Source organism: Typopeltis vanoorti, chromosome 2 (assembly GCF_054136105.1).
Source record: "Typopeltis vanoorti isolate ZY-2024b chromosome 2, IOZ_Tvanoo_1.0, whole genome shotgun sequence".
NCBI classification, from domain to species: domain Eukaryota; kingdom Metazoa; phylum Arthropoda; class Arachnida; order Uropygi; family Thelyphonidae; genus Typopeltis; species Typopeltis vanoorti.
The window spans coordinates 103,899,595-105,053,027 of record NC_143550.1 but is presented as its reverse complement, the minus strand read 5'-3'; the positions used below and the strand labels follow the sequence as shown (position 1 = coordinate 105,053,027).

At 35.9% G+C, this 1,153,433-nt stretch overlaps 3 protein-coding genes across 7 annotated transcripts; 1 reads left to right on the top strand and 2 right to left on the bottom strand.

The window, feature by feature from the left end:
• The first annotated feature begins 50,365 nt into the window (after nt 1-50,365).
• On the top strand, nt 50,366-70,399 carry LOC150109307 (B-cell lymphoma 3 protein homolog). The gene is made up of 5 exons (XM_090407285.1): nt 50,366-51,026; nt 59,528-59,636; nt 63,267-63,468; nt 65,061-65,149; nt 69,735-70,399. Exons 1-5 carry the CDS (start codon nt 50,818-50,820, stop codon nt 69,963-69,965), a joined length of 840 nt encoding a protein of 279 aa, XP_090263411.1. The 5' UTR covers nt 50,366-50,817; the 3' UTR covers nt 69,966-70,399.
• Nucleotides 70,400-84,463: 14,064 nt separating this feature from the next.
• Nucleotides 84,464-140,926, bottom strand: LOC150109306 (selenoprotein S-like). The gene is made up of 5 exons (XM_090407274.1): nt 140,587-140,926; nt 116,523-116,666; nt 103,688-103,794; nt 100,538-100,792; nt 84,464-84,734 (listed from the first exon to the last, which is right to left on the bottom strand). Exons 1-4 carry the CDS (start codon nt 140,672-140,674, stop codon nt 100,559-100,561), a joined length of 573 nt encoding a protein of 190 aa, XP_090263400.1. The 5' UTR covers nt 140,675-140,926; the 3' UTR covers nt 84,464-84,734; nt 100,538-100,558.
• Nucleotides 140,927-234,564: 93,638 nt separating this feature from the next.
• Nucleotides 234,565-876,501, bottom strand: LOC150109305 (irregular chiasm C-roughest protein-like). Of its 5 annotated transcripts, XM_090407227.1 has the most exons (18): nt 876,033-876,501; nt 781,213-781,284; nt 681,651-681,695; nt 622,523-622,597; nt 562,830-562,882; nt 499,683-499,859; nt 467,439-467,630; nt 466,200-466,322; nt 449,877-449,983; nt 432,743-432,950; nt 410,675-410,789; nt 396,448-396,590; nt 374,004-374,258; nt 349,615-349,736; nt 329,152-329,326; nt 269,818-269,928; nt 255,499-255,725; nt 234,565-236,263 (listed from the first exon to the last, which is right to left on the bottom strand). In XM_090407227.1, exons 6-18 carry the CDS (start codon nt 499,831-499,833, stop codon nt 235,910-235,912), a joined length of 2,283 nt encoding a protein of 760 aa, XP_090263353.1. In that variant the 5' UTR covers nt 499,834-499,859; nt 562,830-562,882; nt 622,523-622,597; nt 681,651-681,695; nt 781,213-781,284; nt 876,033-876,501; the 3' UTR covers nt 234,565-235,909. The 5 variants fall into 5 exon arrangements, with proteins under 5 accessions (XP_090263353.1, XP_090263370.1, XP_090263363.1 ...); XM_090407244.1 differs by lacking the exon at nt 781,213-781,284; XM_090407237.1 differs by lacking the exons at nt 781,213-781,284; nt 876,033-876,501 and adding an exon at nt 747,039-747,395.
• Between the last annotated feature and the right edge of the window lie 276,932 nt (nt 876,502-1,153,433).

Genomic DNA, 1,153,433 nt, shown 5'->3' with positions numbered 1-1,153,433 from the left:
CCTCAGGAGAAAGCTGTCTCCTCAGTAAGGAGGGTAAGGAACAATGGTAAGGGAAGGACAGAGTCGGTGGCAGCATTGGTTAAAATAGAGAAATTCATCTCACTGGGCCACATCTGGGAACGGTTTTTGCCACAAGACATTCGAATAGAAATACTGATGGGTAAAAAAATCAACTTCAGACCAGAACAAATTAATTCTCTCTCTCTGTTTCATTTCTCTTCATCGTTTCCTCTCAGAAAGCTAGTTTTAATATCTGCAAGGTTTCTATAAGTGATTTTTTTTTCAGCTAAAAACATAATTTGACACACGCAACATACGTTACAAGGTTCATCTACTCCGCATTGTTTCTACTGAATGCATACAAAGGCACTTCTAGCGGAGGAATTTTGTACTATAACTGCAACTGTATCATTTGATGGTCTTTCCTGAAATGTTTTTGCTCACACCTATAGTTTGAGGAATTAAAACTTTAAATTAAAAAAAAATCTAACATTTTATTACCCAAAGGGTGATTAAACCTAACTTTTTGAAGACAAATAAGTAGTCTGTCTCGTGCTTTCACTGTTAATGAGCTCAAGCTATCAATGAATCAAGGCTTTTCGAGAGAGAGAGAGAGAAAGTACGCCAACTACTGTTATTAAATTTCAAATATATTTAAAACGAGAAAGCGTCGAAAGGTTTTCATGCATAGTTCCGTAATATATTTAAGCAGAATCCGACCTTCATTCCTATTTCATATTTTCGAACCAATTCAAGTTTATTTTTAATTATTATACGACCAAGCAGCTAATGCTTTAAAGCAGGGGTCGGCAACCGGCGATCCGCGAACCGCATGCGGCCCAAACGTGCATTTTTGGCGGCCCATAAAAGGTTGACCATACTTAGATGTAATGTGTCCCGTATTTTGAATTATTGAAATAATACATTTTATAATATGAATAATAAGTTTAAAATAATTTTATTCCTATACTTCGTGATATCTCCTGTGCAACTTGGAAATACTATTATTATTGAAGATTTACAAACGGAATTTTCAACAAGATTTGTGGATTTTCATAAAAAATAGCATCGAAATGCGATTGTATGTTTGAACGCTTTTAATGTCGACATTGATCGATGCTTACCAAAAAAAAAAAGAAGGATTAATCAGTTTCGCAAAGATGATAGTCGCATTTGGAAGCACCTACATTTGCAAATAAGCATTTTCTGCCATGATTTTAGAAAAAAATAAAATTTCTTCTCAACTGACTGACAAACATTTGCATGCTTCGATTCGAATTTGCACCTCAGATTATAAAGTGGATCTAGATAATCTGGCTAAGGGAAAACAATCACAAAAGTCACATTAAGCAGGTAGGCATATGTACATATTGTGATGGATACACTATATTACTTTGTTTTTACGTGATAATTTTTCATTGTGTTTCATTTTTATGCTTGTTTCATATCTCGTACTTTAAATATTTCTGTGTGTTTTAAGATTGACATAATAAAAATTGATAATGTAAGTTGTTGTTTTTTTTCACTGACTATTTTCTCTTAAATAAACGCTTGCCGTCCGATTATTAAAAATAAAAATTAAATGTGGCCCGCGAGTCTGAAAAGGTTGCCGATCCCTGCCTTAAAGCGTTGAATTGTTACTTCTACTTGATTTATTCACTGGCTTGTTCCGGTGTTTTTACGAGGAACAGATTCTGACTTTCTCTAAGAAAAACCCTCATGCGCTTTTTAGGACTTCTGTAAAACTCAGAATTAATTAAAAAGGCCTGGAAAATGTTTCTTGTATCCTTGATGGGATTCTTTTGTTTCCAATGAAAGAAACACGTATCATTCTTACGACTTTATTCCAAGCTTAAACACGTAAAACTTTAGTTTTAATCGCATATTAGTTAGAATTAAAAACCTAAAAGATGAGTTAGAATTGCATTGCTGAGAGAGTGCAATATGCATCCCAAGATGGTCGTCACTCGTATTATATCATACAGTGAAGACTACATAGTTCTCAAGATAAAATTACGAAAATATACAAACAGCATGTTTTGCATATATTAACTTTTCACAGGACACATTCGAGAAATAAAGTTGTTTTCAGATATGCAAAACGTTCTGTTCATCCCGCAACATAAGTAGATATTGCTGAAGCATCTTGTTCAAAGATTAACACGAGGTTAAGAATCGATTCTGATTGCAAAATTGATGTATAATTATGCTGATCAATGAATGATAGAGTTTCCGCATTCATTGTCCAATTCATCTTACAATATTAACGATGACTATTCATCATACAAATGTTGTTTGTTCACTTGACTATATTATATACAAAGAAATATTAGCCAGTCTATTACGTAAGTTAATTTCGTTTGTTCACCTTGGTTGCTTTTTGCAGAATGAAAACCAATTTTCCGTTTCAGTTTCCTGAAGAAAAAAAAATTCTGCTCACTTCCACCTGTTTGCGAATATCTGTCATCAAAATCTATACACTGCACTTCTTTCACCGGACACTCCCATGTGGTGTCCGTTGACTTCTTTCCAAGCAGTGTACCTGTATAAAGAAAATGTGCACTGTACATGTATTACTATTACTTAACATGTATAGTGTGAATCTAATCCGTATACGATGCCACCATAAAATGTTTTTATCGTTAATGTAAGATAGTAGCTTCTTTTTTTTTTTTTTATGTCATTGCTATACACCATATTTTCTGAACATCTTTCAGCATCAAGTCTTTTTTCTTTGATTTGTTGCTGGTATCTTATCAGAAAGTATAATAAATCTCCCTTAATTTCTCACGTCAGTGCATAATCTGTTAAAAATGAACGTCAAGATGGTACTTGCTTAAAGTGACAAAAGATGTATTTTCGTCAAGATATATAATATCAAGATATAATAGTGTCAGTGTTATCATTAGACATGTTCCAAAGGGTTACTGATGATATCAAATGTTTTAGGTTCGTTGCTATTTAAATAAGACAAGTAAGGCTCATAACTTATGCGTCTGCACATACCATTATGTGTTATAATGGGAGATACAGAGATCGGTTAAATTTGATATTTTAAAACCAAGCAGAACTTGGTTTTAAAATCAATTTAATCCAGATATTTAGGATCAAACTCAATATGAATGATATTTAATTCCTAACCAGCGACTTTTTTAATCATTTTATTTTACAACTATTTTAAATTTGATTGGATTAAAAGCACAGTTCTCAAAATTTGCGCATTAGAGCATCTATTTACAAAAGAAAAAGAAAGAGAGAGAGAGAGAGAGAGAGAGAGAGAGAGAGAAGTGCTCGCCATCGAATCGTTATCCCACTCCTTCCATTTCACTCCACTCAAGGTTAACGGGAAGCCATCAGTTAACGATCCTCTTCATCATTACTGAGAACTTCAATGAGCTTATCAATTTGTGATTCGAAGAAATATAAGCAAGAGCTTAATCATTATTCAAATTAAGGGGATATTAAATCCCACATTGTTTTAATACCGAATAAGAAACTCAAAGATTGGAATCAGAGAGTTTCATGCCGCTATAGAAAACTGTAAAAGTATCGGCGGCCACTAGCGTGAGCTAATGCAAGTAGTCCTAGTACGTAGTACAATCTCAGGCAACTCGTTGCAAAGGTGGGGAAAGTTCTGATCGCTATTTTTGGTATTTTCCATAATGTAAAAACACATCAGCTACTCACTGATGAAGCCTCAATAAAGGCTGAAACCGGTCTGGGTAGTGACCTCCCATCATAATGTAATAACAGCATACATTTCCTAGGAAATGTGTTTTTACATTATGGAAAATACCAAGATTAGCGATCAGAACTTTCCCCACCTTTGCAACGAGTTGCCTGAGATTGTACTACGTACTAGGACTACTTGCATTAGCTCACGCTAGTGGCTGCCGATACTTTTATAGTTTTCTATAGCGGCATGAAACTCTCTGATTCCAATCTTTGAGTTTCTTATTCGGTATTAAAACAATGTGGGATTTAATATCCCCTTAATTTAAATAAGCAAGAGCACCTGACCTACTCAAAAGCATCAAATCGTATCTGGCACATACACAGATCTTTTTAGTAAATTCCAGAGGAAGGTGCTTTTTTCTATCTCATGCTATGCTTTCTTTCTTGCACTCAATGTGTATGTTGCACATTATTGTTAACAGAACCAAGAGTTAACAGCTAATCCAGCAACAATCCATAAAATCTAATAAGTCACTGACAACAAATAAGACATGGTTTGAACAAAACTAATTACAACATAGGATTTTCGGCTGAAGAGTGAAATTGTAAAATCAACACGTGATAATTTTCAATGTAAAAGTAACAGCTAATATACAGTAGCGAACAGATTAATCCGAACACTCACATTTTAAAGAAAAATTTTAATTGCGCAAGAAAATGTGTACAAAAATTAAACTCCAACTTTACCTAATAATTTAAATATGCGCCTCTGTTTTCCTAAGTTCATTAACTCGCTTAGGCATGGAATCTACTAACGTAGAACACATTTTTCTTATTTCTGCATCTCAAAACCATCCTTTCATAATGGATTGTATTATCCTTTGTATCACAATTTAATTTTTCAAGTCTCTTTTTCACTATGGTCCACCAGTTTTCTATTGGGCTAATGTCAGAAAAGTTATCTGGCCACTGAAGCAATTGGATGATGTGATTTTTGAGGAACTCTCGCTTTTTTTGAAGTATGTATTGGAGTGAGATCCTGTTGGATCTCTGGGACCATTCTTTTCTCCAATATTTTTATGTATTGGTCACTTCTCATCATATTGTCAACAGTCACAAGTGATCATGTGTGCAAAACAACCATATTTTAGCTGGGTGTTTAGCAGCTTGTTGAAAGTGGACGAGAGAAATGCTCGCAACTCAGCTGCTGAGTTGCGAAGATAGGTTACTAGCTCTCCTTGGACAAAGAAATGGCTCTCATCTGAGAATATGACCTTCCACGTGTCAACAGTTCAATCTTTGTACATTGGAGCCTCTTTTTCTGCATAGCCTTCGTCAACAGTTTTTTTTTTTGGTCTGTGGACAGTCCTCCCTGTTTTCAACAATCTTCGAAACATTAATCCAACTAAGCTGCCAAGTCTCTATTTAAGTCTGCAACAAGACAATCTAGGATTCATTTTGCTTTTCCTAATTAGTAAACGATCTTGAGTAAGTGTAGTTTTCCTTTTTCGCCAACATTTCTCTTTTCTGTCAGGAAAAAAGGTACTTGTCTCCCTAAGCCTCTGAAATCACGTTAACAGTACCCAAACCAACGCCACACTCATTGGCAATTTGTCTTTGAGTTATGGGTGTGTGCTGAGAAAGAGTACATCTTTTCGAACGCTTTTTTGGAGATGTATTCATTTTATAGCTACACAAAATGAAGAAAACACTACAAATATCAGCTTGTTTACACTATTAAAAACGTACAATATTGTTAACAAACATCGTAAAGACAGTTAAAACACGCAACACTCAACCAAAATAGTGAACTAAAACTAACACCGAAAATAGTAAATCGAAACCGAACCAAAAATATTGTGAACTTAAACAAAAACCAAAACTTCACGAAAATTCAAATTAATTTGTTCGCTACTGTAAGTAGAATTTTTGCACAGTATTTTAGTTTAATCATTTCACTTACTACAAAAACAATGGATGAAACTAATTAGATATATTAATGAATAGGAAATAAATTAACAATGTTTCATTACTATCTCTGCATATTTAATGTTTTTGTCAATATACACGTACACAACGATGTTTATACTTGCATTGAGGCGATTATAACCGTCATAATCGTTAAGTTATATAATTTAAAAAAGTTAATGATACTGATTAGCGCCTTCTGGGTCACCGCATATACAAAATATGATACATTTTGAGATTAATTTTCGAGATTAGCGATATTTCTTCATTTGCTGCATTCTGAGTAATAGCACTAAATGCTTCATGTTTATTTATATCAAAATGATTTTTGCTAGTATTTATTTATTTAATATCTTTAGTTCAATACACCTTTAGATTATTTCTTCTATATCATAAACGGCTTTATATATCTGTATTAACCTTGCAATCATTTTTCCCCTTAAGTCTTATTCCTTATCGCTTTCTCATTTATGTCTTATTTATTTATATTTTGTGTGTGTGTGTGTGTGTGTGTGTGTGTGTGTGTGTGTGTGTGTGTGTCTTCAGAATTGCGACTAACTCGTGACTTTTTTTTTTTCTGATTGTAAACTCCAGACAATTGTATATGTTTCATAAATTCTTCCAGAAATCTATATTTGTCCTCGACTTGTTTAAGCAATACGTTTTGTCCTCCTCCAGATTTGGATGGATGCAGCACTTAAATGGTACTGGTAACTGCGACGGATAGCACTCTTCAAAGACCCAGATAATTATTTGATTGCAAGTGATACATATAAATTAATGCAGTCGAATTCTTTAATTAAAACGTGTATTTTAATTGGGATTTATATTTATCAGTCTCTGAATTTCAAGACAGAAAAAAAGCACAACTTTTTCCTATCAGTTTTCATGAAACCATAGCGTGTGAAATGACAGCACGAAATCTTTAGCTTTTGCAAATGAGAGATAAAGTTATCTTGTTCGTGTGCTGGAAATTCCGTGGAACTTCGACATTCATCAGTGCCCTGGTTTCGATTCGTTGTTGTGAAAGTCAAATTACTCGGATTATCAAAACTTTCATTGGTATCCGCGTCAGGTTGTAAATGAGGGGAGGGGGAGAGATTGTAAATAGATTGTATAATAAAATAATATTAGGGGGAGAGATTGTATTGTTACTGCTCTCACTGGTACTCATTTTAGATACAATATAACTTCGATATAAAGTTATTATACTTTATTTTATTTTTTATTATAAAGTATTTTGTTTTTAATAATAAAATAATATTATTTTTAATAATAAATAATAATATTTTAGTAATGATGTAAAGTGTTTTTATTATATTATTATTTTTATATAAAGTTAATGTACTGAAAGATATAATGAGGGTTTTTGCCTCATTCTATAAGACCTGAACAAAAATTAAAGTATTCTATCTATCCCATCCCATCCCATATTTCGCATACTTTTATATGGAAAGGAAATTAGCTGTTGTCGTGTGGGATTCCCCCAATTTTCCTCATCCGGCCCTCCGAGGAATTTTAAGTATGTATTTTTGACTGTAGATCAGGCCGGTTTGCCTGGGGAGACGAAAAACCCGATTTTCAGGGTGAAAAAACCCTACCGCCTTATGAGACCGGCTAACTCACCTTTAGTCGAAAGAGACCAGATAAAGGTTCCTCCCATCTCTTTATCTTTTATGGTGGAATAGGTATTTTTATAGTTTCTGAAGGAATGCATAATTTTGCAGCATATTCAACTACGTTGTCCCTAATATTTTTGAAATCTAAAAAATAAAAAAAATATAAAAAACATCATATTCAGAATCTAAAATCAGTCTAACTGAAAGTATCGCGTTTTCTACCATTACTACATGTAGAATTTCTTTTCCCCAAATTCTAGAATTGCGTCAGTGCTATCAGTAACAAGAACAGCGATTTCATCAGAAAAAGGAATGGTGGAAAAACTCATTTTCATCACCTTTAGCGACAGTATTTATTTTTGGTAAGAACATGTTCTACAGCGCAATATTCATATACCAACCAAATCTTGTAAGTTTCAACCCGCAGGCTTTTGTAAACACCGTGTACGGCAGAGGAATAAACAGGTCACGGCTGATCCTATAAAACAAATTTACATTAGCAATATTGAAAAGTTCTTTTGTCTCTTTCTCCCTCAACACAAAGCGAGTTGTTTCGAAATGTTTGTAGTTTCCTAACTTCATGTGATAGCGCCCTCTACTTAAAATATTTTCATTGTGTCCTTTTCATTAAAGAATTTATGATGTATGAAATGATATTGACACAAATGATCGCATAATGAATGTTTTATTTATCTAAAAAATGAGTTGGAAAAATCAGTTTTATAGCATAAAACATCAAGGCATATTAATAAATCACGCATTTCATTTCGAATATTTTAACCTTCAGGATTAATCACATTTGTCATGTAATTTAAAAATATATAAATATTTGGTTGCTGAAAAAGAAATAAATATTAATATGTGTTTTCATTGCCAAGTTTCTCAAATAGCGGCCTTTTTATTTTACAGATTGATAAACATGTTGGTGTTTAACTACCAGAAATGTAATTACTTTAAAATAATATTAAAACAGCAAATGTAACGTCTTTCTTTTATTAGTGTCTGTAAGTTTGTTATTGGAAGTGAGTTATTGATTTGATAAAACACCGATTTGCACTAATTCCCTGTATATAAATTGTAAAGTAAGTTTTGTTGAACATTCTCAATTTATGATCTCAATTTACAGTTTTAGTTTGGAAATTGAGGTTTCAGATGGCCGTTTATAAATTGCAAACGGAAATTTTGACGTAATGTCGTATATATTAAATGACATTTATAAATGCTATAAAGAAGGAAAAGTATGTGATAAAAAGTGATTTGGAGATTACGATGCGGCAGAGAGGTGTCCTCTGGGGAGGGGGAGAGGGTACCCGAAACCAAAACGAGAATGTGTTTGAATTGAGCTAATAAAAGGTGTTAAAAGAAGGGAAATTGGAATGTTTTTAATGCACAATACTAAGAAGAAGAATGCCTTACGACATTCGAATAAGGAAACTGCAATTTTACTTTGTAAGGAAGAGAATCATATAAATTAGTTTCAGTATTTTGAAAGGAGTGGTTTTGGAACTCACAGGGATTTTTACTATATTTTGCAATCGCACCGCAGTCTACTATTGATATAATTGTGTAACACAAAAGTTGGGTAAAGCCAGCGAATATTATTTGACAAAGAAACGCTCGTTACACACAAGTTAATGATGAACCTTTAAAATAAGAAGACAAAATTATGTGTAGTAAGAAACATTTCATGATAATAATAATAATAGTAGTAGTAGTAATAATAATAAGTTTTGAAGGAAGTGTAAGTCAAAGATAAAAGTACATAATTCAGAATGTATTCTGACTAGAGGCGTACTTAGGGAGGTGCAGAGAGGGCGGTCCGCCCTGGGCGTCACTTTGAACCTTTTCCAAATATTGTAATACTATTTCCAAATATTGTAATACTACTGCGAATTTTCCTCACAATTGCTGTAAGTGTTGATAATTGTGAGAGGAGTTTTTCTAAATTAAAACTGAATAAGAATTACCTACATTACTATGAAATAGACTTCGAAAATGTCATCGACGATTTTGCTTACAGAAAAGCAAGAAAAATAACATTTTAGATTGTTGATATTAAGGTTTTATTTTACTTCAAAAATAAACATGGTGTTTTAATTTATTTCCCTATACGTGGTTTGACTTTTTGTAGTATTTTTGGTGTGTATTGAGAGGGGCGGCAAACTCAAGGACCGCCTCGGGCGGCAAAAGCTCTAGCTACACCACTGATTCTGACTCATGTATACATTATTCAGAATACGAAAAACAGATTTAACTGAAATCTCTTACGACAAATTCAATAATGTTCCTAAATTCGGTATCATATGCATGCAGGTTAAGAGGACGATACTGATGCAGCACCTAGTGTCATAGCTACGACGTAAGCTGACCTTTATCAAAGCAAAGCCAACATTGATGCAACATTTATGCCAAAATACAATAAAATGACAAAAAATTAAATAAAATAAATACATGTAGTTTTTAATATCCTTTTTATCAAACAATATCTGAATAAATATTAATAACTAGATGACATTCTTTAACTGTAGGGAAGGCAAAATGAGCATTTTTTTAAACACAAAAAGATTGTTACAGTGCTGCACACAATATCTCTTTACTGTTGGAAGAGTTCGAAAACAACCCGGAAAAAAAAATAGATGTAACTGCAATATAAACCTGAACAAACCAGTCAGATGTCGTCAGAGTTCGGTGAATCAGCCTTATTATGTGACATATGGAGGAAAATTCCAATTCAAGAAGAGACTGTTGTTTTTGATTGCATAAGTCCGTACTAAATTCAAAAATTTATGATAGGTTAATATTAAGAAGGAAGTGTTGCTTAAATTTTAAAATTAAAGACTAAGCTTAAGCATCTTAAAAAAAAAAAGAAAGAAAGAAAGAAAAAACAGTTTAAGGATATTAAAATATGAAAAAAAATGCAAAAATTTGATTTTATTTCAACGAAGACAGATAATAAAACAATTCCCTTACAATAATCAATATACTTATTTTGCAATTCATAAATCAATTAATGCCATCTGACTGCAATTTTGAGTGAAATGAGTGTTGTTGTGCTTTTATAAAGAAGATTCAATATTGTGTTTGAAGTTACGGTATCTGATTGGAAAGTAAAACTGAAACAGTTTATCAGTTTCTCCCCTATTCAAGAAGCGATTTGAAAATATTTAAATAAAGAAAACTTTGTTTTGCTTTGTTTTTAGATAGTTTGAAATTATCGCTAAAGATAATATGCAACAATTTCGCATTTGGGGTTCGTACGATTTTACTTATTTACGCCTTTATTTTGTCCTGATAAAGCGGAATCATTATTCTTTATTTTTTATTTAATGAAATTTTTTAAATAAAACTCATGCTCCTTCATAAAAAAATTTACAAACTTTAAAAAAAAACAAGAAAATTAGGTAGACTTTATAAATGTAATATATTGATTTTTCTGAGGCATTTAGGCGATTAAATTTTTTTAAATTTAATTTTAGGGTTTTATTTAATCACGAAATATATTATGCATATTTATATGTATATCACAACAGCTTCGTTAATTTTCAGCCTTGTTATTAAAAATATTGTAAATCAAATAGACATATATCAATTATTCACTTCACAAACAGCAATTTCCACTTGCATAATATTTGAATATTATGCAAATAGAAATTGGTGCACTATGCCTCAGAAAAAAATAAATTTTTATTTTTATTTGTGGGTGTTACTCATAAAGCGCGAACTCAGGACTTTCGATATATTTTGAATAAAAGTATATCTCCAATGAACAAAACTTTGGTAATGAAATATTGTTGTTTTACAATATTTCAAACATATAAGATAAATTAAATAACACATATTTTGTACTTAAAAATGCTAATGATTTATAAATAATTTTATTTTGTTCTTATAGTGTTGTGAACTGATACAATTAAGATGAATAACTAATAATGCTTATAATGCTATGATTGAAGATTTGAGTATATTTAACGAAAATTTTCTATATACTATAAGTACATACACAATTTTCAGTAAATAGATCCAGATCTTCAATCCTAGCAGACGAAATGTTTCAAGCATAGTCTTTAAAAATCTTTTGGCTAATACACGAGTATATTTCCTTATGATAATATCAGACCAAAAATAGAAAATAATAATGGTGAATTATATTAAAGAATAAATAATGTGACATAGCTTCATATAAAATGGAAAAAAATGGAAAAAGATTATCCGATACAGACCAAAATGAAAATTGTGGTCTTAATTAAATAATTTTAATTAAGAATATCTACAATGAATTTCCTCAACAAAATTCACTATAATTTAATGTTATTAAATGCCGTTTTAATTCAATAAAAAATTCAATCTTAATATCAATTGGCTAATTCAGTTTGCTTGGATTAAATGAGATATGGATACTCGTATGTGTTTTCAAAAAATCATCTTTCTTGTGAATTAGTTTTCTACTGATTGAGCAATACCCCGTTTTAAAAATCTATCAAAATTTAATATTTTGACATTTTCTTCCCTGGACTTTTTTTTTTTTTATATTTCATCTATTTCCAAACTTGAATATAATATACGTTCTTGAATCCGATTATTTTATTTTTGTTTATTTTTTTAGGAATATAAAATGTTAGAGTATCTATCTTTACTTCTTTTTTTGTTTCCCCCCCCCCTCACACACACACACACACACACACACACACACACACACACACACCACACACACACACACACACACACACACACACACACACACACACACACACCATTTGTAATTGTGCATTGCTTTTTCCAATCAAAAATTTTATTTTTATTTTTATTACCTTACTTGCTTATTTGTGAGTGTTAGTAACACTCACAAATAAGTGGACTCTGGACTTTTGATCTATTTTGAATAAAAGTATATCTCCAATGAGAAAACTTTGGCAATGAAATATTGTTCTTTCACATGTGCTCCGATAAATTATGAACTGATATGACTAGGTCTACCAGCTGGAGATGTCACCATTTAAAACTGAACTTCATTGTCAGCTAGAGCCTTTTCTAACACGGGAAAACCCTTCTTATCAATAAACAAACACACCTGTTTCCAGAGCCGCCTATCTGCTTCCTATTTAGAACTGATCACTCGAGCGTGCAAAGGCATTTATCACTGTCAACGCGAATTCCCCTTCTATTATATTTGCTAGCAAATGTGGTCGAAAATTTTTCTAACCATTTTGGAAAAGTTTTCGGAATAATTTTTCTAATAATTTCTCTGAAGATCTTCAGATTTTATTTAATTATATTATTAATACCAACACACAATTTCTCTTAAAGGTAATCAGTTGATATTTTTAACAAATAAACGGTGCAACTAAGAAAGAAAATGAAAGTAATCGAGAAATATGCAAAAAAAAAAAAAAAAACGGAAAACCTTATACAAAATTTTTAGAATTTTTCAATATATCACAAGTAATTATCTCCATGCAAACTAATGTAGTGGAACATAAGATTATTCCGACAGTATTCTTTTAAGAAAAATATCTTGAATTTCTGACAGGATTTCGTATACATTTTGGAAATATTTGAAAAGAATTTCATTCTTTTAAAATGTATTTGTGCAAATTTTAAAATACAAAATTAAAGAGGAATGGGATAAGTAAATTTAGTTTGCATTTGGTTTGGGAAGAAAAAAATAACATTAACGTTCTGTTTTGTGGAATGAGAATCTAGTTCTTCTCGAAGAATCAATGCAGAAAAAATAATTCTTTTCAAGATATAAAATCAATACAATACATTTTTGAAAATTACTTACTTAATCCTCTTCACTCCACCTGGGAGCAGATCTTCCACCACCATTTTCCACCGGACTCTGTGGATTTTGCTTCTGCCTTTATTTGGCTCCAGTTTTTATTAATACTTGCTATTTCTTGCAGTATTGCTCTTCTCCATGTTCCTCTTGGCCTTCCCCATCTTCTTTTAGTATCATTATTAAACGCTTGTTTTTAGGAAGACCTGGACATTGTTAATTATCTTTTTGTTTGACATCCACGTTTCGGATTCATACATTAGTATTGCCTTTTCATTTGAGTTAAATATTCTCATTTTAGTTTTTATAGACAAGTTCTTGTTTTTCCAAATATTTCTAAATTGGTTGAAAGTTGAATAAGCCAGCTGTTTCCTTCTATTTATATCTTCAGTAGTTCCTCCTTTTATTGATACTATTGAACCTCTTTAAGCGGCGTGTCTTCTATTGTTATTTGTTTGTTTTGCTTTCCATTTATTTTCATCAACATTGTTTCATTTTTATTTATCCTAAGACCAACTTTTTTGGCTGTTTCTACAAATGTTGTTTTTTGTTCTATATGTTGGGTGTTTCGGTGAAAGTAAGCAGATATCATCTGCAAAATCTAGATCGTGCAGTTGGTTTTGAAGTAATCATTGTAATCCTGTATTCCCATGAGATACTTTTCGCATCACCAAGTCTAAAAAAAAAAAAAAAGTTTAAAAAAATTGAAAATTAACAAAAGGAAATCTTGGGGCTTCGATGTTGCAGAACTTTCTCTTTTTTTTTTTTTTTTTTTTTTTTCGAGAGAGAGAGAGAGAGAGAGAACCCCATTACGTACAGTTTAGCAACAATATTATTTTCAATTTCCGTGAGAGGAAGTGTTCGACAACATATTAAAAAATTTCAAAAAATACCAAACATCCGAAACTGTGTTTAACCTTTTGTGGAAGTAAAGAACACTTCCTCTTAACGTTATCAACATCCAGTTCCGAGAACTGCTGCGTAGTTTTAGTGAAACGCGATCGGTTACAAGAATGTATGGAAAAAAAAAAAAAAAAAAACCTCCATGGGGAAATTAAACAGACAGAGATTACTACGTAAGGAGATTTGGTTTCATTTTGGTTTGGATAAATTGGGAATGGAAATAAAATATGAGTTCTTTGAAAATATATTATGACTAAAAGACGATTATATTGATGTGTGAAACAAGAAAAGAATTATACATATCAGAGAAAAGAAAAAAATAAAAGAAAATTAAAAGAAATAATAAGCAGAATGTTTCAGGCAAAAGATACGAAATATTTAGTATGCAAGAATAAAAAACTTTTTTTTTCTCGCACCATATTTCGAGTGTGATCGGCACGTGAATTCTGTTTAATCTGCGTTTTGAACGTGCTAAGTATTATATCCGTAAATTCATGCGTCATCGACTTACGCTTGTCTGATTTTACCAAACTGAGTTGCTGTGATAAAAATAAATAAATAAATAAACAAACTAGAGGTGGGGGTGAGAAAGAAAAAGAAAAAGAAACTCTCGTCCGCCTAACTTAATTTTGCCGCTGTAGAGAAACTGGAGAAACGATGGTAGGCGAACCCTTTGATCTAGAAAAGGTCTAGATTAGATTATCCAACTTCAAGAATATTTATCTAAAATAAAACGAGCATTTTAGAACTTTGAAAATGAATTTAAATATACTATGCATTCACGTTAAAAGCTTTAACGAAGACGCGAAGAACCTTTATTATTATTAAAGCTTTTAACGTGAATGCAAGTTAGTTGATCTCATGCAGTTATAGCTGGGTTTTTCCGTCCCTCAAAACAGGCAAAGGTGTCAGAACAGTTTACAGCCATAGTACTGTGTAGATAGGATTAACTGATTTGTTGACAGGCCACTAAGTTTAACATGCTAAGAAGCAAAAAAAAATAAAAATTAAATAAATAATAATAATAAATTAAAATTAAATAAAATAAAACGCCAATGAGAAGCAACAATGTGCAATCGCACATAAGTGCGGAAATTCCGTTTGTTCCAAGTATTCGTTCATAACACTTTTCAAGGTTAGGAGCCCATTATTTTCCAAAGAATACCTCAAAACAATCATTGCAAAAAAGTAGGTAACATTTTTTTTTCCATATCGTTACTAAATTTTGCAGTAAATGAGTTAAAAATAAATCACTTGTTGGTAAGCATTCGATAGTACTGTTAATTAATTGTTACTTTAATAGGTTGTGTAGAACTAAATCAAAACTTATTTAATAGCTGGTGTGTGTGTGTGTGTGTGTGTGTGTGTGTGTGTGTGTGTGTGTGTGTGTGTGTGTGTGTGTGTGTGTGTGTGTGTGTGTGTGTGTGTGTGTGTGTGTGTGTTTGTGTGTGTGGTTAAAATATTAGCAATTCTAGAATCAGAAAAGACAGCTTACTCGTACAATGTTTGTTAGCTCGAGACGCAGGGTCCCTTCAACTATAATAATTGTTTTTCGTGCAAAATAAATTGCTAAACGATTCTGTGTGTTATTTAAATTAAGCATAAATTCCCATCACGGCAATTTATGCTTAATTTATGATTTTATGCAGAGATGTTGGGAAAAAAACTTACCACCTGCTCGATGATAAATGCATCTGTATCCAACATCGTCATCCAAAAAGTTAGGAAACTTTGTTATTTACAAGGCTTAGTTGCCCAATGCATATTTCCGTTTATGTGTAATTATTAATTCAAAACATGTCCAGCGTTTCTGAACAAAAATAAAGCCATATGTTAACAGACATTAAACTATAGGGGAAGTTTCAACATTACATTAATACTTCTGCAAATAACAATTTTTTTTTAAAAAAAAAGGTTTTTATTTATTTTTTTTTTTTTCAGCTTTGATTTACTATCAAGGTGTGGTTTCCATTTTGGTTTCTCTTCTCCTGGAACTTAATTTTATGATTTTAATAATAATAATTAATTTTAAATAGAGGAAATTATTATCGTTTACGATAATAAACGTAAAGATAGTAAATAATTTGATACAAGATTTGATCAGAGCTGAGACGGTATGTTGTTAGAGGTAATGAGCATAAGGTGATCTAAGTGTAGAAATGCACTCAGATAGCCGAAAAACGTGAATGGTTTATTTACGAACATCGTTGCTCCTTACATTTTTGTGTTTATTGTTTTCTGTGAATTTATAAATTGTTTATAACTATTATTTTTATTTTATTATCGTTAATAATGGCAGATCAAGATTCAAAATAAAGCTTCTGATGAAAACAAAATAAATACGCGTTACTTATTAACGTTACATGCTAAGGTTAAAAGTAAATTTAGTGACGATAGTGGATCGAACACCCAGAGAAGCAGCAGGCTAAACTTACATCGCACTATTGTTGTTACAGTTCTTAAAAAGAAAGATCAAGTTCTAAGTGAAGCGAAAAATTATCCATAAACGTGACAATCATATTGCCGAAATGGAAAAACTTTTAATGGTTCAGATTGATGACCAAACTGGTTGACGTGTTCCCTTGAGCAGAGCTATTCAGAATAGCTTTTACGTTTGAGAATTGTTCTAAAATTTTCATTTGCAGAACTGACGTAAATTAATATTCTATTTATGTCATTTACGCACGTACATGAGTGATACTTGAAAATGTATCCAGTACAGGCATCTACAAGTGAAAGGAAAAAAAAAAAAAAAACATTGATTCGCTATACGTAACGTGTTGTATGACCAGTGTAGGACTATGGCATCGCGTGCCCATTTTGGCTGTCGTGTGGATTATGCAACCCGCGCTACAAATTTCACGTCGATTTGACCGTATGCATGAGCGTGCGTCTGCAGAAAATTTTCCGGGGGGGGGGGGGAACAAATAATGACATTAATAATTCTTTTAATAATTTTTGATGTAATTATTTGACGATGTGTAAATACAGTATAAATACAGTATTTTCATTTTGCATCGATTTTAATGATCTTTAATTCTCGGGGAAAAAGTATTCAGAATTAATAGTTTTTAGCACAATTTCATATATAAGAAAATTGACCGGCATATTTTATTAAAAATCAACTAATTAATTAATCCTAAATTAAATTATTTCAGTTGATATTAAGTGTCATCATAAGTATTATGAAACAAGGTAGGCCTACATGAAAAAGAATTAGACTTATCACACTACATACATTACTTTGCAGCCCGTGCGTATTTTTCACTAGACCTAATTTTCTTTAAGCAGTTCTTTGTTTCGATACAAATAGTCGAATTTTTTTATATGTAAAATGCCTATAATTAAATTTAACTATAACAAGTTATCAAAATCGTTATCATTCATTATTTTTTATTCGTTAAAATTCATTATCAAAATGCAGACATGTCCATATAAATGCTGACATATGGTAACCCTACACAATAACCAATCACAGCCGGTGATTGGTTATTGTGTAGTATTGGGTGAGTTAAAAATTTAATTCACCCAGCCCCGCCTTCTCAGAGGTTTAAAAATATTAGAAAGCTAAGAATTTGACCAGCTGCGCCCTCTTTACATCTTTTCGAATGGCTCAAAGGTTATGCATTTCGAAAGCACACCCTGGCTATTAATACGAATGTGACGCAATGTTTACGTGGCGAAAACTGCCTTCTTCATGAAGCATTAATGCTTTATTACCCACCTGAAGAGGACAATGAAGCATTAGTACATTGTGTTTCAATTTTAAGTCTGCAAACAATTGGGGGAGTCTTTAACGGGAATAAATGCAAAAATATAAGATCGGTGACACTGATATTTCGTGGATGAACACTGCACACCTAGCACACCCGGAATATTCGCCCCTGATATATACAGTACTGCAGGGGTGGCCAACCTTTTACGTTCCATGCGCCAATTTTTTCACTTGCGAATTCAGATGCATCGTACAACTCTTGTACCCTTAAAAACTCCCAGCAAAAATATGTTAATATTGAGGTGATATATTGATTTAATATAAAAACGAGATTCTCTCTATCTGTAACTCAGACCCAAGCACTTCAGTTCTCCTCGTATTTCAGTCTGATGTTGTTTGTCTATTAAGATAATGTCTTTTATTATGTGAGAAAGTATTTTCATGAATAATGTACACCGGTTTTCCTGGCGGATTAGCTATAAACAAGAACTCATTTTTCCATCGTTCACTGAATTCACACTTACTATCACCTTCTGTCTTTTTTTTTTTTTCTTGCTTGTTTTCTTTTGCACTGTGATGATGGGTAACTGAATGTAAAAACAAGGCTTAACTTTCGAAAAAACTGCAAATGTTCACGAAGAACAAACAGAGCACAACTGCGTAGCCCTGAGTATCCCTTGCAAAACCTGCGATGCACCGATTTTGCTAATGCTTGGCACCTCAGGATCAAACCAATGAATGTGTGAAAGATGTGCGCGAAACAATAAAATCGCTAAAAATAATGACTAAGTTTTAACTTTTTTTCTATAAATCGGTTTTTGATTAATACTTTTTGCATAAATAGGCTTACTTTTTTATTATTATTATCATTGGGATTAAATGCGCCACTTTTGGCGCATGCGCCATAGGTTGACCATCCCTGCCTTATGGGATCACGGACGTATCTTCAAAAGGACGTAACTCGAACGGACGTAAGTCGAGGGATGACTGTATACTGTATATATATATATATATATATGTGTATATATATATATATATTTTTTTTTTTTGTCGTAAATAAGAAGGAATTATTTGTTTAGGTTATTATTATTTTTTTCTACGATCAGCCGATATTGCTGGCACCATAATTGAAGATCGATAACTATGGACTGATCAAATAACATATGACATAACAATTTGAAGGGGAGGGGGGGAATATTAATGCAGAAACTAGTAATGGATTTTTGATTGGGCTAGGTTGTTTTGGGAACCTGCGCATTCATACTTCAAATAATGACGATTATCAGCAGTCGGAGAAAAAAATAAAATAAAGAAGCTTAGATATTTCGCATGTTTCAGTTTTTATTTTTGATTAAATTAAAATAAAAATTTAATTTTAATTATATATCCGAATGTATTTTCACCATTTTACAAATCACCCCCCCCCCCTCCCGCGCGCGCACACACGCGCGCGCGCACACACACACACACACACACACACACACACACACACACACACACGCTTCTTTTTTGGTGTCTGTCGAGATGTCTCCGAGTGTGCGAGCAATGACGTGACTGGTCAAGCTGTCAAACGTGAATTTTCCTGATAATGACGTCATTGGATACTAGAACATCATTAGCTGACACTAGTCTTCGCGGCATATATTAGCCAATTATAAGGGGACATTCTCTGCCTTCTGAAGATATTTTTTTATACATTTGTCCAATCCTTCTAAATAAATTGCTGAGGGATATTTACTTAATTTTTATTAATAATGGTTGTTATTGTCAAGTAATATAAAGTTTTATGAACACATCTGAAGATTCTTCAGCGAATCTTTTTAAAATAATTTTATAATAAAATGTGTGAAAAACGTAATAATTATAAAAATACCAAATTAATCCGCTAACGGCTTTTTTTTTTTTTTTTTTTGATTCCTCAAAGGTAATAACTAAAATGACGGAACTGTTTGGTTGTAATTTTTGGAAAGCGTGGAAAGTCGGTCTTAGAAAATTATTTTCGTGATTATTTACACTTGTTAGACTTAAGTAGCAGAAGGAGAGAAACGAAACCGAAGTTTATCAATTAGTTTATATATTACATAATAAAATATTAGGCTTAACCAGTTATACATATTGGTTTTTATTCAATGGCAGTGGTGATAGTCAGTATACGCTCATCCACAGATTTTTTTTTTTTTTTTGCTTGTTTTTTATTAACTTTTGATACCAGCCTGTCTTCGGCCGTGATCTTGTGCCCAAAGAAAATAAATAAATATAAATAAAATACAGAATTGCACTTATTATTGCACTGCCGAAATTGCTGTCAATATTTTGATAAAAATCCAATAATTTGAGTGTAGTTGTCTAGTACAATAATTACGATCCACCACTTGCAATGACTGTTATTAGAGCAACAACACAAACGTTAACTGGGACGTCCAAGTTGAACGCTATCATGCTTATGTGACTGACTTCATTCCAGTAATTTTAGGTTAAAGCACTAAATTAAGACAAATATGCGTACCGCCACAAGTCAAGGAATACAGGACATCTGCCAATCTCATTTATAGATGTTTCTGTCTGAAAGGCTAACTCGTATGGTGAATTCAAACCTATCCACGATGTTAGAATATGTACAGCATATTCTTAAAATAAAATAAGAATAAGAAATCATGACTCCATTCTGAGGCTTCGACCATTGCAGGCCTGCTTCAATGTTACAAAGTTGGCTAGAAAAACGAGATAACAGAACTAAACTAACGAGCATTGTGACCTTGGATAACAGAAATAAAGAGAAACCAAAACTAAGTAGAAACAAAGCTGAGAGATTTCCCCGGGCACACCTGCTCGAAGGGGAGTGTGAGCGATCTAAGAATCAGTGAAGAGGGGAATTACCTTCTCAAATCACGCTCTCCATTTAAACTAAAACAATAATTACATAATTATGGATTTCTTGTGCATATCGTTTTTCACGGCATGCTTTTGGTAAGTGTGTAATGAGCTGCGCAAAGCATTCCTTAGAATTTATCGCAAATATCAATGTTAAAGCTTTTGTTTTTGGTGCATATGACAGAATCAATATGCCTGAATGTAACCTACCAGCTGAATAATTCTACGGAATTAATGTTTCCACACGAATAGAAATAACTAGCTGAGGATATGTAATCGTTGATTTTGAATTCGACAAGGCCTTCAATGTTTGAGCAATTCTCCTCTTTTCATAAAACTAACTCCACAGAAAGTTTTTATTATGATCAAAAAGACAGTGCTTGTCATTAAACGCATTTAAAATACATCTGAGCAATGCTAACAAAGATACAAATTCATTTTATCCATAAATATTATTATCATAAAAAAAAAAAAATGTACAACGTATTTCTTGTACATTTTACAAATTCATGAATTTAAGATACTGGTGGAATTTTCCAATTCCACGCAGCCTTCTAAAATTAAGTGGTGAATGATTTTCATCGCGGGTGTTACCGCCACATTATTATTGGAGATCTAAATTGGTATCCAGTTGCCAATAACAATTTTTTCCCACTCTAAGCTCAGTTATTGCTGGTAATTCATCTTACAAGTTAGTTTCGTTTTAAACTCCTTTAGTCACAATACTTTGTATTTTACGCTCTTCCTTATGATAAGGAATCTTTTTCTTTTCTTTCTTTCTTTTTTCTTTTTTTTTTTCATTTTATCTAATGACGCTGATGATTTTTATAGTAAATATGAATACGAAGTTTATTGCGAATTTAAATCTTGTTACTTCATAAACACGCAAATGCGCTTCTCTTAAAAAAAAGCGTTTTTGGAATATAAAACAGCAGCCTATTTAATGGATTACTTAATATAAGTAGGTTACTGGGTTGCTACTGAATAATTAACCGTCTTCAGGTGTATTTTTTAAGTTAACTAGGAACTAAATTATTACAGCATGTCAAATATGAATATTGCAAGGTTATTTACTGATGCCATAATATTATGAACCTCGTTCCTTCTGTGATAGGTCTCATCACATCACTTCGACCGTGCAGATCATTTTAACATATTTTTTCACCCCTCCCCCCGACAAAATGTAAACCATTTATCCACCCAATGCGCTCAGCATATTTGTTAACTTAGTCTTTTTATTAATTATATATTGGGTTTTATCCTTAGTAAACTTCCATAAACTTAGTCTTTTTATATTCATACTCGAGATAAAATCTCGGTTGGTCTCTCCATGACAGCCATCTCTACTCATCTATAGATTCATCTGCCTGGATTTTGATATCTTACTTAAAACTTTTTCAAACCCCCTAATTTATTTCCTGCGTATTTCGGCTACATATCTCATTTCCACATTGTGGTTGATGGAACTAGGTTTATAAGTTTATGGTTTTAAAGTTGTTGTTTTTTTCACTTGGTTATAAATTAAATTAAAGATGGCATGAAATTTTATTTTTGTTTACATCTTTATGTAAGTGTAAGCAAAGTTTGCGAAGTATCTTCGCGACTAGACTACTTATATATAGTAGTATTACATCGATTGCCTTAATGCAAAGCACACTTCCTTTTGGACGTACATAATGTTATGCAATATAGAAGGGTTACTAACAAGACTGGTTTCAACCTTTATTGAGGATTTCATTGGTTCAATATTTTCAGGATTCCAAAAACTCATGAGTGATCTAAAAAAGGCTATCTCTCTCTCTCTTTCTCACTTAGCTGAAAGAATAAAATAAAAACTCAAAATATTTAAAAGACTAAGAGAGTAAAAGGTAAACGACATCCGTTGCCTGAGAGTTTGAAAATAGTAAAAAGGCCAACCTGATCGACATCAGTGGGATAATATGAGGACATGCACAAAATATGCTCCGTGATGAGTTTAGATTCATTTTCAAAAACAGTGATTCTTTCTAAGTTACTGTATCCATTAAGTAAGTTTTCGTATATAGATTTATACCAAACTTTTGTGACTACAATGTTTCTTCAAAATCCTAAAGAAAGGGGGGCATTAATCGACACCGGGGTAATCAGGTAATCGTTGTGTTATTTTAATTAAGTAATTTGTTTACTTAATCGAAAAGAATAATTAAGTTTACTTAATCGAAAAGAATAAAGAAAACAGCATCGCATTATCAGCTGTATCAAAAATTCCTCTTTATAATTAGCTGCCTTTAGTTACATCTTTCGAACTGTTAAAATCATATGGAATTAAATTTTAAGACATTCATACCATGCGAAACACTTTGCCAAACTTCAGTCTTGCCCAGACACAGACAAGGCCACCGCCAAGCTTAGCAGGCATAAATAAACCAACTACGCTCTAAGCATCGGCTCCACACGGTAGCAGACAAGCGTGCAATGCTCATAGGCCTACCTATCCAAGAACTGAACTCTCAGGACAGCTCGAAACGAACATTATAATTAGTGGGAATCAGACATAAGAAGACATTAATGTTGAATTAATGCAAAAGTCACAAGTAAAAGTCACAATGATGCATCACCTTATTATTAAATTACTCTGGATCAGAGCTAACAGTAATTATTATTATTATTATTTTTTTTTTTACTTGGTTACAAAGTACATTATATTTGACGAGAAATTACATTCTTGTTCAATCCTTTACCCAAATTTAAGAAAACATTTAACCTTGGTATATTCCTTCGTCTGGCTTCCACTGATGAGTCCCCAATAAAGGTCGAAACATATCTGGATAGTGACCCTCAGCATTATGCACGTTAGAAAGGAAGTACGCTTTGAATTATGGGATGCAATGGCAATTGATGTGAAGTCATTAGCCTCTATATACAAGTAGCTCAGTCGTGAAGAGACTTCACGCGCAAACTTTGTTCGCTTACGCTTAGATAAAGGATGAAACATAAAAATATAATTTCTTTGCAAATATAATATTTAGTTTCAGGTTTACCGCAAGAGAGGGAATAACAGCAAGCACAAATCTCTAATCTTGATGATAGAGCACGCCTTCTTATCCCAAGACATTTTCATGTTTTTGTTGTTGTTTTTTTTTACTTTGTTGATGTTCAAGCTTTGGTCCGGTTTTCTGAACTGTCAATATGTTTAGCAATTTTTTTTTTTAATTTTCTATTTTTGTTTTATTTTAAAACGTTTATTGGTTGGCTTCAGGTGTTCCTCTTTAGCAAGATCTTAATTCTGAAAATCATTCTTTGTTCTTAAGAAAATACAAAAATCTTCACAAAAACACTTAAAGAAGGGTCTGAAAATAGCAAGTATACGCTATTTTACATATTTTTTATTATTTATTTCTTCTCTCCCGTTTAGATTTTTTTTTTCTGAAGTCTGCGATGGTAAAAAGAGTTGTCAGTATAAGATAGATAAGATATAAGAACGTATGCAAAATTAACACAAAGGTTGACGAAAGTTTCTTCAGTTTTTGTGTTGACACTAAATTTAAATATTAATCTATTCAGAAAGACTCAGTTCAGAGAAACGGTAAATTTAGAAAAAATAAAATAAAATAAGAAATAAGAAGTGTGTTGATGAATGTCCTCGTAGAGACCGAAAAAAAAAAGGGGGGGGGGGTCAATGAACGACAGCAATAATATATCTTTAACTTCCCCTCTACACACAAACAAAAGGGAATTTGTCATATCAAGAGATATGAAATCAGTTCAGCGATTTCATAGGAAAATTATTCTAAAACAGAATCATTTTCACGTGCAGAAAATGCACTTTGTTCGGCAAATTTCATGGCGATGATGCCACCGAAAGGAAGATAACTAATTTTTGAGTCCAATTTAGTAATGAGGTGATATGTCGCATTCTGTGTTCAAGACAGATATGACAAAACGAGAGCTACAAAGGATACCATTCTTGAATAAAGAAGACTCTCTCTCTCTCTGTCTCTCTCTCTCTCTCTTTGTCTGTCTTTCTCTTTCTCTCTCTGTGTCTCTGTCTCTCTCTCTGTCTGTCTTTCTCTTTCTCTCTCTCTCTCTCTCTCCTACTTCCTATAGCTTTACACTAATTTTTCCCCATCTAAAGGTAGTTGTTTACACTTTAACACCCAAGCAACATCAAAAAACTCAAAACAAAAACATCCAAATATTCCGAAATATTATGAAAGATATAGACAGTTAATGAGAAAATATTCCAAAATTTATTATAATTTTTCTTTGCAACTAAATTAATTATTTCAATATTCAATTCATTGCTTCATGGTTTTCTTATTATTATACGAATAGTTAGGGAATTTTGACAATAACACTCCCCCCCCCCCCCATCTTGTATATCAAACAGAACAATCTGCCGGTATTTCCCTCTGTATTATTCCACAAGGAAAGATTTCATTATTTGATTACGATTTAATGTAACCTCTACAGATCAGTTGCTGTAAAAATTTCCTTGTTAGGCATTATACATAATGGCGTGATTGCAGTTAGTAACATGAATTTCATATGTTTGTGCTTATTTCTCTTTTATCTCATATTACCAATGTTGTCTTTTAAACACTCCTTCGTTAAGTAACAAGCTTCATAGTGTATAATAATGTCTTAAATTACAATAATAAACATTCTAACATACATGGAAATTTGCTCCGATTGATGTAAACGTTGTAGTTCTAAAGGTAAATTCAATATTTTGAAGGTCCAACAAAATTTATCACATTTTTTTCTATTTTCATATTTTTACTAAATTATAGCAACGTTTGGATTATAATATCTACACCAAATATTATCGAATATGTAGAAGCGATTCGCTAACTTTGTGAGAAGTTGAATGTTCTATTTTCTTATTCTTCTGGAATAGAGTCATCAGCCAGAAAGTTGCTTTCACGTACCACATTGGACTTCTAAGGTACTCACTAGAGTGTCAAGTCTCTCGTTTGAAGATGGCAGATAAAAGAGAGCAAAATAACCAAAGTAGTAAATAGCTGATGTCCTGTCATTCGAGAACATGAGATTAACGACTCTGATATATACGATGATGATAGGTTGAAAGAAGTCGCCCGAGGAAGAATTATATCAAAGACTCAAAGGACATTGTGCCTAGCTACAATAGATTGGTGTCACCATCATTACGCTTGAAGAGTTACGCCTCGAAGATGAAATTATTATTCAAATGGATCAATTAGTGCCTAGATTATTCGAAGATGAATTATATTTTCTTCTTTTGTTAATAAACACACATTTTATAGACTCAACTTCGGAGTTTTAAATATTATTTTGCAAGCTTCATAATGGAACAAAAACTTTCAGTGATATCCTGGACGATAGTAAAAATAATTATATCGTAACTGCATTATGCAGTTTATTTATATTTATTTATTTGGAAAAAATGAACTTATATTTTTTATATAACTGGTTCAAGACTTATTTAACAGGAGAGGCAGCAAAACATTTATTAAAATGCCAAAGTAAACAAAAAAAAAATAACAAGGACCAAGAAACACACCTATAAATGAAGTTGTTAATTATTTGAGTCTTATAACAGGGAAGTTCCACAGGAGCGGAAAGAATGTATAGTAATACCATTTATTTATTTATGCAAATAGAGTTTCCTCCCTTTTCTCCCTCGTCCCTATTGGGGCGAGTGGATCCCCCTCATGGGGGGTTAAGTATTTATGGCTGTAGATCCGTGTGTTCACGGGGCTGGTTTGCCTGCTTGTGGGATGAAAAAACGCCAGATAAACTGGGGGAAAAGCCCAAGACCGGCTAACTTGGCTATGGCTGAGGAAGATCTTTAAACTCCTCACTTCGGCGACGGGAATTGAACGTAGGACACTCCTCCAGGCATATGGTTGCGAAGCGCAAAGCCACTTGGCTAACCGCGCGGACAATAATTCCATTGCAAAAGGGTGATGTAAAGACTAATGTAACTAACTATCGACCTGTTAGTATCTCTGTAGTGGTGGTGGTGAAGATTTTGGAAAGGTTGGTTAGGGCTCGCATTCAGAAATGGGTTGACAGAGAATCTCTGCTTCGCGATGAACAGCAAGGGAAGGTCATAACTTGCTTATATTCTACAATATGTTGCCCTTGAAATATACAAGTGATGGATACACCGTGATATTGTTGGATTTTGCTAAGGCTTTTGACAGAATGCAGCATGGAATACTTTTGCATTGATTGGAGAATATAGGATTGGATTATAAAATATTAGCGTTAATAAGAGAATGGCTGACTGACAGATATCGAACAGTGGTTGCAAGATTTAAGGTAACCAGTGGTGTACCCTGGTTATCAATTCTTATTCAATTTGTAGATTAATGAATTGGAAAGAGTTTGAGACGACAACCAGCTACTTGCTGATGATGCAAAGATAGATAAATTAATCAGAAATACAGTACTAGCAGAATGATTTGAATAAGCTGGAATTGTGGGCATTGGAAAATGGCTATCAGTTCAATGTTACGCAGTTATACACTTTGGCCTGATTAGATATCCAATGTCATATTATATTAGTGGGATTATGCTAGAAGAAACTGATCAGTCTAATGATCTTGGAGTTTTAATATATAGGAAATTAAAGTTCAAGGACCTTTTGTAAAGATTGCAAATATAATTCTGAGAATAATTGCAATGCTGAAACGAACTTGCATATGTAAAGATAAGGACGTCATTTTTCCTCTTTACAAGGCCTTGATACGACTTCACTTGGACTATTGTACACCGGATTCTGATACAGTGGAGAGAGCTCAAAGGAGAGTGTTAAAATGATATCAGGATTGTGGAATACTGATTATGAAGACAGATTGAGAATTCGTAAACTGAAGACACCATAAAACAGGAGAAAGAAGGGTGATATTATTGAGACTTACAAACTTCTGAAGAGGTCATACAGGATTTCAGTTGATGGAATTTTTCACTTTATGGAGGGTGGGGAGAGGACGAGAGGGCATCCTTGGCAACTAAGAATGAATACCTTCAAGAAAGGGGTGAAATCTAAATTTTTCTCTCAGAGGGTGGTACGTGATTAAAATGGATTGCCACTGGATGTTGTGAATGCAAGCAGTGTGAATGAATTCAATAACAAGTATGATGGTGTGTGTGTGTGTGTGTGTGTGTGTGTGTGTGTGTGTGTGTGTGTGTGTGTGTGTGTGTGTGTGTGTGTGTGTGTGTGTGTGTGTGTGTGTGTGTGTGTGTAGTATATGGCCTCCATTAATGAGTAACTAACTCCCTGGAGGTCTCTCATAATAATAATAATAATATATTTATATAATTATGCTTTAACCATAGTGGAGAATAGTTCTCAGTTGATAATTTTAGAAATTAAAATATCTGTATTTATAATAGAAAGAAAGATTCTGAAAGAAATAAAAACCGTTGAGTGAGTGTGTCGGACGTGTTTTGAGAGCGTGGGTTAGTAAGAAGTATAACACAGAAAAGTTGAACGAGAAAATGTAAAGGTTTTTGGGAGGTTGTTGGTGCACGTGAAGTGTTGAAAGAGCAAGGGTGCAATCAGTACAATAGCAAAAATTAAATGGGTGAAAATGAGTAGAATGACCAGACAGTAATGATATGGGGAGGCAGAGCGAGAGAGAGAGAGAGAGAGAGAGAGTACAGTCTTCCACACGACATAATATGAAATGGAATGGTTGGATAAACGTCTGGCGAGTGATGTGGCAGAAAAGCAAAAGAACGGAGAAGTGCGAGTGGAGAGAAAGCAAATATGCAAAAGAGGAGTATAAGATAGGGTTTTATATGGAGACGTTATGATAAGAGGAGTGCTTAAGGGAAGTGTGACGAAAACGTGTTTCTCTGGTGCCAAGATTGTTAGTGATGCTGTAAGGATGCAGTGGGAAAGTGAAATAGATGATTACTGAAAAATACTTTGACGAGCAGAGAAAAGCAGGTCATTGTTCCTCCTTATCGAGCCATAATAAGACTCCATCTTGACTACTACATGCAGATATGGATTTCAGGGTTTCTTGGTGAGGAGGAGGAGGTTGAGAGGATCCAGAGGCAAGTGACCAAGATAGTAGCAGGTGTATAGAATGAACCTTACGAGAACAGATTGATGATTTGCGGGTTATAGAAACTGGTTAACAGGAGGAAAAGGGGTGATATGATTGAGACATACAATTACTAAGGGGTTTTTACAAGATTAATTCAGAGGAAATTTTTCATAACAGGTCTGGTGGTGAGAGAACTAGGGGCCATCCTTGGAAACTGAGTAAGAGTGTAGTTAGCAAGGGTGTTAGAACTGGGTTTTTGCTTGGAGAGTGGTTAATGAATGGAACAGGTTGCCGAGTCTTGAGGGTGAGGGGGGGGGGGGGCATGACTGTGAATGAGTTTAAAGCAAAGTATGATAGATACTGCGCAAATGTTGGATAGTTCTTGAAATGATGTTTAGGGTTTCCCTTGATGAGTCTGAGGAATCTTTGGAGTAGCCCATAATAATAATAATAATTATTATTATTATTATTTTGGTAGGGAACTACTGATCTGGCAGGTGGCAAGTGTGGTAAGCGAGAAGATATGAAAATATTTCTAGTACATGCGAAAACGCGCGCGTGTGTGAACTGCACGAAATTGATGAGGCTAGGAATTTGGGTTGATTTTGAACATGGACAAAAAAGGTTTAGAGACGATATTGAAAAAGTAGCCAAAACGATTACATGGCTGTTGAAGAACACGCCGCCAAGCAGGAATGTTATTAATTCTCTTTATGAGGATTGTCATAAGGCCACATCTGCACAACTGCATACAGATCTGGTAGCCTAGTAATCTTCATGGCAGATCTAGACATTGCTCTCTCTATGAGGATAGATTGCAGATTTGTGAGCTTCAAAAACTAGTCGATATGTGAAAAGAGAGGATAATAGAAACATATAAGTTATTTAAAGGCGTTTATAGGATTACGTGTCAGAAAAAGCTTTGCTTGGAGGATGGTGAATGGGTGGAACTCTTCGCCAGACGTAGTTGGGAGTGCTTCGTTGGTGAATGAGTTCAAGGAGAGATATGATATGTATTGTGCGAACAATAGTTAGAGAAGATGTCGTGGATCATAAGAATACTCACTATTTAATTATCCTAAAATAACAACTTTGTGTTCCTTACCTTCTGATATAATTCCATTATTCAACTTTCATGAATGATATCTGGTTCTTTTGCCATGCACTAAAAATCTCACCTGCATCTATTCTATAAAGCTCTACAACTTACATATCACTATCGCGTCCCCCCTTCCTTTGATGCCAGTCTTCCAAACTATATTATTATTATTATTATGTGTAGGCATATGAACGGTCGCACGGTGATATCGCTGCTCCAGTTTTTTATAGTTTTAAAGTGGTTCCAACTCCTGTTTTAAGTTGAAAGTGCTCCCAAGTAACCCTACTTATCACCCCGAAGACAGTGATATAAAATTCAACGAGATCGGCTAAGAAGAAATCAAATTTTGAAGTGTTGAAAAGGGAACAGAGAGGACCGTGGTCAACAACCAGCGAAGAACAAAGGACGTCGCCATCTTTATAATCACGCCTCACTGCCTAAGGGAAGAAAGGTGAGTCATGAAGTGTATCAAATGCCTGGAGGAGTTATCGTCCAACGGAAATAATATAACTTGTACGAAATGCAGTAGGATTCTACACTTAACATGTGCCGGCTTTTCAGAAACAACCGGGCAACATAAATATGAACCCGATGTAACACGTGAAGAATGGAAATGTGTAATCTGCATGAGGAACAAAAAAACGCACTAAGGCAGCCATCTACAATGCAGCCGATTATACCGGAGGCAAAATCAGATGACGAATTGAACAGACAAAAAAATGCAGGTGAGTCCTATAATTTAAACTCTTTAAGTATACTAATAGAAAACGGTCTCGTGACTATAAAAGCCAGCTTAGTAGATCTTGTGCAAGAACTCTTTAAGAAACAGAACGAACAAATAACAAAAAAATCTAGCGAATATGAAGATTTGGTAAAACATAATAATTTAGCAGTTATAGAAGTGTTGCAAACGGTAAAAGACATTAAAATGAGCATTAACGCACTAAAAGACAGGCAACACAATTTGATGAAAGAGACATCCGAACTCCGTCAAGAACTTCATTCTCTAAAACTACAATACGAACGTTTAAATCAGCAACAACATAAAAAAGATCTTGTCATAAACGGTCTTCCTGAAACTGCACCTACAGAAAACCTCAGAGACGTGGTTTTAAAATTAGGCCATGTAATTGATATCCCCCTACAGCTTAACAACATTCAGAAATCGGATTCCTAGGAAGAGCAAAAACCAAGGCTTCCCACGACCTGCACCAGTCATAATTCGTCTTAAGAGCAAGTCCACAAGAGACAATCTCATAAAAGCCAGCAGGCAGAAAAAAACAGTTGCCAAGGACTTGAACGCACAGCAAGACAATACACCAATCTTCCTATCCGAATATTTAACACCATTCAACCAGAATCTGTTGTACCAAACAAGAAAAGCAAAAATGGAAAAAAATTACCAATTTTTGTGGACCAGAGATGCCAAGATATTCATAAGGAAGTCACAAACTTCAAAGCCGATACAAATTAAAAGCACAGAAGACATAGAAAGGCTGCCACTGTGAAGAAAAAAAGCCTCCTAAATAGTTCAAAAAGAAGCCCACAATAAAAAAAGAACGTGAACCATCAAGACAGATGCAATAACACAGGATATATCGGCAATTTCACTTTGATCCAACCTTTCAGATCATTCATTTGACCTCCCAAAGATCTGCCTACTTCCAACACAGCAACCAAATCAATAACAAATATATGTATATATATATATATATATATATATATATATATATATATATATATATATATATATATATATATATATATATATATATATATATATATATATATATATATACTGTATATAACCAGTATCACCCTCAGATAAGCTAATTACAAAGCTTCGAGGGTGCAGTTGAGTTACATCCCAGTAGTAGTATTTATCTAACATTATTCACTTAACATTCTGTAATGAATTCTAGTAGTAAACAGAAAATGTGATAGTAATACTTCAGTTATATATTTAAGTTTAAAATTATATATTTAATTTACAATTTAAATTTAAAAATTATTATTATGTAAACTGCAACATAAGTAATATTGTTTAACTTGTGAGTCATTAATAATAAACACGATTACTATGATTATTATTAATGGTAATAATACACACTTTTTACTCTTGTGTCAATGAGAAATTCTGCAAATGATAATGATATTAAGAGTAATTATAATTCTTACTGAATCATTTTGCAAGAAAAAGATGCATTGTTGCCTAAATATTAGTATATTCATGTAATTATTTGAGAAATAATAAACTATAAAAAAAAAAAAATTATTATTATCGATCTTTGTCAAGTGTCCATTGAACCTCAATCTGCAGCACTTCCAAATTCCTGGCTTCCTTTAGCATGTATTCTTGCCAATGTAGGCAGGGATGTAGTCCTAAAAGAAATAGTGTCAGGGATGTAGCTTGGAAATAAAAATCTAGAGCACGAACTGCGGCATTATTATTATTATTATTATTATTATTATTATTATTATTATTATTATTGTTATTGCGATGGCAGAGAGATTGTCTTGTTTTCTGAAACGAAAATGACAAGAGCGGCAAGCTGCTATTTTTTGACCCAAAGCTGGAAATGCATGATAAGTCTCATTATTATAATTATTATAATGAATTTAAAAAATTTGATATTTGTAAAAAAAAGTATCAGGGTGTCACCCTGGCCCGACTACACTCCTGAATGTAGGTGGAAACCAACTACAGTCTTAAGTCTAAAATGCGAACATTTACAGTATACTTGTCAACATTCAACAGATATCTTTACTCCCAGAGTGCTACGCTATCCGATTCTCTCAAAGAAAGTTGGTACTGACGATGTCCTTTGGTTGGAGAGTTTTTCGAATCCCATTAAGGACTCGAAGAACCTTTAAAAGTTTTTTCATCCGAAAGGAAGTTAATCAGTCTTTTATAAACAAAAGTAAGAAGAGTTTTAATTTTCATTCCTCCAAACGGGCAAACCGGCCAGAAGAACATACGAAACTTACAGACAAATACATTGGCCTCAGAGTCTTAGCTGATTCAACAATAATTCCAATCACTCCCATTAAACCAGATGATAAATGATTAATACATAAGTTAAATATCAATGGCTCCAGCATTGAAACTTTGGAAAATAACTTATAGCTCTTCTTCATTGAGACATGTTATTCCTTTATCGGCATCAATATCTACATTTATCCCATCTACTTCTGCACGCCACAAATTTATCATCCAACCCTATTTCCTACAATTAAAAATACAAAGTGATCCTGTTGAGTTGTAGCAAATGTCTTGGCGTGATCCAGAAATATTACAATATAATCCTCCATCCCTTTTACTATCGTTACCTTATTATAAAATGTAATCAATTGCATTTTAGATATGTAATCCAATTAAATGCTGTCTTTGCGAGAGATTTCTTCTTTCATCCAATTTTTGTTTACCCTAACCCTAATATATACGAAAATAATACTCGAAAAATATTAATGTCGACAATTTTCCTTCAAATGATTTTTTTTCATCATTCATAAAAATCATGCAACCCTTTCTGAAACAATATTAGGCAAAGCGGGTTTCCCGTATAAAGAGGATGTTTCGAATGCATGATTGTCCTTCACATATCACGAAGGTCTCAGCGAGAAATGATACGAAACGTTAAAATTCCCTTCTCTTTTTTTTTTTTTTGGTTTCGTAATAACTAAATAAGACTGCTAATTACACATTTGTCTTTTCCAGTAGCATGTGAATAAGCATTTTTCCCCCTTGTCTGCATTGAGGACAAATTCAATCTATATTACTGTATATCGCAATAAGATAACCAACGCCTAATAATATATTTACTGGGTTATAAGCTGATTTCTTCCTGAGGTTATTAAGCAACTATAGTTTTGTAATATGTGAATGGTAAATTGCCTATGTGAAATTTCGATATATAAATTCTGTATTGATAATACAAAGTAAAATCCATATTTTCATTAACATGATGACACGAGCAAAACTGAAGGCAGTAGTTATGAGCAATTACAGTTTTGCAATGCTGTTATTAAGCAACTACAATTTTGCCCACGCATCCTACGTACACTTTCTTCATTATATCGCACACACACACACACACACACACACACACACACACAGAACAAAGTAAAATCAGTATCGTTTACGATAAAGTCTACACATGTTTGCATTATTTAACGTGATAACCTTTAGAGTAAGTCTGTATATCTGCGATACCGCGGGTATTTCCCAGTGATTAAGGAAGCCTTTTTATACCATTTCAATTCATAGTAGAAAATTATTATTAAAAATCCTTAAAATAAAATTAAAAAAATGCAAAGTGTAATTAAAAAAAAAATCCTTATCCTACGTACGATACGGATGTCGTACAGGCTTACAATCTTTCGTAGGCGAAAGACATTAAAAAAATTGCCCTCGGGAGATCCTGGATCCTTAAACAATGACTTCTTTTCCCCCAGATGATAGTAATATTTTTAAAATATTTATTCTTTTAATTTTAATTTATATTAAAATGTGCTTAAAATATATATATCATAACTTCCAGATATAATTTGGAAGTTATGACACACGAGCTTGTTGGACTATTTTAAATTCTTCTAACAGATTTAAAATTTTTTTTTAATTTTTTAAATTCTTCTAACAAATTACTTCATAAAAATGTAGAACCTAGAAAATAGTTTATTTACAGTACCACTTTTAACCTGCGAAAGTTAGTAATAAAAATCAACACGTAATTAATGAGGACACTAAGAAATTTTCAATACTTAAAACTGTTATAAATCCTAATGCTCCTACATTCAAATCACTATGAGAAAGATGTTGGACACATACATTTTCCTGCTTGGAAACCTTCAAACATTTCTGATAAGCAATTCTTATTTAATATGCACGCAAATCACACGAGAAAACTCAAAAGATTTAATATATTCTTTCACTAATAATCGATCATTTACCAAGATTATTTATATTGATAAACAACAAATAAATAGCAATAATAAATAAACAGAATCAAACAACTGATTTCACATCGAATTTCTAGTTAATGCAATCTGAGTGAATGATATCCAGCCTTGCCGAGTAAATCTCTGCGAGATACAAATGATGGATACAAATCTATCTGAATCCGACTCCACTTCAGAACATTGACGATAAGATCAGAATTACTTTTGTTGAGAAATTGTCTTATAATTCAGCTTGAAGCAGTATCACAGAGAAAGTTGAAGTAAAAAAAGGTCAGTGGTACGGGGGAGCTAGTTGAGGAATATTTGTTAACCACAGTGGCAAAATGCATGCTTTAAGTAAGCAAGATAAAGATATTTGAGAACAATTGAATGACTGGAAATCAAACATGAACAGCAAATGAAACAAAAGGTTATGGGAAAAAGTATAAAGCGACAGGTGGAGATTAATACAAACAGTCCAAGAAAGAAAAATCCCAAGAAATTCTTTCGAATACAGAAACGGTGACAAAAATGATTTCACGACTGTCACCGTTTCTGTATTAAAAGTATGCAATCTTCAGAGTTTGGTAGATAGCAAACGGAGTGATACTCCTATGGTCGAGAGGTATTTATAGGGAGAGATTTTTAAATGGTACAACAAAGGGAGAGAACAAGAACAAGAGTCATCCCTGAAAGATTCTCTCGCGAGTGGTGAGTAAGATGGTTTTTAGCATAGAGAGTAGAAGGTACCGTCATCCATTGCCTGAGAGGTTCGCAAACAGTATATGCCAATTCATTTCATTAAAAAAAATCGCTGATTTTTTTAAATGAATTGAAACGCATCAAGCACGAAACATGCTTGATGCGTTTCAATTCATTTAAAAAAATCAGCGATACTTACTAAGTTACTGTATCCATAAGTATTCGTATTATCGAGTTATACCAAAACTTGTTATTACAATGTTTCTTCAATATCCTGAAGAGAAGAACATTAATCGATACTTGGGTAAACAGGTAGCCATTAAGTAAGTGATCAAATAATTTGTGGACTCTAGTTATATCTATCTAAACGCTAAAATCATGAAATAAATTTCAAGACATTCATGCCAATTCAGTGCCTCGAAGTTCATATGATACAAGTCACGTGTGTAATATTCGATCCATCACCTTTATGAGCACTGCAAGTTATATGCTTCAAGGCAAAAAAAGTAAAATGGAGGGATATAATATTATTTGTTGACCATTTGTTAAAGATTAACAAATGGTCATTCATTGAACTGACCGTATCTGACCTGCTTTCAGTAATGTTGGATTAACTAATGATTGATGTTTGCTTCAGATCAAGCTGTTTATTTTTACAGAGTTCAGCGTTTTGAAGATACTGCTGAATTTAATATTCGTCCTTCTAAATAACATACTGAAGCTCACTATAAAATAGTTTGGAAATGATAAATGAAATTGAACAGGAAAAACCACTTCTATTGTCAACATTGGAAACAACAGAGAATGAATGAAGAAAGGAAGGGTGGGATGAACCCGAGGAGGGGATACTTATGCATATGAGTCATGCACTTAGCTGACGAACCAATCAATAACATGTGTTTGGATAGCTTAGTATTGGTAACAAAGGGCTTTCAGCAGGTTACTTCAGCTCAAATTACAAGTGTGTCGAACTGTATCAATTATAATAATTTAGTTTGGAAAGTAAAGAACTAGAGAAGATGACAAAAACAATTCCAAAACACTACCTTCCATTCTCTCTGCTTAGCATAGAGAAAGGATGTCCAAAATCATTGATGAGGATAAATTGAGGACACCTACTAGCGGTCTTACATTCCTTCTTGATGGATTTAAAACGTATGATTTTCTCTGTCATGTATCGGCTTTAGTGAAGAGTATTAAGAGAAACATATTGTAATGATGCTATCTTTGTAATTAAAAAAAATCTTGTAATATATCTCTTTGGGTATCACTGGATTAGACTTCTGTATTGTTTTTCAAAAACGTTACAGCAGCTTAATCTAGTATAAAGATTTAAAAAAAAAAAACTGCTCATCTTTATATGCTTGGAAACTGCGACGGATTTTTGTCTAGTAGCAAACCCAAATTATACAAGTCTAATACAGCAGTTTTTTTTTTTTTTTGTGACCTCAAGTATTCGACACTCATTTGACCGCTAATGTCATTCACGTTATCAAGAAGCACACTTGTTGTTAGAAGAGTTTTTCAAGCATGTCGCCTTCACTAACAAGTTTCCGCAAGGGCCTTGGAGATTAGATTTGAAATGATAATTTAGTACTCCATGCTAACCTCTCATTGGGGCTGAGAAGCAGCACACTTAACTCACGGTCATGAGTTTACTTCGAGATGCTTTTATACCTCTTCTTATGACATCGTATGGAGTGTGGGATAAACTCCTACTGATCTCTTTTAAAGACAGGTGTTAATACTTGAAATGCATTTCCTCCCCTCACACACTCACTCACAAACTGTTTATGTGTCGTCAGACGTGTACTATAAACGGTGAATATTTGCCTATTAATCAGCCTTATCGCGAATAATAATCTTTAATCATGGATTATGTTCTAAACATTACTCATGTAAAAAATAATAATAAAGAAAAATTAAATGTTTTTTTTTTTTTAAATAATTTTCTCTGGTGCATCATTCCATTGTAACGTGACGCACACTTTTTCCGAAATGGCGGAGTAAGCTTAAAAAGATATATTTGCATACGTTGCATTTTGTGTAGGACAGAAATAAAATCAAACTGTATGCATTCTGTGTATCGTTTATTATAAGAAATTCAAATTCAAACCTCGAAGTTACGCGGTAGGTGGGACCAACAAAAAAGCGCGTAAGTCGAATTCGCGTAACTCGAGGTATAATTTTGCATGTAATTTATATATACAAACATACAATTGGAACCAAAAGTTTACAAAAACACCTATATTTTTTAAGAAATATAATCATAATTGTAGTTTTTCGTACATAAAAAAAAAGAAAGTTATTTCGATGTCAATGGTTTCATAAAATCTAATAGATTCGTCTGACGGCATAATGTCTTTTTCTTGTCACGCGCAAAATTTCTTCATAGCAAGCTAATGATTTTTTTATTCCTTGCCTTGTGGCTACAATTCGTTCCTCATTATAATCTATGTCCTCCAAAATCTGCAAACCTTTCTTTTATGATTGTTCTTACTGTGGATTCCTGTAGATCAAACTTCTTTGCTAGCTCACAAATTTTCATTCCGCCTTCAAAATCCTTTACAATGTTGAGTTTTGTTTCCAAAGTCAATGTTTTTCTTTTCTTGATAGCTGTAGAAGAATCGGACTTGCTTCTTTTGGATGACATTATTATTTTTTATGTGATAAAATTTTTATCAAGAACATCACATTAAACAATCGCAAGGTTTGTAGACTACAAAAATCGTGTATGAATGGAGACCGCGCGAAACACGTCGGTGCTTGTTCACAGCATGTGCGACACTTGCGAATGCGGCCGGCGCCTGAAAGATACGACTAGTAGTGAGGCGTGAAGCGGGACGGGAATACATATATATAAGAAACCGCGTAACTCCGCATTCGCGTAAGTCGGGGTATGATTCTACCGTACAATGAATGATCTACCACGTGACGCAAGGAAGTCACGAGGCCTATCTGATACTTGAGTTAAAACAACCAGTGTTTGAATTCCATCTAGAGCACAAGAAACCTTGATAAGGTTTTTTTCTATTTAATGTGAGTATTCCGGAATGACGTAACATAAATTAAGTTTCGCAAAACCTCTGCAAATGAACTCATTCACTCCGTAAACAACCTACCAGAAGAACACTTGCTGTTAACAGACATAATGCACTGCCCCCTAGCCTCGCTTCCTTCTGTTACAATTAAAAATAATAATAATAATAACAATAAAAGACTATATCTGCACATTGATGCGATACGCAGAATTCTTATCTGGTTACATAAAGCACAAACGCTTGCAATTCAGGGTTTCATATTAAAGCCGTAAGATTATTTTTATGTGCAGTATAAAAATATACTGTATATTTTGATAGAGCGTCATTTACTACTTCCCGTGTTTGATAATTATATTATAAAATAACAAGATCAAAATATTAATATCAAGGTATTCATAATTATCAATATTAAAGTATTAAAATATTTTTAAATTACAGCAGTATGGAATGACTCAGTTAAAGACTCGTTACTTGATTTTTTCATTATGTGTTAGTATGGTAGAATCTGGTAAGAGCTTGCAATTCAGTGTAAGATCTTGCTATGAAATAAGAAATATTTATTTTCGTATAAGCCACTGAAAAGTTGTCTATGATGCAAACACATCAGGATTGTGCATGCACGATCCTGATGTGTTGGTGACATCGATGTTGTGAGTCACCAGATGGATTGTAGGTCGCTGAGTGAATAAATCTTGTCAAAAAAGTAAAGCTAAAATTTAATAGCAAATACACACGAAGGGAAATAATTTCCCCACTTTTTTGGTTTACATTTGGATAGGATAGGCATATTCGGAAATTCTTGATTCTTGAGTTATTGCAATAACCGAAACTAAAACGTATCTCTTGCATCCGTCGGGAAATTTAATCGAAATCAAAACTTATCAGACAATTGATGTTCTGTAATAATGTTTACGTGTCGTGATGCATCCCTAAATTTAGAAAGTTACATTTCCTTCCTTCCCCTTTTTTTTAATGCCACCCTTGAAAGGCTAGCACTTTTAGTTTTTTCATTTTTTAGCACTTTTAGCACCGTGGATATGCTGAGTATTAAGTAATCTATCCGCTGTAAAGAGCGAATGTGAAACTTTAACATGGTAAAAAAAGTACTTGAATTTCTCTTAAGATGTGCAGTAATATCTACAATTAAAAACCTTGACTCGTTTGCATATTACAATGACCAGTCGCTTAGCATTATTTCCATAAAAGTCAAGATTCAGGAGAGGGAGAAGCTATAAAACGAATGTACAGTACTGTATTCTGTATTTCCTCCTCTTTCCCCCCCATACACACTGTCTTCTGTATTTCCTCCCCTTCCCCCCTTCCCCCCATACACACACACTGTCTTCTGTCTGAATGGATGTGTTTACTTGAAGCCCAGCTTGCCACAGATATTTCATAGGCGTTTTTTCCTTATTTGCAACGTCAGTCTTCCGCTTGGATAAAAGAATATTTTTTGGGGTTATTACCACGGGTAGAAACTCACCAGTGGTAATACCACTGGTGAGCTTCTACCCGTGGAAAACTATGTAGTACTTAGATTTTGAAGCAGGTTTAGAATTGGTTGTTAAAAATGCTCTAGGTACAGAAAATTATACTTGGAACTGTATTAATAAAGAAAGCGTTTCGACAACCAGCAGTATCCAGTGTAATATGCATACGCAACTGGCCAGGATGCCAATTTTTTTTTAAAATATTTAAAAAAAGTAATATAATATAATTAAGTTAATAATTTTAAAAAGTTTAAAACGCAATTTTGAATTATTATAAATAAATACTAAAATAATAAAGTTTATTGACTATCGAACCAATAACGTAATTATTTTATTTGTAAATGAGAAACAACAAACTACAGCCAAAACTCAAATACAGTAAGTAACCAGTCAGTTTTGTGAAGCACTGGTAATACAAACAGGAAAGAGTAATCGATCAATGCAACTTAATGTTCAAGCAACAGTAATAAAAGTGATATTGCTTGATTTGATTAAGGCCCCTGGTGTTCATTGATGTAGATATTTAATGACTTATTCACTTCCTGTTAATAATAACAGTTTTCAATCAGGCTTAATCTATTAGGTTTTTAACACTTCTTGTTTCATAAAATATATTTTACTTAAATTTTCAATAATCTCACTTAATTCAAACTGAACAGTAGTCACGATATTAGAATGCTATTACGAAATGCACAATAAGGACTGCATGTTTTTCCTCTTGATAACTGAATCCTGTTCCTGTTTACGCCTACCCGTGGATCCACCTCGTACCATGCAAGCGTTCGAAACCAAATATGACGTATATATAATATTGTGATTAATCCTTACATACTTAATCCCTCATTAGGACGGTTCAACCGCTTAATTGGTCCACTACACACACAATCATCTTTACTTTGTTTTTCGGGTTTTCCGATCATTCTGTCACAAAATATTACAACGCTTTTTCTTTTTTCCTTTTTTTTTTAATACAACTCTATAAAGTACTGCCTTTTAGGTTTGAACTTTTTTTTAATGTGATGTTTACGTACAACTATTTTTTTTTAAATCATGAATATGTATATTAAAAAGCAGTAGAGATATGCTGCATTACATCTCTATTTTTATCCATTCTGTAAGTTATATCACTCGATATCAAAAAAAGTTTTATTTGTTTTTACTAGATCAAAGTATAGGATAGGATCTTTCAATTAACTGTTTTGAAGGGAAGACTGAATCAATCTGTTTCTTATATTACATGTTCTTCTCTACATCTGTTTAAACTGGCAGAGAAATTTAAGTGGGAGAGTAATCACATGATGCAGAATATAGTTCCCCAGGTTCAGGACTCAAGAGGATAATTAACATGAAGTGTAAGGGGGGGGGGAAGGGGTGTAGTTTATGTATACTAATACTAGGAGCATTGCGAATAAAGGAGAGAGACGTTTTTGACATTAGTTAGCTGAACTTGACCAAAAATTATAGGCATTAGTGAGACTTGATTGACTGAGGATGATATAGTCATAGGGATAGAATATAAGGGATGTGGTATTTTGAATGGAGGGAAAGAACAGAATGGAATGAGGGGGGGGGTTGTCAATGGAAACGAAAGAAGGGAAAGAACATCAGGGGACAGGGATGCAGAGGACGGTCATTTAAGACTCTGGTGTGAAATAAATGCCAACTGTATGAAATATATAGCTGGTTGTTGTTATACGCCAGGGGGTATAAAGGAGAATCTAGATGACATGCGTTTTCAAATTAGCACAATGAGTGCAGGTCAAGTAATTATTATGGAGGAGATTTCAAGTATGGGGACATAGATTGGAAGGAGGAAAGGTCACAGGAAGGGAAAGAATGAAATTTATACAGCTACTAAGAGATAACTTAGCACTGACTTCGCTTGAGGAAAATCATATGGTCTTGACCTTGAAGAATATCAGACATACAGAATTTTCGGTTAAGAAGAGGAGTCTGCTTTCAACAGTGCCATGGCATAAGAGTCTGGAAGGGAGAGATGTTGGTAGTGAATGGGAAGTAATCAAGGAGTATTTGAAGACAGAAGTATCAGACTGTATACCCAGAGTTAAGAGGATAAATCTGGTAGGAATTGGGTGAACGAATTGTATCATTAAGCAGAAGTTGCAGAATGAGAAAATTGTGGAAGGTGAACACAAAAAAAAAAAAAAAAAAAGGTGATCAGCATGCCCATGGTCAAAGCAAGTCACAGCAAGAAGATTGACTTGTATGGTAAGGAAGGCCAAAGCTAATTTTGGAAAGAAGCTAACTGATGAGTGGTTTGCTTGGAGGGTTGTAAACAGAATATAGTTTTAGTCCACCTGTATTGTTGGTGTGTATCTTAATTCCAGTTTCTTCCAGGTTTGTGGTCGTTGTTTTCTTGATCTCATTGTATCTTATGTTTTTTTTTTTTTTTTTTGATGAAGGTAGCTGTGCCGCCCCTATGGCGTTGAGCCTATCATTCCGTGAGTCTCGTTGACTAAAAGGATGTCCACTCTATAACGCGCAGCAAATTCTTCCAATTCTAGGAGATTATTGTTTAGTCCATTAGCATTCCAGAATGCGATCTGTATGAAATTATTCGAAATAGGCGTATTAGTCATTGTTTAACATTGAGAATATTACTTGAGTGTTTTTTAGGAACTTATTTGTATCACTTTGGTTGGGGTTGGTCTTGCTGAAAGTCGTTAGCATCTCCCCTAGGGTGGCAGCTAGGATAACAGCTGAGTTATCCTAGCTGCCATATGTTTGTATGTTTGTTGTTTGTTGGGAGTAGATTCTGTTGGTTCGATCTTTGAGGAAACTGCTGCTGCATATGAGCTGTGTGATGTTGTTTGCTGGTGGGTACCTCCTTCCAAGAGTACTGTACGTTTTTGAGATGGTGGAGTGTTTGCTTTTCTGTTTTTTGCCAGGTTATCTGGGTGGTGAGTGTAGCCTTTATAGTTTGCTGGGTGTGGTCCACCACAGTTTACACATGTGGCTGGAGTAGTGCGTGGTTTGGAGCATATGTGAGAAGGGTGATTGTTCCCGCATTTTACATATTTGTACTCCGCTTTGCATAATGTTTGTGAATGTCCGTATTTCTGGCACCGATGGTATTGCCCTGTAGTTGCTTTCCGCCTTAGTGGTTCCGTTTTAATCACTAGATTGCATACAGTCTTTAGATCATATATTTCTCTTTGGTTCTTGCTTATTTCAACTAGCACCAGGGGCATGGGACGCTTGTCCGCCCTGTACATCCTAGAGACCTTAAGAGGTTCGAGGCCTTGTGTTTTTAGGTCAGAGGCTATTTCTTCTGCTGTTACAGTTTCTATGAGCCCTCTTAATACCACTTTTAAGTTTTTTTCACTTTTCAGCTGAAACGTATGATACGGGATTTCCAGCTCGTCCATGTGTTTGGTAAGTCGGTAGTCCGATACTCCTTTTGGCTGTATTCGGACTCCTTCATCTGAGTTTTTGACTGAAGTGAAATTAATTTCTGAGTTTTTCATGACCTCCACAACTGTTGACCATTATTCCTTAGCACGTAGAATCACCGGCGGTATTCGTTCTTTAATCTGTGCAGATGTTTCAATTGGTGCTTCATGGTCTGCAGTGATAGCCACTTTGTCTTTGGGCGCTTGGGGCTCTGCTGTTGTAACCACCTTCCTGCGCTTCTTCCTACTGACAACTTGATAGTCGTCGGTGTCCTGTAGTGTGTGAATATCAGCTGTTGTGGTATTTCCTCTGCTGGTGTCTTGTGAGGTGTTGGGAAGAGGATCAGGGGATTGGTAGTCCTCTGATTCAACCTCTGCTATTTGGTGGATTGCTACCTTTCCTGGCCATTTCCTTTGCAGCAGGCCTCCTACATGCTTGAAGACTGCCAATAGCTGCTTGAAGTCGAGCTCATCATATGGAGTGTCCATAATTTGTGATTAGAAAGAGAGTATAGAGGTTGCTCAGGTGTCCCGAGCAGTTTGCAAGTAATCCTGTGGACTTTGAGGGTCCACTCGCTAATCCCGTAGACACGTTTAGCGTAGGCGTCTACCAGCAAAAAGTTAGTTTATTATGGATGGCTATCCTAAAAACAAGGAAAAAGGAGTTTCAGGAACTTACTTAGACACAGTGCAGAGACCTACCTCCCTAAAGTACTATTCATCCACCACTGGTCCTCATTGCGGGTGGGGTCTGCCGGCAGTCAGACCTCGTGCATATTTCATGCAGAGGGGGAGATAGTAGGTCTCGGACTGTGTTAGTTCCAGTGCAATGTGAGCTTCCCAAAAAACCTTATATAAAATTCAACTAGGCAGAATTTAGAGGAATACGTCCGATCCCTCTCCCTCCTCGTTTCCAGTCTCAATGCCGTAATCGGACTCCGGTTTTCCTGTGATGAGTCTTTAACCATTCTTTTATAGTGGTTTATTTTCAGTTGTATCAGAGAATTACCATTTTTTTGCAAGTTTCATTTCTCTTTTATCATGTGTTTCTATGTTCGATCCAGTTTCTGACATCCCTTTATTTGTGCCGTTTTTATCCTTTTTCTTAGAGCTGTTGTCATTTTTTTAAAAATCAATTTTATTTTAAACATACTTTCTATTTTTTTATTATTTATCTTTACCTTTAGCTATTTTGGAAATATTGACATGGTCCCCAATAACTGAATGATTATCTAACCTCAAGTTCTGTAAATTCTGACAGCTGTTATTATCTTGTTATTATTATTTATTATTTTTTAGTTTCATATCATGCAACCAATAATAGATTTCAGGTCGCATGCTACCCTGATGCATTTTTGCACATTTTTGTGTTTATAAAACGAATTTGCAGGTTTTTTTTTTTGTTTTGTTTTTAATATTGAATTAGACAAAGTCAGTTAATACTAATCATTCTTATTTTACTTCGTTTCACCATTATTTCCCTTAACTTTTCAACTCGTTTGTTACCTATGCTTGCTTGCATTTAGATCGCCTAATATAAGTACGGTAAGTTATTTTTATTTGTGTTGTAAGTTATTTGTCAAAATTCCTCGGATTCTTATTTATTTTCTTCTGAAATATAAACACTGAATATTGTCATATTTCGTCTTTGTATTTTTAATCTTGCTTCTACTATTCTTTTCATTGTATTATTTATAGCCAATTATTTTATTTTTACAATCTTTAGATATCATCAGTATGGTTCCAACTTGTGAATAAGACATTTTATAGCTAGAAAATTTATTTATATTTTCTAGTTATAAAATATATATAAATTAAAAATATATTTATCGATCGAAAACGCATAAACGCTATTGGTCAATCAACGCTGTCTGATAAAATGCTGAAACGATGACTAGTCGAAACACTATCTAAAAAAAACTACTTTTGTACTCTTGATAAAATGATAAAAAACGGAAACTTTTGATATAAATTGTTGACAAGACAAAATGTTACATAGTTCTCTTCAAACAAGCATTCATCATTGCCAAAGCTAAGAGTTTTAAGAGTTTAATCCAAAAGGAATTGGTTAGTTATAAAGATATTATTATCTTGTTATTATTATTATTATTATTTATTAATATTTTTTTTAAGTTTCATATCATGCAACCGATAATAGATTTCAGGTCGCATGCCACCCTGGTGCATTTTTGCACATTTTTATGTTTATAAAACGAATTTGTAGCTTTTTTTTTTTTTTCAATATTGAATCAAAGTCAGTTAATACTAATCATTCTTATTTTACTTTGTTTCACCATTAGATTTCACTCCGTACAAAAGTAGTTTTTTTTTAGATAAAGTGTTTCGACTAATCATCGTTTCAGCATTTTATCAGACAGCGTTGATTGACCAATAGCGTTTATGCGTTTTCGATCTATAAATATATTTTTAATTTATATATATTTTATAACTAGAAAATATAAATAAATTTTCTAGCTATAAAATGTCTTATTCACAAGTAGGAATCGCAGAGTTTTTCTCCCGGAAACTCGGGTTTTTCATCCCGCATACAGACAAATCGGCCCTCCAGAACACACGCAATTTACAGACAAAAATACTAGTTGTGGTTGCGGTGGAGGTGGGCGGTAGATGGCGATGATTCGTAGTAGAGGTTCGGTGTAGTGATTGAGGCAGTTCTAAGTGTCCTCCCGCGATGAGTCTTCGAACTCCTTGGAGGTATCAGGAATAATAATAATAATAATAATAATAATACTGGTGATATCTAAAAACAAACATGCGTAGTTTACGAAGCTAATGATTTTTTTCCTGCTCGATTAATGCTGTCCAATAAAAATGTATATACAGTATTTGAAAGGAGTTTAAAAAATATTACAATCCCACCACGGAGATGACATATCACAGTTTTTCGTTCTTAGAAACTCCCCGCAAAACAAAACAAAACCGGCAGGTGAATATACGCATTTAACACATCTAGATGACATGACGGATTCGGCCAAATTCTAACCAATTCATGCCTTAATTTTCCTATTCTGCTGTCGGATTTCACTTCTTGTTTTATTTTTATTATTTAGTGATTAGTTCGTTCTCTTCTTTTCCGATGACCATTGGTCCTATTGAATGATTTTTCCGTATCTCTAATTCAGAAAAGATAAAAGCAGTGTTAAAGTGAATACCAAGATGGCTTTCTCAGATTCATGATTATAAAATCGCTTGGGCAAGGAGACCTTCAACTAAGAAATGAATTTTGACGATTCCATGATCTGAAACTCAGTTAGGGAAAAAAAAAAAAAAATAGGAAAAAAAAAGAGGAAAAACGTATTTTTCCCCTAAAAATCAGAAAAAGAAGAAAACAAACTTTTATCTAAAATATATGAATGTTTGCCTTTAATTTTGCCGTATGCACTCTTCTCATCTCAATAAAAAAAAATCTAATGAAAAGCAATGCTTTTTGTTACTATTAAATGCAAAAGAAAAGAAAAAAACGGTATGGTTATTATTTGTTATCAAGCAACGTCACTATTCAATAGTATATCTTAATAAGAAAAATAAAGCTTCAAACAATACACCATATTTTTTGTGGATTTGATTATAATATTAAGTTTCAAAATATTAATATCTAATAATAATTCAATAGCAGAACCCCAAACAGTACACATGAAAACTACAGGAATAGAAATACATATGGAAAACACAAGCAGCATTACGATATATGCAGCCTACAATCCCCCCAAATAAAAAACTCCTTGAATCTGACTTAGATGTGATACTAAATACAGGCAAAGCAGTGATTATAGTCGGAGATTTTAATGCCAAACATTCAGTCTGGAACAGCAGAAACTCAAATATTAACGGAAGAATACTCAACTCTTACACCACTTCAAGAAATATAACAGTAATAGGACACACATTACGGAGCTACCGGACGTCCTGATGTACTAGATATAGCTATATTAAAAAACATAGCGCACAGCTATCAGATACAAGCAATAAACGACTTAAGTTCTGATCATAACCCCATCATATTACAACTAGGCACCATACAAGATTTAACAGAAAACGCCACCACATTTATAAATTGGAAACAACTTCCCTCAGCCTTCCAGGAAAACCTTGGTCCAATACCGCATATAACATCTGCCGAAGATGTAGAAAAAGCAGTGAAGACTCTTGAAAAACAACTTCTGACAGCTATAACACAGGTAACAAATATAACCAAATGTACACCATCAAATAAACTTCCACAGGATATAAAACGTCTTATCCAAGAGAAAAACAGATTAAGAAGACAATATCAGAGAACAATGGACCCAGCGGATAAACAAGCAGTCAATAAAGCAACAAACCAGGTTCGATATGCCCTAAAGGACCACCGTAACCAACTCTGGAATAACAAAATTCTCCAATTAAACACAAAGGATCAATCAATATGGAAAATGATGAAATCACTCCGTTCAAAGCGTTTTACATTTCCTCCAATCCAAGGTGAATCTAATGTTGTCTACAACGACGAGGAAAAAGCTGAAGCATTTGCTGACAGTTTAGAAAAACAATGCAGCCCCAATTATATCAATACAGATATAAATTCCATAAGTAAAATTCACACCCAAGTGCGTAAAATAACTCAAAATGCCTCAATCCAATCCAATAACAAATCCGTGTCACCAACAGAAGTATATGAGATTTTAAGAAAACTAAATAACAAAAAGGCTCCGGGTCCAGATGGAATAACAAACAAGGTACTCAAGTTACTTCCCCGCAAAGGGGTTATGCATCTAGTAGCCATCATTAATGCCATCCTCTGGCTAAATTATTTCCCACAGCAATGGAAAATTGCCGACGTTTTCTTAATTCCCAAACCTGGGAAAAATACACAGTTTCCTGAAAATTACAGACCAATCAGCCTTCTTTCATGCATAGGTAAGATAGCCGAACGTGTTATTCTCACACGGGTTCAAGAGGCAACAGATATCAACCATATAATTCAAGATGAACAATTCGGCTTGAGGAAATATCACTCCACAACGCTACAAATTTACAGAGTTATCGAACATATAACCCAAGGGTATGAATGGCACCAACACTCTGGCGCAGTTTTTCTAGACATCACTCAGGCATTTGATAGAATGTGGCATAATGGACTAATTTTTAAACTACACGAAGTTGGTATTCCATTGCCACTAGTGCTACTTATCAAATCATATCTAAATAACAGAAAATTTAAAATAAAACTCAACGGTATCAGATCCACAGAAAGGAGAATCACGGCCGGAGTACCTCAAGGCTCTTTACTATCTCCCCTACTCTTCTCCATATACATGGCAGATCTCCCCAAACTGTCTCCAGCTATCACCGCTCTGTATGCCGACGACACACTCATTATAGCCAGATCCCTCAGTACACACCTGGCCACAATCAAGCTGCAGAGAGCAGTCAATGAATTGGAAGATTGGTACACCAAGTGGCGTATCGCAATTAATCCAAACAAAAGCTCTGCAGTACTTTTCGCCAGACGTAAAGCAGAACCGAATACAAGCATACAAATGTTTGGTAAAATCATCCCTTGGCGCAATTCTACCAAATATCTGGGAATTCATCTTGATAGACGTCTAAACTTCAAGTCACATATGGACAGTGTTGCCACTAAGGCAAGTCAGACTATAGCACAGCTATATCCACTTTTGAACAGGAACAGCTTCCTAAGCATAAGCAACAAAATCCTCCTTTTCAAATCGGTAATCAGACTGCAACTCACTTACTCCTCTCCAACCTGGGGTCACACGAATAAAAGCAACATCAACAGACTTCAGATAATACAGAATAAATGCCTAAGAATGGCATTTAATGCCCCATGGTTCATCAGAAACATCTAGTTATATGAAGAAGCCAATCTTCCAGATATTAAGACCTACATGACAAGCATTGCAGAGAAATTCTTCACAATCATGGATAATCACCCAAATCAGCTAGTTCGACAGGCAGCGGACTACAAGCCCTCAGATCGTTTCAAACATAAAAAACCGAAATCCTCCATCGCAAGAGAAAGCTGATACAGCCTCAATGCTCACAATGAGCGGGTAAATTACCCACAATAATCTCATCACCCACAATCTAAAATCCAGATGAAGGGATAAAGAGTCAAGGACTCAGTCCATCAACCAATTAAGTTCAAAGTACCTAATAATAATATCAAGCGATTACGTAATTTCAGAAGACGCTCTACCAACGTATGCTATTGCATTTGAATTTGACCTTAATTCTGCATGTTCTTCTAGGTACAACTATTGTGCTAATGCATTATTGTCCTATATACGAATACTATTACAAAGCGCACTTTTTTATGGGCCATCCTGTATTAAATCCATCCAGTCAGAGACAAGGAATAGCATACCACAGGATAGACAAAATGAATCCAAGTACAGCATATTTTGCGAACTGCATCTAGACTTAAATTTGATGAGGTCTTCGAGATTACTTCAAATAGTACTGCAAGAACTATTAAAAAAAAAAAAAAAAAGGAATATTATTCTACAGGCAAACATTTTAGGACCGTCCTCGAAATTTGTATATACGAACAACACTTTAATATTTTGAGGTGTCTGATCTTTGTTTTCTATCTCTTGGTAACAGCGTTTATTCCCATAAATGGGAAAATCCATTGTTGGACCCACGCAAAATTTACTTGCTTGAGCAAAACCATTTGCCATTGAGCACAAAAGCTTGTATATATATATATATATATATATATATATATGTGTGTGTGTGTGTGTGTGTGTGTGTGTGATCTTTATGATTACATATATACATGCTTATTGACGAACCTATCGAAATACTTGATAGTAGCACAAAAGCAAACAACCAATCACCTGCTGATAGTGTCAAGATCTCACTCAAATGATAATATTGACTGAATAACTTTGTAGCTCGCGAGATATCAGCGATGATGTAAAGGGGTATCCCCACAACTTACATAACACGTTCTTCTCGGGTGCCGTTTAAACAGAAACGGAAGTAGCTGTGGTTGGCATAACAACTGCGCCTCCAGCAGACTTTATAAGGAATGAGCGGATAGTTGCAGGAAGCAAAGCAGTTTATCGCTCTATAAAGTGCGTATGTAGAGAAAAAGCCCCTTCGTTACTCGGAGCTGAGCGTTCTGGGACAAAAAAAAAAGTTCCCTGTACAGTATTTTATACTAACGAGTTTGGAAACTGACTGCCGTTTTCCCCTTGCCTAATGACGCTGTTTCGTCAGAATTTAGCGAAGTGCGATTACGGTGTTTTCCCTAAGTGATACGGCTATATAATCTAGTACAGTACTACTTCTAGTGTCAGTTTAAATTTATTCTGCAGGGATTTGTGACACGTTGTTTACTTGGCTGCTTGTTTAATATTGTACTTTTATGCTTGTACGTAACGGTGACGTCTCGTTCACGTGACCCATATCAAGTTGTTATTATTCAAGAGGTACGGGATACAGTATACAACAGTTCTTTAGTTCTGGTTTCGGATTCGGAAGATAATAACTACATCGCACGCTCAGATCTGGTACAGCATTTGTGTATTGTGCTTGAATTCTATTCAGAGATGGTTGTTTCTACATCGAAATCTCGTAATTTCAAAATGTGTCGGGACGCAAAGCATTTATCTTCAAGTCGTAATATCTATTCAAAATGTTTATTGGATTTAAATGTTACAAAAGTCGGACTTCCAATCGATTATTACAAAAGAATACCAACTAGCAGATGGATAATGGAAGCACAGAAAGCGTTAATTGCTGACAGAGATGGGGACAGGTAAGAATAAATGTATTTATTTATTAAAATTTCGCCAGCAATTAAACTTTTTATTAAAAATTATAGGATCACTGATATTATTATATTATATTATTATTATTTTAGTTCTAATATTCAAATATGGTTTACTATGAACGTCGCCCAAAACATTAAAATTATGTTTTGGGCAACATAATTTTAATTTTGTTGTGCAAATATATCGGTCATGTTAAAATGCAGAATAGCTTCAAACCCCGATGCTCCTTCTGACTCCATGGATACTTTTATATTATGTATTAAAAATGTTTAACTCATCGTTTTAATTAATAACTACAATACTAATTTTGGAGCTGATTAACATTTTATATGCGTATTTCCATTATTTATTCTAAACTGTAGCAAGCTTCATTATCACGAATTCTGATTGGAGAGGTTTATTATGATTGTATTGAACCGATGGTCATTGATGAATTTTGTGCACGTTACGGTGTTGGCAAGTAACGTGCACAAAATTCACTTAACACTTTTCCCCCGGGTTGGCTGGGTCCGAAGCGCTAGAGTTCTCCGGAGCTCCCCTCTTTCTTATGGGGCCCTTAAATTTTCCCTAATTTTCCGGGTTTCCCCAGCTAGAGCCTCGTGCGCTTGTACATAAGTACGGCCCTGCTTGTTTGAAGTATTACTTAGCAGTGATAGTAATAATAATTTCACTTATTGATAAGTAAATCGAAACAATTAATTTTTTGACAAAAGAATTAGATGTCCTGAGAGAGAGAGAGAGAGAGAGAGAGAGAGAAACATGCTTAATAATTTAGTGACCCACATTTCGTGTGTGAAAATCGTGGAGCCTAATTGACATCGCCTACGCTAGTCCCTATCCATCTTGTTTACCCCAAAACCGGAATCTTTTCAGAGGAGTTCCCTGTTAAATTGTTAAACTACACATTGCATGTAGTTATACTGGTCTCTTTTCTTTGTTTCTCACTGCATGTGAATTCTGAATTTTTCCGTGTCGCACCCTGTGAAAGGGGAAGAGAGGGATTGTCTTCTTTTACGGTCGAAGCAACTGAGACATTTAGACTAGTATAGTGCTTAAAATAATATATATGTATATATATATATATATATATATATATATATATATATATATATATTAACGACTTCTAAATTTTTAGAACACAAGTACTTAGTTTGGACCTAATTACTTAATAAACAGAACTGCTAGTTATTTCTTTTGGCCTAGGGAGTTCCATGAAAAAATTACTAAGAAACCAAAGGCGCCGTGAACCGGAAAAGTTGGGAACATCTGAGCTAGTGTGTGTTATGTTTGCTAATCGCGTGTTCTCTTCTGTCCGGTTTGCTTGTCTGTGTTTCGCAGTGAAAAACATGAGTAAAATTCGGGTAAATCAGCCGAGGAAAGCCCTTCCACTTTGTTTGTACCCAGCTAACAACTCATAATCAATTGAAAAAATTATTCGCACCCTAAATGGGATTCGAATAAATGATGAATATAAATGCTTATCTACAACACACACACACACGCATTTTCATGTAGGCCCATAATTATGCAGATATCGGAAGCTAAAATCGATGAAACTGAAACTAACCCTTATCTTAGTATGCTACAATAATATCGATAACTGACATATTTATGGGACAGTGATATTACATTAACATATTTTGAAAATCATAAGTTAATTTCATTATGGCCTTATCCAGCAGTTCGCGAAATAAAGAAAAATACAAAGTGGTATCATGAGCAACTGGATGAAATTACTATTCCAGAATTATATATATATATATATATATATATATATATATATATATATATATATATATATATATATATATATACCTAAGCCCGAAGAGATGCATAGGACGTTTTCAAATGCTCGTGAGCTGCAAGATATTTTTTCTAAACAATAATTTAATTATTAAAAATAATTTGAATATAAATACAGTATATTTTAGTGTTTATACAGATAAACACAGTAAAAACCAAAACTTCCTCGAGCTTGCAAGGCGTGATTGGACCAGAGTTTGATATATACATTCATTTTCCTTAAGAACAAATGATACATGTAACTGTGCAGATACTTTCTTCTTTCACTGACCACTACGTATTTATTAATTTAATTTATGATTTCATTATGGGATAAAAATCCCTTATTATTTTACAGCCAGTATGCGAAACTCTAAGATCGAAAACTACGATCTAAGAGTTTCATGCGGACGAACTATCGGCGAATCCAAGCGTAAGTGACCACCTGGTAGTACCACACCAAGGCAACTCGAAGCAAAGGTGGAGCAAGCTCCATCACTATCGTTGATATTTTCTCATAATGTAAAAACACAGCTCCTAGGAGATGTAATACTGCTTTACATTATGACGAGAGGTCACTACCCAGACCGGTTTCAACCTTTTTTGAGGTCTCATCAGTGAGTAGAGACCTGGATGAGATGATATCAAAGTTTAAGTGAAAAGAACTTGCATACCTTCACTATACAAGTGCCAGAAAGGTGTGCCCATATATTATATTATATTGTTCAAAAGACATATTTCGGTGATTACACCACATTTTTTTATTATTCAGTTCTATAAAACACTGAAATAATAGTTCCCGACAAGTTTCGTAAATCGTAGGATTTACATCTTCAGGGGGTAAATAGTATAACTTAAAGTTATAAATTTATTAATTCTCTTGTTTAAACTTTAAGTTATACTATTTACCCCCTGAAGATGTAAATCCTACGATTTACGAAACTTGTCGGGAACTATTATTTCAGTGTTTTATAGAACTGAATAATAAAAAAAATGTGGTGTAATCACCGAAATATGTCTTTTAAACCAATCAGCCACAGAAGTTTACCTGCAAATATTATATTGTATTATAACAACGATGAAACGTTAAACGGCTATTTTTTTTTTTTTTTATCTGGCGAAGTTAATTACATTAAGGGGATAAAAATCCCTTATTATTTTACAGCCAGTATGCGAAACTCTTATGATCGAAAACTACGATCTAAGAGTTTCATGCCGACGAACTATTGGCGAATTAAAATTTTTGGAAATTTCCATAGAAATAACCTTCCCTGTAGTTTAGTCCCGCAAACTCAGCCCCTAACAGTACTAGGCGTCCCATTCACGGCGAGCCAGGTACTGCCTGTTAAGAAATTGCGGGAAGAGTGCGAAAAGAAACTAAAACCATTTAAACCCAATTATTTCTCCTTTTACGGAAGAACAGTAATAATAATAAAAACAGTAATAATCCCCATGCTAATGCATACAATAAATATAACTAATATAAAAAAAAAACCAAGAGAATCAACTTTACAAAATACTAATAGATTTTTTTTTTGGAATGGAAGAAAGCATGAGGTTAAAAAAGAATATCTAAAACTCAAAACCAATCAAGGGGGGTTTCTCACTTCCGAAATTAAACTGCCTATTCTATGCAAACACTCTCAAAACCATAGGGAAGGCCTTAAAATCTAACCATATTTCAGGCTCCCTAATTAAATACTTTCTAGGGCATTTTCTCCCCTACTTCGGGACCACGGGACATGCTGATCCCAGCACAGAGGTTGTGCCAGAATGGTATTATCCATTATGCCAACAGCTTAAAAAATTTAAAACCAAAGGGATGGAAATCCTAAAATTAAAGCCACAAGCAAGATATTGGGAGTTCTTTCAACTTTCCAGATCTGATATGCCAAACATGGAAACGCTATTTCAAAATATCAGAAATAGCTGGGGACAGCCATTTCACCGGGATCTGGCATGGCGAATAGCCTATGGTCAGCTATCGGTGAAATTGGTTATGTCCCGATACAATTCAAGATCGTGCGACCCCTTCTGCGACGTCTGCCAGAGCATTGAAACAGTGGGACATTTCTTTTACTTGTCCCCCCCCCGTCCGACATGTCTGGCAGAGATTAAGCGCAGTACTGGGAATCCAACTGCTTATGCTAGAGGAGGTCTTGTACCTGCAATTTCCCCCACCAGTCGAGAAATTTCAGAAATTTACAATTTTTCTCATCAATGTAATCAAGTATCACATCTGGAAAGTGCAGAAAAAGTCCCAAATCAGCGATGAAAACAGTATACAAGCCAGAATACTCAGCGGGATCTATTTCTACCTACCTAGGTTTTTCGCACAAGAAAGGCATATACTAGGGGATGGGAGATTTGTAAATAAATGGTACAAACCTCATATCCTCTGTGTCCTGAGACAGGGCTTAATCATATTGTGTCTCTTCCTTTAAAGTAACAACTGTTTTTCTTTTTCTCTCTTCGCAGGTTCTTACAGTTCATATAGGAGGGGGCAGATCTGAGAACCCGGGCTACGAAGGCTTACAGCGAGGCGGTGCTGCTCCTTGGGAGCAGCATTTCTTGGGCCAGATTCTTCCCCCAAATCTTGCTTTCCCGTGGTTTAAGGTTGGCTAGTTCTTTACTGCTTCTTTAAAAAAAGAAGGAAAAAAAAAACACTCATAACTTTTAGGCTCTAATTCATGCAGAAATGCTTTCATTCCCGCAGTAATTTTACCTTTTGACTCCCGTAGTTAAGTATTCTTTTATTTTATTTTTTCAGGAAGGAAAAAAAAAAAAATCCAGCTTAAGTTTTATACTAAAACAGGTGTTAGGAGATGACCTCCATAGACACCTGGTTACTTAAATTGTTAATTTAAAAGTATTTTACGAGCGCATATAAGAAGAGTTTATTTAAAAGTTTTTTTTTTAAAGAACAGGTGCAAGGAGAAGATGTTCACAGACCATTTAGCCACACCCTCTGGGTTATACAGCTAAACAAGTTGACTGAGGCCTCTTTACTAGCTCCTACTATCATACTCTACCTTTCGCTCTCTTCCCCTCTTACTACCAGCTGACTCTCAGCAATCTTTATACTCCAAAGGCCGATGATGAAAAACATGAACTCCCATTTTCTACCTACTCACTGATGAGACCCCAATGAGGGTGGAAACCGGTGTGAGGTGGATCTGGCTTTGAGAGGCTCCACTTGGAGGTAGGTTTTTGTCTGTCTCTGAGTGGGGCCACCACTGAGATTATGGCTCTGCTTAGTGGTGGGGTGAGCCTGCCACTGGGTAGAGCCAATGCTGAGACGTTCTTCTTAGTAATAGGGTGAGCCTGTCACTGAGTTGAACAACGCTGAGTTGGGTGATCTTTCGGGATTATCTTATTTTTAGAGCCTTCTTCACCTATACATAAAGGTTGAAACTGGTCTGGGTAGTGACCTCTCCTCATAATGTAAAGAAGTATTACATCTCCTAGGAGCTGTAATACTTTACATTTTGAGATTATATCAAGTTTTACATTATGAGAAAATATCAAGGATAGTGAGGGAGCTTGCTCAACCCTTGCTTAGAGTTGCCTTGGTGTGGTACTACCAGGTGGTCACTTATGCTTGGATTTGCCAATAGTTCGTCGGCATGAAACTCTTAGATCGTAGTTTTCGATCTTAGAGTTTTGCATACTGGCTGTAAAATAATAAGGGATTTTTATCCGCTTAATATAATTAACTTCGCCAGAAAAAAAAATAGCCATTTGGCTTTTCATCTTAGTTATAATATAAATTTATGATTCTCCACCTAATCAATGAAAAATGTTCATCTAAACTGATTTCTGTTGAATTTTAGTTCTTTCATACAGGCAAATTGGCCGTGATAACACATGTAATTTATTAACCAAAAATACTATTGCTGATAGTGGGTGGTAGAAGGCATTGTGCGTGTTCATGGTAGTTAGTGTCATTGTGGATTAAGTAGGGAAGATGGTGAGCTGTGTGTAGTGGAGCACCCTGCGATGATGAGTCCTCAGACTTTGCAGGTATCACATAAGAATAAGTCTGGTGGTAAGGCTTATATGTTGGCTATTCATATTTTTTAAGTTACAATTACAATGTATGCTAATATCAACTGGAATAAATTTAATTAATATTCTAATATTTTGGCAAAGTCAAATTGCCATTGTCAGTGAACAAAATATAAGATATGTGCACACAGCTGCTATGCTAAGTAATGAAGATGAAGCATGTCAACTGAGAGTAGGCCTAAAATCCTAAATTTATTTTGTATTCAGGCAACCCATTTAGTAAATGTGATGTTTGAGGTGGTTGTCAGTTATTCATTGTTGAATCATTTTAAGGAAAAGTATGAGCCACAGTGTTAATAATGGTTAATTTTTTACTCTCATGATAAAATTTTGGTTGCATTGTGGGAGGTATGATAGGTATTATTATTATTATTATTATTATTATTACGGGCGACTACAAGGAGTCCTTAGACTCATCGAGGGAGGCCCTAAACATCATGTCCATCACAACTATTCAACATTCACACAGTGTCTATCATACTTTGCCTTCAACTCATTCACTGTCATAGCACCCACAACAGACTCTGGCAGCTCATTCCACTCATTCACCACTCTAAAAGTAAAAATCCCAGCTCTAACATCCTTATTAACCACACTCTTGCCCAGCTTCCATAGACATCTATGGAAGCAAATCCCCTAGTCCTCCCACCACCAGTCCTGTGCTCAAAAATATCCTCTGAATTAATCCTATAGAAACCCTTCAGCAATTTGAATGTCTCAATCATATCTCCCCTTTTCTGCCTATCAACCAATTTCTGCAACCCACAAATCTTCAACCTGTTTTCATAAGGTTCATTCCATAGACCTGCTATCATCTTTGTCACCCATCTCTGGATCCTCTCAACCTCCTCCCCATCTAGAAGAAACCTAGGTGACCAGATCTGGGCACAGTAATTAAGATGGGGTCTTATCAAGGCTCGATACAGAGGAACAATAACTTGCTTATCTCTGCTCGTCAAAGTATTCTTCAGCATCCAAGTGATTTGATGAGCTGATTTAGCCACTTTTGCGAGGTATGTTGCGAATGATGTGTCTGAGGTCTCTGTGATGTCTTTCAACTCTATGGAGATACCCATTAACAATATCAATAATTATTATTGTTAATGGGCATCCATTTCTTTCTTTGTACTATTAATCCTACACAGCAACTGACTACACAGTTTGTTGCATTGGTCTCACACATCAGATAGCTTTGAACACACTCCCTGCCTGCCTTCACCGGCTGTACTGCTATCTTCCTGTGAAACTTCTACTTTTGTTAGTTGCAGTTCTTCTGCTATCATCAGCAGTCTACCCATTCTCATTTTCTCCCCCTCCCCCCTTAAAATACAATCTCCTTTATAAGTGTCACTAATTTTTGGAATAAGTTAAACTAACCAACGCAAAAAAATCTTTTCTTCCTTGTTCTTGCTGTTTGGTTGTAATTATGGCTGAAGCATTTGAAAGTCAGTATATTGTCTGTTAGTATGTGTAGTCTCTAGCTTGCATGTTTGTAGGATGAAAAATCCAAGGTTCTCAAAGGAACCCCCCCCCTTCCCAATCTAAATATGACATACCAATTCATATTCCAAAGGTCCTTTTCAAATTCTTGTATCCTAGACTGGGGTCAACATAGTCTTTCCATCTGAAGGGCCTTGATGCTTCTAGCATTAGTATACATGAATTGAAAATAGCTCTTAAGGTCTACAGGTACTTTCATCCCTAGTGATCTCCAGATTTGTGATCTGAGATGCTACATTTAGTAGTCTTTAATCATTCCCATTCTAACATTCATTTGCTTCAAGGATATCTGCACATTTGCTTACTCACTTGTACTGATTATCCTGATTCATTTTTTCACTGACCTGAATAGACTTGCAGCCCCCATCCTTCTTTTTTCAGTAACTCCTTCCATATTCTCTCTCATTCCATATGACTTTTCTTATCATTTTATATCAACTTTCATCTTCTGTCTTTGTATTACAGCAGCATCACTCACATCTTTAATCTTTTCCCGTGGGAAACATGATTTTACCACTGTCATCAAGTATAGTATACCCTTAATTCAGGGCTCTTTTTGAGCACAGGATTATTTGATATCTTTTTGACATAACTGGAGAAACTTTCTAATTTTGCCAGTTACTTTACATCAACTTTGTCCTGTGTAAGAATCTGTTAATATATCATTTCTTTTGTTGCTGCTATCTAGCTGTTCTCTTCAGTTACAACCACTTCATTTGTGTTTTGGTATGTTCTTTTGCTTCCTACTCACAAACATTTCACACACACACACACAATCGAAGAACATTCTAAATATTGATGTTCGGTTATGTTTTGTGCCATTCAGAAACACATCTATTTATTTACCGATATACCAATATATAATACCCACTCCACACATCCTCACATCTAATTTTCTCCCATTCAGACTAATATGATATCAAAATTTATTAAACTGAGAAATAATAACAAACTTCTTTTCACAATAGATGAATGGCAGAGTGGTGGCAGCACCAAACCTCCATTCATAAGTGAAGTTTTTATTTCACATCTCCCAGACATAAATTGTAACAAATGAGACCTTTAAGTCATAAAATGCTTCAAGGTCACATTTACTCTTTGAATATAAGTAATGTTGTGATTTATTTTTTTCTAGACCAATACACATTGCTGTTGTGCATGAAGATATTGTATTAGTTCAAAAATTCTGTGCCCTTCTCCGTAAACTTAGGCTGTCTGTTGACATCATTAACCTTCTTAGACAGGTAAGTAAATTAACGATACTAAGTTTATAAAGCTAAAGTAGATGCTGATTAGAATTCTTCATCATTCAGGTCAGCTGAATGAGGTTAAGGAGAAGTTTATTATGTGAATAATGGTTAATGGGGGTCAGAGCCTCTCACAACAAATCCTCTTACTGCATGTTGTCTATATCAGTGCTTCCCAAACTTTTGGATGTAAAGGCCCTCCTTGGAAAAATTAAAATATTTCATGGCTCCCCATCGGAAAAAAAAATCATATTACAGACATATATTATAATATTTGTTGTATTTATATTCAATACAAAACATACACAGCGAATATTGCAAAAATCAAATGCAAATATTACATTTTTAACATCTTACTTACACTTTTGACATGGCACACTTAGTCTTAAAACATTTTATTTTTGTTTTCATTATTTCACAGCCCTCTCAACAAAACTAACTGCCCCCAAGGTGGGCAGTTGCCCACAGTTTGGAAAGCACTGGTCTAGATAATGATAATAATTAGTATTATACTATTAGTATTACTTTCTCCATGGAGTCCTGACTCATAGATCAGACATTTACACACCACATTAACTATCACTTCATGCATATGATGAAAGCAGGGAGCATTCACCTCTTGCAGACCAAAATATCTCCTTTTCACATCCTCACTCACATGACCTTTATATGCTTTCTTACCAGGGATGATCACTTAATACCCTGTGCAAAAATTCTTCTGTATCTATCTGGTAGGCTCCTCCATGTAACTTCTCTCTTCATGTATGCTATGAGGATACTTAATTATATTGCCACAGTTTTTTATGCTTACTAGTGATGTATGTCTTTGTCAGCCAGTTTATTTTCAAGTTGTTCTCAGATCTGTTCCCCAGGATTTGAAGGGGATAAATTAACTGTGGAAAAGGTACAAAGGTGGATAACAAAGATGGTATCAGGATACAATGTTAGGTGATATGATTGAGACTTTTAAACTGTTGAAAGGCGGTTACAGGGTTGACACTGGGGAGTTCTTTCGCTTGGTTGAACAGTGGGCGGGTCATGACAAGGGGCCATCCCTGGAAGTTGCGAAAGGAAACTGTGAGAAAGAGGGTGAGGATTGGTTTCTTTGCATGGAGGGTGGTTGAACCATGGAATGTATTGCCTGATGGAGTGGTGAGAGCGAGAACGGTCAATGCATTTAAGGAGTGGTATGATAGACTTTGTGTTTCCTAGGAGGGACCTCCCTCGAGTTCTTGATAGACCTGTGTTTCTTAGAAAGGACCTCCTGCAATGAGTCTTTTGACTCCATGGAGGCCTGAATAATAATAATAATAAAAGTTAAAAAGAAAAAAGAAACAGTTTCTGGGGAAAACTCTGTAATCTCTATAGACCAAAATAAATTAGCATTATACAGGACCGTGTTCAAACCAATTTTTAACTTATGGATCTGAAAGCTATATTATTGTATTGAATTGTTTTATATTAAAAATATAAAATTTTGTTTAAAGATGAGACCATAGATATGAGAATTTCAAGCAAGAGTAGCAGAATACCATCTAGTTAGATGGTATTCTGCTACTCTTGGATACCATCTATGTATACCATGGATACCATCTAACTAGATGGTATCCATGGCAGAAACATGTTGAAAGTTTATTTTTCACTTGGTTAGAGTATAATAAATTTAGTTTAATCCTTTATCCAAGTGTGAGCAAACAAAGTTTGCACCTGAAAGTATCTTCAGGACTGGGTTAAGATACTTTCAGGCGCAAACTTTGTTTGCTCACACTTGGATAAAGGATTAAACTAAATTTATTATGGCAGAAACATATAATATTAGGGAAAAACCTGACATTATTATTGAAGAATGTGTACTCAGAACTAATGATGGTGATTGGTTATTAAACAGAATGGAAGGGAAGGGAAAGTGGTTAGCAAAAACAGATGGCAAGAAAAGATCTAAGCAGTGTTTCTCAACGTGGGTGTATGCCCCCAAAGGGAGCAATTAGAAAATTATATATTTATATTATACTTTTTCAGAACTTGGCTGACTATTATGCTAGGGAGGGGCATCAAAATCTTTGAGACATTGAGGTGGGGCATGATCCAAAAAACGTTGAGAAACACTGATCTAGAGGAACACCAAGATCTAACTGGATTGATGTAATTAGTAGCATCTTAGAAGAGTGAAATATAATATTCGCTCTCACAAATAAGTGGTTCCTATCAACAATTTGAAAGACAATTCTTGATAGGAAACTAGTAAATGTAAACTTAATTAGGCTGTACTTGATTGTAGATATCACGAAATGAACTTTACAACCCTTATATTAATTTGAATTCCATGTGAATTAATACTGCATTTTAAATGTGAATGCAACTTTTCTTTTATTATTGCTGTTTATATATATATATATATATATATATATATATATATCTCAATTTATAGAAAGTTATTCTTAATAATGGGATCATTATTAAGAATAACTGATGAAGACATCAGTTATTAAGATGAGGTCAGGAGAGAACACAGGAATGAAAAACTTAAATTGTCAACTAACAGGAGTACCATGGATGGGCTGAAAAGATTAATCCTGATCCACAGACAAAAGAAAAAACTTTTCTAACCACTTCAAGCTTCCAATGCCAGTCTGGTTGGTCATGTGGTTAGCATGCCCACTCTCTAACCAATAGGTCACATGCTCAATCCCATTGCATGTCCCACCTAAACCAATTGTTCAATCCCATTGCAGGCAATGGGATTGAACAATTTGGTTTAGGTGGGAGATGCAATGGGATTGCCCAGTGTGAGACTGCCATCCCACTTAAATAAAAAAATTTCAAATATATAATTGATAAAAATGGGGGGAAAAATCCTGAGCCCACCTGTTGTATACTATAGGTTTACTATTAAACTTCCCTGGTTGGGAACCACAAAAAAAAAGGAAAAAGAAAACAAGTGGCATATAAATTCAGATGCCATCGGAAGACATTTACAAACATGTATGCCACAGGAATGATGGGAGAGAGAGAACTCAAATCTGCAACTTGCCAGTTGAAAAGCAGAGGTATACCCACTTGGCCAATATCACCAACAAGGTGACATAATGCAGTGACAAGTAAAGTCTGGAATTGTGCTTATATTTTGGATTGCAAAATAAATTTTTCAAAATATGCCAAAAGACAAAACCTTTTGAAAATAAATCCCAATAAGGTAACAACCAAAATAACTGTTATGTATTGGTGATTCGATATATTAATTTTGACTATTAAGGCAACTTCTCTATATTCTAATAAGGGAAGATTATTATTATTATTGTAACCTCTGCGGAGTCAGAAAACTCATCATGGGAGGCCTGCATTAACCCCCAACCAGCCACGACGTCTACAGACGTCCAGCTAAATCTGGATACGATTCTGTAACACCCGTTGAATAACATGGATAGAAGTGCAATTTGGTCTCACTATTTCATCCACCTCGGCCGTTAGGGAGTTTAACCATTATTCACAGAGTACCTATCATACTTCTCCTTAAACTTATTGACTGTCAGTAATGTTATCCATATCATAATATATATAGACTTAAATGCTGTAATATGCATTTGAAGAGTTTCCATTAAAATACTTATAATGTACTATTAATTTCAGACTCCTCTACATTTGGCAGTTATTATTGGAAATCCACATATTATTGAAATCCTTCTTGAAGAAGGTGCATCAATGCAAATCTGTGACCGAAATGGTAACACAGCCATTCATCTTGCTTCCAAGTATTTCAATGAGGATAGTCTTAATGTTTTATTAAGACATCCACTTTCTCAATGTGCCTTAAATATTCGAAATTATGATGGTAAGTTAATTATTACTCTGAAATGTAAGGTTTATTATAATTTAATTCCTATGCTATCATTAAAAAATTATAATGTATACATGTAAAATAAATATACACTGCTTGAAAAGAAGTCAATGGACACCTCCCATGGACAAGGTGCACTCTGCCATATAACAAGGCACATGTCTGTAGTGGTATAAATTGAAGGAATGTGATGCTCCTAAGTCAGTACAACTGTGTCTGGGTGAAATGGCAATGAGAAAGGAACTGACGAAGTTTGAAAGAGGCATTGTGATAAGATGCCATGTTGCAGGCCTATCTGTTTGGCAAATTGTTGACAAACTGGGCCATCCCAAATGAACAATCAGTGATACCATACTGAGATGGAAGCACATGGAGTCAACTGCAAGTGCTTCCCACAGTGGACAACCTACCACACTCACTGAATGACAGTTGGTTGCTACGAAGGATAATATATAAAATAAAAGCTACCATTTGACTGGAACATGAATCTGCACAAAAACATTCAGAAAAGAGGCTCACAACATGGGTTTTCATCGTAGGACTGCAATATGCAAGCCCCACATTACCTGAAGCAGCAGAATCTTCAGCAATGCAAAAAGTGTGTACAGTGGGACATGAAAGCTGTGTTATGGAGCAATGAATTGCACCACACCCTCTACCATGCAGATGGATGAGTGTGGGATATGCTGGTGATCATCTCTTACCAGAGTGCGTAATGAAATTTGGAGGTAGCGGTGTTGTCCTGTTTTTCCTAGTTTGCCCTTGAACCTCTGTGGTGCCAAAAACATTGAACACCAAGAGGTTTCTGGGCAATGCAATGTTTCCTACTTTGTGGCATTTCTATACCACTGACCATTGTCTCTTTCAGCAAGACAATGCACCATGTCATAAGGCTGCTGCTGTAACTGCATGATTTGTGGACCTGACTAAACTTGACTGGCCTCCACAGAGCCCTAATCTCAATCCTACTGAACATCTGTGTGATGAACTGGAGCATTAGGTGAGGTCAAGGTATGTCTGCCCCAACAAGCATGTGGGGCAGATCCCTTGACATCGCCTCACTACATGCATACAGGAAGAATGGTCCAAAATTCCCTTTGATCACTATTGAACGCTTGTGGAAAGTATGCCCCATAGGATTGCTGCAATCATTGCAGTGAAAGGAGGTCCAACACCTTATTAAAATAGGTGCCATGGCTGTTTGTTCCTCACATTATGGTGTCCGTTAACTTTTTACCAAGTAGTGTGTGTGTATAATTATAATTATGCACATACATTGTTTTATGTATGTGCAGAAATTCACATGGAGAGAAGAGCAGAAAGTTCAGTATATTTTTTAATTCATCAACAGTGTGTATGTAACCATATTGACAACTTGAAGAGCTTAACTCCATTTTATATGATCTTCTTATTAAAAGATATATGTTTTGTACTTTATTTTAGAACATACCTAATAATAAATTAATCAAAGCAAATGTATCTGCAACATAAATGAGCTAAACATTATGTTTAAAAATTGTCAAAAAATCAATTTCTGATTTCCATTGGATAAAATTTATTTAAAAACTTTTTTTTTGTTTTTTTAGGTTTTACTCCTTTACACTTGGCCGTATTCAATGAAAACTATGTTGCAGTAGAAATGCTCTGCAAGGCAAAGTGTGATATTAATGCTGAAGTAAGTATAATGTATAAATTTTTTTAACACCTTTTTATTCCCCGAAGGACATAAAGCAGAACTCTTAACCCAAATGATGAGAAATTAGTAGGCAGCAGGTGCTCACCCTCAGTCCTCTTCTTCCTATCATTTAGGCCAAGTGGCCTGTTTCGGTCTCATGCCATCGCTTTGGAAGTTTATTTTCCACTTGGTTAGACTATAATAAATTTAGTTTAATCCTTTACCCAAGTGTAGGCAAACAAAGTTTGCACCTGAAGTAGTTCAGGACTGAGGCAACTCGTAGCAAAGGTGGACCAAGCTCTCATCACTCCTTGTCTCAGTATCTCCCATAATGCAAATGTATAATGCTATGCATTAAGGGAAGGGCCACTACCCAGACCGGTTTTGACCTTTATTGAGGTCTTGTCAGTGGGAGGCAGGCCCAGAAGTGGTGATGCTAAGGCAGAAGCAATGGAGAGGTCATATTTACTTATGCGAGTTGCCAAAAGGTGTACCACCTTATTAATTTACTCTGGATTTAGAGAAAGATGTTGGAAGTTTAGGGTAGAGGATTAAATTAAATTTATTATAGTCTAACCAAGTGGAAAATAAACTTCCAACATCTTTCTCTAAATCCAGAGTAAATTAATAATGTGGTACACCTTTTGGCAACTCATAAGTAAATATGACCTCTACATTGCTTCTGGCTTAGTATCACCACTTCAGGGTCTACCTCCCACTGACGAGACCTCAATAAAGGTTGAAGCATTATACATGTCCGCAAGGTGATGTACTTTGCATTATGGAAGATACTGAGACAAGGAGCGATGAAAGCTTGGTCCACCTTTACTACAAGTTGCCTCAGTCCTGAACTACTTCAGGCACAAACTTTGTTTGCCATCACTTTCTTGTTCTTCCAATTCTCTCTTTTCCATTTATTTTATATCCATATAGTATTTTTGGCAGCTTGCTATTTTCCATTCGATTTAGATGTTCTAACCATTTTTGTTTATATTTACTTATATAGTGTTTAATTGGTTTTATATTCAGGGGATTGTAAAATTTCTTAATTTTGTTTTATGGCCCATCAGTTATTTTTCTGAGAAATTTCATTTCCGTTATAGTAAAATCGGTTTAGACAAAACATTAAATAATTTGATTCAGGTGTGTTTTTGTACCAAGTTCTTCTCTACCACTAATTTATAGGCCATTAATGAGAACATTGCAAACAACTGTTGCCATCTCATGTTTCTAATCTTAAGTGGCATTATTATCAGAAAATAGTGCAAATTCTACAGTTGATTTTTCTGAACAGCAGAATTAAAACTAGTTTTTTTGGGAGGGGTAAGAGAAGAGGAAATACTTATCTGTACCAGAGATTTACTGAAAAAAGGCCTAGAAAAAGTTCTAGTGGGAGGCAAGTTGAACCTGTAACAGCCTTCATCCGTTGGAAGTTTTTCCACTTGGTTATACTTTAAATTAAAGATGCCAAGAAATTATATTCTTGTTTAATCCTTTACCCAAGTAAGCAAACAAAGTTTGCACCTGAAGTAACTTCGGAACTGGTAAACTCGTATATAGAGGCTAACGACTTAACATTGCTTGCCTTAGTATCCCATAATGCAAAGCATATATCCTTATGGACATGTATAATGCTATGCATTATAGGAAGGGCCACTATTCAGACCGGTTTTGACTTTTATTGAGCTCTCATCAGTGGGAGCCAGACATCTGTAAGAATATGTGCTTTGCATTATGGGATACTAAGGCAAGTGATGTGAGGTCATTAGCCTCTACATACGAGTTGCCCAGTCCTGAAGTTACTTCAGTTGCAAGCTTTGTTTGCTTACACTTGGATCAAGGATTAAACCAAGAATATAATTTCTTAGCATCTTTAATTTATAGCCTTCTGCTGATCTAGCATTAAGGAAGTTACTATATAGTCTATATTTTACTAACTTTAATAAATAAATTCTATTAATAATGTTGCATGTTTTGTCTCTTCCCATATTGAAAGTTATAAAAATCACAGCACCTAATTGCACTCATAATTTTGCCAGTTTTTGAGAAATGGTATGAATTTTATTGATTACATTTTTATTATGCCAACATAATGTACTAACATGAGCTGGAGAGAAGGTTTGGGAAAGTTTGAAATATCCTTTATGGCTCTGAGCAAGTGGTGCTACCAATTACAGGATGTTCAGGAATTTTTATAAAGTGTGGTTCTGGAGGAACCTGCTGTTGAAAGTTAAGTAACTGATGTGTCCATTGATGTCTCTACTGATAGTAGAGATGTCAATGTATGAGATATTGTATTGTATGAGACAACTACTGGAAACCAAAGACTAAATACATTTCATATTGAACTTTCTTTTCACAATAATAAATAGAAATAGATGACAACAATTTGCAAGTTATGGCCTAGTGGTTAATATGCCAACTTCAAACCAACAGGTTATGGGTTCAAATCATGCCATGGATGTTTGTAATTGTCTTTATGTGGGAGATGAAATTCATAATTCAGTATGAAATTACTATTCTGCTTTAACAGTCCAAAGTGGTTTAAAAAAGTCCCATGTTTGGTTTCTAGAGGATTTTCAGATTATGTAAAATAATAAAATAAGCCCCCTTAGCCCATCTGCAGCACTAATATACTGTAGAATTACTTTTTTTTTTTTCATGGATTAAATCACATAACAAAGACAGCTCCATTTTAAGATACTAACACATTGCAGTCACATCATAAACATGGATATTTTAGAAGATGGCATATTGTATGACCTCTGAAAAACATTAGTCTTTTCAAGGAGCAGCAGGCAACTACCAAATTTATGGTAACACAATTGTTGTTATTGTTGGATATGATCTCACAAAAAAAGTAAAATCTCAGGATAGGATGCATCAGTTCTAAGCCAACAATGCAATTCAGTGTAGTGTTGTCAAATTGCATCTTTCAGTCATTGTAACTCAAACAACTTTGATATACATACAAATGACAGCATCTTCATGTTTCTCCATTGTATTAGGGACCATTTCAATATGGGAAGACTCTGTGCCCTGAACATAAGTGACTTTTCAATTTGTTTATTATTTTTATTGTCTCATTTCCAGTGTACAGAATAATATGATAATAATATGCAGACTTAAGCATGTGGTACTATCTGCCTATCAACAGTTTTCTTCCAATTTGCAGTGTTTTCCAATATTAACACTTCAGTCTTCTAAGGTACTCCACAACATCAATTCACCAAGATCTTGGTCATCCTCTGAGTCCCTTTTCCTGCTATCAAACCTGTTTTGCTCATATTTCTTCTTCCATTCTGTTTAAGTCTATGCCACCTTAAATTAGCTCTGCTCACACATTCTTGAATGTTAACAATGTGTCATGGCATTGTTTCTTTTTAATATGATTCTGCCATGTGTTCTTTCCTCTAATTTTTCTCAAAAGTTATCTGCAATCGGTTTGTTTTTGACCACCTGTTTTATTTTTAGTCCAACCCTCAGACCATAAGTTAAAATGTATTTGAATATTATCTTGTATGCTGCTTGCTAGCTTAGTGTTTTGGTTAATTCCCTCTTTCATTTGAAAGGGGGAATTTCAAATGAAAGGAGAAATTAGCCTAAATAACTTAAATATATCTTACTTGAAAAGAGCAAGTCTTTTTTATTCTTGATGTTCATACCAGATTTGTTTCAACAATTATTCAATTTATATAAGCAGCTCTAAAGGACTTCTCTTTATGTAGGAGTATAACATCATATGTATAAAGTTTAATATCTCTTGTTTAATGTATAAATTTAATATCTCTGCTTTTGATATCAGGTTTAATACAACTTTTTTTCATAATTGTGATAATCCACATATATAAAGAAGAGCTTTATATATGTGGATTATTCCCTTGCTTTACATCTGATTTCATATCAAACCATCTCCCTGTATATGTGCTTCGATTCTAACGGCTGGCTTGCAGCTTATATATATCGTTCTGTATAATGTTCTAATTCAACCATATTATTATGGTTTTGAAATTTTTTTTTTTTAATCTTGTCATCTTATATGCCTTTTTTTCAGATAACAAGACTTATTAAATAAAGATAACTGTTCTATTTCGACAATTTCTCAACTGTTTGTCATAAGTAAAAAAAAAAATTGATCTTGACAACCCTTGTATGGCCTGAGTTCGTTCATTCATTCCCAAATTTCACTTCTGCAATTTTTCTATCTTCTTCTCAAGTATGTTTGCATAAATCTTACCTGAAACACTTAGTAGGAAACTTCTTCTGTTTTAATTTCCTGTTTTTAGGGATGAATACTATAATAGCTCTACTCCAGTCATCTGAATACCTTCTTACCATTTGTATTATTCAAAAATTACTTAATTTTTTTAATGATCACCTGAATAAGGAATTTCTATGATAACCTAAATTTTTGCAGGTATTAAGATTCAATAATTTACATTGTATTTATTTAGCCATTAAAGATAAATCTAATTTAAATTGAATAATGTAATGTAATGTAAAGGATACCCTTGTAGTAGTATTTTTCTTCAAAAAAACTTATGAAATGGACTGTTGTTATAAATATTTGTTTTATTTTTTATAGGATGGAAAGAGTGGTCGTACAGCTCTGCTTCACAGCATATTATCTGGACAGTCTCAAATCACTAAATTGCTTCTGAAGAATGATGCATGTCCTTATAAGAGAGATTACTCTGGTCATAGTCCTGTTAATTGTGTAACTGACACTGAAAATAGCAGATTAATAGGCATGCTAGAAGTCTATACCAATCAAAAGAAGTTTCCAAAAGAAACTTTTATAGAGACTGATAGATGATAATTAATAAACAAAAAATATAAACAAAGAGAATATGTTTATAGTTAGCATGTTCAACTTGAACATATCTAATAATGTAGCAATGCAGTATTAGCTTGGCCAGCTCATACTGCATCTTCACAAACTGCAAACCTAAAAAAAAAAAAAAAGGAGCAGGATAAAGGTTTTTCTCCTCCCTTAAGTGCTGAGGTGCTGAAGTATTTTCTGGACCACAGCGGTAGATGTTATTAAATGCAAGAAGCAAAAACACCACTACCATTTTTATACACCTCATGTATATATGTGTGTGATGAAATTAGAGCATTATCTCCTTAAGTCAATACTCTTAGCATTCCAAAAGTTCTACATTGTATATATGTATTTACATAGATATAATAAATTTAGTTTAATCCTTTATCCAAGTGTGAGCAAACAAAGTTTGCGCCTGAAAGTATCTTCAGGACTGGGGTAAGGTGGTACAACACCAGGGAAACTCGTTGCAAAGGTGGATCAAGTTACCACTCCTGTCTCAGTATCTCCTATAATGCAAAACACATCTCCTTGTGGATATGTCTAATGTTATGCATTAAGGGAAAGGCCACTACCCAGACTGGTTTCGACCTTTATTGAGGTCTCTTCAGTGGGAGCCAGGCCCGAGTTGAGATACCAGGCAGAAGCATTAGCAGGTCATCTCTACCCATAGGAGTTGCCAAATGGTGTGCCACCCTTTTTTAAATAAATTACTCTGGATTTAGAAAAAGATGTTGAAAGTTTATTTTTCACTTGGTTAGGGTATAATAAATTTAGTTTAATCCTTTATCCAAGTGTGAGCAAACACATGCGCCTGAAAGTATCTTCAGGACTGGGGTAAGGTGGTACAACACCAATTTTCAACGCCAACTACAAACTTTCAACATCTTTCTCTAAATCCAGAGTAATTTATTAAAAAAGGGTGGCACACCATTTGGCAACTCCTATGGGTAGAGATGACCTGCTAATGCTTCTGCCTGGTATCTCAACTTGGGCCTGGCTCCCACTGAAGAGACCTCAATAAAGGTCGAAACTAGCTGGGTAGTGGCCTTTCCCTTAATGCATAACATTAGACATATCCACAAGGAGATGTGTTTTGCATTATAGGAGATACTGAGACAAGAGTGGTAGCTTGATCCACCTTTGCAACGAGTTTCCCTGGTGTTGTACCACCTTACCCCAGTCCTGAAGATACTTTCAGGCGCAAACTTTGTTTGCTCACACTTGGATAAAGGATTAAACTAAATTTATTATACCCTAACCAAGTGAAAAATAAACTTTCTACATAGATATATAAATTATTATATTCCTGTACTTATTAATAACAATTTATTCTTAATAAGAATGTTTGGCGACTAAATTAATTAATTTAAAAGTGATTACATTGAAGTTTGATAGTACAGAATGTTTTTTTTTTTTTCCCTCTTCTAATGATTTATAATAATCATTCAGTTGAAATAATTAAAACACTGTGGTGTTAAAATATTGTTCCCCATTTTACCACTATTTATTGAACTTGTACAGTTTCAGAAAAAATATTATGAACAGTTGTAAAATAGTCTTAATAAATAAAGTGAAGAAAAAAAACTATACTTAACTATGGACAACAGTTATCTTTGTTATTTATAAAGGGAACAGAAATATCTCAAAGCACAAATCATTGAAGAAAAACATCCCTACAATTTGCATAAATAGGAAAAAAATATACTGGGAATAATTCACATTAATAATCTACAAACTTATGTTTCATAGTATAACTAAAATTCAATAGAAAGAAAAAAGTTCTCTGATTGCTTGATTTTTAATTGCTGGAGATTTCTAGAATTTGTGCCAATTCCAAACTAGAAAGAGTTATTATTATTGTAAGAGCTCCTCCATGGCATCTGAAGATTCATCTTGGGAGACCCAAACTATCCACACATTCTGTTGCACCTCTCCTTGAACCCATTAACAGAATGTACTAGCAACTGACTCTGGCAATCCATTCCACTCCATTCATTCACAACTCTCTAAGTGAAATATCTAGTCCTCACGTCCCTACTAACTATGCTTTTACTCAACTTCCAGGGATGACCTCTTGTTTTGCCCCTTCTAGCCAAGTGCTGAAATTGCCTTGCATCAATCCTATAAAACCCTTTAAGTAACTTACAAGGGAGGGAGGGAGGGGAGGTCTGTAACAAAAATGATATTACCACAAGAAAGAACTTATCTTAAAACCCTTTAATTTCCATGTTTCACCAAATTTTAATAATCTGTTCTTTTTGTTTTAGAATATATAAGACATAAAATTAATTAAATTTTGTTCTAGTTGTTTATCAGAACTTTCCAGATCCACATCGTAAATGTTTCTATCATATTCCCTCTTTTTCGCCTATCAACCAACTTCTGCAGCTCACACATCCTCAATCTATCCTCACAGAGAATGTTCCATAGACCACTCACCATCTTGGCTGCTTGCCACCACTTCATTCCCAGGAGACCAGACCTGAGCACAGTAATCCAGATGTGGATGTATCAAGGCCTTATAAAGAGGAACAACAACTTCCTTAACTCTCTTGTTAATGTTTTCTTCAGTAGCCAAGTAATCGTATGAGCAACTTTAACAATATGTCCCCTGAACTTCAATTCTGTCTATCACCCTCCTAAATCCCTGGCTTCATCTATTTCCTAGAGTACAGTTCCATCAACGTGGTACACAGCTTGTAATCTGTTTATCCCAAAATGCATAACTTTACATTTCTTCACATTAAATTGATACCCATTATCTTTTGTCCATACTGAGAGGCCATTTAAATCATCCTGCAAGCTCTCCACATAGTCTTGTTTCACTATTACTCTACCTAATTTTGCATCATTATCAAACAACTGAATATTTCTTTTAGGTTATTTCCTATATCATTTATTTATGTACAAATTACATAGTAGTGGCCCTAGCACTGAACCTTGCAGCACACTACTAGTTATAGTTATCAGCTGTTGCCTGGATTCTGTTCCTCTGTATACCACTTTTTGATATCTGTCCAACCATTCTCTTATCCACATAACCAATGTCATATTCATCCCCATTTGTTCTAATTTGTATAACAAAGTTCCATGTGGTATTCAGTCAAATGCCTTTGCAAAATCCAACAGGATCATCATATAGCCATTTCCTTTATCTAACTCAGTTGTCACTATATAAAAAGTTAGTAAATAACTAATGCATGACTGGCCATTCATAAAAACCATTTTGCCCCACAAAGAGTATCATATTCTTATCCACCCATTCTTGACCATTTTTTTCCAGTACTTTCACAACTACTTCTGAGATACTGATTGGTCTATAATTTGCTACAATCTTAAAACCTCTCTTAGGCAAGGGAATTATTTTGTCCTCACTTCACTCCCTTGGAACTCTACCAGAGCATGACTTAAATTAGAGCCTAGTCAGAGGCATTGCCAGTTCCCTTGAACATTCCTACAAATGGCAAGTTTTCCCATTCAGTCTCACAGCTGTATTTACATTAAAATTTTGTAATATTCTAAGAACATGAAATTCCTCCACCTCTGCTCCCACATAAGTGTCACAGCATTAACCTCACTTATTTGACATACCCTTGCATAAGGTGTCCAGTAACAACTATTTTATCTGCTTCTGATACCATCAGCACTCATTAAGGTTATTCTTCCATAGTCATTCTTTCTCTTGCCACAGCAAAAGAACTCTTTGGGATTGATTTACTTTGGCCTGCTTGGCTACTTTCTTCTCATAATTTTACCTTCATTAACATGCTGGTCGCCTTTCTTGCCTGATCCTTGTACTTGAGTTTTGCTGGTCACCTTTCTCCTTATATACCTACCCTCCACAGCATTTTCTTTTTGTGCAGCTCATGCTTAATATTGCTCATTACCTTAGGTATATAATTTAATATTGCTTCCTCTAGATGCCCCTTAACTATCTCCCATGCACTATTAAAATCCTTCCCTTGCGGCATTTTATGCCATGGCACAGATTTGAGCTCCCTCCTAAGCTTGTCATAATCACCTGCCTTGTAGTTCCACATATACTACCTTCTTGACAGATTATTCTCATTTTTCACAATCTCCCAAGTCAAGACTGCATGGTCACTTCCCCAACTGGAGGCAATGTGGCCACCTTGGTTATGGATAACTCTTCTGATTCTGTGACCAAGTCCAATACTCTTGCACCCTGAGTACTGTCCATCACATGCTGCCTCAAGTAAATTATCTCTTAGAAGGTGTATAAATTCCATTTCCATGTGATATCTCATCCTTCCAATTTATATCTCCATAGTTGAAGTCCAGTATAATAATCATTCAACCTGCATTCATACTAACATGCTGATGCATGTCTTCCAGATCATCCCTAGGAGTGGTAAAAGGAATGAGGAAATCTTCAGGTTGACTAGAGTATGTACATTAATTGGAGAACTGAGCAATGTAGCTAGATGCAAGTTGTTATAATAGCTAAAATGAGAAAATAACATCAGCATAAATGGGAGGACAAAGCTAGGGGTAAAAATGAAACAAAAGATCTAGGTGTATAGGTCAAAAGTTAGTATACAAAGTAGGAAGAATAAAACAGTGGTACATATATAACTACTTCTACTATGTATATTAACTGAATTTCTTATATGTTAGAAGATTAAATAACTAATACTATTTGTCCCACTCTACAACTTGATTTACCTACAATGTTCAATAGAAACAACAGCTAATTATAAACATATATGGAAATACTTTGAATGACTTATTTGAGGTAGGAAAAAAAAACAGTTAAAGTTATTCGGCTCCGAAATCATAACATCTCTACGTGAAAAAAAAGGGAAATGAACAGCATACCAATTACCAAGCTATGTGATGATAACAAGATTAGGATAGGATTAATATTTCTAAACAGGTGTATGTATTTTATATCAACTGCACATGAGAGGCTGCAAAATGTGTAATGTAATATATATATAAAGGCCATGTTTGAACAGTGGCTAATGAGGAAAGACGTGTTATGTTACATAATGAGTATGAGGTGTGGTTAGTTTTCTTAATTCTTGCTGATTAAAATTAGACTAACTTTAAATTTACTATCATTTGTCTTGTGGAAACATGAGTAAATGATACAATCCAATCTCCAGGTTAGTATTTCCCATTATCTACATAGCAAACAGAAATTGCAGTGGTGGGATACTGAACTACACTGAAGATAGCTTGTGCATTAATAATGAACAATTTTAAAGGTCAAATTGTCATTATTAATGCATGTCAGTATATTCTGACTTCTTAGCCTTACTGATTTAGATACCAATACTTATCAGATTCCTGATATGTACCTTAAAGGGGATGTGCAAGATGATATGATTATACTACACAAAAAAGTTTACATCATTACTGACTTCCTGAAATTTATTATAGGAAGTTATATAACAATAACATACCAAATTTATCATTAACTAAATTTGTTAACTTACTTAATGAATCTGTAGACTTGTACTGATTGTGTTTAAGAGTATAACATCTGGATAAAGTAAAGAGCTGAGTTGAATATCTCCAATTTTGATATCAGGCCTAATGCTACTTTCTTCTTGATTACATTATGGATCCATCTGTTATCCATCCATCTAATAGATAATGGTGAAGATAGTATCCTTATCTCACACCTGATTTTTGCATCAAACCATCTTCCTGTACTTTCTTCAATCCTAACTGCTGACTTACATCTCAAATACAGATTAAGTATTGCTCAGTAAAATAAAATGTCCTGTTTATACCATATAATTGTAGTGTTTTGAAAACTAGTTTTATGGCATTTCTTCCTGGCATCTTGTCATGTGTGTTTTCTAGATCTACAAAACTGACATAAGAATAACAGTAAACTGCATTTAAGTAAAAATCAGATCTTTCAAACATCTATTTGGCCTGAACCCACTTTCATTTCTCTTCCACATGTTTTCTTAGCCTCTTCTCAGGTATGCTTGCATAAATCTTACCTGAAACACGAAGTAGGCAAATTCCTCTGCAATTTTTCCTCTGAGAAGGTTGTCCACACTTCACTGGCCAAGGAAATCAATGTTGATGATAGGATTATGGTGCTCTTGTAGCTTGAAACTATAAGGTCTCTCAAAATTAAAAAGAGAAATGGCATGCGCTATCATCAACAAAATCATGGATGGTCAGTAGATCATAAGATGGATCCAATAGAAAAGTAGAATGAAGTGTACTGCTATCAACAAAATTATAGATAGGATTAAAGATTAGCCAGAGAAGGTCATCAAAAGTATAGGATCCTTTGACACAAGTGAAGAAAGAAAGAAGCTATCTGCTATGACATATACAGTAACCAATCAATCATTGGCATCCAGCTGCCAATAGTGATCAGTAAATAGACCATAAGGCAGCAATTTGTCATATCCAAGTCTGTTTGATCTGGTTGCCTATTGGTTTGAATTCTGCCGTAGGTATGGATGCTTGTGATTGTCTATAGGTGAGAGATGAATTTCACTGCCCAGCATGAGAACACCACAACCACCCCTCTTACAAGAGGCTCGAAGTGACTTGCAAAAAAGTTCTATGTTTGGTCTCTTAGAGAAGGAATTTTGGATTATGTAAAAAATAAATAAAAATACAACAGATATATAGAAAAATCCTTAGCTTGCCCATGGTTTAGTGCATTATAGGTTTAAACCTCTTGTGGATGGGAGTTGCATTATAAATAAATAAATAAACAAGGAAATGCCAAGGACAACTACATAGGTTCTCTAGACCTTTCTATAGCTTATGTCCAAAGGTGGATGATATAAATAAATAAATAAACAAGGAAATGCCAAGGACAACTACATAGGTTCTCTAGACCTTTCTATAGCTTACGTCCAAAGGTGGATGATGTTGGCTAGGTTCACTGTAGAAAGTAAGTGGCAGATCCATGTTGGTAGGGACTGATTAGCTGGTGGGCCTCTAGATGGTGAAGTTGACTTTCTCAATTATTTTCAAGAGAACTAAAGTGAGAACAATGAGACTATAGCTTAATGGCTGGCTTTTATTATCTTTTTTTTTTTTTTGGACCAGATTAAATAGAGAGATACAGTACCAGACTGTGGGGAATGAAACAAGTTTTATTATTCAATTATTATTCTTGCAAAACTCATGGTTTTAAAAGAGCAGGGAGAAATGGTATGGAGAAGCTTGTTCAAAGAACAGAGGTATGTATGTATATATATATATATATATATATATATAGAATGAAATGAGAGGGAAGTGGAGAATGGTGGTGGCCACTTAGTGGAACAGCATCCATGTAGACATGTAGAAATACCCATAACACACAGAATATCTATGGGAAAGTGGCTGAAGGGAATCAGTGAGAGAGGGGTTATAGCTAGATATAACAAGCATTCTGAAGGAGGTTAATGTACACCATCACCAGATGTGAGAACAATATTCTACGGTTCCAATTTGGGATTTATAAAGTGTTAGAAGAAAGTAGAAGAGATCTAATGTTTAGAATAAAATAGAATGACAATTTTCTTCTTGGAAATAGGATAAGTTGTGTTCTGGTGGTATTAAAATTTACTAAATTATCTTCAATCCATTTAGGAATGTCTAGAAGATGGGGATTTAAGACACTGGCCATAGATCTTGAAGCTTGAGTCATCTGAGTACTATTTTTGAATGATGAGAGATTAGTGATATGTAGGACAAAGTGCAAGTGAGAGCATTGAGCCTTGGATCCTCCAACCTTTTTAGTTAAAATCATAGAGGTACCATGACACACAATGAACATCCAGAGGAAGCTAGCATTTCACCTACAAACAGTAGGATGGAGATCATACGACGATAGTTTGGTAGATGATGATCATAAGATGATAGTTTGGAACAAAGGTTGCAATGTCACATTTGATCAAATGTTTTGGAAATATCAAAAGTAAACAAATAAGATTCTCAAATCTTTCTATGGCTTGTGCCCAAAGGTGGGTAAGATTAGCAAGTACTGCTGTAGAATGGTGGAATCCATGTTGATGAGATCTTTAAGTGATGAAGCTGGTTGTTGACAACTTTCTCCATGACTTGGAGAGTAATGGAATGATAGTTCAATGACTAACTTTTTATCTCACTTTATTTAGGAACATGCTCAATTAAATCTTCCATGTTAGTGAACAGATGCCAGATGACTAGGACACCTTATAAAGATAATATAGGATAGGTATTAATTGAAAAGCACCTCATTGTATAACTGGAAGAATGCCATCTGAAAGTTGAGTTTGTGAAATATAGTAAGGCAGTTCTGCCCAAAAATCCTTGGCAAAGAACCAGAAGACTTGACTGCCATTTGAGAAAGACACAAACTTAGTGCATTGACTTTTCTTTTTTTACTTACAGTTGGAAGTTTTTTTTTTTTATCAAGAACACTGGCACTTATCACAGAACCTTATGGAATTCTCTCTTCTTAGAGGGAGAGAGAGAAAGAGTTTATCCCACTTGGAATCAGAATACTCAGTTTTAATAATAATAAAGAGATTCCCTCTAAGTTGCACAGGACTACAAGCTATGTCATTTGATATGGAAAAAGTTGTGACCACAAGCTCTTTCTAGATCAAAGAAAACTAAGTGCTTGTGTTTTAATTTTAATTAATAATTAAAATGTATCAATGGGTGTTCTAGTTGGATAAAATTTTCTAGTGTAGAATGATGGTCTCGAAGTCAGTTTGTGTCTTGGAAAAAAAAAGGATTGTTGCTCTACAGAAACAGCAAACAATGAGTTAGGATGACAATAGAATGGATAATTTTTTTTTGCTATCTGTTATCAAGTTTTGCTATCATGGGCATTTCTTCCAGGATCAAAGAAGCAACCTTCTTTTGGTACTGGAAGAGAATGTATGTTCTTCATTTTCTAGATTTTTTTGCAATCTTATTGGTGTTTGTTGATTTAAATAAAAGATATGAATTGGATCCAGTCCTTTTGGCTCTGAAAGCAAATGTATCAGGCATAATCACATTTGAAAGTAATTTGATTTTGTCTGTTGTGGGGTATTTGCGGAAGGTACCCCAAGCTCTGTTTTGGACTTCCTTGGCTGCTGTACATTCTGAATCTATGGTTTAGAGAAACCAGAAACTGACTTGCTGTTTTGAATATTGTAATTGTAGTGGCTCCTTCTGTAATAGGATTCACTTCTTCATGTTATCTGTGATGGAATATATGGTTGCCCATGTAAGTGAGTGGATATCATTCTCATAGATGTTATTTCCTATTTAAACAGTGGGAAGAGGGATAGCAAGCCCATTGTTAGGTTGATAAGAGTGAATGTTCACATAGGAGTATGGAAGGTGTTATTTCTAGTGTTTAAGAGAGGAATAATTGTCAAGAATGTGTGTATTCCATAGCTCTTCTTCTGTTAGTCTGAACACATTTCCATATAGTATTGTGACCATTTATTTCACATTAAGAGTATACAGGTTGGTAACTGCAAGATGAGCATCAAGATCATCTACATTAGATGGCAGATAGATGTAAGCATACCATAACAGAAAATCGTACTGAGAGCAAATGGCAATTGCCTTTGTCAGTATTAAATTGGACTTGTTGGAAAAGGGTACAGTAATCCACAAGGATAGACTCCTACATGGGCAAGTCCATTCCTTGCCGATTAAAAGAGCAACATAGAATCCTCAACAGATTTCAATCTGTTGTAGACAGCAGCACACTAACTTACGTTTCTGCACAAGAACCCTGATATAAACCATGTTTGATGAAATCTACAATTCCATTGTATCAATTTATTAGTTATGTTTGGTGAATGCATCTAGCTTCTTGTTTTATGAGGATTGGTTTTTATCAGCCTTGGATTTTTCCTTTAGATTGTGGATGGCCAGTTTCCATCTCTCCTCCTCAAAAAAGATATCTAAGACATCAAATTTTGTTCCCTTCAGGGTACCAGGAATTTTAATGGTTTTATTTCCCTCTAGGGGGAAACAGAAGTATCCATCCCATCTATTAATGAATCAGAAGGAATGACTTATTTTTGGATGGTGCATGATCAATTATTTTTCAAACTAGTGGATTTAAAAGTAGTGGAACCATTTTCAGTGTATTATGAAAAGTAAGGCTATGTTAATTTTTTCCCTCTCATTTTTCTCTATGGAGATTGAGAGTAAATAATATTGTTCATAGAAGATGAAACTGTGGGTGAGTCCATGTTAATACTACCTTTGACACTTTCTTTACTGTTGCCTTTTTTTAGTGCAAGAGGATTTTTCCCCACTAGATGTTGTAGTGTTATACTTTCTCTTTGCCTCCTGATGTATAAGTCTGTTTGGTCTTGATTTTGAATATCTTTTCATCCTTCCATACTTGTAATTAGTGCATTTGAGTACCTTGCACTCTTTATTCTTATGCTCTTTACTGCTACACTGAATAGCACAGATGGCAAAGCCACAACAGGCAGTCTCAGTATATAGTAGCATGTCTGACATTTGAAGCAAAGCAAAGAATTCAGGATACAGAGTCTAATAGGGCAACTGAGATACCTGCTTTCACTGATGAAGTTTAATGGCATTAAATTAAATGTAAGGGCATTAAACATTCCTGTGAGGAGCCAGGACACCATCCCTATATATGAGAATTCATATGACCATCACTCCCTGTTCTTATAACATGAAACAAATCTCAACAGGAACATCGAGATCCCACTCTGATATCACTCCTCAAGAAGAGTTCAAATTTTTAATTATAGGGAGTACTGTGACTGGGTGACTCCCCTGCATGAAGGAGTTGCTCCAACTGTTTCTGGGAGGATGTCTCAATGAGAAGAATGCCAGAATGTAATTTTATGCAAAGATTTCAGGAATTTTGTCAATACTTCTGAGAAAGGTAAAATTTTCCTGAATGGATGTTCACCTGTTGTAAGTATAATGAGAAAAGATAGTATATTTGTAGGCATCACTGTTTTCCATCTCTCTTTCGTCGATATGCAAATAGTTTCTGTACTCTGGTGAGTCTTGTTGAGGGCCCTCTGATAAAAGGTCTTATTCTCAAATGGAGAATTTAGTGCCAGAGTTCCCCAACCACCACAGAGCCACACTTGGATGACTGCTATCTGACAAATAACTGTCCATGGATCACAGGAAAAGAAACAATAGTTTCTTTTGATGACCCTTGCAAGGCAAATACACTGATACTGTGTGAGACGTCCAGAACTGCTCATCTTGCCAAAGTAGTGACATACTACCAGTATCACCCTGTCCAGATATCCATGAGTTGAACTACATGAAAAACACAGCAGCAGGACATTGGATCCCACTGATAACAGTCTGGAAAACAGAAAAGGAAAAAGATCTCAGAAGTAGAATAAAGAATAGATAAATGAAAAGAGCCAGTACCATCAGACAGGTGTTTTATTTTATTTTTGTTTTTTTACTGAGAATGCAGTTGAAATTTCTTATGTTCTTGCCTATTTTTATATAGTTTGGTTCTTTTTATTGCTAATTTTCAAATCAAATTCTTTTATAGCTGTTATTCAAAATCAGATATATGAAACTTTATACTCCTAAGCAAATCTAATGCAAGTCTCCAATATTCTTTGTTGTATGCATTTCCCAAATCTATAAAAAATATAGATCCTAATATTCTTATGATGTAAGTGAAAATCAGATTCAGACAATCCTTTATCTAGCCTGAACCCAGGTTGTTTCTCCAACTTTCTCTTTCATCATTTTTCTTAGTCCATCAAGTATGCTTGCATACATCTTACTTGGAACACTCGAGCAGAAAATTCCTCTAATTATCACTTTTTTTTTAAAATCTTCCTTTCTATAGATGGGACAGACCTATAAAAGTTCTGCTTCAATTATCTGGAATTCAACCTTTTGACCATTCCTTTTGAATTAAGAAGGTATAGGCACTGTAAAACTTCTATAATTCCAGTAAACATTTTTGTTTGATTATCATCTATTCCAGCAACAGGTCATTAGGCATACAAAGTAAACCTCATACAGTCAAAATAGGCTTGAAAGCCACCCAATATCATGAGTTTTGAGGAGACACAATCTTCATAGAAATTCTACCATATAAGGGATGGAAACTGAAGACCTGTAATGAATGTCAGGAGATTTTGCGGTGGAGTAGGATTAGAACAGCAATTTGTTCACAACAGATATTCACAAAAACTTGTATGCAAATTGTTATTCTCTAATCTTGCTTCTAATCCACAGCCAAATCCTGACATTCGCTACAGGATTTCAGTTTCCATCCCTTATATTGGTAGACTTTCTATCAAGGTTCCATACATCAGGTTGGCTTTCAAGACTATTTTGACTATATGAGGTTTACTTCATTTGCCTAAAGATCACAACTCCCTTCTACAAACATCCTGGGGTCTATAATATTCTGTGCTCTTTAGTCTTTCTTACATAGGCCAGACATCTAGAAGTTTTGAAATAACATATTTACTCAAATATAACTCTCACTTTTCCCAAAAAAATTAAAGTTAAAAAATCGTAGTGAGAGATATACGCAGGGATTTTTGGAAACTAAAGCTTTCAAGAAAAAACTGAAAATGGATATGACTAACCAAGAATCTCCTATTCGCTATCAATACTTCTGGCCTTGAGACTGGTTTCCTTGTACACATTGCCAAAGTCATCTAACCAAAATTATCTTCTCTCCCATTATTTCAAGCAAAAATTACCAGTAATTTACAAGACTTGAAATACATAATGAACAATCATTCGTGTATGACCAAATGAGAAGTGAAACAGAGTGCAAAACAGACAGCAATGGTAGACCAGTAGAGATAGAACAGCTATGAAGACAAGCATATGATTGGTGTGGTATTAACAAAAGATTGTGCAATTCAACAACAAAGGCAAGCTGACAATTGTTGACTTGAAATGCTGATTCTCTTCAACTGAATTCCAAAATATCTGAAACTGTAATAACAACATTCACTATATATTTCTTAGTTTTAACATGTTCACATTGGGGGTGGTGTTTCGTCTATTTATCATTCCAACAGGACTTCTCATTACTTTACGTACTGCTTCCATGTCAAGTGGGCAGGCAGGCTCAACTGACACAAAGTTCCAACCCTTCAGTTGAATTTTATTGCAGCTTGTTTGCATGCTGCTTCCATGTCGGGCTGGTGGGTAGACTTGCACACACATTAAACAGCATGTTAGTTTCAATTCACTGGTAGAATTTTATTCGAAGTTAGCCTTTGTGATCTGTCTTAATGACATTGAACATTTCAAATGAAATCGAACAAACACTTATTTCATGTAATTGAAAATTTGGACAATAGTTTTTAGTTAGATACTGTGTTTGGTGGTACAACATACAGTTTTGCTTGAGTCTATAAAGCACAGTTTCTGGGAGAGGGGACATGTTATTCATTAGTTAGTGCTGTTTATTTATATCCCAGTTGTTTCTTCTAATTGCACTATTTGTTGACAAATATATTACACAACTGCAAATGTCTCTGTACCTTATTCAGTGATACAATAAAACTCTTGGTTTTTTTTTTTTTGCATCTGCAGCAAAGTGGCTGTTGGGGAGGGCGTATTGTTTACCATGGTGAGCAAGTCACTATCACCCTGATGTGAACGCGTTTAAACTTTTTTTTTTTTCTTTTCGTTTAACAACTTTTTAATTTCTTTTTTCATAAAGTAAAATCAGGGGCACAAGTTATATTCAAGTAAATACGGTAAAGCAAAAAGAACACATTGGAGATGGTCAACAACAAGGAAAACAACTGAGGCCAGTCTTTTCATTTTTCCCACACATACCACAATGAGTGGAATAAGAACTCCATTCCTTACATAGAAGAAACTTAAACTACTTTGGCAACATAAAAGAATTTACTATGGTCATCTTTTTGCAAGATACTTAATAGGGACCAATTCCTATTTGATATTTCTGTGTGAACTAAATCCTGTGTGATGTGTGATATTTGGAAATCATGTATCATATTTTTACATACAGTACATCAAACTATCGGCACAATGCTCAACAGCTAACTCATGCCACATGGTTTCATTTCAGCTTATATTGTAATGATTCCTAAGTGGTTTGATTTTTAGTAAATTTATAGTTCATGTTTGCCTTTATTTTTGTTTATGTATTTTTAACCCAGAAGAAGCCACAAATGACAAAACTAGCAGGTTTCGTTATCCTTATATTTATGACCAAATAAAACCTGATTTAGATTTATAAGTATTCATTATATTAGTATACCTTTGTACCAAAAATGGATGGGATAGTTCTAAAAATAAAAAGGTGTGTAATTTATGAAATAACCATTACGTAAAAATAAAATATGAAAACTTTCTTAGAAATCTACACTTACATGCAGCTGAAATTGTTTCTTTATTAAAAAATTTAGTTCACTTAGATTCATTCATCCTGAATTTTAAGAGATTTTGAGAGTCACAAAAGATTTACACTGTCACATCTTATATAAATGAAAAGTTTATTTCAGGTATGACATACGCAAACACAAAAAAGATGAGTTGGCAAACCTGTACAAATTTATTAATGCATTTCTATTCATACATATATTACAATCATTTACAACAGTTGCATCAACTAACAGCATTGGCATCCATTTTTACTGTTAGTATCATATCTGGAACTAGTACAAAAAGTAACAATTTTATACTTGATCCGCTACTGTGCAAATTAATAAAATACTTGTATATATACGCCAGGTAATAAGGATGCTCAGCAATTTTCCATCACTCTGCAACATCTTTCCCTCTATTTGGTATCCTATTACCCTATATGAATAAAAATAAGCAACATATATAATGTTCCATTACTGTTCTATTATTTTTTTCTTAGCATCTTATTCATTCCTATTCCTGAAAAATGACTATTGCATTGGCATCTGCACTTTTTTTTTTTTTGATGTGATTTCCAATTACAAAACATTCTAGAGCTCTACACTGCTGTGGGTGGACAGATTAGGTAATTCAGAAATCCTGCACTGTACTTATACTGTTGTTATGATAAATAAATATATATATACTGTTGTTATGATAAATAAATATATATATAGAGAGAGAGAGAGAGAGAGAGAGAGAGAGAGAGAGAGAGAGAGAGAGACAGACAGATCTATCTTTACCCTACATAAATACCATACTGTCTATATCATGCTGTTTATATCAAACTTTTACATTTTTTTTTTTTTCATGAGTTTTAGTTTTTAATGGCAATTCCATCCCTGAAAGACAGAAGTTATATACAAGGGTGGTCTGAAAAGTTCTCGGCCTCGACTGTAGATGGCAACACTATCGCCACAATTTTTTTTCTCTAAGTTGGTACATCTTTTATAAGCATCCAGGTGAAATTTCAAGTCATTATATCAAATAGTTTGTTTTATACAGCTGTCTGAAGCAAAAGTGTTGTCTGTATCCCTTAAAACGGATAAAATTGAGTATCGTGCAGTTATAAAATTCTTTGTAAAAGAAGATTTAATGGCAAAAGAAATTCATTCGAAGTTCATAAAAGTTTATGGGCACTTTTCTCTTTCATTTTTGACAATTAAGAAATGGGCTGCCAAGTTTAAACATGGCCATACCAGCCTTCAAGATGATCCATGTGAAGGACGTCCAAAAAGTGCAACAACACCAGAAATCATTGATCAAGTGCACGATATGGTATTGGATCACCAGCGAGTCAGAGTGCATGAAATTGCTGAGACTAAGCATTTCAAAAGAACATGTAGGATATATTTTGCATAAAGAATTGCAAAATAAAAAGCTTTGCACGAGATGGGTCTGCACTTGCTCACAGCAGATCAAAAATGCACTCGCATGAAAATCTCTGAACAGTGCTTGGAGCATTTTAACAAGAATAAAACTGATTTTGTGCATCGATTTATTACTATGGATGAGACTTGGATTCACCATTATGCACCAGAATCCAAGCAGCAGTCAAAACAGTGGACAGAAGCTGGTTGTTCAGTGCCAAAGAAGACAAGGTCATGGCATCTGTGTTTTGGGATGCTAAAGGCATTTTGGTTATTAATTATCTTGAAAAGGATAAGACAATAACTAGGGAATATTATCTTTTAACCAAACTAGACAAAAAAATTCGTGAGAAAAGACCCAGTTTGCAGAAGAAAAAATCATCTTTCATCAGGACAATGCACCTGCCTACAAAGGTGTTTTGGCAATGGGAAAAATTAAGGGATCTGCACTATGAATTGTTGGAACATACAACCTATTCCCCAGATTTGGCTCTCTCTGACTTGTTTGTTTTGTCTCCGTTAACTAGTACTGTGGCTTGATATCCCTGATAAGTTTAGGTGGGATGCCATGAAGTTTGAGCATTTCCCATAGTTGTTCCCTGTCAACAGAATCAAATGCTTTAGTAAAGGCAATAAAATTCAAAAGCAATGGTAGATTCTTGTCCTTTGAACTTTCTATTAATCTTCTGATGCAGTGAATATATTCTAGATTACCACGTTTTTGAAGAATCCAGCTGGTTTTTTTTTTACGAGGTAATGGAGTTATGTGTGGTTCAATTCTATTTAATATCATTCTATTGTAGATTTTTAGTGGAGTAGAGAGGAGTTGGATTCCTCTGTAATTTTCAAGTTACCCTTTTTTTGAATTGGTATTATTAGACCCTCTTTTCACTGTTCAGGAACTTTCCCAGAGGAAAGTTCAAAGTTATATATGTGTAGAAGTTGTTCTTTGATATCTGTAGGGTAGTGCTTTAAAGCCTCAACTGTGATGTCATCTGCTCCTGGTGATTTTCCTGCTTAAAGCATTTTAAACCTCTTCATATATTAAATGCATACCAACAAATTATGGAAATTACTATTTCCCAAAGGAAAATATAATGTTTTATACAGAAAATGCAATCTTAAATTTAGGCTTATAGAACTTACTCAGGTCTATGTCCATTATCATGGGAATGGACAAAGATCTTTGTGGTCTTGTTTGAAATTGGTTTGTTACCAGACAAATCCTTAGAAAGGTGACCTAAAAGTTTTCAAAATTTATATCTTTAGATAGTATTTTTACTTTTCATTGCAACATAATAATTTCTATTCTCTGCATGGATGAATATGGATCAGAGAGCTATTTTAATTAATTTGAATAAATGATTGGTTGCTGAGTTAAATGTTAGTTTGTCTTTTTATACTTTTTAACTATTAACATATTTGCATAACTGGGGCAGCTGCTTCAACGGGCTTCAATTATAAGGTTTAATAGAATAAATACAGGACATAAAAATAATTAAACACAAATTTAATCAATCCTACATTTTATCTCTGTGTCCCCCAAATAAATGGAATCTAGGGAATTTTTACTTCAGTTTCCTCTAGGCAAATTGCAACCAAACAAATGCAAAATGAAAGGCTCAAATAATGTGAAGAGAGCACTGCATCTGACTGGTTCAGAAAGTTCAAGGTAACATTACACTCAAAAATCTAGCCTCATTCAGATAGCTAATTTCAACTGTAGTATCTGAAGACACTGTGCCAAGCCATATCAGTGCACTTTGGCTTCTCAGTGTTCCAAGGGAATTTATGATATCCTTGCCAGAATATCAAAGTCCAGAGAAATGTCAACATATTCTCTATGAAATATTACACATGCACACACAAACGTTTGGTATCATGCTGATGTCAGTAGAAGTGCTTCCTAATACCATTTGAATCTTTCAATTAATAACCTGTAATGAAAAATGGAATTAGTTAGACATTCCAAACACAAAATCAGTGGATCAAGCCCTTTTGGTCTTGAAAAGATCAGTTTGAGAAAGTCTTGTTGTGCATATGTAATTTCATGGAGATAGTTCCATTCTGAGCTAGTTCTGGAAAGACATGCCATCAACCTCTTCTCTATTCTAGCAGCAAGGCTTATACATTGGCCAGACATAACTGGTAATTAGTTTACGGAATTAACAACGCATATAAAGTATATTAATTAAAGGTAACTTTAATGAATAACTTCTATATTTCGGCAACGTCACATTGCCATCTTCAGGAACATAAAGATATGGTGTGTGCACGCAGGCACTAACACAAAGCAAATGAGGAAGAAAGCAAGAAACTAATATTGTTCCAAAAAAGTCCTAATGGTGCCCTCTTGTGGGCTAATTTGGTAGTCTTGGCAGTTGGGCTGAAGTTCTCATAATGCAAGTCTCCCAAATTTGGGGTAGTTTCATGCACCCAAATTTGTTGAGGTTAGGAACATTTTTTAGAGCTGCTGAAGATTCTTTGAATAATCTTTCGTATTTAAACTTGCTGCGATGAATTATTTTTGTTTTCTTCCAACGAATTTTATGGTGGGTATCTAAGGCATGGTCTGCCAGCCCAGAGCGGTACTGGTGAAACTGGATGTAGTCTTTGTGTTCTGAAATCCTGATATTTGTTGTTCTGCCTGTTTGGCCAAAGTAGGACAATTTGCAGCTGCAAGGGACCTGGTATACACCAGGTAGGTCTAGGGGAAGTGGTTGGTCTTTGGTAGAGCGGATAAAGGATGCCAACTTTTTATATGGTCTGTAACAGGAAGTAAGGTCATATTTTTTGAGGATATTGGTTATTTTCTCAGAGGTGCCCTGGATGTAGGGGATGGTGATAGACTTGGTGTAATCTTTATTGTGGAGGGGGGTTGTGGTTTACTGGTTTTAGTATTTTTTGGATTTTTTTGGGGTTATAGCCATTGGCTAAGAAAGTGTTGAAGATGTGGTTCAGTTCAGTAGTTGGGCCTTGTCATCTGAGCAGATTAATTTTGTCCTGTTATATAGTGTTTTTATAACCCCATATTGTTGTGTGTGGGGGGGGGGAAACTGCTGGTGAATGTATCTGCCAGTATGTGTGGGTTTTCTGTGAACACAGAAAACCAAAGATCCATCGAGCTGGCAGGTGATTGAAGTGTCTAGGAAGGGAAGGGTGTTGTTTTCCTCTTTTTCTAAGGTGAACTGGACTCTGGGGTGTTGGTTGTTTAAGTGTGTTAGGAAGGAATGGAGTGTGTCTGAGCCATGTGGCCAAATAGCAAACGCATCATCCACATAACGAAACCAAATAGTGGGTTTTTGTGGGGCGGAGTTTAAGGCTTTCTCTTCAAATGTCTCCATAAAGAAATTGGCCAAGGGTGGGGAAAGCGGTGAACCCGTGGCTGTCCCCTCTATCTGTTTGTAGAACTTTCCTTGCCAAACGAAATAGCCTGAGTTCATTGCGAACTGAAATAGGGCTGAGATATTGGGAGGAAACTTGGCTTGGATGAGCTCTAGGGTTTCTTTGAGTGGGACATTAGTGAATAGGGAGGAGACGTCAAAACTGACCATTATGTCAGTGTGTTGGAGTGTGAGGTTTTCTATACTGGCTTTAAAGTGGGCTGAGTTTTTTATGTGTGATGGTGTGTTGCCAGTGTAGTGTGTGAGCGTTTTGGCTAAATGTTTGGCTAATTTATATGTGGAGGAATCAATGCCAACCACTATGGGACGCAATGGCACATTTTGTTTATGTATTTTTGGGAGTCCATATAATCGGGGGGGGGGGGGGGGAGTCTAGAGTTATAAGGTTTTATTTTGTTGGTGATTTCCACAGGCCAAGAAGTGACCTTCTTAAGGAGTCTGTGGAGAGTTCTAATCTGAGAGCTGGTTGGATTATATTCAATGGGAAGGTAAGTCGTACGGTCTAGTACTAAAGCAGTTAGCTTACCTTTGTAGTCTTTTTGATTGAGCACCACAGTGGCATTTCCCTTATCCGACTTGGTAATTACTATTTTTTTTTTTTTTTTTTGTTGTTGTTTCTCAATTCTTGTAGGGCTGCATATTCGTTTTTGGATAAGTTGGTTTTTGGAGGTTTGGCTTTTGTGAGAACACCGACTACACCCAGTCTAACGTTGTTGGCGATATGGTTAGGCAGGTTGCAAATCCCACGTTCTATCTGGATCATGATTTCTTCGGCAGGTATTCTTTTTGGAGCTAGGGCAAAATTGTGACCACGTGAAAGTGCGGTGAGTGCTTCAGGCTTTAAAACTGCACGAGAGGTTGACTACAGTGTTGAGTGGTAGCTGTGGTAAGGAAGTAGAATTCTTTGTCAGGGTTTCGTATTTTTTCAAATTCTTTTTTTGCCGATGAGCATGAGACGTCATAAAGTATCGACCATAGATCACGGCCGAGTGTATCCGAAAGCTCTTCCTCTAGCGCCCATAACGTTGCCGAAATATAGAAGTTATTCATTAAAGTTACCTTTAATTAATATACTTTATATGCGTCGTTAATTCCGTAAACTAATTACCAGTTACGTCTGACCAACGTATAAGCCTTGCTACTAGAATCGTGATCATCCACGGAGATGCTATCACATGAAAGGCCCGTCAATACGGCAAATTGAGGTTGAAGATATCGAGGCAAATAAATCGTCTGCCGTTCCTAAAACGCTGCCGGGATAACAAAGTGATCCCTAATTGTGTTAAATTGAAGCACTGCTTTACTTCCGAGAAAGCTCTGCGCATTTATAATCGCACTAGTTTCGCCCTGTTAAGAGAACAAATTACCGCGACATGCGTTCCCCTTGCCGACGAAAACAAAACCTTACGGGCGCTAGAGGAAGAGCTTTCGGATACACTTGGCCATGATCTATGGTCGATACTTTATGACGTCTCATGCGCATCGGCAAAAAAAGAATTCGAAAAAATACGAAAACCTGACAAAGAATTCTACTTCCTTACCACAGCCACCATTCAACACTGTAGTCAACCTCTCGTCGGCAGTTTTAAAGCCTGAAGCACTCACAGCACTTTCACGTGGTCACAATTTCGCCCTAGCTCCAAAAAGAATACCTGCCGAAGAAATCATGATCCAGATAGAACGTGGGATTCGCAACCTGCCTAACCATATAGCCAACAACGTTAGACTGGATGTAGTCGGTGTTCTCACAAAAGCCAAACCTCCAAAAACCAACTTATCCAAAAACGAATATGCAGCCCTACAAGAATTGAGAAACAACAACAAAAAAAAAAAAAAAAAAAAAAGTAATCACCAAGTCGGATAAGGGAAACGTCACTGTGGTGCTCAATCAAAAAGACTACAAAGGTAAGCTAACTGCTTTAGTACTAGACCATACGACTTACCTCCCCATTGAATATAATCCGACCAGCTCTCAGATTAGAACTCTCCACAGACTCCTTAAGAAGGTCACTTCTTGGCCTGTGGAAGTCACCAACAAACTAAAACCTTATAACTCTAGACCCCACCCCGATTATATGGACTCCCAAAAATACATAAACAAAATGTGCCATTGCGTCCCATAGTGGATGGCATTGATTCCCCCACGTATAAATTAGCCAAACATTTAGCTAAAACGCTCACACACTACACTGGCAACACACCATCACACATAAAAAACTCAGCCCACTTTAAAGCCAGTATAGAAAACCTCACACTCCAACACACTGACATAAATGTCAGTTTTGACGTCTCCTCCCTATTCACTAATGTCCCACTCAAAGAAACCCTAGAGCTCATCCAAGCCAAGTTTCCTCCCGATATCTCAGCCCTATTTCAGTTCACAATGAACTCAGGCTATTTCGTTTCGCAAGGAAAGTTCTACAAACAGATAGAGGGGACAGCCACGGGTTCACCGCTTTCCCCACCCTTGGCCAATTTCTTTATGGAGACATTTGAAGAGAAAGCCTTAAACTCCGCCCCACAAAAACCCACTATTTGGCTTCGTTATGTGGATGATGCGTTTGCTATTTGGCCACATGGCTCAGATACACTCCATTCCTTCCTAACACACTTAAACAACCAACACCCCAGAGTCCAGTTCACCTTAGAAAAAGAGGAAAACAACACCGTTCCCTTCCTAGACACTTCAATCACCTGCCAGCTTGATGGATCTTTGGTTTTCTCTGTTCACAGAAAACCCACCCATACTGGCAGATACATTCACCAGCAATCCCCCCCCTCACAACAATATGGGGTTATAAAAACACTATATAACAGGGCAAAATTAATCTGCTCAGATGACAAGGCCCTAACTACTGAACTGAACCACATCTTCAACACTTTCTTAGCCAATGGCTATAACCCCCAAAAAATCCAAAAAATACTAAAACCAGTAAATCACAACCCAGTCCCCCCCTCCACAATAAAGATTACACCAAGTCTATCACCATCCCCTACATCCAGGGCACCTCTGAGAAAATAACCAATATCCTCAAAAAATATGACCTTACTTCCTGTTACAGACCATCCCTTATCCGCTCTACCAAAGACCAACCACTTCCCCTAGACCTACCTGGTGTATACCAGGTCCCTTGCAGCTGCAAATTGTCCTACTTTGGCCAAACAGGCAGAACAACAAATATCAGGATTTCAGAACACAAAGACTACATCCGGTTTCACCAGTACCGCTCTGGGCTGGCAGACCATGCCTTAGATACCCACCATAAAATTCGTTGGAAGAAAACAAAAATAATTCATCGCAGCAAGTTTAAATACGAAAGATTATTCAAAGAATCTTCAGCAGCTCTAAAAAACGTTCCTAACCTCAACAAATTTGGGTGCATGAAACTACCCCAAATTTTGGAGACTTACATTATGAGAACTTCAGCCCAACTGCCAAGACTACCAAATTAGCCCACAAGAGAGCACCATTAGGACTTTAGGAACAATATTAGTTTCTTGCTTTCTTCCTCATTTGCTTTGTGTTAGTGCCTGCGTGCACATACCATATCTTTATGTTCCTGAAGATGGCAATGTGACGTTGCCGAAATATAAAAGTTATTCATTAAAGTTACCTTTAATTAATATACTTTATATGCATTGTTAATTCCATAAACTAATTACCAATAACCTCTTCTCTAATACTGTATATGATATAATTAACCGGCCAGAAAGTAGATGCTATACTACACACAGCATTTCAAATGAAATAAAGATAAAGCAAATAGCTGAAGTTTTTTTTCCTCATCCAGCATATAGCACAAATATGGCGCAAATTATAACCAAAGAAACTAAGATTAGGAGGTCAGTGTATTATGTTGTGTATGGTATGTTTTCTCTCCCTTTTGGAGAGGAAAAACTCCCTTCATTTCCATGTGACTAGTGAACCTGCTTTTAGATTAAATTTTTCTGCTCATCTGAAGGCAAATTTCATCAATATTTTTTAATTTAATTTAATTTTTTTATTTTATTTTTTTTTTTTGGCCTCTGTCAGAGATCAAACTGCTTACAGAGAAAGAGAGAGACTACCACCACTACAGAACTTCATGTAGTAAATAAATTATACTTGAAAAAAATTATATTTTTAAATTAAACTTGCCAAGAAATTATATTCTTGTTTAATTCTTTATCCAAGTGTAAATATACTTGAATATAATAGCAAATTGTAATAACAAAGTAAATATAATAGCATTATACATGCCCAAAAGGATGTGTGCTTTGCATTATCGGATACCAAGGCAATTAATGTAAAGTCATTAGCCTCTACATACAAGTAGCCTAATCATGAAGATACTTCACATGCAAACTTTGTTTGTATACACCAGATAAGGATTAGACAAGAATATAATTTCTTGAAAAGTTTAATTTATAACAAAATGAAAAAAATTTCTACAACTATCTCTACATGTCAGCACTCCAATATTGTCATATCTAACATTGCATGCTTCTAAAGGCACTTCTGACTGAATCAATCCACCTAGACCTTGGTCATTCTCTGGATCTCTCTCCTGCCATCAAAGCACCTGTTTTTGCTAACCTTTGGTCACCTATTTAAGTGACCACCACCATAGATCAGCTGCTGACACATTCTACAATGCTAATAATGTCAAGTCCTTTCTAATATCTTCATTTTTAATATAATTCTGCCATTGATGCCATTGGTTCACTCCTCTAATTTTTCTCAGAACCCTCATATCTGTGGTCTCTAGTTTTTGATCAAGCATTTAATTTCTAACCCAACTCTCAGATCCATAGCTTAAAACTGGTTTGAACAATGTCTTGTATACTGCTAGTTTGGTGTTTTGGTTAATTTCTCTCTTATTCCATATAAATTTATTCAGCTAGCTACCAGGGCTGTATTTATGCACAGGCACACGAGGCTCTAGCCGGGAGCCTCGAAAAAGGAGGGCCAATTTAAGGGTCCAAAATAATGAAGGGGTGGGGGCTCCATCCACCTTGTGAAAAGTGTAAGTACCATGCTGGCTACCCACCATACAGTTTTACTTATTCTATTATCTATTTCCAGTTTTAACCTATCATCTTCACTAAAAATTGTGCCCAAATAGCTAAAATATTTTACTTGTTCTACAAGATCTCCATTCAGAATGCAGCTGAAGTTTCCTATGCTCTGCTTATTTTCACAGTTTTGGTCTTTTTATTGCTGATTTTCATGCCAAATTTGTTACAGCAGTTATTCAATTTAGTTCAAAAATCCTAGAGACTTAAAATATGTTTAGGAATACATCTGCATAAAAGCAAAGAGCTAAGTTTGACATCTCCAATTCTAATGTCAAGCCTACTGCCACTTTCTCTCATAAAGTGATTCATATAGATGATGACTAAAAGTGGAGATAAATGTGCATCCTTGTCTTACTCCTGATTTTACATTCAATCACTTTCTGTATTTCCTTCAATTCTAACTGCTGACTAACAACTTAAATATAGACTATGTATTGGTCTGTATAATGTTCCATTCATCTCATATAATTGAAGTCTTGTGAAAAGCTTTACTCTGGGCACCTTATTATATGCATTTTCCTGATCTACAAAACTTAAGTACAGATCCATGTCATATTCCCACAATTTCTCACCTAGTAGTCTTAAAGTGGAAATCTGATCTTGACAACCTCTATCAACCCAAACTTGTTCTTTTCCTGCCGTCTTTCCACATTTCAAGTTTTTGACACCTTTTTTCTATCTCAAATATTGATATGTAGTCCTCTTTGCATCCCTCTTGAAAATTTTCTAGCATGGTTCTGTTGCTGCTTGGTTCATTTAACAGTTTTTCAAAGTAATCACTCCAGACATATAGGATATGCCTATCTTCAGTTTTCATGTCACCTTTATCATCTTTGATTCCTTTTACAGTATTCTTTCCTCCATTTCTAAGCTTTTTCAATAGCCTCCAGAACACTTTGCCTGATAGACGCAAGTCTTCCCATGACTTTTGTTTAGCTGCTTTCACACATACGTAGGCTGTTCAATAAGTTATAAGACTATATTTATACAGAAAACAGATTACCTTCAATCGTCATCATTTATATGGTCTTTTTCGAAGTAACTACCGTGAGGATGCGATGCATTTGTCCCAACGTTGCGTCCACTTCTTAAAACACATATGAAAGTCCATTTTTTGAGAGTTCTTTCAAAACCGCCTCCGCAGCTTTTACACATGCTTTGTTGCTTTCGAAATGACAGCCTCTTAGTGGTTTCTTGAGCTGAGGAAACAGCCAGAAATCACACGGTGCAAGATCAGGACTGTATGGAGGGTGTGGTAGGATATCTATGTTGTTCTTCTGCAAAACGTCCACTACACAACCAGCAACATGTGGCCTTGCATTATCGTGGTGCAATAAGAAGCCATTCTTCAGCAATGAATGCTTCCTTTTTGACGTGCTGTACCATTGTCCGCATAATATGAGCCGTTTACAGTATTCCCGGGTTCTACAGCGTGTCGGTAAACAATGCCTTCGTAGTCAAAAAACATTATGGTCATAACTTTACCAGCTGATTTTACAGTTTTTGCTTTCTTGGGGGTAGGCGAAGACAGATGCTTCCATTCACCGCTTTGTTGTTTCATTGTAAGGTAATAACAACCAAGCTTCATCTGCTGTAATGATGCATTTTAAGAAGTTGTCGCCTTCTTGTTCCAGTCTTTCTTTCCATTCTGTGTACACATCCACTCGATGCTGCATTTGCTCCGGTGTCAAGAGTTTGGGAATCCATTGGGCGCAAACATGTTTCAGTTCCAAATGTTCAGCCATGATTGAGTGAATACTTCCCACAGAAATATTCAGGACAACATGTAGCTGGCGTACTGTAATTCTGCGATCCTCCTTGATGATAATCGCTGCTGTGTTGATCATTGTCTCTGTGATGGATGTTGAAGGTTTTCCCTCACGTAATGGTCACATCCAAATTCAAATCCTCTGTAGGACCATAGGCACAAATAAATTTCACTGTCCATTTTCCCATTTCAAAGTTCTACTTGAAATGGGAAAACTACCTTCCAATCAAGAAGTTTATCTTCATATTTGGTGTTGAATGCTATCGCTACCCCTTTCTTTTCTTGATCATTATTGCCTGAAAATAACATTCTGTACTTATTTAGTATCTCACCTGTTTTTGTCTTCTTTGTTTCAGTAATGCCAATTATGTCCACATGATACTTTTCCAATTCTTCTGCAAGTTTGATTTCCTTTCCACTAATATTCCTTATATTGATGGTTCCTATCTTCAGTTCTTCTGATGTTTGGTTTCTTCTTCTAGATGTTGAGTTGGAAATTGTTCTATCTCTTATCCAAAAAATTGTATTCGTTTTCATCTTCATTTTACTCAAATTATGAAGAAAATAAAAGTTTGCACACAAAATATCTTCGTAACTAGGCTACCTGTATATAAAGGCTGACTTTGTATCAAGATGTCCTGGTATGCACACTTCCTTTCCAGGCATGTATGTATAAAATCATGCATTAAGACAAGGATCATCACCATGACTGATTTTGATGAACAATTTGTTCATAAAGTTCTCATAGACTCCAAAAATTGAATAAATTATAAGTGATCTTAAAAAATTCACTTTCTCATCACTCAAACACAAGCAATACACAGCAGGAAAAAATAAATAAAAAATATCCCACCATACACTGAACATCAGCTCTCACAAGAGCCTACTAACATGTCAGAACCAGGCTCAAGCCAGAAGGAACCAGATTTACTCTTAGGGCAAATGCTGTCTGGATGACCTCAGAGACAACAGAAATCAGTGGAAGCTAGACTTGTGGTGGTACTGCGCTAACTCAAAAGGCAGAAGTCATATTTCCATACACAAGTATCAAATTAGTGTATCACCATCTTACTACAATACTCCAGATTAGAAACAGTTACAAGTTTTCCTTTTCACTGAGAAGGAGATTAAGATATTGAAAAGAAATCATATTCCAGTTTTCATTCTAATTTTACCCAAACATAAGCAAACAAAAAATTTATACATGAAATATCATCATGACTATATGGAAACTTCAACAAAATGAGGTACTAAATACTCTTAATGCTATATACAGTCAATTTTCACCATAACAAACTAAGAACCCCCAGGAACAGTTTGTTATATATTAGTGAGAGTTGACTGTATTTTGTTGAATAATGTTTTTCAACAGTTTAAAGAAGTAGTAAAATTCCAAAATATTTTGGGGCCACCCTTGATATTTAAATTTTGGGATCCAAATATACAAATTAAACAACAGTAACAGTGCCTGTTGCTGCTGTTTAATTTGTATATTAATAATACTGGGTTGACAGGAAGGGTAATAAGGGACATTTCTGATACAGAATTCTTACAGGCTGATCTGAACAAACTGGTTATGGGTAATTAAAATGAATCAGTTTAGTGTAGATAAGTGCAAAGTTATGTATTTTAGACTGAAGATACTGCTGGCAAAGTCTTATATTAAATGATAATTTGCTACGTGTCTGGAGAGTTGGTAGGTGATGATAGAGATAGGGAGAGATATTGAAGAGAACATTTGTAGTAATAAGGTTATTCTTTTCTTGTAAAAGGCTTTGATAAGACTGTATGCTGACTACAGGGTTCAGATACAGTCACCTGGGTATGGAAGAGAAGAGATCTGAAAAGATCCAATGCAGATAAATAACCAAGGTGATATCTATCCCATGAAATTGTGTACATGAAGACACATTGAGGTGTAGTGTTCCCTCAGTTTTGAATAACAGAAAAGAGATACGTGACAAACATAAGTTGGTAATGGAATCTTACTGTATAGACACAAGTGAGATTTCACAGCTCATGAAGTCAAGAAGAGGATTCAACATCTTTCCTGGAAACTAAGGGTGTGGTTACATAGCATGAAAGACAAGTCTCAAATTGTTAACTCAGCCTTATATATTCATTATTTGGGTGAATTCCTAACAGCTGGGTGTACTATAAGATGGTGAGGACTGGATACTGAATCAGAAGCCATGGTTGATTCTCTGCATTACTTAAAATGCTGTGGAGGTCCTCAATCAGCTCCGATTGGAGCTAGTTACCTAACTCTGACCTTTAATTGATCCCCTGAAATTTCTCATTTTAATTTTAGGTTAAGTTTTAGTTTAAATCATGAGCCATTTTCTATTTAAATGCTGAATTTTAAATGCAATTATATAGTGTACTATAGTACTGCAGCAAACACTTAACAAAGAATGAATTGCAATAATGGTAAGCGATATCATTCACATTACTGCAATTAGGATGCAGAGGAACTACCAATGCTTTTGCATCTTCTCATAATAGACAGCCAGCCATTCCATTTAATCTCAATGTTGATTTTTACATCACAATTTTCTAATATCCTGAGCACCTCCAGTTCTACCTCTATTCTCAACATTTCTACCTCACCTCAGTCACTACATTATCCCCACAAGGATAATATAATCCTTGTAAAATGACTCCTCAGTAATTCAATTATTTCTCCTCTTTTTTAAAAAAATACTTTCTTACCATCTGCATTCATTGAAGTTATCTTTCCATAATTACTGTCACTTTTACTCATTACATAGCAAAAGAACTCCAGGATTTCCTCTGGTCTTCTGAATAATCTGATAATCTGATGTGCTTTCTTTAACATGCTGGACGGTCACCTTTTTGTTAGTGTTTTTAACTGTTTATGGGCCTTGCTGATCACATTTCTCCTTATATTCCTTCCACAACATTCTTTTTTCAGCTTCTGCTTATTAATGTCACAGATTCATATTATACTTGATAAGAAACTAGATTCTTGTCTTAATCCTTTACCCATAAGCACATGAATTCGCATATGAAGTATCTTCATAAATACTCCACTTGTATACGAAGGCTCATGGGATGGGTTTTCAACCTTTATTAAGGTTCTCACATCAATGGGAGCTAGACTCAGGCTAAATACTAAGATTAAATCAATGCAGAACTCATATTTCATATATACAAGTAGCAAAATGGGGCATCATCTTATTATTAAATATTCCAGAATCAGAAAGAGATGCAAAAAGTTTTACTGCTGGGATACAAAGTATATTATCCTTGAAAAAATATTATATTCTCATTTCCATCCTTTATGCAAGGGGAAGCAAACAAAGTATCTTCGTGACTGGTGAAGATTCTGTCACTCATTTTATTCCTACATGATTTATCCACTCTACTCTGAATCTGCATTCTAATACTGTTCCCTTGAACATATCCTATCCATCTCCTGCAGTTTCTGATGTCACGGTACTGATCATAATCATTCACTCACTCACTCTGCAGTTCCACAAATAGCCTTTCTTAAATGAAATTCCATATGCTTATCCCTTCCTCTTCCAAATCAAGAATGGATGATCGCTCAAACAACCACACTCTCATACCTTGGGTTTGCTCTATGTGCTATTTTAGATAATTATTTGACAGTAGCTGCATGAATTCCATTCCCTTACCCACATATTCTTTCCTCCTTCCAGATGGTCTCCATACGTCTATGATTACTAAACCTTGTGTTCAATGAGCTAGTTTTCCAATGCATTTCACTCTACAACTATTTCTGCAACCATAGGCCTATAGCAGAAACAACTCTATATTTGGTCCTGTTAGTCTCCATTTCACACTAGATTGCATCTAACACACTGCCCCCCACATTACGGTTACTGCCTTTCTTCAACTCTTGATGGTTACAGTTATGCTATCATCAGGACTCCAATTTCATTCCTTCTGCCCTCTCTAAAAATATAATATCCCTTACATTCTATCACTGTAACCATATCCTCTCCTGTCAACCGAGTTACACTACTGTCTGTAATTTTTGGTTAAGTGACCTAACCAATATGAAAAATTGCTTCTCTTTATTTCTGATGCATCTGCTGTTTGTACATGTGAATGGTAGAGTCATCTTGAGGGCACAAGTGCCCTTGCATTTTTTAGCGGCTATCTCATTCAGATTTAAGATATGAAAAACAGGATTGGCATTTTTCATTCCACCTGATTTGATCATTTTGCCACCACAACCAAGAATACTTAACTCAAAGAAAGCATTCACACAGGTGTACATATAAAATTCATATAATTTGCAACACTTAAAATAAAAAACCTGGTACACCACTCTCTCTCTCTGCTAAATGGTTGGCTATTTCCTATTCATTAATTAAAAAATGCTTCTCTCTAGAGTAGCTTCAGAGATAAGCATCTGTAACTTCTTAGTGCATAAATAAATCTAATAATTCTAGTGCAAAAATTTGGGAAAATTTGTTTTCGTGTAGAATAACAATCTTCCCAAATTTGTCTATACAGATGGTCTAAAGGCAACATATATAACAAAAATCATTTGATGAAATGTCATGATCTACAACTCCAGTATTGTCAAAGATGAATCTAACTTACCTGGTATACAAATATTTAACCTCATCCACCACCGCCACCTCCAGTTCCTCCTCGACGAGGTGGCCGGTAACACACTCCACCACCAGCTCCCGTTAATGGGTTATAATCTCCTCTTAATTTTTTCTCTTTATTATTTGGATCTTGCGAAGGTGATGCCTGTTCACTCTCATTTAAGTGATATTTAGAACGGCTCAGCCTGCCTTGTTGTAAACGATCCCATTCTTCAAGTTTTTCTCTTCTTTTCTGCTCTTCTCGCTGAAAAATTAAGATGCTATACAAACCAATGTTTAAATATGGGAAAAAAAAATTCAATAATTACTCAAACTATAGCAACTCAGGGTATATAAAAAAAAATTTAACTAGCCAATAATAATCTCAAACTGCATTCAATTTTTTCATTTGAAACAGGAAATATTTATTTTTTCTTAAAGCCTCAGTTAATAATGTAAACCTGATCACCATCAAAACTGTTATTAGTCAGCTGTTAAAAAACTATAATATTCTGATTTATAAACTAAAGTATTATGTACTAAAATGCACTTTACAGTTTTAATTAATTTTGTAGTAATATTAAGAGTGAATGAATGATGTAATAATATAATCACTATATTTACATAAAGACATTTTCACAAACTGCTTTAAAGAAGCCAACAATTAAACACTCATAACCATCATTGAAAAAGAAAAAAAAATGATGTATTGATAGGCAAATGAGCAGGTTATTGGTGAAATCCAAGATCAGTGTTTCAAATCACTTGGTTGAAAAATATTTACTTATCTAACTTAAACAGCACATAATGTTCAATTTTCAGTCTTGAAAGGACTTTTCACTTTTTTAATAATAATAAAATACTGTTTGGTCTTTCAGGACATTTGCTTCCATTAATATTCAATCACATTCATAATGTGGAGAATTGTATTTTTGTGCATGATTCAGCAGGAAACCAAGTATGTATGTAAATAAGAACATCCATATCCATCTTAATTAATCACCATTTTCTGGTATATCCTCAAGGGATTATTTTTCATAAAAGATTTCTAAAGTGGTATAATCACTCAAAGAGTAGTAAAAGAAGGATTAGCAAACCAAATGTTTGGTGCCAGAAAGGCAGAGTAACACTAATATGTAGTATCTGATAGCATTGGAAAGCTGAAAAAATAAGATTAATCTGGAAGAAAACTGTTAACAGAAAATTAGCAATGATGTAAATTTAATTATGTGGTACTATCACATGCATCTCTTGAGGATGCATATCACAAAATGATGACCCCATTCTGAGATTGTTTGATGTATTTATATTATGCAATGAAAGTTGTTTCATAAAGCAATCACACATCAAGAAAGAATGGAAAAATCAATCATGCTGGAAAATGATATCAAAAATAGTACATGACAAACAAACGATAGTAAATGTCTTTGTGTAAATAAAAATAAAGCTGAAAATAAATGTACATGGTTAATAAATGTAATTTATTAACCATGAATGGCAAAGAAAGAAAAAGTTACCAGAAAATAATGTAGTACTCTAACAATTGTCAAAGTATTGCATTATTTCCTGGGTGAGTGAGCCACAATGCAGATATACAGGGCTTCACAAAGAATGACGAGATTTAAAAAAAATCAGGACATTCTTTTTGAAACACCCTGTATTATTAAAATGACTGCAGAAAATGATTCAAGGCCAAATAATGTGTCTGTATTTCACATTATTATATTGATGTGCATACAAACATTTATAAAAACAGACTTCTAGTTATGCATGCCTGCTATATAAAATTTTTACCGTATTATCAAAATTTAACGCATTTTAGATAAAGATTGTTTCTAACAACTATGACAAATGTGAAAAACAAAAACTGCCTTGTCACTTGATTACAAGTCAAAGAATTTTATGATTATATCATTGATAATTTTTTTTCCTCCCCCAGTAATACACAAAAGTATATATATGGGTATGTATCAGTGATATACAGAGAAAGATGGCTTCTGATAACAGATATATGAGGTGTGGCTATTAAATAACAAGATAATTAAATAACTATTAAATAACAACAATAATAAAAAATATGGTTTATTATTACAATTGTACAACTTAATTGTTATCTCCTTCAACATACTCCCCTCCTCTATCTATACACCGTTGCATACGAATTTTCCATTGTTGGAAGCAGTGCTGCAAGTCATCAAGTGTTATCTGCTTCAGTAGCGCTGACTGAAAATGGGAGCTCTTCAATGCAGATTTCAACTTTGGAAAAAGTTAAAAGTCGCATGGAGCCAAGTCCAGAAACAAAAACAAAGAGACAATCGATGCACTTGAAAACTCCATCACAAGAATGAAAAAAGCAAGAACGAGCAAGTCAAAACTGAAGGCAATGCTGATCGGGTTTTTTTTTTTTTTTTTTTTTTTTTTTTTTATATATATATCAATGATGTGGTAATGGTTGAATGGGTACCAGAGGGTCAGACAGCTAACCAACATTATTACCTTGAGGTTCTGGCCAAGCTGAGAGAACGAGTGAGAAAGAAGAGAAGAGAACCAATCTGTGGAAGAACAATGTTTGGATTTTCCATCAGGACAACGCTCCAGCCCATAGTGCACTGTCTGTAAAGCAGTACCTGCTGATAAGAAGATCCCAGTGTTGAACCGTCCACCTAACTCGGACTTAGCTCCGTGTAACTTTTACCATTTTCCAAAGTTGAAATCCGCATTGAAGGGCACCCGTTTTCAGTCAGTGGATGAGGTAAAGGAGAAAACTGCGGCGCTACTGAAGCAGATAACACTTGATGGCTTGCAGCACTGCTTCCAACAATGGAAAATTTGTATGCAACAGTGTATAGATAGAGGAGGGAAGTATGTTGAAGGGGATAATGATTAAGTTGTACAATTGTAATAATAAACCACGTTTTTGCAATCAGTCTCGCTATTTAATAGCCACACTTCGTATACATCAAAATGACAACTTATCAATGTGGTATATTTTGTCATTGCACTGAACTCTTACTGAATTTTTCTTAGAAGCTGACAGTAATAAAGAATCCTCCCTATCTTTAGAAAAACCATATGTATGCAACAAGTGTGCATGAGTTATCATGACTGCTCTGCTTACAAGAAGATATATCTTTTATATTTTAATAATAAAGACTCATACTTCTCTTAATTTTTCGGCATGCCTTGCAGCTAAAATATCATGTTTTTCTTGAAGTTTGCGGCGTACAGCTTCTACAGCTTCTTGTCTTGAGAGCAAAAGTTCAGGATCTGAAAGAAAATGTTTTTACTATACTAAGAGCAAAAACACAATACTGTTTTTTGAAAACTTATTTCCATCTACGAAAATGTTCAGAACCTACAGTGTGTGTGTGTGCATGCACCCACTGGTGCAGTATGATTACATACCTATATAATACAATAACATGAAGAGACCAACAGTTATACGAAAATGAAGGTTACTTTTTTTTCCTTTTTTTTTTTTTTTTTGAAAGACTTCTAGAAAATACTACTGGAGAGTTATTTCCAGGAAATTGCAGCAAAGAATGAATGAGATAAGTAGTGAGTACTGAGTCTAAATGAACTGAATAGGAATTGACTGTTGCTGTTAATTACCCATATTTTGAGAAAATGTAATGGAATTATAGATGCAAGTGGAAATAAACAATGTCCTTGAAAGTATCTGTACAACAGAAACCAAGCAAAGGTACTGGAGAGTGTAAAGAGTTAGGTTTTGTTTGAATTATGGCCAAAGCAACTAAGGCTAACTGAGGTTAGTCTTAGTTGTAAAAATATGTATATAATTCTTCCCAGCTTGCTTGTTTTTTGTGGGATTAAAAACCTGGGTTTTCAGGAGAGAATCTTGTTCTTTCCAAACAAGGGGGAGTTGGAGACAGAAATTTGATCTAATCATACTGAATGAAGTCTAGAATTTTTTAAATTCTGAGCATTTTTGCAAACATGGAAGCAGTATTCCATTCAGGATGGATCTAAGATTGACAAAGTAAGAAACTGTTCATATAAATAGTTCTAGGAGCAGAACAAAGCCTAATATTTTGAAAGGTGAGGCAAATAATGATAAGATGTACGTGTCAAGAGAAGTTCAATGTAAGAAGGGAAATCTGGATGGTATTATAAGTATATAGGTGGACACAGTCAGAGAGAGATGTATTATGAAGAGGATATTTTACTGTTTTTGTGGAGTTTAAACAACAAAAGAAAAAGCCACAAAAATCATCACAGAACTGAGGACACAGTTCGGAGGAAATAAGTTCCCAAATTATTAATTTAATTATTCAATTATTAATTATCCTCATCGCGACCTTAGGAGCCTGTTCATAAGTACGGAACGGAATAAGTCAGGTCGTCTGTAACCCAGGGACCACCCGTATACTTATGTTTATAGTATAACATTACTGTATACAAAAATTTTGTTATCATTTGTACATTGCATTATTTTACTATAAACAAAAAAAATAATAATTAGTTATAAGAAAACAGACACACATTTTAGCATTCAGGCATGTTAACTGTAAAGTTGAACAGGTAAGAATATCTTATTCCTACCTGTTCAACTTGTGACAGGATCATTGGAACTCTGTCATAACTCAAGGATAAAAGCAATTTTGAAACAGAAGCACATATGGACTACAATCATCCAAAAGCAAAGAGATATTATTTGTAGATGACCAAAATGTATTAACATCTGATGATTTACAAAGGAATAATAACTTGCTTGTCTCTGCTTGTCAAAGTATTCTTCTGTAACCAAGTAAACTGATGAGCTGCTTTAGCCACTTTTCCTCTGTGCCCTCTAAACTTTAAGTCTTTATCCATTAACACTCCCAAATCTTTGGCTTCATCAATTTCCTGGAATATAGTTCCATCAATGTGGTATACAGTTGGTAATCTTTTCCCCCCAAAATGCATAACCATACATTCTGTCACATTAAATTCACATCCAATCTGCTTTTACCCAGACTGCCAGTCTATTCAAATCATCCTGCAAAATTTTAACATCATCTGTATTAACTATTGCTCTACCCAACTTTGCATCATCAGCAAACAACCTAACAATTCCTTACAGATCTTTTCCTAGCATTAATGTACAAATTAAACAGTAGCAGCCCAAGAACAGAGCCGTGTGGCATGCCACTGGTCACAGACCTTCTTCCAGACTCTTTTCCTGAATAAACTACTCTCCAATATCTCTCCATCAACCACCCTCTTATCCACATCACCAACCCTATATCCATCTCCATGTGCTTTATCAGAGGCCTGAAGTGGGTTGAAAAAGGCCTATTTGGTCTCGAGCAGGGAATCAGATTATTTAGCTCTTCATGTATGGTATATCAAAACTAATAGGTAATAAACCTATTGCACATTTTTAGTTTAGTCTCCATAGCTTAGTAAATTTTGACTATGCCCGTTGGTGGTTGGAAAGACCTAGGTTCAAACGCATCTAGGATATAAAGAACCTTTACCAAGCTTTTGAAGTGAAGCTGAGTTAGCCATTCTCATATGTAGGTGGTTGGGTTTTTCTTCACAGAAACTCAAATTTTTCATTCTGCATAAACAGGTTTCAAATGTGCCAAATTATTTGGCCATTACAGGCAATTTTAAGCCTGTAATGGCCAAAGAGAAATTAACATGCAAATGGCCAAAATTAACATGCAAGAGAAAATGGCAACCATTTGTGGGTAGGATTTCTTTAAAAAAAAAAAAAAAAACGCTCGAGAGCAGGAGATCAAGTGTTTGGTATTATTGAATAGACACATGAACAATTTTTGCGAGATCATTGTTAGTAACAAATGCCTTGCCATTGCTACTTGCTGAAGCAGTGTAATTAAATGGAAGGCAGCTGGAATGAACATCAGAAACTAAGTAAGGTTAATATACTTTATGAAAGTTGAACTAGAGAAAAATCTGAAGAAAGGAAATCAAAAATTTTAGAATAACTGGTAGTATCAGAAGAATGATGCAGTGATATTTTTAGTAGGGATGAAGCAAGTGGGAATTAGCTGAACCACCGAATACCAAATAATTGGTTTGAAATTTGGCCAAAGTATACTGAATTAAATTTTAGAAACAAATGTTTTCAAAAAATATAAAAAAATAAATAGCTAGATAAGCTCATTAAAAGTTGATAAAAATTTTAATGAGTGTATATTTTTGTTCAAAATATTTGTTTCTAAAATATGACTTGCAATGTGTAAAAAATTTAATTAATTATATGCTTTAGACAAATATTCAGCACTTCAGCCAAACTGCAGAATGAAGAAAGATTAAAAATCATGTCTAATAATACTTGCTGAAGCAGTGACCACAGTGCTTCAGAAAGTGACCTAATCATGTGCCCACATGAAAATAAATAATCAATAAATAAATATATAGAAACTTTGAAAGTTTTGAAATCCGACCGATGAGCTTATGAGAATATAATCTTAGGCATCTGAGTTGTGATAGTTCTTTTGATTAAGGTTTCACTGGCCTGACAGTTGTTTCAATCTGTTAGTTTTCATAAGAGATCAAGCAGAAACCATAAAATAACAAGAATCCTCATTCAATACCAAAGCAATTCTTGTTCAGAGAATTGTATTTTTCATAAGTGAACAGCAGTCAGTGTTTAAGAGTTTATAGAAGAGTCTAAATGTATTCATTTCGGCATTATATAATAAACAGATCAATTCATATTTCATGCATTACTTAAGAAACTTGGAAAGAAAGTTTTTAACTCCAATGCCGAGGACAGTATTCTCATAAACTCCTTTCTTTATTTGAAACTCCAAGTTTCCACACACACACACACACACACACACACACACACACACACACAAAACCAACAATTGTCTGGACATTCCTGTTATTTGAAGTTATTGAACATTCCAGGTTTGTTAACAAAATAAAAACCTGCATACAGATAGTAGGAAGTATTTCATCATAGCATTTGAATACAGTGGTATGGCAACATGACATGAACTCTGTGACTTTGAGAGAGGTGTCATCATGGACTGTTCACATTGGTGGCATGTCCATAGGTGCCATTGCCGCTCAACTGAAACATCCAAAATCAACCATTGGCGATGTGATCAATAAATGGAGACATTCTAGCATCACTAGTGCAGGCACTGAAAATGACTGACAGAGACAGGAGGTGTTAAAACAGGTGGCATGCAAAACCAGCTACATTCGACACAGACCCTCCACAATGAGTTCCACAGCACCAGTAACACCATGGTGAGCTCATACTGTACAAAAAGAACTCCATTTGCTGGGTTTCCATGGAAGAGAAGCAGCACACAAGATGAACATCACAACAATGAACAAGGCAGTTCATCTGGCCTGATGCAAAGAGCGTGTGAACTGGATAATTGACCAGTGAAAAACGTTACTCTGGAGTGATGAATCAAAGTTCACCTGTTTCCGGTCTGATGGCAGGGTATGGAGGCAGCTTAGTGAACACTTGTTACCACAGTGTGTTGTACCCACAGTAAAGTTTGATGGTGGAGGAGTAATGGTGTGGGGTGCATTCAGCTAGTGTGGAGTGGGTTCACTGGTTATTGTCCATGAAGATAGCTTAGTATCTTGATATTCTGGATAATCAGGTGCTGCCCACACTGTGGAGTTTTTAAGGAACAAACCCACGTTACTATCAAGATGACAATGCCACAAAGCTGCAACTGTTATGGAATGGTGTGAAGAGGTGGGTATTAAATGACTGTCCTGGCCTGTGCAGAATCCTGACCTCAACCCCATCAAATGCCTGTGGGATGGAAAGGATTTATTACCTTTGCTTGTTTCTGCATTTTGCAATAAAATATACTGGTATTGAGTGTACAGTATTTTTAGAAAGGATAGATGGGATAGGAAAGAAGGGAGGCATGCTCTAATGATATTGGATGACTTGAATCCAGTTAGTGTTGAGATCTATGATTGTAATACTAGTAATAGTATTTCATGTGGCAGTGAGTTTGAAGCAATCTGGTGTGAGGTGGAATCCAACAATATCAAATACATAGTGGGGTGTTGTTACAGACCTGGTGGATCAGTTACTAGTGATGAAGAAATGCATCATCAAATAAGGACGATGAGAGCAAAAAAGAATAATCATAATGAAGGGTAGCAGTAAATTTCATGAGAAGAATGAAACTGAATTTATTGAGCTATTGCAAAACAACTTCCTCAAGAGCATGTGACAGAAGGAACCCTGGGTTGTTAGATTTGATTATAGTGATCATGCAGTAATCACTTGGGAAGTAGCTAAGTTTAAGAATGTTCCATTCAGGAAAGGTTACATGCTAAACTACTAAGCAGGAAATTATGCCAAACTGAGGAGTATACTAAGTTCAGTTCAATGGTATTAGTTGCTGGATGGGAAGTATATCGACGTGCATGGGAAGCATTTACAAAATGCTTAAATAATGCAATATCACAGTGTCCTGAGAGTTCAAAGAATAAATAGGGTAGGAGTCAAATGGACATGTAATTTTATTAAGCAAGAGATTCATAAGAAAAGGATGATATGGAAAGAATACTATGTGCATAAAGATGATATTTGTTATGAAAATTATAAACAGCAGGCTAGAAGAGCCACAACTGTTGTAGGGAAAGTGGGAAAGCTAAGTCTGAGTATTAAAAGAAAGTGGCTCTACAAGCTAAAGACATTGCCAAAGAATTCTATCAATATACTGCAAGTAAAAGAAGGAATGAATATGAAAGAATACTGAATGCAGATGGTGTGAGGATGGCAGAGGTTGTTCAACTAATGAGTGCCTATTTTCCTAAAATCTGGTATATGCAACATTGAGTTCACTGCTACCTATTCACTGGATGAAGAAATTGAGATGTATGAGAAGGAGGTATTACAGCTGTTGCACAAACTGAATAAGGATTCAGCAATAAGGAGTGATGGGATATCAGCTTGGATGCTAAAGCTTGTTCAGTTGAACTGATAATTCCTTTAAATCGGTTATATAATTTGAGTCTCAAAACAGGGAAGATTCCACAGAAGTGGAAAGAATGTAGGGTAATCCCATTGCACAAGGGTGGTGCAAAGATCAATATATCCAACTATTGACCCATCGGTATCTCAGGAGTGGTGGCGAAGATTCCATAAAAATTAGTTAGGGCTTGCATTCAGAAATGGATTGACAGAAAATCTCTACTTTGCAATAAACAGCATGGTTTACTAAGGGAAGGTCATGGTTTAGTAACTTGTTCACATTCTATAATAATTTTACCACTCAGCTAGACAAGGGGAATAGATACACCATGAAATATCTGCAATTTGTTAAGGCTTTTGACAAAATACAGAATGGAAGACTGCTGCATAAATTGGAGAATATAGGTTTGGATTATAAAATATTATCATGGATAACAGGAAGGCTGACTGACAGATATCAAAAAGTGGTATATGGGAGATGCGCCACAAGGATCGGTCCACTGTTATTCAATCTGTACATTAATGACATTGGGAAGAATTCGACAAGCAACATATAGCTAGACTTGCAGAATGATTTGAATAAGCCGGAATTGTGGGCATGGGATAATTGATGTCAGTTCAATGTCAGTAAAGTCATGCACTTCGGCATGATTAGATATTCAATGTCATATTATATTAGTGGGATTATGATAGAAGAAACAGATCAGGCTAGGGATCATGGAGTTTTAGTAGATAGAGAGTTAAAGTTCAAGGACCACATAGCAAAGACTGCAAATACAACTCAAAAAATAATTGCAATGCTGAAACAAACTTTCACATGCAAAAATAAGGATGTCGTTTTGCCTCTTTATAAGGCCTTGATAAGACCTCACCTGGACTATTGTGTACAGGTCTGGTTTCTGTCGAGATTCTGATACAGTGGAGAGAGAGAGAGAGAGAGCACAAAGTAAAGTATTAAATGTGATATCAGGATTGTGGAATACTGATTATGAAGACAGACTGAGAATTTGTAGACTGCAGACACCAGCAAACAGGAGAAAGAGGAATGATATTATTGAGACTTACAAGCTTGTCAAAGGGTTATAGAATTGCAGTTGATGGAATTTTTCATTTTATGGAGGGGGGGGAAAGAACAAGGCATCCTTGCAAGATAAGAATGAATGCTGCTAAGAAGGAGATGAGGGCTAGATTTCTCTCTCTCATAGAGTGGTGCGTGATTGGAATGGATTTCCATCGGATGCTGTGTGTGTGCAAGCAGTGTGAATGAATTCAAGAACAAGTATGATAGCTGATGAATGTGGCCTCCCTCAATGACTCCCTGGAGGTCTGTCTTAATAATAATAATATACATGCAGTCTGTCTTAATAATAATAATATATGAATCTGTAATACTGTCTATTATATTATCTAGCTAAGATAAGCTTCTCAGCTCTGTAGTTTAATAGTTTATTATGCACTTATCACTGATGATGAATTTAACTTTCTAACATAGTTACAGCATTGAATGAGATCTTGTCTTCACTTCTGCTTGTAATTTTTTTTTTATCTTGGTCAATTTGAAGACTGGTGTTTCAAGCTAGTGAAATTTACTCAATGCATTAATAAAAGATCAATATAAGAATTGTGGGTAGAGTTTGTGTTGTTTATATAGTGCAAACCAAGGTAACCTTGATTCTTGTCTTCTTTTCATAAGCTAGCTGGTAAATTTTCGTAACTTCACTTTCTATCCTCTATTTCAATATAATAAACTATCCTTTAATTTCACAAAGAACATTGTATTTAAAAATCCTATTTGAATGATCATGCAAGATGAGGGGGAGGCTTTTTCCGATTGGTTGCATTTGTTATTGTTGCACTGTAACAGAAATTTTTCTGCTGACCGGCTGAATACTGAATATCTGATAAACACCCCAATTTCTTGAATACCAAAGCAAAACTGAATATTTTGGCACATCCCTCATTTTTAGCCATAATCATCAAATTCCTGACATGTACCCTCAAGGGGTGTACAGGATATGATAATACTATATGAAAAATTTACATCATTACTAACTTCCTATCTACAATTTTCCTCCAAATCAGTCTGTTACCTGTCAGGACTCAACATTATCAGATCTTGTATTTCTATCTTCTAAGGCACTTTTTACCATATCAATCTACCTATATCTTGGTCTTCCTCTGGGTATTTTTCCTACCAATCTGGAAGAGAACACTTGTTTTGCTAATCTTTCCTCTTCCATTCTGTTTAAGTGACCATACCACCTGAGATTAGCTTGTTAACACATTCCTGGATGCTGACAATGTCAAGTTTTTTCCCTAATATCCTCGTTTTTAATATGATATTGCCAATGATACCATCTGTTCATGACTAATCTTTCTCAGGACTCTCAAATCTGCAGTCTAGTCTTTGGTCAAGTGTTTTACTTCTGATTCAGCTCTGAGATCCATAAGCTAAAATTGGTTTGAACACTGTCTTGTATACAGCTAATTTAGTGTTCGACTAATTTCTCTCTTATTCCATATAAATTTATTCAGTTGACTTTCTACCATACCAGCTTTGTTGATTCTGTTGTCTATTTCCATATTTAATTTACCATCTTCACTAAAAATGGTGCCTAAGAAGCTGAAATGGTTTACTTGTTCTATAGGTTCTCCATTCACAATGCAGTTGATATTTTCAATGCTTCTGCCTATTTTCATTGTCTTTGTCTTGTTATTGCTGACACCTTCATACCATATCTATTACAGCAGTTATTCAATTTAGTCAGGGAATCTTGCAGACTTGTAGCGGATTTATTTAGAAGTATAACATCATCCACATAAAGCAAAGAGCTGCCATTAACATCTCCAATATCAGGTTTTTGATATCAGGTTTAATACCACTGTCCTTCATAATGTGATCCATATAGATAATGAATAACAGAGGGGGATAATGTACATCCTTGTCTGACACCAGATTTAACATTAAACCAACTTCCTGTACTTCCATCAATTCTAACTGCTGACTTACACCTCAAATAAAGACAAGTATTGCTTGATATAATGGCTCATTGACACCATACAACAGTAGTGTTTTGAGTAGCTTTTCTCTCTTGGCACCTTGTCATATGCCTTTTCCAGATCTACAAAACTTAAGTACAGATATTTGTTATATTCTCATGATTTCTCAAATATTTGTCATAAAGTGAAAATCTGATCTGGACATCCTCTATTTGGCCTGAATCCAGCTTTTTCTTCACCCAGTTTCTCTTTCACAATCTTTCTCAATCGTTTCTTGAGTATACCTGCATAAATCTTACCAGGAACACTCAGTAGAGAAATATCTCTGTAATTCTCACATTCAGTGTTATTTCCCTTTTTATGTATGGGTACTATGAAAGCTCTACTCCAAATCATCTGGAATTTGTCCCTCTGACCAGGCCTTCTGAACTATGCAGTACAGCTACTGTAAGACATTTATACCTTCATACTTGAGCATTTCTGCACAAATATCATCTGCTCCCACTGCCTTTCTACATTTCAGGCCTTTGATGCCTTTTTCTACTTCAAGTATTGATATGTATTCCTGACTGCATGCCTGTTGGGTGTTTTTTTTTTACCACTGTGCAATTTTTTGAAGTAATTATTCCATACTTCAAGGATATCTTTTTCTCTAGTTTTCATTTCACCTTTATCATCCTTAATTCCTTTTACAGAACTCTTTCCTCCATGTTTGAGTTTCTTCAGCAATCTCTAGAATATCTTGCCACCTTCTTGATATTTATTTTCTATATTCTTACCAAAGTCTTCCCATGACTTTTGTTTAGCTAGTTTTACACAGTGTTTAGCTTTCTTACATTTGTCTCTATATTCTCTAAGAGCACAAGCTGACTTACTTGCCAGGAACTTTTGATATGCTTTCTTCTTTTCCTTCACTGCCTCTAACTTCCTGTGTCCACCATTGAGTTCTGATTTTTCTATCCTTGCAGACAACCTCACCACATGCCTCTCTGGCTGAATCAGTGTTTTCCTCAGTGCCTTGCCACTGAATCTCCAAGGTCTGGTTCCTGTTCTCAAACTCTTTCATTTTTTCTTGAATAATATTTGTGTATTTTAGTCTACAGTTCACATCCGAGAGCTGCTCAACTTAAATTCGCTTTTAAACTTTCTTACATGTTATTCTTTTCAATATGAAATTCAATTTTATCCTGCTCAAGACTAAATGCTGATCACTTCCAATTTCAAATCCTCTGTACACTCGGGTGTCCTGCATCAGGGAGAAAACATCACTATCAACAATAACATATTCAATGAAACTTTTCTTATTCCTTGCCTCTTCTCTCCATGTGAATTTGAGCAGCACATTTTTTATGTTGGAACATTGTGTTAGTAATAACCAGTCCATGTCCTGAGCAAAAATCCAACAGGTATTTGCCATTATTATTAGCTTTGCTCTTTTCTCCAAATTTTCCCAAAATATTTTTGTATGTCTGACAATCATTTCCTACTCTGCTATTTAGATCCCCTATAAGGACCAACTTTTCCTTTTTCATTGTGTCAGTTGCTTTCTCTAAGCCTCAAAAAATTCCTCCACTTCTACCTCAGTGGAATCTTCTGTGGGACCATAGGCACAAATTAGTCTCATTGTCCAGTTCCCCATTCTGATATTTGCCCACAACCCTCTACTTGAGACTGCCTGCCATTCAAGAAGATTAGCCTCGTATTTAGTGTTGAATACTATTGCTACTCCTTTTCCTTGATTATCATTGCCTGCATATAACATTTTGTATTTATTGCTCAGAAATATCACACCAGTTTTTGTCTTTTTTGTTTCAGTCACTTCTATTATGTCTATCTGGTACTTATCCAATTCTTCAGCTAGCTCTGTTTCTTTGCCATTCAGGCTTCTTATGTTGATAGTACTGATCTTGAACTCTGGTGATGTTGAGTTGGGAGTATGTTTTAGGATTTGTTCCAGTAGCCGACTTTTTGCTGTTTGCCCTGGTTCCCTGGAGAAAACAATGTTTAACCAGGTTTTAACCCAGCCAGCATGAAATTCTGTCATGTTGTATACCATCATTTTATATTTTGGTTTAAGCCAATAAGAATACAATTTGATCAGCTAAATCCCAAATTGCCAGCCCATCTTCGTTTGTTCACATCTAAGAGGGTGCACCACGAGAAGGTGAGGAGTGGACATTAGGTCAGAAACCCTGGTCGGTTCTCAGCATTCCTTTAAAGGCTACGTGGAGGTCTCCTCTCAGTTATACAGCTTTGACCTTCGAAATTGGACACACTCAGAAATGGGATATTAAAGTAAACATATCTATACAAATGCTAATTCTCAATATTGTGATATATTATCAATATATCGCATAAATATTGTGTGATATATTGATAATACTAATAATATTTTCAAAGTGCATAAAAATATCTGTAATTGTACAAAAAAAAGTGAGTCAAGTTCTGAGACGGGAGTAAAGTAGATGCATCTAAATTACAGCTGTAGAAAGTTTTTTCCAGTTTTTTTTTTTTTTAATTATTTTAATTGCAAGAAATATATTCTTGTTTAATTCATCTAAGTGGAAGTAAACAAAGTTTGCATGTGAAATATCTTCATGACTAGGCTCCTGATAAAGTCTGTAGATGTTACATCAATATAATCAACAAGAATATAATTTCCTAGTATCCCATGATGCCAAACACGCCTCCTTCGGGATGTGTGTGTGTGTGTGTGTATAGCTATACATTATGGGAAGGTTGCTACCTAAACTAGTTTTGACATTTATTGAGGTCTCACAGGTAGAAGCCAGACTCAAGTAGATATCAAGGTTGTATTAATCAAAAGGAAATTATTTTGTCTTTGCATTAATTCAACCCTAGTATCTTCCTGAGCCTGGCTCCCACTGATGAGACCTCAATAGAGGTCAAAACCAGTCTGAGTAGTGATCTTCACATAATGCATCTTAATATATGAATCCAAAAGAAAGTGTGCTTGACACTGTGGGATACTAAAATAATTGATGTGAAGTTACCTTCACATCAATTATTTTAGTATCCCACAGTGTCTATATATAAGTAACCTAGTCGAAAAATCTATATATAAGTAACTGTCGAAAAGATGGTTCATGCACAAACTGCTTACACTTGGATAAAGGATTAAACAAGAATATAATTGTTTGCCAAGTATGATTAAATTGCAACTGATGTAATAATTTATTATAATGATTTATAATAACTATCAATATCACTGTTGCTGTTATAGAACCAGTATTGTTAAAATTTCAGAGGAAAATTTACATCCTTAAACAATTAAAATAATGTCAGCCAAGTAGCCACTTCTAAACTGCAGTTAAGGTCCTGCTTTCTCAGTACTTGGCTCAATTTTTTTTACATATGAAAAAAGTCTGGAATGGAATATTAGCAGAAATGCATGAAGAGAAAGGAGTGCAGTTTGTAAATGTGTGGAATGAGTTTGAATGGACTGCATTTGAATGGTTTTGGAGCCTGTCTTCTCCCTCTGGAAAAGCTGCCACTGAAAGGAAGTGTAATCAGTGATGCAAACAAGGTATTAGTGGAAGTCAGAGATAATGTAAATGAGCAAAAGAGTGGACTAGGTAAAACCAATGTGAATGGAGATGAGAATATGTTGCATTCCTATTCTCACATTCTCATCTCCATTCACATTGAACAGGGAAACAGAATGGGCTAGGGAGATCTGGGAGATGCAGTGTAAGGAGAGTGGACTGGCTTGAAATACATGGGAGGAGGGTAGATAAATCTAGAGTAGGGTATATGGGACAAAGGGTAAGCAGATAGCAGTGAGTGTAAAGAAGTCACAGAAGAGGAGCAGCATGGGTAAGATCAGGTATAAACCAGAAAATGAATTGTTATGCAAATTTATAAATACCAAAAGTATCAGAAATAAGGAGATGAAATTGTTGCACTGATTGAGTTTATTTGTCCAAAAATAGTTGGAATAAGTGAATTACAAGAAATGAATTACATAGGAAAATAGTAAATATAACCTTTAAATAAAGTTTTAAAAGTGAAGATATAATCAAAATAAAACACATACTTTTATAATATTTTGCATCTTCTTCTTGACGGCGTTTCTTTTCTCTCCATTTCCTCCATAGAGGGTCTAACTGTGCCAAAATTAATGTGAATGCTACTATTGCAAAGAGTACAAACCAACCATATGACTTAAGGAAATCTAGTCCTTGAAAAGAAATGAGAAATGTTAGCAATGATTTTTCTTAAATTAAAGTTTCCATTAAAAGTTAAAATTCAAAATTATAGATACAGTGGAACTGATTGCATAGCATGAAATTGATGTTTTTAAAAAATGGGTTTTCAAAAAAAATTAATAATTGCATACCAAATTAATTATATAACTACAAAAATTCTATTATTTTTGTAGTTATATAGCTTTCATCCAATTCAATTTAATAGCTTTCATCCAATTCAATTTAATAGCTTTGTGAAACATATTTCAATGCATGAAATCATAAGTTTAAACATTTAACTCCTCATAATAAATAATCAGGAAATTATTGAATTTCCTCATTATTTAAAATAAGATCATGTTGACTCACATAAGTTGTACATAATACATCATACATAATATACATGAATCTTGAAACCTTGCACTTCAAAGACAGAGTCATAGGTAGTGTCATCACAAGTGCCATAGCTTGCAATGGAGATAAAAAATAAATTGTCAAGAAATAAACATAAATCTCTTAGTTAATGACAAAAGAAACACTATAAGATGAATATATCACAAAGCAGGCCTTTGAAATTACCTTCTAATGGAGGCTGATAATTCAGCCACATGGCCACTAAGATGTCTCACCAATGACATCCTCACACACTCAAACTTCCTGGGTGGTGTCTGATGGAAGTGCATTACCCAGTGGGACAGAGCGCACTAATGAGCACATCCAAATGGTCCACAAATAAAAATTCACAGAATTTAGGTGAGAGAGCCATAGGCCATGTAATTGGACCATCTCGACTAATTCATCTTTCAAAAAACCATTTGAATAAAGATTCCCCGTTGGCCTCACAAATGAAGTGTGGTTGAGTTTTGTTATGCATGAACCAACACTACTCCTATATGGCAAGGGGATGTTGAGCTAATCATGGAAGATGTTTTTAATCTGGTTTTGTAAGATGTTGCAGTACAAAATCCCTATAAGCCTGTCTGGCAAAACATATCCTATTAATCTTGCCTCCAGAGATACTTACTCATATGTTGATGGAAAATTGCAGCTGATGTCTTGACTAAATAACTGCATGTGGATTTTGACTGACCCACGTGTAATTGTTGTCAAAACTGAAAATACCATCTTGAAGAAACATTACCTCATCTGTGAAAAATACTGAAGAGAAAAGAAGTTGATTCCATGTACACTGTCACAGAAACCACTGACAAAATACCAATCAATAATGACATCTTGCAAAAATGCTTGAACCTGATGGAAATGGTACATGTAAAGCCAATTTCGGGCAGTACACTTCATACAACTGTTTGGGAGACACCCTCTTCCATTCTTCCTTCATGTGCTACTTATGTGGATCCCTACCATTAGATGCATTATATTTTCCTCAATTTCCAGTACCCTCATAGTTCATCTTTCTCAATTTCATAGTACAAAAACTCATATTCAAAAAGGCAGTAGAGAAAACAAGTGAACATTTGAGAGCATGGAATGTGACAAGCAGAAGGAACTTTGTGTGCACTTTCATTGGCACATTCATAATAGATTGCATATCAGCTAATTCAGTAAACCTGACTTACCTTTCTTCTATTAGACTGAATGCAACTCCAGACACATCATGCATGTTAATTCTGATTGTTTACAATATGTAATTCATCAATGCTGCCACTACAAAGGACCAGTCTCAGAAATGTGAGCATTCCAGATAAGTGTTTATTGGGACCTCTTATTAGTTTTGAGATGAATATGATTTTAAAATTTATGATAGGAGCATGGAATCATCCTGTGTATTATAAATCAATTACACAGTTCATTCATAATATCTACATTTTGAAACAATTAAAACTTCAGTTTAGTAAATTCTTGACGATTGCATAACCAGACATCTGCAAGTTATTACAATTACTACATACTGCGTCTCTTAGAAATATAGCATGGAATGAAAAGTTGGTATTACGGAGTATGGAAAAATCACTTTCTAGAGTTTGAGAAGAAAAAAAGTTATATTAGACAACATAATTATATAACAGCATTGATGAGAATCAAATTTCATAGGGTATTATTGTAAACGAGGTGGCACATCTCCCTCTAGATGGCAAAAAGAACATATGGTAAATATACAACTAGTGTCTATATGGCACTTCTGTAAAGAAACCACACACACACACACACACACACACACACATACAGAAAAAATTCTGTACTGTTTCAACTGTATTGAATCCTTGAAACTATACATAAATTAGCTGCAAGCAAGAATAAAGCAACACCTATATTATCAACTATTAACAAAACAGATAGCTGTTACACTAAAAATACAGCAGAAACAGCAGCTATTGTGATAAGTTTATTCCTGATGATGACAAATTAACAGATTAAAAAATCCACAAAACTTACAAAGAATGAAAACAGACAGATGCTCCTAATGACGATTTATTTACATCTAATGAAATCGAGTCAATATTAAGATCTGGAGAGGACAGGATAACCAGCAATATACTCCTAAGAGCATTTGTCGAATTCCCTGAATTCATAACAGTTTACAACGAATGCCTAAAAAAGGGCAATTTCTTTTATCATGGGAACGCTCTAAAATTATACTCATAATCAAACCAGGAAATGAAACATCCAACGAAATTGGAAAATACAGGCCAATTAGTCTTGTAAATATTGCTGGTAAGGTATAGAAAAACCTCTGCTAAACCGAATAATGCATTTTATCTATTTAAGAAACCTATTAAGTATGCAAGCACAGTAGATGCAATTATTGAGGTTAAAGTGGTCACAGAAAATAGTCTACAGAAAAAAAGATATACTACTGATCTCATTCATTTTGGAACCTGCCTTCGATGATGCGTGGTGGCCAGACATAATTAATCAATTAAGAGATTTCAAATGTCCAATAAACTTATTCTACTTTACAAAAAATAATTTTACAGAGAGAAGAGCAACCATGACATTGAAAACCACAGCTGTAATGAAAGAAGTCAAACGAGGCTGTCTGCAAAGTTCCTGCTGTGAACCAGGTTTCTGAACATCCAAGTACGACTCATTATCAAGACTTCCTATCGCTACTGAAACAAAAGTCGTAGCTTTTGCTGATGATATGATAATGATGATTCAGGGACACAATGGCTTACAGTTAGAAGTTGTAAAACTCTATGTAGCTTGGAAATACCAAAGCGCTTTACATCGATTTTTTACAGAGGTCAAGTCTCATGAGATTGTTACAAAAATAATCTTGTATGTCTCTATATATTTTATGCTAAATATTAACGTAAATAAGTCTATGGGAATTGACTGTACTTTACTGCTTTAACAAAAATTTCTAGAATATCAAAAACAAAGACAATGCTTTGTCACCGGAACTTTGTACAATAGCTCTGTATAAGGGGATAAGGAAGTTGTTCACGATTTAAGTATATAAGGAAGTTGTTTGCGAGCTCTGCATATAAACACCTTCAAAGGTTAGTGTCAAAGAGATCGATAAGGTTCAGACAAGTTTCCGCTGCCCGACAAGATAGGATTAAAGGAGTGCACGGAGGAGAAGAAAGAACGGATCGGTCTTAACAGAAGATCAAGGAGTAGTGCCGAATTCTTCAGAGGTTACAACCCTTTGTGCAAGGTCCTGGAGAACGTGAAATAAAAAGGACTGAGCCAAACATCGTGGTCGGCAGAGAACTGGGGAGTTGGCAGTTAGAGGCAGAAGAGTCGGCAGTAGGATCCAGAGGACCGGACATTATGGCAAATCCATGCCAGAGGAGAAGAATGGGAATGACGAGAGAACAGCCAATGTAAATACCCGAGGCAATTTCGGTCGGATGTCTTTTTGCCATGGGAGGTCAACCGAAGCCTAAAGCTGCAGAACGATCTTCAAGCCCGTATGCTGAAACCTCTTGCCTGAGCTTTTCGAGTACTGGAAAATTGCAGGTCCAAAGCCTGCCAATATCCCGACAAAATGCCCCTTGAAGCAAGACTCTCCAGACAGAAGCCTAAGGCCCAAGATGAAAGGAAAAGCATAGGGACTTTAGTGCAGGACCTTTGGATGAGTGTGCGACATAGTCTTTGTGAGTTTGTTCTATCGTTCGTTGTACATTCCTTTTGTAATCTAAGAGATACGTTATAGATGGACTGATAAGAAATAGTAATAAGAAGTGTCTATAAGAGAGCCCTCTGATTTGTTATTAATTGGAATATAATTTGTGAGATAACTTGACATAGCTAGCTAACCTCTTCATGAGTAAATTAGAGTTTCAATAATTTGATTTAATAAGTGGAGAAGTAATTGAGTAATTATATTGTATAGTTATTTAGTATTGAAAGGGAAGGTTTGTTTCTTTATACTAAAAATCTAACGGATACGTAGAGAGAGAGTAACTTCACTATCTTTTAATTAATGTACTTTGTTATTAATGTAAATAAATGTATTTTTATTATATGTCAATAGAGTGCCGCCTGATCTTTTATTTTATTTTACAATGCACTGTTCCTAAATAAACTCGGATCTGTGAGCGGGAAACAACTAAGGCATTAAAAGCGTAGTTTAAGTACTTCAAAACCATGACTGTTTATGTAAACTTTATTGAAGGACTTCATGCTAGCGAGAGAGAGATCTACCGAATGTATTACTGAGTCTTATGCCGATATAGAAATACTGGTGGTGCAGTCTTAACAAATAAATTTTCCAGTGCTCATGGGCATATGACTAGTAAATATGAAAAGTGGATAAACATAGTACACAACAGAATAAGCAAGAAAGGTTACGAAAGCAAAGGCGCACTGTTAATTAGAATAAAGATATTACAATAGCGCAGTAAACAAACAGGCTTACAATAAAGGCAAACAGCAGTTTCTTTACAAAGTAATGGCCAAGGAAGAACTCTTTAAAATTGCAGAGTGGGCACGTGAGAAAAAAGTTACCGTGAATAGTACCAAGTCTAAAGTGCTCCACATCTCACGTAAAAACATCAAAACAACTTGTAACGGTCTTCCTAAATGGGGAAGTTAAACAGAGTTCAACGCCTTATAGCCATACGAATAATTAAAGGATACAAAACGATATCATTTGAAGTGGCTTGCATTACTGCTGGTCTAACTCCGATCTGCCTGAAAAATGCAAGAATTCTCTCTTATATATATGAAGTCACTTCTGGAAGATATAACAGAAATTCCAACATTGATCAAAATTTCTACGAACGTCTACTTCACTACAGTAGGTAGCCTCACCCAGCAAAGAAAATTATGTTAAGGAGAAGAAAAGCTCTGAAAGTGATGATTTCCATGTATACATTGATGGAAGCAAAACTGAAAGAAACACTGGTTGTTCTTTCATTGCATAGTACAGACAGTCCATTAGAACAGAGGGGATGCAGTCCTCTAGACTGCATCCCCTCTGTTCCAATAACCAAACAGAACAACTTGCTATAGTTCATTCACTTACATATCTCTGGGAATTAGAACTCAATACCTGTCATCAAAAGACAGTAACAATTTACAGTGACAGTAGAAGCACTATAGACGGCATAAAAAAAAAAAAATCAGAACCATAATAGCATTAACAGAACAGACAAGAAATCTGGTTTGGAATCTCACTTGAGAGGGATGGGAAATCAAGTTCTGCTTGGTGAAGGCGCATATTAGAGTAGCAGGAAACAAGTGAGCGGATCATCTGGCTAAAGAAGCGGCTATAAACAAACAGTTAGAAACAAGTTACCAAAAGTACTAAATTTGCTATAAAAACACTTGTAGAAGAAATAAGCCTAAACTTGTGGGAAGAGGAATGGAAAACATCTAATAACAGATCAACAACAAAAGAATTCTTGCCAAGTATCAGAAGCAGACTCCAGCTGAAAAAACACACCATCTCTCCAAGTGAATGGAAAATTAAGACACTACCCTACACAGATTCCTTATCCTGGAATCACCATCATGCATTTGTTGTTTGCATCTTAAACAGACTGTCGATCACTTGCTTTACGACTATCAGCTGCTCAACTCCATTCAGATACCTCTCGTACAACACACCATCACTTCTGGAGATGAGCAACTAGTGTCAAAACAGAGACTTATCAAAAAGTGTTACTCGGAATTATTTAATTTGCCAATAAAAGATCAACTTCCAGTCATGTAATACATCATAAATTACTGATACTGTGTGAAGAATAGGTATATACAGATGTAAAAATATAAATGTAAATATGAATATTTATACAAAAATATAAATATAAATGTTAATCCGTACTTGGAAGCTACATATAATATATGCATTGTATGCAATGAAGCATGTAGAATAAATTATCTCCTGGTAGGGTTACTATTGAGAGGAAAATTAAAAAAAAAAACATACACACATACCTACACAGTCTTGCCATAAATACTGCTACAACTTCCACAAACCATCGCACTGCCTTCAGAATTGAACAAGCCTGATTCTGTTAGTGGCATTGTGCACAGCTAACATTCACGTTTATCAGTAGAGAGACAAGTCTAACTGTAACAGCACTGCACAAGGTTGGAATGCAGCCACCTGCTATTTTCAAATCGCTAAAAATGCTCAGGATCAGTAAGATGTTTGTGTATCAGACTAATAACCATTATAACATATCTGATTGCATAAGAACAGGTCAACCATGGTGTGTTAGGATGCAGCAGCTTGTGAGGATTGTGAAGGCACACCACTGTAATCCTGTAAGAACATAGAAAGTGATGTTATGCGAGATTAATGTTTCACAGAGAACAATGTCACATGTACTAACTGATGACCTGAGGGTGAGAGCCTATCATCATTGTACTGGATGCTTCCTAACATCACAATTTATGTGGCAGAGGACAATAAAAATTGAAGGCACTTCTCTGGGGGTACGTAAACAACAGATACAGAAATAAATATCTTCTTCGCAGATAAGATTTTCACCACTGAAGAATTTAACCACAAAAATGATCAAGTATATACCCCAAATGGTTGCACAGCACCCAGGATTCAGAGAGGTCATCACCCTGTGTCAGTGATGTTTTGGTGGAGGTGATGTATCAAGGATATCAAGTTGCATTTCTGAAAGAAAGGAGTCAAAACCTCTGCCATAGTGTATCAAGACATTGTGCTGGTATCTGTGGTATGGCCGCTGAACAATACCTTGTTTTGAAGTAGGCAGTTGCGTTTCAATGGGGCTCAGCCCCTGCAAACAAGGCAAGGGCCCCACAACAGTGGTTGGAGGGGAATGTGCCTGACCACATATCAGCATCTGATTGGCCACAACCTGGAAGTCCTGATCCGAATCTGGTGGATTAGTGTGGTCAGAGCTTGAGAGTAGCCTGAAATAAACAAAACTAGCATCACAAGCCTGATGGTAGATTTGCAGCAAGCAGTGCCAGCATTTCCATTGAATGTTGTAAATGCTGCCATCGATATGTGGCCTCACAGACTTCCAATGTGTGGCAAAAGGGGACATTTCAAACATGCTATATGCACATTATACTTGTGATTTGTGTGTGCTGAAAGCTGCCAATGATTTACTGATAAATTAAAGGTTTGTGTACTGTTCTAATTCTAACAGTATTTATGGCTAAACTAAGTATATACATAAATAAACACACACACACACACAAGTGGCCTCACCCAGCAAAGAGAATGTATATTAAAGAAAAGCAAAGTACTGAAAGTGATAGACAGCACATGTATGCTGACAGGAATAAAACAGAAGGATTTATAGTGACAGCAGAAGCACTATTGATGGCATAAAAAACCAGAACAACTACCGAACGTTAACAGAACAGACGTGAAATCTTATAAGGAATCTTATTCTAGAAGGATGGGAAATTAAGTCCTGTGGGTGAGGGGGCATACTGGGATAACAGGAAACAAGAGAACCGATCAGCTTTCTGAAGAAGCAGCTATAATGGAATGGTTAGAAATACGTTATCAAACTTGCCCCAAATCAGCTATAAAAACATGGGCAGAAGAAATAAGCCCAAGTTTGTGGGAAGATGAAGAATGGAAAATATCTAAAAATAGATGAACAACAAAAAAATTCATGCCAAGTATAAGAAGCACACTCCTGCTGAAAATAGATGCCATCTCTCCAGGTTTAACCATGCTACTAATGTGACATGGAAAAATAACACATTATCTAAATAAATTACATATTCTGGACTTGCCATTTTGCATTTGCTGTTCATGTCTTCAATAGACTATCAATGACTTACTCTATAAATATCAGTTACCAAACTTCATCCGGATGCCCCTTAATACAACACATCACCACTTCAGCACAGGAATGGCCTGTGTCAAAACAGAGAGAATCAACTTCCAATCGTTGTAATATAATATAAACTACCCATAACGTTTGGATTATATAGTGTAAAATATGTAGATATTATTATTATGTGACACCTCCAGGGAGGCCAAAGACCCATCGAGGTAGGGTATCTATTTTACAACTCTCTGTCTCCACCACTCATCCATCAACTACAACTAACCACATCTATACCAACGCCATCTACCACCCACCACCACCACCAGTAGCATTTCCACAGACTATCACAAACATCCATACAGCAGGCAGGATTCGAACCCGAAGCCTTTTGGCTGGAGAGCGGATACAATAACCACTCGACCAAACAGGCTGGCACATTTATATAAAAATATAAATATGAATGGATTATTTTTTTCAACCAATAGTGCAACAGGTGAGACAAACGGCAAAGACCCATCCAAAGCTGCAATCCAATGAAAGTCTTCATTTCCTGTATGTTGGTATCTTTCCATTTGTTGATTCTTACACTGGGCAAACAACTTGCATTTATTTTCTGAGAAGCATAACGATTAGTTTCGTTGATCATGAGTTCCAACAAATGATCATCTAAGAACAATCTATAAAAATCAATGGGTGACTTTTCAAACATATTTTCAAAAAGTTCAACAAGTATTCCTGCATTTTCACTTTCGAATGGAAATTCCTTCAAATAACTTTGAAGGAATTTCCTGTTACTTTTCCCCATTCCAGAAAAGGTAATTCATCTTCATTTTCTTTTTCTGAGGAATCATTTAGGTAGAAATTACTCACAACATTCTCAATAGTTTCTGTGATGTGGTCATCTGTAAAATAGTTTTCGGTAGGCACGTTTGTGGATGAGGAACAAGATGGAAAAACAGGAGGAACATCTGACAGTGTTTTTTTCTTTTTCAAGAGTGGTCTTTCACTATCTGAAGATGAGCCACCTGCTTCACTTGGCTCATACTCTGAATCATCAGATGAGCCCTCGAAAGCATGGTCTTCTTCGTTCGGCATCAATTCATCCAAAAGTTTTTTGCAATCTTTGCTGCTGTCTCTAGTAATCACCCATATTAGTAAAATAATAACGTTCTCAAAACATTTCAAAACATTCAATGTTTTACATCAGAATTACCTAATGAAAAGACATACCTGTTTTTTTGATTCACTATATCACTTAGCTAGTGATAAAACAAACAAAACAAAGTCATAACAGTAAACAAATATACTAAGAAATCCAAACTTGGTAGATAGGTTATATGTGAAACGCGCATGCCTCACATGGCCACGTGGTGTGTTATTGGTGGCACAGTCTTACTTTGTCAGCAGGCCATGCGAAACGCACGTGTGTACACTGAATAAACATCATAAAAAAACAAAAAAATTGTTTTCACAGCGCAGTTAAGTGAAATAATCACTAGAATAACATAACATGACAATTGAGCACAGTGACCTGTGAAGACAGAAAAAAAAATTAGTATTGTGGCATTCAAAGTGTTTCTATCATATCTGTTAACTTATGTTTCTATCATATCACTTCTTTCCTGCTTATTAACTCTGTGTAACCTTCAATCTACTGCCTGTGGGTATTTCCAACCACTCTTCTCCCCAAGGATATGTGGTATAGGAAGTTGAAGTTCAGAAGGTCGTAGCGACACTTTTGGAATATCCTCTGAAGTTCCCTATCCATTGTCATCCTCAAATCACCAGCCTCATCAATTTCCTGTAGTCCAGCTCCAGAAATACAGTCTTAAGTTTGTAACTTTTTCATCCTAAACTTTACACTTTGCTGAATCAAACTGGTAACCATTATTCTTTGTTCCTACTGTCAAGTATGTTTAAATTATCTTGTAGAATCTCTACATCACTTTTATTAACTAATCGCTCTACCCAATTTTACACCATTGGCAAACAACTGGATAGTTCCTATATCATTGATTACAAATTAAACACCTGAAGTCCAAGTAGAGAGAGCCTTGCACCACAAAATCAGTCATCTATTGAATTAGACTCCTCCATATTCTAGTCTTTGATGTTCCCATTAGCTGCCCTTTTATCTATGTTACCAGTTTCATCCCCATTTCCTCCAATTTATGTAACAGAATTCTATGCAGTATTCAGTCAAATGCCTTTGTGAGTTGAGCAGTATCATCACATCATTTCCTTTATCCAAACTGAACTGTCACTTTTTTTATTATAAAGTGAAGAAAATTACTAAGGAACTTGCCTTTCACAAAACTGTGCTACTCCCCACAGAGTATCGCATTCCCATCTACCCCACCTATTCTCAAATTCTGCCTTTGATCAACTTTTTGAACACCCTAACCAGTACTTCTGAAATTCTAAATGAATTCAGCTTTGCAATAGTTTCAAAATGTAAAATACTTCCAATTCATTTTTTCCTAACTAGTTCAAGCAGTTAAACAGATAATAAAAGGACTACGCTATGTATCAACCTATCTCCTTTGAGCATTTTCACACATAAAGCAGAGATCCAATTGCTCCAATCAGTCCCATCTGTTGCAGTTAATTATGACTCTCTCTATCTCTTCTAACCAGTCATTTTTCATAATTCTTTGCCAAGTTAGAGCAAGCCTTTTCCCTCCTGGGATCCATGTCGAAACTACCTCTGAAATTTCTCTTCTATTCAATCCATTTGCAATAAGATTCTTTTTGTGTCTATTTATATAAATCATTTGTTATACAATGTGGGAAAATATTTTTAATATTTTATACAAACACTTCATTCAAAAACTAATTTGGCTTCCTGTTTTTTTTTTTTTTTTTTTGTCAATTTCAATGCAATAATAATATGGCATTCACATTACTAGTCAATATACTTATTTTGATTTATTATGATATCTGAATGATTTCCATATATTATTCAATCTTCTGAAAGCAGTTTCTTTCCTTAAAATGAGATGGATTCTGAAACCAGAATATTCACCAACCTTTGTCTATTTGGGGGATTAGTGAATTTTGCATCTAAAATAGATCCAGATTTAAGAAACCATTTAGAAACCAGTACAGTCTTTTAAGGTGTTTCTAAGACTATTCAGAATACGATGGATTCAAAAAAAGTGTTGCTGAATGAAGTGAAAATGGATGTGCAGAACCAGGAAAACTAGAACTACCAAGGATGGGGGGGTGGGAGTAGATATGCGAACATCAGTGAGACAGTTGAGTGTAAGAATGTATATAATGTACCCAAGCTAGTACTAAGGACAAAAAATCGGAATGGGATAGTTAGAATATCTCATCAAGATAGGGGTGGGACAAAGGGATCACTGCATTTCATGTATACTAATACCAGGAGTATTAGGAACAAGAATTTTTGGCCTTGATTGGCTCTTTCTGGCCACAAGTTATTGGCATTAGTGAAACATGGCTGACGGAAGATGATATAGTTAGTGGGATAGAATGTGTAGATTATAGTGTGTTTAGGAGGGACAGAGAGAATAAAATGGGTGGAGGGGTGTTATTGATGATAGCTGATTAACTGCAGCCAAGGAGAATTGAAGTTGTATCGCAGGATAGTGAAAAGAGCACATTTGAGGCTATTTGGCATCAGATTGAGACTGGCAGAATAAAATATACAGTTGGGTGCTGCTATAGACCAGGTGATGGAATAGATGGTGGAGATAGCATGCATAAACAAATTGATGAAATGAGTGGAAGGAGGGTAATTATTATGGGGGATTTCAACTATGGTAACATTGATTGGAAGGAGGAGAGGACACATGCGAGGAAGGAAATGGATTTTATTCAATTATTAAGGGATAACTATCTGAGACAGCATGTAATTGAAAATACTAGGAGTGTGAGAGTGCTTGAGCTGGTAATAGCATCTCAGAATTTGACTGTAACAAATATGACCATGTTGCCACCTATTGGTGAGAGTGATCATAAGGTCTTGACCTGCGAGGTGGCTAAAGGTGTGGAATTTTCAATTAAGACAGGGTATATGTGGAATTACCGTGCTGGCAAGTATGACAAGCTTAGGAGATTGCTTGGATCAGTGCCATGGCATGTACAACTGCAAGGGCTGGATGTCAATAGAGCATGGGAAGTGGTCAAGGAGCATTTACAGGAGGTTATGGCCGATTGTATATCTAGGATCCGAATAGTAAAACAAGTAGGGGTTAAATGGATGAATAACACCATTAAGCTTGAGCTGCAAAAAAAAGAAACAACGGTGGAGAGAATTTAAAGAGAAAGATGACCTGCAGGCACACGAACGGTATAAAGTGCAGGCCAGAATGGTAACGAGCGTGGCAAAAAAAGCAAAAGTAGATTATGAAAGGAAACTAGCTATGCAAGCTAAAGAGAATCCCAAACAGTTCTTTCAATATGTTAGAAGAAAAAAACAAACAAACTGTACATGACAAAATGATTTTAAGGAATGACAACGGTAAGGAGGTCACTGAATCAGTCGATATAGTGGAGTTACTGAGCGAGCACTTTGCAAAAGTATATCATCCAGGTGGTAACATTGAAAAAATGAAGGAACCATTAGTTTATATGGGAACTGTGATGAATGAAGTGGAGGTGAATAGTCTATTACAGAACCTTAATGTGAATACAACTGTGGGATTGGATGGTATAATGGCACAGGTCTTGCATAAAGCGGCTAAAGAATTATTGGTGCCCTTGACCATGTTGTTTAATCTGAGTCTCGGGTCTGGTTTAGTCCCAAAGGCATGGAAAGAGGAGAAAATAGTTCCACTGCATAAAGAAGGATTAAAGACCACGGTTGCAAATTACCGACCGATCAGCATATCAGGAGTCGTTGTCAAGGTCTTGGAGAAAGTAGTCAAGGGAAAAATACAGGAATGGATTGATGAAAATGAGATACTGTATGGGGGGGACAGCATGGCTTTGTGAAGGGTAGATCATGCCTCAGTAACTTGCTCAAGTTTTATAACACGGTGACGGATGAACTGGATAAGGGTAATGGGTTTACAGTGATACTGCTGGACCTGGCAAAGGCATTTGACAGGATACCACATGGAATTCTAATCCGTAAACTACAACATATGGGAATGGATATAGGGTTGATGAGATGGATAGGTGGGTGGTTGATGGAAAGATATCAAAGAGTAGTTTATTCAGGAATAGAGAGTTCAAAAGACGGCCTGTGACTAGTGGTGTGCTGCAGGGTTCTGTTCTTGGACCACTGCTGTTTAATTTGTTCATTAACGATATAGGGAAGGATCTAAGAGGAACAGTTCATTTGTTCACTGATGATGCAAAGATGGGTAGGGCAATAGTGAATGCAGAAGATGTCAAAATCTTGCAGGATGACTTGGATAGATTGGAGTTCTGGGCTAAGGAGAATGGATGTCAATTTAATGTGACAAAATGTAAGGTTATACATTTTGGGGTTAAAAGATTAGCAGCAGTATACCACATTGGTAGAACCGTACTCCAGGAGATTGATGAGGCCAGGGACTTGGGAGTGTTGGTGGATAGGGAGATGAAGTTTAGGGGGCACATTGCAAAAGTAGCGAAATCAGCTCATCAACTCACTTGGTTGTTGAAAAATACCTTGACGAGTAGAGACAAGCAAGTTATTGTACCTCTGTACCGAGCCTTAATAAGACCTCATCTCGACTACTGTGCCTAGATTTGGTCATCTAGGTTACTTCTTGATGGGGAGGAGGTGGAGAAGGTCCTGAGGCGAGTGACTAAGATGATAGCAGGTCTATGGAATGAACCATATGAGAACAGGTTGAAGATTTGTGGGTTGCAGAAATTAGTTGATAGGCAGAAAAGGGGAGATATGATTGAGACATTCAAATTGCTAAAGGGTTTCTATAGGATTAATTCAGAGGATATTTTTGAGATCAGGACTGGTGGTGGGAGAACTAGGGGACACCTATGGAAGCTGGGCAAGGGTGTGGTTAGCAGGGGTGTTAGAGCTGGGCTCTTTACTTTTAGAGTGGTAAATGAGTGGAATAAGCTGCCAGAGTCTGTTGTGGGTGCTATGATGGTGAGTGAGTTCAAGGCAAGGTATGATAAATGCTGTGAGAATGTCATATAGTTTTGTGGACATGATGTTTAGGGCCTCCCTCGATGAGTCTAAGGACTCCCTGGAGTCGCCCGTAATAATAATAATGATGAGATACTCTATTGTCTTTTTCAAATATACCAAAATGAAGTAAATAATGATATTGAAGAAGCTTCGTTTGTAGCTGTCATGGCTGATGATACAATGGATGTTTCAGAACATCTCTCAGATGGTTATTGTTTTTCGGTACTTATTGAATGAAGAAATATTTGAACGTTTTTGGGGATTCTTTATTCGAGAGAATCAAATTGCAGATGGCTTATGTATTCTAGAGCAGTTAGATATTATCCTTCAAGGTAACTGACAAAAACTAATAGCTCAGACTACTTACTATTATAATAACGGAATTAGCTCACGTAAAATATTCTTTATTTGTAGAATTTTGGCCTGAGTATCACAGACATCATCAGTACAAGTACAAAGGCTAATTAAACAATAACTGCTATATTCACAAAGCACAGCCTAAGTAGCTAAGATTAAATTTCCTAAATTTATTTTAAAAAAAAAAATTTTATATATATCTATTCTATATATATAAAAAGATAAGCCGAAATTTGAAACGTTTTTATGTCACGTTTTTTTGTCTCTTCATTGTTGAAACGTCAAACAATGTGTTTGCCTTCATGAGACAAACACATTGTTGTCTCATGTCTTGAGTCATCAGAATTGAAGGAGAATTGGTTTACCAGCCTGGAACTGGTGGGGTTGGGCACCAGAGCACCCACTGATAGTGTGTATTCTCAAATCATCTACTCAACTCACCCCCCCACTCCAAGATTAAATACTGAGTGCACAACTGCACAGTACCTCCCAAGTATGTAAAATTTTTAACTTCTACATATTTGCCAATTTTAATTTCTTTCTGGCATCTGTTGTTCAATTTAAGAACTTTTGCTTTATTCATATTTAAGTCCAACTTTTTAAGCTGTTTTATGTGATATTTTTGATTTTATTTATGCACCAGTGTTTTTCAATGATACAGTAATCTACCATTTATCCAACCCTTCAATTATCAAAGTGGGTGAGTTCTGATAACTGAACAGCTGGATAATTAAAGGACAACTGCATGGGTCTCTATCAGAATTTGTTGACATGCAGGGGTCAGTTAAAAGGTGGTTGTTTGAAGGTCAGATAAATGGTAGATTACTATATTATTATTTTACGGGCACCTCCATGGAGTCCGAAGACTCATTGCAGGAGACCCAATCTATCATACCTCTCCTTGAACCAACCCATTCCACTCATTCACAACAAATCAAAAAAATCTAGTCCTCACACTCCTACTAACCACACCTTTATTCAACTTCCAGGGATGACTCCTTGTTCTGATCCCTCTAAGCCAAGTGCTGAAACACTTTCCCTGCATCTATCCTATAAAACCCTTTAAGTAACTTAAATGTTTCTATCATATCCCCTCCTTTTCTCTTATCAACCAAATTCTGCAATCCACACACCTTCAATCTATCCTCATAGGGAACATTCCACAGGCCACTCATCATCTTGGTCACTTGCCTCTGAAACCTCTCCAATGCTTCCTCATCCCCAAGAAATCCAGGGGACCAGACTTGAGCACAGTAATCCAGATGTGGGCATATCAAGGCCTTATAATGAGGAATAACAACTTCCTTATCTTTACTTGTTAATGTATTCTTCAATACTCAAGTAATCTTAATGGGCTACCTTAGCAACATGTCCTCTAACTCTGTCTATCACCACCCCTAAATCCCTAGCTTTGTCTATTTCCTAGAGTACAGTGCCATCACTGTGATACACAGCTTGTAATCTATTTATCCCAAAATGCCTAACTTTACATTTCTCTGACACGCATTAACTTTTGCCCATACTGACAGCCTATTTAAATCGTCCTGCAAGCTCTCCACATTGCCTTGATTAACTATTACTCTACCTAATTAAATACCATATTAAAACTATGTCATCTGCATAATCTATATTGTCAAACTGTGCTGCAAGATTCAATTTTATTCCTCTCCTTATAAATGTAACCTTTTAATAATCCAATCAGTGACTATGCAAAAAGTAGGCCACACATTATAAAACCTTTTCTCACAACAGTCCTTATCTCCAACTTTATTTCCTGCAGAATAACAAAACTTCATACTTTCTTTATATGTTTCTTTTATTATTCTCACTTCTTCATCAAATATGTAATAGCTTCTAATAATTATCCATAATGTGTTTCTATTAATGCTGCCAGAAGCTTTGGCAAAATCAATAAAATTTAGATAAAGAGGTTCTAAATTCTATAATTTGTTCAACGATATTCTTTAAAGTAAAAATGTAATTCTTCCACTTGTTCTAAACTTCCTCATACTTTAATATTTCACTCTAGGACATCATTAAAAACTGCTTTCAATTTATCAGAATAAAATGATAAATCTGTCATTTGAGTCTACCATGTCTTTAATAAATTCAGCTTATGAAAGTTTATACATTAAACAACGGAGAGGGAGAAGTTATTGACTGACATGCGTTTAGTATGAAATACAGTAATATGAAATACAATGCTCCCCAGTCTTCCCATTTTCCAAGTGAACACAATGCATATAATTAAATTCAAGCTACATATAAAATATTATCAATGATTTTGTCTCTAAGAAAAAATATAATGGTATGCGATAAAACTCATTATTAGACTCTAAGTAGAGCATAGCAAGCTTCTGGCATTTAGTAGTGAGATTCGTTTTTGTATAATCTTGTAATGCAACCTTCTAGGAAAAATGGAAACAGGTTATTGTGCCAAGGGCTATCCTACAAATGCATATCATAGATTCATTTTATTCATGCTTTTAACATCTGATTTCTACCACTGAGGTTTTCTTTCCCATCTTAAAATAAAAATGTTATTAGCTTAAAAACTTTTTTTAAGTTAATAATATATGTTTGTTGAACTACAAAGATTAGAAAATACCTCAAATAGCATGTGCATTACAATTTTAAAAATATTAATTTGTTGGAAGTGGCTTTCAAATGACTGTGTAGTATGTGTATTCATCTGAATTAATCTAAATTATTTCTAAGATTCCCTTAGAAGGGAAAAAAAAAAGTATTGAAATTTCTGATGTAGTTAAAGTAACATTTTCCAGTTAAAGTTGTGTAAATCAGACAACAGCATTTTGAAAGTTTAGATTATACTAACTTACCATAAAATACTCAGCTTAGGACAAAAGAAAAATGTAGAACAATGTGTTATCTTTCCACAATCGTTAATAAATTTAAAATGCTATGCTATGCTATATGTTAATATTTTCTTTTTCCTAAACCAGAGATATTCACATGAGATTCCTCCTCTCAAATCAGATTTTCAGCAATTTTTCCCTTCAATCTCACAAGTGAAGAAAATAAAATATTTTGAAAAATAACTTCTCATAGATTTAAGCCTTTTTTTTTTCAATTTTTTTTTCAATTTTGATGAAATTTTACATAAAAATATAAAATTTTCATCAGTCTTTTCTTTTCATATAGGCCAATCTGTATATCTGGAGAAGTGATGAAGGTACTGGAGAGATTGGTGGGAAGCAGATTATAGAAATAGGTTGATAATAGCAGTATTCTCTGTGGTTATCAGCATGGATTTGTTAAAGGGAGATAATATTTTACTAACTTATGTACTATAACAAGGTGACAAATACCTTGGACAAGTATGGTGTACTTGGATTTTTCAAAACCTTTTGATAGACTGCCACACAACAAACTGTTAAATAAACTGAGACAGATGGGATTGGATAACAGACTTCTGAGTTGGATCAGTGACTGGCTGTCAGAAAGGTATCAAAGTTGTAATAGGGGTGCAATATTCTGAAAGAGGAAGGTCAATAGTGGTGTACCACAAGGTCAGTTTTGGGACCACTGTTGTTCAATTTGTATGTTAATGATATTGGGATGGGTTTAACTAGTGATATGCAGCTGTTTACAGATGATGTGAAATTGGGGAAAGCAATGCAGAGAGTGGATGTTATGGCCATACGAGAGGACTTGAATAGATTGCATGAATGGGCAGGTAAGTGAAACTATCAGTTCAATGTTGCAAAGTGTAAGGTTTTGAGATTTGGTAAGCAACGATGGGATGTAAAGTATACACTTGGGTAGGGAAACTAAAGTAGAGACAATGAGAGATCTAGGAGTGATGGTGGACAAGGACCTAAAATTCAGGGACCACATTGCACAAGTTGTGAAGCTGTCACATCGGATAATTGCAATGATGCAGAGGACCCCTGACATGCAGAAATAGAGAGGTTATGGTGCCACTGTATAAGGCATTGATCAGGCCTCATGAATCATTGTGCACAAATTTGGTCACCAAGTTTTCATGGTGATGAGGATATGTTGGAAAGGGTGCAGAGAAAATTCACAAAGGTGGTCAGTGGTCTTTGGAATGTGGAGTATGAGGATAGATTGAGATAATGTAAGTTGCAAAATCTCATGAATAGGAGAAAGGGGGAGGGGTATGATTGAGAAAGCTAGTGTCAGGGGTTGTTATCAGGCTGACATGGATTTTTCATAGAATGGGACAGAGAGGTAGAACAAAAGGCCATCATTGGAAACTGTGAGCAGAGGAGTGAGGAGTAGGTTCTTTACATGGAGAGTGGTTGGTGAGAGGAATGCATTGCCTAAGTGTATTGTGAATGTAGACACATTGAATCAGTTTAAAGCACAGGTGGATGAGCATTGTGTGCAATAGTATGTACCTTCACAATGAGTCTCTGACTCCATGGAGGTCAGATTATGATGATAATTTCCAAATCTGAAATGGATAGAGAAAGAGAGTATATATCTACATAAAAAAAATGAAAAAAAAAAAAGAAAAGAAAAGAAAAAGAGGAAAAAAATTCTTATATCACTCCCACCACAAAAACGTTTTTGTGAACATATGGTACATTAATCCTATGGATGGGCAAAATATTTTTTTCTATTTTTTTATTCATGGTTTACCAGAAACCTTTTTATCCAGAAACCCTGATCTAGAAACCAACATGAAACCTTTACAAGCCACTTGAAGCATCCAATAAGCAGGGTAGTGTTATTGTTAGGCATTAAAAATTCATCTCTTGCCTAACGACACAAACATTCAAGCCCATAACAGGATGGGGACTAGACATGCACTCTGCCACCCAAGCTAGCAAATCAAGATTATTTAAAACTGTTGCATAATCTAAAATTATGCCTGTTCAATTCTGTTCATAAAATAAAAAATAAATTGTGCTGTTTCACATTCATTAAATTTTCTGCACTTTATAATCCCTATAAAAACAGAAAACAATTTTATGATAAAATGAGAAAATTGTCAATTTTATCCACTACTCATAAGTTCTACAGAATGGGCAAATCAAAATCTTTTATTTATTTTATGCTAATATGCATAAATTGATTTATTATTACATGAATATTAGATTACTACAAACTATGCCATCCAAAACTGAGTATTTTTGCTAATGCTCTGTCTTTTAGACATGCATAGCCTTTCGCAGATCTCTGTATTGCATTAAAGCATTTTTTATATAACATCCTCCATAAGAAGCACATTTTATTTTTTTACTTCTGAAAAATTGGTACACAGCTAGTCTTCATCATCACTAAGATTGAGTATGCTATCATACCATGCTGGATAAGAGATGAAGTTTCTAACTTTAGCATTTATTTGCATGTGTGTGTGTACATCCATGTATGTGGACATATATACATGCATATGTACATGAGCGATACTTTTAAATTTTTCATCAGCATCATTCTCCCAGATGAAAAATCCTGATCAACTGTACCACAGATGGACCAACTCTAATCAAACCTATAATTGTTATGAAGAAAGTTATGAAGCCATGCATAACTAAGGATTTTTTTTTTTTAATATGTCAATTTCACCTAAAAAAGACTGTACACCTATCATACATTTCACACAACCCATCACACTGAATTATCTGATCCTGCTTTAAAGGTCAAATACTTTTTTCAAGTCACTTCGCACCTCCAATAAGCAGGATGGTGGTCTCACATTAGGCAACAAAAATCATTTATAATCTAAAACTTTCATATAAATTGTGCCACAATAAGATTTAGCTCAATAGCCTATGGGTTGAAGAACAGAGATACCATTCACTTAATCAACCAAGCCAAATGAAATGTCATATTGAGGTTGGGTTGAATTATAATTGAGACAGCCAAGGTCACAAAACTTTTTTTTTTTTTTTCAATCAGCCATATAATTCTATGAAATGACAGTGGCATGTGTGGACAAATGTTCAGAGAGAAGAAAGGAATTTCTTGGTGTTTCTTAAAAAGCTTAGGATTGTAATCATTGAAGAAAACTGCTGCAAAGAACAGAGATATGTGGAATAACAAAGGAGAAAGATGAGAAGTTGGGTAAATTTGGAACTGAACTGTATATGAGAGTTGACAACATCATATTTGTAAAGGATCAGAGGAAAATGGAGAAATGGTAGTGGCCAGTTCACTGGAGAAGTGTCCATACTCATAGGAAAAAAAAAAATAAAAATGCAGCAACAAAGCATCTACAGGAAAGTCAGTGAGAAAGAGAAGGGGAGGACTTCAATCTATTAAGCAAATAGCTCTTTCATGAATACAACTGAGCATTTTGAGAGATTTTAGGTGTACCACCTCAAATGTGAGAACAATATTCTAAGGTTGAGGAGATTAGAAATTTATAAGAAGCGTTAGGAGATGAGCAGAAGAAAAGTACTTAGAATGAATAAGAATAACATGCTTTTAAGAAGCTGAAGAGGCTATGGACATGATGTATTTATGCCAAGATGGACCCAGATGTAAATATCAACCTGAAAAAGAGAAAAAGATCTTTAGCAGGCAGAACATTGTCAAAAGTGAGAGAGGGTGAAGTGTAGCTTTTCTTCTGAAACAAGAAAGCTGCTAATTGTTTTTGGGGTTTTTGTAGCATCAAAACCCCAAAAAGTTTTACAAGGTTTTGTAATGACGAAGAGGAACTGAGAGCAAACATTTGCAAAGCTATGAATAGGATTGGATGTCAGAGAAAGAAAGGGAGAGAGAGAGAGAGAGGAGATCACTGATGTAAAGGAGAAGAGCGTAGGTGAAAGCACAAATCCCTGGGATAATCCACCAATGACTGCTGAAAAACATGATGAAAAGAAACCATCTACCGTGTTCTACAATGAAACAAAGATCCAAAGCTAGCAAAACTGCATGTGCTCTCTAGCAAAGAGAGCAAATGTGACTCCTCACAACAACCTTGACTAGCACAATTTGTCATGAATTTTCATGTCCACGCTTTCAAACTGCTATTTCTGAACAGCTTAACAATTAGGTATTGGCAATTTGATATGCTTAGTATAAAAGAGTACACTCTGGTGCCAAATAAGCAAATCAGCAAGCATATGAAAAATGCAAAATATATTTTACTTTACTTATACCACTATATAATGATCGCATATGATTTCCTAAAGTTATTAATGAGTTGCTTCCATGGAGGAGTCGTCAAGGGAGGCCCATTCTATGTCATACAATGCCCATCATTTATATTTAAAAGTGAATAAATGTCATTCATGAATGTCACTCATTCACTTTTAGTGCACTGCTACCACTTCATCAGGCAACATATTTTGCTTGCTCATCATGATAAAGTCAACTGCAAAAATAAAGTTTAACCATATTGATATGAAATTCTTTTTATGGATATAATGACAGTTATTGCTGAGGTAAATGAAGATGTAAAATGGCACCACCGGAATAAAGTTTACAAGGGGCGTATCTGGGGTAGGGGGTGGAGGGGGCGATCCACCCCGGGCGGCACTTTGAACCTTTTTGAACTTTTGCAGTTTATTCTAAAATACAGTCTCGAGAACTCAGTTCCGAATATTGTAATACTACTGCAAATTTTCCTCACAATTGCTGTAAGTGGGCCAGTTGTGAGTGGCGTTTTTCTAAATTAAAACTGATTAAGAATTACCTACATTACTATGAAATAGACTTAGCCAATGTCATAGAACGATTTTGCTAAACGAAAAAGCAAGAAAAATAACAGTTTAGAATGTTGGAATTAAAGTTTTACTTTAAAAATAAACATAAAAGTGTTTTAATTTATTTCTCTATATGCTGTTTTGACTTTTTGTAGTATTTCTGGTGTGTATTGAGAGGGGGCAGCAAACTCGGGGATCGCCTGGGCAGCAAAAGCTCTAGCTATGCCACTGAAGCTCTAGCTATTACTGATTTGATGAACCTAATACAAACTTTCTAATATACTGTATTCACTGGATGATTACTTTGTGCTCTGTGGTTAGATTAATACAGTATAATAAATTAGAGAATATAAGTTGTTATATGTAACAGAAATTATTTTAATAATTACTACTAAAAATTTTTTTATCAAATAAAATGTTTAATTTTATATTATAAAACTAAGATATTAAATTAAGATTCACTTTTGGTGAAATATAGTCAATAAAAAGGAGAAGTTTCCCATTTGTTTTGTTTACTCTTTGGAGAGAATATGTAATTTCTGTTGAAAAGGACTGAAAAAGTCTGGTAACATCATTAACAAAGCTTCAAGTGATCAAAAGCTTACAAAAACACAAACGATCTGTGAGATGATTTAGAACCGAATTACTTAAAAGATGCGAGCACAGCCCTAAAATATTGGCCTTAGGAGTTTCATTTGCCAGTGGGCCGATATTACTGTTTGTTCTTAACTAAGATCAGACAGAAACCCAATATATCATAGTTTCTCATGCTAGAAACATTTATTGTAAGTGAGCTCTGCATTGGGGGATAAATCTTTACTATCAAATGAAGAAAAGGGTCTAAAAATCTGCAATGAAAATTATGGAAAGAAAGGATTATAAATTTATATCAATGTGTTATAAACAGGTTGAAAAAATTTATATCTCTGAAACTTTTAAGTTATGAAAGTGATCAAAAGGTTATGGAAATATTAAACCTACTGAATGGGTTAAAATGAACAGCATTCTTGTCTTTTCTAATGAAACATCAGCAATTCATGGTGAAGGTTTGTATTTTCATAAGCTCTAGCTCACTTCTGAAACTTTTAAAGTTACCGAGGCGCACTTTTTTTTTTTTTTTTGTGCTTGCTTGGTATAAAATAATGATGGATACTGATTATCCATTATTTTAATCATTTCTTAATGCGTTATGTAATTCAGTTACGGACCATAGCTGGGTTCAAATAAATATCTTAAACTGGGAAAAAAAAAAAAAAAAAAAAAATGGACAGATTTCATTTCCACCTTCTATAATATATTGGAGGAGGGGGGTTTAGAACAACTGATAGAAGTATGATCTAAAATCATAACATAGTTATTATTATTATTATTATTATTATAATACAAACACCTCCTGGAACAGAAATAATATTTATCATACCTAATCTTAAATTAGTTCAATGTTTATTAATAGATTTCATTAAGAATCAAGAGTATATATATTAATTAAATTTTCCCGAGTTGTTTCCTCGCTGTAAAAAATATGAATCACAAATGCTTGATGCAAGAAAACGACTGCGGTAGAATGAAATTAAAATATCAATACATACATATACTTATACATACTTATACATACCTAATGTCAAGGGCAACATAAGCACTTCTGGAGTTTTGTTTTCTACCGCACTCGCGTCACTATCATCTGAAAATTCTGACTCTTCCATGGTTCTTACTTTAGTGTTAATAGAATAATAATTGCGTCACTCATTTGGTGTCACAATTTTAAACCAGTTTCCCTTTGAACGAGAGAGGGAAAAAAAGGAATCAAATGATTACGAATAACAACATGAACCCACCCATACAAAACATCAACGAATCAAGTATAGAGTACACAACTTTAACGTCACAAGAAATTTCAACGTGGACAATTACTTGCTTATTTATTTTTTATAATTAAATACGACTTTTCCAATCGTAGTCATTGCAATCACCGTAGCGCTACCTCTCGATGCAAAATGCTTCGCAAAAGTAAAATTTTGTTTTAAAATATTAAGATCCGGGCAAAATAGCTACTTTAATTTGCTAGATTTCTGATTTCTAGGTTGATGCGCAATGATATAATTTTAATTACATTGATGTTATTATAATAAACTTGAAGAAGATAATATTGTATAAGTATATTGTACCATTTATTGTATAATATTGTATTGTAGTTGGAAGGGGTTCAGTCGTACGATGCTGTTGGCACACTCTCCTCCGATGAGTCTTTGGACTCACTGGAGGTGTCAAATAACAATAATAACAATAATTTTATTGATCAGACCACACTTGACTATTGTTCCCAAATTTGATCCCCAGGATTTGAAGGGGATAAATTAACTGTGGAAAGGGTACGAGTCGGATAACAAAGGTTTCAGGACTGTACAATGTTAGTTATAAGGATCGGCTGAGGTAATGTGGACTGCAGAGTTTGGTAGATAGAAGAAGGAGAGGTGATATGATTGCGAGTTTTAAACTGATGAGAGGTAGTTACGGGATTGATACTGGGGAGTTCTTTTGCTTGCTGCAACAGCGGGAAGGAGCGATGACAAAGGGCTATTCCTGCAAGATGCAAAAGAAAGCTGTGTTCAATAGGATGAGGAGTGGTTTATTTGCATGGAGAGTGGTTGAACTGTGAAATGCATTTCCTGATACAGTGGTGAGAGCAAGACGGTCAATGAATTCAAGGAGTAGTATGATAGACTTTGTGTTTCCTACGAAGGATCTCCCATGATGAGTCTTTTGACTCCATGGAGACCTGAATGATGATAATAATAATAATAATAAAATAAATCAGCTAATGCCTCTTTTTTTATATATACAGCAAATATAACGATGAGTCTTTGATATAATGATATTATCTTCAATATAATACTATTATGAATTACTACTACCAATTATTATTATTATTATTATTATTATTATTATTATTATTATTATTATTATTATTATTATTATTATCTGAGACCTCCAGGCAGTCGAGAACTCATAGAGGGAGGCAATAAATCACCCAAACTAGCTGTCATACCTTATCTTTAAATCATTCACACTAGATGCACTCACTACCCCTAAAGGCAAACTGTTCCAGTCACTCACTGTTCTGTGAGAGAAAAATCTCTCTCACTCCTTTCTTTACTGTGAACAAACTTAACCATGGATAACCCCGTCTATCCCCACCTTCCATATAATGAAAAAAATCATCAGACGATACTATAAGCGCCACCGTAACGCAATTGGAAGAACGACGGTACTTTGTGCCCTACGATTGGAAAAGGCCTAAATTCGATTCCTGTCGTGACGAAAGAATCTTTATATGGGTTTTTTCAATTGAAGGTGAGTTAGCCGATCTCATGCGGGGTATCAAGGTTTTTTTCTCCAGGAAACTCGGGTTTTTCATCCCGCATACAAATCGGACTTGAGTACACACGCGCAGTTAACAGTTAACTGATCCAAGTCAAGAGGATATATTCCAATCCCATATTCTCCAGTTTATGCAACAGGCTTTCGTGTGGTATTCTATCAAATTCCTTAGCAAAATCCAACATGATCATTGTTTATCCATCCCTTTTATTCAGCTCTGCCATAATATTGTTCTAAAATATGAGCAAATTGCTAAAACATGACCATCCTTTAGTAAACTCATGCTTCTCCTTGCAAAGTGTAGCTTGTTTTTCTACCCATTTCTTACTAACTTCTCTAAAATCTTCACTACCACCACAGAGGAAATGATAGGTCAGTAGTTAGACACATCAGTTTTTGCACCACTCTTGTACAATGGATAAACAAGAGTGGTGCAAATACATTCCTTCCATTCCTGTAGTATTATTCCTAGAGCTGAGACTCAAGTTGTACAAAGAAGTTGAAGGTCTAGCTAATTCGGCTGAACATTCCATTAGCAAATGTGCTGATATTCCATCTGGTCCTACTGACGAATTCTTATCCAGTTTATGCAACAGCTCTTCAACCTCATTTTCATGCACCTCAAACTTTTCATCCAATATATCAGTAGCACTGTTACATGTTATATACGCCTGTTGATAGATCTTAGCAAACTGATCAATCATTACTTGAACAATCTCATTAGCTTCTCACACTAGAGAACCATCTGCATTCAATAAAATTATTCTTCCACGTCCATTCTTTCTTTTGCTTGCTTCGTAACAATAAAATTATTTTGGATTGCCTTTAGATTGTATAGCCAATTTCCTGTCATATTCCGATTCAGCTTTCCAGAGCTTACTTTTCTGGACAAAGCTTTATATATTTCATAACTCCTTTCATGCTTATTCTCATCATATTCTTTCCACATCGTTTCTTCTTGTGTATCTCTTGCTTAATAAGGCTGCACATCCATTTTACTCCCAACCACAATAATAATAATAATGAAGTTATTATTAGTTATTCAAACTCATACAGTGGCAATAAGGTTTTTCGTTCCGCAAAAAGGCAAATCGTTCAGAGAACAAATACAATGAACGATATTAAAAAATACCACATAATGGGCCGAAGATGGTGGACAGTAGACCTTGCAGTGATTAGACAGTGGACTACACGATCCACTCTATGTTTAAGAAGGATTTGGTAGTCCTGATAGTTCATCTCGAAGTGTTGTTTAAGGGACTGGCTTTCCCTGATTAATCTTCGACTCTATGAAGATGTTCTCGAATAATAATAATACCAATTTGGTCCGTTTTGGGTGCAAATTATTCGGAAAACTTGACTGTAGAATTCACTATAATACACATACCGGGTATTGAATTAGAAACTTTGCAGAAATCAATGGTTTCCGTATAAGCATGCGACTGTCCATTCCAATCCTCTAGCTCTCTGCTCATAGTTCAGTGAGATGTGGGTCGAGAACAGCCTTCATTTAATACTTCAGTGAATTTCTGCACCTAGGAAGTTCTGTTTGTCCGTAGCCTACTCAGAAGACTGTGAGATCGTTATATATATATATATATATGTATTAAGGATACCAAGTAATTTTATAAACTTGGTTTTTTTTATTCCTTCTCCCAAATAAACAAAACAGTTAAGTTTGCGTCTGAATGTAGGTCAAGTCTAAAGTTAGTGCAAAAGGGAAATTCGTTGTAAAAGTGGGTAACGCTCTGATCACTATAAAGCTCTAATCACTATAAAGCTCTAATCACTATAATAGTAATCAGAACTTTATCCACCTTTACAACGAGTTGCCCTGGTGTAGCACTACCTTTAGACTTGACCTGCATTCAGGTGCAAACTTAACTGTTTTGCTTACCTGGGAGAAGGAGTAAAAAAACCAAGTTTATAAAATCACTTGATATCCTTAATATATATTATCCCCAAAGTAAAAAACTCTTCACATATTTATCTCATCCAGAGTTTCTTATTCAAAGTAAAAGCACCTTGTAGCAACTTGTATAGTTAAAGTTGATAAGGCTCTGTATTACTAAAACCCTTGGTATTTCAGGGTCTAGCTACTCACTGAAGAGACCTTAAAAAAAAGTTGAAACACCGGTGGGCGGCTCCGTGAGGCTCTGCTTGGGGATAGGTTTTTGCCTGTGTCTGAGTGGGGCCACCGTTGAGATTATGGCTCTACTTAGTGGCAGGATGAGCCTGCCACTTGGTAGAGCCAATACTGAGAAGCTCTTCTCGGTGACAGGGTGAGCCTTCAGTGGAATATTCAGTGGAACAATCCAGAGTTGGCCGATCTTTCGGGGTCGTCTTATTATTAGAGCCCGTTTCACTTTTACATTCAAAAAAGGTCGACACTGGGTCTGGGTAGTGACCCCCCCCCCCACCCATAATGTATAACAGTATACATCTCTTAGTGAGATGTGTTTTACATTATGGGAAATACTAAGAATAGTGATCAGATCTTTACCCAACTTTACAACGAGTTGCCCTGGTGTTGCACTACCTTTAGACTTGAACTATGTTCAGGTGCAAACTTAACTGTTTTGCTTACTTGGGAGAAGGGAGTAAAAAACCAAGTTTATAAAATTACTTAGTATCATTTTATAACTAAGATGATAAGCCAAACGTCTATTTTTTTCTGGCGAAGTTAATTAAATTAAGGGGATAAAAATCACTTATTATTTTACAGCCAGTATGCGAAACTCTAAGATCGAAAACTACGATCTAAGAGTTTCATGCCGAAGAACTATCGGCGAATCCAAGCATAAGTGGCCGCCTGGTAGTATAACACCAAGACAACTCGAAGCAAAGGTGGTTCAAGATCCCTCACTATCCTTGATATTTTCTCATAATGTAAAAACAAACAGCTCCTACGAGATGTAATACTGCTTTATATTATGAGGAAAGGTTACTACCCAGACCGGTTTCAACCTTTTTTTTTGAGGTCTCATCAGTGAGTAGCTAGACCTGGATGATATCAAAGTCCTTATAAGAACTCGCTTAAAGGGGCAAAGAAAGAATTCTTTTCATCTTCCCCGTTATCTGTAGAGGACAGTGCAGGGATAAGGTGTTATTGAGCTATTAAAGCTCTGATCATGGCAGGAAGGTAACAGCAATAGCAGAGCCTCAGTTAGAACTTCATGGGCTACAGCACTGCCATCCATAATAGGAGGTATCTTTTCTTTGGGAGAAGCAATGGAGTTCATAATTTGACCATCTTGATCCATTGTGAAGTCCTTGAGTGGTTCATCTGTTGTTCTCCGGTTTTTACGTACGCTGACTTCTTGAAAATCTGAAGCAGTAGGGTTTGCCGATTCAGACTGATCTTCCATAATCAAAGACAACTGACAATTGACATTTATGTATGTAGGGGTGAAGCAAGATGCTTTTCATATTCCCTGCTATCTGTCGTGGTTACAGTGAGGGTAAAATTTATGAGCAGTTTGCTCGCCCTGAATGGGCATGAAGATTATGCATCGCTATGGGATGCTAATATAGCTTTTGGTCTTCTATATTTGAATATGTCCGTTGCCTCGTATGCTGCAGCTTGCTGAACCAAATTGTTGGGGTGTCTGGACGTCTTTAGGAAAAACTTGGAAGCTAAGGATTGCAGAAAAGAGAAAATATAGGGAATATTTGCATCTCTATGAAGTTGATTGTTTCTAACATACCACGGAGCGTTCAGAATCATTCTCAAGCACTTGTTCTGCACTCTTTGTATCTTGATAATGTTAGTATTAGAGGTGTGACTCTAGGCTGGAGAGGCATAGGTGATTATAGGACTAATCGTGATCTGGTATAGTTGCAATTTGATTCTGTTGCTGAGCTTGCTATTTCTATTAATTAGCGGATAGATCTGAGCTATGGCTTTAGATGCATTTGTGGACGCAGACTTGATGTGCTGATTGAAAGATAGCGTTTTGTCGAGAATTACACCCAGGTAATTGGTTTCTGTCTGCCAGGGAATTTTAGTATTGAATAGTAACACATCTCCTACAGGAGACATTGGCCTTTTTGAGAAAAGAACGTCTGAGCTTTTCTGGGGAATGATTTCCAATCTCCACTTAGAGAACCAACCCTCCAGCTTTAGAATGTTTTCTTGAAGCTTTCTGGTAATGAAATGGGGTCTGAGAGATCTGGTTAGTATTGTCGTATCGTCCGCATACAGGGCGAAAATGGAAGTCATCGGGTATATAGAGAACAGCAATGGAGCCTGTAGAGATCCCTGCGGCACTCCAGCAAAGATGTGACGCTGGGAGGATGTAGAACCGTTGATTTTTACTTGCATTGATCTATTCTGAAGGTATGAATGGATTAAATGAACCATTTTTAGCGAGGTAGCGGCTGAGATAAGTTTGTGCAGGAGTCCAAAATGTCAGATTTTGTCAAATGCTTTGGATAAGGCTAAGAAAACAGCGCCTGTGCACTGGAGCCAGTTGTAGCTGGTGGTGATGTATTCGACAATTCTGTGGATTTGCTGGGTAATACTATGGTGTTGCTTAAAACCAAACTGTTCTTTAGGGAGAATATTTAGGTCATTTACTGAGGTTTGGAGTCGTGAGAGGATGACCTTCTCTGCAACATTACCCAGATTGGAGATGAGACTGATTAGACGATAATTTTGCGGTAGGTGTGGGTCTTTGTCTGGCTTATGTACAGGAATTACGTCAGCCAGTTTCCAGGTGAAAGGAAAATAGTGAAATCTTAAAATTGCATTCATTATACTGGTCAGGTGCACTACTGCTTTTCGGGGCAGAAGTTTGATCACCGGATTAGTAATGCCGTCTGGCCCATGAGCTTTTTTGTTTTGTTCTTTAATTTTTTAATAATGTCATATATCTCAGCACGTGATGTTGGTGCAATATGGTAAGTGCTGGTGATAGGAAGTTTGAGTGAGAGTCTGACCTTGCTGTGAATCTTATATATGTGGTCAAAGTCAAGGTTTCCATACGAAGGCCTGCATTACTCCTCTAAATTGTGTGCTATAACTTCTGCTTTGTCTACATCTGTGTGAGCAAAGCCCTGGTCAGAGAACATTGGGGGAAGGGATCTGTCTTTGTTTTTGATATTTTTCAGTAGTCCCAAGTAGGTGAAATGGAGGATAACTTTTCATCCCATACTTGGTCTCTATGAGCTTTGAGTGCATCTTTTACTACCCCGTTTAATCTGTTTAAATTTGTTTTATCTTGTGGTGCACACGTGTTAGGGAATCTTTTCCTAGCTCTGTTTTGTCTCTGATCAAGTTCATGATGTCACCAGGCAAAAGATCTGGCTTGCGGGCAGATTTGTAGGCGGAATTAATAGCAGAATTAATTTGTTGTGTGAGATTTCTAACTGCAGTTTCTGCTTCTTCTTTTGTGCATATGTGAGGAGCTGATGCAATATAATCCTTGAGTGCTGTTGACAGTTCTTTCCAATGCTATGTAGGAGTGAGAAGGAGGAGACAGATATTGTTGTTTTCCCAGCTGTAGTAGAATTGGGTTGTGATCGGATGATAGATCATCCATGGATGCTGTATTGAAGTTTGATATCCTGCAGGATAGCTATATCCAGGATGTCAGTAGTGCCAAACGTACTGAGATAAGTTGGATCGGTGGGGCCTGCCACAACAGCATTGCTTGATCTTAAGTAATTGGAAAGGATGCAACCATTCTTGTTGGTGGTTGAGCAATTCCATGAAGGGTGCTTGGAGTTCATATTCCCAGCTATAATGGTCGGCTCTCTGACGTATAAGATGGCATTTAGGTCAGAGTGTAGTAGAGATTTTTGGGGAGGGTTGTAAGCTGAGTAGATTTTCAGTTTGCCAGTGGAGCTGGTGACTACTTCCACGCCAGTGATCTCAAGGTTAGATGTTGAAGGGTTGCTCACAGAGTGGTGCTTAATGTAGTTTTTAATGAAGATGACAGTGCCGCCGCCTCTGTAGAGTAATCTGTCATTTCTGTATAGGCGATGACCCCTTAATTTAGGATTGTCTGAGGGTCTTAAATGAGTTTCACTTATTAATATAACATCTGGTTGATATCTATATGTGAAATCTCGGAGTTCCAGAATTTTGTTTTTGAAGCCATTTGCATTCCAAGCAACTATCTGAAGAGATGCTGGAGTGAGTTTGTTACTATTCATTTATGAGAGCTGTGAGGATGACCTGCGTTTCACGAAGAAATCTTTTAGTGGAGGTTTCAGTAGGTTTGATAGGCTGAAATTTTGTAGCATATTTGCTAGTGAGGCCATAATAACAGCTGTTAGATTTTTAGGTGCTGTTGGTTGATTTTGTTCTGGAATTGGTCTAATTGTACGGGTCACATCGGCATAACTTCTTGTTTGCTTTTGGGTGTCTCTATTATTGGAGGTCTCCGACTGTGGCCGCTGAGTCTCCGGTTTTGATGCGTGGGCCTCTGGTGTTCTTGTACTGTAGGAGGGGGGGCTGATTGACTGCCTCCATCCGTCTGTTCTTTGGGTGCTGAGTACATCCTTTGTAGTTCGCAGGATGAGGGCCACTGCAGTTGGCACATTTGGCCGAGGTGGTCCTCGGCTTTGTGCAGGTATTGGTTGGCTGGCTATCTCCACATTTTAAACATCTATATTCCGTTCTGCATAGATTCTGGGCATGGCCAAACTTCTGGTACCTGTGGCACTGCCCAGAAGATGATCTTTTCCGGAGTGGTTCTGGTGTGACGATGAGACCACAGACTGTTTTTAAGTTGTAGATATCCTTGTATATTTTATGAATCTCAACAAGGACTAATGGCATGGGAGTCTTGTCTGCTTTGTACATTCTGCTGACCTTGACTGGAGGCAGATCCTGAGAATTTAGGTCAGCAGCTATTTCTGTAGTGTCAATGTCTTCACAGACACCATGAAGGACCACTTTTAAGTTTTTTTCAGAGCTGAGCGCAAAGGCATGATACTGGATGCCTCTGTCGTCCAGTTCTTTGGTCAACTTTCTATAGTCTGTCACTGTTGCTGGCTGGATCTTTATGCCTTCGTCCACCATGTTTTTGGCCTTAATGAAGCCAATATGCAGATTGGACATTGTGGATCTTAAAGTTGCCCACTTCTGCTTTTCTCTAAGGATGATCGGAGGCACCTTTTCTTTGGGAGAAATAGCGTTGTCCGAACCCTGAAATCTAAATGATCTTCAGCTACAACGTCTGAGACACATTCGGGGGGAAACGTGTCATACAATTTCACTTTTCCCGGCTAATTATCACTCAGCAGCTTTTCTAGTCTGAGGAATTCCATGTATACATCCTCAAATTTGGTCTCATTCAGAAGTTTTGCCATTATAATAATTTAAAATGTTTTAAGACACAGATGGAGAAAGAGTAGAGATTTCTCAGGTGTCCCGAGCAGGTAAAGATAATCCTGTGGACTTTTGAGGGTCCACTAGCAAATCCCGTAGACACTCTTAGGTGTCTACTAGCAGTAAAATATCACTATAAGAAACAATGGCGATACTAGCAGCAGTAGGCCTAGTGCATCGCCCTTGTAATTACAAATGACTTACCTGGATAAAGCACTATGGAAAATAAAGTGACTGTTTATGGTAGCAAGCAATTAACTACTATTACTAATGAATAAGCATAAATATATCGCTAAAAACATATCAATCAAATTCACAATTCATTAATGTCGTGTATCAATAATACACGATACGAAACACTAACACACGAGCCGCCATCTTTTTTCCCCCATAATCAAAGTTTAAGTGAAAAGAACTTACATTCCTTCACTATACGAATGCCAGAAAGGTATGCCCATATATTATATATTATATTATTTTATAACTAAGATGAAAAGCCAAACGGCTATTTTTTTCTGGCGAACTTAATTAAATTAAGGGGATAAAAATTCCTTATTATTTTACAGCCAGTATGCGGAACTCTAAGATCGAAAATTACGATCTAAGAGTTTTATGCAAGAACTGTCGGCGAATCCAAGCGTAAGTGACCGCCTGGTAGTACAACACCAAGGCAACTCGAAGCAAAGGTGGAGCAATCCCGGTCTAGCTACTCACTGATGAGACCTCAAAAAAAGTTGAAACCGGTCTGTGTAGTGACCTCTCCTCATAATGTAAAGCAGTATTACATCTCCTAGGAGCTGTTTGTTTTTACATTATGAGAAAATATTAAGGATAGTGAGGGATCTTGCTCCACCTTTGCTTCGAGTTGCCTTTGATGTTGTACTACCAGGCGGTCACTTACGCTTGGATTCGCCGATAGTTCTTCGGCATGAAACTCTTAGATCGTAGTTTTCGATCTTAGAGTTTCGCATACTGGCTGTAAAATAATAAGGGATTTTTATCCTCTTAATTTAATTACTTAGTATCCTTAATATGTTTTACATTATGGAAAATACTAAGAATAGTGATCAGAGCTTTACCCACCTTTACAACGAGTTGCCCTGGTGTTGCACTACCTTTAGACTTGAACTACGTTCATTCGCAAACTTAACTGTTTTGCTTACTTGGGTGAAGGAGTATAAAAACCAAGTTTATAAAATTACTTGGTGTCCTTAATATATATTATCCCCAAGGTAAAAAAACTTTTCACAAATATAAATATATATATATGTAGGCAGTATTTTACTATACGTGCAGGCGCAAACTTGACTTATTTGTCTGTTTGCTTACTTGGGAAATGGAGTAAAACCAGGTTTGAAATAGCTTGGCATCTTTAACACACACACACACACACACTCATATAGATGTGTGTGTGTGTGTGTGTGTGTGTGTGTGTGTGTGTGTGTGTGTGTGTGTGTGTGTGTGTGTGTGTGTGTGTGTGTGTGTGTGTGTGTGTGTGTGTGTGTGTGTGTGTGTGTACATATATATATATATATATATGTTGTATACATATATATATATATATATGTAGTTGTACTCAATGTAGTTGAGTAGTTCACTCAATGTAGTTCACTATATATGTAGTTGAGTACAAGAAATGAGAGTCGTGTCGGGAGCGAAAGAATGAAGTGACAGAAAATATGAATAAAAGGCACGAGTGTTGTGAGTGTTGCAGAGAATGTAGCGGAAGGAGTGAATGATAGTTCACAAAAAACGAATGAGAGTCTGAAGGAAGTGGGTCAAAATAATAATGTGGATGATGAGATGCCAGTTCGGAAAGAGAATGCACGCTTACGCGAACTCCTTCACAGTACAAAACTCGAGCGACTTGAGAAACGATTGGCGTGTGGTACAGAAGGAACGGAGAATGAAAGAAATAGTAAATGGGAAGAGCATAAAAGTGCGAGAAACTGACAGAAAAGATAGTATTAGGGAATTCGATGATAAGAGGTATACTTGAAGAGAAAGTGACGTAAGCATGTTTTCCAGGTGGAAGATAAAGGATGCTAGTAAAGTAGTAAGTATGCAGAAGAAAGTAATGAACGAGTTAATTGTTTTGTCTGGCACAAATGATCTGACGGGTGGAAAATATGCAATGAGAGAAGATATGAAAGAGTTGTTAATGGAAGCAAAAGTGAAGAGTAAGAAAGTAAAGATTTTGAGTGTGCTGGATCTGTATGATAAGACAGAACTGGAAAGAAGGGTCATGATTACCAACGAATCAATGAGAAGTTGATTCGTTGGTATCACACCATTCCTCCTGCACAATGAATTATGCAGGAGGAATGGTGTGCAGCTTATTGATGTATAGAGTAAATTTGATGGTGGAAGGACTTATATGTGCCCTACAGATTACACCTAAATGGTTTTGGAGGTAGATGTTTCGAGAAAGTATTGTTTAGTGAGAGTGTAGTAGTACAAAACCAATGAAACGAGAGATAATAGGGAGGATGAAATCAAACATGTGTCTGTCCACTCCTGTGATAAATGAGCATGTGTACAATGATGATTATGCAATGCCGAATGAAATTTCACAGGTTTCCGATTTGAATGGGTTGGTAATGACATTACACAAAGATAACTATGGGTGCAAAGGGATGTTGAAATGCATACACATGAAATAAAATTATCATGAATAAAGGTAAAATGTTTTTGCCATTGGTCAGATGGACTTGTCCAAACATTATAGGCATCAGTGACACCTGGTTGATTGAAATGATATAGTTACACGGTACACGGATAGAATGTAAGGAGCATTGTATTTTCAGGAAGGAAAGAGGGAACAGGACAGGAGATGGATATTGCTGACGATAGCTGCAGAATTGCAACTGACAAAATTAGAAGTTAAAGAGGATTTTAGGCCTGAGGGAGATGGTTCCTTTGAGTCTTTCTGGTGTGAGATAGAGGCAAATAGGACAAAATACATTGTGGGATGCTGCTATAGACCAAATAATCTACAGGAAGATGTAGATACCATGTATCAGCAGATCAACACAATGATGAAGTGTAGGACAAACAATCATTATGGGAGATTAACTATGGAGACATCGACTGGAGGGAGGAAAGGGGGCATGGCAAGATGGAAGTGAGATTTATTCTGTTGCTAACGGATAGCAGAGGGGATAAGGAGTTTGAGAGTATTGAATCTGATAAATAAAAGCACCAGAAGATATATATACATAGCCAAGGTAGACACTCTGCCTCCAATTGGGGAGAGTGTCCATGTGGTCTTATTCTGAGAAGTTGCCAAACATGTGGCATTGTCTGTCAAGAAGGGGTTTATGTTCAACTATAAGGCTAGTGATTATGAGTGACTCTGGAATCATTTCGGAACAGTGACATGGCTTGAGAAGCTACAAGAAAAGAATGTCAGTAATGCATGGCAAGAGGTCAGAGACTGCTTAAGAGTAGCAGTGATATACAATGAAGTCCTTGTTGATATCAAGTTTTCTCAATTTCCTCCTGCTCACTCACCATCAGTGGTTCTTCCATTTCCATTCTCTAAAGTTCTGCATTATGATACAATCACAAGAATGGAATACTTTAATGAACTGCTCATTAAATACCTCTGCTGTATCCTCCTCAGCCTTTATCATTCTTCCCTTATCAGTAACCAACATTATCCACCCATAACCATTTGTCCTTCTACTGTCCACATATCGAAAAATATTTCCTAGGATTTCTTTCAGCGTTATTTGCTAACTGCTGCTCACATCGTACTTTTGTTACCCTTACTAAGTGAGTCATCTTCCTTACTTGCTCTTTGTACTCCTCATATAAGTGGTTACTTCCCCCCCTCATCCTGTGCCACCTCTATAATGCCTTTTTTCTTCCAGATTGCACGCTTTACCTCCTCACTCATCCATTTTACACATCTCTCCTGACCTTTGGAATACACTCAATGATTGCCTTCGCATATACTTTTTGAATAGGATCAAGCAGCGTTGATTTCCTTTCTCATTCAATGATATCGCTGCAAGTTGCCTTCTGAGTTTGACATAATCATCTGTCTTATATTTTCACATATAATCCTTTCTCACAGAAGTCCTGATATGCAGTAGCGGCTCGTGGCTTGATATCTTGGGGGTGCTGCAACTTTCGAAATATACATACACACTGTAAGTACAATGTACACGTGTTTGGATAAAATATCAAAATTATGGTAAAAATAAATAAAAAAATAAACATGAAAAAAGTGTTTATTATCGATAAAATTATACAGTTTGGTATAATTCAAAATTACTTAAAAATAAAATATATTCTTCTTGTTTTGTTTCATGAAAAAATATTTCATGAAACAAAAAAATAATAATAATAATAAAATAATTAAATCCTTTAATTGTAACGTCCAAATATTTAAACAGACTGAGTAAACACGATAAGCACTACGAACACTCTACTACTGGCGCAAACTGCATATAAACAACAGTGGAACTGCGCGACGGACAGTGCCGCATTACGCTAATAGCTCACATCTCACTACGACTAAATTGTTCCGTTCAAAACGGTACTGTACCGTTTTGAACGGGACAGTACCGTTTTTTTTTTTCATATTTTTCGGCCATTTCACTGTTTTAATAAAAATGTAAATTTTGTCCTGTTTTTAATAAAAACGATAAATATACTTAATATTGGTCAATCATAAATTATTATTCATAACCTATAATTGTTTGTGGATGAGTGGACTCTCATAAAATCTATAATTGTGAGGCAGTCGGATACATGGAATAAAAAAAACATTCCTGTATCTGATAGACGAGTACAGATTTTTTCTGAAATGAGCGAAAACGCCTACACTTTCAAGACTTTTGTAATATTGTAGAGTTATTCTTTGTCTTCCAGGAAGTACATCACCGGTTGAGAGAATATTTTCTGTTATAAACAAGAATAACAGTTAATTTTCTGTTCAGAGAAAATATTCTCTGAACAGAAAATGAACAGTATGTGGTCAAACAGAAATCTATATTAAGTTGAGACAATGAGGGCTATGTTAGTTGTAAGACAAAATTGTGTGATGGAGTGTGAGAAGTTTTATGATAAACTGTTGAAAGAATCAAAATTTGCTGCGTAAGATCACTTATCGGAGAAATATTCATGGTGCGATCGTGGTGAAATACAGTCCCCCCCCCTCTACGTCTACCTACATTTTTGTATGGGTTCTGTCGCTTATGAATAATGGTAAGCTCAATGCGTTTATGTAATAAACCTTTATTTATCGTCTTACTTTTTCATGAATACAGAATATTGTTACGTAATCCCCGTCCCGTTTTTGCAATTCCCAATGTCTCGTTTTTGTCTCGAGAAAATATGGTCAGCCTAACTATGAAGTGTTTGCGCTCGTAGAAATATGACACTGTGGTAAACACAGTGCTGCTAGCGTCCTCCTAAGTGTTACAAGATGGATTTTTATTATTTTTTTATACAAAATAAGAGAATTGTATAGGATTTTGATGATAAAATTAAATATTACAAGCAAATATAAATAAATTAATTAATATATTTATATATCGAGAAAAATTGGGGGTGCTGCAGTTCCGCAGTGCCTATGCACGACCCACCCCTGCAGATATGGCTGGCCACTACCCAAGTGATCTATTCATTGTCAATTTCACTAACTGGAGGATGATGTGAACTTCATTTGCAACAATATCTTCTGATGAGATAATCAAATATAAGATCCTTGCTCCATGTGTGGCTTCAGTTAAGGACTGTTTAAGGTAGTTATCCCTTAAAAACTCAATAATTTCATTCTGTTTGGTTCCTGATGCTTTCTCTTCATTCCAATATTACCATAACTGAAATCGCCCGTGATGATGATCATCCTTTTCTTATTAGCCAGATGAATTTTTTGAGTTTATCTGGATTTTTTTTGCGTTTATAATTTATCTCGTTGAGTTTAATTAAAAGCTTTGTTGGTTCCGTAAATCTCTTCCCCATAAAGAAATGTAATAACTACATTGTTGCAGTTGTTTATTTATGCATTTATTTATTTAGTGAACTATTTAGGATTAAAAAAAAAACAAAAAACGCGAACAAGACAAGCTGAACTAAAAAAAAGTGGAAGTTAAACTTTAATGGATTATACAGTATCGACTGAAAAACTTGATGAAGAGAATCCATTTAGTTTTCTTTCCTATTAAAACGGTAATTTGCTAGAAGAAAGAACTACGGTTGTTTCACCCCAAAGAACGTTCATACAGCCATTTCAAAATTTTTACTACGCTTTCCTCTATGCTACTTTTCCTTCTCATTCCGAACAACATGATTTTATGGTAGTTCCTCCAATGCTGGAATGTATCCCTCCCCCACTTATAACACATGTATCCCTCCCCACTTATATTGCGTCTCTCCCTCTGGACTTCATAGTTGGAATATATCATAACGTTTTTGCAGTACCTGAAACAATTTTAAATATCAAAGTATTAGTAGTTCTTTCATTATTGGCTTATAGTGGTTTGTTGAACGTTTTCAAAACATTTAAGATGAAAATATTTCACTTTCTGATACATAAAAAAGTCACAAGGAGAAAGCCATAAAGCACGTAGTAAATATTTCCACTATTTTCAGAATTCATGATTGAACACTTGGCTGCCTATTGGTTGAGATGGTTACTAATCTCAATGGATAATTATTTTGATGAAAATTTGCTGTTGATTTTCATGAGTAAAATTGCGTTCTCTCATGAGAAAGGAAGAATTTCTTAAAACACGTCTATCCTCCAACATGAATCCAGTACTGTCGACAAGGTGTAGCATAGAGGCAACCTGCCTCACGGCGCCGCTTGATTAAGGGCGCTCGTTCAGCCATATTGCGGTAGGCGCCATATTAGGGCAACAAGATATTTTACATCTGATGTAAATGCAATAGATTTATTTAAAGAATTAAAAATTCTCTCAAAAATAATACAAGAGAAAAGTGATCCTCACTAAATTTTATCATATATATATATATAACTAAAATCTTGTAAAAATTTATCCCAACGTAACCACCGCCCTAAGGATATTGTTAACAATTCCTGTTAGCACAGGAAGTGCGGAAAGAAGTTTTTCCAAGCTTAAACCGATTAAAAATTATTTACGAACAGCAATGACTCAAGAAGGGTTGGTTGGTCCAGCAACTATATCGATAGAGGCGGACATAGCTTATAATTTAAATTTAGAAGGGCTTAAAAAGTTTTATTGTGCGATATCCCTGTAGAGCAAACATTTAATTAATATTATTATATAATCGTTTTGCATTAATGTTTCTCTTCTAATAAAAACAAAATAGCAATTGGAGATTTTCTTATATTTTTGTCTTAATAATTTTTTGTCATTTTTAGACATTTTTCTTTGAACGTTCGGTACAAATCACAGTCCTTACTTTCTTTTTTTTAACAAGCTATAAGAGCACACTGAAAACGGAAGCTTTGAGCAGAAGGTTGAAAAATAATAAGCACAGTTGTGCTTTCGACTAATCTAAAATGAGTGGAGAAAATTACGTTTCTACTTCCCCATAGCATGATGTGGAAGTAGAAACACAACCATGAGAAATAAAACACAGATCATTCTTGATCACTCTTCGTTTTCACTTTCACCCTTCATAGAAACATTATGTACCAATCATCTTAAAATGTCCTAGCTTTATTTATTTCATATTTATTTATTTATTTCAGATTTATTTATTTCATAGAGGCAAACTGTATTAAACAACGAAGAATCACAATCGTTGGTTCAACAGCAAATATCTCAGTTAGGATGCTTTCCATTGTTGATAGGAAAACTGAAATTCACTTCACAACAAAAGAACCTATACAATGGTGGGTTCTTCTTGAGATTACAAAGTGAACACCACATTTACCACAGGGATTAGTGCTTCAATCAGAAGATAGAACGCTGCGTCTTCGATAAGTATATTTGCGATGTCACAAGTGAATTTACAGAAGTTGACAAAAAGAGGAAAAGATCAGATCAATGTTAGATTGGTAACTTGCATGCCAGTGAATGGTGTTACGAGTGGCGAGTGTAAAATGCAAGATAAAGCTAATTTTATATATTATTCTTAATGACAGTGTTTATTTATTCATCTAGTTTTTATTTTCCCTTTGATGGTAATTTTAAATATTAATTAGGAAATTCAACATTGGTTTCAGAATAGGTTACCTTTTCTTATTGTCATTTCCAGGTATTTGGGTTTTGTTTTTGTTGGTTTGACGATGATCGTTCTCATTCGTTGAGAAGCCCCAAATGTGATGAACGATGGGTGTGTTGGCTTTTACCTGAAAGGTACCTTGCTGTAGTCGAACTTTCATCGTTAGGATTTGGAGGATACGGTGATTGTTCCTACACAACGTCTTGTGTAGTTGAAATGCGGCGCGTCCATCCAGAAGGGGTTCGTCACAGTGTTACAGGCAGTGTAGAGCAGCTCTTCTGAGCTGGCAGCCACGAGCCAATTTGTTACGTAGATTAGGTTAAGTTGAGCAGGGATCAGCACAACCGAGTCCGGACGATGGGGTGGGGCCACCAGCGCAGCATATGTTTGCCCGTTAGGAGGGGAGAAAACGGTGACACTCGTTGTTCGTGCTAGTGTCCTTCCGACAGAGAGAAATTGTAAACCATGGAAGGATTTCCATTGCTGAATGCAGAAGATTCTACTCAAGTACAAAAGCGATATTTTCGTAGCTGCTTTCAGAAATGCAAGTCTTCATAAAGCAGTTGGATGATTCACCGTCCATTACGTCCTTCTACCGGAAAAGACTTAACTTCATTTTTACTCATGACAGGATGATTGTTTGTAAAGGTTTCCTTCTTTGTGAGTTAAACGATCTCATTCGGAGATAGTAGGGTTTTCCCTCCCGGAAACTCGGGTTTTTAATCCCGCTATCGAAGTATGTCTTAATTGCTGTAACCGAAGATGTAGAAGCAATAAAACTTATTGAAACATCTAGTATCTGCAATATTTGTGTGTGTGTGTGTGTGTGTGTGTGTGTGTGTGTGTGTGTGTGTGTGTGTGTGTGTGTGTGTGTGTGTGTGTGTGTGTGTGTGTGTGTGTGTGTGTGTGTGTGCGTGCGTGCGTGCGTGCGTGCGTGCGTGCGTGCGTGCGTGCGTGCGTGCGCGTGCGTGCGTGTGTGTGTGCGCGTGTGCGTGCGTGCCTGCGTGCGTGCCTGCGTGCGTGCGTGCGTGCGCGCGTGTGTGTCAGGGACTCCTTTTACTCCTCAGAATGCCCTAGAAATCTTTTTAGAATTGATCCGGTGGCAACTTGATTTTTAAAACATAACTTTAAATGAAATCTCACATCATTTATTCATCTAGGGTACTAGAACAAATAATTTTGCCAACTCCCTCACTGCATTAGAAATAATTCGACGTTATTCGAACAAATAAAATAAATGATCGAATTTATAAGTTTATCATTGTAGCTTTTGTATATCGTGTGGATTATTCTCAATTTTCAGAATGGTACAAATTTATCAACTTTATATAAGATTTTTTTTATTTTAAAGTATTTTTCCTTTGTTAATTTAATATATACATCGGCTGGGTTGATAAGAGGCTAAGTTATTTAGTGTGTGTGTGTTTCTCATTAGCATGATAAATGTTTTTAAATTGAGCCGCAAAGAATCCATTTAATAAAATTCTTAATTTTTTTTTTAATTCGATGAAGAACTTCACTATATTGTAGTATTTTGGCATTCTGTTACATTTCTCAAACTTCCAGTATAATGATCATATGAGATGAGATAATATAAAAATCTTTATTAAACCTAAAAAAAAACTTGACCAGTGCCCTGTGCTGAGAGGCAGGAGCTAGCTTATATTAAGAACAAAATAGTTACATTACTAGAGACGTAAAAGGTTGCAACAGACAATGCAAACACTATACGCAGAACGAAAAAAAATATGAATGAAATGTCAACTTTGTAAAAACTAAAACAATGATATTCGGACAACAGGAGTTACTGAACAGAGTTACGATAGACAGAATTCAACTGGAAAATGTGGAACACTTCACATATCTTGGATGCCACATGACACATGACTTGAACGCCAAAAAAGAGATAAAAATTAGAATAGCCAGAGCAACAACTATTTTAAAAGCCATGGACAAAATATGGAAGAGCCGAGCTATAAAGATGCAAGCTGAACTGCGCATTGTAGATACCCGGATCTTCAGCAGCATGCTTTATGGATGCGAGGCCTGGGTACTCCTGAGAGAATCTGAAAGGAGGATATTGGCATTTGAGAGGAAGTGCTACAGAAAGATCTTGAGAATAAGCTGGATACCGAAAGTGAACAACGAGGAAATCTACAGACTAATACAACCAAAAGAAAACCTGATCCAGAAAATAATCAAACCATTGGGATGGAATAAATCCTATCCCAATGGTTTTAACAGGCCTTGAAGGCCCATAACCTTCCAAGCATGCTTGGATTTCGTAACTGAAGTACAAGGATAGGATGGTCACCCCCATGCCTCTAAGTGTTCCTTGCTGTATCCCTGTGTGTGTTCACGAGGCCGGTTTGCCTGCTTGTGGGATGAAAAACCCCAGATAAACTGGCAGAAAAACCATACTGTCCACGCCCAAGACCGGCTAACTTGGCTATGGCTGAGGAAGATCCTTTAGCTCCTTACGTCGGCGACGGGAATCGAACCTAGGACACTCCCTCCCCAGACATATGGTTGCGAAGTGCAAAGCCACTAGGTTAACCGCGCGGACTATGTAGAATGAGCGATGAGAGAAAATTAAAAACGTTGCTGTTTGGAATGATTGAAGGAAAAAACAAAAGAGGAAGACCAAAGAGAGAACGGGGCAATGACAACATTAAAAGGTGCGGAATCTCTGAATCATCTTGCACAAAATAGAATGCAATGGAAGAATCATATCACGATGGCATGACACCTACGGGCATTGGACCCATGGTTGTTAATGATGATGATGATGGTGATGATGAAAAATCTATCCCATTACGTAATGAAATAATACAAATACGATATGTGCAAATGTGATATTTTACATCTCTAGCTATTAAACTGTTTTGAGAACTCTTAAACATTTATGAGTGGTCCATTTTCGTTTGTAGTATTGTGGTAAATGAAGGGTCCAATATTTTTTGCAATTCCTGAAATCGATGATCCTATGTGTGCATTACAGTCTCTAATTATAGTGTGAAAAATGTATGTTGGGACAATGCAGGGAGATTGTAGGAAGCATTCTTGAAGTTTTCGTCTGAAGTTTCTTTGGGTGCGTAGTTACTGATTACAGTTCCTTTGAATTTGAGTAATCATGTCCAATATTCTAATGGAAACTTTGACGATAGATATACATTTGTAGATCGTTTTGCTGACTAGAGTTCTCTGACTCTTCACTACCCGATTTGTTTGCTGATGTATAGATATGAGCTCGTGTGCTGCAATTTGATATTACTTCATGCCATTCAAAATCAGTCCACCTGTGTTCTTGGCAATTCTACTAGTGAATTTATTTAAGAAATTTAATATGTTTATATTCGTTGGTTTACAAATGGTAATTAACAACAGATATTGTTAATTAATGATATCACTGTTTTCACTGCAGGCGTTCTCAGGTTTTTTTCTTTTTTTCGTACTAATCTTTGTTTGTTGCTGTTGTTTTGTCCTCTCCAGTTTTGTTTGCTAACAGTGATTTATGATCGAAAGTGAGAACTCATGGCTAGTAATCTAGCCATGAGTTCTCACTAACAATAATATTTATTGTTAATATTATCTCTCAGATAAGCTGGTAAGCTAATATTTTTGAATTAGTATTGTTAACGCAGCTATTATGTTATTTTTTAACGAACCAAGATTATGGTAAAATAAATAAATAATGAACCCTCTGATGCCTTTTTATTCCCAGGGATTAAACAGAATACTTTTATTCTTAAAGTTTTGAAATTGGCCTTCACTTTTTTGCATTATTAGTAACTGAATTCACTTCTATGGACAATGTATTGAACTTATGATTGAAAAACCCAGGAGTAAAAATCTATTATTATACTAAAATTTGTTTTGTGTGCATCTGATCAAGCGAGAAATAAAATGAAGACAGAAATGTTCTTTGATTGTTTTTTGCAACCTCAGATTACCTCTTCCTTTTACAGAAAAGGAAGAGAAAAGTTTACTCTCAAGACCTTAGGTCTCGAGAATTAACGAATTAGTTTTTGACGAAAATGCTTGTTTCCAAGGGGCCATTGCTTCTGCCAGTTTGGTACAAGTACACGATATTTCTTTAACAATCATCGAGTGTTAATGAAATTAGCTTTAATAATGCTGATGAAGTATCTAATGGAAACAGTATTTAAGCAAATTATTTTTTGCAATGGCATTGCCTTCTCTGTTTGCGTTCATGCCAGCTGCATTCTTTTAGAATTATAGATGGCCGAAATCTTTATTGACTAATCTCCTTCCTTTAAGCCTGGATAGTAGTGAAGACTCCAGGGACCGTTATCCCTAATTAAAATATAAATCACCAGATTAAAAAGGCACTGTTTCTAAATTTTGAATTTAAAACGGGGAAACCAATATTTTTTTCTCGTGTGCTATAAAATTATTACCAGTCTTTGGTGGTGACATTTGTGTCGTATGATTACTTTAAAGATAAATATTTAAATCCATCACTAATTTTTCAATCAATGGAATGAGCTTTAATTAAAATTTCTTAGTTATAGATACTAAATGCAATTAAAAGAATTGAAAAACAAAAGAAAATCATTAGCAGCCTGCATTAAGTGAGAATTCCGTTAAGATATAGCACAATGCTGATGATTTAAATACAGGCTCAACTAGCACTGATGCATGATCCAGTAGGTATGTATGATATATTTTAGAATTTTAAAAATACGATTTTTTTCACACGCCTTGCATCATACAATTCTACATGAAAACTTAATCGAATCATAAGGTTTGTGTAACCCAGTGGAAATGGCGTTTGCACCCATAGCGCTTGGACGAAGAACGACTATTAGTTTGATTCTAGTGTTACCGACAGGAGGAACTTTGTTTAAACCTTTTTTTTTCGATTGTTCTAAGAGTTAATGATTTCTGACATTGGCAAATAGTTTTTTTTTTCTTTCCTTCAGGAAATTCGGTTTTTGTCTCTAGGAAATTCGGATTTTTAGTTCAGCAACTCAATAAAATAGACTATAAAGCTCCCATTGATTGAAACAATTTTGTCCCTCTTCATCGGTGGCCGCTTATAATTAGTGATAGACATGGACCAGCTATTTCTGATTGGCTACTGGTGGAGATTGAACTGCGCACTCAGTCTCCAAAAGGTAGATAGGGTTTAAAGGCCTTGTCTACTCCCTATAAAAGGCATTAGCTTATTATTTTGTTTATGATTTGTCCTTTGATGACTCTAGGATAGTTGTGCAATAATAATAATAATAATAATGTTTACATACACATAAAATTTTCGCTCAACTATAAATATTGTAATATACAGTAGTTCAGTACATTAAGGACGAAGAAAATATGTTATTTGCTATTTTCTACTAATGATAGATCCAGATAATGAGAATGATAAAAGTGATTGCTCCTCTCCAAACAAACAAGCAAACAATAAATAAATAATATGATTTAAATGACAAAATGAAACTATCAAATTTTTTTGAACTATAATGCAAATTAAAAGAATGTAATAAATGTTATCTGTGCCAAGTTTAATATAATTATATTAATAAAATATAAAATAACAAACATCTAATAAATATGTATCAATCTCTTTTTCTCCCTGTCTTCCTGCATATACTACACTGTTAATTTTATTTTGTATACTCATTCCCGCTGATTTATGATATATACAGTAGAAGTGAGCAATTGTGAAACAAATAGCAACGGAATGTTTCCACCCAATTATACTATTGAGAAAAATATCCTATCGTAACTTCACTTCAACAGTACGTATTAAAAAAAACTGTAGATTTGGTTGTCTGTATTTTTAAGCTCAAGCTGAAATACTTTTGAAATCTGTATGACTATGACTTGGAGATATCCTCAAAACTGATTACAACAACTGTTATCACCCCTTTCATTACACCACCATAATATGGATTTTATTTAAATAATAAAATAAAACACTATCTAATTTTTTAAAATTATTTCCACTTTTACAGACTACTTTAATCTCTTATTAAGTGCTTTTGTTCCTAAAGCAGGAGCAAAAGAAGAAGACTATCTTGAAATGCATATAGCTCAACCTCTGCGCGTTTATCCCGCTTCCTATACAGGGTCCGCGTATTACATTGATGCGACTTCGTTAGTACAGCCCCCCCCCCCCCCCCCAACCGGTCTGTAGTTGGGGAAGGGATGTATTTTGACTGTAGCAGCATATGTTAAAGGGCTGGTTGCTTGTTCTGAGGGATGAAAACCTCGAGTTTCCGGAAGAAAAAACCCTCTACCACCGTACGAGACTGGCTAACTCACCTTTAGCAAAAGAGACCCGATAAAGGTTCCTCACGTGTTGACCGGGAATCGTTCAACACGTGAGGTCTTTTTAACCAAAGGGCTTCGTTTATACAGACTGAGCTATGGCGGCTCTGCATATAGCTCAAAGACTAAACAATGCAATTCTTAAATTCTATCACTGCTTTTGCATGAATAAATAAATAAATAAAAAGAAAAGTGTTCGATATCTAAAAATATTATCGACCTACTAGCTGATCTGTTCAGTAATTCTTCCATTTGAAATAAATTTCTAGATTAGTTGCTGATAAAAGTCAAAGAGTGAATAAATTATTATTATCATCAAACCTTTATGGAGTCAAAAGACTGATCGCGGAAGAGGTCCCACTGTCCCACACATACTTTATTATACCGCGCCTTAAATATGTTCACTGTCTCTGTACTCACCACACTCTCAGGCAATGCATTCCAATCATTGACCACTCTCCATGCTAAAGTAAATAAATAAAACAGAACCAAAGGAGATTATTTGTACTGATTTTTTAAATATTTCACTTAACTATTTACCTTCATGATCCGAGTAGCAAAATGTATGATAATTCAGTAGCTGGCTTATAAAATATTTTATTTTATTTTGTCAGCTCTTTTGCAATTTTGTATTCGTACATAACTATCATATGATATTCCGTCGCCTTCGCCAATAGGTGGCATTTTGTAACAATCTGGCATTTTATTTTAATACACAGATATATTCTAAACACCCTTTTGAAAGAGAGAGGCTCCATTAATATTTTAATTTACATATCTTGTGGTATGAACTAGTTCCACTTTTTATTTATTTATTTATTTATTTTAAAAAAGCATGAATGTGTTGGAGGAAGGTGGGAAAATCTCGGTATAATATTCCGTAAATCAGAATTCATAACAGTCACTCGGTTTGCTATAGGAGGCTACTACTTGAAGATTGTTATGATGATGGTCGACGCGAAGTAAAAAATATTAAATTTCAGTAAATAGTTTTTCGAGCACAAGTGCTGCTAAACTATTTCGCATGCTCTCATTCTAGTAAAACACTAATGCACGCAGTGGTAGACTCGGGATTTAATCTTGGAGGGGGACCGAGCACTCAAGATTTAAACTTGGGGGGGGGGGGGTTGTTGAGTAGACGATTTGAGAATACACACTACGCATTGCATACGTGCTATGACTGAGCATCTGCAGTGATCGCCAATACGTGATACCTGTGATCTCCTCTGGCCCGGCTCGGGCAAACGTGGTAGCCCGAGCACTACTTCATTCACTTTGCGTTCATAGAGGCGAGGATTCCTGAGTGCTACAGAGTATTCCCACCTTATGTGATCGCTAATTCATAACTAGCATAAAAATAGAAGACACAACATAAATTTTAAAAAAAATAATAATAATTTTAATTAGGAAAATATTTTTGGAAATTTTTCTAGTGCTTTTTTCCTTTTTCTTTTGGGGACCAGGGCCCCTTATCCCCTCCGTGGGTGCGCCAATGAATGCACATACTAACAGACTGCGATGCTCAAGCAGATGGTAAAAATAGGTAACCTGTGTGTAGGTCGAGGATAACTGTGATTAACACCTTTCGAGTTTGGTAGAACAGACAGCGATCTTGACTTGTTTCCCTTATTTGTAACTAGGTTTCTCTTGTTCTTAAATGTTCTTGACCTCTTAACCTACTGTCGCAAAGCTGAAGTCAGGTAACGCAACGTATTAATGCCATGTGTCAAGGGTACGGCAGCACCAGTAGGCTTTTGCTTAATATTAATACTTCTCTTTATATTATGAATGGGGATTGGTTAGGCATTTGTAATGTTGCAAATAATGTGCACGTAATTGTCTAGTAACTTAGACTCTAGTTTATTTCCTTTTATGCTTTGGAAATCATACAAAAATGTTACAGTAATGTGCATTCAGTTCTAGTGCTAGTTGAATACGAGATTCAGTTATCTGAGTATTTTAATCAGTTATCAATGAGTTACTATTAGCAGTTAATCTAAGTAATAGATTAACTGCTAATTAACACCTCAAACTTCAAATAACGCTAGTAGTTAGATAGTAGATTATCAAATTTGCTGAAAGTAAGAATAGTGTCGAAGGAAACGAACCCTTCAAAAGGAATTTTTAGTGCTGTAGAACTAAAAAGGCCTTTCGAAGGGTTCGTTTCAAATCCTTTATCAAGCCTATAGGCCTCCATACTGCCATATAAATTCGATGAAATGCATACCTATGTATAAATATTCTGTAGGCCTTTTTTCATTTAAGCTATTTTCTATCTAGACTGTCCTTTATCATTGCGCTTCTACACTCGCCAGTTTAACACCTATTCTATTCTAACTATTTTATTTTTCTCCACTTACCTTTGATAATGCTCAACTTAACAATCAAAACCTAATCTCTTTACTCGGCCTGACTCTTATCCAAGTCTTTCTTAGTATAATCACATCACTTCTATGGCCTTGTTTTCTTTTTGTTATGTTACTTTTCTACTCAGTTGCTGACAAATATCAAATCTTCTCAATCTTGGCATACTATTCTCACATTTGCGGTGCACCTACGATCTCTGTACAAATTCTAATACAGATCTGAAGAGAGCGATTTAGTTGATTGATGGTCCCGCTACCACAAATACGCTTCAGCCACTGTCTCATAGACGGTCAGTTTCAGCATTGTGTCTCTTCTACAGATATTTCCATGGACATTGTTGAGTAGAATTAACATCCAATATGCACCCCCCCTTTTCTGCTAATTCACAGCCTTTTACAGTTGAACTGCAGATATTCACTTAACTTACTACTCTCAGCCATCTTTTATATAACCTTCCTATAATGTATTTCCCAAGGACTACAACCTCCAGCTTTTTCAGAAGGATATCAACAGATTGCTTTACTCTTACTCTTGACCCCTAGCTGACACACGTCATTAATTTGCTATAGGCCTTACCCCTTGTAGTGTTTAGAAGTGATATATAAAAAAGGAAAAATTAAAAAATATATATCTGCAGTTATATCTGTTGTCCCTTAATTCGCGCAAATACTTTTTTAAAGAACCAGGCGAAGTTCTTATCCCCCCCCCCCCCCCAAGTAGGGTGATAGTTTTGAATCTCAGAAAGTGGATAAACCAAGTAAGCTTAACTTTTGTTTTCTGATGTCAGTAGTAAAAGCTTGCTTTCTGAAACATTATTGTTATTTTAGACCACTTGCAATTTTCATGGAAATCATTGGTTTTTTTTTTTTAATTTCTCAATTTCAAGAGAATAAAAATGTTTACTTCTGAATACAGCTGTTGTTGGATACTGAACCATCATTCCACAACGATTTGTATAGTTGTCATCAAGAGAACAGCACATGCAATAATACACCGGAGGTGCACTGCATTTTTTAAAACAGAGCCATGAAGTTCGAGAAGTCTGTCAGATGTCCAATTATGTTACAGCATCAGATATTCTATACAAAGGTGTCGCAGAAAAAAAAAAAAAAAAAATCTGTGCCAGAAAGAAAGTAATATGAGTCCCTAGACATTTGTTGAAGAATACAGATTATTTTTTTGATGTTATCAACTAAGTCAATCGGGACGTTTTAGATATATATACAAAGTAATCATCTGAAAATGTAGTTAGGTTACCAAATAAGTACTGTTGAATTGTATGGAATGATAAATATTTAAACCTGAACCAGTCCTGTTGCAAAACGAATTCCATTACTAAGTTTCTTAAATTTGAAACTCTGGAAGGAAAGCCGCTTTCGATTAGTTTTAAAGTTAGGAAAATGTAAACTTAAACAAGAGGTGCCTGTGTTACTTGTGGAAATGGCGTTTGCTTTCCAAAGCGTGAGAGAACAAATTTAAACAAATATTAAAACATAAAGTAACTTATTTTTGATTTACATAGTAACAGGAAGCTTATACACTTCCTGTTATTCCTTTATTTGAAACCTAGATTGATTTTTTTCACGAATGAGAAAATGCGAAACATATAAATAGAGTATTAGAAATAAATTGATTACAGATATATTTGTGCAGCATTACTCCCATACCCTCCAAAGTTTAGAAGCTCTCTCTCTCTCTCTCTCTCTCTCTCTCTCTCTCTCCCTCTCAGGATTCGTTGCTGACCATGCGAACTCAACTGTGCCACACACTTGTTCTATATTAATTCAAACAATGGGGAACAGAACTGTATGGGATTTTTAGTGTGAGAATCGAAATGCACTCGGAATTCCCCATTGGAGAAGAAATATATTAATAAATTTCAGATATTTTTGAAACGTGATACCGTCATGTAAATAGGAATATGGAAAAATTTTCTCAACTATTTACATTATTTTTTTCCCTTTTCAAACTAAAGTATGATGTTGCGTGGTCATAAAACTCACATAAAAAGAAAAGAAAAGAAAAGTATATTTCATTCTCACTTTCTACTCCGATGTTTAGTTCTTTGAACTCTAGATGGAGCTTCTTTCCAGAAATATGTGATACTCTTCAATGAAGGAGGGGAAAAAAATGCACTTGAAAAGAAGAGAAATTGAAATCCCATTTAGGCTTAGAGATGCAACGTACTGCTAATCGTTGGAATGATGGATGCATGATAGCATCAAATTTAGCAGGGTGCGAATATATTTAAGTGCAAAGAAAAAAATAATAAAACACTTAAAAGATATCGCCTAGCAGAGGCTGACAGCAAGAAGAGGAAGCGGACAATTCTAGAAGAAAGAAAGAAAGCTGTTGTTGCAGTCTTATTAGATGGCGAAAGAAAAGTATCGTACGAAAAGAGGGAGACACTGCCGAGAAAGTCCAAGAAAGAATGTTCCGGTGGATCACGAGCTAGCCAGACTTGACAGAACTGATTGATTGATAGTGCTCCCCCATGGCCTAGACTCACAGTCTGCTCGGAGCAACTTTAAGAAGGATACAGTTTTGTAGACGTCACTATGGAAGATGGGAGGATAAAGGGGAAAAATGATAGAATAAGCCAAGTACGGTTTCGGTCTGTAGAACGTTCATCTGTACTCAAAAGGCATCTTAAAGAAGAGACGTTGCACTGTCGCCTCGACTGTAGAAAGAACATAAAAGAAGCGAAACATTTTCACTTTATGTATGCTGTCATTGTATAGAAGATATCTAAACTGACTGCACGCGCTACCTAACTGTTCTTATGCAGGTTTAAAATGAACTTTTTATTCGTCGGAGAATGTGTCTTTTTATTATTATTATTTTTATTTTTCATTTTCTAGCTACGATCCTCTCTCATGTCTTATAGAAACTGGATTCAGGATAGCCAATTTAAATTCGTTAGTGGAATTCAGATGATTGAAACTAGAGAACAGATGGTTGCCTCTTCGAGAAGTTCTGGATTTGTTTAAGTGATTATTATCTTTTTTTTTTTTCATACTTTATTATTATTTTTATTTGAAATGTATTACTTTTTATGTACTTTTCAGATAAGTGATACAGAAAGCTTCAGATTTAGAATATAATAAAATAATAATAATAAATTATCATAAATAGTTCGAAGCAATTAAATATGAAACAATCAACTATTTATGAAATTAATTATTTATGAAGTTAATTTATGAAGTTATTTATGAAGTTAATTTCAAAATGAAATAAAATGCTCCACTAATTGAGAAACGGCTTGTAAAGACTCAAACCTATTTTCCTCTTTGGACCATTCCACATCAAAAACACGGAGGGTTTTAAAGAAAATTCCAATTAAAGTTTCTTTCTTTTTTCTTTTTTTTTTTTCTTCTGGGAAAATTTTGGGGAAAGACAAGAGCTTCCTCAGCTCCTGCCTTTCCCCTATCATTAATCGTTGAGCAGTTGTGATGCACTGAAATTTGCTGGAAAATATCCAAAAATCGAAGCACATCTTCCTAGCAAAGTTGAGGGCGTGCAAATAGCAGTGCATTCAAATATCTCGTTGTTGGTCTTGAATGTGCGTAAACCTAATTATCATATAATCAAACGCAACTTCGAAATTAAAATGTTTTTAAATTATAAAATAGCGGTATAGTATGAATTTTATTATATTTTGATATTAATGGCACTTTTTCTACTGATTGGGAGAATATTATGAAAGTAATATCTTAGTTACTGATCTATATTTAATATACACACTATCATTTTATTAATACGATTTTTTTTTTCTTAATAATAACTTAAGATATCATCCACGTCAGAATTAATTAAATTTTTTTTTCTTCTTTTTTTTTGTCCTACCTAGTGACAAACTTGGTGGGTTGTATATTACCAGAGTGGGAAGGCGAGCCCTCTAAGGTACTCAACAAACATTTTGACTGCCTCAAGGTGGACTTCAAATGAGTTAATTAATATTTCGATTAATTGAATCAACAATGAAAATAAAAATTATCGAAATAAATAAAACGACTTTGTGAAGAAACCGTAGAAATTTTAAGAACACGATCATCCACTGGTCAACATCCATACGCAGGTCATCTCTGAACTTATTGAACAACCAATTTCTCACTTTCCTTCTTCATTCCATCTACTTCAGCCTTCTCCCTTACGTTCTTCCCAATAAATACAATCCCTAGTTTTTGAAGAAACGTATTGACATAACCCTTCTTTTTCCCTAACCATTTGTCTATACACCATGGGGGGGGGGGGAGGGATCCATTAATTGTTCATTTCAACATCTCTGACAGTTAATTTCATTTCAGCTTGAAATAATTATCTGAAAATTCTGAAGATGACTAATTACGCGATTTCCATTTTGGCTGGTTCGTACTGGTTCTGTGCATACAGAAGTTTGTTTATGTGAAAACCGGTACAGTATTATGTAACCTTGGTGAAAGTTGTTTCTACGCTGCTTATCTACTTTAATTTATATGTTTTGCCAGCAAAAGTTGGTTGATTGGTAGAGCCTCTGCTACTAATGGCTCACGCAAAAAAGTTCAGCAAGTTTGAGCGTGGTTAGTAGTTGGAAGGGCATCAATCGTTGGCACATTCTCGCTCGATGAGTTTTTGGCCTCCCCACAGGTGTCACATAATAATGGTTTGTAGTGGGGCTGGTTTTATTTTATGTTTTCCAGCTCAGCGAACGCTACAATATAAATTCTAATATTATCTTCGAAAAAAGTATTGCAAAAAAAAAAAAAAAGATAGAGAAAGATAAAGTTATAAAAGTGACTGGATATAGTGAATCAACACTTCGTACCATCAGAGAGAGAACGCTGCAAAAAAAAATGAAAGAATTCTTGTAAATACCACGTATGGGAATACAAACATGTAAATTCATACGAGAAACGACGCAGTGAACAACAAACGTTAGACGACTGTATTAATAAGAATAATCCGATCTTCGTATTAAATATGTAGTGAAGATAAACCAGTGAGTGTGTGGTATCAGTTTTATTATTATTATTACACCTCCAAAGACTCATCGAGGAAGGGCACCTACACCACAACTCTCCATCTCCACCACATCCACCAACTACTTTCATCATCTATACCAACGCCATCTACCGACGACCACCACCACCACCACCACTAGTATTTTCACAGACAATCATAAACATCCATGCCCACGGCGGGATTCGGACCCGCAGCTTTTTTGGCTGGAGAGGGGATACGATAATCACTCGGCCAACTAGGCCGGCTTAATTTTTAATTTACTTTTACTTTAATTTACTGTTTCTTTCTTCTTTACTATTTTCTGTTAACTATTAAATTTTCGTGATATCATATCACTACCCAGCTTACTGATGGCCTGAACGGATTGAAAAAAGTTTCCATTTGGTCTCTAGAGCAAGGTTTTTGGTCATGAATCTAAGCAAATAAAAGATGTTTTGACATATATAAATGTGACCGCAGGATGCTAAATATCGATAGAATTACTATCGTGGACATTCTGTATAGAATATTGCAAAGATCAAAATTTTATGAGAGTACTTAATCTTTTTGGAAGCGAAAATATAATATTTTTCTTCCCAAGAGTCATAAATGAAAATACTAGTTTCGAAAGTTCCTTATAATGCATATTTTATGAAACTTTTTTAGCTGCACCCGAAAAGTGTTACTACGTCTGGTAATCAATCATTGGAAATCGGCTTAATGCACATCGCTCTTCATTTATTGAGACCCTGTTGAGACGCCATTAAATGCTCCAGTTCACTAGATAATGGAAAATAAAACATAATAACGCAATTTGAAAGGGTAATTAGACGTTAATGACTGGTGAAAAAGATACTTTCAAAACTGGTTATTTACCATTTTGTGTTTTATTTTTATTTTTGTTTTCGTCGCTTTCCACTATCAATTCTCGTTTATTATTCATGTTCTTTTGAAAGCCGTTCGGTAGAGGGCTCACAACAATGATGTGGAAAAATAAGGTAGGCCTAGCGCAGCGAAAAATAATCTATTTACAGACACGGTTGCTCTGTTGATTTTGTGCTACATATTCTGGTGAGATAGGACATTTTTAAAACCATTCTTTTCTGCTTTGATAATAGACTATCTCTATGTCTTCTGTTACATTTTTTAAAGTATTTGTTTTGCAGAATGGCGAAAGTTTATTATTATTATTATTTTTTTATTTCACCATTCGTCCAACTTTTTTATGTCGTTTGGTTCGATAATGTTCAGTTTAATCTCTGTAATGAATAGCCAGCCTGTCTTCTTCCTGTACTGATAATTTGTTCGATAAAAACTGGTTAATTTTCAAACTCCGATATAGTACGATTTTTATCATGTTGTCATCAGCAGTAGTAGTAGTTGTTGTTCGTTACTGTTTTAGCCCGAAGCATCAAAGAAAAAAATAACAGAAGCGATTGAAGTAACTCGGCGCTAATGAAAATGATGTACGGCTTTATATTCGCAAGAAGGATATGACACGTTAGGTAAATAAACAAAAAAGGGACAGAAGTTGGTTGATGAATGTATAGATAAAAGCGATATCGCATTAAAGTACTTCTAGTAATTCACTTTATTGATAACAATCTGTGTGACTTTCTGATGCTCTAATGAAAATGATGTACGGCTTTATATTCGCAAGAAGGATATGACACGTTAGGTAAATAAACAAAAAAGGGACAGAAGTTGGTTGATGAATGTATAGATAAAAGCGATATCGCATTAAAGTACTTCTAGTAATTCACTTTATTGATAACAATCTGTGTGACTTTCTGATGCCTCCTTTGGTTGAAAATAGAACTAGGTTCTGTTTTGTCATAACGAGTGGAATGAAGGTTTTTTAACTGAAGAAGAGTTAATTGGTCTCATACGAAGCTAATAGGATTCTTTCCTACCCGAAATTCTAGTTTATCCTTCGCAAAACATATAAACCAGCCACAGAATACGCACAAACTGTGTGGCGTAATGAATAAAAGCTGGAGGACTTACGCAAAATTAAATATGTATTAGTAGAATTTTTCGCCTATGTATCACAGGTGTCATCATTAAAAAATTAAATATATAAAAAAAAACGAAATTACATGACATATAGCTGAACACAGGAAAAATTCACCAAAGCGCCACGATAAGTTTAATAAACGGTCAATAAATTCCTAGAGTTAAAACCAGGAAACGTTAGCAGATTGAAGAAGTTAACGGACACCATAGTGTCAGGAACAAACAGCCATGGGGCCAACTTTAATAAGATATATAGGATATTTTGCTGCGATGCCTGCAGCAATCCTGCGGGGCATACTTTCCACAAGCGTATGATACCGATCAATGGGTATTTTAGACCATTCTTCCTTTAGGCATGTAATGAGGTCCTGGACTGTTGTGGGGTGGATGTTCCTTGACCTCACCCAACCCTCCAGTTCATCACACAGATGTTCAATAGGATTGAGATCAGGGCTTTGTGGAGGCTAGTGAAGTGTGCTGATGTTCATGTCCACAAACCAGGCAGTTACAGCAGCCTTAGGACATGGTGCATTGTCTTGCTGAAATAGCCAATACTTAGTTCCGTAGAAACGCCACCAAGTAGGAAGAATTGCATTGTCCAGAATGGTCAGATACCTCTCGGAGTTCAATGTTCGTGCCACCACAAACAGAGATCCAAGGCGAAACCAGTAAAAACAAGACCATATCATCTCACCGCCACCTCTGAATTTCATAGTTGGGGTTACCCACTCTGGTAAGAGATATTCGCCAGGCATCCTCCACGCCTGCCCATCTGTTCGGTAAACAGTGTAGTGCGATTAGTCGCTCCATAACACAGCTTCCCAAGCTTCTACGTCCCACTTCGCTCTTTACGCCAGCGAAGACGACGCTGCATGATAGTTCGCAAAATGTGGGGCTTGCATATTGCAGTCCTACATGGAAACTCACTTTTTTCTGCAGATTGGTATTCCAGTCGATTCCCGTAACTCCGCATTCAGTGTGTCGACCGACGAATGGTGGTTTCTACATATTCTCCTTCGTAGCACCCTACGGTTACGTTTGGTGAGTGTAGTCAGTCGTCCACTGCGGGTAGCACTTGCAGTTGACTCCCTACTCTTCCATTTCAGCATAGTATCCCAGATCAAAAATCACTGATTTTTGGCCCAGTTTTTCAACAATTTGCCGAACAAATAGACCTACAACATGACATCTTATCACAACGCCTCTTGAAAACTCCGTCAGTTCTCTTCACCCGGACACAGTTACACTGACTTGGGAGCATCATATTCCTCCAATTTATACCGGCTACAAACACGTAACTGGTTACTTGCACCTTGCCCATGTGGTGTCCGTTGACTTCTTTTCAAGCGATATTAGTATTTCCAGACGTGTTCAAGCTAGAACGATGTTTCATAGATTTGTTTATAAAACTTTTCCATTAGAATCTACTGTTATGCAGAATTTTTGTGGTTTTGCAAATGACCAGTTTAGTAAAGATGGCATGTTTCTCAAGCAGGAGTATTCAGGTTCATCATTCTTAGTGTATGTTTTATGTTCATCCCGACGAACAGAGGCAGATCCTCCAAAATAAGATAAGCTACAAGAGCAAGAAATCTTGTAAGCGCCTTGAAGTTTAATGGAAGAAGCTTGTCATTGTGAAGAAAGAAAAGTAAAGGTTTTCTATACAAGACAAAATGCAATATTGATGTTAAAGGGGTTGAAAATTCTGGCAGTGTGTTTAGCATATGAAAGGACTGCAAGTAATTTCTTCATGAGCAGAAGCAGGAATCGTATAAATATTGATTTCCAACTAATGGTTTCGTTGAAACCTATACCACCGCAATGTTTTGTTGATAAAGAGGTCTGACAGACGCCATTGGAAAAGTTGACTTGATGTAAAATCTGGAGAATATAAAACAGGAGCACGATGAATTAAGGTTAAATGGGCCCAGTTTTGTGACAGAAATTATGATGCCACTGTTAGTTAGTTAGTTAGGGGTAGAGTTCTGAGTCTCAGCTATTTTTTTATTTTTATTTATTTTTTATTTTTTTGTAATTTTTTTCCCCAAATCCTGGGACTATACAATTTCGTTCATCAAAATTATAAATTATTTTTTGAGTATATTTGTTATATTTTTATGAAATGTATCAATAACTGCTAAATAAATAGTATTATTAAGAAGCAAATTTTCAAATGAGCTTCCACAACCAAATATCGGAATCACATCACGCACGCTCCATCTGTCATTAGTAGTATACCAGGCGCTTTTGACCAGATCAAGATCAAGATAAGATAAGGAATCGTGACGTGATTGGTTGCTGACGTCATTGTGTGTGACGTCATGGGTCTGGAATGTTTGGAATTTCCCTGTGGGCATATGTGTCAATGGCTTCAGTTGTTGTGTTTTGGTTCGCGTATGGGATTATGGGTGATGGTAGAGATAAGGATTCGTGTTGTGATTGGTGGTGCAGTTCTGACAAGATGAAGATCAAGATAAGATAAGGAATGGTGACGTGGGTGTGTGTTGTTTTCAGATGTAGAAAAGTGACGTCAGTTGTTATTTGTAAATAAGTGACGTTGTTGTTTTGAATGGAAAGGATGATATTAGTGGATAAGAAATCGTGTCGTGATTGGTGCTCACTTCTGACAAGATCAAGATCAAGATAAGATAAGGAATCGTGTCGTGGGTGTGTGTTGTTTTCAGATGTAGATAAGTGACGTCATTTGTTAGTTGTAAATAAGTGACGTTATTGTTTTGAATGGAAAGGAAAATATATTAGTGGATAAGAAATCGTGTCGTGATTGGTGCTCACTTCTGACAAGATCAAGATCAAGATAAGATAACAATCGTGACGTTATGTCTTTGTGTGGTATTTTGGTTTGGCTATGGAATTGTGGGCTATGTTTTGAGATAAGATATCTTTGAATTTTCCCAGGGTGGCACACATCCGTCATTGTCGTCTATGGGAATTCTTAGAGTATGTCGTGATGGCGGGTGTGATTAGCTTTTTCTGAATAATTAATTATATACTAGTGTCACTCAAACATACGGTTTTTTTTTTATTTTATTTTTTTTTATTATTATTTTATTTTATATACATGTTTGTACTAATTTTCCAATACATTTGGGGTATTTGTTTCCTGTTAAAGGGTGGGAATTCTTAGAGTAAGTCGTGATGGCGGCAGCCTTTCGAGCTTTTCTGAATAATTAATTATATACTGATGTCACTCAACACACATACTTTTTTTTTTTTTTTTTTCCATACCTCATCTGTATTTTCTTCTATATACATATTCTAATCAAGTTCATATTTTATTCATAATTCATCCGGATATTTTGATTTGTCTAAAAGTAAGATAAGGAATCGTGACGCGAATGTTTGTTATGAGATGTACATAAGTGACGTCATTTGTTAGTTGTAAATAAGTGACGTTATTGTTTTGAATGGAAAGGGAAATATATTAGTGTATAAGAAATCGTGACAAACATACAGTTTTTTTTTCTTCTCTAGATGGTTGTACTAATTTTCCAATACATTTTGGGTATTTCTTTCCTATTAAAGTGTGGGAATTCTTAGAGAAAGTCGTGATGGCTCTCGTGTTTCGATCTTTTCTGAATAATTAATTATATACTTAAAGTACCTGTCCTTAAACACACACACACACACACACACACACACACACACACACACACACACACACACACACACACATACACATTAGACATAAAAAATCGCTAATGTGTCCATGTTGATACTCTAATATATAACCTATGATTATTCTTATGGAAAAAAAAAAAAAACTATTCAGTATTAGAATTACGCTTACCAAACAACATGCGATCAGTTATGTTTAAGTTAAAAAAGTACTTACAGCTTTCCAGATGACTCTTCGAAATTCGATTATTCCAAAATAGTTCAATTTTATATCCACAACACAACACAAACACAAAAACCACAAAGAATGAAATTTCTGTAAATACTGTAACCTGAACTAGTTACTTCGTCCTTTAGATTACGGAGCGTAGATGGTGAGGTTTCGTCATTGCAATATCCCCCAGCGAGCGCTTTTCTTCAAAGGGGATGACATGAGTCACAACCGTAAATTGTGAATTTATTTTCCAACACTGAATATTTCTCATTAAGTCTTTTACAGTAGGTTTTCTGAATATTCCAATTGTTGATTAACATGTATTCACAGAACACAAACATAAATCTGAAAAGAACATTTCACTTTTCATTATAGCTTACTGTGGCTAACATATATTCACACCACAAAACACACAAAACATAGGAGTTGATAGATATTTCTGTAAATAACCAGAAAAGCTAGTGGACTACTTAATTTACTTTAGTATCCGTTTGGTTCTCTGTATTAATCTTTCCCACGGGTGTCCTTCCTCGGTAGGAAGCTCTATGCGCTGTTTTGTTTAGGGTAAGTGTTATTTCCGGTTTCGAATTCCGATTGCTGTTAGAGTATGGAATTCAGACAAGTGAAATTATTATTATTTTTTTTCAAATTGATTGGTTATTTTCTGTATTTTACTTTTAAAAGTCATATTCTAACAGAATAACCGAGTAGAATTGATAAATATATAAAGTATATGTGAATTTATTTTCCAACACTGAATATTTCTCATTAAGTTTTTCTTAAAGTTCCCCAAGCTTAGTGGGAAAGTCTATGCGCCGTTTTGTTTAGGGTAAGTGTTATTTCCGCTTTCGAATTCCGATTGCTGTTAGAGTATGGAATTCAGACAAGTGAAATTTTTTTTTTTTTTTTTTTTTCAAATTGATTGGTTATTTTCTGTATTTTACTTTTACAGGTCATATTCTAACAGAATAACTGAGCAGAATTAATAAATATATATAAAGTACAGGGTGTTCGGGATAAATTTGACATATTTATAATTAATTATATTTTTCCGTAAGTTACATGTATTAACACACACTTCTCTTCATTTAAAAGTTTGGACCCTTCTTCATTCATATACAAGATGTCAGAAAGGATGGATAGCTGGAACCCACCTGAATCATGGAAGAGAATAACTTGTATCATGATGATTCGTGCCCGCCATCAAAATAAGGATATTACGACTGCTGCCCAATGCTCCCTGAATACAGTAAAAACAATCAGGCATGAACTAGAGACTTGCAATGGTGACTACGAGGATGTAGCAAGAAGAGATCCCTAGCAGACGATCTGATTGCGTTCGTACAGCAGAATTCCTCGCAAATCTGCAGGAACAGGTGTTGAAGAACCCTGGCATTGGAATTCGGGCTTTGTTCGTGGAGTTGCTAACTGTAGTCAAGCCCTGGATAACAAGGGTAGCCAATGGTAGGCCGTATGTATGGCAGCAGGATTCGGCCCCTTGCCACACCTCTGGGAAAAGTCAAAAATGGTTGTCTGAAAATTTCTACGACTTCACCAGTCCAAATGTTTGGCCTCCAAACTCCCCAGACCTTAACCCCATGGATTATTTTGTATGGGGCGCAGGTGAAAAAGACACCAATCGCACTTCCAGTAATACAAAAGCCCAGTTAATGGATAAAATTAAAACAGTTTTTGCGGCCCTTCCCAGGGAGACTGTAGCATCAGCTTGTTCGAGGTTCCGAAGCAGAATTGAAGCTGTGATCGATGCTAATGGTGGTTATTTTGAGTAAATCTTGTTGATAGTATTGTAATTAACTCTGCCTGTAATGTTTTTTTGTCAATTCATTAAATTTAATAGATACAAAGAAGATTTTCTTTTTCCTTACGAAACTGTCAAATTTATCCCGAACACCCTGTATATGAGAATTTATTTTCCAACACTGTATATTTCTCATTAAGCCTTATCCGGTCGCCTTTTGTTGTACGTAGGTGAGAAATCGTGTGTTTTGTTTCGAACTTTTGTTTTCCGCTGGGAAATTACCAATATAACTATTAATTTTACCTTCGATTCCTTGTGCTCTTAACCTATTTCTGTAAGTAGACTTTATTTATGAATTATTTTCCCACACTGTTAGTTTTCATTCATTAACTTTGTTTCTAGATAACGAACAAATAAGACTTTTACTTCAATGAATCAAAAAAAAAAAAATTCTCTGGTTACTTTGTGGCATGAAATTTCACAAGGAAAAAAAAAAAAAAATGTTATCTTCTTTCTTAAATTTGTATAACACATCTACGACACCCAATTTGTTCATTTAATTTACACATTTTATTGAACGAAATATTATTTACAAATTGTATTTACTGAATCTAACAATACAGAAAATAAATAAATTGAAAAATACATCAAAGGTTCTTCCATGGTTGTGGAATTACCATCGTATGGTTTTGACAATGTGATTCTCATCTGAAAGTTAATTTTCATTTGGTGGTTGTTTGTTGGGAATTTATTACTGTAGTAGTAAAATTAAGGGTTGCATATTTATATTTTCGAATCCAATACGTATACTTCAGAGAATTATTAAAAGCACAGAATCTTTCGTTATGTTTCCAAAAGCATTTAAAAGTACACATTATGTTTTCACATTTTGGGCATCCAATTTCATTTAAATCAAGAACAGGCCTCCCTATTAACTTCGTTAATGTTTTTGATTTTTCTCTTCCTTTGGCAAGTAATATATGATATTTGCATGTTGATTCTATCATCCAATCTCTTAGTTTGTCCAAAGCTAGTGAACCAATTTCCCACTTCAGCTGATGGTTATATTTTATTAACCAAGAATTCTGTTTTTTAACTCTTTCAGGTAATTCTTTCCAACTACAAGGTGATTTTGTCACTGCATATCTTACACTAAATCCATCAGAAATACAAATTTCTTTAGGAAATAAATTTGAACTGGTATTCAACAAAAATTGTACATCAATTATCCCAATGATAAGTGAAAATTCGTATTTTTCACCCACTGTCGATTTTTCATAATCGTTTTCCTTCATTCTTCTTCTTCGATTACTTCATATGGCACCACAAATAAATAGTTATTTATTATTATTTCACTGATTATTAGCTCTGATCGTATACTTTATGGTAACTTTCGTTTACAAAATTCTAAACAATTAGAACTTTTCACAAAGAAACTTTCAATGAATTTGTGGCTCACCCATTATTTTTGCATTACCAAACACAAATCACAAAACAGCAGCTGTAGTGGATGAACGATTACCTTAAGTCCAAACTCACTCGACTCTCTGGTATTTCCTTATAGTACTGTTTACACTTACCATCCCCTACCCTGACCGTTCCTTCAAAAATGAACCTTTGCGCAGATGACTCAACGACATGTTTTCACATGCTGTTGGATATACTGTTGGTGTGTTTTTATCTTACTTTGTGTAGGGAAAGGTAAAATTTGTATATGTGTTATCTGTAGAGTACTAACATTTTCTCTATGCCAAACTTTAAAGAAGTGTTAACGTCACGTTTTGTTGGTTTTATTAGATGCTTCTCTCTTTCTCTCTCTGTAAAATAACCAAATTCTAACAGTTCGGATTTTCGATTATGTGAACGATTTGTTTTCAGATAACTCAAATAATGTCAATAGATAGCATTAGACAATTTCTAAAATAATCAATACATGGATTTTCGTTTTCAACACTTTTTTTTTTTCTTTTCCTGTCCTGGCATTAATTTCACAGTTGTGATTTTTTTAAAATAATTAAACAGAATTGCATTAAGATATAAAGTTGTGGATTTAAATATCAAGATCTAATCAGAATAACTGAGTAAAAATTCACTGTGGAAAAACACAACAACAAAAACACATCTTTGTTCATTTAAGTTTACAAATGCACATTTTATTTTGCTGAAATACTATTTACAAGTATATTCACTGAGAAAAATTCGAAACATGTAATTACCTAAAATATTTCACAATATTTAGTTTGACTCTTAACATTTTCCAAAGAGTTCAATGAATAAAATTTTTGTTACTCACTGTTTCTTGGTTACATTACATCAAAATAGCTGGTCACGCAAAAGAATTTTTAAATCAGATACCATGGTAACCACACTTCCATACGTTTGATATTGTGTCAGTCTGGAAATGACACCATGCCTCGCTAAACATTCTGTGTATTCTTTTGTCAGCAAATATACACAAACAGTTTTTGTAAAATGTTCGTAAATGTCCCAAAATAAAGAATCTTTATCGAATTGGATAAAATCTTGAAAGTCTAATTTTACCATTGATGAATTTAAATGTTGAGCGATAATTTTTCCCATTAATTGGACAGATGGTAATTCAGTTTCCAAAAATAGTAAATGATTATCAATGTCGTACATTTTTGTTGAAAATCTCTCAGCTTCTTCACAACTAATAGAAAAAACCTTACTTCCATCAGCTCCTGTATCATCAAGTATTAGTTCCCCATCTTGGCATTTCAGAATATAACAATCACCGAGGTCCATTTCGTAGTCAACTCTTCTTTGCAAGTAGCCGAGGATATCAGACCACTTCCTGCGTAATTTTTCCCAAGTGGTCCGGGATAAATACATCACAATGTACGTGTCTTCTAAAATAATAATCGGTTTCCATCCTTTTAGAGCTAGGTGAAGAGTTTTGTCTCGTGCTATTTTCCTGAAGAAAGAAAATTTCAATGACTTTTGTGGCTCACCCATTATTTTACTTTACTTTACTTTCCTGGATACCAATCACCACAACACAATACGATAACTTCACAGGATGAACGAATTGTTGTAACTGCAAAGACACTTGACTCGTTTATTTTTCCTTATAGTACTGTTTACCTGACCCTTAACCCTGACCGTTCCTTCCAAAATGAAACTTTTGCGCAGATGATTCACGGACATGTTTCTACATGGTGTTGGATAAACCATGACGACAATGACGGATGTGTGTCACCCTGGGAAAATTCCAAGATATCTTATCTCAAAAACATCACCCACAATTCCATAGCCAAACAAAACATGACAACAATGTCGTTATGTGTTTGGATATTTCTGGGGAACATGTCTCTCATACTGTGATATCACAGAGGGTGACAGATGTCTTCCCTGCAATGCTCCCCCAACCTAACCCCATCACCCTAGTCTCTCACCATCCCCTCTCCTCCAGAAGATGTCTGCTCAGCTAGTGGATATGAGTGAGCTCATCGTTTGCGGATATCTTTTAGTGATGTCACCTCCAATTGATACTGATAAGTTTTTTGGGAAAAAAAATTTAAAAAACTGGTTTTTTATGATAACTTTTTAGGAAAAAAACGCATTTTTTTGAAAACTTTTTTGGAAAAAAAATAAAAAAACGCGTTTTTTTAGTTTTATGTTTATTTTAAATTAATTAATTAATTAATCTATTTATTTATTTTTATTTAATTAATTAGGGGGTACTTGGTAATAATGAAAATTTAAGAAGGGCTACGCGGATATCTGAAGTTTGAGAAACACTGCCTTAATGGAATAGTTGTTGTTGTTTCGTTTTTACTGAATATCTCAGTGACGTTTCCTGATCAGATTACAGTGCACTCTTTTTACTGTTTTTCTCACTTAACATAATTTACACTAAACTCCTCCACACCACATATGCAATTACTGGGATCAGTTTAAGAAAACTGATAAATCAAAGACAGTATCTGACTTTTTTAAAAAAAAAAAAAAAAAAAAACCAAATGGCGAATCCGAGATTTTTATGGTGATTCAATACAGAAGAGGTTCTTCAAAATATACTACATTAGCACTGTGGATGAACAGAAGTTTAAAAAAAAAAAACCTTATTAACATTAGATTTTAAGACTCGTCGATTGTGTAATTGTACTCTTCTGAAAATAGCTAAGGTGGGGGGTTCCAAAACACAGCAAGTGTAGGAGGAGGAATGAATGAAAAAAATATTATTCCGAGATTTGGATGTTGAACTATGAAGGACTGTTGAATAGTGCTTACACGTTTTAACAGATTCAGAAGAGAGTAGAGAAATTATGAATGCAAATTCTAATGGACACTGACTATGGAAATATTTGCAGAAAGTGCTAGCAACAGAAACTGGGCATCACTGTGAAAAAGAGAGGAATAAATTGGTGAGAGAGAGAGAGAAATCCTTATTTTATGGATGCCAATATGATATTTGTAATATGTTTATATCAAAAGAGATTCCAGCTTAGAATGGAATCTAATCGTCTCCATTAGGGTTGCTGAGTATCGGCTATTTTTTTGTTCCGGGACTACATTTTCACTCATGAAAATTATTTTTTAAATAGATTTATTATTTCCATATTTTTATAAAATGTGCCACAACTGCTAAATGAATGGCACAATTAAGGCAGAATAGCTTTTCAACCGAGATTTCGCGTCCAAATTTCTGCATGCTCGCATCATCCGGCGTTAAAACCACAACATGTTTTATTATTATTATTATTATTATTATTTGTTTGTTTGTTTTGGTTTTCGATACGATTCTGAATTCTTGCATTTCGTAAGCCCACAATATTCTGAATGCCAGTCGACGAACATTTTTCTAGGTATGCGAACTAATGCTAAAATATTTGTGTGTATGTGACAGTAGAACCTCCCCACAATGAATCTTTTTGACTTCGTGGAGGTTTGATAACAACAACAACAACAACAATAATAATGTAATGATCATCTATAATGTATCTGATCTGATCCTGTGGCTTCCTCTCTTTGAGAGGGTTGTAGCTGATTACTAGGGAGATAATGACTGTGGTTTTCCCGTTGCCTTCCTTGCTGTATTTCTATGACTGTAGCTTGTGTGTTCACGGGTTCAGTTTGCCTGCTTGCGGGATGAAAAACCCAGATAAATTGGCGGAAAAAACCCTGCTGTGCACGCCCAAGACCGGCTAACTTGGCTATGGCTGAGGAAGAATCCTTAAGTTCTTCACGTCGTCGACGGGAATCGAACCTAGGACACTCCTTCCCCAGGCATATGGTTGCGAAGCGCAAAGCCACTATGCTAACCGCGCGGACCTATAATGTATATGATATAATAATCATTTTGCTAAAATAAAAAATTAAAATAAATTATATCCTTTTTTTTCTGCTACAGATTTGTAAATTTAAATTAATGAAAGGCCTTGCGTCTCGAGCTGTTTTTTTCAGGACCCAAGAAAGGAAAGATTAGAAAAATTCCTAGGATGAAACATCATTACATCATTCTAACATGAATAGATCTGATAGCTTACATTTTTATGGAAAATAATACTTTTTCAGTCTACTTATCTTTCCTCGTTTTAATTCTAGGAATTGACTGTGTTTTACTTTACTTCATTAAGACTGTCATGACAATTTGCTAAATTTTTTTATGCTGCTTTTTTTTTTTTTTTTTGACAATACCTGTATTACATAGGCAGGCAGAAAGGTAATAGCTTCCACTTTCATTTCGATGTATACTAGACTAGGAATAAAAGCATTGTGTCCTGTTTTCTGTTTCTTATATTCCTGTTCTGAGAAACAGGTTTGAAAATTGACAAAGAGTCAGGTTGAAATGGCGTTCATTTTACATAATAGTGTTAGTGCTCAAAATAACTTCTTACCCCCCCCCACGTAAAGTTGTAGACCTGACGTGAACCCTCCAGACTTAGATCCGTTTCCATATGTTGAAAGAACCACTTTCAAAGGAAAACGATTAACTACCATTGACAAGGTTTTCGCTGAGTTACCAATTTATCAATCTCATCAACAAAAGATTTTTAACGATAAGAGTGCACTGTGCAGAACTTTGAAATGACTTATAGACATACAATATGGTACTGACACTATAACTTTATCTGGTTTGAAAACTAATCTGAAACTTTTTAAAGTTAAGCTTTAAGAAACAGCCAATACCAAGTGTGTGGCCATAGTTAAATCACTTGATTGTGAACTGTGCGTGTTTAGGCGCATGCGAGATGGCTCCTTGTGCAATTCGGCGTGGATGTAACAAGATGCAAAGCATATTTTCGAAATCAGTGTGAAAAATCCTTTAAAATAATGTCACTTACTGTTGTAGAACAAATATACGATACCTTTTTGTTTGAAAGATGTGGATTCGAATCCGTATAGATGCCAAGAGTGCTCGTCAGGACTTTTAAGTTGAAGATGAGTTACATGTTCTAATACAGCGGTGGCAGAATTTTTACTTCCGAAGACTCAGGATTTTCGTTCCTCAAAATAAGCAAACCTGCCAGAATACATGCGGATAACAATCATAGTACATTATGGCATTAATTAGGTTTCAACGAAATCAAGTTACTTGGCTGTGATAAGCCACTGAGCCTAACACGCAAGGGGAAATCTTTCAGTTGGGCTGTAACTACATCAAGTTTGGAGACTAATAGTTTTTACTGTTTAGGAAATTGTTCATTGAGAACAAAAAAAAAAAAAAAAAAAAAAAAAGTGCTTTACTTATGAAAGTGTTATACTCTTAATACTGTACAGAATTACTGACCACTCTTATTACAAGAATCGCAAGAATGGTCAGTAATTCTGTACAGTATTAAGAGTCATAACAAATGATAAAGTTTAACTGTTAAAATCATTCTAGAAGTTTAATTTATTTGAAAATAGCTAAAAAAAAAAAAAAGCCAAAAAGAAGAGAGTAATTTTTCCTTCCTCCTTGGCTGATATCTTTACACATTATTCGTCCATTGAATTTACCTACTTCCTTTAAAAAAAAAAAAAAAGTGATACCTCATAATAAAAATCTCATACAAATTGAGTCGCATTCTGAGACAGTAGGAGGCAGACTGCAATTTAGAAGCGGCTGCTTAGTTGACATTATTTCTTCTATTGCTGGGAATGTAAATGTTCTGATGAAATTCCCCCCATACATTTATTTATTTATTTATGCTTATAGCTACATGAAACTGGTAAGTGAAAAGTACAATCACAATTTCCAGCAACAAATGATGAAAATCTTAACATATAAAAGTTCCTTACATAAAAGGCACAACCAGCGTTCTAAGTCTTTCCTTTTTTTTTTTTTTTAATTTTATTTATTATTTTTTTATTATACATTAACTCAGTGTTTCCCAACGTGGGCAATTTGAATATTTGGAGGACAATTAGAAAATGACGTTGCATTCGTCACCTCATCACCGATATACTCAAAAAAACTTACCATCGGCGATAAATTATCGATGTTGCAACCCTGACTTTCCTAGAAAAAAAGCTGACATCACTAGTACAGCGGTCAACATAAATACAGTATCAAGAATAACTCTCAAAAAAGCAAAATGATGAGTCTATTAGAAATTTATTTAACATAAAAGGAACAACTGCGTGGCTTTCTGACGAGACAGAAACTGAAATTCAACTAGTTTTGCAAAAAAAAAATACTGTTGCCCTTCCCGTCGTCATATTTAGTAAATGACTTGCTACTGAAAAAGAAATCACCTGAATATCACAAACCATGGGGATTTGAGATTGAGAATGACTAAATTAGTACCTCAAATAAAAACTCTTTGCAGCAGACATTAAGCTCAAGGATCGCATTAACTTGGATTTTATTTTCCCGAGTTCAGTTCGATTTATGTTTTATAATATACAAAGTGTAATATAAAATTTATATTCATTGAAGAAAGTCAAATTAGAAACAGTTTTACCTATTTTCCTTTTTTATTTAAAGCACATATTTATATTATACTTTTTCAGAACTTGGCCGACTATTATACTAGAGGGGGGGGGGCATCAACATCTTTGAGGTGGGGCATGATCGAAAAAAACGTTGGGAAACACTGCATTAACTGCAATAACAACAGCACAATCGATCAAAATAATGTCGTCTAAGTAACCTTTCTAAATTGTAGCTAATCTACTTTCTCGGTAATGTTTAGCTCACTTAAAAAAAAAAAAAAACATATGAGTGGTTTTTTCTTAGGAGATCGAAAGTCATGACATTGACTGTGATTTCAAGTTCAATATTGTAAGTCTGTTACTTTCGAAAGAATGGTATTCAAGACGCTGACTTCTAAACTTGAGAAAAAAAAAAGTTCGTTTGTTTATAACAACTCTATGCACAAAAGATTACAAAAACTTTGGCTGATCGGTGCAGTATGTGGGGAGAAAGAAGGAAAACCTGTTGATACGCTTAATGAACAGCTGGAGGTTCTTTTCTTCCTCACAGATTTCTATATGTCGCATCTTTCAACTGATTTCGACCAAATTCGGAATATAATTGTTTCTTGCGTAGCTTTAGGACCGTTGAGAAGATGCAAAAAAAAAATAAATAAATAAATAAATAAAACAATCTGTAAGGACTTTTCAACTGAAGGCGAATTAGGTAAAGAATCTTTATAAGGGCTTTTTAAATGGAGGACGGTAAAATGCTGCAGGCCGATTTTGTCCAGTAGGAGATCGAATACAACTAAGAGGTTTCTTCGCTGATATCACTGTTTTAATGTTAAGGATGTAAATTCCCTTATGATATGAAATTGGAAAAATATCATAACAGCAGCAAGAACAATACCGTTAATAAAAAGCAAATTAGCCATTTCTAAAATGCAGCTAAAACATCTTGCCTTTTTTGTTTGCTTATGGATTTCATAAGCATATTGAACTCAATGTACAGTTAATTCTTTCGCGTACTGTTCATTATACATGTATATAATCCCTTCTCAATTGTAGATTATGAATATAAAAGACCTTTGTTATCACATACGATACATTGGCGTTCCCTTAAGTCAAAATGTGCAGTAATTTTTTTGTGAGTGCAGCATTATGTGCAAAACGTGATTTTGAAATCACCATGAAATAAAATAATTTCATTTAATACTGCGAACGAAAAAAAAAAAAAGTATTCCTCTTTCCTCTATACAACTCCACCAAGAAGGGTGATGTGGATTAAAAACCATCAGTTTTGTTCAGTTGGCCACCAGAAGGTAGTTTACCAAATTCGACTACAGTTTTGTAATATAAAATGTAACTAATAGTGATTAACATTTCTGGTATTAATATACTCCAATTTAATTTCTAGTTTCTTTGTCTTTTTAATATCATTCAGTAAAGAGAAGGAGAATCCCAGTTTGGGGTGGAGAGAACTTATCTGTTTTTGTCGAAATGCAATTTCTCGATAGTTTTGCCTTTTGACAAAGCATTAAGATAATCGTAAAAATATTTAAAAACACATTTTGAATAATTGTTCTTGATAAATAAGAAATTATTAATGAAAAAGAATAGGAAGCAGGTTCGATTTTTATCTGAGTGACATACATGGACGGAAGGGCTTTCGAGATTAGCAGGATTCGGTTTCTATGATTCAGAATGGCTAACCTGAAGGAAAGCCAATATCTATAAAGAATAGTAATTTAACCATTCTGAATAAAAGGTGAATAAAAAAGTTTTTATTCATGCACTTTTAAGCACCTAAATCATTTCTATATAATCGTTTCTACTTATTCAGACTTTTTTTTAGCTAGAAAATGTGAATTTGATACAACATATTAGATTATTTTAAATCTCACGATAGGAATTATCATATTTTTTTCCCATCATCTTTGTTTAAGTGTACATTATTGTTTATATTAATAGGCTTCTGCCTTTGGTGCAAATGTTAACAAAAGTTTAATGTACTTGGAAATGAATTTTAGGATTTTTCGTACGAATTTACACCTTTTAATTTAGTTTGTTGAGTGATACGTTTATAGACAAATTGAAAGATTGATAGCTGTCTGTTGGATGCAAGATGTAAGTTGGATAGAAGAAATTCAGTAGAAATATCTGTTATTATTGAATTTTTATTGCTTTAGCAGTCACAGGTAACTTTCAAAAATATTCATATTGCCAAAATATATTTTAAAATTGTTATATATTTTTATGTTATAAAATTCATTCGTACATTTTTTTATGAATTTTTGTGGAGGTAATTGGGAACGCCATCTTGATGAGTAATGTTATATGCCATATTAGGTTCTGTACATTCTCGCTATATTGTTTATTATAGTCTGCATACCTTTCGATTTATTATTATCATTATTATTTTGTGTGTGTGTGTGTGTGTGTGTGTGTGTGAGAGAGAGATATCTTCTGTGTTAAATTTTCTTCCTTGCAATTTAAATCTAAAATTTCGGTGTTCCGTAATACCGCTTAGGGTGCTCGTTAGTCTTCCTATGTTCCATTAACCCGTCATGTCAGTAGTACCAAAGGTAAGCGGTTAATGTAATGCATTTATTTAACACCAGTTTTGAAACTGTGGAAAAGAGAAAAAAAAAAATTTAGTTGCTTATAAACATCTGCAATCGTGTATCTCATGACCCCTTGTCTTTTCAAAGAAAGAAAGGTGATGGCCGTCACAGTTCATTGGAGCAACTGAGTGCCACCCCCTTGACCCTTTTACCTAAGCACTAGAAACAAAACTGACATTATTGCTTACATCACTTCGATGAATTGGGTTACAGGAACATGACAATTTCGCGGCCTAACCTAGCGTTAGGTTCTCTTTCTCTCGAAGCGTCCTTGAGAACAGGGATTGCACACATTTCGCACTTTAGATGATGGAAGTGTAATTGCTTGTGTGTTATATCTTTTTCATATGGAGAAAATAATGCTTCACTTAATTATATGCATTGCTTAATTTGAAAAACCTCTAAACAAATTTCAGTACTGTCACCAAAAACTAAAAATAAAATAAATAAATAATCGTTCCGAAGAATGAATACAATTGATTTTGGCTTTTCTTGCCAAATAGTTAATAAACTTCCTTATGATGAATTCATGTTGACTAGTCCAAAAAAAAACAACTTTTTTATGCGCTTTTTTATTTATTATTAATTTTTTTTTTTTTTTTTTTTTTTTTTTTTTTTTTTTAAATCAACCGCAACAGCTTAAGTATTCCGGTGCATCGACTCCACATAGCTCTGGAAACATTTCAGAGGTATTCTACCCTAGACGAGCAAGACGAATTATTGCCATGCCATCAGCGGTTTCCTGTCACAAACATCACATTCTGCCATATTTCAAATATTATGAAATCCTGAATCGAATCAATCCATCATCATCATGTGTCAAGGATCATCTTGAAACAATTTCAAGATGACCCTTGCCTGTGACATAATGCGTTGCTCTGTTCATGTATGTACTCAGCCATTGCTCTGCTGGTGGTAGCAGGACTTCGCTAGCGCCAGGGCACTCATCCCTCCCATGCCGTCACTTTTTTATTTATTCGTGTGGGGTTCCCCCCCCCCGTTCCTCGACTGCCCCTTAGGACTGGTTGAGCCCTCCTAATGAGGGATTAAGTATGTATTTTTGTCTGTAGCCTGTGTGTTCACAGGGCCGGTTTGCCTGCTTGCGAGATGGAAAACCCCAGATAAACTGGGGGGGGGCATTATTTTCGGCAAACTCTAATGAAGAGTTTGAAGAGAACTCCCACATCAAATACACTTGGATTTAACTAACAACGTGCACAGATGTTATGACGAATTAGAGAGATGGATTCTAGAATCTAAGGAAATCGTTCTTGAGCCCGTTCGCATTAATAGCAACCTAAGCTATAGTTTGCCAGACTCACGGTTCTGCCATTCAATATTGGAGATCGCGAGATCTTACACGCACGCATACCCATGATGCTACAGCCAGAGTTCTTTCTTCTATTTAAATATTAACCTGTTGTTTTATACATTCTGTATAAAACTATGTAGAAATCCAGTACTTGTACGGTTCTCTCTGATATTTTTTATGTCCTTTTCGCTTGCACTTGACGAAGTCTGTTCTCAGACGAAACTAGTTGTGTGTATCAATAAAGTTTAACTCAAAACCTCGGTTTTCAGTCGTTAAATAATTTTAATATATATATATACTGTATATCTACTGTATAATATAAAATGATAAGGCTTTTTTGTAACGTTTTTGTGCCACGTTTTTTGTCAAGTTATTTGAAATGTTTTGAAACTCAGGACTATCCTGAGTGTCGAGTCTTCAAAATTCGAGTCATCAGAATTCAAGGAGAACCGGCCTACCAGTCCGGAACTCGGGGGGGGGGTGCCGTAGGCGCCAGGGGGAGGAAGCTCCTTTCGAGTCTTCAAAATTCGAGTCATCAGCAAGGAGAACCGGCCTACCAGTCCGGAACTCGGGGGGGGGGGGAGCCGTAGGCGTGAGGAGGGGGGGGGAGATCCCCCCTAGTATATGTGTAGATCGCGTATTTGTAGATCGCGTATGTGTAGACCCCCCTTCGGGGGGATTGATTTGCCCATTAGTGGGATTATAGTGGATGGGATGAGAATGCTTAAGTTTCTAAAGATGGATTAAAAAATATACGAACCACAAATCTGTAAATGATTTAAAAAGATTAAAGAAACCAGCATAGATTAATTTTTTTTAATTTACTGTTATTTTTTATATCAGTCGCAAGGGATCGCGCGTATACACGAGAGGCCACAAAACTTTATAGCACAGTAGCGCTATGTGTGGGCATCTGCAGGTTGATGTGAATATCAATAGATAATTCCTATTTTCTATCCCGACATGCTTGGCAAGTAGACAAAAATATCATTATTTTTGTTTAATTGAATTCAAGGAGGACTCGGTTAAATTCACTACTGACGATTACACTATGCTTCTTCCCTTTGCATTTCTTTTGCCTCGTCTTAACGGGATGCTGAACTCACCGAAAGAGTCACTTTGTGATAAGCACGACTTCTCCTTATGTATTAGTACAGTATTTTAGTTCTTCCTTTCCTGCATTTCCAAAGATCCAGAAAAAGAAACAGCTTGTCGAAGATGGCGACTGCCTCAAAAACTCATTTTGATGTCATTTTAAAGAATATTTACTATGAAAATGTTTTAATGTAAATAAATTGAATTATAATTTATAAATAATAATAACAAATACAATAATATAAAATAATAATAAATCATAATTCAAATAACTAACAGAACTTTCTACAGAGAGAAATAATTTGAATTCCTGTTATTAAATATTAATTTCTTGCCCAATATCTTTGTACGATAACAGGCACTACAGCGAGACTGTGGTGCTTGTTGCATACTATTGCAATCAGAAAGATATGCAATATTATTGCATACTTTTCTGATAAAGTTCAACTTTAATCAATTGTCGAATGTAATTGCAGTAGGAAGTAACTGATTAAGATAAAATTTTAATTTCTAAATGGAAACTGTCTTATCATTGCCATTTTGGCAAGGATGTAATCCACTGAATTTCGGTCAGTACTGTTTGAGAAGACCTAGATCGTCATTTAAGAGACAATGGAGATTTCTGAATAGTACTTTTCATTTTCTTGGTATATATACAACATACAGAGCTGACGGAAGCGGGCATTTCAGATCATGCGGTGCATGCGGGCGCCGCCGCCGGAGAGACGCCCCTTCGTGCCTGCAGAACCACACACGCCTGGATCGTTACAGGGGCGCTTAGATAGAAATTGCATTCGGGCGCCAAAAACCCTAGCGCCGCTTCTGACAGTATACAAATCTTTCGATGCCTTCTGCAGTGGCGGCCCGTACATAAGCACTGCGACACTGCAGCACCCCCAAGAAAAAAAATGAAAAAATTAAATTTTGTTTGTGTTTATAAATAATAACAATGCTTACAACATTATATAAATGCAGTACAACATGTTAAACGTTACAGCTTATGTTTCGACATTGATTGAATAGTTAATAATTGGAATTGTTCGATTAACGCTTTAGATTACGAAACAAATGCGCTGTGATTTAACGCCGATATTCTTTGCTCTTGTCATTTCACGTTACGTCATTCCCAACTGTAACTGCTCAAACGGCATTGTATTTTTAGTATCCTTACGCGCCTTATTTCTGTGAGATATGAAACGTTTATTATTGGTGCATGTGCGTGGTGAACTATTTTTTTTAAATCTTATTTTATTTTGTGAAAATAACATATAATTATTTATTTATTATAGATACAAGGATGAATTATGACGATTGTCACTGTTGAAAATATGAAAAGAATTATATTTTTTCGATTATCGTTAGACGAAACAAATGCACTGCGATCTAACGCCGATATTCGTTTGTCATTGCTATTGATACGAAACTTTTATTATTGGTGTTTGTTCATGGTGAGGATGAAATATTTTTAATAAAGCAATTTTTAATATGTAAATTTATTTATTAATAAATTCGTTACTGATTAGGAAAAAAAAGTTTTTTGGTTTTTTTTTGTGTATAGCAGCACCCCCCCCCCCCCACACACACACTTAAAATTTTCACTGGCCGCCACTGGCCTTCTGTTTCCAAAGGGAGGTCAACAACTAACTTTTTGAAGTTTCGCTAACACTGAATCGTGGCTTTTATGGAAAGATTACAGCAAACAAGTATCGCCATCTAGTGGCCCTAAATTCTATACATATATATTAATTTTTAACTCTTTGCATTGTAACCAGCTCTTCAGTAGCTCAGCGGCGTGGATATCGAGACGTTCGTCCTTCGTTTAGAAGGACCTAATTTCGAATCATGTTTAAAAGTAAACAGACAATGTTTAAGATTATTTATAAGGGTTTTTCAACCAGTAAGTTAATGAGTTTTCTTCCAGGAAATTTATTTTTTCATCCTACAGGCAGATCAGCCAAGAAAACACACACAATATTTATTTACAGACATGTTAATAAACAGCGAATATTTTTCAACGTCTTCCCATTGCTGTATGGGGCCATACGAGAATTTTATTTTGAGCTGTCAAGTTCTCATCCTAATGCGTGATGCACCGTATGCGTATGTTAAATATAAACACTGACATGATTCTAACTGCTAGACAAAATACAAGAGAAGAAACTGAATGATACGAAACAAAGCAAAAAAAAAAAAAAAGAAAGAAAGAAGAAAGGAAAATAGCGGATATTTGGACCTCCCATGATGAGTCGACTCCATGGAGGCTTTTTATAATAATAATAATATTTATTTGATCGAGGGTTTATTGAAGTAATACGTTTCTTCAAACTCCCCCTAGGTTGCAAAAACGATTATTACAGCTTAAAGAGATCTGTCTCGGCAGTACTAAGAGGCAAACAAGAACCTGCAACCTCTCAAAACCTCGTAACACACCATCTTTCCATACCACCAGCAGGCATTTTTGCCTGCTGATTAGTACAGCTGAGAAAAACCACCTGCCGTTTCATTCAGCTTTACTTAACAATAGCAGCAACCACTGCCTTTCGATACTGTGGCTGCACTGTCAAGCAAGTCCACCACGGTACCACCGTTCGAAATCTCATCTATACTACCTTCTATAAGTAATGCATACGATTAAGTCTTCTAGAAAGACGAAACTAGTAGTGCCTTTCATAATAAATAGTTCTTTCTGTTTTATTATCCTTCTGCTTTATAGCCATACAAGCTATTTAAAAAGATGTCCATCATATATATTGTATATATATTTTTTCAAAACGCTGGTTATTCTCATGCATCCCCCCCCCCCCAAGAAAACTCCACCCATCGCAAATTTCGAAATCTCGTCTTAAAATTTCCAAAATAAACATTCTAATTTTACATATTCGCAGAAGTGATATTCAGCAAGTACGGTCATTCCGGTTGTTAAAATTTTCCAAGTTTTCTGTGCGGTTGTTAAAGGCGTTATTCAATTTTATTATAATGCCATTAGTTAATTAAATGAATAAAGAAAGAAAAACGTACGCATATTGATAAATTTAAGGAAAAAATACACCGCGTATACTAGAGTACGATTTATCGGTGCGTGTACAACTAGCACTGGTCACGCGTGGCGACGTACTCGGTATGTTTTTTTTTTTACTTTGTTTACAAGCACCCACGCTTTTCGAACAACCAAACATGTTCGAAACTGACGTCTCAATCGGACGTTATCGGTTGTCATTGGGTGATGCATACTCATGTTTGGATCACTTGAACAACAGTCGACCGACGATGGTTACGGTGTATGCGTGCAGGAAGATATAGTGTTCAAGTAAGATATTTTTTTATAATTAACGAATTATTAAAAATTTTTCTTTGCTTCACCCTCAGAGTGAAAAGGGACCGTTTTTTGGATGGCTTTTTAAGCAAATCTAAAAAAGTAAACAATAACGACACTGAACAGCAAACGGAAAATTTGTCGAATTCTGAACAAGCAAAACATCTGCCGGGAACCAAACAAGAGAGAATTACGATACCTCTGAAACTCAACCACAATCGGAACAACCTGAAACGTCTTGTGATGCCGCACAGAAATCAGTTCAAGATTGGTGACATATTACATTTTTGGAATGATAAACAACTCTTTTTTTTTTTTTAAGCGTACCAGTTGTTGAATATTTCGAATATATTCACTGTATACACGATTCTAATCATTCTCTTTCTCCTTGCAATTTACATGAGTTTTACAACACATTCAGTTTAGTTACAATTTATCACGTAGGTATTTGAAAGATAAGCTTGTTTTAGAATCTCTCTCTCTCTCTCTCTCTCTCTCTATATATATATATATATATTGTCTGGGGGCTTCATAACGTCCCTTTATAATGTGACTCCATAAAATAAATCAATTATCCATTTCTAAAAGCTCTGTGCTATTTGACTTTTTTTTTTTTTTTTGCAGATACTTATCAAAAACAAACTTTCATCAACATTTCATAACTATGAACATATAAACTTTAAAAAACTTCCCATAATTAAAACAGATCTACCCCCTAATAAACAGAAGCAGCAAGCTAAACATCCGAATCAAACTGCTTTTATACCAGCTGACGATTTGTCCTATAGTTACTTATACTTCTCCAGCCTGGAGCCACACCTCCACTATAAATATTATCAAATTGCAATGTGTTCAGAACAAATGCTTGAGAATGATCCTAAACGCCCCATGGTTCGACAGAAATCATCAACTTTACCGAGATACAAATATTCCTTATATCTTCTCCTTCCTACAAACTTTAGCTGCAAAGTTCCTCCTAAAGACGTTCACTCATCCCAATGATCTAGCTCAGCAAGCTGTAGCCTATGAGCCTACGGATACATTCAAACACAAAAGACCAAAAGCCATTTTAATTTCCTTCAGTGGTGTATAATCTCCATGCCCATTCTGGGCGAGCAAACTGCTCATAATATTTTTCCTCACTGTGACCGTAACAGACAACGGGGAATATGAAAAGCTTTTCGCTTCACCCCTTAAGTCATAAATGTCCATTGTCAACAAGTGCTGCATTCAACAATGTAATGATATTACCAATGCCCATTTTCAGGCCATGGGAACAATGTAGACAAATCCCACAGTCCAGGTCTGGTTTTGTGGCTGATTTGGCATTTTTAAATTTTTTTATGTTGCTCCCATCCATGAAACGTTATTTGCATATCTATAGTACGTTTTGTACTGTGGGTGGATTAAGGATTTTTTTTTTCTTGTTTTATCAATTATATATATATATATATTTTTTTTTTAATTTGTTTTTTACAGTCTGGAATAAAATAACTTTTGACTAGAGACCAAACACATGGAACTTTTTTTTTCAAGCCACTTCAGGCCTCCAATGAGCAGGGTGGTAGTCTCACGCTGGGCAATGAAATCATCTTCCACCTAAAGACAATCACAGACATGCACAGTGAGATTCAAACCTGCAGCCAGTTGATTGTAGAGCAGGTATGCTAACCACTTACCAACCAGACTGCAGAACAAGAACTTATAAAAGCATGTTTTATGTCAAAGAATTAAAAAATAAGATAATTTTAATTTTTTAAACCATGCTAACATTCTTTTCGCATACATGAATAACCATTTTTAACTACCTTGTTGACTCAGCTGATTAGGACACATGGAACAGATCCCATTCATTTTATAAAATATGAGAGGATTTACACATAATATAGACAAGCTACAGTTTAGTGCAACTCACATTACAGAGGGCCTCTGCCTCAATACAGTAACCTAAAATTTACTTAGTAGATGGGACACTTAAAAGTTATAGCTTAATGACCACAACAATCTTAAATCCAGCCCTGAGTGTATAAGCACTGATCAAGAGAAAAGTAATCGGTAATATTATTTGCTAAAGAGATGGAAATTGTAGTCTTCAGGGAATTCTTTATGGAGAAGGTAGATGGAATGAATGGAATGAAAAATGAATGAGAATAGTAAGTTCAGAAGGTTAGCAGAAATGGGAAGAATAATGGATGTTAGTTCTGCTGAACAATTGCCGGCCTGGCCGAGTAGTTAGCATATCCACTCTCCAGCGAAAATGCTGCGGGTTTGAATCCCACTGTGGGCATGGATGTTTGTGATTGTCTGTGAAAAATACTAGTGGTGGTGGTGGACAGTAGATGCCATTGGTGTAAATGATGCAGTTCGCTGTAATTGGTGGATTGAGTGGTGGAGATGGAGAGTTGAGTAGATGCCCTCTCACGATGTGTGTGTGTGTTTGAATCCCACTGTGGGCATGGATGTTTGTGATTGTCTGTGAAAAATACTAGTGGTGGTGGTGGACAGCAGATGCCATTGGTGTAAATGATGCAGTTCGCTGTAATTGGTGGATTGAGTGGTGGAGATGGAGAGTTGAGTAGATGCCTTCTCACGATGTGTGTGTGTGTGTGAGAGAGAGAGAGAGAGTAGATCATCAGTTGGCCAAACTTCCCTCTTTGGGAAATCATCAAGAATTTTTAGAGAGGTTTTGGTATACTTTCCCAAATATGAGATTACTATTCTAAAGGTTGGGGATTTTGGGAATTGTACAGTGTTAGTAGTTTGACAGATGAAATGTAATGTTGTAAATAAAAAAATCTTCTTCTTTCACTACACGTTATTCCCGCTTCCTATGCAAGGCCCGCGTGTTACTTAGATGCGACTTCTTCTTAGTACCACTCCCAACTGACCTGGCGCCTAGCCTGCTGCTGGGGGGGGGGGGATATATTTTTGACTGTAGATATATTAATGTTGTAAATAAAAAAATAATTCGTAGTTTTTATTTGGAACATATAACTTAAGTTATCATACTGAAAGGGCTGATAATGGTGTCCAAGAAATGTTCTAAAATCCATGAGGAACAATCATATTCTTATATGAAACAGAGAAAGAGGTTTCCTGTGTGGATGAGGGCTGATATTGGTAAATATCATGAGATGGAAAGCTGTATGAGATGGAATTTTTTGCTGTATGATTTGTATTTTTTTTTTTTTTTTTTACTATATTCATTGTGAGATAATGCAAAAAAAAAAAAAAAAATCCAAACTTTTGGAGCTATAGGAGAATACTTACACCACTGGAGGAAACATCATTAAATGGATTAAAATGACACATAAGCAGAATGCGCTCGATGTACCATATGTTGATTTAATTTAGACTATTTCCATTTTAGCAAACGTCTGTTGATGTATAAAAATAACAGACAAAGAAAAAAATCTAGATTAATTAATATTGCAATTTACAGAAGTCAAATCATGTAGAAATTAAGTTATAATTAAATAATAATAAGCTTCAATGCAGGAGGTCCACTAGCATTTCATAAAATACTACCATCATACCTGCCATACTTGGCTTTGAACTCATTTGCTGACAAAACACTCATAACTGACTATGGCAACCCATTCCATTCTCCTTGCAAAGAATTAGTCTTCATGGTCTTACTGTTAAACTCTTACTTAATTTCTAGGAATTACCATATCTCCTTCCCCACACTTAAAATCATTTAAATAACTGACATGTTTCTGTCATATCCTCTCCCCTTTTCTGCATATCAACTAACTTCTGTAACCCACAAATCGTCAACCTACCTTCATAAGGAGCATCCCATAGATTTGTCACCAAACTGATGAATCACCTCTGGATCCTTTCCACTTTCTCCTCTCCAAGAGACTTAAGTTATGAGATTTGTGCACGGTAGAGGGTTGCCAGCGTCCGCGCGGTTAGCTTAGTGGCTTTGCGCTTCGCAACCATATGCCTGGGGAAGGAGTGTCCTAGGTTCGATTCCCGTTCGAGACGTGAGGAGCTGAAGGATCTTCCTCAGCCATAGCCAAGTTAGCCGGTCTTAAGCGCGGGCAGTAGGTTTTTTCCTGCCAGTTTATCTGGTGTTTTTCATCCCACAAGCAGGCAAACCGGACCCTTGAACACACACAGGGATACAGTCAAGAATACCTTGAGGCATAGGAGTGACCATTCTATCATCGTATTTCGGTTACGAAATCCAAGCATGCTTGGAAAGTTGTGGGCCTTAAAGGCCTGTTGAAGCCATTGGGATAGATAGATAGATAGAGGGTTGCCAGCAGCATGAGGACCTCTGTGAGAAAAGGGTATATGTGGAACTACAAGGCTGGTGATTATGAGTAGCTCAGAAGACAACTTCCAGATGTAGCATGGAATGAGGAGTTAGCTGGAAAGGAGATCAGTGTAGCTCAGGGGATATTCAAGAACTGTCTAGTAGAAATAATGTCTAAATTTCAGCAGGTTAAATAAGGTAGGTGTGAAATGGATGAATGAAGAGACTAAGCATGCAATATCCACTTCACATAAGAGAAGTGGTAATAATAAATTCCATGAGGATTATAGAGAACAGGCAAGGAGGGGTGACTTAGTTGGTAAGGGTAGCAAAAGTATGAGCAGCAGTTAGCTAATGAAGCCAAAAAGAATCCTAGGGAGTTCTTTTGATATGTAGCCAGCAATAAAAAAAAAAAAAAAAAAAGAATGATTATGGAAGGATGATGTTGATTGGAGAAAATGGTATAAGAACAACTGCTGCAGAAGATATATTAGAGATACTTAATGAGCAGTTCATAAAGGTCTTTAAAATTCTTGTGAATGTGACATCATGGAGAATTTGAGAGTAGTTGATGATGAGGAGGAGAGACTGTAAGTGAGCAAGATATATATGGGGAATTGAGCAAAAAAAAATTGATGTTAATAAGCTATGGGACTTCATAATATATCGCCACTTATTTTGAAGGAATGTACCAGGGAATTGGCATCTGCCTTGACATAATTTTTTTAATATGAGTCCTGCATTGGATCTAGTTCCAAAGGAGTGGAAGGATGCCAAGCTTGTGCCGCTTCATAAGGGAGGCGATAAACCTCAAGCATCAAATTATAGGCCTATCTGTGTGCCAGATGTTGTGATTAAGATGTTGGAGAAGCTGGTAAAAACTAAGATCCAGAATTTGGTTGACAACAATGGTATTATCTTTGATGGACAGCATGGATGTGTTAAAGGGAGTTCATGTTTTAGTAATCTGCTGACTTATTACAATAAGGTGACGGCTTCATTGGACAAAGGAGAGGGATACACAATAGTATACTCATTCTCATAGAAAGGCTTAGACGTTGATTATACATACTTATTAATATAACTTGATATAAGCACATCAGTGTTGACATGGTGTGTAGTGTTTGTGGATAGCTCCTGAACAGATAAGTGATATTTTGAGTAATAATTGGTGAATTTGCATAGTATTTACATAGTATTGTTTACTTTTAGTATTTTAGCATGTATGGGTGATTTTTGTGTGTTTTTTGAGTATTTTAATAGTAAATTGATAGATATGATTATCTGTGCACATGGCTCCCATAAAGAGGAATACAAAGATGGCTACCAGGTCACCATATTTGTCTAAACATTTTAACTTAAAGGATTTGATTTAGTGTACTGTTTGTGAAACGTATGCATTGAGGAGAGCAGTTGGGGTCTGGTTAAACAACGATAGTGGAGTGAATGTGTGCAAAAAGTGTAAAGAATGTGAGGATTTAAAGAGTGTTTCAGGTCGTGTGAGTGATATTGTTGTTGAAAGTGAGAATCTAGATAACAGTGATATGCGAGGTATGAATGGTGATATTTGCGAGGTAGTATCTGATAGCTATGAGAGTGGTGTTGAAAGTGAGAATGAAGATAAACATACAGAATGATCGAATGAATCATCGGAGAATAAAAATTATGCCACTGATGCAATGAGTGAGATCGCTCTATTACGTGGAGCGATACATAGGGCAAATCGGCAGCTGGAGCATTGGCAAAAATGTTTACCAAGCGTACCGACTAATAATCGGCAAAAGTATGATAGAAAAAATAAGGGTATGATAGTGAGTGTAAACAAAATGAAAGAGTGAGTGTTGTATGGAGATTCCTTAGTAAGAGGTGTGTTAGGTGAGAGTTTAACAAAATCGTGCCAACCTGGTGCGAACGTTAAGAATGTAAGCGAGTCAATTAGAATGCAAAAGCAGCGGGTGAAAGAATTGATAGTGGTAGCAGGTACAAATGATTTGAAAGGAAACAAAATGGCTATGAATGAGGATGTGAAGGAATTGCTTGAGGTAGCAAAAGAGAAGAGTGAGAGAGTTAGGATGGTGAGTCTGTTTCTGTGGTATGACAGTGAAGAGTATAGAAGGAGGGCCATAATTGCTAATGACTTTATGCGTGAATTATGCAGTATGAGTGGTGTGGAATTTGTGGATGTGTGGAATGAGTTCGATGGGCAAAAGGTTTATATAAAATGGATAGCTTACATTTGGTGTATGGAGACTTGAAAAGGTGTTGTTGAATGTAGTGGAAGTGAATGTGCAGAATCAGGAAAACTAGAGTTATTAAGGGGGCGGGGGGAAGTAGATATGCAGACTTTAGGGAAACAGTTGAGTGTGTGAATGTGTGTAATATGCCCAAACAAGTAGGAAAGACCACAAATCAGAATGGGATAGTTAGTATAAGGCATCAAAATAGGGATGGGACAAATTGGCTTCTGCAATTCATGTATACTAATGCCAGAAGTATTAGGAACAAGAAGGAAGAATTTTTGGCCTTGGTTGGCACTTCCAGACCACAGGTTATTGGCATTAGTGAAACATGGCTGTCAGAAGATGACACAGCTAGTTGGATTGAATGTGAGGGGTATGGTGTGTTCAGGAGTGACAGGGAGAATAAAATGGTGGGAGGAGTGTTATTGATGATAGCTGATGAGCTACAGCCAAGGAGAATAGAAGTGAAACTGCAAGATAGAGAAAAGAGCACATTTGAGGCTATTTGGTGTGAGATTGAAACTAGCAGAACAAAATATACAGTTGGGTGCTGCTATAGACCAGGTGATGAAATAGATGGTGGAGATAGTATGCATAAGCAAATAGAAGAAATGAGTGGAGGAAGGGTAATTATTATTATGGGAGATTTCAACTATGGTAAGGAGGAGAGGACACATGGGAGGACAGAATTGGATTTTATGCGGTTATTAAGGGATAACTATCTGCGACAGCATGTAATGGAAAATACTAGGGGTCAGAGAGTGCTTGACCTGGTAATTGCATCTGAGAATTTGGCTGTAACGAATATGACCACATTGCCACCAATTGGTGAGCGTGATCATAGGGTCTTGACTTGGGAGGTGGCTAAAGGTGTGGAATTTACAATTAAGACAGGGTACATATGGAATTATCGGGCTGGTAAGTATGACAAGCTTAGGAGTTTGATTGGTTCAGTGCTATGGCATGTACAACTGCAAGGGCTAGAAGTTGATAGTGCATGGGAGGCGATTAAGAAGTGTTTGCATGAAGCAATGGTTGACTGTATACCTAGAGTCCTAATAATAAATCAAGTAGAGGTTAAATGGATGAATAACACCATTAAGCTTGAGCTGCAAAAAAAAGAAACAACTATGGAGGGAATTTAAGGAGAAAGGTGACCGGCAGGCACACGAATGGTATAAAGCACAGGCCAGAAGGGTAACAAGGGTGGTAAGAAAAGCAAAAAAGTATTATGAAAGAACATTGGGCATGCAAGCTAAAGAGAATCCCAAACAGTTTTTTCAATATGTTGCAAGTAAAAGAAAAAATATATATGGCAGAATGCTTTTAAAGAATGCCGATGGTAGGGAGGTAACCGAATCAGTTGATATAGTTGAATTACTGAGCGAGCACTTTGCAAGAATATATCATCCAGGTGGTGACATTGCAGAAATGAATGAAACAATAGATTATATGGGAATTGTGGTGAATGAAGTGGGTGAGTAGTCTATTGCAAAACCCCAATGTCAATTCTTGTATTGTAGAAGTCACTAACAAATTAAAACCATTTACCCCCCCCCCCTGTATATATGGACTCCCAAAAATACATAAAGAAAATATGCCATTATGTCCCATAGTGGATGGAATTGATTCCCCCACATACAAATTAGCTAAACATTTGGCCAAAGCATTCACACACTATACTGGCAACACACCATCACACACAAAAAACTCAGTCCATTTCAAAGCCAGCATAGAAAACCTTACACTCCAACATACTGACATAATTGTCAGTTTTGACGTCTCCTCCTTCTTTTTTCACAACTCAAAGAAACCTTAGAGCTAATCCAAGCCAAATTTCCTCCCGATATCTCAGCCCTATTTCAGTTCACTATGAACTCGGGCTATTTACTTTGGCAAGGAAAATTCTACAAACAAATAGAGGGGACAGCCATGGGCTCACCACTCTCCCTACCCTTGGCCAACTTTTTTATGGACACTTTTGAAGAGAAAGCCTTAAACTCTGCTCCACAGAAACCAACCATATGGCTTCGCTATGTTGATGATGTGTTCACTATTTGGCCACATAGCTCTGATACACTTCTCTCCTTCCTAACACACTTAAACATCCAACACTCCAGAATCAAGTTCATCCTGGAAAAGGAGAAAAACAACAGCCTCCCTTTCTTAGACACACTAGTCACCCGCCAGCCTGATGTAACCTTGGTTTTCTCAGTTTATAGAAAACCCACCAATATAGGCAGATACATTCACCAACAATCCCCCCCCCCCCCTCACAAGAATATGGAGTTATTTAGACACTACACAACAGGGCTAAACTTATCTGTTCAAATGACAGTGCCCCAACCATGGAACTAAACCACATCCTCAACACTTTCTCAGGATGGCTACCTCCCCGAAAAAACCAAAAAATATTGACACAAGTTAACCACAACCCCCCCCCCCTCACAACAAGGATTATTCTAACTCCATCACCATTCCCTACATCCGAGGCACCTCGGAAAAAATTACCAAAATCCTAAAAAAAAAAAACTTGACCTCTTGTTACAGACCATATAAAAAATTGGCGTCCCTTATCCGCTCCACTAAAGACCAGCCACCTCCCTTAGACCTACCTGGTGTATACCAGGTCCCTTGCAGCTGTAAGCTGTCCTATTTTGGTCAAACAGGCAGCACAGCGAATATCAGAATTTCAGAACACAAGGACTACATCCATTTTCACCAGTACAGCCACTCTGGACCATGCTCTGGATACTCGCCACAGAATACAGTGGAAGAAAGCCACGATTATACACCATAGCAAATTCAAATTTGAAAGGCTATTCATGGAATCAGCCTCATCCCTTAAAAACATGCTGAACCTCAACAAATTTGGTTGCATGAGACTGCCCCAAATCTGGGAGACTTACATCAGAAGACCTTCAGCCCAATGGCCGAGAATAATTACATAGCCCACTAAGGGGCACCATTAAGACTTTTAGGAGAAACAACAGCTTCCTGCTCCATCCTCGGTTACTGTGTGTAGTGCCTGTGTGCACGTCTTTATTTTAAGTTCCTGTGAAAATGGTAACGTGATGTTGCCGAAATATTGGAATATAGATTAAAGTTTAATTTTAATTTATATCATTTGTACGTTGTAAATTCCTTAAGTAATTTAATAAGCACTAGTATACTTAGATTTTGCAAAGACTTTTGATAGATTAGCACGCCATAAGTTGATAGTCAAACTATAGCAGATGGGGTTGGATTTTGGATTAGTGCATTGGATCAGAGAACTGGCTATCTGAGTATTAGTGGAGCAATATCCCAGAAGTGGAAAGTCACTAGTGGCTTGCCTCAGAAATCTGTTTTAGGGCCATTACTGTTTAACCTGTATGTTAATGATATTAGCAAAGATTTAGATGGGGATGTTCAGTTGTTTGTAGACGATGCAAAATTGGGACAAACTATGAAGAGTAGAGACAATGTTGTGGCCTTACAAGAAGACTTGAATAGATTGAGTGAATGGGCACATGAATGGGGATGACAGTTCAATGGTGCAAAATGTAAGGTTTTAAAATTTGGGAAACAAAGATGGGATGTAGAATTTGTGCTTGGTGGAGATATATTGTTGGAGGCGGAGGAAATAAGAGATCTTGGGTTAATAGTGGATAAGGATCTGAAATTTAGTGGATGCATTGCCAAAATTGTGAGGACAACACAGCAAATTCTGGGAATGATGCGGAGGACACTGACTTGTAGGAGAAAGGAGATTCTTGTTCCATTGTATAAGGCTCTGATTAGGCCACACACACATGGACTACTGTGCACAAATTTGGTCACTTGGTTTTCAAAAGGATGTAGAGATGTTGGAAAGGATCCAGAGGCAACTGACTAAGGTAGTTTCTGATCTCTGGAATGTTGAATATGAGGACAGGTTGAGAAGATGCAATTTACAGAGTCTAGTGGATAGGAGGAAGAGAGGTAATGTGATAGAGACCTACAAGTTAGTAAGGGGGGGGGGGGGTTGTTATAGGATCAATGTTGAAGAGGTTTTATAGAAAATGGTGGGAGATCAGAGGAGAACCAGAGGTCATCCCTGGAAGTTGTATAAGGAGGGTGTGAGCAGCAGGTTTTTTTTGCATGCAATTTGTGAATGATTGTAATGCCTTGCCTGAGAGGGTGGTATCTGCAGAGAATTTGAGTGTGTTTATTGTGTAGTATGATGAGTTGTGTGCAATGCAAAAGGATCTCCTAGATGAGTCTTTGACTCCATGGGTTTTAGGATAATAATAATAACAACAACAGTCCAGATAGGGCCATTTTATAAAGAGGTATGATACCCTTATCTCTGCTTGCCAGTGTGATCTTCAATAACCAGGTAATCCTTTGAGCTATTTTATCCAATTTTTACAGTGTAACTACTGAACATTAACTCAAAATCCACTAGTATTCCTATATTTTAGCCTTATTAATTTCTTATAGTCCAACTCCATCAATATATTTAAATATTTATTCATGTAAAAAAATATATATTTATGCATATATCTGCATTTGTAATAAATGGAGCAATTATTTTTGATATTTTGACTGGCAAAATATTTTTTACCTGCAAAAAGAAGGCAGCCATGGGTTCACCGTTACTCCTCCCATTGCTAACTTTTATATGGAAACTTTTGAGCAGCATGCTCCAGACATTAGAGACACTTTCATCAGCCACCTAAAAAAACAACACAAATGCATACAATTCATAATTGAAATTGTAAGTCAGAACAGACTTCCTTTTCTAGATACACTTGTTCCGCATCTTCCTTCCGCTGTCTTTCCTTCATTGTTTACTGTAAATCTACACATACTGGCCAATATATAAACTCTTACCACCACCCAACACAAAAACTAGACGTCATTAACACTAAAAAACAGGGCTTTGAAGATTTGCTTTAGTGAACAAGCACTTAAACATGAATTAAAAGTTATCAGCAATACCTTCCTGAAAAATGGCTACAGCAAAAATACTGTTAACAAAATTCTTCACAAGACTCCACTTAAAAACAAAAATAAACTAGATTATAATAAAACTGTAGCCATTCCATACATTAAAGGGATATCAGATAAAATAAACAGAATACTACTGAAATATAACCTTAATGCCACCTTTAAACCACCTGCAAAATTAAAGAACTTATTCAACTCATCCGAGGATCCACTTCCTCTGCTGGCCCACCTTGGAGTATACCATATCCATAGCATCTGTAAATTGCCCAATGTAGGTGAAACAGGATGCACAATTCCTATCCAGAAAAAAAAAAAAAAGGAACATAAACGGTACATTAAATTCAATAACTATGGTAAATCCGGCCTTTCTGATCATGCCCTGAATACTCTACATAAAATTGACTGAAAAGGCACCCATGTTGTTTATTTACATCACACCAAAATGTGACACGAGCATAAATTTAAGGAGGCCTGTGAAATTCTTATCAATCTTAATAAAAATAGTAACAATAATGGTGGTCTAAAAGTTCCAAGAATATGGATGGCACATATTGTACCTATTTAACCTTTTGGTCCTAAGAGTTAATTATAATTAGGATCGTAAGTAATCTAGGATCTTAACTTTAATATTGTAGAGGATTGAATATTGGAGATGAACTTTATTCTTCTCACCTAGGAACCTGCATTCCCAGGTGAGAAGCAAGCTGTGGAAAAAGTTCAGGGGCAAATTACAAAAAGGAATATCAGGGTTGTGGAATACTGACTATAAAGACAGGCTGAGAGAATGTGGATTACAGATGCTAGCCAATAGACAGAAGAGGGGCAATATGATTGAAACATATAAATTGCTAAGGGGGTGCTTATCAAATAGATACCAAGGATACTTTTCAAAGCATTGGAGGAGGAAAGGGGATGAGACAAGAGGTCATTCTTGTAAGTTGTATAAAGGTGTGGTGCATAAGAGAGTGTGGCATGACTTTTTTGCATAGAGAGTGGTTGGTGACTGGAATTTATTGCCAAATGTTATGGTGAGTGCAGAAACATTGAACCAGTTTAAGATGAGGTATGATAAACATTATCTCTGTTAGAATGCATCTTACTATAGCCTCCCTTGATTCTTGACTCCAGGAGGTGTTTAAAAAAAAAAAAAAAATCAGCTAACCCCTTTTTGTTCTCGTATAGGGAGTAGGTGAGGCCATTTTAGCCCTATCTAACTTTCGTTGGAGGCTGAGCGGGCAGTTCAATCAGAGATAGCCAGCCCAAGGCTATCACTAATTAATCGGTATGCAATGAAGAAGGCGGCTAGCAAGGGCTGCCATCTCGTGGTCCCTAACCCTAACACAATATTTTTAATGTCTGAAAATAGTGTGGATTTGACGGCCGATTTTCTTGAGTTTCTGGGAGAAAAAAACATGCTTGACTAACTCGGGAACTGGTATAAAAAAGGCTTAGAAAATGTTCCTCTTGTCGGTGACTAGATTTGAACCCCAAATCTTTCTTCGTGCGGTCAAGCGCCATAGAGTGCAAACACCACTTCTATAAGCTGCACAGGAGGTGTTTGTATAATAATAATAATATAACAACACTCATGTTACATTATGGATTAAGCCTCCACTTTTGCTGCATTAAAACTATCTATAGGAATTTGTTCTCTGATGATGTTATAAATAAATATAGCTTTGATATAGTTTTTTTTTTTTCACTAGAGGTCAGGCCAGTAGGATAATGATTGATCAAATGACCATCACTTTGGCATACTGTTTGAAATGTAATATAGCTTGTCTTTGTACTCATATATATATATGTGTATACTCCAGATGATGACCTTGATATGAAGGTCAAAAGTCAGGAACTTAAAGTAATTATTCCTTACATGGTTGTAGTCTCCATAATTCTACATAAATGAAAGGAACAAATATTTATTTAAAAAAAAAAAGAATTCTACAGACTGTCAGGGGAATTTGTGTCCTTGAGCTGGAAAACATCTAAACCAGACTTCTCCAGTTCTCTTATGCTGCATTTCATCTTGAACATACTCGATATAAGTTTAAAAATAAAAATTGATTTTTAAAAAAAAAAAAAGAAATATACTAAGGCATCCTCTACTAATGCACTCTTGCCTCACCTACATTAAATATTTGTTTGGTTATCATTTCCTTCCTACCTTCAGACTTATATGCTTGAATTGTTCAAAGCACAATTGGCTCAAGACAAAAAGTCCAGTTTCACCTATTCTGCTGTTTGTAAGATCTGGAAGGGAAAAAAAAATCAATAAATCCAAATCTAACTTTGAAAGGATCACGTACAGAACGGACACCTTTATCCCCTACTCAAATAGCATTTGAGCCAACTTCTCCCTCAACAAGACTATTAGGTATTCTACTTTTTTATTATTATTATTATTATTAAACAAGACCTCATGGAGTCAAAGACTCATCTAGGAGGTCCTTTTATCTCACACACATCTCATCATACCGGGTCTTAAACACATTCAAACTCCTTGCAGACACCACACTCTCAGGCAAGGCATTCCAATCATTCACAACTCTGCACGAAAAAAACCTGCCTCTCACTCCCCTACTCACACCCTCTTTATACAGTTTCCAGGTATGACCTCTGGTTCTCCCCTGATCTCCCACTATTCTCTGTAGAACTTCTCCACCATTGATCCTATAACAACCCCTTACCAACTTGTAGGTCTCTATCATATCTCCCCTCTTCCTTCTCTCCACTAGACTCTGCAAATTACATCTTTTCAATCTTTCCTCATACTCGACATTCCAGAGGTCAGAAACTACCTTAGTCAGTCGCCTTTGGACCCTTTCCAACATCTCTTCATCCTTCTGAAAACCAGGTGACCAAATCTGGGCACAATAGTCCATGTGTGGCCTAATCAAAGCCTTATACAATGGAACAAGAATCTCCCTACTTCTACACGTCAGTGTCCTCCTCATCATTCCCAGAAGTCTTTGTGTTGTCTTCACAATTTTGGCGATGTGTCCCCTAAATTTTAGATCCTTATCTACTATCACTCCCAGATCTCTTATTTCCTCTACTTCCAACAATATATTCTCACCAAGCATAAATTCTGCATCCCATCTTTGTTTTCCAAATTTTAAAACCTTACATTTTGCAACATTGAACTCGCATCCCCATTTGCTTGCCCAATCACTCATCTTTAGGTAGTATATCACTAAAACATATCTATACATATATAGATATATACATAGATTATATAGGCATGGTAGAAGCAAGCTTATATCCTCACTTCAGTTCACCTCAAAAATAATGGGGATCAACAACCAACTTGTTTATCACTTTGGGTTTTACAGATAATTATTTGGTAAAGCCTACTTACCGAACTGCTCTCTTATAGTCTACCTTCTGCTCTCTACAAATGAGTTATCAGTTTCCTCTCTGGTCATTCACTATGTGTTATTGTGAATGATTTCCTCTCTTCATATTTCTGTAACAAAGCAAATTACCCATGGCTTAGTACTTTTGCCCATACTGTTCCTTTTGTACATAGAACTTATCTCACTAACTACCAATTCTATCCAACTTTGCTGATGACAGTATACCTCATTTCTCTTCTTTTGGCAACTTGTATGCGAACATACAAGCTTTAAGATCTTCCATAACCAATACCTTAGACCAGGGGGTTGCAAACTGGTGGCCTGCAGGCCAGATGCGGCCTGCGAAGACTTCATATCTGGCCCGCGACCGTAATGATTTCTTTTCTAAAAATCAATGTTTCTAACATTCTGCAGGGATTAAAACAGAAAAAATTCAAACTTCTAAATGTTATGACAGCTTTAAACAAAAGTAAAACTTATTACTACAATTCTTTGTACCATGTTTCTATCATCAAATGTTGCAACACTGAATAGAAATATCCCAAATATAAAATTTATTGTGAAAAAATGTCAATCTTTGGAAGCACCTATGTATGTGAGCAATTATTTTCAATTATGAAACTTAATAAGTCAAAGTTCTGCTCATGGATAAAAGATTCTAGATTAAATGCAATACTTCATATTGCAACACGAAACGAAAAAGCAGATATTGACATGTTAGTACAGAGGAAAAGATGTCAGATTTCAGGATCAAAATCAAATTAAAAAAAGGACTCGTAGATAAAAATCTTTATTTTTGTAAGTCAAAATTATGTATTTAAATAATTTTCTTTAAAGTATGAATAAAATGTAATTTAACTTATATTTTCTAAACTTGTTATATTTTTAAAATTTAAAAATAAAAATCGTTATAAATTTAAATGGTACTGTAACTGTTTACGTAAGTTGTAAAGGCCTGGCAACAAAAGGGTCTTTGTTAGAGCCTTTTTTTTTAAAGTTTATGTTTTGGTTCACAGAATAATATTAAATATGGCCTGCATATGATATACATCTAATTGACTAGCCCTTTGCTGCGTTTGAGTTTGAGACCCCTGCCTTAGACACTGATCTTGCCATTCTCCAGTGGAATGAGGTTTGTTTGTTGTTTTGAATTATGACTGAAGCAACTAAGGATATAAGGCCAATATATTATAAGGCCAGTTTGTCCAAAATAAGAGACATCGCATTCGCAAGGTATTTGGTAAACACCAGCCAAAGATAGAGAAGACAGTTTATCCTTTGTAGAAGGTAATAAAGAAGAAATTTTGTTAATAGGAATATATGTTGGAATCAATTGATACTTTTTCAGAATTCTACCTATAAGTTCTGAGATTCCTGGAATGTACAGAATAGGAACTCTGCTGACTGTTGAAGAAACTGTAGGTGTTGGAACATAAGAGTCAAGTATCTGTTGGATTTGATTGGAGTTGTAATCATTTGATTCCATTAACTTTTTAATGATGGAAAGTTCTTGTTGTAAGATTATTGGGGAAGAGCAAACTTTGTGCTCTATGAATTAGAGATTTAAGAATGCCAAATTTTTGAGACATGTGGTGCACAGACCTTTTTGTGAATGTATCTGCCAGTAAATGTGGGTTTTCGAAAGACGCTTGTAGATAAGGTACCAGAAGACGTTCTAGTAAGGAGGATGTCCAAAAATGGTAAAGTACCAGAGTTTTCTTTTTCCATAGTAAATTGGATGGATGGGTGAAGGTTATTTATCTGTTGTAGAAAAGTGGAAAGTTCATCTTCAGTGTATGGCCAAACAGCAAAAACATCATTGACATAATGGTACCAAAGAGATGGTTGAGGATGAATGGATGAGAACATAGTATCTTCGAATTGTTTCAAATAGTAGTTTGCCGAAGGTGGAGACAGAGGGATACCCATGGCAGTACCTTCAATTTGTTTGTAGATTTTGTTTTTTCAACTGAAATAACCTGAGTGGATGACATATTTGAATATCCTTGCGATATCTGGATTCATATAAAGAATTGACTGCGTCGGTTAATGGGATATTGGTGAACAGAAGTGATGTCAAAACTGACTAATATTTCAGAATCTGTAATTTTAATATCCTTGATTTTTTCAAGAAAATCTGTTGAGTTTTTTATATAGGATCTGGAATGACCAGTGAGAGCACTTAAGGAATGTGATAATACTTTTGCAATCCGATAAGTTGGAGAATCAATGCAATTTACGATAGGTCATACAGGACAGCCTTCTTTATGGATTTTTGGGAGTCCATAAAGATGAGGAGTTTTTCCAAAGTAGGTGTGTATTTGATCCACATAGTTAGGTCCCAACTTATAACCTCATCAAGTAATTTATTTAGTTGTTTAATTTGTGAATTAATAGGATTGCGTGTGATCTCTTGGTAGGTCGTGGTGTCTTCTAATAGGCTGGATACTTTTGTCTCATAGTCAGTCTTATTCATGATTACAATAGCTTTTCCTTTATCGGCCTTAGAAATGGATATTGTATTATCTTTTCTTAAAGAGGTTAGACCTTTAATTTTAGCATTTGATAAATTGCATGGAGGTAATTTGCTTTTGAATAACGAAGTCGCAACTTCAAAACGTAGTTTGTTGGCATCTTCGCTAGGAAGTCCTGATAAATTGCGTTCTATATTATGTAAGAAATCAAGATAAGGAATGCATAAAGGAATAACAGCAAAATCAAGGCCCTTTGCTAAAGAACTGGTTTCAGCAGTGGATAATGGGCAATAGGAAATGGTTACAATCCATTTATTTGTAGACGTACTGTCAGAGGTAAGGTCTTTTGCTTGTTATATAAAGAGTTGTATTTTTGCATAAGATTTTGAAAATTTCTCTCATAAGACCAGGATAAGGATTGTTTTGATAAGCGAAGAACAATATCCAATAATTTTTCATTAAGAACAGCTGAAACGTCTTCTTCGAGAACTGATATAGAATTGATATTAGAAGCTAATTCTTTTTTGGCAGTATGAAGTTGATTACGAATTAAGGAAAAACTTGTGCATATATAAATAGAGTGGGCTCCAGGAGACCAAATTGTTTCTTTAAATCTAGCGAAAGTGGGAATAACTTTAGTATCACACCACTTCTTGAGGAAGGCAATCCGTGCTCGAAACTTACCTTGTAGAACCGATAATTGGAATCAAATGACTACAACTCCAGTCAAATCCAACAGATACTTGACTCTTATGTTCCAACACCTACAGTTTTTTCTTTATTACCTTCTACAAAGGATAAACTGTCAATACTCAGCACTATGAGTAGAGTCAATACTGGTGCAGCACAGTATTGACTCTAATCATAGTCTCCAGTGGGATAAAGCAGTTCTCCTCCATAGATGCAGATTCAAATATGAACGCTTATTCAAAGAAAGTTGTGAAACTATCTTACACCGACCGGATTTAAATAGAAATGACTGTATGTCTCTCAAAGATCTGGGAGACTTTTATCTTATGTAAAAAAACCATTTATCTTAATAGATTTAAATTTGTTATTTCTATTATTTCCTAGCACGCAGTAACAATTGTATTTTAATAGGTGATCCACCGAACGTTTTGCTTGTATTCCATTCCTATTACTGTTACAGACACTGATGATGTACTATTAATTTTAGTACGAAATATCTGTCCTTTTACTAATTAAAGATATCACTGTAGTTTTTATGTGTTGCTTTATTATTTAATCTATTCAACTGTCTAGCAATAAAAACCTAAAGTAACCTCTTTTTTTCATTCATCTTTCACTGCTCTGTAATAGAGTCTGCCTTCTATGTTTTTCTGAAAGAGCTACAACCTACAGCTATTCAAGAAACATCAGTAGGTTTCTTTTTTTCTTTATTGCTGCACACACACAGACACATTCACGCATACATAAAAGCAGAAAACTTATAGTACATGCATGTGTGAGAGGAGGAGGGGGGGGTGATATATAAGATCAGGACTGTCCAAAGCACTACTGCCCACGGGCCACATGCTGCCCCCGGTGCAATTTCGTGCGGCCTGCCTGTGGGTTTTGATTTTCACGAGCGAAAAAAATAAAATAACAATTTGAATCGAATGCATATTATATATTTTAATTCTATCACTAATCGATGTTGGTAATTTTATTTGGTGTCTACATGCCTACATGTTTTTTAAATATTAGATGTATCAAAGAAGCATTCTTATGCTGTTTTGTTCCAACGCACATGCTCTGGCCACTCACGGGGGACGTGAGCACACGATTAGTGTTGTTTGTTTGTTCAGCTATCGAGGTTGTGTCGCTGCTCATCAAATTACTAGATACGCATTATGATGCGGCCCTCAGGTAAATCCTTTTTTTTTTTAATGCGGCCCTCAGATTACCAAAGGTTGGACAGCCTTGTTTTAGATTATGCTACAGGCATCATAAACATGTTTAGGGCTTGGCAGCATTTTATTTCAAGGATACTCCAGCTGTTTATTTCTGGAAACAGATAAACCATCAAAATAATGCATATATAAAGATGCCATGAGTGCTAAACTAAATAGCATATTAAAATTATTTTGAAAGACATCACATTTTTTTAGGTGGGAGATGAATTTCATCACCTGATACCACCATTCTGCTTATTGGAGGCCTGAAATAGCTTGAAAAAGATTCATGTTTGATCTCTAGATCAGGGTTTCTTAACTATCTAAAAAATAAATAAAAAATCAACAAACAAAATTAATGAAAATAGAAAAAATACTTATTCTGCACATGGTATTATTATTATTATCATCATCAGACCTCCATGGAGTCAAGTGACTCATCATGGGAAGTCCCACTATTACACACACACAAACAGTTCATCATACTATGCCTTAAATATATTCACCATCTCTGTATTCACAACACTCTCAGGCAATGCATTCCAATTATCCACATCCACCACTCTCCATGCAAAAACTGTGCTCCCCCCCCCTTGCTCATGCCCTCCTTGCACAGCTTCCACAAATGACCTCTTGTTTTCCTTTTGTTTTTCTCCATTCTATGTAAAACATCATCTGCATTAATCTGGTAACAACCCCTTAATAACTTATGTTTCAATCATATCCTGCCCCCCCCTCCTCTTCCTGCTATTCAGACCTATCCATTAGCCTCTGCAATATACATTTCCTCAATCTGACCTCATACTCAACATTCCAGAGACCAGAAAATCACCTTAGTCAGGACCTTTTCCAATATCTACTCATCCTTTTGAAAATCAGGTAACTAAATCTATGCACAATAGTCCATATGTGGTGTAATCAAAAACTTATACAGTGGAACCATAACATCTTTACTTCTACATGTCAATGTCCTCTGCATCATTGCCATAAGCCAGGGGTTCCCAACCCTATGCCTGCAGGCATCATGGCGCCTGTCGACCAATTTGTGTGTTCCCGCCGCTGTTCAACCGTGTGCCGTATAGTTTGAAATAATCATGCAACAATTCATGGCATGCTATATGACGCATGCGTTAGTGACACATGACAAGTATTAAACGCATACAATGTAAAGTAGACGCGCATTCGAAGTTGTTCATTCCAGTTTAAGAACTGGAATATCATTATATTCTCCTAATTATGAAGCACTGGCCAATGAAATGCAATGCCAAAGATCACACTAACTTACATATATATATATATATATATTTAAATTTTTATATAATGTAAACTTTTAAGTAATAAAACATTTGATTATAATGTAAACTTTTAAGTAATAAAACATTTGATTATAATGTAAACTTTGTATGTATTCATTTAACAAATGAATTCAAAAAAATTGCTTGAAAAAACAGATGGTGCCCTTCGCCCCTACTGGTATTTTAGAATGTGCTCTAGGAAACAAAAAGGTTGGGAACCCCTGCCATAAGCCATTCAGCTGTCTTCACGATTCTAGCAATATGGCCCCAAAATTTTAGGTCCTTATCCACAATCATTCCTAGATCCCTCATTTCCACCACTTCCTACAAGATATTGCCACAAATTGTATACTCTACATCCCATCTTTGCTGCCCAAATTTTAAAACTACAATTTGCAAACACTGAGCTGGCAATCCCCAATCACTTGTCCATTTAGCCAGGGCATTCAAGTCCTCTTGTAAAGCCATGACATTGACTTCATTGCTGATTGTTCTCCCAACTTTGCATCATCTGCAAACAATTGAATATCACCATTCACCCCCCCCCCTCCCAATATTATTAACATACAAAGTTAATATATTTATATGTTATATTATTATATGTTATATGTTATATTATTATAATATTATTATATGTTATATGTTATATTATTATAATATTATTATATATATATAATATGTTAATATTATTAACAAGCAACGGCCCAAAAACAAACCCTTGGGGTACACTACTAGTAACTTTCCTCTTCTGGGATATCACTCCTCCATACACAACTTGTTGATATTTATCAGACAGCCAATCTCTTATCCAATATATTAATCTACTATCCAACCCCATGCTTTCCAGTTTAATCACCATCTTATCATGTGGCAATCTATCAAAGGCCCTTGCAAATTCTAAATATGTTACTGTGTATACATCACCTTTATCTAATATGCACTGGATTGGTCAGCTTGTTATAAGTAAGCAGATTACTAAAACACAATCTTCCTTTAGTAAACCCACGCTGATCATCAAAGAGAATGCTGCTGTTATCAACCCAGTTATGAATCTTATTCCTGACTAATTTCTCCAATGTTTTAACCACAATTCCAGACACACAGACTGGTCTGTAATTTGAATCTTTAGTCTTATCATCTTCCTTATGAAGTGGAATGACTTTACCCTCTTTCCACTCCTTTGGAACTCAGCCCATTGCAAGACTCTTGTTAAAAAGGTATGTCAAAGCTGTTGTTAACTTTTGGAACATTCCTTCAAAATATGTGGTGATATATTATCGAGCCCTGCTGCCTTGTTAACCTCAAGTTTACTCAATTCTTCATACCTCCTGTTCACTCACCACGAGTGCCTCCTCTTCCTTTCTTCTCACTGTATTCATCTATATGATATCACATTTACAAGAATTAAATACCTTTATGAAATGCTCATTAAACATCTCGACAATATCCTCTGTAGTTGTTATCATTATCATTCTACCATTTTCTCCAACTAGTATCATCATTCCATAATCATTCTTTCTTTTACTGTTTACATATTGAAATACTCCTTGGGATTTTTTTTAGCCACATCATCTAACCATTGCTTGTACTGCTCTTTAGCCATCTTTTCTGTGAATAATCAAGTGTAAAGGTTAATAGTTTCCAGAATGATATTCTTTCAAATGGAATTACAAATTTGATCCTGAAAATATATATACTACTATGATAATCCTCGGGGTCCTTAAGGGTCAAACCTGTATAACTGAGAGGAGACCTCCACACAGCCTTTAAAGGAATGAGGAGAACCAACCAGGGCTCCTGACCTAATGTCCAATCCTCACCTTCTCCTGGTGCACCCTGTTGGGTATCTATCTGGATACTGAATGAACAAGGCAATTTGGGATTTAGCCGACCAAATTGTATTTTTTTATTTTGGTTAAACCAAAATAAAAATGATGGCACAGCATGACAAAATTTCATGCCGGCTGGGGCGTCGCCCAGTTAAAAAAGGCCCCTGTTGTTTTTGCCAGGGAACCAGGGCGAACAGCAAAAAGTCAGCTACTGGAACAAATCTGAAAACAAACCTCAACTTAACATCACCAGAGTTAAAGATCGGTGCTATCAACATAGGAAGCCTGTTGTTTTTGCCAGGGAACCAGGGCGAACAGCGAAAAGTCAACTACTGGAACAAATCTGAAAACAAACACCAACTTAACATCACCAGAGTTAAAGATCGGTACTATCAACATAGGAAGCCTGAATGACAAAGAAATGGAGCCAGCTGAGGAATCAGATAAGTACCAGATCGACATAATAGGGGTGACTGAAACAAAAAAGACAAAAACTGGTGAGATCTTTCTGAGTAATAAATACAAAATGTTATATTCAGGAAATGACAATCAAGGAAAAGAAGGAGTAGCCATAGTATTCAACACAAAATACGAGGCTAATCTTCTTGAATGGAAGGCAATCTAAAGTAGAGTAATGTGGGCAAATATGAGAAAAGGAAAAGTTGGTCCTTGTTGAGGATCTAAATAGCAGAGTAGGAAATGATTGTGAGACATACAAAAATATTTTGGGAAAATTTGGAGAAAAGAGCAAAGCTAATAATAATGGCAAATATCAGTTGGATTTCTGCTCAGAACATGGACTGGTTATTACTAACACCATGTTCCAACATAAAAATGTGCACAAATTCACATGGAAGAAGAGGCTAGGAATAAGAAAAGTCTCATTGACTATGTTATTGTTGATAGTGATGTTTTCTCCCTGGTGCAGGACACCAGAGTGTACAGAGGATTTGAAATTGGAAGTGATCACTATTTAGTCTTGAGCAGGATAAAATTGAATTTCATATTGAAAAGAATAACATGTAAGAAAGTTTTAAAGCGAATAAAAGTTGAGCAGCTCTCAGATGAGAACTCTAGACTAAAATACACAAAGATTATTGAAGAAAAAATGAAAGAGTTTGACAATAGGAATCAAACCTTGGAGAATTCAGTGGCAAACTCTGAAGAAAACATGGATTGATTCTGCCAGAGAGGCATGTGGTGAGGTTGTCTGCAAGGATAGAAAAATTAGAACTCCCTGGTGGACACAGGAAGTTAAAGAGGCAGTGAAGGAAAAGAAGAAAGCATATCAAAAGTTCCTGTCAAATAAGTCAGCTTGTGCTCTTAGAGAATACAGAGACAAATGTAAGAAAGCTAAACACTGTATAAAACTAGCTTAAACAAAAGTCATGGGAGGACTTTGCAGGAACATAGAAAATAAATATCAAGAAGGTGGCAGAATATTCTGGAGGTTGTTGAAGAAGCTTAGGAATGGAGGAAAGGGTGCTGTAAAAGGAGTTAGAGAAATGGAGGAAAGGGTGCTGTAAAAGGAGTTAGAGATGATAAAGGTGACATGAAAATGGGAGAAAAAAAGATATCCTTGAAGTATGGAGTTATTACTTTGAAAAACTGCTAAATGAAACAAGCAGTGATGACAGCACAGTGGTAAAAAACACTGACCAGGCATGCAGTCAGGAATACATATCCATACTTGAAGTAGAAAAAGCCATCAAAGGCTTGAAATGTGGAAAGGCAGCAGGAGTAGATGATATTCGAACAGAAATGCTGAAGTATGGTGGTATAAAAGTTTTACGGCAGCTGCACTGTATAGTTCAGAATGCCTGGACAGAGGGACGAATTCCCAATGATTGGAGTAGAGCTCTCATAGTACCCATATATAAAAAGGGAAATAAAATTGAATGTGAGAATTACAGAGGTATTTTCCTACTGAGTGTTCCTGGTAAGATATATGCAAGTATAATTGAGAAACGGTTGAGAAGAATTGTGGAAGAAAAGCTTGGTGAAGAACAAGCTGGATTCAGGTCAAATAGAGGCTGTCAGGATTCAGATCTTCACTTTACGACAAATAGTGGAGAAATCATGTGAATATAACAAATATCCCACATAGTTTCAAAATCGAATAAGAAACTCAAAGATTGGTATCAGAGAGTTTCATGCCGAATATAGTATAAAAAACTATAAAAGTATCGGCGAATACTAGCATGAGCTAAATGCAAGTAGTCCTAGAACGTAGTACAAACACGGGCAACTCGTTGCAAAGGTGGGGAAAGTTCTGATTGCTATTCTTGGTATTTTCCATAATGTAAAAACACATTTCCTAGGAAATGTATGCTGTTATTACATTATGGTGGAAGGTCACTACCCAGACTGGTTTCAGCCTTTATTGAGGCTTCATCAGTGAGTAGCTAGACCAAATTGATACCAAAGGGTATAGCGAAAAGAACTTATATACTCTGCTATACAAGTTGTCCAAAAGGTGCACCCATTAAGTTACTTAAATATAATGAGCCAACAGGCTTCATTTCGGCGATATAAACATTAATTAAATTAAGGGGATATTAGATCCCACATAGTTTAAAAGCCGAATCTTCTTCTTCTTCTACGTGTTATTCCCGCTTCCTATGCAGGGTCCGCGTGTTACTTAGATGCGACTTCTTGTTAGTACTACTCCCAACCGACCCGTCGCCTGGTCTGCCGCTGGGGGGGGGGGATATATTTTTGACTGTAGAGGCATATGTTCACGGGGGCGGTTTGCCTGTTTGCGGGATGAAAAATGCCAGATAAACTGGCGGAAAAAACCCTACTGACCGCGCCCAAGACCGGCTAACTTGGCTATGCCTGAGGAAGATCCTCAAATTCCTCAAGTCTACAACGGGAATCGAACCTGGGACACTCCTTCCCCAGGCATATGGTTGCGAAGCGCAAAGCCACTAGGCTAACTGCACGGTTAGTTTCAAAACCGAATAAGAAACTCAAAGATTGGTATCAGAGAGTTTCGTGCCGAATATAGTATAAAAAACTATAAAAGTATCAGCAAATACTAGCGTGAGCTAAATGCAAGTAGTCCTAGAATGTAGTACAAACATGTGGAACTTGTTTATACTACATTATGGAAAATACCAAAATAGCGATCAGAACTTTCCCCACCTTTGCAACGAGTTGCCCGTGTTTGTACTATGTTCTAGGACTACTTGCATTTAGCTCACGCTAGTATTCGCCGATATAATAGTATAAAAAACTATAAAAGTATACTTTTATAGTTTTTTATACTATATTCGGCATGAAACTCTCTGATACCAATCTTTGAGTTTCTTATTCGTTTTGAAACTATGTGGGATCTAATATTCCCTTAATTTAATTAATGTTTATATCGCCGAAATGAAGCCTGTTGGCTCTTTATATTTAAGTAACAAAGATCTGTATTTAAGTTTTGTCGATTTTGAAAAGGCATATGACAAGGTGCCAAGAGAGAAGTTATTCAATACGCTACAGTTATATGGTGTCAATGGGACATTATATCAAGCAATACTTAGTCTTTATTTGAGTTGTAAGTCAGCAGTTAGAATTGAAGGAAGTACAGGAAGATGGTTTAATGTTAAATCTGGTGTGAGACAAGGATGTACATTATCCCCTCTGTTATTCATTATCGATATGAATCACATTATGAAGGAAAGTGGTATTAAACATGATATCAAAATTGGAGATGTTAATGTCAGCTCTTTGCTTTATGCAGACGATGTTATACTTCTAAATAAATCTGCTACAAGTCTGCAAGATTCACTGACTAAATTGAATAAGTGTTGTAATAGATATGGTATGAAGATCAGTAATAAAGACAGAGACAATGAAAATAGGCAGAATCATTGAAAATGTCAACTGTGTTGTGAATGGAGAACCCTGCGGAACAAGTAAAACATTTCAGCTACTTAGGCACGATTTTTAGTGAAGATGGTAAATTAAATATAGAAATAGACAACTGAATCAACAAAGCTGGTATGGTAGGAAGTCAATTGAATAAATTCATATGGAATAAGAGAGAAATTAGTTGGAACACTAAATTAGCTGTATACAAGACAGTGTTCAAACCAGTTTTAACTTATGGATCTGAGAGCTGGGTCAGAAGTAAACACACTTGACCAAAGACTAGAGACTGCAGATATGACAGTCCTGAGAAAGATTAGAGGTGTGAACAGATGGCATCAATGGCAATATCATATTAAAAACAAGAATATTTCAAAAGAACTTGACATTGTCAGCATTAAGGAATGCGTTAGCAGAGCTAATCTCAGGTGGTATGGCCACTTAAACAGAATGGGCGAGGAAAGATTAGCAAAACAAGTGTTCTCTGCCAGGTTGGCAGGAAAACGACCCAGAGGAAGACCAAGCTATAGGTGGATTAATATGGTAAAAAGTGCCTTAGACGATAGAAATATAAGATCTGATAATGTTGGAGTCTTGACAAGTAACAGACTGATTTGGAGGAAAATTGTAGATAGGAAGTTAGTAATGATGTAAATTTTTCGTGTAGTACTATCTTATCCTGTACACCCCTTGAGGGTACATAGCAGGAATTTGATGATGATGATGATGATAATCTTCTTTTGTGTCAAATTTCTTACTTTTATAATAATTAAGATTGAGGCTTCACATTATCTCAAATATTAAAATAAATAATAATTTTAATAAGGTTGAGATGAATTATAAAAAATAATTAATATGTTTAGCATTATGACACAAGAGGGTACACAACTCAACTCCATCTGCACTATGTATTTTAACCCCCTAATAACATACAACACTATCTACTCTTCATTAACGGTATTTTTTTGCGGGGGGGGTCTATAATTGTTCTCTGGCTGATATGTCTGTGTGCAGAATGAACAATCTGAATTTCTAAAAGAAAAATCCCTGCTAACTCCATGTGAGATTGACTAACACACCTTCAATTGAAAAAGTCCTATAAAGATTCATCTCATTGCAATAAGAATCAAACTTGAACCTTCGCCAATTGAAGGACATAATCCCATCATTCTAATTTAGCACGATCAATTATTACTGTTATTATTACTATTATTACGGGCAACTCCAGGGAGTCATTAGACTCATCAAGGGAGGCCCCAAATCATATTCATCACAACTATTTGACATTCATACAGTATCTATCATACCTCGCCTTAAACTCATTCACTGTCACAGCATCCACTACAGACTCAGGGAGCGCATTCCACTCATTCACTACTCTAAAAGTAAAGAACCCAGCTCTAACACCTTTACTAACCACACTTTTGCCCAGTTTCCATGGATGTCCCCTAGTCCTCCCTTTTATTATTATTATTATATAATTATTATTATTATTATTATTAAAATTATTTACAGCATCTCCATGGAGTCCAGAGACTCATCGTGAGAGACCCAAATCAACCATCATATACCTCTCTTTGAATCCATTCACTGTCAGAGAACTTGCAACCAATTCTGACAATCTATTTCACTCACTCACCACTCTCCATGCAAAAAATCTGCCCCTCCCCTACTAAACCACACTATTACACTTCCACGGAAGGCCCCTAGTTCTCTATTTGTCATATATTGAAAATTTTCATTTGCATCAATTTTATAAAACCCCTTTAATATCTTAAAAGTTTCTATCATGTTCCCTCTTTTCTGCCTATTAACTAAACTTTGTAACCCACAAACTTTCAACCTATCCTCATACGAAGTATTCCACAGATCTGTCACCATTTTAGTCACTTGTCTTTGAATCCTTTTGACCACCTCCTGGTTTCCAAGAAACCAAGTGACCAAATTTGTGTGCAGTAGTCAAGATGTGACCAAATCATAGCCTTATAAAGAGGGATAATAACTTCCTTGTCTTTACTTGTTAGCATGTTTTTCAACATCTAAGTAATTCATTGAACTTTTTACCCACTTTTGCAACATGTCCTCTGAAGTTTAACTCTTTGTCTACCATTATCCCCAAGTCTCTAGCCTTATCAATTTCCCGCAAATCCTAGTACCATCAATATGATACTTCATTACTTACTATTATAATAATGGAATTAACTCACGTAAAATATTCTTTATTAGTAGAATTTTCGCCTGAGTATCACAGGCATCATCAGTATACAAGTACAAAGGCTAATTAAACAATAACTGATATATTCACAAAGCATCACTTAAGTAGCTAAGGTTAAATTTCCTACATTTATTTCAACATCAAAATAAATAAATAAATAAAATTTATATATATATATGTGTATACAATTACAAAAGTTTTGGCAATGGGAAAATTAAGGAATCATCACTATGAATTGTTGGAACATCCACCCTATTCCCCAGATTTGGCTTCCTCTGCCTCCTCTCTTCCCAAAACTAAAACTCTTCCTCGCTGACCAGCATTTTCCTTCGAATCAAGATGTGATTGCAGCTGTAGAGGGGGGGTATCTTACTGAGAACCACTACAGGGATGGGATAATGGCACTGGAGAATCGCTGGAATAAATGTATTAGTCTTAAGGGAGATTATGTTGAAAAATAAAAATGATTTTGAAATTATAAATTTGTTTTTTCATTGTTAGGATGAGAACTTTTCAGACCACCCACATAGATCACTCAGAGTTTTTGGAGTTATTTCTGCACTTTAACATTAACATAACTCAATAAAGGTCCAAACTGGTCTGAGTAGTGGCCCTCCATTACACAGCATTACACACACCCAAAAGAATGTGTTCTTTGCATTCTTATACTAAAGTAACTGATGCAAAGTCATTAGCCTTTATATACAAGTAGCCCTGTTGTGAAAATACTTCACGTGCAAACTTTGTTTGCTAACACTTGGATAAAGAATCATATCAATATTATAATTTCCTGGCATCTTTAATTATTATCTGTGCTTTTTTTTTTTTTTCAGTAAAGCAATAGGTATTAGTAATCATTCTTTGCTAGCAAAAAGAATTGCAAATATCTTAACATTAGATTTGGTGAAAAATGTAAATTTCATTAAATAACTAAGCTTATTTACAAATACTAGTTAAACGTAAAAAGTTGCTGAATACTACAATCTAAATGCACTGCATTCTTATGTCACACTTCACTGTTAATAAAAGGTATGAGTACACCATATTGTTGCATACCCTCCCCCCCCACACACACACCAAAAAAAAAAGTACTGGTTATTACTAATAACTTTTCCAAGCTTCACTTCATCTTCAAACAACTAAATATCTCTCTCTAATGCTATTATTTAAGGAAATTAACAACATATACTTATAACAGCGGGAAGGAGTGATGACAAGAGGCCATCCCTGGAAGTTACGAAAGGAAACTGTGAGCAAGAGGGTAAGGAGTGGTTTCTTTGTGTGGAGGGTGGTTGAGCCGTGGAATGCATTGCCTGATGGAGTGGTGGGAGCGAGAACGGTCAGTGAGTTTAAAGAGTGGTATGATAGACTTTGTGTTTCTCAGGGGGAGGACTCTCCTCGATAAGTCTTGACAGACTTTATGTCTTAGGAAGGACCTCCCTCAATGAGTCTTTTGACTCCATGGAGGCCTGAATAATAATAATAATAATATTAGTTAAAAAAACTTTTAATTAATATTTCCAATATTTCAGCAAAGTTAAATTGCCATCATTAGGGAAAATGGAACAAATTGATATGTGCATGCAGGAACTACATAGAGTAAATATGATTGAATCAGAATAAAGGTAAGTCTGAAGTCCTAAGTGCATCTACTGAGCTAGAATAGGTATTCTTGGTTGTTGGACTGAAGTGCTCAGGATGAGTGCTTTTCCTAATTTGAGGCAGTTTCAATACAACCAGATTTCTTGAGATTTAGGTAGTTTCTTAAGGGTGAAGGAGATTCCAGGAAAAGTTTTTCATATTTAAATTTGCATTTGCATCTGTGGAGTAAAATGGCCTTTTTCTATTGTATTTTGTAGTAGGTGTCCATGGCATGGTTGGCAAACCCTGAGTGGCTGTAGTAGTAGTAGAACAAGATGTAGTCCTTATGTTCAGTGATGTTGTTTGTTAGTTCTGATGTTGATTGTCATGCCAGTTTGTCCATAGTAGGACTGCAATAACGACCTGCCTGGTAGACACCTAGCAGGTCTTTGGAAGAGCATATAAGGGATGTCAATTTTTTTATATGGCTTATAAGGTTGTATCTTTTTAGAATTTTTCTTTTTAAAATGTACTGAAGATATATGAGATGGTAATAAATTTGGTGTGTAGCCTCTGTTCTGGAAGAGAGGGGGGGGGTGGTTTTAAAATTCTTTGGATTTGGTAGGGATTATAGCCATTAACTATAGCCATTAACTAAGGAAGCATTGTGAAGTTTAGTGAGGGCATTATTATCACAGCTAATCGATTTTGCCCTGTTCTACAGGGTTTTAATAATTCAATACTGTAGGAATGGGGCAACTATTGGCGAGTGTATCGACCTGTGTGTACCTGTTTTGATTAAACGTCATCCTGATGGATCTCACATTCTCAGTTTACAGAAAACCTATGCACACACACAGGCAGACACATTCACCAATAAACAGGCAGATACATTCACCAGTTTCCCTTCCCCCAACTGTACTATTATTAAAACCCTGGACAACATTGATTAACTCTGATACTAATGTCCTCACCACTGAACTTGAACCCATTTCTTAACCAATGACTAGAATCTCTTACTATATCCAAAGAATATACTCCTTCCCCCCACCCCACCCCCATCCAGAACACAGACCACACCAAATCAATTCCCATTTCATATATCCAAGGCACATCTGAAAAACTGACAAAAATTCTAAAAATATTATAACCATATATATATATATATATATATATATATATCTCAAGCCCTGAATGGCTGTAGTGTTGTTTCACCACTACAGCCATTCAGGGCTTGCCAACCTACTACAAAATACAATTGAAAAATGCAACCTTACTCCATAGAAGCAAATTTAAAATAAGAAAAACATTTCCTGGAATTTCCCTCACCCTTAAAGAAACTGCCTGAATTTGAACAAATTTGATTGTATTGAAACTGCCTTGAATCAGGAAGGCACTCAGTCTGAAAACTTCAACCTAACAGCCAAGAATACTCATTCCAGCTCAGTAGGGGGGTACCATTTAGGACTTTAGCCTTACCTGTTTTTGTTCAGTTTCAGTCGTACTTATGCAATGTAGTTAACTGCTTGCAGTAGACTGTGAAGGAAAGGCAGCCTGAGGGAAGACATGTGACGTGTGTATAGAAAAGGAAGAGAGTTATTATTGTCAATCTCAGTGGTAAATTGGGTACATGTTGTGCTGTCTGTTCAGGTGACTTAGGAATGGGAATGTATTTAATGTTTTGTGGCCATGGGGCCAATTAGCAAATATAATCATCAATATATCTGAGCCAGACTTTGGGCTTCCTGAATCTAGAGCTTGTTTAACATATCTTCCCCCAGGCTGCCTTTCCTTCACAGTCTACTCCCCCCCCCCCCCAGGCATACATACATGAAAATTCATACCACCATCCAACACAAAAACTAGGAGTCATCCAATTTGCTCCAGTGAATTTTTAAATCCCCATGTGTGCAAGATAAAGAAGGAGATCTTTGGATGAGCTGAGTATACTGTTTAATTTTACAGAAGGTTTGAAAGTTGCCTTAATGTTGTATTTATGTAGTGTTCTATTTTTATCTGATATTCCAATAATGTATGGCATGGCAAGCTGGCTACATTATTATGCCAGTAACTTCCATGAGCTGGAGAAGTCTACAAACTGAGATAGTGCTACTGCGTGTGGAACAGCCGACGTGCGTACTCGAAGATCACATAGAGGTGAGAAATCAGCTGTGTGTTCAGCAAAGGACATAAAAGATGTAGCCACCCTCAACATAAGATCATTATACCGACCTAGAAAATTGCAATTAGTCCAGGAAAATTTAAAAAGACTGAAATGGAGTATTTTAGGTTTATCAGAGACACATTGGTGCAGAAATGGATTTATGGATTTACCAGAAGGAAGACTATACTTCTCAGGAAGAAAAAAAAACATACACAGAGGAGTTGCACTATTAATTGAGAAGAAACATACACACTCAGAGTGTCTCCTAGAATAATTACAGCCAAATTTCAAGCAAAAGAAAAAAGTCAGATAATTAAAATAATCCAAATATATGCACTAGACAGTAACCATTCAGAGGAAGAAATAGAAAATTTCTATGAAGAACTACAACTACAACAGATAATTTAAAAAAACAGAGAACTTATGATAGTGATGGGAGATTTTAATGCTAAAATAGGACAGTTCACAGCAGACAAAAAAGATGTGATGGGGAAATTTGAACACGGAGAGCTTAACGATCTAATGATTGCAAACACATTGCTTATCAACGCCCTAATAATTATTATACATGGAGCAGATGGTAATATAAAGAACTGCATAGACTACATCATTATAAACAAACAATGGAAAAGATCAGTAAATAATGTACAAACATTAAGAAGCTTTGATTTCGACACTGACCACGAAATATTAATTGCCAAAGTGAAGATAAAATTCAACAGGAAAAACAATATCAGAAAAGAAGAAAACATCAACCAATAAAAACTAAAAGATAGTTCAAGCAGAAGTCAATTTTTAGAACAGATGTGCTTGAAATTAAAACCCTCATCTTCCAGAACTGCAGAAAATACTGGGAAGATGGAAAAGAAACAGTGTTATCAATTGCAAAAGACACTCTAGGCACCAAACCCGAAATAAACAAACAGTGGATAACCCAAGAAATCCTAGTTACAATAGAAGAAAAAGAGGGGCCAACTTGTAAACCAACAAAACAATAAAGAGAATAGAGAAAAATACAGAGCACTAAAAAATAAAGTTGATAACGTGTACAAAAAAGCCAAAGAAAAATGGTAAGAAGCATACCAACAAAACAAAGGAATTCTCAGCAAAAGCAGTAACAATGATAAACAACAAGATGACTGAAATGGGGAATATTGAAAATATAAGAAAAATCTGGTCAAAAACCATTTTAAGACCATCTTTCACCAAGGAAGTTTATTTTTCACTTGGTTAGATTATAATAAAATTAGTTTAATCCTTTATCCAAGTGTGAGCAAACAAAGTTTGTGCCTGAAAGTATCTTCAGAACTGGGGTAAGGTGGTACAACACCAGGGTAACTCGTTGCAAAGGTGGAGCAAGATACCACTCCTGTCTCAGTATCTCCTATAATGCAAAACACATCTCCTTGTGGATATGTCTAATGTTATGCATTAAGGGAAAGGCCACTACCCAGACTGGTTTCAACCTTTATTGGGGTCTCTTCAGTGGGAGCCAGGCCCAAGTGGAGATACCAATTCAGGTGCATATTCATACATATAGATACATATTCAGGCACAAACTTTGTTTGCTCACACTTGGATAAAGGATTAAACTAATTTTATTATATTTTACCAAGGAAACAAAACTACAGTGCCAACAATAGAAGAAAATAGCGACCACCCAAAAATTTTAAAAGAAGTTAGATACTTTAACAACCCTATTCAAGAAAATACTAGAAACAGGAAAGCTTCCAAATGACTGGAGAACTGGAAAGATCATCTCAATATACAAGAAAGGAGACTGCAGAAATTGCAGACTAATCAATTTACTCTCCCACACTTATAAAATATTCATAAGAATTATACAAAATATATTAAAAAACACCTATGAAGAACTGATAGGCATAGAACAAGCTGGTTTCTGAGGAAACTATTCAACAATAGAACCAGATTTTCACATTGCACCAACTAGCAGAGCTCAGCTGGGAAGACCATAAAGATCTATGTTGTTGTTTTGTGGACTTGAAACAAGCTTTCAAAAGCAGCAATAGAGAAATCCTTCTTAAAGTTCTACTAGAAAAAGCAATAGATTAATATATATAATACAGTTTCTGATAAAATATTACTCTAAGACAAATGCAATAATTAAAAAGGACACACTCACAACAGAACCCATAGAGATCCAAAAAGGAGTAATACAAGGTTGCCCATTATCCCCATGCCTATCAACATATATCTAGAACAAGGTGTAAAGAAGGCAATAAATAGTGAGCCTGGAATCACTGTCAATGGTTTAAATATAAATAATATCAAATATGCGGATGATCTCGTCCTTATTGCTAGAACCCCAAATGAACTACAAAGGTTGATAAACAAGCTAAATACCTGTAAAACATATGACATGACAATAAATATACAAAAGACAAAAGTGATGAAAATAGGGTGGAACAAAACTACCATCTCAGCCACCCTAAATGGAGAACAAATATAACAAGTAGACAACTTCACATATCTTGGATCAAAACTAACAGAAACAATAGATGAACTCAAAACAACACAGAATAGCAATAGGATGGACTATCATTGGAAAATTACAAAAAATCTGGAAAACAAACAAGATATCTAAGCAAGCCAAATTCAAATCATATGAATCAATAATTATACAAACAGTTACCTATGGAGCAGAAGCATGAACAATTAAGAAAAGAGAGGAGAAAAAACTGCTGGCATTTGAAATGAAGTGCTTAAGAAAAATAAACAGAACAAGATGGATAGAAAAGAAAACAAATAGCACAGTCAGACAAGAATTATTGTATAAAAAGACAATAATAGAAAAAAATTAGAAAACAACAATTGAGATGGTTTGGCCACACTGTACGCATGGATGCAGACAGACTACCTAACGTCCTAATCAATACTTTTTCAACTGAAAAAAGAAGACCTGAAAGACCAAGAATTACCTGGCTAAAATTAATAATGAACATTTGGGATGCAGAACTTATAAGGAACTTTCTCGAACAGCAAGGAATAGAGAAGACTGGAAGATCCTGCTCAAGGGAAGACTCACAATGTCTTAGACGAAGAGAAGAAGAAGATGGTTATGACATTCTTGTAATCTTTTTTTGCTTTTCATGGTAATATTGTGGAGGAGCTTATGAACTTTTTTGTTGTTGTTGTTGTAGCTATTTTTTATGAACATTTGGCTAATAATTTCAAATTCCTTCTTTGGTGCCTATCCTATCCTACACAGGGGAAACAGGATGCACCTTTCCAACAAGAAAAGATGAACACAAATTCCACATTAAATTTCTTCCCAATGGTAAAACAAGCCTGTCAGACCATGCACTTCAAACATGTCACAGAATCAACTGGAAAAGCTCCAAAATCTGGTTTGAAAGAAAATTCAAGGAAGCTTGTGATATGCTGAAACATCATCCTAATCTCAATAAGAATGATGGATTAGTAATTCCAAGAATCTGGAGGACTCATCTTCAACCTATACAGAATCCAGAACATGATGTCAGAACCCTAACATGAGAAAACCTTTAAGATAAGTGGATTGTAGAAATGTGTTTGATGTAGTTTCACTGTAACTTTTTTAATCATCTGTATATTATTATACTTATGTATAAAAATTATTTTAATTATTTATGTATTTAGTTATATATATATATTTTTTTTAATTTACTTGCACTGACAACATTCAATAGCAATCCATTCCAATGACGCACCACCCTCTGAGAGAAAAATCTAGCCCTCACACCCTTCTTGGTGGCCTTTATTCTCAGCTTCCAAGGATGCCCTCTCGTCCTTTCCCCATTCTCCATAAATTGAAAAATTCCATCAATTGAAATCCTGTATGACCCTTTAAGAAGTTTGTAAGTCTCAATCATGTCACCTCTCTTAATCTTGATTGCTAGTGTCTGGAGGCTACAAATTCTCAATTTGTCCTCATAATCAGTATTCCACAATCCTGATATCATTTTTAACACTCTCCTTTGTACTCTCTTCGGTATATGTCCAAAGGCGACTGACTAAGGTAGTTTCTGACCTCTGGAATGTCGAGTATGAGGAAAGATTGAAAAGATGTAATTTGCAGAGTCTAGTGGAGAGAAGGAAGAGGGGAGATATGATAGAGACCTACAAGTTGGTAAGGGGTTGTTATAGAATCAATGGTGGAGAAGTTCTACAGAGAATAGTGGGAGATCAGGGGAGAACCAGAGGTCATCCCTGGAAACTGTATAAAGAGGGTGTGAGTAGGGGAGTGAGAGGCAGGTTTTTTTCGTGCAGAGTTGAATGATTGGAATGCATTGCCTGAGAGTGTGGTGTCTGCAAGGAGTTTGAATGTGTTTAAGACCCGGTATGATGTGATGTGTGTGAGATAAAAGGACCTCCTAGATGAGTCTTTGACTCCATGAGGTCTTGTTTAATAATAATAATAATAATAATAATAATATCAGAATCACAACGGAAACCAGACCTGCGCCCAATAGTCCAAGTGAGGTCTCATCAAGGACTTGTAAAGAGGCAAAATAACATCCTTATCTTTACATGTGAACATTCGTTCACATGCTCAAACGAATGTTCACATGTGAACATTCGTTTGAGCATTGCAATTATCTTTTGAGTTGTATTTGCAATCTTTGCCACATGACCCCTAAACTTCAACATCCTATCTACTAACACACCAAGATCCCTAGCCTCAACAGTTTCTTCTATCATAATCCCACCAATATAATATGACATTGGATATCTAATCATGCCGAAGTGAATGACTTTACATTTACTGACATTGAAGTGACACCCATTTTCCCATGCCCTCAATTCCAGCATATTCAAATCGTTCTGCAAAAACTGCATATCAGCAGCATTCCTGATTACCCTACCTATTTTTGCATCACCATCTTCAGCAAATAACTGTATGTTGCTTGTCAAATCCTTCCCAATATCATTAATGTACAGATTGAATAACAGTGGACCAAGCACTGATCCTTGTGGTACACCACTTGTTATTTTTTATTTATTTATTTATTTATTTCATTAATCTTTGTACTGGTTATGGGGGGCAGTACTACCCTTACATTACATCCAGACTTGATATAGGCCTAAGCCTTTACAAGTGTTTTACCTTATGCCTGTTCTAGTTATCAATGTAGTCATTCTCTGGTGGCAACGCCATGCCACCAGTGTGCCCTGTAGGGCCCTCAAGGAAAGAACTTTGTGAAAGAAAAATGTAAAGAGATGGTGGCAATTATGCAGCAGTCTGCCATGCTGTATTCTGTCAAAAAGCCTTAGCAAAATCCAAAAGTATCATGGTGTATCCATTCCCCTTGTCTAATTCAATAGTAACATTGTTATAGAATGTGAGCAAGTTGCTAAAATGTGACCTTCCCTCAGTAAACTCATGTTGTTCATTGCAAAGTAGAGATTCACTGTCAACCCATTTCTGAATGCTGGCCCTAACCAATTTTTCCAAAATCTTCACCACCACTCCTGAGATACTAATTGGTCGATAATTGGATACATTCGGTCTTTGCAATGGAATTGCCATACATTCCTTCCATTCCTATGGAATCTTCCCTGTTCTGAGACTCATATTAAACATCCTAGTCAAATGAATGGCCAGTTCAGCTGAACACTCTTTTAGCACACGTGCTGATATTCCATCAGCGCATGTGCCTATTTGCCGAATTCTTATTCAGTTTGTGCAACAGCTCTAATACCTTGGCCTCACACACACCTGCATTTCTTCATCTAGTGTAGAGGTAACAGTGAGCTCAATGTTTCGTTCACCAGGTTGATAGCTTTTAACGAAATGGGCACTCATTAACTGAACAACCTCTTCTACATCTGCAACCCTCATGCCATCTGGATTTAGAAGAGTTATTCTTTCATATTCATGCTTTCTTTTACTTGCAGCATATCGATAGAATTCTTGTGGGTTGTCTTGAGCACGCAGAGCCAGTTTCTTTTCATAATCAGACTTTGCTTTCCGTACAACAGTTGCGACTATTCTAGCCTGCTTATAACATTCATAATGGACGTCATCCTTATGCAAACGGTATTCCTTCCACATTGTCCTTTTCTTAAGAATCTCTTACTTAATAAGAAGTATTGTTTAAATGCTTCCCATGCATTGTCAATATTCTTTCCATCTGGCAACAGATCCCATTCCACTTCATGCTACTCTACTGCCACATCTGCATTTGTTGTTCCCTTCAATTACACTGTTGCTGTTGTTCTGGCTAGACTGTACTGTGAATGCTCGTGAAACAATATACAAAAATTTATCAATAAAGTCAAAGGTTGGTCGATTGGTAGAGCCTCTGCTACTAATGGCTCAGTTAAGTAAGTTTGAGCGCGGTTAGTAGCTGGAAGGGGACCAATCGTTCGGTACTGTTGGTACACTCTCCCTCGATGAGTCCTTGGACTCCCTGGAGGTGTCAAATAATAATAATAATAATAATAATAATAATAATATCTTTTTATATAAGTAATAGGTTTCTTTTTTAAATAATTTTATAAATATTAATCAATGTATCTTAAATAATAAACTTAAACCTTCAAGGATACTAGCTGCATTCATGAAGCTGATACTTAAAGATACAGTATATGCAGTAAGTGCCATATGCAATAAGTATTTAGAACACAAAAGTGTTCTAAATACCCTGCAGATATTTGCCTAAATTAGTACCCAAAAAACCCGAGTTTCCGGGAGAAAAAACCCTGCTACCTCCGTAGCAGGTTTTTTTCTCCCGGAAACTCGGGTTTTTCATCCCGCATACATACAAATCGGCCCTTCAGAACACACGCAATTTACAGACAAAAATTACTAGTTGTGGTGGTGTTGGAGGTGGGCGGTAGATGGCGTTGATGGAGATGATTTGTAGTAGAGGTTAGGTGTAGAGACAGTTGTAGGTGTCCTCCCGCGATGAGTCTTCGGACTCCTTGGAGGTATCAGGAATAATAATAATAATAATAGTAAGGATCACTTACTACTGTATTCATAAAGACACTCCAATTTTTATTTTGTACATGTTTATAATTTAAAGAAACACACCACAACATAATCAAGACAAAAACATTGTATTTGTTTTGCCATGAAACTTTATTGCCTAGATTATCCACAGTGAAAAATATAAGGCAGCCATGCTGGCAATTCTTAAAGATCAACGTCATAAATACTAATAAGAGGACCACCATTCTTGGCATCAACAAGTTTATACATATTTACAAGGTAACCAAATGCACCACACCTGACTTCGTGGTCAGACAATGAACAGTCATAGTACTCGTGTTGTTGATGATCTAACACGGAACATTCATAAGCTGCAAAACAATTAAGTACAAAATAAAGTATAGCTACAAAGCAAGCTAAATGGATGACAATATAATAGCTAAGAAGACTGGAATGCAAACAAAACTTGGCAACAATACCAAGATGTATTTTTTCTTTTCTTTTTTTTTTTTGTATTTTTTTGTTTTGTTTTGTTTTTTACAAGTGACATCAGTGACCACCGAGCATCAATAATAACCTGAGTATGATAACCTGGTCATTGATCCACTGATGTATGAGCACTTACAGGATGGCTAACTAAGGCCTCAGGACTGGATTGTAATATAACAATCTGTACAAAATGGTGGCAAAGGCAACAGGTAGAATATGGGAGTAAAGCACCTTGTAACAAAGGGATGGTATCTGTTTACAGTCAATAGTTTTAGGCCTAGTACAAAAATTTACCAAGCCATTTTATTACATATACTTTAATACATTTTCTGGAACAATGGCTCCAAGTAGGATGATGGCAGGCTGGATTTTGAGAATCAAGCTGTACAAAAGAGTCACAGGGAGGGATACAAGGGCAGTAACACAGAAGCAACATCATGTACACATTCATCTCCTCTTCCTTCCTTTTTACTCTTCTATTACTTCCCAGTCTTTGGTTACTGAAGTGGCTGGTTAGGCACACCTGCACACCAACATTGTCTAATTAAATGCATTGATTTGTTCACTACAACTTTTATTGCATAGTTGAAAATATGAAAATGTTAACCCTGTTGATCTCAGATAGATTTTGTTTCTATCTGTAAGTCCAGTCCACAGATTTGGTTCGAAAACTTTGAAGCTATAGTGGAATACTCAGAATTCCACTTTTTGAATGCTTTCTTGCAAATGACTGTAACTTCACACTTTTGCTAGTTTTGCTAACAAGAATTTTAATCTCAACATGCACACCTGTCTTGACTCACCACATGCGCACACAGTTAATCCTGTGTGGAAGCTGATCATTTATCTTCATAATGTTGGCCATTTTCTGGAAGCCCCGTCAGCAAACTTTTGTATAACTCAGGAACTCCAAGTATAGCTCATAGTTGTTCACAGCTAACTTGAGGCACACCACTGAGCAGCTAGGGTAAATAGTTAATAATCTATATATTGTATCTGTCACACATGAGTAGCTAATGTCCCTGGCTTCAGATGTGATTGGGACTGTTGGACTGTAATATAACGGTTCTGTGGCAAACTTGATGCAGGAGGAGTAGGACTTGGAGTATGACTTCTTCCTCGCGATAAATAATTTGTGTGGGGTGGCGGAAGATGAGACTGAGTAGTCTGTAGGTAAGGATTAGCATAACCAGCTCGATAACGAGGATCTAACGAGTGTCCCAAGTCTGTGAAAGACTGTGGTGGACTACTATGTAGACCACTGTCCCGACTAGTGTTTAGGTGGACGGGAGATGGATTATAGTCCCGGGAGTAGTCAACATATGGGATGTAGCCATTGTTGTTTTGAGTTTCCTATAAAAGTGGAGGAAAAAAATTCATATAATAATTTTATAAACATGGAAGTAAGTAGTGTGCAGTAAGTTTTAAGGCATATCAGGCATAACAATAATTCAAGCAGAAAAGCATAATCAAGCAGTAAAGTATAATTAAAATAATATTAAAATCCTATGCAAAATGCACAAGAAAAAGTATGAAAAAAATTAGAAGCAGCAGAGATGAAAATGAGTGTTATTATGAAATGTTACAGACAAACTCTTTATGTGAAATAATCAGTGTCTGAAAATAATATCAAACAAAAATAATGATAATAAAAATAACAGTTGCTATGTAATGAAATACGATGATATTTATACATGACATGGGTCAACACGTGTTGCACTCAAAATATATCTTTTGCTATTTGTGTGAAAAATTCTTTCATTATTTGAAAATAAGAGGAATGTAGATGCATGAATACATGCATGTGAAGGAAATGAATGTTTGTGCTTACATGCATGCTTATGGAATTAATATTAATGTCATTGTTAGTCAGCTTGAAGCTGTTTATTGCTAAAAACATTGTTTATAAAAAAAATTAAAAATATTAGTTATATAGAAATGTTTAGTAAAAAATTGTAACGTTAACTGATAATGTAAATTCCTATTCCGGAATAAATTTATAGAAGAGTGAACGCGTTTATTTACATTAACATGCTATATTAATTGTCGATAAAATGTTTATATTGAATGTTTTCAAGTTTCAAATCATTCTGCAAAAGAATTCATGCTTATACAAGTTTAGCAACAATCTAAAATTTCTTTTTGTTCATGCTGGAAAAAAAAAAAAAAACTGATACATATGCAGATAACCTGTAACATTTTGTTCATTCCAGCTAGGCTTATGACACATGCATGTCAGTAGAATATGCACACTGCTGCAAACAGTCATGCATTTTTATGATAATGAAAATAAATGTAAACCTTTATGCTCACGTGACAAGTATTTAAGGCTAAGTGAGATATAAATTTGAAAACATTTAAATTTGTAAGGTATAACTGGAAAACAATTTTGAATGAATTAATTGTACTACTGGTGCATTCATTAAGTTTTACATCAATGAAATAGTATAAGGTATGTTATTCTGTATTAGTTTTTTTTTTTTTTAAACTTTATAAGTACTATAAGAACATAAATTAGAAAATGAGCTATTTAATTTAAGATAACAAGACACTTTTTAAGCAATAGTCTTTAAATATCATATGTATGAGAAAAATGACATAAATGAGCACACTTATAAAATATAAATATTCAGAATAATTTTAAAGATTTATATAAAAATATGAAAGTGAATAAAAAATCTATGAATCTAAAAAAAGATTATCTGTAAAGTTCAAGCAAAGACATTAAACAAAACAGGCAGATAAAAAAAAACTAAATTTTTCTACTGGCCACATAGCAGATTAACATAAAAACTGGCAAAAAAAAAAAAAAAAAAGAAAAGTAAAAATGCTTTTTTAATATTTACCAGACATGACATTAATGTGACCAAGCTTTTGCTAAAGTGCATAATGCAGCACATTCACATTATAAGAAAGGAGGCTAAATGGTTGCAAGTAATAACCTTACCACCATAGCTTACCCACAGTGTTTCAACCTGTTCTCTGCAGGTTTCCCTCAGACGTACGGAGTACAGGTGGCTGGGGGTCTATTACACCATCCAGAGCTCTCCATGTAAGTCTGAGGTCAAATGACATAAGAGGTATGGTGGAAATGTATGTTTGAATCCTATTGAATTGAAAGTCTTACATCTGAGAAATACATGCAGAGAACAGGGCAAATGCTTATGGCTTAATAAAGTTAAAACTTTCATTTGGGAAAGTTAAAATCTACATCAGGAAATTTATCAGAACAAAGTATTAAAGCAAATGTTACTTTAGGATAAGAAATTTAAGAAATTTTAGAATAATGTATTTAAGGCATTTACCCATAAACATGCATTAAAATGTTTTTAAAAGTATTATATTACATAAAGAGTAACATGTTAAGATAAGCTGATAAAGGAGAAAAAATAATAAATTCCATAAAAAAATCAAAAAAAAAATAATGTGTTCATTAATATTTTTATTAAAGATATTAAATCTTCAAGAAAATATAAATTTTAGAACTGCAGCATTTCTCAAAGATAATTTTATATTAATTAAGAAATTCTTTACAATATCATTTTGAATTATACAAAAATGAGAAATGTAATAATTCAAAGAATGCACATCATATAGAGTAACCATTTAGAGAGAGAGAGGGAGAAGCTTGGGCTTTAGTTGCAAACTAAATCAGGTACAATCAAATAATGATAAAAAAAAATTGTCTATATATATGGTATTATAGTTATAATAACTAGGGCTACAATCAGATTATGTTTGTTAATGGCATGTATTTTCTGCCGGTTTTGCTGTTTTATAGAAACAGACAATGTGACAATGTTTTATGGAAAAACATTGTCACCTCCATATGAGAATAGTTAATTCATCTTTAGTTGCATCCCATCTAGCATTACATCCAGTGATGTAAGGAACCTTCATGTACAGACATGATTCAAACCCAGATCTCTTTCCAAATGAAATGTAAATGTTGCATCATCCTTACAACTAGGAATATGTAGATACAGGAAGTATATTTTGAGGATAGAAGATAGTTGTATACAAGAGATGGATTACATTTGAAAGCAAGCATTTGAAGGAACTGTTGTTTTCTGGACAAGTGAGTGTGTCAGAGCAGGGAAACTAGAATTACAAGAGTGGAATGTAGCAGGGATGGCCTCACATGGAGACAGTAGTTGGACAATGAAAGGATGTGCACTATATTGCAGAGTCAGGTAGAGTATGCAGGTAGTAATAATAGCTATAAATATTGATAGTGCACTGGTTTTTCTGTATACAAATTCTAGGAGCATTAGGAATAAAGGGAATGAGTTTTTGGGATTGACCGACTCAGTCTCTCCAAAGATTGTTTGAGAGATTGAGTCAGTCAGTTAACCTCCTACCACTAACCACGCAAAAAACTTACTTCTTACCCCTTTTGCTCACTACTTCCTTTTGAGACTTCCAGGGATGGACCTTTTCCTTGCTCCTTTCTCTCATTCTACCATATGAAAAATCTCAGTGTTAATACAATAATAACCCTTCAACAGCTTAAATGCCTTGATCATGTCCCCCTTTGCCTTCTGTCTACCAAAACTTTTCAGTCTGCATGCTCTCAGCAATCCTCTTGATCAGTGTTGTACAGTCCTGATATTATTTGTTATCCATCTCTGCACCTTCTCCAAGGTTACTTCATCCCCTTCAAATCTTGGTGATCAGATCTGAGTACAGAAATCCAGATGTGGTCGATCAAAGCTTTATACAATGGGACTACCACTCTTTTATCTCTTGTGGACAATGTCTTCCTCAGTATTGCAGCCTGATTAAGTCAGTTATCCTTCTCAGTTAACCAAGTAAAACTCAGTTAACTTAGGAGGATGTTCTAACAGGTTGTTTTGGAGGGTAAATTGGAGGGTATAGCATATTTTGACAGGATAGAGATGGTAAAAGTGATGGTGGAGTGTTACTCATGATAAGAATTATGCTGTCTCAGGTGATGTAAGTTTTTCCACTTGGTTATACTATAAATTAAAGATACTAAGAAATTATAATCTTGGTTTAATCCTTTATCCAAGTGTAAGCAAACAAGTTTGCGCCTGAACTATTTTCACAACTGGGGCAACTCATATAAAGAAGCTAATGATGTCACATCACTTGCCTTAGTATCCCATAATGCAAAGCACATATCCTTATGGACATATATAATGCTATGCATTATGGGAAGGGTAATTACCCTTCAGAAAATACCAATTTTGGAGAAATTGGTAAGAACTTGTATACCGAATTGGGTAGATGAGGGCAATATTATTTATACAAGCCAGCATGGATTTATTAAAGGGCACTCTTAGTAATCTGGTTACCTTTTACCTCTGGTTACCAAGAGCAGTGGATGAGGGTAAGGCATACACTGTCATTTTTTTGGATTTTGCAAAAGCATTTGACATTATGCTACATAAGAATTTGGTTTTTAAGTTGCAACATATGGATTTGCATATCAGGTTAGTGGATTGGATTGCCTTTCTGACAGATATCAGAGTTGTATATGGAGGAGCAGTATCAGGGAGTAGAAAGGTTACGAGTGAAGTTGCACAGGGATGGATACTGGGACCATGACTGTTCAATTTTTATGTCAGTGATATTGTCATGGGACTACATGAAAATATTCAGCTGTTTGCAGATGATGTAAGCTTGGGAGAGTTATTAGTAATTGTGCTATGCAGAGGCATAGCACGAGGGGGGGGGGGAGGCACTTTTTTTGAAGTTTTGCAGTTAATTCTAAAATACAGTCTCGAGAACTCAGTTCCAACTATTGTAATACTACAGCTAATTTTCCTCACAATTGCTGTGAGTGTTGCTAGTTGTGAGAGAAGTTTTTCTAAATAAAATTGATTAAGAATTACCTACATTACTATGAAATAGACTTCGACAATGTCATCAATGATTTTGCTAACAGAAAAGCAGGAAAAATAACATTTTAGAATGTTGAAATTAAAGTTTTACTTCAAAAATAAACATAGTGTTTTTAATTTATTTCCCTATACGTCATTTTGACTTTTTTGTTGTGTTTTTGGTGTGTATTGAGAGGGGCAGCAAACTCAGGGACTGCCCCAGGCGGCAAAAGCTCTAGCTACACCACTGGTGCTATATTTTGGCTCTGCAAGAGGATTTGAATAAGTTGAAAAGTGAACAAATGAATGGGTATATCTGTTTGATGGAATTAAATGTAGGTTTTGCAATTAGGGATCCACAGATGGGATGTTTCATACTAATTTGATGGAGAAAGCATGCAAACTTGGGGTGATTATAGGTAGAAATTTGAAGTTCTGAGGACATATTAAAAGTTTGTGAAGACATCTCAGAGAAATGCTGCAATACCGAGGAGGACATTGACCATGAGAGATAAAAGGGTAGTGGTCCCATTGTATAAAGCTATGATTGACCACATCTGAATTTCATGCTCAGATATGATCACCAGGATTTGAAGGGGATGAAATAATCTTGGAAAAGATACAGACAGATAACAGAAATGATATCAGAACTGTACAATGTTGATTATGAGGATAGACTGAGGGCATGCAGACTGCAGAGTTTGTTAGATAAAAGACAAAGGGAGGGAGGATATGATTAAGACAGTTAAGCTGCTGAAGGGTTATTATTGAATTAACACTGGGGAGATTTTTTGTATGGTAGAATGAGAGGAAGGAACAAAGACAAGGGGTCACCCCTGGAAGTTACAAAAGGAAGTAGCTAGTAAAGAAATAAGTAAGTAAGTTTACAATAGACCATATTGACTAGCACTGACCACCCACAATGGATCTTGGGTCTGTGACTCCATTGGAAGTCAAGAAATAATAATAATAATAATGAAGTCCAACAAAGATGATATCAGGATTATCGAACATAGATTATGAGGACAGATTGGGAGTATGTGGGCTGCAGACACTGGTAAATAGGAGAGAGGGAGGTGTGGGGGAGGTCTAATATGGTCGAGGAGAGGACAAAGGGGCATCTATGGAAGTTAATTTGTGTGTGATTAAGAAAAGGGATGAGAGCTAGATTTTCCTCTCACTGAGCAGTGAGTGAGTTGAATAATTTGCCTGTTGAAGTAGTGAGTACATTCAGTGTGAATGAGTTTAAGAGCCAAGAAATTATATTGTTTAATCCTTTATCTAAGTGAAAGTGTCCTGTTAATCCAGGTATTGCTCCCAGATGAGACCTCAGTAAAAGTAGAAACAGATCTGGGGGGGTGGCATTCCCATAATGCATAGCATTATGTGATACTAAGGCAATTGATGTGAAGTCATCAGCCTCTATATACAAGTAGCCTAGCCATTAAGATGCTTCATGTGCATATGTTGTTTGCTTATGCTTGGATAAAGGATTAAATAAGAATATAATTCTTGGCAAGTTTAATTCAACATTCTGAAATGTTATGAATATTGAAATGACAGTTTAGTCATTTCTGGTTAGTATTACGTATGTTTAGCAACATTTACAAATCAAAGTCAGCCACAAACATAGGTTCTTCTGTTGCAGTGTGTTAATTTTGCATTCAGAAAAAAGTGAATTGTCTGATTACACATATTATCATTGGTAAAAATTAATGTTTGCATTTTATTAAGAAAAAAATTCAGTATAATTTAAAATAATTTAACTGAAATATTTAAAATAATTGTTGCTGAATTATTTATTGTCATGGAATTAATGTCACAATATATGTTATATTTTAGAAGAAAATTTAAAACTACAAGGGCTGTAAAACTCCACATTGATGACTATTTTATATCCCTATCTCACTTTCATTACCCACTTGGGATGAACCCTCAAGTGGATGTTGCCATGTATAGTCTCCAGAGTATGCTCTGAAAACTGGGGCTGTACTGGAGGAAGTAGGAGAGACAAGAGATCTGAGGGTGATGATTGATAGAAAACTGAAATTCAGGGTGAAAAGGTGGTGAAGATACCCCAGAGGATTGCTGCAATACTGAGAAGGATGCTAACCTTCAGAGATAAGAGTTATCGTTCCATTGTATAAGACCCTAATCAGACCACACGTAGATTATTGTTCTCAAATTTTGTCCCTAGATTGAAGGGGGGATAAATTAACTGTGGAAAGGGTACAGATGCAGATAACAAAGATGGTTTCAGGCCTGTACAATGTTAGTTATGACGATCAGCTGAGGGAATGTGGATTGCAGAGTTTGGTAGATAGAAGGAGAAGTGATATGAATGAGACTTTTAAACTGTTGAGAGGTAGTTACAGGGTTGACACTGGGGAGTTCTTTTGCTTGGTGGAACAGCGGGAAGGAGTGATGACAAGGCGCCATCCCTGGAAGTTACAAAAGGAGGCTGTGAGCAAGAGGGTGAGGAGTTGTTTCTTTTCATGGAGAGTGGTTGAACCATGGAATGCATTACCTGATAGAGTGGTGAGGCAAAAACGGTGAATGAGTGGTATGATAGCTTTGTGTTTCCTAGGAAGGTCCTCCCACGATGAGTCTCTTGACTCTATGGCGGCCTGAATAATAATAATAAAAAGAGAAGATATGGGTGATCTATGGCTTCCTTCAATGAATTCTTGACTCCCTGGAGGTCTCTGATAACAACAACAATAATATATATTGGATCCTAATAGTGTAATAGTTCATAACCTAGCATCCTTGTACTTGCACATGAAAAGATATTTATTGTTCATAGTACATACATTGTTGCATTTGAATTCTCTTTATTTATTGTATTACACATATGATGGTTTCCAAGATATCAACTGTAATACTTGCATTGACACTATACTGTATTAATTAAATGATTTTACACGATACTTCTTTTTATATTTTTAATGGATTTCCCAGAGCTATCTCTCCATCAAACAATAGGACACGAGGGTAACATAAATTTGCATTATCAAATCTATAATTAGACTACTGTCTGCATATTTGGTCACATGGTTTTTAGAGAAATGAAATTATCATCTGCAGAGGAATACAACAGGAAAGGGATGGTGTGACAGAAACACATAAGCTAATGATGGGCTTGTATGAAATTAATAAAAAGTAAAGAGATTACTTAGAGGATGGAAAAAACATTTCCATCTAGTAGAATTTAGCAGAAAACAGAAAACAAAAATGGTAAGATTGTAATACACTATAATTAAATCTGGTATATATATATTTTTTTTCAGATTACATAGAATCTTCAGGAACTTATGGACACATATTACTTTGTAATGTAAACAGGCTTTGTAAACAAACCACTATTATACATTATGGTATTACATACAGTTATATCTTCTGTGTGCTGAAAATTTAACTCGTATCTTTATTAATCTGCTTTCTGTTGAAGTTTCTGTAGGTACTCTTGATTTATTAGCCTTGGCGTTAGGTTTGTCAGATCATTCTGTGTAGGAAATGTAGCTCCTTTACAGTATTATCTAACAGTAGCTGCCAAAAATTTTGGAGACAGCATCTCTCTCAAATTTTTAGCAGCTGTTTTTTCGAACATATTTGTTCAATTTAAGGGGTATTTTTCAGTTCTGAGTAAAATGCAATTAATAACCCCTGGCTTTTGAATCTATATTTGTGTAGTAAGGTGGATTTTTTCCCTACTTTACCTGGTGAAGATAAAATGGAATTAAGCCTAGCAGCTGTAGCAATATTATCTAGTTGTCTATTTTCCTACCATAACTTTAATTTTCTGAGATGTGCATAGAATTTTTATATCTGCCAATGAAGACAGGTTTCTGATAGATACTGGCTAACAATATAACAAAGGCTGTGAAGGTGAAGTTCCAAAACTCTTTTTTCTCCTGGCTAATCATTATTACTTAACACCTCCATGGAGTCCAAAGGCTCATCGAGGGAGGGCACCTATTCTACAACTCTCCATCTCCACCACAACTACCTTCATTATCTACACCAACGCCATCTACCACCAACCCAGCACCACCACTAGTATTTTCATTGACAATAACAAACATCCATGCCCACAGTGGGATTCGAACCCAATGATTCGAATGTGGGCTTTACCGTGCTTTAAAACATCAAGAGGAAACTTTGTTTTCCCCCTTTTATCTTCAGTCCACTTTCTGGATCTGCTGTGTAGATGATGTGTTAGCCATTGGTCTCATTCTAAAAATGAACTAACCACATTTCTACATTAAATCAACAGCCCATATGTGTATCTTGAATATTAAGTTTCACCTAATACCTGCATATTTTTGATTCAACAAAATTTCTAATCTCTTTTTAACTACAAAACAGAAACTTTCACTTCTGTCCAGCTAGTATCTACCATAACTGGTAATTAGTTTATGGAATTAACAACGCATATAAAGTATATTAATTAAAGGTAACTTTAATGAATAACTTCTATATTTTGGCAACGTCACATTGCCATCTTCAGGAACATAAAGATATGGTATGTGCACGCAGGCACTAACACAAAACAAATGAGGAAGAAAGCAAGAAACTAATATTGTTCCTAAAGTTGCCATTGCATCCCATAGTGGATGGCATTGATTCCCCCACATATAAATTAGCCAAACATTTAGCCAAAATGCTCACACACTACACTGGCAACACACCATCACACATAAAAAACTCAGCCCACTTTAAAGCCAGTATAGAAAACCTCGCACTCGAACACACTCACATAATGGTCAGTTTTGACGTCTCATCCCTATTCACTAATGTCCCACTCAAAGAAACCCTATAGCTCATCCAAGCCAAGTTTCCTCCCGATATCTCAGCCCTATTTCAGTTCACAATGAACTCAGGCTATTTTGTTTGGCAAGGAAAGTTCTACAAACAGATAGAGGGGATAGCCATGGGTTCACTGCTTTCCCCACCCTTGGCCAATTTCTTTATGGAGACATTTGAAGAGAAAGCCTTAAACTCTGCCCCACAAAAACCGACTATTTGGCTTCGTTATGTGGATGATGTGTTTGCTATTTGGCCACATGGCTCAGACACACTCCACTCCTTCCTAACACACTTAAACAACCAACACCCCAGAGTCCAGTTCACCTTAGAAAAAGAGGAAAACAACACCCTCCCCTTCCTAGACACTTTAATCACCCGCCAGCTTGATGGATCTTTGTTTTTCTCTGTTCACAGAAAACCCACCCATACTGGCAGATACATTCACCAGCAGTCCCCCCCCCCCCCGTTCACAACAATATGGGGTTATAAAAACACTACATAACAGGATCTTCAGTACATCTTCAGCAGCTCTAAAAAACGTTCCTAACCTCAACAAATTTGGGTGTATGAAACTACCCCAAATTTGGGAGACTTACATTATGAGAACTTCAGCCCAACTGCCAAGACTACCAAATTATCCCGCCAGAGGGCACCATTAGGACTTTAGGAACAATATTAGTTTCTTGCTTTCTTCCTCATTTGCTTTGTGTTAGTGCCTGCGTGCACATACCATATCTTTATGTTCCTGAAGATGACAATGTGACGTTGCCAAAATATAGAAGTTATTCATTAAAGTTACCTTTAATTAATATACTTTATATGCGTTTTTAATTCCGTAAACTAATTACCAGTTATGTCTGACCAACGTATAAGCCTTGCTACTAGAATAGTATCTACCAGATTTTCTTTACGAATGTAACACAATTTAAACAGATAGGCAGTTCTGTAGAAAAAAGATTAGTGAAACTCATTACTACATGTGAGACCTGACTTTTGAGGTTTAAGGTATTCCATAACAAAATATCACCTAGAACTTTGTTCTAGAGGATAAGCTTCTCCAAAGAAGCAGTTTTAAATATGAATGTCTTTTCAAAGAATGTTCAGAGACCTTGTTACACCATTCTAATTTAAATCAGAATATTGTCTCTCTATTTCAAATAGTTTGAGAAATTCTCACCCTATAGAAATGATTTATTACCTCTTTGATATGGGTGTCATTAAATGCTGACTGTTTTATTTGCCTTGTATTCTGTCTTTGAATTGATTGTTTGTTCTACACTGATGATGTACTGTTAATTTTGGTATGAAATATTCATTTGCTAATTTTGGTATGAAATATTCATTTGCTAATTTTCAATAAAGTTATATGCTCTATCAAATGTGTTCACTCTCAATTACAAGAGCTTTTCAATTATATATTTAAATTCAATTAATAGCAGAACTGTATCACATGCCACTCATTCATACAAAATTTAGGTTCAGAATTATATAAATATTATTATTATTATTACTTTCGACTCGCTTGATGCGTGGAAACAACACACAGTACAAGTGAGAGGATTCTCAATCTTGCATATTAACATCAGAAGCATCCGAAAACATTGGTTATTGTTACAGGCTTATCTGAGGAATTACACCGATATTATTGATATATTGATCCTAACAGAAGTATCCATAACTAATGACAAAGCGACTGCTTTCCAAATTATGCCACCAAACAAAAAGAGGAGGTGGAATATTAATATTTATCGAACATAAATTAATAGCAAAAGAAACTGCATATCAGTTTGAGCTGAAACCCTTTGCCTCGAAATCACTAATACCATCAACAGACAGCATCCCATAATACTAAATGCTATTTACAGACCACCACACTTAAACATGATAAAATTCTTGCACAAACTCAATTGCTGGCTTTCAAGCCAAGAAATATGCTCAACCGAATACCTAATAATAATTGGCGACATAAACATAAATATTGCAAACGAAAACCAGAACAACACTGTACAATACCTAGACATGTTATCCATATATAATCTAATACCAACAATAACATCATGTACTAGAGAAGAAATATTCAGAAATACTATCACTGCTTCCTGTCTAGATCATATAAACGTCCGAGCACCAACAAAAAGTTACACTGCATCAGTCATAAAGTGCAAAGTAGCAGACCATTACTTCACTGCTCTAAACCTGCACACTAAGACAATACCCATGCAATGTCCCACAGAAGAAAAGCAACAGAAATCAATAACAGACGAAGAAACAGCCAACCATTAAATAAGAAAAACAGTCTGGGAACACCTGGCATCAGATTCAGCAGAAATCGTATACCACAACATTAAACTCACACTAGAGGAAATATATAAGAAAGCTGCAAAGAAAGTCAGAATTCATTCAAAAACAACCAAAATCCTTGAATAACACAAAACTTAAAAATACACAAAAAGGACGCTCTATGGAAAGAATTAAAGCGATATCCAAATAACACAGCTTTAAAAACTGAATATAAAATAACAAGGAGTCGCCTTACAACACAAATAAGAAATGCAAAATGAAACTACTACAGAGACAAATTAACCTCTGCATAAAACAACATGAAACAAACCTGGCATCTGATCAATTAGATGCTAGATTGTGCTCCCAACACCACCATAAATTGAAACCATAAAACACAGCTTCATGAAAGATGCAAAACCTATCTAACAACTAGCAAATGACTTTAACCAATACTTTGCAGACTCCATCCAAGAACTGCACAGAAATATTCCCCCAATCACAAAACGTGACCTTCCGCTTGTACCACAATCAGAATAGACATTATGGTTCCCAACCATAACAGAAGCAGAACTTCTCTATGCAATACATCAAATCAAACCAAACAAAGGCCCAGGAATTGATGGTATCAGACCTAAATATATAAAGCAACAGGTCTCACTAATGCCTACAATCTGAGGTACCAACATATTGACTAATGCAACAAACTCTACCCTTTGTTTCTGATAGTCCTGGTTTGTGTACAGACATAATAGACATAATAAGATTCAAAGAAAGACTCATTATTATTATTAAATAAAATCTATTCAACAAGTAATCCACCAATAGAATGGAAAAAAAGCAATACTGATCCTTATCTTTAAAAAAAGTAGTAGAGATGACCCTAAAATCTATAGAGGTATAAGTATTCTAAATTCATCATCATCATTATCAAATTCCTGCCATGTACCCTCAAGGGGTGTACAGGATATGATAGCACTACATGAAAAAAATTACATCATTATTAATTTCCTATCTACAATTTTGCTCCAAATAAGTCTGTTACTTGTCAAGACTCCAACATTATCAGATCTTATATTTCTATCGTCTAAGGCACTTTGTACCGTATCAATCCACCTATATCTTGGTCTTCCTCTGGGTCGTTTTGCTGCCAACCTGGAAGAGAACACTTGTTTTGCTAATCTTGCTTCGCCCATTCTGTTTAAGTGACCATACCACCTGAGATTAGCTCTGCTAACGCATTCCTGGATGCTGACAATGTCAAGTTCTTTCCTAATATCCTCGTTTTTAATATGATATTGCCATTGATGCCATCTGTTCACGCCTATAATCTTTCTCAGGACTCTCATATCTGTGGTCTCTAGTCTTTGGTCAAGTGTTTTACTTCTGACCCAGCTCTCAGATCCATAAGTTAAAACTGGTTTGAACACTGTCTTGTATACAGCTAATTTAGTGTTCCAACTAATTTCTCTCTTATTCCACATGAATTTATTCAATTGACTTCCCGCCATACCAGCTTTGCTGATTCTGTTGTCTATTTCTATATTTAATTTAGCATCTTCAGTAAAAATCGTGCCTAAATAGCTGATATGTTTTACTCATTTCACAGGTTCTCCATTCACAACACAGTTGACATTTTCATTGATTCTGCCTATTTTCATTGTCTTTGTCTTTTTATTGCTGATCTTCATACCATATCTATTACAACAGCTATTCAATTTAGTCAGAGAATATTGCAGACTTGTAGCGGATTTATCTAGAAGTATAACATCATCCGCATAAAGCAAATATCTGACATTAACATCTCCAATTTTGATATCATGTTTAATACCACTTTCCTTCATAATGTGATCCATATAGATAATGAATAACAGAGGGGATAATATACATCCTTGTCTCACACCAGATTTAACATTAAACCATCTTCCTGTACTTCCTTCAATTCTAACTGCTGACTTACAACTCAAATAAAGACTAAGTATTGCTTAATATAATGCCCCATTGACACCATATAACTGCAGCATATTGAATAGCTTCTCTCTTGGCACCTTGTCATATGCCTTTTCCAAATCGACAAAGCTTAAATACAGATCTTTGTTATATTCCCATGCTTTCTTGACTATTTGTCGTAAAGTAAAGATCTGATCCTGACAGCCTCTGTTTGGTCTGAATCCAGCTTGTTCTTAAACAAGCTTTTCTTCCACAATTCTTCTCAACTGTTTCTCAAGTATACTTGCATAGATCTTGCCAGGAACACTCAGTAGGGAAATACCTCTCTAATTCTCACATTCAGTTTTATTTCCCTTTTTATATATGGGTACTATGAGAGCTCTACTCCAATCATCAGGAATTCGTCCCTCTGTCCAGGCTTTCTGAACTATGCAGTGCAGCCACTGTAAGACTCTTATACCACCATACTTCAGCATTTCTGGTTGAATATCATCTACCCTAGCTGCCTTTCCACATTTCAAGCCTTTGATGGCTTTTTCTACTTCAAGTATGGATATGTATTCCTGCCTGCATGCCTGGTCAGTGTTTTTTACCACTGTGCTGTCGTCACTGCTTGTTTCATTTAGCAATTTTTCAAAGTAATTACTCCATACTTCAAGGATATCTTTTTCTCCTGTTTTCATGTCACTTTTATCATCTCTAACGCCTTTTACAGCACTTTTTCATCTATTCCTAAGCTTCTTCTTCAACAACCTCCAGATCATTTTGCCACCTTCTTGATATTTATTTTCTATATTTTTGCCAAAGTCCACCAATGACTTTTGTTTAACTAGTTTTACACAGTATTTAGCATTCTTGCATTTGTCTCTGTATTCTCTAAGAGCACAAGCTGACTTATTTGACAGGAACTTTTGATATGCTTTCTTCTTTTCCTTCACTGCCTCTTTAACTTCCTGTGTCCACCAGGGAGTTCTGATTTTTTTATCCTTACAGACAACCTCACCACATGCCTCTCTGGCAGAATCAATCCATGTTTTCTTCATAGTTTGCCACTGAATCTCCAAAGTTTGATTCCTGTTCTCAAACTCTTTCATTTTTTCTTCAACACAGTTGACATTTTCATTGATTCTGCCTATTTTCATTGTCTTTGTCTTTTTATTGCTGATCTTCATACCATATCTATTACAACAGCTATTCAATTTAGTCAGAGAATATTGCAGACTTGTAGCGGATTTATCTAGAAGTATAACATCATCCGCATAAAGCAAATATCTGACATTAACATCTCCAATTTTGATATCATGTTTAATACCACTTTCCTTCATAATGTGATCCATATAGATAATGAATAACAGAGGGGATAATATACATCCTTGTCTCACACCAGATTTAACATTAAACCATCTTCCTGTACTTCCTTCAATTCTAACTGCTGACTTACAACTCAAATAAAGACTAAGTATTGCTTAATATAATGCCCCATTGACACCATATAACTGCAGCATATTGAATAGCTTCTCTCTTGGCACCTTGTCATATGCCTTTTCCAAATCGACAAAGCTTAAATACAGATCTTTGTTATATTCCCATGCTTTCTTGACTACTTGTCGTAAAGTAAAGATCTGATCCTGACAGCCTCTGTTTGGTCTGAATCCAGCTTGTTCTTAAACAAGCTTTTCTATCACAATTCTTCTCAACCGTTTCTCAAGTATACTTGCATAGATCTTGCCAGGAACACTCAGTAGGGAAATACCTCTCTAATTCTCACATTCAGTTTTATTTCCCTTTTTATATATGGGTACTATGAGAGCTCTACTCCAATCATCAGGAATTCGTCCCTCTGTCCAGGCTTTCTGAACTATGCAGTGCAGCCACTGTAAGACTCTTATACCACCATACTTCAGCATTTCTGGTTGAATATCATCTACCCTAGCTGCCTTTCCACATTTCAAGCCTTTGATGGCTTTTTCTACTTCAAGTATGGATATGTATTCCTGCCTGCATGCCTGGTCAGTGTTTTTTACCACTGTGCTGTCGTCACTGCTTGTTTCATTTAGCAATTTTTCAAAGTAATTACTCCATACTTCAAGGATATCTTTTTCTCCTGTTTTCATGTCACTTTTATCATCTCTAACGCCTTTTACAGCACTTTTTCATCTATTCCTAAGCTTCTTCTTCAACAACCTCCAGATCATTTTGCCACCTTCTTGATATTTATTTTCTATATTTTTGCCAAAGTCCACCAATGACTTTTGTTTAACTAGTTTTACACAGTATTTAGCATTCTTGCATTTGTCTCTGTATTCTCTAAGAGCACAAGCTGACTTATTTGACAGGAACTTTTGATATGCTTTCTTCTTTTCCTTCACTGCCTCTTTAACTTCCTGTGTCCACCAGGGAGTTCTGATTTTTTTATCCTTACAGACAACCTCACCACATGCCTCTCTGGCAGAATCAATCCATGTTTTCTTCATAGTTTGCCACTGAATCTCCAAAGTTTGATTCCTGTTCTCAAACTCTTTCATTTTTTCTTCAATAATCTTTGTGTATTTTAGTCTACAGTTCACATCTGAGAGCTGCTCAACTTTTATTCTCTCTAAAACTTTCTTACATGTTATTCTTTCCAATATGAAATTCAGTTTTATCTTGCTCAAGACTAAATAGTGATCACTTCCAATTTCAAATCCTCTGTACACTCTGGTGTCCTGCACCAGGGAGAAAATATCACTATCAACAATAACATAGTCAATGAGACTTTTCTTATTCCTAGCCTCTTCTCTCCATGTGAATTTGTGCACATTTTTATGTTGGAACATGGTGTTAGTAATAACCAGTCGATGTCCTGAGCAGAAATCCAACAGATATTTGCCATTATTCTGTTGGCAAATATCTGTTGGGCATGTTCTGTTGGTACAGAACAGGTCCCCTGATATTGCTGGAAAGTTGGGTGTCCTCCAAGGAATATATGAACGTTGTTGCCAATCAATTCCGTCCTGCAATGTTGACTTCTTTTTATTCTGCAGGAGGCGGTTGTTTCATGGATGACAATGCTACTGTCTGTGGAAGAAATATTCAACAGTAGTTCAGTGAGCATGACAGCAACTTCCACCATCTACCCTGCCAACCATGAAGACAAGATCTGAACTCTATTGAGAATGCATAGGATATGTAAGAAACACAGATCTGGGAGCAAAGTTCTCTTCCATCTTCCATGTGTCAAATCTGCAGCAGTTAAAGGACTGTCTAGTGAACGCCTGGTATGTTGTAGATGTAAATGCAATCTGATGTAGATGTGGAATCTATGCCAAACCATATATGTACTGTAATTTGGGCTAAAGGAGGTTCAACACAGTATTAAATAAAAGTTTCTAATTTGGTGGCCTGTACGTGTAATATCACTATGTAACTATTTCCTTTTTTTTTTTTTTTTCCAAACTCGACTTCGCTTTATTATAGAAAGTAAGTAAATTACTAACATAACACCTACCCTTCACAAAGCTGTGTTCTGTTCCCCTTAGAGTACTTTATTTCTACTCAACTATTTCTGAATTATGCTTTTGATCAACTTCTCTTAATACTTTAAGCACCATTCCTGAGATACGATTGGTCTATAATTTGCTACCTCTATCATGGAGCCTCCTTTACATAACAGACCTCCCCCCATGCACTTCCTTTGGACCTGTCAGAACTGACACTTAAATTAAACAGTCTGGTCAGAGAGACAGCCAATTCCCTTGTTGCTACAGTATCTCCAACTATTTCTTCTGCTTCTGTTCATCAGCATTCATTCAAGCTATTCTTCCATGGTCATTCTTTCATTTACTTGATACATAACAAAATTACTCTATGATTTCAAGTGGCTTGCTTGGATAATTCCTCTCATAATCTGATTTTGCCTTCTGCAAGAAGGATGATCACCATAGCCTTTGTACTTACTGTCAGATTATATACCCAGGCCCTGGGTATATAATCTGACACTATATCCTTGCAGATTCTTATGCCAAGACATAACATCCAAAGTCTGCCGTATTTCTAATGCCATTTCCTAACTGTAAATTCCATATACAGGTAACCCTCGTATAACGCGGTTTGGCTATAATGCGGTCATAAAATTGTAGTAACCCTTTATCTTTTCATATTTTTTTCACCGCATGACTTAAAAATCAAATTTTATCTTCGTTAAATTTGTGTTTGCCTGTATCGCGCATGTAGTGATAAGTAGCGAATTTGTATTAGGGGAAATACCCTTTAGCACACACATGTACATTAACTGTTTAACGTATAAAGTGTTTATTGTTGAAATTTGTCTTCATTTTCTGCCAGGAAAGCACATTAAAAATCATAAGTGTGTTAATCTCAAGCTGAGAACTTTATTTTCTGGTGAGTTACATACAATATGCAATGCTTTTTTTATGTAAAAAAATTATTTTTATAGTAATGGCCACATAGAGGGCTTTTGTGATATGGTTGAAAACGAAATTAGTGAATTAATTGATGGGGAAATGAATTTAAATTAGGAGGAACTAGTACAATTAATAGATGACATCAAACTAAATGGCGGGGAAAGTTCTGCCAAAGATTCTGATTGTGATGAATCCGTTAAAGAATTCAGTTTAAAGAAATTAGCAGGATTGGACTTGGCAAGAAAGTCAGGATAATGATCCCTCAATGGAGCATTCTGGAAAATTCACGAGACAATTGATATTTGTTTAGCTCCATATTCTGAACTTAATAAAAATTGCAGCATAGTGGTAAGCAAGGTCTTATTAGTGACTTCTTGATAACTAAACCTGCCAAAGTATGCAATGAAAATTATACAAATGATGTCCAAGAGATTTCAAGTGATGACGACGTCCAGCCACTTGTAAATAAAGAACATCTATGAAATGTTAGTTTTGAAGACAGTTGAGGAGGATTAAAATATGCACTTTATTATGTGCAATGAAGTTTACGTACAATTTGTAATTTTATAAGTTTATACTATATATTTGTTTCATAGTTTATATGTTTTCTTAACTTACATGAATTACAAGAATTAAATAAAAATATATTTTTGTTGAGTGTGTCATTGTTGTTTATATAATTTAAAAAAAAAAAAGCGATTTCAGAACGTAACGCTACTTTTTCTATGCAATCTGAGTCTTGCATAACGTGATTTATATATCGCGGCATTTCTATGGAACCTAACATCCGCTTTATACGAGGGTTACCTGTATTTGGCAAACTCCCAGGTCAAGAATGCATGATCAAGTGACACCTTAGTTCTCAAATGCATTTTGAAATAGCTTTGTTTGGTTATTCATATGCTGACCAAGTTAAAATGTTTCAAATTCAACTGCTATGCCTGTCTGTAGATTTTGTAATAAATTTGTAATGCAGCCACAGCAGCTGAATTTGAAACATGTTAACTTAGTAAATATGTGAATTAGGTCTAGTTTCAATGTTGTCTCTAAAGAAATATTTCTGAAACATTTCTGCAAAGGTAGTAAGAACACTAAAAGTAGTTTGGAAGTTATTTATCACAAGGAATACAATTAAGCAAAACCTACAGCATGCCAGGCAGAGATTTTTAATTGATTGCATATGGAAGAAAATCAATCATATGATAAAAACAGACAACAAAAGAAGCAAAGTAGTAATCGTAAATACTATCAAAAGATAATTGTAAAAAAGGAAACTTATGCTTTTTAAATATCCACTTACTGGTTTGGGAGGAAAATTTGCTTCATAGTATTCTGCCGAGTATTTGTATGCATCTGGAACCTCTTGTGGTCGAGTGTCACTATTAGTTTCCCAGTTCCTCTCTTGCTCAGTATTAGATAGTGAAGAAGCTGTTCTAATTTCTACTTTAAGATCCGAATCACCTGATGAGGCTGAATCAGACTGTTTGGCTTTCTTTTCTGAATCATATTCTTCACCAGTTCCACTTCCTATAAAATGCAGCTTATTTATTTAAAAATATAAATGCATAAATATCACTATAATGTATATAAGTCATTAATATGAAAACTGGTGATAAAAAAGGAACAAAATAAAACTTGAAATCCAAGTTTATTTGCTTATCAATTGCAAATCTCAACATATAATACAAACTTTTCAAAGCAGAAATAAATTTGCCAGCATGTGTGGCCAACTGGATATCATACTTGTTCCACCCATTTTCCTAAGCTAAATAGATTTTCAATATGTAAAGGTTAACATTATTCAGAAGTAAAGAAATGAAAGAGAAAATTTGTCTCTTGGAGACTGAGGCAGAGACATATGTGATATATTTATGCTAAGAAAGACTGGAGAACTAAAAGTTATCCCAGAAGAGAATTCTCCTCTTATCAGATATGAATATTATCAAAGACAAGGTCTTATTTGATTTTTGCAAAATGTAAAACAGGATTGAAGTTAATGAGATTATCAGGTCCAACTGAAAAATTATTTGGTGACAAGTAATAACTAAATCGCGTATGCATGTGCATTGGAGGGGAGGATAAGATGATCAAATAAGTTTTACTGATGACGGTTTTATTGTCATCAGTAAAACTGTGAAGTGGGTTTGCAGTTTTAATAATATCAGTCACCATTTACAAGAAGTTGAAAAACTCATAACACGAAAGTGTTGTGTGTGGGAGCAAGTGGCAGGGAGAAAGAAGGAATCTGCTGATGTGTTTCTTTAACAGCCAGAAGTTGTAGTCCTTGGAAAAAACAATATGGAAAAGGCTCCAAAGAGCAGAGGCATGCGAAATGAAAGAGGATGAGAAGTTGGTTTGATAAGTTTGAAACTAATCCACATATGGATGTTGACCAGTGGCTGCTCATGTTTGGGGATTTAGTGGTGATCAGGACAGTGGAGCAGCACTCATTAGCATGCCTGTAGTAAATGCATGATGTAAAAAACAACATCTACAAGAAGAAAGAAAATGGAATGAAGCTAAGAAATGGGTTATCCATTAAGCAAAGTACCCTCTTTTGGATACCTTAGAATACTGTTCTGAAATTTGGAGTGGTGCACCAAAATCTACCTAAGAGGGCACTCTGCTTAACAGATAACTCATTTCTCAGATTCATTCCATTTTCTTTATTCTTGAAATTTATGTAGTGTTTGGAGCTGTACTGGTGATAAAGTAATGTCTTGAATGGAAGAGGAGTCACAAATTTTTAAAGGATGTGGATGTGATGTGTTGTGTTTGGAAAGGCTACAGGTGTGAATCAGCCCACAAAGAGAAATTTGATCCTGACTGAAGATCTGGCATGACATGAAGTTCACTAGATTATCTTCTTCCATGGAAAATAATTGATGGTATACCATGGTGCCATTTGGATGTAACAAAAGTAGAAACACAAAGGACAGAAGTTGCACCCAATAGCCCAAAGGACCAGAAGGTTTGAATACCATTTAAGCAAGAGTCAGATTTTATAAATTTGGATTTACTAGTGCTTTTTTGCATGTGTTGCAAGCTGTAGTATATGGAGAGTGAAAAGCCAGAATTTTTGACTCAAGCCATTTGAGATATGCAAATTTTAAATATTATTATTACTACCCCAAGACCTCATGAAGTCAAAGACTCATCTAGGAGGTCCTTTTATCACACACCCAGCTCATCATACTGTGTCTTAAACACACTCAAACTCCTTGCAGACATCACACTCTCGGGCAAGGCATTCCAATCATTTACAACTCTACACGAAAAAAACCTGCCTCTCACTCCCCTACTCACACCCTCTTTATACAGTTTCCAGGGATGACCTCTGGTTCTCCCCTGATCTCCCACTATTTTCTGTAGAACTTTTCCAGCATTGAACCTATAACAACCCCTTACTAACTTGTAGGTCTCTACCATATCTCCCCTCTTCCTCCTGTCCACCAGAATCTGCAAATTACATCTTCTCAATCTTTCCTCATACTCAACATTCCAGAGGTCAGAAACTACCTTAGTTAGTCGCCTTTGGACCCTTTCCAACATCTCCTCATCCTTTTGAAAACCAGGTGATCAAATCTGGGCACAATAGTCCATGTGTGGCCTAATCAAAGCCTTATACAACGGAACAAGAATCTCCCTACTTCTACACATCAGTGTCCTCTGCATCATTCCCAGAAGCCTTTGTGTTGTCTTCACAATTTTGGCTATGTGTCCCCTAAATTTTAGATCCTTATCCACTATCACCCCCAGATCTCTTATTTCCTCCACCTCCAACAATATATCCTCACCAAGCATAAATTCTACATCCCATCTTTGTTTTCCAAATTTTAAAACCTTACATTTTGCAACATTGAACATCCCCATTACCGTGCCCAATCACTCAATTTATTCAAGTCTTCTTGTAAGGCAACAATATCTTCAATACTCTTCATGGTTAGTCCATCATCTGCAAACAACTGAATATCTCCATCCAAATCTTCACCAATATCATTAATATACAAGTTAAGCAGTAATGGCCCTAAAACAGACCAAGTTTGTCACACGTGTGGACAGACTTATGTGTTCGTCGAACATATTGTTTATTATTTTAACGGTATAATAGAACACAGAAACTAAGTAAATAATTAATTTATTAACTTGATGCTGATATTTCGCTGGTATTATAACCAGCATCTTCAGAGCACAAAAACACTGTTTGTCACAATACGCGAGACTAAAACAACATGGTGTACTTATAATTGTAGCAGCAACACAAAGACTAGAGTCCTGATTTTGGTGCCCTCTATCTGAAAAAAAAAATAAATAAATAAATAAATAAAAAAAAACGCTATCATATATTACTAGAGTCCTAGAAGTGCTAGTTTTTTCTTAATATGACTGTCTCCCAGATCTTCGGCAAGTTAATACAGCCATATTTGTTGAGATTTGGAGTGTGTTTTAGGGCTTCTGTTGCCTCTAAGAACAATCTCTCTGATTTATATGGGTTTCTGTGTAGTACTTTTGTGTTTTTTCCAGTTGATCCTGTGTGCAGGGGTATGCATACCCCTGCACACAGGATCAACTGGAAAAAACACAAAAGTACTACACAGAAACCCATATAAATCAGAGAGATTGTTCTTAGAGGCAACAGAAGCCCTAAAACACACTCCAAATCTCAACAAATATGGCTGTATTAACTTGCCGAAGATCTGGGAGACAGTCATATTAAGAAAAAACTAGCACTTCTAAGACTCTAGTAATATATGATAGCATTTTTTTTTATTTATTTTTTTTATTTTTATTTTTTCAGATAGAGGGCGCCAAAATCAGGACTCTAGTCTTTGTGTTGCTGCTACAATTATAAGTACACCATGTTGTTTTAGTCTCGCGTATTGTGACAAACAGTGTTTTTGTGCTCTGAAGATGCTGGTTATAATACCAGCGAAATATCAGCATCAAGTTAATAAATTAATTATTTACTTAGTTTCTGTGTTCTATTATACCGTTAAAATAATAAACAACAGGTTTGTCACAGTTTTTGGAGAACCAAGGCTTGGACAGATCATAGATGGATAGTGATTAGTTTGTGTAGAATGAAAGTCCTTATCCCAACAAGGATTATTTCAGTTATTTGGTAAGAGTAAATGTTTGGATCTAGAGAGCAGAAGCAGTAATCAAACCATGGAAAAGAGGCATAGAAATTGTGGATGTAGAGGCCATCGCATTTGGTGCCAAAGGACATGATGATGAGATTGACTTAGTGAAGAGTGATTTGTAGAAAAGTAATGGAGACAAGATTATGGTTATAGCCACTATGAGGAAACCTCATAAGTATATTCTGAGGATGAGTTGGTTAACAAAATATGCAGGGTATTTAGAGAATGATGAGGGTTAGTTATCTGGTATTCTTTAGATAAATAATTAGTGCTAATTCATTACTAACAGCAAATACTTCAGCACTGCTTCCAGCCTGATCTGTAAAATTAGAGTAGGGAAGGCAATCTGAATCATGAATACTGAAGTATCCAAGGAAAATGATCACATGGTTTGCATAATGACACTGTAGAAAATCAACATTTTAAGAGAGAGAGAGATAATTAAAAAAAAAGTTTTTATAGGAATCAGAACAGCAGTGAAGATAGCAATGAAAACAACAGCATGTGTCAAGGAAATTTTGAGCAGATTATAAAAGAGAATTCAAAGTTCAGCAATTACAGAAAGTTAGATCTGACAAATGCACATGTACCACCCTTCTTAAGGAAAGATTCATGCAAATTGCATTTTGGATAGTTGAGATGAACCACAGCAGATGAGGCTGTTGGTTGAAGTTTGAGAAATAACCGGTTGGCTTTTATGCATGCTGGTTTGCATTAAGGCCTGTAAATGTTGGTGAAATGGCTGTAGAAGTGTTTGGTATTATTAAACAAGACCTCTGGAGTCAAAGATGCATCCTTACACATCTCATCATATCATGTCTTAAACACACTCAAACTCCTTGCAGACACCACACTCTCAGGCAAGGCATTCCAATCATTCACAACTCTGCACGAAAAAAACCTGCCTCTCACTCCCCTACTCACACCCTCTTTATACAGTTTCCAGGGATGACCTCTGGTTCTCCCCTGATCTCCCACTATTCTCTGTAGTACTTCTCCACCATTGATCTTATAACAACCCCTTACCAACTTGTAGGTCTCTATCATATCTCCCCTCTTCCTTCTCTCCACTAGACTCTTCATTTTACATCTTCTCAATCTTTCCTCATACTCAACATTCCAGAGGTCAGAAACTACCTTAGTCAGTCGCCTTTGGACCCTTTCCAACATCTCTTCATCCTTCTGAAAACCCAGTGACCAAATCGGGGCACAATAGTTCATGTGTGGCCTAATCAAAGCCTTATACAATGGAACAAGAACCTCCCTACTTCTACACATCAGTGTTCTCTGCATCATTCCTAGAAGTCTTTGTGTTGTCTTCACAATTTTGGCGATGTGTCCCCTAAATTTTAGATCCTTATCCACTATCACCCTCAGATCTCTTATTTCCTCCACTTCCAACAATATACTCTCACCAAGCATAAATTCTGCATCCCATCTTTGTTTTCCAAATTTTAAAACCTTACATTTTGCAACATTGAACTCACATCCCCATCTGCTTGCTCAATCTATTCAAGTCCTCTTGCAAGGCCACAACATCTTCACTACTCTGTATGGTTCGTCCCAATTTTGCATCATCTGCAAACAACTGAATATCTCCATCCAAACCCTTGCCAATATCATTAATATACAAGTTAAATATTAATGGCCCTAAAACAGACTCCTAAGGCACTCCACTAGTGACTTTCCTTTTCCTGGATATTGCACCCCATACACAACTTGTTGATACCTATCAGATAGCCAGTCTCTAATCCAATGCACTAATCTAATATCCAACCCCATCTGCTCTAGTTTGACTGTCAACTTATCATGAGGTACTCTATCAAAAGCTTTTGCGAAATCCAAGTATATTACTGTGTATCCTTCTCCTCTGTCCAAGGAAGCAGTCACTTTATTGTAATAAGTAAGTAGATTACTAAAACATATTATAATTACTACTAAAACATATTACTAAAACATATTATAAGTATAGATTCTGTTCCTTTATTGTTCTGATGATGATGGACCATCATCAAAACACTATTTTGCAAAAGGTTAAAGGATTAAAACAAGAATATAATTTCTTGTTGAGTATAACTTACTTTGTGATCCAGCATTAAAACTTTCCAATTACAATGTGTTGAACATGTCCATGAAAGGTATCAACCATTTTGCATGTGTGATAAAGCTCGTTTCTATATAAAAGAATTGGACAATAAAAAGGAGTCCTGAGGAATAGAAAAAGTTTCAGAATAGACATCCATCCATCTGTCACATTAATATATGCAGCTTGGGAGAGAGAGAGAGAACACTGACAACCCAACTGCAAACACAGAAGAAAGAAAGAAATGATAAGGTGAGAGCTTATAATTTTTCCAAACTTTTGCTTCCTGGAAGCTCATTAATATAGTCATTCATCAATATCATCTTTTTCATATTAAAACTAATGGTCTGTTACAGCAAAGTAACTCATTTTCGAAAGCATAATTTTTAAGATGGGTAGTCCAACCATCACAGCCTGCTATGTCTGATAAATGCATGTTCTCAGATGAGTTTCTGTTTTGCAGGAAGGGAAGAAAGAGAGAGAGGGGAGAATTCAAATCATGGGAAAAGAAGAAAAAAAAATTGCCAACTCCAGCTAATTTAACATACATAAAGAAAAACCTTAGAATATTTCTTTGATCACATGGCATTTGAGTTCAGGTATCTTTCTAAGAAAATAATGCATGGTAAACAGATTACATATTTTTTTTATTATGATTATTATTATTATATCACACCTCGAGGGAGGGCATCAACTCTACAACTCTTCGTCTCACTACTCCACCAACCTTCATCATCTAACACCGACGCCATCTACCGCTGACTACCACCACTAGCGCTTTCACAGACAATCACAAACATCCATGCCCACGACGGAATTTGAACCTGCAACCTTTCAGCTGGAGAGCAGATACGCTAACCACTTGGCCAACCAGGCTGGCACATTTATTTATTTATTTATTTAACAGCAAAGAATATGTATTTGAGCAAAAGCCAGTTCCTTGCCAATTCAAGTTTCAAATTAAATGATATTATTGTTTAAAAGGACAGTTATAGTATTCTTACCTTGGTTTTCTCCTTTTTTTTTTTTTTTTTCATTTTCCATGCATGCATATTTCATCATTCATTTTATACTTTAATATTTAACAATAAATTTCTCCCTCTCCTTCCCCATTTTATTTAATATTTGATTCCTTATTTCTTTAATCTCCAATCTAAAATTCTGTTTAATAGAAACTGGAGCAAATTACAAAACTTAGATATTTAGAATGATTTTCAACATCTACTATAAGACCAACAGAGGAATTATCTTCTATCCATATGATGAACACACAGTGACCTATGTTTTGCATAACACAAGAAATTCACAGGACAAGATTAAGGATGGAACATGATACAACTAAAACATTTCAAAGGAAAGGTAAATATAACTATCTTCTAAAGACAGTAGCTCTCAATTATCTCTCCATTCCTTCAAATGAATGAACCTTCAATTAATCCCTTGAAGGTTAGTGTGTCAAACTAACTTCTGGCAGCACCATGTAATTGTACCTTTAGTTATCTAACTCTTTAATTATCCAACCAGAAACTGCTTTTCTGATATGGTTAGATAATTGAGAGATTACTTACTGTGATAATATAATCTGAAATATGAACTGGCTAGGAGTTGATATTATTATCATTATTTTCCTGACCTCCATGGAGTCACAAGACTCATCATGGGAGGTCACCACAAGTCTGTCATACCACTCACGTTAACATGAGTTTCTCCCAGCACTTAAGCCTTAACACATGAATTATCATACCACTCTTTAAATTCATCCATAATCTGCACCCTCTCAGGTAATGCATTCCCTGTGCTACAACTTCACATTCAAAGAACTTACTTCTCACCATTTCACTTACCACCTTCTTTTGCAGCATTCAGGGATGGCTCTTGTCCTTGCTCCTTTCCCTCATTCTACCATATGAAAAATCTCGAGTTAATACGATAATAACCCTTCAACAGCTTAAATGCCTTGATATCATGTTCCCCTTTGCCTTCTACCACCAAACTGTGCAATCTGCATGCCCTCAGTCAATCCTCTTGATCAATGTTGTACAGTCCTGATATTATTTTTGTTATCCATCTCTGCACCTTCTTCAAGGTTACTTCATCCCCCTTCAAATCCTGGTGGTCAGACCTGAGCACAGAAATCCAGATGCGGTCAATCAAAGCTTTATATAATGGGACTACCACCTTTTTATCTCTCATGGCCAATGTCCTCCTCAGTATTACAGCATTTCTCTGGGATGTCTTCACAACCTTTGCAATATGCCCTCAGAACTTCAAATCTCTATCCACAATCACTCCAATATCCCTTCCTTCCTCACTTCTTCGTATAACTCCACCAAGTGAGTACAAAGCATCCTACCTGTGGATCCCACATTTTAAAAACCTTACATTTAGTTGCATTATATCATTTGCCCACCTTTTCAGCTTATTTGAATCCTCGTGAAGAACCAAAACATCACTACTATTACTAATAACCCTCCCAAGCTTTGCATCATTTGCAAACCGCACATTTCCCTGTAGTCCTGTATCAATATCATTGACATAAAGATTGAATAGTACAGAAGGGGAAGCTCAAATATACATGATATACCAACAAATAAATGTAAGATACATACATATAAGCAATGTAATGCCATTTGTATGGAAATAATAATAATAATATTATCATTATTATTATGCGACACCTCCAGGGAGTCCAAAGACTCATTGAGGGAAAGTGTGCCAACAGCATCGAATGATTGGTCCCCTTCCAACTACTAATCGTGCTCAACTTGCTTAACTTTTTGCGAGCTATTATTAGCAGAGGCTCTACCAATCGACCAACCTTTGCTGGCCAAGGTTGGTAACAATAAACTCTTGTTTTTCTGAAATTTTCATTTAACTGGTTTTTATTCCCCTTCCAACTACTAATCGTGCTCAACTTGCTTAACTTTTTGCGAGCTATTATTAGCAGAGGCTCTACCAATCAACCAACCTTTGCTGGCCAAGGTTGGTAACAATAAACTCTTGTTTTTCTGAAATTTTCATTTAACTGGTTTTTATTTCAATTTTGATCATTTTTGCTGTTTTTCTAAGGTTTTAAAAATAAGTGGTAGGAGAACTTACTGATCTTTCTGTGGTATTTGATATTATCAAAATACTTTCACTTTCCTGTCAGTTTCTTAGTGCAGTCAACCACTTGGTGATATATAGATATCTCATCCTTATTTTAAAGTTGTTATATTATTAAGTTATTATTCCATTATTAAGTTATTATTCTTATTATATTATTAAGTTCTTTGTGATGAAGTGAGAGTGATGTAGTACTTCAGCATAGCGAAGTATGGCTAGCAAAGTACTTTATTACAAGGGTGGTCTGAAAAGTTCTCGGCCAAACAATGAAAAAATGAATTTATAATTTAAAACTTATTTTGATTTTTCAACATAATCTCCCTTAAGACTAATACATTTATTCCAGCGATGCTCCAGCACCATTATCCTGTCCCTGTAGAAGTTCTCAGTAAGATCCGCAAGATACCTCTCTACATTTGCAATCACCTCTTGATTTGAAAAATGCTGATCAGCAAGGAAGAATTTAGTTTTGGGAAGAGATAGAAGTCAGAGGGAGCCAAATCTGGGGAATAGGGTGGATGTTCCAACAATTCATAGTGCAAATCCCTTAATTTTCGCATTGCCAAAACATTTTTGTAGGCAGGTGCATTGTCCTGATGAAAGATGATTTTTTTCTTCTGCAAACTGGGTCTTTTCTCACGAATTTTTTCATCTAGTCTGGTTAAAAGTTTGGAATAATATTCTCCGGTTATTGTTTTACCCTTTTCAAGATAATTAATAAACAAAATGCCTTTAGCATCCCCAAACGCTGATGCCATGACCTTTCGTGCTGATGGAACCTACTTTGTCTTTTTTGGCGCTGAACAACCGACTTCTGTCTACTGTTTTGACTGCTGTTTGGATTCTGGTGTATAATGGTGAATCCAAGTCTCATCTATAGTATTAAATCTACACAGAAAATCAGATTTATTCTTGTTAAAACGATCCAAGCACCATAATAAATTTAAATTAATCCTTTATCCAAGTGTGAGCAAACAAAGTTTGCACCTAGAAATATCTTCAGGATAGGTAGTGCAACTTGGAGCAAAGGTGGATCAAGCTATCATCACTCCTATCTCAGTATCTCCCAGAATGCAAAACATATCTTGTGGATATGTATAATGTTATGCATTAAGCGAAGGGCCACTACCCAGACCGGTTTCGACCTTTATTGAGGTCTCATCAGTGGGAGCCAGGCCAAGAAGTGGAGATACCAAGGCAGAAGCAATGGCGAGGTCATCTTTACCTATAGGAGTTGCCAAAAGGTGTGCCACCTTGTTATTAAATTACTCTGGATTTAGAGAAAGATGTTGAAAGTTTATTTTTCACTTGGTTAGACTATAATAAATTTAGTTTAATCCTTTATTCAAGTGTGAGCAAACAAAGTTTGCGCCTGAAAATATCTTCAGGATGGAGGAAAGGTAGTGCAACACCAGGCAACTCGGAGCAAAGGTGGACCAAGCTAGGATAAAGGATTAAAGTAAATTTATTATAGTCTAACCAAATGCAAAATAAACTTTCAAGATCCAAGCACCGTTCAGAGATTTTCATGTGAGTGCATTTTTGATCTGCTGTGAGCAACCGCAGCACCCATCTTGCGCAAATCTTTTCTATTGGCAATTCTTCATGCAAAATATATCCTACACATTCTTTTGAAATGCCTATAGTCTCAACAATTTCATGCACTTTGACTCGCCGGTCATCCAATACCATATCTTGCACCTTGATCAATGATTTCTGGTATTGTTACACTTTTTGGACGTCCTTCTCATGATCATCTTCAAGGCTGGTATGGCCATGTTTAAACTCGGCAGCCCATTTCTTAATTGTCAAAAACAAAAGAGAAGAGTGCCCATAAACTTTTATGAACTTCGAATGAATTTCTTTTGGCACTAAATTTTCTTTTACAAAGAATTTTATAACTGCACTACTCAATTTTATCCATTTCAAAGGATAGAGACAACACTTTTTCTTCAAACAGCTGTATAAAAAAAAGTACTTGATAGAATGACTTGCAATTTCACATGGATGCTTATGACAGATGTACCAACTTAGAAAAAAAATCTTGACGATAGTGTTGCCATCTATGGTCAAGGCTGAAACTTTTCAGACCACCCTGGTATTATTATTATTATTATTACGTGACATCTCCAGGAAGTCCAAGGACTCATCAAGGGAGGGCACCTACTCTATAATTCTCCATCTCCACTCAACCCACCAACGACACCAATGCTATCTACCACACACACCACCACCACCACTAGTATTTTCACAGACACTCATAAACATCCATGCCCACAGCAAGATTCAAACCTGCAGCCTTTTGGCTAGAGAGGGATACGCTAACCACTTGGCCAACCAGGCTGGCACTAAGTTGGAGGAGTCGAGGATAAAACTCTAGACCTTTCACATGCAAAGTGAACACTCTACCACTGAGCTACACCCTCACATACTTAGCAAAGTTTGGATAATAAAAATACAAGTTTCATGTATCCAGAATTTCTGATACCCATCCAGAGATGATGATGACATATACAAGCATTTATCTGTATGTTTTGTTGTTTAGATTTTAGTTAATATCTCTATACAGAATTGATATTTCTGTCAGCTGATATCACTGAGTGTAATAAACAGTAAGTTCTTTACTTGATTATTAAAAATTAAGAGAAAAAGTACATGTATATTAATAACATTCATAAGCATATTTTATTACATAAACAACAGCAGAAGAACAATTAATAAATCATCATGTTCTTGATATGTACTCAGAATACTATAAGAGTACTAAATGAAAAGTTTACATTATTATAACTTTTGTATCAATAATTTTCTTCCATATAAGTCTGTTATCTAATAGGACTCCAATAATGTCAGATCTTATAATTCATTCTTCTAAGGCACTTCCAACTGCATCAACCAACTTAATGTTAGTCTTCCTCTGGGTCTTTTACTGCCATCAAACATGCTTTTATAATTTTTCCTCTCCCATTCTGTGTGACTATACTACTTGAGATTAGCTCTAGTAACACATTCCTGAATGCTAGCAATGTCAAGTTCCTTTCTGATATCCTCATCTTTAATATTATTCTGCCATTGATATGTTAATTAATTTTCTCAGAACTCTCATATCTGTGGTTTCTAGTCTCTGATTAACTGTTCTAATTCTAACCATAGCTAGATATGGTTTGAAAGCAGTATGAAGATTATATTTATGAAGAACTCCAGCTATGTGTTCAGATGCACTTTATAGATGGAAATAGTTTTGTTATGATCTTATGTGTCAAGCATGGGAAGAATGGAGGCATGCAGTATTGTGTCTCTATTTTAAACGTTGTAGCCAGTGACTAAAAAATTCCTACAAAGATAACTGAATTCTGTGGTAAAGGCTGTATTGTTAGAACTAATTATTATTACTAATTAACACCAAAGCTTCAGGGTGTGAGCAAGGAACAGGTTGGTTCTTCAGGAGAATGGTTGGTGAGTGGAACTCATTTAACATATCTGCATCCACCACACTCTCAGGCAATGCATCAATCATTCTCCATGCAAGGAACCTGCTTCTTTCTCACACACTCCTTATACAGTTTCCAGGGATGGCCACCCCATCTCCCATTCTATGAAAAATTTCTTCTCTTACAAACTTCTAGGTCTCAATCACATCCCCCTCCTTTTCCTATTCACAATTGCAAATAGCATTTCCTCAATCTTTCTTTATACTCCACATTCCAAAGAATGGATGCCATCCTTAGTCAATCTTCTCTGTATCCTTTTTAATATACCCTCACTCCCGTGAAAACCAGGTGTCAAAATCTGAATATAATAATCCATACGACGCCTAATAAAGACCTCATATGGATTAGTATGTTATTTTGCTACATAGAAGTAGCTATAGAATCGGCATTTCCTATGAAACATTCCACTAAAACAGATGATGGCTGCTAGCTAGCAACCCCTTCAACTGTTCTCTGAAGGATCAGCCTCAACCTCTTGCACATTCTGGAGTGTATAAAGTTCCTTGTGGTTGCAACTCAGCCTACTCACTCTGGAAAGACATTGGTAGATCTGTTAATATATGCCTTGAAGAACATGAAAACTAAATTTGCAATAATCTTTATGGCAAAACAGGATTTGCAGACCATTCTCTTCACACACAATTAAATGGAAGAAGGCAGTTATCTGCACAGAAGTAGCTATCGGTCTGAGAGACTGTTTTTGGAAAATCAGTATGAGTTACAAAACACTCCCTTAACTTCAATAAGTATGGCTGCATTAATTTGTCTAAGATCTGGGAGACTATCATTCTAAGACCACATTTACCTCGGGTTATCCAAATTAGATTTGTTTTTGTATCTGGCCACAAGAGGATACCTTAATAAGAAATTAGTTCTTTACAGTTGCAATTCGAATTGTTTTTGAAACAATTTAGTTGAGTTCTTAAGTGTGTGTCTTACCATAGTGGTAATCTGTGCTCTGCAGATGTTGATTTGAAATATTAGTAACTCAATTGATTAATGATTTATTTTATTCCTCTGTTGTTCTTTATACACAGGGCTGGCATTACCATTTAGGCGAACTAGGCAACCACCTAGGGCACAAGCCATGAAGGAGTGCAAAACTTCAAGCTATGCTTTATTCATACTTTACTAAAATATCAAAATTAAATAATGATATATGATTTAGGTATCGATTCTTTTTCCTTATCCCTCACACATTACACTATTTTACTATTTAACTCTTGGTTCTTTTTTGTTCCTAATCTAAATGATTTGAACTTACTGCTATTTAAAATTCAGTTAAGATAAATATTTTAAAACGTTAACATTTTAAAATATTAAATTTCGGTATTTTATAACTTTTTTTTTGTAAATGAATTATAAAAGAGAATTTTCAAATTAATTAAAAAAGAAAATTAAAAAAAGCCCTATTAATTTAACCTGAAAGACAATTTTATTTTGTTTAATGTCAATTAGAAACATTTTAGTTTATGAAATAAGGGGACGCACTTGTAAACTTTGCCTAGGGAGCAAAATAACCTGGCACTGACAGTGTTTATACAGTAAACACTATTATGCATATATAAATATAATATATGAATGATTACTCATTGTCAGGCAAGGTCTTATATTCTGTAGTCACTTAAGCCATTAGCACATCAAAATTTGTATACTATTATATGAATATATCTGAAGTATTTTTATGCTGAATATTTCTTATTTTTACAAATTACAAAAAAAATCAAAAAAAGTTAAAAAATCATTAAAATAGTTATATATTAATGATAAAACTGCAAAGATGTGCAATACAATACCTTTGGCAACAGACTTATGACGTAGACAAAGTGTAATAATGATTGTTACTGACACAATAAGAACAATACCACCAGTGACACCAGCTAATATGATAAGCATTGGCAGGCTTTCTATTACAAAAAAGAAAATACATATATAAAAATGCATGAATGAGGACACAATACATGAACACAAATGACAAGAAATTTAGACCTATTAATAAAATCAATATTACTTTTACAGCAGTAAAAGTAATATTGATCAAATATTTAAAAACTTATATTTGTACTTAAAGCATTCTTATAATTTAAAATCTTTCAGTTTATATCTTAGATTTATGCATATTAAAGCCATCCTTTTGCACATCTTAAAACATAACTCTATGTCTTGTATATTCGGTATTACAAAATTAACATAGCATCATTTCTATGTTAAGCTGTCATATATTCAAAAAATGCTATCAGTATAAAAGTATTCTGGAATCAGAAAAAATGCAGCTAATTATAATATAAATAAAGTTAACCAATTATATGAAAAATGTACCTTTTTTTTTTTTTTTTTTGGTTAAGTTTAAAAAGGTGTGATACTTATATGTAAGTTGCGATAAGTTTTCTAATGCTGAAATTTCAGTAACATCAAGCATTCACTTGATGCCAAATTAGTATAGTATCCATTTTTTCCCCTTTTTTTTCATAACATATATAAATATATGTTGAATACATGTGTCTGTCTTTATACAATAGTTTATATTTTCTAATATTCTGCCACTCTCAGATTCAAGTCATAAGATTTTTCTTTCACGAGTAGATCTGAGAGCACCATGGCTGGATAGTAAAAGTAACTATCATAATTTATTATTTTTCATGCACTTTCTTATGTTATTTCTTAAACATTTTGTTTTTTTACTCTCATTAAATATAAATAAGACATTATATTCAAGATATTCAAAAGTTACGAATTTTAACTCAATATCATCATGTTACTTAGGACGTGAGTTGCTGACTGATGTTTATAAATTTATAAACATGAGTCAAGAAGGTTTATTTATTTATTATTTTTTTATGTGACTCCCGCCCATCAATGGCATGATTTAAGCACACATATTTAATCCTTTATCCAAGTATGAGCAAACAAAAGTGCATGAAGAATCTTCATGACTAGGCCTACTTGCATCATATTGCCTCAGTATCCCACAAGTTTGAATAAACTTGTTATGGGATACTGAGAGGATTAAAGCAAAAATATAATTCCTTGTTAAGTATACTTTGTTTTTTGGTGTGAAAGAACATTGTTCAGCATCTGCATTAGTCTAGCTTCCGCTGATGAGATATCAGTGACACTTGTCTGTGGGACAGGAGACATTGGAGCAGGTCCTTGCCTTCATCACTGTGTGGAGCCAAGGTTATGTACAGTGGTGTAGCCTAGTACAGCTGAGTTTTGAATTGTGATGCCGGTGGGTTTGCTTGCCTTTAGTGCAGCTGAAGTATCCAAAACCAGTAGGCTTTATCTTAATGCTAAGTAAAGCTAAGGCTATGAACAACAGTTGTTTCTTGCCTGCTATTTAGTACAGCTGATGTGTAGAATGATGGTGAGTCATGAATTGGAGAGGGGTTGTGCCCACTGCTTGATGCTGCTGAGGTTTTGAAACATGGTAGGTTTTTGCTGCAACCTAATTGGTTTTTGCATGGTGCTGTATGATAGTGAAACTACCAATGATCTTGTTTGATCCCTCACAGAATATATAGAGCTCTAAAATTTCATAGAAAGAGTTCTGTTGAACAAAGTTAACAAAGTAACAACCTAAGGTAATAACAAACTTATTAACCCAATAAAGGTCAGAACCAGTTCTGGTAGTAACTCTTTGTTAAGGTGTCCAAGATTGCACATAAGATTACTTGGTTGTTGAGGAACACACTGACATCAGAAATAAAGAGGTTATTATTCCCCTTTATAAAGCGTTGATACTTCCACATTTGGATTAGTGTGCTCAGGTCTGGTTACCTGGATTCCTTGGAGATGAGGAGGCTGTGGAGAGGGTTCAGAGAAGAGTGACTAAGTTGATGAGTGATGTAAAAAATGCTCCCTATATTGATAGATTGAGAGCTTGTAGATTGCAGAGGTTGGTTGATAGGTGGAGAAGAGGGGATATGATAGAAACATTTAAATTACTGAAAGGTTTTTATAGGATTGATACAGGGGAAATGTTTCAGCTGTGTGATAGTGATGGAAGAACAAGAGATCATTCCTGGAAATTAAAGAAGAGTGTGGTTAACAAGGGTGTCAGAACAAGGTTTTTTGCCTGGAGGGTGGTGAATGAGTGGAATTCATTGCCTGACTTAGTTGTGAGCTCTTCGTCTGTAAATAAATTCAAGAAGAGATATGACAGATATTGTTTTGCTAGTTTGGGTCTCCCGCGATGAGTCTACTGACTCCATGGAGATACCTGTAATAATAATAATACATGCAACTGAAAGGGTGTATGCTGTGCATTATGGAATACTAAGACAATCTGAGGTAAAGTCAACAGCTTCTATATACAAACAGCTTAGTTGTGAAGATGCTTCACATACAAAATGTTGTTTGCTCATGCTTGGGTTAAAGGATTAAAACGAGTATATAACAAATATAATTTACTTTCTGATCAAGCAAAAAAAACTTGGCAACATGAGTCAGAAACTTATGTTTTGCAAAGGTGAAATTGAGTTAATAAGTTTCAGTAATCTATAATTCTCCGGAAGTTTTACATCACCATAAGGACCATTAATCTTTATATCACCATAAGGACCATTAATTCTTATGACATTCTAAACAGAATGTGAAATGATTTTCCAATGTTTAAATTTAAATTAGTTGACAAACTTAGGCATTGTAAATAAGAAGTGATTATAACAGCATTTTGAATAAATTTTAATTGGTCCATTAAAATTATTATCTTATGTTTATTCTCAACAGTTCATTTTAAAAATGTTATAACAATCTAATTTTAATTCTAAGAACTAACTTATGCCAAGATATATATATGTCTTTACATACTTATTTATATTCAAATTAAGAAATACAAGATAATAAATAATAACCTTATTTCATTCACTACTGGAAAACTAATATCTCTATGAATCATATTGATTTTTATCTAACTGTATATATATATAAATATTAATCCACTCACCTAGTTTCCAAAGGAGCAATAAAAGAATTAATTTGTATGAGCTTGAACGTTTCATAAAATCAAACAGAATAAATGGATTTGTGGGTTTTCTGTTTTTAAACTAGCTAGTGACATATTGTCTTATTATATTTTACAGAATTGCTCAGTGAAGGCATTGACATTACATAAAAGAACCGTTAATAAAAATGAGTACTATCTTTAACTAATATCAAGCAATATGGTATCTCTTCTATCTTTGCTTTTGTAATGTTTATTAACCCAGTTATCATCTGTATATGCTTTCCTACCCCCCCTCTGTCCAAAGAAAATTAATGCTTTTAGATATTTTGTTGTTAATATTACTAGATATTATGCTTAGCGAGTTAGTATAATGCCAAATATAGTTAAGTAGAGAATAACAGAGGAAAGACAAAAAAGAATAAACGTTAGAAAGCATATATTTATTAGGCACTAACAACAGTAGAAAGTAGAATATAGTATTTCACAGCAATATTTTAATGTATGAAAAAAAGTATTAGTTTGATAAGAGAAGCTCTAATTTTAACAAATCTTATAACCAAGCACTGATTTAAATAAAAAAGGAAATGTATCTACTTTTCATTTGTCTGTATGTACTAATAAACAAAATAATAATTGCCCTATGAAAATGCATATTCAAAAGGCATTTATTGGAAGAAAGTAAAAATATATAAATCGATAATTCATCCAGTTGTTACCTATGGATGTGAAACCTGGATGTTAACAGCAAGGATGGAAAAGTTTATTTCAGCTTCTGAAAGGAAAATCTTAGAAAAATATTTGATCCAGTGAATGATAATGGTCTCTGGGGATCAAATACAACCATGAGTTGATATATATCAACTTTATAAAATTATTATTGTTATTGCGCAATCCATGGAGTTGGCAGACTCATCGTGGAGGTTCACTTAATTAACAACATATTTATCATACTGAATTTTAAAATTCTGAACACTGCTTGCATTAACAACAGATTCTCATAATATGTTCCATTCACTGACTATTCTCCATGTAAAAAAATCTACTCCTTCCACTCCTCTTCATCACATTCTTACACAACTTCCAGGGATGGCCTCTGGTTTTTTCCCTCTCGCCTTCTACTCTTTTTATAATCTCATCTGGATTAACCTGATAAAATCCTCTCACTAACTTAAATGTCTTAATCATATCACCTCTTTTCCTCCTATCCACTAAACTCTACAATCCACATTTCTTCAACCTCTCTCCATAGCCAGCATTCCAAAGTCCTGATATTGTCTTAGTCGCTTGTCTCTGGACCCTCTCCAGTGTTTCCACATCGCACTGAAAACCAGGTGACCAGATTTGAGCACAATAATCCAAGTGTGGTGTGACCAGTGCTATATACAGTGGCACAACTACTTCCTTATCCCTACATGTTACAGTACTTCATATCATAGCAGAACTACAATGTGCAGCCTTTGCAACACAGGGTTCTGTTGCAAAGGCTGCACATTGTGCCCTAAACTTCTGTTTAGGGCATATTGTTAGTGTTGCAAACCATCACTTCAAAATCTCGAATCTCATCCACCTCCTTAAGTACGATACCATCAATATAGTACACAGCCCTATATTTCTGCACTCCAAAATGCAACACCTTGCACTTATTAATATTAAAACTACAATCCCACTCCTTTGTGCAAGTCAAAAGTCTATTCAAATCTTCCTGAAGGGAATTAAGATCAGAAGTGCTACTTATAATTCTCCCCAACTTTTCATCATCAATAAACAACTGAAGATCCTTAGTCAGTCCACATGATATATCGTTTACAAACAAGTTAAACATCGGGGGGGGGGGGGCACATGGAACAGAACCCTGGAGCATGCCACTAGTTACTCTCCTCTTTTTTTTTTTTTTTTTTTTTTTTGAGACACTGCTCTGACATACACAGCCTGCAGGTATTGTTCAAAGAGCCAATCTCTGATCCATCTAATCAATATACTATTTCCATCCTCTGCAACTTGTACACCAACTTATCATGTGATAATCTATCAAACACTTCAGAGTCCAAGAATATCACTGTATGTGATTCTACTTTATCTAGCACACTCATTACCCTATCATAAAATGCAAGCAAATTGCTAAAACAGGACCTATCCTTTACAAACCCATGCTGATCATCATAAAGAATGCTATGTCCATCAACCCAATCTTATATTCTATTCCTACCCAATCTCTCCAACACCTTGACTATAGATCAGTCTGTATAACCGCAGTTATACAGACTGATCTATAATTGGAAACTTCTGTTCTGCTTATGGGGTGGTACTTCTTTCCATTCCTTCGTAACCTTACCGATTGCAAGACTTTCATTAAATAACTAGGTCAAGGGCATAGCCAACTGTTGTTCCTTAAGAATATGTGGTGATATGTCATCCATTCCCACAGACTTATTAACATCTAACCCAATCAACAATTGATACTCCTCTGATTCGTTCATTTCCAATTCTCCTAATACTTGCCTTCCTTCTATATATTGCACTGCCTCACTTACACCAGTATGATATACCCTGATTAAAGTGTGCATTCAATAATTCCACTATATCCTTTGCAATTGTTATTCTGCTACCATGACTATCCACCAGTGTCAACCTGCCATAATTATTCTTTCTCTTGCTTGCCATACAGTGGAAAAATTCCCTTGAGTTAACCTTGGCCTGACCAGTCAATCTCCTCTCATATTGCAGCTTTTCTTTCTTCACCATACTCATCACTTTCCTAGCCTGCACTTTATACTCTTCATGGATCCATCACCAAACTGTCTTGTACCTCCTCCATAGCTTTTTTTTTTTTTTGCAATATGCTTGCTTGATTTCACTGTTCATCCATTTCACTCCTACTCTATACTCTATTCACTTGTTTAATCCTTGGTATGCAGTTGTACATTGCTTGTGTCATATACTGTCTTGTGAATTTCCATGCATTGTTAACATGTTTTCTGCTCAGCTCATCTACCCAACGTACTGATGCTAATTGACTACAGAGCTTCCTATATATAAAATATCCTGCTTTATACTTCCATATATATATATATATATATTCATTTTTTGGTAATAACCTTTTCTTGTGTCACCTTCCCAAACAAGTACCTTATGATCATTCTCCCAACTGGCAGCAGTGTCAAAACCTCATTAAAAACTATATCTTGTGAAGTTGTCACCAAATCCAAAACATTAAAGCCTCTAGTTGCTTCAATCACATGCTGCTTAAGATATTTATTTCTCAGAAACTCAACAAACTCATCCTTCTATTCTATATTCCTGTAATTAAAGTCTCCCATCGGGATCACCTTCTTTTTACATGCTCAACCAAATTGCCTAAACATGTAGCAATCAGTATTCTCTACATTCTCTGGCCTATAACAGCATCCTACCAGATATACTAGCCTGTTAATTTCAACTTTAAAATATAGAACCCACAATATCTACTGCAATCAAATTCAAAAAGTTGCAGAGGTTGGGATATATTTTTTGTGTGGTAATTGAGTATTCTTAAGAATCCAATAAATAGTAAAATTCTTGGTAAAAGGCCAAAGGAAACTTAGAACAAGATAGACACTTAGTGAAGACAGCAATATCATATTACAATGTACAAATTGGAGAAGTAAAGTTTTGAACTGACAGGATTGGAGTCAACAAATTCAGGATACCAAGGCTTGATTTGGGATGTAGAGCTATAAGAAGAAGAAGATATTGTTATTATTATTATTATTATTATTACGAGAGACCTCCAGGGAGTCAGGGACTCATCGAGGGAGGCCACATACTATACACATAGCTATCATACTTATTCTTGAATTCATCACACTGCTCGCACTCACAACATCCAATGGCAATCCATTGCAATCATGCACCACCCTGTGAGAGAAATTAGCCCTCACCCCCTTCTTAGCAGCATTCATTCTCAGCTTGGATACCCTCTTGTCCTTTCACCCACCTTCCATAAATTGAAAAATTCCATCAATTGAAATCCTGTATGACCCTTTCAGAAGTTTGTAAATCTCAATCATATCACCCCTGTTTCTCCTGTTTTGCAGTCTACAAATTCTCAATCTGTCTTCATAATCAGTATTCTGCAATATCATTTTTAACACTCTCCTTTGCACTCTCTCCAATATATCAGAATCATAATGGAAACCAGGAGACCAGACCTGCACACAGTAGTCCAAGTGAGGTCTTATCATGGCCTTGTAAAGAGGCAAAATGACATCCTTATCTTTACATGTGAAAGTTTGTTTCAGCACTGAAATTATCTTTTGAGTTGTGTTTGCAATCTTTGCTACCTGGCCCCTGAACTTCAACTTCCTGTCTACTAACACACCAAGATCCCTAGCCTCATCAGTTTCTTCTAGCATAATCCCACCAATATAATGCGACATTAGATATGTATAATCATGCCAAAATGAATGACTTTGCATTTACTAACATCCATTTTCCCATGCCCACAGCTCCAGCCTATTCAAATCATTCTGCAAGTAATGCATATCAGCAGCATTCCTGATTACCCTACCTACCTATCTTTGCATCATCAGCAAATAGCTGTATGTCACTTGTCAAATCCTTCCCAATATCATCAATGTATAGATTGAATAACAGTGGACCAAGGTATGTGGGAAAATTGAGTAATTAATGTTAATAAGGCTGCTCAACTTATGATATATATCACTGTGCATCTTGAGGAAATGTGATAGAGAGTTGACATCTACCTTGACATACTTGTTTATCAAGGAAAAGTTCCAAAGAAGTGGAAAGAAGGCAAGATTGTACCACTTCATTTGGGAGGTAAAAAGACTCAAGCTTCAAATTATAGGTCAATTTTTATGTCTGGATCTGGAGTTGTGGTTAAAGTATTAGAGAGGCTAGTGAGAAACAAGATCCAGAAATAAGGTGACAACAGTGGCATTCTTTGAGGTACAGCATGAGTTTACTAAAGGAATATCATGTTTTAGTAATTTGATTACTTATTACAAGGTGACAGTTGCATTGGACAAAGGAGATGAATCAATACTTAGATTTTGCAGAGGCTTTGGTAACATATCACATGGATAACAGATTAGCACATTGGATTGCAAACCGGCTATCTGATAGGCATCAGCAAGTATGGGAGAACAACATCCCAAAAGAGGAAAGTCACTAGGTGTTTTAACCTGTATGTTAATGATAATGGTTTGAATGGGAATATTTGTTGTTTGCAGATGACGTCAAGTTGGGAAAAACTACAAGAAGTACAGCAGATATTGTTTTCTTACAAGAGGACTTGAATGGACATGGAAATATTTAAACTAAATCTATTATTATGGACATGGAAATAGGGTTACCAGGTCAATGTTGCAAAGTGTAAGGTGTTAAAATTCAAAAAACAAAGATTGAATGTACAATATATATCTGGAAGAGGTTAAGGGAATGGGAGATTTGGGATTGATGGTCGACAGGGATCTAAATTTAGAAGACATATTGCTGAAATTGTGAAGACAGCACAATGAATTCTCGCAATGATGCAGAGGACACTGACTTATAGATGCAAGGAGATTATGCTTTCATTATTCAATTCCTTATAGCCAAATTGAATATTTGGCTATAATGGACTACTGGACACTGATCTGGTTACCTGTTTTTAAAAGGATGAAGAATATTTGAAAAGGTCCAGAGGTGGTATTGTAGTCCCTGGAATGTTGAATATGAAAAAATGTTGAGAAGATATAATTTACAGTGTAGTAGACTAGAGGAAGGAGGAGGGGGTGATATGATAGAGATGGATACATTGATAAGGGGTTCTTATCAGATTAACATCGAAGAGCTTTTCAGAAGGGTGTGAGCAAAGGAGTGGTGATATGATAGGGATGGATACATTGATAAGGGGGTTCTTATCAGATTAACATCGAAGAGATTTTCAGAAGGGTGTGAGCAAAGGGGTGGTGAATGATTGGAATGCATTTCCTGAGAGTCTGGTGACCACAGAGAATGTGAATGTACTGAAGACACAGTATGATGAACTGAGTGGGTGATAGAGGGATATTCTGCAATGAGTTCTTTGACTTCATGGAGGTTTGAAGATAATAATAATAATAATATGGGTGCAGATCCAAGTAACTGTCATCCAATAATATGTCTACCAACTCTATGCTTAAGCTGTTCGCTGCAATCATAGCAAACTGTATATACCACTACTTATCAGATAATCAGATTTTTCTGAATGAACAAAAAGACAATTAAAAAAAAAAAATCTAGAGGAACAAAAGATCAGATCCTTACTGATAAAATGATCCTTAGAAATTATCCAAAAATGAACTTAAACATGGTATGGACAGACTACAAGAAAATAATCAATTCTCTGCCTCACTCCTGGATCCTAAAATCACAAGAAATATTTGGAATTAGCAAAGACATATGTCTGTTTCCAGTTGATGCTATGAAATCATGGAAAAGAACTTTTCAATAATGAACAATTCGGAGATATCAGCATTAAACGTGGAATTTTGAAATTCTCAGAAAACTACAGGAATTCATATGTCTGTCTGGAGCAGGAGACAGATGTGAAGCATTTCCATAACTTCTTGAAATCAATGCCATAGCATACTGAGGATCCAAGCATGTCTGTCTGTCTGGAGTAGGATAGATGTGGATCAGGTTCCGAAACCTCCTGAAGTTGATGTGCCATTGCATAATGATGCTGCTCTGAAGACTTGCAGTGATCCAATATACTATTAGGTATTCTAAAAAAAATAAGCTGGTCATTCCAGCTTAGTGTAGATTGGTGGGGGCTATGCAACAAAAAAGTAGAATAAGCAAGTGTTCTTTGAGTGGTATATGTTATGATGCACTGTTTGGGGACATGCTACAAAAGCGATAAGCAGGCACAGGGAACCGCTTCAATGGATGGTAACTAACAGATGAGGAAGTGCTAGTCCTGCTGTATAAGATATCAGACCACATCTGAACTACTGTGCATAGATTTGGCCACCTAGATTTCAAGAAAAGATGAGAAAAATCGCTAGAAGGATTTCAGAGGCAATAACAAAGGTAACATCAGAGGTGCAAGAATATCAACTATGAAGACAGGCTAAGGGAATGCTTTCTGGAGAGTATGGTGGAAAACAGGAGTGTGTAATGTAAATAAGACATAAATGATTAATAGATGCTTACTGGATGGATGCTGATAAAATTTTTCAAAGGGTAGAAGCTAGAATAAGAACCAAAAGTCATCACTGTAAGTTGCATAGAGGGTGTAGTATAAAAAAAATAAATAAAAATGAAAAAGGCTGGGGGCATAACATGAATGAAAGGTACTAGTGGGTCAAATGCTCTGCAAGAGAGAGAGAGAGAAACATATGGGTGATAAATGAATTATGATGGATAACTGCAGCAGTTAGGTTAAGATCTCTTGCAACTGTTTTGATTCTAGAGATCCAGTTGTAATAATTAATTTTTTAACATGACTGATGTTAGATGATGTAAGATTGAGCACATCTTGCATAATGACACTATAATGAATCTTGATTCAATGAAGATCAAGATGTAACAATAATAATATAAAGATACAGATCCAAGATACTCAAATAGGCAATAGCATTTCTGGGTTAAGAATGGCACATGTAATGAAATAATTTATCTAATTATCTAACAATGGGGGATCAAAACTCTATTATATAGGTTATAGAAGATGAAAGGGTTAGACAAGTATGCAATTATCAGCAAATAAAAAATTCCTCAATACCAAGAGGCTATAAATTAAAAACATAACAATTTTTCAATTAATTAGTATCATAACAGTGGACTTTAAATTAGATTTTAAGTTATTCTTTTCAGAAAGAATAATTTGAAATCTAATTAAAAGACTTTTTTGTTGAATAACACTAAATACTTTTAAACGAAGTGAAACAATTACTTTGTTATTATTACTTTGCAAGTAGCATATGCTCAATTAATATTAATTTTATAAATAGAGGATGCACACAATTCAAAAGCAATGTAATGTATTGAAATTAACTGTTGATGATTGATAATAAGCAAGCAAGCATCAACAATTTAAAAGGAAATTAATTTATCATAATAAATCTCAAAGAAAACAGAAAATCTTAATAAATCCAGAAAACCATAATAAATCTCAAAGAAAACCTGAAAAACCTTTTTTATTTGCTGATTCTTCCCAAATAGACTATCATCACTAATAAATTCCTGATACAGGATAACATATGGGTGTACATGATACTATAATAGTACTTCATGATTATGTTCACATTATTACTCTTTAACAAAAATTAACAATTTTCCTCCAGATTATTTTGTTATTATTTGTCAGTGCTGTCAGATCTTATATTTCATTTTTCTAACTGCATCAGTCCACCTAGATATTGGTCTTCCATTACAACTGTGGTAAGACAGACAGACAGACAGACACGCACGCGCACACACACACACACACACACACAGCACTCAATTAGAAACATGCTTTGTTGTTTTTTTCTACAACAGCAGATTGCTGCAGAATATTATCATGCTATTCACCACAATAAACTTTCTATTCCAGTCCCTACAAGTTTCCATAGTGAAGGCTGATTGAAATTATTTGCATTAGCTTTAACTAAGACAACTTTTTTGTAAATCTTTCAAGCTTTAAAATTTTATCATTAATGTTTATCAGAGATAAACATTAATGATAAAATTATCAATCTTCTATGGTTGGAAAGACACAGGTCTAGTCTAGGATATGAGAAACATTTATAAGAACCTTTCAACTGAACGTGAGTTAGCTAGTCACATATAGAGGTGACAAGGTTTTTAATTCCTAGAAACGCATGTATTTCCTCCTGAAAAACAGACAAAACTGATCAGAGAACTTGCAGTGACAGAGAATTATTATCAACAATTATATTTACAGGAAGATGGAATAGAAGTAGTATTTATGGACAAGCATCACACCATACAGATGTACTTTATACTATACAAAGTATAGCAGCTAAATACTGTTCATAACATTCAAATAAAATTCATTTTTTCCAAATTACCTATTCATGAATAGGTTAATGGCCTAGCTTTGTGTCTGCAGTTTGTTGCAGTCCACTCTGTTATAGCAGATGGGTAAGGACAATACAAATAGTTTGTTATAGTGACTAATTTGTGGCAGTGAATTTGATTTAGATGAGCACTGTGCAAACAGAGCTTTGTCAGGACTTTTCAGTGGTTTGTTGTAATCAGTATGTCTGTCATAACAGTGTTGCTATAGTGAACATTTAACATATGCTGATGAATGCAAGTATTTATAGGCTGTTCTACCTATTTTGAGGAAGGAGAAAAATCCATGTTGCCACAAGTCAACATCCTGTATCATCTACATTTAAGACTAGCTTAATCCTAACCCATGGTTGGCCTATTGATTAGCATATCGGCTCTCAAACCAATAGGCTGCAGGTTTGAATCCTACCATAGGCATGAATATTTGTGATTGTCTTTAGGTAGGAGATGAACTTCATTGCCCAGTGTGAGATCACTTCCACACTTATTGGAGGCCTGAAGTAATTTGATAAAAGTTCCATATTTGGTCTCTAGAGTAGGGTTTCCAGCCTATGGAAAAAATAAATAAAAATACAAATTAATTAAATTAATTTGTATTTTTAATTAAAAATTAATTAAAAAACAAAAAAAAATCTTAACACCTAAAGTACAAATGTACTGTAGGTTTCCAAAATCCTTTTGGGTATTTTGAAGTCATATAGAAAGACATATCATAAAGTTCATTTCTCCTAGGACAGTGATGATTTGAACCTAGAGCTCCTTTCAAAGCAAGTGAACATGAAAACCAATCAATCACAAAGACATAAAAGAATGAAGAAGGAAGCAGGCATTCTGAGTTCAAAACTTTTGAATGCTCGGTATTATAAAAACTAAAATGTTGCTGAAATAAAAGAAAGAAAGCAATAAATAACTTTCAGTTTAGAGTTTAAATTTAGAAAGGTAGTATTGTACTTATATTACACCAGGATATGTTATTTTTATTGACATAGGCAAGGGGGGAAAATTGAAGCAGTTAGTTCCAAAGAAATTGATGGGAAAGACTGGCTGCATGTGTGTCTTATGAAGAGTTATTTATTATTATTATTATTTATATGGGCACTGTATGGAGTCAAAAGACTCATCATGGAAGATCCACTCTATTCATTAACATAATACCTCATGCATCTTCCCAAACCTATTCACTGTTGGGGCACTTCCAACCACATGTAGCAACCCATTCCACTCATTCACCACTAAGGAAAAAACCTAGTCGGCACACCCTTACTAACCACACTTTTTGTTCCCCCCCCGACTCTATATGTTAAAAAATTCCTTCTGTGTCAATCTTGTAGTATTTCTTTAGTAACTAAGTTTGTCATATTCCCTATCCTCCACCTGTCAGTTAAACTCTGCAACCCACACACCTTCAATCTATCCTCATATGAACATTCCAGACCTGTCACTGGCTTGGTCACTCATCTCTGAATCCTCTCCACCACCTCCCGATCCTCTCCAAAAAAAAAAAAGCAGGTGACCAATTCTGTGCACAGTAGTCAACATGTAGCTGAATCATAGCCTGATAAGTAATAACCAATAATAATAATAACCAACCTATTTTTACTTGTTAATGTGCTCTTCAGCATCCAAGTAATCCTCTGAGCTATTTTGCCAACTTCTGCAATAGGTCTTCTGAATTTAAAATCTCTATCCACCATCAACCCCAGATCCCTAGCCTCATCAATTTCCTATAAACTAGTACCATCAATATGATATAAAGTGTGTAATCTTTTCATCCAAAAGATTACACACATTTTACAACATTGATAACCATTGTCCTTTGCCCACACTGCCAATTTATTTAAATCATCTTGTAAGATAGCTACATCACCTTTATTAACTGTTGTCCTCTCTAGTTTTGCATCATTGGCAAACAAGTGAAATCCCCCCCCCCCTCTTTAAATCTTCTGCTATATCATTAATATACAAATTAATGATATAGCAGAACTATCAGCCCCATGAGACTTCCATGGAGTCAAAATTCATTGTGGGAGGTCCACTAACACACACATCATATTATACCATGCCTTAAACACATTCACAGTGTCTGAACCCACCACATTCTCAGACAATGCGTTCCCATCAGTCATCACTCTCCATGCATCAAGTAAACTCCTCATACTTTTCTTATACAGCTTCCAGGGGATAACCTCTTGTTCTCCTTCACCATTCCCCATTCTGTGAAACACCACACCAAATTAATCTGATAATAACCCCTTAACAAATTATATGTCCCAATCACATCCTCCTTCTCCTTCTATTCACTATACTCTGCAAATTGCATTGACTCAGTCTTTCTCAATATTTCAGAGACCAGAAATCAGCTTAGTCAACTGTACTTTGACCTTTTCAAATATCTCTTCATCCACTTGGAAAACACAGTGACCAAGCCTGTGCACAGTAATTTATATATGGCCTGATTGAGGAAAGGTATTATACAATGGAATAATGATTTCCTTCCTTCTACATATCAGTGTCCGCATCATTGCCATAATCCATTGTGCTGGTCTCGGTTTTAGCAATGTATCCCCAAAGTTTAGATACTTATCCACCATAACCCCCACCCACACACACACAGATCCATTATTATATTATTATTATTGCACCTTCCATGGGGTCAGCAGACTCATTGTGGGAGGTTAATTCAACTGACAACATATTTATCATACTGAATCTTCATATTGTTAACACTCCTTGCATTAACAACACATTCTGGTATTGTGTTCCATTCATTGACAATTCTCCATGTAAAAAATCTACTCCTCAAACCCCTCTTCACCACCATACTCTTACATAACTTCCAAGGATGACCTTTGGTTTTCCCCCTTTGGATTAATCCGATAAAATCCTCTCACTAACTTAAATGTCTCTGTCATCTCATAATTGGAAACTTCTGTCCTAGAACCATGTTTGTGGAGTGGTACTATTTTGTCTTCTTTTCTGCTCCTTAGGAACCCTATTCACTGTAAGACTTTCATTAAATAACCAGGTCAAGGGCATAGCCAACTGTTGTTCCTTAAGAATACATGGTGATATGTCATCCATTCCCACAGCCTTATTAAACATCTAACCCAATCAACAACTGATACTCCTCTGATTCTTTTCAATTCCAATTCTCCTAATACTTGCCTTCCTTCTATATATTGCACCACATCATTTACCCCAGTATGATATACTCTGATAATTCCATTATATCCTTTGCAACTGTTATTCTGCTGCCATGACTATACACCAGTGTCAACCTGCCATAATTATTCTTTCTCTTGCTTGCCATATAGTGGAAAAATTCCCTTGAGTTAGCCTTGGCCTGATCTGACAATCTGCTCTCATACTGCAGCTTTTCTTTCTTCACCATACTCATCACCTTCCTAGCCTGCACTTTATATTCTTCATGGATCTGATCAACTCCAACTGTCTTGTACCTCTTCCATAGCCTTTTCTTTTCAGCGTAGCTTGCTTGATTTTGCTGTTCAGCCATTTCACTCCTACTTTATTTACTCTCTTAACCCTTGGTGTGCTGTTATACATTACTTGTGTCAGACACTGCCTTGTGAATTTCCATGCAGTCACCATCTTTTTCGCTCAGTTCATCTACTCAATTTACTGATGCTGACTACAGACCTTTCTATGACCACATTATTTATTTATTATCTTTTCTACTTCCGCTAAGATATTCCCACTTATTGTATACTCTGCATCCCATTTCATCTCTGCTTTCCAAAGTTTAAAACCTTACACTTTAGCAAGTCCCCTCATTTACAGTCTATTCAATTCCTATTTTGTAAAGTCACAACATCTATTCTACTCCACTATTTCTTCCTAGCTTTGCATCATCTACAAACAGTTGTATGACCAAATTCAAACTTTCCCAAGATGATTAACATAACAGTCAAACAGCAACATTCCCAAAACAAACTTTTGGGACACATCACTAATAACATTTCTCTTCTAGGATATTGCTAGGCCTGTGTAAAATACAACTAAAGCTATATTATCAATATTAATAATCCCATAGTGAATAAAATTTCTAAAAAGATCACGTTCCATTAATAAGAAAATACTGCATATTTCAAAAAAAAAAAAAAAAAAAAAATTAAACATCTGTTGTTGATGAACAGGTAGCTTTTCCCTTCCTCTCAACCTCAAAAATAGCAACCCTTATACTGCACTTTTTTTTTCTTTCAAAATAATATATATAGATATTTTTTAAAGGTAACTATATCAGATAATTTTTATAACTTTTTGATAAAAACGGAAGTTGTGATTTAGATTAAGAAATTATTATTATTATTATTATTATTATTCTCATTCAGGCCTCCATGGAATCAAAGGGCTCATCGCGGGAGGTCCTTCCTAGGAAACACAAAGTCTATCATACCACTCCTTAAATTCATTGACCGTTCTCACTCTCACCACTCTATTCAGGCAATGTATTCCATGGTTCAACCACCCTGCATGCAAAGAAACCACTCCTCATCCTCTTGCTCATAGCTTCCTTTCATAACTTCCAGAGATGGCTTATTATCACTCCTTCCCACTGTTCAACCAAGCAAAAGAACTCCCCAGTGTCAACCCTGTAATCACCTCTCAACAGTTTAAAAGTCTCAATCATATGACCTCTCCTTCTTCTGTCTACCAAACTCTGCAGTCCACATTCCCTTAGTTGATCCTCATAACTAACATTATACAATCCTGAAACCATTGGTATCTGCCTCTGTACCCTTTCCACAGTTAATTCATCTCCTTCATATCTGAGGACAATAGTCTAAGTGTGGTCTAATCAGGGTCTTATACAACATAATGAGAACTCTTTTATCCCTGCAGGTCAGCATCCTTCTCAGGATTGCAGCAATCCTCTGTGTTACCTTCCCCACCTTTGCAATATGTCCCCTGAATTTCAGGTTTCTATCAATCATCAACCCCAGATCTCTTGTCTCCCCTACTTCCTCCAGTATAACTCTTCCCATAGAGTATGCAGTGTCCATCGATGTTTCCCAAACCTCAAGACCTTGCATTTTGCTGCATTAAACTGACACCCCCATTCATTTGCCCATCTATCTAGCTTATTCAAATCCTCTTGCAGGACTGCTGCCTCTGCACTATTACTAATAATCCTTCCCAGCTTTGCATCATCTGCAAACAACTGAATATCCCCTTGCAATCCACTGACAATGTCGTTGATATAAAGGTTAAACACTATAGGTCCCAGTACTGAGGTCTGTGGGACCCCCCACTTGTAACCGTCTGCCTCCTTGAAACTGCCCCACCATACACAACTCTGATACCTATAGGACAGCCAATCCTGAATCCAGTTGACCAACCTGACATCTAAACCCATGTGCTGCAACTTAAATATCAGCTTATTATGTGGAACCCTGTCGAATGCCTTCACTATATCCAAGAAAATGGCAGCATATGCCTTTCCCTCATCTATTGCTCTTGTAACTTTATTATAAAAGGTTAGCATATTACTAAAATAAGAGCACCCCTTAGCAAATCAATGTTGACTCTCACAGATAACATTACCCTCATCTGTCCAATGCTGTGTACGGTCTCTCACTAATTTCCCCAAGATCTTAACAACTACTGATGACACAAAGATTGGCCTATAATTAGACACTTCCTTCCTTCCACTCCCTGGGCACCTTTCCCGTAGTCAGACTTTCATTGAAAAGTCAGGTCAAAGGAGCTGTCAGTTCTTTAGCACATTCTCTCAAAATTCATGGTGAAATACCATCCAGTCCCAGAGCTTTACTGACATCTTGCGTATTCAGTATTTGGAACACACACACACACACACACACACACACACACACACACACACACACACACACACACACACACACTCCTCCTGCACACTTCTAAACCTTGAACCTGCCCTATCCCTCTAGTATTAAAGTTTACTCCTCCAGGATGAAATACTCCAATAAGGTGTTCATTGAAAACTTCCACTATATGCATCAGTCACTCTATTCCCATTTCTTTCCCACAATGTCATTCTTCCACAATCATTTCTCCTTCTACTGGCCACATAACTAAAAAATTCCCTAGGTTTTCTTTGGATCTTTGGGCCAAAAAAAAAAAAAAAAATTCCCTAGAATTTTCTTTCGATCTTTGGGCCAATCTCTTCTCATATTACAGTTTTGCCTTCCTTACCATCTCCTGGCCTGTGTCTTATATTCTTCATGCATCTGCTCTTCACCTGTTTCCTTATATCTCTTCCATAGCCTCTTTTTCACATGCAGATAGTCTCTTTTTCACATTGAACAATTCCACTATATGCTCTGCATCAGTCACTCTATTCCCATTTCTATACCACAATGTCATTCTTCCACAATCATTTCTCCTCCTACTGGCTACATAACTAAAAAATTCCCTAGGATTTTCATTGGATCTTTGGGCCAATCTCTTCTCATATTCCAGTTTTGCCTTCCTTATCATATTAGTCACTCTCCTGGCCTGTGTCCTATATTCTTTATGCATCTGCTCTTCACCTGTTTCCTTATATCTCTTCCATAGCCTCTTTTTCACATGAAGAAGAGGACACCAAATTGTGTCCTCTTCTTCACTTGTGGAATACAGCTTACTATTGCTGTTAACAAATACTTTTTTACAATTTCCCAAGCACTAATGATATCCCAGCCTTCCAATTCCTCCCTCCATGAAACTTCCCCAAGTTGATATCTAAGACTATTATAATCACCCGCTTTATAATTCCACATGCGTTCCCATCTCTTTGATACTCCTGTATGTTCATCTTCCAAGTCAAAACCACATGGTCACTCTCTCCAACTGGTGGGAGAGATGTCATCTCAGTTATTATCAACTCTTCTGATGCTATGACCAAATCCCAAACTCTTGAACCCCTTGTTCCCTCTGTTACATGTTGTCTAAGACATCTGTCCCTCAAGAATTCTAGAAATTCCATTCCCTTAAACTTATACTGCTGTAGTTAAAATCTCCCATAACAATCATTTTTCTTGCACTTGCCAAGCTCAACTGTCTAAACATCTCCTGGTTCCCCACCCTCTGTGCTCCTTGGTTTGTAGCAACATCCCACTAAATATCCTGTCTTGCCCACCTCTACCTCACACCATCTGCTTTCAAATCATTAGTGTCACTGCCTTCCAAAGTCTTCACTCTTAGAGGACATAAGTTGTCACTTATCATAAGCAGTACTCCACCATCACGCTTTCCCTTCCTATCCTGCCGAAAAATACTGTACCCTGCTACTTCTATTCCTGTTATTATATCCTCTTCTTATAATAAATTTAGTTTAATCCTTTATCCAAGTGTGAGCAAATAAAGTTTGCACCTGAAAATGTCTTCAGGACTGGGGTAAGGTAGTACAACACCGGGAAACTCGTAGCAAAGGTGGACCAAGCTAACATCACTCCTATCTCAGTATCTCCCATAATGCAAAACACATTTCCTTGTGGATATGTATAATGTTATGCATTAAGGGAAGGGCCACTACCCAGACTAGTTTCGACCTTTATTGATGTCTCTTCAGTGGGAGCCAGGCAGAAGCAATAGCGAGGTCATCTTTACCAATAGGAGTTGCCAAAAGGTGTATCACCTTTTTATTAAATTACTCTGGATTTAGAGAAAGATGTTGAAAGTTTATTTTTCACTTGGTTAGACTATAATAAATTTAGTTTAATCCAGAGTAATTTAATAAAAAGGTGGCACATCTTTTGGCAAATCCTATAGGTAAAGATGACCTCGCTATTGCTTCTGCCTGGTATCTCCACCTCTGGGCCTGGCTCCCACTGAAGAGACCTCAATAAAGGTTGAAACTAGTCTGGGTAGTAGCCCTTCCCTTAATGCATAACATTATACATATCCACAAGGAGATGTGTTTTGCATTATGGGAAATACTGAGATAGGAGTGATGTTAGCTTGGTCAACCTTTGCTACGAGTTGCCGGTGTTGTTACTACTTTACCCTAGTCCTGAAGATATTTTCGGGCGCAAACTTTGTTTGCTCACACTTACATAAATGATTAAATGGATAAATTGAATCATTGGATAAAGGATTAAACTAAATTTATTATAGTCTAACCAAGTGAAAAATAAACTTTCAATATCCTCTTCTGTCAACACCATGTCTCAGTGATCTCAATAATCTTATGCCAGGCTGATGCTATCAGAACCATCAATTCTTCTCCTTTATTCCAGATACTCCTGGCATTAGTATAAAGCATAAAAATGCGACTGTTTCTGTACCTAGCATTATTCCCTCTAGACTCCACTGGGCTCAGTGTTACCTGATGCATTCTCCTTCTCCCAAGTACCCATTCCCACAAGAGGATATCCCTGCTACCATCCACCCTGGGTATTCTAGTTTCCCTGCATTGAACACTGTCTCGTTCAGAACAGCAATCTCTCCGGATGCCTATGTCCTTCCTCATTCAAATGCAAGCGGTCTCTCTCGCATACAATTCCTTTCTGTCCTCAAATGCCCTCCATGCATCCACATATTCCAATCCTCTCTTCTGACACATTCTAGCTATTATGTTATTTAATATTACTGCTCTTCTGCTCAGCTCGTCACTATCAATACCTAGGCAACATTCACACTATCTTTCCTCTCTGTGTTTTCTTTTGTACCACCTCAAGCAAGAATCTCATATTTCTCGCCGCCCAATTTGCATTGCCTCTCAAGTCATTTGTTCCTACTGTTGTGTCCTGAATAAAAAAAAAAAAAGAATTACCATTTTTATTTATTCAGGAACAACTCTCTTTGAAAATAGGCAGAGAATGTGGTGTGTTGGCTATAAACTGGAAATGTATATATATGTATATAACACTAAGATAGGAGTAAGAAATTATATAACAAATGAAAGAAAATTGTAAGACCGAACCTGTTATGTATAAGGGTCTGATAGAGAAATTATTTAATATATTGAATTCATTTAAGAACCCCATTTTATGTGTCATAAGATAGCAAAACTGTAAGCCAGAGTCCAAGGGTCACCTTTTGACCGTCCAGTGTTACGTGTGCCGGGGGGGGGGGGGGATTATGAGAAAAAGAAACTAGAGCGCTTTCTAAGAAAACATGCCAAAGGCACGTGCGATGTAGTGGAAGGAGCTGGATGCCATGATGAAAACCCACGTGACTGCATTGGCGAGCATCGCGATATACGAGAAACGCCGGGAAGAGCAAGAAAAACAAAAAGGTCAAGCAACCCCCACTCGAGGCTTTTTTGTTCCTGTTTCCTGACCTCTCAGACGTTGGTCCAGTCCGTACCTAGGGAGGTTCCAGGCTGGCTGTGGAGGGTATGAGTCGTCTGCCACAGCATATAGAACAGGGCTAGCTATTTCCTTGGACTAGGATAGGTATGCTATAGCGTGCGACGGAAAAACCAAGTAGATGCCGTCCGTTCTGGCTAAGCTCCTGAGCCATATCGCCCTTCCCGCTGAGAATCTGGCCGTACAGTTGTCGAAGGTGACCAGATGAGCAGCAGACTGAGAAGAAGCCTTGATGCCCAGACAAGGCAGAAGAAAGGAGCAAGTATCATTTCAGAGATGGTAATGTAGACCCTTGTGTTATATTTTCCAGTTAAAGAATTGTGTGTTTTCCAAGGAACATTTGTATAGTGGACTTATTATATGCATCTTTAGGAACTGTCTCCAACTTGGCATAGACCCATCTTAGTTTGAGAACTGTCTGCCTAGAAGGGCTCTATTTACTGTGTATGAATTAATTGTGTTGTGTTAAGTGCATTTGTATAGTGGACTTATTATATGCAACTTTAGGAACTGTCTCCAACTTGGCATAGACCCATCTTAGTTTGAGAACTGTCTGCCTAGAAGGGCTTTATTTATTGTGTATGAATTAATTGTGTTGTGTTAAGTGCTATAACTTGTGACCACGTGAGTGTAGAATGTGTGATAACTTGTGATAAGATAATGTTAAGTTACATATAGAGGTGGTCCAAGCAAATTTGTTCATGTATTGCATTAGTAGTAATGAACCAGAGGTCTTACTAAAATTTGATTCTGATTACCTAGTAGTAAGACTTTCATGTATCATTTCTTTAATTAATATATATGTTTCTTAGTACCTGCCTGATCTGGTTTAGTATATGAATTCAAACAGCCACTCATAAAAAAATATTGTCGAAGTGGGAAGAACCCACGTGTATAATTTAATGAAGTGGACCACGACTGCATGCAAGTGAACTGAAGTTAGATATTTATTGCAGTTTAGTTAGCGTGTATCACTCTGAGAGGGCCATCCTGGATAAGAGTCTCATCTATCCTCGGTATTGGCTGGCGCAGTTAAAAAATAAATTTGTCAATGCTTATCAGGTGGACTGTCTCAGAAGATATGTTTAATGGGCGCGTCTCATTCTAGGACAAAGCCCTAAACATTAAGTATCCTACATGTGATTAAACTTTTTTAAACAAACAAAGATTTTGTTTTTTTAAAAAAGGGAAAGATTTAAGAGAACAACGAGTTAAGTATAGACTAACCAAAAAGGGCTAAAAGGGAAAATATAGAAAAGGAGTAATATAACACTACCATCACAATCATCTCATTCATTCTTTCGCCCCCTCTTAATTGCCATAGCCATATTTTCTATCGTTTCTCCAGGCAAACACTCCTCATGCATCCTATCTTGCACACCATGGATCATTGAATCCCCATACATTACACCTCTTACCACCCTGTTCCTCGATTTCTCACCTGCATCCCTCACTCTCTCTCTCTCTCCTGTAACACTTTCTTTCTGTGTTCCTCCACTTACCTGCCTTCCTGACATCACTCTATTCCTGGTTCCAGCGCTCCCTTGCATTCTTCTCATTTCCTCTCTCCTACTGTTTCCATTTTCTCCTCTTCTATCATTCCCATCTCTCTCTCATTCCCTCTCTTCCACTGATCCTATTCTCTCCTCTTCTACCATTCCCATAACTCTCTCTCATTCCTTCTCTTTTACTGTTCCTATTCTCTCCTCTTCTGTCATTCCCATCTCTCTCACTCCTACTCTGATTTGCTTTGCATTCATCCCTTCCATTCGCCTAATCTCATCTTCCACACTTCTCATCTCATTCCCTAGACATTCCACCTGCTCTTTCAGCTCATCTCTCTCTCTCTCTCTCTCTCTCTCTGCAAGTCAGCCACTCTTGTCTGCCATTCATCTCCCAATTCACACTCCCTACTCTCATTTTTTTCATTCATATTTCTCTCGCTATTCCCACCATCTATCATACTACTCATCTCTCTACATGGAAAATCTCCCACCTCTGACTCAACGATGTCTGTTATAGTCTCAACGAGGTCAGTTATAGTCATCTCTAACTCACCAAGTTCCTCCCACTGCCTGCATTTTGTGCATATACGTATTTCCCCTTCTCTCACCTGCCACATATACAACTGCTGGGACACGTACATTCCAAAAATCCCGCATGCCACAAAATCCCTTATTATATCACACAAAATGGAGTCCTTGAATGGGGAAGGACTTGGTGATATGCCATTTGCAATTTTAGCTATCGCCATTATTCAAAATAGTGTTGAGGAACTATTACAACTAAATGCTAAATAAGTATAAGTGAGTATAATTATATAAGTATAAGTTAACTATAAGTATAAAACATATTTAAGTATGCTAAATATCTAAATAATGAAAACTTATGTTATCTTCTTCTGCTATGCTTCCACCGCTATGCATCCGATTCTGACCCCGCCTTCTTGGTAACCAAAAATACACAATCATATGTGTGGTTTTTGGGGATGGGGTGATTAGGTAGAAACAAGAAATTTCTTATTTATACTGGGCTGTTGCTTGGGGCTCTTTCATGTGTCCTCTCCAATGTCTTTTTTCTTTTCTTTCTCAGTAATGATGAGTAATAGTCTTGTCTAGCTTTCCGAAAGCTAAGGCAAAGAGCTAATATTTCTAAGATATGGCTTATATCAGGAATAGCATAGTTACTAAGCAATAGTAGTAGCATTGAGGACTTCTTTTTTTTTTTTTTTTGTAAAAATTATAATTTCAGCTGTTTGCTATTCCCTATATAACTGATACTAGGCCAAAAGGAAAAGAAGTCAGTAACTGGAATAATGAAATTGCAAAGAAACGCTCCTATTTTAGAATAACCTTCTTTAGCAGACACAACAATGTTCTTATTTCTTTTCTCAAAATGGTAAATAGAATAATAGATTTCAGAAGGTCAAACATGACTTTCTTTAAAAAAATTGCAAACTGGTAGAAAATTAAATAAACAGCAGAACATCAGTTACTTATAATGCATTTATGTTTATGAAATATGTGTGGTTTATGAAATTATGTGGTTTTAGGGGATGGGGTGATTAGGTGGAATCAATTTCGACAAAAATGCTATATGTTGTATCAATCTACAAAAGAAATAGCAGCATTGCAGTGAGAGAGAGAAAGAGAGACGATAATATAATCCAACAAAATTAACATAATTTTTGAATCAATCTGTATATGATATGTTCAGACATCTTTACTATATTATATATAATATATATATTCAAATACTTCTATGCAATTTTTTTTTGAAAATGCAGAAATGTACTGGGACAATTTGCAAAAAAAGGAAAAGATAAATAATAAGGTTAAGTATCTTGTTAAAAAATGTTAATTTTCTTGACCATAACAGTTATAAAAAGACTTCTAATGGGACTATATTGATCAAGTACATATAATAAACAACTATGCTTTACCAACTAGTTTCACCAACTAAGGCTGTTGGCATCTTCAGGGTAAGGGTACATAACTGATGTAAGGCACTAAAAAGTAAAAAAATTGTTACAAACTATAATCAACCGATTCAAATTATATTAGACAAAAGAACATAGTGCATACAAAACATGCATTGAGCGTGCATGATCTCACTTGTTATTTAGGAACGTTCTATGGTTGGCACTGTAATTCAGTTCTGGTGAGTTAAGAGATCTAATAGATCACGGGCAAAATTAGTCCTTAGTTCCTGTTAAGGTTTTGCGTACAGTGGGCAACTGCTGTGGCTTCTTTAATAAATCGGGAGCAGAAGTCCTCCTCTATATAAGGAATTGTGCTTCTATCCCACTCTATGACATGGTTCGTTCTTGAGAAGTGAAAAGCTAACCCCAATTTTTCTTCTCTGTTATTATTGACGTCACCAATGTGTTCTTTTTGCCTAATTTCAAGGCTCCTTGAAGTCTGGCCGATATAATTCAAGCTGCACGAGCAGGGTATGTTGTAAACTCTAGCATATTTGAAGAAAGGATGGTTATCTTTTGGAGATCTTAAGAATTGTCTAATCGTTTCTGTAGGTTTAAAAGCCACTCTTATTTTATGTGGTCTAAGGAGTCTTGCAATCTTATTCGAAACTGTCCCTAAGTATGGAATGACGATGGTAGAAATATAACGTATGTTATCTCGTTGTCTTTGTGGGGGGGGTCAGAGAAAAGTATCTTGTGGACGAATCTTCGAGGAAATCCATTCATGGTAAGATTGTTAGATATCAGGGATAGTTCTTCCTGGAGGTCCTGTTGCTCTGTTGTAAGGAGAGAAGCACAGTTCTTCAGCATGTGCACAATGCTTAGTTTCTGAGAAATGTGGTGGGAGGAAGTGAAATGTAAATAACGTCCTGTATTGGTAGGTTTACAGTAAACTGAGAGGTTGATACCACCATTTGTTAGCTTCTTAATTAAAGTGTCCAGAAATGGTAATTGGTTATCTTTTTCAAGTTCTAGAGTAAATTTGATTGTGTGCTGTAAAGAGTTGATCTTGTTTAGAAAGTCTAACAGGTCCTTTTTTGTGTGGTTCCAAACAATAAAAATATCATCCACATATTTAGGGTCTACTTGTGATAGGATTTTACTTTCAAAATCTTCCATAAAGAGATCAGCACAAGATGGAGAGAGGGGGCTACCCATTGAAAGGCCAGTCAATTGCTAATATATGGTTTTATTCCATGTGAAAAAGTTTGATGTTAAACAATGACAGAACAGAGAAGTAATATCTTGTGGGAGCAAACTTCCTAAAATGTTGATGACTTCCTCCACAGGGATGTTAGTGAATAGAGATGTAACATCTAAGCTGGCGAATATATCCGTATTGGAGATTGAGATGTTGTTCAGTTTCTCTACGAAATGTTGCGAATTTCATATATAAGTATCTGAATTCTGGACGTGTGGTTTGAGGAGGCCTGCCAGGTGTTTGGATAACAGATAAGTGGGCGAATTGATTCCATCTACAATCGGGTGTAGTGGTATTCCATTTTTGTGTACTTTAGGAGCACCATATAGTCTTGAACTTAGTGGATGCATAGATTTCAATCTTCGTTTTAAGTCTATAGGCCAGTTCACTATGTAACGTATTAAATCGATGTTAAATTGATGTTAAACAATGACAGAACAGAGAAGTAATATCTTGTGGGAGCAAACTTCCTAAAATGTTGATGACTTCCTCCACAGGGATGTTAGTGAATAGAGATGTAACATCTAAGCTGGCGAATAGATCCATATTGGAGATTGAGATGTTGTTCAGTTTCTCTACGAAATGTTGCGAATTTCATATATAAGTATCTGAATTCTGGACGTGTGGTTTGAGGAGGCCTGCCAGGTGTTTGGATAACAGATAAGTGGGCGAATTGATTCCATCTACAATCGGGTGTAGTGGTATTCCATTTTTGTGTACTTTAGGAGCACCATATAGTCTTGAACTTAGTGGATGCATAGATTTCAATCTTCGTTTTAAGTCTATAGGCCAGTTCACTATGTAACGTATTAAATCGTTGGTGTCGTGATTTTTTAGTGTTGAATCTGTGGCTAAGACACAGTAGGTTGATGTATCCGATAGTAAGCTGTTAATCTTATCTTCGTAATCACTGTGGAATTACCCTTATCTGCCTTTAATATGATAATCTCTTTCTTTTTCTTCAGATTGTACAATATTCTTTTTTCCAGAGGAGTAATGTTTTTTGTTTTTGTTGTTACCGAAACCCATAGCTAATGATATTAGATTAAAAAGTAGCATCATCCTCTCAGCTTCAAAAATTCCTAACAAAAACATTACTCCTCTGGAAAGCATAGTTGTTTATTATGTGTACTTGATCAATATAGTCCCATTAGAAGTCTGTTTATAAGGTTAAGTATCTGCTGAGTTTTTGTTCCAGACATGAACTAGTCATCACTAGCATCATGTTATGAGTATAAAGATGTAAACAAATTCACATGGAGAGATGACACAAGAAGTTAAGAAAAGTATCCTTGATTATGTTATTGTTTTTGATGATATCTTTGTGCTGATTCACGACACAAATTTGAAACAGTGTGTTTCAAATTCACACTTTAAAAAGTTTTAAAAAGAATCAAAGTGGAGCTTCTTTCGAATATGAACAGTAAACTCAGATGTACAAATATTTAAGAAAAAATGAGAGAATTCAAAAGCAAGAACCAAACTTTGGAGTCTCACTGGGAAACCCTGAGGAAACCCAGCTAGGAAGGAAAGTGATGAAGTAGTATGCAAGGATAGAAAAATCCAAACTTCATGATGGGTGCAAGAAGTTAAAGAGGCAGTCCTGGAAAAAAGAAGGAAGCACATCAAAAATTCTTAGTAAGTAACTCGGTACATGTCCTAAGTGAATATAGATAAAAATGTAAGAAATTAAAGAAGCATGTAAAAGTTGCTGAATAAAAGTCATAAGTAGACTTGGGCATGAATATTTCATCTCATCTTCCATTTCTTATTAGACTCAATGGCCTCTAATGGCCAAGTTACTTCGCTTTAAGACCTTTGCCTGTTTTGTGGGATGAAAAGCCCAAGTTTTTCGGAGAAAGAACTTGTCACCTTATATCGGACCAGCTAACTCACATTCACTGGAAAAGCCAAGATAAAGGTTCTTTGCATTCTAGATGAGATCCAGACCCAGGTTTTTCTATACAAATGGCATCTTCTGTATTGACTGAGCCACTGAGACTCTTGATGAGAATAGAGAAGTAAATATCAGGAAGTGGAAAAATGTTCTGTGTGCTGTTGAAAAAGCATAGAAATGGAGGAAAGGATACAGTGACAGGAATCAGAGATGATAAAGGTGACAGAAAAACAAACTAAAGATATTCTAGATATCTGGAGTAATTACTTGAAAGATTGTTAAATGAAACAACAGCGATAGAACAGTTGTAGAAAATATTCCAGTAGAATGCAATCAGTAATACATATCAATAACTGAGGTAGAAAAAGCTATCAGAATCCTAAAATGCTCAAATATGGCGATATAAAAAATTTACAGTGGTGGCCACTGCATATCTGATCACCTGGGTTTCTTGGCAATGAGAAAGAGGTGGAGAGGATCCAGGGGTGAGTGACCTAGATGGTAGCTGGTCTATGGAATGAACCTTACAAGAACAAGTAGAAGATGTGTGGGTTACAGAAATTGGTTACAAATTACTGAAGGATTTTTACAAGATTAATATAGAGGAAATTTTTTTCAGGTTTGATGGTGAGAGAATTAGAGGCCATCCTTGGAAACTGAGCAAGGGTGTTAGAACTAGATTTTTTGCTTGGAGGGTGGTGAATGAGTGGAATAGGTCTGCCAGAGTCTGTTGTGAGCGCCATGATTGTGAATGAGTTCAAAGCAAAGCATGATAGATACTGCACAAATGTTGGATAATACTGGCATAATGTTTAGGGCCTCCCTCAGAGACCGTAATAATAATAATAATAAAATAGCCAAAAATCATTTCTGTAATATTTTGATTAAGATATTTATGTTCTTTTGCACTAATCTGAAGAATCAAAGCTGACAAATATTACTAGTTGTAAATAAATTTATTGTTAAGAGTGATCTTATATCATATTTCAAAATGGATGTAATTTATTTATTTTCACATATGTGAAATAAATTTTTATATCTCTTTTGAACAAACAAAATACATAAAAAATAGAGCAGAACAATTAAAATATTGAAAGAATTTTTGATATAGGATATTCCAGTTAAACAAAATACTATAAATCAAGTGGACTGAAAGGATGGGTTTTTACAGTTAATCCGTTAATGGCTCAACAGCTACCATTAAGGGAAGACAAGAAAATGTATATGAGAAAAGACAGAGAAAAAGACTGCTACTCATGTTTATATTCTTCAAAAATCATAAAGTGGTTTGTGTATTTAATCCACTCCAGCTAATATGGAGGTTAAGAATGAATTACATAGTTGTTATGGCTGTAAAATAGATTAATTAAAAAATTGATGTGATAATTACCTAGTTTAGCTCTGTTGAGCATAGCACTGTTGTTATAAGTTGTAAAACCAAGCATCCATGCAGAAATAATATATATATATATATAAAATGTATAAAAAATAAAAATATCAAATGCATAGAAAAAGCACTTGTCAGACCACACTTGGACTACTGTGCTCAAATCTGGTCACCTGGTTTTCAGTGTTATGTGGAGATATTGGAGAGGTTCCAGAGCCAAGTGACTAAGAGAATATCAGGACTTTGGACTGCTGATTATGGACAGAGGTTGAAAAAATGTGGATTGCAGAGTTTAGTGGATAAGAGGAAAGGAGACAATATGGCAGAGATATTTAAGTTAGTGAGAGGATATTATCGGATTAATCCAGATGGCATTATAACAAGAGTAGAAAGCAAGAAGGGAAGAATCAGAGGCCATCCCTGGAAGTTGTGTAGGAGTGTGGTGAGGGGGGGGGGGGTGAGAAGTAGATTTTTTACATGGATTTTAAGATCCAGTATGATAAATATGTTGTCATTTGAATGAACCTCCCATGATGAGTCTGCAACTCCATGCAGGGTGCTATGAAATATGCAATAATAATAAAATTAAAATATGATGTGAAAAAATGTAAGGGAGGGAAAGAAGATAATCCATGCATGTAAACATACACAAGTCAATCTTTATGTTGAGTAATCTCATGTTGTCTATTAATTTGGCCATGATTCGGTCCTGTGAGTGATTACTGTACTCAGGTATATGATTTACCTGCTATGTACCCCCCCCCACACACACACACACATACATGAACTCAAGCTTTGTCTATGAGATGAGATCTTCAGTTTCCCTTCATAAATATAATTCCCATGTATAGCACTTTTGGTAGTAGAGTTAAATAACTTGAAGTTATTAAGTAAATACGGTTGAAAGTAAAGTAAACAAGTTAAGAATGTGGGTAATTCATATGACTTATATGGATTAAGTCTTGTGAAGGATCAACAATAATAACAACTACTAGCTAATAACTGTCACTGATGAGTAAAAAACATTTGAAATGAATTTCAAAATTGTAGCCATAATAATATTTGTTTATCCATCTGAGTATCTACATTATGGAGGTGTCAGGAATAATAATAATTATGTTTTAGAGTGTAATTTCATTTCTTCAGTGATTACAATACACCACATTTCATAGATTATATGAATTTGTGAAGAAAAAAAAAAGATTATTACTAGCACTTTAAAACATGCATGCACTATATATTAAAAAAATATTGAATGGGATTACCAATTTGTACTGGTCAATGTAAATTTTCACATTGTTTTTTGAAATAATATTGTTATCATAGGTTAATCATTTGTTTGCAGTGTTATCTTAACTACAGAAATACTGCAAAATACTCTAACAAAAATGTCTATAAAATCATTTAAGACTATAGCCAAAAAAAAAAAAAGTTCTAAAATCAATTTTAGATTGGCTGGATCTACCAAAGAATAAAATCAAATTTTCATGACATGAGAAATTAATAGGATAAGCTATAGATGTAGCTGTTTCTTGTAGTCAAGATAACATTTTTTTTTTTTCATTCTGTCAGTAAATTGCAATAAATATATAAATACCAGCTTATTATTATCATGAGAAAAAAGAGTTTTCCTGGTAAAGTATGAAGAAAATTACCAAGACAACCTTCTTCTCTGATTTATTACAAATACTGTTTGCAATCCTACATTTCTACAGCAATGAAATATTGGCATTTATTTAAATTAGTCTGGTTCAGAAATTTAGAAAGCAGTTTTAGGTGCACACCAACAGTGCACACAGAGATTAAAAAGACAAAACAGCATGGTTATGAAGGAAGAGGCTTACCTTGTGCTGTACATAACAAGGAGTTTGGGGAACCATTGTCCACTGGGGAGCATGCTAGAAGCAAAACACAGACAGCAGCACAATCAGCACATGCAGCATGCAGTATAGGTTAGTAGCTGATATTAATGCTTTGCTTGTTAGGAAACAATACAAATACAGGTAGAAATTGTTTTGAAATATATAAGATAAAAATGCAAAGCACAAATTTAAGTCATGCAAAATGGCAAAGCCCACAGATGAGAATATCTTATCTGTAAGCATGCTTTATTTAATGATTATGAAAAAATTTTGTTTATCACTTAAAGGCATGTTAAAAACAGCATTAACATGTGAAGTTAGTAAATTAAGAATGAAAATATACATAAAATGAAAACATTTTCATATATTTTACATTAAAAAATATCTTAAAATGTAAGATATACTTTGTCCATCCTTGCCAACTTTCAAGACTGAAAAAATAAGATGACTTAATTTCAAATTTGACAAATCAGAAGTCTTTTTTTTTTTTTAATCACCAATTTTCATTTTCATTTCAACTTTATTTGCGAGGTTGAGCATATCTAATTTTCTTATGATGAAATGTAAACAGAATAGATGAATTTTTAAACCATTAAAAATAACAGAAAAACCATAAAATACATTTGTTTTTTAATTAAAGATACCAAGAAATTTTATTCTTAGTTTTAATCCTTTATCCAAGTGTAAGCAAACAAACGTTTGTGCAAGAAGTAACTTCACGACTGGACTACTTGTATATAGAGGCTAATTACTTTACATCACCTGCCTTGGTATCCCATAATGCAAAACACATATCCTTACAGACATGTATAATGCTATGCATTATGGGAAGGGTTACTACCCAGAGCAGTTTTGACCTTTAAATAAGGTCTCATCAGTGGGAGCCAGATCCAGAAGTGATAATAAGGTTGAGATAATACCAAAGTCATATTTCCATATACAAGTAGACAAAAGGTGTCACACCTTATTACTGAAATGCTCTGGATTAGAGATAGATGTTGAAAGTTTTTTCACTTGTTATACTATAAATTAAAGATGCCAAGAAATTATATTCTTGGTTTAATCCTTTATCCAAGTGTAAGTAAACAAAGTTTGCATGTAGAGTAACTTCACAACTGGGCTACTTGTATGTAACTAAGTGAAAAAACTTTCAACATCTAATCTAATCTAATACTCTAATCCAGAGTATTTTAATAATAAAGTGTGATACCTTTTGTCTACTTGTATATGGAAATATTACGAGAAATTAGTGCATGATCAATTGTTTACAGTGTTGGGAAGATAAGGATAATATTATCTGTGAGAGTCATCATGGATTTCTTAAGATGCACTCTTGTTTTAGTAATCTGATTGCCTTTTATAATAAAGTGACAGGAGTGGTTGATAAGCTGATATTTAATTTGCAGCACATGGGTTTAGATGTCAGGTTAGTTAACTGGATTTGGGATTGGATATCTGATAGATATCAGAGTTTGTATGAGGGATGGTATCAAGGAAACAGACAGTTACAAGTGGGATCCCACAGGTCATGGTACTGAGACCTGTATTATTTAATCTTCCTATAAATTACATTGTCAGTGGATTGCAGGAAGATATTCAGTTGTTTGCAGGTGACATGAAACTGGGAAGGGTTATTAGTAATAGTGCAGATGTGGTAGCCCTGCAAGAGGATTTGAATAAACTGAACAGATTGACAAATAAATGGGATATTAGTTTAATTCAGCTAAATGTAACGTCTTGAAGTTTGGGATCATCAATAGTCTTTTTGTAGGAACTGTACTGGAGGAAGTAGAGCAAACAAGAGATCTGGGGGTGATGATTACTAAAAACCTGAAATTCGGGGATCACATCAAGATAAGTTGGTGTAGAAGCTGCAGAGGATGGGAATAAATTGGTTAGATGGATTGGAGATTGGCCCTCTTTCTCTCTCTCTCTCATTGGTACCAGCAGGTTGTGTATGATGGAGCAGTGTCTCAAAATAGGAGGATAACCAATAGCATGCCCCAGGGTTCTATTCTTAGGTCCCTGCTGTTTAACTTGTTTGTATGTAATATATCATGTGGACTGACTGGAGATCTTCAGTCATTTGCTGATGATGAAAAGTTCGGAGAATTATAAGTAGCACTGTTGATGTTAATTCCCCTTTAGAAAAATTTGAATACACTTTTAACTTTGGCCAAGGAGTGGGGTTGTAGTTTTCATATTAATAAATGCAAGATGTTGCATTTCAGAGTGCAGAAATATATGGAGTGCAGGCTGTGTACTATATCAATGGTGCTGTACTGCAGGATGAGATTAGAGATTTGGGATGATAAGAAGTACTCTAACATGTAGGGATAAGGAAGTGGTTGTGCCACTGTATAAAGCACTGGTCAGTCCGCACTTGGACTATTGTGCTCAAATCTGGTCATCAGTGTGATGTGGAAACATTGGAGAGGGTCCAGAGACAAGTGACGAAGACAATATCAGGATTTTGGAATGCTGGCTATGGAGAGAGGTTGAAGAAATGTGGATTGTAGAGTTTAGTGGATAGGAGGAAAGGAGGTGATATGATTAAGACATTTAAATTATTGAGAGGATTTTATCGGGTTAATCCAGGTGAGATTATAAAAAGAGTAGAAGGCAAGAGGGAAAAAACCAGAGGCCATTCATGGAAGTTATGTAAGTTTGGTGAAGAGGAGGGGGGGGGGGTAAGTAGATTTTTTACATCAAAAATTGTCAGTGAATGGAATACATTACCAGAATGTGTTGTTAATGCAAGGAATGTTAAGGATTTTAAGAGTTGGTATGATAAATATGTTGTTGGTTGAATGAACCTTCCATGATGAGTCTGCCAACTCCTGGAAGGCGCAATAATAATAAAAATAATAATAATGCTGCAAAGGTGGTGAAGGTAATCCAGAGGATTGCTGTTATATTGAGAAGGGTGCTGGCCAGCAGAGATAAAAGAGTTGTCATTCAATTGTATAAATCCCTGATGAGACCACACCTGAACTATTGTGCTCAAATTTTGTCCCCAGGATTTGAAAAGGGTAAATTAACTGTGGAAAGAGTGCAGAGGTGGATAACAAAGATGATATCAGGACTGTACAATGTTAGTTATGAAGATAGGCTCAGGGAATATGGATTGTAAAGTTTGGTCAGTAGAAGAAGGAGAGGTGATATAATTGGCACTGTTAAGCTGTAGAGAGATAGTTACAGGATTGACACTGGGGAGTTCTTTCATTTGGTGGAACACGGGGAAAGAGGAAGGACAACGGGCCATTCCTGGAAGCAAAAGTAAGTTGTGAGCAAGAGAGTAAGGAGTGATCTCTTTGCATGAAGGGTGGTTGAACTATGGAATGCATTGTCTGATAGAGTGGTGAGAGCATGAATGGTCAACAAGTTCAAGGAATAGTATGATAGACTGTGTTTTCTAGGTTGGGCTTCCCACAATGAGTCTTGAGATTCCATAGAGGTCCTGAATCATCATCATCATCATCAAATTCCTGCCATGTACCCTCAAGAAGGTGTACAGGATATGATAGTACTACATGAAAAAAATTACATCATTACTAACTGCCTATCTACAATTTTCCTCCAAATCACTCTGTTACTTGTCAAGACTCCAACATTATCAGATCTTATATTTCTATCATCTAAGGCACTTTGTACCGTATCAATCCACCTATATCTTGGTCTTCCTCTGGGTCATTTTGCTGCCAACCTGGCAGAGAAAACTTGTTTTGCTAATCTTTCTTCGCCCATTCTATTTAAGTGACCATACCACCTGAGTTTAGTTCTGCTAACACATTCCTGGATGCTGACAATGTCAAGTTCTTTCCTAATATCCTCGTTTTTAATATGATATTGCCATTGATGCCATCTTTCACGCCTCTAATCTTTCTCAGGACTCTCATATCTGCGGTCTCTAGTCTTTGGTCAAGTGTTTTACTTCTGACCCAGCTCTCAGATCCATAAGTTAAAACTGGTTTGAACACTGTCTTGTATACAGCTAATTTAGTGTTCCAACTAATGTCTCTCTTATTCCATATGAATTTATTCAATTGACTTCCCACCATACCAGCTTTGCTGATTTTGTTGTCTATTTCTATGTTTAATTCACCATCTTCAGTAAAAATCGTGCCTAAGTAGCTGAAATGTTTTACTTGTTCCACAGGTTCTCCATTCATAACACAGTTGACATTTTCAATGATTATGCCTATTTTCATTGTCTTTGTCTTTTTATTGCTGATCTTCATACCATATCTATTACAACAGCTATTCAATTTAGTCAGAGAATATTGCAGACTTGTAGCGGATTTATTTAGAAGTATAACATCATCCGCATAAAGCAAATATCTGACATTAACATCTCCAATTTTGATATCATGTTTAATACCACTTTCCTTCATAATGTGATCCATATAGATAATGAATAACAGAGGGGATAATGTACATCCTTGTCTCACACCAGATTTAACATTAAACCATCTTCCTGTACTTCCATCAATTCTAACTGCTGACTTACAACTCAAATAAAGACTAAGTATTGCTTGATATAATGCCCCATTGACACCATATAACTGCAGCGTATTGAATAGCTTCTTTCTTGGCACCTTATCATATGCCTTTTCCAAATCGACAAAGCTTAAATACAGATCTTTGTTATATTCCCATGCTTTCTTGACTATTTGTCGTAAAGTAAAGATCTGATCCTGACAGCCTCTGTTTGGTCTGAATCCAGCTTGTTCTTAAACAGGCTTTTCTTCCACAATTCTTCTCAACCGTTTCTCAAGTATACTTGCATAGATCTTGCCAGGAACACTCAGTAGGGAAATACCTCTCTAATTCTCACATTCAGTTTTATTTCCCTTTTTATATATGGGTACTATGAGAGCTCTACTCCAATCATCAGGAATTCGTCCCTCTGTCCAGGCTTTCTGAACTATGCAGTGCAGCCACTGTAAGACTCTTATACCACCATACTTCAGCATTTCTGGTTGAATATCATCTACCCTAGCTGCCTTTCCACATTTCAAGCCTTTGATGGCTTTTTCTACTTCAAGTATGGATATGTATTCCTGCCTGCATGCCTGGTCAGTGTTTTTTACCACTGTGCTGTCGTCACTGCTTGTTTCATTTAGCAATTTTTCAAAGTAATTACTCCATACTTCAAGGATATCTTTTTCTCCTGTTTTCATGTCACTTTTATCATCTCTAACGCCTTTTACAGCACTTTTTCATCCATTCCTAAGCTTCTTCTTCAACAACCTCCAGATCATTTTGCCACCTTCTTGATATTTATTTTCTATATTTTTGCCAAAGTCCACCAATGACTTTTGTTTAACTAGTTTTACACAGTATTTAGCATTCTTGCATTTGTCTCTGTATTCTCTAAGAGCACAAGCTGACTTATTTGACAGGAACTTTTGATATGCTTTCTTCTTTTCCTTCACTGCCTCTTTAACTTCCTGTGTCCACCAGGGAGTTCTGATTTTTTTATCCTTGCAGACAACCTCACCACATGCCTCTCTGGCAGAATCAGTCGATGTTTTCTTCATAGTTTGCCACTGAATCTTCAAGGTTTGATTTCTGTTCTCAAACTCTTTCATTTTTTCTTCAATAATCTTTGTGTATTTTAGTCTACAGTTCACATTTGAGAGCTGCTCAACTTTTATTAGCTTTAAAACTTTGTTATTCTTTTCAATATGAAATTCAATTTTATCCTGCTCAAGACTAAATAGTGATCACTTCCAATTTCAAATCCTCTATACACTCTGGTATCCTGCACCAGGGAGAAAACATCACTATCAACAATAACATAGTCAATGAGACTTTTCTTATTCCTTGCCTCTTCTCTCCATGTGAATTTGTGCACATTTTTATGTTGGAACATGGTGTTAGTAATAACCAGTCCATGTCCTGAGCAGAAATCCAACAGATATTTACCATTATTATTAGCTTTGCTCTTTTCTCCAAATTTTCCCAAAATATTTTTGTATGTCTCACAATCATTTCCTACTCTGTTATTTAGATCCCCAACAAGGACCAACTTTTCCTTTTTCATTATGTCAGTTGCTTTTTCTAAAGCCTCAAAAAATTCCTCCACTTCTACCTTAATAGAACCTTCTGTGGGACCATAGGCACAAATAAGTCTCATTTTCCAGTTCCCCATTCTCATATTTGCCCACATTACTCTACTTGAGACTGACTGCCACTCAAGAAGATTAGCCTCGTATTTTGTGTTGAATACTATGGCTATTCCTTCTTTTCCTTGATTGTCATTGCCTGAATATAACGTTTTGTATTTATTGCTCAGAAAGATCTCACTAGTTTTGGTCTTTTTTGTTTCAGTCACCCCTATTATGTCGATCTGGTACTTATCTAATTCCTCAGCTAGCTCCATTTCTTTGCCATTCAAGCTTCTTATGTTGATAGTACCGATCTTTAACTCTGGTGATGTTGAGTTGGGCTTTGTTTTCAGATTTGTTCCAGTAGCTGACTTTTCGCTGTTCGCCCTGGTTCCCTGGCAAAAACAACGGGGGGCCTTGTTTAACTGGGCGACGCCCCAGCCGGCATGAAATTTTGTCATGTCGTACCATCATTTTTTATTTTGGTTTAACCAATAAGAATACAATTTGGTCGGCTAAATCCCACATTTCCAGCCCATCCTCGTTCGTTCAGTATCCAAGTAGATACCCAACAGGGTGCACCATGAGAAGGTGAGGATTGGACATTAGGTCAGAAGCCCTGGTCGGTTCTCTGCATTCCTTTAAAGGCTATGTGGAGGTCTCCTCTCAGTTATACAGCTTTGACCCTTAAGCACTCCCTGAATAATAATAATAATTTCTTATGCATCTGGCACTTTTCTGCCATTTTCGTTCCCTAAAATTATTCTTCCTTGATTATTCTTCCTTTCACTTGCTATACTATGATAAAATTAATTTCCTTTGGCCTGTTTGGCTAACTTCTTTTCATAAATTGATTTTGACTTCTTCACCACAGCCATCACTCTTCTAACCTGATCTTTATAGTACTCCAAAGGCTCATCATTCCTCTTCTTATAAAATGAGATTTGTTGCATTATTTTTATGCAGCTCTTGCTTTAAAGTTTTATCATCCATTTAACACCTATGCAATTAATTCTCCTAACTCTGGGTATGCAATCAGATGTTGCTTCCTTTGGGCACCCATTCAACTAATTCCCATGCATTAGTGATTCCTCTAGTATGGAGTTTCTCATGACAAGGCAATGCCTCAACCTGATATCTCAGTTTATTATAATCACCTACCTTATATTTTCACATATATATAAAAAGTTCCTCTGGTCAGCAAAAAGAATCAAACTAATGGTCTTCCTTGTGGCAGTCTAACTTTAGCACAAAGCTGCATAGGCACATAAAATATATCTAATTAGAAGAAACACACGTATAAACCACAGTGAAAAGTATTTAATTGTAAATATTTCATCCTAAGTATCTTAGGACATCATCAGTACAGTATTTAAACAAAAATTAGGAATAACATACAGTTAGGGCACATGATTACAATAGAATCTCATGAAAACGTGCATAACGTGCTAAAGTAGTACAAAAAAAAAAAAAAAACCTTAATTATTTAACACAGTTTTGTATGATAATTTCCCATACTTTAGGAATAGTAAGAACGTTGTTGCGGTTTAGGTTTGGTCTGTGTAGTAGGGCTTCAGAACTTTCTTTGTATAAACGTTCATGCTTAAATATAGATCTATGTAAAAGTTTAGCCTTTTCCCAATGGATCCTATGGTTTGGATTTTCAATTCCGTGTTGAGAGAGGCCAGATTTCTGTGGTTTAAGAAGACGAATGTGGTCTTGATGTTCCGAGATGCGTTTCTGAACAGACCTACCTGTCTGTCCAAAGTAAGATAATTTGCATGAGCATGGAATCTCATAAACACCAGGTAACATCAAGGGTGAGAATTTGTCCTTAGGAGAAGGTAATAAGTTGTAAATTTGGTTGATAGGTTTGTAAGTAGTGGCAAAATTGTATTTCTTCATAATTTTAGAAAGACGTTCTGAGATGCCTTTAACGTAAGGTATGGGAATCTTATGCACTCCTTCCTGTCTGGTTTGATGTATGCAGAAGTGACTGATGATTTTTTGAGTTGTTTTGGGATTATATCCATTTAGGATGGCTGTATTTTTGATAACTTCTAATTCCTGGTTTAAAGATTCTTCAGAGGAGCAGAATTTGTGTGCTCTGGAAACTAGTGATTTAATAATGCCAGATTTCTGAGATGGATGATGAGCAGAAGAATTGTGAATGTAGCGACCTGAGAATGTAGGCTTGCGAAAGACGGAAGTGGCAATGGAACCGTCTTCTTTTCTTTTGATGTGTAAATCCAAAAAAGAGATATCCTGTGGAGATTCTTTTTCTAACGTAAAGTTGATGCGATGATGAAGAAGGTTAATTTTATCTAGAAACAGTTGTAATTCAGGTTCGGGATGATTCCATACTGCAAATACGTCATCGACATATCTTAGCCAAATTTTTGGTTTGGGTTCAAAAGTGAATATTTTTTCCTCAAGGTGTTCTAGAAACAAATTTGCTAGGTTTGGTGATAAAGGAGATCCCATTGCTGTTCCTTCCTCTTGCTTGTAAATTTGACCTTTCCAGGTGAAGTAACCTGATGCAATAACAAACTTGAACAATTCAACTATATCAGACGGAAATTTTTGAGTTAGTAATTCTATTGTTTCTTTATGGGGAATGTTAGTGAAGAGGGAGACAATGTCGAAGTTGATTAACAAGTCAGTTTTTAATAGTTGAATGTCTTTAATTTTTGTGTGAAACTCATTAGAATTTTTGATTGAAGAGACTGAGTGGCCTATGTGAGGGCGGAGAAGGTTAGATAAGAATCTTGATAACTTGTACGTTGGACAGCCGATACAGTCTACGACAGGTCTAAGTGGAACATTAGTTTTGTGTAGCTTAGGTAAGCCATAAATTCTAGGAGGTCTTGCATGGTATGTCTTAAGTTTTTTGATTGTTTCTTCATCTAAGGAGGAAGTTTCATTAAGTAGCTTATTTAATTTTCTGAGTTGACGATTCGTAGGATCAAAATCCAATTTGGAGTAAGTATTATGATCTCGAAGAAGTAAATTAATTTTTCGGTCATATGAATTGGTATCAAGAACCACAGTGGTATTTCCTTTATCAGCTCTAGTAATGATTAAATTTTTGTTACGTTTTAAGGAAATAATAGCTTTCAATTCCGACGGTGGGATATTTAATTCTGAAGGTTTGGCATTGTAGATCACTTTAGCTACTTAGAAACGAAGTTTGTTGGCTTCAATACTGGAGAGATGCTTGATGTTTCTTTCTATATTATGTATAAAGTCTAAATATGGGAAACACTTTGGTGAAATCGTAAATTTATGGCCTCTTGCTAGAACATTTAATTCATCTTTTGTTAGTTGACGGTTAGATAAATTGACTACCCATTTTTCCGTTGGTAATTTGTTAGTGATCTTTTTTGATCAATTTAATAGATTAAGGTATTTAATATGTAGAGCACTACTGCTTTTATCAAAAGCTTTTTTTCCCGAATTCTTTGAGACAGTTATAATTAATTGTAGCAATTCTTGATTTAACGTATTTGACAAATCTGTTTCTAGTTCTGTAATATTTAAATTGTTTGTTGCTAGTTCATGCTTAGACACTCGTAACTGATTGAGTAGTAAGGAATGACTTACTTTTTGATAGATTTTATGGGCGCCTGGAGATTTGATGGTTTCTTTCAGTTTTGCAAAGGTTGAAATAAGATTATCACGTCTGCACTTTTTTTAAAAAAGATATTCTAGCTCGTAGCTTACCCTGTTTTAGTTGCAGTTTTCCATTAAATATCCCACTGTCGGAATTGAAAGCTATTATTTCCTTAAAACGTAACAAAAATTTAATCATTACTAGAGCTGATAAAGGAAATACCACTGTGGTTCTTGATACCAATTCATATGACCGAAAAATTAGTTTGGCTAAGATATGTCGATGACGTATTTGCAGTATGGAATCATCCCGAACCTGAATTACAACTGTTTCTAGATAAAATTAACCTTCTTCATCATCGCATCAACTTTACTTTAGAAAAAGAATCTCCACAGGATATCTCTTTTTTGGATTTACACATCAAAAGAAAAGAAGATGGTTCCATTGCCACTTCCGTCTTTCGCAAGCCTACATTCTCAGGTCGCTACATTCACAATTCTTCTGCTCATCATCCATCTCAGAAATCTGGCATTATTAAATCACTAGTTCCAGAGCACACAAATTCTGCTCCTCTGAAGAATCTTTAAACCAGGAATTAGAAGTTATCAAAAATACAGCCATCCTAAATGGATATAATTCCAAAACAACTCAAAAAATCATCAGTCACTTCTGCATACATCAAACCAGACAGGAAGAAGTGCATAAGATTCCCATACCTTACATTAAAGGCATCTCAGAACGTCTTTCTAAAATTATGAAGAAATACAATTTTGCCACTACTTACAAACCTATCAACCAAATTTACAACTTATTACCTTCTCCTAAGGACAAATTCTCACCCTTGATGTTACCTGGTGTTTATGAGATTCCATGCTCATGCAAATTATCTTACTTTGGACAGACAGGTAGGTCTGTTCAGAAACGCATCTCGGAACATCAAGACCACATTCGTCTTCTTAAACCACAGAAATCTGGCCTCTCTCAACACGGAATTGAAAATCCAAACCATAGGATCCATTGGGAAAAGGCTAAACTTTTACATAGATCTATATTTAAGCATGAACGTTTATACAAAGAAAGTTCTGAAGCCCTACTACACAGACTAAACCTAAACCGCAACAACGTTCTTACTATTCCTAAAGTATGGGAAATTATCATACAAAAACTGTGTTAAATAATTAAGTTTTTTTTTTTTTTTTTGTACTACTTTAGCACGTTATGCACGTTTTCATGAGATTCTATTGTAATCATGCGCCCTAACTGTATGTTATTCCTAATTTTTGTTTAAATACTGTACTGATGATGTCCTAAGATACTTAGAATGAAATATTTACAATTAAATAATTTTCACTGTGGTTTATACGTGTGTTTCTTCTAATTATGAACGCACCACAGGTTTTGTTATTTAAAAAATAAAAAAATAAATAAAATATATCTATAAGAAGAATTTGGAAGAAATGATTGTTATTTTTTTAAGGGCTTTATGTTAAATAAATTATTTATGATTAGCATCACTTAAGTGATAAAAATATCACTTAAGTGATGCAGTGAAGTGTTTTATGGAAAAGAGTTGTAGTTTCCAATGAGGAAATAAAACTATGCTCAAGAACATATTTTACAGATACCTTATGTGAAAACAAACTAAAATAAAACATAAGTACTCATGGAAACACAGCACTCTAGTTTTTACAAGCATTTCTAGAAAAATTATATAACTACTCAGTATAGTAGAAAAAGGTGAGTTACTACTGTTGAACACTAAATTAGTTTCAGTTGGCAAACAGTTCAAAATGCATTTACACTAATTACTGCTCAAGAATGAGTAACTGATAATAAAATTAACTTTAATATATGACTAACAGTGACCTGAACAATCTGCTATCAGATGTTGAGGTAAGAGAGAAAGAGATAACAGATAAAATATGTAAAACTACTACATATATAAAAATATTATTATGTGACACCTCCAAGGAGTTCAAAGACTCATTGAGAAAGGACACCTACTCTACAACTCTCCGTCTCCACCACACAATCCACCAACTACAGCAGACTGCATCATCTACACCAATGCCATCTACCGCCCACCACCACTACCACTAGTATTTTCACAGACAATCACAAACAGCCATGTCCACAGTGGGATTTGAACGTGCAGCGTTTTGGATAGAGAGCGGATATAGTAACCACTCTGCCAACCAGGCCGAGAATTAAGTATTATTTACATTTTTAAAATCTTAAAATCAGAAATATTTACTGTTTTATTATTTCATTTTGAATTTAATCAATGTAACACTTTTTGAGACAAATAAAAAAAAAAAAAAAAAAAAAAAGAATGACATTAGATATTAAAATTATTAGGGAAAAACTCTAGTAGAAGTTTAGTAGAATATGTGCATTCACTTTTTATATAAGTGGAGATTAATCTATTTTTTTTAGATATTAAAAGTAAGCCTGAAGTGCATGAAAATGTTCTGTTTGGTCTCTAGAGTAGGATTTCTGGACTAGGTAAAAATACATAAAAATACAAACAAAATTATAAAAATTAATAAAAATAGAATTTAAAAAATTCATAGTCCACCCACAGTACTAATGTACCATATACTTACATTTCGTGAATGGGGACCACATAAAAAAAAATATATATATATATATATATATATATATATATATATATATATATATATATATATATATATATATATATATAGGTTAAGTTTAATATTACTAGTTTATTTAGGTATAATTTTTCTATCTGTTTGGTGAAAAAAAAAAAAAAAAAGCTCATAATGTTAACAGTTCTAAAGCATTTGTTGTTAACAGATAAAATAGTATTTAATATAAATCAGTCAAATAATTAAAAAATGGATGGCAAGAACTCAAGGGTTTGGAAGTAAATTAAATTCAGTACTTAGCATATAAATATTATGGATGTCAACAAGGCAGTGGAGGCTGTAAAATTTTTGCTACATATTTTAAGGGAATGTGCTTAAAGAACTGACAATGTCACTGACTTGGCTAGTTAATGAAATTCTTGCAAATGAAAAAGTCCAGAGCGGAAGAATGAGATAATTCCATTGCAGAGAAGATGGAAAGATAGATGAATGAGGGATGACAATTTAACACTGCTATGTTAAATTACACTTGGCTAAATTTAGGGTTTTGAACTTTGAGATCTGTTAGTGAGATTATACCAGAGAATATTATTATTATTATTATCATTACATGACACCTCTTGGGAGTCCAAAGACTCATCGAGGGAGAGCACCTATTCTACAACTCTGTCTCCCATTCAATCCACCAACTACAATGAACTGCAACTACACCACCACTACTACTAGTATTTTCACAGACAATCACAAACATTCATGCCCATGGCAGTATTCAAACCCACAGCCTTTTGGCTGGAGAGCAGATAAGCTGACCACTCGGCCAACCAGGCCAGCAGTAGAGGTATGGGATCTTGAGTTGACGGCAGATAGAAATTTGAGGTTCATGGGACACATTGCAAAAGGTGATGAAGACAACCCAGAGAATTGTTGAATATTCAGGATACTGACATGCAGAAATAATCTAGACCAGTGTTTCTCAAAGTGTGATCAGCAGCCCATGAGAGAATTTCATTAGCCCTTTTTTTTTTTTTTAAAAAATCTTAGGTTGTAAATTTTCAGATAAGTTTAGAATATGATATATTAAAAATCCTATTAATTAAAAGAAGTTTGTTTACATAATTTGTTTAATTTCAATATAATAATATGCATAATATTTTGCCACGTGCTGTATATCACAACAAGCAAGCATACAGTGGTACACAAAATCAGCTAGCCACTGTGTTACCATGGTGCACCGAGAAATGCACCAAGACATCCTATCCTAATTCTTCTACAACATAATTTTCCACTAAAAATATTAAGGTTGTGTATGTCATGCCAATTACTCCACAATTTTGCATTTAGGGAAACATATGAAGGCCGACATCGACTTATAAGTAAAAGGTGGGGGTTAGTTAACTGCTGAGTTATATGTATGCTTTGTTCAAGTGGACTGGCTGCAGCCAGAGTTTGAGAAACACTGATCTATAGACTACTGTACTCCAATCTGTGCTGGGATAAAGAAACTTTAGAGAGGGTTTACATGGATTACTGGCTATGAAGAGAGACCGACGATATGACTGAGACATTTAAGCTGTTGAGAGAAATTACGACTGAAAACTGGGGAGATTTTTCAAAGCGTAGAAAAGGGAAGATGTGGAAGGGGTGGTAAGTAAGAGAATGAGAAGTAGTTTTTGCATGGAAAGTTGTAGCCACATGGAATGTAATGCCTGAGAGAATAGTGAGAGTGCAGGCAGTGAATGATATGACTGAGTTTGTAATGTCTAAACCAAACCTTCTGATATGATTAATAACTCCATGAAGAGCTTATGATAATGATGATCATCATCATAATAATATTAATAATAGCTTATGTTAAAATATTTAATACTTAACCTACTTGCTATGAGATCAGCAATACAGATTTCTCTTTACAGAAACAAAATTCTAGCCAATACTCAAATGAAGAATGAAGCACGTCTTCCCTACATTCTAAATGTATATGCAAAATTGTAGCATATATTTTTGTCATTACATATATATATATATGTAATGACAATTACTGATGAACTTATCAAGATAACTGTATTATCATATCCTTAGTAATATCAGACAAAAAATGCTGCGATTTCCACTGACATTTCTTTAACATATGTTAAAGAAATGTCAAGCTGACAATGAAGTGAACTAGCCTCAACATCACATGACAAAAGTGAGGAAAGGTACACTTTGTCATTAAAACCTGCATTGCTTAAAGATGTTTATTTGCCATAACAAATAAATTGCCATTGTATCTTATTAGTATTCAGCATGATATAATTCTTTGCTTCTTGTTACTTGCTTCAGTAAATCCCTTTACACTAAATACAAATAATGCCAAAAAGCATCTTTAGCAGTGAAACATATAAAAATAGATATGGTAAAAAATGTATATCAGTTACTTATAGATAACTTTTCCCATAGTAGAATGTGAAATTCATAAAAAAGTACAAATCTTACAATGTCCAATTATTTCCTAACACTGTAACTATAATTAATATCAGAGCATTAAAAAAATGTCATATACAAGTTATGCACAGAGTAGAACTCTAAATATTCATGCAAAATACTCTGAATATGCAAGCTCTACAGTTCTAAATTCTACTTCACTGTGTAAGCAACAACCAACTACGTAAAGCTAAACAGCAGTGCAGACATAGTACATTTATTTTGAAATCTATCCAATCAAAACTTTGTAATAAAAAACTGGCATAACTTATCCTATATCTGTAATGGGATATCTAGTAGACATATTGCTTTAAAATAAAGAATTCTTTACCTTCAAGTTAGAGAATGCTGTTTTCTAGATAGTTCAATTCAACTTTTAATTTTTACAGAATGCTAAAGAAAATGCATGGATCATCATAGAAAATGCATTCATTTCATGTATTGCATCAGTCAAATCAATTATGAAATGAATTAACATCACTTATAAAGTTAATGTAAAACATACCAGTATTTTGTAAGCATATTTTGAAAAGAACTGTGCATGGTTTACATCTTTTTTCTAATAGTTTAAGAATGAATGCAATATGTCTGATATCAAACTATTTTGAAGGGGACATATCAATAACAGTATAAAGAAAAAGGTCTAAATAACATGAAAATGCACTATGTATAATCTCAGATTTTTCTAAAATATGTAAAACTTTCTCATATATTTTTAAAGCCAATTAAGATAAGAAAAAAGCCCTGTATATGGTGCATGGCAAGGCTATATGGTCTCCACATAGAACGCTTTACTATCTTAAAAGAATCGGGGCAATAATAAGATGTCTTGTTGTTCGATACAGCAGAAGTTAGTTTCAAGTACTGCTTTCCCTTCAGTGAGTCTTTCACTTCTATCACCTATAGATATTAGTGATTCTATATCTACACTGATGAAAGTCACTTATAATTTTCTAATATCTACAGATCATATGTAGATATTAGAAAATGATAACAAAGCTATTACCCTATTTATAAGGCTTTGACATGAATGCATCTAGATTACTCTGATAACATTTGGTGACCTGGCCTTTACTAGAGAGGAAAGTGCAGAGAATTATCAGATAGAAGCAAAACAAAATTTTTCAATGTAAGACAGGAGGAGATAAAGTTGTTGTGGCTTCAGCAAGTATAGGATGAATAGCTCTTTTGCTCAGAGAGTGCTAAACAAGAAATGGATTGCCAGAGATAGTTATGATGGCACTGTCAGCAAATGAGTTAAAGAAAAGATAATTTGCAGCAGTGCAAATAATAATATAGATGTAGGCCTCCTTGGAAATGCTCACATAATAAAAATACACTACTTAGAAGGAAATCAGTGACCCCCCCCACCCCTGCCAAGGTGCATTGTACCATGTGTTTGTAGCTGGTATAAATTGGAGAAATATTATGCTCCCAAGTTAGTGCAGCTGTGTCTGGATGAAATGGCGAGATGAGAAATGAGAGAATTCGAAAGAGACATTATGATAGGATATCATGTTGCCGGTCTATCTATTCGGCAAATTGTTGACAAATTGAGTCATCCCAGGTCAACAGTCAATGATACCATACTGAGTTGGAAGCACAGAATCAACAGTAAGTGCTACCCACAGTGGACAACTCACCATGCACACTGAATGTGACTATAGGGTGCTATAAAGGATAATATGTAAAAACTGCCATTCGTCTCTGACACATTACATGACATTCGACTGGAACACGAATCTGCACAAAAACATTCAGAACCAAGGCTCACAACATGGGTAGGACTGCAATATGCAAGCCCCATATTACCTGAACCAATATGCAGCATTATCTTCAGAGGTGCAAAGAGTGTGTACAGTGGGACATGGAAGCTTGGAAATCTGTGTTATGGAGCAATGAATCACCTTTGCTGAGCAGATGCCCGGTGATGTCTCTTACCAGAATGTGTAACCCCAACTATGGAATTTGGAGGCAGCAGTGTGATAGTATGGTCCTGTTTTTCCTGGTTTGGGCTCTGCTTGTGGTACCATGAACATTAAACTTCAAGCAGGATCTAAACATTCTGGAAAATACAATGCTTCCTACTTTGTGGCTTTTCTATGAAATTGATTACTGTCACTTTCAGCAAGACAATGCACCATGTCATACTGTTGTAACTGCATAGTTGGACATGAATGGCCACACTTTTGACTGACATCCACAGAGCCCTAATCTCAACCCTATTGAGCATTTCTGGGATTAACTGGAATATCGGGTAAGGTCAAGGGATGTCTTCCCCACAATAATCCATTACATGCCTACAGGAAGAGTGGTCCAAAAATCCCATTAATCACTATGATATGCTTGTGGAAAGTATGCCCCATACAATTGCTGCTGTTATTGCAGCAAAATGAGGTCCTACATTCTATTAAGGTGGGCACCATGGCTGTTTGTTCCTTATACTATGGTGTCTGTTGACCTTTTTCCAAACAGTATATGTTGTATCTTATAACTGTTATTCCAGATAACTGACTTTCATCAGTTATCTGGAAAAATAAATACTTCTTTAACTCTGTTTTGTTTATAATTCATGAAATTTTATATACCTGTATTGATTTCAATTAATCAAGATTCAGATATGCAATTACACACATTTTTCACATGTACTATATAGTGCTACTGGAGTAGTTTTTAATAGTTTCAAGCTTATTGCAATCGTGTCTAATACTCTGCATATTGATAATACAGAGATATTGAATAGTCTTCATATTCAATATTACTGTTGTATTTGTAAACTATGAACTGCTAATTAGGTATGCAAATGCAATAAACTATGGTAGACAGTAAATACCAAGAACTAAAACATATGTTTCCTTATACTGCCTATGATAAAAGCAGTATAGCCCTCTATATAATTTATGACTAATTTTAAAATTGCTGAAATTATGCACCCCCCCCCCCAATACAGACATTATAAATACAAATTCGATAATATTTCTACCAAATCTGCAATCCAGCAGATTATATATATAGCACAATGCATTAATACATACATTTGAAAAATGCTTGCATTAACCAAATATCTGCATAGAACATACTCTTAATGGAAGGGAATGTTAGGAATATAAATTTAGTCACAAACACCTGGGAGTTTATTTATTTATTTCATCTCAGCTTTGATCATAATCTGGCAATATTAAATTCCACTAATATGAGTTCTTTTATATTAATCCCTCACCAAATTATTGCTTATCCTAGTCATGATGTAGCTAAAATGGAAAAATCTCCTTTTCAGAAACTTGTCATTTTCCAATATTTAATTTTTAAACAAATGGATTGTACAACCATAAGATTGTTCTGTATGCATTATGCCTGACATGGAAACAGTTTTTTAGAGTTAGAGAAATACATATAACTCGAGAAAATGAGTTTCTCAAGTTTTTGAGGGACAACTACCTTAGGCAGCATATAGCAGAGGGCACACAATGATTGAGGGTCTTTTTTGAGGGATATTACCTGGTTGGTTGCTAGCCATGTGAGGATTTCTGTAAGGAAAGAGTATATGTGGAACTACAAGGCTGATGATTATGAGAAGCTCAGGAGATAGCTTGAGGAGTTAGGTGGAAAGGAGATCAATGAGGATTGGGTAATATTCCAGAACTATCTGGTAGAAGCAATGTCTAAATGTATTCCAAGGATCAGAAGGTTAAATAAAGTAGATGTGATATGGATGAATGAAGAGATTAAGCATGCAGTACAGAGAAAGACGGCATTATGGAAGTAACATAAGATGAGTGTTAATAATCAGTTCCATGAGAAGTACAAAGAATAGGCAAGGAAGGTGACTTGGTTGGTAAGGGTAGCAAAAGTACAGTATGAGCAGCAGTTAGCTAATGGCTTAAGGACATTTAATGAGAGTTCATAAAGGTCATTCATCCTTGTGAATGTGACATCATAAAGAGTTTGACAGCAGTGGATGATGAGGAGGAGAGATTTACTGTGAGTGGAGAAATGAGCAAACTTGATATTAATAAGGCTGTGGGATTTGATGATATATCACCATGTATTCTGAAGGAATGTGCAAGGATGGGGGGGGGGGGAGCTGGAAAGTTCTGATAAACAACGAGAACAAAAATGATATTAAAGCAACTGATATAACCACAAGAAAGAACATACAAGGTATATAAAAATATAAGAACATAAGTTACCTTCATAACTCTGCTACTAGTATGGTCTTTCTTGTGGTTATATCAGTTGCTTTATCATTTTTGTTCTAGGTTTCTAGCCCCCCCCCCTATATCTTGGCATATTTGTTTGATATGATTCTTGCGTTGGATCAAGTTCCAAATGAGTGGAAGGAAAGCTTGATTGTTCCACTTCATAAGATAAGCAACAGAACTCAAGCATCAAATTATAGGCCAATCTGTATGTCAGGTGTATTGGTAAAAGTGTTGGAAAGGCTGATGAGAACCAGGATCCTGAATCAGGTTGACAACATTGGTATTATCTTTGATGGACAGCATGGATTTGCTAAAGGAAGTCATGTTTTAGTAATCTACTTACTTATTACAATAAGGTAACAGCTGCTTTGGACAAGGAAGATGGATACACAGTAATATACTTAGATTTTGCATTGGACTGGAGATTAACTATCTGAGAGGTATCAACAAGTCGTGCATGAAGGAGCAACATCCTAGAGTGGTGCCTCAGGGTTCTTTTCTTTGGATAAGGAAGATGGATACACAGTAATATACTTAGATTTTGCATTGGACTGGAGATTAACTATCTGAGAGGTATCAACAAGTCACGCATGGAGGAGCAACATCCAAGAGTGGTGTGCCTCAGGGTTCTGTTTTAGAATCATTGTTGTTTAACCTGTATATTAATATTAGGGAAGACTTGAATTGGGAATATTCAGTAGTTTGCAGAAGATTCAAAGTTAGGATGAACTATGAGGAATAGAGCATATGTTGTGGCCTTACAAGAACACTTGAATAGGCTAAGTGAATGGACATGGGAGTGGGGATGCCAGTTCAATGTTGTTGTTATTATTATTGTTATTATTCAGGCCTCCATGGAGTCAAAAGACTCATCATGGGAGGTCTTCCAGGGATGGCCCCTTGTCATCACCCCTTCCCACTGTTCCACCAAGCAAAAGAACTCCCCAGTCAACTCTGTAACTACCTCTCAACAGTTTGAAAGTCTCAATCATATCACCTCTCCTTCTATCTACCAAATTCTACAGTCCACATTCCCTCAGCCGATCCTCATAACTAACATTGTACAGTCCTGAAACCATCTTTGTTATTCACCTCTCTACCCTTTCCATAGTTAATTTATCCCCTTCAAATCCTGGGGGATCAAATTTGAGAACAATAGTCTAAGTGTGGTCTGAACAGGGTCTTATACAATGGAACAATAACCCTTTTATCTCTGCAGGTTAGGGTCCTTCTCACTATTGCAGCAATCCTCTGGGTTACCTTCACCGTCTTTGCAATATGTTCCCTGAATTTCAGTTTTATATCAATCATTCACTCCCAGATCTCTTGTCTCCCCTACTTCATTCAGTACAGCTCCTCTAATCGAGTATGCAGCCTCCCATCAATGTATTCCAAACTTCAAGACTTTACATTTTGCTGCATTAAACCGAAATCCCCATTCATTTTCCCATCTGTCTAATTTATTCAAATCCTCTTACAGGGCTGCCACATCTGCACTATTACTAATAACCCTTTGCGAGCTTTGCATCATCTGAAAATAACTGAATATTCCTCTGCAATCCATTGACATAAAGGTTAAATAATACTGAGCCCTGTGGGACCCAACTTGTAATCTTCTGCCTCCTTGATATTGCCTCACCATACATAACTCTCTGTTACTTATCAGACAGCCAATCCTGAATCCAATTGACTAACCCAGCATCTAAACCCATGTGCTGCAACTTAAATATCAGCTTATCATGTAGGACCCTGTCAAATATCTTTGCAAATTCCAAAAAAATGGCAGTATATGCCTTTCCCTCATCAGCTGCTCTTGTCACTTTATTATAAAAGGCAATCATATTACTAAAGCAAGAGTGCCCCTTAACAAATCCATGTTGACTCTCACAGATAACATTAGCTTCATCTGCCCAACACTGTATATAGTGCCTTGGTAATTTCCACAGGATCTTAACAACTACTGATGAAACACAAACTGGCCTATAGTTAGACACATTCAGTCTGTTAAGCCCTTATGCAATGCACTATCTTAGCTTCCTTCCATTCCTTGGGTACCTTTCCCATAGCCAGACTTTCATTGAAAAGCCAGGTCAATGGAGCTGTCAGTTCTTTAGCATATTCTCTCAAAACCTGTGGTGAAATACCACCCAATCCCACAGCTTTACGGACATCCATGGTACTCAGTATTTGGAACACACTCTCCTCTTGCACCTCTAAACCTCGAACCTGCCCTATCCCTCCAGTATTAAAGCTTACTTCTCCAGGATGAAATACTGCAATAAAGCATTTATTGAACAACTCCACTATGTCCTCTGCATCAGTCACTCAATTCCCATTTTTATCCCACAATGTCATTTTTCCACAATCATTTCTCCTCCTACTGGCCACACAGCTAAAAAAGTACCTAGACTTTTCTTTGGATCTTAGTGTCAATCTCTTCTCATATTCCAGTTTCGCCTTCCATTCCATATTAGTCACTCTCCTGGCCTGAGTCTTACATTCCTCATGCATCTGCTCTCCAGCTCTCTCCTTATATCTCTTCCATAACCTCTTTTTCACCTGCAGTTCCTGTTTGATATTGTTTGTCATCCACTTTACACCAAATTGTGTCCTCTTCTTCACTCGTAGAATACAGCTTACTGTTGCTGCTAACAAATATTCCTTTACAATTTCCCAAGCACTAATGATATCCTGGCCTTCCAATTTTGCCCTCCATGGAACTGACCCAAGTTGATATCTAAGACTATTATAATCACCTGCCTTATAATTCCACATATGTTCCCTTTTCTTTGATACTCCTGCATGTCTAATCATCTTCCAAGTCAAAACCACATGGTCACTCTCTCTCTCTCCAACTTGGGGAGGGGGGGGGGGTCATCTCAGTTATTATCAGCTCTTCTGATGCTATAACCAAATCCAAAACTCTTGAACCTCTTGTTCCCTCTATTACATGTTGCCTAAGACATCTGTCCCTCAAGAATTCCAGAAATTCCATTCCTTTATTACTACATGCATTTTCCTCTTCCCAACTTATACTGCTGTAGGTTAAAATCTCCCATAATAATCATTCTTCTTGCACTTGCCAAGCTCAATTGCCTAAACATCTCCTGCTCCCCACCCTCTGTGCTCCTTGGCTTGTAGCAACATTCCACTAAATAACCTGTCTTGCCCACCTCTACCTCACACCATATGCTTTCAAAACCATTAGTGTCACTGCCTTCCAAAGCCTCTACTCTTAGAGGACATGATGTTCCAAAATGAAAGTTTAAAATCTGAAAAATGAAGATGGGATGTAGCATTTATTCTTGGTGTGGATATATTGTTGGAGGAAATAAGAGATCTTGGGGTAATGATGGATATGGATCTAAAATCCAGCATTCTGAGGAGAATGTTAGATTCTGTGTCATGGTTGTTGGATAAGAAGGATATCAACAGTGCATTGGAAATGTTTATAAAATACTTAAATGATGCAATTTTGGAATGTGTCCCTAGAGTTTAAAGAATAAATAGGACAGGAGTGAAATGAATGTGTAATCTTAAGCAAGGTTATGTGGAAGGAATATCGTGTGCATAAGGATGATGTCAGTTATGATAGTTATAAAGAGTAGGTCAGATGAGTTACAACTGTTGTACAAAAAGCTAACTCTGAGTATGAAGAAAAACTGGCTCTGCAAGCTAAAGACAGTCTAAAAGAATTCCATTGTTATGTTGCAAAGTAAAAGAAAGAATGAATATAAAAGAATAACTCTACTGAATGCAGATGGTATGTGAGTGATCAATGCAGAAGAGCTTATTCAACTAACTAGTGCCAATCTTGATAAAAGATTGTCACTAGTTAGTTGAATGTGCAACATTGAACTCACTGCTTCCTCTTCACTGGATGAATAAAAGAATTCCATTGTTATGTTGCAAAGTAAAAGAAAGAATGAATATAAAAGAATAACTCTACTGAATGCAGATGGTATGTGAGCGATCAATGCAGAAGAGCTTATTCAACTAACTAGTGCCAATCTTGATAAAAGATTGTCACTAGTTAGTTGAATGTGCAACATTGAGCTCACTGCTTCCTCTTCACTGGATGAATAAACTCAGGTGTATGAGAAGGAGGTACTAGAACTGTTGCACAAACTGAATAAGAATTCAGCAACAAGTAACTGATAAGATATCAGCATAGATGCTAAAAGAATGTTCAGCTGAATTGGCTACTTCTTTGACCAGGCTATATAATGTGAGTCTCAGAACAGGGAAGATTCCACAGGAGTGGAAAGAATGCATGATAATCCCATTGCACAAAGATGGTGCAAACACTGATGTATCCAATTATCAATTTATCAGGAGTGGTGCTGAAGATTTTGGAAAAGTTGGTTAGGGCTCACATACAGAAATTAGTTGACTATGAAACTATACTTAGCGATAAACAGCATAAGCTTACTAAGGGAAGGCATGTTGAGTAAGATAAAGGGAATGTATACGCCATGATACTTTTATATTTTGCTAAAGCTTTTGACAGAATACAGTATGAAAAACTGTTGCATAAATTGGAGAATATGGGATTGTATTATAAAATATTGCTATGGATAAGAGGATGGCTCACTGACAGATATCAAAAAAGTGATATATGAGGATGTGAATCTGCATGATTTAAGGTAACCAGTGGTGTACCACAAGGATCAGTTCTTGGTTCAATTTTTATTCAATCTATATTAATTACACTGGGAAAGATATGACAGGTGAAATACAGCTATTTGCTAGTGACACAAAGATAGGCAAGGTAATCAGGAATGTAGACGATATGCAGTACTTGACAGAGAAGATGATTTTAATAGGCTGGAATTGTGAGCATGAACTGACATCCATTTTCCCAATGTTAGTAAATGTCAAGTCATGTGCTTGGGTGTAATGAGATATCCAATGTCATATTATATTGGTGGGATTATGCTAGAAGAAACCGATTAGACTAGGAATCTTGAAGTTTTAGGAGTCGAAATTTGAAATATAACTCAGAGAATTATTGCAATGCTGAAACAAACCTAGACATGTAAAGATAAGGAAGTCATTTTGCCTCTTTACAAGACTTTGATAAGACCTCACTTGGACTATTGTGTGCAGGTCTGGTCTCCTGATTTGATCCGGTCTGGTCTCCATGATAATTCTGATTCAGTGGTGAGAGAGAGTGCCAAGGAGAGCATTAAAAATGATATTAGGATTGTAGAATACAGATTATGAAGATAGATTGAAAATTTGTAGACTGCAGACACTTGCAAACATGAGAAAGAGTGGTGATATGATTGAGACTTAAAAACTTCTGAAAAGATCATACAGGATATCAGCAAATGGAAATTTTCATTTTATGAGTTTTTGGGAGAGGACGAGAGATTGTCTCCTTGGAAGTTGAGAATGAATGCTAGTTTTTTTCTCTCATGGTGCACGATTAAAATGGAGTTATATTGGATGTAGTGAGTGCAAATAATGTGAATAAATTCAAGAACAAATGTAACAGCTGGTGCAGGGTAGTATGTGGCCTCCCTTGATGAGTCGTCCCAGACTCCCTGGAGGTCACTCTAAATAATAATAATAATAATAATTAATCTATAGTATATATTATTATAGAAAGAACTGGAGGAAGCTTTCGTCCAGCAGTGGAGAGAAAATGGCTGAAAAGAAGAAGATATATTATTAATTTTCTTAAGTAATACCATTATGGATAACCCAGTATAAGATTTTCTTGTTCCCAGTAATATCTTCTTCCATCTTATGTGTAAATTGAACCCAGCTTTTTTATCTTTTAATTATTTTATTCATTTATTTATTTTTGCATGGCATTTTTCTGATTATATACAATTATATCATCATTTGATCTAGTCTTTATGAGCTACCAAAAAATATTTTATTTTTGACTTAACTTCTTGCTTTACCTCAGTCTGTTTCAACATCCACACACATCTTTCTATCTGTTTTTCTCTTACCACATTTATTTTCCATGCGCACCATAAAAGTGGCTATAAGAAACCTATGATCTCCATCTAAGGCAACAGATGTTAAAACTTTGATGTCTGTAACTTCCCTTTTCCATTCTTTACCATGGATGAAATAATTTCTTATCAATTTTTGCTCACCATCCCAACTAAACCTTGTGATTCTGTGACTTGATTTTTTCTCAAACCAGCAATTTCTAAATTTAAGATAATTCCGGATGCAAAAATCTAATAATCTTTGTCCTGCCTCATTTCTTTGACAAAAAAGGGAATGTCCCCAATTTTTTTGATGTCTGTTCTATCTTCTCCAACATGTGCATTAAGATCCTCTAAGATAATTACAGTCTTATTTTGAATAATGAGACTGCAAATGCTCCTCAAATTATGTCACCTCCTCCCCCATATCTAAATCCTTGTGGCATACTTGGATAAGTGAGATTGAATTTCCATTATGTTCAACTACAAGCCTCAATATCGTATTACTAATTCCATCACACTTATTCAGGTAACTCATTCTTAAAAATGAAAATAAAATGAAACATCCTCTTAAATACCACTTATTATTTTTTTTTGTTTCCATTTTGTCTCACTCAAGCCCAAAATATCTAATTTCCTCTCCATCATAACATCTGCTAACTCCTCATCTTTATCCATGAGTGTTAATATGTTCAGTGTTCCTATTCTGTTTCCTTTCCAGTCCAGACGTTTAGTCATTTATATTCAACCGGCTTTAATTCCTTTGTTTTCTTTTAACGTAAATAAATCTACTGCCATCTTCCTGCACCTTTCACAGAATGACAATCATTTATCACCTAAATTAATAATCAGCTCAGTTATAGTCTTTGATGGCTGGCATGGAAATAGAACAATGAAATACTCTTTTTTTAAAAAAAAAACTATGGCTTCCCAGCCAGCTCACTTAGTCAAACGTTTAGGTAAGAAAACTAAGTTAATTTCATGCCAGATGGGGGGGGGGGAGGTGACTGAGAGATTGGTATTTAAAATTAGTGCTAATATACTACATGGCTTATACCCATACTAAGGGCTGTACTTACACTTTTCTCAAGGCAGGAGGGGGGGCCCTAGAGTGCTCTGGGATCCCATCCTTATTGTTTAGCGCCCTTAAATTGGCCCTAATTTTTTTGGGAGCCCCAACAGCTGAGCCCCATGTGACTGCATAAGTATGGCCCTGCCCATACCTTTGTCTTTTCATATAAGCTCTGAGTACTAATAGAAACGGTTCAAACTTGTTTATATAAACATTTTATCATCCAAATAAGCAAATGTTTTACAGATATAATTTAAAATTTTCCATTTGATGCAGTCAACTCTGACTATAGCAAGTTCAAAGAGACTATGGCACTAGTTTGTTATATAGGGTAGTCTGTTTATAGTGAATTACTTTTTGCACTGCACCTTTGGGGCTTTGGTCAGAACTTTTCGGGGTTTCAGGGCATTTCGTCCAATGCAAATCTTGTCCAATCCCTAGATTTTATCTATTACTTTTCTCGTCCAGTAGGACATTTTGGACAAAATCTTATTTGTCCAATTCTTCATATTAGTCCAAGGAGTTATAAGTAACTTGTGATCATTAATAATAGTCAGTTGACACAAAAGAGAGGGGCACAAGACAATATGCATGGTCCACGCTCACATGCTAGGCTAGGTTAGGTTAGTTAGTTGATACATTGGTCAGTCAGGTTAGTTAGTTGGCAGAGTAGTAGATTAGTCAGTTGACACAGCTGGCAATAATAGTCAGTTAAATAATAAATTTAGTTTAATCCTTTATCCAAGTGTGAGCAAACAAAGTTTGAGGCTGAACGTATCTTCAGGACTGCGGTAAGGTGGTACAACACCGAGCAACTCGTTGCAAAGGTGGAGCAAGCTAACATCACTCCTATCTCAGTATCTCCCATAATGCAAAACACATCTCCTTGCAGATATGTATAATGTTTTGCATTAAAGGAAGGGCCATTACCCAGACTAGTTTCGCCCTTTATTGAGGTCTCTTCAGTGGGAGCCAGGCCCAAGTGGAAGTACCATGCAGAAGCATTAGCAAGGTCATCTCTACCTATAGGAGTTGCTGAACAGTGTGCCACCTTTTTATTAAATTACTCTGGATTTAGAGAAAGATGTTGAAAGTTTATTTTTCACTTGGTTACACTATAATAAATTTAGTTTAATCCTTTATATCCAAGTGTGAGCAAACAAAGTTTGCGCCTGAAAGTATCTTCATAGACTGGGGTAAGGTGTTACAACACCGGGCAACTCGTTGCAAAGGTGGAGCAAGCTAACATCACTCCTATCTCAGTATCTCCCATAATGCAAAACACATCTCCTTGCGGATATGTATAATGTTATGCATTAAGGGAAGGGCCACTACCCAGACTAGCTTTGACCTTTATTGAGGTCTCTTCAGTGGGAGCCAGGCCCAAGTGGAGATACCATGCAGAAGCATTAGCAAGGTCATCTCTATCTATAAGGAGTTGACAAATATATCAAAATATCAAACTTTGTTTGCTCACACTTGGATAAAGGATTAAGCTAAATTTATTACAGTGTAACCAAGTGAAATATAAACTTTTAAATAGTTAGTTGACACAAAAGAGAAGGGCACAAGACAATATGCATGGTCTACCCTTACATGTTTGGTTAGGTTAGTCAGTTGGCATAGTATTTTACTCTTAGTAGTAAGTTAGTCAGTTGACACATGCTATTAAAAACAGGTGACAATAATAGTCAGTTGACATCAATGAGACAAATTGAGATTGGACGAAATGTCCGACCGGACGAATGTTCCCTTGGACAAAGTTATAAAAGGACAAAAAATCTTGGACCATCTGCTTTCTAATCCTTTTCAGTAGCTAGTGAGTGAATTTATTACAGTGGTGTTTGCTATAGTGAGACTTGACTGTGTATGAATGGAGAATGGCTGCATTCAAATTCAATAATAGCTGAATGTCTCAGAATTAACTATCATTCCAATGTAGTAATTATCTCTATACACATACACATTACTGTGATCAATAAAATATACTTACTGTGTTTTTGCACTGTAATTTGCATGCTATCCTGACCAAATTCATTCCACACAGAACAGTTATACTGACCAAAATCATCTTCATCGGCATTATGAATAACCAGCAAGTTTCGAACTCCACCCGCTACGGCTTCTTCCACAATTTCATAGCCATCGCTATTATCAATGTCAACATGCTATTAAAAAATTAATAACAAATACTATAATATAAATAAAACCAAATTTGTTTTAATAAACAGATTCAACTTAGTTTTAAAACTAAAAACAAGGGTTTATTGTGATTTATTAATGCCAACATGGCCAACCTGGTTGGCCGAGTGGTCAGTATCCGCTCTCCAGCCAAAAGGCTGCGGGTTCGAATCCTGCCATGGGCATGGATGTTTGTGATTGTCTGTGAAAATACTAGTGGTGATGATGGATGGTAGATGGCGGTGGTATAGATGATGATGGAAGTTGTAGTTCATTACAGTTGGTGGATTTGAGTGGTGGAGACAGAGTTGTAGAGTAGGTGGCCTCCCTCAATGAGTCTTTGGGCTCCCTGGAGGTGTTACATAATTTATAGATGTGATTATTAAAATAACTTTCACAGCTTACACATGTAACAAAGGTTATATAGAATTTTATTCAAAAACTCCAGTATATTTCATTCAACATTGCATGGACATCATCAGGGAGACAGTCATGCATATATATATATATATCCTTTCTTTTAAGCTTACATGGTGATCCAAATGCATTTTTGAAAATTATGGAGACAACTACCGTGTTTGAATAAAAACTTTAGTTTAATATAACTAAAATCTGCATTCGACGTTTTGACCTTTATGTCAAGGTCATCTTCTGGAGCATACAACTATACACAGAAAACAAGCTACACTACAATCAAACTGGTTTGTTAAAGACACTGACCAACCACTACAACAATTGTTGGCCTGACCTCTGGTGGGGAAAAAGAAAAAAAAATTATACATCAACGCTAGAGTCCTATTATTAGTGTTATCTGTTGGTTGTAGAAATACATTGGGCACAACAACCAGTATCTATCTAAATGTATATAGATAGATATACTACAATCAAACTGGTTTGTTAAAGACACTGACTAACCGCTACAACAATTGTTGGCCTGACCTCTGGTGAAAAAAAAAAAAAACATGAAGCACTATATTATTACTTTTTTAGAATCCGACAAGTCTGGCCTTGTTTCTCATGCTATTGACACATTCTAGCAAATTCAAATTCAGTCATTTTTTCCTTGAAACGTGAAATGCTATGAAATCATCTGAACATGAACCAATCAGACTGTATGTTAATATCCAAGTTTTGGGAAGTGATCACTGTTAATTATTCATAAGTTTTTTTTTAAATTACTAATTATTTTAAATTATTTTTTATCTATGCAACTTATTACAACTGTTACTTTGAACTCATTAGAGTTAGTTAGTGTAATAACATATACTTCAGCTGCGACTGAGATATGAACTAATATACACTTGATTTATGACTCATTATTGTGATTCATATTTTTGGAATAGTTAATGGTCTGTCTCCCTGATGATGTCCATGCAACACTGGATGAAATATATTGGAGTTCTTGAATAAAATTCTATATAATTTTTGTTGCATGTGTAAGCTGTGAAAGTTATTTTAATATGCCTACACATGTTCCATTGAAACTATTTATTTCATGTGATTACATCACTACACATGTTGGTAATGTAAGAAAAATAAAGGAATTTAACATAAATTTAATATATCAAATTATTGCAGGCATAGACTTCTTTGGCTAATTGGTTCAAAAGACATATTTTGGTGATTACACCACATTTTTTATTATTCAGTTATACAATATACTGAAATAATAGTTCTCAATTTTTGTAAATCGTAGGATTTATATCTTCAGGGGTAAATAGTATAACTTAAAGTTTAAACAAGAGAAATTAATAAATACAAATCATAACTGTCTGGCTATTCATAAACTCAAATAACAGAATGCAGATATAAAACGTTATTGACGTTGGACAATATCACGTGTTCTTGTTCTCGTTCATATAGTCCAAGCTCAGATTGAGGTAGATTTTTTATTAGAGCTGACCACACTTGATGGAGAATTAAACCTTGATTTTTATTGCATTGGGTTGGGTTTTTCAGCATATTACAGCTTCTTTAAATTTTCTTATGTAGCTGTTGTTTTCTATGTATGACATTGTCGTTTTTTGTTCTCTTTTGTATTGTACGTCTTTTTGGTGTTCAGCCATGCATATTTCTCCAGATCTTCCTGTCTGTCCTATGTAGCAAATCCTGCAAGAGCAATGGATTTTGTAGACTCCTGGTTTTTTAAGAGGATGATGAGGTGGTTTTGGTGGATGTAGGAATCTCGAGATTTTTTCCATAGGAAGGCTACTTTTACATTGTGTTTGTTCATTAATTTGACTAGCTTATCTGTAACATTTTTGATATAAGGAAATGAGATTGCATTTTTGTAATCCTGTTTTATTGGGTTAATAGTTGGAGGCATTTTAAGGATTCTCTTGATAGTTTTTGTTTCATACCCATTCTGTTGGAGGATTTGTGTTAAGTATTTTAGTTCTTCATTACATCTTTCTTGTATGCTGGAGATATTGTATGCTCTGTCTTGAAGAGTTTTAATTAAGCTTATTTTTTGTGAAGGATGGTGGTGTGAGGCTGCATTTAGAAATCTTCCTGTGTTGGTCGGCTTCCTATATACTGAGAAGGAGAGTTTATTTTCTTCACTAACTTCTAATTGAATATCTAGAAAAGGAAGTTTTCTATTTTCTTCTTGTTCTAAAGTGAATTTTATGGTGTTGTGCAAATTATTGAGATATTCTTTAAAATTGATACGTTCATCTGTTGTTCCATTCCATATGATGAAAATATCGTCTATATAGCGTAGCCATATTTTTGGTTTTTTATGGTAATTCTTTAGAGCATTGTTTTCAAATTTTTCCATAAATAGGTTCTAATACTGGTGATAATGATGAACCCATGGCCAGTCCTCTTTGTTTCCAGACTCTCACAGCTCTGCCATTCCATACTGGAGATCACGAGACTGTAAATGGGGGGGGTCTATTTATTTATTATTTATATATCTTATCTTACTATATTTATCCTTTTTTATATTTGTATGCCCCTTCTTTATATCTCTATTTATCTCTTCAATATCTCTTTAAGCTATACTGCCTTCTTCTTATTATTATTAAACAAGACCTCGTGGAGTCAAAGACTCATCCAGGAGGTCCTTTTATCTCACACACATCTCATCATACCATGTCTTAAACACATTCAAACTATTTGCAGACACCACACTCTCAGGCAAGGCATTCCAATCACTCACAACTCTGCACGAAAAAAATCTGCCTCTCACTCCCCTACTCACACCCTCTTTATACAGTTTCCAGGGATGACCTCTGGTTCTCCCCTGATCTCCCACTATTCTCTGTAGAACTTCTCCACCATTGATCCTATAACAACCCCTTACCAACTTGTAGGTCTCTATCATATCTCCCCTCTTCCTTTTCTCCACTAGACTCTGCTAATTACATCTTTTCAATCTTTCTTCATACTCGACATTCCAGAGGTCAGAACTACCTTAGTCAGTCGCCTTTGGACCCTTTCCAACATCTCTTCATCCTTCTGAAAACCAGGTGACCAAATCTGGGCACAATAGTCCATGTGTGGCCTAATCAAAGCCTTATACAATGGAACAAGAATCTCCCTACTTCTAGTGTCTTCCGCATCATTCCCAGAACACTTTGTGTTGTCTTCACAATTTTGGCAATGTGTCCCCTAAATTTTAGATCCTTATCCACTATTACCCCCAGAGCTCTTATTTCCTCTACTTCCAACAATATATTCTCACCAAGCATAAATTCTGCATCCCATCTTTGTTTTCCAAATTTTAAAACCTTACATTTTGCAACATTGAATTCACATCCCCATTTTCTTGCCCAATCACTCAATTTATTCAAGTCTTCTTGCAAGGCCACAACATCTTCACTACTCTTTATGGTTCGTCCCAACTTTGCATCATCTGCAAACAACTAAATATCTCCATCCAAATCTTCGCCAATATCATTAATATACAAGTTAAATAGTAATGGCCCTAAAACAGACCCCTGAGGCACTCCGCTAGTGACTTTCCTTTTCCTGGATATTGCACCCCCATACACAACTTGTTGATACCTATCAGATAGCCAGTCTCCAATCCAATGCACTAATCTAATATCCAACCCCATCTGCTCTAGTTTGACTGTCAACTTATCATGAGGTACTCTATCAAAAGCTTTTGCAAAATCCAAGTATATTACTGTGTATCCTTCTCCTCTGTCCAAGGAAGCAGTCACTTTATTGTAATAAGTAAGTAGATTACTAAAACATGACCTCCCTTTAGCAAATCCATGCTGTCCATCAAAGATTATACCATTGTTGTCAACCCAACTCTGGATCCTAGTTCTCACAAGCTTCTCCAACAACTTAACCACAACACCTAACACACAGATAGGCCTATAGTTTGATGCTTGAGTTCGATCACCTCCTTTATGAAGTGGCACAATCTTGCCCTCCTTCCACTCTTTAGGGACTTGACCAAGTGCAAGACTCATATTAAAAAAATATGTCAAGGCAGGTGTCAACTCTCTGGCACATTCCTTCAGAATACGCAGTGATATATTATCAAGTCCCACAGCCTTATTTACATCTAGTTTACTCAACTCCCCAAACACCTCTTGCTCACTTACAGTCAGTCTCTCCTCCCCATCATCAACTGCCCTTAATCTCTCCATGAAGTCACATTCACAAGATTAAAAGATCTTTATGAACTGCTCATTAAGTATCTCCACCACACATTCTGCAACAGCTGTCTTTTTACCATTTCCTCCAATCAATGTCATCCTTCTATAATCATTCTTTCTTTTGCTGGCTACATATCGAAAGAACTCCCTAGGATTCTCTTTGGCTTCATTAGCTAACTGCTGTTCATACCTCTCTTTAGCTACTCTCACCAACCAAGTCACCCTCCTTGCCTGGTCTTTGTAGACCTCATGAAATTGGTTACTTCCACTTCTCTTATGCTGCCTCCACAATGCCCTTTATCTCTGTATTGCATGCTTAATCTCTTTATTCATCCATCTCTCACCTACCTTATTTAACCTTCTCACCCATGGTATACATTTAGACATTGCATCTACTAAGTAGTTTTTGAAAATCCCCCAAGCTGCATTGTTCTCTTTTCCAGCTAACTCCTCATTCCATGCTACACCTGCAAGCTGTCTCCTGAGCTCTTCATAATCACCCCCCCCTTGTAGTTCCACATATACCCTTTTTTCACAGGGATCCTTGCACTGCTGGCAACCACCCAGGTAATCACCTCATGGTCACTTTCACCAACTGGTGGATGATTTGACACCTCATTGATAATTACATCCTCCGATGAGATGACCAAATCCAAGACCCTTAATCCTCGTGTGCCCTCTGTTACATACTGTCTGAGGTAGTTATCCCTCAAAAACTCAAGAAACTCATTTTCTTTACTTCCAGTTGCTATCTCTTCATTCCAGTCTATATTGCCATAATTAAAATCACCCATAATGATCACCCTTTTCTTATTTGCTTGGCTTATTTGACTATACATTTCACTATCACCATCATCCACATTACCAGGTCTATAACAACATCCCACCAAGTATTTGATTCTATTCACCTCTATCTCACACCATACTGCCTCAAAACCACTGGCCCTATTTCCTTCTTGCATCTCTACCTTGTATGGACATAACTCTTTCTCTATCATCAATAGCATCCCCCTCCCTTTTTACCCCTTCTATCCTCCCGAAACACATCATACCTTTCCATCTCTATTCCTGTCAGGATGTCGTCCTCATCTAACCATGTCTCACTTATTCCGACAATCTCTGGGTGCACAGACGCAATTAGTGCAACCATTTCATCCGCCTTGTTTCTTATACTTCTAGCATTGGTATACAAACACAACAACTCATTTCTGGATCTACAGCTAGTTCCACTGATACCACTCACTCAATGTGATCTCTCCATGCTGGACTGGGGCCGTTTCCCTTTCTGCTTCTTCATTTTAGAACCCTTTGCAATTCCATCTGTTTCCGATCATCCCATTACTTTCCTGCCTACACATGCTCTCACCGCCTCTTGGAGCATCCACCTTTCTCATGCTGTGTACACCCTGAGCCTCCCTGTTTCCCTGCTCCTCTTGCACACCCATTCTCTCATTTTCTATACTCATACCACTCACTTCCCCATTCATTTCCACTTCTTCAATCTCTCCTGTCTTACTCTCCTGCTCTTCCACATCACTCCCCTCTCGATCTGATTCATTCTCTGTATTCACTTCTCTACTTTCCAGCAGCAGTCTCTCCAAGCAACTCACACCATAACCACTCAAATGCAGTCCATCGCTCCCACACGGCTCACTTCGTCCCTCAAACTCATTCCACACATTAACAAACTGTACTCCCATCTCCTCACACATTTCAGCCAGAATATCATTCATAATCCATGCTCTCCACCTCATTTCACCACAGTAATACCTAGGCAACACACTGACTACCCTTCCTGTCACACTATTCTCTTTTATCTTTCCAAGCAGTCTCCTGACATTCATTTTGACATGCTCTTTGTTCTCTCTCAAATCATTTGTACCAATTAATACATTTAACTCTTTTGCTCGCTCCCGCCTCATATTCAATGCCTCAATCACTCTACTCATTTTACTGCTTGGAAAACATACCTTGTGCATTTTATCCTCTAGCACACCTTTAATAATGGAGTCGCCATACAACGCCACTCACTCATCTTTCGTTACCTCTTTCATGCCATCATGATTTATTTTAATAGTTTTTTTGACCTGAATTCTCTTAATTTCATTTCTTGCTTCATCCAATCCAATTCACCTTCTGAACCTCACGACACATTCTCTCTATCATTAAATCTTTCTAACTCTCAACCCCCTCTTCTCACTTTCCCTCTCATTCATCCTTCTTTGTTTCCATACTTTCAGTCCAACATACGTCCAACTTGCACTATCATTCTTCTCACTTTCACTTTCATTTATCTTTCTTTGTTTCCGTACTTTCGTTCCAACATGCGTCCAACTTTCGCCATCATTCATTCTTTTTTCGCTATCATTCATTCTTTCGATTTTTTTTACTTGCGATTTCTGCATCACGCCATTTCTACTTTCATTTGTTCTCTCAATTTCGTTTCTTTCCGCCTCACTTTTATTCCTTTTAACATCCGTTACAGTTGTCAAATCGCTCTTTTTCTTTTTTCCTGATTTTTTAACATTTTTTCGCCTCTCTTTCTCACCATCCTCTTTCAAACGTGCACTTGCTACACAATCGGTACTAGAACTTTCTGTCATCAATTTCATATTCACATTCATCAATTCCTCGTTCAGGTCACACTTCGCACACACCCTTCTTCCATCCGCACTAAACATCCACAAATCATTTATGTAATTGAAGGAATACATATAACAGACCCTCACACTTAACGAAACGACTGAAATCTAAATTAAAATCATGGAATGACAATGCCGCCGCCATTTTTTTTTTTTTTTTCTCTGCAGGTTACTAGGTCTAATAATAACAATTTCGTATTTAGTTTAGGCAAGAAAAAACCCCCACACTAATAATATCGGTAGCATACAACGTTTACAGCCACTCTTACTTAAACAATTACGCATATATACTTAATTATTCCTAGTAAAACTTATCTGAATCAGGAGCTCTTCAAATCGCGTCCGTACCGCTTGGCCCACTCAAAGCTGCGCCACTGATGTCCATTTTCTAGTAACAAGAAGTGTTAAGTGCGTCCAGTAGTTTTCCCATTACACTCAAGTTTTCCCATTACCTGATTAATTAATATCCGCAGTCGTGGTCTACTATCTATCCTTTACTATCCTTTCTCCTGGGTTCCTGCTAATAGGCTCTAATATATATATTTTTTTTTTCGGAACAGTGCATCAAAAAATTAAGTATCAGGCGACACTCTGTTAACATTTAAACAACACATTTATTTTACATAAAACAATTTACACTATTATTGCAATAAAGAAAAATTTGCTTAGTTCAGTTCTACATAAAACAATTAGCTTAAAATGCCCTTTCAATTCATGAAAATTATGTCACATAAATAACCACTCTCTTCCAAATACAAGTTACTACCTAAGCAATGGTACCTATTAATAAACTGTTACCTCTTAACTGTTATGTTATCACATAAAAAAATATCATTACACACAAAAGCTCTTTCCTTCCGATACTAAGATAATTCTATAGGCAAAATGCACCATTTACAAACAGTTACCCTCTGACTGTTACACATATAAATTTCTACTAATTATTAAACATCTAACTTTCAACCATTTAATCTGCTCAATTTCATCAGCCTCAACTTCACTAAACCTCAACAGTCCACTAATAAAGTTCTGCTATAATTCAAGAAAATTGACCAAATGGATCAACTCACTTTATGGCTGCTACCCACTGTGTACTTGGCTTTGAACTGGAGTCCTGATCCTTTTCGCCCATGTCAGGCATTTCTCTCCCTGCTTATGCTGGCGTTAGGACTTGTTGATGACTTTCTGAGACAGTGTCCTCCCAGTGCATGTGCGAAAATTCTCGGCTTGAGGAGTATTTGCATGTGTATTGAACATAACGGAGCAATTCTTTCCTGCTTGAAAATTCCATCTCCTCGGACAATAGCTCCCGGCGAAGAGTTGTCATCAGGTCTATGCATTGCCTGGCAGATCGGCTCCTATCATCTTTTCTTTCAGGCCTCTGGCATAATTCCTGCTGAAGTTGCATCCTCGATGGCTTACATCTGACAGACAACCACTGGCGACTTCTCGATAACAACCTCTGGACAAACCGATGAGGAACTCCTGGAACCAATACTTGATCTTCCAGCCAACACCTTTTATTCGCCTTCTTTCGTATCCCTGCACGAAAATATGGGACCCTGAACATTTCGGTGCAGTCCCTTGTTCTTCCACTGACGCTGACCCTTTCTTTGTTCTTCTCGTGTACTCCTTTAATCCTATTTGTTTCGGGCAGCGGGCATTTGTCTGAAGTTTGTCGGTCCGTTTAACACTGACCTTGAGTATTTACAGGTGGACTTCACAAACAAATTTTGTGTCCTTATAAGGAGCTAACATATACGGTTTTCTGGTGGCAAGGTATTGCCTTAGTTCAACACATTCTAGAATTTTCGTTTTAGGGCAGCAAGTACAGACAATTCCCATAGGGATTATTTACATTAACAAACTGTTTTAAATATACATAGACATACAGGTTATTTTTATAACATCCTTACAGGGCTTGACTTCTGTAAAAATTGATGTAAGGCTTTCTGGCATTATTAAGCTACATCAAATTTTTACAAAACCTTACACGCACGCATGGCAATGTTGCTACGGCCAGAGTTCTTTCTTCCATTTAAACGTTAACCTCTGTTGTTTTATATGTTCTGCTGTGTAGAAATCCAGTATTTGTATGGTTTTCTCTGATATCTTTTATGTCCTTTTCGCTTACACCTGATGAAGTCTGTTCTCAGATGAAACTAGTCATGTGTATTAATAGTTTTTTACTCAAAACCTCCGTTTTTAGTCATTAAATAAATTTTAATATGTTATCAAACAGAGTAAACCTTCAATTTAATAACACACACACACACATATATATTAATAGTTCAAATAACATGACCTAAAGAACATTAAATGCTGAGTTAGCATAAGAATTTTTTCTCACATGTAATAGAGTAAATAAAACTCTTGTGTGACCTTCCTTCTCATTCAGCAAACAAATTATATTTTATGTGATTCAAAGGCATATCATGTTCATACATTAAGAATACTGCATATTTCAGCTGTAAAATGAAAGACTTCCATCTTCGCTGCTCTGATATCATGGTGAGCTTTGACATTGTCTCCCTCTTCATCAATGATTCAATGGACATTCTTAAAGATTTAACACTTTGCAGTACACTCCAGATACTTTTCCTGCAAGGTTTATACAAGCAAATGGAAGGTTGTGGCATGAGCTCCCCCCCCCCATTGTTGCCACTTTTATTATATTATTTCATGGAATACTTCAAAGAACATCTCTTCATTACTATCACTCCTTGTCCCTCCATTTGATTTTGGTATGCTGATGATGCTTTTGATATTTGGCCATGCACAAATGGAAAATTAGATTTCTTAGATCAGGGGTTCTTAGCTTTTCCAGTGGCGTACTACTATATTTAATTCAGGATATTAGATGTACCAGTAAGCAAATTTATTCTGGAAAAGCGTGATTTGTTGGTCCCAGGGGCAAAATAAGCATTTCTTTACAATACTAGTGATTTATTTAATTATTTATTATTTTATTTGGATATTTATTGGAAAAACAGATACTCTTTGAATCTATTGAATGGATTGTTCTGTAAAATGTACAATTTTTAAAAATTAAAATAATAATGAGTGAATACATAAACAAATTTTGACAAACACATATTCCTGATAATGGTACTCCAGTTCTCAAATAAATTTACAATCAGTACAAGCTATAAATGTAACATATTTTTAATTACAGAACTCACATTCTTGTTTCAGTGCGAAGGTTGTGCTTGTTTAGCTAAACACAGCTTCTTAACGTCTGGTTTCAATTGACTTAATTTGAATCTTAAGTTGGGTTCAACGTTCAACTTATTCCTGTACTTGTTTTTGATATAAATGAGAGAAGAAAACCCACATTCAGGGGCATGCCAAGGGTATTTGCCGCCGGGTGCAAACTTTTATCGGCCGTCCCCTAATACTGCATTGTCTAATCCAAATTAGATATTACTACATAAAATGCTGCCCTATCAATGTTGCTGCCCAGGTGCAGTGCACCCCTTTCACCCTCAGATTGGCGCAGCCCTGCCCACATTCCCAAAGGTAAGTAGTTGCAAACACCAACAGAAATTTTACAGCTTTTTCTGAGATCATTGGATATTCATTTCTTCTTGCCAACCAGAAGTCTGTTAAATCCATCCTCTTGATCGTTTGCCTGAGACTTTCGTCACAGGAGAGCTCGATCAGTTCATCTTTCTTGGAAGGAGTTAACGTTTCTGGTAAGGTGTCATCAATGGAAAACGGCTCTCTAATCCAAAATTCTGAAGCCAGGTTTTCAGGGAAGTATTCCTTGAAATCTGTGATTAGACTCCCAGCTCATGTTCAGCTGGTTGAGGTGGCAAAATAAATCTGCCAGGTAAGCTAACCGGGCAAGCCACAGTTCATCAGTAAAATAATTCAAGTCTGAGTCTGTGGATTTGTCAGAGAGAAAAATCTGCTTCTGAATGAAGTTCAAACAGGCGGCTCAATACATTTCCCCTCGATAGCCACTTAACTTCGGTGTGAAGTAAAAGAGAATGATTTCAGCACCTATTTCATTGCACAAAATGAAAAATAGTCATGAATTCATAGCTCTGGACTTAATGAAGTTAACCATTCTCACACTTTCATTCAAAACTGTCTTCAGAGCAACAGACATATTTCTTGCGACTAAAGCCTCGCGATGAATGCTACAATGTACAAATTTTGCTTGTGAACTATTAAATTATTTAAGGAATTTACAATATATACTGGAATATTAATTAAAAGAAACTTTAATAAATGCTTCCTATATTTCGGCAATGTCACATTGCCAGCTACAGATATGGTTAGAATAATTGGGGGGAAAAGACAGCAAAACAACTTGAAATGATTCCATTATCCAATGACAACGTATCACAAAGAATTTCAGATTTGTCTTCAAATGTTAAGGAGTGGTTAACAGAAAAAGTTCAGGCTAGTAAATATTTTTCCATATAATTGGATGAAACTACTGACATTACCAGCACGGCCCATCTTCTTACATATAAAAGATTTATAGATGGGAAAACAGTGAAGGAAGAGTTCTTGTTTTGTGAACCACTTCATGGGAACATACAAATATGACACATGCACGCAGGCACTACAAAAAGCAAATGAGAACATCATGAGAACATCAACCCAATGGCCAAGACAACCCAATATAGCCTGCTAGGGGACACCATTAGGACTTTAGGAACAACATTAGTTTCTTATCTTCTACCTCATTTGCTTTTTGTAGTACCTGCTTGCATGTGTCATATTTATATGTTCCCATGAAGATGGCAATGCGACATTGCCAAAATATATGAAGTGCTTATTAAAGTTTCTTTTAATTAATATTCCAGTATACGTTGTAAATTCCTTAAATAATTTAATAGTCATGTGTTGCCAATGTATAAGCCTTTCTACAAGAATTTGCTTGTGGAGCTACTTCTTTAATTTTTGCAACAATGCGACTGTGTTTCCCAACCATTGCATGTACTCCATCAGAACGAACACCAACACATTTATTCCATTCTATATCATTCGATTTCATAAATTGGTCTAATTTTGAAAATATTTCATTTGAGGTTGTTCGAGCAGGCAGTGGTTCACAAAACAAGAACTCTTCCTTCACTGTTTTCCCATCTATAAATCTTATATATGTAATAAGATGGGCCGTGCTGGTAATGTCAGTAGTTTCATCCAATTGTATGGAAAAATATTTACTAGAACGTTTTCTATTAACTTTTTAAAATTTAAAAATTTCATCCTGGAGGAGTCAGTTTTAATGCTAGAGGGATTGGGCAGGTTCGAGGTTTAGAGGTACAGGAGAGAGTGTGTTTCAAATACTTATATACAAGTACTCTGGATGTCAGTAAAGCTGTGGGACTGGATGGTATTTCACCACGAGTTTTGAGAGAATGTGCTAGGGAATTGACAGTGCCCTTGACCTGGCTTTTCAATGAAAGTCTGGCTGCAAGAAAGGTGCCCATGGAATGGAAGGAAGGTAAGATAGTGCCATTGCATAAGGGCAGTAGCAGACTGGAAGTGTCTAATTATAGGCCAATTTGTGTGTCATCAGTAATTAGTAAGATCTTGGAGAAAGTAGTGAAGGACCGTATACAGGGCAGCAAGCTGGGAAGGATTATTAGTAATAGTGCAGATGCGGCAGCCCTGCAAGAAGATTTGAATAAGCTAGATAGATATGCAAATGAATGGGGTGTCGGTTTAATGCAGCAAAATGTAAGGTCTTGAGGTTTGGGAAACATCGATGGGACTGCATACTCTATGGGAAGAGTTATACTGGAGGAAGTAGGGAAGACAAGAGATCTGAGGTTGATGATTGATAGAAACCTGAAATTTAGGGGACATATTGCAAAGGTGGTGAAGTTAACACAAAGGATTGCTGCAATAATGAGAAGGACGCTGACCTGCAGAGATAAAACAGTTATGATTTCATTGTATAAGACCCTGATCAGACCACACTTGGACTATTGTTCTCAGATTTGGTCCCCAGGATTTGAAAGGGATAAATTAACTGTGGAAAGGGTACAAAGGCAGATAACAAATATGGTTTCAGGACTGTACAAGGATAGTTATGAAGATTGGCTGAGGGAATGTGGACTGCAGAGTTTGGTGGATAGAAGATGGAGAGGTGATATGATTGAGACTTTTAAACTGTTGAGAGGTTGTTACAGGGTTGACACTGGAGAGTTCTTTCGCTTGGTTGAACAGCGAGAAGGAGTGATGACAAGATGCCATCCCTGAAAGTTACAAAAAGAAACTGTGAGCAAGAAGGTAAAGAGTGGTTTCTTTGCATGGAGGGTGGTTGAATCATGGAATGCATTGCCTGATGGAATGGTGAGAGTGAGAACAGTCAATGAGTTTAAGGAGTGGTATGATAGACTTTGTGTTTCTTAGGGGGGGGGACCTCCCCTCGATGAGTCTTGATAGACTTTGTGTTTCTTAGGAAGGACCTCCCACGATGAGTCTTTTGACTCCATGGAGGCCTGAATAATAATAATAATAACTGCTCCTTAACATTTGAAGACAAATCTGAATTCTTCGTGATACGGTGTTATTATTACAAACTACATGTAAATATGACAATTTCACAAATAAAATCTCACATTCAAAGACAATAATCTAACGCCACTACTTTCTTAACTGTAACTGCGACTCGCAGCTAAACAAACGACAACGGACAAACTGTTTCCCATTGCTGTCCGATCAAATATATTCGAGTTATTTCTGATTGTCATTTGATTAATACATATTAAATTCAAATTTAACTTCCATTATTATTTTTGTATATTATTATACAAAAGTTTTTAATGATAATGTAAAATCTAATTGTTTTCATTTAGTTGAATGAAATATTTTAAGTAGAACTATTAAATATTTGTGCATACATTTTTAATTCTCAACTCATGTTGCAAGTAAAAGAAATGTTAATTTACCCTTTTATTTTATACAGTAAAACCCCAAAGTTACGCGGTAGGTGGGACCAAAAAAAAGCGCGTAAGTCGAATTCACATAACTCATATAATTTTGCATGTAATTTATATATACAAACATGCAATTGGGACCAAAGGTTTACAAAAAACACCTATATTTTTTAAGAAATATAATCATAATTGTAGTTTTTCGTACATAAAAAAAAGAAAGTTATTTCGATGTTGATGGTTTCATAAAATCTAACAGATTCGTCTGACAGCATAATGTCTTTTTCTTGTCACGCAAAATTTCTTCATAGCAAGCTAATGATTTTTTTATTCCTTGCCTTGTGGCTACAATTCGTTCCTCATTAGAATCTGTTTCTCCAAAATCTGTAAACCTTTCTTTTATGATTGTTCTTACTGTGGATTCCTACAGATCGAACTTCTTTGCTAGCTCACAAATTTTCATTCTGCCTTCAAAATCCTTAATAATGTTGAGTTTTGTTTCCAAAGTCAATGTTTTTCTTTTCTTGCTAGCAATAGAAGAATCGGACTTGCTTCTTTTGGATGACTTTATTATATTTTATGTGATAAAATTTTTATCAAGAACATAACATTAAACAATCGCAAGGTTTGTAGACTATAAAAATCGTGTACGAATGGAGATTGCACGAAACACGTCAGTGCTTGTTCACAGATGTGTGACACTGGCGAATGTGGCCAGCGCCTGAAAGATACGACTAGTGGTGAGGCATGAAGCGGGATGGGAATACGTACATATAAGAAACCGCGTAACTCCAGATTCGCATAAGTCGGGGTATGATTGTACTCTGTTTTTGAACCACCCGGAAGTGGCTCACATACCACCAGTGGTACGTGTACCATAGGTTGAGAATCCCTGTCCTAGATAAAATTAACCCTTTCCCTAGAATAAAACACATGTTAGAAAAAGAAAATAATGGAGCCCTTCCTTTCTTGGATTTACTGGTAAAGAGGGAAGCGAATGGCCCTCTCAGCTTTTCTGTTTATAAGAAACCAACATACATTCATTGGACGATACACTCTCCAGGACTATATGTACGACTCTTCACAAAAACTTGGAATTGTCAAGACTCTTGTCCACACGGCAAGGCTTGATTCTGCACATCATCTGTTCTTCCGAGGATACTCTCAGACTAGAATTACAATCTATAAAAGACATTGTGATTATGAATGGATATTTTCCATCCAAATTACAACAGATACTGGACAGCTATTTTCCTACTGACAGCCCATCTGATGATGGGCTGTCAGTAGGAAATAGAATATAGAATTTCCATTTCTTACATGAAAGGCATTTCTAAATGCATCTCAAGAGTTTTAAAAAAAAAATTGAATTCCAAACAACCTTCAAGCCAGTAAATAAAACTTCCTTGATCCTGCATTCCACTAAAGATGAATTTCCTCACTTTGCCAGATTAATTCCTTATGCCTACATTCTCTCCTACTTTAGACAGACTGGTTGTAACAGCCAGTGATCAGAACATATGGATTACATCCATTTTCTCCAATGTAAGAAATCTAGTTTTGCAAAACATGGAGTTTCTAGCCACAAGATCCTGTGGGACAACCCAAAAATTATGTATGTGTGTATATATATATATATATATATATATATGTGTGTGTGTGTGTGTGTGTGTGTGTGTGTGTGTGTGTGTGTAGACTTGCAATACTTGCAGGCGCAAACTTGACTTACTTGACAAACTTGACTGTCTGTTTGCTTACTTGGGAAATGAAGTAAAACCAGGTTTAAAATAGCTTGGTATCTTTAGCATATATATGTATATATACACATACACCACAAAAAAAAAAAAAAAAGTGTATGTAAGTATTGCAGATACATATTACAAATGAATGCTGGGTTACTGATGAGAGTTCAAAGTCACTAATTTGCCAGAATTAAGATATTTTTAAACCATCATTCTGAGAGCCTATTCACAATCAGCCCAGCCTTAATCGGAATGATGGTTTAAAAATATCTTAATTCTGGCAAATTAGTGACTTTGAACTCTCATCAGTAACCCAGCATTCATTTGTGATATGTATCTGCAATACTTACATACACTTTTTTTTTTGTGGTGTGTGTGTGTGTGTGTATATATATATATATATACTAGGGAGCTCTTCCCCCTAGTGCCTACGGTGCCCCCCCCCCCCAAGTTCTGGGCTGGTAAGCCGGAGACAAAAATCGTTACATAAAAACGTTTCAAATTTCGGCTTATATTTTTATATATATATCGTCCTGTAAACTCAAGAAAATCGACTGTAGAACCCACATTATTTCAGACATTAAATATATTGTGTTAGGGTTAGGGACCACAAGATGGCGGCACATTTGAGCTCTCTCTCTTCACTGCATACCGCTTAATTAGTGATAGCCTTGGGCCATCTATCTCTGATTGGTACCAGTGGAGATTGAACTGCCCACTCAATCTCCAAAAGTTAGATAGGGCTAAATGGCCTCGCCTACTCCCGTATACGGGAATAAAAAGGCGGCATTAGCTGATTTTTATATATATATGTGTGTGTGTGTGTGTGTGTGTGTGTGTGTGTGTGTGTGTGTGTGTGTGTGTGTGTGAGATAAATTTTTTTAACTTGGGGATATTGTATATTTGGATAACCAAGTAATTTTATAAACTTGGTTATTTTAACTCCTAATCCCAAGTATGCAACCAATTAAGTTTGCGCCTGAAACAAAGTTCAAGTCTAAAGATGGTACAACACCAGGGCAACTCATTGTAAAGGTGGGTAAAGCTCTAATCACTATTCTTAGTATTTTCCTATAATGTAAAGCACATCTCACTAGAAGATGTATACTGCAATGCATTATGGGTGGGGTCACTACCCAGACCCGGTTTCAACCTTTTTTGAGGTCTCCTCAGTGAGTAGCTAGACCCTAAATACCAAGGTTTTAGTAATATGGAGCCTTATCACCTTTACCTATAGAAATTGCAACAAGGTGTTTTTATTTTTAATAAAAATCTCTGGAGGAGATATAGATGTAATAATTTTTTTTTTTTAAATTTATTACATAACATAAATTTATTACAGAGCTTTACCCACCTTTACAATGAGTAAAGGTGGGTTTACCTAGTCTAGCCATAAATGCTGTTACAACTTGAACAGCACATAAACCTTTAATCTATCAGTAAATCATTTACAGCTTTCAGCACATACAAACCACCTGTATAACATCCATATAGCAACAATCAATTTCGAAATGTACCCCTTTTGCCTTCACACATCTGTCAGACCACATATCGATGTCAGCATGCACAACATCCAAGAAATGCTGCCACTGCTCGCTCCAAATCCGCCTTCAAGATGGCGATGCTTGGGTGTCATTTTTTGCAGACTACACTCTCTCAATCTCCTATCACAATTTGAAGTCCAACAGATTCAAATCAGGACTTCCAGACAGTCAATCAGATGGTGATATGTGGTCAGGCACATTTACCTCCAACCAATGTTGTGCAGTCCTTGCCTTGTGTGCAGGGGGCTGAGTCCTGTTGGAAGGTTCACTACGAAACAAGGCATTGTTCAGGGACCATACCACAGGTTCCAGCACAATGTCTTAATACACTTTGGTGGAGGTTTTGACCCCTTTCTAGGATGCATGGTGTGACCATCCAGAGAATATACTGAATTGTTTTGGCAGTTAAATGATTCTTCAATAATGAAAATCTTCTCGTCTGTGAAGAGGAATAAGGTCTATCAAAAGAAAGAGAGGAGTGAAATGTGCTGTCATCTGTTAAACTGTGTATTTGGTTGGTGGTCAACTGAAGTAGGTCATTAATATACAGAAGGAGTGTATTCTTAGCTCGCGTCCACATGGTGCCCCCCTGGGTAATCTAAATGAGTTAGAGCAACTGCTGGCAGCCAGACCTATCGTAATGATGTCTTGCTATAGACACATGAAATTACAAGCTATACAATCACCAAACAGTCCTTTTCAGGACCACAAGAAAAGAAAACTAGGTGCTAATTTCCAGATTTGCCAACTCAACATTGAAGGAATATCAGCTTTGCTAAAAGTCAATATCTCTCAAAAATCCTTCGAGAAAATGATATAGACATAGTTGTCATTCAAGCGATGCACACAGATAATGAACAACAATTGAAATCTAGAGGAAAAATTGCAGGGTATGATATACTAGGAGCTACACATCACCAAGCTCGTGGCTGTGCAACTTACATATGCAATAATATAGAGAATGCCCACTTAATATCAGCACATATTAATCAGAATACACACACTATCATAGCCAAAATTGAAGATCTCACAGTGGTTAACATATATAAGCCTCCCCTGGTAGAATGGCCACCTGAAGTAATTACCATATTTCCACATCCTACTATTTACATAGGAGATTTTAACAGCCATCGCACCATGTGGAATTACAATAATAATGATGGAAATGGTGAAGAATTAACAAACTGGGCTGAGCAAAACAATCTTAGCTTAATATTTGATGCAAAGGACAAAGGAACCTTTAAGGCTGCAGCATGGAAGAGGGAATACAACCCAGACCTCTGCTTTGTTAGCCAAAATTTGCAAAATCAGCCAATAAACAAAACAACACAAGTCCTTGAAGATTGTCCACACAGCCAACATTGCCCAGTATTGGTAGAAGTAGGAATACAAATACCAATAATACGGCCCATTCCACGATCAAGATGGAATTTTAGAAAAGCGAACTGGCAGGATTTTTCACAAGAACTGGATAAAATAGTAAGATGGATACCTCCTGTGAGTGAAAACTACAACAGATTCATTGGAGCATCATATCAACAGCGAAGAAGTATCTTCCAAGGGGTTTCCAAAAGGAATACATACCTGACTGGAATAAAGACTGAAGAGCTATACCAAGTCTACTTAGAATCTGACGACTGTGACATAGCTGACAAATTACTCCAGAAGCTTGATAATGAGCGCAGAGAAAAATGGATAAAAACTACAGAGGACTTAGACTTTAAAAAATCAAGTAGAAAAGCATGGAGCCTATTAAAGAAGTTGGGTGGAAGTAACCCAATCACTCGTAAAGATCCTTTGGCGACTCCAGATTAAATTGCCTGGAGTCGAATAACCTCACTGTCTAGAGCCCCCTCGAGATCATCAACACAGGAGGTTAAACAAACACTCAGAAACTTACAACAAAGTGCAGATGGCAGTTCCCAATTTTCAAGAGAATTTACCACAGACAAAATAACTGAGGCCTTAAAGGAGGTGAAAACCGGCAAAGCTTTGATGAACACAATATCAGGCTTTGATGGTGTTTACCCTGAATTCTTGGTATAAACTGTGGAAAAAATGCTTGTCAATGGCTGACAAGCTTCTTTTCTCACATTTTAAGGATGGAAAACTTTCCAACAACCTTTAAGAGAACCAAAATAATGGCCATATTAAAATTCAAGATCAAGCAGAGAACTATTGCCCAATTGCGCTCCTAAGTTGCTGTTATAAGCTCCTCGAGCGACTCCTCCTTAACAGAATTTGGCCAAAAATATCTGACGTTATCTCTGTTGAGCAAGCAGGCTTTAGGACTCAACGTAATTGTACGGACCAAGTACTAAGCCTTACTATCCTTATCAAAGCAGACTTCCAGAGATGTTTGAAAACCTCTGTTGTGTTTGTTGACCTTACTGCTGCATACTACACGATTCTAAGGTGATTTGTGAGAATATCTTCAGTTACTTCAATGCTTTTGTGTTGGATGGTGAGGGCTATATCATCAGCATAAGTAAATTTTTTTGACCTAGTTGTCGGTAGATCAGATGTATATAAGTTGAATAAGATTGGTGCTAATACTGAACGCTGTGGGAGCCCATTGTTCAGCTTTCTCAGTTTGCTCATTTTGTTTCCCAGTGCCACATGGAAGAACCTGTCAGAATGCATGTTACCAATAAGTCATATGATGGATTAGCATGGTATGACTTGTATCAGCTTGTATAGCATCCCCCTATGGAAAGAGGGGATGCTATACGAGCTGATAAAAACTGATTCAATCAGTTTTTATTAGAATATTAAATGAGAAACTGCAGTTGGGTATTAAACAATTATAAAACCAAGTACACAAACCTGGGAATTTCTTGACCATAAAATTCGAGTAGGAGGAGGCACAGATGTGATTAAACATTCCACCTTCACAACTTCTCCTACCACTCCATACTGGACAGGTGAACTTTTAACTTTGGGCGGACCTATAAGTGAGAATAAGGAAAAGAATATTATTTCTAATTAACTGACTAAACAAATTATCTAGTCAACAATAAAATTTAAAGTACCAAAACAAGAAAAGAACAATTTTTGTTTTATCATAACCCTCTTTACTTCAGTAAAGAAGTTTATGATAAACCGACTTCCTGCTTATAAACCAACAGCATTGCATTCTGAATTAGTGGTTTCACTATTGGTATATTTGGTCATCATAAAAATTAAATCACAAATTTCTCTGATAATACTTAATTGAATATATAGACTCACTTGTGTTTCTGACCTGCAATACAAAGAAACTTCCATAAGTTTCCAAGATTAATTATGTTTTTTATTTTTTAATTTTAAGGCTTAATTATTATTATACAAATGGATGGAACACGTTCAAAGAATGAAAATAGAAAGATTACCAAAACACGCCTTAAAGTACAAGCCATTAGGGAAAAAAAAACCAGGACGTTCTCTTAAACGATTCAACAATGACTTCTAATTCTAAGGCCGGAACAGGCCATGCTAGGCCTAACTTGATATGCATGATGATGATGAATTATTATTATGCAGGTTGCTCCAGGATGGCCAAGGACCTCTTGAGAGAGCCTTTTTAGCCACTCATACCTAAATACCTAAACATTTGCATTTTGCAACATTTTCAGCAAAGACATACAACATAATGAAGAGAACCTGGACCTCACTTGTTTCCTAATCCCAACTTTACTTAACTTCCAACATTCACCCTGAGATATATCTATACTTGAAATATAGATTTTAAAAAAAATTTTTTTTATTGTAAACATAACAATCTGATGTACAGGATTAACCGTTTTTTGATTCTCTGCAGTCAGGCAGAGAGGTTACATGCTCATACTCTTGTTGAGGTATGTTACATCGAAATATCAGTTATAAGGTGAATTACATTTTTTTTTTTTTTAAATTACAGCCATTAACAGTTATTTTGACATGATACTGTATAAGAACGTAAAATCTCACGTGTGTGTGTAAGAACATAACAGTTACTGTAGGACAATATTATCGATTTACATGAGGTTGACAGCTGATTAATATTCACACTGTTAAGCACAAAAAATCTTTCTTCCCCCCTTTCCTTGGGGGGGGGATAATGTCACTTCTATGCTGGAAACGTGTGTAGAGGCTTAAGTGTTGTGAGGACATCATGTTGGAGGCTTAATGGATTTTTTACAACACTCGAAAGATCAGCTTCCTCCTCTCTCTCTGCCTGGAGTTTACAAAGTACCCTGTTCCTGTAAGCTGGCGTACTTTGGACAGACAGGCAGATCAGCATCCATCTGTCTAGAGGAACACAAGTCTTACATCTTCAAACACAACTATGGTCATTCAGGCTTGTCTGACCATGTTTTGGACACCACCCACAGGGTATCATGGAAGAAAACCACCATGCTCCACCACAGCAAATTCAAGAAAGAGAGACTTTTCTTAGAAGCAGCAGAAGCTCTCAAAAACCAACCAAATCTCAATAAATACGGTTGCATTAAGCTTCCGAAGATTTGGGAAACACTCATCACCAGAGTTCCCACCTTACATTCCAGGCCACCTACTACTGCGCTTAGAAGGCGCTCTACCTAGATAGGACTTTAGTGTCACCCACGTGGTTGGGCTTAGTATTGTTTGTTATTTGTGTATATGTTACATTAATTGTTTTTGTAATCCCGTAGATGTCCTAGTGACTAGGACGAAATATAGGAAGTATTAAATTCTATTTTAATTCTTTTTGAGTGTTGTAAAAAATCCTCTATGCTGGAAAGTGGACTATGATGCAGTGCCCAGGAGTTGATTCCATGGATTCCCGTCTTGGTGGAAAAGATCTAAGGTGTTGTTTTGCCTGTGGTGCTTGTGTAGGATCCGACTTCTCACCTTTTGTTTGAAGGCTGCAAGGAGTTGGTCAGCTGCCTCTCTCTGTGAAGTTGCTATGCTGTCTGGTCTGAGGTAGAAGCTGTATATTACTGCTTTTGCAGTGATGAAGAAGTAATTGCAGAATGAATGATTATTTGATTCTGCATGGACAAGATTGAAATACTCCTCTTCTGTATGAAGACTACCATAGGTGAGAGCTGCCGTTTCCCGAGACAAACTGATTAATTGGGTGTTGACTGGGCATTCCAAGTAGATATGCTGGACTATTCCTGATTGGTCACAGAACAGGCAATTGTCTGAGACATCTGAGTTAAATTTTCGCAATATAGTTGGAGTGGGTAATACATTGTGCCACATTCTCCACTGAATATCTGCGTCAGGTTTGATGGCTCTTGTGCGATATGGTAGGTCCCATTGAAATCCCCTCCATGTGGGGCACCTGTTCGTGGACCTCCCAGTGATGGTACTGGCCCTTTTCATTCTTCCTTTTTTTTCTTTGCTTTTCTTCCCGTATTCTTTGCTCTACTTCTCCTGAGTCTTTTTCACTATCCTTTTTCCAGACCACCATCACTGGGATCCAACGCCCTGCCGCCATGTTTACCGTGTGGTGCGACCCATGGACTTCCAGAAAGGGGGATCCTGGTAGTCTTGCACTACTTTGGCCCCTGCTTCGGCAAGATGGGTGGTCCTGAATGGCCCAGCCAGGATCAATCGGCTAGTGGGTTTGCCTGCAAGGGTCAACGGTATTGCAGTAAGTCTCTCACCCCATGGTCTGGGGTTGGGATCCTAGACCTGCTGCAGTGCCTGTATACCATCCAGGGTAGACCTGGTGTTCCACTCCTGAGCATAGTCTTTGCTTGCCAGGTAGTGGGCATCCATGTGTAGCTTCGTGGTGGGTGGGGAGCTCTGGCGCCGAATTAAAAATTCCTTAAATATGAAATCTTCATCCTCAAATGTTTCAGGGACCCTAACAAAGTCCCAACCAAGTACTGATAATATAGACACAGTATATGGAAACAGAAAAAAAAAACAAAAGATATTGGATACTAATATAAATGTACCAACCTTTTTAATCATTCATGCAAAACAGGTGAAAAACTAATTGGGAAAATGTCACCCTTCTTTATCCAAAAAAGGTTTAGAAGGACTGACAGGACCTCCCAAAACTGTCAAGAAATTGCGTTCTGGTGATATCCTTGTGGAAACAATGTGCGAACAACATTCCGAGAAACTGCTGAGAGCAACGACAATGGGTGGAATACAACCTGCAGTAACACCTCACAGAACACTCAATTCCAGTAGAGGAGTGATATCAGAATGGGATCTCCTTGATGTTCCTGATGAGGAGATATGTTCAGAGCTTAAAGATCAAGGAGTGATGGTGTGAGGTGCATCCTGATATGCAGGGATGGTTGCCTGGTCTCAACCAAGAGCATCATCCTTACTTTTGATATACCTAGGCCGCCGACATCTGTAAAAGCAGGGTATCTCAGCTGTCCTGTTAAAATGTACATCCCTAACCCACAGAGATGCTTTAAATGTCAAAGATATGGACATGCCCAAACTGCCTGTTGTGGTTCTACTACCTGTGCCTGATGTGGCAGTAAAGAACATGATAATAAATCTTGCTGTGAAAAAAAAGCTAAATGTGTCAACTGTCAGGGAGATCATCCAGCATATTTCATCTTTCCATTTCTGACATGCATACTCTCGTGCATGTCAGAAATGGAAAGATGAAAAAGAGATACAATAAATTAAAACAGAACAAAACATAACATATCAGGATGCAAAAAAGAAAGCTGGACACCATTCTCAGCACCTGTTCTACGATCCTCTTATGCTGAAAAAGTAACAATTAAAAAAGTGCCAACAGCAACTCAAACATATATGTCTATTCCACCATTTTATAATTTCACCATACCTGAACTTTACGATCGCAAGTTCTTCTCTGTTGAGCGCATTAATCACAAGAACCGTACCTTTAGGAATTTCACTGTTGTACGTAAGAATAGAACTGGAGATGGTCCTGCTCATGGAGGAGTAGCTATCCTGGCAGGCAGTCATATTCCTTTCCATTAAGTCCAACTTAATACTTCTCTAGAAGCAGTAGCGATTCGCTTCTCTGTGGGATTTCTTATTACAGTATGTTCAATTTATTTACCACCAAATGCTGAGTTAAATGAAATTGATCTTGATAACCTTATCTCGCAACTGCCTGAACCCATACTTTTGATGGGTGACTTTAACAGTCACAATACTCTATGGGGTAGACGAGGTTGAATCATTGAAAAAATTTTTGATAATAATAACAACCTTTCCCTTCTAAATAATAAACTCAATACTTTCTTCCATATGCCTACCCGCTCACATTCTGCAATTGATCTTACAATCTGTTCCCCTTCCATTCTTCCACTACTCATGTAGGACGTTGAAGAGAACATATATGGAAGTGATCACTTTCCTGTTCTTTGTACAATGTCTTCACAGGAACCATGTTCACACACACAGTTACCTATATGGAAAATGGACCAGGCTAACTGGAACACTTTCTCTCATCTTGCAAAATTTAATGCTGATGCCATCAGTCAAACACCTATCAATGAAGCTGTAAAATATATAACAGAATGCATTGTCCAGGCAGCAACAACCTCCATCCCAAAAACATCATCTCGATTTTCAGTCTATCCAAAGCCTTGGTGGAACCCAGAATGTCAGACAGCCAAAAAAGATCAACACAGAGCATGGAGCATATTTTGTAGATACCCCACCACATCAAATTTAATAACTTTCAAGCATGCTCGAGCCAAAGCACGTTGTAAGATGTCAGAGTCAAAAACAATCATGGATCCAATTTACTACATCAGTTAATCAAATGACCAGTCCAAAAATTGTATGGGATAAAATCCAGAAAATGAAAAGCAGATATAGTACACATTGTTTGTCCACCTTAGACTATAATGGAAGTGTTCTTGTTGATCCCAAAGCTATGGCAGATACTTTGGGAGAAACTTTTGCTAAAATCTCAGCAACAGCTTCATATTCTCCGGAATTTTTTATATGAAAGAGCAGCAAGAGAAACAAAGGCTTAATTTTTCTACCAACATTCTTCAGCCATATAATCAGCCATTTGTCAAGGAGGAACTAAAAAGAGCTCTCCTACAATCTCACCTTAGTGCAGTAGGACCTGATGACATCCATTATGAAATGATAAAATATCTACCATCATCTTCTATGGATCTTCTTCTCTTATTATACAATAGAATTCTTGCAGAGGAAGAGTTTCCAAATTCTTGGCATAAGTCAATTGTCATTGCTATCCCAAAACCAGGAAAAGATCCAACACAAGCAAATGATTATCGACCTATCTCTGACCAGCTGTCTTTGTAAGATACTAGAGAAAATGGTTAAGGCCATACTTCTGTGGTATTTAGAAAGCAACAGTCTTCTCCCCAAATATGCAATGTGGTTTCCGTAGACATCGATCAATTTTAGACCATTTAGTTCGGTTAGAAACTTGTATAAGAGATGCATTTCTGAAGCGAGAATATCTTGTCTCAGTTATTTTTGACATGGAAAAAGTTTATGACACAGTCTGGAGATATGGCATATTAAAAGACCTCTATAACCTAGGTCTCAAAGGACACCTCCCTATATTTATTAAAAACTTTCTGTCCAGGTGAACTTTCCAAGTCAGAATGGGAAGTACGCTATCTTGACCATATCATCAAGAACAAGGTGTTCCCCAAGGCTCTGTCTTAAGTGTAACCCCCTTTTTGCTATTAAAATTAACTCAATTATTGAACAGCTTCCTCCCACTGTAGACAATGCTCTATATGTTGATGACTTCACAATTTATTGTCACTCACGTAACATGAGGCTAATTGAAAGACAACTTCAGCAAGCAATTGATCATGTCTCTCTGTGGGCTCTTAATAATGGGTTTAGGTTTTCAACAGAAAAAAAGTGTCTGTGTACGCTTCTGTCGAAAACGTGCTCATCACCCAGATCCTGAACTAAAAATGGGACATATTGTTATTTCAGTAGCTACAGAAACCAAATTCTTGGGACTCATCTTTGACTGGAAACTTACGTTTCTAGCACACATTCGTCAGCTAAGAGAAAAGTGCAAAAGAACTTTGAGCCTCCTTCGCACTCTATCCTCTACTGAGTGGGGTGCTGATCAAGCTTCATTGCTCCATCTTTATCATGCACTTATACGTTCAAAGCTAGATTATGGGTCCCAAGTCTATGGTTTTCAGCAAGACAGAGTAACCTATGATGGTTGGATTCCATCCATCATCAGGGTATACGGATAGCTACTGGTGCCTTTCGCACCTCACCCACTCAAAGTCTCTATGTTGAAGCAAATGAACCGGCTCTATCACTTCGACGGAAACAGTTGTCTCTCAATTACGCCCTAAAAATAAAATCTCTCCCAGATCACCCTACATGGAATAGTATCGTCTCTCTGCATTGGGAAGCTCAATATCACACACATCAAACTGCTATACATCCTTTTGGTATGTGTATTAAAGAAACTGTGCAAGCTGTTAGTATAAATGTTGACAACATTAGCTACACTAAACATAACAGCATTCCTCCATGGCAGGTTTGCACACCATCCTGCAACCTCTCACTTTGTCAGCTACAGAAATGTTATACCCCATCACCCATTTACCTGCAATTGTTTAATGCACGGACTGATTTCTTACCCATCTATACTGATGGTTTAAGAATTAACATCTCTGTTGGCTGTGCTGACACTACATTATCTCAAATCAGATCCCACCAGACTGCAGTAATTATACAGCAGAGTTACATGCCATTCAGCTTGCACTTGTGCATATAAAAGAAAACTGCTACCAAAAGTGTATAGTTTATACAGACTCATGGAGCTCTTTACAGGCTATCTCCTCTCCTATGTATAATCCACATCCAGTACTTTATGAAGTGCTACACCTGCTTCACAAAATGAAAATCCTTAATTTCGATGTTCAGTTCTGCTGGATTCCCAGCCACATCAGAATCAAAGGAAATGAGCTGATTTAGCAGCTCATTTCCTTTACAGTAAATCAATAAATCAGCTCATACCTTCTCCACATACTGTTTGACAGTTCCATATACAGACTACAGACAACTTATAAGATCAAAGCTAATTACTCAGTGGGAGTTAACATGGCAAGAAACATCAACAAACAAATTATATAACATTAAACCTGAAACTTTGTGAAGGGTAGATCATGCCTCAGTAACTTGCTCAAGTTTTATAACAAGGTGACGGCTGAACTGGATAAGGGAAATGAGTTTACAGTGATACTGCTGGACCTGGCAAAGGCGTTTGACAGGATATCACATGGAATACTAATCCGTAAACTACAACATATGGGAATGGATATAGGGTTGGTGAGATGGATAGCTGGGTGGTTGATGGAGAGATATCAAAGAGTAGTTTATTCAGGAGTAGAGTCCAAAAGACGGTCTGTGACTAGTGGTGTGCCACAGGGTTCTGTTCTTGGACCACTGCTGTTTAATCTGTTCATTAACGATATAGGGAAGGGTCTAAGTGGGACAGTTCATTTGTTCGCTGATGATGCAAAGTTGGGTAGGGCGATAGTGAACGCAGAAGATGTCAAAGTCTTGCAAGATGACTTAGATAGATTGGAGTTCTGGACTAAGGAGAATGGATGTCAATTTAATGTGACAAAATGTAAGGTTATGCATTTCGGAGTGAAAAGATTAGCAACAGTATACCACATTGGTGGAACTGTACTCCAAGAGATTGATGAGGCCAGGGACTTGGGAGTGTTGGTGGATAAGGAGATGAAGTTTAGGGGGCACATTGTGAAAGTAGCGAAATCAGCTCATCAACTCACTTGGTTGTTGAAAAATACCTTGATGAGCAGAGACAAGCAAGTTATTGTACCTCTGTACCGAGCCCTGATAAGACCTCATCTCGACTACTGTGCCCAGATTTGGTCACCCCGGTTCCTTCTTGATGGGGAGGATGTGGAGAGGATCCAGAGGCGAGTGACTAAGATGATAGCAGGTCTATGGAATGAACCATATGAGAACAGGTTGAAGATTTGTGGGTTGCAGAAACTAGTTGATAGGCTGAAGAGGGGAGATATGATTGAGACATTCAAATTGCTAAAAGGATTCTATAGGATTAATTCAGATGATATTTTTGAGATCAGGACTGGTGGTGGGAGAACTAGGGGACAACACCCATGGAAGCTGGGCAAGAGCGTGGTTAGCAGGGGTGTTAGAGCTGGGTTCTTTACTTTTAGAGTGGTAAATGAGTGGAATAAGCTGCCAGAGTCTGTTGTGGGTGCTATGACAGTGAGCGAGTTCAAGGTAAGATATGATAGATACTGTGAGAATGTTGAACAGTTGTGTGAATATGATGTTTAGGGATGAGTCTAAGGACTCCTGGAGTAGCCCGTAGTAATAATAATAATAATAATAATAATAATAATTAAATACTGGCATTCTTGTCAATGTACAAAGAGAAGGAAGGAGGTTGTCCTTGCTAGGCTCCGCATAGGTCACAGTCACCTTACACATTCTCATTTATTGAGAGCTGATGACCCTCCCATATGTGTAAAATGCAACATACATCTCACTGTTCATCATATTCTGGTAGATTGTCAAAAATTTACACGAGAAGAATGAAATTTTCACCTATCTAACCAAGCCATATACACTCAGGGAAATGCTAGCAGACTCAGGCAAATTGCATGATGTTTTTAATTTTTTAGAAAGAATTAATTTGTACAAACACATTTGACCATAAATTTGTTTATATGTAAATACTTTTTTGCTTAACTTAACTTTTATACATATATATTATTCATTAGGTTAAATCTGACCAATTATGTATTACCATGGACCTTGATCTTGTATATTTGTATCACCCTGTTGTAATTTTGTTAATATGTAAATACCATAATGCTAAACTGAAATTTTATGCATCAATGCTGTATAATAATTCCTTTCTGACTCTTTAACTATTAGTATAATAATGTTTGTTGTAATCTTAACAGATGTAGACACCGCTTTTCTTGACTTGTTTTGTATATACATATGTTAACTTATAGTTATCTATTTATGTACTGCTGAAACCTCTGCAGTAATTTTGTTTATATGTAGATACTGCATCACTTAACATACATTTTGTGTATGCATCTTATTTGCTATTTTATTTTTCGAATCATCATGTAGTGCTGTAGGACATCTTACCTATTTGTGTACTTTCTAGTAATTCTGTTTATATGTATTGCTAAATTCTGTTTATACTGCATTCTAAATTTAATTTTCATCCATTCATATTGTATAATAATCCCGTTTTGCCTATTTTTGTACTGCTATAAAGGCATCTATTATAATTTTACATATATGAGATACTGCATTGGCTTAGTGTTTCATATATTATGTATTAACTTATATTGTTAACTGTTTTTGCACTACTGTAATAACCTCTGACTTTGTGTGTTGCTGTGCCCTCTGCAGCAGTTCTGTTTACCTAGAGATGCTGCTTTGTGAAACTAGATTCTTGTACAGACATATTGTTTACAATTTTCTGTCAATGCTAATGTTGTAACCTTTAGTATGGCACAGTATGACCTTTGTAGTTTTGTGCCAAATAAACTATAAACCAACCAACCCATTGAAATAGTGTTGAGATGGTATCTATATTTCAAGACCTTGCATTTTGCAACATCAAACTGATAACTCCATTCATTTGCTCACTCACACATAGTCTATTGAGATCCTTCTACAAATCCACATCTGCTCTACTTGATATGGTTCTTCCCAACTTTGCATCATCAGAAAATAGTTGCAAATCTCCATATAAGCCAATCACAATGTCTCTAATGTAAAAGGTAAACAATAATGGCCCCAAAAGAGAATGCTACAGATCCCTGTAGCACTCTCCACTAGTGTTCTCCCTCTTTTGGATATCTCCTCCATACACAACCTGCAGATATCTATCTGAGAGCCAATCAGCTATCCAACTTACTAGCCTGTTATCTAATCCGATCTGTTTCAATTTAGCTACCAGCTTGTCATGTGGCAGTCTATCAAGAGCCTTTGAAAAATTCAGGTATACCACTGTATTAAATTTGATTAAATTAAAATCACCATACCACTGATATGCTATTGAAATAATAATAGGTATGAACTTTAAGTTTGATATATTTAATTTATATTTTTGTGGTTAATATGATGGTACCAATGATGCTATCTGTTCAATCTTATGTCTTATCAAACGTTTATGTCTGTGATCTCTGAATCAAATGTTTTATTTCTAACTGAACTCTTGGACCCACAACTTAAAACTGGTTTGAACACTGTTTTTTGTAATAGTTTAGTATTCTGAATAAATTCTCCCATATTCCAAACAAATTATTCAACTTCCTCCACACTACTACACCAACTTTGCTTATTCTAATATCTATTTAGATAGAGGTCTACAATGGCATCTCATAGTAGTTATCATAGTTTATTTTAAAAAAAACTAGCAATATTAGTTAGAAATTGTATTAGAAGTAGATTACGAGGGTGGTCTGAAATGTTCTCGGTCTTGACCATAGATGGCAACACTATCGGCAAGATTTTTTTTTCTATGTTGGTACATCTGTCATAAGGATCCATGTGAAATTGCAAGTCGCTCTATCAAGTAGTTTGTTTTATACAGCTGTCTAAAGCAAAAGTTGTCTGTATCCCTTGAAATGGATAAAATTGAGTATCATGTGGCTATAAAATTCTTTGTAAAAGAAGGTTTAACGCCAAAAGAAATTTATTTGAAGTTCATAAAAGTTTATGAGCACTCTTCTCCTTCGTTTTTGACAATTAAGAAATGGGCTATCGAGTTTGAACATGGCCGTACCAGCCTTGAAGATGATCCACGTGAAGTACGTCCAAAAAAGTGTGGCAATGCCAGAAATCATTGATCAAGTGCACGATATGGTATTGGATGACAGGCGAGTCAACTGCTCGCCTGTGAAATTGCTGAGACTATAGGCATTTCAAAAGAATGTGTAGGATATATTTTTCATGAAAAATTGCAAATGAAAAACTTTGCGCAAGGTGGGTCTGCGCTTGCTCACAGCAGATCAAAAACACACTCACATGAAAATCTCTGAACAGTGCTTGGAGCATTTTAACAAGCATAAAACTGATTTTGTGCATCGATTTATTACTATGGATGAGACTTGGATTCACCATTATACACCAGAATCCAAACAGCAGTCAAAACAGTGGACAGAAGCCGGTTGTTCAGCACCAAAGAAGACAAAGTCAGTTCCATCAGCAGGAAAGGGCATGGGATCAGTGTTTTGGAATGCTAAAGGCATTTTGTTTATTAATTATCTTGAAAAGAATAAAACAGTAACCATGGAATATTATTCCGATCTTTTAACCAGACTAAACAAAAAATTTGTGAGAAAAGACCCGGTTTACAGAAGAAAAAAAAAATCTTTCATCAGGACAATGCACCTGCCCACAAAGGTGTTTTGGCAATGAGAAAATTAAGGGATCTTCACTATGAATTGTAGGAGCATCCACCCTATTCCCCAGATTTGGTTCCCTCTGACTTCTATCTCCTCTCAAAACTAAAACTCTTCCTTGCTGGTTGGCGTTTTTCTTCGAATCAAGAGTTAATTGCAGTCGTAGAGGGGTGTTTTGCAGATCTTACTAAGAACCATTACAGGGACGTGATAATGGCACTGGAGCATTGCTGGAATAAATGTATTAGTCTTAAGGGAGATTATGTTGAAAAATAAAAATAATTTTGAAATTATAAATTCATTTTTTAATTGTTAGGCCGAGAACTTTTCAGACCACCCTCGTATATCATGGTGTCAATTAGACAAGTTGAATATGTCCTTAAATATAAGTTATTTTATATGGCAAGTTACATAGCATGGCACATTCACAAGGACTTCAACCAGAGAGACTTCATTTAGTACAATGTCTGTGAAATGTACTCATTACAGAAGGTGATGGACTTTGGTTCAAAAGCATAGTGGAGAGAGTGTACAAAGAATGTTATAAAATCCAATGTCAGAAGTGCAGGTCAGGTGAAGAGATTGAAGCAGTAGATAACAAAGAACATGAACATACATGAAAATGTGCGTGATGGTGTATAGGAAGATAGGATTGAGAGAGAGTAAAAGTGATGATCAAAAGAATAGCAGTATAATAGATGTGAAGAATGAAGAGTTGGACGTAATGAAGGAGATAGCATGGTTATAAAGCATGCTACATAGGACGAAGTGTGAGCTAGACTGAATGCAGTAATGTCTGGTAAGTGGTTCAGCAGATATCAGAAAGAAAGAAAGATGTGTGATAAAAGAGAAAGTAATGCTTGACTAAGAGATAGAGAGAGAGAGAGAGAGAGAGAGTCTTGTACAGTGATTCCATTATAAGAGGTGCTTAATGAGAACTTCATGAAAGCATGCTTCCCAGGTCCAGAGATTAACAATGTTAGTAAGGCAATTAGAATGCAAAAGAATAAAGTGAAAGAGTTGATTGTTTTGCCCCAAAAGAATGATTTGAAAGGAGCAAAAGAAAAGCATGAAAGAGTTAAGATAGTGAGTCTGTTGTCATGGTATGACAGAATTGAGCTGTGCTGAGGAGAGCAATGCTAGAAAATTAATTAATGTGTAAGTTATGCAGGAGACATTATGCGGAGTTTGTGGATGTATGGACTAATTTTGAAGGATCAAAAGACTTATACAAAGTAGATGGCTTGAATTTGAATGGATTCAGAATGTTGACTGAATTGTTAAGTCTGGAAAAAAAAAGTGTTGTTCAATGAAGTGAGACTGGAGATGCAAAATCAGGAAAACTCAAGTTTTTTTTTTGGGGGGGGGGGGGTAAGCTTGAGTGAGTGCACAGATACAGGTAAGACAGTTGAGTGTAAAAATGTGCAAAAAATATGCCTAAGTTAGTGCTGCTGGTAACAAACCAGAAACGGATAGTTAATATAAAGGATTTGAAACAAGTCGGGAAAATTTTTTAGCTCTGGTTAGCTCATCTTGGTCAAAGGTTATTGGCAATAGTAACATGGCTGACAGAAGATGATATAGTTAGTAGAACAGAATGTGGAGGATATAGTATTTTCAGTGAGGATAGAGAAAAAAGAATGGGAAGGGGTGCTGGTTGCTGCCATAGACCAAGGGAGTAAAGGATGATGGAGATGTATGCATCAGCAAATAAGCTGAATAAGTGAAGTAGATTATTATTATTATTATGGAGAGATTTAAAATATGGGAACATAGATTGGAAGGAGGAAAGGACACTTGGTAGGAAGGCAATGGAATTTATGCAGTTACTAAGGAATAATAACCCGAGGCAGCATTTGATGGAATCTACTAGGGATTTGAGAGTGCTAGATCTATTAATTGCATCAGAGAATTTGTATGTAACCAAGATGATGAGAATGAACATATGGTCTTGATCGAGGATGAAGCTAAATGCGTATGAATTTCAGTTATGGGAGTGGGGGGGGGGGTTATATGTTCAATCACATAGCTGGTATGACAGACTTAGGAGATGACTTGGAGCAATGTGCTGGCATGAGAAACTGCAATGATTGGATGTTGATAGCACATGGAAGAATGTTTGAGAGAAGTAATAGCAAACTGTATACCTAGAATCAGAACGATAAATCAAATGGGAGTTAAATGAATGAATAATATCATTGAGCAGGAGCTTAAAAAAAAATTGTGAAGGGAATTCATAGTCAAAGGTGACCAGCAAGCAAATGAGCAATAAAAAGGATGGCAGTATGATAAGAAAGGCAATATCGGAGTATGAGAGGAAATTAGAAGTGCAAGCCAAATGTGATCCCAAAGAGTTCTTTTGGTATGTTGCAAGTAAAAAGAGGAATGATTAAGGAAGAATAACTTTAATGAATGCTGATAGTAGGGAGGTTGCTGAAGCAGATGAATAACTAAGTGAACACTTTTCAAGAGTATATCATCCAAGTGGAAATACTGCCGTAATGGGTAGCAAGGGCTTATGTGAAAACAGAGGCAGATGAACTGGAGGTGCATTTGATATTACAGAATCTCTATGTGAATGCAGATACAGGATTAGGTGGTATGCCAACTCAAATTTATGAGAAGGTGATAGGGCAGAGGTCAGCAATGAAGCAATATAAAATTTCAAAATTACAGAAGGCTCATGATACAGGCATTTTTTCTCTCATTTGAGGCTTAGAGATTCTATGAATTAGTTGTTTTTAAGAAAAAATGAGATTTCAAATTTTAACATTATTTTATTTAACTCGCTTTTACAACATATTTTTGTCATATATGAATGAATATAAAATACCATAAAAAATAAAATAATAAATGAATACAAAAAATATAAATTCAGTAGGATTTAATGAGAAACCTGGCCTTGTATATCATCTGCTTGTTGTTAAGAGAAAAATCCAGAAATAGGTAGACAGTAATGAGATACTATATGGGGTGGATAACATGGTTTTGTGAAGGGTAGATCATGCCTCGGTAACTTGCTCACCTTTTATAATACAGTGACCACTTAGTTGGATAAAGGTAATGGGTATACAGTGATACCGCTGAACTTTGCAAAGGCTTTTGACAGGATACCACATGGAATTCTGATAAATAAATTGCAGTACATAGGAGTGGATATGAATTTGGTGAAGTGAATAAGAGAGGTGGTTGATAGAGAGAGAGATGGGGGGGGGGGGGGAGAGGCCAGACAGTAATTTATTCAGGAGTAGAGTCCAGTGGAAAGATTTGAACTGTAGCATGCTGCAGAGGACTCCATTCTTGAGCCACTACTATTTAATTTGTACATTAACAATAAAGGAAATGATCTGAGAGGAACTACTCAGTTATTTGCCAGTGATGCAAAACTGGTTAGAAATAGTCAATAAAGATAACGGTAAAAGTTTGCAGAATGATTTATATAGACTGGCAGTATGGACAAAGGAGAATGGAAATTAATTTAATGTGATAAAGTGTAAAGTTATACATTTTGAGATGAAAAGATTACCAGCTATGTACCAGATTAACAGAACTGCACTCCAGGATATTGATGAAGCCAGGGATTTGGAGATCTTTGTGAATAGGAAGTTGAAGTTTAGAGGACATATAGCAAAAGTCGCTAAAATAGCTCACTGGGTTACTTGGTTATTGACAAGCAAAAATAAGCAGGTTAGTATGCTTCTTTATAGGACCTTGATAAGATCCCCATCTTAACTACCTCATACAGATCTAGTCAGTTTGGTTTCTGGGGAATGAGGAGGAGATGGAGAGGATCTAGAGATGAGTGACCAAGATGGTGGCAGGTCTATGGAATTCACCTTATGAGGATAGGTTGTTGATGATCTGTTGGTATAGAAATTAGATGATAGACAGAAAAGGGGTGATATGATTGAGACATACAAATTACTTAAAGGTTTTTACAGGATTAATTATTATTATTATTATTATTATCTGAGACCTCCGGGGAGTCAAGGACTCATTGAGGGAGGCTGTAAATTACCCAATCCAGCTATCATACCTTCCCTTAAATTCATTTACACTAGATGCACTCACTACCCGTAAGGGCAAATTATTCCACTCACTCACTACTCTCTGGGAGAAAAACCTAGCTCTTAACCCTTTCTTGACTGAGAACAACCTTAACTTCCATGGATGCCCCCATATTCTCTCCCCGCCTTCCATATAACGAAAAATTTCATCATTTGAAATGCTATAACACCCATTCAAAAGTTTATACTCTATCATATCACCCCCCCCCTCTTTCTCCTGTTAACCAGAGTCTGTAATCCACATACTCGCAATCTGTCCTCATAATCTATGTCCCATAATCCAGATATAATATTTGTAACTCTTCTTTGCACCCTCTCCACTCTTTATCCCCTTGGAACCCAGGAGACCAAATCAGCGCACAGTAATCCAGGTGGTCTTATCAAAGCCTTATAAAGAGGCAAAATTACTTCCTTATCCTTACATGTCAAGGTTTGTTTCAACATCGCAGTTATCCTCTAAGTTGTATTTGCAACTTTTGTTCCATGACCTTTGAACTTCAAATTCCTATCCATCATTACACCAAAATCCCTTGCTTCCTCGGTTTCTTGTAGTTTACCCCACTTATAATGCGCTGCTGGAAATCTCATCGTCCCAAAGTGCATAACTTTACACTTACTAACATTAAACTGACAGCCATTTTCGTTTGCCCAGATTTCCAGTCTATTCAAATCATTTTGTAATTGCTGAATATCAGTAGCATCCCTGATTGCCCTGCCTATCTTCGCATCATCAGAAAACAATTGCAAATTTGATGATAGACCCTGCTTGATGTCATTAATGTATAGATTGAACAATAATGGCCCAAGGACTGAACCCCAAGGTACACCACTGGTTACCTTAAATCTGGCAGATTCACACCCACTGGTTACCACTTTTTGATATCTGTCTGTCACCCATCCCTTGGTCCAAGTCAATAGATTATGTTCCAATCCCATATTCTCCAGTTTACACAACAGCCTATCATGTGGTATCCTATCAAATGCCTTAGAAAAATCCAACATTATCATAGTGTATCCATTCCCTTTATCCAACTCGGCCGTAATGTTGTTATAAAATAGGAGCAAATTGCTAAAACATGACCTTCCGTTAGCAAACCCATGCTGTTCCCTGCAGAGTATAAAATGTTTGACTACCCATTTCTGTATGCGAGTTCTTACCAATTTCTCTAAAATCTTCACTACCAACCAGAGATACTAATAGGTCGGTAGTTTGACACATCAGTTTTTGCACCACCCTTGTGCAATGGAACTATCATACATTCCTTCCATTCCTGTGGTATCATTCCTGAGCTGAGACTCAAGTCATACAAATGTGTGAAAGGAAAGGCCTAGCCAATTCAGCTGAACATTCCTTTAACAAACGGAAAGATATTCCATCTGTGCCTATTGACAAATTCTTATCCAGGTTATGCAAGAGCTCTTCAACCTCATTTTCATGAACCTCTAACTCTTCATCCAACGTAGCAGTAGCACCATGCTACATACACCTGGTTGATATATCTTAGCAAAGTGAGCACTCATTAACTGAACAATCTCCTTAGCTTCCGACATTTGTGTGCCCTCTGCATTCAATATAGTTATTGTTCCATATGCATTCTTTCTTTTGCTTGCGGCAAACAATAAAATTCTTTTGGATTGCATTTAGCTTGCATGGCCGATTTCTTTTCATACTCCGTTTTAGCTTTTCTCACAATCCTCATTACTTTTCTGGCCTGACCTTTATATATTTCAAAACTCCTCTCACTCTTATTCTCACGATATTCTTTTCACATTATCTTCTTCTTGTGAATCGCTAGCTTAATAAGGCTGCACATCCATTTCACTCCCGACCTATTTATTCTTCGAACACTAGGGATACATTCAGATACCGCCTCATTCAAGCACTTTTTGAATGATTCCCATGCATTGCTGACATTTTTTCCATTCAGTAACTGATACCATGGGACCAAAGATAATATTCTTCTAAGTTGATCATAATTTCCAGCTTTGTAATTTAGCATGTAGCCTGATTTAATCAGAGCTTCAATACAAGTAGATACTTCCCAAGAAAGAACAGTGTGATCACTGTCACCAATTGGTGGTAAAATAGCCATACGCTTGACAGAGATCCCTTAAAATTTTCAGAACAGGTCTGGTTGTAGGAGAACTAGGGGCAATCCTTGGAAAATAAGCAAGATTTTGGTTAGCAAGGGTGTGAGAACTAGATATTTTGCTTGGAGTTGTGAATGAGTGGAATAGGCTGTCAGAGTCTGTTGTGACTGTGAATGAATTCAAAGTATGACAGATATTTTATGAATATTGGATAGTGCTTGGCATACTCTCAATGAGTTTACAGACTCCTTGGAGTTGCCCATGTAATAATAATAATTGCCATATTTGCCATAATGTGGTACTTGTGCATGTGTCTAAATAGCTGAAGTAATTTACTTGTTCAATAGTTCACCAGTAAGAATTCACTTGAGGATTTTTCATGTTTCTACAAATTTTCATATATTTTGTCTTTTTATTGCTGATTTTGATTCTGCCAAATTTGTTACAGCAATTACTCAATTTAGTTAAAGAATCTGAAAACTGTGCTAGATTTATTTTGAAATATAATATCATCTACATAAAGTAAAGAGCCCTGCTGAACATCTTCAATTTTAATATTAGGTTTAATGCCATTTTCTTTCATAATGTAATCCATACAGATGATGAATAAGAGTGCATTCTTATTTCAACTCTTATTCAGCACATGCATGGATAAATAAGAGTGCACCTTTGCGCTATACCTGATTTTACATTGGACCATCTTCATGCACTTCCTTCAATTTTGGTAAGCTGACTTAGAACTTAATTACAGACTATGTAATTAAGTTCTAATAAAAATTAAAAACTATATAATGTCTGTTTACCTCTTATAACTGTAGTGTTTTAAACAGTTTTTCTCTTGGAGAGTGATGAATGAGTGGAATAGGCTACCATAGTCTATTTGTGATTGTGAATGAATTCACCACACACAGTATGACAGTCACTGACTGATTTTTTTTATTATATTATATTCCACAAACTTGAATACAGATCCTTGTTATATTCCCATGATTTCTCAAGTTTTTTTTTTTGTCATAAGCAGTGCAAATATAATCTCCACAATCTCCTATTTGGCACTTTCTTCCACAAGTTTCTCTTTGATGGTTTTTCTTAACCTCTCCTCAAGTATGCTTTGCATAAATCTTACTTAATACTCAGTAAGAAAATTCCACTAAATTTTCAATTTCGTTTTTATTTTTCCTTTTTTATGAATGGGTACTATAAAAGCACTACCTGAATCAACCAGAATTTGATTTTCTGAATTATGCTGGGTAACCACTGTAATTTTTTTTTAATCATCATCAATTTCCATATAGCCTAAAGGGATGTTCAGGCTACTATAACAGCACTACATGATTAAGTTTACATTAGTATTAATCATTATTTCAGCACCCCAATATTATTGTATCTAACATTTCATGCTTCTAAGGCACTTCTAATTGAATCAATCAACATTGCATACTACCATGCTACTTTAGATTAGCTCTACTTACACATTCTTGAATGCTAACAATGTCAAGTTCCTTTCTAATATCTTCATTTTTAATATTATTATTATTATTATTATTCCTGACATCTACAAGGAGTCCAAAGACTCATCGCGGGAGGATATCAACAATACTCTCAACCACTACATCGAACTTCTACTACGAATCATCTCCATCAACACCATCTATTGCCCACCACAACTAGTATTTTTTGTCTGTAAATTGCGTGTGTTCTGAAGGGCCGATTTGTCTGTATGCGGGAGAAAAAAACCCTGCTACCTCCGTATGAGATCGGCTAACTCGCCTTCGATTGAAATCGTCCAGATAAAGATTCCTCCCGTTGCAATGAGAATCGAACTTAGGCCTATTCCAATCGAAGGGCGCAATGTACTGTCATTCTTCCAATTGCACTACGGAGGCGACATATGATTCAATCACTGTGTTTTCTTCAGGTTTGTCACTGAATCTCCACAGTTTGAAAACTCTTGTTTTCAAACTCTTTTATTCATTCTTGAATAATTTTATACTTAAGTTTGCAGTTAATCTTCGAAAGCCATAATATTCATTTTTATCCTGATTCTAAGATAATATTACTAGATTTAATCTTCTTGTACTACAAGTCTGTTGCCGCGGTATGACAGAGAGGAGTTTAGGAGGAGGGCCATAATCGCAAATGACATTATGCGCAGGTTATGCAGACGGTGTGGTGTGGAATGAGTTTGAAGGGCGAAAGGACTTATACAAGATGGATGGCGTGCATTTGAATGGACTTGGTGTGCGGAGACTGGAAAGAGTGTTGCTGAATGAAGTGAAAATGGATGTGCAAGACCAGGGAAACTAGAACTACCAAGGAGGGGGGGGGGGGAATGGATATGCAGACATCAGTGAGACAGATGAGTGTAAGAATGTATATAATGTACCCGAGCCAGCACTAAGGACAAAAAATGGGAATGGGTCATTTAGAATAACGTATCAATATAGGGGTGGGACTAAGGGATCACTGCATTTCATGTATACTAATGCCAGGAGTATTAGGAACAAGAAGGAAGAATTTTTGGCCTTGATTGGCTCTTCCTGGCCACAGGTTATTGGCATTAGTGAAACATGGCTGATGGAAGAAGATATAGTTAGTGGGATAGAATGTGTAGGTTATAGTGTGTTTAGGAGGGACAGAGAGAATAAAATGGGGGAGGGGTATTATTGATGATAGCTGATGAACTGCAGCCAAGGAGAATTGAAGTTGTATCGCAGGATAGTGAAAGGAGCTCATTTGAGGCTATTTGGTGTGAGATTGAGACTGGCAGAATAAAATATACAGTTGGGTGCTGCTATAGACCAGGTGATGGAATAGATGGTGGAGATAGTATGCATAGGGACATTGATGAAATGAGTGGAAGGAGGGTAATTATTATGGGGGATTTCAACTATGGTAACATTGATTGGAAGGAGGAGAGGACACATGTGAGGAAGGAAAAGGATTTTATTCAATTATTAAGGGATAACTATCTGAGACAGCATGTAATTGAAAATACTAGGGGTGTGAGAGTGCTTGACCTGGTAATAGCATCTGAGAATTTGACTGTAATGAATATGACCATGTTGCCACCTATTGGTGAGAGTGATCATAAGGTCTTGACCTGGGAGGTGGCAAAAGGTGTGGAATTTTCAATTAAGACAGGGTATATGTGGAATTACCGTGCTGGCAAGTATGACAAGCTTAGGAGATTGCTTGGATCAGTGCCATGGCATGTACAACTGCAAGGGCTGGACGTCGATAGAGCATGGGAAGTGGTCAAGGAGCATTTACAGGAGGTAATGGCTGATTGTATACCTAGGGTCCGAATAGTAAAACAAGTAGGGGTTAAATGGATGAATAACACCATTAAGCTTTAGCTGCAAAAAAAGAAACAACTGTGGAGGGAATTTAAAGAAAGGGGCGACCTGTAGGCACACGAACGGTATAAAGTGTAGGCCAGAAAGGTAACGAGTGTGGTAAAAAAAGCAAAAGCGGATTATGAAAGGAAACTAGCTTTGCAAGCAAAAGAGAATCCAAAACAGTTCTTTCAATATGCTGCAAGCAAGAAAAAAACTGTATACGGCAAAATGATTTTAAGTAATGACGATGGTAAGGAGGTCACTAAATCAGTCGATATAGTGGAGTTACTGAGCGCGCACTTTGCAAAAGCATATCATCCAGGTGGTGACACTGAAAAAGTGAAGGAACCATTAGTTTATATGGGAACTGTGATGAATGAAGTCTGTGGTGAATAGTCTATTACAGAACCTTAATGTGAATACAACTGTGGGATTGGATGGTATAATGGCACAGGTCTTGCGTGAAGCGGCTAAAGAATTATCAATGCCCTTGACCATGTTGTTTAATCTGAGTCTCAGGTCTGGCTTAGTCCCGAAGGTGTGGAAAGAGGGGAAAATAGTTTCACTGCATAAAGGAGGATCCAAGACTACGGTTGCAAATTACCGACTGATCTGCATATCAGGAGTCGTTGTCAAGGTCCTAGAGAAAGTAGTCAAGGGAAAAATACAGGAATGGATTGATGAAAATGAGATACTGTACAGGGGACAGCATGGCTTTGTGAAGGGTAGATCATGCTTCAGTAACTTGCTCAAGTTTTATAACAAGGTGACGGCTGAACTGGATAAGGGAAATGGATTTACAGTGATACTGCTGGACCTGGCAAAGGCGTTTGACAGGATACCACATGGAATACTAATCCGTAAACTAAAACATATGGGAATGGATATAGGGTTGGTGAGATGGATAGGTGGTTGGTTGATGGAGAGATATCAAAGAGTAGTTTATTCAGGAGTAGAGTCCAAAAGACGGCCTGTGACTAGTGTTGTGCCGCAGGGTTCTGTTCTTGGACCACTGCTGTTTAATCTGTTCATTAACGATATAGGGAAGAATCTAAGTGGAACAATTCATTTGTTCGCTGATGATGCAAAGTTGGGTAGGGCAATAGTGAATGCAGAAGATGTCAAAGTCTTGCAGGATGACTTAGATAGATTGGAGTTCTGGGCTAAGGAGAATGGATGTCAATTTAATGTGACAAAATGTAAGGTTATGCATTTTGGGGTGAAAAGATTAACAGCAGTATACCACATTGGTGGAACTGTACTCCATGAGATTGATGAGGCCAGGGACTTGGGAGTGTTGGTGGATAAGGAGATGAAGTTTAGGGGGCACACTGCAAAAGTAGCTAAATCAGCTCATCAACTCACTTGGTTGTTGAAAAATACCTTGACGAGCAGAGACAAGCAAGTTATTGTACCTCTGTACCGAGCCTTGATAACACCTCATCTCGATTACTGTGCCCAGATTTGGTCACCTCGGTTCCTTCTTGATGGGGAGGTGGTGGAGAGGATCCAGAGGCGAGTGACTAAGATGATAACAGGTCTATGGAATGAACCATATGAGAACAGGTTGAAGATTTGTGGGTTGCAGAAACTAGTTGATAGGCAGAGGAGGGGAGATATGATTGAGACATTCAAATTGCTAAAGGGATTCTATAGGATTAATTCAGAGGATATTTTTGAGATCAGGACTGGTGGTGGGAGAACTAGGGGACACCTATGGAAGCTGGGCAAGAGTGTGGTTAGCAGGGGTGTTAGAGCTGGGTTCTTTACTTTTAGAGTGGTAAATGAGTGGAATAAGCTGCCAGAGTCTGTTGTGGGTGCTATGACGGTGAACGAGTTCAAGACAAGGTATGATAGATACTGTGAGAATGTAATCGCATAGTTGTGTGGACATGATGTTTAGGGCCTCCCTCGATGAGTCTAAGGACTCCTGGAGTCGCCCGAAATAATAATAATAATAATAAAAGTCCCTTCTAATTTTTCTCAGAATTCTCATATCTGTGTTCTCTAGTCTTTGATTAAGTGGTTTATTTCTAACCCAACTCTCAGCTCCCAGATTTCTACTTCCATATTTGAGTATTTCTATTATGTATTATGATGATTCTAATTCATGATGGTTCAGTGCTTAAGGTAGTTATCACCTGTCATTTAATACTATACCTAAGGCATATTTTCTAGAAAGTGTATATATTACACAGTATATAATCACATATGGCAAACAAATACACTTATTCCAAAAAAAAAAAAAAAGAAAATTAAGTTATTTGCATATTTCAGATGGCGTGGTAACATATACTGTTACATCTCACTTTTGATATGTGTGCCATAGCTTTGGCATTAGTGTTATGATGCTGAAATATTGGCTAAAATAAGGCCTTTTGCTTAAGTTACTGTTATATGATTAACTGCATGGAGCATTTATGTTCCAATTAATCAATATACCCTAAGTAATGAAAAAGATTCAGTCTCTCTTTGATGCTGAAATATTGGCTAAAATAAGCCAATATTTCAACAGTAACTTAAGAAAAAGGTACTGTTATATGATTAACTGCATGGAGCATTTATGTCCCAATTAATCAATATACCCTAAGTAATGAAAAAGATTCATTCTCTCTTTCTCTATGCGCTTTTTTCTTTTCTGTTTTTTATTTCCCCCACACAGGAGATCAAAAGACAGGGGTTGAGAAGAGAAAAGGAACCTACTGATGTTCTTTTTAAATGGCTGAAGGTTGCAATTACTGGGAAGACACCTGGTGAAGAAGGCTGGTCGAAGAATAGAGAATGGAATGAAAGAAAAAGAGCAGTTGTTTGGCATACTTGTAGTTGGAATAAATAGATGTCCTACAGCTCCTGCTTGAGTTTTTATAGACTTCAAAAAAAAAGAAGGATAGTTCTGTAGGAACAGTGTCTGTGAAAGTACCTTTAGTGAAAAAAAAAAAAAAAAAAGGGAAAAAGAAAAACGCACGTGTGTGTGTGTGTGTGTGTGTGTGTGTGTGTGTGCACGCATGCATGAGTGAGTGAGTGAGTGGCAGATAGAGAGTCATCAATTAACCAAGTTACAAACTGCCTTCTTTTAAAGAGTATCAAGGATTTTTATGGAAATCTTTTGTCCACTTCCTAATTGAGATAAGAATTCTGAGGTTGGATAGATTTCGTATTTGTACAGAGTTAGCAGAAGCTTGCAGTAAATATATATTTCACAACAATGTTACTCAATGATTAGGTAATGAAATAGTACTGGCTTTGCAATAGAGTAACTGGCAAGTGGTGGGGGGAGGGGGGTATCACATTTTTATTGCAGCCATGAAATTTAATAGCCTTAAGGGCATCTGAAAAATAAACTTTACATTGCATACCTTTAATAAACACCATAACATCAGAATATACATCAGCAAATCCAGCTACAGATCCTTTACAAGTATATTTTCCTGCATCATTCAAAGTCATTTCCTCAATTACTAATTCACGATCTATGCTAAGTACTGTTGGAGAATCATTAAAGAGCCACATAGTATGAGGCGTTGGATTCCCATCCACTTCACACCTTAACGTAATTTTCTCTCCTAAGTCTGCTGCTACATTTTCTAATTTTGTTTTAAATTCTGGTCCATCTGAAAGAAAAAATAAAGAAATAAAAGTAAATAACAAGCAAAGAAATTATTTCTTTCTTTTTGTGTGATTCTCCATATAGAATACCACTAAATTTACATTATTTATATTTGCATTATATTATTATCATTATAATTATTCAGGCCTCAATGGCATCAAAAGACTCATTGTGGGAAGCCCTACCTAGAAAACACAGTTTATCATACCACTCCTTGAACTCAGTGACAGTTCGGCTCTTGCCACTCTATCAGGCAATGCATTCCATGGTTCAACCACCCCCATGCAAAGAAACCACTTCTCACCCTCTTGCTCACAGCTTCCTTTTGTACCTTCCAGAGATAGCTTCTTGCCATCTCTGGAAGGTATGAATTCCCCCAGTGTCAATCCTGTAACTGCCTCCCAACAGTTTAAAAGTCTCAATCATATCACCTCTCCATCTTCTATCTACCAAACTCTGCAGTCCACATTCCCTCCATAACTAACATTGTACAGTCCTGATACCACCTTTGTTATCTGCCTCTTCACCTTTGCCACAGTTAACTTCTCCCCTTCAAATACTGAGGACCAAATTTGTGGCCTGATCAGGGCTTTATATGATAGAATGACAACTCTTTTATCTCTGTAGGTCAACATCCTTCTCAGTATTGCAGCAATCTTCTGGGTTACAAATTAAAGATACTAAGAAATTATATCTTAGTTTAATACTTAATCCAAGTGTAAGCAAACAAAGTTTGCACCTGAAGTATTTTCAGGACTGAGGCAACTCGTGGTAAAGGTAGTATGACCTGGACAGTTACCAGATTAAATCGCACTCTGCGACAAACATTAAATATCGCCTTGCCCCTGATGGATTATAAGACAAAAATATAAGAAAATCTCCAATTGCTATTTTGTTTTTATTACAAGAGAAATATTAATGCAAAACGATTACATAATAATATTAATTAAATGTTTGCTCTATGGGGATATCGCACAATAAAACTGTTTAGAAGCTCTTCTAAATTTAAATTATAAGTCCGCCCTCAATCGATATAGTTTTTAATAAATTTAGTTTAATCCTTTATCCAAGTGTGTGCAAACAAAGTTTGCGCCTGAAAGTATCTTCAGGACTGGGATAAAGTGGTACAACACCGGGCGACTCCTTGCAAAGGTGGAGCAAGCTACCAACACTCCTATCTCAGTATCTCCCATAATGCAAAACACATCTCCTTATGGATATGTATAATGTTATGCATTAAGGGAAGGGCCACTACCCAGACTAGTTTCGACCTTTATTGAGGTCTCTTCAGTGGGAGCCAGGCCCAAGTGGAGATACTAATGCACAAGCATTAGCAAGGTCATCTCCTCCTGTAGGAGTTGCCAAATGGTGTGCCACCTTTTTATTAAATTACTCTGGATTTAGAGAAAGATGTTGAAAGTTTATTTTTCACTTGGTCAGACTATAATAAATTTAGTTTAATCCTTTATCCAAGTATGTGCAAACAAAGATACTTTCAGGTTTTGTGCCTGAAGATACTTTCAGGCACAAACTTTGTTTGCACACACTTGGATAAAGGATTAAGCTAAATTTATTATAGTCTGACCAAGTGAAAAATAAACTTTCAATATCGATATAGTTGCTAGACCAACCAATCTTTCTTGGGTCATTGCTGTTTGCAAATAAATTTTTAATCAGTTTAAGCTTGGAAAAACTTCTTTCTGCACTTGCTACGCTAACAGGAATTGTTAGCGTAGTGACGCCGCCTACCACAATATGGCTGAACAAGTGTCCTTATTAAGCTGCCTCTATGCTATACCGTGTCAATGGTACTGGGTATGACTTCACATCACTTGCCTTAGTATCCCATAATGCAAAGCACATCTCCTTGAAGATGCGCTTCGGGTCTGGCTCTCACTGAAGAGACCTCAATAAAGGTTGAAACCAGTCTGGGTAGTGACCCTTCCCATAATGCATAGCATTATACATGTCTGCAAGGAGATAGGCTTTGCATTATGGGATACTAAGGCAAGTGATGTGAAGTCATACCACCTTCACCACGAGTTGCCTCAGTCCTGAAAATACTTCAGGTCCAAACTTTGTTTGCTTACACTTGGGTAAAGGATTAAACCAAGATATTATTTCTTGGTATCTTTAATTTATAGCATAAACAGGTGAAAAAACTTCCAATAACATTTCTCTAATCCAGAGTAATTTAATAATAAGGTGTGACACCTTTTGGCAACTCGTATAGGAAAATATGATTTCTGCATTATTTCAACCTTAGAATCACTACTACAAAAAGTTTCTTGCAGCAAACACAGCTCATTTTATCTGCACTCTCCAATGCATAGGAAAAAATTTACCCCAGATTCTCTAATGATTATCTCATGGAATGCCAACGGCCTTAAAAATAAAATACTAGAAGTACAGGAATTCAATGACAGATATAATCCGGATATATTATTAATTAATGAAACTCACCTGAGACCTGCTGACAATCCTAAATTCAAAGGATATCAGCTCTACAGGAATGATAGACTGGATTACAGAGGTGGTGGCACCGCCATCCTCATCAAAAATCACATCAATCATCATTCTGTAGCCATTCCCACAACCACCAATCTCGAACTTACAGGTATCAATGTCATCACAAACTCTATCGGAAACATAAAAATATATTCTGCTTATAACCCACCATCAAAAACATTGCTGACCACAGATCTGGATGCTATCCTCGGCATTAAACTGCCGGTTATTATTGCAGGAGATTTTAACGCAAAACATCACGCCTGGAGCAGTAGGTCTATAAATAGGAATGGCCGCATCCTCTATAACTACACAAGCTCAAATTGCGCAACTGTGGCTGGTCCCTAAGTGCCAACTCACCACAGTCCTACTGGCTCATCCGACGTCTTGGATATAGCTGTCCTTCAGAATGTTAACCTACAGTACTCCCTGGAATCATTGAATGAGTTATCATCAGACCACAATCCTATTCTGCTCCAACTGGGTTATCAGAGGGATCTTCCCCATTCGCCTCATACCTTCATTCCCTGGGAAAAACTATCCAAAATGCTTCCAAACTACATTGATCCCATCCCTCATATTAATTCCAAGGAAGAAATTGATTCTGCAGTCAATAAACTTACTGATCAAATCAACACAGCCATAGCATCTATCACCTCAAATTCAGTTGCCTTCAAGCCTAAACGACTACCAGATGACATAATGAACTTAATCAGGGAGAAAAATAAAGCAAGAAAAAGATACCACAACACCAGAGCACCCCAAGACAAGAAATATCTCAACAAAATGAACAGTGCAGTGAGAGATGCACTTAAAGTCCATAGAAACAAACTATGGGAAGATAAATTAGCCTCCATATCACCTGGTGATCAATCCGTTTGGAAGTTCCTGAGAAACATCAAAAACAAAAACAAATCTCTTCCTCCTCTCAAATCTGACCTGAACATTGTTTACACAGATGCAGAAAAAGCCGAAACTATAGCTAAAAATTTAGAAAAACAGTGTAGCCCTTCATACAATAATCTAAATTTCAATCATATTTACAAAGTCCACCGCCACGTCAGACACGTGTTAAAACGGCCTGATACCTGTACTAGCCAACTCACACCTATTTTCCCAGCTGAAATTTATGACATTATAAAGAATTTAAAGAATAAAAAAGCTCCAGGGCCTGACGGCATCTCCAACAAAGTTATTAAATTGCTACCCCGAAAGGCCATCGTATATCTCACAACAATAATAAATGCTATGTTCAGGTTTAAGTACTTCCCCTCTGCATGGAAGTTGGCAGACGTAGTTCCTATATACAAACCAGGCAAGGATCCTCAGCAGCCTCAAAGCTATCGTCCCATAAGTCTGATATCTAATCTGGGCAAAATAGCAGAAAAAGCTATCCTTTCCAGAATTCAACTTTCAGTAAAAAAATTAAACATCCTTCCTTCAGAACAGTTTGGTTTTCGCCAATTTCACAGTACCACCCAACAAATTCACAGACTAATAGAATTCATTATCACAAGTTATAATTGGCATCAATACACCGGGGCAGTTTTTCTTGATTTAGAGAAGGCGTTTGACAAGTTATGGCACTTTGGACTACTATACAAGTTGATTTTAGCTGGCATTCCATCAGATCTAGTTCAAATTATAAAGTCATTTCTTAGTGACAGACGAATGCAAGTCAAACTAAATGATATATTATCTACCCAACGACGCATCTTGGCAGGAGTTCCTCAAGGGTCCCTTCTGGCACCGATACTTTTCACGATTTACATGGCGGACATTCCGCACAATCCAATGTCATCCATCATTGCCCTATACGCAGACGACACAGCTATACTAGCCAGATCTATTAAACCTCACCTTGTCACCAAGAAACTGCAAGAAAATCTGCAGAGATTAGAGCACTGGTTCTCGGAATGGAGACTGCAAGTAAACCCTCAGAAGAGTATTGCCATGCTCTTCACTAAAAACTCAATACTCCCCAAAGATGATATCTTCCTATTTAATACCAAGATTCCCTGGAAAGCAGAAGCCAAATATCTGGGTGTACTGCTGGACAGAAAACTAACTTTCAGTTCACATATAAAAGCCTCATGTTCAAAAGCATCAAGAGTCATTGCACAGCTTTACCCTCTTATCAATAGGAATAGCAAGCTGGATACCAAAATAAAACTGCTCCTTTATCAACTGTTGATTCGACCCATTATCACTTACGCATCCCCAGCCTGGAGTCACACCTCAAGTACACATATCCTCAAACTACAGAAAGTGCAAAACAAATGTCTCCGCATGATATTAAACGCACCATGGTACGTCAGAAATGTCCAACTTCACCGGGATACAAATATCCCCTACATCTATTCTTTCCTGCAGTCTTCAGCAGTGAAGTTCTTCTCAGTGTCCTCTTCACATCCAAATGAATTAGTGCAACAAGCAGCAAATTATGATGAAACAGACTTCTCAAAATATAGGAGACCGAAGGCCATCCTACTTCCAAATGAAGATCTCTGAATCGCACCCACTCAAGCAGAGCTCTTAGCTCATAAACTTTTCCTCACACAGTAATCCTTATCAGATAGCAGGGAATAAAAAAGCATTTTGCTTCGCCCTTATAGTCAGCAACGTCTTGCGTCTTGCTTAGAATCACTTCTGGGTCTGGGCTCCCACTGATGTGCTTTTGTGCAGAAGTGGTTGTAGCCAATGAAGTTTTAACTGAGGTTCAGCTATTTCTGGCTCTCACGAATGAGTGTTTGCGCAGAAGGGATGGTGCTTTCCCTGGATAGGAGTGGCTCTGCTTGGGGGTAGGGCTTTGCCTGTCTCTGAGTGAGGCCAATGCTGAGTTAAATGATCACTCAGGTTGCATTAAAGAGCCACATTGTTGGGTGATCAGAGTGATCGCACAAATTTTTGGAGATGTAACCCCGCATTTAAACAGGTAAGCTGGTCTGGGTAGTAACCCTTCCTATAATGCTTAGCATTATACATGTCTGTAAGGAGATGTGCTTTGCATCATGGGATGTGAAGTCATACCACCTTTACCACGAGTTGCCTCAGTCCTGAAAATACTTCAGGCACAAACTTTGTTTGCTCACCTCTGGGTTACCTCCTTCACGACCTTTGCAATATGTTTCCTGAATTTCCCCGTACTAGTTCCAGTACAGTTCCTCCAACAGTGTAGGCAGCCTCCCATCGACGTATCCCAAACTTCATGACATTTAGCAACATTAAACTGAAACCCCGATTCATTTGCCCATCTGTTCAGTTTGTTCAAATCCTCTTGCAGGGCTACCATATCTACACTATTACTAACCCTTCCCAGCTTCACATCATCTGCAAACAACTGAATATCCCCCTGCAATCCACTGACAATGTCATTGATGTAAAAGTTAAACAATACAGGTCCCAGTACTGAGTCCTGTGGGACCCGCTTGTAACCTTCTGCCTCCTTGATATTGCTCCCTCATACACAACTCTCTGATAGCTATCAGATAGCCAATCCTGAATCCATTTCACTAACCTGACATCTAAACCCATGTACTGTAACTTAAATATCAGCTTATTGTGTGGCACCCTATCAAATAATTTGTAAAACTTAAAAAAAATGGCAGAATATGCTTTTCCTTCATCTACCACTCTTGTCACTTTATTATAAAAAGTAATCATATTACTAAAGCAAGAGTGCCCCATAACAAATCCATGTTGACTCTCACAGATAACATTAACCTTATCTGCCCAATGCTGTATATATATGGCTCTCACTAATTTCTCCAAGATCTTAGCAACTACTGATGAAACACAAACTGGTCTATAATTTGACACTTTCAGTCTACTCCCCCCCCCCCCCTATGCAATGCCACTATTTTCCACTCCTTGGCCAGACTCCTTGAAAAGCCTGGTCAACGGAGCTGTCAGTTCTTAAGCACATTCTCTCAAAACCTGTGGCCAAATTCCATCCAGTTTCACTGCTTTATCAACATCCAGAGTACTCAGTATTTGAAACGCACTCTCCTTTTGCACTTCTAAACCTACCCTGTCCCTATAGCATTAAAACCTACTTCTCCAGGATGAAATACTCCAATAAAGTGTTCATTGAACAACTACACAATGTCCTTTGCATCAGTCACTCTCCATTCCCGTTTTTATCCAACGTCATTCTTCCACAATCATTTCTCCTCCTACTGGCCACATAGCTAAAAAATTCCTTAGGATTTTCTTTGGATCTCAGGGCCCTACACTGGTTGTTTGATATTGTTTGTCATCCACTTTATACCAAATTGTGTCATTTTCTTCACTCATGGTACAGCATACTATTGTTGCTAATAAATATTCCTTCACGATTTTCCAAGCACTAATGATATCTGTGATAAATGATACAAGACATTTGTCCCTCAAGAATTCTAGAAATTCCATTCCCATATTAATACATGCAGTTTCCTCTTCCAATTTATTCTGCTATAGTTAAAATCTCCCATTACAATCATTCTTCTTGCAATTGTCAAGCTCAACTGCCTAAACATCTTCTTCTAAACATCTCCCTATGCTCCCTGGCTTGTAGCAACACTCCACTAAATATCCTGTCTTGTCCACCTTTACCTCATACCATATGCTTTCAAAACCATTAATGCCATTTGCCCTCCAAATCTTCCACTCTGAGAGAACATAAGTCATCACTTATCATAAGCAGTACTCCACAGCCTATCTTGTCGAAAAATGCTGTACCCCGCTACTTCTATTCCTGTTAGTATATCATCTTCCGTCAACTATGTCTCGGAGATCCCAATAATCTTTGGACAGGCTGATGCTATCTGCTACCACCAATTTATCTCCTTTATTCTGGATATTCCTGGCATTAGTATAAAGCATAAAAATGTCACTGTTTCTATACCTATCATTATCCCCTTCAGACTCCACTGGATTCAGCATTATCCGATATATTTCCCCTTCTCCCAAGCACCTATTCCCACAAGAGGCCACCCCCTGCTACCATCTACCCTGATAATTCTTTGACACACTGACTTGTTCAAAGAACAGTATTCTCTCAGATACCCACATCCTTCCTCATTCAAATGTAAGCTGTCTTTGCATACAATTCCTTTCTGTCCTCAAATGCCTCCAAGCATGCATGTATTTGACACATTCTAGTTATCATACTGTTCATTATAAATGCTTTTCTCCTCAGCTCCTCATTATCATACCTGGGCAACACACACACACTCTCTTCCCTCTCTAAGTCTTCTTCCATACAATCACAAGCATGAACCTCAGATCTCTTACCACCCGATTCACACTGTCTCTCAAGTTATTCGTGGCCACCATCATAATCAATCTCATCCACCCTTCCTTTGGCCCCTCTTAATTGCCATAGCCACACTTTCTTTTGTTCCTCCAGGCAAACACTCTGCAGCCATTCTGTCTTGCACACCATGGGTCATTGAGTCTCTACATCACACATCTCACTAATCTGTTCCTGCCTTGCTCACCTGATTCCCCCCCCCCCCCTCTCTCCTATAACACTGCTGTCCTGGTATCTCTCCATCCCTGGTTCCATCACTCCCTCACATTTTTCTCATTCTCTCTCTTCTGCTGTTTCTATTTTCTCCTATTCTGTCATTTCCATACCCCTCTCTCACTCCTACTCTGATTTTCTTTGCATTCATTGTTTCCATTCACTTAATCTCTTCTTTCATGCTTCTCAACTTGTTCCCGAGACATTTCACCTCCTCTTCCAATGCATCTATCTCTCTTAATAAAATAATTTTCATTTGTCTACTAATTTACACCTTGTATTATCAATTAATATGGAAATATGCTCATGAAAACGTAAAGTGATAATTATATGTGAAATCTGTTAACATAGTTAAAAGTGTCTCATCTACAGATGAAGTTATCTTTCAGGCAGCAAAATCTGACATGAACATCATGAGCATGTAAATTTCAGTTTATTTCATCCTTATCAAATTCTGCTGTATAACCATAAAGGATATAGTGAATACTATGATTTCACTATATGATTTACACTATTATTAGTTCCTATCAGTTAGAACTTCAGTTTTATCAGATTGACATTTCACTGTTCTAAGACAGTACTAACTATATCAATCCACCTAGATTTAGGTCCTCCTCCTCTGTGTCTTTTTTTTCAGCCATTTTGACACACACCTATTTTGCTAACCATTCCTCTACCATTCTATTTAAATTACCATGCCATCTTAAATTAACTCTGCTCACATATTCTTTGCTAACAATGTCAAGCTTCTTCCTAATCCTAATATGTACATTTTTCACTACTACTGATCTGTTCACTCTCTTATTTTTCTTACAACTCTTTCTGTGGTCTTTAATCTTAGATCAAATATTCATTTTTAACCCAGCTCTTAGATTCATAAGTTAAAAATCAGTTTAAACACTGTTATGAATTCTACTAGTTTAGTTTAGTTAATTTCTCTCTCTCTTATTCCATACAAATTTATTCATTTGGGACTTTCATTATACCAGCTTTGCTTATTCTATAATCTATTTCCATATTTAATTTGCCATCATCACTAAACATCGTGCCTAAATAATTGAAATATTTTATTTATTCTGTAGGTTCACCATTCAGATTTTCCATGTTCCTGCCTATTTCTCTAATTTTTGTCTTTTTATTGCTGATTTTCAAGTCAGTTTCATTACAGCAATTATTTAATTTATTTATAGAATCCTGAAGACTCATACTGGATTTATTTAGGCAGATGTATAACTACATTTACATAAAGAGCTGAGTTGAATATCTCTAATTTTTATAACAGGTTTAATGCCACTTTCCTTCATAGCGTAAATGACATAGGTCATGAATAAGAGTGGTGATAGCATACAGTTTTGTCTTATACCTGATTTTGCATCAAACCATCTTCCTGTACCTCCCTCGATTCTGTCTGCTGACTTACAATGTTTTGCTCTGTAAAATGTCCCATTTACCCCCATATAACGATGGTGTTTTGAAGAATTTTTCTCTTGCTAACTTGTCATGTTCCTTTTCCATATCTACAAAACTTAAATATGGATCCTTGTTATATTCTGATGATATCTAAACCTCTTCTCAAGTGTGAATGCATAAATCTTGCTTGGAACACTCAATAGGGAAATTCCTCTGTAATTCAGTTTTCATAAATATTAATTCCTCTGTAATTCATATTTATTTATTTCCCTTTTTTATAGCTAGTTACCATGAGTGCTCTACTCCACTCAACCAGATCTTTGACCATCAACCCAATGGCACCCAATCAACTCCACTACATAGTGCAATTTAGAACTTGAGCCTCCTTTTGTTTCTCTTCTTCAGTGTTTTGCCTATCTATATAGTGCCTGATTCTTGTTGAAAGGCTTATACGCTGGTTAAACATGATTTCGGCAACATCACGTTGCCATCTTCTTGGGAGCTTAAAATAAAGAACAGGTGCATGCAAGTGCTACATAACAGCAAATGAGAAACGAAGCGAGGAAGCTACCGTTTTCCTAAAGTCCTGATTGGGCTGAAGTTCTTCTGATATATGTTTCCCAAATTTGGGGCAGTCTTATGCACCCAAATTTGTTGAGGTTTGGCATGTTCCTAAGGGCTGAGGCTGATTCCATGAATAGTCTTTCATATTTGAGCTTGCTGCGGTGTATTACTGTGGCTTTCTTCCACCTTATTCTGTGGCGGGTATCCAGAGCATGGTCTGCAAGCCCAGAGTGGCTGTACTGGTGAAATCGGATGTAGTCCTTGTGTTCTGAGATTCTGATATTTGCTGTCCTGCCTGTTTGGTCAAAGTAGGATAATTTACAGCAGCAAGGGACCTGGTATACACCAGGTAGGTCTAGGGGAAGTGGTTGGTCTTTAGTGGAGCGGATAAGGGATGCCAATTTTCTATATGGTCTGTAACAGGTGGTTAAATCATGTTTTTTTAGGATTTTGTTGATTTTTTCCGAGGTGCCTCGGATGTAAGGGACGGTGATAGATTTAGAGTAATCTTTTTGATGAAGGGGGTGAGGGTGGATAACTGGTTTAAGTATTTTTTGGATTTTTTTTTTGGGGGGGGGGGGGGGAGTAGCCATTGGCTGAGAAAGTATTAAGGATGTGATTTAGTTCAGTGGTTAGGGCTTGAACATATAAGTTTTGCCCTGTTGAATAGTGTCTTAATAACTCCATATTGTTGAGGGGATTGTTGGTGAATGTATCTGCCTGTATGGGTGAGTTTTCTATAAACTGAGAAAACCGAGGTTCCATCAGGTTGGCAGGTGACTAGTAGGCGGGATGGGGAGGCTATTGTTTTTCTCTTTTTCTAGGGTGTTGGTTGTTTAAGTGTGTTAAGAAGGAGAGGAGTGTATCCAGGCCATGTGGCCAAATAGCGAACACATCTTCAACGTAGCGAAGCCATACGTAGGTTTTTGTGGGGCTGAATTTAAGGCTTTCTCTTCAAAAGTCTCCATAAAGAAGTTGGCCAAAGGTGGGGAAAGTGGTGAACCCATGGCTGTCCCCTCTATCTATTTGTAGAATTTTTCCTGCCAAACGAAATAGCCTGAGTTCATTGTGAACTGAAATAGGGCTGAAATATCAGGAGGAAATTTAGCTTGGATTAGCTCCAAGGTTTCTTTGAAGGGGACATTTGAGAATACGGAGGAGATGCCAAAACTGACCATTATGTCATTATGTTGAAGTGTAAGGTTTTCTATACTGGCTTTGAAGTGAGCTGAGTTTTTTATGTGTGATGGTGTATTGCTTGTATAGTGTGACAGCACTTTGGCTAAATACTTAGCTAGTTTGTAAGTGGGGGAATCAATGCCATCCACTATGGGACGTAATGGCACCTTTTCTTTGTGTATTTTTGGGAGCCCATATATACGGGGGGATCTAGAGTTATATGGTTTTCCACTAGAAATATAAATTTCAGTGTACGCTGTCAATTCCTTAATTATTAGTTATCATATATAGTGCCTGAGCATTCATATCTTTACATCTGTGTTGTTCCAAGATGATGCCAATCTGACTTTGGCAAACTATTAATTAAAGTATTTTAGTTAAATACATCATCTACATTTCCTCTTTCCTAAAAATTACAATATACAATCTCAGTATCATTGTTCAAATCCCTGGTGGTTCAAAAATCATTTATAACCACAAAAGAAATAAAATAGAGATATATAAGTATGATTTTTTTCTTTTTCTTACTTTTCCTGGAATTTGTGTGTGTAATGGCTCAAAAAAATTCCTCTACTTCTTTCAGAAGAACTGTTTATAAGACCATAGGTACAAACTACAACTTGTGTAAAAATAAAACATAGCATTGAAAAAATATAAATTTTTTCAATGCTATAAATATAAATCTTTGTTCATGTAATAAATGTTAATTTTAGATATCATTCTGGAGAACACATAAAAATAAGCATGTAATGATTCTGAAGTTATCTGGTGTAAGGCCCATCCCCATTTGTTCTAATTTGCATAATAGAATTCCATGTGGTATTCTGTCAAATGCCTTTGCAGAATCACCGCATAGCCATTTCCTTTATTCAACTCTGCTGTTACTCTATTATAAAAAGATAGTAAATTATTATTATTAAACAAGACCTCATGGAGTCAAAGACTCATCTAGGAGGATGAATTACTTAAATTACTTAAAATTACTTAAATTACTAAGGCATTGCCAGTTCCCTTGCAAAACCCAAGCTGATATTCCATCTAATCCCACAGCTGTATTTACATTGAGATTCTGCAATATCCTAAGAATCTTCAATTCATCCACCTCTTTTTCCCACATTAGTGTCTGTCACATAGGTAAAAGCAGTAACCTCACTAAGATGATAATACCCTTGCAAAGTGGTCACTCAATAACTCAACTATTTTATCCACTTCTGTCTCCTTGTGACCATCACCACTCATTAACGTTAATTTTCCATAATCATTCTTCCTCCTACTTGCCACATAACAAAAAAACTCTTTGGAATTTCCTTCGGCCTGCTCAGCTAGATTCTTCTCGTAATCTGATTTTTGCCTTCCTTGTCATGCTGGTCAACCTTTCTTGTTATATACTCTACACAGCATTTTCTTCTTTTTCTTCTTGAGCTCATGCTTAATGATATTACTCACCCATCTACCTGATTAACCCTCCTTACCTTAGGTATACAATTTAATACTGATTCCTCTAGATCAGTGTTTCTCAAAGCGTGGTACGTGAATCCCCGGGGGGGTCCGTGGCAATTTTCAGCTATGCATCATTAACACATGGAATAAAGTTTAAGTTTGAGATCGTAAAACGTTCCTATTGTATCACTGAATAAGGTACAGAGACATCTGCAGGCTGTGTAATATGTTTCTCAACAAACAGTGTAATTAGAGACAACTGGGAAAAAAACGGAACTAATGAATTGCATGACCCCTCCCACATAAAATGCTGTATAGTAGACAATCAAAACCATATGATGCACCAGCAACATATGGTTTTGTTTGAGTGAACATGTTAAAACTAAGAAATATATAGTGAATGTGTTTCAGATATTATGTAAGGAATTCGGTTGAAGAGAATTAGCATTTCAACTGAACTGTCTGCTTGCCTTTGTCAATTAGTAGCGCGATCTTTTGTTAATACCGCACCAATCATATGAACGTCTTCATAGCTGCTTTATCTCTACTGGCCTACCATTGCTGTCTGTTTCAAGTTCTGCTTTCACTAGCCATTTGTTGAAGGACTGTTCATTAAATACGGTAATTTTTTTTAGCTTTCAAATTCTTAAGTATTGATCACTGGATAAAGACTGGATTTTTAAAATGCACAAAAGAGAGGAACATAGTAGATACAAGTAGCTGTCAGCAACAAGAAAATGTTGATATTGTATCTGGATCAAGTGAAATTGATAAGTGTGTGTCGTCTGACATCTCTAAAGAACCAACTAGGAAGAAGATGAGAAAACTTCGTAAGTACGATATAAATTACTTGAAATGTGGATTTTCATGGATGGGAAATGAAGAGGAACCTATTCCATTATGTGTAATTTGCGGTGAAACTTTAAAAAATGAAAGCATGAAACCATGTCATTTAAATCGCCATTTTGAATCGAAACATAATGAATGCAAGGACAAACCTGTCGAATATTTTCAAAATAAACTAAAAAATTTAAAAGAATCTCAAAAAGTGATGTCGATCGTGTCAGGAGGGGTGAAAACATGAAGGCTAGCTTCATATCATGTGTCGCTATTAATAGCAAAAAGTGGTGCAGCGGAAACAATTGGTGACACTTTGGTCAAGCCTGCAGCAAAAATAATAGCGGAAATTATGATCGGAGATAATGCAAAAAGATCTTTTGATCGGATTTGCCTTTTAAATAGTTCATTGAAGAATCACTGAAATGGCTGAAAATATAAAACAAACATTGTTATCCAATATACGTAAGAGTCGTTATTATGCATTTGCAGGTAGATGAATCCACCGACATTACAGATTTTGCAAATCTTCTAGTGTTTGTTAGGTACGAAAAAAATCAAAAAATTCATGACGACCTTTTATATTACCAACCCTTGCCAGAACATACAACAGGAGAAGAAATATTCAACAATAGAAATACCTTTATGCATCAAAACAAGCTTGATTGGAAAAGTTGTATTGGAATAAGCACTGACAGAGCGAAATCCATGGTCGGATCTAAAACAGGCTTGTTTCAAGCTGTTGCACCAAATGCAAAGTCGACACACTGCTGCATACACAGGGAGGCTTTAGCTACACATATGATGTCTACAGACCTAAGAAAAGTTTTTGATGAAGCTGTAAAAATCATAAATTATATTAAAGGCTGTCCTCTAAATGTCAGACTTTTCTCTCAACTTTGCAAAGAAATGGGAAGCAACTATACACAACTTCTTTTCTATACCGATGTTCATTGACTTTCCCGTGGAAAAGTCCTTACTCATTTATTTGAACTCGGAATGAACTACAAGTTTTTCTTGATGAAAAGTTTGAATTGAAAAAGCATTTACATAATTGCAAATGGCTCAGTCAATTAACATACCTGGCAGATATATTTACTGTATTAAATAGTCTTAATTTATCTTTACAAGGCAAGGAAATTTCTATATTTCATGTCCAAGATAAAGTGAACGCCACGTTGGCAAAAATGAAGTTATGGCAAAAGTGGGTTGGTAATGGAGAATTTGATGCGTTTCCATCGCTTCATGAATTGCTCGCAAGTTCAAATGAACAAATTGATGATGATGTGAAAATTACTATCATGCAGCATTTAAAAAGCTTACAAATGAATCTAGAAAAGTATTCCCTGAATTGGACATTAATATTAAGTGGATAAGATACCCCTTCAATAAAAACAAATTTATGCCAAAGGGTCTATTGTTAACCTCCCTACCGGCTAGGACGTCTATAGACGTCCAGATAAATCTGGATGCGATTCAATACACCTGTTGAAAGAACATGGATAAGAAGTGCAATTCGGCCAGCATGTCCATTAGAAAGTGTGATAATCCCTCACGCTGAAGAGCGCACTTAATCAGATTATCTCAGGCTCATAGCTGTGTCTCAGTTACCTCTAACAAGAAATGCATTTCCTTGTTCTATGCTGGGTAACTGAATTTTAGTTATATTGGATAAACTAAAAATATAGAAATTATTTTTATTTTCTCTTTTTTATTGTAAAAAACAATTTTAATGCCCGGACAAAATAAAGATCCTTGCCTAATTTCTTCACTTAAATATTGCGTTACATTCCAGAACCAATTTAGTTTTTAATTTTTTTGCTAATTTTTTTCTAATTGCTTACTCCACAAACCATTTTCTTTGTTCTCGAAGAAATTAATTCACAATAATTATTTGAAATATTATTTAACAATACCAGCTGCCGACGTTTGATATTATATTATATTTTTGTTCAAAATCATGATTCGAAGTATACTTCCCAGATTTCCTGAAGGACATGCTTGAGCGACTTTGCTTTATAAAGAATAATGAAATTCTTTAAACATATCACTAATTTTTTTCCTTTATATTGTATTCTACTGTTCTTTTCACTTTCACCTTCTTGGTTTCCCTGTATAATTGGTCATTACAAAATAAAATTAACGGTTATGATTTAAATTGATATGTATATATTTTCTGCTAGTTCAGATATTATGCTCCAAATTTATAATAAGCAATACTTTTGCTTATATATGTATATATTTAAATTACAAAGTTTTGGTATTAAAAATTTCCACTATGAAAGTTCGACAGAATCAACAATATTATTGTCATATTTCTTTTTCTCGTGTGGGAGGAAAACGGTAAAATGCCACTCTTGTAATTGTATCAGATGTTCTAATGGCAAAAATAGTAAGAAAAAAAAATCATTTGTACTTTCTTTTCAAAACACAAAGTGAGAACATTGTAAATTCACCCAATGAAAAAGAAAATACTCCATATTTTTCTTGTGCTATCTGATTTTTTTCTTGTAGTACAAAGAAGAAATCACTGCGCATAAGATGGTAGAATACAAGAGGGCAGAAATCTGTAGATTGATTACATTATAGCTGATAGAGAATTCATGCCAGAAAAATTATTTATGTAAGAGTTCTAACATCAGCAGATATAACGATATTTTCTTCTAGTTTAGATAGGTGACATTATTAAAGTAGCTAAATCTTTGCTACTATTTACACTAAAATGAATGGGCATGTGTCCCAAGTGATTTACGTTCAAAACAAGTTGAAAGTTTATTTTCCACTTGGTTAGAGTGTAATAAATTTAGTTTAATCCTTTATCCAAGTGTGAGCAAACAAAGTTTGCGCCTGAAAGTATCTTCAGGACTGGGTTAAGGTGGTACACACCAGGGCAACTCGTTGCAAAGGTGGAGCAAGCTACCAACACTCCTATCCTAGTATCTCCTATAATGCAAAACACATCTCCTTGCGGATATGTCTATTGTTATGCATTAAGGGAAGGGCCACTACCCAGACCGGTTTCGACCTTTATTGAGGTCTCTTCAGTGGGAGCCAGGCCCAAGTCGAGATATCAGGCAGAAGCATTTGCAGGTCATCTCCACCTATAGGAATTGCCAATTGGTGTGCCACCCTTTTTTAATAAATTACTCTGGATTTAGAGAAAGATGTTGAAAGTTTATTTTCCACTTGGTTAGAGTGTAATAAATTTAGTTTAATCCTTTATCCAAGTGTGAGCAAACAAAGTTTGCGCCTGAAAGTATCTTCAGGACTGGGTTAAGGTGCACCTTTGCAACGAGTTGCCCTGGTGTGTACCACCTTAACCCAGTCCTGAAGATACTTTCAGGCGCAAACTTTGTTTGCTCACACTTGGATAAAGGATTAAACTAAATTTATTACGTTCAAAACAGTTGTCTTGCGAACGATTTATAAAATAAATTCTCTGAAATATATGCAAATTGAATAAGTCTTCAATATAACCTTCCTGCCCTCCCCAAAAAATAAGATTATGTGAAGTATATGGTCCTTTTCTTTTAAAATAATTCAAGTCCTCTTTTTCAGATAATTATATGAAATAATTTATAATTTTTCGATAATAAAAATGAAACTGATCGTTATAAATTAAGAACTTATTTCAGCATAAATACTGTATCAGCCTGTAAAAGAAATGTCTGTATTTTCTTCTATGTTATATGTCTACTAATCAACAATTGAAAACAAAACACGGCATTCTTGATGTATCTCGGACTATAGCTTGAGGCACTTTAGTGTCACTTCTAGCTAAGTGTTCTCAATTTTCTTCCTCAATAGCACTGAGAGTAATCTAAGCCTTTACCTTTCCCACCAGCTAAGAGGATTACTACAAGTATTTCTAAGACGTAGATTACTTCAGATATAGCACCCAGAAGCATAAGTAAAAATATTTAGATTATTTTAAGAAAAAGAAACTAAAATAATACTACTGAACTTTCTTTTGTGTGGTATGCATATAAACAATTTTATGTGGTGAAAATATACCATAGTATTTCTAAAATTTCAAATCATTTCAGCAGACAGTAGAACAGCTGGTTTTAGATTGCAAAGAAATAGTGCAGAATTAGAAGCTTCAGGGTACAACAATATTATTGCCTTATTTCTTTTGTCGAAACGATAAAAGAAGTTATAGATTTTGAATACTGTCTAGAAATGTTTTCTAACCTGTAGAAATTTAGAGTGGTTATGTAATTGAATTCCAGGAGAGGATAAGGATGGGGAGGGGGTAAGCATTAGCAAATATTCAAAATGAGCATAAATGTTGAATTATTCTGTATATGATATCCTTCATATTATATTTTCAACATATCTACGGTGGTTACGCACTGGATATTATAGTAATGTGCATCCTACAAAAAAAAAAAAAAAGAAAAGGCGAAGAATCCCTGCTAAAACATCATTGGATATAAATTTTTGATACTAAAAAGATTCACAATCGGAAACCGAGTTATGCAATATAACATCGTTTGTTGTTCATAAAACAAAACAAAAAAAATTCGTTTCTAAAACTGAAATGTGATGATCCATATAACAGTATTTTGCTAGGAAAGAAAGCAAAAGGTCATATTAATTTCAATAAATATTATTTAAAAATATAAATACGTGACATAATATGTTCAATGCAAACATCTGAAAATTCGCGAAAAAAGTTGTTTCTATATTGGAACAACCAGTGCAACTGTTCCGTTGCAGTGATTTGAAGAATAAATTTAAAATACAGCAGAATTTGCTGCTACTAAATAGATTCATTGCAAAGGCTGATCGATGGTCATTTCAGGATTAATTATTTTCGCACATGTGAAATTCGTTTCAAATTTTGAAGAAACACAATAAATCATTTTAGAGGCAAAAAAGTCAAATATTTTAGGACAGTAAAGAAAATTCCAAGTAAAACAGTGTGAGTAAAGACAGGTGACACAAACTGTTAGTCAGACACTAACAGTTAATCCACGAATGGCTCTAAAATAACCGTGAAGGGATTAACGGTGGAAGGAGGTAATGGCATGATGAAAGGGACAATGCCGATGAAGTTTTGATCCATGCAGAATGCTATGGTGGGCTGGATATTTCATCCACCTCAGCCGGTAGGGAGGTTAATAGAAGAAGAACAACTTTTAGAACTAGCTTTTGATGGTTTCCTAAAAAATAAATACAGCGAGAATACGTTATCATCATTTTGGCTACAAATACAGAATGAATTTCCTGAATTAATAGATAAAGCTCTATGGTTCATTTTTCTATTTCCAAGTTCATATCTGTGCGAAGTTGGATTTTCGGCCCGTGTAGATATTAAGACAAAGAAGAGGTATAGATGTCGAACTGCATCTGAGATTGAAATTAACAACTATAGAGCCAAATTTTGCTGAAATTTTATCTCATCATAAGCAATTTCACTCCTCTCATTGATGATAAATTATTTCAAGTAAGTAAAACTTTATAGTATCTTTATAAAGTTTGTTCTATTAAAAATAAATCATATTTTTTGTTTACATGAACATATAAATTCAAATAAAATAGATATTTAATTTTTTAATATTTTAAATTAATTTATTTGTTTTAATTAATCAGAAAAAAAAAAATCAGCTAACGCCTTTTTATTCCTGTATACGGGGAGTAGGCGAGGCCATTTAGCCCTATCTAACTTTTGGAGACTGAGTGGGCAGTTCAATCTCCACTGGTACCAATCAGAGATAGATGGCCCAAGGCTATCACTAATTAAGCGGTACTCTGTGAAGAGAGACGGCTCAAATGTGCAGCCATCTCGTGGTCCCTAACCCTAACACAATATATTTAATGTCTGAAATAATGTGGGTTCTACGGTCGATTTTCTTGAGTTTACAGGACGAAAAACCCGAGTTTCCGGGAGGAAAAACCTGCTTGCCCATGCCAGAGATCGACTAACTCGGGAACCGGTCGAAAAAAGGCTTAGAAAAATTTCCTCTAGTCGCCGACTAGACTCGAAACCAAGTCTTCCTTCATGCGGCCAAGCGCCGTGGTTGGCAAACACCACATCCACCGAGCTACACAGGCCTGTTTTAATTAATTTATTTTTTAATTAATTAATTAGGGGATACTTGGTAATGATGAAAATTTAAGAAGGGGGGTCCGCAGATATTTGAAGTTTGAGAAACACTGCTCTAGATGATCCTTAACTATATCCCATGCACTACTAACATCCTTACCCTGCAGTGTTTTATGCCATGGCACAGATTTAAGCTTCTTCCTAAGCTTGTCATAATCACCTTATAGATCAATCAATCAATCAAGCAAGAAATCGATTTTTAGTCATAAATACATGACCTTTTATATATGTATCCTCTCTTCAGAGCTTCTGTAGCTTATTTGCCCAATACAACTTAACAATGCCTTTGTAGTGTGATGCATTATACTTATTAATGTTAAAATAGCAACCATATTCACTTCTCCAAGCCTAAGTAGAATTTCAGCTTGGAGAAGTGAATGTGGTTGGTACAGAATGTGTTTGGTATTGTTAAGCAGTCTCCTATCCATCTGACCCATCTATTATCTATTATCTTGTACACAACTTGTCATGCAGCAGTCTGTTGAATGCCTTCACAGAATCCAAGAATATCATTATATATGATTCCATCTTATCTAGCACATTCAGCAATTTATCATAAAATACAAATAGACAACTACTAGAGCAAGATTTGCCTTTTAAATCAATGATAACTATCATAGAGAATCCTTTCTGTCAATCTAGTCCTACTACTACTCCCATCTCTCCATTACTTTAACTACAACTGTGGATATATAAACTAGTCAAATAATTGGAAATATTTATCTTGCACCACTTTTGTGCACTTAGCATTATTTTTGCTTTTTTTTTTTTACAAAATGGAGAGTTCCCATTCCTTGGGAATTCTCCATTTTGTAAGATTCTCATTAAACAACCAGGTTTAAGGTTACAGTCAGTGTTTTTGCCCATTCTCTAAGCAAGGGAATTACCTGGTCATATGTCATTCACCTTATTAATATCTAGTCTGCTTTGCCTCATACACCTCTGATTCTTTCACTTCTTCAAATTATTACCATCACCATATACTAGTGTTGCTCTTCTGAAAATATGAAGTTATTTCACACTTATGATTACACTTAGTATAGAGTTAAAATAAAGATATAGTATCTTATAAAGTTTAATACACACTGTAACTATATGGAAAAATCTTTCCACAACTATCTATAGTTTTCAATAATAAGGTGATGCACCTTTTTTCTGCTTTTATGTAGAAAATATATGATTCCTGCATCAATTTGACCTTGGTAACTTCACGAGTCTGGCTCTCACTGATGAGATGTCTGGGTCCCATTGATGACATTTCAATAATGTTTATTTTTGAGCTTGCTTGCTTCCTTGGACAAAGAGCATTTCTGCTTGGTGGTAGATTTTTGCCTATCACTGAGTGGAGTCACTGCTGAGTATCTTGTCCAGGAGTGATTCAGGTCAGTCAGGAATGATGAGTTTAGTGATCCTTTGGGGCACTTACTGGGATTTAGAGTGATCTTGTAGATCACTCAGCATTTTTGGGGAGGTATGACCATACTTTAATAATATCTCAATAAAGGTCGAAACTGGTCTGGGTAGTGACCCCTTCTCATAATGTAAAAGCAGAAGATACTAAGTCATTCCTGGAAGTTGAATAAAGGTGTGGTTAGTAGGGGTGTGAGAACTAGATTTTTTGCTTGGAGAGTTGTGAATGAGTGGAACGGGTTGCCAGGTCAGTTGTGAGTGTTTTGTCTGTTAATGGATTCAAGTAGCAGTATGAAAGATTGTATGGATTGTTTGGGTTTCCTGTGATTAGCCTTCGGACTCCGTGGAAGTGCAATATAATAATAATAATAATAATAATAATTGCTTGCCTGTTGCAATCAGGGGTGAATGCAGGTCTTGAAATTCACGCTTACTCTTGTTATCATTCAGGGCGTGAGAGGTGTGACTGAAGTCTGATTAGCGGAATAATGAATTACTGACCATTTAAAACTATATATTTAGAAATTTATGAACATTTAATCATACAAATACAACATTTATTTTACAAATGATATTCTATCTTTTTCAATTTAGCTACTTGAATACAAATTCTACCCTATGGTTCTTCTTTATGAACTGATCAATAACATCGTCATAAAATGTTGGTTGTAACTTAATTTTTCCAAGCAACATGAACACTTGTAAAGGCTGGCTGTAGCTCACTGGCTGGAACTACTTTGACTGCGTATGGCCTTGTGTTTAAGACGACGTGAAGGGAGCGGAAATGGCCATGCGCATGCATGAAATCACAGTACTGCAGCGAGGACCTGGAAGCTCCTACAACAGAGCAAGCGAAGGCAGCTTTGACTAGAAGAGCAAGCATCGGCCTTCGATACACAACGCAAAGCTCAATTATTGCCGTGCAAACTTAAGATGTCTTCTGTCTACAAAAATAAAAGCCTAAATGGAATGCTTATAAATGCATGCATTTATTAACAAATAAATATTACTTCTTTCTCAATTAATGAGCTTGCGCAGCAAGCATGGAGAATTCGCCCCTGGTTGCAATCCATTTAAACTATGTTATTTTCTATAAATGATGAAATAACATTCATTCTGTAATTACTTATTGAGATATGTGGTAAAAATAAAGATACCAATAACAGTCACGACTTGTGTGCCAAAATATTCCTTCAAAGGAGAGTATTATTTAATATTTATACTTACATTGAACATTAAGTGTATGAGTAGATTTTGTAGTTCCAACTGCATTTGTTACTTCACATGTGATGGTATTTCGATTGTAATCCTTTTTTATTCTTGGTATAAAAAGTGTTGTTGTGTGATCACCAGGTAAAATTTCATCATTTCTGTGAAATAAAAAACATATAATTAGTTTTAATAAGTTAAAATGTAACCTTAAAAAATTATTTGTTAAGAATTTACAAGGATATTTACTTTTAAGATATCATGCATATAAACTAAATTATTAAAATCTAATTCTAAAAGGTTATGGAGCATGATTTTATTAAGATATGTTACACAAAATGGCTGATATTTACAAATAAATCAGTCTATGCATAAGTCTTTTCAGCAGATCCACATGATAATGGTATGTGTGAAATAACATGAGAATTTTATAAGAGATTATAAAAGAAAATAAAAGAACTGTGTTCTAGAGTAAACATTGTTTTTGTGTATTTTAATATTTTTTTGGTCTTTGTGGCAGAAGATAGTGGTAATTACTTTTACACAGCATTCCAGTATCTGTGGTAAATATTTCTCAATGCTTAATGCATTTCCAATAGAAAGATGGTGGCATTTTTAATTACTGTTCCTTTCCCCCCCCCCCCCAGTACATATCCATAATTACCAGTTTGAGTCTATAACAGATATTGAATTTTCAAGACAAATGTCTCTGTGCCAAAAATGTCATACTTTTCATTCTTTTATGATAGAGTTTATTCTTTTATTATGATAATCTAAAGTATTGCTTACATATTAAGTTGAATTCACTTAATATTTTTTTTTCTTCTCAATACAGAAATAATGACAAATTATACAATAGAGGTATCAAGTTTTTCATATATATATTTACGCTTAATAAGAAATTACAATCCCATTTTCATCCATATTTTATCCCAAAATAAGCAAAAAAAAAAAAAAAAAACGTTTTCACATGACATATCTTCACATCAATTTGTCCTTCACATGTGAGAATAAAGCATTCCCATTCCCTCCATATACTTCTGCAGAGCATGTGTAACACCACACATATGATGAAAATGACTTCTCAGACTAGTTTGACTTTTAATAAGTATTAGGGAAAGCTAGATCCATGAAAATGATATTGATACTATACCAATGGCAAAAGTCCTTTCTCACATACAAATATCAAAATCACATATAATATTATCACAATCATGAATCAGAGACAGCTGTGGCAAGTCTATCCCAAAACTGGTTGAAATCTAAAGTATAGTAATATGTTAATATAATACAGTAATAGTAATATAATAATATGGTGATACACCATTTCCTACTTGTGAGAAATATGATCAGACATTGAGAGAGACTTCACCTTACCCACATGTCAATCTCCGAGAAATACAATTTCAATAAAGGTCAAACTGATCAGAGTAGTCTATGCCTATGAAAGGGATGGATGCCTTTTTGCATTATGAAATATAAAGAATATGTAAAGTCAACTGTTCTCTATATAACGGTAGCTTAGTTGTGAGAATTCACATGCAGAACTTTTGTTTCTTATGCTGGGTAGAATACCAATGAAAATAAAACCTTAATTTCTCATGCAGTTTAATATATATATATATATATATATATATATTGACTTGGGTTTGATTCTCACTAATATGCAAAGAATCTTTATGTAGGCATTTTCAAATGAAGATGAGTTAGCTTGTCTCATGCAGAGGTACCAGAGTTTTTGATTCCCTAAAATCCAAACTTTTGGGGAAAAAATTAAGAGACAAAAATACTGTATAGTGTGATGCAGTGTAGGTGATGGATGCTGGATCATGTAGTGCGGTGTAGTGTAGAGCGACTTCAAGCATTGAATGGAGGTATCATGTAATAATAGAAGAATGATCAAAATATGAAAAGCAGTATAAATGAAGTATCAACACTGCCACCTGTTGTGAAAGTGATCATGAAGTATTGGTTTGGAAGGTAGCCAAATAGGAAAAAGTTGTCATCAAGAAGGTCTGTATGTGGAACTGTAAGGTGGGTGATTATGAGATGCTACATGGTCAACTAGCATCAATACATTGGGTTGATGAATTGTGTAGAAAAAATGTTGACAGTGCATGGGAAATGATGAGGAATTATCTCACAAAAGCAATGCATAACTGCATACCAAGAGATAAGCAAATAAAGAGAGTAGGAGTGAGATGGATAAACAGTGAAATCAAGCAAGTAATGTTAAAAGAAGTTGTTATGGAGGAAGTACAAGACAGTTTGCAGTGAACAGATGCATGAATAACATAAACTGCAGGATAGAAAAGTGACAAGCATGGTTAAAAAAGAAAAAGTAGAATATGAGGAGATTGGCCAGTCAGATCAAAGCTAATCCAATGGAATTTTTCTGCTATGTGTCAAGCAAGAGGAAAAATAATTATGGCAGGTAGACACTGGTGGAGAGTTATGGTAGCAGAGTGACATAGCATATGATATAGTGAAATTATTTAATGAACACCTCATCAATGTGTATCACAGAAGTGTGAATGAATGCTGTGCAACATGCAGAAGGGAGAAAAGAATTGGGAGAATTAAAGGTGAAAGAATCAGAGGTGTATTAAGTGTTTCTTGGGTTAGATGTTAATAAGGCTGTGGGAAATGGATGACATATCATCACATATTTTTAAAGAATGTGGAAAACAGTTAGTCATGCCCTTGACCTGGTTATTTCATGAAAGTCTTACAGTGGGGAAGATTCCTTCTTTCCACTTTCAGGCCTCCTTAGGAATCTTAGGAAAATAATACCTCTCCACAAGCATGATTTCAGAAAAGAAAAATTGGAGTTTTGGTTTTGGTTTCGTTTGATAAAAGTTTTTGAGATTTAATACTGATGATTAGTTCACAGTTCCTTTCTACATTAAAATAGTGATTGTTTGATGTTTCTCCTGTAGTGTCAACAGCGTGCTCGATCTGCAGAGCAGGTAAGACTTTTAGTTTCATCTTCATATATTTTTCAGGCCCTCTCCTGTTCCCTGCCCTGTACAGCACTTGGTGGTTGAAGGGACAAGGCAGGTCCTGCCCCCCCCACTTCAAGTCTAGATTTAATTATGGATTCACCATATGAGGATCTCCCTTTCAAGGAACTTGTAGCCATTTTTAGGCACATCGGTAACATTTTACACATGAAATGGCCAGGAAAGGTTGAAGTCCATCAGATTATGGAGGGTGAGACAGAAGACCCTCAAACCTCCGAACTTTCTCCTAACCCTACACATGACAGTGTCATTTCCCCTGCTACAACAATTGACGTAGATTCTAATGATTACCAGGAGGTCAGCAGAAAGAAGAGAAAGAAAGAGTCTCTTGCTGCAGAACCTGAATTTGCACCTCAAATGGACACCTCAGCACTATCTGATGCAAGAACAGAGACAGATATATTGACACAGCCCAAAGAGGGGATTCCACCAGTAATCTTGAGATCTAAAGAAAAATGGTCGTCACTTGCAGAGACGATGAAGAACAATAACATCAAGTTCTCATCAGCCAAAAAACACAGATGAAGGAGTCCGCATACAGCCCGAAGGAACAATGGACTACCGCCAGCTCACCAGACTTATGGATGAACAGAAATTCCCATATCACACATACCAACTGAAAAGTGAAAAAAACCTTAAGGTAGTCATCAGAGGTTTGGTAGAAAACATAACATCAGAAGAGATAGCCACTGACCTCAGATCACACGGCTTGGAGCCGATCAAGATTTCTCGCATGTATCGAGCAGACAAGAGCCCCATGCCTCTGGTCTTTGTGGAGATCAGTAAAGATCAGAGAGAAATTTACGATCTTAGAATAGTCTGCAACTTGGTCATCAAGACCGAGCCACTGAGAAGAAAGGCATCGGCTGGTCAATGCCATCGCTGCCAAAAATATGAGCATGCGCAAATGTTATGCAGAGCAGATCACAAGTGTGTAAAGTGCGGTGGCAACCATCCCTCACACACTTGCGGCAAGCCAAAGACCACACCTGCTAAATGTGCAAACTGCAGTGGCCCACATCCTGCCAATTACAAGGGTTGTTCTCTCCACCCATCCAACCTTCAAAAGCCTAAACAGGAGTTAGTCCAGCCCATTCAGAAAAATATCGTAAGATCTGTGCCTGAAATCAAAGCGCAAAAAGTTACACCAGATAAATCTTATGCTTCTGTGGTTTCCTCCCGTAACACCAAGGTACTCCCTGCAACTAGCAGTCAAAACTCCTCATCAATTCTCGCTGCCTCACTAGGGGAGATGCTAATGGCCTTTAGCAAAACAAATCCAAGCCAGGCTGACACCAACAAATTCCTTAGGAATACTCAAGTCATCTTCTCCATGATTAATGACTAATCCAGCTTCAACATGGTCTCAACAACAAAATTTTGGAATTACAGGAACTTGCAGATCATTTACAAATTGATATTCTCCTCATTAACGCGACTCACCTACATCCCTGCGATAATCCCAAACTCAGAAACTACTCGTTACTTAGAAATGACAGACTCAATGCCAGAGGTGGAGGTACTGCCATCTTTGTCAGAAGAAACGTCCGCTATAATGAGATTAAGAAGACTAATACATCTAACCTCGAGGAGACAGGCACAGAAATTCATACCAACAATGCAGGCAGCTTAAAGATTTATTCTGTATACAACTCCCCCCTGGCAAACCTCTCCTCTCCTCTGATCTCTCTCAGCTACTAGATACAAATGAAGCAATAATTGTAGCAGGAGATCTCAATTCCAAACATCCTTTATGGAACAGCAAGAGTTTTAACAACAACGGAATGATCCTCTTCAATTTTGCCTTGAAGAGAAACATTGTTATTGCAGGCCCGATTGAGCCAACACATTACGGAGCGACCGGCAGACCTGATGTTTTGGATATTGCTATATTTAACAACATTTCTCATCAATTCCAACTTCAAGTGGTTGACGAGCTCAGCTAGATTACAATCCAGTACTTTTAAGTTTAGGAGGGGATCCTGAGCTCATTCCCAGCCAATCCCACACTAACTTTGCAAAATTCAAGGCTAAAATGAACACTATCATAGACTCAGTACCTACTATCTCCTCCCGTGAAGAAATCGACGTGGCAGTCAGCAATCTTGAATGTAAAATACATTCTGGCTTATCCACAGCTTGTTCTATTTCCACCCCAGCTCAAGTAAACTTACTTCCTGGAGAAATCCTTGCTCTGATCAGGAACAAAAATAGACTCAGACGCTGCTATCACAACATGCTATCTCCGCAAGACCGTCGAGAACTAAATAGAACATCCAACCAACCTAGTCCATTATGCATTGAAAGATCACAGGAACCAGCAATGGGAAAGAAAACTCTGGTCTGTCAAAACTGAAGATAATTCTCTGTGGAAATTGACTAAAGCTCTCCATATGGATTGCTCTAACATCCAGCCCATTCACGGAGAAAGAGGCCTTGTTTACAGAGATAATGAAAAAGCAGAAGCTCTCGCTGATGCTCTCCAACTTCAGTGCCATCCTAATTATGTGCATGCAGATCTGGTCTTCATAGAGAAAATACACTGTCAAGTATGCTCCATGCTTCGGCAACCTTGTAGCCGTGAAAATATCTGTCCCACCTCTCCTAAAGAGGTCTATTCAATCATTAGGAAGCTTAACAACAAAAAAGCCCCTGGTCCAGATGAAATTACCAACAAAACAATTAAAGCCCTCCCACACAAAGCTATCATGCATTTAGTAGCCATTATTAATGCAATGCTGATATTAAATTATTTCCCCTCACGATGGAAACAAGCTGATATATTCCTTATTCTCAAGCTTGGTAAGGCACTTCAAATGCCACAGAGCTATAGACCTATCAGTCTTTTATCATGCCTGGGAAAAATTGCAGAAAGAGTCATTCTCAACTGACTTAATGAGGAGGTGAATAAAACCAACATAATTTCGAAAGAACAATTTGGTTTCTGTACCGGACACAGCACTACACAGCAAATTCACAGACTGACAGAATTCATCACGACAGGCTTTAACTGGAAACAACACACGGGAGCTATCTTTTTAGATGTTGCAAAAGCTTTCGATAAGGTGTGGCACAAAGGTCTCATCTATAAATTAATTTCAGCTAACATCCCTCTTTACCTTACTAAAATTATTGACTCCTTTCTAAAGGACCGTAAAATCCAGGTCAAATTGTGAGGAATTTGATCCTTACTGAAAAAAATCACTGCTGGTGTCCCTCAAGGCTCGCTGCTCTCACCGCTGCTTTTTAACATCTTTGTTTCTGATGTTCCTAGCACATCACTAACCACTATAGCTAGTTATGTGGATGATATGACAATTCTTAGCAGATCTCTCAGGCCGAATATAGCTACGCAGCGCTTACAAACTGCAGCAACAAATTTAGAAAACCGGTTCATAAAATGGAGAATATCTGTCAATGCTGATAAAAGCACTGCCATTCTCTTCACAAGAAGACAAGCATCTCACTTTGGAGACGTTAAACTTTTTAACACAGCCATCCCATGGAGATCTAGCACCAAATATCTAGGCATTCAACTTGATAACCATTTAAACTTTAACTCCCACATAGTTTATGCATGCAAAAAAGCAAACTCTGCAATTGTGCAACTCTATTCTCTCCTCAATAGAAGAAGTCAAGTCAGCATTGAAAACAAACTACAGATCTACAAAACAATTATCAGACCATCGTTAACTTATGGATCGCCAGCCTGGGGGCACACTTCCCCCACCAACATCAAAAAGCTACAAGTTATTCAAAACAAGTGCCTCCGTATGATTTTCAACGCTCCGTGGTTTGTCAGAAATGCTCTCTTACATCGTGATGCTGATATTCCAGATATTCCCACATTTCTCCATAATAGTGCCACTGCTTATTTTGCCAAAGCAGCTGTTCATCCCAATCAACTCATTCAAGAGTCATCTAACTATGACGAACACGATAGGTGGTAACATAAGCGCCCGAAAGCAGCTCTGCTTATAGGTTTAGGTGCCTCCGTACAGCCCTAAATAGGGTGAGCCAGGTGCTCGCTAACCTTTAATATAAGACTATTTCATAGCGATGAAGGGATCGCAGTCCATGGGACTGACATCCATCAAGCCACATCGGTTATCAGTTCATGATTTCAGAACAGAAGTTTCCAATTATAGACCAGTATATCTGTAGTTGTGATCAAAGTGTTCGAAAAATTGGTTAGAAATAGAATATAGAATACAGGATTGGATTGGATTGATGGACATAATATTTTCTATGATAGTCAGCATGGGTTTGCGAAGGGCAGGTCTTGTTTTAGCAATCTGCTTATGTTTTATGATAAGGTAATGAATGTGTTGGATAAGGGAGAATCATATACAATGATATTCTTGGACTTTGCAAAAGTGTACAAGCTGCAGAGGATTAGCCACATTGCAGTATGGAGACATTTGAAAAAGCCTTCAGATGGTAAATGATTTTCACTGCACAGTGTGCATAACACACAAGACCCTTCTTGGGTGTCATCCAGCCACTTCAGGCTTGTGATAAGCCTGAAGTAGTTGGAAAACTTCCATTGGAGTTCCTTGATTATTAATGGCCCATCCATGGGACTAATATTTATTATAGTTTATTATAGCAATCCAGACTTTACTGGATGACATAGGAAAAACATGGCTATGTTTGTTATCATGAAGCATACCATATTATACAGCAGAATATAAAATGGAACATGAAAGATAGACTTCTGAAAACCCTACATTAGAGACTAAACATGGAACTTTTTCCATGTTTAGGAAAAAGGAGATTGGCCAGTCAGATCAAAGCTAATCCAATGGAATTTTTCTGCTATGTGTCAAGCAAGAGGAAAAATAATTATGGCAGGTAGACACTGGTGGAGAGTTATGGTAGCAGAGTGACATAGCATATGATATAGTGAAATTATTTAATGAACACCTCATCAATGTGTATCACAGAAGTGTGAATGAATGCTGTGCAACATGCAGAAGGGAGAAAAGAATTGGGAGAATTAAAGGTGAAAGAATCAGAGGTGTATTAAGTGTTTCTTGGGTTAGATGTTAATAAGGCTGTGGGAAATGGATGACATATCATCACATATTTTTAAAGAATGTGGAAAACAGTTAGTCATGCCCTTGACCTGGTTATTTCATGAAAGTCTTACAGTGGGGAAGATTCCTTCTTTCCACTTTCAGGCCTCCTTAGGAATCTTAGGAAAATAATACCTCTCCACAAGCATGATTTCAGAAAAGAAAAATTGGAGTTTTGGTTTTGGTTTCGTTTGATAAAAGTTTTTGAGATTTAATACTGATGATTAGTTCACAGTTCCTTTCTACATTAAAATAGTGATTGTTTGATGTTTCTCCTGTAGTGTCAACAGCGTGCTCGATCTGCAGAGCAGGTAAGACTTTTAGTTTCATCTTCATATATTTTTCAGGCCCTCTCCTGTTCCCTGCCCTGTACAGCACTTGGTGGTTGAAGGGACAAGGCAGGTCCTGCCCCCCCCACTTCAAGTCTAGATTTAATTATGGATTCACCATATGAGGATCTCCCTTTCAAGGAACTTGTAGCCATTTTTAGGCACATCGGTAACATTTTACACATGAAATGGCCAGGAAAGGTTGAAGTCCATCAGATTATGGAGGGTGAGACAGAAGACCCTCAAACCTCCGAACTTTCTCCTAACCCTACACATGACAGTGTCATTTCCCCTGCTACAACAATTGACGTAGATTCTAATGATTACCAGGAGGTCAGCAGAAAGAAGAGAAAGAAAGAGTCTCTTGCTGCAGAACCTGAATTTGCACCTCAAATGGACACCTCAGCACTATCTGATGCAAGAACAGAGACAGATATATTGACACAGCCCAAAGAGGGGATTCCACCAGTAATCTTGAGATCTAAAGAAAAATGGTCGTCACTTGCAGAGACGATGAAGAACAATAACATCAAGTTCTCATCAGCCAAAAAACACAGATGAAGGAGTCCGCATACAGCCCGAAGGAACAATGGACTACCGCCAGCTCACCAGACTTATGGATGAACAGAAATTCCCATATCACACATACCAACTGAAAAGTGAAAAAAACCTTAAGGTAGTCATCAGAGGTTTGGTAGAAAACATAACATCAGAAGAGATAGCCACTGACCTCAGATCACACGGCTTGGAGCCGATCAAGATTTCTCGCATGTATCGAGCAGACAAGAGCCCCATGCCTCTGGTCTTTGTGGAGATCAGTAAAGATCAGAGAGAAATTTACGATCTTAGAATAGTCTGCAACTTGGTCATCAAGACCGAGCCACTGAGAAGAAAGGCATCGGCTGGTCAATGCCATCGCTGCCAAAAATATGAGCATGCGCAAATGTTATGCAGAGCAGATCACAAGTGTGTAAAGTGCGGTGGCAACCATCCCTCACACACTTGCGGCAAGCCAAAGACCACACCTGCTAAATGTGCAAACTGCAGTGGCCCACATCCTGCCAATTACAAGGGTTGTTCTCTCCACCCATCCAACCTTCAAAAGCCTAAACAGGAGTTAGTCCAGCCCATTCAGAAAAATATCGTAAGATCTGTGCCTGAAATCAAAGCGCAAAAAGTTACACCAGATAAATCTTATGCTTCTGTGGTTTCCTCCCGTAACACCAAGGTACTCCCTGCAACTAGCAGTCAAAACTCCTCATCAATTCTCGCTGCCTCACTAGGGGAGATGCTAATGGCCTTTAGCAAAACAAATCCAAGCCAGGCTGACACCAACAAATTCCTTAGGAATACTCAAGTCATCTTCTCCATGATTAATGACTAATCCAGCTTCAACATGGTCTCAACAACAAAATTTTGGAATTACAGGAACTTGCAGATCATTTACAAATTGATATTCTCCTCATTAACGCGACTCACCTACATCCCTGCGATAATCCCAAACTCAGAAACTACTCGTTACTTAGAAATGACAGACTCAATGCCAGAGGTGGAGGTACTGCCATCTTTGTCAGAAGAAACGTCCGCTATAATGAGATTAAGAAGACTAATACATCTAACCTCGAGGAGACAGGCACAGAAATTCATACCAACAATGCAGGCAGCTTAAAGATTTATTCTGTATACAACTCCCCCCTGGCAAACCTCTCCTCTCCTCTGATCTCTCTCAGCTACTAGATACAAATGAAGCAATAATTGTAGCAGGAGATCTCAATTCCAAACATCCTTTATGGAACAGCAAGAGTTTTAAACAACAACGGAATGATCCTCTTCAATTTTGCCTTGAAGAGAAACATTGTTATTGCAGGCCCGATTGAGCCAACACATTACGGAGCGACCGGCAGACCTGATGTTTTGGATATTGCTATATTTAACAACATTTCTCATCAATTCCAACTTCAAGTGGTTGACGAGCTCAGCTAGATTACAATCCAGTACTTTTAAGTTTAGGAGGGGATCCTGAGCTCATTCCCAGCCAATCCCACACTAACTTTGCAAAATTCAAGGCTAAAATGAACACTATCATAGACTCAGTACCTACTATCTCCTCCCGTGAAGAAATCGACGTGGCAGTCAGCAATCTTGAATGTAAAATACATTCTGGCTTATCCACAGCTTGTTCTATTTCCACCCCAGCTCAAGTAAACTTACTTCCTGGAGAAATCCTTGCTCTGATCAGGAACAAAAATAGACTCAGACGCTGCTATCACAACATGCTATCTCCGCAAGACCGTCGAGAACTAAATAGAACATCCAACCAACCTAGTCCATTATGCATTGAAAGATCACAGGAACCAGCAATGGGAAAGAAAACTCTGGTCTGTCAAAACTGAAGATAATTCTCTGTGGAAATTGACTAAAGCTCTCCATATGGATTGCTCTAACATCCAGCCCATTCACGGAGAAAGAGGCCTTGTTTACAGAGATAATGAAAAAGCAGAAGCTCTCGCTGATGCTCTCCAACTTCAGTGCCATCCTAATTATGTGCATGCAGATCTGGTCTTCATAGAGAAAATACACTGTCAAGTATGCTCCATGCTTCGGCAACCTTGTAGCCGTGAAAATATCTGTCCCACCTCTCCTAAAGAGGTCTATTCAATCATTAGGAAGCTTAACAACAAAAAAGCCCCTGGTCCAGATGAAATTACCAACAAAACAATTAAAGCCCTCCCACACAAAGCTATCATGCATTTAGTAGCCATTATTAATGCAATGCTGATATTAAATTATTTCCCCTCACGATGGAAACAAGCTGATATATTCCTTATTCTCAAGCTTGGTAAGGCACTTCAAATGCCACAGAGCTATAGACCTATCAGTCTTTTATCATGCCTGGGAAAAATTGCAGAAAGAGTCATTCTCAACTGACTTAATGAGGAGGTGAATAAAACCAACATAATTTCGAAAGAACAATTTGGTTTCTGTACCGGACACAGCACTACACAGCAAATTCACAGACTGACAGAATTCATCACGACAGGCTTTAACTGGAAACAACACACGGGAGCTATCTTTTTAGATGTTGCAAAAGCTTTCGATAAGGTGTGGCACAAAGGTCTCATCTATAAATTAATTTCAGCTAACATCCCTCTTTACCTTACTAAAATTATTGACTCCTTTCTAAAGGACCGTAAAATCCAGGTCAAATTGTGAGGAATTTGATCCTTACTGAAAAAAATCACTGCTGGTGTCCCTCAAGGCTCGCTGCTCTCACCGCTGCTTTTTAACATCTTTGTTTCTGATGTTCCTAGCACATCACTAACCACTATAGCTAGTTATGTGGATGATATGACAATTCTTAGCAGATCTCTCAGGCCGAATATAGCTACGCAGCGCTTACAAACTGCAGCAACAAATTTAGAAAACCGGTTCATAAAATGGAGAATATCTGTCAATGCTGATAAAAGCACTGCCATTCTCTTCACAAGAAGACAAGCATCTCACTTTGGAGACGTTAAACTTTTTAACACAGCCATCCCATGGAGATCTAGCACCAAATATCTAGGCATTCAACTTGATAACCATTTAAACTTTAACTCCCACATAGTTTATGCATGCAAAAAAGCAAACTCTGCAATTGTGCAACTCTATTCTCTCCTCAATAGAAGAAGTCAAGTCAGCATTGAAAACAAACTACAGATCTACAAAACAATTATCAGACCATCGTTAACTTATGGATCGCCAGCCTGGGGGCACACTTCCCCCACCAACATCAAAAAGCTACAAGTTATTCAAAACAAGTGCCTCCGTATGATTTTCAACGCTCCGTGGTTTGTCAGAAATGCTCTCTTACATCGTGATGCTGATATTCCAGATATTCCCACATTTCTCCATAATAGTGCCACTGCTTATTTTGCCAAAGCAGCTGTTCATCCCAATCAACTCATTCAAGAGTCATCTAACTATGACGAACACGATAGGTGGTAACATAAGCGCCCGAAAGCAGCTCTGCTTATAGGTTTAGGTGCCTCCGTACAGCCCTAAATAGGGTGAGCCAGGTGCTCGCTAACCTTTAATATAAGACTATTTCATAGCGATAAAGGGATCGCAGTCCATGGGACTGACATCCATCAAGCCACATCGGTTATCAGTTCATGATTTCAGAACAGAAGTTTCCAATTATAGACCAGTATATCTGTAGTTGTGATCAAAGTGTTCGAAAAATTGGTTAGAAATAGAATATAGAATACAGGATTGGATTGGATTGATGGACATAATATTTTCTATGATAGTCAGCATGGGTTTGCGAAGGGCAGGTCTTGTTTTAGCAATCTGCTTATGTTTTATGATAAGGTAATGAATGTGTTGGATAAGGGAGAATCATATACAATGATATTCTTGGACTTTGCAAAAGTGTACAAGCTGCAGAGGATTAGCCACATTGCAGTATGGAGACATTTGAAAAAGCCTTCAGATGGTAAATGATTTTCACTGCACAGTGTGCATAACACACAAGACCCTTCTTGGGTGTCATCCAGCCACTTCAGGCTTGTGATAAGCCTGAAGTAGTTGGAAAACTTCCATTGGAGTTCCTTGATTATTAATGGCCCATCCATGGGACTAATATTTATTATAGTTTATTATAGCAATCCAGACTTTACTGGATGACATAGGAAAAACATGGCTATGTTTGTTATCATGAAGCATACCATATTATACAGCAGAATATAAAATGGAACATGAAAGATAGACTTCTGAAAACCCTACATTAGAGACTAAACATGGAACTTTTTCCAAGCTGCTTCAGGCCTCTAAAAACAGGATGGCAGTCTTACAGTAATCTACAATTTATCTGACTATACTGATAAGGCAATTTGCAGTTCTGATAACTGAAGAGTCAGTAAACTGAAGTGTCAGATGACAATAGGGTTACTGCATTGTCCAGCATGAATGTCTGTAATGGAATTCCAATTGATGACTGACTGGTTGAAGAGCAGAGTGGCTATCCACTTGGCCAGCTTAGTTACTATACACCCTCTGTCAAAAAAGAAACCGAACTTTTGATAGAAAATAAAACACAGGCCAATTATAATTATTCAAATCATTTATTTCAATCAATATACTTTCCCTCAGCTTTGATACAGCATTTGGCATGGTCAATTAATTCATTAAATGAGTTTTTTATATCAGTTTTTGGGATACTGTTGAGGGTCGTGGTTACTGCTGCTTGAACATTTTCAATGGTGTTGTATCACTTTCCTTTCATTGACAAATGAAGTCGGGCGGGGCGGTGAAGAGAAACCAGTCACAGCATACTAAATCAGGTGAATACAGTGAGTGATCCAACACACAAACTTGGTTTTTGCTCAAAAACTGTCTCATAATGTTCGAACGATGAGATGGTGCATTATTGTGCAAAAATGACCAGCTGCCTGCATCACGATGTTCATGCTGGGAATGATATGACAGAGGCCTATAAACTTCTGAGGGTGTTATAGGATATACTGATGAAATTGTTCATTATATAGATGGCTGAGAGAGGACAAAGAGGCATCTGTGGAAGTTATGCTTGTGTGCAGTTAAGAAAGAGGTGAGATCTAGATTTCTCTTTCAGAGCAGTGAGTGAGTGGAAGAGTTTCCCTATTGAAGTAGTGAGTTCATATAGTGTGAATGAGTTTAAGAGAAGATATGACAGCTAGTATGGATGATGCATGTCCTCCCTTGAAGTCTCAGAAATAGTAATAATGAAATTGATATAACATGGTCTTAGGATCATCTTTGAAACAAAACAACTGGTAAGAGTAGAAGGACTTACCTGTACCACTTATAGATTACATTGTTGGGATTGGCAATTGCTTCACATGTAAATCTTACATCATCATGTTCCATTATTGAATCTGAACTAACCTTCAGGGTGATATCAGGAGGATCTAAAATAATTAGAATATTTTGCATAAATAAATAAACTTCTGAGTAAGTCGATTTAAATTTCAGAATAATTAATTCATGGTACTAATATTCATTAAAACAAACATTCTATATTACAGTTATTATTTTTTTATGTGACATCCCCAAGGATAACTAAGGATTCACCATGGGAGGGCACTCCACACCACAAACACTACTTAATTCTTCATCTACACACTGTGCCATCTACAACTCTCTAATAATAATTTTGTATGTTAACTTTGTGTGTGTGTGTGTGTGAGAGAGAGAGAGAGGGGGGGGGGGGTTCAAATTCAGGGCTTTTCAATCAAAGTGCACAATGTCCCATCATTCTCCCAACTACACTATTGAGAGCACTAATATAACTAGCATTCAAGTCCAGTCTTTTCCTTTCTGTTTTTGGGTAAAGTCTTCACATGTCCATTCCTAGCATTTATCGAGTAAAGCTATATCCTGCAGAATTACTACATTTATAGAACAAAAGATATACTATTTATCATTGAGAGAGATTTTTCACTTGGTTATAATTTAAATTAAACTTTCCAAGAAATTATGTCTGTGAATTTGTGTAAGCAACAGGGACAGCTTGTGCATAGGCACTATGGAACTGCAGCACCCCCAATTTTTTTCGATATATAAATATATTTATTAATTTATTTATATTTGCTTGTAATATTTAATTTTATCATCAACAATCCTATACAATTCTCTTATTTTGTATAAAAAATAATAAAAATCCATCTTGTAGCACTTAGGAGGGCGAAGGACGCTAGCAGCACTGTGTTTACCACAGTGCCATATTGCTACTCGCACAAGCATATGCACGTCATAGTGAGATGCGAGCTATTAGCGTAATGCGGCACTATAAGCATAGAGTGTTCATAGTGCTTATCGTGTTTACTCCGTCTCTTTAAATATTTGGACATTACAATTAAAGACATAACATTTGTTATAGTTTTTATTTTAGAACATTACTGGGGTTATGATAATGGATTTTATTTTCAAGTAATTTTGAATTATACCAAACACTGTATAATTTTATCGATAATAAACAATATTTTTTCATGAAATAAAACAAGAAAAATATATTTTATTTTTAAGTAAATTTGAATTATACCAAACTGTAGAATTTTATCAATAATAAACATATTTTTACATGTTTATTTAGTTTTTATTTTTACCATAATTTTGATATTTTATCCAAACACGTATACACTGTACTTACAGTGTGTATGTATATTTCAAAAGTTGCAGCACCCCCAGGATTTCAAGCCACGAGCTGCCATTGGTAAGCAAACAAAGTTTGCACATGGGAGCATCTTTATGACTAGGCTAATTGTGTATAAAGCTAAGGACTTCGCATCGATTGCCTTAGTATCTCACAATGCAAAGCAAACACCCTCTTTGGATGTATATAATTAGTATTACTTCCAAACCTCCATGGAGTCTGGAGACTCATCACAGTAGGTTGAACACTCACAGACCACATTAACTGTCATACTTTGCCTTGAAGACATTCAGTGTAGGAGAACTTACCTCCTACTCTGCCAGTGCATTTCAGTCATTAACTATTCACCAATAGATACATCACTAATAGATATCCACCAAGCAAAAAAAAATCTCCTTTTCAACTGCTTATTCGCATGACTTTGTACAGTTTCTAGGAATGGTCTCTCAATTCTCGCATTGCCCATTATCCTATGCAATAATTCCCCTGTACCTATCTATTTGATAGGATCCTCTCACCAACTAATACATCTCAATCATATCACTCCTCCTCTTCCTCATATTTTCCAAGCTCTGAATTGAGGGAATGAAGACTACATTCCCTCAATCTGTTCTCATACTTAATATTTCAGAGTATTTGTATCTATTGGCTGTGCATATAGGTTTATGGTAGAAATACGGGTTCTGTTCTCCTGCTTTCAGCAGGAGAACAGAAACTAGACGACAAAATATACATACTTATTTTAACCATATGGAACAAAGAGCAAATTCCAAAAGAATCTGATCTACCCAATATATAAAAATAATGACAAAACAGCTCTTGGAAATTATAGAGGCATTTCTTTCTTATGTAAAATGCACAATTGATTCTACAGAAGATTTCAGGAAAGGAAAATCTACAATTGATGAGAGACGTAGTTAAACAGGTATTAGAATAAAAATTTGGAAATTTGATATAAATATTCATCAGATTTTTGTTGATTTCCACAAGCATATGTAAGCATTAAGAGAGAAAAGCTATATGAGATTATGATACTTTTTTGGAATATCAGATATGTTTTTAAGACTTGGAAGATTATTATTATTATTATTATTATTATCAACATTTGACCTCCATAGAGTCAGAGACTTGTCGTGGGAGGTACTCACTATTGCATGCAATGCTAATCCAACCATGTCTTAAACTTATTCAATGTGTCCATATCCACAACCCACTCAGGCAATGCATTCCACTCACCAACCACCCTCTATGCGAAGAACCTGCTTCTCACTCCTTTGCTCACACCCTCCTTATACAGTTTCCAGCAATGGCCTCTTGTTCTACTCTCCTCTCCCATCATCATCAGATTGAACATGGAAGAAATATTTCATAGAAATATCTCTTCCATGTCTACCTGATAACAACCTCTGACCAGCTTATATGTCTCAATGATCCCCCCCCCCCTTCCTCCTATTCATGAGGCTCTACAACTTACATTCTCTCAATCTGTCCTCATACTCCACATTCCAAAGACCACTGACTACCTTTGTGAATTTTGTCTGTACCCTTTCCAACATATCCTAGTCTCCATGTAAACCTGGCAACCAAATCTGTGCACAATAATCCATATGAGGCCTGATCAAGGCCTTATACAATGGAATCATAACTTCTCTATTTCTGCATGTCAGGGTTCTCTGCATCATTGCCATTATTCGATGTCATGTCTTCACAACTTGTGCAATGTGGCCCCTGAATTTCAGGTCCTTGTCCACCATCACTCCTAGATCTCTCATCTCCTCTACTTCTGTTAAAGTTTCCCCACCAAGTGTATACTTTGCATCCCATGCCCATTCATGCAATCTATTCAAGTCCTCTTGTAAGGCAATAACATCAGCCTGACTGTGCATTGCTCTCTTCCCAGTTTTGCATCATCTGCAAACAGCTTGATATCACTAGTTAAACCCGACCCAATATCATTAACATACAAATTGAACAACAATGGCCCCAAAACTGACCCCTGCGGCACACCATTGGTGACCTTTCTCTTTTGAGATACTGCACTCACCCCCCCCCCATATACAACTATCTGACAGCCAGTCACTGATCCAACATAGAAGTCTGTTATCCAATTCCATCTGCTTCAATTTATTTAGGAGCTTGTCATGTGGCAGTCTATTAAAAGCCTTTGCAAAATCCAAATATACCACTGTATATGCATCTCCTCTGTCCAAGGTATTTGTCACCTTGTCATAGTACATAACTAAGTTAGTGAAACATGATCTCCTCTTAACAAACCCATGCTGATAACCACAGAGAATACTGCTGTTATCAACCCATTTCTGTATCCTACTTCTCACCATTCTCTCTCCAGGACCTTCACCACAACTCTAGATATACAGATCAGATTATAATTTAAAGCTACATCCTTATCACTGTCTTTATGCAGTGGAACAATTTTACCTTCCTTCCACTTCCTTGGAACCTATACTGTTGCAAAACTCTTATTAAACAGGCATGCCAATGCTACTGCCAGTTCCCTGAAACATTCCCTTAAGATGCGTGGTGATATGTCATCGAATTCTATCGCCTTATTAACATCAAGGTTATTTATTTCCTCAAATACCTCCTGCTCACTCACAATTAAGCTATCCTCTCCTATGTCCTCTGCACTTACATTTTTCATGATTCCACCCTGATCAGGATGAAACACACTTGTGAGAACTAGGATCCAGAGTTGGGTTGACAACAATGGTATAATCTTTGATGGACTGCATGGATTTGCTAAAGGGAGTTTATGTTTTAGTAATCTACTTACTTATTATAATAAAGTGACTGCTTCCTTGGACAGAGGAGAAGGATACACAGTAATATACTTGGATTTCGCAAAAGCTTTTGATAGAGTACCTCATGATAAGTTGACAGTCAAACTAGAGCAGATGGGGTTGGATATTAGATTAGTGCATTGGATTGGAGACTGGCTATCTGATAGGTATCAACAAGTTGTGTATAGGGGTGTGATATCCAGGAAAAGGAAAGTCACTAGTGGAGTGCCTCAGGGGTCTGTTTTAGGGACATTACTATTTAACTTGTATATTAATGACATTGGCGAAGATTTGGATGGAGATATTCAGTTGTTTGCAGATGATGCAAAGTTGGGACGAACCATACAGAGTAGTGAAGATGTTGTGGCCTTGCAAGAGGACTTGAATAGATTGAGCAAGCAGATGGGGATGTGAGTTCAATGTTGCAAAATGTAAGGTTTTAAAATTTGGAAAACAAAGATGGGATGCAGAATTTATGCTTGGTGAGAGTATATTGTTGGAAGTGGAGGAAATAAGAGACCTGGGGGTGATAGTGGATAAGGATCTAAAATTTAGGGGGACACATCGCCAAAATTGTGAAGACAACACAAAGACTTCTGGGAATGATGCGGAGGACACTGACGTGTAGAAGTAGGGAAATTCTTGTTCCATTGTATAAGGCTTTGATTAGGCCACACATGGACTATTGTGCCCAGATTTGGTCACCGGGTTTTTAGAAGGATGAAGAGATGTTGGAAAAGATCCAAAGGCAACTGACTAAGGTAGTTTCTGACCTCTGGAATGTTGAGTATGAGGAAAGATTGAGAAGATGTAATTTGCAGAGTCTGGTGGAGAGAAGGAAGAGCGGAGATATGATAGAGACCTACAAGTTGGTAAGGGGTTGTTATAAGATTAATGGTGGAGAAGTTCTACAGAGAATAGCGGGAGATCAGGGGAAAACCAGAGGTCATCCCTGGAAACTGTATAAAGAGGGTGTGAGTAAGGGAGTGAGAGGCAGATTTTTTTCGTGCAGAGTTGTGAAGATTGGAACGCCTTGCCTGAGAGTGTGGTGTCTGCAAGGAGTTTAAGACACGGTATGATGAGATGTGTGTGTGTGATAAAAGGACCTCCCAGATGAGTCTTTTACTCCATGAGGTCTTGGGTAATAATAATAATAATAATAATAATAATAATAAATTGATCACTGAATACCTCAACAATGTCTTCTGCAGCAGTTACCTTCTACCACTTTCATCCTCTAACTTCATCTTTCCATGATCATTCTTCCTTCTTCTACTTGCCACATATCTAAAAAACTATCTAGGGTTTTTCTTAGCCTGATTTGCCAATTTCTGCTCATACTCTACTTTTGTTTTCCTTACTGAGTCACTCTTCTGGCTTGTTCTTTATATTCTTCATGTGACTGATTACCATTATTCATCTTGTACTTCCTCCAGAGTACTTTCTTTTTCCAGATTTCATGCTTAAGCTCCACATTCATCCATTTTACACCTACCTTAATCAGCCTTTTGGCCTTTGGGATATATTCGTACATTGATGCTGTGATGTATTTCTATGTAAGTTCCCATGCAGCATTTATTTCCTTACTGCTCAACTCCTCATTCCATGTTATAGCTCGAAATTGTCTCCTAAGCTTGTCATAATCACCAGCCTTATAATTCCACATATATCCTTTCCTCACAAAAACCTGCATATGACTAACCGCAACACAAGTGATTACTTCATGATCACGTTCACCAACTGGAGGAAAATGTGAAATCCCCTCAAAACAATTACATCCTTTGATGAAATGATCAGACCTAGAACTCTTGATCCTCGTACGCCTTCTTTTATGTGCTGCCTGAGAGAGTTATCTCTCAAGAACTCGAGAAATTCACTTTCCTTATTCCCAAATGCTATCTCTTCATTCCAATCTGTACCGCCATAATTAAAATCACCCACAATAATTACTCTTCCTTTGTTCACTGATCCAAGTTGTTTATACATTTCTTCATCACCACCTTCCACATTCCCAGGCCTATAGCAACATCCAACTAAATATGTCTTCTTCTCAACCTCCACGTTACACCACACTGCCTCATAACCATTGCCACTATTTCTCCCTTTCATGTCTACCTTATGTGGACTTAATTCCCCTGCTATCATCAGCAGCAGTCTCCCCTCCCTTACTGCCCTTTCTATCCTCACTAAAAATACTGTAACCTTACATTTCTATTCCCATTACGATATCATCTTCATTCAACCATGTTTCACTTATTCCAATGATTTGGGAGCAAATAAACTCAATCACTGAAACCATTTCATTCCCTTTATTTCTGATACTTCTGGCATGTCTACCTTATGTGGACTTAATTCCCCTGCTATCATCAGCAGCAGTCTCCCCTCCCTTACTGCCCTTTCTATCCTCACTAAAAATACTGTAACCTTACATTTCTATTCCCATTACGATATCATCTTCATTCAACCATGTTTCACTTATTCCAATGATTTGGGAGCAAATAAACTCAATCACTGAAACCATTTCATTCCCTTTATTTCTGATACTTCTGGCATTTGTAAACAAACACAAGAGTTCATTTTTAGGTCTACAGCCAGTCCTATCCAAGCCATATGTTGGTTGCTTTCCCACTACACCTGCCAAATCACCTTTATCAGCACTTACCACATATACCTGCTCAGTCTCCACTTCTTCACCCACATTGCAATATACTCCATCTTCATACACACATTCACTCTCTCTGTGTCATGTCTCCATGTCCACCCAAGGCCCCCCCCCCCCCCGTTTCCCTGTTCCTCTTGCATTCCCATTCACTCTTCCTCTCTCACACCACTACTACTGTTTCCACTGCCAAGCACTGCTGTCTCTTTGGTACCACTCTCCTGATTTTTCTTTTCATCTCTTCCTTCTGATCTCTGGCACGCATCACACACACTGTACTTCCACACACCCATACTTTCATCCAGCACACTCACCCCAAAGCCATTTAAATGCAACCCATCACACCTCTATAATTTCATTCTTCCCTCAAACACATGCGATACATCCACAAACTCCACTGCCTTCTCCTCACACCAACATACCATTCATGATTAACAATGGAAAAATTCAGAAGCACATTTTAAAATACAAAATGATTTAATAGATTCCTTTCTGATAACTTACAGATTAAAACAAGCTAATCTAGCTCCAATACTTTTTAAATTAGTTTGGGAATACATTATTTGATTATTGCCCAATCATCTAATAAACAAATCAGTGCAGACTGTGACAAATGCAAATGACATTAATATTATCTCAAGAACAGGGGTGGCTCATGCATGGGCACTGCGGAACTGCAGCACTCCCAATTTTTCTCGATATATAAATATATTTATTAATTTATTTATATTTGCTTGTAATATTTAATTTTATCATCAACAATTCTATACAATTCTCTTATTTTGTATAAAAAATAATAAAAATCCATCTTATAGCACTTAGGAGGGCAAAGGACTAGCAGCACTGTGTTTACCACAGTGTCATATTGCTATGCACGCAAGCATATGCACATCATTATGAGATGCGAGCTATTAGCGTAATGCGGCACTGTCTGTCATGCAGTTCCACTGTTGTTTATATGCAGTTTGCGCCAGTAGTAGAGTGTTCATAGTGCTTATCATGTTTACTCCGTCTCTTTAAATATTTGGACATTACAATTAAAGACAACATTTGTTATAGTTTTTATTTTAGAATATTATTGGGGTTATTGACAATTATGATCTCAGAAATAAGTGCTGTGACAGTAGTGACTGTAAGTGAGCTACAAATTCTTCAGTCACACATACATCAAGGAAAAGTTATTGACCTTTTCACTTGAAACAAAACAAGAAGAATGGATTTTATTTTTAAGTAATTTTGAATCATACTAAACTGTATAATTTCATCAATAATAAACAATATTTTTTCATGAAACAAAACAAGAAGAATATATTTTATTTTTACGCAATTTTGAATTATACCAAACTGTATAATTTTATCAATAATAAACAGTATTTTTTCATGTTTAAATTTTTTTAAAATTTTTACCATAATTTTGATATTTTATCCAAACACGCATACACCCTACTTACAGTGTGTATCTATATTTCAAAAGTTGCAGCACCCCCACGATTACAAGCCACGAACCGCCACTGCTCAAGAATCAAACAGAGAACAGAAGAGACATATTTGGAATTAGAAAAATACCATACGAGACAGGACTAAAAGTTAATCAATAAAAAACCATGATTAATACTAGGCAAAATCACTTATCTGATACAAATTTTGAAAATGTGAACTTTAAAAAAAAAAGAGGAACAGTTTAAAAATTTAAGAATGATAATCACAAGCCAACCAAATTATTGTCATTATTATTATTAACATCTGACCTCAATTTAGTCAGAGACTCATTGTGGGAGGCACATGCTATTGCACACAATGCTCATCCAACTGTGCCTTAAACTGAGTCAATGTGTCTACATTCACAACATACACTCAGGCAATGCATTCCACTCACCAACTATTCTCATGTAAAGAACCTCTATCTCACTCCTCTGCTCACAAACTCCTTATACAGTTTCCAGGGATGGCCTCTTGTTCTTCCTCCCATTCTATGAAAAATCTCTTCCATGTCAATCTGATAACAACCCCTGACTAGCTTATATGTCTCAATCATATATCCCCCCCCTCCTCCTCCTATTCAAGAGGCTTTGCAAATTACATTCTTTCAATCTGTCCTCGTACTCCACATAGACCACTGACCACATTTATGAATTTTCTCTGGACCCTTTCTAACATATCCTCATCACTATGAAAACCCAGTGACCAAATTTGTGCAAAATAATCCATATGAGGCCTGATTAAGGCTTTATACAATGGTACCATAACATCTTTATTTCTGCATGTCAGGGTCCTGTGCATCATTGCCATTATCCAATACACATTGTCCATGTCTTCACAACATGGACAATGTGACCCCTGAATTGCAGGTCCTTGTCCACTACCACTCCCAGATTGCTTATCTCCTTTACCTCCTTTAAAGTTTGCCATGAAATGTATACTTTGCATCCCATCATTGCTTACCAAATTTCACTTTGCAACATTGAACTGACAGTTCCACTTAGCTGTCCATTCATACAATCTATTCTAAATGTGAAAGAAGAGCAGAATCGAATAAAGAGGGGTAATCAGGCTATATATATATATATATATATGTGTGTGTGTGTGTGTGTGTGTGTGGAAAGTTGGAAAGTTTTTTACCTTGGGTATAACATATGTTAAAGATACCAAGCTATTTTAAATATAAACCTGTTTTTTTACTCCATTTCCCAAGTAAGCAAACAGATATATATATATATATTTACTTATCAGCAGACCGTCAGCCAAATGCCCAAGAACACCTATATAGCCCGCTAGGGGGGCATCAGGACTTTTAGGAGAACAATAGCTTTATCACTTCATTCTCAGTTACTGTGCTGTAGTGCCTATGTGCATGTGCCTTTTTTGTAAGTTCCTTTTGAAGATGGCAGCATGACGTTGCCAAAATATCGGAAATATTTATTAAAGTGTAATTTAATTTATATTCTTATCTATGTTGTCAATTCCTTAAGTGATTTAGTAATGCATAATCAACTTATAAGCTTGTCTACAAGAACTAGTTTAATCACGTTAAAAAAAAATGTTAAAGATACCAAGAAATTTTATTCTTGTTTTTAATCCTTATCCCAAGGAAGCAAAACAATATTTTGCACATGAAATATATTCACGTCTAAGTTACTTGTATATAGGCTAATGACGTCATATCGTTTGCCTTAGTAGGTATCCCATAATGCAAAGCATACCCCCTTTCATGCTTGTATAATGCAATGCATAATAGGAAGGGCCACTACCCAGACCAGTTTCCCTGTTTAAGTGTGGGGATTACCTCTCCAGTGAGAGGCTCCCTAACCACCAAGGAAGCCGTAATACAGGCCACCCCAACAAATCCAAATCCCTCGATGCTCAAATGCTCCCTAAGGCAAAAACCTTAAGGGAGCAAAAACTCTGCTCCCCTGGAATCAAATAACCAACAGGTTTTGACCTTCATTGAGGTGCTGTTTAAGTAAAGAACTCTCTAAAAATTAGGGGTCCCCCAGACCACTACTCCCTACGAGTGACTCAAGGATTGTCCAACTCAGCATCGTTCCACTCAGTAACAGGCTTACCCCACCACCAGACAGAGCCATAATCTCAGCAGTGGCTCCACTCAGAGACAGGCAAAAACCTACTCCAAGCAGAGCCTCTCATAGCTCAAGAACAAGGACCACTTCTGCACAAAAGCATATCAGTGGGAGACAGACCCAGGAGAGATACCAAGGTTGAACATTAACATTAACATTTCTGGCTAGATGGGTGAAGCAAAATTGCTTTTCATATTCCCCTTTGTCTGTAATGAAAGAACTTTGAATGGAGTGTTTGTGAGCTATATGCTCGCCCATTGTGGGCAGTGAAATTAGCAGTGTTCAGCTGAACTTAAGATAGACTTTGGTCTTTTATATTTGTAACTTTCCGCTTCATTATATTCTGAGGCTTACTTGATTAACGGGTTAGGATGAATGCTTGTCTTGGTAAAGAATTTCTCAGCTAGATTTAGGAGAAGGGAAGAGATATAAGGGAGGGATATTAACTTCTCTAAGGATCTGGGTTTCTTAAACCAAGGGGCATCCAGAATCATCCTCAGGAATTTATTCTGTAATCTTTGAAGTTTTAGAATGTTTGAATTTACAGTGTGGCTCCATGCTGGGGATGTGTAAGTGATGACCGGTCAAATTACCATCTTGTAAATTGTTAATTTTGTTTGCGTGTCCAGTTTACTTTGTCTGTTGATCATAGGGTAGAGCTGTGCTAAGACTTTGGATGTCTTTGAGGTAAGGTAACTTATATGTTTGCTGAATAGGAGTTTACTATCAAGAATCACTCCAAGATATTTAACTTCAGTCTGCCATGGAATCTTTACTCCCAATAAATAAATGTCCTCCATGGTATGGATTTTCTTTCTAGTAAACAATATAGCTGAGCTTTTCTGGGGGTTAACTTGGATCCTCCAGTCTGCCATCCACTTTTCTAAATTGTGTATGCTGGTTTGAAGTCTTTTAGTTGCCAGTTTTGGGTCAGAGATCTTGCCATCAATGCAGTATCATCTGCGTATAATGCAGTGAATGTTGTTCTTGGGTTCAAAGGGATGTCCGCTACATAGATTGAGAACAAGAGAGGGGCCAGAAGAGATCCCTGAGGTATGCCTGCCGAGATCCTGCGTCTGGTCGGAACCGTTTCGCCGACTCTGACCTGCATATATCTGTCTTTAAGGTAAGAGTGTATTATTTTTATTAACTTGATTGGCAAGTTAAATTTTATCAGTTTGTAGAGAAAGCCTTGATGCTATACTTTGTCAAATGCCTTCTCTGCGTCGATAAAGATGGCAGCTCTATTGAGTTTCCAGTTATAACATTTAGCAATGACTTCTACCAGCCAGTGTACTTGTTGAGCTGTACTATGGTCCTTAGGGGAAGCTGAACTGTTCATTAGGCAAAATTTTCCTAACTTATCTGTTTCTGCTTGGAGTCTTGAGAGGATCACTTTCTCTGTCACCTTTCCGAGCCTGGACAATAGGCTTATGAGTCTGTAGCTTTCGGGAAGGTGAGGATTTTTTCCTGGCTTCTTCAATGGCATGATGGTGGCTGTTTTCCATGTAGGGAAATGCTGGAATCTAAAGATGGCATTTGTAATGTTCACGAGATGGACTATGGCCTTTCTTGGGAGTAGTTTTACTATTCTGTTAGTTATGCCATCCGGTCCTGGAGCTTTTTTACTGTTTAGATGGGAGATGATTATCATTTCTGCCAGATTTGTTGGAGTGATATGTTTGGAGTTAACAGTGTTCTGACTTAAGGTTGTCCTAACATGACGATGAATCTTGTACATAAGGTTGATATTTAGATTTGTATAAGATGAATTGCACTGAGATTCAAGGTTATCTACTAGTGCTTCAGCTTTCTCTTCATCTTTGTGAACTGTCCCTTTTCTTCGTTTGTATAGGTGGTATGAGTTGCTTTTTGGTGCGGATCTCTCTTAAGAATTCCCATACGGAATGATCTTCAGTATTGATGTTAGCCAATTTGGTTTCCCATTGATGGTTTCTGTGTTTTTGAAGAGCTTCTCAGACCTGCCTGTTTAGATTGTTCAATACTGTTTTGTCTTGTGGGGCTTGGGTATTGTGGTATTTCTTTCTGGCTCTGATTAGCTCCATGATTTCTTCAGGAATATGGTTGGTTGGGTGGAAGACAGTGGATTGTCTGACTGATTCTATTGCTTTCTGAATTTGTAGAGTTATTTATTTACTGCTGAGTCTATCTCTTCCTTTTTACTGATGTTGGGCACTGGATCAATATGATCGGGAAGAACCTTGGCTAACTTGTCCCATGGTATGAATGTGTACAGAGGAGAGAATTGATCTGATGAACCTAGATTAAGCACTATGGGACTGTGGTCAGAAGATAATTCGTTAACTGATTCCAATTTGAATTGGTAACTTATATTTTTAAAGATGACAATGTCTAATACATCCGAGCTACCTGACGGGCTGAGTGGGTGGGCTCGATAGGACCGGCCACAACAATAGAGTTGAGCATTGCAAAGTTGAATAGTGTGTGGCCTTTGGTGTTAGTTGGAGAGCTGTACCAAGCTGTGTGTTTTGAGTTCAGGTCTCCTGCTATTATTATGGAGTCATTTGGACCAAGAATGGAGTCCAGATCTGTTGTCAGCAGAGGAATGCTTGGAGGATTATAAGCAGCATAGATCTTGAGACTCCCAGCATTGCAGGTATGAACCTCCACATCGGTCACCTCCAGATTTACTGTTTGGGGCTTGTCTATTGTATTGTGATTCAAATAACTCTTAATATACCAGGTGATTATAAAATAACATCAAGTGTTCAGAGGGCTCTGAACATCAAGTGTTCAGAGCCCTCTAACGAGTAATGTATTGGAAGAAACACACAAATATTCGGTAGACGTACACAGTGGAACATGGGGATTCAATTTAACGAAAAAAAAAAAGTACGAAACATCGCCAAGGGAAATTTTGGCGCTGTTCACCAAGTAAAATGCATTAATTTGCATTATCGCATTTCTTGTGAGGGATCACGCAATAAAAGGAAAGCCTGTGAGATTTCTTATCATTCGTAGATGAACTGCTTTTCGATGCCTCTCGTCTTACAGGAACACGTGGTATTTTTTTCATTGTTATAGTTACTTGTGTTAAATTTATTGTCTTTCTTTAACATTTTAATAACTTTGTTATTGATTGTTACTAACCTTTAACTTGCTGGTAGCGCTTTTTAGCAATACAGGATTATTTTAGAGTCTTCGGACTCTAATTCTTTTTTTTATTTTTTCTAGATGCAGAGACCAAAAATGAGTCGAGTGATCCCCATCCCCCCAGGACCTGGACCTTAGGAGTGGAGATTCCAGGGTTGGAAGACCCCAGAGTTCTAACCAAAGTTTTAAAGCCGGCCATAGGAGCTCAAAACATCTTCTCCTTCACCACCTACAGAGGAGGATGAATTCTGTTTGTCGTAAAGAACGTGACAATGAGGGATAAACTTTTATAGGGCTTCCAAGTCCAAGGGAAGCAGGTGACCCCTACCATGGTCGGGTCCCAAGTGCGCCAACTAAAAATCAGCCACTTCCCCATGGAGTACATCAAAGCCGGAGACGACGTGCTCATCCAAACATTCAACAAGTGGGGGAAAGTGAGCAACATTAAGAAGAGCATCTCCCAGAAAGATCCCGCCTGGTACTCCGGAGAAGTCACCTTCACCATGGACATGCCACAGCCAGTGCCAAACCTTGTTACCATCGGCACATCGCGTGTAATGGTGAATTATCCCAGAGTGCAGAGACTGTGTCTGCGATGTGGCTCAGTTGAACATCTGGGAAGTGACTGCCCTAGAGCCAAGTGTTTTAACTGTGCCGGCGTCGGGCACATCTCTAGGCAGTGCCCGCACCCCTGCCGAAAGTGCTCCAGCGTGGAGCACAAAATAACATCATGCTTTCTGCGCACATTTGCAGAGAGGGCGGGGACACTGATAGAACCTTTAAATCTGCAACCTGCAAGAGACGCCGGTGAATTTCTGGTATTACCCACCACCAGCGGGGAGAAAACATTTTCCCAAAACTGGGAAAAATAAAGAAGCATCCCGCCCTAACAACAGCGGAAGAAACTGTTTCTACCCCTCCAGCAACAACATCAGCTGAGGGAACAGTCTTCCCCTCAGCTACTTCCACCATACCAACAACAACGGCAGAAGAATAACATATAGCCGAGGGTAGTGCAGAGGAACCCATGGATAGCACTACACCAGCTATCCTCCCCCTCAACAACAGAGGAAGCTTCTTCTGGCAACGTTTCAGAGATCTCTCCCTGCAGTAGCCAGCATCCCCCCCCTGCAGAAGAGAAGACGGGGGGACCAACTTCTTCCACTCCCCAAAGAACCTCCTAAGAAGAAGGGTACGGCTTCGCCAAAACTTGATAAGAACCATCGAAGCCGCTCCAAACACATTCAGACCCAACAAAATGGAGGTGGAAACCCCCTCTTGTCGACACGAACGTATCAACTCCCAAATTCGAAATCTCACCTATATGATTATAGGGTCGAAGATAAAATCAAAAGCTTCAAAATTAAGAACATTCGCCACGAGTTCAAGGCCCTCTCGAACTCACGTGCAGAACTCGTGGCGAATGTTCTTAATTTTGAAGTACCCCGTCACATCGTTTTGGAGCTTTGGCAACAGAAACAGCACCAGGGTCGGGGTATTTATGCTAGCCCCCCCCTTTCCTCCGAGCCGTCCATAACATTCAGAGAGATACAGAAGGGAGAGTTCTCGCCATTGACTGGAAATACCGGGGCTGTACGCCCCGGTATTAAGATCTACGCCCCGGAAGACCGAACATCTAGGTCAAGATTCTTCCAGTCACTCCACAACTACCTGTATGGCGCCCATCATATCATCCTGATGGGGGACTTCAACTGCGTGGCGGACCCGGCCTACGACAAAGTAGGGGGAAATCCCAACACAGGTACAACTGGCTACAGGGACTTGAAAATTCACCTTAGGAATCTCCAGTTTGCAGACATCTGGAGGGCTCACAACCCCTACTGTCGGGACTATACTTGGACAGGCCAAGGCATCGGCACATAGATTCTTCGAGTCACTCCACAACTACCTGTATGGCGCCCATCATATCATCCTGATGGGGGACTTCAACTGCGTGGCGGACCCGGCCTACGACAAAGTAGGGGGAAATCCCAACACAGGTACAACTGGCTACAGGGACTTGAAAATTCACCTTAGGAATCTCCAGTTTGCAGACATCTGGAGGGCTCACAACCCCTACTGTCGGGACTATACTTGGACAGGCCAAAGCATCGGCACATGGATCGATCGCCTCTATTTGACACCTTCTCTTGTCTCCAGAGCCGAGACAATAAGGCACGTTCCAATTGATTATTTCATCTCGGACTACAAATTACTCGTGCTCAGTTATCATTCATTAGAAGCTGTAGATGTTGGTCCAGGCCCCCTAGAAGTTACCATCAGACTTCCCATCCCTGTTCTCGGCCAAGCTTAACCAACTGTGCTCCACCTGGTGCACCGCTGGCTGGGACTGGGCACGACTAAAACTTACCATCAAGGAAAACATAATAAAATGGGGCCAGGAACGTGCCTTCCTCAGAAGAGTTCGGCTCCGTGACCTCTACAAGGAGAGAAGCTGGTTCGTGGCCAGCCAACGCCAAGGCTTTCCATGTCACAACGCCATCCGGGACATTAATCTCGGCATTGAAATGGAGAGACAGAAGCAGGTGGAAGAAAAGAACATTAAGATCCGTCTCCACCTCCGTATGAGATCGGCTAATTCACCTTCGATTGATTAAACTAAATTTATTATAGTCTAACCAAGTGGAAAATAAACTTCCAACATTAAAGATCATTAAAAAAAGATTAAAAAAAAAAAGCTTAAACAGAAATAGAATACAGTTAAATCGAATAAGATCATCGTAGCAATTACTGAGGTTAGAAAAATAAATTTGCCCAGAAATATTGTCAGGAGTTTATGAATTTACTTATTTTCATTTCTTTTGAGATGAGTTTCGCAAAATATGTAAGCACGTATTATGTTCGTTTTGTATGTCCATACGCAAGTTATTCCTAGACTATGGCTGAACGAATTTTAATGAAATATTGGCTATTTGGAATTCATAAGCATTTGTTCACATTACTCTAATTTTTGTTTCAATGGGACCATTCACAATGTACCTTAAATGGAAGTTAATAAAATCTGGAATTTAGAAAGTACGAAATCTATTCCGCAAATCTATTCCTGAAATTTCAAAACTTTTTTTTTTTTTTAATATTCACGAAAATGTCCTGAAATTCATCATAAACAATGTTTTGTTTTGTTTTTTCTTTCTCTGTGTTTGGATTTTTAGACGAGGTATTTTATATTACAGTCGCCCCCCCCCCCCCACTTTCCCCCCCAGGATTATACTGAAATGGCATTTGGTGCCAATAAAAAACTTCATTTTGTCAGTGAATGGATTTGAGCATATTTTATTAGAGAAATAATGGCATATTTGTCATCGACATTTATATACGTAGATTCAGATTAAAAGAGTGGAATGGAACAGAGCAGAATATTCTACTCCAAATTTCTCAGTTTACTTTCTTATTTCGCAAAATCTTACGTAACGACTATTACCATGAGAAAGCACTTATGTTGTCAATAAAAGCAGGATATTAACCTGCTTTAACGGAAGGACCTTGCTCTTTCTTATCATCACGCTGAATCAGAGTCATTATCTGTATGATCCATTTATCATCTGCCTCTTACAGTCTGTTTTCTATTTTACTGTTCGTTTTAATTTATCACTTTGCTGCCAGGAGAAAATGGACAATTTCAGCTCTGTTTTCGCGCTGCCATTTCGGAACATTAGCTCTCCCGTCCTACCCTCCTCCTTTCCCCCCCTTCAGACCGTACGAAGTCATCTGCTGTTATAGTCATTTGTTTTTATAACCATATGGGCTGGTACACAATGCGATTTCTAATTTTTGTTATTTGAAGCGAAAACGTTAACAGAACAAACTACTAGGTCTATTCATTTCCAGAAAAATACATTTTCATAATTTTCAAGAAAAACACTTCTACGTGTGAAGAAATCGTTCAGTAGTTTTTTCTTTTTTTTTTCTTTTTTTTTTTAATCTTTCTTCGTATTCAGTTTCTTCCGCCCTACTTGCATAACCTTCACAGTCCAATTTTAGTGTGATGATATACAATTAACATACAGTAGCACATAAAACATTACTGTCAACTCAATGATTTGCTGCAATCGAAACGCGAAAGGCACGTAACACTACAGAATCATAGACGATCACAGCAGCCATGAAAAATTACATTTTCGATACCTGAACTCTGAGCGCAATCGGAGCAGGGCAAAGAATTATTTATTATTATTTTTTGCAATACTTGAATATACACGTAGGCATGCTAAGATACCGAATGCAGGCCAATAGAATATCGCGGTTTGGTTTTCGATTACTTTCCTATAGTAAAAATGGTCAATACGTTTTTATTGATCCGCTGGAATCATTACTCTTTGATAGAGGAGAGTTTATATTTCACACAAGTTTAAAAATGGAAAACCAAATACTTCTAGCTTGTGGGTGAGTCATTAATACTATGAAACAGCCCGTAATCCAAAATACAATAATAGAAAAGAATTATATAACATAAGCGAACAACATTGAAGGGGAAAAACAACAACAACAAAAGCTAATCCTCGTTAAACACTAGAAATTTATGGATGTAAGCCGATATTAATATTCGACATTTAAAACGATATTCCAGATTTAAAAAATAAATAACCTACAGATAAAGAAAAAAGTATATTCTTCAACCAGTATAAGTTCAGTATTTTTCAAGTTTTACTGAAAGAATTTGAAAACTGTTTCAATAGTATTCTACAAATGACAAAATATGGCCTGGACTTTTTCTTTTTCATTTCGTCAGTATACAATATTTGTTAACAAATAATAAAAGATGTTGAAAATCAACTCAGATAAACAATGCATTAAATGACTTTCCTTAGCAACGAAAATGCACAAATTAATAGACATAAATACACTAGCTTCCTAGCGTTCATATTTGTTTCGGCAGTATTTCCAAACGCACAACTGCTTTATAGCAATTTTGACCACCTAGATAAAATGAAAACTAGCTTTAATCCATTTTATTTAATGGAGCATCAAGTGGAGAGGGAAAAGAAAGTTAATTGTTCAGAGCCAGGACACAAACAAAATATACCATTTTTCATAATCATATATGTTTCCAAAAGTTCTATACTTTCTTTTCTAAAATAATAAATGCTAATAAAGAATGAATTATAGGTTATGGACTAGTGATCGCACAATATATATATCCTCTCCCAGCCAAATCAACCCTGCCTTCCGTGTTACGGCCTGTTTCCACAAATGGAGCTCTGGCGAGGCGAGTATTGCCGTCTTAAAAGCATATCTTCCCTAGTTGGAGAAAATGCCAGCTAGACTTCTGGGTGGTAGAATGTCTTTTATCGCCCGAAGAAATACCGCCGCTTTTCTTTTTGGAGATGTGAAGTGGCTACTGCCATGTTCCATCTTCAGAGTAGGGCCTCCGGTTTCTGTCCTCACCCTTTCTTCCCACATGCAGTGCAGGTCTTGCTGTGTGGGGGTATGTTCAAAACACTATTATTATTGAACTAGGGGAAACCAGTACTTGCTCCGTTGAATGATACAGCAATAAAGCAGGCTGGCCACAGGGATAATGTCTGAGGCCACGCTTGAACTAAAGTCTGGGCACTCCTTGTGTGGAAGTTATGTGTACAAGTCCAACACCTCATCTGCATGCCCCTACTTTTTAAGTTTCCTGAATCAATCTTAAAAAGTAACAAAAGTATGAAAAATACAACAAAAACTGTAAAAAAAAAATAATAATATATAAAATATCCCCTCCAAAATAACAGCAAGATTTCTTCTAATAAAAACTATTTCCAAATCCATTTCAACAACATTCGTGACAAGTACAAACATTAATGATATACACACTACCATTTACAGACATCAAAACCTGATCTGCTATTTCTAAACTGAACCCCAATTGGGTTCCTCGACGACTCCAACCCACCTCAACTATATATATTGTCTGATGGATTCAGCAAATGAAAAAAAAAAAAAAAGAGGAACGAGTGCTTTTGTCTAATCTTGATACCCCTTGACAAAGAATATCCAACCTGAAATCCCAGCTTTCTGATCTGCTTTGGCTCAAGATTCACTTACCTCACTTTATAGCTTTCTTTTGCTGACTATACCACTCCTTTAATTTTTTACCAATCCTTTCTTTTGCTGACTTTACCACTCCTCTGAGAACCATGCTGTCATTTTTTTACTAATTATAGCTAAAAGTTGACGCCAGCATGGTTGACCGAGTGGTTAGCGCATCTGTTCTCCATCCAAGAGGCTGCGGGTTCGAATCTCGCCTAGGGTATGGATGTTTATGTTTGTCCTTCCAACTCTCTGTGAAAAAGGTTATCTGCGACCCTACCACTTCTTCCATCAACTGCAGTTGGCCCCTGGCAAGGGGCTATAAAACTAGGCAAGAAACCAAAGGGCAAGGAGTCCAGTCCAGCGACACCCCCATTTGATACCAAAGCAGTGCTGATGATACCACACTCCTCTGTAAAAAGACAGAGAAAAACTAGAACGAATCCATGATGGAGTTAATCAGATCAGAAGGAACAGAGGACTTTGACTGAGCCCTAATAAGACAAAGATTATGGTTCTTGAACCTTGGCGTAGTAAAGCTTCGGCACTGGGGCAGTTTCCAAGTGCGTTGGTGTCAGAACTGTTACACTATAAAAGGCGCTAAGCTACGAATTTGCTAAGAACACTAAAAGATCTTAATAAAAATAAAAACTTGAGATTACGTAAAAATTTAGTTCTTCAATCCGAAGAATATAAAGTTGGTTAAACTGCGTTATGTATTTTGTTTTGTTTATTCTACATATTCTTAAAAAAATTGCTTTGAACAAGCGCACAGACATGTAAAGACAACCCTTGTAGTTTCATTTGATCTAACTACACATTTTAATTTTAGCGTATTCCCGTCTGAAAACACGCTATTGCAATTTCCCTGTCATTTGTCTATCAACGAAATGTAAAAATATTGCTGCTCAAATACTCAGCGTAGAATATTATGTAAAGTTACATGAATAAAAATCTTCTGAAAATGAGCATATTGTCAGAGAAGGTCATGTGAAACAAAACGCATATACGGATGTACTTGGATACTTGGATAATGCTCAATGGCAGTTGGACAAAGAGAACACACACACACACCGGATCATGAAAAGAAAGACAAGACAAGACGCTATCTGGAGAGAAACAGTATCTCAAAAGGCTTCAACAACGAGTAAACTAATTACACGTAAAAATGCACATGCATGCGCATGCGTCACATGTTGAACAACATTGTTTATTTAAATGTTGGAATTGTTAGTCGGATACTTTGTGATACTAATTCGTCTCATTAGTGCAAATTAGAAGACGCGTCGTGATCTTAGATGCCGAAACTTTCGTAGTTTGTATAAAATTCCACAGAAATAAACAGTGCGTGAAATTTAGAAAACATTTATTCATTAAAGACAAGCACATTTGGCTTGTTTGTACCCAGCACTGAAGTAAAGTGATAAGTGCACATCGTATTCATGTTCTTCTCAACAAGAGATAAGACAGTTAAAAGCAAATTGACATTTTAAATTCGACCGAATCGTGGATGTATTAGCATGTTCATTTTCAGAAGATTTTTATTTATATAGCTTTGCATAATATTCTGCGTTGAGTATTTTGAACAGCGATTTTCTTACATTTCGTCAGACAAATGACATGAAAATTGCAATAGCGTGTTTTCAGACGGGAATACGCTAAAACAAAAACGTATGGCTAGCAATCAAATAAAACTTGAATACAAGGGTTTTCTTTAAATGTCCGAGCAATTTTTCTAAGAATATGTAGAATGAACGAAACAAAATAAATTACGCAGTTTAACCAACTTTATATTCTTCGGATTGAAATACTACTGAATTTTTACGTAAAGGTTTTATTTTTATTAAGATCTTTCCCACATTGGCATCTGCCAACAGGCTTCGTTTATTATGTTTATTATTAGAAACTGGACGTCTGTGTGATAAGAAGCCGAGAAAATAAAGTGTGTGTGATGCTACAAAGTTAGACGCAAGATATATGTATAGCAATATGAGAGTAAAGTACTGAGTATTTCGTAGTATTTCGAAAGTATTTCGTAGAGAGTATTTCAAAATCTTGTCTAGACAACTAGTTAAAATAAATGCAAATAGTTCTTTTTTTTTATGAGCCCCGTGACTGAATTTTAATACCATTTAAAGAAAGGAGACTATATCTTATTAAGCATTAACGATATCTAAGTGCAGGCTCGCTTAATAAATTCGTCACTATAATGAATGACTGAGTAGTGGTTAATTTTCTTAAATTCATCATTACTTCTTATTTCGTTGAACATGAAAACCATTTCTCATTTTCCAAAAATATTAAATATGTACCGTGTTTTGTTAATGATAAATCCAGTAGGAGCGAACGCGTTTCTTGCAAATAAAGTTAATAGCTCAGTGTTGATAGCTGCTAAACCTTTTTAGTGCTACTTTACAGAACCTCTCGACTAAGATCGTTTTTATCAACTACTGGACTCATAGTATAAAGGAAGAGAAAGAAAAAGAAAAGGAAGGCTTACATTTTACTTCCATAGTGATGGATGCAAATTGAGGCTGCTTCAACGCCGGGTTTTCGGAACGGCACGTGAACGTTTTCCCGTCGTGGTCTCTACCAGGGGTTAACGTCCACTTTAAAGCTGCGTTGGCTCGCTTCCCATCACTCAATAACTGTGTGGTATATTCTGTACTGGAAGTCACTATATTTCCTTCTCCATCTAGCCACGTCAGCTGGAAGAAAAAAAAAAAAAAGAGAGATGCGATTACATTATTAATGAGGAATGATGCAATTCAAATTTATGAATGTTTACTTTTTTTTTCTTCAACATAAAAAATACATTCATAAACAGATCTTCTGTGAGCTAATAGGCACTTTGGAATATATGAGATGATTATAGACTTGAACGTTCAATCTGGAAATACTAGTACAGCAATTTATTCATGACAGGTAACATATATTGTTGTGTGCACCAGTGGCGCACCTAGGATTTAATCTTGGGGGGGGGGGGGGGGCGAGTTGAACGGATAAAAATATTTTTAATACAATGAATTTGCATGAACTTCCGTTCAACTAAAATTCGTTAAATTTCATTCATTCAATAAAATTTATTAGGTAATTATAAAAATTTATTTAAAAAATAAAATACAATTTTCTTTTCTTTTTACAAAGCTCTTGAATTATTTCAGTCGTGGTTACATTAATCTCCTCTCTCTCTCTCTCTGTGTGTGTGTGTGTGTGTGTGTGTGTGTGTGTGTGTGTGTGTGTGTGTGTGTGTGTGTGTGTGTGTGTGTGTGTGTGTGTGTGTGTGTGTGTGTGTGTGTGTGTGTGTGTGTGTGTGTGTGTGTGCGCGTGCGCGTGCGCATAGCCAGTCTTCAATCGTGATTGTGTCATGGTAGATCTTAAATAGGTTTTTAAAAGGCATAAGTTAGAAAATGACCTTTCACTGATGCATGTTGTTACTGGAAGCGTCGCAAATATTTTTAATAAGTTATAGATGTTAGGATATATCATTTTGTCTCACTTTGAAACTGCATCAACGGCATTTTTGCATGGAGCTATTGCAAACGGTCTTTCAAATTTCTTATACCACAACTTGAATTCGGCGTTCAAAATTGCTGGATTTGTATAAGGCAAATCACCGGCATAAAATTCACACAATTGACGAAAATCTTCCATTGCACTTGCTGTTGGAGCATTTTTTCCATTTGGTAGAAAGAGAAAAAAAATATATTTCAAAATGTTGCGGTGCCGAGTGAAACGTTCATGAAGTTGAGTCAATATTTGGTCAATAAATGGAATGAAATAGTTCTCCTGAAATACTCTTCTACAGAATCGGCTGGAACATTGGACCTCAATGTTTGTTTTGATGAAGTCCTTGGCTTTTTAATGTCAATATTAAAATTACTGGCTTTTATACATGCTTCATCGTAAATATCTTTAAATGAAGAATCTGGTGTTTCACGAACGGTATTTTATACAACAAAATTTAGTGCAATTAAGAGGTCACTGTCAGATTTTTGCATTATTTTAGACAATGGTAAGGTGCACGCAAATATTTTTTGCAAGCTAAATAAAGATATTATAAATCTTAAAAGATATTAATATCATAAACAACGAGGACGTCCTGTCTTTTAGGGATATTGAAGAAATTGTGTATCTTTTCAATTATGCCAATGCAATTTCTTATTTGTCACAGATATAGCATTTCCAAGTGCCAAATTCAAACTATGTGATGCACAATGAACATATAAAGCTTGTCGATATTATTATTACATAACATCTCCAGGTAGTCCAAAGACATATCGAGGAAGGGCACCTACTCTGCAACTCTCCGTCTTCGCCAACCACAACTACAATCATCATCTACACCAACGCTGTCTACTGCCGACCACTACCACTGTATTTTCACAGACTATTTCACAGACTATCACAAACATCCATGCCCACGGCGGGATTCGAACTCGCAGCCTTTTGGCTGAAGAGTCGGCCAACCAAGCCGGATATATAGATAAAAAATTAAATTTTGTGGATAAAAATTAAAACAAAGTTTTAATTTTTATTAAACAAATAAATAAAATGATATAATTATGTTACTGTTTACTTTTAATGAAATGGATGAGCTTCTCGACCTTGCAGAGTTGCTGGATATCTGGCTCAATATTGGTCAACTTCAGTCGAAGATTGGCGCACACACACACTAAGACGAATTCTGTATTTTGTTTTTATTTGAAGGAGCGATGAAAATCGTTTCTCGCAAAGATAGGTTGTAGAAAACTGCATGACGATTCTCGGCTTCTTCAAATAATTCATGAAATTCACTTCTCACTGAAGGCGAGATCCAGAATCGAGCCAAACCACGATCACGGAATTGCATTTTAAGCCCACTGTCACTTGAAAGCTCAATTAGCTGCTCTTTTTTCGATAACGAAAGGTCGTTCTCGTGACCGCAGGCCTGAAATGGATCGTGAAATCACAGAAATTTCTTATAAAAAGTTATTCGGAAAATGTTTCCGAATTCTGTTACAGAGTTTTGAGGTGGACAAACCCTTTCCCAGTCGTTAAATTCTAAACTAATGAGTTTCGGGGCCCTATACAAAATAACCAATTGTATTTACCTTTTGAATACTGTACTATCCGGGGAAGCTCCAAACCTCTCCGTCCCTTTCATCACGCATTCGTAATCAGGCTACTGTTGATATTGACTTTATATACACATGCTATTGCTTCAGTACAACACACTAATGGTATTTGAGGATTCGCAATATTTTATTAGCTTGACCATTCACTTTTGCTACAATATGATTATATTATTTTTGTACCTAATAGAATTTTTTCTCCTATTTTTATTGCTCACTAGATTCTGTTTTCTTAGAGATAGCCATATTTTTTCGTTATTTCTAGAGGGTGTGCCGAAAATCTGCACCGTTTACCAGTGTTACATAATTAAAACAATCTTAATATTTATGCAATACATTATAAACAATGTCTTTTATATAAATGAAACAATTAGTAATAAAAATAAAATATTGATAAATTCGTTTTTGCTATGTTTATTCAACCTCTAATAATTGCATCACTGCTAACAATTGCAGAATTAATTACTGTAGTAAATTCTCTCATTTTCCATCGAATGTCGAATATACCAAGCCATTACACAAAATTTCTTGCCGATACTTTTTTTTTCCTAGTGCATTTATTAACGTACAGCGGAAAATGAACAAACGATTCCATCAGCGCTGATTGACTCTAAGTGGCAAGCCTACATTACAGATTTATTTGAAATCATTAATCACGGTGCTCTAACGAGAATAGTAATATCTTCAGGTTATGAATAATATATCAAAAAGATTTCTAAAGTACCCCGATCAATAATAGATGTTACATGCAACATCGAATACGTGCGAGATTACTCTCAATGCGTTCACTAACGCAATATCATGCTAATACTTTATAGCTAATGTAACACGTGGTTAACGCAGTAACCATGGTCACCGTTCAAACAGTCACGGATAATTATACAATCAGAGATGATCTTATCTGAGGACGTTTTAGATTTTTTTTTTCCCTCAAGGGCAACGCCAATGCCAGTGGCACTTTTTTTAAAAATAGTTTTTATGAAAATTTTCCGGAGAAATAACTTTTTATTTCGACTTTAAAGATGCAAATAAAGCTCTTTTTGAACTGAGAAATATCAAGGAACAGTACTTATTAAGCAAAATGTATTAATTGGAACTGTTTGCACAGTTTGATAATTGGAGCCAGTTGAACTACTTTTAAAACTGACGTGTGTATAATTTGAAATTAATGATGCTGTAAGTTGCCGCTACAAATCTGTGACCATTTTTATGTCGAACTCAGCCATATCATTTTTCTATAGTCTTAACAGTACAGAGCGCATACCGTAACTGGTGCGTTTATTTATCACTTGCATGTGCACTCAGGGTCGGTTTCTCTGACAAAAAAAAAAAAAAAAAAAAAAGTTCCTAGAGGATAAAAATCCACAGCACCTTGATGTTGGAAAATTTGACAATCCCAAACATGAACTGCTGGTAACCGACACCATATTAGCACAATAAAAAAAATCGCCTTCCTGGAGAGTCTCTCAACTATCAGGCTGTGAAGAATTTATATGGCAAGCCCTCGCAACTTGCTTAAAGCCTAGAATAACCATGTTTATTACCACACCCATCGTAACAAATGAGAGCAAATACTCGATAAAAATATTCAATATCTGCTTCATTCATTTTTCATAATTAATCTTTGTTACTTCTTTCAATGAATGCAAATAAAATAAAGAACGTGTATAAAATAATTTTTAGGAATATGTATTTTGAAATCCAGAATAATTACATGCAGGGTTTCCACAGAGAAAATATCGGTATGCTAAGTGTACATATTTTTCAAATGGAACTGTTCCTACATGCTCAATGTTCTTCTAAACAGCAGGTATACAGGTTTTATGGTACGCAGAATATGATACAGCGATTCAGATGCAGCAAGAATTTAGGTAAATATATCAGACTAATTCGCCTGATGATAAAATGTTTAACCAATCATATCAGTTTGAAGAAATCGACTATGCTGATAAGTCTAAAAGACCTCCCGAAAACTTTCGATGGCCATTTCCCCGAATAGATGGTTGAGTGGAAAAGGATTAATTTACTTGGCCACCTAAAACAGTCCCAACATTACACGCTTAATTTTTTTTCCCTTATAAAGTTACGTAAAGGAAAAAAGTGTGCACACCAAAAATGAGTTTAAAATACAAAATTAGATACACCAGTTATCCTTGTAGTAGTGTCGGGATGCAACATGGCAAGCGATAAATTACAGGTTGGGTGTCTTGCTAAACATGGAGCTTATATTGAACCTTTCTCCTCCCCCCCCCCACATAAAAACTCTTACACATCAATCTTTCATTCATAATAGTTTTTATTGCATTATCTTAGTAGGCCTGTTAGCTGAGAAACGTACCAGTCTGCAACCAATAGGCTGTTGGTTCGAATCTTACGGATTAGGTAAAAAATAAAATTAATAAAAAAAAAATAGGGAACATACTAATGTATAATAGGTTAAAAACATTACGTGGATGGGAGTTACATTAAAAATCTTAATATTATTTTTTTCCAATAAATATTTGCATTTAAAATTGAGCATTCTTTTGGAGAAACCCTATATTATATTGTTCAATAATCCTGTACATTTTATTAACTTAATCCTGTACATTTTATTAACTTAAGACTGAAAAAAAAAAAAAATCCTGTACATTTTATTAACTTAAGACTGAAAAAAAAAAAAAAAAAAGAAGAAGAAGAAGAAAGAAAGAAACACGTGTTGTGTATAAATATTTCCGTTATTGATTAGTTTCCCTGTATAATAGACTGTATATGACTAACCAAACTAATGAATAAGCATAATGGTATGTATGAATTCTGCAAGATCTGTGATGATATTTTGATATGTTATGTTTAAAGCTTATTACAATTTAAAATGATCTGTTTAAAACTGGGTCAGAAATGTTACATGCAAAAAAAAGTAAATTTTCAGAAATCTTATTAATTCCGAAAACTTGATCCCTTCTTGTATCTGCCTTACTTAACTCAATTGGTTAGTAATGATGTAGAAAATCTAAATAGCAGTGCAAAGCTGCCTTCAAAGGATACCATCTCATGAGGAAAGCCTGTAGTTTAATGATCCACGATAAGCAGTACTCGTTACGAAACTGCTGCAAACAATTACAAAATTCCTTTATCTGTAACATCAAGCGGACTAAAGAAATAAGTATTCATAAAACATATAACTTCAAGGATTATAACAGTGGCTGGCAATTTCATTTTATTTCATTCCTAACATTTATAATTGACTAGAAAGATTATAATAATTTTCACGTATTCGAAGTTAAAAGCGTAAATATTTTCAAAAAAAAAAAAAAACAAGTTAGAAATAAATTAATTTGCTTTAAGTTCTACACTATTATATTTTTTTCTAGATAAGAGACATTCCGATGCTAACATCGTATTAATTAAGTATCCCAAAAGAAAGAGCCTAAAAAATAATTCCCAAGGTGGTGCGAGATAGCGTGAAAAGATTGCATCTTCACGAATGCCATACTTAAGAAGAGAATGTGCACGGAAGCTATTCCACTGAAACCTAAAACCACACATTATGTCTGAGTCACGTGAATGAATTTATCAAAAATAAGTCATACTGCAAATGATGTATCACATTTACAACCACTGTTAAACTTTCAAAATCGTTTAGCATTTACAATAGATATTATCATTCCCCACTTTCATATGTAATAAAATGAATGGGTTTGGTTAGAACTATGAATGAAACAACTAAAGATATGAAGTCAGTGTAGTATATCTATTGATTTCGCGTTCTCCGGTTGGTTTGTCTCTTTTGCGGGATGACCAACCGGGAGAAAGAACCTATATGCATATGATTCTGGCTAACTCTTTTTTTGGCTGAAAAAGACTATCAAGGTTCTTTAAAAGACCTAGCTTCAATTCTGCACGGGATTTGAAGCTAGGTCTTTTAAACCAAAAGGGAAATGCCGTTTGATCCTTTTCGCGAGTACTTCATGAAATGATCTGATAAACTTAAAAATGAAAATGTGTTTTAAAAAAATCCTTGACTTCAATTGGAAATTTTGAATATAAACGACAAAGGAATGAAAATTTTACTTCGTTTCTTGAAATCTTAGCATTATTGATAATTCAAATCTATTTATAATTTATATACAGCGAAATTTCTCTCTCTCTCTCTCTCTCTCTCTCTCTCTCTCTCTCTCTCTCTCTCTCTCTTTTCATACATATGTTATCTGCAATTTAAAAAAAAAAAAAAGCGCTTTTGTAAATAAGAAGCGAAATGTAATAAATCACACATTTCTCCTTGGCTAAATCTAGAATCCTGACGACATTCATAGAATTTTTTTTTTTTTTTCAAACGCTCCTCGCTGGGTCCTCTTCTGTGTTTTCAATTATTCCCACATTTATGTTCAAATTTTAGAAAGTATTTTTTGTTGTTCGTAGATTCTGCAAATGGTTTTTTTTTATCTTCTCAGTAAAATCCCTAACCTCATTTTTATGTACACCGCCCCACAACTTAATTTCATGCCATTATTTGGCCTTATTTTACAACAAAGAATTTTGACTATTTGTCTGTGGGAAATTATAGTTTTTTATTCATTAAGTCTCTCTCTCTCTCTCTCTCTCTCTCTCTCTGTAAAAAAGCATGAAAGCGGTCTTATTTTTACATTAATCTTCGAAATACCACATTCTTTAGTCAATTCTGAAGTATCATTTGTATCTTTCGCGATCTTAATTTGTTTCATAAACATTCTTGGCTGAAGTCCAAAGTCCTGTCTCATCAACAAATAATGAATCTCTACGTCACTGCAGCTACCGGAATGACGTTCTGTTTCTAGTTCGCTTGACCTTGGAGTGTATATGATAGAAAGCAAGCCTCATGAAAACAGCTGGGTGTGCCGGAAAAATGGAAAGGAAAAAAAAAAAAAAATAATAAAAAAATAAATAAATAAAACTCAGGGACCAAATTCAAGGTAGAGAATATAGCGTAATTTACGGTAACATGAGTGTCGACAACAAACAAATTTTTTTTTTTTTTAGAAAGTGAAAAATTAATAATCCTTGGGAATCTTAGATAACATTAATTAAATCTGCAAACGCAATAAACAGAGACAGATTAAGCAGCTAAAAACGGACTTTTTTTAAAAAAGAAAAACTGGAATCCTCAACTAACGTCGGCTTCTGAAATTATTTTTAAGTTATTAAAAAAAGTCGTTGACATAAGATAACGAGGAGATCTTAATATTGGTTTATACAATTTTAATGTGTATTTTCTTTTCTTTTCTTTTCTTTTCTTCTCCCCTCTTTATGATTTTTTTTTCTTTCAATATATGAAATAAATGTTTCGGAATATCATACATCGCATGAAGCAATGTTGCTTCCAGGCATGTTTACAACCTTGTTGCCATGAAGAAATATGTCAAGAATTTTCCATTAAGTCTAGATCTAATTAAAACCACTGCGAAAATTAAAAAATAAAAATAAAAAACTAGTGACACGCTAATGAACAGCTAGTTTCTATGCTAGTGAAACAACGGATCGAATTTCACGAGTATTCGCATTGTTAGTTTTCATTGTTCATCTCAGATTTATTCAACTTACTGAAATTTAAGACCTCATAATCTCTTTATAGGTAATTTAAAGATTGTAATATAATTAAAAGATTTTATATCGTATACATATATATGTATATTTAAATTATTAAACATTTTACCATTCTTCATAATCTAGGAAGATTAAATCTAGTACATCTTAAGAAATATCTTCATCAACAAACAAGTTTCTCGTGCACAATACTTATTATCAAACATCTAAGAATTGCTGATTTGCCTCCCTCCCCTCCGTCTATCTACATTACTTCATGCCCTCATTCATTTTTACTATTACCATGTGCTGAATAAGTTTAAAGTGCTACAAGAGCAAAGGGATACACTCAAATTCAATATTTTCTTACAGCGTCGCAAACTGGCCTTTTTTGCGGTGTCTTACGACACTTAATCTTCTATATATAAGTATCTAGAAAAACTCATAAAATGACCGTCTTGACTCTCAAAGCCGCCTCTGATCGATTGCGAACTCCTGAAAGTTGAAGAGGACCGATAGAAATATGCAGAGAAAAAAAAAAAAAAAGAGTTCAGATTGACGAAATCGTCTTTCAGGAAGAATACCTGGATACCAGTGGGTTTTATTTCCACGATGTCTTTATTTCACACTGCGATTAGGCAGTAAAAGTAGAATAGCTTTACCTTACAGTCTAAAGCCCAGATCTTGAGGAGGAAATGAAAGATCAAACTCTGAGACTGACATGGCCCTATGGAATAGATGAAAGTGAGATCAAAGAACGAGCATCGAACTGGAGACGGGCACTGAACTGTAGAGGGCAAATCGATTCTCTCCAAACCTCCTGGTCCCTAGGTTATTTCCTTTCGGGTTTTCTATCAACTTGGCCCAGAACGCTTAGAGACTCGAGAGTAGATGTTCGAAGGATAGCGTACATGGCAGTTACTGGAGTCAGATGCCATTTGAGTCTCCGGAGATGTCTGCTGCTATTTACCTCTTTTCTGTGACTGGTGGTCCATCAGGATCTCCGTGGGATCGCAAAAAGCAGTTATCAAAAGCTTACGACGCAGCATCTCTCTGACCTAACATTTGGCTCGATCATAGAGTTAAGAGTACCCCTTTGTGTGTATATGGTAAAGTTTTGTCATCAGACAGTTAGTCAAAATAAACCCTGACATCTACTGGGTAGTAGGCAAAAGGTATGTGAGAGTCCTTTGTAGATATGGATTAAACCTTAGTTGTGCGTTCAACATTGGGCTGAGAATCAGTGTTGGAAACAAAGTAGAAACAGTGTTGGAAACAGTCATGTAGATACAGCTACAAGTACGGTATACAGGTTTGTCTCGTTCAGTGGGATGTGATCACCAACAAATGTGGTTATGTAACTCTTTAATACGATATAGTTATACAGAATGACTGGCAATACATGAGCAATTATTCGGGACAAAATAAGTGGAAGAGAGAAAAATTAAAGAAAATATTGATTGAAATGTAAAATTTACGTGTAAATTTCGACGGTGAATTTTGCATGTTAAAACTATTTAGCCAGTTATATTTTTCTAATCCGGGTGGGGTGCATGTTGTATGGCTAGACAAGTTCATCGCTTCAATATTCGATTATAATGAAATGGTTCCTGATGAATACTGTCTCAGGTGCATACAGGCATATGAGAGTATCTTGTTTTAAAATGAACATCCATGCTTTAAACCAAAACTCAAACTTATTTGTTAATTTCATAAAGAAATTCTTATTGCCTTAAAAAATTATCCATTATTGTATTATTGTGATTATTGTTATTAGCAAATAGTGAAAAAAGAAAGCATGACGACCTCGATGGTTTATTTTCGACCATTTCTGGTTATTTATATTGCATATATTATATCTATTATAACCTTTTTATTGAATAAAATTACAAAAACTCTCCGCGTACTTAAAATATCTGAAGAGAGGAGAATTAACAGTTAGTAGAAAGTATTTCACACCTAGAGAAAGCAAAAAAAGTTATTTCCCATTACATATTATTTATCGCTCATTTTAGGACACTTATCTGTTTCTTCTTTTCCTTTTCACTCCAGAAACCTCAATGATTCAACTTTTCTACCTTGGAGGTCAAAGGGTAAATCCTTCTTTCTCCTTGCGCACTTTTTATCTGTACACGTGTACAGCTGTAGCTAGGACATTAGTGGTCTTCCTCTTCGGAATATGTTCCCTCCTCCGCTTCGACGCATACGTTTATTTCTCCTTCTCCTTCTCCATTGGTGAGCGGTAAATTAAACCCTTTTACGGTGAGCACAAACAAATTCGCGCCCATTTCTAGATAACTGAACCAGCCATTTAGATAAGGAAGACGGCACCGCCTCCAGATAACAAGAAGGCTCCGCCTGGGGAGGAAACGACTTCTCTACTACTCAGTTTCCTCTAAAGAATATCTCTCGGAGACCGGAAGTACGACTGTCAAATTTGTCTGTACTTGCTCGGGGTGGTAGTGGTGACAGTGACGTTGGTGAAGCCTCAGCAACTTTATCGGGGTGAACAGCAAACATCATTCCCTTTCTTTTTCTTCTCTCATCTTTCTATTTCAATATCGAAATATTTTGCGTGGGGCTATAAATTTGTTTAATGAGTTTTGTACGGCTGTAGAATCGGACGCAAAGTCTCATATTTTCTTGACAACTGTTTCCAATTTTTCGGTACAAAATGTTGTCTATAGATATTTTGCAATGCGGTAAAAACAGAATAAGAATTCTTCATATATTATGTGCACAGTACTGCAGAAGTGGAGCTACGATCATCTAACAAGGGAACAGAGAGGGAGAGAGAGAGAGAGTTGCTGGTGAGAAAGAAACAAAATATTAGACGTGGATTATCTTTCATCCTCGGACTTAAGGTATATGCGACATGGATGTACGAGTGCAAGCATGACATCAGGATCTTCTACCATGATGAACGCATCCGAGTGGAAAAAACGTGGTGATCTTGTTTGATGCGTGGGCAGCTTGTAGACAAGAAAGAGTCAATGACGTGGATTATGTGGTGCCATAGAGATGTATTTTGACTGAAAAACCTCGCTAATGATTTTTTGTAGTCACGGCTAGTAGCATACTCCGTCACAAATTCTATTTTCCAGGCTGCCAGTCGTAACAGATAGCGTCAGATTATATTGAACTTAAAAAAAAAAAAATAGTCATTTATCTAATGATTCCAGAAACCGATTTTTATAAATGCTGTCAGTTTCAATAATCCATCATGATGCATCATTAATGCTCAGTTTTGAAAGATTTACTTTAACCACAGAGGATCAGTTTGTTTGTTTTTAGAGGGATGAAGGGGAAGCCCTCACAGAAGTCGCATACTTCTTTCAGAATTACCTCAAATAAGTCAATTAAAAGCCTCTCAAAAGCACGCTCTCCTAATTTGGAGAGCACTTCCAACTGCAGGAAAATGGACATCACTACACAATATGCATTTATTTTTGGTATGCAAAGGAGATTGATGGTTCTCTTGGAAGTCAGTTCGATTTTGTATGCCGAGATGAGCGAATCACATGCAAACATCAGAGAAGGATGATAGTCGGATATCATTTTGAGAAAATGTTTGTACATCTTAACACGTTCATTGCCAATTACGCGATATCGCACGATGCGAGTTCTCACCAAACGGCCGATCACGTGTTATCGCGTGGACGTCGCTAACTAAATAAAAAAATAAATAACTAAAATTTGGCCACCACACGAAATTCCAATTTTCAACTTGGCAATGAAAGTGTTAATCCACAGCCAAACATTCACAAATCCAGTTAGCAAAACGGTGAACTTGTGAATTTCAAAAAAAAAAAATAGAAGTCCAGGAGTGAACTGAACAAAAAATACCACTTGGTAGCTCAAAAGATTGAATGATAGAAGCTGGCTACTTTATCTCGCTAACAAACATCCAGAAATCTGTGTTTGGAGACAAGCAGCCACAAGCAATCCCTGGTCCCGATGGCATTCCTCCAATTGTCCTGAAGGACAATTGGAGGAATGCCATCGGGACCAGGGATTGCCATCGGAATGACTCCTATACGCTTGGAAACTGGCCCACAGCCTGGAAATTGGCCTATGTTCAACCCATTCCCAAGAAGGGTGAAAAATCACTGCCGTCAAACTACCGCTTTATGTTACTCACCTCAGTCCTATCTGAGTAATGGAGAGAACCATCAATTCCCAAATCTACACTACCTCGAAGGCATACAGCTAATAAACTACCACTAGTATGGATTCCGTTGCTGCCGATCAACAGATATACCACATATATCACCCATCTCGGGACAAATGATATGGAGAAGTTTGGTGAATCTCAAGTGGTTGCACTTCATATTTGACTGGGTCTGGCACAAAGGCTTACTAAATAAACTCCCATCATTTGGTCTGTTCCCAGGACTTCTGCAGTTTGATTGAAGTTATATAAGACAATACCAGTTTTGTCTTATTTCTCACAAAAAGAACTATTTTCTCATAGTATTATCTTTGACAACATTCTAATTTCCAGACAAAGATGAAATTTCTCTTCTTGAAATTACCTTGACATCAAGCCTCTCCTGAAATAAACACATCACAACCATTGCTTCCTCTACTTCGGAAAAACTAGAATCTTTAGCTCAAGACTTTCACCTCTGAACAGCTGTTAACCTTATACAAATTACAAACTCGCTCAGCTATTGAATACTGTTCTCACATTTGGAGTTGGGTCCTAAGACCTCCCTCAAAATGTTTGACTCAATACACAGAAGGACAATTAGATTGATTAATAACCCATCTCTTACAAACTCGCTCCTCCCACTTTCACACAGGCTTTTGGTTTCTGCAATGCGCATTCTATAAACATTTCCATGGCAAATGTTCATCTGAAAGAGCACCAATAATTCCCCCACTCAGTACTAAGTCCGTTGCAACAGGTGTAGCTGCCGTTCAACATTCCTTCACAGTACGCCTTGAAATTCACAGAGCAAGTTTCTTTTCCTCTTGTATATGTGTTTTCCAAGGAATACAATATACAAGCTTTTAAATTAAATGTAAACAAGTTTCTCCTTTCTCAACCTACTACTCATACACGGTACTAATGTAGTATAGGTTGATTAACCAACTTCTCATGTATGAGCTCAACGTTAAAAAGAAAAATTCCATAAGTGCACCCAAGATACAGCGAGTCTCCTATTGTGAATTTTCACGGGCGCTGCAGCCTACAAACCTTTGTTTACAACGAATACATATCATCAAACGGCACGGACTAAAGAAAATAGAATCTGGATAGCGGCCACCGTTATTCAATAGAAATCCGTCCCGCGGAGAGACGAATCACTCCACGTGATATTCCAGAATGCGGATTGCTCAGAGAACGATTTTTATCTGTGTTATCCCAACGATGAAAAAAGGCAGATAAATTCAAGCAAACTATGACTCCTTACTTTAGTTTTCTCGAAAATAATGGAGAGTTTGTCAAAGCCCACTTCTTTACCACTTGGAGCAATTAATAACAACAATATGGATTCTACCATATTGCTTGTTACTAGCAATATGGATTCTACCATTCTAGATCTACAACAGATATAACCATCATCACCCACCTTTAGATTCAAGGAATGAAAAGGTGTGGAGCAGTTCGTATGTTCACTCATGACATTTCCAGGATAATTAATTGGCTCTAACATAGCGGTCTTCTCACAAAATTACCATCTTATGGGTTTCTACCTTCCGCTATTCACAATTTTGAGATAGCCACTTGCCTTTATAGTGGTTCACTACGTGTTATGGTAGTTTTCTCTCTCTATAGATTTTCCCACTACTTGTGGTGTAACTAAAGCTCTGCATTTTTGCCCACACTCTTTTATTAATGACCTTCTCTCACTAAACTCACATTCTGTCGGCAATTTTGCTAATCACATAATTTGAAAAACCTATTTCCTTTCTATCTGGCAAATGTTGTAGTACTTAAATTATTCAAGCCTCATGATTTTCCACAACCAATATCTTAAACCCTATCTCCTTACCATTCTTTAGTGGGGTACGGACAGCCCAGTGAACTTCATTGCTGGTGTGTGGGCCTTTCAGTGTGAATGGCCCACACTCCAACAATGAAGGTCGAAAAGTGTATTGTTCAGCTCTATCCAAGACACTACTTTCCTCACTTGAAGAACTCCTAACAATGTATAAATTCCAAATCTTCCCTACACTAGAATACTTTCTCACATTTGGGACAATGAACAAATAAAAAATCTATCGAAGTATTCTTGATACTATCCATGACAGAGCGGCAAGCTTATGAAGATCTCTCTCTCTCAGACACATTCCAGTCTCTTTTTTTTGTAGGCATTCTGTTCATGCTCCATCATTGTGGTTGAATGGCCACTTCAGGACACCATCATTCAACCACTTTCATCTAATTATATATAAACACAAGCAACTGATATTGATGCAATTTCAGATGAGTTTGGTGCGTTATTTCTCGTTCTTTTCTCTTCCTTTCCATCTTGTGTTCTTTGAAAAATCTTTCCTTACAAAGATTACAACCTCCAGCTTTCCAAGAAACTTATAAACATGTTCCTTCTCCTTAACACTTGCTTACAATTAGCACTGATGGGCTATTAGTTTTGGAACCCTTTGTAGATGACATTAATATTAAAAAGCCATAACAGAATGTCGTAATACAAAAATGCATCGTAATGACAAATCGTTAATACTGAATTCTGAATATTTCTCTTCTAAGCTATGACTTCTTAACACAGGGAATATGCTGCTCTCCTTGTTTACTTTTTATTTATTTAAAAATTAAACAAGAAGTGTATTCTTCAAGAAGTTGGACGATAGCAAGGTTCAGTAACTTAGGTTCAATAACTCGTCACAGCCAAATAACTGAGCGTTATAAAATGCAATTAATAATATAATTTGTCAATTATTCCTTCATAGTTTTATGGCCATGTTTGTTAATGAGTGTGTTCCAGGCCAGCTTGTTATCTTTTCAAAATGAAAACCCTGAGTTTCCGAGGGTGGGGGGCATCCATATGAAACTCATTTCCAGTTAAAACGTCTTTATAGCATGTTCTTTGTATCCTAGACAGTGGAATCAATGTCTTACCTATCAAAGATTATCTTCGATACCAATGGAGCTATGGAGGCTCTCTCTCTCTCTCTCTCTGTAATACTATATATTGTCTTGTTCGGACAATATCCAGTTCTATCTGCTCGTCAAATATGGACTTATCATAACATTTCCCGTGTGTGTGTGTGTGTGTGTGTGTGTGTGTGTGTGTGTGTGTGTGTGTGTGTGTGTGTGTGTGTGTGTGTGTGTGTGTGTAAAATGTTAATAAAATAATTATGTGTCAGGTAGAAAAAAAACACATTATTGTAAATAGTGTGTGACTAGAGATTTGCAAGCATCAATAAGGATGAGGAGAAAGGAACTCTCGGTATTCATTATATCGTCTAGAAATAGACACACATTTTTCGCCCGTCCGAATTCAGACGTGATGCTGCTGTAATTTAATTATCAAGCTAAACCTCCACAGCTAAAGCATGCTGTAAATTTTGCTGCTGATGATAATTTTTTGTAAAAAGTTTATTGATGAAAAAGAGGTAGAAAAAATTCTTCATGAACGTGTCTAATGTTCATAAAACAAACCCTTTAAATAATGTTAGCTAATTATCCAGAGTGCCATAAATGAACTCCTAAATTATATTTAAGAGCGAACAATCTTACAGAATAAAGGATATTTCAACAAATAATCCCAATTTTGATCTTGCAAGATGCATATTGGGAAAAAACGGAAAAATAATAACAATATCATAATTAGAGTACTAATTGAGGCTAATAATTCTTAAAAAATGACTACTACTTCTAGTCTAAGCAGCCTATAAATCATCCTTGGCTACAGACATAGTCCTGCACACTTCCGCTCGTTTTGTTGGATCTACAGCAAAACCATTATGCCCTTACATAAATGGCAGATTAGCATCTGTAGAAAAGCAGATTAAGACAAGGGCATTAGCACGCGCTAATGCACAAGGTAATAATCTTTCTGTTGTAGATAAATGGAACATCTTGTACGACTCAGACAAAAATGAGCGTTGTCAATTCTAATTCGATAAGCACGGAAAGTGAATGCGATAAGCCTGCAACTGGCTTGTACATTAATCCTCGAGAATTCAGAGCCAGGTTAAATGAGACGAACTCGTGGATAAAATCAACGCTTTACCATTGTTGACAAAAGATGGATTTATCAACAATGAAAAACAAACTACCTCTAATAGTATTTTTTTTTTTTATGTAAATTGATTGAATGCGAACGTGCTTGTGTGAATAAATGGCAGATTTCATTTGAGTGTTTAGATGATCTTCACTTCACAGCAACCTCTATCATACCTAGATAGTTTACTTTTAGCACTTAGTAAAACGATTATCCTGTATTAATATTAACTTCTGCATTTAACGTCTAATGTTGTTTACTGGCACATCAGAAAACTTCGCGAACTATATTCATAAAACTATCGAATATTTAACTGGTTTTATCATAATTCAAACACCATTTCTGACACAGTCACTCAACTGTTTTCTACTTGCAATTTGATTTCTTTATTTCAGTTTAATTACTTCCTACAAATAACTTTTCTCCCCATTACATGTACGTAAACATTGTATTTATGGTAGGAAGACATTTCTTGGTTTTTATTCAGTTTAGTGATGATTTCAGATTTAATATATATATATATATATATAATGACTATAATATATATATATATATATATATATATGTATATGTATATATAATGACGTCGCGCGTGCACACATCTTTTTCTTAATTTTTGTGGATCATTTTGGTTTAAGTTTAGCATCGTATGCTAATTAACTAACTTTGCTATTCAAATTAACCACAATAGAAATTTTAAAAATAGAAATCTTTGAAATCGTAAACGATTTTTCTGTTTTAAGTATTTAAAAGTTTCAGTTTAAAAGAAGCGGCGTTTACTCACCTCAGCAGGTGGTTTTCCTTTATGAGACTCACAGGTCAACTCCACTGTCATACCTGCCGTTGTGCGAAGAAAATCACCTTGAACGATCTTCGGTGGCTCTGGAGGAACTGTAAAAATGAAGACAAATATGCAAGAATTTTATATGAAGTGTCTTAAAATCTCTTAGTTCAGCTAAACTAAACTAATCCAATAAAAACAGTATTTATATCTGATCTAATTTCTGATCTAATTAAAGCTGATTACCTCAAGACTCTGCGGATTTTTTAACTTACAAATTCTAATAATAGTGGGGAGAAGATTCTTTGTATGGACTAAAAGCGTAGGTGAATCTCATTTTCTAAGAAAAATAGAATTCTTTCAGTACTGTGTACAGTTCTGATTTCCCAAGCTTGTAGGAGTCGGAACTTCATGTGGCAAGTTTCCAGGTGTAAATTATAGAGTACTTCCTTGCTAGAGAAGGTCTCATTGAACTTAAATTATTAGAAAATACTGGTATTTTCATGTGTTAGGAGCGACCAGTCCATTTGGTCGCGTGGACAGCGTTTCTTTCTCCAACACAGGCTGTGAATCCGAATCCCATGAAATGAATGCCTGTGAACATTTTTACGTGGTAGAAAATTTTTATCGCTTTTGTCCACAGTCGTGCTCATTGGAGATGTAAAGTGAAGAGCAAAGTACCTTGTTCAGTCTTTTCTGATTATCTCCGTAGTGCTAATATACTATGGGTATATTACTTTACAACCTCTCGTCTGTACTTTACAATTACAATTACTTTACTTTACAACCTCTCGTCTGTTTCTGAATGTAATATATTTCTCTTTGATTGACTTAGAATAGCCAAAGTTTGTGTAATGGGAAAAATTCAGATTAGTTGTGATTGAAGAGGCTGAAATTTGAGTTGCTGTGGAAAAAGGAATCGCACGTTTTCAAAATGGAGATGAACAAAAACATCGCTGTAATTGGACCTCAGCATATTTTTAGTTCCAAATCACGTATATTTTGAAAATGATTCTAATAACATCCAAATTTAGTGGTTGATTTTAGGAGGTATCACATCTGATTCGTGTAATCATTTCATGCAACAGCGTTGCCATGGCCGTTGTTTAGTAAACTGAAATTATGAGGAATTGGAATATACAGTAATTGATTCTTTACTAAGCCATACACCTGGGGAATTTTACTCAACTCCTCTGCAAATTGTGGTCTTGACAGAATACTACATACCACTACGGCGACTCCTTTCAGGCACACGCCTGGTAGAATAGGGCATATGTGTATTCGCTCGCTGACCTGCAAACTTCCTCGCTAGTAGTATATTAGTGCCAGATCTGTATAATAAACATTTCAGTTATAAGCTCCAAAAAAATAATGTTGAATTTTTCTGTGATATCTGGCATAACTCTGGAAACATCATTCATATTGCATGTTAAGTAGAAATGGAGAGAGAGAGAGAGAGAGAGAGAGAGAGAGAGAGAGAGAGAGAGAGAGAGAATACTTGGTCTGTAGAGAAACGACTGGGCTGTTGAGGCATTATTAAACCTTCTCTAATCACTTATTAAATGATACTATCAAGTAGTACAACAGAGGTCAGCCAGATCGCTGACTAGTACATTCTGGTTAAGTTGCATAGAAACACAATGCAATAATAAGCGATGACTTTTAAAAATGCACATAACTGAATCTGGTGAATTTAGCACCTGAATTTATACTGTTAACAGAAGTGCCGGAAGAAATATTCATTTCAAACAAGCCACCGGAATATCAAGTAATAATTCACGTGGTGCAGCGCTGTGCAAGGACCACGCAACTACAGAATGAATTATTACTGTTTGTAGTTATTCATTTAAAAGAGATTTTTCCAAACTAATATTCTGCAAATTTCACGCTCAATCATGGATTGAGTGTAAAAAAATTGCAGAATATTAGTTTCTTAAATCTCACTGCTTTCGATCCGTGAGAAGCTTAAAACGTAATAAAGTTCAAACGTAAATCTATAAATGAATAGTTTTATTACAGTATATTGTTTCACATTCGTGTGGTCTTACTGCTCATAAATGTTTAATTTATGAAATTATGGGAGTATACTAGAAGTTGAATACGATCGAAAATAAATTTAAAATATTACACATTCTAAAGTTAAATAACAAGCAAGGCGGTTGAATACACATAGTTTTAGAGAAGAAAAATTATTAGTTTGTGCACTATGGCGACAACTAAGATTAAACAGAAAGATGAGTAACCCGATTATATGCCTTGTTGCCTATTTTGAAAAACATACTCAAACTGATTAGCATTCAGAACGCGGACTTTTAAGCCAACTTGCATTCCTTCAGAACTAACAATTTCTGAGAAAGAACTGCAGGTTGCTATTATTTTGCTAGCGCTGGGATATACATATTATATATATGCTAACTTCCAGTAAATGTTTCTTGCTCCACTGCATTCCACCCTACCAGAATCAACAATATTAAAATCCCGAATGCGTTTATTTCCTTACTGCACCTTTTTAAAGGACAAAAAAAGTTTCCGTTTTGGGAAGTTTGGCATTTTCATTTGCGCAGATATTTAAGCACGTTCATTATTATATGCACGTGCAGGATATAATAATGCTCTTGATATATTTTATCCTTGTTTTAATGCACTACGGTCTTTTGTAATTTTTTTTTCTCTCTCATCATGACTGTATTATTCAACTAGCGTATATTTAGAGTTACAGGACGAAGAGTAACTATCAAATATTGTGCGCTGACAAGATAAAGACGTCCACGTTTGGGATTTGGCCTTTTTTGTTTTATTATTTTCTTTTATTAGGGCTTTCTGCGTATTATTTCAGTATTGCATTGGAGGTCGTTGACGGTGCGTGCGTGACGTTAGGTCAGAGAACTCGGAACTGGGGGAAAACGCTAGAGATGTTAACTTGGAAGTGCGGACAAATAAATCTTTACTGGTAAGCTCCGAATAGCTAGCATTTAGAAGTATCCAAAAGTATTAATGAGGATCTAGAAAATGCCTGATAAAAAAAAAAGTTTACTGCAACCATTTCTGAAGCACCAGTTTAGCAATAACCTGAAATTTCAGTTGCATCACTATTTGACAGTAGGTAACAAACACTATCTGTTTGCATGAAAAGTTGTAATCAACTCACGTACTTATTAACTTAAAAGCATTCCATTAAGTTTGTCTCTATTTCACGGTTTAATAATATTATAATCTGAAGACTTTAAAAAGTATGGCGATGGTAATCGCTACTGATTAATGACATAACATTAATTAGTTCATTTCATATATGCTCACACTTTTGAAACGTTCGTCCCCTTTTTTCTTACTACTCCCACCCCCCCTAGATTCTTAGATAAACGCAATGTTACATGCCGATATTTGCGCAAATTTCCTAGGCCAAAACTCAAGACTTGCATACTGAAGATTCTGTCGGCTGCAGAATATTAATAACGACAGAGGAAAACAAGGATGGAGCTTGGAAGTCTATTAAACAAACCGGTGTGCCTAAAGGAGAGCATAAAACCTTTTGTTGAGGAAACTTGGTAAAAATGCTTCAGCCTAATTAGTATCGGCACCTTATTAATTACCGAAATGAATGCAGAAACACATCCGGCACAAGAAAAAGAAGAAAGTATCTACTCGACATGGAAACTACAATGGAAACACAACGTGTACGTCATGTGAAATACGTAAACCATAATTAATCATCTTCGAGAAGACGTGAGAAAAACAACTAAGTGTCTTCCAACTGTGCCTACAAATCTGACCAAGTATGGCCACAGATGCACTACAAAGACGTATTAAGAGAACAAGGAAATTCTTACTGCGAGGTGCGCCAGTTGTTCGCTAATATGTATCTTTGTGTTACAAATAATGGAGAACATTTACATCTTGTTATGATGTTGAAGTGTTTGATTTAGGTACAAAAGGAAATGAGGATGATCTGCTTTACGGAATTTTTCAAGTGAAGTCATACGGTGTTTCATCCAAGCTACTTCTGTCGTTGATATTAGGAAATTATGGCATTAAAGAACTGTTGATATCGCGAGCTTCGTTTTTTCTCTTGCTATCTTTACGCGATAAAATAATATTTATTTATTAATAATTAATATGCTAATAACTAAACAGTCGTTAGATGTTCCAAATGAATAAAAAAGTGCTATTTCAGTTAACGCTTAAGCATTGACTCTGTTTAAATGTGTCTGTAAAATATATAAACATATTTAAGTATAAAGAGCTAATAAGCTTCATTTCGGCAATGAAAACATTACTTAAATTAAGGGGATATTATATATATAAATATATATATATGGTAGTTGGCCAGTTCATTAAGAGATTTTATTGATGATAATGCACAAAACGGTTGATCTGTCTTCGATTCCCACAACCACGCCTTATGCAGTCGAGTTAATCGAATGCTTATTACATCCTGACGTTTACCTGAAACGCTATTAAATGTCCTAAATTATACATACATTTGTAAGACAGGACAAAACATCTACTGATCATACGAATTAAAACAGCAAAATCATATTTTAAAATTTCAGCACTCACATATTAATTATATACTTTCTATAATTTCTATTTTTAATTTTTATGCATAAATTATCAGCAATATATTTTTATTTTATTTAGACATCCAGTAAAGTTTCATATTCCGCGTTTTAAGTTCTTCCCCATTAAATTTCCTTTCTGGAAAAATATAATATTATACATTATTGTCAAACATTCTTCCACTCACTTATCCTTACTGTATTATAATCAGAATAAGCATTGTGCTAGTTATTTCTCAATAAAAATACCAACAGCAGCTGCCTGTTTCGGACACATCCGGCAAAATGGTCCACTCTAGATATAGCTTTCTTGTTTATGGCACGTTTCAGGAGAACGAAATCTCCTGGAATTTTACATCTGATACATTTTTATTTTTTACGTAATAATATGTCAAAATATCATTTGCACTACCTCTAATTTGAATGAAATGAAACGTAATAAGGAACACTATAGTTTTACTGATCATACAGGAAATCTGATAAACGGTACCACCCGCCGACATTTTATATTCCTTCTCATAGTGTAGAAAGTTATTTTCTATAAGCATTCCCAGTGTTGGGTTTATATTTCCTCTTCTCTCACGGCGAAGAGGAGATATATTTAGAATCTTCGTTTAGAAGTTCCGAGAAATAGTACGATCAGTGCAAAACCAAGAAAAATGGGGGTGAGAAATCATCCCTTCCTGTCGTTTTGTGACTTTGTGGAGGGGACTATAAAATCAGCAAAAATGATATTGCGTAATTTATACATTAATTCCTGCCGAGAATTTCCGGGTAAAAAAAAAAAAAAGAATCTCCGAGAATTTCCCGGAATTCATCTGGAAGAAGAATAAATGAATAATGGCAGCCTTGCAGTCATCATTCATTCATTGTTCGACTATTGGAAGCTATGCTTCCAATCAACCTTCTTTCATATCCATTTCTTAAAAATTATATCCAACAGAAATTCAAATTCTATACGAATCATATTTTTTCTCTTCACAGCCTTTAACGACTTGAGCATTACTTGTGATTACACCCAACGCTTGTCCACTCCCCATGTATTTAATCACTTTTAATTACTTAAAAAAAAGCACTTTGTACGAAGCCGTTTTTTCACTGTTAATCCATTTTGCCTTTCCTATAAAATAAATATTTTATAATAAATTTGTAATAAATATTTTAAAATAAATAATTTTATAATAAAACCTATGCATGTGATATTTCCTATACAAAACAGTTTGTCTGTACATTTTCAGTAGTAATAGTTGCATTCGTAATACTGCAAAAACATGACTCCAGAAGTGTCGATAAGATGACAAGTGTGATCTGTACACCATTCGAAAATAAAACAAACACGCGAAGAAAAGAAACAGGTACTATTTTTGCCAGCTAACTAAACAACCAAAAATATTAAATAAACTCCACAAGAGTAATCACGTGACAAAACAATGATGGCGGCGCCAGCGGTTGTCGATGTTTCTGTTAAAAAGACAGCAACAACCGCGAGGCAGGAAGTGGCTGCTTAAACGGATATCGGGCTGCAAGCAAAAACAAATAGTCTCCTAGGAACAATAAAGTAAAAAATTTCCACAGGAGAGAAAAAAAAACACACTAAAAGAACTTCACAACCTCCGAGGCACCATCTATATATTGTTAACCAAACACAGACACATAACGAAATTTTATAATTTACTTTTATATGAATGCTAACCTGTTCCATTGTCTTGAATATATAAAATGACTATCATTTTGAGTTACTAAGACAGCAATGAATGCGATGCTGTTTAAGTGGTTGATAACTCTACGATGAGCTGTCTTAAACTAAGCAGTTAATGGCATTTAGTGTTTAGGTATTAAGGTTCCTGGCGTTTTCAGTCAGTGGTTGCTTGATCAGTATTGTGGTTATTACAAACGAATAGGATTATGTGATAATGGCTAATTTTCACTTTGATTCGTTTCTCAAATAGTCTAGAAAATGCTAGCCCCACTACAGCAGTTCCAGAATCCTTTATTCAAACGACTCTGTTATTTCGTGTCTCTCAATAAACCAAGAATCAAAGATATTTCGAAGAAATATCTTTAATTTCGTATAAAGTTTTTGTTGTTAAGAATAGTCTTCAAAAATTAAAATAAAATCAATGCAAAGACACGTGACTCCAGTCTTTTGGGTACTTAAATAAGACATCTTCGAAAGGGGAAGGAAATGAAGGATATAAAGAAAATGGTAATGAGGGTAAAATTTCAATGAGATCTTGAATCATGAACGAAATGGAAATCTTACATTCTGAGCAGATCGATAGGAGAAATTTTAATAGGAAAAATCTGGTTATTACTTAACAAAAGAAAACTGAAGGCCAAGCAAAGAAAGATGTTAATTCTTTCATATCGTTGTGCATTGGTAATACAGATAACTGCAGCTAAACGAAGTGAGTTTTCCAAACTGAATTTTAAATAAAAAAGAGAACCTCAAATGATAAAATACCAAATTTTGTGGCCAAACACAAAAGACGGAACAAACCGAGTGAAGAAATTATACTTTTAAAAATCTGCTGGGTGAAATAGCATAAAAGTCAAGAAACAGAAGATATTACCAGTAAAGTCAAGACATTTCTAAAGCAAGAAAGTGAAACGGTGTCCCAGACAAATACATTAAAAAAGAGCATGGTGAAGCATAAAATATGCATTAGTCATGCAAAGAGACTAAAAGGTAGACTTCGGCTAATAAATGAAAACAAAATTCGCTTATAATAAAGGCATACAGATATGAAATTAAGTAGAATATGCAAATCTGCAACAGAAAGACACCGAATACTAACAATTTCGGCTCTTCATTTGTACTTGTGAATCATCTACTAGTCAAAATATAAAATAATGCTTTCCCAAAGCATTTCGTAAAATCCATGCAGTCACTTCGAAGTACAGGTAACTCTCGTATAACGCGGAAGTTAGGTTCCACAAAAATGCCGCGTTATATAAATCGCGTTATGCGAGACTTAGATCACATAGAAAAAGTAGGATTATGTTCCGAAATCGTTTTTTTTTTAATTATATAAACAATGACATATCCAACAAAAATATATTTTTATTTAATTCAGGTAATTCACTCTTGGACATCATTTGTATAATTCTCATTGCATGCTTCGGTTGGTTTAGTTATCAAGAAGTCAGTAATAAGACCTTGCTTACTACTATGCTGCAATTTTTTATTAAGTTCATAATATGGAGCTAAACAAATATCCAATTGTCTCGTGAATCCGCAAAACTTTCTTGCCAAGTCCAATCCTTCTGCTAATTTCTTTAAACGGAATTCTTTAACGGATTCATCACAATCAGAATCTCGGAAGAACTTTCCCCGCCCTTTGGTTCGACGTCACCTATTAACTGTACTAGTTCCTCCTAATTTAAATCTATTTCCCCCATCAATTAATTCACTAATTTTGTTTTCATCCACATCGTAAAAGCCCTCTAAGTGGCCATTACTGTAAAAATAAAATGTTTACATAAAAAAAAAGCATCACATATTGTATGTAACTCACCAGAAAATAAAGTGCTCAGCTTGAGATTAACCCATACAGATGATTTTTAATGCGCTTTCCTGGTGGAAAACGAAGACAATATTCAACAATAAACACTTTCTAGGGTAAACAATTGACGTACATGCGTGCTAAAGGGTATTTCACCAATATAAATTCGCTACTTATAACTACATGCGCGATACGAGCTGACGCAAATTTAACGAAGATAAAATTTGATTTTTAAGTCACGCGATGAAAAATATATGAGAAGATAAAGGGTAACTATAATTTGTAGACCGTGTTATATCGAAATCGCGTTGTATAAGTACCGCTTTGAACAAGGGTTATTACAATTTGCAAACCGCGTTGTATAAGTACCGCGTTATACGAGGGTTACCTGTATATTCATCATTTTTCATTCCACAATTTTATACCCCTTCTCCATTACACAGCGGCAAACTCTTCGAATCCAAATTTTCAGAAACGGAATGTGAATTAAAAAGAATTCTAGAAGTGAATTTTTTTTTTCCAGCACAGTAAGTTAGTTAATCAACCCTATATCATACAAAAGTTTCTCCGTTGATCAATGTGGGTTTTTTAATTATCATTTGTTCCACCAATATTTCTTTACGTATTAGGTCCAATAACTTTTAAATCCAAAGTAATTTGGATAACGGAAGAGTGATTGACTATATTTTTAAGGAAATTACCACGTAGATTAATATTAATTACAATAAATTTAATTAATATTTCCAATATTTCGGAAAAGTCAAATTGCCATCATCAGAGTACACAATACAATATGATATGAGCACGCAGGCACTACGATGGTAAATGAAGCTGAATATAAATATGAGAGACTATTTCCGAAATCTGCTTCAGCCTTAAGAAATTACCTTAATCAACAATGAAACTTCTCCAATTTTGGGAAGTGCTTCCCAAAATTAGGGCAGTTCTCCGTACTTCAGCCCAACAGCTAAGGACATCCATTTGAGCCCTAGAAGGCAGTATATGTAGGACTTTAGGCTCACTTTTGATTGCCATGCTTCGGCCTCGTTTACCAGTACAATACCATCTGCGTACACAGATCATATTGTGCTGTATTCCCTGATAACGGCAATTTGACTTTGCCCAAATACTGGAAATATTAATTAAATTATGGTAATTTATATTAGTGTGCGTTGTAATTTCATTAAAAAATACAGGTATGAATAGCCAACGTATAAGTCTTACCACCAGGAACAGTGGTTAATCCGATTCGCCATTTCTGTTGCATTACCACTTCCATATGGTGCCACATAATTCACCTTCATCTGACCTATATTCGAATTCTAAACGGAGTTTGAATATAGGTCTTTTCAACTAAAGGGTCTCTGCCGACTGCTACAGGAAGTCGCTAATTGTTATTGCCCGTTTCAATAATAATCCGAATTAAATTACTTATACAGTAGCAATCATTTAATATGAGACATGATTGTGACTCAGTCAACTTGAGTTCATTATTCTTTTCTAGCCAGAAATTAATTATTCGTTTCAAGCAACAATTATTCTTCACGAAATAATATAAGCTTATTCAAAACTTAGTACATGTTATAACATCTTACTGTCCGCGCGGTTAGCCTAGTAGCTTTGCGCTTCGCAACCTAAAATATGCCTAGGGATAAAATATGCCTAGGGAAGGAGTGTCCTAGGTTCGATTCCCGTCGACGACGCGATGAGCTTAAGGATTTTCCTCAGCCATAGCCAAGTTAGCCTGTCTTGGGCATGGACAGCAGGGTTTTTTTTCCTCCAGTTTATCTAAGGTTTTTCATCCAGCAAGCAGGCAAACTGGTCCCGTGAACACACACACGGATTACAGTCAGGAATACTGACCCAGCCATAGGCCTGATTTGTAAACTAAGCCGGTTCCGAGCTCGGATAAAATTTTGGGGGAACTGAGATGGTGCCGTACCTCCCCGTAAAAGGGGAATCACGGCCGTTGTAACATTATACGATAATTATTATTATCGCATTTTACTATTCAAAGATTACAAAAATAAAAAAAAATTATATTCATCTAACCAATGAAAATAAATATTCTTAGATAAATGGATTTCGTATTTTTCTTTCTCGAATTAAATACTTACTAGAATGTTTAACCAAATAAAAACTAATAATTTAATTCTCTAAAAACATCCATTTCTCGGGAGTCTACCGAAAAACCTGATAAGAGAAGAAGGGACTCACTGAATGGATATATCGTGTACTCTCCAGATAAAAACCTCATTAAGATATTTCAAGGCCTCTTTTGTATAACACAAAGGCAGGTGTCCAAGTGGAGAATTTGGATAAAACAAAGGCGCTTTTACTACATCTCTTTGTTTCTGCTTAAGAAAAAGGACGTGAAGACACGAAACTTGGTCAGAAAGAACTTAATATCTTGAACAAAACCTACCCGATTTTTTTTTTATTTCTTAAAAGAAGAAGATAATGAGCTGCAGAACACAATTTTAAAAGCGAATAGGATTCGATCATTTAAATGATAATAATAAAAAAAATCAAGTAACGCAAACCCCTCAGCTGATAACACTTTAGTTGATCCATGCTTTAACCTTTGCACTTGACCATATAGTACTACAGTAGATTCATAAGAAATGCAGTTGTTGACAGCACTCATCCTCAAATCTATCCCTTCCGCTCTAGGGCAGCTCTACTTCTTCAATTGTTCGGTTATTAGTGTGAAATCATGCAATAGCGATAATCATGAATATCTCCGCATTACCCGCAAGTCATACTAAGTGGTTGATGCTAATGAAGTGTTCTTCGTAGCGACAAGTTTTTTGAACTTAAGTGTAATGCTGGATAATGGGACAGATTGTTTCTTGTGAGGTAGTCTTACTTAAATAATATAACAAAAATCTTTCAAAACATTTTCCTTTTTAAAAGAAGAATTTTTTTTATCGAACCAAGTTCAGAAATCGGAAACGTGATTACCATAATTGAGAGGATCAAACACTCGAATAATGTAATGCACGATTTGGCATTCACTACCCTGACATGATGGATGTACTCAAGGAATTGTAAAAACTGAAATAACTATAAAAATTCAAAAAATATTATGGCATAACGTTACCAACTGTTCTAGATGGAGCTTTTCTCAAAATAGGATATCTGATTTGTCTCCGAAATGTCTTTTTATTATGACATGTTTAGAGAAGAGGAGAAATTTTTGTTTTATTTTTAAATGCTTAAATGTTTTTTTAAATGGCAGATTTATCTGAATCTTACCACAGATTTTTCTGTAGCTTTTCTGGTGCCATAAACAAGAAAAAACCTTTGAAACAGTCACTGAATAAGTAAGTGCATAACATAAATAAGGGATATTTACCCCTTTTTAGCTTTAACTTTTTCAAATAGCAATAGTTCCAAACTAAGCGGAAATGCTCTAAAATTGCTTTTCCTGAAATATACTTGATCGGAGAAAAAATTGATTAATTTCAACTTTGCAAAATGAATGGTTTTTTATTTTTATTTTATTTTCACATTCATTATTCTCTTACAATTCACTATCCGGAGCACTTATTCTTGGAAGATAGTCTTTGTTATCCTTAAAAACATCCCGACTATACACTCATTTACAAACAAAATTAATGAGAAAGATCAAATGTAGTTTGAATAATCAGAAATATTAAACTTAACTGTTCGAACTATTTTTTTTTTTTTTTTGAGTCGAAGATAGTCACGAAGCAATCGTGGAAGACGCCACCACTGTGAGCAATGTTACCCACATCATGATCTATACTTGGTCGGAGAGAAGTTGTAGGTATATTCGTGATGTTACATAATCAAGAGACATTGCACACACTTCTTCCCGACAAAAGGAATTGTCACATCGTGACAGATCTACTGCCAGCTTAAACTGTACAATTTTGACCTTATGATCAATGGGGATAAACAGGAATTCTGATTGGCTGAATTCATTCAACTTGTACCTATTGGTCAGTAACCCAAAATCTGAACTACTCATCCAACTGTAGGGGGAGTTTTCTTCTCAGGGTAAAGTGCCCTGTTCGGGACCTCTAAAGGAAGTTCGAACAGAATACGCATCTAAGAATATTCTGTTGATGGCTATGTTGTTAAAACTGTTAAAATCCTTGATAGTCATTTCAGATTAGCATATCTGTTTGCAAAAGTAATTCGAGTAAGATATGGACGGTCTTTAGCCCTTGTCATTCAACATTGTCTTTCGGCCGGAATTATTCTTACTGTCGTATGGAATATTCGTTTTGAGGCAAACAACACCGCAGATGTCCATAGTTCCTTTTGAAATGCTCCAGATGCGATGACCCCGTAAATGAAGTCTCTTTGAAAGTCACTCTTATATTCCCTGCACCCTCTATAATGCAGTCCGTTGATGTTTGCTACATCAACGGACTGCTGAGGTGTATGCATTTCATATCCAACGTGGCGTGTGATATGTAAATGATCCGGTTGCTGCATGATTAAATAGTAGGATATGCGATTTCTCTTAAGAATCGTATATCTCATTATTCCTTTATAACTCCTTTCTTCAAATCAGCTTTTCTAAGAATCAGTTTTTTTATGTGACTTTTGTCCATAATTCACGGTCTCTCTCCTTCCCAGGTGCCATTCTTCAGGCAGAGATGACCGCCTTCTAATACATTACATATCTAAATTTGATTTAAATTTAATGAGTGAGGAAAATGTCATTTAAGAAATATGGCATTATGTTCCTCAAATCACCAACAGACAGCGATATGACAGGATCGAGAAAATGAATTATCATTAAAGTAGTCATAACTTTATGTTATGCACTTAACAAAATCCTCTGAAAATCCTACCATTATGACAGTTTATGGGTTAATTATATTGGTATTATATTATATAACTGGCATCATTTTGTTCTTCCAATGCACATAACATAATATAGCCGCTATGAGCGGAAGGATTTTGGCAATTCAGTATTTGAGATCTTCACTAAGAGATGTCGAAAATTTATCAATAGCTCCATTTTCTTTTAGATATGAAATACATCTTTTAATAAACATCATCATTTTTGATTTCCTTTATAACTACTTTCTTCAAATCAGCATTTCTAAGAATCAGTTTTTTTATGTGACTTTGGTCCATAATTCACTGTCTCTCTCTTCCCAGGTGCCATTCTTCAGGCAGAGATGTCGGATCTCCCATTTACATTTTTTCCCCGTCTTGATGTTACAATAACGTCTTTCATGGCAAAATTTTTTAAATCTTCTCATTCCAAGACTTCCTCTAATCACATGACTAAAACCATTATCATAGAAATGATAGCATTTGGTCCTTGTTTCACTTTTAACTTTTGTCCTTTATCTAAGCCCGGGTTTCTCCAACAAATGTGATAAAAATGTTTCAAATAAGAATAAAGCAAATCGGAACCAAGGAGTAGGTTTCATTTACTATCCTAGGCTTCCTTTACTGCCTAATTCAAGCCACCTATGGTTGCATATAATGTATTAATAAATAGGCAACGTTTAGTTATGTTACCCATCTTCAGATAATAGACATGAAAAGTTCGAAAAAACTCAAGCAGTTGCGTTTGATATTTCAAAGGCTTTTTGAAAGAGTACGTACAAAGGACTTTTTAACGCGCTTCCATTTTATTGTTCGCATTCTTTTCACACTTTGATGGCAAGTTTCCTCACTGACCACTCAGAGCATGTAATGGTATTGTATATTATCTTCTCATTTATCGACTTACGCTGGAGTAATACAAACGTTTCGTACTTGTACCTATTATTTTCTTTCTATAAAATACAACAATAATGAGTCTGGTCTCGTCAAGAAAACAAATGCTAACTAAACTGCAAATTGAATTAAATACCATAAATAAGAAAATCCTTCTCTCTCTCTTTTTCCCACTTCATATCTGAAAAAAAAAAAAGGGAAAAAAAAGAAAACAGATTCTTTCTTGTATGTAAGTAAGTCATTAAGTTAATAATTTAAGCCCGTAAATCATTTTTTTATGTAATAGCAAAGTAACTTGACTTCTTATAACCCTAATTTCTGGTAGGTTAATCTTATCTCCATAACTATCGAGGGAGTACGATCATTCGCTGGGTTGTCAGTTTTGCGGTAGGGGAGAACTGCCATCTTCATATAAGTGACTATCTCATCTTTGAAATGCCCTTATAAATGCTGTTCGCATTGTAAATGTATTCTCTTCCAAGTTTTTCCAACCAAACAGCATCACCTCTACGGACTGCGCTACGCATGTGAAAATTAGATTGCACTAGACCTCTGCTTAGATCATGTTGCCTATGCGATACAAGAATCTACAAAGACTTTAAGAGTGTTCCAAGGCACAAATAAGCTAACAGCCAAAGCATTCCCACTAAATATGCTTAAATAATAAAACTAGCAAAAATTCTAATTTTCTCCCTTCTTCTGAATATATATATTTATATATAAAAACTGATTGACATTCTGACAATTCTGATACAAGAATGCTAAGATACGAGTATTAAGGAATACCTTTATTATGTTAATGGTGGGTATATTGCGTGATTAAGCATTTGCGAACTGCATCCTGAGTAGGTAATTTAAAATTATTCCTTCTTTACTCCGATATGCATTACAGAATTGTAAAATTATAGGAATACTATATCGACATGCATGATAGGAGTACTATATACACGCATATACTCGGAGCTCAGTGATATGGGCAACAGAAAAAGCACAAGGATAACATGCAAGCGGCAGGTTTGAAATTTTTGGAATTTGTTCAAATACGTTTTTAAACTTTTAAACCTGGAGTTAGCGGAATACTAGGAGGTTCTACTGAGCCTGCAACATTTTTTTAATGCTATCTCCAGAGTTAATGGAATTCTAGATAAGTCAACTGTGGTTTATCTCCGGGTACTCCAAATTTTTCGTGTAATTTCCTTCTATATATAACCAGTAACCCATTTTTCATTTCATCCCACCAAGAACAGCCGAAAGAAGACGCAAAGGCCCAAAAGAACCGCGGAAAGGTCATAACACTAACGTCGGAAGTGCAATTGCCGACTACCATCGACCGTAATTGGGTAATATTTTTGTGAGTAGCCAAGGCAGAGGCTTGGCAAGTGACGAAGTGTGTGTTGCGAACGACAATTAAATGTATTCGCGTGGCGCGCTTCTGCGCGAAAGCACATCAACCGAAGACAGGCTTATCGTAATCCTGCTCTGCATTTCGGAGTTGTGTACATTAACGTCAATAGGGCTAAGAGGCACATGAAGAAGCGTCGGAGGGCTTGTTAGAGACTCCGTGATCGGAATCAAGATTTATAGTAGCCATTAACATAATACTCCTTACGGTCATAAGCACAAGTGAGAAAGCAGCCGAAATAAGTAATTCTAATCTTTATGAACAAGCAATTAATGTCATCTTGTAGCAGGCATATAAAGACTGATTACAAGATATATTAGAGTGGTCATGGTTATTCAGGAACAAGAAAAACTGCTCATCACTCACGCATACGGATCGCGCGATTTTTCTTAATCCTCCCATTGAAAACTCCAGCCTTTAGGTAGGCTAGAACATTTTTCAACCCTCTCTCTTTCCCTCCCCGTTGCTGGCTATAAATCCATAGGCCAGTCAAAGCACTGTGACGTTACCATACTTTCGCTGCTGTTCAAAGTAATTAACTATCCGGCTTAACTCCAGTAACCTCTCTTTCTCCATCCTTCCCAACTTCTTCCTTTTTCTTTCTTTTCCTTCCTCCCCCACTTTCTTCCCTTTTGCAATTCTTTTGTTAATGATTTATTTTCGATACTCCTTAATTAAAAATTCCAGATAGGCATTTTTCTTTCTTCATTTGTATTCTATACGTGCTTTCAACAATGTATTATTTAAATAGCGTATTTGTATCTTCTCATTGGGTGATTTTTGGTAAGCTTACTTAATATTTTGAATAGCTATTCAGAGCGTTAAATCACAAAGTGCAATGAATCTGATCGTTAAAACAACATCGTTGGATTCTGTCATACGAACCCGGCATTTAATGTTAATAAAATATTACAAGCAAAGAAAAACACTTTTTCTTTTAGATCCTGTAAAATATAGTGCAGCTACGCTAGACCGCATGGTTAATATCTACAAAGAGAACTGCCGAAAGAACAATGCATCATGCAATAATGACCTCCGCTGAGCAACCGATGGTAACACTAGAGGGCACCACAAGTCATTACAACGGCTGCAATATCAATCTGACATTCCATAGTATAGAGAAGGAAACTGAGACTCGATAACTTACCATGAACGGTTAAAGCAGCGTTTCTTGATCGGATGCCTCGAGTTCCTTCGGAAGCTCCCACCTGACACTGGAAGACTGCGTCGTCCTCAAGGCTAACGCTTGTAATCTGAAGAGTAAAATCACCTGTATAAAGAATGACAATAAGGATTAGTTCGTGGCATTTGGAGAAAGAATCAGTTTATTGTACAAATAATTGCAAAAACTACTAATTTCAGCTTTTTATGAAAATCAGCTTTTTAACAACATAAAAAGGCAAACTTTCCCTTTTAATTACTTTTTTTTGTTTACATTTTTGAGTTTCCTGCTCAATTAAAAAAAATAAAATATTAAAAAATTAAAAAAAAAACAGGTTGGCATGAATGCTACGTTAAAGTTGTATGAATGCAAACTGTATTTTCCAATTATAAAAATGTAGTTCTTTTAATAGCATTGTCTGTACTTATCAGTCAGAAGTAATATTATAATAAATATGAACTGTGTAATTTATTATAAAATAATTTCTAACAAATATCATACTATAATACTACTTGATTTTTCTCGTTGGTGTGAACGTATACATTCCCTGCCTATTCAGTGTGCATATTATTATTTCACAGCTTTCGGAACAAATTTATTCATACATCCATTTTTTTTTTTTTTTTTTTTTTTTTTTTACTAATAGTAAAAGAATTGTAAACATATCGCCTTAGTAGACCAAGACAAGTGGAGCACATACGTAAAATCCACTAATTTCCATGCCTGCAAAGTGTAGATACACAAAAAGAAGTTGTGACATCCAGGCAAGAGTGCATATTTTTAAGTGACGTGAATATTTTTTTGGTAGAATTAAAAAAAAAAAAAAAGAGTAACGTGGGATATTCGAGAATATACGGTGTTTTATTAGGTATAGGGAAGCTCCCAAAATTGAAAAAAAATAATAATTAAGCAATATTAATATTACTATGAGAGAATGCTGCTTGTTTCACCTTCATGTATAAATTATTACACCATGCAAGACATCCAAAACCTACTATTTGTTATCCTGCTAACATAACCGTAAAATAGAACTATCCTTCAGATGAGTTATTGGAAGTGAAGATCTGCATGCAATCATGTAAATTTATCAGTTACTTTCTGTATGTCGAAGTGTTCGTTTAGATTCTACTTATTCTATTGAATTTTGCCGTTGCAATTATTGAGAGGATTACTTTTGACTGTTTTTTGGTCCTAAAACTAAGTAGCTGGGATCATCGCTCTTACCTTCGTCATCGCTTCCTATCATGCTGTACCTAGGAAATCCACGGAGATCTCGATCGGAACCAAGCCCAAATCCATCTCTAGTCCATTGGAGGGTACCAACTTTGTTAATTACTCGACATGCTAAGACTACAGTGTTCCCTACAATTGCAGTTCGGTCCGAGGGTTGAAGGGCAAAGGTCTGTTGCAACGGACCTACATAGTAATAACAAAAAAAAAAAATTAATTTGCTCTAGAATAGCAATATATAATAAAAATTCCATAATGACATCATAATAATGGCAATACTTCTCTCTATCACACCCACACACGCCAGAATAAACGAGGCAACGAGGATTGTACATGCCAGATATATCTCATCTGATGAACGCCAATTTTGTCTGATTTGCGTGAGGAAATCTCCTTCCTCTAATATTATAATGTATTATTTTTTTTTTAATTTCATTAAGTAAAAACCTTGCTTACTTGTAATGTTCCATCCTAATACTGAGTTTAGAGTTATTATCGAAGCAACTGAGGTCAATGAGACGCCAGGATATTATGTTTAAAATCAGTGTAGTCCCAGACTAGTTTATTTGTTTTGCGGGAAGAAAACACAGAAGAATTATCTCTGTATAAAGAAACTTTTTTTTTAAGTTAAGGAATATTACATCCCATATTGTTTCTTAGCTGAATAAGAAACTCAAAGAGTTTCATGCCGAATATAGAAACTATATAAAGTTCGGCGATTCCAAGCGTAAGCAAATACCTGGATAGTGCAACGCCTGGCCCATTTGGTAGTGCAAACTGAGGCAACTCATAGTAAGGGTGGAGCAAGCTCCGATCACTATTCTTGGTATTTACCCATAATGTGAACTTAGCTCCTAGGAGCTGTATTACTGTTCTACATTATGAGAGAAGGTCACTACCCAGACCGGTTTCAACTTTATGTATAGGTGAAGCGGGCTCTAAAAATAAGACGATCCCGAAAGATCGCCCAACTCAGCGTTGTTCCACTCGATGACAGGCTCACCCCGTCACCGAGAAGAACTTCTCAGCATTGGCTCTACTCAGTGGCAGGCTCACCCCACCACCACCACCACCACCAAGCAGAGCCATAATCTCAGCGGTGGCCCCACTCAGAGACACACAAAAACCTACCTCCAAGTGGAGCCTCTCAAAGCCAGATCCGCCCCGCACCGGTTTCCACCCTCATTGGGGTCTCATCAGTGAGTAGGTAGACCTAGTTAATACCAAGTTTGTAGCGAACAGAACTTACATCCCTTTTATGAGAAGTGCCAAGAAGGTATCCTAATAAATTACTAACTATATGAAGAGCCAAAGGCTTCAATTCGGCGACATGAACTTGTTTAAGTTAAGGGATATTACATTCCATATTGTTTCTTAGCCGAATAAGAAACTCAAAGAGTTTCATGCCGAATATGAAATAAGTTCATGTCGCCAAATTGAAGCCTTTGGCTCTTCATATAATTAGAAACTTTTTTTTTTTGGACCAGCCAACTACATTATTGAAAAAAGACTAGGAATAAATGCCCCTCTTCACAGAACCTGACACTTGAACCAGCTCTCTTTCAGTCGAATGACGTGCGAAAAACTACTCAGCAAGGTCTAAAACAAAAATAGGAAATGACAATGCTCCATTCAAAATAAAAGGCCTAAATCGCAGAACAAATGAGGTAATCAGTGTGAACATTTTATCATAAAAAAACACTTTTGGTAGCCGTGAAGATCTAAACAAATGATTACTATACAATAATCTTTGTAACTTTTGAGATGAAAAAACAAGCAAAAACTTTCTTCGTTTTGTTAATAAGAAGGCGCGAACATAAATCTTTCTCGACTTTCTTAATAATTTAATACCAACAAATTTAAGTTCAATGGCACTTGATTCTACTTTACTTGTAATCTAAATCGAAGGTTAAGTGGATAAGAACACCACGGGTATAATATATACAAGTGAGGGCAATCTGAATGATTTGCAGGTCGCGTATATCCTCCAATCAAACACTCCATTCTAACAAAATGTTGCTTTATCAGCTCCACCACTTTCAACAAGGGGGATCACAGATTATCCCCACGTGTTTAGGGATAGGGAGGAGGAACACTTGAATCATGTATTTAATATTCAGAAACAATGTAAGAGGAGACCACAAACTTTTATTGACCGCTCCTTTTCATGCGAAGCAATTAGGGTTGCTATCCCTTTGGGAAACCTAATGGATTTTCTTAGCAGTTTGCGTCCATTGTTCCTGACAGCCAAATCGCGCGAGGCAGAATTACCGCTACATATCACATGTCGGTAATTAAAACCCTACTAGGGAGGTGTTGTGATGGGAGGGGACGCAAACTGATATAATGTTACCATTGACCTAATTTGCGATATAATTTTTCCTGTCCTCCCCTTACATGCTCCAAAATTCTTGGACAATTCTGTAATTCTTTAAATCGGATGTTTTGTGTGTTGGGATGAATTAATATTTAAATTCTTATTTTATAATCCTAAAAATATATAATTTTAATGGGTCTAGTGATTGCATCAGTTAACTAAATTAATATACGACATAATACAGTTCGATTCAAATTATTCGTTCGAGTATGCTAACAAAAAGAAAGAGATCATTAATGGACTCTACAGCACATTTATGAGTTTGCGCATATCCTAAAAAAAAAATATATATATATATATATATATATATATATATATATATAATTACATTCAGCTATTTAATCACACTGAATACCATAATAAACATCTTGTTAACCACATTCAAACAGCCTCCTCTTAGCTTCTGGTTCTATAAAAAAAAAAAAAGCAAAAAATTACTCTTCTTTTTTATTTCGCCTCAGCTATTTGTTTGACTATCCTTACATGAGTTTATTTACTCGTATTGCCCTGAAGGTAATGTAAATATGGCCCTTTTCACCTGAACAATATTAATATGCACGCTTCACCAATATCGTAAAGTTTGATCTCTAGAGCAGGGTTTCCGAACTGTGTGTGTGTATATATATATATATATATATATATATATATATATATATATATATATATATACAGTTCGGGGGGAAAAAATCATTAGCCAACCCACGGTACTAATGTTTACACAAAAACCTTTCATTCGAAAAAAAGAAAAGAAAATGGTTATACAATGTCTCATATTTTTAACCCTACACTGAAATTAAATGTCAAGAATTCACAGGGCAAAATGCAATAATGTAAAGTTTTTCTGGGTATTTTACAATCAATTTCTAAAAGATAAAAAATACACATTCTTCGCTATTAGTACAGTACTGCCTTATTTCTAAGCATGTACAACAACAATACATGAAGAAATTTAGAACTAGAATCTAAACAAGTATACAAAAATTTCAGGTTAACGTCTATTTTAAAAAAAATACGATTTATCTTTCTGAATATTGGATGCTAATTTTTCATCTCTCTCTCTCTCTCTCTCTCTCTCTCTCTCTCTCTCTCTCTCTCTCTCTCTCACACACACACACACACACACACACACACACACACACACACACACACACACACACACACACACACACACACACACACCTTATGCATTTCTTCTGGAAAATAAAGATAAGCAGCTTTCTTATTTATCCCGAACTCTAATAAATGGAATTTGAAAAACATATATTAAAGCTTATGCCTTTTAACAAACTTACCTAACTGTGTTTACCTAGATGGAGAAATTCCGAATAACTTTGGTTCTTTCTTTCCTCCATTTATTATATCTTTGCATTTCCATAAAATGTGAATGCACGGCTTGAAATGTATAATTACAGAAAACAATTTCCGCTCTGTTGCTGGAAAAAAGCCAATAACCCCAGGATTGCAGAGACCATCTAATGCACGGGCGGTGGAATAGCTTCGTCTGTTTGTATCATCCGTTGCTTTGGAAACGAGCATTTAAGCTGCTGTCCTGGAGCCGGAATGACGGAAACACCATGCTTGCCCCACTTCACTCTAAGAAGAGAATTATTTGTTTGACAGCTCTCTCTCTGCCAAATAGGCCTGGCATTTTGGTAGGTAGGATTTTGTTCCGAAGGGAGGGACTGGTCACATAAAAACTGAGGCTTTAGCTGTCCAGAATTTCTGCGCACTCACTGGTCTGTACGCCAAGAGAAATGGTTCTTTGTGGGGTGGAAGAAATGTCAATGGCATGTAACGAAGTAGGCTCGACTCCGTCACCTTTTGCATGTTTACAGTCAGCTGTGTTTTGTTGGCAGAGTGGATGAAGAACGAGATCATTGCGTTGCCTTGAGGAATTCGTAATGTAACATTTATAATTGGAACGAAAAACAATATTGCATTTATACGAAGCGAAACGATGTGCTGTGTCAATACTGCATGTACGTTTCCAATCATAAGGAAAAGCAGTGGGCATGACTATCTTTTGAAAGACGAGGCAAGATACTGAGTACTCTATTTTACAAAAACAGAAACAATAGGAATCGAAGAAGCACCAAAATATCACAAAAAATGGCTCCTTTGGTTCTAACTAGTCTTCTTACCTGAAACCAAAACTGAAATAGTTTAACAGCTAAAGATTTTAAATGCTAAATTTCATCAAAGTTAGTCAGCATGCGTCTGTTACCTTCTAAACGCCCATTGCCTATGTTTCTCTTCTCGTAACATTGGAAGACAGACGTAGCAATGGCTTCACGTTACAACAGTGAAACAGCCAATGTGTATAGTGAGTAATGCTTGTGAATATTAATAATCAGCTTATTTCTCTGTTATGATAAAGAGATAAACGACTAGAAAAGTAATTCTTCGACTGTAAAATAAAATAATGGCATTGACAGACTGATTATTGCAGTCCACTACTATTGTTCATGTTTCTTTACAGCAACAATCTCCTACATAAAATGTACGAATTTTGTGACAGTATGGAAGCAAATGTATTTTATTACAACCAGACATATTAAGCGTAAACTAAATTTGTCTTTGTTTGCTCAACGTCTCTTTTGCTGTTTACAAGTGACCGACCTATTTCATTTTCTTGCGTGTTTGTACTTTAATACGTTTGCGTGTGCCAATGCCATTATATGGTGGTGTACACGTGAATAACTGTTTGCTGTGGAATAAATAATGAAAGTTTACAAATGGCGGGACTGTCAACATGCACATGGTCGTGTACATATTTACACATACACCAAGTCCGAAATGCAACACGCTCACCAGAAATGTTAATGTTCTTCTGGTTACGAAGTCTCAGCAAACTCTAAATAAATTATGGTGTTAAATTTGCACATCTTTAAGTATATCTCTGAGGAGGATAAAATTTCGAAAAATTATCAACTAAAGATGTGCTTCCTAAATAATTTAACATAAGCAAGAAAGTGCCTCTGTATACATAGATGCAGGGAAATAACCAAAGTAACCGTCAGTCGTTTTGTATTGAAAAGTTCAATATACAGATCCGAGTGATTAAAAAGGTAAGCATTCTGAATTTTTTATTTATTTCTATCATCTTCTTTTATTCTGAAAAGTAATGAGTTAGATAAAATCTAATTGACTTAAAAAAAGCTGTTTAAATGATGGAACTCTTCAGGAAACCGGTTCCAAACAAACTCCATTCTAATGCTGAATTTCTTTTTATCACACAGGATATTTTAAAGTTCAGAAACTCTCGAATTATTATCTTAAAGAAAATGTTCTTGTAGCTAACGACAGACGACTGTTCTGATAATCATTACCCTCAATCTCTGGGTTTTGTCTTTTATTACTTGTTCTCTGCTTCTGGCACAAGTACAACGTCCAATTCTTGATTCTGTAGCACAATCATGTCGTTCTCTTCGTATCTGTGACAAGAGAAGCTTTCAAATCCACCTTCAACTATTAGAGTAGCCGATTTCCCTTTCCCCATCTTTTTTATTTTCGCAAAGATTCGTTTTAACATATTCCGGTTACGAGACAGTTAAGGTTTCTAGATTAGTTTTTATGTTCGTTCTGCTCTTAAAATTACCACTGCAAAACAGTAGTGATACTTTTTTGTCACTTCTGTTTTGCAACATGGAAATTATATATTCCCAGTACTATCAAGCGCAGGCCAGTAATATGTTACTTTATTTTTAGCAAAAGTTACTTTTTAGGAATGCATTTTAAAGGGAAGAGGTTTAACTAAAATAAGCTTTTGGTTGCAGGCAGGTATGTAGAAGTAACTCTGAATTTTTTCAAAATTAATTTTCACATAATGTTCAAAAATATCCTTGATATTTTCCTGCGATTGTCGTTTCTATGCAAAACACACTTACAGAGGACTATCTTGCCCTTGTCCTCCATTTTCCTTTCCCACATAAGCATTTTTCATTTAAACAGATCAGATCACTTTATATTTGGTGCCATCTGAAGTAGACACAACCTATCTGCGTGTTATGTGGAACCAGGAACAGCATCCATTTGTAACTTTTAAAGATTGTTAACACGCTACAAGCGCTCGGCCTTGAAATAATAAACCTCCCATAACTGGGTTGGGGAAGGGGAAAGAGTTGGTGTGTCAGATGACAAAGAGGCACATTCACTACAGCTGGTATTGATCTCAGTGTGTATGTTCACCCTGTCTCTTTTAAAGTTCTGAGGCTGAAGCTCAAACAACAACTCCAACAAGACTACAATTAGGAGCAAAAAACGAGGTTGTTGAACTGCTTAAAAACATATAAACAAATTCACGACTCCGCAGACTTCTTTAGTTACACTACCCTAGTATTTTTCTAACTTCACAGAAGGATTCCGAGCTCCAAAGGTTACATTAATAGCTAAAGACTTCATGTCAAGCTACATTATTAAATTTCTCCTGCTTGTTTCTTTTTTCTTTCTTTCTTGTAAACTTTGTTTGATAGGAAGGACAAAAAGATTAATTTACGAACATAGTCTGGAACTTTCTAACTAGTTTATAATGACAACAAAACTCACGATAACTACTGAAGCTAATGTCCGTGACCTCCTGAACTAGTAATCTACAAAATTCATTTTATGACAGGTCATTAAATAGCTCCATGAAACATAAGAATTAAAGCAACAGACCTTCCAAGAAGCCTTTGTAAATAACCTGCTGAGAAGAGAGATTTGGGAATTTCATTTCGTACTGTATTTTAGGAAATTATGGTATTTCTCCACGATACCAAATTTGTCTCAGTGACATGAAAATTAGCATACTTGAAAATTAGTTTCTAAGCAGTATTAATATTACTTGAGAAAATGTTTATATTTTCTTACCGTGTTTTTGTGAAAGGGTATACAAGGTCGGCCAATAAGAGAACGCGATCGAAGAATACCAGTAACAAAAATAGCAACAATGAAAAAATGAGCTATGCACTATCAATAAGTGTTTTAAGTTTATTTTATTGTTAAGATGAAAAGCCAAACGGCTATTTTTTTCTGGCGAGGTTGGTATAAGTTAAGGAGATAAAAATCCCTTATTGTTATTCAGCCAGTAAGCGAAACTAAGATCGAACAATACGATCTGTAACGTTTCATGCCGACGAACTGTCAGCGTATCCAAGCGTAAGTGACCACTTGGTAGTGCCACACCACGGCAACTCGTTTATTTTATTGTATTTAAGACTTTATTAACTTACTATTTAATCCTAAAGTCAAAAATGATTTGCATCGCAGTTGCAGTCAAAACGGTATCGTAAAATTAACATATTAAGTTTTCCATTTTTTTATTAAGTTTTTCATTTTTTTATGATAATATTATTCAAGGAGAAGTTGCAAGTCTATAATATACCAGCGCAGTAGGTTGGCTAAATGTTAGATAATCCGATTATAATATTCAAGCTACTTCAGCACTTTATAAGTAGGATACGGTTTCACACCAGGAGATGAAAAATCACCTACCACAAACCTTTTCTCAAAATTCATACCGCAGTTATATGAACTTAGAACCTGTACAGAGCGAACTCTCCGCTATAAACCAGTGGTCCAACAAATATCCACTATTTGCATAATATTTACGAGTACATGTAATCTATAACAGTATCAACTCTACAACCAATATACAACAGAGAATAAAAGCAGTCTGAATCTTTCACTAAATAGCTGTTATCTAAAACGCTAAGAGAAACTGTCATATTGCCATAATGGCAGGTCTATTCTCACTCCTTTTAAACTTCTTCGACAATGGAACACTGAATGGTAATGGGATTTGTTTAAAGCAGCAGATCAAACTGTCCAGTGTAAACCCAAATCCGCTCGGTTGGTCAAACGTAATCAGTACTAAGAGACCACAGAAAGCGGTGGTAATACTCCCTGCGCATTGCTGTTAAACGACCTATAAAGTTATCATCCTCCAGTGTTTCAGTGATTTAAGGAATTCGACCAGTGATTAATTAACACTTCATTTTTCTATAAAGTTATAAAAACATGATCGTTATTTCGTCAGTACCAGTAGATCAACATAACTACCGAACCCGATTACATCTTCTTTCATTCCCTCTATTTCTATTATTTTGGAACAACTTTCATTCTCCAATTTTTCCAAAAATTATAACCTACAGTTGTTCAAAAGTATCAGTAATTTCCTTCTGTTTATTTTTTTAACATCTTATCCGTACATAATACAAACACATACCGGTCACTGAATTAGAACTGGATAGGCAAAATACTTGGTCACGTGCGTCGCCACTTGTTCTAGGCAGCTATTTCAGAACGCTACTGGTCAGTAATCGTGAATGGCGTTGATCAGAATGGGAAAAACAAAGGATCTTTCAGAGTTTGATAAAGGGTTTATTGTGGGTGTCCATCTGGCTGGAGCCACGATTTTGAAAACAGCAGAGCTGATTGGTTTCTCAAAAAGGTGAGATATCCCGGGTGTTAAATCCGTGGAAAAATAACCCACATTGCTTGTTTAAGAGGCGTAACTGTGGTTCTAAGACACTGCCAGGAACGAAATCGTCGTCGTCTGAAAAGGCTTGTTAGGGACAAATAGTATTTCCTGTGTGCAGCAGTTTTGACTGAAGCATTTAATAGACGTTTCCAACCCATATCTCACCGAACTATGCGCTGGGAATTGACGAGGATCGGTATTGGCAGTCGCATGCCTATACATAAAATAAAAGTTTTAATTCAGTGGCCGGTATGTGTACTAATAGGTTTTTAGTTTTTGTGGCCATTCGTAGATGTAGCTGATATACAAAAAATTATGAAAAACCAAAAATGAAAAAAAAAAAAAAATTAACGAAACGAAATAAAAAAATAAAAAAAAAGAGAGCATTTTATTCCGGACCAATTTAAGTTATTTAGCTTGCTCACTCACCTAAATAATGCAGTATGGTATAACATGTGCCGCATACGGCGCAGTATGCTTCAGATTTGCAAATTATGGCTTGTAGGATTGAATTAAACAAAAAATAAAACAAAACAAATATAAACAAATACTTGCTATTTCTTCCCTTATTAGGCAAATTTATAAAGATTTTATGCTTTTAAATGATTATGAGATAAAACGAACAATATTTTTGTTTGTTTATTAAAATATCTAAATAAAGTTTCATTGGCTTTTTTCTCACTCCCACCCAGTTTTTTTTATTCCTACTCTGCTTTTTAAAATCAGCCAAATAAAAACATTATAAGCTGAGTTTAGGCTCATGTAGTTTAGGATTATTAGAATGAAAAACATAATCACATTCTGATTTTCCTTGAGCTGGTTATAGCGAAAACGTTCATTAATGAAGAGGGAGAAGAATGTTTTCGCCCAGATGTATTATTTCCTTAGAAGTTTGTATACGTAATCAATTTCTAACATCAATTCATAGATTTCAGTCATCCCTTGGATATTTCAAGACCATTTTTGATCGGTGCTCTGACATGCTCAGATAATTTTAGGTGGAAACCTGAATCAGTGTCTTTATACGATAGAGATGAAAATAATGTTTATTTTGTTTATAATGTTCAATAATGTTTTGTTTCAACATTTCATAAACATCACTTAATCGTTACATAAAAGCTGTATCTTCCCGAGATTATTTGGATATGTGTACATATTCACTCTCAATTAAATTGTTAATTGTAACAAAGCGTTGAAGACATGAGCACTAACAGAACAGGTGCTTGTCACCGAAAAAAGGCGAACTACAAAGTACGCTACACTTTCTTTAGGACTACTTGAATATAATAATAAGATGCACTCAATGAAATGATAGTCGGAAACATTTTTATAAAAAAGCTTAAATTTAATGCATTAGTACATGCAAAATGCATGATTACATACGAAATTCATTACATGATTTTTTGACATTAATTTGGATGTGCTTTTATATTTCACTTTGACGGCGAAGGGTGCGGAGTATCTTTCGTAGAAATGAATGATTCACAGGCCTTGCCATCAGTATAGGTTGGAGGACGAATGAGATATAATTGCAATCTGTTTTTATTTATTTTTTTTTATTTAGATAAAAACCTGTGCACATTATTTTTATGCATTTCACGCATAAAATAACTAACTAGAAAATAAACAGAAATAGAAATGATATATTTTCGGAAAATCTAATCCCCGCTTGCATTATTAATCACGCATTGCATATCGCAATCTTAAATGTCAAAACGTAACGGACATTCTGTATCTACGTATTGTTTTGCGCAAGAAGCTTAAGATGTGAACTGGGAATATTTCTATAATTGTTCATGCATAACGCGAATTTTCGTCATAATAAGAGATACGTGCTAGGAATACTGACGAATATACCGATGAATAATTAGCGTCCTAGACCCTATCATTGTCGCTTTTTTTACATAAAATATGTTATTAATCAAAACATAAGAAAGCGAAACGGTGGCACATAAGAAGCAACGTATAAGTAAAGTATGTAACTAAATAAACACCCAAAGGATATTTGTATTGTGAGAGTGAGATAGCCTACTGAGGACAGGAGAAATGTCAGTGTGTGTGTGTGTGTGTGTGTGTGTGTGTGTGTGTGTGTGTGTGTGTGTGTGTGTGTGTGTGTGTGTGTGTGTGTGTGTGTGTGTGCGCGCGCGCGCGCATTCGTGTCCCTCGCAAGAAATTTATGATAATACTATGAAAACAAAGTTTTGGAGCAAAAATGTTCACATTAATACTATCCATTTTCCAATGATAGACCTCACGTGCATATATTTCCCTTCTTCATTCTCGGAATGTTTAAAATATTAGCACACAATGGGATTTCTAGGAGATATACACGAAGTTCGAGAAAGCAAGAGAAGGGAGCAGAGTGCACAGACGTGTTAAATTGAACGCTGTAAATGGTTGAAAATGAAAGCAAGCACGAGGACAGTATACATGCATAAATTCCCAGATGTGTTTCAATATTTATGGACGGCATTAAAGCAGCAAAGACAAAATAGAGATGTTATAAATATATGAAAAATATAACATGCGAAGAGGGATACTTTGTTTACATCAGAAAATGCACAGCATGAACAGAGTACGATAGAAGAAGCGGAAGATAATAATTATATTTTAAAATAGAAATCAAAACAAGGTTTACAATCACCATATGAATCTTTTGCATCATCATTTACTAATAAATGCTCAAACGCAGTCTTTGACTTTAATAAAAGTAATTGATTTTTGGGAAAGAGAGAGAAAGTTCCAGGAATTGCAGCTGATGTATAAAATGTTTTAATCTCTATTATATGTCGCTTTGCGTGTCACATGTGTTTGTTCTGAGCTCGTGTTGATTACTTTTATATTCCTAGAAACGAATGATGGAAACTGGATATATTACGATATGAATGCAGGTAAAGTGTAAAAGCGAGTTATAAGCCATCTTTTATTTTAATTTGTTCAAAATATCGTTTTCCTTAACTTGACCAAAACAGAAAACATTCTGTCCTATTAACTTCCACAAGAAATGCGGTGTTTTCAATTGTTTTTGAAGTGTTTTTTAATTAGTGCAAGTGGGTTAGCCTGAATAAGTTGGACTGAATATCAATGATAAATCGGATGGCTTGTAATGTGTGGTCACCTATTTGCATTTCGTATATGCATATCGTAAAAGGACCGTGAGTTATCGCTCTTCTTGACTAGCTCCTAATATTTCATTGACCTATATTGCTTAGTTTTGCAAACCAAATAATAGTTCTTTGAACTATTGCCTGATTTTTCATAATTACATTTTAAATTGTTCCGCATTCTTATTACTGGTCAAGAGTGTATTCTTCTATGTTTACTTTTGTTTTCAAAACTTGTTTGCCTTTTGCTGATTAGTAAAATGAAATTAGCACAAACTAAACTTTATACTTTTCTGAAGCTGAATGCAGGCCACATGTGAACACTGAAGGTTAAAACAGCCTTCGTGATGTTCATAAATGAAAACAAATATCTCATTATTCCTCCAACATCTGTAGAAGCTGTACAGCTTGGATTCCATGTTAAGCTTTCTGGAATTGGATCTTCCAGACGAACATGCAGTAGAGTATATGGCATTCTAACTAACTATGAAAGCTTCTACAGATGTTGGAGGAATAAAATATATATATAAAATACTTCCCCATTCAGATCCGTACAAAATCGTAATAAAAAAAGTAAAAACAATACACAACAGAGGATTAATTAATCACACAGATGATAAAGTCAAGGTTGAAAAATAATTATAAAATAATACTTAAAATACTCTTAAAATATGTAGTCTAATACTGGATTATTTGTAGCAGAAAAAAAGACAAACTATTAGGCCATAAATACAAACGCACTTTAAAACTAGTTTAATCCCACGATCAAAATACACTATGTCGAAATAAGTTCTTACTTTTCATTTGAAAAGGAGCTGTTCTCTCCCTTGTCGAGCGAGACACAGTGATATGTGTAATTCTGTTTTCACCCGCGGCACAAGCGATTTTGGAAATGGAAATTTGTATATTGTTAAGAGCATGTGGCACATTTACAGACTTCTTAAGAAGAGATGTTATTAGAGGAGGCCAAATTATTTGCATATACATTCGGGATACTGGTAAAAGATTGCAGTATCCAAATTCAAAGTTACATTTCCGAATTCCATATTACATTTCCATTGGCTAGCATGTTACCATTCTAGTCGATGGAAATGTGAAGATGTCTCCTTAACCAAGAAACTCATAGAAAATTCAAGATACTAACACTAAGGAAACCAAATAGTGCGTGCCTGGAAGAAATGTATGGAAATCACGCAGCCTGATGTGGAAAAGATCAACGAGGAGTTCATATGTGACAGAGTTGTTTAAAGATACAGAATCATGCCTCTTTCAAGACAATAATGTACTATGTCATATACTGCAGCTTTTATATTGCTCCTCCTGTTGAGATAAATTACGTAAAATATTGACTGGAATGCACACGATCCTGATTGCAACTCAATAAAATACCATTTAAGACAAAATGGAATCGGATGTAGCTAGTGCATTCACACAATGGTACGTAGGCTGGTGGTCCCACATTTTTAAAAAATTATCCAATTTACCTGGTCCATATTAAGGTAAGCTGGTTGAGAGAATGCTTAGAAGGATGTAAAAGATACTCAACAGCGAAAAAGTGCCCGCATTCTATTCAAAGTGTGAGCGCTTTTGGTTTCTCTTAGTGTTGTCCCAATACTAATTTCAACATGATGTACATGATGTATAGTGTACGACAATACATTTAAAACTCATTTACATTAATAAAAAAATATGGCAGTATTAATCACTGATTTCACAGAAATTCATAATAACACAAATTCCTAATTCAATACGTAAAAAAGGCGCAATTTCATGAGATCAAAATTTTTCACTCACAGATGACAAATAGGCCAGTTTGACCGGGGGAAAAAAAAAAAAAAAAAAAAAAGGATTCTATGAAAATGATAAATCAAACTGCCCGGTCAACGTCAACAAAAGCGGGCTTATGGCGGATGAGGTGAAGTATATTTCAGCATCGAACTCCTTGCAAATTTCTTATATTTTACACCAAGCATAATCCATCAAGAGGCTGATAAAACGAATAGCGATAACAGACAGGAGATATGCCTTTAAGGTGTTCTGCTGCTTCTCTCTCTCTCTCTCTCTCTCTCTCTCTCTCTCTCTCTCTCTCTCTCTCTCTCTCTGTGTGTGTGTGTGTGTGTGTGTGTGTGTGTGTGTGTGTGTGTGTGTGTGTGTGTGTGTGTGTGTGTGTGTGTGTGTGTGTGTGTGTGTGTGTGTGTGTGTGTGTAGAGAGAGAGAGAGTAATGTGGCGCTGGTGTGCTATAGGTTTTTGCAACTAAGTACAATCACTGTTGTTTCGAGAATAAATACCACCAAAACTGGAAATAGGAAATGATTGGAAACTTTGTATATTATAGATATGTAATTTTATTTGACCAATTTTGCAACAGAAAATGCAAAATGTCCTTTTCCTGGACAAAGATTCTAAATATTAAACTTCATTAAATTCTATCTAATACCAAGAGGCGTTGCCAGCATAATTTCGAATTCTTTTTGCCAAATTTTGCAAACAGAAATGTTTTGGCTGAAAGAAATTGACTTGAGCTGACAAATTTTCAGTGGAATTTTTGCTTTTATTAAATTTTATCCATCAAGAGCGAAGTTACTGCTTCATATCATTACGAAACGTTTTGTCAATTTATGCTCCTGCAAAGGAGCATAAATTTAAACTAAAACTGAAATGGCTCGACATATTTTCTTAAGGATTCTATATAACAACTTTAAAATCTGTTTATTTAGAGTCGAAGAATAACATGAGTACCTGCGAAAATACAAAACAAATCTAATAAGTTCCTATAAACTTTGCGAAGCGCATCAAACGGAAGAACTAAGTTGGCAGCTGAAAAAGAGTATATGACTCTTAGAAAAATGCATTGCTTTCATCTTACAGTAGTAAACGTATAAAGACCTGGAAGGGTTTTCAAAAACAAAGACTTTTCCCCAAAAGCGCATCCTTCCATCCACAGACTAATTGTCTGACTCCCTAAATACGTAGAATATGTAAAGACGAATATGTAGAATATGTAGAATATGTAAAGACGTAGGATATGTAAACTAGAATAATATTTCCAAGTGGGAAGCTGCCTCTAAAAGTACTGTCCACGAGGTGTAGTAGATTCAGCCTTACCATTTTTCTTTAAATTGCAATATCTCGGAATTCTTAAAATGAATACGAAATACAAAATAAATAATAAAATAAATCAATTATAAGATTTCGGACTGCGTTCGCAGTCTTTCAAGCAGTGTCAATAACCAAAATACAAAGAAATATTAACAAACAAAAGAAAAACATTAATTTAGAACCAGAATCAAAAAGCGATCTTTCGCAAGAAATATTAAGAACTCTGAGATGAAGACTTATTTAGAGTGTTTACAGTACTCCTCCAAGCTGGGTTTGTTTTCTTTTGATTGCTATTTTATTTGAATGAAAGCTTTTGAAACGAAAAAATGTGAAGAAAAGGAAAGGAAACTACTGAATACAATAATAATAACAAATGCGGAATAGTTTACATACCGCTATTCCACTCCTTATTTGACTGAGGCGTGTTCTCGTTTTAAAAAAAAAACAAATCAGAAGAAGGTTACTTTCCGTAACGTCCTTCTAAAATTTAAGACATGTTTAAAGCAATCGTTATACGAAATAAAAAAAATATCAACAAGCACACCCATGAAGTAAGACTGAAGGGGAAAATATTGAGTGTCATAACTCTACTTGAGAAGCAACGTTCTGGTAGAGAAGTACAGTATCTATCTCGTGTTTGATAAGTTGACTTTCACCACTTCAAAAAAGTGGTTTCATCCGACAGTTAATAGTTCGATTAGTTGAGAAAAGTATCACATAATACAGCATTTTAACTGCCTAGTCGGCTTGTATTAATATCCTTGTGAGAAATACGGATTCAAATCAAGTATATTGTCAGATTAAAAAAGAGATGCTACGCAAGAAACGCTATGAATTCTGACCAAAGACTGTTATTGAATATGTTTGCAGTACTCCTCTAAGATCTGAATTATTTAAATTTGATTTGATTAGAAATTAGATTTGAATGAAATCTGAATGAAAACACCACAGTTTCTGCAAATCTGACCATCGAAAACGAGTCTGATATTCTAAACAATTGCTCGATGTATAGTGAATGAGCATCATCCTTATAGAGAAGTTTATTTGTAATGGGAGTCAGCAAAGTTTCGTTTCTATTCTTATTCACCAACTAGAGGAAATGTTTTTTCTATGCTTTTTTTTAGCCAATTCCAGTTTCCGTCTGTTTTTTGATGCAGATAATCAGGTTTTTCTCCCCTATAAAAATTTCGGTTTTCAATCCGGCAACTCAGTAAAAGAGATCATGGATCATTTTTGCTAAGGACAATAAATACTAGTTAGGACTATGAACAATGTCCTTACTGTGCCCCGCAAGAATGCACTACAAAAACATCACAAATATAGGATCATGGTCGCTCAGGACATTTCAGGACACGCGAGCCTGAGTTTTATTTATAATGGCATCCTACATTAATGAATGTTATTACTGCTTGATGTTTGATCAATTAAATCCTCGCATATATACATGCATAAACTTGGATCAGTCGGATTGTTCCTTCTCACCACCTTTCTTAGAGCCCTCAAATTAATTTCAATAGCCTAACTCGTGCTTCTTGTGGTGAAATGTATATCCCTTTAGTTAGAGAATTATCAAGTTTATGAAGGATGAATGACCAAAAATAGGTTTTCAGCAGGTTTGTAAAGCTAGAAAATTCTTGCAGTTTTGCTTGTGTACGCAGCTCTAATTTGCAACCAATAAGCCATGCGTTCGAATTCCAGTGTGGCGTGGATGTCTGCGAATGTGTTTAGGTGGTACATGATTTTCATTGTTCGGTTTGAAAATATGACCTGCTTAATGGAACTTCATATGTCTTGAAAAAGTATCAACTTTAGTTTCTAGAGTAGGATTATTCATAAAAAAAAAAAAAAAAGAAAACTGAACAATAAAAACAAAACAACTTTCTCCGGGATCTCACAATACTCTGAAAGGTCGCCATTCAAATTATAATTGTCTTGATTGGGGGTACTTTTTTGTGTGAAATGCATATAAATCAGATTGTCATCACTGCTTCATCCATTAGAATACTAAAATATTCGCTCTAACGTTACACACTCAACTGGTTACCATAGAAACGCATCAAATAGTAATTGTTTCTTGATTACTTAAATTGGACTGTTTCAGTTTCCTAATTGAAGATAGTTTTATTTTTTAAGTTATCTTAAGTATTAAAAATGAGAAACATTTTCTGCAATCAAAAGCATTTTATTAAAACTTCATATTTTCCAAATGACGCCATTAAAGATTCCTTTTTTTTTTGCAATTATTTGATAAAAGAACTCCTATTAATAATTACGTTGTATCGATGAAGCAAACAAAACATCTAATAAGTGGAACTTGGCTTTTTTTTTTTAGCTGCTGTTGTTTTTAAGTATCATTTTATTATACTCTTCTTGACGTAATCGAAGTGGAACAATTATAAGAGACTGAAATATAGCCCACCCCTCAACTACTCCTAATACCCTCATGAAGTTCTTCATCAGAGCGAAGGGGATATTGTAATAATGCAAAGGCCTCGCCATTATCCAACTTAAGCTGGTTTCCTTGTTATCAAACTCCCTGCAGACGGCTACGAATCAAACCGTCTACACAAATGGCTAAATGTGTTCTTCTCCTAAGGAAGGCCATTGTTCCTGCCGCTTCGCTGATCCTTAAAGTCAACAGGCAAATGTAATTGAGCCCGAATGCATGCATATTCGTCGGCGTCGGATGCTGCCGCATAAGCAGCTGCAAATGTCATGTGCGCGATATTCAGATAAATATATCGCTTGCTGCGAAACAGCGGAAGGCTATCTCATCAGCAAGACCACAGCACAAAAACAAACCATCTTCCTTTTCTTTCATACTTTACATAGGGTATGTTCGGTTGCAGATTAAGGCCAATGAAGCCCAAGACCAAAATTGATACGAGACCCTCCCTAATATTAGGGACTAAATAATACGATTGTTATATCCCAACATTTTAGGCATAGCTTGGGCGCTACCAAAGCTAGATCCATGGGTTGTAGTCTAGAGCCTCCTTTAATCCAGCACTGCGTCTTATTTCATGAACAAGTAATCTCTTAGATGCAGGAGAAAATTTGGAAAAGAGATATAAAAATATAATAAAAAACATTTAGATTTTTTCATTTCTGCAGTTCTTGTAAGAACTATATTTTTTTTCACACTAATAACAGAATGAGAAAAGCTATGTTTGAATAAGATAAAGGGGTTTTATAAATTAAAATGAATTTACACTAAAGAAATTGTAATTTTTATGGAACCCCCCACAGAAGAAAGATTGCAAACTTAGTACATTAGTAACGTGGGTGGGGACTAAGGATTTCTCTATTTTTATTGATTTTTTATTTTTTTATTTTTTGTATTTTTATTTATTTTGACATAATCCAGAAACCTTGCTATAGAGACTAAACATGGAATTTTCTCAGGTTTCCAATAAGGGGAAGTTGGTTTCACATCGGGCGATGAAATTCATCTCCGACCTAAAGATAATCACAAATATCCATGCCAGTGCAGGATTCGAACCCGCAGCGTGGTTTCGAGGACTTCGTTACGGAGATTCCTTAGTACGCAGTAGGTTGATAATGCCCGTTGGAACGAAAGACTTGGATTCAAATCATGGCTTGAACTAGAGGAACATTTATAAAGCTTTTTAATGGCACATGAAAAGCAATGCTTTTTTAACTGTTTTTTTTCCTCCTGCAAATCATATCCAGAGAATATATGCACTGAGAGACACATTTTATTAAATTATAGAAACAGGAAATTACCGTTCCATTATAGACTGAATTAGGTTCAAGAAATTATTTGGCAGAAACATGTCATTTGGCTTATCACATTAAAGGAAGGAGATAGTGGACTTGTCCTAAAGAAAGCCCGAAAGATTCCGATAGCGCTGTATGGTTCTTTTTTACTTTTTACTTAAATAGAGATGCAACTTTATCATCTATTCGTTATATATGTTTGAGATTATGAGATATTTGTTCGAGTAAAATAAATTCCGTAAAATATATAGATGTATTAAAGAAGTGGCAAGCCGGCTGATTAATCGCCAAAACCCTAATTAGAAAGCTCAACCCTTTTCGTTATATATATCTCCAATACAATTAGACTTTTATCTGTCCTCAATTCTAAAATATGAAGGAGAATATAAACACAGGTATTTGAGGGCACACAGGCATACTGCTCGAAATATGAAAGAAGACTTGACAAGAAGTGATGCAGCGGTAATTTATACTGTGGAGTCTCGGGCAGGGCAATCTGAGAGTTAATCATTAATTAGCTAATTTAATTAATTTTATTTACTTTTAATTTATCATGAAGTTAATAAAATATAAATTCGTCACTTAAAACAGAGAAAACTTAAAACTTTTCGTCACAAAAAGCTTGCAACGCAAAATCATAGACGTTTAAAGTTTATACCAGTTGCTCTTTATTTATTTATTTATTTTATTATTCCTCTCTCAAAACAGACAAACCTGCCAGAAGAACACACGTAATTTACAGACATAGGATATGTCTAAAGGAATAATTAGCGGCCTTATTCAGCTGGATCAGGTTTCGAAAGCCTGCATGTTCTACGTACAAGCGTAAAACAGGAAGGAATATATCATGTAATATGTTAATCCTATTATTCACAAGATGGAAGAGTTAATAATACATATGATATATTTTTCAATGAAAGAAAGGTTTAAAAGAAACAAACATTTACCGGAAGAGTAGACAAGATATACAATGCTTATAATATATGATTTAGTTTAAATTTTCACAAGTTACATATGTGATTTTTATATTTCATACCAATGTTATCTTTACGTTATCCACATAGCCTTTCTTATATTTACAGCAATAAATTGCTCCTTTTCTTAGTCCTTAGGTGATTTCCTCATTGTATCTTAGAATTCTGGTTATGTTCTGCCGGCAGATGTAGATTTGTTATCCTTATTCGAATGTGTTCTTCAAACATGTTGAGGAAATTGACCGAGGAAAAAATCACATTCGATTTAGTCTCCCCCCCCCATCGATTATTAGAAAGCATGTCGTTTTCCCATTCGTTTTTTTCATGTTCTATTTGAGCCGTCCAATTAGCAATCGGAATTTTCTAGTCCCTTGACTACTAGATTTTTTTTTTATATATATATAATTTGCCTAAACAAAATAAGACTGAAAATACGCGTATAATGCGGACTGTTACACGAGAAGAAAAAAAAGTTTAATTGGAATCACATGAGGGGATAGTAGGATCAGAGTAAACTGTTGTACTCTCCGGTAAGACTGCCTATTTGATATAAAAAAACACACTTACAGGAATCACAACATGGGGTCATATATATATATATATATTTTTTGTTTTTTTTCAAAACATTAAACTTTATATATATATATATATATATATACACACACCACTCGAGCACAGTACGAAAAATGCACTAAGAAAGGCTACTACTGAAAATATTTGAGGTAGTTCAACCCGATCTGAATTACTCGCGCGTACATTTTCTGATATCTTTGCTGAGATTACCCCCCCCCCCATGTTGTGAATATAAAGTTAAACTAGAGTTTAAAAATCAACCTAGTGGGACGTCATCACAGTATTTGTTACACTACTAGCTGAAGTAATTCATTCATTTTGATCGGAATCTACCTGCTGTGGGTATAACTCCCCGTAAATATCAATAACCTTCCTCGAATGCCTGCTTCTGTAATAGAATTGATTTTCTAGGTAATGTGTCAAAAAGCAACTTCAAAAGTCAACTGTCTGTGATAGTGGTTTTCTTATCTCCAAATGCAAATCTTTTCCGTCACGCTCATCGGCGCATCCATTGTGATACGCTTAGCTCTGAAATTACACTAGCCCGTTCAAACTTATTTTATCCACTCGCTACAGTCTCTATTCCGAAACTCCCATGGAGTTTCTTTCAGGAGTTTTCTTTTATGAACACAGAGATATTGGTCCGTACAATTTTAGCAGGTATTTCTCCTTCCAGGGCTTGTAATATTAGAGTGATTGCTGTAGCTTCCATCACTACACACAATACGAATATTCTGCATTGAGTCGAACTGAATGCTTTTGAGGATCGGTTTTCCCACTTTTGCAGGTAGGTTTTCGGCATTTTGTTGATGATTAACTCATTGCCTGGTTAAGCATTCTCGATAATAACTAACATTCATATCAAAAAAAGACATCGGTGAGAACATCTCAAAATTTGGGAACTGTGTGCTATATATTTTTTTTTTTCTTGCTTAAATGTTCGTGATGCAAAACATTTTATTTCCAGTTTTATCTAAATATCCACCGAGTCATCCCACTATTTAGTGTGCATTATATATCTCAAATTTTGATTAAATATGAATATCATTATAATTTCTGAAATCTGCAGTCAAGTATTCGTATGTACGCAAGCATGCGCCTGCACACATCCACGCTGGTTTAATCAAGCATCCACTTCTACAAATAACGGAAGCACTGTAAAAATAATACTAGCCTGAAGACAAAATATTTCTTTAACTGTTGGATAGTAAAGAGGTATAGCATCGCACATCTCCTATTCAATCATCTCACAAATGGGAGGTGGGTTAAGATACCGAGTAAGCTGATGAAGAACAGAGCGAGAATTGTCGCACTCGAGTTCCTTGGAACGACTTGCTGTGAAAAATAGTAAGACGCAGCGCACAATTTTCATGGAAGTAACTATAGTAAATCATCATGCAAGGATACATTCTGCAACATTTGGCAGTTTCGTGAAAAATCTGGGGGATCAAGATCAAAAGAATGTTCCAGGGTACATTGCCGCACGTATGCAGTATTCGTGCACTATGAATTTGTGCACCTTAATTCATATAATCTTTTTATCAGGGTGTAACTGGAATTTGGATTTATTGAATCCGGCGAACTTTTCCAATCTTTATAAGAATAGTTTTAATGTTACTTTGTTTGCTTTGTAGGCACAGTTTCTTGTTTATTATAAGATGGATTATTAGTTTTTCGAGTGGTCTGAAATATGATAATGAGTGCAGTGGCATTAAATATTATTTAGGTCGCAGTAGCGTTTTAATCCAGTGTGCAATTCTCTTCACTCTCTTAGGTTCAGACAAAATCTAGCCATTAAATCATATGTTTCGATGGCTACATTTGGTTGCATATGAACCATTCTCAGTAAAATTCTTGTCATCGTTGTTGGAGAATATGTGATGATACTAAGCAAATACTGGCAGAATATTATGATTGCAGATGGCATTGATTCCTGCAATAATAATGCATTTAATACCTGCTAGGCCACCTATTTAATTTTTTAAACTATTTTTCATTAACGATCTAAGCTACTTCTCGATGTATGTATGTATCCCTTTCTTCAATACGATAACCGCATGATAATGCAACATCAACGTAAAATGTTGCTAATAAATTAGCTACTGAGGGTGCATATGAAAGTAAAAAGGTAGAATACTGTATATGAATTTGGTTTATACTGTCGAACTTTGAATTATTGAATAGTTTATACATATACTTATAATTATATAACAAGCAAATATAAATGAATAATATGCTTTTTTTTTTTTTTGCTAAAATTTTACTTCTAAAATTTTATATATTATATAAAGCAATTCTATATTTCTTAAAAGAATGGATTGGAGTAAGAAGGGAGAAAACAGTCTTTCCATGTTAAGCAATGCCAATACACGCAACCACCCAAGCCATAACTGAGCCTCTAGCCAAATGAAATAGAAGGAGCTCAGCATCACTGATAACAGTAGCAATAGGCCAGCGAACGTTAAATACCTTATTTCTCTGCTAGAATCCCTTGGACCGTCTTATAGCCCTCGAGAATTCAATCACCCGATCGAAGGACTGTCGTGAGGCACCAGCCCTGATCGAAACATAATACTCCTGGAAGACCCTTTTATGTTTATGGACGATGAAGCTTGGACTAGGACAACAATTCCGAAAGAAAAAAATAAATAAAATAAAAGTTCGGACAGCTCAAGAATGTATGCAGCTATTCATGGACCTTACAAACAAACAGAACACGTAAAAACAGATCTATTCTCTTTCTCTCTATTTATATATTGGGAAAAGAATGGGGGGAGGTGTAGAGTGGGTGTAAATTGTACTCATTCATACATTTTGATCACAGTGTTTAAAATTACGAAAAATTATGCCAGAAAATGGACAAAAAATACCAGACACTGTCTGCTTGTTTCTGGCTTTGAGCTAGATTAATTTCTTCTAATTAATCTAATAAAGTAGAGAGACACTGTTTCAAAAAATGTTATTTAGTCATTGTTTTTTCATTATTTCTATGATCTAAAATATAAAGCATTGAGATTCTTCTGAATATCGATTAAATTAGAAAATAAATAACAAATCAATCATAGAATAATCCTATACCTTAGTAAAATTAAAAAAGGTCTGATTTCTAGTTAAGCCACGAATAAGTTATTCGCCTTCTTCCTGTCTTATTTTCCGATTCAAATTCTTTTAATACCATAACGACTACTTAATAAGTAGTCCAATTTAATGAATATAATTTTTTACTTAATTTTTATCTCAGCTCTGAATAAATATACGTCTTATTACTTTTATTGTATATTTTATTTAAATTGTATTTCCATTGAAATAAATTAAATTATATAAAAACAAAATGCACGCTGAAAGTCATGAAAGAGAATTTTATCTGCTTACTGTTTCCGAATCAATTTGCATTGCCTAATTAAAATCGTCTCAAGCCACTAATTCAAAGCTTATGCTTAATAATAATAAAAAAACATAATGTGAATTACACAGCAAAGTCTCTCATTCACTTAAAAAACTATAACAATTTGTTTCCATTTATAACTAACACAAATCATTAAAAAAAGCGCGATGCAGATATCTCTCTCTCTCTCTCTCTCTGACGCCTAATAAGGGGCTTGTTTAGCATTATAAAGTAAACAGCAAGGTAAAGGATCACGCCATCGATGATTCTTAGAAAGTGCCGCGTGTTACTAGAACTAAGAAAAAAAAAAATCCGTTTTTCTCGAATAGCCCCCTAAAGTAATGTGCGTAAAGTAAACTAATACTGTATCTTTGATTTCCGGCGCTTGCAAAGTACTAGGCGCGAGTAGTGTATTGCCTTTATGGACTATTGGACCAGAGATGAATTCGTTTACGTATCATAAATACCTGTCACGATAGAAGAGCGCACCTCTCCAACAAGATACAGCGAAGGAGTTGAAGCTATTGCTGCTACACCACCCCAATATGTTCTGGTCTTATCAGTCCCAGGACTTGGTTCCCACTCTTTTTGTGGTAGCGAGCAAAGTCCCTTTCACTATTATTACGGAGCAGTCTGCGGCACGAACGCACACACACTCCCTCTTTTCCGTACATTTTCCTTTCACCATTTCCTTTCACTATCAGCGGCAGCTGTTCGCTGTCCACGACTACAGATGCAGAAAGGGCAAGAGAGAGAGAGAGATATACGGCTTGCAGGCAAAAAGGCAGTAGCACATGCGAATGACGATCTACCAAAGATACGAGGTCAAAGATACTATTTTCTTTATGTTACAACGAATCTCCGATGTGTGGTAGAAGAAGGGTAAAAGTGGCAAAAAAATGGAAAAAAAAATGGCTTCTACCATGACTTCGATTCTCATTCAATTTTTGATACAGTGTCAAATCGTACGATGGAAGAGAATGATCTGGCCAAATTTTCATCTAAAATGTAGAATAGGTTTAATAATAGAACGCAAAAACATGAACAGAACGAAAAGGACAATGTGATGGAATGGCAAATAAGTGGCAACAGAATGCTAAAATGTCAAAATATGTGGCATATAAAAATAAAAAAATTTGTTTTAGACAGCATGCTTATTATTATATCTTCGTTAAGATAGAATAACCGAACTACGTTGAAGTATGCTAATTATTTAGTCAAAGGATTATATAAAAAAAAGAACTAGTGTTTAATGAAGTGCTATCATTGGCGTCAAAATTCAAAGATTCATCAACACAATACCGACGATATGTGGGGGGGGGTTGTCGAATGTTCATGATAATGAAATTATTTCATGATCAAAACTGAATTCTAAAGGAGATCAAGCATTGAACCAATAAGCATATTAACTAGATTTCCTGTGATAGATGTATTTTATTACCAGGTTAACACCACCGCTCTGTTTACTAGAGGCGTGAAATGGCTTCTGCCATATGTCATCTCCAGAGCAGAGTCTCCGGTTTCTGTCACCCCCCTTTCTCCTATGCAGTACGGGTGATGGCTTTGTCAGGCATGCTCAACATGCTGTTATTAATGAATTATGAAGTCAGTACCTCCTTAATTTGGGGATAGAGCAGTAAAGCAGTTTCCACTAACTGGCTGCTATATAGTACATGGGAACGAACTCGATGGTAACTGTCTGCTGGAGGCTGCATTCCGATCAACTCGCGACACATTTTCATCCAATAAAAAAAAACTTCACAACACTATGCCACTTCTATTCCTAACAGAACTCCAATTCGCATCCTCTGCGAATTCAGCCCACCTTGGTATCACAACTGCATCTTGCACGATGCGTTCCACAAGAAGGGAGGAACGTGGGCTTTGTCAAATGAGACATTCATTTCCAAAGGCTATCAAACCTGGAATCCCTGCTTTTTGGTCTACTCTGGCACAAGATTTCCTTACCTCGCTTTATAGCGTTTTCATTTGCTGCCTCTCGGCTCTCCACTTAGACAAATGTGCTGCTCTTTTTGACTATTGATCTCTAAAAGGTGATTCCATACAATCTCTCAAATTGTGACATTATCTTCCTAGCAGAAGTTACTGTTCATAACATAAACTGTTCTTCCCTTCTCTTACCTTGCATATCAAGATGAAAAGGAAGGAGAATCATGTACTATCAGTCATGATCTAACAAAAATAGTTACATTTTCAACTATAAAACCACAATTCTTATCATTCTTCCAACAATATGGATTGTGAACCTTTTCTTAACCAATTCTTCCTCCAATACACTGTGGATGTTTGCTTTTCTCTTGGCAACTCTGATCACAATTTCATTCATGTCTCATTTTCTATAAGATCGATCTCCTCCCAGACAATCTCAGCCTAGTATCTTATAGGACTGCAATGGTATCAACTGGGAAGACCTCGGGGTTTCTACGTCTCTTTTCCATCAGATTACTGTTTTCTCTAATAATAATCTTTACCAGAATGAGAATACCTTCATTACCTACTCCACTGCAAATCCCTGACCTCTATCAAAACACCGGTTCTCTAAAAATTGTGCATCTGCAGTTCATAATAATAATAATACAGCACATATTCAATGGCTCGAATTATAAACTCCAGCTTCCCACTCAGTTTACAATATAGCGAGGGAGGATGTAAAAAATTAACAACAAATTCAAAGCAGACCTCGTAAGGAGGGATGCAATAAACTTAACTCCTGCTCCAATGGCAGTTAAGCCTTCTAATTCCGAGCTATCTTTATTCCATTTTGGTTTTATAGTTAGCTTCACCGCAGAAACTTCTGTTCTTTCACATCCTTATGGTACCATGGTAACATCAACCAAAGATAAGGCAGAACTCTTATCATCGGCCTTTTCCTAACCCTTGTTCAGACAATCAAGGCAAATCACCTCCTGCAATATTGCAAACTGGCCATAGCATGCCTTCTCTAATCTTTCGACAGAAAATCAGAAAAATCAGTGTTCTTACTAACAAATCTCTTCAGCAAGATAGTATCCCTCTCCAGTTGTTGTACTTAACTGTTTTTAACTATACTTTTCACAGTAGTGCACGTGTGTGTGTGTGTGTGTGTGTGCGCGCGCGTGCGTGCGTGCGTGCGTACACTTCATTCTTAGAGCTCGATCAACTCTTATTCATATCAGTGAATGACAAAGGGATTGGGCAATATTTCCTCATATGGAAGCAGAATCTCCTTTTATCGAACTATTTTTTTAATGCGATTCATTGTTTGGGTTTTTCATGAGATGCTATTTTTAGCAAAGAATGTGCTTTTATTTTTGTTTGGATCACACCTGCTAAGTGTTGGTCCAAACATATCGAAGTCTAAAATTGTAATAAACGGGCTTTAGGTGTTTGCAAATGTATGTCAGCAAAGAATTGTGAATCTAAAGTCAATAACTGTTGTCGAACTCGCAGCATTTCTTATTTTAAATAATCCCATAATAAGTCATCATATAACTGAGTTCTATATTGAAGAGTTGTGCTTACTGTTATTCATAAGACTAGTAACGATATCCTATATCCTGAACGTCTCTGAGAATGATCTGTTTGCAAAACTCCATTCGTATCCTCTTCAAAATTTATGACTTTCTTTTCGTCTTACAGAAATACTAGAGAAGTTGGAATAAAGAATCCAATAAAAAAAATAAACAAACATTTCGACAACAAAAATAACTGGAGATGCAACCTTGCAATCAACAGAAATGGCCTCCAAGAAAGAGAATCGGTTACTGGAACCCATATGGAGGTAATAAGATCTGCAATTCTAAAGAAGACAAATGATGATCATAAAATACCCTGCGTGATGGATAATCAAACGGAGTGTGACGCAGAATTAAAAACGATCTGAAAGATTCGAAGTCATATCAACAAATGAGTTGTGACCGTGTTTTTAGAGTAGATGAAAAATGTTTTTTATTCTTCATACAGAGGCCTTTCATCCAAATGGCACATTTGGTAGATATTAATTCTGAAAAACAAAGCAACTAATAATGGTGGAAGAGCGACAAAGTTGATGCCAAAAGAGAGTGCCGGATTAGTCTAAGAATAAAATGGATAGTGAGGATTTAACGATGTCGAATGAAAACTCCCTAAGGAGCTGTTGATGTCTGATAGCAACAGAAATATCATGATCCACATATGCGATTGCAGCTGAAGTATTGCAATAATTCAAATAATCAGAAATGAATGTAAAAAGATTAAAGTCATATGTAATAAGAAATCAAATCAAATTAAATGAGAAAGAAAAGCACCCAGAAAAGAATCAGAACCAAATTCTATGACCGTATATTTCTGGATTATGTTTAATGACAACGGTACAAAATTATGTGATAACATCTGAATGCACAAAAATTGTCGAAGAATTTGAGTAACAACTGAATTCAATTCTTTGTTAATCAGACATATCAATCTACACACCTGGTCAAATTCGTCCTATTATATTAGTTTACATTTAAATTATAAACAAATTATTTCTTTCCAGAAAACAAAAGTCGTGAAGCTTTCTACGGTCTGCTAACTATAAAACCAAAATGGAATAAAGAAAAAGAGTCATAACAGTTGTAATGGTAAATTATTCGAGTGCATACAAGGGAGAACACGATATAAGCTTAATTTTCCGGTATTGGACAAAGAGACGACTTGATAAGATCTATTTATGCTGTCGCTTAACGGTTTCCATTGCTGATACAAAGTAACCGATATTAGATTACATTACTTTCCAAATACAATTGCAGCACACAAAAAAAGAGATTTGTATCTCTTCAAACACAAAGCTCAATATATTGCTCTTTATTATGTATACTTACATTCATCGAGTTCCCTGATGCTTATGATTTTTCTCTCAAAGACATCACGAGAGAACTGATATATGTGTGTAGTTTGTGGCGAAGTTTTATTCCATTCCAAAACCTTGTTGCAAAAGAGCGTGTAAACTTTATCAGATTTATATCAGAAGATACATAGTTGTTAAGTTGTCGTCTTTATAATTAAGTCCCACACAGAAAGGAAAAATTATTAAAAAATCAGTTTCTTTTGCAGACACAGCCTTTAGTTAATCTAATAACGCACATTCTTTATATACTTTATCTCTTCATATTTCTACTTAAACCGATGGCTATATATATATATAGCTTCAAGTGTATCTAACCAATGATGACCGCGGATCGGATGTGCCTCGATAGCAATTTTGATCTGGCCCACGTTCTACATCGAAATTGGCTTCAAAATCTTTTGTATAAAGTCACATGCACATACTCGCCAACCCCTCTTCTCCCATACATTTCAAGAAAAAATTAAAAAACTAGAAACGATCATCTTCACTGTTAAAAAAAGTCCCAAATTATCCAATCCCAATCAACCCATTAATATGTGTATATTCTGTAGAATATACACATATTAATTGGTTGATGGGGATTGGATAATTGGGATTGAATATTCTGCAGAATATCAGTAATAAGTAATATAAAGTCAAACTTTGACTTATTTTAATAAATATTTTCATTGATTAAAGAATATATTACTTTTCTATATTTTTGTGCATTTTAGTTTCTTTGGAAATTCTCCCCCTCTCCACAACCCCTCCAATTTTAGTTATGGATGATAATACAACCCCGATCTCCTGTCACATGAAATTCCGTCCCAATACCAGATCAGGTTTGGCATCATTTATTTCAACGATCCATATTTATAAAATCTTTCGTAAAATACAGATACAGTCACCATACAATCAGCCTTTTTTTTTGTATATCTACATTAGTGAGCTATATAAAAATGTAATTAATAACTCTTTATATAAGTAATCCTTTGAGCATGCCTGATTTCAAAGATTAAAAAATGCACCTTTAACGAATATTAACATTACGATGAATTCAAATGATTAAAAATCAAAATTTTGCTTTCTTGGGAGACCTGCCTTCGATTCTCGTTGACGAGAGGAATCTGCTTCAGTTGAAAGTTGAAGTAGCAAGATTTTTCCTACTGGAAAACTGACAAACTGCCAGAGATTACCCATGAGTAACGAGGTGTGTGTGTGTGGGGGGGGGGGATACTCTATAGGGTGCTATAGCGCGGACAGTGGATTATACAGTAGAGATGGCCTGTATTGTGTAAGGTAGAGTGATCTCCCGCGATGAGTCCCTGAAATCCTTTGAGATGTCATGTGATGATCATGATAATAATAATTTCAGGGCATTTGATAAGTCCTGCAACTGCTTCAGAAAACTGCGAACCGAAAGAAAAAATATTAAATTTCCTGCCTTTTTTCTCTTCAGATGTTCCACTTTATAAATGAACCACTTTTATTAGGTAAATATGGTTTACCTAATTTTATTAGGTAACTACGATAGTAGTATCGTAGCTTTAAAAAAAAAAAAAGAAAAAAAAAAAAGAAATGAATGAACCAAAGATCACGACCACATCTAAATAAGAATCAACCACCTCCTGATGAAGAATAAACTAGTCACCTTCCAATAAAGTTTATCTAAGAAACTCAACAAAATCCTCAAATGAGTTAACGTTATAATCACTTTTGATCACTAATTTTCTCTCTTATCGGAATAATAGAGGAAATTTAAAAGGTCACAAGATCCTTAAGAATTATTTGAAATACTATTTTAGCACAATTTAAGGCATGAGACACTTGTTTTAATTTAGTTTGTTGCTTATTTGAATGGAATTGTTTTAATTTAATTTAATAATATTGGAGACTTCCTTAATCGGAGTTTTATTTTACCACTTTTTTCTAAGGGATGAGGAGAGAGATTCATTTCTCTCCTCATCAATTCTTTGTCGGTTTTATGTTATCTCTTCTCAATAAAAAGCATTGTATGGTACAGCTTCACATTTTTTTGGGTTTCTTTCTGTTATTCCATAGAACGAAAAACAGAAAGGTACAAGGAGACGTACCAATGGTGCAGTGAGAAGCGGATTTTCTTTTTTTCCCATAGAGTGCATTACCTGAAAGGATGATAGGATGATGACAAGCAGTCAATGGGTTTGTGGTGTGGAACGACACATTTGTGCACTTAATCTCCTGCGATGAGTATTTTGTGATTCCATGAAGATCTTTAATAATAATATTATTAAAGATCAAACATTCAAATTCAAATATTGATCAAACAGCTCTAAAGGCATACGTTAATATTTCAAAATACAATTCATAACATATTTCATAGGATTTATTCAGCATAAGTACTATGATACGATCTATTCAAATATAGTCTAGTTTAGTCGTAAAGGGGGAAATAGAGAGACTTATGAAAGCCAAACAATCTTTCTACCTACTACTACTACTACTTTCTAATCTTTCTACCTACCTCAATCTTTCTATTAAGGTAGGTCATTTAACCTACCTTAATTTTTTTTTTCTGACAAAACATCAGTTACAAATTATCACGACCTTTGTTCCGTTTCTGCTTTAAACGAATGATATTAATTTTCATAATTCTTCCCTTACAAGTTGTGTCATCTGAAATAGCAAGCAACTGATGACAATGCCATCAACCGTCTGAGTATATCAAAAATTCTCAGATTCATATCATTGTTATTTAAATAATTATATCGAGATATGAGATACGTTGCAAATCTTCATATTATTATTATGATGTGACACCTCAAAGGAATCCAAGACTGGAGGACACTCCACACCACACAATCCTCAGTCTACACGCATGCGTCACTATCCACCTTCATTCCACCAGCACTACACCATATACTGCCCACTAATATTACGTCTCTCTCATGCGATCTTGAGGAATATGTGTTATCCAATATTCTAAGATCAGCACAGCACGCTACTCATTACTTATCATTGAATTTCATTATTCCTTATTGGCATTTTTAGTGTATTATCTTTCTGGATATCAAACTTTCGGCATGTAGGTCAGAGCAATTCGACTGGAGCATCATGAATGGCTTATTCTAAAATAAAATTATTTCGCCATCTCTGTTTTGACCAATTTAAATTAATCATTAGACTAAAATTCCTTTTCTAAATACCTAATATAATTACCAAATTAAATCCTTTTAAACGTGCTTCTTTCAAAAATGATGATTTCGAACTCCAATTGGGAGCAACTGTAGATATTCCGAATTTTTACCTAACCTCTGTGGGGAACTAATCAAAACAAATGTTCAGTCAATAAATCCTAATAAAGCACTAAATAAAGAGAGAGAGATTATGGTCCCGTCTCGCGACATTTTTTAAGCAGTGGAACATCAAAGAAACTGGTAGCAAAAGGTGGCGCTGCAATCTTCGTAAGCTATCATTTTCAGAAAACTTATAAGAGACTGAATGAAATTCTTAAATTATAATTTGTGACAACACTAAATAATTAGTGCTGTCATTATTAAAGAAAACAAAAACCTTATATATGTAAAAAAACATGTTTTATAATGTTTTGATATATCCTCATTCTGCACATAACGGATAATCACGCTCATTGATATTTTAAATAAGTTTATATATAAATAAACACGTAAAATAACTCACCATTTTCTTCTTCCTCTGTCCACGCGCATGGAAGGAACCAGAGCCTTAGGACAACTTGAAATGCCAGGAATGCTGGTAAAACCCTCCTATTCACGTATATCCTTGCGTTTACACCATGAAACCGCGTAATACTCCACCTATATAGCACCATCTTAGTCGATTGAAAGATTTTAACACCTAAAAATTAGCAAGATAATTACACGGTTAAAAATACAATATAAATAAAAGAGGGCAAGTTATGCAATAGTAGATATGAAACTACAATTGTAAGAAATTCTAAATACAATATAATTGCCAAATTAGTTACCTACGCTGCATATAAAACAATACCAGTAATGTAAAGATGTTTTGGTGACTTAATAATAATTTATGTCAATTTTGTATCTAAGTTGGTCGAGTGGATACTCCTCAACCAATAAGTTGTTAGAATTCTGCTGATAGTAGATGGATTTCATTGCCCAGTTTTTTTGCTGTTATTGTTGTTTATTTGGTTTTTATTGGAGGGGGGGGAATCCATGTTTCGTCTCTGGAATAGAGTTTGCGGTTATTTATATAAATAATAATAATTTATTATTTAAATAATAATCTTCTTCTTCTTCTTCTGCATCTTGTCTCACTTAAGTGGGGGTCGCTGTTAATGATGAGTCTTCTCCACATCCTCCTGTCTTAGGCTGTCACCACATCCAAGTTCTTCATCCGCAAGTCCTCTTCTACCAGCTCCCTCTTCTTTGGCCGCCCACGCTTCCTCCTTTCTTGCACATCCATCTGCATGACCTTTCTTCCGATATATTCGTCCTCTTTCCTCATCATATGACCAAACCATCTCAACCTTGCCTCCTGTATCTTCGCTCCTAAGTTCGTAACTTTCACTGTTCCCCTCACATAGTCATTTCTCAGACGATCCTTTCTGGTCACACCGCACATCCACCTAAGCATTCTCATCTCTGCTACCTCTATCCTGCTGATGCTATTTTTCCTCAGGGCCACAGTTTCCATAGCATACGTTATAACAAATATCAAATAGACCGCTGTATCTTGCTATGTGCAGATTCAAGAGAAGAAGTGCAACTAAACTGGAAAGAATGGAGGAAAGCACTGGAAGAGAAAGGTATGAGACTGAGCAGAAGTAAGACAGAGTATATGTGTTGCAAAGTGGACGGCGGCCACTGTTGAACCTAAGTATCTAAAGTCTCTCACCTTCCTGATGACATTTCCTTCCAGCTCCAGATCTGTCTCCCGACCGCCGTCCACTTTGCAACACATCTTATTTATAGAAGTCTTACTTCTGCTCAGTCTCATACCTTTCTCTTCCAGTATTTTCCTCCATCTTTCCAGTTTAGCTGCCATTTCTTCTCTTGAATCTGCACATAGCAAGATGTAATCTGCATACAGCATTGTCCAAGGCGCGTCTTCTCTCGCCTCCTCCGTCACCACCTCCATCACAATATTAAACAGAAACGGACTTAATGTTGACCCTTGATGCAAGCCAACTGTTACTTGAAAACTTTCTGTCTGTCCCAGACAGGTCCGAACCCTTGTCTTCACATTTCTGTACATCTCCTGCACCAACCTGACATATTTCGCCTGTATCTTCTCCCTCAGACACCTCCAGACTTCTTGCCTTGGCACTCTATCGTATGCTTTCTCCAGATCAATAAACACCAGATGTAGCTCCCATTGTTTCTCTCGAAACTTTTCCATCATCTGCCGTAACCCAAAGATAGCATCTGTCGTTGATCTACCAGGCATGAAGCCAAATTGTTCCTTTGCAATCTCCACCTCCTTCCTCAATCTTCCATCAAGAACCCTTTCTAGGATTTTCATTGTGTGGGACATCAACTTTATTCCTCTGTAATTCTTACAGTCTTGTGCATCCCCTTTACCCTTGTAGATGGGGACAAGAGTACTTTCCCTCCATTCCTCGGGTATATTTTCCTGTTGGCAAACTTCCATAAACAGGTCCCACAGCAGGTCAATTCCCTCTTCCCCCAGTGCCTTCCATTCCTCCACTGGAATCCTGTCTGGGCGCACCGATTTTCCATTCTTCATCCCCTTCATGGCCGCCTTCACTTTCGCTCTACTGATGTTCTACACCATCCCGTCAGAAGGTTGCCCATCTTCTCCGTGAGTCCTCGCATTTTCCTCATTCAAAAGTCCCTCAAAGTATATTCTCCATCTGTTTCTTATGTCCACATCCCTCTATAATACTCTTCCTTCAGCGTCTTTGATCTGCCTCACACCTAAGATGTCCTTTGCTGCTTTATTTCTACATTTTGCTAGTTGGTAAATTTTTCTCTGTACTTCCTTTGTTTCTAACTGATCATACAGATCTAATAACAATACTACTACTACTACTACTAATAATAATAATAATAATAATAATAATAATATCATCTAACCTATTTTAATGACTTTCAATAAAGACAGTTTACATAATAATGATAATTTATTATTATTATTTATTTAAATAAAAATTTATATATATAGAATTATTTATATAAATAAAATAATAATAATAATAACAATAATAAAATAATAATAATAATATCATCTAACCTATTTTAATGACCTTCAATAAAGACAGTTTACGTGAAACACCAGACGAACCATACTACTTCGTTTATTTTCGCATTCGCTAATTGCAATCAGCGGATATAATAACATAATCTTTTCAAGTTGTTAAGATAAAATATTTTAATGTTTATCATTTATACTTTAAACACTGTTTGACTTCTAGCTGCTTGAAATGTGAAATTAAGAAATTATTTCCACTGCTAGTAATAAATCTCCTAAAAAAAAGTAATATATCGAATGACATCATTTAACCTCTAAATGTAGTACTGTATTTTTTAGGCATAACGTTTCTAAACTCCGATTACGAAATCATAAATAAACATCACCTATATTAAGATAAATATAAATTAAATATCATTGACATATAATAATGATAAAATACAGCTCAGAAAATTTCAGAAATTTCAACATACCTTATCAAAACTATAATCATAATCTACTACAAATATCAAATAGACCGCTGTATCTGTTGCTACTCTGCAGTTAAATTCCCGGATGTACTATCGCGTGATTTATTGTCACGCAGGCGTGCGTTGTCAGAGAGTGAAATTCAGTGATTTGTTTACGCTAACTGCGACATGATTACAGCTATTAATTTATTTTTATTTGCATATTATAGTAGGAAACAGATACAAAACTTTAAGTAGAAAAATTTAAAGCTGCAAACTAAAATACTATCACAGCTTCACAATCTGTAGAGAAAAAAATTTGAATATCAATATAGATTTACAATACCAAACGTATTTTCGCACTGGTTATTTAAAGAAAAATATTTATAATTAAAGAGAATTGACATTGAAATTGTTATAAACTTTGAAATTAATTAAAGCAAAAAAAGATATTAACTACAGCATTTCGTTAAAATATATATATATATTTTTTCATAATTATCGATTGCCACTACATTATAAAACCGTGCTTAGTATATAAAACATCATGAGATGCATTGTCGCGAATTTGTGGATCTGTCAAGAGTGAAACTCAGTGGTTTGTAATAAGCGTTGAAGTTAAACTGCAGCCCGATTACAGTTATTAACTATTTCTATCCAGAGGAGTAGCACGAAGATAGTGGGGAAGGAAAGTAAAGGAACCATAACCTTGGAAGTATAGAGCATTAAATGCTACGATAGAACATCTTCCATTATAAATCTGTCCTCTTTTCCTGACAGCAGGAAGAACAATTGGAGAGAGAAATGCGATTATAAAACAAGTTAACACACATAGACGTTCTCGCCAGCTGTCGTCATCTTGAATCAGCGTCGCAGTTGAAGAAGAATGTGGGCTGCTTGTGTCATTACTCGAGTTCCCCGTGCGTGCTACGGAAAAGCACAAATGCACGCGATCTAGACGACAACCAATACGTAAAAGAATGAAATACATCCAACAGCGGAATTCAATGGTTCCTAATTAGGTTGTGTTTCCTTAGTATTCTTTGGGAAGGTTTAGTACATACGCACACACACGCACGCACACAACTATCATTGCTCGTTGCATTCGGCAAGAGACAACCCTTTACCATACCAGAGTTAAAACTGTGTTTAGATACCTAGCGCTTTGTTTCCGGAGTGGTTGTGAGGACGCTTCAAAATATGTGGTATCATTTGCTTCCTAAACTAATGGAGAATTTGTGCGATAATTTGATTATATTTGCATTAAAGATGTACAATATTTATTTGCTTCGATGTACAATAATAGTTCTTTATCGTGTGCTACAAATTGAATTTCGACTGAGCAGAAATTATAGATTTTAACTAAATTGTTCATAACGAGAGAATTATATAAGCCTTTGGTAATTACTCTTTTATTGATTATGTACTTTACAACTTTATTTTCATTTAATTATTTTGTATATTTATTTGGCACAAACTCACATTAAAGAAATGGAGAGAAATGTAAACAAAAACGCATCATTAATAAAACAAAATAATAAATAAAAACTGTACTTAGTAAATCAAGTGCATTAAGATTTCACTGGTTCTTTCTATTGCCATTAATTTTTTTTGAGTACAGTTTTAATGTGGTGATGTAATAATGAATGCGATGAGAGTCAAAAATATTGTAACCCTTTGATTAGGGGGGGGGGGGAACGGACTATTTAAAACTTGCGTATAGTGCTTAAAAACTAAAGATTTTTTAAATATTAGAAGAATAAAAATCAAAGCACATTTCTCTCTGATTCAAATGCATGATAAAACGATAAGACATTTTAGGAATGCGATGACTTCTACGAAATTAGGAAAACTTTGTTGTACGACCTTAATGGAGAAAACTAATTCTAGAACGAAAAATCAGATTAATAAAATATATAAAATTCAAGTTTTTTTTTTTTTTTAACAACGTCATATATATGACGTTCACCCTTTACGTTATATCCGATTCACGAAATAATCAAGAACTTCTCAACTTTCTTAACCTCGTTTACAAGATGTCTCTGAATATGAAGGGTAGACTTAAAGTGAGCTGACTATTACTGAGTTTTCTTTTTTTTTTTTTTTTTTTTCTAAGTCTATTTGCTTTAAACTTGTCGCCAGTGTCATCAACACCGTCAAGTGTCGTTAGTAATTATGTTCCTTAATGGCATCTCGTATGGAGGATGCTATCAACGCACTGTGGCGATTCAGTTCTATCCCTCTATTGTGGACTGATAACACCACAGAATGGATTTTTATGGACTTATCTTCCGAAAGTTTTTAGGGAGGTGGTTTGTAATTTTTTTTTTTAAGACGAAGTTGAAAAACTGGAACAAACTCAACTAAAAAGTTCCTTTTATAGGAAGAAGCAAAGACGAATCTACTGAATAAGGCAATTTCCTTTGGCCTTTTTTTTTTTTTTAGAATGTATGTTAACAAAATTTCGAAATGAGCAAATTTCTTATGTTTCACTTTATTAGAGTAATCTACTCTTTCCAAGTCAGCTTAAATTTTATAGTAATTTCATGTATGTTATTTTTATGGTAATCCTCGACTCCAGAAGATCTGTTTTAGAATAATAATAATAATAATGATACTAGTAGCAATAAATTGTACTTTAATATTCTGATTAAGATTGGAAAGAACGAAAGAAAATATGACTAGAATATTTACAGGTTACAATTTTAGGAAATACATATCAAAGGAGGCCAGTTCCTTAATGGAAGGAGAATTAGATAAGTTTGAAACTGAATAGCAAATAAAAAATCCACTTCATAACACATTTAGAAAAGTAAATGAAGAAATTATGGATGTCAATTTATAGTAGTATAAAGGAGTAGTGCAGCAGTTGAGATTGCAAGCAATAGGTAACCAATATAAGAAAAAGATGTTAATAACTTTTAAATAAATTAATTTATCGTCAACAGATTTTGAGTTATGTGATGTACTAAGATATACTGCATTAGATGTTTCATAATGTCGTTTAAAATATCTTTATTATTTATTTTATTTATTTATTATTATTTTTTTGGAATGTGTGTATTAAAATAATCTAAATAAAATCTGTAATTTTAATGCTAACACTTGAAAATATATAGTTGATATATTCTAGTGTTAGATGCATATATAACCGAATACAGTTTGACAAGCTCTTCCCAATGTTTGAAGTTTGGTGGTCGTCATGGCAACTGTTTAGGAGATAACAGAAAGGTATAATAGTTACGTTTAAGCGATAAGCAATCAAATAGTTGATTAATATATATATACAGATGAGTGAAATAAATGAGCAGTAAAAAAGTTTAATAATTTGAGAATAAACAGAAAGAAGAAATCTGTGGGGATATGTTATGTGATGACTTGATGTAGGCAATGACCAATAAGAAATGGGTTTGTAGGTCATAAGTCGCAACAATGACAGTGAATCTATTCTAAAAGAGAGAAGTTTTGGAGAAGGAACCGAGGAATTAAGATTCTAAGCAATCGTATAGACCGGAATTTGTACGTTAATCATATTGAGGATAATCTGAAGGTGAGGTGTATATGCAATTGTTCTGATGATACTAAACTGGGATGAGCAATAATAAACGAAGGCAACCGTACTGGAGGATTTTATGAATAGACCGATACTGTAAACCCTATTAATTTAAGCTTAGGCATTACTCTAACATTATGCAATAAATTGAAATGCAATTGAAACACTGCGTAAATTTTAAATGTATTAAAGATTTAAAAGTAACATTTATGTAGTGTTACACTAACATAGTCAGAACAAACACAGCGACCTTAGAAACCGTTAAGGAACATTCAAAGTCAAATCAAATAATTTTGCTGGAAATAAATCATAAGTGGAAATGTATGATCAATCATGAATATAAATACAGTTAAACAGATGCTTCACAGATGTCAATATTAAACGAATGCCAAAAAACCATTCTCAAATAAGCTTTACACAAGCTTTGAGATATCAATAAAACATTAACAGAACAAAAGAGAAAAAAGGTGCAGTGTAACAATCCGCTTTCCACTTTATATTATAAAGTGGGAAGTGTATTGGACAAGGGAAATGCGTATATACCGGTAGTGGCAATATATACAACTCCAACATCGATGTCACGATAGGAAAGGGGTCTCAGAAAAGGTTACAATTCTAAAGGACCAGTTGTGCTTCATTTACATATTAAATGAAGCCGCGAATGTTCCCAGGTAAACATTTAGTTGTTACAGAATCAAGAGAAGTTGGAGAGGGTTATGCCCATTCATTGTGTCCCTGCAAGAGGATTTGAATATATTTGACTTATGAGTAGAAGTAGGACATCAGTTCAGCTTTGAGCACTTTGGGAAGCGGAAATGGAAATTCTGCCTTCTCCTTTCTCTATGGGAAGTAGTACTGCAGGAAGACGAAGAAATATTTACTATGAAGATGGATAGGGGGGGAACAGGAAGTTGAAGCGCAGAAAAAATAGTGCAAAGGGTTGTGGAAACAGCCCTAAAAAATGAATTGCTGCAATTAGAACGTTTGGTCATCAGATTTCATGAAGGAAGGGAGGTATGAGGAACAATAAACTAGTATCAAGGATGTAATTTTGGTTATTATGAGTGTTCATAATAACCAAATTTACATAATTCATAATAACATTCATGGAATAGGACATTGAAATTTCATTCCAGAGGATCAAATTGAGAACAAACACTTATTTCGGTGGTCACGTCCATGGACAGCTCCTTTTACCATTCAAATCTCGTATTTTGAATTTTTTTTTTTATTCTTTTTCCAAAACTCAGTGACTGAAATGGAGAATATTTGGTGGAATCAATTGCAATTAAGTCTGTGCTTTCCTAGTTCAAAACACACTATTTATGCAGATATTTTCTACAGTTGCAGAAACACAGAACTTGCTTTAACACGACCATGAAAGCTACTTAGAAACGGGATAATATGTAAGAACAAATAAACTTTTTTCGAATAAATAAAAAATGCACTCTTAGAAATTTCTTCATCACACATATACAGTGTTGTCAAATACCTTTGGTGATCGTTATTTATAGAATGACAAGAATAACATTAAAGTTTGTGTGAAGTGCCAGAAGCTTGCACACTTAAAATGTTTCGTGAATCCAATGAGTTCGTTTTTCATATATTGAGCAGAGCACATTCGAAAGAAGGATGCCTTGGAAAGACATGAGTTCGAGTTCCGAAGGGAGCTAAACATTTTCTAGACCCTTAACCGGTTAACTGGTCTCGTATTGCAAAATAGAGTAACCAGTTATTGAGAGACATCGATAATGACTTGAATCTTTAGTCCAATAACCCAAATTTGATTTGGTTTGAATTACGGACGAAGTACAAGCTCTAAAGTAAGGTTTCAGGACTCCACTAAGAAGGGTGGTGGTGGCCTCTCTCTCTCTCACACACACACCAGACGATAAAATTCATCTACCACTTGTAAAGACATTCAAAAACATCCGTGCCGACAGTAGGATCGAAACCCTTCGGCCTGTAGGTTGCAGAGCGGAGGAGCCATCCACTCTGTCCACCAGACTAGTAAATCTAGTCTTAATTTCTATTAATACATCTTTGATATTTGTTCAGTTGTGGTTTGCATCTGAATCAGAAGTTGGGTCTGTTTGTTCATTATGTACGCTTTTAATAAAGAGAGATATGTACACGATTAAAAGGCCAGCCATCGCCGATCTTTCTCTCTCTCTCTCTCTGAGACAGCCGATATTACTAGATTTTAACTGCATATTAGCATTCTTGAAATTCCAAACTGTTTGTCTGTGCATTACAGTTGCATAACTTCATCAGTTTTGATTAAAAAGAAAAAAAAACTGAATTCCTATCAGTACAGAAGCAGTGACCGATGTCCTTCGATATATAATTATGCAATATAAAGCAAGTAAACCAAATTGTACTTACTCATCAAGCGTGTATTCGTCTTACTAAGACTGAGTTTAATTTTGGTCGTTTATCTTAAAGGAACGGTATTGACGACATATATTACTGTGAATTGCTGGTCGATACCCTCAGGGCTGATTGCAGAGAGAGAGAGAGAGAGAGAAATACGTTTAGTTCAAATTTCAACTGCAAATTCTGCACAAGGAAATGTACTTCTGATTGCTTGTTAAACAACGATTCAAGTCTCTTAATTACACTATTAATATTATTAAGCCAATGATGATATGATGAACAAATATGCAACATTATTTAACAAAAGAAAAATATATTTATGCATAATGATTGGTTATGTAAATGTCAGAGAGAGAGAGAGAGAGAGAGAGAGAGTATGCATCTTTCACAAAGTAAAATGTAAAGTTTGTATTCGGTTGATCAAGACAAAACCTACTTTAAAATTTGCTTTAGCTTCTAATATTAATTGCTAATACCAGATATCTCTTAACAAGTAAGTGTGTCACGTGATTGCAAAGGAATTCTGAGGGGGGGGAAGTATAAATTTAAAGAAAACTTTAATGAAAAAGTGCAGCGTGATTTGTATATTTATGAGAGAGAGAGAGAGAATATTGGAGTAATAAGATAACAAGATGAGATTTAATGCTTGTTCAGAATAATTTAGAATAATGGTTGATCTGTCAAGATCAAAATGACGGGATTCTGTGGCATATCCTGCCGGACTACGTGCAGATTTCAATAAAGACAAGTAAACAGATTACAACTGAAACGAACTGGTGATAGAATTTTTTATGAGATTCAATAATTTTTGTAAGTAGTCTTATGTTCTGTTCGTTTCATTTTTCACGATTCTTTAAAGTAAAAGTTGAGAGTGTTATGAATCGTACACTGAAAATGAACCACGAAGCTTCTAAAGTGTTATATACAACGGAATGTGAAGCTAGAATTTTTCTACAGTGTGCTCTCTGCAAAGCGATGGCTTAGCATGACAATAATTCATGTTGTTGTTGTTTGAAATTACGGCTGAAATTAAGCCTATGAAGCTACCAATGAAAAGCAACTGTCAAAATCATCTCTTAATTTGTATAAGCCGCAAAATAGTGTTTTCCAAACTATTTTGGAAATAGTTTGGAAAACACACCTTCGCACCACAGTCTCTCCACACGACACACACTTGTATATCTGAAAGTAAGCCACTCCCGTAAAAGGGGACAATTTTCACAGAATTTTCCTTCCCCGAAACTCAGGTGTGGCATTCCAAAAAACAACAAACTGGACATAGAACACACACATTTAACAAACGTAATACATTCACTTCACAGTCTAAGTTAATTCTGTTGTTATTCTAACTACTTAACCTCACTCTCAACTTATGTCAACAGATACTCGTAGCAGTCTCCAAATATCAACATTATCCAAGAGTGTGGTAAAGGGAAATTATTTTGATTTCATTTCTTAAGACAGTCGAAGCAACCAGCCACCACTCATCCGCCTCAACTTCGAACTCACAAAAAAAAAAAAAAAAGGTTTTCACGTATGGACTGTTCCCTTATTTTTGAAATATCCTGGCATTTAAATTCGTGATTGAAGCCACCAGAGTACAAGAGCACATGAATCATTTTGTAAAATAATTAGCTATGAAGTAATACAGTATTAACTTCGCAATTCACTTATTATAATCAAAACAAATCTTAGAACACACGCAAGTTAGAAAATGATACTCTCTATTGGAAATAAGGAAGCAACAACCGATCGTCTTGAACATAGAATAATTGGACACATATGGGATTAATCTTGACTTCGATTCCATTCTTGATTTTTATCCTATATAAAATTTGCAGATGTTTCGTACTTTAAAATATAGCACAATTAACAACTATCTCAAACATGAACAAATATAAATTGGTTAGCTTCAAGAAAACATGAATTTTAAAATAACATCGGCCATATACTAATAATTAGATTGGGCGATTACATATCCCACATTTAGTAATTCTAATTCCATCTCGACATAATGATGGTTATAACCCATGTGTTCGACAGCAAGTATAGCTGTCTATGATTAGCTACAGCACCAGTTACCAATTAACTTCTATTAACCGGAATTCAATTATGCAAGAGAGCTAACTATAATGAAATTATACTGGTAATAACTCTCTAGTATTTGGTAATTAAAACAATAAAGTGACAGTTACGAAGTTCCTTCTAAGAGTATAGGTAGTGAGATAGCGTATGCATTCTCAAAGCTAATAAAGAAACGTGAATTTAGTGAAAATGAGTTGTAAGCGCGAGATGGCACGTACAGTGTGCTCGCGTAAAAGCGAAGAGAAATGAATGTTAGCGCCAGAAATAATACAAATTACCTCATTTAGAGAAATGTTTTCCCGAGATAATATGCAAATAAACTGTTTCTTATTGAAATAGCTATTTTCTTGGGACTGTTTGAATGTAAATGCTCTTAATTTAATCATCATTTAAAGATATTTTAATAATAGAATTATACAAATAATATTAAGTAAATCACCTGATGTCACCACACGCTTCGAAATAATTTACCGAGCTAGTTCATTTTATGTTTTTGGAGTAATATTATAATTCTATATGAAATATTTATGCATCCTATATTTTAATTTTATTTTCTGAGATATTTTGTGAAATTTATAAAATCTTTTCTAAAATTCTGAAAATAAAAAGGACACCATTAAATATTTAGCATTAAAATATTACATTTAAACAACCAGTTGGAATTGCATTTATATTTCTCCATGCCCATCCAGGGCGAGCAATCTGCTCATTAATTTTACCTTCACTGCAACCACAACAGATAGCGGGGAATATGAAAAGCATCTTGCTTCACCCCTAAAGACATATAAAGACATAAATGTCAATTGCATTTATAAATTTAGTACTAACTTAAACTTTAGTGCTATGCAGGGCCGAATTTAAACTTGCTGAGACCCTAAGCTATACAAATCCCGGATGTCCCTATTGTTTTAAGTTACATCAGCTGGTCTTTTTGTTTTTTTATTTGATTTGAGGCCCCGGCAGTTGCGAGGCCCTAAGCCAGTGGTTCTCAAAGCTTGCGCCCTAGAAGATTTCCGGGTGCGCCCTGTGGTATTCCAGAGAAATATGTGTCCAGATATAAAAAAAAAAAAATATAGTTACTCTATTATACCTTTTCATTACGGATATACAGCTCTTTTTGTCGACACATCATTATTATGTTAAAAGTGGTTTTTCTTGCAAAAAGAACAAGAACATGCTTTATTCTTGTTGTGTATATTACTTATTTTAAAAGTGTTGGAAGTGGATGTTATGTGCATATTACTTATTTTTCAGATAAATACACCCAAATAAAATGGATAGATTTCTCAAAAAGAAGCGTGATATTGAAGAATCAGATTCTGGAAGTGAGCAAAAGTTAAGTGCAAGCAAAATCGCGGCCTACTCGCAAATATAATGAAAGTTATTTAAGCTTTGGTTTCACTTGGAACGGAAGTGAAGATCATCCTTTGCCGCTATGTTTAGTATGTGGATGTAAAATGGCAAATGAATCATTGCTTCCTAGTAAATTGAGTAAACATTTTAAAACTATACACTCTAATTTACAAGATAAATCTGTAAGTTTTTTCAAGAGATTGTCTGAGCAGCAAACAAAAGCGGCAAATTCTTTTAAAAGTATAATGACTGTTTCTGATAAAGCTCAAATCGCTTCGCATCAAGTCTCAGAACTGATAGCAAAAAAAATATGAACGATCATACTTTACATGAGTCACTTATTTTGTCTGTATGCAAAAAAAATGGTCATGACAATGCTAGGAAATGAAGCAGCAATGAAAATAAGCAAGATTCCTCTGTCCAACGATACAGTTCATAGGCGCATTATAGAAATGTCTTCTGATATCGAGAAAAATGTATGCAGTAATAAACTTCAGTATTCAAATTTTGCATTGCAAGTTGATGAGTCAACAGACATTACCAACAAGGCGCAACTCTTAGCATTCGTCCGTTTTATTAATGAAGATCAAAATAGTAAATCAGTTTCTTTTTTGCAAAGAATTAAGAGTGTCTACAAAAGGCGAGGACGTTTTTAAAATTTTGAATAGCTATCTTGGTAAATGGCAGTTAACATGGAAGTCGTGTGTAGGCATTTGTACAGATGGAGTCCCTTCCATGGTAGGCTGTGTTAAGGGCCTTACATCTTTTGTAAAAAAAAAAAAAAATGAGAATGTTATCGCAACTGACTGCTTTCTTCATAGGGAGGCCTTGATGGCAAAAACATAGGGAGAAAAATTAAGAGAAGTTTTAGATCAAGTTGTTTAGATGGTAAACTTTATTAAAACAAGACCTGTCAAATCGCGTTTATTCGAAAAGCTTTGCATCGATATGGATTCACAACACAGACGTCTGCTTTTACACACTGAGGTGAGGTGGCTGTCAAGGGGGAAAGTACTTACCCGTGTACACGAGCTACGACAAGAACTTCTTGCATTTTTTGAAGAGATGAAACAATTACCTTTTTGTAACCTCCTTCGGTAAGAATTTTGGATTGCCAGGTTACAGTATTTGGTCGATATATTTCAGCAGCTCAATATTTTTAATACTAGCATGCAAGGGAAAGAAGAAAATATTCTCACATCCACTGACAAAATGAAAGCGTTTCAGAGAAAACTACAGATTTGGAAAAGAAAAGCTGCTGACGGTAATTTGGGAATGTTTCCATTGGTAAGTAACACTTGCATAAATGAAACGCTTCCAATAATAGTTGAACATTTAACAAGTTTAGAAGAAAAATTGAGTTCTTATTTTCCATCACTTAACACTGAACAATACGATTGGATTAGAAACCCATTTATGGAAACTTGAAGTGATTTTAGTTTAACATTAACAGAAGAAGAAGAACTGGCAGCTATATCAACTGATCGTGGATTGATGATTAAACATAAGGAATTGTCTCTTGAAGCCTTTTGGATTTCTATAAAAGGAGAATATGTGTCAATATCTAAAAAAGCTTTGAATATTTTACTACAATTTTCAACATCGTATTTATGTGAATTAGGATTTTCTACCCTCACCACAATTAAGTGTAAAAAGAGAGGAACTCTTCAATGTATTGACGAGGAAATGAAAGTTTGCCTTTCAAATATATGTCCGCATTGAAGCAATCGCTAGGACACATCAGGCTCATGTTTCTCATAAACACAAGAATGAATAAACTTAAGGTATGTTTCATTTTATTTATTTTTGATCGCATTATTTTTTTTTCTGTAATATTTGACTTAATTATTATAGCATATTTCTCAGAAATTTGTATATAGTGCGCCTACAATTATTTGTAGGATTTTAAATGCGCCCCGACTTAAAAAAATTTGAGAAACTAAGCTGTAGCTTGTTTAGCTTATACGTAAATCCGGCACTGTGCAAACAAATGTAACAATTTAAAAATTACAATATCGTTTAGTGTTGTCTATCAAAAATTGAAATGTTTAATATATTTTTATATAATTCGGAATCTACTCTTCAGACTAACACGTGGAACTTTTTCATGCTCCTTCAATACGGAGGTCGGTAGTCTCACGAGGAAGATGAAGTGCATCTCCAACTAAATTAGTAAGTAAAATTATTAATTATGTATTAAATTGTTAAAACTATTATCTAAATTTCTTACAGCATGAGGAACACAAATATTTCATATTACAATTGATTAACACAACAGCAATCTGATTTGTTTTGTTAGTTTACGAAAAATAAAAAATATATATATATATATATATATATATATATAATTTCTTTTTTCTGTGCAGATGTATTCAAATCTAATGTAAAAATTATGGGGATCCAAAGACAGTAATATAATGGAAACTTATCTTTCATGGCGACATCTGCTAGTATCACATCACATAAATAACAGAAACAATTGTTCTTTCATCTTGCAGGGACGTTGGCTCAATTATTATTAAAATATATGGGTAACGTCATAAGCACACGATACGATTTTTGTTTTTCAAAGCTACTGTTTATTGCAAGTCTATGGAATTCATCTTTACACTGTCCTATAATAGTAGGTAGATTCACTTTTGGAGAGAAAGAAAGAAAAAAAAACGTGTGAAGTCTGTCTGTAGATTACCATATGATGATAATTTTCAGTATTGCACGAAGTAATGCTGTAAAAAAAAAAATGACATGGACCAGTCTAGTAGTCAGTAATATATCCAACAGCAAATGATTTACATAATCCTATCTCACGAGGACCTTGCCAATCCATCACACTCATCCAACCAACCGACACTCTCTAGGCGAGCAATTTATTCCTTGTGATAATAGCCCCAGCAGTGCTTCCCGCTTGGTGGAGCGAACGGAACCAGCCACCGATATTACTCGTCAAATCGGAAAGAGAAGGTAGACGCACAAGGACAAGTGTCGTAGTGGTCGTAGCCAGCTGTTTGGAGATGGCGATACAGGAGGAAAATAGAAAGAAAAACCGTAGCTGTGCCACAAGATAATACCATCAACTGCTTCCACTTGCTGACTGTTTATAAAAGAGCGAGTAGCCGCAAGCACAACAAAAATAGTTATCTGACGAAGCTGTGGAGATAGGGTCGAGACCTCTCCAGCTTCTTCGTCTTTTTCTCCGCTAGGACGTCCGTAATGACTTCCTAAGTAGATTTATCTTAACACCACAGGGCGTTCTTTTGGTGTTGTCAGAAAGTCTGGTCGGACTGCGGGGTGTTCTCTCCCTTAGAGGAATTGGCTGATATCTAATTTTCAAGGGAAGACAGAGACAGGAAAACGAAGAGAGAGATTTCTAAGAAGGATAAAACAATACATCTTACTCTCTCTCTCTCTCTCTCTTCCTACCGGAGAGAGAGAGATTATTATTACAACTAACAAACAACGTAGTATAAGTGTCAAAAAAGTGCTCTTGATTTTTTTTATTATTTTTTATAGAACTTTAAGATTAGGAAGTTAGAATTTGTTTACTATTTACTAGTTTCAATGTTGTGATATTTCCCATTCAATCCAATTTTCATTAGGAACGATTTACTTCGATTCTAACGCACCTCCAGCAGTTTCTTAAATCTTTGTAATAGCATATTAATCAAGATGGCCCGTTTAAAACAAGTATTCAGCAGAATGAATTAAATTCATTTCTATAAATAAATAAAAAATTTTAATAAATAAAAAAAGTATGGAATGATCAAGGATTACAAAAAAAAAAAAAGCATTTGGTGTTTAACTGTTTTAAGATTTCGATTTAAATCAAGCTTTGTCGATTAAAGAATTAGCGCGTTTACAGTAACCAAAATGTTGCAAACTAGCAAAGTTCGGTTCCACAAGTAATGAAACTGATTTTATTATACACTCAGGAATATCAGATTGATAATGTTACGGGAATATGTCCCCAGATGCTCGAATTCTGTTTCGTAGATTTGACTGGGGGTATGTATGAATCCTCGTAGAACCCAAAGATAAATCTGGAAAGGAAAAATCGATGTCAAAATGATAATGAAATTCCGGGGGTGGGGAGTTCTGAAATTACTGAAATCCTAAATCGTATTTATGGTGAACATTAAGTCCATTTTTAAGATTTTATAAAAAAATCTGTGAAATACATTCATAGTCTTGGCGAAATAAACAGAAACCAAAAGAATGTGATCCGAATTTGATAAACCTGATAAACCATTTCAGAACATAATCCGAAGAAACAACCATGAAACGAAGAATAACTAATCGCAAACTTTCCATTTCAGCCTGTTCAGTAGCAACAAAAAAAACTCTCATCAAGATTATCTCTGGAAAAAAAAAAAAAAAAAAAAAAAAAAGACAGAGGAACACAAGATTTTTTATTTATGCGTGTAAAAGTTTTTCGCAGTATTCAAGGGGGGGGGGGGGGAAGGATAAAAAAGAAGTACAAGTCTCTTTTTATCCTCTTCAAAAGTTTCCAAGAAGCAATAGCAAAATTATAAATAAAAACAGCACATTTAATAATAATAATAAAAAAAGAACTGTTTTTCTAACAGAATTAAATTAAATAAGAGGAATCGTACACTCACCCAGCGCCAGGTTAATTCCCTGGCCACAAACAAAGTTGTGTGTAGCGGAAAGCTAAAATGGGTTAGCTAATCAAATATGATTACTATCTCTCTCACAAGTCGGATTTAGCTTTTCCAAGAGCACTATTTGCAATCCAATATTCACCGCAGTAGACCGCTTAGCAAGGGATGTTTTTCTAATTCCCTAATTACTGGAAATGCAAATGAGAACATACGGAAGCTGTCAAGATGAAACTGCAGTAATTGATTACCGATGTATATAAGTACTCGCAAGAGAAACCTGCTGGGATCTTCGGTTGTGTTCTGTAAAACATGCTGTCTCCCTTTAGTTTTCTGTGTGTAGAAGGCAACTCGAGAAACACGTTACAAATTTAAAATAAAAGATTTTAGAAAATTATAATTAGAAATACACTTTTCATAAAGTACTTTACTAATTAATTTTACCCAACAAAGTCCTTAAGCTTTTACCCAGTTATTTGCATAACATCAAGATGATGGATGAAAAATGAAGGGAATCAAACCATTATGCCATCTGGTGGTAATACATGAAATTGTGTGAACTTGATCTAAAAAGGTCAGTGAAAGGTTAGACTTTAAATAAGGGGAGGAGTAATGTGACATTTGAACTAAGGAAGGATTTTTTTTTTTTTTTTACATTTTTTCAGAGTGGAAATACAACGAGTTCACAGATTCGAGATCCTTCGACACTTCCGCGCATGTCACAAAAAGGAGAATCCATTCCGATAATCGGGTCATCAATCCGTCTTCTGGGATGAGTTTGTTTATTATTACGGGTCGGAAAGCACGTGATTTCGCATATTGGCGACCAATTCGTACATTTTTAATTTCTTTCTCCCCTTCAGCATGAATCGACTATTCTTGGTAGAAATCCAAGCGAAGCTCTAGAAAGTGTGGGCGTACTATAACATGTTTTTAAAATTTTACGGCGCTTTTGCATCATAGCTATAAGTGGTATTTGGATGCAAAGATCTGAATTCCATTCTTGTTTAAGACTAAGACTAGAAGAATCTTTATACGGTCTTGTCAATATTACTGGTCGAATTTATTTTCTCCTTCAAAAGACAAACTCTCAAAGAACACACATACACGTTGACAGTGATATTATGGAATCTAATGATTCACTTCGGTATTATTCTTTGTAATCACCGAAGGCCGGCTTGGTTGGTCAAGTGGTTAGCGTATCCACTCTCCAGCCAATAGGCTGCCGAGGTCGAATCCCAGTATGGGCATGGTTGTTTGCGATTGTCCTACTAATTCTATGTGGAAAGGGCATCTGCGACCTTACCACTTCTTCTAGCAGACGGCTTCATTCCCAAAATCCAATGAGGGACGGGAGTAAGTAACCATGAGTCAAAATGAGGTCACATGTGCATAACTAACGAACTAATCACAGAAGTTATAAAAACACAAATGAATTTATGGGAAAAATTTACAAGCAAAACTACGAATGCTTCATTCATAAGGTTACGTGAGGAAGGCAGGAATTGAAGTACTGTAAGGCTGTGTAGCAAATGGAGGGGGGGGGTCAAAAAGCCTTAAAAAGTGTGACATAAATTTACAGATAACTCTTTATTTTACGTTTTTCATTTCTGAAAAATTGCTTGTATAAGAAAAATAAACTTCAGATGAATGCAAGGTATATTAATATACAGTAAACTCAATTTAGAAGATGCGTGAAAGAGTATTCTACGGGTTGCTGGAGTTGCTCTCTCTCTCTCTCTCGATTTATTTATCCTCTGATGAAATGATGGTTCATTTCTGTTGATCCAAATATATTAGTTGGAGACCAAACTGAGTTTTATGTGTGTTATCTAAGTAATAAGCATGCTCATTTGCATTCGTATATATATGCAGAAGAAATAAATAAATGAATGAAGTAGTATTAAAAAAAAAAAAAACATTTTAACAATTTCTTTCTTTAAATGATGCCAAACTCTTGCTAGAAATTGGGGAAACGGGACTTAGAGGGGGGGAGGGAAGCTTATAGAGAATAAAGTCATCACCCTAAAGCAAACGTCCAAAGAAGTCGAAGGCATTTCAAGCTAAAAGAGGCAACTACATTTGCTTTTTTCAGATTATGAACACAACTCCTTAACATATTTTAAAAATCACTCCAAATATTTGAAAAAAATCTTTTTGAATCCTTATATGTTCATTTGAACCTTCTTGTCTCAACTGATTTAGATGAGCCCTTCGGTTGCAAAGACACGAGACACGGGTTTCGAATGCTGTTATCATGTGAAGAATATTAGTATTTTCAACCAAATAGTAAGTTAGCCCATCATATACATAGGTAGAGGGTTTTCCCCTTCTGAAACGTAAGATTTTCGTCCCTTAAAAATAAAAAAAAAGGGAGGGGGCAAAGTAGCCAGAAAAACATGCCCAGTATACAGAGCATAAATCAGAAAGAAAGGAAGGATATTTTCATTGGAAAATTGTAGATTACAAACAGAAACCACGTAGTGATTTTTCATGTGTATATATATATATACATACAAATATATAGAAAGTTTTTTTTTTTTCATCTTGGGCATACTATATGAATTGAATTAAATTAAATTAAATTAAATTAAATTAAATTAAATTAAATTAAATACTATATGAAATGAATTAAATAACCTATGGGAAAGATAACGTCGACTTTATATATTTATTTATATATTAAAGATGCCAAGCAATTTTATAAACTTGGTTTTAATCCTTTTTCCCAAGTAAGCAAACAAGTAGGTAAGTCAAGTTTGCGCCTGAAGTATTTTCAGGTCTGAGGCAACTCGAGGTAAAGGTGGAGTAAGCTCTGATCACTTTCCTTAGCATTGAGGTCTCTTCACTGGCTCCCACTGAAGAGACCTTCAATAAAGGTTGAAACCGGTCTGGGTAATGGCCCTTCCTTTAATGCAACGCATCATGCATGTCCGGAGATGTGCTTTGCATTAGGGAAGATGCTAAGGAAAGTGATTAGATCTTACTCCACCTTTACCCCGAGTTGCCTCAGACCTGAAAATACTTCAGGCGCAAACTTGGCTTACCTGCTTGTTTGCTTACTTGGGAAAAAGGATTAAAACCAAGTTTATAAAATTGCTTGGCATCTTTAATATATAAATAAATATATAAAGTCGATGTTATCTTTCCCATAGGTTATTTAATTCAAGAAACTAGACCTCACTATAGTTAAGGGAAGGAATAATACTAAAGAAATATTCAGAATTAAACTGTAACGTTTTTACGTTATATAAATGATTGTTCTGAATCCAATGACACAGAAAATACACCTGTTTCATCTTCAGCGTATATCTTACAACCCTCTAGAAAGTGAGAATGTCTTCTTAAAATGCTTGGCTGAAAGGGTAACTCATGCATATTACGGATAACTGAATCATAATCAAACTTACGAGAGACTTTTTTTTTCTGAAAAAGAAAAAAAATTGTCAGGAAAACAAAAAATATAAACTTCTACTTCTTTGAGGTCTTTCCATCGAAATATGTGATATCAGCTTCCATTCCTACGATTTTAATTATCTGCAGAAATAACTTCAATATTTTTTTTTCCTTTCAGTCATGGTTTAATTCTCGTCTAATAAAGTAGAAAGCAGTTGGTACCCACGGATGTAAGTCAATGATCTTCATTCCTTGTCGAACCGCAACTTCCAACCAAACGCCTAAAGACATAGCAAAAAGCAATAGGAGAGAAAAAAAAAACAACTGACATCCCTGTTCTTTTTAATCTCGTTCGTCATTTGCTTGAGCGTTGTGTAAAGAAAAGGGTCGTTATTTGTACTGCTTTAGAAGACAGGAAAAGAAATTCAATCGTAGCTGAAATCAGAGTAACGAACATTTAAAAAAAAAAAAAAAAAAAAAAAAATCCCAATTTATTCCTGAAGTAGCAGTTGTTGAATTTACCTAGCAACAACATTCAATTTCATGTTAACGCCCGTCAGGAGAAATACGATGCTTTTAAAGCTTTTGAATACGTCTTGGAATTCGGTAAACAAGTTGTGGTAACCAAAGATCCAAAAAACGAACGGCGTGTCATCAAATAAAGAGGAGAAAAAAAAATTAGCAATATTAGTTTCCTGAATGTCGTTTGACTTATGCCTAACAATTGGAATTTATCAAATGGCAATCAAAATCAATCTTTTTTTTTTCTTTACTTAAAAAATAAAGTATTCTTATAATACACGTGAGGATGAATGCTGTAGTATCTATTGCAACTGATAGATATTTATCAGTTTAATATACAAAACATCCAACCTACTTACATCATGGCAACCAACTTCGACGGAGTTCTTATCGGAGTTTGAAAGTGGAAGGAGTAAAAACAAAAGAGGAAGGTCATCTCTAGTGTGTGTGTGTGGTATATATACTAATGTTCGTTTGTGACAAAGGTCATCAACGTGTGTGTTCTAGCAGGAGTTACCACTTTGAAGAGTGTAATCTGAGAACTGACACCGGAAGGAGTATTCCACCAACAGACTTTATAGGAAAGTACAAACATTACACAAAATGGATTTTTCGAAAACTGCGGATATCTTAGGCACCAGTTATCTTTATTCGGGAGTGGTACTGACACAGTACGAAATATGGCTCCGTGTAAGTTCTATGGCTGTTGCTTTAGATTGCGGTAACTGCTAATTGTACTCACTGTACAAACATACAACACAATTGCTCTGTTGGTTCAAATTAAAATTTATAAATAGAAATGCATGAACATGCCAAGCATGTATTGAATAGACTAACGGTACTTAAATAAATTAGAGGTAACATCTGTGGTCTTCAGCCACAGATACCTGTGGGCCAACAGATGCCTATGGGCATCTGTTGGTGTAGTAATCAAATTGGTTAGCAAATTAGGAGTGGTATAGACACGTTAAAAATCTAGACATCATCTCAATAACTCTTAGTTCAGTTGAAACTTCCTATAATACTACTGAGAATGTGGGAAGAAAAAACTCAAAAGCGGACCTGGTTATGATAAGAGCGGTGGAGAAAAGGGGCAGCTTATGCGGAAAAGTGTATTATAATTAATGGCAGGATATTGAACATCAAATCCCATAATGAATATGATCTTTTTTTTTCTTTTTTTCAGGTTGTTGATTTCAATTTCGGGCCTGTAAAAGATGATCTCACCTTGGAAATATCTTAGGTTATTGGTATAAGAAATTTATTCTAACTCTTGAAATAAAAGATTGGCAACAAGTCGATCGTGGTAGCAGTTTCAATAATTTGCACAAAAATCTAATAACAAAGGTAAAAAGAACGTTTTCTTCGTTCTTTACAAAATATAAAAAATAAATTATAAAAAATGCAAAAACAAAAAGGTCTTCATTTGGCATAGAAGAAGCAAGTCTGTCTAATGGACTATGCAAATATATATTTTTTAATTTGTCATGCTTTACCACAGAGGGGCATAACTGTTCTTGATACCATTTTTTGTTTTGATTGTTTCGTGTAAAATTGACGGAAGTAAATATTATTTTGTACGTAATGGGTCCGAAGGCAAGTCTTGGTTGGTAGCAGCTCATTCAGAAAAGATGTTGCCAATTCATACGGTCCTAACTGAAAGTAGCAATTTTGCCATTACAGTTAAGGAAGTAGAAGTAGCGATCAGGTACTACAAATGCTGGACTTTTTCTTAGGGAGAGAGACATCTATTTCTTGGGGGGGGGGGGGAGTCGAATTTTCACGTCAAAAATTTTGATTTGCAAAAATTAAATACAAAACTTATCACCCAACTAATCTTAATTTATCTCACGAAATAAGGAGCAAAAAAAAAAAAAGTATCCCGAATGACTAATTGTTTCTCATGAACATCATGCTCTTCAGTGGAGTGTTGCACGTAGCAACATGTCTGGACAAGTTTCAACTCGTGTTGAAACTTGTCCAGACATGTAGAAACTCGTATTCGAAAGCGAAACCAATTGTGTTGTTATTTTCTTTGATCATAAATGAACTAGTCTCAAAATTGGACCAGCTCAGTAGAAGATAAACAATGCTAAACGCGTTATAAAAATAATGATTACCATGATTAAAAATTAAGGAATTTCCAAAAGTTATTCAAAGAGAGGACGCAGAACTTGCTATCTTTTATTGCATAAATTTATCTCCTAAGCAGAGGAAGAAAATATACTTTGGCAAAAATATCGCTAAGTAAATAAGTACAATGCAATGTACATTGAGTCAGTCATAGCCTTTCAAATGCACCTCACTTTCAATGGAGGTTAATAGTTTAATTCCCGATAATTCTTTGCAAGAATTAGCTGACAAAACGTGGAAAATTCGTTTCAACTTGGTTGTTACTAAATGTTTATACACATGTAATGAAAATACAAAAAGACTGTAGTTGGAACAGACAGAATAAAACTATCTTTTATCTCCTAAACACGGGCTACAACTGCGAAGTTGGGTCATCGATACATGAGAGAAAATTATTGGCTGCCATCTGGTTTTCTCTCATCATGGTTTATACATGTCTCCTTCAGATTCAGTGGTCATTTCCAGAAGACAGGTACAGATTGTTATACTTAGAGAACTTCTCTCTCCTGTAGTTCCACCCTCCAGCTGCGGATAACTTTGCGATCACTCTTGCACGCTAGCTCCTATCTACGGTGCAGTGATGACTGAATCACCATAATCACTAGAAGCAATTCATTCGTGCATAGTGACTTACAAAGAGACTTGGTTCATTGATTCGATTCATTCCAAGAATCCAAAAATGTCAGATATAATAGTTCCTCGCTTTTGCGTCTTATTGACGTCCAGCAAGACTGAACCCAAGGTGAAGTTATATTGCCCCGTATACGAGAAAAGTATCGTGCACTGGTTAATGATGTAGGACTTTCATTATCTGCACTAGATATGAAGACTAATTCGGTCTTGTCTTACGCAATGTGGGACAAGAATATAATAATGGATAAAGCAGCAGATAAATAATAAGCTTACAAGACAGAATAATAAGCTCGCAACAATTAAGAGATCACGTGAGGAGAACAACACGTGGCTCTTTATTCACGTGAACTTAAATTTATTTGAATGTCAGGCAAAACTGACATGCCATACACCAGTGCCCTTATACTGGTGGAAAAGATGGAGAATTTTGCACGTTCAACTCCAAAATAACTGAGTTTCTGCATTCATCTCCTCTAGTTCTATTCTTTGGACTGCTTTCTCTTTGTACGTATTTTCTAAATATTATAATCCACAGCTTATGCTAATTTACTTTTAATGTTTTATATTCTCTCTCTCCCCCAAATCTTCAATCCATCAACACTATTACACTTCTTATTGCTTCATTCACCTAATCTTGGTTATGATATCGATAAAACTCGGTACAAATAATAATAATAATCAAGTTTAATGTGCATCTGATGAGAGTATGACGCGAATATGAGATTCATACTCACGAACAGCGCCCTCACGGATTCACTTTACTATTTCTCACTTAGCATCCACTATACCAGTTTTTTTTTTTCCTGAGTTTTTTTTTTTTTTTGGATTGATTGTGACCGTACAAATGGTCACAGTCATTCCAAACTAGCCGTGCCAGTCAATTTCTTTGCTTTCCATTTAATGTGTCCAGACAATGACCAGGCATTCAGAGTTCAACTCTAAATGTACTTCCTAAAAAGGATATCTACAGATTTTCAAATGTTAATTTTTCTTCCCAATTCTTGGCCAGTCTCTCTCTCAATTTCTTTCTTCTCTATTGTAATCTTGCACTACCTCTTTAATTTCTTGAAATAACTTTTCATCCATTGTAGCCCATATATCTTTTGTGCACAGGCTATTTTTTTTTTTAAGTTTCCTACTTCATTTAATTTGTAAGTATATGTGCATATTTTCATTTATATGTATATATTTAGAACATTTTTCAAAAATTATGATATTGTCCGCTTTTTTTTTTTTCACTTAAATCCCAGGAGCCAGCAACGGTTCAGTCCAATATAAAGTCCTTTTCTTCATCTTTTTGATCCTACCGCTATGTTTAGGCTATTGAAAGTTGCTGTTTACTGCGAGTATTTGAACTCAAACATTGCATTTCAATATCGTATATGAAGTTTCACTTTTCGTGTTAGTTTGCTAAATAACCGCATCACACATTAACATTTTCCCATTGTAGATTTCAACCTTTTACATTTTCGAATGCAATCACTTCCAGATTCACAGTCATTGCACATTTCAATATGTGTTTGCAGCAAATCTTTTACAAATATGAATTTCACAATATTGTAAATAACCTATTAATTTTATCTGAAACCGTTTGAATTATGCCCTTGTCATTTTGGATGTTATCAACTGGATGTTATCTTACGTTGCAGAAGGTGACGCGGATTTCTACAAGGTGAAGATGGTCAGGAAATTGGCCCTTTTACACCAATCTACTTATTAAGGAAATGAACAACCAAAGTTTATCCCTAACTGTTTCCAAAATGCGGGAATACTTCGTTTATTACAAATGGAAAAGAGCTGGTTAACATTTAATACAATACTGACTCCAAGAGAATAAAACTTCAGCGTAAATTTTACGTTAGAATAATTAAATATTGATCACATAAACTCCCTCCATCACTCTCCACATTTTCCCGTTTACATTTAAAATAGTGACATTAATTTATATGTCACTTAAAATTGTAAAAATTCTTTTAAAAGACACTTTTCCTTGCATTTTGTTCAACAACCCTTAGGCGATCGTCAGTCTTTTTCTACACCTAACCATCTGGATCTGCTTTTCATCACCGTCTTAATTCAATGTCTTCTATGGTGGGCTTGTTGGACACGCACATGTTAGCAAGAAAGGAATAGCAAAGTCAAGTAACTAATGAGCCTTGAACAGTTCAAACCCAGCGGGAAGTGAAATAAATGAGTCCTTGAGAATATTTATCACCATTCTGACCAAATCGTTGATGTCGTCCAGGGTAAGTGGAAGAATCAAGCAAAGGGAAAAAAGGGAGAAGTGCAACAGGTTAATGCATGTCACAAAGTAGCTTCAAGTGTGCTAATTAGAACAATCAAATGGAAGAGACTCTTGACACCATCATGACATAAGTAAACAGATATCGGATGTTAAGGAGAAGGTACAATCTAGCAACAAGGTTTGAGAAAGGAAAAAAAAAAAACAGAAAGGAGTGAGTGTATACATTGATTTAACAGCTTAATAAGGCGTGCATTTCTCATCTGTTGACTCAAGAGTCTCTTAAAGAGAGTAATGTGTGTATGTGTGTGTGTGTGTGTGTGTGTGTATGTGTGTGAGAGAGAGAGAGAGAGAGAGAGAGAGTACTCTTTATAACAATTATTAGGTCCCAGCTGGTTGCAATTACCGCCCCCTTCCACGTTAAAATGAATATTATTGACTTCTCGCTTTTATTCGAGTAGTCAAAAAAATAAAAAAAAAGGCCAAAATGTTTTATTTTACTTCTTCTGCTTCAAGTCCAAGATAGCTTGACAAATTGCATCGTTAAACCAATTTAAACCAATTATTTCTCAACTACTTTACATACTCTTTTAAAAAATAAGTGGTCATAATAACAACTCATATGCAATAAAAAAAAAAAGTGAGCAAGTACTGGACAAAGAAATCGTTACGATTTAAAAGCGGCTACTTAGCTGACATTCTTTTTTTTTAATTAATAAAAATTTAAATGCTCCTCTGAAATCAACGCAACACTAATGAAAATAATGTGAGCCAAATGCCACTTTTTAATTTAAACCAACTCTCTACTTGCTCAGTAACTTAAGTACATTTTTTTATAAACGAGTGTTTAAGGAGTTTTGCACCTTATTGCGGATAGCAGGAGTTGTAAACCATTACTTGATCAACACACATCTACGACTAATTTACGCCAAATGTTTTAATTAGCAGCTATCGAGTAAAAGTTTTCGTATATTTTATTACGTAAATGAGTGTATTAGCAAACGGAGTGAATACTTGACGCTCAAATGTTAATTGAGAAAAGACTGTTAGATCAATACTTACTAGTCCCTAGCGCTGATCGTACTTAGCGCAAACATTAAAAAGTCCAAATTTTGTACTTTTGATTTTCTTTAATTTTGTATATATTAAAAACAGCATGTCAATCGCAAAATATGTCTAATTTTTTGGCCCAATCCTGTATATTTATCCATATATAAGGTTGTTTAGAAGCTCATAGTTCGAAAGCTTCAAGGTAGAAAATACATACTGAAATCTGCCCCGATGTTTATCAATACAAACAGAAAAGTCAAACAGAAATTTCTTTTATTCGGGTATCCCAGTTCAGTGACGCGTAGTTGAAAAGGTCCCCCGTCATCTCTTTTACAAAGGTTGCCCGCAAGAAGGGAAAAAAAAAAAAAAATTCGGAATTTATATTTTATTTAGGTCAAAGTAAACACATCACTAGTACCGAGATCGCTAGCACCATTCTAAATCTAACATACAGAAAGAATCTTCTAGTAGAGAGAGAGTGAAAAAGTTTTTCTTCGACTTTGCCTCATCCCACCCCTCCTTTTCCTTTAGCTTTAGAGCCCATTGGTTCTGATCATAACCGAGTCACGTGTTCCATCCACAACCTTATCAAATATTAAACATAAATTTCGCGAGTCGTCATGATTGGTAATACGTGTCTGTTAGAGACGAAATAAACCAAGATAGACTTTCTCCACTTCCCTTAGGAATTCTGAAGAAATCAACGAATGATAACAACAGCCAACCGCGTTGATTATTATCCTTTCCAATAAAATACAAAACCAGTTCGAGCAAAAGATAATTAATCGCTTTTTTTTTGTTAGTTTTTGTTCGCGAGATTTAGAACTAATCAAATAAAATCGATAGCTCAATTGTAATGACAATTGAGCATGCGTCAAATCATTGTTAGTTTCATAAACAGAAAAAAAAAAAAAGTCATCGGATAACAACAATCAGTGAAGTTTAAAATAGAAACAAACCGAAGAAAAGTCATTTGTGGATTTGCTGAAATCAACAATCCAAAGTATGTATAATTGATATAAGTTTTCTAAAGTTCTCAAACTTTGTAAACGCAGCCTCATCCTTTAAATCTACATTCTGGAAAGGAGAATTACATTTAAATTTTAAATTACGATCTTCGGTCTTGTGTATATATCAGTTTAAAGTAATTTTTATACTGACGCGACCTCGAACTGCTTGGCTTCGATTTTTTTATCTTGGGGTAATTACTTTTTTTTTTCTCTCTTCTTTTCTTGTAATAAAGATAAAGCAAAAATAAACTAAATAAAATCAAGGTATGATTAACTGATAACTTTGTGAAGAAATATTGTTCTTTTAAGTAATTTTCTCCCCAAAAATATTCACCACACGAAACCGGAAGCCATCAGTGCCGTGCCGCTATGAATTAAAGACGTTAATCTTCCCTCATGCAGAGGAGACTCCATTATCTTCTACCTAAACAATTCAAACAAACAGCCCGAGTTAACACGCCACAGTAAAGAGCTCGCTGCGTATTAGTCATGTGTTGTGTGTGTTGACTGTGTAGCTATGTTGGTAACGTAGATATACAAACAACACGTGAAACCGGGTTAATGAGAGGAATTCGACCAAATTTACTTCCGTCTATTTGCAAACTACTTCCCACAATTCATAGAATTTCAACAGAATAGAATGAATAGGATACGAGGTAGATTGGTCTGCTATGTAGGTAGCTAATCCTCCTCTCCGAATAAAGGGTTGTTAATGTCAAACCGTTTATCTATTGCTAAAAGCCTATAACTCCATTGCGTCGCTTTTTTAAATCTAAATATTAATTATAAGGAAGCGAATGTGGCAAATTTTGTTGATTTTCTTTTTTTGGGGGGGTTTACATAAATTAAAATTCGCACTGCATGTTTTCACTATTTACCCCTCCCCCAAGTTCTGGTTATACTTGCCGATTGGTTGTAGAGTTCTTTGTGTCGTCTGCATAAGAATTTTTTTTTTTGCTATGCATTATGGGAATAATCCGATATACTAGAACCGATATTATGCAATCTGAGTTATCTACACACGACGACATCCCAATGACACATTTCATTTAAATCTGTCTTGCGGTTCTATTATGGAAATACATAAGGACAGCTGAGTATGACGATGTATTGTTGGAAATGGGTTCAACATTTGCAGGCCCTTAGAGTGTATGCATAAAAAATATTTTTAATAAATAAATTAGTATGTTTGTTGCTTTTTTTTTTCTTTTTCGTTTTGGAGAAACCATAAATAAACAGCGTGAAACATCATGTATATTCAAGATAATTCTTGTTACTGTCTAGTTCACAGATAAAAGGTTACGCTTGCTTAGTTTTCTACTAAAAGTAGAAGCATTTTGTAATGTCGCCTTGGCAACTGGTGTCGTGCATGACGAAAAGTTGCGAACATTCACGAAATCAAACCCATTCAAAATGCTAATGACATTCTCAACAATGAAATGAGTCCATACTATTTACGAAAACATCCTTCACTGTTAAGCGAAATTGGTGTGGGATCAATAGAAGTGGACTTATCAAACGAACGAATGCATTATTGATATAATTTATTCAAATTACTATTCCGTCTTGATGTCGAGCGACACTTACGGACAGTTGTTATCGCACAGCGATTTAAAACTCAGACAGATGAGAAAATTGCGTGAAATGTTCACACAATGAAATTCAATAGCTGCTTAAAAAAAAAAAAAAAAAAAAAAGCCCGATCCAAAACAAGCGAGCGAATAAGTTCACAATGATACTAAGTTGTTCTACGAGTAAAGCTTAGGGCTGATTCGAGTAAAGATATTAATTGTAATTGGATTAAAAATATCCGTTAAAAGAATTAAAAATCTACCAATTCGATTGCTTCTGTGACGTAGACGATGACGTCAGAGAATGAATGAAATTTCAATTGTTGCCTCACGTGAAGTAGTTAAAAATAACGTGGCTTGGTCGATGAACCTGTGATAAGTGCGCTTTTCACTTCCAATAATATACCAGCTGCGCAGGATAATTTGCAGAACCATTGATATGCAGCCAATCATTTTGAGTAGCCAATGAAACGATTTATGATAAAAAAAAAAGTATTGCATTGAATCACGACATATCCTGACTAACAAAACTCCAAATATCTCCTCAACATTTTCACGCAGTTATGAATTTGAACCGTGAACATAACCTTGTAACCATTAGGAGAAACTGACCTTCACACAGACAACACCCCTATTTAGGGAGGGGGAAAGGGAATGCAATGAGGGCGTGGTGTTCAGTAAAACAGTTGTTGTACTTACGAGGAGAACATTTCCAAGAAGAGTGACAGGAAGCCTGAAAAGCCCAGCTGGAAAACTGAGGACAACCAGATGTGCTACATATGCACGGAGAGACAGCCGCTCCCTCCTCCTCCTCTCACGTGGTTTGCATTTGGCAACTGGTAGTACCGTTTACGATTGTTGACGCCAGCAGGCAGCGATAAAATAAAATGATGAATGAAATTCTTTACATATGCTAGTGAAGTTATAAAGAGAGGCAGTTGCTGCTTTGCAGGTCTGTACTTAGACACTGGTTTTTTCGGTGCAGTCAGAACCGAACATGTCTGTACACGATAAACGTGTCTTATTTTTTTATTAGTATTAGAAAAATGTAAGCATAATTTCCTATCATAACTTATTTGTTTTCAAATAATTATTCCATCGTACTGAATTTCATCAATTAATATACTCGCTGTAATTTACGGCGAGTGTATTCCCTTATTAAACTTATCAAAGTTTGATAGAAACCTTATCAAAATGGACCAATAGGAGGCGAATATATGGAGGCTTGAGCAGCGATCATGTTCTCCTATAAGGTCCGTATGCTAGGGCAACTCGTAAATGCCGGCGAGTGTATTCCCGTAAGCTCTCTTCTCAAATTTCGTACGAAACTTTTATAGTTTCTACATTCGGCTTTGAAATAATGCTGGATTTAATATCCAGTTGATTTATACAATTTGCATCGCCGAAATGAAGCCTTCTGGCTCTTTATTTTAGTAAATATAATTAGCAATTCAGAATATAGGTTCAGATACCAGCTTAGCTTGAATTCCTTTCATTATTGCAAATTAGATTATGGGATTATAATTCTACTTCCAGTGGTGGTAGTAGTAGACTTATTTGTATTGAAACTCAAAGGAATCAGGTGTCAACAGTATCGAGTGAATTCTCTCATGTACAACTTCGAAACGTAAACAACTTCACTGGTGCATCTTTCCGACAGAAGCTGATCCATCAATGCACCATTCAAAATTTTGGAGAAAAAAAAAACGAATCAAAACATGAGAGCAAGTCAGATTGATAAATAACAGTCCCAACTTTTTTTTTTTTTATTGAAAACTCAACCACGAAAAGAAACAAATAAAGAAAAAATAAAATAAACATCTTAATGTGACAGTTTTGTATTAATTATTTCTAATGACGTAGTGGACCAGAGCTCATATATGAATTGGGTTGAGAAAGTTTTGAACCTTTTTTTTTTCATCGTAGGACTCATAATTTGCCCGGATGTTTAAGGTGATTTCTGGTAAGTTTTTCCCTATCTGATGTAGTATTTTTTTGTTTGTTTGTTTAAAGATAACGTAAGAAATGTTTTCTACTCCAATAAATGACTTCCCAAACATCTTTGGAACCTTCTGATGTTATGTGGGTACCTTTAACAAGAATATACAATTAATAAACAAATATATATATATATATATATATATATATATAACACCGGGCATTGACCCCATAGGGAAAATTACGTATATGTTGCATGTAAATTCAGCCAAATTTCGTATATTTATCATTAAGCTGATTAACCAATCCCGCCAGTCACTTTTAGATTAAACTGGATATGCAAGCAACCATTTATTTCACAGAATTCTCTCCTAACGACGCTGAAAGCGACACAATATTTATGTATCGTTACACATTGTTAACAACTCGTAAAGTTGGCACTCTGCCAAGTCTTCCATAAAACCATATTACAATGCTATTTTAATGAGGTGAACAAATTCTGGAATATTTGACAATCACAAAGCGTATTCCAATCCTTATATCTACGGCCTGTATCTTTTTTTTTTTTTTCGAAACAATGACCATCCGTCTTTCTCTAGTGGTTTTGGTATACTGAGGATCGAGTGTCGCTATTTCCGCAACAAGAATCCGAGATTATAAGCACGTGTCATTGTTTATCGCGTGTCAGGAACCGCCCATTCATCACAGCCTCATTAATAACATCTGACCAGCAGGTGCCTCTTAACTCCGCTTCACCTTCACTGCGTACAATTGGCGCTTCTGTGACCAGCCAATTATATCCACATCCTTCACTAAACACAGCAAGGGCGACGGAGATGCATACAAAGGTTGTATTCAACATGCCATTCTGTATCAACGCTTCGGGCATCTGCTATCGGAAACCGAGATCTAATCCAGAGCAGCTAGAAGCAAGTGGAGTTTGGATGGATACATCTACACATTGCTATCTACTGGGAGATTAGCTACATTACGTACTCTTGTAGAGAGGTAGAGAGAGAGAGAGAGAGAGAGAGAGAATAACGCACATTACTAATTAAACGTCTGGTGTGACAACCGTGTTGCATGTGAATCTGAGTGTTGAAGGAAGATGGGAATGTACGTGAATAAATAACAGGTTGGTTCTCTCAGAACTGGAAACACCAAAAGGTCACTAAAATAAAAACTGCGTACGGATCCACAGCTAGTCATTTATAATACAGAATTATGAATTGTGAATAAACTATAAGATGTATTATTATTATTCTATGCCGGCCAGGGATTGATTGAGTGGACATTGTTTCGTTTCTCTACTCAGTAGGATGCGGGTTCGAACCCGTACTATTGTGGTTATTTGCGAATGCTTTCAGTTAGGTGATGAACTTCCATCACCTGATGTGAGACCACCATCCTGCTTGTTGGAGGCCTGAAGTGGCTTCAAAAGGTTTCATGTTTGATCTCTAGAGCCTAGCTACCGAATTATCGTAGGTAGGATTCACATAATTTTTCTCCAAGAGAAATTCAATTGTATTGGTAACTCACGTAAAACAGCATGTATGAAGTCACGCCAGTCTTAAGTCATTAAATAAAAATCCGTTTGTTTTTTTTCTCTCCTTCTCTCTTGGTTTCTTAAGGCTCAGAATCTGAACGACACGCGACATTATTCGTGCATGGCAACAACGTGCCACCCAGGATCACTTTAAGGCAAGATAATCATCCTTCATTTGCTGATATTCAAATGCCTGTCTGCGGAGAGCGCATCAATAATGAAATTATATCTAAAAAAAAAAAAAAAAAAAAAAACTTCACATACAAAAAAAAAAAAAAAAAGAAAAAGAAAAGAAAACAGTCAAGTGCTGTTTAAGCAGTAGGTAGGCTGTAATTTAAACGTACTACTTTGTTGAATTATTTTTATAACATTTTATGGTAGTTTTTATTTTCGCAATATCATGTTTCTGCTGTTATTGTGTTGCTGAAACTCCACAGGAGAATTGACATTTTCCACGATTAAAACAACACTGCTGGTCGAGTAGTTATAAACTACTCGCCAATTTCCTTTCTAAGTACTAGACTCACTTTAATCTCAATGAGATGTTCTTAAGAGATATCATTTATTATTTATAGGAAACAGATAAACCAAGGAAGATGTTTTTTTAAATCTGTCTTCAGATATTTTACTTCCTCCCTCCCCAACCCCGTTCACTAAATATAGGATGTGATATTATGTCGAATTGTCCGTGACAAACGACTTGACTTTATAATTCGTATGAGATCGCTAACCAACCTCCTGCTGGAAGCCATTATAAATGTTCAAATTTAGCACGCTGTGTGTCCCGTTGAATAATCAACTTGCAACGGAGTTACCGAATCAAATTTGACTCTGAATTTTGTGACTTTCAACATAATGGCTTACTTAAGAGACTCTGTAAACTTCATTTCAAAATCATTGGGTTTGAAATACCCTCTTGATTACTACGGACTAAGACATCTAAAGCTGTGCATGGGTACCGAGAGAACCTTCCCCTGTCCACCCACTCACACAAATTTCTAGAACTGAGGGATACTATTTACCTCATGACCATCATATAGAATCTTGCATTGTCGATTAGGAAAATGAATTACACTGGTAATAACCCCAACTAGTAACTAAAACATTTAAAACTAAGTAATTTTATCATCCAATACCCAAGTTTATGGGATAAGGCTTCAGTAACAACCGATTGTCTCTTGAAATTATTTCAATAGAGTACTTATAAAGGCATCAGGAGACTTAGACTATTAAGGAGACTCTCAACCTAATCAATATAATTAAAATTTCTTATATATTTGATTAAAAAAAAAAGATTGATTTAGAATGTTTAATCCTAGATTTTTTTAATAGTAACCAAATGAAGTGTTTCTATATGTATACACTTCCTATTTGCGCTCAATAAAAATAGAAACATTAAAGAACAAAATACATTTCAGTAGAAGGAACACAACCTCCACACAAAAAATAAATATCAACTAATCTCATACTAATGAACAAGAACGTTTGTGGGTAAATATTAAAGCATCTATAAAGCTTGAATTTTGCGCAACTTTTTTTCTTATTGTCTGTTTAAATTTCACTCTGTCTACTGGTATTCGTGATTATTTACTGGAAAAGCGATTGCAGAGAAAGAAAGAAAGAGATCGTATCTCTGCATTTTATGAAAACAGTTATCATAATCTTCTCTCTCTCGGTGTTCAGTTTCAAGCGATACTGGAGAAGGATGCTAAAACACCCCAAAGCAGTAACCTTGAATAGCATCGTACGATACAAGGGCAGATTTTGTCCTCAAATACCATTAAACTGTGAAAAAATCTGCTTGGTTTTGACCTTGATAGAGAAAGTAGCTTACAGTAATGCGAGGGAGAAAAAAAAATGGGAGGGAAAGGGGAATGGACGAATATCGTGCACAAGACTTTCGACCCCATGAGTCGGAAGCGAGACCTGCTCAGGAAGCGGACCTGACATTCTAAATGAACGCAGCTGGCCTATTTATAGGGCTGCCGGCATGCACGCGACCCATTTCCTGCCACGGCTGAACTTGCATATGGCGGAATTGGGAAATTGAAGTTTAATGTCTTTCCACCCCACCCCGTACTATCCGCTACACGACACTGTAAAAATTCGCCCCTGTTGAGCGAGGGGAAATCTCCAAGTTCCCATACTTTTGAGGATACTTGTTTTCTTCTTCATTAACATCATTACGGATATGTTCTAATTGCTAACGACACGACAGAGAACTCCGAAGTTGCACAACGGGGAAGACGAAGGATCATTTAAAGTTATTTTACCCACCCTGTTTTAAACAGCGGTCGGTAACCTACGACTAGAGTTAACGCTCTAGTTCAGGAGAGAGAGAGAGAGAGAGAGAGAGAGAGTAAACTATGAAGGTTAAAATACAATATTATAAATAATAAAAGTAATAGCAAGGGAAATAAATATTTAAAGCATCGTTAGTCAACTTTCCTAAAATCTCATAAGCATTAAGACTAAGTAACAACTTTTATAAACGTCATTTGATTAAATATTCTGCCTCTAGGATGATACATTTGATGCTTCTGCGCTGGAGAGGAAAACCCTATCCCTCTGCATGAGACTGACCAACCCACCTTTAAGTAAGTCCTTAAACATTCCTTATTGAATTTGAAAAAGTCTTCTCAACCAAAGAATAAAAAGCCATTCTTCTAAATATGAGCATAAGGCAGCTTAGCTAAAATATATTTTATTTCATTATTTTTGATGTGACTCTCACGTACAGTAAGCTGTATATTTATCGTACATTTAGTCCAGCGGGTGAGCCGTTAGATAATCTATAATTCCTGCTCTGTGAGCAAACATGATACTTTTTTTTTTCAAACCACTTCAGGTCTCCAGTAAGCAGGATGGTAGCTGGAAGCGAACATCATCTACACTTTAAGTCCATGCCATAGTGGAATTCGAGTCAGCCTGTTGTCTGGAATGCGGAAATAGTGACACTTGACCTACCAGGGCGCCCTGGTTTCAAATCCCCATTCGACAAACGCACATAATTTCACATAACTTATGGATTACCTTTTATCAATAGTATGAGGATGGTCTGACAAGTTCTCGGTTTCGACCATAGATGACAACACTATCGGCAAGATTTTTTCTCTAAGTTGGTACATCTGTCATAAGCATCTGTGTGAAATTGCAAGTCATTCTATCAAGTAGTTTGTTTTATACAGCTGTCTGAAGCAGAAGTGTTGTATCCCTTGAAATGGATAAAATTGAGTATCGTGCGGTTATAAAATTCTTTCTAAAAGAAGGTTTAACACCAAAAGAAATTCATTCGAAGTTCATAAAAGTTTATGAGCACTCTTCTCCTTCGTTTTCGACAATTAAGAAATGGACTGCCGAGTTTGAAGGCGGGCGTATCAGCTTCGAAGATGATCCACGTGAAGGACGTCCAAAAAGTGTAACAACAGAACTCATTGATCAAGTGCACAATATGGTATTGGATGACCGGCGAGTCAAAGTGTGTGAAATTTCTGAGACTATAGGCATATCAAAAGAACGTGTAGGATATATTTTGCATGAAGGATTGCATATGATAAAGTTTTGCGCAAGATGGGTGCCGCACTTGCTCACACAGATCAAAAACGCAATCGCATGTAAATCTTGGAACTGTGCTTGGAGCGTTTTAACAAGAATAAAACTAGTTTCGTGCATCAATTTATTACTATGGATGAAACTTGTATTCACGATTACACACCAGAATCCGCACAGCAGTCAAAACAGTGGACAGAAACCGGTTTCAGCATCAAAGAAGACAAAGTCAGTTCCATCAGAAGGAAAGGGCATGGCATCGGTGTTTTGGGTGTTATTAATTATCTTGAAAAGGGTAAAACAATAACCGGGGAATATTATTCCGATCTTTTAACCAGACTAGACGAAAAAATTCGTGAGAAAGACCTGGTTTGCAGAAGAAAAAAAATCATCTTACACCAGGACAATGCACCTGCCCACAAAGGTGTTTTGGCAATGAGAAAATTAAGGGATCTGCACTATAAATTGTTGAAACATGCATTCTGTTCCCCAGATTTGACTTTTATCTCTTCCCAAAACTAAAACTTTTCCTTGCTGGTCAGCGTTTTTCTTCGAATCAAGAGGTGATTTCAGCTGTAGAGGGGTATTTTGCAGATCTTACTGAGAACCACTACAGGGACGGGATAATGGCTCTGGAGCATCGCTGGAATAAATGTATTAGTCTTAAGGGAGATTATGTAAAAATAAAAATAATTTTGAAATTATAAATTCGTGTTTTCATTGTTATGCCGAGAACTTTTCAGACCACTCTCGTATGATTGAAACCGATGAACACCTTCCTAAAATTATAATGAAGTGCAGTACCGACCAACTTGTTTATTTTGTATGGGATCTACCTTTCCTACTCCATCCCTTAGGGCGAGTTGAGCCCTCGTAATGAGGGATTAAAGATGTATTTTATGACTGTAGATCCGTATGTGTGAGTGTTCACCGGGCCGGTTTGTCTGTTCTGAGGGACGAAAAACCTGAGTTTCCGAGTGAAAAAAAAAAAAAAAATCCTCTAAATCCCGTATGAGACTGGCTCACTTTTAATCGAACGAGAGCAGATAACGGTCCCTCATGTCTTGGACTGGAATCGAACTTAGGTCTTTCCAACCATACGGCTTCGTCTTGGACTGGAATCGAACTTAGGTCTTTCCAACCATACGGCTTCGTCTATACTGACTTGAGCTACGGAGACTCTACTAGCTCATTATGAGGTTGTCTAAGCATGTTAACTATTTATGACAGTCTGGTTTCAATGGCACAAAAAGCCACACTAATATAAAGTATTATTATTCAAAAGATCCACGAATTCAACGCAGTATTATTATTATTACTTTTCTTTTAATTCTTCACGAACAATCCCAAGAGTTTTTCACCGAGCGCTGTTTGGTTTAAAAGCTAGAAAATCAATCCACTTCAAAAAGTTAGTAAGTTCGCTTTAACACGGTTACGATACGGGTCTGGAGGTTGTCTTGGTTATTAGGACAGACAAATGATGCAGTGGACTAGAATCACCTGACATGGGAGGACAATACCATTCAGATACTAGAACTCAATCACAACACACACACACACATCGAGTGTAAATAACAAAATGGCTGATCACACGCGTTATCAATTAGCGTGCTGCCAGAGAAGAAAAGGTGGAGGGGAATCGAATATAAAAGATTATAGATATCGATCAGAAATAAAGAAGTGGCTATTAGGTTGTGGCCGACAAACGCTCGCACCAATAAAATCACGGTTATCTTTCACTGGTGTGAGAAAACCATATGGCTGCCGATGCACGGGTAAGCTGGTAGCGATCAATATTGGCTCCATTGTCAGTTACAAATGCTAGTGTTTTGTTTCTTTGGGTGTCTTTCTTTTTTGCTTTCCATCGCACGTGTAAGGAAAACTGCTTGATTAAATAGCGCATAATACTGGCCACGTTACAGTAATTAACAAGCCGAAGTGAAATTTCTCGCAACAGTAATCCTAAAAAAATTTTTTTTTAAAAATCAATATTGCTACAACTGTCTGTTGTTTACTGGTACCGCTTGTGCCAGAGATTTTTCCTTTTAATAACTTCAAGTCACGTTCGATTTTATCTTTAATTTACAATCCTATTATCTCTTTATCTATCTTTGCCGTTCGCTAACTGCCACTATTTCTATTTCTTTATATATATATATATATATATTGTTTTAAATGGAGATCACGTGTTTCGTTTGGAATCTACTGGAAGGGAATGGTCTAAATCTTTCTATAATTATTGATAAGTGTATTAATGATGGACTTATCGATCTATAATTCTCTCTTTCTTTTTGTATAATACGCAACTCTGTACTACTTGAACTAACCGAATTCTGTCTATGGAAGTGATAAAAGTAATCTTTAATCTTCAATGTCGAGAATTTTCATGGTCCTATCTTCTAAGTTACACTTGATGATGATGGTGGTGGTGTGTGTGTGTGTGTGTGTGTGTGATGACAATGGGGACGATTTTCAGATTTTCTCAGGTTCTTCATTGCAACTTTTATAAATTTCTCCTTTGTATGTTTAATATTTTTGACAGTAAATACTGCATAAAATTTAACAAGAAATGTATTAAACAACTAAAGTTAACTCTAAATAAATGTACCATTAAGTTAAATTAAATGAAATTAATTTAAAATATTAGAATAATATAATTAAATTAATAAAATAAAATTAATTAAGATATTAAAATATTGAATTAAAATTAATTAAAATATTAAATTAAAAATTAAACATTTAAATGAATAAACTTAAAAAATATATAATTGAATGAGTCAATTAAAACTAATTTAATTTAATTGACAATTTTAACAATAAATAAATTATAATAATCAATAAATATTATTATTATTTATATAATAATAATATAATATTATTTATAAGATTTATAAATAAATTATAAGAATCTAAAATTTCCTCGAGAGAGAATTTTAGATTATTTTCATCTAGGTTGTCACAAAAAGTTTAAAAACATCCCCGCATAATTTTTTTTTTTTTTTTTTTAAATTTCGGGATAAATTTCTGTGTACGTGAGTTGGTTTCTTTCAATATATTTCTCCATATATAAAGTTTTACTCCATAGTTTGAGATGAATATGTTAATTATACATTTCAAATTGAAATACGTTAATTATTTATAACAATTTGTAATATGTTAATTATTTATATAAATTTAAAACATAAATTATTTTAAAATTGAAAATAATATATTAATAAATTTTCTTTTAGCTATTTGTATGTAAATTAAAGCTTTTAAGAAAATAAAAAAATTCATACACCATTTAGTAAACTATATACTCCAATAATATAATTCACAACGTACTTGTAAATAAATAATTTACGCTGATGACACAGCGATATTGGCCAGATCATTAAAGCCTCACTTAGTCATCAAGAAACTGCAAGAAAACCTACTGCAAATAGAGCAATATTTTGCCAAATGGCGTCTCCAGGTGAATCCTCAGAAGAGCGTAGCCGTCTTATTCTCTAGAAGATCAGTGCTTCCCAAAGAAGATATTCTCCTCTTTAACACAAAAATTCAGTGGAAAACAGAGATCAAGTACCTTGGTGTAGTAATGGACAGTAAACTGACTTTCAACTCCCATATCAAGACTCTCTGTGCAAACACATCCAAAACCATAGCCCAGCTCTATCCGCTAATAAACAGAAACAGCAAAACTGAGCACCAGAATCAAACTTCTCATATACAAACTGATGGTTCGTCCAATACTCACTTATGCCTCACCGGCCTGGAGCCATACTTCAAACTCAAATATCATTAAATTACAACGCATTCAGAACAAGTGTCTTAGAATGATCCTGGGCGCTCCATGGTTCATCCGAACTGTCCAACTGCACCGCGACACGGAGGTCCCCTATATTTACACCTTCATGCGGACTATAGCAACCAAATTCTTTTCAAAGGCAACTGTGCATCCTAACAGACTGATCCAACTGGCCGCTGACTATGATGCAACGGACTATTCTAAGCACAAAAGACCTAAAGCCATCCTAAACCCCCTCACTGAGGATTAATCTCCTAGCCCAATCAGGGCGAGCAATATAGCTCATAAACTCTTTCTACTCACAGTCTCTGTTAAGATAGCCGGGAATATGAAAAGCTTTTGCTTCACCCGTTAAGCCAGTAATGTTACTAGTGTTACTAGTAAATAAATAATTTTATAATTTTAGGGATTAATCCAGACCCATGGAGGATAATGGATGGCAATGCTGTAGCCAATGAAGTTCTAACTGAGGCTCGGCTATTGCTGTTACCCTCCTGCCATGATCAGGGCCTTAATAGCTCAATAACACCTTATCCCTACACTGTCTTCTACAGATAACGGGGAAGATGAAAAGCATTCTTGCTTCGTCCCTTTAAGCCAGTCCTTATATTATATTATATATAAATAATTTTAATCGTGCCAGCTTGTTTAGGTATTTATCCATTATTATTATATGATTTTTTAAAATAGTTCATGTTGAATTTCTGTTTGGAAAGGACGGAAACTAAAGTATTTGTACGTTGGGTTGGTTAAGAGTTAAAAACTCCTCCGAACCCAAGAAATGAAACTTTTATAGAACGTATAAGACCTCGAATAAGTAGGGTAGTAATCTTACACCAGAAATTGAAGCCTATCCCACATAAGGATATTCAAAAACATTCATTCCCAAATAGTAGGCTTCAAGCTTAAAATCTATTTATAGGCTCGAGAGTGGTGTAAAAACTATCCACTCAGCCATTCAGGTAAGTTATCAGCATTTTAAATATTTTCATTTGATGCTACAAAATGCTGCGTTTCTTTCATGAAAGATTCAAATTATTCCAGGTATCTTCTTCAGTCATTGTGTCACATTTTGGTAAGCCTCCTTAAAAGGTAATATTATTTAAGGATGATCACTAAAGCATGCAAAATTGTTCTATTTCGTTTTTTTTTAAATATATCGCCATCGTCAGTTGAATTTAAAGATAAATTATATTCATGCAGTACCACTTGAAAAAATTGTGTGTGTGTGTGTGTGTGTGTGTGTGTGTGTGTGTGTGTGTGTGTGTGTGTGTGTGTGTGTGTGTGTGTGTGTGTGTGTGTGTGTGTGTGTGTGTGTGTGTGTGTGTCCATACTTTATCCATCAATCCGAGACCAAAGTATGGCAAGTATGTCTCCTACTTACTTTGAAGACTGTTCTACATTAGTCTCCTATGAGTTTTTTTTTTATTTTCGGAACAGTTTTCCATAAATATATATTCGATATTAATAAAGTCGACATGTTAGCAATGCAGAACTGCTCAAAGTTAGATATCATTCATTGATTATTGTATAATTCCCTTTATTACCGGAGAATTCTCCAAACCAGTGGCTATACCCAAGTCGTTGGCCTATTTTTAAAAATTTATTGCGGGCAGTTTAGGAAACCACACAATAATTTCAGTAACCGGTTCTTTTTTTTTTTTTTTTTTTTTTTGTATGTTTGCCAAAGTTCAGCAATACGTTGTTGGGTTCTTTCCTGCACACCGATGTCATTTTACAACTATCACGAGACACCCATCACCACTCCTCCCAATGGCATCACTCTAAGCAGACCACATCGCCCGCTTTGCTCTTTCACCGCGGTACTACTTTCCAATAAACCGACTGGCCACCCATTCTAACGCTATGACAAAATTCCTGAGCAGATTCCAAATGTCGACATCACTTGTAGTCAGTAGGAATTGAGCGACGAAATCACGTGATCTACCAGGTTCGCCCGCAAAACTCATTGGCTACTGGTAGTAAGCCCAAAAACTCCCCTAAACGGAAGAAATTCTTTTACTGATGAAAATCGCAGAGTTTTGAAAACAGAATGTTCATCAGAATTTATATATTCGAGAGAAAAAAAAAATCAGAGTACGCATTCTCTTTCATAGGCCTATATTACATATAATATTAAACCAAAGCAGTCGCTAACGACAAAGCTCAAATAAAATATATTTTTAAATAAGATACCACGAAATTATTATTAATAATTTCAGTAATGTTTATTGAAGATGAATTTTATTAGCATTCGATGATCATTAAAAATTATTCAGTGTAACGTTAACGGATGAAAAACGATCTCTTCTATAACTAAATATCCATCTCATCTTCAACTGATGAGTCCTGATTCCTTGAGTCCTAAACAGAATTCGAATCCAGGTCTTTCTAACCATAGGACATCGTAGATAATGACTATAAGAAGAAGGCACCCAGATTTAAAACAAAAAAAAAAATGCATAAAATGGTTAACTATTTATATCTCTTTCCAATTTTGCCTTCTATCGATCTGTCTAGTGCATGTGATTTATCTGAATGTGATCTAACTATTGTAAAATAATGTCCTCCTATACCTTCGCCAATATCCTGAATTTGTTAAGACGAGTACTGGTTCACCTTAAAGACCGTCTCTTACCCTAGAGTCCGGTATGGTGGCTATACCGGAACAAGAGTTACTTCTCCAATTTCTCCATTTCAACATACCTTGTTTGCCATTTACTTAAAAACTCTTTTAAATGAATCGCCTTGAGTAGATATTCATTAAACTGGAAGTTGTTATTCGGTGCTCTTTCGCTCCTAAGTTACATCGAGTTGAAGGCTCCTTTTAGAGAAGATTTCTCCCTTTAGGAGAAATCTTCTTTACGTTGGAGTCAGTAACTCTGTGACTATGTACTTAGATTAAGTTGGATAAATTAATGACTAATTCGCTTTCAGGAAAGTGAAGAACTCGTTCATGATGAATACATTCAAACACTCCACAAAAGATGTTCTTTTATTGCCTAATATTCAAGCACCAGGGACTTCGTGTGATATTTCTTTCTTTCGAGAAATGACACCGAGTTATAAGCATTCAATAGAATGCCGCTGTCGTTCGTTATCTAATCTCCGTAGAATCCTCCCACTCCTCCCCCCGCTCTGCTCAAAATGGATAAATTTTGAACTCTTAAGTGAGCAGCTATCCTAAAAAAATACATTAGCTACAACTTTTTGTGAACATTTTATCTCTATGCAGAAATAGTAAATTCTGTACAAGGCTAGAAGAAAAAAGCAATGGCACTTCTCCCATAAATCATCGGATAATGTGAGAATGTTACGTGGTGATGATGACTACAATGCTGTAATATGTTTCAGTTATACTGCACAGCGATGACTTAGATGAGTAAAAATAGTGGTTGTTCATCAGTGAGTGTTCTTCTTCGGCATGATTTCTGAAGAGTAGAGTATAATGATCGATACACAATACCACTGCTTGTATACTGAGCATCATCTACGACCTAAATCACAAACAGAAACAATTAGCCTATTAGGTGGCATGATAATGCCTTAAGTCACAGAGGGAATTTTTTTTTCTCCCATAAGTTCCGGTAGCTTTGACCTCTTCAAATGTGTTTTAAACAAAATCTAGCCATTTTACGCCATCTTACATCTGTGTCTTGCGAACATTCAAAATCACCACAATTTAAAAAAAAATCTTATCCTCACGGCAAATGATTACGATAAAGGAATATAATGTGCAAAACATGGAAATAACCCTTGTTGCAGCAACTTTTTAACTCTAATCTTGTGCAAGCAGCTAATCTCTGGTACCAACTATAATTTGTTATATCTCCCCAAACTACGTTCACTTTGAAATATTTATAGAAATACGTCTTGTTTGGAATAAAAATATATTCGGAGATATCTTAATTTTTGATGCAAAGAGGCATATAAAAAAGAAAACCAAACCAACATCATATCAATGATAAATCACCGCACATAAATGTATACACAGAAATTCGTATCTCCTTTGAGTAACATTTGTTATGTTTCACAGAAGGGTAATTTTTAACAAAACTTTCTGAAGTTTTGTTTAAGGAGACTTTATTTTATTATTTATTTATTTGTTTGTTCGTTCGTTCGTATTCTTAGAACCGCTGTTGGACTTTACGACAGCTAAACAAGCATAAATATGATATACACCAGGAAAATAATAATAATAATAATTAGCGATTGTGTCTGATAGGCACTTGAACTTACCTTATGCAACAAACTCTTGGAGACTAGAAAGGAAAAGAAAGAAAGAAAGAAACGGATAAATAGAATACAAGCAATGGAAATAAAAATTTCAATGACAATATTGAGCCTCCGTAGCTCAGTTAGTATGGACGAAGCCCTTTGGTCGGTAAGACCTGAGTTCGATTCCCGTCAGTGATGTGAGGAACTTTTATCTGGTCTGTCTATTTCGACTAAAGGTGAGTTAGCCGGTCTCATACGGGGGTAGAGTTTTTTCACTGGAAACTCGGGTTTTTCGACCCCAGAACAGGCAAACCGGTCCGGTGAACACACACACGGATTATAGTCATGAATACATCCCAGCCATATGCCGGTCCTGAGCCCGGATAAAATTGGGGGGTTGGGGAAAGAACGTGACTAAAAATCTCACCAGGAGTACTTTGTGGGCAATGCCTACAAAGTCACCTACGGTCGGAAACGACTGAAAGGGAAAATCAGATCAGATGACAATATTGGCAAAAACAAGGAAAGAGAATAACAAATTAGGACATTAGACATGTTGTAGGACTACTGAAGAAATGATAGTAAACCCTGGCTTGAAATGGTTTTAAATATTTAATGAGAATAGGTTTGGAAAGAAAACCAATTAGCATGCATGAAGTGAAAATTGACGGGGAAAGGGTCACGAGAAAAGCCACAAAGAAGGTGGAGAAGTTGGAAAAGAGCTAGAACATTGTTCAAGAAGAAAGATTATGGGAGGGTGGAAAGAAATGGAACGATTTGATAGACTTGGCCAGACAGTTTCTGTTGGGACAATTATGAAGTGGGAAGGTGATTCCTTTTTAAGTTTTTTTTTTTTCTAGTGAATTTGGTGTGATGCAGTCTAGCTGACCAAAGCAAAATATTTAGTTTCTTTTATTTAACAAGTAAATTTTAAAATAATTTCGCAACATTTCCATGTCAGTGTGGTAATCAAGAGAGAGAGAGAGAGTGTGTGCATCGAGTCATTTTACAAATACCATAAATGTTGTTGCAATTCGTATTAGAATCCAATAAGATGGCATAACTCAGTTAGGGGCAAGTCAGTCAACTAATAAATATAGAATCGCATTCGATCGAGATACAGACTTCTATCCCTCTCATTTTCAGATCTCGCATACTTGACACTTACTTGTGGGTTATACTAAAACGTAGCATAAAACCTACGGCGTTTAGTGGGTGAGCAACTGAAGTATTTGTGTGAAAATATAAGTTACGGTTCTTTATAATCGACCTTCAGCGTGCTAATATGCAATTACGTCGTTAAGAGTTTTAAAAAAAAAAGGCAACAGCCTATTGCGAAAATGTCATCGCCTATCACCTATTTTATTCGTGTGTACGTAATTTACATGAAGAAATAATATAAAGGTGACTACGTGAAAGACATTCAGTTGCCTAACTGCATATATGGGCACGCTATATACTCAAGCAGAATCTTTTGTTGTCATGGAAACGTTACGTCACACCTGCTTTATTCTTAACAAAGAAACCAATTTCATATTATACGCAGATATCATAGCCGTATGTGACAGAGGAAAGGAGCGGTTGAAAATACAAAAAAAAAAAAAATGTTTCAAATCTACCCGAGTCATGAATATCATGAACGATAGATGGTGAGCACGTAATTAATGAAGTTATTAGATTAAATTAGTAATAAATTATTTCTTTTAATTATTAATACGGTCCACTTTATTTGGGGGCATCAAGTATAAACCATATATGGATGTACACCAGCACTACAAAGCCTTTAGAACTTGAAACGCTTCGTGATGGGCATTTCCTGAGGCCAAGCAGGGGAATATATTAATCAAATTACCGGTAATTCTAGTATAATCTGATTAAAGTTTCGCCTCTCTCTCACACACACACCGCGGGAGATTGCATCTCGAATAGTAAATAAGGTGATGAAACTAGGCGAGCGTGTTTACCCATATAATTTGATTACGTTTTGCTGTGAACACAGTTGTGGGGAACACAAATACAATCACACCTTCATTCCACTGCACGCGGCTTGTCAACGATCTGACAAGACAACTGTATTGTAAACATTTCATTACAGCCTATTTATTAAGGGGGCCCATTGTACAAACCTGCCAACCTGTCCCGTAACCAACAAATTGAATTGTGTCTTCGTCCTTCTTTTTGGACAGGTGGCTTTTATTTTTAAGGGTGAGGGGGGGATGACATCGCTTATTTTTCACACAAAAGGAATAAATAATGAAATACAAAGACGTGCTCAATTCGATTAAGCTTTTAGTTAAGATGGGATCCTATGGAATTTCTCCCTAAATTCTTGGATGTGCTTATCTTTTGTGAATGGGGACTCTTTATTGTGAACCCAGATTGTCATCATATCGCTTCTCACAGGACTACAGTATGTGATGATCAATTAGAAATCCCCCCCGGAAGAATACTTTGTGTGTTTGTTTCTATGCTTGTTTACAAACACGTGTGCACCAAGTCGATGTTCTTTCAACCTTGGGGAATTCCTCCAGTAATTCCAATTGGCAATTGTATTCGATATATTTGTCGTGATTCTAATACATAATTAAATCTTATTCCTTTAAATGGAAGTTCAAATTTAAGAAATAAAGGAAAAAAAACCCTGAGAACTAAATCAGATAACATCATGGTGTACAGATAAATTATAAAGGTGGAAAACGAGTTTGTCCCCCTAAGGAAGTTATACAATTCGGAGCTTTATAATATCTTTATGAGTCGCAAAAATTTTTGTCACAAATAGATTCAGTCAATCACTGACACTTTTTTTTTTTTTTTTTGCACTTGATATTTTTTCGACAACATTTTGTGGAAATCTGTGGCACACACGGAGACAACAATCTAAACCAAATATTGTCACTGTGCCTTTTAACTGCCACCTGGTCTCTACTGATCAACGACAATCAAAGAGTGCATGCAATTATTTTGAATCCTAGACAACCTACTAGCGCCTATTAAGCATGCTCTTTCAACCACACGTTTTCGCAGATGTTACAAATATTATACTTTTAAAAATAATTCAAAACCATGTCTTCGAATGCATATTAATTGCCCTTTATACATAATGTGTAGCCAGTGTTACACGTTGTGTTTGAAACTATGATATCCACTTGAATGCAATCCGAGAAGGAATGTTTACTTTGATTCTGAAGATTGCGAAATTCATATAAAACACTTTGCGATAATAATTTTTATAATAAGAAACGACAGACATCCAACTAGTTGTGTTCACATTTTTTCAATTATTTTTGGCACGATTTTAAAAGCTAGTGTACGAAATAATTATAAGTACTGTATATAAATTGTTTCATTTGCATCTTACTGACGAAAGGTTATAAACCTATCATGCATTAATATCAAGTATCGTCCAAAGTTTTATATTATTAATAAAAGGGTTATTAAATATTTAGGTAAGCGTAATACGATTGAGGAATGTAATCGCTTATTAATATTAATTCCACGTGAACAATAGAGATCTAATAATTAATTAATCTACCCTTTCGTTTATATTTTTCCATACTTATAACATTATTATGTTCTAGTAATTTCATTGGCAATAATAAACTAATGCTCATAACTTGATTGTATTCAAATGTTCTAATAATCTGTTTGTACTAGGATTTTTTTTTTCTGAGATAAAAATTTTCAATAATCTGTTTGTCCAAGTTTCTTTTTTGTTGAGATAAAAATTTTCAACAACACGATTTATTTATTTATTTTAAATTTTGGGGTTTACAAGTTTAACAAGCTGAGCTCTGGCTACATGTGGATATTTTTTGTGCATTTGTAAAAAATAAATTAAATTAAATTAAATTAAGAGTTTCGTTGAGAATAATCTCGGATCTAACACAACACAACGAGTTAAGAAATAACAAGAAAAAAGATAAACACACATGTGAAACAAGAACTGCTTCACTTCGTGAACAAACATTGTGGCTAAAGAATTCTACAAGAAAACGTTTACCAAGCATCTACAAAACTTTCTTGAATTAATATAAGTAAATTTATGTTACTAAAAATCATAATGTAATAGTAATGAAATAGCGAAATCTAATTTTCTTATGTTTCATTTAATAAATTATAAATACACCTCACGCTTTTAATTATAAATTTTTCTTAATAGAAAGAATAAACGATTGCATTTAATTAATCACGACTGATATCTTTCTAATTTACCTAAACTTTCCCATACATTTTCAGTTCAGATAAACATTGGTTGTCTGTTAATCTTTCTTCTTTTAAAGCCCACGCTCTCGTGGTTATTTGTAACAGAGGGAAAGATATATATGAAACTTGCTTAATGAAATAAAGGAAAAATTCCTTTTAATATGCATTTCCGAAAATAAACACACCAAACTCCGCCTCTCTTAGCTTGCTAACGGATGGGAAGATCATTAAAAATAAAGGATGTAACTATAAAAATAACAGCATTAAATTTTCTAACAGATACACGTTATTCTTGTACTTGAGATGAATAGAATAATATTAAAACACACTTTTTTTTTTAAGTCAGTAAGTGAAAAATCAAACAGACCGTTAATGTCAATACAGGGTATCTAAACAAACGCATTGAACGTAAACAACTAAACATAAAATCACAGCGAAGTCATTTGGATGATACTTAAAACAGCCTAAACATCTGGAATGCGTGAGTCAGTGATGAGTAGTTCCAGGAGGGTGCATGACAAACGAGATGGGTTACTCTTAACTTCAGGAAAGGGAGGGGAAAGAGAGAGAGATTTGTTTTCTACCTGGGGTGCAGTGAAAACAGGGATTCTTTAATTGTGGAACAGTCCTCTCCTAGATTGGGAGAGTTCTTTTTTTTTTCCCATTGACCAATTTAACAGCACATTATTGGGTGATCGTCTTTCGTTCATTTTAACTCATTTGGAGGGATGCATGCAAATTTATACATAGATACTAGGCTTTCGAAGTGTTAAAATATTTTTTTTTTTTTTAAAGAATATTTGGGGCAGCACAAGTGCACTCGAATATAGAATATTTGAAAGTAGTAGAAAGTAGTAGTGAGCATCTTACTACTGAGCTATTAAAAGCGAGTTCTGTTGTTGCCGTCAAACATTACGATATTTCCACCTAAGGCATTAAACCAATTCTTCTTTTTTTTTTTTTTTCAATTTCATGATTGGTTTTATATATTTGGTGATCAGAGTTGTATCTCAATTACCATTGAGATACACTTTGATATATGCAAAAACGTTCACTTCAAAGCAAAAATTTAAAAATTAAAGCCAGACCTCATGGACCTTTTGAAAAACTCGACACGAAAACGCTTTCGTGTTTTAATTGTAATTTTTTTGAAAAAAATGTATATTTTATAACGAAATTATTTTTTATTTTTATATTTATTTAAATATTAAAGTTATTAATTACAAATATGTTTTATAATTATTTGTCTGGCGAGCCCCTAATACAACTGAGAAAGAAAAATATAGATTGCATTACTAGTTTCGTAAATCTTGTTGTGTACATGTTTTTTCCTTCAACCTTATGGTTGGTGGGGTACCAATATGCAACTTTACTAGGGAATATTAATTATGGTACAAATTGGTTTCCCGTGCCCTACAGTAAATATTTGTCTGTAGATGTATTCACGGGACGACCGGTTTGCCTGTTTTGAGGGGTGAAAAACTCGAGTTTCCGGGAGGAAAAAATCCCTCACCTCCGTATAAGACCGGCTAACTCATTTAGTAGAAAAGACCTCATAAAGGTTCCTCGAGTCATGGACAGGAATCGAACCCAGGTCTTTTGGATCAAAAGGCGTCATCTATATCGAGTGAGCTACGGAGCCTCGTTGTGTACATCTTCAGGTTATTTTTTTTAAATACAAAAAATATTTATTGTATTTAAAATACAATGAATTCATTTCATAACATGAATTCAAGTCATGAAAACCTCAACTCAATTTTTATAATTACTAAAGGGAGAGCGAAAAGAAGCGCATGCGCCCTTCTTTGAAATTATAGGCTGCTTCTCTCCACAATAGCTGTTCACTTTATGCAAATTATCATTCTTCCATTCAGATATTTTCATTCCACAAAACAGACAAATCGACCCAAAGCACAAGCAATTAACAGATATAAGAGAGAGAGCTGCGTTGAGCTTTAGTTGCTTAACCCATAATTCCAGAACAACCCAATCCATCCATTTATTCAGGTACTAGGTTAAATAATTCGGCTTCATCAACCATATTTCTAAAATGTGCCTAATCGTACCTCCATAGGCCTGAAAAAAAGAAAAAATCTGGAGAGGAAAACGTGTGATTATTGCTATTTAATCTTCTGAAGGCAGTACCGCCATGATACATTCAAAAGGATGTTGCATTATTCACCCTACGAAAAGAACAAGACAAGGAAAGCCCTTAGAATGTCATATTGGACTTCTTATACGGGCTCTGCAACTGGATATAAATTAGTTGGTCTCACATGGAAATAACAGAATCTTTTCAATCCGAAAGTTCTTGTTTTTTTTTTGTTTTTTTTTGCAAAAAAAAAAAATAATAATAATAAATCAAAATTTTATAACTAATAGGTAGTTTGCTGAAGAAATATCTATTAAGGTCTGCGCCAAATAACTTTTGATTGTGTTAAGCGAGGGTAAGAAAGGGGAGGGAGTGAATAAAGAAACAGCCATAGCAGTTATAGGACATGACATGCACCATTGCATTAGTTAAACATGCTGACAAAAATTACAAAACGCACTAAGGTTTTAATGTGTTGGCAATTGCATTTCGTTCACGCATGCGTATAACAAATAAATTTGTGCTTTGAGGCAGACCTTTATTTCATAAGTCCGGCTTGAAAACGCCAATAGACAGAGTTTTAAAAGGCAGAAATTTGCATACGACAATTCTCCAGTGTAACTTCAATGTAAACTCCCTCATTTGGAGAGAGAGAGGAAAGAAGAAAAAGAGAGAGCGTATATAATCCGTTTACCCCTGTTTTTGTCAAATTTTGTCGTCCGCAAGCATTTCTGTCAGAATATTTCCATCTAAACATGCAAATATCACTGTTGGCTTCTCTCTTGAGACTTCATTAACTTTTTTTTTCAGCCTTCTATTTATTCTATTCTTTTCTTTCCTCTCCGTCTCCTCCTTTTAAATCTTCCATTAATATTTTCGCTCACTTTTCTTTCGTTTGCCTTTCTTCTAAACGTAAAAGGAAGTAGGTAGTATTTTTTTTTATTATTTATTCGCACTGGAATGCATTAAAGAGGATTTAGAAAGTGCAATAAGATTTGAAGGGCCAAACTAAGAGTGAGTGATTGAGAAAGAGAACAACAAAATGACGGGGGGGGGGGAATAAAGGCAAAAAAAAATTAAATAATCTATTAATTCTGCCAAGAGTTTCTGAATTTTAAACATGAAAAGCGTTTACATCAAAAGCGTGTGGTCTTTATGGAAGATCAAAGTTATTTTGTGATGTTTGACTAAAGCAAGAGGCACATTTTTTTTTTAACAATTTCAGTTAATTATAAAATAGGACACATACACTACGTTTCCAAAATCAAGGATGCAAAATTAAGTTGGCTATAAATGGAATAACACCATTGAAATTCTGACGTTATATTATTAAAATCCTAACATAACTATTCCCTTAAAAATCTAACCTAGTTCATGCTTCTATTTTTAAAAAATGAAGTTCTTAGTCTACACATAAAGAACACACATTGTTTATGACACTAAAATTTCAAGAGAAAATCGAACTGTTGTTTACTTTGGTAGGCCCAAGTAGAAGCGTTGCCCTTTATTTGTAAACAAACAACAGCTGTGGTGAAAGAGTGCAACGTCAAGCAAGATATTGGCAGATAAATCATTCCTATGATGAATTTGTTGGCGATCAGTAAAAGCAAGTGAATTTTATTACGTGTCACGCCACCTGGTGACTTATCTTTCATAGTTAGTTTTGTTTGGAAAGAACAAAAACAAACAAAAAAAAAATCGGTACTTGTTATATCATCTTAACAATCCATCCAAGTGGAGTCGTTAAGAGAAGTTACAGGAAAACAGAACTTGCTGCAAAATAACAGACAAAATTAATAAGTATTTATTTTAATTATGGGACATACCCGTGGTAATTTATCCAATAAAGTAGCATTTATCGCTAATTTGTGAGTGAGGAATCTTTATATAGAGATGACAGGAATGTCTATATGGACTTTCTCAGTTAAAGATGTGGTTTTGGTAATCTTTCTGCTTTCATTCTTTGAACGTGTTCCATCCATCTATGTTTATATTTTTTAATTTTTTGTATTACTGATTCTTGGTTTAATTCTTTCATAATATCTTCGTTTCTTTTGTGATAAAATAGGGTATACTTTGCAGTTTTTCTCATAAACTTCATTTCTGCTGTTGTTAATCTTTGTCTTTTTGTTTTATTGTCCAGATTTCGCTTCCATACATTAAGACCGGTAGGGCTAATGTATTATATACTTTTAGCCTGGTTTGTTTTTGAACTAGGTTTGGTTTAAATATAGAGTTAATTACACCTGTTATTTTTAAATATTTTGCAATTTTTACGTTTATATCATTTTCATTTTCATATGTAACCATACATCCTAGGTAGTTAAATGAATTCACCTGTTAGAAAATCTTGTTATCTATTACTATTTTAGTTCTTACTGGATCTAAAGGCCATCGTTTTTGATTTTTCCGTTGATATTATCATTCCATAATCTTTGGCTATTTCATTTAAATTTAAAATAGTTTTCTGTAAGTTATCTTTAGAATTTGTAATTATTTGGTCATCGGCATAAAGGGGAGTGTTTAAGTTCACAGTAGGAGAAAGTTTAATACCTTGATGGAAATTTTTATTCCATTTTATTATTATTTCATTTAGATAAATATAAAAAAAAGTTGCTGAAATGGGGACATCCCTTTCGGACTCCTTGGTTTATCTCTCTCGTGTATAATAGCTCATGATTTAATCTTATTTGTATTTGATTATTTTCGTATATACTTATGATAGCTTTTAGAATATTATTTGATATTTGCATTTCTTTTAATATGTTAAATAAAATGCTTCTTTTAACTTTGCTATTTTTTATATTCCGAAAATTCAGGTATTTCCTCCCCCTTAACATGCAAACAGACCAGAGAACACACGCGGTTAATAAACAAAAATAGATTCTCTCTCTCTCTCTCTCTCTCTCTCTCTCTATATATATATATATATATATACGAGTTGTGCACTACCTTTAGACTTGAACTACGTTCAGGCGCAAACTTAACTGTTTTGCTTAATAGAGTATATTTTGAAAAAACCAAGTTTATAAAATTACTTGGTATCCTTAATATATATATGTGTGTGTGTGTGTGTGTGTGTGTGTGTGTGTGTGTGTGTGTGTGTGTGTACAAGTAATACACTTCGGCTCGGCGGTAATTTGCCTCACAACTTCTAATTTAATTAAGTTACCCTAACTTTTGAATATGAAAACTAGCGCAGTATGCAAAAACAAGAAAAGACGGTATTTTAAAAAAAATTAATTATAGTCGCCATAATATGGATAGAGAAAAAAATCTCACAGAGCTAGAATTATTTAAATTCTCAGATCGCACTTGAAGCTACGATGTTAAATAAAATTAACAAAGAACTGGTTAAAATTATTGAAAAACAAACTCATCTAAATCTCCTGCAATAGTACTGAATATTCAATTTCGCTGTTACAAATTAACTTATGCGCTATATTCAAGTCTATTAATCATCATCAATCAATTAAAATCCCATAAAGCAAATATAATTCAATAGTTATTTTAGCCATGACTCTCTCCGGAAATATCAGTATACGTAATTTATATCGAATTTATATATGCTAATAAAATAAATTCTGCAAGCTATAAAAACATAAAGAAAACTACAACAAAACAGTATTCGATATATAACATTTAGTTTCGTATTAAAATGCAAATATAATGGCTGTTGTGATTTTATATATGTTATTCGTTTGCTTAAAAATGACATCATTTTAAGAGAGAACACGGGTGGGGAAAGCAAAAAAAAAAAAAAACCGTAATGCTCGAGTCATCCTGGTGCGGCATATGTTGTTACCTAGCTGTCCGTTAAAAGTCAGTAACGTTATTATTCGCCAGCGTGTTCTTTTGTTACAGAAAAGCAACACGCGGAAGCGTGATAACATGTAAAAATAGCGTGTGGTGGACACAGGTTACCGTGCAGCAGGAAAGCAATCTGCACAATAACAACAGATTTCGTTGTTTTACTAGAATTTATTTATTTATTTACCGCCAGTTGCCATGCGATCGTGTTCTTTTTTTGTGATGTTTGTATTTATATTTCTGACTCGTACGAATACGAAACTATCAACATTTCTAATCTACATAATGCAATAGTTTCACACAAGGAAATTGAATAAAGAAATAGTTTTCATGACACGCGATGTTGCGCTCATTTACTCCCTTATATAAATGTCATTAACTAGATTAGAGAACAGAATAGTTATTTTCCTAACTGGGCTACATGGTTTACTTTAAAAAAAAAAAAAAAAAGTTTTGGCGCGAAAGATTTTTTGTATTGCAGCGCATGCTAATAAATAATAATAATAAATAAATAAATTGGTGAAGAATTTTAGTCTAACTTGTATAGAGTTATTTTTATTTAGCTGTGGTGTTATCTAAATATCCATTGAACCGCTCCATTAAATGCAATTTAGTATTATCAGTTCGTTTGCTAAGATAACGGATGACTTAAATATGAAATATTTTATAAGAAATATAAAAATAATTACATTTTTATATAATTACAAACAATAAAATTTTATATGAATTTTTAAAATTTTAAATGTTATCATTTTATGTATTGGTAATTTTACATGAAAAGTACTTTTCGACGTTTACTAGCTCTAAATGTACTTTAACGGTAAGCACACTTTTTTGTCATAGATCGAAACACACATATTCTTCCCCCCTCCCCGTGTGTCTGTGTGTACGTGCATGGAAGCGCGCTTCGTCTTCTTTTTTTTTTTTTTTTTCAAATTAGCGAATAAATTTTAACGCACCGAATCTCCGAAGTAAAAAAGTTTAGCTTTATTAAATATCATCCGACTCTGTCGAACAAATTGAATTTTTTTTTCTCTTTTAAAAACTGTAAATTTACTTCTTACCATAAAATATAAGGTTTGCAGCAAACAGCATTTCGAGTCTTTGTAGGGAGGTGTTTTTTTTATTTTATTTTATTTTTATTTAACTTTAAGCGATTTTTATTTTATTGGTGACAGTAGTAAATGTATTGCTCTGGCATGCACTGGAAACTAATGAAGAAAAAGAGAAGGGGGAAAAAAAGTTGGCAATTTGCTAAAGAAGACAAACACGACGCCAAAAACAGAAACAATTCCACACGACCATAGCTATACCGAGATCGTTTTATTAGTAGGAAGATGTTACTTTACACTGTAATCCCTTGAAAATGTCAAAAAGGAATATAACATTAAAAATAGTATGTGATTTACTATTTTATTGGTTATTTTATCAAAAAGTGAACAAAAAATTGTATATAATTTTTGAAAACAAGAAAACAAAATATCAGCCAAATATAATTCAATATCTAGTATATATAAAAAAAAAAAAAAAAAAAAACAATTAGTAGTGACTTTTATCATCTCATCAAAATGAATTCAATAGATCACGAAATATTGTTGTAGGTTATGTTTTCTTTCGTGAAAAATAAACAGGCGGTTTATCAGCAATTTATATTTAATTTTTTATCATTCAAAATGATGATGCAGTATAAAATAAATAAAAAAACGTACTCAATATATAAATGCTAAAATTATTCACGCATAAAGATGAGTTTCAACTTACCTCACTGCTTTTCCTAGTCAAATAATTGTCGATCTTCCAATTACCTACAACACTTAAAAAACGTTGCTGGTGAAACCAAACAGGATATATATTTATCCTTTTTCCCCGATATATCTTAAACTGGAAGATGTACTTGCTCATAAAACACTGAATCGCTTTCACAGCCACCAAGTAATATTCTAACCGACAATGTTGAGTTACACATCCTATACTGCTGACGAACGAACCTCCCTCTTCTAGCCCCCACTAGTCAGGCCCGTGTGAGAAGCCTTCTCAAGAAACACGTAACATCTTTATAACCCCAAATGCTCGAAGCTGTAGCCCATGTGTTCACCAGCCGTCGGTCTCAAACTGATAATGTTTCCCTACCGTCCCGTCACTCACAGCAAACCACGTGATATCAGCCCTGGCACCCGTACGCTTCTAACTCCACGTGGTATTAACGGAGGAGCAGCGCCCTGTTTCGAGAGCACATGACAAAAAGTGACGACACAAACCGAGTGAAGCCCACTTGATAACTAAACAATATAGACAAGCAATGGAACAAAAAAAGGAAAACCCAAATATTAGATAGAACACGGTAGGAATGGCTCCCGGTTGGCTACAAGTTTAGTTTTCTGTCACGTCTGAAAAAGGGACTACTTTTGAGGGGGGAAATGACAAGCCGCGCGTCACCCTTTTACAGAAATAGACAAGAGTCACTCCAGTCCTGCCCGCTTGTTCGCCTCCTTGATGCAATGGAGATTACATAAAGACAACCCCCCCCCCCCAAAAAAAATGCCGCATTCGTTCTTTCCTGGTACTCATTGTGGAAACACATCTCAAATCATTCTTCACACAATTAAATCAGGCATTTTCGATTTTTGTAAAGTGCAAATTAAAAGAAATAGTTATCTCAAAAATTGGAAAGAATAAAAACGGGAAAAAAGAAATGCAACATAATTAAATTGAAGTTAGAATTTTTTTCTTCTCCTTTTTGCATTCATATCACTTATGTAATCCGATTTTTATTTTGTTTCCGAAGTGTACTCCAACAAATCGAAAATTGCTAAAAGAAAACCATTTGATGCAAGCATTCACTTAAGATTTCTCTTTAAGTTTTGAAAATTCAGTGTTAAATTTTTATTTTTATTTATTTTTTTTTTTAAGTTGAAGAATTTAAAGTAACCATTTTTTTTAAAAATTTTTTCTTGGCAAACATTCTCCATTTGTAAGTTCCAAACATTGTACTTGGCGCTATACGTTCCAAATAAATATTTACAATGGAAAGTCATTTGGGGGAAATTTTCAGTTTTCAAATAATAAATGATAAATAACAAATATTAAAAAATGTATAAAGCTTCCAATTAAAGACGTTGTCTTTCAACATAAACCTCGAACATAGACACACATCGAGAGAGAGAGAGAGAGAGACTCGATGTATTCTCCTTAGCGTTCCCTTCCTTACCACATCTCTTCTCTTCCATGAATAAATACGAGGACGCATGCTCTAGGAACTCGTAATCAAATTTCTCCGAATTCTACGTTTTAGTCACTCTGAAGTACCTCAATGGAAACTCTCAAGTCTTCGCTTTTAAGTGATATCAATGAGATTTTCTAAAAGCCATCTGTATTTACCTTACAATTTATCTGTGTGTCGGAAATATCCGGGTTACTCAAATTGTGCAATTTTGTACACTTGACTTAAATGAAATCGGTAGTTTCACGCAGCTATTCTCATTTAAAAAAAAAAATAAAAAATGCACGGACTCTATTTCTATGTATTTTTTAATGAGCAAGAAATTAAGTGGTTTAGCCAGAAGCGTCTAAACGTAATGTCCACGATAATAAAATTAGGTTAATTTCATAAATTAACATCATTTAACGTTCTGGAAACATTAATATTCTAAAATCAATTTTAAGTGGCAAATCATCACACTTTTTTTTGCTTGTTTTTTTTTTTGTTTGTTTTTGGATGTTTGCCAAAAGCAACTTTTATTTTTTTTCTTCGCATCCATTTTTATTACTGAAAATTTACTGAACTTGATTTATTAAATACTAAAACAATAACCTTTCACAATTTCTCGTCACCATTTTGAAAAACTAGTAATGTGTATATAGAAAGCCAAAACAACAATATTTCTTTCATACAATAATAGAATTCAAAATAAATAAAATTTCTTCTCTTATATCAAATATAAACACTTTTTTTTAATATCCTAAAACATGAAAGAATAGTTTTTTATTTTATTTATACATATAAATAAAATGTTTAAATTCCATTTATAAATGAATATAAATATAATACAAATGTAATTTCTAAATATTTATGCATATAATTTCGAAATTTAATTTATCTTGAATATAAAAAAATATATATTATTATTTCGACACCAAAAATTCATTATAAAAATTAATGAATATATTTAAATAAAAAATTAAATTCAAAAATAAAAACTACCTTAAAATTGAATTAAATATGTAAATATTAATATTTATTTTAGCATAATATAGTTGACCCTTTTCTCCTCTTGTGTTTGTTTACAAAAACAAAATTGCTTTTCTCAACATTTTAAATTCATGAAATATAGTGAATTAGTTGTTTTATTTATGAATTATTTAAAATATTTCTTATTCTTTGTTTTGTTCATGTAAAGTACTCAAGATATTTTGTATTCTTTGTTTTATTTTATTGATATAAAATACTCGTTCTCTATGCCGATAACACAATTATCATAGCCAGATCCACTCCGTCCACATCTAGCCTCAAACAAGCTGCAGAGAGCAGTTTCACGAATTAGAGAATTTGTACAAAAATGGCGTATCGCAATCAACCCAGGAAAACGCTCTGCAGTACTTTTCACCAGACGTCAAGTAGAACCGAACACAAGCATACAAATGTTTGGAAAGGTCATCCCTTGGCAAAACTCTACCGAGTATCTAGGAGTTCATCTGGATAAACGCCTAAATTTCAAGACACATAAATAGTGTCTCCACCAAAGCAATTCAGACTATTGCACAAATATATCCACTTTTAAATATGAACAGCTTCCTAAACATAAACAACAAATTTCTCCTCTGAAAATCAGTGATAAGACCTCAGATAACTTACGCCTCACCAACTTGGGGACACGCGTCTAAACAGAACATCCACAGATTGCAAACGATCCAGAACAAATACATAAGAATAGCATTTAATGCCCCTTGGTTCATCAGTAATCTGCAGTTACACCAAGAAGCCAACCTTCCAAATATCAAGACCTACATGACAATCATTGCAGAAAAATTCTTCACAATCACAGATAATCACCCACATCAACTAGTTCGACACGCAGCAGACTACAAACCCTCAGATCGTTTCAAATAGAAAAAACCGAAATCCGCCATCGCAAGAGAAAGCTAATACAGCTTACAATGCTCACAATGAGCGGGTAAATTACCCACAGTAATCCCCTCATACACAAGCTAAAATCAGATAAAGAGATGAAGAGCCAAAGACTCGGTCCATCTTCTCCCAAAGATGTTCCAGTAACATAATTAAGAAATTCTTCATTATTTGTTGATGATTTGAAAGTATTTCTTATATTTATACTTCTTATTTTGCGTTTTATTTATGTAAAATATATTTTATGAGTTGTCTTGAAACATATTCACGATGTTTGTAAAAATAAACAAGTTCAAGACGAAGCGCAATATATATATATATATGATGGAAATAAACAAATTTTCCTTTAAAAAATTTACAGTCACATGTATAATGTTTTTTTTCGTTCGAAATGATTGCATTATGCTTTTACGATTTTAGTTTGGGATATTTTTAGTTTACACAGCGATATCATGGAAGAGCAGCTACAGACGCAAATTGCTATAAAAGACACGATCAACCTCCTTTATGCAATCTTCAGGCGTACACCAAATAAAGTTATGGTAAAGCGAACCGCCAGGAAATGAGAAGAAGAAAAAAATAGTGCCTTGGGTTATCGCAAAGAAAACACACTATTTCATGGATTTGAAAGTTTTATCGACGCATGCGTCACTCGTTAACATGCGAAGAAAAATGAAGTTACTAACTCTGAATGGCAACATAAATGGCTAGCACAAGTCCATAATAAAGATTGTATTAGAGGCTAAGATCGCAGCTGTTAGTTTAAAATGCTTCCCTTGGCTATACAAGCGTGAGTGAAAACTAACATTAGCTTTCATATAAGCATTTTAAAAATTGAAAACAGCCGAGACTTCAAAATTAAGATTGGTGTCATTCTTTTGTGCAACTTTGAACTTCATATCCATACCCATTTTTCTTAATGAGCAGATTCTGTGGGGGAAAAAAAAAAAGAAGGTTGAAGATTGCAACTGTGATAGAAATTCATAAGGAAGGACCGACCATTAAACTGGTTATATGAGCAAGTTCTCTTTGCTATTACAAACCCACTTTCGTAGATTACTGGCTTTGCTCGAACCACCCAACTTATATTAATACAGAGGATGTTGACAATTGTGCTGTCTCCTCTGATATTAACGGTCATTATTAGGAAATATGTTAGGTTATACTGTATTTAATGAGTTTTGCTCATCTTTTGTTCACTCCATAAAAAAGTCAACTTGAAATATCCTTGGAAGTAACGACGACATTATAATTTTTAATTTAATACTTTCTTAAAGTCCGACTTGTGTAGAGCTGTGATTGCATTTGTCAACACAATGACAGATACATATACCATAAAGGGACAAACTGGTGATGAGTATTTTGGTTGACGAAATATTAAAGTGAATTTCTCGAAATATTCAAGAGAAACACATTTTGGAGCATACACCTTTCACAGTTCCCGCCGGATTTAAAACTGATAACAATATTAAAATAATTAATCAGACATGCCGTTTTAAGTCTTGCCGTAAATATAAGCCAGAATAACACTTATTTTAATAACACAACTAGAGCTCCAGTGTGCATACAGCGCTGTATATCGCCTATTTCGTTCTTGACACGTAACAGTAGAAACACACTGAAATATTCGTCCGTCTGGTATTCGAAAAAAGAATGTATTATGACTTGTGGAAAAACAGAAGAGCATAATGGGATCTTATCCTCAGGCTTTCTTTGAGATGGTTGCAGCTGATTACTAGGGAGATGATGACGCAAGGTGGTTTCCCGTTGCCTTCCTTGCCGTAAGTATTTATGACTGTAGCCGTGTGTGTGTGTGTTCCGGTTTGTCGTTCTACGGAACGAAAAACCCGATTTTCCGGGTGAAAAACCGAAAAACCTCCACCTCCGTATGAGACCGACTATTAGTCGGTCTCCGTATGTCGAAAGAGACCAGATAAAGTTCCTCACATCATGGACGAGAATCGAACCCAGGTCTTTCCGACCAAGGGCTTCTACTGCTAATAATTCGTCTCTACTAACTGAGCTACGGAGGCTCCATAATGTGATGTCAGTCTTAAATAGACAAAAGCTATTATAATTTGGAGACAGAAGTTTTTTCTAGGTGGAAAAACTCTTTATATTTAACGAATAAACGGTGTTTTAAATGAGTACGCTACTGATTGAAATGTAAAAAATAAACTTAATTGTCCCTTTTTTGCAACAAAAGTTCTGAATTAAAACAACCAACGAAGCATCTAAGTTTTAATTTTAGAGGAAGCAGTTGACATACTTTCGTGGAGCAAATGAGAAATTCCTAATTTATTAATTAATTTATTTGCTTTTCTTTAACATCCTTCAGATCTAATTGCCCTGTTCGATATAAGTAATTTTCTCTTAATACTGGTATACTTTTTAAAAACAAGGCAAAAGTATAAAAATAATAAAGAAAAATAACTTCCCTTTTAAATTGTTCACAAACTTGAGAGATTTTGCAATGGATGATTGTAAAGTTCGGTGAAAGGAATCCAAATATTGGTAACCAAATAATTCGAGAATATTTTTAGAAATTACAAATGGAAACAGTGTAATATAAATATCGCAATTCATTATTTTTTCATTAGTCAATAAGAGAAGCCATTAAAATTTTCAACCAGATCACCACAATCAAGACCCAAGTTTCAATAATAAACGAAAACTGAAAAGTCTTCTTCAAGTATAATTGAGCAAGCATCTGATAAATACGAAAGGCGCGCTTTCGTAAACCACAGAAGGAATAATAACTGAGAAACACCAATTATCCCAATGAAAAGGTGAAATTATATAAAACAAAAAAGGTTTCTTTCCGCTTTGTCAAATCAAAGTCATACAATCTACTATGGAAGGAAGTAAAGCAAGAAATACCTAAAAAAAGAAAAACATATAGTTTGGAAATGTACCAATAACAGATGTGGTACCTTCGATCCATTGCCGATAGATAACAATTAAACCGCCTAATAAAGATTTTAAAAAAAAAGAAGATGAGGGGATAAAAGTTGCAGCGGCAACTGCCAAAATTAAAAAAAAAAAAAAAAAAATGAAGGATATAAATCTTAGTAAAAAAAAAAAGGGGGGGGGAAAGGAAAAAGTTATACTGGGGAGATGAAGAAACAGTTATAAATGACACATGAGGAATAAAGTCTGAATGCAATCATAAGACTGTGAATCAATACCGAAAGTCTGCACACACACACACACACAACGAAAAAAACACTATATCAAGATTTCATAGAAATCCCCAGTCAACGATATTAATAGAAAAATGAATGCTTCAAAAGAAAGTGCTTTCTTTCTCTCTTTTTTCATACACACGCGTGCGCACGCACACACACATGGAGACAAACAACACATGCGTACTTACCTATTTATTGGACTTGAGGTGATGAGCAAATATTCGGTTTAAAATCCAAAGATCTGTAAAGAAAAGGAGAGAAAAAATTAGTTAATATGTAGATACTATTCAGATCCATTTCTGTTTTAGTGAGCTGCTAAGAAAAAATCTGTTTATTTTAGAAAAACAAGCGATTTTACAATAAAAATAGGAAAAGCGAAAAATTCGACAAAAATATATACTGTATATATAATTCTACTGAACGGTATTATATGAATGATGTGTGTTTTTTTTTTTTCGTTATAATAATTAATAGTGCATAATTAATAATGCAAAAAAATAAAAGTGCTTGTATCAAAAATGCTTGAAGTACTTTTCTCCCAACTCTGAGTGAAACCTCCAAATCATGTGTAAGTATTAACAAAATTATTATTATTATTATTATTATTATTATTATTATTATTATTATTATTATTATTCACTGTTAATTGTATTTGGCAGATAAAATCGATTACTGATACTGTTTTTCCTGTTCTCAGATTATTTTTCATCGTAATATGGAAAATAATGTCAAACACTTCCCTGATTAACGAATTCTGTTTTAATATTTTTAACCTTGTAGGAGATAATTCACATCATCGGCCATTCAGCGGGTGAGTGATTCTTATCTCGGATGATTCTTATTTTAACACCAACGGTTATAACAAACGGTCAGTAGAAACGGAGATTGAAACGAGTGCCTCAAAATTTCTGTGTATCCTAGCACCCCTTTCGCCTCGCTAAGTCTCTGTATTGATAGTAATCAACTTTTTGTTCTATTTTTCTTTTAATTATCGAGCAGTGCTTTTTCTAAGTGGATTAATTTGCTGATATTATAGAGGGATGATTATTTCACATCCTTCTCAAGAACCCTCAAAAAAAAAAAAAAAACTGCATTAAGAAAATATTTTTCCCAAAACAAACAAACCAGCCATAGAATGCACCAAACTGAAAGACACTACTCACAACTTCTTGGTTGAGGTGTACATTACTATAAACAACAATAAACAAAAACAACATACCGTCTGGACACAGGATATCTGTTAAATGACTGAAAATACTGGTAAATATGTGTAATATCATGTATGTAAATGATTTCTAAATTTGCACCAGATCATAAACTTATTCGCCTACATAATTGTACAAAGGATATGCTACTTGAATGTAAAGAATAAAATTTAAAAAAAAAAAAAATCTCAGAGATTTAAGACATATTAAAACGCCGAAATAAAAGCTAACATTTTAGCAACCGGGGAGAGAGAGAGAGAGAGAGAGAGAGAGATGTTATTTTTCTACTGCGCTCTATCAAAGAAAAAATCATATTCTTTTAAAAGAACAAATAGGCAACCCCCTTTCTTCATTGTAAAGACGCAATAGCCATCAAGTGGAGGCCAATACTGGCCGCTATAATGCAGCTGTTGTTATTACTAGTACAACTGCTGGTCATTGTTGCCTTCTACAATGGTGCGCCAGCGCACTCCCACACATACGACAGACGTCCGTAAGAATAAGAAGAATGGATCTTCGATCCAAGACCCACTTTATTTCTGTCACAATAACTCTCTACATCTTTCTCTTATTGTTGTCCCACCTTCTGTATTTCTTACCATGTGATTGTTTCTTCATAGGCTTTGGTAAAGGGTCAGGAGTGTCGCCAGCAAACGGCTAGCCTCGAAAACGGCAAACGGAAAGGATTAACCTTTGACCTGCGGTCTTCCTTTTTATTAATCGACACAATTCTTTTTTGACTAGTTTTGATAAAGTCTGCTGGGCTTGACCACATCGATTCATATTAAAGTGATATTTTTACTTAATGTTGAATGAAAAAGTACTTGTGAGGGCAACGATGAATGCAAATAAATGAAATATCACTAATAATATCCTCAAGTTATTGGTTGTAACAAACGCATGATATTTATAACGAACGATTTTCCAATTCTGGGTGTAGAGGGCGCTCTGATCGCCCAAACTACTGCTAACAGTGGAAGCAGAAATATATGTGTTTTTCTGATTCAATTTATTTCATGTATTGCTTGAAATTGAGCTCAATGCCTAATTGTTTTTTCTCGTGAAAATTGAGTAACCTTCCGCTCAAAGATTGCAACCAGAATACTAAATGCACCTTCGTGTATTAGTAAATTTCCTTAAACAGAACCAGAGATATCTTTATAATGAGAACGTAAATCATTTTACTACGATAAAACATATTAAGTGAATTTAACATGAAATAATTATGATATTTCATTTATTTCTCGTTTATACTGGAGTTAAAAATGTATTTAAAACGATAGAAACAGAAAAGAAAAGAGAATTTACAAATTATCCAATTAATACACTTTCCCAACATTCTCCCGGTAACAGAAGCTGCGAACTCTTTGTAATTGTGACGTCATCGTTTCTAAGGAAACGAGAAGTGGCTAATGAGAGAATTGTGTTATTTAAAAACGAAAAGCACATGTATTTAGGACAAAGCTTATGTTACTACATTGATGCCCAATAATTAATTTAAGTAACATTACACCACGCTAAAAAGATGCCTTGAGCCAAACTTATTATCTACATTTTATGTATACTTATACATTAACGATATACACACTCTGGTAAGCGTTCATTTTTATATTAGGTCATAAATGTTAGTGCAGTAGAAGTGTTTTTTGCTTTAAGTAGCCTTCTTTTGTTAAGATTTTCCCATTAAAGTGAAATATATGACACACTTGGGATATCGTACTTAATAACAAATGCAGCTTATTTGACGATATTTTTGGTGTATTATTAAACGTGAACAAGCTTAGAAAGACGCATCGACAAGCTTAGTTTAGTTATCTAACATTCTTTTGTATTAATAAAGTTGAGAGAGAGAAGGAACCACAAAAATTCACAGATCCTTTTTACAGCTGCCCATCTCCCTAGCGGATAATAACGTTTGGGACTGTAAAAGAAGCCAATGTGTGCCAATTTTTCTGCACCCTCGATTTTTCCGACTTTGCTGATCTCAGTGTAAAACGGCAAGATTTCTTCTTTCTTACAACCATAATGGCTTATTTACGTGAGCAGATTTTCTCTGAAGGAGTGTTAAAGCCTCGAAAATACCACATTTATTGTGTCCCAGCGGGAGTCTTTTGGGATCTTTTATTTCCAGCTGTGGGTTTGTTTTTATTGTACGCAGTTGTCTTAGAAAGAACAGATTTTCTCAATGCTAAGCTTTCTTCAAACCAACATTCTTAGTGCTTCTATAACAATCCGTAGCGCAACTAATAACTAGTTCTTTGCAGCATTTTAATTACAATGTTTCCATGGTAGCAGTTGGGAATTATTGTTTTCTGCTATCTATAAATTAGTGATTTTTCTTTAAGTCACTGCCAGAATGTCTCCATAGAATAAATGTTCTCTTAAATATATTAACTGAACTATTTTGACATTTAGAAAAGTGCAGAATTCCGCTAGATGGCAGCAGGTTTAACTTTGAACGAATACATAGTCTCAAATGAATTGGAACAAATAAATTAGAGGTGTATAGGTATATTTTAGATACTTTAGGTTGGATGCGAAATAATCAAAAGGTAAACTTCACTATCCATCTTTTTTTCTTTAAATCGTATTACTTGAATAAATATATGACAGGGTTATCAGCGTTTCTTGAACTGACTAGAATCTCTAGGATTTGGTATCTCCAGATTCTGGGATTAGACTGTCTGTGAGACGTATCTTCGGGATAAAGATGTTTCTGAAATTCTATACTTTATCCTGATTCTACAGTATAAACACAGAATTGAAAACAAAGACAAAAAATAAATATACTACCTACACATGTGAGTTAGTCATGGTATATTGCTCAGTATTTTCAATGGGCACGAAATCATATTAATGTTTTTTTTTTTCTATACATTATTTGTCCGCAATCTCATATTTGACTGAGAAGGAAACGTTAGCAATCGCAAGTTTTAAAATCCGTAAAAATTACTGTTAGCTAATATAATAAATATATTTAAACAAATAGAAATCTATTAAAGTGACAACATTTGAAATTTGAACAACTTCATGAGCTTCCTGTAAAGCACTGTTTCTCAAAGTGTGGTACGCGTATCCCCGGGAGTAGGGTACACGTACCAGGGGGTACGTGGAAATTTTCGGCTAACTAATAACTCACGTCTCTCCTCCAACAGAAACTGCTATATAGACTCAAGCAAAACATATGTTGCCGGTGCAACATATGGTTTTGCTTGACACCACCCGGTCGTGAACGTGTTAAACTAAGAAATATATAGTGAATGTCTTTCAGATATTATGGAATTCGGTTGAAGGGAATTAGCATTTCAACTCAACTGTTAAAATGCTAATTTGTCTTTGGTTCGCGCGATCTTTTGTTAATGCCGCACCAATCATATGCACTTCTTCATAGTTGCTCTACGTATCTTAAATCTTGTAAATTACTGGTAATTTTTGCTTGAAATAATTGAAAAGAAGATGAAGCTATTTGGGTGGATGACTTTGACGATACACACAAGACAAGGAAACAGTTCTCGATGCCTAGCAACGATAGCGAGTAGGAGCTTCTTGGTAAATCAAACCATTTGCAGTTTTTTTCTGAAAACTTTAGTTTCCGAAAATCCCAGCATATATCTCTCACCACAATTTTTTAGCTTTAATTTTGGGGAAAAGGTGCGAGTTATATTCGAGTAAATACGGTAATTTTTTTAGCTTTCAAATTCTTAAGTATAGATCATTGGTTAAAGATTGGATTTATAAAACCCCAAAAAGAGAGCAATATAGCAAATACAAGTAGCTGTAAGCAACAAGAAAACTTTGATATTGCATTGGATCAAATGAAATCGATAAGGGTGTGTCGTCTGACATCTCTAGAGAACCAACTAGGCAGAAGATGAAAAATCTTCGTAAGTATGATATGAATTACTTGAAATGCAGATTTTCATGGACGGGAAATGAAGAGGAACCTATTCCAAATTTTGTTCTGTTAAAATCATATTTTTTGTTTACATGAACATATAAATTCAAATAAAATAGACATTTACAATGAATTATACTTTATTTATTTATTTATTTATTTATTATTTGATAAGGGGGTACTTGGTAATAATGAAAATTTAAGAAGGGGTACGCGGATATCTGAAGTTTGAGAATCAATGCTGTAAAGAAACAGATCGGACTATGGCCCTTAAATCGAAAAATAAGCCTTTAATTTTTTTGACGACTTTCTTTGGCAATATATTGATGAGTTCTATCGGCTTATCCACATTAGTACAAGAGCAGGAATCCATCCTGAAAATAGCAAACAAATACCTGAAACATCGTCTCGTGGGACTTTTTTTTTTTTTTTTGAAATAGAGCTTGTCTTTGATATATAAAAGAAGCTGTCGATATTCTAGTAATGCTACCAGACATTAGTAGAATGTTCTAGAAAAGTTGCAATGTTTCTTCATCAAGACTTTGATCATCGTGTCATTTTTTTTTTTTTATGGATGTTCTATTCCAATGGGAGAATGCATAGGCAGGAAAGCTGATGTAACTGGAAACATAGAGAAGACGAAAGTAGAAGAGTCATAACGCAATGGGAGAGTGCCTACTGCTAATATTAACGTAAACAGGATATAGGGTGAGAATTTCTTTGTGATTGTGGCTGCAAGAAAGAAAGAAATGAAATAAAAGGGATAAATAAGAACGACAGAGAAAGAGAGAAATAAAACCCATAAAAAGAAAGAAGCACAAAATTTTTATATATACTCCAATATAAAAAAAAGAAAAGTTTTAAAAACTATATTTGTTCCCGGTAAGCAAGTTGTCACAGAAAGAGATGAAACTTTATTATGAAAATATTTTCACGACACATACATAATGCCAGGGGATTCGAACCCATTGCCTTAAGTAGTTAAGCGAATTTATTACCCATTAGGCCTGCATTTGGTAACAAACTATTTTTACTCACTTATTTTTACCAAAACCGATATATGATGATACGAAATAATAAAAATAGCTCGTTACAAACTCTGTTTCCCTCATATTTTATTTGGAATGGACAAATTTAAGTTAATGAATCGAATTGCTGCCTAATTTTTTTTTTTCAAGATGGGCCGACACGCCCTCTCGTGTCAAGTAAATACACTAGTTTTTTTTCCTGTGAATGAAACTACATTCATAAATAAAATGCATTTTCTATTATGTCATTCATAATTTTGCAAAATAAAAATAATACTTCTAAAGCATTTTTAATCCCCAAAGAGAATTAGGTAGCAATGAACACGTGTTTAAACCCTAATTTTTTCTGGGGGGGGGGATAGGTAGGCAGCCGGACTCTACTGCTCACCATCGCTGAGGGATGTTTCAGAACTTATTTATCTGTATGTACTGGAGCGTGTTTTGCTGTCGATTTATGGTATCAGTTTTATTAATGGATACCATTTGTGAAGCAGAAATGACTTCTATTCGGATTCTTTACGGAATGAATACTTCAATTCACTTAACATTGATCACATGTCTTAGAACATGGAAACAATTACAGCACGACTATTACACAAGCTAATTATTCTAAGATAAAATTAACAAAGAAACGAAAAAATAAATGAATATAAACAAACGGGAAGAGAACGAGAGAGAGAGAGAGAGCAATATAAAGGAGAGGGCAAAAAAAAAAAAAAAAAAGTCAACTATACTTTCAACAGACTCCAAACTGAACCAAATCATCCATTCCAGTATTAACCCTGCGATGACGCAGGAGAGATATTGAACCATCGAGCGGTCAGGCGCACGGCTAAATTTTTACCAGTCACGTTCTTTCCTAAACCCCCAATTTTCAGGTCTGCTCTTTTTGCGGATCAACGGCGGCACTTTCTGGAAGCCAGTGTCGAGATACTACCCCCCCCCTCCCCGGAGCACTAGTTTGCGCTAAATATATATATATATTCGTATCCTTATTTAAGTGGACTACATATTGATGACACGTTCTGTAATAATAACGATAATAATATGTGATAAATGTGTCTTCCTGTTTTTGTCAATGATATGCCATGGATAATACGTGGGTTTGACATCAAAAGTTGCACAAGTTGCTAAGTTGTGAACAACAACCGCTTGCGCTCAAATGAAAAAAAAAAGATATATAGGTTTCTTTTCAGGATGGGATTGACGAGCAATCTTTAAGGTAATATACAATATTTTATCTCGGTAAAGTAACTAGAAATCGGTGGCACCACTCACAGTTACCATGACAATATGATTAGCAAATGGCATTTGGGGCTTTGATCTTGTATTGAAATATATGGAGATTGTTGAATCATAAACTTTCCTGTGAAACAAATTTCTAACCATGCTGTGTTTTATCAATTGAAAATCAGTTGCGGTTTCTTTCTTTATTGTCCTTTCATCGTCAATTTTGCACACACAGAAACAGAAATCCAGGATTTATATTGACAATCATTAGAATGATGGATTATAACTCTTTCGTTGAAAGACCTTGCAGCGAAGCTTCTTTTTTTTATGTTTTACAAGATTAGTAAAAAATAGAAACTAATACTCATTTGTCTTCTATAATAATAATGTAATAATCTTTCTGTTTATCACGCATTTATGTTATTACTACATAAGCCCCTTTTCATTGAATAATAATGTTATATTGATTCATACTAATGATTTCATAAATATCTACGAGGTCAAAATGTCAGCAGTTGATACATGGTCTTTTATTACAGCTGTTGCATTCTCTTTCAGTACTGCCAATCAGAATTGAGCATTATTTTAACATTGGCAAGCGATATACAATTACTTCTAAGAAAATTAAATAAGTCTTTCCACAAGGAAAATTATAATAACTACCTACACAAAGTCAATAATCTATGCACCACCAAAAAAAAAGATGAAAAAATTTAGATAATGAGATTGAATGGTACGAAACAATAGAAAATTCATATACAAGGATGTCAGTCCAGCCATTGCTTCGTAGCATCCCCCCCCCCTCAAAAAAAATAGACATTTTTAGATTTAAACTAAATTACTGTTTCTCGGTTATACGATTTTGCTTAATCAAATGGGGGGGGGTCGTATTTCTTTTTTTATTTTTGTACTTAACGCTGATATTTGAAACAGGGGTTTAATGGACTTTTAGCAATGTGAATCTCTTTACACATCAATAAATGATGTTTTCCAGCAAGCGCATAAATTTTCGAATTTCCCGTTGTGACTGCTATTTTCCACCTCCTCTATACCTTTCTCCTCTCGGTTGGAAACTTCGCCTAACTAATATTTTACTAAGGAAACTCAGACGCCATTCCCTGTCTAATTTTCTTGTCTCACACAGCCCAATATACAAACCCACACACACCAGCGCGCACTAGACTCTCGTGTTGTTTCTCGCTCCCAGGAAGACTTGATGATAGACTGTACATATTTGATGAGGAGAAACAACTGGGCATCCAAGCGTTCGCTGTCATCTCCAAGAGTCGTATTTCCGTAAGCGGAGGGTCTAGGAGCAGCTGTTTCTCTGGTGATGCCGACATCTAGTGCTCCAAGTGTGGCGTTCATGCATTGTAAATCGGAGTAAAATGTAAAGTAACGGTATCTTTCAGCGTTCATAGCAGACCCCGTGTCTTTTACTTTAGCAACACTCATTGATGTGGTGAGAAGAGAAGATAGCATTGAAAAATACAGGAGCTTTGAAGTAACTGTTTCAATCAGACTTTTATGTCAACTGTATATCTTGAGAGTCCCGCATGATGTTGAAGTTCTTTCTCTGAGGAAAGATTCACCTTTCCTTATCCCTCCTCCCCAAATAAATGATCTACACGGATGCTCCCCTTTCATTCAAAAAAAATAATAAAAGTCTGTTGTTTGTAATCTCACATCTGCATCACTTCAGCTGTTGTTATAAGCATGCAGCTTAAGAAATCAGACTCTATATTAAATATTGATAAGCGTTATTATTGATGTCGAAAGATGAAGGCTATAGACCGAAGTTCTTATTTCGCGAGTGTGAAGGATGTAACTGATTTTTGATTACACCTTGTTTGTTCTCACCACGAGACAAACAATTATTGTACACTGCAATTTTTGACAATATATACTGTAAAAATATCTCACATCTCCGTATAGTGTCCTGATGTCCATAAATTCTAAGTACGTAGTAATTATATCCCTTATTGCGAAAATAATAGACGGATAGAATACCCAGATCCCTGTATAAGTTTATTTAATAGGACACAAAAAACACATATTTTTTGGAGTTCTCTTATTTTCAAAGAGAGTGGATGTCTGGTATTTTTCTTCAGCCGATATCTTTACACCTCTATTATCTCTACCCGGTAGAGATTTTCTTACATATCTCTCTCTCTCTCTCTCTCTCTCTCTCTCTCTCTCTCTCTCTCTCTCTCTCTCTCTCTCTCTCTCTCTCTAATGGAAATATGGAATTCGATTGCTATTGGGTTTTGCATCGAATTCGTATTATATTCTTTCCAATGAACCCAACTGCATATCATCACTACAACGAATGAAAACATGAGTTTGCAAGTAAAAACAGAAAGAGCGACACATTTCAAGAAATAAATAAGTATGGAAAATAATAGTAGGATGGGAATGTATAGAGATATATAGAACGATTGATTTGAGGGGAGATCGGTCCATTTTTTCCTGAACTGAACTGGAGTTAGTGGGGAATCTTCTTTTCCTGATGCTGTTTTTGCAATATATATATATATATATATATATATACACCGACTAGATACAGACTGAGTTTCAGAAACTAGTGTGTGTGTGTGTATGTGTTATCTTAATACAGTATTTACGTAAATGTACAAACTTCAACCTTATATATATATATTATTTAAATTAACAGGATTTTCCTACCATAACGAAACAAATTTTTCTAAGATATAGCAGTTGACAGGCATAAATCTACATGTGCCGTCTGGTATCAATTGCTTCATTGCAAATCCACTTAAAGTTTGATGTAAACATATCTCTTCCAATGCCTGCAATTTTTCCACATATGAGCTGACTAAAGGCATTGGGTACAGCCATCTCTAATGAACCAGAAATAAAGTAAATCTCTCAAAGGACTTGAAGGAGATCATTTCTATAGGTATTATACTATATGCAGCGTAAACTTTGAAAGAGTATGACGAGTAGATGAAGGTGAATATGTCTTTTCATATCTGCTTTTGCAATAAATTCCCTTGAAGACTAAAGTAGTTGAAAAGAATTAACTGCAGAATTACCGACAGAAATGAATCCATAAGGAAAGTAAATAAGTCGATGGTTATTGTAGGAATGATAAACTGCGCTGTGTAGTTTAGTAAACGACATAGAGATTGTGATAGGTTCTTTAAGCATTAGTATCCGAATAAATATCATTTATTCGAATACTAATGGTCCAATTGCATAGTGTATGTTTCAGATTTTTTTAAGTGATTAGAAGATCCATGTTTTTTCATCGTGAAATTTCTCATTAGGGCAAGAGAGACAGAGAATAAAATATTATCTGTTGTTCATTTTTGCTGAAAGTGATTTTAGCGTGGGTTTTGCAGTTATATACCTCCCTAGGCCTAGTTGATTGAGTGGATAGCATGGTCGCTCTCCCCAAATAGGGTGAGTAGGATCGAATCCCACAATGGACATGGATGTTTGTGGATTGTCTTACTAATTAGTGTGGAAAGAACATCTACAACCTTAGCACTTTTTTCTTCAAGTAGAAAAGATGTCACTCTCAGCATCCTGTGAAATAAGGGAGTGACCATACAATCTCCAGTGACGTTAAATGTGAATAAATAACAACTATCTTCCTAGATGGAGGAAATACGAAATCTTCCTTTTTAGATGTGAAATGTTTTTCATCGAGATAATATTCATTGTCTTGTTTATAGGAAACATGAAGTGGCCGAAGCCATGTTTGGGCTATCTGGAGGCCTGTTTTAATTCTTCCCTCTCCTTCTTACCGCAGAGATTAAAAGACATCTTTTGAGGGCATTACAGACATCTCCAAGAGACGAGTAATTTTTTCCTCCCCATTCGAAACACCAGTACAATGGCTTTACTATTCAACCAGATGATAACACATTAAATCAAAACTAATTGTTACTTAAAAGAAGGACCGATATATGCTGGAGAACTGCTGACACCACGGATGAAATGATGCACTTTTCCATATCTGCATCATTATTATAAAGTTCACCTCTTAATGTTTCATGTCACTCCCAGCTTTTATACTTTTTTTTTTCGAAATATTTATGAAAAGTAAAACTAACATTAGCTGGATCTTTGCACATCAGCTTGCTCCGAAAACTAGGAATTCACTTCAGCCAAATACGCAGCCTTAATTCCAGTCTTAACGAAGTTCATTTTCATCTGTAATGCTCAAAACAACACAACCCTAAGAGAAATCTAACTCATCTACTTCATTGATTACTCATCCCACCTTTTTTTCAATTACTTACCTCGTGAAATCTTTCTGCCTGAAAGATGGTATCTTATTCGTAAAATTTTCTTTTTAATCTTCTTGAACTGAAAAAAAAAAAAAGAAAAGATTTCAAACTTTTCTCGCTCCATTCTGTCCGCTTAATGTGTCGTCTATATCATCGCTCTATAACTCCACAAATCACTCAGTTTTTTTTCCCCTCAAATCTACTTTTCTTAGATTTATGTCCTTTTTCATTTTCCTCTATGACTTTCATAGCCCCATCTTCATCCGACTCACTTAATTTTTTTTTTTTTAGAAATTCCGTATCATTTGTTATCAGAAACAATCTTACTCAAATAATACATGCACCCACTAGAAATCCTGCTTACTCCCACAACAGCATCTATTTTTGCTCACTAGTTGTGTCAGCTTCCATAGTTGAATGAAATGTCCATATTGTGTGGTTGGAAAGACCTTGATTCGATTCCCAACTAGAATATAAAAGATGTTTATAAAAGCTTTTCGAATAAAGGTACTTAGCTCGTCTCGTAAAGGAAGTGGTAAGTGTTTTTCCAACAGGATACTGGTGTTTAAATTCAAGCAAAATAATAATTAAAAAAAACGAGAATAGGTTTAATTGAGACCTAATAATTGCGTTGCATCATTGTGCCAAAGACCACCATAACTACTTGTTTTCGTATTTTTTTTCCCTTCCTCCTACAGACAATTCACAACTTGTATAGATTTCTTTTCCACAGTCATTCCCAGCCTCGTGTCAATTTGCACTATAATAGCGTATCTGAACTACAGCAATTTTAAATGCTGTAGTTCAGATACACTATTATAGTGCAAATCACGGCCCCCCTCAACAAAACCTACGACCCCCAAGGGGGCCGTGAAATAATGAAAACAAATTTAAAATGTTTTAAGACTAAGCAGATTTTTTTTATTTTAAAAGAAACGTATTTAACTTTTATTATTTATTATTTCTTTTTTGTTATTTTTTATATTTTAATGGAAAAATTCACACATTGGTGTTGGTTTACAAACTTTGCTTCCTGCGTATTTCGGCGCTTAATGAATATTAGTAAATATATGCTTATTCATATAAGTTTCATTTCAAAGCAGGTTAATTGTATTTACTTCGAATGCTCTCCAGGGAAGCTCCAAATCTTCCTGTCCCTTTCATCACGCGTTCCTAATCAGGGACTGTTGATATTGACTTTATATACATATCAAAACTCGTTTTATATTATCACTGTCATCCGAGATAGTTTTCTGTTACCAATAAAAGTTTCGCATATACTTCACACATGAAAAAAAGCTTAAACAAGTTAATGTGGGGAGATAGTAACTCGCTTGCAGTGGTAAACAACACCCCTCCCTAACAGCCACTATACTGCAGAGGCAATAAAAACAAGTACTTTTATTATGCCAGTGAATAAGGTATGAGCAGTCTTTGTAATATATTTCTCAACAAATAGTGCAATTAGAGACAACTGGGATAAAAACACACTAATTAATGAATCACATGTCCCTTCATACAGAAACTATGCTGTATAGACTGAAACAAAACCATATGTTGCATGGGCAAACACAGTATCTAACTAAAAACTATTGTTATTAATTAGATGTGTGTGAGTTCGATTTCCCAAGGCAGCAATAAAATTCAACCGAACGTGTTAAAATTCGTAAAAGTGTTAAAACTAAGTAATATATATATATATATAATGAATGTTATGGCAGTTTCACATATGGAATTCGGTTGAAGAGAGTTAGCATTTCAAATCAATTGTCAGCTATGCCTTTTATCTTTCGGTTGCGCGATCTTTTGTTAATACCACACCAGTCATATGCACGTTTTAAAAACCTGCCTTTGCTGTCTGTTTCGCGTTAGGCTTAATTACCGTAAAGGGAAAAAAGTCACAAAATAGAAAAAGTTCCTGGTCCGGGGATTCCCTTAGTCAGGTAATATTCACTAATTTCATGTTATCAGTCTGTGGTGTACCAGTATCGGTAAGTGGTGATATTATTTGATCTATTCTACGTTAAAAAATTTAACCCTGAGATGGATAAGTGGCTGATAAAAATAAAAAAAAATCCCGCGAACAGAAACGCTGTCAGAAACAGACTAAAAAAAAAAGGACAGTATTTCGTATTTTACCAGAACAGCCCGCATCGTCTTCAGAACCAAACGGTAATATGCAAAAAATTTAATATATGCATTTGATTTTTGCAATATTCGCTGTGTATGTTTTGTATTGAATATAAATACAATAAATATTATAATAATATCTGTCTCTATTACGATTTTGTTTTGAGGGGGGCCGTGAAATATTTTAATTTTTGCAAATGGGACCCTGACATCCAGAAGTTTGGGAAGCACTGCTCAAAAGGACTGGCTTAAAGGGGCGAAGCAAGAATGCTTTTCATAGTCCTCGTTATCTGTAGAGGACAGTGTAGTGATAAGATGTTATTGAGCTATATAATATAAATGTAATATAAATAAATGATATAATATAAATGTAATATAAATAAATGATATAATATAAATGTAATATAAATAAATAATATAATATAATATAAATGTAATATAATATAATAATATAGCTCTGCAAAAGGGTAACAGCAATAGCCGAGCCTCAGTTAGAACTTCATTGGCCCCCCAAAGGTATTAATCAATGCATCTCACGATCGATAATTCAAGAATGTCCTTATAAGGACTGGCTTAAAGGGACGAAGCAAGAATGCTTTTCATCTTCCCCGTTATCTGTAGAGGACAGTGTAGGGATAAGGTGTTATTGAGCTATTAAAGCTCTGATCATGGCAGGAGGGTAACAGCAATAGCCGAGCCTCAGTTAGAACTTCATTGGCTACAGCATTGCCATCCATTACCCTCCAAGGGTATTGGATTGAATGAATCAATCATGAATTTCCTTCAAGAATGTTTGATACAAAATAATAAATCGTCATGTGAAAATTTTAAGGGTATATCAATATTTTCAAAGTTTTAAAAGAGCTTTTAAGTTTTTTTGAAATTTTATTTCAAATATTAGAATTAAATAAATTTTCCGGTATTATTTATTATAAATTATATTATTATTTTTATTAATAATTATATTAACTGATCACATATGAAAATGAATAAGAGATAAACTAAAAATTGCAAAATATTTAAAAATAACAGGTGTAATTAACTCTATATTTAAACGAAACCTAGTTCAAAAACAAACCAGGCTAAAAGTATACAATACATTAGCCCTACCGGTCTTAATGTATGGAAGCGAAATCTGGACAATAAAACAAAAAGACAAACAAAGATTAACAACAGCAGAAATGAAGTTTATGAGAAAAACTGCAAAGTGTACCCTATTTGATCACAAAAGAAACGAAGATATCATGAAAGAATTAAACCAAGAACCAGTAATTGAAAAAATTAAAAAATATAAACATAAATGGATGGAACACGTTCAAAGAATGAAAACAGAAAGATTACCAAATCAAGCCTTAAAGTACAAGCCATTAGGAAAAAGAAAACCAGGACGTCCTCTTAAAAGATTCAACGATGACTTCTAAGGCGGAAACAGGCCACGATAAGCCTAAATCCTTGATACGTATGATGATGATGATGATGAATTATATTAACGATTAAAAAAAGTACGCATGCGGCATATCATTTTATGTGTCAACAGCATGCAGTTTGCTTTACAGTTTTAACTGGATAAACGTATGGAAGCATATGGTTGGCCACTAAATAAAGAAAACTTAATAAACATGCCTTGACCTTGCAACCTACTAGCGAAAGGTGAGATGCGAACGTTTTTGTTATCCGGGCACTAAAGAAGTGGAGACTAAACTGTTTGAGGAGCAACGACCGTCTACAAACAGGAAGGAGGAGACAAAAAAAAAAAAAAAAAAAGGGGGTAAAAAAACGCAAATTCCTCCTTTGATTAAATGAAGTAAGTTGCAACTGTCAGTGCTCTTCCGGTGGATAAACACAAAGTTGGCATCATCCCACAAAACAGTCACGTGATACTTGGTAACCATTTAAAATTGTCCACACAAGATAACAAGCTATTCACTAGGCGGAAACTGCTCACGTAATGCTAGAAACGTGAATAGAAATCTAACTAATGAATGTAGTACGGTAATTGTTAGGTGAATATTTCTGTCATTTTACGCCTGGATTACATCTCAACAAAAATGCCTACGTTGGCATAAATAAAATATACACTAAAATAAAAGTATAAATAAATGTGCAGTGGACAAAAAATATCAATTTCCAGGGAATTCATTAGTAGTGATAAATTATTACAATCTATATTGGTACACCAAAATTTTTATAAAATACAAATACAATAAACAAGAGATGCAAACAATCACAACGCTTTGAGATTTTTTGGGGGAATAAATCAATCGACCGTGAGATGCGGTGACTGATTCATTCAATCCAATACCCTTGGAGGGTAATGGATGGCAATGCTGTAGCCAGTGAAGCTCTAACTGAGGCTCGGCTATTGCTGTTACCCTCCTGCCATGATCAGAGCTTTAATTGCTCAATAACACCTTATCCCTACACTGTCCTCTACAGATAACAGGGAAGATGAAAAGCATTCTTGCTTCGCCCCTTTAAGCCAGTCCTTATAAGGAGGACAACGCTTTGAATCGTGCAATTTTATAATTTATAATATAACGTAGCTTATTTCAACTACTCAGAACCTCACTAAATGAAATTATATTAATTTTAGTCTAAATTTTTGTTGTGCTGTTTAATTTAAAATCATTGCTTCATGTATGTGCTTACCTTAATTTAAAAAAAAATATGCTAGTGTCAATACAAGATAACAAGCTATTCACTAGGCGAGATTCGATTTTTTCATAAAATATTTCCGTTTGATGCAACCGCTGCTGGCTGACTTCATCATCAGTCATAGCCTCGTTCTCAAATGTCATGTCTTTAGTGGGGACTGCTGTACTTGTATTCAATAAGTGATAAACGCACTATACAGTCTCTTACTCCTTTATAACCAAATACAAATTTCGGTATATTGTTATTAAAGAAATTTTATTGATGGGGTCGGACATAAAGGAGTAACAGTGGAAAGTCATTACTCCTTTTATGTCAAACTTCATGTTTGAGAATATTATTACATTAAGATTCTATTCATCGTTAACTATATTAACTTTACTATCTTCCAGTAGATATTGATATTTCATGAGGGATTATTCCAACCTATTTTCACTATTCTACACTTTGAGTTGTTAAATTTCCACTTTATAGCTATAATTTCATTCTATCCAAGTCCTTTTGCAGACAATATCATTACCCCGTTTACTGCTAGCAACTTTTTTGTTTAATTTCGTCTAGAAATATGGAAAACACACTTGCAACATCAGTAACAAGACCACCTCTTATTTTAGTTAATTCCAAACTTAATTAACCCGCCTCATTTTCTTCTCCCTTATTCCTTTATTCAATGGTATTTTTTTTCACCGTAGTACCCAAGTTTTCAGTTTCAATAATAAGCGATTATAACTTACTGTGTAATTACTTTGTTGTAATCCAAATAATGTCTAGTAAATATAATTGTTCCATGATGATGTCCTAACAAATAAGTAGATTCCTTAAATATAAACGTAATTCATTTTGTCACTTAGCTAAAAGTGTAGTGTCAAAAAAATATCAACTTTTCTCCGGAAGATTTTTTCTTTTCTTTTTTTTTTTCATTTCGCATACAGACAAATCGACCATAAAATACACGCATTTTGCAGAGGAAAATATTACTGGTAGAAGCTAGATGGAGTTGTGTGTAGATGATGAATATGGATAATGTGGAATATATTATTTTTCTACCCTAAGGTTGTTGATCTGAAGTTTGTCATCAATCTTTGAATCACTTTTGTCAACTGGAGTAAACATTTCGGCATCCAAGTCCAGTGGGGGATCATCTACTTATCACCAATGATTTCACTGTCTTCGCAGAGAACCCTGGAGGAGGGTGATGGCGATGTCCCTTTCGCAGACCTTTGTTACATCTAATCTGTTTATTTTACTCATAACCATAGATTCATAACATAACACCTTTGTTGGTATAGTGTATTTCTCCCTTCCTAGTATTTAATAAGAATTTTCCTATATTCCTTAAACTATTTGTTTATTATATCTAATGATGTCGACCGTTTTATTTATCCGCTTTTCTCTTAAACATAGAAGAAAAGTATCATTTTACCAGATTTCACATTCTTTGACTATCGCTAAGGCACCCAGACGAACCAATGATTTCGAAAAATATATTATTAACAGCGGAAGTTACGTTGGACTAGGAAAGTTCCGATTTTTTAAAAAAAATTATATTATTTATCTGAATCTATTTTTGTAAACTTTTTATTCACTAATAAAAACTGTCTGAAAAAAAAAAACGGAAAAATTCTTATATAATGTTCTTAAATGCCTATCAGTTGGATGTCACACTTGATAGTTGCTTTATATCAATAAACCGGAAGAGGTAATTAATTAGTTAAGGGGAAGTGAATAATACATCCTAAATCATCAGTAATGGTGTGGGTATGTAATTACATCCGATGCGCTTATTCTGAATTAATCCTCCTAAATAGCACTTTAATATTCTCCATATCATTTGCTAACTTAAGTTAGAGAAATATTTAATTCCAGTAAGCACAGATATCGTAATGCCGCATCTATCAGCCTTAATATATCCCATTCTACTAATCGCACGAGAGTAGACATTAATGCGAAATTAGAAACTTGCAACTTATGACGAAATCATGGTTTGTTTTTTTTTAAAAAAAAGGGGGGGGGAGAATGAAAATATAATTGGAATGTATGTGTACAAAAAAATAAAGTAGTCCCAATGGAGATGGCAATCAAAATAAACATTTGAGTATCGAAACAAATCAACAATTATTCTTTTTTTAATGTGAATCTCATCCAAAAGGTTGCAAGCTAGTCTCGATTCTGAATTCCAACACGTGACTTTTTCAAACCACTCTAGGCCTCCCATTATAAAGGAATTAAAATATAGAAGCACATAAACTGTTATCATTAAAAATTAAAATATTTTATCGTTTTTTCCAAATTTTCAACATCAAAAAGAAACAAAATAATACAGTAAATATAGATTATTCGTCTCTCTCTCTCTCTCTCTCTCACACACACACACACACACACACACACGCACGCACAGACGTACAATTCTCGATGGAGCATGAGTTGTAAAGTTTAATGAGAGCATCTGAGGATGGTATTTATAAACACACGCATCCGTAAATCTTGTGCCAAGAACTTTCCAATGAACTTTTGAGAGTTCTTCCGTAGAAAGAGGAGCCTCTATCTCCGAGCTTCGAAATTAATTTTGCAAGTAATTATTGATGGTTCAGAGGAAAAAGCGATCGGGTTGTCTGTCAGGTGTGTTATTCGAGAAGGCTTTTCACTTTCGCCGAGAACTTCGTCCGTTTATACAAGAAAACACGAATGTCAAGATAAACCAAACATACCGGAAGTTCAGAAAGTTTTCATTTAAACTGGGATTTATTATTGAATTTTTTTTTTTTTGAATCAGTCTTTTGATATTTCATCTTTATTTAACGACTAAATACGTATCGGTGACTAAACCTTCCTCCCCCTTCACAGGTTCAATTTGGTTTCGTCTGTGTACATTTCTGCGCGTGATTCCAGCAGTCAGTGACAGCTATACAAATAAAAAAATAAAATAAAATAAAATAAAATAAAAAATGCGCGTATTTTTTTTTTTTCTGAAGGTCGTCAAATACATACAATCTCTAACCGGAAAGTTTCTCTCCTCACGTGCACAATAATGAGTAAAAATAAATAAATAAAAAAATAAAATAAAATAAAAAAAACACATGGGAAAAGATTATGTGAGTTTTGGAGCTTCCTCTTATCTGGTCTTTTCTTTTGTCATTCTACGTTACCGCTTGCTTTGGGCACGTGCACAAGTTGGTCGTCATAGAAACGCTTGCTAGAGAATGGAAGTTAAATATTTACAGAAAGACGAGTTTTCTTTATTCAGTTGGCTCGCTTATCAAGCAACATGCAGTAGGGTATATATGGACTTAAAGTCACAGGATGTTAAACCTCTTCCATTTTTGGACTTGATATTTCCTTGTTATAGATTTTTATTCTATTTCTTTCTTCCCCCTTGACAATTAGAACTTTCTTTTTTTGGTAGTTACCCTGCTACCTTTTATGCGTCTTTCTTACGTAGAATTATCAGGTTTCAGAAGACGTTCATTAAGATAACATGAAAACGAACTTTTGTGGAATTAAAAAAAAAAAAAAAAAAAGACTTTTCTACGAGTACGCTATTATACTCTTCAGAGGTAAGAATTAACACTTTGGATAGCACGGTAAGGCTTTTGAGTTTTTTTTTTTTTTTTCCTTTAAATAATAAGCACGCATTTCTTCTCTCTCTCTCTCTCTAAAAAAAAAAAAAAAAATTTCAAGAAACTAAAGTTAAACAATGCTGACGCATTTTTGTCTATAGTACGATATCTCTAGATAGTTCAACTTTCTCTTGTCCGGTTTAATACTTCTAAAATTTTTTTTTCCATTTTTCTGACTCACACCATATGCAGTTACACTTTAATTATTTAGTATCCAATTAAGATTTATTAATGTACACTTGTGGCCATTTAAAAAACTCACCCTCGTCTTTTTTTTTTAAATACATTTTCGGATGCTTTAAGGCCATCGTTGTTGCCTTAAATGAATGCAAACAAGATTTATTTTCTAATTGAAATGCTAATAGCCTCAATGCAAAACGACTTATGAGTTCTTTAAATTTTTCTAAACGAAAAATTTTAAAACTTAATTTGTTTGAACGATTGTATAAAAAGTTAATTTGGAGATTTCAAATTAAACAAAGATTATGTCCTTTTTTTTTTTTTTTTTTTTTTTTTTGATGGGAGTCCAAGAAGCGATCGTAAATTTACTGACATTAACGCAATCATTATAATAATAACATTAAGCCATTTCTTTTGGTAATTTTTCCTTGCAAATATCAACAGTTATTTGCGTTGAATTTTAATGTTTTTTAATTTCAATGGAAGAGGCAAGCCTTGGGCCTTCATCACAGAACGCCTTCATCATAACAGCATCTGTTCGTATTTGAAGTTCACTTTATTTAATCACTCAGTTTAACATAACAACACTTCCATTTTATTCTTAGCGTAAAGGTTCAAACAAGTGCCATCTGGCGGTAGCTCTCTTTTTTCCTTTGAAATTCACCAAATAATTTCAGCATGATTTCAAAGCACAATATAACATAGTCATAGAATAATTTACTTTATTCTGGAAACGGAGTTTAAGCTCTTCATCTAATTGTCGTTTCTCTCTCTCATTAAAAATTTCTTAATCATATGTAATAACAGAGGATATTATGGATCCCTCAATATTTTATAGCCAAATATGAAAAGAAACTTAAAAAAAGTTTCGAAAATATACCAGAGAGTTGGTTATATTTAATCGTAAATTAACATGGTATTTTAAGCTTATTTTCAGAAGAAAGTTAGTGAGCTCCATCTAGTGGAAGCTCTTTCTTTTTAGTTTTAGGTAACATATAATCATTGGTTGTTATCTCCGTATAATAATCAGTGAAATCAAGCGTTGTGGAAACAAACGTAGATTTTTACTTGCGCAATTGGATACAATAAGAGAAATTTAAATCTCTCCCAATCCGTTTATTCACGACAACATAATTTAGAGATTCTTGGAGTGATATTCTATTTATTCAGCATGCAACGTTGCCAGGGAAACAAAAGATTACACAAGCGAAGCAACAAAAAGCTACAACTTCATTTTTGTATGCATTTCCCAACCAAATCAGCAAAGGAATACAAATATATTAAACAACGAGTCTCAAAGACAGAAATTGGGTCTGTGTAGAGGCAAACTGTTTTACTTTCATGCCTATGTTTCTCTTTTATTATCTGATGAAATACAGAACAAATAGCATATCCAAATTCGTTGTCTTGTTCTATTTCTTTTGCACTTTCATTTACAGCGAGTAATCTCTTGGTGGACATAAAAATTTCATTCATTCTAAAGCATTTAGAAGTAAAGAACATTTTATAAAAAAGAAGATTGTTGCAAATTTTATTAGCAATTTAAAATCCGGTGACATTAAAATAGTTGTTTGTATATCTTTTTCGGGGACAAGGATGCTAGTTGACAATATCTAAAACCAAATTTTCTGTGTTGGTATAATAAGGGTGTATACGTCTTCGTGAGTGTAGGTATACGAAAAAAGGCGACATAAAAAGTAAATTTGAAAGATTTATGCTGCCAATGTGTCTTCATTAGGTTAGGAGACATGACGGAAGAGAATATATTAGGTTATTCTAAGAGCAGTGCTGTATTCTTTGCATGCAAATCTTGGCCTTTGGGATATAACCTCAAAAAAGATAGACGTTGACAAATATTGCGCACTTTAATTCCATCTAGCGCATATATTTGAACCGGAGGTACAATAGATTTTACAGGAAGTGGAAATACAGGAGCGGTATGGGACTTCTGAGGACATTTCAGAAATTTTTACTTAAGATTAACTTGCGTTAGTAAAGAATGACTTTGATTTGTCTTTACAAGATGCTGATATGCATTCGTTTATTGGTAATTTGGTATCTAATTGTTAACCGTGCTTATTTCCATAGCAACACGCAAACTACAATTTTATCTCCTACGCATGCGTATAACAAAAAAGAGCTACTTTGCTTCCAACTTCGAGATGAAAAGAAAGTACCATTTATAAAAATAATTCCATTATTGCTCTTCCCTGAATGTTCGACTGAGTTTGTGTAAGAACAGCGGCTATGTTTGCCTACCATCCTTCGGTAAAATAGCGCCCCTGGTGGACAAATATTCTAACAGAGAAGTTAGTTTGCTCTTCTGGCTACGATCGTTTGTTTGAACAGCATCAGAACATTGGATCTCTTTCCGTAGTTTATCGATGGTATGTCTATTCTCCCTTGATGTTAGTTCGGCAACTACTTTAGATGTTTCACTTCATCCCACCCCAATCGTCCCCTACTCGTTTTCTTTCTTTCTTTCTTTTACCATTCTCCATCCCCATGTATGCCCCTAGTTTGTGTTACCCATTTCTTCGCATCTCTTGATGTTACAAGAAATAGAAAAAGATAGAAAATAGAAACGGTATTCTCTCTGTCTTTTTTTTTTCTATCCTTCACTCTGTCTTTACTCATTCTTTAATGAACTAGTTATTTTTTTAATTAAACCCTTTTGTTCGTTTTTTTTATTTTTAAATGAAATGTCCATATGTCGTATGCTTAACCAAACAGTTGTCTGTACATGTAAAAATTGCAGTGATGTTCAAATTTTTCAGATCATCAATAAGTATATAATTTAATTTAATTTAATTTAATTATTAGATATTTTATATAGTAATTAAAAAATTCTAAGTATTCATAAAATAAAAATTTTTCTTTTTTCAGACACCTTTTTATTTATTTCATAAATATAAATGAAGTAATTATCTTTTACTATTCAATTTTTGTATTTGTAATGAGTTATCTTTTATTGTCTGTTCCTGTGTGTTTGTCGAAATTATTTTTTTTCGGTGTTGTTAACAACAAATTCGAAAGGATTTTATGTTTTTGAACAACGTTTCATTCAAAAGTAAGCAAATAATGAAAGTTTCATGTTAATTAATTTCATGACTTCTCCAGAAACGTACTTTAATGTCGCAAAGGTTACCTGGGGCATCTTGTGGCGAACTCAAACTGCTCTTGTTATATAAAGAGCAAGTCGTGATGTGAATTGGCATTGAAGCTATTGCTTTTGCTTACACTAAAATGCATATAATTTCTTCTCGAGTATAATATAAATGCATTTAGGAAGTTTAAGCAGCATAACTAGCATTTAAACTTATGAGTAAACAAATTTTACTTTTTAATACAATCTTCAGTATATGCTTAACAATCTAATGCATTCAAGATATTTATTTCATATGATGATACAACCGCCGTGATTCCCTTTTACGGGGAGGTACGACACTATCTCAATCCCCCCCCCCCAATTTATCGGTGTTCGGGACTGGCATAGCTGACGAATCATGCCTATGAGGGACCATTCCTGACTGTAATCTGTGTGTTCACGGGACGGTTTGCGTGTTCTGGGGAACGAAAAACCCGAGTTTCCGGGTGGAAAAACCTCCCCAACCTACCTACGTATGAGACCGACTAACTCACCTTTCGTCGAAAGAGACCAGATAAAGGTTCCACACACCACTGAAGGGAATCGAACCCAGGTCTTTCCGACCAAAGGGATTCGTCTATACCGACTGAGCTATGGAGGCTCCGCATTCAAGTATAATGTCATTACAAAGTAACATTGATTAGAAATATTATTACCATTCTTATATAACACCCACTGGAGATGATAAGTATCCAATACTTATCAGACACATTTTATTGGCCATTACACCACCGATACCCGTGACTGTTTATATTATACTTCTGTTTGCAAAAATAAATTAATTAATTAAATAAAATAAAAAATTCGATGGAACAGGCCTCCTGCTAAGAGTTATCCAGTTTCCTTAAAATATTCCTCACGTGTTTTTATTATTATTATTATTATTATTATTATTTGTGAGAAATATTCCTTACATTACTGACAACAATCGAACTAGCGTCTTTTCCATTAAAAGAATGTTCTTCCGGAGAACGTATATATCAGACTATCAGTGACTTTTACATATTGTAACGCAATCGTCAATCATCCAGCATTACATTTTTTTTTTTTTTTTTTTTTCCAAGAATGAAAAATAGTTCGGTGAGTACAAATATAGACGTAACTATTGTTGCACAGTTTTGGCTTCCTTTGTTTCGACTGGTGAGTTGGTGTCTCGAGAATTAGAGAATTTACATCCAATTGACATTGTGTCAGCTGAGTTTACGAAGCAGAAAACAACATCCATCAGCATAGCAACATGGAACGAATGGGAGGATGTTTGTCTGTCGCCCATTGTTGGCGTTCGGGTGACAGGTTGACGAAGCTAGACCCTTCGACTACGGGAATTAATGAGCTGATCGCCGAAATGTCGACTGACTGGAGAGTGTCGCGGGAGAGTTTCTACGCAACGAATTTATCTGGTGCGAGGAGGACACAGTTGAAATGTAGTGGTCGATGAAATTCGACATTTTCGCCCGACTGGAGTTATTGTCAGTGTTAAACCTGATCGCTGCACTAATGCGAAGTAGGTTTTTGTTCACTGCCGAATGAAACGATTTGAAAAGCTGCATCTTTGAATGCTTAAGAGCCCTCGTGTGCCGTTGACACAATGCGTGGCAAAGCAATCATGCAAGTGCTTATCGCGATGTTGAATTACTTCTGCGAAGCATGTTTGCAGTCTTTGTGTTAACAGAGAGGAGAATAAAATGGGCATGTAACAGGCAGAAATGTACGAAATTAGTGCAAATGGTGAATTTAAGTTATTTGAATAGGGATTTGTTATCGAACCGTTTCTCCGATTCATTTGTTGTACCATTAATTGGTTACAAGGATATAAAGTGAATGGAAATAGAGGTCACTTTTCAAAACTTCCTTCTGATAAATTGCTCTCCTTTCATATGATTTTCATGCGTTTTGTATTTCAGCAATACATCTTGCGTTTGAACAAAATTTAATGTTGATACTTCAATGTTTACAGTTTGTAAACATAAGTTTTCTTATAAAAGTCTATTAAAATGGTTTTTAATAGACTTTAAAAAATGCAATTTTATAAAACAAAATTGCGTTCTTTAAAGAACAACGTAAAAAGCTATACGTTGTTCCAATAGTTATTTTAAATACGCAAAATCCATTGTTACAATACACACATTGTAGCATCATACTACATATTAATAAATAACGTTTCTAACTGACTGTACTTGTTAGAATATTGTAAAGTAGATTATACTTGCTAAAAAATTATAACTAATAGTAAATTATGCAAATTTTGAGTGCTTTTTTAATGTCACATTGCGCAGGTTACAATAAGCAAAAACTACTGGGACAACAGAAAAAGTATAAAGATTTTTTTTTTTGGTAGTAATGACACATCGTGATCAGGAAACAAGTATTATTATGCCATTTAAATTTGATATAGCAACCCTACATATGTTCTGGAAAAAACTAACCTTCCGATACTTCCTCATCATGAAGTTTCCCCGAAAATTAAAAGTGCAAGCTGAACAAAAGACGTCATTAGTAATGTCGAGAGTGACTTTTCTTTACAGCTGCTTACAATTGTTTAGTTGTACATATAGTTTGCAATTATGCTTCAAAGTTTTACGGTGACATTAAAAAAAAAAAAAAATCAAAAACCATTTTTTCTTCTTTCTATAAGCGAACAAAAGAGATTTAGGTGGAAAGATGCCAACAGCTATCAGCTACTTCCTGTCTTCAGTAATTCTAGTTACCTCGGTTGCACACAGAACAAATAGAAGTTTGGATTTAATCTACATGAAGAGGTAGCGTTTGTTCTTTTGTTTTTGAATTTTTTATGTGATTGCCATCTTATATAGCACGTTAAGTAACGTGAGTTGACTATTTTTTTTTGTATTTTTCACACTGCTCTGTCCCAGAGACCAAACATGGAATTTTTTTAAGCCATTTCAGGCCTCCAAGAAGTAAGGCGATGGTTTCCCATCAGACAATGAAATTCATCTCCCACCTAAAGACAATCACAAACATCCATGCCCATGGAAGGATTCGAATTCGTAACCTGAGGAATCAATGGTTGTGGAGCCGATACGCTAACCATTTGTCAAACCATATACTAAATATGGTACAAGAAAATACTCTCCTCCTCTTCCAATCTAATCTAATCCTGTGGCCTCCCTTTTTTGAGAGGGTGGCAACTGATTTACCAGGGAGATGATTATGGAGCAAGGTGGTTTCCGGTTGCCTTCCTTGCCGTAAGTATTTATGACTGTAGCCATGTGTGTTCAGGGACCGGTTTGTCTGCTTTGAGGCATGATAAACCCTCCACATCCGCACGAGACCGGTTAACTCACCTTTAGTCGAAAGAGTTTAATCATTTTGTAACACCAAAAAACATAATAATAGAAAACAAATCCAAACCTAGCAAAAAATAAATACAAATATATATATATATATATATATATATATATATATATATATATATATATATATATATATATATATATATATATATATATATATATATATATATATATATATATAAAATCAATAAAAATAGGAAACAGAAATCATTAACCCACCCATGGTACGAATGTGCTATAGGTTTACAGAAACATTTCGTGGATGGGAGCCACAAAAATAAATAAATAACACAGTCTTAGTTGCTTGTTATAACACTAAAACAGCATTTCAGTTTTGAATAATGGTTTTCATTAAGACTTGGAATTCCCTTTAACAGCTTTGTTTTGTATCCTATACAAGTTCCCCCCCCACACACACACACCACCACATACTTTTCACCAAGTCCAAGAGTTCTTCATTGAACGAATCGTGTGGGTGTTTCGGTCAGAGCTGTATTCACTGTTCTAAGAGTCTCTTCATATACATACTTAGGTCATCTCATTGATCTAAACTGTGAACTCCAAAAGGAAATAAATAGGAGAGTTCAACTTGCCTGGAGTGCATTTAGAAAATTTAAAAGCAATTTTTCAAAACAATGATGTCCCACTCTGTTTAAAAAGGAAGACATTTAGCCAGTGTCTACTTCCAGTCATCACGTATGGTTGTGAAACTTGGTCGCTAACAAAAGCGCTGGCAAATAAACTAACAACTCAAAGAAAAATGGAGAGGTTGATGCTAGGCATGACATTATAAGATAAGACGCGAAACACTTGGATAAGAAGCCAGACTCACATCACTGACATCATTCTTCATCATAAGCGACTAAAATGGAATTGGGCCGGACATCTATCTAGAAGAGAAGATGAGCAATGGACCACCATACTAACGAACTGGATTCCAAAAGAAGGGAAACAAGGCCGAGGACGTCCTAAAAGAAGGTGGAGTGATGAAGTGTCAAATTTTGTTGGGGAAAAATTGGTCAACCATTGCTAAGAACAGAGACAGGTGGAAGGAGCTGCAGGAGGCCTTCGTCCAGCAGTGGACAGAAAATGGGTCTGAAAAGAAGATGAAATCGAAAGAGACCAAAATAAAGATTCCTCACGTCATAGACGGGAATCGAACTCAAGGGTTTTCGACCAAAGGGTTTCATCTTCCAATAGAACTATTATATGGGCAGTTTATCGTCTCGTACCATTTGAATTGTCTTTTTGGACGAAATGCCTCTTGAAAGTTGCATTCAGCAATGTCAAAAACCATGGAACAAAAATTTTAAGGCAGTCGCCCAACACCAATTCACAAACAACTTTTCTTACTTCAATACAAATATTTATTATGCATAATATTTCTAATGAATCCTTATAAAGCATATGAAGTTCCCCGAAAGTCCAGCATTTTGTATTTTTGGTAAGGTTATAAACAGAAAATAGAGGAGAAAAAATTATATATATATAGAGAGAGAGAAAGAGAGAGAGAGAGAGAGAGAAACGATACATACACTAATAGAATTCGAAAGCGAAAAATGATATTCATTAGCAGATGAGGGGGAGTAGGAGATCGTTGAGAACCATTTCATCAAAAGATATTATTCTTATAGGAATATTGATTGTTTCACGAGCATCCAAACAATCACGTTTTAATTTTCGGGTGTTGGCGAAGAGCCAAATAGTTGAAGAGGGGGAGAACACATGGTTAGTCTCAAAGTAAAAATGAAAGGCATCGTGAATAATTTAAACGTACACGGAGTCTTTGTTAATTTGTTCATTTTGGATGACAACACTTGCGTTGTATCCAGACAAAAATTTGTAAAAATAACATTTCCACTTCATTATTAAGGGAGTGGTAGAACAAAAATTTGAAAATATGCCAGCGATGAAGGCGAGTATTGTCGGTGTTATTTCCACTTCTTCCACGAAGTAACAACGATGTTGTAACCCGCTGATTGGAATATTTAAAATCTCTTCCAGCCATGTTTTCTAGTGAAACACAGTACTCGGCAATTAGGCGCTTGTGCAGATACACATCTGGTATCCCGTTGTGCTATTTTAATTATACGCTTGCTTCTTATTAGTATTCCAAGCAAGTTTTCAGTGTCAATGTACGGTGTAGTAAACGCCACGTCTTCATTTGCTTTATAAGGACTCGTTAGAAGTATCGGTAGCAAAGCTGAGAGAAGAGAATGGAAAATTGCTTTTATATGCATAATAAAAATTTGGATTGGAGTAAGAAAAGTGGTTGGTGAATTGTGTAGAAAATATAGTGGACGAGTTCTGAAAAAAATGAGAGAGAGAGAGAGAGAGAGAGAGAGAGAGAGAGGATATTAATAAAAGAAAGAGACAGAAAAAGGAAACAGTCGAGATAGAAACGAAGAGAAATAGTAGACATAGAAAGAAAGAAAGAAATTGTCAGAAAGACAGAAAAAAAGAATTAACAGAGATAGAAATAGAAGTTATAAGACGGAATAAATGAAGATAGAGAGAGAGAGAGAGAGAGAGAGAGAGAGAGAGAGAGAGAATAGAATGATTAATAGAGCAAAACATGATAGAAAAAAGTGATAATAGCAAAAGAGGGAAAGATAGATCGGTGTGCCGCAGCACAGAAATAGAGAGAAAGTTGCAGAATATGAAAAGACAAAAAGATAGAAAGAATGGATAACTGTCCTTTTGAGGGTCCCCTAAACGTATAAAGATCACGTGGTTCTTTGGAGAGTCCCAAATGCGTGATATTTGCTTTCATTGCTTCTATGGGATAAAATCTAATTTCCCGTCGGCACACACTGCTTTGTCTATTACCCACTAACGACAAGGGGATGAGATTGGGGACGTTCTGGATATCGAACGGGTCTGTTAATCAACTTTTGCAACACGTCAGACGTATCACAACGTTCATAAAAGTGTCTACTTTTATGAATTAAGCGAATAGTCATCCCGCATGCCTTCTCTGGTGGAGGTGTATTGTTAGCGCGTGCGATTAGTCATTGTTTAAGGTGGTGACGTCATGTTATATGTGTGTGTTTGATGCGTGCGTGCGTGTGTCCGAGATGCATGACTTGCACGGAGATCTCGTGCCGGTACTAGTGATGGATGGCAGTGGTGCAGATAAACTGGTGAATGGAGAGACCAATGGGTCAATGAAAGCAATGTCTTTTTAGCACCCACGTTCTGTTTTGTGTGTGTGTGTGTCCCAACACACGTGACTAAATGCGAACATGTTAATACGCATGTCGCTTGCATAGTGGGGGAGTTGACTGCAAAGTTTCAAAAGTACCCACACGGAACGGTCCCAGTTCTGTTGATTAGATCACCAGACTCCGTAGAAGTTATTAAATCTATTCGCTGCGGGATGGATAAAAACACATTAATTTTTTTAATGCGATTGGGCACGCACACGCATACACACACACACACACACACACACACACACACACACACACACACACACACACACACACACACACACACACACACACACACACACACACACAGAGTGAAGGTTCACTACATCAAAACGTGTATATATATATATAAAAAAATCAGTATATATATATATATATATACACTGATTTTTATATATATATATATATATATATACTGATTTATATATATATATATATATATATATATATATATATATATATATATATATATATATATATATATATATATATATATATATATATATATATATGGAAAGAGGACTTCTCAGAACAGTAATAGAAGGTAAAGTTCCTGGAAAAAGAGGATGGGATAGACCGTCAATGAGATGGTTGGATGGTGTATGTGAGTTAGCGGTCTCATATGTGTGTGTGTGTGTGTGTGTGTGTGTGTGTGTGTGTGTGTGTGTGTGTGTGTGTGTGTGTGTGTGTGTAGAGTGACTGATCTGCAGAGAGTTGAAGCCTCCAGAAAAGCAAACAACAGTACCACCTGGCAAGGACTGCTGTGGCACATCACCGAGCATTGGAGTGTCCATACGACATCTATGGATGGCCAGTGAACATATGGGTGGATATAAAAAACGAATGTATAATAGTGAATAAGCGAAAGAGAGAGAGATGGAAGTAAGGGAAACAGAGATTGTTTGGAATTATGATCAAACAACTGAGGCTATAGAAGCCAGTGTATCATGTTTATAGATTCCACGTATTTCTCTGGCCAGTTCGAACTGAGAACTGAGTGGAAACGAAAGGTGAGTTAGCTATGAGACCACTAACTCACCTTCGGTTGAAAAGTAACGGCATTCGAACCTAGATCCTACCAGCAAAAGGGGCTTCGTCGATATCGACAGGGCTACGGAAACTCTTTAAATGGAGGGCTAAAAAGAGAGGCGCAACAGCGTCATGGGGACAACGTAAGAAACAGAGAGAAAGAGTGGAAGGGAGAATAAAAGGAGAAAGTCAGAGATGAGATTTGGAAGAGGTAAAGATAAGGAGAGTACAGAATCACTGAGTGAAATTTGTGTGTGTGTGTGTGTGTGTGTGTGTGTGTGTGTGTGTGTGTGTGTGTGTGTGTGTGTGTGTGTGTGTGTGTGTGTGTGTGTGTGTGTGTGAGAGAGAGAGAGAGAGAGAGAGACAGCTAGTAAATGAAATGACAAGGAGGGGGATACAGAAGTAAAAGGAACAAAGGACAAAAAGAGAACAGGTAGAAGATTGAAAGAACAGGCAATGAAAAAAAAAAAGACAAGAGCGAGAGAGAGAGAGAGAGAATGAAATAAGGGATTAGATAGACACGGAAAGAGACATGGAGTAAGTAGGGATGCATAAGCCTCATAGAAAAGTGCTCCCATTTGCACAATTGTCTTCTGCTGAGCCGTGTAATGCACCCACTAAGCAGAAACTGCACGGACTATCACAGATTAAATCACTTGCTGCATTTGTATCCGCGTTGTGTATCACAGATAGCACGTGTTAAGTAAACAAGACCTCCAGCTGTGCAGTCGATCGTACGATACGCGTACGTTTAGGGTACCGTAGTTAATAAGCAACGTCATCGCCTCGGTGAAATATTGATGCCTCACGCGAAGCACAAGCGATTTGCAAACCTCCCCCCAGTAAACACCGCGGATTGTAGGTACCGGAAATCCGTCAGCATCATCCTTCTCCGCTTCTTTGAAACGAATTCTCTAGTAGGGTGGTCGTCGTCGACGGAGTTTTCTTATACTTGACCTCGCACGTTTGGCGAGTAAATGTTTTATTGTATGAAACGCTTGGTGGCCTGAGGTCGTAGCAGGTTCGGCCAGTGAACTGCAGTCATCCGTCAACTGTCCGTAACTGCTCAATAGGCACGAAGTTTATGTTACGGTAACCTTAGCCCCCCAAATCTGTGTGGTCGGCGCTAAGTATAGAGTACTTTGTCAGAAACTCTTAAATCCTTTTCCTCGATGCAAGTAAACATTAGTTTAATATCGCTTTGTATTTCGAAGGGTTAAGTTAAAAGGTCATTAGCTTATGGCACTTCCGCTGGTGTTGGATGGGAGTCACAGATGCAACTTTGTATAGAGTAATCTATAAGAGAACCCTCCTTTCTTCCCCCCATTCAATCTCCCTTCATCTGCTAGCGTACATTCATCCTCTTGAGGGTCATATGTTTGAGCTGTTTGTGAATTAGTTTTGATAAAAGAACTATTTCATCTTGAAATATTTGACATATTAGGACCACATATGATGATGCTAAGAACACACTCGTATTATTGAGTATTATAAGATTGAAAAGTAAAAACTTTTCCTGATCCAGAATCATCCATAAGCTACACAAGATCCAAAAACTTCACCATAATAAGAACTTTAGCGATTACCCAAAACATATATCAATCTTCTATAATCAAACATAATTAAGTTAAAATCTCCGTTCTCAAAACAGTGACAAATCACTGACATCTCCTTGCACAAGTGGAGAACTCCGCTTGTCTCTGTAAGCCAGTAAAGATTTTTCATATCCGAATTTTGCGGATATTTTTTAGGCTTAAGAGAAGTCTAATCATAAGTTATTGGAAACGGAAAGATTTTGGGATTAGCTTTAGTCCTTTCTGTGTCTCTTTCCGGCTATAAATTATTATTATTTTTCTTCGTATTCGATTATACGGAGAAAGAGCACATCCTAATTCTTTATTTAATTTTACATTTAAAGAACAGGCTCAAGAAAACCACAAACTAGAAAGAGTAATCTATAAAAAAAATTAATTTTCATAATAATATTACACGTGTAGATTCCAACAAACTAAACTGTCAGTTTCATAAATATATTAAAAATTAATAATTCAGAATAAAAAAAAAAAAAACAGTATTTTTAGGAAATATATGAATTTCTTTATCTGGTGTGAGAACATTACTCTATTTATTAGAGATCTAATTTGATTTAAATATTCGATATTCTATTTTTTATCGGGGGTTTTAGACATTATATAAAATTATATAAAAATATAAAACTGCTTTTAAGTGTATTATACTTTAATTGTACTAATGCACTATAGGCTTACAACCTTTTGTGAGTGAGAGTAAAAAAATTAATTATTTTGCTAATAAGATTGCAGCTTTTAAAATTTTTAGTTTTCTGTTGAACAACACATTTTAATTTAATCATTAGTTTGCTATTTTTAATTTTTTTTAAATTACTGTTATTTATGAGTTTTAATTTTTAGTTTAATTTCGCAAACTAAAGTGGCTCATCGTTAAAAAAACTGTGCACAGCTCCATAATCAGATATTTTTTGAGCATGAGATAAAATGCTAATTATCGTTCATTTGTGTATATTGTGGAAGAAACTGCCTTCTCACCTTTCTAAACTCAGGGCTTTCCCATCGAAGACTTTCAGTTTGAGCCTTCTGACGGTGCCAAATAAAAGGATAAGATCAATAACGACGTACGTAGGAAGTTGTGCGATAATACTAGCTTCTACAACTCGATTCATATCAACTGTGTTCTAAAGGCTGCATTTTTCCCCTCGAGAGAAAAGGATTTATTCATTCCATCGTGAATTGGATGTTGCGTGGTATTTTAACAATGTCACAGGCTTCAACCTGTTTAAAGTTTACACATTTTGCACTTTATTTTATATCAAGAATGATATTATTATTCATTTACATTCAGAATTATTCATTTTCATGTTATCCAAAAAATGATGGAACTCGAATGAGTTTATATCCAACTAGGATGGGTGAAAATTAAAATGACAGAGAACGAAATAAATTCCCCATTGATCTACACGAACATAATTCCTTCTGGGTGATAAATAACCGTCATAGATAACATGATATTTCTCGGCGTGATCACTGTAGTTGAATGAAAAGAACGATCAACTTTTAAACCAGGATAAAAACAGCATTGTCGACTTCTTTACAAGCAATATGCAAATATAAAGCTTTTATAGAATCTTGGGAAATCAGATATATCAAAATTTAATAAAGGTATGATTGTCATACTTTGGACATATTATGCGAGCAAATGACAGTCTGGAGAAGATGATGATACTTGCTAAAGTTGATGGAAGCAGGAGAAAAGGAAGACCAAGAATTCGGTAAGTGGGTGGAGTTAAAGGAGCAACTGGAATGCGCCTAGAAATTCTGAAAGATATCTGGGACAGATCTGAATGGAGAGTGTATGAACACAGAATCACCGGGAGTCGAACACGACTCGATGGAACACAACACACAACACACATGATTGTTTTTATTTAGATAAACCTTTTTTTTTTTGTAAGAATAATTAAAACTGCAATGAATTCATTTTACCGGTAACATTATTTAGCCGTATACAGGTCAAGGGAAAAAAATCCCGGACTTTGCAAAGGAATGATTAGCATGAAAATTGTCTAAGATTCATGATATGGTTCGAACGTATTATATTGTCTGTCTAAATGCGATAAACAAATTAAAGACTAATCAGTTATTAAAACAGAATCATAATCATATACATTTTTACGCATTCGTGAACATTAGAAACATTCAATATGGTTTCCAGTTTTTTTTTAATTTTTTTAATCGGATTTATTGTGCTTAACCATTAATGAATCGCATCCAATCTCGACCATTAATGTATAAGTAATTGCACGCTTCATCTTGACGTGTTCGGGTTATATTTGGAAAATACAAAAAAAAAAAAAGAAAGAAAGAAAAATATATCCAAACCTGCCTTAGATCTCATTTGTCAGACGATTTTCTAAGAATACAGAGATGGTTAATAACGCTAATTACCCTTCGGAAGTTATGAGAATAAATGGAAGCAGTCCCGAAGATTCTCCTCTTGTTCGCTTTCAAGAGACATCTGTGAGAAATCACATGCACTATTACATTACATTAGTTCATTTTCTGGTGTGATTAGATTTCCTCGGTTGAAATTACTCGATTAAGGGAAACACATAATTAGCGGCCGGTTCCTGGAGCCGCAGCTCATTAACACAGAAGCTCTAAGTTACAATGCAATACAAAGGCCCAATCTCCTGTTCAGATTCGTGCGATCTTGTGGCCAAGCAGAGGTATTTCTAACACGTGAACATTATTCGATACAGATATCTACCTTAACAGACAGAGAAACCATTTCGGATTGCCGTTTTTTGTTTTTACTTTGTTAGGAATGAGTGCTGTTGGATACTGCTCATCACTGTGAAGGCATTTCATTCATCTTATGGAAGATCTATCCATTACAGAATACGATATTCATCCTAGAGATTATATGTTCGTCTAAAATCATGCTAAAGACGAAACTCATCTTAAAGAAAGTAATTCATTCTACCTACATGATTTACCCATCCTAGAGGATGATCCCTCTTATTGAAGTTTAATCATACCTCTTTAAGCTGATGATGATGATGATGAGAATGGATAGATGATGACCACTCATTCCAAAGAGGATGAGTGGTCATCATCTACCCATTATCACCGAGGATCCGATCCATTCATCCTTAAAAGCTCTATTCATTTAAAAAAATTCATCCTAAACATGATTTACTCGTCTTAAAGAAGATGATGCATTCATCGTAAAGAAGATGACTCTTCTTTAGAAAGAATGGATTTCTTTCTAAAGAAGATCCTATTTGTTTTTCTATAGAAAATATATGCAACTCTTTAAAATTACCTGCTGATGGCGTGCATGTATAAAAAGATCTTTTCATTTTTTTACCTTTCCTTTTAACTCCGAAGGTTATATCAATATCAGTATTTTACATGCGAAGGAAAAAAAAAAAAAAAGCGGGCGATTCAACCCAAATTTCTGCCGAAAATGCATTTAGATTGCTACAACTTAAGTTATCAGATCATTCATTTCATAACCTAAAAAAAAAAAAAAAAAACTTTCGGGCGACTCCAAACGTAAATTGAATGCCTTTCACGGTGACGGGTCCTAATCGATATTTATAGCAAATCTGGCATTTGATCTTAACGTGGAGACCGTAGGAAGAAGGAGACATCAGTCTTTGTAAATATTTAAAGTAACTGGTGAATGATGGATTTCCCTTCTCCTTCGTTCTGAATTCAAATAAAAAACAGGACAAATGGTTGCGATTCTTATAAATTTATAACGGCCCACTTTTTTTCCCTTCTCTCTCTCTCTCTCTCTCTCTCTCTGCATCCTATTATCATGTAATCGATATAGTATGTGCTTGTTTTGTATCCCACAGGCATGGGAAAAGTCTTTGGCCTCGTGGCTCTTTCTCAATGCGCGCACACACCCACACTTCGAGAAATGAAGATACACGAGGTGGTGGGATCTTCGGACCGATTCTAGTCACGAGCAGGTCATGTGTCATCTTCTTAAACGAACAGACATGTTTGGAGAGGCTTTTAGATAGAGTGAGAAATCGAGGGGAAGACAATAGGCTTGTAGAAGAGAGAAGAGAAAGAAGAATAAAAAGAAAGACACACACACACAGAGAGAGAGAGAGAGAGAGACTAATAAACGCATGTGAAGTTCAATAGAGAGAGGAGAAATGAGAATAAAGAGAGAAGAAGAAATAGAACAAAACGCAAGAATAAGTAAAAGAAAACGAAAAAGGAAATAAATAAATAAACCTATAATTGTGATCAGGAGAATGGGAAGCGAGAGAAATCAATAAAAGAGTGAAAAATAAAACGAATATTAGACAAAATAAGTGAAATACAAGAAAGAATAAAAGAGAAATTAAGAAAGAGAATAAAAGAAAGATGGGAAAAGACAATGAAAGAGAGAGAGAGAATGAAAGAGCACTTAGCCTAACTGAACGGTAGAAAATATTTACCTGGAAAGCTTCAATACGTTTCACGTTTAGATAAATCAATGACTCACGCATGCGCGTTAAGCTGTGATGAACTTCGTATTGCAAAAGGATATCCTTCAAAGGAAACATTCAATGGAAACATTTTCTTTAAAGTAAGAATTTTTTTTAATTATTTTTCTTGTCATTATTTGCTGAATAGAACAGCGTCTAGAAATTTGATAGGTTGTTTACTAAAATTGGCGTTTTTCGGATACTTCTAAGCATGATAAGTAACATCAAATTAGAAAAGCACTCATCCATTAGCCAAATAGAAATATATCGATCGGAATTAGTAGTCACGCAAGTTTAAAATGGAGAGAGAGAGAGAATTAATAAGAAAAGCAGCATGAAAACGATAGATAAAAACAAAAAGAGGAAGAAAAATAAAAGAAATCAGCAAATATCTCTAACTTTTGTTACATCAGTGTAAACACACCTACTGATCAGTTTCTACTTTATGCATTTGTTTTGTGCGGAAGGGAGGAGACATTTCTGTTGGGAGGTCGCACTACTGGCGATGCCCGTAAAGAATGTGGACAGGGAGAAGAATAGGGGGGAGGCAGAGGTAGCCGATGGTCATTTCTCAAACCCGTGGACAGAAGACAAGTGGTCGTTTTTCCCTTCTGTTCCTTCCTGTCAGCAAACAGTGATGAATGGACGTAGGGTGTATTGAGAAGGAAAAACAACCAAAGAAAAAGATGGCAGTTTCCCCTCTTTTGTGTGTCGTTCTTTTATCTAACGCGTTCTGCTTGCCTCTTCCTTGTGCCAAGAGAATGGCAGGTAAATAATGTAAGGCACAATTGTAGTATTTTCTAAGAAACGGTTGTAGTAAAATTGCCTGCAGAATGTGCAAATAATAGTTGAATGTAACAATGGTCAACTTTCCATTGTTCGGTTGCTTAGCATCAATGCAACTGACAATAATTCATGATTAACCTTCTCTCACATTAATAAAGATAGAAAAATGTATCCATTGTTGTCCATTTGAAATAGTATTTGGATGACTACTAAAGCATATTTCAGTGAATTAACTAATCGCTCGAAAAATTTCAACTAGGTGTGTGTTCTTTCTGCACGCACGCTAAGAAGGAACGATGTTTTGATACTATCCAATCAAAAGACGTCGTTCCAACTCTTACGCATCCTTTACATGAAGTCTCAAAGATGTCTTATGAAATCTCTAGACACACGATCAAGCACACGTAGTTGTGAGGGAGGTTTTAAAGAAGTAGAGAGAGAGAGTGATGATCTTTCTAGCCTAAATAAGAAGACAAGTCTCGAGCTGAAACTATTTCTTACTCGGTGCGATGTCAAGAAAGAAGGGGGGATTTTGTGATGGTTGTTAAAAAAGAACTTGGTCTTCAAATAAAGTACAAACACTCTTGTGTATCTTGTTAGACAGGGACGTAGGAATGGTCTGCAGGGTTATTAGCGTTTCCTGACATCTGAAGATTTTGAGTTGACGTAAATAAGCTTCAGACCGGATTTAAAGATAGATCTAAGTAACGTGTTTCCGTTCGTTTTTTTTTTTTTTTTTTTTTTTTTTGTTGTTGTTATCGCTACCGTATCGGGCAAGAAGTGACATCACTATGACATAAAAGTGAAAGTTGCTTGAATTGTAACTCTAACTTCACACTTTACCAGACATTTGTAATCCTTGCTAAATACTTGAAGTCAATATTAAAACACAGATAAAAAATTACACACACACACACACACACACACAAAGCTAACTCATCCGTCATGTCATTGGCTCAAGCTAACAAAGGCATTTGTAGTCGACATTCTTCACTGGAGTGGTTCCAATGGTCCAATAAATCGTAGCTCCCTCTGGTGGTCAAGACAGTTTACCTTGATACGAATCTTTCCACAATAGGGTATCAATAGAGGTAATTGAATGTCCACAACAGTATCTAGAAGATTGGTTGTCTTTAACCATCACTAGGGACAATCGGTCATGTTTTCCCAAAGCGCTTTCTGGTATCAGAGGTAAACCAGTGATGCGCATGGCCCTCTGGTGGACAATATCATAGTTGCACCACAACTCTCTTGGTAGATAGTATCTTTGATCATTTTGTATCTATTCAATAGAAGTTTTTTCTTCCTTAACTTGTTATTTTCCTTTCGTCTCTTTCTTTTATCGATGTTACGTTCGGTAATTGCCATTGGGGTTGTTTGAATTTGTTGTGACTTATGCGAAAGATGATTAAAACTTTTCTTAATCAAAGAGATTAATTTTTCCAATAGAAAAGTCCGTCATTTTGGGGGGAAAAAAATCAGATAATGTCATGATGAATATTTATCGGTATTTCCCTTAAATTGCCACTTCGTTCTTCCAATGTCGCCACTTAGGGAATCTCAATACAGTTGTGAGCACTTAAAAAAAAAAAGTTACAGTTCACTTAATTTTTAGAAACAAAGTCTTATACTTAAGGAAAATCGACAACACCAAATTATTAGATCTGTCTTGGGAGTAGCATTGAACAATGTTAGTGACACCGACTATTGGATCGAATGAAAACTTCGTTTAAACCAAGAAAACGACTAAACCAAAAGACAATACGAAGTTTGTTTAGTGACCCCGGGGACAATCCGCAAAGTTTTCTACACACATGTTTTCCGATATGTGCTGAACTGCAAGTTAAACTTTCCTCAAGGTCCCGTGGGACTCACCAACGAACGACAAAATTCTGCCGTAAACCGCCCGAGAAATATACGGAAGAAGAAACCCGATCTGTTATTTATCTATCAGTTATCCTTTTGGCTTCTGTAACGAATTTTTATTGTTAAGTGGAGTCCATAAAAATCCAGCTACCGAAGTATTAGCATATCAGCGATAACTTATAATAAAATGTATTTGCCATATTATTGATATAGCTTTATTATACTTATTTTTGAGATTCTCTCTCTCTCTCTCTCTCTCTCTGTGTGTGTGTGTGTGTGTGTGTGTGTGTGTGTGTGTGTGTGTGTGTGTGTGTGTGTGTGTGTGTGTGTGTGTGTGTGTGTGTGTGTGTGTGTGTGTGTGTGTGTGTGTGATATAACACTTTCTTTTGTTCGTTTCTTTAAGGCGAGAGTAATGGGGTGTCTTCTTTTTTATGGCAACAATGTGTTGCCTCGTCAATAATGAAATAGGCGAGCCGTGGTATGATTCTTAGCACTACTTCTAAACAATCTACATTCCGTCATGAGAACAAAATTTGAACTCCACAAAATGAGAACCACACTTTCAAAAACCTAGTAGATTGTTAAAGTTCCCGCAGAATTAGAAATACACAGAACCTCGCGAAGATTTATTTTTTCAATTATTTGAAGGAAAAATGCGATAGCTTAGCTCCTCCGATTAGTGTAGTCAATTGCAAGTTATCCAATCAAGGTTGGATAAAAAGAAGTTTATCCACATCCTATCATCGAATGCGAATGACATAATGAATAACATGAAGATGATATGCTACTGTATTAGCATTTTAAAGGGGAAATATACAGTGCATAAAATGCATCCTCTGGGGTGCATTTATACAGAAAAAAAGAAACAAGAATTACAAGCGGAATAACGATAATTTAAAACAATCTTTCAATAAGTGTTTCGTATTATATTTCTAGACCTCCAACACGCTTAGCGCGCCGATATCGTTCTTAATGTTGTAATTTATTTACTTATGGCGAAATCACAATCTTCCACCTGGCAGATGAGATCAGAACCAGTTGCCATGCAAACTTGGAAGAATAATGTTACATCCATCTTAAACGAAATTTTATTTTATTATACAGACATGAAAAAAAAATATATAGACATGAAAAAACCTGCATGAATTTAATTTGCATCTTAATTGATAATTTCTGATCAAAATCCTATGTGGACTCTAAATTCCGATATAAGTTTGAATATTTGTTATAAAGCTTAATGTCATTACACAATATTAATAAAAAATATACCGTATAAAACTGTTTTTCAATGACTTTTAATTGAAACGTTTAGTGAGAAGTGTGCGATGCTATGATAAATATTTTGTTACATCAAATGAAAAGATTGGGAATCATTGCATTGAATTAAAGAATGCTTTGGTCCTATTATTTTATAAAATCAGAGAAAGAGAAGGAGGAAGAGATGAAGTTGAATAGGAGATGCTAATACTTAATACTTCGCGTTAAAATCAAACGCGTGGGGCGTTAAATGTACTTTTTTTTTTTGGTTTCCAGTCATTATAATAAATTGTCTTAAAACCAAGAAGGCTTGAATCTTTCTCTCTTTGCTGTGACAACTGCAATTGGAAATAGTTCGAGACATCCTGACACTTCAAAGAGACCATCACATCTAACTGGATTATCTACCTTAGATTGGCAAGAAAGGCGTAGGGAAGAAGCCATCAACCGAGGACATAATTACTTTACCGTTCAGAGCTGGACAAGAAAACCCATCATCAGCGGCAATATCGAGTGCGGTTAGCCTTCGCGAAGAGTTTGAAGAGGAGAGCTAATGCTAAATAACTATATCATTGGCTGTCATAATATATTACACTCTCGTCCTCAGAGAGTTAGCGACGATAACTCGCTATCTGCCAGCCACATCTTATTCACCAAGTCTCTTCTTAAAACTCCTTAATCCTCACAGCGCTGCCTTCTCTGCATGACACGTAGCTGTCAGCAGGTAAAGTGCCACATAATTACCTTTTGCCGTTCGTCCACCTAGGCTCGGAGGCACTGTTTCTCCGCTAGCACCAAACGCCGACTAGTAATTAGTGTTTAATGTGTTTCTAGCCGCATGTGGTGCTCCTAATTATGTCTTTGGAGGCCTAAAGAACAGCAATGGCTTCAAACCTTTTATCAGACTCGAGATTTAGCCATTCTTGGTGTGTTTTAACGCGTAGGCATGTCACGTGGACGCGCTCAACACGCACGTCAAAGACATTCAAATGAGTCCTAATTGCGAGTAAAACGCCCGACTGTGTTTTCTTATTAAAACATTGGACGGAGATGTATTAAGTATGTTTTTTTTTTTTTTTTTTTTTTTTTTTTTTTTTTGTGCAAGAACAGCGTTTCATCACTTGGAACTATCTGTATGTGTGAAAGAGGGAATTCGCAATACCCTACCCCCCATATTTTCATCTATTATTTCTTATTTCATTTGATTAATTGTAATAAACAGTATTCTTTATCGTTGTTATTACATTACATGTAACGTGAACCATATAAACAGCAATCAAACCAACATTAGAATCAATTGTAAAACCTACCTTATCCTTATAATCTTTATTATATTATATTATATTATATCCTTATAGTCCTTATTATATTATATAAGGACTGGCTTAAAGGGGCGAAGCAAGAATGCTTTTCATCTTTCCCGTTATCTGTAGAGGACAGTGTAGGGATAAGGTGTTATTGAGCTATTAAAGCTCTGATCATGGCAGGAGGGTAACAGCAATAGCCGAGCCTCAGTTAGAACTTCATTACCATCTGTAAAGGTAAAGCCGTCTCTAAAAATTCGGACGATCCCTAGACCACTCAATCGTGGGCGAAAGACCGTCCATCTCATCTCAGCGTTGGCTCCACTCAGCGTTGGCCTTCCACCCACACACCACCACTGAGCAGAACCGCTCATATTCCGAAGAAAATCATTCACCGACAAAGCCCCTCAGCGGGCCGTGCCGGAGAACACTTTCCCTGGAGACTCAAATCGTTCCCTTAAGGCGAAAACCTTAAGAGAGCGAACTCAATCTCTGCGCCTCAAGGGGTAACAGCAACAGCCGAGCCTCAGTTAAACTTCATTGGTACAGCATTGCCATATGCAAATGTAAATGTAAAGCCGTCTCTAAAAATTCGGACGATCCCTAGACCACTCAATCGTGGGCGAAAGACCGTCCATCTCATCTCAGCGTTGGCCTTCCACCCACACACCACCACTGAGCAGAACCGCTCATATTCCGAAGAAAATCATTCACCGACAAAGCCCCTCAGCGTGCCGTGCCGGAGAACACTTTCCCCAGAGACTCAAATTGTTCCCTTAAGGTAAAAACCTTAAGAGAGCGAACTCAATCTCTGGAATCTCTGCACCGCAGGGGGTAACAGCAACAGCCGAGCCTCAGTTAAACTTCATTGGTACAGCATTGCCATCCATTACCATCCAGGGTATGAAATTTTTAAAGGTATGCTTACTATCTATAGCATTTTAGAAGAAAATTTTAATTATTTAAAATAAAAAAGCTTAAATTACAGTCAAAATATAAATTGCATTCGTATTTCTAAAAAATAATATATAATTTTTATTGACAAACTATGTAAAGCAGTGTGCAGATAAAACTTTCTCAAACTACCAAACAAGATAATAAGCAGAATCCTATGACAAATTTCTTCCGATTGCTAAGCCTATTTTGTATTCCTAAACATTGTATTCATAGAAAATAAACTAGTACATAAAAATAACCATAACAAATACAAAAATATATTCATGTGATTGTTTGTTATTGATTCAATCTCTCTCTCTCTCTCTCTCTCTCTCTCTCTATCTTAACTGAAGTACTTACTCCAGACAAGCGTACACTTATTTGATGTTTTTAGCTTTCTACAAGGCAATCCTGTTTCGTGTAATGTTCATAATATGTGACAAAGCCATAGTTTATGCTCCTCCTTTCCCAGTTTTATAGTCAGCTAAAGTACGTGAAACATGTTCATTGTGTAATAGAATAGTTCTTATTCCGTGCTTAGGAAATATAGGAAATGCTGAAGTTGCAATTTCTCCTATTACATACTTAGATTACAATGATCGTTATAGGTCATTGTACACTAAGTATCTTTTACAGGCATCACATTATCGTCTGATCGTAAGTTATTAATAAAACAAATCACTTGTAGGCTTCTACACTTATTATCACGGCTCCACATCTTACAGGAGGAATTAGCATCTTCGAAGTAGAATATTCCCCAAAAGATTTTCGATTTGTATCAACGTTTTAGATCTAAATAATTATATTTAATGTAATTCCTATAGGATATTATTAATAATTTAATTTCGATCTAAAGTATGCAGATGGTATTAATAATAATAACATTATATTATAATTTATTATAATTTAATTTTTTAAAGTTACATCATAATTGAATTATAATAGTTCGAATGAACAAATATTTAAAGGTGTGTGTGTGTGTGTGTCTGTTACATTTTTAGAATTCAAAATTCTTTAATTAAACTATTTATAAAAAATTGAAGTAAAATTAAGATGCATTATTATTTGAAAGAGAATAAAGTATAAGTTATATAAGTTAATCTAAATTCTATTTTGAGGATACATCATAATTTATTTATAATTTAGATTAAAGAACTAAAAAAATAAAATTAATAGAAGAAAAACTAAACAATTATAAACAAAAATGGATTGAACATGTAAACACCGAATGGGCAACACCCGATATCCTAAACAAATACTAAAATATAAGTCAATTGGAAAGAGGAGGCATGGAAGACCTCAAAAAAGGATATTGGATGGATAATGAGACTTGTATGATCTTTTTTTTTTTCTGCTAGATGGGTGAAGTAAAAATGCTTTTCATATTCCCCGTTATCTGTAGAGGACAATGTAAGGATAGGGTGTTATTGAGCTATGAGCTCTGATCATGGCAGGAGGGTAACAGCAATAGCCGAGCCTCAGTTAGAACTTTATTTGCTACAACATTGCCATCCATTACCCTCGCTGGGTACCCATTTTAGTCGTCTCGTACGACATGCTTGGGCTACAGTGGGGATTTTTAAGTAAAGGCCTCTAAAAATTAAGACGATCCCACTCCCTACGAGTGGCCGAAAGACCATCCAACTCAGCGTTGGTTCCACTCGGTGACGGCTCCCCTCCCCCATCACTGAGCAGAATCGCTCATATTCCAAGGAAGAACATCCACCCACAAGGCCCCTCGCAAGCCACATCAGAGAACACCCTTCCCAGAGACTCAAAATGCTCTCTCAGGAAAACCCCCCAGAAATCTAAGCTCCCCCCTCCTCTCACCAGGAGCAAATTTCCGGATGAAACCTAAGAGAGCGAAATTCTCGAAACTCTGCGTCCATTTTAGTCGCCTCTTACGACATGCTTGGGCTACAGTGGGGCTATTCTTATCCCGACAACCACACCAGGTCCAATATAGTCAATACCCGTAATTAGTGTTATGATGATGATGATTAAATAAACTTTAAAAGGTGTGTATTATATAATTTTCAATAAAAAAATACCTAACGCCTTTTTATTCCCGTATAGGGAGTAGGCGAGACCGTTTAGCCCTATCTAACTTTTGGAGACTGAGTGGGCAGTTCAATCTCCATTGGCAGCCAATCAGAGATAGCTGGCCCAAGGCTATCACTAATTAAGCGGCATGCAGTGAAGAGAGACGGCTCAACAAGTACCGCCATCTCGTAATCCCTAACCCTATCACAATATATTTAATGTCTGAAATAATGTTGGTTCTACGGTCCATTTTCTTGAGTTTACGAAACGAAAAACCAGAGTTTCTGGGAGAAAAAATCCGCTTGCCCGTGCCAGAGATCGACTAACTCGGGAACCGGTCGAAAAAAGGCTTAGAAAAATTTCCTCTAGTCGACGACTAGATTCGAAACAAAGTCTTCCTTCGTGCGGTCAAGCGTCGTGGTGTGCAAACGCCACATCCACTGAATGTTTTTATTAAAAAAAATATCTTAAAGAAAATTTTAACTAAATAATTTATATATATATATAAAAAATTAGAATAATAATTTCTCTCTTTTCAGGATATATAGTCCTTATAAGGACTGGCTTAAAGGGGCGAAGCACGAGGACAGTGTAGGGATAAAGTGTTATTGAGCTATTAAAGCTCTGATCATGGCAGGAGGGTAACAGCAATAGCCGAGCCTCAGTTAGAACTTCATTGGCTACAGCATTGCCATCCATTACCCTCTAAGGGTAAAGGAATCACCAATTCCTTTGATGACAATTTCTCTGTTTTCAGGATATATCAGAACTGATTTATAATCTAGATTAAAAAAATATTTAAAGGTGTGTATTATATCTTTTAGAATTTAAAATGTTTTTATTGAAATATCTAAAATATTATTATTTGAGATGAAATGAAGTAGTGACCATAAAATCAAACTATTAAACAGATCTTATTTTATATTATATGTGGTGATTTTGAGAGTTTTTTTTAATCAATATTATATTCACTTGAGTTTCAGTGAACTCTGCACGCTAATATGATATGGTTCTTTATTGTGTCATACTTATTTTATTAATAAAGAGACTTTTAACAAGATTGCAACGCAATTCATCCTACTCTTAGCGCTAAGTATATTAAAATAACTCGATAAAAAAGCTGAAGCAAATAAGGAATATTGTTGAATACTCTACATATGTATTATACTTTTTTCCCGCTTGTTTATCCTACTACCATTCTACGAATTTATCCTTTTCATTGAATGCAGACCTGACTCCAGCGGTTTTTTCTACTGTATTTTCTACTTTATTTCCCATACCATTGACATAAAAGAGTACAAGTGTAATATCTGAGCCAGTGATCTTTGAAAGTATGTTGTTGTTCCATATATCAGTTCATGTTGGTTTGGAGACGTTATTGACAAGGATACTTCTTCTTGTTCGTTGTATATCTTCAGTAAAGAATCACATATTATGGACAAGTGTAAACAGGCAACAATGGACCCGCACTCTTTCATAACATTGGTCTCCAGTCATACAAGACTGGAGACCGCACAGCCAAATACGTCTCCATGGATACGGCAACTATGAAAGAGAAATTAACTCAACTCTTAAAGGTTACATTGTAGTTTGTTTGATGGGCAAAAATGAAAGTTGAATAGAAACAAGCAACAAACGAACGAGGAGGAATGTTTTTGCTTGCTATTTCCGACAATAAATCAAAGAAAAGGAGGAAATGCTGTAATTTTTTTTCTTAGTCCCCCCCCCCCACACACACACAAAAATCGGAGAATTTCGATTTTTTCTTGAAATTTGGAATTTCAAATGTTTGTTGGAATTTATTGCTGAGTCCATCTCTTTAAGGCTTCCCTGCCGTATAAAAATGTTTCAAAAGACAAGCTGGGGAGGGGGAGTTATATATAAAAAAAATCCCCATCCTATTCCGTCTATCTTATGAAAATATAAGCTAAAGAAGAAGCGCCATCTATAGTGGGAACTTAACGAAAAGAATTTCAACGGAGCAGGTGTTTCCCATCTGGACTATTAACATGACTTTGAAAAAAAAAAAAAAAAAAAAGTTGAAAAATAATTAATGCCTGCAGCTATTTCTTTACCATCACGACAGTTTTAGTGCCACAGATCGCCCTTTTCTTCGCGTAGGTAAAAGGATATTCGCATGCATATGATATTTAGACTATAATGTCCTATTCTCGTGTTGCCCTAGCCCTTACACTAATGATCCTCACATCATCATTTTTAGCAAAGGTATGCGGGGATTATTTGTCGGCCACAGGTGGCGCCAAGGTGGGATTAATAATAAGTATACCGCTGAAAGGAATAGACATGCATACACGTAAGAAGTATTGTGGCTGCAAGGGTTTGGAAGTACCAACAACAACCTTGCTTATTAATTGAAAATTACCTGATGCGTAATTCTATTGGATGTTTTAATATAGTCCATGTGAGTAGAATTGTTTGAAGGTGCATCTAAATAGCAGTCGGCCGCGATTCATTTATTTTGTATCTGTCAATAACTGATGGTTCTTTCGGTATAAAGTACTGCTAACGCTATAAGTATTTTTTCTCTTTCCTGTTTACCTTCTACTACAGGTTGTTTGAAACCGTCGTCAGATGGCTTGCATTTTTTTTTTAAACACAGCAAGTAAAGCATATAGTATACCTTTGTGTGGTGATTATGTATAAAATCTGTGGTAGCATCGAGGGTTCTTTGATATACCCAAGACAATTTACAGGCGTAATATACTGGTCTTACAGCCTTAATTGTTTTGTCCCCATTCAGATTTTTCGCCAATCGAAATACTAATTATGCTCTCCCTCCAAGCGAAGACTGCTTCTTGGTTTTTAATTATTATTATTTTACGAATTTTTTTTTATATCGTCCCACACATCGGTCACAAAACCGATAGAACACGACAATATTGAACCAAAGGAAGAAGGATTTATGGATGCTGACCATCAACTGCCCATTTTAGTACATGATGAGAGGAAAATGGAGGAACAGTGGTAGCCCAGTTCGGTGGAGCAGCGCCCATGGAAATACTTTATAGGTTTAAATTTAAATACTTCGTCTTTAATAAAGTAATCTGCACATTTCCGTTGAATAAAGAATTGGGACACTTTTCTTAACTATCGTGGCGGGTAACGTAGAAGTATACGTCTTTTTTTTTTTAAGTGGAATTTCTTATTATATATTCTGAAAGAGATTTGAGTGCGCCACCCTAAATGTAAGGGTGGTGCACTTAAGAAAAGCACTCCAGCAAATCAAATAGCTTAGTAAGAAGACCACGATGTCATATCCAGCCAAATGATACAAAAATATCAAGATCGACCACGTAAGTTTTACCAAACATACCTTATGTCCAAAAGTGGATAAGATTTGCTAATAAATTGCTGTAGAACGAGAATTAGTGATCACTGTTTACTTGGTTGGGTATATAGTGAGGTATTTGGCTTTTAACATGTTCATTGCCAAACACGCGATATCGCGCGATGCGAGTCCTCACCAAACGGCCGATCACGCGTTATCGCGTGAACATCGTTAACTAAATAAGAAATTAAAAAAAAAGTTGGCCACCACACGAAATTCCAATTTTCAGCTTGGCAATGAACGATATCGCGCGATCCGCGATGCGAGCCCTCACCAAACGGCCGATCACGCGTTATCGCGTGTGCGTCGCTAACTAAATAAAAATAAAATAAAAAAAATTTGGCCACCACACGAAATTCCAATTTTCAGCTTGGCAATGAAAGTGTTAATGAGCGTTTCGATTATTTTCGAGAGAACTGAGGTGAGAGAAATGGGACGATAGTTTGATGGTTGACTTTGACGTCCATTTTAGGGATAGGCTGGAAAAATCGCTTGCTTCCATGTGTTCGGTAGTTTCCAGATAAATACGATAGCTTGTAACGGCAATACGGAATGAGTGGTAATTCTTGGACAACGTTTAACACAGGAGAAAATTTACCATTTGGACATGGGAACATACGGTATTTGTATCAAGACTATTGAATATTCTTCTGATGTCCTTTTGTCGAAAGATCAGAGAGAACATGCTGATGAATTGCTTGGTATAGGAGGAGGACATCATTGCCTTGGCTACCTATACAAGAACTGGAGGGATAGTTTTCTTTAGGAGATCTTACCATTTTACCATTAGGATATGAGAGGGATGAGAATATGAAGTGAAGAAATTGCGCCTAATAGCCTTACCAGGGACCTGAAATCTGAATGCCATTTGAGTAAAAGGTTATCTGTTTTGCATTTGGCTCTTGCGAAATCTGCTTGAATTTGTTTATGTTTTTTTTATTATTATTATTTTTTTTTTACAGTTCTTACAGCTGTAATACAAGCTGAATGAAAAGCATCTTTGACTTAAGTTATTGAATGTAAGTTGAATTTTTGTCTTGGACTTCTTTGGTACATATGTTGGAGAAGCAGATCTTGTTAGATATCTGGAGTTTTTAGTAGAGTTGTAAAAAACGATTTCATTCTATAGCATGAATTATTTCAGTTATTTGATGGGAGTGGGGAGCAGGTGCTTGGAAATCAGGGGAATGAAACAATAACCCGACCATGGATGGAGAAGAGGCATAGACATCCCGGTGGTCATCCCAATTAGCATTATTGTAGCGCCTTAAGATAAGAGGATGAAACTGGTTGGGAGAAGATCAGTAGAAAAAGAAACAAGTATTGAGTTATGGTCAAGTTGCCAAGAGCTAACATCAACGGTGTATCTGAAGGAAGCGTTGGTTTAAAAAAAAGGTTCAGGGCGTTCAGAAGATTATTTGGTACTCGTGTACGGTAAATAATTTGTTAGATCATCACGGATAGCAAATAATTCGTCTTTCCTTGCAAGTTAAATAATTCGTCTCCTTCCAAGTTAAAGAATGGGAACCAGCTCGAATTATGAACATCGAAATCTCCAAGGAGATAAGTTCACTATTTATGTGATCACCTTTCAGAGATAAATAATCACAGGGATCAGCATGATTATCTGATTTATGGGGGCGGTAAAGGCAGTACATGCAGGCAACATAGTGAAGCAAGGAAATCTTGAGTCAGAGAAGATTGTATACAGGAGACGTCGCCTTTTTCATGGAATGCCAGACTTGACAAAAGCACGTTTTGCCTTTCTTACGAAATGCATCCTGCATGATGTAATTAGGAAAGCTGAGGCGAAATTGTAGCGTAGAGGATAGTCGAGGTTCAGTATGGAATAGCAGATCGGATTTTGATGCTTTAATTGGTGGTGCACGTCATAAAGTAATAAAAATATAATTTTATTTATTTCTAAATTGAATTTTATGTTACGCTCCTGACTTTGATGCCCCAGAAGCGAATGAACAAATGCTCTTCTTTAGCTACAGTCCCACCATTAACTATGGGATCTTCTAGTAGTTAAGAAGTTTGGTTTCCAATTGCTAATAATGTTCAAAGTTTCGTAAAAAAAAAGAAATAAAAATTATTTTCTGCAGAGGTTAAAATATATTTTTTGAATCGATTGGCTTTAACTGCTAACAAATCGAAACAAATCTTTCACATATTAGAGATTTCGATTCTTATTAGGAAGTTTGGTAAACTGTTGTCAGTTATCGCACTAAACTGAAGATCTTAACTTGATATGCAATATCTTCCGTCTTTACAAAATCTATAATCAAATAAATATCGACTACAGAATGATTATTTTTGGCACAAATTATTTCAAGTGCGTGCATGTTATTGGGTTGTGTTTGTATCAGGCTTCGGCTTCTAAACAGATTCACATCATTTTCCGCTTAAAAGGCTACTTTTCACCAACTCGGCTACTAACTGTAAAAATCTCAAATCCGTCCAATTTTAGAATACTCTTTTCATGTTTAGGGGGAAGTGTACTAAGCACCTCTCTCAGAAATTCTTGATGTAAGTTAGAGGAGGGCGATCCAGCTGATCAATGCTCCCTTGCACTCTTACCAACTCACTTCTAGCATTGTCTCACAGACAGTCCGTGGTCTCTTCAGTATTTCCAAGTGCTTTTCCGCTGAAGCGGCATCCATCATTCCTCTGATTACCATTAAGCCTGTTGCAAGAGCAACGGCTGTTGAACATCATTTTACCAATCCTACTCCATACGCAGGGAACTCCTGCTTTCCTTCTTATTCTTTCATTCCATCTAACCCTATTCTATGAAGTAGCCTTGTGAGGTATTCCCGAGCAATTAAAACTTCTGGCACTTCTTAGGTTCTTTGACGTAACTCAGCTGTACACATGGTACGCATGTGCTAAACTAGATCAGGGGCGAATTTTCCATGCTTGCTGCGCAAGCTCATTAATTGAGAAAGAAGTACTATTTATTTGTTAATAAATGCATGCATTTATAAGCATTCCATTTAGGTTTTTATTTTTGTAGACAGAAGACGTCTTAAGTTTGCACGGCAATAATTGAGCTTTGCGTTGTGTATCGAAGGCCGATGCTTGCTCTTCTAGTCAAAGCTGCCTTGGCTTGCTCGGTTGTAGGAGCTTCCAGGTCCTCGCAGAAGCACTGTGATTTCATGCGCGCGCATAGCCATTTCACGTCGTCTCACTCTGTTGCTTAAACACAGGCCATACGCAGTGAAAGTAGCTCTAGCCAGTGAGCTTCAGCCAACCTTTACAAGTGTGCGTGTTGCTTGGGAAAATTAAGTTACAAACAACTTTTTATGACGATGTTATTGACCAGTTCATAAAGAAGAACCGCAGGGTAGAATTTGATTCAAGTAGCTAAATTGAAAAAGATAGAATATCATTTGTAAAATAAATATTGTATTTCTATTATTAAATGTACATAAATTTCTAAATATATAGTTTTAAATGGTCAGTAATTCATTATTCCGCTAATCAGACATCAATCTTAAGTCTGAACAGAGATTGAATTAATAGCTAAATTACCAATTGACGTATTCTTTCTCGAGTATTATTTCCTCCTTTGAGATTTCTCCCTAAGGCATTTGTCTCTGGAGTGACGATTTGAATTCGGTTAGAGTACACTCACTCAGTCATAAAATGAGTCGGCCTTCGTTAACACTGTCGCTAATTGACGGACAATTATCGCCATTACGCAGAATACTCGAGCGATGTTTCAACTTCTTTGCCACTCCCGGCGGAGAGGGAAAGACAACCAGGCGCGTGCTTGTAATTCACCTCACACCGGACTAACAATGTATATTTAAACACGGCCACTTATTCACGACTGGTTGATGAGCAATGAATCTCGATCGTTTAATAGCGACCGAGCACGGACATGGGGTGACGCAGAGCGTGAAAACTAAAGTTGGTCGTCTAAATTAACCGTCACGTCCATCCTATCTGGAACGATGCCAAATCTCACCTGTTCCGTGAATTGAGAGAAGTGGCGGAAACCTGACGCGTATTGTTATGTCTTAGTGAGGTGCTCGTGGTTTCTTTACATCAGTGAATCACTTCCCAAGTTTGCTTGCAGACTTCATTTAACAATCAGCTCCACCAGTTCGGATAACTCACTCGGAGGTCAGAGACTGGATTTCAGTAAATGAATATTCGCAGGTGTTTCCCCTTTAGTAAGACATCAGAGGGAGAGATAGATGCGACGATAACAGCAGAGACAGATAGGAATAACACAAAAGAGAGCTGGACAAGTAGCAACAAGCAAAGAAAGAATAAGAATGTGTGGCAACACCATTCAAAAAGCCAAAATTATGCTTAACAATAAAATAACAGAACAAGTTACAGAATTCAAATACTTTGGAAATATAATCTCGCAATACAATACTGATTCACAATTGGAAGCAAGACTACAAATTTACAATAGAATGAATGGCTCAATTAAAAGAAATTTTGGAAAACAAATGACTAAAGAAACTCAATTAAGATTACGTAACATCACCTATAAATCACCTCTCAAATTTGGAAGGGAAACTTGGATTCTAAAGCAAAGAAACAAACAAACAAAGACTAGAAGCAGCACAGATGAAGTTCCTAAGACCTCTCCTGGGACTCACTACGTTAGATAAAAAGAAAAGCACAGCAATAAGCGAACGATTATATAGAAAATAAAAACCTCATACAAGAAATAGAAGAATACCAGCAAAATTGGCTACAACACATAGAAAGGATGAATAACAATAGGATTCCTAAATTAGCACTAGAATGTAAACCTCAGGAAGAAGAGACCGTGGACGTCCAAGATTAAGATGGAAAGATCAACTTCATCTGCAGAGAAGGAACAGGGCTTAAAAAGCTTATACCAGAATTGCTCAGACGACGAGGACGAAAATGAAGAGAGAGAGAGAGAAGAATCAGAGTGAAATAAAGAAAAATAAAGAGAAAATAATAATATGGGATAGCTTTAAATTGAAATATGAGAAAAGAGAGAAAGAAAGATGGAAGGACTTAAAAAAAAACGAAAGTGTGAAGACTAAATAAAAAGGAAAGGATGTGGGTGTGCGTATGTTTGAAAGAGAGAGAGAGAGAGAGAAAGAATAAAGTAAAAAAATCATACATAGAAAGGACAAGATTCAAATAGAGCCTCCGTAGTTCAGTCGGTATAGATGAAGCCCTTGGGACGAAAAGACCTGGGTTCGATTCCCGTCTATGACGTGAGAAACCTTTATTTTATCTTTCGACTAAAGGTGAGTTAGCCTGTCTCATACGAGGTGGAGATTAACTCGGGTTTTTTTGTCCCTCAGAAGAAGTAAACCGGCCCGTGAACACACACACACACACATGGATCTATAGTCAAAAATACGTACTTAAAATTCCTCATTGGAGGGCTCAGACGGTCCTAAGGAACGGATGAAGAAAATTAGGGGAATCCCCCACACAACAACAAGATTCAGATAATTTCTATTTCCATTCCTTAATCTAGTGAAATTAAACAGTCTACTAATTCTTTCTTCATTTTGCGTTATTCTCGTCTATCATCTCTCTCTCTCTCTCTCTCTCTCTCTCTCTCTCTTCTCCTAATTTCACTGTGAATTTTGCACCTATGATTTGATTCATATGATTTGCTCCTCGCGGTGTGACACGACTGCGCAGCTCGTTGCTTAAAAATTATCATGTCTAGTTATTAGAGCAAGGTTCCCGGATTACCCTAACATGCTAATACACTTTGATTTACAACTTTTGTGTGGGGGAGGTAGGAGTGTCATAAAGAATTATACAGCTAAACAAACAAACAAACAAACAAAAAACAACAATAATACAAAAAGAACTAAGAAGAAAACACGATACCAAAATGATGTTGACTTCCGAACAGAGCAAGTAAACAATGCCTGAGTAAGAGGATATTTCGTCTGAGGTAAGCTACTTAAGGTATGGAAATAATGGCCTTGCTAGCCAGCAGCACCTGTTGTTCATATTGTAAGAGCGTGTTTCAACCGAAGGAAACAAGGGTTAAATGGAGATGAGACCTGCGAAAATTGAATCTTGCACCACATCAAATGTGGTTGGGCTGACGCGCGCCTCTAAGAAAACAGTTGTGCTTGCCTACTGCAGAAAGAGCAAAAACTCGAATATAAAAAGTGTGCAGGTAAGATAAAATCAGATACAAAAGAGGATACCAGTATCACCTGTACTCCAGAGCGAGAGAGAGAGAGGTATAGATGCGTCTTGTTTGATTTTTGAGATTTCCATGTTTCTTACGTGTCTTGGTTTTTCTAGCGAGATGCTTTTGTTGTCGATGCACGCTTTATTTCGCAAATTTTGATCGGTTTCAGAGGCGTATCTCCTTGTTAAGTTCAATGGCATCAGAGAGAGATCCACGTTATACAAAAATTAAGTACTCACACTATTGTAAAATATAAATAAAACTAATAACCAACGGAATGCAAGAAAATGGAGTATTAGTTTTATTCCGTACTCGTACTCGCTCCACAACACAATTGAACAAATTATTACTCGCACCCAGCGGCGGCTCGTGCCTTGAAATTGTGTGGGTGCTGCAACTTTCGAAATATACATGCACACTGTAAGTACAGTGTATACGCGTTTGGAAAAAATATCAAAATTATAGTAAAATTTAAACACGAAAAAGGATTGTTTATTATCGATAAAATTATACAGTTTGGCATAATTCAAAATTACTTAAAAATAAAATCCATTATCACAACTCCAATAATGTTCTAGAATAAAAACTATAATAAATGTTATGATTTTAATTGTAATGTCCAAATATTTAAAGAAACGGAGTAAACACGATAAGCACTACAAACACTCTACTACTGGCGCAAACTGCATATAAACAACAGTGGAACTGCGCGACAGACAGTGCCGCATTACGTTAATAGCTCGCATCTCATAATGTGCACATGCTTGAGCGCGTAGCAATATGACACTGTGGAAAACACAGTGCTGCTAGCGTCCTTCGCCTTCCTAAGTGCTACACGATGGATTTTTTATTATTTTTGTTACAAAATAAGAGAATTGTATAGGATTGTTGATGATAAAATTAAATATTACAAGCAAATATAAATAAATTAATTAATATATTTACGTATCGAGAAAAATTGGGAGTGCTGCAGTTCCGCAGTGCCTATGCACGAGTTGCCCCTGCTCACACTGCACTTTATACTTTTAATTTATGGTAACAACGAAACCTAAACATATATAATGAAACCTTAACTTATTTATATTAGTTGAATGACAGTGGAATCATAAATTATTTATATTTTCTTATATAAAACATTAAAAAGGTATTTGATTAAATTCCCTAGATTACAAAAAAGCACTGTGAAAGAATGTTATTAATAATATTAGTACTAATCACCTGATCTAAAAATTTAGATAGATCTTTATAAAAATTTATATTATATTAATATTTTATACAAAGTATATATATTAAAAATTAAAATTAAAATATATACTAAAAATTTTATATCGAGAGTGAGAATTAAATTAGTTTTGGTATTTCTGCCAATCACCTTCATCCCGTGTGGTGGCCGGGATAAGAATAGCCCCCACTGTAGCCCATGCATGTCGTACGAGGCGACTAAAATGGGTACCCAGGAAGGGTAATGGATGGCAATGCTATAGCCAATGAAGTTTTAGCTGAGGCTCGGCTATTGCTGTTACCCTCCTGCCATGATCAGAGCTTATAGCTCTATATTTCCCCATCCACACATTTTCTTCTTACAGATAAAGGGGAATATGAAAAGAATTCTTGCTTCACCCATCTAATCAAAAATAAAAATAAAAAAAATAAAATAAAATAAATGTCAATTACCTAATTAACTAGTAACATTACTGGCTTAACGGGTGAAGCAAAAGCTTTTCGTATTCCCGGCTATGTTAACAGAGACTGTGAGTAGAAAGAGTTTATGAGCTATATTGCTCGCCCTGAGCGGGCTAGGAGATTAATCTTCAGTGAGGGGGTTGAGGATGGCTTTAGGTCTTTTGTGCTTAGAATAGTCCATTGCATCATAGTCAGCGGCCAGTTGGATCAGTCTGTTAGGATGTCAATTACCTAATTTTTAATACTCTAAAATTTTTAAATGTATTTTATATAAAATATTAAAAGGTGTGTCAATTAATTTCAGTTCTCTAAATTTTAAGAAGATAGAAATAGAATTTTGAAAAATTAATTAGTCTACTAATAAAGTTTATATCAATTAAAAGTTTATACTAATTTGTGGCTAGACAGTAGCATTTAATTGAACTTTCATTTATTAATTCATGATATTTGTAAATCATGATGTTATAATGCTTCAGATAACGGAAATAGGGTACAGCATTTGATAAATGATATCAAAAAGTAATGACAAATGATATTATAAAATTATATAACTAAAGAGAATATTATTTAATTACTAAAAATATGAAATTATTGGACACAGTGGAGATCTCTGGATTTTAGTTCGCTGATCTCTAAATTTATCAAACACTCAAAATAAATTACACTACAGTATACGAAGTTTAGCTATAGATGGCGCTCCATCATAAGGTTATAAGTTAAGTTACTGTATATAGAATGTTTAGATAAAATGCGTTGGAGCTCTTAACTGCGATTGGTTGGTGTCAATGTCTTGAATTTTAGTAAATCACGTGATGCGGATGTAATGAAAACCGTAACATTTTATATGGGATAGAAGATGGAGGGAGCATTCCCACTACCATCTAGATTGAGTTAACCGGCAGAAAGAAGCAAAAAATTAGATTGAAGATACAGAAGGGAAAAACTGACTTCGTAGCGATAGTTGCCTAAAAGCGTTTGCAATTGAGCAGAGCTGATAAAAGTTTCAGGATGCAAACGGACGCCTAACACGCAGTAAATGCATAGAGAAATACGCATAGAAGGCAAAGTTGGAAGGAAAGTGAAAAATCACAGGAAAGAACATTAAAATCCATCTTAGAAATGGATCCATTAAAATGCAATTTATCTGGCTCCCTCTAGCAGATATGAAGGTAACTAATGTCCTACTGTCATTCAGGGCGAGGTAATATAATTGTCAGCATAATGGACGGCCAGATGATCTATCAGACTTACAGTTACGGGATCTTAACAAATTCGGAAAGGAAGTCATAATGACGTTAGAGGCAGTCACGATCTTTAAAAGTATTCCAAGGTCGGTTGTCTTGACTACAGTAATAGAACTTAGCATCAATCAATTGCTGCATCATCCCGCAATCTTAATACATATATGGGATTTTTTAGTTTGGGGAAAGCGAAAGTTGGGGGAAACGACCATCACAACCATCATAACCCTGTAAAGTAGCGCCACCTACAGAGCGAAGTACGAATTACTATTGCGTTTCGCTAAGTCAAGATCAAATTGGAGGGCCGATGTTAAGAGAAGATAAATGGGGATTTATTCAAATTTTCAATGTAAAGAGTCGCTGATTTATAAAACATTAGTTTAAAAATATCAATTTACAAAATTTGAATTCAAAAGAATACTTTTTTTTTTTTTATAGATGCCAGAAATCTTAGAGCTGTCCTGCATCTAAAGATGAGCTAGCAGAATTAAAGTTTGAAAACCATAATTCTCACTATTATTTCCTGTTTGTTATTCAAATAGTTGGGTCAGCTGAAATCCACTTCATGTCTCAAGAAAGAAGAGACAACATTATAAAAGGATGAGTTACAAGTATGACGCAAAGAACACATGCGACTATCTTAGAGGTTTAACGATAATCTTGGTGAGAGAGAGAGAGAGAAAGCACATTCTTACTCCTGAAAACAAGACTATATAATGATTATTTTGCAGTTTCTTCGAACTTGTAGGGAATTTAATAGGGAAATGTTTGCCTTCTATGTACCTTTCGAATGGGCGACTTTTATTTTGAAGCTATAAAATGGGTGAGAAATGGCGAACCACTTCGTGTTCGGGTTTCTTAAATCTTGTGATCTTCAAGTGAATAGCTTTTGTGACCTACTACGGAGACAGACGATGGGAATCTGTTTGTTCGAGCGACTCCTTGTGTGGGTTTCATTGTTTACTTCTGTACTTTGTGTACATGGACAGAAAAAAGAAAGCTCCGAGAAAAATAAGAAGCGAACACAGACCATGTATATAGAATAAAATAGACATAGAAAGAAATAATATGGACAGGACAATAGATGGGTGGATAAAATAAAATAAAAAAAAAACTTTAAAAGGAAAGAGACAAGGGTCAGAAGTAAAGGAAAGAGAAATTGAAATGATAAGAAATTAATTCATGAAAGGTTTGTTAAAAAGGAAACAGAGAATGTGCAAGTGAGAGAATAGAGGATGCAAAGGAGGAAAAGATACGAACTGCAACAGAAAAGAAAAAGAAAATAAAAGGAGAGAGAGAGAGAGAGAGAGAGAGAGAGAATGCAACGAAAGCATGAGGCAATTCCTAATGGAAGACTGACAACCAACGTTATCTCATAAATTATATTCGCCAAGGTCCCTTCGGTAACACAGGAAGCTTGTCATAGGTGTGCTTAAGTCATGCCGCCGTCTGTTTGTCGAATTTGAGGGCTCCTCACCGCGTTATATTTGTGTGCGGGGGAGGGGTCGAATTCCCTTACGAAGCGTATCAGCGAGTAGATTTCCTACAGACAGCATCCTGCTAGTCGGAGCAATTTGGTGGCACTCAGTGACAGTTAATGGGTGAAATTAGACGCTACGTTTCGTCATGCAGGACAACGGAATTGATGGATGGAACGGTGCAATAAGCGGTACATCAGCAGTGATCTGCCACATCCATCAGCGCATGGGCAGTGCACAAAAAAAAAAAAAAAAAATTGGACAACCGATTAATTTTCTTTTAGTCTGCCACGCGCGCTGATGTATTAGGCTCGAGCGGAAGAGCTGTGGGGAAAACTATGCTACGCGCGAGACCTCGAGGTAATGGAAAGCTGTAGCTTGCTTTTAGCTCCTGCCTTGTCCTGTGTGCAACCATTACAGATACCTGGTCTGGTGTCGGAAGTGAGGGGAGGAGGGTACTAGGCTCCTTACGAACTTCCTCATCCCCGTCTCATTAAACACCAAATACCTGGCAAGATAATGGACGAGATCCTACTCTTGCCAGTCGCTTCAACAGTGACGAGAGAGGGCAGTGAATATTGACTGATGACAGCTTTCGTTCGTGTCCACTCTGTGATCACGCATTGGACAGGAGAGTGCTGCTTCACAAAAGCAATGTGTGTGTGTGTGTGTGTGTGTGTGTGTGTGTGTGTGTGTGTGTGTGTGTGTGTGTGTGTGTGTGTGAGTGAGAGAGAGAGAGAGAGAGAGAGAGAATATATTTCTACGGTCCAATTTTAATTCTAATATGACCACATAATACTTTTTTTTAATTTCAAGAAGCAATGGATTAGGAAACTTACCGTATCTATTTCAAGGCAACCACGGCGTACGGTGCTTTTTGGTCATTGTGGCTAAAGAGGTGACCTTGCAGTGATCTGAACAAAGAGAAAGAAAGAAAGTCTGATTTTAACTACGAGAATTTGTCTCAGCGACTTCATAACTAAAACACATATATGATTATAATGATGTGGCTCGTGTGATTATAATTACAGCAAACCGATCCACCCCTTCTAAAACAAAAGTGAAACCGAAATCAAAAGTGTTATAGCTGGCCTAAAAAAAACAACCAAAACAGAATACAGTGATATTAACCAGTGGCGGCCGGTGAAAATTTTAAGTGGGGGTGCTACACATATACAAAATAAAAAAAATATTCTTTTTTTCCTAATCAGTAACCAATTTATTAATAAATAAATTTACATATTAAAAAATTGCTTTATTAAAAATATTTCACCCTCACCACGAACAAACACCAATAATAAAAGTTTCGTATCTCACAGAAATAACGCGCTCAAGCATACGATGCACTGCCCAAACGAGCAGTGTCGAAATCACTGGCAACACGCAATGAGAAGCGCAAACGAATATCGGCGAAACCAGCTGCAATTGGCCTAACGTGATAATTACGACACTGCGTTAGATCGCAGGGCAATCTAAAGCGTTAATCGAACAATTCCAATTATTAACTATTCAATCAGTGCTAAAACATGAGCTGTAACCTTTAACATGTTGTATTACATTTATATAATGTTGTAAGCATTGTTATTATTTATAAACACGAACAAAATTTAAAATTTTCATTTTTTTCCCTTGGGGGTGCTGCAGTGTCGCAGTTAATACCAGTGGCGAGTCGCCACTGGTATTAACACTAACTTTGTGAAAGAATGCCAAATGTTCATTATGGAACCCTAATGATCTGAAAGATGTTTTCCTTAGTAGACGTAAGGGCATAAAATATATAGTTCCTAAAGCAAATAAAGAAGCAATACACATGCATTATACTTACTTAGAGCCAAAAATATTCAACACACACTACCTTTAACAATAAGAAATGAAACTAACCCAAACAAATACAAAAACTGTAATGAAAGTGTATTTATTTTCCCACAAAAATGGGGAAACTGCTCAAAATAGTTGTTTTAGCATATTTGTATTCAAAGATCCAGTTTCATGTGTAAAATATAATTTTTAACCACTTTGTTAATTTTATTCCAAAACCTAATTAATGTTATGCAACTCTTTCCGTACATGTTAGCAGATCTCTGTGATTTTATTATGTTATTATATTATACCTGATTCGAACCGACGATTTTTCAACCTTCACTTGAAAAGTCTTCATAAAGATACATCGTGTCGTAGAACCCAGGTTTTTCCAACCAAAATGTTTCTTCGAAACAAAACTACGATCTCTCTTCTCGGAACTATACCAAACTTATTTTATGATAACATCCCTCCCCCCCTCCAAGATTATTTAAGTCTATAAAGTAGCTGTGTTTTATCTGCACAGTATTCAAAAAGAAAATTGGCCATACAATCTTTGTTATTGTCTTTTTCAATTGCAGAGTTTGAATTTAAAAATATATATATATTTCGTTTTAAGTGAACAGATATCATATATCAGCAAATTTCAAAATGAAAACTCTGAAAATAAAGCATTAGGATTTTTATCTCCGCCGTTTTTTAACTGCCGAAACAAACAGTTTATCTCATTTGATATCCAGATCTTGTTTCGATTGTTCAAACATTTTTCTTCCATTCAATCCGCACCACTTGAAGCAAACCATAAAATGGCTGCTGCTTATATTAATCTCTTTTGTTGAAGGATATAGAATAGCATCGTTAAACAGAAAGCATCTGTACTGAAGAAATATTGACTGACATCTTTTCTTTGCATCGCGTAACAGATGAAACTCTATAGTAGACTTGGCTCAATCTACGGTCCCTGATGGGAGTTATTTCCCCCCTTTTTTCACTTAAGAGATATTGATATTTGATATCCGAATAGAAAATTCAAACATTTCAACGTGAAACAGGTGACTGCAGTTTAGATAGATGTTTTATTTTTTTACAGTTGTTGCTTTTTTTTTTTTTTTGTTAAAATAAAATGAGTCGGATTTCTTTCTCTATTGTAGTTATAGGAAATAAGACCTTTCGTTTTATCTTACATGCTCTGTCATCCGAGTATTTCAATGGTACAAGAAACAACAATGTTTCTTCAACAGAGGTTTTTTGCAATATGATATTTTTGTGCGATAAATCATTGTTATGAACTCTTTTTTGAAGATAACGAGCGGAAAAAGAACTACAGCATAAAACAATGCAAACGGATGATAATGAACATGTTACATATGATGTTTCATTTTAATGATATTTCAAAACCTGCAAATCGTGTATTTATTATGACGTTGTAGGTTTTAATATTTTGTTTTTATTTCTGCAGGCGTCACCAATAAAGCGTAACAATAAATCTTTAGAATGTATTACAATAGTTCTAGTCACGTGCGAAAATATCATTGATTTGTGTTCTGACGGGCAAAATTTCATGGCATTAGTTGTTTTTAGTTTGTAGCTTCGGGCACTGTTTAAATTTTATAACACAACCTTGCAATAAAATGATGGAATTAAAAAAAAAAAAAAAAAAAACTAACGGCTTTGTTTGCAGACTTATTTTTTAGAGAATGATGGTACAATGGTCTTGAGTCCTATACGGGATTCGAATCCGGATCTTACGAACCGGAGGGCTTGTCTAAAACCAAACTTAGCTATGGATGCTCCTTTTTTTGTAGATAGCAACCTATACATACATCAACAATCTATTCTTGTATCTGTTACGGTGTTTATCTATAGCTAAATGCTATTGTTAAATAATGTAACAGATTTGTAATTCAGCTCACATCATACATATCTGTAACAGATTTGTAAGATGAATAAAGACTTCTTCTTCTTGGCTTCGCGTATTAGGCAGAAGGTTTAGAAAACCTTTTGCCCATCCCTTCCTGGGTCTTCCTCTTGATCGGTGTCCCTTTGGTTTATATTTCCAGGCAATATTTGGCCATCTGTCCTCATTCATTCTTTCTACATGGTATTTCCAGTTCTTTCTATAGTTTGTGATGTCTTCTGTTATGTTAATTATGGATAATTGTTTTCTTATTTCTTCATTTCTTATCTTGTCCATTCTTTTATAGCCTGCGAGCGGTCTTAGGAACTTCATTTCTGCAGCTTCCACTTGTCTTTTATCCCGTTCTCCCCAAGTCTCCATGTTTCACTGCCATATTTCAGAATTTGTTTGGCTATTATTTTATATAGTTTTATTTGGAATGTCTAGAACAACCCAAATCAATAAAGTAATTTTCTCCAAATACTGTTGAGGGAAAATTGATTGCTAAAACTGAAGGATTAGTACAGTCCAGTTCAAAGAAATTATGGAAAATTCGACAGAACAAATTTTCCAGAATATTCTATTCTAAAATATCATTAGTTTCTTTTCGATACAAAAGACGTAATAAAGTAAATAATTTCCTACTTTTCTCAGGCTAGTTCCACATTCACAGAACCAACAAAGTTAAGTTCAACTACAATATTTCTTTGATAATTTGAACTAGGAAATTTATTAGACTTTTGGGAAAATAATTCGGATTAATATCCTTCCATACCCAAACGTACCTTTATCTGTAATATTAAACCTGACAGAAAAATCAACTTAGATTACATGTTCAAAATTAGTAACCATGACAACCGTATTCATATTCTCAATGAAAACTCCTGCTTGGTTTGACAGAGATGGGGAAAAAAAAAAAAAAGCACAAAAAAAAATTAAATGACAGACGAAACGTTCCGCATTCTTTGCTGAATGGATAAAACTGTCTCTTCTAGCTTCTTAATGAACATATTTAACACACTGTCTTAAATGTTTCTCAAATAACGACCGGATGTTGGATACGACACAAAAGAACGCCAAAGCTAGCTTCTCTGAGCTCTCTCTCTCTCTCTTCAGAGCGCGCGAGAGAATTACATGACGTCATCTAGTTGGCTGAAGCGACTATCTCGTGTGTGTGTGTCATTTTGTCAGTCAGAGTAAGAAAAAAAAAATAAAAAGGAAAGAAAGCACAGTCTGCTCTATACATTGGAAAGCGATGGAGAGGGTGTTACTAAGAAATCGGCGCTTACACAGGCAGGGCGTCAAGTCACCAGTTGTCCCATAAGAAATCATGAGCTGTTTTCTTTACATAGAGAGAGAGACAATCACTGAGTTAGTTCATTATTGCGGCTGTTGGGTGGAGATGGCGGAAAAATGACCTGACTCAGCAAAATTTTTCTCTGACGATGCACTTATAATACAGAATCTTAGTCCAGACTTAACTTCCACTTTTTTGTTTTCTCTTTCGTGACTGTATGAAAGTAAACAGTGGAAAAGATTGGCGTGTTTTTATCGATTCGTAAATTTAGAGTCTCCAGGTTTCTTTTTTAGTAGCATCCCATTGAATGGGAACTAAAATAGCATCAAGAAAATTAATGTGGAACTCGAGTACTTGGTCGGCGATTGCTGATGTTTCAAAGGAGTCGGCTTAAATTGTATTTTTAATGTTTGATTTAAATTAACCCTTGAGTTAATGAATAATTAAAATAATAATAGGAGTACTTATTACATAATAGAAATCGAGTGTAATAAAATGGAAATTCATAAAAATAATCATGTTTATTATTAATAATCTGCATCAAAAGGAGTTTTTGATCACCTTTTGTTAAATTATCATTTAACAATTTTCGGGGAAATAATAGATTAAAATTGTTAATGATACTTTGTTTGTGATGAATTTTTGTTATATAACTTAATTTAAAATAATAAAATAGTTGTACCATTAATATAAAAATTGTACAACTATTTATTAAAATAGTTGTACCAAAATTTATTTATTTATTTAAAATTTTTTATTAAAATTGGTAAAACATTAATTAAATTAATAACATAAAATATTAATAAATAATCCAAATCCCCCCCCCCCGAGCAATGCGAGATTTTTTCTTTTTCGTTAAAAATTATCTTCAAGTTTCTACTCACATTATAAATTACATCTCTAGCTGCCTCAACATCTAAAAAAAGCTGAATGAATAAGAACAAAATTTGCTTAACTGCTATGAGGACAGGAACTCATTCTATATGTTTGGAATAAAGCTCTGAATCAATGTATTATGTCTGTTATGAGATCAGTTAATTTACCTTTAGCTGAAAAGCCTTATGAAGATTCTTCGCACCCTAGATGGATCCGAACCGATTTCTCCAATCATCAATACCGACTGAGCTACACACACACACACACACACACACACACACACACACACACACACACACACACACATAAAAAAAAAAAACTTGGACCAGTGTTTCATACAGTTCCTAACTGTTTTTTCAAAGCACTCCTTAAAAATTCTGTACTTCGTTCAATGGAGAGCAAATATACTAAAAAATGACTTCTATCTTACCAATATACAGATAGTCTGCTATTATTACACAGACACACAAGGCTTTTAGGCTTTTGCTATGTGACCTTTTTACAGATATCTCCACGAATAGGTAATTATAGGAAATTATGCAAATTCCCTCACCTTTTTTAAAATCTAAAAAACAATATGAATAGCAATAAATCTGCATCAACTTTTAGTTCATCTTCAGACCCATCCTAAACTAATCTTTCATAAAAAAAAAGCAAACAACGCATAAAATCTTTTAAAGAGTGTAAAATGAAATTAAAATATTTTTACATATAAAATAATTGTTTTATAAATCATCATTTGAAAATATTTTTTCAGTTTTTTTTAAATTTATTATTTTAACATTTTAAATAACATCTGTATTTTAATGACATTAATGTCAATATTTTTTAAGTAAAAAAATATTAATTATAAGAATTAAAATTAATTTTCTTCTAAGGAATCATTTGCTTAATGTATTTCTAGCTTCCCCTTACCAATATGATATCGCGTATTCTTTTATATGTCATTTTCTCCGAACTGTATATCTATATTTTAATTTATCGTCACTTTTATACGTTTATGAATATTCCCGCTAGGAGTCAGCGTTATTGTGTAGCACTAATTCTGTGTACTAATTTTGTAGTACAAAAATAATGACAAATATGTCGAAATCCATGCCTATTTTTGTCACGCAATTCGACGACATTGCAAGGGCGTGTGTTGTTTAAATATTTGCTTAATGTGTTTTTGCAATCGCGCATGCACGCGCACACACACACACACCGAGATAGATGTCAGGAAGCCCACTGACCTCCCTGCTCAGAAAAACAGGTATGAAAACAACTCTAGATGATCATAAACAAACCAATCATAACAATCTTAGAATATCATAAAAAGATACGTTGCTCAATACCATTGTTGTTTAGTGACCCATTGATTATCAGATCAATCGAACCGAAACCTGTTTGGTCTTTTGTATTGTAGATTATTTATAACACGTCATTTTTTTTACAAATCAATCACATATTTCTATTTAAACCATACTGGATATAACTGAACAAAAATTAAATTTACGCCAATCTTGAACTTTTTCTTTCAATTTCAATAAAAAATTTTTCTCAACACAGCTTGAAACGTCAATTACACCAAAGCATAATAAAAACAAAGCAATCTAGGGAATAATTCTTTAGGATTTTTGTGATACATATCAATAAATGGTGTCAGAGTATATCACTATGAAACACTAAAAAACAACAGTATTTTAAGAAATAAATAATATTTTTTTATCATTAATTAGAGATTCAAAAATATTTTTAACTTTGTTTTGACGCAAATTGAATTAATTTCATTTATCTCAAAATGTGAGAATTATCCCCGTGAGTTATCCTTCCACAAATTTAGTACTTGCTTAAATATTTAAGATCTCGACTAGTGTATCGATACTTAAAGACACGCCAATAGGCAGGTTCAGTGCGGTTAGAATGATGCCGTATCGGGGTTTACATAACTTAGCAGGAGTGGCATCTCCACCTCTCAGCCACGCTTTGTTACACACTTTGCATCTTGCTAATTAACATTTAATTGCACACAACAATTAGGCTGTATTAGGTGACAGTTTTGCACGCGGGTATCAGGGGGGATGTTACTAAGCAACTGGAGCGTGAAAGAAAACAGATTGGAGGGGGTATTCGAGCGCATGCTGTGTCGGTTCCGCAAATTTTTTGGAAAGGCTCGTGTCGGGAGTATCCAGCTAGATGTCGTTGTAAATACCTCTTTCACCTTCCCTCCTTCTCTTTCCCCCATCTCTCTCTCTTACTCTTTTTTAGACTCTGAATATAGTTACATGACTAGCTTTGCTATCTTATTACGAATTCTTCTAGGCCGTTGCCGTAGAAACGGATTGTAGCTGGCGGGAACTCTCGGCTAAAGAATTCAGGATAGCGATAACATTATTATCGATATTTCGCTCACTTATGGCATGCATCTGGCGTTTTGCGCGTGAAAGCTAAGTGACAACCTATTACAACAACGCAAAATAAAGGCAAAGTGTGTGTGTGATAAAAGTCGACAACCATATACTTTAAACGAATTTCCATATTTCATAACTTTTAATTACTTTTATGGCTTTAATTAAATATCTGAAACTGTTACAGGGGTGGTTTTCATGGTCTGGAAAATTTAATATGTAGTTGGAATGTGATTAGATATGTTTTAAAGAGTGCATTTAAATTATAAAATCGGATATTAAGAGAAAACTTTAAATTATTCTAAAAATAACATATAAATTATAATATAGTAAAATATTTGTTTATTTTTGAAAAAAATTATTTAAATATTTTTGAATTATTTAAACATATTGAAATAAGTAAAGAAGCCACCAATATCTTATTAATATAAGGTAACTTTAACTAAGATCTTGCAAGTATCCTTAAAGTCCTGGGTCGGATGATTGATTCATTCACTCCAATACTCTTGGAGGTAATGGATGGCAATACTGTAGCCAATGAAGTTCTAACTGAGGCTCTGCTATTGCTGTTACCCTCCTGCTATGATCAGAGTTTTAATTGTTCAATAACACCTTATCCCTACACTGTCCTCTACAGATAACGGGGAAGATGAAAAGCATTTTTGCTTCGCCCTTTAAGCCAGTCCATATATAAGGACTGGCTTAAAGGGGAGAATCTGGCTCTGATCATGGCAGGAGGGTAACAGCAATAGCAGAGCCTCAGTTAGAACTTCATTGGCTACAGCATTGCCATCCATTACCCTCCAAGGGTATTAATCACCGCATCTCATGGTCGATTCCACGTTCTCCTCTCTTACAAGTATAATTAACGAATAGATATTTCGTTGGTTGGTATTATGTAGTTTGCATGGTGTTGTTTATTTTATTAAATTTATCTCTTCAAATTCAGATATTAATACGCAAGTGCGGACAACTGTATATCAGGAATGCAAACAATTATGATTCAAACTAGCTTATTATCATTATCATCTAAATGATTTCTTTGGATCTCCGTAATCAGAATGTTATTACCAATCTGTTGAGCACTTTTCTACGCGCAATAGCATCACCCACTTGCTTTTTGGCAATTCAATTCTTCAGTGGGTCGAGGGTCGTTACAGACGTTTGCGTTCCTCTCGGAAGGAGAACTAGTTTTCGTTACTATGCAGATATAAACTCTCTGAGCACGCGAATCACCGATGGACCCGCTGCCGTTGTAATAAAGTCGGCCATACGCGAAAACATGACAGCCCTTCGCGCTCCGTTCTCGGAGAAAGTTATTACGGCTCCTGCGTTCTTTTGCGGTGCCTCTGCTACTCATGAACTATGTCAACCTGACAACGCAACATCTGGCATTCGATAAGTCATCTACCTGACTCCTGCTACAGTTAGTAGGGTGGGAGGATGATGTTTTGTATTTGGGAGGAATGAGGTATTCAAGAGGTAGGAAGACAAGGGAGTTCTTGTCTTGTTTGTCACCGAAACGACGCCATCAAGATTAAGTTTTCATTGCTGGCATATTTTTGAATCAGGCAACTAGGTGGCGCTGTAATCGTAACTAAGTCGGTTACAACGGAGCAAAGGTAACATACTGTAATACACATTACCTGTCTTAATGAATATTTATATATCTCTTTAAAGCGTGGAATGAAACGGTGTAATAAAGATATTTCATGTAAATAAATATTTTATGAGAATTGAGAAGTTTATGAAATTTATATAGTAAGATGTATTAAGTTTACGTGATTTTATATAAAGTGAATAGGTTATTTATAAAGTTTCTTTTTCAAAGGCTCTTTTTTCATATTATGAAAAATGAAAATGAATTTCATACTTTAAAGGAATGGCTTAAGTTGAATAAAATTTGTATATAATAATGATATTGATTTATATCAGCATAGCTGGGGGAGGGAGAAATAACATATCATTTTCAATAAATCTTTTAATAGATTTATTACTAATTTTACTGTAAATATTTCAAAAATATAGAAATTAATAAAGTGTAAAAGTTACTTAATAATCGTTAACAATCTTTTATATTTGAAATATTTATTTATTTTGGGTTAACAATTATGTTTTAGAGATTATAATCTCTCAACTGACTACGATCATGACCCTTGACATATGTATAAGTTAGATAACTGCATATGACTCCGGTTTATGAAATCTACCAAATATATTTATTAAGAGTTTGTACTTTTAAATTTAATATAATAATTCCTTTAACATACAATCGGAAGAACGACGTGACCTTTGGTTGGAGAACTCCCGAATTCCAATCTTGTCCGGAATGCCAAAGAACATTTAAACAGATATTACATTTGAAGAGACGAGTTAGCCAGGAAGTCGGGGTTAATAGTTCTTTCTCCCGCACACATCAAATGGATACATTTATCAGAGACACAAATAATTACTACATTAACTGCCTTTTTATTAAACATGAAATATGAAACTAATTAAAAATGAAACATAGATAATGAATGCTGAAATAATGATTTTTATTGAATATTATATCCAAACGAACTATAATTATTACATTTGTAAATGGAAAAAAATAATGCACTGGAAAAAATTATCGAGGGGCTGTAAAAATGTAATTTATTTATTGGTTTGAAGTAATTAGCATTGTGAGTTACATAGTCTAATTTTTCTTTTATGTTTTTTTTTTTCTGTTTTCTGTTGTAGTAGATTTTGTATTTAACTCTGCTCAGAAAATGAAGATCAAAATATGTTTCTTATTCATCCTTTTCCATCATTTTTCTATTGGAAATTTTCTGTCTATCTTCGTACATTATCTGTGCGGTTTTAATGCTATCTTTGTGTTAAGTTTTCCCAAGACAGTCTCACGGCAAAGACCAACATTACTTACCACTTGAAAGCAGTTCACTTTCCATAATATGCTCATATTTCATTATCAAAGGAGGAGTTGCAGTAAACTGCTTTCCAACGTAGACTAATAACGAATTACCCTTCTCGGAGCCACCTAGCGGACAATTCTTTGGGGAGAAAGTTCCTTTGCTCGGAGCGTATAATAAAGATTTTTGGGGAAAACAGTGGAGGAAGCAATTGTGGTGTAACAGAATCTTTGCCACCCCATAATTTAGCAGACGGTCCCGCACTAAAACACCATCAGTGAGGTACGTGCACTTAATCCAGAGTATCTCACGCATACTAATTCATGGGTGTGGTCGAATTGCCGCGTGGTAAGGAGTGCGAGTTAAGAGATGACTTTAATCAGACACTAACCGGTGTTCTTACACCAAATGCAAGCTCGCCTTAACAAGCGCCCCCCTGAGGCACATTAAGGAACAGCTACATTATGTAACCTGCCTGTCGTAAACTGAATAGCTGGCAATATTGCACCGCCAGTTAAACCTGCCAGGGACGCTAAGGTCACGTTTATCATCTACGTCTCCAGAGGCAGCGATGAAAGTCTGATCGCTTCCGCTACAAGGTGTAGTCACCTGAACACACACACACACACACACCGTGCGTTCGCGCGCGCGCCGCACGAAAACGCGGCTCTTTACAAGCACGTGCCACGATATTTAACAAAGAGATAATCGAGGCAGCTTAAGATATTTATAGACGAAGTCCGTCGGGAGAAATCGCTGTTTGTTGTAAACGGATAACCACACCATAAATATCCAAGAAAGCTTTATCATGACGAAACGACCATCTATCGTAATTCTCCGTTCACTGCCGAGTGCCTGCTTTCATTATGATTGTTATGTACTTAATTTTAGTATCACTGTTGCGAATCTCATAGTTATTCTACAGTGCTGCCACCTTATGGCGTGTATGTGCGAATTTTCAGATTAAGGAACTAATCGAATTTATTTATTTTTTTTTTTAATTAGTCATGGCGCAAATTCTTTTCTCTGGTCAGAAATTTAATGTAATCCTTTGCTCGTATTTCTCCTGATGAGTAATAACGTCATAGGCTCATTCTCGGAAGCCACGTGGTTATGAGACTTAAATGCCACCCAATCTACTTACCCAGTTGTCAAGCTTCTTGCCACATTTTTCCACCACGCTTCTTAATGTAACGCTAGATTTGTACATCAGAAAGACTCCCGCTAATGTTACTGTGACCTAATTTGCGGCACCACTCCTTCATACATCTGTCACCAGCTGTCCCTCTACATGTGACTGACCTAGAAGCAGTCTTCTGTCGACACAGGAGTAATTTAATCGACCAAACGAAACTTAATGGGATGCTGCGTTGAAAGAAAAAAAAAAAACTACGCCTTTGCTATAAAGCAATGACAACGCTGTTGTTCGTTTCTATAAGAACTACTTCAGTTTCGTATGACTTTCAAGCCTAATATCGCAAAATAATGCATCGACATTTTAACATCGGATTTCCTGAGGGAAATGGTTCTTATCGCGTTCACGGTAACTCACAAAAGAATTCAAAAAATTCCCGAGAATATCCATTTATAACTACGAGGTAAAGATAATAAATACAAGTAGCCTTAAGATATTCTCCATCCTGTCATCACAACTGATAAAGATCTACTAAAAGAAATTGACTTAAATTACATTCGTTTAGTGTATCATGTTACCACAGGTGGAGCTGCCCGTCTCAGTTGTAAAAATGAAACATAACTGTCAATACTTAAAGTCGTTCGGCTGCCTCTGGATACTAGTTTGCGCTCGGTGTAATATAATTAAAAAAAAATATAAAAAATCTATATAACGAAAACTTTAATCAACAAAGACTTGTCATAGTTAACGCTATTTTGTATGGTGGAATTTAAATTAAAGTTTTTTACAATGTTTTCAATATACACCTTAATAATTTCTGAAGGAAACTATTTGAAAAATTTAATTATTGTTGAATTCAAGTCTGGATATTTACGTTGCCTACGCATGTGAGTTAACAGTCGATTATCATAAATTCGACCTTATATATAATCAAACGTCGCAATTTATGTCTCCTTGGCTAATTAATGTAGGGATGTTGCATATATTTGATATTATTAATCCAGAGAATGAAATTAAGTTAAGGTAGTTATTTATAAAAAATTATTTCGTAGTGATTGGTTATAACTACTATTATGTTTTGGTGAATGCGTAGTTGGTGCAGTCATATAACAACTGTTGTCAACTTCTTGCATAATACAACTAATGTTCTAGTTATTACTACAGTAATGTAACAGCTGATGCAGTTATATTATTTCTACTCCTGTAATATAATAGCTGTTGTAGTAAGGTAACAGCAGTTACTGCTGTGAATAATGTAACAACTTCATTACAATTATATAGCAACTATTACATAATTAATGTCACAATTTGTGAGGTTACGGTAATCGAAAAGCTACTGTTAATGTATTGCTATCGTGCACTAAAATAATAACTGCTTATGGTTTACAATAATGTAGCGTTTATTTATTATTATTATCTGAGACCTCCAGGGAGTCAAAGACTCATCGAGGGAGTCTGTAAATTACCCAACCCAGCTATCATACCCTCCCTAAAATTCATTTACACTAGATGCACTCACTACCCGTAAGGGCAAATTATTCCACTCACTCACTGCTCTCTGGGAGAAAAACCTGGCTCTTAACTCTTTCTTGACTGAGAACAACCTTAACTTCCATGGATGCCCCCGTGTTCTCTTCCCGCCTTCCATATAAAGAAAAATTTCATCAGTTGATATCCTATAACACCCATTCAAAAGTTTATAAACCTCTATCATATCACTCCTCTTTCTCCTGTTAACCAGAGTCTATAATCCACATACTCACAATCTGTCCTCATAATCTAAATCCCATAATCCGGATATAATCTTTGTAACTCTTCTTTGCGCCCTTTCCACAGCTTGTTTATCCCCTTGGAATCCGGGAGACCAAATCTGCGCACAGTAATCCAAGTGTGGTCTTATCAAAGCCTTATAAAGAGGCAAAATTACTTCCTTATCCTTACATGTCAAGGTTCGCTTCAACATCGCAGTTATCCTCTCAGTTGTGTTTGCAACTTTTGTTCCGTGACCTTTGAACTTCAAATTCCTATCCATCATTACACCAAAATCCCTTGCCTCCTCGGTTTCTTGTAGCTTAACCCCACTAATATAATGCGCCGCTGGAAATCTCATCGTCCCAAAGTGCATAACTTTACACTTACTAACATTAAACTGACAGCCATCTTAGTTTTCCCAGATTTCCAGTGTATTCAAATCATTTTGTAATTGCTGAATATCAGTAGCATCCCTGATTGCCCTACCTATCTTCGCATCGTCAGCAAACAATTACAAATCTGATGGTAGACCCTGCTTGATGTCATTAATGTATAGATTGAACAAATAATAGCCCAAGGACTGAATCCTGAGGTACACCACTGGTTACCTTAAATCTGGCAGATTCACACCCACTGTATACCACTTTTTGATATCTGTCTGTCAACCATCCTCTGATCCAAGTCAATAGATTATGTTCCAATCCCATATTCTCCAGTTTACACAACAGCCTATCGTGTGCTATTCTAATACACCTAGCAGCCTCCCTCGATGAGTCCTTGACTCCCTGGAGGTCTCCAATAATAATAATAATAATAATAATAATAATAAATAACCGCTACATTATTGTAAACTATAAATGTAACAACTGTTGCTGCAATAAATGTAGCAGTGCAACAACTGTTATTGTGTTACTGCCGAATGTTTTGTGTTAGAGTTGTAAATGTAACAAGTAGTTGTTGCTTGAATGTTGAAATTGAAGAGCAAACGTATTTAAGGGAATGTTTTGCAATACATATAGATTATGAAAGGTAAGAATAATCTGTTCTTTCTCTCTGGTTGCTGGCGTGCGTGCGTGTGTTGAATTTACAAAAGTGGAACCTATTTTGAAATTTAATATATTTCATGCGTTCAATTTTAGGATTTTTTTTGCACTCAGCTTTTTTTTTTTTTTTTGGTTCCATCATTTCTTGAATCATCCTTTCATATTAGCACTCCTTTTTATCCTTCATTCTATCTCTTCCCTTCGTCATTTATAGAAAAATTTTTCTTCGACCATTTATAGACTTAGAGTAAGATCTTGCTAACTACACAAATGTTCTCACTGTTGCCGACAATCCCATCTTCAAGGAGGACAAACGAGGTTCTAATGCTTCTCTTGTGGAAAATAAAATAAAAAAAAATACAAAAATAGGCAACCATTTGATTGACCTTTAATTCTGCCGCTGCAGACCCGCGAGAAAATGTGTAATCTTAGTGATCGAATTACACTACTTCGACCACAAAAACCCGGGGCGAACGGTAGGTTTAGTATCGATTTTCGATTACAATGAGAGAAGAAGAGGGGGGGGGGGCAAGAGAGAGAACGTTCAGACACACCAGAAAAGTTTCTAACCTGCGGAACTAATTCGACTCTATTTCTTTCTCCTTTTTTTTCCTATGCAGTCGCTTTAGCTTCCTACACCTGCACCCTATCGGCAAAAGCTTTCCATCTTGAACTCTCTTCTCTTCCCACGTTGGCTTGTATGTGTTTGTTTTTATTCTGAAATACTTGTAAACTTCCTTTGGGGAAAGAGAATTTTCAACCTCTGTAAGAAATCAATGATTAGTACAGAAAACCCTATTATTTTCTTTTTGAGTACGGATGATCAATTTTTAACAAACCACGTGCTAAGTTAAGGCGGCAGATCTCCAACCAGGAAAGATATATTATGGAATCAATTTTGTGAAGTTACATTCATTTGATTGATCCTTCTCCAAACGATGATTTCAATTTATTGCTATTAATATTAAGTTCAGCTACGAAGCACAAAACGTTTTAAAAATGGAGAATTCTAACCACATTCCTATCTTTATTGAAGCAACTTATAGAAGAAAAAAAAAATTTAACTTTGAAACGCACACTTCTGTGTCAAAATGAATGTGATTGGGTCCCTGTGAAAGGTTATTTGCAAACATATAGTACATTTGCAGAGTAAGGAATTTTTTCTATTTTTTTATCAATTTTACATATTTTTTGTATTTTTAAAAAAATTTATCCTTACATAATTGTTTAGTTGTCCGCGCGGTTAGCCGAGTGGCTTTGTGCTTCGCAACCATATGCCTGGGGATGGAGTGTCCTAGGTTCGATTCCAGTCGGATCTGCCATAGCCAAATTAGCCGGGTCTTGGGGCGTGGACAGCAGGGTCCCCCCCCCCTCAGTTTATCTGGGGTTTTTCATCCCGCAAGCAGGCAAACCTGCCCTGAACACACACAGGCTACAGTCATAGGATATAGTACGGTAAGGAAGGCAACGGGGAACCATCTTGATTGCGTCATTTGCCTAGATGGTGTCGTATATAGCTGCCCCTAAGCAGCCGAAAGGCTATAACCACAACAATTGTTTAGTTATGTTTAAATGTATTAAATAATTAATATAGGTACATATTTAAACAAACAGAAAATCGATACTAAGGCATCCAAAATAATTTTATTCGTACATTATTGTTCGTAATTAACATGATACAAGAAACTGAAATCGAACTTCAAAAAACTCATTTTTATTTTTCTAAACGAAATCGGTAAAGAATATAATCTCAAAATAAAAACTCAATTTTTAAAGCATATAACCAATAAGAACAACTTCGTATTATTCAACGATATACTAACGTAAGCGTCCTATTTTTAATTATTTGGAATGCGAAACTGCAAACAAATACGTAGAAAAAGGTAGCAAGTATTTCAAATAAACATCCATTTAAGAATAAGTCTCATAAATACATTTAAAAAATTCTTGCAAAGTAATTTTTATTACGTTAATCATAACAGTAATTTTTTTGGCTAGATGGATGAAGCAAGAATGCTTTTCATGTTCCCCGTTATCTGTAGAAGAAAATGTATGGATGGGGTAATATAGGGCTATAAGCTCTGATCATGACAGGAGAGTAACAGCAACTGCCCAGCCTCAGTTAAAACTTCATTGGCTACAGCATTCCATTACCCTCCATGGATACCCATTTTAGTCGCCTCGTACGACATGCATGGGCTACAGTGGAGCTTTCTTATCCCGGCCACCACACGGGATCATAACAGTAATAATAAGCTTTATTCATTTTTATATAATTAATACCAAAGAAAATTTATCCGGTGGACTCAGTAATTTATAAATAAAATCTAAATTATCTTAAATATTTAATATTTTAAACATAATTCTTCAATTTAATTCAATTTGCAAAAGATATTTTAAAATATTATTTAATCATTTTATTTTATATTTGTTTTTTAATAAATAAGTTTAATCGACAGCTCAGTTAGGTAGAATAACGTGGCTTAAAATTATGAGCGCAATGTAGGACGAATTTCTGTATTTAAGTGAAAAAAGGCCTAGTGCAATATAATCGTAGAAAGTTCATCTGGATAAACAAAGTGGCTTCGAATATTCTGTAGATGACTAGTTTTCGGTGCATAGAAGGATTTTTTTTTCGCAGTCCAATTCTAGTCACATAAGGAAGTTTTGGAAGTTTTATCCATTAGGCTTTGTTCCAGATCTATTGACCATCGTAGATCTGTGCCGTTGTCTTAATTCACCACTAATTTGACGGTTGGCTTGTTTCCTGGCATCCCGAAGAAAACCTAGGCGTTCTTTCATAGGACTGTTTCTTCCGTGCACTGAATGAGCAATGAGAGGAATGAGTAAGATAGCGATGAGATCGGAAGAGGATAATTCTATTTCGGTTTAGTTTAAATGCATTAAGGCAATTCATTATCTATTTAACTTAAAAAAATGTGTTGAAAACATGATTAAAATAAGAAAAAAATATTAAATGCTCAGTTAATTCAGTGAATGTATTGAAAACGGAGTTACAATCCAACTTAGAAGAGTTTTACTACATACTTGAACACAAAGGAAAAAAACAAGAGAAAGAGATAAACGTAAACATATGGGTTTATTGCTGACAAAAATCAATCAAAGAGCATCCCTTCATCAAAAGAATAATTTTACTTATCTATCTATTCATCTGTTCGTGAGTACCTGCTCTAGATGTTAATGATTTCAGAGCAATTGCAAAGTGTACAGAGATTACGTGCAGAGTTGATGGAGATAAGCATGTAAGGGAGTAGGAGGAATGGGGGGGGGGGAACAGTGCGTCGATTAAAGAGTGCCTCTTTCTCTCTCCATCTCCTTCTTCCTTTTCTCTCCGTCTGCTAATGAACCTGCGACCTATCAGTTGTGACGGACAGTCGATACGGAGGTTGTGCGACACAAATGACCCCGCTTCCAAACCGCGATTCGATGAGGTAATTACTGGTCAGTATAATTAGCAGGCTGAGCGCGCAGGAAAAATACCAAACTTTCGCGTGTGGGTTGTACTTTCCCCCCACCTCTCTTACTGTCACCCTTTCACTCCATTTGTAGCAAGAGCTTACGTGCGTGTTAAGGCGTTCATTTAGCGACGCTGATGTCGAACCGATGTGCAATGACCGCCATTACGTTTAATGAAACTGGAGCAGCTAAAGAGTGGGGAAGCTTTCCATTTGGGAAACTTCAGGTTTGAACTCTCGCCACCCTAAAAATTCCCGGTTTTATTAACTTCGTTCTTGCTATCACCTGATGATTCCTACTGCTAATAGATCCATATTTACATATAACAGATTTTCTATAGAAACACATTGTATGCTTCTGTTTACTACCTAACACTGCGGCGGCCTCAGTTTCCAGTAGAATACAACGAATGTACATTGGTATCTTAAATTCGGAACCTCCTTTGATTTTCATATTATTATTATCTGAGACCTCCAGGGAGTCAAGGACTCATCGAGGGAGGCTGTAAATCATCTAAACCAGCTATCATACCTCCCTTAAATTCATTCACACTAGATGCACTCACTACCCCCTAAAGGCAAACTATTCTACTCACTCACTGCTCTCCGGGAGAAAAACCTAGCTCTTGCCTCTTTCTTGACTGTGAACAAACTTAACTTCCATGGATGACCCCCGTGTTCTCTCCCCACCTTCCATATAACGAATAATTTAATCAGATGATATCCTGTATCATCCTATATATGGTACAACATTCGTTGGTTTTCACTTGTTAAATATCTTAATTTTCCAATACGCCATGCAAATCACGGAAAGTTTTCGATGAGAAATCACCAGCGTGTCACAGACATTTGTAAGAAAATATATCTAATCTAGAACCTATCTTTGAAACCCTTATATTATACTAGCAAGAAAATCTCAGATGGCAATAAGCTGCTCATAATGAATGGATTAAATGGATTATTTATGTAGATTCTGGGGAAATTAATTTGAATAATTAATCCTAAAGCAAATTATTCGATAAAAATTAGAGGGGAAAGAAAAAAAGAGAGAAAGAGAAAAATTGAGAGAGAGGAGAAGAAGAAAGAGAGGGAAAGAAGGGAAGAGACTGAAAGGAAAAGTGAAAGAGAGAGAGAGAGAGAAGATGATGAAAGAAGAAAATAGTGAGATGAATGTACGAGATCGAAGAAACAGGAAAAGGAAAAAAAAGAGAGAAAGAATAAGGGGACAGCAAGAATGAATTTTTCACTCTTAAATTATCCGTAGGTTGCTTATCTAAGTCTCGTTAGAGGGGCAAACACGAAAGGGATGAAGCAGGAAAGTAAGAATGACTGACAGCTCATTACGTAACAGGGAGGCAGCCCTGGGGCAGCGGAACATCGAGAAAAACGAGGGGCAGCGCAAAACTGTTTCCATAATCCGTTACGGAACTGCTAAGGTGTTGCTACCGAAGCCCTCATGTTTTATTCACGGCTCTTTTAAACGAAGGAAGTGACGTCACTCGAAGGGTGTGTTAAAAGTCTCGTAGCTAACAGTCCACTTCATCACACTTCTCTTTGTATTCGGCATGGTGAGCGGTTTTGCTCCCAATCATCCCTTTTTCTTCTGCCTCCCAAGACTTTCAAACCACTGGACGGAAACGAAGCGGAACAGCGAAGGTGGTGCGGCACTATTACTGATGTCGTGCTCGGCCTAGGCTGACAGGCGCAGCAGGAAAAACAATGGCAGTCGTGAATCAGAATGACACCAGGAAACCTCCAAGTTACCCCGAGTTAGGCCACGCAGAAAATTTTCGAAGTCTGTTGAAGTGGCTTAGCAAGACTTGGCTTCGATAAAGGCCAGCGTTTGACGGATGGCTTCGGAGTCTCATCACTGGCCTGGTGAGAGAGCACGTAATGTCCGCGTGTGCGTTCTTGAAGAGGGACATTTCTGACACTCTAACGGGTGGGATGTGGGGGGAAACGGACGAATATGACAAATAGGAAACCGCTCGAGCGCGACAGCCGAGTCATTGGAAAGTTCCTTACACGATGTACTCCACAATTGCGTCTTTCCCCTGTAGACTACACTCCCCTGCATTACACCAACCGCTTCAATCACACAATGAAAAGTTTACAGAGAAGTGTCATTCACAGGGGAAATCCATAGTGTTTTAATCACCAGATTTCTCTACAAGTTGACAGTTGCACCAGATGTTCATACTTCCACATTGCGGATCTACGTATCTATTTACTAGGCTTGATTACATTCGCAAAGGATGCCGGGAACATTCTTAAAAGAACGTTAATGTTGCATTAATGAGAGCAAAATACAAACTAGGACGTTATAATCGAGAGAGAGAGAGAGAGAGAGAGAGAGAGAGAGAGAGAGAGAGAGAGAGAGAGAGAGTGAAGGGTCGAGAGAGACATAGAGAGAAAGAAGAAAAGAAAACGAGTTTAACTAAAGATTTCACTAATTGAAAGCGAATCGGAGCGAGACGGAATACTCTTATTTAACAGTTAAATGTGACGGCCTTTTCCAGCTTCATCTTAATTGAAAATGATGCATACTCTTTGGCGGCACTTGATATGCATGCATTGACCCGAGATGTCACAAGTCTGCCGACACCGCACACCGTTATGTGTACTCATTGACTGCTGCCTGATGCTCACTGACAGCAGAGACAATGCCCGTAACACCACACTGTCATCCGACACGGTGAACTCTGATCTCGGAAATGGCAAACCTCACAGCAAAGAGGATGTAACAAAGGAAGGATTTACTGGCAGCGTGCAAAAGGCGACGAATGAGTGAAAACCACGCCCATCCCGCTTTCTGTCAACTTTACGTTTGCGTAGCGACCGAGCACTGGAACAACCACAGACGAAAGCCGACTCACGTTTCGTCGACGTGAGTCGTTTAGGACGGCAGCGGCACATTGGAAGTGTCATTCTCTTAATGAACTCGGGGGTTCTAAGTAGCTATTGCGGTGACCTGATCTGTTTGAACTCACCACTTCTGAAGATGGAGCTTGTGCGTGCGTGCACTGTACTTCGTAATTCAACAAAGAAATTACATTAGTAATTATTTATCCATTAAACTGTTTATATTTCTAAAATGTAACAACTCTGGCAAGGTATCCAATAACAGCTGAAAACACTGTTTTTGAATTCGTTCTAATTCCATATTTTTCCCCTCAAGCCATTTATGTCAATATAAATGAAAAAAAAAAAAGCTAGTTAATTCTGAGTAAAACCAGAAATAAATATTAACTATAACTTCGCCCGAAATTGAGAGCCTAGTTTAGTTACAATAACACTTTTTTGATTTTTATATATAAATATAAGACATTTCAATTATCCTGATTTCATATATATATGTATATGTGGAATATTCAAATTAATTATTTTGATTATTTACTCGTTATTTTGCAATTTACTCGTATTTTTTTCATATGATGATACAATGGCCGTGAGCGTCTTTTCCGGGGAGGTACGGCACCATCTCAATCCCTCCTATTTTATCCTGGTGGGGACTGGCATAGCTCACGAATCAGGCCTATGGCTGGGAGGGACCGTTTCTTAAGTATTCTTCCTGACTGTAATCCGTGTTTGTTCACGTGACCGGTTTGCCTGTTCTGGGAGACAAAAAACCCGAGTTTCCGGGTGAAAAAACTCCGTACGAGACCGGTTAACTCACCTTTCGTCGAAAAAACCCAAATAAATAAAGATACATTTCTCAAATAAAGATCGGAAGGACAAGGATCCCATGTCTTTCTGACCAAAGGGTTTCGTCTATACCGGCCTACCTACGGAGGCTCAATATTTGCAATGGTTTATGGTGAAGACTATGTATTTTAACTCTGCAGCTGGATTTCTGAGGTAGCTTTGAACATATTTTTTTTTACAACTGTGGATATTTTTTTTATATTTCTAAGTCGTGTTTTTGCGGGATGAGACCAAATTTAATATGAAGAAGAATGAAGAAGAAATGCATCCGAGTGATAGCATTTATAAATCACGAAGGTGATTATGTTTCTGATGACAATAAAGATATTAACTCTTTTTTAAAAAAAGAGCATACCCTTGTGTTAGCCAATAGTTAGGAGTTAGCCACGATAGGTAAGAAAACCATCCAATTCTTTATTCAAAGGAAATGTGCCTATTACTTTACTAAACGCTATTTGAAAAGATACTGTTAATTCCTTCGTATAAATGTCTTACATTTTTTAAAAATTTCATCTTTAATACCAGGAAGCTATTTATTACTTCCTGATATTAAATATGGTTGCAGTGTTTTGTAAATTCAATCACTGTTGTTATACATATTACGTTGCATTTGAAAAACTTAAAAGGAAGAGAAGTAGTGCACTTGGTATTAGCAGCAATTAGTAATATGATCAGATTATGTAGAGAGGGTTAAGTTCTCTATCCGAGTATTTTCGGTTTCTATGAAATTAAGTTACTTGGCAGGGACAGTCCTTTGAACCTAAATGATATGAGAAACTTAAAATGATTGTGAATAAGATGAATGGTAAATCTCGAAAGAAAACGAAAAGGTGCTACAAGAAAAATGGATAGTTAAACACTTTATAATTCGAGGAAATTTGAGGAAAGATTAAGGATTTTATTTTTCGTTTAAAATGCTGCAATTCTTTTTATGGTTTTTTTTTTTAGATTTATGGCCATTAAGGCCTATAATTGCTGCAGTTCTTTCTATGGGTATCATGTTACTAAACAGAAACACGCTTTAGGAAGCTGAAGTTATCATACTTTCTTAAATTGACGATTTGTTTTTTACCTTAATAGAATAAAAAAGGATATTTTAAGGTCCATTAATATGCAACTATCCACATACAAGAAGACCAAGAGATTGGTGAATATGTTTCTGTATACATTTCTTAAATTAATTTTCTTAATGAGAATTCGTATATCTATTTTTAAGAGAACTCAAGTTATATTACACACAGTATAGGTTTTTATAATGAATGAATTTAAAGGTTTTAATTAGATATTTATATTTCTTCTTTTTAAACAAATTTAAACAAATATTGATCTATAACAGCTGATTTTGAAAGTGAAGATAGCCATTGAAAATGAGCATAATACACATATTAAATTTTTAAAAAAAATTAAAACTCTGTGCACCGTGTATGTTTTCATTCTCCAATCAATGATCTTCTGTAGTTCATATTAAAAATAAGCATATAAAACGTTTGGAGAATATAAATGTTTTTTTTTATTTATCGATATTCTTCAAGAAATTGATAAGTAGAAAAGAAGATGAAGAATTATTACACAAGAAAATGGAATCGTTTGACTGATATTCTAGTGAAAAAAAATTTGCAAATGGAATCTGACGAACGTTTCCAAGTTTTCAAACAACTATAGCCAACTGAATCTTTGTTTTAGTTTCTTTGCATGCAAACACTGACTGAAGAAATCGCTCAAAAAGTAGGTAGCGTATTTCATGTGAAAGAAATATATTTCAAAAATAAGATCATAGTTTTGCCAAGTGATGTAACAACTAAGATTTCTGGAAACTAGTTTCTGTACACAAATGTCTAAATCTTAAAAAAAAAAAATTAAAAAAAAAAAAAAAAAAAAAAGCTTGTTTTGTATGGAACACTTTACTTGGCCTATGTTTATGCAAAGTAACATTTTTGAATATAAAAATTCATCTAATAGAAAATATTAATAAATATATTAAACTTAATTGTCATCCTCAGAATGCATATTCATTCATTGTTTTGTCATTTTTTTCTCTTCTATTTGTACTCGAGAAGTTATGCAAATATCTCATCAAATCTTCTAAATTGCATCCATGGAACTATTTTTTATTTTCCTTCCTCCTTTTTTCTTTCCTGGGAATGAATATCAGTAGGATATTTTCCACTAAACATAGATTAATTTAAAGGCCCATAATTTTGGAGGAAAATTATAGAATCTTATTAATGCGACCCTTCTCTGATATCAATCTCAATATTAAAGCTATCTTCATTACTACCCCCCCTCATCAGTTTTGAAGCTTGGATTCTCACGGATTCTGTTCCAATATTTTTGCAATCTATACTAAAATTCTGTCCATTCTCTAATAAAACTCTGTTCAGAAACTAAATATGCCGATAACATAAAATCGCAACAAGGAAGGAAGGAAGCCTATAATGTTAACATTCAGAAGTTGACAATAGTGCCATTCATTGCGCATGCGTGATAATTTCAGTTGTCTTCAATCCGCTCATTGTGTTTTTCTAATTCCCATTTATAACAAGCAATCACAATGCTGTGTGCTAATCAACCACATTAATTCATGTAAAAGCAAGGCTGAAATAAATGCAATTATTTTAAAAAAAAAGCTGACAAATTTTCGACCATTTCATTGTTCATTAAAACAAGAGAGTTTTCAATGGGGGAGAGAGAAAGAAAAAGAGAGAGAGAGAACAAGAGAAAAAAATACAGATTCTAAATGTCGGTATTTTTTTTTTATCTCCACTGAAATGAAATACTTAATACAAAATATGCACTTTTTATTAAATTAACAAAAAACGAAGGTCTATATTTTACGTTACGTTTTAAATTGACTACACTAAAGGTCAAAGTTCAATTCAAGGTAATTTAATATATATCAAGAAATTTATCTCGGAATAATGATAGTTCTCTAAACGCTTTGTACCATTGTTCGCCATGAAAGAGAACTGTGATACAGCAAAAGATTCCCCCCCCCCTTTCTTAGAAGAGGGAACTCTAGAAATGACGGGGAGGAATGACGTAAAACGATCGAGGACAGGGTCACAGTGTCGGAGATGTCAGACGGGTAAGGAGGAGTGGCAGGAAATCCTTGGAGCGGTGGTTGTGAGAGACAGCGTTCCACGGATGACAACATTTGGTAGACAGCTGGAGCTGATATCCCCTTTCTCCCCCCCTCCAGTTCTCTCGAGGTTGTATTTTTATTTTATTTTTTTCCTGTGGACCACTTGACGTCCGTTCGTGGACCTATCGGATTTCTGGTCCCACGGTAAACAGACGGGGTATGAGATTACAGCTATCCCTCGTAAAACTGGGGTGGTGACGGCCTTTTACACTACTAGAAATCGATATATATATTCGTTTTGCTGTGCGTGGGGAATTTTCGGTTATTGGTCCATAACTAACTATTTCACTTTTTTTTACACTTGTGCTGCCACCTACCGTATGATCTGAAGGTCAAATGATGAAAACAATGAAATAAAGATTGCAAGAACATGAAAGGATAAGATCCTAAAGCTCCTAACTTGTTTTTTTTTAACTCGCCATTTGAGTGTGTCCTTACTTGATAACGAGCTCAAAAAAACTAAAAAAGAAAAGAAAAAAAAAACGAAAGAAAATTTTCAACTCCTCATTCATAACGGTTTAAATAGGCACTTATTTCAAAGCATTTGTAAAACCACGTTATGTTTATTCCGCAGATAAACGCGATAAAATCATCCCCCCACCAAGTGGATAACCCATTCAAGTTACTGAGGACAACATCTGCTACCGCGACATATGAGTGGCGAGAGCAACGTGCACATGCAAAGCACTTGACGAGGAACAACGACTCGCACAACGTGCGATGTCAGACACCGCATCGTACTAGGCCTTGTATTGTTATCAGTTCTCTGTGTCAGTTTCCACAGCGATCAATTTTCTCTGTGAATTAAGTGGGCTCTGTGTATGTTACAAAAAAGATATCTCGTTTTTTTTTTTTATGGAATAAGTACGGAAGCTCATTTTGGACACTTGTCTCGATTAAAGAACAACGTCTTTAGCTTAAAAGGATTTCTTAAATATAAATTGCAGCCATTTCAGATAATATATATATTACAGATTTTCTCTCTTTCTCTGTACATTTTCTATTTTGCCAAGAGAAAAAAACTAATCAGAAATTCAAAGATGACTCATTTAGGACATAGATTCATATGAGTCCTAAGTCCTATTCATTTGTAAAAAATGAAAACAAATTTGAATGATAATTACCTATTTAAAGGGTACACACAAATTCATGTCTAAATTTTCTGTATATGCTTTGTATTTCTTCAGATAAATCCCCACTCTCTCTGATTCTGAACTTTGATCCTTTTGAGTACTTTTCCGATTTTACAATAGTCTGTAATCATTTTTTTTAAATCTGAAGTTTGTAGATTCTCACAACCTTGGAAGAGTTCAATGTGGTGGACCATAATGAATATAATCGGAATGAGAAAATTTGTCTCCATCAAATAGAAGACGTCACAAATAAATTTAAAGAAAGCACCGATTTACAAACAAATAAAAATAACATTACTTAAGAGGTGCTGATTTACAATTAAAAAAATCGCAAGCCCCAAATTATGTTTTCATGAGTCCTTAGAGTCCTCTTTGATTATAAGTTGTATTAAAATAAATAAGGACTACAATCCTTATTAAATAAGGATTACAAATTTCGCCATCCGCAGTTTAGCTGAAATAATTAAACTACATTTTCTCTCTATTTTTTTTTCTTTCTTTTCATTTATTTATTTATTTTTGCTTATTTTATTTCTGTCTCTTCGTTAGGCTTGCTTCTGTCACATCTCTCTCATTCTGTCATTCACTAACTCACTGTCCATATGAAAAACCAATCTAATCATAATGTCTACTGTTTACTCCTTACTCGCTATCTGAAAGTCCTCACTCCCTCTTTTCTTCCAGTTCTATTTTCAACATGGGAGAATGGCAGATCCAACACACTTGGGAAGGATGAACAAACACTCCTCATTCTCCTTGTCAACCTTAGCGTCTGACGTTAAGCCTTTGTCGGACAAAGAAGACACCGTAGGAGCGAGTGAGTGAAGGGGGGGGGAGGAAATGAAATAAGAGAGAGAGAGAGAAGCTGAGATTCTGACCACGTTTCCACAACAGTCCCTCCCCACAAGATCATGTGACCGAAAGCTCTTCATTAGAAGTAAAGCTGACAGTCCCCGGCTAGTAGTGTTGAAACGATCGATGGTTTGGCACAGTCGTCATCTCTGCCCAACACTTTCGCAATCCGTAGCTGGTAGCCAATAAGACCCGGAAGGAAAGGCTCATAGAGCCCTGTCTCCAGGATACGGAGATGTAATCTGGCTACACATACTTCTCTCTTTCTCTCTCTCGTATGTGTTTTATGTAAGGCAGAAAATAAACTCACTGATGTAGATCAAAACGTTTGGAATCAGTGGAACTAAAGGAAAACCTCGTGTCATGATTATTAATGACTTACAATACCCAAACGTAAATATTATATGCCGAATACTTAACAAAACAAACAAATAACCCCTGAACATTCAAGAATAATAGGAATCGCCACAATAGACTGTTGATAATCATTTTAATAACTAAACATTTCTCACCAAATGCATATTAATGCTAAGAATTATAGAGAACTTCATTTTCCCCCTTACAGCTACACATGGTCAAAGCAATGGAGATCCTATGCATTTAGGGATCGTTCAATGGCCTATCACCAAAGTAATTTGGCTGTATAAAAACCTATCGAAAGCTAGGATACGAAGTTAATCCTATTTTCGTAAGTTTGTAATATCTTTACCCAGTTTGTCTTGTGGTTATGAGACCATCAAGCTGATCTTCGGATAACTTGCCTTTAGAAAGATTCTTCACTTCTTAAACGAAACCGAATCTCAGGTCTTTCCAACGAAAGAGTATCACTGTTATCGACTGAGCTATGGAGGCTCAATAATTAGAATTTGTTAACTATTTCTTAAATGTTTTTTTTTTGTTTATTTTGTATGGAAAACCAAACCGGAAAGAGAGGGCCTATCACCTGCAATCAATTGTGCAAGTTCTGGAACATCTAAAGAGTGAAACAGATTCAAAGTTAGTATGATATTAAAATATTAAAATATCTTTCTCACAGAAAATCATTCACGTAGTTCAAGTAACACTCACTTACATGCTCTTTTTGTCCAAAATCACAGACTATAGTATTTTTGATGACAGGCAACAATAATGAGGAGCCCATCACACACACACACACACACATATATATATATATATATATATATATATATATATATATATATATATATATATATATATATATATATATATATATATATATATATATATATATATATAAGTTATTATACCATCTTTAGACTTGAACTTTGTTTCAGGCTCAAACTTAATTGTTTGCATACTTGGGATTAGGAGTTAAAATAACCAAGTTTATAAAATTACTTGGTTATCCTAATATACAATATCCGCAAGTTAAAAAATTTATTACATCTAAATCTCCTCCAGAGATTTTTATTAAAAATAAAAACACCTTGTTGCAACTTCTATAAGTAAAAGTGATAAGGCTCCGTATTACTAAAATTTTAGTATAGTATTTAGGGTCTATCTACTCACTGATGAGACCCCAATGAGGGTGGAAACCGGTGCGGGGCGGATCTGGCTTTGAGAGGCTCTACTTGGAGGTAGGTTTTTGCCTGTCTCTGAGTGGGGCCACCGCTGAGATTATGGCTCTGCTTGGTGGTGGGGTGAGCCTGCTACTGGGTAGAGCCAATGCTAAGAAGTTCTTCTCGGTGACGGGGTGAGTCTGTCATCGAGTGGAACAACGCTGAGTTGGGCGATCTTTCGGGATCGTCTTATTTTTAGAGCCCGCTTCACCTATACATAAGGTTGAAACCGGTCTGGGTAGTAACCACCCATAATGCACTGCAGTATACATCTTCTGTGAGATGTGCTTTACATTAGGGGAAAATACTAAGAATAGTGATCAGAGCTTTACCCACCTTTACAATGAGTTGCCCTGATGTTGTACCATCTTGAAACTTGAACTTTGTTTCAGGCGCAAACTTAATTGTTTGCATACTTGGGATTAGGAGTTAAAATAACCAAGTTTATAAAATTACTTGGTTTATCCTAATATATATATATATTAGGATTCGAAAACGATTGTTATATTTTTCTTATATATATATATATATATATAAATATAACAATCGTCCTTATAAGGACTGGCTTAAAGGGGCGAAGCAAGAATGCTTTTCATCTTCCCCGTTATCTGTAGAGGACAGTGTAGGAATAAGGTGTTATTGAGCATTTAAAGCTCTAATCATGGCAGGAGGGTAACAGCAATAGCCGAGCCTCAGTTAGAACTTCACTGGCTACAGCATTGCCATCCATTACCCTCCAAGGGTATTGGATTCCAATATTCTGTCGAAATCCTATAACAATCGTTTTCGAATTTCATTTATTCATTTTAAAACATTTAAAAAATAAAAAGGTGTTTCGATAAATGTGTGAAACTTTGTTCCATTAATGCATTTTAATTAAATTAAATTTTATTTATTAGATTTTATTAAATTATTAAATCTCTTATTTATTTCTAATTTTATGTTTCTGTGTTTTCTTTTTAGCTACATTACTACTATCTTTTCATTTGTTTCTCTCGTCATTCTTGTCTATCTCTTATAATTCTTATTTTCATCTGACTGAATTTAGCGTTTGAGTTTAGCTATTCCATTTCTCTTACAGAGAGAGAGAGAGAGAGAGAGAGAGAGAGAGAGCGAGGGAAGATGTAATGAATATAACCAGGTCATATTGCTTAAGCGATCGTTTCATCAGACCTACTAGGAAGATCACTCGTGTCCTGAAACATGACACATGTATTGATGATCGGCTACAGAAGACAGATTGTTCCTTGCGTAGCTTCCTGCTTTATCCGTAATCATTAATTCATTTGGATTTCTTCTTCGTACCAACCCAAGCTAGACTCCTAAGTGACTGAACGCACGAAAGCAAAGAAGACTCTTCGTGATCTAAGATAAGTCGATATTATTCCTGATACATACCCTACGTTACATCATTGAGGCGAACTAAAATCCATCCGGACAGTATATTAAAAAAAAAAAAAAAAGAAGCAAATAATATGTTGGTCCAGTTATTGAAGTCATTAGGTTCAAATGAACAGAAGGGGAAAAAGGGGACATGAAATAAAATAAAGTATTTTCTTCTATTGTATAGTAGTATGCCGTAAACACAAGATAAATATTGTTTGTCCACAAGGTGGCGTAACTGTTTTATCTAAGCTTAAGTAGGTTTTGACACTGATATCTGATTATTGCCAACTGTGTGAATATATGTAAATATATTCCGGACTTCAAACATGGAATGATGGTTGACAGCTTCTTACCCAGACGTCTGTAGAATGAAACGGATATCTATTTTATGCCTTTCTCTTTTCTGTGCGTTAACAGAATTCGAAGGATAAATGCACAGTCATGTCACAACTCAATACAACACTGGCGACAGTTCTTAGAATATCAAACCCTTGCCTAAGCATCGTTTTATACCTGAAGCTTTCTTTAATGGTCTACTTCAGAGTGAGGCCACGCACTTCTGAATCTATTACTCATTTAAAGGCGGCATTAAATGCGTATTTTGAGAGCGACCACTAGAGGGAGCGTCACCCGAACGGACGCATGTGTGTGTGTGTGTGTCTTGCTGTCGAGATTTCTACCAACACATCTGCATTATGCATAAGTCCCAAGTACCTGATCGTTTACAGTAACCGTCATTCCCACGGGGTCCGCGGTGTGTGTGTGTGTGTGTGTTAGAAAGCAACAATGCTAACGCTCCGACTTCTTTCACTATAGTGAATTACACAAAATGCATGAGCATCGACAATGATCGCTCTCTGCCACTCTTTCAGAAGCTGATACCTTTCAGCTATCGTAAACAGTGGCTTTACGAAGAAGACTTCACCATTTCAAACTAAGGAAGACTGTCATACGTTATATCAGAATTTGAATTATGTATTAGAAGCAAGCTTTACTAACTTATTGGAAAGATGCGCTTAGTTTTTGACTTTGTTGGCGGAGTCTCTTTTATTCTACCTTACAACAAAGATGCGTTTCCATGCTCCGAATCACATTTAACACACAATTCATTGCGAATCTCTCCAATGCTGGTTTTTCTGTAACTTTTAATAACAATTTTTGCTTCAACTATTGCACTTTTCACGCAGCTACCAACCGGTACCTGCTATCTTTTCTCTCTTTACAATTTCACAATATCGCTGCGTCATTTAACCCCATTCTTGCTATCAGCCACCCGCTGCGAGAGTGGAATGCTTGCCACTACATCACGTGGATTTACGAGATGATTCGATTAAAGAACCTTTCGGATTCTGCAGAATTCCTGTTATGAACTGAGCTAGCTGAAATTAATTCCACACCAAAATTTTATCGGTCAAACTATCAAAGTTGGTAATGGGGAATGACTGTTAGAAATTCTATTCTGTAACGTGTTTGGAAATTTAGCATCTTTCATAGTTCGTATTGTTATTGCTAAGTTTGCCATTAACAACATGTAGGAATGATAACCCGAAGTTCACCGTTGTATACAGAAAGTCATTCAGGTCTCTCTCTCTCTCTTGAATGATAGAAGAAACGAACTAGACCTACCGTATTAGGGAAATAGGGAACGACAAATAAAAAAGGAAATATATTCGAAGGAATGCAAAGCGGGAAGGCTTAGCAGTATAATGATGAAATAAGATAGACAGATTGAGGTAGTGAAAACACTAGAAAATAAAAAGAGGAAGATAAAAAACATTCACGTGTAAAGATAAAGATGTCATTTTGCCTCTTTACAAGGCCTTGATAAGACCTCACTTGGACTATTGTGCGCAGATCTGGTTTTCTGGATTTCCTTGTGATTCTGATATATTGGAGAGAGTGCAAAGAAGAGTGTTAAAAATGATAACAGAATTGTGGAATACTGATTATGAAGACAGACTGAGAATTTGTAGACTGCAGACACTACCAAACAGGAGAAAGAGGGGTGATATGATTGAGACTTACACACTTCTGACAGGGTCATACAGGATTTCAATTGATGGAATTTTTCAATTTATGGAGGGTGGGGAAAAGACAAGAGGACATCCTTGGAAGCTGAGAATGAATGCTGCTAAGAAGGGGATGAGGGCTAGATTTTTCTCTCAGAGGGTGGTGCGTGATTGGAATGGATTGCCATTGGATGTTGTGAGTGCAAGCAGAGCGAATGAATTCAAGAATAAGTATGATAGCTGGTGTGTGTGTGTGTGTGTGTGTAGTATGTGGCCTCCCTCGAAGAGTCCCTGCCTCCCTGGAGGTGTCTCTTAATAATAATAATAATAATAATAATAATAAACAGACAAAATAATGTAGCGAAATCTAGCTGATGAAAGACAACAGAAATAAAGCAGGGAAAAGAAGAGATAGGGAAAGAGAAAGAAATGATAAAATAGAGAAAGATAGAAATAAGAGAGAAAGACAAAGAAGAGATGAGAAGATAATTTAATGAAAAAAGAAAGGAGAAACTGTTGAGAAAGAATGAATGAGCAAGGGAGCGACAGAAGAGAAGAGATGAGAAAGGATAGAGACATCGAGATAATGAAACGAAGAAAGAAGAAATTGGTAATTAAGAAAGAAAGATGGAAAAAAGGAATGCTAGAGATAGAGAGAGAAAAATTAAAAAGAATGGGAGGAGAAGAGAAAGAAAGATATTGGAAAAAAGAAAGAGTAGATAAGTAGAGGGAAATAACGTACGAATAGACGAACGAAAAGTTGGAGCCTGAGAGTGAATGAATGAATGAAAGCGAGAGAAGAGATAGAGAGAGAGAGGGAATATTAGTAAAAGCAAAAAAAAAGTATATTGAATAGAATGCGATAAGTTCACATCGTTAAAGAAAATGCAAAAAAAAAAAAAATCGAAAAATGGGAGACAAAAAGACGAATCATTGGTTCCAATTTCTCACTCGTGTGTCAAATACATCATAGCGGAAAATTAAAAGTGCTTCGTGAGATAATTTGTTTAAAGAGACGATGGATCACACATGTCAGCCATTTTAATTCCCAGAAAACAAAAAGCAGCTTCTTCAGTGTTTTCATTATCCTTTGCATAGCAGAAGTGAGAGTTTTGCCTAAAAAAAATGGAGTAAAAAATGCTGATTTAATTTTCTCCTTGCAGAATGATTGTACTAGCATTTTTGCCACTAATACCAGTGCACGTTTAAAGGCCTGTCATGATCCCATTAATCACATCACAAGATCGGAGCCTGCCCTGTTCGCATTTACTAGCTAAATTTCTGTAGTGTCGCGCGCACGCATACACACACTTATTTTGTAACGCATCTTGTACGACAAGATTTGTATTCTATCCCAAAGGCTTTAATTGTTTCTTTCATGAGCATCACAGAATAAAAAAAAAAGAAAAGAAAAGAAAAGAAAGGAAGAAAAATACAAACCAGTCGCCATTGGAACCATTACATCAATTACAATAATTTACTCTGCTTGGTTCCGTGACGAAATTTAAGAAGCAACTCTCATAGTCACTAGATGGCGTTGAAAGTTTACCATTATAACAAATATGTGTATGTTATGCCTACGTTGTAATAAATATTCGCAGCTATAAAATGTACTTGAATGAGGGGGAAGGAACGAGAAAGGGTATCGTAATTTCCGAGTTGACGCTATATCCAGGGTCGTTATGTCGAAGTTATAATGTGACAGATAAATAAAGTGACACTGCTGCACGAGCACATGACAACGCGGGGTTATTGAGTTTAGTGGCATTCGAACCGAATTCATAGAAACCTGTTCTAATAATGTTTTGCTGCTTCAAATGGCAAATAAAATCAGATTATAGAAATTCCATATACACAGAGTTCGTGAGAATTTGATCGACTTTAGAAATTGAATAATTTACTACTTTTGTAAAGTTGCAGTTGTCTATCAATAAGCATTAAATGCTTTATTTTAATAATAATATTATCGGTGGCTTTATTAATCTCCCAAAGCTAAACATTAATTCGAATCTTTGTGAGTGTCAGCTTTCCCTGGGACAACATTCAGAATACAAACTGATCGTGCAGAATCCTAAATCCGTCATCTGAATGAAGAAAATCTCTGTGGATGGGGTGTTATTGAGCTAAAACCTCTAGTCATGGCTGGGTAACGGCAATGGCCGAGTCTCAGTTAAAACTTCGTTGGCTACAGCATTGCCATTTGTTACCCTGGAAGTCCTAAAAAGGACTTTTCATAATTCTTCACACCACGATCTTCTTTGTCCTTATAAGGACTGGCTTAAAGGGGCGAGGCAAGAATGCTTTTCATCTTCCCCGTTTTCTGTAGAGGACAGTGTAGGAATAAAGGTAATTTTGAGCTATTAAAGCTCTGATCATGGCAGGAGGGTAACAGCAATAGCCGAGCCTCAGTTAAAATTTCGTTGGCTACAGCATTGCCATCCATTACCCTCCAAGGGTATTAAATCACCGCATCTCACGGTCGATTCCTGACGTTCTTCTTTCTTATCCTTATAAGGACTGGCTTAAAGAGGCGAAGCAAGAATGCTTTTCATCTTCCCCATTATCTGTAGAGGACAGTGTTGGGATAAGGTGGTATTGGGCAATTAAAGCTCTGATCATGACAGGAGAGTAACAGCAATAGCCTCCGTTAGAACTTCATTGGCTACAGCATTGCCATCCATTACCCTCCATGGGTATTGGATTGAATAAATCCACATTTACGATTTTCTCTAATCCCCTGACGTTCTTCTTTTTTTTTTAAATTATAGTCCTTATAAGGACTGGCTTTAAAGGGGCGAAGCAAGAATGCTTTACATCTTCCCAATTATCTGTATAGGACGGTGTAGGGATAAGGTGTTATTGAGCTATTAAATTAAAGCTCTGATCATGGCAGGAGGGTAACAGCAATAGCCGAGCCTCAGAACTTCACTGGCTACAGCATTGCCATCCATTACCCTCCAAGGGTATTGGATTGAGTGAATCAATCACCGCATCTCACGGTCGATTGAATCAATTCAACCTACCTCCATCACGTTCTTCTTTGAACTTTGAACTTCTTTGGGAGATGGACCGAGTCCTTGACTCCTTATCCCTTCATCTGATTTTGGCTTGTGTGTGAGAGGATTATTTTGGGTAATTTACCCGCTCATTGTGAGCATTGTAAGTTGTATTAGCTGTCTTTTGCAATGGCGGATTTTGGTTTTTTGTGTTTGAATTGATCTGAGGGTTCGTAGTCCGCTGCCTGTCGAATTAGCTGATTTGGGTGATTATCTGTGAGTGCGAAGAATTTTTCTGTTATGCCTGTCATGTACGTCTTAACGTTCTTCTTTCTTAAAGTTCTTAAAAGAACTGGGCGATGGACTGAGTCTTTGACTCTTTATCCCGTCATCTGAATGAAGAAAATCTGTGTGGATGGGGCATTATCGAGCTAAAAAGCTCTAGTCATGGCTGGGTAACGGCAATAGCCGAGCCTCAGTTAAAACTTCATGGGCTACAGCATTGCCATTTGTTACCCTGATTAGTAAGTAAAGGGTAAAATCTCAAAAAATCTGACGATCTCTAGGCCACTTCATAGTGGGCGAAAGACCGTCCATATCTCAGCGTTGGTTCCACTCAGTGACGGGCTCCCCGACCACTGAGCAGAACCGCTCAAATTCCGAGGAAAATAATTCACCGGCAAGAACCCCTCAGCGGGCCGTGCCGGAGAAAACCTCCCCGGAGACTCAAAGTGCTCCCTTAAGGCAAAAACCCTAAGGGAGCAAACTCAAAAACTCATCACCCAGGATAACAGCAACAGCCGAACCTCAGTTAACTTCCTTGGTTCAGCATTGCTAATTGTTACCCTGATTAGTAAGTAAAGGGTAAAATCTCAAAAAATCGGACGATCTCTAGGCCACTTCTTAGTGGGCGAAAGACCGTCCATATCTCAGCGTTGGCTCCACTCAGTGACGGGCTCCCCGACCACTGAGCAGAACCGCTCAAATTCCGAGGAAAATAATTCACCGGCAAGAACCCCTCAGCGGGCCGTGCAGGAGAACACCTTCCCCGGAGACTCAAAGTGCTCCCTTAAGGCAAAAACCCTAAGGGAGCGAACTCAAAAACTCACACCCAGGATAACAGCAACAGCCGAACCTCAGTTTACTTCCTCGGTTCAGCATTGCTAATTGTTACCCTGGTTAGTAAGTAAAGGGTAAAATCTCAAAAAATCGGACGATCTCTAGGCCACTTCATAGTGGGCGAAAGACCGTCCATGTCTCAGCGTTGGTTCCACTCATTGACGGCCGCCCCGTCCAAGCACCCCGACGGGCTCCCCGTTTAAGCAGAACCGCTCAGCGTTGGTTCCACTCAGTGTCGGCCGCCCCATCCTAGCACCCCGATGGGCTCCCCGACTCCTGAGCAGAACCGCTCAAATTCCGAGGAAAATAATTCACCGACAAGAACCCCTCAGCGGGCCGTGCCAGAGAACACCTTCCCCGGAGACTCAAAGTGCTCCCTTAAGGCAAAAACCCTAAGGGAGCGAACTCAAAAACTCACACCCAGGATAACAGCAACAGCCGAACCTCAGTTTACTTCCTCGGTTCAGCATTGCTAATTGTTACCCTGATTAGTAAGTAAAGGGTAAAATCTCAAAAAATCGGACGATCTCTAGACCACTCCATAGTGGGCGAAAGACCGTCCATATCTCAGCGTTGGTTCCACTCAGTGACGGGCTCCCCGACCACTGAACAGAACCGCTCAAATTCCGAGGAAAATAATTCACCGGCAAGAACCCCTCAGCGGGCCGTGCCGGAGAACATCTTCCCCGGAGACTCAAGGTGCTCCCTTAAGGCAAAAACCCTAAGGGAGCGAACTCAAAAACTCACACCCAGGATAACAGCAACAGCTGAACCTCAGTTTACTTCCTCGGTTCAGCATTGCTAATTGTTACCCTGGAAGTCGTAAAAAGGACTACATTCCACCACCCTCACGTTCCTCTTTGAAAATGTTTTAGAGTATATCAATTTCATTTATAATATTTAGTTATTGGTGTACTTGAATATAGGAATTTCTAAGTGTAAATTATTAAATTTTTAAAGTAGTTTCAACTATTTAAAATATTTTATAAATTTATATATAATTATAATTAACTTTAATGCAAAACGTTCACAGTAATCCTAAGATTGTCAACAGCTACTTGTTCTACAAAGTTTTGGAATATGATTGGTACGTTACCGAGTAACAAAAAGCGATCTTGTCTTGTCCTTGGGAAAGCAAATCGCTTTTCTTTTTCTTCTTTTTTAAGGAAGAGGATTCTGGTCACGAAACGTATGGCAACATTCAACGAGCGACGTTTTCGAGTTTAGTGAGAAAGAAGAAAAGACACAATCTTTCGAAAACAGGCTAGGGAAGGGGGATATTTTACGCACCTAAGAAAACGTAACAGCGCGTGCAATCAGTTCAGCATTTGCGAGGAGACAAGTCGTCCTGTAGGACCACTCCTCCATAAACATGGCGACGTGACGCAGATACCAATAAGGACGGAAGGGGGGAGGGGGACAGAAGTTGCAAGAAGTGACACGTGTTTGTCTCGACGTTTTGTTGCGATACATCACCGACAGCATAACAACGAGATGAGGATGATTTTCTTGTCGTTAGCCATTAAAAAAGATTTGCTTCCTCTGCGGGGATTGACGGCTTGACGGATAGGGCAGCCAACCGCTCTTAGTTACATACAGGTTGCCATGACAGCAAGAGAATACGATCTACAGGCGTGTGGTCCACTTTCCGCCCTCACTCCCCTTAAGTCAAGTAATCCAAGCGTATAATTAGGAGGAAAACAGACATGAGGGAGGTAAACGATAAGTCACGATGATGGGTCACACACCCCGAAAAGAATGGAGATTTTTTTTTTTTTTACACTTAAATGAACTCAAACTGATAAGCGACTTCAAGAAATTTTTACTTTTAGGAGAGTTTTAACAATTTCTTTTGCAGAGACTCTTCGTACAAGTAACTTAGATACACGACAAAAAGAATACTATTATAAATTCAGATTTTTGCTTTTGGAATTAGAATTTTTGTTGCGCTTATGCGTTTTGTATACAAGATTGATCTCGGTGCAAAATGTAACCAAGTGAAAATGCCGAACCCCTCAGGAACTTCTAGATAATACAATGCTACTTGTATAACAATATTTTGTATTGGCGTGACCACATAGCTAAGCCAATCAGAACTATATTCACCATTAGTAATAGAAAGCGCACTCTACTAAGAAGCAAGCAGCGAATTATATTAAGGGGTATAACTAATTTTAAAGTTAAGGGAAAAAGTATTCATTTCTTGATATATATATATATATATATATATATATATATATATATCACTCGCAAAAGAGGCCGCAAAGCTTGTAGCAAATAGATGTTATGTTAATAGCATCAGTAATATTGAAATAAAAGCTTGTTTGTACATTCTTAAATTAACATATAATATATAAACTTAGTTAATAATATTTAATAGTTGTATAAAATTTATTCAATCTAATCCAAATTTGACAATACTTTTATTTACTTTTAATCTTTTCGTTTGTTTTTGATGTAATTGTATAGACACCTGAAAAATATGGTCTTTTTCTTTATATAATAAACCCAACTGCTAAATTGTGTTGTTTTCCAAGGGATTGCGCTCGTACTTGACAACTTTATTTTCAAATGTCTAAAATTATCAAATTTACCACAATTAACAGAGATGAAACATGTTCATCAGCCTAACTGAAAAGCTAAATTTCAATGTTGATAAAAGGACAGTATGCTAAATGTAGTGGTGTTCATAAATCTGAATTTCAAAAGTATATCTAGTTTCAATGTAAAGTGAGAGAATTCCTTACTGCAAATGGTACATTTGTTGGAGGATAATTAAGAAATATTCTGCTATCGTTAATATGAAGCCCAAACAGAACGAAAGACATTTTAGCTTTATTCACATGTTCCATTAGTTTTCTCTATATTATTCCTACAAGTATTCTAATAAATAAACTTTATTTATATATTTATATATGGCCTGCGGTGTGACAAAATGTGACTAACAAAGATGCATTACACACATTATACTTTCTTCATTAGTCTATTTCTCTTTTTATTTCTTTATTCTTACTTCATTCTTTCTTCCAGTAACAATTTTATCTCTTGTATTTTTGTTGCACTGTATTATTTTGTAGCATCACTGCAATACTTGTATTGCATTCACTGTAATTGCCTTTGTGCTACTTATGTTACCATTAGTATTCCTTCATTTTAATAAAAATTTTAATTTCAGTTTTATTCTTTTGATTATAAGATGATGATTCAGATATGTCGAAGTTTGTTTCATGCATGGATTTGGAAGCCAACTATTCTCTGATGAAAATCACAACGACACACACATTCTTTAAAAAAAAAAAATTAGAAAAAAACATGGAAGTTTATACAAGGAAGGAATTTCTATTACCTCATCAAGTGACGTCACTAACTTGCTATTATTACGTACTGGGAACGCTCTCTTTTAACATCGCTTTCTAAACAAGTCTGGCATGTCTTGATTATCGCGATCAATACAGCACACAATGGTTAAGTCGGGGTATTAAGCCTATTTTCAAGAGGGGGTCGTAGGTAGTTATCCTTAAATGCTTTAAGGATAAGCTGATTTCTTAAATGGGGGGAAGGACCGACGGAAATTTCGATATGACGGATGAAAAATCTTTTTTTTTTTTTTTTTACTTCTCTACTCTCCGGACACGAGATATTTAATTCTCTAAAAAAAAAAAAAAAAATAAAAGAAAGATGAGTTTCTTTTCCTTCATTTTCTGTAAACTCTGCTGTGTACTCATCAAGGAGTTCATAACATCTTTCTTTATCTTGAGGAACTTAAGGCAGAGTATTTGCAAACTAATATAAAGTACTGCAGAGAACAGAAAAAAAAAAAAAACCCGTTGATGAAATAAAAACGCGGTGGTTCATGGGAAAAGTGTTTCGCTGAATTAAAGCAAGAACTTAGAATGGTAGCAGTACAGCCGGAATTATAAAGAATAGCATGTTTAAGAGGCTGCACTTAAACGATGAGAAAGAAAAGTATAATGAACTAAAGAAGAATGGAAGGAAATTAATTAGGGAGGTCGAAGAATGGGAAAGAGCCAGGTGAAGAAAAGAACAGGTGGTTTAGGAGAGAGATGAATCAGTAGCATTGCAAGATGAATAAGCAGAAGAAATAAGAAATGGGAACCGTTTTAAATAATTTCAACCAAGTACCGAAGGCTTTTGGCTGAGAAAATACCTTTGCAAGGAATCAGAGAAATGATCAGAAGCCGAAAGTATCAAAGAGAGAGAGAAAGGGTAGTTAAAGAAAATACAAGCATGAAGCAAGCAAGAAATATGAAGTAAATATAAGAAATGATGAAATTTGGCAGCAACGAATAGAAGTACAACGGTAAAAACTCAAATGGGGAAGAAGGAATACAGCTTTTAGAATACTATTATCATTATCCACTCACTGCACTTGAGTTTTTTTTTTTTTTTTTTTCGTACGAGGATGAAATGACAAATCCAGACTCGGCGACTCTTTTTTTTTTTTTTTAATAAAGCATCATATAACTTAAGTACAACACATATTAACCGATGGTAAGCAGATCTCGAAGCGTCAATAAGTCTGTTATTTTTTTTTTCTCTTCTAGTTTTGCAGTCTCCAAAGAAAAACGTCATAGAAGGGTCATTCTTCTTCTATACGTCAGTGGCCACAGCCCAGCTGACGGTCTAAAGAGAAAAGGAAGGAGGACTACACAAAAACCAGTTTTGGATGTTCTTCCCCTTGTAGTCATGATTCCACACGACACAGCGAGCAACACTGTTTGGCGGCGAGGAAAAATAAGGAATTAGATGGCGTGCCCTGCGTGAGAAAGAGCAAAGTACAGACATTAAAAGGTCATCAATCATGGAGCATGTAGCTCTATTGAAATCTGGATCAATGTGCATGAAATCCGGGGAAATGTCAGGCCGTATCTCGGAGTAGACAGATTAGGGAAGCCATAGAGGTGGTCCTCACACCTCTTGTGCAAATTTTAGATAGTCCAGAGAACGTAATAAGCGGATACAGTCTGCGAAGGAGATTAAAGGATAGGTGGGGTCACAGAAGTTGTGAGGTTTTCTCTGTTTCTAGTCACAGGTGTCATTCTCTCTTGACAACTGAGCACCTCCGAGTGAGTCTTAAGGACATCTGAGATTGTCTTCGTGCAATTTATATTCGCGGACATTTCGTTGCTCCACTTTAAGTCCCATACCTGAGCCGAATAATTAATAGCGCTGTTTAGACTCCCATCTCATGACTGCCAGCGCCACTAAGTAATCCCGTCTGATCCCACTGTAATTATGGTCTCATCTGAGCTCCCGAGACTGCACTAATTACTAGCACAACGTCATCCCCATCTTTATTAGCTCCACAAAGGCACACCCCTCGACTGACTCCCTAGACAGCGATAACGCTCAAATAAAAAGACCGACGAAAGTAAGGTTAAAACACCCAATTAAACGCCAAGCGGATATTATATGCCAGACGGGGAGGGTCATTCAATCACGTGGTCCATATGTGTACGTTTGCTAGTGTCTATATGTTATTCAAACTTTTTTTTTTAAGTGTGAAACTTGTTTTGGAATTCAAAAGCATATCTGACCTAAGAGTGCGATGATTGTCACATGTAATTAATGATATATAGAGATTATATAATAATTATTATTTTCTTCTATATTAATATATAGAACATAAAATAAAATTTAATCATAATCCAATTTTTTAATATTTTAAGGAAGTTTTAAATAATATAATAAGTTTTACTAATACACCATTTTTATATTAACTTGTGATAATATTTTATTTGTCAGATATTAAAGTAATGCCTATGTCGGAATCAATCAACCGTGAGATGCGGTGATTGATTCATTCAATCCAATACCTTTGGAGGGTAATGGATGGCAATGCTGTAGCCAATGAAGTTCTAACTGAGGCTCGGCTATTGCTGTTACCTTCCTGCCATGATCAGAGCTTTAATAGCTCAATAACACCTTATTCCTACACATAACGGGGAAGATGAAAGGCATTCATGCTTTGCCCCTTTAAGCCAGTCCTTAAGGACTATAAGTAATGCCTATGCAATTGACAAACATTTTTAGTTTTACGTACGTAATCTATTTTTTCAGAACTAAGTAAAAGACATTCAAAATGGTGTCTACTACAAAATCATTAATTTCGAAACTACTTCAAAAATTAGCGTAGTTTTGCATTTTTTTTTGTTGTTGTTGCTGCTTTCTAGCGTGTTAAATTATTTTACATTATTAAAAGTATGTTTAAACAAAATTAGATATTTTATCCTGCAAATAATCACTTATACCATCAGTTTAATGCATGACTAAGTTCTACTATTTTCTCTTAATTAAACTTATCGCTAATGTTAAAAGCGAAATCACAAGAACAACAACAACAAAAAAAAAAAAAAGCAGAAACAGAGCTTCCAAGTTTTATACTCCGGGAATGGATAGTACAGGTTTTAATGTTTTAAAACATTTTAAAATATAATAATTTCCTCTCACGTTAAGGCATGCAGAAACGTGAGCGCAAAAGATTTTTCACGAACATAGTTTAATTACAAAATTGTCATCTGCACTTCTCCATATCTATCCCATTATTATGTTATCTAAAAGTGCACGCAAAAATGAAAACAGATAATTATTAGTATTTCCAGAAGTACAAAGAAATTACTTCCGGCAGAGGCACTTTAATTTTCCCCTAGCAGCGCACGTAATTAATTACATAAACAACATCAATAATTGTAAACCCCTTTTCTCTATTATGAAGGAGAAAAGATCAGCAAGTGTTTTATATTGTTGCTTGCCTGCATGTGAGAGCTCGTGGAGTCTGTGAAATGAACATCGACAATCCAGTTTGCTATTTAACCGTTACTTGCATTAGATCCTGCGCGAGATGAGTGCGCACGTGTAGAACGTAAAAATGTAAGTTAAATGAATATCTCTTTTGTTTTCTCTGGAAAATACTCAAACATTTGTAGGGGAAGGTGATGAGGAGGAGGGAAAAAAAGCCGCAAAAAGTAAACTATCAGAAGATGTACAAAAAAACGAGAATAAAAGAAAGATGGGAAGGTAGATTTTCAAAGAGCATAAGAAGGAGATCTAGCGGCTGTTTGTAATTTAAAAGGTTCATCTCACGCAAGAAGGTAATTCTTCTTCTTCTTCTCTGGGGTGGTTTGGTAAATGGAAGAGATTTTGGGTGGAGATTACTTTTATCGCACACATAAGAAAGCGAACGAAAATAATATAATCGCTACCTTACTGGTGACAGGCATGGCAATCGGACCATTCCCACACAGAATTACCGCATTTAAATGTACTTATCGTTAGATGGAGAAAAACTTTCTGCTAGTTCTAAGGTTTGCGACGGAAAGGGAATAATTTTGTGACAGGCCGATGGTTAGTGCTAGATGAAGCATTGCGGAGAAGCAAAGTGTCTGAAAATCTTTCACTAAATAACATCCACATTAACTCTGGAAGAACATATTACCAAATAAATGCCACCATGACTTCATTCTATTGGACATTTCTATTGCTTGAATCTCCTCCCGTTACTATCCATTTATCTTTTCCATCTCGTATATTTTTCTTGGTGTTTTATCGCTTTTGTACTTTATCTCTCCATTTTTTCTAATATTTCTTCACCTCTCATTCTGTATTCTTTAATTATCCACTCTCTATCTGGATAGCTAGTTAATCTAACAAGAGGCAGTTGATGAAAACAGCATATGCTCGTGACGTCATCTCATTGTTGCGCAAGGCTGATTGTCGATAAGCTTTATCAGAATGTATTTGGCGCCAAGTGAATTCCCAACAGATTGATACAATTATGATGTGGCAAATGGATAGAGTTTGCTGAGTCATATACCTTTGGATATAATCTAGGAAAGAAAAATAAATACGTGAGTAGCCAGAGTAATTATTGGTCATATATAATTTTGAAGTGATTGTTTGTATGGAGTTACTGACCCGCCACAAATAATTTTTAGAAAGTGGCTTGTCAGCATGATATTGTAACCAAAATATGAACATTTTGGTTACAATATCATGTAACCAAAATGTGAACATTTTGACTTTCGACTCATGAAAATTTTATGTGTATGAAGAACACTGGATGTAACTCGCTTGATCAAGAATTTTTTTTTTCCGTTTCGACTGACTCGATCCATATTTTCTAGTAATGAACAATGTGCATAAGAAGGTTGGTTGTAAACCACGTCTTCTCATCTGAGAGGTTTTACATGTAATATTGGATTGTTTTCTTCTTCCCTCACCTCCCTCTCGCCTCCTTTGCCTGTGTTTTGAGATATGCAACACTAAGAGTGTGATGCGATGGTACATTTTTTTTCGATCTAGTTTCAATTTTTGGACTTTTTTCATTACAGGAAATGCATAGATTTTGATATCTAAAAACTTTTCCAAGTTTCTTTCAAGAAACTTCAAGGTCTCCTGAGAGAAGTTTAGATATCATACAAGTCTACAAAATAGTCGCTAATTTGCCATAAATGGACAGATATAACAGATAGATGAAGGTATATATATATATATATATATATATATATATATGGCAGTTCATGCACGAAGGAATAATTCACTATAGATCATGAACTGTAACACGATAACGAGGTCAAATCCATTATGAAAGAGACCTTAATGGAACCAGTTGTCACAGTTCATCATTTAAGTGACACTTTCTGTCTCCTCAAAAATCCTTCCACCTTAAATGTCCATTAGATCGGACCACTGTTATTATACCATTCATTGAGCCAACATACAAGAGATGGTGCTTCATATATCCATGCTAAACGAGACGAAACTGCATTTATCAGATAGGCAACTCTATGCTGACCTTTGAGTAGCGATTTAGGAAATACGAACAGCAAGTCGTGTGTGTGCGTGCGCGTAGACATTTGTGAGCATTTGATATCCTATATTTCATAATGATTATTATGCAATGTTAACGGAACTCATTGCTTCTTCAACTGTTTCGCGGTAGTTAAAGCTCAACAGTAAGATAGAAGCACTCAAAAAAATTAAAAAATCTGCATCAAAAATAATATTATTACTAAAATTGGTAAACGAATGTTTTGTTTAAAGAAACTATGCTACGAAATAAGGTATTACTGTTTATATGATTACCTATCACGCATACTCAGGGGGAAATCTCTTGGTATTTGTTTATGGTTTTCATGTGTGTTAAGTACACACTTTAGTTGACTACTCAGTCATGTGGGGTTTTTTTTTTTCTTTTCTTTCACGTGCAGTGTATTCAGACACATAACGGAACCACGCAATGCCAAGTCAAAGAGAAGCAGCTGGTTGCCATCTCCCAAAGTGCCCGATAATCCAGAATAGGTAATTTCCAGTGTCTTCACGCTGTGTACGAAACGAGTGTGTTTAGTCGCGCGAGCACTCACCCATGTATACAAATGTAACTACGTGTTTCGGAGAGAAGCAGCGGTGCCGAAAAATAAAGTCGTTTTAAGATTTTGATGTGCTCTCTCTCTCTCTCTCTCTTTCTCTCACTCCCTCTCTCTCTCTCTCTCGCACACACACACTTGCTCGCTCCGCTACATTCTTCTTTCTTTCCTTCTACCACCGCTACCATTAATCTTATAGCTAATGACGTCTTGCTCCCTCCAGGTCGACGTCACTCAAGTGGAACTGCGATTAACCGTCACTGAAGAAGCTTAGTAAACACTAAACGGTGATGTAACATTTCCTGTCGACACGGACCTGCCTTTCTAGATGCAAAGTGAAATATCACAACACACACACACACACACTACTGCAACATCAAGCCTCTGGGATACTTGGAGTTTATTTTTCATTTCCGTTTTTTTTTCTTCCTCCTGTCATTTTCCCATGTTTATTTAAATGACAAGAAAATCGAAACGACGTGTTATTAAGCAACTCAAAGTCATTCTATTAAACATTTTAGTCATTGAACTGAATATGCTACTAAATTAAGTGGCTCAAAAGTCATTCAGTTGATATTTGAGTCATGGAATTAAATGTAACCAAATTAAGAGGTCTCAAAAGCATCTAATGTTTGAGTCAGTGAAATGAAGAATCAGCCTTATATTACAATAGTCATTGAACTAATACGTCACCAAAGTTTGGAAATAATTTGGATTCTATTATGAAACACAAGCACTTCGTAAAATTCTGTATGAAGTTCTTAAAAGAACTGGGAGATGGACTGAGTTCTTGACTCTTTATCCCGTCATCTGAATGAAGAAAATCTGTGTGGACGGAGTGTTATTGAGCTAAAAGCTCTAGTCATGGCTGGGTAACAGCAATAGCCGAGCCTCAGTTAAAACTTCATTGGCTACAGCATTGCCATTCGTTACCCTGGAAGTTCTAAAAAGGACTTTTCTCAAACTACGACATGAAGCTCGGCGAATTCATGTGGTAGTTTTTCAAACCATTCTGTATGAAGTCCTTATAAGGACTGGCTTAAACGGGCGAAGCAAGAATGCTTTTCATCTTCCCCGTTGTCTGTAGAGGACAGTGTAGGGATAAGGTGTTATTGAGCTATTAAAGCTCTGATCATGGCAGGAGGGTAATAGGAATAGCCGAGCCTCAGTTAGAGCTTCATTTCCATATTTAAAGGTAAAGCCGTCTCTAAAAATTCAGACGATCCCTAGGCCACGTGGGCGAAGGACCGTCCATCTCAGCGTTGGCTCCACTCAGTGATGGCCTTCCACCCACACGCCACCACCGCTCAAATTCCGAAGAAAATCATTCACTGACAAAGCCCCTCAGCGGCCCGTGCCGGAGAACATTTACCCCAGAGACTCAAATTGCTCCCTTAACACAAAAACCTTAAGAGAGCGAACTCAAAACTCTCGAATCTCAGTGCCCCAGGGGGGGGGGGGTAACAGTAACACCCGAACGTCAGTTAAACTTCATTGGTACAGCATTACCAACTATTATATTACCCTCCAAGAATATTAATCACCGCATCTCACGGAGTCAAATTATTAATGCGAATTTATAATTTTTCTATATACAAGAAATAAAATGGTGTATATTAACGTACTGCAATTTTAAAATACTCTCTAATAATTATTTATAAAAAAAATTACGAATACAATCATCTTAGTTTTTATTCGATATTTATTTTGTTATATTTTTATTTTGAATTTAGAGGTTCTTAAACTGTAAAGTAACTTAAACCTAAACTCTCCATTGAGTTGAGTATTTAGTTTGCTATTTCAGTCACTGAACTAAAATTAAACGCGGCTATCAAATGAACAAGCTCTGTCTTTTCAGTTGACATTAATAATTATCTGAATGACTGTAGAATCCAGTTAATTATAATCATCGCTGAATTGGACGATTAAGTCGTTGCATTAAACATCTATAAATCTTCAAGCTGTGTTATATCTCAGTTCATTTATTGATCATTACAAATATCTTTAAATCATTTGTTTGCTGGAATAAACTTTTAAGTGTACGGAATTAAAGGTGTCAAATTAGACAAACATCAGATTTGTTTGAATGAATAGGCTATTGATTTTAACGAGTCAGATTTTAAAATCATACAAACTGGTTAGAAGCATCCGTAGCTTAATCAGTTTCGATGCTGCTTGTTGGTTGGAAAGACCTGGGTTCGAATCCCGTGAAGAATCTTTATCATAAATAAGAATTTACCACCCAATTTTGGATGTGGTTTCGAAAGAATGCACGGTACACTGCGTGAGAAAGCTGCTTTCTAAATAATACTGTATATTCATAACTCGTTGCATTAGTTCAAAAACATTAACCCTATATGATATGTGTAACATACAGAAACATTTCTTTTATGTTTGCAAAGTTCAAAGAACACTGAAAATGGTTTTGAGTTCATCGACTTCCATCGAGAGGTTATCATATTATTAGTCATCAAGAAGTTTGTGCGATTTTGGTATAAATAGACTACCCGAAATCATCTCAGGATAATGATATTAAAAGACGGAAATGTGATGGTGAAAAGTACCTCCTACAAAAAGAGAGGGGGGAGAGTACTAAAATGGTTTGTGTTCTTCTGCTATGCTTCGTTGGTTTCCCTTTAGGGATTAACGGCGTCATATATTCAAATTCTATAGTTTTGGTGAACGGCTGTACGCAAGTGAAACATGGTCACAAACTATATTTGTATGTTTGTACAAACGATATACGAGGGGGGGGGGGGAGCTGAACAGTTCTGATAAACACCTCAACTAAGGTTCTACCTCTATTCTTCATGATGATTATCACAACTTTTCTGCACACCCTCGTATTTGTCACGTACATCCTTGCCTCGAATACTTCCATCTACTAACTCAGATGGATGTATTGTTATAATATGGAGAGACTTCTCGTGGGTTTGACCCATCTAGGACGCAAAAAACCTTTATAAAGATAAAGAATTTTCAGCTAAGAGTGAGTGAGTCAGCCTTTCTCATGCGGAGATTTTACCACCAGAAACTTGACTTAACTTTTTCATCCGCTAAACAGACAAACTCTGTCCCAACTCAATCCGACTTAAGCATTATACTAACATTCTGAATAATTTTGTGTTGCCTACGATGTATTGGTTCTGTTTTATGGAAACGACTTAGTGAAACAACAGCGTGATAATACACACAGCAGAGACTATAATAACAAGGTTACATGAAATAGGAATGCAAAAATTAGAGCAGCAAGCACATGGTCCCTGTCTGAACTCTGTGACGAGTTTAGACAATTTGGACGATTTGCTTTGCCTATTTTAAATTGATCCTGATTATAAGAAATGGGTCATTTTAATACAGTGTTACACCTACCATGATTAAGCTTCTACGTTTTTTCTAAAGTATGCACTAAACATTTCATTTAGCTGCTATGGATGAAAATTTTCGTGTGATTAAAATTGCACATTTTGCACAATGAATTTAAATTTTATTTTGTGATTTATGTAATTATAGTCAAATAGAACACTTTAGTCCGCGCGGTTAGCCTAGTGGCTTTGCACTTCGCAACCATATGACTGGGGAAGGAGTGTCCTAGGTTCGATTCTCGTCGAAGACGTGAGGAATTTGAGGATCTGCCATAGCCAAGTTAGCCGGTCTTGGGCGCGGGCAGTAGGGTTTTTTCTGCCAGTTTATCTGGCCTTTTTTTCATTCCGCAAGCAGGCAAACCGGCCTCGTGAACATACGCTGCTACAGTCAAAAATATACATTTTCTCCCCCGGCGACAGGTCGCTTGGGAGTGGTACTAAACAAGAAGTCGCATCTAAGTAATACGCGGACCCTGCACAGGAAGCGGGAATAACGCGTAGGGAAAGAAGTCAAATAGAACAATTTACTGTATTGCAATCATCCTATTGTATCATCCATGAGAATTATGTTTTTCACAAATTATTTCAATCGTAGATGAGATGTCTCACTGTTCAATGATACTACATTAAACTACTTATATAGTTCATATTAGTTATAATGGTGTCTCAGGATATGATCAGAGCCGAGTGACCTTATACTACATCGACGAGAACGTTGCAATGTAATAAGTTTTAAAACTGATAAAAAAAAAAAAAAAACTGTGCAGGAATCCAGTAGAAAAGTATTTAACTTACACAATAAATCGAACAATGCAATAGTTGTCATGGAGACGAGATTCAAAATTAATGGTTGATGACGTACTTGATAAGGTGTAAATAGATGAATTCGGTTGACCGATAAAACAGAATATGTTTCTTTATATGTCTTCTTTGTTAATTCTACCTCTCCTATCTCTCTCTCTCTCCAAAATATTCCTGTTTAACTACACCGAATTTCGAATAGCGATTGGTGTAAATATAGCAAAAAAGAAACGTAAAAAAAAAAAAAACTACCTAAAATCTTCTCTCACTCATGAACATAAGAGGCACATGCAGTAACCGCTTTCAAAGTGTTCTATTGGCAACCTTCGGGCCTAGCGCATCTCATGCTGCATGACTTTAATTCCACTGTTCAAAATTCAGCTCGTGCATAGAAATCATAACGTTGAAATCAATATCTATGTGGGAGAAGGGGAGGAAATGAAACTTTCTATGGGGGGAAGAAGAAGGGGGGAAGGGGTTATGTCTTATAAATGTGCGGCACGCTCCGATGTCACCACAAATGGCAGTGGGAGTCAATGAAGCGGGATGTAATGTTAAACCTCTCCTCCAGTACTGAGACGTCTGCTGATTTAGCGAGGGTCCGCAGAAGGTGCGCGCGAGATAGGTTGTCTACAAGAAAAATAAATGTCTTTATAACTGAGTCGAAGATGATGGATGGGGAAGTTAGTGTAAAAGGTAACAAAGCTCAAATCCATATCGTTGGCGGTGTAGTGGGAGGCAGAGAGTGAGGGGAGGGGAGGGGGTGGAGTTCAAAAGCGTACCTACTCTTAAAACACTATCGGTGTCCATATCGAAGACGAAATGCGATAAACGAATCACTTGTCAAAGAAAAGTCCCCCCCTTTTTTTTTTCTTCTTGAGACAGAAGTATTTCCAAATAGAAGATGAAGTAATTGTAATATATGACGTAGTAAGGCCATCGTTTTCTTTGGCAAACAAATGGAAAGATATAAGAGTCACTTTATGCAGCTATCCAACATTCATGGAGTGATACGTTTATCATGTCTCGAAAAGAAATCGCTTGGGAGCTTTTGGAAGAGAGTTTTGAAATATTCTTTAATCTCTGAGATGCTGAGAAAGGGATTGCCAGGAATAGAAGTGACTCTGTTAGTAAAGCAGTAAAAAAAAGAAAAGAAAAAAAGTCGTTTACACAGAATATTGCAGAATTTCAATAGAATTGTAATGAGTTCGTTACGCTCAGACAGTGATTATGAAAACACCACACAAATAATATTGGGTAAAGCTTTTTTTTATTTTATTTTTTACAAACTGTTACGTTCATTGAAATTGATGAAGATATTTATACTTTTAATGCTTGACTAGTCCGCGCGGTTAGCCTAGTGGCTTTGTGCTTCGCAACACTCCTGGGAAAAGAGTGCCCTGGGTTCGATTCCCGTCGCCGACGTAAGGAGCTTAAGGATCTGCCATAGCCAAGTTAGCTGGTCTTGGAAGTGGACAGCAGGGTTTTTTCCCACAGTTTATCTGAGGTTTTTCATCCCGCAAGCAGGCAAACCGGCCCCTTGAACACACACGAATCTACAGCCATAAATACTTACCCCCCCCCCATGAGTGGGCTCAGCTCGCCCCAATAAGGACGGGGGAGAAAACTCCATATGAATAAATAAATCCTTGACTAATTTTACCAGTGGAATATTGGTTTTTCCCTTTCAGTCGTTTCCGACCGTAGGTTTTTTACAGGGTAGTTCACCATTGCATTCCCCAACTCCCCCAATTTTATCCGGGCTCAGGAGCGGCATATGGCTGGGACGTATTCATGACTGTAATCCATGTGTGTGTTCACGCGGCCGGTTTGTTCTGGGGAACGAAAAACACGAGTTTCCGGGTGAAAGAAACCCCTACCTCCGTATGAGACCGACTAACTCACCTTTCGTCGAAATAGACAGACCAGATAAAGATTCCTCACATCACTGACGGGAATCGAACCTACGTCTTTCCGACCAAAGGGCTTCGCCCATATTGACTGAGCTGCGGAGGCTCAGTGGACTATTCATAATCCTTATATCAGCAGCGTAGGATAAATTCTTTCGTCCTAACAATGCTATGCGAGCCCATCGTTACCCAATGTTACCCATCGAAATGGATCTTGTAAAGCTTCCTATTCCAGTAACTAACGTTCTTCGCATAAACAATTGACTCCAAATCCTAAACAGTGATCGAAGAATGAAATCTTTTCTAGCAGAAAATTGCACATTTATAGGGCTGTCAGTTTTCCTAACGGCCATTGTATTCTTAAGTGCTATCGTTAACCTCGTGTGCTCTACCGAATTCTTTGGATACTCGTCACCCTTAGGTCATCCTTGACACCTAAAAAAAAAGCTACGTGCGACTCCCATAAACCAGTTTACGGCCAAAATATAAAAATCAACTGCGGTTCTTTTTGAGTTTCCAAACAAGTCGGTGACTGGCCAACGCCCTCTAAGTCATGCAGCGGTAACGCCCCGGGGTTCTAGTGATGAATTGGCGGTGACGGGCGGAATATCGAATATTGGCACACGTGTCGCGTGTCTTTCGAAGCGCATGGCAAAGAAATGAGAGACCTCGGCCAGCAACGAATGTCACGCCAAATCACACGACGTATCGTCACCGGAAACCCGGAGGCTTTGCATGATTTAGTAGCGCCCGCGATGCAGTTTCGTTAGACATCGGGACGCAGGTAAGTGAACGGAGGTCGTGGTCGATCGGCTTTATGACTTCTTTCCTCCCTCTCTTAAGTGTCCCCAACGGTGTCCTCCTCCTGCACTTCTCTCGGATCCAAAGCCCTGACGTAATGCGCGAGTCGGTGCGTTGTTACGTGCTACTTTGCTTATTCCTGAGCTTTGGTAGCATCAAGTCGTCAATAATAGGGAGACACAAACCCGGAATGCGTAAATTCCTTGAGTCTTCTTAAAATCCTTTCTCTTCTACGTACGTGCGTGTGTCCATCTCACTTCCCTCTTTCCGAGTAGCGGCTGCCCATCCTCACCACCTCTCTCTGTTAGTTCGTTCTAATCATGTTATTCACCGATGGATTTATTTCTGCCACTTGGGGGAGCTGTGAACGTCATTTTGACAGTTAACACGAGAGTGAAGCTGTTTTGCCTTTATTCAATACAAGCAGATGCTCGGATTATGTTAGTTTTCATTAAGTCGGTCCGCTGATATATTGCGACTTTCGAAATAGCTACTATTCGCTTCAGCCTCAGTGTATCCTCCCCTTTTCAAATCGATCATGTGATGCCTGTAGAATCCGCGAAACAAAAAGAAGCAACATTATACGAGATTGGGGGAAAAGGAGGAGGAGGGGAGCTGAATTAAAGTGCAGGCTCTTGCATCAATCACGTTGCTGTAGTGAACAAGTGAACGAATGGAATGTAACTATGTCGCCGAGTAGCTCGTGCCTTTTCCTCATCCCCCCCCCCCCATCCTCTCTCTCAACCTCCTTTTCTCTGCGTTCAGTTTTCGGCGCCCGATTGTGTAGATGGGCAAATGTTGTTGCGATGAGTTGCACGAGACGTTTGTTCATTAATGTCTAAAGAGGTAGAAATATATTAACACCTCGTAGCGTACATTCCTTACTGTGCGCGCGATCCAATAAGCTTTACTAAGAGAGAAAGCAACTCACTAACGATATGAGCCCAGGTGTACACAGTAATCTCCTCGGGGCAATAAATGCTATATTGCTTCACTGTTATCTCTCTCATCAGCAGCAAACATCGTTACCTAAAAAATCAGAATCGTGCTCAAATTGGCCCGCGCATCGAGTGCCGAAACATGGCAATGAAATAAAAAATGAAATAAAGCTGATACTGCGCTGTGGGTTTCATTAAAAACATCAAATATCGTCACAATTGTAAAATCTTTTGTTAGTGTTCCATTCATTTCTTATTGGCCAGGGTAATTTCTCCCATAATTCCATACTACTTTTTACCTACAAAACATAAGTAGTCTATCATGCAACTCCTTTTCCTTGATAAATCAAATATATCATAAATAATTATCTAATTGCATTATAAATGGAAAAGGATTAAACTTTTATTAATATTTTTACTAACAAAATAAAAACATGATTTCCAGTATAGTGTAAAATGCTATTAAAAATAAAAAATAAAAAGTTTACTTAGAATATTTTAATACACCATTTTAATTTATTGTAAGCATTATTATATCAATATTCTGTAGGTTAAATCTGTTAACGGTCTGCAACATCCAAGTAGAATTGAATTATTAAAGATTTTTAATGAGTGAATTGCAGTTTAAGTTTTTCATCTTATATTTATTTTCGAGTTTACAAACGTGGTAAAACATGGATGTTTGCGATTATCGTAGAAATAAGTCCGAGTGAGCATAAAAACAGCTGCTTCTCTATCGGATGTATTTCTCTCGAAGCAACATAAAAGTCGGTTCTCGCATTTCGCCAACGAAACGTGATGTGTGAGAATTAGAGTCCAGATTTTTATCGGCACCTTGGGATAAGATAGCCTCCCAGTGCTGGTAGACCAGCTATTAAAGTTTCAAGGGCAGTTTCTTCGCTTCGTGTAGTTAGGACCGACATGCTAAGAGTGTTTTGGTATTGTGTGTCCACACTGTCACATGAAATAAAAGTCTGTGACACCATTACTACTGCCTACGGCTATACTTAAGGGATTCGTGCAAGACGTAGAAATACCCTGGGGTAGGAGAGATTAAGGGAATCCATCATAGCTTCATTTCTCAGAAAGAAGGGAAAAAAAAAATGAACGGACTAATGATTCTGTGACTGTAATGAGTTTTTATTATTCTTTTAAATAACAACTGTTCATGTGGACGAAGGACAAATCTTTAGTGGAAGACCTTAGAAGTCATTAGATTTTCTTTGAAATTTTTTATTGTAGCGGTGCGCAATGGAACCCTTCATACCGCCCTCTAGAACAAAGCACTCTTAGAACGATAATTCTATTGACATTTCTATGGGAAATTTAAAACAAAACTAATATAAAGATATAGATAAGCAACAGAAAGAGATAATAGATAGATAGATCGGCGATAATATTGGATATTTATTCTTGTATTGCAACATCAAACGTAGTCTGATGCTTCCCATCTTAATTTTTATTCTTATTTTATTTAATTTATTTGCCTACAATAAACACCAAAGTTTTTCTACAATTGTTATTTTGGTGAATGACCCGAAAGATATGATATGGGAAGTATTCCGACATTGAGATTCGATTAAATGCACCACATAATAGAGGACGCCTTAAAAATCATATTTTGGGACCGACGATAGGTAGAATCCATTGCTTATTCGATGCGTTGGGAGTATTTTCTCTCTCTGTATGTATATATATATATATATATCCTGTCCGTTGTGAATAATGTAGAAGGGCTGGTGAAGAACGATGATATCTAGCTTGCCATCGGATCGATCTCGATCCATACTCTAAAGGATTTCTGAATTAAATACTCTTAAAAAAAAGCAGAAATATGGACTAACCAATCAGCCACATATGCTTATTTACGAATACGAGCGCCCCCCTCCCCTACACACACACACTCCCCACACTTGTTTAATATAAAATTTCATAGCACCCCCCCCCCCCAACCGACTCCAACACATTTTCTTTTTTCTAACCTGTTGCACATTTCAAATGGTCTTATCAGATTTTTATGCCTTTTCAGCGCGGTGTAATTGTGTGTTCTTGAGTTTATTTGTTAACCCTCTTTCTCGTTTACGTTGAGCTGGATATAATGAAGCTGTTGGATATGCGGCGTCCAACAGAAGGTAAACAGCACATCTCTGTCGTAACTTCACTAGTAGCGGTCCTAAGGGACCTCATTAACGTATTCATTAGAAATACCCAGTCTTGTCAGTTACACAACAGAAAATAGGCTCCGTGAAAAGAAAAATAATTATTTGTATTACACTGAATGACTGGGCTGATAGGCTACTCAACAGTCTTTCGGATTTTCTTTCCTACTCACTGTGTGTTTTATATCTACCTGTAGATGCACGAGGTAATTAGGATATCGAAAAAATAAGGCACAGAAAAGGTCATAGAGATTATACCTTAGCGCCATATGTGGCCAAATTTGAATGTGTTAAATAAAATAATTTTTTTAAGTAAATCGAATGATCAATGGAAAACATCGATTTTTTTCTACTCTAATTAACAGCTTATATTATTTCCCAATGCAGCATTTCCTATTATTTTCACAAATAATCACAATAATTCCGTTTTTCTTTGAATATCTGCACTTATAACGGCTGACGTTTGCCATTTGCCATATTTTCGCTGGATAGCTTAGAAAATCAGAGTATAATTATAGATAAATTTGCTTTTTTTATTTCTATTTAATAAAAACTGATTAGTAAAGAATATAATTTCGTATATATCATAATATTTCTATAATTTTCGCTAACAATCTTATGTAAATTATCCTTACATCTGAAATTTAGTTAGAGTAGTCATTTTTTTTTTTTGTTTATTAAATTTTCTATTTTTAAATGACAGAGTAGATTAATTATCCAAATATGTCAACTTCGGACCGCAAGATGTAGGATTAAAATTGTCTCATTAAAAAAAATCATTTCAATTAAAAAAATGAAAACTATAAATATCATTTGATCAATAGTTAAATCCCATCTGTGTCTGGTTTTGAACTTTTTTTGTTTGGATTCCACTAAGATAACAGATCATTACTTTGTTGGCTACAGTGATTATAGAACTTTTAATATTTTATTCCTTTCTGTTCTATAGTATTCAATCAGAGAATATTAATAGCCTTTTTTGTTATTATTAAAAAATAGTTAAGAAATATTATTAAAAATAAAAGCATTTATAATTAAATTAGTAAATTATGAAAAATATAAAGAAATGTTTAAAAATTAAAAGTATAGTTTAAGAAAATATAGTACACCATTTATATTTCTAATAGAGATATATATAAATTTTTATGGAAAAATAAATAAAACCACGTTATACCAAATACCAAACTTTCATAGGAAACACTGTTTTCCTTTCACTATGCAAAGTTAAAGCATCTATTTGAATGCATTTTCTCTTCATGCACTCTTATCTTATTTTTTACCCTTTTGTTTAAATTGACATTAAAATTCAGTTCGTATCCTAGTAACAGTTTGTTTACACAGCACGTGTACTATCTCCCTGTGAGCCTCTGTATTTCTTTTAAAAATCCCAGAAAATATATTTTTGCATAGGGATTTTATATAACGTTAATTTTCTCCCTTTTATTCCCCTACTGCATCCCACCCTTTTGCTTCCGTTTTTGCGTCCTCCCTTGCATCAGTGGAATATAAGGTTACCCATCGTTGGGGTTAATGTGTTTTTCAGGTGCGGGTACACAGGACTCCGATGACGACGCTGCCGTATTAAGGTGAAAAATTGTTTTCTTAACAATAACTTTACATCTTTCATCGCCTTCCCAAGTAGCTCTAATGGACATCGATCGCTTGCTTCTCTCCGTTGAGCCTTTCGATGCGCTCTTTCGGATGAAACTTAATATTTAACGTTCGGCATAAATATAATGTTAATAGATGCTCTAGAGCTACTTTGATGGAGATGTCCGAAAGAAATTTTATTCTCGTACAACAGCGAGTCTCTTCTCCGTTCGTCCGTAATAGTGTTTATACAGATCAAAGAGATGCTGCGGGTTTTGTTTTTTCCGAAAAAGATGATAATAGCGTTCTCTCTTTGAAAACAGATCCAGAACATATCTCTAAGGGAAAAACATGAGCTCGCGAACAAAATGAAAGTACGACAGAGCTAGTTATTTAATATCCTTGATATTCACAAGTTCAGAGAGGTCGACACAAATCCGATTTATTGAATAATTTGATTTGTTTGTTGTTAGGCCTTATTATGATTATGTTTGATCTATAATATGTTTGCTGAATTCTTTTGATTTGTTTCTTTTTTATTTCAGATATACAATTCGCATTCTTCTTTTTTTTTCCCTTTTTTATTTTATTTTTTATAAACGTCCTTAAAAGGACTGGCTAGATAGGCGAAGCAAGAATGCTTTTCATCTTCCCCGTTATCTGAAGAGGACAGTGTAAGGATAGGGTGTTATTGAGCTATATAAAGCTCTCATCATGGCAACACCCGAGCCTCAGTTAGAACTTCATTGGCTACTGCATTGCCATTCATTACCCTCCCTGGATACCCATTTTAGTCGCCTCGTACGACATGCATGACCTACTACATTGGTGCTTATATGTAAGTAAATCCGTCTCTAAAAATTAGGACGATCCCTAGACCACTCCATAGTGGCCGAAAGACCGTCCATCTCAGCGTTGGCTTCACTCAGTGACGAGCTTCCCCACCACCGAGCAGAACCGCTCATTTCCAGGGAAAGGCATCCGCCGACAAATTCCCCCCCCCCCCTCACCGGGCTGTGCCGGAGAACACCCTCCCCGGATACTCAATATGCACTCCCAGGCACACCTCCCGAAATCTATCTAAGCGCCCCCTCACCGGGAGCGAAATTCCGGAAGAAACCTCAGAGAGCAAAACTCTCGAAACTCAGCGTCCATTTTAGTCGCCTTTTACGACACGCATGGATTTACGTTAGGCCTATTCTCATCCCGGCCACCACACAGGGAATTTTTTCTTTTATGGCTTAAAGGGGCAAAGCAAGAATACTTTTCATCTTCTCCGTTATCTGTAGAGCACAGTGTAGGGATAAGGTGTTATTGAGCTATTAAAGCTCTGATCATGGCAGGAGGGTAACAGCAATAGCCGAGCCTCAGTTAGAACTTCATTGCTACAGCCCCTCCAAGGGTCTTAATCACCGCATCTCACGGTCGATTCTTACAGTCCTTATAAGGACTGGCTTAAAGGGGCGAAGCAAGAATGCTTTTCATCTTCCCCGTATCTGTAGAGGACAGTGTAGGGATAAGGTGTTATTGAGCTATTAAAGCTCTGATCATGGCAAGAGGGTAACAGCAATAGCTGAGCCTCAGTTAGAACGTCATTGACTACAAAATTGTCGTCCATTACCCTCCAAGTATAATGACGGCCTCCCCCTTACCGGGTTTTATATTATATTTTCATTTTATTCTAGCTATATTCTGGTGTATTATATTTCATTCGATTTATTTCTTTATTTTCCAATTCTTCATCATACTATTATTTAATTTTTACTCAAATGATTCATTTCACATAATTTTATAGAATTGACTTAATATTTGCATATGTTCATATTCACTATCTCTTAATGAGTAATCTCATTTTTTTATATATATTTGTTATTTCAAGTTAATTATACTATTTATTTTTGAACGTCATAAATTATATTCATTTTCGTATATATGATTTTGTGGTTTCGGACTGGTTATTTACGTTTCCTTCATTGTTTTTATTATTATTTTAACTTTTATCGACTGTTCTTTATTCCTAAAACCTGCTACAGAAAAATCATCAGCTAGGAATTCCAGAAAATAAAATCCTTAATAATACAAAATCATTCCAAATAGCGGACAGCTTTGTAGTGTCATCCCTCTATTGAATAAACGATGAACCATAGGACATTTTAAAGTTAGTATAAATATAAAATTTTCATGACTACATTCCAAAAAAAAAAAATCATGCAAACATGACAGGAGTTGATGAGAGTTCAAAGAGAAGGAAGCTGAACTCCCTTTTATACTATTTTTTCCCGATTTTTTATACGATTTAAATTACATTTACCAATCAAGACATCGTTTGTTGGTTCAAGTTGAGCTTTAGTAAGTAACAGATTTTAAAGATTAACTTTGTGTGTTGATTACCTTTTCGTGCTTGGGAGTGTAATTAACATAAAAATAAATTTATGGCGGATCTTTAAGGATTTCAGACCGCATCCAACTGCAATCATTACCCGTAGTATGTGATTTTAACAATTGATTATTAAAAAAAAAAAAAAGAAAGAAACTTACTTTTCACTCCCTCTGGTGTTGGTTAATGAAACTCCAAATGTATATCTAAAATAAAATATAAAATTATTAATAAACAAATACACTTATTTAAAGAATAAACTTAGCTTATATAATTGCCATTTTTACAAAGATACAAAGTATTGCTTTGAAAATAATTAATTTAAAAAAATTACCAGGAATGAATGTGCGAATCAATACTGGAAGATCAATTTCTTTGGTCACATTGTGGCCAAATTTTCATAAAATAAATCCTAAACTTTATCCGCGTGCGGTCTACGCTTCCTCTATTTCAATTACTTCAGTACACAAAGTTTTCTTACAATGGCTTAAGGTAACGCCCTGTCTTTGTGCCCTCAGTACACTGCACGTCTTACTAACAGACAAACTCAGTAGGAAAGACAGAAAGAGAGAGAGAGAGAGAGCGAAACGAGGGAAAAAAAAAAAAAAAAAACAATCTCACGCGAATGGACTCAGGTGGTCATGCCCTCGGAGACTGTCCGCGACCTAACACGGTTGTCTCTTAGGCCAGTAGCTGTAAGTCGTCAAGTTGCGTCCTTGCAGCTTCTTGCACGTGCCTGGAAAACGCACGGACCAGTTCTGGGGAAGACAGCAACATCAACGACACATTCTTCGTGGAAGTTGAGCCTCATACAGGTACCCTCAGGCCACTTACGTCCTGGCGTTTGTTCTCAAAGTTTTCAAGATGTGCACTGCTCGCAGGCAACCAAGAAGATTTGCTGTTGGAGACAATCAGTAATTGGGAAATCGGTGATGAGAATCTGTGTGCGTGCGTGTGTGTGTGTGTGTTGCTGTTAGTACACACCATTTAATGAACTTTAGTTTTTCATCAGCTGGTCCTAAATGTCACTCGTTTACTGTCGAATTCTATTCTGTCTTGGTAAAAAAAAAAAGATTGCTTTGTTGCGACAAAAAAGGTATGAAAACATTAAAACAAACGCTCCCATTGTTGAAATGGACAGTTGAGTAATAAGTGATCACTGTGCAATCCACAAAACATCTCTTTGATGCAACAAAGAGCCAATATCACGTGTCTCGCGTCACGATAGCGAATTCAAACAATTGTTGCGTTTACAATCTCGTACATTAAATGTATATTTTTTTTCATCTCTCAACATTTAACATATTTTCCTATTATAAAAATAACTTGAACAAAATAGAGGCTTTTCATTACTACACAAATTATTAGTAGTTTATGCAACGATTATTTTCTTGTATTGCAATATCAGGATTAAGTCACAGAAAGAATAAAATACATTCATCTTTTGCCTTATATTTGCTTCTACTTTCTTTTAGTTCATTTTATTCCCATCAGAAAGATCGAAACTATACGTTTTCAAAGATAATTTTTCTCATTAAGACTGTCTTTGACAAAATGATGGAAAGTAACCTCTCCAATACCAGGTTTCTGCTTCGACTTTATCAAGCGTATTGTTCTACACTATGTAAATGAATGTACAACTCTTTTCTTCAATTTCTCGGTCCATTTCTTCCTACCTTCCACCTTTAATGTATCAATTTGTGCTGAGCAAGACGGATAGATAGCTAGATAAACAGAGCGAGAGAGAGAGAGAGAGAGAGACAAAAGCCTCTGACAGAATCATGGCACCGTGTCGGAGAACTAGTCAGCACACCAGGTACATGATTTAGGGATGCTGGCATTGCATCCAGGTAACTACACCAGCAATGAAAGGGTGGGTTTTGGGGGAGGAGAAGATAGAAACGAACGATGCCCTACCATAGCGTGTGCTTGTGTGACGCTAATAAGCTTTGCAGCATTTTCGACATAAATCTTCATCAGTTTGCAAGTGAGATGTTAGCGATCTAACATCTCAGCGACTAAGAACGAAGATGTTGCAACTCATTGTGTTCTGTATTTATTTAGCTCTTACATAATTGCTTTGGTTTCTTTACTCTTCACTATGCTCCTGTTCTATTTATTTTTCTGTAGCTATAGGCCTTCTTTTTCTCTCTGTTGAAGAAAGATATATATTTATGGTGTAGTGCATGCCATCTTTTGTATACAGAATTACATCAAAAAATAAATTAGTTTTGTCGTTTGATGTATTTTATTCCATTTCCTGAAACCAGTATTTTTTTCGCGTAATAAAAGTCTTTAACATACTATGGTTTTCTTAAGTCTTAAATCACAAGTCTCTAAGGTTAATCTATAAATACTATGGCTGATTATTTCACGGGAATAATCGACTTCAATTTTATTTCCGGCCTTGGGCGAGTGGTCAGCGTATCCGCTCTCCAGCCAAAAGGCGGCGGGTTCGAATCTCGCCGAGGACATCGATGTTTGTGATTGTCTGTGAAAATACTAGTAGTGATGATGATGGGCGGTAGATGGCGTTGATGATGATAGTGGTTCGTTGTAGTTGGTGGATTTCAGTGGTGGAGACAGAGAGTTGTAGAGCAAGTGCTCTCCCACGATGAGTTTTTGGACTCCCTGGAGGTGTTACGTAATAATAATTTGGTTTCCCCTCTTAGCTTTAGTATCTGCATTGCAAAAGACCATTGTCTTCGTACAGTTGTGATGTAGGATAATCTCCCCTTCAGGTGAACCTAATCCTTGAAAATTTGGAAAGACTTGGTTTTAAATCTCATCAGAAATAACAGGAAACTTGACACAACTCATCTAGTGATGAGTTAGCAGATCATTTCCGGAGATGGAAGGAGTTTTACTCCTGTAATGCAAACAACGCGGTCACAGAACCTACCGACAGAGAGCATATGGAGATTAACAGCCCTATCATTACCAGACACTCAGTTTAAAATCTAATGACTTGACTTGAAGAGGCTATTAACTGATATAACATAAAAAGAGGATAAGAGATATAAATACATATAAGCAACTATTTATTAGTCTGTCTCTGTGTGTGTGTGTGTGTGTGTTTATAGATTTTACGGTATTTTTTGATTTACTATTCTCTCTCTCTCTCTCGATATATTAATAGAAATGAATCCCTCCTCAGACGACAAACAATTTAGATTATAATCTAAATCGAAATCACTAGTTACCTTTATTTTTATTTTGTTTAGATCTGCGATAAAATTCTTCCAACAGAATGGAGCCAATTCGTCCTTTATACATACACATACAAATAGCAGAAAGAAAAATGAAGATTAACCTAATAATAAAAAAAAAAGAATGGAAAACGGGGTCATCCTTTAGACTGAAACACCATTACAATAATCCGAAGACCCCGGAGTTAGGGAAAAGAAGCATCACTGCAGAAGAGATGGTGGAACGAATGTAACAGAGCAGAAACTTGTACGTATGAGCCCGAGGTAGTGAAGGCAAAGTTGTTTTGCAAAGCATCTCTCAGTCTGCAACGTGCAGGCGACAACTTTTCATATTTCTCTCCAGTTTCACAGTGTGCAAATGGTTTAAATCAATGTCAGGAAAAAGAGAAGGGCGAAAAAAAAAAAAAATCGCCAAGTTGTTGGCATTTGGCCAAGTATTACAGGCTAGAAGTTTTCCCAAAAGATGTCAGCCTAGTATTGAAAAGGGTTTCTGTGAATGAGTATTTTTTTCCTGCTTTTTTTTTTTATTATTATTTTTGTCCCTCCTCTATGCTCTCCCTCCCCTGTTTTCAAGCTATCTAGTAGATGGTCCCACTTTAACATGCTTCACAGATCGGGCGCATGATCGCTTTTAACGTTCGCCAACGATTCGTTGGTCGCCTTTCAAACTAGCATTAGAGACGAGACAACAACGTTCGTTTTTAGTACTTAACAATTCTGTTGTTTTTCTATCGTCCCCTTATTTCATACATCCCCCCCTCCCTCCACCGCTTTTGTTCCTCTTCGATGATTTAGAGAAAGCGAAACAGTTTTTGTAGCTTGTCTTTCCAGATTAGACACGAGACAGTTCAAATGCTTCTAACAACAGAAAATTCTGAAAAAAAAAAAATAATAAAGAAGAAGGAAAATAAAAAAATAAATAAGAAATTCATTCTTGTTCACTGTAACTTATAATTACGCCATTGGGACTTACAGACAATTCTGTACACCGTAATTATTCTTGTAATCCATAAGTACTTCACTTCTATGAACAAATACTGTATTTTTAATTTTTTTTTTTTCAATGCGTTTTCTTTGTTAATTGGATTTTATTCGGTAATGATGAGATAGATGGAAAAACAGATATCGTTTGAATTACATGAAGTGAACATCGGAAATTTTTATGGGACAGAATGTCGATTTTACGATCTAAGCAAAACACTAATTCCCTGCCCCTACCCCAGAGAAGCACTTGATAGAGAAAGATAGGGGAAAAAAATCCATTTGATGATTTATCGGACAGTTGAGAATTAAGTCAGCGCTCTAATAGCGTATTAGGTGAATTCCTGATGAACCTCTGCTTAATTTAATGAAATATTCGCTGTTTTTATGCATTTAAATAAACTAGACTATCTCGTCATTAGAGGGGTGTAAAGCAATCGTAGAGTACGAGAGCTGGGCGGCCTCACTGGGTTTGGTACTTAAAAACCACCGGTTGGTAACAAGAACGCAAAGTAGAATACATTAGTGTAATATACTAAGACTTTTCAAAGAAACTCTTTAGTATATGCGTACGTATTATGATTTTAATGACACTTAATAACATAGGGAAGACTTTTTTTTAAAGCTATTTTATTATTATTTTTTTTATTTCGTATGATGATACAACGGCCGTGCGCCTCTTTTACGGAGAGCTACGGCGCCATCTCAATCCTTCCAATTTTTATCCAGGCTGCATATAGCTGACGAATCAGGCCTATTGCTGGGTCTTAAGTATTCCTGACTGTAATCCGTGTGTGTTCATGGGCTGGTTTGTCTGTTCTGGGGGAAGAAAAAACCCTAGTTTCTGCGTGAAAACCCCCCTACCTCCGTATGGGACTGGCTAAAGACCAGATAAAGACTCCTCACTTCATAGACGGGAATCGAACCCAGGTCTTTCCGTCCAAAGGGCTTCATCTATACTGACTGAGCAACGGAGGGTCTTTTTTAAGTTATTATCTAAAGCGAGTCCGAACAAACCGGTAATTTGGGCATCCACCACTAATGTTTACTCGCATAACTTTTGGATGCAACTGTATCGATCCTGATGATCCCTCAATGAAATTTCCCGATTCATTCCATATCGTTGCGAATTTAACAGTGGCGGCGACATATTATACTCGGAATTAAAATTGAATTTAAATTGTCAGCACCAAATTTCATTAAAATTTGTCAAGAGCTTCGAGAGATTAAGACGTTCTTCTTGTTTCCCCTTACGGAGCTGATATATGGACGTTCATTTTACAGAAACTGAGATAACAGAAAGAAGAGAAGAAAAATTAGAATGTAAGAAAAGAAGAATAAAGAAACAAAAGAGAGAAAAAGAAATTAAATAGAAAGAAAGGAATGATTAGAGGAGAAGGAAATTAGAAAAATTAAATGGTTATAGAGATGAGAGAGTCAAGTATTTGAGAGAGAGAGAGAAAGGCGATTGATGAACAGATAAGGGATTTTTTAATCAAAGTAATTGATAATTAATTTCTTAACGATAGTAGAAAAGACAGAAAAAACATAATAGTCATCTCTCAGAATAGATGTCGAAATACGCAAAACAATATTAGAAGCTGTAAGTTGCCCCATCAAGTATAAACTAAGGAAATAAACATCATGAGGAAAACAGCCAAACTATCTTAACAGTGCAAGTTCTCTCTTGTTACGTCTTAATACCACCACGAGAACGGTCTCACAGTTCTGAAACCATTAAAATGTACAGAACAGAGAACGAAATGAAAACTTTGTGCTCACCATCTTACCAAGTTTATATTTCAAGATAGGACAGGCCAGCGGTTGCAATCACCATTTCCGTCGACTTGGAAAATTCAAGAGTTTCTCGCTAAGATAAGAAGGAATCGTTTCCATTTGAACTCTTCGTTAGAGATAAGCAAATGTCAGAGAATTTGGGGGGGACATTAAGGGGAAAAAATGGGGGAGGGAGAAGAGTGAAAGGGGTATGCCGGATCCGCTGTAATTTCGATAGGTGCTTGTGCGTGTTTGTGAGCATATAATGTTATGAGGTCATATGGAAAACCACTGCACTGCCTCCCCCCCCCGATGGTGATGATCATGATGTGGGTCCGAATCATTGCCAATTGCCAGCCATAACCATTTAGTTGTAATGGACAATCCTTTGTTCATCACAGGGTTGGGAGAGTTAATGATAACGGGAAACGATCCTCTTCGCTTGGTGATCTGTGCAATCCTTACATAGAAACGGTGGCCCCCGCATTCCAAAAGTGCACGCTATCATGACTACGGAAGGTTGGGGAGGAAGTAGGGGACGTAGAAGATTCACTTGAGCTCCCGCACGTGTCATGGCATCGTGTAAAGCGGATGACATGCATCATATCGCTGTTGGAATTCACCTGCGGTTTACGGTGATGCTCTAATTACATTGATAGCTGTAGCAGAAGGATTAGCACGCTGGTGTCACACCGTCGACACCAATGAAGTTCACGTAACCAACAGAAAACATTTTTTTTTTATTGTTACGTCATACCAAACATACAAAAACAAAATAGCAATCAAACCAACATTCTTCAATTGTTGGTTTGTCGTATTTTCCATTCTCCTTTAATAGAAAGAAGAAAAAAAAAACAGTACTCTTGCACTTCTTCCATCTGATTTCTTAGACGAATTATCTCACTTGCCTCCCCCCCCCTCTCTTTCAAGCGAGACGCGGAACTTCTTTACGGAAAGTATTTCACACTCTTTTCGGAATAGTTTGTTTCCGATCGATGTAACTTTCCATGAAGTGGCGATCTTCTGCCCATCTACCGTCTAAATATGGATTACATGGGGTTGTAAAACCTGGCACGCTGTGAAGCCAGCAGGCACGACTAGCTTCGTGTTACACCATTTAAAAGTGGAGACTCAACAGTGCTTTATTGCTAATAAAACATCGCTCACAGAAAGTGGTCGCTTTTTCGAGAAGAAAATATACGTAAGGAGGAGGAAGCAACGCCGCCTCTTTTGCACGAGGTCATCATCAGTGCTGCTAATCGGAAAATACTTCCAGGAATGTATACGTATGAATAGTGTATGAAAAGAAGCGTGTGGGGGCAGCGGGAATGGATACAGTGGGAAATACAGGCGGAGGCCAAACACGTACTTATCTTATTAAATATGTATTATAAGTTTCTGGGAAAAAAAAAAATCGGAAATGTCCGTAAGGTGGCGCTGGGTGCATCTCGTCGTCAGTAGCACAATATTAGTAGGCCGATTACTAGCTGATCAAAATAAATTAAATGACTAAATAAACTCTTCCAATAAGTACGAAGTTATTTAATATGTGGACCAAAGTTTTATTGATAAAATTATGATTTCCGACAATCATGCATTCTGCTGATTGTACATGTGCGGACCGCAAACCGTGGCCTTGCCGCATGCCAAATGTCCATTCAGTCGAAGTAATGAAAGTCATAAAAATGATCGAAGTGCGACGACATTCTAGGAAAAAAAAAAAAATTCTTTTTCTTTATTTCGGTGCTCTTTTTTAGCACAACTTATCAGTTTTACGATTGTACAAAAGGGGAGGTTGGAAAGTGGATTTCATCGCACGAGCTCGTTTCGAATGAGAGGTCAACACGACTACTAAAATCCTCACATTATAACTGCGTCATCTGTAGAAGGAAGATGGGTGGATTGAAGATGAATAAATGGAGTTTATGTGAAACTTTTCTTATAAAAATGGCACTTAAACTATCGCCCCGTAGATTTAGGCTAACGGGATTATGGTGAGCAATGGAACGTTTTTGCTTTCTCCCAATTAATCCACTTATTAGCAAGAACACAAAACAAAAAGCCTCGTGTCCCTCCCTCACTCCCTACCCGTTTTAGAGATGGCACTGCAGAGGCAGTTGCCAAGTGGGTCACAACAGGACTACGACTTAGCCATTTATACCGAGAAGTGTGTCATGCAAATAGACACCAAGAAAAACAGGGATGGAAGTAAAGAAAAAGAAACAAATAGGAAGAGAATTCGTATCTAGAAAATGATAAAGCGACACCGAAAGAAAAGATGAGAGAGAAAGCAATGGTGTTATCGTAGGTTTTTGCGGGCTTGAGACTGCAGTTAAGTTTTTGTGACCTTGCTACGAAATAAATAAAGAGTAATAAAGTGTAAAGGACAAAAAAGTCTCGACATCCTACAAGTTCATTGTACTCGTAACACCAATAAACACCCATACAGAAGCAGACAGATAGGAAGATAAAGAAAAGAATAATAAAATTTGCTATTCTTGTTCATAATTATGCCAAGGCAACTAAGGCTGCAAAGACCGTGTATTATTGTTTCTTTATTGTGCGTTCTGCGATCGATTTGTCTGTTTGACTAGAAATAAATGCGCGTTGCTGGCAAGAACTTTGTTGTCTGCAACTGACTAACTCACTTCTATTTGAAAAAAAAAAAAAAAAGGAAACGGAAAAAAATAGTGGGAGAGATAAAGTAAGGAAAAACTCAAGAAAAAAGAGAAAGAAGAATAAACATCTCCGTCTATCTCTCCATGAGGACACGAGATGGATAGATGAACTTAGCAACAGCGTGATTAATATCGCTAAATACGACACACGTGCAATAGCCTTGCCTGATGACGTTTCGAGAGGTTCGCACATCCTTCATCAGAAGAGAATAAGCACAAATAAGTGTACGGTAGTGATTTTGTGTACCGGTGCTGACCGCATTCTCGGAACACTTATTTAACATACCGAATGCAAGGGTTCATAATTAAGTACCATTGGGTATCTGAGGAGATGAAAAATGAACAGTCGTCCGTGGAACGTGCGTGAATCTGTCACTGTCTCCCAGAGGCAGTAACGTAGGCCGTAGACAAATTACCAGAATAATTTCCGATAAGCCTTATAAGTCGTTCCTTAGAGAAAGGACTTCGAGAAGGAATTGTTTCCTTCCCTAGGAAACCAACTTCGTCATGGAATACGCAGAAGCTCGAATATTACCGAAGTGTACTCTCGCTATCGTAATGACGTGGAGAATGCAGCCCTTTATTAACTTTACTCTACGTTATTATGATCCTTTCCTGCAGGAACGACGGAAATGTCTAGTGAAAAGGTGGCTTTAATGAGAGAGATGCCAATTATCCAACGGAACTCGAGAGATGTGCAATGTTTTGTACACTACAATCACCTTCAAAACGTGTACGACATCGACATCCAAGTGATTAACTATGAACAGAATTCACCTTTCGGCTCCCCCCCCCCCCTCTTCTCTCACTTACAAAATGAACAGAGAGAAAAAAAAAAAACGCTGTAAAATTAAACGCTCAACACATTAACACGCTAACGTTATATTGGCAAATAACAATAACAATTAGCCAGGCACAATTTCTTTCTCGCCCATGCAAACAAATAGTCTAGTTTTAAACAATGGCAGTTACCATAGTAACGAGTAGGGTCACGTACAGCAAATAATGGACGTCTCGTTTATTAGAGAAATCCACAGTGTGTTATTTAAACGTGCTCAAGCGATCGTTTGTATTAATTAAAAACTATCACTCATGCCGTTATTTTAAATAACTGTTTTTATAAGAGCGAACGCTAAAACGAATACTGCTCACATTAAAGCACAAAACGAAGTGTTTTCAGTCATTATTTATTAAATATGGAGAAATTAGCAACTTCGGAAAGGAAATTGAAAAAAATAATGATTCCCGCCCCTCCCCCGTAAATGATATGCTCAGTCTTTCCTAGAAATGAATGTCTATTCCTAGATTCACTTACCTGACAGACAGATATACAATCCATGATCTGCAATTCAAATACTGTTAAATGTGACCTACTATCCTTTTAACCAAATCAAATCGGGGTTCAGTGCACTTCGATTGAGGAAGAGAATGTGAGATAGCGTACGGACACCTGCTCTAACTCTACATATTCACAATGCATGCACGCTTTACGGCCGACAGGTGGGCAAATCCGACTCTCGCTCCGTCAGGAGTATCATGTAGCTTGTTGGGTCAGTGTACAGGGAAAGGCAGGATATAGATACGTGTCTGTGTATATATAACAGTTTTTCTGCCGATTCATTGCATGATAATTCATGATAATTAAGCTTGTTTCTGGATATAATAAGGTCTGTTTTTCGTAGCTCCACCTGGCGAATTTTTTTTTTATCCTTTCATTTTTTTTTTTTTTTTTTTTAACCCGATACATTAGTTTCATCCCGTTGTTGTGTTAACAATTACATCTCTACGAACAGCGCGGATTGTTGCTTAGACAGTATAATTCATTAGTTGGCACGTGTGAATATAGTAGGAATATATAGTGGTGAATTTTTTTGTTTTTAACAGGACTTATCCATAAATGATAAAATGCTATTTTTTCGTCACACTACTCCTTTTTAACATGAGGAGGAGTGCTAATGAACAGATGTTAGATACTGAGGCCACTCAGTAGCACACTAAAAAAAAAAAAAAAAACTATAAGTACTGTTAAGACGAACGGCGCTTATAATGACAAGCATAATTAATTAATTCATGGACAAGGGGTAATCCCTTTTTTGAAAGTCTTCTAAGGTTATTCCCACTAAATGATTCATAATATGGACTCCATTTGGCAATCTTCTTAACTATTGCGTTTATCAGTAGTACACACGAAAGGTTGTAAACTTACAATACATCAGTACTATGAGTGAGCTAAAGATAAGATACTTTGGAAATCCTACTGTGCAATAAAAAGCATGGAGAGAAATATATCTCGTTTATCTTAGAATAAATAAATCCTCTACTCCATTTGGTGAGCAACAGGAGGTGAGGATAAAATTGGTTGCAGCCAATCTCCACCTTCGTCATTCGCCAGAGGATTAGTGTGCGATCTCAACCTTTCCTTTTCGGGTTTAGCATCGTGACCATTACAACAAAACTACTCAGGGACACTTCACTATTATTTTTTAACACTCATTTGCATTTATTTCTAGAAACTACACTGACATCCTACTTTCTTTTATCTGCTCCTATCGAAACTCGATCTAATCAACTTGTAGTTCCATTTCTGAGATTATATTTGTTTCTGCCAGGTGACTGCACTCAAAGGACTTCCGTCTATGATCGGAGATGGCTACCGTAATCCACTAAGTACGTCTGTCCGCGATCGGATTGTTACATGCCGACAAAGACACGATGAAATCTGAGAAAGGATATTCCATCCCCCTGTAACAGGATGTTAATTACACGTTACATAGTGACGTATTAGCAGTTAATATCCTATTATATTATAGTTCGGAGCTCAGTGGAATCACTAACAATCTATGACCTTTAACAGGATAGTAAATCAACAATGCCATTTTTATACCGAAATTATATCTCTTTCCAAAGTTAATACTCCCATAGTCCTTATAAGGACTGGCTTAAAGGGGCGAAGCAAGAATGCTTTTCATCTTCCGCGTTATCTGTAGAGGACAGTGTAGATATAAGGTGTTATTGAGCAATTAAAGCTCTGATCATGGCAGGAGGGTAACAGCAATAGCCGAGCCTCAGTTAGAATTTCATTGGCTACAGCATTGCCATCCATTACCCTCCAAGAATATTGGATTGAATGAATCAATCATCACCGCATTTCACGGTCGATTGATCCCCTCGCAAGACGTTGCTGACTATAAGGGCGAAGCAAAATGCTTTTTTATCACCGTGTGAGGAAAAGTTTATGAGCTAAGAGCTCTGCCTGAGTGGGATTGATTGATCCCATCCTCATTCCATAAACTTATATGTATAATACTTTTTTTATATATTAACTGGTGTATTTATTGATTCACTTTTTAAGATTCAATATTCCAATTTTTATAAAATTTTTCAAATTATAAACGTCTTTTTTAAAAATGTCTTTAATATTTTATACAAAATATTTCTATATTATCAATCTACTTTTTTCATTGAGAATTTCACCTATGGAAGATTGTAAACGATAGTATTGTGGCTATTAGCCACACTAACCTATTTGCCTAACTTTAGCCAACCCAATCTGGAAACAACTGCACTGGAGATGAAATTTTTAAGGGACTTTCAGGCCTCCAATAAGCAGGATAGGAGTGGTAGTCTCACACCTGGCGATATAAAAAAGACATCCTCGAACGATCTTTGCCTTGTGACAAAGTTTTGATTGGTGAATTTTGGAGTGGAAACTTGGAAAGTTTCCACTCCAAAATCCAATATGCTCCTTTTCCGATATATATATATATATTTATATATATATATATATAGAGAGAGAGAGAGAGAGCCTAGAACAGACACGTGATAGTCTCTGATGAAAGATTTAGCCATACATGTTAAGGGCACACTTAATAAACTGACTATTCATCATACAAGGATATTAGTCCGATATTTTATCTTAGTTTCTGTTTATGTATTTGGCCAAGTAGTTCCTTGTGTCAAGTAAGTCGGCTTTCCTATAGTTTAGTGTAATCGGCAGAGCTTTTCGTATGATTTTCTCGCGTTTTGGACATGATTTGATCTCAAGGGTTTTATAATCAAAAACACGTATCGTTAAGTGAACTAGGGAGCCATGGGGAGCTAAGACAGTTATATTTGTGATATGAGTTACTCGATTCAAATGCTACCTGAAAAGAATGAAGATATTCACATTGAAAAAACGTATAAATATCAATGTTTGTCAATACTGTTGATCTTCAAGTGGGATTCATACTGTTTGAAAACGTCTGGTAGCAATTATTACTGATACAATGAAGGCAGCGGGTGCTTATTTTGACATCTTGTTAATAACGCTTCTAAGTAATATTTTTAAGATTGTCAGTTTAGAAAGAAAGAAAAATTATTTGTTGGATGTATAAAGGATCGAAGTAGCAATTAAATACAGTTCATTGTACTTCATTTAATCAATTCATTTACCGACTGAATTAAAAGATTAGACATTGGGTAATAAGGTCCACTGCAAACAGCACTTTAAACTAATTAGATACGTTAATGATTTTCCGTGCGTAGTAAGAGTTTCAGTAGAGATAATGAGCAAGCAAAAGGCGCTTTTATCGTAGAAAATACTAAATTATGATATTGATTAGCAGCTGTTAGGTCATATGTCGAGTACGTAAATGCCACACCTAATTTAGGGCCTTATTTGCTGCCCGTCGGAATAGATGATCTATTTTTGCTACTTTTGGTAAAAAAATAAAATATTTATTGGAAATAAATGGAAATGATTTGCATGGAAACAGTTTCAAATTAATCATATTCATAAAAGAAAACGATATTTTTATCTGATTTTTAAAGTTTTCTTAATGAATAATAGTTTTTTTTCTTTTATTCGATAATTCGCCATCTTTTATTCATTTCTCTTTCCACGTGCAAATTGTTGCAACATTAAAACGCGTAAAAAGAAAACTTCGCATGCAGATGCAACTCGGTGAGAATTCATCATCCCCAAAACAGGGTAACGAGCAAAACAGCGATACGTAAATAATAAGACGTTCGACTTAACATCAGGTGCCATCCCTGATTGATGCGCAGATTCTACCTTGTGCTCGTGACAGCGAGGGGTAATCTTTAACAGCAACTAGCCGGCGTTTTGCCATTACAGTGTAAAAATAGAATTATTGACCTCCCGCTTGGCGTTGCGAAAAGGTCGCACGAAACTCCCTCCGTGGATTCGTACGAAGAGAGAGAAGCGAATCGACTAAGCACGTGGAATTCTGTAGGGTTAATAAAGAACGTTTAAATACTTTGCTTCTTTTCCCCTGACCTGCTTCTGTCACGAAGTGAGCGAAGGGGTTCACGGCTCGTATTGGATTGGGCTGCGGAATTACTGGAGAAATTCGATAGAACGTGCGTGCATGTGCTGTGTGTGTGTGTGTGTGAAGGAATGCATTTCGGTCTCTTTACAACCCATCAGTCAGGATCGTCTTCGTTTGTCTACTCTTCACGCGTTATTTTAAAATACCCCATCTCCTCTGGCATTATTACCCATCCATCTCCCACGCTTGACCTATGCCTGACCTCTGTTACATCGCTCTTTCGGGTCTCTATTTTATTATGGTTTAATAGGATTTCTCCTCTTCCTTTTACCACTGGCTTTAAGTACCGTGCGAAAATAGAGTTCAACAAGCATCCAGTTCGACTCCTAACTTCTTGTTATTTCTGAGGCAATTTACAATTATTTCAGTTATTTTTCGACACGTATCATTATTTTTTTTTTTTTACTGATTTTAACTTTTTTTGTGTCACCATTCCTATCCTATTTGCAGACCATCTTATTTTAATAATTTTTCAATACTGAAATGCTATGACAGCTGCGTAGAGAATCACAATACAATTTTTCAGGGTTTGCTAATTCGACTAGTTAAGGGATTCAGCCTGAATATTACATGGTCTGCGGGTAGGGTAGGGTAGTGTGTGTGTGTGTGTGTGCACGCGCGCTTGTGTTAAAGTACGATGAATTGACAAGAAGTGGAAAGGTCAGTGTAGGAGACCTGTTTTCCCGCGTAGTGTGTCCATCCGATTGAAATCTTATTAAAGAAATGCCCTTTCTGCGAATTCTTATTAAATAAAAAAAAGTCCCCGCGTGCTTACAAATACTTTTGAGTATTTGTTTTATTTTTTCACTCCCATTTTATGACCTTCCTTATGGAATACGCGACCATGACTATGTATTCTCTCCCATGAAAGGCAGTAATGTCGAGCGGTGAAGGCTCTTTTTTTTTTCTTCTTGCAATGTTCTAATTGAAGCAATACAGATTTTAACTAATGCTACTAAACGAAAATGAATTCGTTGTTTTTAATTTCGGAGAATGGATTTTTTTTTTTAAATTGTTTATTGGCTATTCAGGAATATTTCGTTTCTGTTTCACAATATCTTGTATAAGAATTCAACCTAAGACAATGATTTCTTTTAAACTGCATAAAATTTTATTTTATATATTTATATATTGCTTTTTTATTTTATATAGAAAATTATTAAATATATTGCTTATATATATATATATATATATATATATATTTATTTGTTGCTTTTTTATTTTTATAATTTATATATAGAAAATTATTAAATACTCACGTATACAACTTGTAATTAAACGCTGGTTAAAACAACACCAAAAATGCAAAAAAAAAACTAAAAATAACACATTGCTAGATTCAGTACTCGCAATCAACCATGAAACGTTGAGGTATATTATAAAAACTATATTAATAATTAAAAGGTGTGTTGCAATCTTCTATATATAAATCAAACTGTCTAAAATTTTTCGAAATATTTTAAATATTTTCTTTTTCATATAAATTTGTTTATTAATATATAAAATTTTAGAATATAAATTATACAATTTTTTTATTCATTTCGATCTTTAAAAATCACATGATATCTAATACCATTATGAAAATTCTATTAGGGAAAACCAATGATAAATTTATTTAAAAATTAAAACGAATGCAAACGATATGTTCATGACCACGTATAGGATGGATATATTAAAAGACATCCTTTCGTCATAATCCACAGTTCCAAGGGGAGGGGAAAAAGTTTGCTTTTTTTTTTTTAGTATTTAAGTTTTGAAACAATTCTTAATATCATGAAATTAGCCTAATTGTTATATTAGCGAAGTAGAATGATAATTACATATTGTTGACTCACTGAAAAAAACCCAGTCGAATGTAATTAACATCATCAGAAAATTGTTAAAGATTCAAAAGGAAATTAGCAGATTTTTTTCTTTATTATTTTTTTTACAATAGATAAGATATTCTTTTTTTAAATGAAATCCACTCCATAGAAGAATTAATATATGATTAACTATCTTCCCTTAACTATGTTTACAAATATATTCTAAATTCAACAAAAATTGCTTATTTTTCTAAAAGAAAAACATTGGGTCTTATATTGAGGCTTATCGCTTAAGTCAATTCTCGGCGATTATGTTCGGTGTTTGTATTCGTTTCTTGTTACCCGATCGTCAAAGACTGTGATGTTGCAGACATAATACATCGAAGTTAATAAAGCTATTAGACACGAGCGGGCTATCTGTACTGTCAACAGCGAATAGAAAGAAGGAGGGGGGAGGATCGCATTTCCCTATATCCACTCTGTAATAGATTCCTTCGTACAGTAATTTATTGGCTGCCCCAGATGGGAGGAAAAATTGAAGGGACATGTGAGAGAAGCTGATAAAGCCGGCATGTTTTATTCAAAAACGAAGACGTGACGCCAGCCACATCAACACAGAGTGAGCCGAAAGAGAAGGGAGGGAAAGAGAGAGAGAGAGAGAGAGAGAGAGAGGAAACACACGAGCTAGCCAAACGCCCCTAGATTACTTTGTGTTTGAAATCCACCTCACGTCTACGCGTTCTTTGTAACCATCCCTATTCTTCTTCCTCCTCTTCTTTCTTTTTTTTTTCTCTCTCTCTCTCTCCATCCTTTTCTCTTGCTTTTCCTACCCCCCCCCCAACAACGTATTCAGAAATCCTCCATTAAACAATTCTCGACCTATTCCAGCAGGTCAGTTCTTGTCGTTTCCTGTCAGCACTTTTTTAAACTAACTGAAGATGACACAAATGAATGGGGGATTCAAGTGCAGAGCATCAGGATGTGAAAAGTGGAAGATAATACCGCACTTCTCCCGAAGTTAAGGCTCCATGACAAATGGAGAGCTGAAGTATGGGGGCGCTTCTGTTCCCAGTAACATCACTCATTTTGGGAAGCATCACGCTGAGAATTCTGACACGAGAATTACAACAAACCCAGCTTAACTGGCATTAGACTGTTAACTCGCTGTTTTAGCTGAGTGGACGCACAAGTGAAGAGAACGAGAGTGATGCTGGGTAGGAAACGATGGCAAAGAGGTCATAGGTCAGTAAGAGAAATATATCAGCGAGTCGAGAATGGGTAATTTATTTATTTGACGTCCTCTCACCATCTCTATATTTCGCTTTTTATTTTTTGATTTTTCTCTCTTTTCCATACTTTTTCCCCTTTTCAAGTTTTCTTCATTCTTTCATCTTAATTGTTCTTCCAAGAAATACGAAACGACTTGTGCTGCGTATTATTTTTTGTTCTTCTTATTTTCCATGGGCTAATCTTTTTTCAATCTCTCTCTCTCTCTCTCTTAATTGGTCTGCAATAGCTGTGCAATGATAAATTTTAAAATATTGTAATTCCAAGAAGTTTCTAATAAAAAAAAAAGTATAATATGGCATCACTCAAGACTTCGAACTAAAATGGGATCAGAAAGCTGATTTCGTTTATTTATTGTAATCAATATTATTTTTAATGCTTTAGTAACCGAATCTATATAACTAAGAGCCGTTACAAGCGTCTATGTGAATACTAACTACGTATTTAGTAAAGTTCGATACAAGTTGAAGTCTGCACTAAAAAAAATCGAGTTGTCCAGACATAATATTTCAACAGATTTGGTTTATTTGAAATTAAAGTGAGTAAGTTAAGACCACATAACGAATCTATTGTCTATCAATTAAATATGTTCACGGCGTGGTTTGTATTTGTGGAAGATTAAAAAAAAAAAAAAATCCTGGAGAAAGTTTCAGACCTGATAATTTGAAAGATTTTCACTACACAGAATTCTTTTTCTCTTGTTTTCTTTATGTTTTAAAAGAGGTTTACTACAATGAAACGTCAGTTAAAATACTACTTGACACTACTAGAAAATAAGGATCGGAATTTATACCCAAGATCTATTAATAATTTATCCTTTCTTATATTTTCCAGGAACGATCATTTTTGTCTCTTTTTCAACGGTTACTTACGACGTTGATTAATCGTTTTAGGAGGAAGATGAGGGAAACCTAAAACAGAACTATAGATTAGTAGAGATTGTGAAGATAACGCAACGGATTTGTCATTTCAGGCACTTCCGTTTTATCCTTTTAATATCCCAAAAATTTGCTTTAGGTGGGGTTTGAATAGGTGATATTGCGTAGTTCGGTCAGTGAAATTAAGAGTAGCGACAAAATAGATCCAGCAGAAAAATCTTTTTGAATTCCTTCCTAGTTATTGAAATGATTCGAAGGGACAAAATCCCAACAACAGCAACTCGCCAACTAAAGGGAAAACAACGCAACAGATGGCTACTACTACCACCACCACCATTTTATTACCTCTTTTACAAGCGTTTTACATCAAATCCTTGTCGTCAGCCACTGGGGGTGAGCCGTAAAGTCACAACAACAACCCCAAGTCCGTATCATTAACAACGCACCAGAGAAGAAGGGGGGGGGGAAGGAAGACTGAAGACGAAGAGCGCGCGCACAGCGAACTAAGTGCGCAATAACAACGAACTAAGTGGTAGAAAATTAGAGGCCACCGCTGAAGTAACGTTCTCCTGTAGCAACAATATAATTAACAGCAAACCTTCCCTTTACGGGCCTATAAACGAACGCCTGGTTACATTTCTCAAGGAGCAACCCTTTGCTTTCGTCGACGTAAAATCTTCCGTGGAGGACAAGCGGAAGTAAAGGGTCAACAACTTCCGGTTTAACACGAAGCGGTTATTGCTTCCGCTTTGGAGGCCGCTACCTTGTAGTCGGGTACCGGGAAGTACCAACCTCCCACGCCGCCGCCACCATCGTTCGGGGTGTGTGTGTTACGTGCCGCTAGTACCGTAAGCTCGCTTGCGGTCGACGGAATTTAACACTCTTGCACGGGACTGGTGCCGTCTCTCTTCACCCCCCCCCAACGTCTCCACCCCTCTTCCTTCCCATCTGTCCTCATAACATTGGTTGAACGTTCCTTTAATTTACGACTCGCCCGAGAATTAGCGCAGACGTTTGAAAAGTGGCGATAGCGTGCAATTCGCTATCCGCTTTTAGTTAGCGGCCATTTGACGTACCATAAAGACGAACCCGATGTGGCAAGACGCGTAATTACCCTCTACCTAGACACCGCCTGATAAGGAGAGGGGGGGGGAGGACGTTCCACACCATGTGTTTCGCTTTGAGTCCTGCGAAGGGGGAGGGAAATACCGTCGCGGAATGCTCATCCTACTCTCCCCCCCCCCTTCAACCGCTAACGGAGCACTCATTACATTGCCGTAAACAGCGAGAAAGAATTCAAACAATCGTCATACGGGAGTTTTTGTGGAAAGAAGTTATCCCTCGAAGTGAGAAATGGATTTATGAAATGCGTCTCTAATTAAGTGTGAGCTGCATCTGGATTGTGTTAGCGAGTTTTTGTTTCCTTTGCAGCTCCTTTTCAGTGCTAATATGAGAAGAATATTAAACTCTTGATTAAAAATAAGGACGTTCATTTAAACCTTGCCATATATACGATGTACCCACGATTTAACGATTATGTAAAATGTATTTTTTTTTGTCGTTTTCTTGATTACGAATCTGATAATCAAGCCAAGAAACAATCTTTGTCCCGTAATAATGTATGGTATTTTCCTTCCGAAACCAAACATTATTTTTAATGTTTTTCTGCCTGGTTTTCATCCGAATGCCAAGGAAAAGTGTTGAATTGGATGTTCACTGTTCACCTCTTCCGCACTTTTGTGTTGACCATTAAAATCATCTCCGGGATGGAAATGTTATCAGACCTTTGTGAACTTAAAAAGTCATCCCCGTTTTTTGCTGGGATTTGTACGTTTCCAGAATTCCGATGATTTCTAGATTTTTATAAGGATTTTTCTTCTAAATGTCAGCATAATTTAATTCAAATTAAATAATCTATCGTTGAATCAATAGATCTGTCATTTGATTATCCGAAAAAAAATAAAGAAAATTGTCTGTGATGGAATTGTAAGTGATCTGAATGGTGAAAGTTACGACAGAGTGAGATCTGTTTCTTCGTGAAGCGGACTTGAATCCTTCAGGATGAATTCCACATCCAAACTTCCATTGAAATCAAACTTCGTATTTTATCATTCAATTTGTAATAAAGATCGGATCCAAAATAATAGAAGGGCCCCGAAAAAAAGAGCCACCATAAAAATATTTTCCCCTTAAAAATTGCGTATTTCATATCGTCTATGCTGTTGATTATTTCCTATTGTTAATGGAAGTTAATTTTAGAAAAAAATTAGAAAAATGGTAAAATTAATAACCGGGTAAACGATTAAATATAAAGTGCGAATTACAAAATTATCTTTAGGATTTATTTATCATTTAACAACGAAATAAACGAATTAAACAACAATTCACAGCGCGTTGTTATTTTGTTAGCGTAATTACCACGACAGCTGTCAAGTTCCGATAAAGTGACTTCTCCTTTAAAAAAAAAAAAAAAAAAAATCTAGTACTGTTACAAAATCGGTCAGCCATTTTGAATTCCTTTTAGAGTGGTTACCAAGGTGATCGAAATGTAATTTTCCTTGGAAGATACCTTACGAGAAGGGGACAATGACTAAGAAAAGAGTAAACATAATAAAAAAAAAAAAAAAAAAAAAGAATTTAAAAGCCTAGCAGACCACGTGACCATGTTCAATCAGGCCTCTGTGCGTCGTGGAAAGATAAATAGGACCAAGAGAAGTCCAGAAGAAAAAGAAAAAGGAATTTTCCCAAAGCAGGCCAAACCTCCTAATTACAACCACCTAACGACACGTAGGGGCGGTGAAAAGAAGACGCGCCTTGGCACGGCATGGCGGATAATTAAAGAAGTTCTTTTGATGGACTGGCCGATCCCCAGGTGGCTTTGCAAAAGGTCTAAGTTGCGCCGTTCAAGTGATCCATGGTATTGGAAAAACATTTGACGCCTCTACCGCTTCGTCAGGCCTAACTTGTTAAAGGAATACTTGTTCCGGTTCATTTAACCCTTTAAAGAAGCGACAACTCCCCGTCCCCCCCCCCCGCGCCTCCCAAGGTAATGAGAGAAGGAACCTATTAGGTGGTCAGCGAATCTCTGGTGAAATGCGTGTCGACCAGCAAAGCCAAGCTTTCTGCATAATCTATTTGGTGTGAAGCTTTGATCAGTTGGCTCCAATTGGCATGCTCAATTGTTAATAGCATCCCTTGCTCGAAGCTCGCGTATATAGACCAGGGATTGCACAATCCATACATATTAATGAAGCTTCTCTTAATAGAACGACAATGCAGCAGGCTAAACCAATATGATCAACTTGGCATTGCTAATGTCAACACTATTCATGTACACACCCTTCTAGTCGCCTTTGCTTCTTCGTATGAATACATTCTACACTCTCACACACATACACACACACAGCCAAAGGTTTGCCGAACAAGCCGCACACATATTCTATAATGAGTTTAAAACTGTTAGACACGTTAGCTGATTTTCCTATGGGAGAAATATCTCCGGAGTATTTGACTTCTAAAGATCTACATAGTCTACACTTTAGTATAGTCTGCTGTACAACGTAATCTGGTTAAAAGTAAATAATTTTTGGGGGTGAGAGTATAATTGTTTGCTGTTTATGCATCTGTTGCTGTTGTAGAAAACTCAGATGAATGGAGTCACTTAGGACATAACCTTATTATATACATACCTGATCAAATTGGTGACGTCATAATAGAGTCAGTTCATTACTTGCCCTTTTGTTAGCCTACGCATTGTCTTTTATACATAATGAAATTCGCAAACAATGTGCATAGACAATAGACAAATGCAAAATTATTCATCCTATAGGACATAGGCAAACACTATCAAAGTTCTAAATTATGCTTTTGCTTGTGTCTACCAGTAAGTGTAAGAAATATAAGCCTGCTCGGAAAAAAAAAAAAAAAAAAAAAAAAAACATGAAATCGCATGATCGAGTTGATATTCATCTCCAACACTTAATAGACAATCTAAGAAACAGATGATGAGTACTAAATTAAATCGGGATTGGATTTATCTTAGAGTTATTACAATCATCTAAGACTATGGAGCCTTATCATTATTATATTTCACAGCTACATGCGTTGTGCATTTCTGTGTTTTAAGAGCGATTTCTATGTTCTGTTCTTCCTAAAGGAAGAACAGAACAGAACTACAGTGCTCTACACTTGTTGCTCTTTTTTTTTTTTTTTCGTACGCAAATAACCTTGACTTCCTTTCATGCCTTGTACTAAAGTTGAACTTCAGCATATAACTTGTTCACCTCAACTACCATATAAACAATAGTGTAATGCTAAGTGATCAAATGAGGTGATGCCATGGCTCGTCTTTATTATTCTCTAACATATATTATACGAAACATAAACGATGTCTCAACTTGAATCCAATATATAGTAACGTAATTATGTAATACCTTAATGTTTATGTAATTCACTAAATCTAAAGATTACGATCAGCTACATAAAGAAGAAAAATATATCGTTCTATATAATAAAAATAGTTCCGCTTGTTTGTTGCGTAAGACAGTGTGACGTCATGGCGTTTCCATAACATAAGTAAGTTACCCATGCCCACAGTAATGAATTAGTACATGCTTTCGCTGTTGTTCTGAATCATGCTTTTATTTTTTTCATTTTTATTCGGTTATTTCTGTAAACTTGTTAACTGGAAGTCAATTACGAAATTATGTTCTTTGGTGCTGATAAATAATATATCTTGAGGGGGAAGGGGCAGCGTTTTAAACCGTGTCCTTTCAATGTGAATATCCCCCTATCATCTTGCAATGCCAACACACTTGAGCACGTGCAGTTCTAGTATAAGAAGGCCGAAGTTAAAATATTAGAAGTGTCTGCATCAGGGGAGTTTTCACCAAAATTTATCACCGAAAAGTCCTTGAAAGGAATTGCTGAAGTGTTAACATCTCAGCTAAATGAACTATATGTTAGCAAAACCTTTTTTCAAAAAACTTAGAAAGAGCAATACTCTCGTTCACTTAAAACATAAATGCTTTGAAAGAATTACTTTTAGTAAACTAGTATCGTAAGTAAATGAAATTTTTGAACTCGAATTCGAATCCAGGTTTCTTCCACTGACAGTTGTGCTTCTTAACGACCGCACCACTTCGACCATCACGGACAACGAAGTTTTCCTTGTAGGCAGTTGTCAAAAATACTTCGTAAATGTTCGCTAGTTGTCTTATCCGTCTATCGGAAAGCCGCTAAAGGGGAAGCGATATGAAACAGATTGGATTTTCTTAGAAAGATCGAGTATACATACGATTACTTGTCAACAAGCTTTCCAGCCCGCAGCCAACACATTGTTGATAAGTGACACTCTATTTTCTACTGGTGTCACACAGATGCGCGTGCTATACTCTTAGTTTCGACAATCTTCCAAATACAGACTTGTTGTGCCATGGGCTGCACTGTTTGATCTTTGTAATGGATCAGTTTTGCCAGTAACTTTATCAGCTCGTGTAATGCACGATTTGTGTGTCCCCTCGAGCCCTTAAAGCTTCGTCAGAAAGTAGAACGAACACATCCATCGACTGCTCAGATTATTAGTGTTTTGTTAAGACAATCCGTGTGTTTGCTCGCGGCTCAACTTGTACTTCTAAGATTTGAGATGTCACTTAGTTGTTTTGAGGTGGTTTTAGTGTTAGGCCTAATCATCTGTACTTGCAAACACCCTTGTGCAATCAGGGCGGTAGGAGAATTACATTAGAAGCCGTCATCTCTTGCATACGAGAAAGACTTTCTCGGCGTCATTTATAAAGTCTCAAAAATCCAAAGGGGCGACTTTTCTTGTTGAAACAACTAATTTTCAGTCTAGTAATGGATTAAAATACAAATAACATAAAGGAAAAACTGGTGGAGAGACAAATTAAAAACGAAAAGAAAGATGGAGAAAGGCAGATGGATAAAAAAAAAGATGATGACAGAAGAAAGAGAGGCAGAGACGAATAAAAAAGACTGAATAAACACAGAACATAGAGAACAGAGAGAGAGAAAGAGAGAGAGATGAAAAACTAAAAGTAAGCAAGAAATAAAAATGAAGTACAAAAGACAAGCTGGGCATGAGAAGAGTGATAGAAAGAAGAAAAATAACATGCAAGTAGCTCAGTTGATATAGACGAGTCATTTTGTTGGAAAGATCCGGGTTCGCATCCCGTTTACGACTCAAAAAACCTTTATCAGAATTTTCCAATTAAAGATGAGTTAGCGGACTTCATACAGAGGTGGAGGATTTTTTCCTGGAAAATCGGGTTTTTTTGTCCCTCAAAGCAGGCAAACTGGTCCATGAACACACACACACACACACACATGCATAACTAAAAGCATAAATACTTGTCTTTAAGGTATGTAGGAGAGGAATATCCCGCTGCATTAATTCACCGTGACCCCTAAATAGGGAATTTACCCTTTCTAAGGGATGGATAAGTTGAAGTGTGTGTGTGTGTGTGTGTGTGTGTGTGTGTGTGTGTGTGTGTGTGTGTGTGTGTGTGTGTATATATATACACACACACATACATGGAGAGAGAGAGACTTCGTGGGAAAATTGAAAGGAAGAAGGAAAGGTATAAAAAAAAGGCCAGTAAGAGTAAGACTAAAATGAAATAGAGAGAAAGATTGAGAAAGAAATTAAAGAGAACGAGAGGGAAAGATAAAGGAATAAAAGAAAGAAAGGGAAAGAGAGATGGAGAAATGACAGAAAGAGTGGAAAAGAAAGACAGATGGAGAAAGGAATGAAAAAGGAAGAGCAAAATTGGAACATTAAGCACATGTGAGCTGTGCAGGAGAAAGCATACGGAAGAATGTAAGAAATAGAAAGAATAATAAATTGGAAATGCATGACGAAACTGAGATTGACAGACAAAACAAGAACCAAATGTCCATTTAAGAAAAAAGAAAAGAGGGAGGTAAAACTTAACTCAAATGCCTACGAATCATTAACCCCCCCCCCCCCCCCCGCTTAAAGACTATTCTTCTGCAGTCCATTCATTCGACGCACCAAATACCTTTAACACTTTCATACGTCTTCTAGCACTTTCTTTCTTTCTGTGTCCTGCCTGGACAAGCCGTTACTGAACGGTCCTCTCACAGCTTCCGTCATTCGTTGAGTGCTTTCTCCATATAGCCGCCGGAGAAGATAACAACCTTACGGGTGACATGGGAGAGCATTGTCGAGCAGAAGCGATGCTGTAGTCGGCAGTAGCGTCCGTTAGCAACGGCGGAGAAACAGTATTTATCTGACCCGAGTTGAAGATGGTGCTTCCTGTATGACACAAACCCTTGATAGTTGACATCCACAGTCCGTTTTACCGTAGAAGACGGAGGAGGAGGAGGAGGGTTGGAAACAGATGGGAAAGAAGGGGGGGGGAGATCGGAAATGGGCCGCATAGCTCTTGCCATAACGATTTTATTGCAGGCTGCCACCGCGGATAAATCATGGTCCGGCAAGCCAGCCAGGAAGCGTCTGGACGATGTATTTCTTCCCAAATTACGTGGCTTGCGTTACAGTTCAGCCCATTACCACGATCGCTGTCGAGGCACAAGGTGACAAAGAGGTGCCGAAGAAGAAGGGGGGGGTAGGACTCGAGGCATGCGCATTCCAATCTGTCTACGTCCGAATAACGATGCGCGAAGTGTGGCTACGAGACAGCTTACAAATGGCACGAGTGGAACAAAGCTAGGGGGGTCTTGTACAGAAGCGGCCACCGAAGCCACGTGTGTTCCACGAGCTTCTTAAGATCATCTGTATTGTTGTGAAGTCAGTTTTCGGTGTGTTGGAGAATTACTGGAAGCAATATTCGAGTGACACAAGTAGAGAAGAAAGTATTGCTCTGTCAACAACAGATGTGAGATCTTGTTCTTGTCAGGCGGCAATGCATGGCGGTTGGCACCACTCCAGGCTAGAACTTGGTTTTTTCCTGTTATATATATCAGGGTGGTGGTAATTTTGTTGCCTTCACTACCGGAGGGCTTCAAAGGTCACGTCATGGCTTCATACAACTACACAAAAAAGTTCCTTAGAACTCGGTATTTTCTTAATCCACCTAACTTACTCTGCAAATGGAAAGTGGGAAAGAAAAATACACCTGAGAGATCGAAGTTTTATGTGGAATCTACCAAGTAGGCAATTGCTTCGGTGTCTCTATACAGCGTAAGCGTTATATTTCACGTTTTTTTTTTTTTTTTTTTGTTGATATCTTAGTGACATGTAGCACGCACAAAGTCGATTTTGAACAGCTTAAATAAATGCGTTTTACGACCAACAACACATTTCTTTTTTTTTTTTAACAATTAAATACGCACACATGGTATAACAAGTAAACACCGATTAGTACATTTCCATTTTTTTGTCAACAATTAAATGATCACGTGACAACAGCACGCGAACACACAATTTTGTAGATTTCCGCGTGTTATTTAAAACAAATGGTGAGAGGGCGCTCACATAGCAATTACGTCAATTTCCGGCAATACAAGTCATTGTATTTAATTGATACAGACGTAATGTTGGTGTGAGGATGGCTAAGGAAATTGCCAATAGATATTCATAACGTAAATAACAAGCGGAAACGTTTGTAATATCAGTCACATGATTAGATTGGCATTGCATTTTGACTTGGAAGAAACCCATTTCCCTGTAGCTATTATCAGCGCTCATGTCGGGGTGAGTATTAGAATGTCAGCAAAACGCATGGCATATTCCACGCCTCCCACCTTCTCTCCCAAATCAAACAACAAGACACCGCCTTTATTCTAATAAATCACGCAGTATACTTAACATCACTGGCCTGGTTGGGTTGTGAAGAAGTATTTCTTTTGTTTAAATTACTTGTGTGCATTTCCATGTGTTTCGCTCGTCTGACACAAAGGGAGGACACATTCGTCATCGAGATTTGTATCTTCCTTCTTTCCCTATTACTTCTTACAGAAGATGAAGAGACTCAGGAAATGGCTTTTTAAACAACTCTTTTAAACAAATTAAATCGCTTCCTATGCAACCTAGTAGGAGTTTAAGCCGTAAGAAAGAAACTTAAATGAAATATACTTAAAATGGCTTTCAACAGGTTCCTTTTTACGTATTCGTTGAACCTTATTGATGATTTTTTTAAAGTTAATGTTTTATTCTTAGGCTATCTAGTGCGCAGAGAAATTATTAAGGAAAGTACGTTGGACCATCGGCAAACACTTGCACGGATTCTTCCCTAGGCGGACATGATGAATCTCTTAAGTTCCATCAGGACTGATGGTAGTGGGTTCTCATAGGGACATCTAATTTTACCACTTCTCAGTGATGCTCAATAAAATTGGAAGAAGCAAATCCATTAAAATAAAGCCATCGTCATGTTTCTGTAACTATTCCTGGATATTACGTATACCGTGACGTAATGTTTTGACCATTAAGAATGCATTGAAGCCTCCTTCACATCCTGGATAAATGATGCAACCTATACAAATAGGTGTACTTAATGTTTGAATAGGTTGCATCATTTAGTACTTGCTTCACTGGTATCGAAGTGCCTTCCCAAGACTCACTCCACTGTCTTGCATTATTGGAACAATACGATGGATTCGTGACCTCGTGTTGTTACTGTCGTACCATTGTGCTATCGTCTACATCAAGTAGCAGCAACCAAAATTAATCATTCCATCCTGTGGTGCCCAATGCTAATATTCCTTCGCACATCTTAACTCTACCTAGTTGATTTTGTCGAACAGATGTGGTTTAATTAATGACTGTCTGATCTTATATCCATTGGGGAGTGTCTAAATATAGCATTCAGATACATTTCCTTGCACTCATTTGGACAATTGTATCACGTATATGTGCTTTTCGATCCTTTGTCTACCTCTGACATTGATCCTGCAGCCACATGACCACTTAAGGATGTTTTCTGTTTATCACGCCATTTTAGGTATACCGGAAAAGATGGTGATCTTACTAATCTGTTTGCTTTACACTATCATTCTCCTTTCATAGTCATTGAGATCACTACTTTGGCTCATTATCTCTCTCTCACACACACACACACACATATATATACATGAACTCAGGTATCGTGTGCTCTTTATAGTAGGCACCTATCACGAATTGTAAGGGTAACGTAACTGACGGATTCCATTCAGCCTAAGATTTGTAATATTTTGGGGCATTTAACGTATATCAGCTATCAAATTTTAAGGCTAACATAATTCTGGCATATTAATTAACCTTCAAATGTAACTATATTTAAGTTGAAAGATAACTATAATTATATTAGCAGTTAAAAGTTAATTGTTGGTATTAATAAGCGTAATTTCGATAGTTATATATGATATATAATTTGATGTATAGTATCTCTAATTTCTAGAATTATATTCAAATATTTAAAGGCTAACGCCACTATAATTATGTGCTTTATTGCACAGAAAATGCAAAATGGTTTTGATTCTAGCAAATCGGAATTAGCATGTTTGTTACGAATATTAATAGTAAATACTACGTAGATTCGCATTATATATTAATATGATATCTTTAAAATTTTTTTTAATTTTAAGATTTAAAAATATTAAAAATCCTGAATAAATTAGCATCGGTTACTATCACTTTTAGGAGAAAATATGTTAGATTCTCTATATTAAACGACTTAAATACCACAAGTGCAACTAGAATCTACTTTTCAGAAATAGACTCTGATTGTGTTCATTTTATCAAGAGAATTCTCGTATTGGTAAAGGACTAAAGTTAGTTACGTAATGTAGCGAGTTTCACGCTCTTGCTAGAGGTTCATTTCGAACAAAAATCCACAGAGAAATACATCATGCAGAGTTTATCTTTTCACCACCCATCGCACTTCCGAGGATCCAGAAGAGAGGGATTACGAACTCATCAGTAAGCTGGAAAGCTAATATTCTCGATGTTCAAACAAGGAACGCAAAGACAAGAGGTCAAAGAGTTATGTTTATTACCGTTTCTGGCCACCCAAACAAGTTCTCCGATCCCCCAGTGACGTTTGTGATGGAGCTACCGAGACCACAGGTAGTGGCCATTATGGCTCTCCTCTAATGATCCAACAGTCCAATCGGGGAAGTGTAAGAGTAAGTCGGCCACCCATCTTTGTTAGGAGAGACATTTACAACGTAATAATGTTCCTTGAGCTTCATGTCCTGTTCACCATTAGACCACGCGCGGACAACACACACACATACACACACTGTTACTACGGTAAATATAGTTCCTTTGTGTGTAGGGACAATGAGATTACTCATAGGAGTGAGTCGGCATGTGTTGATAGCATACGACCTACTTCGAATTTATGCTGGATAATGAGTAGAAAGAGAGAGGATTTCGGCACGTTTCAGTAGCTTAATACTCAGTAATTGGTTACATAAAAAGCGACAGTCTAAAGGAAAAAAAAGTTATAAAGATTAATAAAACTGGCCAAAGCTTGTAACGGAGTCGAAAGAAGTTAAGCCTAATTATACAGGAACGATGCAATAGTTAAATTAGCTTTGTTAAAGAGGAAAAATTATAGAGAGAGAGAGGGGGGGGGGGAGGGGGAGAGGTATCCATAGTCTCTTAGGAAGTAGGTTGTTAAGAAGGGGGGGGATAGGGACGAGAGACTCAAATCTGAAACTTCACTGCCTTCATCTTCGGTCTCATCTTTTAAAAAGAGCAACAAGAAGAAAGCCAGTTAGGGGGAGGAAGAAGAGGGTGGGCGGGATTATTTTGATAGCGAAAGAATAATTAGGGCCAACAGCTATTCAACTGTTAAGTGTCGGGAACTCTCGACTTTTGACGCCACGAGTATCTAGTGGCAGATTCTTTACAAATAACCTCCCCCAGATCGACCTTACCGTGAGGTCCTACGTCATCATCTCTTTTCTCCTATAGCCAACACCGTCATTACCAGGCAAGATTAATGACTTCTGCTATAGCGAGCTTTATTCCTTTCAACAGTAGCGTCTCACTCGAACAGTTTCCAAGGAAATTGTAACTAGACTTCGCCATACCTGTGGAGTGTGTTGTGTGCCCGGAACTACGGGATCACTGCAGCTAATGAGGTACTCTTACTTCCTGCTGCAAGTGAAGCAAAATAGATGGCAACACTACGCCTTCCCTCAATTCCTCATTCTTCCTCTCCCCTCACCCAGCCAACATCAACATGCTTGTTTCTCGCTTTTGTTTAGTTTGATAGTGTCAAAACAGAAATTTGGTTGTTTAGAACAAATACTATGCACCGAAGCAAATACCATAACAACAGGCCTCATGGGAAAATAGGCATCCGTACTTTAAAAAAAAAAAAAAATGCTTAAGTTGATACTAGTCGATCTGAAGTAGAGTGTGCATGCACATATACATCTTCTGGGGATGGTTCAATTTACAAGCACCGTTCTTTAGTTCATTTCTTACACTTTTGCACTCATTTCAAGTGCTAAATGGTTGTAAATGCAAACAAAATCAAAGAAACCGCCAAGTATTTGTTAGTGAAGAACTACTAAGATGTCATCCAACCGAAATATTAAATAAAAATATAATAACAATGCCAAAAAAATGACAATTTTTTTTTCAAGTAATTTAAGTTCTCTAGGAAGCAAGATGGTAGTTTTACACCGGGCAATGAAAATTAAATCAAGACATTCACAAATATTTTCATGCGAGCAGAATGGAATTCGAACCCACAGCCTACCGACTGGAGAGCAGAGGCTACCGGTACTCAGCCAAGAAAGTGGGCTAAATTGCTTTATTTTTATTTATTTATTTTTTTTTTATACCGGGTGGTTCAAAATTCCACATACAAACTTTGAGAGGAGGTAGAGAACATAAAAATCAACCATATTCACATAGGAAAGCATGACCGGAAACAGCATCCGAAAGTGATAGGTGGCGCTGTTCGCCAGCGCTCCAGGTGAGCAATTGGGATTTCCTCATTCAAGCTTTCGACGTCGTACGAAGAACATGCGTCGTTTTGCGAACGCTGAGATAGCAGACATGCACCTCGTTGACCATATTACGTATCCAACTACTATTGAACTGTTCAGTTACGCTTAATAAAGTTTTTTACAATCTTACTGCCTTGTGTTATTTCTGTATCTTTGTGTCCCTGTTAGTAACTTCCGGTGGCGTTTCCGGTCATGCTTTCCTATGTGAATACGGTTGATTTTGATGTTCTCTACCTGCCCTCAAAATTTCAACGTGGAATTTTGAACCACTCTGTATATATAAACTTGTTGACCAAGGCGGATATGACGTAGCTGTTTCCTGGCAATAATAGAGTTTGCAAGAGAAAAGGAATGTATACTTTCCACTATATCGCTAATAAATGATGCCAAGTCGTCAAGAATAAAAATAGCTCAATGGCAAGAGGCTCCTCTAATTCTATCTGTCCTTCTTTAAGTCCAGTTTACATTTCAAATGTGCTGATCATATTTTTAAACAACTGAGTACGTTATAAAAATAACGTACAGCGTTAGGCGCATGCCGAAGAGGTTGCTTCAACATTGCAGCTGAACAAACTGACTTTGTCTGTAGTCTATTAAATATTTATGTTGCTGCACAACATTTAAATTTGAACCTGACAGAATATTAGATAATGATAATTAACATTTATATTCCTGTGGATATGAAAGGTGTTTTGGATTTATTATTTGAAAAGGCAACCTATCAAATGGTTTAAGGGTAATAACAGGGGAGGGAGGAAACTGTTTTTGAGCGTTCCCACCACTTATAACAATCCAGTACGAAGCCTTACTGCCTCCCATTAAAGTGTGGTTGAAAATATCTTGAAAGAATTACAGAAATAACAAAGTGTTTATCAAAACAAAATATTGTGAAATAAGAATGAAGTTTTTTTTTTTTTTTTTTTAATAAAGCAAAAGGAAAACTAAGTGATAACACAGTCGAAAATTCTTTAATTATATCGTTTCGTCAGACTACTGGTGTAGCCTCATCAGCATAGGGTTGGGTTGGGTTGGATTGGATTAGTTGGAATTAAGGCCGAAATAACCGAAACTATGAGATCAGTGTATTGATGTCTGTTAACTGCGTGTGTTCTTTTGCCTATTTGCTGTTTTGCCGGGTGAAAAACTCGAGTTTCCGTCAACGGAGGGACGTTTATTTGTAAGCCAAAAGTTAATACACACACACACACACACACACACACACACACACACACACACACACACACACACACACACACACACACACACACACACACACACACACACACACACACACACACACACACACACACATCTGGACAAATGTTGTTGGTTGATTGATTGGTTAACATGCCGCTTCCAGGCAGATAATTCGAATCTTACCGTGAGCATAGATATCTGTGAATATGTTTAGAAGGTAGTAGATGAATTTTATCGTCCGGTGTGAGATCGTCGTCACGTTGCTTATCAGAGACTTGAAATGATTTGAAAAAAATTCTTATTCGGTCTTTCAAGTTATCTAATCTTTTGCCTACTCACTGTTCTAATATTAATGCACTATAGACTAACAGCCTCTTGTGAGTGGTATTCACATAAAATGAATAATAAAAAAGACGAAGCTATAGACGGTCGATAGAAGGACTAAATAGCTTTTTTTTTTCATGTCTTATATATGTTTTCATCTGTTTATTTCGATTTCCATTATAACGTCTCCTACCAGCTTTAATTCAGGTATACGGATTTTTCTTTCCAAATTTTAGTTCGTAATTAATTCGAAGGACTCTTAGATAGGTTTGTTTTCGTCGTTCATCTAGGAAATGAGATATTTTCAACATTACGTGTTACAAAATAGAAATCTAAACTCCACTCCACGCTGTTTCCTGCCTATTGTGACAAACAGAAATCTGTAAAGAGCATCAGTTGTCTCGGTTGCCATGGGAACAAACTATCAACAGCTGTGCTAGCAGCGAGATAATCAACTGAGGGAGTTTCATCATAAAGTAGGGGAGTTTGGGTGGGCGAAAGGGAAAAGCTATCAAAATAAAATTCTTTTGATAAATGCTCGGGGAGCCAAATAATAGAGGGCGTTTTCTTGATTTTGTTCTTGTTTACTTCTTTATCTGTGCGATTAATTTTAACAGTCATGGTGTAAACGGATCTAATAGAGATTGACCGTGATTCGACCTCTCCAATGTGGCCCTCCGCCCCACCATTACTGTGTGTTCCGGATAGTTCTATTGATTAATTGTAAAACTGGCCCGCATCGCTTGGAGAAATTAACCTTACTTCTGGCATAACCATCTGTCTCGTGCCATTATTCTTTGCCTCTGACGACATTTCTGTCTGTTTCCCCTCCTGACTGGTCTGTAAGAGGGGGGGGGGGGAAGTGCGTGCGTGACTTCAAAAAGGAGATGCCGTAAAAGGCATGCTGTACAGCAAGGAGTGTGTTATTTTGTAGTTGGGGGATTCCTGCAACGGGAATAGCTGTTTATGCTCTCCCCCATCCTTAATCTCCATGCGGATTGCTACATTGGACATGTTGCTCTCCATCAGTGGTCTCCACTCACCAGTTCGCATTAGTCCGTGTATTACATGGTGAGTTACAAGTCCGAAGCTCCTGTCTCATCCACAATGTCTGGCCGCAGGTCAGCGCAGCCGTCAAGGGCGTTTCTTTCCCCTTTACGACACTGTTAACAAATCAATTTCCTGGTGCCGTTGCCGAATCAAAGTTCTGTGTGTGTGTGTGTGTGTGTGTGTGTGTGTGTGTGTGTGTGTGTGTGTGTGTGTGTGTGTGTGTGTGTGTGTGTGTGTGTGTGTGTGCGCGCGCAAAAGGACGGGAAGAGATAGCGAAACAATAACAGACTCTTGAAGCTCAGGGACTGAAACGCCTGGTCACGCGGTGGCGCCCGGGGAGAAACATATTTCCTGCTGCTGATTGAGAACGCCCGTGAAAGGCGATGCGTTCGACTGGAAGAGTCGGAGGTGAGCGACAGAGACACGGCAGATATACACTACACTAATAAATACCGAGCTTCTACATATGAGGTAACTCCTTCCATTTCTCTCTCTCTCTCTCTCTCTCTCTCTCTCTCTCTCTCTCTCTCTCTCTCTCTCTCTCTTTCCCATTCCTTCTCAGCGTGCCCATCTTCAAAACAGACACTGTGATGAGTATCCAGTTCGAATAAGATGCATAAGATGCGAATCTCTCTTTCTCTCTCTCTCTCTCTGTGTCTCTCGCCCTGAAGAATGAAAAGAAAGGAAATTGTTGAGACGTTATGACATTCGGTTCACATATGCTTGGAATTCCTATATTGTCTTGGCCCTGGGCAAACACATAAATAGCGTCGACTGGAATGATTTCTGCTCTGGATGTCTGCATTTTTATGAATTTTTCATGGAAACCCAGTTATAAAACTTGTGCGTGTGTGAACTTTATTAACTTAAAACACGAATGGTTAGCTAATTTCCCAAATGAACGTGATCAGCTCCCTCTAGAGGTGCGGTAACAACTCTTTCTTTTCTAATGATGAATTAGAAAAGTGAAACAATTAAGATTCGTCTATAAATTACATAACACTGTTTTTTTGGCTTCAAAATTTTAGACCGCACTCCCTATGCTAAGAAGTCGTATATCAATAAAACGTGTTTAATATTTCGATACGATTTACCAAGAATTTATTTATTGCTCCCAGAAATAACAATGCAACTTATATTTTACTTAGAACTTATAATATCGGCTGTGGAGACAATACTTTAAAGATCACTTAACTACCGAGACAATAATGTAAAGATCGCTTAGTTGCTGATACAATAATTTAAAATTTTAAAGATCACTTAGCTAGACAATAATTTAAAGATTTTAAATTATTTATTTAAGATATTAAATTAAATAATTTAAAGATAAAGATCACTTATCCAGACAATAATTTAAAGATCGCTTAACTCCAACTTTTTAACATCGTTGTTTAATGCTCAGAACTACAAACGAAACTCGGGATCTTCCTCCCACCACCATCCGAGATGCGCAAAACTGCTCTTAGCATATAATTCAGTAACAATTAAAGAAGTTAAAGAAACATTTTACATCATTATAGGCTATTTTGTATTTTTTTTTACTTAACTAATCCTTTTTGTTAATTGCTAATTATATGAAGAGCCAAAGGCTTCAATTCTGCTACATGAACTTATTTCAGTTAAGGGATATTACATTCCATATTGTTTCTTAGCTGAATAAGAAACTCAAAGAGTTTCATGCCGAATATAGAAACTATATAAAGCTTGCTCCACCCTTACTCATATTAAGGGTGGAGCAAGCTCCGATCACTATTCTTGGTATACAGCTCCTAGGAGCTAAGTTCACAATATAGGTAAATACCAAGAATAGTGATCGGAGCTTGCTCCACCCTTACTATGAGTTGCCTCAGTGTTGCACTACCAAATGGGTCAGGTGCTGCACTATCCAGGTATTTGCTTACGCTTGGAATCGCCGAACTTTATATAGTTTCTATATTCGGCATGAAACTCTTTCAGTTTCTTATTCGGCTAAGAAACAATATGGGATGTAATATCCCATAACTTAAGCATTTTTGTTAATATTGAACACTGTAGCATAAAAATTACCTTTTTTTTTCGAAATAAAAAAATACGAACCTCGCCTATTTGCACTTCCTATCAGAATGCGCATAGCACCTACCAACCCTTTTAATGATTCATCGAATTGGCAGTCAGTTAATAAAAAATTTATAATACGGTAGCCTTCGCTAGTAGAGATATGCCTTTGAAACATTCATCCCTCCTACTCCCAGGGTCACAGTGCGTGTCCACTGATTATTTTTTCGTATGTGTATGTAACGAATATCCTAACAAAGAAATTTATTCTCTGGGGAATTAAAAAATAGACCGTCGAGTACTCTGACTGAATAAAAATGAACTATTCAATAATGGTAAAAAAAAGTTTGGGTACATGCTATCCATCTTTTGGTGTTTGGGTTCAAATAGACCGAGTTCTTTTAATATAAATAGCAGTTCCGCCTTGGAATATAAAACTTACGAAATGTTAAAGGTAAAAAGGGAGGTTGAATTATTAAAAAATCAAAAAACAACAACAAATCCAAATAAATACTGAAAATGGGTTATAGTGTTGAATTACGAAGAGGTATGCTTGTTCTGGCTTTGATAAGAATACAACAGAAAGAAAGAAGAGAGAGAGAGAGAGAGAGAGAGAGAGAGAGAGACCATAAAAACTGCTTAGATTAATTATCAGATTTTAATTAATGCAACATAATGATGTTCTGGCTGTAATATAATTGCATCAACTGCTTGTTCCTGTTTCCTCTCCATTGCAACGAAGTTTTTTGCTCACCCGAAAGAACCCTATTTGGTTCAAATAGGGTTCTTTCGGATTATTATCAGACAATCTTATTTATCAGACAATCGCACATATTCTTAGTGATTTCAGATCTTATATTTCGTCTAATTAATTCCAAAAGTGATGGTGCAATATGCGAATAAAACCACACGCATCTTCACTTTTCGTTCTTCACTCAACTCTTAATGTTTCACTAATAATTCTTTATCATCATAGATGCATTTCTGTAAGACTGCCTGTGGCCATGGCTGTATGATGATAAGGAAGAGGAGTTCGGTCTCGCTGCTCATTTAAAAACTAATATAAAACAATAAACTAGCAGTCCGTGCTTTCAATGCTTTCAAATGATTGATGTATTACAAAGGTTGATTAAATTTGGAACAGCTGAATAGCCTAAAAAGAGCAGTTTATTTGATAGGCAATGATTCCTTGACTAGTCGATTTCTTTCTGATTACTCCATTGTGTGGAAAAGATTATGAGTGTTTGAATTCAATCCGAGAAAACCTTTATATGGTGGATGAATTTCATCGCTCGATGTGAGAACACCAATTTGTTTTATTGGATTCTCAAAGTGGCGTAAAAAGGTTCAACGTTTGATCTATTGAGCTCGCATGTGGATTATGCAGACCTTAATGTACCAACAGTGTTAATGTTCAATAGGTTTAGAACCATTAGTGAGTGAAATTCACTTAAAAACAGTCAATAAAAGTTATCTAATGGTATGAACTCCTCATATCCCGCTATCATTCGGTGTCAAATGAGACATAACCAGCAGTACTTTAAACAGAGATTGATGCTGATTAGCTGTTTTTTCTACTCAGTGGTCTCCCGTTGTAGACAGCAGAATCTAGGTCTTTTTAGCCCGTTCAGATATCACAAGAGTACAATTTAAGGAATGATGCATTTGCAATTATAATAAGGATTGCGACAAAGCAAGCTGTGTTATGTCCAATACATGTATTCTCACATTTGGTTTTCTTTTTTTGAGGAAGAAAGATCTAGAGTATCCATGAGAAAAGACCACAGAGATTTCTGCGACTTCAGAAAAAAAATGTTTTTTTTTTAATATGGGTTTGTTTTCATCGGATTTGGAATAGGCAATCAATTTTAGCTTGTGATGTTTCGATTCACTTTCTTCGCATAAGTAAAATGTAAAGAAGGGGAAAAAATGTTTCTACTCAAATCATGTCATCGCTGTTCGATGTTCAGAACAAGGCGCGCGACCCACTTTGAATGAGTCACTGATTCTCCGTGTTGAAGCGTGGTTGGCCGACTGAACAAGACTTCCTGCCAAGACCGAAAGTGTAACAGAAGGGAGCATCTCCATATAAATCACTAGATTAGTGGGTTAAATCACAGGTGGTCCACTCCCAGTCTCGTTACTCACGAGTTTCTCTGCTGCTAGTCTTCAAGATTATCTTCATGGAGTTAAAGAAAGCGTCAGGTTGCGTCCGTGCTCCCTCGCCGAACGTGACAAATAGTCGGGGACCCGCAGCTCGAGGATAACGACGTGTAATGTAGTTGACAGCCCACCCAAACCTTGTTAACGCGCCACCTTGCCATTTCCGCCAACTCCATTAAGAAAACTGTGTCTGACATCAAAATGTGTTTCTCTTTGTCTTTGATTCCCTCTCATTACCGATCGAGCAAAGCAGACAGACACACAGACAGACAAGACGGGAGTCGGGAGGGACAGGAAGGGCTACACTAACCCATTTCCAGTTTCAGAAGACATTCTTATGTAATTTTTCTTCTTCCTGGTTCAAATCCTGCCATAAACAACCTATGTCTACACTCGTGCCCTCTACTAATGATTTTTGGTCCTTGAATTACAGAAGAAATGTCCGACTAAGAAATATTCATCATCTAGCAATAATACTGTTGAAAGGTTTCTCGTTTTTACTGCTAATAAATTCAAGTGTGGCATGCCACTCTAAGCTTAGTCATTCCGACAATAATACTTGTTTGGAGCTAGCAAAACGATTTCTTCTACGACACAAAGAGTAGTGGTTTCATACAGCGTCTCTTTCATTTCAAAAATTAAACAGTGGCATGCCACAGTTGAATAAGTTGCTAATAATCAACCTGAGTTCCCTTCCAAGTGGAATGACCCAGTCCATCAGAAGTTAGACTCGCTGGTGGCACACCACCACCACCTTTTATGGTTACTGTGGGATTCGAGCTTATTCCACTGTCTAATTTCAGTCATAAACGCAACTCAGCGAAAGACTGTGGTGTGCCACCAGTGTTATTATCTTTCGCCAAGTAAATGATTTGTGAGCTTCGCTATAATGATATAGAACGTAGTGCATAAATCTCGCCAATTAACTTCAGAGTAAAATATGACAGGCGAATTATTCAGATTCCCTAAACAAGAATCCATGCATCCATTACTCTACCGCTTCCAATATCTGACCCGAGATGGACGCAACAGGAAGCTAAAATGCATCCTCATTTAAAGATCAAAAGATGCGCTACGGTGATGTTAGCAATGCTACCAGACTTCATTATCTCGAATTACACATTGTTCTGACTATGTGTAGAAAGCTTTGCAGGCTTCAACGATGGCTTAGTGGCCCTAATGGAGATATTAAGTCAGATATAGCTGGTCTGGGATATTTCCTAACTACAAATATGTTTCATCTGGGGGTTAAGAATGGTTAAATGATGTATACTGCTCGTACAAGTAATACGGAACACAAACTCGGAGTTACCTGAATGGTATATCAAGATGGATCAAAGCAAATTAAATTCGGAACCACAGTAAAGTATGGTATAAGCTATAGTAAGTCGGAATTGCGTCTCCGAACACGATTGTAGATTGATGTGACTAAACACATCCTTTTATTGATTTATTTCAATTAACTTTGCACCATTCCAATTCTCTTTGTGGCTTCAGTTTGGAAAGTGATACTCGTAAGTTAATCAGATTCAAGATGCCTTCAAAAGTCTTCTTTTATCATTGCCCACAAGGTCTGAATTCTTTTGAATGTCTTTAGTACCATCTAATCCTATTCCTCCTAAGATATTTCATTTTTTGGAAAACTTAAAATCATTTGGAGACAAATATTGTGAATAATAGTTGGAGATTAAACTGGCCGATGCCTGTTTTTGTTTCACCTTTGAAGAATTTTTAAATCTGTTAACGAATAAGTCTCACTGTTTCGTTTATCTATATTTAATTCTTCTGTTATTAATCGCCCAGCTAGATATCCATTTGATTTAATCGAATTATTATACTTTGAAATTTTCAATTGGTCTTGTGATGTTGGACAGTTAGTTATCAATCTTTGTTCTAAACAACGTCATTCCTACTTTTTTTTTTTTTTTATTTTATTTACAAAGGCTAGGAAGAGTAGACTGTTTCATTTAAGATGTGGTTGTTTTTCATATACAAGTCAAGTCATGTCAAAATATATTGTTCAGCTCTTATTCCAGCGTATCTATAATTTACCAATCTTCCTCTTGTGCTTTATCCCATCTATTTTGGGTAGGCCTTTTCACATGATGAGAACTTAAGGGCGCAATCCCAGCCGAAATGAAAAACCCGAGTTTTCCGGAGAAAAATCCTCCACCACCGTACGAGACCGGCTCACTCACCTTGAGTGAAAAGAGACCAGATCAAGGTTTCTCACGTCATGGAAGGGAATCGAGCCCATGTCTTTCCGGTCAAAGGGCTTCGTCTATACTGACTGAGTTACGGAGGTTCTATCTATAACCTACCAATAAATTCATTATTTTATAGCCACACTAGGTATACTGGATAAAACCTGAAAATATTAGTAATGCATGAGAAGAAGGCAACTTCTGATTATCATACAATATATGCACAAACTCTCCTTTACAGTTGACATTGTGTTTATTTTCCAGTTAATTATAACAGATTGCATTTGAATTTCCATATATTTTTTTTTTATCCAGACAGCTACAGATTTTTATAACCGGGGGGTCTCCGCTTATATGCAGACATTAAACTAGAATCTTGAATCGATAGACTAGTGGAAGATGGATTCATTTCCTTTGGGATCAATAAGAAGAGTTAGGGGGGATCGACAAAAATCACTGGTCGGCAAAAGTCTACAAAGTAAAACTTTGCTGGATAATAAGAGATCCATTGAGTCGATGCACGTCGAAGTTTAACTCCGAATCAAGGTGTTCAACAGGGATCTAACCTGCTTTCTTACGGAGTCCAAGTGGCTATCCTCCCCTGATGATTATAGAGAACAATGATTGCATCTCTCGGATGAGATAGACAACTTCTCTACAGCTACAATGTGTGCATCGAGTCCTATACTTGCCAAGTCCCAATAGGGCTCTAGACACTAGTGTGAACGAGAACAACGAACGTGCCAAAGATACCATTATGGCGGTATTTTACGAACGCGCCGGAATGCTCAGAGCCGCGTTTCACAAGAGAATATAATGGGCAGTTTGGGTGAAACGTGGGAAGAATGGTGAACTAGAAAAAGCACCCTGGTAGGTGAAACTGGCCATTGCCCTTCTCACTTTTGTGTTATATTGTTTTTCTTTCTTTTCTACTACTTTGGGAGGATAATAGCAATCCAAAAAAAATAAAGGAATAAATCTAATAAAGCACGATTAGTATATTAATCTATATTGCTAAAGATAATAATTATATTAGGAATGCTTTTTACAAAAATAAATTGCTTTATTGGATAGTCACGAGATGGCGTTGCTAGTAAGAACATTGAATATAAATAAGATATTTCTGTTCAGCGACAATCTTATTTATATAGTTGGAACGAAAGGTTAAGTCAATACTTAGTTTGAGGCACTTGAATATTCCGATAAAAAGGATACTCTGGTATAGCTGATTTGCATAATTAGTGTTATCTGTTAAGTAGCTCTACCTCGAGTATTTCTTTAATGTCAATAGGGGGCAGGTCGGACTCTACTTGTACAATTAATCATAGCAGATAAGACCTCACTTGTTTAACGATATCTTATTACATATAGTGCCGACTCGTATGTGTGTGTATCTCATTAAGACTTTATGGGTAGTTAATGAGTATGATAATCCACTCTCCAACAACAAAACATGTCGTTAATGAGGAGAATGTTCTTAGGTGAGCGGTCCGCAGACATTGAACCCTTTGCATATGCTTCCGTAAAAGAAGAGACGGAACTATTTTGATATTACGGAGAAATCAGTATACACGTCTCACTGCTGCTAACAGAAAACAAAAAGTTTCGAACTAAGAAAAATATCCAATTCAGAAAAAAAAAAAAAAAAAAGCAAAACCACCTAGATGGCGCCACCATGTTACTCTTTTTTAAAAAAAAAAAACGTATAAGAGATAAACATTCTCCATTGTGTTATCAAGACCGGAAATCTATGGTGTTATCAAAACCTTTAGAGGGTTTCATAACCTCCCACAGAGGGGAGCGGTTATCTTCGTGCCTTTTATTTTATTCATCCACATTCTTAAAAGACAAGCGACTCTAATCATGTGTGCGGAAGAAACGAAAGAAAAAAAGCAAAAATTCGTTATCCAGATTAAGCGCTTGGACTTCCTCCTCTAGAAAAGCATTCTGCGTTCCACACACACACACTTTATTCATGGATGCATCGCCAGGATTACGTCTCACGCACTGAGACACATTCTCGACATTATTTTCGTCAACCGTTTCATGGCACAGTGCCAGCGGACGCAAACCGAGTGGAGAAAGAGAGATACCCCTCCCAATGGATCGGGAAGCAGTGGTTGTGGAATTCTGTGACCGAATAAGGGCGCGAGTTAAAATGCAGCTAACCGGGTCTTGCTACACAATCATAAGTCACTTGTCCAGGCGGATAGAGTCGATACGGCATTGGAAAATTCCATGCTGAGGTTTGGTATTAACATTTCATCACCATCTGCTCCCGATGGTTTGGTGATTGTTGCTCCAAATATTGAGGAATGGATGGCAAGGGGGGGGGAATCGAAAAGGGACAGACAGAGGATAGATGTCAGAGCTCTTTGACAAGAGAAAATATCGTGTATATAATGTAAGAGATTTCCACTGGGTTATTGTGACAGAACAATAGTTTAAATTCTTTTATTTTTATAAGACAGACACCGCACATATATTTCATGGAAGAGACTCACTGTACTTTGTCTGTAAAATGGAATTATCTTTTCTGATTCAGTACTTCTTTTTAAATCATATTTCCCGAACTTATTTTATTCCATATGTTTTAGACCAGCGCTTCCCAAACTGTGGGCCGCGACCCCCTTGGGGGCTAGGTTTTGTTGACGGGGGGGGGGGGACGTGAAATGATGAAAACAAATTTAAAATGTTTTAAGACTAAGTAGTTTTTTTATTTTAAAAGAAACGTATTTAACTTTTATTATCTATTATTTCTTTTTTGTTATTTTTTATATGTTAATGGAAAAATTCACACATTGATGTTGGTTCACAAACTTTGCTTCCTGCGTATTTCGGCGGTTAATGAATATTAGTAAATATTGCTTATTCATATGTTTCATTTCAAAGCAGTGGTTAATTGTATTTACTTCGAATGCTCTTCAGGGAAGCTCCAAATCTTCTTCCCTTTCATCACGCGTTGGTAATCAGGGACTGTTGATATTGACTTTATATACATATCAAAACTCGTTGTATATTATCACTGTCATCCGAGCTAGTTTTCTGTTACCAATAAAAGTTTCGCATATACTTCACACATGAAAAAAAAACTTAAACAAGTTCATGTGGGGAGATAGCAACTCGCTTGCAGTGGTAAACAACACATCCTCCCTAACAGCCACTATACTGCAGAGGCAATAAAAACAAGTACTTTTATTATGCCAGTGAATAAGGTATGAGGAGTCTGTGTAATATATTTCTCAACAAATAGTGCAATTAGAGACAACTGGGATAAAAACACACTAATTAATGAATCACATGTCCCCTCATACAGAAACTATGCTGTATAGACTGAAACAAATCCATATGTTGCATGGGCAAACACAGTATCTAACTAAAAACTATTGTTATTAATTAGATGTGCTGAGTTCGATTTCCCAAGGCAGCAATAAAATTCAATGGAACGTGTTAAAATTCGTAAAAGTGTTAAAACTAAGTAATATATATATATATATAATGAATGTTATGGCAGCTTCACATATGGAATTCGGTTGAAGAGAGTTAGCATTTCGACTCAATTGTCTGCTATGCTTTTATCTTTCGATTGCGCGATCTTTTGTTAATACCGCACCAATCATATGCACGTTTTAATAACCTGCCTTTGCTGTCTGTTTCGCGTTAGACTTAATTACCTTAAAAGGAGAAAAGTCACAAAAGAGAAAGAAAAAATGTTCCTGGTCAGGGGATTCCCTTATTCAGGTAATATTCACTAATTTCATGTTATCAGTCTGTGGTGTGCCAGTATCGGTAAGTGGTGATATTATTTGATCTATTCTACGTTAAAAAATTTAACCCTGAGATGGATAAGTGGCTGATAAAAAATTTAAAAAAATTCCCGCGAACAATCAGAAGAAGCAGAAACAGACTCAAAAAAAAAAAAAAAAAGGACAGTATTTCATATTTTACCAGAACAGCTCGCATCGTCTTCAGAACCAAACGGAAAGAGGCAAAAACTGTAATATATGCATTTGATTTTTGCAATATTCGCTGTGTATGTTTTGTATTGAATGTAAATACAATAAATATTATAATAATATATCTCTCTATTACGATTTTTTTTCGAGGGCCGTGAAATATTTTAATTTTTGCAAAGGGGGCTCTGACATCCAGAAGTTTGGGAAGCACTGTTTTAGACAACGGGCCTTTCAACTCTATAAAAATTCAAGCGATGTTTATTAGTTTCAAACAATGTAATGTTTGTTTGTTTTTTAAATTACAGGTAAAATATTAATAACCTATATACTACTTGTGTCCATATGAGTATTTTTAGATTGAATATTAATACCAATTAATATTATTAATTAATAATAATCTAAATTATAGGATAAGTTTTAATAACTGGAAATCTTTTAATATTTTAAAATTTGCGGGAGTAAAATATTTTTAAGAGAAATATAGAAAACACCTTTAAAAATTTTATATCATAATATTATAAATAAATCATAGTGGTAGATTGTTTATTGCAAGAGCGGAGATGCGGTGATTGATTCATTGAATCCAATACTCTTGGAGGGTAATGGATGGCAATACTGTAGCCAATGAAGTTCTAACTGAGGCTCGGCTATTGCTGTTACCCTCCTGCCATGATCAGAGCTTTAAGCCAGTCCTTATAAGGAAAGGACTATTGTTTATTATTCAACAGATAGCGGGGAATATGAAAAGCATCTTGCTTCACCCCTAAAGTCATAAATGTCAAATGATGGTGGCAGGCGAGGGCTAGTCCGTTTTAGGACTTCCAGGATGACAATGCTGTAGCAAATGAAGTTTTAACTGAGCCTCGGCTATTGCCGTTACCCAGCCATGACTAGAGCTTTTAGCTCAATAACATCTCATCTACACATATTTTCTTCATTCAGATGACGGGATAAAGAGTCAAGGACTCAGTCCATCTCCCAGTTCTTTTAAGAACTTGTTTATCAATGATGGCATTGTCATAATCTGAACTCAGTCCAATGTTAATAATATTAAGGTTAAAGATTGCGTGGAGAAATGCCAAATCAGTATTAGTTTGGAACAGTTTTATCAAAATCGTTCTTTATTTTTACATTCCTTTTTTTCTTCCCCTTTCTAATATGTTTTTATCCTATGAGACCATATCTATTATCGATCTAGCAATAGTAGTTATAATCGATATTCTATATTGCATACAGAAGAGTCATGCATGTATTTTGTTTTATTTTTTCTCTTTTCTCCAAAATAGGACAATAAGATGCAGCTTCAAATCTGACATTCATGATCACCGTAAGAGTAAGAAATGGTTTTCTAAAAGTACATGACTGCTTGGCATCTGGAATCTATCCGTGTAGAACAAGAAGAATAAAATACAAACTGACAATAACTAATACAACAATTGCATGTATAAGGGAGTTCGATTTCTATTTTGGCCTCTTAAAAGAGCTAACAGGCAATCTGATAAAAGAAATTTTGAAATTCTCATGCATGTATAATAAGATTCAAAATTTAATTCGCTTTCTAAAAATTAAAAATTGCCTCCGAATGCAATAGTAAATAATCCAAGTAACTTTATTTCATATGCATATATGAAATATATTGTCATATTTTTTAACACGTTTAATTCAACATATATTTATCTTAATGGCTAAATTGTTCATTTATTAACCATATCCTTTTCAATTACATTTTATTTGTATATCACGTTTATCCCAGGCAATAAAAAATATTGCATAAACCAGATCACTTAAAAATGGAACATCAATCCATCAGGGAGATGATTATCGAAAATTAAGTCCAGCGATGAACAACTGAAAAGAATAAAAGAGAAAACAGTCTAAAATCGGCATATGTGATTTATTGTGAAACGTAACTGGCATAAAAGGAGTGTACAACAATGGCAGTGCATACACAATAACGAAAAATGACCAGTGTTCGTTATAACAAAAAATAATGAAATGGAATTCTCGCTAAAGACCTAAAATTTTTCAGTACCTAAAATATTTCTTTCTTAGCTACATCAATTAAAATTTTTATGTCGTGACATTAAAAAAAAATCCTCCGTTAAATAACCTTAAGCAGAAACATATCCCAAAGACAGCTTAGAAAAAGACCCCCTCCTTGTATATTACAAAATAAAGGCGATGTCAGAGTAGCACATGAACCCATACAATACATTTAACATGAATAATATCCAATCACCCCCACTGATAGACTGACACCAATCTGATACAATCATAAACACATCAATGAATCTACAGATTACTGAGCAAGGTTCTTGGTCTATTTCGCGATCCCCTATTTATAGTCAATGCAATGACACTTTAACTGTAGTCAATGTATCTCGAGATCTAACTGCACTTAGAGCATCTCCCTCTGTTTGTTCTGACCAGGTTAAATGAATATCCACACATAGGCTATCCTGTAATAAGGTGAAAGGATGAGCTACAGGAGCAACTACCAAGCCTTATCTGGAATTTACTCTATATTTAATTTCATTTAATTTGCGATCGGTTAGGTCTGGATCTGTTACATAATATAAGTATTACGAGAAGAGCGTCGGTGAGAGCTCTAAAGTTCGAATAATAGCTTTACATGATTTATGACCGATCCCTAAAGTTAAGAAAAAGTTCCTCATTCCACTGTCGTACTCCCTTCTGTCATTCACGTTCGCATCTTCTGCCATTTACAAACTCCTCGAAGTGTGCAGTTTGTAAATGGAAAGGTAATCGCCTTGTTCCCCCCCCTACTTTCTCCCCCCCCCCCACATCTATCAGTCGGGACACAGTCGAACTCATTCTGTCACAGCGTCTGTGTGTTAATTAATCAGTTTGTGTAGTCATAGCGAAGACCCACCGAAGGAGCTTCTCCCCACCTTTTCTCCCCTTCCATAAAGCTTACGAGTACCACCTGCCGCCGTCTCGTAGCAATTCTGGCGGACGACCTGAGTGAAAAGGGAATAAATCTGCACTTATCAGTCGGTGCGAGTGTGGCTGGCTTGGAGCGTGGGTTGATATGTTCTTCATCTCGGTTTCTGTCTTCATTTCTCCCCTTTCCTTCTTCCCCCCCCTCCCCCTATTGCAGTGGCGCGAGCAATTACTTGAGCATATGACAAAGGAGTCTAATAAGTCGGTGACTGAAGGTGGCGAAGCACGAGCTTTATCACCCACGAGGGAGTCGTCATTGCGTACGTTTGCCATATAGCCGGAGAAGTGCTGTCATTCCGATAACAAACAAGTATGCTCTGTTATGGGGGGGGTTACGATGGGGGGGGGGGACAGAGACTTTGGCAAGAAGACGAGGATTTGTTTTTGGTTAAGCACGTCTGTCAAAGTGGGTCACGTGACTGTCAAGCGCACACCGGGATGTTCCTTTCGTCGGAGGGGATATTCTCGTTTACTCACACAAGTGGAAGTGACGTCATTGTTCCGCTTCTGAGTTTTACTAGCTGCTTGCCCAATCTTTTCCCCTTGTCGTTCTCCAGAGAGAGCGTCAAATCATGGCTAGATCGAGTTACCGAGTTTTGTTTGTTTTTAATGCCATCAGGTCCCGTGGCAGCCCATGGAGGTACGGAAACGGTGATCCCACGTTCAGTCGATTATTAGACCACCACTTGACTAGCCACAAACGAGCCAAACCGGATCACATCCGGGTACTTGCAGTGATTGTTAACCCATTGCATTAATGACACATTTTACTGGAAACCGTTTCTTTCTTTCTTTTTTTTTCTTTCGCTTCCACAAAACTGTCTTAATAATAGAAATGCTTTTCTTGCATTGTTTTTAAAAGGTAAAAATCAATCCACTGGAAAAATGCCACTTTTTTTGATTCTCTCTCTCACTCTCTCTCTCTCTCTGTACATTATCATCTTAATCAAATACATTATTACGTATACACGCTTTGCATGTGTTCTAAGGTTAGTTTGTAGTTTTTATTCTTTAAAAGAGAGGAGTAAGCATATGCTATGTGCGCACACACCCGTCTATATAAGTCGTCCACATTAAACACCTTTTAAATCAGGTTTTAGCTTAATAGCCTCCAAATCCAGATTCTATCCTTTTGAGTAGCAATTCTCAAATCCGGTAGTAGTTTGTTTGGAATTAGAGGAAAAGAAGAAGGAACTAAGGCTATGAGGCGAGCATATTTTATCTGCTAAGTGCGTTTTGCTGTTTTACAAAATTAAAAAAAAAATCGAATTTGCAGGAAGAAAATTTTTCTCCACCTCCTTGTGAGATAGCTCTCATACATTTACTTGAAAAGGCCTTCGACTTCGCGTCCTAGACGGAAGTCGAACCCACATCTTTTCCTCTGCTTTGTCCTTGAAAGACTAGCTACGAGAGTTCCTTATCCTCCCCTCGTCCGACTGCATTGCAATCGAACATAAATGATCCCATTTAATAGTAATTTAACAGTATATTTTTAGCTACGTTTGTCTATTTGAGAGAGGAAAAGCCCAGCCACCTCCGCAGGAGACTAGTCACTTGAAGCTGAAAAGAGCTCTGAGTAAGATTGCATGAAACTACAATAACTATTAGCGTATGGAATTCTAAGCAGCAACAACACAATTCTGAACAATACTGTTGTAACAGTTCCTGTTTTTTTTTTTATTACTGAATTGTTTTGTTTTCTTTTATTTTAAGTCATTTGTCTTCTTTTTTTTCCTGCTTTTCTTTTAATCTAAATCATGAAACATAATGCATGCTGTGTAAAGAAGAAAATAATACAGTTTCTTAAGTAGCCAGTTTTTAACAAAGTAAAGAAAGGTGTTTATATCAAACGAACATGGAAAATTTTCTCTTCAAATATATATTGTTGATTGACTTTTTGAAACAGCGACTGGCACTGTAAAGTCAACAAAGATCGAAACATATCTACAGTTCTGTTGGGAAAGCTACGTAATTCATGTAACTACTTTTCTAATTTTTCTTCCTATTCGCAATTTTTTTTAATTTACTTTATTTCATCGTTGTTTATTCTCTTCTATTATTTCCACCAATATTTACTATTATTCCAAGTTAAAAACGAAATCAATTTTCTTTATTATGATTAAAAAATTCCTTATAAGGACTGGCTTAAAGGGGCAAAGCAAGAACGCTTTTCATCTTCTCCGTTCTCTGTAGAGGACAGTGTAGGGATGAGGTGTTATTGAGCTATTAAAGCTCTGATCATGGCAGGAGGGGAACAGCAATAGCCGAGCTTCAGTTAGAACTTCATTGCCATATGTAAATGTAAAGCCGTCTCTAAAAATTCGGACGAACCCTAGGCCACTCAATCATTGGCGAAAGACCGTCCATCTCAGCGTTGGCTCCACTCACATTCTGAAGAAAAGCATTCACTGACAAAGCCCCTCAGCGGGTCGTGCTGGAGAACACTTTCCCCGGAGACTCAAATTTCTCCCTTAAGGCAAAAACCTTAAGAGAACGCACTCAAACTCTCGAATCTCTGCATCCCAGGGGAAAGCAGCAATAACCGAGCCTCAGTTAAAACTTAAAAAAATTTTTCCTCCCTTGAATTTATATTATTATTTATTTATTCTTTTTTATGGTGTCTCACTGTCCATATCATTTTTATTTATATAATAAAGAAATAAAAATAAAATAAAACATTAATAAAAAAAATTAAATCAAATACGATAAAATTTTAGGAAGAAAGTTTTATTTTTTCAATTTCTTTTTTCTATCTTTGTCCTCACTTCTCTATTTATCTAGGCCTAACTTTTAACTTTCCACTTTGCATTGCTCTCTCTTTCTTTCTCTTTATTCAATCGAATTTCATATCTTTCATTCATTGTTACACACTGTAAAAGGAAAAAAAAAACACCGAATGCGCTTAGGGAGGGAATGCAGAGTCACCCTCCAAGGAATACTTCAATAAATATCGCATTTCTCCTTTACAGGAGAACTCATCTAGACGTCACCGTGATATGTGACGCTGTTTCACTTTAGGAAATTCGTTGTGGGTTCATTTGTATCCCATACAACGTTGCCTATCCCTCCTCACTCATTCCTGATTCTTCACGAAGAGAGAGAGAGAGAGAGAGAAAAAAAAAAGCACGATATAAAAATCTTTGCATGAAATATCCATGTTTGTCTTTCATATTTAATTTAAATTTTAAATGTAATTCGTAGTTGGACCTCACGACAAATCTCTTCCATAAGCTAGTTTTCTTACAGAAATGGAAATTTCTTTGCTTTGATGAGAACGAATGTGCATCTTATTTATTTTTTTTTTTATTCTCAAATAAACTCGTACACTTTTACAAACACTAATTTTCGAGAATTTCATAAGATTCTGTGCGATCCTCCGTTCTATTGCATGCATCACCTGCATTGAATATTTGCAGTAATATCACTCTGAATAAACTTATATGGTTGACGAGCTAATGAAAAAGTTCAGAGATAAGAAAAAAATAAATAATATAAAATCCATGTTCACAGCGAACGACACTAAACAAGGTTTTCATCTGAAATAATTATGAAGACAGATGAATCCGAGAGGATAGTGAGGGAAAAAAAAATCGAATTTCGTAGCTTCTAGAAATATCTTTCTAGAAATTTGATTTTGGTAAAATTGTTTTTATATTGCACATTAAAAAAAATTCTCGACTCAATCGCAATTGGAATGCAGAGATGCCTGCGATTATTCCCTGTAAAGGTTACATTTCAATCGGTGTTTGAAAGCGAAGAATAATTTAAGAGAAGAAAATATGACAGTACTCAAACATTCTTTTAATTCTTGCAACATCAAAACCATCAACGACAACGCCGATATAAAAATTAGTTGTTTTTTTTTCATGAATTTGTTTAACTTTACTAACTGACATGAATTAAACTCGCTGTGGGAATATACATTACTAAAGCGTTCATTTCTCTTAAGTCTAAATAGTAGTTTTAAAAGATCGATCCGTCAATTGAGTCTTCAAATGTCAGTAGCCTTCACTAAACCATCAAATCATTATTTGTGTTTTGTTTTACAAGAAATACAGGGCATGACATGAAAGGGTTTTATTACCTAAGAAAATTCCTAAACGATTAAACTGATATAAAAATACAATCCATTTATTGATTTAACTTTTGATTTCAAAATATGGTAGTGTTGGAATCGTGTAATTGTTGAAGTCACATGTCTAGAAATGAATTTCTATGAAAAATTAAAAACAAAACCCATATATTTACGTATTTTTAAATGTGTCATGATATGAAAATAGACAGAAAGGACAATCTTGTAAAGCTTTATAACATAAAATTCAATGTTTAGATATAAAAAAATATTGTATCTTATAAGAATAATTAATAAATTGTAATAATACTTTCATTTTAAGTTAAATAAATATTTATAGTTGAAATAGCTTCCAAAACCTTTTATTAAATAAGAAAGCAGTATTTAATTTAACCGTAAATTACTCTTTGACTTTCAGTGCATTCTCCATTACGTTTTTCAATTACAAAAGAAAAAAAAAAAAGTTAATATTGTTATTAGTTACGTTATTGATGTAAAAGAACTCAATTGTTCAGCTGAGTCGTTTGATGTAGGATGGCAAGTACCGTGAATAATAAAACTGTTTCTGGATCGTAGATTCTTCACGCTATTCCAATAATACTTCTATTTACTCCGTTATACAATAGAACTACTTAACAATTCGTTTTAGTTCTCAACTGGGAGAACGCGCGAAAAACCAATTATACTTCCTTTATACTGATAGGAAAAATTACAAATATAGAAAGAACAAACACACTACGGAACCAATATACGTTTTCTACATCAATAGATAAAGAAAAAAATATGTAAGATTGATATATTCTTTTAGATTTTAATAAACTGTATGAGGGAGTATAAGATTTTTCTTTTACTTTATGCGCATTGCACAATCGAATCACATAAATATGAGAGAATGTTTAATAGTAGAGGGAACCGTTCAAATACAAAGCACACATGTATATTTGATATCCAATATGGCTTGGAGAGACATACAACAAGGAATTCGTTTGGTTGTGTTGAAAATGCTAAAGCGAACTATTTGGGGTTTGAAAACTGCTCGAGGTGGAAATCGTTACAGGGTGAAAAACAAGTGTGCAATGACTGCACGCGCGCGCGAGCCCAAGAATATTCGACAGATCAAGAAAGGAATATAAGCATGTTTTTTTTTTTTGCTCTCTCGATCAAGATAAAAATTTCTGGGTCTACGCTCTGCTATTGATAAAATGACTTTATTTTATTCCTATTAATTCATACGTAGAAGAAAACAAGAGTTACTTTCTGTATTTCATTCACTTAAGTGCCCAGTGCGTAAGTTTTAAAATCTAGGAAAAAGATCGAACTTGCTGAATTTATAGAAAAAAGAAAATAATAATTCCGATTCTGTATCCCAGGATTGATTTTCTATATATATATATATATATATATATATATTTTTACTTCGGTTTGTTCGTGTAAACTGGAGTTTGCAAAATTTCTTATTCTTCGTTTGTAGCAAATAATGTTTGTCATAACCTTCAAATATGAAGTTTCGGATTTGTATTTAAATCTTTATTTGGTGGATTTGTTTTTTATTCTAAGACGGCATTCTGTGATTTCTCCACTGATGAATTTTTCTTCGTAAAACACATTGCCTAATGATGTGATTAGATCGCTAACGCAATAAAAAATATTAATTAAAGTGCATCTAATTGATAAGCAAATCAATTCATATTCGGAATGTTGAAACGCAATCAGATTATTAATATTTTGATGCAAATTTTGTATACAAAGATGTATTCGAATATTTTCAATAACTTCGTCAATTCATACACGAATGTACCAGCAGGGAGACGATGAATTATATAAGAAGCCAATTTGCTCGATATTAAAAGTATCGCGCATTTAAGGTTTTTATTTATTTCGCGTGCCATGTATTTCTAGATTAAAATGATGAATATCAACTATCCAATTAACGTCAAAAGAAAGTTTGCAATCAAAAATCCCGGAACTTGCGAATAAATGATTATGAAGATTCTTTGCAAGCCTCTGTCATATGACAATAATTATAAAAAGCATAATTTTACTATTTTGAATCAAGATTGAGCAATATTTATTCTTCATTTCAAGATCCTGTTTATTTTAACTATCTTCGACGAAAGTATACGTTATGCTGTTTGACAGCTATCTAAATTTTTAATAAGGATTACGTAAATAGTAATCAGAAGAAATAAGCGAGTTTTTTTTTGGCTAGATGGGTGAAGCAAGAATGCTTTTCGTATTCCCCGTTATCTGTAGAAGAAAATGTATGGATGGGGTGTTCTTGAGCTACAAGCTCTGATCATGATAGAAGGGTAACAATAATAGCCAAGCCTCAGTTAAAACTTCATTGGCTACAGCACTGCCATCCATTACCCTCCCTGGGTACCCATTTTAGTCGCCTCGTTAAAAATTAAGACGATCCCCTGGACCACTGCCTACGAATGGCGGAAAGATCGTCCAACTCAGCGTTGGTTCCACTAAGTGACGCACCCCCCAGCACTGAGCAGAACCGCTCATATTCCAGGGAAAAGTTTCACCGACAAGGCCCTTCACGGGCCACGCCAGAGAACACCTTCCCCAGAGACTCAAAATGCTCTCTCAGGGCAAACCCTCCAAAATCTAAGCCCTCCCCTCACCGAGAGCAAAATTCCGTAAGAAACCTGAGAGAATGCAACTCTCGAAACTTTGCGTCCATTTTAGTCGCCTTTTACGACATGCATGGGTTACAGCTATTCTTATCCCTGCCACCACACGTGAGCGAGAGTATTTCTTTCTTTTGATTATGTAAATTTAACTTATGTTAAAATAATGAGAGCGGCTAAAGAATCACTTTTAAATTTACTTTAAAATTAAAAAACTACAAAATTAAACTATACGATATAATTTAAAAATGGTTTGCATTAATATTTTATACGAAATATGCTTTTCTAATACATTTTACTAATTTTATCTGTTTCTTAGTATTTTTTACAAATACTATTCAAATTCTTTGGTTTTCGCAGAATTGATAGACCAAATGTGTTAATTTTTACGGGAGGATAGGATTAGGATAGACATTGATAATCGTCTTAATTTAAATCTAAAAACATATTAGATAGGCGTATTATCATTCACCGACATGTATACTCACAAATTTCCACTGAAAATATAAATCACACAATACCTTCTTATAATTATAATTAGTCATCTTCCCACCATGGTAAGATAATAGGCTTGCCTCTGCAAATTTGGTGTTGGATTTCATTGCTCATCAGCTCTGATACTTCGTCATCGTCTAATCTAGAAACTTTATTATCATGAACTACAGATTGTGTCTTCCTAATTTCGAGGCTATCAAATTTAATTACCACTTTGATAAACTTACAAAACCGTCTTACTTTCAAACTAAGAGTTCGAATTGAAATCATAAATATCGGATACTAGATTAGCTGGAATTGTTAAAAAAAAAAAAGGGAAAAAAAAAGAAAATTAAAGGTTTGAAGCTATAGCATGTTTGTTAGTTATGTACATTCTTTCAATGCTATGCAGAAGTGAAAAACCGAGTTTCTGAAAGAAAGAAAGACCTACACCCATCGTATATGACTAGCTAGCACTCATAAAGATTCTTTGCATCGTAAACGCACGCACAAACTGGAGACAGATTTATAAACAGATCCACGAATTAGAGATTTAATACTATAGTGATGCTGATTCTTTAATCCACTATGCATATATAGACTTTTAACTTTTATAGATCTTATACATTGACTTTTAATTTGATACTGTTGAGCATTATGCTCTACAAAGGTAGTAAAAATAAACACTAATGAACATTGAGGTAACGGAGATAAACAGTATATATATATCGAGGGAAGAACATTTTTTTAATGAATATTGTGATACAAGTTAAACTCTGCATTTTAAGGGTTGAAATACTTTTATCAAGCCACTTGAGTCTTCCAATAAGCAGGGCCGTAGTCATACCGAACGATGCAAATACATTTAATTAGAAATAGCGAATATATGATGACAACAAATCACTAAATATATTTCTAATAAAAAAAATTCTAACCGCAACAACGGTACATAACGTGGTTATTTTTGCTTCAGAAGCATTGGGAATTACAATATTTCAGCCAAATATGAGGATGTTTGATTACTATTTATTATGGTTTATGTTGCTTAAAACTCGAATAGCTTCAGAAAAGCTTGTATTTCAGACTACAAGAACTCTAATTTCCTTGAGAGGGTTAAGAAAAATAACTTGCAGATGGCTTCGTGTTTTCTTATCTCATCTCTAATTCTTGAATAATAAAAAAAACTTCAGAGTAAACATTTATTTCATAATCTGCTAACAAGTTTAGGTATGACAAAATTCTCAATAAATGCTCTATTGCAAGGAGAAAGTAAATGCGCGAGAGAAAATCTTTATTTATTTATTTTATTTTTTATCAACTCGGCTCCTTTGTTCTCTGTAGCTATTTTCTCTGCTCATCCTTTTCAAATGCTGATATTCTGAATATACACAAAGCGTCCAAATAAAATCCTTGAAAGATTAGTGCTCTTCTGATTTCATTTCTAGCGAAGACAAACGAACAGAAGAAGGAGAGAGAGAGAGAGTGAGAGAGAAGGGAAGGAAAACGAATAAAAAAAATCGTGCGACATAATGAGATCTGAATGTAAAAGTCCGCTAAATGAATATTAGACTGGCATGGGCCTCTCGGAAACTAATCGCCGATGGCTGATTTACATTTCCAACTACCTACGGAGAATATTGCAGTTTCCCTGCGACTCCCTCTTTGAACAGAGGATCACGTGACCCCGCGGTGGTATTAGAATACGAAATTGGAGGGATATTGTGACTTGAGGCTTCCATTTACAGTCACAAAGCTAATAAGGATGGTTTTATTTTGTTTGGCGTAATTTCCATTTTAAAACTTGATGGCTGGTTCAGCTGGCCCGAAACAATAACCTCCTACTACACAGACGAGTAAGAGAGAAGGCTTTTCTTTTGCCCTAATTGCTCAGGGGAGAATTGGACAAATGTTATCTCCGAACAATGAAACCGCATCTTTATTAGCTCACGTATTTAAACCACTAGATTACTGTATGGCGAAAGATGTTCTAAAGGGCTTATTACGCTGCCATACTTCTCCTTCTCGTTCTCACTGTAATTCTGTTTGTAAATGCCCACGAATGTCTTGCTGTGTCATTATCGCATCTCTTTATATCCATTTCAAATTATCTTGATTGTTTTTTAAGGTTATTAGAATGCATTGCTAGTAATGCTTATCAGCTACGATTAGATAGAAACATGAGATGCCTTGCGGTTTTATAATTTTTAAATTTTAAGAAATGAATTGCTGATGTAAAAATGCAGTTTGGATTATTGAAATTAATAAAGTTCAAAACTATGAAATTGCATTCTTTAGAAATTATTCATAAGGATTCACAAAACAAAACATTACAAGCATCTTCAATGACTAGATAACTAATGAAATTTAATTGTTTCGTCCTCAGATTTCAATCAATGGTTCCTATATTCCATCCTTCGTCCGCCCATCCAATTCTCATTCGTCTAAGACGGATTGAGTTCTCTGATGAGGGGTTTAGGCAACTTAATGCAACCGACTTGCAATTCTTCTGATGCAGCTCTCTAAGTGCAACTATTGTATGTCTGTAGGGACGGTTTGTCTGTTTGGATTAAAAAAACTCGATTTGGGAGGTAAACCCTGCTACCTGCTTACAAGATAGTTTAGCTCACCTTCATTTGAAAGCCCTGATAAGGGTTCTTCGTATTCTAGCTGGGATTCGAACCCAGGTTTTTCCTACAAGGTTTTCGTCTCTACTGACTGAGTTACTAAGCCTCCTCCCCTATACTTCGCTGGCACCTTAAACGAGTATGTGACTGACAGGTATTTGCACGTTGTCTAAAATGAGTGCGATATGTCTCACAGTTGTTGAATCTTTTTTTTGTGAAATCCTTATTCGGACTTTTTTTTTTCTAAAATGCAAATAACAATTGTTTCCTCTAAAGTCTAAATATATTATTTCTGCAACTTTTTAATTAAAATAAATTTCATTGGAATTTTAATTAAAAACAAAACTTATAGAAAGCCTGAAGAATCCCCGCCGAAATTTACAAATGAAAATGCGTAGAAGAAGCAATCCATTAAAAGAAATAATCACAGCCTTACGAATCATTTTTGAAATTAAAAAACTAAAAACATCCCTTTATTTCAAGAGAAACAGCCCATTTTGCTGTTAACTGGCATCTCATCTTGAGATGGACGTGGAGAAATGTTTTCAATACTGAACTGCTTTAGTATGCACTAACAAATAACTAAGGCTGATTTAAAAACACATTCTTCCCGTCTTTAGAGTTTGGCCGTCCTACAGTTTGTAGTACATGGTAAAATAACAATTTTATCATTTTTCTTGTTTCCTGAACCACCCAAAGCTTAAAACTAGTATCGAATATCTTCTTAGAAACGCTCATATATAAATCTACTGCATCCCAAAAGAATGAGTGCAAATCTAAAATGTTCTTTGAATCACAAAAAGCATCTATAGACTACTTTCTGTAGAATAGAACATGATTACATCCTTATATAAGGATAAGGACTGGCTTAAAGGGGCGAAGCAAGATCATAGCTACATTATTAAAAATAATATAGCTATGATCTTGCTTCGCCCCTTTAAACTAGTCGTCCTTATAAGGACGTAATCATGTTCTATTCTATTCTACAGAAGATCATAGCTACATCCTTATAAGGACTGGCTTAAAGGGGCGAAGCAAAATGCTTTTCATCTTCCCCGTTATCTGTAGAGGACAGTGTAGGGATAAGGTGTTATTGAGCTATTAAAGCTCTGATCATGGCAGGAGGGTAACAGCATTAGCCGAGCCTCAGTTAGAACTTCACTGGCTACAGCATTGCCATCCATTACCCTGATTAGTAAGTAAAGGGTAAAATCTCAAAAAATCGGACGATCTCTAGGCCACTTCATAGTGGGCGAAAGACCGTCCATATCTCAGCGTTGGTTCCATTCAGTGACGGGCTCCCCGCCCACTGAGCAGAACCGCTCAAATTCCGAGGAAAATAATTCACCGACAAGAACCCCTCAGCGGGCCGTGCCGGAGAACACCTTCCCCGGAGACTCAATGTGCTCCCTTAAGGCAAAAACCCTAAGAGAGCGAACTCAAAAACTCTCGAATCTCAGCGCCCCTGGGGGTAACAGCAACAGCCGAACCTCAGTTAAACTTCATTGGTACAGCATTGCCATCCATTACCCTCCAAGGGTATTGGATTGAATGAATCAATCACCGCATCTAAATTATTTAATTAAATATATATTACTTTTATTGAAATATTTTTATGGCGTTAACCATGAAAGATTGGAAATCTATTAGTACATTAGTGTAATGATAGGATTACGAATAATTTTTATTAATAATAATAGTTTATATTATATAATATATTCAAGTATTATATTTCTTAAAGAATCAAGAAGTAAACACTTGTCCAAGTATTCAGGGCTTTAGCTTTCTCGTAACTTATTGGTGTTTTCAGATAGCATGTTCGCTTATTGAGAACGCGTTTAGCAGCAATGATTAATCATTTTACAGATGATGTCTTGAATGGGATTATTGGAATTATTGTAATCACTATCATTTCTGCGCATCAACTTCTCTCTCTCTCTCTTTCTCTCTATGTAATTCTTAACTTGTCTCTACAGCTGTATGAAAAGTACATGGCATTTTTTTTCACTCCCTTATAATGGATTTTTGGAACATTATCCGCTGTATTCCTACCTGTCTTTATCCGATTTATGATTACTATTTTTTCAATATTATTTCCAATAAACTTTTCTATTAGGTTATTAATCGTCTAAATATAGGATTTATGTTAATTTTGATTAATTCGTTGATAATTGAAAAGATGGATTTTTCTAAAGGAGAAAAATTCATATTTCTATTTCAGAACAAGAAATAGAGGATTGAGGGAAAGTAGTAACAGTACCAATGGAAATTTATCGCGGCAGGCAATCTGAAACTGCGCGCGTGTGGCATGTAGATAGCAAAAGTGTATGGTTTCTATAAGTAATATTGTCACAAATATATAGTGCCGCAAACATGTGTGCCCACCTATATTTTTGAATGTGTCACACAGAGAGTACAGGTGAAAACAGAATGGCTATTCACCAGGCTGGAAATTTAGTGGTTATTGCCTATGTTTAGTGTGGGTATTTCTCTTCTACATATTATTCCTGAGAAATTCAACATCTAGTATTGTTGCTTTTTCCTGTAGCATATCTATAATCTAAACATAATATGGACATCTTTTATTCACACACACACACACACACACACACACACACACACACACACACACACACACACACACACACACACACACACACACACACACACACACACACACACACACACACACACACACACACACACACACACGAGACAGAGAGAAAGAAAAAATTAGGGTTGATTTCATTTAAAAACGTCATTTCGTTGTTTTTTATAGTCAATATATGGAAGTAATGCCGGACAGAATCTTACTATCTCCATTCACTGAATTGCATCCTCTAAAAAACCTAAGGTAAAGCTAGATAGTTTGTAATTATCTGGAACTCTTCTTTTAGTTTCAATGATATTTATGCGGTATTTCTCTTGCTTATCTGGAAATCAAATCAAACAAATCATCAGATCTGCATATGCAGTATAAAAAAAAAGTAAATTAAGAAGCTAATTAAGCGACATTAATTAAAGAGTCTGCTGTGAGTTATGACTAAGGTAGATTGACAGATCGGTTACGTGATAGTGTGCTACGTAAAGCTGACTCGGTTAGCTTTTATTATAAGAAATACCCTCAGGTTTTTTGCAGCCTAAATGTGTTAGAAAGTATATTTATCAGTAAAGTCACACACACACACACACACACACACACACACACACACACACACACACACACACACACACACACACACACACACACACACACGCAAAAAAAAAAAAAAAAACTAGAACAAGAAATCGCAACAGCCCGAATTGCTGTAACTTATAAAAGCTATTAAGGAAACCATCTATGCTTTGTTGGATGTACTCAATAAAAACAGACACACACACACACGAATGAACCGGACCAGCAAATAATTAACGTTTTTATAGATGAGATGGTATAATTAGTGTTTTTCTTTTTTTCGAACTTAATCCTACGTTTTAGTGCCCCGAGAAAAACACATCTGTTAGGGCATGAGATGGGTGCCAAGAGACCAGAGGAGTTATTAAACAGAGAGTTAGTGTTCTACATCTCACAGCTGCCAGAGGGCGTGTTGTTTTTACAACTCCAGTTATCTCAATTTACAAAACAAATTGCTCTCAGAATTACTTAGTAAACAGTGTTGGCTGGGTTGACTCATAGATGGTTGAAGGATAAGGACATATGAGAAATCTAAGAAGAAATACCGACTTCTTAGTAAGATTTGCGCCATCTGTTCTGACAAATATGGATGTGGCGTACAAAAACAATAAAAAATAATCATTTTTCTTTGGACTATACCCAAATTACTGGACAGTACGGCATGTTGAAGTGGATTAAATGTAATGCTATAAAACTAAGCGGTAGTCAGGAGAGAGAGAGAGAGTGTGTGTGTCTCCAGTTTGTTTTTTGTCCCCTTCTTTTTTAATTTTACAAATACATTATGTTAATGGGCTCTCTTTGTAGATAAATAAATCCTCAATAATCTGCATTTATAAATATAGACCTTCCTTTGTGACAAAACTCAAAACTCTCAAAGAATAAACACAGTGTTACAATTCTAATTAAACAATTCCAGTTGTTTCCACTTTACATTTCTTTTATCTGCATGAATTGCTTTCGTCTCGTTGCTATGGTTACACCCGTATGTATGTGTGCTTTCTATTGACCTATTATTGTGTTTGACAGTAAGTTTAATCACATTACATTTTTGGTAGAAGCAATTATGAGATAAGCAAACATTTTGAACATTCGTTTTGGACATCGAGCTTGAATACGTTTCACAGAATCAATATCCTGAAATAAACTTGTTTGAGAATTATTTTGTACTATTACTCGTTTGAATTTGAAGATAATTATTTTGTTTACGATGTAGACATGAATTAATAGGCAATAAATTTTGGTTGTGATCTGTTTACGACAAGAGTGGAAGAGGCGGCCAATAGAAGCCTGACCCTTCAGCAGGATGTTGACACTATCGAGAGATATCCATCAAATCTCGAGACCACCCAAGTGCTTAACGGGGATGAAAGTGTTGTTCTTTGACCGTACATAACAAGTTCAGATAACCGTGGTTTGATATAGTGATGAACTTCGTAATACTCACTCGCTTTTTGACCTTATAAAAAAGTGATTTGATTTCTTGTCTGTATTAAAAAAGTATGTTACAAATTACAGAACTAATAATTTGATTTTGCATCTGATTTTGATTTTGCCATCCGTTTGTAATATTTTAATATAGAATCTATTAAGATTTACAAGAAATCGCAGGATGCTATTTCAGGAGTGTTGAATACATTTTCTCAAAATACAGGCCACTTGATTCCATCGAGTCTCCCACCATATTAGCAGTTTGGGAAATTTCAGATTGGAATTTCCTTTTAATTTAACATTTTTTTGTCTAATTTTACACGTTTAAAACAATTTTTCCATTGTATCTTTCGTAAATCGTTTCTGAAATAAATATCGCATGGGGATTGATTTCATATTATCCGGGTCTTTACTTCGAAATGTTAATTTACCATGTAGGTATGTCTTAAATAATTGGTTGCATTAAATTAATTAACGAAAGAGTTTTTATAAAATATAATATTGAACTTAACAAAAATTATCCTATGCCTGACTCCAACTGGAAATTTGTTAACATATAATATAATAGAACATATTATATTAAATAGTGAAGAAATGGTATACTAATTTGCAACTAATTTTAGTTATACACATATAAAAATTAAAAAGGTGTTTTAATATAAATATATTTTTAAAGTAAGCTAATTAAATTTTTATATTTTAATAAACAACATAGGACATAAAAAGTATATGTATTATTTTTTAGAGCTTTATATGATTAGTTCCTAAATATAAATCAAGGAAGCACAAGACAATAATATTTCAAAGGCGAACTTTTTTCTATTAAAATAAAAAAAAAACGGTGAAAACAGAATCAAGTTCCCATCATAACTTGGCCCTCAAATATGAATAAAATCAGCCAGAAATTGCAAATTTAACTGATAATTCATTTATAACATGATGTAATAACGTCTTGAGCTAATTCATATAGATATGTATTGACCCCTAATGAAGAAATGTTTTCGAAAATCTAAAGAAATGACCTAGTCCTTTAACTTGGCGTATGTTGTCTGTGGCTTGATTTAATAGACTGCATGTCAACCATAACTCTGGACCTGTCAAAAGGCACAGAATACGGATAAAGGAAAAACAAAGAAGTAAAAAAAAAAAAAAAACGTGCACGATCTAGGCTTTGCCTGTTCAATAAACGAATTCTTGACGTAGCTTCTTCGTTGCATCTTCGTCTTAGCTCTTCCATGGGACTGCTGTCGAACTGTGTCTCTTCGTTTAACTCTAACAGGCTGACAGGTACTTAATGAAGGTTTGGAACGCGCAAGGAAAGCTTTGGGATTTAAGGGATTTACCCCAGCGGACGATACACACGTTTAGGCCTAAGTAGTAAGCAAGATACTGAAGTCCTCTATGGAAATCTGAAAATCCGGTTGGCGGGCACCTAAGTAATGACCTTTCGCCTTGAGCGCCTCCTAGTAGTGACGCAGTAATTTTCTTTCTGTACGTGAAGCAATTCCTTGATCACTAGCTACTGCTAAAGGACACATTTACATTACGTTAAGATCAGTCTGTCTCTTCTAGAATTGTCTAGAGGAATATATAGACTAGACTTTTAGAAGAAGACGGCCTTTATAATTATCTAGCACTACACTATAAGGTTATGATTACTCCGAAGGGCCCTCTTTAAGCGAAGGTCGTAGCCTTTCTATAGTTGATGTAAATATATGAGACATTTATGACTGACCAAATGAAATAGAAAGTTTTGTTGATAAATAAGAATTAGACATTTATAAGCAAAATAATAACACAAACAAACTGGAAAGAAAGAAAAATTGATGAGAAATAATAGAGAAAAATGAGGAAAACATCTAACATCAGGATCGGTATAAGTTGTTGTTTCTGATAAGCTTACATCGGAAGCATCTGCAATTATTGTTTCTGCTAAATTCCATGGGGTATCAGTTATTGTTTATAATATAGTTACGTTAGGAACAGCAGAAATAAAATAAAATAATGCACATTGTAGTCAAAAGTTTCTATAAGAAAAAAAATTACACACAAAAAACAATCGTAAAGCAAAGACGTTTTTTTCCAAAGCTGCAAAGTAAATAGAGTCTATAAATGCCATTGCATTAATATGAAAACGTGTATGATTTATATATCCAATTCTAGCCTAGAGATAAAGGGTTGTCATCCCAGTATATTAATTTCTGTTTGTAGATAGAGATTATCGTAGCGAAATATCTGTATTCAATTCTAGCTTTCAGAAAATCAAACAGAGAAATATGGCGCCTGGATTTTTCAATAAATAGATTCTATCTAACAGATAGAGGCAGTGCGTGCTGTGTGACCAAGTAAGCATAGTGTAATCAGCCAATCAATCAAATCCTAGGCACTTTTTTTTTCCTTAGGATATATCATGCTTTTAGTTGAATTTCACGCTGACAATATCAAAATCTTAACGCAAGAATGCATCGGGAACTTAAGAAAGTTAAAAAAAAATGAGTAATTGAGTCTCATTTTTATCGAGATTGTTTTTGTTCCGTCATCATCGTAGACTTGCTCGAACACTCATACCATTTTACATTTTGAATATTTTAAGTGACGTTATGTGGCTTTGTTCACTAGCGCCCTCTGTGTGCCGACGTAAACAGTGGTTTAAGTGAAATTGAAGAGAGCTTTTAGGAGGACAGAAACATCATACAATTCGCAAGCGACTCACACAGTTTAGCTTCCATTCGTGCCATGACTGGGCTGGACCGATGATTTTGGGTCATCAGGAGAGAACGGACTTATAGCAGTGCAAAGATAAATGATAGCAGCAATGGCATGTTTGGACAATGGTGGCTTGCGGTGAAAGATAAGGCAAAAGGAGATAAATTACTTTTAAGATTTACCGGTAATGTCGCTTATTCCACTCAGCCTCTAAATATATCCGATGCAAACTATTTTCCAGGTTATTATATCAGTGTTTCTCTTTACGTGATGATAAGACTCGGACTATATTCCCTTCTCGAACACGCAGTTTAGTGTTTGTGTTAGTCAGAAACAATTGATTAGTTATGTCAGGAGAAACCGTTCCCAAATAAGTTAGAACAGCGAGAGAGGAAATGGAGGAAGAAGGAAGAGATGAAAGAGAATGTGTTGGGAATGTTTAGCGTCGACATCAGCTGTTTGACTAAGAAAGTAATAGCAACTTTGCCCTGAAGATAAGAAATATGAATTCTGTATTTTATTTAAAACCTATCAAGTTAAATTTTTCGACAACACAATCACAGCAACATGCAAAAGAATAAAGAGAATTTTACAATCGTTGATAAAAAGCAGCTACACACACACATACACTAGCCTGTTGTTGATATACTTTAAGTGGAGCGCGCAATGGCGCTTACGGCAACAGCTGTTTCTTAACAGATTACAAAGTATTGATTGAAAAAAAGATTAAAAAAAATCAACAAACAAACAAGAGGTTCCTTGACGATTCATGTCAGTTTTTCCGAAAACTTAGGAAGCGAGTATTCAATGGGATCAACCATTAGGAAAATAAAAATCAATAAGTTGAAAAACCCAAGTACTTATGAGAGGCTAAAGAGATAAGAAACATAGCGATGAGACCAAAGATGCTGTAATAGGGGATTTAAAAAAGGATATCTAAACAATGATGGCTGGATTTTTGTTCGGTTGTTTAACGGAAAATCACATGTTCTGGAGAGCACATAACATTCACTTGAGATTGTTGCAATTAAATTTAGAAGATTTATAACGATGAAATAAAATGGAGATGACTGAGATCCATCCGCCAGTTTGATTGATTTAGTTACGAAGGTAACTACAGCATAAGCTTTCTGCTGAACGATAGTTTGTAAAACAAGCGCTTGCAATAAATAGCACTAAGCGAAAATTTTCAATTGTGTATACTTTTACTGAAATTAATACTAATAAATATATTTTATATTTTAATAAACAACTTACGAAACGCTACAAAGTTATATATATATATTCTTTTTCATTAGAAATTTAATAATACTTTTATTATGTAAAATAAAATATGGTAGGTACTATATATATACTTAAATTTATTTTAAAATTATATTAATTATTAGATATTTATTTTAATTATTACAGAACAACTTAATTTATCAATTATTGTATATAAAATGCATAAAACATACTAAATTACAATGATCTATTTTGTATAGATTTCAGTGATTTTTTTCTACAATTGATGAGGAATTAAAAAACTTTGATTTTACAACGTGTTTGACAGTTTTTGTAAACCAGATAATGAAAATATATTATCTGCTAAATTCTATACAGTATTACGTAACCAAAGAGCAATATACAGGATTGACTCACATGCTTGGTGATCTTGCGACATCACTGAGACCTTCAGGTAGGATTTATCCGGTAGTTACAGTCAGTGAACGCAGCCCGCTGGCTAGGAATCAGACGGCAGCGGCAGCTACGGAAGACAGCGGATCTATCCAGGAAAGCCACCTTGTCCCAGTTAATGTTCAGGTTATGGAAGCCACCCGGGACAGTTTGGACCAGCAAGCATTGGAGAACTTTTAACACTGTACGACCCCCGTTAGTCAGGTACCTCACTCCAGCGGAGCGAGAAACACTTTGCCGTGTGCGCGCCGTAAAGAAAAGCGCGCGCGTCTCTTTCTCTCTCTCTCTCTCTCTCTCTCTCTCTCCCTCCCTCCCTACACTACTACTACTACTACTACTACTACCTACTACGACTACTGCCGCTAGCACGAGCCCCACAGCTGCATCTCGGGAGCTCTAGAACGCTCCGGCGTAACGCCAAAACCTCCTCCGAATGTGTTTGCCGTTCACAAAGACGATCTCGACTGGCACATAGCGTGCAGTGAGGGGGATCTGACTGAGCAACACGCGTTGGGTGTGCGGACGCATCACGTGACTCTATGTGACGTGGAGATGGCAGCGTAGTGAATACCGTTATTATGATTGCGATCATGAGAACATGGAATCCTGCCCGTAGGTGAGGCCGTGTTGACACTGGCGGACTGCTTGATAGACTGCACACACTCTCACACACACACATACACAAAGAAGTGGGAAGAATAGCTTGCCGCTGCTGTTCGAGTGGCAACGGGATTCGTCCATTTTACTTGACACTTCTTGGTACTCAGCAATAGCCTGAAGGAGAGATTCACAACGCTTATTAGCCTTTGACATTAGTTATGGAAGAGATTAATTTGCCTATTTTGTAAGTACAGTACTTCGAATGTTCACACGTTTATGGGAGAGATGAGGCTTGCATTGCTCTCTTTAAGAAAACATGTTTTAGAGGCTTAAGTAAACAGTTTAGTCTAGTTGACACAATATTTTCGATGTGACTCAATAATAGTTTGTTTGTTTTTTCATTGAGATAATAGTCGGTTAAGAATCATATATTTTCTGTTTGTTGAAGATAATTTTCAGATAATGTCCTTGAAAAATGTTAAGAAATACTTAATATAATCCTTATTATGTAACAATCTTTCTATCGTAAGAATTCGATTCATCATTCTTGAATGCGATTTCATTTTCTGTCTATCTGTTTATTTAGAGTATGTTTTGGCTCAACTTACAGTATTGCTAGATCTGGTTTATAATGTGATCAGGCTACAGAAAAATAGTTTTGTTTTGTATTTCTAAAGTGATTATCTTTATAAAAATTGATATTTTTATAAAGAAACATTATCTGTCTAAATGAGATATTTTCTCGTTTCCTTTGAAGGAGATGTATTTGAATTATATCAGTAATGATTGCATTTTACATTTTATATGCAATACTAGTTATACTTTTCGCGTGATTTTTAATTTACATAAGTTCAAACCTTCTAATATTGTTTTTATACTATATTTTTTGTCTTATGTTTCTCTATGTTATTTTTTTATATTTTTGTACTTCTCTCTTTTCATATTTTTCTGTAGTTTGTTTCTGCTTCCTTTACTCCTTAATTTTGTTAAAATATTTCTTTCTTTCTTGCCACTTTCTTTTCTAAATCATTTTATTTTATTTTTTTACTAATATAATATGTTTAGAGTTTTTTGACGTTTTCAAATTTCTCTTTCTCTCACTAATATTTCCAGTTATCTTTCTAGTTATGACGCCACAACTACCACTTTTCGTTTTACAGATTTTCATGTTGCGTTATTCACTATTTTTGATTTAAAATATTTCGATCTTTATAAATCTTCAAGGTCGAATTGATTTCCAAAAATTACATTTCTAGATTCTTGGATATCATCAATTAAATATTTTGAATGTTTTTTTTTTTATTCTGAAGAGGAATTTACGTATTCTTTCTGTTTCTCTCTCTCTCTGCGTGTCTGTCTCTTAAAAGTTGTCTACATCTAATATTGGTGTTGAAAATTACAGTGGAATGACGAAAGCTTTCCTTCCAATTCATCACGCAGATTCCATTGCCCGTGCAATCCTATGATTAATATCCGGGAAATGAACTGTGATAGCTACATGGAATACTGATTTAGCTCCAAGTAATTTTTCACCTTTTCCAAAAGGAATCTAGCTTGGCGGTAATCAGTTCACGATAAACAAAGTAATTTATCGTCACCCACTTCAATTGATTTAATGCGTATAAGAGAATAACTCTTCGAAGTTTTTATTTTATTTTTAATGTTTGCAGATGCTTCGAGAAAAAGAGAACTTTGCTACTAAGATAAAGTAATTCACATATTTAAACGAAAATAATTAGAATAACAGCAACAGTTTATTAGGAAATCGAAAGATGGCGCTGTAATGACTATAAATGGTAAATTAAGTCGATGTTTAGGCTTAGCGAAGTCGTTTAAAATTATTATTTTTTTTTTCATTCTTGCAACATTCATTATTAGCTAATATAAGTATTTAAGGGGGGAGATGACATGCAACAGTCCCTTTTCGTCACGTTGAGCTCACTCAGATACTGTTTCTTTCTTCTTATTTTCACTGCTCCTCCCCCCGCCCCCCTTGAAAAGGTCAGTTCAAGGAAGACGAAGAAAAATGAATCTATGGCACAAGATGGCGCTGAGCAATAAGGGCATAACGTAATGATATTCTCTGCAACAGCCTTTCTTTTAGCGTGACTGCAAGTATCATCATCATTAGCATACTCACTCCATCTATCATGCGGCCTCAGCTGCCTCCACGATTCGAGATGAGTTGTGGATGACAGCGAAAGTAACAGTGGTGTAATGGCGGGGATGCTTTGAGGGACGGATGACGTCACTTTTGAGGTTCGCCCTCGTGTCATGGTTAAGTTAACCTGCTTTTACAGCACCGTCTTGACCCGACACTTACAACCATAGAGGGGGGGTGGCAATTAGAACATCAACTAATTACCTAATTTTTTTTCCTCTCTAGTGCTGCCACCTGCTGACTCCGTCAGTGATTTCTAATGGGTCTGTCTTCTCTTCCTTCCCCCTCCCCCATCCCCTCTGACAAGGTGCTAACTGAACGCAATTAGTGTTCCGGCAAAAGAAAATTCATTACCTAAACAATCATTACCCAATTAGCGGTCCCTCGGAGGCCCTGACATATTGGCATTTAATATGATGCCAGCGGACAGACTAATTCCATCACTAGCTGAAATTAAAGTGGTAGCTCTGCTCTCGCATCCAGCATCATCTCAGTGCCCACAGCAGCCCTTCTAAGTGAACAAGCAGACGGGAAAAAGAAAATCGGAGATTTATGCTAGTGAATCTTAAATTATGGTTTATTTCATTGTTAGACTGCATAATTGGTTTCATTTATTTTCGTTTTCTTTAATTTATTGCTATTGCAGAAATAATGTGGTTTATAATTTATGTAAGGACTGTGTTCTTATTTGAATAGAAAGACAGTTATATTTGAAAACATATATCACATAATTTATTTAAATTATTAGTTTACATAGGTATAATTTACAGTTGTTTTCAATTATATAAAAAAAAAACCGAAGAAAGTTCATTATTTTAGTAATACCATCTACTCAAGTTTGGATTTTTATTAACAGAAATAATGTGATTTGCAATGGACTGTTTTAATAAAGGTTACTCTTTTATTTGCGAAAATGCAAAGAGCATATTGTATTTAACATTTCAGATAACTTCAAAAATAAGCATTCAAAATGATTACACTCTCATTACACTCTTTTGAACATTCTTTATATAAATAAATAACATTCTTTATATAAATACTGCTTAGTTATATTAATATTTTATTATAGAATATTATTATTTTTCATACATACCAAGAAAAATATTTAACATCTTACGTCAACTTCTTTATTAAGTTCTATTTTAGGAAGAGACAAAATTTTTGTCATAAGTTTACTTGATGTTATAGATTTGTCGATGTTTAATTACCGGTTAATGTGATTGGTTTAAATGAAATGATTATTTGGAAATCTCTCTCTCTCTCTCTCTCTCTCTCTCTCTCTCTCACACACACACGGTGATATTTTGGAAGGCAAAAACATATGTTTAGCGAAACAGCTTTTTCTGTTTTCGTTGCTGCCCAATTTCCGATTCCCATCATACAATTACTTAGTGTTAATGATGGTAGAAGCAAAAAAAAGTAAGAAACATTTCTTGGGGAATTAAGCGAGACAAACTTCGCTAGGCATTGATGCAATTAAGAGCAGCCATGCAAGATCTCTGAAAGCCAAAAGGAAATTATTTGTAACACAGAAGCTCATGAAATTGTCAATTTTTTTGGTTCTTCATCCAAAAGTGAAGTGTCGTACGTCTCTTTTCTTCTCGCTTGCTGTCTTTGTGGATCCGATAGTCCTTTTTTTTATAGGTGTGCGTTTTTCTAGTCGTGCGAGCGTGCATGGTGGCGACTTTGGCCTTCTTGCTGTCGATAAACGTGCTCGCCAATCAAGCAAGACAAACAGTATAAATTCTTCTTCGTGATGCAATGAAGTTTCGAGTCCGAATGTAGAAGAGAAAACCTGCGAACACACCAGGTCTTCTTCCAGAAATTCATTGGGGATTTTTTTGCAGGTCCCTTCTCCTTCCTTCTCTCACATTTGCCCATTTGGATCAATAGAGGACTATAGCGGACACCACCAGCTTTTTTCTATTGGTCACAGTTGAGCCAACGACTGGGCGAGAAGAAAAAAAAAAAAACTCCACCGATTACCGGCAAATGGAGGGTGCATTCCTTGTAACAACCGACTTGTGCTCGTACTATTGGAAAACCCAACATTACACTGTCTATGTGTGTGATGGATTTTATAGCTTCAAGTCTTCTCAGTAACTATTTACGTTTTTTAAGGGTTGTAATAAAAACTGTTAGTTCGACAAATGCATTTTAGAAGATCGAATTGAACGTTTAACAAGGCAATGAGAAGAATGAATGAAAGATAGAGAAACCACTGAAAAGGTGGTGCACAAAGTGTCAGGTTTAGTAGTTGTAAATATTTATTCGTGTGCTTAACGTCCTATTTTTCTGTTTAAAAATTAACTCATGTATCCTTTTTTGCAAGTCTAGACGACTCTCTTTGAGCATCTATAAGTAAAAAAGGTTTAATTCATTTCCTAAATTTCTCTAGTTCATAGGGGTACTTTAGAAGGCCCACATATTTTCTTATGTCGAAAATATCTAGGTTCCAATTCCCAGTGTTTTGAACACCCGGATTTGTTCCTTTCCCAAAACATACAAACCTGCCATTAAATATACATATAAAAGTAGATGATAGGCACAATATACTCGAATCAAGTTCTTAGCTGCCTCTTCGTTAAATCTAAAAACTTCACTAGTTTTAGATTTAATGAATAGATCACGTGAAACAAGCCAATAATATGAGTCGTTATGAAACGAACTTAGCGAGAACAATTAATAGAACAAAGCAACATTGAAATAGAGTAGATAATAACAACGTGAGTTCAGATGATCTCTTTTGTTCGAAGATAAACAAAAATGATAATATAAAAAAGGAGGTTGATAAAAAAAAAGATATTCAAGCGACTAGGAAAAGGAGATTGGGTAATTCACATTCAATAATTAATAAAATGAATAATCAGTTTATCTTTTCATCCCACGATCATATTAAAGATTAAACATAATAAACGCAGCAAACGAAAGTATGAAAACATATAGATCTTTGAACTGAAGAACGCAAAATTAATAGAATTACAGCTAAGCAGTCCTTGTTGTATTGGGAATTTGTTAGTTCCAAATTCAGCTTGATTAAAAGAGAGAGAAAGAGAGAGAGAGTTGCGTCATCTGATGGTGCTTATATAATGGTATCACGGAGCTTGCCATGTGGTTCTGGCAGGATTTGTAATTAACGTTTGCTCATCTTATGTTTTTGGAAAGAGAGAATGTTTAATGCGCTCAGGAGTTTGAATGTATTCGAAAAATGAACAGATTTTAATTTTTTCGCTCTTTGTCGATGATGGGCAGCTGGGGCGGCAATTTACTTAATTCTCTGTGGAAAGCGAATGTATGTTACTAAAACAGTTCCCTGTCTGTCACTTTTAAAGTGTCAACTCCAGCAACTTCGGTTATGTGTCGTGTGTTAACTTTGGACCATTTTTTTTCGTGGGTTCTGAATGACTTTTCTTATTTCATACTTTTCTTTTTTTAAAAAAACAAAAAATGAAGCCTCTATTTTCATTCCATTAAGATAGCAGACACAAGTTGAAAGTAGTAATTTAAATGGAGTTGTATAGATGGCGCTGTTATTGTTTTTGATATTGATTGACGTTCTAATCGATTCCAGGAATCAACTGAATTTAGCTAACGAGTAACAATAAGTCAACCATGACGGATTGTTAGCGTGCATCCATTAAAAATGGCGTCCAGTATGACAACAATTAGTAAGTTGAACGAGTCACGTGCCATGACGTAGCGAGAGAATGAAGAGTTCTGCGCGTGTGTTAAACAGCATAGTTGTGAGTTATGAATTTCACAAAGAATAAAGTCCAGTAAATATGTATTAAAAACATCTATAAACTTCAGATTTGAGTGACGTTTGCAAAAACAACAATTCTTTATCTTTGTTCACTACTTAGTTTTAGTTATCCTTCCATGTGACAGGATATTTATCGCTATCTCACTGTTTTTTTTTTTTCTTTTCATTTTCTCACTATTTTAGATACTTATTTGGAGTCGTAGAAAAGAAAAAAACCTTCAGCTAATATGGAAAAGTCTTTACAAGGAAAAGCAATCGGTCCTTTTGAGAAGAAGTGGTCCTTTGCTGACACTATACTGTAAGAAGTAAAGAATAGAAAGATGGGAAAGGGCATCAATTTACTGACTATCTCCATGATGGAGTTGTTATTCCTCAAGAGGGAGGTAATGCATCGATTGGCCAGAATAAATTTGAATGTAGTCCAGGTTGCCAAGGTTCTCTTTGCGGTCGAGCAATCACGATTGCTTTATCAGAAAAACGATAGCTGGCGTGTAGTAAGGATGGAACATCGCACCGACGGTGAGAGACTTTATGGGCAACGCCATCACGCGGGCTTTTTTAGTGTTGTTTTGAAAGCCGTAAACGATCTCACAGTATCGTACTGTGACGACTTCGTATCAAAAACGGCCCCGTTATATGAGAGAGAGAGAGAGAGAGAGAGAGAGAGAGAGAGAGAGAGAGAGAGAGAGAGAGAGAGAGAGAGGGAAAAGAAAAATAGGAGAAATGTGGTAAGTAAAGACATCCACGAAAAAAAAAGATCGGGCGGCAAAGAAAGGATTGATGAGAAATGCTGCATACGATAGAAAGAAAGTGGAAAGAAAAAGCAGGGTAAATTTAGTGGAAATTAATAACTAGGATAATATCACTGGAAAGGAAGAAAAGTTGAAAACAATAAATTTAGGAGAGAAAAGGTAAACAGATAAGAAATAGAAAATACAAGAAATGAAGGTAAGTGGAGAGAAGAAGAAAAATAAAAAGAAACACACAAACAATGTAAAATAGAGATTGAACAAATAGAAAGATTTGAATTTCTTTCTTTGTTTGGTTAAAAAATTAAGTCCAACATCGTTGTGACCACCTAAATAAATGGATGCATTCATTAAATAAAATCAAACATATCAATACGTACCGGTGTATTGTGGCAAAGCGGCTTTTACAGGGAATAGTTCTGTTGGTCTAGTGTATTGGTTAAAAAAAAACAATAAAAATCCCGCTAACCTTGAACTCTGCGAAGGAGAAAGACAAAAACAAAAAAAAGTCAATAAACACTAACAATACGAGTGAGTGAAAAGCTTACTGTGTTTATTAAATTCCACCCACCGAACTCTCTCGCCTACCCAAAGGACGTATCTCAGTGTTCTGTAAGTGACAAGATTCAAATCAGGGCATTATTTAGCACTATAATAAAATAGCCACTGCAGAGGAGGGAAAGAAGGGGAGAAAATTTAGTGTGAGCAAAACGCTGACGCAGCTTTATACAAACAGTGCATTGTGGGAAATAATTTTTAGAATGCAGGAATTCGTCAGTTTTGTTTCTTTGCCAGTTTTTGGCCTGAAAGTCGGTCCGTTTATCATAGCCGATAAAAAAAATATTATCACAAAGGACTTAAAACACGTCACAAACAGATGTGCCCTTTTGTCATGAGGGATACTGCAGATCGATAAGCTTACGGAGTTGGTTTAATCGCTACTTTCGGAAGTGGCAAATATGATTACATATACTCCGTCGAGATGTGCGCCCGTTCAGGATCGCGAAACAATACATTAAACAACGCTAATCAGAGCCATCTTTGGACAGAAGATAAAATCACTCTCGTGTTTTTTTTTTCTTTACTAGAAGGTCAATAAAAAACGAGGTAAAGAGTTTGACATTTGCGGCAATATGCTTTATTTTGCCTACTACTAATAATGATGCCGTGTCGTCAGGGTGTCGAAAAGAATACTTTCCGATCCTCTTCTCCCTCTAATCTAAGTGGAAAATTCTATCAGCGATAATTACACTGGCGTCCTCATCTGTCTAATACAAAAGCAATTCTTCCCTCGATAGGAAAAAGAAAAAAAAAAAACTCTTTAGACGTATGAAGTTAATTCAATTTTTTTTCCTTGGGATATTGACTAATTACTGGTAATTGTTTTATTAATATTCCGTGGGGACTTTACCATTAGTTATAAAGGGGGGGATATCAACGAGGATAGCATTTTACTACCGTCTGTGTCTCGTGCGTGAAAGTGTGCAAAGGTCCGTACGAAATTTGCGCTAATAAATTAGGAAAGAACACTGGTTTTTGTCTTTGGCAGAGCTAACGCTCATGACTAATGCAAATTACACACAGATCGGTTCATACACCATTTTTAATTATAGGATTACTCGATTTTAATGCTCTCTAGTGAAAAGAGATGCGAGAATTCCTTTTACATATTAAATAGAATGAATTTATTTTTATGCCTTTTTTTTAGCTATGCATACTGTTCTTACTTGCAATGTCATTCTGGTCTTAATATGATATTATCTAAATTTTATAATTTCAGTAGTCAGAATATCATATTTTGACTACTACAAATACGGTAGTTGAAATATGATATCTTTCAGAGTAAATGTTCAGCTACGTTGGTTGAATTTTTTTATGTGTATCTGACTCGTGAAAGGTTATAAACCTATTGTAAGTTCAGTATCAGAGGTGAATGAGCTAACTGGTTATAGCTCATTCATTGAATCGAACCCACATCATGTTGATGCAAAGCAGAAATGCAATCTACTTGGACAACTAAGCCGAAATCATTCACCATGGTCTGCACTATTGATTATTGTTCTGGTCTTAAAAAGGGTGTGATTTAAAACAATAGTCAACATATCATAGTTTCACAACTATCAACTTAGCAGCTATTTAAATAACGCTTTTAGATGCGTTGTAAGTAAATAAACTTTGTCATATCTGTCTTTCTTCGTGGGTAAGAAAAAATTCAAGAACGGATGAACTGATTTTGATAAACGTAACATTTTAAAAAATGAATAAAAACTGTGCACAGAATTTATTCTTATTGTTGTGGTGTGATGATGATGTTGTTAATAATGATAATGTTAAATGTCACTTTATATGAATACCAAAAATACATTGTTCACTACCTTAATCACTCATGAAGTGGTTGCCTCACATCGGGTAATAAAAATCATCTACTGTCCAAACAGTCACAAACCTGAATGCCCAGAGTTGGAATTCGAACCTGCAGCCTGTTGGTTGGGAGAGCGGTAACAGAATTTAAGAAAGCTGTGGTAATGCCAATATATAAAAAAGGATGTAAAAATGATCTCAAAAACTACAGGCCAATCTTCCTACCCCCGGAGAAATTAGTAAAAAAATAGATTAGTCTCAGAATGTCTGCTAGTCGAGATGTATTGCGAGTGGTTTTGTTTCCCAATCCACTGCAAGGCATGCTTTTCAACTAGCGATTTCAATCGCTTCCTAAAGATGCTAATCGCACCCATTAAACTAAATTTCTACAAATCTCGCCTTTTGTTTAATAAATAATATTCTTAACATCACGAACGTGCTGCAGTTTGACTTTTCAACTACATCTCCGAACTTGTTTATAGTTGCTTCGATATATCAAATATACCAAATAGATCGCTTCCAATAGTCGAATTCAATTTATAATCAGATTTTATTTCTTTATTCTGATCAAAACATCGCATTGTGATTCTATCTATCACGCTGAAGAGTAGCAGTTGTGTTGAAAAATACTTCATTGTGAATTCATGTCTAAATAATACACAAGAAGAAGTTCCGTAGACAGACACTATCTTCCTTATAGATCACAGCGACACTTGTCATTATCATAAAATTCCTAATATGTACCCTCAGGGAGTGTACAGGATATTATGATAGTACTACGTGAAAAACTTACATCAATTAATAATTTCCAATCAACAGTTTCCCTCCAACATAATTGTTATCTGTAAAGACTCCAACATTATAATTTTAAAAAATCTAATTCTAACGATTCTAATTCTAACATTAACATTTATCTAGGTCATCCTCTGGGTCTTTTTCCTACCAACATCGCAGAGAACACGTTTTGCTAATCTTTCCTCTCCCATTCTGTTTAATTAATCATACCACCTGAGATTAGCTTTGCTAACACCTTCTTGAATGCTAACAATGTCAAGTTATTTCCTAATATTCTCGTTTTTAATCTGATGTTGCCATTGATTCCATCTGTTCACGCCCCTAATCTTTCTCAGGACTCTCATATCTGTGGTCTCTAGTCTTTAGTCAAGTGTTTTACTTCCGACCCAGCTCTCAGATCCATAAGTTAAAACTGGTTTGAACACTGTCTTGTATACAGCTAATTTAGTGTTTTGACTAATTCCCCTCTTATTCCATAAAAATTTTATTCAGTTGACTTCCTGCCATATCAGGTTTATTAATTATGTTGTCTGTTTCCATATTTAATTTGCCATCTTCACGAGATATTTTGCCTAAATAGCTGAACTGTTTTACTTGTTCTATAGGTTCTCCATTCAGGATCTAGAAAAACGCAATTTTAATAGTTACTCATATTAAAATGTTGCTAACACAGTTTAAATGTCACTGACTCGTGTAGGTATTATTTCTTAATGGTCTCGATATCGTATATCTGACGTGATAATTAATTTATTTTTATATTATTATTCTATTCATGATCCAAGGAGAACCTGTGGAGCGTGTACCAATTTTGGCATTTGTAAATGCTTCAGGTGGACAAATTTAGGACATATGTTCGCGTGCAGAAATATGCTCGCGGAACAAAAAATTTAATTGCCTTGTATTAATCAAAAAGAAAAATAGGTGGGAGGGTGATAGTCTCATATTATATTTATGTAGAAAGTATATTTATGCTGTCAAAATATTGAGAAGGCGGAATTTTTCACTGGTATTCTCAAACCCATGGAATTGTTGAATCATTCTTAGGTATTCCAACCCAAGGTAATGTTAATTTTTGAGTTATGTCGTGGACAAGAATCATCTTTCTTATTCTGTGTGGTAATTTTAACATTAATTCACTCGAAAGTTTGTATTTGGAATTCTGAGTTTTTTGGTTGGGATTTCTATTATTAAGCCTTTTTAAAAAAAAAAACAATACGCGCAGAATATTCTTAATATTGTAATTTTTATTGTTTTTTGTTTTTAAGGTTATGTTACTTACGCATATTTTAATTCTGCTTGTGAAAAGAGAGAGAGTTTCTGTATTAATAAATTTTGTATCAACTTAAGAAATCCTTTCCACACTGCAAACGTCTCCTCTCTATAATCATTAAACACCTTTGCTAGCAAGCTGAGACAGACGTCGAGTCATTATGAAAGCTGCCAAGTCGGCTGGTTGTCGCAACTAAGGAAATTTAAGAAATATGAAGCACATTCTTAGTACCTTGAAAGTGCAGGCCCGGTTACCGTACATCTGAGGGAATCGGTCCATTAGGAACTAAATTGTGCTGTGTTGGCTCTCTTTTTCTTACAAACAATAGTCGAGGGTCATTATTAGCACAGCTGTAAGCCTTGGCCCTGTAGGAAATGGCTTGCTTTCAGGTACAGATCACGTGATAAAAGCACCGTGATTGCTGTTTGACTGCGATTTTCGTAATAGAATCAGCCAAATAATCGTCTATTATTATGTGAATCGATTTCAAATTAAATCTTAAATAAAATGTAAATCTTGGTTTTGACTTGTAAACATATTCGCTTCTTGAAAGAAAGGTTCTCGAAGATCCGATGGTTTCAATCCTGTTTCCTTCATCCTGAAAGATGGCTTTATTTACACTCACGGAATCCTCCTGTCATAGACACACAAGAAATTGGACTGTTGTATGTCTGTGGGGGGATTCCAGAAGTAGGCAGATGAGGTTAGAGTTGCCTAAGCTACCTAGATATGATATAAACTGCATTCTTGTCGATCAAATGATCGCACCCCCCCCCCCTTCATCCAAAGGTCTTTGTGATAAAATATCCGTCTCTTCGAGGCTCTCACTTCACTCCAAAGATTATGTACAGTCCATATGAAGTATAACAAATGGATTTTAAAGCTTTCTAGAGAGAGGGGAAGAGTTGGCAAGATGCCAAACACGACTGGGAAATCGTCGAACTTTTTAACTGACTTGTGAAAAAAAAAAAAAAAACTGTGTCACTGAAAACATTTGGAATACCTACGAGGAAAAGAAATTTCTGGTAATTTTAAACATTTAATTCGCAACTCATAACTCTTTTAATTGTACATGACGTTAAGACTAAAGCAATTAAGTTTAACCCATTATCTTCTGCATTGATTTCTGTCCTAACTACAGTCTGTGTTTGATTAGTGTTTGCAATGGCGACAACATAAAATTCTATTTAAGAGACTGATGGAAGTTGGGAACCATCAAGAAATTGTTTATTTCTACCGAGTAAGGCAAACTACAGAACAATCAACATCCAGTCTTCAACTACATCTAACAATTTAAGAAATTTTATAAATTAAAACTTATATTTTAAAATTATTCTTTTATTTTAAGTTTATGAATATATTAAAATATTTCTTTCCATATTTTATTATATTATATGTTTTATTAAACTTGCATAATCAAAACTAATTATAGAAATAATTTTCTTGTTTATTTTAATAAAACATTAATTTTTTTTTAAAAAAGGTGTCTGTACTTTATTGAATTTTACAATTTAATTTTTTAATTTATTGAAAAGCTTTTCTTATTTTTCTTAAATTAAATATAATAAAGATTTTATTTTTTATAATAGCTATATTTGTCTTATTTAATATTTACACAGCTAAATGTATAGCTATATCCAGCATTGTTTTACATATAACTAGCTTAACTCAAGGATCTCAAAATACATCGCTTTTGAGCTAAAATAATTTTCTTTAACAGTTTAAACGCACTCTTTCTACTTCCGTTATTCAGAAACTAAATGTTTTGTTACTTTGATGCATCATTTAAATAATGAAACATAATATATATCTATTTTTGAATCCATCGAAAAACTGAGATTATTTTCTGCGATATCTTTTGAATTATTCTTTGATAAATAATGAAGTAATAATATTAAATTGATAAACACAGATAATCGAACAAATATACAAAGATAAACAGAACAGATGGATAAATATAGATGTAAGTGAAAGAGATCCGTAATGTGCAATGTTCAAGGAAACATTACGGAGATTTATAGTTGATAAACGTGCTTAAGTGGCCTCCGCATGAGAAAGGTACACGTGCGGATCGTCTACGGCAGGGTAAAGGTGAGTGGTAAGTGTGAAATTGTAGACTGCGAGTGCTCCCCTCGTTTCCCAAATCTAACGAGAAGTGCACAGATGAATCGTGCCAGATACTTTTCCACTGTGCGCACCAAAGTCATTTATCACCCATCGAAGAGGCTTTTCATTGAATGAGTACCGTAAACCAGATATTTATTGCAGGAAACGTCTTCCAGCGAGGAATGCCATCTTCGGATGCATTTACGGGAATGTTGCTGGTATTCAAACGTGTTCTTTACTTTATTCCTCTTCGTCTGGCTGAATTTTCGTTGTACCTTAGGTTTTCCGTCTGTTTGTAATTATTTCTCTGTCTGTTTCTCTCACTAATATATATTGGAGCTCACGAAGTAATAATAAGAAACAAAAGAAATCGTAACAACCCAATAATACCTGCATGAAATCTGTCTGCAGACGTCATCACATATTAATCCCATAGTTTGCTGGCCAGACAAATCTCTGTCTGGCTCTAGATCGCATCAGAGCAAGATGCGTCTTGCAATATTTTTAATCCAAAACTATTGAAATTTTTACTGATATAACGATCATATTACAATCTTGGTCATTACATTAAAAAAACGAAAAAAAATTATTAGGATTAGTAAACTGAAATAAAAATAGAAAAAAAAAATCAACAATTATGCATATACGTAACTGCCTTTTGGTGTGTGTGTGTGTGTGTGTGTGTGTGTGTGTGTTCTATGTATTTCTAATACTATCATAATCATTGAATTGCGAAGGTCGTGAACTGGAACTGTAGTGGACGAGTCTTTTTGTTGCATACATTGTAGGAATGCAAGTTCGACAAGAGCCTCTAATGAAAACCAAATTGAGACTAATTTCCTTTTCGACGGTGTCTACTGATCTGTTTTAAAGATCCTTAAGCATGACTTAGAGATCAATAATCTTGCGATATTTTGCTAATTAACATCCCTTCTCTATAGGAGTTTAATGAATTGAATGGAATAAATCATTAAATTTCTGGACCCGCTTTGGAAAGGTAAGTTAAACATGATAATGACCCTTTTGCTGTATACAGTATCGTTAGGAAGACGTTGGCAGGCCTTTTGAAGAATTACTGATAGGAGAATTTGTCTCACTCAAGCACAACTGCTCAGTGAAACAGCCATAAAAGCAAATCCATCACAGAGAGAGAGAGAGAGAGAGAGAGAGCCCATTAGATTGGGATGCGATAAACGTATCTGAAGGTTAGTTTGGGACCATCATTTCAGTCAGTGCAGTCCTGTGACTACAAACACAAATCATTCAAGTCCGTCATTCTCACTTTTCCACGACGACGACTGACAAAACCCAGCTGCAACATTCATTTCATTCCTTCGTACGTTCTATTGTGTCTTAATTTCATTTTCGGGTCTTCCTAATCGACCAGTTCGATTAAGTACAAGAAGTTCACGTATTCGTTCACTCTCTGTCTAGTTCTTATTTTCTCTCTCTCTCTCTCTCTCTTTTTCTTTTATACAATTCATTCTCCAATTTATCTCTTTCGTTTTCTTTTAATTTCTTCCTACTTTTTCCTTTCTTATATTTATTTATTTTATTTATAACTGATATTTATTTATCATCATTCTTATTCTTTTTTCTCTTATTGTTTCCATTTCGTTTTACTTACTGTATTTCTCTTTATATTTTCATCTCTTTCTTTCTTCCTATCTTCTGTTATACTTTCCTTTATTTTCTGGTGATTTTCCAATTAGAACTTGCTACTGCTGCTATAAAACAATAGGCTGACAATACTTTCGACTCATTTATAGTCTCATAACTGAAACACTGCTTTCGACCTTCCCTTCTACGAAGATGTGTTGATTGAAACCACGGCTGCTCGATGATGTGTTGTGACTTGCGATATCACAGAAGACCAAAGAAATGTTTCCATGCAACTTTCACCATAAGGATAATATTAGTGTGGTGTTTGAACAAAACTCTCCGCAGTGGAAGTCTGCGTGTTATCATTCGTTAATGGAGGGTGTAACTCACACTACCACACAAGTGGCAACGGACTGTTTTCGTCACACGGATGAACGCATGGAGAAGATTTGGCCGCCTGGTTCCGTGAATGCCGAAACCCAAGCTGACTGGAAGAGACGACGCCAGATAATCAAGAGAAATTGTTCATAAAGGCAATAGCTGTCTCAGAAACACGTGGTGAGATTTTTTTCACGTTCCATCTACTGCGTTGTGGTAGTCCGAGAGAGAGAGAGATTGTTCCTTTCTCTCACTCGTTGCCTGATGTTGCTAACAGTAGATGTGCTACTGCTTTTGTCTGCATAAGCTTCGTCCATCAGTGCTCAACGATTATAACAAGTCCTTGACTCTCTGCTGAGCACATCTCCACATTAATTATTCTCTTTAGTAGAGAACAGCATGCTCATTTGATGACGTATCTTGAAATGCACTAATTAATATACATACACACATATATATTTTAAAAAAGGTCCTCGGCGCTTTCTCGTCTTGTGACCGGCTCCGTAACTACCACTAGAATTTTAATGTTGCAGACCGTTTCCCTCCCTGGTGGCCGACAGAAAAAAGCGTAATTAGTTTTACTTCTTGTTAAAACAGAGAAGGGATTTCTGTATTCACGGACACTCAAGTCTCTGTGGTAAGCGTTTATTTACTTGGAATGAATAATTTAAGTAAACCACAAAGATTGTTGCGGAGAAGAGAAGTTCGGGAGCACCTCCGGGTTTATGATTTGTCGCGAGGTTTTTTTTTTTTTTTTTTTTTTTTTTTTTTTTTTTTTTTTTTCGCACCCATGAATGTGTCATAACTTGGTAGCCGTACATCTCTTGGCAGGGTGAGCATACACACACGCACATACCGACCCTATCGATTACACATGCCAAGCGTGCTTTCTCCCGACCTGCATTTGCATTTTAAATAATCTGAGATCCATTGGTGGATACTCAAATTGGTGCATTTATCTAAATAATAAACACGTGTTGCTTTGAACGTCACGGCAATTGGTACCTACATATATCGACAGACGGATGAGAATGCAAAGATAAAGAGAGACAGATGCAGTGATCATCGCGTTCTTCTGTCAATAACATACTGACGTATGCAGTTTTGACGTATGCAGTGTTGTTGTTCGGTTATTGTATACTTCAGTATTTAAAAAAATGTTCTAAATTTGAAAGTGTTGGTAGTCAAAATGTCTGTTCTATTATTGTCGCAACGTGTCTTCTATTGTTATAATGTTCTTTTTCTTGCTTAGCGCGCTACGTGTTATAATACAGTATATAATATAATCTATCGTTGCTTATTGTTTAAGTTCTGTTGTTGTCTAATGAATTACATTTTAGAGATGCCACTCTTTAGTTGGAAGGTCTTGATTCGATAATAGTCTAGGTTAGGAGAATACAAACAATTAATAGACATAATATATAAATGCCTTAGTTGTCACCTAATAATTCCGTTTGCAAGACCCAGTTGGCTTGAATAGAATACTGGTTGTTGTGTAATGGTTCTGGAGCCTACTATTTCGTGTTCTGTAATTTTAATATATGATTCAGAAGAACAATAACTCTGTTATTGTTCTGTTGTTGTATAACGAACCCTATTGTTATTGTTCCTTTGTTGTACACCGGATTCTATTACTATATTATTTTACTGTTGCATAGTATGCTCTCTAACTCCCATTGTCTTATGATATATTCTGCTATTACAATTTCCTATTATTGCTTTTGCTATTAGCCAACTGTGTTTCGCTGTTTGTTTTGTTACTGGCAAACCGTGTTTCATGTTTGTTTCATTATTGGCCAACGGTCTTTCATTGTTGCATAGGGCGTTGGTTGTTGCTTGCTCTATTTATGCAGTGATTTATTGTTGTACGGTGTTACTCCATTGTTGCAGAATATGTTTTCTCTTTCGCTCTCTGTTAGAAATCTATCCTAAAGTGAATTTCTTTAAAACGTTGTCATCTGTTAGCGTTGCGAAACAGATCGAAGCGTCAGTAATGGAGTGCCAACTGACTTCAGGTAATCACATTACTTGGTAATTTCGTCAAGTCACGTGATAATCGTTATTATTTTTTAATTTGCGCGACTGTCGCAGATGGAAAACGAAAGCATCACGCATCGATTTTCAAGCCGCTCCGTCTAACATTGATGGCAAAGCAGTTCCGTAATTGTTCCTTACGAACACAATGAAACTCAATGAGGAAGCATATTACACATTACATTCCTTGTCCCCCCCCCTTTACCTTCTCCGTCCCCTCGAGGCAGAATACCCCGATAATGAACCTCCCACTGTTCTTTGGCATTGTCTGTTCGCATATTAATTCCTGCTTGCTTCGAAATAAGTCTTCCTAGAAGGCAAAATGTCTTAAAGCTGGAAAAATTTTGCCTTCTTCTCTCGTTCCAATCTGCCTTCCGCAAATCCCAACTTAATGATGACTACAGAACCGCGTCGAAGTTGTCCATTAATGACAACATGTCGGGAGGAATCAGACCGCATGGCAAGCCTTTGATGCACTAGTCTCTCTCTCCCACTCTACGACAAGCTGCTTAAGTTTCTCCCCCCACCCCCTTCTAAATACGAAGAGATTACGGGTGGCGAAAGAGTATGAATATGTGTCCAGCGGTGGAGTCTGCTTATTATCTGGGCACACAAATAAAGTGGCCGCGTGAATTTCTGGTCTCTAATAGGCACATTAATTCTTGTGGCCGCCCGCTCGCTCACACACACACACGCACGCACGTACATATGAATTATTTTTGCAGACTTCCGTGAAGCATCCAATAGACTGGAATGCAAACTACGCGAAGGAGAGGGGAAAAACGATTTCGAATGCCCACAATTCATACACATGGTAGGATTTGCGTGCGCGGAACTCTGCGAAATTGTGGGCCGTCTGTGGCGAGGTAGCGTAAGCTCAACCGGACTCGGAATGCATTAAGGTGAATGGAAAAATGCCGTATTCTGCGGACAGGTCTGTAGGCTTGGTCGCCGGAGACACATTTTTTTTTTCCTTCGGGGATGTCACTCAGCTTGAAAATGTGATGTTTGTCCCTCTAGGTCATCGATATTCTTTCCCTCCCCCTTTCTACTGCATCCCTGCATCCTCACTCCTCCCCGTAGTCTTCAGAATTGCTTTTCAAACGTCCCTGAACTGTGATTTTTCCCAATATACTCCACCCCCAAGAGAACTAACCTCACAAAGGGATTTTGTTCATCTGAAGATAACAAATCCCTTCTAGATCTCCACTTGTGGAAATTCCTGTCAAGGGAAGCAGAAAGAAGTATTGCTGGCATTTCTCTGCAAAATGATATTTCGATTTTGGGGTGAAGTGGGCTATTCGTTGATCTAGCAGCGTAGAAAGGGGAATTTACATCACTCTCTAGGTTCCGAATGACGTAAACGGTAGCATCTTCTATCTTATTTACAAGCCAATTCAAAGAACGGAGTTTTTTTAAGGGGGGGGGGGAAGCTTTTCTGAGACCTCTAACTATACAAATAGTTTACGGAAAAACTCTCTACATAAAGAATATGCTGGAGCTCAGTTTAGCCGATATTATCCTTAAATGCCGGTAAATTCGAAAATAATTTTAGAATTGTATTCTCATTTTTTAAATGCATAAAATGATTTTTATTTTGTGATGAAGCGAGAAAAAAGGTTGTCCCATCAGCAAAATGAAAACATTTTAGAAATACAAATCTGTATTTCTATATTGTAATAAAACGAATTCTATATAGAATTCGTTTTATTCATGATTGAAACAAAAATATAAATTCATATAAAAAAAAAAGAAAGTTTTAATAATAAACAAATATAAAGTAACAATTTTCGAGTAAGAAATGGATTAAATAGTAAAGGCAATCTTCATATCCCACACCATATTTAAAATACTATGCAAGACAATAGAATTGACAGGAAGGACAGTAGGACAAAATAACGCTCATATATGTATTTATTTATTTATATAAAATGTATTTTATTATATATATATATATACACAGGGTGTCTTAAAAATATGTATACACACTTCAACAGCTGATAACTCACTTAATTTTCATTATTTTGCAAGTTTAATTGATTTGAAATAATGGCTGAAACCAGACTAATAGAAAATTTATCCTAAAATTCTACTGGAAGTATGAAAACGTAGTGGAAGTGCAAAGACAATTTAGAAGAGAATTTCAACGAGATTCACCTACGAGACTTACTATCACTCGAATTAGAGATAAATCTATAGAAGATGGAACTGTTCAAAATGTCCATAAGCAACGTTCAGAAAGACCACGAACAGCTACGAGGCACGCAACAGAAGAAAGGTTGATTGAAGCGTATCGTCAGAGTTCAAGAAAATCTGTGCGACAAGCGTCTCGTGAGATAGGAATATCAAAATCAAGTGTCCATCGCATGTTGAAGCGCAGTTATTGGAAAAGTTACATTCCAAGAAGAGTACACGCTCTCAACGAAGATGATCTGGATAGGAGAATTCAGTTTTGTGAGTGGTACTTGGAAAAATGTGAAGAGGACGCATAATTTACAAGATGAATTGTGTGGAGTGATGAGGCCACATTTAAATTAAATGGGTCAATTAACCGGCACAAATTGCACTTACTGGGCACCTGAGAATCCGCATGTTATGGAGGAACATCATGTAAATTTACCAGGAATGACGGTGTGGTGGTGCGGCTTATCAGCACACGATTAATTGGACCATTCTTTTTCGACGGTACTGTAACTGGTGCCAATTACTTGAACTTGCTGCATGAAGCTGTCATGCCAAGTATTCAAGAGGACTTTTATTTTCAACAAGATGGGGCACCCTTACAATATCCTCGAGATGTGAGGGTCTATCTTAATGAGACTCTACCCAACAGATGGATTGGAAGAAGAGGTCCTGTAGAATACCCCCCCCACCCACACACACACACCGTTCACCAGACCTCACGCCAATGGACATCTTCTTATGGGGATTTATCAAGGATAAAGTTTACAAGGATAAAGTTTATCAAGGATAAAGTTTACACTTCAAAACTGGCAACAGTCGATGACTTGAAAACAGCAATCGAAAGAGAATGCACCCAGCTACAAGACGAAATGATTCTCAGTGTTTGCAATTCCATTGCTGCACGTTATCAGCGGTGCCTGGACCAGGACGGTCATCGGTTTGAATACAGACGTTGAGGGATGAAAAGTACATTTATGTAGTGTACTTTACAATGTGAAAGTTAACTGTATTATAATAAATACCAACTTTATGATCATTCAAAGTGTGTATACATTTTTGAGACACCCTGTTTATATATATATATATATATATATATATATATATATATATTATATGCAGTATATATTATATTATATTTCTAAATAAATTCATAGTATTCTAGCAAACGAAATAATATAGTCCCTTTTGTTTAATATTAGAATAGTTTCACTCTAAAAATATTGATGTACAATTCTTATGAAACTGTTAACTTATAGTAGATTAATAACACCGATTGGACTGATGACTATATAATCTGGAAACGCTTTTCTAGAAACAAAAATGAAACTTTTCATGCCACCAAACCTCCAGTAATTCAGGATGGGTACTGATCTTACACAGGGCAATAAAATTCATCTCCCCTAACGATCCACCAATATCGATGTCCGTAATAGGATTCGGACTCACCGCTTGCTGGTTGGAGAATAGATACGACAACCACTCAGCGAACTAGGCCGAGAATTTTAAGGGGAATTAGAAATGAAATTCCCTCTATCGGTCTCCTACTATTTATATTTCCTCAAATTAGAATGAAGCAAGAGTAATATTTTAATAGGGTATGAGAAAAATGACAAAATACAGAAGACAGTTTTGATAAATATCTTCAGAAAATTAGCCTTCGGAATTAGAGATGCTTGTTTATATACAAAAGAATACGGAGCAAGACATCAGTTGTTTGTTATAATAAATTGATGTTTCTCCAAAAGAGAAAAATACCGTTTTGAATAGCGACTGTCTAATGAAAAACCAAATATAAGCTGACACGTTATTAATTTTCTAAACAAACAAATGTTCCGTCGAAAGAGAAAATTCATATTGTGAAACACTAACAAGAACGGTTTGCATCTGTTTTCGGATAATGTCTTTCACCTTCAAATCACAGTTTTTGGTTCGATTCCTTTGTTGGCATGGATAATGGATAATTGTGAATGTCTATAAGGGATGGATGATTTTCAAGGAATTGAAAGTCTAAGATGACTTGACTTTAAAAAAAAAAGACTATGATGCGTAAGTATACTTTAGGGATTGGTTATAGGTTTCAAAACACTCCTGGGTTGAATCCACATAAGATTTCAACAGAGAAATAATAAGAGACGATGGAAGTGATAGAGAGAAATTCGCTTTATTTTTGCTGCTAAAGATGCTTTGCTTTAAAACAACAGATTCAAGAAAACAAGCCAACAATATAAAAATAAATAAATGAAATAAAATATCGTTATCAATCTGGACTAATATAACTCTTAGGCTTTGCGATGTTGAGTGCTTGGACATAAAAAAAGAAAAAAAAAACAAAAGATTAAGGAAGACTTTCGGATAAACGCTAGCTAAGCTGGGTTTCCTGGAATAAGCCACAGGATAGGAAAAGATAACATTTAAGACAATGATTGGTCTAAGAAAAATACCGAGAGAGAGAGAGAGAGAGAGTAAGCCAATGTGTTAAGTATACCAGCAATCGTTTTGATAAGAATGTCTCGTCCAAAAGGAATTTATCAAAGAACAACACACCAAGTACACACCACAACAAGCATATTTCTAGCAATGGTTAGTTGACTGTTTTCACATTAAATTCTTCCATAAAAGATATGAAATTCTTGCAAGCACGGGATTACTAAAACGTCAACAGTCATTACACAATTTAATTCTGTTCACCGATGGTCCAGCGTACGACAATTTCTCGTGGACGCGCACTAATGGAGCTGCCTACCAGTGAGTCGTGTCAAAGGTCACCTAAAAGGGAAAACGACACGCAATATAACCTCGTACAGAAGTAATCCTAACCTTGGAAAATGGGACTGGGCTGTGTGTCAGAGATACATTGAATGCGTGCCTTACAGAGAAGCTACCCTGTCGGGGGAATTGTCTGCTTATGGCTTAGCGATTGATAAAAATTGCCATCATTTGTCATTGGTGTGGAGTTTGCCGCCAGCAGACTCCTCAAACCACACAATGAATGCCGCAGGTTTTTCTACGAGACACTCCTTGTTGATTGTCTATTGATTCCCATCGGCAGTAAATGGCTCCCCGTGTAGGGGGATGCTATTTCTTTGTTACTATATTTATCAGCTTTGGAAACTGCCGTTAAGGAACTTCATCTTCCACATCAACATTCTCAGCGGTGTGGAAATGCCCCTGGCTTGACGGAGTACTACGGGAATATACGACCGTTAGCTTCTTGCTTCCTAACTTCGCCTAACTTTCAACACCCAATCGTTATTCGTTTGGCAATTTTGCGAAGTCCCCAGAGCACAAAGTTACCCCCATTGCATTCGATTGCAATACTTTGCTCTTCTGAGAGCGACTTTGCGCAACCAATGGGAAGATCTATTTGTCGTGGAGGTTTGCGTTCATACAACGGCTTCTTTTCGTTTCCTTTCCTTCTCTTCCCCCCACCTCATCGTCTCCCTCCCAAAGGCCATTTCGTCGGTCTTATGAAGAATCCCATATACAGAATACGGAAAGAACAGCGTCGAAAAATGACCCCTGGTGTTTCTACACGTTTTCGGAAATAGATAAGGTATTTCTTAGGGTTACAAACACAACAGACCAGAAAAATATATTTACAAGCTACAGAGGCTTTGTGGGAAAAAAAAAAAAAAAAAAAATCGATCTATTCCATCTATCTGTTCTCGCCATCTTTGCACTGATAACAAATCACTATTGCATTTCACGTGTGTTTTTGTGTCGATGTACTATTTATTTTTATTTATAAATATCTTTTATTATAGGAGTATCAAAATCAAACCAGTAGGCGCATCGTACCCATTTCAGCGTAATAATTTTCAGCGAAATTTGGTATTCATTTCTGGAGTTGCCCTTTCAAATCAGTTTGCACTTTGTATTCCAGTTATTAATGAAGTTCGCTTGTAGTTTAACTTCTCAAAAGAGGATTACTCTGTTTAAAATGTTTCTTGTCTTTTCACGTAATGATCAAAATCTTTGAAGCGTCTGCACCTTTTATTAGTAGTCTAGTAGCTAAAGGAATTTATTTCGAAACAGATCTTTTGAATAAATTTCAAAATTAGATGGAATATTTTTTAAGACCTTTTTATTACACAATTAGGTTTTATATCCTTTCGCCTCTTTCATCTCCTAGGGCGGGCAAAGATCCCTGATTGGAGATCATAACATTTTGATGCAGCCGCTATGCCACGTCTCTGAGGGTGAGTATTTCTATGCCTGTTTGTTTCCAGGACCGATTTGCTTGTTTTGAAGAATGAAAAACCTTACTTTTGGCAAAAAAAACCTCACCGCCTCAACATGAGACTGGCCAACTCATCTTTAACTGAAAAGCCTTGATAAAGGCTTTTTAGTTAAAGAAGAGTTGGCCAGTTTTTCTTTTAAATCATAGACGGGATTCGAACCCAGGTCTTCCCACCCAAAGACCTTTGACTAAATCAAGTGAGCTATGGAGGGTCAAGGTTTTCTATATTATATTTTAAAAAATGCAATGCCTCTTTAAAATGTTGAAAATGTGGGCAGAAGTTATAGCTAGGGTACACAAAATAATGATTACTATACCACTTCAGATTTTTTCCCCTCGCAAAAGGATCAAATACCATTTGTTGACTCAGTGAGTCATACGGGTTTTCGAGTGGTTCCAACATTTGAAAGATTTACAACAATTCGTTTACAATAAATACTTAAACATTCAGAGACTTACCATTTCTTTCCTATCATCCCCCCCCTCTCTCTCTGTGTGTTTTTCTCTCTTTTCTAATAAAAACGTGCTAAATTAATAGACAGATTTAAGTTCTTATTCTTCTTTTACTTTACATTGTTGTCTTTGTTTGTTTGTTTGTGTGTGTCCACAAGAAAGGATTTCTGTGACATCTCCACAAGAGCGTCGATGCTTCGTTTATGACCGCGAGCTATAGAATAACGAAGTTGAAGTTAAGAAATTACCGTGGTCGGAATTACGTTCTGTGATCTGATATTTTAACTAAGCACGACACTGCTTTTTTAATAGGGTTTTTGTCTTTTTTAGGAATGTAATTATTGGGCTAGAGGATACGGTCAAATCGCTACTATGGTAATTAGTGCTGTAACATTTAAATTGGAAATTTTAGAGAAGCTTACGAAGGAATACAAATGAATAAAAACTCTTAAGATTTATTTCGCTCAAACTGCGATGGAAGAAGTTGCATGATTGACTGCAATAGCTTATGAATTCTTTTAGTTGCTTGATTGTGACGGCCAATCAGAACGCTTTAAATGAAAAACAAAATCCCTCTCAGAGACATGGAAAAACAATAAAGAGAAGCGCAAAGAAAATAAACAAAGGACTAAAGAAACAATAAACAAGGGAGCAAAAGTAAATAAACAGAAGAGTAAAGAAACAATAAAAGTAGAAATAAAAATGGCGCAACATGGAACAATGGAACAATAAAAAGAGGAGTGTTGCATTATGGTATTATTTTGCGAATACAATATTCCAATTGGTGTTTGTGGCTTGTGCGCATTGTTGAAAAAAGTTTTGCAACATTTTCCCATTGTTGTTTTTCATTGTTGTTCCGGTATTATTTTGATTAGGGCGAATGTTAGGATAGTTACTTAATAGTAGCAATAATGGACTATTTCATTGGCCAATAAGAGATATAAATTGTGTTAAGAGATCATCACGTTTTATATTTCATGTAGATCTACACTTTACCAAATAATTTATGAACTAAACAAGCAGACAATGAGCATAGAAGCATTACATAGATATGCAATTTAGATAAAGAAACAATACATAAAGAATAAATAATTAGTAATGAAACAATAAGAAAAAAATCAAAAGAAAGAAACGATAAACAGATATACAAACAATGTATAGGCTTATAACACACAGATTTTAATAAATAAAAATATATAATGGAAAAGCGACTAATTGGTTGCAATTACGGCAGAGGCAACTACTGCTATTGGTTCAGCATATTATTTGCTAATTTACTGCAGAAGACACAAATTTGCATATTATTGGCGACTTCACTATTTGCTTGTTTTGAGGGATAAAAAATCTTTATAACCATATGAATTTCTAACTGATTTTCTATTAGAAAAAGAGAATATTATATCCTAACGATTCAAACAATAGCTAGTCTGACAAAATAAATGTTGTACCAAAATAATGTAACAATAGTCTAACGAAATAAATATTGTAACAATAGTCTAATACATCGGTTCCCAACCGGTGGTACGTGGTGGGCCGTTCAGGAGGGGTACACGAAAAATAATCAGTAATGGCGGAAAAACAAATAAAGTAAACTATTTTACATTAAGATAGGCACTGAACATGAACAAAAGTGTCAGTATTCAAAAACAGCTATTTTAAAAACAAGGAGTTCAATTTATAGAAATGGGTTTAAAAGGGGCACACAAGTGGAAAAAGGTTGAGAACCACTGGTCTAACAAAATAAATTTTGTTACAAAATATTGTAACAAAAATCTAACGAAATAAATATTGTAAAAACTATTGTAACAGTATTCTAACAAAATAAATATTGTAACAAAATAAATATCGTAACAAAATATTGTAACAATAGTCCAACAAAATAAATATTGTAAAAAATTGTCCCTTTGGTAATATAAACCAAAGGGACACCGATCAAGAGGAAAACCCAGAAGGAGATGGCCAGAAGACTTTAAACTCTTGAAAATAACGTTTTCAAGGGTTTAACAGGCAACCAATTGCCTAATATGGGAAGTCAAGAAGAAGAAGAATATTGTAACAGTAGTCTAACAAAATAAATATTGTAACAAAATATTGTAACAATAGTCTAACAAAATAAATATTGTAAGAATAGCAATGAAAATAGCTTACAGATATCAACTGAACTATATAATAATGCTGAAAACTAGAAATGATCATAAGAAGGAATAAAAACATTGATCTTTATAAAAAAACCACAGCTTATGACAATTACCTAAACAAAGGTTTGCATTAAAAACACAACGAATACGGAGCTCTTATACACTTCAACCATCTGTACTTTATCCCCCTGCGTTAGTAAGGATCATTTTCGCATATACGTCATTTAATGACTCGACTCACACACACACAACACAGTCTAATATTTCCACTACACCAGTTTGGTTTGGACTTCTTAGGGAGGCTAATGTGAGCGTACGTGCACGCACGCACACACACACATACACAAACAGACGCGCGCCTAGATGACGGCAGAGGTAGAGCAGAGTGCATTTAGGACCGGAATGATTCACTTATGTCCACCCGGGAGAATGAGGATGTTAGGAACACAGAACCTGCAGTCGGCTAACCAAGTCTAGCTCTTGTGTTGGTCCTGGTGAAACATCCCCTCGTTAGATACGTTGAAGGTAAACAGTGCGGCTTCTTGTTAGAGCAAAAGTCACTGAACGAAGCTTTTTCACCTACAGCCTGGAGAGTAGAATTACTCCAGTGACATCGATCAATCTGCTTCTGCTGCTGCTGTTCGGTTAAGTAAAAATCCCCGATTGAAGTTGCTCCCCCTCCCCAAAACACTCACTTACTTTAACATACCTTTCCTTGCACATATTTACCAGCCATTTAATTCAAACGGTCTAGCAGAGTTAATTCGGCTAACTCTCTGACTCTGTGGGTATATTTCCACTCAATGAACTACTTACTTGAAGTGATGTAAATGGATTGCAGTGAGGGATGGAAAGAGGTTTTTGAGAAAGAACACACGTTTTACAAACCATTACACTGTGCGTGAGCAAAAGAGAGAGAGAATCGAAAAAACGGAATGAAAAAATATATTTAAAGGAAAAACACTCATAATTTGAAAAGAGAGAGAGAGAGAGAGAGACAGAATAGAGTCGTAATAGACAGAATGAATAGAGAGAGAGAGAGAGAGACAGAATAGAGTCGTAATAGACAGAATGGATAGAGAGAGAGAGAGAGAGAGAGAAAGAGAATAGAGTCGTAATAGACAGAATGGATAGAGAGAGAGAGAGAGAAAATCGAAAAATTTGTTTGTTTCTGATTTACGTCTGAACAACTCAGGCTATGATACCAGCAGTGTATCTATTACGTCCGTTCATTCGTTCTTATTACTGGTTTGCCTGTTTGAGGATGAAAAACCTGAGTTTCAGGAAGAAAAAAACCTCTGTATGAGATCATCTAACTCATCTTCAGCTGAAAAACCCTTATGAAGATTCCTTGTGCCTACACGGAATTAAAATTCCAGGAGAAGATAAAATATAACAACGAAAAAAAAAAGGAAAAGTAAAAAAAAAAAAAAACAGAGATAGAATGATAACGATGGTGATAAATAAATACAAAGATATATCGAAGTTAGGCCTGGCAGAAGGTTAAGTTTGGAAAGAGTTTGAATAAGGTTGTCTTTTTTTAAAAAGAGGTTCATGATTTCCTCCCTTGGACTGCAAGAAATGAGGGAGAGATAAGATAAATTTGGGAATGAAAACTTCACCATGCCAACGCCGACACACATTTAGTCCATTGCAATATACGAGATGGTCAAGCGCAGTATCCCACAAGAACCTAGTAACTTTTTATAACTTTTAGCAACTTAGTAGAAGATAGTAACTTTTTCTTTTGTCTGTTTTTATGCACGAATTAATTTATAATTTATTGCTATGTCTATCTGTCATAATTTAGCATTACACGAGCAACATCGCAAATAATTTCGGAATATCATGCAGATGTATTTACGTATTGTCAGGTGTAACAGTCAGAAACGGTCTAATTATCTCTTTCCTTATCTTTAAATGGAAATGCAGTAATTGCAATAAGCAGCAAGCAATAACTAAATAGAATCTCAGTTATCACGCACATCAAACATTAAGTGAATACAAACTTCTTCTGTCGAAAAAAAAAAGAAAAGTAAAGATCAGAGACAATCTCATTCAGCATCTTTTATTGGATCGAGGCAAATCACTACATTTTACCTATAAATAGCACAATTCTCTGCTAGAGAAGCTCTTCAAATACACGCACTGACCAGATGGCGTGCGTCATTTAATTGGTTATTATTCGTCTGACAGATTTCCCATTAAAGAAAAAAAAAAGAAACATTCGTGACAGTAATAGAATAATAAAATGAATTAGCTTTCATAATCTCTATGAAGTCGATTTTAAATTTCGTGAATGTTGTTCTAGGATGCGTTGTCATGGATACGGTCATTCCGGTTTCTTACTGTATGTTTTAATAAAGGGGAGTAGACGCTTTTTGACTTTTTTTTTGTTTTGTTTTTTGAATGTTCTTTTGAAACTAAAGGTTGGGTCTACGGGGAGTTTCTTAATTTCTTTCGAGATAATGAAAGAGTTTACTAAGAAATGGTCTTTCTGGTAACGTCTCCATAAAGAACATGCAGCTAAATAATTTAGGGCGGGTCGTGGTGTCAAGGTAAACAAGAAGGAGAAAAACTCGTCCCATGATGATACCGCAGAATCACAAAAAACTCTTAATTTATTCAACTTTATGTACTTGAAGCTCCATAACACATTCTTTAGTGAAAACGAGTGTTTTTAAAAACTCCAAAACTACCATAAAGTTTTATTGGTGGAATTAAAAATTAAGAGAGTCGTCAGCCCCAGGGACGAGTTGCGGCTTACGGAAAACCATAGCAATATGTCATCCGTGAATGAGGATACTTCCTTCCTAGGCTAACCAGTAATACTCGTAAAGAGATTTTTAGGCTCGTCACAGTTACACTTTGCATTAATTATCATCCAGGGGGCGCTGCATGAGAAGAAGTACTTGAGTATTCTGTTAAGTGTTAGGTTAACAATAAGCATCGTAAGGTGATTTCATTAAAAATAAACTAGTAATTCTGTAAACAAACTACAGTAGATTTTTTTTAGGAGAAATATCCTACTCAATATCAAGAAACCAACTTTGAACTTGTTTAGTTTAAGAATCAAACTCGGCAACTGGATACATCGGACATTTAGTTATGGCTTTAGCAGACAGCTCGAGATAAGCGACACAGTTTTGATAGGAGCGTTGAATCATGAACTTGATGAGCATTTAAGAGGAAACAGATCCTAGAGTACAAACCAAACATCCGTTTGTACTACCGTCCAGTCTGATGTCTGTTGGTTTAACTTTGTGGTGCGATTACTTTATTGCTGTGCGTGTGTGTGCGCGCGTGTTGTCATAAATAAATAAAAGTCGGTTTTCATAAATGTCTCAAATATATTCATATTTTTTCTCGTCACACGCACTCATTTCCTGCTATTTTGAATATTACTTTATTTTTGTTTCAGTTTCTAATTGTTAAATTCCAGTTAGTGAGCATCACCATTGTAGAAAATGCTAAATATTTAATATTGCTTCTGTGTTAGTACAATGGCGAATAGTTCATTGTGAGCAAAGCAAACTTTGCTCACAATGAACTCTTCTGCACTCTTCTCCAATATTACTACTAATAATAAAAGAGGAAGGCCGATTCGTTCAAAATGTTTGGAAGAAGAAGGGCGAAACAGATTAGAAAGTTTAAAAAAAAAAAAGCATTGCGAGTATTGAAAGTGTAACTTTTGGTGATTTTTTTAAAGGACTCGAGGTTATGCATAATATACTGTACTCAACCAGAGCTTACTGTTGTCATGGAAACATAAACGTAGAATCACACAGCGGTAATTAAATGAACTGTTTGATAATATGAAGAGACTTAATTCTTTTGTTTGAGAGGTGGAGTTAGCCGTTCTCGCATTATATTACTAAATGAAAGAATGTCCTCCTGTTTTGCACATTTGTTAATCATAAATAAAATATAATTTATTATTTATCTGTTTTCTTTTTATTTATAATCTTCTAGCTGTTTAAAATAAAGTGGATAAAAATGTGGACATTGTTGGTGGATTATTTCTTTCCATCTATCTTTTAGAAAATAAAACATACAGAAAAGGGTCTCCTTTTCTGTATAAAAAGAAAGTCTCATCGTATTTTTTAAACGTCTATGCTGCTATTGTAGATACTTTTACTAAGAAAGTCGGCTATCATTACCGTTGCATTTGAAAATTCACTCTATTTACGGCACAAAACTGCTAGCATCGGATTATCCTATCTTGTGCGTGTATGATCAGCGATGCCGAAGAATTAGCCCCCAACCCAATGTTATCCACATCTAAACAGACGCTGGTTCGCACATCCCCGCTCTCTATGGGAACATTGCATCCTTTGTTTTGACATTCGCCTGTTCTAGCACGGTAATTATCATGTCTTGCGATGTTGGTCGCGTCACATCACACCGCAGCGTCCTAGCGACAGAGCAGGCCCACAAACTAAAGCAGAAGTTCCTGCTACGACCATCTCTCCCTCCCTTCTCTCTTTCTGTCTCTCATAATGATAGCGTTAGCTACGCACATTTTCTATACGCTACCCTCTTCTCTTCTTCTTTTCAATTGGGTTTGTCTCGCAATGCCGCCAAGTACACCGGGCTTTTACACCCTCTAATCTAACCCACTTCTCTTCTCCCCCCCCCGTCTACGGGATAAATAAACAACGTGGATGGTCCGTGCTACTCCCCGCCTTCACGCGCTCTTTGTAGACACCCATTCACTCACACACATATCGCACATCGATAAGTAGATGTGAAGTAAGTTCGCTATCGCAGCTGTCTCTTTTCCTCTACTACGGCAAGGGAGAGGACCGAAGGTCATGATTCTAAGGTCACCGGCAAAAATTTAAGAGGTCATATGAACATCATGTGCGACACTACGAAGAACTGAAAAGTAGACCACATCTCAATGACAACGTTTCCCTATAGAAGTTTAGATGATGAAATACCGGCCTGATTGGCCCAGTGGTTAGCATATCCGCTCTCCAGCCAAAAGGCTGCGGGTTCGAATCCTGCCGTGGGCATGGATGTTTGTGATTGTCTATGAAAATAGTAGTGGTGGTCGGCAGTAGATGGCGCTGGTGTAGATGACGAAAGTAGTGGTGGAGACAGAGAGTTGTGGAATAGGTGCCCTCCCTTGATGAATTTGGATACCCTGGAGGTGTCGTGTAATAATAATTATGCTCCTCGGTATCTTTCATTTTTAACAGACATCTCACACGCATAAGGGGGGATATATAAGGGAAGCTTACCCCCACTCTGAGATCGAATCCAAGAGGATTCAGTCTCACGAAAGAATCCAAAAGTCCTTCGCAACTGAATTCATCCTGTTATTATAAGGAAGAAGCGATGGCGACTGGTTTATCTCAATGAGGCAAGGCCACCAGCCACGTGTATATCAAATGTATGTTCTCCAGCCAGTTTGCCTAGGTGGCGTTGATAAAAATCTCAATTTCCGAGAAAAATCTCCCACCCTCCGGATGAGGCCAGCTAACTTTTCATCGCGGAATGTGAGGGATGGTGAATGAAAAGACATTACTTTGCGTTGTTGTATGGTGACTTTTCATTAAGATTACTCCGTGGCTTCTCGGTAAGGAATAAACATCTCCAAATCACCGGAGGAATTAATTGATTAGCGTATTCGAAATGAATGCGATTGCAAGATAGATGTGATGGTAAAATACTAAAGGCATTCCATAATGAATTCTTTACTAAATTATACAGAAAAAAAGGACTCATTAAAACAATCTTTCTTGGTTTACATTGACGTTAGTGGGTGGGGGGGGCAGGTCTGTAACTGTAGCTGATGTTGTGTTTTAGTCCAATTAAAAGGCAGCGCAGGAAATCTCCATCCAGATCTCATCTGCTCACTAATGCACCGACTGCTTAACTTCCGTTTGCAGGGCTACAGAATTCTTTCTCATTAGCATAAAAGTGTTTTTTGGGGGGTGGGTTAGAAAGTAAGGAGCGATTTGAAGTTACGGACAATATTTATAAGCCAATTTAAATTGCTGATTAAAGAAAAGGTTTTCATTTGACTTTAAATATGCATCTTCATTCTCTGAAGAGAGAAAATGATAAAGTATACGTTCCTGTGTGTGTGTGTGTGTGTGAGAGAGAGAGAGAGAGAGAGAGAGAGAGAGAGAGAGAGAGAGAGAGAGAGAGAGAGAGAGGGGGGGATGGATATGGATACAGAATATCTGCGCTTTTATTACCCTAATGAGACGTTTTTATATTACATTAATTTTAGATATTTGGCTTCTAAACGATTTAGCAATAGGGATTTAGTCTCGATAATACAGTATTGAAAAAACGGTAGATGAATAAATAGATCGATAGAATGAGATGAATGGTTTTTTTCGCTAAAATAAAAAAAAAAGATCAGAAAAATAAAAATTAGCTTAAAACTTGTAGTAGTTGAAGATATTCCTAATCAACAACGATAAAATCAAATTTAAGAATGCAAATTTTTGCGATTGTTGACCCGATATGTATTGTTACACAGTATCCATGGCAACTGGAGATTCTCAAGCTGAAATAGTCGATTTTACTCTGAAATGGATAAGACTAAGTTGGAAAGTTTTAAGGACCGAATTTATATGATCATCTTGAGGATGGGGGTAGAATCTAGGGGAACAAACCCGTATACAGAACGTCAACATAGTGCAAGGTCATAAATACGAACCCTTCTTCCCTTCAAGAAAAAAAAATATATATCCTCCCTTCCACACCGTAGTATTAATTGCAATCACGTGACCTTGTTAGAGAGATGTTCCTCAAGATGGCGGGAAGCCTCCTTCATGCTCTTTCGTCGTGTGTGTGTGTGAGAGAGAGTGCTCTTTGGTCCCACGAGAACTCGATAGTCGAGTGCAAAGTTGGTCACGCCACTGGACGCTCGTAAGGCAGCAACAATTAGCAGTAGTGTGACTGCCAACCTTAATGATTGTCGAATCTATGGAGTCCAGTCTATCTGAACGCATTCCGACTGCCCGTCACTAAAAAAAAAGCGACAACAGCCATCTCTAGCTGGGAAAGAAACGATTTTAATTGTTGCCAATAGCAACCAATTATAAAGTAAAAAAAAAATGTTGTGGAGGAGACTAATACTGAGTGAAAATAGAAAGAAAACTTAAAGAACGAAATATATAGAGTGAGAGACAGAGAGAGAGAGAGAGAATAGACAAACGAGTATAATCCCGTACTGCAAGAGGATACAGAACACGGAAAATGTATAAAAAATGGGAAGCACTTAATAAGTGAGGCCATTACTCATGTAACTTGTAACGTAATATGGAAAGGTCATTGCTTACCGACGTGCGGACGATCAGGAGCGATGACGAAGCCCTTCCTGTTGACACAGCTTTGCAGTCATTCGTGACCCACTGCAAAACAGAGAAAAAAAAAAGCTTCCATTAGTAGTGCTGTATATTCATCGGGGGAAACATAAACTGTAATGACGGAACTGGCGGATCCAGTTACCTTCCCAGAATGCACTTCTCATTTAACGGTGACACCGCCTTGTTGTCACTTCTACGAAACGACCTACAAATGCTCGATAAACTCCTAATGACCACCATTAGGAAATTCCGTGCACTGGCCTCTACTTCAAGGAGGTTGTCCGCCTTACATTCCGAGATTTCTTTTCTCTCAAGTAGTCCTAACATGGCCTCGCTTTTAGCGTATTTGTTGGTTTTGCTGTCAGAAATCTTAAGGAATCCATCGGAATCCACTAGCCAACCCTGTAAACTCACACTGCGCATCTCTTTTTCTCCCACTTACTCACTCACACCCTCTTTAGCGCTGTTTCTTTCAGTCTTCCTATTCTTTTTCTTCTTTTGTTACTTTCATCCTTTTTTCTCATTCTGTCTTTAGGTTAATTCGTCTCTTTCTATCTAGCTGAAAGAGAGAGAGAGAGAGAGAGAGAGAGAGAGGGACGAATCTCTCTCTCCCCCTTGATTTCTTTAGTTCTAATTATATTCTCTCTCTCTCTCTCTCTCTCTCTCTCTCTCTCTCTCTCTCTCTTTGTTTGTCTTCGTTTTCTGCGTCTCTAACATATCTATCTGTCTTGTATTTTCTTAATCCCAAGCTTCTCTATTTGTGTCTTCCTATGTTTTTAATATTATTTACAAAGGTTTAAGTATTGCCCATCACAGACTAATTTTCAGGTAGTAATATGGTTGCAAATGGTTGACTTTACAATTCAGTCCATAATGGATAGTCTAGGTTGCGATATATATAATGTTGAAAATACTTAGGTTCAAATCCTGCCAAGAAAGCGAGGAACTTTTTATGACGACGTGTCAACTGAAAGTCAATTATTATATATATGTATATATAACTAGACGTGCATTATCAAAATCTTGCAGGTACGAAACAAATTTTTACTTTGCGAAACAAATCTGCAATACCTTCTGCGTCTGTGCGTAGCAAAACTCGATAATTCTGTGATACGTAATATAATCATTCTGTGTTTTTTTGGTTTGATCAGGTTTGAATCATCTAAGCTATGAGACCAGTATATTACGTCTTCAACAGGGTTTGTTCCCGGAACTCCAAAGGAAGAGCCTTTCCACCTCCATTTGAGACTGTCTAACTCACTTTTAGGTGAAAGATCCTCATAGAAAGTTCCTCGCGTCCTTAACAATATTCGAACCCAAGCTTTTTCGACATGTTTTTATATTTTTTCCGGACTCTGTATTTTTATCTTTTTTTTTTTTAAACATTATTGTGCACGTGACCAATGCAACTGAACCGGTGGCGTGTATTAAGTGCCAAATTACAAATAACACCGATTCAAAAAAAATTTAATTACAGAAAGTTATAATTAAAATTGTCTATCCAACTGTTGGACAATTTTGCGCCGTTTTCAGTTTTCGCCCAAGCATTATTGCATTAGTGTATTTGTTTCATGGCCAAAGAACAATAGATAAATGTTGCACGATTAGATTGTGCAACTATCTTATATCTAATGCTCTTTATATGTTATTTATGTACTTTATGTTTGCTATTTAATCAATAAATAAGATACAGTATTTCATTTTTGTTAAGGCAATAATCTCTAATCACTATAAAAATTTGTCACACCGCCATCTAGCGGAAAATTATGTAAATTATAAAACAGGCGAAAAACAAAATGTGATTAGAAAAATAACGGAATGTTAAATGCAATACAGCAAGCATTATAACCAATAGCTGTAATTATTATGCGCATTTTTACAAGAAATGAAAAATGAAAGAATAAAGCATTAGCAAAATATTCTTAAGTATTTTAGAAAGAATTTTTCAGCATCACTTTAATTAAAAACTAACAATAAAAATGTTTGGCGAGAAATCATGACCAGGTGAACTGCGCGTCCGTAAATGCCATTACTGTACGAAATGTTTTTTTTTTCTTTTTTTTTCACGGGGGAAAGGAAAGAGATGGGGGGGGGAATTAGCGGTATCACTTAACGGTTCACCATCGCCAACCGTGCTGACGCGTCAAAATTTTCGTGGCCGACAGCAGGAGCCGGTGTTGTGATGATGTAATAATTTTTAACGGCACTTGTTATCCCTCCCTTGGGATGCACTAAGTAGATAGAAACAGTGCTGCCACATTGTTTACAGCGGTTGTTCGAAGAAACCATTATCTGCAATCTCGTTCCTTTAATAACCTTGGCAATAGTGCTATTGCGAAAATATTAGCTCAATTATACAGCCGCAAAGGTATAACGTTGGTGAACTAATACGCATCTTAAACTAAGCAAACGACTCTTCGATGGCAAAACTGTGATCGTAATTATTTACTTCGCCAACCTGTCAAGAGGAAAACGAGCGGGGCAATCAATGGACGAATTCTTTGACCTCTCTGTAAATGTTCTTTCTTCATGGCCCACAAGAGAGAGATAAACTTTTGAGGGAAAAGTAAAGTCATGAACACTTAGTTTGGCGGAAAAATTTATTCTGATTCGTATATCGCTACGTTTTTATTAAAGAAGAAAACGAAAGAGTGAGCACTAAACCTTATGGACGATGGAGGTAAGCGAAGATTAAATTAGGAAAATAAAAAACACGCTCTAGATGGTTTTAAATAGTCGGCGGAATATAAATCATTCGGTTGCTAGGCAACGTCTTGTAATAAAATTATTGTCATGAAATATTCTTCTTGGGCAGCAGTTGAAATTTATGTTTATTTTATTTATTAAAAAAAAGGGTGTGCGACTTATTTCTTGATTTTTCACTTTTTTTATCGTAAAATATTTAACTATTTAAAGTATAATCCCAGTTCTCTAACATACAATTAATTAAATCGCCTTATTTAATACGGGAGGGGGTTGATCAGTTTATTTCAGTGAATATTTAAAGATGCATAAAAATTAATCGAAGTTTCCTGTCTTTAAAACATCAACTAGAGTTAAAGTCGAACATAAAGTGCCCAGCAACGTAATTTTTGTTATCTTAAGTTCGTGCCTTGCATAGGAAATATGATAAAAGTGAGATTAGAGGAGAAATCTTAGCTGCTTGCCTTGGGTCAATCTACGGGCTATTTACAGGAATGTTAATAATCTATCACTCTTTCTTCTTGCATACTATTAGAGATAGGAAAACATTTTAGAAACTTTTTTGTGGATCGGCCGTTTTTATTTTTTTTAAAACATTTTTATGCTGTATATAGTATGTTGGCTCAACGCAATCAAAACGGTACGTAACAATCTGTAAGCATACAAAGTGCGCATGTCATATTTGGTATTGTTAAAAATGCGATGAAATGAACAATACTGAGTGATTTCAGATCTTTTTTTTTTTTTGACAGAAAAATGAAAACGTTTTTTTTTATAATATCTTTCAAAAGGCGACAATGCTGGTAATTTTGATGTCATGATGATAAGTGCTGTCATCTGTCAAAGCTGGTAATAATACGAAGTCCGTAGAGGTGAAATAACATTGAGAAACAGTTACTTATCTTAGTTTTAAGACAATATCAAGCCATATTTTCATCAGATTTGTTTATTGTGATGATGGGGGGGGGGGTTCTCCCGAAAACCTCGGGTTATTTTGTCCCCCAATCAAGCAAAACGGACACAAGAATACACGCAAATTACAAACAAAAGTTATCAACAACAATATTATATTGGTTTAATTAGATGGTGCCGCACTTGCCAATATGGGTCTCACGGTTGTTCGCGAAATAAATAAATAAATAAATATAAAAATCCCCCCCCCTCTCTACACACGCGTTATTTACTTACAGTTATTTTCCTTGGAATAGCTAATTAACTTCAGAGGTATAATTATTATTCATTGACTGCTTCCTTTTTTTTTTTTTTTTTTTTCCAAACGTGTCAGAGAGGTTAGTGCGTGCGTATGTAAGTAAAGAAGACACATCAGAGGTAATTGATATCCCCCCTCACTTTTTCTTTATAACTATCCGAGCTTAGTGCGGCACAGACCAGCGATATGTTGTTGACGGAAACAAATTGCTATTGTGGTCTTTTCCTTCGTGCAGAAATTTTAAACAATCTTCCAAAGCTTATCACGTGCAACAACACTTATTTTGTGGGTGGCATTCAGCGCGTATCACAAAAAAAAAAAAAAAAAAAAAAAAAAAAAACTCTCTACCTATATTCTTTGCACGTGCAGGGAGTTATAGGCAATATTTGCCAAAATGATTTTTTTTTCTTTCTTCTGAGATATTGAAAATGAAAAATTTGAAAGTTCCATCTTCAGTTTCCCATGATAAACAGAGACGAAGATGGCCATTTGACTCCAAAATAGAATCCCTTTCCATATTATTTACGACAGGGGGAAAAAAATGAACCATAGAAAACTCTGAAATAACACAGCACCAGAAATTATAGATTGCCTGCCTACACTGGTAATCGCAGTAACAATGAAATGTCAGGGCTGTGAATGAGAAATTCCAATTGTTAAACATTCTGAACAATCGTAAGCTGTTATTAAGATCAAAAATGATGCCTTTACATAAACAATGTCTTGGGAACACATACACAGTGCGCCTCTTCTAATTCTCTCCGTATGTTGGATTCCACCGTATAGCTTAAACGCTCACGTAGGAGGCCTAGCATTATAGAAATTCCAAAGAATCGGAAGGACAGCAATAAGAGAGAGAGAGAGAGAGACGGTCGAAGGCGGTGACAGCCTTTGGAGGACTCAAGGAGCAATGAAGAAGAAATTATAACTTTCGGGAGCGTTTATCGATCTGAAAGGCACAAGCAGCTACGGGGAGTTTCAAGAACCACTTCAGCTTCGGAAATCAACTCTAAGGAAGAACCTGATTACACCCGTGTGGAGTTTCTTTTCTGGAAAGCAAAGGAAGAGAGAGAGAGAGAGAGAGAGAGAGAGAGAGGGAAAAAAGAACAGAAAAATGTTCAAGTTGGTTTTCTTGGCAGAAGTAGAGCATATAAGACCTGAAAGAAAGGAAATGGTCAAATATTTGAAGTATGTGAGGATAGGAGAGAGAGAGAGAGAGAGAGAGATTAAACCTTCGAGTACATTATTAGTTCCGAAAACGAATTAGATCTCTTAGAATAAAGATTTCTCATTGAAATAGAGTGATCTCTTACGATTGTTTTCTATTTATTTACTTTTTGTGATCGTATTTCATTTAAAAAATAACATTTTGGTTCCTTATTCCGCAATTAACCATGGACAAAAAGTGGATTTTTTTTGTTTCTTCTATCATATTAGAAGTTCGTTTTTCCATTATAAACACTGGGCTGAAATAAACTGTTGGCACAATAATGAAAGAAGTGGAAATGCAAAAAAATTCCGAGTGTTTCTGTTTCACCAATTTGGGAATCATCAAGTAGTTGATTGATTCATAATTTTGGGAAACGGAAAGATATTTTATCCTTGTAAAAATGTCGATTTAGGATATATATCTATACTGTAAAGACTAATGAAGATTGTCATCTTCATTCACACATACACAAAGAGCGAGAGAGAGAGAGAGAGAGAGAGAGAGAGAGAAAGAGAAATGAGCAAAATCATTTATCACAGAGATGATAATCTTCGTTAGTCTTCATCGGTGAAATTAGCAGGATCGACACGATGCAATGGGCGATTCTTGTGTCACGCGCACACTTCCTCGTCGCAGACCTGTGTACTTTTGTCATTCTATCGTACCACATGATCAATAAACGTGCCGAAACTACAAAATCCTTGCGTCAGTCATTCTGCAGCTTGCGCTCGCGCGCGCACACACATCTACGTGCACGTGAGCGGATGTTAGGAGGAGAGAGAGAGAGAGAGAACAACTCAAAGTATTTCATTTTGTTTCATGTGTCATTATGCATCACTGTCGCTCGCAGGGGAGCACACAAAAGATTCTCAGAAACACTATTAAAGCAAGTAATGCGTAGTGATTCTTTGCTCCCTGAAATTTATGGAATTCCTCCTCCTACCCACCCCTCCCCGAGCAGAACGTTCGGGCACCAGATGGAACGCTGTGTGTGTGTGTGTGTGTGTGTGTGTGTGTGTGTGTGTGTGTGTGTGCCCTCGCGCAGTGACTTCAGCCACAGTTGTGTTTGCCGTTGATTAGAACACCATTCGAGTTTTCTTTAGTCACTGTCACGATTGCGAATCAAATCTCGAAGCGAACATTCTATTTGAGTGAATAAGTGGCTCAAAATGCAAAAAATATACGTTATTTCATTCGTTTAGATTACAACCTATCAAAAGATCTGTTGCAGTTCTTTTTATAAAAATAAGTTACGACTACGTCGACCATCCTGTAATTAAAATAATTCAATATTGGAAATTATAATTAATTTTTTCTGAAATGTAAATGAAAAAATTGCATTTATAATTCCGAATATTACTGAAATACACATAGGTACGGTATAATTAATTATGCGTGAGATTTATTTTTATTACTTCCTATATAAGAAATTTTACATGCGCGCCTATACTGTATAAATATAAATGTTTCATGCATCCATATTTGTGGTTTTCTTACAGAAGATACTGCGAATTGTATTCAATACATGGTCTGCAAGGCCAGATTGACCTTCTTTCTTTATCATTATTAAAAATCGCTTAACTTCATCAATAAATTTTTCTTAGTCAAACTTTTGTTAATACTAATGTCTGACACCGCTCATATCTGATATATTATTATGTAAAATCCAGTTCCTTATAAGGACTGGCTTAAAGGGGCAAAGCAAGATTGCTTTTCATCTTCCCCGTTATCTGTAGAGGACAGTGTAGGGATACGGTGTTATTGAGCTATTAAAGCTCTGATCATGGCAGGAGGGTAACAGCAATAGCCGAGCCTCAGTTAGAACTTCATTGGCTACAGCAGTGCCATCCATTACCCTCCAAGGGTATTAATCACCGCATCTCACGGTCGATTAATCACCAGTTCCTGTTCCAAAATCCACTTCTTAAAGTTCTTAAAAAAACTGGGCGATGGACTGAGTCCTTGACTCTTTATCCCGTCATCTGAATGAAGAGAATCTGTGTAGATGGAGTGTTATCGAGCTAAAAGCTGTAGTCATGGCTGGGTAACGGCAATAGCCGAGCCTCAGTTAAAACCTGATTGGCTACAGCATTGCCATTCGTTACCCCGGAAGTCCTAAAAAGGATTTTTATTTTCTTCAAAATCCACTTCTTATCCTTATAAGGACTGGCTTAAAGGGGCGAAGCAAGAATGCTTTACATCTTCCCCGTTAATCTGTAGAGGACAGTGTAGGGATACGGTGTTATTGAGCAATTAAAGCTCTGATCATGGCAGGAGGGTAACAGCAATAGCCGAGCCTCAGTTAGTACTTCACTGGCTACAGCTTTGCCATCCATTACCCTACACCGCATCTCACGGTGGATTACCATTCCCGCCACCTTCACCAACTTCGTCATGCCCAACAAAATTCATTTCGGCTATAATTGTTATTAAACTACTAATTATATTAATTAAATAAAATGATGTATAAAGTAAAATTTTTAATATTATTCAGTATTTTAATATTCTTCAAATTTTACTAAGTATCTTAATGTTTTATTTTAAATCCTTTAAAATTTTATATATATATAATTTCTAATAAATTTAGCTAATTTGTTATACATCTTAGAAACATGTTATATCTGAGATTTTGCTAATTTTTTTCTCCTGTAGTACATTTATATTTTTAAATTCCTTCTATTTTGTAATGACTTCTCCACCTCACATTTCTTTAAAACCACGATTTACACTTCATACTACATAAGAACTACATAAGGTGTAGTGGTTGAGACAGTTGTAGGTGTCCTCCCGCGATGAGTCTTCGGACTCCTTGGAGGTGTCAGGAATAATAATAAGAAGAACCTATTGACCATCCAGCCATACCTAAAACCAATAAAAGTTTCTTTTCGTTTGTTTTATTACTATAGTAACAAACATATCATAACAGCGCACTCTCGTGCCATGCACTTTAAACCAAAAAACGAAACGTACAATCTCGTGACACGCGACACGTTGGGAGTTGATACCCAATAAAATGCTTCCTGGTAGACTGGAACAGATAACTTTTTTTTTTTTTTTAAATAGAATTCTCGTCATTTTTAAACACATAAACGATTGGAGTGCTTCACTTCTCTTTATACACTAGCTCGCACACAGCTAATAAAATAACGAAGACTACAGTAAATGCAACGATACCCTCCTATCCCCTTCGTATTTTCCCTTCTTAAAGTAACCTTCCGGCACGTACAGTAACAAACTCTTGCCTACCATCACCTCTACCGTTACGATGATGCCTAATCGCCGTAACAATCTGCCGACGTCGTAAGTATCTATCACAAGTCCCAAATAGCCACCAGGAATGGGCTAAGGGTCTAACTAAGGAAGATAAAGCCGAAGATGTGTTGCAGCTACGATGTCGAACATCTCCCCGGAGCGTTGGCGTATACAGTAGTCGGGATCCAACGTCCTCCGCTTCATTTTGTCCTTGCATGTGACCTGAGAGAATAAGAAAGAAGAGAGAGAGAGAGAGGGATGGGAAACGAAAAAAAAAATGCTTTGAATGGTTAATAAATTTCCATTATTAACTGCCAAGCTGATAGAAAGAGAAATATGTGTACCCCCGCTAAAGGAATTTTCGTTTGTTAATAATAGGTTTCTTAATAATACAAATCAGTTGCTAAAATTAAAAAATAAATAAATATAATTGAAATAGACAAATAAGAGTTCGCGAGCTTGGAGAACGTGATTGTAGTTCGTGACTGTAGATGAATTAGCTGCTAGTTTGACTACAGCGTTTTATCTCCAAACGAATTTTGTCTGTCCTAAGCAAATAGAAAGCCTTGTATTTTTCATCCTAAATTAATTATTGTAATCACTAAACAATCACGCAAGAAAAAAAACACTTTCTTTTTTTTTTTTTTTTACTAAATGAGCTACAGCTATCATTGGAAACTAGTTATCAGCAGTGGCAAAGATACAGCAATTATTATTGAGTCTTTAGACCACTCATCTATATTGTTGTTTATTCACTGCAACACTTACTTTCTTCGGAGAGCTTCTAACGCAAGTACATTATTATATCATCCTCACCACTTCTCCATTTGCTGCATTGATGGAACCCATAGAAACAAGAACAAAACCTTTGCCATGCATAATAAGCTTCATTTAGTTGAGTAATTATGCTGAAGATATATGGTCTATTTACCACATATAAGTAGATTTGCCAAGCACAAGGGGGCGGTCTATTTTAATTACTATTCTGGATGGATAAATCGATAGGGCCTTAGCGATCTGAATAACGCTTTGCGGTTCGCGCCGATGGGCAATATTCCCCGACCGGTACTTCTAGGCCATTGTTAATCTTGTCCCGATAATTGCTCTTGTTTAATCTTTACATCAGCCGCTAATATATTTTCAAGACAACAAAGATGACCAAAGTTGACGTACTTCGACTACAAGTAATATTTGCTACTTTGAGTGTACTTAATAAGAACAATTTTAGCTTCAAATGAATAAATAACGATCACATAAACGAATCATAGGCCATGGTTATTATCATGTTGACGTAACGTAGCCTATATATATATATGTTTACATATACCGCACGAGCTATCCGAGTACCCTCCGGCCATGAATATTTACGTAGCAATCATCTTTCCATAACCATTTAATAACAGAAAAGGTAATTCATTTGATATAAAACAAGAAAAAAAAAGTTGTTTAATACTTCGGAACATACTCGAGTCCCCCTGGTGTCGAAATCTGGAATTAGGTAGTGTCTGTCGGAATTCTAGGAGGCCACGAAAGGATATATATATATCCATGTGGTGCATACTTCTAACATAAATTGCTGGTACGTGATGTAGAGGAGTCGTTTAGTATGGCAGTTAAACAGTACAATAGCTGTCTAGATGCATTCCGGGTAGGCTGTTAATTGGCTGAGAAACTGATAATTTCAACGTCGCCTTCGATTGTTTCCAGTGACAATATAAGGAATGGATTAGGTAAGCGCGTTTTAACTTTGACATCCGAAATATATTTACAGTCTTTCCCGTCACGTTCCCTAACTGGTAAACACTATAACAACAGTTAAAATTACTCTAGCGATAAGGTTTTATGGCTTAACTTTACATTATTCGTAGTGAAAGGACAGAAGGAGAAGTTCATTTTTATAACATTTTTAAAGGGAAATAAAAAGTGCAAAAGCAAGAAGCCGTTTTCTGAGACACGAGCTTTAAATTTTTTTTAGTCACTTTATGTTAATGCTGAATGACTAGAGAAAAATAATCTCGAAAAATTATAAAAAGTAAAACTTATTTTTCTTAGAAAATGAAATAAAATAAAATAAAATTAATATATAATAAAATATAAAAATATTTTAATTAATAAATTTTGTTAATTTTTATTGTTAAAATAATATAATACATTTTATAAATACACCTTTTATTTAATTATATAAATCTTCTTATATCAGTTAATTACTCTTAGAAAATAACACAATTAATATATAATATAATAAATATAATAAAATATAAAACGATTTTATTTATTTAATAAATTTTGTTAATTTTAATGTTAAAATAATATAATAAATTTTATAAACACACCTTTAATTTAATTATATGTATTTTCTAATACAGTTAATTCCCTTGAAAAATTTTGATGCAGAATGTTTTAATGTGGCATGTGTTTTTCAGGTGCCTAGTTCGATTAATCCTTCGCTTAATTCTAAGAAGCTAATTCTTTCGAAGAACTGAATGTAGTAGGCTAAGACGAGGTCGAAACTGCCTTCAAGAACAGAAGGGAAGGAATTTAGTCATCGTTCAGTCTATTATTATTGGTTCTAACGATACCACTCTAGCACCTAAGAATCTCCATGTTTAATAAACATTTAAAAATACAAAGAAGTCGAATGCTTTCCTCATGTTTTAAGCGAGAATAATTAACACCAAATATTGCTGCCAATAGATAGGCCGCTTATCGAACGTGCACAACGTCAGCACCATCAATTTCCCCTTTAAACCACTTATTAACCACCAGCTGCTAATTGTATCGATCGTAGAGGAGTGCATGCAAGAACTCAGATGATTGCGAACCCATGAATGTTTTAAGAGATTTAATCTTTCATCCACAAAGCTCCGGTGGCTAAAGAATAAGAAGTTAAGTCCTATTTGATCCTATCTATTGTACTTATCAGATAATGCACGGAAATAGATTTCAAGTGAAATTTTAATCGTCTCTTTAAACAATAAATAAGAAGGAAACAACCACATCGACTTTGATTTTTTTCCCCTTTATTATAAAAAATCTAGTGTACCGGAAGAAAACCGTATAAATGAAATAAACTAAAAATAGGAAAAAGGATTTTTTTAAAAACGAAATGATGAGTGAAGCGCCTCCTGTTGAGATATTTTTCAAAGCATAAATCTAACCTCTCTCTTTCGTCATCCATTCTTATCTATCTACAGTATGCTTCGAATCCAATGCAGAAACGATGCCTTTTACCCTAAAGAAGCAGACCTTTTTTGCCAAGCGCAAGGTGGCATCACAGCAGGCAGAGATTTTATATATTAAGCCTTAAATATTAAATCCGAAGTAAACAGGTCTTCGGGTTTATCCAATATTTCATTTCCAACCGTGACTTACTGACGCTGTCAACCACAGACAGCCAGAGAGAGAGAGAGAGAGAGAGAGAGAGAGAGAACGAAAGAGAGAGAGAGAGATTGCGTCTACTGAAAGCTTCTATTTTGGCACTTTTTTCAGCATCAGTGCCATAACCTATCGTTCGGTTTCTCCGCTTGAGCTAAAACGCTCCGTAGAAAATCCCCCGAAATGTGGTAATTTCTGAGTAGTAATCGTGCGGTCTGGGTATATTGATTCGCTCGTGGAAACTGCATGGTCGTAAGTAGTGTGCGTGTGTGTGTGTGTGTGTGTGTGTGTGTGCTGGCGGACAGTAAACCATAAATGTTATCAGTTTTACATTTAATGCAGAGGGAGTTAGCGAAAAGCTCCGTGTAGTTATTTCCCACTTGACACATATTGTAGCCATCAAGTGAGGGAGGCGTAAATATAAATCTTCTCCGAGTCCCATGAAATATGAATTGGCGCGGTTAATGGTGATCACAAGCTGACTAATGCATGCGTTTTCTTGTCATTCCAAACTCGTGGCAGTCTTGAAGATCACTTCGCGCTCTGACCCTAAACTGCCAATCTGTTTCAAGCTTTTATATGATGATATTATGAAGTGAAAGTTCCATTTTTTTTTAAGATCGTTACTTTAAGTGAAGTAACAGACAATAAATGGAAGAGGTGTTTGGAATTTAACGCAGTCTAAGTAAACTTCAAAAAAGGAACAGAAAATGGAGCTGTCTTATCTTGAGCACGTCTCCGTTCATAACTTATGGTTGGTACACCGTACTGCAGATATTCAACAACTTAGATTAAACTGCTTCTAGGTAAGTAGAATTGATATTAGTTAAGTTTTCCTTCTGATCTTTCTAAACAATTTTTTTTTCACGCTTTCTGGTTTCTAACAATAAATCAGCGATACTCGGGCTTATGCTGAAGATCGAATCATTTTCTGAAGAGATGCTGCCGTTGGCTGTCTATGCGTCTGTCAGGATTAGTGGTTTTCCTATATTAAACAAAAAGGTATTTTTAAAATTAAGTCTTCTTTTATTTATTTTGATAATGACCAGTCTTTGTAATATAAAGCCTAAAGTGTGTCTCCTTTGTTGTTTCAGAAGTACATACTTTTTTGGTTTGTCTTTCAAAACAAGCTTACTGATTTTATAATAAGAAAATATTCCAAGCTTAATTAATTAGCGTCTAGTACCTATGACACTATCTCATTGGAAAAAAAAAAGTGTTGGTCAATGTATTTTGCTTGTAAATATCGTATGTTGTTCTCTGACAGCGTTGTGTGGCTTATGGGAGGTAAAATTCCTAAGAGTTAAAATCCTGTTGTATCCTAGACTGGATTCGAATGGCATTGGAAATGAGGTCCTCACTGACTGTACGAAATTGAAAATTCAAAATATTTGCATTGAATATTTGCGTAAAACTAGGAACTTTAGCACATTTCCACCTCCATATGGGACCAACTAACTCACATTCATATGAAGATCTATGAAGATCCCTGAGAAAGATTCTTCGCGTCCCAATGGAATTCGACCCGCATCTTTACAAACAGTTTCGTTTCGTCGAAAGCAATTGAGCTGCAGAGGCTCTCAGAAAAACAGCAACAGCGAAAAATAATTCTGTCATATCCATCTAAGACTCGTTAGCCTTTTCCTGTTTGAAAAAAAACTGCATTATTTATCAAATCACACTTTTTTTAGAAAATTCGTCACAGTTTAAAACACAACAATCATACTTTAGAGACCAAATATGGAAAATTTCAAACCAATTCAGGCCCCTAATAGGCATAACCATGGTTTCACATCGGGTGATAAAATTCATCTCTCCTAACATACTACACTCCAAATTGTTGTCCTGAGTAATTGTAGCTTTAACTGTTGAATTTCGTAATACTAATTATAGTTTTAACTGTTGCATTACGTAATATTAATTGTTGCAGCTTTAGCTATGACATAACGCATTGTTAGCGCGAATCGCGAGCACACACACACACACACACACGTGGTTATAGCACTCGCAGAGAAATCGGTTTGGCACACTTCACATCAGCAACCAGCTTACTGCACACGACATACCATACAAGAGTTTAGCGGCAAACGGCACACATATATTTACTCAGGTGCTTCCATACGCCTGTTTATTATAACCGAAATATCTATTTTTTAAATTTACAACTTATAATTAATGGCGGAAGGAATGTGTCACTTAATGATGAGGTAGAAACGTCTGTCTTAGCAGTACATAAGTTAGAGTTGTCGAAGATAAAGTAATTAGGCAGGAAAAATTAGTTATATTCCTTCGGCATGAGCCCGGTGATAATGAATGTCACCGGGATGGCGAAGTTCTGATAAGGGCGAATAGCCGGACGGTCATCATCATTCCGGTTGTCATCGTTGTGGCAGTGAAAGATGTACCTTCCCTTAATTGCCAGCCACAGTACAAGGACGACCGTAAGGGGGGGGGGATTCTCTACCCTATAATAAGGGGTAGTAAACAAAGTAAGCCCCTATTAACATGGCAGGTTTGCAGAGGGGGAAGGCTTTTAAGGGGGGGAGGGATTTTAATCGTTTTGCGGTAGATTGCTGTGCTGTAACCGAAACATATGCACGCAAACTACCCTCTCTCACTTGTGTAGCTCGTCCGTAACGACATAATGCATCGAGTCACTGCTTTTAGGTAATCCACGTGCCAAAAAAAAAAAAAAAAAAAAGTAACATGCTACAGTATATATCGGTGAAGCCAAGGACCAAAAGTCAACCTTTAGATGTATATTTGAATTTATGTTCGAATCCAATAGGAGCAAATGGTAAATAAAATTTAAACAATTAAATATCATAAAATGTCACGTGTTTTTAGCATTGTTGTGCTGTAGCAAAATTGTTTATGTTATCAAGCGTATTTTAAGTCACTGAAAGATGTTGGATCTATTGTTTGGATTGGGTAGGAAAAGACCAACACGTAGCAGTGCTAGGATGAAGTTACACACACCAGGATGTGTGTGAGTGTGGTGCTGGTCAACTCCCATTTACGGTCCAGCTTCAAACTCACTGAACTAGCTTCTCTTCATCTTCTTTCATTCCATCTACCTCTCTCTTGGATCAATCCTCTTCAATGTTGCCATCTAGAACCTTATTCATTAACACCCCAACGTCCCTTTTCCATTCATCAGAGCTTTACTTTTATCCTCCTTACAAAACTTCACTGTTTTGGATAATATACAGGATAATAAAGAATTATTTTTAGCAGAAAGGACTAACCATTAGCCTATTTTAAATTGATAAACGAGAAATGTTTAACAAATAAACAAAAAAATTAAATGAAATCTAAATAAACAGTCAACAAACATGCGAATTGTTCAGTCCTTTTTATAGAATAAACTGTCGTTAAATATATCATTGCTTAAAGCACCTCTCAATAATACTTGTTTTAAAAATTATCGTTTAAAAAAATAATCAGTCATGAGGCTTTAAATAAATACAGTTCTGAAACTGTATGATAAAAATAATATCTTTCTGCGGTGAAACTTCTCAAAATATTACTAGACGAAGTTAAAACCTACAGCTCACTATTGATGGCTGTTTTCCAAATAAACACGTAATGAAGAAATTACACCAAGAATTGCGCAACAAAAATCTAGCGCAAAGATCGTGTTTGATTTGTTAAGCCTATTGTGGCCATGCAAATTTGACTTCGTCTAGAGAATTACATGGCAACAAATACCACATGGGGGAGGGAGTTCACTTGACGAACTTCATTTTTATCAAAAGTCGAGTAGAAAGTGACTCTGCTTAATCTTGTGAAGTGACACCAATATTCTTTAGCAGGCAGCAACTCTACTCTGTTCAATAAAAGACTTCTTTTCTCTGGAACAGAATGGTTAATAATGAAAATAGAAACCGGTTTTAATCCCTCCTTTGTCATCAAAACTAAGGATGGGGAACCATTGAGTTTTTTGACCTCGGTACAAATTGGATACAGATTATCTTGGCTTACCTTAGCATTGATGACAACACGCGCCTTTACCAAAGCCTCAATTTATTAAATTAAGTGAACAACATTCTTTCCAAAAGTTTATTCTTTTTTTATTTATTTGTTTCTTTTTATTCGTGCATTTGAAGTGAGAATTTTCTATTTTTAATGGACTCTTTCAACCACTGACTTTAAATGAACTCGACAATATTAAATCCTTTCACCTTTTACTAAATTAACTTTTAATTTAAATTCGCGTCATTTAAGACCCGAATTTCCTCCAACAATGCAGAAGCGGTTGCATTTGCTTCTATGAATATTCAATAAAACTCTAACTTTCGTGCAAACGAATTCGTATCTTGATATCTTTCCTTTCTCTGTCTCTTTCTGAATCTTTATTTGTAACAGCGGGGGAGTTTCAAATGCGATTTCGGAGGTCAGAAGGAACTAATCCCATCGTCTTATTATTTCCGTCATACTCTTTAATTTCAATCTTAGAATGTCTGCGAAATTTGTCCGAAAGAAGTTTTTTTTTCTGTTTGTTCTTGGTTTTGTTCCGTTTTGAAAGTTAACCCTCCGATTTGCAATTAAAGGATTTTGTAGCAGCCGCATTAAATCCAGTAGGTGTTAACTTGCTTTGTACTTCGCTATTGAAGTGGGAATACAAACGTAAAGCGCCCGCATGTGTTCACTAGGAAAATAAGAACTACTCGAATAACATTCTACTATTATTCAAGTTGCTATTAAAACTTAATCTAATGCGGTACCATCAACTCCGCAATAAATGTAAATGCTGTTGTTCATTTGAGCTGCTTTAAAACCCTTTCGAGAGGTCTTCAGTGTTAAAGGTTTGACTTGCAGTACGCCACAAGTGGATAGTCCGCTCTTTCTTTCAAAAACCCCATTATAATAGTGAATGTCATTATTCCGAATGTTGATTTGCAATAAATGCACTTCAATTGTTAACCGTGACAATATCAGCAAAAAAAATCTATTTGATATTACATAAAGCACCCGATTTTACTATAAAAATCCGCTTTTCTATTATTACAATTTCTCGGGTACATCATTGCGAAGATTGGTTCGGCTAGCAATGCTATTTTCCTAGTGATTATATAGCAAGATGGTTTTCAGTTACCTTCTTTGCAAAGGATTAAATATTTATGTCTGTAGATATTGTGAGCCTCCGTAGCTTAGTCAGTATAGACGAAGCCCTTTGGTTGGAAAGACCTGCGTTCGATTCCCGTCAGTGACGTGCAGAATCTTTATCTGAACTCTTTGGACTAAAGGTAAGTTAGTCGGTCTCATAGGGAGGTAGGGGCTTTTTTTCACCCGGAAACTCGGATTTTTCACTCCCCTCCCCCAGAACAGGCAAACTGGACCCGTGAACACACGCATCTACAGACATAATGACAGGGCGGGAGACATAGGGCTAACTACCTCATCCTCGAGTTACGGTTGCGAAGTCCAAGAATACTTGGAAAGGTCGTGGACGTTGTTGAACACAATATCTATGATATTGTGTTCAAGCAATTAAGATATTGGGTTGAACACAATATCTATGAACACATAGATATTGTGTTCATGAGGCCGATTTGCCTATTTTGAAGGGTGAAAAACCAGAGTTTCCAGGTGAACCCCCCCCCCCCCGTACGAGACCGACTAACTTACATTTTTGATTGAACAGTCCTGATAAAGGTTCTTTGGCTCATAAACGAATCTGGGTCTTTCTAGCCAATAGGGCTCCATCGAAACCAACTGCGTTACCAATCCCTAGATTACAACTTAGAAATTTCTTATTCCTACGGATATATTAAAACCAGGGGTATACTAGGTTTGTACTCTTTTTCAGATCTGGCGAACTAAATTTCAATAATAAAGTATTTAAAAATAACGTTTTTATTCGGAAATATGGATCCATTCAATTAATTTTTTCATGTTCTAAATTATATTTTAACATCTACATTATTAAGTCATCTGAATGAACTTTAATTCTAATGAAAGCTGTCCAGGTTAGATTAATATAACAATAGATAGGCGGAATCACATATGGAAAAAAAAACTATTCATTTTAAATGTAAAGGGTGTAGCTAGTAATTTTAGACAATATGATGGAGTACGCATGCTAAAGCAGCTTTTTCATTCCATGGCCTGTCATCTTTCTGTTTTATAAGTAGGTAACCTGACCGTTGCTCACCTCTTTCAAGGTATGTGGTCTTTTTTTGTGTGTACGTATGTGTGTGGGGCAAGAGGTTCCACACACCATGTTGACTGTGTCTAAAGAATTCCACGCTTGAAAGACCCAAAAAAGGGTGGATGAGATCATCATAAAGTGTCGACAGGTCAACGGGCGTTCTCACCTCTACCACAAAATCAAAATTCGGAGCATATCATTATTTTTTTAGGGCAGCAACCGTACTTTTTTTTGTTGTTAAACTTTTAGAAAATAGACGTTTCGTGAATATGAAGTATCGTCAGGTGTTGGTAGAAAAATGTCAATGTGTTGATTCCAACATTTCTACTATAACTAGTCTTCTCCGATTTATTCAACTTTTTTTATTCCCTCATTTTATTCCCTAAAGACTACTTCATTTATTTCTGAGCTCATCCTTAAATCTACAGTTGTGAAGGCAACCTCATTATTGGACTGTCTTTCAAGGCAACGAGAAAACTTTAAAATCTTTTTTTTTTTTTTTTTTTTTTTCGATCCCGCACGTGCGGCCGTAAACGGTTATGCAAGGCACATGTGTAGGTGAGTGTCGAGCGTGTGTCCGTATGTGTCTAATGGCACCAAATGATGTAAAAATCAAGGGGACCCTATCGTTTTCCACATCGCAGGTATAGCGTGACGAGCCAGTGGTTTTAGGGAGGCCAATCGTCAGCCATTTCGCTTGCTAATATCTGCATAATGTGTTTTAGATTGCCTTGCTAACTTCTCCTCTCATTTCCAAATGCCTTCATTTGGTAGTCGTTAATATAATGTGCTACCAGAAGGATATTGACCTTACACTGCATGTTCACATAGGAGAGACTTCGTTGAATATAGTGCTACTATGACTTATAGCAGTTGCCATTCGGAGCTAGACCTGATTTAATTGCCAGGCTTCTATTTGGCATGAATAAGGACGTTCACTGATTTTAACGTGTTGTCTATAACATGCTCTACCAAATGAATTTAATAGTTCTCTTCTAACTGTACGGCAATTAGGTTTTATTGCTTTAATTCTAGTACGTGAGTCGTCTACAGATGTGTGCGATCACTGAACAAAGCTTAGTAAATTCATATGCACTAGTCAATCACTAGAGGGCGCACTGTTGACAATGGCTGAAATGAATCAAACTTTTATTAGGCATATTATCTGACTAACAGATTATGGAATTAAAGATTTATAATATTTTTATGGTTTTTTTTATTGAATGTTTCGTCGAATTTTTTTTTCTTTTGATTCTAATTTAGTTTTAGTTACGTTGCCATTAAACTCGTTACTTCAGTCAATCATTTGACGACTAGACGAATTTTGAAGTTGTTCTGAGAATGGAATTTTTATTATAAGATGTAAATAAATGGCAGTTACATGTAGAATGTGACATCCCGGATAACAGTCGGTCGGGAGTTCCCCATTGAACTTTCTTGGAAGGAGTTTTCAAACATTTTCATAGTCATAATAAAACCGACCGGAAAGGGAGTGGCGTCGTATCATAAAATTCCTCGACTGACCCCCCCCCCCCCACTTTTGAGCCAATCTTGGTCTTCTTATAACCTGCTAATAAATTGCATTGTGGCAAAATATATAAGAGAGACATTTCAAAATCTGAAAACAACAGTTTTTTTTTTCTTATGAAAATAATTCTAAAATAAGTCCAAGCCATTTTTTTTTATCAGACAGAACATATTTAAAACACAACATGCACACTAAAAATTCGATCTTTAATTTAACATGAAAAGATTTAAAACAAGGAAACACACGTCTTTTTCATGAGCCCTAATTTTTATAATACTCTTCTGTGCCTCTTCACAGTTTCAGGATTTTTGAAAATATTTAATTCTTAGCCTTTCGGTTCATAGTTTCACTCTGAAGAGCTTATGAAAATTACTGTTCAGCTATAGAGCTTTTATAACATTTTCCAAATATTTATATTTTTCTGAATTATATTTGAAAAGTCATATATATATTAAAATGAAGTATATTATAGATCTAACGATATTTTATAGCTACATACTGTATTGAAAGAAATTTACAAGTGCTGAATATTACCAGTGTGCGAGCTCTCTTCAAGATCCCGGATGTCCGCCTTTTATTAGCGCTAAAATTACGTTGAAGTTTAATTCTCTGGCAAATTTCGAAATATTTATATGTTTTCTATAAAATATCATTGGATTCATAATATACTCAACTATAATGCCGTATATCTAATTTTTGCCAAATTAAAGCTTTTAGGCTCTATAATTTATTAATTTAAAAGTTATTTCTGTCATGCTAAACAGTAATTTAGATTAATTTGGAAATACTCCAAACGAAATACTCATGATGAGCTTATTACAGTGAAAATAAAATGGATGAAACAATTTCTCTCTCTGGATTATCCAAGTCAAGTAGATAACAAGGACGGAAAAGAGATCATTCTTACCCTCTAGTCAGACACTATTCTTTTTAAATACGTGTATATAGTAGTATTTTTTGTGAAAACCAATATTGATATTTCTATGTTACTACTGAAAAATCTGTATGAAAATGCTAAAAATAAATCCAAACAAATTTTAATCTTTGACGTTAGCATTCATGCATGAGAGAATGCTTTACTTACAATATCTAAGTGATTATGTTTTTTTTTTTATTATTATTTTCGTTTTAATTTTAATCTTATCTACACGAAAACGATGTAATTTCAAATATCACGTTTTTGTTGTTTAGTATCTGCTTTTTTTTGTTTTGTTTTCACGCCTTGCATCTTAAAATTTAATCACATTTCGTGCGTTGAAAAACACCCATATTCCTCAAATGACTGTAAAGACGTAAAAAATGAGATTTTCTTCATTAAGTTTGTGTGACTTTTAGGCTCGTTCATTTGTAAGTCAAAGAACTTAATTAATAACAGAGATAATTAAAAGTTGTATGTTTACTAAGCGGTAAATTACTTTCAGCATACCCAATGCCTAATCTGTTCAGAGCAGCTCAAGTAATGTTTTCTGTTTATATTCTACCTGTTCTTCGTTATTATATTCTACCTAATTACGTAAAATATTTCGAAACAGAAAATAACAAACTGTCCTGAAATATTCGTTACATACACACACACTTATCACGGCATCCCGTTTGGTAGTATGATCTATGATTAATAATTTGTTCGCAATTTAAATAATCTTCGTTTTAAATAAATTTGAATTCTTTTATCGAAATTTAGTTTTCAAGTTAATTATTTGAAGACTAAGACTTGATGCTGTTTTGCTGCCACCATGCCTTTAAACAAGAAAGAAATGCTAAGGACTGGTGTTATGTTAGAAAAATGTTAGATGTACTAATTGCAAAAAGACGCTCTCTGTTACAGCATGAATCCGAATAATCTTGAAAAATACCCTGAAAGAACCAAATGTTCTACCGTTAATAAGACTATTATAGATTCTTGATGAAATACATGTAATATCGGCGTTGTCTACTAAAGGCTTCGTTCTACATCCTAAATAATAGATCAACATGCGTATCACATTGCTTAAATTAAACATTTTAACGAATACATTTATTTATTTCATATCAAACGCGTCCTTGCTTTATATACACAGATTTATCAAGTCCAAAAGGAAAATGTATATATAGAAAATGGGAATATCAAGTTCGAACAGGAAAAAAAAAAATATATATATATATATATATATAGAAAATGGGAATATGGGAATATATATATATATATATATAGAAAATGGGAATATATATGTAGAATATGGGAATATATGGGTATTTTGATAATGTTAGCATTAGAGGTGTGGCTCCAGGCCGGAGAGGCATAGGTGATTATAAGACGAATCGTCATCTGGTATAGTTGCAATTTGATTTTGTTGCTGAGCTTGCTATTTCTATTAATTAGCGGATAGATCTGAGCTATGGCTTTAGATGCCTTTGTGCACGCAGACTTGGTGTGCTGATTGAAAGATAGCTTTTTGTCGAGAATTACACCCAGGTAATTTGTTTCTGTCTGCCAGGGAATTTTAGTATTGAATAGTAACACATCTCCTACAGGAGACATTGGCCTTTTTGAGAAAAGAACGGCTGAGCTTTTCTGGGGGTTGACTTCCAATCTCCACTTAGAGACCCAACCCTCCAGCTTTAGAATGTTTTCTTGAAGCTTTCTTGTAATGAAATGGGGTCTGAGAGATCTGGTTAGTATTGCTATATCGTCCGCATACAGGGCCAAAAATGGAAGTCATCGGATTGTGCGGGATGTCTGACATGCAATGGAGCCAGTAGAGATCCCTGCAGTTGATTTTTACTTGCATTGAGCTATTCTGAAGATATGAATGGATTAAATGAACCATTTTTAGTGAGGTACCGGCTGAGATAAGTTTGTGCAGGAGTCCAAAATGCCAGATTTTGTCAAATGCTTTGGATAAGTCTAGGAAAATTGCGCCTGTGCACTGGCGCCAGTTGTAGCTGGTGCTGATGTATTCGACAATTCTGTGGATTTGCTGGGTAGTACTATGATGTTGCCTAAAACCAAACTGTTCTTTAGGGAGGATGTTTAGGTCATTTACTGAGGTTTAGAGTCGTGAGAGGATGACCTTCTCTACAACCTAACCAAAATTTAAATGAGACTGATTGGACAATAATTTTGCGGTAGGTGTGGGTATTTGCCTGGCCTATGTATAGGAATTACGTTAGCCAGTTTCCAGGTGGAAGGAAAATAGTGAAATCTTAAAATTGCATTTATTATACTGGTCAGGTGCACTACTGCTTTTCGGGGCAGAAGTTTAACCACCCGATTAGTAATGCCGTCTGGGCCCAGGAGCTTTTTTGTTCTTTAATTTTTTAATAATGTCATATATCTCAGCAGGTGATGTTGGCGCAATATGGTCAGTGCTGGAGATAGGAAGTTTGAGTGAGTGTCTGACCTTGCTGTGAATCTTATATATGTGGTCAAAGTCAAGGGTTCCATACGAAGGCCTGCATTGCTCCTCTAAGTTGTATGCTATAACTTCTGCTTTGTCTACATCTGTGTGAGCAAGGCCCTGGTCAGAGAATATTGGGGGAAAGGATCTCTTTTTGTTTTTGATATTTTTCAGTAGTCCCCAGATGGAGTGATCAGTAGGTGAAATGGAGGATAACTTTTCATCCCATACTTGGTCTCGATGAGCTTTGAGTGCATCTCTTATTACCCCATTTAATCTGTTTAGATTTATTTTATCTTGTGGTGCACACGTGTTACGGAATCTTTTCCTAGGTCTGTTTTTGTCTCTGATCAAGTTCATGATGCCTTCAGGCAAACGATCTGGCTTGCGGGCAGATTTGTAGGAGGAAGCTACCTTTATATCAGAATTAATTTGTTGTGTGAGATTTGTAATTGCAGTTTCTACTTCTTCTTTTGTGCGTATGTGAGGAACAGATCCAATATAATCCTTGAGTTCTGCTGACAGTCTTTCCCATGCAATGTAGGAGTGAGAAGGAGGACACAGGTATTCTTGATTTCCCAGCTGTATTAGAATTGGATTGTGATCGGATGATAGTTCATCCATAGATATGATGCTGAATTGAAGTTTAATATCCTGCAGGATAGCTATATCCAGGATTTCAGCAGTGCCGAACGTACTGATATGAGTTGGTTCGGTGGGGCCTGCCACATCAGCGTTGCTTAATCCTAAGTAATTGAAAAGGATGCAACCATTCTTGTTTGTGGTTGTACAATTCCATGCTGGATGCTTGGAATTCAGATCCCCGGCAATAATGGTGGGCTCTCTAATACATAAGATGGCATTTAGATCAGAGTGAAGTAGAGATTTTTGGGGAGGGTTGTAAGCAGAGTAGATTTTCAGTTTGCCAATGGAGCTGGTGACTACTTCCACTCCTGTGATCTCGAGGTTAGTGGTTGAAGGATTGCTCACAGAGTGGTGCTTAATGTAGTTTTTAATGAAGATGGCAGTGCCGCCGCCTCTGTAGAGTAGTCTATCATTTCTGTATAGGTGATAGCCCCTTATTGTAGGATTGTCTGAGGGTCTTAAATGAGTTTCATTGATTAAAATACCATCTGGTTGATACCTATATGTGAAATCTCGAAGTTCCAGAATTTTGTTTTTGAGGCCATTTGCGTTCCAAGCAACTATCTGAAGAGATGCTGGAATGAGTTTGTTACTATTCATTTATGAGAGCTGTGAGGATGACCTGCGTTTCACGAAGAAATCTTTTAGTGGAGGTTTCAGTAGGGTTTGATAGGCTGAAATTTTGTAGCATATTTGCTAGTGAGGCCATAATAACAGCTGTTAGGTTTTTAGGTGCTGTTGGTTGATTTTGTTCTGGAATTGGTCTAATTGTACGGGTCACATCGGCATAACTTCTTGTTTGCTTTTGGGTGTCTCTATTATTGGAGGTCTCCGACTGTGGCCGCTGAGTCTCCGGTTTTGATGTCTGGGCCTCTGGTGTTCTTGTACTCTAGGAGGAGGGCTGATTGAGTGCCTCCATTCGTCTGTTCTTTGGGTGCTGAGTACATCCTTTGTAGTTCGCAGGATGAGGGCCACTGCAGTTGGCATATTTGGTCGAGGTAGTCCTCGGCTTTGTGCAGGTGTTGGTTGGGTGGCTGTCCCCACATTTCAAACATCTATATTCCGCTTTAAGTTGTAGATATCCTTGTATATTTTATGAATCTCAACAAGGACTAACGGCATGGGAGTCTTGTCTGCTTTGTACATTCTGCTGACCTTGACTGGAGGCAGATCCTGAGAATTTAGGTCAGCAACTATTTCTGCTGTGTTCAAATGTCTTCACAGACACCACGAAGGACCACGTTTAAGTTATTTTCGGAGCTGAGCGCAAAGGTATGATACTAGATGCCTCTGTCGTCCAGTTCTTTGGTCAACCTTCTATAGTCTGTCACTGTTGCTGGCTGGATCCTTATGCCTTCATCCATGTTTTTGGCCTTAATGAAGCCAATATGCAGATTGGACATTGTGGATCTTAAAGCTGCCCACTTCTGCTTTTCTCTAAGGATGATCGGAGGCACCTTTTCTTTGGGAGAAATAGCGGCGTCCGAACCCTGTTCCATTTCAGTATTGTCATTGTGCGGTTCATCTGTTGTTCTTCGCTTTTTTGCCTGCGCGCACTTCTACAAAGTCTGAAGGAGTAGAGGGCACCGATTCTAAATGATCTTCAGCGACAGCGTCTGAGACACATTCGGGGGAAACGTGTCATACAGTTTCACTTTTCCCGGCCAATTATCACTCAGCAGCTTTCCTAGTTTGAGGAATTCCATGTATGCTTCCTCGAATTTGGTCTCATTCAGAAGTTTTGCCATTTCAAGAATTTAAAATGTGTTGAGACACAGATGGAGAAAGAGTAGAGATATCTCAGGTGTCCCGAGCAGGTAAAGATAATCCTGTGGACTTTTGAGGGTCCACTAGCAAATCCCGTAGACACTCTTAGGTGTCTACCAGCAATAAAATGTCACTATAGGAAACAAAGGCGATGCTAGCGGCAGTAGGCCTAGCGTATCGCCCTTGTAATTACAAATGACTTACCTGGATAAAGCACTATGGAAAATGAAGTGACTGTTTATGGTAGCAAGTAATTAACTAATATTACTAATGAATAAGCATAAATAAATCGCTAAAAACATATCAATCAAATTCACAATTCATCATCAATAATACACTACACGAAATACTAACGCATCTATCGGAAAGAAAAATCAATTTGAAAAAAAATTCCCGCTCGGGCTACCGTATTTGTTGTTACTCATGAATGAATTTGATAAAAGAAAATAATAGGTGTATTAAGGTGTTTCTTTTTATTTAGCGGGAAATTAAAATAAATTACTATTTATAACTTTATTTAAGTTATTTATATAAAATATATATATATATATATATATATATATATATATATGAAAGAACAAAAAGGTATATAATATTTTATTTAAATAAAATTATGTGATACGTTACATATATTCTGTAATAAAAAAATCGAAATTTTATCTTAATTCATAATAGTCAATTTATAAGGTGACATTTACGAGACGCAATGATTTTGCCACTGTTATTATATTAGAAAATTTAGATTTCGGTCACATGACATTATTACGGTTAGGCTTAGCGATAGAAATTAGGATTCGTACAAAAAAAAAAAAAAAAAAATGAAAGTTCGTTCACTTTGGTATCTTCCGGGAAGAGAAGCATGACCTAGGCAACAAATGACGATGCTGCACATGTCAGTAAAGCGCCCTGCGAAGATGACAAAACTATAAAAAAGTGTCACATCCATTCGGAACTTCTAAGTGTACCCTAACACTTAATCTGCTCTTTCCGTCCATTCTGTCATACTGTAGATGGTATCCCTCTAGCATGTGTCATGTCCATGTGACAGAGCTGAAGTGGACCCTTGTGATCAACGCCACCATCTCCCCCCCCCCAGACCCCCACGCTCTTTCCTGCACTCGCGCTCTCTTTAGGAGTTGCATTTTTGCTTTCGTGTATCAACCGGTTATTATGCATCAAAGTTAACAATGACGAAAAGCCTGTTTTTACACATTTAATATCACTGTAATAGATAAACATTAGCTTCGCTGTCCGTGTTTTTTTTTATTTTTAACTGAAGTTTTATCGCAGAAAGTAACAGTTCTATGAAAGTTGGCTTTTGTCTTAGAAGAATTCTTTATACTTTCTATGTGCTCCGATGTTCTTTCTCAGCCTCTTTTATTTCTTGTAGTAGAGAAAAAAGAACAAACATGGACATGTTCTTGCTGTTGTTAGAGTATCCATTGAAATTTTTCTTTCCTTATTGTACGGTATTAAGTTCTTTCACTGTGCGTTTGTTTCTTGCATTGCCACACTCTTTTTATTGCTCAGCGCAGTGATACTTTTTCGAAAACTATGATTAATATAATTGCATTTTTTATGTATAAAATAAATTGGACATAACCCTGCTGATATGTGAAGTTCGCTAACCATCTATACATCTGACATGCAATCTCGTGAAACAAATTAGCACTTTTTTTTTTTTTGGTTGGTGTGTCTGTTTTTTATGAAATAGGAACTATTTTTTCACTTAATACAATAGAAATATCGCAAAACATATCGCAAGCGTTTATATAAATCCAGTATTCATAATAAGCCAGACTTTTATTGTCCCCATGATTCATTATCGTTATTAAATATATATATATATATATATATATATATATATATATATATATATTTTTTTTTTTTTTTTTTTAACAATGATTTCGGTTGCATATCCATAACTTTTCTCATTGAATCTTTTTCGCTGAACATATTTTTTCCATGGCAGAGATATTGAACTTTTTTTTTTTTTGGTTTTTTTTCTTCAAATTCTTGCAGCTTGGATGCTTATTATGTAATCATCAACCACCTAAATAACCTTTTCTCTCACATGAACAGAAACATTACAGTTACGGAGCCCAAATTTCTGAATATGCATGTAATACAGATCCGCGGTGGAAAAAATGCCAAATTTTGTTCTGAAAGTGAACTTGATAGGAAAGATCCTTTCATTTCAGGGAAGGTCCGTCACAGGGACTTCGGTCATGCTAATAGAGGTGGGATTTGTGTGGGATGGAGGAAGGAGAATCACTCCATGGTTTCTTGTTGTGAGTTGTTACAAAGATTGGCGTTCCGTTGGTTGCATGATGATGATGATGAACAGCCTATTTTTCTACCCACTGTAGGGTGAAAGCCTCTCCCCCCATTGCGGGAGGTTTTGGGTCTACTACTCCCCTGGTGACCCAGTCCATATTGGGAGAGCATATCTATACTTGGGTAAAGGAATGTATGAAGGTGGAAGACAATCACAAACATCCATGCCTACGCGGGATTCGAACCCACAGCCTATTGGCTGGAGAGCGGATACGCTAACCACTCGGCCAACCAGGCCGGCGTTGGTTGCATAGCTGCTTTTAATTGTCTTGGCATGTCACAGTTTAGGTCTCAAATAATCTTGATATTAAATTATGCTAAAAAAACGAACAACCGGCAAAGAATATATTCCTTGCTTTTACTAAAATATCATGATTTTACAGTTTTGTCAATGAAATTGTTAAATTGTTTCTATTCTATACACCTACATTTCTAATTGCTAATTTCTCCATTGCATTACCACACCACACATTAGCTACATCAAACTACATCTCCGAGCTTTCATCAGTTCTGCATGAATTTTTCCTTCTGGTAATTTGATATGTCCTTTCTATCTCCTAACGACCTGTCTTGGGGATAGAAAGGACATACTTTTCAAGAGTTCCCAAAACAAGACATAACTTTATTTCCTTTTCGAAATACTTCTCTTCTGTTCGTTTGGTAATATAAATGCCACCTGCAGTTCCTTCTCCTTGCATAAATCCAAACTATAAGTTGCCGATGCTCGCCATCTGCTTCAGTATCTTATTCGCTGCTCTTTTCCATATCCTCCAGTAGGTGTTCTGTAGTCTAATATCGCTATACGTTCCAGTAGTTTTTTTTCCTGCTTATAGGATGGGCATTGGAATTCTTTACCTCTTTTCCCCAATCATCTGATATTGCCCTTTCATTCCATATTTCGCTGCAAAACTATCACGTTCACTCTCTTCTCCCCTTATAGCCCCTTCTATTTCCACTTTCTATATCGACCAATCCTTTCAATATCCCTTCCATAGTCTCCATACTTCCCGTTACGAGGTCCTCCTCTGTTTTACCATCGCAGCTTCTTTTTCTTTTCTGTGTTCTTTCTCTGTTTATACTAAAAATACATCTTTCACCCTCCTTATCATCTGATTTAAAGAATCACGTTTTTTCAAATTTTTACTTCGCGCAGTCGCTTTGATTTCTTTCCCAATTTTGTGGCGTTTTTTTGCGTGTGTCAGGTCTTGGAACGCTATACTATTATTTTCTTCTTTCCTAATTGCCTGGCATCTCTTGAATAATTCCTCTGCATTTAATAATCTCTTATCTCATTGATCGTTTTCGTTTATTACTGTGTTTCCTTCTTTCATTTATTTGCTTATATTTTAAACTCGTCCGCGCGATTAGCCGAATGGCTATGCGCTTCGAAGCCATAATGCTTGGGGGAGGAGTGTCCTAGGTTCGATTCCCGTCGCTGACGTGAGGTGCTTAAGAATCTTTCTCAGTCATAGCCAAGTTAGCCGGTCTTGGGTGTGGACCGCAGGGTTTTTCTTCTCAGTTCATCTGGAGTTTTTTCTCCCGCAAGCAGGCAAACCGGTCCCGTGAACACACACACCTCTAAACACATAGGATACTTCCAGGAATAAGGAGTAACCAACCTGTTTTGTAGGAATTCGGTTCCGAATGCCTACACGGTGAAAAGTGTGGGTCTACGCGTGAGCGTAAATTAGGATTTTAAACTCGGTTAACTTCAGTCCTCCCAATTAATATTTTTTTACTTATTTCCTCTCACTTCTTAATTCCAAAATATGATTCTTCAATTTTCTTGTACTTTATTAGAAGCCCAAGAAAGAGAGAAAAAAAAATATTCTGGCCCTTTCAACCGAACCTGAGATAACCAGTCTCATCCGAAGGGAAAGATTTTTCCTCCCTCAGAACAAACAAAATGGCCAATGCATACACAACCATTTGATACTTTCCTTGTGATATTTTTAGATTTTAATTGTAATCAACTCAATCCATTTTCAAGTTTCCATATCCTTAAACCAAGAAACTGGAATTGTGTAATTAAGGCGTTTTTAAATACAATAAAATCTCTCTCGGAGACCAGCTGTGCTAAATCGTCAGTATTTTTATGGCATTCATTTGATTTTAATAAACGTCTGTTGAAAAGGTTTGGTTTCGAATCCCATCCTAAGATGCGAGAAACCATCACCTTTAGCTCAAAAATCTATTTAAAAAAACTTTTCGGATGAAGGCGAATTTTCCTGGATCACACAGCTGTGGCAGTTTTTTTCCCCCATCCAGGAAATTCAGGTTTTTCATCCCTCGAAACATGCAAGTTTACTGGTGATCACACAAAAACAAGAGATAATACAATGTCTTCATGGCATTTACTTCGGCCATAATCAAACCAAATAAATTGAGAATTTCTTTTTACTTATAGTTTTCCATAAATCTAAAAGTTTTACCTGTATATGAAGTTAAGTATTAAACTTTTATTTATTAAAATTATTTTAATAAATATAACCTAAATAATTTTTAGAATATTTGGTATTTAAAATTACACACCATTTTATATTTATTATTAAATTTTAATATAATTTAAGAACAAGAATAGAAATGTGTTATTGCGTTACCGCCACATGTTAGGTTGGTAGTGAACATATGGAAAAGGAGTTTCATTTAATATGATTTTTTATTCATTAAATGAATATAAACAAATGTGTGTTGTGCTACGGTGACATGTGAAGATGGTATCTGCGGTAAGTCTTTATGTTTAGATTTAGATTTTTATATACATACTCCTGCTTTTGGTTAATGGAAAGCCTTCGTTAAGTGAGCTGTCGTAAATCCAACCATAATTTCACATAGACTCAGTACCATGAATTGGAATTCTGTTCCTGAAATTCAGTGGGGTACACTGAATATATTTGTTATACATATATTATGTTACCTTATCCGTATGGTATTAAAGGAATTAATTGTGTCGCATTTGTATTTTGGTTTATATTCTATATTATTAATATGATACATATATATCATATATTAAAGGAATTTAGCGAGCCTTTATTATATTATATTACTATCACATTTTCATAATAGATGAATGGAATAAATAGTCGATTCTGGTGTGACAAATCTGAGGTAGATGATTTTGGTATACTCGTATATCATGTCAAACAAAAAAAGCTAATTTTTAATGATGCATCACTGCTATGATAATTTTGATTCGAGGATAAACAATCGAACATAAAGGGTCGCGTTGAATTTCAATATCTATAGTTACGGTTCGAATCCTGTCTCTCACACACACACGAAACACTTTAATCATGACTTTTCAGTTAATAATGAATTAGCTGGTCTCAAACGAAGGTAGTATGCTGGCCAAGAGAACACACACAATTTTAAAAAATATATATATATACAAAAGTTATAGGGCTAACCGTCCTATTCTAAAATAACGGTTAGGAAGCGGTAACTAGAATGTTATGAGTGCGTAAGGGACTCCCCAAAACCACAGGAACAAGAAGATAATTATTACATAAAGGAAAGGAATGGAGAGAGAGAGAGAGAGAAGAATGAGTATGGACTTGTTGGATGGCACACATTCAGATTCACTTTTAAAACCTTTCTCATACAGCATAACATAAGACAAATATGTAGGAATCAGCAAAACTCAATAGAATACGAAGGAAAAAATCACTAGCCATCATCCATTACCATAGCAACTTAAAGAAAACAGACTATCCGAATTTAATATACAATCGTGGTACAAAACGTAACTGGTTTAAATTTGTCAATGAAGTGTATAATGCAGAATTAAATTCGGGAATTTTGTCTTTCTCTCTCATTAGGATATGCACATTCTCTCTCTCTTTCTATTCGCTCAAGCATTTCTTGGCGTGTTTTTATTTATTGCACAATTTAATGTATGTCTTTGACATTCCGGAGGCTTTGTGTTCTCTTAATATTAATTCCGCTGGAACATCCACACAATTTGTGAGCAAGAGAAAGGTATAGAATTCTCTGGAGCTTTCTAACCAAACCGACGCTTCTATAAATGCGTCCGAATCGCGTGGATGAGAGAATTAAAACATTATTTCTAATTGCAGTGGCACGAGCTGTGTGAAGTTGAATGCCATGCCACATTGACATTCATTTCTAGCGTTCTGAATAAAAGCCAATTTATATGACACACTGAGAAACAGGCGACTATTTGCGCTGTGAATTTTCGTTCATCGTTTGACGTGGTATGTCTTGGAGTATTTAAATACTAATAGTCAAGAATGCCGAGGTAAACTCTTACATTTTCTTTTTATCTCTTTTGCCTTGTTAAATTATTACGCCATTCGGGTCTCTTACAATCTCGGTATACGGAGCATTCAGCAGAATGGATGAACTATACAATTTCTTGGGTTAAAATACGAATTTTTCCTTTTCCATAATCGTATTTTAATATACTGTGTTACCTAACTGCGTTTTTGTTATTTTGCACTGCTTGAAAGCTGATCGAAAAATACATGTTTAATGCGATAAATGCTTACAACTATAACCTATAATCTCTCTCTCTTTAGTCAGAAAAATATTTGCATTTCTCTATATAAAAAAGTAATAATATGGATGCTGCTGAATGTTTTTATAGTTAACAGACTGGCTGCATGCACTGGTTTCAAGTAGTACCCGATTCGGCCGGTAGGTGGCCCTGACAAAACAATGTTAAATTATCAAGTCAGCTATCTATGCTTAAATATGCCTGAAAGACATTTTTTAAAATAAATATTTGAATAACAAATTCGAAATGCATCAGAACAGCGCAAATATCTGCTGCTACAAATGCCAGAGTAAGAAATCCCAAGATTTTGCTAGAATTGAGTAGCAAATATGAACCAAATGCAGCAAGAGATTTCTGCTAATTAGGGATTAGGAAAAAGGTCTCTAATATATCATAAAAAATAAAGCGGAAATAAAGACAAAATATTTGAATAAAACATGATGTTAAAAAACTTATCTTTTGATTTGGATCCTTTATTGATTAAAATAATTTTAAACTGTACTTATATATTATAGTATTATAGACATACACCATTTATATATATATATAACTGAGACTTGAAATTTCCGTTTAGGCTTGTTGCAGGTTGAGACTGAATGAGGGAGATTGAGGTGAATCAATCGACCGTGAGATGCGGTGGACTGATTTTATATGAGATGCCCATATAGGGTAACGGATGGTAATGCTGAACCAATGAAGTTTAACTGAGGTTCGGCTGTTGCTGTTATCCTGGGTTAATGAGTTCGCTCTCTTAGGTTTTGCCCTAAGGGAGCACTTTGAGTCTCCGGAGAAAGTGTTCTCCGGCACGGCCCGCTGAGGGGTACTTGCCGGTGAATTATTTTCCTCGGAATATGAGCGGTTCTGCTCAGTGGTCGGGGAGCCCGTCACTGAGTGGAACCAACGCTGAGATTAGGACGGTCTTTCGCCCACTATGGAGTGGCCTAGAGATCGTCCGTATTTTTGAGATTTCACCTTTACTTACATAGTCGGTGATTGATTTTATATGAGATGCCCACATATAGGGTAACGGATGGCAATGCTGAACCAATGAAGTTTAACTGAGGTTCGGCTGTTGCTGTTATCCTGGGTAAATGAGTTCGCTCTCTTAGGTTTTGCCCTAAGGGAGCACTTTGAGTTACCGGGGAAAGTGTTCTCCGGCACGGCCCGCTGAGGGGTACGTGCCGGAGAATTATTTTCTTCGGAATGAGCGGTTCTGCTCGGTACTCGAGGTTCACTGAGTAGAACCAACGCTGAGATTTGGACGGTCTTTCGCCCACGAATGAGTGGCCTAGAGATCGTCCAATATTTTTGAGATATCACCTTTACTTACACATACGGTGATTGATTTTATATGAGATGCCCATATAGGGTAACGGATGGCAATGCTGAACCAATGAAGTTTAACTGAGGTTCGGCTGTTGCTGTTATCCTGGGTAAATGAGTTCGCTCTCTTAGGTTTTGACCTAAGGGAGCACTTTGAGTTACCGGGGAAAGTGTTCTCCGTCGCGGCCCGCTGAGGGGTACGTGCCGGTGAATTATTTTCTTCGGAATGAGCGGTTCTGATCGGTACTCGAGTTTCACTGAGTAGAACCAACGCTGAAATTTGGACGGTCTTTCGCCCACGAATGAGTGGCCTAGAGATCGTCCGATATTTTTGAGATATCACCTTTACTTACACATTACGGTGATTGATTCATTCAATCCAATACTCTTGGAGGGTAATGGATGGCAATGCTGTAGCCAATGAAGTTCTAACTGAGGCTCGGCTATTGCTGTTACCCTCCTGCCATGATAAGAGCTTTAATTGCTCAATAACACCTTATCCCTACACTGTCCTCTACAGATAACGGGGAAGATGAAAAGCATTCTTGCTTCGCCCCTTTAAGCCAGTCCTTATAAGTTGCAGGTTGATTTTTCTTTATTATGACAAAGTTACACCTGCGCAAAAACACTCTTTTTTTCTTTGCTTGAAAGAGCTTTTCGAAAATCGTTGATTATTTTTATTTTATTTCATATAAATATAAATATCAACTAAGAACAGAAACAATTTTTTTTTAATTATGCTACACTGGCTACTGCACTTAGTTCACATTTCTATTTGCCTCTGCACTCCGACTGAAGCCATTATTCTCACTGTAATAACATGGTTTCGTGAGGACGCAATAAAATCTCCCCTAGGGCAGAGAACAACGTAAAAAAAAAGAGAAAAAAAAGGTGTTAAACGAGACAATGGCCTTTTAGTTGTCTGAGGGTTTACTCCTCTTCCCCCCTCCCATTCCTTTTGCATGGAAAGATTAGTCAATCAGAAGGACAGTGACAAAAACCAGACTTCGTACAGCAACCAGCAGGTGTGTATCTCGGGGCAGAAAGAAATAACCAGATAATTACAGACTGTACAGTCACCCCTAGCGGGGTAGGGTATGGCGTGTCTGGACGGCTCCGTTGGTTCAACACGTAAAAGATAGTATCGCGTGCCTTCGCAGTGATGTATATGAATTTTAGGGTGGAACCTTTTGTAGCCCTCAAGCGCCATTTACCACAATTTTAAGTGCTGTTTCTGTTTTCTCCCGACAGATGTCGCAATATGTATTGTTAAAGAACAGTTGCTGACAGAAGAATTACTACCGGATAATAACCCTCGATCTAAATGTTGAAAAATAAAACTGGCTGCAATGATAAAATGGAATTTGCATATTTTCAATAATTATGTAACAGATCCGACATAGATCTGTTGCATCGACGTCATGCCGAATCCCATGCCAGAAGGTCTATCCTTACTGCTTTTCGAACATTCTAATTTTGGTTAATTAATATTTATTCTGAAATAAATAAATCAGACCGTGAATATATTTAGATAGTGTAAAAATTAACAATAAATAAAAATGCATTTAATTTGTTTTACAAAAGACTGATAAAGAAAATTTACGTATCACTCTTAGGTTATTTTTTTTTAAATATCTTATGAGAAATAAAATCAGTTGTTTAATCCGCAATTTTATAATGATAATTCATATTAATAAAATACTTATATATTTTCTGATATTTTTAAATATAATATTTATATTATTAATTAAAGTTTGTTATAAAAAATAAGAAATAAAAAATACTTATAATTAACAAAACACCTTTTTTTCTTCTTCATAATGTAATACTTAGTGCGCATTTTGAAGTAAACCGGATTTGTGGCGGTGATTGATTCACTCAATCCAATTCCCCTGGAGGGTAATGGATGGCAGTGCTGTAGCCAATGAAGTTCTAACTGAGGCTCGGCTATTGCTGTTGCCCTCCTGCCATGATCAGAGCTTTAATTTAATAGCTCAATAACACCTTATCCCTACACTGTCCTCTACAGATAACGGGGAAGATGAAAAGCATTCTTGCTTCGCCCCTTTAAGCCAGTCCTTATAAGGACCGGATTTGTTGGAATGAATTACTGACAGAGTAATAATTTGTAGATCTTTTTGAAGGCACGAAATGTAGTCTTATTACGCAAGTGCAATAACTTGTACAAATGCACTACACTTTGAAAGTAGTAGGGACAGGAGCACTGCAGAGAGGAGTTTTTCTTGTCATTGCTATTCTGATTGAGCGATAAAGACTGACAGAATAGTAGACCGTTGTTTATTTCAGCCTTTCTCATCATATGACTGTTACGATACAAGTAAACACGAAGTTTACCTAGTTGGAGTAACCTTTACGTTCTTTACTTTTCCCCAAACGTTTACTTTTAGGCAATTTTGCACTTCAATATTACTTTATACTGTATAGCGACTTAGAACTACCACATTGACATAATAATTCCAGATCTTTAGGATTTCACGTAGAGAATCTAAACATACATTTTGGCCACTGGATGGAACTATAATGAAATGTATGCATTAATCAAAGCAGTATTATCTGTTTAGTTCGATAATTTGCTTCAGAGATGTACAACATCCCTATGATAGCATAGGCGCTATTTAAAAAGAGGAGGAATAATATTCATTTTGAACTGTGTCGATGTTTTGATTTTTAGTATGAATAAAACATGCATTCTCTAAAGCCCGAAGCAAACATATAATAATCTTTTCTATCAATGGAGACATACGCGGGAACTTTACCATCTGCTATTGAGCACGTGATCTGTCTTTAAACAGTGGCCATAGAAATCCGTTGTCTGTAATTACGGATTCGTAAATATAGACTACATACAGTAATAGTGGTTGATTACTCAGACATTGCGGGCCCGAAGGAAGATTTCAAATGGCACTGTACTCATAAAGTTTACTAGAGAGAGAGACATGCTATCGTTTAGACAGAAGTGTGTCTTTTATTCTGTAGTTTCAAATGTTGTTACATCTGATGATCAGTTTTGTAAACTTATTGATGATCATGAACACGAGTGTATTATATCTCAGTTGCTAAATATTGTAATTTCGTTTCAATTTATTTGTTCACTTCCGACGTATGGAATTCAGATAGAAAATGAATGTCAGTATTGAATTCAAGCATTTAGAGAAAGAAGATTACAAGAAATGAAAAGAACAAAGTGGGGGAAAAAATGAGGAAAGAATAGATAAGACAGATATGTGAGCGAAATGGCAAAAGAAAATTAAAAAAAAAAAACTACTGATGAAGAAATATTAGAAATGGCTGGAAAAATGTAGACAATATAAGAAGGAATGAAAGTGAGATATCGGTAAAGGAAGAACCGTAGAAAAACACACAAATAAAATCAGAAAAGAAGAAACAACGTAAGGCAAAGATAAAGGGATGAAACAAAAAGAAACAGAACAACACTGAAATCAGTAAAAAAAAAGCATTAAAGGAAACAAAGTAATATTATTTGTTAGAATTATTAAAATCAACTGAGGTATGAGCAGTGTATTATGTTTGATAGCTTTTTGTAAGTCGTTAATTTGCATGCGTGTATATCAATATTTAAAGAATTTCTTGGAGGCAAAACCATTCCACCACTTCTCTATGAGACGGGCAGACTACTTCACCTTTATTTGAAAGGTTTTTAGATGTTGTTGCTCTCTCGAAGTACCGCCGAAGCAACTATATACGATTTAGCTTATTATGCCTGCTAACTACGTCTGTTGACGGGGTTGCTTATTTTGCGGGATGAAAAACACAAATTTTCAGAAGGAAATATCCTTCTACCTCTATATGAGATCTGTTCATTCAGTCTCAATTGAAAGGGTATCAAAAAGGTTGTTCACATCCCGGCAGGATTGGATTCAAACTCAGGTCTTTCCAGCCAAATGGTCATGTCATTCTTCCGAATGCAGATACGAAAAGTAAAGATATGGCGTGAAAGAGAAACAAAACTGAGACTAATTAAATAGGGATACACACGCTCAGAGAAGAGAGAGAGGAATTGGAATTCTGAAAGAATATTTGTGTACTGCTTTCTCTATCTGGTGTGTCCAATCGAATACTTTCTGTAGTATACGACTTCTCACGCAAAATAACGACGGTAGTCATTTTATCTTCGTCTGGACAGAATTTTAAACATTTGAAGGGCTTTTAGCAATGACGTGATAGACTTTCCTTTATCCTTCGCATCTGCTTTTTTTTTTTTTTTTTAACTGGTCATTAACTGCCTTGTCGTCTGTTTGTTATCGACTTCTCTCCCCTCCTATTACTTTGATAGCCACATATGAAAATTCTCCTCCTCTTTCCCCCGAAATCTATCACGTACGTTAGGGACAAAGTTCATCCATTGATCCAAAATGGAGAAATTGTGATTGTGTGAGGATAGAAAATAACCGGTTTGGGATCGATCTGATAAGGACTGTGGGGCCAATTAAACAGGTCACTCACGACACAAGCTATCAAATGTCTTGGTAAAGTTTAATAAATGTTAATTAACTAGCATACCTTCAGTGCATAATTTAAACATAAGAAAGCAAACTCTATCCTAAAAACTTCCCGAAAGGAAATAAAAGTTTTTTTTTTTTTTCTGATTTTTTCAGTAACTATCCGATGTTCCTTTGAGCAATATTCATTTGTGTTTCTCTCCCTTGCACTCATTTCAGACACTCCTCGGAACATTAATTTCATTACTGTCTCTGGAAGATCCCCCCTCCCATGGATGGAATGTAGAACAGACCCGTTTGGTGACTCAACATTACACTTTTTTTAGGCCGTCCAACAACTATCTCTCGCTTCTCAATACACGGTCGCTATTTACGGCTCTTCTTAGCTAAAAATTTTTTTTTTCAATATTACGAATTTTTCCCATGTTTTTGCAGAAATTATATATCTTAACTTGTTACAAAATTTGATAGCACTTAAAAGGAAGATAGGTAGACAGAACCACCCGCTAATAAAAATCTTTGAGAGATGATTATATATTAAATATTATAATAACGAAAAAGGTGTATTTCTAAAATATAATTTATTATAAAATTTTTCAAATTATTTAATTGTTTTTTAAATTATTAGTTTTAACATAAATTTTTCTCTATAAAACTCTTAATTTTTTAAAAAATTTCTAATAATAAAATAAAACAAACGTTTTATTTTTTACAATATTTGAATAGATCGGAATATCTTATTTCGAGTATGCTAAACCAAATAGCAATTAGAAGAGTACTAAATACAAAATAAATGGCCCATGATTCCAAAAAAGGTTTCAGACGGTTGGTGAAGACAATTTCTGATGAGCCGCTAAAAGGACGAAATGACTATTCTCTTTTCTCTGTCTTTCTGTCCATTTTGCCTTTCGAGTACAAGGAACGTGGTTGGGAAGTGTCATTACAAGCAGGTGAAACTTGGGTAGCTCGTAATGAATCAGACCTCTGTGATTACAGCTTCCTCTCTTGTTGCAGCTAGAGGAGTCTCTTGGAGTAGTGCGGTGCTCTAAGAGGGTCGTTTGCGTCATCATTAAGCATCTCCTTGTTAGCATGCTCTCTCTCTCTCTCTCTCTTGTTCCACGTCGGTGCAGATAAGATGTCCCCCTCGAAATGTGATTTCTACAGATCTGACAATGGCATCTCCGCTAACATCACGTGACACTGTGCCGACTTTAACGAGACAGCGATCAATAAAACTGTGTCCGGTGTTATGAATAACCGAGCTGAACCCTTCAATCCTCATCTCAGTCGCATGTTTACTACATGCTTAGTGAAGTTGCCTCAACCTCCTATTTTTTCCTCTAACAAATATTTTCACATACCAGAAGAGATTGGGACGGGGGGGGGAAAGAGAGGGAGGAAGTGAAGCGGAAGTCGTTCTGTTTATTCCGTTTTGACAATCGGGAAGAACGAAAGAACAATGAAAAAAAAAAAGGACAAAAACAGAAAGATGAATTATAGAAACGTATCCAGTTACTTCTTAACGATAGCTTCACAACTCATTTGCTGCCGCTACCATGAGCACGTGCGAGAGAAGATACTCCTCGAGTTGCTCAACCTAACTGAAATAATTAGTCATGCCCATGACTTGCATGCTTTCCCGCCGCGTAAAGTGTTAGGCGGGAAAGGCTCGCGCTTGGACACTGGAAAGCATCTCGCTCAGTTACGTCTAGTTACTTAATAATGGAATATTTACTTTGACTTCCTTCTAGTAGCATCACTCACCCACAATAGGTACTGTTGTGGCCTACGCAAAGATCTCTTCTAACATTATTAACTTAACCTAATTGCCTCTATAAGGTTTTAAGAGTTTCCTTTACGGACATAAAACTGCTGGTAATTAATTGAATATTCAAAGCAAAGCCTAAGACCTGCCATAAAGATCCTTTGGACGTCTTCTTCTTTTCTACGGTTAGAATAGGATATCCTGAGCTGGTTAGTAAGTCGATAAAACGCCTTTGAGTTGCTCTTTAATAAATTTAAAACGCATTCTCGAAAGACATAAAATATGAAATTCTTAGGCCTTCTAATTATCAGTCTATTTGGTTTCCTTTGTCTTAAATATTCTTGAATATTTAAGATTCTTAAATAGTCTTAAGTCATATTATAGTAAGCCCCTTCTAAAAGAAGCGCTTCGAGGTTATTCGTCCAAATGTTGAATATCTTAAAAATATAATTACATTGAATGACTATCATATCCATCGGGTTGTAATTTTTTTTTCATTATAAAAAAATATAAAATTAGCTCTGTTTAACTTTTCTTACTTATATACTTTTTTGAAGTCCGGTCCTCAGAATAAACTGAACACAATCAGTTCCTTTACGCTCAGATCAAATCCCTTGTATATATTTTTGTAAAGCCACTTTAGGCTTCTAATAAACTGGGCGGTGGTCTCACACGTCAGCCAATGAAATTCATCTCTCACCTAAAGATCCATGACAAAAACATCCATGACTACTGCAAGATTAGAATCCTCCTCTATTGGAGAGTGGATACAATAACTACTATGGCCACGAATTTAAGTCAATAGTTGCTGTTACAGTTAAGATATGTTTCTAACAAACAAGTGTATTTATTTATTAATTAATCTACACATCTTAAACCGTATGTTTTTATGTTAACTTGAACACTATCCACTGCGCTAAAGTTCGGCAGAATTCATCAAACAGTTTAGACCATAAAACCATGTCAAAGGCGATAAAAAAAATGACCACAAGCTCAGGTTTATATAATCTGAGTCTCATCTCAGAAAAGATCATCCTACAGGAATGGAAAGAATATATGATAGTCTCGTTAACCAAGGGTGGTGCTAAAACCGATGTGTCTAACTATCGACTCATTAGTATCGTTGGAGTGGCGGCGAAGATTTTAGAAAAGTTGGTCAAAACTCGGTTGACAGACAAACTATACGTGACAAAGAATTGCATGAGTTTACTAAAGAGAGGTCATGTCTGAGCATTTTGCTAATATTTTATAATAATGTAAAGGCTGAGTTTCATCCTTTCCATGGATAAAGGGAATGGATGCGCTACGATACTGTTGGACTTTGCTAATGCATTTGATAGAATATCACATGAAAGGCTGTTGCATTAACTGGAGAATATCGACTAGTGAAAATTTTCATTATATGGAAGGTGAGGGAGAGGACAAGAGGAAAATCGGTGGCAGCTAAGTTTGTGTGATTTTTCTCTCACAGAACAGTAAGCCAGTGGAACATAACTCATTCACACTAGATGCTCTCACAACAGGCAAACTGTTCTGAGAGCATCTAGTGTGAATGAGTTTAAGAAAAGGTATGACAGATAGGATAGGATTGTGTCTCTCGATGAGTCTTTGATTCCCTAGAGGTCTAATAATAACAATTATTATTATTATGCAGCGTCGCGCACTATGTTGTATTTTATCAATTAATAAATCAAGCCATTTGTACTGTTTCTCACCAGTATTATGCACGCTACTAAAGTAATTCATATCGTACAATACTGCACTGGTCTTGGCTAGTTTCTATACATAATGCATGTTAATGGAACCTGAGCAGGAGTTTGTGTAAGCGTTTCTGCAAATGCGAACTACACGCTAAAAAGGGAAAGATAATAATGCTTCTACAGAGAAAGGGAAATATAAATAAAAAACGAAGGACAGAAAATCATGGAGAAGGAAAGCTGAGAAGGAATAGAAAAGAATGCTGAGTGTAATATAAAGACGGGAGATAAGAGGAGACAAAAAAAACATATCGAATGAAAAGAAGTGGGTAATTGAGAGACAGAAAAAGATAAATGAGGCACTGCTGTCCACCATTATTCTGTTTGCTATCCCAATGAGGCATTAAATGCGTGCCATTTAGAAAAAATGCAACACGGATAGGCTAGGGATCTATTAATGGCTGATCCCCGAGGAGTGAGGGGGGGGGTAGACGGGGAGATGAGTGTTAGCTGTTAATGTGAAAGGGAAGTCCAGTTAGGATGGAATAATAAAAAAAATAAAAGGACGAAAAGACTCCTATTACTGGGAGAATTAAGAATTTGGTAATATAAAAAAATTTTTTTTTTTTTCTTTACGTGTAATGTATCACATGAATGGAGTACACGTGGAGACCTCACAACTTCGCTTCCATTGCTTTTTCTTGAGCATTTTTTTCGGTGTATAATTTCGGGTTAAATTGAGATTCCAGCGTGATGGGTCCGGTCTAAATTGCTACGAGCAATACTCTGCTGAATTTATCGAGGTGCAGAAATATGGTGACGTGAGTCTTAAAGGCACCTGCATGCATCGTAATTACAGAGGAAGCAAGCACAAACACGCAAACATTCATGGTCCATCACTGCTTACACTAGTCCACAAATATCAACTAATGAACTCATAACTCAATCATTTTCTGTTTTGATGTTTATGAATCGGATGCCAGCCACTAGAGGGAGCTACTATGAGTTTATTTGGATATCACCAAGAGATAGTAATACAGTGCTCTAGATTTTAATTATTTCTTTAGCGTTTGTTGCTGTTAACAATTTTTTTTTTGCAGTGACCTCAGTTCATAATGTATTTTATTTTTTATTTTAAAAAAAAATCAGCTTACTTTGGGGCATATCGCAGTCCGTTCAGTGTTACGCTACTATCTTTTCCTATATTTTAAGCGGTTGCTAAAGAGAGCCATCTTTAATTTCAACTAGACAATTAAAACCTGCTATTTAATTGTTACTGTCTTAACTTAGTTGCATAGGCTTTTAATTCTTTTCCTTTTGTTTCTGCTAATTACATCAACAGTATTTAATTGCTGTGTTTCAGTTCATAATCGCGTAAGTTACACTGAGCAGTTACTGCAATTCCAAGTAACATGGCGAACAAATCCTAGTCATTAAAATATGTAAATGCTGTCGAGTCCGCTGAACGAGCCGTGTGTACTCAGTAGGGTAGTGAGGCACAGTGTACATTATATTCTTATTGCGTTTCCGATCACCCTTCCGAACATTCGATGTGAAGCTAAGTTGTTTTACCTCCTCATAATTACTAAGAGCTTTTATAGACTACTTTGACCCACCGATCCTTAATTTGTTCTTTATTATAACCCTGAATTATGGCTCGATGCTATTGTGAGAACTGCTCAAAGACAATGTCAAGTCATATATAGATTTTAACAGCCTCATTTCCTTCCGTTTTTAACTCCGAGCGCTTTTCGTTCATATTTACATGTTCTGGTCCACTCCCATGTTAAAAAAAAAAAAAAAAAAAAAAAAAAAAGTAGGGCGTGTTTCCGTTCTCTTCCCCCCCCCTACGAACTGTTAATACCGTGAGTCCTTTGTTGATCCTCATAATTGGTTTTATTGTATCATTTAATTGTTTTTGGATTCAGATCTGTAAGTTAATTTCGTTACTTAATGATAATTTTTTTTAATGCGGGCCCTGAATTAATCCATTAATTAATGATACTTGAAAGGAAACGCCAAAGGCTGCTCTAAAGGGCAGAATAATAACTTGATGTTCATTACTTGAGCAGCAGTTGCTGATGTCAATGAGATTAACACAGTTCTGGGAGCACATTGTTATACTCTCAGAAGCTGAGAGTATAACAATGCACGGTTTTAATTATAATGCCTCTCATCTGTAAAAATAACAATGATATGTGTTCGTATTATGAGTTTGTAACATATTTTATACTTCATATGTTAATATATAATATTCTTAATTGGCTTTTTTTTTTTCAGTTTTGAAGCTATCGTTGGAGATTTTTATAGAAGAGCATATTTTAGTTTCATCTATGATGTCAGTGTTATTACCTGCTGTGGATGATATAATTAATAGATTATAAAAATAGAAGCATTCTTTTTAAAAAATTAAATTATATATATATATATAACATAAAATTAAGTTATATGTTAATTTAGAATATGTCAAAAAAATGAATAATTTACAAAATTTTAGATAGTATATTAAGTTTTAATAATACAGCCTTTATTTATTACTATAACTTTTATATTACAACAGTAGCACAGAAAACCACTTCATAGAAAATGTTATTAATACATTTGAAATATCTTAAAAGAAGATAAATGACATATTCTAATATAAGCGGCTATTTATCGAAATACAACTTTTCTAGTTTTATAAAATCTCATGATTAGTTTTCTAGTATTATATATTTTTATAAAGTTGCTCTAATTTAACATTTATACCTAAATCACATATTAATGCTTCAAAATAATTATTTGAAATGTAAATGCAATATTTTTTGTTTATTACTATTTGTCGCATAATTTTCGAAAAACCGTCATAATAATTTTTCTACATCGTTAATGTTAGAAACACTGTACCAAATAATAATATTTAATTCGTAAATCAGTAGGTATTTCATGCAAAATAAAATATACTGATTCTTCCCCCCACCCCCAATTCTTTACTGAATAGCCAAATTTGAATTATTATAACAAATATTAAAATACATTTTCATGAATATTTATATAAGCTCTTAGCCTAATATAACACGACACAACAGATTTGTTATATACGAAATAGTTGGATTATACCCGTATTTGCATGCCTACAAACACTGCATGTTTGTAGACTTTTGAGAGCAGAATTACATCTAATCACATGCACAATATGCACAGGAAATTTAACTACCTTTATTACATAACACCGAATGAGATTTTTCAGTCTCTTTATAGTTCCAAAACTAGTTCATTCTCTGTGTTTAGTGAATACCAGTTATAGTTAGATCGAATGACTTCAACTCTAGTGAAATAACGTAATTTACAGGGGACATATAAATCTTGGTGGGAGGAGCTTCCAAGGAATAATGTTTTGCTTATTTCTTTTACAATACTAATATCGATAATAGTAATACTAATATTAGCCTACCAAAGGTGTGTTAGGTGAAGTGGTTAGTTTTTCTTTTGTGTACCGTCGAAGTTTTCAGGTTAACCTTTAGTGAAACTCCAGGATTACTGAAACACTCATCTAAAGCACACCATCACACTGAAGTAAAGGTGATTGAATTTATCCAAGTAATTCTTTTTTTTTTTTCCTTTTTTTTTCAGGTACAGTATGAAGTATTAGTTCAAGAATATTAAGTATACTATATGAGTGTTAGTCGTGGCACAGGAACTGCCTGCCATATTTCTTGACGGACCATATCTATAATAGGAAGTGTCACATTGCAGGTCATATTTCAATAGATGTGTAAATCCCTTTCACTCCCTCGATATTTGTGTTTGGATTTCGGTTTTCATCCGTTAAGCCATCTCTCTTCTGCCGTTTCTTCCCCTCTTTTTTTTTTTTTTTCAGAATTGTTTACGACCCTCCTAGGCAATAGATTACTGTCAGAGTTTTCGAATACTCAAAGATTTAACAAAATAAAATAAGAAAGAAAAAAAAAGAATTTGAAACGGCCAAAGAAAATCGTTGAAGCATTCAAAGGCTTTGCATTTCAATTCAGAAAACATCGGGGAGATCTTTGCACTTCGGTTGTGTCGCGAACGAAGGATTTCTGGATAATTTTATATAAAGATTCTTATTTATTTTTACACACACTTTCAGTGATTTGTCACCAAGCAGGAAACTTTTCAAGGAAGACTTAAAAATAATCCACCTTTGCTTCCTTCTCTTGTTTGTAACTCTATACTTCCGTTTCATACGTCTGAATTGTGTCACACACACACACACATTGTACATTTATTTTAATACTTAAACATATTCTTTATCTCTTCTTAAGTTTGTTTCTAGAAAAAAAAAAAAGAGTTCTTGTTAAAGATTATAACTTCATTGATATGTATATCGTTCAAATGCTGCCAATCTTCTGTTGTTGTTGTTGAACATAATCCCATAAGGAATGAAGGATTATAGATTATTTGCATATGGATTTGCGAATATAATTTCCACGATTACATAAAACGAATGACTCTTAATGTGACTGTATGTGATGAAGGTTGAGAAAGCCAAGGCAAAACGTTAACGGGTTATTGTTAGAATATATTACAGAAAACACGTACAAGTAGTGTAATTACTACAGTGGCGCCGCCAAGTGGAAAGAATGAGAACTAACTTTACGAAAATTAAGGGGAGAGAGGGTGGGAGGTAAAAGAAAGTGCCAGAACAGAATTAAAAAAAAAAAAAAAAAAAAAAAAAAAAAAAACGAAAAGTGGCACAACCTCTACGTTAAGAATTAATTACTAAATACCCGAGTTGAGGCTTTATTAAAAATTCGAATTACCACCTGCCGTCCCTACACGGGGAAAGTTAAAGTGATTAAAGAAATCTTCTCTGATTTCTTTTACAGAACGGAATTAACCTGTTTCACGTCAGCTTGTTGAAACGATCTACCCGCGAAACTCTTTGTACATGTATATGTGTGCGTGTGTGTGCAGAAACGCTGTATAAGCGTTTGGATTGAAGACGCCGTCAGTGTCTTGTTAAGTGGCGAGATAAACTAGGCAGGCCTTCGTTTTAGTCGACGATGTCGTTCCCCAACAAGCCATTGTTGTAAGATGCATCTATCATCGAACACATTCGCTTGGAGCACCCCCGTCCGATCTACTGGAAAAGGTGGGGGGGGGGGAAATAGTCAAAGGAAGTGTACGTCAATTAGATAGAGTAATTAAATCTGTAATTGGATCTGTGATTAGTGTAAGCAAGTAAGACATTCCGCCAACTTCTTTGAAGAATGAAAAGTAAAGAGGGACCTACACGCGCTTATAAATCACCCAGAATAAATAAGAATGCCTGGCCTGATTTATGTTATGCTGTCTGCATTTTTTGTGGCTTCCTTGGAAACAACGGGAAGTTCTTATGATTTATAAAAAGATTCAGCCATTGCTGCTCTTCTTTTCTTACATACTTAAGATGTTTGGAATGTTTTCTTAATGTAGTACTTAAGAAAAGACTTTTGTCAAACATGCTGTTGTAATGTAATTACCAAGAAGCGACACGGTTTTTTCTTAGAATTTCGATTAACTGGATTGAAGTACTGGCGTATAGATACTGAATAAAAAAAAGGAAACATCTCATTGCAATAGAGTTATGAAATATACTTATATACAGTTATATGATTAACTTGGAAAATATATGAATCTGTTCTCAATAATCCTTCAATTAGACTGGTTCTAGTGTAACGCTGTCATCTGACCTTTAATGACAATATTCTTCAGGCGATTATAGATAGTGTTTAGTTTATCGAGTACAATGTCTAACTCAGCACTGACCACATACGCCAGATATTATCTCCGCAGAACATTTGTGCGACTCTAGAGAAGAGAGGATGATAAAAGCTCAGCCTCATCAAACGAATGAGAACTGATTGATGACTCTTTGTGATGTCGCATCCATGCATCTTGACTGCACTGGTTGGCAGCGTGCTGCCAGTAAAACCATTTCATATGTCGTTTCATGGTATCTTGCTATGCTAAGAACAAATACAATCCTTATAAGGACTGGCTTAAAGGGGCGACCACTCCATAGTGGCCGAAAGACCGTCCAACTCAGCGCTGGCTCCACTCGGTGATGGGGCACCCGAAATCTAAGCCCCCCCCCCCTCACTAGGAGCGAAATTCCGGAAGAAACCTGAGAGAGCAAAACTCTGCGTCCACTTAGTGGTTTCTTACGACACACATGGATTTGCGGCGGAGCTATTCTTATCCCAGCAACCACAAGGGGAATCTAACTCCAACAGATACATACAAGTCCTTATAAGGACTGGCTTAAAGGGGCGAAGCAAGAATGCTTTTCATCTTCCCCATTATCTGTAAAGGACAGTGTAGGGATAAGGTGTTATTGAGCTATTAAAGCTCTGATCATGGCAGGAGGGTAACAGCAATAGCCGAGCCTCAGTTAGAACTTCATTGGCTACAGCATTGCCACCCATTATCCTCCAAGGGTATTAATCACCGCATCTCACGGTCTATTCCTACCAGATACATACAAGTCCTTATCCTTATAAGGACTGGCTTAAAGGGGCGAAGCAAAAATGCTTTTCATCTTCCCCATTATCTGTAAAGGACAGTGTAGGGATAAGGTGTTATTGAGCTATTAAAGCTCTGATCATGGCAGGAGGGTAACAGCAATAGCCGAGCCTCAGTTAGAACTTCATTGGCTACAACATTGCCATCCATTGCCCTCCAAGGGTATTTATTAATCACCGCATCTCACGGTGATCGATTCATCATGCTAGATCCGGTCCAGATACTTACATGCAATCGTACTCAAAAATTATACATATTATAAAAGATATAAATAAAGGTGTATTAAAAAAAAAACTTAATTTTTATTATTTAATAAGGTCTTATAAATTAAACATTTATTTAATATATAATTCTTTTTAATATTTTATATCTATTTTTTACAATTATTCTGAACTCCATCTTACTCCTTAATTCTCTACTTGAATACATTAAAATGAAACACTGTTAGCTCCTGATTCAAAAGGTTTGACTTCTTTTCTATAGGTTCGTTCTTAATATAATTGTCATAAGAATTTATGGCAACAGGTTAACATTATTATATCTAACAGTTTAAGAAACGAGTGGTGAATAACTAATACGAAAGAGCTTTTTTTATGTAATACTAAATGTATAAAAATAGTTCGTTTTGCTATGTTAATCGGATTTTTAAAGTTAATAAGTACTAGGGAAAGAAAATGGCGAGATATTCGTGCAAAAGAGGAAAATGAAATTAGAAATGTGTTCTCCATAATTTTGCTAGGTTAGTGTGTATTTTAAATGTTAATCTAGAAAACAATGTGACGTTAAAAATATAGCTACACAATAAGTCTTATGTTTAAAGGCGAAAAAACGCTAGTTCCCCTTGCGGAACTAGTGTTTTTCAACTAGTTTCTGAAATTACGGAAACGACAAAAAAAAAAAAATAATAATAATAATAAATAATAATAATAATAAAATAAAAATAATAATAATATTGTCATGAAAATATTGAGATAGATTTTAGTATTTGAAATGAAAAAAAAAAAAATAGTATTGCAGAAAACAGGAATTATGTTATTTATGGTAATTTTTGTGAAAATGTATGGGATTTTTTTATAATCAATATGCCTAGACTTTAATTATGTTCTGACTTAATACTCCATGCACATTAGTTTTAAAAAATCCTCAGTTTTAAGCGAAGTAATTTGCGTTCGCTCTACAGACATGTTTCAGACTTGTGACATTATTGGTACATACGCAACGGGATAAACAAGATGACAGCCGCCAATCAGTTTGTGCCATCTTTCAATTGCGTTGCACTCACTTTAGACCTGTGATGTAAGCCTAGTTTCCTCTTTTTTTTTCTCTTTTTTTTTTTTTTTTTAAACAGACCTTCGCCTCGCAAGTTTGTATACGACGAAGGAAATATAGCTTCGCTTGGTGCATCGAACACAAAGCATCAACAAACGACAGGAGAGCTTCCTTCCGCATTGTGTAAAAAAGAGAAAATTATTTTCAACATACGAAAGCTGTTTGGAAATTTGGGTCCTATAACAAGCAGAGTTGCGATGGAAAAATGTGGAGATACTTTAGTCGCGATGGAAAAATGTGGAGATACTTTAGTCTTTCCGGGAAAATTCAACGCCATGGAAAATGTTTGAGATTGACGCGAGACTCCTTTCACACAGGAGGGAGAGAACAAGGAGAGAGAGAGAGAGAGAGAGAGAGAAATACCGAAAAGTTGTTTGATATGCCAAAGTAAATATCTAATGCTTGAAGAAATGGCAGCATATCTTACGCCCAATGTGACGTCCCAAACTGCTTGAATCGATAGAAATATAAGCAAACAGTGTAATGAATACAGTCGTCGTCTGGCTTTTCTTCTTCTTTTTTTTTTTACCTTCTTAGAATTCTTCAATTTTTGCAGTCTCCCTTAGAGACTGACAATCAAATATAGTCGTATGTGCTGTCTCGTTTTCTCATGTGTAGATGAGTGTGTTAGCCTATGCAAGAACGCTATTATTTCATACACTGGAGTGAAATTTAAATTCAATAACCTGTATGAAATATAAAAAAAAAAAATGTTAAAAAAATCTTTTTTTGCCATTGTTGATTGCACGTTTCAATTTTCTCTTTCAACACTTTAATTATTTTTTAAACATCAACTACATTCTTCATATCATCCATAAAAAACCCTTCTGAAGCCACCAGATTATAAGGTTTGTAAAACTAGTCGGTTCTAATGAATATCTCTAGTGTATTAACAGAAATTAATAAAAGTTTTCTAATACTTATATAAGTATTTCGATTCATAAAGGGACAATGAAATTATTCTTCTGTTATTAGACACATTTATTGTCCATGGAATCTACTATTTCGTCAGAAACAGTGTCATGCGTCAGTTCCAGGCGATATAAAGCTGGGCAGCAGAGAGACCACCAATTGCACGCGCACCTGTGAGTGTGTGCGTGCAATCTGTCATGATCATAGGCTAGCAAGGAGTGCTACTTAAGTGATTCTGAACGAGGTATGGAAAGTTCATGTACAACACCGTCTACAGTAGAATTTCCAGAAACATCTTTCAGGCCTTCTGGTGATCGAAAATCCCCTAAATAATCAAACGAATTGGCCAATGTAAAATTTTTTCCATTTTTAATATTTTTTTTTCATATTGTGATATAAATTTACGGAGATCTAGTGCGTAGGTACAGGTACAGTACCATTATTTTTGAGGCAAACTTTTGGGGATTTGGGGCAAACTCACCGCTGATCTACAGTGCACCAGGAATAATTAGTTTCGTATAATGATACAACCGCCGTGAGTTCCTTTTACGGGAAGGTACAGCACCATCTCAATTCCCCCCAATTTTATTCGGGCTCGGAACCGGCATAGCTGATGAATGAGACCTATGGCCGGGTCTTAAATATTCCTGACTGTAATCCGTGTGTGTTCACGGAGCCGGTTTGCCTGCTTGCGGGATGAAAACCCCCAGATAAACTAGCGGAAAAAAACCGTGCTGTCCACGCCCGGCTAACTTGGCTATGGCTGAAGAATATACTTCAACTTCTCAACGTCACCGACAGGAATCGAACCTGGGACACTCCTTCCCCAGCATATGGTTGCGAAGCGCATAGCCACTAGGCTAACCGCGTGGACACCAGGAATAGTACAATAACCTTAGTACAAACGGACAAACAGTAATGCTGTAACGAGAAACAGCTCATCTATGTCAGAAACGATGGAATTTAAGAATAGTTGCATTCTGAGATGTAAAGAAAGGGAATAGAAATTAACATACTGTACCTAATAAATTTTCCTGTTAGTGTACATACAAAATACCAAACGATATATGGACAGAGTCATTTTGGCGTGTAATGGAAGCATTAATGATCACGTGGAATAAACACATCGATGCTTAAAAGTCTTTTCACATACCTCCAAACCTTAGTAAATTAAGTGAACTTATTATCTGCTTACTTCGCTTACATTCAGCACTTACGCTACACCTGAAATATTTTCGAAGCGAAACCTTATTCTATTTCTTTATCTCGCACTTGATTTGGTTGGATGCACAACAAACAGACTTTCGATGCTGGTAAGCTATTACCGATTTTCGAACCACGCCAACAATGTAATGCGTCTACTTGGTAAGCTGTTCATTGTTAGCACGAGACATCGTTTATTATTAATGGCAGAAGATCCGGTGCTTCTCACTTGTTACTTTAATCTTTAATACATTGACTGTCTGATGAGTAGGGAGAGAAACGAACCATCACCATGTCACTGACATTGGCGAAGGTGCTAAATTTTTCAGTTGTTTGTTTGTTGGGGGCTAACCACCGCACGAATAAAGTAACCGTATATTCCGAGTCTATTATATATTTAAAAATTTCCATTATGTTTTGGCGGTTGTCACCACCTTCTTCGTGTAAGCCCCCTTATGCGTGTGTATAGTTTATAGTCTTGGGAGTTCGCTAGAGAGATCGGTAACGAATCTGTTGTGGCAATTGACAGAGAAATTATTCAACACTCAAGTTCGGATGCGAAGCCGATGTGACAAAATTGTAACCGACTGTCAGAATAAATTGTGGATAGATAACTGAAGCCGAATTCTACCCGACAAATACCATCTGTTAGTAATAGGGTGATCAAACCACTGTCATTTATCTGGTTCGATTTGTCTCTTTTATCCGCCTCTCTTGAGTATAAAATCTTAAGATTATTACTGTGGAGTATAAAACAAAGAAAAAAAAAAGTTTTCGTGACTTTTTTGCAGAATGTAGCGAGATGTCTTCTAGCGCCATCTGTTGATGAGTTGGGAAATTCAGAGGCGTGTTAAAGAGTTATATTCAACGCAATACTAGAGGTGTTGGAACGCTATTTATTAAAAGCGATGGACAACTGTATTTTATTCTTTTCGATAAAACCGCAATATTAGTTTTTTTTCTTTATAATTTGCGATACCAACGGTGGCAAAAATAAAAATACACGGTCCGTTTCCTTCTTATTAAAACAAGATCTAATGCATTTGATAGATACCCTTAGGCACAGTACGATAAAATTTTTATTTATTGGAACATCGGGTGAAGAGGGCGGGGGGATAAGAAGAAAAAAAGCATCCCAATAGTAAAGGTCTTTAGCAATGTTTCCGGTGGGAAGGACTCTTTAGCTTGAAGGCACCGGACAGGATGCTCAATGACCTTCGCAACGGAAGTTATCCTTATGAGAATCGTCTGCCGACCTGTCTGAGATGGAAGAGACTGCGTTGAACTATGGACGGGTTGTACAGATACAGGTTCCTTGAATAAAAATGCCATCGATAAATCTCTTCAAAAAGAACGAAGTGGTAGTACTGTCCCAAAAAAAAAAAAAATAAATAAATAATCAGAAAATCGTGACTTTAATTTATTATTTCTAGCAACGTTTTAAGAATAATTAACTTGCATAACTTCCACTTTATTTTAGGCAGTCTTTAATAAAACAGTAGGGAATACGTTATGGAAATGTTTTATCTGTCTGTTGCGTCTTGCATCTTGTGAATTAACAGATTCAAGTTAAATTTTTCAAATTCATTTTCCGCGTATAGTGCTCTACTTTGCTAATTAATTAGGAATAAAAATATTCCATAATTATTTAAAGTTTTACATAACGATTCGAAAAAGATAACGGGACAGTTTAAATACTTTGATATTTCGGATAAAATACGTTTCAATTTTACCAGATGTTGACTCTTCGGATATGTTAGCATGCAAAGAAGATTTTATAATCGCAATAACACCAACTGAAAGACAGAAAAGGGGGAAAATGAAGCCAAACGTGTACTACTTTAGAATATCTTCCCTAGAGAGGGGATGAATAATCTTACAATTTACTGACTTTAGGTGAACAACACAATAATCTTGATTTCCAAATAGTTTAAATGATTATGGTAATTTTAATGTACATCAATTTTAATCTTTTGATTTTTTTGTTGCAGTCCTAGTCAAGAAAGGTTATGAACCTACAACACACTAGTGTTCTGAAAAGGGTTAGGCTTTACCTCTTGATGTGAGATCCACCTAATTGTTTACTTCTCGAACTAATTCAGGCTTCCAGTTAACAGTTTAGTGGAGAGCATGATATCCATTCTGCTAATTTGGCTCATCTAAAGAAAATGCAATTTCGATTGCAAATCTCAAGTGTAATTAGGATTGAAATGGTTTTTGTAATTTAATCTAAATAAAATGTAATGACACAATTTGTCTATCGCGAAATATACAATGCCATAACTATATAGTACAGTATAGTATGGAGCTAAAATTGTAAAGATATGCTATAAAATCTACCAAGAAATTTTACTATGTTTGTCTCAGTATGGTGTTTAAAATTCGATTTCTGTTTATGATGTAGAATCGAATGAATAAAGTAAGCTGAGTTTTTTTATTGCATTTCAGAAATGAATTTTAAGTAATTTATCAATATTTGACCTCATAATCTTAAGTTGTTTTGGTTAATTCCAAAACAATCTCAGAAACGTTGGTTTTTTTCGCACAATTTTTAGTTTGCTCTTTGGTTGGAACACAGATGTTTTTCTTCTTCGTCGATAATTATATCGCCAAGCATTTTAAAGACTCATCCTTCTAGAAAACCCTTTAAGTTTTTAATCAGTTCGTATTTTTCCTCTGATTTCATGTTGCAGTTTCTAAAAATTGGTTTAAATTCGTTTACATTTTAAATGCAAAAGCATTTAAAGTATGCATTTGCTACTTCAAGAAACAACGTTCATGCAGTAGTTTTAAAATACTTAATCACATACCGTTTTCTAAACAACTATTAAATTACATTTAAAAATACTCAAAGAGTAAGGAAGATAGAATTCTTTAACTCTAAAATAAACTACTACGGACAAATAAAAAAGTGCTATCTCTTGGGAAAATAGAGAAAGAGAGAAAATGCAATGTCAACGATATTACGAAGTCATTGAAATATTAAACATCGAAATAGAAAACACAACTAAACATATAGAAAGAGACAAAATCGAAGCAACGATGCCATCGGGTGTACAATAAATAATACTGCTTAAAACGACACGAAAGCTTAAAAACATGTCCCCTCATGATCAATACTTCTTCAAATAGAAATAAGAATTAAGTGCACTTTGAATCGAAAAAAAAAGAGAGAAAGGAAAAAAAAACTATTAAAATTAAATTTTAAAATAACGGCATTTGCCAAGAAACCATGGAAGTTTGTAAAAATTCAATTAGTAAAGATCCGTAAACCAGTTGTCCAAAATTCACAGACAGCCATTTACAGATAAATAGTATCTGTAATGGTAACCGAACGTTAGCTGGTAAATAACTGATTATTTTAGTACAGTTAAAAAAATTCAATAAAGAAAGAATGCTGTATTCTCCTTGCTAAATTGTGTTTTTTCGATAATTAAAATTTTTTTTCTCTCTTGTAAACACGAAATCAAATTATTGTGTTCTAAAATCCTGGGAGTTGTAATATCCAACTCTATCAGCGTTTGGATAGAGACTTCGTTGTCTGGTTGTTCGCTTTCTGACTGTTTAGATATCAAGAGATGTATAATTAATACAATAATTATTATAATAATTAGGATATTAATAATCATAAGGCATTGAATCCGGTCTTCCTCATAAGGCGTTGAATCAAGTTATCCGAAGTTGAAGATGCTTGTGCACCTAGCGACAGCAAAGGAGTGTGAATTATTTCCACCCCAATGCCATTCTCATTAGTGCAATATGTATTTGTTGTGGTGATTTCAGGTCTCTCTGTTACAAAGAATGAACCCTTAATTTTTTCTTTTTCTTTTTCATCCCATATTGATGACTATAGCCTTTCTAAAAGAGTTTTAAAACGAATAATACAAAGAAATTTAAGCGAATTAAAGGTTAGTGACCACTTTTTCTTTTCCCATTTCCTCAAAACTATTACGCTCCACTAAAAATTAGATTATTGACTTTCAGGAGAAAGAAAAAAAAAACACATTTTCTCTAAGAATTAGACGCAAGCCAAGTCTCAAACATATTTTGCTTAATTCTGCGCTCTTAAGTCTGGTTTAAAAGCTATTTAATGACCTTGTTTATTCATTATAAATAATAAAAACAGCTTCCTAACGTTTAATTTCTGTGTTCCTCTTCTCGTTTCGACCAATAACTGAAAATTAAATTAAAACCTTCTCAGCACTGCATTGATTTTTAATTTCGATTTCGTAAATGCAAATATAAAAATAGGGACAAATTAGTTGTTCCAATCTAATAAAGGTAGTCTTAATGTTTCAAAAACAAAATTTGTAATTTTTAACGTACAAAACGCAACTAGTAAAAGCTATTTTTCTAACCAAAAATTCTTGAATGAATGGAGCTAATTCAATGGAGATCGAAATGGGAAACGCTGTTATTTGTTTAGAAATAAAAATTGATTGTATATAGAATAAAAGCCAAAAGGCTATTTTTCTGGCAACCTTAATAATATTGAAGGGGATACAAATCCTTTGATGTTTATCTGCCAGTAAGCGAAACTTTAAGAGCTAGGACTAAGATCTATGAGTTTCATACCGAAAAACTATCGGCAAAATTAGTCCTAGTTCTTAAAGTTTCGCTTACTGGCAGATAAACATCAAAGGATTTGTATCCCCTTCGAAAATTGATTGTAACTTAAGCTGTAGCCACGTATTCTTGATTGTTCAATAAAAACATAGAAATTAAGATTGTTAAAAATCATTGCATGTTAACAGATTTAAAAATATGTTAGGTGTATTAAGTAACATATAGAATTTGCCAAGTTTTCATAAAAATCAAGGATTAAAATGATAACTAAATATATAATATTAACTGTTTTACTTTTTACTATTCATAGTTATGATAAATTCTGAAAAATACTCGAACTTTAAATAAAATTCTTTCGTTTGGTTGATAGTCATATAATTCCTAAAATAAAAGAAAACCTGCATATGATCGTTTGATTCCTAAAATCTGTATTGTTCTATCGCTGTTAATAAGAAGCGAAAAACTAATTCCAATGAGTATTGGTTAAATAATAATGCAATTTCTATCTAAAAAATTATTTAAATTTATATATACATTATACTTAAATAAAAAATCCTTTAGATAATTAAGAAATTATATAATGATAAGTAGAATCGGTTTTATTCCATTTTATAGATTATATATAAATTGAATATCTTTATATGTCGAATAATAGCATTATATATATATATATATATATATATATATATGAGGGACGGACGAATCAATCGACCGTGAGATGCGGTGATTGATTTTATATGAGATGCCCATATAGGGTAACGGATGGCAATGCTGAACCAATGAAGTTTAACTGAAGTTCGGCTGTTGCTGTTATCCTGGGTAAATGAGTTCGCTCTCTTAGGTTTTGCACTAAGGGAGCACTTTGAGTCTTCGGGGAAGGTGTTTTCCGGCACGGCCCGCTGAGGGGTACTTGCCGGTGAATTATTTTCCTCGGAATATGAGCGGTTCTGCTCAGTGGTCGGGGAGCCCGTCACTGAGTGGAACCAACGCTGAGATTAGGACGGTCTTTCGCCCACTATGGAGTGGCCTAGAGATCGTCCGTATTTTTGAGATTTCCCCTTTACTTACATAGTCGGTGATTGATTCATTCGATCCAATACCCTTGGAGGGTAATGGATGGCAATGCTGTAGCCAATGAAGTTCTAACTGAGGCTCGGCTATCGCTGTTACCCTCCTGCCATGATCAGAGCTTTAATTGCTCAATAACACCTTCTTCCTACACTGTCCTCTACAGATAACGGGGAATATGAAAAGCATTCTTGCTTCGCCCCTTTAAGCCAGTCCTTATAAGGATAAGGAAGCATATATATGAGGAAGAAAGCCCTTTTTAGGACTTCCAGGGTAACAAATGGCAATGCTGTAGCCAATGAAGTTTTAACTGAGGCTCGGCTATTGCCGTTACCCAGCCATGACTAGAGCTTTTTAGCTCAATAACACTCCATCCACACAGATTTTCTTCATTCAGATGACGGGATAAAGAGTCAAGGACTCAGTCCATCGCCCAGTTCTTTTAAGAAGCATATATATGAGTTTGAAAGGATCTGTGAGTTGCGGTGATTGATTCATTCAATCCAATACCCTTGGAGGGTAATAATGGATGGCAATGCTTTTTTTTTATTTAAGTATAATGTATATATAAATTTAAATAATTTTTTAAATAAAAATTCCATTATTATTTAACCAATACTCATTGGAATTAATTTTTCGCTTCTTATTATTTCGCTTCTCAACCCTATATATATATATATATATATATACATACATCGTGAGATGCGGTGATTAATATCATTGAAGGGTAATGGATGGCAATGCTGTAGCCAATGAAGTTCTAACTGAGGCTCGGTTATTGCTGTTACCCTCCTGCCATGATCAGAGCTTCAATAGCCTCATTAACACCTTATCCATACACTATCCTCTACAGATAACGGGGAAGATGAAAAGTTCTTGCTTCGCCCCTTTAAGCCAGTCCTTTTAAGGACTTTTTTAAGGAAGCATATATATATATATATATATATATATATATATATATATATATATATATATATATATATATATATATATATATATATATATATATATATATGGGGGAAAACATCGAAGAGTCCTTTTTAGGACATCCAGGGTAACAAATGGCAATGCTGTAGCAAATGAAGTTTTAACTGAGGCTCGGCTATTGCCGTTACCCAGCCATGACTTGAGCTTTTTAGCTCAATAACACTCCATCCACACAGATTTAATTCATTCAGATGACGGGATAAAGAGTCAAGGACTCAGTCCATCGCCCATATATATATATATAAGAATTTGGTGGTTAAGATAATCGACCGTGATATGCAGTGATTAATACCCTTGGAGGGTAATGGATGGCAATGCTGTAGCCAGTGAAGTTCTAACTGAGGCTAGGCTGTTGCTGTTACCCTCCTGCCATGATCAGAGCTTTAATAGCTCAATAACACCTTATCCATACACTGTCCTCTACGGATAACGGGAAAGATGAAAAGCATTCTTTCTTCGCCCCTTTAAGTCAGTCCTTATAAGGATATATAGGGATATAAGCATAAGAATTTGGATTGATTCAAAGAAGACCATATGGATGAAACCCTGGGAGGGTAATGGATGGCAATGCTGTAGCCAATGAAGTTCTAACTGAGGCTTGGCTATTGCTGTAACCCTCTTGCCATGATCAGAGCTTTAATAGCTCAATAACACCTTATCCCTACACTGTCCTCTAAAGATAACGGGGGAGATGAAAAGCATTCTTGCTTCGCTCTTTATAAGGATAACATAAGAATTTATAAAATGATAGGTTCATTATAGAAAATTTATTTCGCAGGTCAAAAATGTGTCAGAAAAACTGGGAATATCAGCTGATTATTGATCGCACATTCAGATTTCAACAAAAGAGCATGACACTTTATTTTTAAGTGATCAGTAGCAGCCATCATTAGACGCATCAGCCCATTGTTAAAGCCACTGGGGGGGGGGGGTTACTGATACAAACTATACTACTGTCATACAATCTCAGCGTGAATATTAATGATTAGAGCCTTTCTAGCCTGAATTTTTATTTTATTTTAAATATAAAATTGGTATTTGAAATTCATGATTCATAAGAGAATTTTCAAAATGAACTTAATTATAATTACACAATATTTTTATTTGAAATAATATTCCAGACAATATTTTAATTGCATTACGGTGATATTTCAGTTACTAATATGAGAAGTTATTTCTAATAAGAGATTTCAGTTTTTCTTTCGTCAAGTTGAAATTATTATTACTCTAAAACGTATAATGGTGGAGCTGAATACATTCAACATACTAACGTAATGAACGGGAGGAAAACTACTAACTTTTCCTTCATCCAAGATTTTATTGTGTCGATATCTTTAATGGAATATCTCAGAAAAGCAGGAGCGAGAGAGGAAGGGAGTAACATCATTGAAAAAGAAAGCGATTATAAAAGATAACGTACATACTGTATCTCTGCGAGAGATGAGAATGTACCAATCTGTAGATACGGAAGCGGAGGTCGTGGGATAACAAGAGGGAGTATTTCTTAAGTTGTTTCAGAAAGAAAAGATAATATAAAGCTACAGTATATTAGAAACGTTCCAAGAATTAAAGTGTAAGAAAGAATCAAGTTAATTTTATTGTGCTGAATGCTTATCCTGTAAGATGGCAAGCTACCTTGTGGCGTTACGTTTTGAATGGATGTTTTTTATATTCACGTTCAAGAAGTGTCCGGATTAATGTGATAGCACTAAGAAGAGACCTGGAGGCTTTTTGTTGCTTCTAAAGTAAATCTTTAAAGTATATTTATTGGCCTCGCCCTCATCAGTTTTTTTTGTCGCCGCCTCCCCAATATATATTTTCTTTCTATTATCATAATAATCATCTCAGATAATACATGGACAAAATTTATAATACTAATTCACATCTCATTTCTCTTTTACCTTGCAGTGTCGAAAGTTAATTAATCATCGACCTCAGACCGTTCACAGGATAAGGTGGTCAGCCCTATGCCCCGGTGTATCCATGTCCTGTAGTGCTGAGTTCTCAAGGTCGGTTTGCCTGCTTTAGAGATGAAAATCCCCCAAAATAAACTGAGGAACAAATCCTGCTGCGCGCGCCAAAGACCGGCTAACTTGACTATGGCTGAGGAAGATCCTTCAGTTCCTCATGTCGTCGACGGGAATCGAACCCAGGACACTCCTTCCCCAGACACATGGTTGCGAAGCGCACAGCCACTAGGTTAACCGAGCTACACTAATTCCCAATGAAATCATTTTCTAAAATATATAATTTTATATTTAATATAAAAAGTAATATATCTGCGTTAAATCACAATTACATAACTGGTAAAACGTGTACTTATTTTGTATAATCATAAACGGGTGAAAACCGTTTCGATTCTTAAGTTCCTGTTTATATGAAGCTCTGAAATGTTTTCCTTTTGAGAATGGTGCTGTCAAGGAAAACAGTCTAACCGTCTTTGTTGTAAGCCATGCAAGACCGCATAATAATAATTATCGTGTTGCCTCTGTTAGTCGTACAATCACAGCATACTTCAATCTGCATATAAAGGGGTGTAATTTGCTCTTAACCATTTGAGATTTATTTCAAATTCTCCAATAACGTGAGCAAGCAAAATTCGAACTTAACCTTGCTCAAGGAATTCTGTGATCATAAACGAACACTACTTTTATCTTGCTATCCAATATCCCCCGCTGTCCAATCCCTATTCTCTTCCAACCTCTAACTGCCGGTGAACAATATTAATGGCCTCTACTCGCAACATTGCTTCTCAGCCACTAGAGATCAATTTTCTTTCTATAAAACAAAACAGTTTGTTTTATTTAAACATTGTCATATTTAAGGCAGATGTGACAATGTTTCCATATTTCCATGACAACAAAAGTTACGTCGTTAGGAACGAAATAGACGAACCAATAGTTTGGCAGTAAGATCTTCACCATACGTGAGCCTGATGAAATAGAAAAAGAAAATATGCAAGACTTCTGAAAAGGTTTTTAAGGTGACTTTTTAGTGCATTGGTTGTTCCAGCACGTTTTTAAAATGAGCACGATAAGACGATTAACAAAACCTTGAGAATTAAAGACGTTTCTAACCTTTCTTATCTAGAAAGGTATTATAAATAAAGTTAATACATTTCATGATCGATGCGTTGTATGACACATTAATCAATACTTTACAAATTGTCTAAGTGAATATTTTACATTTGGAATGTCCCACAAAACAGATATTTTACATCCCGTGCAATCAATAATTTAAATCAAGGCAATTAATACTTTACATGTCACATCTCAAGAGATTGATCTACGGCATCAGGCCACCAATACGCAAGAATCCAGCCCGTTAAGACTTTTAATTAAGAGATTAATTACATTTCTAATTGAATGCTGCTCTTAAAAAGAAAGAATTAGCTTAATACAATTCAAAACCGGAAGGCAAAGTTTTTTTTTTTTTTTTTTTTTCCCTAAATACTGTGCACGTGCCTGTCGATATAGCTTTACAAGCGACCTTTGGGGGATCTCAGACGGAAAGTGCATTTGAGTGGAAAGTCAGATTTTGACTGGAGTGTGAGGGGCCCCCCGGTTGCTAAAAATAGCTTTGCGGCACGAACAGTTTCGCAGACACGCACATTACAGAGAAAAACCCGTCTTTGACGACCCAGAAATTCGTTGGGATCTATTGTGAGCATGCGTGCGTGTTGTGTCAAGAATAGCGGATGTTAGGACGGTCTTTGACCTTGGTATTAGGAGGGGGGGGAGGAACACATCAAGGCAAAGACGGTAAAAAAGGGGGTGGAGATACACTTGACAGTGAGAAAACAGAAGACAACGCCATCCTTAACATGTTAGGCCAAAGACACACAAAGCAATTTGGCAACTGCTACTAGGGGAGAAAGTTTGTCTTTATTATGTAAGGGAAGCAATATTTAGAGAGTGCAGGAATGTATGGTGGGACTAGAGTAAACAAAGATGCCCGATTTAGTCTTGAGATTTAACTGGCGTTCCTGGGATAAGACACATTACGATAATCCTTTATTGTGCTGGTGACTTCTCTCCTTTTTGTACGATGCAGTGCATGAAAGAGAGAGAGAGAGAGAGAGAGAGAGAGAGAGAGAGAGAAAGATCTTGTATAAAGAGTTCCACTTTTGATATATCATTGCTTCCATTTGAATTATCAACAATGGAGCTTCCTCTTCCACTCAATACCAACAATGTTTTTTTTTTTTTTTTCTTATTTGCTCGCTATCTGATCTCCAGACCGAAAATTTTCATGTTGCAAACAGAACAGTTTTCCATTTGTCAGGATTACCGTTCTTATTCTAAAAGCGATTATGTAAGATGGCAATTAACGATAATATTTGAAGAGCAACGCTTCAAATATTATCGGATTTTGTTTGAAAAGGTACTTATTTTAAAAGCAGTCATCTTTTAAGTTCGAAATACCTTTAAGATTTGTCTGTTAACAAACAACTTATCAGTCTGATGTTTGTTATGGCATAGTTTGTAGGAAACAAGTCTTTATCAGCTTACTACAATTTAAATCTGTTAATCCGAAATTAATTTATTAGTAAAATACGCTTTGACATGCAAATAATATTTATAATTTCAATTATCTCCACTGCTTTTAATTTCTCTCCGCCCTTCAGTTTTAACTCTGTAGAATTGGATTCGAAACATTATTAGGAAACAGTTCGTTAGTAGGGTTAAGATGACCTGCCATTGTAAAGGTTCACGTTTTTCTTTTTTTTTAATACAAACATTTAATAGCACTTAAAGGAGAAAAATCTGCGCATTTCCTTACGATTGCAAGCATTGAAAACTAGCCTCAAATGGTTTCATGCAATTCTATCTATTATGCACGTCTGTCTATGCGAAGTATTTTGAAGCTAATCATGTGAGTGTGGACAAAAAATAATTTGTGTTGTTTCCAAGAGGACATGCTTTTTGCCGTTGCTCGCTGTAATTGTTCATGTGATATTTCTGTATTCGAATAAGTAGAAAAATCTGATAGTTCTCGGCTTGGTGAAAGAATTTCATTTTATTATTATTATTTTTTTTTTTATTATAGAGACTGGGGATAGCTGCATCAACTTCCGTATCCATCATGACATCCCGTTGCATAATGAAATATAAATACCGCTTGTAAGAAACAGCTACACTTCGGTCTCAGCTGAAATTCGTATCATGATGATAGTTCCTTCTAAAATGTTACAAGAATCTTGTTAAAAATTAAGTATTTTCACATCCAGTTTAAAGTGGAACATCTCCTATGCAATGTATTTCAATCTATATAGAATATTCGAGTTAGCTATTAAAGTTGATGCAAAAATTAATTTTTGTAATATGATTTCCATTATAAAAATCAAGTGGATATTAAATCCAGCATTATTTCAAAGCCGAATAGAGAAACTATAAAAGTTTCGTATGAAATTCGACTAGAGAGCTTACCGGAATACACTCGCTGGTATTTACGAGTTGCCTTAGCCGAACTTTATAGGAGACATGCCCGCTATGACAAGCGTCCATTTATTTGGCTTTGAAATAATGCTGGATTTAATATCCACTTGATTTTTATAATTTTGCATCGCCGAAGTGAAGCCTTTGGGCTCTTTATTTTAGTAAAAAGATTTCTATTATTTTTTCTAAATATATATATTGAAAGTAAAAGCAATTTTATAGTGTTATTATATAAAATATTAATTTAAATATATATTTGTTATTTAAATAAAAATGTTTATTATATTAGACCCCATTCAGTATATTTATTATATTAATTATAAAAAATTAATGTGTTGATATTAAAATTAGGTGGGATGTTTTTTTACCTATCAAACAAAGAACTTCCAGTGAAGCAAATATCATTTTCAGGCGACATGTTTTTTTGAGATTTGAATGTCTCCATATATGTGATGCTTGACATTCTAGGAAGGTCATGTAAATACAAGTTACCACGAACTCGAAGTACGTATGTTTTGTTTGCACTCTTTCATTTTTATATCATTTGTACAATAAAATGATGAAGCTGACAGAAAAAAAAAGTTACTCTCTAACACACACACAACTTTCTTAGGTTCTAAAAGAATTGGTTTCATTCTCACATATTTACTTATCCCATTCGATGGCCTCCCTCTAACATAAGAATTCCAGACATTTTCCAACGTTCTTTTCCCATATTATCCAATGTCGCTTTCCAACATAGAAACTCAAGCCTGAAATGTACTTCATATATTCTGTTGCCGTAGTGCAATGACTTTTAATAGCTAGTCATGGAACTGGAAGTAAACATGCTTGTCAAATAGTCGTATTTTGTGTTCAGCTCGGTTGGCCGGCTAACACACACATACATAAGAGAGGACATGAAGGAAAAGTACGGACATTTTATCCAAACGCCAACAAACCTGACGTATATCAACCCCAACGAAGGTATGTAACTCGGGCGTCTATAATATTTATGTAAATGACATGCCGTGTTTATACGCTCGCACGAGTCTGTAAGCGAAGCTAGTTAGATGATTGTAGGGGGTGGCAAATGAAACGTTCGGTCGGTTTCAGCTAGTTTATGTATACTTATATATATCCCACGTGCTTGTGTAGTTTTGCTTCACATCAAAGCGGGCGGGCGGACAGAAACAGTCCTTAAAATTTGCCACGAAATGCGTCAAACGCCGATGTCGCGAGATGCACAACAAGACGGAGTGTTCGGCTTTCGCCCACTGTATGACATTTCAGATTTTCGTCCATCTATCTTTATTTGAGCAGCAGTTGACATTCGGCTACGGCACAACACTGTCGTCAACATACGGAGTCACGCACGTCTTTGAACTAGTCAAGAGAAATCTTCGCTGGGAAAGCAAAAAAAAAAAAAAAAAAAAAGAGATTCGAAAAAAACAACAGCGGAACGAAGTAAGCAGGGAGGGAGGGAGAGAGAGAATAAAGGAAATCTCTCTTTTACGATTTCCAAAGTTTCAGATCTTTCGCTTTTCTTACACCCCGGAGGAATAGGGAACTAAATTTAACATTCCGTCATCTCTCTCAGCTTCGCTTCACCTTTGACGTGCTCTTGTCTTCACCGGTGTGACAGGAGGGTAAGAGAGAGTCTCGTGGGAGGGTTTGGCAAGAAACAGAAGACATACACACACACAAGAATTGAGAAAATACGCCAACTGCAATCTTTCGAATAAAAGGGAATCACACGAACTGTTGGTGTACTTATTAAGGTATAGGTGGCGCGCGTGCAGTCAGTTCTCGTTTTATTTAATATAAAGCAAAAACAGAAAAGGTGTATGAAAGAGAAAAAGAAAAATATTTCTGAAAAGAAATAAATTGTTTATTACTTTAATAATTAAATAGAATATTTGGACCACGTTATTTATTCTAAATTTAGTTTAATTTCTTTAATTAATAAGAAATAGTTTTCTCTTTTATAGTCATATAGGAATCTGAACCAGTCCCTTCTGAATTCTTATGGTTCTCTCTCTCTCTCCTCTAAGAAGAATCAGCCTACAAAGAAAAGACAAATTCATCTCTTGCGTAGCAGGGATAAAAATAGGCATCCTGCTTGGGATCTGCCATCATACACACAAGCCACATGAGGTGCTTATCCCCGTAGACAGATAATGTAGATTTGTAGTGTCAGTTGTATGAAACAGACACGCTATTCAGGACCACACATATAACCCAGAATATGGAATAAACAGAAAAACAACCAGGCGAAGAAAAAAAAACATAACGAATGGGAGGGAAAGATTAGAAAGATATAAACAGACAGATCAGGAGAAAGTAAAAAAATCAAGGGAGAAAAATAAAATATTTTATAAGGATGTATTGACAGAAAAGTGGAATTATAACAAAAAATCAATTGGAAAAAGTAAGACTATATCTAAAAAAAGGAAGAGAAGAAAAATATCAATGGTAATCAGAGATGTGCACGGAATTGTTTACTGCATCCAAATCAGTGGTTAAGAAAGGGTGTGCGATTTACAGGGATGTTTATTATTCAGATATTTACTTTTATCCACCTGGCTTGATGTGGCTTCTTGTGCACCTCCCTATTTATGATGGTGCGGATAAGCGAGGAAGAAATTATTATTCCTACCTTCACCCAAGGCTCAAGACAGGGACGTTGATCCACTCCACTGGCGCCATGTCATGTTTCCGTCTACGCAAAGCCACTGGTTTGGAAGCAATATTCATAATGCTGCACTCCAGTTCCTGACTTCGTCACGTTTCAGGTTTTTTGTTCTTTAACTCCCCCCCCCTCTTCGTCTAACCACACCCTCCTGTGTGTCCTTTCAGGTTCGAAATTCGTTTGGGAATTTTAATTAGCTTCTTTTACTCGATGTATGACGTATTAGTCTCATGGAGTTTTAATAACGATAAAGCGTTCTCTCGAATCCCCCCCCCTCTTTATCCCCTTTGTAAACAGGGATGATGAGAAGATATAATATTTTCTCTCATTTCCTCTCTTCCTCCCCTCTTCACAAATGAGGGGGAACACAATGGATCTAAGTAGGTAAAAAGCCTTATCTATGAACACGGAAATACAATCATGGCCCTGAGTCGGATGAGATAACTAGCACGTGCTCACGACACACACACACACACATCGATGATGTCTAATTATAACGGGTCGTACTTTGCCTCTTTAAGCACGTCTAAATGCATCTCTGTGACACTTTCGGGATTAGTGTCCTCTGCATGACGACAAAAGATTTTTCACTGTAATTACCCTACAACCCCACAGCATAAATGACCAGCTAAAAAGAAGAAGAAGAAAAAAATGTATCCTCTCTCTCTTGTATTTACACTGCTCCCTAATACAGCTACTTAGAAGAATCTCGCAGACTTTCAAGAGTGCTTATACTAACAGAGACAATGATTACGTTGTTATGACTGCTGATTGGATATCAGTCGCCATTATTCAATGACGTAATAGGCCGGTTCGTTGTAAGTGAACGAACTTACTCAAAGCAAGACTGGAGTTCCATGGAGTTCCTTTGAAGCCTGGCGTAATACTACGGGAAGCTTTGACCATTAGCAGGGGATTTGGATAAATGCTCCAAGGCAGGATGCAAACTTGTCTTTCTTGCTCTACAGTAAAGAAATTAATTAGAAACTCGTTTCCAAATATGGAACATCCCAGATTTCCGTGGCTCACTGCTAACTTTAGTGCTGCTATTTGACAAAATAGCTTCTGTTCTGTTTCTGAACAGTGTTTGAAAGAATTGGCCAACAATTTCAGAGATATTTTCTTGAATTTCAGCTTCCGCCTACTGGAGGTCTGAAGTGGCTTTGAAAAGTTCCATGTTTGGTCTCTGGAGCGTTTCTGGATTATGTTAAAAATAAAGTAGTTTAAAAAAATATCCTCAGCCCACCCGCGGTGTACTAGTGCACTACAGATTTAACCTTTCGTGGTGAGGACCGCATAAAATATTTTTATCAAATCATTTAAGCATCACTATATACTGGGCAAATTTTAAAATCAATACGCATTGATGAATATTACTGATCAATTTTAAGATGTTAATTCATTAGTAGAAATAACGTGGCTCTGGTAAATAATAATTACTTTGTAATACAAAAGTAACTATCATTGTAACTCTCACTAAAACCTATTATTGTAATTAAAATAATGAAAGAACATGTTTCCTTCAAAAAGCATAGCTTTTACTTTCGTTACATAATATTTTTCTATTTAGTACGAGTGGGTGACGTAATGCCACGTGATCATTAATGATTGGAAGCAGCAGGAAGAAAGATAGTGGATAACCATCCAGAACATCGATCCTCTATCCTCTTCAGGAGAGAGTTCACTGGATAATGATGGGAAACGATAAAACAGGTCGAATCGCTTGTTTTTTTTACGTTAAAAACTTGCCGTGACATTCTAAAAAAACCGTCTTAATTTCCTCATTTTTCGTCAATTGTAGTTTTTCATGTACATGGTTTAATTTTTATTGATTACTTTGGTCTGGTGCTTTAAATGACACTTCTTTTTTTGAATTTAATTAAAAAAAGTAATAAAAAGGTGTATTGGTGCAAATTAATGAATTCTTTAAAAAACTTAAAAATTAATTCATTTTTAAAAAAATTTTATTCATTGCTTTAAGTTTTAATAAAGATTGCTTGCTTTCTGAATATTTCAATGAGTTTTTAATCTTATTTCCTTTATTCCTTTATCAGAAAACTAATCTAGGAATAACTTTGGTTAATTACAAGACTTCTAAACAACGAAATACTTTTACATTAATATCAAAATAGGCATCCATCGGTAAAATTTTAAAATATTTTCACATCATAATATTCACTGCAAAATGACGGCATTCCAATTAACTTCCAAGACATCCATGCAATCGTCCATCTTCTTCAGATCCCAAGATAGCTTAACGGAACTGTTGAAAGATATCGGTGCGCATTTACCAAAACGAAGTCATGTCACCCCTACTTTCCATCATCCCCAGTAACTCCTTTCTTCAGTTAAATATGACCCAGTGGCCTGATTTTATAACAGAGTTCCAAAACAGCGCATGTAGCGATGACTGTTTTGTGTCTTTTCATCGTCATAATGAGGAATGTTTGGAAGCCCAAAAGTAACCCAGGGAAAAATTGTGGTGCTGGTTTACTTTCTCTGCGTGCGTGGTATTGATGCATGGGTTAACGTGCAAAGCTTGGCTGGTATCTTCCAGTTTAAAATAGAATCTTCTCCCACACTCTAACAGACCCTTTTCTAGCGCCAGATCTAAATTTAGTTTTCTTCCCTCCCTCACTTACTGCCGTAGATGCCCTGTTACAGAAATTTAAGCCACTTATTCAGCATAGCAGTTTCGTATCCCACTAGTGTCCTCCATATTATTGAAAAATATGGGTTTTTTTTATAGTTTTGAGTTCTGTGAAACTGCAAGAAATGCTTATTAATCCGTAGAACGAATTTTGAGTTCTGTGAAACTGCAGTAAATGTTTATTTATCCATAGAACGAATTTTGAGTTCTGTGAAACTGCAATAAATGCTTATTAATCCGTAGAACGAATTTTGAGTTCTGTGAAACTGCAGTAAATGTTTATTTATCCATAGAACGAATTTTGAGTTCTGTGAAACTGCAGTAAATGTTTATTTATCCATAGAACGAATTTTGAGTTCTGTGAAACTGCAATAAATGCTTATTAATCCGTAGAACGAATTTTTCTTGAAGTAAAGACATTTTGGACATGTGTACATATTGTCAAATATACATATCATTCCTTGTAATCCTTATTAGGACTGGCTTAAAGGGGCGAAGCAAGAATGCTTTTCATCTTCCCCGTTATCTGTAGAGAACAGTGTAGGGATAAGGTGTTATTGAGCTATTAAAGCTCTGATTATGGCAGGAGGGTAACAGCAATGGCCGAGCCTCAGAACTTCATTGTTACAGCATTGCCATATTTATTTAAAGGTAAAGCCGTCTCTAAAATTTCGGACGATCCCTAGGCCACTTAATCGTGGGCGAAAGACCGTCCATCTCAGCGTTGGCTCCACCCACACGCCACCACCGAGCAGAACCGCTCAAATTCCGAAGAAAAGCATTCACCGACAATGCCCCTCAGTGGGCCGTGCCGGAGAGCACTTTCCCCGGAGACTCAAATTGCTCCCTTAAGGCAAAAACCTTAAGAGAGCGAACTCAAAACTCTCGAATCTCAGCGCCCCAGGGGGGTAACAGCAACAGCCGAACCTCAGTTAAAGTTCATTGGTACAGCATTGCCATCCATTACCCTCCAAGGATATTAATTAATCATCACACCTCTTCAACAATATCCTTATAAGGATAAGGACTGGTTTGAAGGGGCGAAACAAGAATGCTTTTCATCTTACCCGTTATCTGTAGAGGACAGTGTAGGGATAAGGTGTTATTGAGCAATTAAAGCTCTGATCATGCCAAGAGAGTAACAGCAATAGCCGAACCTCAGTTAGAACTTCATTGGCTACAGCATTACCCTCCACGGGTATTGGATTAAATCTCATCTCACTGTCGATTGATCCACACCTCTTCGACAATATTCCTTATAGTCCTTATAAGGACTGGCTTGAAGGGGCGAAGCAAGAATGCTTTTCATCTTCCCCGTTATCTGTAGAGGACAGTGTAGGGATAAGGTGTTATTGAGCTATTAAAGCTCTGATCATGGCAAGAGGGTAACAGCAATAGCTGAGCCTCAGTTAGAACGTCATTGACTACAGCATTGCCATCCGTTACCCTCCAAGGGTATTGGATTGAATGAATCATTCACCGCATCTCACGGTCGATTGATTCAGTCTTCGACAATATTACAATGGTGATTAATTATTCAATTATTACCATGCGATATTTTTTATAGTGTATTACAAAAATCAACTATCAGTTATCAAATTTTGTTTATTAAATATTTTAAATACAGAAATAATTAACTTGTAAAAGATTCCGTAATAGTTGCTTATTTGTTAAATTTTTATTTTTTTAAATAAAGCTTTCCGGAATTATCTTATTTATGTTAATCGGATTATTTTTGAATGGCAATTAATATAGTAATAAGCCTTATTTATTTTGCGCCATTTGTTAATTTGAAATGTTCGATAAATATTGAAGATTTCATAGAAGAATTAAAAAAAAAAAATAAGGCAGAATATAGTTTATTATGGTGGGATATATTTTCCCTACACAAACCGTTAGTAATGTTAGATGTCTCTTGGCCCAAATGATTAGTGGCACAGAGGATGCAAAACATTCAACTGATAATATAAGAAATGTCTTTATAGGAAGATAATGGTATTGATGTTTAGTTATCTAAGTAAACGCTAACATCAGCATTTAGTTATGTAGATAAGTAAACACTGGTGTTAGTGTGATATTGTTCTGCCGAAATCTCTATCAGGCCACTAACTGGTTTCGCATGTATTTCATTATGATTAAAGCAACCAGTCAAGAATGATCGATTGAGGATAGCTATGACCTCTTACTCTCATAGCCTATTCCTTCGATCGCCATGTTACCAGCTATTGCTTTATTTCATTACTTATGACGTATTCTGTATTTCTCGGTACTGTTTACTGTTAAAACTAAATCTGTAATATTCAATATATTTTCATTAAGTAATAAATAAAAATTGTTATTTTAATCTGGATAAAAGGAAAATTTTTAACAGTGCCGCTCAATACTATATTTAAATTTTAGAATTTCATCAGACACCCTTCTGTAAAAAGTATAATTCATGATTATTAATTCAGAATGATGAATCTATGTTTTTTTAATTCTCATAGTTTATTCCTTCGATTGTTACCAGAGGTTTTGCTCTCTTAGGTTTTTTGCATGAGAGTACATTTGAATCTGCAGGGAGAGTGTTTTTCGGCATGGACGTGTGGGGCTTTGTCGGTGGATACTTTTCCCTGGAATATGAGCGGTTCTGCTCGGTGGTGGGGTGAGCCTGTCACCGAGTAGAACCAATGCTGAGCTGGACGGTCACTCGTAGGGAGTGGTCCGAGGGTTCGCCTAATTTTTAGAGAGATCCTTTACTTAAACAGTGATTACTGTGTTACCAGCTACCGTTAAAACTAAACCTGTAATATTCAAATTTTCATTAAGTAAGAAAGTTATTTTAATCTGGACAAAAGGTAAATTTTTAACAGTGCCGCTCAATGCTATATTTACTTTTTTGAATTTCGTCAGATACCCTTCTATAAAAAGTATAGTTCAGAATTATTTTTACACATTCGGTTCACTGATTCTAGCAATGAAATAGTTGAGTGAATCAAGTCCTTTTTAGGACTTCCAGGGTAACAAATGGCAATGCTGTAGCCAATGAAGTTTTAACGGAGGCTCGGCTATTGCCGTTACCCAGCCATGACTAGCTCAATAACACCCCATCCACAGATTTTCTTCATTCAGATGACGGGATGAAGAGTCAAGGACTCAGTCCATCTCCCAGTTCTTTTAAGAACTGATTCTAGCAAGGATTGTGAAAAGATTTTTTGGATTTACTCCTGGGAGGGTAATGGATGGCAATGCTGTAGCCAATGAAGTTTAATTGAGGCTCGGCTATTGCTAATATGAGTACGCTCTCTTAAGGTAGCAATTTGAGTCTCCGGGGAAAGTGTTCTCCGGCACGGCCCGCTGAGGGGCTTTGTCGGTGAATGCTTTTGTTCGGAATTTGAGCGGTTCTGCTCTGTGGTGGCGTGTGGGTAGAAGGCCATCACTGAGTGGAGCCAACGCTGAGATGAACGGTCTTTCGCCCACGATTGAGTGGCCTAGGGATCGTCCGAATTTTTAGAGACGCCTTTACCTTTAAATATGGACTTCCAGGGTAACAAATGGCAATGCTGTAGCAAATGAAGTTTTAACGGAGGCTCGACTATTGCCGTTCCAGCCATGACTTCAATAACACTCCATCCACACAGATTTTCTTCATTCAGATGACGGGATAAAGAGTTAAGGACTCAGTCCATCTCCCAGTTCTTTTAAGAACTGATTCTAGCAAGGATTGTGAAAAGATTTTTTGGATTTACTCCTGGGAGGGTAATGGATGGCAATGCTGTAGCCAATGAAGTTTAATTGAGGCTCGGCTATTGCTAATATGAGTACGCTCTCTTAAGGTAGCAATTTGAGTCTCCGGGGAAAGTGTTCTCCGGCACGGCCCGCTGAGGGGCTTTGTCGGTGAATGCTTTTGTTCGGAATTTGAGCGGTTCTGCTCTGTGGTGGCGTGTGGGTAGAAGGCCATCACTGAGTGGAGCCAACGCTGAGATGAACGGTCTTTCGCCCACGATTGAGTGGCCTAGGGATCGTCCGAATTTTTAGAGACGCCTTTACCTTTAAATATGGACTTCCAGGGTAACAAATGGCAATGCTGTAGCAAATGAAGTTTTAACGGAGGCTCGACTATTGCCGTTCCAGCCATGACTTCAATAACACTCCATCCACACAGATTTTCTTCATTCAGATGACGGGATAAAGAGTTAAGGACTCAGTCCATCTCCCAGTTCTTTTAAGAACTGATTCTAGCAAGGATTGTGAAAAGATTTTTTGGATTTACTCCTGGGAGGGTAATGGATGGCAATGCTGTAGTCAATGAAGTTCTAACTGAGGCTCGGCTATTGCTGTTACCCTCCTGCCATGATCAGTGCTTTAACCCTGCACTGTTCCTCCCCTTCTCCAGATAACGAGGAATATAAAAAGCATTCTTACTTTTCCCCTTTAAGCCAGTCCTTTTAAGGACTGATTCTAGCAGCTCATTTGTTAAATTAAACTGACTCCAGCATGATGAATTTATGTCATGTTTATCAGAGTTTATTTCACAGACTAAATTAGAAGTCCGCATGCTGTTATTATAGGGACTGGCTAATCAAAGCACAACAAGAAAGGTGGTTCTGAGATAAAATAAACTGAAGCATTTGTTTCATTATTCTACCATCCATCATATTCTTGCCCCTGTTTGGCCAGAGGAGCCATTATGTATTATTGGAAATGAGTTAAACTGATTTCAGACAATCAGTGATCATTCTCTCTCTCGTTTACTTACACAACATATTACATAAATAAATAAATAAACAAGAAAAGGATTAATTTAATTAAAATATAGGCCCTCCAGCAATTTATTTTAAGATTTTCACATAAATTTGAAACAATCACATGCTGTATTTTTTTTTCTGTATAAACACTGTCTTGGTATTCTTTATATATATGAATAGGAACAGATGACACAGCAACTATTGACAACGTAGTCGACGTGGGACAAGCCTATAATTGAAACTAGCAACGGGCGTACATAATATGTTAAGTGTACACTTTTTCGTCTTTGCAAGGAATCTGCAACCAACTCAATAGCATATTTCGCCACACACAACCCGGTCAGTGCATGTACACAGATGTCAGGCAGAGGGTGGTCAGAAATTAATGACAATAACGACCACGCCTCCATGCGACTAGTACAACATGGTGAGACTGAAGATAAGCTGAGAAAATAGACGGCGGGAGCTGCGAAGGGTGGCTCGATGGTGTTATCACGTCATTCTAAATGAGAACCTAATGAAATTAGCTCCAAATAAAGCCTTTACCATTACCACGTCTTTTTCTACACCTCCAACTTCAGACCAACGAAGGTACCAGTTTTTTTAGTTGAAGGAAGGTGTTGCTGCCAAGGAAGACTTAGCGAGAAAGCTTTGTTTGCAAGGGCAGATGATGGATAGCGTGTGAGGAATGAGAGCATTATCTGTTCTTCCCTTTCAGCTGCCACTTGGAGAAGTGATGGCATTCTTTCTCTTTCTGTTCTTTCTCGCTTGCTGGAATCTCGTTATAAAGGCATTAGACAACTATTTTAAATACTCTATTGGATGAGTATCTGATGGTGAATGGCCCATTGAATACACCAAGTTCACCGTACTTTACCCGGTACGCCTCAATAGCTAGTTTTTGCCGTCCTCAATTTGATTCATGCTGAGTGCTTTGAGACTGTCAATCAATCCTTTGCTGCCGGTTAAAAGTTCGCCCTTGTAGAGCGAAGGTTGATGTACTTCCTCCCCTTCTCCAGCGCTTCAAAGGTTAAAGCACAGTTCAATTTAAAAATAAACATCAATTCCTCTACGCATGTCGTATATGCTTTTTAAATTTTACTTTGCATCCACGTAAAGTGTAGTGCTTATAGGCATTTATGTACTCTGTATAGTATTTTCTAAAAACCTATTTATAGTTCGAGAGGAAATTTGCGAAAATATGCAAGTTTAACTAACTCCGGACAAAATAGAAACAAAATTTCTTTTTTGAATATAATATAATATAATATAATACCGTAGCTGTTCTTGTATTGAAAGCTTATGTACTGTTCTTATTATTTTTGCTAAATGGTGTATATTAAATTTTCGTCATATCATTACGATCCCTTCCTCCTCTTTCCCTTGCCCGAGAAATTTTTAATACTTAATTATTTCTGCTCACGGAACCTTGACATACCACAGTCACTTGAATATTTTCTTAGCAACACTATTGACTTTGCAGAGATCAAGGACTTCGCCTTAAAAATAGATTACACCCAACTGCTTTCCAATACCCGTTAAGAAAAAAGAAAATTTCTCTCAGTCTGTATGCTTTTTTGAGCATCTTTAATCTACCCTGCAGCATCTGAGTTAATGATTCGTGTTCTGAAACTTCCCGTCGATAGCGTGTGCTACTAATAACCAAATCCTCACACTCATACATCCCTACTTTTTGTTTATTTATTTTTAATATTTTTTAGAGTGCTAAGATCAAAAAAAAAGTTTCAGGAGTATTCTTTGTGGCTTTGAAGTAGATTAGTTAAACATAAAATAAAAAGGTATATTTACAAAACTAACAATTTTCTTAATATTTCTAAAATAAACTTCAATTTTTTTTAAAAATCTTAACTTAAATAATTTTACATAAAAACTTATATTAAATTTTATTTTTTGTCTAGTATTTTTCATATAATTTTATTAGATTTTATACTCATGTTGTTATGACACTAAATGACATGCGCAGAAAACTATCGTCAATTGTTAGTATGCTGTTTCGACAGAGCCAAGCATGAATTGCATGATGCCAGTATTAAACTGAAATTTCACAAGCATTTTCTATTATCATTGCATTTGTAACAATTCCATTTCTTGAATAGAAGCCTTTAGCACAATGCATTTCGTTTCCCGGATGATCCCTGCTTACAATAGGGTATTCGTAGCCATTCCTCGAACATTCTCTGCTAATGTAGCTGTTATAGATCCAGTGAGAAAGAGTAGCCCGGCAATTTGAGTGAAGTAGAAGGAAATGTATTTCTTATATTATAAAGCCATAAACTTACACACACATACACATACGCGGTTGAAGAAAAAAAAAAAAAAAAAACCTCTCCCTTTGCTTTCTTTGACATTTTTTTGGAAAAGAAAGATTTAAAGATCACGAATATAGACCATGCATAGAAACCCAAGTATAATGGGGTTTGTCTGTGTCTGCATAAATATTCGCATCATTTATTTTATGCCACCCATTTCTGTTATAAAATGTAAAAGCGTAGTGGATTTGACTTCAAGTGTGCAACTGGGACGCAACAATAAAGACACTCGTGCCAGCCCAAAACGGTTGCCTAGCGACTACAAGATTTACTCGAATGTATCGGAAGCAGTTTTGTCCTAATTTTTATTTTTGGCAATATTTTAAGGATTTTATTAACTCCATGAGTAAGATTATTCAGTCGACTGTTCAACACCTATTAATACACTGGAAACGAACAATGTGTTCTTAAATCAAGCAATCGCGCGTCGTAAATTTCTCCCATTCGGATGGGTACTTAAAAACGATCAAGACTGCATGGGAGGTGATGGGATTATTAGTAATGTTATAAAATTTCTCATATAAATGAAATGTTTATACCGTTGCAGATATAGGTTTAATTAAGTTGCCGTGTCCTTTGTCTTCGCTAAGAGAAGAAATAATGCAAATGACAGCTTTTATGGTTCCGTTTTGTTGAAAATGTAGAGATGACCTTTCATCATTCGATTTTATTTTAAGCAAAAACTATACTCGCTATTCAGTGTTAAAATGAACTCCCGTTTATTAAATTATCAAGTTCTTCAATGGAAGAAAATATAAGGCCTCGTGGGCTATTCGATTCATTTCAATAAACATTGGAAATACTTCATTTTAAGTATGAGCTGCTTTAGTATTGCATTTACTAGACATAAGAAACGATTTGGCAAGGATGAAAACATTAAACATAAATGATATATTTGTCTTTTATTAGTGATTTTAGGAATTTCTATTTAGCTTTTAGGAAATTAAGGTTGTGAAACTCTAAACCCAAATTAGCGAGTAGTGAAAATAAACCAGAGTCACTCATGCCAGAGAGCCTCCGTAGCTCAGTCAGTATAGACGAAGCCCTTTGGCCGGAAAGACCTGGGTTCGATTCCCGTGAGAAACATTTATTTGGTTTCTTTCGACTAAAGGTGAGTTATCCAGTCTCCTACGGAGGTAGGGAAGTTTTTACACCCGGAAACTCGGGTTTTTCGTCCCCCAGAACAAGCAAAACCTGCTCCGTGAATACACCCTGATTATAGTCATGAATACATTTCAGCCGTATACTGGTTCTCGAGTCTGGATAAGATTGGGGAAAAACTACCCCGTAAAAATTTCACCAGGAATACTTTATGGGCAATGCCTACAAAAGTCACCTACGATCGGAAACGACTGAAAGGGAAAATCGGATCTCATGTCGGTCCACAAGTTATCCCTGCTATCAATAAAGCTATGACTTTCAAGATATCTTAATTCATCAGTCAACGTTGTCTTCCAATTTTATGCCACTTTTATCAAAGGATTTTTATTTTCATGAAAAACTACGTTATCCGTTAGACTCTTTCGCAAATGCCAGTGTCACAACGGAATTAGAATCGACAGCCTGTTGACTTAGAAGAGGCGATACGATCAACTCAGCCATCAACACCGACGATGTGATGCCATCCACATGCATTTGGATACTTCAGATACGATTCATATTTGAATGGGATGCGACCAATAACAATTAAGATCATGATATGTTCTGAAGATGAAAGATCTGATCTGGATTGTTAACAGAAGTGATTCAGTAGCTAGAGAGAAAGAGAAAGAGAGAGAGAGAGAGAGAGTTGTCCATTTGTATAAGATTTCTATCGTGTTGTACATTTTCTCCACAAGAACTGTTGCCAGTCTGAATAAAGCACTGTTAGTCAATGCCCGAAATTCTCGAACGTTTAAATGGCAAATACTCCTAGTGTAAGATTTGAGATGAGACATAATCACATCTCAAGAACCAATGAAGACAACATACACAAAGAAAAAAAAAAAAAGAGAAGAAAACTATAACTGAAAATGAGGGTAATTTGGGTAAATATCTTCGATAAGCGTACATCTTCGTGAACACGACTAAGAGCTAAATGGAAAGGACGGGGTGGGTCGGGGAGGAGAGAGAAAGAGGATACACGCCAAAAGCACGCGACAAAAAGAAAAAAAAAATGTTTTCTTAAATGCCCAGAAATGAAATATTTAATTCTCTCGCTGTACCGATGAAGGAGTCGACTTGAAGAAAGGACTAATTTCAACGAGGGGATGAAAGAAGAAAAAAGAAGAGGGGGGGATAAAAGTAAACGACTAAATAACCTCGTGCTCCCATTAAATGGAAAGAAGTCCTTTCATTTACGATATCGATTAAACCCAGTCGAAATCTAACAGAAGCACGACTTCTGTTCTAATATTTTAGCCTTAACGGCCAACGCACACATTTAAGACGACATTAATGTACATTGTAAAATCTCAAATAACCCATTGTTTGGCGGTCCTTCTGCTACGCTCATTCGGTAATCGACTTCTCAAGAATAACAGCCTACCATCAAGGAACTGTGGATGTCCTATAGTCGTTGGTGAAAGTAGAGACTTTTTTTTCGCCGTTTTCTTCCCTTAAAAGGGATTGCGAAGGATCATTCGTCCAAGCTACTTCCACTTGCTTCACGGAGAGAGAGAGAGCGCTCTGCACAATAGAGGTTACACTAGCGGAGTGTCAGATTGAGAACACTTTTTTTTTTTTTTTAGCTCTTCTTTTCTTCTCTTATGATGTTTTTCTCTCAAAAGTTGTTATAATCAAAACATCAATGTACTTGTATTTTCATTCCATGACGAATAATATAACGTTTTCTGTAGGGAACTTGGATTGCTTTTTATTTATGTTTACGGCAATTGCTTCCTTTCGGGAAATCACTTAAATATTTAAACACCACGTGGATTGTGTACAATGGACGAACATTGTTTGATCTTTTAGATAGGTCATCCGATCGAAAAAACACATTAATACAACAAAGACATCGGTAAAAAAAAAACGAAATTGCAATCAAACTCAACGAAGAAAGCATTAAATAAAAAGGAAAAATAATCTCGAATCAGAAGGACAGCCAATAATATAATAAAAAAGAATATTGTTGAGCTTTCGTATCTCATGGTAGTTATTTCATACCTGCGCATGAGCAGTTTACGCCTATATGAAATTCAGCATTCCATTGTTGATTTTATAGAGTGGTCGTATTTGTTTCATTAATTCCATTATGTCTTCTGCTGATAGATACAAAAATAATGACTAAATGAAAGTAATAATAGTTTAATTTAAACAAAGAGAAGTTGACAAATAGAGGCTTTAGTCTAGTGAAAAACACAGGCGTGTTAAAAGTTATAGAATGAATAGGGAAGCTAGTCCATCTACAGTTTCAGAAGGTATGCCTATTTTTTAAAAAAGGTATTCGGGTTGAGTGTAGATTTTTAATATGAACGATGATAGTTATCACGACAGCGTAGAACATTTCCCTTCAGGATTTAGATAACTTTAGCGTCAGTATGGTTGGGTAAATCAATAAAGTTGAACGGTATTTCATTTCATGGTGAGTTTTACGATGTCCGAAAGTACCATGTTTGCATTAAATTTTATTTTAAAATCGGCAAAATAGCTAGCATGATTTACTGAAAATTTCATACGATGATGGTGTTATTAGAATATACTAGTTTTTGAGTGGCTCCGCAGATTTAAAGACAGCCTCGTTCGGTTGATCTGTACTTTGGACGTCCGCCAATGTCCACAAATGACGAAACTGTGGTGGGAAATTCTTTCGAAGTTTCGAGAACGTTTAAGTTAAGAAGTCAAGAAACCTCCAAAGGAAATGGCAACTAGAGCTTCGTCGTGCTAACACGTCTTTATTCTTCTCTATCATTTTTAGCAAAAATGTAGCACCACAAGCACAGAAATCTACAAATTCTTCGGATTGAGCTTCGTGTAACCCCCCTCCTCCCCTTTTTTGTTATGCGAAGATGAAATGAAATGAACTAACACACGTGTGCGCACCCCGCAAATGGTTTTCGATAAATGTTTTTCACTGGATAAGAACCGAAGAGTCCTTTATCACCCAAGTTCGGAATTCTGCAAGTTTTATTCTTTATGAGCAGATTTGGTACAGTTTTCTTGAAGTTTGCTGATTGCTTATCGAATCTTAAGTTGCAACTTTCCGTTATGATCGAATACTTGTACGCAGTCTTATAACGCACGTGTTGCATACATCCTGCTTTTTAAAAGAAAAAAAAAAATCTTTTTTTTTTCTATTTAACCTGTTTCTTGCTTGTGTAGCTCAGTGGATGTGACGTTCGCCAACCACGGCGATTGGCCGCACGAAGGAAGACTTGGTTTCGAGTCTAGTCGGCGACTAGAGGAAATTTTTCTAAGCCTTTTTTCGACCGGTTCCCGAGTTAGTCGATCTCTGGCACGGGCAAGCAGGTTTTTCCTCCCGAAAACTCGGGTTTTTCGTCCTGTAAACTCAAGAAAATCGACCGTAGAACCCACATTATTTCAGACATTAAATATATTGTGTTAGGGTTAGGAACCACGAGATGGCGGCACATTTGAGCCGTCTCTCTTCACTGAGTACCGTTTAATTAGTGATAGCCTTGGGCCATCTATCTCTGATTGGTACCAGTGAAGATTGAACTGCCCACTCAGTCTCCAAAAGTTAGATAGGGCTAAATGGCCTCGCCTACTCCCCGTATACGGGAATAAAAAGGCGTTAGCTGATTTTTTTTTTTTTACTGTTTCTTGCTTAATTCAAATCATTTGGTCGTGGAGACAGAAGGTGATATCAAACCAACAGACGTATCATGTTGAATATTGGTTTAAATGACACGGAAACAGCTAAGGACACTATACTTATCTTTCATTTTCTAGCCGACTTATCTATCCCTCAAGGGAAGAAAAAGTGTAGGATTAAAAATACATCAGTAGTGCATTTATAAAGGTCTTGTAAAAGGTTATACGTCCTAGATGGGATTCAAAACTCCATTTTTTAACAACGATATCGCTTTTTCCACTCCTCTAGAAACAATACGCAGTTACAAGAATGCCAAACTATATTCTTTGATATGTTCATATTATTCAGTAAGGACATAATATGAGTATTGCATGTAATATTTATATGACCAAAAGTTAAATAAATTCTTCTAAGAGCTAGATGGAAAGGGCGGGTATCCCGCTCATTTATTAGATCGTCTTCTAATTTAATAATGCCGCAATCAAGAGTGTTTGATTGGTACAGCAAAGTTTAAAAATCCTGAAAGACGTCAATGACGTAAAGTGGTGGCCATCCCCCACAGGACAGATGAACATATTGAAAGGGTAAGAGATTGTATACCTTAATAAATATTGAAATACTTATAAGATTAACAGTTGGAGAATAGACTTACCTAATGCAAAAATAGAAAGCTAACTTTGTTAGAAAACTTCTCAAACACATTGGAAAGGTTGTGTCACAAATTTTTACAAAGATGATGGAAATGGGTAATATCTAGCATGATCACCCGCTTGTTTCACAGGCATAGTTCCGAATGACTGACTGTTTCCCAAACTTGAAGGTCTTGAAAATAGATTTCGAGAGAAATAAGGCTCGCCTAATTGGCAAACGTGGTTAGCATATCCGCTCTCCAACAACAAGCGGGTTCGAATAGGGCCGTGGTCATGGATGTTTGTGATTGTCTTTAGGTGGAAGATGAATTACATCACCTGGTGTGAGACTACCGCCCCCACTTATTGGAGGTCTGAAGTAGCTTCAAAAAGTTCCATGTTTGATCTCTAGAGAGTGGTGTCTTGATAATCAAACTGTTAGCTTAGATAAAGCACAAATAATTCTGTGTGACAATAGACTATTTCGCGGTTCATTTAACATAAGAAGTAAATTAATGGCATGGAGAATTTAAAAGCAAGTGGTTTTTGAAGACAATTACAAAATTAATGTTGGCTGTATTCAGTGGTGAGCTATGGAAATTTTAACAAAGGGCATCGTCGAGCAAAAAAAAAAAAAAAAGCCTAAATTAGCCTTTATAATATTTATATTGCGACTTTGTAGAGTTTCTGACAGATATGATAATTGTTGTAGGATATCAATCATTAATGCTAGATCTTTTAAAAATTCCAAATTGCTCATATTTATCGTTCGATGCAAAATGCTTGCATAAAACTGGGTAATTCGTAATGCGTAAACTGCCCATCGTGGGCCAAACACACGGTCGCTCTTTAAAATTTCAATACCAAGGTCTTTTGCAATCGTATTTAATTCTCGTTGATTTTTTGGTGATTGATGATAGAAAGCATATCATTTATCCATAAATATTTCAAAATGATTTATTTATTTAATGTTTTTTTTTCGAATCTGTTTATTGATATACTTAATGAAAGAAAATCTTAAAGAAACAGAGCTTCCGTAGCTCAGCGAGTATAGACGAAGCCCTTTGGTCGGAAAGACCTGGGTTCGATTCCCGTCAGTGACGTGAGGAACTTTTATCTGGTCTCTTTCGACTAAAGGTGAGTTAGCCGGTCTCATACGGAGGTAGAAGGCTTTTTCATCCCTCAAAACAGGCAAATCGGCCCCGTGAACACACACGGATTTACAGTTAAAAATAAATACTTAGAAGTCCCTCATTGGAGGGCACAACCTAAAACCGGTTCAAAGGGAACGGATGGGAAAATTGGGGGGGAGGGACCCCACACGACAAACAAACCGTTTTATGAACAGATACTCCAATGCCAGATTTCTAACAAATCCCATGGATTACGTGCACATTGCAATATAAATATCTAACAGTTTACAGTTGAAAACAGGATGTAAAATTTATTTTTCGCTTGGTTTTTTCTTATTTTTTCTGACCGTGTTTTATTCTAGATTATTTCCACACTTGTAACTCTGGGTACGATAGATAAATTTGGTACCAATCCACAACAATTTCTGTTATTGAATTCTAAGACGAGCTCTTTTTTTGTTGCTAAACACGTAAGATATCTTGCGGGGTTTTGCAACGCGGATAACTTTTCCTCTACTCTTCTATTTGCCGTATTTTAACTCACAAAGAAAAGAAGAATGAAAAGACATAAAAGTGAATGTCGAAGAGCACACACAGATAAGAAAAAAGGGAAAATTAGCGTGGAAGAAGCAAACAGAAACCGAGTTCTTAGGCCTAATCCCGTTTTGCCGATAGCCAACCCATAAAACTTCGTTCGCTACCTTCCATTCTACCGTCATTGTACTCGATATATCACCTTGACAACGGACCATCCAAACATTCCCCCTCATCCTCCTACCAAAACTAATAACTATCTACTTATCTCTTTTCTTCTCGGCCGATTTTTCAAAAAATAATTGCCAGACAAGAAGTTCGATGAGTTCTAGCAAAAGCCGCAGAATTATCTAATGGAGAATTTCTATTGGAAGCTCCCTCCCCCCTTCTCTAAGGAGAAACAAGCGAAACCAATTAAAAATAAAGAAAAGGAGAATACAGAAACCAATCAGAAATTTAAAAGCTACCCATTGTCTTCATTTTCTGTGCGTATTTTGACTTCTGAGTTTGATTAAAAACAAAATTACTTCACTATAGAACCATACAAGAAGTTCCATATCAGAAAACGAAGACAGAAAGATTTTTTTTCTCCTCCTCCTCCTCTCCTGACTCCCCACTCCTCCGTCGGTCGAATAAAATAGAGCAAGACATCATGGTTATTGCCAGCCGTCCTTTCCTTGATGTGTCTTTTTATCAGGACCAAGAAAATGGGTCTTCTAAACAGTGCACGCACTCCCACACTTGAATTTTTATTTTTATTTTTTATTTCTTCTGGGCGGCTTATATACACACGCGCACTGAGCTAACACTGAAATCGTATATTTTTAAGACAAAGAAAAAAAAAACTGCTTAGTAAAAGTGGGTCAAGCACATTTTAAAGCGGCAAATGGAATACAATCAAACAGTCAGGACATTAGGTGTTGAAGATCGGAATTTGCCGCTGTTTCTGGCAGGAATATAGATTTGATTATCGAACAGATGGACTTCTGTGTATGCATTCCTTCTTATTTGTTGAGCTCTGATTGAACTGTTGTGTTTTTGAGGGTTAAAATATTTCTGTTTTGCTCTCTTTCTCCATCTCTCATCCTCTTTCTTCATCAGCAATGTTTTTTTTTTCCTTTTGCTGCTGTCCTCTTCAGTTTCTTCCTTTTTCTCATTCTATCTCGTTCACTTTTCCTTTCCATGCATTCTCTTGCTTTTCTGTGGTGAATTTTGGTTTATATCGCATACTTATAGCATCTAAAAAACTATGTAATACACTCAAAGACCATTTACGATTAAAACAGCAACATCTTTAAATACCTGTTATTCTTTCTGTATCCAATAATCGCATTGATCTATTACAGTAGAAGGCAGAATTCCAGTCAATTAAAAAAAACATCATTGGCTACATTGTTTAAAATCGTTCATAGATCTTCAAACAATGGATTTATAAATCCATTATTGTTTTATCTATTGCGTCAGCGTATTTATCTGTAATCTTTCAGTCACGTGCCCGTTGTTTAAATTTATCGACTGTTGTTATCCAATAATACTTGGATATAGCAGTAACTGAAAGCAAAATATCTAAAATGAAACAATATAGTAATGATAATGGGAAAATAACATGGACTGTATTAGAACAATAATAACAACAGAAACACCTAGAATTCATAGATTCACAAGTAAACAACGTCTAGAATTGTGCTCTTCTGCAAATTTTATATAGATAACGCAAAATATATATGCTACAGTATTGAAGTAAACCCCTAGCACTTTTATTAGTCGTCTGGCCCTTTCGTTTTTCCTATGTCTATTTTTCATTCTTCTAACGATATATTTGGTAGTTTTAAACTGTCGTTCGAGCATTATTCGTAAGCTAGAATTTCATATATTAGAATTTATTAAAAATGATTCGCTTTTAGACCTTCCCAAACATCAAATGAAGGTATTACATCCATTTACTTTTTTCCATGCATTGAATCCGATCTTCCACGTATAGAATAAAATTAGATTTCATAATACTCTACTAAGTTGTGTAGCCATGTTACAGTCAACGGTTGCATGCGTTCGCGCAATGATTAAGCCTAGTTCTAAGGGTAAGGATGGCGATACCAGTGACATGGAATAAAACACTGCGTCTCGGATATATTTACATAGCATTAGAAGCTACTTTATATTCGGTTCGCTATGAGAGAGAGAATTTTCACAGGATCTGATATCTATTCTACTGTGACTGTCCATCAAAGAGATATATCTTATTCTATAATAGTCATGTTTGGTTGGAACATTGCCAAGAAATAGGGAGAATCGCGAATTTTCTTACTATTTTAACCACTCTACAAGACTGTTTTCAATGTTAGTAAAAAAAGGAAATTATTCTTACTGTTATTTACATTGAGATTAGTAATTCAGCAAGAGTGATTGCATTTTCATTTATGTTTCTTTGCACTTAATCTACTTCTGTTCGTTTTTTCTCCCCTACATTGCTTTATTTATCAAATACTACTGACTGCTTATGTTTTTTGTTTGCATTTCTTATTTGTTTATCGCATTGTTATTTTTATTTTTATTTTTATTTTTTGTCTAAATCTGAAATGCACAATTCATCGTTTGACACGTGCCTTCCTTATCGCTCTATTTTTGTGCGTTTGGCTTGTTTAAATTATGTCAATTTCTCTAACCGATAGAAATTAATGCAAGGGACTCATTGTTTGAGCTAGATAGTTCGTTAGATGTCGGCCATGTTTGAGCATTGTTACGTAGATAAAATTTACACAATGCAGAACTTCAAAAAGAACTATTGATAGACAGCAATATCACAGCAAATTGCTTCTTATATTAATATCGTATCAATTATAAGTTAACGAAATTATTAATAAAAGAGTGAATTTATTTCTTCTTTTAGACACTTATGAAACATGCTTTTTTTCTTTCTTTCTTCATTAACTGGAGCTGCTAGGCGCTATAATTTTGCCTGATTACACGCACAAATAGCTCTATTATGTGTACCACATAATAGAAGGTGCTTAACGCTTTACTTAACTAGAGCTTATAGGTGTTTTTTGTGTCAGAGACGTCGTCCCTTGTAATATCTTTGGGTACATAAAAGGAAACAGCTAAACACCTGCTATTTATAGACCATTTTTGTTTTAACTGGATCCATGAAGCATGACCGTTGGCCGCAACAAAGAACGCTTATAGACTGGCGGGGAGGCCGATCTTAAAATCGTGGAAACGTTAGGACTCTCTGTACATACGCGCCTGCCTGGTAGGATTATTAGAGTATAATATACATATTAAATACATATTAAATTGACAACTACATCAACTAGTGATTGTATATTGCAGTGTTATAACTTCCTTGGTCACACCAAATCCCTGATAATATAATCTAATGGTGTATTATCATTTTATAAACACAAATTTAGAAATAAAATAGATAAGAAAAATATTATACTCATTTTATTAATATATTAAAAATATACAAAAACTCATATTGCTATTTTTTTTTTTTTTTTTTTGTAAAAAATAACATACTATGGTTAATTGCTATTTTGATTTAGGGAGCAACTCGCTAGTGTAAGTTAATTCTCACGTGAAGATATCGATACTAACCAGTGAGTTATTGTTCCGCCTATAGGAAATTGCTTCTTCTTCTTTTTTTTTTTTTTTTTTTGAATATAAGTGATTCGAGAAGTATGCATTGTGTAATTAATAGTATTATAACGTGAATCAGTTTTTTTTTTTAATTTTTTTAGAGTAGTCAATTTTAGAGTTGTATTTCATTTCATTCTTTGTTAGAAATCTACCTGAATTCATTGTTTAAATTGCATTGTTAGATTAATTTGTCAATTTCACTGATTGATATCATATTGAAGCCGGCTATAGTTCTGCAGCTAAGCTATCACACACAGAAATATGCTCTCCTCTATTCTGACATAAGAATCTAACGCAGAAAGCTGTGGTTTGTTGTTTAACAGAAATGGCTGATGTGGAACTACACTTCACTAGACAGATAACAGTTTTTTTTTTTTTTAAAGTGTTTTGGAGTGGGAGGATTGGCAATGGCCGCCGGCAATGTCAAACATTAAGGGAGAAAAAAAAAGTGTCACTCGGTGGTTGTAGCTGTCCCCCTCTCCCCCTTCCATTACACAATCGTTTACAGTGGGGTTTACGGATTTTCGTAACATGTGAGTTTAGCCAGACAACGACAGGATTTATCTCAGTCGCATACCTGAACGCCAGGTGTTAGAGTGGCCAACACGTTTAGCCGGTGGCAAGGTGAAGCGGTGTGACCGGGTTCGCCCAGTCTGTGCTGCCACCTGCCGGTATAATGAGAAGTTGCTATGGAACGTGTTTGCTGTTGTTTTGATCTACAACACAAGTCATTAACATGCCCTGGCGACAGCTGCACTAAAAGCCAACATCTCTATGCAACTTTTGCTTGCTTGCCACAGAGAAATTGAATTCTTTGTATGGAGCTTAAAAAAAAAAAAAAAAAAAAACCAAAACAAATAATAATAATAAAAAAAGTGACCGGGCAAGTATTAACACATTGGCACAAGGGCATGCTTGACTCTTCAGCAACAGGTGCGGAATAGGAAAATGAAACCCGGAGGATTTTTTTTTTTTTTTTTTTTTTTTGTTAAATCCTTCTTGGTATTTTATTGTATGGAGAACAAGTGACGTTAAGGTGGGGTGCCTGCTGGATGCCGAAACTACATAGGCACTTATCACGAAGGTCTAAATTATTCCGTAAGCATAAGCCATCCTTGAGCTCAGCAAGGGGTTATCAAAAGGGGAGATCTAATACGACCATGGAATCTCATTGGAAAGCAATTGACCTTGTCAAGTCTAAGAAGAGAACAGATGGACAATGCACAAGGAACGGGGAAAAAAAAAAAAAAGGTACGTGCACTCGATGATTATGAGTCACATACGAAATATTCAAATTCAAAACCTGCTTGGTGGCATTTATCGTTTATCCAAGGCATCGTATTACCGATTATTAGCGCCATTAGATTACACTGGGGTTGGAGCAGACGAGTGATTAGTCGATCCTATTATCATGCCGACCCTACTAGACTCCAATACCGGCAGTAAAGTTATCTCAACGCACCCAGTTTAATGTTACATGAAAATATCCTTAAGTCACGAATACTTGAAGAAACTTTGATGTTCTAAACTCTCCATTTAAATGAGAAAATCGCCTTTATTGCAACATGAAAGTCATGGAACAAGTCGGATGATTTCAAAAAACCCATCAAGTGAATCTCCAGAAATAACGCTAGCTTGAAAGATCTCCTTGCAAGGAAGTGCCGATAAAAGAGAAAATATTGACGTATTCGGGACGACTTGTTTCTTGTATTTAACAGTAAGAGACGGTCTCCGATGTGCAGTATCTTTGCTACGTAATCCATTAGCCAGTAATTAATATTCGAACTGTTTGCATTCATCCGGAATAAACTCATTAAATTATCTGCTTTGTTCATTCAAAAGATAAAGATAATTTGCTTAAAAGGATATGTGTGTGTGTGTGTGTGTGTGTGTGTGTGTTTTTCCGAGTGTAATGGGAAAACGTGCACTTGAAAAATACACTTAAAGTAGCGAGTTAAAATGGTTTCTTCGAGTTATTGAAAGATATAGCTAAGCCTAAAATACGCAAACTCTATTAAGCCTAAAAATCATCGAAATATATTAAGCCTAAAACATCGACTGTTAGGCCTAAAAATATTCGAATTGTTTTAAGTCTAAAACATACTTTTTTTTTTAGGTTTAAAAAAGCAAAGTACAAAATGCGACGGTGCATATTTGAGTTAGATTTTAAATTAATACGGTCTTCAAGTGTTTTCTATACCTTTGTAAAGTAAAATACTCCGTAATTATATACTAAATTCAAACTATAAAAGCCCATTATTGCTTCAATAGCAAAGTTTGTGTATTAATTAGGTGTATTTGAATGGTGTCTAAAGAACAAAAGTTGAAAAACAAATGACAGAATTACTGCTTTGAATAAAGATAAATAGAAAGAAAACTTTCAAGGCAACTTAAAAACGTACATATATCCGTCAAGTTTGTGTTTTGCACAGAACTCCTTCCCCATAATTGTTAACGGTGATCATTGGAACGAAAAATTTTCCTAATGAATTCTTAATTCTGGTTGCGGATACACACGCCGAACACTACCGCTAATTTTCTTCGCGTTCCCTCCTTCTGCTTAAGAAGAAGGGAGTTTTTCTACGTCATAAGAATAAGATTAATTACTTCTACAATAAATCACTCGGACTGAATGAGTGGTGGCTATTCAGTGCATAAGAACCATTATTAAGTGTACATGAACGAGATTAAAGTCAAAACAGAACAGCTCGGGAGTAGAATTTTCTCTCTCATTCGATTTAACTCATTCTTTATCTGTCTGTCTGTCTTTCTACTTATCGCTTTTTGTTCTCTTTTCAATTTTTTCTCTTTTTTTTGTCTATTTCATTATCATTTACTCTCTCTCTCTCTCTCTTGTATTTATTTTCACTTTCTTTTAATACCTCTCATTTCTGTCTCTTCTCTTTCTTCTTTCTCTCTCTTTATTACTCGTTCTTAGTCTTTTGTTTTTCTATTTCTTTCTCTCCTTTCGCGTTTTTATCCAAAAGCAGTAGGTATAAACATGCAATTGGATAAATATTAAATATATGTGTCATGACCTAAGTTGCCTCGATATCAACTCTAGATATCTTCAACTCTAACCTTGCTCTTTCTTTTTATTTATTTATTTCTCTCTCTCTCTGGACTGCTTCCCCCATTACATTGCTTCTTTACACGAATTAACAGAAATTATTGAATTATTTGTACGAAGACTACTTGGATTATTCGAAATTGTCCATGAAGTCTTCGCTGTAACATCTTTAAAATGATTTACAGAGCCCTTAAGAGTACTATTACATATAGAACCTTTAACTTGCTGTTCTAGAAAAATATTTTCCGAATTTGTTTTCTTTATTAATCACTGTTATCCAAAGAAAACTACTTTAATGTTAAAAACGACTGTTAGGTTTGTTTGCCAACTACCGCTGTGAATTAAAGAAAACGAAAATTAAGTTTGGCAAATGATTTTATTCGTTTTGAAAATGCGAATACTGGAAAAATACTAAAAAGAAAGAAGAGCTACAGAAAATATTACGAACAGCGGATGGATAAAGAATAGAACTGACTTTATTTGATGAATATTTTATTAAACTCATGAAGAAAGGAAGTAAAAATATTGTACTATAAATTATTCTCTATGATATCATTTTTACGTCGTTGTCGATTAGCTTCAGGTTTTCCATAATAAGCATTTTTCATTAATCGTTATTTATTTTTAAAAAAGGTGTCTTTGTAGAGAGATAAATTATAAAGTAATGCTTAAAATAACTCAAAAATTAAAAAAAAATTTAAAAAGATTAAAATAAAACCTTAAAGATTTTTGAGGAAATATACATTTTATACTATTTTTATTCATATTTTTATGATAGTTTATTCACTTACATAATTAAATATATGAGTGATAGGTTAATAACTGTGCAACATCACAGCATAGTGGATCTAGAAATCTCTGACATTCGAAGGAGAAGCAGTACTCTAAAAAATCAAAATTAGTTTTCATTTTTTTAATATAGATTTTTTTTTGTTTTGTAACCACATAAAATGCGTAGAAACGAAATAGAAACTAAAATATTTTCGATTCTATTAAACGTTTTCATAACCCTCCTTCTCCGCCACGATAATCGATACACAACTTCAATTGATCATCTTCTTTAAGACTTTCCCAATCTCCCGTTCCGAAACTTTTATCACATCACTGTTCGGCCCCTGTCATCAACGATTTGAAGGCATCATTAGAAAATGGATGCGAGACACGTGCTGTTGTCCCTCCCTCATCCCTCTTCCATTCATCCACATTCACCATCAGCTCCAACTCTAAAGCTTTCTCATTACCTAAAAGATCGGGATTTTTTTTTTTACTTATTTTTTTGGTGGGAAGAGAGGGGGGGGGGGATGAAGGGTTTGTTAACGCATTGGTGAATCGACCTTCTGTTGCTTTTTTCTCTCTCTCTGCCTCTTCCCGTTCGTCTGAAAGTGGCAGACTTTGTTTTATGACAGCCAAAGACGGAGTACTTGCCTAGCCCTATTACCATACTTCGACAATATCAACACAAATCTCTGCACACGGCTGATTTCTATCTTGACCTCTAGAATCACTCATTTTCCGACTTTATCGTAACATCCTTTTGTTCCCAATTACATTCGAGAGATTGTAACCAAGATCGTTGCATCTTTATAAAGTTCAACAGGAAGAATGCAAAAAGGAACTGTTCACTAGTTGAATAGTAATTAGCCAATGAAGATTGAGATTATTTGAAATTCAATCAACTTTCGAATTCCGATATCGCATTTTGTTATTAATCTTATTTGGTTCAACAACAATCGAGTTTGTTATTTTAAACGTTTCATTTTAGCAGTTAAGTGATTTTATTATTTGCATTGTTCTTCCCGTTCTTAACAATAGAATTTTTATTGCAATTGTTTTACGATTCAAACAATGCGATTTATGATTATAATCATAGGAGGTTTTAGTGTAGCAATTGTATGATTTGATTCAACTTGACAACAACAATAGAATTCGTTATTCGAAAAACTTGAAATGAACAACTTCTGTTTGTTGATGTTTATTTCAAGATAACCATTTCGAATAACAAGTCATGTTGTTGATATTGAGTTAAACCATTTCAAACAATGTTAATATTCATTTGAAATTTCAGAAATGTAAGAAGACTTAAAATGATACACATTATTAATACGTTTCAAAATTCATAAGTAAAATCCTACCATCTCATAAGGGTGAATCCGTATTATATTGAACTTCTATTTTCAGTTATTACTAAAAGTAAGCAATTTCATTGCAAACTACACATCTTCGCATACCAACTTGCAACAGAAACACTCAAATCCAGTCCGTCTTACGTATTAATTTCCGTCTAAATCCTCTTACTAGGAGTCTACTGTAGATGTGTCACTCAAAAAAAGTAAGAGACCCTTAGGGGGGGGGTAGAGAAAGTGGAAGGAAAAATCTCTCGAATTCAGACTCTCCTATTTATGAAGATCATACGCACGCACTCACACTGGAAATGACAAGAGAGGGGGAGGACGGGAAGGAATCGCGTGTGCATTCGGATTTAGAAGAAAGCTGGAAGAAGGGTGAAGTCTATTAAAAGAGGATTGGGAGGAGGATTCCCAGTGGATTGCCGCTTGATTGCGAGGACAGCAGAAAAGGAAATGGGGAAAGGATAAGAGAGGGGAGGGGGAATGAGTGACGACGAAAAGTACATTTACACAAAAGCTACTAGGGGAAAGAGAGAGAAAAAAAGACCCTCAGTTAAATAAATGCTATTGAAAAGAGAATATTGAATTTCGCCCGGAATTTAATGAGTGTGTTTATGCATGATGGACGGAAAAAGAAGCCATCCCCTAGTTGACAGGGAATCTGTAGGAGATAAAACCCAGTAACGGAACGAAGATGGAAAAATATTGTGAAGGAATTTGCATTGCATTATATGGAAAAGTTTTCGAAGGGATAAAACTCTTTCTTTCTGCCATGGGGAATAACAAGTAACGAATGACATTCTGAATCAAGCGCATAATAGAAGGAACAGATGGTCTTCAGTGAGCTCTTTAGAGAATTGTGCGAATTACTCGAAACATCGCAGTTAAATATTAGCAATATTAAAGGTCGAATGAGATGTAAAATTCGACGGTACAAAACGCTATACTTGAAGATTTCTACCATATAATGTCCTCTACATGCAGCTAATGAAATCACACACGGTGAATTGTTTGATTGTCGCGAGACACGCGAGCCAACAATGAGGCGTATAGTGGCATTCAACATAATTCGTTGATATTCAGACCTCCAGTGTTAAATCATAACGCTCAGCTTTCAAAGGAATGAAGACTAAATTTGGAAACAGTTGCACTTCTATCGAGCTAAGACTCTGTAAGTGTGAATAAATCTTCGTTGACTCTTAGCCTTAACTGTTCAAAAGGATAAGGTAGGGGGGGGGATTATTTAACTAAAATGACCAATAATTATCAACAAAGTAGTAGTAACCATTACCATTATGAATTCAATCTTCATTCTATTATAATATTCCTACTACGAATGTCAGATAATTAAAATTTGCTTTTCTATTTCAAAGAACGCATCTAAATATAAAGACTTTAAAAGAATAAAAAAATAAATAAATAAAACAACATCCTTTTCAAGAAACGCTTTTACAAATCAATTTTCTCAATCTTTCTCTCTAGCTATTACCACCTTTCTAAGATTTTATGGTTCGCCTCTCTGTAACTCAACCTACGCGTTCTTTTCTATCTTTCTTTTTTTCCCATAATTCCACTTTTTTTTTACATCCTTCCCTGTTCATATCTATTCATGAATCCAACTGTTTTCTCGCAATTCTATTTAAACTTTCATGCATCAGCTCCCTTCTTGTTACGTCAAGCGTCTTCACACACACACCAGTCTAATCCTTTATCGTCTCTCTCTTTTTCTCTCTCTCACGCACTTACGGATATACACATATACATGCAGGCCATATTCAAGGATGTTCTTTCTCTAATAATAACTCCCCTATCCTTGAAAATCTTAAGGGTATTCAGAACTGGACCCTTCTAGGACAGATTATCTTTTTTTTTCCCAAAACGAACTTTATGATTACTCATCGCTTTTCTTCGAGAATAAATAAATGGAACAATGCAATGTAGGTGACTTCCTCATTTTAGGATAATTTTTAAACATTTCCTGACTTAAAATAGATTCGCATAAATAAAACTCAAGGTACTATTTACAGGTGAAGATTAGTGCCAAAAAAAAATTGTCACCTGTCAACGAACATTAAGCCATTTTTAGTGTTAATACAAAGTCATACCTCGTACCAACATGAAAGACGATAGTGACAATAATAAATGTTTTTTCTTTTTTCTAAAGTAAGAACAAAAATGATGTTATTTAAATGCTAGAAAATTTTCAGATGAAATCTCTATAAAGCCGCAAAGAGATAGGAAAAATCCCTTGGTTGCCTAGGCAACCATGGAAAAGAAACTAACATAATTAATATATATAAATTCTCCAGACCAATCATTTGATATATATTTGCTATTGCATCGATTTCATGCACAGAAACTAATATTGGGAACTTTGAACCGTAACAACAGAGGTGAAAGGACAGCTGCATTGCTACGATGAGAGGCGAAAAAAAAGTCAAATGTTCGTTGGAAAGCAAAGCGAAAAGAGAAAAATGACTGCTGAAATTTTTATTTCCATTGCTTCTGCTTCACAGCGATGAAAAAAAAATGATAAAAAAAAGCAGGTTACAGCAGCTTATTAAGAGCAGTTCCAATCTGAAATCGAAACTTGAAACACATTAGTTGCATCGATTGGCTGCGATTCATTTTTGTTTTTACTTTATTGCCTTTTTTCTCTCCCCCCCCCCCATTTCTTGTAGATTTTTCGTTGAAAAATCTTTTGGCTGTCGACTTCGGTCATTGAACAGCTGAAATGTTAAGAATCGTTTAGATTCATAGTCTATTGTGAAAGCAGGTTGATTGTTGCGATCACATTGTTGGCTAGTCGTATGCACATTGTTGACATCGTTTGCACATGCGCAATAGGAGCAACAAGCAAAAAAAAAAGTCCAGACGTGTATCAATTACGATTTTTTATCGCCATTTCATTATAGAATTATTATAAAAACATTTATTAATTTAAAATTCACTCTACATTTGTTCTTTTAATTAAAATAAAGAAGCCAAGACCAATTATTAAACACGAAAAAAAAATAGTATTGAACTACATCGATGCTATTCAAGTTACGAGAATTCGAAAAGGTATTTGACCACTCCCTTCAGCTGTTTAATGATTGTCTGATAACTGATCCATGTAATTAAAATAAGGAAATAAACACATGATGCATGCACCTACCTTTGTAAGAGTCCTTTATAAAAATTCCTACGGCCGTCGGCACCGTACTCCTATCCACACCAACAGGTCAGGGGTCGGCTGGTCCTAGCCTTGCCAGCTGTACCCCACAGCGTCCCTGTACGGCAAACAAACGAGCGGGGCAGGTGTTTTCGCTACGGCAGGCGAACTATCGCGAAGCTCCTGGCTCCGCTTGCACAGAGCGGCAGCTTATGGCAAGGACAAATCACTGGACCGTGCCTCTGTGTGTATGTGTGTGTGTGCACGGAGTTAAACACTACGTCCTAGCGAAGCACAAACTTTGTGGGGAGATATCTGTAGCTCCTGACTACGCTGTCATCTAAAGGAACAAGGCAACAAGAAGTTGGTGCAGTCTCTGTACTCAAACGCACTAGAATAGCTTCTTACTGCAGCGGCACAAACAGCGCTCTCCGAGAGAGTCTTCTGCGCGCACCCCGTGCGTCGCTAACGCACTTCTGTTGGACCGGATGGAAGCGCAAGCCACACACACACACAGATAGAGAGAGAGAGAGAGAGAGAGAGGGATACTCTCTAGTCCCCGCGTGTGCTTGCCACTCCCGTAGGCCCGGAGCAAGAACATGTTACTGATAGAAGCATGTTGTGACGCATTCTTTACTCCGTGTGTCAAATGACCTCCCTATGACAGTCGGCAGGTCGAATGCAAGCTGTTTGGGACACCTTTTTTAATACTACAGTTCCGTAATCTGGATCACACCTTTCGTTAAAAAGCAAAACGAATGTTTAATTTGGTTTTCCTTTGTTTCGTAATGAGACGCCGATGGAAGGCTTTTACAAAACTTTGAGTCACGTGATCAGGTGCTGATTTTTTGTTTTTCTTTTTCTTTCGTGTTTTGATAACCTGGAAATGTCTAACAGGAAATAGTACTTCAGATAACTTCCTCAAATGCGAACAGAAAGGGTTAAAAAAAAAACGTAGTGCTTCTGGCTACGTTGTTGATGTGAGAAACATTTGAAAATCAGTCGCAGATTAAAAATTCACTTAAATTGATAGTTTTTTTTTAAAAAAAACGCATGTTTTTTTTCCTTCAAAGATATGTTTTTTTTGAATTAAAAAGATCGGTATTACAATAAACAAAGTTATTGTTGATATCAACACAGCTTTGTTTAATTAGTCAACAATGCATGCCAATATCTGAAACCAACAACAATGTTCAGAGTGTGATTCTCAACAATAATTAACAAAAATAATTTCATTGCACTAAAAATCGTTAATTTTTAGCATCAATTATTTAATTAAAGCTAACTAGTTATTGAAATCATTGTAATTATTTATAGGAAAAAAATTGACCAGAAACAGTGAAATCTTTGTAATTGTAATCAACCGAGGAATTTTTCTTAAAGTAAGGGCTGAAAGAGGTTCAAAACACCGTATATATTCATGAATAATTTTGCATATTTTACGCTTTTAACAACTCAATGCTCTGATGCAAAAAAAATAATAAACCAAATTTTTAATTTATTCCAAAATATAAGACTTTATTTTGAGACTCACTCGCCATGCAATTTTGATCACGCGAACTCAGTACATCCACTGGAGTTATTTGAATAATTTAAAGTATTTACAAGATTTAATTTTATATTGTTAAGACATTACTAATTAATGTTTAATTAAATTAAGACATTACTAATTAAATTAAGACATTACTAATTAAATTTTTCACAAAACTAGATTCATGAATAAAGAAACAGTCTGTACTGGATAAGAAAATGAATATCTTGACATTTCTTAAAAATACGGAAGAATTTATAAATCTTACTAGGAGTAATGACATCATAGCAATACTTATTAATGTCGCTATTTTAATTAAAGATTATTTGCTTAGACATGCATTGCAAGAAAGAAGCAAGACATCTGAGCATCGATGATCTGTGGGGATCCTTTATAACTGCTTTTCAAATGAGGTGAGTTACCCAGTCTCGTGCGGAGTTTCTAAATTTTTTTCCTCTCCGAAACGCGGGTTTTTTCAATCCGCAACACAAGTAAACCGGCTGGAAGCGTACATTCTATTAATAAGCATGATACACTTCCCCTCATAGCTCCAATTGTTTTGACTGCAATGTGTCAAACAAAACAAAATTTGGGCAGCCGTTGACTTAACAAATTTCGAGTAAATAACATAAATATATTGTAAATGAAAGAAATGATTATTCAATGTTTAAGGCAACTCTTAGATAAAACAAACGCTATTGAAACGTTTTTCTTTCTTTTTTTTTTCTTTTTTGCTTAAACTAGGTTGAGTTAACGTGATGTTGTTTTAAATAGGCTTTAAGTGATTGTCATTATATCAATTTCCAGTTTTCCAGTAAAATAAATGATAACAACGATAAAATCTTTGATCTTAGACGGCAGTTTTGCTAACTGAGGTTTTCTTTATCTCCTTCACAGGTTTATCAATAACATTAAGAAATTAGATTAACAAAACTTGATACTGATTACGTGGTTAATTTTAGGAAATAGTTTTCGAACGCGGAAGTTGGCTAAATGATCAGGTTTTCTGATAAAATCTGACAAATGCAATTGTTTAAGTGAATAATAATTAACATTGTGATTAAAAAAAAAAAAATCTGACGGAATCCAGCCAATGAATTTTCTTATTCGCGTAAGACTTAGTAGAGAAGAGTTTGGAAGTTACGTGTCTTTTTCGGAAGGTCTTTTTATGTGTCTTTTGTGAAATGGGTCACACGATCTATGACTCCATATACTGGTGTAATTTTATATTTTTTTATATTGATATTTATTTAAATTTTAAGATAAATCTCATTTTAATTAAACACATTGAAGTAAATTATATGAGTTTGCAGAAAGTCTTACCTTTCCGATTATTTTTGTACAGTAAACTCTCCTTATCCAAAATCACCATTCAAAATAATAATAATAATAATCTATAATATTATTTATTTTATTTATTTATTTTATAATATTATTTTGCGCATGGGTCACAAGATGCTTATGACCGCGATACATATTCGACTTAATGTTTTTTTAAAAAAATTCACTCACTTTTTAGGTTTGCGAAAGTATTTTATCTTGCTATTTTGAGACGTTCCCCTCTTCTAAATGTGGATTCCGAAATGCCATCTTGTAAATCGGTCCGTGCGTGACGACTGATATTTTTCAAACCCACCAGTTCCTATCAACAGTTTACGGAGCTCCAGGTTCAACTTGTGCACAATATTTTAACGAATACGAAAGTGTACGAAATTCTTAGTCCCACTTATTTGAAAACAGAGGATGTTAGAGCTCATTCGAGGATTCCCTTTAGTTGGAAAGGCCTGGGTTCGAATCCCGTCTAAGACAAGATGAACGGTGAGTTGGCTAGTCTCATGCGGAGGCGGTTGTTAGTTTTCTTCACGGAAACTAGTTTTACATCCCCCGCAAAGCAGACAAACCTACCAGAAGAACGCATGTTCCGTCGGATTTGTTTCGAACACGTACACGCTACGGTGTGAGTAAGAAACGATAGTTTCGTCATCATTCCATAGCCAATTAATTGAATTAGAAACAATTCATCCCTGACCTAGAGTTCACTTGTGAAAAACACAATTTTCCGCCAAAGGATTGCTATGATATTGAAAATATGATTTTTTTTCTTCCCTCTTAAGGTTTCTATATGATCTCTGATGGGAGTCAACAACAAGAAACATCTATCAAGCTAATGGAAACTTAATCAAAAGCACTAATAAAACGCAAACTCACTGACTTCCGGGCAAACTTTTTTGTCCATTTAAGGGAACTAAGGTTGCATTTTTGTTCATTTTTGAAACTTTTGTAAGTTATAAATTCATTTATAACTTTATTTCTTTAACTTTATAAAGCCAAATTGAAGACATCTAGGCTCTTTCTTTAATGGTAAAGGTTTTGCTTCTGTCTGGTTGGTTGAAAGAAGTAGAATTCTTTTGAAATCATTCTTTGAAGTAATTACAGGAATTGGTAAACAAGTCTTTCCTTCTTAGCGTGCGAAACTTCTTATTTAATAACAACATGCTAATGAAATATAATCCTCATTATTTTCATTATACTTTCGTCTATCACTAGTTGAATTTCCCCACATTTTTTTCATCCCCTTTTCCCTTGGTACTGCTTTACTCTGATTGGGCAAACAGTGGTATCAGCATACGAATATGTGCTCGTGTGTGTGTACTCACGAGCTACAAGCAGTTCCAATGTTGAATATTTAATTGATGAAGTGGGTTTTTGTCAAAGCATAATTTACCTTCCCTGAAACATATAAGACGTTACCTTAATTATCAACAGGATCTTTAATCTATCTAATGGTCGTATTCGACTCCTTGTTGTTATCAAATTTAAGTACGTGGCTTAACTTTCGTACAGATGGAATCTTTTTCCGTCCATTTATTATTAATTTGGCGCCTTTAGAAAGGAGGGAAGTTCTCCAGTTTAAAACACACGTACCAATTCTCTGAGCGTTGTTATATTTGGTTTTGCGTTTTTTTTTCTTCTCTCTCTCTCTCTCTCTCTCTTTCTTTCTTTCCTTAGATTACCTCTGGAGGGCGCTACTTCACCTGCTTGCTTTCAGAGAAGTACTGAAAATTTTAAAGGAAGCTAACTTAACGTAGGATTTTCTAGATATTCTCTAATAAGACAAGTTTTATTTAATTTTAAAAAAATTGTAATATGTAAGCAACATTTCAAATGCTCAATAAGTATATATATATATATATATAATTAAACAAATGCACTTTTAACTTTTTAAGCTCCTCGATATATGGTTATTATAGGAATGAATTTATTTTATTAAGGTACAAGTCATTACCTCAACCGCACGTTTACAATTAATGGTGTCATGATAGATTTCAGAACATTACGGTGATAAATATGTAGACAATAGAACTGTAATTGTTAAAGAGTCCCATTTAATGCATTTTCTATTTACGATCATCGGTTAAAATACTGTTTAATCTTCTGGGACACGAAAGAATGACAGATCGAGAGCATCCGCTGTTCACATCACAGACTCTAAGAGAAACTGTTGACAGATGAACAATCTAACATGGCCTAAAATTGCCATTCAAAAATAATAAAAAAAAGTAGCAAGAATCTTTTGCACTTTTAAGGTTAGTTTTAATGCTATTATACCTAGACTGTTCTGCCATCTAGTGGGGTTTCACCTACCTACACTCCTAAAAGTAATTGTTAGTTTATAATTTGTCATAACGTAGCCTAATACCAAGCCATTGTTAATTATTATCAGTAATTATAAACTGTCCTGACCAAGTACAATATTTACAAGCATGGTTCGTTGGATTTTGCTGAGAAATATAATTTCAGCTGACTTGAAAGTTAGAACATTTTGCCAACTAAATGTAGTTGCCTTTTCATATTGGTTCGTATTAATTATGTGTGGCATTTAACTCCACAGTTATGATCGTGTTCGGTGTCGCCTTTCACACTGCGATAGCGTACGAGGCAATTAATTAACCCTCTTAGATTGTATTAGCGAATGAAAATCGACTAGGGATTACTTAATGAAATAATCAACATATGATGTTTATCTACACTTTTAGGACCGTCATGTTTGTCTTCGTTGCAGTTATTCTACTTAATGGAATGAATGGCTTTCTCTATTCTTTCGCGCAATCTCGGATTTATGAGGGTCAGAGATGTTATTACATCGTACATCGAGAGGTAATTAGTTCCATTGGAATATGGAATAATATAATAAAGGACGGATGACACGTACAACTTATAAGTTTTAGCATGTCTGTACGTTGATCCATCCGTAAACGTATTGTAAATAAATTTCTTTTATTTAAAACATAAGAAAGAATATAATACTCTTTATGGATACTCATGTCTTATTTTCATTAATTAGGAAGGTGCAATGGAGAACTCGCGAGAAAAGAGTAAAGAAGATGGAGAAGATGGACTTATGAGATTACCGTGGTTATCTGTGTGAAGAAGGAGAAAACACCACGTTCGTAGCGACAATTAATTAAAAGACAAATCTTAATTTGATTTCAAAGTTGTAATCTAATATAGGATTATTATTTATGATTTATTTCACTGTTATTTAAAAATTTTTTTTAAGTTAGAAAACCTAATTACGAATTTCTATTCAAGAATTTTTTTGTATAATAATTCGTACAAAAGTATTTCATAAAAAATTTAATATGTTTATGAAATTTCAGATATGGTGGCTTTGGTTCCCCCCCCCCGTTGGAGTTGACAGATTGATTGGCAAACTACAGATTTAGAAACAACGCACTTCTCAAACTCTTGCCTTCAAATAATGCTAGCATCTCAGAAAGATATAAAGTTAATATAAAAGTTAAAAAAATATTTTAATAAAAAAAATTATATGCTAACCTAAATAAGTTATTGAATGTCTCAAAAAATTTTAATGTTTTTATTAAAAATAAATAAAAACAGTTATAAGAAATTTATATAAGATCCAATGAAGGGAGTGTTTCAATTTCGAATTATTTAAAATTCTTCTTTAACAGTAAAGCAGAAGTATCGCAAAAAACTCATATTGGATTTTTAATAATTAATGAAATCTCCATTAATCCATGCTAAGTAGGAATATCGTACTGTGTTGTTTCTGGAATGAATATACTCACGGTAATTGACTATAACTGATTCGAAACATGGGAATTTTTTCAGACCACTTCATGTTTCCAATGGTCATTGTGGTTTCACAGCTGGCGACGTAAATCGCCTACCATCTAAAACTCAGTTCTTATAGAAAGAAGTTTTCAAGCCTGAAGAATTGTCTTTTTCCCGCGTCATCCCTCAAAAGTGGGTAGGAATATTTAAACAACAAATGTTCCCTTTAAAAAAAAAAAAAATATATATATATATATATATACTGTATATATATCTATATTTACGTTGGCCCATCTCAATTCATTTCGTGTATACGAAATGAATTGAGATGGGCCAACGTATACGAGAGAAAAAAAAAAACAGTAGATATCGTTTATATGAAGAAAAAAAATTATCATACAGCAGCAGGATAGTGAATGGATCACACTAGATAATGAAAATAATTTGCTGCCTAAAATATTTTAGGTGACCTACTTTATCACACATAACGAAGTTTTTGTGGGGAAGAGTGCAAATCCTACTCGTTTTCTACGATCAAATAGCGTAATTTGGTAGTAGAAGTGGTAGACTGATGTTGAATGTATAAACCAAAAATTGTATAAACGAGGGAAGGAATACATCAGAAATCGAGCATGTATACATCGAATCCCCAGCTTGTTGGTTGGAGAACAAAGACCATACCGCAGGCAACCAGGTCATCAAATGGCAGATAAACTCATGCAAAATATCCCTTTTATAAGTATATGAGATAAGATTACCAATGATATGTACTTCGAATATTATTATACGTGATTATATTCGCCAGCTGTTTTCACACAAAACTGAAATCTCGTAATAAGGTCATCTCTTTTGCGCGTGCCATGTTTTCGGTGCATTCGCGTATACAGGTTGTTTAACTAAAATCCCATAACCATTTTCTCGGTCCCTTTTTTCCTGCTAACACGGAGTTAATGTTGTTTGGCAGTTTCCTTCGTTCTTTCGATGTGCGTCCTTCATTCCGATTTGGAGGCTCAGCTGTTGCGACAACCGGTTGTAAATAGGAAATGATATTCGAAACACTTGACGATGCTATCGACAACACATTTCCTACTTCTATGGTGCTTCATTGCAAACGTTCTAGCAATCTGTATTTTATTTCTCGTTGTAAGAGTTAGATGTGGCTCTTTCTTTTCATTTTTTAGGCTCTCTCATGCAAGTTATTTAACGTATTGTCTAATTTTATTGTCTATTGCAAAGAGAAATAATAAAGAACGAAATTAAATATCCAAAATGACTTGTAAGCAATAACTCAGACATACATTTGCACCTAAAAAAAAAAAACGTATGCTAATTTCAATCGATATTTATATCTGTAGCGCATTATTGTAATCATTTGTACAATTGATGTTTAAATAGCAACTATGGTGCCTTTTATTTTGGAAAAAGTGACAAAAACGTCTACGTAACGCATTTAAATTGAACTTATTGAAGAGCCTTACATAGCGTATAATGGAACTTTTAATCTTGCGAGTATTGGAAGATAAACAGATAATAGTAAGAGCTTGAATGGATTTAAAATTCAATCGAAATCTGTGCTTGAAATGGAAATTGTGCGGCAATTCCTTTTTCTTTTTTTTCCCCCTTTTTTTTGGTACTGTATTTCAATACAGTTCTTTTAAATTGAATAACGGATTAAAATCGAGCGCGATTTGTGTTTCTCTTTTTTAATGACTGCATTTAGTCGTTTAATTTAGTTAATTATTAGGAATTATTATTGCTTTAATTCATTACTATACTACTACGAATGAATGAAAAGCAAAGTTCGCTATTTTAACCCTTTCGGTAGGAAATAAGTGAATAGGTTGGGAGCTTGTTTTCATTAACAAAGACCACGTGTTTTCAGGCTTTTTGATAAACAGTCAATTTGGCTATTTTGGAAAATTGAGTAATATTTGAATAGAAACTTGGTGATCGTTAATCAAAATTAATTCAATTTTATAAAAAAAGAAGTCGACTAAGTATTCACTAAAATTTTGTTCCTAAACTTACTTTGAAACTTTGAAAATACAAACGGATCAGACGGGGGAGCGGGTCGAGGGAAGAAGAACTGTCTTTCATGCTTCCATCAGCTTCCGGGGATGCATCTGTTGACATTATAAGGTAACATTTAAGAATAGAAATTAATTATAACAAAAAAGAAGAAGAAGAGGTGAAATAATGATATGAGTAGTACACTATTTAAACATTCTCTAAGTAAATACTTATAAGTTTACACACACATAAGTTTGATTAAATCGCCAGAGAAAACACGAGTTGGATTACGTCAGTATGAGGCTAGTATATGTCTATTAAATGCATGCGATTTCTCGTGATTTGATTTTACCAGATGAAATATCCAACTTTTCGATTCCATCTCCTTGTGATACCTGCTAACTCACCTTCTGGGGGTGTTGTCAACATTGAGTAACCCAGAAAGTCTACCCCCCCACACACACACACACTCTCGCACACCGAGAGACTGCAGAGTATGCGACAGAATAAAGAGTTTTATATGAAGCAGAATTATGGCGACGACAGATACTGAGACTAAAAAAGTTAAGGAGAAGGCAGAACGAAATGGAAAACTCAATCCCAACTTTTCTATAAAGCTAACGTTAACTCTATATAATTTTTATTCTGCTTTGTATCATTACAGGGCACACTTCAATACTGATAAGTAACTGATACGGATGTTCACCTCTTTTTTTTTTTTTTTTTTTTTTTTGCTGATGACTGTTGTTAATATATTGAGGTAGTTGTATGCTAATTGCACTTTTTTATTGTTACTGGGATGATGAATCATAAAACCAAAAAAAATTAACATACACGAGATGATGTAGTTATATTTCACCTTCCCAAAATTCTTGTAGTAGTAAAGAGTTGTTGAATCTTGTCTTCAATTTTTCTTTCTTTTTCATGGGCCCAGTACATCCTGAGAAATAATTTCCCCCATGTTTGGGTGATCTTCATCATTACGGCTGTGTGATAAAAAAATTGCATTTCATCAACCATAAGAATTAAATAAAATTAAAATTATTAAACGTTTGGAACATCGAATCGACCATCATTATCATATATTTAGTAATTTCTGCAAGCGTTTTAGAGTTGCATTTTTTAAACGTCGATCGGAAGGATTTCAGACATGAGATCTGGCACCGTATTACAAACACACAACCCGCATGCTTTAGAATCATCTCAATCCACTAAAATGGTTGTTGCTCAAGAAAGATATTGCGTGGAGCCAATAGAACGCCTGCAAAAAAAAGGATGCTATTCGAAACACATTTGTGTAGTGCCAAGTCTTGCGACACAACTCAATTGCGTGATGGATCACAACGATGAACACAAACATCTCTTATATTAGCGTCCTGTCATGCGATGTTTTTTCCCTATAAAAAATCTTATCCTTAACTCTAGCGTTTACACGTTATTTACATATACAAGAAAATAAATAAAAAAGAAAAAATGCACCATTGTTATCTGAAACATAATTACCTTTTCTCTTGAAGAAAGTTACCATCTCGTATTTTTATCCTAATTTCGATAATTATTTATAATAAAAATCGAAAAAAATATTAAAACATATTGCATATTATTAATATAATAAGTTTTAGTTAAAATTTTTCTAAACATTTCAAAAATCCAGAATTTATTTAGAATATGTTAATACACAATCTGAGGCTCGGCTGTTGCTGTTACCCGCCTGGGGTGCTAAGATTCGAGAGTTTGAGTAGGCTCGCTTAAGGTTTTTGCCTTAAGGGAGCAATTTGAGTCTCCGGGGAAAGTGTTCTCATGCACGGCCTGCTGAGGGGCTTTGTCGGTAAATGCTTTTCTTCGGAATATGAGCGGTTCTGCTCGGTGGTGGTGTGTGAGTGGAAGGCCATCATTGAGTGGAGCCAACGCTGAGATGGACGGTCTTTCGCCCACGATTGAGTGGCCTAGGGATCGTCGGAATTTTTAGAGACGGCTTTACCTTTAAATATGGCAATGCTGTAGCCAATGAAGTAATAACTGAGGCTCGGTTATTGTTGTTACCCTCCTGCCATGATCAGAGCTTTAACAGCCCAATGTTCGCGACTAGGTATTGAACCGATTATAGTTTTTTTCACATGTACTATTCTTTCTTTTGTTTTGGACTTTTGATGAGAACAGACGTATTATTTTAGATTGAGCCTGATTAGATTTCATACAAGGTTTTTCAGGAACTCACATTGCACTGGCGCTGACGCAGTTTCATTCCTACTGTTTCCCCATCTGCATGAGACATGCAAGAGGTCTGATGGCCGTGTAGGCCTCACCCACTATGAGGACCAGTGGTGGATTTATGGTATTTTAGGGAAGTGGGATTTCAATCTGTGGCCAAGTGAGTTCTGGACACTCCTTTCCTCATTTAGTAGGACACTACAAGTTTAAATATTGCTAGTAGACCACCTTGGTCTACAGGATTGTTTGCTGACAGGCCCTGAGCCTTGCGGGATTATATTAGTAAGCCAACAGGCACCCTTCACTCTGAAGTTTCCCATATTGTTTACTGATCTCAAGCATTTTCAGCCGGCAGGAGACCCCTGCCCCGATATGGAAAACACGAAGGAGCAGATCCGGATCCTTAATGGACTTCAATACCTCTAGCAGTCCCTAGAGGTACTCAAGCTCATAATGGACGAGCTTGAATCCTACTGGCCGAGTTTTATAAAGCAGTACACTCAAACTAATAACCAGGATGGAGAGAAGGAGGTAACACAAGGAGAATTCATTGCTGTTCTGTCACCGAAATCCCCCTGTCAAAACAACTTACAGGGGAGCAATCTAACAAAAGACGAAGTACTACAGAAGATCAGATGGATGACGACTCACCAACACGGATGTCCCGAGGAACACTGAAAAGATTCCGCCTGTTATAGTAAGGGACAAGGACAAATGGACCACTCTCTCCTCAGCCCTTAGGGAACATAATATTTCATATTCCTGGGTTAAAAACTAAGATGAAGGAGTCAAAATCCAGGCAGCCTCAGTAACTGACTATAGACAAATGACAAAGCTAATGGATAACAAAAGTCTTCCTTACCACACATTTGCTTTACCCAGTGAAAATAATTTGAAGGTGGTACTTCGTGGGGTAACCGAAGGTGTCACCTCTGAAGAAATCACTGCTGACCTTATCAGTAAGGGCCTGACCCCAGTCAACGTGAGCAGGTTCTCAGGTCAAATAAACGGCCTATACCACTGGTGCTGGTAGAGACTGACAAGACATAACCCCCTGTGGCCTCAGAATTTCCACTGAGCCGCTAAGGAAAAGGTCATCAGCTGGGCAGTGCCATAGGTGCCAAAGGTTTGGCCATGCCCAAAAACTATGCAAGGCCAATTCATATGCACCAAACCAAGATCCATGCCAGCTAAATGTGCCAACTGTGGAGGACCTCACCTTGCCAATTACAAGGGTGCATTGCACATCCAAAGAACCGTAGGTCAGCAAAAGCTGCCCTTCCAACACCCTGCAGTGACGCTCAAGGCAGCCGTGCAGGTCGTCCCCCCCCCCCCGATCCAATCAAGCTGCAACAATGACCAAAACTAATGCCGAAGCCGCACGAACTAAGGCTATTCCATCTTATGAACAAATAAGTTCTAATCTAACGTCAGTATAAACTGCCTCACTAGCTACTATGTTACAAGAATTCAGCATGACAAATCCTTCACCATCCTCCACGAAAAAATTCCTGCAAGGTACCCATTTAATTTTGACAGCCCTCAATAACGAATAAAAGAAAATATAAGCCTAACTTTCTCATGATCACTGGGTGGAACGCAAAGGGACTGAGCAACAAAATCCTGGAATTGCAAGAGTTCATTCACAGACACATTTCTGATATAATCTTAGTAAATGAAACACATCTCAGGTCAGCTAATAACCCTAAATTACGGAGCTACATACTGTACAAAACAAACAGACTCACCACCAGTGGAGGAGGTACAGCCGTATACATCAAAAACTACCTAAGCCACAATGTCCTGACCAATCCTCAAAGAAAGAACCTAGAGATAACAGGCGTTGAAGTTCATACAAACAATGCTGGCAGTATCAAAATCTATGCTGTATACAATCCACCCAGCATTCCATTACTGGTATCTGACTTGAACACTATTCTCTGCTCCACAGACTCCATCATCATGGCTGGAGACTTTAATTCCAAGCATACAGCTTGATACAGCTCCATAATCAATATATCGTACTCTAAACCATTACTCAACGCAAAATTCTATTGTTATAGCCGGACCCACAGAGGAGCCCTACCCATCACAGCCTAGCTGGAAGCTCAGATGTACTCGACATCGCAATTCTCAGAAACATCAGATACCAATATCAACTGGGAACGCTAAACGAATTATCATCTGATCACAACCCCATTCTGCTTAAGCTCGGTACACAAGAGCAATTCTCTCCTCCATACTCCTTTATATCTTGGGACAAGCTCTCCAGAACTCTCTCTCTCAGATCACATTGGCCTAGCACCTATTATCCATAATAAAGAGAAGGTAGACATAGCTGTAAACAACCTTACCAACCAAATCAAAAAAGCACTAACATGAGTCACGCAAACCACAGTCTTTCATCCTAGTGGTCGGATCTCTGAGGAAATTATGGATCTAATCATGTTAAAAAACAAAGCCAGAAAAAGGACCATAACACAAGAGCCCCACAAGATAAAACGATTCTGAATAATCGAAATAAACAAGTCCGTGAAGCTGTGCAAAAACATCGAAACCATGATTGGGAAACCAAACTGACTAATCTCAACCCAGAAGACAACTCCATCTGGAAATTATTGAGAACCCTCCGCACTAAAAACCAACCTATACCCCAATACAAACCAAGAAAGGAATCGCTCACACAGATGAAGAAAAAGCCGAAGATCTAATTGGCAGCGTGGAAACTCATAACCCTTCTTATGAAAATCTGAACATCAATCTTATCTACAAGATTCACTATCGAGTCAACAAAAGAATAACTCAGAACATATCACACCCACTTCTCCAGCAGAAGTTACGGATATCATAACCCACCTAAACAATAATAAGGCTCCAGGTCCAGATGGAATCACAAACAGCATAATCAAACTACTCCCCAGAAAAGCCATTGCGCATCTAGTCAACATAATCAACGCTATCCTCAGATTCAAGCACTTTCCCATAACTTGGAAGACGGAGGACATCACGCCAATCAAAATTCCCATAACTTGGAAGACGGCGTATATCACGCCAATCAAAAAGATTGGAAAGAACTCTCAGATCCCCGAAAGCTACAGACCTATCAGTCTTCTGTCCAGCGTTGGAAAGTTTGCGGAAAAAGTCATCTTCAGAAGACGGATAATCAGCAACGGATAAATTAGGTATTATTCCAAATGAGCGGTTCGAATTCAGAAAAAAACCATAGCGCCGTACAACAGATTCACCGACTGGTCGAATATATCACAATAGGTTTCAACTGAAATCTTCACACAGCTGCGGTCTTCATAGATGCTGCGAAGGCTTTTGATAAGGTGTGGCATCAGGGTCTTCTCTACAAACTCATTAAATTCAATATACCGATCAATTTAATAAAAATAATTGACACATACCTCAAAGACAGATTCATGCAAGTCAAAATAAATGAAACTGTATCAACCAGACGCAAGATTCTGGCAGATGTGCCGCAGGGTTCACTTCTTCCCCCCCCGGCTATTTTCTATCTACATAGCTGATATCCTTCAAACCCCAAGTTCAACAATCACTGCGTTATACAGATGATACTGCTTTATTGGCAAGATCTCTTAGCCCCAAACTAGCTATCAGAATACTTCAAAGCAGTATTCACACATTGGAGAAATGGCTGATGGACTGGAGGATCCAAGCAAACTCACAGAAGAGTTCAGCCATACTGTTCACCAAAAAGAAGTTTCAGACCAAGAAAGACATACACCTGCTATGAGTCAAGATTCCATGGCAGAGCGAATTCAAATATCTCGGCCTTATGCTTGACAGAAAACTCCAATTCACCAGTCATGTAAAACACATAAGCTCGAAGACATTCAAAGTAATCGCGCAGCTCTACCCCATGATCAATGGAAGAAGCAAACTGGATACTCGGAACAAACTACTCATATACAGGATGGTAATACGCCCAGTCATCACCCACGCATCTCCTGCATGGAGCCATACATCGAATACGAATAAACAAAAACTGCAGAGAATATAGAACAAATGCCTGAGAATGAGTTTGGATGCCCCATGGTTCATTAGAAACTCCCAGATTCACAGAGAAGTCAACATTCCCTACATCACATCCCTCCTCCATGACCTAGCCGAAAAGTTCTTCACCAAGACAAGCAATCATCGAAACCCGCTGATCAAGCAAGCTTCAGACTACAATGAATCAGAATTCTACAAATACAAAAGACCCAAGACAATCCTATGTTCATCTGAACACAGCTAATCCCACTGCCCAATCCAAGGCGAGCTTAAAGCTCATAACTCTCCACTCAAAGAACTTCCCTCTCAGACAAAGGGGGGAGGGGAGGAATATGAAAAGCATATATGCTTCACCCATCAAACCAGTAGCGTTCTGCGTTGTCGGCGACCAGAAATGGACCTCTATTGGTCCTCTATTGCGGCGCTTCCAAAACTGTGGGCCGCGTCCCCCTTAGGGGCTGTAAGTTTTGTTGAGGAGGGGGGGACCGTAAAAATAATGAAAACAAATTTAAAATGTTCTAAGACTAAGTGGTTTTTTTTTTTTTTTAATCTTAAAAGAAACGTATTTAATTTTTATTATTTATTTTTTATATTTTAATGGAAAAATTCACACATTGATGTTGGTTCACAAATTTTGCTTCCTGCATATTTCGGCGCTTAATGAATATTAGTAAATATACGCTTATTCATGTAAGTTTCATTTTCATTGTAAAAAAGCTTACAAACGCAAAATATTGAATGTAAATTGTATTGAATATAAATACAATAAATATTATAATAATATATCTCTCTATTACGATTTTGTTTTCGATGGGGGCTGTGAAATATTTTAGTTTTTAAAAAGGGGGCCTTTACATCCATAAGTTTTGGAAGCAGTGCTCTATTGGAAGTTTCACAGGTAACCCTGATTTTAGATTTGTGTTAAATTAATAATAATAATAATAATTTAAGTTAAACCTTCTAGCGCATTTTATTCCCCACAGGGAGTAGATTCTAATTTTCGAAAGTCCTAACTTTCGAAATCGGTAGGGAGCAGGTCTTCACCCACAGTAATCACTGGTAGTTGAGTCCATAACAATAGACGATTTGAACACTTGCAGCAGACAACAGCTGTCATCTCATATTCTTAAATGCTAACTGGTATATTATAGCCTGAAATAGTATGAGTTCTCCAGTGGATTTTTCGTTGCTGGAATAAAATCCAAAGTTTTGGGAGATAAAACGTACTTTCTGCTCAAAAGATCAACTAATTTGGAAACAGACTGAAAAATACCTCGAAGAACTTCCTATGGTTTAGCAACTGGAATCGAACCTATAATTTTCTTTGTTTTGTAATCTAGCATCACAATGATGTCAGTGAATTCGTCTAGTGGCAGATAATTTTGTCGTCCAGTGTGGCTTGAAAACACTTTCTGCGTTATGGAGTGAAAACGTTATTAGATTATATAGGCAACGCTTGAATCGTAATGTAATAATATATTTTGTATACGTCACCTGTTTGATTTCTAAGCAAGGAATTGATTTGCTGAAATCTCTCAAAAGAAATTGATGCGATAGGTTAATTGTAGAATACTTACGTCCATTGCACATTATATTTTTTTCTTTATTTTTAAAGTGAATTTTTCACTTTAAGAATTAATATTAAATATTCTGAACTTAAGTCAATGTTAAGAAAGCTATACTTCGGGATACAAACTGTTGTTCGCTCTAGCTTGGAAAAGCTAGAGGGAAGCCTATCATGTGGAAACCTCCGTACTTCTGTCAGAATACACAAAGTCCTTTGTTCGGAAAGATCTCGGTTTTCGAGGCAAACATACTTTAAATGTACTATAGTACATTTAGAGTACACAATTATACGTGAAATTTTGAGATAATTAGTTAAGCCAGAGTTTCCGCGGAACGCTGGTGTGCCGCGAAAAGTGAATAAGTGTTCCGTGAAAAGGTATCAAAATTAATATTAGCCTGGAATGGTTTTAAATGCTGCGACAAGTTCAAACATGTTTGAAAATCAGACGCTCCTCATTTCGCATGTGGACTGTGCTATTGACTCAGCTCCCAGTGGTTGTCGACATCTCTGTGCGCGAGTGAAGTACGGGGGGTATCTATTTCTAGTAAACGTGCGGTCACAAGTAAAGTTGATGCGATGCGGCCCGGCACGCCTGTAATGTGCGCTGTCGCATTTTTGCGATGCGATACAGTCTGCTTCGGCGATAGTGTGCGCTCAGCTTTATATTGAATATGAGACCGATGATACTCGACTCCAACCAAGATGTTCCGTTAACATTTTAGGAATTGTGAAATGTTCCGTCGTAGGAAAATTTTTGGGAAACGCTGAGTTAAGCTATTGTAACATTTTACAATAAACAACAAATATAATGAAAAACGGATCCATCGCGAAAGATTATAAATAGACTTTTTCAGCGATTTGTGTTTTCAAACAATAGGTGTATTCTTTACTAACAGGAAAAGTTGAAAATAAAAAAAAATTAAAATTATTACTGCCACATGTCGCGCCTCTTTGTTAATAAAGGTTAGCCGGTACGCACCATACCGTTGTGTACCGTCCACAATAAAAAAAAAAAAATAATAATAAATAAATAAACACACACACACACACACACACACACACAGTTCCATATTAAACCTATATTCAAAATATAAAATACGATAGTTCTATTATTAATTATTATTATGGCTCAACTATCGCGAAGTATTAATGCCAGCGTAATTTCTTCTTGATTTGAGGATAAATTCATTGTGAATTTATAAAAAAAAATTATGCAACGGCAAGCAAATTGAGTCTGAAAATCTACTTGTGTTGTTGAAATTCTTTAAATCGCAGAACCTCAAATAAAACTGGAAAACTTGATTTATCCAAAATATTTTTGGTTCCATTTCTTTCGGATTCTGTGGTGCTTTCAGTCCTTTGTGTAGGGCATAACCAGAAGGTCCACTTAATGATATTTATTCAAGTAATCTCATATATAAAGATGAATGTCTGTTCGAGCGGTCTGTCCAGTATACAAATTTCTCATAGCATTCCCATTTGCCTAGTGGAACACTGTAGGTCACGTGTGTGCATCCATTTTTGTTTTTCTCCACTTAAGGGGTAATTGCCCATTTGATGCGATTTTTGACATATATTACAAGAACTATTTGGCGTGGAGATATGTGAGTTTTCTTTTTCTCCTTCTTTGTTATTTCTAAAAAAAAAAAAAAAAAAGGTGCTTAACATTTTTAAATATGAAAATAGTGTTTTGCAGAAAATAGTATTCGAATTCATTTCAAAATCAGACCGAGATGGACTGCTGTTGTGCTTAATTTTAAAAAAATGGTTTGAAAGTATCGTATGGAGTTTTATCAATGATGTGAGAAAAAAGGGACTTGTCTACAGCCTAAGAAGATCATACAGCATCTAAAGATGGTGGGGAACAACTGTGCAGATCGTAATTTCTGTAATGAACTCTTTTAAGTAGAGATGCTCGTTACATCGTCCGTAGAGTTGCTAATATGTTTCAAAAACGTTAAGCAGCCCGCAAGACAATTTTAAAATTAAAAATTACTTTACTGATGGAAAAAGAAGTGCAGACACCCTAATCAGAGGAATGAAATTCAAGCAGATAATAGGACTGCTTCAAATATATTGCTCGATTACAATTAATTTTACAAATTGGCAATTAGTTTTTATGCTATTCAGTATCCATCTCAACAACTGTTCGGTTTGTTTTCTTTCTTAGAAGAACTAGATTTGAAAATAAGCAGCCAGCTTCTATCTCAATAAGCAGAACGTTTAAGAATCAAAGAAACTGATTGTCCTCCCTGTTGTGAAAAACGCTTAAAAATTTGTGGCCTATTAAACTATTAATAAATATATTATTAGTGTTCTTATAGTGATGTTAAACAGAGAAGGTTAATAAACCTGTAACGCTCAAGTACAGACGATGGGTTATAGGTTGGAAAACAAGAAAAAAATATATATTAAGATAGCATTTGAATATTTCTAGGTTTAAGTTTTGAGAATTACGAAGGAATAAATATTATGTGTAGGATTTGCTTTGTTAAAAGTGTTTTAAGAAGTTTAGGAAACAAAAAATACGTCGGTCCAGATGCTAAATGAATGGACATGTAGTAATACCAACAAACCAAACAAATACATTAATGTGCGTGCGTGCGTGCGTGCGCGTGCGTGCGTCATTAGGCAACAATTTAAAATAATTGTTCAATCTTGAACTTAAAATTAGAATAATAATGGACACACACACACACACACACACACACACACACACACACACACACACACACACACACACACACACACACACACACACACACACACAGAGAGAGAGAGAGAGAGAGAGAGACCTTTGATCAATGCTTTTATTTCTATGGTGCTTGAAATTGCAGTAGTTAGCCTTAAAAATAAAAAATTGCGATCTCAATTTCGTTGGAATGTTAATAGTTAACGATACGGTGAAAAGTTTGAAATAAGCAGTTAACAGCGAAATAAAAACAGGCACCGAAGTAATGAGTTTTCAGAATACATTTCAAGTGTAGCCGCACATTAAACGAACTCCCATCCCTTAGTGACAACGGACATACATTTTGATTATTTAACTGATTTGTAGTTTTGCATTTGTACTTTCCTAACCGTAGCATATTGCAAAAGAAAACAGCTTCAGTTTTTCCCTGTCATTTCGGAACTGTCAGTTTTCGTTACAGGTTCCTCCACTCACTTTACTTCTCTCTCGTCCTAATGTGACGTAGAATATTGATGTTTTGTGCACAGCGAAACAAAAACGGCGAAGCGACCTAAAACAGCCTCTTTGCCGTAACAGAAAAGGGGAAGGAAAAAAAAAAAGAAAGAAAGAAAAGAAAAGAAAGAAAGGCCAGATTTCAATATCTCATCTCACTCCCGTCCTCAACAAAGCCCTGGCATTCATCACACGTTCGTTCTGTTCTTGTGTGTCAATTCAGCGTTTCAAGAAAAGTCTCCAAAATTCTTCATCAACATGTCCCGCTACCATCTCCGATTTTGAACAAGGCAGTAGGAAAAGAACGAAAGTGTTGCAGCTATATCTGATAAATAAGGTGGACGGCTCAGGGATTCAATACTTATCTTGGAACGGGTCGTTGTGAGGACATGGAGTGCAGCTTCGGTTGCCTTGTCAAGAACTCTTAATGTCTTGACAGTTACGAGAGAGCCAACAATCTCGGATATTCTTGGTGATGGGGAAAAAAAATCGTTGGAAAAAAAAATTGCCTTCATCTTCTTGATAGAGGTTGGTTCATGTCACAGCCTTTATATTTTCGCTTGGCAAGTTCATTCATAAAGTAGAAATATTGGATTTTGCACATCTCTTTCAACTGTAGCCGAGTTTGTTTTCTGGAGGTCAAAGAAGATACATTAATTCAGTCTGTCTTTCTTATAGCAAAATTCGATAGTAGCAGAACGATTCTCAATGCGTTTTTTGTCTGTGACTGTTAGGCATTGGTTTGTTACACCTAGCCTAGAATCAGGATTGGTTTTAATATAAAAGAACTTTTAATGCTTTCACAAAAATCACAAGACATATATAAACTAAAATAATGATTTGTTTTGTGGAAAGTTTTTTGCCTTGGGTATATACTATGTTAAAGATACCAAGCAATTTTATAAGCTAGGTTTTAATCTAGATTTTTAAAACCTAGCTTATAAAATTGCTTGGTATCTTTAATATAGTATATACCCAGGTAAAAAAATTTTCTACATCTTACTCTCATCCTGAGATTTTTATTTAATAAGGTCAAAGCACCTTGTGGCAACTTGTTTAGGTAAAATTTATAAGCTCTGCATTACTTTAACCTTCGCATTTTTGGGTCTGGCTCCCACTGATGAAACCTCAATAAAGATCGAAACCGGTCTGGGTAGTGGCCCTTGCCTTTAATGCATAGCATCATACATCTCCGCAAGGAGGATGTGCTTTGCATTAGGGGAAATACTAAGGAAAGTGATCGCAGCTTACTCCACCTTTACCACGAGTTGCCTCAGACTTCAACTATGTTCAGGCACAAACTTGACTTAATTGTCTGTTTGCTTACTTGGGAAAAAGGATTAAAACCTAGCTTATAAAATTGCTTGGTATCTTTAACAGTGATTTGTTTTGTTTCGTTTTAATATTTTAGAGTAGCAGATTTTGAGCATAACTATCGAATACTTATTAAAATATGCTTTAATATATAAAAAAAAATATTAAAATATGAAAAAAAAATCTAATTTCTAATCCATCGATAGCTGGATTAGTAATTGAAAGTAATCGATCGCTAGATTAACATATAATAATAATAATAATAAGTCAAATATAATATCGTATATCATAATTCTTATTATATTAGCATAATAATAATAATAATAGTAATATATCAGATATTATTTATTATGATTCGATTGCTATTATTATAATAAACCAAATATGATATTGCATATCAAATCATAATATTTCTTATATGATATACGACATCAAATATGATTATTATGATTTGATTTATTATTATTATATGTTAAGCTATCGATCGATTAAATATAACTGCAACCAGGGTGACCACTCAACAAAAATATTTCGTACCAACTTATGCAAGAAAAAGGTACTAAATCTGAAAAAAAAGTACTAGATTTTTTTATTTGCTTTCGTTTCACTCTGTTTTTGGCATTTTAAGATATCACTACCTTATTATCATAGATGAACTCAATGTAAAACCTCTAAATTAACACATGTACGACAAAAATGAAAAGGAAAAAAGTCAAAACTCATCTCACTGTAGTCATCTGTGAGTCCAAGAGCTGCAGTTGTCATTCATCATAAAAGTCCCAGTTGTAACTCTAGCACTTAATGTGTATTAATTTAATATATAATTTTTACTATTTGAAATAATGTAACATATTTTCAGTTATTTAATATGCTATTTATATATATACATATACAGGGGTGCCGGTTCACAAGAAGACACTGGAAGTATTTATTCATTATTTTTAGCAGATTTTGCTAAATTAATTAACTCTTCAGAAATAGTAAAATCTGTAGCTGATGAAAGTTTCAATTTTTCTTTTGTCAAAAGGAGTCCATTCATCAAATTGCTGAAAATAGTTTTTCAGTTGCTGATGATGAATGAGGGAGACACAATATAGCTATAACTAATGTTACTAAATTAGGAAACATTTGTTCTCCTACAGCATTTTTCATTTCAAAACCTTTATTCCAAAAAAAAAAAAAAAAACATTTTTCATTTCAAAAATTTTATTCCAAACAAAACTTTTTTCAAATGCTTCTACAGTCTTCAATAGTGGCCATTCTCTATAAAGCTCTTCGTATCGCCCCTAGATATACATTTCTATGTCTAAAAACTGACCATTGTCGGCGGGATTTATCTCTTCAATGGGTCCAATTTACGCTGTGCATAAATAAAAGGTGGTTACTCATATTATACATACATACATACATACATCTTCAAGGCCCATCTTTCCTAATTGGGGTGTGGGAGCAACAGCTGCAAGAGGAACTTCCAATGGTCACGATCCTCTGCCACCAAGTTCAGATGTTCTGGTGGGATTCCCAAACGTGTCCACCCAAGGTTTTGGATATAATCTATCCAGCGAATCCTTGGCCTTCCACGTGGCCTCCCACCCTCTGGCTTGGCAAAGAGGGCCTGCTGAGGAAGCCTCTCTTGTGGCATTCTGATCAGGTGCCCGTACCAACGTAACTGTGATCTCTCAACCCGGAGAACCAGCGGTTGAGTATTGAGGGTTTCCCGAATTGCAGAGCTTCTGATTTTGTCGAGTCTAGTCAGCCCAGCAACCCTTCGAAGGAACCTCATTTCATCCGGAGACGAATCGCTTGAATTTGTGTCCACATTCTTTCGGTCCTTACCCAACTCTCATGACCATAGGTGATAATGGGGACATAGACTGTATTGAAGGCAGCCAGCTTTGCCTTCTGGCTTAACTCCCGCTTCAATACTACCGAACGGCCAAGCTCCGGCAATATTGAGCTTGCTAAGCCAATTCGAGTATCTAGCTCTACGTCCCATTTTCAATCATTCGTGAATATGGACCCAAGGTATTTAAACTTCTCCACCTGTCTCATTGGGACTTCACTTACATTTAGAGTGCACTGGGATGGTTGTCCTGAGACCACAAATGTTTCAGTTTTGGCCACACTGATCTTCATTCCGGCGTCTGCACAAACAGCTACAAACCTATCCAGGGTCCGCTGGATGTCATCTGTGGAAGAGCTAAGCAGAAATAGGTCATCTGCAAAAAGCAGTCCATAAATATTATGAAAAGGAGGGGTAACAGAACACACCCTTGGCGGAGACCAACGGAGACTGTGAAAGGTTCAGAATTTGTGCTGTTTACCCTGACACAAAACTCTGGGCATTCATACAGGGACTTGATGGCAGCTAATAGTTGGCCATCAACTCCATACTCCTGTACTACTTGCCAAAGCTTATCCCGAGGAACCTGGTCATATGCCTTCTCCAAGTCCACAAAACATGTGTAGACATTCTTGGCATATTCCCAAGATTTCTCAAAGACTTGCCTTAAAGTGAAGATTTGGTCAGTTGTGCTTCTACCAGGACGAAAGCAACATTCTTTTTCCTGGAACTTTGCTCGACTATGCTCCTGCACCGTCTTTCCAATCGCCTAGCATACACTTTCCCAGGCAGACTGAGCAAAGAGAGATGCCACGATAGTTACTGCAATCCTTCTGGTCTCCCTTCTTGAAGACTGGTATTATTATGCTTGTCTGCCATTGCTTTGGTGCTCGCCCAGATATCCAAACAGCCTGACACACTCGAGTCAGCCAGAGAACACCGTCTCTAGTTAAGGCTTTTAGCATTTCGGGCCGAATTTCATCATCGCCAGCAGCCTTGCCCGATTTTAGCGATTTTATTGCTAAATGGACCTCTTCTGATGTGAGACTAGTCATTGCCCCGATCTGCACCTCTTGAATGTCTACAACTGCTGTGCCACCCGGGTTAAGAAGGCTCTCAAAGCATTCCCTCCATCTGTGGACGATTTCCTTCTCGGTTATCCATCAGAGGCCTTATTTGCCCTTGCTGTGCACGATTTCCTCCCTCGAAGGCGGCGGATGGTCTGCCAGAATACTTTTTGTTTGTATTTGCATAGGATGAGTCTAATCTTTCTCCAAAGGATTCCCAAGCCTTCTGCTTTGCTGTCTTTACTGCCTCAGCATACCGCAAACGCATCTCAGGTGACCTTACCCTAAGCCATGTTAGGTAGGGCTCCTTTTTTGCCCGGACAGTTTTTTGGACTTCTTGGTTCCACCAAGGTGTCCTTTTCTCACTGCCCGTTGCCACACCGAGTCACTTTCTGCCACAGCATGAGAGTGCAGAAGCAGTGACAGCTGTTCTGAACAGCTTCCACTCCTCCTCAACATCGGCAGTATGCTTGGAAATCTCTTTGAACCTGGAGGAAATGCCATCTGCAAAATTCTTCCTCACAGCCTCATTTTCCAATGCCTCCCATTTCACGCGGTATAGCTGCTTAGGCCTACCAGCGTTGATGGTAGCATCTGGTTTCTGAAGCCGTAGAGTGCACACAACAAGGTGGTGGTCAGTTGACAGTTCTGCCCCTCTTCTCACACGAACGTCCAACACTGAGGAAAATAGGTCTGCTGAGACTATAAAGAAGTCAATCAGAGACATTTGTTCTAGTGTATCCCTGTACCAGGTATACTTATGGACTTCTCGGTGCTGGAAGAAGGTATTCATTATGGACAAGCAGTTAGTATAGCAGAAGTCCAATAATTTCAACCCATTCGCGTTAAGCTCAGGGGCGCCGTTCTTTCCAACCACACCCCTCCACGTCTGGTCATCTGTTCCAACATGTGCATTGAAGTCACCCATTAGCAGGACTGATTCCATGTCTGCCACCCTGTCAAAAGCAGCATCCACTTCCTTTAGGAAGGCAGAGTATTCTTACTCCAGATTAGGTGCATAGGCTTGCACCACAGCCAAATCATACCCGCCCTCCCCCCAATGGGATCCACTCAGCAACAGAGTCTGACAACTGGGGGGCTTGTGAGTATCCCCACGCCCGCCAGAGCAGACATTGTCTGGCTCACACCAGAGTAGTAGAGCTTCCACCCCTTATTCAGGTCGACAGCTCCTGAGCTTCTCCTCTTGGTCGAAGAAAGCCCGACTAAGTCTAGCGGGTGTTATTCATATTAAAATATTTAATTTTTCCCAGTTGTTTTCTTCATTGCTGTAGTGATCTTATAACGCGCGAGGGGTGTTTGAATAGTAAAGAATATATTTTCATTAGCTAATACCAGTAGGATTGCGTGAGTATGGGTTCGGGAGGTGGGGGAAGAGAAGGTTAGCGAACAGTGAGAAGGGGGGGGGGGGAAGAAATCATGCTTGTGTCACCGAATGTGACATATGGATGGGGAGGTGGGAGAAAAGAAAAATATTAAACTCATATGACTAACTCTCATATTGTTATTATTATTATTCGAAAGGAAGAAAGTACTATATCTGTTGGTGAACGTACTAGAACACTAAAAATTTATAAAAAGTACTAGATCTAGTACGAAAGTACTAGATGTGGTCACCCTGACTGCAACTGCTTTTTATAAAATTACTAAAAGTTATCCATAAATTAGCACGAAAGGTTTTTCTTTTCTGCATTTTAATTATATCTTGATGTGAAACAATTAAAGGTGTATGATATATTTTTAAAATAAAAAATATTAAACACCCAAATTAAATCTAAATTATATTATTATTATAGAAAAATAATATAAATTATTTTGATTATTCTTGTAAAATTAGTATACATGTTCTTCTTTCTTAAATTATAAATATAAGTTTTTTTTATAAATGTATGTTGTTAAGAATAAAAACATACATTAAGATCGATATTGATATTAAATAGATAGTAGATGATAACGTTGTTAAAATTGGAATCCTTTAATAGTTGAAGAGTTTTTACTCTCCCCCCCCCCCCCTTAAAAATACAGTTTTAATGGATAGTAATGGTCGGCTGAGACAAAATTTCATCGAACACAAGAAAATATCGATATTACGATTGAAGACTCGAACTTAGCGAAGCAATCTACATCATTGTCTAACTTTGCACAATACGTAATAGGTTGTTCCTCATCAGAAGAAGACAATACTTTTCATTTCTATCCACACTCGTCAAAGAGAAGCGGCTGTTAGTTATCCAACAAGATACCGTTTTTCCTCTACTTGCATACAACTAGTCTGTGCTGGTTGTATGCAAGTTGATATTTCACCGATATTCAAAACGTAATATTATTGGACGACAGTGCTATTTTTTTCAACAAAAAATTAACAATATGAAATAAAAATTTTTTATCTTTTCCTTGCTTTTATTTTTCTATCGTCTTCCGCGAGATATTCGATCAATGAATACGGTTCTCAAGTTTATTTATGGATGCATCAAAAGAAAACAAATTCGACGTTTGAGCAGACTCCGTAATGTTAATGTAACATAGCAAATTGTTTTATCTTGTTGCTTACTATTCGGTTTTTCTTTTGTTGTAACAAGAAATACTGTAATGGTATATCTGTAAGCTGTTAGCATATATTGAGTGGGTGTACATAATAAAGTATGTAATGTAATCAGAAACAGCAGACAAAACTGTTCACGTATATTAAGGAATTTGGAAAAAAGAAATTTCCCTATCTAAAGATATTTTTAAATATTTTAAGACTGAAATACGGAAACATTAAGGATAGTGTTAATGTTAAGAAGGGGTTATCAAAAGCTGTTCAGTCATAAATGCTTTAGTGAGCTCTCTTTCCCTTGCTTATCGGGAATTTTTATAGCATCAGGGGTTCAACGGTCTCAGTCGGAGGCGGTCGAGTTCTTCCCCTTCAAAATAAACGCACCTAGTAGGTCTCGATAGCTATAAATGTATAACATACTGTTTCCATCTATTTTCTTTATTCCAATTAATAAAATATTACATTGGGATCAAGAATTTTTTTTCCCTTTTTTTTTTCTTTTAAAATTCATGGAAAAAATTGTTTCTCTCTTCTAAATGTCTACGCATTACTGGTACTTTATGTACTTATTTTGGTATCCAAGGGCTATTCAATGGTACTATTATGTTGACCTAACACTTCCGAAATGGTTGAACTCTCATAAGTGTAATTCATAACCTCCGTTCTATTCAATATTTAGTTAAGGTCACAACAATAGTTCCCTGTGGAAACTTATAAGGAAGAGACGCCTTATTACTGTTTGATATATACGGTAATATCTCCGTGGAGACACGGGTAAACAAAATGAACAACGCCCATACCACATCTACAGCATTAAGCTGTCCGCCATCACCTGGATTGATATTAATGCCCCCTTTTGCCGATTAATTAAACGACCTGTTGTTCGGCAGAAAATTGGAAGATATAAAAGTCAATAAAGAAGATGGATGAGAATGTTCTATATCTACAGTTCATGGTTTGAGATGGTTGGGATTTTACACATTCGAGAAGCAGTACTACTCTTTCTGGATAGAAGGGCATCCAGTCGAAAAACTGAGTTTCACTGATCATTGCACAAGTTCCAAGCAGGACGAGAATCTTCTATGAAGAACAAGAAATGAATAATACTTCCAACATCAAAATAGCTACCCGTATCAATTAGTAAAAATAATATATTTAATCCATATTAAAATATATATATTTTTATGTCTTCTTTTTAATGAATTTTACTTAATAAATCAGAATTTAATTATTAAAATATAATTATTAATAAAATAACTCTATGTTTATAAAGTAATTATTTTTATACATATAGCTAGTATATCATTAATGTTTGAAGTAATTGTGCATCTCAGATTGGAAATAATCAAAATACATGGATTTAAAGTCCTTTTTAGGACTTCAGAGTAACAAATGGCAATGCTGTAGCCAATGAAGGTTTAACTGAGGCTAGGCTATTGCCGTTACCCAGCCATGACTAGAGCTTTTTAGTTCAACAACACTCCATCCACACAGATTTTCTTCATTCAGATGACGGGATAAAGAGTCAAGGACTCAGTCCATCGCCCAGTTCTTTTAAGAACTTTAAGAACTTGTGCATCTCAGAGGTCGACCCTTGGAGGGTAATGGATGGCAATGCTGTAGCCAATGACGTTCTAACTGAGGCTCGGCTATTGCTGTTACCCTCCTGCCATGATCAGAGCTTTAATAGCTCAATAACACCTTATCCCTACACTGTCCTCTACAGATAACGGGGAAGATGAAAAGCATTCTTGCTTCGCCCCTTTAAGCCAGTCCTTATAAGGATAAGGATTGTGCATCTCGATAGATGGAAATTTAATCGACCGTGAGATGCGGTGATTAATACTCTTGGAGGGTAATGGATGGCAATGCTGTAGCCAATGAAGTTCTAACTGAGGCTCGGCCATTGCTGTTAAGCTCATGCCATGATCAGAGCTTTAATAGCTCAATAATATCTTATCCCTACACTGTCCTCTACAGATAACGGGGAAGATGGAAAGCATTCTTGCTTTGCCCCTTTAAGGCAGTCCTTATAAGGACGATAAGGTTAACTGAGAAAACTTATTCCAGTTTAATAAATTCTGGTTTTTCAGAGTTCGGTCTCTTTAAAGGTTATCTTCTTTATAATCAACAGAAAACCATAAAAACTGTTTAAACATCCAAGATTCCATTTATACCCTCCTTAATTTATAATAACTGACTAAAGAGAGAAACAGCCGGTTAATACCATTCTCTATTTGCTAGCTCTGTATAACAAACTTAACAGTAAGTCGTGTGTATTTGCAACATAGTGTAGGTTTGAACATCCACAAAGCCACGCTCTATTTCTGGGCGTCGTTAATGATCCAAGTTTAGTTTCTTCTCCTACTTAGCGCTTTCATGTGGTCATTTATACAAACAGTTCTCATCGAAGTATATGGAGTTGGTCTCCCTCCTTCCCTCCCCCTACCCACCATCCAAGCCAGAATACAGTTATCAATCTCCCAGTCTCTTAAGGGCCAAGTTACAACTACAAATTAATCACTAACTCCATAACTTTTATCTCTATGACCCTCCTAACAAGCGGAACAAATGCATCTGGTCGGTGTGTGGTTTTGTTTCAGATAAAAGCCCTGATGTCCCCCCACCCAACCCCTACCCCACCCACCTGGGGAGAACATGTCTTCTATATACTAATTAACACCGCTTTGATCATTCGAGGGTGGAAAACGATCTATCATTACCAGCCACACGGTCCTGAATGCTTTTGCTATCGTGCGTTCTATTTTCTTAATTGAAGGGAGTTTTAAATGCGCGAGCCTGTTAGTGTTTGGTATGCGAAGGAGGAAGGGTGATACTTGGTGTACTCACTATGTGTGTGTGCGCGTCCGTGCACGAGTTTAGAGGTGGGGGAGGGAATGAAGGGTCAGCCCTGCTCAACGTGACATTTGAAGCAACTTACTCTTTTAAATATTCAAGAACAATCTAAAATATTGCGAATAGTACGAGAGCATGACGGAATCTGCTTTGATTACTGCTGTGTACAGTTCGTGGTTTCTCTTAAAATTATTATTAGTGATATAATCCACCCTTCACATTTATACGAACGTAGGAACCACAGAGATTAATAGCTGTTGAGAATATTTTAAGTTTCTATCTAGCGCACATATTTTTAAAGGTGAGTGACATTCTCAAAATGGCACGATTATGTTGAGATAAGAGATTAGTGTGATGCAAATGCTAATGAAGTCACCAACCAGAATAGAACTAATAGTTCTATTCATACAGACTTCAGAGGTACTTCATTATAAATTAATTCCCATGAACAATTAAAAGTTTTTTTTTGCTTAGGAATATAACATCATTTTTATTTTTTTTTCAAGCCAGAAAATGAATAATTAGACATTTAAAATCCCTACTGATAATATGAATCGTCATTATATACTTCTGAATAATCAGATATTAAAATGAAATAAAATAAGATAGTACGAGAGAGAGAGAGAGAGAGAATGCATGTGTAGCTAAGTAAGTGTTATCATTATGAAGGTGAGGTGGTATAGTTTTTATCTATAGAATTTAAGAAATAATTTTTTCCCTTTTAATATCAATCCCTCCCCCACACATGAGAGGGTGCAATATTTACAGCACAACAGTGACGGGTGTTAGCAAGTAATTAAGGGGACAGTCGAAACTAACTGGTTAACATCGTGAAGAGCTAGAGATGGTAGAGGGAAAAAAAAGCATGAGGAAACACACACCTTTCTTATTTTTCGGCCTTTCAAGAAATAGAACAAAGCTATATTTTGGTAGCGTAAGGCTTTCCAACCCAGCGTAGAAAATACAGGAGACTACATGCTTGAATCATTGTTTATGTAACAACTTCAAGTGCTATAAAGTTTATCGAATGAAGAAAAGCAATGAAGTGGAGTCATCGGAAGTGGAGTTCCAAACTAATGGACAGGGTTTTAGGTTAGGAAGATTGTACAGGAGGAAGAATGTGGGGCGAAAGTACAGACCTCCAGGATGCCTCAGCATTGACGAGGAAATCTCATTGGAGGAAATCATTTATCCTGGATGGTATCCTCCGATGGATGAAGTTTGCTTGAAGAGTATAAATACGATATATGTAGAATGGTGTTAAGGATTCTGGCGAAAGATCAGAGAAGGCATACAGTGAGCGGTTCTTGGAAATGGTGATTATTGATTTCACTTGGTAGCCTATACAAGAATTGGAGAACAGCAATGATACCAGAAGTCAGACACATCTCCGTGCAATTGCTAGTTTGGTTTCCATTTGTATATGAGAGGTATGGAAGTTTTTGGGCTATGAAATTGCAGTCCGTAAAAGCATTGGCAAGAAATCAGGCTTGACTGCAATTTTGAATAACATGCATCAGTAATCTCTTCGTCTCCTTTCTATGGTTATACAATCCAAATTGAGGTCTGCCCTTCTGGAATGGAAGTGTCCATTCCTACCTATTCAAAACATTACTTCTCCATGGTAATGGTAATGTTTTTTTTTTTGTGTGTGTGTGTGTGTGTGTGTGTGTGTGTGTGTGTGTGTGTGTGTGTGTGTGTGTGTGTGTGTGTGTGTGTTCCACGTTTTAAAATCATGATCCATTAACCGGTTCTTGAGCTGTACCTTGAGTCGCTTCTTGGTCTGTGTAATAGACGTTTAGTTTGTTAACCCCTTTGTCCAATCCTCACTGGAAAGCCAGATTTCTGTATTTGTATCCCCCCCCCAAAAAAAAAACGATGACATTCAGATATATCCCCAGGCATCAGATCTACACGGTCCTTCCTTATTCAACATATTTGGAGCACCCCAAAGAACAAGTTCCAAATCAGGGATTTTCTCCGTCATCCACCAGGAGAATCGCTCCAAGTAGGTTGTAGTCGTGCAGGGTAACAGACATTTAGATCTGTACTAACTAAGGTAGTAGCGTATCACCGAGCAGTTAAAGTCATCTACCAGAGTTTAGTTAATATTTCATTTGTGCAAACTTAAAATTGATTGATGAGGAATAATATAACAATCATTGAAATTTTTCAGAGACCTGATGTGGATTAAATGCCGTCGGAATTTAAAAATTTCTCATTATTCTGAAGTGCACTGTGCCCTAGTTGAGAATGAAGAATGTTTTAATATGGATGAACTTATAAAATTATAGAAGTATTCAATCTAGATAGCGATAGAATGACTTCCATTCATAAATTTCTCTTATTTTGCTATTTCTCGTGGTCTCTAGATGGCGTCTGTTCCATAAGTCGAAAGAAAAACTCAAAATACGATTAATCCAGCTACAGAGACGGATTAGCACTTCTCATTTCGGGGATTAAAAACTTTTCAGTAGTCAAGTGAATGATAAAGCTTTTATCATATACTTATAATTAATTAATAATATACACTGGAACTAGGCTACTGGGGAAGATTCAAACAACAAACCCCAGTGGGGAGAAAAGTACGTTAAAGTGTAAGCAAACAGAGAGACATAATGATGGATGCTTGCAACTCTATCTGGGCGTAAACCGGGCTAATGCAGGGCGTTTTGAAATGCACTACCAACCATGATGATTGGCCCTTGAGAGACTTTATTTTACACTCCAGTTACATCCCGTTAGATAGCGAAAATAGATAGAACAGTCAATGTTATTTTCTCAATTTATGGATGTGTGACGTGTTGCCCAAAATTGATAACAATCATCAAACACATGAACCGCTACTCGTTTATTAGATGTTTATATTTTTATAAAGTAATCGACGTAAATTATAAAATCATAATTGATAACAAAAAAATGAAGTTTCGAAAAAAAACTTCTACTAGTTGCCAACAGAGGGCGTATTCCGCATGGCATGAAATTGAGTGGACTTCGTTAATTTAGCGAAGTTCTCTAAATCTTTTTACATTGAACGTTAGAACATTTGGGCAAAAATGTGAAAAGTTCGCAGTATTTAGTGCGTCTATAAAGTTGTCTGCTACAACCCTGTCGACGCCGGTTCGTTTCCTATGTTCATTAGCGTGCGTGCGGCTAACGTCGCGTGAGCTGTGGTCTTTTCGGTTGGCGTCTCCCACCGGTGCCTTACATCAGGCATCACATCCAGTAGCCTATGCTGTTACAATGGAGCTATCAGAAGGGCCATTCTTCAGACTTCTTACATCATTTATTTCACCTAGCAGTAACGTACGGCGATGAAAGTTCACTTGTCGACACGACAGCTACATGATGAGGTCATATACTACAAGAAAGCTACAAACGTTGCAATTATGAAAGCCATTTTAACAGCTCATAATACCTGTAACCGTTATAGGAGAAACACTAATAAATTCGCGGGAGAGGAAGCACCGGACACGGTACATTGATGTTCTTTACAATCTATTCCATAGAAATGCTTTCTGCATCGTGAGGATATTTCGTTCATAGCTGGGGTCCCCCAATCGATAAAGGACTGCTCAGTCTTAGAGACAGTTTCTATTATTACTAAGTTAGGTATACAGAGTTGGTCATTATTAATGACACGTGCTACTATGATGTATTTCATTGTTGAGATTCGGGGTATTTCATTCATGTCGCTATTAAACTTATCTTTGCATCTTATGTGTTGTCAATAATGTTCGTATGTGTTTGAGAAAGTGTGGAGCGTTTTAGAGACGCGTGCATAAATTCAACGTTGGTTACGTTGGAACTCGACGCTACAATACACTGTGCCCGTTACTGATGGCGTGCAGTTATGGAGTTTTGCACATGGTAGCGAGTGTGTTTTAGAAATGATGAATACTGGCTGCATTACTTCCGATCAGTAATTTGAAACTAAAGACGGCATTGCCAATTTTTCAAATAGAAATTTCAGTTGAGGGAACAACAGATTAAGAGGCATGTTTAATAGGATTTGACAAAAACTCCAATTGAAAAATATTTTAAATCCTATAAACTTTGCAGAAATTCCTAACTGAAAAAAATCTAGTCGATTTCTGGAGTTTGTCGGCATTCTATAATTAAAAAAAAAAAAAATCTTAAATCGTATCAAAGTGGGCCAATAGGAGGCGAATATATGGATGCTTAGGCAGTGATAATGTCTCCTATAAGGTCCGCGCTAGGGCAACTCGTAAATGCCGACAAGTGTATTCCCGTAAACTCTCTGGTCAAATTTCGTACGAAACTTTTATAGTTTCTGTATTCGGCTTTGAAATAATGCTAGATTTAATATCCACTTGATTTATATGATTTTGCATCGCCGAAATGAAGCCCTTTTGGCTCTTTGTTTTAATAAATTCCGTCAAGCATTCCTTAGAGAAACTCCAGCAGACAGATAAACCTCCCCAAGAACACACTAGCGACCGATTATAATAACTAGTGCTAAGTAAAATACCATTTACTTCTTAGTGAAATATAGAAAAATATTGTTGTATATCGTATTTCATACATAAAAAATTTAATTAAATTTTAAGTATATATATTATAAGTTTTTAAAATAATTTAAAACTTAAAAATTTGAGTAAAACAATATATTTTATAAATACACCTTTTATTTATTCATATGATTTTTATAATTAATCTTGAACGAGTAGGGATTAACTATTATTATATTATATTATATAACGTGTGTGTAATGTAATATAGTTAGTTTTGACAAGTTTTGAAAATAAGATATGTGTGTACAATAAATAGGATTGATGATCATACTTGAATTTCGTTGATAGTCACGGCTGAGTACGCAAAGTGCAGTTGAGAAAATTTATAACCATTGTATAGATGTAGTAAAAAAAAATAACGTATTTTTTTGAGGGGGTAAATTATTTTAAACCATGTTGAGCTAGACAAAATTCTCGCTCTTTAAACAGCAGAGGCAGAAATGTCATCAGTGACCTTCTATGAAAAACAAGCACTTATCCAGATATCCTATTTGTTTTATGTCACAGAAAACACGCGCATATTCGTTTGCCCTTCATATGTTGGCTCAGTTTCAGTTTTCAGGCTATTTACAAACGCATCTCCCTATGCGATTTACGCACATCCTTTTAGCGGAATACTTCCAAAGAGATTGTCCTGCGGTAGCTGCAGTGCATTGCAGTTTTTTTTTTTTTCTCCACTTTATTCAGGCATCATATAAGTTAGCCAGTCGCGGCTTGAACATCCTGAAAGAGTGTACTGCAATACTGTGCTTTGTTTTCCCTGGATACAGTAGGACTGCCGTTTTTTTAGGAATTCATGCAAAAGTAATATCCCAACGCATACCACAATAACGCAGTAACAAAAGTTGGTCAAGTAATCCTCCCATTGGAATGTATACTGCCGTAACTTTTGAAGCTGTTGTGGGACTCTCGGAAATTAGAAGCAGATGTAGAAACTGCTGTTTCAAGGAAAAATAAAAGAACTGCAGCAATACAAATATCGATGAAATGTTCTGTGGCAATATAGCGGCCCCCGAGACAGTTCTAAGAAACTGTCGCGTCAGAAAGGTGTTAATGACGTATAAACGAGCTGTCCTGAATGCTGACGAATCACCCTTTATGCCCCCCAGGGACGGAAAGGGTTGAAGTAAAAGAATATGTTCTCTTATAATGAAATCTCAACTTACAAAAACTTCATAGGCTAATTTTTTAATTCCTGATTTTAACTTATCGCCATCTCGAGAATAGGGGTTGGGGGGGGGGGGGAGTTCAAAGAGCAAGGGGAGGTCTAGGTGTTAATTGAGATATTTCTTGTGGACAACCTACAGAAATAGGTGCGTTGGTGAACTTTGCTTGTTAAGAACAGGATGCAACGACCGAGTCTTAATCACCACCCAGTGAGAGAATAAAAAAGCAGTCATTTAAAGTGTTGCCATTCCTGCTCTTGGGGGTGATGCAGCTACACTGGAAGCTAATCCTATTAGACCTGCAAGGAAACAAAGAAAGCAATCCGCTGCTTTATAACTTGACTGTCTGTTCAGAGACGACAGCCTCTTGACAGATAACTAAGGAGTAGGTTTTTGCTTCATTTTTCTTTCTGTGTTGTTATTCTCCTCGTGTTTCTTCTTCTAATTTCGGACCTATGGCTAAGTAGGTTTCTTGCTAATTCCAAAAGGTATGGATTTTGTTGACGAGTCCTGATATCGAACTATAGTATTCAACAATGGTTTTTTAACTTCAATTCTTCTTGCTATTCGTACTGCATTCCTTAGTTTCGAATTCTTTCTGTTACTTTAAGCAGCTTTGTTGTTGAATAAAGGTCTGACTCAGATAACAAAATAGTATTAGTAGCTTTGACAATTTTGACACCAAAATTAAGGCGTAAATCTGCCATAATTATTTTGCATCTTCTCTTGAACTAATTTTTTATCTTCTCAAGTCTTAATATCCAATCGATGAGAGCCAAAAATCCGATCACTTAAGTGTTTGGCATTTGAGCTCTTGGGGATGAGAGAATTATACTGGAAGCTAATCCTATTAAATTTACAAGAAAACGAAGAAAGAAATTCTCACATGTACTTATTCAAAATCACATATACGGACCAACAAAGGCCATAACGACGCGAAGGTATTGTGCATGTGAAGTGAATGTTGTTAACTACGGGTTTTTTCGAGGTAAAAAAAAATCACGTTTCCATGCACAAACAGAATGAAGTCTTTCATCAGAAAACAAGTATGGAAAGACACAGTCTGGTCTTTATTCCTGGCAAACACACAATGAATTTTTTTTTTTCGAGGCTTTCGTTTCTGTCGAAGCAGTCACTTTTCGACCAGGAATACGGGTTTTTTTGTTTTTTTTTCAGCTAAAATTTAATTAAGTAATTATGAAAGAGAAAAAACGAAGCTCCCGAGTGGTACTGTCCACCTAACAAGTTGGCTACTTTCTGATGGAATGTATTTCAAGCATCTGTATGCAGTTGGAGATTATTCATCTTCCTTTTCATTTCTCTCCTCCCGTTGCACTTCCTGGAAAAAAAGAGACGGTTGTGTGTGTGTGTGTGTGTGTGTGTGTGTGTGTGTGTGTGTGTGTGTGTGTGTGTGTGTGTGTGTGTGTGTGTGTGTGTGTGTGTGTGTGTGAGTGATTAGGCCTAATTTTACAATACTTCACGTATCATTCTATTATCCGCAAACGAGATTTCAGAATGATACGTGAAGTATTGTAAAAATTAGGCCTAATCACACACACACACACACACACACACACACAACCGTCTCTTTTTTTCCGATATAAGAACTAATGTTGTTCTTATATTAGTTCTTATATCGGATTTTTCTTAGGTTATTTCAAATTATGGAACTTAAATATTTTGACACACACACACACACACACACACACACACACACACACACACACACACACACACACACACACACACACACACACACACACACACACACACACGCACGCACGCACGCACGCACGCACACGCCGCACCACGGTTAAGCTTCTTTCACAGATAGTTCTGAGAAAAACTTTCGTGAGAGTTGGGTGTCAACGGCGTATAACGCAAGCTACCCCGAAGGCAGACAAATCACTTTGTCTACAGTTTCATTTTCACCTGAAACCGCACCCCTTTATGCCCTGTGGGACAGAAAGGGGCTGTGGTTAGAAAACTTCCTCTTGTAACAAAATCCAATGGGACGTGATGGAAATTATATTATGCGAACCCCCCCCCCATTTCATTGTCCTAATATATGATTAAATGAAACAGACTCCGTGCCAGGAACTAATTCTTGACCTTCGTACTATCTTCGAGTATATTACTCGTTCTTGTATTCATAAATGACTCGAGAACTGTTGTCAGGTATCGCCATTACATGGCAACGGCATTCAATGGGTCCGGAGACATAATCTCTCGCATGTGCTCCGATCCTAGCCGGACATGAGGAAAGATCAACAACTTTGTATGAACGTTTTGTATACTGTTCTCTATTCAAAAAGTAACACTATCTGTTAATTATTGATATAAGAGATCTTTAACGCATAATTTTACTTCGAAAAAGAAAAGTAAAGCACTAGCTTTTGATCTCCCTTCTCAATTGTAGTGTCTTGCTTTTACCTTTCAAAATTTCGTGTTCTGTTCCTGGCTTAAAAAAAAAAAAGTAGCCTCTCTGAAGATACAACAAATTGGCCATTTGCTGTAATACACTAGGAACGATTTTGTGCGATTCAGATGGCTCTTATAGCAGCTCTTCCTTATTAAAGATACCCTGAATTTTCTCTTTAACCATCGCGGGATAACTTTGAATGACCTTTTATGTCATTTTCACCCCAAACGGTTAACGCATTTAATACTGTAAGTTTTCTAAAGGCTGTATAATCCCTAACTCTGCTGTAGAGACCAAATATCAAACTTTTTTAAATCACTTCAGACCTCCAATAAACAGGGTGTCTCATACTGGCAGATGAAATTTATTTCCCACCTAAAAATATCCATTCTTCTGGTGGAATTTGAACTAGAATGGAAAGCAGAGATGCTATCCACTAGGCCAGGGCTGTCCAAAACACTGCCAGCGGGCCGCATGATAGTTTTGATTTTGACGAGCGAAAAAATAAAATAACATTTTGAATCGAATGCGTATTAGATATTTTAATTCTATCACTAATCGATAATCTCGATAATTTTATTTGGCGTTTTTACATCACTATATACCCACCCACGTGTTTTTCAAATATTAGATGTGTCAAAGAAGCGTTCTTACACTGTTTTGTTGTAGTGTTGTGTTGTTCAAGTAGTGTTGTTCGTTTGTTCAGCTATCTAGGTTGTGTCTTTGCTGATCACCAAATTACTAGATACGCATTATGATGCGGCCCTAGGATAAATTAATGCGGCCCTCGGATTATCTAAGATTAGACAGCCCTGCACCAGGCCATCTAGGTTTGGATAATTAATGAGAATTTCATAAATCTTGTAAAACAGGAAAAACGCCATCAGATCGCAAGCAAATAACAGACATAATACAATGAACTCATAGCCTTAGTTGCCTCCTCGCCTCCGTATTTTCTAAACAGCAGTTGCCGCCACATTTCTAACTTGGATCATTGGTGCAACTTCTGACCTTCTATATTCCCACACTTCTGAAATCCAGAGTTTTAAAACGTCTTTGCAATTGTTCATACTCATATGACATCTATCCGAATGCATAGCAACAAGTCTATGTTCAATCAATTCTGAAGAGAGATACAGAGAGAGAGAGAGAGAGAGAGAGAGAGAGAGAGAGAGAGCAACCCAGCTATCGTTTATGGCACTCGCATTCACCTGAGCTCTATCGAAAATGGTGGAGTCAACCACAGTCAACTCTTCATCACTTAGAGGACACTAGTGACCACTAATAAGGATTCTGCCATTGTCGATTCATAGCAGATTTCTTGCCACCAACATCATCATCATCCATTTATGGACACAAACTATGGAAAGCTTTGGTCAAACGCGTGTGGTCGTTCTAGCTATTTCCAAGAAAGCTGTATGGAGTCTGGCACAAAGACCTATTTGCCAAATTACCGTCGTCTAATCTACCGTCCATCCTTGCAGCTGGATTACCAGTTTCTTCTGATTTCTTTCGATTTCCCCTCCAATGCAAGAATATCCCAACGGTGTGTGTGTGTGTGTGTGTGTGTGTGTGTGTGTGTGTGTGTGTGTGTGTGTGTGTGTGTGTGTGTGTGTGTGTGTGTGTGTGTGTGTGTGCGCGCGCTTTCATCGAAATCGCCCTATTCATAAATGACCTTCTATCGCTAACCTCAAATCCTGTGCATGGAATGGACCATTCATAATTTTATCAATAGTCCATTCATCTTTTTATTTGACAAATCTTGCACTGCTAACATATCCAAAGCTACAAGATTTTCCCTAATCAATGCCTTACACATTGATCCCCTTGAAACATTTCGCTTCAATGCCATCACAAAAGAAAGACCACACTTTACCACTTCCCACTCTTGATAATCAGATTTATATTTTCGTACCTACATAAACATTTAGCACATCGCATCCACAGCCTCCTTTGTCTTCCTAAACACCAGGTGTCATTGTCCGCTGAAGACATTACTTCACACCTGTATAATTCCTAACATTATTATAACTTCGAAATCCGTCCTAAGAATATTGCTCCCACATATTAGGTGATGCCATTGAGTTTTTTTTCAATGTTGGTCTAAAAGTGTCCAGTTTAATCCAACATTGAGAAAAACTTGACAAACTTCAATAAACAACCAAGTTTCATCCAAAATCTCGAACTACGGACAGATTGATGATAAATAGCGCTTATGTGGAGTTGCTAAACATATACGACATTATGCATTATGTAGCTGCATTTTATTCAGAAATTTGCTGTGCATCCAGTTGACGAAATAGAAACATCTCGACATCATTCAATACTTATTGTATTGAATGACGTTTGAAGCACTTTAGACTATGGAAATCATACGTTATTCTAGTTAATTTGGTGCTTCTGGCTTGTTTTGCAGCATTAAAAACTCGAGTTTCTTATAGAAAACTCGACGACCACGGTGTGAGATCAGCTAACTCACTTTCAGAGAAAAGTCCTGTTAAAGATTCTTCGCGGAATTCGAACCACAGTCGGATGGAAACATTTATTTTCCACCTCACAAAACAGAGAGACCGCTCTAAGAACAGACCATTCAGGCAATACATCAGAATGCGTAATGAGCAGCTATAGGGGCCTGAATGCAGAGTATTGGTTTAGGGAAGTTTACGGGATAGAAGACTTCGACTTCCGTGCTGGAGGTTCGTCAGATAGGGCCTGGAACATTGAAAATCCAATGTAAGAGAAATGCAATTGGAGATAAATAAGAACCAGAGATATGAAACTATCTAAGTAACGATTAGAGAACCTACACGAAGATTATTTTAGGACTGACTTCCCGTCAATACAATAACCAACTAATCAACAAGCACACTTTAACTGAAGAGAAAAGAAATCGAAGTTCGTTAACATTTTAATTTTTGTTTCCTGAAGATAGTTGTTTACGATATTCTGAAACAACCGGTGGAGAAAAAAATTGACGAGAAATGATTAAGCATCCTTTGAATCCCACAGAATCCTGATTGACTGCTGCACCCACGTGGTTTGAAAATAAGAATAATAATAAATAAAGTAAATTTTGCAAGTCTGGTTGGCCAAGTGTTCTTTGTATCTTCTCTCCAGGCTGCGGGTTCGAATCCCACCTTACTTGGGCGTAGATACATGTCATTACCTTCAGAGGAAATGAATTTCATCGCTCAGTGTGAGACCACCTTTTGCTTTTTGGAGGCCGGAAGTGGCTTGAAAAAGTTTTATGTTTGGTCTCTAAAGCAGAGTTTCTAGACTACATAAAGTGGTACTAATCTACTGTAGTTTCCTAACCTTTCCTGAGTGGTAGTCACATAAGAAAACAATGCAAAAAATAAATAAGCGATATTTCGGTGCTGGATTTTAGACAACAAAAGTGCACTATTAGATTCGTTGTGTGTAAAGACATTCAAATACACTACGGATTATTCTGTTTGCGCATAATTGAATGGCTATTATGAAGACGAGTAAAGTTACGATATGTATAACTCGCACTCCAACCCAAATAGTTTCATTCGTATTTTTACAAAACGCTCCTATTTTCAATTTAAAACAGAAAGCAGAACATGTGAGTTGAGGTTTGATTGATGATAAATACATTCATGGAAAGGTACCGAATCCTCGTGAGCAGGCATTGGTAGCGAAGTTAAAACATTTATGGAACAGCAAAGATATCTCCATTATTTGCATGGATGAGACATAGCTGTTTTAAACACTACTCTAAATTTAAATCATTGCCGTCTTTTTTTTTTTTCTTTCAAACATCTATTGGCATAAACTATGAAAATCTTATCCATATCTCCAAATATAACCTATATAACAAAAAAATAGTATTTTTGTACCAGTTGGTTTGGATGAAAAATTAGAAGTATTGTTTAATGACGTCACACTAAAGAAATATGCATTATATTGTTGTAGCTAGCACGCAGTATGTAACGTTAGAGCCATTTTATTTTTAGGAGCCTACTTAACGTGTTGAGCATCAGACCGGAAATTCTTATACCGTAAATAGAAACGAATTTTTTTTTTCTCTCCCATGGGTACCAAACTAGAAAAACTTATTTGCCATTAGTAAGATATTTCTTATTTTCTTTAAGTCACTTGTTTTTATCGACAATAAGCATGAACATCACAGCTATTAATTTCAATTATGTAACCAACTTAGTGCAAAAGTTGTTTGGATATCGTAAAAACGACACGGTAGAATTTATTAGACCGTTTCCTCAGGACGAATGACCTGGGTAAAATATCACGGGGTGGAGAATAGGGAACGGGAGGGGTAAAGAAGGAAATAATTGAGCTCTTCACAAAGTACATTGTGCAAGGGCGTGGTAACTTTATAGCCGTATGCATCGCATACAAATTGAAGAGGTAACACTAATTTTCCATGAACACAGATTACGGAGACCACTGGGGACCCTGTGAAGTGTAACTTACTCCGCCAAACACCTCGGTAGATGGTCCCGCTAATAGTTACCGTGGTCGGCCCACAGTGTTCCCGCTGCTATATATAATGACTACGCGATAAATGCTAAAAACTTTCTCTCCGGATGGGAAAATACGGAATGGAAATCAAATATAATTTATGACGCTAAAATAAAATGTGTTTCAATAATTAAAAGCGTGTCGTTAGGGCAGAATGCAAAATGAAAAGGGAAAAAACACAGAGAAAGAGAGAGATTTATTACTGAGAGAATTAATGACATACGGAGCACTTGCCGTCTGGGAGTAATTTGAGGCACAAGTCTTTTTAATCTCCTCCTGCAGGAGTACAGTTGTCATGCCAATAAATATAGTTGTAATGCGTCCGCTATAGTCTTATCACAGCAACACATGATCTCGGCTTGCCTCTCTCTCGCAAGCAGTCCGAATGATAAATTTGCTCAGCTTGACACAACTAGTCGATCATCTCCGACTGTCCTTTGAGACAGCACGGGTTAGTGAATTAAGAAAATAATGGGTCATTAAGAACCGCATGAAGTCGTCTTACCGTTTCTTATACATACTATATTATTTCATCTTTTTTTTTCTTTCTTTCTTTCTCAGTATCTCTTCCTGTCTTTCATTCTTTTTTTTTTCTCTCTTTATTTCGTTCGTTCTTTTTCTTTTCCTACTATTCCTCTCTCTCTCTCTCTCTCTCTCTCTTAGTACATTATGCAGTAGTAACCATAGAAATTGCAACAGGCAACGTTGTCTTTAAAGTGTACAACAGATATCAGAAGCTCAACAAAAGGTCATATGACGAGTTTTCTTTCTTTCTTTTTTTTTTTTTTTTTGTGCAACTTGTATTCAACAAAAAGCCCAATGACGGGATTTCAATACTTCCATTGAATGACAGATCGATGGTGTGTGTGTGTGTGTGTGTGTGGTGTGTGTGTGTGTGTGTGTGTGTGTGTGTGTGTGTGTGTGTGTGTGTGTGTGTGTGTGTGTGTGTGTGTGTGTGTGTGTGTTAGAGAAAGAGAGAGCTTTCAAGTCGGTCTTTAGTTTCAACTTCGTTGCCCAGGCATCTTTTAGGTTTCCATTATTATATCACCATTTCTCCTCCATATCTAGGTTTCTTTCTGTATCCAGATCGGTTTCCGATATTTTTTACCACCCTCTATCAAGATTCTGCTTAAGCATTCCTAGATTTATACCCACATCCCTTAAATTCGTGAATATTGCACTCAAGCCACTTGTGAAAAGTGACCGATGTCAATAAACCTTTCCACATATGAGACTATCTTCATTGAAAAAAAAACAAAAAACTTTTTTTTATTTTATTTAGCCTTCCTCGCGTATACGAGAATCGCTATTACTCAATCATCTGATTGCACTATGGAGATACAATGACTGAAGTAGTTTTGCTCAGAACTGAGTTAGTCATACTTAAGCGGAAGTAGTCGAATGCAGTTCAAGATATTAATTTCAATTAATTATTTTTATGCTACTCTATTTATGAACAGAAAACTGTGGAAAAACAAGATTGACGTTAACTGACGGTGTTGAGTCAAATAGAAATTGGTGAATTCAACTAGCTATCCGAGTAGCCATCATTACGATATTAATAAGCGAAAAAATCACATGAATGCTTTCTCAAAAGCTACAATAAGGGGCGGCTCGTGCATAGACACTGCGGAACTGCAGTACCCCAATTTTTCTCGATATATAAATATATTTATTAATTTATTGATATTTGCTTGTAATATTTAATTTTATCATCAACAATCCTATACATTCTCTTATTTTGTATAAAAAATAATAAAAATCCATCTTGTAGCACGAAGGGCGAAGGACGCTAGCAGCACTGTGTTTACCACAGTGTCATATTGCTACGCGCGCAAGCATATCCACGTCATAGTGAGATGCGAGATATTAGCGTAATGCTGCACTGTCCGTCGCGCAGTTCCACTGTTGTTTATATGCAGTTTGCGCCAATAGTAGAGTGTTCGTAGTGCTTATCGTGTTTACTCCGTCTCTTTAAATATTTGGACATTACAATTAAAGGATTTAATTGTAATGTCCAAAAATTGTAAATCCGATATTTTATTTTTATTTATTTTATTTTATTTTTTAATAATTTTGAATTATACTAAACTGTATAATTTTATCGATAATAAACACTATTTTCTCATGTTTAATTTTTTTTTAAATTTTTACCATAATTTTGATATTTTACCCAAACATATACACTGTACTTACAGTGTGAATGTATATTTCGAAAGTTGCAGCACCCCCACGATTTCAAGCCACGAGCCGCCACTGGCAACGATTGACTGAAACTAGATTACGTCTAGTCGGGTTAAACTGGAGATTTTGGAATAAGCTAAACTGTGATAATTTGAACCGAACTCAACCTAACGGCTAGTAATAGTGTTCAAAAAGAAGTAATTATTGTCATGAGCGAAATACTACAGAAACCACACCCATGCAAATACTTACTCCACTGACAGCAGTCAGTGGATAATTATTTAGTATCGCTGTAGGCTATCATTACTGATCCAGTGTGCCGTACTCCACGACATATTTCATTCGGTATGGCAAATGGACAGTGTCTTACGATATCGGCAAATTTGTGCTGCGTTCTATTTAATGTCTAGATTGTATTTAGATATCCGAAATCTATGTGATTTGTTTAATATATATAAAAAGAAATAAATCACCAAGTTTCGCTGCAAAAACAATTAATTGTAGTTAAATGGTATTACCGTGATATGCACACGAAGTAGGGATCGAATTCTGAAACCGAATAAAGCTTGAATAAAACATTTGACTAATTCATTTTTACGTGGTCAGTCTGTGCATTTTATAAGAGTGCTTTTTTTTGTTTTAGCTTTGTTTTATTTTTTTATTTTTGTTAGAGAAACGCATCAGACTGAAGTGCAATACAGTGCAACTGATAGCAACCTATCGGTGTCTTTCAGTAATGCTACCGCGTGTCTATCATGGCCCGTTTAGTTTCTCCTTAGAGAGTCACTAGAACACCGCTTAAAAACTGATACTCAAAGAATGCAATAGGAGCGCTACCAACTGTTTATTGTTTTTTTTTTTTTCCCTCTCTTTACGGAAGTCTTCGCCTGTTAGGAACACTTCTCGGCTTGACACCAACACGCCACGATTAGCGTATATCGCATGGAGAATTCAGGACGACAAGTTTTATGACCGGCAGTATGTCTAGAAACCACACAATTGAAAACATTAAAAAAAAAAAAAAAGGGGGGGCAAACAGGAAAGAAAGAAAGAGAGAGAGAGAGAGCCGTGATGGTTATCCCATCGCAGCTAACATGTTGCCGATCGATCTTGTGAACTGTGAAAGACAAAGAAGTAAGTGCTGTTGTTTCCTTTTGTCTATAAGGACTTTATTTTATACTCTCGCCACCGTTGAGAAAGGTGATGAATCATATATCTGTTTCGATGAGCATTGCTAAGGCATAACGCTGTTTCGCTAAAATAGATCCATATATCAGATGCTTTTCATACTAGCACAGATGGTTCTGGCAATTTTCTCATCCCTGCAACGAGTTTGTATATACTCCAGGAAAAAACAAATAAATATGTGAAGAGTTATGTCGATCAAGGCAATTTTAAACAATATTTATCTTCGGAAGAAACGCACATTCGTTCTTTTCCTTTTTTTTTTTTTTTTTTGCTTTGTTTGTTTCTGTAGGGAAAAGGGGAGGGGGATAGCATGATTGGATGAATAAGGCAAGGCTGTTGTCGATTGAGTTCATAGATATTTCATGCTATAACACAATCTTGTCTGTTTTCGTTTTTTGATTATTATAGTTTCGATGTATTATAAGAAAAGTTTTCTAAACACAAGCAGTGATTTGTGCTCCACCTATTGGCTGATCTGAAGTGATGGCTCACCCATCACTGTCACTACGATTATGTTAGGATTTAGGTCGTAATAATAATAATCTAATTGCAATGGTGTTAAAAATGTTACAATTATTTAACATTATTAATTAATGAACAAATTAATAAAAATTGAAAAATGTTTAAAATTTGGCTAATTTTTGGCTAAAACTCATTCATAGACGATTATTATTATTATTATTATTATTATTATTATTATTATTATTATTATTTAATTCCGCAAGCTTTGAGATGGTACAAAATTAAATAAAAAGGACGTGTCATACGAATTATTTTAATATTTCCAGTTTTTAAATTTGTCTGTAGTAATGGCGATAACGAACAATCATATTTTAGTCAATTAGTTATCTTGAGCATTTCTTAGTAGAACTTCAATGCATTAGTATTATTGCGTGTGAAAATTAATAAATACCTATTATAGATTCAAGCGATATTTACTTAAATGAAAACTGAAATTTCTTGTCTTCATTTTTTCCATCATTAGATTTAAGTTTTGGTACATATTTAAAGAATGAAGATCACCTGAAATGTATAAAATTGAATGTATTTAAAACATAGTTTCAAGAAATCGTAGCCATTGTAGAATCCTCTTAATGATTTTGAAACAATGCCCACTTCCTTCTTATCAAGAATGTTTAGCAATACTCTATTTTAATAATAATTTTAACAATGCTCGCTTCCTCCTTATTAACAATAACCTTAACAATGAATGATTCCTTCTTATGAACAATGATTTTAATAGCTTATGTTGCCTTCTTTTTAACAATGATTGTAACAATGAATGATTCCTTTTTATTAACAATGATTGTAACAATGCATGCTTGCTTCTTAACAATGTTTGTAAAAATGTGCTTCCTTCTTAACAATGATTGTAACAATGCACGCTTCCTTCTTATTAACAATAATCTTAACAATGAATGATTCCTTCTTATTAACAATGATTTTAACAGCGCATGTTGCCTTCTTTTTAACAATGATTTTAACAGCGCATGCTTGCTTCTTAACAATGATTGTAAAAAAATGTGCTTCCTTCTTAACAATGATTGTAACAATACACGCTTCCTTCCTATTAACAATAATCTTAACAATGAATGATTCCTTCTTATTAACAATGATTTTAATAGCGCATGTTGCCTTCTTTTTAACAATGATTTTAACAGCGCATGTTGCTTTCTTTTTAACAATGATTGTAACAACGCAGGCTTGCTTATTAAAAATGATTGTAACAATGCATGCTTCCATCTTATGAATGATTTTTAATGATGGGCTTCTTTTGATCTTCCACAACTATTTCTTTCATTTTTTTCTTTACATTTCACATCAATATTGTTAGTTATTATAAGCAGAATTATAAAGTTGTTCAAATTTAAATCTTATCTGTAGAAAACAAAGTTTTTTGATATTTATTGCTTGGATGAGCTTCGCAATGTGTTTTAACAACAGTTTATTAAAAATGCAAGATTTGCATTTTGCATAATGACAACGTGTTGACATCAGTGAATTGGGTCTATCCAAAACAATTGGTTGGTGCTAATGAATTTTTTAGGTATGCATGTGTGTAAATCAACTCTTACAGTGTTGCAACTGAATATTTTTTTCTCCATAAAGGTCGTTACTATAGCAACAAAATAAACATACACATTGTTACGAATAGTTAGCTAAAAAAACTACGATAATGACACTCGATACAAGTACTCGCATAGGTCTTATTTCCCTACTCAAGCAGTACACATGACCATATACAGATCATTATGAACTGCACCAAAAAAAAAAAAACTTTAAAAAAAAAAAAACGTAGGTCTACGTAATATAAGTGGTTTGAGAGGATCTAGACGACTCATAATCGTCATCTGCAAAGGCATCTGAGGAAACATTATCGGCAAGTTGGCCTCGAACAGACATTTGTAACAAGGAATGCAGGCTAGTGACACCTCTATTAATGGCCGAACATCTCGAGAAATGTAAGTATTAATAAAGCAAGCAATGAGACAGAAAGGAGCCAATATCTTTTGAGTTTTTTTTCTCCTTAATAAGAAAAAAAAAGGGGGAAGGGGCTGAAGAGAAAGATAGAATCGTCGGACACAAGAAAGAAAGCACTTAAGTTGTGATATCACTTTAAGCAACGTCAAATGCGTTTGAAGTTAAAAAAAAAAAAATAGGAATACAATCATTGTACGCTCGTAAAATAAGAAGAATAATTAGTGTGAAAATACTATGAAGAGCTTGTGAATCATTGTCCTTAAAACACGTACCTGATTCTTACTTAAGATTTAACAGCTTTCTTGACTTGAATGAAATGGATAGAATTATCTTCCAAAGTCTTAATTGTTTATCTTTCTCACGTTTCAAATGCGCACACACATACACACCGTTCATTGCTGATGTTAATGGAGGTGTTGATCGTGAGATGCTTGCACATATTTATCCAGCCTATCAAGCGAAGACGACATAATTCCCAAGTAGCAGCTAATGTGGCTTCCATTATTTGAGCAAAACACGTACGATTGTAAACGATCCCTCCCCGGCTTAAGTTTGTTTCATTTTATCCAATTACTTGTCCATTTAGTTAATCAATAACGTCGTTTGCCAATATCTGAATCCTTCGAGAGATTTCGTAAATTCGCCTTTAATTTATTCTTTCTATCTTTTCATCGATAACTTAAAGTACACATTGATCTCCAACTATTGTGTCTTGCAAGATGAATACAAACCACATAATCTCGCTCGAGTCTGTTAACTCAAATGGATTGTTACAATGTGGAACAAATGGACTCTTGATTTTATTTTAATACTTGACTACTTTTTCGTATATTCAATTCGATTCAATGAAGGTTTCTTTGTGTATTTAGGCACAGATTGACTCAAGAAATGCTTTTATGGAAGGAGATATTAAAGATGAACAGAAAAAAAGAAGGCGCAAAGATTATATGACGATGAAATCTGGATCTGTTTAAGAAAGTGAAGAGGATACTTTTTATGTGATTCCAATCCATGAATGGTTATTAGTAAACCTATCGTACATTTGTACCGTGGGTGGCCTAATGAATTTTCCCATTTTTATCGATTATTATATGTTAAAGATACCAAGAAATTTTATATTTGATTTTAATCCTTTTCCAAAGTAAGCAAAACAAAGTTTTGCTCGTGAAATATATTCACGTCTGAGCTACTTGTATATAGAAGCTAATGACGTCATATCACTTACCTTAGTATTTATCCCATAATGCAAAGCACACCCGCTTTCAGACGTGTATAATGCAATGCACAATGGGAAGGACCACTACCCAGACCGGTTTCCTTGTATTAAGTGCGAGGTTACCTCTCCCAAAAAAAACTCGTGAGATCTCCCAAGTCACCCATAAATGAGTGACCCAAAGGATCAAAAACTCAGGGTTGTTCCCCTCAGTAACAGGCTCACCCTGTCACTGAGAACAACACTCAGCGTTTGGCTCTACCCAGTGGCAGGCTCACCACACCACCGAGCAGAACCGCTCATATTTCATCTGAAGGGTAACAGCAACAGCCGTGCCTCAGTTAACTTCATTGGCTACAGCATTGCCATCGACCACCCAAGCTTCCAACCGGTTTCCACCCTTAGAGATCTTGTCAGTGGGAGCCAGACCCAGGAGAGATTCGAAAGCTGAAGTAATGTAGAAGTAACACATATCTCATATACAGTACAAGTAGACAAAAGGTGCTTGCCCTTCTTTATAAACATCTCTGGATGAGAGAAAAATGTAGAAAGGTTTTTGCCTTAGGTGTAATATACGTTAAAGATACCAAGAAATTTTATAGTTGTTTTCAAGAAGGTCGAGCACCTTTTGTCTACTTGTATATGAGATATATATATATTTCAGCATTACTACAACCTTTGTATCTCTCCCGGGTCTGGATCCCACTGAAGAGACCTCAATAAAGGTCGAAACCGGTCTGGGTAGTGGCCCTTCCCATTATGCATTGCATTATACACGCCTGAAAGGGATGTGTGCTTTGCATTATGGGATACATACTAAGGCAAGTGATATGAAATCATTATCCCCCCCTCCCCTCTATATACAAGCAGCTCAGACGTGAATATATTTCACGCGCAAAACTTTGTTTTGTTTACTTGGGAAAGGATTAAAACGAAGTTTGAAATTTCTTGGTACCTTTACCGTATATTACACCCAAGGTAAAAAAACTTTCTATATATATATATATATATATATATATATATATATTGTAATTTTTATAGAGTCCAGAAACCCTGTTCTAGAGACCAAATATGGATCCTTTTTTCAAGTCACTTCCGGCTTCCAATAAGCGGAGAGGTGGTCTCACACCGGGAGATAAAATTCATCTCCCAACTAAAGGCAATCACAAACATCCATGCACACGACAAAATTCAAATACACAGCCTGTTGGCGGAAAGCAGATACGCGAACCACTCAGCCAACCAGGCCGGCAATAGATGGGTTTGAATATAAAATATATTTGTCAGATTTTGCATGTTATACTTCCATCTCTACTACATCTTATATACATGTATATAAAGAGAATATATTTCGAAAATATTCAACTCTTCAATAGTATGTTGTGCAAGTTTATGAACTATTATTAACAACCGCTAAGTAAAGATTTCTAATTTATATTTCTGCAAATATGTTTCAACATATTTCGTGGGTTCCTGATAGTCAAATAAAAAGGACAAAATCAACAATAGATGAATGTCAGAAATGCAGCGCGAATTAGCAAATCAACAGCCAATTGGCTGTCGATTTACTAAGTGGTGCTACATTTCTGTAGCACCACTCATTAAACAATTGCATATAAATAAATATAACGAAGTCTGAAAAAGTACAAAGCTATTTAAAATAAAAGGCCGTTTCAATAGCAAATGTTTTTGTGTGAATTTCACTATTTTCAGTACATTTATGCAAAATACATCGTCGGTTGCTACAGCAATATAATTGTCATCAGCGTTAAAAGCCCGAAGAATCGAATGCGAGTATTTTTAAAAATGTTTTCTCAGATAAACAAATAAAAGTACAAAATTTGCTGTTGAACATTCTCCTCGTATTGCAGATGTAAGAAATTTTCTGATTCTTTTAGAAGAGACTCACGTGGTTTACGTGATATCAATTGCAACCTCTTTCTTTTCTATTCAAATAAACTGAAAGTAGTTTTCCTTCGATTGTGTTTTTTCATTTTTAAAAGATATTTTGAGAAGTTTTTTTAGAAATATAGCAGAGGATTTCTTTCTTTCATTTTTTAAAGATCTTTATGTGAGAATTATACTGGCTTCTGTTGGCTTAAGATGAGTAGCGTTTAGTTTACTGTTGTCAGAATCTATAATATTACTGTTTTTACAGTGTGTGTTGTGTGTGCACGCGCGTATTTTTTTTTTTTTTTTTTTTTTTTTTTGCAGAGTTTTAACCATATCGATGAATGAGTGAAGATTTAAAATTACGAACAAATAAAAAAAAAATGCACAACTTTGCCATGCTCCACCAATTCGAGAAATTCCCATTTTTGTTCTTGTAATCAAAATAAAGTTTATATTTGTTACATTCTTTCTATTTTTAATCCTTCCGTTTTGTATGCGAAATACATACGTGTTCTGTTATTAAGTTGTTGCATTTCACTCAGTTGCTTTTCATCTGAAAAATTAATTGTTACTAAACAACTTAACTTCAATCGTATTTCTGTCGTTATTCTTCTGAATGCCAAATGCAACAATTGACTGTTGCTACGTTACCTAAATTCCATTGTTTTAATTCGGTCACCGATATTGTTAAGCTGAATAGCACAACAGATAATTGGATGTTATGTGGCATAACTTAATAAGATGAACAGCCTGCTTAAACCTATTATTCCCAAGAGAAACTCATCACGATTACACTTTGGTTTAACCCATCGTGCGTTATTTCAATTTACTACATCGTGATGTAATTTGATGTGAGGTTATATATACATACATCTCCATTGTTAGAAGTTCAATCACGTGACGTACTGCACACTTAATCGCAAATGTGTTTCATTGTTACATTTGCCAATATCACGAGGTTTTATTTATTTATTTTTCATGGAATTTCAATAATGCCTGAAAATTGCCATCAACAATGTTATGGGTTTTCTATGGAAGTCTACGATGTCCGAACATAAATTCCTACGACCTAAACATTGTATTAACCATAAACTTAGACTCGTATTCCAGAAATGATTTCATAAAGCATTGGACGTATTATGTCTTACAAGTGCGTACCTTTCTTTATATATACATGCCCAAAACACGAATCTAGCTTTGAATTGAACACGATCATCGTCCTTTTCATGGGATATCTTTGGTCATCACCCAGTAGGTCTATGACAGGCGATATTTTTACGTTGCCTAAAGTCGAGTTTCTCTTTTTATTTCGAATCATGTAACGGATATGGGAAGTGTTTTATGATATCATTCACCTTTTTTTAATCGCCATCTGCTGGGGTTTAACCCCCAGGAACTCTACGCTCAGAGCTAAATAAGAAATAGCAGTAAAATGGTTGAAGTATTTTATTGGCCTGTTTTGTGCCCCTATTCTGTATTATGGCCTTAGAAGGAGATCGGCAAGTCACAGATCATTTTTCTCTGGTCTCATGTCGTGGCAGCCGTTATGGAAGAAGTAAGAAAAACACTGCATTACAGAGAACCGGACAAAAGAAGAAGAAAAAGAAAAAAAAAAAAGAACAGAAAACAAACGAAGCGGAGAGAAGTAGAAATATAGCAGAAGTACGGAAAAATAGACCGTATAGAAGAAGTGAATAGCGATTAGTAGTGGGGCATTGGTCTGCTTGAGGGCCTTTTCTAGATCTGCCGGTGCAATCAAAGAACAATATCCATCTTTCTGTCTTTGAGAGATAGATGGACAGAGAGAAAAGAATGGGGAGAAAAAGTAGGGGGGTAAGGAGCTGGGGACAAGTGAATAAAAAAGAGATAGAGCAGAGAGAGAAAAAGGGAGAAGATAAAAAATGAGACAAATGAAAAAAAAAAGAGAGAGAGAGACAGAGAGAGGGAAGGAGAGGAAAACTGAATAAAACAGAGAAAAGAGAGAGAGAGAGAGAGAGAATAGAAGAAGAAAACGGAATAAATGAGAGAGAAAGAAGGGGAAATGTAAGAAGTGGATAGAACGAAAAAAAATGAGCGGAGTAATGAAATACTGAAAAGAAAATTAGAAAGGAAAGAAAGAAGTTGAGAAAATGAAGGAGAGAGTAAAGGAAATAAGAAAGAGAAAGAAAGAAAAAACAGAATAAAGGAGATGGATGGATAGATAGATAGATAGATAGATAGATAGATAGAGAGAGAGAGAGAGAGAGAGAGAGAGAGAGAGAGAGAGAGAGAGAATAAGTAGAGAGAATGAAAGACTATAAAGGAAATCAGAGAGAAAGAAGCGAGGAGAATAAAGAAAAAAGAACGGAGTGATGAAGGGTGAAAAAGAAATGAGAGAGAGAAAGGCAAAAGAAAAAGTGTTAGTGGAAAGTGGAGAAAATGATGAAAAAGAAGAGCAGAGTAGAAAAAGTGAAAAAAAAATGACACAGGTGACACCAGAAAGAGAAGAAGGAAGACAGATAGAGAGAGACTAGCAAAAAGTCTCTCTAGATTTTTCCATGTCACAATTCTGGTCTGCTTACTTGAAAAAGGACTGCCTTTCAACAGTTTGTGCCCTCCCCGTCCCCTTTTATATTCGTTCTTTTATCGCTTTGATTCGTAGGAGTGGGTTTCATCAGAAAATCAATCGCAGTTGCAACAAATCTCAAATCTCCAGGGGTCTGTCGAAAATGTGAAATTCATTCGTTATGCAGCTAACAAGCAGACTCGGCCCCAAGAGCGAGGATGCTGCAGCTCTCATTACACAAGCAGCAGCACAAGAATGCTTTGATGCATATCTTTTTTTTTTTTCAGTTAAATTAACCTACACATAATGACACTAAGAGTCGCTACGATCACTTTCATCTTTTCTGTCGAATTCTAATAAGCTTAAGAACATTTTTTTTTCCCAGTGGACACTAAAACTGTACGAAAAGAAAAATGGAGGTAGATGGCGGAGTTTTCTTTTCATTTCCTTAATACTCTGACAGCAGCCGAGAATATAATACTGTAGTCGTAAGCGCATGCGTATTTCATTGTGTTGTTTATTCTCTCTCTATTTTCAGAGAGAAACATTTGTTTTTAATTGATATTTTTCTCTTTATGCATCCTATTTCGCACAATCAATCCTTAAATGGGAAAAATGATTTGTCTTTTAATTTAATATAATATTTTTATTTGTAAATTGGATCATTTTTTCGATGGGTTCATGACAATAATAATAACTATGAACCTTATTCTTTTCTGGCTAGATGGGCGAAGCAAGAATACTTTTCGTATTCCCCTTTATCTGTAGAAGAAAATGTATGGATGAAGTGTTATTGAGCTCTGGTCTTGGAGGGGTAACAGCAATAGCCGAACCTCAGTTAGAACTTCATTGCCATCCGTTACCCTCCCTGGGTACCAATTTTAATCCCTTCGTACGACATGCATGAACTGCAGTGGAGATCTACCATACGGGGACACCGGTTTATATATATATATATATATATATATATATAGTCCTTATAAGAACTGGCTTAAAGGGGCGAAGCAAGATTGCTTTTCGTATTCCCCGTTATCTGTAGAGGACAGTGTATGGATAAGGTGTTATTGAGCAGTTAAAGCTCTGATCATGGCAGGAGGGTAACAGCAATAGCCGAGCCTCAGTTAGAAATTCATTGGCTACAGCATTGCCATCCGTTACCCTCCAAGGGTATTGGATTGAATGAATCAATCACCGCATCTCACGGTCGATTGATCACCCCAAGATATAACCCAATACCATATATATTATTATATTATATATATTATATATTATTTTATTATATTCTTATCACTCTGTAGAATATTTTTAGTTAGAAGATGAATTTCACTTAAAGGTGTGATAATCTTATCTTTCACTATTTATTACAAACGTCGTGAAGTAATTTGATGTTTTAAGTAAAATTACTGATACAGATAAAAAGTATATATAAAAATACAAAACTATTTTAAAATAATAAAAATATAAAAAAAATTCATAGTCTAGCAAACGATACGAATGTACTATAGGTTTACAAAAAATTTTCGTTAATGGAAGCCACATAAAAATTATATATATAATAACTCCACTCTAGTATAGATTTTAAATTCAGTAAATATTTGAGATCTATAAGACAATGTCTCAATTTTTACCGCTTATTGGTTTGATAAAAGATGATAAAAAGATTCGAGGTAATGCAAAGTTTATGTTTGACCCCGTTTACTATATACCTCTTTCTTGAATAGAGAGAGAGAGAGAGAGAGAGAGAGAGAGAGAGAGAGAGAGAGAGAGAGAGAGAGAGAGAGCACTGACAAAATCGACAGCCATTTAAAACATTTAAATCAACATCCTTCCTATTTCTCTTTCAGTGAATCTTCTCTATTTGAAGTTAATAAACAAATGAATGAAATGTCAAAGCCAGTCGCATCGCTTGTAGATCTACATTTTCTATACAGGGCTATTAATTTGTTTTTCCTGCGCTAAAATTATTAGAGCATAATAAAAAGGACACGCGTTTTGCCACGAAGAAGCAGGGCATGGACAGCGAGCTAATATAATTTTATCGCTATACAGCAATCATAAGTAACCATGGAAACTGCCTCTTGAACTCGTAAGCGGTTACTGATATTTTAACCATGTGCTCCACATGTCTAAACTCATTCGCACTTCGTAATGCTATTTGACAAGTAGCGGCACCTGTGACGGTAACTCATACATAAATTCCGAATAACGTCACACATACACACACAACAGTTTCTCGCTTGCCGTATTGTGATCGGGTGTTGACAAAGATGTGCGTGTGTGTGTGTGTGTGTGTGTCGCTGACTCTTTTTTTTTTCGATGCCTTTAAAAAGAGTAAGAACAGATTGCTGACATCTTATAAACTCCATTCGCGCTGGTCAATTCTTAATTTACACACATATGACTGTTCACGAGAGAGAGAGAGAGAGAGAGAGAAACAGAAAGAGGAAAAGAAAGAAAGATAATCTATATGCAGAATTAAAAGGGAAAAGGCTTATTCTATCGATCATTCCATATAACAGATATCTTTAATTAAGAGCTAAAAGGAAAATAAACTTTTTAAGGGAATGAATAGGAGAAATTAAATCAGAAACTTTTTGCAATACGTGTAGATTCGAACCCGTAACCTCTGAGTAAAAATCAACCTCGTTAAAAACTTCGATCTTCTTAGCAGTGTTTTTAAGTTAATAACGTCGCTGACAACACCAAGTTACTACAGAATCGTTGTATGATTCAAATAATATAAGTACGGGATTTTTCTTCCGAAACTAAACATTATCTGTTCACGATTGCTGCTATGGCATTTCAAAAAATCGGAACTTCTCTAAAAATATGGAGGGTAGGACAGATCCCTACTATACACGCGTTAATGTAAATACTCTTGCAACATACCTATGCTCATGAGTTTAAAAAAAAGTATATGAACATTCCAGGTTTTATGCGATACTACATATCAATGGCAAGCTACGCAACTAGCAAAGTTATAAAGACGGGAATTCATGTTAAATGTTTGCTGTGTACAGACGCGAATTCTCCATGCTTGCTGCTCAAGCTTATTACTTAAAAAAGAAGTACTATTTATTTGTTAATAAATGCATGCATTTATAAGCATTCCATTTAGGCGTTTATTTTTTTAAGACAGAAGACGTCTTAAGCTTCCGCGGTAATAATTGAGCTTTGCGTTGTGTATCGAAGGCCGATGCTTGCTCGTCTAGTCAAAGCTACCTTGGCTTGCTCGGTTGTATGAGCTTCCAGGTCCTCGCTACAGCACTGTGATTCCATGCGCGCGCATATTCATTTCCGCTCCCTTCACGTCGTCTTAAACACAGGCCACACGCAATCAACGTAGCTCTAATCAGTGAGCTTCAGCTAGCCTTTACAAGTGTGCTTGTTGCTTCGGAAAATTAAGTTACAACCAACTTTTTATAACGATGTTATTGACCAGTTCATAAAGAAGAACCGTAGGGTAGAATTTGTATTCAAGTAGCTAAATTGAAAAAGATAGAATATCATTTGTAAAATAAATGTTGTATTTGTGTGATTAAATGTACATAAATTTCTAATATAGTTTTAAATGGTCAGTAATTCATTATTCCGCTAATCAGACTTCAATCGCACCTCTCAAGCCCTGAATGATAACGAGAGCAAGCGTGAATTTCAAGACCAGCATTCGCCCCTGGTTGTGTACAACAATGCTAGAGGGGAGGCCTAATTTAGAGTTAGAAAAGTGTTATCGGCTAATGTTATTTAAAGATGTAAGCACGAGAGTGAAAATAAATTTAAGAAACAGACACCTGAACTGATAGAAAATATACAAGAGAGTGCTGAAAGGGTTGTGCTTTCCTTCTCCATGCATCATCTTCTCAATTAGGAATTCAGCGAGTCCAGAGAACATTACATTGGGATCTGTTGCCTCAGGTACAAGACGAATATCACCATAAACAACAACAACAGTCAGAATACACTTGCGTGATGTCGAGCTGTCTGTAATTGGACAATATACAAATACAAATGAGTAGGTTGTGGAATGCGAACGTCAGATCAGACGAACATATTCTGTGTATGGTATCTGTCAAGTGAACATTATTTCTAAGTGTCTTATCTTTTAAATGTTATGGTGTGGGACCGCTTTTCCTAGTTTGGACGAGCATCATTTGTCATAATTCCCAGAAAAATAAACACGAACGTATATCGACATTCTGGACAATTCGCTGTCGTCAACGCTGTGACGCTATGGAAACGACCCAGTTCAGTATCAACATGATAACGCACCATGTCGTATCATAAAAACGGTGGCGACATGGTTTCAGGAAATGAAAGCGTAAAGGTTATACTGGCCAGCGCAGAATCCCGATGACTACTCGAAATGGGAAGAATTAGAACGTTGAGGACGAGAGTAACACGCCCAACTTTAGTGCAATAATTGCTATTTTTGTTGGGAAAAAAATGGGCCAAAAAACACCTGAGTCTGTATATTGCCGTAAGCTTTGAGATCAGGTAAAGTGTGTGTGTGTGTGTGTGTGTGTGTGTGTGTGTGTGTGTGTGTGTGTGTGTGTGTGTGTGTGTGTGTGTGTGAGCGCGCGCGCAAGAGGAAGGGAGCTGCACCTAGCATGAGTATCATTATTTTAATTTCATGAAATTTATTTGGAACTCTAATATCCACTTGATTTATTTTTGAAGCAAATAAAAATCCGAACTATACCACGATCTGTCGTAAGTTCGGATAGTTGAGAGTATCATTTGAGGTATATTAGAAATAACAGAACCTCCGCTTGTATTTAGGTTAGTATTAACATTGTTACGTAGATGTAGGAGTGTTTTGTTTGTGTTTTTATGATTTTTATGGCTTTAAGTTGGTTTTGCAAGTTTTTTATGGAAGTTTTTCTTGCTGATGTATAAAATATTACATTTTCATGATGTCTTTCATGGATTAGCGGAAGAAGAATGGCAATAAGTCGAAGCCTGCGATGTGTGTGTGTGTGTGTGTGTGTGTGTGTGTGTGTGTGTGTGTGTGTGTGTGTGTGTGTGTGTGTGTGTGTGTGTGTGTGGCTGAAAGACTTGTGAATATATCACCCATTCAAACAGAACCTCGAACAGCGACGATCTGGGACAGTAAATAAAATGTGATTATTTGCCAGGAAGCCCAATTCATTACATCAGGTTCGGTCCGGTGTGCTATCTAGCGACCAACCTGTATTTACTACTCTTTCTTCGAATAAAGCAGATTTTCTAGTGTGTTCGAAATATCCAGGAAAGGTGTCACTTGCACATTACTTAGGAATAAATGGTAGGGGTTGGGGGGGGGGACAGAAACCGACACTATGAGAATAGTCATTTCAGATCCCGAAGCAAGACAGTCGTGTTTCATTAGGCGATGAAACTTATCTACGACCCAACACGATGTCCACCTAGGGAAGGTATGCATTTCTGGAGAAAATTTCACGAGAAAAATCTACCTTAAACGCTAACAAAAGATATTTTCATGATTTTTATTTATTTTTGAAATTATAGTTCGATTGCTATGTCATTCAACCTAGAAGGTGAGGAGGAGGCTGGTGGTAGGGAAATGAAAATAGTTTCAATTTGAAACAGCGCACAAACATACAGTCACGAGCCAAAATATTATGACCACCTACGTTTTGTGGCGTTGTGAGCCTCGTTCGGACGAGATAACCACTTGCATCAACTCCACTACACCCTGGAAGATGTTCTGAGGTATTCTGGATCAATAACGTACCGGAGATCATCGACCGAACCCACAGTGGTGTCGCTCGGCGGATCCTGCGTCTCGCATGACTCTACAAATGTTTAATGGGATTCAAATCAAGAGAATTAGGAGGCCATCCAAGCATTCCATGTATGTACAATGCAAGTCTTGTGACATGAGCTGTAGTCCTGTTGCAAGAGTCGAGATCTATAGGGCCTCATCGGCAACTTGTAAGTCCTGTTTCGAAGTTTACCATAAGAATTAGCTATGTTCATCAAAGTGTGTTCAATGAGGGATGAGAGAACCCAGTGACGGCCATGAGAATAATCTACATACCAGGATACGGCCACCACCAGCCTGACTCTGACCAACCGTGCGATCTGGTTGGCCAGAAACACGCAGCGTGGTTATGTTTTGGGTAAAGAGTATATAAAAGCAAATGGGTGGAGGAAAAAAAATGCCTTTGCGCAAACGATACATAGAATTTAGCGATGAGGGGGATTTTCTCCTAGTTTATTTCCTGAGAAAGGTCTAGAGTGTTCTTAAAACATATCGAATGTTAAATAGACAGATAACTGGTTCCTTTACTGAGATAGCACTAGCAAATAAATTAGCTTGTTCTATCTTACAACTTCTTTGTAAAAGAATGGACCTTTTACTAATCTAGTCTTAGACAAATACAAACGCTTTAGGTTGATATCGATATTGTTAAGCTGTATCGTCGGTGTTGACAATACCGTTAGATTCGTAAGAGCATCTAGGATGGGAGAACACTTAATAATGGTTTTACTAATGATAAGTTAGCTATTCTCATGCGAGGGGGTGAGGGGATTTCGATTTCTGGAAGTTGGGTTTTCAAGTCCGCCAAACAGACAAACCGGCCGGAGAACACACCACATACCATAACACAGAAATTCATGCATAACATACCAGTAGAATCAGCTGTAATTCGAAAAACATTAACTCATCTAGTTTACCAACAGTAGTTCACATAAATACCGCTTTGTGGCGCTGCACCGTTCATTTTTTGCAACTGATGTATGTACTCGTATACATAAGTTTTTGTTTCTCTTTTTATTACACCGTGATAAATAAAGAAAGAAAGACGAAGAAGAAGAATGATAGAAGATCGCCTATCGTTGTTTATTTACAACAAATTCACCTTTGAAAATACAATGGAAGAAGAGGGGATGGGGTTTGTCTTTTCTTTCAGTTTTCTCTGGTGAATATTTATGTGGCGTTTGATGCTACCCTAAGCTGTTTCTACGAAACTTTAAATCTCATCGGTTAACTTAAGTCCTCAGAAGGTAAATTAGATTTGGATATTTAATTATAAACACTCAGAACAGATTACCATCTTTGCTTATTAACCACTGTGCCACACAGCAAGCAGCGAGAACAGTTAATAAGATTAGTTGCCGACAACGAGCTAAGGAAGAAAGAGAACGCGTGTGTCCCTTTGAACAGGGCTGCGTGTCTGTTACCACGAGATAGGAATATATTTGTTCTGGCGTCTGTACAGCTCTCGTTCTCTTGGCAAATTTGTTATCCACACTTTCCCAATAACGAACATGCAACTGGGCTGCCTTACTCATACTGGACTATTCTAATTAAAAAAGATGATCTCAGACTGCATTTTTAAATGAAAGGTGGTATTGCTGTGCTATGCGGATGACTGAAACAAAACCGTTGAAACGCTTTCATATAAAATAATTAGCCACAGTATGTGTATATATTGTAAGTACACTATGGTTTATTTAGCTTATGCTGTCATTTTGTCTGGTTCATGAGCATATATTGTCCATGTTTCTTACAGCAAAAATTTCTAACTTATTGTTTCTATAAACTGTTTCGTATCTTTTATAAAAATCAAGTGGATAATAAATCCAGCATTATTTCAAAGCCGAATGTCGAAACTATGACAGTTTCGTATGAAATTTGATCAGAGAGCTTAAGGGAAGACACTCGCCGGCATTTACGATTTGCTCTAGTGGACCATATAGAAGACATAGGTGCCGTTCAAGCGTCCATATATATTCGCCTTTTATTGGTCCATTTTAATAAGGTTTCGCTGGCCTAACAGCTGTTTCGAACTGGTTGGTTTTCCTCAGAGACCAGGCAGAAACGTACTAGGAGTGTCGGCGAGGTGTATTGTTTCGTAAGCGAAATCTCGGTCAGTGCGTAAAGTATTTACTAAAATAATGAGTCAATTCGGCGATGCACAATTATATAAATTAAGTGGATATTACCCAGCATTATTCCAGAGTCCGCTTACGAAAAATACACCCTCTCCGACACTTCGAGTTCCTTAGTACTGAACGAGAGTGTTTGCTCTCTTAAGATTTCTGCCTGGTCTCTGAAGAGAACCAACCAGTTCGAAAAGAGCTGTCAGGCCAGTGAAACCTTATCAAAATGGCGATATATGGAGGACGCTTGGGCATCGTAAATGCCGGGAATGTATTCCCGTAAGCTCTCTGGTGAACTTATTTTTACGAAACTTTCAATATTTCTACATTCGGCTTTGAAATAATGATGGATTTAATATCCACTTGATTTATATAATTGTGAATCGCCGAAATGAAGCCTTTTGGCTCTTTATTTTAGTAAACGTTTCGTATCTTACTTTTAAAGTTTCATCAGCATCATCATTCATATATTCTAATATCAATTACATTTTAAAGGAGTTGCGATTATCTGCACAAATTCGGATTTGTAGTGAAACATCGATGGATTAAAATAATTCCAATAAAAATTTTTCGGCCATGTTATATATATATATATTATTTAATGATCTTGCCAGAATAATGTGAAAGAATTGTAGTCGGAAGGTTCAATAGATATAAATGCAATTACCTAAATTGTATTCAGATGTGTGCGTGCATGCACATCCACGCTTCGACTGGAAATCCAATAATCGCCTAAAGTAGAGTAAACGTGCTAGAAATTACAAGGCAAAGCTACAGCCGAACACAATAAATTAAAATTTAAAGCCATTTAAACCACGCTGATAAATTTGTTATGACAACAGCGAGGGGTTTGAAAAGACGCTTTTCTTGTGTGCGTAAATTGCCTGAGATGCTCTCTCAGCACTTTCCGAAAAATAAACAAGACGAAAAAAAGAAAAATCGCTTGAAAGAGAAAGTGAACAAAAGTAAAAATCAACAACCCTCAAACCCTTTTTCAGTTAAGAAGAGTGGCCAGTGGCGACAAGAACGGTTCACGGGAGGGAAGAAGATAGCTTGATCTTTCTTCTCTAAAAAAAGATCAATTGTCACTGGAGCTGATGAAACACTTAAAGAAAAGAAAACTTCTTCGAGATTGCATTTTGTCAGATTTGTTCTTAGGTGTGAAGAGAATCCACAGGCTTTAAGTCCATTTAAAAGAATAAGAACAATTCCCAGATGCTTAAAAATCCACTTCACACATTTTGCCGACCTTTGCTACACAATGCTTTATTATGTGAATGAATTCCCACAATAAAGAAAAAGGATATGTAACATAAACATCTTATAGTACTTATAAGGACTGGCTTAAAGGGGCGAAGCAAGAATGCTTTTCATCTTCCCCGTTATCTGTAGAGGACAGTGTAGGGATAAGGTGCTATTGAGCTATTAAAACCTGATCATGGCAGGAGGGTAACAGCAATAGCCGAGCCTCAGTTAGAACTTCATTGGCTACAGCATTGCCATCCATTATCCTCCAAGGGTATTATTACTCACCGATTCAATTCTCTTTCAACACATAAACATCTTCTTAAAGTTCTTAAAAGAACTGGGCGATGGACTGAGTCCTTGACTCTTTATCCCGTCATCTGAATGAAGAAAATCTGTGTGGATGAGATGTTATTGAGCTAAAAAGCTCTAAGTCATGGCTGGGTAACGGCAATAGCCGAGCCTCAGTTAAAACTTCATTGGCTACAGCATTACCATTTGTTACCCTGTGTTTAAGTAAAGGGTAAAATCTCAAAAAATCAGACGATCTCTAGGCCACTCATTCGTGGGCCAAAGACCATCCAAATCTCCGCGTTGGTTCCACTCAGTGAAACTCGACCACCGAGCAGAACCGCTCATTCCGAAGAAAATAATTCACCGACAAGAACCCCTCAGCGGGCCGTGCCGGAGAACACTTTCCCCGGAGACTCAAATTGCTCCCTTAAGGCAAAAACCCTAAGAGAGCGAACTCTCGAAACTCACAGGATAACAGCAACAGCCGAACCTCAGTTAAACTTCATTGGTTCAGCATTGCCATTCGTTACCCTGGAAGTCCCAAAAAGGACTATTCTCCTCGGGCAAAAAACACAAACATCTCCTCTCCAAGAAAATAATTTAAGTCATCATCATCATCATCATCATCATACGTATCAAGGATTTAGGCCTGGTATGGCCTGTTCCGGCCTTAGAAGTCATCGTTGAATCGTTGAAGAGGACGTCCTGGTTTTCTTTTTCCTAATGGCTTGTACTTTAAGGCTTGTTTTGGTAATCTTTCTGTTTTCATTCTTTGAACGTGTTCCATCCATCTATGTTTATATTTTTTAATTTTTTCAATTACTGGTTCTTGGTTTAATTCTTTCATAATATCTTCGCTTCTTTTGTGATCAAATAGGGTATACTTTGCAGTTTTTCTCATAAACTTCATTTCTGCTGTTGTTAATCTTTGTTTTTCTTTTTGTTTTATTGTCCAGATTTCGCTTCCATACATTAAGACCGGCAGGGCTAATGTATTGTATACTTTTAGCCTGGTTTGTTTTTGAACTAGGTTTGGTTTAAATATAGAGTTAATTACTCCTGTTATTTTTAAATATTTTGCAATTTTTATGTTTATATCTTTTTCATTTTCATAAGTGATCATACATCCTAGGTAGTTAAATGAATTCGCCTGTTCTAAGATCTTATTATCTAATACTATTTTAGTTCTTGCTGGATCTTGTCCTTTAAAGGCCATAGTTTTTGATTTTTCCGTTGATATTATCATACCGTAATCTTTGGATATCCCGTTTAGATTTAAAATAGCTTTCTGTAAGTTATCTTCAGAGTTTGTAATTATTATTTGGTCGTCTGCAAAGAGGAGAGTGTTTAAGTTAACTGCAGGTGAAAGTTTAATTCCTTGATGTAAATTTTTGCTCCATTTTATTATTATTTCATTTAAGTAGATATTAAAAAGAGTTGCTGAGAGGGGACATCCCTGTCGGACCCCTTGGTTTATCTCTCTTGTATATGATAGCACATGATTTAATCTTATTTGTATTTGATTATTTTATTGTATACTTGTGACAGCTTTTAGGATATTATTTGGTATTTGTCTTTCTTTTAATATGTTAAATAATATGTTTCTTTTAACTTTGTCAAATGCTTTTTCAAAGTCAATAAATGCAATATGTGTTTCTAAATTATATTCTCTTCTTTTCTCTATTATTAATTTTAGGCAGAAGGCTGGGTCTATACATGATCGTCCTTTTCTAAATCCATTTTGTACCTCTATAATAAAGTTTTCGGAATATTTCATTAGTTTGTTATTTAAGATTCTGCTGTATATTTTGTAACATGAATTTAGTATACTGATACCTCTATAGTTTTTAGGGTCATCTCTATTACCTTTCTTAAAGATAGGAATCACAATTGCTTTTTTCCATTCTATTGGGGGGATACTAGTTGAGTAAATTTTATTTAAAAATAATAAGAGTCTTCCTTTGAATCTTGTTCCTGCGTATTTATATAGTTCTGAACCTAGCTTATCTTCTCCAGGTGATTTTCCGTTTCTTGTTTCTTTCAGGCTGATTTCTAATTCTTCTTCAGTTATTTCCTTTTCATTTTCGTTAATTGTTTGTCAGTTGTCTTTTTTAAAATATTTGTCTGTCCACAGTTCTGTGTAGTAATTTAGAAATTCTTCTAATTTCAATTCAGTGTTTAATTTTATATTTTCTTTGGTATCTGCATTGAAGTGTTTCAAAATCTTATATACATTGGGTCTTATTTTATATAAATCATGTTCTAAATTAGAAACAAATTTGTTCCATGATTCTCTCTGTCTTTTTCTGACTTCTCTTTTAGTTATGCTCTTATTCTTTTATATTCTATTTCATCTTCTAATCTTTTACTGCTTAACCATTTGTGATAGGCTTCTTTTTTCTTTTTGATCATTTCTTTGATTGTATCATCCCAGATCTTTAGTTTTTTTCTTTTATTGAATTTTTTGGTCTTTCCTAAGCTTTCATTTGCTGCTGCATTTAGTATCGTTTTTATATTAAGCCATTCTATTTCTATTTCTTCATTTTGTTTTATTTTATCTAGATACTGGTTAATTCTTTGTTCATATAGCCATTGTACATTTGTGTCATTCAATAGTCTAGTTTTATAATCAAATGTTTCAATTTTTCTTTCTGTTCTTGTTACTTGTAGACATTTAGGTGGTAATCTTAATTTTATTTAACAAGGAAGTGGTCACTGCTTATTTCATATCCTCTGTGAACTCTAACATCTAGTGAAAATTTTGATGTCTTTTCATTTAATATGAAGTAATCTAATATTGATTTCCATCCTCTTGCTGCCCAAGTATATTTATGTATGTCTTTATGTTTATAGAAGGAATTCATTATTTTTTAGGTTATTATAAACTACAAAGTCAATCAATTTTTTACCATTTCTGTTTAGAGTGTGTTCTCCATGTATTCCTATATTATTATTAATTTTCGTGTTTCCAATTTTTGCATTTAAGTCTCCTGCTAAAATTATTTTAATCATTTTTATTTATTTTATTATATATGTTTTGTAGCTGATTATAAAAATCAATATTATCCTGTTCTCTTCCTTCTTCTGGGGCATATAAACCAATTATTGTTAAATGGCCTCTATCTATTTTTATTCTAGCTTCTATTATTCTTTCATTCCATAATTTATAATGTTTTAACTGTTTTGTAAGGGAGTTATGAATCCAAATCATGACTCCTGCTTGTGCTCTTTGGTCTCTGTCGACTCCACTGTATATCACATTAAAATTTTCAGTTCTCATAGTTCCTTTTAATTTCTCTTTTGATTCAGTGATTACTGCTATTTTAAAATTTCTTTCATTTAATAACTGGTCTAATTCTATTTCTTTATATGCTATTCCTCTTACATTCCAGTTTGCTATGTGTATTATATTTTGTCGTTTCCATTTTCGTTTTCCCTTTTCCATTCCAGGGTCGTTTCCCATAGATTCAATCCGATTATCTTTTTCTGTCAGCTTACAAGTATGGTTATGTTCTCCATGTCAGGGGACTAGCCTGACGATGGAATAGTTCAGTGGTAGGGCTGCTACCTTAAGGCTTCTGAACTCGCCTTCTTCCGAATTTAAACCCATAGGAGGAATAGGGTATATTGAAGGGGAAAGGGTAGATTATAGAAGAAATATAGTAAGGTTTATAGAGAGGACATAGTTGTAAGGTCAGAAATGAAAAGACCCCATGACCCTCGAGTACTCTAATAGCACAAGGGTCATAAAGTAAGAAGAGTTGGCTGATAAGGCCTTATAGGAAAGATTAAAGTAAGTGGGTCTTCCTCAAAGTAGAAGAAGAAGAGGATAGATCCAGCTAGGGGTCCATGGGAGTGCCGCTTCCCTTACAATCAAGATGATTGCCACTTATGGCCCACGAGTCCTTATTCAGTATATTCGGACCACCCCACCATATATATATATATATATATATATATAGACACACACGCACGCGCATGTACACACACACATGGTGGACTCCCCTATCCGCCACCCAGGGGACGCGCTCTCTAGGGGTTACAGGGTCCCCTGAGAGATTAATTTAAGTATTTTGTGTATATGTATATATAAAATATATAAAATACATAAAAATGTGTACATATACACAAAATACCTATACACAAATATATACACAAAATACTTATATACATATACACAAAAAATGTATTTTATATATTACTTAAAATACTTAATTAATTTAAGTAATATATAAAATACATTTTTATGGTGTAGTTAATATAAAACCTAAATGTATATTTTATTTACTTAAAATGCTAAAAAGTTTAATAATTTCTTAAAGAATATTAATATTTATCATATTTTTTATAGATAAATTTCAATAGTTTCTTATATTCTGTATCAAACATCTTGTATAAGTAATTATCAACGGAGTTCAGTAATCGATATACTTTAATTAAATAATATATGAATAATGGAAACAGCAATTGGCATCCAAGGAAGAAACAAAGCATTCATACAAGTTAAAAGAATGGGACACTCTCTTAACTTGTATGAATATGGAAGTGAAAGAAAACACTAACGATGGTCAGTGTTCACTTCTCTGGAAACATTAATTTCAATTCTTTGCAAACATATTACAATCTTAATCTTAAGACTTCATCTGATATAGTAGACGCCTTCGGTTTTGTATTACACTGTTATTTTAGGAGAAAGAGATAAACGAAGGAATTGCAATGAAATAGCCCACTTTCTACTCCTCTAAATATGATTTGGAACATCTTAAGGAGCATCCGTTTTCCAACTTTGGATCAGTCATAATGACGATGCCTTTTGCTATTTGGCCTCATTCATAATCTGAATTGATGAACTTCTTTAAACGTTTTCTTTTTTTAATCAGTAATCTTCTTTTGTGAACGAAATTTCTTAGTCGTTTTAGTTATCCAATCTTCTGATAGATACAGGAAGTTCAGCTTATTATCCTTCGTAGAAATATTGCGTCGTAAAAGCACTACTCAGTGAGGTCAAAACAAAAGACAAAACACAAAAGTGTTATGACGTTTACGCATACATTGGTCACTTTAGTCCACCTTAAAGATTCCAGCAATAGGTATCATCGCTGGCAGACATTTGCCTTAAATAGCCAGCAAATAATCGTACATTCATACTTTGTTTCAAACTAAGTATGTAATTTTTATATCCCTGATGAGGAAGTAGATCCTTCATCCCTAAATATTTTTCTTTGTGATTACTTACATCTATCCCAATTACAACCTTCCAAGCACGCTTGGATTTCGTAACCGAAATAAGAGGATAGAATGGTCACTCCTATGCCTGAAGGTATTCTTGGCTGTAGATCCGTGTGTGTGTTCACGGGGCGGTTTGCCTGCTTACGGGATGAAAAACACCCGATAAACTGGCGGAAAAAACCCTACTGCCCGCGCCCAAGACCGGCTAACTTGGCTATGGCTGAGGAAGATCCTTCAGCTCCTCACGTCTCCGACGAGAATCGAACCTAGAACACTCCTTCCCCAGGCATATGGTTGCGAAGCGCAAAGCCACTAGGCTAACCGCGCGGACGATTACTTACATACTTTTCACATTTTTCTACAGGGTGTCCCAAAATTCACGCAAGAAGTAATTTTGATAGAAAACACAGGTTTTTAATTAAAAATTGTAATTTCTTATTGATTCATAAAGTATACAGTATAGGGTTATGCATGGAACAGCATATCGGGTAAATGGCCTCCACGGCTTTGCTGGCACATACGCACTCTTTTGTCGAAATTTTCCATGACCGTTTTGCATAAATGTGGCTGAATTTCGTTGATACAGCGCTCAATTTCCTCCTTCAAGGCGTGGATGGTCATGGGCTTGTTGGCATAAACCTTACACTTAAAAAAAAAACCAAAGAAAAAAGTCCAACGGTGTTAAGTCACATGATCTGGACGGCCAATTCTGATCACCAAAACGAGAAATTACACGACCAGGAAATGACTCATGCAGTAATTGAATTGTTTCTCGGGTTGTATGGCATGTGGCACCATCTTGTTGAAACCACATGTCGTCCACATCCATATCTTGCAATTTAGGCACAAAAAACTGGATTATCATGTCGCGATAGCGAGCACCATTAACTGTTATTGCCTTACCAGCCGCATTTCCAGCCCAAAATCCGCACCAAACAGTGACACGTTGTGGATGCATTTGTTTCTCAACGATCACTCGTTGATTTTCTGAACCCCAAATGCAACAATTTTGTCGATTAACGAAGCCATCAAGATGAAAATGAGCCTCATCGCTGAAGATCATTTTGTTCGAAAAATAAGCATCCACTTGTTGTTGTTCAATAATCCATTCAACGAACTCTCTTCGCTGTGTGTGTGGTCAGTAGGCTTCAGTTCTTGAGTCAACTGAACTTTGTACGCATAAAGATGCAAATCTTTCGTGAGAATACGCTGTAGAGAGCTTCTCGAAATGCCCAATTCATGACCACGGTGCCGAATTGATGTTCCTGGACTCTCAGCAACACTCTCACGAACTGCTTCGATGTTTTCTGTTGAACGACTTGTTGAAGGACGGCTAGAGTGTATAAGATCACTAATTGATCCAGTTTCCTTGAATTTTTTAATTAATATTTTCACGGTTGATGAAGTTAAATCACTATTCCGACCATATTTTGTACGAAAATTCCGAACTGTAGCTGCCAAACCTTCATTATTTTTAAAATATTGCTCAACAATGAAAATGCGTTGTTCTTTCGTGTAGCGCTTCATTTTTAATAACCCTGAACTGGCAGCTGTCACGCTGTCTTTTTTTTCTCGTTGGCAATACTTTACCTCACAAATGGTGCTAAATTTAAATCTTGCGTGAATTTTGGGACACCCTGTATATAGAAATGATAATGTTGGCTCATTCTTAATATTTAAATAACTATCTCTCGAAAGATTTCCATGAATAGTACAATATGTGGAAAAGTTGTAGTGGCTTTAACTGAACTGCCCGAAGTAACACGACAACATCCAGTGGTCTAGTGAATGCAATGCCACTGTAGCCACACAGACTTATACAATACCCACTAGTATTTTATTATATTTAGCTAGGAGAGTTATTGTATCCAACAATTAAAATATCAACTAATTCCAGCTGGATTTAAATATAAGAGATGGTTTAGCAAAGCCATACTCGGAGCAATTATCATCGTTTTTCAGTGATTAGACAAAATTCGTGTTAGTCAGCGCGTGTTGAGTGGTTTCAACTAAGTTTAATGGTGAATGAAGAAAAGCGATTTAGTGTAGGATTGTAAATATTCCTTCACAGGAGGTTTCTGAGGTTCCGAGCTTGTGAACCCGCCAAAGTGAAAATACTTTTTTTTTTTTGGTCCGGTAATGCTCTTTTTCTCCAGGGGGAAGGGATGCTCGCCTCGTGTGTCAGATTCCATAGTGAGCTCTATCGTTGATTTCTCCAGGGTGTCTCTTTGCGTTCTGTGCAAGTCAAGGAATGCCTCAGCAGCCCTTTTCTTCTCCACGATAGCGCGAAGGACAAAGCTTGATCTTGTTTCGGCTTCTGGTGGGTAATGGTGATGTTTTGTAAACAGTGTAATGTTCCCAGAATTAATGGAACGAAGGAGCCAAGAAAGAGCTCCGTCTGCATCTCTGACACGATCACTTAGGTAAATGTTCCTTTGTACGTTAACGCACGGCGAGTTAGAGGCCTATTAGGACACAGCGGAAAGGAAACGAGCGGGAAAGAGTGTAGATGGAAAGGAAACATCGGAGGGGGGGGTCGGCGTTTTCATTAGATGTGGGGTGCGTTTTTCAAAATGTTGTGATGCGTACAATCAAAAAGAGAAATGTACCGTATGTTTTACTGCACAACACTGATAGATAGACACGGAAGAATAAACGCAGATAGATAGGCAGATATTAGTCCTAACTACAAGGCCCTTTTTATTAAAAGTAGCGAGGTTTATACTATAAGATTACGTTGCGTAGCAGAGCTGTATGCTTGTAACACTGGTGAGTGACTTTCATTCACTGCTTTGCCAATGATGGAACTCATCCCGCTCGTTTCACCAACCTCTTTAACTCAAATTGACGACGTATACTCTTTGGTGTGAACCATATTCGAATTCCATCCAGGATTCTAGAAAGCTATATTAGGCTTTTCTCCTAAAGATGAGTGGACCATTTTCATGCGGAGATGGGAAGGTTTCCTTAACGATGAAGATTTAGCTGTTCAGGAAGGAACTCTTAGCATGGAACAAAGAAATAAAACGTCAAGAATGTCCACGAGTAAATGTAAACTTTCATGAAGGTCTCGAAAGAACCAAAGATGACTCAAGTTTCACGTAAAATTCCACTTCCTCCCTTCTCTAAAAAAACAGAAAAGCAAATCTTCTCTACTTGGCTTTACCTTTACTTTGCTAACAACCGTTGTCAATAGCAGACTCTTTTTCTTTGCGTAAGGATATTTTCATTTATCTGTCACGTTAGCTGTCTTAGCATCCAAAATGCTGACCTTTATCCCCTAATAAAATCTAAATGGCTAGTTAATATTTTATACGCGTGGGTAATGATTTAGTGTTATTCCAACCACAGTACTGCTGCACCATACTTTATAACCTTTCATGGGTGACGACGGTGGTATTCATAGAAGAATCCTTTGAAGGAGGTCAGTGAGAAGCCGTTCTGATTGACCTCTTCAAAGAAGGATTTCTGAATTTCTATATTACTTCCTGCGGGAGTGGTTTACGTCGTTTTAAACGTTTTGAATACACACTGGTTGAAAGTAACTCTCATGGCTTAACCTTAACCTAAATTTGTATTAGACGTTTTGAAAAATGTCTTCGGAAACACTTTTCCAGAATAGGCCACAAAAATGGGCACGTGACAACGGGTGGCTCGTTGTCACGTGCCCATTTGCTCGTTGTCATGGCCTGAAAAAGGGGGGTTGAGCATGCGTTTTTCTGTTAGCTTTATTCCTGATAGGAATAATGATAGAGATATGAAAACACATACACACATAAGAGAGAGAGAGAGAGAGAGAGAGAGAGAGAGATGCACAGTTTTCTCTGTGCCTATGGAGCTATTCGCATCTTTATTAAAGGATGATATCACCCAGGGGAATGCTTAATGAAGGAAATCGCATGCAGACAAAGTAAACCACGCGCTTACCATGCCGTAGCATTCTTGAGCATGGACGAACCCTACAGGGAGGAGTTTACCATCTTTAAAGAGTGAATAGTGACGAGGGAATCCCGATAAAGTTCTGTGGGAGGCAAGGTGGAAATGTCTATTTTATACAGAAGGGGACGTCATTAGACGATCCCCGGGTACCTGAGGAGCCCGTTTAGCATATCGGAACGATTAAACAACCTCATATTTCAACGTGCACTATCGGATAATCGCTTGTCACGAGCCACTGTTCGACCTTAGTAGGATTTAAGGGCGCACTATCGTAACAGATGCACCATCACGTGTGAACGAAATTGAACAACCAATCCTTCCGTAGGTTCTCTGAAATCTCGTGGCAGCCGATTAATCAAATTCTATGCAACGAATGTAATACGTAGTAAGGGGGACATTTCCCCTATCGATATTCAATCCCCGATGTCGACAGGCTTAATACCCTTTAGGCACCAAGATAAAATTTATCTGACATCGTTCTTTCTCTTAAACTCTCTCTCTCATATTTTTTTTTATTTGACTCTTTCATTCTTGCTATTTCTTTTAGCTGTTTCTGATTTTCCTTTTATCTTTTTTTCCCTGTCTTTTTCTTAATTTGCTAGTCTCTATAGGTTCTTTCTTTCATTCTTCAATTCCTCGTTCCCATTTTATGTTACTCTCTTACGATAAACTAAAAAGAAAAGGTATATTTTTCCTGTTTTTATATATAAAAATGTTTTTTGACAATCCCATAGACTGGATTGTCGCTTTAAATTTCCTTCGACTTCGTACATCTCATAATTCCATCTTTTGTAGCGTTTCACCCATTCTGATTAAATGTATTTTGAGAGGCAGTCAGTCGTGATAATGTATTGGTTAGTAAGGTGAAAGTCAACGTTTCTTTCTATCTAGAATAAAACGTTTGCTTTCTATTTAGCGCAGCGATAACTGTATAAAAACATACCATGTACTCCTGTTATAATATAGTAAGAAATCTACAATATATTCCAATTAAGGGCCCACACTCTTCCTTCTTGTCACTTTCAGTATCCCATTTTTCCATGTATAACCACAAAATTGCCAAAAGGATCCACCATCTTTTTTTGGCAATTGGATCACATTAAACGTTTTTACCAGAAACTGAGTTAGTGAGGCACAATTAATAGGTAGTCGAGTTCCTAAAAAAAAAAACATCTTATCAGATTAAACATCTCAAAAGAAAAAAAAAAAAAAAGAATTGCAGTTTTTCCTACTACATTTCTTTAATTTTAGGCTTCTTTCTTTCTATCTTGATTTCGCTTCACTTTAATGTTATTTATTCTCTTTTTATTGTACTGTCATTTTTATTCATCCAATAGAAAATCATATATTTTCTATTAATTCTCATCATGTAAAACTCCCAGATGATATTGCAAACTGACACATAAAATGTGATTTAGGAAATCTATGTTCGCATTTGTCACGCTAGTTTGACTTATCAGGACTTTGAGTAATTCGTAGATAAAAACTGGTGGCAAACCAAAATGCCTTCACTTCTCCAAAACAGTTTGATGTAACGAACGATAGCGTACTTGATGCCAACCCCCTCTATAATGTTGAATATCCACAGACTACAATCCATTGTTGACTTGCTATTCAACGCTCTCAGTGCAAACAAAAACACATCTCCCTATCACACATCTCTCACTGTTAATGAAAACAACGTCCCCCACTTTAAGAACTTTTGTTTCCTTCTCTCTTTTGCGTGTTCTTCCCCTTTTTCTTTACGTGTTCTTATTCCTTCATAATTACCTTAGCATCTTTACTAGCGCTGGTGTTGCCTCTAGATGTTTTTTTTTTCTTCTTTTTCGTTTGGATCTCAGTCCATGATAGCTGAAGCGGTAATCAGTATCTTTTCGTGCCATGGGGGGATTCTGTTAATGTGTACCAAGTTCCCTAGGGAAATTATGTTATCTGTCTCTGTCCTCCTCTTACTACAGGGACAAGATTAGAATACAGTCTCCGGCATGTTTAGTTTCTTTGACGTAATTAAACCAGCATCGTACTCAATCTGTTTTGCCATTTCGAGAGACCATAATAATTAAATTAATATCCACCATAATCAATTGCTTCTCTGATAGTTCTGATTAAAACTTGTTCTCCTACTGCTGAGTTCCCTGTATCTCCCATTGGAAACTCCCAAGATTTTCACAAAACCAAAGCAATTGTTCCTGTTGATGATTTCCGCATTCCCCCCCCCCTCCTCTCTCTCTCTCCTTTCGTTAGAATATAATGGAAGAGACCTCATAAAGGACTTCATAAAATCGATGCGTGGAAATTTTAACCATTGTTGGTCTCGTGCTATAAGCTCGTGAGTGTGATTCTTTAATAATGTGGGCTAACTGTTGGGTATGATTTCCCATATCTTTGTCAGTCAGAAATATATTTGTATTGTTTCTATGAGCGTTAAATTTTTACATCATACAAGTGGTTTGCTAGCCCTACTTATTGATGCTCCCTGCTTTAGCTGAGCCATTTATTCACGTGGTCTTCTGTTAGTTTACACTACCGGCATACATCGCCCATTCACACTCTTTCTCATCATATTGAGGTAGCAGGCAGGATTGAGAGAGACTGGAAACGAAATAAGAAAAAACAAATTGGTAGACCAAAAAAAAAGCAATGGACAGACTGCCTGCATTGAAGACGCAACAAGTTGAAATTTAAATCACGAAGAATAAAATGACGTTACCTGTTATGTTATAATCAAAGCTAATCAATAATTTTATACGAAATGATTGTGAAATTTTGATAATACTCAAATTAGAATAAGTTAAGAGGAACTCTAGCGCCGAATTTCAGTACTTGACCATTCAAAATTGTCAGAGAAAGATTTTAAAATGTTTCACTGAAGTCGATAAAAGCAATGGCTTTTAGTTGGAAGACTTAGAATTCAGTTTGTGACTCGAAGAAACTTGAAAAGGAATTGTTCGTGGGATTTTCTTTCGAAAACTAGGGTTTTTCAACCCCCCAAACAATCCAGATAAACATACAAGATTTACGAGCAATTAACAGATATAATATCTGGCTTCAAAGCTTTAGTTTTTAGTTTAGCTCTACTTCAAAAACAACCCAACTGCCCTGAGTAGATTCAATACCGGTTTTTATTAATGCAGAATTTCCAAACAGCTTTCACGAAGGAATAAATTAGATTCTGAAAATTATTTCCTACCTCAAGAACGCGATCTGTAATGATTCTCAATGTACTGTTTATCAAGATTTGTATAAAAGGTTCATACAGGAACTTTCTTCTAGGATTTTTAATGTTAATTCATGTGGGATTGACAGCGATGATTAGAATATCATAAAAAGGAAATGAAATCGCCTACATAACTTTTTTTGTTTAACTTTCGTGATGTATGATAGTAGAACGGAATTAGATCTGTAGTAGAGGAATTTTATTTATTTGTGACTAGGATTGAAAACCTTACAAAGTCAATTCTAGTTTAAAGCTACTGTTTCCTAGGCTTACCTCAATAGGTTCCAGAGCTGATCGATCTTTGGCAATTATGTCATTTTTATTTATTTATTTTTTTAACAGAAAAAAATTCGAAGGCATCCACAAATAAACACGAATAACGAACATCGTCCTCTTTGGTGGAATCACCCACGCCTAACATGCTTCAGAAATGCACTCATTTGTGGCGATGATGAAAAGTAGAAACCGATTGCACGTGTTTCCAAAAAAAAAGAAAAAAAAAGTTAGGACTAAAAAGTGGTACTTACTCCCCATCTGGGAAATGAAAAGCGTTACAGATTTATTTTATTTTTATTTTATTTCTCTTTCGCCTGTCAATGCTCAAGTTTTCCCCCGTATGCCTTTTTCATTTTCTACAATAGAGCATCCGTAGTTGAGTATAGACGAAGTCCTTTGGTCGAAAAGACCTGGGTTCGATTCCCGTCCATGACGTGAGGAACCTTTATGTGGTCTCTTTCGACTAAAGGAGAGTTAGCCGGTCTCATACGTAGGTAGGGGTTTTTTCTTCACCCGGAAACAAACCGGCCCCGTGAACACACACGGATCTACAGTCATGAATACTTAACCCTCATGAGGGGACTCAACTCGCCCCAATAGGGACGGGGAAGAAAAGGGAGGAAAATCCATATGAATAAATAAAAATAAATTTTCTACGATGACATCGCTAAAAAAGGACTTAACAAGATATTGATATTATTATTACCTGACACCTCCAGGGAGTTCAAAGACTCATCGAGGGAGGGCACCTACCCCACAACTCTCCGTCTCTACCACTCAATCCACCAACTCCAACTAACCGCAACTACATCAATGCCATCTACCACCACCGCCCACTAGTATTTCCACAGACAATCACAACTAAAAAGGCTGTGGGATTCGAATCCACAGCCTTTTTACTATGACGGGGATACGCGAACCATTCAGCCAACCAGGCCGGCTGGCCTGCTTCGCCAGTTGCAATAAAATCGAAGCATTTTCTAAAAGGAGAAATGCTTGCTAGAATAGAATCCTGTTGATGTATCATGTGATTTAAAGATTATATAGATATATACACTATTTCTAATTACCTGAAAAATTCGACATATTTATCTGGAAATTTAAAATCGAACGCTTGCCATATCTAAATAAAACTTCCTCCGTTGAAACAGTTGCTAAGAGTGTCACATTAGTCAAGGCACTCATCTCTCAACCACTGTTAGCCTCACAGTCTAACAACAGTAAATATTTAATACTAATCTTTTCCGTTTTGCTTCGCAAATGCAGCCGGTGTTAATTATGAATAAAACAATTCCATCTAATCATAATAATGCCTCTGATTTATAGAGCATTCCTTCTAGACTATTATTCACAAGCTATTTAATATCTGATTAATAAATAATAGTAAAATCAAATTTAGATTTGGTGACATCAAATTGCTTCGTTTGTTTACTCGGGAGAATATCTTCAGCAGATTTCGTTGTTTTATGATGGGGATTTCTTCTTTCCATCGTCTGATATTCCATCTTTCAATAACACGATCAAATCATTCTGAACCAAGCTAGATTAAGTTTAAATTGATTAGCCTATCCATCGCAGGAACAAACAAGCAAAACAAAAAAAAAAACATCCATCATCGGAGTGAAATCACGAGTGAGATGTTTACCCTCAGCTACTGTTACAACCAACACCAGCATCCGATCAATTGTTAATGAATACCCGGACACGTGAGAGTATGACTTAGATTATGTAGCCTACCCTAGGGACATTGCCTACTGATGAAAGCAAATCTACATTTGTTGCTGTTATTGACATCAGCGAATTGCTTTTAACACAGCTCCTGAATTATGTACACTTTTCACCTGAGAAAACCGTAATTCTTTTTCTCAGCATATAAACTAGTTAATTATCTTCAATACCTATTTATTATTTATTTATTTTTTTAATTTGCAACGCTCTCACGATCCATATTTGTCCACCAACCGAAACTTCACAGGCATTTTTTTTTTTTTTACTGTTGCCTTAGTTACAAAGACGAGTCAACTTTCCCTAAGAGGGGATGATGGACTCATGGGTGCAATACGAAGGGTTGATTATGCAAATAAACTAGTACGCCATCTACCGGATAGAAAATCATGATCATGGATCATTCGACTTAGCTTATCTCTACAGGTCCTTGGTCACCTTTTTCCTGTTAAAAAGTATGCTCACCTTTCACAGAACGCGAAAAATCACTGGTAACAAGTTCAAATGGGGAAGAATCTGTTGATAAGCCTCATCCATCAAGAGCCTACGTAGATGATCAGAAATATGTCAGCTGATCTTGGAGTCAGTAGCATAAAGACTATTTTTTTTTTTTTGCTTTTCTATACACAAGTTTTCCTTAATGATAGAAACGTGTTAAAAATCCATTAACTGTAAATAGAAGTTGATTCTAACGAAGAGATGCAAATTAATTACATCATAATTACCAAGAAATCTTGGTGGCTAGATATTTATGTCTTAGACGCGCACAATACCGGGAAAAAAAAATCTCTCCATACTCAATGTAATGAAAATCACATTGCTAAACCCATTTACACAATCCACTCAGGGTGGTTAATTGTCTCATACATTTTGTATAATGAGCAAAGCAAGAGCGAATATCCCGGTGTACAACAAGCTAACAGTTAGTGCAGCTCTTCACCCTACAGGTGTAGCTATATATTAGTGATGCATTATGGGATCCAATTTTCTGCTGTGTTTTATGTGCGCTTTACAGCAACCTAATTGTAGCATTAAATTAGTTTTTGGTGCAAAACAAACATTCTTCAAAAATTACGTGAAAAGAACTGCAACCATTATCACAGTTTGTTATTTAAGGGATAAAGAAGTAAACTGGGTGGGAATAAACCTTTAATTAACAAGAGAGCCTTTGTTCTTTCTCTTCCAGGCTGTTTAAACTATTTGGGTTTTTGCCAGATAATTATAGCAGTTTAGAATCAATCAACACCAACGCTCATCTTATTTAGTACTGGAAGAGATTTTTTCCCTTTCAGTCTAAATAGTTTTATTTGTGGATTATAATTATAATATTCAAGTTATTATTAGACACCGTTTTTAAGTGCGCTATAACGAAATGATGACCCTTCTCTGTATACGTAACTTAAGGTGCACTGTTTCGACTTCTTTGGCTCTCTTTAGGTTGATAAATAATCGATTATTATCATGATAAGTGATTAGTTAGCTGATTGAAAAGTAAATTATCTTCGAGTATCTTATTATTAATTAATTATTGTTGTTAATTTTAATAAAAATAAAAATTTTAATTAAAATTAACAAAAATTAAAATTATTAATATGATTATAGTAATAAACTATTAATAATTAACCATCATAAATAACCAGCTTATCCTCTTATTTCAGTATCCAGATGGATACTTAATACCTTCTGGCATCCACTTGGTATTAGATGGATAGAAGGCGAGGATTGCCCATTGGATCAAAAGCCCTGTCAGTTTTCTGCATTCTTTACTGGCTATGTGGAAGTCTCCTCCTAGTTATCTAGCTCTGTTTCTCAAATAGTCTTAAACTAGTAATAATAATGTTGTGTTATAACAGAATCCTTGTAACCCCCACCTGATGATTATTAAACGCAAATACTCTTGCAGCAACATACTAGTATCGTTATTTGTACTAAAAATTGTTACTGACTGTTCATTGATAACTACTGACAATTCAAATCAACATACTGATTTTTAAGGCAATTAGTTAAACAATACTTAGGGTTCTTTGAATATCTGCATCGTATGTGTTTATAGATATAGCAAAATAATAATAGCATACATTTTGAGAAATAAAAATTAATTTAAAAAAATAAACATTATATTATATTTCATACAATAAAACAGAATAAAAATAGACTTACAAATTAAAAATAAAATAAAATTTAAAAACTTACAATTAAAATAAATTAAAAATAAATAAAAATAAAGTAAAAACTTAAAAATAAAATCAGAGTAAAAAAATAAGAAAAAGCAGCCACTTAGAAAGAAGAGAATCATGTTTTGTGTCAGTCCTTTGGATTACAGTGATAACAGTCAGATTTTTTTTGTTTTGTATTTTTAACTTCAAAAATTACTCATGTCTCAGGCTGTTTTGTGTTTGGTTTCGTGCGAGTATTCCGGTTTTCTTCTCAAAAACATACACGGCCTGGATCACATTTAATACAGTCCTTTTGCTTGACTAAATAGGAAGAGTCAAGTAATTTGTTAATTCCTGTTGCGTTGGATGGACTTGTCACTTTTTTCAGCTCTTCATCAGGAGACATAAACCAGAGTTTTATGTTAGATTTAAAAAAAAGGCAAGCGAATTAATTTTTTTAGGATCTTTCACACAAAATAACTATTATAGTGTTATAATTTGAACTCCAAATTAAAATGTCCCAATAGAGTTACGATTGAAGACAGAGCTGCTTCTTAGGAAAGCATCAGAGCCCATAACAGGCACTTAATCACCCACGACCTTCCAAGTATCCTTGGATTTCGTAACCGTAATTCGAAGATAAGGTAGTTAGTCCAATAAGTACAGTATTCTTTTGCGTGTGTTCAACTGTCCGGTTTGCCTGGTTGCGGAACGAAAAACCGAGTTTCTGGGAGGAAAATCCCTACCATCTTGTCTGATGGCCAACTAACTTACGTGTGGTTGAAAAACCTTTAAAAAGGTTCTTCGTGTCGTAGTCGGGATTCGAACTCATGTCTTTCTAACCAAAGGTCTATAATCACTGAGCTACGGAGACTCACTTAGGAAGGCTTAGTTATATTAATATGTTGATCGGAGAACTTGTTGAAGGAAAATAATCTTAAAACACTATCATATAACAAAAAAAATTGATAAAACAAGAGTTACAGAACAACCTCGTTCAGTACATTGTTGACGTCATAATGGATGATAAATTTACATTCCACAGTTAGATGCGCAAACAAAAACGAAATTTAACTTCATAAAATACAAGTCCATAAACGTAAAGCAATATTGTTTTAGCGACATCAATGTTGTGGCTAATTATTCAGTCCCGGTTGTTGTTTTTTTTTTCCTGTATGACTCTTAGCATTTATCCTACAAGTAGCGATAGCATTACCAATCTCCTTTTGCTCTCCTTTCCGCTATCCCAAAGTGATCGTGATGCACGATAGAGCTGTTAAAGAGGACGTCAACACATGTTTTACAGAATGTGCGGGCTGAAGGGTAGATTATGTCTTCACTTACCTCCGGATTATCTCGAATCGCAGACTAACCCCACTTGACACACGTTATGGAGTGACCCATGACTCTAATCTATCTGTCGCTTCATAGAGAAGAAGTTCTGTAATTCCTTCGGAGCTAGACAGAAAAGAAATTCTTGAGAAAATGGGATAAAAATGTCCGTGCGATCTCCTTCTTATATCTTTCTTATCCTACGGAAGTCAAGAGAAAAAATTTTAAAACTTTTCCCTTCTCGGTTAACTGATTCGGGACTTTATCACTGGCATTATTATCGAATTAAGCTTGACTGGGTGGAAAGATTTGGCGAAATACCTTGAGAACAGCCGTCAAAGAGTTGTATTAAAAGGAAAATCCCATAGATCAAACTCATAGGGTTAAGCCTATTTGTTCGACAGTGGGATGTACGTAAAGTATGAAATGGAATGAATGGGAAAAGAGTTGGATGGAGAATCTTTTAAATAAAGATTTTTTTGGTTACTGACTTGCCTAGAGATTGTTGAGTCACAAAAAAAAAAAATCCTTGTATTAAGGTAGCTAAGCCTAATAAACCGTCTAATACAAGGTAAAAGATCAAGTAAAAAAAAATACCCTTCCACACAAACAAAAAAAAAGTACTATACAAAATTAATTTCAACGATCTCTTGATGTAAACCGAATGTACTCCACCCTTGTGGGTTCGGGAAAAACAATTCCCCTTTGTCAAACGGAATTTTTGTCATTTTGACACTTGGATTGATGAAGTCTTCACAGTAGGCAGCTTCCTGCTGGAGTTCTACCAGTAGTGATACAGGGCAGTAGGGGTTCGTCTAATTGATATGTAGTTGACAAGGGTATAAGGGGGAGAGATCATCTGTCATAACAAGGCTTTATTTTCTGGTCACTGACTTTAAGTGCAGTTAAGAACTATGCAATCGTATGGGCTCGTTACTTTACTGATAACTTAGTTCTCCAAGCCCATTTCCTTTACCTTCGTTTTGCATGCTTCGTTTTTCCCACTTGTTATTCTTATTTATTTAATAAGAATAACATTAAAATATTTCGTTTGAATTGATTTAAGAGAAAAATATCGCGCTCATTTTTTTTCGGGACCCTGAAGGAGATCAAAGTTAAGGCCATGCTGTGAAATAAGAAAAATATATTTAACTGGTAATAGGCCACATCCATTTAAAATCACCAAACCATAGGGCCAATCAATTTTAATATGTTGTGAAGTTCTACTAGAAAGTATCTTATATATACTTTAAGTTCAACTTTCCTACAAATAAAGATAAATTTAATGCGTCTGTAATGTTTGATGACGATTTTTATAATGTTACTTGTGATTGGTATTGCATGATAGATTTATTCGATATGTGAATGTTAAATAAATCAAATTTAACTACGTTTTGATTCATAAGAGAACCAAAATAGAACTTCATAATCAAAAATTATACAAATTCATTCTGGTCTTTTTTTTTTTTTTTTTTTTTTTTTTTGCGCATGCATTCACTGATATTGTTAGTAATTGTGAAATATAATATTTCGTTTTCACCTTTATGCTGCAGATGCATTCACAATTAACTTACTTATCTTACCGAAAAGCAATTCATCGTTTCTTCTGCCTTATATATGAACACACGATAGTGTTTTTTTTTTTTTCTGTAACTCCCTCTCTTTCTCGCTGTGTCGCGTGATATCTGCAAAGAAATCAATCAAAGAATCATATCGGTTCGTCTTATCTTCCAGACCCTTGCTAACGCTAGCTAGCTTTTAACAAAGTCTGACAATCTCATTAAATGCAGTTGATTTTTGCTTGCTACACTCTCTCTCCAACCCTACTAAGAAGCGATGCGTCTCTATTAAGACCTTGTCATTCCTCTCCTTTCTGCTCGTTAAACATCTTTCAAACTTTCGTGCCAACTTAGATGTATCTTAGATACTCTGATTTTTTTTTTACCTTCTCTCTCTCTCTCTCTCTCTCTCTACTAAAACTTCATTCGCTTGTAGATCTCTACCTTTTTTCCCCTGTGCTTGGATGTTGTCGTCTTTGGACGTTGAGATATTTTACTACGCCTGATCCATCTCTCTCTCTCTCTCTCTCTCTCTCTTTCTGTCTTTCCGATCACAGCTCTACTGCCAATTCCATGACCTGTGAGCGCATTTTTTTTTCCTCTCTTCTCTCTCCTTGGTTTTCTTCTCACCATTGGTACGCTCATGGCAAAGCTCTATAATTAAGCTGGGTGTCGAAGCGGACATTTGAGACTACCGATAAAGACGAGAGCTCACTGCTTACTGATCCCTCAGAAGCCCTCTTTCCTTACGAATTAAAGCCTTCCAAAATATACTACTGACTGTAATCACACGGAGCCCCAAATGTCTTGAAGACAATGACCACCATTAGTTAAGTATAAACTGATCCGAGAATAAAAAAAGAAAAAGAAAAAAATAACTCAAATCTCATTATAATGGAAGGAGAAACATCAAACTTAGTAATGGGCACAGAAGTGCTTGCTCTATCAATTTACTTCATGAGTGAAGAACCAAGGAAATGGCCAGCAAATAGTAACCCTCATTTGTATACAAACATTTTCCTCTTTATGCAGTAATCAGCGCCGGAGAATGATAAAAACGGAAACACTTAATATAACTCCATTTACTGACTTTTAAAGGTTTTTTTTTTTTTGTCGCGCATTAGGAGCATTTGGAAACGTAACTGTCACAAATCGGACTTGGTTGGAATAATTTAGTTTGCATGATAAGTGGAGGCAAGAATTCTTTCTCTCTTTTCGTACAAAAAAAATTATAAATTCATAGCCGATAATGTTTATCTGAAGACATTCTACCTTCTTAGTCTGATGTAAAGAATTTGTAAAATTCGTTAATTATCTCTTTAAGTATTCTTATCGGAGAGTTGAACGCAAAAATAGCCAACAGTAGTTAGGGTTAATTGATGTAGACCATTTGCTATTTTGCAATAGAAAAAAGGGGAAAAAAAGGTCGTTAAAGATTCAGATAATCAAACGTCTTTTGCTTCTTTAAGTGGAGAAATTCGTGAGATAACATGATTAAGATATCGGAATGAATAACACCAAATGTCTTTTGAAAGGTGGGATTACATTAAGGCGATGAGAAAGGCAGATCGTTGAATGATTTATAGCATCCTACTGCATCTATTTGGACGAATATAAAGCTTGGAATAAAGCAGATAGTTTTATATCACATAAACATAATATTGTTACGTCACAGTTTATTGAGGTATGATATGCTAAACATAGTTGTATTAGGTACTCAGTACAGGTAGAAAGCTCGTTGTCTAAAAAGCATAAAATTTCCTTCTTTACAATTACTTTCTAGAAGCATTTCGATATGTTTTAAGCTCAAGGAGATTAAATACTTCGATCGACCATGATTTAGATCTCAAAAACAATTAGAACTTTAGCCTCAAAAACAAATGTAGGTTGGCGTGAATACACGTTAATCTACACTTAGAAGTGACGAATAGCATGAGTATGCTATTAGGTGTATGTGTATGGAGGAATAATTACTTATTTCCTAGCTATTCCATTTCCTCGGTTCGGACAAGTGAGTCAGGCATTCCTGGACCATGACTGAGGGTTTGGTTTTGCTCTGGATACTCGATGTCCTCCCCACAAACATAATATCCACCTCGAATATTATGTTTGTGGGGAGAACATAATAAAAGAATATGGTGAAGTTCATGCCCTTCTTACTGGAGGCGAATTCAAGTCTCCTATACAAATGAACATAATAATAATAATAATAATATAATTGAGTATAATATTGATGTGATTAATAATGTAATTTGTTCTGATATACTACTGTGTGATATACTAATCCACAAAGGAAGGAAAAATCGATGGCAGCCATTGGTTGGAAAAACCCAGGTTCTAATCAGTTTAGGATGAAAGAACCTTTATAAGAGTTGTTTCCATCTGATGAAGAATTAGCCGGTCGTAGAAGAATAAAGAAAATACGTAGAAGAATTTTTCCTTCCAGAAATTCTGCACACAAAAGAATACACATCTGAGAAACATAATACACTGGACTCATAATTACTTGCTTTGGCCTTAATTCAAAATAACTCAGAAAATCCAATGAAGGAAAAACTTCCACCCGTTTAAGGATATTACATTATTAGCAAAATAGCAGTGAGAATTTATAACTGGAAGAAAGAGAAGAAATCGTAGACTAAGTTACCGAGCAGATGATACGTAACCGAGGTAAATAGACGTCTTTATTTACAAGACACTAACTACTATGATAGGAACGATATCTTTCAGGAGAGAACGACGAATGGGAATGTGGTACCGTCTCCGATTGTCGAAACACATTTTTAGTAGCCGAGAATCATGTGTAGTGGAAAGTATCAATGGATGGAACTCTCTTTGAGAAAGAGAAGCCTTCGACGGCTCGATTTACAGAGAGCAGAGTTGTATGTATCCACAGTATTGTTAGAATAGGAACGATTGAAGGACGTTTCATTTTTATGACAATACTAATATTCCACAATGAACCGGGTGTACTTGAAGCATACCTGCAATATCATAAAATCGCCATCAAAGTTTGCATTTACAGTCGCTAGGTTTACAATGACATATTGTAGCCGTGTCCACTTCATGAAATGGGTGCCAACTACATGTTGTTGCATTATTTTTCTAAAGATTATTTAAGTGTCATTAAAAGAAAAGAACGTCTCTAATGCAGCAGTACTCTATAGCTTTTATTAAAGAGATGGTTGCATTTCTTTTTAATCAGCAAATTCTCCCGTTCTCGATCCTAATTGTCTATTGATTTCATAAATTTCATGCCTTAAAACAGGATGTTAAGTTAAGCTTACCCAAAAGGATAATTTTTTTTTTTTTTTCTAGTAAGGACAGATGGGATTGGTATCCTTTAGATAGAAAAAGATAGGACGAAGAACTAAAATTGACATATTTTTCTTCCATCACATATTCACTAGCCCAAAGCGCATGGGTCGTGTATTTTGAATGCTATGCTTTCGATCCTGTGATAAAAAACAGATAGAGAAAATCCGGAATTAATAAATTGCTGTTATTTTACCAAAAGAGCTCATAGTAATAAAACAGACACAAATTTTAAAATGATCTATAAATGATTAGCATTCTTGGATCGTGTAACAAAATCACGTAAGCAGATCTACTTCTTAAAGGATGAGAATCTATAACAACGCAAATACGAAGCTTTTATTCGAAACCCTAAGGTGGTATTTTTGTTTCACAAATGGCAGGTCGTGTCCTGATCGGTATCTTACATCGACGATCGATCGTAAGGAGGACAACCCCTCCATCCTGCCAAACGATTCTGATCATCGACAGGTGCAGGACTCACGGTCACTGAGTATCAACATCTAGCAACGGTGCCATGTAATTTGAGATAAAATATTGTATCCAAGTTCGGAGGGATTAAAAAAAAAAAGGTAGTCCTTACATAGATGATATCTAAGTACCGTTTAAGAACAGTACTTAGATATCAGAAGCTCATATCTAAGCTAAACTGACATCCTGGTATTATTAGGCCATGAAAACAATTGGTGATGATTTGTTGAAGTATTAAAAAAAAAAAAAAAAAAAAAACCATTTCAACCAGCCACGTTTCAACCCTGGTGCTCTTCCTTAAAGAATCGGCATCTGATTATTTGATCCTACGTAATTAAAAAAAATAATACTTCTAATAACAGGGCGGGATCCGTTTCATGAGATGCGGAGGGGGGTTAAAAAAAGACACTGACTAATTGTGTGCTTTCTACCGAGGCCGCCAGTGCATCGCATATTTCTTCTGCTTACGGGCGAAATCTTCTCCGTCGATGTCACGAGCGTTTTGTCATAGCTCGGCGTAATGATGAGGTAACAGGAGAGAGAGAGAGGGTCTCGCTGTACAGTCGTGCCGCAAGTTGTCGAACATAGCACCACACCTCGTTTGAAACGACGGCCTGTCTAATTATCGCACATTTAGCGTAGCTTCACCGCAAAGAGTGTCTTGTAGTCGGTCGGCGGACTCACACAGTAAAGAAAGCGAGAGAGAGCTCGGGCACACACACACACACACACATATTGGTAATGGCTGGGTGGAGAAGGTAGGTAGAGGACAACCCCACTGCAAAATGGATTCTCTCAATGAACCTCAGACACGGAACTGTATGTGGTGTAGAATTTTTGGCTCCAGTTCCTTGTCCGCCTCCTTTCAGAAGGGTGGAGAACCTCCCTTACTAATCAATTCTTCATGGCGAAGTAGGGGGAAAAAACACGAAAAAACTAAAACTTTAAGCCACCGTGAAATAATAGATGAAAGGCGATAAGCAAATATAGAATTTGGTCTGAAAGTTGTCGCCTTTAGTTGGCTACCAACCCATCAAACTGGAAATAGCCCAAATGTAGCCCAAAAATATCGCACACGATATTAATAAAACAATCTAAGATTAAAAAATTTTAGTCTCCCAAAAAAAGTTTTTATCCTCGCAGCGTGAAACTTTAACAATAGTTACCGGTTGGGCGCCACCTATCGACCGGTTGCTTTCAGTACAATAAGTACGTTATCACATTGGCCAAACTGCGGATGAAAGATCATAGTGGCATTATAGTGTGTGAAAGACCTGCGTGGTGGGTCTCTTACTACATAACAACATCGGTTTTACGGTCCCTCTAGGACTTCTTTTGTAAATAACGTTTAATGTGTTTTCCTCATTGCCAGGTGTAATGTGACAGCAAGATTTTATGACGCTCACCCATCTATAGTAATAAACAGTTACCGCTGCACACATCTCTGCTTGCGATGCTACAACGGCTACAGATAGATTTACTGATGCCGTAAGTGACGGAAGAACCTCCGCGCTAAAAATGTTTCTTGTGTGTGTGTGTTGAGAGAAAAAGCTTTCTCAGACGATGGGCCAATATCTATTCAAGTGCAATGCTCTTCCTGGGACTCGGCTTCCAGAACCTCTTTAAGCCTTAGGACATCTCCCGTATAGTAGACCTACTTGAGAAACTCATTTAATGTTCTTCGAGTGCAGAAGTTTTTCTATGTGACTCGAGCGGCTATGAAAGGCACGCGAAGTATTCCTCCTTCGCCACATGTGTAATGTATCTAATCCTTCACATAAAACTGAGTTTTTCCCGTCCGCTTTTGTTTAGCACTCACCCAAATATATCATAACGCGAAGAGTTGCAATACATTGTAAGATGTTTTTCGAAAAAAAATCTGAAGCTGACGATACATACGTCGTTCGAAAGCTTTTGTTTTTCAAGAGAACATCATTATAACTGATCAGTAAAGTCCCGTTAGTAAACTTTTTTTTATCTCTTCTTACCAATTATTCTCTTGGCTTTTTTATATTGGTTTCATTTATAAATATAACTTTAGCTTTTGTCAAGGAAAACTGCCTAATCAAAGTAATAAACAAGGCGCCCTGATCCTTTCTTGAATCTAAGACTGAAAATCGATCTACTACAAATGCATACAAGCATGCATTGTTGCAGTAGAAGGTTGCTTATATGCAACCTTCTACTGCAACAATAAAATTTTTGAGAGTTTAAATTTAGATGATTGATATTTTCATAGGTTTCGTGTGAACTACCACATATCTATGACAAATTTACGTTATTTAAAAAACTCTGTCGGTTAGTTCTGTAAAAAAAAAAGAAAAAAAAATAGTAATTCTAAACACCACATTTTATTAAATTTCAATTGTAATTGTTATATATAATTTCGAAATATTTCTACCCTGAAAAATTACCCGAATCGGGTTTTATTTCACAAAAGAAAACTCCGAACGATTTGACAAATTTTCCCTACAAAAAATAATAAATAAAATTAAATACTTTTCATTTCATAAATTAAACATTTCAGGTTACGAATTTTCTTGTAATTTTTATATAAAAAAATTATAATGGTGTACGAGTGTTAGCAATATGTTTAATTGAAATAAAATACAATTTTTTAATTAAATAGTCTATTAATAATGTGCATAAAATCAATTTCTAAATATTCATTTTCAAAGATAAAACTAGTATGCATACTACCTGGATAGATACGCATGTAATAAGGGCTTCCTTATGAATTTTGCGAATTACTTTAAAAAAAGGATAATAAATACCCAGCAGTTACATGAAACATTATAATCGTTTCATTGTAATTAATTCATCTCAGTTTTAATTCGAATGTTATTGTTAAATATGAATAATATTTTAAAATAATTATTGTACATTATTATTTAAAATTTTAATTTATTGAAAAGTAAATCGTAAATTTTACTAAAATATATTAATACATCATTATTATTTTTGAATACAAAATTTATATTAAATTCATTAAGCATTTGTAAAATAATTGTGATTTAAAGGACGGATTGATTCATTCAATCCAATATCCTTGGAGGGTAATGGATGGCAATGCTGTAGCTAATGAAGTTCTAACTGAGGCTCGGCTATTGCTGTTACCCTCCTGCCATGATCAGAGCTTTAATAGCTCAATAACACATTATCCCTACACTGCCCGCTACAGATACAGATAACGGGGAAGATGAAAAGCATTCTTGCTTCGCCCCTTTAAGCCAGTCCTTTAAGGACTAAAATAATTGTAAAATTTAAAATTACAATTTTGAAATAAGTTTAGAATGCATCACAAATAAATTTATTTTAAATCTTTTAACTCTGCTCATATTTTGATCTTAATTAGAATATTAACACATTCTTTTACGCAGATAAAAATTTATAAGAAGCTAACAACTTCATTTTAATTCAGTATGTACAAAAAATTGGTGTATCGCTACATTCTGATTAAGAATGTAAAAATAATCTTCCAATTAGTTCGATTCATTGATGGTTTAATGTAGGTTAAAGCGCGATGTGTACACAATTTAAAGAGAATCCCCCAAAGTAGGACAGTAACCAGGCTAAGACAAGACGTGTCAGATAATCACCACCTTTTTAGGAAGATCGATATCTGATCCTCATTTTTTGCCTTATAAAAAACTGGACTAGATCTCAACACTGTCAGCTAATGACAGAGAGAGGCCTACGTGTCAAACAATCAACGGGCATCCCCCCCCCCTATCTTAAATCTCTTCCTACAAACACAGATGAGTGTCAAGGAGCCTAGGACGCGTCGCATGAACTGACGATGTATTTATTGAGGCGTTAAGGTATCGTTTTCAAAATAAAGGACAAAATATACAATCCCTAAATAATCTGAAATTTTTTTTGTTAAAACACATTATTGTTTTGGTATATTTGCTTAAAAAATGTTTAAGTAATAAACGCAATAGTCTTTTTTCTAATTCCGTAACTCTCGAAGAGAATTACGGAATTAGATAGATGCATCTTCGCCACTATCACAAAGATGTGATAGTGGCGATAGATGCATCGTTCGAAAGCCAATCTATTCGATAACGTTTGATTAGTAAAGACACGCTCCTTATTTGAAATATTTGCATGTTATATTAATTTCTTGAGTTACTGTGAAAAACTAATTATTTTACGCTGAAATAAAGATTGTGTAATTTGTATCTCCATGAATGTCTGCGTCTGTAGAATAAAGTTTGTGATTACGGCATACACTTATCCTGATATATTCTTCGTATTACACCTATGGTGTGCGTGTGTGTGTGCAATCGAATACCAATTCGTTCCTTTAACGCGTTTATTCTCCACTGTCATATTTGCCAGACGGTAACTCACTAGGAACACGCTATCTAATTAAGCAACGCCTGCTCTTGTCACCTATAATATTAATAGTGCAAGCACACACGATGTGGTCCTTGACGTTTACGATTTCTTCCTGAATCTGAAGAAGTTACGTCTTCAGTCGTCGTATCTTTCTGATAATTTCTTAAGTTCTCTGATTTTGTTGGCCGTGACGACAAATGAAGCCAAAAAAAAAAAAAAAAAAGAAGAAGAAGAAGAAAGTCTGAGAAGGGAAGAGGTTTCACTTCTACTGATTAAACGAGTCACCGCTAAATAGCCGAACGAGAAAAGACACCGTTCAGAGTCGTGGATGCTATTCATTGAGATTAAGGAAACCAACCAACTGAAAACATTTTTATTAGTATTTTTAGAGTCCAATTTCGCCGTATCTAACCTCACAAAGCCTCCTGTTGACAGATTTAATTTTATAGTTTGCTATATCTTTTACTACAGAGCACTTCCATTCGATCTCCTAAAGGAGGGGGAGAAAGGAAAATAAAGCAGGGGGTTAGCATGTGTGCATGGTTCGGGTTTCATTCAACTATCTCTGCTTATTTTTGTTTTTCTTCCTGATCATTGAACAATAGTGGAACTGCGTTCTTGTGTCTTCATACTGAAAGCTCTCAGAAGATTGAACATAAACAAAGGAAGGAAAGGAATATTTCGCTTGCACGTTCTGAAGTACTCGAAGCAAACGCTGTTGCTTCTTGGAAGCCTCCACTCTCTGCTCACTCGTTTTCAATAGCGGAAGAGCACCACAATTTCATTTGCATGCTCTCTGATGAGCTAGCATTCAACTGAACACGTAGCAAGCAAATAGTAGAAATATGTGGTTTATTTATTTATTTTTTCATTTAAATAGGCTACATAGTTTTCAATCATTTATATATATATATATATATATATATATATATATATATATATATATATATATATATATATATATATATATATATATATATATATATATAAATCAAAGGGGGGGGGATGGCAAAGACAGCAATCAATACAATATGACAGCAGTGTTTAATAGAAGAGAACCTTATAAATATCTAAATGAACGAAATATGTGATAAATGGTAGTTGAACTAAAAGGTTAAATTCCTCAGTTTGTGCTGCGATAATCAAAACTATCCAGCTGAAAAAAAAAATCAATGGAGTTAATTATTAAATAGCGTGATATCTTAAGCTAATTCTTTCATCAACGAGGTCACTAATGGTGTGGGTGTAATTATTATTACTTCAAGTTACCACCATCTTGGATAAAAATGAAACGGCTTATGATGCATTGTTGTTGTAGTTTTAAATTACAATCCCCCACCCCCCCAAAAAAATTGTACACATTATAAAACCTTTTGGCAATTTTAATTATAATTAAATTTAAAATATTATTTTTTAAATAATTAAGTATTATTAGTATATATATTTTTTTTCTCAAACATTGAAAAAAATTTCAACAATACTTATTTTATTTATAATTTTATAAATTTTTCATTTAAATAGGGCAGAGAAAGGACTTACATTAAATCATTTTTAGGACTTACAGGTCCTAAAAATGATTTAATGAAGTTTTAACTGAGGCTCCGCTATTTATTGCCCGTTACCCAGCCATGACTGGAGCTTTTAGCTCGATAACACCCCATCCAAACAGATTCTCTTCAATTCAGATGACGGGATAAACAGTCAAGGACTCAGTCCATCGCCCAGTTCTTTTAAGAACATTTAAATAGGCTACATACTTTTCAATCATTTATACATATATATATATATATATATATACACGTATATACATATACATATACACATATACATATATACATATGTATATGTGTATATGTATTTGCTTGGTATCTTTAACATACATATATATATATTTATACACGTATATACATATACATATATACATATACATATATATATATATATATATATATATATATATATATATATATATATATATATATATATATATATATATATATATATATATATATATATATATATATATATATACATGTTAAAGATACCAAGCAATTTTATAAGCTAGGTTTTTTAATCCTTTTTCCCAAGTAAGCAAACAGACAAGCAAGTCAAGTTTGCACCTGAACGTAGTTCAAGTCTGAGGCAACTCGTGATATATATACATATCATTTCTTTGTTTTTAAGTTAACACAATAATCATATAAATACTATTTCTTTCTTGTTAACACAATAATTATAAAAGCTTATTAGAAGAAATATCGAAGTGGAGCAATGAGTTAAGTGGCCTCGTGTAATCTTAAAAATTGATGACCTTTTCCATTACTAGATAATTCTATTCTGTAAGTGGGTTCTCTAGAATAAGTACTGAGAAGGTGCCGTAAGACAGCCATCGATTAAATATAAAATAGACACGAAAGTTATAAATATTTAAGGACTCCAACTTTGGAAGATCGAATAAGAAGTTGATTTATTCATTAGAAATTCCGGGGGCAAAGTAAACACTTTCTGTTTTGCTTTAATTACATGAATTTTCAATAGACAAAAAAAAATTGTCCACCTCTTCTTTTAAAGTGTCTTTTGAAGTTTTTTTCCTCTCTTTCTGGCTTTCGTAAAGTAAAAAATTCTCTCCAGGTGAGGTTTCTACTAATTGGATTGTGAGTGCGAAAACTGCAAGTTCGTCTATGGGTAAGAAATTGGTGAAGAAAGCCTTTTTTTACTCTGTTCACTGATTTCTGTATTTGACTTGTTCAGATAGCTTTCCATCAAAAGACTTTACCATTCTTTGTTCTCTCTCTCTCTCTCTCTCTCTCTCTCTCTTTTTAAACCAGCTTGAGAACACACGAAATTTACACTCACTACAGTGGCCTTCACAGCTTAGTGTTAGATTATAAGAAATAATCTAAACGACCAGCTTGCATCTCTCTCTCTCTCTCTCTCTCTGTTGTATTTGTAATCTTTTACACTGCTGCTGCAAGTCCACCGAAAATAAATCTTGAAAATTCAAGAAGAGAAATTATTTTTATTAGACTCAATAATCTGTTTCATATACTAAATTTGTGCTGCTAGCATAAGTGGTTATTCCTATTCTGGCAAAAATTGACAGGAATGGCAGATAGTTTGTGTATGCCTGTCAGTTCCATGTGTGACTTGTGGTTTGTTTGCAGGAAAAGAATACTAATGTTAAGTTTTCAGGAGAAAAAAAAACGCCTTTGGTCTCTGTCTAAGACTCAATGAAAACATTTTGGCACTCTAAGTAGATTTCAAGTTTTGTACTTCTTCGATACAAACACTGTCCTAGCAAAAGTTATGGAACATTCCTCCTTTGTCTGCATGAAAATGGTCTTGACTCTGCAATATGCTTTTTATGACCTGTAAAGGAAAACAGCGGATAATTCGGATGTCATTTTGATCAAGTTCTCAGAATGATGAGCACGTGGAACGGGTTGATAACGTTTTAGAGAGGATAATGAGTCTGACATCATTTGAGAAAATAGTTTCTCGTGAGATTGGTTGGATATTTTTAATTGAAAAGCAATTAAGAATTGGCAATGTGATCAAAAAAACAAAAAACTTCACAGGTGATATTGAGTCCAAAATACGACAGTTGTGATGGTCCGTAGTACAGATTCCAACCTAAACTGCGTGGAACAATAAATATTTCTAATCACATGGCTCCAGTCACCGTCTTCTTTTAGGTGACAGAACCTTCCCCAGAAGGAATGGGGAATGAATTAATAAAGTTATTTCGTAACAGGCTTCTTGATATGTCATTTTCATCCAAGCCATCACTGTTATAGCGGAAGTTGAAAAGAAATCAATTATTATTAATTTGCAATGATATGATTATCTTAATATTCAACGAAATTGTCGTTAGGATATTCTAGTACCGTCTTAAATCCTCACTTCGGAAAGATCTAAATAGGTCAGATACCTCTGCAACAGTAATTATTACTTTGATCTTTGCTATCAGAAACACGTAAGTTTAGCCAAATCGCATTATCCAACAGCCACATCCATATTCATAGCTCAGAGTTCTAATTAGCTGTTAATTGGTTAGCATACATACTTATAACAACGAGAGCTTGTCACAATTTCTGTTTCAGAATCCCAAATTTTGGGATCCTTGTAACAAATGTTTCAGTTCTGAAGGTCGATTATAATTCTTGGAGAAGACCTCCCATTATGCACTAATCGTAAGCACGATTAGTGCATAATTGGGATCACATTTTAGCTGTGTTCCCAATTATCATTGAAATGGTCTTCCTAAATGAAGAACTTATTTTGGTATCAAATAAAGAATTGGAACTCATTATATTCTTCGTATCATTGAGAGATGTATATGCCTCGTACTGCATCTTCGAAACACTGAATGAATGAAGTTAGAGTAGCAACAAACATTATAATTCCACTATACAGTATTAGCTCAACATCTTTGATCATCAGATCACCAAGAACAAAACACACACATAGATCATAAATCATCGAGTTTACGTTCGCCTCTTTAATTCTGAACCACTGAAGTAGTTGGTCAAATTTGTAACTGAAAAATACTACCTAGAACAAGCCACTCATAAATGAGGTCGGCGCCATGTTGTCTGTTTAAACTCAGTTGTCTGTTTTAACTTTGAGAAAACAGACAACAGAATCGTATATAAAAGAATTTATGACTTCAACTTAATAACAATATGCTCAGATATTTTATAAAATGAATCGCAGGTTTGGAATATAAAAATGAACAGGAACAAAAAAAAATGCAGTATCAATATAGAATATAACATAACATTGCATTTATTACGAAGTTTGTAGTCGAAGTTTTGTGAATATGAACGTAACTAATCTGTTCTACATATCAAAGACCAATACTCAGCATTAAAAGAAAGACGATTTTGTAAGGGAGAGAGACTTAAAAAAGACTTCAACTTAATAACTAATTAGAGTAACAAAATATCCACATTTCTCATCAAGTAGTTGCCAAAAGATGTTTCTATTAATAAAATGGAATCCAGTATTATAATAGCTTACCGAGGAAGTACAATATGCAACATGGGTTGCTTTACTGCTGCACTATTTAAAAGGTACGGTATCACTTGGTTGTGGTGGTATATTTTAGCCTCATGCGAGTTAATGTCACAACCTCTCCGATTTTCAATTTACTTCTGTGGAGAACGAAACAGCTATCTGCTAGTACACTGAAAATTTGTCAATAGACATATCTAAGATATATCTAAAATATGTGCTTATATAATAGCTCTTAGTAGAAATTTTATGGATACCAATAGATATCCTAATATTTCTACTTATATCTTATTTGCAATCGCCAACAAAATTTCTGGCATTCTAATCAATCTTTCAAAAAGAGCGGTTGTAATAGTAATTTGGTTAATTGTAGAATTGGCACGCTTATAATTGTAGGCTTATATCAGCTTGTCACTTAGTAAAAAACTTTTAGTCAAGTTAGAATGCGCAGAATCGTTTTTGATTGAAAAAAAAAAATCGCCACGTGCAATCTTTTAAAACTGAGTCCTTATAAGGAATGGCTTAAAGGGGCGAAGCAAGAATGCTTTTCATATTCCCCGTTATCTGTAGCGGACAGTGTAGGGATAAGGTTATTGAGCTATTATTAAAGCTCTGATCATGGCAGGAGGGTAACAGCAATAGCCGAGCCTCAGTTAGAGCTTCATTAGCTACAGCATTGCTATCCATTACCCTCCAAGGGTATTGGATTGAATGAATCAATCACCGACTATGTAAGTAAAGGTGAAATCTCAAAAATACGGACGATCTCTAGGCCACTCCATAGTGGGCGAAAGACCGTCCTAATCTCAGCGTTGGTTCCACTCAGTGACGGGCTCCCCGACCACTGAGCAGAACCGCTCATATTCCGAGGAAAATAATTCACCGGCAAGTACCCCTCAGCGGGCCGTGCCGGAGAACACTTTCCCCGGAGATTCAAAGTGCTCCCTTAAGGCAAAAACCTTAAGAGAGCGAACTCAAAAACTCATCGCCCAAGGGGGTAACAGCAACAGCCGAACCTCAGTTAAACTTCATTGGTACAGCATTGCATTGTTGCCATCCGTTACCTCCAAGGGCATTAATGAACCAATCGACTATGTAAGTAAAGGTTCAATCTCAAAAATATGGACGATCTCTAGGCCACTCATTCGTGGGCGAAAGACCGTCCAAATCTCAGCGTTGGTTCTACTCAGTGAAACTCGATTACCGAGCAGAACCGCTCAAATTCCGAGGAAAATAATTCACCGACAAAGCCCCTCAGCGGGCCGTGCCGGAGAACACTTACCCCGGAGACTCAAAGTGCTCCCTTAAGGTAAAAACCTTAAGAGAGCGGACTCAAAAACTCCTCGCCCAAAGGGGTAGCAGCAACAGCCGAACCTCAGTTAAACTTCATTGGTACAGCTTTGCGTTGCTATCCATCACCCCCAAGGGCATTAATGAACCAATCGACCACATCTCACGGTCGATTGATTCACTTTGCATCATCTGACTCCTTATCCTTATAAGGACTGGCTTAAAGGGGCGAAGCAATATTGCTTTTCATATTCCCCGTTGTCTGTAGAGGACAGTGTAAGGAGAAGGTGTTATTGAGCTATGAATAAAGCTCTGATCATGGCAAGAGGGTAACAGCAGTAGCAGAGCCTCAGTTAGAACTTCATTGGCTACAGCATTGCCATCCATTATCCTCCAAGGGTAACAATTTTAGTCGCCTCGTACGACATGCATTAGCTACATTGGTGATACATAAGTAAAGCCAATCTCTAAAAATTAAGACGATCCCTAGACCACTCAATAGTGGCCAAAAGACCGTCCATCTCAGCGTTGGCTCCACTCCGTGATGGCCTTCCACCCACACACCACCACCGAGCAGAACCGCTCAAATTCCGAAAAAAATAATTCACCGACAAAGCCCCTCAGCGGGCCGTGCAGGAGAACACTTTCCCCGGAGACTTAAATTGCTCCCTTAAGGCAAAAACCTTAAGAGAGCGAACTCAAACTCTCGAATGTCAGCGTCCAATTAGTCGCCTCTTACGACATGCTTGGATTTGCATTGGTGATACGTAAGTAAAGCCAATCTCTAAAAATTAAGACGATCCCTAGACCACTCAATAGTGGCCGAAAGACCGTCCATCTCAGCGTTGGCCCCACTCCGTGATGGCCTTCCACCCACACACCACCACCGAGCAGAACCGCTCAAATTCCGAAGAAAATAATTCACCGACAAAGCCCCTCAGCGGGCCGTGCAGGAGAACACTTTCCCCGGAGACTCAAATTGCTCCCTTAAGGCAAAAACCTTAAGAGAGCGAACTCAAACTCTCGAATCTCAGCGTCCAATTAGTCGCCTCTTACGACATGCTTGGATTTGCGTTGGTGCTATTCTTATCCCGGCAACCACACGGGGACTGGCTCCTTATCTTCGACTTATCCATCATATAAAGTCAACTTAAAATTTATATTACCAGGTGTATGAAGATTATTTAAATATTTACATTAATTATGAAAAAATTTTAAATATTTTATTTTTTTAAAAAACCGATATTTTAGTTTAAAAGTTTTCTTATAAGATTATAATACTATATATTTGAACTTACGTGTAAATGTTTCTATATCTGTTTATACCTAATTTATATATGCATATTTATTTATTTAAATTTTTGGGAACGCTCGTTACTCGGAGTATTGAGCTCGAATATTATACCTAATAGCAGTGACTATTTTTAGTTGCAACAGAAACCTCACTGAGGTTATTAAATAAAGTCGTGCATTAAATGTGTTAAACAGTTAATATTATTATTCGTTAAATGTACAAGCAAATTTACTTAGCACTTAAGATTTAATCAAGACCGCTTTATCATACATACTAAGTGAAGGTTATTCTCACTTCCTTACATGTTCTTGGTGTTTTAGGCAAAATGCTCACATTTCATTAATGCTGGTCTATCCGCATTATTATTCTTAACTAATAATTTATATCATTTTAATTAAAAAATCCTCGAATATTTAAGTGCTTAACAAGTAAAAAGTTATTACTTTTTCCAAAGAGTACCATTTTAAAGGTCTTCAAATCCATCCCTTGTCTTCCCCCCTTTTTTTAAGAATAGGATATCCGTTGAACTTCAAATACAACGTTAGCATTTTTCTGCCAATTCACAGCATACTAATGCATTATGGGTTAAACAACCTCCCTTGTATGGAATTACCATAAAGATGAAACGATTTAATGCAGTTTCTTAAATTTTTTTGAAACCGCGGAACCATGCATAAAAATTTTATTTTTTTGCAGAATTCTAAGAAATTTTTTATAAAAAAATTTGAAAGAAAATTATGGGTTATATACAAAATATTCAATCAAGAAAACGAATGAAGCATAATATTACAAATAGTTTAAGAAATAAGCCAATTTAATAAAAATATGTACTTACTACATTAATGAGAAATTTTAATTGAACTCCTGTGTTTCCAAAGTCATAGATCAGTTCTACCCATTGATCAACCGTAAGAGCAAACTGAACCTACATAATAAATTGCTTCTTTACCGAATGGTAATACATCCAGTCATTACCTACGCCTCACCAGCATGGAGTCACACTTCAAGATCAAACATTTCAAAATTACAGAGAATCCAAAATAAATGCCTTAGGATGATCCTGGATGCACCGTGGTTCGTCAGAAATTCACAGAGAAACCGGCACTCCATACATCTCCTCCCTTCTTCGTGATCTTGCAGAAAAATTCTTCGTGAAGTCAAGTTCACATTCAAACCCACTAATAGTACAGGCTGTCAATTGCAATGAGACTGATTACTACAAACACAAAAGACCGAAGGCTATTCTTCTCTCAACTGATCATAGCTAACACAACTGCCCTCAGAGGGCGAGCTTAATTGCTCACAAATCTCCCACTCCCAAACAACTCTCATTACAGATAAAGGGGAATATGAAAAAGCACTAGTGCTTCACCCATCCTGTCAGTAATGTTATTGGTTATTGGTATTGAACTCCCGTGTGGTGGCCGAGATAAGAATAGCCCTCAATGTAGCTCATGCATGTCGTACGAGGCGACTAAAATGGGTACCCTGGGAGGGTAATGGATGGCAATGTTGTAGCCAATGAAGTTCTAATTTGCTGTTACCCTCCTGCCATTGTCAGAGCTTTATATAGCTCAATAACACCTTATCCCTACACTCTCCTCTACAGATAACGGGGAAGATGAAAAGCATTCTTGCTTCGACCTTTTAAGCCAGTCCTTATAAGGACTATAAGGAAATTTTAATGAGAAATAGGAGCACCCCATGTGGTGGCCGGGATAAGAATAGCGCCAACGTACCTATGCGTGTCGTAAGAGGTTACTAAAATAGGCGCAGAGTTTCGAGAGTTTGAGTTTCACTCTCTTAAGGTTTTTGCCTTGAAGGAGCATCTTGAGTATCCGGGGAAAGTGTTCGCCGGCATGGTCCGGTGAGGGGCTTTGTCGGTGAATACTTTTTCCGGGAATATGAGCGGTTCTGCTCGGTGGTGGTGGGGGGGGAAAACCTGTCACTGAGTGAAGCCAACGCTGAGTTGGACAGTCTTTCGGCCACTATGGAGTGGTCTGGGGATCGTCCTAATTTTTAGAGTTGCCTTTACTTTAATAGTGTCGTAAGAATAACGTCACTGCGACCCATGCATGTCGTAAGAGGCGACTAAAATGGACGAGTTTCGCACTCTTAGGTTTTTTCCGGAATTTTGCTCCCAGTGAGGGGTGGGGGTGTTTGCCCTGAGAGAGCATTTTGAGTGTCTGAGGAGGGTGTTCTCCCGCGTGGCCCGAGAGGGGCCTTGGCGGTGGATGCTTTTCCCTGGAATATGAGTGGTACTGTTCAGCGTTGGGGGGGGGGGGTCGTTACTGAGTGGAACCAGTGCTGAGTTGGACAGTCTTTCGGGCACTCGTAGGGAGTGGTCCGGGGGATCGTCATAATTTTTAGAGAGGGCTTTACTCACTTATCAGTCCCACTGTAGCCCATGCATGTCGTACGATGCGACTAAAATGGGTATCCAGGGAGGGTAATGGATGGCAATGCTGTAGCCAATGAAGTTTTAACTGTGGCTCGGCTATTGCTGTTACCCTCCTGCCATAACACCCTATTCTTACACTGTCCTCTACAGATAACGGGGAAGATGAAAAGCATTCTTGCTTTGCCCATTTAGCCAAAAAAAAGTGAAAAAAAAAAGAAAAGAAATTGGAGCTTACCTGTAAGCGAATACCGTCTTAGTATGTTCTAAGATTTTAAGTCGTTTTTTATTTTTAAAGAGAATTGACATGCCTAAATATTGTTGTTTTGTTGTTGGTGTTTTGTTTCCAAGTACCTTGGAGGTTTGATAGAATCATATTTAGAAAAAAAAAAAAAAACATGAATCCAAATGCTGTGTAGGAAGGATCATATTTTTTGCGTTTTATTTCTTTACCACTGCAGTGAAGATGTGATATTAATCTACGTTTGAAAAGCAGAAACTTTCACGTTTAAGCCATTCTTATTCGGAAGCATGTTCCGCCTCGCTTTCACCTACTCCAGTTACATTCATACTTATATCTGTCGTGAATGGTGTATGCTCTTTTACAGAGTCAGTTGTTATTCCATTAATTTTAGTAGTTTAAAAAAAAAATAAAAACTCCAACGTACGATATTTATTCTTAGCGGTAAATAAATTCAGCCTTCACTGGGCCGGGAGTCACGCCGTCTAGCGACGATACAGACCTTCACTACAAACATCGTTTAACAAGACAGTATTTTCTCCATTCACTAAAGATGTTTTCTGAAACTATATCTAATACAAGTTATAAATATCTGTACGCTCTGGGGAACTCCTACAAGTTTTCGAGGAATCCCAAGGTTCCGAAGAATACAATTTAAGAAACACTGATCAAATGCAAACTACAAAATTGAATTAATATTTCAACATTTGTACATTCAACTAAAATTAATTTCATGTTTGTTTGTTTAAAAACAGGGGACTTCAGAAAGTAGTACTTGAATTTATTACTTTAGTCTTAGAGTAATGAACATCTTGTTGACAAGCTTTGTCACAAATAGAATCTGTAAATTCAAATCGCCAATGCTAACTCCGACCACCCCAAGTTGTAGGTATGTTTCATGCAGTCTAGTCCTTACTACCCTCCTGACCTTATTTGCGTAAATATACGTTTGTATTCTTTTACAATACATCTACACATACGTCGGTTACGTTTATCTGTGATTTCAATAACTCTTTTTTTTTTTAAGTCTTTAACCAGACATAAAATCGGCCATGACGGTTGTATTTCACACGACAAACTCTGCCCGAGATATTTTTAATTTTTACCATTTACTGTTACACTTAAAAGATTTCAACATACAGTATATTCTAAATCAGATCATGATGTTTAAACAAACGGCAATGCAATATTGAAACTATATAGAAATGATATTTCTCTAAACGATCTAATTTTTTTTATCCCTAGCAATTTTATGGTTAAAGTAGCACTCAATAGATGGTACTATAAGTAAAGATATTCAAATTCTGGATTTAATTTAAAAAAAAGCTATTATAACTACTTCAAACAAATATTATAAATAAGAAACGTTTTTGAATTTTAAATAAGTCGTCTAAAATTTTTAATTATTTGTTAAATATTATTTAAGTTATTCTTTTTTTTTTTTTTTCTTTTTTTTTTTTTTTTTTTACGAAGACAACTCAAACACCATTTACAAAGATGCAAGTTGTGTAAACATAATTCACTTGCAGTTCTAGGTCATAAATTCAGCTCCTGGAAAATACTAAATAATGAAAAACGTCCTTTTTAGGACTTCCAGGGTAACAAATGGCAATGCTGTAGCCAATGAAGTCTTAACTGAGGCTCGACTATTGCCGTTACCCCAGCCATGACTAGAGGCTTTTTAGCTCAATAACACTCCATTCACACAGATTTTCTTCATTCAGATGACGGGATAAAGAGTCAAGGACCTCAGTCCACCGCCCAGTTTCTTATAAGAACTATAAGACCTAAGGTCATAATTCACACCATACTCTTGGAGGGTAATGGAAGGTAATGCTGTACCAATGAAGTTTAACTGAGGTTCGGCTGTTGCTGTTACCCCCAGGGGTGCTGAGATTCGAGAGTTTTGAGTTCGCTCTCTTGGGGTTTTTGCCTTAAGGGAGCAATTTGAGTCTCCGGGGAAAGTGTTCTCCGGTGAGGGGCTTTGTCGGTGAATGCTTTTCTTCGGAATTTGAGCGGTTCTGCTCGGTGGTGGAGGGTGGAAAGCCATCACTGAGTGGAGCCAACGCGGAGATGGACGGCCCTTCGCCCACAATTGAGTGGCCTAGGGATCGTCCGAATTTTTAGAGACGGCTTTACCTTTACATATGGCAATGCTGTAGCCAATGAAGTTCTGACTGAGGCTCGGCTATTGCTGTTACCCTCCTACCATCATCAGAGCTTTAATAGCTCAATAACACCTTATCCCTACACTGTCCTCTATCCTCTACAGATAACGGGGAAGATGAAAAGCATCCTTGCTTCGCCCCTTTAAGCCAGTCCTTATAAGGACTATATACTGTATAAGGTCATAATTCAATTTTTTCCCCGTGTGTGGTTGCCGGGATAAGAATTGCTCCGCCGCAAATCCACGAGTGTCGTAAGAGGCGACTAAATGGACGCAGAGTTTCGCTCTCTCAGGTTTCTTGCGGAATTTCGCTCCCGCTGAGGGGGGGGGTTCAGATTTCGGGAGGTTTACCTGGGAGTGCATATTTTGAGTCTCTGGGGAGGGTGCTCTCTGGCGTGGCTCGAGAGGGGGCCTTGTCGGGGGATGCTTTTCCCTGGAATATGAAAGGTTCTGCTCAGTGGTGAGGGTGCGCGTCATTGAGTGGAGTCAACGCTGAGTTGGACGGTCTTTCGGACACTATGGAGTGGTCTAGGGATCGTCCTAATTTTTAGAGTTTGTTTACTTTAAAAAAAGCACCACCGCAAATCCATCCGTGTCGTAAGAGGAGACTAAATGGATGCAGAGTTTTGCTCTCTCAGGTTTCTTTCGGAATTTCGTTCCCGGTGATGGGGGGGGGGGAGACATATTTCCGGAGGATTGTGTGGGAGTGTATATGCATATTTTGAGTCTCTGGGGAGGGTGTCCTCCTCCACGGCCCGCTGAGGGACTTTGTCGGTGGATGCTTTTCCCTGGAATATGAGCGGTTCTGCTCAGTGGTGGGGGGTGCCCCATCACCGAGTGGAGCCAACGCTGAGTTGGACGGTATTTCGGCCGCTATGGAGTGGTCTAGAGATCGTCCTAATTTTTAGAGTCGGCTTTACTTAAAAAAAACACCAATGCAAATCCAAGCATGTCGTAAGAGGCGACTAAATGGACGCTGAGATTCGAGAGTTTGAGTTCGCTCTCTTAAGGTTTTTGCCTTAAGGGAGCAATTTGAGTCTCCGGGGAAGGTGTTTTCCGGCTCGGCCTGGTGAGGGGCTTTGTCGGTGAATGCTTTTCTTCGGAATTTGAGCGGTTCTGCTCGGCGGTGGGTGGGAGGCCATTATTGAGTAAAGCCAACGCTGAGATGGACGTGCTTTCGCCCATAATTGATTGGTCTAGGGATCGTCTTAATTTTTTAGAGATTGGCTTTACTTACGTATCGCTAATGTAGCTAATGCACGTCGTACGAGGCGACTAAACTTGGTACCCCGGGAGGGTAATGGATGGCAATGCTGTAGCCAATGAAGTTCTAACTGAGACTCTGCCACTGCTGTTACCCTCTTGCCATGATCAGAGCTTTATAGCTCAATAACACCTTATCCTTACACTGTCCTCTATAGACAACGGGGAATATGAAAAGCATTCTTGCTTCGCCCCTTTAAGCCAGTCCTTATAAGGTCATAATTCACTCGCGGAAATTAGTAAGGAGCAGAGAGAGATTTACGATCTCAAAACAGTTTGCAACCTCAGGATTAAAACAGAACCACTCAGAAAGAAAGCAACGGCAGGAAAATGCCATCGCTGCCAGAGATATGGGCATGCACAGGAACTGTGCAGAGCGGAGTACAAATGTGTGAAGTGCAGGGACAGTCACCCTACTCGCACATGCTCCAAATCACGCACAACTCCAGCCACGTGTGCAAACTACGGCGCCCACACCCAGCCAACTATATAGGCTGCACTCTCCACCCAGATAAACTGGCAAGAAACAGAAAAGCAGGCTCTCCAGCAGCTCAAAAACGTGCAACACCCCTTGAAGACGGAATCTATCAGCGAACATCACACAGCTCATATGCTGCAGCAGTCACCTCAAAGGCTAAATCAGCAGAACCTATGCGCAACAGTCAAAACACAGCTGCTATCCTACCTGCCACCCTAGGGGAGATGCTAACGGCTTTCAGCAAAACCAACCCCAATTAGAGTCATACAAACAAGTTCTTAAAAAACACTCAAGTCATCTTCACAATGATAAGCAATGAGTAATACGCCTGGTTCGAACAATATACAGATCGCATTTTGGAATGCCAACGGCCTAAACAACAAACTCCTGGAACTACAAGAATTTGCAGCAAGACATTAAATAGACATCGTCTTAATCAACGAGACGCACCTTCGGCCCTGCGAAAACCCCAAACTAAGGAACCACGCACCACTTAGGAATGACAGACTCAATGCCAGAGGAAGTGGAACGGCTATCTTTGTCAAAAAAGACATAAGATACAACGAGATCAAGAAGACAACGACTACAAACCTGAAAGAAACTGGAATTGAGATACACACCAACAATGCAGGTAACCTAAACTATATCCAGTCTACAACCCTCCAGGCAAACCACTACTAGCTTCGGACCTCTCCCAGCTCCTCGACACAAACGAAGCAACAATTGTAGCGGGAGACCTAAATGCAAACCATCCTGCATGGAACAGTAGGAACTCCAACAACAACGAGAAGAGCCTACACACGTTCGCTATGACAAGAAACATCATTATAGCAGGTCCCGCAGAACCAACACACTACGGTCCGCTGGGAAGACCTGATGTGCTGGATATAGCCATTTTCAGGAAGACCTCGCACCAATTCCAGTTACAGGTAGTCAATGATCTTAGCTCCGACCACAATCCGGTACTACTAAGCCTAAGCGGGGAAACAGAAATCATCCCCTCCACAACTTTGGAAAAGCTGAACGCTACTCTCCGCAACCTCACAGGATCCGTTCCAACCATCTCCTTACCCAAAGAAATAGATACAGCGAACAGAAAACTGGAAAGCACAATCCAAGCTGGCCTAGCAGCAGCTTCCACCGTTACCGCTCCAGCTCAAGCCAACCTGCTCCCAGAAGAGATTTTAAAGCTCACCCGCAGCAAAAACAGGATCAGACGCCGTTACCATACCATACCGTTACCGATACCATACAACACTATCCCCCCCCCCCCAGGATAGACAAGAGCTAAACAGGGCAACAAACCTAGTCCGATATGCGATCAAAGATCACAAGAACCAGCTGTGGGAGAAGAAGCTAAGCTCTTTAAACACCGAAGACAACTCATTGTGGAAAATGACTAAAGCCCTTGGCAGTGACCACCCCAACATTCAGCCAATACACGGAGAAAGGAGGCATAGCCTACCGAGACGACGAGAAAGCAGAAGCCTTCGCGGATGCCCTGGAACTGCAATTCAGCTCAAACTATGTGCATGCAGACTAGCACTTCATTGGAAAAAATACACAGGTATGTCCGCTGTGCACTCCATCAAACCAGCAGCCAAGAAAACACAAGCTGTGCTACACCAAAGGAAGTACACCAAATCATCAAGAGCCTCAACAACAAAAAGGCCCCAGGTCCTGACGAGAATTCAAGCCAAACCATAAAAGCACTCCCCCATAAAACAGTTATGTATCTAGAGGCTATCACCAACGCGATGCTAAGACTCAACTACTTCCCCACTCGCTGGAAGCAGGCAGATGTAATCCTCATCCACAAACCAGGAAAATTTCTCCAGAACTACAGACCTATCAGCCTCCTATCAAATCTGGAAAAAATCGCGGAAAAGATAATTCTGAACCGCCTACAAAACGAAACGGACAATATCGACCTAATCCCAAAAGAACAATTCGGATTTCGCAAAGGCGACTGCACAACCCAACATGTCCACAGACTTATAAAATTCATGACTACTGGATACAACTGGAAACAACACACAGGTGCAATCTTCCAGGATGTGGCGAAAGCCTTTGACAAAGTACGGCACAAAGGCCTCATCCACAAACTAATAGCTGCAAAATACCCACTAAACCTCGCCAAAATCATAGAATCCTATCTTAAAGACCGAAAATTTCAAGTTAAGCTAAGTGGCCTCAGATCCTCCATGTCCCACAAGGCTCCCTCCTATCACCGCACAGCATCGACCACCATGGCTTTCTATGCAGACGACATGGCAATACTGACCAGATCACTCAGGCCACACAACGACTACAAGACGCAGCAACAAATCTTGAGGAATGGTTTCAGAAATGGAGGATAGATATCAACGCCGACAAGTGTACGGCCATACTCTTTACAAGAAGGAAAGCAACCCACCACGGAGCAGTCACGATGTTCAACACTGATATTCCATGGCAAAAAGAAGTAAAATACTTGGGAATCAAACTGGATAACCGACTCAGCTTCAACCCCCACATCTCACATGCCTGCAACAAAGCCAACTCAGCAATATCTCAACTCTACCCGCTACTCAACCGAAGAAGCAAAGTCAGTACAGAAAAGAAACTAACAATATACAAAACAATCATCAGACCCATACTAACGTAAGGATCGCCGGCATGTAGCCACACCTCTCCCAGAAACATCAAAAGACTACAGGTACTACAAAATAAATGCCTCCGAATGATCTTCGACGCCCCGTGGTTTGTTAGGAATGCTCTCCTCCACCAAGACGGAAACATGCCAGACATACCTTCGTATCTCAACCAGACTGCTGCCAAATACTTCGCCCAGGCATCACTCCATCCCAACCAACTCATTCGTGATGCATCAAATTATGATGAAAACGACAGATGGAGACACAAACGCCAGAAGGCAGCTCTGATCATCGCTTCAAACGATTCTACACAGCCCTAATTCGGGCGAGCCAGGCGCTCAAAAAATTTCTCATTATTAATAATCACAATCTAGCGATGAAGGGATAAAAATCCAAGGGATTGACGTCCATCTCGCCATTAAAGTTAACAGGTCATAATTTTAGTTTGCGGGACGAAGAAGAAAAGTCCTTTTTAGGACTTTCAGGGTAGCGGATGGTAATGCTGTAGCCAATGAAGTTTTAACTGAGGCTCGGCTATTGCCGTCACCCAGCCATGACTAGAGCTTTTAGCTCAATAACACTACATCCACACAGATTTTCTTCATTCCGATGACGGGATAAAGAGTCAAGGACTCAGTCCATCTCCCAGTTCTTTTAAGAACTTAAGGTCATAATTTTAAACAACCAAAAGCTCTCAATACATGAATTTATCCCAGATGCTTTATCCAATAGACTAAAATCCAGAAGACCTACCATAAAAACCGCCCGTAATCTTCTTAGCCAGAATGACAGTATAGTGAGTAGGTGGGATGTACTGTGGTCCCAAGCAGTATCACCGGAAATTCGTAATCACATAAACATCTTCCAAAAACCATCTGGATTTGACATGCCCAGGAATATATGGACGACGGCTAACAGGATTCGTACAGGCCATGGTGTATATGGAGACTTACTGTCAAAGTGGGGTAAGATACTAAATCTCCACTGTCCCTGTGGAGCCGAGACCCAAACCATTCACCATATAATACAAGAATGCGAGCTGACAGCATATCCAGGTGACTTTAAAGATATCTTTGACCTACCCCCAGAGGCGATCAACTGGATTAAAAACCTGAATGTTAAAATATTAATCTTCTGTCTGATGCTTGCCATAAATCTCATATTTGTATTGCCTGAATGTAGATGTTTTGCTTTTTTTTTATTTTTATTTATATTATCATATATTTGTATCTTATCTGTATTCGTGTTTATTATATCTTATTGTTTTTTAACCATGTGTACAAGCCATACGATACATAAATAAATAAATCTAGGTCATATCTTAACATACACGGTGTTTTCCTTAACGCGTACTGTATATATTTCAGAAACGGAGAGAATTCTCAGATATTAAAAAAAAGTAAAATAAAATCAACGAAAAACATGGAACGATTGGAATCAGCTGCGTTATTTGTGCATTGATTCATTACAATGAGAACGACCGTTGGCTATGGCAAGTTTTCGGACAAATACAAGAAGTACAGTAAGTGGCAAAAGTCTTCAAGCTTGAAGACTTGTGCAAAAGTCTTACAAAAGCAAAATTTAAAAAATGCGCAAATAAACTCAGGTTTTAGGGGACTGCTCGCATTCATAGCTCCGTTTAGGTTCCAATAAAATAAGCCAATGAATCGCTGATATATGGAGCCCTATTATATCTAAAAGCAATCCATATTTTCCCCAAAAGACACCTTCCTTTTGGGGAAAATATGGGTTGACACCAATATACGTTATACGTACAAAAGGTGTGCTGTAATAGTATACTTAATTGGCTGAAGAGGCTTATTAAACCTTGATTTTCACTAAATCTGTTGCTAGTTAAATGCCAATACACAGGTGGGTATTGCGATGCGATGATTATAAATTATCTCAACTTAGAACTGCTTTGCTAACAGAAAAATTATACCCGAGATACAAAACAGAAAATAACTTATTCATCCAATAAGAAAGATAATTCAAGTTGATACTTTTCTTACTCTCTCTCTCGAGACCGAAGCCAAAACTAAAATTTAGCTATAAGATTGTTTTAGTTTTCTTATTCATTATAAATTTAAAAAGCGTTTGTTGTTCTTTTCAACCTTTCTCAAAGTATCAGATACGAAAGGTGTTCCAAGGGACCGAAAACTCATCAGTTATTGTCCACAACAGCATTTCTCCTTAAACAAACATAAATAAATTAATATAAAATTTTATATTGATGAAACGGCTTGCATAAAGAATTAGATGTTAGCAAATTAACAACGCTCTGCCACACCTACTTGGCTATGCATTTCGAGATTAAATTTACCGGATCAAAGACGAAATGTCTTGTTTGTTGATCTAATCTTGAAGTTACTCAGAAAGATGTGTCGATTTAAAATCCTCATCTGTTGAATACGTTTCTAAGTAATTAGTTTGCGGACTTCTATTTTATTTTACCGAACACAAACTATGAAACTTCTGTCCGTGTTATTGATATCTAAATTATTGAAATAAATATATTGAAATGATCTTTATGACAAAATCCTTATAGTCCTTATAAGGACTGGCTTAAAGGGGCGAAGCAAGAATGTTTTTTATCTTCCCCGTTATCTGTAGAGGACAGTGTAGGGATAAGGTGTTATTGAGCAATTAAAGCTCTGATGATGGCAGGAGGGTAACAGGAATAGCCGAGCCTCAGTTAAAACTTCATTGGCTACAGCATTGCCATCCATTACTCTCCCAGGGTACCCGTTTTAGTCGCCTCGTACGACATACATGAGCTACATTGCGGCTGATACGTAAGTAAAGCCCTGTATAAAAATTAGAACGATCCCTAGACCACTCAATAGTGGCCGAAAGATCGTCCAACTCAGCGTTGGTTCCGCTCATTGACTATACTTTATATATCATATTTTATAAAAATATGAAATGATTTGATTTTGGAGAAGCAAAAGCAAAAACTTTGGTTCGAATTGCACAGGCATAATTGTTAGACGTTTCATAGTCCATCTAAAAGCATTGAAATACCAAACTTTTGTATTAATTTAAATTTATGTATTTAATTTATTAGCTGTTTAGTAACAAATTAATTGTTATATATATACAATATATATACAATACTTAATAATTATTTTACTTTTCAGTAAGCTAGAAAATAATGAGAAAAATATCAAACGCCTTTTTTTAAAATATAAATCTTATTTTTTATTTAATCCACTGGATATTTTTAAATTAGAGAAAAAATAGTCACATTCGATGGAATAATTATTTTTAAATAAATACGTACATCCATTAAATAGAAGATTAACTGATATATTTGTTGAGTCAACTCAATTTAACTAGAGGTTTTACTTATTTAATATATAACGATACATTTAACACATCCCAAGTCAGTGGTTTCGGAAGAAAAAAAAAACGAACGAGGTTTTTTTAGGCGATTGTGGAATGTTCGTTCTTTGTGTTTACATAGAAATTGAGAACAATGGTCAACAGGAAGGGGTATTCAGTAAAAGAATGGGCACTTCTATAGGAAACGAAGGAGACAAATTGCATGTGCCAAGATTTCTCAAAACTGAATGCATGGAGTTTGTATACAAATAGCTGAAGATCGATGTTTCTAAAGATGTTGGGTCGAACAACGAATCCCCTCTCGTACTGTTCTATACTATACTTTCTAAAAGTAACCAAGGTTTGTTGAATAACAGGGCGAAAAGTGGATGAAAGCCTGCCCAAAAAAAGCGCTTTTTAGAAAGAGAAGTTAACACTGCTGGGTGATCGATTTTGACTGCTACAGAGAGAGAGAGAGAGAGAGAGAGAGAGCAAAGGTGGTTATTCAATCCAGCAAAATAGAGAACAGGTGGTGTAAGGTGGATGTTTGAAGTGGGAGAATAAGGAACAAATCTTTTCCTCTCTCGTATTTGGCCTTTCACGAAAAAATTCACTCGACCCTATAACTCAATAAATTAAACTTTCCGTACTACCGCTCAAGTATCGCCTTAGACTTGACGTGGTTTTGTGAAGAGCGGTGGCTATTGGTGCTCCGTACAATCTTTGCTACGGATGTAGATTAATGGTTATAACAATTAAGATGCTGGATGATTTATGACATTGTGGCTTTAAACAGAAATGATGCGATCAATGACAGAAAGAATTTTTTTTTTTTATTTATTGATGATAATAATTCTGAACACGGTTCACAAAAGATAAAAGTTGTAGCGATTGTTTTTGATGGGATTATAATGAAAGCTTGTATAAGTGTGAGGTGGGGGAGACACCTGGGTAATGAAAATCATCTGCTATCTGAAGACACTCACAAACATCCATGACAAGGGGGAGGGGATACTAACCCACGGCAAATTCTTTTCATTCTAAATGCTTTATAATCCCAACGAACAAAGCCCTCAACCAAAGGATGAACTAAAATAGGTATGCTGGGATTTTACTTTTGAGATTTTACTTAATGTGTTGCGAGATTATCTATTACAGAGTAAATCAAGCACAAACTTTTTTATTGTTCTGATTAACATTCCTATATGTTTTCTTTCCAATTTTTTAAGACGTTCAATTGATTTGATCCCACACTTCGATGACATAAAAATAGATAGGGTACAGTTACTTATAAAGAATACATCGCGTACTCACTTATATAATGGATCAGATAGTACAAAGCTCTCTAAAATCGATTCAACTGCAGAAAATGCAGCGAAAACTGGTGAGTAGTACTCGACTTCTCACTGGGTCCCTGTTGTCTGTTATTTATATTATTAACTAGTATTTATTAATATTATAATAGTAAGAAATGATTAACTGTTTTGCAGTTTGCCGTAGGTATTAGGGTACACTTATCGAAGACGCAAAATCAAGAATCCAACTAACTAACAATCCTTATAGTTAGTTGGAAAAGTGTTGAGACAATGCTTCCGTAAGGCAGTCAAAAGAACAGTGCAGTATATGCTCTTTATTGGAAACTCGGTTCGGTCTCTTAGGATAAGAGGAGCATTTGCAGGATATTATTAGACATTTGGTAGTAAATTAACCAGCCTCATACGAAGTAAGAGGGATTTCCTTAGAAACTTGGTGTCTTCTCCAAAAGATCGAGAAAAAAAATCACTTTTTGCGAATATATATACACTTGATAGATACAATGTACCAACCTTATGGCTTTCCTGGATAGTTATAAAACGCGAGCCAACTAAGGCTGATTTTTTTTATTTATCTTATGTTATTGTTGTTGTTTGTACTATGGTAGAAGGCTTATCAATTGCGCATGTATTTTTGCCAGCTTATCTCTTTTGTGGGGTGAATATTTCCCGAGTTTCGAAAGGAAATACCCTCCCACATCCATACGAGACCGGTAATTCACTTTCGAACGAAAAAGCCCTTATCAAGGTTCATCTCATTGTAGGTCTTTCAATCATAAGTCCTTCCGGTCAAAGGGCATCGTTGATAATCACTGAGTTACGGTCTTCAAAGAAAGCGAAATGACCATTACTACGTTTGCGGGCTACATGCGTTTTCATGCTGGGATGTTTGAGTTTGTTGGAGAACAACCTTCTCTTGCCAGCGAAGAATGGTTAACTCAGTTCAAAACGATACCCAAAGAAATATTCTCCTGGTCGTTGAAGACATTCGAACAGGTCTTCTGAACCTCAAATAACTTTCTGAGTTCGACGCGAGCCTTGTTGATCGAGTGGTTAGAGTATCCGCTCTCCACCCAACACTTTGTGGATTCAAATCCCACCGTGGACATGTCTGTTTGTGATCGCTTACGGGAGGCCTGAAGTGGCTTGAAAAAGATCGATGTTTGCTCTCTAGAGGGGGGGTTTCCAGACTAAGTAGAAAACAAATCCATTCATCCATCAGTGGCTCTAACAGGCACTTAAGCGCCCACAGCCTTCCAAATATCCTTGGATTTCCCAACCGTGATACGAAGATAAGGCAGTTACCCGTATGCCTCTAAGTGTTATTGGCTGTAAATTGCATGTGTTCTACTGACCCGTTTGCCTGTTTTGAGGGACGAAAAACCCGAGTTTCCGGGCAAAAAAAAAAAAAAAAAAACTATTGCCGTATGAGACCAGCGACTCAACATTATAGTCGAAAGAAAGCAGATAAAGGTTCCTCACGGGAATCGAAATTGGGTCTTTCCAACCAAAGAGATTTGTCTATACCGACTGCGCCACGGAGGCTCAGAAAACAAATAATATAATACAAAATATATAAAATTAATTTAAAAAAAAAATAGAAAAAATCCGTAGCCAACTCACGTTTACAAAACCTTCTTTGGGTGAGACCACATAACACACACACACACACACACACACACACACATACAGTAGTTGTTTTTCTTATAAGCTTTCCAAATCCTTTCTTGGTTCTTTTCCACACTCCTGTCTTTAATTTCTATTCTGATTGCTTCACAATACTAACGAACAGCTTCCCACTTACAATGTTTTGGAACCAAAAGATATTCGGAAACTAGTTTTTTTTTTTTTTTTTTTCTTCATGGATAGGGAAAGGCAGATCACTGATATTGACGGGAGAATATTCTTTACATCTGTCGAAGTGTGCAACAAAAATAAATAAATAAAATAAAATAAAATAAAAAAAGGAAAAGATTTTTGATGCTGTGCCAACAGCAACTCAACTTTACAACCGTAAGAAGATAAATTATTGACGGCAGCTTCCTTCACGACCACACAGTTTATGCTCTTTGTGAGTGTGTTGTCCGCATGTGAATTATTAAGCCAGCATGTCGGGAATACCCCGATTAGCAGTTTCTTGTTGCTGGTCTATCCGTATGATCATAAATAAGTAAACGATTGCTGTTAAACTGCATCTGTCATGATTTATGCAAAACGTTATTACACACGTGCGTTAGCTTTGTTTTCTAGCAGATAAATAAAATACCAGCCACTCCATAAATACCTAACATGATCGTGAAAAGCAACACTTTCGTTTTTCGTCTCAACTGAGTTTTTTTCTCCCTATTTGACTCTAGTTTATACAGAGACTTCAAGGAATCTAAGGGATTTATGAAATTTTTTTAGCGTAGTCTTTTAGAGGAATAATACACCACAAAAAGTCCCACATCATCTGGTTAGAAGTTAAATAAATATCTCTCATGCGTATATTATGCATTACAAAAAATCTTATGTCGCTTGGGTAGAAGTTAAACAAATATGTTTCGCATGAATAGATTATTAAGTTTGAAGTATTTTTGGTTCCTGAAGTAGGGAATTACTATTTTATATATCGTTTTCAAGGAATTGAAGAAATATATGGGAAATTATGTGAATCGCACCTGCTGAGTTTAATTGTCGTTTAGATTTCACATTTATAAATAGGAAGATTTTCTGTTATCTTTTCAAGAAAGCAGTTCTGCCTGGGAAATGAATATTTAAATACTGCTGACGTTTTGAGAGTGTTAACAACATACACTGTGTTGAAATAAATATTAGGACACCTAGTTATATAGCAGTATAGTATATAGATGTATCTCTGCAGTGACCGTATTATCAATGACAAGTCGAGAATTTGGGGATTTAGAAACAATCGTTATATGAAATATCATTAGTTTATTTTTTTTGTGACCATTAAAAGTATGCATCACCATCACTCAAAGGCAAAATGAACAGTTGTTGGAAATGCGCCACTTCATACAAGAAACCACCAAGCGAAGGGTACTCCGGAAGATAATGAGGACATCTTTGCAGTTCAATGTGGAACCGCTCAACGAGGAGGTCAAAGGGTATACAGGGATTCGGAGAGTGCTGGAAGTTCCTCACGCTACATCCTTTTTTCGATTAGGTTGATTGATAAGTGACTGTTTTAGTTGATTATTTTTATGTGATAGTGCAGTGTGTGTTTGTGCCTGAGTGCTTATTTTCAACACTGCATAGGTCTATCGTAAAATGGCTTAAATATCTTGCGCAATAATTACAATGAAAAAGTATTTTTTTTTGCATCAGAAGATACAAACTGTAGTCCATGCCACCAATTTTCTAGGAAATCTAGTAATTTATTCAATTTTCACAATTCCAACTCATCACCTTTAATGTATGCCGATCAACAGTAGTTTACGCCATGCGCGATATTTCCTTTATAGGTTTCAAACCTGTCACCTTTAATTATTTTAACGAACTACACTCAGTTGATTCCTAAACAGAAACAACTCGATCTTGTTTTAAAATTCTCCTCACGGCGAATGACTCACTGCTACTTCGACAAGAACTATTCTAGTTTTGTTGTTGGGAGTCTGGAATAGTTTCTGCAAGGCATCGTAACTTTCTACCCAATACGACCTTCCCTGGTTTCAAATGTCAACAAGTTTTTTTTAATACCCTGAGACTACCATAGCAACATACGAAATTCCTTGTGAAGGACAACATTAACTATTTTAATGCCATAAATACAAACCCGTTCCTGTCTAGTGAATTTTTCTATTGGTCAATGAAATCTAGAAATATTTATGTGTTTGCACAATCTCAACAATTTCAAAAGCTATATTTCTCTTTTAGTCAAAGATATTCATGAATTCAACCGGTTTCCCTTCTCTACGATCAGCCACGCTTGTATTCTGCATTTAATTTAAATAATTAAACAATCTCTCTGTGCTAATTAACAGATTATAACAATTGTCGACAGCACTATAGTTAAATACAAACTCGTGTCTAAAGCTTATGTATATGTAACAATTACGTACTGACCATTGCATATAATAATTAGGTTTGTAACAGTCAATTAGGAAACAATTAAACTGCAACTAATGTTAAAAATTACGCATCGTTTGCACATTAGGATACTAATAATGATCAATTTCTCGATCCTACACATGTATTGTTAGCCCTGAATGGTAAATATCCGCTAATAAACAGGAACAACAATTAAACTCAAGACATTGAAGTGATCTATAACAATCAGTCATGCGATTAATTGTTGATGAAAATCAGAACACAAAAGCTTCCTGCTACAAAATAGCCTCTAATTCTCCACTCTTCCCTTGCTAAAAACTAGGAAATGAAGGGAGGGTTAGATTCTCCTTTGCTGGTTCCCCATGTTTGCATTAGCTCTTGCCGGTTATCGCCACACCTTAAAGGCATCCACCACTAAGAAGTGGGAAGAAAGGTCAACTTACGATCACTAAGGCGACTAGAAGTCGTCAGGACACAACAAAAAGCCGGTTTCCTGTCTGTGATGACGACCAGTAATGCAAACTGCGAGTACTGTGACGTCACTGGGCGCTACTAGTGTTACACCTCACTTCCTGTTTGAACATGGTTGTAATCTTGTTGTACACAGAGTAGCCTTAATTACTAGTGGAGAGGGCGCATTTGCCTCTGCTTATACATGGGTAGCATTTAAACGGTCTTTGACTGTAGTGCCATCCAAACGATTGCCCCTGCTGTGTGTGTGTGTGTGTGTGTGTGTGTGTGTGTGTGTGTGTGTGTGTGTGTGTGTGTGTGTGTGTGTGTGTGTGTGTGTGTGTGTGTGTGTGTGTGCTCGCGTGCGCATCCGATTCAGCTCTGGGTCAATATCTAACGAATCACAACAGTGTGTTTCCTACCACCTCACTATTCATTGGGTCTGTGTTTTTGCTGAACCAAAAACACAGAGACGTTAAGACGTTATTTTTTTTCATTTCGGTTATTACTTTATAAAATTTATTGTAATTTAAAAGGAATCATAGTCGCAAACCTTTTAACATCACTTTTAATACAGTGAAAAATAATAATTTGTAAATCTTCTGTAACAACAGTAACTATTCCTAATGTCATTTCTGCAATTGTTGTTGCCATCTTTGTTTTGTGAGATTTTTCGCCTTTTAACTCCTGTTTTTCGCTTTTTTTTTTTTTTTTTAATGGTGGAATATCATCTATAGTACCCTCAGATGAAATACGTTACTCCCTCCTGGCTTTTTTTTCCTTTAAATTTTGAAAACTCCTTTCATTTAGAATATTGTTTTCACATATGCAGTAGTATCCGAAATTCTACTGATTTTTTTATTCTATTCGAAAGAGAGAATTTATACTATCAGTGATTTAGTCTCTGCCGATTCAATGCCTTCTTTATCGCCGAGATTCTCAGGCTCTGCTCTGTGCCTTTAATATATAGATTCAAAGCAATGAAAAAAATTATTTAAGCAACCTACAACTATCTAAAGCAAACGTGAATAAGTTTCATATTCTTTCGAAAATTCATGTTAATATACAAGAGGAGTTTATAAAATTTGTTTAATAGTGGATTAAATGCACATTGTACACACTCATTCTTATATTTTTGCAGGGGCATGCTCTTATTTACCATCCTACTAACCTTTATCCAACTTACAGCTGCGGTGATTTTACACGTTTTTTCATGAGGATTTAAAATTTTGCAGCAATAAAAAAAATCTCTGAAACAATTAAATAAATCAAGAACAGTTGGCATCGTCTGCAATGTAACAATCGGCTATCTTTTATGCCATAGAAATAATTATTATAGAAACTTGTAATAATGGAATAATTTTCCACCAATCAGTTCATAAGTCGTTGCAGAAGTTTGTTGAATTGTTAGAAGCTACTCAATTTTTAAGAAGTTTCTAATATCATGTAGTCTATCAAGCAATTACGTCACCCTTAAATTGTCAACCTGTGTGGATGGAGTGAATATCGTCTGCATTTTGCAACCAACAGGTGGTATAATTGTTATTCTTGTATGGATATTTGCTAATGCCTTATATATATATTTCTCTTTAACCTTCCTTTACCTTTTATACCTGAATAGGTATATAATTCGTCCGATAACGTGTCCCCATGTTAAATACTGGCTGCCATATTCGATCCACCACTTTTGAGTACTTTGAATTATATTATATGAATTACACGAATATTTCTTGTAATACAAAGTAATAATAGGCAATACTTCCACAGCGTCTCATTGCACTTTATACGACATCCCTAATAAACAGACTGGCGTGTTTACGCTATATTACCATCCTTCCTTGTGCGATTTTCAGAGAAGAACTTGATGTTGAGAATGATGACGCAATGCAGTAGCAGGAAAACAAGGATTAATAATCCACCAATCAGAAAGAGGAATGCTAATCTGCTGACTAATGACTATAGTATTTGATTAATATCGTTCAAACTGAAAAGCACACGTCAAAAGTCCATTGAAAAGGCCATTGGCATCCTTTAGCTGCAGTCGTAATGGAGAATAAAAAAAAAAGAGAGAAAAAAAAAAGAATCGAAAACTAGAAAGTCAACTCTTTTAAAGGTCAACGCTCTCTGAGTTGTGTCGGACAAGGTCACAGCTACGAAACTGTGTTAAAGGACGAAGTAACGAAGGTCCCTACGTAGCCCCAACCAGTTATATCCTGTAAGGTGGCCTAAACTGGGAGGAGAGCTAATAAACCATCTCGAGACTTTTATTATTCTTTTTTTTTATGCATATTACGATCCCTGGGTGATTCATTATGGCAGTTCTCCGGAGTTGCCAGCAGAAAATGAAGATGTAACAAGAAAACTTAGCTAATATACCCTCCAGTAGGATCATTACTAGTGTTTTCTTTACTAGAGACATTGTCGGAGATCACGTGGCTCCAAGCAACCAATGAAATAAGCTTCATTTTCATCTTCTCAGTCACATATTCTTATCAACGTTCCAGTTAAGTAATAATGATGTCTGATATCTTCTTTTTAAGAATTCTGAAGATTTATTAAGAACTAAAAGGGAGTTTTAAATTTTTTTTCCCTTGACAGTCGCAATTTGTTCAAGTATCTTGGAAATGGATCCACTAAGGAGTTTTGATTTACGTAAGATCCTTTACGTGACCTTTGACCCATAACTAAATAATGAAAAGTTCTTCTCTCTCTCTCTCTCTCTCTCTCCTTCTCTCTCTCTCAGGTAGGTAGGTAGGTATATGATTTTTTTATAATTCATACAACTACCCGCCTTCCCCTAAACTGGTGAGAGGAAAAATATTTCACAGCTGTAACTGCACACATCGTACTATCCCATGCTACTCACCACAAACATTTTACTGCTGATTAATTTATTAAAAAGAAATAAACTCTTGAACACAAATAATAAATATTATCTTATGATATATATATATATATATATAGTAATAAGAAATACTGTTGTATTTCTTATTGACGCTATTTTGATTAGGAACTTAGGTTCCTCATCAAGATAGCATTAGCTGTATCTCTATAAATACTTTGTGTAATAGTTTGAGTTCGTCAACCTTTATAAAATTGTTTTATTTCTATTAGAAACACTAATGTAACTTATATTATACTTTCATTTAACGAAGTTACTTTATAACGTGTCCGTTATAAAGTAACTTCGTTAAATCATAATATCGTTAAATCGCTATATCATAATATTATAATTAAATTATAGGGAAAAGTACTGTTTGTGCTGGAAGGAAGGATGAAACCCTGGGAGGGTAATGGATGCCAATGCTGTAGCCAATGAAATTCTAACTGAGGCTCGGCTATTGCTGTTACCCTCCTGCCATGATCAGAGCTTTAATAGCTCAATAACACCTTATCCCTACACTGTCCTCTACAGATAACGGGGAAGATGAAAAGCATTCTTGCTTCGCCCCCCTCCCCTTTAAGCCAATCTTTATAAGGACTACTGTTTGTGCTAAAGTGGCGTCATGAATAGCAATTAATATGTGGCAACCACGTTTTTACTGATAAGATTTTTATTTTTCGTTGGAGAATGAAATGTTATCTTACTTAGATTCAAAATTTTGTACTAATACTAATATGGTGAGGTGTCAGGTACTTTACTTTCGCATTGATGAAAATAGTCCACAAACAGGGAGGAGTGTTTTTTTAGCCTGTTTCCCATGATGATAAACTAGGATAATCTTCTTGATCTCCGCTCGAAGGTTTCCATTGCTCGTTCGGTATTTGCCATGTCCTTCAGTTGATTGGTCTGATATAGTGGTGACAGAGTTTTTCCCTCTGGAAACGTGAGTTTTTCATTCCTAAAACCTGAAGGAAAAACAATATGCTAGATCATTTCTGTGCTGCAATAGGCCCAGCATTTATAATTTAGAACACTGATCTCTTCAATCAGAGGTGCTTCTAAAATTTTTCTAATACGGTTTGGTATTTCATCACTACTTTATTTTATTTATTTCGTATGGGGTTTCCGCCTTTCCTCCCCCGTCCCTTAGGACGAGTTGAGCCCTCCTAATGAGGGATTAAGTATGTGTTTTATGACTATAGATCCGTATGTGTTCACGGGCCAGTTTGCCTGTTATGAGGGACGAAACAACCGAGTTTTTCGGGTGAAAAAACCCTCCACTTTCGTCCAAAGAGCCCAGATAAAGTTATTTCTCACGTCATGGACGGGAATCGAACCCAGGTTTTTCCGACCAAAGGGCTTCGTCTATACCGACTGTGCTACGGAGACTCACTTCTTGATAAAGGTGCGTTACATTGACTTTGCTTTGAAACTGGGAAAATCGTTTTACCCTTAGATCACCGTTTTTTTCTTTTTTAAAATGTCACTTGCAAAGATTTGCAGGAGATGATCTCACAATCCATATTGTTTGTCATAATTTTAACAATTCTCTTGAATATTAGTATTTTAGTTGTGCTAATCTGTTTCTTCCCGAACAAAGAGGCAAACTGGTTGCAGAATATTTATAACAGACAGAATACAATAAACTGTCCTCGCAGCTGTGAATGTAAACGATCTTCAAATAATCTAACATAACAATTCGGAAACACGATCTAAACCAAAATTAATGACTGGAATCATTTTTGGTATCAAACGTATCTTCAATGTATAAGCCAAATTAATGTTAAAAAACGTTTAATTTCCTATGCCAAATTAAGTTATTATGGATGCTAATTATGTGTGTGTTTAACGGTTGGTTATCGAGATGAGAAAGACAGTCCTTTTTTCCTGGAGGGAAAATGTTATCTGTGACTGTATAACTTGTCGTCACGGAATTCGAACCCATGTCTTGCTAACTAAAAGGTAAGATTGCTCTTTTCAACTGTCCGATGGAGATATCGATGAACAGAAGCCGTAGGAATGGAAAGAAAGAAAATGACAGAGAAAAGGGAGAATCAAGGGGATAGGAAGAGAGTGGAGGGGAAAGAATCGCACGAAAAAGAAAAAAAATTGAAAAAAAAAATTAACTTAAAAATGAGAAAGAAGAAACGATGATGAAGTGAAATGAAAAATGTGGTGGACAGTTTTAGCTGGGGGGGGGAAGTTAACATTGCCAGGTCTTTTCCAGACTCGGACGACTGGTTATACGAGAGGACTCTTTGAAAGCAACATTATTGGAAGTCACGTATTTCCCCGCTGTTGAAAGTGCGTGCTGCGATTGTGCGTGGAAAGATCCACTAATATTTCACATGCGAGTGAGTGCTTTGTATTCCTCCGAAAAATTGAGGAGCGAAATGAAATTCTCGCCCACTTTAGCAAGCATACAAGAGTTGCCTGCGGTCAGGAAAGAAGAATGTAAGAAATTAACGTGCGTGTCTGCGTATGTGTGTGTGTTGTGTAGCCTGGAGGAAGGGGGAGAGGGAATGAAGTATTCCTGAAGATGCTGCTTCTGTTCGGCAATGCCAGGCGGACAAACATAAAGCTTCTTTGTGACAGCGCACAAACTCCGAACAAATGAAGCAGTAACGGAGTCTGTAATTTGAGGCACGTTGATGCCCATGTGACATATTTTTATTCTTCTAGTGACCATCGTAGTCTGGCCTCGTCGACCTGACTCTTACCACCAACATCGCTCCTACACGATCTCTGTCTCTGTTTTGCGTGACCTGAAATACAACTTCAGTGTGTACAGTAGTCCAGAGCATCTTAAATATTATCCCTTTGCATTGAGAAAGATTACAACGATAAAGTCGCTAGTGGTGTTATACAGTGAAGCACGCTTTGCAGGGGGGAACCGTTCTCATGACAATATAGAAATCAAGTTTCAGAAGGCTCGATTCTTTTTCATCAGCCCATTGATTAAGCTTAGTAATTGACTTCGTTCATGTTTAAATTTTAAAACATGGATGGAGAGATTACATATTGATTTTCCTTCGTGCCTTTGGTTTCTAATAAGTAAATTCCCGATTCGAATTTTAGTTCCATCTACAGCTGATATATAGATGATAAATTTAATGATTCTCTCTCCTACTAAATTCAATAAATCCCTCAAGGTATGAGATGTCTCCCTAAACGTATTATCGCTTCGTTGATAAAGAAGGCGCATAAAGTAAAGCTGGTGTCTCCGAGAAAGCAAGACAAAACGAGCATTATGATCCCCGTAATTTTTGATCCATCGCGATTTACATCACACAAATTGTTCAACTTGTTTGGAATTATCGCATCACGAAGGATTAGTTTGGAGCAACTTTAAATTCTATGTGGTTTACTAAGGTAGTGTTGAAGTTATATTAGGTCCAGAACGTGTATTTGTTTTTAAATTCTTCTTTTGGTAATGCAGGAAAAAATGAGATTGTTAAGTCCAAAAAAATTTGAATTTGAAAGGAAAAGACTGAACCGCGTGTGATATGCAAGAGGCTTCTGCTAAATGTATAAAGTACGAAGAAAATATCGAAGGTAATATTAGGCTTATGGTTAAGGACTGCTTAGAAATCACTGAATTTTATAAAGAGAATAGTGCAGATAGTAATAAGCAAGTGTGGAAACGTGCACTCTTTCACGCTTACACACATGCAAACTTGTGCGTTAGATGTAAACTTTCTGCGAAGTCTGAAGGATATCAGAAAATTGCATTAGTTAAAATACACCTTCTTAAATATGGAATTTGTTTAACAAACTGAATCACTTGGATTTAACTGTAGCTGAATTATCTAAAGAATTGATAAATTCTACACAAATTAATTTAATACTGGATTTGTTACTTTTAATCCTGAAAATCGGGTAGGCTTGCCTTAAATTCCAATAGGCGATCTAAATAAGACTATTTACGAAAAATGACAGAAATTTTGTGGTTAAGACTGAACGTATTAAATTGCAGTTCCTGAAAGAAACAGACGATTTTTGGCAATCATATATGGCTCTTAAACCAAAAAGTCAAAGAAAAAATTAAACTTCATTCATATTCTACCGTGATTTTCCTGCGAGGAATTTATGGTATTTAGCTTGCTGGGAATCGAAGGTGGTTTGATGGTCTTCATCGAAGTACTGATAGATCCATCGAATTAAGCAAAGCTATAAAATTTTATATAATGTACTTTGAAATGTATTAAATTCTTATATACGAATGCACGATGCTTATAGAATAAGCTCAGTGATTTAAATTGCTAAAATTATTCTACATACTGTGGAACATATTAATTATTTGGAACAGCTCCCTTGAAATAATAATGCCTTAACCTTGGTGGAGGAATTAAATCTAAGGGAAGAGGAGATAATTTGGAAGCATCAGGGACGGAATTTTAAAGAAACTAACTTTGAAGATACGATAAGAGAATTAACAAGTATTAACTGGAAGACGTTGTTTAATAGAAGTGACATTAATGCAAAATGCGTCACACTGAGGGACATCATGAATAATTTAATGTCTAAGTTTATTCCTGAAAGAAAATTTCATAATAAATTTGGAGTTCGTCTGGATGAATAAATCAAAGGTTTTCGAAGAAATACGTTGTAAGATAATGAGTGTGACTTTTCTGAACGTTAAATTCACGTCGCTCCTTAGGATATGAATTTTAATTAGCTCTACTTAGTAGGTAATATGGATTTGCCCTGAGCCAAGTTACAAAACTACATAATTAAAGAACCGATTTATTGCAGAAATAATGTAGACGAACATACCTTGGAATCTTGAAGATGTCTTTCTGAAGTACAGAGAAATTGTCTATTTCACAATATATATAAATATAAGAAAAACTCGAGAAAACATTAAAATTTAAAATGTAAGACGTTTAGTTTCTATTGTAGAAGATCGTACATAAAACAAACGATATTCTTCAATGATAAATCATAGAATAAAATGTGTCAATTCATTACGTGTATGGCAGATTTAGAAAAGTCTCCTCAAATGAAAACGTTATATAGGAGAGATCTCTTTTCCTTACTTCAAAAGCAAAAGTACAAAAATAGGAGAGAGTTCGTGAATTAATTATTAAAAACGATAACACATATATGCGACAAGACAAGCTATCTAAATTATTAATGAAAGACTAATGCAAAATCTGACGCAAAAATTTTAAAACTTTTATATGAAAATGAATAAAGATAAAAAAAACGAAATAAATACACAACCAACTCCTGCAACCCTTTTCTAGCTGTGGTTTCCGAGGAACTTAATATTTTGCAAGTCAACACTTGTCAGTTTCGTTAGGTGTTATTGACAAGGCAAAGAAAAAATGAATTAGGAGTCATATGAAAGATATCCTTCATATGCATAACTTGTTGAGTTACGCACAGCATCCTTGGTTTTTTTCTGAAATAAAATGCCACAAGGGAAATAGATCATATTTACTGCTACAAGGTAAATTATTCGGATTTCAACATTTCGCACATTTTTATTTTTATTCAATGTCTTTTTTTGTAAAGTTCTAAAAAATATTAACTTCATTTAAGGGCTGCTTATATTGATTGACAAACATATCAAGTTAAAATAGGTTATATATTTTTATTTAAATAAGTCCACAATTTCATTTAAAAATAATAATTTTTTCTGAAATTATGAACGTAAAATTATTTTAGTTTCACAAATCTACTAGAGCTTGACGCTAAAATATTGCCTATTTCATTTTTTTTTCCATATTTTTATTTTCCCGACGTTGCAATCACTCATAAACCGCTATACATTAAACTTAAAAAAAAAAAAAAGCAGTACTTCGGGCCAAGCTCTTATCTGTGAGCATTTTATCACAAAGACAAGACAGCTTAGCTCTTTCGTTCATGGCTAAGTAACATGCGAACATGACCGGAAGAACGTATTGTTGCTATAGAAACAAGGAAACAAAGCTATTTACGTTTTAGTCAACAGCTGAAACTATTTTATTATATAGAGTGATATTTATCAATCTTTAGACTATGGCAGACCTCCAGATAGCATAACAACTAAAACAATTTTGTGTCCTAATGAAGTCATCTGTTAGCAACCGAACTCCTCACATTATCCGACAGCGGCAGTTGAGATAATCTCTGTTTTAATGAATTTATCTATTTGAAACTAAACTCTATTCTTAAATGAAGAACAGTCGCAATGTGTAATTTAAAATGCAATAACAGTAGACAGTCAAATGTTTTAAATTTAGCTTCTGTTATGACAGAAAAAAAAAGTTTCATATGGCTAGCATATTTCTATTGATTCAGAGCTCCAATAAAAAAGAGCCAAAAAAGCATTGGTATGTAGCTGGCTTATCCAATATTAAAATACAATGGGAAATTTGCAGTCACCCACATTCACACATTCACGACAGCGTTAACCTTTATAACAAGCTGCCTCATGTTATGGTAATAGAATTAATCCCCAATCGTGATAGAAACACGTCCCCAAACAGAAGCTGTAGGCTTCCTACCCGACAAATGGAAACAGTGAGATGCCGAAAGCAATCTTTCAAACCTATAATGCAAATGACTTTCATCCAGAAATGCAACAAATTAAAGTTGAATACAAATTACCTTTCTGTGCCAATAGAAATTATCAATTTATATTCAAGAAAAATAATGGACGCTTAATGTGCATTCCCATTGCATTTGTAAATAGAAATCGCTAGTAGAGAATTTTAATGCCATTGTTACGGCCACTAAACACGAAATCTACGATTTCTCAATGGAAATGCACTTCAATATTAGTTAGTCATCCTTTCTCTAATTACAATTCTATTGTTATTTGGATGCATCGCAAATAGAATGAAAGAAATAGTGCAGTTTCGTCAGTGTTTGCTCTATCTAAAGATAGATATTTCTCAACATTAAAATGCGTCTTCATCAACACAATTTTTTCGCATTAATAGGCACGTTGCTTATAATATGTAAACAATGTAACTTATTGTGTATTCTTTGAGTTTCGTAGTTATCTTTGTTGTTTATTTGTACTTTGCTTTTGTGAAATTGCAAACAGTAAACATGACATTTGGATAAATAGATTTTGAAATCTAAACATTTTGCCAACTGAGAAAACCGGAAATTTGTAGGCTTCAGTTGTTTACGCTGTTCAAACAGGAAATTTAATTACAATCTTGTAAGATTTCGAGTGAAAAATAGGAATTTTTAAAGATCACTTTGGTAACATTCAATACGCTTAATTAGCTCTAAACAGGGAAGGCGTGTCAAAATACGTATAAACTCTGTTATCATGACAATTCTATTATATTCTTAATAATGCGATTAATTAGTTTTAGTGAAGATTATATAAATATCTTCAAGAAATATTGACAGTTTATAGACTCTTTAATTGTGAATTTTTATATTGTTATGTTTTAATTTACGTAACACACGGACTATGCGTGAGGATTTTCTGTTTCACTTATCAAAACAGAAACCTGGAGAATTCAAAAATACATTTCATAATAAAAATATGTACCAAATTTTTAAGATTTTAAGAAAACATTTTCACAAAATTTAAGCAATTTTATGTAATACTAATTAAAGATCAAAATATTTAGTTTTTTTTTTAAGATTTAAAAAATAATCTTTGATAATTTTAAAGTATTTTACACACCTTTTTAAAAAATATATTTTATAATTCTAAAAATTCGTAAAACAGGTAGCTTAATAAAATATTGGATGATTCATTCAATCCAATACTCTTGGAGAGTAACGGATGGCAATGTTGTAGCCAATGAAGTTCTAACTGAGGCTCGGCTATTGCTGTTACCCTCCTGCCATGATCAGAGCTTTAATAGTGCAATAACACCTTATCCCTACACTGTCCTCTACAGATAACGGGGAAGATAAAAAGCATTCTTACTTCGCCCCTTTAAGCCAGTCCTTATAAGGACTATTATAAGCTTAATAAAATAATAATATTATGATTACGTATACGTATATACGTATTTCTGATACGTAGATATTTGTGATGTTATGTTGTAGCATTTGGTTCCGCAAAACTGCTTTTGTGTGAAATTGGCTTCTTTGCCCTCTCGACATATAATGCTATTGTCCTGTAAAAAAAAGACATATGACAGTTTTTTTTTAATTATCGCAATTTTCCATCAAGTTTCCTTCCACTTCTTAATTTGTAACCTTATACAGAGAAATATGAACGCGCCGGAAAAAGTCTCGGTGGTTGATTACCTAACGAAGTTGGGAATCTGTCTTTGTCTCCTATCAAGACACGCATCCATTAAGGTAGTGAGAAAATTAACGACAATGCATGTGATCAATGATTCATCGGTCCTTCTTTTTTTTGTAAAAGTCCGCCAATGAGGACAGTAATTGCCTATTAAGTAGCGTAATTTCATTAAGAAACCACTAAATAAGCAGAAGTTGAATCGCGCTACTGATAAAACCACTCACCGGAGGAAAAACCGAGAACGTATTCACCGGTTCACCTATTGCCCCACTTTGTCTTCTCACTAGTGACGTCATGTGCGTGACGTCACGCCAGCATCTTTACTTCAAATTCTCATTATATTGTTAGGCAATAATTAAGAATGCAAAAAACAGAATGAATGGGGGGGGGAAACGTTTTACAGTCTAGCAGATAGCGAACGTGATAGAAAACCCACAACAAGTTCCCTTGTGGAACATGCTTTCAATAAAAATAAAAAATTAAAAAAAAAAAAAAGCAAAAAGAGACTTGCATTTCGGCGTGATTTTTTTTTTTTCTATCCGGGACCTACGTCGCAATCATTTCATGCCTTTGTGGGTCCGACTAATTTTATGGATTCCTCGCGATGTTCGCAGATAAAAAAATAATAATAAAAAAAAAAAAACTGGATGAGCATATATCATTGAGATCGAAGAGTTAATTAATATCTGTCTTGTATATTGCCCCTTCTCTCTCTCTCTCTCTCTCTTTTTGGTCGTTCGCTCTTTCTGTGACGCACTCAAGCGGAAGGACTAACATGAAAAAAAAAATGGATTACTCAGGGCTTCTCAAGTACAGAGTTTAATCAAGAAAACCATTAGGTGGAATAATTAGCATTTTCCTCGAAAGCCATCATTCGATGGAAATTTCTTCCAAAACACGCACCCATAATGGTTCACCGTGCTGTATTCAATATTAGTTTTCGACATCAGACGATTTAAAAGACATTATAATCATCTTGTAGAGACTTGGTCAGTAAGCAGGAAGGTCGTAATATGATTTCCTTGATGAGTTTGCACTGCGCGCATAATCCTCTCACATAAATAGCTTGGCATATCCAATGAAGACTTTGCTGCAAGTGGGAGAATGGCTAACAAATGATCTTCTCTATAGTAAGCCTGAAATTCGGGTCAGAAAGGGATAAGGCGTTCATTGACTATTATTAATGGACCAAGTAGAGACTGCATAGTTTGAATCAGGGTGGAAATGATTGATTCATGCATTTTTTAAATAATAAAGATATGTATCCTAAGTAATTGCAGCAATAACGATAGTCTCTCGCTTTCTCTTTGTGCCTTTTACTTTTGATAAGTCAGTATAGGCAAGATTTTAAAAAAAAAAATTAATAAAATCACAAACCACCGCTTATTTGAAAAAAGAAAGAACTTGTTTCTTACCTAATTATTAATTTATAATTATTTTGCAATATAATTTTGCCAGCCTGGTGCCGAGTGGTTAGCGTATCCGCTCTCCATCCGAAAGGGAATCTGCGACCCTACCACTTATTCTAGTAGAAGACATCATTGCCAAAACCATGTGAGGTACAGAGTCCTCACATGGTTTTGACATGTGAGGACTCTCTTGCCAAATATGAATTTATTTATTTTTTGCAATATAATATCCTTGTTTGCGAGATTTTTTGTTAATATGTTTAATTTTTCATTTTATAAGCGTTAGAATTGCAACAGATTTTGTCTGCAGGATTTAAAGAACATATTTAAATCTGATATAAATATAATAAAATATTTATATAGAATATTAAAGTAAGTTACATACTAAATATAAATTTCTTGAAATCTTTACATAATTAAAAAGCTTTTTAGTTCTTTAATGAGATTTGCAAATACACCTATTTTTTTTTAATTTACTTTTGTAGTACACTAGAGGCCAAAAGCAATTTATCATATTCACTGCTGGCAGCTACATTGCAAATGAGGCATAAGCTTTTTGTTATTAATTAATATTCATGTTAATTTTGTTATCAATATGAATGAGTCACCTATAAAAGCAAATAATACTTGATATATCTATTTAACAAAATCCTCGGTTCAGAATTTTGTGTAATTTGTGCCGTTAATCGCAGGAGAATCTTACTAGTTTAAATATTATTCGAACAATTAATTAGTTTTCAAGAAGAAAATTGACCAGGTTTATGTTAAAGCACACGAACAAATGATGTCACTTCGTCGAAATAGAAGATCGAATTTTTATGTGTACGCTATAACAAAGGAAAAAGAAAAAAGTTTCAAGTACCCGAAATTTAAATGAAGTTGGTCTACGTGGCTATTTGTGTCAATGAGGGGGGGGGGAGGTTGGCGTGCTGACTTAAGTAATACATTCCACCCGCTCGCGCCGTTGATTTGAACAATCGAGCAACTAAAAACACTTCACACAAGTGCAAGATCTTGATGTAAGGGAAAACAACGCAATGATAGCAATGGCACTCTGTTGGTTGAATGCTGCCTACTTCAACGATGTCGCAGAATGTTATTTGCCTAATGAAATATCTTTGCGTGCTCCAGAAAAACACCCATCAACGTTGATCCATTTCATTTGAAGACACACAGCAAAGAGAGAAAAAGTAAAAAAAAAGGTTTTATTTGCACGTATTGTTTCGATGCGGACGATAAATTCAACTCGCTGCAAATGTTTATTGGGATGCCGACAAGCTCGCGAGGAGAAAAATAACAATAACATGGCGATAACGGAATAGGGAGGGAGGGAATAAAGCAGGGGAGGGAATACCATCTTGGCGAAACAAGGTGCAAATAGAAATGTGTTGTTGGCATTCCCCGTTTTCTCTCTCTCTCTCTCTTATCCTCCCAATGATCAATTTATGCATACACAACGAGAGATACTCCGCGCTAGCTGATGCTGTAGCGAAGAGCAGTTTGCCATTAAATAAACATAGCAAAGCAACTACAATGAGTTGCCATTGGCGGCTTCGTTCACGCAAAACGCACATAAAAGTTGATACGAAGCCAGAGTGGGTTTAAAGTGAATTAAGAAATTTTCCTTATGTTCTCAGCTAACGTCTGGTCGTGTGCGATTGTCTTGATACTCCATTATTTATCTCCAGCGCCTAACAAATGCGATTACTTAAGCAATGTTACACAAGATCGTTCCATTGTGAAGCGAGTGTTGTATCGGCACACACGGCTAGTTAACTAAGGAGAAAAATTCCATCATATTCTATTTAAACATTCAGTTCCCCAGATGTATTGAAAAAAAAAAAAAAGCCAGTATTTGAGTGAAGATCGTGGCGAAAATAATAATAACAATAATGAAAAAAAAAGAAAAAAAAAATATGTGCCTTTGTTGGATGGCTAACGATGCTTCCTCCAGTAGGAAAACAGAATGGCAAAAAGCGCCCTCTATATTACTTTCTGATTCGGTGTAATTTGTGCCAAGAAATGCATGGATTGTGAAGGCAATGGTTTGTCGAAGTTGTTTATCACAAGGCACAGCTCCAAATAATGATCATACGTTTCCGCTTCGTATGTTTAGCTTCCATATCCGTTAGGGTTTCTTGACGTTGGTTTAGGATTCACTATTCCATTGAAAATCCTGTGTCTAGGCAACCGAATAAAGAGTAAAATGTATTTATCTACGTACGGAATAGGAGCAACTAAACTTACATTTTAGACACATATTTCTAATGTTCTGAATCTAGTTTTAACGAAATCATCGTAATTAAGAGCATATTATACCTATTATTCCAGGTATTGCATCTGCTTGTAAAAATATGCAGAACCAAATTTAAGATCTGAATGATGAGAGTTTTTAAATCATCGGAATCTGTGTTTTGGAGCAACAGGTTAACTTCCACTATTCAAACTATAAACATAACGTTATTGTTTTTTAAGCCAAGAATGCCATGGTCAGCTGACTTCCCTTCGGTCAGTGGTTCAAACTTAAAGACGGACAGAGACCAATGATCTTTCCGTTTTTAATATGGAGTCACTTCATATGGAGTAACTGAATTTAGAAAACTTAACATGAAACAAGTTACCATAAACCAACCTTAATATGGTACTGCCATTGTTAGCATGGAACACTAGAATATGGAAGTTGTTCCTTAATATGGAACAGCAGTCCTTAGTTGTGGAACAAACGAGGTGGAAGATAGCTGGTCACTGTCTCCTTGGCTTATTTAGAAAGTGAGATAAAGAAAGAAAGAAAGAGAGAGAGAGAGAGAGAGAGAGAGAGACCATGGATTGTCTCACCGGAGAAGGTCTCTCTCGCCAAATATTTCCATTTGGTCAAATTATTTCAAATTTCGCGATTTTTTTCAAACTAAAATTTGGAATAATTCGTGAACTGTTCAGGAGACTTCAACATTGTAAAAACAATGTCAAAGTCTCCTGAATATGTGCTTTTACAATGCTGAAGTCTCTTAAGACACTTCAACATTGTAAAAACACACCTCTCCAGTGTCTTAAATTCCCTTTAAACGTCTTTCACCATTGCATTTTTCATATTTACTCTGTCATTTTTCTTCTTCAGTTGTTTTTAACTGTCACCTCCAAGCGAAGTACTTTATCATAGTTTCAGATTTTTTAAACCCACTTCACGTATTCCTCTACTTCCGGGAAAACCAAGTGGGTCAAGACATTACACATGGTAGGAATGTTTTCATGACGGCAAAAATTCGATACCGTATTGACCGAGATTGCAGATATGCTGTCTTTAGGATACCGTCCGTTCTTCGGAACTGGTTATGGATTATCTGCAGATATATTTTGATGATAGAATAGGGCTCTCTCTCTCTCTCTCTCTCCCCTCATTTCACTTTATTCTTTCTTTCTCTCTAAAACTAAACTTTTTCCTGTACTTTCCACTTTCTTTCATCCTCCAATTTTTTTTTTTTTCGTTCTCTTTCGGTTGACATTTTTTTTCACTTAGATTTTTCTTCTTCTTTCTCTCGGCAAAGTAAATTTGCCTATCTGAAGAATGACAGATAGAGAAAGTGGGGACGCAGCATCACCATTAAACCCGCAGTCTATTTTATTTGGCTGCTCTGTTTGTCCTCTGAAATCTGCTTTACGTGGCAAGACGTCATCGGACTATCCGTGAGAAGCCTTGTTTACAATGAGCGAATAGCATTTATCTCTGCACTCTGCCCATTCTTACGTGTACACCTCACAACCTTATTACCAAATCCAAGTGAGGGTTAGATAGAACACGGAAATGACCATCCATTTATCTTACTGAGTTGCTGGTTTTTTTTTTTTTTTTTTTTTTTTTTTTTTTTGAACAAGGTATAGTTGAAGGTCCTCGTAAGAGTTCTTTGGTGCCTGGGGAAAAGACGCCCTGACAAAGAATGATGACGCTGGAGTTTTTGCTAGCAAAGTATACAATTCGGTGTCAGTTGTTGTCGCGTTTTGTGATTTTCTTTCTTTCTTTTTTTTTTTTTTTTTTTTTTAAGTTTCACAAGTGTAACTTTGGAAAGTAATTCGTTACCATTTGCAGAGGAAGTGAGTGATGGGTAACTTATATTCAAGTGGAGTCTTCAAAAAAGACTTTGCTATTGCTTAACACACACACACACACAGCAAAAACAGTTTAATTTGGTTTAGAACAGCATCAACAAGCACTTCCACATCCATTCAAAACCAGTTACCCTACTTACGCTCGTCAATTTCGCCTTAGAAATGAACCTGCAAACAATCCCGTGTTTCAAATTTCAAGCATGATATGAAGTCTACACTTTTAAAAATAACACCGTATTCTAATAGTAAATTAGAAAAATCGTTTTCAAACCTCTTAGTGGGAATACGTGTTTTGAGTGTTAGCACAAAGAGCATAAAATTAAATACTTTCGATTTTTTTTTTCTGGGGCCCACGTAGTATGGTTTCTGTATCGGAATTGTAGAAATACGTTTTTACCAAAGTATTGTGATAAAAAAGAGAGAAAGAAATTCAGATTGATTGAATTGAACATCTTGTCATTGATAAGCACGCTTCGCGTAACGCGCAACAAGGTAGCACATGGGATATGCACCGACTAGTGTTGCAGAAATTATTTGGCACTTTATTGTTTTCCTAACCTTAGCACACTGTTAGAATATGTGGCAGTGGTTACAGATACCACTCTCGTATGTAGATTTTCCAATTAAAATAAAAAAAGGAATTTTCTCCGTTCTTCATTAATAGAGTAGTCATTTCATCTCAAAGGAAGTGTTGTTCTTTAGAAAGTTATCTTCCTACAGATCAACTTAAAAAAAAAACAAAAAGGACTCTGTGTTGGCCAATAACCTTTACACTACCGCTTGAAACATTTTCCAAGCAGTATAATGTGATATATTATCGTGTTCATTCTCGACTGGGTCATTTCTATAGAACCTCCACAGGCGAGAATCAACATGATAAAAATTGTCCTGAATGTCAATATAACTTTCGGTGTTCAAAGTAAGAGACGAATCCCACATTCTAATGCTTCTGTCACAACATCAACAGATGGACTATGGTTGAGGCTGTCTTGAAATATGACCAATGGATTATGACTGTTAATTGTGTGTCTACGTCTGGCTGTGGTACACTGATAAATAAAGTGTTCACCGTTATTGCCATACCCAAACACACCCCATTTGATTTGAAGAGTGGACTGTCGCTCTGTATTAGAATTTTCCGGTGATCTAATTGTTCAATTACGTTCAAGTGGGTTCAGCACTCTTTTCATTAGTTATGTTATACGACTGTTTTAAGGTTTATTTTCATCATCCTGTTTGCATCTTTAAATGATACCATAGTTCAGATGAAAGCGCATCATCAGCATTTGGGAAGGATTATTTAACGTGTCTTTATATTCCACTGCACTCAGCACGGTATAAAGAAACGAGGTATCGTATATATTTGCGACATGTTTCAGGTAGAAATGTTGTGCAAAACCCGAAGTAAAATACTTCTTAATACATCCGATAAGCAAAGCCTCTATGGTAGTTTCTGATTAGATGTTTACTCATCCTACAAACGTTCACTGGCTAAGATGATCCCAATGTCAGTTTGTAGTAGCAATTCAACTGTCGCTGAGCATCGATATTTGCATGGAAAGGTTTATGGAACTGTAGGACATCCACGAAAGTCCTTTTGATACAAAGCCGTGGATAGCTAAGTATACCGACCAGCCGAATGACTTTGATTTAGTCACGACAAGTCGTAGTAGCTTGTTTCTGTTGTAATACAAAGTCGGGCAGGTTTCAGCTCAATATTAGAATGACCTTTCACTGTGCGTACGACGCCTCCTAGAGTGGTTGGAATCTGAAAGCTGATGAAATTAGTCGAATACTCAGGTTTGTAAGGTAACGTCTACTAGGTAATATTCAAAGTCAATGATTTCTATCTCGTTAGAGACATTTTGATCCCAAGTGTATTCAGTAGCCAATTTAAATTGTGTGCTCGTAGAACGTCGTTTGCTTTTTCAAACAGTTTATATTTTCACGTCAATTCTTTATATTCAGTTGTCACAACGCTTTTGAATAATAAGAATTGGAATTTCGGGAACAAAACAAAACATAATGCTATCTCAAACATTCAGCAAGTTATATGACTTTTTTGCATCTATTAAGTTGTCAGTGGTCGGCCTTGATTTATTTCATGAAATATCCATTAACAATCGTATTTATATAATAGGCGCTGTGAAATATCGAATCGTTAATTCCTCTTTGTTAAAATATCAGTTTTTAATAGTTCTGTAGAAGTACCTTTCTGATTTCTGCCTCTAAGCACTTCAAAATGTCGATTTAAGTAGTCAAGTTTTATTATTGCGATAAAAAATCACGCTGTACTTGAAATTAACGCATGCATGCGATTCTGTTTTATACAAAACACGTGCTGTATTGTTGAGAGTGATTAAGAAAAAGCGAAAGCAATTCGTTCTTTAAAGCATTATTGAAATGTACAAAATAAAAAATAAAAAGAGAAAAGAACGTGCGTATTTTGTTCGAAATGAACCGAGGCAAATTTCTCTATTGTTGAAAACAAACGTGGCTCTCATTTTTCCTATTAAACTAAGTGAACACGTTATGCCAATTCCTGGTGATAATCTAAATTTGGCATAATCACGAAACGATGTTCTTATACAAAAGATAACAATCGGAAATATGATCTCACCATCTTTTCACAATTATAACTGCTACGCATCGTATTCATTGTACAAAGAGGCTTTTACAATGTAACCTCTGAAGAAATTATTTCCACAGCCTGCATCCGCTAATCCATGCAAGGAAATAGAGTATAATAGGTTGCCGACTATTATGTCATAAGTGCGACTCATTCAGTTAAATAGCTTCAAGCTATTTACTAAAGTGCCCCACACAATTAATTCCGTGGAAAGAGCCTACTTGGCAATCTATCAGAGTAAACTAGAAAAATAATTACCTTTTATTATTCACGAGATGCGATGAGTTACACTTTTATTTACACGAGAAAATTCACTATAAACGGATCATCCGAAATGGGGTTGTCCGACAGAATGGGACTGAGATGTTGCTAATTTCTCACCCGGACCAGGAAATAGCTTAAATCATGACACATCCTTTACAGGGAAAGTACATTAGGAGCATCGCTCTGCTGCGAGCTTCTCAGTCATAACTTACAGCTCGGCTAATGCAATTTCGTTCTTACGTCTGCTGCTTTAAGTAGTGTTAAAAGTGTCGGGCAGTTAGCAGGCGCACTAATTTAGCGATTTAGTTTGAACGTAGCGGATCAATAGATTTTTCAAGGGTGAGAAAAGCGGATAGTGCCGAATATGTCGCGGTACTTAATCTTTGTAGTGGAAGGAGAGATTTTACTGCGAGGATGATCCGCTTTTTTTTTTTTTCATCTCTTTACCCGTCCCTAATGGGTTCCGATGAATTTTGAGTGATGCGCAGTTCCAGTTATGAGTTTTTTCGCGTGTCGACGCCGTACCCAGCGAATATAGCCATCCCCTAACAGATCGCTTACCCGCACATGCGATTTCCATTATGATTTCACGTAAGTCATTAGTTCCGGAAGTCATTTAAGGGTAAATGCGTTTCCTGAGGGTACTGAGATGTAGGCACACACTGCGAATTGTAATCGGTCTACAAAAAAGTGCATTCGTGTACTCACTCTTTCCTTTTTTTTTTTGTTACATTTTATCATTTTGATTTCTCTCCAGTCTTCTTTCGTTTACGGTTTTCTCTCATGTATTATTTGTTTTTCTTCTTCTTTCGATTCTGTCTCTCTTCATTCTCTTTCCTTTTTTTCTATTCTTCCTTCTTTCTCTTTCCAGTTTTCTGTTCTTGCTTTCATTCTTTCTTCTCTTATAAGTTCTATTTTTGTGTTTCCTTCTCCTTCTAAGTCTTTCTCTCTCTCTCTCTCTCTCTCTCTGTATTCTTCTCTTACTATCCTCCTTATCTCTCTCTCTCTCTCTCTCTCTCTCTCTCTCTCTCTCTCTCTCTCTCTCTCTCTCTCTGTATCTTTATTTCTCTTTGCTAACGTCTTCTCCCTCTATGTTCTTCTTGCTATTATCTCTCTCTCTCTCTCTCTCTCTCTCTCTCTCTCATTCTATCTTTCTTCTCCTTGCTAATGTCTTCCTCCTCTCTATGCATTTATCGTGCTATTATCTCTGTCTTTTTCTCTCTCTCTCTCTTTCTTTCTGTCTGTTCTTCTTGCTATCATTTCGATTTTCCTCTCTCCATCTCTCCTTGCTATTATTCCTCCATTTTTTTTCTTTCTTTCTTTCTTCTCCTTGCTAACCTCTCTCTCTCTCTCTATTGTGCTTGCTATTGTTTCTTTTTCTATTTATTATCTCAATGGATCTCAGTTCCTCTATTTCTTATTATTTTCAAGTTTTCCCTCTATTCTTTTCTGTCCCCTCCCCCTCTGTTCGTTCTCTTTCTGGCTCCTCATTTTTCATTTTCTTTATCTCTCTCTCTCTCTCTCTCTCTCTCTCTCTCTATTGTGCTTGCTATTGTTTCTTTTTCTATTTATTATCTCAATGGATCTCAGTTCCTCTATTTCTTATTATTTTCAAGTTTTCCCTCTGTTCGTTCTCTTTCTGGCTCCTCATTTTTCATTTTTTTTATATTTCTCTTACTCATACATCTTCCTTGAATGTGATGTATCGTGCTGCTGCCCCTGTGGGTGTTTGTGGGTGTTGTTGTGCAGTATTATATGAACTCGCACGTTAACTACTTCATAAGACATGAGGTCTAAAAGTAGAGTCGCGCGCTAATTAAGAGAAGCAACGAGCTTACGGTATGGAAGAAGTCGCCAACATCATATTACATATTTTATCAGCGCCGTTTTTACAACTTGTGCAATAAATAAACTATTTTATAATGGTGTTGCTTCTTAGGTTGCGTCTACCATATCATGAAGCTGAAGAAGATTTGAAGAAAAAGCTATCTAAGAATTCATCTAATTGTTTAGGATTTTCAGAAAAACTCGGGATTCAGAAAAATTAGCTTCTGCATGGCTTCAATTCTGAAATAGTTTTTTGAATGAGGTTTCAAATGTAAGTCGTAGAAACAAATGAATAATTATCTACGCTTTCATCTGAACAAATTAAAAAAAAAAGCGAAACTAACACGTCAACAATGAAAAAGGAAAAATTCCAAACGAACACTTCAACAATGAAAAAGGAAAATACCAAACGAACACCTTCAATAATGAAAAAGAAAAAATGCAACGAACACTTCAACAATGAAAAACGGAAAAAGTAAATACCAAGGAGAGGGGAGGGGATGCCATTGAATATTGAACAACTAAACAATAAATACAAAAACGGTTATTACTCTCCCTGATATAATTGAATTTAACCGCATTAAATTGAATTAAATTCTTTTCACATATGCAATTTGTTCTCGAAGACTGCAGATGGTGACCACACACAAACGAATGTAAACTACGTTCGATTCTCTGCCAACCGGAACGACTGAAAAAGGGGGGGAAAACAGCACAGACACAGATCCCTGCTTGCTTGGATTGTAATAGGAGGTGTCCCTCAAAGTCTGGAGGCATCAATCACCCGTAACTCGTCTTTAACTCCTAGGGATATACATTTACTCTCCAGATGGCGTTCGATGAGGCCACCTTGAAATGGGCCTCTAATATTACATCAGGCCCACTTTTAGAGAAAAAAGAATGCGCAGACGGAAAAAAAGTGAAAGATGTCGCCAATCTTAAAAAAAAAATTACTTGGAAATGGACGGAGACACCAGCAAAGGAGCGTCCCTCAGCCACACCAGTGAGGGGTGTAATAAATGCAGTGTCAAGCATGACGACCTCGTCGTGTTGTTAAATGAGACAAGCGGTAAGAGAAAAGAAGAAGAAAGTCAGTAGGTCACATCACGGAATAAATCAAGGAGATGCAGAAAGAGAGATAGCGGAGGTCATTTCAGTGTTGACATCGTGTTTTAATTTCTGTTTATCCATGGTCAGAAAGCAACGCCATTGAAGTCTAACGGTGGCTTGAATCTTTCCTGGTGGTCTGAATGTCCAAAGCATGCCCAGCTCGTCCACAGCAAGCTCCTTTCTTTGTTCTCCCCTCTTTCAAACGGAATCTCTTCTAAGTTGAATGAATTAAAAAAGGAAAGAACTCAACTTTCTTTTTCTTCGTTTCCTGCATTTCCTTCTTATTTCCGCTGCTATTATTCCTCCTTTCTGATTATTTTCCTTTTTTGGCATTCTTTCTCTCAACCGTCCTTTCTTTACATATCTCCTCCCCCCCCCTCTCTCTCTCTCTCTCTCTGTCATTCTCTCCGATTCTGTTTCAACTCTGTTCGCTAACTCTTATTCTTTACTACCTTTCTACCCGTCTTTCTACTATTCTTTCTATCTCCTTTGTTGTGGTTCTTTTTCACTTTCGTTCGTTTTTTTTTTCTCTTTCCATGTTGCATTCATTTTTAATTCTTACTGATTTCACTCTCTCTCTCTCTCTCTCTTTGTCTGTCTTTTCCCCTCCTTCATGTTCGCCATTCTATTTTTCATTCTCTCTCTCTCTATATATATATTTTTCGTTATTTTTCTCTCCCTTCTTCTTACCTTCCGCTGTTTTTCTTATTTCTTTCTCTTTTTTTCTGGATTCTCTCTTTCATTCTTTTTTATCCTGTAAACTATTCCATTCCCCCCTTATATTCTCTTCCTTTTTGTCTATTTATTCTTCATTTTATTTTTTTACTTATGTTGTCTTCCCTTTATTTCTTTTCTTCTGTTCTTCCATTTTTCTTTTTTCTTCTCTTTTTTACCCTCTTCTTTCTTTCTCTCCCTTCTTTCTTTCTTCTTTTCCTCTTCTTTCTTTCTTCCTTCTTTTCCTCTTCTTTCTCTCTTTTTACCCTCTTCTTTCTTTCTTCCTTCTTTTCCTCTTCTTTCTCTCTTTTTTATCTTCTTCTTTCTTTCTTCTCTTCTTCCTTCTTTCTTCTCTTCTTTCTTTCTTCTTTTTCTCTTCTTTCCTTCTTCTCTTCTTCCTTTCTTCTTTCTTTCTTTCTTTCTTTCTTCCTTCTTTACCTCTCTGTTTTTTTTTGTTTCCTTCCTATTATTTCTTATTCTTAGCACCCTCCTCCTCCTCATTTTTCAGTTTTCCTTTTATATTTGTCTATACAGAACGCTATAATAACTAAGATATATTTTAGCAAAGTTTTCTAACGCTTTTCACGTGCGACCCCGAAAATCTCAATCACGACATTCAAAACCCCAAAGCACTCGTAAACCTTCGATAGACTCCAGCGAAAGCTTCTGCAGCTTACCTTAACTAAATCGAGATCCGACGAATGAACGCGCTATCGAGCGAGAAATTCAAAAGTTCTAGTTAGACTCGGAGCTCCGTTCTTTGGAGACCCTGATTTTTAGAGCAAAATTTATTCTTCTACGAACTCTGCATACATCAAGAGATAAAGTTATATACGCTGTAAAGATTGTTAATAAATTAATATTTTCTCTGTTGGTTCATTATCTTTTAGAATGTCTCGTAAGATGTTAGAAAAATCTAGTATGTTTTATAAGGCAAAAAATCAAAACTTAAAAGAAAATTTTTTATTATTGCAAAAAATATACAATAAAGGAGAAATAATCAAAGTCGTTTTATCCACGAGAAATTATTTTTTTTAATTTTAATTTTTTTTTACTGAAGAATTTGTAATCAAATGTTTTGCAGTACTCTTGAACTAGTCTTTCAAATGTCCTTTTTAGATTCTTTTCCTTTCTTATTCTCTTTCATGTTAGAAATTCTTGGAATCTATCAGGTTGATGTCTACCTGGAAATCATCGAGTCGTATTCCGCTCCCTGTCTGTACTATACAAATAGAAACACCTGTCGCAACCAACTGAATTTTCATCCCCTTCCGTTTGCTCTTGTAACAGACACACACACTCGATGAAAAATAATCAGTTGAGGTAACATTTTATAAATCGACGAAAAAAGACTACCACTATCTCACGTGACCTTGTTTTTATCAACATATACTTTGTCGTTACTCAGAAGACAACGCTTCGAAAACTTGGAAACTCCAAAACGAATTGTTTATTCATAAATCAGTCATGTACTTAGAACACTCGCCACTAGGTGGCGAAATATTACCACCTGGTTTTAGATACTTCTTATCAGAGAAAACTCTTTTTTTTTTTTTTTTTTTTTTTTTTTCCCCTAGAAAATTTAAATCATAGCCATGGTGAAGAGTAGAAAAGAGTCCTTTGATGATATCTCATTGGTGAACTGGAGCTCAGTTGAAAGTTGGCAAGCAGTTATTGTTAGGATACAACGTTGTCATTATTTTCCTTATAAGTGTCGCCCGATCAGCACGGGTTTAGCACTTCGGGACGTTGACAACTAGATGTATCATGCATTAGCCACTTTACAGACGATTTGCGGTGCTCTAGAGCAGAACGCGGGGCTTCCGTAAAAGAGTGTGTGTGTGTGTGTGTGTGTGTGTGTGTGTGTGTGTGTGTGTGTGTGTGTGTGTGTGTGTGTGTGTGTGTGTGTGTGTGTGACGGCCGCTAAGTTTTGGCTGCACGGTATGGCCGCTCTTTAGACGTCACCGTGTGCTTGCAAATCTTCACTTGGATGGTGCGGTTAGGCAGGTAAACGCGCCACGAAGGCACAGGTAATTTTTCTTGTTTTGAGTCGAGAGGATACGGACGCTTTGTTTGACGTCGTAAATCCCGGCTGGTGCGAAAGTTATTAGTGTTATGGAATAAAATTTATCGTACCTTCTTTATTTTCTTCTTCCGCGTGTCTTTTACCTCTAGTGAGACACTTACCATCTGTTGCCAGGCAACCAAGATAACTAGGACTACAAAAAAAAAAAAAAAAAAAAAAGGTGTAAAACGTTGGATCATTTTCTTTATCCGATGAAAAAGTATTGAATTTCTATACACGTTCTGAAATGTTCGCTGCACTAGGTGGCGCCATACGTGAAACGCTAATCGAGATAATTAACTCATTATTATATCCCAGACGTCTTTTTTCTTTCTTTTTTTTTTTTTTTTTTTTTTTGTAAATACTCCCGCGGACTAGCGAATGAATACAGCAACAATGTAAATTCAAAAGTTGATCATTCCATCATTTTAAATTCTTTTTTCAGTTCCCACTCCCACAGCCCCTTTTGACAATTTCCCTTGTGTCCAGTGCTACATACGATACTATGTGGCAAGGCGATCTCGTTTATGGCAATTCATATACTGCCGTCAATTTGAATCATTAACTGCAACGATATCTACAAGAACTGCTTCTTCACCAGAGCACTTCATATATATTTCTTGAGATCCCGAAAGTGGTAAACCATGCAGTCTTCACTTTTGGAAAGTATAACATTAAGTCAGTTATTAAAAGCAAGATTGTATTCAAATAATAAGTAAAATGATGTCTTCTATACAATATATAATAAACTATTATATTATATTTAAATTAAAAAAAAAAATTCCAATGGCCATGCTGTACCAATGAAGTTCTAACTGAGGCTCGGCTATTGCTGCAACCCTCCTGCCATGACCAGAGCTTTAATAGCACCATATCCCTACTCTGTCCTCTACAGATAAAGGGGAAGATGAAAAGCATTCTTGCTTCGCCCCTTTAAGCCAGTCCTTATAAGGACTATAAGGATAAAATGTTTATATTTATAGTATATTTATAGTATAAGCCTTATACTATAAATATGAAACATATATGTATAAGTCATAAAGTATAAGAAATTTGGAGAAAAAATGCGTTTTATATTTATATATTTTATATATCAATATATATATATATATATATATATATATATATATATATATATATAATAATATAAGAAAATTAACAAAAAACATCTTTTATAAAAAAATGTGTTCATAATTCGTCAATACACCCATCATTTTTATCGTATTACTCCCCCTCCCCAATTTTTTTTTCCATAAATCTACGGTATATTCGTTTCTCGAGTGGGATAAGGATGTTTTTTTCCTATTTTTTAAAATTCATTCATATGTTTTTTTTATATTTTTTTTCAATTTTTATATACTTCGAAAAAACCCTGCTCTAGAGACCAAATATGGAACTTTTTAGGCCTTTAATAAGCGGAGCTGTGGTCTCACACCGGACGATGAAATTCATCTTCCACCTAAAGATAATCATGTATGCCCATTTCTGAATTCGACCCCTCATCTTGTTGGTTGAAGAGCTGAAAGCCAGCAATTCTCAATCAAAATAGAGCCACATCTGCTTAGTTAATGTTAGTTTTTAAATCATTTATAAATAAATATAAAATTATATTTAATTCGTATAAAATCTTTATACGAATTTCTTTATTATTATTCTGCGTATGCAGGAAATTATGTAATAAGCGGTCAAGGGTTTGTTTCATTCAATCCAATACCCTTGGAGGGGAATGGATGGCAATGCTGTAGCTAATGAAGTTCTAACTGAGGCTCGGCTATTGCTGTCACCTTCCTGCCATGATCAGAGCTTCAATAGCTCAATAACATCTTATCCCTACACTGTCCTCTACAGATAACGGGGAAGATGAAAAGCATTCTTGCTTCGCCCCTTTAAGCCAGTCCTTATATAAGGAAAAAAAAAAGAAATTATGTAGCTCATGCATGAGCTACATGATTTCTTGTTTCGCTCCTTTAAGCCAGTCCCATTAAGGAAATTACAACTTACGATTAGAAAACAATCTTTTTTTAAATAAATATATAATTGACCAATTATGATGTGTTATTATATTATATTATGTTATATTTAGTAGGAAATGAATCATTAAAAAATACTTTAATATAAATGAACGGGATTTCACTGGTCACTTTAGCAATGTGTCTAACAGAGGATGGCAAGGACTGTGTAAAGTCTGTTATTAGATCGTAGATATAAAATCAGAACTAAATAAGCAGCGCTCCAAGGATATCTAGAAAACAGGTAACAATTTGCTCTAGAAAAACCTAAAAATAAGCGTGATTTTCTAAACCCTCCCCACCCCAACAACAAAATATTTGCTTACATGGACACACTAATAGCATGCAAATTCTTTTCCACATGCCTTTCGTCCCCCCCCTCCTTTAAAAAAGTTTTCTTCTTTAATAAGAATGAAGTCTTACAAATCCAATCTGCACAAGCTGTAAGGGTGGTTTATTGGATGAAAACTTCCAAGCTGTTGCCTTCTTGCACTCTCTCTAATTAATTCGGCACAAGAAGATACTTCTTCTTATGTTAAAGAAAGCGACTCACCCTTTCTCAATCTTTCTGTCACTGTGTAAAAATAAAGGCTGTGCAGAGTGGCTGCCCGATATGAAGGAGTAATTTGGTGCCATCAGGGGCCTCAGTGCAAGAGACACTTTAGTTCTCAATTTCGATGAAAATTCTCGCAAATCTCCACGAAAACATTAAATATAATTGAAACACGCACCTTCGTCCAAAAAAAGGAGGAGACAGATAGGAAGAAAATCTGTTGCTATGTTGCTCTTAACTTGATAGAAAGAATGGAGTTTAGTTTGTGGTCTCAAGAAAAAAAAAAGAATTTTGTATTCATTGCAACAGTTCCTTTTTTATATTTTGTTAACAAAGAAAATCCATGGGTTTTTTTTTGCTCATTTATTCGCTTTATTTTCTTATTTCCTGTGTTTGAATTATCCTTTTTATTTGCTGTTTAGATGTATATTTATTTATACAGTGTACATGTTGTTCTTTTTTTTTATTATTATTATTCATCTCAGTCCTTGCAAGACACAAAAGTTCGAGTGTGTTGTTCAGGTTGGAACTCTTTTATCTGTAAAAGCTATTCTCCACAATATTGAGAAGCAGTTTGCAGTTCATCAAGACTACTGTTGCAAAAATGATCTCACAAGCCAACAATAGACGTAGGCAATTGCTTCTACTGTCTTATACGCCTCTTCAGATTATCCCGCATGTGTTTGATAAGTGAATGGATTTGTGTTGCCCAAGACTTGACGGTAATCACTCTCATGCTCTCCGAACTATTCTTCAATCTTTTTAGCTCGACCGGTAGGACCTTGCTGTCATTGACAATACACAATCAGATGGAAGTTGCAAGCATGTGTGAGGCTGATATAATAAGTTCCTTCCAGGTTGATCAGTTATCTCTACGTAGATGATTTTATAACCTAAATTATACGGGATGCAACTTATTGTTACGTCACACAGAACTGGTTGGATATGTTTATGTTGTATGTAGTTTACAAGTGTAATTTTTCTTTATGTAATTAAAAATACATGAGTCGAAGTCTAACTCACCAAACTGCTTTCTTTTGCACTAATGAGGGGTTTCTTGAAATCAGATTTCTTTGATTTTCTATAATTACATATTTCATATATTCCTCTGGGCTGTCTGTCGTTACATGTCAAACACACAAAATATTTTTATTAGATGCTAACAACAAAAACTGTAAGGTTACTGAATAACTCTACAGATCAATAGGAGAGAGTATATCTGTTTTAAATGTTATATTGAATCCCAGGCTAATTCAGGAGATGTCAAAGTGACTGATGACGAAGCAGACCTAATCATGATGTCCACTTGCAAACACTGATTTCGCTGCTGATAGACTTCGAACAAAATTTATCAAAATATCAGCAGCGAAATCAGTGTCTGCAAGTGAACATCTTGAATCTTGAATCTTGAGCTCAGAAAAAATTTTTAATTATTTTCACAACACAAGATTCAATGGATTCTCCCAGTTTTTGTGGTATTCGATAGCGAAATTAAATATTTTAATTTCTTTCTTTGATATTTCATTATTAAAAAATAATGAAACTTTATGTAAATTTAATTGTTAATTTAATATTTTTTTTAAGATTATTTACTTTTTTGATTTTTTAAAAAAAATTGGAATTTTATTCTTATACCTAACTTTGAAATTCATCAATCGTAATAAGTAAACTTCCGTTAAAGTCAATGAAGTGCAAGATTGATTCATTCAATCCAATACCCTTGGAGGGTAATGGATGGCAATGCTGTAGCCAATGAAGTCTTAACTGAGGCTCGGCTATTGCTGTTACCCTCCTGCCATGATCAGAGCTTTAACTGCTCAATTAAGTGCAGCTCCTGTGTGGTTGCTGGGATAAGAATAGCGCCGACGTAAATCTATGCGTCTCGTAAAAGGCGACTAAAATGGACGCTGAGTTTCGAGAGTTTGCTCTCTCAGGTTTCTTCCGGAATTTTGCTCCCGGTGAGGGGAGCTGATTTCGGGGGTGGGCGTTTCCCTGAGAGAGCATTTTGAGTCTCTGGAGAGTGTTTTCCTGTGTGGCTCGAGAGGGGTCTTGTCGGGGGATGCTTCTCTCTGGAATATGAGAGTTCTGCTCAGTGATGTGGGTGCCCGTCATTGAGTGGATCCAACGCTGAGTTGGACGTTCCTTCGGCCACTGTGGAGTGGTCTAGAAATCGTCCTAATTTTTAGAGTTTGCTTTACTTTAAAAAAAAGCACCAATGTAAATCCAAGTATGGCGTAAGAGGCGACTAATTGGACGATGAGATTTAAGAGTTTGAGTTCGCTCTCTTAAGGTTTTTGCCTTAAGGGAGCAATTTGAGTCTCCGGAGAAAGTGTTCTCCGGCACGGCCGGCTGAGGGGCTTTGTCGGTGAATGCTTTTCTTCGGAATATGAGCGGTTCTGCTCGGTGGTGGGTGGAAGGCCATCACTGAGTGGAGCCAACGCTGAGATGGACGGTCTTTCGGCCACTATTGATTGGTCTAGGGATCGTCCGAATTTTTAGAGATTGGCTTTACTTACATGTCACCAATGTAGCTAATGCATGTCGTAAGAGGCGACTAAAATTGGTACCCAGGGAAGGTAATCGATGGCAATGCTGTAGCCAATGAAGTTCTAACTGAGGCTCGGCTATTGCTATTACCCTCTTGCCATGATCAGAGCTTTATAGCTTAATAACACCTTATCCTTATACTGTCCTCTACAGACAACGGGGAATATGAAAAGCAATCTTGCTTCGCCCCTTTAAGCCAGTCCTTATAAGGATAAGGAATTATGTACATGAATCCGAGCTGCATCACGGTGAGTGATGGATGAAACTCTGGGAGGGTAATGGATGACAATGCTGTAGCCAATGAAGTTCTAACTGAGGATCGGCTATTGCTGTAACCCTCCTGCCATGATCAGAGCTTTAATAGCTCAATAACATCTTATCTCTACATATAACGGGGAAGATGAAAAGCATTCTTGCTTCGCCCCTTTAAGCCAGTCCTTATAAGGAATTATGTACATTAAGTGAATTATGTACATTTATTGTAGTGTTACTGCTAGTGAACTGTATTGTATTGTATGTTCTTTTATATCTACGTACCTAAAATTAAGGTCAGTAGAGTTTCCATAGCAGTTGGTGAATAATTTCTCTAGTGTCTCAGTATAATAATATGCGTAATTTTGAGACAAAATATATTTATTCAATAGGCATAAGACTAACTTCCTTATTTTTCTAAATGGTTACGATTACATTACAAATATAACACTGATAATAGTTTCCTCTAGGAAATGCTGCCATTCTTCATATAAAACAGATTGTATCATTATCCAGAGCTAAAAGCAAATAGTTGACACTAGTGGTATACTAGCCAATAGCATGTGAGTTCATCTCTTTCTGCATTAGCGTATTCTCTATTTGTTTCGTTGTTTCTAACATTTACTTTACTTTTCCCAGTGGTGGACAAGCGTGCGTTTACTAGAATAACAGTTATGAAGAATCGTAGTCTTATCGCTTGCAAAAATCACTTTTTTTGTTGCTAATGGCCCATCGTATCGCTATCGCCCACTTAGATAATGGGCGCCGAGTAGATATATTTCATGTCGTCGGGAGGACAGTGGTGCTAGGGTGTTGTAAGATAACGCTGTCGTCAGGAAATGGCCGGAGACTCGTGTGTTTCCATCTCTCAATCACTCACTCATACACGCATTTTCTTTCTTTCTCTTCTTGATAGGCTCTCCCTTCTACCCCCCCACCTTCGACAAACCTTTTTCCGACGGCAAACCTTCCACAGGAATTGCAGCACAAACATCGTACACTATGATAAAAGAGGAAGACAAGATAAGGAAGTAACCTGCTTTCTGGTTGGAAATGAAAAAAAAAAAAAAACGAGAAAGAAAAATAATTGAAATTCAAATTCTGAATAAAATTTGAGAGAGAAAAATGAACTAAAATTAATTGTCATAATTTTCACTTTTTAAAATTTTAAAATTTTAAAAAAAGGACGTACGGATTGAAAGAAGAATGCCTTCATAGTGATGAGGATTTACTTTTTAGCTCCGATAAACTTTAGGATTTCATAATAAAAGGCGCCAGTAAAAGGAGTCTGCGATCACAGACAAGCTCTTCCCAGACTAGTCGACTCCATGTATGAACGTCTGGGTTTCCTTGCTCCTGAGTCACTGAGATAGAGAATGTCATGGTCTAATGGCTGTTCAATTATCCAATATCCTGTTCGGAGAAGATAATGCTGGTCCACAAACACAGATCGATTTTTTGACCTGGAATAGGAAGTCAGTGGTCATTGAGATAATCAGTGGATACCACTATCGGGGGACATTATCAATTCGCCACAAACAGTTAAGAGAGGAGAGTTGAGGATCGGAACTGCAATCTATTCTATCAGATATCACTTTTACACACGAGAAGAAATAAGATTGGGTAGACCTGTGAGAGGCTGGGAAATCTCTGTTATTTGATGTGCTATGGGCAGTGAACTTCAATAAAAGCAATCGCGAACGTTACTGTGACACACGCGCACACACAAGAAGCCAAGTATATGGATCGAGGATGTAGAATCTTGTTGTTTTTCTTTTTCTTTCAATAAGATCGCTAAACCGGAAGAAAATATTTAGAATAACAATAAAGAATATTTAGACATATATTTATGTATATATTTTTTTTTTTTTTTCATTAATAAAATTCGAGATTTTTGGATGTGCACAAGAAAATACCCACTTGGATATTTTCTTTAATTTTTATTGACAAATTTTAACAAAATGATTCGAAATTATATTAAATATTCCTATAGTCGGATAGAATTTAGAACCAAATTTGTTATTTAGGATGTCTCTTAAAATTTATCGAGACATTCCGAATTTGCCTTCGATTCGACTAATTAGCGGCAAAATTGGACCACAAATGGTGTCGAAAGTACAAAACCCAAAATGGAGACAATATTCCATAAAAACATTGACAGTTTCGTTAGATTTTTAAGAAAGTATTAGCATAGAGGTGTTTGAATAATTTAAAAGTTTTCACAGGTATGAATGTAAATAATTATAAGAGACTGTTGTGTCCGTCCGACGTTCATTTGGTGACATGTCCCCTGCAATGCATTATCTTTTGTTAAACAATCTTTTTTTTTTTTTTTTTTGTCATCATTCAAGTTTTAGTGGAATTTAATAACTTGGTGTTTAGAATCGCTGTTAAAATTTGCCGAGTCGTTTCAATTGGACAATTTTAATGACAAAATCAGCCAAAAACTAAATTATTTTTACAGTTCATAAGCCAGAAACGATGTAGCCAATAAACGATCTTCCAGTGTATAAGAAATTGACATTTTGTTTTAATGAATATGTTTGATAACCTGATTGGTCAAGTGGCTAACATTTGGACTCTTTAACCAATAGAGTAATGATTCGAATCCCACAGAAGACATGAATATTTGTAACTATCTTTAGGTGGGAGATGAATTTCATTAAGTGATGCGAGATCTCCACCACCATCATTATGCTTATTGGAGGCCTGAATTTCCTTCAAAAAGCACCATGTTTAATCTTTAGAGCAGGGTCTCCAGATTAACTACTCTTTAGCCTATTCACTGATCTAAATGTACAAAATTTATTCACATAAAAGTTCAATTCACATAAATTGAACATACAAAAATGTTCAATTTATTCACATAAAAAAGAAAGGAAATACATAATTGGACACATTATTCTACAAGTATTCGTCGTTAACTGTATGGTTATTTATAAATATGGGTGCGTTATTACTGGCCTTTCTCCATCATATTCCTTCTTCAGACTAGCATTGCATCTATTATTCCATCCATCTGTAACCAGTTGGCTCTCTCCCTCCTCTCCTAAATGTCTAGACCGCATACCGCAGTTGCATCATCAGAAAGATATGCAGTTCGTTGCCCATTCTACCGGAAATCATCGCATGTTGCTAATGTTTACACTACATCGCCATAAAACGATGACATTAAGTAGCGAATCTCTGAGGTATTCGACGATTAGTAGGAAGCAGAATCCTCTACGAGTGTCGTCACTATTTTGGTTCACGATAGGAAAAGAGAATAGGAAATAAAAGAGATCGCTTCTTATATGCTCTCTTTATACGTATCATTCTTTCTGTTGAGCTCTGCTCTGTTCATGATACTCGTTCTCTCTCTCTCTCCACACACACACACACACAGATTTTATCAGATTTTCGGTCTCACTTTCTGCACCCTTAACTCTCTGCCAAGCAGATAAGCTTGGCAGAGAGAGTTAAGGGTGCAAAAAGCATATATTATATGCTTATCAAATTTGCCTATACTATCAAATTTCCTTTTTTCTTTCTCACTTTTTCTATTATATTGATTTATCACTCTATCAACCTCTCTGTCTTTCTTTCCACTTTCAAACCTTCTCTATCTTTCCACCAAACTCTTTTTTTTTTCAGTGAATCGCTCTGTTTATCTCTATCCATCTACGAAAATTTTATTTTACTGCATCATTTTATCAGCTCTCTCTCTCTCTCTCTCTCTCTCTCTCTCTCTCTCTCTCTCTCTCTCTCTCTCTCTCTTTCTCTCTCTCTCTCTCTCTCTCTCTCTCTATCCAATTACGATTTTATCCATCTGTGTGTACAAAGACTTAGGTATGACATAACGCAATCACGCGCACACTTAATTACTGAGTGTATTTGGCAAATATTTCTTACATTAAATTTAGAAGGAAAACTAGAGAAAAATGAGTAAATTAGCAGTTTCCTCTTTCTTTCTTTTTTTTTTTTTTTTCGTCTCCTCCACCAGAACATCTCTTTGATGAAGACGTCATTACAGTATTTGAGAATTCGTGCACTAATGAATCCCGAATATTATGACTTCACCCATATTAGTATGCGAAAAGATTTAAAAAAAAAAAAAAAAAGTTCCGTTTTTACTCCTAACCCTTAATTTAACCTGATTGCGACGAAATCGTCGGTAAATTTTTGCCGTTCTTAATGAAGTCTTCCACGCAACCAGATTAACCTTAACGCAGTTTCATAAAAACTTGTAAAATTATACGAACACAAGTGACGAGTGTTGGCCGGGTCGATGTGCAAATTAGCCGCCAGTTTCTTTATCTGTCAGTATTAAATTGTCATTTAGCGGTGATAGATGGCCAACACGTTGATTCAGCGACACTAAAAACAGTCCAGTATTGTCCGGGAATCTGCACGACCACCAGCAGTCTCCTCCACTAGAGATGAGATTTCGTTGATTGTCACTTCCACAATGCAAACTTTGTGTAACTGCACCACCGTCAGAAACTATCGGTTAAAACATTGCTCACGAGACAACCGAGTAAGATTTCTGGACACTTTTTCTCCTAATAGAAGTTTCTTTTTTTTTTTTTTTTTCATTTGAATTTGTGCTTGTCGATTTTAATATTAATCATGTGGGTCGGAAGTGTCCAAAGTCTCGACCCTTTTTTTATTATAATCTGTGCTCATGCATATATTTAAAACTTTCCTTCTTAACTCAGTAATCGATAATATATTTACAAAAAAAAAAGCGTCTTAAAATTTTACTGCGCAAGATCGGATGATATATAAAAAAAAAAAAAAGCAGAAAGCCAAATAAAAGTATATTCATAAATATTAGAAAAGCACTTATTTAGATTACATATTTGAAAATATACTAGCCTATAGTTTATTAAAATAATTGGAAAAAAAATTGCATCCCTTATTAGATACTATCATCACAGATGTAGATAATTATTTATGATCTCTCGTTCCATTCACGTTTTCGATAGGATGGTAAATCCCAAATCCAAATTCTGGAGTTGGGATTCACGCATACTGGAGAACTGGATTTTCATGAGTTCTCTAGTATGCGTGCAACGAGAAACCAAACCCTTCCACTTCCATACAAAACCTACTAATTGCTCTTTAGTTGCAAATCTTCTAAATGGAATTCGAAAACAAGATCTGCTAATAGGCACCAGTAGTTCTTACTATGCATTGCACGCGCTAGCTGTTGATATACACTTTTTTTTTTTCATATTAAGGGAATTCGCTGTGCTGCAATATTGATTTCTCCACTTCAGATATGCATCCATAGCTCAGTTCGTATAGATGAGCCCTTTGGTTGGATTCCCTGGGAACATTTATCAGGTCTTTTCAGTCAAGTAATGAGTCATACGGAGGTGGAGGGTTTTTACTTACGGAAACTCGGGTTTTCTGTCGCTCAAAATAAGCAAACTGGTGCCGCGAACACCCAGATCTACAGGCATAAATACCTGCCCTTAGGGCATGCAGCTTACCGGCTGGATTAATTCGCCGTGATTCTTAAACCGAGGAATCTATCTATCCTAATAGACGGATAGGTCTTAATGAATGTTTTTCTAGTTGCAAATCCTTGGACGTCTAAGCTGGAATGATTCACGATATTTTGCAATAATATTTCATAAAGCTAGTCCCAAACAACCCTCAGAACAGGCAAACCAGAACATCTACAATCATAAAATACGTACTTAATCTCTCATTAGGAGGGCTCAACCCATCCTAAGGGACAGGGGACGTAAGGGGGGAACCCCATACGAAATAAATAAATAAATCTACCCGTCTCTCTCTCTCTCTCTCTCTCTCTCTCTCTTTCTCTCTCTCTCTCTCTCTCAGATATAATGCATTAAGATTGACAACCTACCGTCGATAAGATCTGCATTATTCAAGATAAATTCGATATTTTTCGCAGGATAATCATTTCAAGTTACATATCTTCCTGACTTTCTTGGAAATTTATTTATTTTATTTTTCTTTCAACTCAAATAATCCCATTAGGACGAAGAGAAAAATTGTCAATCGAATGAAACGTTGAAGGGTGAGTTTCTTATACTCACCAGCGCATGTTTTATTAATCATTTACGTCCGAATAAAAAGTTTGTTAAAACCGGTTAAAGACAATTAAGAAAACGAGGTCTGTTTAGAGAGTAAACAGGAAGTGTAGATATCGCGTGAAATGACAATGATGTGATGACAACAATGAAGAAAACAATGCTTAACCTCTCTCCGAAATCCACATTGAGAAGAAGGAGGAGTTCAGTTTATCACTGATCTGCGTCTCCAATCTTGTTCTGGATTGATTCGCGACGCCATATTGGTTACCCGAACTTCATGACGTTTTCTTCCAAGTAAGTGTTGATCAGATGATTTTTTGGAATGTGACCTTATCTGAGACGAGTTATCGGCGCTGTTTGTCATTTATCTGGCAAAGTTAAAGAACATAACTATATGGATATAATTCTTGTAATTAAGAATATGATATTTCCCCCCCCCCCCTCCTCTAAAAATCATGTTTGGTACATGTTATACCTTAACTACCAAACAGTTTATCAATGAAGTACTTTTCATGGCACAGTTCAGTATACGATGACATGCGCACTTTGGTAAGTAAGAACTGAGTTCGATTCCAGTTGGTGTGCGACAGGGGAGGGACAAACAGAAAGAGAGAATCGCTTGAAAAAACAGACGCAGATATCAGTCATCATATATTGGATTCAGTGCCTGGAACGTAATTCAAATAAGCTCGCGCAATATTAAAACTGTCATCAATATTATTTGGAAAGGAAGAGCATTTCTGTCATTCGGATTTAAGAATTCATGATATTCATTTCGAATAAGAAGGACTTCTGCGCAGTGATGACGGCTTCAGTTGGGCAAGTAATCAAATAATGCATATGAATACGTACGTGCAGTCTGTGTGTGTGTGTGTGTGTGTGTGTGTGTGTGTGTGTGTGTGTGTGTGTGTGTGTGTGTGTGTGTGTGTGTGTGTGTGAGAGAGACAGAGAAAGAAAGAAAGAGGGGGGGGGAGATGCATAGAAAGCGAAAAAAAGGAAAGAGAGAAGATAATGACAAAGAAGAATACAAAATAAAAGAGGAACAAGACAGAAAGAAAGAAGAAAACAGAAAAGATAAAAGGAAATGAGAAAGAAAAAAAGAATAATGAAATAGAAAGAAGAAATGTAACTAATGCTCAGTAAGATGTAAAAAAAAAAGAGAAAAAGATAGAGAGGAGAGAAAGATAGATGAAGATGCAAAGAAACAGAAAAAAAACGGAGGGAAGAGAAAAAGAGAGAAGATAACGAGAAAGAGAAAATAGAGACAAGGAAGAAATAAGTAACCGAAAAAAGATAAAGCGAATAAGAAAGAAAGCATATTGAAATGGAAAAAACATGTGATGATTACTTATTCAGATAGAAAGAGAAATGGGAAAGGATAGTAACACACACACATACACACACAGAGAGAGAGAGAGAGAGAGAGAGAGAGAGAAACTGAAATTGAGAGAAAGACAAGTAATGCGTAAACGAAACGAAAAACAAACTGGAATTAAAGACAAAGGAAAATAAGCAAAACGGGAATGGAAGAAGGAGAGAAAGAGAATGTAAAAAAGAAAGAAATAAAAAAAAAACACAGTTCCACACCAACTCATGCTGAGGATTTCTCGAGTTCGTCTGTGACAGAAAAGACAAAAAGAGGCAAGACGTTGTCTTTTTAATGTCTCCGTTTTGGCCAATCAAGTGTGTCCACGGAATCCTGGCGCTTCTAAAGTTTCTCCAAGAAAACCCATCCCTGTCACTTTGTAGAGAGACAACGCGTAACGCGCACACATCCCTACGTTTGTGTGACGGGGGATCTAGCAAGGGGTCCCTGCTGGGGAAAGTACGTTTCCCAGTCAGTGACAGACACGCTTTCGTAACGATACGGGTAACATCCCCGGTGCAGCCGGAGAAGTGATTCGGATATACACAACACACGGTACGAAGCTTTAGGAATAGGATATAGCAAGAAAAAGGAATAAAGGCTACTTGTTGGGTGGGGGCGCAGGGATATTTACATGAATCATATCAGTCAGCCAAAAGAGTGTTGCAATGTACGCTATAAACAGAATCGACTTCCGTTTAACCCTAAAATATATTCCATAAAAGGAAACGAAGTAATGTTCCACTGCAACTTTGAGTCCTGTTTTTATCCAAAACAGATTACCAAAATACCACAATTTTCTTTTGCTGCCCTCTATCGGTGTAAGTTGTACAGTATTTATGATTCGTTTAAAATATTCAACGGCACCTGAGTTTGCATCCAACCGCAAGATGCATAAATATTAAAATAAAACAAGAAGGGTTGAATAGCTACCCACGTCCACGGTTGTAGTAATGCTTCGTAATATTAGTACAGTATTTATGCTTGGTTTAAATATTTATGCAGTGTTTATGCTTCGTCTGTACAGCAGACGAACTGGGGAAACCTCTTGCTCATTAGGTTCATCTCACTACCTTGATTTTTTCAGTGGATCGGGAGGGTGTCACCGTATCCCTTTATGTAGAAAGATAGGGGTTTGAATGACGTCTGATTCACGAAAAAAAATCTCTGTTAAATTTAAATAACCATGAAAGAATTGAGACAGGTATAATTATACCTGTCTAAAAATAAAGAATATTTTAGACAGGTATAAAGTCTTCTTTTATCCTTGAAGGCTTTGATTTAGTATTGCAAAAGTAACTAAGGCTATTAGGCCAGCGTATCGTGGCTGTTAAATTAACTTCATCATCCGCTATGAGACCAGCAGCGCTATCCTGCTTACTGAAGACCTGTAGAGTAAGACGTCCATTGTAATTACCTCTTAACCGACCTGTGGTACTAATACCAATGTCCTCTATGTTTTCAATCTTTAGTGGATTGGATTTGCATTAAAAATGGTGTGGAAAGAAAGAAAGAGGAAAATTTCATCCTAATGAGACAGACTAACTCATCTTCACTTGTAAACTCCCTTATGAAGGTTCCTTATATTGTAGACTGGATTCGAACCAGGCTTTGGCAATTTAAGGTCAAAGTTCACGTCTCGGACAGTGCACTACGGACATGTTTGAAGCCTTTCAGTGTATGCATCATGACTGAGTAGTGTAATTTCGCGTTTCTAATTTCAAAAGGTTAAGAGGCTTCAAGTTTCTCTAAATAGATGAAAGAAATAAAAGTTAGCACACCGTACTTTTGTACTCATACGCGAGACAACATCTCTACCTTGTATATTTTCAAATGCGTGATTCTGCATTTTTGTTCTGAGCGGGAAAAAGAAATTAATAAGCTTAATAAGAACTGGTGAGCTATTTCGCCTCGGTTACAAACAATAATCACGTGACTTCTGAGACGTTCTAATTTTTCTGTAGATAAGTTCGCAAAATTCGAAAATCACAAGAAATCCGTTCAATACATAACTCCTAATTAATTATCAGTATAGCGCCAAATTTAATAAATATTTATCTACTCTATTCGATAATAATAAAAACAAGTGATTGGAGTAAGATTTGCCTTCCGTGTTTGTTTTTAGAGTTCGTCAAGAAGACGATGAAGTTGGGATCGCACCAATAATCGCATCCTCCCACTTCCATTATGAGTTATGGCAAAGATCAATATTTGGAGTTCCCCTTTTTCATTTATTTCTTTTTTTCACTCGCCTTTCTATTCAATGACATTTAGTGATCTCATCACGCATGAGCAGTTGACTGCATAAGGTTGCGTATGCGGATTGGAGCAATTGATCACGTGTTAAATGAAAAAAATAATAATAATTGTTATTCGTTGCTGTGCAGCCAAACGTTACCCAATCGATCTGGAAGTCAAAATAAAGGACGAGAGAAAGAGAGAAGAAAAAAAAAACGCATTGGATGATGGGGTGGGAAAGGAGCCTTCCGATTACTACGTCGGAAACTATATTCTACGGAAGTCACCGCGGCGTGCGCGCGTGACACGGCGGATAAGAAATGCCACAACGATTTAAAGCACAGGCGACTAATGTTCTCTTTAGCGCAGTTGGGCAGCAAATAAGAAAACCGGAAAAGAATTGGGGGGGGGGGGGTAGTGAAAGGCTCCGCTCTTTCGATGAAACACTAAGACGGAAAAGACTTTTCTGGGACATTTGGAATTCAGTCAACTTTCATGAACTGCTGCTTGACATTTCTTATACATTTCCCTTCTTTCGGGACAGGGGGGGAAAGACTCCGCTCGTTCCGAATACATTAACCATTAAGGTTTTCTTCGCTACCGTCTGAAGAGTTATCTTTGGCGATTAACACCTCTATGAATGCCAAAGAATCGAAAGTTATAAGTCCTTAGGAAACCACAGGGCAAACGAGGCGATCATTTTTTTGTAAGGAAAATTATATTAAAAAAAAAAAAAAAACGACTTTGAATATCATTAAGTTCAAAAGCACGTGATCGAATATTCATTTCCCGAAGTCTTTACGAGGTGATAAATGGTTAATACGATGTGGTAATAATCGTAACATCCCTTTCTTTCTCTCTCTTCATCTCTCTCTCTCTTTCCCCAAAAATTCTAAAATTAGTCTTTCTCTGTTCATTGTTTTTCTTTAATTCTTCCCCCCCGCTATATTATTATTATTATTATTATTATTATTATTATTATTATTATTATTATTATTATTATTATTATTATTATTATTTAGAATTCTTTACTATAGAAGTGCGGAATTTATTATTATTGCCAATTTATTGCCTGTCAATTGCTATTTTTTTTAACAGTTTGACTGATTTTAATGAAATTCAGTATTATTAACCTAAAGTGTCCTAGCCATCTATCTACCACTATTACTTGGCAAAGGTCCCCTGTGTACGAAACCTATTTATGGTACGTGGTTAGCTTTTCCATCTCCTTTGCTTTAGGAAGAGAGACCTGAGTTCACGCTCCTGTGGGCGACAGGAGGAATTTATCAGCACGTTTTCCTAACAGGTTAAGTTGGCTAATCTTAGATGAAAAGTACGGAATTTTTTTTCTTCATAAATTAATTATGAAAGTCAAATTACTTGACTGTAACAGATGTAATTCATAATTAGAAGATGGTAAAAAGTTTGTCTTCTTCTTTTATTGTGCGATAGAATAGGAACAGATAGTTAACGCATCTCCTGGAAATAATTCAACTAAAAAGAAACAGATGACAGCAAAAAGTCATATGTTATACATTTTTTTTTCCATTGGTTACCACGTAAAGTATACTGCGCAGAATTATAATCTTGTTCAGTCTTTACCTAAGTGTAAGCAAAGAAGTTTGTGCATGAAATATCTGACTATGCTACTTATATAAAGAGGCTATTAACTTCGCATCAATTGCCTTGGTAATGCATAATACAAAGCATACTTCGGAAGTGTATATTTCCCATGCATTATATAGGAAGAGTTACTACCCAGCCCCGTTTACAGTTCTTCTCCAAAATCTAGGTGACCCTCTCAATCACTCAAATCTAAATAAGCTGGGCCATTACAGACCGGTGATTGCGTAATATACAACCTCTTCCGATCAAGTTAACTCCGTCTTCTCGTGGTGTGGCTTGTTTCTACTAAATGGGCTTTGGCGACAGCGAATATTCCCTCTTTAAAGGAAATACGCGCTGTCTACTAGTTGGCTTCCCAATTGGGGTAAATGCCAACTAGTCCTTGGTGGTAGATGACCTTCATCGCTCGGTGAAATACCACCATCCTGGTTATTGGGAACTTGAAGTGGTCACTACCATGTTTGGTTCTCAGAGCAAGGTTCCGGTCTCCCTCAGGCTTCAACATGCAGCGTGAGTTGCATGTTGAAGAGCATGCCAAACTTAGTTCCGGTCTCTCTCAGCCTTCAACATGCAGTGTGAGTGATACCCTTCGAGAGCATGCCAAACTTATTTCAGGGACCCAGTACCTCCTTCACCGTCGAGGGTGCAGCAGTGAAGCTTTTCCTCAGACTCGTAACCAGTTAGTGTGAAGGACAGAACCATATGGTAACGTCATTTAGGAGGCTTCCTGATCAAAGGGCATAATCTTGCTGACAACTACACTGCTAGATCGTGCTTTGGGGGAAGTCCGTGTATTGGTGTGCGGGGCACTGTCGAGTTCAAGTTGTGGTTTGGAAACGGGAGGGCGACATGTTATAGAGTCTATTTTTTTCCACTGCATGTTTCCCTCTTTCTATTCAAATTTTTGTGGCTTTAAACATGAAACTAAGTTAATAGGTATAGTTGTCTCTGGGACTCAACTAAAAAAATAATCCTCGTCTAAAATTAAAAAAAAAAAAAATTCAAAATCACGAACACAAATCTTTCACATTCACTTTACCAACATCCGTGGCATCTTCCAAACCTGAAGTTCTGTTTCTGACTGAACCTCAAATTTCTACTAAATCAACCACAGCTCATCTTAACTGTCCAAATTACACTCTGTATGACTCCTTCCGCCATAAGGGAAGTACTCTTGGTGCGATCTGATATTCCTTGCCAAAGGATGCCTAACGTAGAATCTTACCTTTTTGACCAATTCTGAAACTCAATCTGACCTATTTCACTTCCTTTCTACAAAGCTCAAATTCAGTTAAAATTTCTAAACAGTGAACTCATCCTTCTTGGAGATTTCAATGTCCAGAATTCTAACTGGCTCTTTTTTTTTTTTTTCAAATTTCACTGACCAAGCTGGAAGATAGGCAGAGTTGTTTGCTGTAAGCAGTGATTTAAACAGATCATTCATCTCCCTACCCGAATTGCTGACAATCCTCTTCACTCATCCAACACTACATCTTTTCTTAACTTGTTCTCCTTCAAGGTACTCAGTTCAATTGATTGACAATTCAGACCACAATGTTATCCAAGTTTCGTCTCTGGTGGAACGTTCTTCCGTCAGCCCTTTACAACCTCGCATGCCAAGTGGGAGGATTTGCGTGACTTCTACTCCTCTTGTCCACGGTCAGACTGCTGTTTTTCATTCTTCAGATCCAGATACTTCTGATCTTATTACACATATAATCCATTTTGGAATGAAAACTCATTCATCACTCTGTTTTAATTCCTCAACCCATATCTAAACCATGGTTCTCCAAAATTGGGTGTCCAAGAAAAGCAAACACCTTTCACAAAGTGAACAAAGATAAATATAGAAAACTCACTGCTTGCTCCACCGGCAGTCGTACTTTCTGATCCCTCGCCAAAGCCGTCATTTTCAACTTTTGTCAATCTGTACTTCCTCCTCTATCTCACCCTGATGGTAGTATTGTAACATCACCTAAAGACGAGGCGGATGTTTTGGCTTCATCCTGCATAGATGACCATGGCATATTACTTCCCTTCGTGCCTAGAACATTGAATCTTATGCCTCCTGTGACCTTCTGCCAGAAAGACATCAGAAGAATCTTGAACAACTTGGATACTACAAATGCAGCGGCTCCTCATGGAATTCTACCCATTGTGGTCAAGAAATGTGTCCCTAAACTAGCACCCGTTTCTATCATCTATTCATTAAACTGTAATCAGCTGGTATCCACCATTTCAGCATGGAAGAAAGCTTATATATATACAACCAGTCTCCCCCCCCCAAAAAAAATGTGATAAATGTTTACCATCAAGTTATCGGCCTATTGCACTCACATCAGTTTTGTCTAAAGTAATGGAGAAGATTATTAACAGTCAGTTTCATCAACACCTTCAGAACTGCTATCTAATTAGTACCCACCAGTATGAATTTCGCCACTCCAGATCCACAGGAGATCTCCTGCCCTACGTCACACACATTAGATACATCCCATGAAAAGGTTTGGAGAAACCTCTGCCGTTTCTCTGGAGATCTCCAAGGCTTTTGATAGGATCTGACATCGAGGGTTCTCAACAAGTTACCATCATTTGGACTGCCTTCGTCCTTGTGTAAATGGATCGCCAATTTTCTCTTAGATCGATCCCTAATTGTGTGATGGATGTGAGATGGTGTTCTTTCCTCAGACTTTCCTGTCAATGCCGGTGTCCCTCAGGACTCCGTCATTTCACCCATCCTCTTTCTGATTTATATAAACGACCTGATCTCATTGACTGCTGACCTATTCATAGTTTTGCCGATGATAGCACACTCCACTCGTCCTACTCATATAACAAATCATGAAGTGATAAAGTATATGAAGCTTCAAGATCATCCATAACAAGCGCCTTGAACATCGATCTCCAAAGTATTCTTGATTGGGGGAAAACAACCTAATCAATTTCAATTCTTCCAGAACGCAGTTTTGCTTGTTTTTCACTAAAAAAAAAAAAAAAAGCCCCAGATCATCTCCTTTTAGTTTTGATAATGCCAGGCAAAACGGTCAAGACCAAATCTCTCTTTTCACGGACTAATTCCTCTCCAAACCTTTCGTGGAACAATCACATCACTTCTATAGTATCAATAGCTTCCAAAAAAAACTTGGAATCCTTGTCCGGTCAAGATGGTACTTCTCTGCTGAACAGTTACTTACTTCGTATAAGTTCCAAATCTGACCAAGTCTATTCAGAAAAGGACAATCCGGTTGATAAATCACACTTCTCTTACGCACTCTCTTCAACCACTTTCCCATCAGTTTCTGCATTGTCTTTTCCACAGATATTTCCATGGCCATTGATTCAGCAGAAGTAGCATCCATTATGCCTTCTACTTCTGCCAAATCTATTGGAATTTGTGCTACAGCTATTCAACGTCGTTTTACAGTCGAACTGTATACATACTGAACCTGCTACTCCCATTCATCTTTCATTCCTTCACCTCAATTCTCCCTTACGAAGCATTTCCAAAGGACTACAATCTTCAACAATTCAAGAAGAATATCAACTAATTACTCTATTCCTAAAACTGCCGTCACATGGTATTCGCTTCCTATAGGCTCTTCTGGCTTTCGTGTGTGGGATAAAAAAAAAAAAAAAGAATATTTGAAATACACAGTAGTCAATGAAATGAAAATGATTGTGGAGTATGAGATTAAAAATCCAGGACTAAATTTATTATAACGCAAGAAAATTAGATTCCAATCTATGAAACATAAAAACTCGCATTAAGGGAAGCGATACCTGAACAAAACATTTTTGCTAGATGGGCGAAGCAAGAATGCTTTTCATATTCCCCGTTATCTGCAAGGACAGGGTGTTATTGAGCTATGAGCTCTGATCATGACAGGAGGGTAACAGCAATAGCCGAGCCTCAGTTAGAACTTCATTGGCTACAGCATTGCCATCCATTACCCTCCTTGGATACCCATTTTAGCTCCTCGTACGACATGCATGGTCTTGTATGTAAGTAAAGCCCTCTCTAAAAAATAAGACTATCCCCCGGACCACTCACTCCCTACGAGTGGCCGAAAGACTGTCCAACTCAGCGTTGGTTCCACTCAGTGTCGCCCCCCCCCCCACACACACCACTGAGCAGAACCGCTCATATTCCAGGGAAAGCATCCACCGACAAGGTCCCTCACGGTCCACGCCGGAGAACACCCTCCCTAGAAACTCAAAATGCTCCCTCAGGGCAACCCCCCCGAAATCTAAGCTCCCCTCACTGGGAGAAACCTAAGAAAGAACCTCTGCGTCCCATTTTAGTCGCCTTTGTTGAATATTCAAGTACAGGTCAAACTCCAAAAACTAAGAAGAACTCTCAGAACCAGTTGACTCTACCCTGTGCCAGGCTATCCCACCACCAAGCAGAGCCGCTCATTTGTTCATCTGGAGGGGCAACAGCCGAGCTTCAGTAAACTTCATGGGCTACAGCATTGCCATTCATTACCCTCCCACCAGGCCTAGGTGACAGCAACAGCCGAGTCTCGGTTTAAAAACTTCATGGGCTACAACAGCAGTGGTTCTTAACCGGTGTTCCGCGAACTGTTTACAAGTGTTCCACCGGTGAAAGAAGTCACATGACACGGTTCTGAGTGTAATTAATACATCGAGTTGTGAATTTTCGTTACAAGAAGAAGAATAACTAGTTACCTTGTCAACGGATCGTACTCTGAAAATGAAATTCTCTGAAATATCTCTTGAGGAATTTTGTCAAAGCCGAATACCCAGCTCTCTCCACAAGGGCACTGAAAATTTTGTTACAGATTTCAACATCATATTTGTGTGAGCTCGGTTTCTGAATATTAAGTAATATAAAAATTAAAAAGCTTGAAAGAGACTTAATAATATAACAAAGAGATGAGGGTTGCTATATCACATATCAGATTTGATATTGCTGAAATTTGCAAAAGCCGACAAGCTCAAGTATCGCATTAAAATAAGTTCCATTTTTATAAAAGGAAAGTCCATACATATTTTCCTTGTTAGTTTAATGTTTATAATCAGAAGTGTTCCGTGAGTTCGAAAAGTTTAAGAACCACTGGGCTACAGCTTTGCCATTCATAATTTCAGTCTTATCCAGCCACCAGGCGGGTAAATCAAAACAAAGCTGAATGAATAATTCATATAAATCACTTATATAAATAAATAAAAGGTGTATTTGCTTATTATTAGAAAACTCTGAACTACAAAGAACTATAAAAAAAAGTTATAGTATATCAAAAGTAAATTACCTTTTTCAAAAAAGTATATCCTTGATTAATTTTTTTAAAGAAAAATAAGAATAAAATATTGGGAAGTCTAATTAATATCATATTTTTTCAACAAGATTTCACAAAATCTATCATTCTATTCTTTTTTCGCTGATTTCGGTATGTTGTTGTCAGCAACATACCGAAATTAAAGGTTATTAAAAGTGCATTTAATAAGTAATTACTCCTGGTGCATTTCTCTGCAAACAAATTTCTTAATTAATAGGTTTTGTGTACATAACGGGATCTAATATCAGCGCCTTCAATATTCTCTTTTCTATAAATAATATTTCGGGGATTTCCCTTTGCTTTGTCAAACACGGTAATAAACATCACGAAACAAAACATTTGTAGATGTTTTAGCTCACTCCAGCAGAATAATATTCCAACAGCGCAGAGATATTCTGCATTGTTATTATTAATATAATAATAAGTTTGTGGATGATATATGCATATAAGGTGAATAATTTTGACTTGATCTATAATAAAGATAATAATGTATTTGAAAGTCTGTGTGATCTTTTCTTTCTTTGTTTATTTCTATCCTTGTTTTTACTGCTTTGTATTGTTTTTATTTCTTCATTCAATCTCGTCATCCGGCAGTATTTCGGTTTTCTCTTTGCGATTCCTTATTACTTATTCCTTCTTTTTATCATTCATTTCGATTCTTGCTTCGTGTACATTTTCCCCATCTTCTCTCTCTCCATTCCTATTCTCTCTCTCACTCTCTCTCTCTCTCTCTCTCTCTTTTGTCTCTGTGTATTTCCCATTTTTGTACACCTCTACCAGTTTCACTTATCTTTCTTTGCGTGTGTGTGTGTGTGGCATTATAGAAAATTTAGTGAGAAGGATGTCATGTCCATATACAGTGTGTGACAGGTTTAAAACCAACATTCTAGCAATGAACAAAATTCGATCAGCGTGCTATAAATATACATGCAAAAGTAACAACATCCAAGCGAAGCTATTGTGGACTCACCACAATAATTCATAGACACTCAGAGACATATCTGGCTTATGCATAAAGGAGCTGTCGGTGTTTGTGGGTGAAAAACTAGAGGGAAAAATGATAGATGTAACAAAAGTGTCAGAGAATTCGCTCACAAAAACAATAGCGGACGGTATTGGTTTCATACGACATAAATACATAGCATGCTTAAATAGGTGGTCAGTAGAATACACGCTTTTGTAATACGATACACGCTGATCAAGAAAGAAAACCGAATGTTATGTTGTAGTACATAAGAAATAAAAATAAATAAATAGAGTTGTGAATTCTACAGACAAACCTTCATCTGACACAATCGCTTTTCACTCTTCATTCTAACCGGCTATTCAAATCCGGCAAAAACAATAAACTAAAAATAGTTCGGCGAACTCTATGCACTTAGACCAAAAAAAAAAAAAAAAAAAAAAATCTAGTATAAAATTACAATTCTCATAAAAACGCAATCATGTAGAGATTTCATTGTTACGTCATTCTCTATGTGTTTCTCTTCACAGCAGCAATTCATGTGTGATGCCACACGCTATCAGTGCGTGCCCATCACGCAATGCGACTCTAGTAATTCTATCTATTGAATTCCTAGCCTATCAGCGATATATGATATAAACAAAGAGTTCATCAAATTGGATAGCACTGCTTGTACGAACATCGACCCAGTCTGACTGCTGCATTGTGTTTCAAGTATTAATTAGAGACTGACTGCAGGCTGTTCATTTGTTCCTGCCGCCAGGCAAGCTATCACACGCAGATGGCGATCTCGGGAAGCAAGGCTTAGTTAGCCATAAGCGGCACACTTGTTTTAAACAAATAAAGAAAACACTAATAATTGCATGAATAGTAATAATAATGATAATGGTAATAAAAACAGAGGGGGAAAAGGAAAGAATAATAATAAAAAAAAAAGGATGATGCATAGTCGTCAATCTGGTTTCTTAAAAGTAGACAAAGATGGTGACAAGCACATGATAGTTTGCTCTTGATCATAGCTTCTCTCTCCAAGAGCAACGACGTGGTGCCTCGGGCATACGGAGATAAACAGCAGACAGTCTATTGTTCCCTGTCTATGATGCCTGGGGGTTATAACGACTACCCCTATCTACTACCGCCCAAGGTAGGAGCGTAGATCAGGTAGCTTCTCTCTCTCTCTCTCTCTCTCTCTGTCTCTCTTCGGGGCCCCTATCTTTTCCAAAATGATGTCGAACTATTTCCCAGTCTGATAATCAACTAATGTTTCCCCATCTGTAAATTGTAGAAAAGACAAAGCTGAAAACGGACTTCATTGTCAATCTACGAAGATATGTCGTTTTAATTAACACGATCGCCAGGACGTATGTGTGTATGGTTGCGTAGCCACTTGGAAACTTCTAGAGCCTCAACTCTTGAGTGTTAATAAAGCCACTTTCTACATCGACCCTGTAATAATACTTTAGTATAATTGGGACATCACTTTGAGCTTTGAAACCAGTGATAATTATTGCATTGAATGGCGACTCTGTATTCCCTAAACAATAGAAGAAAAGAGTATTGCTGTAAGCTCAATTGAATGGTGTGAATGGCTAATGTGCTCATTATAGGACTTGTAGCACCTACTCAGCTATTGTAGAATTGCTAATCATTTGATAAGTGCTGTCAATCAATTCTTACCTTTACAAACGTAGTGTTAAGACAGTTGTGGGCGATTTCTCACTTTATACTTCTGTTAGGCTTAGAAAAATATAAGCAGGGAAATCATTCTAAGCACGGTTACCGAAATTGGTTATAGTGGAATCTACTCGGTTCTCATTCCGCATGTCTAAGTTGAACACCCGTAGAGCATCCGGTTAATCTAAAATGACAGAATAATATTACAGAACCACTGGAATGCTTACAAATGTCCGTTTTTTTTTTTTTTTTAAATTTCTGCATTTCATGAGAACCAGAGATAGTACACTATAATATTGCGCAGCCAAGCAGACAAAACTCTGTGTGTGAACGTCAAAGATAAGAGCTGTCTAGAATACTTAACAATAGTCTTTATGCAAGGAATACCTACAGAGTTCATGTCGCTACGTTTCAAAACTCGACTTTACTTTCTCCTGAGTTGGCTTGCGTCTCTAACTCTTCACAACTGTCATAGTTCCTTCGAGCTCTATTTGATACTCCTTAAGCGTTTCTTCCTTGCGGTTTTTTTTTTTTTTTTTTTTTGCACATAGAACCTTAATAATATGGGTGTCAAATGCAGCTGACGAATTCTTTTTTGCCGTGACGAACTGCTATCTTTAAATCCATCTATTGGTCTTGACAACATACAGTGTATATTTAAGATAAATGGCCAACAGTGACAGTCCCAAAGGGGGAGAACGTTGGAGGGATAAAATAGAAGAGAAATTCCTTGGTCTAACTTTCCAGTCAATATATTTAACAATAACAGAGAATTTTTCTTGAATAACTTTACTAAAATGTAAACAATCCCTCCTCTTTCCAATATTTCGATCTCCAAAATTCGAAATTCGCTATTGGAATAACTCCGCTAGTTTGACTAGAAAAGTTCTACTCAAATCATCGTTCTACATCCTTCTAGTCAAAGACTAATATAGTTGTAGATCTTCCAATTCTTCAATGGTTTTGACCAGGAATTAATATTCTAGTTTGACTATTTTTTATGCAGTGCTTTTCATAGGCTACGGATTCTAGAGTGACACGCACAGTTTTAAATGTTTTTGCTATTGTGCATCTAAAGCTGTTTGATTCATCGTGGTTTTTCCACTAGCAGAACCACTCCATATTATCTTAGGCAACATGATCTGGATAAAATTCAAGAAGTGCATGTCATTTCATCTGAGGACTTCATCGCAACATAATAATAAAGATAGTAAATCTTAATTCCGTTTTTTTTTTTTTTTTTTTTTTTGATAAATGCGATGCAGCAGTCATTGTGTGTTCAAAAGATGAATTGAAGTGACCGTTGGATAAGTGGTATTAGTAATAAAAACCATTTCTTCAAACTAACGGAAATCCATTATATACTTTGTGTGTGTGCGTGTGTTACAGAATGACTTATTATTGTTTCTTGCTACTAATGTACAATAAAACAGCCGTCACCCATTACACGATTTGTGAGTAATAGCACATTACTTTCCCCAACACTCATTTCTAGATTGTAGATAGGACTCCCAAGAAATCATTGTAGACTGTTGAATGGGAGAGGGAAACACGATTGCCAAATATTCTATCTTGATACTTTAGTACTTAGTCACGCACGGTTTGGGCCACAAAAAAAAAAAAAAAAAAATGCCCTCCATGATCGGTAATTTAGTGTTTCCGAAATCAATTGGTATAAAGTATTAAGAACAAAAATAACGAAAACTTATGAGAAACGAGTGTTAATATTTGATGTGTTTATTTCATATGATACTAGCAATGTTCTCCATCAAAATGGATCCGATTTTATTTCTTCATCTGTTTATCTTAAGGTTATTCTGACAACAGTCGAAACTATGATCGGTGGGCAATTTATAGTTACAATGGGAGAAAAAAAAAAAAGCACAATACTTTTTACGTTCACCAGATGGCGTCCTATCCGGTTATCGTGCACATCTTGGGTTACTAATCGTGGCTTAGATTTCACCAGCGTGACTAAATGAACAATTTAGAGGTTCATCCTTCTTGAACCGTGAGAGTTATTGCGTGCTACACGAGAGCAACTTGGATAAGCCCGCCCTATTATGTTAGCTAAGTGACGGATCAGTCTGCGAAGTTTGTGCGGTATGTCATCGAGTCGTCAAATCGAGGCTTATATACATAATTCCGTAGAGTGAATGGAGCTAGTTGCAGTCATGCAATTTTGTTAACTACTGTAGCTTCTTGCTTGTTTATGAATCACGACGAAGGGGTAAATTGCTCGTGGATAAAGACACATTTAATAAATTTGCGTTCTCTAACAGTACAGGACCTTAGAAACGTTAGTTTGTGTCCATCGATAGCAATCTTGTGCGTGGTTTGTCACGTGATTATTTAGTTCCAAACGTGCATTTTTCTTATTTTTGTTAATTAGGTCAAAAACTGTTTTTTTATATTAATTTAAATCGAAATCATCTTGGTGTTTGAGATAAATCGCTTACATTTTTGATATTCACTTATGAATGGTTTGATCAAAGCCGACTTTTTTTTTCACTTGTATTATTTTACTTTCAAATATTTCTTCGAATTCATCACTTGTCATTTTACATGAAGACAATTCTGATGAATCCAATTGTTCGCTATTCCTCTTTAACTGCTAAATTATTTCTATGTAAAGTAATTGATTTGTAAAGTTATTTTCTTTGTCATTGACTTTTTTATTTGTTGTTATATTTCAAAATTGCATTATTTATTATTCCATTCATTTTTTAATTTTTTTATAAAATACATTATGAAATATTGAGAAAATCTTCATAATTGCGTTTAAAAATATAGAAATCTTATGACCTTTGGAAAGTATGAATTCATATGAAAGGTGTACAGTTAGCGAATAAAAATTCAGTTTTCAATTTTATAATTGCATATTCGAATAATTTCTTTCTTCTCCGAGACGTAAGATCCTTATAAAGTTTTTGACAAACTTCATTGACTTAAGTTATCTAAAATGGAATAAGATTTCTCTGTTGTCCAGAATCGAAATTACCTCGATAAATAATTATAAGCATATTTTATATTCTTTCTGTCTATCTATAACAATAAGGATAACCTTCTACAGCCTTTATCCCAGTAGATAAGAATACCTGTTTTTTTTTTGTTGTTTTGTTTTTTTTTTGGGGGGGGGGGGAGGGAGAGTTACGTGTCTGTCTTGAAATAAATCTCAATATCTAATTCGGACATCTCGGAACACACACATAAACTTCGGTGCTTTCTATATAAATAAAGTTAGGAGTATTTTTGTTTTTAAACATTATAGTAAGCATACGTATGCTTCTGTAAACGCAGGAGAAGCATTATGGTTATCTATGAAGGTTATCTCGGGGTTCACTGAGCGAAGGGGGGGGGTATAATGATCAGGTTGTACCGTTATCCGATATGTCATATTCTGCTGGATGCAACTGGTACTGTATAACCAATGGTGCGTTTGCATTGTCTTTCGGGGTGACTAATGAAGGCCTTTAGGCTGCGGGTAGCGTAGAACTAGACAAATTTTGGACCGTTACACTAATGTAGCGTAGAAGGTAGATAATTTTGCAATATCCCTACGGTGATAAACAGAACGTGGCCAAAACCACTAATTTACACAATATCAGTAGTAATACTTTCACGATGCCTCTTTGTCTTTATCTTTTCTCGCTTCTTTGTATTTCTGAAATGTTCACCTGGTCGGTGTTGTTCTTCTCATGGTCCTTCTTGCCATCCCTTTAAGGCATTCTTCTTATAACAGTTCTTGTATTTAGCAGTCCCACTTACCGACCATAATGGAAGGTTTATAATAATGAATTGACTGACTGACCTCGAAGAGAGGTTGGAACACCAAGAAGGCTGATAACTATTTTAGCATGTTTTCAACGTAGAGCGTGCTGGAAAGAAAGAAAAGAAAAGAAATGCCAACCCCATGGCAGAAACTGGAATAGATAAGAAACTCTTTTTCATTATCTTCCCTAACCTAAAAAGTCTTGTAGATACACTATGTGCTGCGTGGTGGAGGGGGGGGGATGATTTAAACACACATTTTGGAGCTAAACACTGAACTGCCTGGGAAGCATATTGAAGTAACCGCCTGTGAAACATGGTGATACTGTATCGGCCATGATTAGTAATTCAGAGACCCAGTGTATCCATCACACACACACACACAAAGAAAAAAACACTTTTAATCGAGACCACTGCAAGAGCACACCAGTACTGGCTGGTGTGGTCTTAACTTTATAGGGTATATACGCTGCATCTTTTGTTTCCGTGTGCCTTGGGATAGCTTTCATCCACGCTATCGATGAAATCTGCTTACAGATTTTATTTCTTTCTTATAAATCTTCTTTCTGGACTTTCAATCATAAACTTTCCTCCTTTCCTTATAGACTTTTCCTCTTATAGACTTTCTTTCTTATAGATTTTCTGATAACCTTTTCAATTTCTTACTTTTATATGCATCTGTAGCAATTCCAGATTTCTTTAGTTCTTATAAGCGTTTACTGATAGAGCTTTCTTCCACTGAAGGTCGAAAATCTTTCTCAAATTCTTGTCTGATGGTTTCATTAATTTTTCCTAAATTATTCTTCTTTGCCGAAGTCTTTACATCATATTTCAAAGAACTTTTTTTTTTTTAATTTAATGTTTCCCACAGCATCAGTAGTTTGGTTGCATGGGTGACGTGACGAATATTTTTATGAAACAAAAGGGTCTTTTCCATCTTTGGAAGGTTAACCAATCTCATACAACAGCAATAGAAAGAGGATTTTCTTTCCGAAACCATGTTTTATTTTATTTTATTTTTTTAATTTTTATTCCACAAAGAGTCAAGATGACCTGGAGATCTACAGAGTAGAATGACGTGATACTTACGAGGGTGTGCTGAAAAGTTTTGATAATTCTTCGGTCAATGGAACTCACCTGAAGTAAGTTCCATTGACCGAAGTACGAAGAAATATTTCAGCAACATCCAGTCGTTTAGTTCTACACATACACTTCCGCTATTTTATTTTATTTTTATTTTTATTCCGACTGTATCAACTGTATCTTTCCCAACAGATCCCTTTGATTATCTGCACACTTCCTAGTTGCAAAGACTATCCGGGTGTGTTTAATCACCAGACTAAAAGAGGTTTTCATCACCATCCGATCGTATTTTGTAGCCGTGGCCAAACCTCGCCCCGAGATAAGTGTTCTATTACCCGATATGTTTCTGGTTGCCAAGCGTGACGAAAGTGGAGAAGTTCCGACAGTTTATCGCATTGGCAAGCGATTGATTGGCGTAAGCTGTGTGTATTAAGGAGGTTGGATCTGCTTGAAGGATAATAAGTATGTAAGCGTGATTATGCAAAGTGATAGCAGATAATTTATTGCCGTGTTTATGTATCGAGTATTGGAGTTCAGTACCTTTGAGATGAAAATGATCTGAACAGTCAGTGTGACGCTTTATTTAGAAGAAAAAAAAATCTCCAGTGTGTGGATAAAGATAATTGCTGATGCTGCATGTTTCTCTATTAGGGTCGAGAGAAAAAAAAAACTGTTTATTAAAATATATGGATTTCTACTTCTGAAGAAATAAATTAAATCTGATGATATTTTTCTCCTTTGTAAATTTATTTTGTAAAAGTGTAAATTGAACCCTGCCAGATTCAATCAAGTTCGTTACTTTGGGTGAATTATTTCAGTTAAAGAACTTAAGAGTGGAATCACAATAGTCTACTAAATATTATGCCTTTTTATTTTATATTCTGAGTAAATGATATAAATTCATATTAAATATATATAATATTAATTTAATTATAATTTAATTTTAAATATAAAATAAAAATACTTGTATTTTTAAAAAATAATTTCAATTTTTATAAGTTTATTAAAACACCTTTTATAATTTAATATTTGTCTTCTTTAAATTAAATGGAAAATAATTTTGTTGTTTAGATGAGTGAAAATGCTGAGTACTCTTGGAGGGTAATGGATGGCAATGCTGTACCAATGAAGTTTAACTGAGGTTCGGCTGTTGCTGTTACCCCCTTGGGTGATGAGATTCGAGAGTTTTTGAGTTCGCTCTTTTAAGGTTTTTGCCTTAAGGGAGCAATTTGAGTCTCCGGGAAGAGTGTTCTCCGGCACGGCCCGCTGAGGGGCTTTGTCGGTGAATTATTTTCCTCTTAATTTGAGCGGTTCGGCTCGGTGGTGGCGTGTGGGTGGAAGGCCATCACTGAGTGGAGCCAACGCTGAGATGGACGGTCCTTCGCCCACGAATGAGTGGCCTAGGGATCGTCCGAATTTTTAGAGACGGCTTTACCTTTAAATATGGCAATGCTGTAGCTAATGAAGTTTTAACTGAGGCTATTGATGTTATCCTCCTGCCATGATCAGAGCTTTAATAGCTCAATAACACCTTATCCCTACACTGTCTTCTACAGATAACGGGGAAGATGAAAAGCATTCTTGCTTCGCCCCTTTAAGCCAGTCCTTATATAAGGATAAGGACTTTGTTGTTTAGAACTTCATTGGCTACTGCATTGCCCTCCAAAGTTATTAATTGTTGTTTATTGTTTATTTATACTAGTCGTTACATTATTAAATTATGATGGAACATCTTCAAGTAAAGTCATGAATACGCAGGAATGAAATCAGAATTGGGATCATCTTGAAATATTTCAAATAGGAAATTATGCATCATCGCATATTGAGATTTTTGTGATGATGATATCTTCACTGGGAAGAACGAAGATGGGGTTACAAGAGTGGTCTATACCAGTTTTCTAGAAATATCTTACCGTTCTTCCAGGAACTCAAATTCTCGGAGTTTGAAGATAGAGGAGGCCGTTTTCGTTGGAACGTTTCCTGATAATCCCACAATTCTTTATTGGAAGTTTTGTTCTTCATAATTCAGCCATGGATTATGCATGTCTATGAACTGAACAGTCATCATCAACTTGGAGAACAGGATAACTGCCTCATAGGACGCAGAATATTGTTTAGAACATTGGAACCCCCATGGCTCACTGTCTTCTAATGGAACGAGCGAACTCTAGTCATGCAGGAAAGAAGTGCCTCGTATCAATGAAGGATTTGTAGTATTGAGCTATTAGACACACTAGAGGTTGTAAAGGTTTTTGGGATGTCAATAATAATGCATTTCTGCGCACTGTTCCTCTTCCAGTGTTATCTTTCCTTCAGGTTGACATCACCTTGAATGAGGTTGATTGTGATACTTTAGTACTCTTCGCCTTTGGCGTTTGTGAAACCATCTCCAACAATTACACCTTTGTCAAACGTATGGAATTTTCTTATACATCTTGATAGCCATTTTGGTTCCCGAATATTCGGAGGTATAATTTTTTTTTCTAGTGTGACTGTATATATGACCATGACAATAAAAAAAAAAGAAAAAGTAAATCGTCTTACAACTTTAATATATTCGTAAAATATTTAAGTCCTAAACATAGAAAAACTAACTTCGGACTTCAATAGGCGGATATTAATGAAAACTCCCATACGATGCGATTTTTTTTCTCATTCTACTGTGTATGTATGCATATACATCAGAACGAGAAACCAGTCGGTTTCCTGCGCATAAGCAGTTTTAGAAACTGCAGTCTGTTTTCCAAGAACTGCTGATGTGATGGCCATTGTGAGAATTTATAGATAGAGTTAACTGTCTAGGGGCTTTTTTTTATTTTTGTTCTCAATGAAATCCGTGGTTCCTGTTAGGATTTGACAGCCGAAGTCAACAAAGAGTTAAGTAATATGAAAAGTGCCGATGTGTATTTGCCATCATCTGGGGGATGCTTATCTCTTCCATTTAGCGAGAAAATGGGTCATCTCCTCTATTTTCATAATACGTTGAAGTGATTATCCAATTCCATCTGCATTTTTCTTCGTAGATAAACTAGGTTGAAACCTTAACGAAACCATCCATGACTTGAACTAGAGAATCGGATCTGACTCTATTTATCAATCCACATACTCTAAGTTTTTATCGAAAATTATTTCATCTATAGTAATATTCATCTTGACTTCAAGCCAGTATCAACTGCATTTAAGCAAGGGATACTTATAGAGTCTTTATTTAGCTTGTAGAAAACTTCTACTCAATGAAATAGACAAAGCCGTCTAGAAGATGAAAGGACCATATCAGAAAGCTCTCGGGACTTCAAATTGTTCCACTCTGTCAAAGCCGTTGCTTGATTTAAATTGATTAATGCCAGAGTTTCATGCTGTTTTCAATGTATACCTAATGAGGTCTCCGATTACGTACATGGTGTCAAGCATCGATCTTCGAAGTATCGACTACGCCCGGTAGTAGTAGTAGTAGTGGTGATTGATTACATTAGACAAAAGTGAATTCCAATCGAGTTTCCATTGCTTTAGGGCAGTGGTGTTCAACCTTTTTTTATTACGCGCGCTACTTTTCTATAAAAAAGTTATTCGGCGATCTACTCTCTTATGTAGATCACGTTCCCCCAACCTGATATCTGATTACGCACAAATAAACAACTAAAAAAAATACACAACTAAAAACTTTGTGTATTTAAAAATTTATTTATCACTTTTAATTATTTTAATACAACAAATTTTTAATACAACAAAAAACACAACAAATATATTGGAATATAGTATTTATTTCTCTATATTGGAAAACCAAAGTTAAAAAAAACAACAGATTGATTACAAACTCACAAACAGGAAATACTGGTTGATTAAAAAATAAAAAAAAAACGTTAATGTGAAATTTGGCATTGTTTGGACCTCGCAATATTATCATAGTCAAGTGTTACAACCATCTTTTATCACTCGATTGTGGATAAATATCTCCTTTTTCAAAAGATATATTTCGGTGATTACACCACATTTTTTTATTATTCAGTTATATAAAACACTGAAATAATAGTTCCCGACAAGTTTCGTAAATCGTAGGATTTACATCTTCAGGGGGTAAATAGTATAACTTAAAGTTTAAACAAGAGAATTAATAAATACAAATCATAACCGTCTGGCTATTCATAAACTCAAATAACAGAACGCAGATATAAAACGTTATTGACTGGACGATGTCACGTGTTCTTGTTCTCGTTCATACAGTCCGAGCTCAGATTGAAGTAGATTTTTTATTAGAGCTGACCACACTTGTTGGAGAATCAAACCTTGATTTTTATTGCATTGGGTTGGGTTTTTTAGCATATTAGCAGCTTCTTTAAATTTTCTTATATAACTGTTGTTTTCTATGTATGACATCGTCGTTTTTTGCCAGAGTACATCGTGTCCAGTGGAAGTGGTATGGAAAGCAAGACCCGTGTTTTGTTCTCTTTTGTACTGTACGTCTTTTTGGTATTCATCCATGCGTATTTCTCCAGATCTTCCTATCTGTCCTACGTAGCAAATCCCGCAAGAGCAATGGATTTTGTAGACTCCTGTTTTTTTAAGAGGATGATGAGGTGGTTTGGGTGGATGTAGGAATCTTGAGATTTTTTCCACAGGAAGGAAGGCTACTTTTATGTTGTGTTTGTTCATTAATTTGGCTAGCTTATCTGTAACATTTTTGATAAAAGGAAGCGAGATTGCGTTTTTGTAATCCTGTTTTATTGTGTTGTTAGTTGGAGGCATTTTAAGAATCCTTCTATCAGCTTGTTTACAAACGTCCCGAGACAAGAAATTTTGAATCTCCTAGAAGACCTCTTCCCTCCGGACATCTTAAATCTTTTTAAACATTGTATAAACAATACTTTTTTCACCTATCAAGACAGAATCTGGGAACAAAAAGAAGGTTTGTCCATGGGTTCATCATTATCACCGGTATTAGCAAACCTATTTATGGAAAATTTTGAAAACAATGCTCTTAAGAATTACCATAAAAAAACCAAAAATATGGCTACGCTATGTGGACGATATTTTCATCATATTCAATGGAACAACAGATGAACTTATCAATTTCAAAGATTATCTCAACAATTTGCACAACACCATAAAATTCACTTTAGAACAAGAAAAAAATAAAAAACTTCCTTTTCTGGATATTCTATTAGAAGTTAATGAAGAAAGTAAACTCTCCTTCTCAGTATATAGGAAGCCGACAAACACTGGAAGATTTCTAAATGCAACCTAACACCACCATCCTTCACAAAAAATAAGCTTAATTAAAACTCTTCGAGAAAGAGCAAACAATATCTCCAGCACACAAGAAAGATGTAATGAAGAACTAAAATACTTAACACAAATCCTCCAACAGAATGGATATGAAACAAAAACCATCAAGAGAATCCTTAAAATGCCTCCAACTAACAACACAATAAAACAGGATTACATAAACGCAATCTCGCTTCCTTATATCAAAAATGTTATAGATAACCTAGCCAAATTAATGAACAAACACAACATAAAAGTAGCCTTCCTTCCTGTGGAAAAAATCTCAAGATTCCTACATCCACCCAAACCACCTCATCATCCTCTTAAAAAAACAGGAGTCTACAAAATCCATTGCTCTTGCGGGATTTGCTACGTAGGACAGATAGGAAGATCTGGAGAAATACGCATGGCTGAACACCAAAAAGACGTACAATACAAAAGAGAACAAAAAAACGGGTCTTGCTTTCCATACCACTTCCGCTGGACACGATGTACTCTGGCAAAAAACGACGATGTCATACATAGAAAACAACAGTTATATAAGAAAATTTAAAGAAGCTGCTAATATGCTAAAAAACCCAACCCAATGCAATAAAAATTAAGGTTTGATTCTCCAACAAGTGTGGTCAGCTCTAATAAAAAATCTACTTCAATCTGAGCTCGGACTGTATGAACGAGAACAAGAACACGTGACATCTTCCAGTCAATAACGTTTTATATATCTGCGTTCTGTTATTTGAGTTTATGAATAGCTAGACGGTTATGATTTGTATTTATTAATTCTCTTGTTTAAACTTTAAGTTATACTATTTACCCCCTGAAGATGTAAATCCTACGATTTACGAAACTTGTCGGGAACTATTATTTCAGTGTTTTATATAACTGAATAATAAAAAAATGTGGTGTAATCACCGAAATATATCTTTTGAACCAATTAGCCAGAGAAGTCTACCCCTGAAATCTCATTTTTCATCAAGAAATAATTTTATATCGTTAATTAATACAAGAAACATTTCTAAAAATTGATTTCTGCTGAGCCAGCGAACATTATCGTACAACAGAAGTTCCCTATCATCATCTGCCTGTAATTTAAATAACCGCCGTTGCAAGGCTTTTCCTCGAACAGAATTTACAATTTTAAATGTAATACCTAAAACATCTTTTATGTTTAATCTTTTACTACACTGTACTTGTTGGTGAATAATACAGTGGTGCGTTAAAAAATCTGGATATTTGTCATCGTTTTTACATAATGAAATGAAGCCTGATTTATTACCTATCATTGCAGGAGCACCATCAGTAGTAATAGTCAAGTTTAAAAAGCGGAAGTTTGTGTTGTTTCACAAATTCATCAAATGCCGAAAAAATGTCTTCTCCCCTAGTCCTTCCCATCAATGGTATAATTTTCAAAAGTTCTTCTTTACTTGAATAATCTTGAAATACCATGCGAATAAATACCGTTAACTGAGCAATATCAGTGAAGTCGTTTGATTCATCAAATTGTAATGAAAACGCCACACACTGGTGAATGGCTGACATTAACCAGGCCTGGAAACTTTTCTCCGGCAATTGGAACTCTTCCTTTCGGCAATTTGAAACCTTGTCTGCGGCTTAGAAGTAGTCTCTCTCTAGTGACGTCTCGAACCGAGAAGCTCCTTTCTGGAAGCGGGAAGCTCCTCTCTCAAGCAACGTGGATCCGGGCAGTCTCTCTGGCGGCGACTCTGCACCGGGCGGCCTCCTCTCTGAACCTGGACCCTTTCTGCTTGCTTCAGTCCCTTTTTATTAGGGACTCATACCGAAAGTATGAGTCCCTAATAAAACCCCAAACCCCAAAGAATCGGTATGAGTCTTTCATCTTAAGTTTCAAGTTCGGCACGCCTTTTGTTCTTCACCGCTTTCTTTTGACTGTAAGTTGCCGGCCATCGGAAAGTTGTTTGAACTCTTTCTGACTGACTTCGGAGATGTTTACACTTTAGAGCCTGCAAGCCTTTCTCATACATACAAGTTTCAATAACAATCTTTCTAATGCCGCCATGTACAGCTTTTGCGACAAAAACATTGCCTTTGTTTTTAACACTCTAACATATTCTTATTAAATCAGTATATACAGTTAGCTTCAAAAGAGTTATTTACAAAAACAACTAATACAAACTATACAGGCCAACAAAGTTTATTTTTTTACAATATTCACATGGGATTTAACCTAAGTATAAAACCGATGTAATGTGCTTTGGGATATTTAATATTTAAACTACAATCGGATTTTTACACTTTGCTTATAATCGTATTCACTCGGCTCGCTGTTTGACTTCCACTGATCCAAATTAATTCATTTACCCGGACTAATAAGAAAATTACTGATTTGACAATTTTAACGAAAAATAAATAAACAATAGCAATACACTTAAAGCGAATTAAAAATAAGACGAAATAATGATAAATAAAATATTATGTTTTCAGTTTTAATTAAATTTGTAAGTAAAGAGGAATACACAAGAGATCGACTGGTCGATCGCGATCGACGGGTTAAACACCCCTGCTTTAGGGTTTTATTCTGCAATGCGTATTTGTACAGTTTATGCGCTGGTTTTAGAGATTGATCTTTCGTGTGGAGAATCATAGCTAGGACTACTTTAGGTTGCAGAATGGAGACTGCTTGCTTCTTCCAGCATTTCAAAAAGGAAAAAGGGGAAATGATTCGATTCTAAATGACTCGAAAGAACTCAGATGTGAATCTGTTCAACTAAAAATTTGTTTTCATTGGCTGTAAAGTTATGGGCTTTTTCTAAATAATTTTTGATCTATGGAAGAGATGTGTTAATACGAAAAATTCTTCAATTATCCCCAATCTCTTGAGAATTTCAATACGGTTTCTATGGAGACGTTTTTTTTTTAAAATAAAATTTTCATAACATATTCATTCAAATTTAAAAAACTTCATCATAGAGGCCAAGAGAAGAAAAAAAAAAACATTTCTATAAGACTCTGGAAAGAGCTTTCTGAAGAAAACATAATCTATGATGGTTTCCTTCCAGAGATAAAAATATGTTTACACTCTTACTAGAGAGAGAGAGAGAGAGAGAGAGAACGGATCTATATATCTTGAAAGGTTACATGATATGCATGGCTTTCATCTGAGAGAGAGATAATGGAGTTTGCTTTCTGTCTCTATAAATAAAACGTAGTGAAAAAGTAGGAATAAATGGGACGCTTTTAAATGAGATTAAAAAAAAAAAAAAAAAACAGGCGCTTTTTATTTCGTTTTAAATATCAGAAATGCATAGATAAAGATCTACGATGGAGATACATACCTGTAATAATATTAAACGTTTTTTTATACATTTGTTTCATGTGCCAACCATCTCTATAATCGGAAACGGACGTAATACCCTTAAGTTAAAATATAACAATAATCGTCGTTCATCTGATCAATGTGACTTTATTTGTGATTGAATCATCGTTCTCCACTGGAGCCTACGTAGCTCAGTAGGTGTATACTGCGGTCGGAACCCTTTTGGTCAGAAAGGCCTGGGTTCTATTCCCGTCTACGACGCAAGGAACCTTTCTCAGTCGACTAAAGGTGAGTTAGCCGGTCTCATGTGGAAGAGTTTTTTTTTTTTTTTTTTTTTTCCTCCAGAAAATCTGGTTTTTCGTCCCACAAAACAGGAAAACCGGCCCATGACCACATATCTACAGACAAAGAATACTTCGGGAAATGATGGTAACCTGCACTGATCTCCGGAAATATCTCACCTCGAATCCGAATGCCAATACTCGCACCCTGGATGCTTCATGCGCTAACAACATCGTTTTGCACTGATTTCAGTATTCGCTCTAATATCTGAATAATTCTTCCATTTTTTCTATGTTTGATTTGAGAGAGGAGGTGGGGGGGGATTAAATATCACATGAAACAAATTACGGATAAGCGGGTAGAATTAATGAATCTTGACGTATGCCAAGTAAGCCTTGTTTATTCATTGAACATTTGACAGGTTTAGAAAGTTAAAAAAGATTTAAATTCGTTTCTAAGCTTTCAGGAAGAGAAAAATAGGCTTTTATTTCAAAAGGTTGACTCTTTTAAGGGTCAACCTTTTAAATTTAAATTTTATTTTACAGGTTGACAAAGGAAGCTCAACCGTTGAATTCAGCGACACCTGGTGAGTCATACATTCTCAGGTGATGAAGTTAAAAGGGGGACCTTGATGACACGCATCCTACGCAAACACATCAAGACAAAACGGATAGGAGAGAGAGAGAGGGAGAGAGAAAAACAAAATTCTTTCCTTTTTTTTTTTTTTATTTAAAATAAGCTGACCTGTTCAGTTGGGTAAATAACTTTATTCTGCCAATTAAAACACACCCACCGTTAAGAGGAGAGTTGAACTTCAAGATTTTCTCGCTGTTAATTATCCCCGTTTCCAAGAATGGTCCCTTTACCTCGAAGCACACGGGGGGTCAAAAGGGTCATCGGCAAACGAACAATAAAAACAGCCTTAGGTACCCGAAGAAGAATTGCCATCGGCTTGATGCCGAAGAATTCCATTACTCTATTACTTCACTCACTGGCAACACTTTTTCTTACGCTCTTTCTTTCTTTCTATTTTTTTTTTTCCTCTCCCTTTCTTTCTCTCTAAACAATCGGCCATCATCAACGCGATGTTGGCGTTGTCTGCCATCCACCTTTGCTTTGAGATGAAACAGCTGGCACGTGCGCAAATTTACCGACTTCACTTGGACGTGTTGGGGCATAATGGACAGGGGGAAGCTGTCTATAACCGTCACGCTAAATACAGGTGAGATAGAAAAGGCTTCGGATAGAATTTTTTTTTTTTTTTAATGTAGCTGCTCCTGCTCACTTTCATCCCATGGGTGATTTTCAAGAGAATCTGACAAGCTAAAGGAAGGTGAATCCCCGTAAATGTGTTCTCAGATTTTAACTGTTTATGTTTCTATTTAACAAATATAAAAAAAAGCGACCTTTGTAGTTCCCTGATATTTTATTATTTATTACAAAACAATTCATGATTTTAGGGAAAATTTCTTACAAGAAAGAAAAAAAAAACTTAAGCAGTGTGTGGTAATCAAATCAGTATGAACATCTCGGCGAAAAATCTATTAAAATGTTTGTAAGTGAAAGGAGTTAAACAGATCGTTCATTATTCTCTGATGGGAGAATAATGAAACGTTAAAAAATAATTAAATTAGAAGACAATGAAACAAGAATACGTTGATGGATGGCGAGATATTTATCTAACAGAGGTTGTTGTTTTTTTTCTCTCTCAAAATACCTTGCAGTGAATCAACTTTATTGACGTTAAAATGCATATAAAAATTCAGATCATTCCTATACTTTCTCAGAATCTTCTCTCTTTTTTTTTTTTTTTTTGCTCGTATTCAATTCTTGTAAATAATTTTTTTTAACGAATTCGTGTGAGCCTCTTCACAGAAGTCAAAAAATAGCGTATTGATTTTTTATTTTTATTTTTAAAAAGGCATTCGCGTATTAAATTAAAAAGTCACATGGTACAAATTCGAAGATTGTAACTGAATAAAGTTAATCTCATTCCCTGAAGCATTTCGTCATCATAATTTCAAAATATTTTCTATGAGAATTCCTACTACAAGTTATAAAACTTAAACTTACTAGTAACTGGGCTAAGGATTGGGATATTCCGGAAACTTGTAGAGGAGAACAAATATGGACATTTTCTTCGAATCACTTCAGGGCGCCAATCTGCGGAGTGATGAGCTCACATCGGGTGATAAAAATCACCCATTTAAACACTTTAAAAACTTTTGGCCTCTGGATCGAAAAGCAGAAATGTGTGTATTGACATGTCGTCAAACCACCTTCTTTTTCTTAAACCTTTCTGGTCTTTTAACACCCATCACTTTGCCAAGAATCCTTGGTTTCAATGACTTTAATTTGTTAGAATAAAGTGGTTAGTCGTACAGTCTCCGTAGCTCAGTCGGTATAGACGAAGCCCTTTGGTCGGAAAGACATGGGTTCGATTCCCGTCCATGACGTGAGGAACCTTCATCTGGTCTCTTTCGATGAAAGGTGAGGTGAATTAGTCAGTCTCATAAGATGGTAGGGAGTTTTTTCACCAGGAAACTCGAGTTTTTTCCTGCCCCAGCACAGGCAAACCGGCTCTGTGAACACACACTGATTACAGCCAGGAATATTTAAGACGGTCCCTTCCAGCCATAGGCCTGGTTCATCAGCTATACCGGTCCCGAGTCCGGATAAAATAGGGGTGGGTGGGAATTGATATGGTGCCTTACCTCCCCATAAAAATGGCTCACGGCCGTTGTATCATCATATGAAATAAGTAAAAAAATTAATGTGATTGTCCTTTTCTGGAGAGAATCACACATTCTTGGAGAAGTTTTGTTCTCCTCTTCTCCAAACGTCCGAAATCTGCTCACACACAAACCTGTGTGAGCAGATTTCGGATGGTTGGCAAAATTTCAGATTTCTCCAGTTAGCTGTAATAATACAGATGAGCAGTGTATTGATGCTTTGTGTTTTGTAAGATGAAGAGGCTATGGCTGTGATGTATTTGGATACGTCAGTCCAAGAAGAGAAATGTGATCGTTTTTGAAGATGGGGATGTTATTATGAGTAAGGAAAAGTGAGATGAAGCCTTTTTTGGAGAGATTCACAAACAGAACTGTGAATTCATAGCATTGTGATACGTATCCAACGTTTTTCACATGAAAAAGAACGGGGAAAAGCCGTAGATAAGATTTTAGGTCAGAGAGAGAGAGAGAGAGAGGGGTCATTTATGGACAGGAAGAAATGAGAGAAGGAAAGTAGAGAGCCTTGGGATACTTCACTGGAGGCAATCCCTCATCAGACGTAGTGAAGGACTAAGGAGAAAATTGTCGATCCAATTGATAAGAATGAGTCGTAGACCAAAAGATTGGTAGTTCGAAAAGTAGTCTTTCCGAAATTTCTGGAAATGTTCCGAACAACCACATGACTTTATTAAGACCATTCCGTGTGTCCAAAGCTGAACTGTGATGGCTAGGAGATCCGTTGTGGATCGACGGTTGCAGAAATCAAGCTGCAAATCATTAATTAAATTGTGAACACTCAACTGGAGTTGTTCGCCAACAATTTGGAGATAGTTGAAGTAAGAAAAATTGGACGATAATTTAATAAGTGATTTTATTACCCTTTTCTTTGGAGAAGGGTGGATGGGATGAATGCATGCATGCTTCCAAATGCATGCATGCTTCCACTGTTGGGTGGCTACTAGACGAGTGAAAAAGGCTTTTTCTAATCACTCTTGGAAATTGTAATCGGGAATTTTGAGTATAATGGAGATAAAGACCTTCATTCTTGTAAGAAGTGTTTCTGTATTCGATCGGAGCAGGTATTTTTATCAAGAAGAAATAATCAGATCATGAAATTGGGAAGTAGAATTCACGGAGGTTATTCTGTCTGGCACAATTCAACTGTCAAAGAACAAGAGGCAGACTGGATGCATGAAGGATGTTCCGTAGTAAAGGAAATGTGGACGTGCTTATGGTCTTAGTTACAAAGAGAACTAGTTAAGAAAATATCAAGGATGTTGTCAGGATGGAGAGAGACAATTTGTGTTAGGTCATTACTAAACACAAACTCCTCAGCATTTCTCCCGTCTTGACCAGTGGAATTGTCGACATTGAAGTTCTTTAGGAAGATGACTTCATCGTTTGAGTATTTCAATTCAGAAAACATCTTTTCAGGGATAAATAATCCGACTCGGTGTGGTCATAAAGAAGAACTGCTACAAAACACTAAGCAAATTTTGTTCCCGAGCAGACAAAAGAAGGGAGATTCTAGGTATTGTTTTCTCTGACTTGTGGTGTCAGATCTGATGAATCCGCATGGATTGTCACGTTGAGTATGTTATACTTTGGAAGCTGATGCGAACAGCAATTGTTGAGGTCGCCAATGGGGACTTTAGAAATAACAAGTCGGGTGTAGATGGGCCTAAGTAGTGATGCGCATCGGTTATGCTACCAGCAAGGCTAAGAATGGTGGTAATTCTTTTGTGACTTTTTATCTCTTTGTTCGTTTTTTATGATTTTGGAATTGTTTACTGGAGAGAAATATTTGACTATTACAAATAGATGTACTTTACTTTTTATGTGGTTTTTCATGGTATTCTGTAAGATGTTTTAAACAATAGAAGGATGTATATATATATACAGTATATATATATATATATATATATATATATATATATATATATATATATATATATATATATATATATATATATATATATATATATATATATATATATATATATATATATATACTGTATATATATATAAGTTTTTGATAGTTTTAAGGAGGCAGTACTATTTAGAGGATCAAAAAATCGATTTTTTAATATTATTTTCTGAAAGTATGTACTTTTAAAAATCTGTTCCTAACTTTTTATCAAGAAATTCAAAAAATTCCCGAAGATATAGCCTATTATTCAAAGCGGTGTGCAGATCAGAATCGGAGCGCTCACCGCTCTCGCTTGTTAGTAAACGAATAAATGCGTAAGAACCTGCAACGGCACGTACTGACGCTTTGAATGCGAGAGAGGCCGATAATTAGATACATAACTACTTAACAATAATCATTAAAAATTACAAGAATATTTATAAAAAAAATAACAATTTTACTTACACGTGAGTTTCAGGGAATAAATTTTTGTTTGTAGCAATTTCTTCTGTGTGTTCTGTTTTGGCAATCCCTTTGAATACTCCAAAAGTAATCGGCCATCATGTGAGAATCCCATCTTCCTTGGTACCGATCTTCCATAGTTTTTAAGTCTTGATGAAATCTTTCGCCTTGTTCATCGCTTACAGCACCTAAATTCTCGGGAAATCTATCAAGATGACTATATAGGAAATGAAGCTTTATGCTCATGTTGCAACCTAGGCACTGGAAATTTTCAGGTATTGTTTCCACTAGATCTTTGTAATTGCACGCTTTTTTGTTTCCAACAAAATTATTCGCAACCATCGTAAATGAAGTCCAGGCCTCTTTCTCAATTTCGTTCATAGAGTTGATGAAATTTGGGTCTCTCATTAAAGTTTTAATTTGCGGTCCATCAAATACACCGGCTTTAATTTTTTCATAACTAAGTCGTGGAAATTTTTCACATATGTATTGGAAGCAGTCACCTTGCAAATCTAAAGCTTTAACATACTGCTTCATAAGACCTAGTTTGATGTGTAGAGGTGGAAAAATTATTTTTTTCTCTGTCGATTAAAGGTTGATTTATAACATTCTGTTCTCCGACATTTAAGGATATTCTAAGAGGCCAATGTTTCTGACTCCAGTGTTGGTTTCTAGCTCGACTATCCCAGAGGCATAGAAAACACGGAAACTTTGTATATCCTCTTTGAAAGCCAAGTAAAAAGTTCACCATTTTAAGATCCACACAGATGATCCAGTTATGGTCTGTATATTTTAATAACTTCGGATCCTTTTTAATGTCCTCATATGTTTCCTTCAAGTGGACTGAATAGCCAATAGGAACTGAGCCATATACATACATTCCTATTCTGTAGTAAGACACACTTGAGACTTCTGCTTGAACTGTCGATAAATAAACGCCACTCATTTGGATGATATTGTACAACACTCATTTCAGTTAGTAAACCTGACACATTGTTACAGTTAACAAATCCACACTCGTGTTTAAAATATTGTACAAGATTACTTTCCCTGCTACGATAAAAAGTTATCTTCGTATCTTGCTGCAGTAAGTTTTTTTCATTTAATCTTGAAGCTAACACAATTCCGATGATTCCTTTGATAGGCCCAAATCTCTTAGTAAGTCATTCAATTCCGCTTGAGTAAAACGTTGCGGTCCAGAACTAGAAATTAAATTTTCATTGTCTAAATCAACATCCGGGTCTTGCTCCTCAAGAACATCTGGCATATCTCTATCATGCTCGTTCTCAAGTAAAGGAAGTCCTTTATAAATTGGCACGGCTATTTCATTGGAATGGGCAACTGGCCGAATTGCTGAGTCGAGATTTGGATACACAATTTTTTCTTATTCTTCTTATTATAACCAGAAGTCTGAACTAAACAAAAATAGCAATCATCTACGTGATTTTTCGGTCCACGCCAAATCATTGGAATGCCAAAAGCTAATTTTTGGCGTTTTCCCTTGCTCCACTGTCGTAAATTTTCTACACTTGATTTACACACTTTATTTGGAGCCCATGAATTGTCCTGATCTGCAAGTTTTACTTCAAAGTATGCAAAGTACATTTTCTTAACGAAATCAGTGATATTTGTCCTTTGACTGGGAACAGTAAAGTTGCCACAAATGTAGCAGAAGGAATCTACACTCTTGACACATTTCGAGTAGTAGACATGATGTATTTTCTTCACTGCCGACTAACATGCAATTAACAAGACAAAAAAAAAAAAAAACCAGAGACTTTATTGAAACGTTATAAGCGCTCATCATACTTTCACGATCGATTAACGATTGACTGATTTCGATCATTCTTTGTCCGCTATGACGCATATAGCATTCATTTGTTTTAGGCAGTTGTCATCGCCTACTTTTCATCACCTAAATGTATCAAGTCGGTTATCGGCCTCTCTCGCATTCAAAGCGCCAGTACGTGCTGTTGCAGGTTCTTACGCATTTATTCGTTTACTAACAAGCGAGAGCGGCGAGCGCTCCGATTCTGATCTGCGCACCGCTTTGTATAATAGGCTATATCTTCGGGAATTTTTCGAATTTCTTGATAAAAAGTTAGGAACAGATTTTTAAAAGTACATACTTTCAGAAAATAATATTAAAAAATCGATTTTTTTTTGATCCTCTAAATAGTACTGCCTCCTTAAAACTATCAAAAACTTACAAATTAGCAAAAAGAAAATGCCATAGAGGAAAAACCTGACATGATAGAGAAAAATGGGTTTGATATTTGAAATCAGCTCACCCAAATTAATAAAAACAAGTGTCAGATCATAATCAGCAGAAAAAAGTTTTTTTTTTTTTGTTGGCCAGTATAATTATCAAATGAACATTAAAAAAAGGGAGGCTTCAGCAGCAGCCTACGCAGAAACACTTGCTATACAAGTCCCAGGTAGGTGTCAATATGGTAGAACTTATCCATTATTCATATTTCCAGGTAAATTGTTAAAAATAAAGATAATACTGGTGGTATTTCTACCTTTTTATGCCACTAAATCACGTTGAATATCAGACCTTGGCAATTGTAACATCCGGCCACGAAGCAGACGTATTGATTTCAGCAAAACCATAAAATTGAATCAGGTTGACCACGGTGTTTTATTTATTTTAATTCCTGTCTAGACGGTAGGGAAAATAACGATGTCAGTGGGTTCTACTTTTTTTTAATAAAAAAAGAACCTAACGAGTTTTAAAGGCCGCTTGCTGTATTCCATTTGCGAGGCTCAATTCCAGTAATACATTATATAAATTGCAGCAAACAAAATCCATCATATGATGAGTCTGCAACACCCCAAATTGTGTTAAATCGCTTGTTTTCATCTTAAACCCACGTTTAGAAAACGTGAACAGTGTTAAAGACTGTTAAACTGTATGATTTTTCGAAGGAAGATGACCCCTTATTCACTCAATCATTGACTCGCTTATGTCTGTTCGCACGACTTTTTTCTCTCCAACCCCTTTGGGGTGACACTGAAAGCTCAATAAACCTCTAATCCCCTGGGTGAGTCGACCTTTCTAATCACTCTTGCGTCAGTAAGAAGTGCCTCTTTCGATAAATTACTGCGTACACAACTTGAGGCAGAAAAAAAAAAAAGCGCGCGAGTCGACTTCAAAAGGATGCACCTGTGACCTATGGGTGTAAAAGGTAATGGACAGGTAGTGGCTTAATAGATGGCAGGGTACAGCAATAACCTGTTTTTAGGGGTGATTAGCAAGGGAGCGAGTTTTCTACACCACTTTGTCTTTCGGGTGTCGCTGGTGGCTGAAATGCACAGAGCGATGGCAAAACAAATTGAATGCCCAGAAATGATAATAATTAATACGACAATGGATGAGAGAGCTGGAAGCATAATATATGATCTGCGGAAAATACTGGTGGAGAAGCTATTTTGCACTTTCTGAAACAGTCCCTGTCCTTCTTTTAACTAACTGGCGGTTAAGTAGCAACCAGATCTTGAAATATGTTTGGATTGGTTACCACGTTTTGACTCGAAGAAAATATCATGCACTCAACTGCACATTTGTTTGCAAAATCGGCACTGTTCTGAGCGAATAAAATGCCCTTCGTTCTAATGACCGTGATGCATACACGCACGTGATGAGGCAATTATTGGGTGCAGTGTTTTCCATCTTCTCGTGATCCCATGTCTGTCTTCATGGTAATTAATAAGGGATGATCTCTTACTTAGGGCTAAAGTCCCTGAAAGCAAACAGGCAAAAAAAAAAAAAGAATTTTTTTTCCAGTGCACATGCACACACACACACACACACACACACACACTGAAAACCTGTTCGTTAAGAGTAGCCACGAAAAATACTCCTGGAGAATAGAAATGAACGGACTGCAATTTAATTATCCAAACTTACTGCTTGGTTTAATGCAGAAACGATAACCGTATCTTCCCTAATATAGAATTTCTTTCAGAAATTCATCTTCCCCTTAAAGAGTTAGACTCAGTGGCCTATCATGTTCAAGTAACTTGGCGTCATCTAAACATAATAATAATGTTGGGATGGGGCAGTTGATCCTATCTACATAGCGTGATGTCTGTCACCGTGTGTGTGTGTTCTCTAGAATGTTAGTTTGTTTTCCATCAGGGGAAAAATTCTGAAGCAAACGCCGTACGATGGAATGAAAAACAAGAATTTCTAGGAGAAAAATCGACACCCTCCTCATGAGAATGGCTAACTCACCTTCAGTGGAAAAGCTCTTATAAAGGTTATTTCGTCGATTCTATGTCTCATTCAAGGGTGTTTTTCAACACACCTTCAGTTGAATACCCTTATAAAGGTTCCTGAAGAGTTATGTATCAAACCCAAAACTTTACAGTCACATGACAGCATCGCTACTGACTACTCTACAAAGAAATTATCCTTCAGAAAAACTCCTAATTACTGCAGTAAATACTCAACACGGATCTTTTTTAGTTAAGAATTTTGTACTATGTTTTTAAAGGACGAAACTTTTTCTTGTTTTCAATTTCTTATCATATATGTCCTCCCTCCCCTCGAAAAACAGTTTAGTGATCGTTCCCAGTTTTGAATTTTTATTTATTTAATTGTAAGGACGACTTTTTTTTTATGAATTGTAAAGAACAGTGCAAGTCGTCTTCAAACGCGAAACACAATCTAACAACAGCCGCGAATCAGTCTGAATAAAACATTAAGTACTCTTCAAGTTTTCGGTTGAATAACGATTTCAACTGTCAGAAGCAAGACGTAGTAGAATAACTACGGTTGCTACCAGCCTCAAGAGGCTTTCATTACGTCCATGTGTCCAATCAATGGGCACTGGGATCCTTGCATTACATTGCCGTAGTAGTAAACACTACGTGGTCTGGTGGATCGCGTATCCTTTCACCAACAAACAAACCATGTGTAGGTGAAGGATAAACTTCATTTGTCCCGTGTGAGACAACCCTCCAACCTGCTTATTAAAGGCCTGAAGCAGCTTGAAAAAAATTCAGTTAACTCTCTAGAGCTTTCTGAATTATAAAATCACATGCTGAGATACGATATCTTTGATTTATTCATGTCCTCATATTTGCCATTCCCAGGATTCCACTAGAAGACCACTGTTTTTTCCAAACCGTCTCCACACGAACATCACACGTGGCAATGAACCGAGTTCGTGCGTGCCACAGGGAGCTTTAAATTAAGCATAACAGTGCGACCCTGTTGTCTCATATTTGCTCTCATCGTACTCTGATTGATGTGCCGTCTGCTCTGAATTCCATCAGGATTACGTTAATACTCCCAGTTTACTGACCAGACCCCGCTTAATGGTCCCATCAACTGTCTGAAGTGTCGCGCGTGCGATTGTCCGGATGTCTATTAAGCGAGATTAACACAGAGAGTTACTCTCGATCCCACAGCACGCACACACACACACACACACACACACCGTTTGGAATATTCATCGTGTGACCGAAGAGAATTTATCCATCTATAAAGCAGCATTGCCAGACTCCGAACAGACAACGGGGAATCGCACGCGGAGTGGGGAGGAGGAGTTGTTAGTCATGGCATAGAGAACTCGGTACATCGCATCGATCTCTGATTTTCGTTCTTGTCCCAAATCGAAAATAAACACAGTTCGATAAACCGCAGAATCACCGGATTACTCCTAATGGAGAACCGAAAATACCCCCATTATGCGCTCTACATGTAGGGCAATATCGGACAACCAGTGTCGTGTTTACGAATAGGCAATTGTCTGAGTCGCTGAATTTATAAGCACCAAATATATTTGCATTTATATAATTGTCTGTATAATCATATTAGCATATTTATTTAAAAATTAAATATCAATTATTTGTTTGTTTGTTTTTTCTAAAAATCAAGACATTTGAAAATTATATACACATCTTATTGCTGTAGTACAAACGCATTATGCCTATGAGGAAGAAATATATACTAATTGCTTGTCATGGAAGCAGAACCTACTGTTGTCATGGGAACAGGGAAGCATTACATCACACCTGTCTTAGCTCTTGCATATTATTTCATTTGCTAGTAGATTTTTAGAAAATATTACGTCATATCCGCTAAACGTTAACAAAGTCGATTTAATATTATCTCTAAATAATGTTTAATATTATTAATTATATTCTTGAATTAGACACGAAGAATAGTTTATAGAGACGTCAAAGGCTTACATCGAGCACTGTCGTTAGCTGATAAGAATTAATTCAAAACATCCAATCAATTTAAATAATTTAACTTTAGCTATTCTCCCTCCCCTTACTATATTTTGAAATTATGCAGATAATTTCGTTTTGCACTGAAAGATCAATTATCATTATTCATTATTCATATTTTATTATGGTGTGATGACAACATGTCAGTATCTTGATAAATAATTTAAAGAATGCGATAGAAGACTTAGCGATGTAGATGGTATAAATCAATACCTAACAGGCTTTATAAGCAGCTTTCCAAAAAACATTGGCTACGACAATTGATCTACAGCTCTATTTTCTCACCCTCGCCTCCGGTTTCAGATTGCCACTTTTGTGAAGAAAGAAACCACTGTTCGCGAGCTATTTAAGGCTCTGGTAACAGGTTTAGTAGCTTGTTAGAAAGACAAAGAAATTGGGCTCGCGCATGTACTGCGGAGTTTCTAAAGTGCTCTTTATTTCTCATCGGTCAAACCTTACATTTCTCTCTATTATGTTCAGCTGGTAAATTTGGTTCCTATTACCGACACGTCCATTGTCAACTGTGCACGATCCAACAATGGACTCCCTCCGACTTTAACCCGATAACATGCTATTGTTAGGATGTGTATCGTATTGCACTACTCGTGAAAAACATCGTAATTCCGCGCCTTCTTTCTTTCGCTCTCTCCCCCCACTTTTTTTTTTTTTTTTTTTTTCCCCTTCAGAACGATGTTCCGAACACTCGGCAAACACACGTCGCACGATTGGTGTACAACTTCTCCATTACCATTAGGGTCTTTCAAACGGGGATTTTCGAGGTTCATTTAACGATCTTTCGGTCTCGTCAATGGTGTCGCACTTTGCCACAAACACTGCGTTTACTGTGCCTTTGTTCAAGGTGTCCCAGTGGAGACGGAGAGGTTAAATTCACTGACGAGTCGATATCTGCCGTGTAACATGTTTCACACAGAAATTTCAAAGAACTGCGTTTTCCTGGCACACTTTACTGTGCGAATGCTAATCAGGAGAACTCAACATTGGGGTTTTATCGCTCTTTAAATGCATTAATTCATTGGATGGTGCTTTAACTGTTTCACCAATTGGAAATCATCAGTTTACGTAATCACAGATTTTAAATTACAATGGCTTGAAGACTAAATGCGTTTTGCCATTGTTAGTTGTAGACTGGATTATGTTCGATGTTGGACAGATATTGGATGCGTTGATTTCTGGAGAAAAGTATTCTCCCTACGGATTAGACAGATCACTACAGTTATTGATAACTAAACAAGCTAATCACTTAATGATAAGAGAGAGAGAGAGAGTTTATTTCTTTTCTTTTTTAAACTCAACCTCGGTGGAAAAGCCATAGAATAGCTTAAGACGGTAAAGATAATGTGCCAGAGAAAAAAAAAAGAAACAATCGAGTTAGAACGGAATAAAAATAATAAAAATAAAAAGAATGCAAAAACAAATAGAAATGCCATCTTTCGTAGTAATCCCTTCTCGCCAGCGTATTATACCATGTCACAGAGAGAGAGAGAGGACACCGAAAATCTATTCGATAATTATTTGAAATTCTGCATGCAACAGTGGTTCACAGAGAAGAAAGTTGTCGTAATATTAATGAAACGCACACAACAATTTTAAAAATGTAATTTTTTTTTATAACAAAGGAAGGAATTTGTCTTCTGAAAAACGCATTGCACCTTCATAACTGCACGTCATAGTCATCCCCCCCCCCCCATTGAATTTCATAGCCGCTTGTTTCTTGTAAATTTCACGTTGTGTGAATCTTGTACTGGAAATGTAAAATATTTTTAAAATAATGCTGCATTCCTGCTAGATATTTGCATAAATATTAAGTGCGGTATTCTGTTAACACAAAATTCGGGAAATATATGAGCGAAATGAAAAGACTTATTTCCTGATTACAAACACGTGCATATGCTGATAATATTCTCTTTTCGAGCCATTATAGAGACGTACAAAAGACTCTCACATACTACCGAAATACAGATCACAGCCATCTCCTAATATTTTAACCCCATTTACCCTCGCTTTGATATTTAACGTTGCGTGTAATGAATAAATAGGATGAACGATGTGGATTTTCAATATCTCATCACTGAAAAGACCTGATGATGTGTTATTCAATAACTACGTATTCTGCAATCATTTAAATGATAAAAAAAAGCATTCCCTTTTATGTTTCCAGCAACTTTTTAATTTTCTATTGCTTTTAGCCTGTCGCTCGAACATCGAGGCAACCCCCAACGAGCCTAATTACATCTGTACATCTATGGAGATAGCTATTTATAAAAACAGTTTAGGTAATAGGGAGGAAAAACGTTCTAACTACATTAGAATTCATCAGATAGTGAATAAATACGTAAGTTTATGAGCGTTTCATTTATCCACGGTAAAAGGTTTATTACAAAAAAGAAAAAAGAAAAAGAAGAAGGTATTCTATGCAAATTGCAGTTCTACGAATGTGGTCTAAGTAGAAATTTTTTCGACCATTAATAACCTAACACAATAACTACATTTGTTAAATTTTTCTATTTAAAAAGAAGCTTTCCTTATGAATTATTATCTTTAATATAATGGCGTCTAAGTCAGTCTTAAATATACGATTTTCTGTCTTCGCACACAAATTAAAAGCCACTTTGCCTCTGTTTTGATGCACGAATTTCATTTTACAGGCGATTCAACTAAACCAAAGAAACATATAATAGGAGAAAAAGTTAATAGCGTTATTTACCTTTAATTCATTCGTTTCTTCAACAAGAAAACGTTCGCGAAGGATTACTAACAGCTAAAACAAACAATACGCTGACAAAGAAATACTTTTGCTCTGAGGGGGAAAAAAAAATTAAGAAATACAAATCTTATTAACATTAAAATGAGATGTTTGTATTTAACAGGAACAATACTCTTAAAATCTCATGAATAAACTTTAGACGTTACCATCAGAGGTCGCTGTGATCGCTTAATTAAAACTCATCCAGTTTCATTGTTGGGAGACAATGCCGTTAGTAGAACTAAAAACTTTTTTTTTTTTTCGTATTGTCTTTACAGCATACGATAACATGTTCGTTTTTTTTTAAACCTCTTTCCTATCCATTTAATTACATTTTCGTTGCTTTGCTCAAAATGATTTCCAAATCTACATATGAATAGATGTGCGTGTGTGTGTGTTCAAACATTAATGGAGCTATAGTCCAACTGACTTGTGGTATAACATGGATGTCATTACCAGAGAGTAGATGGCAAATTCAGTATGTACAGTTGCTTGCCTACTTGGATATCGCTGTTAGCAGTGCTTCGTGTAATTAAAAGGGATATTTCTTTTGTTATAAAGATTAAATAGGAGAACAAAAGAAATTTCAAATGAATGCATAATAGGATGTAATAAGATGGAACCCGCTGTGTGTTGCTTTTGTTTAGGGATGCTAGCAAAGGGAAGAAACGAAAAAAAAAAGATCACTTAAGCATATCCTGTAAAGCCTCAAAATTCTTAGTAATTAATTAGTTATTTTGAATACGTAAGTATTTATTTAAATATTTTATGTGCAGAATTCATTTTCAGGGGACTAATTTAATTTGTTTACTCAACACACGGTTGGGTTTTTACTTTGTTTCATTTTTCCAAATGGAAACTTCTAGTGTAGAATATATATATATATATATATATATATATATATATACACACACACACACACACACACAAACACGCATGGGCGTCCGGAGAGGGTGGGACGGAGCGTTTTCCCCCCGAGACCGAGTGAAAATTCCGCAAATTATAATCGTAAAAGTGATTCAGATATGTAACCTTCACTAGATGTGGCTGAAATATTAACAATAAAAATAGAAATACTTAGACGATGTTCCATACAAAACTATAGAATTATCCTGGAATAACACCTAAAGACTATTATCTGTACCAATGAAAGGCGTTTCGGCACCTTCAGACATGTGAAAGCATGGCTAAGTTCCACTATCTCAGAAATGCGCTTATCGGGTTTATGTATGATTAGTGTGTACAGGAAGAAACTAGAAGAGGAAGCGGTAAAGAAGAAATTTATTGAAAATGTCATCGATAGGTTTGCAAGCGATAGACGGAAAATTCAATTCTTATACAATACGTGATTATTGAAATTATTGTTATATATATATATATATATATATATATATATATATATATATATATATATATATATATATATTATACAGGAACCCTCGTATAACGCGGATGTTAGGTTCCATAGAAATGGAGCGTTATATAAATCGTGTTATGCGAGAATCAGATCACATAGAAAAAGTAGAGTTAGATCTCGAAATCGTTTTTTTTTTCAATTACATAAACAATGACATATCCAACAAAAATATATTTTTATTTAATTCAGGTAATTCATGTAAGCTAAGAAAAATATAAACTATGAAATTTGTTTCATAGATCAAATACATAGTATAAAATTATAAAAAATTACAAATTGTACGTAAACTTCATTGCACATAATGCATAAATGTTTTAGGCACAATAAAATAAAGCGCATATTTTAATCATTATTGAAAATGAAATCGTTAATGAAAATGTTCTTTATTTACGAGTGGCCGGACGTTGTCATCAGTTGAAATCTCTTGGACATCATTTGTATAATTCTCATTGCATGCTTCGGTTGGTTTAGTTATCAAGAAGTCAGTAATAAGACCTTGCTTACTACTATGCTGCAATTTTTTATTAAGTTCATAATATGGAGCTAAACAAATACCCAATTGTCTCGAATTTTACGGATTTCACGGAGCGCTCCATTGAGAGATCATTATCCATCCAAGTTCAATCCTTCTGCTAATTTCTTTAAACTGAATTCTTTAACGGATTCATCACAATCAGAATCTTCGGCAGAACTTTCCCAGCCATTTGGTTCGACGTCATCTACTAATTGTACCAGTTCCTTCTTATTTAAATCTATTTCTCCATCAGTTAATTCGCTAATTTCGTTTTCAACCATATCGCAAAAGCGCTCTAAATGGGCATTACTATAAAAATATTGTTTTTACTTAAAAAAAACATTACGTATTGTATTATATATATATATATATATATATATATATATATATATATATATATATATATAAATTCTTGTTTCCTTTATATCGTAAATTTATATACATTATGTATGTATTTTTGAATTAATACAATACTGTATTCTACAATAATACTGGAAGCTTTGCCCCCCCCCCGGAAATTTTTCTGCGGACGACCGTGTATATATATATATATATATATATATATATATAAATTACTGTGTGGAATTATGTGACCTGGACACCCTAATCTAGAGAACTAACATGACCATACTTTTCAAGCTACTTTTCAAGCTACTTTAAGCCTCCAATAAATGGGACGGTGAGATTCGAATTCACATCCTATTGGAGTGCGAATACACTAATCCATTCGACGTATCAGCAAGTCGAAGATTTTTTTTAATCCTTTAATAAAACTCTGTTTTCAAAGCATCTGCAAAACTTACGAATATCTATTCTTTCGTCTTAGTCTTTTTTTAAATCATCCTCTTTGTTATTTTATGTTGACTTTGTTCATCTCTTGTAGGAAGCGGTGTTCTTATTTTTCTTGTATTGGTATTTCTTTATGGTCATCAATTTCCTTCTTCTTTCATATTTTTTTTTATTTTATTTTTATCTGTATTTCTACTTTGCTCTTTCTACTCTATTTCAAAGCTGATGAATTTCATTATTTAATTCTTCAGCCGTTGGCTATTTATTCCCCCCCCCTTTTTTTTTTCGAAAAGAGACTTCCCAAAGTTCCTCTTTTTTGTGCGCTTTACATCTCATAGTTTCCGTTTTCAGAGTTCACGACATTCTTCTTAGATTTATGAGGATTTGGATGGCGTTTTCGTTAGTTGCGTGGAGTGGAGTTGCAGGAAGCAACTTATTATGTTGTGGTATTTCTTGTCGTGTTGATTACTTTATGACTGAAGTGGTACGATTATTTTAAGACATTAACTATAGCGTATCCGGTGCATTAACGTGGCGGCTAGCAATACGATGCCTCGTTCTATGATATGTCACTCCATTGATTAAAGAAAATATCTTATGATGTGGTAGGTTTGGGTAGCATACCATATCTGGCTGATAGGTTACGTGACTGAATAGCGATTAAGACTGTAAAGTAACCACATTGTTTCTTCAGATACTATCCGATTTTCTTGAATTATAATCCCAAATCCTAGTCTTTTTTGAATTCTCCAGTTGTAGAAGAATAATTGTAATTACTTTGAGTTCATTTCTCTAACAGATATTATTCAGGGTTCTTCTACAAATTCTCTTATTATCTTAAACTTATTTGATCAATTTCAAAGATTTTAATTATTAGAAAGTTACGCGTATATCACGAAGTCTTTATTTATTTAATATTTTTGTAATTTTTTTACTAGAACAAAAAAAAAAAAATCACTGAACTCATTGCTTCAATCTGAAAGTTTTATTCATTTCTATAGTAGTAGTTATAATAATATAATAAAATGTTCTGCTGTTTTACCATTAAGACATGACCAAACCATTAAGAAATGACCATAAAAGGAATGCATTTACTGGCCTTCGATATAATCACACGTTTGAGTAAGTTTTGCCTTCCTGTCAGCAACCCTTTTTGTCGATATGTTTGATACGTCACTTAGCAGTAACCTCGTCAATGGTAGTTTCCCACGGAGTGGTTCTTTCAACTTAAGGAATCAATCGAAGTCTGGAGGATTCATGTCAGTAGTTTAAAAGGGGGGGGGGGAGCACCTGCCATCCATATGATCACATACTCTCTCGAAATGCATGGACTCGCATAGTCATGCATTGATTCTGAAGTGTTATTTTGCAGAAGAAGCAAACAGAAAACGAGCACATTTTTATTCAGGACCTAACTTAGAACTGATGCGAATGCTGAAACCATTATCTAGGAGATGAGTTTCCACCATCATCCCGCTGGTTACCCATGCGCATTGACAAATGGAACGTGTACTGTTCATTTATGAAATAACCCGGATTTCTTTTATTAATCGATGATGATAGGACTCAATAAATGGTGTCATTTCGAAATAAATGACTAAAATAATAATATTTTAAGATCTTTTCCTTGCCGGAGGGTGTAAAAAAAAAACACTGCTTTAGTCTTAACCTTTTTTCCGTAAATCAGTAGGCAGTCGGTTTCACCATCACGCAGCATGAGTGCTTTCTCACAGTTGACTACATGAGATGCCATGTTTGTTCCAAGCCTTAACTAGCATTCAATTACACAGACGTCAACAGACACCATAGTGTGAGGAACAAACAGCCATGGTGCACACCTTAATAAGATGTCGGACCTCCTCTCGCTGCGATGACTGCAGCAATCGTACGGGACATACTTACCACAAGCGTACGATTGCGGATCAATGGGAATTTTGGACAATTCTTCGCCTACAACTATAGGATAATTCGCTCAATACTTGAAGGGCGGACATCCCTTGACCTCACCCGACGCTTCCGTTCATCCCACAGACGTTCAATAGGGTTAAGATAAGGGCTCTGTGGAGGCCAGTCATGTGTGGTGACGTTCATGTTGACAAACTACGCAGTTAAGGCAGCAACTTAAAAACATGGTGCATTGTCTTGCTGAACGAGACAGTGGTCAGTTCCCTAGAAAACGCCACAAACTAGGAAGCATTGCATTGTCCAGAATGTTCATATACCTCTCGGAATTCAGTGTTCGTGCCACCATAAACAGAGGTCCGAGGCCAAACTAGGAAGAACTGACCATATCATCACACCACCACCTCCGAATTTCATACTTGCGGTCACGCACAATGATAAAAGACGCTCACCGGGCATACACCACACCCATCCATCTTCTCGGTAGAGCGTGTATCGTGATTCGTCGCTCCATAACATCTTTTCAAGCTTCCACGTCCCTCTTTGCACCACTCAAGCCACGTCCCACTGCACACACTCTTTGCATTATCTAGGAGATGAGTTTTGTTCATCCCACAGGCGTTCAATAGGGTTAAGATAAGGGCTCTGAGGAGGTAACTGAAGATGACGCTGCATGTTGGTTTGGGTAATGTGAGGCTTGCATATTGAGGTCCTACCATGGAAATCCATGTTGTGAGCGTCAATTCTGATTCTTTTTTTGTGCAGATTCGTGTTCCAGTGGATGCTTGGAACGCCGTACTCAACGTGTAGGCCAACGAATGGCAATTTTTAGATATTATCCTTCGTAGCACCCTACGATCACGTTTGGTGAGTTTGGTGGTCGTCCACCGAGGGTAGCACTTACAGTTGACTCCCTACTCTTCCATCTCAGCATGGTATCACGGATTGCTGACATGCGATGACCCAATTTGTCAACAGTTTGCCCAATAGATATGCCTGTAACATGAGATGCTATCCCATCACCTCTTTCAAACACCGTTAGTTTCCTTCTCGCAGCAATTCCTTCATCCGAACTCGGTTACACTGACTTGGTGAACATCATATTCCTCCAAACACGTGACTCGTTACATGGCACGATGCACCTTGCCCATGGAGGTTTCCGTTGACTTCTTTCCAAGCAGTGTACAGGTACTCTTGTGTGTTCTACGGCTGATTTTCCTGAATTGTGTCATTAAAATAACAAATCAAAATAAAATGCATTTCTTTACGGAGGAAAAATTCTTTCAGATTTTGTTAACGGGTGTCGTATTTTTTTTTTTTTTTGAAATGTTAATAACTCCTATTTGCATACTTTAATCCGGACATAGTATTCATAGTATTCATAACAACTTAAAAATTCATTAGGCTCATCAATAGACATTGGATGTTTTCTAACCAGAAATAAAAATATTTTTGTATCGATTGGCTTAAAAAGTAACAAAAAAACACACAGAAACTAATACAAATTTAAGTAAGAAACAAACTTTGACCCATACTGCTGAAACACTAAGTTTCGATAAATTAATGATTACAGATTGTTATTTTTAATTAAACATCCCATGGACTTTAAAGAGATATTTTTGCACTCAATCTCATTCCCGGACTGGGTTCGTTGATGAATATGGGGTTCTCTGGCCGGGATCACTGTTTAGCACAATTGTAAAAAACTTGGCCACAACCGTACCAAACTGACTAACCAATACCACGCCTGAATATTTAGTCATTTGCAGAAGATGAATTCTCTTTCCTAATGTGCACAGTTACCAGATCTTTCAATCTAACAGTAGGTAAATAAAGTCATGTGTTTCGCATGAAAGGAAGCTTTCGTGTGTATTTAATGTTTACAGAAGTTAAAAATAATAAAAGCAAAGAGATTAACATTTATTCCGTACGTAATGGCTATCATCCGAGTTGAATCATAGATTTGTCTATATTATCTATATATCATGAGTTCTGTTTTCCGCTTATAATATAATATAATATAATATAATATTAATCTTCTTCTTTCTTTAAGGGATGTTTTCAAAATAGTTATTCACATTATAAAGTCAATTTCACTCGAAAAAATAAAAAACTACTCTTTATTTTAAGTTTTAACGCATACCTGCGAATTTTACCACTTTCTAATGATCGGCATATATTTGACAGACTCTAAAGCTCCGTGAACGTCCTTAAAAGGACTGGATTAAAAGGGCGAAGCGATAATGCTTTTCATCTTCCCCGTTATCTGTAGAGGACAGTGCAAGGATAAGGTGTTATTGAGCTATATAAATAAAGCTCTGATCATGGCAGGAGGGTAACAGCAATAGCCGAGCCTCAGAACTTCATTGGCTACAGCATTGCCATCCATTACCCTCCAAGGGTATTGGGTGATATTAATCATCCAATCTCCTCCACTCTAAAACTTCCTTATCCTTATATAAGGACTGGCTTAAAGGAGCGAAGCAAGAATATTTTTCATCTTCCCCGTTATTTGTATCTGTAGAGGACAGTGTAGGTGTTATTGAGCTATTAAAGCTCTGATCATGGCAGGAGGGTAACAGCAATAGCCAAGCCTCAGTTAGAACTTCACTGTCTACAGCATTGCCATCCATTACCCTCCAGGGGTATTAATCACCGCATCTCACGGTCTCCACCCCTTCCTCCCCACTCTAAAACTTATTATAAGGACTGGCTTAAAGGGGCGAAGCAAGAATGCTTTTCATATTCCCCGTTATCTGTAGCGGACAGTGTAGGGATAAGGTGTTATTGAGCAATTAAAGCTCTGATCATGGCAGGAGGGTAACAGCAATAGCCGAGCCTCAGTTAGAGCTTCATTAGCTACAGCATTGCTATCCATTACCCTCCAAGGGTATTGGATTGAATGAATCAATCACCGCCGACCATTTTTCCCACTCTAAAACTGTTTTCAAGATGCTTATTTATAAAATTATAATGAAATAAAATAAAAGGTGCATATTTAAGTTTCTTAAAAATTTTAATATTTTTAAAATCAAGTTAAACATTTCATATTTTATTATATAAAATAATAATTATAAAAATTTTATTGATCAATTTTTTTTGGAAAAATTGTGGTAATATTATCAAAACCATTTTAAAATAAAACCATAATTCAGTACTATTGAAGGAAGGCAAGATATACATTCGAAATTTGACACATTATCCCAACTGTTTCACAGTAAGATATAAATTTAGATCCGTTAACTTTAATTGCTCACATCTCTTATATTTATAATGGTTTATAATTATGAAGTTTTAATTATAATGAAGTAATTGAGAAGCTAACATTTATACAGTTTATAATTGCTTTTATAAATTTTAATTTATTGAATGAATAAACACATTTTTTTAAAAAATTTATTGAATGAAAAAATAACATTACTATTAAAATTATACAAAATCATACGATAAATAAGAATAATTCATAAAAAATATTTCCTTTAAAAATAAAGTGAATCCAAAAGAATGTTTTTATTGTTCAATTTTTTAATCCTTTTTCTGGACGTTCGCGCATTCCATTCCACAGTAATGTACACAGACATTATTTATATATATATTTATTTATATTTTATTTTTTAACCTCGAACCACCAAGTAATCATATTTAAAAACATTAAAAAAAAAGTTCAACTTCATTCCTTTCTGTTTGATCAATTTTCTCCTCTAGATGGCGCTGTTGAGAATTCAGACCGGTTTGTTCTTACTATTTATCTAAAGTCAATACAACTCAAATAGAATTAGCACGCAGCAAATTTTTTAAATATATATAAATCCATTAAAAATAAAGAAATCATTTACGGCAATCGTTATCCAAACATTTTAAAATGTAGCAAACCTTTGTATCTACTTGAAACAAACAACACATGGATTAAGTTACATAAAATTAGATATAAAGTCCTAATCATCTTTAAGACGTTTTCGTTAATGAATAAAAGAAATTTCTCCGTTAATTGCCAAGTTTTCAAAGGCATTAGACAACACACGAAACATCAATAGTCAAGGGAAAAATATTATATTTAAACAATCCTTCAAAAAATCTTATAATATGATTAAAGGATTTGGAGGGAAGCGTTGCTAGAAGTGCGTTGATAATCTTTTAATGTCTGCGATTAATTTGGCTCCAACTTCCAGTACATATTAGGGATAAAACGCATCGAAAATTAATTACTAAGCATCTTAAGAGAATACTTCCTCTCTAACATCTCCTTTTCGAAGGAAATTTGCATAAACTGCGCGTAGTAAACAATTGTGACAAGCCAGGTACGTATTAATCCGGCGTTCTGGCTGCTGTTGCTTCGAAACGCAGGCTTGCCTTGGCACAAGTTTCTGTCGCATAACGAAAGATGTGCCTCTCGTGCGACCTGGGAATAGCCTACAGGTTATTCCCTTAGGTGATGAGGCCGTGATGGCGACCCGGAGATAAGACGCGTGTAATAGGGCAGACTCGGCGAAGTGGGGTGTCCGCCAGTTGAAAGGAGGAGGAATGCCTGGGGTCGTTTATAATTATCGAACCACAGTGAGTAACCCTCTTGACTTCGGGACATGTTTTTATTTTATCTTTTTTTTTTTTTTAATCACTAAAAACTGGCTTTGGCCTTCAGTTATACAAGGAACTCTTTCCATATATACATCTGTGTATATTTCCGAAGACTCATACAAAAAAAAAAAAAAGAAAAAATAATAATAAAGAAATCATAACAATAATTCGTCAGTTTCACATCACGTGGACTGCAAAATAACTCTACAACGTCTCTCGCGCCAACAGCGCGAGCAATGGGATGGCAACAATGCCACGCGCCACTGCCATGACAACAACCAGTACTCGCTAAACCTGTCGAACAGTAGAGGGAGGAGTGTTTGAAAAAGGAACACAACAAATGATGCAGACCCAGGTCTCTAGGGGCAACTGTATTATGTTGTCCGTACCTCTTATACGAGCTTAAGGTTATTGCTCCAGAGGTAAACTACTTGACAAATCCCAACGCTCTGTATTTACCGTGAGATGTCAGTTTCCGCGTATAATACTATTCAATAACCTTTAGGCTTAGGTGAGAATTAATAAAAGACTATCTCACTTTTTGAATTTGTTTTGCTTTTCAACACGATGTGTTTTTTATATTATTGAAGGTTTTCAAGTTTGTGGACAAATACGCACGTCCAGCATAATCTGGAGAAATATCTGGGATGTGAAGAGTTAGCAGTGAAGAAACCTTTTTTTTTTTATGTGTGGTCCATAATTATTAAGACAAGGTGTTTCTTATAGAGACACAGAATGGTTGCCCATTTGATCTAGTGGTTTCTTACAGAGGTGTATGTCTTTTAGCAATTCATAAATGATGTTATTATTTAAATAAACCAAGTGCTCGGGGAGAATCTCTCTGTTTCATGTTCTCCCGAAAATCCAAACACTGAAATGAGTACAATGTTCAAATGAAACAAAAATCATTATTTATCCTAAGATGGATGCGACCATTTAGGACAGAAAATCGAGGAACTGTCTTCTAGGCGAATATCGTGTGTTGCATCCAATCGATTTCTAAACTTTGTCTTCATAGACAGGTTGCAGCAAATGGGATTTTGCCTTAGCAAAGATTTTCTCTGTAGTTCGATGAGACTGGATTTATTGGAACAATGTACAACTAAGAGGTTCTTTCGACCTCTCCTGGACCATGTACACCACAGTTTGGGAAACTCTGACTTAGCTGCATACTAGGTTACAACGTACCTGACTCTCACCGATGTCAATCGACGATATGTATTCTTAACAAGGGCTTGTAGTGTTCGATGTTCTGTGAAAATTCATAGCATGTAGTTCTATTTGTTATGGAACTGCTTGTGCCTGTTCTTTTTTAAGAACAGGCAGATTCTGTTAGGGGAACATTTGAGCCCTACCTGGTAGTATCTGATGCAGAAGGTTTATACCATAATATATATTTAGCGTTCAATAATACAGGCTATCACTAGCCCCGTGATAGTCTGTATGAGTCGCTTCTGATCTCTCATTACTAAGGAACGCCTCCCCCCCCCCCACTTCCAAAATGAAGGGAGGATTGAGTCTACTTCTACCAAGGGGACCCGTCCATCTTGGGAAAGTGCGTATTTTGTATGTATGAATGAATGAAAGATCACAAACATCAGTGCTTAAGGTGGGATTCGAACCCGCTGCCTTTTGACTCAGGAACTCCATCGCTTATCCTTTACTCAGTTCATTTAGTTAAGTCTTCTATATGTGCTGTTTTTTTTTTGTCATCAAGGAGTTCATTGTTGATTGAAGAGTGAATAAGTGGGGGGGGGATGGCATGCGCTACTTTTCTATATAAGAAGAGTTTCCTAAATTATATAAGCTTCCTTAATAAACATATGCAGATAAATAAAGAAGTCAAACTAAATGGAGCCAAATGAAAATTTTCTCCGGGTACTCCGGCTGATTTTCCTCACAGATAGATGAATCAATACAGTTTACACATAACTACACCTACCTCTTCCAATACACTAATCTTATGCCGCGCATAAACTAGTTGGAATTCTTTTGGCGAACGTGCTTAGGCCTTATGTAGGAGTTTGACAAATAGCGACGGGATAGTTCCAATCACCTACACAAGTGCACGTGCATTATTAATAGTCTCAACTTCCCATGTGGCACAGTTAAAATTCCAACATAAATCTTTTAAGGGGAAGTCACAAGTAAACGGTTGTGTGTGTGCGCGCGCGCGAGCTCGTGTGTCACTTCCGAACAAATTATGAGGATTAAATTCAGCACGTGATCTTGATCTTACGTTCTTTAGAGAGTACATTCGCAATTCTCGCAGGTCACGTGTTTATGAGAAAGTCGTGGTGGCTCGAATCGATTTGTTGATGCTATGCTAAGCAGCAACAGGATCCCTTTCAAAAAAATTCTAATCTATTAAAAAAAAAGCAACCAAATATCTCATAAAGCGTTTATTAACTATACATTAGACGCTGTTTTAAGTAGGTGATTAATATTCGAGGTGACGCCCATTTACCACGATTCCAACAGATTTGCCTTTGAAACTCCTATCACGAAAAGAAAACCCCATTTTCTTAAAAGTCAAAGAAGAACATGAACAAGCATTTAAAAAGGTGCCGTGAACAATGACCTAACACGAATTTTTCATTATCTTTTTATAACTATATATATATATTACATATCTTAATATTAGCGCTAGGGTTCTAACAATACCAAAGGCGTTTCACAGCGGGATTTGTAATTATAAAGGAAGCAACCCACTGGTAAGATGAGTTAACGCTTTTCCAATTAATACTGTGTGAAGTCCCCACCAATGTCATCTGATAAATTTTGATCTACTGCCTCGCTATAAATCAGAAAAGTCCGCTAAAATTAGCGATGAATGGTAGTCACGTTTGATCTGACTTTGTAGAAATGTATCTTCGAATCTATCAAGTTCTACATTCTCGTAGACATTGATGGATTGCAACAACAATGAGATTGATATAGCAGACGAAAATTTTGTAGTTTGATGATAGCAGACGATTTTATGGATTACGTGTTCAAAAATCGTTGCCTTTTGTATTGTTATTGTAGAAGCGGATTTCTACTACTAGAACTTAATTATCGTCTATGTAAATATATCCGGTAAGAACCACGAATAAACATTACCCACGGATCTTCCACGGATTAATCGAAGATCCACTCAGTGTGAAAATTGTTTTCTATGTCCCATAAACCCGATACTTTCTTCTGTTCAGTTGAGTAAAATAAAGATTTTAGTATTAAAGGTTATAAAAAATTTAGTATAAAAAAACTTTAGTACATTCACAAAATATAGAACGAAACTTAAACAAAATCTTCGAAAATTTATCAGGGCGCTTCTACTACCAAGTTCGCTTCTTTATTGGTTGTTAAATATGCTAATCAATGTATGTATGCCGATGTTTAAGTAAAGGCAACTCTAAAAATTTGGACGATCCCTATACCACTCTATAGTGGCCGAAAGACCGTCCAACTCAGCGTTGGCTCCACTCAGTGACAGGCTCCCCCCACCACCGAGCAGAACCGCTCATATTCCAGGGAAACGCATCCACCGACAAAGCCCCCAACCGGGCCATGCCGGAGAACACCTTCCTCGGAGACTCAAAATGCTCTCTCAGGCAATCCCCCCCCCTCACCGGGAGCAAAACTCAGCGTCCCAGGGGTAACAGCAACAGCCGAGCCTCAGTAGAACTTCATTGGCTACAGCGTTGCCATCCATTACCCTCCCAGAGTTTCATCCATCTACCTTGCCGAATGATTAGTTCTTAAACCACCATCAAATAAACTCTCATAAAGTCCTTATAAGGACTGGCTTAAAGGGGCGAAGCAAAAATGCTTTTCATATTCCTCGTTATCTGTAGAGGACAGTGTAGGGATAAGGTGTTATTGAGCTATATAAAGCTCTGATCATGACAGGAAGGTAACAGTAATAGCCGAGCCTCAGTTAGAACTTCATTGCCATATGTAAAGGTAAAGCCGTCTCTAAAAATTCGGACGATCCCTAGACAACTCAATAATGGCCGAAAGACCGTCCATCTCAGCGTTGGCTCCTCACAAATCAATGGAATCCTCAATGATGGCCTTCCACCCACAACCACCACCGAGCAGAACCAAATTCCGAAGAAACGCATTCACCGGGCTGTGCTGGAAAACACCTTCCCCGGAGACTGAAATTGCTCCCTTAAGAGAGCGAACTCAAACTCCCAAGGGGTAACAGCAACAGCCGAGCCCCAGTGATTAAAATAGTCGGTGATTAAAAACCCTTGGTTTTTAATCACCGACTATTTAAGTAAAGGTGAAATCTCAAAAAATCGGACGATCTCTAGGCCACTCTATAGTGGGCGAAAGACCGTCCATATCTCAGCGTTGGTTCCACTCGGTGACGGGCTTCCCCACCACCGAGCAGAACCGCTCAAATTCCGAAGAAAATCATTCACCGACAAAGCCCCTCAGCGGGCCGTGCCGGAGAACACTTTCCCCGGAGACTCAAATTTCTCCCTTAAGGCAAAAACTCTCGAATCTCATCACCCAAGGGGGTAACAGCCGAACCTCAGTTAAACTTCATTGGTACAGCATTGCCATCCAAGGGTTATCAATCACGGTATGTGTAAGTAAAGGTGATATCTCAAATCTCAAAAATATCGGACGATCTCTAGGCCACTCATTCGTGGGCGAAAGACCATCCAAATCTCAGCGTTGGTTCTACTCAGTGAAACTCGAGTACCGAGCAGAACCGCTCATATTCCGAGGAAAATAATTCACCGGCAAGTACCCCTCAGCGGGCCGTGCCGGAGAACACTTTCCCCGGAGACTCATAGTGCTCCCTTAGGGCAAAACCTAAGAGAGCGAACTCATTTGCCCAGGATAACAGCAACAGCCGAACCTCAGTTAAACTTCATTGGTTCAGCATTGCCATCCGTTACCCTATATGTATGGGCATCTCATATAAAATCAATCACGGCATCACACGGTTGATCCTCTTTTTCTTCCCTCCTCCCAAACTCATAAAATTTTAATGTCAAAGTTTTAATTCATCATAAGTTAATTTATGGTAGGTGTATAATATTAATAATAAAATATAGAGTTAAAATCTTTTAAATAATAAAATTGAGTTATTTTGATAAATAATATTATACTTCCAATTTTATTTTATATCAAATATTGTAAAATTTGTCTAAATATGGTTCCGAAACTTTTACGTTTTCTTTTGTATTTGGCTATATAAATATGGCTGGATCCAAATCTTACCTGTGATAGATGCCTTTTCACTCTCTACTTTAGTACTTTAGTAATAAAGACTAACATTTCGGAACCTGTTAGGTTGAGTGAAACCTGTTAGGCTAAAATCATGTTGACTTTATCGACACAAATCAATGCCATCCACAGTAGAGCAAACAGGAGAAGTCTCTATTATTCGATCTACAGTCTCATAGAAATAGGATTTACTCGTAGCTATGAAGAATGAATTTCAAAAGCTCATTTTTAATTCAGAAGAATTATCCTTAGGGAGAGAAATTGAACAAGTTATAGGATTTTGACTGAGTTATCCGTTCACCAGGTGGGCTTCCTTAAGCGCATGTGTTTGTGTGTGTGTTCAGGAAAGTCATATAAGCCTAACAGAATGCTGCTGACTCTACTGGAGATCTGAGATTTATGTGAAAGGGCGCATACATCCGGGTAATCATTCAGCCTGTATAGAGCACCATGCCAGCTAGTAGAATTAATGACAACAGTAATGAGAATTACCGTTGTTAATAGCGCACAAAGATCTGCCAATGTCGATTTGAATTTATTGACGAACCTTTAATACTCAGTAAATATCCGTTTAACTACAAGAGTCGTTAAGCCTAAATTATGTACGGTTATTCCATTACTAATATACAGCGAACTTTGTTTTAACCTTTAGTGTTTTAAAACTAAACCACGTCCTTGTAATGTTTTTGCGTATGTGGAAGTGTCTAGTTTTACTGCTTTAAAAGCGGTATCCGGCCTGTAGGTTATTTGTATGCAGGGGTGGTCAACCCTGCGTGGCACTATGCTAATTGAGCGCTTTCATAGAAGGCTTTTGTTTATTATAAAGAGCTGTGTGATAAGCTTCGAGTAAAAGAGTATACAATTGTAGTTACAAAGAGTTTAATTATATGGGAGGCTACAGTAGAAAGAAAATACGTCTTGGATTTATCATATAATTTCCACATTTGTTTTTACATCTATTGAAAAGTTTTATAAATAATTAGAACCAAAAAAATGGAGTTTCTGATGATTAGCAGGCAATAAAGATAATCTAACAATTAGATTTTTTTAAAAGCAGACGAAATGGGAAAAAAATTGTATGCAACAGTAAGCAGCCGATTTCAATAATCGTCTAAATTAACAATTGTTGCTTTTTTATATTGTTGCATTAGTTGTGGATTTCTGCCAATTGGAACTTAATGATTGCATTTTAACGTTAAGGGGATTAATTTATTTTAACGCTATTTTACAAACAGAATAAAAATGTACAAAACTCTTTTTTTTTTCTGTCATAATTTAAAATGAAAGCATTGTAAGTTTTTTTTTTAAAAAAAAGAGAAAGAAACCATCACCTCCTTCTCAAAGCCATTATACACTTCGTGCTCAGAAGGACATTTTTTTTAAAGTTACACTATTGTTTTTTTTTCGAAAAACATTCTTATGAGCCTCGAAACAATTGCATTAGCTACTCATTACCGTGAAACGACTTTAGAGGTCTTTCGTAGAGTTCTCTGAAAGAAAAAAAAAATTAATTAAATGTATTCGGGGACGACCCAGAATGTCGAAAACAGAAAGAGGAGCATTAGGAAAGAAAGCAATAGAAACCGTCTTAAGGATGGAATGCAAAAGTCATACATCAAAAACGCAACACTAATTAAAAGCAATTGCAGGTCATTAAAAATCCGTTTGCTGCACTGACGTGTGTGTAATTTCAGGAAAGGGATCGTTGACATCTTACGTTGAATCGGGGGGGGGGGGTCAAATTGTAGAAAAAATAAATAAATAATTGTTTGTGTGTTGTCTTCATTGTGAATTGTTTTCTGATACTATTGGGGATTTTTCTTATACACAGAATTCTCAGGGGATTTTTTTTTCACTCGTCGGAAGGGGTGGGGTGGAGTATCGATGCACTTGCATCGAAATAATATTGGCTACTTAGTGTCAATAAGGTAAACGGCTGCCATTTTTGGAATGGGTGGAAGTGTGTCTGTGGTTCATCGTTTATTGTGTTTGGAATGGCAGACTCCGTGACCTGTCGTGCATAACGTTCTTAATTGTGATTGCCCTCCTCCTGGGTAAGTCGCGTGACAGAGCTGCGTCCCCAGGAGATGCCAACAATTGAGCCATACTGTTGCGTGCTGCACGAACGAAGAGATAAGATTTGAGACATCAGGTTTGGAATGTGGCTTAAGTAGACAGTGCAAAGTCGATGTACGGCATTCTCTCTCTCTTTCTCTGTGTGTTTATTTTTTATTGTCTTTCTCTCCTTCCTTCACTAGTATTCTCTATCACTACACTCATTTTTTCCCTTCCCGTCTTAATATTTGCTGCCTATATTGACTGGGGTAAGAGAATAGAAATCATCTTCCATTATGCGTGAACGTAGACTGATTTTTATCTTCACTTGTAACGTTTTCTGTTCTTGATAGGCCGCTTTACGGTGCACACTAAACAGAGATGAGCTAAATATGCTGGTCACATATTTCATCTCTTACATAAAAGAAAGAAAAAATTAATCCACAACTCTGCGCAGTAAATGCATTATTTACTGAATGCCTGAGGTTTTTATTTATCTTATGACCTTTAAAATCTCTAACTCAAAGCATACTGCTGTATAATTTCATTAAAAGTCACTCGCCATTGATAATAGTAAGAATTAAAAAAATCCTAAACAGCTATTCCCAATGATAATTCACTCATTTCACACATCCTCGCTTATATACCTTATAAATCGAAAAGTGGCGTGTGGCCATTGCAACAGGATCGAATAGCAATGCAGTATGTGGCATTAGGATGGGGGTGGGGAGGAAGAAGTAGAAATATTTTCATTCTGTGCTCAGTCCTACAAAGCCTCTCTGCGTAACTGATTTGAATATTACCTCACAAATCTTAACGTCAGTACAAAAATATATTCAATAAAAAAAGAAAAAAAAGAAAAAAGATTTGCATAATGGCGTCTCTTCTTTATAACCTTACATAGGCTCTGTCAGAAGGTGAGTTGGCCATTCTCATAGAAGTGTGAAAGGACTTTCCTTCCAGAAACTCTGGCTTTTTCTTCAAGCAAAATAGCAAAACCCTACTGACCGTAACAGGTATAGTAATACGTTAATAGGAAGATACGATGATGAAGCAAAATACTGCTATTTTTTTTAAAAAAAACCTTCATAATATTACTTGAGTCACACATATATAAAATAAATAGGATGATAACGAACAGACGCTTCAGTATTGTTGCGAAAGGCATCTGAAAAAACGACTCATCAACAATGTATGTAGTAAACAATGAAACAGGCTAGTTTAACAATTACAATACATTTCAACAATCATTAGTATTGACTAAGCGCAACAAAGAAATTCAACAATACGAAATGCAACAATATAGAAAAGCGTAGCTCTGAAATTTCAATAACGAATATTTTATTATTATTAATGCTTGTATATTTTTACTTATTGTAAAGGAGGATGATCTAATAAATGTTAGTATTTATCAAAGGGGGAGAGGGAGAAGTTGTATACTTCCTAATTACTGGAGAAAAGTCAAAGATTGTTAACTTTTAAATAAAGTCCACTATCTATTTTTTTTTTTTTTTCAAACAAAATTCTTGATAACATAGGACATGACGATAAGAAGGATTTTTGAACTGTCAGGTTGTACAACAACACTAAGCGGTTAGCTTTGCCATTAGGGGACTTGTCACATTGTTCCTCCACTAACGCGATATCCAAACAATTAATCACACACACCCGTCAACGTCCACTGCTGATCTTGTTGAGTTTTGAGAGGATTTATGGTTTAACAGCGTTCGTTTGTAATGACATCACGTGCTGGGTGTCCGAAGCCAAAAGCATAACCTGAGAGTCGGGATTAAGTGGATACATGACCGACAAAGCAATGACGCCACACAATGACCACGCTGAACACGCGCACACACACACTGACTGACCTTAATGTGAATCAGCCGACCATTTGTCTCAAAATGAGGTTTACTTCGAAAAGAGACTGCCGAACAGGAGAGTGTGATCTTGGACGGAGGATACTGATGAAGACTCGGAACACCTTGGGTGGGCTCCATAGCGTGATGATGTACAGGCGCGCATGGAACTGCCTTGTAACACTTGCACCCATTAATTAATGTTTTTTTTTTTTAATGTTTTAAAAGCAGTGGCTTTGACGTCAGATGAGCTATCATTACAAACTAATGGTGATCAAAGAATAAAAAAGAAAATGAAGGATCTAAAATGTTTCTGATTTGGCCAGTTTCAAACAACATCGAAAAATATTTCACCATAATTCCGTTTTTTTTCCCCATTTTTTCAAAACTTTATGATTAACTTACAAAATACGAATACATTTCCATACTAATTTAGTTAACCAAGTCATAAATGGAATTACATATTTAAATACTAAAAGCTACTCGAATTAAAGCCAAAAATCGAAATATGTTTGTAATTTTTACTAAAATCTCAAATTTGTTCGAACTTTTTATTTTAAAGGGCGTACCAATTATTATAAAGCGACATTTAAATAGGGATGTGTCATGTGATCCCATTTTCTAAGTTCAGCAACTCCCGGATGATGAAAGAATAAAGAAAGAGAAATAGCTTAAGATTTACGTACACCACTGAACCCCGAATATTTGAGTGATATTCTGGGATTGCATATCACAACCGGCTGCCTTCTTAGTGGCTTAAAGACGATTACGTGGATTATTTTGTTTCTAGTTTCATAGCAATCAAAGGATTTCCAAAAGGGGCAGCTGAACCTCAATTCGGTGACTGGTTGCATTTGTGATCATGTAAATTCTATTAATTCTTTCTTTTTCGTAGTTTATCTGAATTTTTTTTTTTTTTTTTACTCTTCAGTTTCCCACCGTAGGTGATTTTGTAGGCATTGGCCACAAAGTATTCCTGGTGAGATTTTACAAGGTAGTTCACCATTGCTTTCCCCAACCCCCAATTTTATCCAGGCTCAGTACTGCATATGTCTGGGACGTATTCATGACTGTAATCCAAGTGTGTTCACGGGATTGGTTTGCCAGTTCTGGGGGACGAAAAACCCAAGTTTCCCGGGTGGAAACCCCCCCCCCCTACCGCCGTATGAGACCGGCTAACTCACCTTTCATCGAAAGAGACCAGATGAAGGTTCCTCACGTCACTGAGGGGAATCGAACCCAGATCTTTCCGACCAAAGGGTTTCGTCTATACTGACTGGGATACGGAGGCTCTGCAGCTAATTAACACATATATATCTATTCTCTCTACGATGAAATTTCGCCTTAGGGACCGTCCATAAATTAAGTTATGCTATTTCGAGTTTTTAGACTCTTCGTTCTCTCCCTGTCAACTGTAAAATAAAGGGATTCCTCTCTACTCTCTAAAACCGAACCCCCCCCCCTCCCTTCCCTCAAATCGTTACATTAAATGTAAACGAGCCCTGAGAAGTTTAAGAATGAATTGCAGAAAGAAAGAAAACTGAAAAACTATTATGAAAAAAAAAAAAAAAGTAAGTAATTTCTCAGAATCAGTTATCAGAAATCTCCGTGACTATACTTCGGAGACCCTGGTCGGTGTAACCTACTTTCCCCATTTCCTTGAAAAGGACCCTTTTTTTTTTCCCTCGTTTTCTAAAGCGATTCGCTTTCCTCGAGGGTGTTTTGACCCAATGGCAAAATACTTCAATTTGGACATTCGGATGAAGAGTAAAAACGGAGCGAAATACCTCGAGCCTTCGACCTACGCACACCTTCTTACAAATGCCGTACAATCACCCAGTTCTCTCCCACATACAAATTCGATGGATTTCCGCTTACTTGACACCTTCGTATACAATCGACCACACGCGCCACAATCGAAGAAAAAAAAAAAAAAAGAAAGAAAGAAGAAGCTGCAAGGTGCATTCTACTCAGTCTAAGCGAAGCGCGGGGAATATTAGTAATCGGTGAACGTATCTCTCCGTGACTGTATCACTTGCATCCTGAGCACCTGGTGTCCGTAAGTAGTGTGCAATGAGGAGCAGGTGGTCCGCTATCCACCGCCAGGATTATTACCTGTCACTGTGGCCAGCGTACACCATTAAGGAAAACAAACTATGGCAACTTTTATCAGAAAGTCACTTCGATATGCGCGTGCCACGAAAATTTTCGAACATCGACTTTGGATATTGGTAAATGGCTATTAAAATGAGTGCGGTGAAATGTCCTTTACTTTTGTCGATCTGCAATTTTTTTTTTTTTTTTCATATCGGTAAATTTAAGACTGTTGAAGTATGTAGTAGTAGGAGATGATAAAAAAATACTCGTTTTTTTTTTTTTTTTTCCAATAGAGACTTTTTTTCTTGAAATTTTAAAGAACGTGTAACGGCTGTGTCCGTTTTCTTTTGTGCAGGTGTTGCAAATTGTTCCAACGGTCAATTACGTTCTCAAATGGATAGTGGATTATTTCTTTGGAAGTGTTTCCCGGTTCGTTATATTCACCGATCTACGGAAACAGAATATTGACAAATTCGAAGAAATTATTGATTGATATTTGACACAAATATTCTTTCAACAGGTTATAAACCAGATGGTTGTAGATCTTGTTTGCAACTTCATTCATTGTAGTCTGAAAATAATTCTGAGGATCTTCAGGAGTTCATGCAGAATCGTCGATATATTCATAATCTTAGAAAGATCTTTAGTGATGTCATTATAATGACAGAGAGGATCTTCAATAATTGTGCTGAAATCCAAGTTGCTAAAACGATTTCAGGAAAGATGATAACGAATGCTAGCGTGTGCTCATTGATAATGAGACGATTGGATAATAATCCAAAAGATAAAAGATAATCTTAGCATTTTAATCAATTTTATTAATATTTTCAATATTAATAAAATATATTAATATTTTATTAATATTTTATTAATAAAATATTAAATTTTGGAAAAAACAAAGCAGTACACACCTTTAATTATTCCACATCATAATATTACAATTGACTTTGATAATTAATCTGAAATTGTTGATCATGGTGGTTCGGTCTTTTGTTTAAGCTCATTAAACAATTGATTATCCAGATTTCATTTTAAAACGTAGTACTGATCTGCTAGTTAATTCATTACTTGTGGTATATGTTTTTTTAGGTATTTCGTAATCTTCGTAGTCATGGAAATTCCAAATACCTAGAAGAAGTAACCTGGTTCGATATCTTATTTATTACTATTTAACTTCGAGTTGAGAAGGCTTTTAAAAGCTAATGTTTTAGTCTATAGGTATATTAGGCAAAAAAAAAAAAAGTTAGAATAGTCGACCCGAAACTATAAACCTAATGCAGAAGTATTCTTTTGACAGTATGCTATCTACAAGACAAGCCTCCTGAACCTATCCTTTGCTGAAATGTGCTTATATACCCTCAGCGATGTCATAATTAGTTCAACAACCCAGTCCTTGCGCTTCAGATTACGTCATAAACATGGAAATTCGAAATGCAGATATGAAAATATGTCTACGGCGAAGCAGATACCTCAACTATTTAAATTTATCTGCTGACGATCGATACTAAATCGTCGAAACGTTCCAGCCTAAGGACATATGCAATCATTAGAGCCATTATATATGTGAGGGAAGTGGTAACTCCCCTCCGAAAGAACTAAGCTATTAGTGTAACACAGGTGCCAGAACTATATTTTACGACCATTCCTGGTTCGTGCTGCCGTTACGACCAAAGAAAGTGCCATTTTTTCCTGTAAAGGGAGGGGCCGTATAAAATGATAAATAACCTTCCAATAACAAACGTATTTCGCTAATTTATTTGCGCTGCTAATCCGCAACAAAAATAATAATCATTCCCTTAGCAACTACTCCAGACGTCACAGGGGCTCAGACAATCGTCGGCAGCAGCCAATCAGATGTTTTTATTGTTCGTTTGGAGGCGTTTTCCTGCATCATTTTCAGCAGATAAAAGACAGTGCTACACTCTGGCACTAGGGGATAGATATTTGCACGTATCCGACTTTCCTGACTCGCCCCTTTGCAAGGTCGTACCAAGAAAACAAAGATGTGACCTCCGGAAAATAGAGCTTTTGACCCAAGGTCTTTAATGCCAAACTGAACGGACTTTTCTCCTTGAACAACGCCTTGGGAGAAAATAAGGGGGGGGAGGGGGATAGAAAAGAAAGAGAAAAAGGTCCCGGAACTGAAAGACAATGATAAGTAGGTGTTTTGGGCTGGTCTACATATGCTCTCTGTCTGTCTGTCTGTCTGTCTCTCTCTCTCTCTCTCTCTCTCTCTCTCTCTCTCTCTCTCTCTGTGTTAATACCCTATTGCTGCAATACGAGACAATTTGTAGATCCAATAGGCATTCGTCTGTATGCTAGTAATGCATAGTGAAAAATAAAGTGTTTGTATATTACGTGCTTTATATCGATAATGCGCATGCTCTGAAAAGGTTTTTATGTTTCTGTTTGGACAATAGTGCAGCCTTGACATGCATAATTTTACACACACCTAACTGTCATAACTTGAGAACAAATTCCCACGAATCCCCCGTCCATATACCTCCGGATAATAGATGAATAAATAAATTTCACGCGTTCTTTCTTTCTGTCTTTTTCTTTACCGCTTTTCATGACGGAATCATAGCGATGTGCATGCTGGTTTAGAGTTCGAATCCCTAACGCAATGAACTTTTATTTGATTTTTTTTAAAGACTTGTAGCAGTCTCAGATAACTTTTCCTTAGACAGATTCCAATTTCAACTTAGCAGACGTATTAGTCGATTTTTTTTAAAAAAAGGACAGCTAAGGCAAGTAGGTCTACTAATTGCATATTCCCAGTCTCCAGAGAGGAGGAATCTTTCCGCCTCTTGGATTGACCCTCATCTGAAAATATTTTATAAACGTTCTTCGCTTCAAAACTTCTCTAGAACGTGAAAAACCGTTATAAAGTTTTTTTTTTTTTTTTTTCATCCGAAGATCAGTTATCACGAAGGTCTCATACGAAGGTGGTAGATTTCCCCCAAACCCACAGAAAGTTGATTTTTTTTTTCATTCCCAGAACAGGCAAACCTACCAGAAGAACATATCCAATTTACACCCATAACAGCTCATTTGGCCTCAATATTAGTTGCTTCGGTGGTAATTTCGAAAAATAAGCAGATGATGGAATCCATTATACCTCCAAGACCTCAGTTGCCTCTACATTAATCTTAAACAACAGATCTTTCCCTTTATCTATGTCTGCGCCTCTCTATCTATTTATACCTATACCATCCCACCAAAATTCACGAGAACACGTATCCATATAAAGAAGAAAAAAAAATTTTTTTTTTAATTACTGTATATGACTTCCATCCACGAAGATGGAACCCTCTCAGGAACCACTTGAGGAGATTAATACCTCCTTGTCCTGCCATTGGTTACAATAACTGCTACAATAAATGGAAGCTCCATACAGATGTCTGGGGATAAAGTTGATGATACATGAGTGGGTGGGCGATTTTCGCTGAGACCTAATTTTGCTTTCCATTTCATCCCACGGATGTTTCGGGTCTGGGCTCTGTGCAGCCGATTGGAATGTTCCGATGTAATTCTTTTCAAACCATGTTTACTTGGGGGGGGGGGTTGTAATGTAATGCGATAACGTTCGATATCGCACACATTATTGGTCGGTTGCTGTTTGGGATTATATTCGAAGCAATTAAAGCTATGAAGCCAGTGGATTATTACCCATTAATTTATGTGTGTGTGTGTGTGTGTGTGTGTGTGTGTGTAGCTAGCTTTGGCTGTTTAACAGGAATGGGGAAACCTGAGTTTCCGGGAAGGAAGGGAGAAATAATACTATATGAGATCGGCTAAATCATCTTCAATCCAAAAGCTTTTATATAGGTCTTTGCAACCGAGAAGGGATTCGAACTCGAATCTTTTCAACCAAAGGGCATCGTCTTTATCGCTTAAGCTATAGAACAATGACTGAACCATAAAACTCTTACAATATAAGAAAGGCCCGACTGGCTGGAACATCTGTATAGGAACTAGTAATCATGGTACCATGCAGTATGACACCGAACTGAAACCATACCACAAGAAATGACCATCGTATTATTACGCTATCATCTCTTCCTAATCTCATCACTCCATCGCTGAGACAATACCCCCTTTTATTTATTTTTTGTATGTGATTTCCACCCATGGAACGTAAACCTACAGAACATCGATAGTGTTTACACAATCAATGATAGATATTCTCTGATTCTTTTTAATATGCAATTTTTCCAACCTTTCCACGTGTTGTAGAAATACTTATGGGGGTTTGCCTGTAGGCTGCTGCACTCCGTGATCCATTTTCTCAGTAGGATGGAAACCTATGGGTTTAGGATTGCTTAAGCTTTTTTTTTTCCTTGGGCAATAATATGCACAGATATTTCCCCCAAAATTATATCTTAAAAAAAATGGAATCGGATCCAATAAGATTTTAAAGATACTTTAAGCCTCCAATAAGGAGGGTGACGGTGGTCCCGCATGTAGAGATGGAACTCATCTACTACCTAAAACCATTCACAGACTTTGCCCACAGTGGAATTTGTATCGACAGTCAACTGGCTGGGGGGTTCAAAATCTATCTTCTTCTCGAATTCTTTCAGTACACTCATAAGGTCAAATTGACTTCCGCGTGAACCGATAATTAATGTCGTCCTAGATTTGCACTCCATTACCGGTCATTTTTTTTATTCTTTATTTATTCCTTGGGTTATGAAGATTTTAAACATTTTCTTCCTTTGTATCCGTCTATTTCGTTATTTCTCTGTTCGTTCACCGATGAACCGATGTAATGTGTTCACTTAAACATTCCATCCACTCTTTCGTGTGAAATATTTACCTTCAAATTATTGAAGGTAAATACTCGATTCGTTCTTATCTTGATATGAAGAATTTCTCCCCCCCCCCCGTAAAAATTACGAAATTTCAAAGCAAGGAACAAGTACGTAATAACTGCTTTATCGGAACAACCAGATGAAATAAGAAAATTCCAGGAAGCATCTAAACTCTAAAAAATTAAATAAAAAAAAACAAAAAAACTTGGTACATGTTATATAAACAACGACCAGTTTCCTTAATAGTTGATTTATATCCATGTTACTGATAACACCGTAGTTACATAAAGCGGCCACCAGATGGCAGGCCAGACTATTACTGCTATAATTATTGTCGAATAACGTGACTAAGTGGACAGATCAATGTCTGGCGTTCCAAGAGGAGCTCAACAAATGGGCCGTAAGGCAGTTGTGTGCCTCGCCGTCCATTTCGATAATATATTAAAAGGGAGGGGGGGAGGAAGATGTGAACTAACGACCTCCCAGAAGCAGGTATGGTGACTGTTTGCCAAAAACAAACCGGTTTCCCTCTTGTCACTCACTTCTCCTTCGAAGAATACTTCGAGTGACAAACGTCGTGTATACGCCGTCTTCAGAATATTCCAACTGGCCAAATTAAATGATCGTCGGGTAGAATTATTTGCGTCGGATGTTATCTACGATACTCGAATTGGTCGGATATAATGCATCTGGTTCATGCGCGTGAAGTGAAGATCGGAAATATGTGTGCAATCTAAAGATATCAGTGATTCCTTTAAGACCACCATAATAATAATAAGACGTTTTCTTTGTCGAAATCAAATATCGTCAACGTAGAATGCTACTCTACTTAATTCACAATCACGCTGTGACTTATATTTTGGTGGTAATAATTTAATCCTTGTAAAGATAGTGATTAAGAAGAGTTTGGCTTACGTCACTGATCTAATATTGCATGTTGATCCCAATGCAATTTCATGCAAGTCCTGAATAGCGTTGAAAATATTTGTACAAGTTATAATTAGAAAATATCGTGAAAGGTTTATTTTTTCCAGCGTGATGACGTCATCAAATCTTATTCCGTTCTGTGCTGACTTGAGTTTTCGAAAAATAAAAAAAAGTTGAATTTTTTTTTTAATTATTATTTTTTTTTTTTATGGAACAAAATTACAAAGGACACAACGCGCCCAAAATTTTCAAGGCAAAAATTCAATCACAAAAGCTACAACTTTGGAATAAACTGCAAATTACAAGATTCTACTTTTCCATCTAGTGGAGGAGCTGCGTACTAACTGCAGTAGTGCCATCTAACAGTCAGTCTTAGAATTTTTTGATTGAATTCGTTTAGAATATGACTTAAACCGTCATAAATGTCAGGATTATTTTAAACTAGACAACTTTAAATAGACTGGGTGGGGTTGGTTTCATTTAGTAGGACATGAGATTTCCGCGTATTATGTCTGTCAGTCGGCTTTTGGTGTCATGACCTTTATGATTCCCCTTGGATCACGCCCATAATTGTATTTGTTTAAATAAAACCCACAAATTGAATATGACATTGCATGCGCATGCATATCAAGGAAGAAAACAGCAAATAATTTTTTTTTGTTTGTTTGTTATGAACAATTGGAATAATTTTGCATTGTATTGCAAACAAGAAGATCCAACAAGCTCCCAAATTTGACTAGCTACGGCACGTGCACCATGGTTTCTTCTTATCATGGCTGTCTAGTCTCTTAAACTATAGCAGATATATTCGCAAATCTCATTTTCGTCATCAATTTAAAAGCGGTCTCAATACAGACTTCATTATCATAGCTCTATGAATCAATACAGACTTCATTGTGATAACTCTAGGAATCTCTGGTAAAATGCGATCCTAAAACCCTTTTTATTTTGTTATCATCCTTACACCAATTTTTCTTAATGCATGAAGTGCAGATATCTGGAAATTTGTCTGCATATATGAAAGAAATGTCAAATTTCAGACACCCACTTCATCTGAAGAAATACCAGACGGGGAAACGAGACATCGTTTGAGTTTGTTCGAGTTCTACTCATATATAGCACAATATATTAGCATTCACATCCTAGACAGAGATTTTTATTTCTCAGAAAAATTGCACAATGCGAAATGCCAATTTCTTCCGAGAAAACACTTTCAACATCCTTTATTTAAAAAGAATTTAGGTGTTAGAACAGATTGCTTTTGAAAATAATAATAATAATAACAATAATAAATATAACTTAATATTAAATATAATCTTAATCTTTTTGATTATATTAATTAAAAAAATGCAACCACAAAAATTAATGATAAGAGAATAAATAGATATCAGTTGCGCAAAGCAAAGAAAAGCAAGAATGTCTTGTTATGAACTTTATTCAATATTTATAAATAAGCAAAATTACTATACAAAGAACAAATAAAATTGAAATAAAAGACAGCGCTACATTCAATACACTTTTATTTACCGAGCGTATTAAATTGTTTCCGATTCTGGAGATGATTTAAAGAGATCAGGATGCAGTTGATGCAGAATTTGCAGGACAAAATCAAATCATAACAGAAGCAAAATTATATCTGAAACAAATGAATACGTTTCATATTCTAGATTTTAGATGAAGAAGAAGAAAAAAATGCAGAAATTTCAAAAATAAGTCAATTTTATTTCATATGAAAAACCTTGGAAGACAGTCTCAAACTTAATTTAATTCAGACACAAATACGTCTCGACGGAATATTTATAATCTCACTGTTTCATTACTCTTGCGAATTCGAAAAATCCCGAACAGTAAATCAAATTTGATGAAAGTCTGTTAAAATGAAATATATGACAAGCACAGCGAAATACATTCAATTTGACCGTAAAAGAAATGAAGATATTTCGAAAGAAATTATGGGCGTACCTGTCAAAAACCGATTAATATAAACCAAATAGTAGAATGAGAGATAAATAGAAAAAAAGAGAGAGAGAGAAACTTTTAACAGCCTCAAAAGTGATGTCTATTTAAGGAATTATTGAATGGATAAAACATGGAGTCTGAAAAATTATTGCTTAACATAAATTCAAGAAAGAAATACGACTTTTTCCATTTTTATACGATTTTTTATATACAATTTTATATATATAAAAAAAAAATATATATATATATATATATATATATACAGTATATCACGCGGTGATTCCATAGAAAACAGAAAATCTGTGGCTGACACCAACTAAGTCTCGAAAGTCTTCAATTCCAAGTTTGGTAAGTTGAAGCATTAAATAATAAACAAACAAAATTGAGTTGAACCACTGTTGAATGCGTCACGGAACCCTTTCTGTTTGGCAATCATTTTATCCCCTGATCTTCTGTAGATGAAATCTAAATCCGACAATAGAATACGCCAATAGGTTTGATTTAGTTGACTTGTCCGAAAGAAAAGGAACTAAATTTATTACGAAATTTCTGGAAACCTGCATTACTGGAAGGCTGCTGGCATTATTTTTCACGTATCTTGTGCTAAATAACAGTAGCAGACAAGATGATCAGTTGTTTCGATTACAAGAAGCATCAGTGCTAACCAGTCTGAAATGATGATGATAGGAGATTTTTAAAAAAATGAACTCATATGAAAAACAACAACAAAAAACCAAAAAAAAAAAAAAAAGACCCTTTCCCTAGTAGTGATTCATGAATGAGGATCTCCATTCCTCTCGTATTTCTAAATAAGCACAGTACAATTTGCAGCTGCATTATTATTATTTTTTTCACATTTCACCTTAAGGAAGATCTGTGGAGAATAACCTTACCAAAAGTGTTTATTTCTTTCATAAATCTATCAAGATCCGCTTTTTTGTCAAATCGGTTCTGTCCATCCCACCAAGGTGGGATGGACAGAACCAATATATATATGTTAAAGATACCAAGTTTTTTTTTTTTTTTTAAACCTGGTTTTACTCCATTTCCCAAGTAAGCAAATAGACAAATAAGTCAAGTTTGCGCATGCAAGTGTTGCAAGTCTAACTGATCCTGCACGTAGTGCAAGACCAAGGCAACTCATGGTAAACAACATTTATTATACCCAAGGTAAAATACTTTCTATATATATATATATATATATATATATATATATATATATGTGTGTGTGTGTGTGTGTGTGTGTGTGTGTGTGTGTGTGTGTGTGTGTGTGTATTCTACATATATATATATATGTAAATAAATAAAATAAGTTTAAAGTTTATAAATAAGTTTATAAGTTATAAATAAATAAGTTAAAATAAATAAAATAAAATATATTAGGGTTACCAAGTTTATAAAATTACTTGGTAACCCTAATATATATATATATGTAAATAAATAAAATAAGTTTAAAGTTTATAAATAAGTTTATAAGTTATAAATAAATAAGTTAAAATAAATAAAATAAAATATATTAGGGTTACCAAGTTTATAAAATTACTTGGTAACCCTAATATATATATATATTAACCTCTAGGATACCTCAAAAATAATTCCAACAGCTAACAGTCATTTGTATATATTCATGGAACACAAAATTGACTGTAAAGTCTCTATTGAGTTTTTTTATATATCCTGAACAGAGAAATAAAGTTGCAAAAAGAAAACAGTATTTTAAAGAAACGACTGTAATACTTGATTGTGGAAGAGCATAAATGCATTATGCTTTTCCAAAATGACTTAAACAGGACATCTCTTCAAATACGTATTACTATTACTGAGATATTGCTTAAGACAGCAATATCTCAGCTACAAATCATCAAAGCGGAATGCTTACAATTATGTAAGTTTATCTTGAAAAGTACATCGTACGTATGTATGCGTGGGTATTCGTTACCATTTTCATGGTTTTAATTGCATTCTCTAAACATAAACTACATCGTATTTTGTATATAATCGAATTAAAATTTAAGAAATATTTAAAATTTTTCATCATTTAATCAGGATTTTAAAATTTGCAAGAGATTTTATAAGAAGTTTTTAGTTTCAATTTTTTTATGTTATAAGATGAGATTTACAAACCTACGATGAATGCAAATGAAAACCTCTTAATTATGTAAATGTAATGAGATCTAAATTCATTATTTTAGGTGGACATTTAAATCATACTGAACACTTAATCTAAAACAAAGAAATGAAGCATAAAGCAGTGATGCACCCAGAGGAGAAGGCTGGCCCCAAAGAAAAAGGGGAAAAAAAAAAAAAAAAAAAAAAGAAAATTTTCCAAAATTCTTTTCCTAATTTAAATTCATTTTTTTTTATTTATGTTGCATCGTGTCTTCTATTTCTATACTACTTATGAATTAGCGATCATTGCAGATGCTCAGTCATAGGTCGTATGCGAGGCGTGGTGTGTATTCGTAAATCGTCTACTCAACTCCCCCCCCCCCCTCCAAGAGATTAAATCCTGAATGCGCTACTGGCATAAAGGCAAAAAAAAAGAGGGAAAAAAAGAGAAATAAAAGTATATCGTCACCTATCTTAAATGACTAATACTGACAGTCAGCGCATGCGCTTAACATGTGTAAATTAGAGAGTGGTTTGCTGCTTCGATCATATTTATGCGAAGTGACAGTTGCTTAAGCGATAGTAGAAAGACCATTCCATGATTCAGAACACGCTTAAACAAATACGCAATGGAAGGGGCAGCATCGTTTGTAGCACATAACGATATTTAAAACAAATTTTAAAAATTCTTGCTAGTTCTTTTATGAAATTTTAAGCATCGGTTTGTGAAATTTTCCGCTTCGTCAGGGGAAAGAGCCTTGTCTTCCAGGCTATATCAAGTAAATAGACTGAGGGGTGTTTGTGAAAACAAGCGTCGTATAGATAGTAGTCGGCGTCAAGCGTGCTAGTGCAATTATCACGACTACAGCGGCCCTACTGAGATGTTCGACACAGCAATGTCTTCAATGTACCGAGAATGACACAATAATAGAAAACATCATAGCAACCGAAGCTTGTTGATGAGACTAATCAAGACAGTGCAATACAACAGCGACCGCAAAGGAAAGCATCGGAAGAACAAAAAAAAAAAAAAAAAATTGAACCACCTTGGTATAACTACTAACACCTCGCTGGGTTCTGTTCCTGACAGTTAAAAACAATCGGTTGTGTGTACAGCGGGTACATGAACATATTTGGTTTATACAATTTTGAATTCCAGTTGTTCCTCTTTGACGGTAGAGCAAGGACATTACGATAGCAGCATACATCCATGGATCCGTGATGCCTAGTCGCAGCACAGTTGGTGGTGGTGGTAATAGTAATGGGATGGCTAGGGCCTCTTAGCCAAGTTCGAATGCTTCGGCCTGCTTGAACATTGCTGCTGACAGTGTTTTTCATCCTGGCAACTTGTTTGACTGGTAATAGTTCTCTCTCGCAGATAATGTGCAGTATTACTAGGCATAGATCGTTGTATAGTTCCAGAAACTAAGAGTGAGTGGTTCGAAATGGAAAATAAGGAGGGGAAGCACTGGTGTAGAAGTAATCTTCGATCAGCCCTAGGCACGGTCCTATCTCGGATTCCGATTTTTTTTTTTTCTTCATCTAAATCGGGTTTCTGAAATTCTATTAATTCAGGCAGTCTAAACAACCGCCTCGAGCGTAGACTAGGTCTCCTGTTCCTTAGACTACTTCCAGCTAATATTCCGGATACAAGTGTTGAGGACGCATCCTGATGTACCCATCTAACGTTATGTTCTTAGTCTGGTTTGTTTGTTTGCGTTACTAACAACTGGAGTAAATTCTACCACTTTCATATAACAGTGGCGAGTCCACTTTCAGCTGGAGGTGTCCTTTTACTCTGAAGAAATGTTCCACACATGCGTGGCAAGAATCGAATCCAGATCTCTTCCAAAGGACGCATGTCACGTCGTACAACCGACTAGGGTACGTAATTGCCCGAGATAATGAGGGGATGACTTTATTGTGCTTCAATGGCCCACTCGACTGCAGGACCTAAACCTACTTGAACATTCGTGAGCTGTTCGCAAAAAGAATTCGTTTCAATCTAGATCTGTGGGGTTTCTGTCACTTACCTCGCTCAAGGTAATGTTCTCTTGACGTCAAATATATTACTGCTGCATGGAAAGCTATTGTTAAGAGATTTATAAATAAGCTCAGAAATGTTTCAGAACGTGGGATTCGTTTGGCATGCATAAGAAAATTCCTCTGTGGATGTTGAAGATGAGTAGTTGCTTGATCCTGTGAACTGGGTCATTCAGAATGAACAAAAATCTGAAGTTTTGTTCAATGAATGAACAAAACTAACGATTGATTCCAGTAATAGATTAATTACTAATCTAATGAGTATGTTGATCATGTGACCGTTTCTTTGATCTTTTATGGTTCCATTAACTCCACAGACTGCAATCAATGAAACCCGCATTTTAAATCGTTGCGGTCATCATCATCATCAAGAAATTTTCATCTTTGAGCATTATTATATTGCTAGACTGATTGTCCCACTGATTAGCGTATTTGGTCTCCAAAAATTAGCTGGAGTTCGAATCCTACCGTAAGACATGTTTGTTACTTGGACATTAGACTCTCTTTAAGTGGGAGATGAACTTTGTTGCCCAATGTGATATCACCATCCAGCATGCCTGAAGTATCCTGAGAGGTTCCATGTTTGATCTCTAGAGCAGGTTTACGGAGTGTCAAACTTTTAGTTCATCGACGGTACTAAATGCGATATCGCTTTACAAGTTTTACCGAGTGAAATGACATTAAAAAAATAATAATAATAAATGTGTTACCGAATATCTCCACGATGTACCAACCATTCACTCACCACCTGAGGCCCCTTCATACTCCATTCATTAAATTTATTTTCATCAATGAACGCGTATGTTTCTCCGGTCACTTGATACTGCTTAGCCGAAGAAAAAATTTAAGCTTCTAGGAAATAAATTTTGCTGGGTGAATTTCCAATAAGATCAGCTAACTAACTCATTTTCAGTTAAAAAGCTCTTGACATCATGACGATGCGAGGCAGCCCTTCCATCTTCACTGCGGAGCAACCCTCTTCCTCACTGCGAATATACGTCCATTCTTTCATCCTTCATCGGAGTAACTGGAATAAAAAAAACATATTTTTGGGGAGCAAATCCTAAATGATTTCGATATACACCGTACAATGTATGAATAACAAAATCATCCTCCAAGACTTTCCAATATCTGCATAATCATTCATGATTACTATTCTTTCCAAATATAATTAATAATTGTTTCAGAGACCCCTACAATATTGGAACATCATTAAGAATGCTTCATTAAAATTACTTTACGAGTATAATTGCCATTTACAAATTTACCAGTGAATAACTCATAGAACTGTTACTCAAAAATTAGGAAATTTTTTCTGTGGTTTCTAAGAAGCCAGTATTAAATGTCAGTAGCTGAAAATCAATTCTTCGAACAGGTTTTGAGTGTTGGGTCGACTGAGTATCGCAATGCATTGTTTAAAATGCCAAAGGTAAAAGTGAGATCGACACACCTGTTTTATCTCTTTTACGGCAGAGGCAGGTGGTAGTGTGGATACGGAGTGCACACGGTAGCAATTATAGGAAGGGGGTGAGGACGTCCCAGACATAAGAAGGCAGGTGTTACTCCTTTAACAGATCCACCGAGACGATCGAACAAAGATTTGTAGCCTTTCCTTGTCATTTTGATTGCCTTCCGTATAGGACTCAAAGTCTGAACTCATCAGATTATTGCAGTAATTAGCATAGAGATAGCTACTAAATAATGATAGTAAAAAATAAAAGCACGTGATTGTTTTTTAAGCTGTACACATACCAAACGTCTTACCTGTCCTGTAAATATTTCCTTCTCTCTCTCTCTCTCTCTCTCTTATGTCTGTTTCATTATCTGTCTCGCTATGTTAACTTTTTCTAGCTTTCTATCCATTAGCATCTCAGGAATGAGCGAAGATTAACTCTTGTCATAATAGCAAATGAAAAACAGATGCGTGTGTGTGTGTTCTCCTCCTACGGACAGGTGTCGCACATCTGCCTATGACCAGGTGCAACCATGATGTCAAGTGTTTGCCGTATAACATGGATTATAAATCTCTTTTGTGCACGTTTGTAACTCAAATCCATATATTTAGTGCGTGCTTGAAATGTTAGCTAAAACCTCTACATGATAAGAAACTTAAAAGATTGGTAGAAAGGCAAATATCAAAACCTTTTATGGACCTGGCGATTACTTTAAACTCATAACAACAGCAAATAAGTTCCTTTGCCTCTAGACGCACAAAGTGACCAACGATGATCGCCTTGTCTGTTCGTCTGTCAGTCCGCTTTTCTGATGTTCACTAATATCCGAAAAAAAGCTAACCATTAAAACAATTGTGACCACTTGACAGATCAAAATCACCAAATATTTTGATTATAAAGAATCAAAATACTGAATAACGATTGTAGTTCCAATTGCTTTTAAATATTTTATCAACAACAACAACAACAACATAATGCTAAACCAAACTGTTTTAAAATAATTAGACATTCCAAAGCATTATTGACAATTTAACATCGGCAGGTGAAAATCAATACGAAACCTACGTAAGTCCCACTTTTTTGGTGAAACCACCAGTGGCTCGACTTTTACAAGTTTTACTGAGCTGCAACTAACGAATATCAATAAATGTCAATAGTTGAACTCAGTGGCTGACTAGCGCAGAAGATTTAGTGCTTCGATTTGTATCCAATTGTTAAGGTAAACAACAATAGAACATTTGCTGCGTCCAACAAAAAAGTATATTTTGTTGGTGATACAACAAGGTATTTTATTAATATTACTTTTCGTTGAAACAAAAATAGTGCTAGATAAATGTCTTCAATGTTGAATAAAAAGTAAAATTTTTTTGTTACTTGGATTAAACGTTCTTTGAATAGTTTTATATTTATGAAGGATTCTTCGAGGGATTATAATAGAAATTATATCAATAACTATTTTCTCTCGACCTAGACACACCTTAATGGATATAATTCTGATCGTTCCCTTGCCTGATGCGTATTATTTTGAAATATCAAAATTTCTTGTTAGATTCGTTCCCGATATAGTTTAAAATAAAATTTCATACGTGCGCTAAATATAATAATGATAAGGTTTCTATTGTAATACATTACGTTAATGTAAGGTGTCGGCAGTGCAGCGTGTAAGGTTTTCTTAAAAGCATAACTGCATGTTTTAATCAAAAAAAGAATACACCAATCTGCTTTTATAAAATTAAAAAAAAATAAAATACAGAGTATAAAGATGTTATTATTGACGTTAAAATAGTAATAGCTTTTATTACTGCTCCAAAAATGCGCTTTTGTAAAAGTACCAGATTGAACAACGGACGGTTACATGCATTGAATCCATTCCCATTACAACCAATTAGCCAGCAACAAATAGGCAATCACTGGAAGTGCACTTGCACTGAACCCAATGTTTTCGACATCCAGACCGGTGGCGACACTGATGAAATCCCCCCCATACCCTCTGACCCCCCCCCCCTCACTGAGTACCTTACACGGAAGAAAGCACCCAAAGACGTGAATCTAACACAACAAGCATTCATCGTGTGTTTTGGTTGTTCCCTACAGGTCATTCGGTTCCATTTCCATCCTCGTCAAAGGGGGCGAGCCAAAAGAGGTCGCGTTCTTAGCCGGGCCACCACCTGGCGTAGACTGACAGGAGGGGGGGGCCTCAGTGGCAGCTGCAACACATAGCCGCCGGGTAGCGCTTCAAGGTCGGAGGTTAAAAAACGAATACCTGCAGGTGAGGAGTGAGAAAGTGAAGCTGTTCCCACGGTCGGGGACTCGTGGCGCGTGCTTGTCCCCTTGTCTATTGCCCAAGCAGCTCCATGCCGACCACGTGCCGTGTGCCGCGGGATATATAAGTTCACCTTTCTGGCGTCCAGACACCGAAGTGTCAGGAATGGTCCTGCGGCATTGTAAACTTCAGTCACGCGACACTGGGTCTCCCTGTAGGCTCGTAATTAGTAGTCCGAGCCGGCTTGTGACGTGTTGCTTGCTTCGTAGGCATGCAACTTGTCCAGCAGGTGGTCACGTGATTCGTTGCTACGTTCGCACCTGCCTAAGGTTGTTATCAGACATTGGCCCGAAACGAGTCGTTATTAGGACTATTCGGATTGAAAAAAAAAAAAAAAAAAAGTTGCCCAAGGGGAGGGGGAGGAAAAGAATAGTTGGGCTACTGACATACATCTAATGACACACATGGGTTGAGTGGGTACGTAAACAGGGGGTTGTTTCGCTCCTGCACAAGCTTCAGTACGACAGGCAAGTTTGCTAAGTTCATGTTTCTGGTTGTTCCTTTCTGTTATAGTTCCAATGTTGAACTCTCGGTTAGTTAAGCATTTATTGTCAGTTTTGCACACTAGATGTCAGCACTTGTAATTACAAGCACATTTATATGACAAACTTCGGCCACTGACCCATAAACTGTTTAATATACAGAAATTGATGTGTGGAATGCATATTTTTTTAATTGCTTCTGCCCTCTATCGGGATTGAAAATACACACACTTCCTTCCTCTTAAGTCATGTATCTTCTAATAAATTAATTATACCCGAAATAAAAACATTTAATCATAAAGGTATACCTTCTTTTCCCATTCTGAACAATTTCCCGATACTATATCCATCTAATTTAATATTATTATTGAATTAAATTCGATTGTTATGCAATATTTCATAAGAATCAATTTTTTTCTATAAAAGAGGTTTTATATTGGAATTTTATATTTTGAATTTTAAAATTACAGACTTTTGCACTTCTTAGTAAGATTAGTTAGCAGAATTAGCTAATCTCTATTTTTTTTTAAATCTTGAGACCATACTGAACTTTTTTCGGAAAAAAACGAATAACAGTCAACTTTGAAAAAACTCCCAACTGAATAATTCCATTTATTGATCAGTCTTTTGCATTCAACATTGTTTTTATAAGAAAAAAAAATACAGCAAACAACAATTTAAAGAAAGAAAATAAGTATATTTCAATGCATTGCAACACGAGCGAAATCTACTTCCATAAAACTCCAAACGATTAACCTGACACGCAACTATTTGTTCCACAATGCTCAACAATTGACTTTTCTGATACGCAACAATTGACTGTGATATGCATCAGTAGAAGAAGTCAAAAACTTCTTTATCATTAACGTTATAAAGCAGCCAAGCACGACCTGACGTCATGCAACAATTGAACCACTGAAACCCATATCAGCTCACTGTTGCATGGATCATCTGCTGTCTCATGGCAGCGCCAAAAAAAAAAAAAAAAAAAAGTACTCGCAGTATGTACTCATCTAAACTGCTTCCGTTTTTTAGGCTATAATTTTATGATCTCTCACACCACTTTAGTTTGAAATCACTCTCGGAAGAGATTACTGTCAGAAAAATTACCCTCACGGTCAAGTTTTATGGGATTGAAGTGTTCATTTTTAACAAACTATAAAAGGAAAAAAATACGATAAACAAACTGGGAGTATTGCTTACAGTTTGTTGTGGTGTAGTATTTTAGTATAGATTTAAAACGATGTTGCTTTTACGAGAATGTTGCCATCTAGACAATGAAACAAGTCTACTGATACGCTAGTATTTTTCCCTTAAGGCGCTCTGCATTTGAAAATTATTTGCATGCTTCCAATGATTTTTTAGGTTTAATAAGATTTAATTCTAGAATTTTTTGTTAAGTACAATATACTATTTAAATAAAGTAAAATTTTTTTAAAACTTTATTTTTTTTGAATATTTTAGTAACAAATGAATACACCATTTTATAATTTCTAGATAAAGACTATATAAATTTTGCATGAGCAGTTGTGGATGGATTTTGTAAGCAAAGTCTAAATATACGATACGTTAAAACATGTAATCCAAAATTACTGTTTTTGAAATCCTCTTAATTCTGAATAAAATGAGTTCTCTTCTTTTTTCTAAAAGAGATCGACTGGCATTACATTATATATTATGTAGAATTCTAAAGGTACAACTAACTAAACGCATCATTACTTAACCATTTTGATGTGCATACTTCTCTTTATCCCAGCCTTTTTTTTTTTTTTTTTCAAGCATGCACGGACGCTTTCATAAGTGGTTATATCTGCACGGTAGCTAAGCATACCTTTGTATAATTTTTTGCCATTTCTTCTTAGTAACTGATTTGCTTATCCATCACACACCTTTTTAAATCTCTTAAAATAACAACGCAGTTGCTTCTTTTCCCTCCATTAGTTGAAATATACATCTCGTGCGTGTAGCGCGAGCCGATTCTTCATTGTTACAACTGGAGCGAGTAATATTTTTTGAAACAAAAACTCTACCAGGCAGGTTAAACAGAAAACAACAAAACCTGTTTCTAAGCGTATATTTTTTTTAATAGAGTAAACTGTAAGAGATGTTGATTTGATATTTTTTTTTATGACTGACAAGTGCGCGCATGAGACTACGAAAAGTGTGAAATTGTGGCACATCATAGATGTAGATTGCTATGTTGGATCCTACCTAATTATGCTGCGAAAACATACGTTGTCACAATCAGTCTTTTTTAAGTTTAAAGGTGCTACTTTTTTTCCTTTCTCTTTTACTGCTTCCGCTATATCATCATAAGATAGTTCTACCTCAGGCTACGATTTTCCAGGTGTAAATATCCGTTCAAAACCAACTATTAATGTCCTCCTTCCGACAGTTTGACACATCAAACTACCTAAGCAGGAGTGTAGATAGTGCAGTGAGATTTTAGCAACCAAACACTTCTTTATTATACTTGAAGGTTTTTTTCTTTCTTTTCTCTTTTTTTTTTTTATACAATGTTTGGTTATCATAATTTGGATTAAAATTTCCTCCTTCCATCTCTTTTTCAGCGAATGATTTATTGTTTTTAGTAGTTTTCCTATAAAATAAAACCGCTGAAGATAATATTACTTCGTAGAATAATTAGAAAAAATGTAATAACTACATTTTACGTCAGAGGGCGCTTTGCACTTTAAGGGGAAAAAAAATTGTTGACGCGTGCAAACTCTTGCTTATAATCTTAAGACACAGCAAGCGTTTATTTTCCAATTATCTACCCCCGTTGACTAGGGAAAATAAACCACTGTGTGTCTCCCGCTACCTCCGTCGGCATCTATTACAGACCCAATACGCTAAGTCATCAACCTCAAGCCGGCAACAAAAGCCTAGAGCTACTTGACCCCTGAGATGACCTTTTTCAGCTCGATATCTGGGTAGTTTAGAATGTGTCATTAATGTCCCCATCATTATTGCTTCTAAGGCATATATCACATCCTAAAGAAGTTGTTTTAAGACAATAAATTACTTTAATTAGGTGTTGGGTGGGTTGGCCTGCTTCAGACAGGATGTAATGAATGCCATAGGGACAAGACAGTGGGGGGACTGTTGATTAAAGAACGAGTACACAATAAACAGCGGAAAACTCGATACAACTACTGTTAGGATAAGCAAACGGGTTTGGGAACAGCGTTTTAATGTTGTTACATATTAAGCAGTTATGTATTTGAATGTAATTATAAGTTAGCACATTATTTCATTAGATAGAGATATTGAGCCTGGTTCAGAAGCTCACCGAGCTTCTTGATAAACAGAAGCAGGGATGTCGAAGAATTCCTCCCCCCTTTTTTTTTCTTTTGAAAGGAGTTTCAATTTTCAAATCTTTTCGACAACATTCCGATTGACGACGCTCTAAATAGATCGGTATGTTCCTATTTTGGGAGCTTTCAATGCATGCTCTTACCACGTGACAAACCATATCAGCCTTTGATGGTTCCTCTGGAGAGACATCTACAACATTTTGTCGTTCTGTCACGTATATAAACTTTCTTTCACAGCTACTAGCTAAGGCATTGATCAGGTGCTAGTGGATGTGAGGAAGTGGTTTTAGCGAAGGAACTACACACTACAAACATGCAGGATAATGTAAGAAGCAGATAATCTATATCATGAGCGGCAATATTGCCCAGTACCACGCAAACATGAAGCCATCATCAAACACATCTTAGGCGTGATATGTTTGTAAAGAGAGAACAACGCACCTTAAATAATAAAAAAAAAAAAAAGAGGGAGAGAGAGAGAGAGAGAGAGAGAGAGAGAGAAAGAAGGTCTGCGATATGCATTTGTTAAATTTTTATTCAAACTATTTTTTTTTTTACTGTTCTTATTTCCATTAATTACGTGATGTTATTTTCAGACACCTCTTCAAATATTATATAAGAAATATACAACATATTCCTCAAAATCATCATCAATAACAACTAAAATCAGGAATGGTAATGCTGTAGCAATGAAGTAAACCTGAGGTTGGGCTGTTGCTGTTACCCCCTGGGACGCAGAGATTCGAGAGTTTTGAGTTCGCTCTCTTAAGGGAGCTATTTGAGTCTCCGGAGAAAGTGTTCTCCGGCACGGCACGCTGAGGGACTTTGTCGGTGAATAATTTTCTTCGGAATATGAGTGGTGGTGTGTGGGTGGAAGACCACCGCTGAGATGGACGGTCTTTCGCCCACGATTGAGTGGCCTAGGGATCATCCGAATTTTTAGAGTTGGCTTTACTTACACATCGCCAATGAAATTCCAACTGAGGTTCGGCTGTTACCCCCTGGGCCGCAGACGTTTGAGTTTGCTCTCTTAAGGTTTTTGCCTTAACTCGTTCATTGCCAAGCTGAAAATTGGAATTTCGTGTGGTGGCCAAATTTTTTTTATTTTTTTATTTAGTTAGCGACGTCCACGCGATAGCGCGCGACCGGCCGCTCGGTGAGAACACGCGATATCGCGTGATTGTCAATGAACGTGTTAAGGAAGCAATTTGAGTCTCCGGGGAAAGTGTTCTCCGGCACGACCCGGAGAGGGGCTTTGTCGGTGAATGCTTTTCTTCGGAATTTGAGCAGTTCTGCTCGGTGGGTGGAAGACCATCACTGAGTGGAGCCAACGCTGAGATGGATGGTCTTTCGCCCACAATTGAGTGGTCTAGGGATCGTCCGAATTTTAGAGAGTTAATTATAAAAAACAGTAGAATTCCAAAGTTCAAAAAATAATTTAATTGATAGTTTTTTTAACACGGGATTACCTAAACCAAACGCCACAACACTGAAGCTTAACTTCACATTAATTTATCTAAAAGCGTGTGTAAAACATGTTTTTGTTATTACAGTGCTAATATTGATAAAATTACAGAATAATATTACAGATATTTTTATTTAAAAAAAATTCGCGATTTAACGGACACCCTTTACTCCCTATTAGTCCGTTAAATCGAGGGTTTACTCTATGTATAATTTATTTTATTCAATCATTAAATATAGAAAAAGAAAGCTAAAATTCTTACAGAATGTAATAATAATTACTTTCCCATCTAAGATTTAAAATTAGGAATAATGTAGGATCTTTTGCTATTTTTTCTCCAGAAAATTGAGCATTTTAACTTCACATTTCAGAAAAGCCTACCACAAAACTCACACTATCAAAGACAGTAATGCAAATGTTATCGTTTAGGAATACTAGATGGCAGCACTTATATGAAGTATTCTCTCTCTCTCTCTCTCCCCCTGAAAACCTTAAAATCATCAATAGCCATGGACTCAACCAGAGCCGGCGCAAGGGTCTTTGCCGCCGGCATGCAATTTATATCTAAGCGCCCCTGTAACGATCCGGGCGTGTGTGGTTCTTTTACGATAATAAAAATTTTAATTATTTGAAATTTCTTAAATAAATTTTGACAGAACAGCCACACGTTGGTTCGCTAAATGTAACGAACCGCTGGTGTTGACTAAGCAGGATAATCGTTAAAAACCCGAATATTCAAAAAATTCTCAAAAGTTAAAGCAAATTTTGATAAAGCCACTTCACTTTAATCGTTGAATATAATGATACAGGGATTATAGCCTTCTCACCGATCCGAATCGCTAACAAAATTAAAATGAATTTTAATTAAAGTTAAAATTTATTTGAACCAAAGTTTAAAAAATTCTTGCATTTTGCAAGTTATTAAGAATTTAGTAACTTGTAAAATTTTTTTAATAATTTTTATAAATGGAACTATCTTTTAGGAAAATAAAAGAAACTCAAGATAGATGAGAAAATAAGAAAAGAATTCAGAAATAATTAGAACATTTACTATAAGTATTCAAAAAAAAAACATCTTTACAGAATAACAGAAAATAAATTAAATTACATAAATATACTTGAATTTTTTAAATTAAAATTTTAGGGTTTTTGATTTCGTATTCACAAAATTAGAAATAATGGTCTTAACGTCTAATTCCGCACATCATTTTCAATAGCTATTAACGCCAAACTAACAAGCTTTTTTGTGACATACTTGTTCTTAAGTAGGTTTTAATCAATTTCAACTTGGAAAAGGAACGTTCGCCGCTCGCTACACTAACAGGTAAGGTTAATAGTATTCTTAAAGCAATTGAAAAGTCAGGGAAAGATAAATTATTGTACACAATAAAATTAAGAATATCGAAAGGGTTTTGAATATTTAAATTATCCTTCCGAAAAATATCCCGGAAAGCACATAACTTGTCATATATAATAGTTCTATTGCATTTACGTCTTTATTGTCGCCGTCCTTCAAGAGAATCTCTAAATCGTCACAATTTTTTCGTAAATCTTCGTTATTAATTTGCAGTAATCTATACAAGAAATTGAAATTATCATAATATGTTTTTAGTTGTTCAAAACGTTCTATTAAAGAACACATTGCAACGTCTAGAAGTGTATAAAACACATTCACTCTAAATTTATCTTCTGGTGATAGTGGCGTTTCGTCGTAATGCTCGTAGTCAAATTGTCGTGTCTTCTTTCGTCGTCGAACTTCAGTACCAGTTTTAAATTCCTGTTCTCCATTCACCTCTTCACTCAGTTCTTTGGCCGTTTTTAGAACTTCTTTAAAATTTGTATCTGATCGATACTCTTGTAAGAATATTTTTAAGTTTTGTTTTGAAGCATTTAATCACAGGATTTATTCTGTTAAGTAAATCATGCCAAGCTATAAGAGAGCAAATAAATTTGTAGTCCTTTATTTTAGCACATAATGTTTGTGCTTCATGCTGTTTCTTTATTGATTGCCCAACGTTTGTAAGAGAATGAAAAGAAATTGTATATTTCTTGAATAATTGCAAAGAAACTAATTGTATCTGCATTCGCTTTGGATGCATCGTTAATGATTAAATTTAGAGTATGAGCAGCACATGGCACGTAAAAAGCTCGAGGATTTTTGTTCAAAAGCAAATTTTGGAGCCCATATTTTTTCCCTTTCATATTTGTCCCTCATACCCTTGACCTCGCATGTCTTCAATGGGAATGTTCCATTTTTCCGGTTGTTCCATTATTGTTGCACATAAACCATGTCCTGTAGAATCTGATATATCTGCAAAACCTAAAAAGTTTTCCCTGATCTTGACAATTCCATTGTCACAGGAAACAAAGCGAATAATAATGGTCATTTGTTGTGTTTTACTTGCATCAGGTGTGCAGTCTAAAATTATGGAATAATATTTAGATTTTCGAATTGATAATAAAATTGTATCCCTGATTACATTACTTAAAGTTTCCAATATTTCCTTTTGACTGTCTTTACTCAAATAGTGTACTCTATTGTTTCGTTGTAGGGCCCTTTCAACATGATTTTCCATAACGGGATCAAACTTCGCAAACTTCGCAACTAATTGTAAATAATTGCCGTTATTCCTTTCATATAATTTATCAGATGATCCGCGAAAAGCTAAATTTTGGCTACCAAGTAATTTTATAATTTCAATCAAGTGTTCTAAAACACTCGTCCAATGTTTCTTTTCCATTTCATGCATGCTTTGAGTCTGGCAATCAACAGAGTTTTGTTATATAAATTTTTATCAAGTTCCTTCCATTTTAAGAAATTTTTCATGTGAGTTAAACTAGTCTCATGTCTATGCAAAGTTGTACTTACATTTCTCCAATCGTTATAACCTTCTACAAGACTACTTGATTCAGTAAGTGCGAAAAGTTTGCAACAAAAGCAAAAAACAGAATTTAAAGTTTCGGAATAAATGAGCCATGTTCTTAGCACGAGCTCCCCGTTTTCCATTTTTCTATTATAATACGTGTCGCTAAATTTACGACCATATGTATCTCTGGGATATATTATATTTTTCTTTTGAACAGGCCCCATTTCAATTAAACCAACTCGTAATTTTTCATCAATATTTCCCCATTCACTTGGATCTTCTAAATTTACAGAGACTAACAACGTGTTGATTTCATGGTCAACTACAACTAAATTTTCTCTTAACTGTTTTTCACTTAAATCCCGCGTCTTGTTATCTTGTTCAATAGCTGCAATAGCATACTTTCATGCAAACTGGATGATGTGCGCGGTTCGTCAACTCTGATTTCTGATGTATCGAGTTGGTTACAATCTGCATCAGAATATTTTAATAAATTTATTAGGAGCCCCAGTTTGTTTCTTACTATCTGCTTCTTTCGCAGCATGACGCTTACGATTTTGTGCACCAGATAACTTTTTTTTTTTTAATTTTTGATCCCATTTCTATTTTATACCCAGAAGAAATTATTACACAACACGACACAGAGACGAAATAATAGTCTGCACTGCGCTACTGCCAGTAGCCTGAGATGCGTACCATATGACTGGTTAACTAGCAACAAATGTTTTGTACGAAAATTCGTTTCTGTGCATAAAAACCGTTCACCGTTTCACTTTAGATAGACTGCAGTAGACACAACATTCTGCAGACATTCTCGCTGCAAAATTGTAAACAGCTAGCTGATCAAAGAAGCGGCAATATACAATTTTTTTAAATTTTTATTCGGTGTATCCGGACTTATTTATTTTAATATTGATCATTCTAAGATTTTTTTGTTTTTATTATAAAAAATTTGTTTCTTAAAACTGAACTTATGAACCGTGCCCCGGCGGCGTCGCCTCCTTCGTAGCGGCGCCCGCATGCGCGCTTCCGCCGGCCCTGGACTCAACTATTGGCTACAGCTTAGGATGGGCTCTCCACAGATTCTTAAAAAAGAGCTCCGTCGTTTATTTTCCTTTAAAGAATAAACGACAGAGATTGATTTAGATTTCAGTTTCTTAAAATTATTTATTATTTATTATTGAGTCTTTTTTTTGCAGAATGTCTCAAATATCATTCACTAAATATAATCTAAATTCTCATAGTTCAAAGTCACGTGGTCCATCTTGCGATCCGTTTCCACACCTTAATTCCTTCATTTATTCGTCTCTTTCTGCAGCAGTAAATGTGGCTTAATTTTTGTGGTTGATTTTAGAAAACTATGCGAGGTAGGTGAAACCAGGGTTCCCACGAGGTTTGTGAAATGTATTTTACAGGTTTCCCATGTTTACTGAAGTCCAGAGTGTTAATCGCATGATATAATTGATTTCTCATTTGATTTTGTCAATATCAATATGGCTTGTTTGTATTTATTTGTTAAACTGATATGCCAGATTTTCATTTGGCATCCGATTCTACCATATTTTAGACTGAGAGAGTGTGATAATACAGAATCTTTAAACTGAAAGCTTAGATTTGAAAATTCACAATAAATCGAATTATTCAAAAGTCAATTAAACTCTAATCATTGAACAATGTGGCCTTCTTCATCTAACAATGCACACGTAATAATCATTTGGAGAACTATTTACAGACTCGCGTGTTCATAGACTGCTAAGTCAAAAACAACTATGAAAAATATTTTAATAAAGAGAGGAAACGTTCTGTCACATGACATATTCTTAGTGCCTTCCCCTCCGCCCCCATTGTCACACTATAGAAAACCACAATCTCCTCCTCCTCCAAGCGAGTTGCCTAATTTAATTTATAAACAGAGTTGATTATACTGATGCTAGATGATAGCGCCACCTATCCTCATTCATTTTTTTTTCCCCTGTTTGGTTAACGAATGAGTACACCGATTTTGTGTTTCTATGAACTTGCGCGGTACATTATAACTGTTCAATTATTTGTCGTCTAAAAAGAAACAAAACACATACAAACAAAGGGGAAAAACGCATCTAGAAATATAATTAAAAGTGTATAGTTCTTTAATAGATGTACAAAGGGGTTTTTTTTCTTCTTTTACTGCTTAGGCTACACTGTTTGCATTCAAATAAAAAATAAATTAAAAAAAAAAACACCATCCCACGGGGAAAAAAAAACAACTAACTTGTTTTAAGTTGGAAGGTGGCGCTAGTGGGAATATTTCTTTTATGTTTTCCATGATGCAAGCAAAAAAAAAATTAATTTGCTAATGAATTGTTTTTGAAGAGTGAGTTTTCGTAGAATTTCTATGTTTGCAAAGCTACTTGCGGAAGAAAATTAGATTAGTTTTATTCAGGTGATGTTGCTAACATTTTGGTGGCTTTCTGGGATTTATTTTTACTTTTTTTTTTTTTCCATTTAGATTAGCATTAAAGAAGAAACTGCGTAGGTTTCAGGTCGTCGTCTTTGTGAATTGGGTTTGTCTCCCCCTTCTTTGCAGGTCGTAGCTTTTGACCGGGATTTGGGCGGCAACAGGGTCATGAAGACCCCTGCTACGACTCTTTTATATACTGGAGGGATTGGTGCTGGCGTGTTCATTGTGCTTTGATAAGATTGCATAAGGAGAGATCAAGCGAGCATATTTTTTAAATAGACAGAAATAATAAGATCCTTTTTATGTCATCCTTTCTTTATGTTTAGAAGAATTGCGATGTGAAAAGAGCCAAAAGACTGGAAGAAAAATATCGAAGCACCTAGACAGGTTTGGGAACAAAAGCACTCGATTTTTCAGATGGCGATATTTTTTTGTAGACGTCTGTAAATCGCAAGTGATCTAAAGGTCGGTTTGTCCGTTTTCGTAAAATATCGACTCGGCGAATCTGTGAATTCTATTGGAAAACATCATATGAATACAAAATCATGTAACATTATGTCTAAATGATACGTTTGCGAATAAACGTTTAGAAAGTAGTCTCCACATTGAATTATCACCAATATCGATTATTTTGAAGGCATCTGGGACAGAGTATAGTAGAAAACTACGCCATCTCTTGAACCTGAATGCAACTATTGTAATTCAAAATAGCGTGGGTTCTAAGGTTGATTCGTCCGAGTAACGGGATTAAATATTCCCTTTTCTGAGAACAAAGGTAGACTACCTGCCTGCGCCGAAGTTCAGGTAACTCGGGAACCCACTAAAAATGCTTGAAAATAGTTCCTCTAATCAGCAATTTACAATCGAACCCACAGCAGTCTTTCTTCCGATGGTCTGGAACTTTGGAACCAGAAACGTTATCACAAGCAACACGGTCGCAATAATTATTACAATGTAAGAAAAATTTTCTTCCTCGAAGGTCTTCCTTCAGTTTTCGAAAAGAGGTAGTAGTCACTGAGTGCTAGATTTAGGCTGTAGGGTGGTTGTTCAATCTCCTGGAAGCCACAGTCCTTCACTGCGGCCTTTGCAACAATAGCCGTATGGACTGGAGCATTGTGGTGAAGCAGGCGAACACCATAGTTCAGCATTCCTCGTCTCTTTTCCTTTATGATGTCGTGCAGTTTGTGCAAGAGTGAAGCATAATATTCGGCATTCACGGTGGTATTCCTTTCTTTGAAATCAATCAAGAGAATTCCCTGGCAGTTCCAAAATATTTCTGTCATGATCTTCTTGGTGGGCTGAGTGATCTTTGGCTTTTCTAGGCGGTGATTCTCCTGGTTTGCGCCACTCCATGGATTCCTCTTCGATCAAAATAAAGGACCACAGTTTCACACCCGGTGACAACGGATTCCAGCACTTCTTTCTGATTCCCCTTGGCAATGCTCTAAACACTTGTGGGAACAGGTCACACGATGCTCTTTCTGAATTGAATAGAGAAGTCGGGGCATCGACCTTGTACTGAAGCTTCTCGTGATGCGAAAGACGTTTGTTGATAGAAAGTCCCAACCTTGCTGAGATTTCTTTGAGCTTCAGCCGTCTGTCATTGAACAGTTCCTCTTCAACAAGAGAGACATTTTCCTCAGTCATCACTCCCACAGGCCGACCACCACGAGGATCATCTTCGATGATCTCTCTCATCCTGGACAAAACGGTTTAGCCCATTCCTTCACGGTGGAATATGAAGGAGAAGCTTCCCCATAAACACCCTCCAGTCGCTGTTTGATAGCACTTGGAGAAAGTCATTATTTGGTGAAAAACATTATCACAGCAATGCTCAATTTTTAACATTACAGCCACTTCGCGTGCCACGTGTTAGTCAAATACGTGCCTCCGACTAAATGACGCAAAACAAATTAGAAATTTCATACAAATTAAATTGCAACAGATAGACATGGGTAGTATAATGGTCACTCGATTCGATTAATATCATCGGTCTCCAGAAGTATCTCCACTGATCGTATACGATGTCGTGTGGCATTGTCATCCATATAAATGAATTCTTCTCCTTCAGCACCACAGAACAATCGAACATGACGTTGATGAACTTCGTTTCAATAGCGTTCACCAGCACTTGCATTAAGCATGTCTTGCTAGCTGAGATGCCGTGGTACGTTGATTATATTTTTCTGTTATAACTAAAAATCTGTCTTCGTGCTTCGTGGTAGAGCGAGGTTTAAACATATTTTAAATGACTGTGAAATAAGTATTTTTAACAGTAATTATACAGTAATAAATCAGCGTTTTAAACAGTAGTTTAAAACGCTACCCAGGGGCCGGATACAACGCTATATGAGATTCCAAACTCACTGGAATCTCATTATTGGTAATTCGGCGGCCTTCTTCAAGCTCTCTCCAATAACTCTTCCCGCGTGCATTCATCTGAGTTTGCAAACTTTATTCCTTCAAGAAAAGAGCTTCCTTCAAATACAATTCACTTAACGCAGTCTTTTGTGTTTTATCTTGATGAGCGTGCTATCATGTGAACACTTTTTGGGCACGATTCGAAAATTTGAATGTGTGCCCACTTTTTACTCGAAATCGTCAGTTATACAAATTTCCACAAGCTGATTCGTCTGAATTTGTTTTTATAATCTTCAGAAATAGAGTTCGTCATTAGGATTTGGACACTGTGTGTGTGTGTGTGTGTGTGTGTGTGTGTGTGTGTGTGTGTGTGTGTGTGTGTGTGTGTGTGTGTGTGTGTAAGAGCCTCCATAGCTCAGTCGGTATAGACGAAGCCTTTTGGTTGGAAAGACCTGGATTCGATTCCTATCGGAGACGTGAGGATCCTTTATCTGGTCTCTTTCGACTAAAGGCGAGTGAACCGGTCTCATACGGAGGTGGTGGATTTTTTTCTTCCGGAAACTCGGGTTTTCGTCACTCAGAACAGGAAAACCCGGCTCTGTGAACACACATGGATTTATAGCCATGAATACTCATGACCCAGCATAGGCCTGATTCGTCAGCTATATGCCGGTCCCACGAGACATGCGTTATATTTTTTTTCCATCTTGTGTTTCCATGTTACTTTATTCATATTTTTATGCTTAAAGATGGATCCTCCTGTTACTAATTCATTTGCATGCAGAAATCCAGTAACATCTCTCCATTTTCATTTATATTTCCTACACCTTCTTTTCCCATTAACACTTCTCTATCTGGATGATCATTTCCTATTTTAACATTTAGATTCTACCCCCCCCCCCCATTACTAGAATTATTTCTCTAGGATTTGTGTCATCTATTGTTTTTTGTAATATATCATAAAATTCATATTTTTCTTTTTCATCTATCTGCATTATTAGTTGGTGCATATACTGTATTTCTATCAATATCACATTATAGAATCTTGCTGTTATGCATCTTCCTGTAATTTTGGTTCCCCTTCTATCATTGCAGCTCTTGCTTTACTGGACATCATTATTGCCACTCCTTTTCATGTTCACTAGCCTTTCTCATAACATCATATATTATTGTTTCTCCTGAACTCAAATAGATCAATCCCTGTCCATTCTATTTCGTATCGCTTATTCCCAATATTTCAATTTTGTAATCTTTCATATCTGGGGGTATATTGGTTGTTTTGATGTTTCATTCCAACGTCCAATTCGTATTGTCTTTTGGCTCCAAATAGTTTTATGTCTCTATTGGTTTTTGTGTCTTGTCCGAATTTTCTGTTGTATTCCTTAATTCCCTAGTTTCTTCAATAAGAGCTTTCGCTAGGGGATGTCATTCTCAACAGTTTGTCTTCATTTAGTATTACATTTTGGTTAGATATTTCTGTGGTCCTGGTTTTCATAGAAAAGCACTTTTTTACGAGGATGGGTTGCTAGGCCTTCTCTCAACCCTCACCCATTTACTCTGGCTTAGGACCGGCATCATGTGACACAGCCACATCATGGCTGGCTTAGATGCATATAAACTATTTCTTTATTTTTTTACTGAGAGAATTATAGTATGAATGAGGGAGGATCTAACAATAGTGCAACACTGTAGATCGCACCTTCCCCCTTCTTCGATCTTGGATTCGTTCTCGAGTGAAACTTTAACACAAATAACACCAGAACAGATGACACCTCGAAACAGAACATCAGACCATGATGAGAGAGAGAGAGAACAGGATAGCATATAGAAAACATTTCAAAAGGACTCAATATTGTGAGAATATCGCTTTGGGGATTAAGGATTCATGTTACTCGTCTGTAAGTACCAACTGACGTCATCACCTGTTGTAAAACGAAAACATATGACAAAGGATGAAGCAGTCTTATCGTTGGACAATCACCTGTCAACGACTGACGAGTCAAGTGCTCTACGATACAGAGAAAGTCCAATTTAATTAACGAAAACCAATAAGATGCAAAACACTTGCTCATCTGACCGATCACTGGGATTCAGAAAGTGACAGACAAGCGTAATAATACAACAGATGACTGTGGCACACGAGGGAAATAGTTGGAGCTTATTTTTCCGAGCAGGTGTTATTTACTTCCTTCTAAGAGTGTTCCCTCTCCTTACAGAAGAGTGCCACGTGATATATTGGCAATATATAGGGACAAAGGTAAGGAACTTTTTTTTTTCCTTTTATGAAGATCTTATCTATTGAAAAAGACTGGCAGTCGCTTTCTTCATTGTTAAAGTTGTGACTGGTTCTTTGAAAGAAAAAAAAAATTCAACGGACCAGTTTTGACAAGTAATTCTATGGCCCCTTTCCGCATTTTGTCAATCAGTATTCGTGCAGTTGCAATAGAGCAAGAATAAGAGATGGGAGAGGCATTGTACGGACCTTAAACTCTTACAAAAATTCTTGCAGTGCTGAACCCTCCTCTCCCTGTTAGGAAGAATAAATAATGTGGAGAGAGAGAGAGAAAGAGAGACCTGGGCCTACTTTGCATTTGGTCTACACGTAAACAAGGAATACTCACAAAGAAAAGCTAGTATGGATGCAGGGCTGTAAAGCAGACAGGTGGTTCGTTTTGAAAAACGGCGTTTTCATTCGTCTGTCATCAAAAGTAAAATGTTATGCATCAAACACAATGCTGATAATAACAGCAGTGGAAAAACGAAAACTTTGACAAAATAAAAAATAAATATATAAATAAATATTTTCAGTATTGGGCTAGTGAGGACGTAAAATGATTGTTTGAGGCAAGTGCATTACATCTGTCAATTATGTGGGTTCTGTGGCTAGTTTAAATAATATACAGTATGAAAAAGCCATTCACTTGTTTGCTTGACCTACCCTATCAGTTCTATAACTGAAAAATACCTTATAAAGGTTCACTACTAAAAGTATAGAGCAGAAAGGCTTCCATTTGGCATAAGTAAGATATCACAATGGAAGGTATTATGGATCCAGAAATACTTTATAGCCAAATACAGAAAGAAGCGTAAGGAAATGTTCGAAAATTTACCAGAGGGCTTATGAGAATAAAAAATCGGCATTGGAGTTGCCTTTGGTTGCTTTACTTTACACATAATAAAAAGCTCTTAACATAAAGATCGGTCAGAAACATTATCTTTATGATAAATTTTCTATATTTTTAAAGATTATTTCTATATTTCTATAAAACATAATTGTATCTATAATATTTTCTGTGAATAATTTTAATTATTTCAAATTTCAACAACTTAACTCTATAATTTTATTAATTATTTATATACCCATTAAAAGTTTACTTATTTTAAATTTAACTTTTGGATATATAGAATTACTGATTATCGAACAGATTTTTCCCGTGTGGTTGCCGTGATAAGAATAGCGCCGACGTAAATGCATACGTGTCGTAAAAGGCGACTAAAATGGGCGCTGAGTTTCGAGAGTTCGCTCTCTCAGGTTTCTTCCCGAATTTTGCTCCCGGTGAGAGGGGGGCGGGCGGTGCTGATTTCGTGGGATTTGCCCTGATTTTTTGGTTTTTGCAAGGGCTGGAGAACAGAGACCAAAACAGACCTGGATAGATCTCCTGCCAGAAATAGAGTCAAGGCTGAAATGCCGAAAGTTATATATATATATATTCTCATAAGCTCTCTGGAAATTTTTCGAAACTTTTTAAACTTTAAGTAGAATAATAAAAAAAAACGCCCTCTATTGGATATATTTTACTTAACTAAGTAAACGAATGAATCAAAACATAAACAATGTTGCTTATTTTTGATAAGTCAGTGTACACAATGTCAAAGAAAAATATAAAATATAGTGTGTGTACTCGAAGTGCTTTTATTTTCTTGGGCCATCGTATACAGTGCACTTTATGAGAACTGAAGACGGGATTTGTGAGAGCACAAATAAAACTCTTCGCTGAAAATCCAATAAAATATTGGCTTTAACTTCGCTTTCCTTTTGGAGGCGATTTTCTGCTTGCCATGTGCTAATATTAATTTGAGTGATGACAATCGCTGTCAGTATTTTCAAGCCAGTGGAAGTCGTAATTTTCCCATTAGATACAAGGCAATATTTTAAAGCGAACGGACACATAAAGAGAGAATTGAATTGTCTTCCTCTTCAAGGCAATAAAATAGCATCAGGTATTCGTTGAAACCCAAGCACAACTCGAGAAAATAAGTCCCGGGTGACGTATGTAAATTGGTGTCAAAAACGGATAGGTTATAAGCATGAAGAACAAAGATAGAAGCAGCGGGGAAACGGGAAAAAAAATGAAACACACACACACACACACACGGAATGCTCCGAAACTCAATGGTAACAATGATTTATCGCAGTCCATTTGATCTCAATGGACGCTGTGTAATGAAAGAGAAGCAAGCACCACGCAGTATTATTGACTGATGCATTCGTTCTATTGTTCGGGGAAATAGAAACTTTCTTTCTTCTTTCCCCTCCCTCTTTTATCCCGTCTCTGGTTTAACGTTTCATTTTGTTGACGCTGTTCACCTCCTTGGTTTGTTTCAAAGTTGATACAATTAGTCACAGAAATTGACATTCACTGTTTGCAACTCATTGTTGATGACGTAACAATTAAACAAACGGTTGGTTAAAAATACAACTGGAATTATATTTGGCTATTATTTTTGTAATCTTTTATTTTATTTTTATTTATTTATTTTACTCAATGAAACCCTGTTTTTTTTTTTAAAAAAAAAACATCAGGTTTAAAACTCCATCTATATTTTGAAATGTAAGCTCCATTTGCGAGTCTAAATTTCTTTTCCTGTACTCTTCCATCCTATTATAGACATTAATAGGATTACCAATTCCACAGCACAATGATATTTGTAATTCCTGATATAAACACAACGTACGCTACGTCTTATTTTCTTAAAATACTTAAAACTTTCTTGACAAATTGCAAAAAAAAAAAAGAAAATAAAGAAACCATTAAAGTTTGTCTCATTGGCAGGCTGATACATGGAATACGTTTTTACAAGGAAAAACTACCAAGTTGTATTGCAATGTAGGGCAGACGCGATTTCACTAAAATTCGATTTTAATTAATTAATAGTTACTTTAGTTGAATTTAAATGTTCAAATATAATTAAGTTAATAAAACAATTTAAACTGGAAAAGATTTGAAAATAATTATTTTTAGTTGTAATATGGAATACATTTTTGTTTTTTCCCCATATTTCAAAAATACTGCGTCAAATATATTACAATGTTTGAACTGCTATTCACTGTGATAGCGAAGTGATAGAATTCAGAAGTTACGATTGATATCATCGGTACAAATTAACTGAATTTTATATGCGAATTCCCTCCATTAACAATTTTGATCTGTGAAGAGTGGTAATTCTGTTAATTTCAATGACTTATTAATACCGAGTTCGTCAGTTGAAGTAAAAGTAATACCGATGTGTTTTTCAACAGTTATTTAATGTCAGTTTCAAAAGAATTATTGCAACAATATACAGTCTCTCTTAATAATATAATAGCAATGTTTCAGAGTTAATATTTTTTCAACAATGAAGGCTGACAGTGCTCATGTCAACAATGTCTAGTCATAACAAAAAACAATGCTTGTTTCCTGATCTATGAAGTGTCAATTTCAGCAACGTATGTCGTCTGATAAAAATAAGGCATTCTTAGTAGTTTTGCATTTTATTATATATATATATATATAAACTGGAAAACTACTCCATTAAAGTTCAGCAGAGAAGAACACGAAACCCTCCGCCCCTCTTTTTTTTTTTTTTCACGGAAACGGTAGGCTAATCCTTCGACTTGTAGTTTCACAGGATAGTCTATGAAGCTGCAGTACGATGTTTGAAGAGCCTTGCTAGGAGAGCCGAGAGAGAGAATGAAGTGGTTCGGACGTATCGAGTTTCTGTGTCAAACGTACTGGACTGTGACATCACAAGAAACGCAAGAAAGGCGTTCGCCACTCTCTCTTTCTTACAAGAGTGCGCGTGTGAACTTGTTTACCCTTTTTGTCTTCGAAGAACTGGTTAAACTGTTCGTCTAAGTTTCTCTCACTCTTCAAGATAAAAGAAAAAACCTTTTCAGATGTCCTCACAGAAAACAAACTCCTCTTTCTCTTCTAAAAGAGTAGGGGGGGGGGAAGATGGCGTAAACGTACGTGCCAAAGCTTATTTAATGTATCAATACGGCAAAACACAAACACCAGCAATGTCATTGCGTTTTTTTTTTTGTTGTTGTTGTTTTTTTCTGTTTCGAGTGTTTCCGTTCCCTCATCCCGACAACTTCGTACGGTACTCTTGCACTACGGCATTTAAGTGCATTGTTGATAAAGCAGGGTCTAATGGAAGTCCCGTTACCTTATTTCCCGTAATGGGGAGGTTTTTAGTTTGCGAAATAACAAGGCTACGGACATCGTACGCTCTTTATAGAAAACCCATACTTTTTTTTACAATAACTTAAATGATAGATGATTTCTTTTTCTTTCTATCACCAGGATCGACACAAGTGATTTTTCTTCATGCTTGATTCTTATATTCTTATCCCTCTTCTCTCTCTCTCTCCCCTTCTTTCCATCCCTTTATAGTTTTCATTTTCTATTTCTGTGAATCTAGAAGTTCCGATTTTCTTCTAAAAAAAAAAAAAGCTTTCCATATAACTTGCTGAGGATAAGTCGGAAAATTCTTCTCAAATACAGCCACATATTAAAATAGAAGCTTCCATTGGAAGGTTTAGAAAGTATGCTAGTTTTCAAATAGCCCATCCATAGTTTTCGAATAACCAATTTCCACCCCCGATTTTAAAAACGCTAGTATTGAGAATTACATCTCTACGTAACAGTTTGTAAAATATCAACTAATCCTTGATTGTTTCTTAAAAAAAATTGTTAACTTGCAGTCTTATTGGATAGAATTCATTTGAAGTATCGTTTGGTTAATTTCATGCATTGTTACATTGACATTTTTGTTACGTATTGTTGTAAAGACCATATTGTGTTAACTAATTGAATTTTCATTACGCTGTTAAGGTTTACATTGCATTTATTGACCTCGTTGAAGATCATTATAAACTAATTAATAACTGTCTGATAGAAGGTTGTTTGGCCTAGCTAGAAGGTTATTAGATATGCACGTTCTATTCATAATATGCGAACGATATCGGTAAATATCGAAAGTTCAAATTTACTTCGTGATTATAACCCTGATTTCAACGATATGAATTCCAACAATGACATTAGTCATCCAACAAAGGACTAATATTTCATTGTTGGATGAAACGTTAAATTCGTGTATTTAGATTTTCTTTGGAATTCATCACGTGATTATAATGCTCATTTCAACAGTCTATGGAGAATGATTACTCTCCCAACAATGGACTAATATTTTAACAATAAATTCGTCTGTTTCAACAATGATCTAATGTTAGTTTTAGAAACTATATTATTAAAATAATAAATAGTTACGGATTTACTCAATAATTTAATGAGTTTGTGCACATTATTTAATACAACTTAAGTTAAAACAATTAGAGAAACATTAATCAGTTACTTACATTTATATCCCGATAAATTTCGTATTCATAGTAAGTTATTTAATAACATTATAGTTAGTTATACATCATTATATGTCGAACATTTTTCAAACCTTGCAATATAATTGAAGTTTCCTGTCATTTATGTGCGTATAAATCTTCGAGATAAGTGCAATATAAACTTCGCATAATATCCAAATCATTTCTCTCCATACATTTAAAGTGTTCGTGGGCCCCCCTTTCACTTTAGGGGGTGGAGTCGTCCCTTTCAGCTATCTCTATGCTAACAGTGACAGTAGGTTTGATTAATGTTATCCCGTTTCTAAGAGAAGACGTTTTATGCTAAGGGAAACTACCGGCCCCTGATGAGAAGTTGATTACTAGTCTTAATGCAACTCAGGGAACAGAAAATTCTTTGCCTCTGTTGAAAGTACCGCTGATTTTTTTTAAGTACTTCAGACCTGAAAGATGATTCAGCTCCATTTACTGACGCTGAGGATCGCCTATACCATCGACCTATACAAGGCCTAAAATTTATATAAGACTCGGGATCGCTTAATGCACATAACTGACATAAAATTAAAGATTCTTAGTCCGTATCATACCGAGGTTTACTTCATGCATAAATACAGGTGTCTCTTACAGGCACCCAGAATCATGTTATGTGTACATTTTCTCGATTTTCATCAAAATAATGATAAGTTTGAACCCCAAAAATATTATTTATTGAGTTCTGAACTTTGCTAATGGTTTGTATTAATCCTCCTTATACTTAGGGATCCTAATAAATGCACTCATGAAAGAAACCATTGTGACCACTCATCCTGCTTCCGGCCCAGGTAGTGACGGTATCCTGGTATCAGAAATGTCCTCATCGACATCACTGAATCTCTCATTAACATGAACACACCTTGACCGATAAAATATAATCTCACCTGGGGATTGTTTCGAATCAGGAATTGCCCTACACGGTGAAAATGGAGCCCGATTGATCTGAACTTTTCTAGCAAGCCCTGTGTCACAAGGAGCGCATTGTGCAAGCAGAGTTCGAAGAGCATATTCAAGTATTCCGTGTGTCCACCTAGTCGTCTGATTCTCCTGATCTGAATCCAATCTAATATTTGTGGGACCCTGTGGAACGCAGTATCCGTTGGCCTGTATACGACAGCGCCTCGTCCGGTTGTTGACCTGCGAGACATTATTCTGTCTAGTTGGTCCAGAACACCTCGGGATATCTTCTACGGTCTAGCAGAGTCAATGCCAAGACTGGGAAAATAGTTAATTGTTGTATTATCCGTCGAAAGTATTAATTCTTTGTAATTTGTAATTCATAATGATATGCATATGTTTGTTTTTTAATTTATCGCAGTTCTGATCTTCCTTCACTTATTTCAATTAGTTAATATGTATTAATAATAATCAATTAAATATTAATATTTTAATTAGTAAATAACGCCTTGTAATAAAAAAAAACATTTATAATAAAACGAAAACTTACTCTACATGCTGCTAAAGTGTACGTTGCAAATAGATTACACTTAACGCAAAAAAAAAAAAAAAATCTCAACAGTATCTTAACGGTGTTGAAAACCATCTCCTTTTATTATCGAAGTGAAAAGCTTTCCCCCAAATCGACCACTTTGAAATAAAGCTCGAAACAGCTCTTCTTAAAGAAAAAAAAAAGGGGAGAGGGGACTTTACGGGAGATATTCGCGAACATCCGGTACCATATTAGAATTCAGTCATTCACTGCTAATGTGATGGGAGTGGACCGAGTAAATTCTAAACACACAAGGAGGCAAAGGCCCATTGAGGGTTATTACGCCCTAATGGAAGATGTATACATTCTTTAGTACACCTGGAACTATATTCAGGGAGTAGAATTCCATCAGATGAGTCGATCCACAATAACCCCCTGGGAGCACCTTCGATAGTAGTTCCATAAAAGCCAAAGAAACCTCCCTAGAATAGTCGTAATCTTAAAGTTAAGCATCAAAGACATCTCTATAGGAAAACATTAGGAAGTGGTTTTTAGAATTAGTAAAACATAATTCCGAAAGGTGGCGCCACTAACTATAGTTTTTTTTTAAAGTATTTTTTAGATATCTTTTATTCCAAATACACGACATTTAGTATGATAGAAAATGATGTTACCGGTAGCCTTTAATGGCAAAGATCAAGGAACACCCCTTAATATGTTTCTGCGGTATCATTTGCTGGTGCTATTACATATCTGCGATTATAAATGAAGCTCGATATTTATTACTTCAGTAACGTCTTGTCCACACTTACAAAGACACAAGTGTACTGATACGTCTTTGAGTGTAGGATGGTGATTAAGCGAGTCCGTATAATGCCGAACCGGGGTTAGATGGCGTGACGGAATGCACATTGATTGGTATATAATAAGGAGACAGGTCGTTTGTTAAAAGAGGTGGGTAGAACGCTTTTAGAATCTTTCCGTAGCTCGCGCGCGCGCATTTAAGAAGGTCTTGTCATGAAAAGTAGCCCTCAGTAATAAAGGATGCAGGTAGAGGTGGACGGCGGGGCGGGGGGGGGAGATTGTTTCAGTTTACTGTCAGCTGCTTGCGAGTTTGTAATTTATCGTTTGGGACACGAAGTCCGTTCCACTGAGAAGACACGCAAGATTTAGGACAGTCAAGTTCGATGGCAGCTATCATCACCAGAGGGCACTGCACTCTTATAACTCCGAGGTGAATTTAGCGCTTTTTTTTCTTTTTTTTTTTTTTAAGGTGATTAGAAGAAGCAAGTTTGAAATTTACTAGTGCCTGTCACCAGAGGGCACTACAAATCAATAGCTCAGCAACCGAGGTCATGAAAGATGGATACGTAAGGGCTATAAAAAAAGCGGGAAAAAATAAAAAGATTTACTGCTCAACTGTAGTAATAAGACATGCAGGAATTATTATCCGGCGAAACGATTACGCATGCGCTTTGTTATCTATTTAATCGCTATGGACTGCATCGAATGGGAAATGCAGTCCTTATAAGGACTGGCTTAAAGGGGCGAAGCAAGAATGCTTTCATCTTCCCCGTTATTAGAGGACAGTGTAGGGATAAGGTGTTATTGAGCTATTAAAGCTCTGATCATGGCAGGAGGGTAACAGCAATAGCCGAGCCTCAGTTAGGACTTCATTGCCATTCATTACCCTCCAAGGGTATTAGTCATCGCATCTCACGGTCGATCTTATTCACAATTATATTCACCAAAAATGCAGTCTAGCTAGGAGGTTGGTTCTTATATTGAGTATTATTGCTCTTAATTAGGGTGTGGCTTTAAAAGTAACTGTTTGTTTTTATTATTATTATATTATTATGCAAATTAACCTTAACATTTAAAATTTTTTTTCCTTTTATTATTTTTTATTATTTTTACTATTTTATTTTTCTTTTATTCTTTTTATTTGGTTTCTGGCGCCTTTTAGCGTTGCCTGTCTAAAATATTAATCTGAATCTTTCAATTTGTATTACTTTATTTTTCTTTCGTTCTATGTCAATCGAGTCAAATTTATCCGCATTATGTTAAATCAACGTAAAGAACATGCAAACTGTGCGCGTAGACGAGGTATGGTATGGTTATACAGCAACGAAACAACCATGCTAATATTGAATAGCTTCAGTCATTCGAAGCGAAGTCTGAGAATAAAATAATTGATCAAGAGCTTGGCGACACACCTTTTTGGTGTCCCTGATACTATTTTACTGACAGTTCACTTAACAACACGCTGTATCATCTTCAAATTTTCCATTACTAAATGGACTTGAATGTTTATCCATCTAAATTTTAACTGTTTCAACTTTTAACAATACAGTTAGTCGGTATGTCTGCATAAACAGACATTGACGGATACATCTGTTGAGGTATTTTTGGACTTCTTTAGATCTTACTTCTTTAGATCTTTTTTTTTTTTGTATCAGTCAGTAATCTTGCTCGTGACTTATAAAATTAAAATTATTATTTAAATATCAAATAGGAGATCCAGCTGAAATGGAATGAGGCCTATGGATTTTTCCCACCTTTGGATTTTTTTTTTTTTTTCATTCAAAGACAAACTGTAGATGGTATTGTTGTTGTTCAAGCGAAATCATGCAACACGCGGCCCTATTAGGTTTTTTTGTTTAGATAACTTTGGAAGGGAGGAGTCTAAAAGTGAAGTTAGATGGCAGCTCGCATCACTCTATTAAGGTTGTTCTAAATTGATACGTTGGTGTGAGGATAGTGAGTCGATTGTATGCAGATAGGAGAGAAACAGTTAGATAGAGGGAAACAAAGTTAGATGGGAGAGCAAAGAAAGAAGTAGAAAACACAAACTCTCTCTCTCTCTCTCTCTCTCTCTCTCGAACTTCTCATTACAAACTTCGATTTCGTTCTGCTGTTTACGTAATCCGAGTGAAAATCTTAAAGAAAAAAATGTTACTGTTTTTCCCAAACGTACTCCCAACTAAAATCTGAGTAAGTTCAGAAGAATGAGAGAAACAGTTAATAAAGAAGAAATATTTTCCATTTTATTCGTTAAAATAATATTTTTTTTGTTTGTTTGTTTGGTAATTTCATGCGAAAATATTTTTAAATTCGGAGACTACCAACACCACTTATTTCAATGTTTTACCTGATCTGCTGATGTTATTCCATATCCTTAAAATTTTTATTTGAGAATGGAGGAGTAGTTTATTAAACTAGTAAAATTTTTTTCTGCCCGGAAAAAGAGAGAGAGAGAGAAAGAAAAAACAAACATGACAACTGACACGAAAAAGCTCCATTTACATTCGCCTACTGATTTCCATTATACGGAAGCTTTTGTATTACCATCCTTTTAAACTTATGTAAATATTTATATACTCAACCAAATCCACTTCAAAGTCACTTATGACAAAGAGAAAAAAATACGTGAAATAATACATAAAAAATAACGTGCATAACCAAGATATCATATGATATATAGAAAAATAAATATGTTTATGAATAGTTATAAATATTCATTCCTTCCTACTTTACTTACATAATAGATCCTTACATGAGGCTTTGGATACCGAACTGACGAAATAGGGTGGTTAATGTCTTGACGTCATACGAGACCGAATAACTCAAAATCAGATGACATGCCCTGAAGGTTTTCATTTTTGTAGGCTGGATTCGAACCCACGTCTTTCAATCAAAGGGCATTGTCGAAGTTGAACTACGGAGGTCTAAATATTCCTAAAATACCTTTAATTTGGATAGCTATATAATCAGTTTTATATTACGCATCAAACATTTTTAATAATCTGAATTGAATTTGCTTGGTTGACTGCAGACTACAATAGTCTAAACGTGTATGCATTTTAAACAAATACCGGGTATATGCCTGTTGAGATTCGCGCTCAATGGGTACTCGATGGACCTTTGAAAACAGACAGTAGCCATGTAGAGAAGGTTCTTATTATGCAATTGGAAAAAACGAAAATAGTAAGTGAAGAACCAGACGTATAGCCTTTTACTTAAGAAAGTCGAGGTTGACCTAAACACCGAACACCTGTCTTTTTTTTTTTTTTTTTGGTTTATGAACTTTTTAACTCTTAATTCGTGATCTTTTATGCTTGTCAGATCTGAAATCCAAATGAAAGTGCTCAAAAATATTACACAACAAGATTCTTTTCCACTAAATCTAAAAGATGAGATCTGCGTTTCGTGTAGATATGGTGTCATCTAAGTTTTTAATTTTTACAAATTTTAGTAGAAGTAAAGATTTACTCGAATTTATATTAAAAAATATGTACGTTGTCCAAATTCAGAGCAGTAGATTTTTCTTTATACACAGTGGAAAATATTTTAAAGTTTTTTCATGCACAAATTAAGTATGCGGAGAGCATTTATAAGAAAGAAACTCAAGAACCTGAGATACTTCAGAAGAAGTGTGTTTCTTCAGTCATAAGGACCAATTATTATCATAAGTTTCCATCATTTATTTTCGGAGCAAATTTTGCTGATGAATTCTCAGCTATATTTTTGTATTCCCATGTGGATTTGCAGGGCATAATTTCACCAGAAAGTGTACTACCTATAAATAATGATCCTTCGAACCATCCCGACTCTTTCATTATTTTTCTCATCAGTACCTGCTTGATCGATGAGATCTCCTACTCGATGTAATATTTGTTTCCTTGCCAATGTGTTTTATACCAGTCTTTGAGCTTCTTTTGGGAGATGAATTTAATAATTGCTTGCGTCCATCTAAATGGCAGATTTGCTGTGTGATTAGTTCCCGTAGGCAAGGAGATAGTAATCACGGCCCCAAACTTTTATTTCTTTTTAATGACCCGCATTTGTGGAAATGTGGTACTTCTTGAGAAGAAATAATAGCTTCATCCAGCTATGTAAAGTCCTCTCCTCATTACCCCTGTAATTTGCAGTAAAAAAATAAAATTAAAAAAAGAAGAAGAATTAAATCGATAATGCAGGTTGGAAGAAATGCACACACACACACACACACTAAATATGCATCTTCCTTTTCTTCAGTCAGTTCCCTGAGTGACAACGGGATTCATCCTATCGGAACGTTTATATAAAATGCATACATCGTATTTGCATCTTGATAATAAAGGCAGTCGGAAACAATAATTCACATTTTAATGCGTGAGTAGTTTATGGCATCGCACAATGAACATTATTGCAGTTAATCTAACGATTGGATGACTATTCAACTGCATACACACAAATATCATCATGTATGATAATAATAATAAAGATCGTTATTGCTCTAATAACTTTGTGGTTGATTTTTTCCTTACAATGCTGAGGACCAGTGGTATTAATTCAAAGTTCAGGCTTTCTTCTAGGTTCTTCTGAGATCCTAAACGTTTCCTTTCCTCGCGAATATCTTCTGGACATCATACTGAACTTTTCCTAATACTTTTTTTAACATTTTAGTTAACAGTTCTAAAACGAAAGTAAAAGTGTGTGTGTGTGTGTGTGTGTGTGTGTGTGTGTGTGTGTGTGTGTGTGTGTGTGTGTGTGTGTGTGTGTGTGTGTGATTTTTTTTTTCCTTTCCTTGTGTCGTCTCCATAATTCGATTTACTACCAGATATCATCTTTGGATGGATCCTCAAGCTAAAGACGATGACAGATATTATCCTATTTGGCTTTTGGGCCTTTCGTGATGTATCGTGGGCATGAAGATAAAGTGTAAAACATGAGTTAAGATAACATTCATCTATACTTTTTTTTTCCATATTTTAATCTTAATTTGAAACAAGGAATATCTTCCAAAATTTAGTTACTAAAGTTACCACACACACACACACAACACACAGTGCTGCCATCATATGATGATCTGTTATAATACATAACGAAAAAAAAAAATAGAATTCCGTAAGAAAGAAATCGCACTCTTTTTAAATAGCCGAGGTTACATTACACTGAAGTTCTTTTGAGTGTAAAAGAAATATTGACCTAAACCACGTGCGCCATCTGTCGACTTAGGGAACACATAATACCAGTGTATTCGCCAAAATATCACGATATTCTGTTTGAAAACTACTGGATTTGAAATTTCATTTTTATTTATTTATTTACTGAAAAGAACTGCGTTAGGATCTCTCTCTCTCTCTCTCTCTCTCACACACACACATATTATCCATTAAGAACTGGCCTTTACATTTACAAGATTTATGACGTTGGTAGTTAAAAAGAAAGAAAGAAAGAAATTCAAAAGAGAATCCTCTCCCCACATAAAAGTAGACGCATGCGCAGTTCACGATCCCTCATGAATGGGTTTTAACAACTTTACCGTAAGCTTTTTTGGAAAAAAGCCCCAAAAATTCCCTGACACTGCACTATTTTTTTTTTTTTTCATGAAGTAGTCGTAAAGATTAATTAAAGATCCTTTAAACTATCATATTTATTTGTTTTTATTCAATACACAGGAATTATATATGAAATATGCCAATACAACGCACACTTCGTTGCGTAATGTACAAACGATGGGGAGGGGGGGGTGAAGGTGAGGTATCGTTATAAAGGATCCCAAACCTATTTCCTGAGAGGTTTGAAGGAGTAAGATTAAGCTTGCATCTTCAAACTACATAAACAAAATTATTTTAGAGTCTACTTTGAATGGAGTTAAAAGCGGGGAAAAAAAACAAAGCAAAACATTACGATGAATAATATTACCCGATTTGGCGGAACGATTGAGTTCGTAGGAGGGAAAAAAAAATTAAATTGCTTGCATGCACTCCACATGTGTCCATTTCTGCGCACGTGGGCGCAACGAAACCACAGCTCATTATATTTCTTGGCTTCATCACAAACAGGATATACTCTCTCTCTTTTTTATCATTCGTGAAGATACTGAACTCATCACATACCAGGTTGTCATTCTCTGAAGAACTGTGCAACAAAAACATCTTTATTTTTTAATCTGTTTCTCTTTTTTTTTTTTTTTTTGTGGTGATGGGGGGGGGATTTCAAGAAATTAGGTTTTGTCTACTTTTTCAGAGCATTTGTAAGATTGTCGACTTTCCTCCATTTTTCTTCGACGTTTTCTCTCGTGGGTATTGCTGACCTTTGTTCGTGCACCCACGCCCAACAAGTCTAATTTTATTCAATAGTACATGGGAAGAAAGCATCATTGAGGAAAGTCTCTAATGGGTTCTGAGACACAGTAAGAAGTTAAATTGGGCTGTTGTGTAGGGGAATTCACAGTCAGGGTCGGTGATTTGGATATAGCTCTACTCAAGACTACAAACTGCCTTTTTATTATAAATCAGACAACGACGCTTGGATAGCAAGTATTTTCCCTCTCCTCTAAACTATGCTTGACTCGACCAAGTTGTGCATACCAAACATATACTAAATAAAACCGGAAAATAAATAGTAAACTCTAGCAGTCTATTGAGTAAAGTCAAAATATTATTATCAACCCATTATTCGTGATGACCATTCCATCCCCTCCATGATGGTACTGTTATCAGGTTGAAAGCCAGTATACACGCTACAGGAGTGATATGATGTACTGTTTATTCGCAATTGTTGATTGACATGGCCAAAGGAGTTTATCTGACGAACTTCGAACAAAGCATGATTGTAGGGGTCCTGGCTGAAAGGTGTAAATATCCTGGCAACATACATTGTAGGCTGTGCACAGGGCATTGTACTCTGCATGAGCTCAGGTTGTTCCGCGCCTTATCAAATCCACAGACCTAAAATTGTGGAACAGCTGATCATGAAATTTAACTAGGGGATGAAGAGTTTCTCGAGCAGAGTCCAACTTACCTTATGGACTTGAGTAGAGGCCCAGTTAAGGTACACGTTCTTACGCCTAATTATATATGACTGCAGTTTGCACCTGAAAGTAATCATATTTCCTTAACGAGATAGTATATATTAAATTCCATATTTCTTTCTTTTTTTTGGAGATGGACTGAGTCCTTGACTCTTTCTCCCTTCATCTGATTGAAGAAAATCTGTGTGGATGTGGTGTTATTGAGCTAAAGGTTCTAGTCATAGCAATAGCCGAGCCTCAGTTAAAACCTCATTGGCTACTGAATAAATAAAGCCAACTCTAAAAATTCGGACGATCCCTAGACCACTCCACAGTGGCCGAAAGACCGTCGAACTCAGCGTTGCCTCCACTCGGTGACGAGCTCCCCCCCCCCCACCACCACCGAGCAGAACCGCTCATATTCCATTCCAGAGAAAAGCATCCACCAACACCCTCCCCGGAGACTCAGAATGCTCTCTCAGGGCAACCCCCCCCCCCCTCAGCGACAGCAAAACTTCGGAAGAAACCTAATAGAGCGAAACTCATAACAGCAATAGCCTTATATCTAAGTAAAGCCGTCTCTAAAAATTTGGATGATCCCTATACCACTCCATAGTAGCCGAAAGACCGTCTAACTCAGCGTTGGCTCAATTCAGTAACGGGTCTCCCCACCACCCAGCAGAACCGCTCATATTCCAGGGAAAGGCATTCACCGACAAAGCCCTCTCACCGGCTTTGTCGGTGGATGCCTCTCACTCGGGAGACTCAAAATGCTCTCTCAGGGCAAACCCCGCCCTAAGTGAGAGCAAAATTTCGGAAAAAAACTAAGAGAGCGAAACTCATAACAGCAATAGCCCAGCCTCAGTTGAAACTATTGGCTACAGTATTGCCAACCATTATCCTCATTTCCATCCTTATCCTTATAAGGGCTGGCTTAAAGGGGCGAAGCAAGAATGCTTTTCATCTTCCCCGTTATCTGTAGAGGACAGTGTAGGATAAGGTGTTATTGAGCTATTAAAGCTCTGGTCATGGCAGGAGAGTAACAGCAATGGCCGAACCTCAGTTAGAACTTCATTGGCTACAGCATTGCCATCCATTACCCTCCAAGGGTATGGTGGTTCTCACCTCATTTCCATCCTTAGTTCTTAAAAGAACTGGGCGATGGATTGAGTCCTTGACTCTTTATCCCGTCATCTGAATGAAGAAAATCTGTGTGGATGGAGTGTTATTGAGCTAAAAAGCTCTAGTCATGGCTGGGTAACGGCAATAGCCGAGCCTCAGTTAAAACTTCATTGGCTACAGCATTGCCATTTGTTACCCTGGTTAGTAAGTAAAGGGTAAAATCTCAAAAAATCGGACGATCTCTAGGCCACTTCATAGTGGGCGAAAGACCGTCCATATCTCAGCGTTGGTTCCACTCAGTGACGGGCTCCCCGACCACTGAGCAGAACCGCTCAAATTCCGAGGAAAATAATTCACCGACAAGAACCCCTCAACGGGCCGTGCCGGAGAACACCTTCCCCGGAGACTCAAAGTGCTCCCTTAAGGCAAAAACCCTAAGGGAGCAAACTCAAAAACTCACACCCAGGATAACAGCAACAGCCGAACCTCAGTTTACTTCCTCGGTTCAGCATTGCTAATTGTTACCCTGATTAGTAAGTAAAGGGTAAAATCTCAAAAAATCGGACGATCTCTAGGCCACTCCATAGTGGGCGAAAGACCGTCCATGTCTCAGCGTTGGTTCCACTCATTGACGGCCGCCCCGTCCAAGCACCCCGACGGGCTCCCCGTTTAAGCAGAACCGCTCAGCGTTGGTTCCACTCAGTGTCGGCCGCCCCGTTCAAGCACCCCAACGGGCTCCCCGACTCCTGAGCAGAACCGCTCAAATTCCGAGGAAAATAATTCACCGACAAGAACCCCTCAGCGGGCCCTGCCGGAGAACACCTTCCCCGGAGACTCAAGGTGCTCCCTTAAGGCAAAAACCCTAAGGGAGCGAACTCAAAAACTCACACCCAGGATAACAGCAACAGCCGAACCTCAGTTTACTTCCTCGGTTCAGCATTGCTAATTGTTACCCTGGAAGTCCTAAAAAGGACTTATTATTAATCATTTCCATCCTTAAATCTCATATCATAAATTATATATAATAATAATAATAAAAGTTTAATGGTGTTTTGAATAAATTTTTTTTCTAAAATTAATTTTTATAATATTTAGTTTTGTAACTTGTTAGATACTTATATATTACAGAAACATTTTTATACAATATATTTTATCAACATCCAAGCATATTAATCACAGTTATCGAAAGAAAAGCAATGAACACCATTAGAATGATTATTCCAATGCCATTAATTTAAAATTCTGTTAATCAAATATATCACCATATGTTATCGAATAAGGAATTTTTATTGATAAATTCCTTTAAAATTAGGAAAAAATCACCTCTCTCTCTCTCTCTCTCTCTCTCTCTCTCTCTCTCTCTCCATTATTTCAAAACAGTATGTTTTGGGATAAACTCTTCTGTAAAAGAAATCAAAACTAATACAGGTCTTCTGTGTATTAATTACAGTCCTTCTTTTTCTTCTTCTTTTAGAATTATCAGTTAATGGAGTTTAGGAAGCTTATTAGACGAGTTCCATTTACTTTTCAGTTATTCATCTTAATACGTATTCCAAAGTTTCAGGTTCGTTTAGTTTTCTTTGATCTCAAGCACGCTCTTATTTTCTTTATTTTTAATTTTTTTTTTTTTTAATCCTTCGTGTCCTAGAAGTTGTTTTGAGCTGAATTTCCAATCCAATAGATGCTTTCTAATTAATGAAGAGTGCCGTGTTAAGGAGAATAATGGGGTATTTGTTAGCCTGGTAGATCTATTGATGTTTTTAACCATGAACACGCGCACAGAAGCTACACTTTCTAATGGACTTGAAGCCACCGACACGTTAATACTTAATGGATTCTTACGCAACAATCGGAAGAGCTTCTGTTTTGGTGTAATCTCGGACTTATTCTGACATGATAGTTCTGAACAAATCGAACATCTTCGACTACACAAAAGAGCTGCGCGATAATAGTTGGACCAGAAAGTACAGTTGTTTTGAGGCTCAAACTCAGTAAAGAAAGTTAGAATAAAAGGGTGCTGCTACTAATGTTTCAATGAGAGGCATCTCATTCATTTTGTTGCCATAGAAACAGGCTGATGATAATAATGAAATAGAGAACATAAGTGAAAGAATATAAATGAAGAAAGAAATCGATAGGGAGAAATAGTCAGGTATTCGAAATTATGTAGGAGTTAAGATCATGACGGGGGGGGATATTATATCTACCATTGTGTGTTTTCCGGCTGGTTTGTCTGTTTTTTAGATGGCATGTTTCCGAGGCGAGATTCTCCTTCTCAGTCTGAGAGAAATAAACTCAACTTTGGTTGAAAACTAGGCTCAAAACTCAGTAAAGAAAGTTAGAATAAAAGTTTGCTCCTACTAGTGTTTCAATAAAAGGCATCGCATTCATTTCGTTGCCATAGAAACAGGCTGATGATAATGATGAAATAGAGAACATACAGTAGTGAAAGAAGATAAATGAAGAAAGAAATCGATAGGGATAAATAGTTGAGTATTCGAAATTATATAGCAGTTAAGATCATGATAGGGGGGGGGTATTATGCCTACCATTTGTGTGTTTTCTAGCTGGTTTGTCTGTTTTTTAGATGGTATATTTCCGAGATAAGATTCCCGTGTCAGTCTGAGAGAAACAAACTCAGCTTTGGTTAAAAATGTTGCTCCCATCATTTAGAAGATTTAAATAATAGACAGAAAGATGTAAAGATGCATACAGAATGAAAGAACAGTGAACAACATGAACGAAAGAATTAAGGAAAGAGATAAACATGCTATGAAAAGATAATTCCAATAGAAAGAAATAAAGTGGAGAAAAAAGTAAGGATAAAAAGATCTGCCGAAGGAAAAACAGAAAGAGAAATGTTTACGAGGGGAAAAAAGTAGCTTTTTTTATATGGAGATAATGAATTGATGCCAATGATCACAGTCAAAGAGTACTCCGATATGAGCTTCGTTCACTTTAGCACGCACACCTGTACCTGATATGGACAAAGTGCATTTAAGAGAGAGAGAGAGAGAGAGAGATCTGTCTTCATATGGTGTGTCGGGAATTTTTTAGATCGCCTAGCCTCATCAGTGTCATCCCTGAGCAGCAGAGATAAGACAGATTATTTTATCCAGACTAGATATTTCTTCTGGCTTCACATGTCCAGACAATCCATAAGTTGGATAGAAGGCAGATGCTCCATCATCTTTGGTGGGAAAAACGTCAAGTCTACCGTAGTACAACATCTTGCTTGACGCACACTCTATCTCCTTGCAGCTTGCAAGAGCTAATGACGTGACGCAATATGTCAGCTTTCGGTATTAGGTTGTTTGTTTGTTTATGCTCTTTTTTTTTATTATGCAGTCGATGATTTATACACTTTCAATCGCATTTCTTTTATATTGCAAGAGTTCTCGATTTTAATCTGGGAGATAAAGGTATCCAGATGACACGTACTGAATCACAGTTCTTTCATCAGCGTAAATCTGCTGAAATCGTATGTGGAGTGCATTGTGGAGTGTATTTACACTCCACAATGCGATTTATTTTAGTCAATGCAACAGATGCATTGATTAAGCCTTAATGCGAATCGACACACGAGAAATGAATGTTATTATGCGAAGTAGCCTTTTAAAGGTTTCGGTTATGTTAATTTCGGAATGTCATCATGCATGCAAAATCAAAAGTGCAGTCTTCAACCCAGATGTACTTGACCCCTTCTAGTCTTCTTTCTTGATTACATATTCCATCGTTTCCTTAAGTACCTTTAATCTATAAATTCTCCCCTTATATACATTTTTCTAAACTTTCAGGTACTCTATATTTTTCAATTACTGTAACCGGCACTTGTAACAATTACAATTAAAAATCTGAAGAGGTTATCATTAATTAAGTCATGATTAATGTGAGTAAATTAAACTGGAATTGTGTCAGCAAGAAACTGGCAGCTCTGCTGTTTAGACGAAGCTCTTTGGTCGGAAAGACATGGGTTCGATTCCCGTCAATGACGTGAGGAATCTTTATATGTCTCTTTCGACTAAAGTGAGTTAGCTGATCTCATACGTAGGTAGAGGGTATTTTTCTCCCGGAAACTCGGGTTTTTCGTCCCTCAGAACAGGCAAACCGGCCCCCTGAACACACACGGATTTACAATCAAAAATACATACTTCAAATCCCTCGCTGGAGGGCTCAGCCGGTCCTAAGGGACGGATGAGGAAAATTGGGGAAATCCCACACGACAACAACAACAGGTATTGCACTGCAGTATTACTTGCCTGTTTTTTTTTTCTTAGAATACACCCACCCATCCACCCACAAACCCACACACACACACACATACACAAGAGAGAGAGAGAGAGAGAACTGTTTGTAACCAGAGATAGTAGCATCACGATATACTCTGTGACATTTATGTAGCTGACCCTATGTGTTTATTATGAACTTGCGACATGCCTTTCCAGGTATCCACTGACCCTGGTTGTTGAACGAAGTGGAGATCACACAAGTTCCAAATTCACCGCTAAGCAAATGCTCTCTATCTCTGATGCATATGTTTATGACTTTTATGCAAATTATAAAGAATTTTAAAGAAAATGTTTACATGTATTTCTTTTTACATCATCAGGGCTAATTGCATTGAAATGAATGGGCAAAGAGACCCTCGTAGGGGTAATTTTAATCATAGAAAACTGTTATATTATTCTATATACATTAAATAGCTTCGACAGTGTAGAACTGAGATCTCGCCTACGTTGTAGCATCGTATTTATACGATGGGTAAATCGAAAGGTAAGTTTTTTTTTTTTTTTAATCGTAAATTTAGTTTGATTCCAGCTTTAAACTAATACCATAGGTTATGGAGATATACGATACGAGGATTCTTCATGATTTCAAACAGTGTAAGACGTATAATCTCGTGTTAAAAAAAAAAGATTCATAGCAATAATGACATGACTGACATACCATGCAAAAGAGATGACACACACACACACACACACAAATTATATATATATATATATATATATATATATATATATATATATATATATATATATATATATATATATATATATATATATATATATATATATATATATATATATATTTCGTATTTTTCGAATTCCAAAATGAAAAGATTTGATATTTCAAAAGGCCAAGATCTGTACAAAAAGCATAGTCGATGCTCATACTTGAAATGAATTTAAGCAGGCAGCTTCTACCGATTTGTTCCGATTTATTCTCATAGAAACACATATTGCAACGAGCATCTACTTGTAGTTCTCCATTTTCCGACTTCGCCGTGTTTGGCGTACTCATTTGATGTCTCATTATAATAATAAACGTTCTCTTTCCCTCAAACCTTAAAAGAGAACCCAAATGAGGCAACATTTCTTACAAATAATGGTTCGTATTTCTTGTACAAGTCACGGAATGACTTTGAAGACAAGGTGGATAATAGCTTTAGCAAATGTTGAACCTTCGTGGTTTATTTAAAACCGCAAAGTTCTTTCCACTGTAAGTGATTTTAATCGTTGATTTAAACTACTTCTACTTTCATTTATTTGAATTCCTAAACAGATAAACTGCTTTATTTGGAAAGAAATGTTTCCCATTATTTGGACGAAGAAAGCAGAGAAAGAAGCCTTCGGCTATGCAAACATGTTGAACAATACCAGCTGTAAACAGCATCAAATAAACGATTATAGCAAATACAAACAAGAAGCATTAAAAGAAAAATGAAGATTAAATATAGTAAACATCAGACGGATACAAAAATTAGATTATTTTTTTTCCATTGAAAAGAGAATAAAAGTGGTTACCGCAATATGAACAAATAAATTTATATCTTGAAAATAAACCGAAGAAACAAACGACACGCAGAACACTTAAAGAATTCAACAAATACTTTTGCTTAGTAATCATTAACGGTTGATGATCCTAAATTTGTAAAGTGTAGAGTTTTTGTTATAGAATATAAAATTTTTAATATAAAATGATAAAAATTAAAATCTTATCTTAATCTATTAAATATATTTGATAATTTTATAAACTGTTGATATTATTAATATATATAATAAAACACTAAATATATTTTAATATAATTAGAATATAAAATATGGAATAGGAGACAAAATAAAAGTTGATGGTCGACCGTGAGATGCAGTGATTAATACCCTTGGAGGGTAATGGATGGCAATGCTGTAGCCAATGAAGTTCTAACTGAGACTCGGCTATTGTTGTTACCCTTCTGCCATGATCAGAGCTTTAATAGCTCGCTTATTAACACCTTATCCCTACACTGTCCTTTACAGATAACGGGGAAGACGAAAAGCATTCTTGCTTTTCCCCTTTAAGCCGGTCCTTATAAGGACTATTAAAATAAAAGTTGAACTGGAGATGCGGTGATTAATACCCTTGGAGAGTAATGGATGGCAATGCTGTAGCCAAAGAAGTTCTAACTGAGGCTCGGCTATTGCTGTTACCCTCCTGCCATGATCAGAGCTTTAATAGCTCAATAACACCTTATCCCTACACTGTCCTCTACAGATAACGGGGAAGATGAAAAGAATTCTGCTTCGCCCCTTTAAGCCAGTCCTCATAAGGACTAAGGAAATAAAAGTTGTGTTGTTATCAAAATATTAGCATTGTTCATGTATTTAATGTATACAATAGAATGGTTAATGTAATGTAAAATTCAATACAAGTTTATTATTTTAAAAGTAGCACCCATGAAAGGAAACAGGAGTACTACATAAATACAATACAAATACATGGTAAATACAAAATATGTAATCAATGAATAATAAATTTTGCAAATATTTGGATAAATAAATATTAATGGCATATTTTGTACGTATAACAACAGATTATTGTTAACACCCATACACATCATGAATATCATTATTTAATGAATAAACATACAGTGTATTTTGTTTTTATTGAATCAATATTCCTTAGGGAATAACAGGAATGTCTCCTTACAAATTGGATAAAGGCAACTGCTCTTGTATACGCTTTAAACAATAATGTTTCCTTACAACAAATGAGTTTGCTGATGAATCGCTATTTTTATTAAAAAGCCTAAAAGATCGTCAATGGCTTGCCTTGCCACCGAACATTCTAACTCTTTTATAACATGTTTCAAAATGTGATTTATATTTATATCAATATTATAATTTCTTTTATTAAATGAATCCGATATTTAACTAAAAATACATATATTTATTCCTTATAGCAGTATTTATAGATTCATTGCTATTAAACTCACTATTTCGCAGATAAACGAATTTATCGTTTCCAAACTTTTAGTAGCAATTTAATTATTATGGGAATTGAATTATGTAGAGAGATTTGAATAAAAAAACGTATTAGCTTTTTGAAAATAATTAGGCCGAAATAATTTATATTAAAAATAATAGAATTCACTTGTAATTCAAGAAAAGAAAGACAAAATGAATGTTAACGACAAAATTTCAAAATGAAAAAAAAAAAAAAAGCAATAGAGAAAGAAAAGTAGTGTGCTGACTGTCTATTTCGTCTTTCTCTCTCTCTCTCTCTCTCTCTCTCTCTTTCGTTTTCTGTTCAAAAGACCTGAAATTTCACAAGAATGCTTTATGTTTCCACTCCATTGAAAGCGTGGTGCATCATAAGATGAACGTTTGGAAGTAATGGTGAGCATATGACCACTGAGTTGCTGTAACCGACTCCTCGATATCTTCGACATTCAGAAATTATTGTTGTCATGGAAACACAGAATCATTGTTTCACGTTCATCTTATTCAATCAGTCACGCAAATGAAACTTAATGAATCGGCAAAACCGATTTGAATGCAGAGAACGTAGCAAAAGAAGATGGAGATATAAAAAAAAAAAGCGAACTTCATGTGAATAGTTAAAATGAAATTACCGGAAGCCACATGCAATAAAAAAAAATTAAATTGAAAGCGTTGATAATATTTTTCATAAACAATATAATTAACCTTCTTCACGCGCTTATTAAGGACACTTTAAATATCTGTTTTTTAAAGTAAGTGCTTCAATTAATGATATTTTCAGTTATATTTGTGCCATGGGCATGAACTTCAAATATTTTTATTTCACACGCCACATGTGGAATTTATTTACAAAATTAACAAGATGGTGATAATTAGCTTATAATGCGGGGGAAAAAGGGAATTCAAGTGTTCCACTTCTGCCACTTAGGTAAATCATTTAACTTGAAATAAGAACAAAAAATGAAGAAGAAAAAGCATGGGCTATTCATAGTTATCCGTGCAAACACAATTATCAACTTTCAGCCATGGAAGTATTATGAACACTAACATAATTAAGTTGCAACCAATTGAATATATATATTTTTTTTTTTGTCTTTTCGTATTCTTCGGAGAATTTTTGCACGCTTCGGTATAGGTGTTCGCACGTGCGAATGTGACTAGTTATAATTAAGATATTCGATGTTTGTTCGAGTTCTGGTGTTCCTTTTTTTTTTTCCCTTCAGAATTCCGAAAATAAAATTAAATGGAACTTAAACTGAATTTGATGATTGAAGAAACGTACATCGACATGTTCGTCTTAATATTCCTAATTAATAAATTTATTATTTTTAAATTCTTATAATGTATTTAACACATTTATGAAATTTTTTTAAAAAAGTATCCTCAGTTTCGCTTGACGAGTTTTCTATTGTATTATTTATAAATTACAATTTAATATACATGTACATAGCAAATGTTAAGATCTTACTAATATTTTTTTCTTAAATTTCTCCTAGATGATGCGGTCCAAGAATGGAGCATCTCATCTATATGTATACACAGTGTATCCATTACTATAAATATATCTTTAAGAACAACTGCTAGCATGTTTTTTTTTCCCTTCCGAAACTAAGTACTTAAGTTCTTTTGTTCAATATACACCCTCTGTCCAAAAAGAAACAGAACTTCTTGAAAATAGAAGAAACTAGTGCTGCCACCTGTTGTGTCTTTTTGTTGTCGAAAGCGGCAACCTTCATTAGTGTTGTGTTCATTAGTGATCAACTGTTTATGACATTTCGTTCTTTAGAATCCGAGTTATAGTGCCAAGAGTGACAGTGTGTTGTGACGAACGGTTTGAAAATGAGTTTCAAAACAGAGAGCTGCGATTGACTTTTGTATTAAACTTGGTAAAAGTTTTATCGAAAGGCATCAAATGCTTCAAAAAGCATGCGGTATGAATGCTTATCCCGTACTCAAGTTTACGAGTAGTTTAAGCGATTTCAAAGTAGTCGTGAGACGCTTGAGGACGACGAAAATCCGGGCGATCCAAAAACTGGACTGAGCGAAGTTAACATCCAAAAAGTGTGTGATTTCATCATAGAAAACCCAAAATCGTCCGTGAGATTGATCGAAGATGAATTGGATATTCCAAAATCAACTGTGGACAACATTTTGACCGAGAGTTTTGACCTTCGTAAATTGAATTCGCGAATTGCTCCCCACAACTTGACCGACGGCCAAAAAATGTATCGAATAGAACGCTGCAAGGACCTCATTAAAACCGCTGGTAAGACTCAAACTTCCTTGAAACGATCGTTACTGGTGACGAAACGTGGTGTTTTGAGTACGAGCCCGAAACAAAGCGCCAGAGTGCTGAGTGGAGACCAGCAGAAAAGGAACATCCGAAAAGAGTCGCTTGGAGAAGTCAAAAGTAAAGACATTGCTGATTTATTTCTACGATTCCAAGGGCATTATCCACAAAGAATTCGTTCTGCCTGGCCAAACGGTCAATGGTCAGTTTTATCTCGAAGTTGTGAAGCGATTGATAGCGAGAATTCGTCGCGTATGGCATGAATATCGTGACGACCGACCGTTCGTCAAAACACATTGTCACTCTTGGCACTATAACTCAGCTTCTAATGAAACAAATGTCACAAACATTTGACACAACACTAATGAAGGTTGCCCTTCCGACAACAAAAAGATAAAACAGGTGGCACCACTAGTTTCTTCTATTTTCGAAAAGTTCGGTTTCTTTTTGGACAGAGGGTGTATTATTGGTTAATGATTTTCATCTCCATCATTTACTTAATAAATAACTATCTTCGACAGTGCCATAACTGATCTTTATATGGCCCGCTTAGAGCAGAAATGCCCCTAAAAGCATCATTAAGATACAAGAAAAAAATCAAAAATTTTTAAACTTAATTTTTATTTATTTATTTTGAAGAATTTCTGCTCCTTAATTTATGAATTCTTTCAGTTCCTTGTTATTCCTCTAATATTTTTTTTTGGTTGTGTTTCTTATATTTCTATCCTACTATTCTAATTAGTATCGTTAGATTAATTTTGTTTAATAATTCAAAGAATTTTCTGGTTGTTTTGTGATCCATTTGATAATTTTTGAAGATCTAATTATTGACACCACTGCTAAGGATTTTAGTTGTGCAGTTTTCTATTTTCCTTTTCTTTATAATTGTATTTGTATTATAAAGCTTCATAATTTCATATCGATGCTATCATTGGTTTTAATTACTATTTTGTCTATCGTTTTATTTATGACGTGGTTGCTTAGTTTACTAATGCCATGCACCACTGTGCTAGTAGGTAATTTACTGGCATATGGCAGTAAAACATTTTACAATGACACATTTTGCAAGATGCTATATTGATACTAATGCCTAATAGTATTATTATATACTAGGGAGCTCCGCCCATCTGGCGCCTACGGCGCCCAACCCCCCGAGTTCCAGACTGGTAAGCCGGTTCTGCTTGAATTCTGATGGCTCGAATTTTGAAGACTCGACACTCAGGGTAGCCCCTGAGTTTCAAAACATTTCAAATAACTTGACAAAAAACGTGACACAAAAACGTTTCGTAAAAAAGGCTTATATTTGGGGTCGACCTTCTACATGATGCGACTTTTTGCGCGCGATCCCAACGACTTGCCACAGAGCCTGGCATTGGGAGGGGGAAGGTATTCTATGTCTGTAGAAGTGTGAGTTCACGTGGCTGGTTTGCCTATTCTAAGGAATGAAAATCTCGAGTTTCCGGAGACGAAAACCCTCCACCCCCGTATGAGATCGGCTAACTCACCTTTAGGTCGAGAATGACCAGATAAACGTTCCTCACGTTATGGACAGGAATCGAATCCAGGTCTTTCCGACCGAAGGGCTTCGTCTATACCGACTGAGCTACGGAGGCACTTAAACTATATATGCATATATACAATTTTAAGAAATATGTTAATTAAAATTAGTACAATTTTTAGAAATGCTAATTAATTTCTTAAAATTAATTAAAGTTTAAAACATTTAAAATAAAGTTCAAAATTAATTATTTTTTGGTTACAATTACTTGAATCAATCTTTACATTTTCATTACCTTTAGTGAAAATGATAAACTTTGATGTATAAATTACTTAAAACTATGACAGATTTTTAATGTTATAAAATAAATAGAGCTCGTTATATTATTGTTATAATGTAAAAATTTTCCATTTTGTTATTTCTATAAAATAAATATAGGATCAAATTTTTTTACACGAAAAACTGTGATTCTGAAGATTAAACTAACTATAGGTTGTTATAAATTTCTGAAATAATGTTGAATCTAATATCCACTTTGCTTATATAATTTTGCATCGCCGAACTGAAATCTTTTGGCTCTTTATTTTAGTAATTACTATTACATCTTGTTAGTTTTCTGGACAAGATTATATATATATATCTTGTTATATAAACACGGTTATAATTTTAAAATGTTTTAAATAAAATTGCTAATTACGCATGCGTATAACGTTGCATCGACTTTGTCTCTGGCTTTCCGAGTTCATTCATGATGTCTTTTGTTTCAAATGTGTATTCTGAGTGTCAAACATTAATCTCACGATCAAAAACGAATACTTTGTTGTCATAGAAACAACAATCGAATCTTAAAGCAGTTCACTGATCGCAGCAAAAGTATCAGCAGGTGCATTGGTGAAAAGGAGTAGGAAAAAAAGCGAAAAAAGCAGTTTGTCGTTTGACCTCAGCGGAAAGATATCGTGAAACAGTTCGCTGTGCCGCTTCACCTGTTATGTAATAGAAGGTGTGAACCTTAAGGGTTATTATTTTTTCCTTTTTTCTCCTCCGTTTTCGGTTCGAACTTGGCCTATGCTATGGATGAACGCCACTAATAGTCGGTGTTGCCTCTTTCGTCTGAGCGAAAATTGTTTTTCCACCAGAGGAAGCTGCCGACATTGATGGATAAGTTTTTTTTTATATTTTTTTTAAGAGAAAAAAATACAGAGCGTTCCGGGCTACCAAACACAAAAGGGACTATTTGTATAACTGTATAAGTCGTAATCACCATTGAAACATATACTTGAACGTGTAGGTGGCGCTTTTGTCGCATTCAGTTTCCAGTGGCCAGAACGAGTTTACCTTAAAGCTATTAGATGTTTTCACTTCACTTCTTTCTTACGGTAGTCATTTAGTTTTTTTTTTCTTTTCTTCGAATAAGACACTTGAGGGTTATTTTTCTTATCTAGTTTCTCTTTTCTTTGTTTAGCTATCTCATACGTACCGAAAGATTAATGGATGGTAAGAAACGAGACTAAAAATATAAGGGTGAAATTTGTGAACGGCACCATAATGTCGTAAGCTGTACATTTTTTTTGAACGGTCCACAATATCGTAAGTTCTCCAAATTTTATTTTGTGAACGGACCCATAATGTTATATATTGACCGGAATTTTATTTGTGAACGGACCCATTATATTGTAAATTATCCAAATTTTTATTTGTGAATTGTCCCATAATATGATAAATTGTCTGAATTTTTATTTTTGAACGGACCCTTAAACCAAATTAGGAAAATATTCCCATGTGGCACCTTCACAAATTTATGAGACGTCATCAATCCCAGGCAACAAAACCAAAAGTTGTGAGAGCCATTTTAGAACACATTTTTCATCTAGCCGATCATTTGATTATTAATATCTTAGCTAGCCCCTAAAGAGGCACTTAATCAAAATATTTTCTTCTGAAACGCTACTTCACTTTTACTCGAGCAACGAACGCCGATATCAGCAAGCTGACAGATCCATTAATATGGCCGTCAAAATCGGTAATTGGTCACCTAACGACAACATTAACTCGCCACAAAAGCGGCTAAAATATTCGATTTCCGTTCATCACGTGAGATAAATCTCGAAAAGATCAGATAATATAAGACACTTTACTACGTTCTAGACAAAGGAGAGGTTGTGAAGGCACTTCTCATTGACAACAATACCAAACACCGCATTTCGTTCAAATGCATTATTTGATCTTGCTGTCAATGCGAGTACTCCCTATTTGCTTGATAAGGTCACAATTTTAGATTTTTTTTTTCAAAAAAGAAAAAGGAAAGAAACAGAAAAGTCTTCAATAATGTTTTATTCTTAGCTCACCCACGGTACAAAGATACTATACGAAATTTTTCTTTCGTGGGTCATCGTCAAACAAAACATGCAAATAGCTGATGTCAGTGTGATGTCACTTTGTTCCTTCGTTTTCCTCTGCTTTTAAATGTCTGAAAGAATATATCGAACTTAATTTCAAAATATCAAAAAATATTTATGAAAGATCAAAAATATTTTCAATCTGTATTTCGCAAACATACTGTTAACTTATTTCAGTGATGCACTGAGTCCTTGACTCTTTATCCCTTTATGTGAGTTTTAGTTTGTGGGTGAGGGGATTATTGTGGGTAATTTACCCACTCTTCTGAGCATTTTATGCTGTATCAGCTTTCTCTTGCGATGAAGGATTTCGGTCTTCTATGTTTGAAGCGGTCTGAGGGTTTGTAATAAGCCACTCCTTGGTGTAGATGGAAGTTTTCTGATGAACCAGGGGGCGTTTAGCGCCATTCTTAGGTATTTATTACGGATCGTTTGTAGTCTTTGGATGTTTCTTTTAGTTGTGTGTCTCCGAAGGTTAGTTGAGGTGTTATCACTGATTTGTAGAGGAGAATTTTGCTGTTTATGTTTAGGAGGCTGTTCCTGTTCAGGAGTGGATGGCTTCAGTAGAGACACTATCCATGTGCGTCTTGAAGTCTGGACTTTTATCCAGTTGAAACGGTATTTGGCTGATTTGTGCCAAGGGATGGTTTTTTCAAACATTTGCATGGTGGTATTCGGTTCTGCTTGAATAGTATTGCGGAGCTCTTTTCTTAGTTGAGATGCGCCATTTGCTGTACCTCGAGTTCGTTTATTGCTGTCTGCAGTTGTTTGTTTATGGCCAGTTGTGGTTGGAGAGATCTGGCTATGATGATTGTGTCGTCGGCATAGAGGGCGGTGATAGACGGAGACAACTTGTGGAGATCTGCCATGTATATGGGGACTACAGCCGTGATTCTTTTTGCAGCGTATCTAATTCTATTTATTTTTATCCTAAATTTCCTGTTGTTCACATATGACTTGATGAGTTAAACTAGTAGTACTGGGATTCTGACTTGGTGTAGCTTGTAAACTAGTCCATATGCACAGGAAGATTGCACCAGAGTGCTGGTGCCATTCGTATCCTTGGGTAATGTATTCTATGATTCCGTAGATTTGTTGAGTTGTGGAGTGCTCTTTTCTAAAGCCGAATTGTTCGTCTGGTATGACGTATTAGTTTTCTGTTGCCTCTTGGATCTGTGCATTCGGCTATCTTGCCAAAGCATGATAGTGGGATGATGGGTCGACAGTTCTGTGGAAATTGTGAAATTTTTCCTGTTTTGGAATTAGGAAGACGACTTTAAGTTGCCATCATTCTGGGTAATGATTTAGCCGTAGGATGGCATTGATGATGGCTATTAAATGCATAATGCCTTTGTGTGGGAGCAGCTTGAGTTCGTGATTCCGTCCGGGCACGGAACCGCTCGGTATTGAATTTTATTTTTATTCTTTCTATTTTTATATATATATATAATTTGGTATATTTTAATTTCTGCTGGCGATATGTTTTTGTTGTTGGATTGGGGTTTGGCGTTCTGAGTTATTTGGCGCACTTGGGTGTGGACTTTTCTTATGAAGTTTACGTTGGGGTTGAAGTTTACGCATAGTTGGGGTTGCATTGCTTTTCCAGGCTATATGCAAATGCTTCCGCTTTTTCTTCATCTTTAGAAGCTATTCCGTATTCACATTTGACTGGAGTGAGTGTATTGGGCTTTCAGCGAAGCGATCTCATAACTTTTCACATTCATTGGTCTTCTGTGTTTAAGCGATGAATCTTGTTGTTCCAAAGTTGGTTTCGATGGTGTTTATTGCGTCCGAACCTGGTTAATTGCTCTGTTAACTGCTTGTTTATCTGCGGGGTCCATTGTTCTATGATACTGCCTTCATAACCTGTTCTTTTCTCGTATGCGTTGTTTTATTTCATCTGGGAGTCTGTTTGGCGGTGCACGTGTGGTTGTGTTTGTTACATAAGATATTGCTGCCAATATTTGTTTTTCAAAGGTTGCCACTGCCTTTTCTATTTCTTCAGTAAATGCTATGTGTGTGGTACTGAGCCTAGGTTTTTCTGGAAGGCTGAGGGAAGTTGGCTCCAGTTGATAAATGTGGTGTTGCCTTCAGTTAGGTTGTGTGTAATGCCTAGTTGCAGTATGAGGGGGGTTGTGGTCCGAACTCATATCGCTGGTATTTGATAAACGTGTGTTACGTTCTTTAGCATATTATATCAAATACGTCTAGTCGGACGGTGGCTCCGTAGAATGTGGGCTCTGTGGGCCCTATTATTTGCCATATTTATTGTCGTAGTAGTATATATGTTAAGTGTTCTGCCGTTGTTCTTTGCATTTCTGCTGTTTTTTCAAGTTGGGTGTTTAGCGTTAAGATCTCCGGCTATTATCACTGCTCTACCTGTGTTCAGTAGTTCTTCAAGGTCTGATTCTGGGATTTTTTTTTTTTTATTTGTGGGGTTGTAGGCCGCAATTTCTGTTTTCTATGTGGACTTCGATTCGTGTTGTTTCAATGTGTTCTGTTTGGGGTTAGTTTTCATTATGTTTTATTCCTCTTTTGATGAAGATGGTGGCGCCTCCTTCTCTTGAGTAAGATCTGTCTGTGCAGTAGGTGATATAGTTGTTGATTGTCGCAGGTGTGTTTCGTTGATAAGGATAATATTAGCATGGGTCTCTGCGATGAATTCCTGTAGTTCTAGGGCCTTGTTTGTTTGTACATTCGTTTTCCAGCTGACAATCCGTAGTGAGGTGGGTCTCCCATTGTGTTTATCCATTGAGGATTACTGAGCAGTAACTGAATATGCCTAAGGATGATGGCCTTGGCTTCTTGAGGTTATGTTGTTTTGTTAGAGTTCTGATAGCATTTTTCCGATGTAGCTTGTTAAATTTGACAGGTCAGGTTTACTGGAATTTTGGGGGTAGGTTGATCATGGTTTGGGGTCTTGGGGTTAAGTTGGTCTTGGCGTAGCTGCCTCTGCGTAAGATTTTCTACTTGTTGTGGAGGTCGTGGCTTATATGGTGGTTCTGTGTTCTTGTGGAGGTTTACTGATCTGAGGTTGAGTCTTTTGGTTCTGTGGGAACGATGTACACCCCTGTAGTTCGCGCAGTAAAGGACCCAGCAGTTTGCA

Excerpts from the sequence above, each read along its gene's own strand:
- LOC150109307 (XM_090407285.1), top strand. The coding sequence starts at position 50,818 with ATGGTTGTTTCTACATCGAAATCTCGTAATTTCAAAATGTGTCGGGAC. Across the intron at positions 51,027-59,527 it reads GCTGACAGAGATGGGGACAG|ACCAATACACATTGCTGTTG; the intron begins GTAAGAATAAAT and ends ATTTTTTTCTAG. Across the intron at positions 59,637-63,266 it reads TCATTAACCTTCTTAGACAG|ACTCCTCTACATTTGGCAGT; the intron begins GTAAGTAAATTA and ends TATTAATTTCAG.
- LOC150109306 (XM_090407274.1), bottom strand. The coding sequence starts at position 140,674 with ATGGAAGAGTCAGAATTTTCAGATGATAGTGACGCGAGTGCGGTAGAA. Across the intron at positions 116,667-140,586 it reads TATGTTGCCCTTGACATTAG|GACTAGATTTCCTTAAGTCA; the intron begins GTATGTATAAGT and ends TTTCTTTTCAAG. Across the intron at positions 100,793-103,687 it reads ATGCCGAAAAATTAAGAGAA|CGAGAAGAGCAGAAAAGAAG; the intron begins GTATGAGTCTTT and ends TTAATTTTTCAG.
- LOC150109305 (XM_090407227.1), bottom strand. The coding sequence starts at position 499,833 with ATGGTGCTATATAGGTGGAGTATTACGCGGTTTCATGGTGTAAACGCA. Across the intron at positions 432,951-449,876 it reads AAGGAAAACCACCTGCTGAG|CTGACGTGGCTAGATGGAGA; the intron begins GTGAGTAAACGC and ends TTTTTCTTCCAG. Across the intron at positions 269,929-329,151 it reads AATTACAGTGCAAAAACACA|AAAGCCTGCCAATGCTTATC; the intron begins GTAAGTATATTT and ends TTTTTGTAATAG.